Consider the following 1,153,433-nt stretch of genomic DNA (forward strand, 5'->3'; position numbering starts at 1 on the left):
GGTAATTGTAGATCCTTTCTGGCGTCAATAATCCCTTAGTTACTCCAGGAAATGGTTTCATGATGTTTGTATAGAGTGGAAAAGCGTCATTTGCCACAATCACATGTGGAGCAAATATTTCTCTTCCCGGCAATGCACTCGGTGCGAGCTAGTTAAGTTCTCCATCAGTCATTTTATTATACAGCTACGTGTGAAGGAACACTCTACCATCTGATATACTGTATGTCCCCGGCACCCAACGTCGATGTACATAAAATTGTTGTTGGTATCCGCAACAGCTATTTCAAAAATGCCGTGATATCCCTTATAAGTTAAAAATAAACTTCCGCTGTGTTTGGGGGCCATGATTGCAATGTGCTTACCATCAAAACTGCCAATACATTTTGGGAAATTCCATCTTCTTGAAAAATCGTCTGCTATGCTTTGCCAATCACTGCTGGTTGTAGGTAGCTGAAATAAAAATAATTTATGTTAATAAAATTAATTGCATTATAAATTTAGATAATTAATTTTTTTATTTACTTATTAATTCAATTTATTATAATAGAAATTTTTCATATTTGGTGTTCTAATTAAGTTTTAATTCTGTTTAGGATGTTCCCACAATCGCCCTTTCTCCGACCACCGGTGAGGGAGAAATGGAAAGTGTTGGCAGCCTACCAGAGAGTCCGATTTTTCTACCACTCAAGCACAAAAGAGTATGCAACACTTCTGATGATATCAGCGTTGCAGCTTTGCAATGCATGAAATCATTGCCTGATGCTGTTGTGAAAAGGGATAGTAATTTAATGTTTGCCGATTTCATAAGTGATTCTTCACGAACCACCAACATTCCACAATACGAAGTAAATCTGGCAAAACAGAATATAACTCAGATTATTTTTAATTTACAAAACGCTTTATACATTGATAGTACACATTCATTGCCCACAACCCCTTCTCACTCCACTGCATCCTACTCTGATGGCCCTAATATTAGTGCAGCTCCTTCACTGAGTGGGAATGATAGCACTCTCGACTAGGGTACGCATTCATTGTCCTCCTATGCGAAGAATTACATGCCAATGTAGACTTCATTTTTAATCTCCAATTTTTATATTTGAGCCTGTTGGTAGCAGGAAATACCAAGCAAAAATTCATCTCCTTCGAAATACGTGGTTCGACCATTTCCAGAAGACATTCAAAATCGACAGGACTCATACAAACAAAATTTCATAATTCCATTTCATCCTCCAATTTAAGAGTGTCAGGAAGATTGTGCCTATGCTTAATATGATTCTTGAATAAACTATGCATCCACCAACTTTGTTAGCCTTTTTCTTACTCTGTTGAGTCATGTACAGTGCTACTGCAATCCCTGAAAGCGGGACCTCGTTCAACATGGCTCATATTCAAACTAGATGCACTCACGATTACCATAGCAACAATGTTGTGTGGCAAATAGTTCGTGACATTAATCCCAGCTACTGCGACGCAAATTCCATACAAAGAATCCCAGTGCGTACAAGCCTTAGAGGAGAACTTTGTGGAAAAAGGACAATATTAAGTAAGCAACTCTAAAGACATGAGGAAATGAGAAGGAAAGCTTAATAATGAATGTTATTCCATGAGTGTATGTCAAAGAGGAGCTTTCCTTGATATTTTAGCCCATTTCATATTCCATCTCCTCTATATGTTATACTTTCTTACAAATTTTTTACGCCCTAATATTATCTAGGTCACCTTCTAACATCCAAATAATTTTTCGGTTTTCAGGCATAAATTAGTCAGATACTATTTGACCCTAAATTGAAGGGTATTAGTAATGTAGCCAATCCTTCTTTTGTTGCATTCCTCCTTTGAATACCAATTAACAAACTGATATGCTTATCTAGAAAGTTGCCTCATTCTACAATGATTCGCAGTACATTTTATCGCAAAAGTCATCAGCTGTTGAAAAACTAGAATCAACCGCGAGTTTCCAAAGTGAAGTGAAACGTGCCGTGTTCAAGTGTAAGTTTTTAAATGCTAGGGAAAAATTTAGTTTAATCCAAATGAACCCCTCCACCCCCAGGTTGTACGGACTCCCCAAATTACACAAAAAAGCCGTACCTATTCGGCCTGTCATCTCAGCTGTGTCCGCCCCTTCACACCTTCTGGCACGAAAATTAGACGTTTTGCTCCGAGATCTCACAGGTTTTAAACCTAAATATGGAGTTAAAAACTCTATAGAGCTAGCCCGAAAATTGAAAGATATTGATGTCCCGGAAAAAGCGAGGCTAGTCTCCTTCGACATTAGCAATTTATTTACTTGCGTACCAATATCGGAAACTTTGCTTAGAGTGGAAGAACTACTCAAGGATTCCACCATTGCCCAAAATATCTCAGACGAATTGGTCCCCCTCATCAAAATGACAGTTAACCAGAATTATTTTAGTTTCAACCTCACCCTTTACAGCCAAACGGATGGGTTAGCTATGGGTTCCCCACTGTCCCCCTTCCTAGCCGAAGTCTTCCTCAATTCTGTAGAAGAACATCTTTTTAATGCTGACAATCAGCATAACAAAAACGTGGGCTATTGGTTTCGTTACGTGAACGATATACTATGCCTATGGACCGGAACCAACCGACAGTTAGACTCCTTCCTTAATTTCCTAAACACTCTTCATCGGAATATCTCCTTCTCCATGGAAAAAGACGTCAACGGCACCATCAACTTCCTCGACTTGACAATCACAATTAGGGATAATAGACACGAATTTGCAATTTATAGGAAACCCACATATACAGACCATATAATTTCTAATGATTCCGCACACCACTTTTCTCACAAACACGCAGCCCTCCACTCCATGATCCACCGCCTCCTACACATCCCCCTTTCCCCCAAAAACTTCAAAATTGAACTCGTGAATATTACTAATATAGCTACCAACAATGGTTTCAACCCCAAACTAGTTGACACATTACTACAGAAAAAACAAAAAGCAATGGCCATAAAAAGCATTTTCGTATCTCAGCCCGCAGTATCTAAAGATTTTAAGTGGTGCTCGATCCCGTTTCTGGGAGATCTTTCATATAGGATTTCCAACTGCCTACCCACCTCACTCAAAGCAGCCTTCTACTCACCCATAACCCTCTCCAAACTTCTAGCCAATGGAAAAGACACCCAGGATAGCCTTCTCAAATCAGGCATTTATAAACTGAAATGTGAGGATTGCAACAGCGTTTATGTCGGTCAGACTGGCAGGAATATCAAGTTACGAGTCAAGGAACACGCTAGGTGTCACAAAAATCAGAATAACAACTCTCTCTTCGCCAAGCATTTACTAGAATTCAACCACAGCAGTGACTTTGTCCCAGAGATATTACACACACTCCCAAAAGGATTAAAAATGGACGCTCTCGAGCAATTAGAGATTAGAAGGCACTTGGTGAACCCCAACACGACACTTTGTAATGAGCAATTATTCCCATACCCCTCCCCACTCCTCTCCGAGAAATTAGCCTGGAAATGGTCAAAACAATCCATCAACGCACCTGCGAGCCCCCACCCCCCTCAAATCCTTCCAACCCTCCCCGCCCCCACTCTGTCCTGAGGGTATATATGCTTGCTCTGTCTGTTTTGCAAATTTGTACCTGATGATGCCGCAAGTCGGTGAAACGCGTCGTGCCGTATAATAAAATCTGTGGAAAAGTACGAGTCTTTCTTTCTATTTCAATAATGGAAATGCCATTGTATTAAAAAATTTATTACTGTGTGGAAAACTTGAAATGATGCCCAATATCACTGCATAAATTGGGATTCTTTTTTTTACACTCTGCCCCTATTTTATACTCGGACACATACATCTACATGACTGAACAAAAAATACTTCAAAGAAACTTAACTCTGCTTTCATTTTTATCCATTGCATAACTCACTTATACAAAACTTCACCTAACAATGCTAACATGATTTACATCTTTGTGATTGTTTTAAGTTTAAAATGCTACTCCTAATTACTGCAATACATTATTTTAAAAAAATGAGAAATTTAGAAAAGGAATCTGAGTGAAAGAACAACATTCATTACATCAATGGATAATGATATATAAATAAGGACTCATCAACGTAACTGATGGGAGGATTTTGCAGACCCACAAAATTTCTGGGTTCTTAAAAAGTACAGCTGGCAAGGGCTAACAGGACATCAATCCATCAATATTTTCCCCTTACACAAATAATTTTTTCCGGCTAATGGAAGAATTTGATTGATATACATGTAGATACCAACAGCCATGGAAGCAGGACAAAAACTATCAACTTCAGTTATTTTCACATCAATTCTTCATGCATCAGTAGTGATAACAGCTTCATTCCATCTAAGGTCAAATGTTTTACTGAATATATAGAATTGTTGCACATTGTGAAAAAATCAACAGCCATTCCCTCCACAAAATTTCAACTACTCTTATTAAAGCAAACTTCAGTTTGTTTTTGGAATTCATTAAAGTGAAATGGTGCACATAATTGTGAACTGTGATCTTATGCAACCATAAACCCAAGGGAATCTCCAATCTACTTTAATTACTGATAAGAACTTTGATGTGTTTGGCACATTCTGAAATCAATCTTCAAGACCCTTAATTGGAAGCCAATGGTCCAGTATGAAAAATACTTGAAAAGTTAAAATTTTCAACCTTCTCATTCATATCCTGACAAAACAAAGCATCATGACTGGAATCCAAGATAAAAACCTATCAATAGAATTTCAAATCTGGTTCCAAAAAAGTAGTATCTTACATAAGAAAAACTGACAGCACTGTAAAAGTTCAGATTCGCCCAAACAGTGTTTAAAGTTTGAAAAGCAATGAATATTACCAATGTGAATTTGTTTTTAAGTTCCCTCCCTCCAGATTTATCTGCCTTTTTTAAAACCTTACAAGTTTGCTTAAAAAACAATGAAAATGGTGCTCTAAGTAACTCTCAGATTGACTGAACGGATCATGGAGATGAAGATCTGCATTTGCTCCCATTCCTAAGCAGTTTGTAGGATGGATGTTTTTTTTGAGGAAAGCAGAGCATACATTCCAGACTTCTGTCATCTGAAGTTGTGTCACAGCAGCAAGCAAACTCTATTTGAAATATTGCTTAAATCAGAATTAAAAATACATATGCCTTCATAACATAATGCCAATAATGGCATCATAACATAATATCAATATGAAAGACAAATTTACATGAAGCTTACTGTGCAATGGCAATCCATTGCAGAATACTAAGAAATCAATGTATAACAATAAAACATAATGCAGTTTGTAATTTAATTGTAAACAATAGAATAAAAAAGGGTTTCAAACCACAATAGTTTTACATTCTATCTTACGGGAACATAGTCTGTAACAATGTAATCAAAGGAATACATGTCTACTACTAATAACACAAGAGCTTCGGGGTCCAATTCTTCAAACAAAAATGTTCCTATTCCTTCGTTCAGATATCAAAAATGTTCCTATTCCTTCCTTCAGATATCATAAATATCTCACGGAAATATGGACAAGGTTAAGATAATAGGAGTTTTTGAGCACAAACTTCCTCCTTGTGAACAGCAGCACCAAGTGTCACATCGCATATGCTCGGGTCGCTGAAGACTTGAAAAGAAAATCTGTCATTGGACATGTTCTTGTTCATGTATCATGTGTGGGTGTGCACACATTCACATACAAACTTTGCGAAAACACTTTTCTATACACAGAGAAAGGGCACTCATGCATATTTTTAACTCTTCAATGGCAAGCCCGCCATCTTCAGAGTGCCGTTGTCTTGGGAAAAACGGTGAGGTAGTTTGTGTGAGGGGCATTTCTTCTGTATCACGTGGGGCAGAAATCCTACTGCATATTACACGCATAAGCATGTACTGCTTTTCCATTTCAAATGAAATGTAGATTTTTTGCATTTTTCAAATGAATCCAGTTTTAATGCTACATTCTTGATAAAGCGTGTCAAAATTTTAGCTAAGGAATTTCACTGAAGGGAAGATTTACCAACCAAAATTGTGATGGCTCATCTTATTTAGTCAACCAGGTAAAGTTCAAAGTTAGCTAAATATAAATAAGCTCCACTAGTACATAGCTATACTCACAGACTCACTCTGGTCCTTCAGAAATTGTTTAATCGCATGCGTAGAGTGAGAAATATATTTCCAAACGCCATCAGATCTGACAGCATTTTCTTAAGCCATTGAAGGGGGTGACTAGACTTGATGATGATATGAAAAGGCATTTACCAAACCACATCTCCTTTCTATTCCTACAGGAGCCTACCATGCCTCTTTTACCATTCCTCTGAATGTGCAAACAATAAAATTCAAAGGTGACAATATATTCATTAATTATGCAATTTTATGCTGCCAAATGCCTTCTCAAAATTCATGAAGGTTACAAGTACATTCTAATTTTATTCTATTTTCTTTTTTGCTAGTAACTTCAAAACCAGTATGGCATCAACAATACTTACCTTCCCAAAAGTTTCCATTTGCCCCGATCCATTCTTTTGTAGGAGATTCTAAAATATTACCTTAGCTCTGTGTGATTTCAAACTTGTAGTCCTCATTCACTGCTGCCTTTCCTTTTTGCAGTATTGATTTAAGACTGCCCAAACAAAGACATTAGGTGAACATCCTCCCTTGTAGATGTTACCAACAAGCATTTCCTAAATTATTTATTAGCTCTGCACGGCTGCTTCTTTTCTCACAACATTGTTCATTTTCCTTAACTTCCTCACTATAAAGTACATAAAACTGGATTTGCTATTTCGGTAAACTTCATTCCTTTTCTGTGTCTATACATTGGACTAATATCTTTACCATTCAACTATTCTTTTTTTTCAAGACATCTGAGCCTCTCATATTAATTAATATTTTTCTGCTACTTCAAGAATGTTGTGTGAATTGATGACATTGCCTCACCAGAAGGTATTTGCATTCATAAAGTAAGCAACATGTTTGGCTCCGTCATACTTATTGGGGTAGTTTCCTTCTTCCATAGTAGTTTACGGACATCATCACTTTATAGACCACTCCAACGGGTAACAATAATGCTGATTCACTGAGGAAAAGACACTGCAGGATTACCTAATTAAGAGAGCTCCCTCCAGCACAGCTTTGGAGATTTAGAACATTCAAGCACTTCTACCATGAAAGGTTAAATTCATGGGACGAGGGAGAGAGGTGAAATTGAAACAATTTTGACTCCCAAGAGTTATTAATTCGATGACTGAAGCCACTAGACCATCATCAGATAGACTGAGACAGTACGTAAGCGCTTCTGAACTGCTGTTCTCGCTGCCGGTATAAAGACTGGCCAAATCTCCGCATACATGTACATGTTGATGGCTTAGCAGTCAAAACCAGTTGGAACATGAAATCTATACGTTTTGGAAGTCACCAGTTTTATCTTTGTTTTACTTTTGGAAAAATAACACAATGTAAGTTCATATTCGTTCATTAATATGGTAAGGCATTCATTATGAAAATGTAAAATTAATAATTTTTAAAATATCAATCCCAAAAGGGAATAGTATGGAGGGTTTATAATCATAATTGAAGAAGTGCTAATTTAATACGAGTCAAAGGATCTGTCAATACAAAAATGGGTTTCATCAAACATTAGGGGAATTTATGAACATTAGCATTGTTCCCTGGAAGTTGTTGGCATCACTTTGAAAAATATCATGCCACAACAGGAAATTGTTCATATCCATAACATACTTAGTACGCAATGAGTCTATCATCACACTGTCTTCAAATTGCAAAGGAAATCAGCCCCTCTGAATGGGAACAAGACATTTTAGGAGCAACATTAAAAAAAATCATCAAAATGAATTGCAACATTTTATTTTTTCTTCTCAGAGCAAGATGTTATAAGAGTGCTTGAAATATGCATGTTTTAAACATCACAAATAAACTAACAATAGAAAAATAATATGCAAAACCAAAACACAAACAAACTTTTTTAGAATTCCATTGACAAAAATAAACAACAGCTTAAACTTAAACAAGGCTTTGTCTACTATGATTTAAAGTACAATCAGATCTATTATTTGACTAAAACTTTGGGAGGTAGGTGTGAACTTATTTTCGTTACTGGGACCATAGCCATGCATTTGGTTTCAAAGAAATCAAAGGCTGCATTACACAAAAATATGCTGTGTTCACCTCTAAAGGGAGTGACTCCTGCGGTGGTTTTTGAAAATGAAGATACTGGTAATGACAACTGGAAGTGAGACAAAATAATTATAGAAAAATAGTCATAAATGTTTTTGACTAATATATATGATGGCTCAATTCCCGGGCAAGGCACTCTGGGCACCAGCAGCTCCACCCTAGCTATGTGATTTTTTGGGTATCAGATCTTCCTGGGAAACCATAACCGGCACAGGGAAAGGAACTGGCCCCCCTACCCTGATGTGTGAATTTCACATGCCGTCGGGCTTAGCACTGGGTGAACTCTCCCATCACCTACCAAACCGACCTTCAGGTTGATTACTGTGTTTATGGTTTATAAGATGGCGGTCCAGAAAGTAACTTACGTTTTGCCCTGGCATGACAGTTGGCAGGGCTAGGACCACTATATTGGTGTCCAAACGTCCCTACACTCAGTATCCATCTTGCTATGATGGTTCGCATACTATGGTTCTTCTACTTTGCTCACTGTGAACTGTTAAAATGCGCACTGCAATAGAAATTCCCGCAAGTTTTGAAGTCAGATCTGTGATTAGGTTTTTACTGGCAAAACACCACAAGCCGATTGGATTTCATAGGCAACTTTGTGAAATGTATGGAGACAGAATAATGACTGAAGGCAGAGTGAAGCAGTGGTGCATTCAGTTTAAATGGCAGCACAAATATTCATGATTTGGCTGGCCGGCCTAGCCTGTGGCAGATGAACTGATGGTGAAATTCAATTAAAAAATGCGTGAAATCACCAATTTACATTAAAGGATCCCTTTCTGGCAATGAAGACGACTTGAAACACAGCGCTTTGGCAGATTTGTTTGTTGGTGTAAACAAGTGGCTAAAATGTAAGCAGATTATTTCTTCAGAAATGGAATTGAAAAGCTTCTGTGTTGTTGTGATAAATTCCCCAATTTGAAGGGTGTCTACGTAGAAAAATAGTTTAAGAATGTGCCTATCAAGTGTATGTAGTAAAACTATGTCTTGTCACTAGGGTCCTATTTTATTTCAAAACATAAGTTACTTTAAGGAAAGCCCTTGCATGTCAATGGATCAGAAAAAAGGACCCAGAAAAACTCATGTAGGGTGACCTCTAATATGTACTGTAGATACTGAAATTTATATGAGGGACAAATAAAAAGTATACATTGAGGGAAAATATAAACAAAAATTATTGTAAATTTTTAGAACTATAAAAAACAGTCTTGTAAGGTAATACAAAATACTAAATTGCCTGATGTATGCTACATGGCAAACATAAAAAAATTATGAAATCTTGAAACAATTTATTGATGGAAAAATATCAGTCTTGTCCACAACAAAAATGTCTTATGTACATAGTGTTGACACTATTTTGGTTAGCTATATTTTTCAGACTTACTTTGTCAAATTCAACATAGATTACTTCATACTTGTATGTGATGTTTAACTTTGAATTGGTCTCTGTGGAGTCCTGCTGGTATTTTCGCAGAGGTATTTTCTTTTATGAGAATCAATACGATTAAGGGTATATTTAATGCTCTAGCTCTCAACATTTCCTCATCAGTTGTAATAATTAATGTATTTAAATAATTTTTTCAAAAAAGGGGTATGCACTGAATTTAACGTCAAATTTAGTAGTCTAACATTATTTGTTTCATGCTTGGAATTTTTTCCATTAAGCTTATTTAAATAATACATGAGCTCATATTGTTTCATGTTCTTCAGTATGAATGGCTCTAAATGAAGATTTCATTGCTTTATGCTTAAATTAAGAAAATTAAAAATTGGAAATTGTGGCTATAAAATTTTTAAACTCATAAAAGAGCTGTCCATAATTGAAACGCAGGTGAAATTAAGTAACCAATGGCCATCTAGTCAACATCTTGCACAAATCTAACAACACACAATAAAAACCAAATATTACAATAAGCACATATTACATGATGATAAAAATATATCTATAAAATTAAAAATAAATGCACATCAATTTGTTACAGTAGAGTATTGTATAAAATTTTAAGTTTGACACTTCTACAAGTGATCAAAAGTTAACAATAGAATGCATGTAAAAATATATTAAAACCATGAAAACAAAAATATATTGCACAGGGCATCTGGTGGTAACCATTACAAATGGAAGTAATTGCGTATTAATATAAATAACAAAACCTGCTATTCTAGAGGAGTTTGAATTTTAAGAAACAGTTATAAAATACATATATGTACGGGCGCCCCAAGTTAGTCAATGACTATCTTCCAGTCTCTCTTCACCAAGTTCAAATTTAATTTTACTGAAGGCCTCAAGTAATCATCTTCCAACTTTGATTGACCCAAATATGACTTAAATAGATGCTAAAGTGATGATTTTAAGGAAGCAAAACATTTGTATGATGTAAAGTTCACTTTTCACCCATTGGGTTTTTCAACAGAGTATGGCAAATTTGGTCCTATTCACAAAGAGAGCTGATGAAATTCAAATGAATTAGAAATTACCAACATCATGCCTAGCATGACCCTGAGGTGTGATCATAAGGTGTGACCCATTCTTGGCACCCATACACAGTCCAATTAAAACCACAAGTGAATTAGACTGATGGGGATCACTGGTCAAGTCGAGCATAAAGCTAATTATTTGAGATAACCAGTAAACTTAAATTAAACACACAGTATAATTCATACATGCTCCAACAAGGGTACACATTTTACAGTGATTTTATCAGCAGAAAGTCATAATTCCATCCTTTCATTCAAGTCAACACGTTGTTTTACATTTTCCACAGTTTCAAATGCCAAAAAAGTATAGTTTCATTTCATAGATATGACTTCCCTAAGGTGAACTGATTAGAAGCTACCTTCAAAGAGAGAATAAACAGAAAAAGAAAATATGGTTGGCGGGAATGAAGAAAGCTATCATTAGCATAGAGTTAGCAGGAGCATACTATAAGTTATACCCAGGATATTATACCAATATTTTACATTGTGCAAGCAAATGCTAGTTTTCTGATGGTCATACAATCGACTTTGATATGAAAACTTCGAGCTGAATGGGTACAATTTTAATTTTCTGTTATGTTAAATATTTGAAAATAATGGACTTGGGGTTCCTGCATTTGTAGGTATGTCTTCTACCAGGTCAAGTGATCAGTTGCCAATGCTTTGGTGGTCAATTCTGGCATTATTCCTAGGGAATTGAGGTTCATGGTCACTGAAATTTTTGCACCTCATATGATACAAAACTAAAAAAAACTTCATGAACAGCATATGCCAGGAAAGTACCAAATTTTATCTTTATATGTATTTAAACTGAAAGTTATCTACAGCAATGAAGCCATAGACGGCGAGATATGGATTTCATAAACAAATTGTTCTGGCAGTGAACTTGTATTTTGAATTCAAACGCGTTTCCACATCTCACAATAAATGCACAATTTCTTACAACCACATTCCTGAAAAAATTTTGATTCATAAAAACTCTGGATCAAGGGGCAATTCAGCAGGCAGGGTGTTCCCAGCACCAGGAGGAGGAACAATTTTATTGAACCTCATGTAGCTAAGAAACTGAGATGGTATTTCTGCAAGCACTTCTTTGGCCAATTTAGCCATAGCCGTATGATAATCCAAATCAGGTGTCATGAAATCGCGTAGTGTGACAAATTGAACAATATCTCGAGCAGCTCTGCTGCCGTCAGGAGCTTTCAGAAGAGTTTCATCAGAATCTAACTCTTTCATTGAACCAAAGTAAGCAGGTCCCACACCAACAATGATTATTGACATTGGTAAAACAGAAGCAGAAACAATGGCCTAAAGGATATCAAAAACAGAAATAAATAAAAACTAAAGCATAGGAATGATTTCATGATATACAAGAGTAAATTGGAATAAATAAATCTTAAAAACGTAAAAAAATTGTTGAATCTTGGTAAGAAAACAGATGGCAATTATTACCGGTAAATTGCAAAAAATATATTCAGTCTTATAAATTTATGAAAAATGATAAGATAATTGTAGAGAGGATAAAGGGGAAAAAGGCATCAAAAGGCAAGCATACCAGGTGTACTCGTACAAAATGCAGATTGCAGACAACAGATGGTGCACCAATGCAGTTTGTAGGATAAAGATTTGACACTCATACCATTTTGTTGTGCCATCAACAATGTCAGACCCACATGAGTGATAAATTGAAAAAGTGCCTTAGTGTTGTGTCGCTGGGTTCAACATGTTGAAATTTATATCAAACATATAGCATTCGCGGACAGCATTAATTTTTTATTTTCATTTGAAGAAAACTACTGCTGAATCGTAGTAATTACTTATAGAAGTTTATGGTGAACATTCTCCATTGCAAGATACCTGTGAGTGATGGTTTGCGCATTTCAAAATTTGTGAATTCAATGTTGTACACAATGATGTTGTTGGATGAAGATGATTTACAAACACAAAAGCTACTTGCCATTGGGCGTTAGTCAGAAAGTTATTTCCAATCACCTACAAGGAATGAGAAAGATTCAGAAGAATGGCAAATTGATACCACATGAGTTGAACGACAGGCAAATGGCGATGCAAAAACACACGTGAAATTTTGCTCGAACAATAGAAAAGGAAATTGCTGTTGTATCATATTGAAATATGGGATGAAAAGTTATGATGAAGAGTTATACCCCATGCGGCATAATCACCAGAATCGGCTCCTTCCAATTACCACTTGTTTGTATCAATGGGTCTTGCAATTTCTGAGAAGCCCTTTGGTTTGAACGAAGATGTGAAAAAATAGCTCCATGAATTTTTCACGGCAAAAGGGAAATATTTTTACTGACGTAGTATCCACAAATTGTCCGAAAGATGGGAAAAATGTCTAGCCAGCAATGGAGCATACTTTGAATAAAGCTTTTTTCCCATTTTTCCAAATTTTTATTTTTTTCAGAAATAAAACCACATTTCTTAATTGTGCACCTGGTATTTGAGAATGAGCGAAAGAGGCCATCAAATTAACTTAAGGACTGATGAATCGTGATAATATTAAAGTGTACATAATAAATTTACCTGCTTGGTTTTCCGCATATCTGAGATGTATCCATCAGTCATTAGCAAAAGTATGAAATAGTTAGTTCCATCCCTACATGCCATGGCAAAGTTTGCCACATGGTTTATGACAGGTGCAAAGTCAGAAGGGCCAGACAGTTTTACTTGCCTTAAACAATTACGGTAAGCAGTTAAAACACCTGTGAAGAAATGAAAATATAGCTCATTTAGAAAATTAACACTAAAATAACCAATTTTATGTTACACTTAGCTAATCCCCCTTTCCCAACCGAAGCTGTCAAATTTCAGTTACCTTATTTTCGTACAGGTATGTTACATATATATAAGGACTTCTCTAAATTAATACCAAGCACTTAAAAACTTCATGTGACATTTTGAGTTTTTTTCATAACACATTCTCAGAATGAATTAAATATATTTAACTATTAGGTCTTCTTAAAGATTGTTTACCTTAAAATATGCTTCAGATTATCATGAATGATTCTTAAAAGAACTGAATGTTAAGTTAAAAATTAATTAAGTTAGAAAGTACTAAAAATGACACGAATGTTATTACATAAACTAAGGTGACTTTATCTATACTGACAAATATCATGCAGCTCAAATCTATTTAAAATGGATACAATAAAAAACACACACCACTATCAAGAAAAGTTAATAAAGAGAGAATGAATTTAACCGAGCTCGTACCTTCTATTCCTTTACAGTAGGGGTCATCTTGGGTTAGGTTTACGAAAAATTCTTGTGAAACAACTTTTTGAGGAGGGATACTAGCTCCAAAGCCAAGGACAGGAAACAACTGGTCACTGTCATAATCCTTGATTATGTTTCCTACAGATTGGATGGCTATTTCATATGAATTTGGCATTGAGCTGAGGAAATGCAGTGAATGACTGGATGTTGGCTTACCATTTGAACCTGTATAAAGCAACAAGGACATTTTAAATAGCTGAATGAAATGTCACATTTACTTAATTTTCATACCAAACAAACTTTTAAAGAAGTTATACATGTAATATTGTGCTATTATTAATAGATGCATGATTACCTGTAAAGTCTATAGCAAATGAACAATTGATTTGAGTTCCCCCTTTGATGTAATCCAAGAATGAATATGGCTTCTGTATGTCAAGGTACGTTAAGGAAACAATTCCAGAGTTCCTGTACGAATCTTTCTTTTTCAGCTATAAGAATATAATAAATTAGCTAATAAGTAATTTTATGCAGAAACAATTCAATACAAAACATAGACACATTCAAGAATAGAGAAAACTTCATGCAAGCAGGTTGATTTCAAATTGTAAGAAGGAATCAGAAAATGAAAAAGATAAACAGTCTAGGGAATATAAACACTGAAAATAACTGGAAAAGTAAAAAAAATTCAAAGGAATTTTTTAATTATAATGTAGTTTTTAGGCAGTTACTTCAAGAGTGTTTAAGTGCATTTTACTGAAGTAAATAAATCTTTCAGTATATTAAAATCTATCTCTATGAAAGAAAGATTTGTACACACACCCAACCCACTAATGACAATCTTGAATGAAATGACTGATAAATACAATACAAGGGTCTTTTAAGCTTTGTCATCATGCTCTTGTCTGGCCAGGACTTCATTTGACATCAGCGAAAACTTCAAATCATGCAGATGCAGTGCAGTGCTTATCATTAAGCACCTTCATTTTGTTCTCTGTTTCATTTTGAAATCTGACGGATTCATTCAGTTCAAGTAACATTGATCATTGACCTTTTGATACTAATGCTGCAAACTTTTATAACCACTGGTTAATATGAAGAACTTCAAAATATTTTTTTTTGCCTCCTTATGGAGGACCTAGTCGTTTTCCACAGCGAAAAAATTTGACTCTGCTGCCTACCCTTATATTCTTTTTAAACTGGATCATGAAATTTGCAATGCAATCTTCCCGAACTAGCAACCTGTTTCTGAAATAATGTGTACATGCCAATAGATTATAAACAACAGATACTGCATAAAAATATCTTATGGTACACTTTTGCTTCTTTTTATTCAAGTTTTATTCATTAATTCCAAACTTAAAAATTTGAGCATAATGCTTCATTCCCTAATAATTTTACTTTCTACCTTTATGCGTGAGCCACAAAAAGTTGAATTACCATAATAGGTTATCTACCAGCTAAGGTTGATTTTGGATGGACATGACTACCAAATAAATATTTCGTCCATCCTAGCAAAACAAAACCAACATCCGACTCTACAACAAGCCCTTTTTCATCTTTGTATACTTCCTTCCTCCCATTCAATCCAACATCCTTATACTATTTCTGCCCCTTCCTCATTTACCTAGCAAGTTAAATTATGAGGTGGTAAAAATATCCAAGTATTCCTTGAATCCATCATCCTCACTTCATTGTTAACTGAAAAATCATAGGGAAAACTACTGAGATTCTTGAAATGCCTTGACTTCCTTAACTTTCTCATTATCATAGGCCTACATTAATTAATATCATTGGTATTGATGAATGGACAACCTGCTTTACAATGTTTTTAAATACTGTCAATATTGAAAAAATAAAATTTTTGCAAAAGGTAATTACATTCCAGCATTACCATCTCTAAAATTAATGGAGCCACATTATTAGTAGATTTTCCTGAAGACCAAACCATTGTAGAGTTTTATAACTTACAGGACCATCTTTCACCAGCTAAATGCATCTTTTTCTTACATAATAGGGAATTCTGTTGTCTTTGCCTTGAGACTAGTCCATTATGAAAAGGTTATAAGACCCTGCCTGATTGGACTATTTGATTAAGATCTGACTTAGATGCCTTTATTTTTTACACTTTCTGTTTTCTTTGAAGATCACAGATACAGGTATACATTAACCTCAGTGTGTTTCCTAAATGTAAAGAGTGGTGCACATCAAAACATGGATAGAAACAAATAGCATTAATGTGATAAGCAGCCTGCAAATAAGCAGCACGTTTGGCTGAGTTACTTTTATTAGAAAGTATCAGGAACAAAACTGTCTTAGGCAGAATAATGTCTTAATTAGTTGGTTTTTTACAGCCTTTACTGTACACAAAAATTGAAAATGAAATGTTAGATTGAGCTTTTACGATCCCTACCTCTGTCATTTCACAACCTGCCACAAAGTTTTATCCCATTCTCTCAATGTCACTGTTAGACCCTGGGTCCCGTGTCATTTTGGAACTTTGAATTAATAATGCTTCGATGTTGTTGAATATTTTTAGGCCAATTTTTTACTTCCCATATCTCCTTTCCCAATAGCTCAACAGTCCCATTTAAAAATAAGGTATTTTACAGAATACACCCATTAAAAGTACAGTGAAACCTTGCTTAGCAAAAGCCTCACAAAGTGAGTAATTCACAGTACAAGTAAAATTTTTGACCAAAAATGACTCATTTCATGAGCAAATTTCTGCATAACAAGTGATGAGGAGAGGGAACCCCTGGAATGATTACATGCCTGCTGCTTCAGTTTTTGGCCGGAAATCATTCTGCTAGTATGTTAGTGTCACTGGTGATCACACATTATTCCTAACTTTGGTTTTTTACCTTTGTGCTCTTTGTTTAGCCATATCATTTGTCATTTTTGTGTGCATAGTTTTAAAAATGTCCCCAAAGAAAAATCTCTGAGAAGATAGCCATAAGGGGATAAAAATAACAAGAGAAATGTTAAGTAAAATCATTGAAAAGTAAGAACTAAGTGTGAGCATGGCTGATATGGTATGCACATATAATTGCAAGGACAAAATTAAAATATATACGCCTCTAAGGGAGTGGCAAGAATATCTATGTAGGAGTTACCTATTGTCAAAGAAGTTGAAAGATAGCTTCTAATATGAACAAACAATAAGCAATTGCAATGTGACACTATTTACAAGAATATCATTTGTAAGGTGAGGACGCTGTTTGTGATTTATATAGTTTAAGAGAAGAACAAGGATGCAGGGAATTGTGAGGCATGATAAAGCAGCAAGCTTCAAATCAATGGCAGCAAATAACTTCATTGGTGACTTCAAGGAGCTCATTCTGAGGGTTGCCTACCACAACAGGTTTTTAATTGTGGCAAGACAGGTCTCTTTTGGAAGAAGATGCCAAAGTGAACCTATTATGTACACACAACAGCAGAGGAGAACACTGCCTCGGCACAAGTCAATCAAAGACTGTGTCATGAAGGTATTTTGTGCCAATTGAAGCAGCAATTTGAAAATTAAACCCTCGCTTGTTTACCATTCAGAAACCCTATTAACCTTGAAGAAGTGTAAAATCCACAAGAACAGCCTAAATATGATGTAAAGGTCACGGGAAAGTATTGAAAACTGTCGCCTCGTAACATGCATATCATGTGTCAGCCTAATACGGCATCTTTGTACGTGTGCAAGAAATTTATTTAATGATAATGCTGAGTTGCATTTTAAATAATTTTGAAGCATCGGCAAAACCAAATTTTTCAAATAGAATTCTAGTAAAACAGAATTTGGTATGTATCATAAAAAAGGACCTAATTATTTCGATTCTTTTTTTTGTTCTAACAAATTTCCCTTCCCAGGTTTTCACTGAGTCCCATTTCCCATCCCAGGTTGGTTTAAACCAAGACAGAAGAAAAGAGGAAGATGATCCATGATCCTAAACAATGTATACATAAAGTTCTTTGAATAAACCTTGTAGATGATTAATGTTAACAAATTTTTTATTATAATATATGGTAAAGATTGTTTCACTACTCAAGTGTTTCACTTTATGAGAAAGATCCCAGAACAAAATATGCTCATGGTACAAATCAACACTGCATAACATCAAACCTTTTGTGGCTTCTAACTCCTTCCAGCAGCATGAGAATGGCCAATTAAAAGCTCCATTAAGGCAGCATATATTTTGTATCTGTATTCTAATTTATACTAAGGGCCCACTGATGAATTTAGGCTACTAAAAGGCTTTGCATCCTGAATTTAAAAATAAATAACTACAAGAGTGAGCGGTAAGAAAAGCCATTGAAGAAACCTGCATAATAAGTAACAATATATGCTTAACATTTATTAGTGGCATAGTTTATATGAAGAGTTGATATATAATCAACATTTTTGTTTTAGTTTGTAAGCCATTATACAGTGCTTTCAATTTCAGTGGTATCCCAATCCCTACTTGAGGTCCTTTGTGGAGGGCACTTTGAGAGAGTACACCATCCACTGGATTGGATGTTGAGCTGCAGACCACTTGGCACCTTTCTTTAAGAGTAGGCTAATGCCCACGCCAGGTTTTTCTCCACCCTTCATCTCTCCATCCCTAATGGTGCAAATGACCTTAGCTGTTGGTTGCCTCCCCTAAATACTACTACTAAGGTGGACTTAACTTGATTCTAAATAAATAAATGAAAGGACTAACTTTGTAGTTCCACACGAACGATTTATTCACACGACCCGGGTTTTGAAGTAAAACTTCATCATCAAGTGAGCTCTCTACATTTGCAGCCCTTCTTATATATACAGCCAGGGCGGGGGTGGGGTGGAGATAATCAGGAAGGTTTGGGAGGGGTAAAGTCAGGATGGGTTTGCGTGCCGGAGGGGAGGGCAGTTTGAATAAATAGAATAAATCGTTCGTGTGGAACTACAAAGTTAGTCCATTCATTTATTTATAATGAATCGGTTCCATAAAGTTACGCCAGAAACTATCAGTTAACTTGATTCAATTACGTGGGGTATGGTCAAATTTGATTTCAAGACAATAGCTCATCATTTCTATGTATCTCTCAAATTTAAGTACTTCCTCACAAAATGTTTTCAGTGGACTCAGTTGCCTATTAATAATGTACCAATATGGAGAGACATTGACAAAAATAATAATGAAAAAGAAATTGCAAAATTCATAAAAAAAGAAAGGTATATGTAATTAAGGTTAGAAAATTAGAAAAAGATTCATTTAACATGCACACCTAAAAATCGCTACATGCTAAATTCTCATTGATATGGTTATTAATCTTCATAAAAATTGTTTTGTACTCCATTTGGGGATAAAATCTTCACTAAGAAAAACTCAATGTACTTTCTTGTACATACACATGTCCTAATAAACAGGACATCACCAAGGATTGTTTATATGTAGATATCTACTTGAGACCACTAGAAAACTAATGTATAAATGAAACTTAGGGCCAAATCAAGATTCTACTCCTGTTATTTCAAGACTTCATTTGAATGAACTTGTCTATAATAAAATATATTTCACCTATTTACCAGCAGCTCTTCAAGGTAACTCTACCCCTACTATAACATCTTGGTACCAACTCTGTGAGGCCAACCATGAACTTTGTAACCCATATAAATCTAATTTCGAAGAAAATTCATTGAAAGCAAATTGTAAATATTTTCTTTAAAAACTAAAGGTATTCATGCGTGAATTTCTTTAAAACCTAATGACCCCTTATTTATTTATAGACAGGAGTCACTAAGCATGTTTTAACTCTAGGAAGTAATTGCAGTAATTGTGGTTTTATTTGGTTCAAAGACAGCAGTTGTCATTTGGTACTGTGCACGACTATAAATTTATTCCCATGCCTGAAAAAATACATTTGAACGTACATAATTGATTAAAACAAAATTGCAATACACATTAACCTGCATAACTAAATGTACATAAATAAATCTATATATTTGTATACATACACCAACATATTTACTTAATCATCTTTTACACATGCATATCTAGAATGAGCAGGGTGAACATCTTATTAAACTTAACCATGCAAATATTTAATAACCTCTGTCATTCTTAAAAATATCATCAGCCACTAAATAACCCCAGGGTCATCGATTTATCAGCCTGGTCAGTGCCCAATCCTTTGTTCGACAATTGTGACTTCTTTGTGACAAGTTCTAATGGAGGTCATCCATGATAACACCTTGCATTTTATTTCTCCCAACTTATTCCCAACCATAATTGACAACACAATCCTCCACTGGGCAAGGGTAAAGTTTTTTGGACGAAATTCCACAAATTTAGTCACCCATTAGGGTGTAGCATGCATCATATACTGTTATATTGTCGCTGAGTCAATCAGGCCTCTTTGAATGCTGAGTTGGTATGCATGTAAGTTTGAGAGTGGGTACAAGTGAGAAGTGGTAGGACTCACATGAACAGTGATTCATCTAAGATGACCGGGGGGCCACTGATAAGAGGGTCTTTCACCTTCTCAGTTAAACAATAAAAGAAAATGACGAGGTAGACTGAGGGCTGATGCTGAGTGGCTACAAAAGGGACACAGCTGGGAGGCCATGAGAAGGGTTGCACTAAGGGTAGTTATTGGAAATAAATACATTTCAAGTCAGATATGTCTCGTCATTTGGCCGGCCAATCCCTCCCTCAAAGAAGATGTGAATTTCTTGGCTGTCAATGTTTGATTTGAAGTAGAGCAGGATACAGCAAGTATTTTCCTACAAGCTTCCAACAGAGGCTTACCAATCTCAGAGTACAGAATCCAAGTAGGCCCATGTCAGAATGCCCTAGTCGCCAATCGGAGAACTGAGTCATGAATGCTTGTCAAGTCTCAGACACAAATCTCCACCAAAAGAATATATCAGGAAACTGAAGTCTAGTCTAGCTTCTCTGTCATTACAAGATGGTGAGTTATACGAGGGTCATCCGGAAAGTAGTACCCGTTCGTGAAATAAAGACACAAAAGTAAATATTAACAAACATAAAAAATTTTATTTGAAAGAGGATACTTTAAACTACTTCTCAACATAATCTCCAAGCAAATTAAGGCATTTGTCATAACGTGTGACAAGTTTCTGTATTCCTGCTGCATAGTCCTTCGCCGCCAGCTCATTGAGATACGCGAGGGACCCATCTTGCACAAATTTTTGCATAATGCAGATGGTGTTTAACAATTTCATGAACAATTGTTCGAGAAACATTGGGAAAATGCTCACAGATGTCATCAATTGTGACGCGCCGATCGTTCCTCACGAATTCGTCAACTGAGCTCACCAGTTGGTCTGTAATGACAGACGGTCTCCCCGAACGCTCATCGTCGTGTGTGTTCCCCCTCCCCATGTTGAAGTTGCGACACCACCGCCGAACAGACGACTCGTCCATTACATTGTCTCCATACACCTCCTTTAATTGGCGATGAATATCACATGGGCGAACGTTTCTTGCATTGAGGAATTTAATCACTGCCCTCACTTCACAACTGGCGGCGTTCTCAATTTTTTTAAACATTGTAAACAATCACAGAAACAACACAGGCAATGCTAGCGTCACGCAACTTGGCTCAGAGAAGGCAGACAAGCCACTGAAGCTATCTGACCTCGTCCAGCGGCTACTCGCGTCGTCAGCACTTCATGCGGCACGAACGGGTACTACTTTCCGGATGACCCTCGTAGAATGGTCTCGTCTAAAGCTGCTTCGTATGTTAGAAAGTAGGTTACATTGCTACAGACACCATAAGAATCAATGATTTCCTATCTATTTCACAACCTTCTACATGATAGTCAACAAAATACCGTGAAAGATGAAATGAAACTATATTCAAGCATAAAATCTGGTGGATGATAATCTTAACTAAAGTCATTCCATGGATGCCACTGACTCAAAATGTGTAAAATTGAATGCTGTGGGTTCCATCACAAACCCTTTGAATTATAAAACAAATATTTTTTAAACATTTTTAACTCATATGCAAACTGATATCACATAGAACACAATTAAGAAAACTCAAAAGAAGAATGTCCACAAAGTTACACCAGATACTATTACGTTTATTTTATCTGCCATGTTTAATGGTTTATAATAAAAATTCAGATTAAATCATAATGATCTAACAAGTAGTTTCAAATTTATGAAAAAGAATATTACATGCATTGAAATACTCACCTGCTTTTTCTTGTTAATTAGTTGATAGACAGTGTCACTGCCAGGCCCTTGACTCAATTCTTTTAATGTTGTTTCAAATTCTCCAATAATAATATTATTTCCATTGCTATTCCAGTCATAACAAACCACCTGACAATGAAATGAAGCATTCCAATATACTGTCCAATGAAAGAAAAGAATTGAAAACCTCAACTGGAATAACTGAATCCTACATCAGAGACATAACTGAATCTTAAATCAGAGACAACTAGAACTGATTTTTAGGTAGTTATATTAGATAAATATGGAAATCATGCAACCAAAAATAATTATAACTCAATCATAAATTCATGAACAAACCATTTGAAAAGTTCTCTTGTAGCCAGCGTTTTTCGTGACTCTTATGACACGTGTGGTCTGAAGCCTTGGGTATATGGTAAAACCTTGTTATTTGAATCCACGATACCAAAAATTAACTAGAAAGAGTTCTGGTTCAAACCAAATGAATTTGAAAAAAAATGTATCACACCATATTTGGGCAGAAAATCATGGTGTAATAATGGACTATTATAATAGTCCATTATTACACTATGCAAATTAACATGGCAGGCTATTTGACAACGAGTTATTTAACAGGTTGACTGCTGAATAATGTTCAAACAAAACTTTTAAACTCCACATGAAAAATAAGCTTTATTGCGACCTAGGTTCCACTGTGGTGCAGTGTCTTCAGGCAAAGAAGTTATATGCACACATGTATGTATACATATATGGCTGTGGGGGTGGCTTAGAGATTGGGAGAGGGATGGGTTGGGTGTAAAGGGAGGGGTAGAACACGCCCATGACTGCCGATCGGGAAGTTAGGGACAAAGTAAGGGTGGGGGAAGTAGGGAAATGGCAGAGTGGCTCGACGTGGGAGGAGAAAGGGGCCTCTTCCGAACACTTATACGTTTTGCTACCCCGAGGAGAGGGAAGTGAGAGGAAAACATAATGTCATTCAATAATGGGTTTTCCCCACAGTTCTTAAGAATTTCCCAATGTTCAAGAATGTCTAGCCTGGCCCCTTTTCATTCAAAGTGGAGAAGCAGAGGGGTGAAATCACTAATATGTTAGTTGTCGAGTGGATGTTTGGCAAACAAAGAAGAAGATTCGACACTCCTGAAGCAATGTTTATGTTCTTTAATCCTTTCGTTGAACTTCCTACCGGTTAAATAAATAGATAAAGAACGTACTACGGCCGAGTGCATGGAAAGAAAGTAAAACCCAAAGCCGTACACTTAAGTGTACGGCTTTGGGTTAAGTGTACGGCTTTGGGTTTTACTTTCTTTCCTACCGGTTTGCCTGATATACATGGCTGCGCAATTCCCACGAAGTTACTCCTGAAACTATTCATTATAACAGGTTGTCTGCTATTAGTTTTCTCAAAAAATTCTCCATAGGCCAAAACAAGCTTTCAATGTGTATTACTTGGGAACTATTCCAGAGTCACGCTCTTTGGAAAATTTAATTATTGATAATAACAAACATATTACTTAGCCAAGACTAGTGTCTGCCATAGCACAAGAATTGGGCAGGGATGACACACTTTAATTCCACTCAATTTTTATGATAAAATAATTATATCCATGAAATTACCTTGACTCATTCAACACAATTGTCTCACAGTGACAGTGTTGGTAGCTATTACGAAAGAGTGAGCCAGTGTCCATCATGGCACCAGTTCTAAAATTGCTGCAACGATGCTTAGGAAGTGGAAGAGGAGAGATGCACTGGAATTTATTATTTTTCTGCTACTATGAAATAATTTCATTTATGAAAGAAATTAAATTTATTTATAATATTGCAAATTCAAGTGAGAAAACACCTGTATCTGTCGTAGCACCACTAGTAATTATTTCCTCGACAAAGCAAATACCAGTGTCCAACATGGTGTCATGTAAAGAGGGGTCAATAGTGAGAATTAATCACGATCTGTGCCAATTTAAAAGGCATGGAAACTATAATTGCACATCCCTTCCATAGGAACCTCTATTACTCCTTGCATATAATGTGTTTATAACACAAATTATACCTGCTTTGTATCCTGTTTAGCTCTACTTTTCAAGGGTACTTAAGTTATATTACAAGAGAAAAACCATCATTGAGCTTCAATTTTGCAAATTCTGCTGTAATTTTGGATGGGCCTCTCCCTTTCTTTCCAAATCCTTTTTAACATTAGAAAATGAATAATAATGCCCACTCTTCTGAAGGTTAACTGTAACAAATACTGTATTTCCCTACAGAAACACTTAGGTTAGTGAAAAGATCAGTGCGTCCATCCTAAGACAACAGTGAACAAATAAAAAAAGTCAAAATGCATCAGTCACACTTAAATACAAGTGATACCATTAGCACCTTGACCTGCCCCATGAATCTCAAACTACACTGAGTACCATATGTGTAAACAGCATATACACCCACAGGGAAGTAAGTATTATACAATTCACAACGTCTAGCATTATTTGGAAGAATTTTTTTCAATTTAAATCAAGTCAACTACATTGTATTTCACAAATTTATTTAATATGTATGGCCCAGATTTGGTTATGCCATGACATTGTCAACTGAAGATGTTAGGACGTGCCACACATTACAAATAACATTTGTGCACCATATACATCAAAATTAATTATAACTATCTGCAACTGATAAACACAAAGAGTGCCCACAAAACATCATGCTTTGAAATGAATCAAGTCCAAATAACCCCACTGACCTGTGAAAAATAGTCATGCTTTTTTATTAAAGGCACATCCAAGTGAAAGGGATTAGTATGGAAGCACACTCAAAGAATATATGAGAACAGTTAGAATTTTAGTATTCATGGTGTACAAATGACCGGATTGTGAATACAGGATATGATAATTGGGTAAAAATGAACCAAAGAAGACTAACATGATGTGAAATGCAACAAGTCAAAAAACCTCAAAACTCCTATATTATAATTGGAAACAGAAAAATTTACCAAACCTCTTCTTTGAAGGCCCATCATCAGTATTTATATCTTAAGATTGATCTGCTGTATCCCACTATTTTTATCTAATCAATGTTCATTCCTTCACCCCCTGATGACTTTTAAGTTTGGTGTCATTCATAGATTGCCTGCTGTACTTACCTCTTGGTCTTCCTTTTTGGATCTTCTCTACAATTTTCTCTTTTATTATGTTTCTATCTAAAACAATTTGCCTTAAGGCATGTACTAATTTGAACAATTAATTTAAAGGTTCTTTAAATACAAAGTTCGAGTTGTGTAAATCCATATTTATTTCGGGTGCATATTTCTACCAACATAAGTAATATTGTTCTCAATAAACTTGCCTTAATAGTTCGTTCAAAATCACCATTGCAGAGATTTCGGACAGGAATGCAGAACTTTTGCCAATAAGGGTCAACGGTTCCCTTTATAACTTCAGTTCTATGAACAACATTGAAATCACCAGACTCCATTGCCTGTAAAAGAACATATCATAGATTCTATAATACTAGGAATGAATGGCTTAATTGGAGAGAAATGACATTTAGCTAGTGATTACCACTATAATTCTTAAAGAGTATAAAAGTAAAGTGGAAGTCACAAGTGTTAAATATCATTTATCTCCAATATGGAAAGTTTCCATAAAGTTAAGCCAAAAGTATAAGGTTTGAAATGACATAATCCCCATCACGAGGTCTGTTTAAAAGGCTCCCAAAGTTTTTTATTACAAAAAAATACTTCACTTGCAAATTATTGGTCAAGGTCCCCTTCAAAGGAGTCTCCTCCTCAATGTACAAATTAACTTATCCCAATGGAGTTTCCACTTTTTGAAACAGTTCTGGAATTCTCATAAGCTTCTCCGTCGAATTTTTCTCTCTCTCTGAAATGGTGGCAAATTTTCACAGAACAATGCTACTCCTTCGAACCTAAGAGCGTGGATCCAATTGTTCACCACACTCCTTCACAGAAATGGCCGTGATCAATCAACAAAACAAGATATCAACAAAGTGGTTGAAGACATTTATTCGGGAAGTTTTGGTGGATACAATGCTTCAAAGTATCAAAAAATATTCAACTGGAGGTACGATATTCAAAAAGTTCGGGAACCTTTAGAACAGACCTAATTTATGCCAAATTTATGGCATTACGAAGTGATTGCATTCACGATAACACCCTTAAAGAATTATACGGAGCAAGAAAAATTTAGGGCATCAGCTAAGAAATACACCCACCCAAAAATTACAGGTTTTGATTCTACCTTAGGTATGGATGTTACAATTTTATAAAATTTCTCTGAGCACTCAATGGCACCCATAACTACAAATGAATATTTCTTTTGGGGACCAAAACCATGTTTTATAAAATCTAATGCTATTAGCAGTATATTAGAACCTCAATTAATTGGTCTATGTTAGCCAGGATGTCAGCCTCCCTTATCTGATAATGTAGCCCATAAGGAGGAGAGTTGATACAGCCCTTATTGGTTAACACAAGAAAATTTACTATTTAACTATGAAACAAATATATAACAATAATGAAGAATGAGAGAGGATTATGTACACGCAATGATAAAGAAAGTAGGCGCATGTGAACCACAATCAGTCACACAAATTCAACAAGATGCTTAATGCGTAATATACAGGGCCTCAATGCATTATGTAATCATTGCCAAGCAACTGGTTGAAGCAGGGACATGTCAAGTAAGGGACAAATAAGCAAGGTTCTACCATGATTTTAAAGACTAAATCCATAATACTCCTTCATATGTCACCCCAGACCTCTCAGACTTGTGTGAAAAATTAATTTTTACTTAAAATTGCAAATCAAAATTCAGAAATGCATGGTTTCTTACTCAGAAAATTGGATGTGGCAAAACCCACTTAAGGTGGAATAGTTTCAATATGAAGGCAAACATCCTCCTTGTCAGGACTTGGAACGGCTTGCATTGTCCTGCAAAGAAAGTGATGGTCATGTGCCATTCCCTTGATCATGGACATCAACTGATTCACAATTATTTTAAAACCCCCAATGACCAGAAGGACATGTGAATCTAATTCTAGTTAACTTCATTAAACGAGAACACATTTAGTTTATTTGGGAACATTGACATCATTTTAGAAGCCATGCAAATTGACTTTTTAAATAGAAAACACATCAGATATAATAACAAGAGATACTTGCAAATTTAATGAGACATGTATTAATTCAATTTGCTAACTGTACAGTCTTTCTGCAAACCTGAGCCATATTTCACCAATATTATTAGGTAATCTACCGGTTAAGGTAGGTTTTTGGATGGGCGTAATTAATAATTAAATAATTTGTGGCCCCTAGCAAACCACAACATCCTACTCTACATCAGGTCCCTCTTCAGCTCTGAGTACTTTCTTCCTTCCTTCATCGCGTCCAACATCCCTATCCTGTTCCTTCCCTTTTTTCGTTTGCCTAACATTCCCCCCTCAATTACAGTCTTCAGCAACCCGCTGCCGATCAATACCCCCTTCAGCCACTTTTCCTGCCTCCATAGGATTGCTCCCAACAAACCCCTCTCCTCACCCACCATACCAAGCACTTCCTTGTTTGTTTTCTTCTCTGTCCATTTCACCTTCTCCATTCTTCTCCATACCCACATTTCAAAAGCCTCCAGTCTACGTCTATCCTCCTGCTTCAATTACCACGTTTCCGCGCAGTACATAGCTACGCTCCATATCAAAGTTTTTACGAGTCTTTTCTTAACATCCTTACTCAGCGTCCCCGTCATTAACTCCCTCCTCCTTGTGAAAGCCTCTTTGCCTAGCGCAATTCTTCTCCTTACGTCTTTACTACCTTGACCGTGTTGGTCCAAAACACTACCGAGATACGTAAACTGTTCTACCTGCTCTAGTTTTTGCCCTCCTATTTTAATGTTAAGCTTAGCCTTTTTCTTTCTAGAAAATCGCATAATCTTTGTTTTATTTATATTGATTCTCATCCCATACCTGTCGCACTGAATTTCCAATTCACTAAGCAATGCTTGCGGCCCCTAGGCTGACTGGCAAACTAAAGCTTGGTCATCAGCAAACCTAACAGATTTCACGAATTCCTCGCCCACCTTCATTCCTACCTCCAGTTCTTCCCATGCCTCTTTAATCATTTCCTCTGCATACAGGTTGAACAGCAACGGTGATAATGGGCAACCCTGCCTTACACCTCTTCCTAACACTGCCCAACCGGACTCCCCGTTCCCCACTCGTACCTGAGCAGTCTGAGACATGTACAGGTTGCGGATTAACCTCCTTTCCCTCCAATCTATTCCTATTTTCTGCAGAATACTCATTAGTTTTTCCCAATTCACTCTATCAAATGCTTTTTCGAAATCTACGAAACAGGCAAATACCTCCTGGTTGTGTTCTATATTCCTCTCGATTAATAATCTCATTACTGCAATGGCATCACGCGTACCTCTCCCCTTCCTAAACCCAAACTGATCATCCCCTAAGTAATCATTTGCCCTACTCTCTATCCTTTTGTTTATCATCCTGAGAACATCTTTAGCTGCGTGGGATATCAAACTTATCGTCCTGTAGTCCTCACATGATGTGGCCTTTACCTTTTTCGGAATAGGAACTAAAACTGATCTCACAAAGTCTTCCGGCCAGATTCCTTCCTCATAAATACTACGGATCAGCCCATATAGCCTCTTCCTCCCACATTTTCCTAAGCCTTTTAAAAGTTCTGCGGGAATGTTATCCACCCCCACGGCCTTATTTAGTTTCATCTCCCTTAATGCCCTTTCTATCTCTATGTCCGGTATGCCTGGACCTAATCTGTCTTCCTCTACGTCATGTTCCTTTTCAATGTCTTTGTTGGTCCAAGCTCTTTACTATACAGTTCTTCTATATATTCCTTCCATCTCTCTTGGATCTTCCCTGCTTCAACTATTACCTTACCCGCCTTATCTCTAACTGCTATCGTTGATCTTCCTTTCTTACTTCCCGATAAGATTTAACTTTGCTGCACAGCACACCGATTTCACCCTTCCTCTGCAGACTTTCCATATCCTCGCACTGCGTCTTCCACCATGCTTCTTTTGCTTTGTTGCCCACCTCAATTTATTGTTTAATTCTTTGTACTTCATTTTTCCTTATTCTGTATTTACACTCTTCCATTTTCGCCGCTCATCCATCTTTGTAATCATCTTATCCGTGATCCATGGTTTCCTAGTCCTTTTAGTGTTAACGGTTCCAATAGTGTCTTTTGCGGCTTTAGACAACCCTTTCTTAATACTTTCCCATTTTTCTTCGATAGTACTTAGCTCTTTACCATCCTCCATGATTTCCTCTACTGCCTGTTTGTATTCCTTCCTTTTCAAACCATTTAATGCTTCTACATTCCATTTTCTGACTCGCCACCCCTGCCTTATCTTTTTGAAACGCACGCTACATTTCATAACCACTAAATTGTGGTCAGAGTCCGCATCCGCTCCCGGGAAGCTGTGCGACTTTATCACGCTGTTCCTAAACCTGTGTCTAACCAGGATATAATCTAGGTGATACCTTTGTGAGTCACCTGGCATTTTCCATGTATACCTGCGTCTTCTGTGGTGTCTTAACCAAGTGCTGGTGATGACTAACCCCTGTCTCCTGCAGAACTCCACTGCTTTCTCCCCGCGGTCATTCCTTGTGCCTAAACCGTAGTCCCCGACCTCGTTACCATCTCTTCCTTCGCCTACCGTCGCATTCCAATCCCCCATCACTATCAAATGTTTCCCAGCAGGAACACACGCGATTATGTCCTCTAACTGATCGTATATCCTATCGACCTCTTCTTCCTTATGGGTGCTCGGTGGCATGTATACCTGAATAATAACCAAGTTTGTCGGTTCTGCTTTTATCTCTACTAGTAGTATTCTATCCGTTACCTGCTCTATGTTGACTACGCTTCTCCCTATCTCTTCATTTAATACAATGGCAACCCCTCGTTGGCTCTCATCCCCACCGCTGTACATTATTCTATGCTTATCACTCCAGTAATCCCCGCTATCTTTCCATCTCACCTCGCATAGACCTAAAGTATCGATATTTCCCCTTTCCATCTCTCCCTTATCATTCTCCAATTTCCCTGTCCTCACCATTGTCCTAACATTCCACATTCCTATTCTAACTAATTTAGTCTTCTTCTCTTTCATCTTCTCTCCTGCTGCTGCTGTTATTCCCTATGGACTATACAGAAATTTTGAGTCCTGGCAACCACGGGGCTTGGCCGATTCGGCCATGTGTCGTGCCAGGCAGCGGGGGAGGCAAGGCTTCAGCGGTCGTCATCCCACGAAACCCTTGCAAGGGAATAATATATTTCACCAATAATCATGAATAAATAAATGGTTTTAACTACACACTGGGCAAATTTATAATTGAACATATCCATTGCACAGACTTAATTTGTCACTTGTTGAAACAGGATAAGAAGTCATGAGCAAGTTGTTGTTTTGCCTCCTTGCATGAACTTGCACTACCAATCAAGGTATGGAATACTAATATTGCTGACTTGAATCGTAAGTTATTTTTACAAATCGATGCATGACAAAGAAGACATTTTTGTTGAATAATTAGTAAATTTATTCATGTTTCATATGATCATGATTATTACATCCAAAAATAAATTTTGAAGTTAGTATAAAGTGAGCCTAATTTAAAGCAACGCTCACTTTCTTCTGTCATGAGTATCATATGTACTACAAACAGTATAGCTAACAACACCCCTGATGGTCCCCTTGGCACATTTCATTAGGAGTAGACTTGCGCTGATGGTGGGTTCCTCTCCACACTTCCCCCATTCCCTGAAAATCATATCTACCACTTATGGGCTTGCCTTGGATCACCTCCCCTAATTACTACTACAACTAGCAACACCCCAAATACATTATGCCACATTTATCCAACATAAACACAAAATACTTGCAGGTATAATTAATTCAATGCATGGATAGGCAAAATTTTCACTTGGCACAAAAGAAAATCCACTGTATGTTACCTAATTACCTTCATGAAAACAAGGCATGGATCTGATTTTCCGAGAAATTTTTTCTTGTCCAAATTACTCCCTTGAAACTGGAGCACAACTATATCGGTCACCTGGGAAAGTTCTTCTGTGCTAAGAACGATATATCCACATCCTTCAGCGTCACTCTCATGTTTTTTCAAGCCAAGCTGCAGTTTCCCACATGATATAATCTTAAACAAAATGCGATATTTGGCATAAAAATCCAAAACTCTCAAAGACTTTCATGTACCTTCATCAGCATACCAATATGTACTGGTGTAGCAAATCGGTTCACTTAACTTTTAAATAAAATCAACCAACAGATATCTTAAATTCAACTCTACGCTAGTTAAATTTATGACAGCTTTTGAGAAAATGAGTTCTCAAAATATGTTAGCTGCACAAGCTAGAGAAATCAGTTACAGTACTTGGGGCTACGTAATTTAGGCAACAACCTTCTCATTTTAAAGTGAGCATATCGCTCACAGCATTTTCAATTTAATCTCACTTTTAATGCCTAGGGAACATATATTTTTATCTTTCAATTAAAGCGCTCTGTAAACTGTGAAAACAGATTCATTAAAGTGGGACAGAACAAACTAAAAGTAAATCATACATATTATTCATTTATGAAGCATTATCAGTATTCTCTTGGAATTTTAATTTTACCTGGGCTAATGAACAACTGGCTTCACCTAAGAAGTCATGGTCTTCAAGGCTGCTACTGGATGAATCTACATCAAATACTTTAAACAAGAGAGGTTGTTGCACTTCAAACTGGTACGTCATGACAATTTTCTTCATGAAGTCGGGATCATGCGCGTTTTGAACAGCTTCGGTTCGGCCAAACTCAACCCATCTTTTTTCACCAAAAGGATTGCAATAAACAACAACAATTGGGTCCGATTTTGAAAGAACATCCTTCCCTCGTAAAGACCTGATACAACAAATAAATAAACATTTACTTCCTCTTTGCCACGAGATAAAATACCACTTTCCCTAAAAAAAATCAGCAGCTGAATCACCTGCACGAGATTGATAATTCCACCTCCAAAGTGGGCAATTCAGCGGTGCCCGGGACGAACGGCATTTTAGTCTTCAGCCACTAGGGTAAAGTACCAGTAACCAGTGGAGAAATTACCAATAAGGAATTACGCTATTAGGAATGGTAGTGACAACCTATACGAAAGCATGTATATGGTCAAGGAGTTCAAATTCAAAAACGTAAACAATAACAATAATTTAATCAACAGTCGCTAATGTCCCTATCGCGCGGCACATTATAAATTGACTTTCGAAACTCCGTTGAAAAAGAGCGCGGGGTTTAACTTCGTAAAACAACACAGTCCCATCCCACAGCGCAGATATGGTGATGACCAACTGTGTGGGTGGAAATTGAAAAAACTGGGGACTAGAATCTCCATAGAATAGCACGAATACCTTGTTTGCAGTATTTTTTAAAAATATTTTCATAATTGGTTTAGTTATAGTCTGATCCAGACATATTAAATATGAAAGAGAATGGTTTGGTGTGGTGGCAAAAGTACTGACTTCCCACCCTAAAGGCTCCAGAATCCCGATTCGACTCCCGGTGATGACAGATTTTTTTTAGAGATGTCCCGATCTCTAATTGAGGTGCTTTGTGGAGGGCACTTTAAATAAGGGCGCTGTCCATCGGATTGTACGCTTGGCTGCGGACCCCTTGGCGCCTTTCCTTAAGAGCAATCTAATTCCGACACCAGGTTGCTCTCCACCCTTCATCATTTCCTGTCCATCCCTAATGGCGCAAATGGCCTGAGCTGTCAGTCACCTCCCATAAAAGCCAGCTGAATCTCAGTGAGCTAAATTATTAGTGTGGTGCATTTATTAGGATGGGAAATATGCACTAACGTCATTTTTGAGCGGCAAGAGATAAAGAGAGAATGGGAGAGAAGAAGAGGAGAATGGCTGAGAAGACTGTTAGAGAAGAGGTACATTTTTTCCATTCTTCAGCCTTTTTTATTAGGGAGGAATTATAATTTCAGAAGAACACACAAATAGCATTAAGTGAATAACCAAAAGTATTTTCCTCTAAAAAATAAACCAATCAAAAATGTATACCAGGAAAATGACGAATATGGACAAAATATCGCTGATACAGATTCCACTAGATACAAGAAAATGATGCAGCATATATGATGCAGCATGATGTATATGACTTATTTGTTGCATATAAAAGCTATGTATTTGAAAATCATAAAGGAAAATATGGACTTATCAGGCCTGATGAAAGCAATCATGAGAAAGTATGGATAGTAAAAATATATTATAAAATATTATAGACCATTGACAACTTTTCATTTCGCAAAATTAAACAAAATCGAGGAGGTCCACATATTGCAAGCTTGTATTTTTAACAAAGTATTAAAATATTTCATTATTTTCAGGTTTGTAAATTTATGAAAATTTCGAGGTGCTAGGAAGAGGAGCGGAGATAATTGTGAGTTAACTGTACATCGATAAGAACTTCCAAAGTTAACGCATCGTATTTGGAAATATTTCATTTTTTGTTAAAAACCTTATTCATAGATTTTAACTAATGTGATAGCTGGTCATATAGCATAAAGGATAAACTTTGAAATAATTGTGAAGTCTTCCGTGCATACATACTGGTGTGGTGTAGCTCATTGCAGTTTAATTGTATAGTTTTCTTAATTCCTTAGTAATAATTCAGCGGCATGACTAATTTATTTCCCAGATGAGCAGAGTCGATCCAATTATAAAGGCTACACTCACTGGGATTTTTCATCAGGACTCTTTGCCACCCGAGCTGCATCTGGGATGCATTTCTAGCATCCGGGATGCCTGCAACAATGAATCTTGCATTTTGTGTGATATATTTCAGTATTTTTTGAATCCCATCCAAAGTGGGGTCCTTTACACAATGTTGTGCAACATTGAGTCAGTGTGTACATGAATCTCAAACAAAGTGAACCTCTCTACCATTTTTGCACTTTCCTGACTGTTTTTTTTAGCTTTTCTGTTGATAACAGTGATTGATGAACAGATTCCACTTAACAGTTAATTGAGGATTTGCAAATGCAGCGACGCTTGTCGGATGTTTCCGCTCGTGAATATAGACAGGGGGAAAAAGCATAAGCTCTGGCTGAATTTGCCCAGAAATATCCTGTGATATCATTGGAGATGGATAAATAACTTCACACCCTAAAAGGTACATATATTATTATTGTAGAAATACTTGAATTACATTTTCATTTTAAGGGAGGTATTGTATTAGCTCATTTCTTAATAATTTCAGGTAAGTTTTGGCAGGAGCAAAAATGGCTTACTGATGCCAAAAAAAGTGGTGATTCTCCAAAACAGTCGACTATGTTTGAATATGAATGCCTGTTGTTCCTGTTTCCAGTAACCGAGTCAAGGGGTAGCACAAGTACAGACATTGAAGCACGTCGATTTTGTAATTTAAAGTAATAATTGTTTAAATCATATTACCTTGCCAAGGGACTGAACCTTCCCTAGATATAAAATGGCCGCGAAATTCGTTTCGAATTTCTTTTGCATTGGCAGGCAATCTTCTCGGAATATGCTATAGGTCAGTCAAAGATTTACAAACTTCCGATCTCAATGTTCCAGGTACCACATTTCCATCATGATCTTCCGCGTCAAACGATCCGGGTGGAGTGTAATAATTTCGAGAATAGGCATTCCCCCGAAGAAAGTTGTGCAAGTAGACACAAGTTAGAGTAATCAACTCAATTTTGTTGGGATTTAGATCTATGGATTTTAGAAGTACCCTACATTTTGAACTCCAGATTCCAAAAACGTTTTCAATGATCCGTCTAGCCCGGCTAATTTGGTAATTGTAGATCCTTTCTGGCATCTATTATCCCTTAATTTGTCCAGGAAATGGTTTCATGATGTTTGGATAGAGTGGAAAAGCATCATCTGCCACAATCACACGTGGAACAAATATTTCTCTTCCCGGCAATGCACTCGGTGCTGGCAAATGAAGTTCTCCATCAGTCATTTTATTATACAGCTACGTGTGAAGGAACACTCTACCATCTGATATACTGTATGTCCCCGGCACCCAACGTCGATGTACATGAAATTGTTGTTGGCATCCGTAACAGCCATTTCAACAATGCGGTGAAATCCCTTATAAGTTAAAAACCAACTCCCATGAGTTTTGGGGCCGTTATTGCAATGTGCTTAGCATCAATGCTGCCAATAAATTTTGGGAAATTCCATCTTCTTGAAAAATCGTCATCTATGCTTCGCTAATAACTGCTGGTTGTAGGAAGCTGAAATTAAAATAATTCATTTTAATAAAATTTTGGGGTTTATAAATTTAATCAATTAATTTCTTTTTTCAATTTACTATCATAGAAATTTTTCATACTTGGTGATCTAATTAAGTTTTAATTTTGTGTGGATGTTCCCATAATCACCCTTCTCCAACCACAGGTGAGGGAGAAATGAGAAGTGTGGACAGCCTACCAGAGAGTCCAATTTTTCTACTACCGAAGCACAATAAAGTATGCAACACTCCTGATGATATCAGCGTTGAGGCTTTGCAATGCATGAAATTGTTGACTAACGCCGTAGTGAAAAGGGATAGTCATTCAATGTTTGCCGACTTCATAAGTGATTCTTTACGAACCACCAACAGACCAAAATTTGAAGTTAATCTGGCAAAACAGAATATAACTCAGATTATTTTTAATTTACAAAACGCTTTATACATTGATAATGCACATTCATTGCCCACAACCCCTTCTCACTCCACTGCATCCTACTCTGATGGCCCTAATATTGGTGGTTCCTTCACTGAGTGGGAATGATAGCACTCTCGATTAGGGTACGCATTCATTGCCCTCCTATGTGAAGAATTACATGCCAATGTAAACTTCGTTTTCAATCTCCTATTTTTATATTAAAGCCTGTTGGTAGCAGAAACTACCACACAAAAATTTGTCTCCTTCTTCGAAATACGTGGTGCGACCATTTCCAGAAGACATTCAAAATCGACAGGACTCATACAAACAAAATTTCATAATTCCATTTCATCCTCCAATTTAAGAGTGTCAGGAAGATTGTGCCTATGCTTAATATGATTCTTGAATAAACTATGCATCCACCAACTTTGTTAGCCTTTTTCTTACTCTGTTGAGTCATGTACAGTGCTACTGCAATCCCTGAAAGCGGGACCTCGTTCAACATGGCTCATATTCAAACTAGATGCACTCACGATTACCATAGCAACAATGTTGTGTGGCAAATAGTTCGTGACATTAATCCCAGCTACTGCGACGCAAATTCCATACAAAGAATCCCAGTGCGTACAAGCCTTAGAGGAGAACTTTGTGGAAAAAGGACAATATTAAGTAAGCAACTCTAAAGACATGAGGAAATGAGAAGGAAAGCTTAATAATGAATGTTATTCCATGAGTGTATGTCAAAGAGGAGCTTTCCTTGATATTTTAGCCCATTTCATATTCCATCTCCTCTATATGTTATACTTTCTTACAAATTTTTTACGCCCTAATATTATCTAGGTCACCTTCTAACATCCAAATAATTTTTCGGTTTTCAGGCATAAATTAGTCAGATACTATTTGACCCTAAATTGAAGGGTATTAGTAATGTAGCCAATCCTTCTTTTGTTGCATTCCTCCTTTGAATACCAATTAACAAACTGATATGCTTATCTAGAAAGTTGCCTCATTCTACAATGATTCGCAGTACATTTTATCGCAAAAGTCATCAGCTGTTGAAAAACTAGAATCAACCGCGAGTTTCCAAAGTGAAGTGAAACGTGCCGTGTTCAAGTGTAAGTTTTTAAATGCTAGGGAAAAATTTAGTTTAATCCAAATGAACCCCTCCACCCCCAGGTTGTACGGACTCCCCAAATTACACAAAAAAGCCGTACCTATTCGGCCTGTCATCTCAGCTGTGTCCGCCCCTTCACACCTTCTGGCACGAAAATTAGACGTTTTGCTCCGAGATCTCACAGGTTTTAAACCTAAATATGGAGTTAAAAACTCTATAGAGCTAGCCCGAAAATTGAAAGATATTGATGTCCCGGAAAAAGCGAGGCTAGTCTCCTTCGACATTAGCAATTTATTTACTTGCGTACCAATATCGGAAACTTTGCTTAGAGTGGAAGAACTACTCAAGGATTCCACCATTGCCCAAAATATCTCAGACGAATTGGTCCCCCTCATCAAAATGACAGTTAACCAGAATTATTTTAGTTTCAACCTCACCCTTTACAGCCAAACGGATGGGTTAGCTATGGGTTCCCCACTGTCCCCCTTCCTAGCCGAAGTCTTCCTCAATTCTGTAGAAGAACATCTTTTTAATGCTGACAATCAGCATAACAAAAACGTGGGCTATTGGTTTCGTTACGTGAACGATATACTATGCCTATGGACCGGAACCAACCGACAGTTAGACTCCTTCCTTAATTTCCTAAACACTCTTCATCGGAATATCTCCTTCTCCATGGAAAAAGACGTCAACGGCACCATCAACTTCCTCGACTTGACAATCACAATTAGGGATAATAGACACGAATTTGCAATTTAAAGGAAACCCACATATACAGACCATATAATTTCTAATGATTCCGCACACCACTTTTCTCACAAACACGCAGCCCTCCACTCCATGATCCACCGCCTCCTACACATCCCCCTTTCCCCCAAAAACTTCAAAATTGAACTCGTGAATATTACTAATATAGCTACCAACAATGGTTTCAACCCCAAACTAGTTGACACATTACTACAGAAAAAACAAAAAGCAATGGCCATAAAAAGCATTTTCGTATCTCAGCCCGCAGTATCTAAAGATTTTAAGTGGTGCTCGATCCCGTTTCTGGGAGATCTTTCATATAGGATTTCCAACTGCCTACCCACCTCACTCAAAGCAGCCTTCTACTCACCCATAACCCTCTCCAAACTTCTAGCCAATGGAAAAGACACCCAGGATAGCCTTCTCAAATCAGGCATTTATAAACTGAAATGTGAGGATTGCAACAGCGTTTATGTCGGTCAGACTGGCAGGAATATCAAGTTACGAGTCAAGGAACACGCTAGGTGTCACAAAAATCAGAATAACAACTCTCTCTTCGCCAAGCATTTACTAGAATTCAACCACAGCAGTGACTTTGTCCCAGAGATATTACACACACTCCCAAAAGGATTAAAAATGGACGCTCTCGAGCAATTAGAGATTAGAAGGCACTTGGTGAACCCCAACACGACACTTTGTAATGAGCAATTATTCCCATACCCCTCCCCACTCCTCTCCGAGAAATTAGCCTGGAAATGGTCAAAACAATCCATCAACGCACCTGCGAGCCCCCACCCCCCTCAAATCCTTCCAACCCTCCCCGCCCCCACTCTGTCCTGAGGGTATATATGCTTGCTCTGTCTGTTTTGCAAATTTGTACCTGATGATGCCGCAAGTCGGTGAAACGCGTCGTGCCGTATAATAAAATCTGTGGAAAAGTACGAGTCTTTCTTTCTATTTCAATAATGGAAATGCCATTGTATTAAAAAATTTATTACTGTGTGGAAAACTTGAAATGATGCCCAATATCACTGCATAAATTGGGATTCTTTTTTTTACACTCTGCCCCTATTTTATACTCGGACACATACATCTACATGACTGAACAAAAAATACTTCAAAGAAACTTAACTCTGCTTTCATTTTTATCCATTGCATAACTCACTTATACAAAACTTCACCTAACAATGCTAACATGATTTACATCTTTGTGATTGTTTTAAGTTTAAAATGCTACTCCTAATTACTGCAATACATTATTTTAAAAAAATGAGAAATTTAGAAAAGGAATCTGAGTGAAAGAACAACATTCATTACATCAATGGATAATGATATATAAATAAGGACTCATCAACGTAACTGATGGGAGGATTTTGCAGACCCACAAAATTTCTGGGTTCTTAAAAAGTACAGCTGGCAAGGGCTAACAGGACATCAATCCATCAATATTTGCCACTTACACAAATAATTTTTTCCGGCTAATGGAAGAATTTGATTGATATACATGTAGATACCAACAGCCATGGAAGCAGGACAAAAACTATCAACTTCAGTTATTTTGACATCAATTCTTCATCCATCAGTAGTGATAACAGCTTCATTCCATCTAAGGTCAAATGTTTTACTGAATATATAGAATTGTTGCACATTGTGAAAAAATCAACAGCCATTCCCTCCACAAAATTTCAACTACTCTTATTAAAGCAAATTTCAGTTTGTTTTTGGAATTCATTAAAGTGAAATGGTGCACATAATTGTGAACTTTGATCTTATGTAACCACCAACCCAATGGAATCTCCAATCTACTTTAATTACTGATAAGAACTTTGATTTGTCTGGCACATTCTGAAATCAATCTTCAAGGCCATTAAAGGGAGCCAATGGCCCAGTGTGAAAAATACTTGAAAAGTTAAAATTTTCAACCTTCTCATTCATATCCTGACAAAACAAAGCATCATGACTGGAATCCAAGATAAAAACCTATCAATAGAATTTCAAATCTGGTTCCAAAAAAGTAGTATCTTACATAAGAAAAATTGAAAGCACTGTAAAATTTCAGATTCAGATGTAGAACATTCACGCAATTCTACCATGCAAGATTAAATTCAAGGGGACGAGAGAGGTGAAATCGAAACAATTTTGACTCCCGAAAGTTATTAATTTGATGACTAAAGCCACTAGACCACCATCAGATAGACTGAGACAGTACATAAGCACTTCTGAACTGGTTTTCTTGCTGCCGGTTAAAAGACTGACCAAATCTCAGCATACATGTACATGATGATGGCTTAGCAGTCAAAACCAGTTGGAACATGAAATCAATAAGTTTTGGAAGTCACCAGTTTTATCTTTGTTTTACTTTTGGAAAAATACCACAATGTAAGTTCATATTTGTTCTTTAATAGGGTAAGGTATTTATTATGAAAATGTAAAATTAATAATTTGAAAATATCATCTGAAAAGGGAATAGTATGGAGGGTATATAATCATAATTGAAGAAGTGCTAATTTAATACTAGTCAAAGGATCTGGCAATACAAAAATGGGTTTCATCAAACATTAGGGGAATATATGAACTTTAACATTGTTCCCTGGAAGTTGCTGGTATCACTTTGAAAAATATCATGCCAGAACAGTAAATTGTTCATATCCATAACATACTTAGGACACAATGATTCTATCATCACACTGTCTTCAAATTGCTAAGGAAAACAGCCCCTCTGAATGGGAACAAGACATTTTAGGAGCAACATTAAAAAAAATCATCAAAATGAATTGCACCATTTTATTTTTTCTTCTCAGAGCAAGATGTTATAAGAGTGCTTGAAATATGCATGTTTTAAACATCACAAATAAACTAACAATAGAAAAATAATATGCAAAACCAAAACACAAACAAACTTTTTTAGAATACCATTGACAAAAATAAACAACAGCTTGAACTTAAACAATGGTTTGTATACTATGATTTAAAGTATAATCAGATATATTATTTGACTAAAACTTTGGGAGGTAGGTGTGAACTTATTTTCGTTACTGGGACCATAGCCATGCATTTGGTTTCAAAGAAATCAAAGGCTGCATTACACAAAAATCTGCTGTGTTCACCTCTAAAGGGAGTGATTTGAAATTAAGGATAATTTTATAACTGTGGTGGTTTTTGAAAATGAAGATACTGGCAATGACAACTGGAAGTGTGACAAAATAATTATAGAAAAATAGCCATGAATGTTTTTGACTAATATATATGATGGCTCAATTCCCGGGCAAGGCACTCTGGGCACCTGCAGCTCCACCCAAGCTATGTGATTTTTTGGGTACCAGATCTTCCTGGGAAACCATAACCGGCACAGGGAAAGGAACTGGCCCCCCTACCTTGATGTGTGAATTTCACACGACGTATAGGGCATAGTACTGGGTGAACTCTCCCATCACCTACCAAACCGACCTTCAGGTTGATTACTGTGTTTATAGTTTATATGATGGCGGTCCAGAAAGTAACTTATGTTTTGGCCCGGCATGAGAGTTGGCAGGGCTAGGACCACTATATTGGTGTCTAAAAGTCCCTACACTCAGTATCCATCCTGCTATGGTGGTTTGCATACTATGGTTCTTCTACTTTGCTCACTGTGAACTGTTAAAATGTGCACTGCAATAGAAACTCCCCTCAGTTGGGAAGTCAGATCTGTGATTAGGTTTTACTGGCAAATCACCACAAGCCGATTAGATTTCATAGGCAACTTTGTGAAATGTATGGAGACAGAATAATGACTGAAGGCAGAGTGAAGCAGTGGTGCATTCAGTTTAAAACTGGCCGCACAAATATTCAGGATTTGGCTGGCCGGCCTAGCCTGTGGCAGATGAACTGATGGTGAAATTCAATTAAAAAATGTGTGAAATCACCAATTTACATTTAAGGATCCCTTTCTGGCAATGAAGACGACTTGAAACACAGCGCTTTGGCAGATTTGTTCGTTAGTGTAAACAAGTGGCTAAAATGTAAGCAGATTTAAGATTTTAAAATGTAAGCAGATTTTCAATTCTATTTCTTCAGAAATGGAATTGAAAAGCTTCTGTGTTGTTGTGATAAATTCCCCAATTTGAAGGGTGTCTACGTAGAAAAATAGTTTAAGAACGTGCCTATCAAGTGTATGTAGTGAAACTATGTCTTGTCACTAGGGTCCTATTTTATTCCAAAACATAAGTTACTTTATGGAAAGCCCTTGCATGTCAATGGATCAGAGAAAGGACCCAGAAAAACTCATGTAGGGTGACCTCTAATATGTACTGTAAATACTGAAATTTATATGAGGTACAAATAAAAAGTATAGATTGAGGGAAAATATAAACAAAAATAATTGTAAATTTTTAGAACTATAAAAAATAGTCTTTTAAGGTAATACAAAAGACTAAATTGCCTGATGTATGCTACATGGCCAATATAAAAAAAATAAGAAATCTTGAAACAATTTATTGATGGAAAAATATCAGTCTTGTCCACAACAAAAATGTCTTATGTATATAGTGTTGACACTATTTTGGTTAGCTATATTTTTCAGACTTACTTTGTCAAATTCAACATAGATTACTTCATACTTGTATGTGATGTTTAACGTTGAATTGGTCTCTGTGGAGTCCTGCCGGTATTTTTGCAGAAGTATTTTCTTTTACGAGAATCAATACGATTAAGGGTATATTTGATGCTCTAGCTCTCAACATTTCCTCATCAGTCATAATAATTAATGTAATTAAATAATTTTTTTCAAAAAAGGGGTATGCACTGAATTTAAGGTCAAATTGTTAGTCAAACATTATTTGTTTCATGCTTGGAATTTTTTCCATTAAGCTTATTTAAATAATACATGAGCTCATATTGTTTCATGTTCTTCAGTATGAATGGCTCTAAATGAAGATTTCATTGCTTTATGTTTAAAATAAGAAAATTAAAAATTGGAAATTGTGGCTATAAAATTTTTAAACTCATAAAAGAGCTGTCCATAATTGAAACGCAGGTGAAATTAAGTAACCAATGGCCATCTAGTCAACATCTTGCACAAATCTAACAACACACAATAAAAACCAAATATTACAATAAGCACATATTACATGATGATAAAAATATATCTATAAAATTAAAAATAAATGCACATCAATTTGTTACAGTAGAGTATTGTATAAAATTTTAAGTTTACCACTTCTACAAGTGATCAAAAGTTAACAATAGAATGCATGTAAAAATATATTAAAACCATGAAAACAAAAATATATTGCACAGGGCATCTGGTGGTAACCATTACAAATGGAAGTAATTGCGTATTAATATAAATAACAAAACCTGCTATTCTAGAGGAGTTTGAATTTTAAGAAACAGTTATAAAATACATATATGTATGGGCGCCCCAATTTAGTCAATGACTATCTTCCAGTCTCTCTTCACCAAGTTCAAATTTAATTTTACTGAAGGCCTCAAGTAATCATCTTCCAACTTTGATTGACCCAAATATGACTTAAACAGATACTAAAGTGAAGGTTTTTACGGAAGCAAAACATTTGTATGATGTAAAGTTCACTTTTTACCTATTGGGTTTGTCAACAGAGAATGACATCTCAATATACAAGCGATCACAGAAATTTGGTCCTATTCAAGCAGAGAGCTCATGAAATTCAAATGAATTAGAAATTACCAACATCATGCCTAGCATGACCCTGAGGGGTGATCAAAAGGTGTGACCCATTCTTGGCACCCATACACAGTCCAAGTAAAACCACAAGTAAATCAGACTGATGGGGATCACTTGTCAAGTCAAGCATAAAGCTAATTATTTGAGATAACCAGTAAACTTAAGTTAAACACACAGTATAATTCATACATGTTCTAACAAGGGTACACATTTTACAGTGATTTTATCAGCAGAAAGTCATAAACCATCCTTCCATTCAAGTCAACGTGTCGTTTTACATTTTCCACAGTTTCAAATGCAAAAAATTATAGTTTCATTTCATAGATATGACTTCCCTAAGGTGAACTGATTAGAAGCTACCTTCAAAAAGGGAATAAAACAGAAAATATGGTTTGCGGGAATGAAGAAAGCTATCATTAGCATAGAGTAAAACTATAAGTTATACCCATGAAATTATAGTGATATTTAACATCGAGCAAGCAAATGCCAGTTTTCTGATGGTCATACAATCGACTTTGATATGATACCTTCGAGCTGAATGGGTAGAATTTTAATTTGCTGTTATGTCAAATATTTGGAAATAATGGACTTTGGGTTGCTGCATTTGTAGGTACGTCTTCTACCAGGTCAAGTGATCAGTTGTCAATACTTTGGTGGTCAATTCTGGCATTATTCCTAGGGAATTGAGGTTCATGGCCACTGAAATTTTTGCAATTGATCACCTCATATGATGCAAAACGAATAAAAACTTCATGAACAGCATATGCCAGGAAAGTACCAAATTCTATCTTTATACATATTTAAACTGAAAGTTATCTACAGCAATGAAGCCATATATGGGGAGATATGGATTTCATAAACAAATTGTTCTGGCAGTGAATTTATCTTTTGCATTAAAACACCAGCTTCCAAATCTCACAATAAATGCACAATTTCTTATAACCACATTCCTGAAAAAATTTTGATTCATAAAAACTCTGGATCAAGGGGCAATTCAGCAGGCAGGGTGTTCCCAGCACCAGGAGGAGGAACAATTTTATTGAACCTCATGTAGCTAAGAAACTGAGATGGTATTTCTGCAAGCACTTCTTTGGCCAATTTTGCCATAGCCATATGATAATCTTCACCAGGTGTCATGAAATCACGTAGTGTGACAAATTGAACAATATCTCGGGCAGCTCTGCTGCCGTCAGGAGCTTTCAGAAGAGTTTCATCAGAATCTAACTCTTTCATTGAACCAAAGTAAGCAGGTCCCACACCAACAATGATTATTGACATTGGTAAAACAGAAGCAGAAACAACGGCCTAAAGGATATCAAAAACAGAAATAAATAAAAACTAAAGCATAGGAATGATTTCATGATATATAAGAGTAAAGTGGAATAAATAAACACTAAAAACGCAAAAAAAATATCAATTTGTTGAACCTTGGTAAGAAAACAGATGGCAATTATTACCGGTAAATTGCAAAAAATATATTCAGTCTTATAAATTTATGAAAAATGATAAGATAATGGTAGAGAGGATAAAGGGGAAAAAGGCATCAAAAGGCAAGCATACCAGGTGTACTCGTACGAAATGCAGATTGCAGACAACAGATGGTGCACCAATGCAGTTTGTAGGATAAAGATTTGACACTCATACCATTTTGTTGTGCCATCAACAATGTCAGACCCACATGAGTGATAAATTGAAAAAGTGCCTTAGTGTTGTGTCGCTGGGTTCAACATGTTGAAATTTATATCAAACATATAGCATTCGCGGACAGCATTAATTTTTTATTTTCATTTGAAGAAAACTACTGCTGAATCGTAGTAATTACTTATAGAAGTTTATGGTGAACATTCTCCATTGCAAGATACCTGTGAGTGATGGTTTGTGCATTTCAAAATTTGTGAATTCAATGTTGTACACAATGATGTTGTTGGATGAAGATGATTTACAAACACAAAAGCTACTTGCTATTGGGCGTTAGTCAGAAAGCTATTTCCAATCACCTACAAGGAATGAGAAAGATTCAGAAGACTGGCAAATTGATACCACATGAGTTGAATGACAGGCAGATGGAGATGCAAAAACACACGTGAAATTTTGCTCGCACAATAGAAAAGGAAGTTGCTGTTTGTTGTGAAAAAAAACCACATTTCTTAATTGAACACCTGGTATTTGAGCGAAAAAGGCCATCAAATTAACTTAAGGACTGTTGAATCGTGATAATATTAAAGTGTACTTAATAAATTTACCTGCTTGGTTTTCCGCATATCTGAGATGTATCCATCAGTCATTAGCAAAAGTATGAAATAGTTAGTTCCATCCCTATATGCCATAGCAAATTTTGCCACATGGTTTATGACAGGTGCAAAGTGAGAAGGGCCAGACAGTTTTACTTGCCTTAAACAATTACGGTAAGCAGTTAACACACCTGTGAAGAAATGAAAATATAGCTCATTTAGAAAATTAACACTAAAATGACCAATTCTATGTCACACTTAGCTAATCCCCCTTTCCCTACCGAAGCTGTCAAATTTCAGTTACCTTATTTTCATACAAGTATGTTACATATATATAAGGACTTCTCTAAATTAATACCAAGCACTTAAAAACTTCATGTGACATTTTGATTTTTTTTCTAAAGAGATTCTCAGAATGAATTAAATATATCGAACTATAACGTCTTCTTAAAAGATTGTTTACTTTAAAATATGCTTCAGATTATCATGAAAGATTCTTAAAAGAACTAAATGTTAAGTTAAAAATTAATTAAGTTAGAAAGTACTACAAAATGACACCAATGTTATTACATAAACCAAGGTGACTTTATCTACACTGACAATATCATGCAGCTCAAATCTATTTAAAATGAATACAACAAAAAATCCACACACACTATCAAGAAAAGTTAATAAAGAGAGTAAGAATTTAACTGAGCTCGCACCTTCTATTCCTTTGCAGTAGGGGTCATCTTGGGCTAGGTTTACAAAAAATTCTTGCGAAACAGCTCCATGAGGAGGGATATAAGCTCCAAAACCGAGGACAGGAAACGACTGGTCACTGTCATAATCTTTGATTATGTTTCCTACAGATTGGATGGCTATTTCATATGAATTTGGCACTGAGCTGAGGAAATGCAGTGAATGACTGGATGTTGGGTTACCATTTGAAGCTGTATAAAGCAACAAGGACATTTTAAATAGCCGAATGAAATGTCACATTTACTCAATTTTCATATCAAACAAACTTTTAAAGAAGTTATACTTGTAATATTGGGCTATTATTAATAGATGCATGATTACCTGTAAAGTCTATAGCAAATGAACAATGGATTTGAGTTCCCCCTTTGATGTAATCCAAGAATGAATATGGCTTCTGTATGTCAAGGTACGTTAAGGAAACAATTCCAGAGTTCCTGTACGAATCTTTCTTTTTCAGCTATAAGAATGTATTAAATTAGCTAATGAGTAACTTTATACAGAAAAATTTTAAAACAAAACATAGATTCATTCACGAATACAGAAAACTTCATGCAAGCAGGTTAATTCTAAATTGAAAGAAGGAATCAGAAAATGAGGAAGATAAACAGTCTAGGGAATATAAACACTGTAAATAACTGGATACATAAAATCAATAATGCTCTTAAAGTAAAAATCAAAGGAATTTTTTCATTACAACGAAGTTATTAGGCAGTTAAGAGTGTTTAAGTGCATTTTATTGAAGTAAATAAATCTTTCAGTATATTAAAATCTATCTCTACGAAAGAAAGATCTGTACAAACACCCAACCCACTAATGACAATCTTGAATGAAATGACTGATAAATAAAATACAAGGGTCTTTTAAGCTTTGTGATCATGCTCTTGTCTGGCCAGGACTTCATTTGACATCAGCGAAAACTTCAAATCATGCAGATGCAGTGCAGTGCTTATCATTAAGCACCTTCACTTTGTTCTCTGTTTCATTTTGAATTCTGACGGATTCATTCAGTTCAAGTAACATTGATCATTGACCTTTTGATACTGTATATGACATTAAGTGCACGTGTGGGAAGTCCTATATCGGCCAGACAGGACAGTCCATCAGATGCAGAACCAAGGAGCACCAAAGGGCCACAGATAAAAAACAGTTCTCACTCTCAGCGATTGCTGAACATGCATGGTCGGAACCCGGCCACACGATGAAGTTCGATCAAACAGTTGTCGGATGGCTTTTGTGCTGCATCCTGAGGTGCAGATGTTTGTTGATTTATGGCATATGTGTTAGCATGAGTATTGGATTAAGGGTTTATTGCATGAGTGTGTACGCTGCTGTGGGTGTAATTTTCCATGTTGTTGTTTTGCATGTGGTACTGTTCCTTTTTATGGTTGGTGACCTAACACCCCCCGCCACATGCCCTTGCGGCAGCTTGCGGGGTATTATGTAGATGTAGAGAACAAAGAAGAGTACTGGCAAAAGAAGGGAATTATTTCCCGCGACTAATAAGAGAAGCAGTTGAAATAAGGAAGAATCCGAACAATTTCAACCGTGAGAGCAGCTACACCCTGGCTCCCACATGGAAAAGGTTGATTCCCATTGGCCGCCAAGAGAGAGCCAAACAGAGAGCTCCCAGCCAGCCAGCGTCTATATGTGAAATGGAAGTAATTGCAGTAATTGTGGTTTTATTTGGTTCATAGACAGCAGTTGTCATTTGGTACTGTGCACGACTATAAATTTATTCCCATGCCTGAAAAAATACATTTGAATGTACATAATTGATTAAAACAAAATTGCAATACACATTAACCTGCATAACTAAATTTACATAAATAAATCTATATATTTGTATACATACACCAACATATTTACTTAATCATCTTTTACACATGCATATCCAGCATGAGCAGGGTGAACATCTTATTAAACTTAACCATGCAAACATTTAATAACCTCTGTCATTCTTAAAAATATCATCAGCCACTAAATAACCCCAGGGTCATCGATTTATCAGCCTGGTCAGTGCCCAATCCTTTGTTCGATAATTGTGACTTCTTTGTGACAAGTTCTAATGGAGGTCATCCATGATAACACCTTGCATTTTATTTCTCCCAACTTATTCCCAACCATAATTGACCACATATTCCTCCACTGGGCAAGGGTAAAGTTTATTGGACAAAATGCCACATATTTAGTCACCCATTAAGGTGCAGCATGTATCATATACTGTTATATTGTCGCTGAGTCAATCAGGCCTCTTTGAATGCTGAGTTGGTATGCATGTAAGTTTGAGAGTGGGTACAAGTGATAAGTGGTAGGACTCACATGAACAGTGATTCACCTAAGATGACCGGGGGGCCACTGATAAGAGGGTCTTTCACCTTCTCAGTTAAACAATATAAGAAAATGACGAGGTAGACTGAGGGCTGATGCTGAGTGGCTACAAAAGGGACACAGCTGGGAGGCCATGAGAAGGGTTGCACTAAGGGTAGTTATTGGAAATAAATACATTTCAAGTCAGATATGTCTCGTCATTTGGCCGGCCAATCCCTCCCTCAAAGAAGATGTGAATTTCTTGGCTGTCAATGTTTGATTTGAAGTAGAGCAGGATACAGCAAGTATTTTCCTACAAGCTTCCAACAGAGGCTTACCAATCTCAGAGTACAGAATCCAAGTAGGCCCATGTCAGAATGCCCTAGTCGCCAATCGGAGAACTGAGTCATGAATGCTTGTCAAGTCTCAGACACAAATCTCCACCAAAAGAATATATCAGGAAACTGAAGTCTAGTCTAGCTATCTGTCTTTACAAGATGGTGAGTTATAGAATGGTGTTGTCTAAAGCTGGTTTGGATGTTAGAAAGTAGGTTACATTGCTACAGACACCATAAGAATCAATGATTTACTATCTTTTTCACAACCTTCTACATGAAAGTCAACAAAATACGACAGTAGTCATTAGCCAGGCTTCTAACCTTAGTGCTTTGTTATAGCTGTTATAACGTTTCCTGGCATGTTAATGGATATCTGACCTAAAACCAAAGTTGGTTTAGGGATTGCTGAATGCTGGATTCAGAAGACTATGGCAGGTAATAATTAATCAAGTGTTATTCAAAGCCTAGAAATAAACAGGAGACTAAGAACACATCTGCCGATGACTACTATAAGTTACAGCCTGCATTGACAGAATTTTCTTTCAAGAAAATTATTTTCCAGCAATAAATTCAAAAAGCATAAAAAAACTTGCTCATTGGAACAATGAAAAATTAATTTTGCCATTGATATATACACTATTTGTGATATTTCTTTCAAAAAATCTACCAAATAAAGGATGCCAAAATGAAGAACTTAAGAAAAATAACTAAAACTTACTTTCATAACACAGATAGAGGCCATCAATCATATTTCCTGACCTCCTACCAACTTTCTCTTGACCATGAATCGAAATAAGATAGATAAATGCCAATATAATAGTTGTAAGCCTATGTCATATGCTATAAAGTACCACTAATGTTAAGAAGTGTTTGTGGAGTAATTTCAGTAGAACTCAGTTTTCGCGAAAGATTTATTTGCGTTGATGCACTCCTTCTTTTCATCTACAGCTAATTCTGTCTATTGAAGATGATATTCAATTTCTCCCTATTACTGCCATTTTAGAAGTACATTAAGCTATGTTATTATTAGCTAGGCTATTATTTCACTTCAGTAAATACATCTCCAAACTAGGATGGCCAAACTGAAGCATTAAAACTGTGACGAAACATTGTATTAAAGATTATCCCTTCTCCTATCCTAATGCACTAATCAACATTATTATTGTTATTATTATTATAACATAATAGATTATGTACTTTGAATGTACCTCTTCTTTGAAATAATCTTGGGAAACTAACATTGTTGGGGATTGCACTTTCTGATTTAGTGAATCCCAAATTTGAAAATGATATTTTTTTCTTTTGACAATCTGCAATTCCAAAAGGCCTCCTAGAATGTTTTCATCGCTTGTCTTCATCTTGAGAGGCATCTCTTTCATTATAGAGAATGAACACAAAAGTTAAATATTTATATTCTTGGAATACTTGAAATTATTAAGTAACAAATTTTGAGGTGAGTAAAATGTAATCATTTCTTGAAAATTATCCTAAGACTAAGGAGATTTTTTATGCATGAAATCCCTGATTAGGTACACACCGAATAGATTATACCAAAAAGTGAATTTGCCGGGTAAAATCATCAAGATAGAGGGTATAAAAGCAGTTATTTTTAAAGTTTATGCCAATCCTTCAGAAGCTGCAAAATTTAATTTCCATTTAGTCCTATGAACCCAACCAACAAGTCAAGACTTCAAAATTATGCTGCATTTATATCACAAATACATATTTAAAATCTTATAGGTAGAAAATTTATATAAGTACACACTAATGACTTCTCAAATAAAATAGTACATCTTTAACTAAATATCTTTATTTTTGAGAAGATTTCTTCTCTTTCTAGAATTCAGTCATTTTCTAAAACATTAAGGGGTTCAGGCTTCATGCACGTTAAGTGATCAACCCACATCAGTCTTAGTACTACAGCTACCTTGAAAGATGAAATGAAACTATATTCAAGTATAAAATCTGGTAGATGATAATCTTAACTTATATCATTCCATGGATGCCACTGACTCAAAATGTGTAAAATTGAATGCTATGGGTTCCATCACAAACCCATTAATAATAATAATAATTTTTATTTGTCCAGAGACCATCATACAAAAAAAATTGTACATAGTATAGGACACGTCAATATATACAATAATACACAATGTTAATACATATGCCTATTCTAAGTTTCATGTTCCATGAAATTCCTAATAGAATAGAACAAATTCCTTTGAAGAAAAGCTCTCAATTTTCTTTTAAATAGATAAATGTTTGTGCTGGATTTCAGGTCCTCGTTTAGCTTATTAAACATAAGGAGACCCATAGATTTAGGGCCTAGTGCGGTGGTTCTAGTTCTTACGTAAGTTCGGTGCAGATCATTTTTAGACCTGGTCCCATAGTGGTGAATACCACAATTTGTGTCATACATTGAAAGGTTTACAAAGGTGTACACCAGTAATACATAGATATAAATACATGGCAAAGGTAGAATGTTCAATTTATGGAATAATGGACGACAAGGAGCATTATGCTCTGCTTTGACAATTAGCCGTACGGCTCGCTTTTGAATTTTAAATATTGTGTCTGCAAGCGGAGAAGAACCCCAGAAAAGGATACTATATACTATACAGGAGTAGATATTTGCATAATATATTGACATGAGGACATCCATTGTTACGGTAAACCTGATGCTTCTAATAAGGAAGCAAATGGTATTCATTTTTTTGGCCAGGTGACATATATGCTCCCACCAGGACGACCGCCCGTCTAGAACTATTCCTAGGAATTTTGCATGGGGCGCTTGGGGAATTAGTTTTCCACTTGATTCAATTGCAAAAGTGGCCATGTTTTTGTTTTTATTAGCAAAGTAAAGTAGTTGGGACTTTTCCACATTTAAATTCAGCTGATTCCTGCTACACCATGAGTTCAGATGTTGAACGGTTTGTTTAGCATTGTTTGTTAAACTTTGGACTGTAGAGGCAGTGAGTATGATACTGGTATCGTCTGCAAATAGGAGTGGATCATCCCTTTCGTTGGTTCTTATATTCTCAGGTAAGTCATTAATGTAGAGGAGAAACAGGATAGGACCCAGAACTGAACCCTGTGGGACACCTTGGCATACAACTTTACCAGGAGAGATGAATTTTTTTCCATCATTGAGCAATACCACGTGCTGCTGACGGCCCTGAAGATATGAGACTAACCAGTCATGTGCATTGCCCCTAATGCCATATTTATGCATTTTTTGCAATAGTAAATTGTGATTTACTGAGCCAAATGCGCCAGAAAAATCAAAGAACATTCCTACAGATTCTAACTTGCAATCAAGAGCTGTCAATATATTATCAATTGCCTGATAAGTAGCAGATTTGGTGGACCTATTCTGCCGAAAACCATGCTGAAATTTTGACAGAATCTTCTCAGATTCAACATATGGGATGAGGCGATTGAGAAACACTTTCTCAAATATTTTGCTAAACTGATTTAGGAGAGATATTGGGCGATAAGAATTCATTTCGTGGGGGCTACTTTTCTTTTTATAGTAGCCCCCACGAAATGAATTCTTATCATTGAATTATAAAACAAATATTTTTTAAACATTTTCAACTCATATGCAAACTCATATCAGGTAGAACACAATTAAGAAAACTCAAAGAAGAATGTCCACAAAGTTACACCAGATACTATTACATTTATTTTATTTGTCATGTTTAATGGTTTATAATAAAAATTCAGATTAAATCATAATGATCTAACAAGTAGTTTCAAATTTATGAAAAAGAATATTACATGCATTGAAATACTCACCTGCTTTTTCTTGTTAATAAGTTGAAAGACAGTGTCACTGCCAGGCCCTTGACTCAATTCTTTTAATGTTGTTTCAAATTCTCCAATAATAATATTATTTCCATTGCTATTCCAGTCATAACAAACCACCTGACAATGAAATGAAGCATTTCAATATACTGTCCAATGAAAGAAAAGAATTGAAAACCTCAACTGGAATAACTGAATCCTACATCAGAGACATAACTGAATCTTAAATCAGAGACAACTAGAACTGATTTTTAGGTAGTTATATTAGATAAATATGGAAATCATGCAACCAAAAATAATTATAACTCAATCATAAATTCATGAACAAACCATTTGAAAAGTTCTCTTGTAGCCAGCGTTTTTCGTGACTCTTATGACACGTGTGGTCTGAAGCCTTGGGTATATGGTAAAACCTTGTTATTTGAATCCACGATACCAAAAATTAACTAGAAAGAGTTCTGGTTCAAACCAAATGAATTTGAAAAAAAATGTATCACACCATATTTGGGCAGAAAATCATGGTGTAATAATGGACTATTATAATAGTCCATTATTACACTATGCAAATTAACATGGCAGGCTATTTGACAACGAGTTATTTAACAGGTTGACTGCTGAATAATGTTCAAACAAAACTTTTAAACTCCACATGAAAAATAAGCTTTATTGCGACCTAGGTTCCACTGTGGTGCAGTGTCTTCAGGCAAAGAAGTTATATGCACACATGTATGTATACATATATGGCTGTGGGGGTGGCTTAGAGATTGGGAGAGGGATGGGTTGGGTGTAAAGGGAGGGGTAGAACACGCCCATGACTGCCGATCGGGAAGTTAGGGACAAAGTAAGGGTGGGGGAAGTAGGGAAATGGCAGAGTGGCTCGACGTGGGAGGAGAAAGGGGCCTCTTCCGAACACTTATACGTTTTGCTACCCCGAGGAGAGGGAAGTGAGAGGAAAACATAATGTCATTCAATAATGGGTTTTCCCCACAGTTCTTAAGAATTTCCCAATGTTCAAGAATGTCTAGCCTGGCCCCTTTTCATTCAAAGTGGAGAAGCAGAGGGGTGAAATCACTAATATGTTAGTTGTCGAGTGGATGTTTGGCAAACAAAGAAGAAGATTCGACACTCCTGAAGCAATGTTTATGTTCTTTAATCCTTTCGTTGAACTTCCTACCGGTTTGCCTGATATACATGGCTGCGCAATTGTTACACTGTAAATTGTAGGCTCTACTTTTGTTGAGTTTTTTCCTATTTTGTCTTTGGTAAAGGATAAAAAGTTTTGCTATTTATTTTTATTGTGGGAAATGTCTTTGCAATTTTAGGGAAATGTAACCCAGGCATGGCAATTTTTTTCCTTTGCACTTTTTTGCCATTAAAACTGCTGTAGATTTGTCTGGTGGCTATTATGTCCAATTTTTTATGATACAGTTTACTTATTAGGCCAACCAGGTATCCATTACATCACCCAATTTGTTTGATAATTTAGAGCTCCCTTTCCAGATTCTCCACTGAAATAGGAATGGCTAACAGCCTATGAAGGAGGTAATGGAAGGTTGCGTACTTTTGTGACACATGATGCCTAGATGAATACCAGCTTTCTACAATAAAAACAAATTACAAAACTTTTAATCCCAGACCAAAGACAAAGTAGGGAAAAAAATTGACAAAAGTGGAGTCTACAAATTACAATGTTTATCACTAGTGCACATTACCTCGAGCCACTCTGCCATTTCTCCCTTCCTGCCCTTACTTAGTCCTTATTGCCCGATTGGTGGTCATGGACGGTGTTCTAGCCCTCCCTTTACACCCAACCAATCCCTCTTCCAATCTCTAACCCACCTCCACAGCCATATATGTATACATACATGTGTGCATATAACTTCTTTGTCTGAAGACGCTGCATCACAGTGAAACCTAGGTCGCAATAAAGTTTACTATTCATGTGGAGTTACAAAGCATTGTTGAACATTATTCATTAAGGAACATCTCCACAAAGTTACTCCTGAAACTATTCATTATAACAGGTTGTCTGCTATTAGTCTTCTCAAAAAAATTCTCCAAAGGCCAAAACAAGCTCTTAATGCATATTAGTTGGGAACTATTCCAGAGTCACGCTCTTTGGAAAATTTAATTATTGATAATAACAAACATATTACTTAGCCAAGACTAGTGTCTGCCATAGCACAAGAATTGGGCAGGGATGACACACTTTGATTCCATTCAATTTTTATGATAAAATAATTATATCCATGAAATTACCTTGACTCATTTAACACAATTATGACACAGCGACAGTGTTGGTAGCTATTACGAAAAAGTGAGCCAGTATCCATCATAGCACCAGTTCCAAAATTGCTGTAACGATGCTTAGGAAGTGGAAGAGGAAAGATGCACTAAAATTTATTATTTTTCTGCCGCTATGAAATAATTTCATTTATGAAAGCAATTAAATTTATTTATAATATTGCAAATTCAAGGGAGCAAACACCTGTATCTATCGTAGCACCACTAGTGATTATTACCTCGACAAAGCAAATACCAGTTTCCAATATGGTGTCATATCAAGAGGGGTCAGCACTGAGAATTAATCACGATCTGTGCCAATTTAAAAGGCAGGGTAACTATAATTAAGTATAAAATAAGTATATATAATTCACAACGTCTAGCATTATTTGGAAGAATTATTTTCAATTTAAATCAAGTCAACTACATTATATTTCACAAATTTATTTAATATGTATGGCCCAGATTTGGTTATGCCATGACATTGTCAACTGAAGATGTTAGGACGTGCCACACATTACAAATAACATTTGTCCACCATATACATCAAAATTAATTATAACTATCTGCAATTGATAAACAAAAAGACTGCCCACAAAACATCATGCTTTGAAATGAATCAAGTCCAAATAACCCCACTGACCTGTGAAAAATAGTCATGCTTTTTTATTAAAGGCACATCCAAGTGAAAGGGATTGGTATGGAAGCACACTTAAAGAATATATGAGAACAGTTAGAATTTTAGTATTCATGGTGTACAAATGACCGGATTGTGAATACAGGATATGATAATTGGGTAAAAATGAACCAAAGAAGACTAACATGATGTGAAATGCAACAAGTCAAAAAACCTCAAAACTCCTATATTATAATTGGAAACAGAAAAATTTACCAAACCTCTTCTTTGAAGGCCCATCATCAGTATTTATAACTTAAGATTGATCTGCTGTATCCCACTATTTTTATCTAATCAATGTTCATTCCTTCACCCCCTGATGACTTTTAAGTTTGGCGTCATTCATAGATTGCCTGCTGTACTTATCTCTTGGTCTTCCTTTTTGGATCTTCTCTACAATTTTCTCTTTTATTATGTTTCTATCTAAAACAATTTGCCTTAAGGCATGTACTAATTTGAACAATTAATTTAAAGGTTCTTTAAATACAAAGTTTGAGTTGTGTAAATCCATATTTATTTCGGGTGCATATTTCTACCAACATAAGTAATATTGCTCTCAATAAACTTGCCTTAATAGTTCGTTCAAAATCACCATTGCAGAGATTTCGGACAGGAATGCAGAACTTTTGCCAATAAGGGTCAACTGTTCCCTTTATAACTTCAGTTCTATGAACAACATTGAAATCACCAGACTCCATTGCCTGTAAAAGAACATATCATATATTCTATAATACTAGGAATGAATGACTTAATTGGAGAGAAATGATATTTAGCATGTGATTACCACTATACTTCTCTTAAAGAGTATAAAAGAGAAGTGGAAGTCACAAGTGTTAAATATCATTTTTCTCCAATATGGAAAGTTTCCATAAAGTTAAGCCTAAAAGTATTAGGCTTGAAATGACATAATCCCCATCACGAGGTCTGTTTAAAAGGTTCCCAAAGTTTTCATTACAAAAAAATACTTCACTTGCAAATTATTGGTCAAGGTCCCCTTCAAAGGAGTCTCCTCCCCAATGTACAAATAAACTTATCCCAATGGTGTCTCCACTTTTTGAAACACTTCTGGAATGCTCCTCCATTGGATTTTTCTCTATCTCTGAAATGGTGGCAAATTTGTTTTCCTTTGAGCAGGGTTTTTAGTTTGAGAAACAGGAAAAAGTCACAAGGGGCCAGGTTTGTAGGATAGGATGTGTGGGAAAGCACTGCAGTCTTGCTTTTGGCTAAAAACTCACAAGTTCAGAGAATCGAATGAGCCGCCGCATTTTCATGGTGAAAAAACCACTTGTCACTCCTCCAAAGTTTGGGCAGTTTTCTCCCGATTCTCTCTCTTATGAATTTCATAACCCCTGGGTAGCACTGCATGTTGACTGTCTGGCCTTTAGTAATGTATTCGTGATGCACAACCCCCTTTGCATAGGAAAAAAGTCAACATTGCCTTCACATCTGAACGAACTTGTCGAGCTTTTTTGGAGCAGGGGATGTTTCACCAACCATTGTGAAGATTTCACTTTTGCCTTGATAAATTATAAATAAACACATGACTCATCACCTGTTATGATCCTGGACAAAAAGGTTTCATCCTCTTCAGCTCGATCAAACAGTTCCTGATGGACTTGAACTTGATGCTGTTTCTGGTCTCCCGTCATCAGGCGAAGCATGAATTTGGCAGTGAATCAATTTTTCAGTCAGGATTTCATAGCATGAACCAATCCAGAAGCCACAGCAAGCAAGTTTCCTGACAGTCGAATGTCGATTTGTATGAAGAAAATCGTTCCCTTTCTCGATGTGGGGGTCAACAGTTGAACGTTGATGGTCTTCAAGAACACACATCATCTTCCACTGATTACCACCCCTTTTGGAACCAGATAAACCACTCATTGCACACAGTAAGTTTAATTGCATCTTCACCATAAGCCTTGGTAATCAACTCAAAATATTCCGTGAAGGACTTACAGAGTTTCACAGAACAATGCTACTCCTTCATACCTAAGAGCGCGGATCCAATTTTTCACCACATGCCTTCACATAAACAGCTGTAATTAATCAACAAACCAAGATATCAACAAAGTGGTTGAAGACATTTATTCGGGAAGTTTTGGTGGATACAATGCTTCAAAGTATCAAAAAATATTCAACTGGAGGCACGATATTCAAAAAGTTCAGGAACCTTTAGAACAGACCTAATTTATGCCAAATTTATGGCATTACGAAGTGATTGCATTCACGATAACACCCTTAAAGAATTATACGGAGCAAGAAAAATTTAGGGCATCAGCTAAGAAATACACCCACCCAAAAATTACAGGTTTTGATTCTACCTTAGGTATGGATGTTACAATTTCATAAAATTTCTCTGAGCACTCAATGGCACCCATAACTACAAATGAATATTTCTTTTGGGGACCAAAACCATGTTTTATAAAATCTAATGCTATTAGTAGTATAGTAGAACCTCAATTAATTTGTCTATGTGAGCCAGGATGTCAGCCTCCCTTATCTGATAATGTAGCCCATAAGGAGGAGAGTTGATACAGCCCTTATTAGTTAACACAAGAAAATTTACTACTTAACTCTGAAAAAAATATATTACAATAACGAAGAATGAGAGAGGATTATGTGCACACAATGATAAAGAAATTAGGTGCATGTGAACCACAATCAGTCACACAAATTCGACAAGATGCTTAATGTGTAATATACAGGGGCTCAATGCATTATGTAATCATTGCCAAGCAGCTGGTTGAAGCAGGGACATGTCAAGTAAGGGACAAATAAGCAAGGTTTTCCCATGATTTTAAAGACTAAATCCATAATACTCCTTCAGATGTCACCCCAGACCTCTCAGACTTGAGTGAAAAATTAATTTTTACTTAAAATTGCAAATCAAAATTCAGAAATGCATGGTTTAATAAATGAACTTCCACAAAGTTGAGGCTGAAACTATTGAGATAATGCATGGTTTCTTACTCAGACAATTGGATGTGGCAAAACCCACTTAAGGTGGAATAGTTTCAATATGAGGGCAAACATCTTCCTTGTCGGGACTTGGAACGGCTTGCATTGTCCTGCAAAGAAAGTGATGGTTATGTACCATTCCCTTGATCTTGGACATCAACTGATTCACAATTATTTTAAAAACCCCAATGGCCAGAAGGACATGTGAATCTAATTCTAGTTTACTTCATTAAAAGAGAACACATTTAGTTTATTTGGGAACATTGACATCATTTTAGAAGCCATGCAAATAGACTTTTTAAATATAAAACAAAAGTACATAAATAGCATCAGATATAATAATAAGAGATACTTGCAAATTTAATAAGACATGTATGAATTTAATTTGCTAACTCTAGTCTTTCGGTAAACCTGAGCCATATTACACCAATAATCATGAATAAATAAATGCTTTTAACTACAAACAGGTCAAATTTATAATTAAACATCTCCATTGCACAGACTTAATTTGTCACTTATTGAAACAGGATAAGAAGTCATGAGCAAGTTGTTGTTTTGCCTCCTTGCATGAACTTGCACTACCAATCAAGGTATGGAATACCAATATTGCTGACTTGAATTGTAAGTTATTTTTACAAATCGATGCATGACAAAGAAGACATTTTTGTTGAATAATTAGTAAATTTATTCATGTTCCATATGATCATGATTATTACATCCAAAAATAAATTTTGAAGTTAGTATAAAGTGAGCCTAATTTAAAGCAAAATTCACTTTCTTCTGTCATAAGCATCATATGTACTACAAACAGTATAGCTAACAACACCCCTGATGGTCCCCTTGGCACATTTCATTAGGAGTAGACTTGCGCTGATGGTGGGTTCCTCTCCACACTTCCCCCATTCCCTGAAAATCATATCTACCACTTATGAGCTTGCTTTGGCTCACCTCCCCTAATTACTACTACAACTAGCAACACCCCAAATACATTATGCCACATTTATCCAACATAAACACAAAATACTTGCAGGTATAATTAATTCAATGCATGGATAGGCAAAATTTTCACTTGGCACAAAAGAAAATCCACTGTATGTTACCTAATTACCTTCATGAAAACAAGGCATGGATCTGATTTTCCGAGAAATTTTTTCTTGTCCAAATTACTCCCTTGAAACTGGAGCACAACTATATCGGTCACCTGGGAAAGTTCTTCTGTGCTAAGAACGATATATCCACGTCCTTCAGCGTCACTCTCATGTTTTTTCAAGCCAAGCTGCAGTTTCCCACATGATACAATCTTAAAGAAAATGCGATATTTGGCGTTAAAATCTAAACCTCTCAAAAACTTTCATGTACCTGCATCAGTTTACATATTTGTGCTGGTGTAGCAAATCGGTTCACTTAACTTTTAAATAAAATCAAGCAACAGATATCTTAAATTCAACTCTACGCTAGTTAAATTTATGACAGCTTTTGAGAAAATGAGTTCTCAAAATATGTTAGCTGCACAAGCTAGAGAAATCAGTTACAGTACTTGGGGCTACGTAATTTAGGCAACAACCTTCTCATTTTAAAGTGAGCATATCGCTCACAGCATTTTCAATTTAATCTCACTTTTAATGCCTAGGGAACATATATTTTTATCTTTCAATTAAAGCGCTCTGTAAACTGTGAAAACAGATTCATTAAAGTGGGACAGAACAAACTATAAGTAAATCATACATATTATTCATTTATGAAGCATTATCAGTATTCTCTTGGCATTTTAATTTTACCTGGGCTAATGAACAACTGGCTTCACCTAAGAAGTCATGGTCTTCAAGGCTGCTACTGGATGAATCTACATCAAATACTTTAAACAAGAGAGGTTGTTGCACTTCAAACTGGTACGTCATGACAATTTTCTTTATGAAGTCGGGATCATGCGCGTTTTGAACAGCTTCGGTTCGGCCAAACTCAACCCATCTTTTTTCACCAAAAGGATTGCAATAAACAACAACAATTGGGTCCGATTTTGAAAGAACATCCTTCCCTCGTAAAGACCTGATACAACAAATAAATAAAGATTTACTTCATCATTGCCATGAGATAAAATACCACTTTTCCTAAAAAAATCAGCAGCTGAATCACCTGCACGAGATTGATAATTCCACCTCCGAAGTGGGCAATTCAGCGGTGCCCGGGACGAACGGCATTTTAGTCTTCAGCCACTATAAAGAGACTTCAGGCACTTGGGTAAATTACCAGTAACCAGAGGAGAAATTGCCAATAAGGAATTACACTATTAGGACTGGTAGTGAAAACCTATACGAAAGCATATATTTGGTCAAGGCGTTCAAATTCAAAAACGTAAACAATAACACTAATGCAATTAGCAGTGGCTAGCGTCCCAATCGCGCGGCGCATTGTAAATTGACTTTCGAAATTCCGTTGAAAAATAGCGCCGGGTTTAGCTTCGTAAAACAGCACGATCCCACCTCACACCCTTAGGTAATACTATATAAACTATATAACCTCCCCCATTCACTGCTGATTTAATAATATGAATATAACTTCACATATAAAATATCTTACGATACGTTCCAGACAGCAGCAAGGTAAGTTTATCGTGTATTGATCCCATTCTCTGGAGAAATTTCGACAAGAGTGCAAACTGATATCCAACAAATAATTTGTTCGTAGATAATAGTATGGGACATAGTTGACCAATTTGGCAAATGACCTTCCTGAAAAAATAGTTGAAGTTTGCAGTAAAGAAATGTTTCCTAAAATAAATTTGATAGCTGCATGACTAATGAAATAAAACCCTGATACTTCAGTCTCAATGAAATAAATGAATCCTGTTTATTCTACATTGACTGCCTTTCTACAGTTACATGTTATTGCAAATTGTTTAGCATGAATTATTGGATATATAGTCACAAAGAACTTATTTGAGATATAGAGAAGAAAGTAATGGTGCACTTTCCATATTCATTATATTTCAAGAAGGATTTGGTCATTGAAATAATCCATTGAATACAATGCAGTGCTGTTTACTTTGTCAAATTCCCACACTCTTCAAAGGTATATACCAATTCTTCAAAGTAGTTAGGCTCATTATGCTGGGTGCGTCAACAGTTTTCTTACTGTGGCAATTTAGGTATCCTCTTTAGCTGGTGTAGAGGGAAAGGCTATGAGTGCTGAATTAGGCCTTCCCTTACCCTTTGATTTCTACATTATTATGGTGGCTGCATGATATGATCAATGAATGAATTTCATCGCACTCACTGCAAGCCCAACGAAGAGACATGATAAACATTCTTTACACAGAAAGAGGAGCCATAAGTAACTATGCACTCATTAGCAGCAGTGGCGTAATGTGAGATGAATGAAATGAATGAATTGTAAATTGGAATGAAACAAAATGTACAGTTGTAACACCAGAGGTACTGACAACATATGTTACAAACTTGTAGGGACCAAATCTTAACCACATGGACCCAAGGAAATGGGCATCAAATTTCATGATAAATTACCTCAATCATTGAAAGAAATGGGAAGTGTTGGTAGCATAAAGGCACTACTTATGGAATACCTGTAAAAGGAATTATCTCATTCCGTGAAAGGATAATTAAATACTCTGTAGTATAATATTTTTGTAAACGGTTGCTTACTTCTGTGTTATATGATGTAATTTTTACACATTGCTTTATAGCGCATTTTTTCTGGATAGTTCAAAGTTCTTAGTGACATCATATTCATTGTGGCTTATATCATATGAAATTGACCTCTTGTTTATTGTATCCTGATCACCTGGTGAGAATAAATAATTATTATTACAGTGGTCCAAGCCAGGGAACATCTCTATTTTTTACAGCTCTTTAAATATATATGCAATAATAAAAGAAATATATATTTTATTATAAAATAGAATTATCTTCAACCAGGTCTTATTTTCAAAGCTGCCCTTTTACAATTTGTCCATGTTTTTAATTTGCTTTACTAAAAAGGTCCTTAAAGTCCCCCAAATCTAAGGAGGAAGTCAATGACAGCCTAGGTCTGTTGCTTGTCAGTAGTAATTTCAAGTGGATGGGCATAATATTATGAGGTCTCTTTTTTATATTATGGTGTTACAAAGTTGTCAATGATCAAAGGAAATATTTCCACAAACCACATCTAATATTTTTGATACTGAACATGTAATTTTTTACATACATTTTAAGATGCCATGTAAGCTACTGCATAAAAAAGATCCTTTGCCTTAATCATTATCTTCAATAGAAACATGATCCAAGAGCCTCATATAAGTTATGTTGGTGGACAGCAGGAAAGATGTAAAATAGAGCAAGTTGTCACTATAATACATTGCATTGAATACTCTTCCGCATGCAAAATATGAGCAGAAATACTAGCAGGTAGAAAGGAGGAAAGGTTCCCTCTGCTAAGATATTCACTTAAGGAAAATAGCCAAGGATGAGGGCAAAAGTAGGTTGAAAAAATTCACTGTGGTGATAGAAAAATTTTCAGATTTCCTTTAGAAAGAAAGATGGGTACGTATTAAAGAAGAAAAATAATGGTAGTTGAAGACTCTATGGATTTGGTGATAAGCCAAAGTTTCCTGAGCTGTTACCTCTGAAATAAAATGGAAAAAAACCATATTTTGAAAACAAAGAAAGTGGCTAATTATTCCTTAATTGGAGTGAGATTTCAAATGTGTGGGGCAAGTAATTTAAAATAAGTAGCTGGCTAATTTTCAGCTACCTATGTAATTGAGCTGACTTGAAATCGAGAAAACCAAATAAATTTCTTAAGTATCTACATGATGATAGACACCATCAGTGCTATTTCAGATTAGAAAGCATATGAATTCAACAAACCGCATTTCTGTAATTTTAAAACCATTGGTAATATTTGGCAGTAGCCTATTAATGATCCTTGTCTGATTGATAACTTTGGCATAAGTATTGAAATAAATTGTTTCAAAGAGGATAGGAGATTAATTTTTTAATCAAAGAATGTTAAAATATTTTTATTTATTTTCAGCAGAAACTAGCTCAAAATTAGAATCAGTTATTTTGCATCTCATACTGCTGAGCACCGATTGCTCCTCAGAAAATAGTACATTTTTAGAGCACTGGCTAAAAATGAAGTGTTAAATTTTGCATATAGGTGTGTACATATGTAGTTTTTACCTGTACACACTTTGAAATTAGACAACTTTTGTGTAACTGGAGATTTAAGTCGCCACTGTGATGATTTTATGAATGAACATTTCTTGTTTGTTGTTTAGGAAAAAACACTATTAATATGTAATTAAAAGTCATTAAAATAGAATTTAGGAGTGATGAGGATGCTTGTTGAGAAATGGGTAGGCATGGTAAAAAGTTTGTCAACTTATGCAGACATCTTTGGATGTTGTCAGAGACTTCTTTTCAAGGAGGGTGTCCTAAACAAAATATAGGTATATATGAAAATTTGTTTCAAAGCAAGGAAAAGGAGGAAAAAACACTTTATATGGAATAAGTTTACTTTTTCTCTAGATGATATGCACTAGTGATATTCACTACTATGGTGACTGAAGACTGAGAAAATTAGGAATCAAAATTTTTGCTCAAAACAGCTACAAACTACAAAAATTTTTGTATCAGCTATTTCAATATCTTACTTGTGAAAAATTTATTTTGATAGTTTCAACTAAGGAAAAAATAGTAATATCAACAATACTGCACTACTTGTCACTAGTTAGTACCCAACACTGCTTTTAGTCAATGAATATTTAGTGTCTAATTCAACTCTATTTTGAATTAGAATACTTCATTCCGCTCTTAGAATGACTATCATTTGAGTAAACACTTGCAACATTTTCTTGAATGATGCTTAAGTGCAGGAGAGTAGATACCATCTCTCCATCTAAAAATGAGAGTTTATTGAGGTTTAAAACAGATAAAGGGTGAAAAATCCTCACATGTTAGCACAGTTTAAAGAGAGTCAGATATATTTATTACCATGGCAATGTCTTTTGAAAGCATAAATGATGTATGTATACTAAAATTAAAATTTATTCATTCAAATACATCAGTAATCATCACATTAGTTTTGAATATGTACAACTCTACCTTTTATGGAGTGTGAAAAGCATTATCTGTTGCTAATAATATATCTTCTACTAATTTATTTACAACACATTAAAATACTTGGTAATTGGTCATTTTCCTAGTTAAAATATAGCTATGCTTTTATTTACTCCTCTTACAAATTCATCACCACAGTGATCTGGTGTTACAGATTTTTCCCAAGTTACACTACCCATACTTTAAAAAGTAAAACATCATAAAGAAATATTTATCATTCAAAACTTGATTAAAATAATATTGCTCATCTAAGTTATATCAATAGCTTAATACTATTGTAAGCTACCAGCTTAAGGAACTGTTGTCAAAGATTCAGCTTATAAATATATGAACATGGTGTAGCTACAATGGTGTTTTTCTAACAATATTTTACACTTTGAAAATGCTGAAATAGCACTTGTTAAACTTCATTAAGTAACAAGAGTTATAAATCAATATGTTTCATCAGTTTTCCAACCTTCTATTTCATTGAAACAATTTTTATTCTATCTCTTGAATTTTCTTGGAAAATCTGGTTTCAAACTGTATTTATTAAATAGAGAATTATGTACTATGAAAATTTCCATATATTATCACATTTGTGTAGGGTTTATTGTTATAAAGGGACATTTTACACAATTTGGACACCAAATGTAATTATCACTCATGATAAACCCTTAATAGGAGTAAAAAAATCTGACAAAATGCAAGGCAGGATTGATGCTAAAAAGTTAAATCAACTGATGGGATAGGTAGCTTTTAAAATTAGGCTATGTATGAAGAAAGCACCATGAGTATTACAATTTTATCATGTCTAAATTTCTCATTGGCCAAAGACCAAAAGAGCTTTATACTGTTCATCACATGCTTTATAAGAAATCTTTAATAGCTTATCACCAAAAGTGGTAACAATTTAAAATGTAGTAATTCAACATTATTTAAGACACTATGTAGACCTAATAAGCCACTGTCCTTTTAATAATATCATGTGCATTGGTTAATTTTTATTGTATCAGTGTTTTTATAAATGAAGTCATTTAAGAGTAGACCAATTCACTTCATTGAATAAAGTTCCTTGAGCCCATGAAGACTGATACAATATTTTCAGAACACAAGCTTCTTAGAAATAATAGATTAACAACATCTATCACCAAAAAAATAATTGGTTGTGTGCGTTTTCATCATTATTAGAACAAGGTTTCGAATAGCATCTTCTGAAGAAAATGTAGTAGTGTAGAGTTTGTATTTACCATCAAATTATGTCTTAATTCAGCAGTTTGCTGTAATATATTGATTTCTTTTTCCTGTGAATGCTATAAATTCAATATTCACTTGGATTCAATTAATTGAAATCATGAGAAATCATGTCCAGGGAAGTCATTCTGTAAAGCAATACATACATCCAATAAAAATTAAATTTTCAAATGATGATCAAAAGAGTTATTAATGACTTCAAGAATGCAATATTATATTTTTCCCTGTTGATCAATCTAATAATTTTTTATCATGAACCTTTAACAATGATATACCATCAATTTGAAGAGCACTTGTAACTCCATTACTGGCTGCTTTCTCTAAGCATATCTAATCAGCCTTGTGAACATGAAAAAACTCGGTGGGGGAGTTTCTCAGAAGATGAAATTTGTTAAAATCCTTCTAAGTGATAAAATGGACAAATCCAATTGCCATTTTAAAATTGAGTGATATTAGGTTTTTAACAGCTTTATAAGCACCGTAAACCTGATGCTATTCAATGAGCACTTGCTCTTTCATTAGAATTATCCTTCAAATATCTCCCTGGAAGATTTTCTATCATCAAGAAGTCCCAATGACCTGGCAGCTCATGTTGATAGCTCATGGAGGCTCAGTGGAATGACAAACATTTTCAGGTGCTGACATTCCTGTGGTTTCCAATGTGCGAACCCTATGTCGCAATTCCTCACATTCACGAAGCGCTGATGCAAGGCGAAACCTCAGGCGACGCTCAGATATCCTCCACCTTTCCAGTATTTGTGCAGAATTTTGAAATGTAGTCTTGGGTACTTCTTCATTCAAAACTTCTTCATCTTCCTTATTGCTTGATTCTACTGATGGAGAAAAATAAACAGTTCGTGGCCTTCGCCTTAATTCACATGTAGGAGCCTTGCTGTCAGTTGCTGAAACCTCAATGTCTGTCTCATCTTCCTCAATATTTGCACCCTCTTCTTCTTCAATTTCCTCTGGAATCCTACCACTCATTATTGTTACACGACCAATGGGGTCATTATCATGGTCTTCAATAACTGTCATCACCTCATCATCATCGTCTTCTGTTGAGGAGGATTCATTGAGACTTCTCTGTAAAGCCAAGTGGCTTCTAATACAGGCAGCCAACGGGGTTTGCTTGATTAATTCTGGAAGGAGGGCAGGGGGAGCACCAGTTTGTCGCAAAAGAGTAAGTGGCCGGGGGTACATGTTGGAAACATTGGGATTCATCCCTTCACTCTCTCCAACCACAGTTACTGTTGAAGCAGCTGCCAAGTCAACTTGTTTTTCTTCTTGTTGGACCCTTCAAAAGCACAAGAAAAGAGAACAATGTAATCTCAGTAGGGCTGGTATTCATTATAACAAGCATAGTTTAACTGTGTCACATACATAAGAGTACGAACTATTTGCACACTTTTCTTCTCCTCTACTAAGTGAGATTGACATCTAATAAATGAATTTAATTTGAATATTAGCTCCACCCAGAAAATTATTCACAGTCTTAATTTGCTTCAGTGTTGAACACATCTCAGCAGATGCAGCATGCCTGTAGCTTGCTATCAATTAATTATCAATGAACACCATTAGAAGTATATTCTATATACTTAATCACTCTCCTCATAAATGGGATTTTACCTGGCTGTCAACTTTATATTCAAAATAATTTGCAAGGTGGAGAATATAATTTTGGGTCTGCAATGAATTTGCTTGATAAATATTATCAGGTTTGCCTTCTGGTCAGAATACTTTAAAAATGTGTAACCCATTTTGTGGTTTGTTCAATAGAATATTGCAGCAAATAACACAGTTAAATATGTGCTTTATTCATTTGTTTGTATCTGTAACTTTTGAAAATAATATCTTATTAAAAGGAAACCTGTTAGCAATAAGTTTCATTTGGCAATCTGGCATTAAACCCACATTTTCTGATTTACTGGTATTTGAGATCAAAACTTATATGTATCCTCTATCTCTTGTTTCACCTATTTCATTGGTAAATTGCACTTACAATGATTATTTGTTCCCTGGTCAGTATGAATTTCAACGGCAGAAGCCATTCACACTTGATTGGGTTACTTAACTCAAACTAGTGACCTTTGAATCAGTTCCAATATGCATTATCATATTTTATAAAAGATTAGTGAAGCTCCTAAACATAGTTATTTATAGATGGAGTTGCATTACCAACATAGTATTTTAAAATTTTCACCCAGCATTACATGTTTTTAATGTACTAGCCTCGGTCATATTTCATCTCTTGACAAAAGGAACTAATGAATTTTAATATTTTAGTCTCACCTTCTTATTTCCTGGATCATCTCAAAAAACTGGGCCTTACTTTTTCTTCTGCGTCTTTGTTCATGTTCCTTCTAGGAGAAAGCAATTTTCCATTAAATAAATTATTTTTAGCAACTAAATAATTTGTCTGGCAGTTAATTCAAACTTGCGTATTATAAACTAGCAATATTAAATACCCTTATTCGGTTGAATTATCAGCTGATGTTAATATATTAGAATATTGGTCTTTTCCTCAGTGCACATGTTTAAATTTATTTATCTAATAAATAATAATAAACATACATTCACACTATATTTTAGTTCCAATTAATTTAAGTCCACTCAAGTACATCATTACTCATTGTATGATGCTTCATTCAAAACATTTAAAATTAGCTTTTACTTTTATTATTGAATATGGAACCTGTATAAAGAGTTTTCCAGCTAAGGAGAAAATCCTTTTAAATGTTTGTAGACATCTGTATATCATCAAATAGGATGACTCTGGACACTTGCATGCTTAAATTATGTTAGAATTCTGCCTAAATAGAAACTTAACAGCTGGTTGAATAATACAACATGTGTTATCATTCATTTTAATGCATTCATAACACTGCCAGGTAGTTTTGAACCTTTACCTATATTACAGCATAAAACTTCATCACAAAATCAAGAGGCCAAAAATGCATTTAAGTTTTTATACATGTTTATTATTGTTCATTTTTATTTCATATTTGTTCATGTATGCTATAATTAGTTACATTATTTGAGAAAAATGACATTTTGCTATTGAACTTTGTGAAATAAAGAAATAAATCCCCATAAACTCAAAATACATTACCCATTCGATCCCATAATTATTTTAAAGGTAATAGATTATTGCTGTGGCCACACTATAAATAATGTGATAAATTTAGCTCTTCTAAACATTATTAATGTTAAATTAATATGAATAGATTAGAATCCAATTTTCAGTTAATTGCAGCTCATAAAATATTTTAAGTTAAATTATTATTTTGGGAATTCACCTTTGGCTGACCAGAAAATTCATAAAAAATAAAAACAAACTCGCTGAACACATTACATTCTATATTTCGTATATTTTACAATTAAGCAACAGCATCAGAAAGTTAAATAAACTAAGTACTAAGTGTCTTAATAAAGATTATGAAGAGTTCATATTTACTTAATACAAGAGTGCTTGTGATGTTTTATTTCTAAACTCTTTAGTCTATACAGCAAAAATAAGAGAACAGAAATACGTTAACCACTGAGCATACCTCATGGCTAAACTGATGGCAATTATAGTAATGAATTCAGTTCTAAAATGCTGTGATAAAAGTGTGACTTTGTGGCATTAATTTAAGACTTATATTTAATGGCTAAACACAATCAAAAAATCAAAGCTGAATATTGAATAAGTAATCCCTATGAGCTCAATGTTTTTCAAGTACTCACCCTCTTGACACTCTTCTGGAAAAGAGATGTGATTTGCCCTTGTCGAAGGGTGTGAACTAGCTCACGGGCAGCATGATGAGGTGACACCAACTCCACACAGTTGATGAATCTGTATAGTTTCTGTTCATAAGAGGTTTAAAAGCAATAATGAATTATCTCAAGAGCTTATGTAAAATACAAAGTTAGTCATGGGAATTATATAGAGCTTAAACACAATTAGGTATGAAAACATAGCATCACAAAAATTAATTGTTGACCTATGAGCCATATCCTCCATACTCCAAGGCTTGATAACAGTATTATATCCTATGATTTTTGATCAATTTAATTATGTTTCCACTAAAAAAATAAAAATACTCAATCTTAAGAGACAACCCTTAATGATATTTGACTATATAGAATTAAGTGAGACAAACATTTCAGGCTTAAATTTTGCAGATAAATACTTAAATGATTTTGAAATGACAGTTTCATTGGTGTGAATTTGCACATTGCCTTATTTGTTGGTCAATATTGTTGCTCTTATTAGGAGAGGGGACCAACAGCAGAGGCCATTTGAGTCATTAGAGATAGGTGGTTAATTCGTAGAGACAGGATGTTCAGGGAATGAAGGAAGGACAGACATAAACTTTGTACCAGCATTAGCCTACTCTTAGCTAAAGTGTCAAGGGGTTCATAGTTAAAAGGCCTATGCCACAAATGGTTTACTCTTCTTTCAGTTCTCTCAATATAGCAACCCTGGAGTGCATCAGGATAACACTAAAAAATTCTGCAATTTCTGGGATTTGAACCTGGGTCCTTGCTGTGAGAAGCCACTAAATTGCTATTGCATCATCCAGATCCCCCTGGGGATCAAGAATAAGAAGGTAATTCAATTTTTTCTTCACAAACAATAAATTAAATAATCTAATAATTAAACTTGTGTAAGATTCCTACTAATCAGCCTCCATTCTGCCCCTAATTCCTCATAATGAAACATTGTAATAGCTCATCTCCCTCCCCTAAAAAGGTCTTATATAATTTAAAGACAGCTGTATCATTAAATGTAGCAAATTTAGTAATTGATTGAAGGGGAAAATAATCAAGGCTTCATATAAAATAATTTTAATTCAGAGTTAACACCTATGATATCTCTAATGTATCATGTGTCTTATGAGAGACTAGGTGTGCTCCTAGGTAACTGTGTGAATTGATTATGCGGTTCCTAAATCTTTACCTTACCTAATAAATTAATAAAATTAATAATTATAATTTCGTTGTAATTTGCCAACATGATACAAGTATTAACTGATGATTTCTCTACTTAGTGAACTTTCAGAGGCATACATTTTTATCAAAGCATTGCATACGTTTAGCAAAATTCCATAACCATTTACTCACAATTTTTTTATCTAATGTGTTGAGAATCTTCCTCCTCTGGTATCATCAAAATAATTATTTATACTGAAGTTTTCAACACATGATATGTGTAACTAAATATTTCATGATAGGTTTTCTGTTTATATCAGCACTGTTACAAATGTATCTATAGCCTATGCCTAATGCCACAAATGACCTCACCTGCTCTAATAACTACTATTTCTACAGAAATTTGTCTTCATTTGGTCAAAACACATTTCAGCTACCTAATTTCTGTGTTCTGAAGGGTATCTCACAGCTTCTAGTTTAAATGCAATACTGTGTCGCATTCTTCTCTCTTAAGATCCCTGTTCTTATTTTCTCTCTTAAGATTCTGTTATTATTTTGATATCATCAAAATATGCATTACAAAGAATCATTTTTTATACCTTTACAACACTCTCATTCTACTTAAGGTTGAATACCTGTACACTCTGAGTTTAACAGGAGGGATAAAATGTATCAGTGAATTAGTAGAGGGGTAATATCCTTGTTAGCCCAATGCATACTAAGTTTCATGGCAGTATCACATGTGAGTTGAAACTAAATATGCCACAGACATTTATGATTTAATTGGGAATTTTTTCGGAAGTGCTTTCAATGAAATTATAAAACTCTGTTGCTTACTGCTTACTGAAAACAGTGATATTATCGAAATTTATAATCAAGGCAGCCATTTTCTATGGCTGATATGAGACAAAAAACTTAATAGTAAGAATTTTTCCAGAGAATCAGCTTGCACTTATAGGTTGAGGATATACTTTACTCGTATACCTCTGGCCCATAAGATACAGGTTAATTTTGGAGCACATTTTGGAAAAAGTGTTTCTAATGGCCTGAGAAATATGGTAGCTGGTGTAAACTCAGAGCCCTTTGTAAAATCTTTACCTAATGCAATTCTTCTTTTTATGTCCTTACCACTTTTCTCACCTTCTTATAGAGCACTTCATCAATATGATGTTCTACCTGCTCTTGCAAAGGTCTCTCAGTTTGAATGTCTATTTTAGTTTCCCTACGTCTGGAGAATCTAGTTACTTTTATATTCTAATGAATCACTCTCACCCCATACCTAATAAACTAATATGGTAAGGCATTAAGCAATGATTACAACCTTTTGGCTGACTGTCTATCTAAAGCTTGATTATACACAAATATAACTGATTTGATGAGTTTCCTATCTACATTCATTCCTGCCTCCAGCACTTTCCATGCCTCACTTACTATTTCTCAGCATTTATTGAAAAGAACAGGTGATAATGGACATCCCTCCCCGTCTTAGTCCTCTGCCTATACTGCCCATTCTGACTCTGCAATCAGATGCTACATTCTGACTTTACAACACTTGTTCAGTCTCTGAAATGTGCAATCTGAGTCTGTCCGATTAATAATGGACTCACAAAAAATGTTTATTTGAAATATTTTAAATTGCTGGAGATATCATGAATGAATTATGTGAGTTCACTGTTTAATACTTCACAATATTTTTGAATTGATGGTATGTATTTGTTAAGACAAGAGGTGATATATATTGCTACAAAAACTCAAGTGACAAATAAATGTTTCACTGCAAAATAAATTGTTCAGTATTGCATATAAAGCTAAACATTCTAATGTATGGGTATACCTATGCTAATTTTCTGTCAGAACACATGCCATTTTCTTATTCATGATGAAAACTGATTTGGATTTGTTAAATTTTGGCACAACTTGCCAATTCTGAAAGATTTTAGACTTAAATAATTGAGAGAAAATAATATGTGGAGGGTGAGGAATGACAAAGGATGTTCAGAACAAGCTCATATTAAAATGACATGCAGTACATTATCATACCTGGCTAAAAAACATCAGGTTCCTTGATCTCCACACTGAGTCATGAGGCCTTTTACGTAATGCAGGCAATGAATGTCTGTAGAAAAGATGTTCTCCACAAAGAATTATTGAGGCAACTCCAACTCCAACACATAGCATGAGAAAAACACCAGCAACAGCAGCAATGCCTAAGGGACGGGGAGCAGCCATTTCATCTTCCCCACCTCCAACAGATCCTCGGAAACAAGGAAGGGGTCCAAACCATCTCCTCATCAGGATGTCTAAATGGCCATTACTACCATATTCTGATACAGTGGCAGTGATACTTCTCTGATGGATGAACCAGAAAGAAGAGCCATTAATCCACATTAGCTTGCCAAAGTTTGAATTTTCAGAAAAATTACAATTCTAAGATATCATATGATGATGCATATTTAATTGTTAACCGCTTCCCTTATGTCCTTAAGCTATCAGGATATGGATCATTAATGACCTCTATGAGGTGAATACTGTAATCTTATCTTACTCAGGAAACTTAATGTTAAAAAAAGCAATACTTGTATTTTCATCATGCTAATTGTAAAAATTGATTTGCTCTCAAATGTATTTTAATTAATATATGTACATTTATAAAAATATGAATGTTTTTCAAAGAGAAATCAACAGGCATGGTTTAATCAATCAAAATTATACAAGTTTGCAATTGGAATCATGAAAAAAATTGCTCAGGACCCTTGTGACTCATTTATCAAATAAATATGATAATATAATCCCTGGTTAAATACTATATGCTATAAAATAATTTCTAGTCAGGTTGGGCCAGTAGGAAATAATAATAACAGTAATAATGTGTCTGCCTGATAATCCAATTATTTTTCTCTTTGGACATTCAAACTATCAGGAATGTATTGGAAGAAATTAAAATACAGATACATTGCCATTGCTATACATTCATAATTATTACCAATGAAATTCTTCTTTAAATCCATATCACTTTTAATATAGAGTTGTGTTACCAAATCTGTAACTTGCAGTTCTGATGTGACCTAATGAGTGAATCTTTCAAATCAAACCCAGGCAAGACAGTCGAAGAAACATAAGTGTGGAACTTTATGGGAAGGTGCATGATACTTGAAATATTTAATTTAGAAGGTTGAATGATGTACTTATATCTATATAGTATGTGGAACTTGGCTGATTTGCATTGTATATATTAAAGTTCAGGAATGAACAGCCAGTAGTGCTGGAGCGAGCATAATGTAGCCAAAATTAATGAACTGGATACTTCATTAAAAAATTGATGAAGGGCTTTTTGAAAAACATTTTTTATCATAACTTTTCAGCTATTTCATTTTGTAAAAAAATGATCAACAACTAAAAATGTTGCAAGAATTTCTCTGTTTTAAATTTGAAAAATACCTCACTGATAATGAACTTATGCCAAAAGTTAAAATTTTTGGTTCTGCTGAAGAACCCTGAATTCTCTGAAAAAAATATTATGATTTAAGTTAAATCACCATCCTTTCTTTTAAATTATACATTACTCTGATGGGGATTCTATGATTTAATATCTTCATGTGGCCGTGAATTTGGGGATTGGAGAATTTTTCATGCAGTGAGGCCTCGTATCTTGTGTACAAATTCTGAATGGGTATTTTACATATATATCTATAGATTTTATTACAGTCAGATGATGACTGTCAAGAGTTTTGTGATTTTAACCAAGTAGGTCAAGAGCCAAGAGTCTTGTGAGTGATGAATCTGATGCTAAATGAACAAAATTTCCACACATGTCTAGTTTGACAACATTTGGTCAATATAGTGTAACTTTCTATAGACCTGTTAAATCATGCCTCATAAGATGGTAAAGAGTAGCAGTTTGGTTTTCAAATTTGTCACTGGCGGAGTGTATATTGGACATTTATTACATCTAATAAAATGGTCTCACCTTTAAAGGAAAATTTTTGGACATGGCTACTGCATAAGTATCTTCATTTGTGATTATCCCCCTTTTAACCAAAGTGCAGCCAGGGTCACTACCTCTGTAGTAGTCAAGAATAGCTGAATCACCCATCAGGACATCCAGAGATCCATCCCTAGAGTATCACAATGAATAGATATGCTACAGATTGTTTTGGAAAACCACTTCATTTAAATTTTTAGTCATAGATTGCATATTTTATGAAAAGGAATTCCTAATATGGTTCAAACAGAAAAAGATCTTTTGTTCAATAATCGACCCAGACTATCAAACAGTCATATACTAAGCATGATCATTAATAACCATGTTTAACAAAGCAAAAATTAAGTGACTTAATTATCTTACATTTTGAAATGTAGACCTTGGGGAATACCATTTTCAGTGATTTCCTATGAAACATCAATTATGAAAAGCTAAATTCAATTCATAATTACTGTAAATATACCTTAGTCTGCGGATTCCTTCTTCAATGTCAGATACTGGGGTATCTTGAATGTGCTGATACAGTTCATAGTTGGCCTTTTGTACATAATATTCCACAGCAGATGATCTTGGTGCACCTACCCTCAGTTGCAAGAGCTATAAAAATGGATAAATAGTTAATGGGCATAAGTTACTTAAATATTACTTTCACAAGTGTTTGCGAATTCATACATTAATATTATTTTTTATAATTACAAAACATAATTTATGATGCAGAAGTTCAACAAAATAAGTGTTTGTTCATGTAGCATTGACCTGTGAAAACAAAATTTGATGTTTCTGCTCAAATACAATCTGTCTTAGGCAAAACAGGGAAAGGAACTTATTCTCCCTACCCTAATGTATGAATTTAACACTCCATTGGGCTTAGTATGAGCTGAACTCCACCATAAACTATTAAACCAACCTTCAGGTTGATAACTCTGATATAATTTGACCACAATTATCAACCCAAAGGTTGATTTTTATAGGTGAGGATAGAGCTCACAGATTTGGTGAAGCTGAGGTTGCCCAGAGAAATCCCCTGGAATCGAACTTGGGCTCTCTATTGAGTAGCCCATAACTCCACCTACTGGACTACCACATCCCCATACATGTAGCCTCTTTCCCATATATATATATATATATATATATATATATATATATATATATATATATATATATATATATTGGGTATATAAGGATTGAGAAGGTGAAATGGACCAAAAGGAAAACAAATAAGGAAGTACTGGCTATGGGGGGCGAGTAGAAGGGTTTGTTGGGAGAAATCCTAAGGAGGCAGGAAAAATGGATGAAGGGCATATTTATTGGCAGTGGGATGTTGAAGACTGTAATAGAGGGGAAAATATTTGGCAAACGAGGAAAGGGTAGAAACAGGTTTGGGATGTTTGATGGGATGAAGGGAGGAATGAAGTACTCTGGTACTCTGAGATGAAGAGGGACTATATGCATAATGCATTAGTGCTCTGTGAATACATCTATGGTACCAACACCTCTCTATTATTGTTCCAACGTATTGATTAATGGAGGTGGAAAAAATTGAGATTTCAGCAGTGATTAAATACTACGTAAAGAAAGGTATGGAAGCAAAGGAAATGTATGCCAAATTTTAGAATACTTTGGGGGACTCTGATCCTTCATAATCAACAGTTGCCAAGAGGAGAAACGAGTTTAAGTTTGGTCGGAACAGCTTAGATGATGATCGGCATAGTGGTTGGCCAACATGTGTCACTACCACAGAAATTATTTCAAAAGGGCATAAAATGATCATGGAGGTTTGCCGACTGAAAGTGAAAGAAATTACCTAACCTGTAGAGATGTCATATTAATGGGCAAATCACATTTTAACAGTGGAATCAGATGTGAAAAAATATGTGCTAGGTTGGTGCCATGACTCTTGATGCAGGATCACAAAACCATCAGAATGGAAATTTCTGAACAATGTTTGACCCATTTTAAGAGCAACAAAGAAATTTTCTGTGCTAGTTTGTGACCCCAAATTAAACTTAGGTCCAATGCTATACTCCAGAGACAAAACAGCAGTGAAAGCAGTGGAAACATGCTGATTCATCACCACCAAAAAAAGCTAAGGTAATACAGTTAGCCGGAAAGGTGATTGCTTCAGTTTTCTAGAATGCAAAAGGGATTTTGCTGAAAGATTATCTTCCCACTGGTCAAACATTTACTGGACAATACTATACCAACCTCCTGGACCAACTACAACAAAAGATACACGAGAAGAGGCCAGGTTTGGCAAGGAAGAAAGTCATCTTTCATCAAAACAGTGCACATCCAAACACAAGTTTTGTTGCCATGGCAAAATATGAGAACTAAGGTACAAATTGTTGTCACCTTATTGGCCTGATTTGCAGGCCTGAAGGAATCTAATATTTGAGATGGCATCAAGACATTAGGATCTTGCTAGACCAAGTGCATTAGTGTACAGGGAAACTATATTGAAAAATAAAAAAGTTTCACAGAGGTAAGTTGTTTCTTTCTATTCTATTCTGAGAACTTTTCAAATACCCACCCATTAATACTTCCTCATGATATGCCATGTAATTATTCCTAATGAAAATAATAAAAAGGCATTGAAGGAAGGTAATAAGAAAAAAAGTTATGAATAGCTATATTTGTAATGCAGCAAATCATTTTCAATGGATAAAAAGCTGTTATTACAGATATGGAAGTTATTTTTTATGATTACTGGAATTAATGAATCCATGGTTAAACATCTTTATCATCAATGAGTGTTACAATTGTAGTTGTAGTAGTAGTAGTTTTGAGGGGGGGCGACCGACAGCTAAGGTCATTTGCGCCATAGGAGATGGACAGGAAAGGATGAAGGGTGGAGAGAAACCCGGCATCGGCATTAGCCTACTCTTTACGAAAGGCGCCAAGGGGTCCGCAGTTTAACGTCCCATCCGACGGACGGCGTACTCACTCAAAGTGCCCTCCACAAAGCACCTCAAGTAGGGATCGAGATACCTCTGAAAAATATTCAACACCGCCGGGATTTGAACCCCCACAATTGTAGTTATTGAATTATGTTTATAATTTAAGCTTATTAATAAAACTATTCTTTAGCATAACTGTTGCTGTAAGAAATTGAATGTGAAGAGGTTAAGAAGGAATGCAAAGTTACTTACCCGCTTGTCATTATAGTCGGTAACTGTTGGCCGGAAGAAAAGTCCAGCAATAAGTGCTGCAATGTGAGCCGTATAGGAGGCCACAAAGATAACTGAAAATCCTCCCCATACATTTATGAGAAATTTATTAGGCCAAGATTTGGGAGCCTGTTAGAGAAGAAATTTAACTTGATTTTGATAAGAACATACCACAAAAATAAATTAGACAACATTATAGTCATTATTTTCCACCCCAACATTTTAACAGACTTATTAGAATTAACAAGACATTAACAAAAAAGGGAAGTTAACTTAAACAGTAAACTTGGATAAAGTTAATGTGATGTATTTAAAAAACTGAGTTGTTAAAAATTAAACTGAAAAAATTTAATTTACTAAATAATTGAGTTAATCAAACAAATATCTAAAAAAATATTGCAAAAATTTGTCCGTTTATCAATGGGAAATGAACTATTATAAAAATTTAAAAAATAACGACATTCTCAAAATAAGGTAGTTTTGTCTTTTTGAAATCTTTATTTTCTCTTCCCTTTGCCTTGAATTAGTGCCAACCTAAAATTATTCTTGTTGGGGTTCCCTGGCAGATTATTTAAATTTTACATGCCTAGTTTTATACTAACAAGGTTATAAAAAATTATATCATTATGTTTAAAAGTGTAAAGAATTAGATGTTTAGGATTTAAGCTAAGGGTTAATATAAGTAGCTTTGTAACTTAAATTATTAATTCCAAAGAAACTGCAGGAGATGCCTCAATGGTGACTTTTAACAGAGTCATCAACTAATATGCATTTCAATGCAACAATTTCAGAGTTTAAGAGGATGCCTTGTTAGCTTTACCGGCTAAAGCACTTGACCAGACATAGAGGGATCCGGGTTTGAATCCCGGTCAAGGCAAATGATTTTTACACTCTGAAATTTTTGCATTAAATTATTAATATTTAACCCATTCATACTGTCCCAAATATAAGTCTGGATTTTGAATAAACCATCCTTAGAAGTGAGTAACGTTATTCTTAAAAAAATGATTAACATATACTGACAGTAATGGGATAATGAAATGTATTGCCATTATATTGGAATCCTTTGCCAACTTATGGATTACATTTATAAAAAATATGGCAGCTTAAGTTGGCAAAACTACATAGAAAATGGCCAAAATTTAATGGAAAATTAGGAGTTTGAGGGAATGTGATAAAGTCTGCAAAAAAAACTCATGAAATTAACTTATACTCAACTTTCCTAAGAACATTTTGGGACAAACAATGAACATGGAAATCAATCATACTATGATTGTTGAAATATTCTACACTTAACATACAAAATAGGTACATTTAAAAATATTTCTGTGAAGTTAGTGGGTGGTAAGGAATCATTGTATTTTTATCTTTAAACAGTCCTTTTTTTTTAAATATATGCTCAATTTGGATTTCACTGCATGCTTTATTATAGAGAGCCAGTTTCAACAGAACCAACTTCAATATGAGCAACTTCCATGCATGATTTTAATACATTTAAAATGGTACATGCACGTATAATTCTTAAATGGCATTCATTAACTTTAAGGAAAGCTTTTTAATTATATAATCTTCATCATGATTGGCAGTAGACATTCAATATTCCATTTTGAATAATACAGAATAATGAAAATTATTAATGATAGACCATTAAATTCTTGCAATAACTTAATAGTTTTGCTGTGTGTACTTTAAATCAATTGCTATAGACATGAGTTGCTTCATTGACAAGTTACTATTAGACGATGGAGCCAACGATTTTAGTCATTATGATTATATTCAAAATTAGGCTAATTGTGACAATGCTAGTTGAGCAGCACTACGATAATATAAGCATACCTGTATATTATCTTATTCATTCCTAATTATCCCTTTCTGATATTGGCATCAGCTAAAATACATGGCGTGTAGATAAATACATATATTTTATTCTATGTGACAAAGGCCAGGTTTTCTGAAGGTACCCGATGGAAAAAGTGCAACTTTTGAATATAACTGTGCATGATAATGCAAAAAATAAAATGGAGGCATCCAAGTGGTTACTATGAATAGTAGCTGAAAAATATGTACTACATACTATAATGACCCTCTTATTTCAGGGTTTCAATAACCTAGGTTGACTTTGAATACTAAAGTTTTGATATCCTGCTCTGGAGGTGGTATAACTGTTTCCTTCAAAGTCGACCTATGCCTTGAGAACCCTTCATACATCTTCTTTTTCATGATCAATTATCATTCCATGAAAACCTGTAAAATCTCTAAAACACATTCACATTTAGTTTTATTGAACTAATGCTGTTGTTGCTTGAGTGTTTACTTTTACACTACATCATATCAGCAGCTTAGACATTTATAAAGTTTTTGCTTTTTGCTTTTCTTCAAACATATTAGATCCATTTAAGTGCTTCCTAATATTAATTTAAGACAATCCAACTCAATATAAATTTGTTTTTCATTATGAAATATAAAAATTTAGATGAAAAGATATGTGCTGAAGGAACTGAGACAACTTACACATCAAGATGTACATCGGTTTGTATAGCTTAATAAATTCCTTTGCATAAAATACTGTCTGAAAACCCAGTTTATTCAGCTGCTGGAAAAATTTCAATGGAGCGTGTGATTGATGGTTACCTTGAAAGCAACAAGATGGCCACACAGCAGGGCCCAGAGTACCCATAGGGCAGAGGCAAGTCCGAAGTTTCGGGATCTCCTCCTCCCCCACGGGTTCAACCCAAAGGGAGAGAGCCACTCAAAAGTCGCGACCGCCAAAGCAGTGAAATGGAGGGAGGCTATGGCGACGGCCCATAGTCCTGGACTGAAAGGCAACAGGAAGCCAAGGAGGGGTGGGTTGCTCATGAGTGGGGGAGACGTTCCAGGGGGCGCAGAAGGTGGCGGGACAGTCGAAGCCAAGAAAGACACGCCGCCCCCATAGTAAAAGGGGACGGAGAAGTGCACAACCTTCTCTCGGGCCGCGGACACGGAGAGGGGGGCGAAGGCCATGTGGGCCGCGCCGGATATGAGGTCCCCCATGATGCCGTCCCACCTTTCCTCGTCGCCTTTCTCCTCCCCCATGAGAAACCTCCGGCCCTGAGTTCTCCTCCCACTGTTGTCGTCCTTCAGTTTGTCTTTGACCTCGGAGCCAAAGACGCCGTCCGGGACGAGGTAAAGGTGGAACTCGAACCTCAAGTGGGACGCCACGTCGGCGAGGAGGTCGATGGCGAAGCCGTAGCAGCAAGTGGTGTTCAGCAGTAGCTCTGAATGGGGTTGCGATGGGTTTGTAGGTGGAGCTCCACCGACGGGGGGACCCTTTCTCAGTCTGCCTCGGGAGTCTAGCTTCGCGAAAGCCGCGGCCAGGGCCTCTGGATCGATGCTTGAGCTGACCCGATGGCAGACCACCCCTCTTAGGCATTTCCTATCGCCGGAGGGAATATTGCGAAGAAAAGTTCAGAATGTGTTTTGCCATTTAAGAAGTTCTGGCATATTTATTAAATTTAGAAACAATATGGGAAATGGTATGAGATTGATAATACTCGTACACAGTTTTTACAACTTTAATAAGGTAATTTATGCCATTTAGTATTTATATAACAATTATTGTTCCATCGACTAATTATTCTAGCAATGGGAATAGGGCTAGAGAGCGCGATAATTTGAATATAGGATACCAAGATATTCGACATAATTCAGCATTATAAGGAAATGTGAAGGTTTTGGAATGAAGTGAAAATTCCAAAAAAGGGGTGCTACTCTAAGGCAAAAACACAGATTGTTATTTTTTTTAATCCTACCACGGTGATCACAAGCCAATTTATCCAGAGCGATGGTTATCTAACTCTTTAACGGTTTGAATACATGGGTCCCTTGAAATATAATTAGGGAATGACAAAAGACTCTGGATTAATAATCAGAAGGAGAGACATTGATACTGTAAGAGATATTTTAGCATTCGTCTGTCATTTAGATAGAAAATAAATATAATTACAAATAATTAAATTAAGAATCTTAGGATAATAATAATACGTAGGCAGACAACTTTGGAGTATCCTCTACGCTATCTCCTGCATTTGGCTAGCACAATTTCCTTGAGTTTTGTTCATGTAATTAAAACATTAGAATGTTAAACATGCATTTTTATTGATATTATTTGAAGAGGAGACAAACATTAAAGAATTACATAAAAATTGAAAATTCTCACTTTTCACGAAAATAATTAAAATGAGAAAAAAACGAGATCTCGTGTTTTTCTCATAACTTTACTGGAAGACAAGTATAAACTTTGAAGAGCATTGGTAAATTATTTAAATAGGATTTTGATTATCTTGAGCGAAAATTTAAGTAAGCGAGATGAAATTGAAAATATTCGATGATATTTTCTTTATCTTTCATGTATTATTACTATGGGTAATGTACCGGTTAAGTTCGGTATTAGATGGACACAGCAACTAAACAATTATCTTTCCTTACAAAATACAACCCAACATCCTATTCTACAACAAAGTCCCTATTCATCTCCGTATACTTTATCCATACTAAAAGACTTTGCACTTTTCCACAGATTTTTACTATACGGTACAACGTTTCACCTTAATAAAAATCTGTGGAAAAGTACAAACTCTTTCGAGCATGGGTAATTAATACTTCCACGAAGTGAAGCCTGAAACGGTAGAATATATCCGTATACTACCTTAATTCCATCCAACATCCCTATAATACTCCTGGCCCTTCTTCATCTGCCTAAAATACTCCCCTCTTTCACAATCGTCAACATCTCACTGCATCAATATACCTTTCCTCCATTTTTCCTGTTTCTTTAGGATTTCTCCCATCATTCTGCTCTCCTGTCCCACCACTTCCAAATACCCATAATATTTTTTCGTCCAATCAAAAACATTTTTGGCTACAATGTTAAACCTTGATGCGAAATGTAACTAACTAACATATTTCACTGCAGTGGCTACAGACTATCTTCAATTCCAGGTGATGTAGAGCTTGAAGTTGAACACTTTAGTGGAGCACGGGAATGACATTAACGTCTTTGTTTCTACTGGTTGTATGATTCAATTTGAATTATATTTTAAAGGTTCTTGTGTGGAATAAACCCAAAGGTTTCGCTCACCTGTAATGCCTTCTGGTGGACGATGGAGGTATTTTAGGCTCGCTTTTAGAGGCCATGACGAAGGGAGGAGCCAGAGCCGTCACGACCCTGTAGACCGTCCGAAGTCTTCGCCTCCTGCGTCTCGGATTCGGGAAGACACCGAAGGATGCCGACGCCTCGGTCGAAGAGAGGGGAACCCGGTTGAGGGTACCGGAGGATATGTTGGCGATGCTGCGCCACAGGGCCCTGGCCAGGGGCGGCGGGCGGCGTAGGGAAGGGTGAAAGCTGCGGTCTTCCCTCCTTAAACCTATCAGGCTCAGGAGGTCGAATGTCGTATTCATAGAGAGGGCAGCGTCGGTCACTTCTTGAAGGGCACTGTGGACAGACATGAAAAATGTCTCATGCATTTCACCACAAATTCTGAGATCTTTAACCAATTTTTCTAATTTCATTGAATTAACAACTCCTAAATGGATTTCGCTCAACTCCATGCGAGATAAAAAGCAATAATTCGATTTTCCGTTGGCTTTTATTTTTTTAGTACCATAACTCAGGTTCCAATGAAAATGATTAGGCATACAATGTGGGTTCACAATTAATCAGAAGGGATCGAGCTGGTGCGGTGGCTATTGCACTGGCTTCCCACCCAGAGGGCCCGGGTTCGAATCCCGGCGGTTTTGAATATTTTTCAGTGGTATCTCGAGCCATCCCTACTTGAGGTACTTTGTGGAGGGCACTTAGAGGGAGTACGCCATCCGTCGGATGGGACGTTAAGCTTCGGACCCCTTGGCGCCTTTCGTAAAAAGTAGGCTAATGCCAACGCCGGGTTTCTCTCTACCCTTCATCCTATCCTGTCCATCCCTAATGCCGCAAATGACCTCAGCTGTCGGTCGCCTCTCCTAAATACTGCTACTCCTACAACCAAATAATCAGAAAATTGCTTTGTAGCCAAGAAGGATTTGTTGGAAAGAGTGGCTGTTTTAAGATTATGGAGCAAGACTTGGAGTAGTGAAAAGGAGTGAGTTGCTAGTGACTTGTAGAAGGAAAATGCGTGATTAGCCCACATAAATTAAAGTGAGGAGGTGATATTTGAGAGGAACAGGGAATGAATTTTTCTGCAATTTTGGCTCACTTGCAGGTCAAGAAGGGAGGAAGTAAATTCGAGCTATGGAGGAAGGTGTCGAGCAAGGATGTGTGGGGTGATATGTAAGTCTGTGGTTCACGAGGCTTTTTCGTCACATTTTTTAATATTACCATTCTTTATGTAATTCCAGTCTGCATCCCTTATGCTATTAAAAAGATGTTTGGTAAGAAGAACAATAGAATAATAATAGTGGACACCTCTAAGCATTATCAACCTCACCTAAGTTGTGTAGTTTTTCAGGTACCATAATTTCCTGGGGAACCTCCATTGGTGGTATAGAGAAAGGATCTAGTATTCTTACCCTGTTGATAGAATTTTATATACCGTAGAGCTTAGTACTAGGCGAGCTTTATCCTTATCCAATTCATTGGGTTTGAAAATATAATTATTAAATTTGCTCTTGGCGATAAAAAAAGGCTTTCTCTATACTTTCATAAGCTATCTGTTCACTAGGTTGATATCTTTTCCAAATTTCTGGAATTGTAAAATGAATTAATTTAAAAAAATCCTATTTCCTATTCACAGTACCAAAATTTGTTTATAAGTTAATTAAAGAAATGCTTTTTCCATCATATCACAGAAAAGTTGTATTTTGATTTATGCGGACGGATGGAAAGACGCTTCATACAATGATAAAAGCTGCAGGAAAATTGGATAGGCTCGGATTATTTCTTTAAGGGTAAATTTTAAAAGAGCAATTTTTTCGAGAACAAACTTACATTATAACAGTTGCCATCCATATCTCACAAAACGCTCCATTCCTTAGTCTCCCTCTCCATAATAGGACAAAGAATTTGCAATGACTCCGAATCCCTTGATTAATTTTCTCTCAAATTTACACTATTCCCTCCTCAAACTAAGTTATCCTAAATTCCTCCTTAACAAAAGGATCCGAAGAGATGCTTACACTCCCAAATCTTCCTCCAACACGGAAACCCACCCTCTTTTAATTTACACCACATACTTCCCTGGCCTAGAATCTCTGCGAGTAATCCTAAAAGATCTTTACCCTATCCTCAAAAACTATAATTCCACAGCCAACCTTTTTCCCAAATGTCCCTCAGTTACTTTCAAATGCCCCGCTAACTTACCATATCTTCTCAAATAAACCAATCCACTCCTTAAATCCCGGCCCCGTCCAAACACCACTCCCATGCCCTGCAATAAACCTAGATGCAAAACATGTCCTACTTTCAAAACCGGAATCCCATCCCTCTCCCTCCCGCTTTTCAACTCTCTCCTACCTATTCCCTACTCCTCATTCACCTTCAGCAATGTAGTTTACCTTCTGAAGTGCCAACTTTGCACTGCCTTTTATATTGGACAGTGTACCACACCCCACAATATCAGAATCAATAGCAACTGGGCCTCATGCAAGAATTCTTCCCTGATTAGTATGCTTCCAATCCCCGACACGCCACCGAACATGACACTCCCTTTGATAAATGCTATACTATATCCATCTTAGCATTCCGCCCACCCTCTGATCCTCCACTGAAACTGAAAACAATAGAGCAAGCGTTTATCTGGCTCCATTTATGCCTGGGAAATTCCTGGAATTGCCCAGGCATAAATATTAGACATTAATTATCCCAATTTGCACATATTTTTATCCCCCCTCCGCCCCCCATTTACTTCCATATTATCCCCACTCTTCTAAAAATCCCCTTCCTAACTCTTCCCCTCCTAACTCTTCCCCTCCTAACTCTTCCCCTCACAAACCTTTTCCCACCTTCCCCTTCCATGCATCGTTCCCAGCCCGGTGTTGTCCTTAGTTCTGTCCTTCTCTTCCTTGAGAGAAGTGGCTTGGACCACCGAAAATTCGCAACCGAGGGAGTTTATTTTCTTTCTTTTTTGTGGGTTCCTGATTTTTTAATGTTACGCTGAGCCCACATCACAATACAACAGTCGAGTAATTATCGATAAATCAATGGAAAAAATAACCAATTCTTCAAAATATTTATTATCTCTTTGGAAGTGGAAATATTTAGGCATTAAAGGCTTCCCGTTTGTCCGGACGATTAATTTTAGCGATAGCTTTCGAAAATATCATTTGCAAAGTTTTATCTTGCAAAGAAAACATGATACAGATTACGAGAATCAGTACATCGGACATGGATAACGGCTAGTATGAAATATATTAATGGTGTGTAAAGAAATTAGCGGCCGTGAAAGACGTCATTGAAAAAAACAAGAAAGACATTTTTAGTTGATCTTATTTAGTATATAATTAAAACTGATCAAGCGTTATTTTTATTGAAGTTTAGCAAAGATCATTATAAGTTCTGTTTTATATATTCCGATTTTAGAAATAGGGTGAGCTTTTCTTACAAGGATACATAAATCGTTATACTTGGTCACATCAACCCAAGGAATTATTGCGATAGGTTCTGGCGAAGGAAAAGCAGGTACGTGTATCCTCAGGTATATGCATTTTGCATTGCAGAAAAGAATTGCTAATTGCATAATCACACGGATACTATTATCGACATGTTTGGTCGTAGTTGTTCTTATAATGTGGTTCAGTTTCATGATTTGCGTCTTCTCTCCTTTTTTATGTATATACTTTTTATTGAATGTAAACAGATAACCAACATAATAAGTATCGATACCAAAAGTGGAAATTTTATTAAACTGCTAATAAAAAGTAAGCTAGGTATAGCTGAATATAATATTCAAACAATCCCATGGAGGCTATAAAATCAAGCATAAAGGTAGACAGACTTTGAAGAACTCAAAGAGGTATTGCATGTGCCAAATAAAATAAATTATCTTCTGATGATGGGAAAATTTAATTTGTTGGTGACCATATACTACCAGGAATTTAAGATGGGTCCAAAGAAGAAGCAGTCAATGATAATAGTGAAACGATGGTGAGTTTTCTGCGACTGTATTACTTACAATAAATAGCATGTTTTTTGCTTAGAAACAACGACATAAAATTCGCACAAAAACAATAGAGAGAATTCTTATAAAAAACGCTTCAAAATACTGAGGTTTCCTAATACAAAGCTAATTTCTAAAGGATTCAAAGGTATAAGGTGTTCTGATAATTTGTCATTTATGTGTTTGATGCCCATATATTTAAATGTTAGAATTTATCTCCGTGACCATTGGCGTTATAACTTTTTGACCGTTGCCTAGCGCACGCGTAAGATTACTTCGTAGTATTTTACGTGAGGTGTTTTCCACGCATTGGTAGTTTGATATGCGGGATCACTCAGCCGGAAAGCGAAGGATTTGGGTTCAAATTCCTGTCAAATTGAATAAATTGTACTCTTTTAGAAGTTAAAAATTATTAAAAGTTATTAATCCCTTCCAAGCACTTTTTTCCCATTACCTTCCTCAATAATGTATTTTCAGTGACACCAATGCTCAAAGATTGTTTCTCTGCGATTACAAGGCTTTGCAAAAGCTTCACTGAGGAGCAGACGCTGCGCGCACTTCCTTTCATCTGGCTACCCCTCAACCTATTTGATTTGGCTGACCCTACGAGGAGCACATTTCATTGCTTCTACCAGCACAGCCAGGGGGCATCATAACTTCGAAGCTCTTCTACCACATAAAGAACGTCAACGGGGAGGGACCACAGAAAGAGGATATAACTGAAAAACTAGACGATGAACAACATCTTAAAGTACTAGGTCTTGTAATTACGCTATATTTATAGTTTTCCAAGCATTAGAATAATTTATAAAATATCAGAAAAGAACTTTCATATGCATGGACAGAGTTCTTTTAAACACCATAAAGTTTTTGGATAAAGAAAGTTTTGCAATGTAGTAGAAGTGATTAAGGATAAAATTAGATTAGAGCAATATTTAGGCATTCTTTAAATTATAACAAATCTTTTCATATTCATTTATAGTTGGAAAAGGAATTAGACAAGGAGAAACTGAGACCATTATAATTTTATTTAATTGCGAAGGAAATAATTAAAAATATTTAAAGTCTAAAGGTTGAAGAATGGGAGGAAATACTATGAATATATTATCTTATGCAGAAAACACGTTCTTAGTGAGAAAAAAAAGTGTGACATGCAATGAACATGTAAAAATAAATTGAGTTGGGAACATATTTTATTATAAAATCGTCATCAAGGAAAACGAAGTAGATGGTAACTTTGAACTAATTCCATGTAAAATAAAATTGCAAAAAACGATATTATAGAGCAGATAATGAAAATTGAAAACTTAGGTGCACTTAAAACTAATTATAAACACTTAAAAATAAATAAACAAATAATTAAAGAAAGGATTGAAGGGTTTATGAATAAAGTAGTAAGAAAAAATAAATACCTACAACCTGGAACAAAAACAACAAATATCTTAAGAAATGATCAGATCTATCCAAGATCTAGATCAATTCATGAAAACAATAAGTTAGTAAAAAGGAGATTAAAGGAATACAATCTATGCAGATTATCACATTTAAAACCGCAGGAAAGATAAGACGAAAGAGGGCTATGAATGATATTATTAGAGACATAAAATACCGCACATGAACGGAAAAGTAATAGAAAAGATGACTGCAGTGGAATTGGAACAAGAATAGAAGAAAAATGAATAGTAGGAGATCAGGAGATAAAAAACTGTAAAACATAGATGTACAATCGACCAAGAAAAATATGGTCGAATCATCTCGTCCGATAAAGAAAGTTATGTATTATTCCAAATATTAACGCAACTTGCACTTCGCAACTAAGGGCTGAAGATAAAGAATCGGAATGAGCAGGGTTAGACAGGTAGTAAAAATGGAATCTCTGTTAATTACGGCGCTTATTGAATTATGCATACGATGAGGAAAGACGAGAGGACGAGAAAATCTGGAAAAGGAATCATTTTGCAAGTGACGAAGCTCTAGTAAGCTAAGCGCGTTGGAACTCATCGCTGAAAAAGTGTGAGAGACTTGGGATGGTGATAGATCATAAGAATATGAGAATTATGAGATTTTTGCCAAAGTGGATGGCTAATGAGAGCGATAAATTAGGAGGTTATCAAAGTTAGCTGATAAAATGTAAATAATATTTAGGTAAGATATTTGGAAAAATGGTCATGTCCATGGGGATATTTGAAGGAGAACAGCGCAATTGAGATAGAATTATACAAAAAAGAGGGAATTAATAGTTGGGACTCTTGAGCCAAGATAAATAGGCAAGAGTAATAAAAACTGAAGCAATGTACGGTTGTTTAATTCCACTATATGGCGACTGAGGGAAAAAAGTGGGTGTAGATTAGAGAGTGTTAAGTTGGGAAATGAAGGAAACACTCGGAAGAGAATGGGAAAAATGCGTGGGTAAAAAAGTAGAAAAAGTCATCAGATAAGCAAGAAGTTGGCATGAATGGGAGATGTAGAAGACAATTTAATAAACAGAAGAGTCGATGGGGGAGATAGTGAGTTATCAGTGGGATGTAGTAAAAGGAAGGGGGCGTATTAAATATATAATATTTTCATGGTATGTATAACGTAAATTATGAGGTGGTGAAAAAGAGAACAATGCCAAGTTAAAGTTTTCATGTCAGACGGATTTGAACTAAAATTCAATGAAGACGAGTAATAATATCAAAGGTCAGTTTCAGAACTCTGATCAAATAAACCAAATAGAAGGCTACATACAATAAAAATTAGGATAATTTAAAAACAACTTTAGCATCATTCATCTGATCGCTTGCCAAAAGAGATGTAAAAGTATTAATCTGGCCCAACAATATTGATGAATATGAAGATATGGAACGATATGAATTTTAGAAAAAAATACGAATTAACACAAAAAGTTATTATTATGTAGGTAAAAAAAGGTGACAAAAACATATGATGTATGTACAATTACTTAAACCAATATACTTACTGTAAAATTAGCATATTTTTGAGCTTTATATATTCGATAGAAAAAATAAGCATAGCGTATGGCTTATAGCATAAGAAACCACCAATGAATTAGTTTATCTTGTGGTATTTTTCAAAGCTAATCAATAATTGTTAAAATGAGGGTCGAATGTTGACTTATATTTGGTTGGAATCGGACAAACGGAATATCACTTTATCAATACTTTGTCACCGGCCGCGAAAATGTTGTCAAAGTATGCAATGTCAGAAGGTTAGATTTTACTCGTGTAAAACAAGACTATACCCAAGTATAACAAATATTTTCCCTTAATTTAGGAGGTAAGTTTCAAATTGACTCGAAATTTATCGTTAGCAAAATGCACGCTTGATTTCAGTCCCGTCTAGTTGGAACGGCTCGAGGGACAGGAGGGAAAAAAACGCATTTTTCGCTTCCATGTTTTTTCCATGCCCCGAAAAATGCTCGACGCATCCCAGAGTGATCCATCACGGTGGGTTCTGAAGTGCACGGAGAGATGTATATCCCGTCGACCGCGGTCGGTCTTCCTCCCGTTATTTTCTCTCCCCTCTATCTTTTTTACCTCCTTCCTTTCACCACCCCATCCCCTTCAAATACCGCTGCGTAGCTCAGGGGAAAATATCGCGCTTTCCTTTCACTCTCCACTGAATAAAAACTTGACGACACATCTTCGCGAGCAAGTGAAACAAAAACGCGTTAACGATTAGGAGAAGTATAAAGATGGAAGTTTTTTTTATGCGAGAGTGTACACATTAGACTCCTCAGCCGGGCTCGCTTTGAAAACCCGTTCGGTGCGAATTTGGAATATCACTTTTCAATTCGTCCTCAGTTAACCATTTTTATTTATGGTCGCAGGAGAATGACAAGGGTTCTTTCATGCACGAATTTTATTTGGTTACGTTGGTTTTACTGGAAATATATATGGGAATCACTAGACTTTTCATGCCTTAACTTCAGCGGCTTACTCCTCAAACCTACGCATTTTCCTGAGAACACTTTTAATGTATGTAAATTTACGCAATTACGTACATTCATCTGCTTTCTCAAGTGCTGATATTCATATTTTTATTTCTGTGTAGTACTTTTATTTTCATCGTACTGCGCGGCATTTATACGACAAGGCAAAATGTGAGAAGTCTGAATTGTGCTCGAATGAAAACGTGTATCCGTTCATGTGGCACACCATTTTAGATTGATGACATTTCTTCGGAACTCTGAGGGAAAGAACTACCCTGCTCTTTCCCGAACCTCTTTATTCATACTTTAGCATAACTCCCCTTTATCCCAAGACCACAAAAAATAACTTTTTGAAGGCGGGATAACTTGGGAGAAGATCGAACATTCAAATTCCATGGTGACAATTCTATACCGCATGAGGAAAAAAATTCTCGAATACGCCAAACCGAAAGGGACATTCCTCTCGATCCCTTTTCTCTTAGATCCTGGGTAAGGTGAGGAGGTAGAAGACCGGGAGCCTCAGGAGTGCCGACTTTCTTAAGGGAGGGCAGTGAAATAGATACTTAAGGTGTAAAGGGTTAGTTGGCGGGGATGGGACCGACCATGGCGTATTACGAAGATTTTCTTGGGCCAGGGTCTTGGAGAGTAAATCGCTCCGCTTAAAAGCAATACGTGCCGGGAATCGATGTTAAGACGGAGGTCGCAGGGTGGGAGTGAGGCAGATATGGGATGGGAGGAGGAGGTAGAGATGGATCTCCAGTTGGGGGAAGAGCAGGAGAAGGAGATGGAGAAGAAAAGGAGATATGGGGAGGAAGAAGTAATAGTGGGACGGGAGCGGAGAGGGTGGGGCGGATAGGACTATTTCGGGAGCACTATGGGCCATTCAGAAACCTCTTCTTTAGAAAATCCATCCCCCCTCTCTCCCGCTTTCAGTGTTGTCGGAGCCGCATGTAAATTTTTTATATGTATTGCATTTTAACGTGGTCAAATTCTCCTTTATCATTTATAATAGTAGAAAAAAAATTGTCGGCGGAGTTCGTCTATTTTTTTGCTGGCCGAAGTGGCAGTTCAGCTCAGCGTTTGCATAGTGGCACTCAGTGTTTGCAAAGTGAAGACTTTTATGCCATTCAATACCCTTTGTACAAACGAAGATTAAATCTAATATTTCAGTTTTGGAGTTTATTTTGCATGGATTTGTGCGTAGCATTACTTTAGAATCAGAGTATTTTAAGATTAAATCAAATGAGGACGAGCGCCCTTTTTATTTCTTATCGTGAATTGTAAGATTTGCAAAAATGAATGAAGCGGATATTTTTTCAAACTCTTTATGCACATTCATATAACGATAAATTAAATTGGATCCAGTTGCCCATTAAGATATTATTTGAAAGTTGAAATCATCGTGCGATGGTCCGCTTCATTGATACAATTGTAATATTAATAGATATAGCTATAAGCTCCATCATTTATTTATGACTACAATTATATTTTAATGTCCTGTAATTATTTGAGGCCGATCACTAGCAATTAAGAGGGTCGTAAGTTCCCCTTTTATGATGAATCATCATGCCGCATTGTCCTATTCAATTTATCTTATCCATAAAAAATAATGCGATATCTGTTTTTGTGTCAGTAATGGATTTTCAATTTAGTATATTTATCTGAACGGTGATAATTAGTTAAGTATGTCACAGAAAGTTTTTTTTTTCATTCAAATTTGGGAGTTTGAACTTACGTGTGAAATTAAAGACTTACTAGGCGCAGTAATGACGGTATCTCTATACTTTCTATTCATTAATCGTGATTAATCGTGTAAAAATCAACCGTTCACAATGAATACTTACAAATTTGATTTACTTTGTATCAAATGAAACAATTGACGTGGATTTTCTACGATTTGTACATGCAACCTTGTTGGATTTTACTCAGAAAAGACTGGAATTTCTCAGTTCTCAACTAGTCTATCGTACTGTTAAGACACGCTGGGGGCTCTCTCTCTCTTTTAGGTTGTAATATTTTTAAAAACTTTTCACATCTAGATTTATGTTTACTATTAAAAACCATTATTAAATAATAGACAGTTTAAATCAAGATTCCGCTATTAAATTATAATCTGAAATACACTATAAGATCCAGTTTTTAATTTTAGAGAGCTCGTATCGCTAACCAGTAAAACAATTTTGAATTTTACAAGAAAGACTTCCACAAGTAAAATAATACTGTCTAAAACAAACTATCATGAATATAATAGGTGAGGTACGGGAAATCGTCATGTAAAAATTTACCACCCAGCCGTACGCACCCATGATTCAAAATTATTGGAAAGTACGTATCTTTCGCAGTTCTTATGATTCTACGTAGCTTTTATTTTTTCATGTATAATAAAATAATATTATTTGTCATAGACCATAAAATATTGATATCAGTTATTGACGCTTCTCAGGCGCATAGTGGTGACATGAAAATAGTTACACAAATTCTATCGGTATTGTCTACCTCTTTTTCCCGTATTCGTCTGACTCGACAGAAAGAAAATATAACATTCAAGGAAATCGGATTATATATGTGGAATATAAAAGCCCGGGATTTATTAAATTAGCTTTGAGACCATGAAGTAAGTAGGCAGATAAAGTTGATTGCAAAAACCTCTCCTTTAAGATTGAGCTTACTGTGCAGGCCTCGTACTTGGGAGAAGCACGTCAGGACAAGTGGGGAAGGTTATTCTTTGCCGGGGCAAAGGGCGAAAAGGATCGGAGCGATGCAATGGAGATTCCAGAAGGGAGAGAAACGCTTGTACGAGAGAATCGGGATTTATGGAGTGGATTAGATAAGCAAGTGATTAGGGGATCACGGGGAAGAAGGCTTGGAGACGGGAGAAGCGCACGAAACAAGGAATGAATGAAAAAACATTTGCGAGCCGAAATGGGAGTTCCCCAGCAATATTCGGTGTCAATTTGGATGGAGGTTTATCAGAGAAAGGGGAACATGTAGAATGATGAAGAGAGAGAGAGAGAGAAATTGAGGGAGAGGGTAAAAAAGCAGCAAAATCGAGGTAAGGAGCTTTAAAATTTTGATTAACATTAGCGACGAAACGCTTTACAAACAGAAATGTCGGGATAGAATTTGCGCCATTTTCTGATGGAAGCTTTGGTTTAAATCTTTAGAAAAAATCAAAACACTCAATAGAATAACGGTTTCATTGGAGATGCAAACTTTACCTGGTATTAAATCTCACGACGTGTTAAAATTATCCATTCAGGGAGTGAAGGGGAGCTTCTTTCCTTGTTTGGCCTTCGGTATTCCAAGGAAAAATATAATTTAAATGAAATTAGGGATATTGAACTGGATTTAAGAGAAATATATTCCATAGTCATCTTGAAATGTGAGAATTTTTAAGGAAAGCACGGAATAGAGAAATAAATGCGTTTTAGAACGTTGTCACGTGGGATGACTTAGCATCACTACTCGCTCCTTATTCCAAATTCTCAATCCGCAGTCGAGGATTTGAACCATTAAAATGTCCTGCATTTATCACTCCACAAATTCATATAGGTTCTGCAGAGTATTTTATCATGATTCATAACATTACATTGAAGGAGTTCCCATCCCAATGCCTCTGGTTTGAAATTTGGTAGAATTGGCGGTAACATTTTTCAGTAGTATCCCGATATCTACTTGAGGTGTTGCGTGGAGAGCACATCAAGAGGAATGCACCGTCCGTCAGATGGGACTAAACTATTGACTTCGTGATACTCTTTGTTAAGAGTAGGTTAGTGATGGCACGGGATTTGTCTCCAACCTTTCCTCATTCCCTAAAAATCCTTCCTCTGACAAATTATCCACAAAACCCAGACGGTGCAAATGACTTCAGCTTTTGGTCTCTTGCACTAATTAATACTATAATTAAACAAAAGACCATTCAATCACATGTAAAATACATTAGAAATGATTTCGACTGACTAAAATGTTTTCAAAAACTTTAAACTATGAAGGTCCCACTGGCTAGCCACGTTGAAAAAAGTTTATTATTTTACTATTTGCAGTAGTCTACCGGATGGGGGCAGGATTTTTATGAACCCTGGAACTACACTTCTGTAATTCTAAGCCAAAACTAACTTAATCTCATGCTGAATATTGCCAAATAAGACATTCTTCATCTCTGCATACTTTCTACTTCCCTTAATTCCATGCAAAAATGCTATCCTTTTCCTCCCTCTTCCTCGCTTTCCCAGCAATCTCCTCTCTATCACCACCTTAAATATTCCTCAATACATTCTCCTTCTGCTTGTCCTGAATTCTTCGAATTTCCTCCAACAACTGTCTCTCTTCTCCTGCCATGCTTCAACTACATCATTTGTTTTCCTCTCTACCAATTTGTTTTCCACATTCCTCTCCATGTTCGCAATGCAGAAGTCTCAAGTATCGGCTTATCCTCTTTTCTCAATTGCTATCTTTCCTAGCCATGCAGAACTACAACCCATATTAAAGTTGTATCTAATCTCTTATTTATAACTTTATATAATGGGGTATCTTCATAAACGCTTCTTTACCTAGTGGAAAACTTCTTTTAACGATCCTGAGACTTTGTCCACCCTCTTCCAAAGGATTTACGATATATGTGAACAGTTGTACCTGTTCAAATTTGTCCTTCAAATTTAATGTTTATCTTAGCTACCTTGGGAATCTCGTTGCCTTATTTTTTCTAATAAATTCTCATTACAAACCTAACACAGTGATTCCTCAGAATGTAAAAAAATTATTTATGATTTTTTAATCAGTTATAGAATCCTTCAAATTCATTTGAAATGTACATGCAATAACATTAATATCTTGAAAATTTATATTAATTTATTCGCAAGCTACGATTGTATTCAATTATTTTTGCGACTCTTATATTGTTGGGGATATTATAATGGGCTCATACCCGTAGGGGCACCAAATGTACTATAAAAAATTTCATTTTTTTTATCTGAAACATTTTCATAATCAGCACAATATTTTACTTATTAAATGTTTGTTTATTTTGTCATTTCTCTCCTGGAAGTACATTAAGCGTAATATATCATTATTGTATTTATAAGTACGTTCTAAAATGTTGGCTTCTCTCCAGGCACGACATAAAAAAAGAGCTATGCCGTCAAATGATGACCGTTAATGTAAAATAACATGCTATCTCTTTTAGAAAGCCAATGCGATGGAAAAAATAGGTATCACCGTTGGTACTAAAGTAGGTATGTCAGAACGCGAGTAAAGTTTATGGAGAATTTTTCTAAAGCCTTACGGGAAACCACCATAAAAACTTGCCTTCAATCGTAATATTTGCTATTTATAGCATATCTGTCCAACTTACTTGCTTTCTCTTTCAATGTAAGAGGATGGCCTTCCAAACAAGGGTTGGTGCTTAGAATTCATATTCAAGGCAAGAGAGCCTTTGGCAGTAATACGATGACATAAATGATTTGGATGTGCTTATAAAACATCGGTGGAGGGTATGAATTGGGAAAAAAGTGGACCCTTCTGAAGCTCCTTGTACTCCTTTCCTATACTATCGAGAGATGAATAAGTGAATCGCCAAGACCCGATGTTAGACCGGATGTGTCCCAAACAAGTCGACATTTTTATGACTTACCCATTATATGACTAGAAATAAGGTAGTCCTCATAAAGTGAGGACCTAAGGCACATATTTAACGAGAATGGAATGATAATAGTTAAAATAACTTAGGATAGCCCTCCTCGGCAAATGACTTGCCAAATAACATTGAATACTCGTGGTGCCCAAAGAGAATCACCATAGGGTTATAGCAATTTTCTGTGCGACGTTTGTTTAATACTGGAGGACGAATATGTTCAGCAATGACATGGGAAGTTTTATAGCCGCGAAATAAAAAAAAATAAAAATATGACCCCCAAAGTTAAAAAACACTCATACAGGAAATAATTTCAAAGCAGTTCAAGATACGGACGGTGAGGCCAACAAAAATAGTTGCAAAGGAGATGTGGCGCGAAAGATAAGTATAAAATAAAATGTACATGGGAATATGATGAGGGAATTGAGAAATAATTGGCTACTCTTTAAAATATAATTAATAATAATGAAAAAATAAGATCTTTAAAAGGAAAAAGTGTGATACTATTTTTTTTAAATTAGAGTTATTTAGTGCCTATCGGGTCTTACACCAAATTCAATTCAGAGGGGGCATTGATAATGTAAACTGATGGAAGGAAGAGTGAAGATTTAAAAAGTGAAAGTGGAAAACATAAATAGATAGGCAAATGGCTTCGAGGTGTTGAGATACAACATTTGTGATAACTCAGACATTGTGCGTACTATGAGTAAAAGAAATTGATCTACACAAGACATTTGGAATGATTCAGCAACCCCAAACCTGGGTTTACGGTTATGATGTTGAGAGAAAGGCCCAGTCTTCTCAGAGGAAAGGTCCTCATTCTCCACAACCAAAGAAAGCTCGCATGTCCCGGTCCAATGTGAAGATCATACTGTTGTGTTTCGTCGATAAGCAAGGGCTGATTCATTACGAATACGTCCCTCAAGGTCAAACCGTCAAGAAATATTTCTACTTAAAGGTTATGAAGAGGCTGAGGGTCGCAGTGAGCCGAAAGAGGCCGGGCATGTGGAGAATCAATGCATGGCGTTTCCACCACGATAACGCCCCGGCTAACACGGCGCTGATCGTAACAGTTTTTCGCCAGAACCGGAACTTCCGTGATCCCGCAGCCACCCTACTCTCCAGATGTTGCTCCATCAGACGTTTTTTGTTTCCAAAGTTAAAATCAACCTTGAAAGGGCACCGATTCGACTCCATTGCGGAAATTAAAACTAATTGTACGGCGGACCTGAAGAGGCGGCTTACCAGGCAGGGTTGGAGAGCTGGAAGAAACATTGGCAAAGGTGTATCGTCAGCCAAGGCGTGTACTTTAAGGGCGACAAGTTCGATTAAGCTGTATCCGTCGAAATAAACAATTTATAAAATCGGCCCTGTCTTTTTTTGATCACACCTTGTATCTTGACGAAAAATCCAGCGGATCTCGTTCTGATAAAATGATGTTAAAGATCGAACTCATAGAGAGCTTTGGAGACTTTTATTACCTTGGAAGTATGAAAAATTAAGGGAGAAGAATATCCTTGGTAGAAAAAGATCGACAGAAGTAACTTTAATAAAAAAGTAATGTTTTTTTCACTCTAGCAGCACGATTTATCAGTTGGTACTCGTAGGACGTTTGGTTGCTCTCTGGAGGATATGTTCAGGTAAGGGTGATTGCGTACGAATTTTAGCTACATCTTAGCTGCGCTATTTTCAGACTATTGAGAAGCAAAACAATAAAAGAAAAATTATAAACTATCCTAATAAACGATGCAGGGAATAATTATATCTGAATTCTAATCACACCAATGTAAGGTTCTTGATTGTAGTTTCTTCCTCTTAGCAACGCTGGCATTAGGCCTAAATTGATTTCAACCAAGCCTTATGGAGTATCCTGTTGCATAAAATTGATCATTCACTCAATCAATAATTAGGATTCTGCTAAAGAGGCCAATTGAAAATTTTAAATTAAAGTGCTAAAGAATAATTAAGTGGATTAGATTATACTCGACCAGGGCGAAGTTGCTTCATGTTAGCTATGAGTCTAAAACGGAATGAATATGGGAATATTCAGAAGACAGGAGATATATAGAATTGGCTCTTCTATCTTGCATCTTTGCACTTATACCGCCTAACAAAATTCAACAGAAGACCATAGAAGCTGCCATCATAATCTTCTAAATGTAGAGCCTTATCGTTGTAATCATATGGCTCTTCTCATTGCTGCCCTTTTAAATGCCTCATATTTTATAATGCACATTATGCTTTTAACGTCATTCTGGAATTTCTTTCTATGTCTTTTTCTTCGTTTTCAATCCAGAGTTTTTTTCCTTACATTATATTTTCTAGAAAATTGCTATGCATCAAAACATATCCAATATATTTGATTTTCCTTTTCATTAAATTCCACTCCTCTTCAACTTCCCTTAGGACTTCTATTATGCATTTCTTATCTGTCTAGCTGGATTTTGCTACCCTTCTTCGAATTCACCTTTCCATTGCTTCCAACCGAGCCTTTTTCATCTTTCCCTCTATATAAATATATTGTCTCAATAGAAGCGGCAATAGGCTGGAATAAATCGTTAGAATGAAAAATCAATATTTCATGGCCTAAAATTAATAAGACGAAGTTTCGGAATACGCTTATGTCTTAAATTATTCACGCCAACCGAGGAAAACTTAAAATCCCCGCACATGCTCCGTGCATCACTCGATTTTTCCATGAATGCCAAAACTCCTCATTACGAGCCGACGAAATTTCTTGAATCGAACAATCCCTGCTCATTGGCGAGCAACACTTCGTCTTTCCGCGATTGAGTAGGGAGCGGATAATGGCGTGCGGATATTGGGGTCGCAAAAGGAAGTGGTATGGGATGAGAAAAAAATAAGGGGACGACCTTGGGGGCCAAGAGGGGTTGGAAGGGGGGAGGGCGACGGGCTGGGGTGGTGGAATCTCGAGGAATTTTGATTTACAAACAAATCGTGTCGGCGAAATCCTTTCCGGGGGGAAGGGAAAGAAATGGAGAGGCATTAGGGTATGGTTTGGGTGTTGGAGGGAGGGGGGAGGAAGGGAAAGGTTTGCGGCGGTTAGGGGCGTGCCCGAGGGGGTGTGCGGTGCGAGACCTAGTCTCGGGGAATAACTCCTCCTGCTTGGGGTTCGTAATGGATGGCCTGTTCTTCTTCCTCCTCTCCCCATACTCCGCCCCACTCCCCCCGGAGAGCAGCGTGGGTGAATGGTCTGGGTGGGTAGAGTGAGGCCTACGGCAGGGCAGGAAGGGGGGGATGGGACGGGGTATGGCCGCTGTGGGTGAGGCTATAGGGAAGAGCGACCCAGAGGGACATGAGTAGTCGAGGAATGTAAGGGAGGGAGGGATCTGGGGTGACAGAGTTAACTGGGGCGCTGGGATTTGAGAGAGAAGGGTAGCTGGAGAGGGGCTCAGAGGGATAGAAGGAGAAGGAAACGATTTTTTTTTGCCGCGAGCAAACTGGAGACCAATCAATCAGCTCTCCCGCGAAATTCATTTTGAGAATTTTTATTCTTTCCTACGACATTTTTTTGATTGAATCAATCTGCTATCTGAATGCGTAAACATTATTGGATTTAGGCAAAAAATATGTTTCTTCAATCAATTTAAACATTTGAATCTCCTGAATTAAATGAGAATAAGTTTATAAAATTTTAGCCAATTGGATAAATTTATCATAGAAAGGAATCAACAATCAGATTACCACAGGGGAAAATTTATGCATGGTAAAGCTTAACCAAACAGAGTGAGAAAATAGATCATTGTTTTTCCTCCTTAAGGAAATTAAAATGCCATTTAATGGCGGTGTTTATTGTACACTATGATACACAACTGCTACTTCCTTTAAAATTCTAGCGAATAGTATCACTCAGGTTTAATCTTTTCTCTCCGATGAGTGTGATACATATGCATAAGTGCTACATCACTCACTTGGCGAAAAAAAATTATTCAAAAATTTAAATAGGTAATCTTTCTTCAGAGTTATCATATTTGAATTTGCTCATTGAGAACTTGTATTTTATTTGCACTGTAGATCAAATTTCACAATTATCGTTCTATTAAAACTCATTAAAAGTGGAAAAGAAAACAAGGTAAGTAATAGCCCTAATGTTGAGCTTTGATTAAGGGGTAGGAAACCTCAAAGCAAAAATTACCAATTAAATTAGAGAATAAATGTCCTCGGTAAGTAAAATATAATGATGTCTAACGGGGTGTACATCCAAATATTGTTATAATGCCGAGCGCAAACTACGCGATAAAAAACCGTATTCAGAAAATACACTGACTCAAACACTTTGGGATGATGAAATTCAATGATTTATGTTAATAAAAAAGTAATAAAAATGAATCGTAATATTCCCCTAAATGTTATTTCATAAACCGTTTCTTAAATTAAAACATCTTGAAAAAAAATAAAGTCCTTGCTGCCGTATTTATCATAAAATCCTAAATTTCACTTTTGGGACCTATATAAGTTATTCTGCATGTAAACATACCTAGCTGGATAACGGTAGTGACAATTTGCAGGTATGCTATTTGCAGTCACTTAGGGATATTATGTTAGGCAAACGTTTTGTTAGATTAACTAAAAAAATGAAGAGCCTGAACTTAAGGAAATATATCTGCTGCGGTGGCCATAAAATATGGCATGAAAAACGGGGGAAAGAATGACGAGTGAGAGATGTGATGGGTGATGAGGGTAAGGGGAATGGAATGAAGCAGGGAAAATTGGAAGCGATGGGAACGATTGGAAGAAGGATGGGGGAAGACTTTCGTGGGTGCGGGGAGGACACGCATTTCTTGGGGAAGGATCAGGAGTGAGGAGGAGGTGACGTTGCGAGGGAAGAGCAGGGCAGCGCGGAAAAAGATGAACGATGGGAACTTGGAGGGTGGGAGAGGTCAAGGAGGGGGTGATAGCCGGGGAGGGAAGGGCATTGGCAGCGGGAAAGTTTGATGATGGCCAACGCTTTTCCCTTTCCCTCATCTTCTCCCCGTTCGCTGTTCCCATTCCCCTTGGCACCTTTTACGGATTGTTGTCACTTATCTGGGGGACGCCTGCTTTCATTTACCGCGGCAAGAATGTCGAGCAAAGACGGGCGTGAGGAAAATATTTTGGCCTCCGGGTAAAAATAAAGGAAAACGGCACCTTTCATTTATGCAAAATTTTGCCAGTTCACTCTCCTGAAGGAAGTCGTGAAAGACGCTGAAATTTTCATAACCCGTGAGCGAAAAACGCGATGGTTCAATAAAAATGCGGAGCGGGTGAGGAAATGTGATTTTTTCTTCATGCTGTCGTCCAGCATAAAAAATATACCTTTTTATTATAAAGACGGAAAACAAAGGGAATTTTGTATTGTCATATGCTAGGCATATGATGAAATCCCGTCTAATTTCTAACGCCTGCCACATTTTCACTGATTTTTTATTCAAGTTTTCTAATTTGAGTAGTCTGTTCTCTGATCTGAGCCCTTATGTACTCATTATCCTTCAAAACTCTGTAGCTAAAAACGTTAGGGCTGACATATAATACAGTACTTTCCTCGATTCTCTCACAAACCGCATCATAGTTTCATCGGAAATCAACGTTGCCATAATATCAGGAAGCGTAAATGAAAGGTCTTCGGCATGAAATTTAAGAAACACAAATCATAGTCACATACTCAATGATTACCCACATAGGTGAGGGTGGGATTTACCTCTCATTACGAGCCTCACGGTGAACACAAACAGCGCGAAGGAAAATGGTTTAAGCAAATGAATTCTCCGAGATCCATGGCTTTCTGGGTAAATCTCGCACCAGGCAAATAAATCACTCACTCTGGGTTTGACGGGTTTTGAAGCTGATCGATCTTAGAAACGGATAGATTCATTAATTTTCCCTGCAAATAGCGATGTCTACTCATGAACACGGAACTCAATTGCTACAGGTAAAACGGTAATGTTAAGGAATGAAGGGACCACTTTAATGAGGAGCACTTTTTTACCCGTGCATTTGAAAGTGGAAAAGAAAAAAAATGTAATTGATGTCACTGGAAATTGGATTTTAGCTCGCACGTCTACAGTTTGCACGTAGCGAGTAAGCAGTGGAAATGCACAAATAACTTCAATAATTTAAACTTTTCTTAAGTAAATGACACAGATGTTGACGATTGAACTCATTGTTATATCTGATTGATAATATTTGCATACACCCCTTTTAATGAAACTTGTCGTTATCTTATTTTTCCTTGGGGTTTAGTCGAGTGAGTAACGCCTTCACCTGCTATCTCACAAGTTCGAGTCCTTCCTAAGGGATGTCCCCACTCTAGTGGTTCAACCCCTGGGCAACCCGCCTCCAAGCGAAGAGCTCAAAGGGAACCTAGAGGCGCACGGAGTACCACAGGGGTCCGGAGAGGAGGAAAATATTGTTTCTAAATTCCAATACTTTAGCCCTAAAAATATTACGGTTTAGATAGAAATGTGCATAATTTGGGTCCATTAGACAAAGTTCATTGAGTTTTGTGACACATGGATTGAAAAAGGATGGTACTCCGCTACTCTAAATATCTCTCAGCATCTCAGCGAGATACTTCTCCAAAATTTCAAAAAATATAAGAAAAGACAATCAACTATAAGTTGAAAGGATAATTTATGACGGTATTAGGAAAAGAGCCAAACGTGATACAATGCGTCAAGTCACCTTTTAGTGAAATCGAGGTAAATGAAAACTTTCCTCTCTGAAGTAAAAAAAACAATGTATCTTTCTACCAAATATTTCATTCGGTATGACTATTTTCAACGCATTGATGTCATCCTCAGGTAACCAAGGTACTTAATTGATAATGGATTTCCACAAAGTTAAGCCTGAAAACATCGAATGGAAAAATTTCCTTTTCTTTATGGAAATCTCTGATAAATTATGCCTCACAACTATTATCTCTTCCGTTGGCTGTAATTTTCCGCGACTGAGTAAGCAAATGCCAAAACAGAACAATAGAGATTTTACAATGTGCATTAAAATACTACAATATTTGAAAGATAAACCTTAGGCTCTTCACTTCAAAAAAACATGAACAAAAGAGACTAAATTCAACAAAGTATACCTTCACCTGTTGAAAAATTACAGATTTTTTTTCGTATGTAGCTGCAAAAGAAATATTAATAATTGAATTCAATCTCTTCGTATACTGTAAGCGCGAAATTTTTGGACTGAAACTCACCACCAGGGCCAGTGATGCTCTCCATTCTTGATACAAAGCCTAAAAATCCGGACTGAGCGGCTGGTATAACGCGAGAGAAACAAAGAAAGACTCTGAGCTGTTTTCAGGCGTCTTTTATGGGAGTTAGCTTCCATTTCATCCTCCGGGCAGTAAAGAGAGAAGTAGAAAAAAGATTTCCCACGCCCAGCTGAACCCACTCACGCTGAATAGGACGAAGGAGAGCAGGAGTCTCGGTTGATGGTGGACGATGCACCCCGTCCAAAAATGGACTCTCCGTGTCCTCTAAAAAAACGAACAAACGACAAACAAGGCGCGAACGAGGAAAGCGGCTTGCGGTGAGACAATGCGTTCGAATGACCGCCGATTAATTTCGTCCGCTCTCTCTGGAACGGATAGGTCTCGTGAGAGGTCGAAACCGCCCTGTTGAGAGTCCGTTCGGTAGCGGACGAGTTAAATAAAGGGGCGGCGGATTGGGGTATAGTGGAATCGTCCCCTAGTGAAGCATTCATGTCTGTGTAACGGCAAGGATAAAGGAGGCTTGGAGGGAGACACAGGAAGCGGCAGTAGGTCACCAAGTCTGAGGAGAAAGAAGTCAAGAAGAAGGGGTTGGGTCGGGCAGCAGGGAGGAGAGAAATGATAGGAAGGATGAATTTGAGGGTGGATGGATAATCAATAAATAGATGTTAAAATAATACAAGTTGTGCAGTGATACAGTTGAAAGGCGGACCGAAAAAGTAATATGAATGATTAAGATATAAAAATACTGACATTGCGTTCATACTTTAACATCCATCCGTGTGGATTGGACTTTGCTTTTACGAAACGTAATAGATCAAAAAACAAACTTAAGATTCAGATTTTAGAAGTAAAGGCGTCCATTACTACAACGCAGGGTTAAGGTACTTAAAAGTCTACAATTAAGTAACCCGTATATTAAACGAATTTTGAAGTTAGTTCCAGGATGAAATGATTGAGCTTTTCTTCGAAAAAACCTTTCAGACTACTTGGTAATAAATTTTAAATCAATTTAGCATGCAATAAATGCATTTCCTTTAAAATTTATCCCAACAAATATTTTTCGCTCATCGCAAATTTTTTTGTTAAATATGAAAGAATGTAGCTGTGCATCTGGAGAATAGTTGGCACGGCATATGGTACAAAGGCAAGGCACAGAGAAAACTGTGAGCACGTGAAAATGTCACGTTACTGTACTAAATGGTTCATTGAATATTGAACTATTTCAATGAGAGTTCGGATGTGATTAACGTAATACTTTCAAAGGGTAAATGCATTCCAAAATCGAACTACCTCGCTTCCAATGGGCCCTTAAGTAATTTTCCTAGATTTTTTGTTTTTCATTTGCCTTGATAATTTAATGAGGTATGTTGTTCAATATTATTGTTGGTGATTTTAACTTAAAATTTCAAGGAATAGACGCTGGGTGAAAATCACGATAAAAGTATACATAAATAAGATGAAAAATCATTATGACAAAATGGAATCAACGAAGGAAGATGCCTGACATTTAAAGTAGAGATGAGGAGCTTCCTGCGCCAACTATGGTTTAAACCCTTATTGTAGCATGGCAGGAGCAACGGATATAGAAGGAAGTTGAAAAATAATGAGTTCCACAGGTCCTAAATAATGAGTCCTGTATCGAGTTCAATCGCTTCAAAAGACACGGTATAAGGGTTCTCTGCATAGGTTTCGAGTTTGGTTCCGTTCGCTCGCTCGCTACGCGCATACTACTAAAGATGCCTACTACAGAGCAGCAGAAACGTCGATACACGAAATGATCGATTGGTTGCTAACTCGAAAGCAAACTTAGCATCATCGAATAGCAGCAAAAGCTAGCGATCAAAGGGGAAGCTATATCAGGCGTTGTTGAAATGTATTGCTTGGCTGGTCAGAGAGTAAGATCGGCCTTTACTAGAATTCTGGAGTGCAATTTGAATACTACCGCGGGAGTAAACTAAATTTCTTGAATACGTAAAATCGCGAATAGAAATAATAATATTTGTAGATATTATTGGGTTATAGTTAAATAAAGTGAAAAAGTGACTTCTATATACGGTTCCTACACCAAGAGTGCTTTATAGCGCTATTCGGAAGGACACAACCTTTTTGAGTTTTTGTTTACAATCACCCAGTGAAGGAAATATTTAGCAAAGGGTTTCACACATTGATTCCATATCCTTACAGAAACATTAAACCTGGTAAGTGCGTAGCGCAAGGATTACATATTATGAAGGAAGTATTTAAAGTTCCAATTAAAGGAAATTGTGCCGTAAAACTCTTGGTTTATAGATGATCCCCTACAAGAAGTAAGTTGAAGTAAAGCATATAATAAGGTGAGTCACTCACAGCAGAAGGGTGGACAGCCAAACACATGTTTCATGAAAATGAAAACACTATACCGACTGTTAGAGTTAATTAATTAACTGAGTTAATATCACGTCGGCATACATTATCAGTATTAGTTGTCCATCCGAATATTGGGGTTGTGTCAGATCTCCGAGTCAAACTGTTACTCGAAAATCTCATCACTTCTTTATAGATTCTTGCTTTGAAATCTGCCATATTTGCTTCACGTAATTCAACCATCGTCTTCCACAATTATTTATCCTCTCTTTATTTCCTTCAGTTATGGTATTCAGGATTATGCTTTAAGATATGCGCAGTTAGATTCCTTCGTAAACTTTCAATGTGTCCTTTATAAGCTTCTCTTACGATCCGCACTTGGTCATACTTTTTCATTTGTTGGTCTGTGAATCCATTTTATTTTCTCCTCATGCTTATACTTGTACTACTTACCGTCAGTAGCTTTTTCTTGTGATACAAATCTTTCTACGCCTTTCCTATTCTACTTACTATCTCCCTCTTACTTCCTCCATTGCTAATGACCTACGTGCCAAAATGTCAAATTTCTTCTTTTTATTCACGTGTGTCATTGCCAAATCTTACTTCAATGTTTATTTCCTAAAATACACTGCATTGATAACCTTAGTTTTATTGAAGTCTATTTAGTGATGGTATTATTTCGTTCTTTCCTCCATAGAGAGTAGTATCCTTTTCGGTTCATCTGTTTCTCTGCAAGTAAAGATATGCCATTAACACATAATAAGGGTTTGCATACTACTTACTCCCTTTCATTATATAACCCGCTGCATTTTATCTTTTCCTTCTAAACACTAGTTGACTCATTAACGTACCTGTATAATCAACGGCGATACTAATAAAACCTTGGTTCTTTTTTTTAATATGATAGATTATTGAGGTCGACTCTTCATTATTTTTTTTAGCTTATCCTATACTTTGCCCATAACGGATCGCAGTCGGATGATCTACATATAATGTTTGCATCTATTTCCTGACATTCTATTTCTTTTCAATTACTTTTAGAATCGTAGCATTATATTCCCGTCCACGTTGCCACAAGATGTCTCAGGATTTACCAATGTACTTAGTATCTCCTGGCCTTTCTGCATCCTCTTCCTCTCTACGATGAAGCAGGGTAAGAATAAAGTATATTGTTCGCCTATTTGTTTTGAATCCAAATTGTTCCTCATTTAAGCCAACTCTTCCATTTACGTAAAATTATTCTTGTCATCATCTGCAACTCATGGACCGTTGGGCTACTTGTTCGAAATGTTCACATTTTGCTGTTATTTTCTTTTTTGGTAGAGCTATGATTACATTCAGTGCAAACGGAATTGCCAACCGTGCAAAATACATTATCATTGGGGAAAGTAAATAGGTTTTGAGACCTGTAATAGATGAGTCCACGCAGTACTGAAAATTGCCAGCATTAAAATACTCTTGGAGCGTCCACAGCATTTACATGTTGTCCTATAGCATCCATTCACTAAATGGAATTAGAAACCATAACGGTCAGTCAGACGATAAATCTGGATGTCGATTGATGACAGGTACTGGCGTCGTAGGTCATTACTTTTATAATAAAAAAAGTTACTTTATTTTAATTATTTACTCCTTGAAAAAAATCTGCATGATTTACCTGAATGGTATGATAATCATAAATTACAATTAGTTCGAAAAAAATTTATCATACACCAGTTGATAAAATTCCCCTGGAGAAAACTCTGTTTAATTTAATTTGAATCTGCACTGTTTCATACATCGGTTATTTCGCACAATAATCACAGCAGCCAACAGCGAGATTTTGATTTTTCAATTGAAGAGCTCAAAGCTAGCATAGGCATTTGATGGTAATAACTTAACCATTGAAAGAAGAACGAAGACAAAGTGAGAAGTGGCTGGTTTGGAGGGAATTCATCCTCCGCGAAATTTACCCCGGCTGAGTTAAGGTAGCCAGGAACATATTTGCGTGCCATTACGGAAAGCTGAATCGCGAGCTATAGTGCGGGAAAACCCGAGGACGAAGGAATACGGGAATCGATGACACGTGGGTGAAGAGGAAAATGGTGAGGAGTTCTCATGGGAGAGAGGGAGTAGGATAGATGAAGGAGAAATGGGGGCGGAGTGCGTTTTCGAGTGGGGGGATTAGGAAAAGCGGAGAGTGGACGGCGGAAAGGACCGGAAAGCAAATGGATGCCATCAAAGAGCGGAGGATGCAACGCCATCAATTTGGCGTGTTTATCGGGAGAGAAGCGCGACCATAGAGACTCCCAGAAGAGGGAAAAGGGAGTTGGAATGGGAAGAATGGCGGGGTTGAGGGAGAGAGAGGGGGGGGGTTGGATGGGTGGGAGAGGGGCGATGGGCGTGCATATGAGTGTGCGATTGATGGAGATGAAGAATGGAGTGACTGTGTCTGGTGACGGGACAAGGCCTTTCGGAGATGTTCGGGATGGGGGTGAGGATGAGGGGAGGGAAGGGGTTCGAAAGGCTGAAGGGTTTCGCCTCGGTGGTTGGTGGTGATGAATGGTCGTAAAAAGGGATGGATGGATATGAAAGGGTTGGTGGGTGAGCACGGGAATGACGAAGATTTTGTTTTGTTTGGGTGAGGCTTGTCCGTCTTTATAGCTACATTTCCACTGATTCATCGTAGCTCTGATGATGTAATGACATTGAATTATTGTGTCTCAGCTAGCGAAAGTTATGGTTAAGAATGTGTACCTTATACTTTGAAGATATGGGGTTGGAATTTCACCACAGTGAACGAAGCATGCTCAAATTCAGCAGTCTGTAAACTTGATGCCTTCTATTTGAATGAGCCATTCGGTCTGAGGATATATTTAGAACGATCGTAACATATGTTTTACCAATCAGAAAGTTCACCTGAAAAGAAGAATTTTTATGTGAATAATTGATAATTTTTAATAATAATAATTTTAATGTAAAAATAGTTCTGACAGAAATAATAATTATGAAAATATCAATAAGATAATTTTACAAAGTCACTGGCACTGTTCGATGTTCGGTGTTCGATAATAGTCTAGAATGTGAACAATTTTCATGAAATGCACCATTGGGCGAGACACAAAATCGGATCTTTCAGTTGTGAATCGGAACGGTTTTTTACCGTCTATTTGTAGGCTCGACTTATATTTGAACTCAAACCAAATGAATAAAGAACCAAGCGAAAAACTCGTTTGACCTATTTCAAACGCGTTTTTCGCAGCGAAGCTCCACACATGGGTGTAGAAAGGACAGTTTGACTTTCATAAAGCATCGAAACAGACAGGCGAAGTGACTAATAAAAGAGTGACCCTGTACATTTTCCCCATTCACTTATGTCTCTCCCTTATGTGGCCAGAATACAACCCTTCCACCGATTTTCTATTACAAGACAGTACTAAAGCCTACCTGATTCTGGAGTGTGATAAACATAATAAACAAGCTCTATTGCTATAATTTTTGTTATTTTTATTCTCTTTGCTTGTACCAATATCGTACTTCATTCCACCTTTAGAGTGTGAAGTGCTATGCATATCTAATAGTTGTCATTTTATTGCCTATGCAAATATTTTCACATTCATGCTCACTTTTTTGCTTTTATGATATTATTATATTGATTTTAAAACTAATTACTCATGTATAATGATGCTTAAACTTATCCCCATGGATTGTGGACTTTTGACTGATGGCATTTTCTGGTTTCGTACCAGAAAACGCAGACCTGGATCTGTTCTAAGGTCGACAGAGGATTGAAAAAAGGCCAAGGGGGAAGTAAAAGAGAACTTAAATCGCGTTATGCGTGAAACCATGCAACGATAGAGCGGGGGTCAAGGGAGAAGATACGGATGGTTGAGGCACGCGGACCAAGGATATAATTGGAAATGTGGAAGAGATAAAGAAAGACGTGAGGGGAGGATTTTTTGGATGGAAAGTTAAAGATGGAAAAAATGGTAAGGTTTCTCCGACAAAAGAAACGGCTTGTGGGGAAAGAAGAAGGGAAAGAAGGTTGGAAAGTGCAGTAACGTGATTTCGAGATGAAACCGACGACGTTTTTGAGATTGGGATGGTAAGGGCAAGGGAAGTGGCTTGCGCAGTGTCACTCGCGAGTGGAATTGGATCATTGGTCCAATATAGACGATGTATTGAATATGCAACCCAGGGTAATACCTTTGGGAACTCGCAAAATTCAACACTATGTAGTTTTCTGGCAAACCGCAGGCGACACAGGAATAGGTACTGCCCCCCTACACTGATAAGAGAATTTCACGTGCCGTAAGGCTTAGTATGATGCATTACTAGACATACCAGGCGTATCGAGTTGATTACTGTTTTCTTAATTATAGCATATATTTTTGCGCTAAAAGTCTTTCATTTATACATGCCAACATTTACTTTTTATATATTCAAGAAATCGATTTTCTTAAAACTGTTTTCAAAGGCAGTATTTAAAAATATAGTATTCCGCAGAAGTAGGACTGTTCCTGAAGTTTACACGTGTTCATATATTAAATTCATAATAAAATTCCGTCTACCTTAGATGACAATCCAATTGCAATGGAACACTCTTCGGTAGATGAAGTAGATTAAGACACATAATTGTGTTTTTTGGGAAAAACATCCAGTGAAAATAAGAACAGGTTATAATTTAATGATCGTTAAATAGATAAATATGCCGTTTAAACATTCACATGTGTAAAAAGCCAATATTTAGAGGTGAATAGACATTTTTAAGAGAAGCACGCATTAGGATTTATATTTTATTTTAAGGTCTATCCGGAGGGAAGATATAGGAGGCATGAGATAGTCCCGGTGACTGCTTTCTTGGGCAGTGAGACCTAACGTCTCATAACCCCCGGAAGCCACAACCTCAGGATTCTAGGACTCATGGGTTTACCCATAATAGTAAGTGGTGGGCCGCTCTAAAACCCTGAAAACGTATTCTCAACCGAACGACGTAAATTATGGGTGGTCGTGTGAGCAAAATTGAAGGGTGTAGACGGGGTAAATAGTGGGATGGGGGAATTCAGGGTCAAATTGGAGATGAAACCGCAGTCACACGTTTTGGGCAAACAAACCTCAGCCTTCCGCATCATCGTGAGGGGTGGGAGGGAGGGGCATAATTCTATGCTTTGGTTGCAATTAGTTCTTTCCCCTCGGGGGAAGGGAACGAGGAAGCGAGGAGGGAATGGGCGAAAGAAGGAGAGGGACCCTGGGATAACGAGTGAGGGTTTGGTTGGAGAGAGTGGTGCGTGGGAAATGGCTGAAGGGGGCAGCAGCAGGAACGCCACACAGGAAAGAAGATGGACTCTGGGGGGTGTGGACAGTGGTAGGACGAAGAAGAGGAGTGGGATAGACAGGAGGGGATGATGTCCGGGATGGGGGAGGGGTAGGAGAACACCGCCTGGCCAGGCGGCTGGAAAGCACATCCGTCACAGTCAGAGATGTCTTTCAGATATATGAACGTCCAAATCGCTTCTCCCTTGCCTGTAAGAAACCTATACTCTCTCTCTCCGATTTCCTTCACCGTGCCTCTCTATCGCCTTTCTCCCTCATCTCACCTTCTTTGAAACCGTCCAGTCTCCCTCTATTGGACTTCCACGTTCCCTGAGCCATGGAACTTCACGTCTCCTCCCACTTGTTTTACAAGCCACCAGAGATCTAGAAAGCCACTAAAACCCCACAGCTCCTCACGCCCACCCGCCCCGTCTGCATTTTTTCGACACCCAGATACCACACATTTTTTTGCCATTTTATTTCCCCTGTCGTGTTTCCTATTCTTTCTCTTCCTATGCGTCCTTCCTTGGGAAACCATTTATTTGTTTTTCTCTCCTCTCCGTGCTGCTAGGCAAGAGTAATATATATGCTAATAACTCCTATGATATAAACGAAAAATGTTGAATACGATCAAAGTACTGGACTTATGAGAAATTGGAAGAAAATTGATATTTGATGGCTCCCACGAAGTGTTTAAATCGTTGGTACTGGTTGTCAGAAACTTTCAGCACTGTTATCCATATCAAGTAGGTAACAGCTACTTTGTATTCCTTTTCAATATATTATATCATGAATGAAACCAAATGTGTTGCTGGTAAACTACGAGCATTAAAAATAGAGATTATTTAATAATAAATGCACTTTATCTTCATTGGAGCCTAAAATACTAAACTATACGATATTCATGGGTTTAAAAATGTTACTTTTTAACCACAATTGATTCAATAAGCGAAACGATATTTTTCTCTCAAACAAAATAAAATCGCGCCACGATGGTTAAATAAGTCCTGATTTTTGAAACCAGCGATAAAATGTCATCGTTTTTACTTACTCTTGTATTTACTCCAAGCTCTCTATCCACGAAAATAAATAACTTTAAAAATCATGATTATTCTGATGGATTGACACTTTTCTTCGATTATATATATACATATATATATATATATATATATATATATATATATATATATATATATATATATATATATACATATACATATATATGTCATAGATGCAGATATTAGGAAAAAGGATAAGAACACACATTTAAGACGAACCAGGAATGGTGGGGAAGGTGGAATCGAGTGTATACATATATATATATATATATATATATATATATATATATATATATATGTATATATATATATATGTGTGTGTGTGTGTGTGTGTGTGTGTGTGGATGGGGGTGTTTTCAGTAAATAACAGGAATTTGAGTTACTTGGAAAGAATTTTACTCATTCCTCTACGTCAATGCTATCCCTTTCAAAGTAGTCTAAATAATATAGTACTGGATACTATACACTTTTGCTAGAGCTTTTTCTAGTCTATAAAAAAGTCACACGGAACCATGTCTGGCAAGTATGGAGGCTGGGGGGACATTATTAGCGGTCTGTTATTTCCCAAAAATTGGCAACAAGCAGTGAAGTGGAAGCAGGTGCATTATCATGGTGGTGCAAAAGCCATCAATTCTTTCGCCGCTAGGGTGGGATTTTTTTTCGTTTTGTTTTTCGGAAACGGCCTTGAAATTTTAAGTATAACACAGTAAAACACAATAAAATAAATCAGAAGAACCGAAGGACGAACTTAAGATACGATATAGGACAATTTTGATGTAATCTGATGTTAGTGTCTGTGTTGTAAAACATAGCGAGAAGGAAAAACGATACCAACAACATAACTAGACACCCGGGGAAGTTAAAAATGAATAAATTCATAAGGATACGGTACCCATTGAGGAAAATAAATTACATGTTTAATATAAAAAGTATCGGGAAAAAATTAGGAAAAAAGAGATTTATTTCACATTTTGCTATAACGCCTCAAAATTCTGCAAAGTACATCCTTCCTTGAGCGTTGATGCACTTTTGCCTGCAGATTTTCCACAACTCAAAGGCTCCTTTGTAGGTGAATTTCAGAAGGTCCTTAAGGGAACGCGTGCAAGCTTCTTTGACGGCACCTAGGCCCCCATGTTGGTGTCTTTTGAGGGAGGATTTCACTTTGGGGGAATGGGAAATAATCTGCTGGTGCCAAGTCGGGACAGTAAGGGGATTAGGGGATCGTCGTGACACCGGTGCAGAAGGTCTTTGCAAGCAGACACTGAACTCTGCTTTTGGTCATCCGTCAAGACCTTAGGGATGAGGTTAGCATAGAACTTTCGCAGCGCAAAAAGTTTCAGTGATAATGGTCTGCACTCTCATATTTTCAATGTCAATACGATCTGCGATCCTAAGCACACTTAACCGACGGTCTGAATTCAACACTGAACTCAAACATGACTTGATCGAGGTGATAATAAATAATAAAATCGAGGATACCAGCGATTGGAATTAAACGTTTGAGGGCTTTGAAATAATATATATTTAAACACTTACAGCAATGGATTTGATTAGGGAAGATAGAACAGATACTTTAGATTCCTTGGTAAATATTCGATGATTTCTAAAATGAAATCCAAGTGAATTTGCTTGTGTCATGGAAATCATGAGGTGGGAGTTTGATCACTTATTACTTTTGTCAATGAAAGAGAGTTAACCACTTGAATGTTCATAAGAAATATCAAACTAGCAGCAAGGTGCGTTGCATTTCTTGTGCCCTCCATATTTTGAAAGTTTAGCGTTATTAGAGTTATGAGAACAAGGGTACTTTGATAAACCTGTCTTTCTAGATAAAATAGTTATCTCGTAAATCCAAAGAACTACACATTTAAGCAAAAAATATGTACCTATCTGTGAGGTAAGCCAAGGAATTACCGAAATATTCCAAATTAAAATTGATAAATTATGGTGCACATGTCTCTGTAAATGAACTTTTTTATTAGTCCTTACTTTTTCTGAAGCGCGAGGGACGTAAGAAAGGGTCTAATTAATTAGGAACTTCTCCAATGACTGCAAAATGATTTTCAAGAAATATTTGTAACACTAGATACTGAGCCCACTTCGGTCAACAGAAATTAAGAATCAATAGTAAGTATAGTGAAAATAATTCATTTACCATATTTATTTACCATTGAAATTGCATGGAGTTTGTAGGAAAAGTTATTTTCCCTCGATTGAGAAAATTAAGGTAAGCTGAGAAATAATATGCATATGAAATGTTCATAAAATTTAATTGCCATAAAACTTTAAATGGCATGAGTATTTAAAAATTCAGTCGAAATAAGTAACTACATGTATTTATGTATATAGTATATATATATATATGTATATATATATATATATAGAATATATATATATATATATATATATATATATATAGAATATATATATATACACATATTATATAATTTATTATTTGGTAATCTACCGGTTAAGATAGGTTTTTGAATGGACACAGCTACTAAATAAATATTTTTTGACTCCTAACAAAACACAAAACCCAGCATCCTACTCTATATCAGGTCCCTCTTCATCTCGGAGTACTTTCTTCCGCCCTTCATCCCGTCCAACATTCCTATTCTGTTCCTTCCCTTTCCTCGTTTGCCTAACTTTATCCCTTCAATTACAGTCTTCAACATCCCACTACCGGTCAATACCCCCTTCATCCACTTTTCCTGCCTCCATAGGATTTCTCCCAACAAACGCCTCTCTTCACCCACCATACCAAGCACTTCCTTGTTTGTTTTCTTCTCTGTCCATTTCACCTTCTCCATTCTTCTCCATACCCACATTTCAAAAGCCTCCAGTCTACGTCTATCCTCCTGCTTCAATTACCACGTTTCCGCGCCGTACATAGCTACGCTCCATATTATAGTTTTTACAAGCCTTTTCATAATATCCTTACTCAACGTCCCTCTCATCAACTCCCTCCTCCTTGTGAAAGCCTCTTTGCCTAACGCAATTCTTCTCCTTACGTCCCTACTACTTTGACCGTGTTGGTCCAAAACACTACCGAGATACGTAAACTGTTCTACCTGCTCTAGTTTTTGCCCTCCTATTTTAATGTTAAGCTTAGCCTTTTTCTTTCTAGAAAATCGCATAACCTTTGTTTTATTAATATTGATTCTCATCCCATGCCTGTAGCACTGAATTTCCAATTCACTAAGCAATGCTTGCAACCCCTAGACTGACTGACAAACTAAAGCTTGGTCATCAGCAAACCTAACTGATTTTACGAATTCCCCGCCCACTTTCATTCCACCTCCAGTTCTTCCCATGCCTCTTTAATTATTTCCTCTTCATACAGGTTGAACAGCAACGGTGATAATGGGCAACCCTGCCTTACACCTCTTCCTAACACTGCCCAACCGGACTCCCCGTTCCTCACTCGTACCTGAGCAGTCTGAGACATGTACAGGTTGCGGATTAACCTCCTTTCCCTCCAATCTAATCCTATTTTCTGCAATATACTCATTAGTTTTTCCCAATTCACTCTATCAAACGCTTTTTCGAAATCTACGAAACATGCAAATACCTCCTGGTTGTGTTCTATATTCCTCTCGATTAATAATCTCATTACTGCAATGGCATCACGCGTACCTCTCCCCTTCCTAAACCCAAACTGATCATCCCCTAAGTAATCATTTGCCCTACTCTCTATCCTTTTGTTTATGATCCTGAGAACAACTTTAGCTGCGTGGGATATCAAACATATTGTCCTGTAGTCCTCACATGTTGCAGCCTTTACCTTTTTGGAATAGGAACTAAAACTGATCTCACAAAGTCATCCGGCCAGATTCCTTCCTCATAGATACTACGAACCAGCCCATATAGCCTCTTCCTCCCACATTTTCCTAAACCTTTTAGTAGTTCCGAAGGAATGTTATCCACCCCTACGGCCTTATATAGCTTCATCTCCCTTAATGCCCTTTCTATCTCATCGTCGAGTATGCCTGGACCTCAGCTATCTTCTTGTACGTCATGTTCCTTTTCTATGTCTAACTTTGTTGGTCTAATATATATATCTTGTCTCCTTATCGATTATGAGGACAAAAAAGAAACTTTAAACTTCCACAATAAAGATTTAATATTTCACGACCTTGAATTCGATGCTGCGTATCATCAAAACCAAGGTCGTGAAATATTATCATCTTTTTTGTGGAAGTGTAAAGTTTCTTTTTTACCCTCATATTGAAATAATTCCACATAGTTAAACCTGAAACTGTTATCCTTATCGATTATACACCGCGGAAGCAAATAGATGTCTATGGGTGAAATGCAAGTGTTAAACTTTAAGTATATTTTTACACTGGGGGATAATAACATTTGCACTAATAGTCGAATTCATAGAGGATATATGTTCTTGAAATACCTTAGCTGTTTGAGTACTCGCACTCAGTAATTGGACTTTTGAAACAGAATTCTTGGTTTTTAATAAAAATGTATCATTCAAAGTTCAAGGCAGTAATTGAAATTGATTTTAACAAGGCTAAATGGTTGGCCGTTTAGAAATTGAATGGAATTTGTTATTACTTGGGAAATTAATTTATTCCACAGATAACCACCAGTATGCACCGATTTGAATCATTTTTAGTACTTCAAATCATGTTTATGCTGCAACCAAAGTTCCTAGTTTCTGATTTCTCAAGTTGTCAAGAAAGGGCATTACAGGCACATAACCTCTTTAACGAATGGGAGTTAGGATCTTAATTGCATCCTTTACGTATTGCTATTTTTTCAATAGGGATTTCATTTTTCTTCTTTTCCCCAGAAAAATGGCTTTATTACTTCTTAACTAAATTTCGGAACTCCCCTTCCACCTCCTCAAAATTTTATTGAAAATTCCATTAGATGCATAAGCACCATAATGAGACCTGGATAAGGTTTTGCGTTGGTATTTTTATTCAATGTGGGGGGAAATAGGATATCCAAAATTGGCTTTACGCCTCCGGCGTTGAAATTAGTCAAATTTCTGTCCCACTAACGAGACCATTAAAGTGTTTCCCATCTTCTTTTCTCACAAATACGTTTTCTGCTCCAAAAATATTCCAATATTTTCCAATATTTTTATCATTTCTCCGGATAACATAATTGTGCAGATCCTCGATATTTATAGCCTGAGTTCTTAGAAAATTTTCTAGCTAGGGGATATATTGGTTCCCGTTGTATGCCCAAATTCAATCGCTTTTAAAGGGCGACACAAAATATATGATACTCTCGGTAGATGGGTAAATAAGCATTCAAGGTATCCTGTGAATGGATAATATAAGACATATTAATTTTTTCATTCAGGGCATCAAAGAAAGCGCTCAGTTTGATCATGGTATGTCTATTTCTTTTTTTTGGTGGGTTGAGCTATTACTGCTTTCAATATGGATTTGATGAAAGGATTTTTTAGAAAAGTGCGAAGTATTGGACGTAAGGTGGCAATGACCGATCTTATAGTGTTGAATTACGTGACCCAGTACTGGGAAGAGGATGATATAACTCCATAAACATGAATCAACATTCGAGTTCTGGAGACAAGTAACGGCCATTCATCTTCGACAAGTCATACTTACTATAATAAATCGGGCAATACTACAAAATTTAGCTCTAAGTTCCTTAAATTGGCTAAGTCAAACTGTCATTAATGCTCTTGGCTAAATAAAAACGAAAATTTATTAAATTTCCTTACATCAATGACAGTATTTCTCCCTTGCAGAGATTTCTTAATAGGATTATCATCAGCGCAATTTATTTATATCAGTCAAAGCTAAAGGTTAATTAGTATAGTTCTGCTCATATTATTTGTATTTTTTTTGGATTCAAAGCAAACAATTTTAATTCAAAAATCTGTATTTATTTATTCAATTAAAATGAAACTTTCCTAATTTTACCTAAGTTTCATGCTCTTAAGTACGACTTAATGGTATCGTTTTACTCAACTGAAGTCAGTAAGAGATGAAACCCCTTTTGATTTTGGGAAGGTTTTTGTAAACGCAGTCGTATTCGACCAAATTAGATCCGGGGGAAGGATCAAAAACTAGTCTCCAGAAAGAAGGCCGCTCCAGAGAGGGTTGCGCCGTCACTGGACGCTTAGCGAGTCCACATGCGAGTGAAATCCGATGATGACTTCCCTCAACATGGGAGCGTACTCGTCAGACATGGACCACACTTTAACACGGACCCACTATACTGTCATTGGCGAAAGGCTTGCGGTGTTTCCTCCACAAATTGGGAAATTGGAATGAGAGCGTTTAAGCATCGAATGGATGGCTGCTGCCCCAATGGCACTTGCAAGGGGAGGCGGCTGGCTTGGAGGTCATTTGAAGGTGTACCTACGGGGAGGGGAGTCTCTTCTACAGCACCTAGTTGTGAACCGAGGTAAAAGGAACTCCCGAAAAATCAGAATCCTCTCTCCCGGGTCATTTGAATAAAACATGATCGGGAGTGCGTGCTCGTGGGCGGTGGGTGAGGGTGGAGGGCAGGGGGGGGGGGTTAGGAGATTGGGATCCATGGGACACGGGGAGATGAGTGCAGCCCTTGGATGAAAATTGCATCGGTCTTGAATATTCATTATTATTTGGGGGACCTTCCTGTCTGTTGGGAGAATCTGTGGTGACTATCTAACCGTCCGAACCATCACCCGCCCGTTTGATGTTTCCACAGAGTTTTTCCGTAAAACCCATTTGAAAGAGCGAAGAAATATATTTTTGTCATTGTGATTAAAAATATACACGCTTAGGTGTTGAAAAAAACTACATAGAGAAAACACCTTCCGGGTTATTTATTTTCAGTTCCAAGAAAGGACAAAGGGAAAGAAGTGTGTGAAACTTTTGAACCCCGTGTTTCCATCACAAATTTATCAGTGTTAACAGAAAAGTTACCGGTCACGATAAAATTGATTTTGTGTTTCTAAAAACGATTGAGTGTTTGTAGAGGCCAGACCGACGTCATTTTTTAAAATCAAGAGGAATAATCCTCGCAAGCATTGACGTATGCCATTACCTGTTTTATCAAGAGAAGAATTTTTATTTCACTGCTCAACTTTAGGTAGTCAATTTCGTCTTAGGCGGGTTGTATATGCCCTTTTAAATGGCTGAATTTTAATGCAAATTAGTGGATGACTACGTTTAAATATCGGTCGCGGAATCTTAGGCAGTTTAATTATAAACAATAATCTAACGGTTAGGGATATGTTTTCGATAGACCCTGGCAGTACACAATATTGTAATCCTATACCCTTACTAGCATGACACAAAATATCCTTAAACTCCATAATGCAGTTGGTAGTACAATAGGTGGACCCAAGTTATATGAATGAAGTTACTGATCGTGAGAGAACAATTTCATAAGAAATTTTAATGCAGCAAATTAAAAGTTTCAAAGTGTAAGAACATTTTCGAAGCTTTGGTTTAGATGAAACTGCAGTTATCCCTGTGATCTTGCTGATCATTGACAATTCATTACACCATGGAACTTTCGAAAACTCAGTGAAACCAACCTTTTAAGTATTTCCATCGGGAACAATCTCTATTACCACTCTAAAATTGCGGTGCACTTTAAAGGCGAAATATCTACAATATTTAATACACGTTAACCGGAGAGTGAGAGGCTCGTTATTCTTAAAATTAAAGCAAGGTATCTTATTTTTAACATAATTGAGATGCTCGTTAATTCTAATTGTTTACATAAAGTGATTTTTTAAGGCAAAATTCTTCACGCAATCAGAGAAGTTAGGGACAGAAGTTCTAGGGACGAAATTGCAATATTCTTATAAAATTGATTGAAATGTGAGTACAATTAGCTTAAAGATAAATAATTCTTGGGATGGATTTGCCATTAAAATAATCTTTTAGTCGAATTTATTTGTATCTTATTTCTTCTCATGAAAATTTTTGTAAGAGTAGATGCAATGAGGAAATGACAATAAAATATTTTTCGCTAAGGTTTTGACGGTAAACCTCAAATTCAAGTAAAATTACTATTAACATTATCCAAAGAATAATTTCAAAATTTACATCCGAAACTTATATTTTATTTACGCAAGCTGGGAAGATGAGTGATGCTGGAATATGACCCCACGGTACACTGTTTGAACTTCTCTCATTCCTCAGAGAATATTGGAAAGAAAAGAACCGATTTTGACATATTTGCTCAATGATTGGTGATAAGGGTTTCGGAAATGGTTGTTCATCTGTGTGCTTTAAAGTATAACATGCTTTAATATTGCCTAGTCATTACTTCTTCGGCTGGCCACAAATTTTCATAAAGAATTTGGCGTTAAAAAAGAGGCAATTCAAATGTAGTAAATTATTTGGTATATTTGGGAGCATTTTTAAAAATGGCCAAATATTAATTAAATGTTAGATACTTATTTAGTTCATAATGAAAAGGGATGATTTGTTTTTATAATTCCGATATTAACATACTATAAGGATTCATCAGAGCAGTTATGATAACTATGCATACTGCACTAGTTGCCATTGCGGTGGCGCAGCTTCCTCTCAAGAGGTGAGAATAAAATTGCTCTCTAGAGAAATAAGTAATTTGGGTACGCGACCTACTTCTACCCACCCTGCTAACTGTGAAAAAGTTTCCGTGACGAATAGGTTTTAGAAAAAGGCTATTAATGAGCAATGAAATCAAGAGTAAAAGAGTTTTTGATAGAAATGGACTCATTTACTGCAGAATTTTCATTGATATATTAATCCACGCAATTATTTAACATTAACCCTGTTAAACCGGTTAAATAATGCTACCTTTCCATCATTTTTTCATAAAATTATACTTGAAAATATGTGTTGATAACCACTTCCAATTTAATAACTAATAAACAATATATAGAACTACCATGGACGAAACTATTATTGAATAGACGAGAGAAAATCACGCGAGAATATTCTTTGAAAAAGTTTTTTTTTTAAGTTTGAGGTTAGATATTTGAGATTAAAAATGGGCTAAGATAGTTTTCAACAGTCTGTGCTGACGGCAGCTCTCTAAACTAAGCATTCGACAGAATAAAACATGTATTGCAATACACTCAGGATTTATATGGATTAAACGAAATCAGAAGAAAAAATAAATAAAAGTGTTGATGAACACTTCCCTTCCACTTATTAATACCATTAAATCAATTTATTCACGTTGCCATGAAGTTACACATTAAAATACACTAGTCGGATACCAAAAACTTAAGTTTTATCCCGTAAGTAACATGCTCTTTCTCGTTAGTCCGACGGTCGTCGGCTCGGGTATGGGTTTTGTTTCACCCTTTAAAGTATTTATGACCCCAGCTATTGGAACGCGTAGTGTGATATTCCGAAGAATTAGATAAAAGTTAGAAAAAATATGCCAATACGCTCGGATGAGAATTGTTTGAGAGATGAGAATTAACTACTTTTGGAATTTGAAAATACATTCCCTCCTTGTAATTTAAAAATTCCTTTCAACAGAAAACTCAAAGAAAAAAATGCTGTATCAAGAAAAGACAATGGGAAACCTCATGAGGCTATTCTGAATATCAAAAGGTGTTTGATGGAATGAATCAGAAAAACGACAATTTTCAAAAATATCTCAAATGAGGCGACCGCACCAATGAGGTAAGCTCACGTAGCAATAAATGTATGTGGCCACAAAGGAACAAATTTGTTCCAAATTTGTATACCTCCTCTCTCTCTATCTATTTCATACCCCCAGAATGGTATTCGACCAAGAGTACTGAAAGAATACATAATGGGTCACATTGGTCGATGAACTTTCGAACTCCTCACCTCTAAATCAAATCTCGCCGCCAAAAGCGGAAATTGAAAAAAAAAGTAAAACGGCCATGTGACCGAGCCCTTATAAAGGAATCCGTTTATTTAATAAACGAACCGGGCTCCACAGCCAGCTCCAACTCCCTGCAGTGGTAATTGAGCGTCCTTTAATTTGTCACCGTGTGACCACATACACGCTCACAAAGGACACAAACGCACATCCGCGCCTCCCACAAGTCACTCCATCCCTCACGACGACGGCGAAAGAGAGACGGGAACATAGATACGTGCATAGTCAACTAGGGTGAGGTGAAATGATGGGATTCATTATTGGGACAAACCTCTGCCTCCCTACCCTTTTCACTCGCCTTTCCTTTAACCTTCCCCTCCTTCCCTCACCCTTTCGCCCTCGCTCTCTCACGTTCCGCCTTTTCTTTCACTTCTGTTCATCGCAACACGTTGCATTCATCATCCTTCATGCATATATATCACAACCATTATTGAGAGTAGTACGTCTACGGGATCACCATCGGTTATTACCAGTTAATTTCAGCATAAACACACTTTATCATGCGTTCGGCACTCCTCCGTTTATTACCAAAATATTATTATTATTGTTTACTCGGGCTATGAAATAATAAAAAAAGAGCAGCAGTAACAACCATAGCTCGGATCTAACGAATTATAATTACGTGCTTAGAGAATAACGAAGGGAATCCAATCATCTTTGGAGGTAAAGATACTAGTCTAGAAAGTGTGGGAGAATGGAAAAAATACAAATTTTCTTCACAAAGGTCAAATAAAAGTGTTTATAATTCCATCAAAGATAAAATAATGATAAATGAGTGAAAAAGTAGCCTGACCGGTAAATAAGAAGAATTTTTTTAAAGAGGCTCATACCTAATTCGCAGAGATATTCTTGCATATTCTCCAACTGAACCCGCGGAGAGTGACTTTATGGACACTTGTGGGAACAAGTATTATTACACGGCGCCACTTTCACTTAAAATATCCACACAAGCGCACACATACATAAATCAGGAAATTTAAAATTACTTAATTTATTATTTGTAGTATATATTAGCAGACCTTTAAATGTATTGCAGTACATGAAATATTTCCGAATTGCCACGGAACACCTATTCAAGTTCAGAGGAGCACCAATGTTCCGCATAAAATAGTTTGGAACACTGGTCTACTCTTAACGAAATACATGAAGAGGACTAAAATTGATTATCCCATCCGATGAGTAGCATCTATCACTTGAAGTGCTTTCCACAAAGCACCGCGAATAGGGTTCAGGATACCACGGAGAAATCCTACCCCCCTCGAGATTCGAACCCAGATCCTCGAGATGGGAATTCAGTACTCTAACCACCTCAACATTCGGCTCCCCCAACTTTCACATATAAACGCATTTACTGTCACACAATATATTTCCTATATTCAGTAATCACACTCCAGATGGTAGATGAAACCATAAGAACATGATTAGCATGACTTATTTTATGTGTTCGCCTATTGTGCTCATACCAAATTCTTGCCCTAAAATTCCAGGAATGTTTTATGTATGAAGTGATTCAAAATTTATAATGCAAAGTGATACGTAATTAACAGTGACATGATACGATAATGTTGTCGTACACAAGGCAGACGAAACAATTTACGTTCAACAGGCTTTTGGAAATCTCTTTAGCGGCCGTCCTCTACGATGTCAAGTTCAGGAAATTTCACCTCATTACACCAAATTCAAAATTCCATTTTAACAGATAGAAGTACATCCAGATAACTCAAAATCACCAAAGACTCAAATCATAGTCTGAATTCTTCATTTGTCGAAAATAACAGAAATTAGAAAAAATTTATAGCTTCTTTAGAGAAAATGATATTTTTCAAAGCCTTGATTTTTGTCAAATTTATATTCAAATTGCGACATTCATGAGGTCCTATAAAGGATCTTAAAATAATGGTACAGTCTATGTGCCACTGACGGAAATCTTAGTTTAATGCTAGAACTAGTAATTGCGAGCTTTATGATGCTCCTAATTCCAATTTATTATTTTCCAAACAAATTCATTAGAATTGATGGCTTGGGGTTTTACTCAGTGAAAATTCATGATCATGATTTATTCATGATAATGATTCATGATAGTTTCATTGTATAAATTCAGGAGAATGCAAGTGTTCTCACTTTTGAGAAACTGCGGAAATTTTGCTATAAATTTTGTTATTTCAAGTAAAAAAAAACCGGGAAATAAGACCACCCGCGTCATGAAAAATAGTGGAAAATATTCAAGGAGAAGTTATGATATTTGGAGTTGATTTAATGATAATATCAAATTATCCGAACCCTCAGCATACCTGTAAAAGAAATATTAAATGTTTTTAGTAAAATATAACACAGTCTCTGTCGTAACATAGTGGAAATCGTTCATGATGAAAGAAAACACTTTTCTTTTCCAAATATAGTAATTTTATTAAGACATAGGTTTTGTTCCAGCGTTACATCTTCAGATGTTACGCTTTAACGAAACCTTTCTTTGCAAGAAATATTGTTATTTTCGCAAAAGAACACTAAAATCGAGAAAATACGAGTGTTGTGTTAATCGATGAAACGGGATCCAAGATGTTATCCTTTTGTAGAAGTGATATTTGAGTAAACATTCGAAATCGTGACTGTCTGCGAGTGGCCAGTAGGATTAAATAGGAGAATATTTCTTTTGTTCAACAGCAATTAGAAACAGAAATCATCTGTATAAATTTTCATTAAAAGTAATAACAACTGGGAATTTCTTCAATGCATTTGTTTATGAAATTAGCCTTAATGATTACACTTTGGGATCCTCAATTTTTTGTCTGCCGTCTCATTGAAAATTTTGCGAGTAATTTTCGACTTCTTTCTTTAAATTTTAATTTTTACCGACAGATTTTAAATTGCCTCACACTGAAAAAGATAAGGCAATGGAGAATGTCGATATAGAACTGAGAGAATTATTGAGAGCAATGTTCCACCGCTATTATTCGATATTCTCGCTGATGTAACATAAAATTTTCCATGGATATACGTATGTTGGAAGATATTATATTTCTGCACAGATAAGACTGATATTTCTGGCTTCTCGTGCACGACTACAAATGCCTGTGACATTTTATGCATGGCATTTCGTCAAAACATCTTGTCATTTGAAGCCCCTAAAATCTCGTATTGCAATAGGATGCCTCGGTGACTTAACTGGACAAAGCACGCGGATTGAAACAACCGGGTTCGAATCCCAGTAAAAGGAAATGATTTTTACACTAAATTTTAAGGAAAATTTAGCGGATGACTCCATTAAAAGTTACTGTCCGGGCATCGCCCGGAGTTTCTTGGAATCCGATTTCTCTTTGCCTATTTTACTTATTAGACCATGTTTGAATTTTGTATTTTAATCAATCCCTATCTTTATGAAGTAGTATATAGATATGAAGGATCTCATAGACTACTGCATAGAATAATCCGTAATCAGATTATAATTCATATGTGTTAACCAACGCCCATGTATTTGTAACGTTAATGTACCTCTAACTATATATAAAATACATGAATGTCTTTTGCTCAAAAGTTTGGTTCCATTTTTCCAGACTAGATTATTTTCTTGGATTCTCAAGTTAGGATATCTTATTGAGGGTAATTTTTGTTATTTAGAGTATAACTCATATTTTATAGCACCAGTAGCTCTGAAGAATTGATATTAATATAGGAATGAAGGCCACTCTCGTATTCCAATCAGAGGAATCCCTGAATGGCGATGAAAGTAATTAGATGCGACATCAAATTAATTAATACAAACGTACAGTGGTAAAGTTACTCTTTTCTTTAATCATATCTCGGTACTCGGAAGAAATTCGCAGAATATAAAATATACTGATGATACCAAGGCGTCTCGGTCCCAATAATTCAGTACTTAAGACGAAACAATCTCTGTAATAAAAGGAATGAAAATTTTCTTTAATTACCTGAAAGAGCTCTAGTAGAACATTGATTAATATTTCAAAGTATTTTTGGGGTACGAATGAATGGAATAAAGCCTTCCCCATCTGTAATTAGTTTATTTAGGGGATAGGATATTTACAGTGGCTGGGTATGGGCTCCCACCCCGAGGACCTCGGTTCGAAGACAGGTGGGGGGCAGAATTTTTCACTAGTATCCTGTTCCTTACATGGGAACATGTGGAGAGCACTTAAAGAGGATTCTGCTGTTCGTCGGATGGGGTATTAAATTATGATCCACTTGTTTAGGAGAATTTTCATACTTTTTCTCATGTTGAAGTACTCCCTAATATTCATCTCCTTGTATTTGCTGATAGTGTGGATCACGATCGTCTTTGAAATCAATTTCACCAATAGTTATCCCAAAAGGTAATTATTTCGCCATCTCGATCCATTGTCCCGGCGCGCGGAACCTGTCCAAAGCACAATTGGAGTGCATATCATAGAACACTATTTACATTTTAAAAATACAAAACACTATATTCAGTAAAAATTAAGCTTTAGTGATTGTATGAGCTAAAATGTGTTGTCGTGCACCCGTTAAGCCATTTACATTACCTGTATTGCTGAATATTAAAAAATAATATCAACCTAAATAGAAAATTCGAGACCGTTTGCATCCATTAGCCCACGGTGGGGTTTTCTCCATTCTTCGTCCATTCCCAGAAAATTTTCGAAATTATCAACGAAACTCTTTTATTTGTGACAATAATCTCGCATCTTACATTAATCACTACAATCACCAGTTTGTTAATTACATACCTTAAGAGTTATTTCATGAAACAATTGAATAATTTAAATCATAGCTCAGGGGGTGTGTTATGGTATTCATGTATTAATACAATCAAATTTACAGAACATAATTATAGATTTTTATTCATCAATATTTTAAATCAATTCTAAGATAGGTGTGCCAATACCAGTACATCACCCATATGTCGATTATGTTGTATTTTTCAAGAACTACTATATCAGATAATTGGTGTGAAATGTAATGAAATGAGAGAAGATTCGGATACAAAAATACACGTATTAAGATAGAAAAGAAACAACTCGGCAGAAAATTTGAAGGTACGAATAATAATTATATAAATAATTATTGCCGTGTACTCACGTATTGAATACAACTGGAGAGAAAAACTTCAACGATAATCTACCCATAAATGGAAATATCGTAACATCATTACTCATCTGGTCGAATTAAATTTGACATAATATACGTGCTTATAATTTTTTCCTGTTTGAATACAGTGCATTTTATTTAAATATAACACGAATTCTCCGACTTTTATTTTCGATTCAATTTAGACAAAACAATTTACGAGGATCATCCGGAAAGTAGTACCCGTTCGTGCCGCATGAAGTGCTGACGACGCGAGTAGCCGCTGGACGAGGTCAGATAGCTTCAGTGGCTTGTCTGCCTTCTCTGAGCCAAGTTGCGTGACGCTAGCATTGCCTGTGTTGTTTCTGTGATTGTTTACAATGTTTAAAAAAATTGAGAACGCCGCCAGTTGTGAAGTGAGGGCAGTGATTAAATTCCTCAATGCAAGAAACGTTCGCCCATGTGATATTCATCGCCAATTAAAGGAGGTGTATGGAGACAATGTAATGGACGAGTCGTCTGTTCGGCGGTGGTGTCGCAACTTCAACATGGGGAGGGGGAACACACACGACGATGAGCGTTCGGAGAGACCGTCTGTCATTACAGACCAACTGGTGAGCTCAGTTGACGAATTCGTGAGGAACGATCGGCGCGTCACAATTGATGACATCTGTGAGCATTTTCCCAATGTTTCTCGAACAATTGTTCATGAAATTGTTAAACACCATCTGAATTATGCAAAAATTTGTGCAAGATGGGTCCCTCGCGTATCTCAATGAGCTGGCGGCGAAGGACTATGCAGCAGGAATACAGAAACTTGTCACACGTTATGACAAATGCCTTAATTTGCTTGGAGATTATGTTGAGAAGTAGTTTAAAGTATCCTCTTTCAAATAAAATTTTTTATGTTTGTTAATATTTACTTTTGTGTCTTTATTTCACGAACGGGTACTACTTTCCGGATGACCCTCGTATTCCAGTTTCCGAGTAGTTGCGATGGAGTCGTTGATCTCTTCAACACGCATGCGCGCCTGACCAAAATTATTAGGCTTGATTTATAAAGGGAACAAGCCGTGACTTTAGGATGTCCAATCCTGTTGAATATCGAAACGTGTGGACCTAATGCGGATCCTATAAATGTGTATACGTGATTTTCTCCACTCATCCTCGGGATTTTATCGTCGTTGGGTTAATAATTACTCCATTATAGAAAATGAGATTTATACCCAACAGTCGACCCGGGACGTGATCTCGCATGAAAAGAAAGCAAGGAACCAGGGGAATGTCCCGATGCGTCGCGGAAAGGCCAATGATTATCGGCGAGAACCGTAAGGTGCGGGTGAATGACTTATGGCTTCCCTTGATCGGTGGACAAATCAGTGCTGGGTGGTTTGGTACCGAATTTATGGACATTCGTTTACGGTGTGGCTAAACAACAGCGGAGAGAGATAGAGGCAAAGGGAATGGGGGAGGAGCTGGGGGCGGGGTGGAAGGTTTCCGGGCGACTGGTGAGGGAAGGGGGAGCCGAGGATCCACGGTTTGGAGATTTATCCTGCCGCTGCGCCGTTGAGGTTTTTTGCCTGGGGACAAGTGAGCCCAAATCATCACCGCTCCCACAACAAAGCGGCTGGTTGGACTTTGCGGATTTATCGATCAGAGATTCGCGGATCCCCCTATTAGCTAATGAGGCGTTATTAAGTGGAATATATACCGCCACTATTCCAGTTTACTCACGGTTATGGTGCCGCACATTGCACTATTGTGCGGTCTGAATTTGGAAATCTTCGACAGATGCAGCGGAGGTTCAAGACGGGGGGATAATTCATTGAGTCCACTCAACTGAAACCATGTTGCGTCCCTATAGAGAGAGACTTTTCGAGTAGAAGAACCGCGAGAGCGTAGCGTCGTCATCATTCACAATTAATTTTTAGAACATGAGGGAGACAAGTCAGGTGATAGTCGAGGATTTATTGAAAGATAAAATGAAAATAAAAAAAGTGATTTAATTTATATTAAATTCAGAAATGCTTAAACAGAAAAGGAAGTTCTAGCTCGCAATTGTGAAATCAGTAAAATGAAGTTTTACTGAAAGTAACCGTTATTCTTAAAGGGAAAATTAATTATTATTTGAGATTTACATTTTCATAGGACAATGGTTACCTTAGGTAACAAAAAATGTCTACCATTCTATAATGATTTAACGTTGAAATTAACAGCTGCGATTATTTTTCACACCTTTTTTATGCTGAAAAAATATACATACTATTTCTTACCCATTGTTGATTTCTGAGAGATCAAATAATTTTCATAATCATATCGTTAATTGAATTTAAATAAAATATGAAATCATAAAAAAATCGCAAATGTAAGGCGTAAATGAGGGATTACTTACTTTGTAGATTTTACGAGAATATTTATTTTGCACGATCATGGTTTCATGACAGGGCAACATCTTCAGGTGATGATGCCTGATGGCGATGTTGTTTTATTCTGATGATTTAGCCTTGCAACGAAGCCATCGTCGTGCAAAATAAAAACTCTAGTGGAATATGTGAAGTCATCCTTCTTCCACAAACGCCTAACATGAAAGATTTTCTCAAAGTAACGCCTGAAACAGTCTTATTTCTAATGCAACTCAAGAAAATTTTATGCGACGTAGTCTTTTATCAAACAAAGTTTAACGCACCCTTATCAAAACCCCTCTAGTGAGAAGTGGGTTGATGTTAAGATGACGTGAGGGTATTTTGTTGTCAAGTGCCAAAGTGTTTGTATTTTGAGAGGCAAATACATATTAGCATATAAAAAAGGCGTAACACAAGCATCTACGTTCGAGTTAGGACGGGGTTGGAGTGTTGAGGTGATCGGTTGTTTCGAGAGGTATGTCTGAATCGGAGGGGAGGGTGATAATGAGAGGGGTGAAGGATGTGGAGGAAAGGCGATGCAAATCTTACTCTTATATTCATGAACATGCTCAATGTTGAGGCCAAACTAAATAATTTGAACTTTATTGTCAAATTGCAAGCTCATAATTCTGTTTTGATGTACTTAGCTGTTTAAAGTAGAAATGTTTGTCAGGAATACACACGTTTTTGGAAATGGATGTTAATAGGCTAAAAGTATAGACTGTATCGTTAATGACGCATTTGAAAAGTAAATACACATATTTTGAGCCGTATATTGATATAAAAGGAGAGTTAAGAAAATAAAATGCCATGAATGACTTTCAATGGTTATAATAATATTTTTATTTACTCAAATAGAACCCATAAGTGACTACTGCAACGCAATTTCGTCGCGCGAATTCGCTTGAAAGCGTCTCTAAAAGTTAAGGGATATGATTATGTTAACTAAAGACCAAATGTTGTCCGCATGCTATTAACATAAGATTAAAGTTTGGTTTTGGGTTGAGTTAAGAGTATATGTTGTGATCACCATATCCTTATCAGACCCAAAAAGCATTTTTTAAAGGTGTTTTCGCAAAAAGAACTCTTCTTTTGTAAAAACCCTTCCCCTTAATGGTTTAGGGGTGATGTCATTTTTCCGGGAGGTTTAGTGCACACAGGATATAGAAGGGAACACACCAAATGGCAGGCAATAGCGGGATGGGGAAATATGATTTCTTTCATGATTCAGGAATATGGTTGGCACAGATGGTTAGGAGGGAGCACGCAAGCCAAATTAAATGGCCTTGTTTTGGAGTACGGGGAGAAGAATTGGACATAAGAAAGACGAAAAAGGGAGGATTGGTGGAAAGGGGGTGATGCAGAGACGGGGAAGTAATACGAAATAAAAAGAGGGAGCGAGTGGTGACGTATGAGTCGGGGAGATTTAGAGGGAGACAAAAAAAAGCCGAGACACAAATGAACGGAGATGGAAAAGTGGGAGGGATTTGGAAAGATAAGCCGAGGAAATAAGGAAGACGTGATTTCGGGAGGGGAGAAAAGGATTGAAACTAACGAATTGGGAAGATGGAACGTCGTGTTGCTGGTATGCTTTGAGGAATAAGGAGAAGACATGTCGTAGCACTGTGCATGTGTGGGATGCAGTTGCTTACCCACTTGGAGCGGTGTTATGATTCTAAGATACTATATATCACCTGCATATTATCTGTTTAAGGTAAAAGTATGAAATACCAAAAATTATCACAATAGGCAGGAGAGAAATGAACTCGAAAATCAGATAAAAATTTAATCATGCCTCAAGACATAAAAACTAAGGATGTTCATTTACGATCGTCCACCTATTCTCTTTGGTAAATTTGGCCGAACATGAAAGGAAGAAACAGGAGGAAATATCAATGGAGATGCAAATTAACACTTGGTCCAGTACGAGTAGTATGTAATACGTATGATGCAATGCAATCAGGTCAGGACTCAATGGGAAATTATTACGGCATGTGGTATAGTGTGAACATTTTAAGCTTGGAAAATGCATTTAAAATTAACCAATGCTAAAAGCTTTTATGAAAATAAAGTTCCGGTTGATGTAAACCGTATGTCTGTGTGTACAGAATCCTAAACAAAAAGAATTATTACGAAATATTATTATGTGAGATTTAGTCATGGGCTATATTAAACGTTTGGTGCTATTTTTAGAATTTGAATTTTAAAAATCCAAACCTTCAAATCTATGAAAGGACTAAAGATAAGCGTGGTGAAACGATTTAATGGACAAATTATATTTTTAACACCTTTTTCGAATCATTAACAAGAGCCTTTTTGTTAAATAAATTCAGAAAAGTACAATTTTAGGAGTGATAATAATTTTTAAGTATTTTTATTTACTCTAGCCAATTGAATTTTCTTTAATTACATTTCAAAATAATTTACTTGATCTCATCGTGAGAAACGGATGGCAGTTGTGCGGTTGAAAAAAGTCAGGCTGAAAGTTAATAAAATAAAAAATGAGAAGAAATTATTGATGTTTTTATTAATTTATACTCACGTTAAATTTCTTGGACTAATACAGAGGATTCACACTTTTAAACTCAAATGTAGCTTCGAATAAATGCGCAATAATCAATTTCTAGAGATTTGGAATAGATTAAATAATGTTTTTAAAACATTACTATTATTTTTCCACACCATTAGAGTGGTAGGTAAAAATATTTCACGGATATGAGTGACCGAGGAAAAGTCAACTACTGAAATATATTGTGTAAAATATGAGATAATGTCATCAATTTCATTGTAATATGAAATTAACTGACAATATTAAAATAGACTGATGGGCAAAAAATAGAAATAAATATTCTAAGAAATTTAAAGATGAAATTACTTTAATCTTTTGTGATAACATTCTGCTTTATACATGAAATTAAAAAAGCATTGAGGTGGATTATTATAGACTCAATATGCAACAAATTTACAATGCGATCCAAAATTAGCTAATTCAAAATTAAATACAGTTTCAAACTCCAACGGGAGTACTCTTATTGCCTACCTGTTTAACTGCTCCTGCTTTATTAGATTCTGCATATGATTGGTTGCAAAAGATCAACACGATTGTAGTGAGATGAAAGATGCAAAGTGTGCAATTCCTGACGAAAGTATTTATTTAGGCTCCATTCTTATGCTCATTCCATAGAAAAGAAATAGCTGAACATATGACAGTTAGGATTGAATAATTGAGAAATAAGTACAATCAGTACTTAATTAAAACAATATACATTCTTGAAAAGAAACCTGTTTCATATTAGCAAGTTCAACTTTTAATGATACTTGAGGAGAAAAACAAAGTAGTTATCACATGCCATCCGCCCGATATTTTTTACTTTGCTCGATAGCAATATTGCATGGAATTCGCTCATATATATATATATATATATATATATAAATATATATATAAATATATATATAAATATATATATAAATATATATATATATATATTTATATATATATATATATATATATATATATATATATATATAAATATATATATATAAATATATATATATATATCATGTATATATAAAAATATATATCATATATATATATATATCATTAATATATATATATATATATATAAATATATTATATATATATATAAATATAACCATAAACCATAAACACAGTCATCAACCCGAAGGTCGGTTTGCTAGGTGATGGTAGAGTTCACTCAGCACTAAGCCCGACGGCGTGTGAATTTCACACATCAGGATAGGGGAGCCAGTTCCTTTCCCTGTACCGGTTATGGTTTCCCAGGAAGACCTGGTACCCGAAAAATTACATAGCTTGGGTGGAGCTGCGGGTGCCCAGAGTGCTTTGCCTGGGAATCGAACCCGGGACCCTCCGTTCACCCCAACGCTCTACCCCCTGGACTACCGGGACCCATATACACACATATATATATATATATATATATATATATATATATATATATATATATATATATATATATATATATATATATATATATATATAGATACTGGGAAAAACCAATGAGCATATTGTAGAAAATAGGAATAGATTGGAGGGAAAGGAGGCTAATCCGCAACCTGTACATGTCCCAGACTGCTCAGGTGCGAGTTGGGAACGGGGAGTCCGGATGGGCAGTGTTAGGAAGAGGTGTAAGGCAGGGTTGCCCATTATCACCGTTGCTGTTCAACCTGTACGCAGAGGAAATGATTAAAGAGGCATTGGAAGAACTCGAGATAGGAATGAAAGTGGGCGGGAATTCGTAAAATCAGTTAGGTTTGCTGATGACCAAGCTTTAGTTTGTCAGTCAGCCAAGGGGTTGCAAGCATTGCTTAGTGAATTGGAAATTCAGTGCGACAGGTATGGGATGAGAATCAATATTAATAAAACAAAGGTTATGCGATTTTCTAGAAAGAAAAAGGCCAAGCTTAACATTAAAATAGGAGGGCAAAAACTAGAGCAGGTAGAACAGTTTACGTATCTCGGTAGTGTTTTGGACCAACACGGTCAAAGTAGTAGGGACGTAAGGAGAAGAATTGCGTTAGGCAAAGAGGCTTTCACAAGGAGGAGGGAGTTGATGAGAGGGACGTTGAGTAAGGATATTATGAAAAGGCTTGTAAAAACTATAATATGGAGCGTAGCTATGTACGGCGCGGAAACGTGGTCATTGAAGCAGGAGGATAGGCGTAGACTGGAGGCTTTTGAAATGTGGGTGTGGAGAAGAATGGAGAAGGTGAAATGGACAGAGAAAAAAACAAATGAGGAAGTACTTGGTATGGTGGGCGAAGAGGGGCGTTTGTTGGGAGAAATCCTATGGAGGTAGGAAAAATGGATGAAGAGCCTATTGATCGGTAGTGGGATGTTGAAGACTGTAATAGAGGGGAGAATGTTAGGCAAACGAGGAAAGGGCAGGAAACGGATAGGCATGTTCGACGGGATGAGGAGAGGAAGGAAGTACTCAGAGACGAAGAGGGATCTGATGTGGAGTAGGATGCGGGATTTTGTGTTTTGCTAGGAGTAATAAAATATTTATTTGTTAGTTTTGTCCATCCAAAAACCTGCCTTAACCCGTAGATTACCTTTATATATATATATATGTGTATATATATATATATATATATATATATATATATATATATATATATATATATATATTTATTTATTTATATAACTGGCGGCCGACTGCGTTGGAAGGGCATACCACTCACCACATTTCCCGAACGATTTTACTGCGCTGTCATAAATACTCGCGTTACAAGAAAAATCATGCGCATTACTTTCATAATTAACCATATATATCTTGGAAACAGAATGCTCTTCGGCGATATAGAAATATATGGAAACATTGCTTTGGATATTTAAACACAGAAACACAAAGAAAGGACACACATATGTAGTTTTGACGTTTCGGCGGCTCGCCCGTCATTATCTGACTCTGATGATGTCGGCCGTGCCGCCGAATCGTGCGAGAGAGTCCTTCCTTTGTATTTCAGTGGTTAAATGTCTTAATCAACGTTTATATGCGTATATATAATCACTGAAAATAAAATAAAGTAGGTGCTAAAACAATAAAGTTGATTTTAATTAATAAGTCTCACACCAGAATACCCTTTTTATAGAATAGTTGGATTAGGATAATCCTAGATAGCCACGATTAAGTAAATATTCAGCTAGGAGGAAGGAAGGGGTACAAATAAATAGTGTGAAAAATGAAATGGGGTCAAAAGAGAAGAGCTGGGGTCTGAACTAAATGGTCCCTCCCAGTCCTCCCTTAGGGGCTCAAGTAGAGGTGAAAACAAAAGAATGACTGTGCGATAAGAAAGAGGACATTGGACCGTGGTCGGGTGGAAAGGGAGGAGGCGTGGGTGGAGAGGTCTAAAGATGACTCCTTTTTAGTTCCTAAGAGGATAATTGCGAGAGGGGTGAGGGCGATATATCGACCAATCGATTGAAACAGATACGAAACAACAGAGGCCTAAAGAAGACGACACCGAACCACGGGAAAAATAACAACATACTCTGTGGGTCGATTTATAGTATGGATGCTGGTTACCAACCCAGTTAATGCTTGCTATTCAAGAGTATTCAATACTGATCAGCCGTCTGTGTACATCAAAAATGACTTTTTCAGGACAAAGCACACTTCCGAAGAGAAGGGACGTATACGGTTCACAAATGAATAATGAACGTAATAAATAATTAATTATTCGCAAAACTCATCATTTCAGCATTATTGTTTTTTAATATTCCCACTCTGGTCTTCCCTTCCCATCCTTTAAAACTATGACCATTTGCATCCAAAATAAAACTAATCTAGTTTCATTAGCTACTTAAACGTTGCTGAGGCAAAATATTAAATGGTTAATTTTATTTTAGAAGTTACACCACTGCATTCATGACGGAGTAGAAAGCATGATCCAGAAATTTTATTTGAAGTATTCAAGCCTTGGAAACCACAGATGTAATAAATTTTATCAAGCATAAGTTCATAATGAAGAAGTCAAATAAAGTCATAAATTATGATGATTAAACTGATTAGTTATTATGCTTAAAGTTATAGAATCATTTATTTTGAATATTTTAATATGATATCAGACTATCAGACAATAGATCAGGCATCATATTTTGATATGTTGCTTGCATTACTGAAGTGTTGGTCACTAGTAATTCCACGTGTTCAGGGAAATAATGAAAAATATATGTATGTTTCCATCTAAAAACTATCGAAATTCCTGCTGCTAGGATTATTTCATTTTGAAATAGACTGCTTAACATCCATGAAATAATACCGAGCGCACTAATTCGTGTTTGACCAAATTCACGAGTCCGACGGCTGGGATTTAAAAAATAATTAATATCACAGCATAGTAAATACATAAAGAAACAATTTCATGAATCTCAACTCCAAATACAGTGCTTGGAGTTTTATTTTTTTGGTTGCCCTCCTCTTATAACTGAAATCTAAATAAACTGGCCTCGCTCAAAGTGTTACACCCGGGTAACCGTGAAATTGCGTCAATTGCCTTTTACCTATCTCGGGCGCAGTAAAATATAAGTTTCCACATCGTCTACTACATTAATTAACGTTAGAAGCGAAGCTATTAGCTATGAGGACTGATTTAATTCACCAGTCGCTGATCAATTTAAGAGGAATGGGCAACATGCGGGACTATGAATGCCTGATGCACATCGGCATACACACACACCCAGACGGGGATCTACAAATACATACGCCGAACATTAATTCTTTGAGGATGGATGGGGGGTTCAAGGGGTAGAAGAAGGGTGGAAGGAGGGAGCAAAGGTAGCGGGAGGAATGCTTAGGGAGAGAGGAGGAACGTGGGGAGTCCGGGAGGTTATGACGATGACCTCTTCAACCAACCAACGAAGCTTCACCACACATAAACACAAACGTGCTCGGGCACACACATATACTCATACATTTAAACTGTTCACGAAAAGTGCCAAAGTGATGTTGAGTGAAGAAGGCGCAGGAGAGATGGATGGATGTTGGGAAGTGGCGACGGTGGAAAGAGAAAAAAAACCAGACCACCGCTTTGACGGTTGCTGATTAAAATTTGCATGCAATTAAAAGGGACGGCGACAGCAGCGAAAAGAGCCGCGCTGGATTCATTAATGGAAAATGGATGGAGGGATATAAAAGGGAGTAGAGGGAAAGTGGGGTATGTGGGAGGATTTTGGGAGGGGTCGGACGCCGCTCCGCTTGGATTGGGTGACCCCTACCTCCTCTTGCCCCCTGAAGATGATCGATTTTGGAGATTGGCGTCGGGAAAGGCTACTAGACGAAGAAAAAGAAGGGAACGGTCTTTGAAAAGACGTCATCCTGGAATAAGTTTTTAATGAATTACGAGAGGGGTTCATCGCATTGGCTACCGACGAAAACCGTGTCGAACGCCGACATCTGGGGTGAGATGGCAAACGATTCTGGAGTTGATCGGGAATGATGCACCACGGGGACCGACATAAGGTGTTCAACGGTTTTGTATCTGTCGAAACAGGAACTCTAGTGAAATATTGAATTTGAGTGCGAAACATTAACTCGTTGAACTCACTCTAAATGAATTACCAACGTGGATCAAACGGATTTTCGGTTTGGAAAACTGCTGAATATCCGATAAATTCATCAATACTGAGGTCAGCTTCCATATTTACTTCATCCATCGGCAAAATCATCTTTTTTCGATAGCACCTCTGCTTGAACTGATTACACATGGTAAATATTTCCGCAAATTTTAGAGGTGTATCTTTTAAGCATTGATTAATTTCTCTCACTGTTTTTTTCCAATTCAGGAAGACGGATGATGCCGTAAACAACTTCCAAATATTATTTTCTTCAGTCGCTAAAAATTTGCGGAGAGGAGAGTTATCGGAGGGGATTGGATAGCGTGGGAAAACGGTGACTTCACTTAACAAGGTAGAAATTACATGAGGTTATCTGAGAGTTTTAAAACCGTCAATTCACAGATTTTGAGTAGTTCTTAAACAATAGAGCTCTTTTATATTAAACGTATTACGTCGCCCAGTATGAATAAATCCAACGTCGTAAGGTGCCGAACGCCTTATTTAAATAATGCTTATTCTGATGTTGATAAAAATACAATAATTTCATATTGAATGCAATGGTTTTTCTGGATGCTTCTCTAAAGTATAGGTGATTGTGCTAACAAGTAAAGAGTCCGGATGTCTTGGTGTTTATTTTTGTTGCTAATTGATAATTTTTCTCCTGGATATATTTTTACCTGCTAATCTAGGAAAAAGGATTGAAAAAATAAATCAGAAAAACAGAAAAGAATCGTTATTGACAAAATCCACTTCTGCTTGCTCTAATTTGATCGCGAATAAAAAATGGTGTATTTTTAATATCTCTTTGGAAGTAATTTTTTATTCCAGCATCATTTTCTCAGTAAATATTTTTCACTTTCATCAAAAAGAAAGGAGGGAGAAAAATTTCAACTCACACGAATTTTATTCATTGCTCCTTATCAATGAGAAAACTTGATACATAAATTCTCGAATGGTTTCATTATCAGATCTGGGTTCAGTACCATACAGCCAAGTTGACAATCATGGGAGTACTTCAGAAAATTCATAGGTTACTTTTTTGTAATGAAATTAAGAAAATCTCTCTCACATGTTGTTTTTTTTGAAGCCGCAATTTGTCACTTAAACTCAGGATACCATTCATTTGATTTACAGAGATATTCTTTTAATGCGTTTTTAGAATTTTATGGAACAGGAAGACTGGTGAGATAAATTTGTGATTAAAACGGCATTATTCACATCCGCTTCTAAGAAGGAATCGGAAATATTTTATCCCAGAGCCTTTAGGCTTCTAAAATCGAATTTCTAAATGTTTGGCTTTAGACAAAATATACTAAGATCCAGGATAATTCTTTATTTTAACGCTCAACGGTTATATAATTGACCCTTAATATGATCACATTACGCCAGGTTATTTGGTTCGAGAGACTTTTTGCTTAACTTGCAAGGACCGAGAGGTGACCTTTGAAATGCTACTTAATTTGCACCTCTTCTATGCATCTAATACCCTTTTCAAGCCCTAGTTAAATATTTTTACTGAGGGAAAAATTCTTAAAATCAGAAAAACTGCACCGTGAATGTTGGCGTGTGCGAGAAATTGAAATCTGTAAAAAAATTAATTTTAGATACGCAAATGAGAATATGAAGGGGCTCATTAGGGAAGAGTAGCTAATCAGTCAGTGCGAGTGTATGAGGAGGTTCTCTGCCAACTTTCATGATGGGTGAGCTGCAAAATTCTTGATGACGGATAAATTTGGAGCTGAAATGCGATGATGAAGATTGAGGGCCAATGAAAAACTACATTCAGGGGGGTAATATTCAGTCATCACTTTCTAAAGTTGTGGAAGTTCGTCGCGTATCTCAATTAAACCCAGAAAAATCTCTTCGGTTTGGCTTTGGTGGAAGATATCAAAGAAACTTTTTTTGACATGAAAATTCTTTTGCTCCTTTCGAAAAATTATCAAATCATGCTTCCAAAGAAAAGAGTAGCGTTTAGATTTTCATCGAAATTTCGCCGGGGATCATGAATCAATGTATACTCGAATATTTTAAGCTCGTCTCTGATAAAAGGAATTTAATTGGAATTAAAATTTATTCATATCAGACTCTTTCCATGCATTAAGCGTATTATGTTAACATATGTGTGTGAGTATATATATATGTATATATACATATATATATATATATATATATATATATATATATATATATACTCACACACACTATATATATATATATATATATATATATATATATATATATATATATATATATATATATATATATATATATATACAGGGTTCGTCCGGAAAATAAGTGTACTGAGCTCAGGAAAAAAAATTTATTACACTTTTACATATCTTATGCTAATATTCCTCAAAATAGGACCCTTGTGAGTCGATACACTTGTTCCAGCGGCGTTCCCATTCCTGGAACGCTCCCGCGAAGGCATCATCGGGAACCTCTCGAAGACACGTCGTCACGGCCTCTTTGACGGCGTCCAAAGACCCGTATCGCGTTCCTTTCAAACTCCTCTTTATCTTCGGGAACAGAAAGAAGTCCGGTGGTGCCAAGTCCGGGCTGTAGGGCGGGTGCGGCAGCGTTGCCACGCCGTGCTTGGCCAAGAAGTCCGACACGAAAAGCGCGGTGTGAGACGGCGCATTGTCGTGATGCAGCCGCCAGATGTTTTTGATCGCTGGCCGGACGCGGGCGACTCGTTTTCGAAGCCTGCCGAGCACTTGGACGTAAAATGCAGCATTTACAGTTTGTCGTTCAGGTACAAATTCGTAGTGGACGACTCCCCTTTTGTCAAAAAGACAATGAGCAGCGCCTTGATCCGAGATTTGCTCATGCGAGCTTTCTTTTGACGGGGTGATGATGGGGTGTGCCGCTCCGCACTTTGTCTCTTCGACTCCGGGTCGTACTCAAAGATCCACATCTCGTCACCCGAAACAACGTTCTCTAAAAAATGTGGATCATTTTTGCAGTGATCCGCAAGTTGTGTCGCGATTTCCAAACGATTGAGTCTTTCATCATCACTGAGCACTTTCGGCACCAACTTTGCACAAATTTTTCGCATCTGTAATTGCTCCCTAATAATCTCGTGCACTATTGTTTTTGGCACATTACACTGCTCTGCTATCTTCCGAACACTAAGACGACGATCAGAGTTCAGTACATCGCGAACTTTTCGCACATTTTCGTCGGTGAGTGTCGTTGATGGGCGTCCAGGCCGTGGTTCGTCTTCGACCTCTTCTCTGCCCTCCACGAACATCTTGTGCCACCGAAAGATCATGTTTCTGGACATGGCTGACTCCCCGTAAGCCTGGTTAATCATACCGACAGTTTCGGTAGACGATTTCCCAAGCTTTACCGCAAATTTGATGGAATAACGCTGCTCCAAAAACTTCGGCATCGCGTTCCGTGACGTGGGTCGAGCGTGGAGGTTCGCGTTAACAGAGATCCTCACTACACCACAGCTCAGAGCCGACTGCCTTTTTCAGCGTCGCTTGCCAACATACCCCCCTCCAATCGCAGCCCGTCAGAGCGGTGCTGGGCGCGCCTGGAGCGGCGGGAAAAAATCAGTACACTTATTTTCCGGACGAACCCTGTATATATATATATATATATATATATATATATATATATATATATATATATATATATATATATATATACATATTTCTTTGCTCCTGGCATGATTTCACCTTGATAACATAATCAGATCTAGTATCATAAATAGTATCGGAAGATAAATGGACGATAATTGAGTCATACCAGCATTCAAAAATGTATAGTATGTGTAGGCATTGAGTCTTATTTCAAGCAGGTTTTTGGAATCTATTTCTATTTTTCAAATTGCCATTTTTCTCTTTTGCTCTATAAATACATTTCCCCTGGACTCAAATAATTAGCACACTTATTATTAAGTTACTGAAGTCACGGTTGTCCAGGGGTAGACCGTTGGACTACAGACCGGAGGGCCCGGGTTCGATTCCCGTGCAAGACACTCTACCTACCAACACCAGCTCCACCCAAGCTATGTGATTTTACGGGTACCAGGTCTTCCTGGGAAACCATAACCGGCACAGGGAAAGGAACTGGCCCCCCCTACCCTTATGTGTGAATTTCACACGCCGCATAAGGCTTAGTACTGGGTGAAATCTACCATCACATACCAAACCGACCTTCGGGTTGATTACTGTGTTTATATCATCAACTTAATGTTATTTTGACAGGTAAAGAAATATTTATCGATCATTCAAAACATTTTCTAATGAAAACATTCTAAGCAACTAAAAATTAAGAAAATATTTGTGCTAATGTTTCCTTACGAAAGAGGGATGTTCTTCGTGTAAATATAGCTAGAGTATTAAAATACAACGATTTCAGAGTGTAAAAGTCATTCGAATGAAAATTTTCAGTGTTTATGAGGACGCCTCGATAGCTTAACTGACTAAAGCACTCGACCGGACATCGAGGGATCCGGGTTCGAATCTCGGTCAAGGCAAATGATTTTTACACTCTGAAATTGTTGCATTGTAATGCATACTTTGCGAATGACTCCGTTAAAAGTTATTTGTGTGGAATCTCCCGTAGTTTCTTGGAATTTAGCTTAAGTTTGATTAATAACTTCACATAAATACCAGAAATAGTTAATTGAGCAAACTATGTAGGATATCCTAGAAATAAACGGTATTACATACTCAGTTTTAGGTAAACGTCTGGAATTGTACATTTTACTATCTTTCTAATAACCGGGTAGACAAGCATAATCGGAATCTTATAAAAACAAATATATTTTTTTCTGAAATATTTCTTATCATCAGGATCTCCATCTTTTTGGATGATTCATTGTATACTCTCATCTCTTTTGCTGATTTCAGAAGTTCATGTCTAAATAATATGTTCACTTAACTAATGGTGGATATATGAGAAGATTGAGCGGGTATTTACTTCCTATTATTTTACAGACATATTGCAAAATTTCTCTTGAAATATCATTTCTCACGTTGATATTATACCAAAATGCAAAGTTATAAATTACGCACATTTAAGCTGTGTTTGATTTCCAAAAATATACGAGAGCAGAAACGTGTTCAGAGATTCCGTATTAACTATCAAGTTTCTTGATTGATAGCACGGAAGTATCAGTCGTTTTATTGCTGAATAAGATGATATTGATATAATCTTTAATATTTTGATCTGGAGCTGATAATAAAACAATTATGGAGACTTAGGTTCATTGTGATTGAAATTTATGTACATTTAAATCCAAGTTATTTTACTGTAGTATGAACTTTTGGCTATGCATGGAAGAATCAATAAGGACATTCATATATGACTTAAATATAGTAGTTTAATATACTAACTGCCGTAACATTTATATATTTTGAACGGTTGCAGAGTGAGATAACTCTATACGAATAAAAAAAACAATGCCAGTTAAACATGCCTAGATCACACCAAGATACATAGGATTTTAAATACATGGTGTCTTTCCACACGCGTTTCATATGAAAAATTTATTCACACACAAAAGGTAGGTGGATTTATGTTTGACAAAGAAATTATAGGTGACATATATGTCCAAAAAGGTAAGTAAAACGATTTTTCCTGGCAAAGTGGACGACTGCAGTGGGACAATTTGTGGCGGAAAAAATAGTGAGAGGTCTTGGAAAACAACGCAACCCGCGTCAGCGGTCTACGGGCCGTTGCAGTTTGAGAATTGCCCCTAGATCGAGCCCCTGTTCTAGGGTCACATCACAATTTCACGATGTCGCTCTCCATGGAACAATAATATGCGATAAAATTTCATGTTAAACTCGGGGAATCGAGTTTGGAGGCCATAACTATGGCTATACTTATAGGGATGGAGAAATGCCCCAAAAGATGATTTTCTGTTCGCACAGGATGTTCTGGGCGGGTAACAGGAGGTTGACGATGAGGAATACCCTTTGCATCCATCAACAAAACAGTGTGATGAAAATGTGCAAAAAGGTGGACATGTGCTCCATTCTGATGGACCCCCAAGTGTTGGGATATTAGCAGAGTACAATATGCAGAAAACCACAAAGCAATGCATTCTTAAAGAAGATTTAGCCATGAGAAAGGTGTGCCAAGATGGTCCTCAAGGTGCTCTCGGAGGACTACTTGTCTGATATTCTTGCCTTCGACCTCATGGACCACTATTAAAGGACCCGAATTTTTAAAAATTGGTGGTTTCTGGTGATGAAACATGGGTCTTTGAGCACGAGCTATGTAAAACCCCTTTGAGTACGATTTTGGGCCACTAAATTATGTGAAAGAGGCCGTAACGAGATGTCTGAACGAGATTCCCATCGACGCCTTCCAGGAAGGATCCCAGGAGCGTAGCAGAGGCGCTGCTATCGGTGTGTTGATGCCCAATTGTGTCGTTTTGAAGAGTTTTAGTAATTTGCACCTCTGATCTGCAAGTAAATTTCCCCCAATTTATCTTTCTTATTTTTTAGGATAGACCATGTATGTCTATTAAGAATTAACTGATATTTTTAATAGGTCTTAAATTTGAATTATGCATATACTGTATAGAAAAAAATCGTAATACTATTTAATGATACTCCATAAATGTGATGATTATTGTCCTAAATATTTTTACGAGATGCTTCAAATAATGTCGAAATAAATGTTTCCCCCTAAGAGACATTTTAATTAACAATATTTTGCTTTAGAAGCGGAATATAAGCAAAACGTTTCCGAAAAGTTTTGCTAATGAGTTCATTTACTTTGCGTGATCATACTTTGCAAGAACTTCTAGGCTCCGAGAGCATGGGTTATTTTTAGACACGGAAGCAGTGCGAAAGTTTATTTTTGCACTTACACCCCTCTCTTTCCATTCACACTCACGTACCACCATTACCCTATTTAGATACATTTTCATTTCGCAAGAGAAAAATGAATGGAAGACTTCGGGATCCTATCGAGGGATTTGCGCTTTCCTCCTCGGGCAGTTCGATACGAGCGGCGCCACTCCGACGACCAGGAAATGGCCCCTGCCCTTTTTTCTTCCCTTGAACGGAGAAAGAGAACTTGGACCGTGCTCCTGTCTGCGTCAATCAAGAAATTTTAACACCCCTTGCTCCCACGCCAGCGCTGCGGAAACTAAATCTAATAAAAGAGAAAAGGAAGGGGTCAATGGAAAGGGTGATACCCGACGAGAGTGATGCAGCATGAATAAAATCACATTATTATTAATGGAATGCGTGACTCCCGAGTTTTTCTTCGGTGGATCTATTTCAATGAATTCATACAGTAGCACTTCTCCTAAGGGTGTACTCAACAGGAAAGTTGACCGAAAAAATGTGATGAAATAATTTATTTCATATCAATTCATCATTATACAAATTTCAAACAAAAAAATTGGCACGCAGAAAGAATTCTATCACTAGAAGGTTGGTTTATTACTTTTCCAAACGTATTCAGTACGGTCAATGTATCAAGTACAACTTACACAAAGCCGGGGAAAATGACTGAAATAATCCACGTCGCAATTTTAATAAATGGTTTAACATATAATAATTGATTACGCGAAACATTCAATCTAATTCTATAACCGTTGGCTGTGTCTTTCAAGAAGTATTTTAGGTGCAGTGTGTATACAGAATTAAGTGGATCTCAAAAATGTCTATCCTAGTGAAGATTATACCAAAAGAGTACGGCTGAGGATCGACGACAAATAATTAATGAAGTCTTTCTTTTTACAGATAACGAAGATAAATATAATATAAATTGAATTCAAATATTAATATAAAATAAATGAACTGTGATTTGATCTAAGGCATTGGCAAGAAAGCCTAAATATGAGAATGAGTAGAACTTAACGAATACGAACACTGAGCACACTTTCGCAAACAGCTATGCTTATGACACTATTATTTAAAATGATACTCAAATGAAACACTATGCGCTTTAACTGATGAAAAATAACGTTCCATAAACAACTTCAAAAAGCCTAAATTGTCAAAATTGCAATATTATCAAAATTAAAAGTACTAATTATTTTGATTGATTTTTATTTTTATTGGTAGTCCACGAGTAATGGCAGGTTTAGGATAGACACAATCTACCATACGGTAAAGCGACAATGCTCCTACCTCTCAACAATATTTGGATTAATCAATAAATATTTTTAAATTGAACTCGCTTAAATTCGCGCAAATTATAGTACATACTTTGCCATAATTTAGCATATAGTATTGGTACAAAACATTATATATTACTTCGACTGCCCCCAATCATACATTTATAGATCTCCGAATTTTAGAAAGTGTAACAAATTATGAAAATATAATATTCAATGGTTCCTAAAATATAATACAAGGGTGGCTATTTATATTTTGAGCCTTGACATCACTTAGTGCTTTAGGCGCCATCTGATGTTTCCATCCGAAAGTTTGACCCTTTTAACGCTAACTTTTTTTTAGATTATTTTGTCATTTAATCATAACTTGCGTTGTTTCGGTGACTAAAAAATAGAGCGAAAAAATGGAGTTAATTCGTAAGCACTTTTGTGCGATATTTATTCTGACTTTCGACGTGAATTATCATGACAGGAGTGCATCGATTAACTTACTTCCACTTTTGGCAATGAAGCCCCATTCTTTGCCACTGTAAAATGCCGGTATAACGTATTCCATCATGGCCGCCGTTCGCTCAGAGACAAAAGTCATGAAGGTCGTGCCAAATCAGTTGTTAGAAAACATTGATGCTGTACCAGAACTATTAAAGGAAGATCGTCATGTGACTTTATGAGGCATCCTTGTGGATTAGTATGACGAGCATCAATAAGATATTGCATGAATCATTAGCTGTGAAAAAAATTGTTCACGTTGGATCCCGCATAATTTGACAAAAGCTCAAAAAGATGCTCGTGCCAATTGATGCAAAGAAATGCTCAACAAATACAATCGCAGTGCATCAAAAGCTGTGCATAACATCTGCAGAGGTAAAGAATCTGGAATCTATGCGTATGAGCCGCGAAACAAAACAGCTATCACGGTTTGGGTCTTCCAAGACGAGCCAAATCCGACAAAAGTTATTCGTGCACAAAGCACACCGAAGCAAATGATCGCCTATTTCTTCGGAATAAGTGAACACGTGGGAACCGTACCATTAGAGCAACGTAGATGCGTGAATTCTGAATGGTTCACGAGCGTTTGTTGGCCAGAGGTACCTGGTTAAGTACGGAAAAATAAGTAAGTAAGAAAAATAAGAAAAATAGGCGGCAACGAAGAATCATTCTTCATCATGACAATGCAAGCTCTAACAGATCGGCTGAAACAACTACCTATTTGACTGGCCAAAACGTCGAATTGATGGGTCATCCTCCGTACAGCCCTGATTTAGCACCGAATGACTTCTTTTTATTCCCGTTTATTAAGAATAAATTACATGACCAACGTTTTTCGTTGCCTGAAGAAGCCGTTGATGCATTCAAAAACTATGTTTTGAATGTACCTCAATCGGAGAGGAAAAAGGGTTTTACGAAAATTGGTTCGAGCGCATGTAAAATAATGTTGATTATAATAGAGAATACTTCGAAAAACAATAAAGCCATTTTCAACAATACATAACTGTCTCTTCCTTATTAGGCTGACCGTATAAATAGCAATCTTCGAAGATGCAAAGTAACAAAGGAACCATCAGAGAAGATGAAAAGGTAAAATGACACATCATTGGGAAAAGAAGAACCAGATGGGTTGGGTACATCTTGAGACGATTTAAATTTGTTTACACCATTATAGAAGTGAACATTCTGTGTAGATAGATAACTGTTAAAATGTAAGTCAAGTGATAAGTGATGTTGGACGAAAGTTGTTTGCTATCAGGGAGTAAAGGAGTTAGAACAAACAGGAGATGAATGGAGGAATATCTATGACCATGAAAAAAATATCAAACAAGGCAATAATTAATTTTATTTTAAGATTAAAATTTTTTATAAATAGTGTACTGTCATTAGGACAATAGAACTTCAACAAATATTTTCGGGGAATGTGAAGAACCTAAAGTTAAGCCAATTATTTCTAAGGCTCTATTACATCCTGATAACCGTAAAATACACTTTATCATGGAGAATACTTCGAAAAACAATAAAGCCATTTACAACAATAAATTACTGTTTTTTCATTATTAGACTATTAATATAAATAGCAACCCTCGAATATCCCCCATTCAATTGGTTATTCCCAAAATTAAATGCAGACTTAATTAACTAGAATACGTAAAAAAAGACTAGGATAAGAAGCGCTGATACCTCGATCCCAGAATCTCTATACTCAATCGATTCGTAGGGAAAGATAGGATTTGTATCCTTTTAATTTTACTTCCAGCGTTTAGTTGCTGTCTACTCTTTTCGCTGATCATCAAATTTTTCTGTCATTCCACTAAATCTCTTCCACTATGATTCTCTCATTACTTTACAAAAGATGGAGACAATACTTCCGTGACATTTACCTAGTTCTACGTTATTACTTATTATTGGGCTATATTTTTGTGTCTTATCATCAATCATCATGTTAAGGTCACAAAGTTCTTATTTATTCTGTATATTTTATAGACATCGGATTGGAAAATACTAATTGGTATTCCATAAAATTACTATCCAATGCTATGAACCAGCGCGGCTGAAACCCGAAAATCATGCGCTTTAATATTAATTCCCCGCGGATATATTCATTCAAACTATTGCAGCTACAGGAAAGGTGCAATATTTCCCACAATCTCCTATTTGGATTCATGATTTTCTTTAACTCAAAATACGATGCTGGACTCACATCCGAATCTACTACCGATTTTTTTCCCTTATCAAATGTAACAACCGCTTTAGTTCTTGATGAGGAAAATTCACCGATGAGCCAAAGGTGGACAAGATTAGCTGATGTTGATTCCTGCAAAGCTATTTCCCGGGAAAATGAACCAATACGGAAGATATTCTGGAAATATTTCACACTATGGTCCTACTAGTGCAGCAATGTTGAAGAAAAACAGGGAGACCATCTACAAATATACACTCCCCTCCAGGCTTATTTAAAAGAGTAGGATGGTTGGAGGAGTCATTTTGAGGAAGCAATTGATACCGGAAAAGAAATTTACTTTGTTTTTCCACATATGTTTTTATTATGCTCGATCTAGGATCTAGGTTTCGACCTACCTTTCGATTCAGTTGGTGATGACTTTGTCAGTCGTAACCTAGGTTGTGCGTAATAAAAACGTATGCGGATAAACAAAGTATTTAATTTTAAACTGATTTTACGACCTCAATAAAAATTTCTGGATAATTGAGCGATTGGAGTGAAAATAAATGAATCCATTACCTGTAAACGACGGAAGAGAAGTTCTTAAGCTGCTTGCTTGGCTCGTTCCAGCAATCCACAGCAAGCAGGTCACTACCATTCTTAAGACCGGCGTGCGCCACCAGCGGCGTCTGTATCCTCGTCAGCGCCAATCTCACGGCATCCATGGCTACCTCCACGGAGGCCCTGAGCGCTTTTCTCCCGCTGCCGGCCCACAGGCGCGTCGAAGTCCTGGGAACCAACTGGAGCAGGCCAACGGGCGCCAGGTCCTCTCCCGTGTTCTCCTCCTCCTCGAACTCGTGCTCGCCCTCTTCCTCGCTCTTGTCAACATCCGTATCTTCTTCTGTCTCACCGTCGTTCTGCATCATCATCATTGTCTGGGGACTGGTCTCCACTGTCTCACTCACGTGCAGAAATCTTCCGGGTGGCGGTTCCGGCGGGGTGGTGTCACCCAAGCGTTGAAGTCTCCCGGGTGGCGTCGGCGGAGTCGCCTCGTTGGACAGGAGTGGGGCTGCGGTGGGAGCGCCGGCGGTGGCACCGGTCTCCGACGGAGTTCCCTTCTTGTTATCGTTAACATTGGTGCAGGTGGTGTTCCCAGCATGCCTCCTGACGGGTCTCACACCCATACCGGCGTTGGTGTCGACCCACAGCCACTCCCAGTCTCCACTGACCGCGAGGCCCACGCCTAAATCCTCCTCCGCGTCCAAAATACTGGCCTCTTTCAAGAGGCGGCGGACGGATGAGGCGGATCCGAAGAAAATAGCCACTCCTGGGGAGTCTTCGTATTCGCTGTATTCCTTTTGGGGTGAATAGAAGTGGAAATTATAATTTTTTCATAATATTTTTCCATCGCGTAAAAAATGCAAAGGGCATGTAGGGCATTTTGAATGCAAAATTACTTTGATGTTTATAGTTTCTTGAAAAATCTATACCATGTTATCATTCCTGCGTTTTATGATTGTCACCGGATCATTATTTTCAGTCGGTTTTTAAGCTCACGTCAAAATCAACTTCTTGAAGAAAATGAATGTAACGTTATTTCATATCAAGAGATTTGAATTAAAATACCGTTGGAATATCTTAAATTATATGCAATATGCTTGGTGGAATAATATTAATCATATATTGAGTACAGTGGATACCTACCTATTTTTGATTCGCTCATTATTCATGTTGCATATACGGAATCTAATAATTATTATTTCCCACTAAAGACTGGCTAATCAATCCTAATCATACTTAAAATAATTGTCCACCAATGTATCACTTTGTCACGTTGAACTACCATTTTATTTTTAATGATCCTTTCATGTTTTTGGTAGTCTACGGATTGAATGTACGAGGCGTAACTTTTGAACGGTATGTGTAAACTGAAAACCATATCTGAGGAATTCTGAAGTTTTTCTGCATAGCTCTGAAACTTAATGACCTGCTATATTTTATTTTACAATTCAGCATTCTGCTAAATTTCCTCAACTTCTTTACCAATTTCTTTCCTCATATTTACCCAAAGATGGGTCTTTCTTCCAATCCATGTCTAGTAATAACTATTTTATGTCCTCCACAGATGAAATTATTTTCTCCATCCTTTACTAAATCCCATCCCATCAACATCCCCCAAATCTTTTGCTCTATTTTCCTCAAAGCCCTTTCTAAATTAAAAATACTAGTCTCAACATAATTTTTTGGGTTAACGTTTGTACGTCCCTACTTTTAAGTCAACAGTCATTTACTTTGGGCAATTATTTATTTTGGCTATGCTATAATTCTGTAGCTTTTCTACCTACTTCTGTGACCTTTTATGGTAATACATGCAGTCCACGAACATGATATGCTCCACATGCTATAATGTATGCTGTCATAATTTCATATTTAAAAAAGTATTTATATTTATCAAGCTTTTGAGTAGTATAATTAAAAGATGTGGCATCTTGTTATCAGAATAAATATTCTTGGAAGAATGAGCACAGAGGGAAACTTACCCAGTTCTCTCCATCCTCCTTAAAGTCCCCATACTCGTGGATGATAGATGGCAAAGCTCTGGCTCTGGCCTCCTCAGACACTTGCAGGAGCCTCCTGAGAGCTCCCCTGAGGTCCTCCTTTGAGTCTGAAGGCAACACGATGACAGAAGGTGAGAGGTGAGTAGGGATTGGGGCTTGTTGGGCCGGGAGCGGGGATGGGGCGTGGCGGGAAGAGGACGTCCGGGCTTTTAGCTCGTGGACAAAAGCCATGCGGAGCTGAGTTGCCGCCGGTGAAGGATCGGAGACGATGGCAAGGCAGCGCCAGTACGAACTCAGAAGAAGGACTCGCAGGGCCTTTGCAACGGCGGATTCCGAGGGCCCGTAACGAACCTCTAGCGGGCTCAGTTCCTGCAGGAGAAGCGGTATTAAGGACAGATAATCAAAATATTTATTGTTATCGTTTATGATGGTAAATGAATGGCAAATACAGCACCAAGATGCTGATTTGGTTAAAATTTGATACAGTGAAGATCATTATATGTGCCCAAAATCGTATGGGAAACGTTAAAGGAAAGAATGACATGAACTGTATTGGAAATCTTGCAAAAATTAGAGTTAGAATGCTCAGGTAATGCAACGAACTTTTAATTACATGATTGGAAATACAAGGAAATCCGATCGTAGTACTAAAAGCCACAAAGAGTAATTCTTCCCTTTAAGAACTCGCGAAAGTAACAACCAGCACGATTTCGATTTAAAGTAACAAACATTTTCTTTGACAGCTCAATTCTTGGTTTTTGGCCGCTGAAATCTTGACCCGGTGGAAAACCCTCGAAGACTTCACCGCAGTAATGCGCCGAGAAAACACCAACTCTTACATCCGGCAAGGAGTATCTAATATTTTCTGACTCAAGGTACTTATAAATTTAAGATTAGGTAGAGAGTAAAGTTGGGTGTCCTTAGCGTGCAAAAAATACCAGAAAATTGCCATTTTTTATTGTTTAGGCTCTATTGTTTCCAGTTGGAAAGAACAGTAAAGAATTCATTTTCATGCGGATAAAGTGTTCTTAAATTTAAAACAGTTAACATCCATCGGCACAAAAAGTGAAGTAAAATGCCGAGAAAATATAAATATTTGACTGGATTAAAGAAGTAGTAAATGTACATTGAAATACAGTTTTGTTACATTACACGTCCAGGATTAGTGGCATATTTAAGATAAATCAAAACATCAAAATAATAAAACATTCTGGTGAATAAAAAAGCATAATCTTAGGGTATTTATTTCAAATTTTCTATGAAAACATTTTGCATTAAACGGAAAGCTATCTAAAGAATGACGAATAACTGTTTGTTATCATGATTTCTAAATTTAACAGGAAATGTAGTACCCTTATTGATTTAGAAAATCATAATCTTATCACCGTGCAGTATTATTTTCAGCGTAAAAAATGTACAAATATAGCTTTTATATTTTAAGATATAACTCCTCTATTTTTAGAAAGAGCCAATTAAAAGAGACACATAAAACCAACCAGCTCTGTTAACGCCATATTTATTATTTATATGAGTGATTGAGTGCTATTTTAATATTCATAACGTGAAACTGCATTTCAAATACAGGGTACTGGGACTGATTTTCAATTCAGTTATTGGAAATGTACGTCGCGTTAAGAATTAATTCATATATTTTAATTAAAATGCACCATAACCATTGAGTAATATACAATTTTCATCGAGTGATTTTAACAGAAAGTGAAGCAAGCTGTCACATTCATTCGAATAATGGGGATTTAACGTAACAAGTACATTAAACTTACGCCTATTGTGTTTTTCTATATTCGGAATGAATTGATGACAAATCACGAAATAGATTTTGATATCGATGTTTTGTCATAAGAAATCAAATGGCATTTAACTGAAAACTTCTATGGTAACCACGGAGACAAATCATTTTTACGTGATTATGCCTGTGAATGGATTTAAAAAAAGTTAATTTTTCACGGGATAATATTTCTAGATATCCAAAATTTTGAATCAAGATCTCAAGCCCATATTCTCAATATTATAATCAATTTGACTATAATTATAGCATTTTACATGGAGACGACTTCATTTCTTGCAAGAAAATAGGAGTTGCAATTAATATTCAAGTAATAAGGAAAAACCAATAAAATGGTTCAATAACTGAGCATTTTTCCTTAAGAAATTCCATGGGAGTAATCAATTACTATTGATTTACATTTATTCGTATATAAAGTAGTTTAAGGATTAGAAATTATAAAAATATTTTCTCAAATCGTCAAATGACTAATAAAAACAGCTCATTTCGTTTCCTGGAATTAATATTTAAAATTTATGAAATACTCAATTTCTATTACTCAATTGAATAAATATTTAAATTTATTGGAAAAGCATGAAAAAGTCAAATTGATTTTTTAAGCCCACTAATAAAAGTTGCTTGAAGTCGTGAAAGTAATTACTTTAATGCCATTCGCAGTAACTGAAACACAAAAAAAGCAGTTTTCCTCTAAAACTCTAAGCAGCTGCTCTGTCATTAATCAGAACGCTTTGGAAACCTACATAGAGATTCTTTGTTATGATTTTTACTTGAAGAGGTCCATTTTGAATGCAAAACTCAAGGAAAAGTTTAAGATCACGCTGGGGTACGCTGAGCAGTTTTTAGTTTTACCTCGTAGGAAAAGTTCATAATGAGAAAGAATCAACTTGCGTTTACACAATATTATTTATTCCAAGGTCAAGATTTTGACCTACCAAGTCACCAAAACCTAAGTCGTTAATTTTTATATTACCAATTTCATATTAATTAAGATCTGTTTCTTTTTATTTTTGTTGAAGTATTTTCTGCAATAAATGTGTGATTACTGAAAAAAAGGGAACACAACGGATAGTTTACTTTCTCTTAGCGACCACTTACCAAGGGTGAGTAGTATGCTCTTTGTCCTGGTTCATACCCAGGCCAATTCAGCACCGGAACACCTGCAGTGGAAGAGGCCAAAGCCGTCGAATAGCCTCTCCGCGCACCCACCCCCAGGACCACTGTGCTCACCACCCTCCTGCCCTTCACTGCTTCGCACCATCTATTAGCTCCGGAGAGCACTAAGTTGCTGGAGTTCCGCCCATCGGCCGGGAGAATAATGGGAAGCGGATGGAGGGACACCGCTCCAAAGGCCAGCGTGGACGAATTGAGAACGGATTTCTCGAAGGCTTTGAGCAGGGCGGGATCATCGCGGGAAACGAGCGCCAAGTGAAGTGGAAGCTGCTGTCCAGGGGATCGGTGAGGAGGGAGGAAGGCGTGCGGGGGGGAGCCGTGCGTGACCTGGAGGAAGGAGGTGAAGAGGAGGGCGGAGGCGAGGAGGAGGAAGGGAGCGGGGGATGAGGAGGGAGAGTGGGGCGGTGGGTCGCGGGAAGTCGCCATCAATCGCGACTCGACTCGACCCTACGAGGACGACGAGCCTACGGCGCGGGGAGGCAACCAGTAGTCGCACCCTCCGTCCTTCCTCTAGGCCCACTGTGGAGGCGAAGAAGTCCTCCGACGTGTCGCGGGAGCTGCGGTGACTTCCTCCGCCTCCGCAGCCTCTCCTTGCCGCGAGGTTCCCGCGCGGTGTAACCCACCACCACCGTCGCCGCCGCCGCCTCTGGAGACTCCCGGCCGGTGGGGCTGGGACGCCCGGGACTCTCCGCTCCCGGCGGCGGCATCCGCGCTGGGAAGGAAATGCGAGATCGATATTAGCTACGCGTTTGACCTGGCGTGGGCAAACGCGTTCCCCAGCGGAACACGTTAAGGAACCGCGAATTAGGTCTAGCGGGGCATCGATGACTGGGAAGGCCATTCGAGTCGAGCGATTTAAATCCGTAACCCTTATCCACCACAGCTGGACGAGGTGTGAGCCTTCTTTTATTGCTTTCGAAATATGCATTGCTTCAACCTCTGCACTCTGGAATTCATACGCTATTTGTTTTGGTGCATCGGAAAACGTGCACCTTATACAAGATTTTTTTAATGGGACCCTTTCCGGAGGCGGAAAATTTGGTAGCAATGGGGTTTAATTGCACCGAATCTTCGATACGGGGCTTGGACTGGACTAGGCCAAATTTGATTTTGAAGGTTTCAAATTCGTGATCCTCAGCTCAAAATAAGGACGATTGCCCGTTATTCCTAGTTCTTGTGGCTACCAACCTTTCTCTTGCTATCTCTCCTCTCTTCCTCACTTCATGTCCAATCGTGTAGGGGTCTACTGCAATCGTTTCAGTGCTGATGGTCCCTCACTATACCTTGTAAAACTTGAAAGCAATGGCAGGCGAAAAGGATTTTGGAAGTCTTTATGTAAATAACTACATAATAATTGATAAATTCATGCACCTCCAAGAGACTCCTAGTCTCCAAGAGAGTACAAGCTTCCAAGAGACTCTTGCATATTTTCATGGAGGTGGAAATATTTTTGCTTACGCAAAGGAAAGTTTTGAAACACATTACGGAGCATAATTCAGCGATAAAATATAAAACAGTTCAAAGTTTCCAATGTAACTTCGGTGACATTATAGACAACACGTATCGCTATATCAAAAATCCAAGTAGTCTCAATAGGTCAATGTAGAGATGATCGCCACTCCAAGGGTGTCAAGTTCAAATAGTCTGTGCGAAGTTGTGATCACTGAAACCTCGTATTATATGCTATATGCTTTAAGAGCACCCTTGGACAAACAATTTGTATCAGATCACAGAAATATTTAGCTATGAGCAATGGTAAACCAATCTTCTATATAACCGAGAGATTTGGAAAGACGCTGAATATTTTAAACGCAAAGACTGAATTAACTCTTCCACCACCATTGCCCTTCTGATGAAAAAGATGCATTATTTTGCAAGATTAAATTAACGATAAGTTACCAGAAAGAGACCCAAAAAACGGTACAGGAAAAATATCGCGTGGATTTTCTTAAGATATTGACTAACGTCGAAATATTTGTTCGGGAGGCAGGGTAAGAAAAGCTGCAGAAACTGCACAATCCAATAACACGCGAAAGCCATATTTGATTTCAGATCGCGAAAGTAAGTACCAAACGCAAGCAAATTTTTTCATTACATGCTGAAATAATTTTATGAATTCACAAAAAATAGACAAAAAGCAATACATTATGCTATACCGTATTTTACTCGGTGAAATAGCTCTATCACGTATTAAATTTTATGTATGTATATATGTGTGTGTATATATATATATATATATATATATATATATATATATATATATATATATATATATATATATATATATTCGAGGTCTGTCCAATAAATACGTGAACTGAGGCCATGAAAACTTTATTTTGCAAAATTAAGTCAAAATCGATTTTGTCCCCTTCAAAGTACTCTCCATTCATTGCCATGCACTTATTCCATCTTCTTTTTCACTGTTTAAAGCACCCTTGGAAGTCCTCGGCAGTTGGGCTTCCTAGTTGTCTCCTCCATTCTTGCTTTTTTGTGTCCACACCCTCCTAGTGATATCCCGTGATCACATTTTTGCATTTTGGGAATGGGGAAAAATAGCAGGGAGCGAGGTCTGGCGAATAAGGAGGATGATCAAGGATGGTGATTGATTTTTTTGCCGGAATCCATCGCCTTGAGTCGTTTGAAATAGTAGGGTACACTGTTCATTTTCCTAAATTCAGTTCATCAGCTATCGTTCGGACAGTTTTTCGACGATCGGTAAGGACAATGGACCGCAAACGATCAATGTTGTCGTCAACTCAGGTGGGTGAAGGTCGTCCCGGCCTTGCATCCTACGCGTGTCTTGTCGGCCATCTTTTAAACGCTAAATAAACTAGAAAACGGATGTTTTCTTCAGAGCATTATCGCCGTAAACATGTGTAAACATTTCAGTAATTTCTTGATAACTTTTACCGTACTTAACCAATAAACATGATGTTGATTTGTTGCCCCGTGATTTCGTCTTTCCATTTCCAACAAACAGTAAAAACTAACATAACGGGCACCATATGCACAGCTCGACGATCCGCCAAGCACAGACGGCTAATTGGGTCTCAGGCAACTAGCGCTGCTAATGGGCTATAGTCCACGTCATGGCCGCTATATTTCACCCGTTCGCGCATTTATGGCACGGACAACATACATATATATACACTCATTCACGTAGAAATAGATATAAGGAAAGGAGATAGGAAAACATGTAAAGGAATTGAGCAGATCGCGCGTTCCTTGACACGCAAAACCAGAAGAAAGAAACGAGCCACATAGGCCAAATACACTTTCAAACACGAAAATGAATGAAACGATGAACACAATGAACACAGGTGAGGTGGGGAAGGCTGAATTGAGCAGATCACAAGCGCAAAAATATTTCCATGAGCGGGACTTCAAACACCGGATCTTTCGCCTTATCGTCGAAACATACACACCGTCCACACAAGGGTTCTGCCGAAAGTAACTTACGTTTCGGCCTAGCATGGCGGTGGGTAGGGCCAGAGCCATCATATTGATGTCTAAATGTCTCTACACTCGGGACACATTCTGTGGTGGTAGTGTGGTGACTGTGATTCTCCTATGTTGCTCACTGCAAACTATTAAAATGTGCGCTGCAAAAGATAAACCCGCGAGTTCTGAAGTGCAATATGTGATTAGGGTTTTACTGGGAAATGACCACAAGCCAATTGAACTTCATAGGCAACTTTGTGAAGAGTACGGAGAGAGATTAATAAGTGAAATCTGAGTGAGACAGTGGTGCGTCCAGTATAAACATTTCCGCACTAATGTTCAATGTTAATGAGAACCGCAGTGACCGGCTTAGGCTAGTGACAGATAAACTGACAATTTAAATCAACTAAAAATAAATAAGTGAATATATATATATATATATATATATATATATATATATATATATATATATATATATATATATATATATATATGTATATATATATATATGTATAAATATGCAAGAATTCTTCCCTAATTGATGTGCTCCCTATCCCCAAACACGCCTCCGAACACAACACTCCCTTTGATAAATGCTATAGTGTATCCATCTTAGCATCCCTCCCACCCTCTGATCCTCCACTGAAACTCAAGACATTAGAGCAAACCTTCATCTGGCTCTTGGAGTCCTGGAATTGGCCAGGAATCAATATTAGGCATTAATTACCCTGCTCCAAACATATTTTCATCCCCCCTCCACCCCCATTACTTTCTACATTTTCCCCACCCTTCTAACGCTGCCCCTCCAAACCCTTCCCTTCGGAATTCTCTATCCACCTTCCCCTTCCATCCGTCGCTCCAGCCCTCGTATTCCCTTCAGATCTGTCCCTCTCTTCCTTGATAAAGGTGGCCACGACCACCGAAAATTCGAAACATAGTAAGTCTCTTTTGTGTTTCTGTGTGTTTTTGTCTGTGTCCACTAGTGCTACGTGTTATACATTTTATATATATATATATATATATATATATATATATATATATATATATATATGTATGTATTAGACTGAGGAAGAAAGATACGGGAAGAGTATTTAACTTTTAGAAAGTCGTAGACAGCAAGAATAGAAAATTTTGCTCGAATTTATTCGATGGACAAATAATTTGCTGAATTTAAACATTTTCAAGAGAAGTTCAGTTCTGTAGAAGTATATTTCGATGAAAATTTCTGTAATTGCTTGGTGAGTATTGATATTTACTTTTTTTCCCAGTTAGATTTAAAAATTCCAGAGTTAAACAAATATTCATCATAATATTAATTTGCAAAAGTCAATAAATATCTCCTGTACCCCGAGTCCGAAGGATAAAATTCGACCAAAACTATAAATATGGCGTTGAATGACCCTTTTTTACTTTATCGTTTCCCGAAAAAATTGATGAGTTGAAGAAATATAAAACTCAATTTTCAGCGTCAATCAGCAATACCTTGATTGAATTGTCTAAAACTCTGGAGAAAACCAAACCCAGTGGTCTCTCTAGCGCGTCGAAAAATGTTCTTTCTCTCACTCACCATAGAAATATGTTATCTCCTTCGTATTCCAATGTACTACCCGATAATTGATTAGATTCACACGGAAATTAAATCCCTTGATATTATCTGATTGAAGAAAACTACATGAAAGCTGCGACAGAGTGGGAGAAGAGTTTACGAAACGTGATTTTATCCTATCTTCTGAACTAAAGGAGAAAATTTCACAGATTGTTGGCTCCATTGTGGGATCGCACTTCAGAATGTAAGCCTTATCACACGGAGACATCTCTACCCCATTCATCTTCTCAGAAATCCTCACAAACTCTTTCTACCTCTCTTCCTTTCTCCACTTCCTTCGTCCGCGATAGAAAAAGTTCCCCTCACGTTGAAAGAGGGAAAAACAGAGGAAGGGACCGATTTTCGGAATGGAAGGGTCCTTTTCCAAGGGGCGAAATTCCCTCTTCCCTTATGCCTTCCTTCCCTCCGTTGCACGTAACCAAGTCCCAGCGGCGGCGACCAGAATCACTTCTCATAATTTATCGGTCTCTGGACAACTAGCGCCGCTGCTGCGGATACTTGGAGAAGCTCTCGCCGAGCGATGTGTGACGGAATTTTCCTTCTTCCTTTTTTGTTCATGGAGGGAACCGGAGCGAGGAAAACAATTGTTGGGGGAGGAGGGCGAAAAAATAATCTTTTTAAAGACCCTTTCGAAGCGCACGACTGGGGTAGGTACGTGGAAGAGCTGGCAATGAAAAGACAAAAAGAATCACTCTATTTGTTGGCTTGGGCATGAACGGAAGGTCAGTGGGGGTGGATTCTGGAGCCATAAAAACTCCCGGAGACATGCATGGGACGGAAGTCGATATTGGAGCGTGGAAAGTTAAAACTTTTATTTTTAGCATCATACTAGGTGACCGAAACAAAGTCCTCTGTGGAAGTGTAGTTAAATATTAACAATAGAGAGGAGGAAAAAGAATATCTGTGAAAGAGTTTCCATATTCCGCTGTTTTGAAATACACGTTATGATTAAGACGGGAACAATTCCTTTTCCCTTCACAAATGGCTGAATATTCGAGTATACGTGTATTCATAACTCAACTGGCAATGGAAACAACAAAATAAATATTTTTCATTTGATAAAATAGCCTTCTGTTGTACTAACTATTTCTCATATACACTTGCTGCCGACTGCGCAGCAGTGCTACTCTTTCCGGAATTACTAGACATCCTATAACACATATGGCACAGCTATTACTAAATAATTGTTTCTTGGTAAATTTAAAACTAGAATATCACCATTACGATCTAAATCAGAATCAAATAAAAGATAAACGAATACACAGGTGCTAATGCTTCATGTGGCAGCGGCAGTGACTTACAGAAGCGAAACATATATGAATCGAGAATAAGGCGACGAGAAAAGGAATGGGAATTGCTTTTTTATGTTTTTATTTACCCTCACAATTTGCGCGAATAGCAATTGGGGTCCATTTAAAAATGCTGATTTCAGTATTGAAGAAAAGTGAGCAAAGAAAATTTTCCTGGTTAATGAAAGAGCAATGTGTAACACATTTAATGAATAAGGATATGATTTCCAGGAGATTCACAAACAGCGCCTAGCTCAATTTCTTAGCTTATATTATCAAACATTCAATTTTGAGATTTAGTATTAAAATACTCATTAAATTACGTGATAATACTCATTATTAAACGAATTAAAATACTCATTTAATGACATTAGCTATACATTAAATGTAGCAGTGATAATACGATAAGAGAAACTCCAATTTCATTTTCTAGTTTAAGAAATCACGGAATGAAGATTAGCAATTGTTTAATTTTAAATCAAATGATCAATGCCTAATTTTTCAATATATCAGATTCTTTTAGACCTCATAAATCGCTTCACCGTTTCTTAAGTGGAAATAGCAAATTATTAAGGCGCTAAAATTACTTTTATCCAAATTTCAAAATATGTGGCCATCCTTTAATTTCGCCAAGGAAATATCCTCGTTATCGTAGAGGCAAAAATACTAATGTGTCCTTAAGTTCATCTATTAAATTAAGAAAAAATGTATCGTCATAAAAAGAAATGAATATCATAAATAAACATGCAATTTATGAGAAAATACGTACCAAGAACAACCATAATTCCTAGTTTCATCCGATTTTGAGTCGAAAGTGTAGGTTTCCTCAAACTCAATATCTTATTACATTTCCGCATTTTCCTCAAGCTTACACCTAGGGACCTTGATGCACACAGCTTTCTGACACCTAGCTCTTCGAGGAAAAGTGTTGTTATCTTTCATACACACATGCTTTTATGTCTCTTTCTCCCTATAATTACCTTGGTGCAGGTATGAATTCATGGCTACCCATCAAGCGACTACACATACCGTTTCCGCCGGAGTTAAGCTTCTTCAGTATGCAAATCATAATCATTGTCATTTGCGGCCATTAAGGAAGTTGGCAAGGGGAGTTTGGCTGTTTAAGACCTCATTGAGGTAAATGGTGGCTCGAGGCACTTGGCGTGAAAACGAGGTTAAAGGCAAAGACTGGCTATGGGGAACGGAACATTCCCGCTTCATTATTCTCGTCGGCATAATTTCGAGCTAAAATTTTACGACCATGTATGGTCCTTAAAGAACCATTTATTTAATCCATTGAACTGACTGACCTCTATTTTAAACCCTCAGTAAAGGATGACCGAGCAATAGTTGGTGGTACTACCACTTCAATTCCGGATTTATACATTTAAATGAAAAAAAAAGACATATCCTATGAGCCATTTTATCATCTTCTTAGTCAATTAAAAGCAAGCTTGCTATTTAGTTTTCTCATGATTTTAAGGAGAAATTAAGTATTCACTAGAAGAAACCGACTATTTACTATCTGGTTTAAATTTGCTGAAGTAAATGGGTACTCAATGCAAGCATGAAACATTTTAAAAGTAAAAATATTCCCGTATGATTTCAATCATATATTCACTTAAAAGGAGTGTGTGTGTGTGTCTCTGTGCGCATTATATAGTGTTCTGGCAATCCGATCTATTGCTGGAACTAGTTGGAATCTTTAATCGCTTAACGGTATTAAATATGCCATAGAAGCCTTTTCGTCAGTCGTCAAGACTATGTTCAATATTCATGATTATCCTCGCCTACATATTTTGAGGAATAGAAAGCGAACGGAATAGAACGGTTATAAGGCGGGAATACGGGAGTGACACATTTCCACACGGCCGATTAGCTCGACTGATTTTTTTTCCACCCCACTGAATTTAAGTGGAATAATATCTCTCTCCACGGAAGAAGGAGACAAGGGAAAAAAGAAAAATGGAAGAGAAAAAGAGAGAGATGGATAAAACGCGAGACAAAGTTCCGAAGGGTGACTAGGTAGGGTTGGGGAGGGAGGGAAAAGGTGGAGGAGAGATTTTTAGTCTCGTGGGACTCCCTTACGACGGAAGAAGACGAGGAGACGGGCAGCATTTCTTCAGCCCTTTTCATGGAGGGTGTTTATTCGATTTTATTCTTGGGGTAAGTATTCCAGCGCAAAAGCTCATAAAGAGAGTGCGAAACGCTTCGCGCAAATACCGCCACTCCAAATAAAACAGACGAAGGTGGTGGGCGTCAGTCACTAAAAAGACAAAGCAAAAGAACAAACCGCTATCCAGGATTGGAGCTCGCCGGAAAGGGGTGGGGAGGAGCGTAATGTCCCGCTACACTGAGATGTTTCGAAGATATTTTCCTCCCTTATTATTTTGTCGTGAGGTTGATCTTGGAAACTTTTACGGTATAAATTAAACAGTTCGTCCCAATTCGGACGCTTGAGCGATAAAGCTTAAGAGGTAAAGCGTGAAGACTCCACGTGGCAGATTTATAACACCGCTGTCATTATTAATGCTCTCAAGCGCCTATGGAGTCGCCTGTGAGGTATTTTACGCATTCAGAGGCTATGTTCAATGCAGAAGATGTTTATCATATAATTTAAAAACTTTCCCTCTGGATAACTGACGGAGGTGCTTTCAAATTTTAAGATGTCTACCAAGTCTCCAATGAATTCAAGATTAACAGATTATCTCTAAATTTTCAATTTCATTAAATATATATATATATAAATATATATGTATATGTATATAAATATTATATATATATATAAATATATATGTGTATATATAGTATATACATATATATATAAATATTATATAAATATAAATATATATGTGTATATATAGTATATACATATATATATAAATATTATATAAATATAAATATATATGTATATAAATATAAATATATATGTATATAAATATTATTTTATATATATATATATATATATATATATATATATATATATATATATATAAATTATAATAAATTTTTATACTGAAAACTAGTCGACATTATGTTACCAAATGACACAATTACTGCTTTATCGTTACTACTATTAGCTGCCTTGTCCTCATGAGATATGCTAATGAATGTTTAATGAATAAAAAGCATGAAATACAATGGAATGAGACAGTAAAATTTTCCACAAATGAAGAATTTTGTTTGGAGAAGTATGCAATTTAAAAGATTTGGGGACGCACAGAAAAGAAATGGGTGACTGAGCAGAATTAATAGAGAGCCCGAAGTTGCGTCGGGGAGAAGGAATTTAAACGGAACCACACTCAAATTTTCTGGATGGATGGACTCTCTACTTCTTTAGCACGCCGGAATCACACACGGCCGAACACGTGTTTTCCGCGGAAATGCATTTTAGGTCGGGAAATGGGTAAACCGTACAACCTTTGAGCAACTAGAGTGAGCAAATTAGGGATGAAGGGCTTGAATGTGAAATTAACCAGCAATGAAGGCGGTGAGCGGGATAGATTTCAAATCTCCGAAATTATGGAAGTACTTTTCTAAATTTTAAATTATGTAAACCTTCTTTTGGAAGCTTCATTAGAATTAGGTGATTGAATTTTTTCCCATTATCTGCCATTATTACAACACAAAAAACTATTCTGGGTCGATTCAACTTAGTTTTGCGAGTAAATACAGAATTATTATATTGAACAAACTGAGTAATATCAAAAACGAGAATAAAATTTCCTAATACTCATATCATTTATAATGTTTTCATGGGCGTAAAGTTATTTAACATATTCCTGTTGCATTCTCGATGTAAATTTCACATTAGTCTCGATCTACAATTGAATGCAGGGTATTAGATGGGCATTGATTAGGTAGCTGGCGATAATAATGTTCTTCTTCTTCCTCCTTATATGTGGTAGGTAGATGGTCTGTTATATCTTCATAACTCCGAATCTTACTTATTCGACGGAAAAGGTATCACTTAATCAATTTTTTGGTATTTCTATAATTCTTTTTCCCACAAGTAACTTATCTCACGCTACGTTTACTATCCATTCTTTACATCCATCCCATTTATGTGATCATTATATTTGCTCATTAATTTATTTTCAATTTAAACTTGTTAATGTTTTCTACTTTGAAAAATTTTCTTATATTTTCGTTTCGTTTCCTATTCTGTAATATTTTACAATTTATATTCCGTAGTAATTAGGTCTAACGTGCTCCCAATGGCCTTTTTGTTCTTGTTCTGTTTACGCCAGATAGGTTTTATTGGTTTTATAACATATTTATATAAGCTATCTTTTGTTTATAAGCTCAATTCCTGTATATTCTATTGTTTCAGGCTTCACTTCGTGGAAGTAATTAATATCCATTACTAAAAAAGAAAGAAAGACTCGTACTTTTCCACAGATTTTATTATACGGTACCTGTATTCATGTAGTAATTTTATTATGAAATGTGCGATGCAATAGGCACTTTATTTTTGAGAGGCACTTAAATGCTTTTCCAAATGTAAAACAGGAATAATGTGTGGAAAAAAGCATTTGTTATATAAGATTGCATGTCTAACTAATTTTCTTCTTATTCAAGTATAATCGCGCTATCGTCTATGTGAAATGGATTCAAAATTATTCCTTTGGTGCCGGAATGAAAATCATATATTTTCAGTACTTTTAATCGTTCATGCCAAACTCAACCTTCTGGCGATTCCTATTTAGGTATTCCAGTACATGACGTATTAAGTTTATCCACGAAAATTTTAATGACTAATGCAGTTTTCTTTTTCTAATGATTTTTTACTATATAAATAATTTTTTTAGCCGTATCACAACTGACTTAGCTATATTCTAGATGAGGAATCCCCAATACGAAATTACAACTTTCGCTAACTTAATTATTTGAATGGTTCTACAGTATTCGTTTGATGGACACTTCAAATTAGCTCCGTAGATGTGTCCTACTTGTTCTCTTCATTTGAGGTCCTATATTACTAGTGGGTCGACTTTCAAGCCATTACTACATCACTTAATGTAATTTTCTCCATTTTATTAAAATCAAGTGATTACGGCAAGAATCCAAAATCGACAAGTATTGAGTTGTTTTTCTCATGATTTTTCATCTATAAATTCTGCAATGAATAAAAACTTTTATTGTAATATTTACTTTGAAATCTAAACCATATGTTAAACTCAAGGAAAGGGATAGACTAAATCGCGAACTGATTAAATTTAGGATATTCATGCTAATATCTTCTGCGGTAACAACCGGATGCAAATATCTCTAAGGTCAAATTTTAAAATGAAAATAAGACAAAAACAGAGAAAAAAATGAGAAAAACACAGTAATAGAATAAGCGATCGGGGGAGTATTCGTACCCCATCGTTGATGAGTGAGAGAAAGAGAGGAAATTTTGAAGAGACCTGGAGAAAAGGCGGTTGTTATTGATTAGATTGGATTGGATAGCTTGCTAGGAGGTTATAAAGAAAAGCCATTGGAGTACCGACGTGAAAATTCCATAAAAATCATCGCTCGGCCATATAATAGGAGGATATTTTGACGCTGAGGAGATGATGGCAGACGGAATGAGGGGAAGACGAAAAGTGTGGGAGTGGATGGAGGGAGTCGCCCGTTAAGAGAACCCGGATATGGATCCAATGGAGCCTAGGTAATTGGCTCCTTACAGCTTCAGGGGAAATATAGACCGGGGGGGGGGAAGAGATTGAAGCAAGGTCGCGTTAGTCAAAGAGATAGGCAACGGGGAGTCGTGTGACGTTGTAATTTCGTCGTGACCTTTTTCAGCAAGCATGCGAAGCAGAGAGAGAATGGATGTGCAAACAAAATATCATGAGCCTATAAATCTATAAAGGAGAGGAACTACATAAATCCCTGCAAACCATTTTGGGGTACTGAATTCAAACGTGTTCTTATCAACTTCTAATGTCCCCCAGCTATGCTGAAGGATTTAGACAATTAACGCAACATGCTATTCCTTTTCAAAATTCAGGAATCGTATGAAAAAAATTTAATTAATATTTTAAAACTTCAGTAATTCTAGTCTCAGATATATATGAGTGACTAATTTCTCTGCGATTCGGTTCTTACTTCGGTCATGAATTCATAATTGGCTCTCAATGATTCGTAACATGGGACCTTTATTATGCAAGACAAAGCCAATAACTACCGGCGGCAGTTGATCAGAAAAACTGATTATTAATAAGACGTTTGGTTTGTAAAAACCCTTCAGGCTATGGTCTCCTGTCAATATCTTAGATTTTTCATTGCTCCTTGCATTGGCATTTTTCATTAACTGCCTCTTGTAGTTTATCCTGGGCCTTTATCCTTATCCCTTATCCTTCACCCTCTAATTCCTCCTCTCCATATTTACTTTGATTATAATATTCATTAACCTAACACGCCTGAAGATATTCCCAAACTGAGATGTCTCCATAGTAGTATATCACAAAAACATAATATTACACGAAATGCATGTAACGGCCTACCAAGGAAATTCCGAAGCCTCTTGGAAGTAACCTCAACGGTGCTTGAATGTACAATTTGCCTAGTTCAGCATGCCTTACGCCTAGATTATCACAAATCGAGGTCATAAACGCGAGTCCCGCATATAAATATTTAATTAAAAAAAACATGCTTGAATATTTGTACTAATTCCTTCTACATGATAACCTGAAAGACACCTCTTCATTATGTGGAAATGGGTGATTTCACTGAAGGATTATTTTTTACATGCTGCGGAAAGGTTCAGCGATTAGCAAATTGATTAGAACGATTGGCAAATAATAAATGAAAAGATGGAAATAATCAGTGTGACACCGCTTTAAATGCAGTGCATAAGATTTCACTAGCATTCTGCGAATGCGAGACAAGGGCTCAAATTCGATTAAAAAGCTTGACATACGTAGGTCAGGTAATGACCACTTTCAGTTTTTCGGTTTTTGCTGATTCTGGTTCCCAAATAGCAAAGCTCTTCCACATCTTTAAACATTTATTACCCCAAATTAATGTGTGTTTCCTTCTGATTGCCTGTCACACACAAAACATTTCATTTGCTTTTGCTTATCATCAAGCAGAAAGGACCTTATCGTCATCTTGTTCATAACAAGCGTCTTTCTCAGATCTTCTCCTCTAACTCTGCGAAAACCTTTTCATCGGCGAAACGAAAAATTGTGATTTTTTATTAAGTTTTGTGAGATGCTGAATACTGTGACATAAAGGTGAGCAGGTAAGGGTAGAGGATAAATATTTATGATAGCTTAAAAGACGGTAGTGAGTGTGAATAATTTTAGGAGGAAATGATATAGAACAAAAAATAAGGTAACTTCATCTAACAGGTTCTTCGTCATTGTAAAGCCTCCAAAGCCTATGTTTTGGTAGATTAACATGAATGAATGATCAATTGCCCTATTTGGAAAGAATAATTCTTGGCGTCCATCTTCAAAAACAGTTGTGAATATTCTAATTGTACAAGGTTTGTTTGTAGAAATAAGTGAAAAACAGTATATTCATAAAAAGCTAACTTCTCACAGAGCTCAGTTTAAGACCAAAATGCACGTCTCAGCTTTAAACCTAATTATTCCCTCTTACGAATGTGACGCGAATAGTTGACTCAGCGTTGTACCATAACAGGGGAAAAATCTTAGGTTACAACTTGAGATCAAGGTACTCCTGATTTAGATCTTATGAGCGAAACATGCTAGCATGTTGGATAAATCCACGTCACGTTCTCTTTTCTCCCTACTCTTTCTGGCTTCTTCTTAAGTACCCAAGGCCAATTCGTTCATCAGTCTTGCTCCTTGAATTTTAATTCGTGGGTACCCTACTATAATCCCTAAACTACGACAAGTGGGATTTTCGTACAAACCAACGTTTTGAGCACGCCAAGTTACGACGCCAGAATAATGATTTTGCTCAGTGTTTACCAATTAAATTATTTTTTACTTATTTTTTACTCTATATTATTTCCTATGGTTTACTGAATTTAAATTTTCTCTATCATTTAAGTTATTTCAGGATGAATTATTTTTGTTATTACCAAATTCTTGATCAGCAATCTTTTGAATGCCCATTAAATATATTATTAATTATACTTGTTATTTAGGGAGGTGACTGACAGCTGAGATCATTTGCACCTGTAGACATTGGTGGGTGATTTGGTACGGGTAGGATATTAAGGAATTGGAGGAAGGGTTGAGAGAGAAGCCCAGCGTCGGCATTAGCCTTCTCTTGACGAACGAAGGGGTCTGACGTTTGACTTTTCGTCCCACCTATTCACTGAAGTGCTCTCCATATAGCACCCCAATTACGGATCTGGTTGCCAGTGAAAAATCCTGTCACTACCGGGACTCGAACCTCGACTTGTTGATGCGACAATATTACCTTAGCCACTACACAATTCCGACCCTCCATAGGTTACCATATTCATTTTTTTACATAGAGTAAGAAGTGAAATTTTAATATGAAGCATTTTGTAGGAAGTTTGCATCATAGTGTATTAGAATGTATGATTCTGCCAATGCCACAGTGACAAGTGCCATATATTCCGCACAAAAAATGACATACCTGCAATATTTTTGTAGCTAAAATTGAAAAAGATCTGGATATAGTTGATATAATGCAAAAAAAAGAAATCCTAGACAAAGTTAGCCTGTTTTTAATAGGGAGCCAGAGGCTTACATTTGATGGGTCGATATCTGCAAGTGAAACCAAAAGCAGCAAACTGACAAGCAATACTGAAGTGTACCTACTAATACAGTCAGTTGCGCAATATGCTCAAGGAGCACTTCTCTTATTACGGAGAATTATATAGCTAAAAGGCTGCCTAAATGAGTAATTAATATGGCAACGGTATAAAAGGCTTCCCCTTTTCGGCTTCGGGAGTGCTGGACGCTTTTGCATGCCAGCTATCATAGAACCTTTAATGGCACCCACCCGCGCGCCTCCCCAGACATTCCTTTTGCTTCAATTTTGATACCCTTTCCCTTGCCCCATTTCTGCTTCCCTCTTTCTGAATGCCTCCGCACCATTCCCCTTCGTCCCCTCTCACCCCATTTCAAACTCGTCCCATTCACCACATTCAAAGCCCGAACTCAGCTTTTGGTCGCAGGCTCGCTCTTTTCCTGCTGAAAAGCAGCCGGTGTCATTAGAGGGTGGTAGTCTCGGAACTACATTTTGATGCAACTAATAGAGAGACATGGTGGACAGCAACTGTTGGTTGGTGGGTTTTGAGGTGTGCGGGTAAAGAGATTTTGCGTGGCAGTCAAAAGACGATATGACCGATGACCACGTGCCTATATAAGCTCTTATGAACTCTTAATATTTACGGGCAGGGGAAAACTTTTTCTTCTCCTTAATGATGGATAAAGAATCTCTGTTTCCTAATTATAACAACATATGTTGTCAAAATTAAATACAAAACTAGAAATAAAGTTAATATTTTCTTGATGAAATAAGTAGACGGATACTACTGGAGAGAAGACGTTGACAATTTACAAGTTCTTTATTAGATGCCGAGTTAGATCATATGCAGCAATGAGGACATTGATTCGTAAAAAGTTGTCATGATGTAGCGTACTTAAATTATTTATGAAACTAGGCGGGTAATCATGAAGGAAGTGGATATTAAATTACAGATTAAACCTCTTGCGAATATTGGAAGCAGATCTCTATAGTTTTCATGTAGAATGTGTTATTATACTAAACGTACTGCAGAAGGAGGGCCCAGTGAAATAGGATTAGAGAGATCACGTGTAGATATCAACAGATTTAAGAAGTAATTTTTTCCGCGAACGACAAGGAATCAAGACAACTCCCTCGTTATGAGGTGTAAAACATATTTGTTTATTCTTTGTAGCCAAGTGTGTTGTCATTAATTTGTCTAACCAATGCTTTGATTCTCCTTGTAATGAGCAGCTTGTCTCGTATGAATGGAGTCTTTTACACTTTGATACCGTATTGTATGTAGCTGTGGTGAAGATCACTTCAATTATCTGATGGAGTACACATATTTGTTGTAAAATAACAAAGCTTGACTTTGATTTTGCATGTCTGGTGAGGAGTCACCCCCCACCATATACCCTTGCGGTAATTTGCATGGTACTATGTAGAAGTAGAAGAGGTCACATATTAAACTAATATTCTAAATAAGGGTGACGCTGAACTGGTAACTGGAGATTTTATGATACATATATGCAAAACTTAAAAATGTGGGTCGTGATTAAAAAAATAGTATTTTACCTTTTTGATGAATCATATTTCAGCATTAGTATTTTAAAGGTTTCTCCGGTAATTTGGATTGACTTCTTTCAGAGAATTAAAATTTTATCGACACATTACCCAAAATGTTGTTACCCGGTATTGCACCGGAAAATTATTAATTGTATTCTTTTGTAATACATGAGAAGTGAAAGCATTGCGATTAGTAACTGAAATATTTCGACCCGGAGCATAAGCGTCAAGGATTTTTAAAAAGATTTTTAAATTATGAATGATGATGAGAAAAAAGTAAATATGAGGAGTGGTGTAGAGAGAATTCTTAGGAATTAACTGAAATATTAAACACCAGTGCATTGATAATCATACCAGTTCAAAAGAATGAATGTACGAATGAATTGAACAATTACAATATTTCCAGATTTCCATAACAGAAAGTACTAACATTCCACTTAATCCAAAAACTACCTACTGACGGTATTACTCGTATGCTTTTGATATACCACCCTGTTTAAAATTCATCTGAAATTAATCCGCCGTAAACTCACGAAAAAGCCAAGGACTGTGAGTAAATTTATATTAGTTGTTGTTTATGTAGTCAATATTTTAATGCATACATTACCTCAGTTAAACCGACCATAGGATCATTTTATGCATAAATTTTCATATTAACAAAAATTCCACCTTAAGCAAAGATAGAAAGAAAATGCTAGCAACAAAATCTAGTAACTAATAATTCTACCATAACGTTGTAGACTACTGCTAATAAATAATGACACACAAAATATGTTATGAAGTTAATTTCAAGGTTTTACCAAGAGGAGATTATAGTTCCGATCACAAAAATGTTTCTACGCTTTTATTGAACAACATTACCTCCATTATGAGGATTTAATAAACACAGTGACTAAAAGATAGTAACATAAGTTTAACGTTAGATGTTAATTTTACAATCACTTTCAGTACAGTAGTTTTCAAAACAAAATTAATTTGAATTTTTTTTGCTAGGTTGAATGTGCTCATTCTGCTAACTTGAATCAATTAGAGAGTTAATTCAAATCATCTTTTAATCCTGTCACACTATAATTATTGTTCATTAATGCCTCTGAGAGAGAAGTAAGAAAAATTGAAGTATTTCTTTGAGAGCGTATCAGGGTGCAGTATCGACATGCTCGTTCCTGCTTTAGATAATTTTTGTGTGATGACAATACCTCGATGTATTTATTGCGTAAAACAAATGCCAAATGTATTTCCGAGGAAGTACGAACCTTTTACCTTGCAGTTTAAGTGGGGTAACTCTCCTTTAATATCGTTATCTTTAAATGGCGCGTCTCAATGGAGCATATTTACCGCTTACAGAGGTGGTTGGGAAAGATGATGGGACTCCTCTATCGTGAACTGACGCAATCAACAAGAATTCATTTATTTTCTGAATGCTCTTGGTGCACGCCCCGCAGCGCAGGCCCAGAGAACATTTCCGCTCCCATTCTTCAATTCACGAGACGCGGGCACACCGCTGGGATCACAGCTCGCCAACCAGCCCCGAGACCCACTACAACCCCATCAACTCCCTCCCCCACACAGCGCTTCAATTTGTTGGCAAGCCTCGACGAGAGGCAGGACTGGAATGGGGGAGAGTACACTCTTTGTGGGGAAGGTTAATCGGAGGGGTGGGGGGACGCGATAAGGGAGCCCTGGATGAGGCGAGGGAGGCAGAGTAACAGGTTGAAGGCGAGGGATCCTTCGTCAAGAGCCATGACCACCTCGCTGCTCAAGGCTTGATCGCTTGGATGTGGCGTCACGGCATTTGGGCCTACGGCCAGGATATGCCGTATCTCTGAACGGCTTTTGCTCGAGCAAATGCTCTGCTTATTAATGTTATCTTTGAGAATTACCGAAGATAAATTTTGAGAGTATATCCGTAATTGAAACATCAAGAAATTTCGAAGTGATAATTATTACTCGATGTTTCATGAAATAATTGAAAGAACAAGTAAACACCTTAATCGGCAATAGTTTGTATGGAACCTTTGAGTAACGATGTATTTATTTTATTTCATTTGTAAGTAAAAATAGCCTACAGAGAATTAGTGCAGACGCATTGTATCTGTGGTACAAGTGAATTGTTTCTATACTCGCAGGGTTTTGGGTGATAATAGGAAACTCTTTTCGCGAAAATTCTGTAAATAAGGTGAGATCGACTGAGTACTGAGGTGGTTCTGTCGGAGCACGCCCGTTATCCACTCAACCACCAATTCCATCACATCACCTCCCGCGGCGAGTGGGGTAGGGAGAGGATACGAGGCTCACGCTGAGGGAAGAGATGGAAGGTTTGCAGACGATGGAATGGATGGGAATTCAAATGGGTCTTGCGAAGTTTTGGAGTACTTCTTGGAGTGTGCGGGATGGAGGGAGTGGACGAAAGGATCCCAGGGGGAAGAAGGATGGGAACCCACGGGTGGGCCACCACCTTTCGGAGTGCGCGCGTCGAAAGCACGAGGGGAAAATGTTCACTCGGTTCCTCTCAGACCTCGCGAACGATAGATTGGGATCGGATCTGGGGGAGAAAGGAGGAGGATGGAGGAGAGAGAGGGTGGTGCCACGGGGAGAGTCCCTCTCGTTCCCCGAAATGGCCGAGTGAGAGAGTGGGTGAGTGAGGGAGGTCAGTACAGGATCAGCAGGAGGAGGGGGTAGTTCGAATGCTGTTATTCGACGTGGAAGAGGAGTTGCGAAGAGTGACGCAGCAGGGAACGGGGGAGATGAGGACGTTGCATTGAGATGACGCATATACTTTGTCACTTCAATAAGATAAGAAGTGGATTGTATCAAATGCCAATGTTAAAAAAAGATCTTCCCTTATTTATTTTCATATTAATGGACATTGAATATATAAGATATTATGCATGCTCTCATAGCAGTGGAAGATTACCAACAGAAGAATTATGGATTAATAGTGTAGGTCATGCTGTTATTCTCGTGAAAAACTGACTTCATGTGCACAAATAGATAAGATTTTTTAAAAAGTGTCAATATAGATGCATCTACTCTTCTCTATTTTGATGATAATAATACTTGCAAATTTGTGGGAACAACAGGTATTAAAGGATAGTTTCATAAAGTTGTACCTGGTAAATAGTCCAAGTTAAGTGTTAGAGTACTTATAAAAAATAAATAAAGAAGCTCAGAGTGGTTTAACATTTTTTATTCCATTAATATCTACTTATGACAGCCACGATCCAACCTCGTTACATAGGAAGGGTCTTAAAAGGCACAAGAGTCCGAGGAAATGAGACTAATAATATTCTCGCATGTACGCGCACGTCTAGCGTCACAATCCACTAATATTTTAACTCAAATTCGAACAGAAAACTACAATATGTAGAATAAATTCGGCATTTTTTAAATGCGAAAAAAAGAGATGCTTTGCAAATCAAATAAAACGTAAGATTCTAAGCGAATTTATTCATAAAATATTGCAAATATGTTGGGTGAGATACTTGTGCAAGCGTATAAGACTCAAATTTCCATTTTTTCTTGCGTAACAGTAGTACGATCAACGAAAAACACCTGCGAAATACAATTTAATAGATAATAATCTTTAATATGTGGTTCATAACTGGGGCCACTTTTGAACCAGCAGGACCCGGACTGGGGGTGACACAGTGTTTGAAATATACTACGCTGAAAAAGAAAAAATGCAACAACAATGAAACTTTAAAAGTCATAATTAATTTCGGAAAGTTAAATAATATAATGCACGCATGAATTTCACGAAATGAGTCAAGGTTGATATAATATTATTAGCAATTATTGATACCTACTCCATCGAAATTTGACTGTTTAATTTGATTGTGACTGAAACGTGGGATTAGTAAAATGTGACAAGTCCTTCCATACTTTTACCTGAGCAGTTCATAGGCATCTATCGACGCACAATTTATTTTCTATCTTTTGGACATAGAGACCTATGAATACTTTTTAATTTCGACAGCAGACAACAAAATATACACTGCAGGCATCAACAGATTATTGAAAAATATCAATAAAATGGAATAAAATAAAGGAGGTTAAATCAATTTTGAAACAGGGAGAGAGAGAGAGAAAGCAAAATTATTTGCACAAAGATTAGAAAGGAAGATAAGAATTGGAAATGTAAATGTGTTATGCATTTAATAACTCTTCGCAGCCTTGAACGATCAAATGGGGGTCAGATAGTGAATAAAAAAAATACTGTAGACCGTCTAAACATTTTCGACAGCTATCAAGTTTTGCTTGCCGTTATGCCGTCCACGCATGCCACATGCCTCGTTTGCGTGACAGCGCTTGTGATGTGTGACATAATACCCCCTCTTTCCATTCAGTTCATTCATCGAGGGAAATGCATCAATTCCTGAAAAAAATGGTCGTAAAATACTCATTAAGATTCACCATTTTCAACTCGGCGTATAGGCCCTACTGCATCCATAAATAACTATTCACCGATTCTGCCGGCGTGAATTATCACCATCTGTTAACTGCTCTTCGGGGACAACGGGGGGGGGGGGAGGGGGGGAGGAGTGGAGAGAAGAGGGCACGAGATATCGAGGAATACATAAAATGATAACCTCAATGGAGAAAATCAATGAAAAAAGCTCAGAGAGAAAATCTCAGAATAATATTTTATATTACAGACGGCAGTTTTTAAAATTAAAATTTCTCCCTTGATTCGCAACCACTGAGAGGGATTTGATAAGGGATTTAAGAAAAGACAATAAGAATATTCATATTAATGATTACGTAGACATTTGAGACGTGTGCGTTTTAGGAAAATCAACGCGGTGTAAATCGGCAAATTCTGGAGTAATTGGTAATTAATTTTGTCAAACGCATACCATTATATCGGCTCAGAAACGAAAATGAATTTAAAATACGTCAGAATTTATATAAAAGGGTTTGGAGACCGCTTATTGAAAAACATCCCTTTCATCTGCTGGGATGTTTATTTTAAGAATACCTTGTTCTTCGGGAATGGCAAGCCAACAAATGATATACATTGACTAGATCAGTTGGCGTAAATGAACACGAGATTAAAGAAACAGTGTCAGCAGAGGCTTCTGCTGTGATTGTAACATGACGGAATTTATTAGAGCTGCCACCTTGTCTCCAGTTGTCAGATTAAAAAAGCTGCCCTTTATTTTAACTAAACATTTATATGACCGAGAAATCAAACTCTTGGGTACAAAAAAGATCTCCTCTGGCTATTATATATGGGATAATTTTCCTTTCAGCCTTAAAAATGAGCAAAAAATATTCGAGGCACTACGGCTTAATTTACATTCTAATACATGGAATTACTCGGAAAGCCAAATGTTCTCTGCTTTGCATAAGTTTTGCTTAACACACTATTTCCGATTTACCTATTTATGCAATGCCAAATGTATATGCTTTTCGGATGTGCTAAGTTTATATAAAAAGTAATTGTGCTGCAAATTAATTTTGCACTACACTAGAGAAGGAAAAAAATGATCACTGAAGTCCTCTCTAAATATAAGTTCAGGAGTCGTAGAATATTCACATTTCAATTGGAAGAACTGCACGAAATAATCGTCCGACCTTGACCTGCATAAATGCTCGGGGTATTTCATAATTTCTAGCCCCGGCTCTTGAAACATCCGTGACAGGAGGTAGCTTTATCTCATTGATCGAAGAGAAGTTGGAAAGAGAGATGAATCCTTTTGTAGGGGGAAAAAGTTTTCCATACCGGTCGCAGGGGAGAGAACTAGTGACGAATGCTCATTTTGCTGCACAGCGAGAGGCATTTTCCTCCGTAAGATCTTTTTACGTTTCGAAAAACACAGTTACAGCCCCGAAACTTGCATCCATTATTTTTCTTGCCTCAGAAAGTTTTACGAAACTATTTCACTACGAGGCTCTGAGGAGAAAGGACGAATTTGTTGGAAACTTTCGTGGAAAAATATATATTTGGCTGTTGGCTCTCAGCCATATAATAATTGGACTAAAACTGAAAATAAAATTAAGTTACGCTTGAAACGGTTTGAGAGGTTAGTCACAAACAAAATTAACACAATCGAAAATATAAGTTTCGGATGGAGATATTTGTCTTTAGTTTTCTTATAGTTAATGAATGATTCAAATTGAATATGATCTGAAATATAAAATCATTCAGAAAGTTTTTCACATACAAATGCTAACTGAAATACTAAGCGAAACTAATTTAATGATAAACCTTGAAACATTAAAAATTTTACGCGGAATTACTTTGGCTCCAATAAAAAGGCGTTCGAAGAGTTATAACTTTGACTTAATTTCATTTTAACGCCAAGTTTATCTTCGCAAAGGTGATTTCAAAGGTTCAAACTCTAGTCCAAGAACTCACTTCCAAAGTAAAATATTGAAACCTTTTGATAAGATATATTTATGGCAAATTCACATTTACGTACATTCTCACAACGAATAATATTTATTAGTGGTCCATTATCAGCGATGTTGCGAAAATGTTGGTTTATGGTATAAAGTGAAAGATGGGGATAAAATTATTTTGCAATTAGGTTAGGGCGTTATGGGTTTTTAGAAACTTTTTTTAGAGGAAAGAAACTATTTTTAAACAGAACTACATGCGGGAGGGGGATTGGGATGATGCGGTGGCTAATGTACGGTCTGCCCACCCTGAGGGTTCGGGTTTAAATCCAAGGGGTGACAGGATTTTTCATTGGTATCCCAAACCATACATGGGGAACTACCTGGAGAGCACTTAAGTGAGCACTCCGTCCATCGAATGGGACGTAAATCTGTGGACCCTCGCTGCCTGTCGTTAAGAGTAGGCTAATGCCGACGCCGGGTCTCTGTCCACCTCCCCTCCATTCCCTGAACTTTCTATTCATGCCGAATTACCCGCATATCCCTAATGGTGGAAATTACCTCAGAAGTCGGTCATCTCTCCTAATACTACATGAGTAAACCGACGGAATTCGATACACACGGGTCATAGGCGAGCAAAAAATAACCTCTCATATATAATCTTGTTTCTTATTACGCGATTAATGAGTGCAATAATTTAACCGCATCGTTTCCCACACATACACACATTCGTTCAGGTAGAAAATTATTTAGTCCGTAGCTATGGATATTGAAAATTTGAACTGCGGAAAACTATGAAGCACGTAGTTTTTTCAGCAGTGCAAGTCAATAATTAAGCTAAATTAATACATTCTCAAAGTAAACTCAAAATGTGATATTTTATTTTAATAAAACTTCAATTTTTGTCATTTCATGCCAAATTTAAATGGCTTTGAATGCTTTAATTTATATCATGCTTTCCCTTATTTATCAAAATTTTTACAAGTGCTCAATTTGAAGTAAAAACTTTGATGCGATTTTGACATAATAAATCATGTCATCATCATAAATCATAAATCAAGTAAGGAAGAATTTTTAAATTCCTCACATTTGGACACTCATTTAATATTCGTTCAAATTCTCTCCACCTCCAGAGACACATTGATTTTTTAATTAAAGGGTACATTCATGAATGCCCGTCTATTCGTCAAGATTTTTAGGGTTCTTCTCTTCAAGTTCTGTTTATGTACATGCTTGAAGTTATTTGTAAGATGAAGCTAAACGGAAAACTCCAATTTTGCAAAATATTTCTTGGTTATATAAGGCTTCATTGTTTTTGACTTAAAGGGAATTCCATTCACCTGTTCTCACTCAACGATCACCATATGTACGAAAACTGCTGCGAATGAATTAAATTTCAGAAGGGGACGTAAATGTTCCATCTCTCTAATGCTCTCCACACGGGGATGGGCTTTACAGTGGTAGGCGGTTGAAGTAACAATTATTAATGCCTCGAAGACAAAGGAAGATTTTGAAAAATGCCTCAAACAATATTTGTAATTTTCCAAGGAAGAATGATTCAGGTGCCATGATATTTATTATAGGGTAGGTTACCAGGGGAAAATAAATTGTTAAGAAATCATTTTATAATGAATGGCATATTTTTTTGCGAGGAAATATGGGTCATGGAATTTTGAGTAAAAATTATCAGGTCAATTATGCTGAAAATTGAACAAGTTTCCGGATATATTTCAGTAAAAACTAGCAGTTTGGCACTGGAGTGCAGCAGGATTTTTTCTTCCTCGGTAGAAAGGAAATCTTTCTAAATTGACGAAAGCAAACTCTCAAACTTGGAATTTGGGTTCTCCCGCGTTCCCTATTCATAACTGACTCTGCTAATGTCTAATATTCATTCTGCACTAGGCCATAAAAATCTCGGGCATCATTTAACAAGTACGCGCTAAAATATCACCATAATTATTTTATTTTGATCTTTAGTAACCCGAACATTTTAAACTCAAATGCTCTGACGTAGCCTGCAATAAAAGCATTCACCATTAAAGTTTTTGAAAAATTCTTATCAATCTCCTTGACTCTAGTAGCCCAACCTGCAATACCACATTAATTTGTCCTCCGAATTTTTAACTTTGCCAGAAGAATTTCTCCAGTTCTCTCTTTGTTCTCAAGATGTAAATGAATACACTTTAAATGCGTCATCCAGTATAGGTACGTAATGAGGTTGTGTAGAATTTCATACATTGTCATTTAAAATTACCTACAGCTTTCTTAATTTATTTATTAACCAACACATCGATATTTATGCTAAACTTAGGTATGGGCTTTATCGAGAAATTAATGGTCATTTACATATGTGTTAATAACAGAAATGCCGTCCTTGGATGACATAAGCTTGGATTTTGTGCTCGTCTGGAATAGTATAATAGTTGTTATTCTTGCCACTGATATAACTGGGAGTAACTGCGACCAAAAATATAATGGCATATTCGCTATAAATCACTGTAAAGCAAGAAAAGAAGAGGCAAGACATAGTATTTAGCAAATGCGATAATTTACTTTTAAGTAAGAAATGAACCAAGCCGACGAAGAAAAGACGATATTCAGAAGATGAAGTCTTACTTCAACTATTTATTGAATTTAAAATACTAACTATAAAATATTTAAGCAAAGCAGTTTATAAATGCAATCCATATTCATACATAATTTAATAGCTAATCAAATAATAAGGGGAAAATTAGCTACTGTGATAATTAAATTACTTAATGAGAGGTGTTTAAAAGCGTGAGGTACCCATAACATATTGTGCTAAGAATTTCTAAAATAAAAAGTAAGTCTTTTGCTCGGATTTCATGCATGGAGAGAAGATTCCTTTAAAAAGGTCATTTATGTGTGAAGGCATAAGTTAGGCGAGAGTATTTTAGGTTAATCGGCAAAGATTTTCCTACACTTCCCTGCTAGCCCACTTCCTAGGCTTCTGTGATAGATGTATGTAATTCAACGCCTGCACTTTGATCGTTGCTTGTTCTAGCTGAATACAGGCGTATGTGCCGTTTCCTCCGACAGCGGACGAATAGTACATGCTCATCTTCATCGAATTTCCGTCATTCGCTCCGAGCATTCTCAACTCGGTGCCTCATGATGTGGACTTAGGGACTCTAAACGGTGCGCATCCTATTAACCGCACACTGCCACATTATTTGACTCATTCAACACACTGAAAAGTTGGCCGTCTATGACTTCACTTTAATAGTAGCAAATCCTGTGTTGCCTCGACACGATATTTGTTTGAGGAATTTCTAATGTGAGATGCTTGGCGCAAACCAAGAGAAACGGACTTCCTGTAGGTGCCAATTCCACTCGCTTATGTTGCTCACCGCAACTCACTGCTTGCTGGCGCGGAACCTATCCCATAATACACCATTTCTTCACAATGTAAACTATGTAGGAAAATGTTTCAAAGCCTAGCTGGAAGAGTTCATCATTGCTCTTTCAATTCGAAGATCAATTGATAACATCCTTACGTATATCCTTACACTATTCATCGTGATGTTCAAATAACTCTGATTAATTTTACTGATTAGTTAAAATAATATTTTTTATGTCTACTGTTTTATATTGTTTTTCGTTTTTCGAAATGCCTCGCCACTGGCAAGTCATTACCATTGTCCATTTTATTTCACTGGCCTTGAAAATCCATAATTCTCTCTGTTCATTTCATAAACAGCAGGATTTAGGTTGGGACACCTTTGATTCACAAACAACTACCAAAGGAAAGATTGAGACATTTGGATTTGTGCATATTACTCAAGTTAGCTGCTGACACAGAGGGAGCTATTATGGCCGCAGTCGTGTATATTGTTTGATTCGAGCTCACGGATAATACAGGAATGCGGATAATACCTGTATAGGCGAAATATAAAACCGCCAATGGCAGAATCCTGTACCCACTCCTTATTCCCTCGGACGATAAACCGTCATGACGTAATCGAACCCAAGCGCACAAATATATTTATTAAAAAAAACAAAATTTTACGATTTATTTTAAACCAACCCTTATAGCACGATACATATAAGCACGTATTTTGTGCCCTTTTACGAGTTTTTGTGCTTGTAACTAAACATATATTAATATTCATGTTTAAAATCATATTCGCTCAGTTATCGGGGGTTCCATAGCACCCGCCGCCCCACCCCCTACCCTTTTCGGGCGTTTTCGTCGAATCGGTTGGATGTAGATCCGCAAATCACCAAAAATGTTCATTCCGATACTGAAAATATTTTCCAAGTACTGGAATTTGATGCCGGGGATCTTAATTTTGTATTAAAAATTCATTTCCTCAAACTAATTCTGACAATTTAGTTGGTTAAGAAACTAAAATTTGGATAATGAAATCAATTTACGAGTAATGTGAACCAGGGAATAATATTAAGCAAAGTAGATAACCACTACTCTACTAATATCGCGAAATCAGGCAGAATAAGAAAATTAAATCATTAGGATACTACCGACGTAAGCATTGGTTTATATTACACACTATAAATACCTCAAATTATGTTGTACATAGTAAAGGTGTATGAAAATTCGAGAGAGACTTCGTCCTTTTACACAATATAATGCAGTGGTACGAAGTGTATAAAATTAACGTACATTTACCGACAATTTTGTTTATAAATATTTTAATCGAGGTCTGGCACAAAAATAGCGAAACTAATTCCATAAATTTGTTTATTTCCAACTGATTGCAATTAATTAATGGTCCTTTTTTCTAAATAGAACCCATTTGAATCTACTCGTATACGCGCCCGCATACGTTCTTCTTAACACCGGTTATAACATTCCTGTAGGTCATTTTGTCACAAGGCTTCAAAGAAGTTCTGTCGTTCTTGCCTCCAAACTCTTCCACCGCTGTAATACGAGTCACTTTAAGAGGACATTTCATTTTCATTCGTTTTGAATGGTAAAGTTCACACGATACTAAATCAGGAGAATATGGAGGTTGTTCAAGGATAGTGATTTTTTCACTGGCCAAAACTTCTTGACTGATAAAGCATTGGCAGCCTTATACAGCTTTACCTTTCTGTGGATAATGAACCTATTGCGTAGGCATTATTACGTTATGCAATAAGAAATGGACTAACTACTTGAAATGCGTATTTCCTGTATTCCAAAATTTGCATAGTTTCTCATAAAAGCATCGAATTTAGGAGATGATTAAATTAAATTCAATGGATTGTGAAGCATTAGGGCGTGACGGAAATTCGATCGTAGATCCTCCCAACTCGTGAGTCTAGCCGCTTGTAAGGGCCTAACCTAGGCTGTACTAATTACGTATATTTGGAGAGCCCAGGCAAAGTATTATTTGGAAAATTATGGATTCATATCTATGCTTTTTATGTTCTGAGTGATCTAGAAAATCTAAATTTTTCAAAGGTATTGCTAGATATTTTACGATACATAACAGCATGACGTGAACCATAGGCATGTACACGTATGTTTCGGTACTTCATCAAGCAGCAGAATTGGAACCCCTTTTCTATGCGAGTTTTTTTTAATGAGAATTCAGGAAGAGTTGGAGTTCCGTAATAGAATACCAAAGAATATTTCAATTACAATCAGAAGATTTTGTAGACGCACAAGAAGGAGGCAAGATGGAAATTGACTGACATTTGATGAGTTACAAAATTTTCAACCTGAAATGTATTTTTAACTGAAATTTTCGGTTAATTCCCTCTCTCATTTGGAAAATTCAATGGGTGGTCGTCAAATCTAGGAGAATATAAATAATGACTCTTCTACATTAAATTGTACGACTCGAAAATACCGAAATATTTTTTGAAAATTTTTAGGGAGCCCGTAACTCTCTAGTCCATGACGTTACTAGTTCAAGATCAAATAGACCCTGGGCGAGGAAGACTGATACATGCGTATAAATCCATTTGATTAGAATTTCGGGTAATTCCTCTCAAGAACGCTTTGCCTTTGGCCAAAATCCCGAAAATACCCTCTTCGTCCATCCTCTCAAGAGGTGGATATTCCCTGAGAGACTCCCGTGAAGAGAAAATGAGAGGGAGGGGGAAAAGAAGGGAGAAGGAGAAGGGGAGAAGTGTTTTATATTCCACTTTGAGGGTGAATTGCAGAGAGGGATGAGAGAGCTACTTAATTAGATTTGTCAGGCGCAGGTTCCATGAAACAACGGTTCAAGTTCTTCCTATTAGCGAGTGAGCAATACTAGGTGCAAGCTTTTCCTTCTGCTACATGGTTACTGCGCTAACTGCAGCCTAGCTTAATGGCTTAAATTATTTATTGTAGGCGCATTGCCTGCAATTTTATCTAATATAATCGTCCTTATTTTAAAATAAAAATTGAATTATTGTTCGTGATTATATTTTTTAATGACGAAACGTGTAATTTGTAACTAAAAATCATGATTCTTTCTTTGATAGACTACCATTGAGCAAATAAACATTATTACTGTTTTATCACAGAAAGGGTTTAATCAATTTAAAATATATACTACAATGATCATTCTACATGAAATATCACAAAACTGCATAAGTTCATTGATTTTAATGCTGAATTTTCAAAATATACCAGAAATTATCAAATATACCCAATACTTTCAGGCTTCACTTCGTGAAATTGTTTAATGTCCATATTAAATGAGTTTTTAATTTTCAACAGACTTGCAAGTCTGTGGAAAATTACCAACACAGAAATTATCAAATTTAATTAACTTTGGATATGTTATGTACAGCTCGAGAATACCGAAACAAATTAATAAAGTAGTTAAAAATTCCGAAAACTTTAAGGTATAAAAATATCTTTTAAAATCGTTAAAAATTCCAATGATCACGATGTACTGTTATAAAATGAAAGTACAATGAGGTTAAAACCTTGGTGAATAATTTCGCCTATGTTTGACATTTTCATCTATTTTTATACTTTTGTAACAGTTCTCGATATGGCAAAAACGCGGAATAAACAAAAACTGACCATACTCTTAATATATCTGCTATAAACATTGTTTTGATAATATGAGACAGAATAACACCCTTTATTTTTATTTTATTTATATCCTCACAAGGCGCATAATTAGAAGTACTAGAACATCATCCCAGGATTTGTACACACGGAATTATTTCACACATAATATGAAAACTGATCTAAACTGAAAATTAATAAAGGTTTGCATGGAAATATGGTACAGAAACATATTTTTGTCCTAGGCTTTGCAAACTATTCAAAATGTACTTGTTAAAACTGACAGTTCGTTCTTTTAATAAAATGGAATACCGTCTCTTAAATTTTCGAATGCCAATGACTCTCCATATTTGCATTATATTATATAAATCCTCACTTCTCTATTAAAAATGAATAACACACTAAAATAGAAGCTCTTGAATCATACCACCCAAACTCTTGAGGAAACCTCTTGCTCCTATAAAAACTTGGAAACGATCCCTTCGATAATTCAAACCGCGACCATCGAGCTGAGGCGTCATTCCGTCACAAAGTCATAAAATAAGGCCTGAGGCCCATTGATCCTCCTTTTTTTTTGAAAAAAATAAGCAGAAAGGAATAAAATCGAGCGAGTTCGATAAGAATAGGGGGGTGGGGGCGATACGGGTTACATCGAAACATATCCCGGACCATTTGATTCTAGCTATAAAAAAGTACAAAGAAAAGAGAGGCATAGGGATATACGTACGGAATCATTGGAGTGGGATGACACCTGGTGGCTATGGACCACCAATGCTTTAAAGCTTTTCAAACACTCACATATAGTATTTCGGTTTTGTAGTAAATAACACTAAAAAAACAGCTTGGGAGCAATACACCACCATGGAGTTTTTGTGTGGCATTTTTGTTGAACGAGAGCCAGATCCAACTGTTGGTTGACGAGAATCCGTTTGGGAGGTCCGAATTTTGCGTTTTCACATGGATTTTGGTGATGATAATAACCCCATGGGCAAGCGATACTTACGCAGAATGAAGTGTTAAATAAAATGCAAAAAGTACAGACATATCGAAAATTTTATACCTTTAATTAAATGAAACAAGAAGACATCAAATAGATATTTGCATCAGATTTATATACCTTCATAACTTTGCAAATTTATGCATCAGTGCAATATTATGCCTTAACACAAATATAAACTATGGCCAACTTTTTTTTACTGCGACTCGGCATCGTAATAACATAATGGTTAGAGCGTGAAGCATATTGAATGTGGAATTCTGAGTTCATATCCTGGGTGATACCTTTTGGAGAACAAAATCTCATGTTCAAGTGGCTCTATTTTTTATAAGAACTTAGTTAGGAAATGGCGGGTGGTACACGGAAAGGCTATGGTACATCTTCCCTCAGTGTTTCAATTTTATACGCTTTAATTTTTGACACAAGCCGATTATTATCATTTTCTATCAAACTAACCTTCGAGTTGATCACTGCGGTGGTGGCTGTACAGATAAGTTACTGACATAATGTATATTGATATGAATCGATTGTTTTGAGCTTGGGTTTCTAAAGGAACCAAACACAAGTCAAGGCAATTTGCAGATCAAATACTGACTATATAGGTTTATTAAGATTAAGGCCAGTATTCTAAGAATGAATAATGACCCATATCAAAAATGCCACACGGCTGTTAATAAAATTGGTAATTTCAGGCTTGACATTGTAGAACTTATCCATTGCAGGAAAAAAAATTCGAATTTGTAACGTTTTGATCTTACGATTCGGGATTTAATACATAGCATCTTTAGGTACATTTTCAAGTTTTAACATCAAATATATACAATATGGTCATGGAGCAAAGGTATTGGGGAGAAAGGACGCATTTTGGGATTTGATAGGATTACGGTGGGGCAGAGGATACAGAGGAAAAGGTTTTCCACATGACATAAAATTGGAAAAACTCATTGAAATGTCCTCTTGGACATTTTGAAGTCTTTAATTACATTTTCCTCTTGAAAAATGTATCTATTATTAATCTATTCATCTAATATTAAGTTTGGAAGTGGAATTTACAAAAATTAGAAGTGGAATTAACGAAGTTGCAATTTTTTCTTTCCGTAACAACAGTTTATGTACATAATTCATTAATGAATGGATATCAGTTACTAAAATGATGGTCTAAATGCTCTGTACAAACCCTTGGGAGGAAGGGAGAGAAGAGAAGAAATGAAAAAAGTGAGTTCTCGACGTGATTAGCGAGAGCGGTGATTAATTATATGAGAAAGTAACTACTCCCGAAGATAATATAAATGAGTAAAATCGGGAAATTTGGATTTTTATTTATCGAAAAATGAAATACACATACGTATATACCTACTCCAAAAAACAGGGAATGTGTCAAACAATTGATACAAACCCCATTTTGGGAATTCAACTTTAAACTTAAATCATACTCACTAGGAACAATTTTCTGTGAATAATTTGTTATATTTTCTAATCTCGAACTTTCACCAGGATAAATAATTTTACCCTGACGGAAATTTAAGTCATGACGTTTATAAGAAATGGTATACTATTCATTTCATGTCTTGACTCTAATTCAAATTTATTTCAGCATTTTAGCTCTTTCCTGGACTAAAATCGCCAATGGCTCCCGCTTCATAAAATTTATAGTTGTAGGAAACTTTGGAATCACATAAATCAGTTATCTAATAAATCCTTATTAATAGGTACATGGAGGCAAGGAGTGCACAAGGAAGAAAGAAACCGTCGGTGGATGAAACGGGAAGTAAAGAAATGGCGGAATAATTTTAGGAATCCATTTATTTGGACACCTAAAATAGAAAATTCTACCATAGCAGAAGAAATCGGAATACACATTCGATTAAGTCGACCATATGAGTCTATGTTGTGTTTATGTTGGTGAAGAAATGACGGAACCAATTAGCTGAATAATCCATGGCGCGGGAGAGAATAATCTCGGTAGGAAACATCAATACGGAACCCCAACGATGCGATGCACGTGTGGTGCGACACGAGCGCTCGGCTGTGCACCGCCCGCTGGAATTCCTTTCCTTCGGGGCAAAATCGGTGCCGGGGGGAGTGTCGGATGGCTCTGTATCTCCCAGAAGAATCATCCTCCCAGCTCTCAACCAACTATGAGTGCTCGCCAGAACACAAGGTTACCCATGAAGATAGCAGCCGTGAAACAACTCTCGGACGCGTGATTTTCTGCCCCCGGGGATGTCTTTTGTAGCGCTCCGTCGTCCGCTACGGCGGCGGTGGCGAACATTAGAAGGGGTAGGTGAGAGGGAGAATTAGGGGGTAGGGTGAGGAGGAGGCGCCGATAGGTGGGAAGTGGGAGGGCCCCGGGGGAGGACGGAGGGGCCTTTCATTTCCGCCTTCCACTCAAGTCAGCGGGAAATGTTGCCCGAGTGACAAAGGACGAAGAAGAATGGGGGAGTTACAGGAAAGAGAGAGAGAGAGAGATACCGGCGCCGAGGAAGGAAGAAAGGAAGGGGTGAAGTTTAGGGTTGCGGGCTGATGGGGGAGGAATAGGCGGACTAACGGTGGGGGGAAAAAGAAAAAAAATACGAGTGAGAGGCATGGGAGAGTAAGGAAAAGATGCCTATGGAAGAAGAATTTTCCGAAGAGATTGTGATGTAGAGGCGGTGTGTGTGCGTGATTTAGGAAGGCGAATAAGTGGAAAAGAAAATGAGTTTTCGGAAGATATCACTACGGGTAACTTTTTTGTTGATTTAGGAATGGAGTCTTCGATGTCTCACCATTGCCCTTGAAGTAAAGATCATGGGTTGGCGTTGTGTAGGATATTTACTCTTTCATTTTCATCTCCTACAGTCATCTCGCCCACCATCCTGTTCAACGAAACGCTTGATTCATTTCGGTATGCACAATTCATTTCCTAAATCAAAAGATATTTCAATTTTTTTAAACATACATCTTGTGTTACTATTTAATTTCAATACTTTTTTGCCAGTGAGTATGGACTATCAACACTAAGCCCAATATTTATTATGATAATCCCTTTGCAACCTATTGTGTTGAAAAAATTTGTTCTTATTTATATACGAATCTTCTCTATGCCTGCTTAAAAATATTTCTTAATTATAAAGTCATCATTCCTCTCATTAACAGGTCGGAAAACTTATGATAGTTTAAAGTCTGACCAGAGCGAAAGAAGGACGAAGAAAGACCATATCAATTTAGATTTTTTCGACAAAATACATTTCCTAAAAAATGTTCCAAATATTCCAATTGGTTAAAATTAACATTTATCAAATCTGATCAAGAGATGAGATTTCGTTAAAAATCGTTAATTATTTCTCACAGAAAGAAAACAATGATACTGGATCATAAATTTAAAAAATATATATTTGATATTATTTGACTAGATACGCACTTGATTTAAAAAATCGGAGGAACTCTAAAACTCAGTTGTTATCATAAGGTATAAATTGATAACCTCCCTCATACTGCAATTTCCGACTTATCGGAGAATGTCCAAATTACTTGCTTTTTTATCAACCCGTCTTTGTCGCGAATCCGTAAAACTTCGTAGCAATTACCATATTTGCGGGATGGAAAAGTTATCTTGGTCGGTTGCTTTGTCTGGGCGCGTTCTACCAAGATCAAGAGATTCGGACTTAGAGCCACTGGTGCAGACACTTGGGCAAGGCTTTAAGAAGAGAAGTGGATTGATCTATCCCCGAAGCCGGGAGAGAGACTGAGAGGAAGTGTGCGCGGAGTACAAAGGCACAGAGTTCTGATTGCTAGGGCAAACGGCACTGCTCGCTCTCAGATCAAAGAAATTAAGGTCACTGGATAAAAAGCGGAACTTCAAACCTACAGTAGCGTTTTGATTTTTTTTAGCTGAAGAGGAAAATGAAATGTATCATTTTTATGCTCGCATGTTTACAAGAATTAACGGTCCAGCGCAAATAATTATAATTTTTGTTCTTACTGGAATCGGTGGAACATATTCCGGCTTCTAATTTTGCTTCTTTTCTATTATTTAACAGTAATGAGGTTGAATCAAACATCGTTTAAAATAATAAACAATGTTCATACACTATGCCTTGGTGGATGTAATATCTTCAGAGTGCATTTCAATTATCTCCAATTAAGACTGCTAAGTAACATTTTAAATTACATTCTTGGACATTTAACATTTTGGAGGTAAATTTAATTTTTATACTAATTTTTAAGTGAATATTTATTACGCAAAAACTGATTAAACCTGAAATGTGACAAGCATTTGATTTTAATGTGCTCGCTTGTACAGTGAGTTTTCCGCAAGATTGCCCATCTACTTATTTACTGGATATGTGTATTAAACATTATAAACATACTATTAAAATAATAAGGGAGAGCAATTTTACGAAGTTATAATCCAAACCATATAAAATATTATTTACAAAGAACTAATACGTAATATTTATATAAATATTTAGCCTCGGTGGCAGTGGGGTAAAGTTGTCTTAATCCCAAGTTAACGGGTTCGATTGATTAAAGGACTTGTATATTATAATTATTCATGGTATATCTTGTTTAAAAGCAAAATTTAAACGGTTAAAACTTGGCGGTTTTTAATTAGAATTAAAAAAATATTTACAAATAATTTTTAAAGTGTTCGCCCGTCCCCACTCATCTCTGAAAGATTTGCCCCATATACCCGTGATGAACCAAATTGTGTTTCTTGAAGGACCCTAAAAACAGGTTGTATTTTCGTAAAGACGAGGTTTTGAATCACAGAAAAAACTACACGTTTTCATGTTTACCACAAGTGTTGTTCGGTGAATGTTTAAAAATTGTGGAGTAGATTATATAAATAATATGCATATAACTCATTTTGAAATATATATAATTGCTCATGATCTTTCTGTGTGTTTCTGAGGCTATCTTTAACTTTAACTTTATTAACTCCGATCAAAGTAATCCCCATAAAACTATTACGAATATCAATCTATTACGTTAATCATATCCATTTTACTTAAATATCTAAATTATTGCTGAAGTGACGAACATTTTGCAAATAGTAACTTAATTTACGTTTAGTAATTGGTCCAATCGTTTTTGTAATAGGTATGGGGATTCTGGATATTTTGTTTTAGGATTTTTAGGGAATAAGAGTACAGTAGAATGTAGTTTATTATGCATATTTTTAAACTTGGTATAATAATTCTCATAATTAATTAAGTATGAATGGTAAGAATGTGTAACAAGTATTAAATGAACTATGTTTCATTTCAAATTAACCATGTAAGTTGCCTAATTTGATCTATATTTGCAGTCAGGAGGATTATGTAGTTAATGTATAATGCCTGTTTCCGATGAATATCTATTACATAACTTAATAAAAAAAAACGTTAAAATCTAGCTAACTTCAACACTTGCTAAGTTGTACGGTAATTAGTATCACACATCTCTCCTCTTACTGATAAGGAAGAATTCTTGTATATTTAACTACATGTAGACTCATTTCAAAATACTATTCAAATTATTATTACTGTTATAAATATGCATTTCAAGTGATTGGGATAGCAGCGTGGAAAACGTTCTTACACATTATATTATACAATATTTTTCATGACATTAATTTGTGTACATTGGTGATTAAATAACATTATTGTAGAATTTACGAATTCTTAACAAATACAATGCTTTTAGGTTAATGTAATTAATTTAAATCCAGAACTTGTGGTGAACAAAATATTTTAAGGTTTAAATTTAAAAACCAGAAACTCAGAACCATAATTTTTGTTTTAGATATATGCTATTTTTAAATTTATTTCGTTTTATGGAATGATAGGATCGAAAATTTTGGCTGGTTCATCTAGTTAAAAATGAATGAAATAAGAATTATATTCAGCATGAATGAAAACCAATGTTACCTAATTTGCTGCTAAAAATAATATTTTAATCTTCATAATAATTATTTTTATAAAATACCGTTATTATTAATAATAAATATCATTCAAATTAAAATATTGTACAATACATAAATACCAGGAAAAATATAGTATGCTGAATTTAAAATATAGCGTCCAAGAAATGATTATGAAAGATGGAAATTTTCAATGGAGCCCTTATCCATATTAAGAAGACCTTGTTATCTACTATTTTTACTGATTTTCTCATGAAGGAAATCACCATGGTTTTTGATAATAACGAAAGAATTTAGACTTGAAAAAAAATTTAATTCAAATGGATTTCATTTTGTAAGTTAATAAAATAACGTCGATTAAGGTAAAATAGCAAACAAGGAAAAGAGATAACATTAAAAAAATAAAATGAAGGTTTCATTTAGCACGCAGCGAGCTTCCATATGGTTCACCAAAATCTGATGATTCTTAAAAATTATAAGCCTCTTTCCGTTTTCCTTTGAAACCTCCAAGCAAAAAACTAACAGTTCATCACCCTCAACTTAAGGATTGAGCCTAGTTCTCGAAGAAAATTGGATTTTTGTCCGACTCAATAAGTTTTGGGACCACTCGAGGTATTTATTTTCTTGACTTTGTTCGGCTAAATTTAAATTCGGTCACCAAGACAATAATGTACTTATAAATAAACGAAATGACCTTCAAATACGCCTTTAAGTCAAACCAAAGAAAAAAGGAGTATTCAAAATGAGAGGTTTACGGGAGATTTTGGACCTGGGTTGGGTTAAAATATTTTTGCATTTTCGGTTCAAGCTTTAAATACCGCGCCCTCAGAATAATCTAGCAATCCAGCTCAAGTATACAAATGGTAAGTAGACACCTGTCACTATTGAAAAGGGTGCCTTGCTTGATCACCGATTGATGATATCAGAATTTAGATGGGAAGTGTGAGTGTATTACAAAGGCAACACCCAAAAGCTGATAAACAGGTTAACCTTAAATTATACCTTCCAAATTATTAAAAAATCACGTGCATATATAAATAAATGGAAACCCATATTTAGAGACTCATTGGATGCACTCAAAACTGCGTACCTTGTGTCATATTTTTCTCAAACATACGGTATTGACTTTAGAATATTGTCATTTTTTTACATTTTTAGGCGCAATGAAACATAACTTGTCCAAATTTTAGAAAAAAATTGTTAAATATTTTTTAGTGATAACCACCTTGCAATTAAAAAAATGAATTATTAGAAGAAATTTACACTTAACGTATTTCAAGTTACTCCCAAAGCTGAATTTCCATTGTGTGAACATTTTCACGACAAACTTGGTTTATATGTGATAACAGATGGGCAGTATAATCCCTGTTTTATTTCTTACCGCTATATTTTATAGCTAATTCTTTAGAATAGTGTATTATTAATATGTACGCCTTTTTTAATGCAATATTTCAATTTTCAATTTGAAACCAATCTACACTCTACTTGTAAGTTTACTGAATGCTGCAAAATTAATGAGGGACTAATAATTTACTTTAAAAATGAAATTTTGTATATTTCATAGGAGTCTATAAATCAGAATCTTTCCAAGGTATGCAAATTCGGCAGAGGGGCTTGTTTAAAAATAAAATTCAATCTTGAAAGTGAAAATTTAAATTTAAACAAATTTCAACCTATTTGCAAACGTGAAATAAATACGATTGATTTCAAATTATTGCTATAAGAAGTAGAGGCTGGGTAAATTTTTCATGGACCCTGGCGCTACAGACCACTTTGCACCTAACAAGACACATTACATCCTGAAACCACATATTATATAATTTTGGCACGGATACCTGAAGTTTCCTCACAGAAAGAAAATGTGGAAAAATCAAGTAATTATGGCTTAATTATTAATATACCCTTGATCAAAAAGTTCCCGGAATAACCACCGTGTGGCGCTCCCATCGTTCCGATTTGAGTTCTGTTTTTTTTGTTAAATTGGTACATCTGTTGTTGATATTCCCTTTAAATCTTAGTGTCATAACTTGACATTTGCAAAAGTTACGTAGCCAAGAGTACATCTATCTCTGTGTGTGTTGCGATTTTTTACAATTTCAGAAATGGATTTAAATTTGCAACAACGAACTTGTATTAAATTTTGCGTAAAAAACGGATTTAGTGGCGCACGGACGTTGGAAATGTTGGAAAAGTGTTTCGGCAACGATTCTCTAAAAAAAACGGTCGTTTACCAGTGGCACGAGCGGTTCAGAAGTGGTCGTGAGTCAATCGAAGATGATGAACGCAGTGGCAGACCATCGACATCGAAAGTCGGTGAAAAAATTGATAAAGTAAAAGAAATGTTGGTCAATAACCGCAAATTAACCATCAGAGAAATAGCGGAGGACTTGAACATTGCCTATGGATCCGCCCAAGACATTGTGGTTAATGATTTGGGTTTCCGTCGTGTAGCAGCAAAGTTGGTGCCAAAAGACCTCAATTTCATGCAAAAAAGAGACCGTGTTGACGTCGCAAAAGACATGATTTGCGAGGCTGAATCCGATCCCACATTCATCAAAAGGATCATTACTGGAGACGAGACGTGGGTTTATGAGTACGACACGCAATCCAGACATCAGGCAAGTGAATGGCGTTCACCAAATGAGCCGAGACCAAAAAAACCACGTCGTTTTCAGTCAAAAAAGAAGGCAATGCTGACGGTTTTCATGGATTACAACGGTGTAGTGCATCATGAATTTTTGCCAGAAGGCCAGACAGTAAACAAAGAGTATTATTTGGGCGTTATGAGACGTTTGCGTGAAGCAATTCGCCGAAAGAGACCAGAAATGTGGGCAGAAAACTCGTGGATTTTGCACCATGATAACGCACCGTCGCACAGTGCTATCATTATTCGTAATTTTTTGACGAAAAATGCAACAAATACCATCCAACAGCCACCGAATTCACCTGATTTGGCTCCCTGTGACTTCTTTCTGTTCAATCGAGTTAAAAAACCATTACGGGGAACGCGTTTTAGCAGCCGAGAGGAAGTAATGGAAAAATCGCAGGAAGCACTGATGGACATACCGAAAACCGAATATAAAAAATGTTTCGAGGATTGGATCAAGCGCTGGCATAAGTGTGTTGCAGTCGATGGGGATTACTTTGAAGGGGACAATATAGATTTAGATGAATAAACTTGTATTTTTAATTTTCTGAATAAATTCCGGGAAATTTTTGATCAAGGTAGTATTCCATATAGTTACCCTTGTAACTACAAGCCCCATACCACATACCATACGGTTAAATATTGCAGTGACTCCATTCTTTAGCTCTGCATTCTGTCTACCTCCATTCACTTAATCCAAAATGCCATTTCCTTTCCTCCCCCTAACTCACTTTCCTAGCATTCTCCCCTCCTCATCCTCTCCCGTCTTCAGTATTTCATTGCCTCTCACTATCTTGTATATCAATTTGTGTTGTCTTTTTCGAAAATCTCTCTCCAGTTCCTATTCCACTGCTTTTTATAGGAGTTGATCGCTCGTTTGATTCCTTGAAATCGTTTAAATTACAAAAACCTTAAAATTTTGATCAAAAGTAGAAAAATATATTCAATAACTTAATAAATTCTGCCGTCGTCTCAGGAATGCAGAACATCGTTCAAAGGAAAAATAATTCAGTTCCGAAGTGAAAATAAATAATTTAATTATTATTGCTGACGTTGTGCTTTAATGTAATGACGACCAAATATTAAATCCACCATCGAAATTTCCCGCGGCCACAAAAAAACATTCATTCTCACACTAAAACCCCCGCAGCAGTGCAATAATGATTGCCACCCAACTCGCTTCTACCTCTGACTGAATTTCAAACCATCCATATCGAGACCAGTGACCTCATCCGAACAGTTTCATCGGACACTGAAATTAACGGGATTGCAAAGAGTCAGGCTTAAGGAGGGCGGGTTAACCTCTCAGCTTTGACCAGAGGTGAGGTGTACCCACATTGACTCGGATGGAGGGAGATATGAATATTCCGCTTCTAGAGTACCTCTCCTCTCTCTCTTATTTCCGCCGCCGTCTCCGAAGGAAGGGAATAGGCGGCGGGGGTACACGATGTGGCAGTGAAAGGAGTGTGAGTGTATGTGTGTGAGGAACGGAGAGAGGAAAAGAGAGAGACAAAAGGGTGCGGGCGTCGAGTGGGTGTGTGTGTGTGGTGGGGGGTAGTCGAAGGAGGTAGTGGGGTGGGGTTGGCTGGGCGGCTCTGAGGGTGACCCCGCTTTGATTGCCTCCCATTCTGGGACACGCCATAAATCCTCCCTCGGCCCCAATACACTTTGCCGCCGGCCGAACCCTCATCTCTTCTCCCGCAACCACCCTCCCACCCACCCTCCTTCCCTCCCCCTCTCGTGACATCCTCCTCAGACCACCTCTCCGACTCTTTCGCTTATTTCTCCCTTCCACCACAACCCCACAATTTCACCCCCTTCCCCATCTTCAACCCCTCCTCCCTCGCGACCCTATAGGTTCGTCGTTGCCACCCACCTCCACGTCCTATTCCTCTTCTCTCTCGTCTCATTTTTCTTTCCCTCGCCTCTATCTTAGCTTCGTTCCATCCCCTTACCGTTCCAGCTCTCTTTTCAGATTCCGTTCCGCACATGCAGGCACACGAGGTTCAAGCCAAGTGCACACGAGCATGGGAAGCCATGGTCTCGGATCCAAGGAGGACGAGAACCCTTGGACAGTTTGAGAGTCATGAATACAGAACCGGCCGGCGGATCTTAATGTCGTAATAATTTCTGTTTGAATTCTATATTCTACTCCCATGCCTTGCTTTGAATATGGCCGTAAGGTCATATTAAACGCAAGAAACGGGAATAGAATACAGAACTAAGGAAGGACGTTGATGTAGGCGAACGCCTAACATTAAGGAAAACCTTTCTCGTTCCCAGTCTTTTGGAAAATTTCTCTATCCGTTCTAGGTAGTAACGAGTTCTTCTTCAATATTGTGGGTTGGTACTTATCTGCAACCCCGAAATTAAATTTCCAGCTTATTTTCAAGAAGCTGGATACAACTTAAAAGGCATATGAGCAGGCATATTATTTTCTATATTTGGCGACCACAGTTAAATTCCACAAGCCGCTTCGGTTACATTTAGTATAGCATATTATTTTTACCAAAACACATACCTAAATATAAAAATATAGATTTGGCTTATCATTGCATTACGGCGCATGTTTTGCATCTTTATGGCATCAATGCCATTCCGCCACTTGCACACGTGAGGACATTTTCTTGATTAAAGCAGTTGTGTCACACTCCTACACGAAAGTATAAATTAGGATCAACAATAAAGAGTGCACAATCATAAGAAAACGTGTATTTGAAAACACACGTTGCCTTCCAGTCTGTCCTCCAGGTTTGAATTAAATTTATCAATCATTGAACATCGCAGCAGCGAGTATCTAGAACAGACAGGGACAAATATTCAAACTTATTACCTCGTCTACTAAACTTTTTAATATAATCAAACGTAGATTAATTAGTATTCTGTCAGAGGACGTAATAAAAACTGAATATTTAAAAGATGAACTTTGAACCGATAAACTTAAATTTTACTTGTTTAAGCAAAACAATCACACTTTTTCCCGAATGATTTGGAATTTTAGCACTAAAATTTGTCTCTGCGTCACACTACTTCAATGATTTCCCCTTCATATTACACAACTTGGAATTGTACGGAATTAGAATTCATCGTAAGATCCTTGTCAAAGAAAAGAATTAAAGTGGAATATACAACAAAAAGGAAGGCAGTAAATTTTGGCGAACGGTATAAGGTTAAGGAGAAGCTCTTCCACCTCCGCCTTTTGGAAAACAAATTTACACCCATAAATACGATCATTTGGACACAATGAGTGTAAAATGAATGAAATATCTTTACAGCAAAATCCATTAATTGTAACCACAGTTAACTTAATATTCAGTATTCTCCAAATATCAGTAATTATTTATTCTCCTCAAAATTATGAAAAAACATTTTGCTCAAATATCGTCACAAACGTGAAAAAGTATTTCCATTATTTATATTTTTCCAAGAGAATACAGCGTTAGGATTTCATATCACTCCTAAATCATAATGAAGAGATAAAATATAAATTAAATTAAATTGACGCTGAAACGAGAAGAAAATGTCTTATGATTAAATCAAATATTTTAAAAACTTTTTGCTATTTTTCATATCGTTTCATTTCATCGGGGTTTCTTTGCAGAGCAACGTTGATTTTTGTTTCTCATTTTACTATCTACTTTTGATACATCTCAACTTCCCCGCTCCTCCGCTCAATATTTCTCTGCCATTGTTGCTCTCTCCGCACTCTGAACCTTGGCTGACCTCGCTTTTCAAGTCCCCTACTCATCTTTGCCACTCTCTAGCCTCTTGAGATTTCGACCGACGTTCCTTGGCTGCTCTCAATAAACTAAGCGCGTTTCTTTCCATGAGTGGCCTTTCTAAGGTATCCGCGCGTTAAAAACAATTTTTTTTCCAAGGACAATGATTACTCTACATGTGGCCTTGAGCTGACATATTTTCAGGTATCGCTGAATTAAAGAGTTCACCCGTGTGTATGAGACCCTTGTCACTTGAAAACTCGATGACCGTAAAATTGAGCCACATGGCCAAGAATTTAAGGGTTTTTTGAGCTTTTAAACTAAAATAATATTGGTTTTCTCGTAAAAAGATGAATGACCGTAGTATTTCGCAGTTTTGAACTGTGCAGCCCATGAGAGCTCCTTTGTGTAAAACAGGAGTTAAAACTCCGATTAAATCGATTGTTTACAGTACGAAATTTTAAATAAATATAAATTTTGTTCTTTTATATTCATCTAAAGTCAAAATATTTAAAGTATACATATCATCCGCCATGACCGGGATCCCGGTAGCTTATGACTCCGTTAAGAATTACCGTTGCAGGGGTACCGCAGTTTCTTTGAAATTATCGTATTCATCTTACTCAATTTTAATCGAGAAAATATGATACTTAATATGAATTTACTTCAGTTTGATATATTTCAGAAGTAACAGTGACTTCTATATTTCATACGGGCGGAAGCGAAATGGTACCGGTGTCCGCGATGAGAAAGTGATTGGCAGATTACAATCCGAACACTCAGAGCATCTCTCGACTGTTTCGTGTTTACACAAAGAAGTAAGTTTCTGCTATAGGATCTCCCTGACCATGAATATAAGTGACGCGGCGGGATAGGAAATATCGCGTCGTATTCTGTAAACTTCAAAAGCCTCATAGGCTTTATCGAAGGAATTCCTCACTCATCAAAACGAATTTACAGTGGATTGCTGTTATTACATGACACATTTGCAACATTAAAATCAGCATATATGCAACATAAGTGCATATATGCTGATTTTAATAGTAAAGAGAAACGTATACTGTACTCATAATGGCAAAATTCATGTTTTTAAGTCCTAGAATTATTCCATTGATTTTTCTTTAAAATGAACCCGTCACCAAAATTGATATCGAACGTTGCATGAAACATTTAAAAACTTAAAAATAAGAATGAATTTTTTCATTTTAATATGCATTCAAATATTCATTCTAAACTTCTGGAATAATTTTACATGGAAAATATTGCCAAAAAATATAGAAGGAACTCTATCCCTCGAAGCAAAAAAAGGTTATCTTTGAAATGGAGTTCATAAATGCACAAAGTTGGATATTTAGTGGGAAATGGAGGATTCACTGGATTTCGTTAGATGAAATATTTTTACTTTATAAACCAAAGTGTGGAGAGAATTTCTGAGTGCACGACATTTTTCTCACGCCCATGAAGTCCTCCATTAGTTAGCGCTTCAACGATATTTAGCTGATCATTAAGGGTATCATCCATCCCAAATAAATTGACTGCACTCTACAAAAAAGGGTACTACATTATAATGCGTCAAATGAAATCAATAATTCTTTTTTCAATGCATATATATATATATATATATATATATATATATATATATATATATGTATATATATACATATATATATGTATATATATATGTAAATATATGTGTATATATATGTATATATATATATATTTATATATATGATGATGACTGATATCAGATTTGGGCTACATAATTCAGCACAATGAAACTGACGTTGCTAAGTAATGTCTAGAAAGGAAGTTGGACCTGAATTTGCTACCTGCACCCTTGAAACGATCCCTTGCACGCAGGTGATATAACTTATCTAAAACCGATGTATTCCAAACACGTTTTACACTGAGATCGAGGTGCGTGCTAAATAACCTCACTGCGGCTAAAAGAGCTTATTTACTTTTTTGGACAGGATCCGCTAAAGATGCGGATGTCATTTTGAAAACCTGGAGGACAGTCAGATGGAGAAATCAAGTCAGTAATTTGAAAGAGAAGGTGCAGGAATGATGAAATTCATGGCCTCGGACATAAAGCATATATATGATACCAATATCTTACAAATATTATGTATGCATATTTATGATGATTTTGTGAGCTGTTGAGTCTTTCTATAACACAGAAGGTTATCCATTCATTGGGTTTATAGAGCTTAAAGTCAATGTTTACTTATTGTGCGATTATGAACTCTGAATGATTATTCTTGCTCAACGTTACTGACCTGATCATTTCATTATTGTTTTATTCATTCATAAATTGCAATTCCATTAAATTTACACTTAAATCATCCGCTCTTTAAAGGTGATATATGCTTTGTAAAATATAAATTTATCGAAAAACCACTTCCTTTTGGGTCTCCAATGATGATGTCATAGCGTTCGAATAAAAAAAAACTGTTTCAAGCTCCATGTTGCTCCTTTTTTATTGATTCACTTCGGACTGAAAATTAAGCTTCAGGAACATTCATCTAAAGAGGATTGTGGAGACATCCTTTTCCCTAGAGATACATAGACCATTTTCTTTATTCCTTCCCATGAATACCATTCTTCGAATCTTACCTGCCCATTTTGGATGTTATTCTGTCTCTACTATTCTTCTAGTGCCCATCTTTAAATTTACCATATTAACAATTAAAGTTCACCATGATTAATATCAATCATTTTAATATCGTCTTCGTAAGTTGCTCCTTGCGGTAGATAATATATTTTGGGTTTTTATGCATGTTTCTCATCTATGACCATCATAGGATATGATTAGATCTACAAGCCAAATTATCATCCAATATTAATATTTGAAATATTGTTAATTAAAATAAAAAAAACTTGAGCTTTACAATTTTTTATACTTAACATAAATATAATTATATTTAACATTATGGTGGCGAAATAAATACATGTAAATATTTTTTAAACTGTTATCGGGCTCAACCTTGTGAACATACATCTTGAGGAAAAACTTGGTAAAATTCAGCCAAAGTTTTTATCCATACGGTTCTACTGGTTTCATCACATATCATATAAGGAACCTTAAGTTGTCACCTATGCGATGAAACCAGTATTACAGCATGAATAAATATTTTGGTGAATTTTACAAAGATTGCCTTGTTTTTCATGTAAATATTTCTCCAGCCTGCGTCCAGACAGAATAACGAAGCATCATAAAAGCCATGATAGTTTTGTTTCAAATTAAGGATTAATTGTGACAGAAGTCCACCACCGAAATAAAAATGACTTTGTATATTGCGATAGTCGTTTTGAAGGGAATAAATTTTCATCTGTCAGCCATTTTTTTCGATTGTTGAGTAGAAATACGTTAAGCGTTAGAACGTTAGCATTAAAAAAAAGAACTTATATGAAATTCGATAAAAGGTTGAAGATTCTATGAGGTAATCAATTAAATTTGGAATGAAATTGCAGCAAAGGTAGTAAAAATTTGATGAGATGATTCAATTGAATGTGATTTAATACAGGGTTCGTCCGGAAAATAAGTGTACTGAGCTCAGGAAAAAAAATGTATTGCACTTTTACATATCTTAAGCTAATATTCCTCAAAATAGGACCCTTGTGAGTCGATACACTTGTTCCAGCGGCGTTCCCATTCCTGGAACGCTCCCGCGAAGGCATCATCGGGAACCTCTCGAAGACACGTCGTCACGGCCTCTTTGACGGCGTCCAAAGTCCCGTATCGCGTTCCTTTCAAACTCCTCCTTATCTTCGGGAACAGAAAGAAGTCCGGTGGTGCCAAGTCCGGGCTGTAGGGCGGGTGCGGCAGCGTTGCCACGCCGTGCTTGGCCAAGAAGTCCGACACGAAAAGCGCGGTGTGAGACGGCGCATTGTCGTGATGCAGCCGCCAGATGTTTTTGATCGCTGGCCGGACGCGGGGAACTCGTTTTCGAAGCCTGTCGAGCATTTGGACGTAAAATGCAGCATTTACAGTTTGTCGTTCAGGTACAAATTCGTAGTGGACGACTCCCCTTTTGTCAAAAAAGACAATGAGCATCGCCTTGATCCGAGATTTGCTCATGCGAGCTTTCTTTTGACGGGGTGATGATGGGGTGTGCCACTCCGCACTTTGTCTCTTCGACTCCGGGTCGTACTCAAAGATCCACGTCTCGTCACCCGAAACAACGTTCTCTAAAAAATGATGTGGATCATTTTTGCAGTGATCCGCAAGTTGTGTCGCGATTTCCAAACGATTGAGTCTTTGATCATCACTGAGCACTTTCGGCACCAACTTTGCACAAATTTTTCGCATCTGTAATTGCTCCCTAATAATCTCGTGCACTATTGTTTTTGGCACATTACACTGCTCTGCTATCATCCGAACACTAAGACGACGATCAGAGTTCAGTACATCGCGAACTTTTCGCACATTTTCGTCGGTGAGTGTCGTTGATGGGCGTCCAGGCCGTGGTTCGTCGTCGACTTCTTCTCTGCCCTCCACGAACATCTTGTGCCACCGAAAGATCATGTTTCTGGACATGGCTGACTCCCCGTAAGCCTGGTTAATCATACCGGCAGTTTCGGTAGACGATTTCCCAAGCTTTACCGCAAATTTGATGGAATAATGCTGCTCCAAAAACTTCGGCATCGCGTTCCGTGACGTGGGTCGAGCGTGGAGGTTCGCGTTAACAGAGCTCCTCACTACACCACAGCTCAGAGCCGACTGCCTTTTTCAGCGTCGCTTGCCAACATACCCCCCTCCAATCGCAGCCCGTCAGAGCGGTGCTGGGCGCGCCTGGAGCGGCGGGAAAAAATCAGTACACTTATTTTCCGGACGAACCCTGTATGCATGTACAGTGATCAACGAAGAACATTTAAGCCACAGTATCGCGTCAGTAAACTATGTATACATATAAACTACCTTAAATTATGATCCTCAATCATCCTTATACAATGCTTATCTACAATGAAGAAGATATGCCCAACTCACCTGAAATTGAGAAAAATGAAATTTAGCTATTTTTGATTTTTCATGGTACTTATACAAAGATTTGAATAATGAATGTAACAATGAGTTTTCTTCGTCAAGGGAAAATATGGACTTTTTTCATTGAATATTTGTAAAGGAAGAAGACTATCAAATAAAATGTATGGGAAAAACGGAATATGATAGGTAAAATTATTCCGTGTTACAATAAAAACATTCGCACAGACGAAATTTTTCTCTAAATTTACTAGCATTGTTTTAATTCACGATGAAGTTGTGAAATAAATACCTGTATGCTAATGACTAAACAGCTTTCTGAAAAGTAAAGGGCAAAAACGATACACAATATTATTTAGCAAAATCTAATTAATCAAGCTGCAAGGAAAAAACTGATATTTTTTCAGGTAGCGTTCTTTTGCTGCTAAGCTTTGGCACTTATCTTAATCATGTAACTATAGTATGATTTTACCTGAGATACTTTAATTTAATGCTCCTCATCATAGATAGATATCTTCAGATATCATAATTCAGTCAATTTTTAATCTTAATATTCCCTCATAACATTAAGTTTCTTTAATTTTTTCGTTGGAGAAACTTCCAGTGTTTTCGGCAAATTTTGTCAAAATATCCCCTAATTATGTATTCAATCTACACCATCGGATTCTTCAAAATTCATCATAAAAATTATATTTAATAGCCTCAATCTGGCTGCAGACTTTAAGCAATAGATAAAGGAAAGATCATTGGGGGAATAAACCAGCGAATGCATCAATGAAGCAACTGTATAAGAGGTTGTGCACAAAACAAAATTTTAGTGATTGATATTATTATTAAATTCATAGCAAGTATTTTCAATATACCTCTCGTTGGCAGCAGGCTGTAAAAATTAGGGAATAGAATATTACTAATAATGCTGAGCTGCGTTTAAAGAATAGACGTATGATAAAAGTTAAATACATTGAACCGTCGGGAATTATCATAATAATACACTTGAGGCACATACCACCAACTGATTTCAACTTATTATATCTGAAATTAATTTTTATCCTTCTTTTCGATGAATTCAATCTGTCTCGTCTGGTTCCACTGAATCCATTAATCCTGAGCTCCATAAGAACGCCAAGGCGTTTTTTAAATCCGTATAAATTAGTCCTCTTGGCTACTCTTAACGAAGCGGAATCGGAGGATTGCACGGGGGTTGCGGTAAGTGAGTAGAAAACACGAAGAGGCAGAAAAAAGAAAGGCCCTTATTAAAGTCCAACACTTCCAGTTAGAATTTAACGTTTTAACGGCCAGGCTTGCACTAATGGACATCGGGAAATTCATCAAAAACTCTTATTTTACCCTGATGTCAGCGCGTCTAGTGGAAAAATAAGTTAGCTCAAAGAGAATAATGTAAAAATAAACCATTAAAATGTGTATTTATGTTTTTGAGACCCTTAAAACTCTCATGAACGCATACCTAAACTTCATTTATTTGTTTGCTGCTTTTTAACGATTCAACACTGGCTACTTTCTATACCTAATTCACTTTGCTACTTCCCTGTCTAAGTGTTGTTTGAGTCCAAATGGACGGTACCATACTGCTTTTTTTTTTGCATAAATTCGGTATTACTAGCTTAAATCTTATATATCCATATCCATATATATCCATATATCCATATCAAAATCTATAAAACCGTAAAAATAAGCCGGAGTAGACAATACCTTAAAAACTAGCTTGATAACTACAACATGGTTATTGGCTTTCTAGTTTATTTCTATTCATGTAAACAAATACTGGTAGATTTTGTTTTCCGAAGGAAATACACAAATACGTAGTCTCTACTTATAATTACCCTTTTAGCGAAATAAAGATACTGTAGTAATAATGTCTAATTGTAACTGTTCTTCAATCAAAATGTCAGTGGCCTAACGACCTCTCAATGAGAGTATACGGTCTGGTAGATAATTATTCAAATTCGCAAATTCTTTAGGGCTTGCTGGAGGAAATTTCTGGTGGATCTCCTCGTTTTACATTGCAAATTTTTTAAACCACGCCCTTCCTAATTGGGCTACCCATTATCATCTCTTTCTGGCAAAGTTTTCGCTCTCTCCAGTCATCCGCCCTCCTTGATCTCGATGCTGCGTTTTTGTCATCCAACTCTCAGGCTCCTATTTGTTTCCTTCCTCATTAAGCATCTCCGCACATGCTATACAACAGATCTTTTTGTGTGTACCTCGCTCCTTTTTACGACCACTTTCCTGTATGTTTTTTTACGTTTGGGTAGAGAGCCAGCTGCAAATCAATGCAGTTCTAATTGCTGGCCTTGGTGAAAAAAGGAAACCCTTCGGATTGCTTTCCGGAATAAGTGAACGTTTTTATCTCGCCAGATAATAAAATTGGGCGCTTTTGAGCTGATCAGGTACCAGGTGGATTGGCTGGGTTTCTAATCTTAATCTTCGTATGGATCAGTAAATAATATCACGGTTGCCGCATCCTTTCCACCGATATCTGCCAACTCATTTCATTTCCCACTCCTCAACATATCGCCTCCTTCCCTTCAATGCACGCCTATCCATTACCATTCCATCGCTCTCTCTCTCTATCTCAAAAAGCCCTCGTCCTCCACATTTCATGCACAAAAAATCACTCATTGCGGGTTTCGTTTCAATCCCTCCCAGATTTCCACTTTTAATTACAACATTTAAATAGAAGCCCCATCACAGTTCCTCATGACCACCGGTATTGCATATAATATTGCTCATGATACCATCGCATGGTACACACTGTTACAGAGAATGGAATTTGATCATTCCGATGAATAATTAGCAGAAGTTATAAGGGAGGTGACAGAGGGATAGGCTATAATTTGCGCTATTATGATTATGGTAATTTGTTAGAGGCTGGTAAATTAGGGGCACCAAGGGGTCAACAATTTGACGTCTCGTTCAGCGGACGGCGCACTCCATTTGAGGTACTATCCATTTAGCAATCACGTATAAATCGCGACGAGCAAGCCTTGGGCTTGTTAAAATTAAATGAAACAACTCAGTGTTATTTGAATCATTCTTAATTACCCTTATACAATTTTAGAGAAAGGACAAGCTTTTAAAACGGGAGGTTGTGTGATATTTTCTTCTTTCATGGTCCAGAAGCATGCCATTTGATAGGAGGACCAGTTATTCTTAGTAGGTATTATTCATGTGGTTAGATCCCCTCATGGAAGTAGTTGTTACTTACTAGTTAGAGTAGGCGCTGTTTTTGGCTTACTTGTCAATATCTGTGACTTTAATCATTCCAAACGGTTTGAATACTGAAACTTGATTGGTATAAATTTGTAAAGCGTTTTGCCAGAAAATATTTCCATAACAGAGCAAAGATATACTGTTGCCCTTTTAAAAACAATAAATAACTTATTAAATTATTAAGTCTAATTTTTAAAAAAATATTGGTCCATTCAAGATAACGAAGAAGCTATTAAGGTATAATTACAGTATCTCTAACAAATATGATCATCTTAAATGTATAATTTTATGGTTGTCAAAGCACACTCTTATTACTCTGAAATTGCATAAGATAGAACCCATTATTGATAAGACAATTGATATTGAGATGGAAAGTAGTTTTCCTTGGGATGTTTAACTATTATATCAAATTCTTCTGGCTTACTGTGTCGGTATATATGTTCTTACCGACAACAAAACTCTACCAGAGCAAATTCGATTCAGTTCTTTGGCAAAGGTATCCGATCTAATATCCGATTAAAGTAAAACTTTCAAAACGGAAGATTGGTTGACAGTTTCTTCTTTCTTGGTCCAGAAGCGTGATATTTTAGCAGAGGAAATGACATTTTCTTCCCTTTCCTTCACCCATGGAGAAGAATCATGAGATCGACACAAGATTTTTTGAAACAAAGAATTAGATCACGGCATATTGGCATTACTATTTCTGAAAAGTAAAGGATCAGACGAATAATGAATTAGAAGATGCCGGTTGAACTTGTAAGGTCCTATAAAAGGAAGCACCAGTTCTTATTTCTATTTCAGGGATTAATTTGTTTGTCCCCTCTACCAAGCTTAAAAATCCAATTCATACCCCTCACTCCTTGCTGTCAACCCTTTTTTTCCTTCTTCGTCTCGGCGTCCAGTCTCGTGTTTCCTTCCCTTACTCATCACTGTTCCCTTCCCCATTCACAACCAAGCCTAACCTGGACCCGTTTTTCTCCCTTACCATTCAGGGTCTCTATTTCTCGTGCCTCATGGCGTCCGCACCCTAATTAAAACCTCCGTCGTCATAAAAGGGTCGTGGATTTTTGGTGAGAGAGTGTAGTACCCGAAAACCTTAACCCTTCTCTTCATTACCGCTATTCTTATCTTAATCACCAGTCCTAATTGACGCCATTCTCATTTATTATCTCTATCCTGCCTCTGTCTCTGGGAGTTAAATAATTAGCATCAAATCTTAAAGGGAAATACCTATACCCAGTTGATTCTGAATGTCTATAAGACGGACCATATTTCTTAAAATAACTTTGCATTTTATCACTAGATGCAAACAATTCGAAAATAATCCATCCTTACACCTCATATTATTCACGCCGACAGTATTGGTCCATTTAACCTAAAGCTATGGCGTATTGTTCTCGTTCTTATGAGGAACATCTTCAAAATCATATACTCGTATATGCAATATCGAGGAATCTGGTGTGATGTGGTGACAATGGGAGTATTCAAAAATTAATATATCTATTGATAATATTATGAATAACACAATTTAAAATAATAGTATTGTTTCTTTAAAATTATTTATTTCATCTTAGGATTCGTAGTCACAGCTTCATTAACAGGTGATTCATCTGATAATGAACCTATGACTTAATAACCTAGGTTGGGCTAAACTCTTTTCCGAGTATAATTTCGTGCAAATCTCTTAACCAAAGAATCGGCGCAAAGTCAATGAAATTCCACGAATTACAGTTTTAATCAACGACTACCTTAGTAGTTTCTTTTTTAAAGCAGCGGCTAATCGAAGGTCCATGTTTTAATTCTTGGTTAAGGAAACTATTTTCTGCTTGGAATCCTCACCCTTCCACCTGCCCCAGATTACACACACTATTATACACTCACAAGTGTCAAAAGAATATTTTTCAGAACACATTTAAAATTTTTACATTTGAAATATTTTAAGGTATCTATTATTTTTAAGATCTATAGTGCGAGCACAAACTTATGTAAAGAACAATTGGTTCAACTATTCATTTATGAGCGCTTACCTGCCCTTCAGTCATAGATATTGGTTGACCTATGAAAATTAATGTTAACTATGAGATATTTTGGTGTATATAGTAATAATAGTTTAGTATGCCGATTATAACTGATAAAATGTAATTAGTTAGTCATTAATGACTACGTAAATAATAAGGAATGTTACGCCCTTGCGATATTAGCAGGCATCTGTGTCCTGCGAATAATAATAGATCTTATAATTAGGATGATTATAATCATCAGTTAAGGCTTTATTTATTGCTATATATTCTCCATGATGACCACAGGCAGAGAATTTGGTGAAAATAAATATAGTAATGGTTTTTCCATAAAGCTGATATGTACGAGCACTGATAGATAGAGGTTGGAGTTATCTTTGGGAGAAAGGTTTGACTTAAGGTGGTCCAGAGCAACCGAGATTGCGTCCCGGAATTTTTCCAGTGTGCAGCCAAAAAATGCAATGCGATGAGAGATTAGTTGCGTGTAAAGGATCAAAAAGAAATATCAAAGCAGGGAGTAGGAGTTGAAATAAATGCTAAGAAGAATTTCCTTAAAAAGGCAATAATCTCATAAAAGAATGAATTAACAAGAGAATTTAAATTAAATCGAAGTAATCGAAGGGAATGATTTGCATTGACTTTATCAACAAATCACCTGGCAAACTCTTTACTTCCTTTTAGTCTCCACATAACTAATAAGAAGGTGGTGTAAGCCATAATGTTACAATTTTTCTTGACGTAAAAATAAAGACCAATGTTTCACTGGTAGTAATATTTGAAACATTCATATTCAAAAATGAAATTCGTTGTAAACAGTATTTTTCTTACGTTGAACGATTATCTATTTCAACAGCTAAAATATTGATTGCAAAACTTCACGCTTTTCTTATTTCTTATTGTATTATATTGAATATTTGAAGTTATTCGTCACAAAATACAAGGTTTGTGTAAAACGTATCGGGAAAAAATTGAAAAAATAGATTTATTTAAGATATTTCTACAATGCCTCAAAATTCTTCAAAGTACATCCCCTGAGCGTCGACACTTTTGCCAGCGGCTTCTCCGCGACTCGAATGCTCCCTGGTGGGCGGATTCTGGAAGGCCCTCAAGGGCATGCGTGTAAGCTTCTTCGACGTCAATTGAGATCCCATGGTGGTTTGTTTGAGGGGAGATTTCACTTTTGAGAATAGGGAATAGCCTATTGGTGCTAAGTCGGGAATATAAGGGGGTTGAGGAATCGTCGCAATTCCAGGTAGTCGGTTACCTTGGTGCCAAGGTGGGATTGCAAGAGGGTTGGGTAATCATTGTGATGCCGTTTTTTTGTAAGGTAGTCGGTTACCATGGAGTAGGTGTGGCTGGTCGTTCGTCAAGAACTTAGGAACGAGTTTAGCGCAGATTTTTCACATCGCTAAATTTTCAGTGGTAATGGTGTGCACTTCCATCTAACAATGCCAATGCAATTTGAAATAATGAGCACACTTAACTGATAGTCTGAATCTGGCACTTCACGCACACGTTGCATGTTTTCGTCGGTTCTTGACGTCGACGGCCGTCAAGCGTGGAACTTGCTCTCCGCACTCTCTTGGCCATCTTTGAAGAACTTTTTACCACTTGCAAACTCCAGCTTATGATATGCTTTCTTCCTTAAACCCTTGGCAAATCATGCTTAACACCTCCGTACTCGATTTTTCCAGTCCAACGTAAAATGTGACGGCGTTCCGCTGATGAATAGTCCACTGCATTTTGCGTTTTCACCGAGTCACTCGACAGGGGCGAACTAAAAACTCAATCTAGCCAAAATGAACCCTCGCAGGCGATTGGCGCTTGGAGCATGTTGAAGATCATACTCCCACCACCGAGTCTGCGCGTACAGTCACACCGGGAAATTTTGTTTCAGATACTTTTTATAAAAACCTTGCATCTCATTGTTGGTCAGAGTATTAATTTTAAGAAATTATTCGAAACTGTAAATACGTCAGCAGATTGTAAGATCCATGTCTGACCATTTGAAAGGAATGCGAACTACGTGTGTATAGATTTCTACAAAGGAAGTATGATCACGTATTGCAAGAAAAGTAGTACAGGAAAAGTTGAATCGAGGCAAGAGAATGAATAAAAATGGTGGCATTTTCAAACAACAAAAAATATGCCCAAAGAATCCCAAGTCAATTCAACTACTACTACTACTACTCTCAACTACTCAAACCTCCGGTCGATCATGTTTCCGATAAAAAAATATATTTATCCGACCCCATTCCCATTCAAAATGTGCGAACGGATGTGGAAAAATATCATTCGATGCACCCACCAAAATTCTCGAGCCTTTCCAGTGAAGGGTAAAAATAACTCGATAATCCAATTTCTCGCCTCGCCAAACTTGGAAGAAGAAGAAGTTGGATCAACCCCCAGATCTATGTATGGTCGAAGAGATCGAGCACATGTATATACATGTGGATATATATATATATATATATATATATATATATATATATATATATATATATATATATATATATATATATATATATATATATATGCGCTTGCTTATGTACGTGGACATATACACATATATGGGCCCAGGGAGGGAAAAAAACCCACTTAATGATGTAGATTGATGGGCAGTGCGGTATTGGGTGTCACCAGTGTGTGTTAAGGGATCCGTTTCAAGGGGTAAGATGGTGCTAGGTAGAGGACGGTCGACCCATACAACACTCCCCACGTTCCATTCCTCCTCCTCCGCTTAACCCAGCCGGGGAGGGAACGCGATTGGCCCTCGCGTGTAACCCGGGCTATTTCGCTCCTCCTTCCAACACCCCGAAAATACGGGATACGGTGCAGGGATGAAGGGACGGTGATGGAGGAGGGAATGGGAGCGTGAGGGACGATTGTTTATCGTGCAGGATGAGAAGGGAGGGAAGATGGAGGAGACTGGAAACGAGAAAGGAGGTGCGTGCGATAAGGGAAGCAGGGGCCGGATGCGAGGGAGAAAAATGAGGGAAGTACGCGCTGGGATGAAAGGGGGCGGCAAATATATACACCCACGTCCGGGCTCGACGGATGCATGTGATCTAATCATGCGCTCAGCAATATTATGAGGCGAGTACTCAAAAGCATGAAAACTACACTATGAATGATATGTGCGGGTGGCGAATTCAGCCGACCACGGTACACTGTCGTAATCTTAAGATGGCAATGCGTTGCTTACTTTTGAAACCTCTATCCGAGATGTAACACATAATCATAAATTCGACATCACATAAAAATACACTACTTTGAATTCATCAATATAGAGGTCAAAAATATACCAATAAAGCATCAATGACAATATTTACAACTTAAAAAAATTGATTTTATGCAATATACATGTGATTTTAAACTGAAATAGAAACAATATGACCTTAAAGACGGAACAAACGTGAGATTAATGGTTTCAAGCTCAACTTGATGAATATTTATGATCACTATATGAGTTAAAACTTGGCATATTCTCCCAATTAATTTACTAAGGTTCTACGACGCATAGAGCTATATTATCAGGTACTTCTGTGACACACGGGTTCTTAAGTGATGACGTTGCCCGTGCATGATAACTTTAATGTCAGCTTGTGTGTGTGTGTTTGTGTGAAAGCCATAACTACATTTTAAAAAATGACGTATATAGGTGCAGCTGAAAACCATACTAATTGTTCTTAGTTGTAACTCATCCTAATTGATAGAAATTTATAGTAACCTTTCCCTGAAAATTGGTATTTATTCTCCAGGTATTTGGTACTGAATCTTTTGTGTTATGTTTGCACAGGATGTAGAAAAAAGTCTTTGATGTTTTTTCAATAATGTTCCCGCGAGATGCGAACGTTTTCTAGCATTTAATATAACGGATCTAGCATTAAATTTTTGGCAATTAGCAGACTTTAAATATTTCACTGTAGAATTATTCAGAAAATATTGCGGTGAACTCAATTTTAGACTGATCAAGGCCGATAAAATGATAGTCGGCACGATGAATCCTGGTGGTAAAATAATAAGTAACATTCATTAACTGAGATCACCATATTAGTTTCAGGAGTAATTTAACGGTAGCGCATAATATCCTTTAGCGTATAAGGCGTTAATAGTTTTTTATTGCTCTAGAATCAACGTGACTTTAATCATAAGCATATCTGGCAAAATATTCCTTGTTGAGGAACTATGTATATACATACATATCCTATATTTAGGAAACAGTAGCAAGGTGTCATTTGTTGATTTTCTTAACAATTAAAAAAATCTAATTTCACCTAACACTGGGGAAAATTCACTTTACAGCTGAGGCTTTCATCTTAGCTCTTGTTTTTTTAGGTGTAATTACTTGTCGAACCTACACGATAGAGTGCGGGACTTTAATAAATGCCTCGTATTGCGGTTACTGCCCCCAGTACTTCTAAAAACCCATTCTCTGCTTGTCTTCAAAATATGAAACAATCCTTAAACTTTTAAAGTAACCATTATACTTATTTCGAACATGCATTAATCACTACGAATGTCAGTGGCGTGGAATTTTTGCAGACTCTCAGATTGGCACTTGCTCACCCCAGACACTCACTGCGGAGATGGTACACTGAACTCTTTTGTCGGAGGAGTCCGAAAAAAAACAAACGCCAGGGCGAAGGCGACAACAATAAGACAACGGCGTCGGAGCGAGGGAAGGGAGGAAGGAGACTTCAGGACGCTTGCGGACATTGGGGAGGGGGAGGTCAGGAGGAAGGATTTGTGTGAGGTCGTGGGAGGAGGGGTGGTGGGAGGAAAGTGGCCCCATTGCGTGGGAGAGGGGTGACGGGGGAGGAACGGTGGGGCGAAATGTTTAATGTGGCCGGCCGATCGCTTCGGATCCGGTGAATGTGTGGCGGCGGGAGTGTGGGGTTTGGTTGGTGCGGGAGAGTCAGAGGGTGGAGATGGAGTGGAAGGCTAAAGGCGGAGGAGGGAATGGAGAGATGGAATGGGAGGAGTCCTTGAGCGGTCAGGTCCTGATGGATGGGATTGAGTAAGACTAGTGGGGACTTAAAGGGAGGCGAAGGGGTCGATCGACGACCTTGAGGGCCCTGATCCCATTTCGATTCATCCTCTCCCTCCTTCTCTCCCGCAATCTCTTTACTTCTCCCTCCTTCCCCACTATTCCACTTCCTTCCTCTTTTCCATCCCTGATTAACTCCATTTTCCCTACCTCCCCCAAGCATGAAGGTTTTTAATGCGCTCCCTTGCTTGGCACAATACCCTTTGTGCCACATTGCCTCTTCTTACACGGGAAACCTGTAATGAAAGAACTTTAGGGCTCCTTTAAATTTATTTTAAAATATGCTGCAAGATTTTCTCCGACTGATATCGTTTATATAACATATATTGTTTATCATTCATTTATTCTGAGTGATAATGAAATTATAAACGCGATTTAAGAGTTATCAACATTATTTTGCATGATTCTATGCTTATGGTGAATGAATAAATTGAATTGAATTGAATTTGATCGGATTTTCGTTTCTTATAATGACGCAAATCTGAGGTCCCTCCAGAGACCTTAAAAAGTTTTCTTGTAGTTACACAAGTATTATTGCTATGCAATGTGACTTTCCCAGTTACCGAGACACGTAACCTATCTTTTCTTCTACACTATTTTCCTCTCCCGATTCGTCTAAGGCTCCATTTTCATTCTATTTTAGGAACTAAGAACTAATTTTGAAGTGCAGACGTATTGTTTTTGATTTTGTTCAGGAAAGGACATCAGTCTATCCAACCAAATACATCCTCTCTCTCGCACGACTCACTCTCAACTCGTCCCTCTTCCGTGGAACTCGTGGTGGAACGGAAAAAATACACACATTAATGTATGTATATGCACATATACATATATATATATATATATATATATATATATATATATATACATGGATATAGATATAATAGAGAGGGATAGGAAAAATATAAAAGACAAACTTAGAAGAAGTGGGGAAAGCGGAATCAAGCAGATCACAAGTGCAAAAATATTTCCTTGACCTGGACTTGAACAGCGGATCTTTTGACTTGCTGGGCCGGGTCTTTTATGTGTTCCTATCCCTTTTCCTTATATCTATATCCATGTGAATAAATATTTATTCGCCTTTTGGTGAGTTTTCCAGTTAGAAGGTATATATATATATATATATATATATATATATATATATACATACATACATACTATATATATGTGTGTGTATACATATGTGTATACATACTATATACATATATATACCCACACATATCACGGGAAAGAAATAGTGTGGGAGGAGTCGGTGACGGTGAAGAAGGTGGAGACAGGAAAGAGAGGAAGCAGGGAAGGGGAAACGACTGCTAGAGAAGGATCCTGGAGAAATTGATGGGACAAGGGAAACCTGGATGATGGCTTGGGGATGGGCTGGGAAGAATGGGGCGCGGGGGAGAGTGGTCGTTCCTCACTGAAGGAAAGAGAGAGAAAGAGGTATGAGGAGAGAGGGAGTGAGGCGGACAACGACAGCATGAGAATGTGAAGGAATGCGAGAGAGGAGGGGAAGAGAAAAGAGCGGTTTAAACGGTGAAGACTCCAAACACGAGGAAGCCATTTTGGAGGGCGGTGCGCATCTCGAGGAAGGTGGACGCAAAAGGAGAAGAAAACTAGATGAAGGATGCCTAAGTGGTGGGGATGAGACGAAAGGGGAAGGGGAGAGAGGGATGGGAGGACGACAAAGGAATGGAATGGGGAGGGATTAGTGAAGCCGGAGGTCACCATTGCCATCGCCATCATCATCAAGTAAACATATGAGGGCGAAAATTTGGGTGAAAGACACGTTGGAGGAATTCCATATGGGGACCCGTGATTATTCTTTCCATTCAACGACGTGAGTGAAATACATTACTTTTCTGCATTAATCACGGGAACTACGCACGGAGAAAAATTCTGTCATCTAAAATAACCTCATTTCAGATGGTTCTGATTAGAAATGTATGGAAAGAAGTAAGGACAAATATTCGAGGATGGGTAAAAACTACTCCATTACAAAAACTCAAATGATAATAATATTGAGGTACCAAATTTCAAACAAATTAAGAATTAATTAGTGTGTAGCGCAATTTGTTATGACTTTCTGAAAACACAAAACTATAAGAAAAAGGCTTAGTAATAATTTTGGTCAACATATTTTTTTTTACATTTAGGCACGCCTCATTCAATTTAGTTCGGAATACCTTACTTTTTTCCTGCGGTATATACAATGATTATTCACCTTTGTTCAATGGAAATACTATTATAATTTAAAATTTATTTTATTCAATAGTGTTATTAATGTTCAAGGAAAGTATACTCTGGAGACATACGAAAAACGATTCTCCCTAAAAGAATGCTTCCATCGAATCCTAGGGAACGCTCTCTCAGATGGGGTGAACTAACCACTTGAGTAATTATGTTAGATTTCGGTCGAAAGCACTCTAACGGCTGTGTCAATCTTCTTGAACTACTCAGCTAACCATAGGAAAGAGACAACATCCATGCTCGAGGCATAATTCAAACCGCTCCCACTGGGCTGCCAGGCCAGCGCCCCTACCGACCTGACCGCCGGAAACGGCTCTCTCCCACTCCATTCCTATTCAAGAGATTGGTAGGGTGAGAAATAGATGGGAGAATGTGTTTTGAAGGAGATCTTTATCTGGATTCGTCGAATAAGCTACGAGCTAGTAAAAGATTCTGGTCCAGAAAGGAAGAAATTGAAAGGAAGCATAATCAGGAAGGTGGAATGAGCCGAGAAAAGAGAGCAGACTTTGTAATAAAAACAAGATTGAAAATGTGAAGAATATAGGTAGGAAAGAACGGGGAAGAAGATTTAAGGCTAGTGTTATTGCACACTGAAATTGCTATCGTCGTGCAAAAAAATTAAACAAACGGGACTCAATGGACAAGCTGTGCTTAAGTGTGACTGCTTCAATCAGGGACAAGTTGTTATTCGAGCTTGACAAGAAACCCTATTAGGGACTTAGTACTTTGCTAAGTGCATTAAATAGACAGTAAACGATAGATTTCGTAATAGTAATTTGTTCAAATTGCAGGATAAAAAATGCATATTCCTCTTACATTGCAAAGTACAGTGGATCAAATGGAATAACACGCATCAACTTATATTAGATTACATTGCACATGACTCCCGGTTTGCGTTGATAAATGTTTAGTTTGGAAAAGCTGACTGAAACTCTTTGTCAGTTTACAAAATCTGCTGCTTAGCCGTCTACTACGAACACCAGCGATGCCATAAACCACTGTTTTCATCAAATCATTCCTAAAATAACTATATTTTGTACAAAGCAAAAAATATCTCTATTATTTCTGTTTCAAAGAAGCTGCTGAATTAATTATATTTTCCCCGTTTGATATTAACTTTGTGTCGTTAGAATTCCATTTATCACTAAAAATACGTCAATCTAAAGGAGTGAGAATCTTATCAGTAGAACGGGAAGTGAGGATGTCGATTTTGGATGAGGTGAGCAACCGCCGTTTTCTTCCGCGGCCTTGCAAAAGGAAAGAGAGGGTTGCAGCTGCCCTTTCCGATCCGTTGTCTCATCGCGTATGAAAGCAATAAATGCCATTTACCTGCCGACTCTCATAAAATATGTAAAATTCAACGTCTAGCACAGAAACACTCTCTCTTGTTCAAATTTACGAAATCAAGGAGTGTCGTGTCAAAATGTAATGTGAATCGATTACATTCGGAGAGAGTCCCACTTAGTATGAGTATATGGGGCGGCATTCGGAGATTCTGAGTTACCTACGTGAATACAGTGGTACATATTTTTCGGAAGTCGTCCAATGTAAATACATATCCCGCCCGTCATGGGAATCGGATTATTTCGAGCGTTGGCGGAGAGTGTGTTTGTGTGTGTGATAGAGAGGGGGGGGAGTGAGAGAGACAGACAGGGCTCCGTCTCGATCGTGTATTCCCACCCGCCGCACCACATTTCCGGAATTTGTGAGTGAATACTGGGCTTGGGGTCGACGTCCCTCCAAATGGCAAACATCCGGAATAGGAAACGATAAAATTTCCATTCGAGCGAATCATTTTTGACAACCATTCGGAAAATTGCGGTTGTGAACGGCGACGTGGTTTTCATTCACTTGGGAAATGAACTCACGAGGCGGAAGCAATCGATCTTTGAGTAGATCTCAATGATCACAGATGTTTAATGACACTTTTAATTCAATCGAAGAAAATAAAATTCCCATTACTGCATTGATTCCTTTGCCAGCTCTTACCCTACAGCGAAATGATATTTTCGCAAAATGTTGGTGAAGTCTCTACTTGGGTACATATTTCGTGTCCTAATACTGAAGGTCTAGACCTTCAGGTGCCTTTGCAAAGCCAATTCCAGGGTCTGAAATATATTGGCTGAATTTTTTTTTAATTTTAACAAATTGAGGCTAGTGCGTTTGCAAAGAATGCATACATTTAATTATCATATTTCTTATAATCAATATGATTTTCTTTCTCACAACCCGAAAGAATAGCTAATATGTATTAACTCCTGAAAACCTACGGGAATACGTGTGAATAAACGCAGGACAAAAACTGGTTCCTTTTTTAGACTTTATATGATTTCTAGTTTGATACACTTAGCTTCTTTTTATTCATGATTCTGCGCATAAAATAATTTAGAAAACCGTTGTAAAAACGTGCCTTTAAAAGTTAAGTTATCGTTTCAAAAATACTAATAAAACATTAATTGAAAAATGAATATTTATCATAAAAATCTCTTATTGCTAGAAGTTTATTCGCGAAATATTTATACCTTGTATTAAAAATAGGGAAATTAGACAAAATCTAGTGAAATTCTCAACGACATATAATCCACATTCTTTGGGAATCGATTTAGGGGGCGAGGAAGGAGTGATTCTTTTGAAATATGTGAGTACATTATTGATTCATTGAATATCTTTCATAAAATACTCATTCTCTAAAATTTTTAGCGTAAATTATTGCGAGAGAATCATTTTTTAACTTACCTATATGATGCTTCAACATCTAATAAGTAATACCTTATAAAACATAATGTACACCTCTTGAATTTTTACAATTCATATCAGCATTCAGTTCGATAGGCTATGTGGTTTTTCCCTATTTTCAATTGACCTAGGGATGTTCTGTTACTATGCAACTGGGAGCGGTGTGCGCAAGTAAAAATGAAAAGTGAAGATTTTAAAGGTATAAACTTCCATGGGTACGATGATACAGTGTCATACTCGGAACTACAAATTAAATGTACATTAATGAGTAGAAAAGACAGGTAATATTCAGCAGACATGATGTATGTCTAATAATAATAAGTTATACCAATCGAAATACAAAAATATAAAGGCTGTTTCCTCGTGAATTATGACTGTTTTAATTTAAAAATATCTCCCTTAATGCAAGTTATAGTTGTCGAATTCAATGGCGGTGGGGAAATGTCTCCGCCTGATAATCCCGATGTGCTGGGTTTCCCCCTAATGGTGGGTTTTCTCCTCACCTAGGGCTTGAGTGTTTGTGCCTGTGTTTGTCATTCATCATATTTTTAATTCAGTGAAACATATCTTACATTCATAATTTCTCCGTGAAAAATATAAACGTTATCACCACAATTACTTTTACCTCTGCCCCAAAAAGTCTTAGCCCTGCTCTCCTTTCAAGCAAAACGTCCATGCATAAGTAGCTCGCTTCTTCCCGACTACTTCCTTTTCATATCCTGTCCATTTATAATACTATTTCCTCGTTTTTAATCTCCGCGACATGCATCCGAGAGGACTGTACCCTCAGGGATCCTCCCGTTTCTCTCCCACGTATGAATCCATGCGCCCCTCCTCCACTGGGGGAACCCTCCCCGAGAGCTGGGTAGAACAGCTATCAGCCTCGCCGCAGGTCTATCTACTGGCAAATTATGCCATTGTGCATTGTGAAAATACTACTATATTCAATCAAATAATGAGTGAAAAAATAAACTGTAACTAAGACAGGATAGTTATGCAATTTTATGCGCGCTACCGATGGGAACGGGTTATGACGTGACATAATAATAATCGAGCTGATCAACGGAAGTTTTTAGCGTACGATTGAACAGAATTTAAAATTAACTTTAAGGAATTTAGAAGTTTATCATTCCGAAAATTGATACCACCGCGTATACATATTTGCTTAGCGGTCACGTTGCCATAAACGGGAGTTAAAACTGAAGTGAAAGAATAAAGGAACGAAATGGTCGTTGAACAGTGAGTAACGGATCGCGTCACCTCAACGCTATCCGTCTATTTCAATAAACGAAATGCAAAGGTTTCAGGTTAAATTATATTAAGACTTTCTACAAACGCCCTTAACGCAGGACGCTCAATCAAGGCTCCTATTCAAATCCTTCCAAAAGAAAGCAGCCACTTTGCAGTCTTACCTCTTCCCTATTCACACTTTAAAAACCATAGTTCAATCCTCGCGACGTTTCTCCACCTGATATACTGTCCCTCGTATTTTCCAGATACCGGCATGATATCTACGGCCTCCTCATAATACCCCACCCTCCCAGACCTTAACCGTTCCCCTGCCCGGTGAATTGGGCCTCCATTGCTCAAGGGATCTTCACATCCACGTCATAGGCTTACCTCTGCACGGCATTGATCACCGGGCTGGGATGTCAAACACCGTGAGAACCAAACCGACGTCATCATGGCAACCCACAGTGGCCCTTGATCGATACTTCATTTGTTTTTGATCGTAAAGGAAGGATTAATACGTCAATGTTTCTTCGGGGTTGCAAATTTGGAATAGAGCTCTTTTTGAGGTTAGAATTGAATATAGGAAAATATAGAGCGCTAAGCTTTTGGGATAAAAGAAAATAGCAACAAGACGTAAATTATAAACTAGGTTGAATTGAATTACTAAAAACTGTTGTGCAAAGGGCTGTGTTTCATTTACATAAAATCTTTCAAGGGGTTCCCACATCAAAAGAAGATGCGAACCACCCTTAAAGTAGCTAGTTCTATTTAAACGAAGTGTGCGATGTAATGAACGGTCCGAAAGAGATGTACATATTACCCCATTGTCGTGAGACCACATTGAAATACGCGGCAAACATTTGGGAAGCGAGAAATTGTATGCGAGAAAACAGTGGAATGGAATTCGAGAAAATCTAGTTTAATAGCTAAAAATAACGTGTAAAAATAAGAGGGTAGGTGTGAATGGTATGCTAGAGTATTTAGGATGAGAGCCTCTAGTTTTTCAAAGAGACCAGGAAAGACTTAAAGAAATGTACAGGAGATCCGAGTTTTCCAAGGGAATTATTATGGCTCTAAATGATATTGTTTAATTCAACCACTGGGAATAAATAAGATGGATAGATACTTAAAGGGATATTTTGAATTACTCATTGTTCACTCGAATGATCTACAATCATAACAACATTAAACCCAAAAATCGGTATATTTTTCCTTAAAGACAGAAATTCAATAATTTAGTCAAACGCATCGATTGTACCATGCATAATATACCATAACGCATCGACATAAGCGCGTTTTTGTGCATGTGTACGAGTGTGGTCGTGTTTATTTATTTTGCATTAGTTCGGAAACAGCACTTCGACTTTTACATCGACCTTTGAAAATTGATATAAAAATTAGACAATTACATACACCCAAGCCCTGGGTGGAAGAAAAATCACCTAAGCGGGAATTGAATCCTTGAATTATATGTTAGTAGACAAGAAGGTTACCCTGCCGCCACTGTTATACATACAAACATACGCGTATATTCATATGCCTGTATGAACACTAATGTTTTTGCAAGCATGGCTGGTTCTCCAACACCTACCTTGCCACATAATCCCGTGGAGTTATGTGTACATGTAGATATGTCACATGCAAAGCGATCGCTCGGGCGAGAATTTCAGAACAAACGAGGGCTCATCTTTGGTGAGCATTTGGCCAAAAATTGCTATAAATATAAGTAGATACTCAATTAAAGAAAGAATATTCGTGAGATAGGTTATCCGAACCTTAATTGTTGAAAGAGAAGCGACTGGAAATCCGTAACATCAGTATCTAATGTAACTTTAAATGACGTACCTACGGTTGTGGAGCAGTGGAAAACGAAATAGCCGAGACCGTAAAATTGCATATCTAAGGTCAACGATATCACAATAAAGTATCGAAACAAATAAATTCTCATAACGATTGAGGATATACAAAGTGCGTTCCAAAAGTAAAAGAATCAAATCCCGCGCCACTCCTATTAGTCGGATTGGAATCAAACTACTTGGGGAAGGTGGACGAAACTTAAAGCTTTGTCATAAAACCAGACCCAGTGCTCTTTAAGCTGAGGAAGTGGCAGGACGTCAGTTATTGTAAACCTCTGCGCGCCGACCGTGTCACGAAAGACCAACGGAGCGGAACATTCAGGTGAACCCATGCTACGTATTTAAAATATACCTGATTGTTCGGGCAACGTCATCACTGGTGATGAAACCTGGGTTTTTGAATACGACCCAGAAACAAAACGCCAAAGCTCTGAGTGGTACACCGACCAGTCCCAAAAAGGCAAGAATGAGCAAATCAAAAGTGAAAGCAATGATCATTGCCTTTTTTGACTATAAAGGAGTGGTCCATAAGGAGTTTGTTCCTTAAAAAGAGACAGCTAACGCTGCCTAATACGTGGATGTAATGGAAAGACTCCGAAAAAGGGTCATGAGGTCGTGAAAAGATATCTCCGCTGCCTGATAACTCCATCACGACAATGCGCTACGAGTCCACGAGTTCCTGGCCATACACCAGGTGCCAACGCTGGCCCACACCCCTATAGTTATGACGTCGCCCCGGATGACTTTGTGTTTGTGCAAATTTGTTCAATAAATAACTTAAAAAAAATAAAAGCATTACTTTTGGAACGAACCCTGTATTTACGTAGTCAAATTTAACAAAATGTTTTTCCTCATTTGTGATTGTAACCGGCGTCATATGCCACCTTGAAATTCACTCCACCTCCGAAGATATTTCAATGAAGGCAATAATTTTTTCGTGTCCTCTAAGACAAACTTCAAAATGCATTGTTGAAATTGAGCCACGCAAATCGAATTTAGGCATTATGATATAATCTCTTGTATTTGCTCTGTTCCAGTTACCTATACGCTTGATATCTATTTATCATGGTATCTTTTAGTATAATATTTCTCTTTTACTTTTCAAATTCTTTAGTTGAACCTTATACTTTTACCCGTGGTATCCAGTTGGAATATTCATGGGAGGTAGGGTGTGACATTTTACTATTGGCATTAAGAGCTTATCCGAACAAAAGAAGACGTGAAGAGTTTTACTGTCCTATCGTTCTCTACTACTCCATTTTGGCGCAAGTCGTAGACTTGATAGTCTTACTACGCATAGATACGCAGGAGTTGCAGCACCTAGTTTTACTTGCTACTCAAATTCAAAATACGCCCTATTCGTCCTCTCTCTAACTAACAAAAACTTTATGACTCTTCAGATCTTAGGGCTCATTGGACATTTCCTATAACTGCTAATAGTTCTACTTGAATGATTAACTCTCGTCTTGCAGGAGATAGTGTCAGATCCCGGAGAACAATCGATATTGTTAACTGAACTGTCTCCATCACGAAATGATACACCGTCCAGGACGACTGTTTGAACACGATTTTTTAAAAATTGTCTTATCCAGCATATAACACTCCCGTGTATTCCATAATTTTCCAACTAGCGAGTAACTTGCAATGAGGGACTTTATCAAAAGCTTTTTTAAAATCTAGAAATATTGCATCAACTGGAATATTACTTTCACCGGAATGCATTATATCATGAACAAAGAGTGCGAGTTGAGTTTCGCAGGATCTACCTTTACGGAACCCGTGTTGGTTATTAATCAATAAATCTTGGCTATCGAGGTACCTCATTATGGAACTAACAATGATGTGCTTAAAAATCTTACAGGAGATGGAGGTGAGCGATATTGGCCTATAATTACTGGGGTCCTCCCGGTCTCCATTTTTAAATATGGGTGTCACAGAAGCTATCTTCCAGCCGCTTGGCACGCTTTCTTCTGCTAATGATTTCTTAAATATTATATTAAGATAAGGAGCAATTTCAGACGATAGTTCTTTATACACGCGAGCCGGTATCTCATCAGGTCCCGGAGATTTGTTGGGATTGATATTTTTAAGGAGTAACTCTATTCCACGGGTGGAAAAGTCGATTGCATGCATTGACTGTAGAAATGTTTTCGGAAGGTTCTCTGGTATATTCTGGGAACATTTGTTGAAAACACTGTGGAAGAATGAGTTTAATATGTTGGCTTTATCTAAACTACTTGTTACTTTATCCCCTTTTTCGTTGTTCAATGAGTTTACGGTGGACTTTTTTCCCTGCACATCCCTGACGTAGGACCAAAACATCTATGGGTTATCGTTTAAATGTTCACCTATTTTTTTCCTTTTTATATGTGTGTATTTGTGAATATGTGGTGCATATATATATATATATATATATATATATATATATATATATATATATATATATATATATATATATATATATGTATGTACACACACGTAAAAGTAAAGCATGCATGTGGATAAGCATGGGTGTGCATTTTACTGATCGACACTCTTATTTTCAAGTTTCCGGGAAAGCTATCATTATTACTATTATTTTAATATTAAGAGGTATCATTTTTTCCCCGCATCGTCACAAAAGACAAGCTCGGCCATCAGCCTCCAGGCCCGGAGAGCCCCCTCTTCAAGCTCTATGCGCACTCAATTACTCTAGGCATACCCTCTCGTCCCATCTCCGCACAACGTCGTCCTCCTCACCCTGCACGAGTATGTCCCGCTCCGGCCCTCCAACTCCATGCCTTCTCTCCCGCGCGAGGGATCGTTCCACTGCTTCCTCTCTTAACTTACTCTCTCATGGGCGGGAATATAACAAAATCCGCTTCCTTTCCTCTCCACCCACTCACCCTCCCCATCCCTTGCGTGCCCATGGCACCCACTTCCCGTTCGCCGTCGACGAGGGGAATGTTGATCTGCTCCGCGGTGGGATCAAATATTACGTATTTCAGACTTGGCGCCGTGCGCGTGAATTGTGCCCCACTCGTTTGGATGGAATGAGAAAGGGATGAGGGTTGGGGGAGATGGTAGGGTCGGTAAAGGTAGAGGAATCGTAGGGTTGGGAGATATAAAATATCCATTTCGTGGTATCAGAATCGCTCTAAGAGTCCTGGAATATTATTTATCTACGTTTGCAAGACGGAGGTTCAGTAGATGACTCTGCGTCAGCGGTAAGGTTTTACCGTCTATTTCTACTTTTATTACATGCGTTTTAAACTGAGAGGCTTCAAGAGACACGGGAAACGGCACACAATTAAATCCCACTCCAAGAAATGCAACGTTTTTGCATTTATCTGCTAAACCTACTTCTAATTAATAGCAACCCAAAATGATAATCAGAAACTCCTAAAAGTAATATCCATCATACTGAAATCAGACCAATTTAACAAATATCTATCTGGAAAACTAATATTTTCTTTGTACAAACATCCATCGTATCTCGACATTATGTTTCTTTCTTTTGCAACGTTTCAACCTCGCAACTTCAAATGAACTTCCATGCTTGCTTACTAACTATTTTAATTATTTAACTAACTATTAATTAATTTTACTAACTATTTAATTATTTAACTAACTTATTACTAACTAATTATTTAACTATTTGACGTAGTTGTGTCTCTCGAGGTGAATCAGGATTGTCTTTAAATCTTACATCTAAGCCCAAAGCTCATATTTGAAGTAGAATATCATAAAGTTCTGTCACCAAAAAATAATTTTTACTGAAATGGAGATTGTATACAATCTACTCAGTTTGCCACAAAACCTATCATCAACCTAGGGTCAAAACCTATCAACGGGAGTAAAATATTTGCTAATTACTCCCATTTTCACATAATCCATCAATACATAGTCACCGACTTGCATAAAGAATATGGAGTATAGAATTTGGTCCGGATATACAACTGATACGATTACTGGAAGTCCGATACGGCCACTCTTTACTCATGGCCTTGAATCGGGGTTTAAAACTTCGGAATATTACTACACAGCCCATTGAAAGAGAGATAACTTTAGAAATATGCCTTTGGAATCAGATCCTCTTACAAGCTTGATCAAAAATGTAGAAAATCACTCCGATGAGTCAAAAACGTCATTATCCAGCTTAAAAACCTATTTATGATTGGTAAACAATCTTATACCTTGCAACTTTCCCCCATTTAAAAGTTGATACTGAAGTAAAAACGAAATTCCTCTTTGCTGTGCCAAACTTTTGTTAATGCTTATTAACGTTTGGGGACTAGTCCATGAAGGAATAAAGTGTATATTGATTTCCATTTCATTAACAAATACATTATATTAAATTGTTAAGAGAGAAGAAAAAAATTAATCCGACAGTGTGGAGGAAAGCTATAATAATAAACCCTGAAAAAGAAACAAACATGCTAATAATAATGATACCGGTTAATTTTTGAGGTTTTAATAATATGAAAAGTAATGAAATGTCACGGACAAGAAATTTAATCTAGGCTAATTTCATTCTCCCATAAAATTAATCAATAGATGTGCCTTTTTTGCCAATTATTTAATTAAAACCCTTTTTCTACAATGGAATTTATACTCCTTTGAACTGAAAAAGGGTTATATATTCTGCCTAATTCCCTCTATCAGGCTTGTTAATTTCTCTGCACGCCTTAGAAACTTACATAGATGAAATAATATCTTAAAAAGACGTAAGGTGGTGGTGTGGTAGAGGGTTTCCAAATTAATTTTACTCTTTTCTGATTCCAAACTGATGATATTTTCTTTAAGGGATAAGGAAAGCTCATGATTTTGTATCAATTTTATATTAAGACCATCCAATGGCAGAGTGCTATGAAGCGATCTTGAGAAAAGAAGATTAAAATATAATTACCGTAATATGCTCATATGCTCAGGTTTAAATGGAGCAAAAGTGTCTTTTAAATACCTTGCAAATTCAACTGATTGTCTGCATCAGATGGACTTTGCTGGCCCTCCGAGCTCGGAGGCTAACTCCTTTGTACGTTAACTTAAAGATTGCAAATTTGAATCCCACATCGTGAACGAAATCTATGCTAGTCCGTGAACACATACACTGCCACATGGATAAATTTAATGATTCGTTGTAAACTCAAAGACATAGGAGGTTCCCAAAAACGCCACTACTAGTAATAACATAGGGCTTCCGTCCCATAGCGCAATCTGATGGCCACACTCCATGATATTCTGAGCAGTTACAATGACTTGCTAAAGAAATAATGATTATAGCCTATGAGTTTAAATATGAGTTTTATTTCTCCGGTCGACTCTAGAGAGTTGAAGGAAAGATTGTAAATTGAACATATATTCCATAAAGAGGCAGAATGACGACTCAAGGACATTCTCTGCGATTGATTGTATATTTTCAAATAAACGCTATATCTAATATCTAAGTGCATTTATCCGCCTTCAGTTGCATGCCTCCTTCCGTTTCTTTCTTTTCCTCAGGACTACTCGGAGGGATCCAAACTAGCACCACTGCTTCCTTGTAGACTTTGAGAATTCGAGATTACTGCATGAATTTTACTAAGGCGAGTGGAAAAGGAGAGTGAGTGCACGGGGAGCAAGTGAGGAATCTAAGGCGGAACGTGCTCCTTCACTCGAATTTCGCAATCCCCCCTCTTCCATCTCCCCAACATTCTAGTTTTCCGAGTTCTCGGATTATCAAATAAACGCCGGCGCCTTCCTTATCCTCTCCCGATCCCCTCCACTTCGTGCGTGTATCTCGAAATCGCAGAAGTTTTGGCGCTCGTTCGTGATTACGAACAGGCTTAAATTGATAACGATGTTTTCGAGTCTCGTAAAGGCGTCGAGTGTATAAGCGGGAAAATGGCTTTATTTTACTGTAACATCTCTTGGGAGCACCTGGTGAAGTAATTAGTGCTCTAATACTTCGCCTCTGATTCATTTCCCTCTTAGTCTCTGCTACTTTTTTCAGCGTTGTCGAGGCAAAAGCGATCGATCCCCAATCAGAGGCACATGGTAATCACCAAGGCATAGAAAGTAGCAAGTTTGGCACAGCAAATCAATTTTCATGCAGACATGGGATAATGGACAATTAAACAAGGCACTGTTAATGTTTACGTCGGCCAATCCTATATGGTCGGCCGAAGCATTGGATAGCAGAATATATTGTTTTATCGCCACTCATTTATTCTGAAAACACCAATAATATTGGTTAGAAGTTTATATCAAGCAGAGATTACTTATTATTATTATAAGGTAATCTACTGGTTAAGGTAGGTTTTTGGATGGACATAATTACTAATTAAATAATTTGTGACCCCTAGTAAAACACAACATCCTACTCTAAATCAGGTCCCTCTTCAGCTTTGAGTACTTTCTTCCTCCCTTCATCCCGTCCAACATCCCTATCCTGTTCCTTCCCTTCCCTCGTTTGCCTAACATTCTCCCTTCAATTACAGTCTTCAACATCCCACCGCCGGTCAATACCCCCTTCATCCACTTTTCCTGCCTGCATAGGATTTCTCCCAACAAACCCCTCTCTTCGCCCACCATACCAAGTACTTCCTCATTTGTTTTCTTCTCTGTCCATTTCACCTTCTCCATTCTTCTCCACACCCACATTTTAAAAGCCTCCAGTCTATGTCTATCCTCCTGCTTCAATGACCACGTTTCCGCGCCGTACATAGCTACGCTCCATATCAAAGTTTTTACGAGTCTTTTCTTAACATTCTTACTCAGCGTCCCCGTCATCAACTCCCTCCTCCTTGTGGAAGCCTCTTTGCCTAGCGCAATTCTTCTCCTTACGTCCTTACTACTTTGACCGTGTTGGTCCAAAACACTACCGAGATACGTAAACTGTTCTACCTGCTCTTGTTTTTGCCCTCCTATTTTAATGTTTAGCTTAGCCTTTTTCTTTATAGAAAATCGCATAACCTTTGTTTTATTAATATTGATTCTCATCCCATACCTATCGCACTGAATTTACAATTCACTAAGCAATGCTTGCAGCCCCTTGGCTGACTGACAAACTAAAGCTTGGTTATCAGCAAACCTAACGGATTTTACGGATTCCCCGCCCACTTTCTTTCCTACCTCCAGTTCTTCCCATGCCTCTTTAATCATTTCCTCTTCATACAGGTTGAACAGCAACGGTAATAATGGGCAACACTGCCTTACACCTCTTCCTAACACTGCCCATTCTGACTCCCCGTTCCCCACTCGCACCTGAGCAGTCTGAGACATGTACAGGCTGCGGATTAGCCTCCTTTCCCTCCAATCTATTCCTATTTTCTGCAATATACTCATTAGTTTTTCCCAATTCACTCTATCAAATCGAATCAAATTCGAAATCTACGAAACAGGCAAATACCTCCTGGTTGTGTTCTATATTCCTCTCGATTAATAATCTTATTACTGCAATGGCATCACGCGTACCTCTCCCCTTCCTTAACCCAAACTGATCATCCCCTAAGTAATCATTTGCCCTACTCTCTATCCTTTTGTTTATGATCCTGAGAACAACTTTAGCTGCGTGGGATATCAAATTAATTGTCCTGTAGTCCTCACACGACGTGGCCCTTACCTTTTACCGACTATACAGAGATTACTTATATTCGTAAATTTGATGAAGTGTATTGAAACAATATATAAAACAGTCTATGTATCAACACATTATACTGGAGGTTTTGGCACTAAAATGTACATTCCGGAGGAGATAATGATGATACCGTACAGTATTTTCAATTTTAGCAATTTTTTTTTATAATATTTCATTGATATTGTTCACATTTCCTTCCACTTTTTACAAATAATGAAACAAACAAAAGGCGAGCAGTACATGCGTGTTTGGTAGATGTGAATAGTTATATAGTCTTCTTTTTGCTACATGCAAATTATTGCTCCTCCTATATTTATAAGTTCAATTTATTGGAGAATTAATCTTAGAACCGAATTGATAAATAGGAACTTTTTAATACTTTTAACACAAACTACAAAGTAATCAGTGATTTATTTATTACGAAGTGGAACAACTATGCAGCGCCGATATTCCCAATAGGAAATTCCTTTCTCTTGGAAAAACTAGTTCTCGTTTTTATTTTAAGACATATTAGCAATATGAGAAAATCTGTATTAAGGAAAGATGTCACGATAAATCCGTGTACAAGAACGAAAGTATCATAACGAAAGAAATGAAAAAATTGAGCATGGCACTTTTTACTTTTACTCTGATTTTTATGATTAAATTTATTTAAAATAAAAAATTTGTTATTTTAATTACGAAATATTCTAGAATATTTAAAATAATACTTTTAAATCTAGTTTGGATCGTGTTGTCTCATGTCCTTTGAAGTAATCAGAAAAAACAAACATAACTTTGATTGCCCAATTTTTATGAAGAGCAAATATTAGGGTTTTCAAATTTGGTAAATATATAAGTAATATAGTGGTTTAATAAATTCATTTTAAACGCCATACGGTTTTGAATTATCATTATTTACCACTAGATTATAAAAGCTTTTGCAAAAAATTACATGCGTAATATGCGTACATATATGAAATTAGTTTACATAAAAATGGAACACGAGTAGTTCGGGAGAAAAATAATCATGTACAATAAGGATTAGAAACAAATTCTTACATGAAGATGTACATAAGCAATCACTGTACATATTCTAGTTATGTAAGGTACAATGGCTACTCAAAAATCATTAGAGAGATACTATAGAAACGGAGAGAATAAGTTCACAAGAACTGTTTAGCAAACATGGTCTAAAATACAACTTAAGTTACACTATATTGATAAAGGACAAGCCACTTAAGGTGATATGTTCTTTGAATTGAAAAAATGCACATCTAATTCCATAAAATTAACGTTCGACCAAACATGCCATGAAATCATTGCATAAATATACATGCAGTTATATTTTTCAAATAAACTTCATCCGCCCATTGTTTTTGAAGAAACGGTAAAACGTTTTTCCAATCCAATATTCAAAAACACTATTCAAATACATCAAACGGAAAAGATGAAATCCGTGATGGTAGCTAAAGACGCGAGGTGCGAGAATACGGAAGGCAAAGGGGATGAGGTGAAATGGATGAGATAGGAGGATGAGAAGTTTTAGGCGTTAAAGGCATAAGAGAAGTGCCGCCTGCAAACTTCGCTGTGTAAACTCCAATTTGGGATCCGCGCGATATAGGCGTCTCCCCCATTTCTGTTACGGGAGGGATGAACGGCTCCTGAATCTCCCTCCTGAGGTCGCACGGTGATCGATAAATATCTTGCATTCCAATTTATCGAGCGAAAAGGATTCCACATATCTCCTCAGATTTACATGGTCTATCAATTTTCTTTCGCTTGTACAACGGTTCTTACGCAAAGTTCTCTGTACTCGGGGCAAAGTGAATTAAAGATTTCTTCGTATCAGGTTTGCACTCAGTAATGTTCGAGATTTCGATAGCAGACGATAAGAATGCAATCAATATCTGTTTAGCTATTCCTTCTCCAAGTCATAAATGCAACCAACTGGGTTTTAAAAATTATATTCGTGAATACGATAGTATATTTAGTGACATTTATATTCACAAAATTTAAAATATTCATTAATATTGCATTAAAAGTATCCGATTTCAACGGTGACTGAGAGTTAGAGCTTGAGAGTTCGAAATTGATACTAAAAAAAACTAAATTCGCATTCAGTTGTATAAGGGCAGATGCGTTATCAACTCAAATTAAAGTTTTAAGGAAAAAAATATTTTGAATTGTGGCAAGTGCTTGTCATCTAAATGAAGGTAAAGAAAAAATGATTTAGTTTACGGCCATTCTTCAACTTCCTTAGCTAAACGAAATCCTGAAAAAATTGACCTTATACCTTCTCTTAATTTATGCAAAATTAACTGCCGCAATATATCGTTCGAACAATCCTCAGAAAGCAATCTTTACCAGTTGGTCCCTTGTGATAAGTAACCCTTTGAAAACGAAAAAAATACTTCTATTTTCATGATAAAGTTAAGCTAAAGAAAGTCCGAAATGAAAAAAAATTGCTTTAACCTGCCGATGGAAAATCACTCAATATCCCACTATTAACACCATATTTAGAAATCAATTTCATAACTATATCATTTTCAAGGTAAGACAACAAGTTGTGCTGACATAGTTAAGACCAAACTGGATTAGTAATGGATTCATCTTTATATTGTTACGTAGGAATACCTTCCCAATAGTACGATTTATCCAGTTATACCTATCCTAGATATCTGTTATTATATTGCTTTGCTTTTACCTACGCTATCCTACTCATAGATTAATAAGTCTTCACTTAAATCCACTTCATGTGCGGACTTCTCAGAATGATGAAACATTTATTCAAGTTCCGCCCCAAATCCGGACGAAATGAAAAGGAAAACAAGGGACAAAATATTTCTTCGTTGGTAATCGCATTTTTGGGACACCATAATCAAATATCTCCTCGCTCCAACCACAATTTCTCTCTTCCGTCTTGAACGACACGCAGAGTGGACGTCATCTCATTTTTGCCAATGATCTGTGTACCAACTTCCACTCCGCCCATCTGACGTCGGTTTCTTTCACCGCCTCCACGATAACATTCCACACACTCTCATTTTGCCCAGCGAATCCATCTCTCGACTACCCTGATATGGGGCCCGAGGTCGACTAGTCCCCCATCCTCTTATTTTCCCTCTTCTTCACGGGAGCCCGCAAAATATCCCGTCTCCACACACTTCCCCGACCCACCCTGACCCCTTGCGGGTCCCCCTCTCACCCATACCGTGACCCTTGACCCTCCAAAGCTGCTCCCCCCTCCCCATCTGATGGCCAGTCAAGGCCCTTTGTCCCCCTACACGCCACGCCACACACTCACTCTCGTTTGTGTCCTCCGCCCACCCCCGACCGACCCAAATAATCCACCACTTCGCCTCTTGTTTCCGAAAGTCTTGCGGCCCCCAAACAAAACCGACCACCCCTACAAACCCCGCACTCCTAGACTTGCGAAATATCTCTGCGTCCCCCCTTTACAAACGTTGCCTTCAAGGGTCTACTCCTATCCGAACCCACCTGACAGAATCCATACCTCCCGACCGCTCCCTCCCAGGGACACTTCAGTGATGTCCTTCGAATTTCTGCGTTTCTTAAACCAATTCCTCCACATTCCATTTATTTGCGGCCATTGCCAGTCGGGATCTATATCCCCAGCGAAAAGATGTATATCCCACCCATTCTACCTTCCTCTTCTCTCTCCAACTTTCTAAGATCTTACAATAATCTTACGTGGGGGAGTGATGTTCATTCATCATGACATCTGCGTTATCGCGTTTACTCGAGAGAAAGGGTATTTGAAAGAACATTGAGGGTATTTTTTCCATAGAAAAATAGGATAAATACTTGCTAAAACTACAATTACTTTTTTATTTTTCTCTTCATTTGTTTCCATTTTCTGATTTATCCTTATCAGCCTCATATCGCATGTACTAATTAAGTTATCTTACCAGGGTCTGTTATATTTGATGCACCCATACGTTTTTCTTTCGCAGCAGATTTCATTTATCAGATTACAACTATTTTCGTTGAATTTGAATTTGGTTTTTCACCTCCGCCGAAAAAAGTCAATTAATGAGCTGCTATAGTGCGATATCACATAAAGCCTTCAATTTCATTTCAAGGTGAATTAATAACCTCGGTCTTTAATACCATCGAGAAACCCTTGATGCTCTGTTTCCTATCGTTAAACCCAAATGCTATATACCTCCGGAATAAATATATTTTTATATTTGGTAGCTAATGATGAATAGATTTACTTTAAAATGAGCTCATTATATCGAAGGATATTACCTATTACCTAGGTTACAGAGACTATTTAGAATTGTTGAAGGTTTTCAAATCACGAAAACTCAATAGAAACCGAAAAGTTTATATAAACATGAGAAGTAGGACCAGTGGTAACATACGGTATAAAAACACGGGAAATGACAAGGGCAGGACTTCTTCAAAGTTTGGAGGAAGAGGTACGGAGAAATATCTTTAGGTGCATTAAATGAGGATACGGAATAGAGAATAAGGAAAATATAGAATTGAAGGACCTTTATGGTTATCCTAATATTTTTTATGAAATTCAAATCAACAAATTGATATGGTTAGCTCACTTTGAGAGAATACATAAGATAAATCTGCCATGGACTACAGAGGAAATCCGGGGAGGTAGAAGGCTAGCGGAAGACCAAGGAAAAGATCGTTGAATAATGTGGAAGATGATTTAAGAAAGATGAGAGTGAAAATATGGAGGATCGTCAGAATCGAGCTATCGTCGTCAGAAAGGCCAGGATCCTATATACTTTTAAAGCTGAGGGCTGAGTTTGTAAGAATTTATTTTTATAAAACGGTTCTCGTGACGAATAATTAGCCATTGAAATTCGGCCTGAATGCTGAAATCAATGTTTCTACATCTCCGAATAGTTTTGTAATATTACCAACACGCAAGCATTTCTTGATCACTAAAAAGCATACGGTATCCTCTTGATGATGTATTCATTATCACCTTAATAATAAACTCACTTAATTCTATGGGTTTAGCACAGTTTTTTCAGTAAAAAGCAGAAATTTCCAAAGAAAATATTACTCATGAGACATTACTTGTGGGTTACTTAGGGATATTTTTCTACCCCGTTATTTTTCACATAAATACATCTTACTCTAATGATGATAACTAAATGGGCTTTAGAAAATTGAATGAATGAATAAATTATGTATCCTGAAATTTGTAATATTTTCTCAATTGCTTTCCTACATGAAGTCTTATCAGAGTATGAAAAATTGATATAAAATCTATATTTTAGTCGTAAATTATAATGAAAAATAACTAAAATTTCTAGAATATAAATATTTATATTAAAAATGAAAAATATAGCTGATTTTTTAAAGAATATAATATATAAAAGAAAGCTTACCAAGTGTGGTTTATTTTAAATGAAAAAAAAACGACTGAATTAATGACGCATACACCATTTTTAAGAATGAATTGCATTAATCTATAGCACTTCTGGCTTAAGGTATTACATGAGAAAAATACCATGAGCAAGAATTGATATTCTGCTGTAGAGCGTATTTATTGACGGAAAACGTGACTATATATCCGCTTAATAGCGTGGATGCAGCGGATATCCCTTGATGGTTCCTGTTTTATCTTTTTTCTTCACTTTCACATCATAGCCTACAAGGCGCAGAATGTGGCGAAGGAACTGTTCAAACACATCCCAAGGAAGATAAAAGTTATCAAAAAAGCTATAACCCAAGAATGTGCTCCCTTGAACAACACAGGTTAAAGAGCTTAGCCGTCTCGGAGGCACTGAAAGGTGAACTACCGCTCGGAGGTTAGCAAGAATGCAATGGCGTTCTATAATGGATAGAAGTATGTATATGATGTCTAAAAGTATTGAGTGTATTGAGTGTATTAAATGTGAAGTTGTGGATATATTTCCCTTGATAGAAGTAAGGGTAGAAAAAGATTAACAAAATATAACAGATTGTTTTTTATACAGCGGGCAGACGCTGGAATTTTGATAACTCTACTGGCTAAAAAGTAATTTCAAATAGAGTGAAAGTAACGTACTCTTAATTCTTGGGATTCTAAAAGCGGCGATTCAGTACACAGACTTTATACATCTTATTTTGAGTGCATTCAATGCAACATTTCCAAAAGGCGTTTTCCATTTGAATTAAATACCCCTTGTTTATCCTGATCTGTACGCCATATAGTGAAGGAATACTTTATTTGATTAACATTCAAATTGTTAAAAAGGTCTCATGAAAAAATACAATGAAAATCACTTGGTTTCCTGAATAATAAAACCGCGAAAATGTGCAGGTCTTAATAGCACTTTTACAAGGGTGCGTGGGTGTCAAAAAATTAGAATTGGATATTTTCATCACGTCACACAGAGTTCAATGAATCGCTAAAACGTATTAGGGCGAGTTATTATTTCAAAAAGTGGAGAAAAGCCAAGCGTAAAGGAGATATAAGCACTCATAAAAAACTTGGGCACTTCTTTTATTGGATTGCAGAGGACAGAATTTAATACGGCGAAAGGGGATGGAATTTTATCCCATTGGGAAATGAGCCTGCATGGCGATGGCTTCCATATGTGCAATCCTCGAAGTCGTTGGAAAAAAAAGAGACAAACTTTGGTCGAAAAAGTGAAGATATGGCGTATTTCCTGAGAGAATACTGGTATAAGGCTTCTGGAGAGCAAAGTGAGAGTGGAAGAAAATGATCATCTCCCACGCAACTCTTAAAAAGCCTTTTATTCTGCCACATGGATAAAAATTATAGCCGCCATCAGCACTCTTCATTTGGATTTTATTGATTGTAATAATGTTTCCTTTAGGTTTCATAACGCCTGCGGTCATTTATCACCGCTTGGTTTTTAGTGAACGATTAAGCGTGCGTGGATGGAGAATTAATACGCCGTATTTACCATGCATGATATCAGAAAGTAACACAATACTATTTCTACATATATTTTCGTGTTTTGGTGAAAAAAGTTCAATATGGTAAATCAAGTAAAATTACGTATTCCAAGGAATAATTAATTATTTTCATGATCAAAGATTTTGCCGGATCCAAAAACATTGGAATTTTTAATGTAGTTTGAGATGCTCAATACGCATGAAAATTATCAAAGCCTATTATATAAATAGCCATTAGTAGGAATACGGTCTCGAGCATATATGCTCGTATTTGAACTCGTAATTTCAAAGCAAAGAGACCTGTACGTTATTAATTTCAATATCGTAGCCTATTCATTACCATAACCCAAAATAAAAGATGTTATGAACACGGGCATTGCTCAAAAGTAATTAAATCAAACCAAACTTGCGCTATGTGAATAAATAAATACGGGCGTGTATACCCCTTCCAATTACAGTAATAAGGAGAATATTAACCTTTCTGACCAGTAAAGTGTGATTTTATGTCTCATTAGTCATGGTCAAGCAAGAGCCGCTAGCCAAAAACTGCCAAAATAACGAACAAAAGGAAAGAGAAATTGAAACCAAAGTGCCACAAAATATGAGGAGGATAGAAATTTGATCCCAATCATTTTGATTATAGGTCAATAATCTAGAAGCGCCAGCTCCCGAAAAACCTCAGGCAAAACATAAAGTGCTTCCAAATGAAACTCCGTCAAAGACAAATTGATATAATGATTTTCGAATGATGTTATCAACAAAAACTCCGCCCCGTGGGCAGATAAAACAAATAAATGAGAGTGGCGAGGTTAAGTGCGGAGAGGTTGAGAGCGAAAAACCGATGAAGGGGAAGGAAAGGGAGAGAGCGAAGGGCAAAGAGAGACGGAGAGAGAGAGAGAGAGGCGTGAGTGCGAGAGGAAATGGGAAGGCGAACCGCAGTATTATATGTATTGCGTACCATCCGGGGGTGGGGGAAGGAAGAGGAGGTGACTGTAGAGAAAGTGTATGGCTGCATAGAAATTTTTGGGGAAAAAAATATAAGAAAAAAAATGACGGGAGAGGAGGAAAAAAAAGAAATGAGCCTAAAGTGGAGAGCTGTGTCGAGGAAATGGAGATGGGATTTCATGGAAAGCAAGGGAGTGGGTGGAGGCTGAGTGAGGGATGGGGACGTGCCGGAAGTGGCGAATGTGAACGTGGAGGGAAAAAGGAGCGGGGATCGAAAAGGGTTTTGCGGGCAAGCGGGGGAGTGGAACGGAGTTTGGGAGGAGGCGTGCGGGACGGCAGAGGACGTGGTGAGGGAGAGGGATAAGATGCTCCCCAAGAATGCCAGCGAAATAAAAACGAAAGTCTCCCACATTTTTATCGTGTTTACCCGCGGAAAGAGAGCGGAGGGTGACGAGGCGAAAGAAGAAATTGGCGAGGACGAGGAAGAAGAGGGTGGGTCAGGGAAAGGCAGCAGAGGGAGGAATGCCGCAAGTTGAAGGGCTGCGACGCAAATTGTTACCATAGGAAGGCCTGAATTGCCTTGGTTATTTGTTACGTTCACCGTAAAGAAAAGGGTGAGATTATGTATGAGGGGGTTGCGGGGAGGAAGGATATTTGGAGAGGATGCACGAGAAAAACCCTGCCACGGCGCAAAACTGTTTTTGACGTCAAGGGCAGAAGGGTTTGCAGTTTGATGGACCATTCAACAGGCAAGGGATGACACTTGAAGTGTCCCCCTCCAACGTGAGAAATGAAAACCATTAAAATCTCCAGCTTGGGTCGACACTCTGTGGCTCCTGAGTGAAAAGTCAATTTATTACGCGATAAATAATTCCGATTCTTTATGAAGACTAACAATAGGGAATGATAAAGTCTCCTATTTACCCCTTATCCTCCTGGGTCAATGACCAAGTATCCGAGCCATACAAAACTGCATTTCAAATCTTTACCTGGTCTTTCCTATACGTTTGTTGTCTACGGTGTGACTTTATAGAATTCACATGACATATTGAAATGAAATTATTGACTTTGTAATTCCACACTTTTTATTTAAAAATACGACCCCGGTTTTGACGTTGAAAGTCATCATCGGGTGTAATGATGACGTTCAACGTCGACTGATGAAGATGTCGTACCTGGTGATGACGTTCAACGTCGAAACCTGGGTCGTATTTTTAAATAAAGTGTGGGTAATTAAAAAGTCAATAATTTCATTTCCTATATGTATTTACTTTGTTGTCTGCCATCAACTCCCGTCTCTTTTAAATGCTTTTTGACCCTACGCAATTCTTTAAATCCCCTTACTACTCTACTCGCCCTTCTCCTAAACACTTCCTAAATAGGAGAAATGTTCCACCTGTTAAAGTTTATGCTCACCAAGTACAATGTTTATGTTATCCTCCATATTTTTGGAGAATCAAATGAGAGTATATATCACTTGAATTTCTGTGGTATGTAACCACACAGAATATTTTTCTCAATATTTCCAATTTAAATCATACTTTGAGATACAATTGTAAGTAAAATGTGCTAATAGGCCATATATTTCGTAACTGAAAATGCAACGCATATATTCTATTGCCGTATCTTAGAGGTAACTTTAAGAGATATAAAATGCAATGCATTGAGTAACTGTACGAATTAATTTGATATGCTGCACTTATATATCGAAATGGTGCGGGGGCTAACGTACTGGCTTCCCACCCAGAGGGCCCGGGTTCAAATCCCGATGGTGTTGAATATTTTACAGAGGTATCTCGATCCCTACTTGAGGTGCTTTGTGGAGGGCACTTCGAGTGAGTACACCGTCCGTCGGATGGGACGTTAAGCTGCGGACCCCTTGGCGCCTTTCATAAAGAGTAGGCTAATACCGACGCCGGGTTTCTCTCCACCCTTCATCCTTTCCTGCCCATCCCTTATGGCGCAAATTACCTCAGCTGTCGGTCGCCTCCCCTAAATACTACTACTACTATATATTCATTCAAACGTGCTCCTTGCGCAAACAAATGTGTAAAGAAAAGTGAAGAAACCTAGAGCTTATTGAACAAATTCAGAATATTATAATTTATTAATTGTTATATTATATTAATTATTACAGTCGCAATAGGAGTCAAAATATTATCCTAGTAAGACATAACCAAATTGACAACATAATTAATAATGGCCCCAGAATAATTGGATTCTCCTCTTAAAACACATCAGGGGAAAACATTTAAAGAAAATTACACAAAAGAGTTATAAATCTAAAGTCAAGTATATTTTCAATATTTTTCAAACTAGTTCAATCCATTCTTCAGAATTTAGTGTAGCATGATGTGGGTACTAGAAGAGTTGAGATAATTTTTACTGCCTAAGCCTCCAGAATATTAAATCTTCGGGCTTAATAATTGAACTGGAATTTCCTAAATTTTAAACGGATAAATATGTGCGAAAGCTTTAATGGGGTATATATTGTTAATTGCACGGCCTCTGTTGCTATGAAGTCACTTTCAACTGGGCGAATGGGCAGTTTAGAAAAGGTAGGATGCCAGGGATTGCGAGAATTTAAAATGAAGGTAACAAGAGATTACTTGATCTACCCCCTCTCTCTCTACTCTGCGAACCCTCGGATCACCCATCCAGAGAGCGCCTTGGAGGCGTCTGAGTCTCTCAAGATGTTACCCGCCAGGCGCTCAACGCACCGAGCGAAATGGAAATTCCGAGACGCATATCCAGCCAGTCTCCAGGAACGGGCCGCCATTAATGTTCAACTCGCTGGAATGCCACACGTGGTGGCGCATGAAAGGAATGAAAGGTGAGGGTGGATGAGAAAGAGGGGAGTAGAAAAAGCGAGAGAGAGGGAAAGAGAGAGAGAGAGATGGGAGCTCAAGTATGGGGAAAAGAGACGCAATAACCTAGAATAAAGCAGAGGGCATGAGAAGGAACAAGTTAGGGAGAGAAGGCAGTTACCCTTTATTTACCCTTTCCCTTTCAGAGTGCCACATTTGTCAGGGGAAAGTTACTCGGCCGTGAGTACCAGAGAAACTTCTAATAGTTATGTTCAGTTAAATAGAAGTACGTGGTTACGGCGACGTCTATCCTATTTAGGAAGGTGATTCGCGTAAGCCCGCGAACATGGTACTTTCTTGGGTCTTCTGAGAACATTTCCGCAGGGTAACACGAGAGGCATTTGCTTAATCCTTTCTAAGTAACTTTAATTATTCAGCTAAAAATGTTAAAACTCTATTCCTTCCTATTAATTTACTTATGTTAGCAGTAAGTGGTGATTATCTGATGGAAGAATATGCTATATGTTTCGGTCAATCTTCTTAATGTCGTGATAGAGATTTTTCCCGCTTGCATCTCATATGGTGGACGCATATTTAAACTGTGAGGCAAAAATAAGAGAGCACTCGCATTCTCTGATCTTTAAAATGACTTCCCCAACTGAATGATTCATTGAATCAATTTTTCATTGAATCAATTTTTCACGCCGATACTTAGACCACCCTGGAAAATTTGTAATGTTGATATGTCACTCCCTAATAAACCAGGAGAGTTTTCTTGCAACATCGAGAGAGTGATTATGGCCCTAAATAATAATAGAAGATTCGACAAAGGGATGAAATAAGAGATATAAACACCGTCAAAGAAAGATACAACTGCTCGCTCTTCTCTTGCACGGTACGAAATTTTAACAGAATCGTACCTAAAGTACCTAAATATTTTTACTTAGGGATCAAAATTTCATTACTTAAAGTTTAAATGCAAAATTTAATGATACACACAAATTATTGCCCGATGTATACAGGAAAGTATGTGTGCATGTGCACGAGTGTTAGGGTATAAGGGAAAATATATATATTCAAATGAATGTCTGACCTGATATTTGGGTATGAATGCTTATTCCCCAACAACCATCGCCACACGCCCTTGCGGCGACTGGAAGGGTATTGTGAAGATACGATATGATGTACGTAATTTTGTTCTACTTAAATGCATGCTCCTCCACTAACCTTATGTGTTTTGTTATAATAACCCATTCTTTCCGCATGACATCATTCGTGTTCTGTTCATCTGTTTTTAAGTTTCCCTTTCAGTCCCTCTTCCCTCCCGGCGGGGGGAAATTCCTGCTACCTGCAACGTTGGGTCGAATTCCCTTCCTTTTACTGTCTCTTTGGGGGGTTGAGTGTTTTGTGGTGCATTTTCATGTGGTAGTGATGTCTCACATTCTTGCTTGTTGTGTCCTGGCTTGCGTGTTGTAGGATGGCTTTGGTGCTGTATCCTGGGGTGCAGTTTTTTGTTGTTTTGCGGTGTATGTGTTTGCATGAGTATTGGATGGAGGGAGTTTTGCATGAGTGTGTGCGCTGCTGGGGTGTAATTTTCCGTGTTGTTTTTTGCATGTGGTATTTTTCGTTTTTACGGTTGGTGACCTAACACCCCCCGCCACACGCCCTTGCGGCGGCTTGCGGGGTATTATGTAGATGTAGATGTAGATGTAATCTTTATCATTCTATCTTTTATTCTAGCGCAGGATTTAGATTGCATTACTAAATGGTGTTCTAACTGGGGATTGACTCTAAATTATAATAAATGTTCCGTGGTAAATTTCTTTAAAAGATCAACGGGATTTGCTTACAAATTAGCTGGAGGTGACCTAGCAGTAGTTGATACGGTAAAATACCTAGGTGTCACATTCACTAAAGACTTAACTTGGGGGACTCACATACGTAAAGTCTGCGGTCAAGCAAATAAAAAATTGGGATTCATTAGACGCATTGTCGGAAAAAGTGACTCAAAGGTCAAGGAACGTTGTTACCACGCTCTTGTAAGGCCTCATTTAGAATACGCATGCAGCGTGTGGGACCCGAGTGAAAAAGGTCTCATTCGGGAAATTGAGAAGGTTCAACGCCGGGCAGCCCGTTTTGTAAAAAATTCCTACGATAAAACGCAAAGCGTTACCGAAATGCTCATGGATTTGGGGTGGGAATCATTAGAAGAGAGACGATTCAATGCAAGACTGAAATTATTAAATAAATTCAGATCCGCATGTTTCAGCACCGAGGTCTCGCAGATTATTCGTACTCCTACATACATTGGTCGCTTGGATCATGCATATAAAATTCGGGAAATAGATGCCAGGACTAGCCGACTCAAGGACTCCTTCTTCCCACGGACAATACGGGATAGCAACTGTAGGATTATAGATAGTAAAAATTCCACTTGCCACCCTTCAGTGTCTAAAAAATAATTAGTTCTACTTAAATGCATGCTCCTCCACTAACCTTATGTGTTTTGTTATAATAACCCATTCTTTCCGAATGACCTCATTCGTGTTCTGTTCATCTGTTTTTAAGTTTCCCTTTCAATCCCTCGTCCCTCTCCGCGGGGGGAAATTCCTGCTACCTGCAACGTTGGGTCGAATTCCCTTCCTTTTACTGTCTCTTTGGGGGGTTGAGTGTTTTGTGGTGCATTTTCATGTGGTAGTGATGTTTCACATTCTTGCTTGTTGTGTCCTGGCTTGCGTGTTTTAGGATGGCTTTCGTGCTGTATCCTGGGGTGCAGTTTTTTGTTGTTTGGCGGTGTATGTGTTTGCATGAGTATTGGATGGAGGGAGTTTTGCATGAGTGTGTGCGCTGCTGGGGTGTAATTTTCCGTGTTGTTTTTTGCATGTGGTATTTTTCGTTTTTACGGTTGGTGACCTAACACCCCCCGCCACACGCCCTTGCGGCGGCTTGCGGGGTATTATGTAGATGTAGATGTAGATGTATCTTTAAAATAATTAAAATTTTTAAAATAAAGTAAAATTTGAAGGAAGATATTATAAAAAAATCGTTTGAAGAATCGGTTTCAAGTTTGCATACCTTTGTTTTTAAACAATTTACTGCGATTGAAAAAAATTAAACAGAAGTATGCCAAAATTTCTTTCACGTGGACTCTTTTTATATGTTTCCATTCCGTTATCTTTCGCTTGTAGGAGTTACCTCAATTTTTTGTCATCATTATGGATTCCATGCATCTAATAAAATTCTCCTAAAACGCTTAAAGAAAGTAAAAAAAATCATGTCATCATTTGTTTACAGATTTAAAGACGAAATTATAATTAAAACTATTCTGGCTAATTACTTACTACCGCTCATGAGAAATAAATGTACCATCGTTGACCGATAATATTAATGCATTGCAACGTAGATTCGAAGATAAGTGGATAACTTATAATAAAGAAAAAAGGAGAAAATTGCCGAAGAAGCAAATCTCGATGGCAGAGGACTGATCGATGTTTTTCATTGCACCCACCACGGGAATTGAAACACGTTAAATAAAAACTGGAATAAATACCTACCTTTGTCGCGGATTTCCCTTTCGTTGAACAACAAATTATTGGATCAACAGAAAAGACAATTCTTCCTAAAATTTAATTCAACCTCCATATAGATTATTTTTCTTATCTTCAGCACACCATTATTACTTTCCACAAATTAAATGGATGATTTGCTCGGGAGAACCTGTAATATTGAAGAGATGAACATTTTTACGACACCATGAGAAGAATATTGCTATCAAAATATATTGAGGCTTATTTTCAGCACGGTGAAATTTCATTTTCAGGACAGAATTGGCTACTTTTATTTACAAAATACAGATAGGATGCTAGTGGTTTTCCACACCCTTGATAACTGCACAGAAATTTATAGTTCGCTCATGAAAAAAAAATTATGGCCTTGATTTTTTAAATTGAGTTCTTGCAGTGTTTCTTCGTGTAGAAAAACGTGAATAATCAACGTCCGGCATGAATTGAAACAGGAGGCGCCTTATAAATCAGTTGTTATTACGCGTGAAAAAATGAAACATGATACTCTTTTGAATTATTTCAGCAACACAACAACCACCAGAACGAAATCTGGGCAATATCGGCACTGGGCAATTTAAGCAGAGAAATCATATTCAGCCCGGAAATGGCTAAGTATTGACGACCATATTCCGCTCTTCCAGGCAATAGTGGTTATTCTTCGGCGTAATTCTCAAGCCCTGAAATTGGTGGAATCACGCAATAATAACCGTACAACTGAAACAAAGGCTATAAATTTCACGACAATATCAATTTAACGAGTTTGGTTTATGAAAAACTACGAACACAACTGGTCTAGAATGGTCTGATCAATATCCATTCATGTTAGTACTCATTGCAGTCAAACATAATTCGTATAGACGCTAGCCACATTTTTCGAGAGATATAAACTTTGGTCCGGTTTACTATACTCTTATCATAGTGATTGAATAATAAATTTTTAATCTGCCAAACATACTTTGTGGACGCTAATCTGAAATTCGTGGATAATATATCAATTATTGGTACCCCAAAACTGATCTCACAAATCATTATTAATTCCATTTAAAATAAATTAACGGCTTATATTATAGGTTTAATCGAGTAAAAAACGCTCCAATGTTCACTCTCCATTCTTTGATTAGATCAAAGTCAAAAGAACACCATGCAAATATCTTATTATACCGTCTACGAATCTTAGGGGGCAAATAAAATCGGTGCACAGTACTCCTAAGATGAGAGAACTATCACCACATGCGAAAAAAAAACAAACTAAGTCAACCTCTTGGAGAATTTTGAAACTTACTTACTCTCTATACACCACGAGGAATGTGAAGATCTACCCACGGTGCATGAGGTATTGCAAACGTGACGGGTTTCATACTTTCTTCTCACGTCCTCTTTATCTTGAACCTCTGACTCTTCGGGATAGGAGAGCTGAGGCGCTCTCGTTGTAAGTGAATTGAGTAGGAGCATTTCTTTAGGAATGCATGCAGGAAAATTCACGTTTCCTCTTTCGCTGAGTGCGGAAAGGGGACAGGAAGGGAGATAGTGGTCGCAAGAAAGAGAGTAACTTTGACGGAGGAAGGATCAATGGAGAAGGGAATGGAGGAAGGATCAAGGAAGGAGGGAATGGAGGGAGGAAGGGAATGGCGGGACGCGGATAGGAGGGTTTTTCGCGGATTCCTGAAGGGGAGCGCTGAATGAAGAAATTTCTTTATATCCTTTTTGTTACGGTTTTCACACATAAAAGGGAGAAGAAATAAGGGGATAGGGAAAACAAAGTGTGCGAAAGATATTTGAATAATGCGGGTATAGGTCTAAGAGCCTTGTTCAGGTCGGGTAACTTCTGGATTTAGATCGTGCTTAGGAAGTAAAGATAGTTATCTAGTATGTGCTCCATGCGTCAATTGATGAGTTCCCTGGCATCGTAAATAGCCTAAGTTTGTTTTCCAAATTTCGGGTTTAAAATATTTTAATATGCTTCTTACTATATTGAATCTATTTATCAATTAAAACAGTAAAAATACACTAAAACAATTCCATAAGAGACAGTGTTTGGACGAAGGTTTCCGCGGCGTTGAATTACTTGTCTCTGCATTTCCGGGTTCTCCCCATCCGAGTTGCTGCCAACGCGGAAGGAGAACCCGCAAATGCAGAGACAGGCTAGATACAATGTTGCAATCATGCGAATGCTAAAACTTGCAAGAAAGAAAAATATTCAAAGACCTGGAATGGAGTTCAAAGTTATTAAATGCTGCGGCTACATTAACCCTTATGCAGATATCAAACCGTATGCTGTCAACCAAGTTTTCAATTAATCTTAAATATTTTAGTTTAAATTTTGGTTTCTCAGGTTTTATAATTGCATAATAAACCATGTGCAGGGTTCGTCCGGAAAATAAGTGTACTGACTCCTGGGCTGGGCGCGCCGCTCCAGGCGCGCCCAGCACCGCTCTGACGGGCTGCGATTGGAGGGGGGTATGTTGGCAAGCGACGCTGAAAAAGGCAGTCGGCTCTGAGCTGTGGTGTAGTGAGGAGCTCTGTTAACGCGAACCTCCACGCTCGACCCACGTCATGGAACGCGATGCCGAAGTTTTTGGAGCAGCATTATTCCATCAAATTTGCGGTAAAGCTTGGGAAATCGTCTACCGAAACTGCCGGTATGATTAACCAGGCTTACGGGGAGTCAGCCATGTCCAGAAACATGATCTTTCGGTGGCACAAGATGTTCGTGGAGGGCAGAGAAGAGGTCGACGACGAGTCTTCGAGAGGTTTCCGATGATGCCTTCGCGGGAGCGTTCCAGGAGTGGGAACGCCGCTGGAACAAGTGTATCGACTCACAAGGGTCCTATTTTGAGGAATATTAGCTTAAGATATGTAAAAGTGAAATAAATTTTTTTTCCTGAGCTCAGTACACTTATTTTCCGGACGAACCCTGTATGGCCATCTGAGTTTAATAATAGTTATTTATTCACCTAAATTTTGAGTGCATCAATTTTATTAACATTTTGTAATTCCATTTGTATTTTATTTATCTCACATACTCTGCGCTTCGAGACGCCGTTGTTTCCTTCAAATTCACTAAACTGTCGAACAGTATTATGTTAGCATTCATTATTTGTTTGAATGGTAAATGGCTGAACTTTCTCATATGGAGATTCAGCGAGTCGTAAACAACTTGTCTAGAATATAGACAGATGTCATTTAATCATTTTTCGAGGCAGTTTATGACAAATCTAAATATTGCGAATCAAATTTATGCGGTATTTTGAGGACTATTCTGACCCTTTCATATCTAATACAGCAACATATGCTTAGGTATGAACCGCTAGTTTTTGTGCATATTCCGTATCAAACACAGTTTTCCGCGTGATTACATTTTTAAATGAATGAGTTCAAATCATTTAAATGCAATTAACCTGGTTAATTACTAAAGTCTCCTACTAAAAACTTAACTCCCAATGAAATTTAGGGGTCGTTAAGAATTTCAAAGATATGGTTATTTATAAACACAGATATTCACCTCAGTCTAATTGATATCCCCTTAAGTTGCATCGAAAGATTGCTTGCGTGAAGGCACACTTCGCAGACCCAAAACTTTGAACATAAAACAACACGACACAAAGCTACGGTTAATGCTACCAAATGCGTCCAAGAAATACAATGGTAAAACAAACTCTACCCATTTAGAGGCAAAAGTAAGCGTTTGTACCCACATACGCAGGTATTAAGAAATCATAATATAGGTTAGTAATAGGAAAAATTAAGGAATGGAATACGCCAAGAAAATTGAAAAATGTAAGCATAACGAGGAGAAATTAAGAGACAAGGTGAAAAAGAACAACTGATAAACCTGGAATAAGCCAATTGACGGATTTATAACTTCTTTTGAAGCTTGATAATTGAGTACAAGTGCTAAGCACATATTTGAATGCTATAAAAATTTGTGGAAGATACAAGGGTAAATTGGACACTGAAAACAATTGTCGTTCTCAATGATTTTAAATAAAAGTGAAGAAATAAAAACAAAAGTAAGTGGCATATCCGGCTCCTAGATTTCCCTGGCTGGGTAGCCGGGTAACTTTCGCCTCGCCCGAGGGCAGGAAACATCCCCATGACCCCTGAAAAGCACCAGCCGTGAGGGGGGAGGAGAAAGGGTTGAGGAAAGCCTGGGAAAGGAGGGAGTGTGAGTAGGGTGAAAGGGGGAGACTTTTCATTTCCGCCTTTATGAAGGAAGTTAAGTTTTATCGGGAAAATGAGTGGAAGGAGGGGTCTGAGAGGAGTTGAGAGGGAGATGAGGAGTCGGGATAGTAGGAGAAGGAACGGGAGGAGAGAGTAGATTGAAAAATCGGAGGGATGTGAAGGGGAGTCAAGTAGGGAAGAGGAACGTCAAAGGAATGCAAATAAAAGGAAGTCGGAATATCGGCGGATATGGGATAGGGGGGAGGTTGATGGAGGGCCCTGGGGTTAAAGGGGGGACGCGAATGGGAGGGAGAAAGTGAGAGTTCGGGGCAAAAATTGTGAACTAGTTTAAAAAAAGGAGCGTCAGAGGTAGAATGGAACGGGCCAAGACAAAAGGGAGTCGGGGAAAGGTTCTAGATGGTTGGCGATTAGGGACATCGTTATGGGTTAATTTTCGCCGTCGAATCTCAGGACACACCTGATTTCGTACCCCTCCAACACCATCGCTCCAGGGTCTCTGAGTCAATAACGCACCCTTGACCGCAGGCGTGAGGGATTCGCTTTTTGTGAATTAATGAATATGCGTAGTAAAGAAGTTAATTAGCACCAAAAGGGATTTTAGCGTTTCAGTAGGGAGGAAATATAAAAAGGAATTCCAAAAGTTCCCTCTCCCCTCGGTCGAAAGCCCTTTCTAAAATCGTCAAAAGACTATTAGAATATTATTTGGTGAGGCAAAAAGTCTAAAGAAAATGGGGGAAAATCTCATTGGCCAAACGAAACCAAGCTCATACGAGTATGCGGTGATTTTAGTAAAAAGGAACAAACTTATTAACCATATTTCTGACTCATTCATTTAAATTTTCATAATTTTAATCTGTTGTGTAACCAAGATATGCTACTAATGTGACAGGTTAGGCATAATTTTTTTTCAAAGACAATAAGTGCAAGAAGAAAAGAAGTTGTGGCAGAAAGAGGAGACAATTGCATCTCACAACATTTCATGAAGAAAAATGAAGGGAATTTTGCCAAGTATCAGGGAAAAAAGACTGAGTCATAATTACAAAATAATGCTTACAATGCAATTGTACCTATTAGATGAAAGGAGTGATAAACCACTGAGTAGAGCATTCAGCTACGCACCGGAATGTAAAGGACTCAAATCCGGGTGACGGATGCAAGGAAAGTAGTTTCCTGGGAACCAGCTTTTCCTGAGTAACCGCAGGTGTCACAGCAAAAGGATATGGTCCATTTGATATGGGAATTTCAAACTCCACCGGACCCATTCCCAGAGTTTGACATGTACCCTGCCTACTATATATTAGCCAACATAAGGACTGATTACTGTAGTTGAGACCTCAAGGAGCTATATTTCCCTACTTTTTGCAGTTTAAAATTACAAGAAGAAAGTCATCGAATGAAAATTTTATTTAAGATGACTTGAATTAACATTTTTCCACTGAAAGAATATACAATCAATTCTTTTTGTTGTATAACGTATATACTATATGACAGGTTTTCCATAAAGAAAAATGGTACTGAAAAAAATGATAAGTGACACCCGATGCGGCAAATTTTAAACGTAGGAGATTTTTTATCTCTAGTGATTGCTAAGCAAGAAAATTAATAACTAAAAAGAGAAACTTGATGACTCCAGTAGTTGCAAGCCAGTACTTTCGTAACCATATATTACAGCTGGCAGGTTTAATAAATACCGTATATCGTGTCGTGTGTTATGTGGTGCGTATATTATTATGTTATTCATGTGACATATATACGTTAGATACAAACATTTTAAGTGGGTATAAAATAATTGAAATTATTAATAATGAATGCGCTTCAGTTTTCTTCATTTTCATGAGTAAACAATCATGCTAAATTAAGGATTTAAGTAACCAAATCACGTCATTGTGAATGAAATGGATGTTACGCCTTCAATAAGTATATTTTAAATTATAATGTTCCCTGAAATTTTAAGCGAAACTGTGTCAATATATTCACCTCCATTTGACAATAAATACTACTTAATTATCTCGCTAATGGTAAATTTATACATTTTAGCTCTGGTAACTTCAAGGATAGTACTGGAGCGCATTTTATTTACTGATGAGTTTTCTGAACTTAAAGAAATATGATATTAATGAAAACATGGATTGGTTGGAGGATTTTGGCACAGATGAATATGAATTGCCAATTAAACCCCTCTCTAAATGTCTCTCTAAAAAGAACATGGCATAGGTGCTCTACGTAAAGAAATGTCTGTTATTACGTCTAAATTCCTGTAAAGTAATGTTGGTTATGAAGTACCTAATTGAATACATAAAGTAATATTAAAGATAATACTTAAATTTACAGAAAGTCGCTATTTGATCGCCAAATTTGTCCAAATATATGAATGATACGTAGTTTGTTTCATATTAATCGCACTATTTTTTAAATGTAGTTGAATAATCAGCACAATAGAAAATATACCCGAAAGATCTCGGTACACATGCTTGCTATCATTATTCACAATCATCTAAAGAACTATATGTTACAAAATAAAAACTAAGAATCAAAATTTTGGGGTTACAAAATAGTCTTCAGCTTGATCTCCTAAAACTATCTCTCCCTTCGCTCAAATTGCTCGATTTCTGAAAACAGCATCACTCTGAATGCGTTCTAAGACGCAAGTGCAAGGCTCACTACCAAATGTAATTGTCTAGAAAGAGGTCATGGCGAAGTTAAGGGTGAAGTCACGAAACACAAATTATCATTCATGATGAAAGTCTGAAAAGATAAAAATTAGCTCCAGGCTTTTGCATGTTGCTCGTCATTTAGGTATTACCAGCGATCGTACGCACAGTCATTGGAGGACATAATTTCCGATTTTTCCTCAAAATATTTTTTTCGAAAATCCGCTTGACTGCAGCGATACGTTCGGAATAGCCCGTATTTATGATTTTTCCCTCCGGCGCTATTAATTCCTGCCGCTGCAAAGCAGCGTTATTTACGGTTTTCCATGTTTCGGATTTAATGCGAAATACGTGTGTCGTAGCGTTGAAACTCCAACAGAACATTCAGGTGGTGGCGAAAAATATTCCATTTCTATTTTCATCGCAGTGACCCTATTCAAAATTTATTTTTAGCTGAGAAAAAGTGTCTCTTTGACCTTATTGCAATTTTAGAACTAAGTTTAAATGCCCACCTTTGGTGAAAAACATTTTGTTAAATAAAAGCAAAGAAAATGAATAATATAGTTTTAAACATTAACCAACCATAGAGAGAGAAAGAGAGGGAGAATGAGAGAAAACTTTATCATCCATTCCACATCACAAGCCACGATATCATGAATATCATAATTTATTCCTTTAGCACCAAGTATTTCGGTGCCAAGAGTTTTAATGCTTTTTTGTATCATTTAATTCAAAACTAAATGGCTGAGGCACAATGATTAATTCATTTCATATATATATATATTTGCTCAGCATTACACAGTTACCAGAAGCTCAAATTACTGAGTGTTCTCAAACTTTTAATTAAGGAGTAAGTTAAACCATATAAATTAACTATGAGCAACATGTTTACTCGAGTTTTTCATTTAATTTTCATAATGTATATTAATTTCATTTGATATCGCACGCAGCTTAAGTGGTATTCAGAATTATTAATGATAGAATGGAGAGGATCGAACTTGATTACATAGAATATGTTCAGAAAGGGGAGGCACGCGTGATGCCATGGTAGTAATGAAATCACTTAAGAGGCAGTAGAGAGGATCTTACATGTAGATAACAATCAGGATGTATTTGGCTGATTTGTAAATTTAAAGAAAGCGTTTGATAGGGTGAATCGGTGGGATGAATATGGTGCAGAATATAGTGGAATAACAATAAATCGGAGGGAAAGGAGGCTCCGAAATCTGGGCATGTGTCAGACTACTCAAGTACGAGTGGCGGATAGGGAGTCCAGATAGGTCCAGTGTTAGAAAGAAAGGAAAAATAGGGGTTTCCATTATTACCTGTGCTATTCAGCGTAGATCAAGGAAAAGACTAAAGAAGCATGGGATGAACTGGAGAAAGGAATGGAAGTAGGCGAAGAATTCATAAAATCAGCCAGGTTGACGGACGGTCTGGTGTTAGTTTTTAAGACAGCCGACGCGTTGCAAGCATTGCTGAGCGCATTGAAAAGTTAATATGGGATAAACATAAATGCTTAATAAGAATGGATATGTGGTTTACGAGAAAGAGGAGAGGTGACGAAAATAATAAAATAGAAGTTCATAAACTGTTCAAAACGGACGCAAATTTTCTAAGCAATAGGGACATAAAAAGAAATGTTGCGTCAAGCAATGAGACTTTCACAAGGAAATTGATGATAGGGACGGTTAGTCTGTATATTATGAACAAGGCTTGTTGAAACTTTGATATGGAGCGTAGTTTTGTGTGGTGTGGAAACATGGCCATTGAAGCAAGATGATAGGCTTGGATTGGGGGCTTTTGAAATGTGGTTGTGGAGATGGATATAACAGGCGAAATGATCGGAAAGGAAAACATACGAGAAAGTGCTAGGAGTAGTGAGGTGGGAAAAAAGTGGAAGGCAGGAAGGTTGGATTCAGGGAATTTTGATCGCAGTGAATTGTTGAAGACTGAGATGGAGGAGAGAAAGTTAGGCAAGCGGGGATGGAGGGTAAAATTAGATATTGGCTTGTTAGATAGAATGAAGGGAGAAAAAAGTATGCATAAGGGCTCTTTGTCGTGTCGAATGTCAGGTTGTTTTATGAAGAGAGGCTGAAAAATCTATCGTTGTATTTTTGTATTTTCCGTATTCATTCAAAACCTGCCTTAACCAGTAGAGCACCAATAATAATAATAATTTCAAGTAAATAAATAATAATTAATGAATCCCCATTGCAGGTCTCGTATCCCTCAGAAAAATGGATTATACCTTTTATTGCCACTGAAGCGCATAAATGATAATGACTCGAAAATGCAATATGAGTAGATTCACCGGCAATACGATAATCTACATGGAGGTCGCAAGCCATATTTATCACGAAATACTCACAGCCGTTTGAGAAACAATCCTTTCAATCAAGAAAGATACACTAATATTGAACTAGAATTGTAAAAATCATGACTTTTTCTACTAATTAAAAAGGTGGAGTAAAAATCAGACCTAGCACCCTTTGTTTAGGATCAGATAACCTTTGTTGATCATGAAAAAGACTTCTCAGCACCATTAGTTTACATGGGATTGACGAATGTGGTGCTCTACTGATTTGAGAGGCTACCCTTTGTAAAGCTCATTGCGGTAAATACTATAAATCGAAGAACAATTGAAGCACTTAGCCCTACTAATATCCCTTTGGATATACCGCAAACGCATAGATTTAATCTCACAATATACGGATTAATTCCAGACTTTAGCAAAATGTGTGCGTACAATGACAAGCCACCGAACTGTTAGTGAAATACTAGGGGAGTGCACAGAATCGTCTAACAGTTGCTACGAATGTAATAATTTCAAAGAGTACGTGCTCGTACAAATCATTCGCCTTGAATGACATAATTCCGGTCCAGGCGAATGATCTTTACGCTTTGTAATTGTTATATTTTAAAGCATATTAACTGATGACTCTGTTTAAGTTTATGTCATGGCATCTACCGGAGTTGTTTGAAGTTGCTTCGCAATCTGTGACGGTTGCTTTTAAAAAAACAGAGATACCCAGTCCTGGATTAAACATACTGTGACGGAATAAGCTTGGTATTTGAGATAGGATGGAGATAATTTATGCTCATCAAGTTAAAAGTGACAAATTTATATGTGCTACTAAAGCTACAGACTCAAATTACTGTTTCGCTCGCGTATTTACTATCAGTGAGTGAAGGAAGGTAACATAAAACGATTGAAACGAATCTTTCATTCACACAATTTTTCCCTTCCTTAGCCAGGGTTGTCCTAGAACCGCAAGAACGCCTTGCATAGTTTTCAGGGGTAGTACATTCAGAAGACCCATGCATACAAATCTAATTTTCAGTCCGAATACGGAAAAATATATGAGCGGAACATATCGAGAACTATGCTTTGAATTACCAAGTAATAACAGTAATGATAAATGTATGAATATAATTAAATGCATGATTAATTCCACTCAAAATTGAGAGTAGCACACTAAAGGTGATGCTGCTGCACCTACTATTGAAAGGAAACTGATAATTCAGAACACGTACTTTTGAAGATGTTGATTTTTCAAGGACATCAATTAATCAGCCAACTTGTTAATGCTAGTAACTCGTTTGTAATTGAGATACATTTTTAAATATTTAGTAAGTTTTATCAATGAATATAACCTTATTTTTAAGCTTATAGCCTTAGGCTTGTGATGAAGAACATGTAAAGATGGCTTTTCGTTGTCTTCACTGTTCACTGTCACATTGAGTTTTTAAAGACACCTTAGTTTGATTATTTCATTTTAAAACATAGTTAGGGATTACAAAATTAAATCTAGATGCCAGCCCAAATATTTATTTAACTTTATGCAACGAGAATTAGAATGGAGCTTCAAAAAAATAATCAATTAACTCGGAAGTATGTATCCATTGTTTTATTTGCTTTGAAATCTTTTTTGGGAGTTAGTTACATGATTTTAAATAAATCTTTATGTTGACGTTGGAAACATATTTAGAATTTAAATTATTAAAATAAAGTCTTTAGCTATTCTCTCCTATGAATTACTCCCACTTTAGTTTTAAGCATTATATCTACCGTGTTGCCAACTTGAATAATTATTTAAAAACAGACTGTGACACATCCATACCGTCTTAAAACGCTAATTATTTTCGAACTATAAAGTTTGAAAACATTGACGATTTAGCACAAAATATCCAACTAACTGTATATCCAAGAAACTGTGAATTTATAGAAATGAAAAGAATGTAAAAGGGAAAAGTACATGTGAACGAAATTCTCTGGGATACAAGGAAAGTATGAAATATTGTATTTGAATGAGCCCGGGCCGTGTACGAGTGACGTTTCGAATGCACGTCATTTCGAATTTTTGAATCCATACATGTAACGTTCCGAATTCTCAGTGTGTATGTCAAAACTTCCCAATGACATGTTTCGACTTTCCGTGAAACGCTAAGAAACGGTAGGAAATTGTGGCAACCGCAAAAATATGTTGACATTTCTGTGAACAAGTCATTTAAAGAAAAAACTCAATGCCAAATTTTGCACATGCATTTCATTCACCCTTTTCCTCCCTGGTACCTTTTATTCATCCACTGCTTTCATGTATCAAAAGTTCCATTACCCACGCTTCCCAGTTTCAATGTCAAGCAGCTTAATAAAAAAGAAATAAACCCAGTATTTCATGCGAGAGCTTAAAGTAATGCATGTCCTTGCTTCAGGAGATAAATAATGAAAAGCGCTTGAAAGAATGTGCTATGATATCTGTGAAGTATTTTTTTGTACAATTTTTGATCTTACGTTTGTCTATGTCAAATGCCCCTAAGAATCATTCTTTTCTCTCCTCTTCATTAACGCTATGATGCATATTTTTCTAAGTGTTTGATACTAAATACATTCTTCACCGTCCCTTTATATCTAAATAGCCAGGAACAAATCAGACTGGTCTGCAAAATACCGTGTCCTTTCTCACCTTTTCTGGATTTTCCTCGGGCATGGAAACCCAGAGCAGGGTCTGAATGTCTTTTATGACCTCCTGAATGGTGCCATCCTGGATTTCGTCCTTTTGCGACTCGTATCAAAAAGGCCCTCATGATATGCCCATAAAACGACCATGTTCTGAAAAACAATCTCTTGGCTTGGGAATTATGGAAGCTTCATCCTAACCCTAACACCCATGTCTCGTTTGTGACTCTTCGGTGAAGAAATTCAGAATGCCTCAAAAATATTTTGTCACTAATCAATGCCAGTAGGAAATAACACCGGATTCCAATTTCTTTCTCTTTCAATGATGTAAATTTGTAAGGTGTTGACCGCCCTTGTGCTTTCAAAGATTATTTCTGTTCAAATTTCAAACCAACAACCTTTCTTTTCTCGCATTATCAGTCAATATGCTCACAAACTTCATATTTTCAATCTTTTACCTTAAATTACTCATAGCATTTTAATTATTATCCTGTGCAAAATCTCTGGCTATCCAGGCTTACACTCTATTCATTGCACAGCTACTTCTTTCTAAATATGTTGCACGGATTTCGAGCGAAGTAGCCCTAGTATCACTTCCAGTAGAATCTGACAGACCCTGTGACGGATCCCACTGCGCTTTAGTTTTCATGAGAAACTAAATTCCACAAACAAATTAACAAAAACATGCAAAATTATTAAGGTTATGGCTTCAGTTGGCTTCTTTACCATTACACTAATATTCAGGTCCTCTTGCTCTTAGAGTGGTGTTTTTTGATTGTTTCCCTCCAATTTTCGAACAGAATGCACCGATATGACCAACTGCCTGCCCCTTAACTTCAGAATAACTCAAATGTATTGCTAATTTCTTTAAAAAAAATTGCCCATCTTCCCACAGAAAATCAACCCATTCATTTTATTCACCCTCTGAATTTCCCACCTCTCACTCAGAGCGTACTATCTGATATAAAATTCTTACACATCATCATGAACGGATCTCTCCACTTCAGCGATCTCTTACCCTCCCTTCAATTCGTGTTCCTCCTAGGTTCACACGCTGCAATAGTCTTTTATGCTGGTCAAAATTTCGTCTTTCCATATCCCAGCGTAAATATTCCCTTGTTTTTCGTATTCTCGCCATATCTTAGGCCACACTTTATATATATATATATATATATATATATATATATATATATATATATATATATATATATATACATATATATATACATATATATATACATATATATATATATATATATATATATAATATTATATATGCAGACATTGTATTTCATTTATATTTCTATAATTAAATATATATTCAATAATTTTTAAACCTATTACACAAATAAAAAAAACTTCATTATGTGTACACACGTTTTGGCGGGTACTCTATCGTCGTTAGTTATGGAGAAGTCTTCTTAACACAACTTCAAAAATAAAGTATTTGCATTGGCCAATAAAGAAAGTACTAATGCATTTTATACACTTGAATAAGTATTCTGGAGAATAAACTGAACTTACGCACATGATTATACTGTAATTGAAATCCGACTAAGATCTGTTTTAAAAAAATCTCTTCGTAATATTTCGCTTTGTAAGCGGAAGGAGAAAAATGTTCCCGTTTTTCTCTTAATACTCTCAAGCAGCGTTTATGAAATGAGTTGCTGACGCTGAATTAAAGGAACCGAGTGCTCCGTTTGAGCCAGAGGCAGAGGAAGCACTTTTGAGTGCTCTGCAAATCCACCTCTGGATGTGTCTCGTAAGAGTGTGGTGATTGTAAATGAAACTAGTACAGCGTAAAAAGTCGTCTTCTATACTTGATATCGGAGGCTTACGATGTCCAATGGGTTGAGGCAGGGCGAGGAAGCTTCACATCCATTTAATCCACTCCAGGAATTTTAATGTGCCGGCGAATGGGGATACCCTTGAGGGTCTAGTTTCCTCGGGCTTAGTTACGTTGTTTTTCTTACTTCTCACAGTTAACTCACCCTCTGCCACATCTTTGGCAGCACCTTCAAACCGCAAACTATCTAAAATTTAAATGCAAATCGAGATGGAAATAGTGAAGGTATAATTGGCTCTTTCACTTCGGTGTTCTGCTGCAAAATATCCTGTTTTCTCTCGCAAGATCATCGTAAAAGTAGGAAACTGCTAGCGCTAAGGAGTAAGATGTGCTCCAACTATCTCTAAAAAAACCGGCATAACTATAAATGGATTTTTGTATTACACGACTTCCAGCTCTTGTGTTCTATTTTAAAATAAGGAAAATAAAATATTTATGAAATGAAAGAGAGAAATTTAGCACTGGCGCAAAAATACATTTTGTGCAGCAGTGCTAAATTGTGTTGCGATTATAACCTTTTTATCTATTTATATTTTTTTAAACGATCTTCAAAACTATAATTTCAACCAGAAAAAATCCGATTATTTATTCCTGCACGTAGAAAAGTAAAAAAAGGAAAACCATATCATAAAAAAGGAATATCTTAGAATTAGTTTTTATATGTTCGTTTATATTGATTTGAATGGGTTATATCAGAGATTTTGAGAACGGAAAATATTTCCCTTTCAAAGCAATAGAACGTTATGCAAAAAGCCTTCAGAATCGTAAAAATATAAGGGCATAATTATCTCCGCCAACAATACAATTTCCTTGCATTCAATATGCAGACAAAGAGAAACCTACCAAGGAAACATGGCATGCATGCTTAGGATGAGATATTTAATGAGTGTGCATATTTTATTCTGTTCTTGGTAGAGCTTCAACAATTATATACTAAGGGCATAAAAAACGTACAACGTGAAAATCTGTTTCATAGAAAGTACTTGTACCATGCATGAAAGTGGAATACTTAATTCTAACAACTGTTCTAGATGGACGGCAAAAGTCATTGAGAATTAAATTCTAAGATCTAAGGAGGTTGCAAATGAACGCGAATTTATATTTTTGCAATTTTCGACACATACAAATCAGATCGAATCAATTCTAAGATAAATAAATAATGAAATTATTATTTGTAATCGGAAGAGTAGGTATTATATGTTTCAATTTATATGTATGTACTTAGAATTTTTAAATATATCACAAAACCTTCCATGCCTTAATAATCACAATAATAGCGTAAGAGACAGATGTACATATTAAATTTTCTACGATTACACCTCAGGAACATTTTACTGGTATGTGTACTAAACATTAATCTTCTTGAGTACCAAAATTACAGAATTAAGTAGTAGATCAAAAGAAAAACAAGCCATTTTCGGGAACGATGCTCATATTAACACGCTAACTTAAACAATAGTGCCGATAAAATACTATGGTATTATTGCAGGTGGCTTTTCTTTGGGAATAAAAATGATTTAATTTTAAGAAATTTAAGCACCAACGCAAAGATTTTTAAATGAAAATATCACCAAAAACGATATATATTTAATTTTTATAACCATGGAGCGAGTTCAAATTTTTTTTCGGATTTGCTCATTCTTATGCAAATTAGTGATTCACCCCAGAGAATTCTGAAGAGATAAATGACAATGAAATGATTCGTTGGAGTACTCCGCGAAAAAAATAGTCGCCTATGACCTCCCAAATTACGCTAATTTTCTCATGAGGCATTCACATTACGCTCATTCAGCTCTCGTACTCACAAAAAATGTGCGATGAGGCCATGCGAGATATTCCTTTCCCGAGCGTACGCCGAAAAAAATCCACAAGCCGTCTCTCCTGGATATGGCTCAATCTCCTTAACCTCCCAATATTCTCCTTTTTCCATCTTAGTAGTAGTCTCTTCCCCGCTCTCCCCGAAAGTCTCTCTCCGTTGTCTTCTTTTGCATTTTCAGAAAAGACATATTTTATTAAGATTTTGCTATAATTTTCTTGAATACATTTAAAGTTATTTGATATTTTTCCTCAAAGTATGAACACAGATGTTACGATCAAAATGTATTCGCCACTTTAGATTTTTATCATTGTATGACAATGATAAAAATCTAAAGTGGCGAATAAAATGGCACCAAATATATAATATAGGAAATTCCGATGAGCGTATATTTAATTTTCATTTGTTCATATGCATATCAATTCACACGTAGTATGAAGTGCAGAGATATAACGTTCTTAAATAGTTAAATGGTTTAACGGCAGGAGCACCATGGATTGACAACAATTCATTTGTACAAATAACTGCTTGAATCCACGAGAAATCAGTTTGATCATATGATCAATCTAATTGCAGTCCATTTTGGCATATTTCTTGTTATATCACTTAGACAGAGGATCATGTCTTCACTAAAAATACTAATATTAATATAGATAGTAATCTAACGTAATTAAAATGTGAAAATACCTTCTATCAGATCTAATTTCAGGGAGTCATCAATGAGATTCACAATTATTCTTCTGTTTATTCTCTGAAATAGTTCAGTTGAAATGTTTTTCAAAAGTTTCTTGAGAAATTTTGCACACGTTTCACATCCAAGTTTTTACCCTAAATATAATTTCCTTACATAAATTAAATGCTTACTTATCTTTAATTTTCAACTGTTACTATGGCTTATGTTTGGAAAATTCATCACAAGGGAGTAGGGTAGTATTATTATTCTTTTATAATTTCAAGTTTAACTTAACTTTCTCTAATATTTATACATCTTATTTGTTCTACACTTTCATATGAGGGTAATTTGGAGTGCTTTCGGAAATACCACTAGATGTCAGGGCTAGTGCAACGAATTTCCAGCGTAGTAATAGGTAATCCTTGATGAGTAAACACGTAACGTGTGAGTGCTCTGGGAAGAGACGGACTTGCGGACGCTTCTCTGTTCTCTCCATGTAGGGATTTGTGAAGAAGGAAAAAATTGAGATTCGAACAGTGAGTAAATACTTCGATAAGAAAGTTATGAAAGCAAAGGAAATTCATCATAAATTTCAGAACACTGATTCTACATAATAAGTCATAGAAGATGGCCGACTAAAAGCGCGAGAAATCGCAGGAGCTGTAGGTATGTCAGTTTAATGGGGACATTACATATTAACTGTGGATTTGGATATGAGAAAATTAATTTTAAAATGGGTGCCGCGATTCTTGACGCAGGAATCCAAACGCATCAGAATCAAATTTCCGAGCAATGTTTGATCCGTTTTAAGATCAAAAAAGAAGATTTTCTGCGCCGGTTTGTGACCACAGATAAAACTTAGGTCTGATACTATACCCCAGAGACAAAACAGCAGTCAAAGTAGTGGAAACGTGTTGATTCACCTCCACCAAACAAAACAAAGGCAATGCGGTCGGCCGGAAAGACAATGGCTTCAGTATTTTAGGCTGCGAAAAGGACTTTTCTGAAAGATTATCATCCCACTGGTCAAACAATTGCTGGACAATACTACGCTAATCTTCTGGACCAACTGCAGTAAGATATATATGAAAAAATGCCAGGTTTGGCCAGGAAGAAAGTTATCTTTCATCAAGACTATGTACGCCCAACCACAAGTTCCGTTGTTACGGCAATGCGTAAACTAAGATACGAAATGTTGCCACACCCGCCTTATTCGCTTGATTTGACTCCATCATATTTCCAACTCTGCTCGAAACTTTCCTCAGTGGACAGTGATTATCTTCGAACCAACAACCAAAGTAGACGGGTATTTTGTAGGCCTGAAGGAATCTAATTTTTAAGATGAAATCAAGGAATTGGAACATCGCTGTACCAAGTTCATTAGTGTACGGGAAGACTAAACTGAAAAATAAAAAGTTTCACTGAGGTTAGTCGTTTTAATTTATTCAATTCCAAGAACTTTTCAAATTACCCTAATACTTTTCCTTAATCAACTGATATCTGGTAAAAATAAAAAAAACCCTATGCTACAATGGACGGCATGTGAAATGAAAAAAAAACACCTAAGCTGTCTCAATCTTCAATCGCAAAATTAAAAATAATCAATATAAAATAATGTACAGATGTCACTCGATTTCAGGTTCTTCTCAATATGTTTCAACTTAATTATGAATTAATTATCATTTAAAAATTTCTAAAAACGGAATGGAATGGGGAGACTTGAATATTTAAAAAAAATAAATTGCGAAGTTATGGACGAATTATACCAAATCGTCTCATAAAACAACCGTTTAAAAGCTTTGGGGGATAATTACAATACTTGATTAATTTTTTATTGATTATCAACTGGAGACACAGGAGGAGGGGCAATCATAATGTCTTAAAGACATTTTAAACCCGAATGCATACGAAGTGATCCTGAATGAAATTGAACTCTTTGAACTTAATCATCACATGGTAACCTACAAACATAATAAATTTTTATTTAACATTCCTTTAATTAATTAATTTTAGAATTGCACCTAATCTACTTATGTACCGTATCTTTTGAACCAGTATTTGTAACTTCTCTTCTAATGTATCTTACGTATTTTTTTATCTCCCAGCATTAGAGTTTCGTAGTATTACGTTGAAGAATTATTCATTCATGGAAAATATTTAATGATTCCTTAAATTTATTCAAATTTGAATAATAATATTCGGTTAAGTTGTATCATCATGGAATACCTAAAATACATTAACTCTACTCGTAACTATCCAAAGAGATGAATATTTTAATGAAGCCTCAGTGATCGAATCTTGAATACTCGTATTTGAATTGTTTCAGAATCAGTGTTCACAAATACGAGTGTTAAACAATAATCATTATTTTGGAAGATGAAATTGTATTATTTTTCAAATCCTCAGGTAAGGTCATTGATAATTTCTACTCGGGATTCGCTGCATAATCAATATTTTTTTAAATGAAAAATTAGTGCACTCTTGATCTAATATTTTGTTATTTTATTGAAATTAACATCAAAAAGAAATAATAACGAATTCAATGTGGAAAAAATAATTCTGAATGCATTCTGTGTGATAGCAATCACATTGCAGAATATTAAATTGGAAATAATTTATCAATTATCATTAGCGTTGCATAATGTGGGCAAGGAAGTAAACGAAAAAATCTCCTATAGGCAGATATACAAAGAATTATAAAATTTTATTTTTTGAAATGTTTCGGTAAAATTGGGGACTCTGTTTTAATCCTCTTAATTTAGTTGGACCCGTGCAGCCTAATGGCAAAAAAAGTTAAAGTACGAATGAGTGAAATATCCATATAAAATATTTTTTTTGGATATTTGAGCTTATCTTGTGTATTTGCAGTGAAACGTATAATTACTATTGCCTTTATAGCAGGGTTATCTCTAATTACGACTGATTTGCAGTTGCATCTATTTTTATTTTCCGAACATAAATGAAACTTAAAAAACCGTAATGATATATGAGAATAATAACATTAAGTGTGGAGAAAGGCCTCTAAAACATCTGACTACGCTAATATCCCATTTAAAAATCTCTGATAGCTGTAAAACTAATTGAGTAACTTCAGGCGTGATGTGGTGTAAGTCGAACATAATGAATAACTGATCGAAGCACTTTTCCACTTGATATCAAGTGGAAAAGTACTGCAATCAGTTATTCATAGCAGAAAAAGTGTTGCTATTTTATGGAAACGTACAATCGTCTATCAACTGCTATAAAATACCAAAAGATATCCATCCTACATTAGAAAAATTATTTATAGCTAATTATTGAAACTACGAGATGGACGGTGAACATATATAAATGGCACTAAGAAGAGTAAGTATGGATGTTGGAATGTAATTATGACGAAAACGTTCTACAGTATCTTAAATTGACAGTTTTTTCGGAGTCATTTTATGTAGAGAGCAACGGATGAAATGAACTAAAACAGTAAAAAAATAATCCCAGTCGACGTTACGTACAAGTCACACGAATAGTTTTAATTCACGCTACTGCGTTTTTTCATGCGAGAACTCTGTAGTGAATGGGATGGAAGTGACATGAAGCGTCGAGTGGGAAAGAATAGGAGAGTTTAAACTTTATTTCACTCTAGGACAAGAACGATAAAGCAAAAAGGACAGTGAGACTTGAGATTTGAATGGAAAACACAATCGTGAGTAATAAAGACAGAAAAAAAGAAGTTCAAACATATAGTATAAACCTAAAAGTCCTAAAAATAAGCACTATTTAGAAGGCAGGAGGCATGAAACGAAATTAAGAATAAATACATTAATTATACTAAAAATCATGCTTCACAAATAGAAATGGCAGTTAATAAAAGGCTAAAAAGGGTATTAAATCGGATGTCAGAACGGAACTATTCTTTTTACCGTTTTAAGGTACGTTTTGAAGGGAAACAAACTAAACATCGACATTTATAAGCCTCAACTGACAAGAAAACCTGACACACCACACTAAAATATCCTTCAAATCCGAATCTCGTATATTATACCTCCTTTCATTCTACCCGGCATGACTATATTTTTTCCTACCCCTGCCTTGCTCGCCGAACGTTCTCTTCACCACAGTCTATTGTATATCATTCCATCGCCAATCAAAACGCCTGCATCCACCCATTCTGCCTTGTTTCGATTACCTTGAAACAATCCTCTCTTCCTCCATTACAATGCATTGTACTTTTTCGTTGGTTTTCCTCTCAATCGATCGCTGAAATTCCGTTCCACACCCACATTTCAAAAGCCTACAATCTATAACTATAATCTCACTTTAATGAACAAGTTTCTGTACCGCTCATTACCACGCTCATATCAAATTTTCACTTAACTTTTCTTGGCATCTCTAACTCATATCGTATGTCATAAACTCTTTCCCCATTGTAAAAGCTTCTTTGCCGGACGCATTTATCCTTTAGTTCCTACTACTTTGACTTACTTGGCCCGAAACACTTCCAAAATAGTTAATCCTTAATCAAATTCCCATGCTCAACATAACCTACCTATTTCTCAAAACAATATAACCTTTGTTTAATTACATTTACTCCTGCTATATCTATTAAACCCATTTTACAATTTTTTCAGCAATGATTCTAAATTCTTGGCAGACTGAATACTAAGGATTGACCATTTGTAAATCTGGTTGTATGAGCCCTTTTACCCACTTCCCCCCCATAAATACAATGAAAAGCACGGGCAATAGTTGACACCCCTGTTTTATCCCCTAACATTGCCCTCCATCCCCAACATGTTACTGGGCAGTCAGAGATATATACAGGTATATACATATATACAGATATATATTTCCCCTTTCTTCTGCAACACAGGTATTACTTCTACCCCATTACTCTATCCAATTTGTTCTAAAATGCTTTAAAACATACAAAAATCCGAATTATCCTCGAGATTCCTTGACATTAGTCGCCTCAATCCAATGGAATTACGTGTAGCTCTCCCATTTTTGAACTCTAACTAATAAATACCCTCTTAATAACCGCTGGTGATCCTCTCAATTCTTTAATTAATGATCCCAAGTACTGCTTGATATGTATGTAAAATCAAACTTATTATGCTATTTTTCTCACATTTGCCTGCCTTTTCCTAATTTTTAATGGATATTAATAATGATCCGACTGTATCCACCTTCCGAACTCAACTCTAGTTAATGCTACGAATTAACCCATTTTCTTTTCTTTCTTTCTTTTCCCAATTAATGCAAGTATTTGTATGATCTATTTTCTCAAGGGCCTTCCTTGTTTCATTGTCTTGAATCTGACCTAACAATTCATTAGTATTAAATTATATCCTGGACCCTCATCCGCTCCCGAGAAGCTGCGAATTAATTGCTTTGATGCAAATGTGTGCTTAACAATGGTGTGGAAAAGCTGATATTTCCGGGTCCCCAGGCATTAACCATGTATGCCTAAGTCTATTTTCGTTTTTAAATCAAGAATTACTTGTGATTAAACACTGTTCCATGCAGAGCTCTATTGACTTCTTCCTACGGTATTCCTTGTTTTAAATCCGTGGACCCTTTTTTTAGTCCCATTTCACCCTACGTCCAACGCTGTATTCCAAACCCCCATTACGATCAAATATTTCCTTCCATGCAGACACGCAATTATTTCCTTTATTTGATCGTATACACTGCATATGTCCTCCTTCTTACTATTACTTGCAAAAATTCTTATCATATATACACTATTAACCATGGGTAATGGGTCAGATTATATGGATTATTATATGAAGTTAACATATATATACAAACATTCAAACACGAAAACACACCATATGGTGAACTAATATTAATACACATCGAGCAGATTGCAAGAGCATCGGCCCGGCAAGTCAAATAATCCGCGGCTCAAGTCCTGGTCAAGGAAATAATTTTTGTATTTGTGATTCGCTCGATTCCATCTTCCTCACCTCTCTTGTGTTTGTCTTTTATATGTGTACCTATCCCTTTTCCTTATACCTCTATCCATGTGTGTATATTTTTATGAATAACTGTTTAAAAAGTGAAAAGCATTAGAGAGATCGTTCACACCATTCTTTTTAAAGTTCTTTAAAAGTTTTTAAAAAGCTTTCTATGAAAAGCAATCAACAAAACCCATTCAAAATAACCTCAGAGCTGTAAATTAGCCAATTATCACATGAATATCCCTCATTTTTGTGAAAGAGCAAAATTTAAAAATGATGATCTGGAAAATCTAAATTATTAGGACGCCTTTTAGGTATCATGGTATAATATTTAGTCCTCTTTAAGAACATTTTCACACGACATATGGTTTGCTTATAACAAAAAATGCCAAGTACTTATTAGCATCCCATGCACGTTCTTGCATTGTCCTTTGCTTGAACTACTGTTCCTCAAGCTCATTATCGTTTCATTATTCTTAAAATATATTTTCTAAATTTACCATATACGCCTGCAGTTTTTCCATAATTCAATATTCTTAATACAAACTCATTTCCACTTATATCCACTCTTCTCTATTTATTCATTGACACCGCAAAATGCAGATGATATATTTATATAACAAATTATATTGTAAAAATCATCACAATACTTCTACCAACACTGCAATCATCTATAAGACTGAATTCATTTCAAACAGTACTATCAATCTTTATATCATTTAGAAACTGTCTTTTATTTCCTTTTAAATAATTCAGACTCCCCCCCTCTTACATCATTCATATTCCATTTTTTCTTTCACGAAATGCCTTAATTTATTTTATTTCTCTTTGCTAATACCAAAATTTATAAAAAATGCTTAAATTTATAAAATTTGCTTAAAATCAAATACATGCCCCAAAGGACAAACACCGCCAAGTTTTCGTTCCTAAATATGGGAATCAAAGAGTGGAACCAGCTGCCTGATGAACTCTTTAAGCCCTTACCCAAAAGCATTAAATCATTTAGGCGTGAATGCAAAAGGTATACATGATGGGATTGTTAAATGACACTATTTAATGGCGACTATTTAATGACACTGTGATATGTTTTAAGAATGACTACTGTTTGTTATATCATGTCATTGCCACCCGGCTTATCGCCTAACAGCAATGTATCCCAAATAAATAAAATAAATAAATAAATAAAAATACCATATGCCATCATCAGAGCTTTCTTTCTCTAAGCAATCACTCTCTTGTATGTCTCTTTTTAATCACATAATTTTTACCTTTTCAATATCACCAGAAATCACCTTCCACCTGACCACACATTTTACCCATAATACTTTACGAATTCAAAAACGATTAGTTTCAAAGTATTTCTTTTGGATAAAAGGAAATTACCCAACAATTTGTAAAAGAAATTATCTGACGAATGTGTTTTTGGATTATACTGTCACTCGATTATCAGTTCAGACACACACGGCCGGCAGTATTTGGGCAAGAGGCAGTCTGATGCATTTACTTTGGTCGACCTACCGCGACCTGACGAGAAGCCAAACAGTCTCCAAAATCCCTAGTCACGGATGTTCACGACGGGTCGAAAGTCTTTCCCACTCGCCAATTGCACGACGTCACTTAGTGAACGGTGGCGTGGAAGAAACGGGACCAAGGAGGAAGGCGGCCGGGAGTTTGAGTGCGGTTGGGAGTGTAGGGGGAGATGAGGATTGGGTTTTTGGACGAGAAGAGGGACGTGGGCGGAATTTCTAGACGAAGTGGAAGAGAGCGATGGGTTCTGAGGTCGAAAAGAAGCGGGAGATGGCACGCAGAGGTGCAGGAGCGTTGATTCGAAGGGGAGAAGGAAGGGAGTTTGCAAGCCGGGGTGAGGGAGGGGTATGAGCGCAGGGGCACGATGCCTGGAAACCCTATGAGAAGGGATGGTGTTCTCTAAACCATCAGGTATGCGCGACTTGCAGCCATGGGGGTGCGGGTGGGGGCTCGGCAGTGGGTGAGTGAGTATGCGGAGATGGGCGGCGAGAGCGTATTTGGGAGAGAGTGATGTGGCAGAAGGGGAAGGTGGGGAAGGGTGTGCCGGGGTGGGTTATGGGGGTTCTGGGAGTGTAGAGGGCTGGTTCAAGGGAGGCCGAGGGGCTCGGTGGTGGTTGCCGGTTCCTTTACCCGTGCCGGTGTCTCGCACGCCCTGGGCCAGAGCGGCAGTGTTGCGGCCGGCAGGAATGCTCGCGCGCTCCCATGAGACCGCGCGCAATTATTGGCTTTGTTTACTGGAGCGCACCGATATCGATGCATACCTTGCGACACGAGTTAATCACTTATGATGACAAAGGGGTGGAGCTTAAAATATCGAATTCAACGAAAGGGCCCGATTCCGATATTTTTTTGGAAAAGAGATTTTAGTAGAAGACGAAACAGGCTATTCGAGATATTAAAAGCAATGCCCGTAAGATTATTCATGAAATAATCTATTTGATGTAGTGGGGAAATGTCTTACACGAGATAAGATTATACCAACTCGTAAATATACTGACACCTTAAATGATGGACGCCGCGGCTATATTTTGCTACCGTTACTTTTCTCAGAGGTGACTGGGACATTAATGCATTATATTGGCAACACGGCGTTGCCAGTATCATGCGTATGTAATTATTAACCATATCTTTCTCTTAATTTTTTTTTTACTTGCGCAAAAGAATAATGGCGAGAAAATAAATATGAAGACCATTCCAAGAATGAATAATTAATTAGCCAGAATTAATATAAATCGTGGTAACATTTTTTTGTATTTTCAAGCAATAAAGGATAAGAGCATCCATATATCTAGATAAAACATACCACGAAATTCTTATCAGTTTTTCCAATTTTATACGAAATTGTCCTATAATCTATTTGCGAATAAATACACAGGACTCTTAGGAATAAAGGTGAAAGAAAGGCACATCCCAGTATATCAGTGTACTTCAACACAATTCCTAGCCGTTAAACATGGAAAACGGTATATTGGCTCCCAAGACATGCGGAAAAACTTACTCGTAACCATTAGATGGGAATTCCGGAAATAACACGGGAACTACAAAGCGATTATATCGAATTAAGTTAAAATGTCAGGGGAAAGCCTCAAAAAATTGATTGAATGGCGGCGTAGGTCCCATAAGATTGATCTTTTTTGAGATGGAAATATAATAGAACAATTAGTCTTACGAGTGCACCTGTAAAAGAATTCGGGCAACTTTTACTTTAAATATTACGCAAGCAAATATTGGTTTAAATCAGGGTTTTTGAGTTTGATTTTATTCTTTTTGGGAAATGCACACAATATGCTCTTTAGTAGTTATTTGAGAGTTTAAAAGTATGACCACTTAGGAGTTACTAGTTCAAAGTAAAGTATGGTACGATGCAATAATGGAGATGTGTAAGAAGCGATGGATGAGGAAAGTACAATGACTAGGGTTGTAAATGCACCAGTTCTTCCCTCACCAGCGAAGTTGTTTTACTACTCGGAGTCCATCATTTTAATTTACATCTTTGGGTAGTTTTATTAAGGTAACAGATGATAACATAATAAGGATAGAAGTCTATAACACGGAAGCGGTAATAAATTACACAGGGAATGAGAAGAGTGGTCAAATGTCGTTAATGATAGGCAAAATAATGCAACAATTGGAAGAATGGTAAAGCATGACAGAAGTTTTACGAATGACGGTAAAAAGGAAGAGATTTAAATTAGAATGATATGCGTAACTTCTACTATTACTCAAATAAGCTATCCGCGTTTCAGGTACGTCATTTTTTTTCAATAATACAAGGATTGCAATCTTCTTTATTCTATGATGCCGGTTGGTGTTTTTGTGAGATGCCAGAGCTACACACATTCTAACAATAATCCAAGATGTTTGAAATTCATAAAAAAAGAGAGAGTACACAGAATATAGAATATTAATTGAAATAGATGCAGATTAACAATAGTTTTATTCAATCTTATTGATGTTATTATTTATTCACCCTGAAAAAGTTTTGAGACCAATTTCAGATATGAGAGGTTACGTGGAAACACAAATAAGCGCACTATGTAGCTCAAAAGAGAGTGCATTGTCATCCATAGTGAACTCTTCAGATTATTCGGAAGAGACGAGAGCGTCACGCATCGCAATGTGCAGGAGAAGCGGAAGAGACGGCTTTCTTTTCAATGGCGAGCTTTCGTGTTCCTACGGCCGTCCCGGCGCCGGACGCCCGGAAAGCGTTATATCGACCCGCGGAATGGGTAGTGGGGGAGATTCGAGCCGGCACCTTTCGTCCCCACTTCCCCCTTCATCCTGCCCCTTCTCCCCTCCCCCTCAAAATCTCCCCCCTCCAGTCTCTTTCCTCCCCCCTTACAACGACCTTAAACCGACGATTAACGTCACCATGGGATGGGTGGAGTAGTGCTCGAGCAACTGGGAGTGAGGGATCATCATTTCTCCCCATATCCGCGTATGGAGAGGTATGCATGCATGAATCGGGAGAAAGGAAAGCGGAGATGCAGAGGTATTCTGGGAGATGGGATCTCAAGGAAGGACGAGGGGGTGAATGGAATGATAAAAACGCCTGGAAGGGAGTTAGAAGATTAGCTTGGGAATTCCCGATATCTTGGAAAGCTCGGCTGATTCAATTGTAGGCAAAGAGTTGAGGAAGTATATTTGATTTTCAATCTCAGGGTAGTCTTCTCTTCTTGGACTTCATACCACTCCACTTATTTCTTTGAACAAGGTGGGATTCGAATTCAATACTTTATATTTCTGCCCAGATGCAAGCAAACCATCCCATAACCCTAGAGAAGAGGCGGGCGTATGTATCACTTAAATGACGAGCAGGAGTGACTATTCAAATACGATAAAACTTCCCTTTCTCTCTTTTTTGTAGCTCGAATTCGAAATAAACTTTTGACCTAAAAACCCTGTCACATGAATGAGAGGTAAATAATAAAAAAGAAATTATTTTTATTTTTGGAAGCATACACATCTTAGTACCGAATCGGTGTGGTTTGAAATTGTACGAAATGGTGTTGGATGCTCCTTTTAAAATAGAAGTATAAGAATTCATGAAAAGAAGCTAGATAAGTGGGAAAATGTCTTTCCCTGAGTTAGTGACCGACATTTGAGAGATATTTAGTTTCCCCCTCGAAGAGAGTTTCCGGCCGGGCATCACGAAGATCTTGGAGGGATGCCTATCTCCGGGGGAGGTGGGGAGGGGAAGGGGTTTGGTGGCGTGGAAGTAAGTTTGCTCGCTCTCGAAAAAGTTGGCCGAAAATTATACTTTCATAATACAGACATTCACGCGGGCATAATCCGATTACATAAGCGTTTGGATGCCTCCCGAAAGAATTTATTCCTCCAACGACTTCCTCCGGTTTTGAAATACTTAGCGGGGATTCCGGACAACCATCTGTAATCCGAATGGAAGGGTGGAGGAGGTGCGACCACCCATCCCACCCCTTGCCAGGCGCACGCCAGGCCTATTCCATAATTCCAGTTCCAGCAAGAGGGTGAGAGAGATCATGGGTAGGATGAACGAAGAAGAAAAACAGCGAAGGAAGACGAGGGGAAGGGCTGAGAAGGAGAAAGAGGGCGAAGAAATGGAAAGGGGGAAGGAAGGTGAGTAGGAGTGGAAGAGAGATGGAGGAGAAGTATAAGAAACGGAGTGGCGGGAGGGCAGGTGGGTGAAAGAGGGAGAGGAGGTTTGTGGGGAGTCCGTGGGAAGGGGGGGAGGCACAAGGGGTGGGGCACGATGGGATGGGACGCTCTTTCCCCTCGCTCGCTGGCGTCACATCATCATCGACCTCCCGCACTCAGGTGATCACCCCGAGGGTGGCGCGAGGGGGGGGGTAGGGGTCACGCCGCGCGTGAACCTTAGACTCCCTGACCTCAAGAAATTAGTCTCTAAAGGTGGGACGAATCGATTTAATCCGGAATTCACCACGACCTACGACAAAGGGGTAATGAAGTACGATGAGCGGTGACCTGACCTGACCAAATCCCTGCATCACTCTTGTTGTCTTTCTTTCCACTCTCACTTTTGCGCTTGACTGTGGGAAGCGGAGCGAGAGGCATTCTGCATAATTTACCGGACGGCTTAACAAATTTAAACTCGCACATGAGGGCGAACCACTCTAAAAAGTTAAATGGTTTTTAAAAATATATTCAGTTTTGCCCAAGGGATTGGGTTATCAGAATAAGGGGTTAAGGAACTTGTTTAGAAATTAATGTACTTATTCCTCCAGGACTAGCGGCGTCCATAGAAGAAAGGGTGAGAAAACACTCCATGACCAAAGAATATCAGTCATTTGATCTTATGGAGGGAAATAAGGGGAAAAATTTTATTTAAAGTTATCGCAAGAAAGGACGACATTTCAATACTGCCAATGGACTCGCTCATTTTGTTGAAGGTTGTGTTGAGGTATAATTAAAAACAAAAAACAGACAACGAATTATTATAATTAATGATACTTTAAGTTAAGCATGAATGGATGTAGATATTAATTATGGCTTACCGTTTTTTATGACAGCTAGGTCATATCATCGCATGCGCACTGATCTCATGGTCAGATAGTCTCCAGAATTCCATCAATTTTCATTTTAAACAATTGGTAACACCCTGAACGATACGCTAGTACAAAGAAAATATATTTAAGTAAGTGTAACCGTCAATGATTACTAGCATGTCTCAGCGTAAAAAAAATGATAAGTCAATAATATTACTCATTAAGATTCGCCAAACGGAATTAATTTAAACCATTAAAATATATTTAGTCAGTGTCAAGCTATTAATTGACTAATTACGTCTCCTCTATCAAAGTCATTTGCGACTTTTTCAAGTGGTCTTGAATGAAAGAAATAAAGGCAAGAAAAAATTTAGCCTTTAAGCGCACTCAAGAAAAATCAATTAAAGTGACGATGAATTGAAGCGGCATCAAAAAAAGGAGCCAATTATAATCCCAGCGATTTATCATCGCCATGCTGTGGAGGCAGTCTCATGAATGAAAGCAAATTGAAAGTAACCCATATATGAGACATTTTAAATGAATTATACGGGATCTATAATTTTTTCTTCTTGGTCATGAATTGCATCGCATTCCAATAAGGGTAATGCTCCTAAGCTTTGTCCTGGGAGAAACGGCTTTTAACTGCATATTTGCGAACAGGAAGAGCGTGGTATGAGAGAAAGGGGTGAGGAGAAAGGGAAAGAATAACGATGAAATCGCTTGAGGGGAAAGGGAGATCGAGGAAAGAAGGAAAGAGTTGGTGGGCGGAAATCGAGAGTCATTATTCAATTGGGCGTTGGCTTCTCCCTTTCTCCCTTCGGTCGAGCGAGAGATGTTTCGGCTCCTGAAAATTCAACGCAAGTACAAGTTTTAAATGGAAATGTCTAAAACGAACCTTTTTCCCTGCTCCTAGGGAAATCGAAAATTCCGGAGGGGGAGGTTAGTCGAGAGTGGGGAAAGCGGAGGTGGGCGAAAAATGAATGCGTTTTCGTCGAATAGAGTCGGAGCTGGAAGTGGGGGGGGGGGCACGCAATCCTCGCACGGTCGCCGAATTGCGACTTTTTGGAACGGGTGTGTTACGTGAGGTGGGAGGAAGAGGAAAACAGAGGAAGGGGTAGGAGGAAGGAGAGCATAAAATTGTCGCATAGGATTCTCTGGTAGTCATGCTTTTTTGCGGAGCAATAAAAATGTTTTCACAATGGAAATAACGTGATTGCAGTTTTATAATCTCACTGTCCATATCCTAACTCTAGCAGCTTGCATAAAATGCAAAGGCTACTCTAAAGCGTATAGAAAGGCGTAGAAATTAATTTATATATTTTTTAACAATATAGCTTCGCAATAGGCTCAGTAGTAATTTTTCCTGAGGACAGTAAACGCTTACTTTGTAGTCGATCTCTGAGGAAAACCGCGTCACTGGCTAGCAGAATGTCATGTAGATCATTTTCGCTTACATTTTGCAAGTAGTTGTCAAATTAACTTTCTATAATCAAGCATTTTCCTACCACATATACAGGGTCGCACCCAAAAGTGGTAGGACTGATTTTCTCTGGCGTGAACGGAGCGGTGGATGGGGGTCTGCCTGGCAGGGTAAGGTGGAGGGGGCTCTTAGCAACAGACCGACACCAACCTAAGTCGCCTGCGGGCTGTCCTTCAGTGAGGACACCGTTTTTAGGGAAGCAAGTTTTTTGTCCGCGTCGAAAAACAAAATGGATCTGAATTTAGAGATACGTTATTCCGTGAAGTTTTGTGCGAAACTCGGGAAGACGGCTACTGAGACCCTCGATATGATCAAGCAGGCTTATGGAGACACTGCCTTAAGCCGTTCCACAGTATTTGAGTGGCACAAGTTGTTTAAAGAGGGTAGGGAGCTCGTTGAAGACGACCATCGCTCCGGACGGCCGTCGACGGCAAGAACCCACACGAATGTGGACAGAGTGAGGATACTGCTGAACACAGACCGACGCTTAACGAGTGAAGAAATTGCAGACCAGTTGGGTCTGTCTGCATCCAACGTCCAGCGCATTATTTCACAGGATTTGGCAATGCGCAAGGTGTGCGCCAAGATGGTGCCGAAAATTCTGCCATGGCGCGCTCGTCGTCAGACAGCTCCTGGCCAAATACGGCGTTGCCACGTTGCCGCACCCGCCCTATTCTCCCAATCTGGCACCACCGGACTTCTTTTTCTTCCCCCTGATGAAAAGCCAGCTCAAGGGACGACGTTTTGATTCGATAAAGGCCGTTCAAGAGGCTTTGACGAGGGTCATCAACGGCATCCCCAAAGAAAATTTCCAGCGGGCGTATGGGGAATGGGAGCAACGTTATACTAAGTGTGTAGCAGCTCAAGGAGCATACTTTGAAGATTATTAATTCGATGTAAGTATATCGTCAATAAAATTCTTGTAAAAAAATCAGTCCTACCACTTTTGGGTGCGACCCTGTATGCAGCAATAGAACGTTTTCAGAGAGATTTGAATGCTTTCTTTTACATTATTTCGAGCGATATAATTAAAATGATACTCATGCAATAATGGGAAATTTTTAACTGTAGACCACCTCAATAACAGAAATGTTTAACCTTAAATTTTCATATCTGTGATATTAGGTGCATTATTGAATAAAGTGATCATGCCACATGATAACATTTTATTGATATATTGCACCATTACTCTAAATTCTCACGAATGAATAAAAAATCATTTTAAAATGATTTCAGCATAGCCATTTAGTCTCAGAGACCATCACCATAGCAATAAATATGTTTAGAGCAACGTTGACTCTTTTTAGAAATTTTCTAAAATATAATGCAAGTAGTCCCATTCGAATTAGTACTAAACGAAGTAGTACCAGGAGTAATATTACATTAATTGATGTTTTCAACGTGTATTTATTGACTCATTTTTTGTCTTCAGTCTTTCGCATCTTCCTTACACCTTTCATGGTACCAATTTCATTATGCATGGTAATAGAAGTTGAATTTAAAATATTTCTCAACTAATAGTCGAATTATGGCCAAATCTGTTTTATTAAAATAAGAAGGCAATTTAAGTTTTGTTTTAAAAGAGGAAAGAAATTTAGGATTTAAATCCTAGTTTGATTAGATTTATCGTTACAGGAGTAAGAAACATTTTTTTAGACAGCAAACCAGCTTCAAGCTGTTGGATCTGAGCCGAAAGTTATTGTTTACCATGGAATTCTGTAATAATCTCCTATGATATCTTATAAAAAAGTAGGATAAAAATGAAACAATTGAGAATGAAAAACAAAGAAACTCACTTTCGATACCGTAAGTGAAGAGAAATCTTTGATTTGAAAGCGAAACGCTTAATTGAAGATGGAAGAAAATGACAAAGGAGCACGTTTCACCCTTTCATGGGTCACACTCTGGGATTTTTGAGCAAAAATGGAATGCGCATGCGAGGAGCGACACGCCAAAGAAGCACGCACAATAAAAACAAAGCGTCGATGACGGGATTGTCTCCCTTGCCCCTGCTCTTCATCCCTCTCCTCGACGACTTAAACTCCCTTTTGTGTCGACGCTCGAGTGAAAGGAACGCGAGATTATCCCTTTTCGGTCGAGAGGCGCCACAATCACCAAAAACTTTGGACCCAGATGGCGCCAAAACTCCGGCGGAAGGATTCACCCTCCCTCCCTTGAAAAATACTTCCGTTCTCACTCCCTTCCGACGCATTCTCCTCTTCCTAATTCTAATCCTCCTTCCTCCCTCTCACTGTCGGGTTCCGTTATCTCTTCCTTCACGCATGTCCCACTCTGTCCCTCTGAATTCGGATCCAACCCCACACTCCCCCATTCCCTTTCACCCCATCAATAATTTCGCTACAATGCCCGTCACGCTGTCCTCCGCACTTACTCCTCCCCCCGACCCCGCTTTCTTCCTCCCGTTTCTCCATCGCTCCCCAGTCATTTCTCCTATATTTTTTATCAGTTTATCACATTTTTATCTTTTCCCACGGGTGTTTTTCGCCTTGGATTTTCGCAAGAGATGGCCAAGTCGGCGGCTTTCCCGCGCTCTGTTTTTTCTGTCATTTGTTGACTTTGAAGCTTACTTCTTTCACTCTTGGTTATCTCCCTTTTTCCATCTCCCTTGCCAATTCTTCGATCAATGCAGCCTCCCGTCGATCGTTTTCACTTCGACGCGAATTTCAGTTTTGAGACTTTTTCTCACCCAACCCAAGCGACTTCCCGACGTAACATGGTTTATATCGGACTTCGAAAATTTGATTAAGGACGAAGGAATATTCAACGAGGGTGCTCGACCGCACCATGACTCGAGAGGAAATTTTTAATTCATATCGGTCGATATGGATACTTCCCCAGCGGAGCAATTGGTACTACCCCTCCAAAGAACACATTCAAAAGGCTGAAGACTCCCTTACGCGGCCAGCCATTTAAAGAGGAGCTAATAAAGAAATATATTTCAAGTTAAAAATTAACAATCCCTAATAACTCAACATTTTTTTTAATACAAGGGTAATAAAGTGCTATTAGTCGCATTGGACAAAACAATTCTACATAAAGTGCAGCCGTAATTTCATTTGGCGTTTTCGTTAAAAGACGATGTGTAATAAAATGTATCTACAAGTTATCATCCTCGTAATGAGCATGAATCGACTTGAGATGGATAATCAATCCAGAATATATTAAAAAACTACTCTTCAGAACGCTTATTTAACGATAACTTTTTATGTTGACTAAATGCTTATTTTAAGCAGAACATTATCCTTTCATTTTGAATCACATACATTTTAACAGATTAAATATATTAGATGCAACATTTTTAATATCTAAATATTACCAAACTCATTCAATACTTAATGTTTGCTGATTTATTCCTCAAATATCTGGTGACGGTGTATTACTTTCCATGAATTTCTCAGTCTATTGTGGTTAGTGTAACATATCTGACTAACTAGTATACTACCGGGGAATTACTAACTCATGTGTCCAAAGAAAAGGAAATAATAATACATATATATTTCAATATAAATATAATGGTACTTCAATAATAACCGTATACTAAACTTAAAATAAAAATACAGCATAAGCATAAAAACGTTATCAAAAAATGGTAGATTAAGATGTAATTGGAGCAATATCAAAAAAATGTTTACAGGTTATATGGAGATTTGCGAGAATATTCCATGAAAAATATGTCAATTTTATAAGACTAACAATTTTGAAATTCCATTTCTTTCTTTAAAAAAAGTACGAAGAAACATATCAGAGTTTATTCCGGGTATTGTCTAATAAATTCCTGCACTAAAACTGCTTCTTAAATCATGCCTATAACCCATTAATTAAAAAATGCGAGACTGATAAAATTTATCCTTTGTGCGTGGGCGCAATCGTATTGCTTCATCATACCGTTATCTTAAGTTTAATATGGCAATGTTCTTTTTTAAAGTTCTAACAACTATTTTAAAAGACAAACTCCCAATAATTATTTGCTCGAAACATTTAGCACTTACCAAAACATGTGAAAAGATTCCTTATCCAGCCTAAACTTGGATTCCACCCTTATCACCAGCACGCTTTATAAGAGAGCCTTTAACATATTACGTGTAGATTCCGATGTAATAATTTATTATTCATTTCTGACAGGCGTTTTTTTTAATTTTCACGAGACAGATGATTCATCTTATGGATTTCACCCCCAGAATCAATTATTTCTAATTTTGAATTTAGTACTCTCAGGCTCGGTGACAGTGCCAAGAGAATAAAAAAAACACACGGAGTCACAGGTGAACCATCTAATAAATAGAATTTCCCCCTAACCTGCCCCCAGCACCAATCTACTTGGAGGAAATACTCCCCCGCAATAATTTGGAAGCATCCAACAGGAGGCTTACGTGGAGCAAAAGAGTGACCCACAGTAAAATTTTCACGAAAAACAAATACATACACTTATATACATACTATAAAGGGAGGGTAAGTGGGGCCACGAATATTCAAGGACTTCCGATTCCGGATGCCCGGAAAACCGACAACGGCACCGTGCTCGGAGGGAGGGGAGACGAATCCCCACGAGGCGAGTGGTGGGATCTCACGGGCTGGGAGGAACGGGGTGAGAGAACGATTGGAAGGTATGCAAGATTGAGTGGTTTTATTTAAACGAGACTCACGGATGTGAGACGGCGAGAGGGGGAGTGGTGGAAGGGAGCGAGGCGAGTGTGAAAGGGATGATGGACGAGCTCCTGCGGGCGCCGAGCATTGACTCGGCGGGGGGTAGAGAGGGCTGCCGGGGGAGGAGAGATTAATTGGTGGGAACCAGATAGCCCGGAGAAGGGGCGTGCTCCCAGGTCCAGGCCACGAGAGGGGCGAGGGATGGGTGAGGGAGGGAGGTATCCGAGGGATGAGTGCTTGGAAGAAACAAGGAGGAGAGGACGGCGCGGGGGGCGGCGGGTAACGAAGGGAGAAACGGAGCGGTGAGATGGAGGAGGATCGGGAGCGTGAAATGGGTCGGAAAGGGAGAGCGGATGAGAAGGAAGGTTTAATGAAGGTCGGTTGGGTGGGTGAGGGAGGGTAGGGAGAGCGTTGCGACAAAGAGTATTTAAGGGCAGGGGATAAGCGTGGGGCGGAGTAAGAAGGGAGGAGGTTGGGATATTTTGAAGGAGGACGACGGAAAGAGTATATCAGGCTGAATTTGACGAGATGAGCATGCATTTCCTTCGCAAAACCCGTTGACGAGTTGACAAGTGATGAGAAAAACCGGTTATCTTGCTCATGAGTACTTAAAACCCTAATACCGTGAATATTCGCCATGGATCTTTCAAAAATAACTCCATAAAGTAAGAATTGAAAATATTTGCGTTCAAGCACTCGATTAATCTTAATGATAAAATAACTTTTTGCTGATGAATTGCTTAGTTTTTATGTGCCATAAAATTTAATAGCACTCTCATTGTTTCAATGTATCAATAAATTTACTTAACTGTCTGTAAATGTAAATTCAGTGCTTTAAGACTTACTAAAAAGGCAACTATTATACTCTCTCAGAATCGGACATTTCCAATATTTTTATGGTTACATTAAGCATGCTAGAGCACGATCGACAACAATGCCGACAAAATTAAATGCCCCTCAAATGTTATTTCAAGGGAATGGCATTTGAACATTCTGTCGGAAAACAATGGGCTGATTCGATGAAGAATCATGCACAAAGTATAGTTATTAACCACTAGCTTTCCGTATTCATGAAATCCATCGTTAAATTGAGCTTAATTGCGCTTGCCCTTTGCACTTAGTAGTTATAATCAAGAATATGCTATGAATGCGTTTGAAAAACCTCAGAACACAAATACTTCCGCCTTTCCTGGCTAAATGTCGCCGAAATATTATTGAATCTAAAGGAATAGGCAAAATTAAAAACACTAACCTAATCGATAATTGATATGCTTATAGTATGGCAATGAAAGCTTTTTAGGTATTTCGGCCAAAATTTAGAACGTTATTTTTTCAGTAATGCACAAGGAAAAGAGTCATTGATATTAAAATGAGGGAAAACGAGACAAGTTAGTAAGCAAGCCAAAGAAATGAAGTTCAGTCACATGTAAGCTAAGACTTCCGTCAAGAACGTAATGATGAAAAGTACGTGGCCGTTGCGGACGAATTGGTGCATAAGCTTCCGAAAATAGCATCCGATGGCTCAATGCCTGCCAGCACCGGCTTGGCTGGCCTCGATTTCGGTTAGCACGCATGCGTAAGATTAGTCCTGAGTGAAATACGCTTAGGGCAAATGGAGAATACGAGGTTTGAAACGGAGCCGAATCAACGTGGATGAGGTGGACAGGGAGGAGAATGAGTAATGGACTTTGGACTGTTATTATTATGAGGGCGACGGCAGTTATTCTACCCATGAGTTGGGCAAAGTGAAAACACATTTCCTTACCAATGCTTCGGTTTGACGGCGTTAGGAGAGGGCACTTGGGCGAAGAGTTGTGTTTAGACTGGAAATTATGCTTTAGATGTTGACGCGAGATATGCACCTCTATGATAATCATGATGGGAACCGTGCAATTAATTATGAACAATAGACTCGGCAATGCATATCTATATACCGGCCAAATTTAATACCTGTGCTCCACATCACCATTGCCTTCTATATCTGTTGACTCTCTATCACGAATAAGTCGCTCACTAGTCATCATTACGGTTGTGGAATAATAATATACCAACTAACAGAGTGGAAAAGCAGAATATGTTCTATGGATTCCTAATTTTTCACTCTGAGACCGAGTTTTAGTCTCTCAGTTTGCACTGAAACTATGCCCAAAATAAATTCTTAACATTCTTAAACATTTAATAATTTTTCACTCCAATACTTAGGATGATGGCTGGAAACGTATCATGTAGATATAGAACAGTATATGCAGACCTTTTAAGTTAACTAAAATATTTTTACATAGACATGCTCTTGTCGAAAAATGATCACTCTAGTGAAGGACTCATGACCAATGGCACCGAGAGAATAAGTTTAGAGGAAGATCACTTTTTGGGGAAAAGTCTAAAAGAAAGGCAATGACGACTAGAGTTCTGAGGAAAGAACTCAAAATGTGGCTCCCACTCTCTCTCTCTCTCTATCTATCTCTCTCTCCGGGTGTGAGCGAGCCAAATCCTCACGTGATGAAATGCACCGCTCGATCCGGAAAGTCCCTTAAGCGAAGGAAGGGATTCCGCGTGAATAATTGAGTCTCCCTCGCGTGCCTACTCCACAAATGTTCCCCAGTAACCTTCTCCTTCAAAACATCTACTTTAGCTTTCTTGAAGTCATCCTTAGGGAAAGTCATACGAAGCCACTGCTTCAAAGTACTTTTAAATACCTTATCTCATTTCCCTTGTGCAGTGAAGGAGATGAGGATTGCGAAGGGAGATACTCTTGGAAAAAAGCCTGAGGGAACAAAAACTCACCGTGAACATACTCTATTTGCCTCTCCTGGCCTTCGTGTAGATGTCGCTCCCTCAAATTTGTGTTTGGACCCAGATTGTCTCGAGGAACATGAATAATTAAATGCGCACTAATTAGAACTTAAGAATGACGTAAATGTAAAATACACAATAAGACTTTTTTGGGTCTCACATAGCTGAAGGCGAGTAAAACCGTAGAATATATTCAGAATAATTAAATATTGGGACAAAAGTTATCGCCAGAGGCTTGGGAGGTTTCCAGAATTCCATTATTGGGGAGTTAATATATAACTAAAAGGGAAGATTTTGTTGTAAACAAAATATCAGCTGGTGAACTTCCAGTTATAGCAAATAATGAAATATTACAGTATTAATTTAAATATCTGTTTCCACTGCAGTATTTTTTTCTCCTAAAGTAAGATTGCATAATTATATGTACAATCTAGAGAAAATTAGATTCAATTATTAAGGCTGAATCATACCCCTCCGTTCATCTAATTAAATTTAATTTATTAAAGATTTTTTTACTATCACTACATTTATTTATGATTATTACTTTTAATACGCTGCTTTTTTTTGATGGAGTGATTAAAAATTTGATCCTTTCCTTTGCTATTCTAAGAGAGTTTTTTACAACCTTTACTTAAGAAAGATATTTTTATAGATGTATTCAGTCCATGAATATGAAATAGGCATTGAATTAGTTGGTTGATAGCTTAATTACATGAATGCGCCACCACGAAGTTCTCTAGGCTTACTAAAAGTGTCGTAGCAATGCGACGCAATGCTGCGTGATCTTGAGGAATAAGACAAACTGTAAAATTTACTACTTTTTCGACAATTTTGGTGAATTTTGTAAAGTTTGTCTCATTACTCTTGATGATTTAGGTAAATCAAACATATTACTGCTAATTTCAGCTTTTATCAATTAAATATAGGTCACGAGAACAATGAATATATATTTCTATTAAACAGTTAATATATCAATACAATTTTCTCTCTTTTTCAAGTTATTTTAATACTTAATGATAAATAATATTTGTGCAAAGTAATTGACTTAAATTTTTTTCTACGGTTTTAAGCTTTAGTATTCACTAATTTCAACTGATATTTTTTCAGCAACGAAAGCAACGGGTGTTTAAACAAAACAGAGGGACAACGTGGGAATAAAAGTGATATGGACTGAGTGTTATTAATAATTGGGAAGAGATCACACTAATAAGCAACATTATCTTCATTTCGACAGCTGCCACCCACCTCATACAAAGCGCTCCATCCCATTCTCACTCTTAGTCCGTGGCTTTCGTCTCTGCAACAACACCCTCTCCCAACAGAAATACTTGGCCCAGCTACATGACTCTCTCAGAAAATGTGGGTATTTTGAAAAACTACTGAAAAGTATATTCCCGAAACCGTCAACTCAATACACTCCCCTCCCCAAACCAAACCGTCCCAAATGCCCTAATCTTATCACCACTTTCTCCACCACCGTTGAACTTGCGAGACATCTTCAAGTCAACAAAACCAACTGCGAGCACCCCGTCTCTCCCCCGCCCCTATCCGCCCCATGCAACCGCCCACGCTGCAAATGCTGCCATCTTCTAATACCCTCCCCCTCACTTAGCACGAACTGCCAACCGGTCACCACCTGTACCTCAAAAAATATTATATATCGCCTCTCCTGTAACTTCTGCCCTGCCTTCTACGTGGGCGAATGCACGACCACACTTTCCCTCCGCATGAATAACCACCGATATTCCACCAAATCTCCCACCTTCCTTAATTATCCCATCCCTATTTACACTGTATGCAGAGGAAATGATCAAAGAAGCATGGGAGAAACTGGAGGTAGGAATGAAAGTGGGCGGGGAATTCGTAAAATCAGTTAGGTTTACTAATGACCAAGCTTTAGTTTGTCAGTCATCCAATGGGTTGCAAGCATTGCTGAGTGAATTGGAAAGTCAGTGCGACAGGTATGAGATGAGAATCAATATTTATGAAACAAAGGTTATGCGATTTTCTAGAAAGAAAAAGGCTAAGCTAAACATTGAAATAGGAGGGCAAAAACTAGAGCAGGTAGAACAGTTTACGTATCTCGGTAGTGTTTTGGACCAACACGGTCAAAGTAGTAAGGACGTAAGGAGAAGAATTGCGCTAGGCAAAGAGGCTTCCACAAGGAGGAGGGAGTTGATGACGGGGACGCTGAGTAAGAATGTTAAGAAAAGACTCGTAAAAACTTTGATATGGAGCGTAGCTATGTACGGCGCGGAAACGTGGTCATTGAAGCAGGAGGATAGACATAGACTGGAGGCTTTTAAAATGTGGGTGTGGAGAAGAATGGAGAAGGTGAAATGGACAGAGAAGAAAACAAATGAGGAAGTACTTGGTATGGTGGGCGAAGAGAGGGGTTTGTTGGGAGAAATCCTATGCAGGCAGGAAAAGTGGATGAAGGGGGTATTGACCGGCGGTGGGATGTTGAAGACTGTAATTGAAGGGAGAATGTTAGGCAAACGAGGGAAGGGAAGGAACAGGATAGGGATGTTGGACGGGATGAAGGGAGGAAGAAAGTACTCAAAGCTGAAGAGGGACCTGATTTAGAGTAGGATGTTGTGTTTTACTAGGGGTCACAAATTATTTAATTAGTAATTATGTCCATCCAAAAACCTACCTTAACCAGTAGATTACCTTATAATAATAATAAGTAATCTCTGCTTGATATAAACTTCTAACCAATATTATTGGTGTTTTCAGAATAAATGAGTGGCGATAAAACAATATATTCTGCTATCCAATGCTTCGGCCGACCATATAGGATTGGCCGACGTAAACATTAACAGTGCCTTGTTTAATTGTCCATTATCCCATGTCTGCATGAAAATTGATTTGCTGTGAAGAGGGACCTGATATAGAGTAGGATGATGGATTTTGTTTTAGGACGTTGTGTTTTGCTGGGAGTCACAAAATATTTATTTAGGAACTGTGTCCATCCAAAAACCTACCTTAACCGGTAGATTACCTAATAATATTATATATATATATAGTTATGCTATCAATTATTTTTCTGTTCTGTAAACTCAATAATCTGTGGAATTAAAACAGAAATAAATGTAAAAACTAGTTTCTTTCTAATTTTCCGTGATTCTTCGTTTTCAGAATATAATATTACTCCTACCACATTATTATTACAACATATAATTTTAGTATCATGTCCAAACAGTTCCCTGCTGGCTAAGGGGTCTGTGATAGAAAAACTGTTTTTGGTGTCGAGACTTATGGTAATCTCAATAATTATGCCAAAAATAATCGTTAATGATCGTTAATGGTGTCATATTTAAAGGCGTTGAAAAGGACAAATTAAAAATCGACTTAGAATTTCTAAATTAAAAGTTAATAAACTGATTTTTGAGATTTCCTTCTTTTTCCCAAGATCGATGATGCGGGTTCTAAATTTTTGTTGATCTACGGTGGAATTCGTGGACCGATTAAATATCGTTATTTCATTTTCCATCAATGTGAATATTTGAAAAGGATTACTTTATCATCAATATTACTAATATAAAGTTTAAAAATTGATATTTTTTTAACACATAGGAAATGATTTATGCCATTCCCTACTTCTATTATTGAAATGTGAAGTACTTTAAATAGACGTTACAATGAATGCATTACATTCATAATAGGTAATTAATTTGATATTTTGTAAAACTAAAATTTGTTAGAAAACATTTTCACCAACGAAACGGAGTTATTTCAATTACAAAAATTGATGAATTCTTAAGAAACGTGGACCTAATCTACGGAAAATGCTAACACCTGTATTTACAGGGAAATACAGTAGAAATAATTCATTATATTTGCACTGAAATTAATTTGTGATAGTTTAAACAGCTTACACCAACCTTCCAGCATAATTTCTACGAATAAAGTTTATTTTCAGAATTAATTTTGTATGATACTTTATGTTTTTATTTTCACTATATTTTTCTAAAAACGTAACTTACTGAAGTAAATGAAAGCAATTGGCTTTTATATGAAGCTGCTTCTATCTATCCAGAAATATACCAAAACTCTGACGCAATTATTTTTCGTCAATTTCAATTTAATTTTGCGCCTACGATTTTGTTGGAGAGAATGACATCAGAATTAATAAATGTGCAATACCTAATTCTCGGCATATCTTCATGTTAGGGGCATTAACACAAAATATGACGTGGAACCTTGCTTGAATGTTATTATTTTGCTAACGAGGATATTTTAATAAAACGCAAAATTGCAGGCGTAATCAATACGGACGAGGAAAAATTTTTGAACATTTCATTGATGATGCAGTAATTATTCCATAAAATTAGACACAGCCTAAGAGGACCCCGGATTACGGGTAAAAGTTATTTGAATGGCTTTACGTTCAGCCATTATATTGTACCACCATTTGAAAATCTGAGCGGTTTCGCCATTTCTGTGCGTTGATCTCGGAGCGAAACTTGTACTGGAATTGTCACCAAAGCAGAATTAGTGGGAAGAATTTTTCTCCCAAAACGTGCTTTTGTTCTTTTGTCACTTTTGATCATATTCCCTGGATAGTGAGCGGAGTACAATGAATGCGGGGTAAGAGGAGAATTCGTGGTGGGTGGGAAAAAGGGAAAAAAAAAGGCCGAAGCCTAGTAAAGCATAAGCCCGCGAGTCGACTGGCTGACAGAACAAAACCAGGAAAGGCTCTTTCATCCGGCTATTGCAGCTTTAGGTGAGGATGTAATCATTGAAGCTCGTGCTATAATGTTTTTTTTTAAATACCTAATGCATAAATTTTATTCTGGTATGAATCAGTGTTTTAGTAATTATCTCCACGGTAAATAAAATAGTGACCACATACACCGACTCGTAAATCTCTGATGCATTTATTTTTTAACTGAATGCAATTATATATTTTTAGTAATATAGTGTTTTAGTGTAGGCGTAATCACAGCGCTTAAATTTGAACCAGCTTACAAGAGATAGTTAAAATGACATTTATAATGTACATGAAAGTTTTTGAAGTGAATAGCCAAAAGTGTACATAAAAATAGGAGAATGAAATAAGGGTTATATATGTTTGGGTCGAGAGCAAATCACATAAAATGCTATAAAGAGTGGATGGAGACGAGACCACGAGGTATCGGTAGGTATGCGACCTGAGCGAGCTAGTGCAGTTAAGAACAGTTCAAATTTGAGAGTGCATAACGTCTCATTTTGGTCGAAGCAGCAACTATATCGCCATGGTTGTGTTATTGCGACGCATCTCATACTCTGGAAACACAGGAGCATAGGGTGAGAAGGAGGAACGTGAGGAGCGGTAAGCGGAGATAGGAGCTTCATGCCGCCCAAGTTACTAAGTGAAAATAAAGTGACAACTATGAACATACTTCCAGGCTTCACTTCGTGGAATTGTTTGATATCAATAGTAAATGAAAAATATGACTCCAATAGGCAATTTGCTTCAATCAGCATTCATTCAATAGGTACAATGAATGCGCGATGACTGCCTAGTAACCTCCCCATCTAAGAGTAATAAAATGACGCACATGTTTGTTTAATACCGTCCTCATAGAAATGTAGAGGAAGGTCGCGTGCAAAATCAAAAGAATAAATATGTAGAAATATGACAGATGAGAGTATGGAAGATATATTTATATCGTACAAACATCCTTTAAGCCGAGGGGAAAATCATTAACTGCTGGAGAAAAATATAAGATAAACGTAAATCGAGTCTCAAAGTAAATCACAGTTTCTTTTTCTGATACACTCAGTTTTGCAGTGACAAGTGTGTGGTAATTGTCGTACGATGTGATGCGGTGAAAGCGGAGGTTTACTCAACAGCAAATAGCATGTAAATAAATGCAAGCTATGTCAATTCGGGACCTCTCTGCATTCAACAAACCTATTGTCTAGACATGTGAAATAATGTTCTACAGTTGGCCGCACTATCCTTAAATGGGATTTCACAGAAAATAATAGGTAAATAGAATTAGAGTAATTGAATATTGATTTTCATCAGCTTACTTGATTCTAATGGAATGTTGGACAATTCATATGACACTTCTAAATTCTCGTTCATCGACTTAAGAGAAAAAGAGAATACTTCTCGGAGGGTCAGGGTTAGAATCCTGGGTGATATCTTTGGAAAGTTCCTTTTAAAATAATACAGGTACCATTTTATTGGTATCAAAATATCTTTGTATACCTCATGGGACACGTTTAAGGGAACTACCGCCATCCTCACTTCCCTAGATGTGTAAATTTCACATACCATGAGATTTGGGGCGAAATTACCTCTAATATCAACTATTCAAATTCGAACTAATTGAAAAGGAATGGCAAATTTATTGAAAGAAATTTTTGACTAATTTAAATGACATACTTTCTGAGTTGATTTTACGAGTTCTATCCGTCTTTTCTCATCCAGATAGGCTCACTTTTCCTAGGCATGGAGAAATACAAGGATTCAAAAAGCCTGTTTCTGAAAAAGAAAATTTTGAATATAAGCCTATAAATATTTCCAGCCATTAGGAGGGTAAATAAGATCTTTTAATGGCGGAGTCTTCAGGATACGCGTTCCATACATTTCACAAACGGAGCACTGCGATTAGTTCTTAGCGCCGCGACGCGAGTGTTAGAATGTTGGTATGGCGGATTGCTTTCGTCGGAATCCATTTATTTCTTCCATGTTGACTGGAGAGCAGAAAAGCTCCCTCCCTAATTAGGGTCAGTGCTGTCACGTGTATGACTGGGGAGGGAAACGACACGGGTGGGGGAGAGAAAGGACGTCACTGCAATTCAAAATCGAAAAACAGCCATTAGAATAACGATCGTTCCGTTGGCGATGACGTCGTAATCGTTCGCGGAGGAACGGTCGAGAGGTCCCCATTGTGGACAGGGTTGCCTTCATTCCCGCGACCACTGTGTAACTGCTCCCGCACTTTTGTTTTTCGTTTCACCATTTCGTGATTTATACCCTGAGTCAATCCGGACATTAAAAATATTTCGAACTGCAAGGTCAAATACGTTTTATGAATGCGCCAACGATCACCGACAGTTTTTTCAACGACTGAGAGCGTTTTTCTTTGCAATCACGGCCAGATTATTACAATCGACGGATCCGCAAAATTGAATTTTAGTCAGTTGTGATTGAGGATACATCAGCCAATGAAAACTCTACCGAGACAATACCACCGATGTGGAAATTCCCTTGACATTTACAACGGCTCCGAACAATATTGCATATGCTTCAAATATTTATAACATTTCCTATGTTTATGCTTGTACATTTCCAGAGAAAAATAACACAGAATAACTAATTAATGCCACTAACGCTCTCCATAACTAATAGTCACACTTAAAAATGAACACATGAATAACGCCTGAAAAATTCAAAATAATTTTGGATGATACAAAATGTGGCATGGTAAGAAAATTTAATTTTAAGATATGTTTCAAAATGATCAACGATATCAAACAATACATAATGTTGCTCGCACAATGGGACAAATGTATACTTTTTTTAATATGGACGTAAAAAATGTGCCATTTTATCATTGACTAAATTGATGTACTTCATGTTTCAATAAAAATTGTGAATATTAAATAAGAAAATAAATTATTATTATAAGTATTTGCCATATTATTTTTTCATTAAAATTTATTTTCGATAATCATTAAACATCAAAATCAAATCGAGTTAATTTTTAGCATGAGCCATATTCTGAAACCTTTCCGCTTCAATGCTAACATTTCGTCAAAGTAGTGGATAATTTGGGAAAATATTTATAATAATGCTTAATTAAGGAAGACTGAACATATCTTTTATCTGTACCAAAATTATAGGTGCGGCAAAATAAAAAAGAGCCATTAAGAGTTCGAGTTGTCTTAGCTAGAAGCGACAGAAAATGAACATCAAATGTCTTTATGAATTTCAATTTTGTTCCCTTAATTACTCCTATAAATGCGAATCTCCGGGCAAAGAAAGGAAAGGAGGATGGAAAATGAAAGAGAAAACAAGGAGAAGAAAACACCCCGCTGCTCCCGACGGGGACTTTATTAATATGGGATGCCGACAACATCTGTCTCTAAATGTTTGGGGGCAGAAAAGTTGGGTGACTAGATTAAAAAAATTTAATTGAGGATTGAGGCGCCTCCATTACTCCTTCCTTCCTGCGTGCAGGAAGGAGTGTATCATGGAGGCGACTTGTGAGATTCTTATATAAAGTATTAATGATATTAAATTATTAAATTCAGAATGGAACAGGGGCTGGAACAGCAGTGTCGCTTTAGAGATACATACCTCGAGCGCTGTTTTAAAGAAGGCCCTTTCCATCAAAAAGGAAATGGTGAGAGGATTTATCAACTTACCTGAAAAAAGATGGAAATAAGAATTAGGAATACATATGGATAGGATTAAGACTTGTTAATATTTATATATGATTACATTAAATCTAATGAATGTGAAAACCCTTCCGCTAAATACAGACAATGAATACTTTAATGTGCAGTATATAGACTCGTGTGGGTTTACACGTAACTTATTCCTTCTACGACTCATTTTTTTCCACAAGTATATTCATAGCCATTTGAATGAGAATATTTTCTTTTACGCGGCCATTCATGATTCCATTAAAAGGAAAACAAGCATGAATGCAAGTCAGGCAAAGTAAATGCTCAAGGATAGAGTAAAATGGAGGAAAGTACTGTTTAGGAGTGAGTTTTCCGGAGAAATAAATAAGGTTTTTTGGCATTGCTTACGTCGAATAAGGACGATGTGTTGGGTACTTATAAAACCGTTTCGTGACAGAAATGGAAAATAAGTAGAAACAATAATAATAAGATTTATAAAATTCCATTAGCAGAAGAATGTTATGAAGCTTCAATTTAAAAGGAATTTCTGTTTATGACCAAGCGAGAAATGAGAGTTGATTAAACTGAATCATTCGCGTTATCAAAATATAAGGAGGTAACATATCTCCAAAATTTTTCCCCTAATATTGTTGTATTTTGACGTTCTTTAAGATATACTAGACACTGTAATTGAACTTTTCTGAAAGAATTGCCAAATATAAAATTATTTAGAAAACTCCCTAATGTGGTTTCTGGTTGCTTCAGAATTCTCTATATGCCATATTTGACCTAATTAACACTATTCAATGATTAACTTCAGTTCCCCTCTAAGAAAATCATTTAGTGATTTCAATATTCACTGCGATATGTTGGTTCTTTGGAAAGTGGTTCTGAATGCTTAAATACGTTGTTATTACTATTGGTTTTACGTCCGTATGGTTTTTGCTATTTATACCATCGAATTCATCTTATTAAAAATGAGCAACTCGATTAAAAAACGAAGGCCATTAAGAAACTATTTTATTTAGGGCATTAATTCTTAAAGACAGTTACTTTCATGTGTATTTTCTTTCCTATTTATGAAATTTGGCATATCGACGACATACAGGTAGGTGATTCAAATTTACATTTGATTTTTTTCATTGAATTTTTGAATATTTGCAGGAGAATACAAGCCACTAAAAATTTTATTCGTGTGTAATGAAAAAAATTGTGACAATATTAAACATCCAATGGAAATGATAATTTTCACCCGGCGTGTGTACAGCAAGTGGGAAGGGGATGGCAAAGATGGCCCATCAAAAACGGCCGACAGACCTACAAATGGAAATACACCCTTATTTGATGTCACTGCTTAAAGTTAAGAGTAGAGGAACCGATTTTCGGGATGTTGGTCCCTTTTATGAAGCCTAAAAAACAGAAGTAGTAAACATTTCCACTTTGATTTACATGCATATGGTTCCACCAATTCTACTTTCCCATTTCCATTGAGAATTAAATCTCCCATACTAGTGGCAGTGATTGCTTTCCACCTATACATTCACGTGATATGCTGGCTTACATTAGCGGAATCCGGTATTATATCATTTTCAACCCTCTTTAACCCATGCCTCACACTAAGTCACGTTGGAGTGTACCACCTCTCTAATAATACGTCATGTTCTTTCAATGGTCCTTCTCTTTAAATAAAGTTTTCTGAAAATCCTTGCCTCTGCTAAATAGTTGATATTCAATGGATTCTTCCCGCTAGAGTTTGGGTAACGGGCATGGCGGGCATGGGGAAAAACACTCTAATCAAACAAAAACATCTCATTCAAAATAGATGCAAAAAATGCGGAAATCTTAAAAGGTACTACTCATATTGGGTCAAAATACATAGTTGGACAAATATGATCATAAATATTTAGAACTACCCCGAAATAGTCATGATTGTTTGGCAGTCTACCGTTTAAGGTAGAACACATCAAAATACGGTTACATTTATTAGCCTTGCATTACAATAAACCAATTATTGAATTTCGCCTACTTTATACTTCTCATATTTACGCCCAATACTCCCTTTTCTCCTCCTACCCTACTTGCTCCAGTTTCTCCCCTATGTTACAGTCTTTATAATTTCATTGCCAATCGAAATGGCCTGCCTACATCTTTCCTAAACACCTTGGGATTTCTCCAAAAACCCCAATCCCCTCCACCACAATGCCAAGTACTTCTTCGTTTGGTTTCCTGTCCGTTAATTTTACCTTTTCCAGCCTTCTATCCATCCGCCTCTCTAAATCTATCAAGCATATGTGTATCATTTTGTTTTAACGATCAAGTTTCCTCACCGTAAAAAGCACACTCCATTTAAAAGATTTTACTAATCCTACCTAAAATTCGTTACTCAGCGTCGCTGTCTTCCATTCCTTCTTCTTGTGAAAGTTCATTCGCCGAGTGAAATTTTTCCTCTTACATCCCTACTACTTGTGGTCCATCTCCTTCATAGCACTCCCAAAATAGGTAAACTGATCCACCTGCTCCAGTTTTTGCCCTCTAATTCGAAAGTTAAACTTATCCTTTTTCTTTTTCCAAATCATCATCATATTTGTTCCGTTGCATTGATTCTCATCGCCTACCTATCAAAACAATTTTCTAATACGCTCTAAAAACAGTTAGAATTAAAGGTTTAACAAAGAGCAAGAAGAAATTCCAAATGAAATTACAAACAGAGCAAAATTAGTGGACGAAATAGAAAAAAGCATTTTAACTGAGCACGATGAGTTTCAGACTATTAAATAGGCGTGACAGTCTCTTGTCATAGAAATTTCGGTTTTTTTTGCATGATTTTTCTCTCAGAAGACCAAGACGAAATATACACGGCACGCAGTCTCAGGATACGAACTAGCAAACACAAAAAAACTCAAAGGTTAAAGAGCCAGAAAAGTAATGGAAAACGTTCTTGCCACCATTTCCGAGTCGATTATCATATCTGTCGGAAAATAGCATTTCCATTGCCGGTACCATTCAGTTAAATGGGATTGGAGAGTGACAGTGATTTATTTCGTATAACATTTCGTACCCTGAGGCAACAGACAACAAAACACCCCTTATCCTCTAGTACCAAGAAGACGAATGCCCGAATGTAGACTCTGTGCCCTCAGAGTGCGTGCCCTTATTTGCGGAAGGTATCGATGTAACACTAACTGTGGTGGCTTGAAAAATGTGCTTGTGGCGCTACTAATTTCGATGGTATTATTAAAAGTTAGGGAAACTCAGCGCTTGACGATGTTATTAGGTGTATAGTGCCATCAGAATAGAATGGGGTCCACCCGGAAAGATTTTTCTTTTAGATTAGATTGCCATGGGAAATGTTCGAAATAATTTTATTTTTTTGCGGTGAAAATGTGTATCGTCACCATTTTTTTTCGCTTCCGAGCGAGGGAGACAAAAGGTGGTCGCAATTCGCCGCCACGCTCTGCGAGTCCCTGATGAAAATACCACTGCAACAATATCCCCCTCGTTTCCCCATTCTCATCTTGCTCTGGCTTTCCCCTCACCCTCTCTCCCACCGTGCTCGACCCCTTTTGTTAATACGCCCTCACGCCTGGCCCAATGACTCCCTCCCGTCTCCGGTCTCCCTGCACCCCCCACTCAACTCTCGTCGCTGGCACTCCCGCCGCCACCCCCCGTATCGCTCCCCGCGTGACAGCCCATCCCACAACCCCCTCTACTTCCCCTACCCCTTACGCAAAAGCTCTCCTCCCTCTCTCTTTTTATCCCCGACACCGATGGCCACGCCATTGTCGATGGCGAGGAGCATTTTATGGTGGCGCGTCCTTGCGATTTTAACGCGGCCGGTTCATTGTAAAAAGCTATCCAAGGGCTTGTTTTTTCTCACTAAATCGTATGTCGTTCACGCAGGCATATTTCGAGGTTGCTGCGAGGATAAATTGGAAAATTCACGACTAAAAACGTTATTCTCTAGTGTTCATTTGTGTCGGTGAATATTTCTCTGCAAGATGCTGCAAATACCAGACCTACTCCCTGTGATTTGTGAATAATTAAACTGGAAATGCATAACTAGGTGTGTACATACACTAGTTTTTTTTTAAATTATAATATAGAGAGCATTATTTCAAGAAGTCTCTTGGTGACAGAAGGGAATAGAGCAAAGCATTTGTTAATAAAAGTCATTAAAAGTCTTCATCACATCTTCATTCTCATTGCCACTATTCTTAATATCCGAGGAAATACCACTTATAATAAATTATAACTTTCGGAAATACGTTTCAGGTGCTCGGATGCCCTGAAATTTGCCGAGGATTTCTCAATGTATGATTCAGGACTGTTGATTGAAATCTGCTTGATTATTTTGAACAATAACGTTTAGAAAGCTTTTAATTATGACTACTATAGTAACAGAAAAGACAGCTCTTTCTTAAACGAGAAACGAAACTAATCAGCAAAAGACATTGGAAGGGTGAAAAAATGAAAGTTCCTCTGGAAGATTGACTACCTTAGAGTAAATCCCATATTTATTTTAATTGCTAAAACTCGTCTTAAAAGAAAATAAAATAGAAAACCCAAGCACCACGATAGGATGCATGAAGTCCAAAGGTACTAGTTGATAGTCTATGCTATCAACTTGTAATAATTATCGCATTTGGCGCATTCATTGGCTCTACGAAAAAATTTTTAGTTAAAAAACGAGGTACCAATTCCAAATCTATGATATCACCATGGGAAATGCATTCAAAGGAAATTATTTTAAAATAGCGTCTCCATTTAACAGGTGAGACGACCTAGAGCTAAAGTCTTTGGTGATAATTGGCTAGCTAAAAACAGCTGGTATTTTTAGAAGTAAAAGATGGCGGAGCGTTACAACAGGGGGTCAAAATTTCCCTTTACCTTCTTTTGCGGAGAAAGGGCTAATACCGTCGCCAGGATTCTCTCCACTTTTTCCCCAAATCTCTTAAAACATACTTTTATCAAATTACCCGCTTTCATAATATATATTGGTGCGAATTACTGCGGATGTCAGTCGCATCCCCTGATAACTACTGCTCACCTGTCCTCAACCAGGGCACCAGAAGGTTCTTGTTTGTTAAGGCCCTTCCAAAAAAGGAGTACTCTGACCTACTTAACGTACTTTCCATGAATCATCCATGCAGGGAATCCTGAATACAAATGGAAAAATCTCTGACACCACCGGGACTCAACTCATCTCCTTCGGCGCGGAAGTCGCCACGGCCAATTATCCAATCTCCCTTACCGACGTTTAATTACGGTCATTACTCCACCGATTTTACGTTTACGCCATCTCACATTGTTCAAATGTGCAAGGGTTAACGACCTTCATAATTGACGCGTTGCCGACATCTCCCCTTTCGAGAAGACATTCGCGGCGTTCCGAATGGAGGCTAATACTAAAACCACGTCGTTAGAATGAATTAAGTAAGACAATGTCGGAGGAGGTGGGCGACGATCGAAGAGGCCGAAGCGTCCCCCACTTTGGAACAATACCTCGACATTTTACTGTGGCAACACCCCCTCCCCATATCACGGCCTACGAGGGCACAATCCAAGCGTTCTTAACGCCCTCCTAAACAACGCTCGTAAAGGTATATGGGACGGGTTGTGAGCGAAATATTTCCAGCCCGAAACCGGGAGAAATGAACGATTAACATGACTGTCGTGGGGGGTGAGGGCAAAGGAGGTGAGGATTCATTGCACGAGGGACCTTTCCCTCCCCCCGCCAGCCGCCCCTCTTATATCCTCGCTGCTTGTCATTCCGAATCATTTTTGGTTAATTTTGCTCCCAGATGGTGCCTCTTGGTGGGCGAAGAGCATTTCTCGGTCCGTGAGATGCTTTTTAAAACAATTTGGGAAACGCTCGTTCCCCGGCTGTGACCATATTTCAAGGCGGGTTGTGTGCCTTCTTTCGGGCATGGCGCGGTTGTGCGTGGCGTAGCGGAATGCTCTCGGGAGAGAAGAGAGAGAGAAAGAGCGTAGAAAGCGGAGGGGGATCGAAATTTTGCAAGAAGGACGTGGCGTCATAATTAAATGGGCCCGGGACGAATTCCCTTTCCACGAGACAGCAACTGCGAGAATATCTGCGGTAAATTCGGGAATAACTTAATGAAAGAAATTTTCCTCAGCAGAATATGGTGTCTTATGAATAAGTCATATTTGGCAAATTCTATTACTTCGTGCTAGTTGAAGACTTTACACTCAGATGAAGAAACTTTTAATGCTTAGTACACATTACTAAATACTACTGAGCAACCAAGAAAATACTTGGAATAATGGTTATGCTGTAATAATAATAAATAGGTATATCATACCCGGGAAAAATTGAAAGAGGCTATTTGATTAATGTATATTCCATTGATGTTTCCAGTCGCTCTTAACTAAAAACTTCTTTACGTACATTACCATTCGTTTTTCGAGTCTCTTGCATCCAGCAGCACTTCATGAAATTCTATGTTATCAGCTCTATCCTATGTCGACAGTTGACCTCATGAAAGTAGCTTCTGGCCTTTTTTTATGATGACACCTCTCTGAAGTAATCTGCGGAAAGTATTTAATACTCCTTAACTGAATTCTTCACGCAATTTTCTTTTCGAATAACGATATCTAACAACTGTTTATGAGATCCATAATATTGAATAAAACTCAATGGCATTTGGAGTTATTTGGTGGAATATTTACAGGCATGAATCCAAAGAAGAAATTATGCTTTGCATTATTTCATTACTAATTACGGAATGTTGTCGTCACGTGAGGACATCTTTAAGTCACCACAAACGGGGCACCACAAACAAATCTTTTTAGGGCTAATGATATCATTTCTGTGTAATTCTATTATTTTTCCTAAAAGAAGATTTTTCTTCAAAATGTTTGTACCCAATACAGATTCTACAAATATGTCTTAAGCAACCAATTTCTGATCTTTTTGGTAAATAGAAACCAACTGCCTGGTTAATTTCCTCGACTTACACTATGATTACCAAGCAACTTATTCCTCATTACAAAGTCCGTGGAACATTTGATTTGTACATTATGACTGCTCACAGACAGGCTGACTAGCTGACTAGTTTACGAAGGAACCATGAGCTCTCACCCACTCACAATCAAGATGATGTTTAATCTGAGCCAAGAAATTATAAAAAGACTCAGTCCCAACGCTCGTCCGACCCGTATTCCGCAGCACTGAATTCCTCTTCACCTTTGGACCTCCGCCCTGCACGGAGCCCTCTCATCCCTGGGATCTTAACCCTATGTATCCCCCCTCTTGATCTCCTCTCTCTTGATAATTCCGTACCTCTCTTTTCTCTTCTCCCTTCGACCCTTCCACTAATTACACTTTGCACCCGCTCTGTTCCACCCGGAATAAAGCGGCATCAGCTTTCCTTATCCCACCCTCTCTTCCTCTCAGGAGGACATGTAGGCATTGGCCAACTCCCTGTGCTGCGGTGGAGATTTGGCGAGGGTGCGTAGTTAATGGCGTCGATGTTTATGTAGTAGTACAAGGGAGGCGTGGTCAATTTGATCCCAACGGGAGAACGGTCGAGAAGGAAGGACAAGGTAGATAGTAGACATTGAAGTTCTCTTCCATTGTTTGAGCGAGGGAAGCGTGGGTCGTTGTGTGAACAAGCCCTTCTGCGACTGGAGGAAAAATAGTGGGCATTACAGCTGTGATAGCAATCATTTCAAAACAGCAGGGAGGAGTAAGCGATACGAGGGACAATTGCCATGGAGTTCGTCTGAGAAATTCAGCGAAATCACAAGTAATTGTGGATAATATCTGAGGAAACGAATATTTACACCCATTCATCTTCTTTTGAAACCGCCTAAAGTGCAACAGTGGGGTAAGGTGAAACATGAAACATTGGAGATGGATATTTTTGGCCATCACTGAAAACCTTGATCAGTTTTATTTGAAAGCAAGCAAGCGATTAATTATAAGACAGTAACGCTTAGCCAACTGCCTTTGACGTAGTGTAGGAAGAGTTTCACCTGTATATTCTCTCAGTTGTTGTCGTCAATTTTACTGAAAACCTGTTAAATAAATAACTACTTGAGCTGCAAAAACTTAAAAAAATCACAAAATTATCCAATTTATTTAAATCCTTGGTTTTAAAATAAACGTTTATACCAGGCAAACACAACCGATATATCTTTAATAAAATGTGTGAGTATTAAGGGATGGCAAGATTTACAGTTTTAGGCTTACAGTGGTTGAATAAAATTATAATTACAAAATAATTAAAGAACTTACCCCCAAAATGCACCTGCTTTAATAAACGATGGACGTTTGGACTGATAAGATTCATCTTCAGGATCAAAATTCCTTCTACCTATAGATGTCTCTTTAAGTTGAAAAGCGTGATGCTAACTAAAATATTTTTGTGGAAAAATACTAAAATTCTTTTTTCGGTGAGGATTGGTATTTTTTATTGTCGGTCAATAACAATTATTTCCATGGAACCCAGAAAAGCAGTGGAATCAAATGCCACTGCTGTAGTAAGAGATTCTAAGTCCAATCAGCACATGGATGCTGTAAATCATGGATTTCCTTAAATTACAGTAGTGCTGCGTTGTAAAAGAATCGGTACTGCGGCATCCTCGTTCAAAACTCAAGTTTAGGGCTAGGAAAAACATTTTTTCTAAAAGGTATCTAGAACCCTAGAAATCTTTCATATCAACAGAGTTATTTACTGTGATTCGCATAAATGATGAAAGAAAAAAAGATACTCTTACCACTAAATTAAATACGATACAATCGGAAGTTGATTCGTTGAAATCAATTTGTAAAGTGAGCCAAAAATGTAGAAGAGTCCTAGAGAAACCACGTTTCCAGGGATATTAAAAAATCCTTACTTTGTACCTTCATTCGTGCACTTCCATGAAAAACTTTAAACGTCACTCTACGAGAAGGTACTCAAATCTCAAAAGCGGCGAATAAAAAAAATTCGTTTGATCAAAATCTGCGGAGTTCTTTATTTGAACCGATGGAAGGAGAGTAGGAAACGGAGGATGAAACGGGAGGGCAAGACACTTTAGAAATTAGAAATGAATCTCATGGAAACGGGCACCGTAGTTTAGGATCAAGGGACGAGGAAGAGAGAGAGAGAGAGAGAATTGACGGAAGAGAGAGGAGTGGCACAAGCGGTAGGACGACGGGAACGGGGAGAGAGAGGGCCCAGGAGAGCGATCCGGTTCCCGAAGCGAGCATAAGAGACGTGGGATATGGAGGTGGAGGAAAAATGGGCGAAATTATTTAGACGACGCCGCGGGGAATGCTTTGGGGTAAGGAGGGAGGGACGTGAGTGGGGATTAAGTGGGAATGGGTTAAGCGGTGAATTTTAAGCGGCCAGAACCCTTCGTGTGTGCTTGTGTTTGTGTGTGCGCGCGATGTGCTTTGTGTGTGCGTGTTCGATGTGTGTGTGTGTGTGTGTGCTGTGTGTGTGTCTGTGTTCTGTGGATGTGTGTGGGTATGCCGATGCGAGAGTGGCAAAATTCAGGAGATGGGTGAGTTTAACAGAATCGCATGAGAGGAAGGGAGATAAAGAGATGGAAGTAGTTAAAATGATAAAGATAGAAGTAGGGAGAGAAAGGATGAGGGAGAGACAGGGAGGAGGTGGGGAATGTTCGTGATGTAAGGGGAAGGAGGGAAGAAGACGTTGCTGATGGATGTCTAATCCACGTTATTAACTCACAGTGGAACAGTCGCTGTGACGCACATTGAAACGGCGAGGCGTCGTATGCTCCAACCTCACTGTTTCATCTTTAGAGAATCTTGTCGCAAAACCGTTTGCACAAGCTATTTTCCACTTTCTTGTTTACGCTCTCGGCAGAGTTGTAGAGAGATGACGAAATTTTTGTAAGTAAATAGACATATGGGATTAATTTTTTGAGCTTGCATCATTAATTGCTTTTGCGTAATTAACGATTTCGTGCGAATGAAAAAGTTTCATCTTTTGATCGTTTCTTCAAATTATTAGCACACGTTGTTGCACATTAAAATCATATGCCTCATTTTCAGCAAACGGTATGGATTGTTATTATTATTATTATTATGCAAAAAGAAAAATAAGGGACTCTTTTGAGATAAAAATTTAGGCAATGTTTCTGAATTGAACGATGGTGTGAGATTCGTGTGATTGAGAAAGAGATTATTTATGTATTTTTTCCTTAATTACCATTATTGTTTAAAAGTTATAAATACCTAGAAGTTAAAATATGTTAAAGAAATTTAGTAGTCAATATGGTAAAGTATGGATATAGTAGACGCAATAACATGGGACGCAATGATATTAAGGCAATGAGAAGGATGCAAGACAGCTAAACCGGCAGTGTAAACATATTCTGGTGACTTCTTATCTACTTATATATTCGCCAAGAACCCCTATAGCAGATGTGCAAACTGCTAATTAACCATATTGGCTCTGAATCTCTCATAATTATTTCGGAAGGGGAAATCATCTCAAGGAAACAGTGTCTTAACGGCTTTAATCCGACTTTGAGACATCCCAAAATTCGAGAAGAAGGGATACCATTCTTTTGTCTTTTATTCTCAAAGACTTGACTTTATATTTGGAGAACTAGCGTCTTTTTTTAATTAATTACTTCCCATTATTAAACTTTAGCCCTTATAATTGAAAAAGTTTATTAAAAATTATCAAACGGACCGAACGTTAATCAACTGGATCCGCGGTTGTAATATGATATAATTAATTTACCATCTTTGATTTGTCACAAGCAGTAATGAAATTACCGGTTACATTTTTTATTCTGCGACTTGTAGAGGAGTTTGCTTGTAGAGGAGTGTGATTTTATGAATTTTCATGAAAAATTCGATAAAATGCAGAAAAATGGAAATTAGTTATGAGTTTCATATTCATTATAATTTAACAGCGGAACTGAAGTTTAAATTTGCCGTCAGAAACGTAAGGAATTTTAATTAATATTACGTTGCAACCCGACGCGACGAAATATCTTTTGAAATGAATTATCTATTGGGAATATGAGCACTTTTAATAAAGATCTCTTAAATGAGCAGTAAGTGACTGAAGGTCACAAAAACGTAGGTTTTGAAGAGAAATCATTTTGGAAATAAATGGTAAAAAATTTGCCCTTGTAACGTTTTTCGTGAAATTCAAAAATAATCAAATGCGGCATTTAAAATCACAATCATTGTTTTTATTAGGTAAATATCTATTTTTTACAATAGCTCTCTACTTGGACTACTAATAATAATCTCTGCGGGAAAGAATCAACCTTTTTTCCCTTTAAAAATAATTGCCCCCTATTTTAACGTGGAGATTAACAAAACGTTTATTCAATTAATTCAATCTTGCAATGCAGCGTTGAAAAAAATTGAAGGTGCGAATGTTTTGCGTTATTAAGCTGTTGGATTTCACGATAGTAATTCAGTTATCCAAAAGAATATTTTCGCTTAACTTCTAGTGGAATATTTATCCACTTGACAGAGTGTTCCAATATGATGTTATTTTATATTTCCTTTATTGTCTGGTCACATTTCTGGTCTATCTGGTTTTCATATGCCTCTTTTTAGTCGCCAATGTATTTATCTCAAAGATGCTGCCACAAATTTACCTTTACGAGATGAAAATAAACTGGCTTTGATGAAAAACATCGTCATGCAAAGTTAAACAATTTCATCAACCTTTAAGAATGTAGTACGAAATTTGAAGTTGTTAACTATGAAACAGCAACGAATATTTGAATACGTTCCAATAGTATTCTTATTTATCCCTTTCGTTTGTATACGCTCAGCTTGAATCTTAAAAATAACGCCCAAAAATTTTATTTTAAGATGAACATTTGTATTTCAAAAATTAAAATTCTAAAATAATATCATAAAGGGGAAAACAGCTATACAACAACTATACAGCCATTATGACCACCAAAGTATTATGTGACATTGATAATTCTTACACGAGTCGGTGTCCTCGTAAAAACAGTTAAGATATTAAATTGTATTGTGATAAAATCGCAAGGCCTTCTATTGGAATTTGTGAAACGGCATAGCAAATAAATACCTTTGGGAATCAGTATATCTGTAGTTTACTTAAGTTGATATAAGGTCTCTCCAACAAAGATCTTAACCGCGAATAGTGTGAAATTCTATTAATGTATAGGGCTGAACGGTCATTTAAATCGATGGTAGATTTTATGTGCCGAACCAAGTAAATTTCTATTTAGAAACATTAGTTTATCATATATTTTCCACAAGAAAAATGAAATCTATTGGATTTTCGACTAATGAATTCTATTTCTCATGCAGAGGAGGGTCAATGCCCGAAATATCATTTTCTCAAGCATCCAAACTGACTTAAGAGACTATTACAGCCATAAAAAATTACCTCAATACTCACTGATCATGTAGCCTGATTTGGGATCAATAGTTCTTCAATCACATCTATAATAATATTTGACCATTTTTTCAACAAAAAATGAGAAAGAGCATTTCCAATTATCTTTGTTTATCTTTGAAACAACATGTTTATGAATTATTTTCCGCTTCTGATTGAATACACAAAAGCTGAAAATGTGGATTTTTTAACGATGCATGAGAAGGTGCAGGTAATGGGTTTGATTTCTTTTAAGTCAATCCACCACAAGAGCCGCCTCTTTTGAGCGTGGACGAGGGAATTTAGTTTCAATTGATGAGTACTGCAACATATTAAACAACATCATTACATGGCATTTATATGGTATTACAAGAAAAAATAGTTTTTTAACAAAAAAACCTGCTCTTCGAGAAAAGTGATAGTCTTCTTTCAAGCGCAGAAATAAGCGTGAAAAATGTAGTCGTTCATCACGCTTCCCATGAAGGAAAACTACCTACTTTCAACGAGATCCTCTCACTTCCCCTGTCTTGGGACCAATTTTTTCTTCCAACCTTCTTTTTATTCATTCTTTCATTCCAAGGCCTTACACCCACAATATCATACTGGCAACATAATAACGGCACGGTTGATGGAAGAGCTCAGTTTTCTTCGACTACAAGGCAGAGCCATATTCCGTCATATGAGATTCTATACTTAACCGTTATTTTTCAGGAAATATGAATAAAACTCACATTTATATCTTTCATGAATTTGCATCAATTTTAAGTAAAAAAATTATTAATTATTGCCTCGAATATGTAATGTTTTTTAACGAAAAAAAATTAAGATAAGGAGAATCAATTTGATGGCGGTGGAATAGTGGTCAAAAAATATGATAATTACACAAGGGAAATCGCATAGTTCTTCCTAATTTTCATTATTTTAATTAATGGTCTAATTTTTATAGTGACAATGGATATGTGTGCATCATAGAGAGCCATCTTGAGCGACAATTAATTACTGCGTGCATGAGGATAGAGATTAAATTATTTCTCTCTAATACAATTTTTCTTGTAATCGAAATTAATTGAAACACAAATTAACTTTTGACCTCCTGAAATTATATAAATGCTAATAAATCGATCATTGATGACCATTGAACATCGGAGATAAACTAACGCGTAATGCAGAGATGCGCATGCATGACAGTGCTATCTCAACTCTGAATTTATTAACATAGTAATTTCAAAATAGCTCACATATACCAATCAAATTACGATGGTGCAATTATAAGTATTTTCTGAAAGTTATATCACTAGCCTGATGTTTATTGGAGAGATTCACGTTATTATAATGGCTTGAAAATTAATAGGTGCGAGCCACCTAAATCAAATTAACAAGGGAATTTAGCACAAATCCCACTCCGAGCTCCTTCTTCGCTCAACTTTCTTCAATTTCTCCATCAACTCTCCTCTAACTGCTCCCTAACTTTCGTGTTCCCCTTTTCTCAGCTCTTCTTCTTTCACAACTCTCTATTCGCCGCGGTCGCTGTCTTCCATTCCTCTCAGTACACGCCCCCATTTCTCAGAGCTCTCTCTTCCTCCGTTCCCCCATCTCACCGCCGCACACTCCACTCTTTACTTTCCTAAGCTCGCCATTCTTCAACTTCACTTTTATCCTTCCATCTTACAGCATAGTACCCCACTGTCTTCCCCCAACTCCTTTCTCCTGCCACCAAGCGCCCATTCTCACTTAATTCCCCAGCACTTGAGAGGCAATAGCCTTAAAGCTGCTTTTAGTTTCACTTTTATTTTATTTTGATTACTTCTTTTTCTCCTTAAAGGAGACTTCCCCTTCTTCGTTCCCGCCCCAACGTTCCAAGCGATAATTTGTTGGCTCTCTCTTCCTTTCCCGCTGCTATTTACCAAAAAATGTCGACCTATTTCGTCTAAAAATGGAAAATATGCAAATTGAGAGAATAAGTTGACAATGTGAATTGATAATTTTCGCAATGGCATTCGATCTTTATCAAATTGAATGAAATATACGGGAAACCACCAATATTTTCCTAATAAAAATATCACATTATTGGTATCTGACAATTTAATAAAATATTCTGTTGATTCGTCATCATTGCAGGTTTGATTTTAGAGTAGCTTTGATGACTGTTTTCCGCTTTCTCCAAATGCCGTCTGATATCACATTCCTCGTCTCAAGTCATACTTGCTAGTTAAGACAACCTAACTCGGTATATGACATTTTAACTTCCTTTTCTCTTCTTTATTGCCGCTTAAAGTGTTTACTTTTCCTTAATTTGTCCCCTGTTTTGTTGCCTCCACATCTAAATCATAAAAGCTTTCATCCTTTTTCATCAGTGTTCCGTAATGTCCACGTACTTGCAATATACGTATATTCGCTCCTTAAAATGAAAGTGCAGATCTTTATTATTTTAATTAGAACCAAGTCTAATGATCTTGGTGCCTTAATACACTTAATAATATATTAAACGTTTTCCTATTCCACGTACACATTTTAATTGCTCAGATTAGCTACAGGTATATTGCATGTTAAATCCGCGCGCATGGTAATTGAATTAAGGCTTCATTGTTTATTGATTAGGTTTTATTATTTATTACTAAGGATTTATTATCATTATCAATTCATCCGAAAATATAATTAAAATTATTCGACTGAAATAAATTCTAGACCTTTATTGACTGGAATTATCACAAAAAATAGTAAATACTTCACTTGTGAGGACGGATCGGTTCTAGGAGAAAATGTTTTGCACCGGTTAAAAAGTAATGCTCTGGTTGATCTCCCTGCGAGAAATCAAACATTTTTAATTTTATTTTAATTTAGAATCCATTTGACGTGAATGGACGGGAAATACGTGATGAAGCGCATGGTTCAGAGCGTGACGATACTTTGAAAAATAAATTATGGCGTAAGCTTCCGCGGTATTCCGTTGCTGGATGCTGCCCGAGATTCGGTGTCCCTAGGGTGCTACTATAGAGAGGAGTCAAAATTTTGAAAGCGAATGAGGACGAACTCCCTGCAGTATTCGAGCATCAAAGGTAAAAATGACTATATCGAAGAGAGAGTCAGTAATTATGAGACAGGTAATAATTGGAATCACATGATCAAAGATAAAAAATGTACATGTATACGTAATAAATGCAAGACTAAACCCATTGGAATAGATTATATCCCACAAATGTAACGCCGAATCGGAGGAAACAATTTTAACTACAGATTACATTGGTAAGTGAGGGTGGTAAAATTTAAGAGATATATTATTGAACTAACGTACAAAAGGGGTCGTTTCTCCTCGCCAAAATCTTGAACAAAGTTGAAGACAATATTAAACACATAAATTCAACCCTACAGTTATTCAAACTAATATCCATCTTTTAAGCCGTATGATTATTTCCCACTCCAGGAATGAGTCGAGTAATTTTGACAAACGCGAGGAAAATGTTTGGAATAACACGAATTGCAGAGGAAAGCTGCACGTTTCGCGAAAAATCGTTATACAAGGACCGAAAACGTGAAGTTATTATTTAATATCCTCGGTGAGAGTAAGTAGAAGCGCGAATATTGAATAAATATACGGCTTAAACTATTAAGCCGCATGAGTTTATCGCTGATATATTGGCAATAATTTTCGCCTCTAATTAGACAAGATCATAATTAGGAAACAACGGAAATCGACTGGCGTACGAACCGATATGAGGAATTTATACTTCTAAAAAAATTTGCAACTCGACCAATAGAAAACAAATCGTACAGTAATTTGCACAATTAAAAAAGGATATTAAATCTATTGCTAATATTCACCAATTACCAAAATGAATGGCAATATAATAACCTTTTACATGTGGCAGTTTGCAGGTTTAGGAGTAGATGAAGATTAAGTAGGTAGTTGCATTATAAATTGCCCTTAACGGCCGATGTTTTTACAAATGTTTTGTGGTAAATTGCAGGGAAAAATATACTCGAACTCAAACGTAAATTTTTGACGTTCTGGAACCAAATGACTCCAAATCATAACAATAAACGGCCTTTTGCATCAATGTAATTTGGATGTAACGAACATAATTACTTCGTCGGAACATTACTCACGGATTTTCTCTTCAATCTTATAGCGTTCATTTATCACGAACGGCTTCCAAAACTGGAGAGAATGATGAGAGCGAGGTATTCCCGGATTAAAAAACCGTGATGATGGTTAAATTGGAAATTATAGTTGACACTCCTACCTTTTAGAGAAAGACTTTTCAATATAAGAGCTACAAAGGAAACGACTCAGATCAAGCGTAATTCCTTTAAGTCAAGAGGTCTTCAAGCGGGGATTTTTAGTGGTTTGGCCATGCCTAGGGTAGGCGGGGGCGTTACGTCACACTGCTTCCCTCCTTACTTAATCCTACTCCTCCGTCTCCGACTCCTTCCTTTCCTTTAGGCTCCTCATTTAATCTTCTTAATTCATTTCTCATTTCTCTCGATTTCCCATTAGTGCTTTCAATCGAGCAACGTGACTAAAGTTGCATACCATAGATCAGTAAATCATTGGACTGGAATTTCATCGAAACCCCTCGGTTTAATCATCAACAAGCACATCCTGAGAAGTGTATAAACGAACTACAACACCACTTCAACAAAATCCACCACATTGCGTATTTCAATGATGTGTATTGCTAATATTTCCGAAAAATTGCTATTTAATGTAATATTTCCTTCCATGATGAGAAATTCAAGAGGCTACTCTTAATTTATAACCTTCAGCATAAACGCTTAAGTGGCTTATCAATTTTTTCCGTTAGCTCTAGAAGTTTGATCACTAGAGGTACTAATTAAAGGCGATGAAAACTGCCTTCCATAGAGATAAAATATCATTTAGTTTGTGAGGTAAACTCCGGAGAAAATTCAATCTCCATGTTAAATGCGTGCTCTAATGTCTTTGGTTTAAATTCATTATCATTAGATTAACTTTTCACGGCAATGATTGCACTCCAAATGTTTCATTTTTTGATCATTAGTGACAGACAGACATTTTATCAGCCCTAATTTCTCTCTTTCAAGACTGATATATGTAATCACAGATGAAGTTTAGTGTTAAAGTACAGCAATAATAGATCTAATTAACTTCTGAGTAACAAATAAAATATGGTAAAGACGAATCAATAGTTAGCGCTGAGTTACTCTAGTTTTGTTTGGCATAGGGATATGTTGAAATTTATGGTTCAGGAATGTTCCTCGTTTTTTATTTCTCCTACACATAGACTTCGAAAACGACTTTATCCTACAGGCTTAAGTTCTCCCAGCTCTTCCTCGTCTTCTCATCCATATCTTCACATCTTCTCCCCTTTCCCTATAAATTCCTACTTTGGTTAAAAGTCATGGAAAACTTTCCTCCCTACACTCTTCAACAAATCTTCCCCCAGTCCTCCACCACTCTCACTTCTACCGTTTAAATCTTCTTCTCCCGCTTTTCCAGTCCCTACATTTTTCGCACCACCCCCGTCTTCCTTTCAGCCACTTTACTGGCAAATTTCCCGAAATGAATAAACAGAGAGCGTGGGGAGAATGGCGCAAGACAAATGGTCCCGAGGTGGTGCACCTACCCGAGATGGAATTTTGATTTTTTTGCATGAAAAGCGCGTTATTTTGTTTCAAGGGAGAAAATGAGTGCCTGTGATTTACCACTTCGGTAAAAGTGGTTAAGGTAAGTGATATTTCAGTATATTTCATTCCAATGAATTGAAAATTTAATTTGTGTGCGGATTAAAAATGTATATGCAGATGTCTTAAAGAATGTAATTTTTTAATGAAGAAATTATGAATATGCACATATGGAGGCATGCAATACTATTTAATATACAGGAACTTGTAAATAACACAATGTAATGGAGTTATTAATGTGACAATGTATCTGAGGCCATAGGCCGAAAATGGAATAATAAACTCACGAATCATTAATCAAGATGCCAACTCAATCTTAACCAAATTTTTCTGTAAAATGGAATACCTTCTCCGTCATAAAAGAGTTGAGCAGGTAAACAATTATTTAAACGCGTTAGCATGATGTTTGAAACACACGATAAATGTGAATATGCCATGCCTTAAAATATGGGAGAAGGTGAGAATTCAAATGATTAAGGCTAAGTTGATAGAACTGGCAAAAGATACAAAGAAAAGAAACCAAGAATTATGTGCAAGTGCTATCGATAAGTTTATGGTAAAACACCGAAAAGAATATTTTTGGATAATAAATCATGAAATTTTTCAAAAGTTCTTGTTTTCTATAAAGAGCGATAAGTTTTGAAAGAAATACAAAAATTCATCACAAATCTACGTGCTTAAAAGTATTAAAAATAATTACATGCTAAACTATTCCACGGCGTTGTGGTAGCAGAGTGATTGCAACGATATAGGGATAGACTCTGAACATACCTGAAAGGTTTAAAGCGTTCCGATTATCTGAAAATAATCCTGATAGGAAAACTACAGTTAATTTAACTGACCCTGTTACGTAAATGTGAATGTCATATGCAACAAAACTAGCATTTCTATCTGTGGTAATCTTAGGGTGAATAAATACAACATGACTTATAGCTTTCCAGTTAAAACAGCCATTAATAAACAATTTATTTCCTGGAATCATTTGAAAGAGCAGCATTATTAATTCATCAATTATTAGCTTAAATGATATATGTCTTCTAACGGAGGACACCATTTGAAAGGCCCTTCGAATTCGAGAATTAAAAAGGTGTCAAATTTAGGATCACATATCAGCCCTCAGAGGACGGAAAGTAGGTTTTTACTTCTAGCGTATGCAACGAATTAAAGTTTCTAGCATTGGTTAGTAATTTTTTTAATGAATATAAAATTACTAAATATGATGACATTTATTGAGAGGATTTTTTAAAACATATAAAATTAGAACACCAGAATGGAAGGTAAAATATAATCATCGTAGGTGAACTTCACCATCTTTGTCGTGAAAAAAATAGTAAATGCCCCAGGCATTGATTTTCAATTGAAATGTAATGAAATAATTGACTTTGTAATTCCACACACTTTATTTAAAAACACACGACCCAGGTTTCAACGTTGAACGTCATCATCAGGTGGTCCTCGTCTTCTTTTTTGCCAAAACGTTCCCTCTTGACGCTTGGCTTGCAGCTGCCCGATGATTTAATCATTCAGCTGCTGTGTTTGCGGCTTCTTAGCCCGTCGATGAAGGAAGGTCCAATCAACTCCTTTTCCTTTTCAATGGTGGTTGGTCGTCGTCCCGTCCCGTTGCTGCTCTTGGGCGTTTGTGCCTTTCCCAGGAGACAGGTTTTAAGCCGCCGATCGACCGCAAGTGCTCTTCTTTTTTGCCTTCAAGCTCCTCGTAAAAGGCCGTCGCGCGAGTCTTGATGACATCTCCAATGGGCGCAGTTTCAGTTAAGGCGTGGAGAATTTCTGCGGCATAGTTCCAGCCAAGCCCAAGTACACTGTTGAGTGCCCCTCTTTCCGTTACCTCCAAGTGGTGGAAGGCCGTCTGAGTCATTCTGCCACTCCATGCCGGTGAAGCGTACATCAAGATTGGGCGAATTGCCGCCACGTACAGATACGTCTTTGTCTTGATAGAGAGGGACGGTGAACGCAGCAGCGGCGAGAGTTGTAGTCGTCTTCCTCTTGCCTTCCTGGTGGCAGCGAGGGCGTGACTTTTGAATGTCAGTCTTTTATCCAGTATCACGCCTAGATAGGTCACCTCTTCCTTCCATGGCGCCTCCTCGGTGCCCACGAGGATTTCTCCTGGTTCTCGCAGTCCTCCAGGTGAAAAAAGAATCGTCTGTGTCTTTGCGCTGTTGACGCTGATTCGCCACAGGGCGTACCACTCCAGCAGTTTGTCTACTGCTCGCTGTAGGTATGTTGCCGCCATGTGTGCTCTCCGCGAAGTGGTCACTATTGCTGCGTCATCCGCATACAGGGCAACCATGGTATGTCGTCCAAGGTCTACCGGGAGGTCCGCCGTATATAGATTAAAAAGTATCGGTCCGAGCACCGATCCTTGCGGCACGCCTGCGTGGACCTGTTTCGGCTGTGACAGCGCGCGTCCCCAGGCGACACGGAAAGTCCTTCCTGTCAGGTATGATGTTAGCAAGCGGCGCTGCCAATTTGGAAACCGCTGTATTGCAAGTTTTCGCCTGAGACCAGCGTGCCATACCCGGTCGAAGGCTTTCCTGATGTCAAAGAACGCCGCCGTTGAGCAGCATCGCCGATTGAATCCGGCCGTCACCTGTTCCACGAGACGGACGAGCTGGTGTGTGGTGGAGTGTTCCTCTCGAAAACCGTACTGTGATGCCGGCAAGATTGAGTAGGCCGCGATGTGCTTCAGGAGATGTGGCAGCAGTACCCTCTCAAGCAGCTTTCCCAGGGTCGCTAGCAGGGCGATCGGGCGGTAGTTCTCTACGTTCCTAGCGGACTTCGGCGGCTTCGGCAATAGGATGACTTTTGCCGATTTCCAGATGGCCGGAAAATGTCCCATGGAGAAGCAGGCCGTAAAGAGCGTAATCAGGTGAGTTGCGAGCGAGACAGGCATCTGTCGAAGGGCCTCGTTCGGGATGTTGTCCTCTCCTGGTGCTTTCTTGCAGCGTAGTCGTCCAAGGGCTGCTCTCAGGTCGTTTTCGGTAACCTTCGTTACCGTCATGGTGCCCTCCTCCGTTGTTTCATCCTCTTCAGGAAAGTCGCTAGGATCATCCGGTACCAGTGGATCCGGAGTCGACGTGAAAGTGGCCTCCAGCGTAGTTGCTGCAAATTCAGCCTTTTCGTCTTCCGTGATAAGAGGGCCACCAGGTGAGTCGATCGGTGGGTCGATCCGAATGCTGTGGCGAAGAGAAGCTGCCATTCTCCAGATGCTCCCATCTTCGGTTCGGAGGGAAGCAACCTTCCTTTCCCACGTCGTCTGCCTGTAGTCCTGGATGAGCTGCCTCACTTCGGCTCGTTTTCTTCTAAACCGTGCCCCATCCGCGGGACATTTGGTTCTTTGAAATCGTCGTCGAAGCCGATTTCTTTCGCGGATGCGGCGAAGGATGGAATGAGGCAGCGTCAGATGTCCAGAAGGGCGGATCAGTTTTATTGGCACGGTGTTCTGTAATGCTTGGTCCACGCCAGCTGTTATGACAGAAGCATATTCGTCCAGCATAGCTTGTGACGTCAGTGATGGCGGCTGTTCCGGTAAAATGTCGGACAGGATCTGCCTGTACCCTGTCCAGTCTGTTTTGTCCAGGCATCGCACCGGCCGTGGGGGAAGTAACGTTGGGCAGCATCCCAGATAGGCGCAGACTGGGTAGTGGTCGCTGTCCAACGTCGGTGTCGCCACGAGAGAAAGCGAACTCGTGAGCCTACGGTGCAGCGCAATATCTAAGACGTCTTCGCTCCTGCCGTGATGCTGATGCGTTGGCCCATGTGGACCCGCGACGCGTACTCCGTTGTTCTGAGCCCATGTGAGTAGCGCTTCACCCCGAGGGTTCGGTGTAATTGAATGCCATGCAGCATTCTTTGCATTTAGATCCCCGAGAAAAAGCGACGGCCGTGACCCGGAGAAGATGACTTCGAAATCCTGTGTGGCTAGAGGTCGTTTTGGGGGGAGATAGAGTGACCCCACTGTGAGAGAGCCGATCGAAGTATCTACTTCAATGGCTGTCGCCTCAAGATGCAGTCGAGCTGGTAGGTCAATTTTTCTCGCAGCCAGGTCAAGCGAAACGAGGACCGCCGTGCCCCCTCCTCTTGTTTGCCGGTCATCCCGGTAAACTGCATAGCCTGGAACGCCGTATGAAGTTCCAGGACGGAGATGAGTCTCTTGCAGACAGACGATTGAGATTCTTGCCTTCCGTAGAAAGGCAAGCAATTCAGGGGTCTTTCGCTTCAATGCGCCGCCGACATTCCATGTGGCTAGGATGATAGATTTATTTAATTCTCGCCTATGGTCCATTTTGGTTTGGGAAAATAGTGGTAAGGGCGACAGTTAAAGCTTGCAGCTGTTGTTGCAATAGCGCAGCAGAGGACGTCAATGCTTCCAGGATGGAAGAGAGGGATGTAGCCAAAGTTGGAGTCGGCATCTGCGAGTCTGCAGCCCGCCTCTTCTGGAGAAGAGGAATTTTTATTTCTTCTGCTGTCTCCCTGGCGACCGGAGCCGGCGTCGAGAGTGGAGGAAAGTCAAGATGCTTGCACATGGTCAGACGTTGGGTTGCGTTGGTTGGGTCTCCCGGCTTCGACGCGTTGAAGGTACCAAGCGTCTTCTGTTGAGGAGAAGGCAGCTCTGTTTCAGCGGCGGTGTTCTTCGCCCCCTGGGTTGGTGCGCCTTTCCTCCGGAGGCTAGCCATCTTCATCTCCTTCTGTTTGGCGTAGACAGGGCAGGTCCTGAAAAATGCAGGATGGTTTCCTCCGCAGTTACAGCAACAAGTCTTCTTCCTTTCCGTATCCGGACATTGGATGCCTTCATGTGCACCAGCACACTTGTAGCATCGCGGGGCTGCCGTGCAGTTGGAAGATGCGTGTCCGAATCGGGTGCACCGGTAACACATTTGTGGCTCCCTGTGCTGATATTTTGCCACCCTGACACGGGAATTGCCCATGTATCTTATGGCAAGCATTTCTTTTGTTTGCCATTCAGGGTTTTCCTTGACAACGACAAGGAAGAAGGTTCCCTGCCGCACCAGATGCACTCGTTCCACCGGAATCCCCATGGCGTCCATATCTTCTTTCAGTAGCTCAACTGGGTAGGTGCACGGAAGTCCACGAACCGCGTAGAAATTGGCTCGTAGGGATTTCGGGCCCCAGGTCGAGAATTGTGCATTTGACTGCACCAACAGCTGCTTTATGGCCGCATAATCAGCCGCAGTCTTTAGTTGAAGTCTCGTCGAGTCGGTTGTATGGATTGCAGTAAAGGACTTGTCCGTTGCCTTGGATCGGACAAGTTTCAGCAAGGCCGCGTGGTCTACTACATCGTATATGATGAGTGCCGGGGGGCGTGGTTCCTTTTTTCGGCTTGCCGGGGATCCAGATGGTGCAGATGAATTTTCAGCCTCCATCGCCACGGGAGCAGAAGAGTTGTCCGTGTCCGGATCCGTGACGAGCGGTGAGAATTTATTACTCGTACTTACCGGGCGCTTATTAGTTGCTTCTTCAATGGAAAGGAATGGTGCGCTACGCTTCCCGGCTCCTCTGGGATCCTTGACGTGTCGCCAGTTGTCGTTGAATTTCGCGGCAGGGGCAGACGGCCCGTTCTGATGCATGGCAACGTCCATATTTAGAGCGCCGGCAGTATGAACAGGGTTTGAAGAAGTATTTTCCAGCTGCTGGTCGAGAGGAGTCCTTATAGTGTCCGCTGGCAGCGGCACGATGTCCATATTGGGCGCCACCGGCGCCTTGCTTCGCTGTCCCTCGATTATTTAATGATGTCAGCAACCAGGGTTAGAAGTATCCAGTAGAATATTCCAAGGGAGGCGTACGTCGAAATTTCTGTAGGTATATCCAGGTCTGATGGTCTATCCTCCGTCTCCAACGTTCCGAATCCAGGTCAGGTCCCAACCAGGTCAGGTCAGGTCAGGTGGTCCTCATAGAAGCACGCTGGCTATATATACCTTCTGATCATAGGAGGGGGGGGGTTGGTCAGAGAGGGAGGTCGGAGGGGTAAAAAGGTTACAATGTAGCTGGGAAGAAAACATTATCATTTCTCCTCAGCCTACCCTCTCATTAATAATGTATTTTGTTGGTTAAGATATGTAGACGATGTCTTCTGTGTGTGGACAGGTTCTGATAGGCAACTAGATCAGTTTCTAGCACATCTAAATTCTATCAATGTGAAAAAGAGGAAAAAGGTTCCCTGAATTTCCTCGACCTATCCATTTCTAAAGACAAAGATGGGTTACAGTATTCCATTTTTAGGAAAGAAATGTATACAGACCAATTAATTAATTCCTCTTCAAGGCATTGCTTCACCCAAAAGCTTTCGGCATTTCATGCAATGATCCACCGTTTGACCGCTATCCCTATGTCAAAATTCAATGTAAATAAGGAACTTAATGTAATTAAAACGTTAGCAGTAAACAATGGGTATTCAGAAGATCTAATAAATAAACTTTACCGGAATAAACTTACAAAAATAGCCTTAAGCCACATTTACAACCCCGAACATGTAAAAGATCCCACTGCCAAATGGCGGAGAATACTATATCTTGGGACTATTTCTCAAAAAGTAATTAAAAGTTTACCTAAAGAAAAAATTAAATGTGCCTTTTACAGTCGTTCATGCCTTAAGAACCTGATCTCTCACACTAAAGACAAAGTCCCCGAAAACGAGAGGAGTGGAGTGTATGAGTTAAAGTGCTCGGATTGTAGCACAAAGTATATTGGACAAACAGGACGGAAATTTAAAGAAAGGATTAAAGAACACCAAACATGTGTAAAAAATAAGAACATAACATCCCTCTTTGCAAAACACCTCATCGAAAGTGATCACAAAAGTGACTTTGTGACAAAAATTATTCATTTTGAAGAAAAAGGTCAAAGGCTCGATGCTTTGGAGCAGTTAGAAATTTTGAAATGTGTCCGTTGGAAAGATGATCTGGCCAACGAAATTTTGTATCCCTCCCACTCCCCACTCCTAGACCTACCACTCTTCTAAATCAAAAATGTAATTCTCTTTTCTTCCCAGCTACATTGTAACCTTTTTACCCCTCCGACCTCCCTCTCTGACCAACCCCCCCCTCCTATGATCAGAAGGTATATATAGCCAGCGTGCTTCTATGAGGACCACCTGTTCGTTGAATGATATCCCATGTAAAATTGTACAACCACTACAGCTGAAGGGGTGGACGATGTCGCACCGAAGCAGCATTATAAGATAGGGCAAACGCCCAGACAATATGTGGTTCTGGTCTGGTATGAGGACCACCTGATGATGACGTTCAACGTCGAAACCTGGGTCGTGTGTTTTTAAATAAAGTGTGTGGAATTACAAAGTCAATTATTTCATTACATTTCAATATGTTATGCAAATTCCACAAAGTTACGCCTGAGACAACAAATTGATTTTCAAGCCTAGAGATCATCGTCCTCTTACATGCTCTCTTCATTCATTGATTATTAAAAGACGTCACAAAGCTAAAATAATATTCAGTCCAACAAGAAAAAAAAACAATCAATGAAAGCTTAAATACATTTTATTTCCATAAAAATGATTTGTTTTATCCGACGCCTGTACATGTCTTTATATATTCCCTGAAAACTATTTTAACGAAATTTCAAATGGAAAAAATTAATTTACCTGGAATGGAATATATATATCTGATTCGATCGGGTGCGAACTGTACATGGAAATATTAAAAAAATATTATTATTTCAATAATAATACGAATTGGGGCTTGAAAAGTTAAGACGTTCATCTAAGGACAGGAAAATAGGAAAAAATCAAGTGGGCGATAGAGATTGTAAATATAGGATGGAAATATAATCTGCGAGGTTAAATGACTCTTAATTTTAATTTCATGGTCGGTAGAAGCATGTTAAGAGTCATCGAGAAAAGGACGTGGGAGGAATGGAGTGAAAACGGGTATAAAAAAGTTAAATATAGGAATAATTAACTGTTGGATGAATGGAAAATTTATTTACGTACTGGAATGAGAAAGATAAAAGGCAATTATTTTATTTTGAAGTTAAAAAATTAGCAAACGTTATGTGAATGAAGCCATGATTATGGTACAGTTATAACAGATATTCTACAATAATCATTAGAATTTAAATCCTAGGATTGGTTAGCTGTTGCGACTACATTCTTCTCTATTTGAATGTCAGGTTGCATATTCTAGGGAGAATAATGTGGTAGTTTCCCGTAGCCATCGACATCGCAGTACTGCGGCCGATACCGTGAACTTCACCCTCACCCGCAGCTGTGGCAGCTGATGCCGGGCCGACCCTCTTGGTCTACACCACCAGTGCCTATTTTATTTAGTTTATATATACCCTGCAAGCCACCACCAGGGTGTGTTGCTGGGGGTGAATGCACACCGGAATGATTTTACCCAAAGATGACCCTACCACGGTCGAACAATGATCCACATGATCCCCATTCGTTTGTGGAAAAAATGACATCTCAAATCTATCAGTTCTGCGCTTAATCTCTCTAATTTTATTAGCATGATCTCACCTACGGTAGTAAGTTGGGGGTAATAATACATTTTCAATATCACTGCTAAAGAGACCTCCTTCCAGTTCATGCAAGAGCTGTATCTGTAATTGAACCTTCGCTCCGTCGGTGATTTACAGCCTAGCTGCTCTAATATTTTGGATATGCTACTAAGTTTATCATGCAAATCTAGCTCCTCTACGCTGCACGCGATCCAATTCGGCAATTAATCAAACTTCGTAAGGATCCCATATACTTGTGGCATATTCTAAATGAGACCTAACCAACGAAAGATAACATTTCTCTTTGATATTTTTATCACATTTACCAAGTACTCTTCTAATACATTCCATTTCGGTGTTCCCAATGCAGTGGGTGTTCTGGAAGGAATTTCTCTTTTTCCAAAAATGTATGACTTCACACTCTTTTAAGCTTAATTCTGATTGTCAAGTGTCGCACCAGCGTTGCATAGCATGAAGGTCATCTGACAGCGCTGCTGTGTCCTGAGGATCACGGGTATCATGGTAAATCAATGCATCGTCTCAAAATAAATGTCGTTAACGTAAAGTAGGAACAAAAGAAGCCCGACGACACTTCCCTGGGGAACCTGTAGTAACTTCTACTGCATTTGAGCCAACTCCATTTACCACTACTATTTGAACCCGACCATTCAAAATGAGTTTACTCCAACATCGGATATTTTTATCTATGCCATAAGCTTTGCGAGTAATTTGCTATGAGGTACTTTGTCGAAGGCTTTCTTAGAATCTAGAAAAATCGCGTCCACTGGAACATTGATCTCTTCCGAAATAAGAATACCATGCGGATAAAGTGCAAGTTGTGTCTCGCAGGATCTACCTTTTCGGATACAGCGTAGATTTTTCATTAATAATTCCTAATTATGGAGATGTCTTACGATAAAACTAGCAACTATATGCTCCACAACCTTGCACAAAATGAATGAGAGGGAAAAAGGTCTGTAATTACTCGGTCCCTCGTTATCTCCATTTTTAAATGTTGGTGTTACGTCAGCCGTTTTCCAATCTCTAGGTATCCTGAGATCTACCAGCGACTTTTTAGATGTCATTTCTTGATACGGCGAAATTTCCGAAGCTAGCTCCCTAAATATACGAGCGGGTATTTTATCGGGCCCGGAGGATTTATTAGGCTTGATAATTTTCAGCAAACGTTGTATTCCATTGCATGAGATTTCAATTTTGGGCATTGGTAGACCGGCACGATTGGGTTAGCTATCAGGGGTATTCTGTGAGATATTAGTGAAGACGCTTTGAAAGAAGGAATTTAATAAGTTAGCCTTTTCCAAACAGCTGCTTAATCTTTCACCTTTATCATTTTTGAGTGAATTTATAGTTAACATATTTTCCTGAACTTCTCTGACGAACGACAAAAATACTTTTCAATTTTCTTTCAAAATTTCCGCTAACCTTTCCCTTTTTAACCTTCTTAACGATTTCCAAAATTCATTCTTGGCATTTGCCAAGGATATCTTATAATCATAAGGGATCTTATTCTTTTTGTAGTTAGAGATATTATCCCCTATATTTTTCATCTTGGCGTGACATAGCCTTTGACGTCGTAATGCCTTTCTAACATGCGCGTTGTACCATCTAGGTTCCGTGTTATATTTTATAAATTTACCGGGAATGAATTCATTGACTGCTCAGCGCGTGATCTCAAGGAAGTGATTCCACGTGCCCTCAGTACTTCGTTAATTACTATATTTCTTAAAACTAGCAAATTGATTCTGTAGCACACATTTTTGGTCATTGTAGTCCCTTACTTTAAACAAGTAAATTTTCCTAATAGGCTGCTTATTTCGGACCACCACGAAGCGAAAACTTAGCATTTACTGCCCTGTGGTCACTAATTCCTTTTATACTATAGTTTCTAAAGTTAAGACTTTTTCGGGAATATTCGTTGCTAACACATCAATAATTATCGACCCTAGTTGGTGAAGTGACAAGTTGATTTAATGAGTGTAACGGCAAAGAGTTCAATAGCGATTCGCATATATCTTTGTTTTTATAGCCTGCTTTAAAACTATTTGTGCTTCAGGCAATATATGGTACATGGTTATCTCCACCGATTATAACGCCGCGATCATGGTGTTGGGATAAAAATCCTATGATTTGCTAATCAAATTCTAGAATTGAATTGTCCCTGTCGAGTGGTGGTCTGTAAAATGCACATGCATAAATTCTTTTGGATTGAGGACTTTTAATTGAGTACCAAACGCTTTCCAAACCATTATCCGGAATTAACTTAGCCCTGCTGGCGCAAGAATTTTTTTTACTGCAATAAAGACAAAACTTCCGATTCTATTTATTCTGTCATCTCTGTTAATGGAAAAGGATTTTGGGAACATTTCTTCGTCGACAATATTAGTCGATAATCAGCTTTTCGTTCCAATAATCACATCTGCGCCTGGGCGTTGGATGGGATGATGGTATTCTTTTATATTATATACAGACGGAAAGAGAATGTAAATCACCGCGTAATACTACAAAATGACATCGATCGCCTTGGTGACTGGGTTACAAATGATAATATGGGCATTAATATAAGTAAGCGTAAGCATATACATTTTTCAAATAAAAAAAATGCAGAAAAGGAAATTTAAACCCTCTTTGGAGAAAAAATCCCATGTAGCAGTCTTTGCAATTTGCAAATATTTAGGCATTTACTCAACTAGGGATCTAGTGTGGGGAGTCCTATTAGATAATTTGTCACGTAAGGCATTTAAAGTATTGCATTGGGTAATGAGAAATTTAAAAGGAAGTAGCGTAGCCTCAAAAGAAAAAGCGTATAAGGCACTGGTTATCCCTATCCTGAATACTCAATAATACAGCAATAGGAAACGGGAAATAAACTAATGCCTACGTGAAATATGACTCGATTCTATAGTCAAGCATAAGAGGATAATATCAGCAGGTGTTTGGATTTCATGCGTGGAAAACATTCTTTGATGGGAAGTTTTTAGATTCAATTCCGATATGTTGGCTCTGCGACATGGATCACTCCCAGCTAACTCACTTTTTATGAATGTGCGAAAAAAGACGAGAGTTCCACCCAAAAAGGACGGTCGGTTTTTAAGCACTCTATTCAACGCCAAATGCCTTTCACAAAATCCCGGAAAGAAAGCCGCCAAGAAGCTTTCCCCGACTTGCGCTCACGTCCTTGGCAACAGATGTGTGTCGCCTTAGCACACAAATACCCTCTCAAGTCACAAGCCACCGGACACCGATGCCATTGTATTTTCCCTGGGTTTCAGAAATTGTTTACACTCTTATGATACCTCCGTATTTCTATTTTTGGGTCATTTAGTGGAATGAGTGTGGTGAATTTCTACCCCTAAATATAAAAGCCGGTCAATATTATTTTCAAAGTTCTCCCTTTAATTGAAGTGCCTTCTTCAAAGTTAACTAATTCTAACTGGTGGGAGAATTTTGAGGTTTTAAAACTTTGAAAACTATCATTCTTTTTCCTCCATTATAGATAGTAATTACGACAGTCTGATATCGTAAAAACATTAAGCTTTCAATTGAATCTGTTTAAACATCATGGGTTCTTTTTTTATTAACTGTTACTCTCTGGTTAATTTTTAATCAACTACCTCCTTTTTTGTGTTTACATATATGTGAATGTACGTGAAAGTTCTGAGAAGTAAAATACCTTTTGATAAAAATTATTTCATTAATATAACGGTATGGAGGCCCTCTGAGTAGATCGTTTTTGCCACACACCCGAGAGTCCAAATCCTGGCGAGATCTCAGATAAACGCAAGTTAAGCGGCTTTCAGGGAAACCGCAGATTGCACAGGGAAGATAAAATATCCCATGTAGCTCGGAAGCGTGAATTTCACACGCATTATGATTTGATATAACAAGGTGAGCAAGAGGGTTCACCTTTACACGCAAACCTTCCTTGAATAAGCCGGGTAACAAGGCGAACTCTCACCTATTAAAGCTTTCCCTAAGCTTAAGAGGTAGCTTTGATAGGGGAGATTTATTTTATCGTTCCAACTGTTGGTATACGTCTCACTTGAATAAAAATGAAAGTGGAAAAGTACCAAACTATTATCGTTCCCATATATCATAGGTAAAACTTTAGAGGTCTCTCCAAGGAATAATTTGATAGACGAGAGTTCGGTGCACCACGCACTAAGCCCTACAGTGGGTGAAAATAATCCATTTAGGGTATAAGGGCTAAGTCCCTTTCCTTGGCCCCACTTGAGGTTTCCCATAACGTTTTTGCGCCCAGATACTCCACAGCTTGCGCATATATGAAGCATCCAATTGCAGAAAACAGGCTAACGCGCAAACTTTAGTGGTTTTATCACCAGTAATATAGCCAATAATGAAGTATGCCGCGAGACTCTTTCTATAGAGAATTTAGGAAAAAGGTAAAAAACATTTAAGGTCAACAAATGGGAAGAACCTGGAATAAATTTAAATATTTACGCGTTCCAAAACTATTGATCAATATTTAATATTCACTTCAAAATTAAAGGGTGAAAGGGTATACAGAATAAACTAAACTGTAATAAGAGGCAGTGGGAAAGAGGTTCATTCTTATATCTTGGAGATTTTTATGTGAATTGAATTTATTGTTCTGCGTTCAACGGCCTGACTAATGAAAATATATAATTTAATGGCCAATCTTTTATGATTTACTTGGTTATATTTTACGCTCCTTAGTTTGATTTAAAAATATCTTTAGAGGAGACACATTAATTGGCCGTCTCTCTCTCAAATTTACTGGATCGTTATTTCTGATAATCTCTTTTAGGTGTATTATCGAAATGGGTTTGAAAACTGGTTGCATCACTTTCGGCCATTTACCCATGTTAGCAGAAGTAAGACTTAAAAGATCATATTCCATGATATGCTGCTACCGATATCTCACAAAAGCAAACGACCGGCAGCAAATTTAGAGCTAATACCATCCATTGTCCTGCTAGCCAAATGGGGGGAACGGGATTCCAGAACACATTTCTCACCTTCCCAGACGGATGAATGACTCAAAAAATGAAAAAGATATTGCAAGATATAGTAGTCCCGGTTCCCAATATTTCTCGTTCTAATTGTTATATTATCACCTTAAATCATCAAGCAATAGTTAATTTATTGAAGCTAGTTTCCCAGGTTTTTCAACATTGATATTTTTTGCATTCTCGAGTATATTCCACCATTCGTTCCCTTTTGGTCATCAAAATGTCAGTAAGTAATTACCAAGAAATTGAATTGTACAGATTAGACCCAAATAGCACGAATTTAACTTCATATAAAACTTTCACAGCACCATTTTTAAAGACAGCATCAGTAATTATCTCCCTGAAGTTCTCCTCGCTCCAAGGGTCTAATCTATTTGAACACAAATTAGATCTAAACATTAAAAAAAAAACTTTTGTGATTTTTGACGCAGGAGACTCCTGGGACCTTGGCCGGGAGATTTTTGACACATGATACATGATTGATGTCTACTAATATCACCAGAAGATATACTATATTTCAAAATTGTTCAAAATGGTGATTTTACGATGTTTTTTTAATTGTGGAGAGTCAGTTTTGACAGTATTTATCATTACAAAAGTATAGGGAACCAATAATATTTTCTGATTTCTCTACCGAGTCGCATTTTAACGCAGAGGATGAAAACATCATTGACTCACCCTTACGAGCTGAAATTTGATCCCGCAAAAGCCATTACATTTCTTTTCCTCTTTTGAGCCCTTCCTATGCCTTCTCCCTCCCAAGCCACTTCAATCAGATGCCATTCACGGCGGCGCTCGGAACCCAATTCTTTCTTTTCTACGTACCGTATATACATTCCCACACGACCACTCTCCCCACTCCATAAACCTTCCCGCGGACAAAAACTTTTTCGATATCGATGCGATCTGTCAATCTCCCTCTTCCTTTGAAATTTGAGCCTTAAAGGTCCTCTCGGTTCTCAAGCAAAACAATTTTCGAGAAATACTTCACTTTATATCTTTCGCTCCCGTTTATTCTGCCGCCTCCTCATTTAAAGCGTCCAGTCTCACCCCACGCTCTCCCAGTACCAGGGTAGAGGCTCTTGGTGGTCTAGAGTTGTCCCAAAGTGAACACATGTCGAGAACGCTTTCTGCGTGGGAGGAGACAAATCTGTCGTGATATTTTCCCCTCCAAATCTTTCTCTCTGTTTGTGTCTCCGAGACGCTCCATTCCCCGCGGATTCTTTCTCTCATTCACCCCACATCACTTCTCACCTCGTTTATTTCATCTCCTGCATCCTTTTTACATTCTGGAAAACCACCCGTTATACACTATTTTTCGTGCTTTATTACATGGTTCCTCTATTTTTTATTTAGTTCTCTGAATATGCCGAATTTGCTGAGATTAAAATTTCATTTCAATCGCTGAGAAATGTCTTTACGGCGATAGTAGTGTTGGAAAAATATCGTGGGTGTAATCAATCACAAAAAATAATTAACAAAATAATTGACCGGTAATTTCGAGATATGAGGCTCGAAGTAAAGGCATCAGAAATATTTCGAGATGTCTTCCGACATATTTACGTTCATCAAGTCGTTATTGGCAAATCACAAAATAAGACCTACTTTATAAATAAGAAAACCTGTAATCTTTTCAAATGTGATGAAGAGAAATTTGGAATGAAAACTCTTGAGGCTTGTTTATTTTCCTGAACCGTTAAGATTTTAATCAGTCAAAATACGAACGCCGTAAAAAGTAACGGGACGACCATCTACTAAGTATAGAGGATTGAAATAACTTTGAATTTTCATCAGAAGACATGAATGATTATACATCCTGAGGGAATTGTATTAAATCTCATGTAAATCTGACGTTTATCATAAAAGTAAATTAAAAATTAATGGGGGCATGGATGAACTCATTAGACATGATAATGATTAATTAAAAATAGCAATTTTCCACAAAAATAAAATTTAATGCGACCGGTTTCAATGTTACTACATCATCATCAGGTGATAGTTAAACCTCAGAGTCCAGTATATATATGATTAAAGGCAAGTAAGGGGAGGGTGGAGGAGAAGAGGGGAAGAGGGGGGAAGGTGGAAGGCAGAATGGGTGACTATGTGAGTGGGGTGGGGGGAAGAGGGTTGGGGAAGACAAGGTGCAAAGACCCTAGGAGTCCGGAGAGCGCGTCGTGGCCGAATGGAGGGGGGTGTCTCGTTGAGGGTGTCCCACGGTGCGCCGCAAAGCTCTTCGGGCCGCGGGGGAAGAGGACGGGATCGGGGGTTTTTCCCTATGGTCGTGGTCTGGGAACAAGGTATCAATACACAAATAAGCACTGAGTTGAAGGGTAAAGATTGGGATCACTGTATAGTTTTAAGGGGGCGCCCTAGCGAGGTTTTAGGGAAAGGGTGTAGGAGGGAATGTTATCACTAGCACATGCCGAATAGGGGGGGGGGGTTGGATTGTCCCGCAGCGGTGAACCTTCCCTCCTCGTCCGTGAGGAAAGGGGTGGGGACTCGGGGTTTCCCACTTGTCCGGGAAAGCATGGTCTCCGTCTGCAGAGGGGGGGGGAAAGGAAGGAAATATCCAATGAGAAGGGGCAAGGGATCACTGGTCACATGTACGTCTTGGGAAGGTGATGGAGAGGAGGGGGGAGGGTGAAGATAAAAATTGGACTTCGTTGATCAGCTCCAAGTCCTTCCGATGTAAGATTTCCAGCTGTTCCATGGCATCCAGCTTCCTTCCTTTTTCCAAATTGTGAAGCACTTTGAATTCGAAATACCTTGTTCCCAGACCACGACCATAGGGAAAAACCCCCGATCCCGTCCTCTTCCCCCGCGGCCCGAAGAGCTTTGCGGCGCACCGTGGGACACCCTCAACGAGACACCCCCCTCCATTCGGCCACGACGCGCTCTCCGGACTCCTAGGGTCTTTGCACCTTGTCTTCCCCAACCCTCTTCCCCCCACCCCACTCACATAGTCACCCATTCTGCCTTCCACCTTCCCCCCTCTTCCCCTCTTCTCCTCCACCCTCCCCTTACTTGCCTTTAATCATATATATACTGGACTCTGAGGTTTAACTATCACCTGATGATGATGTAGTAACATTGAAACCGGTCGCATTAAATTTTATTTTTGTGGAAAATTGCTATTTTTAATTAATCATGATATTCCACCATATCACGCCTGAAACGTCTCTTTTTATATGATAATGATTGAAAGAGAAATTTTTCCATCTAAGAATGGAAATAAGCTCACTTTCTCATTCTAGGTTTTAACTGGAACACATAATGTCGCCTGGTAATTTATTCCCTCCTTTCTTTATACGCCCATCTTGTCGGATTGAAAAATAGGATCGGAGGCCGAAATAGCAATTGAAGAGTCTTTCGGTTTTTAAAGGAAGTGAAGAAATTATCTCTGCTGAGATCCGCTTAGCTAATGGTTTCCCTAAATACGAACCAATTAATCAGACAATACAGCAAGTCGTTGTGCAAAACCTTATTCAAGTAACTTGACTGCCATATACCCCTAATCCTCCCTCTTCATCTCCATCAAGCAAACCTAGTGCCAATTTATCTCCTACCACACACACTTGGAAACAAATCGCATCTTGCTCTTCCTCCGAAGTCATTCTTCTTTCGTCTTATTCATCGACTAGCGAAATAATTTGTGCATAAAGGTCCCGCCCTTTCAACTCTGTGCCTTCAAATCTTTTCTTGCCGTTTCCATAAATTTGCTGCTAGTACTTACAATAACTTAAGTGTACTGAAAGCGATTAACTAGCTCTCCATCATATTTCTGAATCAAATTGGATATGGTTCCGTTACAGCACTTTTAGAACGTTGTCTGTCTCAGTTCCTCGTGAGTACAGCGGCATATATACAACGTTATTAAAATTTTGAAAGGTACTAATAAAGAAATAATAATATGTTTGAATTAATAGATGTAGTAATAAATTTTATTTATTTTGCAGGAGTAATTCAAAGCCGTCTGGTTTTCAACACTCGTACCGAAGTGATAATACAAGTTCATACTGTTAATCCATTATTTCTCCCATCTTCTGTCAAGATTTTGATTAACATTTTCCACGGCTAGATCCAAACAAATAAAAATTATTCAAATCTGAATGAATTGAAGTATTTTCGTATGCGTGGCTTCCTTTTCGGACCATTTTTAATGAAATTTTACCCATTTAGGCTAATTATCAGAACTTAAAAATGCTCTACATAGAGTATAGTATTTTTATGTATTTTTGGCGGTTATATCGGCGGACATTTTTAAGATATGGTGACGCCATCCATAAAAGAAGCACTAGGCAAACGTTATATTTCCACTTGTTACATTCATAGTGGTTCATTAAACTATTGTCCCCATAGTGAGTAATACACCTTTTTTAAGATATAACAATTCATTGAATGGTTACCTAATAAGGTGAAAAATTAAAGAAAACTAAGGTGTCCTTAAACGTAACTGTTAAGTCCAAATCCTTTGAGTTTTTATTGGCCATGCTCTGCATTTCAAATATGTTTGCAATGTCTCGCGACCTACGAATATGATAAAAATTAAAGACAGTAACCGCTTTTGGTGTATTATTTCTTTCAAGTTCATTTTTAGATAAAGGTATGTAAGTAAGAGGTAAGATGCATTGATGAATTGATAATTAACCAAATATTTAACCGTTATTCACTCTTTTTCATGAGATTGAAATTTAGGTGATAGAGCTTATCTGTCATGATCTGTTTAATCGAAAACGATTAAATAATGGGTATGACGGGAACTGTGGTTGAGATGCTCTAATCCTGCACACAGCATCAGAAATAGCATATGATCAGGATACAGAATTACAGAGAATAATATTTATCTGTTAAATAACTAATGGAGCAATTCAATATCACCAAGATCCAAAAGCATTATGGCATCAACGTAAAATTTACAAAAAATCTACAGAGATTTCATCAGTTTTTGTGGAAAATATATTATGCGGAATCACTGCGAATAGTCGATAACGCTACACTATACTTTTCAATGACCGTGAAAAATGCATATTCGATCGGTAATAGTTAATAAAAACGACGTTGCAAAATTAAACCCGCTTGTAACGTTTGAGTAAAATTTCAAATCACTATTCCGAATATCTCAAATACTTGAAGAGCCTGGTTTCAGTGTTCAAGGGTACTTATTTGTTTGGGATACATGACGCACGGCGATAGGCTGTGTGATGAAGCAATCGCAACAAAACCGAAGTATGTCTACATGGGTGAAAAGTGTGAGCATGATAAAAATAAGCCTCGAAAGGCCAAGAGACTGAACCCGATTCCCCCATCTAATCACCTCCTCCCCGCTCGATCCCCTCCCGCCCTCTTCTCCTACCTCCTCGCGATCCTCCCCCCTCCCCCTTCCGGACGGACCTCTTTCGGAAGGGAAGGGACGCTTCCGTCTCAGAAACGGCACTATTGGCCGATTCCCTCAAACAGCTTTCACCCCGTTTACTGCGCCTCCTAGCGAGGGCTTTGCCCTACCACCACCTACCCTTATAAAATTGCCGGGCGTCCGATCGTCGGCCGTAGCTACTTAACTCCCGTACTCTCTTTAACTTCCATCCCCATGCCCTCCTCCCTCTTTGTTGATTCCCCACCCCTCTTCCTTCTTTTCTGTCTTCCCTTCCCCTTTCTCTTTGGATTCTTCCTCCTGGGAGGCACACATAGGAGAAAGATTTCCTCTTCTAAAAGGAAAATGCACTCGCGCGAAACTTACCTCTCTTCCTTACATCCATTAAACTTTACCTCTCCGTCCTTCCATTCTTCCTATACCTGCTATAGGATTTACCTCTGCCTTTTAATAATCCTCGCACGTACTAAACTAATTAATCATGTTAAGCTAACAATGAACAAACAAACAAACAAAAAAGCCACCCAACAAGCGAAGAGCACACACAGAATGTTTGTCTTGCTGGGAGGAGAATTCTCTCAAAATGGAGACGCATGAAGAGGTGTGTAGCCTAGTGGTTAGGGAGTTGTGCTACTGACCGCAGGTCCCGAATTCAAATCCAGGAACAATCCAACAAGAAATACAAGCAGTGTGGTTTCCTGGATAACAGAACTGTGCAGGAAATTGTAGTGGGATCGGGAAAGGCAATGACTCTAATACCCCAAGGCTGTAGCAGATCTAGAAAACATTTAAGAGAGATCGGATTTATTCATGATTGGACCAAAATAATTTTATAATCTTTTTCCTCAAATAATAAATATTTTTATAACTTTATTGAGGCTAAAAATCTTTCATTTCCCTTGGGGAACCATGAGACCTTTCCTTTGGTTTACGTACTTCTCTCCCTTTTTCGCGCATCTTATCTTTTCTACTTGTGAAATGTTTAAATGTTCAAATTTTATTCCTAAACAATTATTTGGTGTAGCAAACCACCTCTTTTCCGGATGGATAAGTGGCTTAGCCGTGTCAGGATACGCGACTGTCTGAAATTTGAAAATGCATTCAAAATACGTTTTGAAGTCGTAGACTGGATTAATGTAATTTTACGATTGTTACACGGCCATTTGGAGCGTAGAAGTCTAATGGGAAGAGCGATGGGCTTCCGATGGAAGAGTGCAGTACTGATTTCGGATAGTGCCTTCGTCGTTTTCCCTCAGCTTCACCCCAAGCTGTGATTTTGACGGTGTCAGATCTGCCCTGGACACCACAGGAAAACGAGCTCACCGCCGTACCCTAACGTGCGTATTTCACACGCAACATAGAGCTTAGTATTACATCTGAGCTCCACCCTTATATATTCGATCAAACACGGGGTTATTTAATTGTGAATTTTTGACTTCACATGATTATTGTTGTAAAATATAAACAATTTAATGGAGTTTTTTGTCTTTGAAAAATAGTGATCTATTGCATATCACATCCCTTTGAAACTTGCCGTAATTTGAAAGGCAAAAACTGCTCAAATATGATTACTATATTTTATTGTGAACTAAGAAATCGTGATCTTTAGAGCGAATTGAAACTTTTTTGCCTAGTCCATTACCTAGTTTGGCGTACGAAGAAGGTACTACCAGTTTCAAAATTTGCTATTGGTCCCTAGCTTGCCGATATCTCGGACAAGGTGGAAACGCTTGTTATGTCGGCACTTAATGTTTGGTAGCCTCTATGATCCCTAATAGTGACCTAAAATATCGCAGCATAGGTGCTTGCCAGCCATTGAATGAAAAAACGAACTTATTCGCCTTTCCTAAAATCTTGACGCCCTGTCGATTGCGTATAAAATTCTTGGGGAAGATAAGACAGTAAATGGAGGAAATACATAAAAAATAACTGTGGCAAACAGTCCATGAGAAATGGAGACCGGAAAAAGTATTGGTTACTTAAAACAAGACTAAATATGAGTCTTCTCCATGATCAACGCTAATCATGTCATTTACACATTTAATTTCTTAAAAACAATGCCCTACATGTATGATTTCAATCAATTACCTTCTGAGTAATAATTTCCCTTCTTTCTATTGAATTATTTTTTATTTCTGTGATAACTCCGTCTTAAATGTCTTTTTGTAATTTAAGAAGTGCATCGTCATAATCGATGACCTTTTCGTTCTTTGCTTAGGATTAATCCAATATTTTAAAGCAATTCAATTCTTTTTTATTCATTTCACTCTGATGAAGGAGAACTTAAAGTCGTAGATATAAGAATCGCTCTACAAGGTTTTACAGCCTCCACGCTTCTATTTCTGGTTTCCCCTCCCAGCGTCCTCACCGTGAAATACTATATTTCTACTCTGCACACAAGATTCTTTCTGGAGTCTCTCACTTCTCCTTTTATCAATCGTAAATTTCTCTTGTATCAATCAAACATGTTAAGTTTTTCAATAGTTTAATCTTCCTATCGCATCGTATCAGTAAGCGATATTGCTGATTAAAAGATTCATTAAAGACTTTGAATTCCTAATGCATAGCCCTCACAAGTTGATATTATGCGTGATTCCACGTAACATTTGATTTTTAAAATAAGAAGGCAATAAAGTATATTCTTGAAAATGAATTGTAAGTTAAATATCAGTTACAACATTTTCAGAGTGAAAAAACCATTAGCCTTGACCGATTTTAGCACTCTAAAGTTGTTGCACTGAAATGCATATTGGCTGATGACTTCGTTAAAATTTACTGTTTTCGGCATCTCCCGCAGTTTCTTGGAATTGGAATAACAGATGTTTTACGCCTAATTAAATTTAAAATTTCGAAAAATAGTTACTCAAAAAATACTCAATTTGAAATGACCAGGAGGGAGTACCGGCAGATTCTACGGCAATGCGATTACTTGAGATCTCTTTGCTGAAGAAATTACTTGATAAAATTGGGAATTGAATTTGATTGTAAGGTTGTCCAGCTACCAATATTGTGTTCATTGTTTCCATTTGCATATTGCACTTTGGATTGCTAGTTAATATTATTTCTGCTTGCATTTCAATTGCACGATTTCGATTTTTATACAATTGACTAGGTTCCTCCAATTCACACCAATCTTATTTGCTTCTATAGAACATCAGACAGTCATTTCCCACCAAACTGATTGTTTCCAGGTCTATATGCAGTCGAGATGAAAGTCATTTCGTGACTGTGGGACGAATGTTTTACGGAATTCCATCAGAATACGCTACACTAATATCATATCGAAACGGTACCCAGAAAATACCAACGGCTCAAATTCGAATATTTTTTCAAGGTAATTGACCGTATTTCACAACGGATTCTGTCTTTTATCCTGTTATTTACGCTGATCAAACCATGAATACTCATAAGGGCGAAATCCATTGAACGATCCTATCTCTTTCTATCCATTTCTCTCTTTCCCTTTAAAAGTGAGTATGGATCAGGAGAATATCTTGTTCTTCGCATGTTTTCCTTCAGTTTGCTCTCAGCGCGATTTGAGTGTCATGTAGGCCTTCTCTTTCCCGCCCCGCTCCTCTCTATTCTCATTACTCCATTTCCCACTCCCGCACTATCTTCGTTCGCCCATTCCTCTTGCCTCGAAATCTACCTTCGGCACACCCTTTCACTCTCCTCACTCTTTCGTCCCCTTTGCCACTCTCCTTCCCCGCCATGGCTCTTCTCTCCCTTCCTTCTTATCTAAGGACCCCCAGGCGCCTTGAAGGTCCCCAAAACCCCCAACTGACTCGTCGCTCCCTCGCTTCAGCTAGAAGCCTATTTCCTCTCCAATCTCTCGTTCAAAAGCAAGTCTCAACGCAAGCAATCACATCGTCAAATACCCTCTTAATATCTTTTTAGATGGCCCCCAACGGATTTTATTACGGCTTAATTGCAAATTATCCACATAATACGTATATTTTTTTGTCCTCTCATCATCCCCTCGTGGAATATTTATTGGCGCATTAGAGGTATTTGCAGAGTATGCTGATTCAAGCATGTGAAATTCGTTTTCGTTCCTAGATTTTGCTTTCGGTGATATCTCTTCATAAATGAATGAGCGATGCATCCACAAAGATAAGTTTATTTAATCTTTGATTGTATATTTCTCGCGGATAGACTGTATGGCTTCAATTTATTTGTGGTAAGAAAAGGGAAAAATTTATATTTTTCCAAAAATAATGTATATAATAGAACAAGAGATTATCTTCTGCTCATTAAGAGGTAATACAGAGGCAACCAATTATTCTGACGTAGCATAAGACATTTATATTCTTCAAACAGAATTTAGAAAGATATGTCTTACCAAATGCAATAAATATTGATTTGGTTTACATTAATTTCATTGAAAACTCATGAACCAAAGGCCTATGAACTAAACAATTTCAACTTTTTTCTTTTGGCAGAAAAAGGAATCAGATTAATGTCAGAGATTTGGAAAACATTATTTTCAAATATGGAAGGATACTAAAATATATCCTGTTTCTAAATTAAAATTAATAATCCATTATATATAAATAGATATCTATTGAGTATTAGAAACAATTTTATCGAATTGATTTGACAAATAGACTTTTGACGATCAACGCAAATACATCCTCATGCATACGAGATCGATTTCGTTGCTGCAGAAATATTTTTCAGAATATTGTAAACCAATTTGTCCTGGATTCAACAAAAATTAGGTTACATTTTAATATTCAAATTTCAATATTGTACCCAGTTTCAAGATTAACATAAATATGAATAACCTAGTGAATCCCTTTTTTTAATTGTTATGCATACGTTTAGTGCACATGACAATCTAAAATAGGGAAAAGGGCGTTCAATGACGATCTTTTATTGCAAAAGTTAGAAATACTTATATTCTGATGTACTCTCACCATTTACTTTGGGTATAAGTATTCGTTCGATCGAAAGAACTTATGATTAGTGTTTCTATACATATACAAGCAATAATGGAAACTACTTTCACGAATATTAAAATCTGAGACGTATTCAGCGTCTTGGACGAATTCAAGCCAAAAAATTAAAGGACCAAGGCATAGTTCTTAAATTTCGTCAGGGTAATTTCCTTTCTTAACCCATTGGGGCTTGACAACTCCTTTGAAAGATCAAACTCAATCAGTGCATTCTGAAGTCGCATACTTCGAACATTTTTCAAATAATATGACATTAAAACAACAAAAATTTCTGCGTTAGGCAACGTCAGGATGCAGATATATATGAATCAGAAATCTGACTTAAATTTATATCTCTGCGCATAAACTCCAACCCTAAAGCCGAAATCGATTTCTCCGAACCTTAAGAACTCCGTTAGGAAATCCTAGCCTTGGCGCGAACAGAGCTCGCGGACATAATTCGGAATCCAATGAAAGAAATGCGTCCCACGCGATAAACCTCCACTGTCTCAGCGGAAACCCATGTGATTTTCGATATCGGATATCTTATGAAGCGGGTCGAAAGCGGGAGCGCTGAGGGAGGGGGGGGAGTAGTTGAAAATGGGAAGGGAAGAAGAGTTTGGTAGGGATGGGAGGAGGGTTGCGGACATTTCTTGGAGAGAGTTGAATTGGAAGGACACTTTTTTTGTGGGAGAAAAGTGGGAGAGGGATCGCAGATTAACTCACCAATGGCGGGCCTTCTCTCGGGTCACGGCGTCCACCGCGAATATTTCACCCTTCCCTCCTCGGTAACGGCAGTCACTAACTCCCAAGGCCATTTGATTTCCGCCCTCTTAACTCGTTCACCGACTTGAAACTCTCAATAGACGACAGGCGAGTGGCGAAAGGAAGGTGGAGGGGAGTTCTTCCGGAGCTCCTTAAATACCGGTCGTTAAAACATTTCACCGAAACATCCCATCCACTAGTCTCCTTCCAGCTGACGTATTTCTCCGTTGCGTATCATTCCGCGTCCTCTCCATCCTTCTCTCTCGTTCCCTCACCATCTCTCCGCTTTATGCGGGCTTTCCTCATTTCACTACCCCCTCCACGCACACTCAAATGAAATAATGAGCCAAATGGTTTCCATTAGCCCCAGTTATTCTGCATGCCTATCCGCCCTCACCCAACGAAGACTCATCCCCACGCATTCATCTGTCTCTTGTCATCCCTCTACAGAGTTCCACTCTTCCCACTCCACGAAACCATCCCCCGCACACAAATTCGTGTCGCCTCCTATCCCCAATATATAGCATCTCTCGTCGTCGGGATTTCCATTAACCAAGCCCTCATTTCTACTTCTGGATCTGTAAATTCAGATTGCTGTAGGTTATGTATAAATATCTTCGATTGAGTTGGGGAACTGGGTTGGTGCGGTGGCCATTGTTTTACCATCCCATACTAAGTGCTCAGATTTGAATCCTCGTGGTAGCAGGATATTTTAGTGGTATCCCGATTACCGGGTTTCTCTCCATCCTCTGGCCATTCCCTGAACATTAAACTTATACTCGTACCAGTTTACTCATATATCCCTAATGACGCAAGTGACCTCATCTGTCGGTGGCCCCTTCCATTAATTAGTACAACCATGAGTATGGATTTGCTAAATGATAGCGGTGAAATTCTATCTGAATATGTCCTAATAACGGAGTCGAAATTTAGACATTGTGATGTCAAGATATAGTTATGCCGTCGTAAATAAAATTTTAGGCTGAAGTCGAATGAGGAAGATTAGAAAAAAAGGAAAGTTATGAAATATAATAATAATAATATTATGTTTCTTGTTAATTTAATCGATAATTGGTCTTTAAAATCCTTGAATGAAACTGCGGGAAAACTAAACCAATAATTTTAGCGGAGGTATCATCTGATGTGCACACCATTGAAGGAAATTTTGCAGTAGAAAAATCTTACGCCTAGAATGAAAACATACTCGCATCTGCAGTGATTCGTCATAATATCTTATTATTTGAAAGAACTTAGAATTTAATATTGAAGAAGGGTATCTCAGGAAATAAATAGCTAAATTATTCAACCAATCAAATCCAAGCATCTGGATCCAGATTTAGGCAATCTTGAATTTCCATTAAGGCAAATGATTTTTCCAAATGTTCCAGATTTTTCTCACTTGTACATTTCAATATATTGATTTCCGATCTTTTTATTCCTAGCATATCGGGTTGTATAATGGGTGCCAAATGTTTCACTTATATTTTGATGGTCAATATTTAATACATAAAATAAATAAACCATTATCCGGCGAAAGTAATTAAACACTGTTAAAAATAGCTTGCAAATACAGTCGGTAGCAGTAAATGTAAATTAAGAGCACCATTAGACCATGTCTGGATTTTCGAGACCTCACTTAACAACTGTTGTTATTCAAAATTTGGTTCTCAAATAAGGGAGAGCAAGAGAAGCGGAGGATTGCGACCACATTTCCCTCATTTCTCCTCAAACATCCTGTTCGGATAAAATTTTATGGACAGATTCATGTAAAGTACCCTCAATTTCACTATCGTCTCATCTTTTACAGGGCAGAAATGCTTGAACATAGAATACTGGAAGCTTGAATGGACTTTTATGCCACATTAAATGAAGGTCCTCCGGACGCAATCCGCTCACTCATCCTGATCCCCTTCATACTTACTATTCAAGCCGACGTAAACTGCTTCCTTGCTTAAAACCTCTCGTGACCTTAAACCCTTGGCTTTGCGCTGCATGATCTAAGCCCCTTTCATTATACACTGAAGGCAGCAGATGGGTAAAGTTTGTAAAACTAACCCAAGCATTTTACTACTAATACAGACAATTAATGTGGTGTATGTCCATTCATACTTATACAACGTCTTATCTTATTGGCTCATGATTTTCTAAAATTTCAGATTAGACTATAAATAAGAGAAGTATGTCGTTTTTGTTGATTCAATGCAAATAAACCAACCAATCAGAGAACTATTACCTTCTCCCCGCATATATAAGCATCAAGTTTCGATTATTTGGAAAGCCTTTTCTCTTTATCCCCGCTTGGGATCCTAATGAATGAGTGGTAATGTTTTGTTTGACCAGTAATTATTTTTTTAAATTGATACGAAACATTAAGAATACTTGTATATGTACCAATGTTCATATTTTGGTTTTTATTCCATTTAGCGTGTTTATTCATAAATGGCTGCTGCATTTACACCCACGCCACATGCCCTTGCAGTGACTTTCGGAATATAATCAAACGGAGATTTTGAAATCGTAAATTAGTCAATATACTATGGAGAAAAAATAAACGGCATGAAAACTGAAATAAAAATTAAAAATAATATAAAGAAGCTTCCATTATGATTTTTCAGACAAAGAAATAATGATAAACTTCGCAACCCTTAGCTTAATCCATGTATTCATACGGGCGTTTCTGCAATGGATACCCACATCTTGCTCAGTGAATCGGACGGATCAAACTTCTGTCTGGGGTCACTTATTTGATCTTATGCTCCCCATACGTGCGACTGACCCGTATCCAAACCCTTTGAGTCATCTGATGGGAAAGCTATCTGGAGATTTACACACGGCTAATTCAACCCACGGCCGCATGCTCCTCGATTCGGCATGCTACTCTAGCAAGGATCGCGTTCCAATTGATATGATATGTGGATGCAGGTCGGTGATTGGGGGTCTTTGAAAAGGACTGGGGTCTTGAAAAGTGATGAAAGGGAACATCAATCACGGTCGCCATCAAGCCAGTTGGACCGTCCATCTTCCTCTGGCCTCTTTTCGTCCCATCTCGACGGCCTTTCCGTTCTCCGGCCTCCTACCCTTAGGTCGTCATACAAGCATTCTTCTCACATCCTAGAGAGAACCTTCCCTTCGTCTTCCTTTTAATCCGTTCCACGTAGGCCCACGGCGAATTTTCTTCTCACCGCTGAGTTCGGTCCCTCTCGACCCTTCGAACGTCATTTTTGCCATCCTTTCCATTTCCCGCCGAGCTACTCGGTATTCCCCTTTCGTTTTTTCCCTCCGGCGTATTGAACAGAGACGTCTCATCAAGAACCGCACCATGAACTACAGTTTAACAGGTCCCATTCTCTTTAAACCCATCCTTATATGTCTGAGTTATCAGAAATTGGAGCGCAGCTGAACGGTACTATCGTGGTGGTACGTGGCCATTTCAAGTTAAATTTTGGTTCTACCTGTGCCATTTGGCATCATGCTTGCAATATTTTAGATAATATACGAGTTACAGTAATAGCTACACCATCTTCTACACATTTTCAAGTATTATCTTGTAGAGGATGGTGTTTTCAACTAATCTGGTTCCTTAACGGAAAAAAATAGCATTTCATTGAATCTATCAGATTTTCAGTTTATTCCTCTTGCCACATGTTCCCTAATATTGTTTCACAAAAGAGGTATGATTAAAATACGAATGTATAAAGTACGCAATTTGCATTGATTTCTCCCTGATGAGAAGTAGATTCTCGCAAATGAGCATTATTTAAGGAACGAACAATATCTCAAGGAGCTTTGCATCACCTTTTCTACGCTCGCATTCGAGTTGATTGGAAATCAATCGTCAATGTATCTTTAATATTTCATCTGATACGTGGGCTAGAGAAAAGTATTTTATTCATGGAAACGATCGACTTGTGGAACTGCGAAGGAAATAACTCTCTTGAGTTTCTCTGTAAACGTTTTGATCTCTTTAATGAGTATTTCAGTTTTTATGTACCCTTCTGTTTATCACAGAGCGATTAGAATTTTGTGGGATTTACGTAAGAAGATTTTTTACACTCACATCGTTTTTAATAAAAATAGAATTACATAAATGCTACCGATTTCAGTTTACTTAGGATTATTTTTAAATTATATCAATTTTATTAATGAAACTTTACATTTGTCATTAATTAAATTGAAAAATTGGTAGAAATAATGTTCTTATACCGCTCTATTCTTATATATTATCTCCTTAAGTATATATTTTGGGAAAAGCTGTGTTTCACTTGTGTATGTGAGATATTTACTTCAGTTTAAATGGTGCGATTGTTTCAAATAATAGCAGCTTATAAAATAAAATACTCCAAAATTGTTCACATGATACTTATTAAATTTCGTGTTACTTAAAGATTTGTCTTCTCATCGTGAGCCAAATCTGGTGACGAGATCTTTACTGCTAATTCACACAATTAACTTTTTTTAAACCAACGAAATTATCTCAATATTTTAGCATGTAACAACTTAAGCAGATTATTATACAGGGTGCGTACCAAAGGTAACGCAATTGACATCAGTTATTGTAAACCTCTGCGCGCCGACCGTGCCACGAAAGACCAAGCGGATATTTCAAGTGAACTTTTGCAACGCATTAAAAAGAAACCTGATTATTTGGTCAACGCTATCACTGGTGATGAAACTTGGGTTTTTGAATACGACTCGGAAAAAAACGCCAAAGCTCTGAGTGGCACACCAACCAGTCCCCCAAGCCCAAAAAGGCAAGAATGAGCAAATCAAAAGTGAAAACAATGCTCATTGTCTTTTTCGACTGTAAAAGAGCGGTCCACAAGGAGTTTGTTCCTCAAGGACAGACAGTTAACGCTGCCAACTACGTGGATGTGCTGGAAAGACTCCGAAAAAGAGTCATCAGGACGAGAAAAGACATCCGCTACCTTGCAACTCCATCACGACAACACGCCTAGCCACAAACCTGGTTCCTGACCAAACACCTGGTACTAACGCTGTCCCACCCCCCTATAGTCCTGACGTCACCCCAGCAGACTTGTTTTTGTTCCTTCGGATTAAGGCGGCACTGAAAGGAGCCTGATTTTTGCCAATAGAAAAGATCCAATCAGCCGTGACGAAGGCCTTTGGAGAGGTCCCCAAAGACACCTATCAGGTCGCGTACCGGTCATGGCAGAGTCGCTGGAAAAAATGTGTTGAGGCCCAAGGAGAGTACTTTGAAGAATTTTAAGTGTTTGTGCAAATCTGTTGTATAAATTAATTTAAAAAAATAATTGAATTACTTTCGGAACGCACCCTGTATTTGAAATTTTAAATAATATGGACATAAAGTAAAAAGTATGGAAAGTATGATACAGCAATAGGTAAAATGATCATTCAATTTTTCAAGGGTTAGTTTATGGTAGTGAAAGGGAATGTAGTATTTAATTATAGGAAGAAACACAAGTGCAGATGTTTCAGGTGAGATAAATCATTCAGACCCATAAAACGTTAATGCGTCCCATGATGAGATGTTATTATTAGTTCTTTTCTGGCATAACGTGCGGATGGTTAATCTATGAACACGAGAAACAACGAATATTCATTAAATGACCTTTTTACGCTGGCGCAAGGTTCATCTCTACTGATAATTTATTAATCTTTTTTATAAATGGTATTTTTAAAACAGGAATACAACAAATGTAAAGAAAGTAATGCTGTGGAGCATTAGATTTTTTTCAATGTATTTCTACATGTAGTAATGATAACTTTTAAGGATTAATTGCGGGTAATTACAGAAATATTTCCGTATCTAAAAAATGTTAGCTTAACACCGCTGACCATATTACAGGATATGTACGGTACTATAAAGAATTATGACATTAGAGCAATAAACTATAAATTCAATTTTATGATCATATCAAAACTCTTCCGAGTGTATTAGCACTGGACTAAAGGAAGCATTAATATTTAATATCAACCCAACTTTCCTGTAGCAAAAATTAACTGTGCTCATCACGTGCCATTATTCATCTGCTAAGAAAAATGCGCGTCCAGTTTATCCAATCAATAGAAAGTACTTTGATTTTAACAGCAAAATGCCCTTCCTCCCTGCCCAAGGAAGTCCTTTATCACGCTGAAAAATAATTAAATGCGGCAAAAACTGCATTAAAACATTATCATTGGTATTAAATTTAAATAATCAGAAAAAAACTTGAAATTAAGTTGCCAATATACTTAGGATAATACCATTAATATAGTAGAAAGTACTACGGATGCCTAACATATAGATACTTTAGGGATTACTTTGTTGGCGTTCACTATTTACCAGGAGAGTCAAATTTATAAATAATTTTCTCAGAATAATAAATACATACCCTATATTAAAATTATTTCCATTGTTTCTTTAGAGCTATCATAATTTCAATTTACATTATCATAACCATTCTATGCTACCATTTTTGTGTACGGAGACTGGTTATTTATGACGTGTTTGTCTTTATCGACTCACTATAAAGAGCCGAATGGCCCATTTTGTATCTTTTCAGTCCGTAGTCTGCTCCGTTAAATCTCGAATGCCTTTTCCTTCGCATTGTGCGGTTCTTTCTTACGCTCCAGTAGATACCACACTACACGACCCATGATGCCACTTCTCCAAACCGCTTTACGTAGGTTTCCGTGCATTTATCCTCTTCACTCGTAAAAAAAAGCCCACGCCGTTCGTCTCTCTTTCTTTTGTCTAAGATCCACTTGAGCCTTAGATGCCCACCCTACGGTCGTCGAGGCAGAAAAGCTGCGAGTTTCAGACTTATCTCCCGCATCGTAACACATTATACACGTATCTCGGTACAGGAATCCGGCTTGGGTGCTCTACACTTTCGATACTCCCCAATATGTCTAAGACCTCGACCTTTTCGGGGCAGGATTGTCGATAGTGATCTCAAGAAAGCACATTTGTTTTCACTTTCAAAGGAATAAATACCCTATAGAGAAAAAAATACCCAAAATAAAACTCCACAAACATAGAAAAAAGACTTAGCAGTAATTTAAGTAAAACTCTACCTATCGACCCGGCTGGTTTCAAAACAAAGCAGCGAGAAGCAATACTATAACGGGAGAATTTCTCAAAATCTTTTCCCAAAACGCTTTGATGCAGCACCGTTCTGATTTAAATTGAAGTCTGTCCATTTAGCATACTCGCATATAGAAGCGTGCGTCAATACTTCGGAGATCCAATCGACGACCTACTTCTGATAAAATTGAATTTGAAAAAGTATTCATCTCATTTCGTTATTCTCAATATTTTTTAATGGTAAACCTCGATTGAAATCAAGTTGGGAAAAATGAGGAATCCAATATCAACTCACGGAATGATTAAAGAAGATATTCAATTCGAAACCCGTAGTGTCTCCCCTCAGAGGTAGACAAATCCACGCCGAAATAATTGAGACTTTTTAATTGATATATAAATAAATAAGTTCATGACGAATAATTAGAATTAAAGTTTTTTGCCATTCGCTTTCATATGTTTAATCATTTACGATTAAAACCGTTCGCTGTACCCCCAGGCCATTATTGAATTTTATGCCGATAGGAGTATAATTACCAAAAGGAAACGATTAATGGCCGGACTGCGACCAAGCTGTGTTTTATTCATTTAAAACTAACCATAACTTTCAATAGATACAAACAATATTTAGAGTACTCATATCCAAGGAACCACTGGATTAGGTATTATTGACTACCTATGTAAGTTCCCAGCCATGCGTTTCAATTCCGATGTAATTTTTTATTCAACTTCCCAACCTATAAAATTCAAGTTCATTTTTGACGTCCGTTGAAAATTTCCATGATCCGTATAGAAGGAATAAAAAGCCATCTCAATCTCCTCTCATTTCCGCCATCCTTATTTCGCCCATCGATTGCGCGCTGCTCGTTATTATCATAAATATGCCGCCACATCCGCTTTTTTTGAAGCCCCCACGCCCTCTTCGCTCTACCCCGCTCTCTTCCCGCGTGTCGAAGTTTCCATCAGCCCCTCACCACACCCCTCGGGGGGAAGGCTCTGAAACCCATCTTCCGCCGGCGGCCGGAAATAGGCGCGATCGGCTCCCTCCCCACCCGGCACTCCCCGTCCCATCCGGGGTCGGTCGGAGGCGATGTTTATTTCATTTCATCCCCTCATCTCCCCCACAACCCCTCATGAGTCTTTCCCTACCTCCCTCCCCCTGAACCCTCTCATCCTTATCTTTCCCTCCGTCTCCACGACCGACCCCTTGCAGATCGTTTAGCCTCCGGTGGCGAAGGAAGGAAAAATGCAACCTTATTTCTGTGCGGGGTTATTTATTTATTTAGTAAAAATTGTACACATACAGCAGGATTGCCAATTTACAGTGACACATATAACAGGAACATATAAGGACACAAACATACAAACATCAACAAGACTATACTATTGAGGGAGGTGTGAGAGATGTGTCAGAGAAAGGTTTATAAATGTGTTGGCTGGGAGTGAGAGGGAGTCAATACTTTCGGGAAGGGAATTCAGTAAAGCGGGGAGACGGAAGAAAAGGGACCGTTTGGTGAGGGACAATCTGGGAACGGGTTGGTGGAATAAAGAGTGATCGCGGGTAACTCGGGGGGGAACTCTGAAATTGATAAGGGAAATTAGTTCAGGACAGTCGTTAATGGAGTTAAGGGTGTTATGCATGAGTTTTAAATCGGATTTTAGACGTAGAGAGGAGAGATTACAAATCGAGAGCGAGGAAAGAAGTGATTCAGTAGGCGAGTCCCGAAGATGGGGGACTCTGTACTTGACAATTTTACTGAAAAAATTAGTTATCGTGTTAAGGGTATTAAGGTTAGATAGGGCAGACATTGACCATATAGGGGAGCAGTAGGTAATTAATGGTAAGATAATGGTTGAGAAATATGCGGTTAGAGATTGTACATCTTTTATTTCTGTGTAGCGGTAAAGTAGACCTAGAAGAGACATGGCTTTGCATTTAACTGCTTTGATATGACCTGAGAAATTTAGTTTGCGATCAGTTAATACACCAAGATCCTTGACAGAAGCAACACGATTCAGAGGAACTGAATTAATTGTATAGTTAAAGGTAAGAGGAGATTTTTTTAGGGAGAGAACTAGAGTATTGCATTTATTTGAGTTTAAATTTAGCATCCATGTGCTGCACCAATCTGAAATTTTATTTAAAGCCTCCTGAAGGTGGTAGCAATCCGTGGGGGAATTAATTTCCTTAAAAATTTTGCAGTCGTCGGCATATAGTAACGTGTGGGCTAGGGAGGTCGGGACTAGGGAAGCTAAGTCATCAATGTACAGATTAAAAAGATATGGTCCGAGAATACTACCTTGAGGAACTCCAGATGTCACAGAGGACCAAGGAGAAGAGGCGCCAGATAGTATTACTCGCTGATTTCTATTCGAAAGAAAGCTGGTCAGTAATTTGAGAAAGTTTCCATGAACGCTAAACCGCTGACTGAGTTTATTAATGAGGAGGTTATGATTGAGGGAGTCGAAGGCTTTTGAGAAATCCAAGAAGATGGTATCTAATTGAGTCTTACTTGTTATCGCACTAACAGCGTGGTGTTGAAAAAGTGCTAAATTGGTCAAGCATGACCTGCCCGGAAGGAAACCATGTTGGTTGCTAGACAGAAAAGGGGAAGTAAAATAATAAAGTCTGTTGAGAATAATCCTCTCGCAAACAGAAGAAAGAATAGGTAGTAAAGAGATAGGGCGATAGTTAGATATTTCATTTTTAATTCCAGTTTTAAGAATAGGGATAACATTAGCGGATTTCCATTGGGGGGGGGGGGGGAAAGTACCGAGGGAAAAGCAGCGATTTAATAAGAGGCTTAAGGGAAGAGAGAGGGAGGAAGCGCAGTTGCGTACAAATATAGGACTTATGCCATCGGGGCCAGGGGAGCGACGGAGGGGGATCTTACAAAGGAATTTAAAAACCTCCCGGGAATCGGTTTGGATTCGGGATAAAGAGTAGCAACAACTTGGAGTGAGGGAAAGATCGCTAGAGACGGGAGGGTTAAAAGCAGGAGTCAGACATTCCGTGAAGAATTTCAGAAATAAGTTCGGTCTTTCAGGTCCCACAGCTTTAGCATTGCCATAAGAAACAGCAACGGGAATCTGCGGTCGATTACGACGACGATTGACAAACGACCAGAATTTTTTTTGATGGTAAGATGCGGTGAGGGGGACGGAGTGGGTTGTGCGAAGAGCATTTCGGGATGTAGGGGGACGAAGTAGGAGGGGAGACCCGAACAAGGACAGGCCGGGGGAGGATGAGTTTACCCGCCCTCAGTGCCAGTCGCTCCTTTTATGCGTTCCTTTCTCGGTTGATGAAGTGGTCGATTGAGAAATTCGAGCCACTCGCTGCGCCTGAGCTGTTTCCCATGGCTTTTGTCGTCACCTTTCGAGAATAAAAAATATTTCTTTCTCTTTCTCCCTCTTTAGCCTCCCTCTTCTCTGTTTTATCTGTCCCAGTAGCCATCATGCGCAGTGGTGTACAAGGTTTGTACAAAATATATCGGTGATAATTTTTTACAGACGTGTAAGTGAAGTGCTGAATTCAGATCGTCAGTTAAGAAGGTACATGATGACATATCTTATTGGCATTCATAAGATGACAGTTCACACCATTATCACTGAAAATTTTGCGATGTGGAAGATCTGCGCTAAACTCGTCCTGGTCTTGACGGACGACCAAAAGAAGAGTCGATTGCCTGCTTGCGAAGCCCTTCTGAAACAGCATCGCAACGATTCCCCAACCCCCTTACAGGCCCCACTTGGCAGCAACAGACAATTTCCTATTCCACAAAGTGAAATCCTTCCACAAAGGCCACCACCATTGGACCCAAAGTACCGTCAATACGCGTACCCTTAAGGACTTTCCAGAATCCGCCTGCCAGGGAGCCTTCGAATCTTGGTAAAGCCGCTGGCAAAAGAGTTTCAACCCTCAAGGGATATACTTTGGAGAATTTTGAGGCATTGTAGCAATATCTGAAATAAATATATTTTTCAGGAACATTTTCGATAATTTTTATATAAACCATGCGCGTAATCTCATATCCACATATACTGGCCTCAATCATAAACTTTCATTTTTCGCATAGTTCGGATGGGCAAATATGTTAGCTTAATATTGTAGACAGGTGAAATTACGGAGGTGTGTTAGTTCATTGGGTGTAGGGGTGAAATTTTATACCGTGAGCTCAATTCTCTGAGCAACCTCAGTTCCTCCTCAGCTATTCAATTTCTCCGGACCAATTTCTTCCTGGGAAATAACAGGCGGCCCATTGAAAGAAAATGGTCCCCTAATTGATGTGTAAATTTCACCTACCCCTGTTACTGGTTTGAAGTACTGAAATTTATCCTGTCCTATGAAGTGAAACTTCCGGTTGATCGCTATGTTATTTTCGGGAAATAAATATGCGTGCGTAGCAACAGAATATGCTGGCTAATATATCTATGCATTTCGATTTAAGGGCTGACAGCCTATGACTAAGCAAAAGTATCACTAATCAATTCGTCATACGTCATAAATTCATTTGGATCTCTCATATGTATCTGATATTCTATCTAATTTATTTTTTCCCGGTAAGCTAGGAATTAAATACATCAGAGATGAAGAGGGACTTGATGCAGAGTAGGTTGCTGGATTGTGTTTTTTTAGGATTCACAAAATATTTATTTGGTAATTGTGTCCATCCAAAACCTACCTTGACCGGTAGATTAATTAAAAAAAATATATCTTTAATTGTATTTCTGGATTTTGAAAATTCTCTTGAATAAATGTTTCTCTTTTTTAATCAATTTTTCGAGAAATATTTTTGAATTTAAGTAAACATCTGTCAGCACTACACGTGGAAAAAATTCGGGCTAAACGGCGTTAAGGAATATCTTTTTTAGGAAATTTGTATGAACATAAATTATAACTCTCAATAAACTAAGTATTGCTACAAGTTGGTGTCACTTGGAATTACTATCCCGTATCTTTAGTCTTAAATAGGAAAACCGTATAAAGAGCTCCCGAGCATCAGGTACGTTCAACATCTAAAACCTCCGCGATTAGGTGCAGGTAGAATCTGTGCCAGGGCTTAAAAAGAGTACTTTGCAAGTAGAAGACGGAGATGGCTGCACCATATAGTGTAGAGGGTATTTATAGGTTTCTCCAGAACGACGGGTGTTTTCAATACTTAAAATGGCGTCACGTAGAGCACGAGAATAGCGTGCAATCCTGAGTCCTCTCCACTAACTTGGTTTAACGTCCGTGGATAGTCAACATGAATGTTAACGCACTCCTAAACCTGTACAGCTAGGAATAGTTGGTATGGTCAACCCGTACACCTGAGCTTCCTTGCAACAACGAGGGATTTATTATTGCCAGATCGGTAGATTCGGCTACAGGGATTGAATTAGGGAGATACAGGGTCGCACCCAAAAGTGGTAGGACTGATTTTCTCTGGCGCGAACGGAGCGGTGGAGGGGGGTCTGCATGGCAGTGTAAGGTGGAGGGGGCTCTTAGCAACAAACCGACACCAACCTCAGTCGCCTGCGGGCTGTCGTTGAGTGAGGACACCGTTTTTAGTGAAGCAAGTTTTTTGTCCGCGTCGAAAAGCAAAATGAATCTGTATTTAGAGCAACGTTATTCAGTGAAGTTTTGTGCCAAACTCGGGAAGACGGCTACTGAGACCCTCGATATGATCAAGCAGGCTTACGGGGACACTGCCTTAAGCCGTTCCACATTATTTGAGTGGCACAAGTTGTTTAAAGAGGGTAGGGAGCTCGTTGAAGACGACCATCGCTCCAGACGGCCGTCGACGGCAAGAACCGACACGAATGTGGACAGAGTGAAGACACTGCTGAGCACAGACCGACGCTTAACCAGTGAAGAAATTGTAGGCCAGTTGGGTCTTTCTGCATCCAACGTCCAACGCATTATTTCACAGGATTTGGCCATGCAAACTGCTGGGTGCTTCATCATGACAACGCGCCGTGCCATGGCGCGTTCGTCATCAGACAGCTCCTGGCCAAATACGGCGTTGCCACGTTGCCGCACCCGCCCTATTTTCCCGATCTGGCACCATCGGACTTCTTTTTCTTCCCCCTGATGAAAAGAGAGCTCAAGGGACGACGTTTTGACTTGATAAAGGCCGTTCAAGAGGCTTCGACGAGGGTCATCAACGGCATCCCCAAAGAAAATCTCCAGCGGGCGTACGGGGAACGGGAGCAACGTTACACTCAGTGTGTAGCAGCTCAAGGAGCATACTTTGAAGATTATAAAGTCGATGTAAGTATATCGTCAATAAAATTCTTGTAAAAAAATCAGTCCTACCACTTTTGGGTGCGACCCTGTACATATATATATATATATATATATATATATATATATATATATATATATATATATATATATATATATATATATATATATATATATATAAAACTTTTTGAAAGTCTCACGGGGTGGTCGTTACCACCTTTATCAAGGAAGAGAGGGACAGAGTTCTGTCCCTCTCTTCCTTGATAAAGGTGGTAACGACCACCAAAATTTCGAAAAATAGTGAGTCTCTTTTTTGTGTGTTTCTGTGTTTTTGTCTGTGTCCACTACTGCTAAGTGTTATACATTATATATATATATATATACATATATATATATATATATATATATATATACATATATATATGTATGTATATATATATGTGTGTGTGTGTGTATAATGGGACGGCATAATAGAACACAAATACAATAGCAACATGCCTTAGGGTCTTACTTGAAGAAGGCCTCGGAGAATGCCGAAATCTCGAACAATTTACCGTGTGAGTGTCCTTTTAAATATTCCTATTCTATTTGTGTTTTAATGTGCCGTCCCATTATTGTGCTGCTCGTGTGAGTGTTTCCGTATAATCGATATATATATATATAGGTGTGGTGTGTGTTTACATATAATATCATGATTTGCATTAGTATGTGACGTTAGTTATAAGCGTGACGGCAGGTAAAACTTGGAAATACATGAAAATGCACTTACAATTTTGATTTTTAAATGCTTTGGCGCCAAAAGTATCTTTATCAATGGAAGGTAAGAAAACGATTTCACTTATGTTCAATTTTGTGAACATTTATGTGATTATGATTATTCCAATTTTTTTTAGTTTCCCTTCATTGATTCATTTTTTTCTTATCACATTTTAGTATTCTTTATCCCTTGCGATTATACTATATCAGATATGTACGATACTACGTTTCAATCGATTTTCAAAATAGTTGAGTTGTTATTCTCTTGTTCTACTTCTGATATACCTGTTTTTACCAAATCGGAAAATATATCAATGAAAATGGAATTAGTTTTTTCAGAAGAATTTGTAGTGCATTAAAAATTTGGTTTGTTATTGATCAGATCCTTCCGGAAAATTAAAAATAAAATTGTGTGATAGTGCCAGGACAAGATAATAAAGGTTAAAATAGAAATCGAGCTTTGTCGAAGAGCTTGTAAATTTCCAGTCGGAAAATGCAAAATCATTACCAATAATGGCTTTCTGATTCAGCTCCACGAAGCGGGTACCCTGATGGTTTCAGTTACGGCCGATTAAAGCCATTGGTGGCTGGCTCTTGTGAGCCCATCTAGTCCCTTCCAATTCCCAAAATACTCCTTAGTCCGGCATCTCATGCCGAGGCTTCACTCACTCTAAGCACTCCCTTTGTTCCGCCCCCAATCGCCCATTCCCCTTCACCCTTTCACACTACCTTATCCACTTTTCGCCTCGTCGCTATCCTTCCAAAGTTGCTTCCCTCCAACCTCATTCTCACTCCCTTTCGCCGGAGAAAGCCGCCCTTTCCTCACGACCTTCTTACACGGTCGATCCCGCTCAGCCCTACCTCCATCCTCTTCCCTTCCTCCCAACCTAACCCGATCCGCCGAAGACATCGCCCACCTCACCACTTTCCCTTGAGCCCTAACCCCTCCCCTGCGCCCCATTGGACCACCCTCTCACCTTCATCGGACTGGTCGAGGGAGGAGCGATCCGCGGGACGAAGGGGGTGAGAGGCTTCTCCGCACATCCTGAGGATCCATTTTCAGCCAGAAGGAGTCTACCTTCCTTTCCCCTTTTCTGATCCCCGGTCTAGGGAGTGAAGACGAAGGGGTGGAACCGGGGGGGCCGGCAACATACTCCCTTAGGTTTTAGATTTTCTGTTAGGGTTTAGGAGAGGGCCAAGGGAGTACCTGAGGTGGGGGTAAAACTTGGTGAGCGAAGAAAAGATTGAGCAGGGGAAAGAGGGAGTGGAAAGACAGGTATCGAGGAAGGAAACTGCCCTGAGAACGTGATGGAGTGAGGTTGTATGTTTCACCGCTGAAACAAAGAAACTTAAATACTCTTGACTCAGGAACAGTTGAGCATTCAAGGACATTTATACGAAGTCCCGAAATTCAAATATTGAAATTGGATTGAAAGCAGCTTGTGCGATGGCTTTCCTCCATGTGCTAAGCGTGCGATGGATGCCTTTATGTGTATCTCGCAGCTGATTGGGTCACGTAAAGAAATGTACTACCGTAATATTTATTTTGTGAAAGTTTTTGTCTCAAGTGAACAATGGAAAGTAAAATAATAATTGCATGTTTACCAAACTAGAAATATTTATAAATGAGTGCCATATTATTAATATTTTTTCATCCAATTTTGAGGATTATTCATATAGGATATCAGTATTTTTTATGTTCGGCTACCGTAATCAAAATTGTCAACTACGATCGCTCTCTACGCTACAACAAAAATAGTCGAAATGTTTTCTAAATTATACTAATTTTATGAATATTTTTGGCGCCACATTGCATTGGTATTATCTAATATTTTAAACAGATAGACATTTCCAAATAATAAGTAGTCCCACGACTGAGGATGGGAAACGACTGGCGAAAACATTAATGAAGTGAAGAAAATAGTATTGGCCTATCGTCGAATCAATGTTAGAGACGTTGCTGAGGACTTGAGCATATCGATTGGCTCTTGGAATTCGATTTTTACCATGATTTGGGTCGCCATGGAATTCGTACCAAAATTGCTTAATTTCGACCAAAAACAGCAACGCATTAACAATGCTAATGAGGTGTTGGACTCTGTCCGCGACGACCCAAATTTGCTCCAAATGTTCATAACTGGCGACGAATCATGTTATGGTTTATGGTTATGGTGTGGAAACTAAAGCTCAATCATCCCAATGGAAGCTGCCACACGAGCAAAGACCGAAAAAAGGGCGCCAAGTTCGGTCAAATGTGAAAGTTTTGCGTACAGTTTTCTTCAATTGCAGGGGCGTGGTGCATCATGAGTTCTTGCCACAAGGTAGAATGATAAATAAGGAATATTACCTGCAAGTTATGCGTGAATTATTCGAAGAAATCCGCTACAATCGCCCGGATTTGTGGAAGAACAAATATTGGCTTTTGCATCATGACAACGCCCCTACTTACACATCGTTACTTGTGCGCGAATATTTGGCCAAAAACAACACACCAATGATGCCGCAGCCACCGTATTCCCCAGCCTCGGGCCTCCAGTGACTTTATCTTTTCCCCAAACTGAAGAGGCCCATGAAAGGACGACGCTACGCTACGACTGACGAGATAAAGTCCACATCGAAGGAGGAGCTGAACAAGATCACAAAAAATAATTTTTTAAAGTGCTTCGAGGATTGGAAAAAAACGTTGGCACAAGTGTATAATATCTAATGGGGATCACTTTGAAGGGGAAAAAATAGATATTCATGAATAAATGAACAATTTTTGAAAAAACACAAAAGTCGTGATACTTTTTGAAAAGACCTCGTATGCCCTTTTCGGTGCAAGGTCTGATTCATCGACGCATGTCTGATATATGGACGGCACAGTAGAACACAAACAAAATAGGTAACACATAAAAGGACCCTGTAGATTGTTTAAGCTTTCGGTCTTCTCTGAGGTCTTCTTCAGGTCAGACTGGAAGTTCTCGGACGGCAAATATGGTGTCGAAGGGAGGAGGAGCAGGGTGTGTTGTGGAGGGCATTAAAGATTGCTGTTAAGGGTGGAAATTTTAAAAGATCGGAAAGAAAATGTATATATGTGGATTTGCGAGTTCCCGCCTCTACCTGTATAGGTGGCTGAATCGGGTAGGGATTCTAGGATGGTTAGGGAGAAACACCGGTTGAAGGAAAGGTTGTGGGAATTTGCGTGTGAAGAGATAGGAAGAGAAGAGGCTATTAGCGTGGAAACGAGGAGAGGGGGCCATGAGTGGATGTGGGGAGAGAGGAGCAGATCTGATAAGCAGACTTTTTTACACTGGGGGTGGTTGCAAGTCGGGGAAATATGAGGAAATTTGCCAGGGGAGGTGCCAAAGGATAGGTGGATCTGAGAGTGTTTTTGAAATTGGCGGGTCATCTGTATGCGAGAGATGTGCATTTTTGCAGTAAGAATGAGGTAGCTTCATTGTCGTATAAAATAGGAAACAGTTCTTTAAGAAAGGTTTTCAGCCTGTGGGATCCGGGGGAATATGTGGTGCAAATTATTATGGCATTATATATATATATATATATATATATATATATATATATATATATATATAAGTATTTTTACAGATATACACAAGATATTTGCGTTGCGAAAAATTATTTGTCTCACAGGGAATTAAATGGTGGAAAGGTTTCCAATATATAATGTTAAATATACCGGGATTACAAGGTTATGATAGTATTCCACTACGTAAACTGCAGTGTCTATAATAAAAATTATTTTAATCATTGAGTTTTGTATGAGCACGTACACTGCTCCCACTATTTTAGATTATATTTTATGCCTGCGTTCTTGTTGTTCATCACCGTTCTCAATTTCCACTTAGATGAAAAGGCAGTGAACGTCACTCATGGTGGCAGCTGAAGATAGTGTGATACCAAGGCAAGAAAGTACAGTTTTCCAATGTGCTACATTTCTTTATCTTTTTTCTTGATATTTCGATTTCCCATTTCCATATTCTTTTCCTTTTTCTTTTCTTTTTTTTGCGTATTTTCAATGTGATTTACGTTTGAAATCGGCAGTGGAGTAGCTTTTTTTCGATTTGCACTCACTCATATAAAAGAGGGAGACGCCAAGGTGCGCATATTGCCCGCCATGACTTGTGCAGACGTACGTATTGCCTTCGTGAATATAGGTCCCCTTGGCAGGTACTCTTTCCTGCAACCGATTGCAATATCGGAGAGGTGGCGTACACAGAGAGGGACTTCGTACTCGTAGAAACGCGTGTTGCTCGGTGGGTGAATAAAGGCTTCAGTGTGAATATGATTAAACGGAAAACATAGTGACGAGCAGTGAGGAGACATGAATGAGGAATTGCAAGTTCAATCCGAAGAGTTTTTTTTATGCTGGAAGAAAAGAGCGATCTTTGAAATTTTGAGGCAGGTGATTTCCGATGGAATGTGACGGGGAAAAATGGATAGAAGTGGTTCCCAGTAAACTCATTCAAGATAGACGGCAATTCTCCTTTTCGTTATTCTGAGAGAACGTTGTTGTCATTGCCCCATTGAATTATCTTAAGAAACAACAGTGTAAATTCAATATTTTATTAGCTATTTTCATGCACTATAGCTTTTAGTGCGTCATACCGTCTGATAAAGGTAAAACACATCTGCTCAATGTCTTAAAAATGGCCGCAAGGTCATGAGGTGGTGCGTGTTGGGGAACTAGTTAATAATTCCCAAATATTAGTAATGCATGCACCTCTGGATATATTTGCTCAAATGTACAAGACATTTGTAGGCATACACACGTGTATATCAAAACATATAATTCAATACTTGGCATGATTGACTTAATATTTAAATATTGGTTTTAAGTAAACATGTTTTGGTGCTTGCATTCAATTTTTATATGATATTATAATCGAGCACTGGAATCTATCCGTTAAGTTACAGGGTTGCACCCAAAAGTGGTAGGACTGATTTTCTCTGGCGCGAACGGAGCGGTGGAGGGGGATCTGCATGGCAGTGTAAGGTGGAGGGGGCTCTTAGCAACAAACCGACACCAACCTCAGTCGCCTGCGGGCTGTCGTTGAGTGAGGACACCGTTTTTAGTGAAGCAAGTTTTTTGTCCGCGTCGAAAAGCAAAATGAATCTGAATTTAGAGCAACGTTATTCCGTGAAGTTTTGTGCCAAACTCGGGAAGACGGCAACTGAGACCCTCGATATGATCAAGCAGGCTTATGGGGATACTGTCTTAAGCCGTTCCACAGTATTTGAGTGGCACAAGTTGTTTAAAGAGGGTAGGGAGCTCGTTGAAGACGACCATCGCTCCGGACGGCCGTCGACGGCAAGAACCGACACGAATGTGGACAGAGTGAGGACACTGCTGAACACAGACCGACGCTTAACGAGTGAAGAAATTGCAGACCAGTTGGGTCTGTCTGCATCCAACGTCCAGCGCATTATTTCACAGGATTTGGCAATGCGCAAGGTGTGCGCCAAGATGGTGCCGAAAATTCTGCCATGGCGCGCTCGTCGTCAGACAGCTCCTGGCCAAATACGGCGTTGCCACGTTGCCGCACCCGCCCTATTCTCCTGATCTGGCACCATCGGACTTCTTTTTCTTCCCCCTGATGAAAAGACAGCTCAAGGGACGACGTTTTGACTCGATAAAGGCCGTTCAAGAGGCTTCGACGAGAGTCATCAACGGCATCCCCAAAGAAAATCTCCAGCGGGCGTTCGGGGAATGGGAGCAACGTTATACTAAGTGTGTAGCAGCTCAAGGAGCATACTTTGAAGGTGATAAAGTCGATGTAAGTATATCGTCAATAAAATTCTTGTAAAAAAATCAGTCCTACCACTTTTTGGTGCGACCCTGTTTATAACCATAAACACAGTAATCACCCCGAAGGTCGGTTTAGTAGGGGATGGTAGAGATCACCCAGTACTAAGCCCTATACGGTGTGTGAAAATTCACACATCAGGGTAGGGGGGGCAGTTCCTTTCCCTGTGCCGGTTATGGTTTCCCAGGAAGACCTGGTACCCGAAAAATCACTTTCGCTTGGGTGAAGCTGCAGGTACCCAGAGTGCCTTGCCCGGGAATGGAACCAAGGACCCTCTGGTCAGTAGTCCAACGCTCTCTACCCACTGGACTACCGCGACCTACACACACACAAACACACCCACACACACACACACACATATATATATATATATTATATATATATATATATATATATATATATATATATATATATATATATATATATATATATACTACCTTGATCAAAAATTTCCCGGAATTTATTCAGAAAATTAAAAATACAAGTTTATTCATCTAAATCTATATTGTCCCCTTCAAAGTAATCCCCATCGACTGCAACACACTTATGCCAGCGCTTGATCCAATCCTCGAAACATTTTTTATATTCGGTTTTCGGTATGTCCATCAGTGCTTCCTGCGATTTTTCCATTACTTCCTCTCGGCTGCTAAAACGCGTTCCCCGTAATGGTTTTTTAACTCGATTGAACAGAAAGAAGTCACAGGGAGCCAAATCAGGTGAATTCGGTGGCTGTTGGATGGTATTTGTTGCATTTTTCGTCAAAAAATTACGAATAATGATAGCACTGTGCGACGGTGCGTTATCATGGTGCAAAATCCACGAGTTTTCTGCCCACATTTCTGGTCTCTTTCGGGGAATTGCTTCACGCAAACGTCTCATAACGCCCAAATAATACTCTTTGTTTACTGTCTGGCCTTCTGGCAAAAATTCATGATGCACTACACCGTTGTAATCCATGAAAACCGTCAGCATTGCCTTCTTTTTTGACTGAAAACGACGTGGTTTTTTTGGTCTCGGCTCATTTGGTGAACGCCATTCACTTGCCTGATGTCTGGATTGCGTGTCGTACTCATAAACCCACGTCTCGTCTCCAGTAATGATCCTTTTGATGAATGTGGGATCGGATTCAGCCTCGCAAATCATGTCTTTTGCGACGTCAACACGGTCTCTTTTTTGCATGAAATTGAGGTCTTTTGGCACCAACTTTGCTGCTACACGACGGAAACCCAAATCATTAACCACAATGTCTTGGGCGGATCCATAGGCAATGTTCAAGTCCTCCGCTATTTCTCTGATGGTTAATTTGCGGTTATTGACCAACATTTCTTTTACTTTATCAACTTTTTCACCGACTTTCGATGTCGATGGTCTGCCACTGCGTTCATCATCTTCGATTGACTCACGACCACTTCTGAACCGCTCGTGCCACTGGTAAACGACCGTTTTTTTAGAGAATCGTTGCCGAAACACTTTTCCAACATTTCCTACGTCCGTGCGCCACTAAATCCGTTTTTTACGCAAAATTTAATACAAGTTCGTTGTTGCAAATTTAAATCCATTTCTGAAATTGTAAAAAATCGCCAACACACACAGAGATAGATGTACTCTTGGCTACGTAACTTTTGCAAATGTCAAGTTATGACACTAAGATTTAAAGGGAATATCAACAACAGATGTACCAATTTAACAAAAAAAACAGAACTCAAATCGGAACGATGGGAGCGGCACACGGTGGTTATTCCGGGAACTTTTTGATCAAGGTAGTATATATATATATATATATTTATATATATATATATATATATATATATATATATATATATATATATATATTTATATATATATATATATATATATATATATTTATATTTATATATATATATATATATATATATATATATATATATATATATATATATATATATATATATATATATATATATATATATATAAAGGTAATCTACCAGTTAAGGTAGGTTTTTGGATGCACAGAGTTCCTAAATAAATATTTTTTGACTCCTAGCAAAACACAACATCAAGTATCCTACTCTACATGAGGTCCCTCTTCATCTCTGAGTACTTCCTTCCTCCCTTCATCCCGTCCAACATCCCTATCCTGTTCCTTCCCTTTCCTCATTTGCCCAACATTCTCCCATCTATTACAGTCTTCAACATCCCACTGCCAGTCAACACCCCCTTCATCCACTTTTCCTGCCTCCACAGGATTTCTTCCAACAAACCCCTTAATGTTTAGCTTAGCCTTTTTCTTTCTAGAAAATCGCATAACCTTTTTTTTATTAATATTGATTCTCATCCCATACCTGTCGCACTGAATTTCCAATACACTAAGCAATGCTTTCAGCCCCTTGGCTGACTGACACACTAAAGCTTGGTCATCAGCGAACCTAACTTATTTTACGAATTCTCCGCCCACTTTAATTCCTATTTCCAGTTCTTCCCATGCCTCTTTAATCATTTCCTCTACAGGTTAAACAGCAACGGTGATAATGGGCAACCCTGCCTTACGCCTCTTCCTAACACTGCCCACCTGAGCAGTCTGAGGCAAGTACAGGTTGCGGATTTGCCTCCTATCTCTCCATACTATTCCTATTTTCTGCAATATACTCTTTAGTTTTCCCCAATTGACTCTATCAAACGCTTTTCCGAAATCAACGCAACAGGCAAATACCTACTGGTTGTGTTCTATATTCCTCTCGATTAATAATCCCATTACTGCAATGGCATCACGCGTAACTCTTCCCTTCCTAAACCCCAACTGGTCATCCCCAAAGTAATCATTTGCCCTACTCTCTATCCTTTTGCTTATGATCCTGAGAACAACTTTAGTTGCGTGGGATATCAAACTGAATGTCCTGTAGTCCTCACATGATGTAGCCTTTACCTTTTTCGGAATAGGAACTAAAACTGATCTCACAAAGTCTCCTGTTCAGATTAATTTCTCAGAGACACTACGAATCAGCCCATATAGCCTCTTCCTCCCACATTTCCCTAAACATTTCATTAGTTCCACAGGAATGTTATCCACTCCCACGGCCTTGTTTAGCTTCATCTCCCTTAATGCCCTTTCTATCTCCTCGTCGAGTATGCCTGGACCTAAGTTATCATCTTTCTCTATGCCATGTTCCTTTTCTATGTCTAACTTTGTTGGTCTAAGTTCTTTACTGTACAGTTCTTCTATATATTCCTTCCATATCTCTTGAATCTTTTCTGTGTCAACTATTACCTTACCCGCCTTTTCTCCAACTGTTAGCATAGATCTTCCTTTCTTACTTCCCGATAACAATTTAACTTTGCTGTACAGCGCACAAATTTCACCCTTCCTCTACAAACTATCCCTATCCTCACACTGGGTCTTCCACCTTGCTTCTTTTGCCTTATTTGTTGCCCGCCTCAATTAATTGTTTAACTCTTTCTACTTCATTTTGCTTATCTTCTGTATTTACGCAAAGAAACACAAAAGACTATAATAGGAAATACAATGTTTGGGATATATGTATACTTATGAATTTTGACAGTTTCTGTGGGAGGTAGAAATTCGTAAGACGTGAGAAGCTGCAGCAATGGCGCAAACGGTGAACATGGAAAAAGTAAATACAAGAAGCGAAAGGGAAGAAACTCTGGGAAACAAACAGAGAGATGATATTGATAAAATTAGGCTCAGAAAAAGAGATTGGACGCTTCTGGAAATTATGTTGACTCAAACAATTTGAGTTTGGATGAACTATGGGGGAGCGAAAATCTGTTACTTGTGAATGGCTGGAATATTTGAAAACTAATCAATGTTTACATACATATGAGCTATCTGATTTTTGTCAAATTGTGTACGCTATTTCATTATTCAATTAACTGCGCATTTTCATTACTGTCCATCCTTTTTTCCTCAGTCTTAGTCGAAATTATTTTCTCGTTTTACTTGTTGCCTAAGTTTTACTGAGGCCAAACTATTTTTGATATGATTCTCTGGGAGAAAAATTTATATGAATTCACATCATGTACTTGCATGTAGCTTTGTGTTCAACAACAAATATTTACGCCAGATATTGCGATGAAAAAAGGAAATATTCTATGTTAAGAATTGATCTGAGTAGCTGAGATGAGTTACGATGAATCTGAAACTTGCACCCATGCATTTTTTTTTGAAAAGTTTTTTTTATAATTTTTTTTGTACATATTATTTCCAATATGACTTCTAATGCAGGATTTTACCACTCAAATTTTGCCACGTTCGAAACCCTTTAGGCATAATTTCAGTTATTTATATTATGTTTTGATCAAAATTTAGCAAATTTCTTGAAGTTTGGCAAAAAACAACATAATCACCACATGTATGACAGTAAGACCGTTATCTAATACTTGGGAATATTCACCGGAGTTTGTATGAGTGAAATATTATTTTTTAATCAAATATATCTTTTATTTTAAAACCCGCTAAATCAATCCAAATTTATTTTCAAAGGCGTTATGTTGAACAACATAACTACAAAAAATATATGTAAATAAGTCATTCTGTGAGTAAAAACAGAGGGCATTTTAAAAGTCAAATCCAGCGATCTACTTTTTTAAAGAAATAAACAAGTGAAATGAACCCTATTCATAAAAAAATAACTACCGCATTACTTCATACCTTCCGCATCGTGCGTAAATATTTTTGGGGAAAAGGAGGAAACATGTAGAAGAATAGGAAATATATACGATGACGGAAGAAACGCATAAGATATAGAAGCTAAAGGAGATGGGGTGGGAAGTGGGAGAGGCGGTCGGCCGGTCGCTCGGGGCCGGGATGGGAGTAGTTGGAAGAAGAGGGAGGAATGGGAGTGGAAAGGGGAGGAGACGCCCAGTGTGCCTTCGGGGAGTTGGAATCAATAGCAACAAAGCCTTGTTGGGGTTGTGTAGTGCGGTGTATAGGAGGAGATGAAAGATGGACAAGGGCTAAAGGGGGGGATTGGGAGCCTTATTAATTTATCCACCCGAAATCTTTTGTGGGCTGTCTCAAGCAAACTTTATCCCATAAAATAAATACATTCTATATAAGAAAAATTCGTTTCCCTTGAATTTCGTCAAAGTATTTGAGCTGCTGCCTCCATTTTTCCCCGATGAGATTTGTTCAAAACACAATGAAATTTATAAAACCTTCGATACACACTTCGTCCGACAGGAAGTCATATTAGCCTTACCTAAAATGGTAAAAAAACTATTATTATATGATTACAGCCCAAGGAGAAATTGAAACAATTGGACAGAATGTTTCGGTAAAAATGAAATTTCACTCCAATTAAAGCGATTGTACTCTTCGTATTATCCATGCTTAAAATTCGTCATGTACATGACGACAGATGCATACTTGTTTGCATAAAAATATAAACATATTCATACAAAGTTATTGCTTGTGCAATTGTGAAATCCATCACAGCTAAGCAGACATAGAGGATAAACTTTATTTTTCTTTCAACCAATGGTATCCCTTTGGCTAATGAGACGGGCATTAATAATTCATGTTAAAAAATAACTAAATAATACAGCATTGGTTTTTTCTACAAGTTCATATTGTTTTATTTTTGCCAAACAAGTCCAAACAAAGGAAGGCTTAAGTGTTGCGCAATGCATTTTCAACGACTCCTTTCAGCATATTTAAGAATGATTTGAGCAACGTCTGCCTAAAGAGCATTGGAGCACTGTGTAATGATTATTAATGATTAATTTATCTGTTATGTAGCGAGTGGAATGATTTAACTGGTTTGCATTTTTGGAAAATGTTTCAGAATGAATAATTCAAAATAATATTGGGGATTGAGGGAGAAATTTTCGTTCCCAAATCGGTCCAGAGTCCAAAATAACAAGCAATGGTCTCGTCTGGGTTGGTGATGAGGAAAGAAAGAACTCCCTTCCTTGATATATGTACTTCACGTCAACTAGCCAAAAAAATAATCTCGAATCCAATTAATAGTTAATTAGATTGCGCCAGAACAAAGAGTTGAGGATATCGTAAAACCCTCCCTTTTTAAGATATCGTAATGCAATTAGTGGAAATAGCTTAACCCGAGATATTTATTAATTCACCCACAACTGAAGGAGTAGGGTTATGGAATGAACTCGGACTAGATCATTCTTTGAAAGAAAATGGGAAAAGGAGAGATGGTCAAAGGAAAACGTTAACAAGAGCATGAGGCTGAAGGAAAGAGACACGTTATTTGGTCTCACAATCACTCTTGAGGTGATGTTTTGATGGGTAGTCTTACCTGGATTTCAATTGTGGCCCGCGTTAGCTCCGACTATATGGCTAAGCATTTCAATCCTTGTATATGAGGTCTAATCAGAACCACAAATAAAGGGAGGAAATATAGCCAGGGAAAGATAATGGGATAAAAAAAGTAGTGTGGTTGAACCCGAGAGCCGCATGACTGAGAACTAGGCGGATGAGGGTCTCAACGCTCCGTATGCAGAAGATGTAACCATCTCGCCTCCATCGTTACGGTCAACTGGCCGCAGCTACGAGAGGTTGATTGCACTTCATTATTTAAAATCCAAACAAATCGATGTTAAATGATTTGAGATCACGAATCTGGGAATCTCTTCCGTCAGATGGATGAAATTTGATATAAATACGATCGGTTTCTTGTCTCACGGGCTTTTTTTTATTATTATTATTATTAAGAATACACATGTGCTGATAGACATTGTCAGGTGGCACACAAGTCCCAAATAATGGCAAAAGATAATACATAAAACTAGACTTCAAAACACAAATCTCTTTAACAAAACAAGTGAATCCCCATCCCATTTACAACCATTTATCAGCAAGAAAAAAAAAGATAAATTAAAAAAAAATGAACCTATTACATATAATACCATACACCACACATCAATCAAATTATTACATATATGCCTTACATCTATTCTTAAAAGTATACACTCTGTTAGGAAAGGGCTCGAATATTTTTGCAGGTAAAGTGTTCCACTCAACAATTGTTCTATTTAGAAAAGAAAATTTTTTTTATTTGTTCTCTGTGCCCGGCATTTTATCTTAAATTTGTGATCATTTCTGCCTATAAAATTTGGGTTCCTCGCCTCTTTCCTGAGATCTGTCCAAGCTTTCTCCCCCTTCAAAATTCGGAACATTCCACAAAGTCTGCTTACTTTTCTTCTAGATTCTAGAGGTTCCCAGCCCAGCGTTTCTAGCATGTCAGACACACTCTTCATCCTCCCATGCTTCCCCAGTACATATCGGGCAGCCTTTCTTTGCACCTTTTCCAGTTTTTTAATATGACCTTCTTCATGAGGGTCCCATGCAAGAGAAGCGTACTCTAAAATTGGCCTTACTAGGGTCTGATAAGCCTTCTCCTTGGTTGCTCTAACGCTCCCTTTGAGGTTTCTCATTACCCAATGAAGAGTTTTGAAAGCTTTCTTATAGATGCACTCCACATTTAGCCCCCACCCTAAGTCCTTAGTTAAATATACACCTAAGTATTTGACAGTATCACTTCTAGGAATGACATTTTCTGAGAATTTATATTCCCTATTGTTTCCATTTACCTTATTGCTAAAAGTGATTGATTTGCATTTGTTAACATTAACATCCATCCCATTTTTTGTCATCCAATCTGCCATTTTATTAATGTCCCTTTGAAGTTTGTCACGGTCTCTGTCATTTTCGACTTTCCTGTAGATAATACAGTCGTCTGCAAAAAGTCTTATCTGAGAATTAATATTTATTGGGAGATCATTTATATATATTAAAAACAAGAGCGGGCCAAGTACACTTCCTTGTGGGACTCCCGATGTTACCCTTGCTTTTTCAGAATACACTTCTCCTAATTTGACCCTTTGTGTTCGCTCAATGCTTTTTATTGCTCAATGCTATACGCCCCCTTTACACGGAAGAACTTCATGTTAATGTGTTACCTCTCTGAATTGACCGGATGCATTAAGGGTCATCTCCAAAAATAGGGACGCTGTGATTGGTTTATTTTGAAGGTATCTCTCTCCGTTCTTTCAAGTGGTCCGGAATAATCTCTCCCAAGAGATTGTAATAAAATAGCTTTGCTACCTAAGTTTTACGTCCGGAAAAATATCAGTAAGGAGGAACAGTTACACCCTTTCCAGAGGTTATTGCCTCCTAACCTCATCACTAATGAGATTCCTACTCGATTGACCGCTGAGAGACATTCACAATCAGACAAACAGTATTTCAATTCCATTTTGACACCGTATAAGAACCTATTCCACGCAATCCAAGAGACAATACTTCCGTCAAAAAAAAACCTGAAGATACTTCCTGTAACATTGGAAAAATTGCCTAAGATATTTTAACATAATATTCATGCAGCATGTGTTTCTAATTCAGTACTTTAAAATATTTAAATACCTTCTCAAGTGGTGAGTGAGATGATACAGATTCTTTATTACAATGAAGAATTTAAAACTATTGAATGCTTGAAAAAAGAAAGGATCAACAAACCCATCCAGACTTGTTACGAATCAAAGATGCGAGTAAGAGCCACTTTATTGCCTAATATATGTAAATCATAGTAAATACGCAAAACGTATGAATTCTTATAGCATTGAAGACCACCTCAAACCCTACACAATTCAGTGAAAGAAGACTGAGATTATTTGCACCAAGCTTTGACGTGAAATAATAAATAGCGCAAATTTAATAATTTCATTTACGCGATAAAAAATACGCCGTTTCTGAAGATTTTGGGCGATGAGGAATCCTCAGAAATACTTTGAATAGGTGAGCATTAAATTATCAGTACTCCTTAATTTATATATATATATATATATATATATATATATATATGCTCACCTAAAGAAGGCCTCTGAGAGGGCCGAAAGCTCGAAGAATTTACCGTGTGAGTGTTCTTTTAAATGTTGCTATTCTTTTCTATTTGTGTTATATTGTGTCAGGCCAGTATATATATATAATTCAAAGAAGTGGTGAAGACTATCGTTATATTAGAATGATACTTCGTTTTACACTATTTTTTTCATGCTCCTCGTCTAATCTCTAAAATAGAACATTCAAATTGCTATAAGCACCGTATACATCTGGATGCATGATGAAATTTTGCTTGAAATGAAAAGGGATTTCTTTCCCGGAAAAAGCGCTGGGTGGCAATAGAAGCCGCTATCTTCATTGAAAATCTAATCTTTTGAATGGTCTGTTGTGCAAGGCTATTACAATTTGTTAAATGACTCTATAAGGAGACAATATAGCAAAAACATCCTAGATGATCAAATTCTGGTCAAAATCAAGGCTCGTGTTAAAGGATTTGGACACCCGTACGGCTGTAGTAGTCATCGCGCAGGTTTTACTCCCTCTTCAACCTCGTTACATCCACTCAAGTGCGATTTTGAAGGCTTCAATAAGGGGCACCATCAAGCATCGTGAGAGCTCATTTCTGTCGCGTTTATGACCCAAACTTCACTTTTACTTCACGAGGAACGAGCGCGATCGGGTGCCGTTAAAGGGAAGAGTGGACGAGCGGAAGTGGGGGGAAGGAAGGAAGAGGAATGTAAGAGGGATGGGGTGGGAAAGGGAATGGGGAGAGAGAAGGAAGACCGACTCCGATGAGGAGAGGGAGAGAGGACGAGACGTGTGGACGAGAGGGCGTGTCGCCTTGGCCTTCTTCTCTGAGTGTAACGACATTTTCGGAAACCTTCCTAAGAGGACCATGAGTTTGCGGTGAGAAGTGAGATGGTGGTGTAGTGAAAAGGGGGCGGAGAAGCGGTGGTTGGCATTGCGTGAGGGTGAGATGACGTAACCGGAGAGAGAGGATGAGGATGGTAGTTCGGGGAGAAAGATGAAGAAGGAGAAACTTCGGGGAAGGAACTGATACCAGGAGGAGAAGGGGTAGCAGGCGTGGTGGGTGATTCTTGGGGATTGAATGCGGGCGGAAAAGGGGAGACACGCCGAACCCACGGCCACGTGTGGCGGTTTCGGCAGGCACGGAATGAAATCTTCGTCCTGGAGAGGGGAGTTAGGGTCGAATTACCCAGGGACGGCCTCAGGGTTAGGAGTGAGTAGTTTAATTCATCGGGGTGCGAGTGAAGAGAGGAGGGAACGTGGTGGTTTGGATGGGGAGAGGGGAGGTGTGGGGTGAGTGCGTGTGGAAATGGGGAGAGCGGAGTAGAGTCCTAATGGTCGTATTATCGGGAAACCGCTCGGTACGATAGTCCAAATGGGATTGAAGTTGGAAAAGTGATAATGGAACGCAGTCTGGGTGGATTAGTGGAATGGGATGGTCGGTGAAAATCATCCAACATCAAACCGTCGGGATGAATATGCAGCGGGGGGTTTACTATAAAACCAGTGGGGAGTCGAGAATGAGGCAGGGTAAAGAAACGAATCGAAGGATGACAAGGAGTAGAGAGAACAAAGATAAGACACCAGAGGAATAAAGTCTTGGACTAGATCAATAAAAGCAGGGGTTAGAGATAGCAGAAATCGGAGAAATATATTCGGAAAGGGACGAATTAGGGAGATAAAAATCGGAAAGATAAGAATGTGGAACGTGGAAAGACGCGAAAATAGTTCAAGAAGTTGAACCGAAAAGTAAGGATATCAGTTAGATAAAGAAGGTTAAGGAGAAGAGAGAAACCAAATTTACGATTTTGCGAATGTCCTTTCTGAGGAAAATCAAATAAGCGGGTGCTTGCTCAAGGAAAGCAAATATTTGAGAAGCTGAAAAGAAGAGAGAAGCTGCAAGCAAAGGCAATAATAAAACGGCATAATGTACTTCAAAAATTTGCTAAGTTCTTTTGTTAAAATTGAGCAAATGCGAAATGAATTTCATAAGAAAAAAAGCAATGAATTATATTTTTGAAAGTCAAATTTTATATTTAACTAAATCCATTTCAACAAGATAATACCCACTTACTTCATTTAAGAGTAAATTACGAACAAGAGGTGGCCAAGCTTGTTATTCTGTGTGAAGAAATACATCTCGAAAGTTGGATAGTTCCTTGACTCAAACTCCAATTTTTCTTTAAGAAAAATATTTTTCTAAAGGAGGCCACAAAGTATCACCAAATTTCATGACCAATGTTTCAAGTTTTACCGGTTATTTTCAAGGCGATGGGAATAAATTTTGGCTTCTAAAATAATAAAGTGTGGGTGGACAGGCTAAGAAGTATTTGCGGCAGTTCTTAACGCAACTCAATAACACTTAAGCTTTAAGGAGATAGGGGAATACTCTACATCAGTTTTAATGGCACCTAGATTCGTAATGCATACTACCCTTGTAGAGAGAAAAGAATAAATCAATAAAACGGATTGAATGGGGATGGACCAGATCAACACAAACGAGAATTTCAGAAAAGAGGGAAAAAGAGGAAAGGAAAATGGAACTCCTTGCATTTAATTTGATGACTTCGTGTAACTCGTTTACAAATATTGATTATTCGCCGTCTTTAAAAATGTATTGTAAACAAGCCACCTTCAATGCAAAGAGTTAGATTTTTATATATTTTGGGAAGCAAACCAATTTTCGTGAATTATGCTCCAATTTTTCTCAAGTGAAACCCGGGGACATATAAGCATCAGGGGAGATATTTAGAGATAATGAAAATATATTTAAGGTTTTTAGAAAAAATAGGTTACATTAAAAAAATTTAACCATATTTACAGAAAGAACTTAAATATACTTTTGTAGCTCGTCCCAGCTGCGGAGGGAGTTGTTAATGTAAATTAATTCATCTGACTCTACACACACACACACACATATACATATATATATATATATATATATATATATATATATATATATATATATATATATATATCTGCACACTTAAAATGAATCAATAAGAAATGTTTTGATTAAATCCCAAAGCACTATTTGCATACGGAAATGTCTGCCTCTCAAATAATCTCATTTTTCCATAATTAGAGGAAGGAAAAGAGATAGTGAAATTTGAAAGGAGATGTCCAGTGTATTTTATAGAGCGTAAAATAATCATAAACGTTTTCTATTGCAACACTCTCCTTATTTATATGCGTACTTTTGAGAAATTTTATTGAAAAATATGATATTGATATTTTCAAGTAATAACTGGAAAACATCATATATACGTATATACATGTATCATATATATATATATATATATATATATATATATATATATATATATATACACATATATATATACAATTTTTCTGTTGGAATATTATCCAAAGATAAGTATAAATATAGTTTTATCCACAGAATTACAGCGCGTAGCTTGATTTGTCATATTCTTTAAGGAATTGTTCAACTTTCAAGAATGGTGATCGTTGCTTGGTTTTGTTTATCCGGGAAGAGAATAACTCATCGTTAACTAAAATTCGCGTTAACTTACGCAGTAAGCATATTCGTCTATGACATAGATACAAGCTTACATTTTAAGAGACACTGACAAAAATTTCCAATATCATGTTGATTTTGTCAACCCTAAAGCCTGGTGAGCAATTCCACATCCCCCCCTCCAGAAAGCTTGCAGGCAAATGTGCAGATGTACACCTCACGGATGATGAAACAAGGGATAGGTGGAATTTTAATGAGCAAGCAGACACAAAACATGAAGTGGAGATGTTAAGACGACTATTTGGACCTCATTCAAGATATGTTCCGAAGAACAATAGGTGGCGGATGAAGAGCAGCGAAGAAGAGAAGTGGGTGTACGGATCAGCGGAGTGGTGGCTGCGGTTAGGAGGGAGGAAGAGGGTGAAGGCTAATAAATGATTTACTTGGAAGCTCTATGGCATTGGTGGAGAAACGGTGAGGTCGGATGTGAGAAGAGACAGAGAGAGGGAGAGGGGGGACTCAGGGGATAGATGAGAACCCTGGAAAATGTGTCGAGACAGTTTACGAGAGGATAGGGATTGGGGCCAGGAGTGGGCGGACAAAAACGGGGTTGGTTTACGCAGGATACATCCGGTTTGTTGCCATATGTTTTTCTCTCTATTCCCGGAATGAGTTCGCTTAAATAGATTTTTCAGAAAGCGGGCTGGAGGGGATACTGGTGTTTTAGATGCTTAGAAAACTGTCTCAAAAAAGGGGAAAGGGGGTGGCTTATAAGTTCGACGGTCTGCTTTTGGCGGAACTGGGAAGGTGGGGTGAGAAGAGCAGACAAGGGTCCGCGAAGAGAATTGCAAAGCGATCGCAGGGGAGGGAGAGGGAAATGAAACAGGTCACGCTCCATGGCCAGATGAGCGGGCTGATGGTGGGTGTTCGGCGGAAGGGGTTGTTGGTATTCAAGGGTGGTGTGGCATTGCGTGAAGGAACGACCTCAGGATTCGGAGTGACGCTGGGGGAGGGTAAGGGGGCCAGGATATGTTCTACACAGGGGTGGGTCATAAGAGGAGGAAGAGGTAATTTTGGAAATGCCGCTTCGTGCCGATGATGATTTTAAGCCGCAATCATGGTAGGGTATCGATGGGAAGCGTGATCATCACGCTTGGCTGCACTGATATAATCTTTTTAATATCACCACGTGAAAATTTTATTTCCAAATCAATGCAATACTTATTTCTTAAAAGTATTTCATGCGTAAAAGATAAATTCAGTGTCACGGTTTATCAAACCGATGATTGATTTTTAGCAGTTCTCCAAACTATCCCGTTTCCTGTTAGTCTCATCATTTGCTCGTAGCTCCTTGAGCAGAGATTTTCTATTTCCAGCTCTTCATAATTCACCCCTGACTTTTCTTAATAGTTCTTCTCCACCTAGTTTTCGTGAATTATGTTCTTTATTTATCCATCGCATCTCAGGATAAGTCCAATAAGTTTTTCTCTTCTTCTTGAGTATTTTCAATAAGTTTTCCCTTCGCCTGTTTACGCCTAATCCGTATGCTATATCCATGCTAGTATCATTCATCAATAGAAATTTTTTATTTAATTTGAAAAATTTTTCCCCTTTCATTTCGATTTAAACATAATCACATCTTATTTTTTTTCCATCGCCCAAAGAAACAATTCAACCAATCCAATCACATCGGCAGAACTGAAAATGTCACAAAATAAGAGAAATAGCGTGCCAAATGGATAGATTCAAGCATTTGTTTTTCTCGAGCATTATTTGTGACAACTCACGGGGAAACATTTGGATATATATAGATTTTAAAATTAAATCACACTAACAACTACATTCAGATTTTATTTTCCGCAAAGACGATCTACATAAATATAATTAGGCATTGGCCTCACTCGTTAAAACAAAGAAAGACCTACATTAAAGAAAGAGTAAGCAGTATTGTTCAAAATTGCCCTTTAGTTTGAATTTACATATTAAAATTTTAATACGCTAGATCAAGGAAAATATAGTAGGAGGAGAGTGAATAAACGATTGATAAGTTGCGATTTGTGTTCGGTATCATTTTCCTGGAGAGAAGAAAAGAGATCTGGGAATATACTGGACTGCGCGGAGAAGATGATAAAAAAGTGAAAGGTAAAGAGAACGAGGATAAAACTAAGATAAAAATCTTCAGTTTCAGTCGGAAAGATAACAATTATTCAACAAATGAGAATGGAAAGTAACTGGAGTAGGGACGAGTTTCCGTTTTTGGAGGAAAATTTATCACTCATTAAGAAGCAAGTATGTGAAGGCGGCATCCTATATGCAGTAATCTCTTTTAATGGAAAATGGCATTGAATTATCGTTATAAGAGAGTATTTGATAAGAAATCGTCCAGTGAGTTTACTTGTCTACGTCTGTGCAACATGGTCCAGAGGAGGAACAGAGGAAATACTGAAAGAGGCAATTTAACCACGGTGCGTTAGAAGAATGGTGAAAATCAAATGGTTGGAGGGTGCTATCTGAAGGAGCACCCTTAAGAGTCATACACCCTGTAGAGAATAGTCTATGTAAAGTTCTCAACGGTAGAAAATGGAAACTAATTGGGCATATCCTCAAGCGCATATTAAAAAAATATGTAAAATTTGGCTATAAGATAAATTTTTCTACTACCACAATATAGTATATTAATCCAAAATATATCTCGTATAACATATATATTTGATTAAATGAATAATAGAGAACAAAAATCACTCAGTAAGGGTAAGGATGAGTTTCACATAAAAATAAACCGGACAGCGTATGGACATAAGAAGAAATGAAGAGAAAGAAATTCAGCAATAAAGCTAGAATACCTACTGCAAATAAACCCTCATACTGCCAATAATGGTGACAAGATTCCGCAAATATCAACCCTCTCTTTTGGCAAGGAGCGATATTCCCTTTGATGCTATAATTTTCATAGATAGAGTATATTACCTATCTGCTCTTTTTAAAATAGCTTCTATATTTTACTGAAGCAATGCATCTCTTTTTTTCCGATAAGTAAAAATAGGAGCTAGACCGTTACCGTAACTAAATACAGCTTAATTCAACGCTCAATTACAAAGTATTCTAATTATTGAGACAGTGAAGTTGCGTTTTCCCCATAATTAGCAAGTAAATAAAAAAATTACCGATCTATTGCAGATATTTTTGTGCATTAAAAAAGAAAACGTTTCAAGAATTTGGAACAAATATTATAAATTATATTTTTTGAAGTTGAAATTAAATTGAGGAAACAAAATTCAGCTAACAGATTCGTTTGTACCTGACTTTTTACTGCACGCCAACTTCTTATTATTGCAAAATCTCTATCACTCTCGTAGCCTTATTTATCCAGTAAAATTATTGAAAAACATAAGATCAATGCAACAAAGTCTCCAAAATATTATTCAAATGTGGGATCCAATGACGAAATCTACTTCCAAAAGAAGGTGAACGTACAATTCAACCTTTCTTCATTTAAGAGGAAGATAGTAAGACGACAGAACTACGTAAGAGGGATTAATTTTCTACTCCAGATTATGCCAGAGTTTTATCTATTTAAATTCCTTATTTGGGGCTTTTTCAGATGAAAATACCAATATTATATTTGATCATGGACAAAAATGCCAAAATTTGTCCCTCCATATATTTCATACTTTTTTACATGAAATCTAAAAATAAAAAAACTGCAGTATTTAAATGAATGATTCGTACAATAACACTAAATTTATTATCATAAAATGAACATCCAGCATATCAAACAAATTTTTGACAATATGAGACATAGTAAAATATTATTATTCTGCTTGGAACATCCATCTATTTATAAATTCAAACATGTATGACATCCCTGCCCAAACCAAATTTCTAATAATTTGTGGAAGATAAGGAGAGGAGATGAACTTAATCAATAGATTTGAATAAGGTGAAATGTGTTAATGCCATATGATTTGACTATCCTGCTAAGAAAAATGATACCTAATACTTTCCTGTCGATAGAGAAATAATAAAGTAGAGTCATTCTGCGATTTTCCTCTACGAAGAAAACTTATTTTTTCAAGCTTGGTTTAGTACGGCCAATGGACGATGTTGCTTAGCAAAGCGAAAAAATCACTTAATGCGATAATAATTTCGATTTACGATTATTGGTTTTTTAAAATACTTCTACTCATCTTAGAATGAATTTTTATTTTATCTTTGTAAAAATAATGACTGAAGGGCTAAATTTCTTGTCTAATTATTTAGTTTATTTTTAATGCAATTGACACTAACTTTTACTTTAGTTGATTGAGAAACGTACCATTAAAATCTTGAAATTTTGGGGCACAATGCAGAGCGAGTTTCTGCGACAGTTGATACATACCAAAGTACATTCTGTACTGACCCACTGCTCATAGATTATTAGTGTAATTTGATTCATCAATCATTGCTCTATGTGACGGGACTGAGGCAAATATTGTGCGAACTAAAACCAAGGAAATCAATTTATTCCGTTATTAATCCCACGCCAATCTAAAATGGGATGTAATTGGAGGGCTTTTAGGCATGCGTTCATTATAATCCCACCCTCTCTAAAGCCTGCTCATCCGAATGATGCTGGGAAATGAATTCCTTGTTTAAAAACTGAACCATTAGTGCTATTCAAACTTCTAATCCCCTGCCATTTTTCACAACGGGAATAAAATCAGCATTGGGGGCAGAGATGAGAACCTCCAGAAATTTTGATATATTATTTCTGAAGACGGCCCTACGTGAGAACAAATATTCAAGACAAAAAACACGAGAGTAATTAAGCAGAAACGATTTTCAAAGAGAATAAATTCTCCTTATCGAATATAAACCTGCGGCAAACTCAACTCGGCGAAGCTCCAATTTGATCTTAGAAACGTAAACCTCTCTCATTGATAGAATTTCCACATAACTGACCAGGTACAAATGTATATTTTGTCGAACTATTGTACCATGCACAATAATAAATGGGAGATTTAGTAAAATATCACTTAGCCGGTGATTCAGCTAGACTTGGAATTGTAGACTTATATTTTGGTGGCATTCTAATCCAGTTACCCCTGCATTATATTTAACAATAAAAAAGAGATAACCTCGATGTATTAAGCAACACAGACAATTATGAATGTTATCAAAAAAATTATTTGGACTAAAGTGTAGGGAAAATTATGAGTGCAACATGCTCAAAGAGTAGGGTATTTAAAGTTGGAGGAGGAAATGTGGAAGAGATAAGCGTTATGATTACATAAATAAAAATAACCAGTAAGATTGGAATGACAAGACATTGTGTATGCGGAGGGGGGAGATAAAAGACGAGTAGAAGGTAGTAAGAAAGGATGGCAAGAGTTTTCGTGGATGGTAAAAAGTTTCGAAAGGAACGCAGTGGTGTTGGAGCAGCATTGAGCATACGGTGGTTTATTCCCGCGGCTCTGAATAGAAATAGGGAGTACGAGAATGAGGGTGTGGAGGGGTAACTGAGATCATAGACAGCTTATAGATTATATCCTTTCACCCAATGCTACCCCTTACCATTCCTTCCAACTCATACTACACAATTATTTCGTCCTTAAAAAAATGAGCGCAAAATAAGGAGCGGAGGGAGGATATGAGAAACTTTTCTGCGTCGAAAGAAATAGGAGAGAATGAAAGCAGCACGGGAAGAGAATTGGGAAAGAGAGAGGAAGAGATACGGGGTAAAACAAAGGAGACTGATGGGAGAGAGGGAAATTCGAAGAGTTTTTTTTCACTCTCTAGCATTCAAGTTTAATTAGTTTGGGAAATAGAACCAAGGCCATGCTCATGGGACGAAAAATGAACGGGGAAATAATGCCAGCACCAAAGATTTCATAAACCGTTTTGGCTGGGAGGGATGGGTCTGTGTGGGATGAATATGCTCACTCAGCGTGCAAGAAGTATGAAATAGGACACTGCATTCGAAAAACAATTCTGGTTTGAGCAGGTACTTTTCTTTCGGAAACTGACGAGGTTAAAAAAAATTAATCTTGACGGTTAATTTTTCCGTTTTCTTCCGTCCTTTCGGGAAATGTAAATAAATTCACATTTTTCTTATTATTTTCATCCTTTGAGCATAATTTACGAAAATGTTTTGGGACACAATCGGGAATTTGAGTTAATGAAAATAAATATTAGCCATGATAAGGATAATTAAAAAGAAAATTTACAGCTTTAACCACTACTGGCTATTGATATAACCAAGAGAATGAAATAGATCATAGAAAAAAGGGAATAAAAGAATGAAGCACTGGGAAAAGTATGTGCATATTTTATGAGTGTTAGAGGAAAAAGAAAAGATAATAGATTAAAAAGAGCTTAACTGTTTCGTGAATGAACCATTAGGACGCTGGATAATTTTGTTCTCAATAGCTCAACACTGTGGTAGATTCATGGAAATAGGAATTTGTTTTGCAAAATATCTGTATGTGCCCTGAGGCACTAGTTGTAAATTGTAATACAAAATAGGAAAACACCCGTAAAATATACCATTTACATTTTTTCCTTATCCACCAGAATTTTGTAAGAAAATATAAATTTGAATAAAATACAAATTCTTACGAAATATTTGATAAAAATTATATGGTTTCATTAAAAAAAAGATTATTTCAGATATCAAATAGATTGACACAGTATTGATAAAGTTATGATGAGAAATCTTTAGAAAACTTTGTCTCAATTTCTTATCGTTACACAATTATAAACAACAAATAGGTCTACTACCATCAAATACTCTTAAGATTGAAACTTTTCTGGGAACTACGATTTTTTTGCACTTTTGGACGTTGACGTCAGGGAATACATAATGTAAAATATTATTTTCATTGCCACCGTTTTTACTCAAGGATGCCATAGAGAGATGAAAACGCCCACCGTCCATAATGCGGTCAAAAATAGAAAAAGGCTCGAGAGAGCTGGGAATAACTAAAGAGAGGTTAAGTAGTGAAGGAAAGTAAAAGACGAAGGTGATGGGTATTGAAGGTAAATACCGTCAACCATCTCTCCGGAGAAAATAGGGGCTCCGAAAAGAAAAGAAAATTTTGAAAAAAAAGCGAATAATTCTTTTGCGGAGAAAAGAGCGGGAGAGAAATATATTTAAGTTTGCATGGAGGCGGAGGGAAGAAAAGGGACGGTCTGTCTCTTCTGAAGATATTTCCCCCGCCGTTGGGGGGCGGAGAGAAGGGCAAGTAGGGAGAGGGTCAGCGCTTGGGGGAGGATGAGAAGGAATGAAGGAAGACGTTGGAAGTGTGGGGTGGGGGGAAGACGGAAGACGAATTTCGTCCTTGGGGAGATGGGCTGAAATAAAAGATTGTAACCCGCCTATAAGAAGTGGGAGGGTAGATTGAGGAAGAAAGATGGAGCTACGAAAGATGAGGGGGAGGGGAGGAAATAAATCCCCTCGCAAGTGAAAGACAAAATTTAAGGATTTAAGGCTTAAAAAAGAAAAGGGACAGAAATGCGAGAGGGACGGAAAATGGATTAAAGATCAGTAGAGGAAAACAAAACCAGGGAACATGCATACGTGTACATTCGCAACACGTTTCCGGTCTTTACGATGCGCGTAACGGTTGCGAACAAATGTACCCACTGCTTTCAACTTTGCCTTTGTTTTTTTCATAAATGTCTCCCGCTTGATTGATATGCTCCACAGGAATGGGAATAAATCATCTCTTAAGACCGCCGTAGCTGTTTCTTTCTTTTGTTTTCGGGGAGCGGCCAACTCGTTTGTTTTCCTCCAGGTCACCGTTTAGGCTTCCGACAGTCGCCGGTGGGGAGCAAGGAGAGCAGAGAAGGGAGAAGCAAGAGTTTTTTGAAGGACATTGCGGGAGAGGGAGAGGAAGAAAGTGGGGAGGAGGGCCTTATTCAGACCGAGGGTGGTAAGCGTGAGTCTTTGTGAAATCGCTTCGAGCTGCCTCTCTCCATCTTTCTCCCGTAGCCCGGTGGCTTTCACGATTTTTGAACTCTTAACTTCGTTCAAAAGTGGAAGGAGGAAGGGGAGAACGACTGAGAAGTTGGAAGACGAGAGCGTGCGCCATAATTTCCGGAGGGCTTTCCGAATAACTTGCCCAGAACACACACTCGGGAGTCGTTAAATTCGTAATTCTATTAGTCGCCGAGATCTACGTCGCTTTAATCCCAAGGATGCGCAGTGTGCTTTCAAAAAGTAAAATTTTTGCGAAAATCTGCATCAACCCTGCGTATGACGGGCGTGATGCATCACTGTTTTACGCGTAAACAATTAATCTTTCATTTTTCAGTGTAAACAGAGCTAGCAACTACGGTAGTTGAATCCTCGTCGGTGTAATTTATTTGAATGCTCTAAACGTATCTTAATAAGAATTTACCCTCTTCCTCTACATATACTCTCTTATTTACATCATGCAAATTTACGCTGGACCTGAGCTTTTTTGACAGTTTCGATGAAGAACGGGGCTCATCCGTGCTTAAGAAGGATAAAATGTTCCTTGCTCAGAGGACACATGATCACGTCCCGATTGCGTACGGCTGCTGGCGGAAACTTTCTCACGGGTTACTTCTGAATCCCGAAAAATCTTGGGGAGATAGGGAGGGAAATAAAATCCCCAAAACGAATCCGAGCGTGCGACGGGTTGAGAACGTGTGGAGATGGCGATTATGAAACTGTGGTCTACCCTACTCCCCGAACGGAAGAGACGTACGCGTGAGCATATCGTAAAGGACAAAGTGGCCGGGTTGGTTATCACAGCTTTGGTGATTCGGAAAATGCGAAAGGAATCCCGGCCTCCTGCTTATTTATTTTTACCTGGCTATTTTAAGTTTAAAAAAATTCGTCTGGGGAAGATGGCGCTGCCGCCCTAGGATGACATGTGATAGATCTGTTTCCAGAGGAGGCAGAAAGGTAAACAGATATAAAGCGAGAATGAAAATATATAGGCAGAGTAAATAGGAAGAGGAAAGGAAAGCTAGAGCTAGGGAACAGGCAGAGAGAAAGAATAGGAAGAGAGAGCGAATAGAGAGAGAGATGGAGTGTGAGAGTGAGAAGGGAGCAGTAACAGAAAACAGCAAGAGAGATAGATATAGGTCTTTATTTGGGCAAAATTGATACCTAATGGTCCCTTCTTCCATTTAACCATAACTCATAGAGAGAAGGTGTGAGAGAGACAGGGACAAGAGAGAGAGTGAGTTAGAGAATAGGAAGGGAAAAGTGAAGGAGAGACGAACAACAGGAAGAGAGAAGAAAGAGTAAGAGATCAGAAAGGGAGGAATAAGAGAAAATAGGAAGAAAAAGAGAGAGAGGAGACAATAGGGAGAGAAAATAAAGTGTGGAGTGAGAAGAAAAAGAGAGGAGTGAGATAAAGAGAAAGAATTGGAGGAGATAGAGTAAGAGAGAGAATAGAGAAAGAAGAGTGAGAGACACAATAGGAGGGGAAAGAAGTGAGAGAAAGATAAGCAGAAGGAGTAACAGAATGGAGTGTGAACGTAGGAATATTGATAAAGAGACAGTGAATGTGAGGGAAGAAAAACGTGAGGCGTCGGGCAGGGGAGGAGGGGGAGAAAGGCGAGCGAAATTCGTTGAAGGGTGAGGGATGAGATTCAGAGTGAGAGGAATAGAGATAACGAGAGGAGCGAAAAAAAGAATACCATGGGCCTAATTCAATGTAAAAGGAAAACGCAAATTGGGCAAACAGCAAAGGGAACTTTTCATTACTTTAATGAAAATATTTGCGGAACGGCAACGTGATTCAGTGTTTGAACAAACCTCTCTCATTTGTCTCCAGGACTGTGTTACTCCAGAAACCCCAACGAACAAGATAATTTAGCGGCAACAGCTAATGTACCAAGTCCCGAAAAAGGAGTTAATATTTGATTCCTACCAGCCACAATGGGTTTCAAGTTAAGTTATTTTCATGCTTCACGAAGATCACTCCAGTGTGGAAAAATTATTTAGATGGGGCTTTTTACTGTATACTTTCATCTTATTAGCTACTAGCATTATTTTATTTACACTTGTTCAACTATATTATACCCACAATACGAGAGGCGATCGATTATTATAGATGGCGATGCAACAGAGTGGCGTGTTTCCCTAAGTAAAACCAATTGAGGTCTACGAACATTCAAGAAAGTTTAACTGGTCATCAGACGTGCAATATTAGTATCACCGGCTATAATGAATATAATTCTATGATTTCATTGTATAATATAGATTTTTCAAGTGTAGTTATTCAGTTTTTCAACGAGGATTGGATTTTTAGTTAATTTAACCAGTCGAAAACCCAAAATATTTCGAATTAACGGACTTCGGTAACGAAAACTTATTAACTTCTTCCTTAACGGAGGAAATTAGACAATACCACTCGTCACAATTAGATGTTTCAAGTCTCTGAGTGGCAAAGAAGGGAAAGATAGAAGCGGGGAATTGTTTTAGAAGGGAACGGGCCTGAGAGGTTCAGATTGGGAACTTTACGCCATTACGAAGAAAGAAAACAAAATAAAATGGTATAACGAAGTCTTGGTAAGTTTTTAGACCTATTTAGCAGTCTGCCGACAGATAAATGATTAATGAAAATAAAATTAAAATTAAAATGAAATTAAAAAAAAATATTAGCTTAAATTCATTTTGAATGTCATTTTTTCAACAAATTTCCTAATGATTTCTGCTGTGATTTTTCGTTCGAAGAATTTTCAAAATGGGCAATCAAATTAAAAATAATTAGGTTAATTATCATAGTCATTTCTGATCGTGTCCTTTTTTAAAAGTATACAATGGAATACTTTGAAGAGCAAATTTAATTTTTATTTTTATGATTCCTTTAGGGAGTGATGTCTAGTTATGAATGTTATCAATGTCAAGGATGAAATTTGAACTTTTAAGAAAAACATAATGTTGATAAGATCTTAAAATTTTCTGAAGGTAAAATGTAGCTCACCTACAACGACTCAGAAGCCCTATATAGCATAATAATTATAAAGGAGGATATTGACGTCAATGATAGTTTATTTCTATGACTGTGAATACTAACATACGAGACATTTCGATTAAAATGACATTTAAATATTCTCACGAGTATTTCACGTAAATTAGCTGTAAATATTGCACAAGAATATGGAGCTTTATTCATTTATAGCTAAATGAAGTTCATCACTTATACCAATAACAAGTTAGGGAAATTTAAGTATAAATTGATATCATTTTATTTTCGTTCCTTTCTATTTCTCCAAGTTTTGATGATCAATTAGGATATATGACAGTCGTGACTACACGCCGAGCTTAACTGGAACATTAATCAGATCCCAGCACTATTTAACTCAGCCGAAAAGCTTGAATATTAAAAATCTATAAGCCTATGTTCATAAGCTTCTGAGGTTGTCATCATAAAAAATCTTTTAAAAACCGAGCAACATCAGTCGGAAATAATACTCAGAAGATAACCTCAACTGATAGATTTGGGACGTGGAATGGAAGGAAAATATAAAGGGTAGTAATGTTATAAAATATCGAAAGAGAGATGAAAAAAGAACATATACATGTATTATTTATGTGGTAGTGAAATGGAGAGACAGCGAGGATTACTTGAGCGAAGGTTACCGACTAATTCACAGCCGGTAGGGGGAATCGTGGGGGAAGCCGTGATTCTGAATGGGACACTGGGGCAAAGAAGAGTGAGTATAAAGGAAATAAGTGATTACATTGAGTAGGAGAAATAAAAGTATGAAGAAAAAATCAAATGGCTATCCCAGTGCATATGCTGACATGGTTTCACCAGGAAGAAAAAATAGACAATTTTTGAGTCAATTAGGAAAAAGAATTGGCAACGCCTGAGGAAGGAAAACTCATTATGGATATTAGAATACAGTGAAGACATGGGATTATGGTGGAAGAGTATGGTTTAGGGATGCAAATTAGGATTGATCGTGGAGGAGAAGCAATTGAGTTTTTCTGAGGACGTTTGATATTAATTAACTAGCCAAAAATCATTTCACCAGTGTAAATACGAGTTAATATTAAATGGCGAGAGAAAGAGTTATCAGTGACGACAAGTTACATCATGGTAAGGCATATGTATAAGAGCAGAGGTATTGACAGTCACATCAGCTAGTAGCCAGGAAAGAGTGAAGCTTCAGGCAATAGCTTCATTGCTTTTTAATGAGATAAAAATTTTAAAAGGATTAAGAAGAGTAGGAGAGTGCTAAATTAGACAATTGTATTTCCAATTGGAGTAGAAAGTAAGAGAGGAGTTCAAAAATACATTAAATAACTCTTTGTGGATATGAAGAATGAAAGCTTTTCGGAAAGTTATGTAAAACCGTAAAGGTAACGTTATGAACAGTAATGACTGAGAAAATCAAGAATCTATAGAGCCTTTCGAGATTTTTTTGTAGATGGAAGAGAGGAAACTGTGAAAATATAGATGAAAAAGAGAATGTGTGGAGAACAAAATGGTAAATCCAGTCCGAAAACCAGTAAAACCATTGAACGAAAGGAATGGAGCGGAGCAGTGCGAGGAGACAGAAGGTAAGAAATGTTTGATGCTATCACAAGGGAAATCTATACCAACCGTGCGAGATAAGTTAGAGAAACTATTAATGAATCTCATTAATTATTGAGTGCTTTACCGAACCAATGCAAGGGGTAGAAATTAATGTTTTTGTTTATAATAGGATCTGTAATGAAAAAATATAGGTTTATAAAAAATATTAATTTGACCTCCAAATGGCCTTGCACTTGTCCACAAAACAAAAAATAAATGTTGTTGCTTTTCATCTCAGGGGTACATATTTTTCCAATAGTGCAAGGTTCTCGAGATTTAAATTGTGTCAACTGAGCAATGACACCATTCACATGTAAACGTTCTAGGACTCAGGAAACGAGGTTAGGACACATTATTGACGAATACATTCATAAACATGAATTTCCTTTCGTTCGAAGGTTTCCGCGGCGTTGAACTATTTGTCTCTGCATTTCCCGGTTCTCCATCCGCGTTGGTTGTCTTGAGTGGACGACAGTTTCGCTGGCCATCCTACCTGCATCTTCTGGTCGAAGGTATTTTTTGAAGCTTTATTTTCGCCTTATATAGGGCTAGTAGTCAATACTATGATTGGATACTCCTTTTCCGCGCACTGTTTGATGGATATCCATCGTCCCTGTTGATATTTCGTGGTCTTTTTAGGATTTCAAGTGCCGCGCTGATTTGCCGGAGGAAATAGCGCTTAGGCAACAATAATAATAATTAATAGGCACTTGACTCGTATTCACTAATATTAACCACTCATTGTAGGGACCCATTTTCCTTTCACTTCTACCGGGACGTCTGAATCTCTCTCGGGGCTGGGTTTCCCGGGAGATGGAAGCTTGACATATTCTGCACGTGGTGTACATGCTGTAGAAAGAATTGGGTGCCTGCGCATATTTGGAAGGGGTTGGCGGGCGCGTGAATGTGGGATAAGTGCGAGGGAGGCGAGGTGGAATCCGAGGAAGGAGGGAAGAAATGAGGACAAGGACGATGAGTTCGGATGCGCGGGTGGGTTGGCCGGGGAGGAAAGGGCGGTGAAGGGAAGAGACGAGAGGCAACTATTGAAAGACTGTTCCCCCTGAGGCTAAAACGCAGGCCAAAGCACTTTGATCGTCATTTTATAAAGGGAAGTCTTGCGGGTCAGGTCATTAGGGGTTGTTGGCGGCTCCGTTAGTTGGTCGATGCGCCCTCTCAACCATCTCTTCCCATGAGCACCCATTTCGTCTCCCTCCTCTTTCATCATCCGTTCTCCCCTCCGTGCCCTACAAGGCCTCCTCCTTCCCCTCTGCAAGAGATCCAGCTCCCCCTTCTTCTCTTCCTCCAAACCTCCAACAATCCCACTCCCCCCACAAGGCGTGTCGGAAAAAAACTCCATTTTGCCCTCTCACCCTTAACTGCTCCGGAAGTAACGTTGTCAAGGTGGTTGACATGCTGGATTTCGATCCGCTAATCTCGCTAATACCCGCCGGAGTTCTGATGGAACCCGGCCATGAGTGTATTTGCTTAGCTATCACCCGTCCAGATCCACCCAGTATCCGCAAGGATTTTGGGTGATTGCTTGCAGCTAGGTGGCAGGGTTCTAAATGAATAGGGATGAACAGGAAGGAACAGTTGGAGAGTGGACGTGATGAATTCTGCTGCTTGGCACGGTAGCACCACAATTACTTTTAATTTGACTCCGTAAATTACTGTCATCCTTTCAATTGTTCTCAATGTCGCATATTAAAATAAATTATCATACGTGCGATTTTAAATTGAGTATTGACTTCAGCATAAAATCATTTGTCGTTTACTAATTTTAAAAAATCATTTGTTTGCCTTCATAGATAACATAAATTATCACCCTTATTCATTTTTAAAACTACAGCTAAAAAACTTACTCTTGGCATAACGCTTCATGTGTAATCTTAAGGCATTTAGTATGGCTACTTTCCTTGAGTACCTACATTGTATTCTTCTGTGATCAGTGGCATAGAATTGAATTGATTCAACATGATGACGGATTAAATTTTTGAACTGGGCAATGGGCAGCGATGAGATCGAAAATATAGAAATAGAAAATAGCCATTATCACGCAATTGTTTAGGGAATTAAGTTAGGGAGAAATGGAAGCATAGCGCATGAAGAAGTTAAACATTAAAAAGAAATCTTACTTTGAGATAGAGACGCAGAGTGAACAGTATCGACAGGAACAAACATACCTTCTTCCTACACACTCTTCTATAAAAGAAAATTAGATCTATTTCTATACTGTATATTAACCAACAAGCTACCACTAAGGCGTTTGCAGGGAGTGTTAGGTCGCAAGCTATTAGAATTGATTGTCATAAACTATATTTACTCTTGTTGTGTTCTCGATCTCTACGAGGGAAAAATGATTCCTTGTATGAATCGGTTCTGCAGTAAGTTACCATTAAATTCCCACTGTGGTCTCATTGCAAGTATAAACCTGGATTTGAATTATTTATTCCTCGCCCGTGCTTAAATATGATTGATTTTGTCTTTTTAAACGCTAGAGTCACAATATTGTAATATTTATGTGAATGGAGTCATCCAACCATGGTCTTCCTGTTACAATGTGGCGCTCTCAATTCGTTCAAACGTTTCTTCCCAAAATGGGCATGTGTGAGGGAGTCGTAACAATGGCCTACATGTTAATCTTCCTGCACTAGTGACTCATATAATCCACCCCAATGAACTTCAAATTTGGTCTCTTAGATGAGGATGGACTTCAGGTTATATGAAAATGAGCCTTGTACCTCCAAGATATAAAAATCACCAATTGTAGGTAGGAGCTATTATTTTGTGTGTTCATTTTCTCACTGTATTTCGGGTTGATCGTAAAGAGAAATATTCTGACCTTTAGGAAATTTCACTTCTTAGGCTTTACTGGATATGTTTGGAGGTATCAACGTAATTTGAACCCAGAGCTCGCCAGTCAGTAGTCGCTTAAGATCTAAAGAGTAGTTACTCTCCGCCACTCTATGTATAACCATAGAAATAAAAACTTGCTCCTATTTAATGTATTAATGTTCAAAAAGCTCTCAATTTCAAGATATTTCGGTAAGTGATGACTTCTATAGCTGACCCGAAGGATACTTCTTTTAAGTCAACTTACAACCTCTAAGGTGTAACCATTTAATGAGTGAAATACATGTAAGTCTTACTGGGTGAAACAAATCCTCAGAGGATGGAGGACATTCTGACAAATCTGGAGGTTAGAATAAAAATATTATCCACTGGTTATTATTATTAGATGGTACCCTACAAGCCACCGCTGGGGTGTATGGCAGGGGGTGATTACCCACCAGACTATTTGTGGCCCATCATACTTTTCCCAACTAATCCTGGTACGAGCGGATACACGTAAATGCCGGGTGAATGTTACTAGCTTCATTTCTCTACTTTTTAGTACCCTGCAAGTCACCACTAGGATGTGTAGCAGAAGGTGATTGCACACCATAAAACCCTTGACTCAAAACATTTCCTTCCTAGCGCCGTCGGACAAGTGTTATTTCATTCTGATCCCTTATCGTTCGTGAGAAAAATAACATCTTAAATACTTCTGTTCAGCACTTATTCTACCTTTTTTTCCTTTGTCCAACCCTTGATCCCCAGCCATTAATTCTCTTTCCATGAGCAGTTGATTTAAGACTTATAAGAGCTACCTCTGCACGACTGTGAGAGATATCAAGAATGACAGCCGAAGTAGAAGAGTTGGACACCAGTGATAACAATGGGAGGGAAATCATCTTCAAATTTTGCAGACCATAAAATAATTGATAATATACCACATATTAATCTCGTGTTGTATTGACCTGTAAGCATTAAATTCTGTAACCATACAGCAAAACATTGTAAAAGTTCGAGTGATATAAATTCGCTTTTTTACTCTCGAAGCAGCCATTAGAGCATTTGGACGAGGGTGATCTAAAACAAGCTTCTAATTATGAAATTGTAGAGTAGAGTATTATATCGTAGAAATATGGAATAGAACATAAGATCTACGATGGTGGCTCCCAAAGCTTGGGCCGAGACTCCACGCCTAACCTTAGCAATGCGTCTTCCTTCGGCCCTTACCTCAACTTTCTTCATTATTGAAAAGGTCCGCAAAAGAGCTTCCTCGAAGAAGAAACGGTGGGAAAGAGTTATATTCGTGTTGATGACATATATTCCCTTTCAAAAGCATAAGTCTCTATGTGACTTGATTGAAACTGATGAGCTTTTTTGGCTGAACACCGCCTTTCCGATCTCAAAATGACACCGATACTTCGTCATAAAACATTAGTACAACCCAATCCCATGGGTGGTAATTTTTCACTGAAACCCACAAGGTGTTCCTATGATTCAGCAAAGAAAGATAAATGTTCCTATTCAAGTGGTGATATAGGTACATGGTATGGAGATTATATACTTTCAAGTTACCCGAATAGAGCATAAATATTTCTTCTAAGATTCCCTATGAGTTAGGCATTTGATAAATTTAACACAATAAATAAATCATTAAAATAAAGAAAAATATATGGAACGTTACCTAATCAGATCCGATTTTAATAAATGTTCCCATCGAAAAAAGCCTTGCCCGAAACCATTTGACGAATCTCAAATGCGCTAATTTGACCAACGCATACCTACGTTTTTCCTTTCCCTTAAATCTCTTTTGGTTCCCCATCTTTTGCAATTCTGTAAACAAGAAATATGAATATTTCATAAAAGTTATATAAGCGGTTTAGGTTAAAAATTGGTTGGAAAGAAACGAAAAGATAATAGAAAAATAAGGAGAAAGAAACATTGAAATTAAATTCTCTTTTTTTCTCTTTGTACCTCTATTTTCTTCTTACGATTTAAAAAAAAATGTTTAATCATCCAGTACCTCTGGATTTTATTTGCAATTAAATTCGTATTTCGCTACGCAAGTGTGTAAATTTGTGTAGAGTGTTATACGTAAATGTCGTATTGAAACTGAGTTCGTATGGGACAAATGAAGAACGCCAAAGAGAAACGTATTGACAAAAATAAATACCTAGTGGGAATCAGAAGTGTCCATCAATATATTTTTTAATATTCATAAATTCGAAAAATACGAAAAACCAAACTTAGTCTTGCGTGATCTCAAGAGGACATAGCAGACACGGCAGAAATAGCAATTTGCAGCGCAAGCGTACAGTCGGCATTTGTGGAGGAGCGGTGTTCAGCGATGCTCGATAACAACCGCGGTGGGAGTCAAACATGCATTATCGGACACACATGTCAGCCTCAGAGGTCAATCTGTTAACCGCTGGTAGGATGCTAAGGAAAATGTTGAAATCTATCAATGAATGGATTTTTATCTACGGTACAGGTGTGTTGGAGTAATGATAGTATTTATCTTTTGTAAGAGTTCAGGTTAGGTGTTCTTCTTTCAGTAAAGTAATTTAACATTAAAACAAACGTTACTAAACGCTTAATATCAAGCTTAATTTAAAAGATAGACTTATTGGATGTAAGTAATGCCGCAAATGACTTTAGCTGCTGCCGTTCCCCTAATGACTACAACTACATAGATAGTTAATAAAGTGTTTAATAACGGGAAATTATACCGACAGAATTAAAAATAAATACATTTATAAAGGGCTCTTATGAAGGAATTTTTTCCATTCGGAAATTATTGACGGTGATCGCTAAAATGCTCTAATAGTAATGTTGCTTGTAAAGAAGTCTACGCAATAAAATTAATAATAATTGAATGATTCAAAATTCATTGCTTAAGAAAGGGAATGACTTTAATGAAGGATCTCAGGCTTTCCCGGCGAATAGTATTCAGGAATTTTTCTCGGGTTTCCAACCGGGTCAGGTTTCGGAGTACCGACGTTTCGATGGCTGACTCTGCCATCGTCTTCAGGGTTGAAGTGCAGAGCATGGAAATTGCCGGGTATTTATTCATGTTGCGTGGGTCAGGTGTGGCCTGATTGGTCGGATGAGTTTCCCTGCGAGTGCGGCAAAGTTTACATCGGGGAGACGGGCCGCACAATTGAAAAACGCCTAAAAGAACACCAGAGATGCATACGACTCCACTACCCGGAAAAGTCGGCAGTCGCCGAACACAGTATCACCCATGACCATAGAATCGACTTTGAAGCCACAAAGAGGCTATGTCATGCCAACGGTTATTGGGACCGCGTGGTAAAGAAGGAATAGAGATCCGACTGGAGAAAAACAACTTAAACCGAGACACCGGCTTCCAGATAAGTAATATTTGGAAGTCGATACTAAAAAAGATGAGAAACACACGGGAACAAGGCCGATTGACCGGAGCGGGCCGAAGAAACTCATCCGACCAATCAGGCCACACCTGACCCACGCAACATGAATAAATACCCGGCAATTTCCATGCTCTGCACTTCAACCCTGAAGACGATGGCAGAGTCAGCCATCGAAACGTCGGTACTCCGAAACCTGACCCGGTTGGAAACCCGAGAAAAATTCCGGAATGACTTTACCTGAACTAATTTGGATGCATAATTTCCTGCCAATTCCACAATAAGCGCATATTCCGATGCCTCTTTCCTCGCGCATTGAAATGTCTCTTAAGTCTAATGACTACCCCAGTTGCGTTCCCTCACTTCTTTCTCGGCAGAGCACAAATATATCGCGGTGATGTAAACTCCATTTCTCAAGTGACAAATGTCTCTCCCGGGAATGATGAATGGAAAAAAATCCCTCCAATGTCGCCCGTATTTCGTCTATTGTTTACATGTTTATCGCACCGCATCCTCGGAGATTCAGCAATGTAAGCGAGGGATTCTTCCTCAAGTGTGATCGCAGCATAAAACAGAAAAATAGGGCAGTTACCCAGTGAAAGGAATAAAGACTAATCACAGATAATATAATAAATCTATTGAAAAAAGCGGTAATGTTGAAAAATACCAGTGCAAAATAAAAATAAATTATTCATATCATTTCTTTAATATGGAGTATGATTCCAATTTATGCAACGAGTGTTTCTGGGAACACATGACAAAAAATTATATTTCTAAATAAATTGTATTATTTTAATAATTTTTTTATCATACATTTCTATTCCGATACATGTTACTGAGCAACATGACAAAAATGAATGGATAAAAATTATCTCTCCACAGACACATTTTTTTGAGTCCTAATAAGTTAAAATGAATTTGTCTAAGGATGGTCGGTATATTAATTCAATTGAAGGAATTGTTCATTTAGATAACAAATTCTCCGATAGAATTTTAGGGAACGACTATGTTTTATCCTTAGAAAACTTTGCCTACTCTCATGTAAATTAAATGTGATTTCCCGAGTTATTCCGAAGTGTTTATTAAGTGCTGAAAATCACCGAACGAACAAAGAACAAAAAGAAAACAGCGCCGAACGAACAAAGACAAAAAATTGCATTACTCCCACGGTTATGTGGACAAGTTTTTAAATAACTGTGCAGATATTTACGATCTATGTACTAAAAACGTATAACATTCTGCTTTTAAATCTGCGTCTCAATCGGCCGGATCGCTTTCACAATCAGTCTGAATGCAATTTATTTCGGCCAAAATTAAAATATGAAAGTACACCTTCAAACATCATTGACTTTTTGACTTTATAAATAGGTTCCTATTGGGGCTCTTTATTCTCAACAAAAATTGTTTAAAATGATTACTAATTTTGCACAATTTATTATTGTGACGCAATTTAAAGTTAAGGAATACTGCTAAACTTGACAATATACACATTATCCTTAATGTTTCACACTAAATCCATTAGATGAAAATTATTCATTTAAAAAATTAGTTCAGTTTAGATTTTAATCTCTTAAGGGTTATCGCCTGCAATTACCCTTTAGTGATTATATACCAATACGTAAAAAAATGATTTACCTATGTATTTCATATCTTATAATAAGCGTAGAAGACATCACACACTTTAAGCTAATGACATTCGCGAGATTCAAAGCTACGTGATGAATTAGGTCATGCCAATGTTTTGCTTAAACGTCACTTTTAATGTGACCGAGTAATGGTACCATCACACTGAGGAATAGCACGAAAAATTTAAGATCACCGCACGAGTGAAAAATGCCTTAAAGACGAAAGAAATGTAATTCTTTTATGAGTCACGAGTAAAGAGGTGGAGAACAAAAGGCTTCATGGCATTTTTTTCTGGGTCATTCCAAGACGACATTCTACAAGGAGGGCGATATCGTAAAAAACAGTTCACGAGAAAGAAAATACCATTCTTTTCACTATATCATCTTGTAACGATGTAAGTGGAGTTGCCAAGGGTCAAATGTGAGGAGAAATCAAGAGGCAGGTCACGAATTATGAGGGGTGAGAAGAGGTCAACGAGTTCAGCTGCTTTTGGAAAATATTTTGCCTTCTTTTATAGACTAATTACTTGATGAGTTGATTAATAGGAGAATTACATCTCTTCATTATAATACGTTTTCTTTTTTTTTTCAAAAAAATATTGAAGAATTAAAATATTTACTTTAAAACTCTCCTGATGAAATATAGAATCTGAAATTATTTAATTTCTCATGAAACTGATGATTAATATAGCAGAAACTTCAATTACCTGCGCTAATATTTTCGCGGCAGTTAAAAAAAATCATAATGACTTTGCTTAGTATACAATCACAAACGTTTATGTGATAATGAGTTTGATCCTATTAAATATGATTTAAAGTGTTCAAATGTGGTGAATTTATGTACGAAGGTGTTTTTAATTTTTCGCATGCTGTTTTTACTGAGCTGTTAATGTCTACGAGATGATTCTTTCAAGAGAGGGTGCCGGAAAAATATTATACTTTTTGAGTTGACGGTTTTCTTTAAGACCGAAAATTGCAAATAAGGCAAGGAAGGACATAAAAACGTATTTAAGACATGTCATAAACGACTTCAACCCAATAAATTTTGACCTTGGATCCTCGGAAGTCACGTTTACGTTTTTGGAAGTCACGGTCCGTAGTTTTTAAAACCCGATGGAAGGAACCATCATCCCATCAACTGCTTTATCGCCACTTCAGCAACACACCAGATTTAAAAAAAAATACCATTCTCCCAACGAAAATAATGAAATCGATCTTTTATTCCACAAAGCTCCCTCTTCAATATCGATCATCAATCGCAAAGCAGAGGAGAGAAAAAATTTTAATCCTTTTTTTTATCGCTTATAGGGCGCTAACGGGATTATCACCGGGATTTAAACTGCAATTTTCTCTTCTTCCGTCCTGGAAGAGAGCTTTTGGTCCCTGAAAGATTCACCATTCTTCATCCTTGCGCACCAAACATCTCTGATGCGACGTCGTCTTATTTCATCCCTTAAGGCCTCACCAACCAACGCTGCCTCCCCGTCTTCGTCACATAAAAATGCTTCCGCATTAAAAAAAACTCTGACAAAAAAGGGGATATTGAGGAGATGAATATAACGTCAGCCGCCTGTTTTAGCAGTTTTTTTCACGCTATCAACCAACGCTTTTGTGACGCATGGAGAGGATCTTTCTTGCCTTTCAACTGCTAACATCTCCTTCCCGAGTAATTCCATCTCATGCATTTCTTACTGGAGATAATTCATCTGCTTACGCGCAATAATTAAAAGTTTTCTGAAATTGTGTGAATATCAAGAGAATCGTGAAAAAGCGAAAATATAAAATTGTCAGCAAAAAGTATAAGCTAAAATTTGGCGAAGAAAACCATACGAAGGAGGAGGACGAAAATATTTCACGCATTTGAATGATAAATATCTTGTATGAATGCACTGATCTAAGACATGCAAATTAACGCCAATAACGCCACAAATGTCGTTTGATGGAAAATGTTAATTGACCTCTAATACCAGATATAATCTGGTATCAGATTCTTTTATAAACCACAGGTGCAAACAATGGCTAAATGGATAAAAGACATAGAATGATGTGAACACCTGTTTCCATAAATATTTTACAAAAGGTAAAGGCCGAATTTGTCTTAATTTAGTTTAAAAAATAATATAACGCATAAATCAATAGTATTATACTAAATAAAATTAAGAATACAAAGTAACTTTCCACTGTCCTTTATTAGCGTACAATCGGTTTCAACGCTCAAGCGTCATCATCAGGTACCTATCCATCAGGTACCTATCCATCAGGTACCCATCAGGTGCCAGGTCGCTTGAGCGTTGAAACCGGTTGTACGCTAATAAAGGACAGTGGAAAGTTACTTTGTATTCTTAATTTTATTAAAATGAATTTCCACAAGGTTGAGTCGGGAACAATTGAATAGTATTATACTTCATTACCAAATTGGTCTTTGTATAAGGTAGGTTCACAGATAAACACAGGTAATTTATGTCATGAAGTGAACTCTAAACGCTAACTAACCCTATCTATTAATGCGCAGTATATTTTAATTACGCCAATAGACAAGTTTTAAATTCATTATTTTAATTAGTAAGGATCGGGATGGTACATCATGTACTGGCTTCCAAACCTGACGGTCTGGGTTTGATTATGATGGTTACAGGATTATGCAAAGATATTTTGATTTCTATTTGTGTGCCTAATTCTCATACATAAGATAGACGCTAAAATACAAGTTTCATATGTAAGTATCACAATTTTATGCTCAATTATCTTGTATGGTCAACTTATATTGGCTGATTCCAAATGTATCATTTTTTATTTGTCAGTTTTTAAATTTCGAAAACACGACCATGAATACCAAAGTCCCTCTAGTCGAGATATATTTGGAGGTTAGATGGAAGAGGATATTGTGCCCTACATCGCTGGTCGTCTAAATGAATAATGTACAACACTCTATTAATCGTTATTCTCTTGAGTCTCTGTTACCACCCAAATTTGCAATCTATGAGGCCACATCCATTATCCTTACTACCTGGTTCTCATACATAACATACCCTCTTCCCATTTCCAACAAAGATGAGAGCAGTCACCGCAACTACAGCGTATACCTCCGATTCCCTCTCATGAGTGGATTTCGGGTCCCCACGCTCAAGCCACTTCCCTGCTTCGATGACAGTGTTTTGAAAGAGGAGAGAGGACGGAAATATTTCAGGTTCAAGGCACCAAGCAAAACTTTGTTTTCGCACGTATTCATCGCGTGTCACATTCCACCCCGTCAGCTTTTTTTATGCGAGTGGCAGGGAGAGCGGACGCAAGATTTTGAATCCGAAGTGAGAGGAGTAACATGCATGAGAGTTCATTCATGGGTATTCTACCTATCGTAGGTAGGTTCTGGTGGCGGTCCATAACGACTGTACCTCGTAACTCGCAAGCTACTGCTAGAATGTGTGGTAGGGTATGATTCAATATCTGGCATACAAATTCAAAAATTAAGCTTTTCTTAATTGTTCGTTGCGATACATTTTTTTTACTTATCTATAGAATAATTCAAATAATGTAGATCATGACAACTGCGCTATTTGCGCTACTGTATAGAATGAGATACTTCTGTAGACATGCGAGGTGAGCTGTTATCAACAAGAATAATAATAAAATAAAGGTAAAGTAGCTTATAGAAAATAAAAATGATTTTCTCTCTGAAACGTAGGCTTACTATTGTAATTCTGATGCCTTTACGTTTACAGAAAATATGACATCTTAAATATATCGATTCGACACTTGATCTATCTTAGTTAACTATCATAGTCTCTGCTACCGAGGTAATATAGGCTTAACAATACATTTTCAACATCATTGCTAAAGAGATGTACTTTCAAATTATGCACGAGGTATAAACAGTAATTTACCTTCGCTCCTTGAATTATTCCTAGCCAAGTTCTTTTAATAATCTTGATTGGCTAATCAGTTTACCACCAAAACATTTTACGAGTTCAGCTCGTCTACGCTGGACACGATCTAATTTAGCAATCGGTCCAATTTCAAGAGAACCCCAAATACTAGCAGAAAATTATAAATTAGGCGTATATAGCGAAAAATAACACTACTCTTTAACCTTATTGTCGCATTTTCCCAATGATTCTCTGATAAATCCAAAATTTTTGCTAGTATTTTCACACATTCCCCGTACCTGTTTCACTCGGGAGACGTGAATAAGGGTACTTAAATACTTAATCGATCCTAAACATTCTGTTTTGCCATTTTTGATAAAAGGCACCCGGAGGAAAACTACTCTTATTCAAAAAATTCACCAGGGCTCACTTTTTCAATTTAATTATCATTGAGGGTGTCAATATTATCTCGTAGGACCTCTTTTTACCCTATATTACCTTATTCACAATTCCTTCGCAGCCTCTTACTACCTTCATGCTATCTAAGTAGCCTATTCTCATACTTCCTCTTCCGCATTCACTCAAAGTTTTTCCTTTTTACACACCCTTCAACATTCTAACTTTCGAAATTTTCCTTCACTCACTCTTTCCGCATTTTTTTGGATTTTCACCTGTAACTTATTCTTTTTTTCTTCATTATTTCACACGCATCGTTTTACTTTCTTTCTGCCCAATTCATTTTTTCCACTATTCCCACACCAATATCTCAAAAGCCTCCAATCTACGCCCATCCATCAAAGACCAGGTTTCACATCCATAAACCACCACGCCTCATATTAAAGTCTTTACTAATCTTTTCTTCGCATCATTACCTAGTGTACCCGTTATCAATTCTATGATTCCTGTAATTTCTTACTTTTTCAATGAATGCACTCCATATTTCTCAACTAATACACTTAAAGTAAAGGAATACTTAACAGTATAGTCGCGCATACTGTAAGCTACTAAACCTATATTCAACGACTAACGTTTTACCTAATGTGCGTCCGCTTACTAAGTTTAACCCCTAGAATTGATTTTTTTTCAAGCATATCTCATAGGTATATATACTATCACGCATAGTAGGTGATGATACGTGACCTTTTACCCCATATGGATATATTCAACCAATAGAGTTTATCTCTATGCAACGTGAAATTCAGGAAAATTTAAAAAGGAAGGTGATTTATCTTTAAATCTTCCAAGTATTAACATTACACCATGTCCCCTTTTGTCGAACTACTCATCGTGTCAACCTCTATCTATATAAATGTAGTTATTATAATATAGGTAACAATGAAGCTTTATAATAATCAATGGTTACATTGATAATACATTTTATTAATTAGAATGAATTCAATAAAATTTAACATTAAAAAAATATGGATAATATTTTCGGAAAAATCAAATTCTTCCCATCGAATTTATTCCCCATAGGCTTCTTTATCTTATCATCTTATGATCTTGTCAGTTGACATGGTTGGTCTTTGTTAAACTTAGATTCCCGTGAGTCTAAAAATAAGTGGTAAGTCCCATTTTCCTTAAATATAAAGACATAGTTTGCGCAAAGGTCATATCCTCTCATTCAGAAACAATTTCATTCAATTTGGATTGAGATTTTCTTCAAGCAATTCCTCCTAATTGACAGCCATTGATCCCCCAAGAAAGCTAATATTAACGCTTGGATTTATGAAGCCGATGCAGGTCCTGGAGTTCTCACCTAACAAGGTGAGGAAAACATTAAAATTTTTCATATGAAAAAGACTATGAAATTTAATTTCGCAAAATTAAAGAAATTAAGTAGAAAAGATAAGAAGTTGAAAGTGTCCAGATATAATTTTTAGTTTTTCATGTTTTCTGCAAAAAACATCGGTGGAAAATGCGGATCTGATATTTAGCGTTATTTAATGTACTTACATTTGAAAAATAAAATTTGCTCTTTATTTTGAGATTTATCAATACTTTAAGATATCCTCGTATTATTTGCATAGCATTATCCCAAATTCTAAACATTATTAAAATCATTATTTACAATCAACTGATTAAGGCATTTTTTAAAGGATAAAGAAATATTCATAACATTTTTCGCCATCATGTTGCTATGATTTTCTGAGAGAGGCGACATGACCAAATTTAGATTATCAACGCCTGTTTGAAGCGTTTTTTTTCCTCAGAAAGAAATGCGTATGTCCCAAAAGGCCTGGAGGAGGTTGATTAAATATCAATATGGGCCCTGGAAAATTTGAGACGGACCGCCTTGCGATAATCCGTCATCCAAGGCTTCTTCGCAAGTTGACGGCAGCTGATATCCACCTCCCTCCAACGACGTCTGGCGCGCGGTCCAATAGCTTTAGTCGTGTCTCGAGGTCGCCTGCGACGCCTCGGAAAGATGGATCGGCGGATGGGCTCGCCGTCAAGCGCAGACGTAGAGCGCGGTCCCCCACACCGCGGTGGGTACGCTTCTCAGTCGTCTCCTACCTCCCACCCCTTCTGCGTGGTGTACCTTTTTCACCGCAGTAATTTGGTGCAGACACATAATCCTCTCTACTTTTTCCCAGTTATCCCCACAGCAGTCAACATGCCAAACCATCTGTGGTCCCCGACTGACGCTAAGTTGCTTTCGTGTCACTCTTTGCAATGTGGTCGCAGAGCACGGAGTAATTATTAAGACAAGGTTTTCGGTACAGCATGGTTAAACCATACAATATTAAATTAAAAACTGTGCAATAGTGACATTAGTCAACATGAAAGATCCCTCGACTATTCTAGTCTGAGTGGTTGTAGAACGATACATGAACAATTGTTTGACAACGATACAAATGCAAAAAGTTAATAAAAATAAGTATTGCATTCTCTTTCATTTAATACCTTTTTAAGCAAAAGAATGAAAAGCATCAGGTACAAAAAGTAAGGGTACCTAAAGAAAACATTCGAAGGTTCCACAAATAACAAAACTAGCAGTTATTAGCACATAAATGGCATCATAAATAGAAGGCAATATAAATTTAATGTCAAGCCCTTTACCAATCAATGGATAACAAATCGATCAAGAGATGTCAATATGGACGATAATGTGAATTACAGTCTTCAAATTCATATTGGAAAAACTTACGCACCAAAGAAGGTAGGAGAAAAAATCAAAAGGCATAAGTCAGGCACTTAAAGAGCACAATAAGCTTGGAGTTTTTTTTGCGCAATTATCTTCACACCATAGACGCTTTCTTCCCGGGCGAAGATGAGGAACTCAAAGAGCAGTATCGTCAAATTCATTACAAGAATGTCAATGAAGAGCAGGAAGTATTTTGGCAGGGGTTATTAAAGGTCAGCCGTCTCTGAAGTGACCTCCCAAGAAGAACCTCTCCTGATGTGGGACCGTTAGTTATCGCCGCTGAACTGAAGCCGATCGGCCGAGACTAATGGTAAATAATATATTTTGCGTAACACTTTGAGTAAAGCAACTTGAAATAGGGAAATCATGCTACAGTAATTGAAGTCAAACTCGGGGAAATCTTATATTTCAATAATTTTGGGTGTCAAATTTGAAACGAATTCCCCGCAATATTTATATCGTATCCAACGCGCTTAAATAAAGCATCGCGTTGACTTTGCACTACATTTTCAAATTTTATTACTTGGATTGAGTTCTTATTACTAATGGACACCAATACGAAAGCTTAGCTCATGGAAACATTCAACTGAATGCAGTGACGGTTGCTTAATTCACAATTATATTTGATTCAGAGTAATCCAGATAATATTTACTTTCCTAAACTCAATCAAATCTCCAGTTTTGATTTTTCCCATATATCTCATTTCATATTTTCCTGCATCCTCTCACCTCTCATCGGCATTGACTAATTTCCTTCTCTGTGGCCACATTTTGGCATTAATCCATGCTTTCCCTCGAGAAATCTCTGATGTTGATGGTGGAAGACTGGCGCCATTTTCTTATCTACTCCAGACAGCAATTTGAAAAAAGAAATCAACGGTTAAAAAACCTCAGCCCCTTTAGACAAACAATTTTCTCCCTGCATGATTGCTACTGTCATTTCACAACCATCTATATTCCATTTTTCAGAAATTCTTCCCTCACTGACTGTATTCTCTCGTGGGAGAATTGTATTTTCGTTTCCGCATTCCTGATTCCAATTTTTTGTTGCACATTTCATTCGCGACCGCCTCCACGATCATGGTTTTCTTTTCTCTGGTGAATACGCTTTTGGCCTGATATTCATATTTTTAACGAGGTATTGATTTACTATCTCTTTTGTTTCATTCTTACCGAACCTTATGAGGGCGGAGACCGGCACAATAAAGGCAGAAATATGAAAGCGTTGCATTAACATTATAGCACACATAAAATTAAGTTCACAATTGGCATTATTTGCTAAGATGTGTTTGCTGTTTTATGAAGAATGAGTATTAAGAGTGCCAGGAATAGAATGAGTTAATAAGAGCATTAAATAATGTAAATGTGATCACGAAGTTATAAAGAGCACCAGCTGAGAAGTATTATGAAATTTGGAAGTACACCAATATGTATAGCAAGAAATAATGAGCTCTACGGCCTCTCAATTAAATAAGAAAGGGGAAGAAAACTCCAATGGCCGTAAAAATTAGTTGCCAATCTCTCGTCAGACCAATTGTTGTGTTGGTGTGACGGGAATCACGTCAGGGACCAACCACAACCTCTCGACCAGAATACCCTCTGTGGTGGTTTACGGGAAATTAATCCGCGTCAGGTACCAATACACAGCCACACGCACACTATCCTGACTGAAATCCTTCACGAGGCTGTGAGACCCTGTTAAAGAATTTCAGATGGAGATGGGATGGATTTTAGAAGACTAACTATTTCGATTGGTCCCCCCAACTCCCACAGTCTCTATATAAATATGACGTTTGTCTCCGGTTGTTTACTTTCAACCTTGTGTTGGAGGTGTTTTCCCTTCGGTTCGCTGAAGAGGGCCACTTTGTGGCCGAAACACGCGTGTTCGACGCATGTACTAGTTGCTCTTTACCTGTGTCCAGATTCTCCCAGAAGTTGGGCCCTTTTGAGTGTGTGTTTCTTGAGTGCTTGTGTGTGTGATTGGTCTGTACCAGTCACAAAGCGTGTGCTTGAGAATATCCTGGAATCTTGAACGGGGTCTACTCTACAGCCTCGTGAAGGATTCCATCTCCATCTGAAATTCTTTAACACAGCCTCGTGAAGGATTTCAGTCAGGATAGTGTGCGTGTGGCTGTGTGTTGGTCCTTGACGCGGATTAATTTCCCGTAAACCACCACAGAGGGTATTCTGGTCGAGAGGTTGTGGTTGGTCCCTGACGTGATTCCCGTCACACCAACACAACAATTGGTCTGACGAGAGATTGGCAACTAATTTTTACGGCCATTGGAGTTTTCTTCCCCTTAACCAATATGTATGTCTATGTGGGTGCTATAAAAGACCGAGGGATAGATAAATAGATGAGATTTCCAAGATTGCAGCTGAAATTTCTTTATTGTGGAGTATGATGTGCAATCATCTGTTCGCTGTCAGAATGAAAAATAATACTCTGCATTGCAATAAATATCAATCGCTTTCTCACATACTAAAAAGGATTAGTAAGTATTTAATTTCAACTGAGTCGATACACTTTATTAATTAACCTAAGTAAATGATTTTTTAAACGTTCTCCGCAAGTTTTTTTAAGCTAAATATTGTGTGGTTTTTTATTTTTCTGTTGATATAGGCACAATGTAACAATAAAAATTGAAAGAATAGTTTTCTGCTAAATATGCATGGAATATTCATAACATTCCAAAATAAACCCGCAGCTGAGGAAAAATGTAAGAAATTATTGAACGGAGAAGACAATCAAGCAAAATTATTCGCGATTTAACTTTACGAATATGACAATACTTATAAACCATCTGAATTTGATGGTTTGAGGCTCAACTTGGTAAAAGTTCATGATAACCTGATTAATAAACTTGGAATTTTTTCACATTTTTGTGTGAAAAAATGTCAATTTAATTTACAATTTTTTTGCTGGACAACATTTAAGTAAATGCTGTGTAAAATTTCGCTTTATTCGTACTGAAGGATGATAAAATTGAGGACGTATTCTTCATTAGGTAAACTATCCCAATTATAAGAGTAACCGACTTGGCAGTCTGTTTAATCGTTTCTTGTATCGGAAATAAAAACTTACCGGCATCGTCATAAAATCACTCCATCATTTGATTTTTCAGATGTTCCATCTTCCAAGTTATAAATTATGCTACTTCTGGGCTCAAGGGTAATTGTTACCGACTAATTCCGTGCGCGGATCAAATTTTGACCGAAAGCTCACGCATTGTGGCCATACAAAATTCTCGATCCAATACTTCCACCACAATCACTGCAGGTGCAGGAAATTGGGAATGTCTCCATAAATTTGCCAGTTTCCCCACTAGAGAGGTTGGAATGGGACGGGATAAAGTGAAACCTCTCTAATACATGAAACCCGTTTCCGTCGACGGCTTGTTTAATTAGCACTTGCTTTGTTAAACCGATGATTTGGGCTGCTATAAATGCCACCTCTCTAGACTCGGAAAATTTGACCGTCCAACAAACAACCAGCAAGAACATTTTTTCAAACTGACAAAGGTTAATGTATGGGATATCTCTTACCTCTCTTTTGCGGTGCCCTATAATAATGTATTATCTGGCAGCTTTCCCATTTCTTTAAGATAAACAGGTGTTAATCCCCAGTCATATTTATAAAACGTTCATAAATTTCATCTTTAATTGAAATTAATGTAATCATAATCAATCATACGCCATAATGAACATAAATAACTATAGAACTGATAATATTATGTAACAATATCCTTGAGCAATATACATAAAATATAAAGAAGCAGAAGTAACTTTATTAGGATAGGGAAAAAAACAATTTACACGGAGTATTATCTATTCAAAATACCTTTAGCAATCCCATGTACAACAAAGCTGATGAAATATCTAATCCAAGATGTATTTTTTAGTTTCAGCTTTGCGAGTGGCTTGCTACGTGAAATAACGAGGACATCTTCCTATTAAAAAATAAATACGCCAACTGGAATATTTTTGTGACGCAAAACAAGAATAACATTTAAAAACTTAGTGCTTGTTTACCACAAGATCCAGGTTTCCTAAATTTATGCAAATTTTGAATATAAATAATATTGAATATAAATAATTTTGAATAAAAGGTAGATATGTTTAAAAGCCCAATATGAAATGAAACACAGTAATCAACCCGAAGTTTGGTTTGGTAGGTGATGATAGAGCTCACCCAGTACTAAGCCCTGTACGGCGTGTGAAATTAACACATCACCAGCGTATGGGGGCCAGATCCTTTCCCTGAGCCGGTTATGGTTTTCCAGGAAGACCTGGAACCCAAAAAATCACATAGCTTGGGTGGAGCTGCAGGTGCGCAGAGTGCCTTGCCCGGGAATTGAACCCGGGACCCTCCGGTCAGTTCTACCCCCTGGTCAGCTCTACCCCCTGGACTACCGCGACCCACTATATATATATATATATATATATATATATATATATATATATATATATATATATATATATATACACACACACACACACACAATATTCCACTAGATCATATTCGTAATTGCTTAATTTCCCTTCTCTTTGTAAAAGCCGAGCATTATTTCTGTTTTGAAACTATTCAAATAATATCACCTTAGTATTTTAGCTATCAATCTGGACTATTAATGAAGTAAGAAACTTGAGTTATTTCCTCAGTATCTCCATATATAATACTATTTAAATAATATCGTAACAGGTTGATCCAGGTTTAAGTTTCGACACTCCGAGAGCTTTTATTCCAGTTGACACGGTAGCCACGTTACACTACCCAACATTATGTGAAGTGACGTCGCTTATGACGTGATTATGTCGCTACTCCATGAATGTTCATTTGTTCTCACACAGCTTACATTTTTACTGTTATATTTTTCAGCAAAGCGGTAGAACTTGGCACACCATATTCGAAGTGATTTTTCTCAATTTCTTTGTCTCTCAATCTCGATTATTCAAAGTTCTGAATATAGCAAGGAAATATCTTTTTTGCCCACTGTAGACCTCTCCGTGGTGGCTTATTTTTTTAAGTTTATGTGACACAAATTTAGGATTAATGTTTAGATCATGGTGCAGTTGCAAAATCTTACTTACGAATTCTGTCTAAATCACTCGAAAGTATTTCGCTAACTGATTTCCCAAATACTTTTCCATAAATTGCGGTGACGTAAATGAAAAGTGTAGTTTACATTTGATTTCTTAATTGGTATGATTTATGCATGCAGTGAACAATGAAAATCTAATAATTTTGGAAGTCTGGAACGCAACCGCTGCAAAACTTCAGAGGAAATAATGAAGAAAAAGAAGATGGATTAAGGGAGTTGTAAAAATGAGCAAGAGCTTTTTGAGGATTCAAATTAAAGTTTACTAATGTCTATCTCAAAAACACTTACGAAGATGACACTCATGGATACCAATATAAATCTAAGAAGATATCATACGGTACACCTGCTATAAACAAGGATTTAGGAATTAAATAGAGGATTTTAAAATTTATTCAGGCCCGAGAATGGCCATAATACGGCAATGATGATGAGCCAACCTACGAGTAAATCCGGGAGTGCAGGGAAAACAATACAGGCCCAAAGGTGGCGAGAAAGATTGAAAGAAACATGACCAAGGATGGAATTCTCTAGGGTTTTTGAGAAAAAAAAGAAAATTGCGACCACGCAGGGTTGAACAAAAAATATGTCAAATTATAATGAGCCTCTTTAATGGGGCCACATTTCTGTTAAAATGCATTGAAAGAATTACAATAGCCTCTTCGTTGTAAGTGAAGAAATTCTTCCACAATTATTTTATCTATTTAAATAGAACTTAAATTTGGTGAGAAACGCATTAAAATACCTTTCGCATATCCATGGCACATGTATTTCACCATGATTCTTCGTATCAAATGACTTCCTTAACAGGTTATAAGATGTGTCAACCCAATTAAAGAAATATTTAATGAGTAAATGCCTTGCTGTAGATAATTATTGGACAATTTTAGCTGTAAACATTATTCTGACCAACTTCATTATTCAATCTAGCACCTATTATTTTATTTCGTTAAGCGTACATAATCACTCGTGTCACTCATCCAGACTCCACTTCTGAACCACGGGTCAACCGTTTAATATGTAGCTTTAACTAAGTTTAAAATTAGCAACCCCTACTTCCCTTAAATTAGAGAATATGTAAAACAGAACGACTTGGGATGATCGTGCGTTTATTGCACACCATTTTACAGGGCAAATATTACTAAATATTAGGGACAACAGCGGTCTACTTCACCGGATAACCCAAATGCGAGTTCTTGATTCCTGTTCCGTGCATTCCTTCCTTGATTTTGCTCCCCCTTGGCGCGACAAAGGAGCGGTGGGGAACCAGATTATGAGAGCTCGGCTATGTAAAATATTTACCTAAGCGAAAAACAAAACTGGAAGCCTTGTCTTCTTCCGAGACCATTATTTCGGGGCCGTTTACTTTAATCACGAGAATTTTTCCTCGCTCGCAGTGGGATCAAACGAACCCGGCCTACTCCACCAATCTCACCTTCTCCCCCTCTCACACGTAGGGATGGAAATACATAGGGAGTAAGATGGGAAAGGGAATGGGGGCATCAGGAAGGGGCCAAAGGGTTGCACGTGGATGGCACGGGAGGAAAAAGAAATGGATTTTCGGGCGGCGGACGGGCCCCTACGAGAATGCATTAATTGGGTGCGACGAGAAGGTGTACCCAGGGAAGGAAGGTGAGTGGTGGGTCATAGTGGGGGAAATGGGTTGATGGGGAGGTGAGAGGGGGAGGGGGGTGAGTGGTTGGAGAGATAGGGAGGGAGAGGAGGGAATTAATGCAATTATCTCGCGCCACTGTCTTTCTCTCAGGTTCGCAGCGCCGAGGTGGAAAAGATGGGAAGAGGGGACGCCACGCCTTTTTTCCCATTCGAGGCGAACTATTTTTTACTCTTTCTCGAGGGGAGAGGAGAGGGAAGAGAGAGGACTTCAGAGAGGGTGGGTGGGGGAGAGAGAGAGAGAGAGATTGTGAGGCCGGAATAAAAAGGAAAAAAAGGCGGCAGTTGCGAAGTCAGCCGGGGGTTTTTACACTGAGGAAGGAGGAACGGAGGGATGATGGTTTCGGGAAAGGAGTAAGGGAAAATGAAAGTACTGGGGGTGGATATCTCCCTCCAGAATAAGGGGATAAGACGACGAGGGCACGGGGGAGTTGGATAAAAAAATAATACGCTGGAGCGTCGAGGGGTGGAAAGGGGTAGGGGTAGGAAAAAGAAGGAACGCATTCGCCACGGATGGGGAGAGACCTCTCTCGCCCCATTGGATGGGGAAGGAGTTTTCGGGCGGGATCTCCCCGGGTGAAGCCGGCAGAGTATCTAAGCGGTGTGCGCAAGAAACGAGGAGGGCCGGGGAAGTTTGTTTGTGAAATGATTGTGGGAAAGTTAAAGAGAGGGTGAGGGAAAGGAGAGAAGCCGAGGACATGGCAGGGAAAATTGTGAGGGTAGAGAGTGGGAGGGGGGTCGGCGGTAGCCCGAAAATACTTGGCCTAATTCGACTCTTATTTTAGCAATGCTTTTAAGCGGACTGGGTGGGCCGGCTTCATTTCAACATCGTGGGCATTTCTTCTATTGCAATGCCGACAAATGAGATTTCTACGGATTTATAAATGGCGCTTTGAGCGTTCGGTATTACCGAGGCCATAACAAACCTCCCATAAACGAGGATGTCATCCTGCGGCGTAATTCTCTAATGATGAGAAAAAAGGATGATGTTTGCATATAGTGCAGTCATATTTAATCATAACTATTTTCCATAAAGATAATGAAATATAAAGGTAATTAGAACAACTTTTGAAATATCCTGGATGAGTTTCAGTTGTAAAATTAATATTAAACTATTTACATATATCTGTGCTTTTGTGGGCAGCAAAAAATACTTCATAGCTGCTTGGCATATTATAAAATATTACGAAACCCCGTGCATGAAAACGCTAGGCAACATTTGGTTCGTATAAATAAATGAGAATATTGATGAAACTTTTTTCGGAAAAAATAAGCGCCTTAATTTAACCTTTGTTGTGTTTTAATTGTGTATAAATATTTTATATGCCTTATGTAGGGTTATTTTTAAATCTTTATAGTAACAATTTTGATGGTTCTTCTCTAATAGAATTGTTTTACATGTCAATGACATCATGGAGTCAATTATTCATTATCAATCTATTGTAATCCACTGCATTCACACTCCTATGCATATTTATAATCAGGTACGTTTTATGTGTCCAAAATAGAATAATGTCTCTCAAATGAAGGCCACCGATTGATCCCAAAATGTAAATTGCAACAGTTTTGGGAATTAAAGAATCTTTTAGAACATTTTGCTATTCAATTAATTAGGCATTTTCACTCAATTAGTTCTACTAGGTATTCAAAAGAGCCCCGCAAATACCTATTCCACTAATTATTCACTTGAATTCACCCTTAATAATATCTGGAATTCATCTTTTCTAACGATGATTACGTTTTCTTTAAAACAATCAGTGCACCCACATCGATTGATGATTAAGATAAAACTCCCGTGGCGAAAGCTAGAGTAATTAATATATTTATCCAAAAAAGTCCTGACTGTTTAATGATCATGTATAGGAGTCATTGAAACCTTGTAAAGAAAAACATACACAAGTAGAAATTATTGGGAGAATCTCTGACTGAAACGAGACCGGATGAATGAAATACGAACACGATAGAGTGCTCAGTGAGAGGGAGAGAGAGAAAGAGAGAGATGAAGAGAGGAAAAGAGAATGATTTTGAGGGAGAGATAGGAAAGGAGAGATAGAGATGGAGATAGAGAGAAAAGGCAGAGAGATAGGAGGAATAAGGGCGGGAAGGAGAACTGAAGAGACAGCAAAGAAGAGCACGAGCGAATAAGAAAGAATGAGAACGGGGTTAGCGGGAAGGAAGGGCGACGAAGGGGGGCCAGGAGCGCGGGAAGTAGACTCCGGGTGTTAACTTGTGTCGGATAAGGACCCCGTGGAAATGGAAAGAAACAAAAGAAGGACTGCAAGAGGGAATGGAAGAGGGAGAGGGGTGAGGGGAAAGTATGTGGAAGGGAGTGATGTGGGGGTGGAGGAGTGGGACAAAAAAAGAACGACCACTGGGATGGAACAACTTACACTGGAGGGAGTCGGAGGACGTTGAGTGTGTGGGGGAAGACAGTGAATGTGGTGCGGTGAGTGTGGGGTGGGGGGAAGGGTGCTGTGTACGGGAATGGGAAAGAATTGGCTGGGAGGGAGAGGAATTTGAGTGCGCCGGAGTGGGAGGAGGTTTTTTTTTGCAGGGGCTGGGAGGAATTCCAGTGGATGAACAACGATGGGGCAAAAGGGGGTTGGGTGGCCCATCATGTGATGGTGCGTGCCTACCTACTCCCCATTTTCGCGAAGACACACGCGAGGAATCTTCAGAGACTCCCAGCACCCCAGCTAGGCACATATATGTACACCCTAATGCTGGCTGATGGTTTCAATTCGAGGCTTTAGGAAAGAAGGCATTTACACGAACCGAGAAATGAAAAATAAAATTGGCACTAAGATCATTAATTAGTATCGTGTTGACTTAGCGTGTAATCGAATTATTGCATGTGTCAAACTCAATTGGAAATATATACAAGAAGATTTACAAAATGAATAATCTGTTATCGTTCGAGTCAACTTCTTCCTACTCCAAGCCCTTGAACGGATAAAACCTCTACTTAACCCCACACACATAATGAGAAATTCAGCACATACTCTATGCCTTCACTCACTTTATCTTTCATCACCGCCTAGAGTAACACATGATATTTCCTGCCTCCCGAGATAAAAATGTCTACTCTCATTTTGCGTTTGCTCCGCTTATACAACTTTATTACTTTCTATAGGACACTTGCCTTAGCTTTTCAATATCTTTTCCATTCTGTTCTTCTTACGAGTGTTTTAGGCTTAATCTTCCAAAGATAGGAGGAATTATTTCTCGAATCAATCGTAAAAATCCATATCCATACCCTCGAGCTACGAGGGGAGACAGCTGACTTCCCTCTCGTGTGAAGCATTGACAATACTGTTGAATGAGATGTAATTGGGTGAAATGGCAGGAAATTTGAAGCGAAAGGAGAGCATGTAGGAGCAGGAAATAAATGGCTGACTGAAGGGGAAGTTGAGGCAACTAGAGAATTAAGCATGAAAATTTAAAAAACTGAAGCAAAACACTCAAAAACTTATGGTAATTACCTGTTTAAATTGAAATGACTAAAATGATATTAAAAAGCGAAATAAATAATCAGTAAAGAGTTAAATGTAGTTGATCAAATGAAAATTAAAGTTTTACACTTTAAAATATGTTACCGTCTGAGATATAACATGCCTACGCTTAAATAAAGGTAATGATATAAAAAAATAACCGAAAGCGAAATATTAAAGGGGTAAATAAAAGATATTTTTCAATATCATGTACCCATTAGGCCCTAGCATGTGGTGAACCGCGGTCAGGAAGTATTCAGTCATTCAAAATCTTTGAATGTGTTCTTCCACCGATATATACAATCAGAAATATAGTAACCCATATTGCATTTTTCCATAGTTTAAACATATTAATAAAAAGGACATCATTGATTTTAAATGTTGGATGTACTCTTAATAAACTTAGATCATCCATTAATATATATTACTCGATTCTTTGAATTATCTTTCTGGAGGTTCTGGTAACCTTGTAATGCGATTATCAGGTCTAGCGAAACATTTGCCAATAGACAAAATACAAATATCTAATTCCGAAGGGGTGTGTGTGTGCATTACATTTACATCTTATCTGAAAGCGGCCATGAGGACGTTTGATAAGTGTTGCTGGGCCACAAACAATAAGTCTACTAAGTGCATTTTTGGAAATACGAATCAAAATGCACAATGTATTCTATTTTAAAAGTCACGAACAGGACCAGAGGATAAAAATGCCTTATTTAGGTCCCTTCAGCAGAAATTCGCCATCTTACTGTGAGTTTGCCAAACAATGGAACACAGGACCGAAGTTACCCCTTGTCTAATAGCTAACCAAAATGATTGCAATCTAAGTGCGTTTCTTGTTCTCCATGATTTCAGAGGCTCCCAACTTAAATATATTAAATTACTTTGTGCCTCATTTTGTACCTCTATGCTGACATAATATAATATACAATTATTCATCGGTAAAATACTTAAAATAAAATTACTTGTCGTTTCTTTCACAAAAAGTGGTAAAGTCAGGAAGTTTCATTTCTAAAAGTTGAAAAAACTTAACTATTTAGATAATTAGAGCGAGCCTCATTACCTTGGAGGAGAAAGACGAGCTTGTTTTCTAAAACTTCGTTTTGGTGTTAAAAAAATTCAAGGCAGATAACCGTAGAGTGATATATTAATGATAAGTAGGCCATATTGAATTCTCTGCCTAAATACAGAGATAGATACTTACATGTATAACGCTCTATTCATAAAAAGTAATTCGTATCAAAATATACTCTTTATTTCGTCATAAGCTTTCTGCGGAAAAAATAATAGGACTTGAATGCGATGCAGGATTTTCACAGGCTTGAAATATTTTAAATAACGCATGCTTTAATGTTTGCTTCGAAGGTTTTCACCGTTTCTCTTCACACGCAATGGCTAATACGATAATGTATTTGATAGCACCGATAAGTTCTGAGATTCCAAGTGAAGCGCTGGTCCTTTATTCTTAAATCCCAATTTTAAAGGAGAGCGGGAAGAATGAGGAACGGAGATAAAGGTGCAGAGCGGTGGGGAGAGAAGAGCTTTGCCAAGTCGAACCCTTCCGGCTTACTAGGAACGACGTAGCAGCACGACAAAGGAAAACTCTTTCTCCCCTCCCTCCCCCCCGTCTCTCTCTTTATATATATATATACATATACCTTTCCTCTGAACAGGATGTCATTATTCTTTCATCGGCTTCCATGCCCTCACATGCCATTCCATGCCAAAACCATGTTTTCGTTTCTCTTCTCAAGGTGGTCACTTTATCAATTTTTCAGTCTCATAGAAATTTGTTCGTGCAAGGCCTGCCTTTAGTCGCTTCAAAGTTTAATCTGATTCAACGTTACGAGCAAACTTTTTTCAGGGAAGGTTAGATCAGATAACTAACGATTTTCTGCTTTGCTTCTTCCAGGTTTTACGCTGCACACGTAAGCTGAGGATACTTATACTTCTTCTTCTTTTAGCTTTAGCGAGTCGGTGAAAGCAATCCCCTCAGCTCTATGAAACACTTGAGTGGTTAATTGGGTGTAAAAGAGGAATTCCAAGCGTTTCCAGCGTACAGCATGAAAGTTCTTTTGAAAATAAAAGGAATCTAGTTTTATTGCTTATCTTTGGTAAACGTGAGTAGAATACTATAAACGTATTGGTCTAGACTGTGATAGATGGGGACCAATCATCAGTCAGGAAGGGGAGTATTTTACGTTAAGGTCTATCCGTAAATCTACGATTCCTTCTTTTATGGTACATACGTTTTATACAAGTAGTGCCTTTTTTATTATTTTATCCGTAAGTGCTACTTCAAGTTCCTCTAATTAAGTTTTCTATCTAAGGTAAATACATACTCGTACATCAAAGAAATCAAAGAAAAGTTCATCGCAATGAGGATTACGTATTTCTTAGAAATGCCTCTTTTCAGCTCACTATTTTTTGGCTCTATCAAAGATTATTTTGCATATAATTTTCTTTAACAATTCCTTTGTGAAGCGGTTCTTTATGTTTCTTTGTATTTTAAATAGCAACAGGAACTTAAATGTAGTGTGTTCCTAGGATTTACAACAAATAATTCATTTTCTTTTGGATTAATCATTACAATGTGGACCAAAAAGAGCTACGTGACTTCTGTGAAATTATCATTCAACCATACATAGTATATAAAGAAGAAGTTCATTTTTATTGAAATTATACATTTCAATAAGAACCAGAGAGTGCTAGGTGATCTCTATGAGGTAATAAGGACCATAGCAGTATATAAATAAGAAATGAAACAGGCCGCCGAAGAAGAAAATATAGATCGGCATTACTATTAATATTATTATTAAACCCTAATAAATTTCCAGCACTTTTAAAATCTCCTCTTTCGTAAATTATGAAAAAAATGAGATAATTCACGTATTTCCTTTCGGGTTGCGAAAGACAAAAACATTTCACAACATTAATTTTCAAAGGCGAATCGTATAGAATTCATGAGGTAAATAACGGCAATTCCGCATCATTGGCACTCCCTCTCCACCCCCCAGAACTTTTTCAACCGATGGACCACATTTCCGCCACCACAGGGTTTTCCTTCTTCTCGGACAAAGTGATCCTCACGTAATCCTTCTATCTTTCCCATCTATCCCCTTCCCTCTCGCCCTTCACCCCATCCAAATTCCCCTCCCGTCTCTGCCTTTCCTTCCTTTTAAAAACCTTTCCCTTTCCGAAACCCTAAACCTATCTGACGAAATAAAAGGGAAGCCGACCGTTGTCCGGCGGAGGAGAAGACCGGAGGAAAATAAAACTAGCAATCGAGTGGGAATTCTCCTCTCTCCCCTCCACGTCTTTTTTTTTCTCTCTCCCCAAGAGCGTCTCTCCCTCCTCCCTCGGACAGAGCGAAGTTCTCTCTCTCTCTCTCTCGTTCTCCATTTCTCTTGAATGGACGCCATTAATGGCCACGGTGTCCACTGCCCTCATCGGAATCGCTTAGTCTCTCAAGGCGTCGGAAGTCAATCTTCCCCTCAGTCTTCAATTTCAGGCCGACTCCTGCACCTCCTATTTTTTTCTTCGTCCTGACTGGGCATCCGCACGAGAATTTATCCAATGCGGAATCGGATCTGCTTGGGTTGAAATGTTTTTACTTAACCCTTCCGACCGTAGGGATAGAGCGGAGAGGGAAAGAGATGGAAGAAAACAGAACGAGAAGATCTTGACCTCACAATAGTGATCAGCAACGCATCGGAGCTCTCTCAACCCTTCCCAATCGATCTATATAGCGGCTGGCGAGGAGAAAAAAAAGGTGTCAGAAGAGGCTTGTTTTGACAATAGTCGTCGAGTCTTAGAGGTCCATGATCCAGCCAGGGATCTGGCACTTTGGGTGAGAGCATTACTTCGGATGAAAAGGAGCTGCGGCCAAATAAGTTATTTTTATTCCCGAGCCAATGAGAATTCTATTCGTCAGCCAGAAAAATAGCTGTCTACTCCGCAGCACTGGCATATTATTTTGCGACTGATTGGTCTTCAGTGAATTAAAAAAATTTGAATTCAGTGGCCTCTCAAATAAACGCGAATTTAAATTATGCGAATGAAGCCTTATAGAGTTTTGGTAAAAAATTCATAGTAACGAAGAGAGTTTTATGGTAATCTAATAAAATTTAATATTTAGGAATATTTTACTCATAATTCTGGTGGCTCCTGTGTGTCCCTGAATTCCCGTTGTCTTTATCCGTCCTCAAGTTAACCATTGACCAAGACATCAAAGTTTGCATAGTGCTCAAGACCAATTTGAGAATTGAGTACGCAGTCTTTCATTTAATATTCTGAGGTGTAATTATAAATCAAACCCAGGTGACGTCTTGAGGATTACCTTAAAATTATTCAAATATCTTCTCAAAAAAAATTTTGTCTTCCTTTTATTCAAAGCAAGAAGGTTAAAACGCCGCTATAAATAACGATTGATTTGAGAAAAACATGGGCACACTAAACCAGAAATGTATTAATCTCTCTCTCTCTATTACCTTTTATTAGTCAACATTCAAGTTTTTTCAACTTGAAATAATGGTTTTAGTTAATGAAGACTAAAAAATAAGAGTTTTAATTTGGAACAGGTGCTAATAGAACTATGAAACTAAGGTAGCCATTAATGATAAAAACAAAAGGTTAGAGTAAATGCTGAATGTAACTGCCAAGTGAGTTATGTGCTCTACTCGTACTAACTTACTAAAATATATATCTCTCCTAAGGTTTTATCTCAAGCATTTTATTATTACTTAACGACTACGATTTTAAATTAATGATGAAACAGAGTTATTCAGAGTAAGATACTCCAGCTGATGGTGTGGCACGGTTTGGATAATGCTTCGAGTCTCTTCAAGAAACAAGGATTTTAATAAAAATTTCAATATTTGGAAATTATAGATTTATAAAGTTAATAAAATTTTTAAAAAAATATGTAATTATAAGTCAATATTGAATTGATAATGCAAAGAAAATGAAATACACCTAAGCCAATCAGGACCCCACTCTTTCACAGACACTCCCAATAAAAATATGAAATAATGCGGCGATTTCTTTAAATAAGTGAGAATTCATTTGATGAACTTTATTAAAATGTAGAAAAAAATCGCAGAGGAGAAGTGTACATGTTAATCCCATCAATTACCCTGATTTAATTATATACACTAAGTATTTTTTTTCCCTTCGAGATAAGTGTCAGTTAGTTATTTCGATAGAGAGCAGAGGTAATCGGCGAGATTTATGTCCAAAAAAAGCTGTAAGTATGACAACGACGAGAATATTTAAGAATTAAACATATCATCTTCCCACCATCGCAAGGAAGCAAGCAAGATTAAGAATGCCAAAAATATACTACGGAATTGAGTTTATTTACCAAGGAATACTTGTGACTTCATCCTAAATCCATAGATTAGACTACCCAGATAAAAACTTCACACTGATATATAAAACTAATTGCTCCTCCTCTGTGTGAATCTTAATTAAAACAAAACCAACATTAAGTACTTCGGTATTAATAAAAAAAAATACATACCGTCAACTACTATTCCTTCATCTAATGCTTCGCATTTGTTTGTGAATATTTATTGAAAGGCTGGTATCCTTTGAGTCCCTGCCACGCGCACTCTCGCGGTTCTCCATAGTATGACAGGGATCTATATGTGTTGATTATCTCTACAATCTACCACGCAGGCGTTCAAAATACCGACTTAATGTTTTTATTGCAGCATTTTTTAGATCCAAAATTGGCAAAACATATTTTTTATTGAATTAAGATTATTTCATTCACGTTACTTACATAGGTAAAACAATTTGTTGAATTTAATCCGTACCTAGAGAAATTATTTGTTTGCAACAAGATGGAAGATGAGTGCATGATTTGACGGGTACATAATTTATCTTGCAAGCGAAGAGCCAAGCCAATTTATCTTGCTTTACCTTATCTTTTCCGAGAACATACATATAACATTTTATTAGACGTTTCCTTCGATCTTAAATTCCTTTAGACGAAAATTGAAAGAAGACTTACTAAAAATGTCACTTCTAAATATTCTCACTGGCAATGATCTCTCCCTCCTAAATTAATCGCGTCCCGGTACGGAATCAGCTTAACGTTAGTCCGTAAAAACATAATTGGATAAAACTCTCATCTCTTAAATCTCGCTTGTGCCTTGTTTTTGTATAACTTAATTGAAATAGCCTCGATAGGAAGAAAGAGTGAAGTCATGAACACTCCGGCATCGTCTTTCTCTTCTGAGAAGGAACTTCTCAGGAAGGAGAACTTTCCTCGGGCGCCGGGAGACCACAGCGCCCCACGGGGCTCGAGGCGCAGGTTCCCAACATGTTTAATCTTTCGGAAAGAGACTGCTGCTGATGACTATTCACTGATGAGGATACGTCGATTTTATATTTATTTTTGTTTTGCCCCAGGCATTGTATTTCACGAAAACCGTTCCTTCCTGTCGTCGTAAATTACACATTAAATCGTAAATTACAAATTATTCAGCGTGAAAGTTTATCGGGTTGAAGAACAAAGGTTATTCTTGTATTAATAGATAATTCGTTCCTTTCACTATGCTTATTCCATTGTTAAATGAATAGAGGAAGTGAATAATCGATAAGTTAAACTGTGAATACAATATCGCGTGGGACCGGGTTAACTTATGCGATAATTTTAGAAGAGATATCATGAAAAACATTTGTATTTCGGAAATTTTAGATGCCCCCGAGTATATAGTATATCACTGTTATTACCGACGGTCGTAAAAGGTAGGTTAAAATTCGTAACATAAATTGGATATTTTATTTGATTCACGATTTCTGATTTAATGCTCCGCTTGTAGAACTTCGAGCTCATTTTTGGCCCAACGTCCGTCGGTGAATGAAAAGCGCACGCAGTTTTTGACAATCTGTGCGGGGCATGGAGCAGGATGCCATAAATCCAAAGGAAGTTGTATCAGCAATAGCGGCATGTGCAAAATAAAACTGGATGTTCGAAAATGGTGATTTCCGGTATTATTTTAGGGTGCAAATCCCCCTTGCTACTCTTCTTTCAGTCGTCTCTGACGTTCTGTTTTTCCAGTCATTTAAAAGATTTTTCTGAAATTGATCCGAGTAAAATAAAATTAGGTTAGCCTGCTTAAAGGCCACTCTGAAAATATTTTCGCTAAAATTTGCTCAAAACTTAGAAACCAGATTCTTTTATGGGATTTGAACACATCGAGACATTTAGCGTAACATGGTATCAGAAGGAAAAACTCATTCTTTATATTTTATGCATGTCTTTATCTCAGTGGTTTGAAAACTTTGTTTTCATTTTTACGTGGCATAATTTAAAATACCTGCGTAGAGAACATACTTGAAATGTAATATCTTCTTTTGGGTAATTGTCCCAGAAATATAATTGTTTCCTTATAGGACATAAAAATTCTAAGAACAGATACTTTGAAAATTTATATTACATTATTTTTAAGAATAGCAAACAATGTATTTTATCATTTTACAGGAGTAATTTACGTATTAAAAACTTCACACTGTTTATAGGTCCACAAAAAAAAAATTAGCAGTGTTGTCCAGCATACCATTTATTTTTCCAAAAAAATGTTATTTTGTTATTTCCATTGCTACACATCGCATAATTTGGTGTTTTTAATCACAACAGCATAATTTGGTGTTTTTAATCCAAATCACCTTTAAATCAGCCAGTTATGCTGCCGCACCTTGTACAAAATCACATTTTTGGATCAGTTTGATGGCGTGGAGTTCGTGTTTCTACGTGTATTTTTAGCCTGAAGTGCGCAGGCGTTCACCGGAGGGTTAATACGCATGAATTATTTTCAGTATTTATGTAACAATAGCCACTAGTCCATATGACAAATGTAATTGATACAATGTGACAGCTAAATTTGTGATAGATAGCTCATACATCGCACCCCCAAATTTTCCCAATTAAAAGTTTTAAATTCAGGAGTTTTTTCCAGAATCAATGATATTCTTCAATGGATTATCTACGCCGTGATATCTGAAGCCATTCAGTCCATTTTGCTTAATTTTCAGTGATTTTTAGAATATTCTTACATAAAATTATTTCAAAGTTTACTTAAAATATCTGGCTCATGCAGAATTAAAGAGGGGCCTCTAGTAAGGTAGAATGTTGGATTGAGTTCTGTTAAAAGAGACAATAGAATTGTTGATGTTCCGTTTGGTAGCCTGTGTGCATCAAAAACCTATATCAACCGATAATTATAATAATAAAGTACTTGATATAATAGCCAGCTTTAGTCTTCGACTTATGAATAATATAATATCCAGCTTACCTCTAACAATTTAAGGATAAAATAGACTGCGGATTGACATCACGATCTCTGTCCATTTAGAGAATGCTTAGCTTGACACTCACCTGAAAGAGAGAGGGAGAGAACTTTATGAGAAACAATGCATATCTGAATTTGCTAACAATTTAAATTTAACCTTTTATTAACTTTTTAGTGAATATTTCAGAATCATTAAGCGATGCTGTAATTATACCTAATCAAATTAATATACATTTTGAACAAACTACACAGAGAAATAACTATTTGAATCTATTATTGTATTTCTAGAGCTATAATTAAAGTTTCATAAAATGAATTTGGAAAAAGGGCAATTCACTTTGTTCATTAACTCTAATGCTTTCAAGTAAACTCGTTCAATTTTGTTAAGATTAAATAATAATAACTTTGGGCAATACTGCGTTATAGAGAGTTCTCAGGCATGTTAATCTTGCACATCCTGGGTGATAATGATAATTTTATTACCAGTTGTATGGCGTGATAAATTTAAAATAGGCATAAGCTCTTTTCTGTTGACTCTACATGGAATTTTTTTTGTGGACTAATACTATCTATGTTAATTATTTACGGCATCTCTGGTAAATATGGAAACATTTCTCTATCCAGGAAACCAAATGCTTAGCCGCCGTGGGCGGCTTTTGGTATTCCAATAGCCTTTCTACCATTCTCATTTAATGAATAATGGAAGCAAAGTACACTTTGTTATTGTAATTTGAATTTATAAGTCCTTTACCAATAGAGTGGTCTTCCTGAATGGATAGTTTTCTTATCACTGTAATTCCTCGTGGACAATTAACTAACCTACTAACTCTTGATTGTTGACTCCAATTCAGTGAAATATTTTGAGGCACTAGGAATATTAACCACCTATCAAGAATTCACTCGCGTCGAAGTAAATTGAAATGAATATTGTTTTCGTACCAATAATAAAGGATAAATTTAATGACGCTTTACTTTTAACTTGTATGCCAAATAAAGGGACAAAAAATCTCTGAAAGGGCTCTTTCCGTAGATCGAAAAGCTCACGCAAAAACCTAATTGGAAAAACAATACCCCGTTAATTAGTACAGAGAGCGCGCATGAATTTTAAGCACAAACTAGACTAGTACCATCGAAGTGGACTTCAGTCAGCAGAATGCATGAGGAATTACCGTGTGACCCAACCGTAGGGAGAAGTGCTGTTACCCGTATGGCCGGCGCGGAGCCCGTTTCATAACTCACGGAAGCGTCCGGGGTACGGAATTCTAATGCACTGAATCAATGGAGGTGAGTTTGGGAGAACAGTCAGAAATATTTTTTACTTGGCTTCGATGTGTTCCATCTATGAATTTTAACTGAAAAGTGTAGCTTAATGTATTCTAGGTTAATCTTATTATTTTCTACAGCGTATAAATAAGGAAACTTTTGTATATGCATTCAGGTGCGTTCTTCTATTGAAAATAGCAGATATAAGAAGCAGTAAACTCGACTTTTGGCCATTAAATAACAGTGCAATGCATGATCAAAGCTTAGAAGTGGCCCAATAATAAAGAACAATAAAGGGTGATGTAATGAAACGGATATATAATGTATGACAAAATATTTACAGTTTTTCACTCTAAATAAGCCTAAGTTGTAATTAATTAATTTTGAAAACTTTCACTTATTTGACCATTCATGGCTTTAATTAACCATTAACACAGTAATTAACTCGATGGTCGGTTTGGTAGGTGATGGTAGAGTTCACCCAGTACTAGTCCGATGGCGTGTGAAATAAACACACCTAGTTGGTCGCGGTAGTCCACGGGTAAAGCGTTGGACTACTGACCGAAGGGCCCGGGTTCGATTCCTGGGTAAGCCTCTCCATAACCTGCAGCTCCCCCCAAGCTATGCAATTTTTCGGGTACCAGATCTTCCAGGGAAACCGTAACCGGCACGGGGAGAGGAACTGGCCCCCCTACTCCGATGCCTAAATTTCAGGCGCCGTCGGGCTTAGTACTGGGTGAACTCTATCATCACCTACCAAACCGACCTTCGGGTTGATTACTGTGTTTATAGCTAAAGGTATTATGCTCATTATGAGACTTACGATGCGACTAAATTAAAAGACATCGCATTCACTCCGTCAGCATGCTACTCGTATTATGTTAAAACGAGTGTTACTCACTTTCCGTTTATTTAGGCACAGTTAACACTATTCAATTTTGAATATTGCCACTAGGAATATTTCACTTTTATAGAAAAATAAATGGGTTTACTACACAAAGAGCCAAAAACTGGGATATGACTCGTGTACCTAGGCGCGTGAGAAAAACTCCATATTCCAATATGGCCATTTTAATTACAGCAATCACTTGCAAATGAACCCGAAAAATCTTCTCTTATTCTTTCACATGCAAAGCTAAATGAATATTTATCTCATTCGGTAACAATTTTCCTTCCACTTTTCTTACACAGGAGAAGACTTTGTGCTGACAGGGGTTGTATGATATTGGCAAGAAATGGGATGAATAATTTAAAAAAATTAAAAAAACCAATGGCACGGGTGGTACGAATGGAACTTGTTTATAAACATTGCGTATCCTGGATTACTAAAATATTTGTTAAGTAAAAATTTATTTTCTTGGAAAATGCATTCTCTTTCCTATTTCTTAAAACAAACATGTTTTGTGATAGTCTGCAAACATTAACAAACTCAGAATTAGATAAGAGTACCAAAGAAATGAGAGGGTGTCTTAATTAACAATGAGGTTAACTTTATATATTCCAAATCATTGAATAAATATAGTGTTAAATGAATTACAAATTTATGGCTACCTAAAAGGATAACATATAAAATTTATTTCGTGACTACATCTAATGAAGCACTTATTGCTTTATCGTGACTTGACAGGAAATTGTTTTCTTAATGTTACAACCCGTTACATCCTCTAGACTCAGTCCTATAAAATAAAATGTCAATTTTGGAACACTGGGAAAAGTAGGTATTTTTGGCGCTCACATAATGTTATAAAGAATGTTTATTATTAAAGAAACCCACAAACATATAATCGGCTTCTTTAACTGCTAGAAAAAATAATTACTGGCTTGATTACATTGCCCATGCGATATTATAAATGCTACTTAGGCTTTCGAGATAAGACTCGAGAGGACTGTTTTTCCCTGAGAGAGTAGTCGTAATTTGTGCATTTTTCTCTCTCAGAGGAGCCTAGTTTATTTTTAAAGGAACGTCATCCTTTGAATTTGATGCAATATTACATTTTCTGTCCAACCCTCCGGTAGCGTTGGACGAGTACATCGAAATTGCCTGAGTGTGCCAGTTTCCTTCTCGAGAGAGCGTCCTAATATTTTTGGGTAGATCGTGACTGGTGTCCTTGAATGTTCACACGGGGCTTTCTCCTCAGGAATCATAAGCTCCCAGGAACGGGTCCCTCACGTCGACACCTGCTTCTCTCTTGAGCCCTCGCTTAGCATCCTCCAATATCCTTCATCCCCGCGAGCGGCCCCGGACTCGTGTCGCCCAGTTCCTACCCCGAGCGAAATTGTAGTCCCTCCCGTCCCTATCCTCGCCTTCCCGGGCCTACTCCTCCAGTGCGACGTCTCCTCGCTCAGGCCTCCATCTCACATCCCTCTTCTTTGTCATTCCCACCCCACAACACCCCGGCAATTCCTCAGCCCTTCCCCCTCGTCCCTTCTCACGTTCCCCCCACGCCCAATTTCCCTCGCCCAGGAACACTTAAGAGTGGTGGCGGTAGAAAGGGTGCGCGGGCAATATCGGCGCCATCGGAGAATGGTAGAGATTCAACACACAGAGTAAGGCGACGCCTCCGAGAAAGATCTCGTGGACGAGGAATGCGAAGGATGAAAAGGCGGAACGCAGAGGGAGAGCGAAGGCGAGAGATGGAGAAGAGACGTGGTGACGTCATGATGATTTAAAATTCAATAAAATTATTATTTCCTGTGTGACGGCCGGGCTTATTTCCCCACAGAACAGGAGATCTAATAGAGCATGGTATCTTATATAGACTATAATACTTAAACGGATGCACGAATGACATGATAAAAGTGAACATGTTAAAAGAAAGAGAGTGAGTATTAAAACAGCTCAAGTGGTGGCAAACTGCGTGTATTTGCGAGTACTTAGCATCAAAAATATCATTTCTGCTCATATTTATGGGGTGTACTTATTTTTTATCGATTACAGGCATATGCAGCAACGATAAATGTGAATGCATGAAATCCCAGCAATAGGCCAATTTTCAGCCATACGGTTTAAGTTGAATTAATTCAGGGACTCTCGCAATTATAATTTGGAAGATGCTTATCATTTTGCAATTACGTGAATGTTCACTATCCAAATTTATTTACATTCATATGTATGTATACATATATATACACAAACATACTTGTTTATTTCAAAGCCATGCAAAGGGAAGATGTCGCACATGAGGACGGCTTCAGGGAAATCGTACATAACTGTATTTATCATGGATAGATATTTACGCCGTATTTATTAGGAAATTCTCCCTATTCTTATTTTTTTTACTGAGTTGTTCCTCCGTTGCTTCCTGTTGCGACATCGCTTCCCCCAAAACCGATATTCTCGTAATCCGGTTAAATATCGTCAGTAAACGCAATTAGCTTCAACATAGAATAGGCTTGTGGACAGATAAATAGGTATTATGCTAATTTATACGACCTAGGAGAGCAAGTACTCGGTAAAGTTAAGCCAAGAGTACCTTTCTTCATGATCTTGCTCTATTTGCATACTCGCTTCATTAATTGACCTCTCTCAGCAACACTCGAACACATACATAATTTGAATTTATCATAGCAATCAATTTAGCATAGCTTTTGAATTTTTGTGTAAAAAAGATAGGAAAAAGAGAGAAAAGAATAGTTTGTACAATACCGCTTAAAAAAATAGCCAAGATATGAATAGAAAAAAGGCTGTAGTAGCATACCATAAATACATATAAGGACAAATGACATATCATGCAAAAATTCAACCTTTTATGAGTCAGGAAAATGCCTATGGCATGACAGTAAACAAATATTGATTTTTATCCCCAGAGCGTTTTCTTCAAATTTTACAATAAAACTGTAATCATTAATTATCGAACATAATAATTTTTGAATTCGCAATTTTTTTAAGCGAAACAATAGTAAAAAGACTTGTATATTAGATCGTTGACTCAATGTTAAGGAAAAATAAACTATTAGGAAATATTACTTTATTCAAATCATCCCAAATCCATGAAAAAATATACACAAAACTGAACCATCGACTAACAAATTAAACGCAATTTTGAATCCTGAGTCGAGCGTTTATATTTTTTGCTGTATTGTGGATATGATGAGCGAAATCAACGATCCAATTTGACTTCAGCTGACTTGAAGACTAAAGAGAAGCTTCAATCTACCTTGAATACGCAGCCATGGGCTGGGTTACTGTGCATTACAGTGCTGAGGACAACGGGTTTTCAAGTGAATAAAGATATCAATTCTATTTAAGATATAACAGCGAGATGTGCAAACCAATATTATTAATGCATCAGACTCAATAATTACGAATGTTCGGAGTAGAATACTGGAAATACAAACTTAAAGGGTTACGAAAACATTAGCTGCCGGTACCCGGTAACCGCCCCCTCAAATTATCATCTGATCGGGAAGAGTCAAAGGTACATAATTTTGCAACTTTGATTTTTCTTTTATTCATAAATTACCCGGGAATATGCAGAGGCAATGGAGCTAGGTTTTGTGTCAGAGAAAAGAGAATTTTGACGTTGGGTGGAGATGGGAAAAGTAAACCACCAAAACCATTTGCAGTAGGAGTTGAGACTTGGGTTGGCGGGTAATCGAAAAAATTCCTTCCCCCAATTCTTTTAGCCATTTTACCTCTCTTTTTCTCAACCTCCTTTTTTATCTCTCCTTTTCCCTCGTTCTTTCTCTCAACTCAATTTTTTTCTCGCTGTTGCTTTTTATCTGCCTTTCTATTTTGGGACATTTATCATGGGCTCTCCACCTCCATTTTCCTCAGCTACAGGGAAGGGTTCTTCCTTTTTTTCCTTTCTAAAAGTCCGAGTGACGATTTATTAATGGCGAATGGGTGCAGCAACAGCTTCCGTCTTTAATGTCGAGGAGATGCCAAAGTACCTCTATTCAGTTTCCTGTCAGGAGAACCATGATTATTCCTCGGTTTTGGGGAATGTTTTCTGCAAAGACAACCAGCTCCATTATTTAAAAATGGAAATCAACGTGTCACAATGCTAAGACGTTTTAACAAATTCTGATAGGTTTCTCATCAAAAAGTAGCGAACACTACTAATCAAATTAGAACACGTGTTGCAACAAATAAGGTTAAAAACTATTTACAAGTGCACGCGAATCATTATTAACTGACATACACTGAAAGATACACTTCTGTAATTGCCGGATGGCAAATTTGAGGGTACCTTAATACAACGTTTTTAAAAAGTAAAGTGTGGGATCCAACTCTATAAATTGAACATTTTTGTCGAAGAAAAATTATGTTTTATTCTCTTTTATTTTATAAGACACGATTGCTGACTTAAAACCAGAAAATTGACAATGAACAGCATAGAGAAAAATATCAACAAAATATCAGTAATGCAACTGAATTACTCGCGCCGCTCCTATTGGTTGAAGAGGGATTAAACTTTAAAAATAGGTGGATAAAACGCTAAGCTTAGCCGCAAAACCAGTCTTAATGCTCTCCAAGCTGTGAAAACGGTAGGAATTTAATTATTGTAAGCCTCTGCGCCTAAACCGTCACGCGAAAAATGGAATCGACGATCGAGGAACGTTACGCGATCGAGTTTTGTGCTTAACGGAAAACAATCTCTTGAGGAGACTAACAAAATAATTCGTAAGGCTTACGGGGACTCTGCTCTGTCCTACTGACAAGTTTTGAGGTGGTTTAAGGCCTTAAAACTGGGCCGGGAAGAGGTTCACAACGAACAACGCTGTGGGCGACCGCCAACCAGCAAAACCGACAACAATGTGACTCGTGTTTGAAAATTGGTGGTATCTGACCGTCGATTGAGTATCAAGACGGTTGCCAATGAAATGAGCTTGTCATCTCCTGTTGCTTTTCGCATTTTTACTGAAGATTTAGCGATGAGGAAAGTGTACGCCAAGCTCGTGCCCCAGTAAACCAAAAGACCAACCGAGCGGCAATTTCAAGTTAACTTTTGCAAGGTATTGAAAATGAGCATGCTTATTTGGACAGCGTTATATCTGGTGTTGAAACCTGGGTTTTGGAATACGGCCCTGAAACAAAACACCAAAGCTCTGAGTGGCATACCGATCAGCTTCCCAAGCCCAAAATGGCAAGAATGTGCAGATAAAAAGTGGAAATAACGCTCATTTTTTTTTCGACCGTTAAGGAATGGTCCACAAGGATTTTTTTCCTCAAGGACATACAGTTAACGCTGCCTACTACGTGGATGTGGTGGAAACACTCCGAAAAGGGGTCATCAGGACGAGAAAATACATCTCTGCTACCTGGCAACTCCATCACGACAACACGCCTTGCCACAACGAGCTAGGACACCGCGAGTTCCTGGCCAAACACCAGGTGCCAACGCTGCCCTACCATAGAGATAGTCCTAATGTCACCCCAGCAGGCTTCTTTTAGTTCCCTCGGATTAAGGCAGCTCTGAAAGAAATCCGTTATTCATCCATTTAAGAGATTATATCAGCCGTGCCGAAGACTTTGTGAGAGATCCCCGAAGACGCCCTCCAGGGTATGTACATGGTAGAGTCGCTGAAAAATATGAGTAGGGGCCCAAGGACAGTACTTTGAAGAATCTAAAGTTTTGTGCAAATCTGTTGAATAAATTGCTTTAAAAAATATTGAATTCATTTCAGAACGCGCCCACTATTTCCCAATACATACGGCACCCCGGGATTCACCAAAAGGAGAGCACGTGAAGGGTAAAGGTAGGAGTGAGAAAGAATGAGGAATGGAGTATTATCATCCATTATTATATGTTTACATTCTGGCTAAAAGCACCGAATTCAAAGTAAATGTCATAGGAGGGAGAGCGCCATCTGAGGTAAACATCAATTTGTATTATTGATGATTATGAAAATTATGATTAGTTTGAGTGATACGATTTCTGCTAATTCTGAGCCCATCCCAAGGATCCCTCTACTTTTTCTAGAGCCATTTTCTTATCATACCACTTAAGACCTTACATTGTCTAAGATTTCTGGAATTAATAATATTAACCAGTATCAATGTCATAAATTAGCAGTCAATTTATTGAAAGATGAGTTGAAAGCTCTAATGTTTTCATCTATGCTTTTCAAAAAACTATAAAGTAAAAAAAATTGCGCATTTCAAAACGTCACAACTCGGCCAATTATATGGCATGGTATTATGCTTTTGAAAACCATTTACAGCCTCCTGCGAAAGTTAAATTACCAGAGATGCAGGCCGTGGAGATCTTTTACCCTTCGTTGCAGACAAGGGTACGTAAATATCCTTATGAAGTTAACACTACAAAGGATGCATTTCTGGATGGTAGCAAAGCGTCTTTTATCTCATCACCAAAATCCCTCTGGCCGCAGAACTTCCTTCTCCCGGTTATCTTCCCCCACTCTGCGCACGGATTCCAAGGAGGAGATACTAACGGCCCCTGACCACCTCCCCACTCTAAGCCCCACCCGTTTGCAAAGTGATGTAGGGGCGAGGGGGACGTCGAGGTCCGCATCCAAGGGAAACGGTGGAAGGAAAGAGAGTACATCTCAGAGTAACTTACTCTGAGGTCTGTAAGTTTATCATTACGATGTAACCAAAGTTTGTCCTCCTTTACTCTATTTTTAAACGTGGTTATCCCCAAACTCTTAGGCTCGTCCACCCACAGTTGATTCGACGTTTTCACCATCAACCTAATTGTGCCATAAGTATATTTAAAATTAATACTAACTATTGGTATAAAGCGATCAATTAATTGGAATATTTATTTAGGAGCGTACATTTATAACGATTATGAAGTACATAAAGGCTAGCATAATTAATGCAAACCGATGTTACTCTAATGTTCACAGAGACTTCATAATTGACACGGTGAATGATCAAGTATTCAAAAATATCTTTCCCCTTACAAATTGCCTTCTTCATTCCGTCCAAAAATTCAAATTTTTTAAACTGAATGCTTAAGGAAATAATGATGTATCTGTTCTGGCAGTTTGTCTCAACATAATATACATTGTTTTGATACACCTCGTCCTTGAAAATCCATTCTCGCCGAAGAAAACCAACCTACATTGTGAGTACGGATAAAGTATTCCTTAATTGAAATTGCCATTCCCTCCTTTCATTCTCTAACAAGCACACTTTAAAATATTTGGAATACAGGATATTCCGGCAAATTTCAAGAATGGAAGAAGCCAACAAATATTTTTCTATCCAGGATAAACTCGCATATGAAATTTTAAGCCAGCGTTTTATTTTAAATTTGTTGAATAATCTGACTCAATCCGCGCAGAAAATGTGCACGTTTATGCTCTGTTAATTAGCCATTAATTGACCGACTTCACGGGGGAGTTGCCATTTTATATTCCAGGTGCAGCTTTATTAATATTTCAAAATCAAAAATGTCATCCAAGAATGGCATTAGTCAATGCCTAGGATTAAATATCTATGATTATAACCTTAGATTTCAGTTTGCACGGAATCGAATTTATCTTTAACTCTAATCGTTAAAAACTCCCCTCACCCACATTCCTCTCCCTCCTTCTCCTTCCTCGCGCTTAATTCCCTTTTACACTTAAGGGATAAACCACTCTGGACACAAAAGCCCACCTTGGCATCTCCCTCTCTTACCCTCTCTGGTGGATATAACCAAATGGGAGTAGGACAGCCAAGTTAGAGGCGGATGAAGAGGTAATATAAATTTTCAGGGAGTGAATCTTGATAAAAACGTTATCACCTATTAAGCGGCAGGAGAGTTGAAAATAGTGGCGATACAGGAAAAGGGGAATGCAGAGGAGGAAAACTTTTCTCAGCTTCGCATGGGAAGAAATGTGTGTGGCTGAAATCCGAGCAGATCTCACCCTCAGACCATCATAAATAAGACAACCACAGAACGTTACCACGCTCTTGCATAATTAATTTCATGCTAATGAGGTCCCTCTTGGGAAGAATTGAATGCCATTTACATCACGCCCCACGACCGATTGCTAGAGTTTTCGACAGAGAGCGTTTGATCACCACATATCAATAAAATAATGAATTGGTGTGATAAAATAATCATTTGATGATGAAATATGATAATAGCGTTCATAAAATGTATGAATATATCTGATAATAATGATGAGCAAATATTGATGGGATCATCATAAAATGGGATCTCTCATTTGTGATTAGCCTACTCCCAAGGTTACAGAGCTCTTTCACACCGCCCATATCTATACCCCTTACTTTTATTGTGGTCTTGGAACTAACCTTTCTTTAATATGACATCCCTTTAATTTTCCTTTTGCTTAGTACCATACTGCATTTACTTAATTTATCTGCCATTGCTCTTAAAATTCTCCAACTTTTCTTTATTGCAGCAAATGACGGAATGTAATCAGCAAATCTTAGCATGTAAATCGTCATAACATGAACCTTCTTTTTGTCTTTTGAATCCCTCTTTAATCTCATCATCAACTCGCTGAACACAGATTTTGAATGTAATGGGTGTCAGAAAACATGCTTGCCTTTCCTTGCCTTCCCTTTCCTAATTCTCGTCTCTCTTCCTTCTCTGTTCACGCTTTTGCAACTGGAACCTGTTTCAAGTATAGCATTTTAATCACTCTCCTATCTCCAATTTTTATATCAAGAGTTTTAAGAACCTCAAGTATTGTATTTAAGTCAACCTTCTCGAGTTTTTTTTTCTGTGGTCCTATGCATGCAATTACAATATTACGACATCTTTGCTTAATCTCTCCTCGATGAAAATTGTCAGAACTAGGATGGTGTATCTAGATTCCGCCTTCTTCTTAAAATCAAACTCATCTTTCCAAAGCATTAGATCGAGAGAAAAATTCTACATTTTCTACAATACGTTTATCAACATGTTGGAATGAATGCAAGGAGGTGAAGAGTGTGTAGAGCTGAGGAAGAAGTTAATGGTGTTGTGTGGCCAGGTTGTGTCTTGGGCGTGGCTGAGCAACGTATGAGTGGACAGTTTATGCCCCTCAAAAACCAGAGGGATAGTCTGTCAAAATCAATTTTTTCTCCTTTTTAATGTAATGGTGGCAGGTAAACTGACGAGTTGATATAGCTATTTTACAAAGCTGTAATAATTTGTATGATCACTTCGTGGTTAGGTTTTGTGTGGCTATAATTTAACATCACTAGGATGTTCACCATAAACAAAATGTAGGCTCAATAGGAACATGGGAAGCATGTTTAACGCACGATAAAGAAAGAGGGAACAATGTTTCAATGGTAACCACCAATATATAATCTTCCTAAACATTACAATCCACCTCTTATGACTTTAATCTCATATCCAAATTGGAAGGACCTTTTCTTCTTCCATGCATCACAATTATCTGATATTAGCGCAAAATCCAGGGTGGGTGGGAATTACATCGATCTGTATCGAAAGCGTCAAACCTTAAATCACTCGAAATGGGGAATTTTTCCTTTTACTAACTCAAAGAAGTGATACCTATGTCAGATGTGAACTAAAATTAAAATCTTGTGTACACATTAGCTAAATGAAACGAATAAATATGTATTTTGCCTATGTTTTAGTGTTTATTTCGCTACTGACACCATTAAGATCCTACGGAACTGCTTAACGGCTTCAAAAATACATCATTTAGCCTGTTAATGTGGCCCAATCATCCAATTCAGAAACTAAAAGTGGTACGGGAGAGGATACAATATGCTATGCAATGAAATTTTTTTCAAAACTAAAAATATTGGCGAATGGTGGTAGCAAAGCTTACATCCGGACACTTCAGCCTCCGATTCTATTTGAGTTTATCTCTAGGATCATTAAAACTAAAATTAAAAATATACTTTAACCACATGAAACTTGGAATATTCGAGAAAACTATTGATTAAAAGGTTTAATAGGTTGCAAAGGTTATAAAAATAAACCTAACGTAAAATTTCTCAGGAACGCCACCTTTTTGATTAAATAAAATGGCACACATTTTCCAACGTAAAATTAGCATTTAAATAAATGACCGTGACAGAGAGGCCATTATTTCTCCAGCAAGTCCGCCAGCAATTAGTTACATCCTCTGGCGGACTATTTTAAGACTCATGAGAAAGGTCTTATTATTTAGCTCCTAATTCATTATTTTTAGGTTTGTGTATGCGCTGCAACTTGATAAGCTGCGAATATTCTGAAAAGGCCAAGAATAGCAGTATTATGTGAGTTCTTTTGAGTGTAGTGTTTCGCCTTTGTCCATTGCGTGACCGCGGCTTTTCGCCTTTCCAGCCACCACGGCCGCTGGGACGGGGAGAATTCTTCTGCGTTGTCAGGACGATTCTTCTACTTGTTTCATAGCTTAAGTACCACTTGAACGTACTAGTTTACAAAGAGCCCTACTTTAGTTGTTGAGCTCGTCATTTGAACACGACGCGGTTTTCTAAAAATAAAATGAATATCGTCCATTAGCAGTTAGCTACATACAATTATGTTGAACGTACAACCAAATGTTGATGCTCAATTGTATAAATTCATCTAAAGCATAAAAATTTGATTAAGCTTCAGTAGAGACGTCTTTGATAAATAATTTATGTCTGTTCCGTGATAAATGTTTACTATTGGATTTTTTTTGCCAGACAGTGCAGTTGCATGCCGTGAAATTTAGGCCAAATTATAGGAACAGCTAGAGATATTTTTTAAATTGTGGTAAATAAGTTAAATTAATTTTTCAAAATTTTCTTTGTTCTCTTTAAATGGAAAAAATGACCAGGGGAATGATCATTTTTCTTTTCATGCGTGTGACAGTTATCGCTGTCCATTCCAAGATTTTCCTCCACAGCCAAGCTGGCGATCAGGAACCTTGAAATCCAATCCCGGTAACTCGGTATAGCTCAGGGTTGGATTCCTTAGCGCAAGCTACGAGACAACCTGAGGCAATCATCGTCTACTTGGGCGCTATTAAGGATAACGACAACGTTGAAGATCCTGGTCTAATTACAAAATTCAGGCACGAAACTAATGGTGAGCACCATACAGAGAGACTCCTGTGGACACAAGACGATTGAAACAAGTGAAAAGGGATAAATGCGGCAAAGTTACGCCACCGTTTCCACGTAAAAAAATTGCTTTCTTGAAATGAATCGCTTATGGTGACTTTTTTATATCCGTACGCACACTCCGTCGCTCCGCAGCGGAAGAGATACGGTTACCCGGCGCACATAAAACGGACGTTAATTTCAGGGGAGCAGGGCGAAAAGAAAATAAAACCGGATCTCTTTATTAGAGCGGCGTGATTGCCTTTCTCTCTCCCCGTCTCCCATTTATCCCTTCCGACCCCACCCACAACTAATTCCCTCGAAACCCCACCCACCCCATGGAAACCACGAACAGAAAGGTCTGCCTAATGGTCGTTCCATACCAGGGGGAGTGAGGGGATGTGTTCTTCGGTATCGGCGTGGGTGGCGGCGGATCATTCCCGCGGAAGCCAGCCGGCGTGGTGGAAAGGAGGGGGACATAACCCCCTTATTCAACGTAATTCGAACGATCATAGATTTGAGCACCGGCGAAGGTCACATGAGGCGTTATTATCCCGGCCGTGCGCGACACATAAACCAACCCTGCCCTCGTCCCCCGGAATCTCTTCAAAATACCGCCAGCCCGCACCCCTGTCCCGCTGGGTTTACGCACGCGAGTCCCAGTGCGGCCCAAAGGACGGCTGACACAACGCGACGCTGTAGTGGAATAACACGTGGGAGTGTGGAACAAAGGTTCCTATGCATTAGGATAGCTGCTTTCTCTTTCTATCCTTCTCTCTCTTCCCGAGTCCCTTTGCAAGGCGGAACGATGCTGTGCTTCGCTCATGAGAGCCGTTGGAGGCTTATCCCTCCTTAAAAGGGATTCCCAAAGGTTCTCCTGTCACCCACTCCACCGGGGGAGCCACGCTGTTCCTGCCGTGCCTTCGCCCCCTCGCCCCATTCCTCTTAACCTCCCTCGGTTTTCGACCGAATTTTGTCCGCCCCTTATCCTGCTTCCTGCAACCAATTTCTTGGACCTCCTCCCTTTTCTAATGATGACGTCAGAGGTCGAAACAAATAATATAAAAGTATCCGGGAAGGGTTTTCTCTCCCCATTTCAATGCGATAGCCACACTGGAAGAGGCGCCTTGCACGAAACGAAATACGCCAGGAATGATTGAGAGAGAAAACGAAACCAAGTGAATCCAATGCAGTATCAAACAAAAGTATCTATAAAAGATTTTTCTCTTTGACGCAAAAAGAAAACTTATAAATACTGCAAATAATTTAGCATTGTAGGTAAGTAATATCTTTTAAGCCAGCGGCCATCCTTCTCAAAGACCCAAGCTCTAGGATTCCCGTTCTTGACCGACTTCGACCCGTTTTACTGACCACTCCCATACCCTCCTCTTTCCTCCCCCCCGAATGCCTTTTTAGAGACGCTCCCTATGACCAAGAGAGGAATCATCGACAAGGGATAAGGGAGAGAAAGGGAATTGGGAGACCAAATCCTCGATGGGCGGCCAGAGCTTGCGGACTCTGGGTGCGTGTCTCCCGCAGAAAAAAAAAGACGGACGGCGACGTTTAGTGGTGGAAGAGGAGAAGACAGAGACAAATGGCGCGGAAACTACTAAAATCCCTTCGCTATCTTACCCCGGCGCTCAGACTTCGGGACAGTAATGGGTGGGATGTTTACTCGCGTTTGCGAGTGTCTATGTATGTGTACCTATCTATGTAGTTCCATGGGGGAAACGGTGTCAGGGGTAAAGCGACGCGAAGAAGTGTGAGGTGGTCGGAGGATTCGGCGGTAAACAACGGGGTGGTCTAAAGATTGATCCTAAACCAAGATAGCCAGGAAGATCACGACCAGACTCGGCGAGATTCTTCCCCCTCCCTTCTCCCGCACCCAGAGCGTTTCCTCCTTGGCTTACCTTGACCTCTTCATTTTTCACGTCATTTCACGCATCCGCCAAGCGTGGTTTATATGAGAAAATATTTAGGTCGGAGTGGTTCGTAGAATGTGGAAGGCTTTGATTTCACCTCATTGACAAATCTGTGGCACATACTTTAAAACTACAAACAGGTGACAAAGATAAAGTTTTATTTTATGATTGACATTAATTGAAATTACACAAAATTGAAATTAAAAATTGGTGGCTATAATTTTTATATTTATATTTTAAGGTTGTAACTGGGATGTTGTATTGATTGACATATTTGCTTATTGGCTTCTTTGCATGTTTTGAAAATATTTTGAACAGTTTAATTCATCTAATGAGCATTTATGAAAGAATAGAAATCCCCTCCTCCCCCCCGTTGATTGTGTGTTGTCTAGTTACTTTTATTTTAAAAGTCTCGAATACTCCAAAAAATCGATTTCTCGGTTTATCCAATGTGCTTGAATTATTACGATTTAAATATATACAAATTCATCCTTATTTTTCGACTTTTTAGAAATACTACGTCAAAATAAATGATTTCTTCCCATGATCAGCGAGGTAATAGCCTACAGGATTGAGTGTTCACCTACTAACCGGAGGATAGTGGGTACAAGTTCAATTTCATGGTTATTAGAACTTCGCGAGAAATTGAGTGGGAGTATTGTTAACTGATTTGACCACCCTATCCTGATATGGTGGATTCCACACACCTTAATTCTCAGTATTATCTACACCGTCTCCTATCAAAACAGTCATCTGGTTGATTCCTGTAATTATAAAACGGCAACCTGACCGATCATATGTGATTACGCATTCCTGTAACATGAGAACAATACAAAACTAATTAAAAACACAAATTTTGGCTTAGTTACTTTATCTAAATCACAACTCGCGGTACCATGTCTACGTGTCGCCATCCACAACTTGTATGGCTGTGCGTGGGCGTTGACCGGAGTATTATGTTTTGAAGAAATGAAAGAGGATATTACACAGGGTCTCATGTTTTGTTCTTCTTTAATTTCATCCAACGATACTCCATTGAATGATTCACATATGATTGAATTTATACGAATATGATACATTTTATTTTTAGCTTCCCCAACATTTGATGCCCAAACGAGGATAAAACGGGACTGGGGTGCATTTCGAAATCGCATGACTGAAAGCTAATTTAGTGGCATTAAAATCACTGTCATTGACATGTTTTAACAAATTCAACACCTATTGTGCTTACAAAACTAAACCATGTAGAATATTTAATTCACCAATCTTGCGTTTCTGCATTAATGCCTTCGAATTCATTGAATTCCGGACAGTTATTGGTGAGTTAAAGGATTTTATCAATTTTTCTCGATATACATCTTTTTCATCTTATGCTGGGCAAAACTAAGGATAGAGGCAGGAAATCCAAATTTTATTGGAAGGATTGATCACAAATTCAAGGTAAGATGCCGAGCACAAAGAACAAATTTTCAAAAAAATTACATTTCTTAATAAAACAATTGTTGATGGGAACAGTTCATCTGCAGGACTATTTGAGCCCTTTCCAAATAGGTTCAATACCTTTAAGAAAATATGTAAACTTTTTATATAATAATTCCATTGATGGATTGTGTAAAATTGTATGTAACAACTTAGTTTTAATTTTTTTCTTGTTAATTGGAAATCTGATGTTGATGAGGTGGGAATTTTCTTTCTTGGTGTTAGAGATTGGTGTTTGGACGTTTCTTTTAAGTGTATTTGTTTTCTGACTGATTTTATTTATTATCTTTTATGATATTGATTGGATTTGAGATGCCATGTTATTTTTCCAAGGCAAGTTTGATTGCAATACTTGGAACTTGTGTGCCACCTGACATTGTCTCTCTGTACACGTGCGTTTAAATAAAAATAATAATATCTGACTATTACATTAGGACAACATTTTACTATGGAAAGAAAGTTTTGCTTAACAATTGGTCACCCATTTTAAGACGAAATTACTGTAGATGGTTATTTGTATTGCCCCTTGACACACACTATTGATTTTGGCAGATGTTTCACTAACATTTGTGAATAAATGCAATAATCACGTCTATTTCAGCAGTCAATTTCATAAGAATGCCCGACTTAATTTCTAATATTAAATTTTTTACTTCTGAAATTTCCATCACGTTTTCAGAGTGCCATTAAAAATTAAATCGGACAAAAGCGAATGGAACTTTGGCACACTGAACGCGGACCCTTTCTATTGAGGTTTGACATATCCATTAAAAACCAGCCCTCAATGTCAACGGTATTCAACGATTTTATTGTTACGGCCGCCCATCAGATGTTTTTTCAACAACTACCCAACCCCTTCCCAGTGTCACTCAATAAAGCGCTAGCATATTTAACTCATTGTTGAGCCTGCGAAATTTAATTAACCCGCGTTATAAATATTCATTTACATCACCAATGGATAATTGGAACTTCGAAATCATTTAGACTCTCTCAATAAATTTCCAAACCGGCGTTGAAAGGTAAGCGTTAGATGAAATTTGCAAGATTTCTTAAAATTATATTTAATAAATTTTTATTATGCTTTATGAATTGAAAAAAAACCCTCTTGGCGTAATGCCCCGGGTAAGAGTACCACTGTTAATTACAAATGCAAAGTAAAAATTACTTCAACTAAAGTCAATCAGATAAATAAAAAGGAGTGGTGAAAATCGTAAAAGTTTTTTTTTTAATATTATCAACCCAGAATTTCACACGAGAATTCGATTATTAATGGCATAAGAGAAAGGAATAAAGTCTCATTTAGTGCCAAATTAATTACTAAATTATCACATCATCATTTCTTTGTATTACGAATAACATTTTTAAAACTTTTTCTATAAAGAGACTGGTTTCAATTTTCATTGCGAGGATTAAAAAAACTGTAAAAACTATTACTATTTGTTTAGATCGAATTTTGTCGTAATCACATAACAAACAAATGTGTGCAATCCTTTTCATACATATTAGTCTAAAAAAATGCAGATTTGAACTTGAAATGTGAACTTGAAAGTAGGTTGATCACAAGCTCATAGCATTTGACACAAAGTTATGGCATTCTAAGGGTAAAACTGGAATAAATAACGATGAATCCTGTTCGAACTTAACGGTTAATTAATGGCACAAGGAAACATTCAGGTTTTCAGCTATTTATGCCATTCTTTTAGAATCTTCAATGAATATTCCCAGTAATTCAAGACGGGAAATTCACATCAATAATTTACTCAGCTTGGTATTAATTGGGAATACGGCAGGTGGTGATAAATAACCATTCATTAGACGACAGTGTAAAAGGAAAATACCGATGTTCCTCACTCTTTGGATTTTGGGGAATTTGAATTTTCGTGTGCAATATTTTCTGCAATTTTTGCCACGAATAGAGCCAGGACCAAAGGTTAATTTTATCTCCCTATACAAACGTCAATTTTCCTTAAGAACTCATTTTGGTCCCGCTTCCTTATTTAATACAGACCTATCTTGAAACAATTCCGTTAGTGCCAACTATAAACTCAAACTACGTATCGTATTTGAATTTATCTAAAAGTTAGTCGTGCTTGTAACCTTCGCGCTTTTCAATCATGGCGCCACAATTTCTTGTCGCTCATTAGTAATCTTTAGGATTCGGACGTCGAGACTGTGCATCTGGATTATTTCGAGAGAAGTTCCTTCTGCTAATGATCCCAAATAAATACACCTATACAAATACCCCACGATACACTAAAAAGGTGTGCGGCCGGGAGACGAGCACCAGGAGAAAAGGGTAGGAGATAGGCAGGAAAGCAGAGGAAGGGTGTTTAAAGGGTTAAGAAAAGGGAAAAAATCTGCTTAAAATCTTTGAAAAGATAAGCAGAGTGGTGAAAATATACATAAATGTTAGTAAAAAACTAAGATTGAAATAAATATTAATTTTATCCATTGCAGGAGTTCTCTGGCAAATCAAATAGAAAAGGAAAAATGTAGACCAAATTAGGAAAGTTAAACAAATTAGGGATATTGAAGTGGTCGAAAGGTACGAAGACCATTCGATTTCAAGCATTCCATTCTTTGAGCAGCCTCATTTATAACACTGGTTGTATGATTCCTTGAATACCAGAAATTTCTTCCTTTCCTTTTGAAGGTCAAATTTCAAAATCCAACATCTATTTATTCAGTCCTGATGCACAACTTTGGCTGGCTCCCAGGCCATATCGATTTCATGAATAGCATTGTAAAGTGAAATTAAGGTACCCGCTTGTTGGGGTAGGGGGTCAACATTTGGAAAGTATGTACATTGTGGGCTGTGTGAGCTAAAATAAATAAAAGCGTGGACAGGCATATTCTGACACGTTCTGTCCGAATAATTCTTGAGATTTTCGATTCATAAATACAGGATGAGACGGAAGAGAACAACCTAGATTCAAAAAATCACTGAAGAGCGCGCAGTTAAATTAGCGGAGTAGGAGTAGCGGCGTTAGCTGGAGAAAACCACTGGGTGCGGCGCTTAAAACAGGAAAAAATTTAATTTGAATTTACCGCCATATCGTAGTTTCACTGGAGGTCGCGATTGGCGTTCGTGAAAGCTATAGGCATCTAGTAAACAGTCATAACCTCGAAATGGCCGAGATGTTACGTACAGGTGCTGAGTACAAGAGCCGCTATTATCGAAAGTGTTAGCGCTGGGCGTTATTTTTCGAAATAGTTCGATTATTATGGTACCCAAGATCAACTGTTTACGATATTGTGGCTAAATAGAATGCTTCGGAGAAGTCTGGGGAAGGTTTTGCTAACCCAGCGAGGAAATCTCATTCGAGGAAACGCGTGCTTGCCCGAATTTAAGCGCCGCACCCTGTAGTTACCATGCAGTGTTCTGGTGAGCATCGAGGCTTTGTCGCAGAAACATTGGTTAAAAACAATGATAGTGTGGTGGCAACGCAGATGGCTCTTCGTAAGCGGTTTGGTTTGACTCGCCATTCCAGGGTTCCTGATGCTAAAACCATCAGTAGATGGATTACTAGGGGACGAGCGACAGGAACTGCACTTCCTAGAAAGCCAGCTGGGCGACCTAAAAGTGTGCGGACACCTGAAAACATCGTGGCGGTTGGAGCATCCATTGAACAGTCTCCATCGCATCGTGCTCTCCGCGGAAACATGCTGCTGCTCTTGGAATATCATCCAGAACGATTAGGCGAATTTTACACACTAACCACCACTCACATCCTTACAAAATGATGGTTGTTCAAGAATTTAGTTTGGGAGAATGCGTGAAACATGCAGATGCTTGCAAAGCAATATTAACCTCTGCGTAACCCGACACTATTCTGTTTTCTAGCGATGAAGTGAATTTTTACCTCTCCGGCAGTAAATAAGAAAAATTTTCGTCATTAGACGACTTCAACCGTCGTCGCGAACTTCACTCAAGACCTCTTCATAGACCCAAAGTGACTGTTTGGTGAGCTGTGTCCTACATAGGTATTATTGGGCCTTACTTGTCTAATCACGAGGTTCAACAGTTACAATATTAACCTCTGCGTAACCCGACACTATTCTGTTTTCTAGCGATGAAGTGAATTTTTACCTCTCCGGCAGTAAATAAGAAAAATTTTCGTCATTAGACGACTTCAACCGTCGTCGCGAACTTCACTCAAGACCTCTTCATAGACCCAAAGTGACTGTTTGGTGAGCTGTGTCCTACATAGGTATTATTGGGCCTTACTTGTCTAATCACGAGGTTCAACTTCTGTTCAAACTCTGTGTGCTATTGTGAGATGCAGGAGAAATTTTTACTCCCCTAACTAAAAGAGTATGGCGAGGAATACGACAATGACGCCTTTTGGTTTCAACAGGATGGTATCATGGCTCATACCGCCCGTCGTTCACATCAAATCCTGCAAGATCAAAATTCCGGCCGCCTGATCTCCTTACGAGGGGATCTTCCATAACCCCCTCGCTCCCCAGATTTGGCCCATGTGATTTTTTCTTTGAGGATAACTCAAAGCTGAGATTTAAAATGTTCGACCAAGGACCTTGGAAGCTCTTAAGCAGGCAATCACAGATGCCATCGCTGGATTAACGCAAGATACGATGAGAGGAGTGTCCGAAAACTTTTTTGATCGACTCAATATGTGCATCGCTCATTAAGGCCGTCACCGGGATGAAATAATTTTCAAAATTTAACAAAAATGAAATGGCAAAGTTTTCAGACATAAAAACCTTTTTTATTAATCTTTTTTTGTTTTTTTTAATAAGTCACCCGTCAAATCAGGGAGTACATTCTGCTCCACCCTGCACAAATAACAGGAAATTGATAGATATATTAATTTAATAATTCAAATCCTCCGTGCAGTAAGAAAACATACTTTACATAACATAGTAATTGAATCATTTTTGAAAGGATGAAAATATCTTTCGTATCTGAAATTACTGATGTGACCATAATTTCTTTTCTCAATCATTGAGCATTTCTTCAATCTTGAAATTAAGAGTTGAGTAGTTTGTCCTCAAGTAAGAGGGTTCCTTGGACACACGGACAGATGCGTTTGAGTTCGTTGTGTCCGTTGCGGAATTAATCCACCTCGGTGTTTCTTACAAGACGAACAACGTTGTCAAAGTCACACTTCCTGGTCTGTCTCGGGTAACAGATCAGTGTTTGCTTTGTACACGGCGAGAAAGAATGGTATTCAACTCGATATCTACCAACCAAAAATATCCGTCGCGCTCTTATGTCAATCGGTGGGTTTTTGAATTTATTTATGTATCACAGCCTCAAAGTCCACCTCAATTCCATATTTTGTCTGGGGATGAAGTTAAATATTTTGAAAAGACATATACGTTTGCCTTTGATGAACTTCCAGTTTTCTTACTTTGGCGACATATTTTTCACCCACTAGAGAAGATATCGTAAAAATAAAATTAGAGGGAATAGGTTCAGTACAGATTATCCGCCAGTGGAGGAAAGTATTTTTTATGTTTTCATTCTTAGTAGCCCTGTGTGTTGTCTTTATCTCAATAAGCTTTAATTATTGTACTTATTGGTACCTACAGCTCCTCTAGTATGCGTAGAGAAATATATATTTTACTTAAATATCGTAGTCAATGTGCCTGTAGTTATCTTGATTCTCCTAATTTGAATTATTTTACAGAAATATGTTGCAACCAAAAATTGAGAAAAACTACATTTTTGCTATTGGCATGTCTGGTGTGTACGAGTAATAACCCACCTTGCAACACACACCCTGGCGGTGACTATCAGAATAAAAATATCAACATTGGTTACAGCAATAAGGAAAAGATAAAATATGTTTCACCCTTGCAGTGATATCTCGGATTCCAATATGGATTTCGGAGGTAAGGAAGGTTTGCTACTAACTGAATGAGTGTCGAGGCAGCAGATGAGGGGTATAAGGCTGTATATTTTTCTCTTCAGTCGTCCGTGTGCTTCCCGAGTTCTCCAGACACATGCGCACCATTGCACAGGACGGTATATTTGGCCTCGCGAGATATATCCATTGTGGCTTATGAAATATGTTTTCATAAACCCATGTGTTTCCTCGTATACGTCTACACTGCATCCAGCAAAACATCACATGATGTTTGGAAAATGATGTCCGGGTGCCAATCATGATTGTTAAAGAAATTTGGAGAATTTGGAATGGAGATGCGTTTTGTGTTATTGTTGATTCATTCTGTTTGGGTTTTGATCTCGAAATGATTAATATTCGAAACGAGTTATCGAATCTCTCTGTCCAGTAGTTTCCAATGCTTATTCGCCATTCTGATGGAAAGCGCGGCTGCACTACACTCGAAAAACTTTATTAATGTCGATAAATTTTCAAACACAATCCGAATTACATTTTTACAGGAAAATTTTGACGCGGCAGTAAATACACCTTCGGAAAATTCTTTTTTAATTAGCCAATTAGGTTATGAAAGAAATATTTAGAATCAATACCATGAAATGCCGATTGAATCCATGAGCAGATCTGAAGAGTCATTTTTCAGAGGTATCTCGATCCCTACTTGAGGTGCTTTGTGGAGGGCACTTTGAGTGAGTACGCCGTCCTTCGGATGGGACGTTAAACTGTGGACCCCTTGGCGCCTTTCGTAAAGAGTAGGCTAATGCCGACGCCGGGTTTCTCTCCACCCTTCATCCTTTCCTATCCATCCCCTATGGCGCAAATGACCTTAGCTGTCGGTCGCCCCCCCTCAAAACTACTACTACTGAAGAGTCATCCGTGACTTGCTCGAATGAACCTATCGTCCCGCTCATGAATCGATCTCTCTTAGTACAGATAAGTTATTTTGATGGACAAAGACTCTTTAGAAGAATACTCATATATTTGAGAAGTTGAAATTGCATAACACGGTTTCCATAAATTTATTCTCTTTCCGTAATCTGATATGTATTACGTATCTTTCATTTAAAACATTGTACGACTGCGATTATTCAGATTTTACACACTAATGAAATTCATAACTGACATGAAACATTGTATGAATAATTCGTGGGTATGATTGCTGCATTAAATAAGCATCTCCAGCATAGTCCAGAGCCGTTTTCTCATTTCCCTTCCCTTACCGCTCAACTCTTTGTTTACTCAACCTCGGAGGAGCAAAGGTGGGCTAAGGGCGTGGGGCTCTCAGCTCAATCATTCAAATTGCCTTGGCCATGTTATATACAGAAAAACCTGGCAGACTGTAAATTGACCGAATGCTGACTCTAAACCAAATCTGTAGAAAATGTTACTCACTTTTGCTATTTAAGAAGATATGATAAGCAATTTTGGTAAGGGCATTATATTATTTATCATGTTGAGAATTTGAAAGAAATATTGTTTACTGCACAAACACCAAAAAATAAATGTCTAACCGTCCACACTGGTTTTTCCTCATTAGAGAATGTAAATATCGTTTTTTCAAAGCGAAATAAAGGGAAATATGATAAATAGGTAGGGTAATTTTGATAAATAGATATATTATGAATAAAATAAAATGATATTTTCCTTTTAAATCACTATTTGTTATGGACAATCTGAATTTTAAAAGAGGTGAAATTAAAATTGATTTCATTTTTGAATCGGTTGGTAAAATAAATTCTTAAAAATGCATTAAAAGTCATGTTTACACTAAGAGCCAAATAAAATTGACAATACCAGCAAAAAAGTAGGATTGGTGATTTATTTTTTCACGAAAATTATTTCAGTGCAAGTAAAACTTATTAAAAAACTGTAGAAACTTAAGGTCACTCTTGATTTATTCCTATCCCCGTATTGTGTCAACTGAGGACAGACGATTGAAACCCTTACAAGTTCCATCCATCGCTGAGTTTTTGTGATTTTTTTAGGCTGCCAGATTTTCTAATAATTTTGTCCCATGAAAGACTGCACGTCTTATTAGGGTAGTTTTCTATGAACCACCCGGTTTGGAGCGACGCCACCCCGGATTTTGTCCCGGGGTTGTCAAATTTTCTGGACCCTCCATTCCCGTTCTCCCGTGTTCTACTAAAGGTAATACTGGAGAAATTGGCGAGGGGTAAATTTGATATCGGAGCTGTTCTCAAGTTCACCCATATTGGAGGAAAGACGTGAAGTTGTCGTAAAAATCCGAGGAATCACTAAACTTACAGCACAAAAACTCATAGACATTGAGAACAAGGGCCCAATCGTGTATTAACGTCACACCAAAACGTAGGTACGCAGAAGAAATATGGGCAGGTGACGGCAGAGATGAGATGGAGAGGAAGGGAAGGGGCTAATTTGCTCAAAAAATCATTCTGCTTACGACAAACAACGAGGACTAATAAAATAATCAATGTCATTATCCAACTTACTGAGATAGTTATTTCGTACGGTGGAAAATATTATTTCAATTTTTGAAATACTATGGGAATAAAATTCAATGCAAAATGCTTTATTTATCAAGAGCGGATGAGATATATAAAAGGCAAGAAAAATATTTAACGTCAAATATGGCCTCTCTACAACAGCAAAATATATTGGTAAATTAATTAAAAATCAAATTAGAATTTTTTAAAACTGTAATCATTAAAGTATTTGTTTGATTCAGAAGACTGACCGATTGCCACCCCCCATTCTTCCTACTCCCTTGATAATTCTCATACGTCTTGATAGCTCCTCCGAATTGTATTTTTCTCTGCTCGGGCGTAGATGATCAGGAGCAATAAAATGATAAGCCACTTCCGTGACATATTTCATTGTCCCGAAATGATTTCACTGAGAGGTCTACATAGATACTGCGCAGCTGGCGTTGAGAACGTACTGAAAGCTCTGGATTTCATTTCAAGAAAAACATTCTATCGAGACCTACCTCAGAAATGAACGCAATCCGTGTGCATTATATCGTATGTTATATGTGCACTCCATCGTAAAAAGACCGTCTTTTTCTGCTTCACTCTGTCAGATTTAAGTGAGCGAAAAAAGATGATTCTCTGATTATACATCATCTCGTTGGTGGGCTCCATAAAAGATTCCTTGTTTGTTTTCTCGTTCCGGCGCCAAATATTCTCCCCCCCACCCATCTTTGCTCTGCATTTGGCATGCACTTCAATAAAAAAAATGAGTAACGGTAAAACGGCAAGTGATGTGCGCCTGCCCAGGAGTGGGCATCGTAACAAATAAAAAGTCGCTTCGAGCCATCTTCGCTGCTACCCTGAAGTGCACGTACATGACGGTCAAGGTGACGTCACTCACTCCCACCACGAACATATCAGCGGCAGCGGCGTGGACCGATAATCTCTTTTTTTTTCTCTTTCCATCCGCTCTACTTTCCTTCTGCGTCCCGCGGAAATGCAACTCCGAGCTCTCCATCCCTATCTCGTGTGGTATATGATTCTAAAATTCATTCTTCTTGGATGGCAGGCATATAATGATGAACCCTTCAAGCCTTCATCTTCAAAGAAATACAATTGTTGAGACCGATTTTTTTATAAAAATACTCAATTTTAAAGTATTTCTGAGCCAAAGCCCCAGGCACCATCACTAGAGAGACTCTTCTCACACAAATGACTGTTACAGGGGTGCTTTTATTTAAGAAGTCAGTCACTCGTTCATTTGTTTTCGTTCCTTTTCTGAGTGTTTCACATATGCGTTCTGCCGTGAAGTACAACATTGGTGAAGCTCCCTTGAACATCATGAAAATATCATGTATACATTTGAGTATCCTTTTTTTGTGTTTTCTGTATTTTGCTCAATCAGCAATGACAATATTTACATTCACCATCTGTTACTCATTCGGCATAACACACTGAAAAGCACAAAAAGGACACTCACGATTTTATTTTCCAAATGTTTCCGTGGAAAAAATATCTTTTTCTCTTCTAAATCGTCTTGAAAAACAATTAGAAGCCGAAAAATGTAAATGTGTCTCCGGTTGTTTTTCTGTATGTTCCTGCCACGTTCCCAGTCCTCTAGTGATTCGAACCCTTTAAAAATTTCCTTTTAAATCTACTCATTCATTCATGTTCCGTAATCTATTTTCTCTTATATGATAACGATATGTTTTCAAATCGCTGAGGATGTCTACCGATACTTCGTGCGCGAATGTGTCTGACAAGCAGGGTGAGAAATGCACATTCAACTCCATTAGATAGTTATTTAGGGTTATTTATATCTTCCCGAACCGTAATTTAGAGCGAAGATGTCATTTCATAATTCTTCATCGCATATTTGATCTACGGGCGTTTGCAAAATATTAACTCAGCTGAATAATTGTGAGGAAGTCGCGAGCAAAGAAAAAAATACGGGACGTGAACCTTAATTACAGTGACTTAATGACAACACGAGGAGTCTTGGGTAGGAAAAAGTGAAAACTATTTCCATTATGCTGATGATTTCATCAGAATTAGGAAATATCTTCTCTAATTGCACTATTTACGTAATACTATGTGCACACTTTGATGATTCGGTGCTTTGGGAAACCTAATGAAAGGCCATAACTAGATAATCGGAATCTCGAATCCATTAGAGACTTAGAGAGTAGCAAAATAATCACTAGGTAAAAATGTGAATCATCGCCGGAAAAATTTTGAAGATTCCGCAAGAACTTTTAGTCTGTTTTCTCTGATAACGCAGCTAAGGGCTTCGTATTAGAGACGGGTTAGTTTTAAATAACTGCCATACAAACTTTTACTCCCAAATAAATGCAGAACTGGATTTCAATTGAATTTCTGTAATCCCCATGCACTGAAGAGAAGATGAATTTAGAGAATATTTAAAAATGGGCGAACCCAAGAATCGTGCTAGTTCCATTTAAGATACTTGTCTTTCAATTAACTTTACTGCTTTTCTGAAAATTGGGTATTTCTTTTTCTCCAAGTTTTCTTCTTATTCATTCACGACTTTTTGAAATTATAATAATTTTTTTTATAAAAGCATATATTATATTTTAGTAAAATAACCACTTTAATTAAGAGATTAATTATGGGCACCTTTATTCAGCGATTCATTTATTTGAAAAAAACATTTCATTGTTACCCACGTTTTAATCCTCTGCGTAGATATGACATATACAGTTTTATGGCAATAAAGTGTCATCATTTGGCTTCAGATGAAAATATTAAAATCAATCGCGATGATGCTCGCATCATATAAAAGAAACATTGAATCGTTTTGTTTGCACGGGACACGAGAATCACAAGGGACCCGTCTTTCAGCGGCTTGACGGATGGATCAGAGACATGGGATTCGTGACATTGTTATCCGTAGATCCACCTTCGCTAATTGGCTTGTCCATTACCACGCATGTCCTCTTTATAACTGTGGTTTTGAAGTGAACTCCGAGCAGCCTCTCCTGTGCTCACTGACAACGTTAACGCCCAGCACGCCCTAAGAGGGCGTCAATTAATTAGGACATTTGGGCACACGAAAGGAATGGGACAAGGAACACGGGAAAACCCTGATCGCCGATGTTAGCCGATCTCCAAATGCGATGAACCATCCCACACAGCGTATTACACATGAGGGTGCAAAATCCTTCAAGATTACGATAGGTTGGAGGAAGTTAAAGTCAAATTCAAATTTGAGCATTCCTATGGGGTTTTTTTTACCGTTCAAGCGTTTCTATCAATATGGCTACGACAATAAATACGAGTAAATAGCTATTTTACTAACTAACCTTCCAATTAGAGCTGTACTACAGTACATATAGGATGTCTCCGGTAAGTACCCAGCCATGCGATATTTTGAGAAAACTAGCCTAACTAGAACAATGAGGCCCTAATACCCTTTCAAGTGCTACTCTTGGGATCTTACACACTTAAATGGGGTTTTATAATATTCCGTAGGCATTTATTGTAACATATATCATGCACAGTGAACTCGATTATGAAAATATCACGTTATACGTTTGTGCGTACATTATGATTTAAGCCTCCAGAGTAGCGACAAAAAAAGGTAGGAGGCAGCTGTAAATACTATGTTTTAGACCAAGGATTTATATCGCATATAATTTTCTCTATTTTTCTCTTAGTTACAGAGGGGTACAGAATTGGTGATGCACTGGCCTAAAAACAGCAGTATTTCGGAAATAATGAAAATAAATGTATTTAAGGTCACTGTCGCATAATGCATTTGGAATGCCTGTCTTCCCTATATTTCTTCAAACGGTTTATGGATACCACCCACAGGGTGGCAACACGGATGGAAAGGATTTGAGGGGTGAAAGAAAATGTTAAGAGTTTGGATTAGGAGTTTAGTCGTTTAAGTTTTTAATACTAAATTCCTTGCTCAGGAGAAAACGGAGCTGTCCTGTCACCTATTTCATTTATTTTATACTCGTGGTCAGAACGGTAAACGTGATTAGCGCTCATCGGGTACGTAACGTAACGGTGATCATCGACTACAATCGAGAGTAAGATAAGTAGTTCAATTTTTATTTCAAACATTTCCATCTAAATTTAAAACTTCATTCCCTTACCACATGAAACTCAAGTCTTTTACCTTCGCACCATGTCACAACGCCCACATCCAGGGCTAGAATCAAAGTCACGGTCTTCCGATTACCAAGCGAGTAAATAACTCAGTCGACTAACAAGGTCAACCAAACCGCTACCATCGAACGCATTTCGCTGAGCTCAATTTCCCAGCTGAATGCAGGCCTAAATCATAAGAGTTGAAGTTTAGGGCTCGCGAAATTCGCTGCCAATCTTAAAAACTTATGGGCGATAGGAGCCGAGGAGGCAAATGGATTGCAGGCAATGGAGATGTAGTGCAGCAGAAGAATGATAAAAATTAATTGGATAGAAAGAGTTACAAATATAGAAGTACTTTAATGAGAATATTATGAGTGAGGCACGATTGCAGACCCAAGACCATTTCTGAAGGAGATATAATTATAACGCAATCACTGAGGTAGTGCAAAGAGGAATTACGGGAAGCAGACAATGAAAGACGGACTGCGCAAGAAACTTAAAGGAATGATAGGATTGGCAACTGACATGATATCTTGAATACCTGGTACAAACCAATCCTTGGATATAAAACCCGTACCTGCGGTAATGATGGTGTAAAAAATAGACGCCTCCTAACTAAATAGTCGCCTCCTATTTTAAATTCATTTACATCCGCCAAGTGGCAAGTTTTCGTGCTTGAATGTGTGCGTGTGTGTGTGTGTGTTTGTGTGAATATATATATATATATAGTATATATATATATATATATATATATATATATATATATATATATACTTTTGTGTATATATATGCTTTTGTATATATATATATATCTATATATATATATACCTGTATATACTTTAGTATATATATATATATATATATATATTTATTCACATGGAAATAAATATAAGGAAAAGGGATAGGAGCACATACAAAGACGAACACATGAGAGGTGAGGAAGGCGGAATGGAGCAGATCACAAGTGGAAAAACGACTTGGACTTGAACCACGGATCCTTTCAACTTGCTGGGCGGATGTTTTAACCACTTTATATATGATTCAATCGTTAATTTATACTGAAATCTGCGGAGGGCTAATGCAATCAATTGCCGCGATTCTTTGGCCAGAAATGATGTAAAGGAGCTGTTTATATATATATATATATATATATATATATATATATATATATATATATATATATATATATATATATATATACACACACACACTCGAATGTTGCAATAGTTGCGGCGAGCAGATTGTTTTCTTTTCCGATTTTGTGTGAATTCCACCTCCTCCTTCTTCCTCCTTCCCTATCTCCGCTCCCCTCTAGCTTCTCCTCTCCCTTTCCTCTCCCCAACCATTCCTCTCACCCCTCCTCCGCCTCCCGTTCTCCCCTTTCCCTGGCCCCCATCCCTTTCTCTCGTAACCCTCACCTTTACTATTCCAGCAGTCATCACTTCGCTACCTTCCGATGAAGACGGAGTAGAATTCCGTCGAAATTATCAAGAAATAACGTGTGAGTGTTCCTTTTTTTGTGTTTCTATATTGTTTGTTACTGTGTAATGTACTATTCGGCACTTCCGTGTTACGTCTACGAAAGCATATATATATATATATATATATATATATATATATATATATATATATATATATATATATATATATATATATATATATAGGCCTCTAGTGGTGAGCGTTTATTAACTGCAGAATTATAGCTAAGCCATAAATCATATCTGAATGTTAGAATATGTAGAGGACACATTAGAATTACCCTGAAATAGGTAGATTAATTGATGGTATATTTTTCCCCTTTCAAGAGCCTACGACCACAGAGACAAGAAAGAAATGAGTCATTCTTCGCTCTCCTTTGCATACTTCTTCCCCATTTCCATGTCCCTAGTTTTAACTTCGCCACACGTAAATGTCGTTGCGTCTAAAGTGGATTTTTTTGGTGTTCAGTTAGTGAATTATTTCTTTCTGATAACATTGGTTCACGATCTCGCAAGGTCACCGTACTTAGACCCGCACCATCTAGGCCATCCAATGAGAAATTTAGAAAGAAACCCCTTGTACGGGACACACCGATTTATGCGACGCCACGCACATGAAATTATTATTCCTGCCGGGTAATCCGCACGAATCCCATCCACAAAAGGCTTTGAGTTACGGTGGATACTCGCGTGCGATCTGGATCTCCTCCGCATAAAACCCGTGTTTTGTCTTCCCGTGCAGCTCTGCGGTCGCCGCCTTTGCTACCCGCTAGAAGTGACAAGGGGAGAATCTTTTATCGCTCTTAAAACTCCTCCCTCCCCCTGTGTCTCTCCATTTCCCGTCCCCCTTCACCCCCAATGCACCACCCATCTCCAAGCCCCGTGAACCTCAACTCTCCTCTCTCTCCCCCCGTTCTTTCACATATCTTCCACATATCCTTCCCTGGGAGACATCCATTTCACGGTTAGCGCGAGGCTGCCGGGGATAGGAGCGAGGGGCTCAAGATCGGGGAGGGAAGGTTGGGGAGGAGGGGTTGAACGGGAGGGGGTGGGCGGTTGGGTGCCCACGAATAACTCCCCTCCCTCTTCGTCCCCCCGCCCGACCTCCTCGCCTTCCCTCCGGAGCGGCGGCAGCGGTCTCTCGGGACAAAAGATTACACTCAAATGCCCTTAAATGCGGGGCGCGGTAGTGGTGACTGTGTTAGCCCTTGCGGGAGGGTTGGGAGAAAAGTGGAGGGAGTGAGTTGGAGGGTTAGGATTTCTTCCCTCTAAAGCTGCGCTTTGGAGATAGCACGTCCTGCAGGAAAAAAATGGAGGGCGGGGTCGTGTGATGCGTTTGTGGCTGAATGAGACAAAGAGAAAGAGAGAGAGAAGATGCAATAAAGAGACGGTTGGGATGGCTCAAACGATTCGCCCAACTTGGGGGTGAGGGTGAGAGGTGTGGGGCTGCAACCGGGATATGCAGTCGCCGTCGGTCGCGAAATCCACATGCAAGCGCTCATGGAAACCCATGCATTTGGCTAAATATTTGATCTCAAAATTTATTTTTGTCTCTCTCCCTCCGATGGTCAGTGACTAAAGTGAGTGAATTGACGTGAATGAACTTTTGTGATCCACAATCACTGAGGTCGGATGATGTTTAAGGAAAAAAATATTAAATCCTTCGATATTACATAATGGAAATGAACTCACTGGAACTTTGTGAAGCTTTTTGGTTCGAAAGACCATCTAAAGAAATCATGAAAGTTTTGTCAGCACACCAGAGAGAAAATTCGAGAGAAAAATTTGGAAAAAAATGTAATGAAGCAATATTTGCAATTTTAAAGGAACCATATTGCTAAATGTTCGTGTTAAACATATTGCCCCATCCGTTCTATTAGTTAGATAATTCCTCTCAGCATATTTCTTTCTCTCATGAGTGGCTTTCAATTTGTTACTTTAACACTATTTTAAACAACATTTTTATCTATTGATCACTTTTATCTATTTCGTAAAGGTATAATTTTGTTAAGTTGCTACCCATGCAGTGAATCGGGTTCCACAGATTTTATTAAAAATAAATTTATCGGAATATTTTTGATATGAAAATAAATGTATTTCATACGTAAATATTTGCAACATTTCAAATGTTCAGTTTAGGCTAGATTAATAAAAATATTCGGAAATTATCAATAAAATTTTAATCATTAAGCCATCCAAAAGTTTTAATGTTTTCGTAATGCTATTTCACTTTATCAACACGATTGAGATTTGATTTGATGTTTTATCGTTATATTTTTCATCAGTGGCAATAATTAATTGTATTTTATTTTAAAATCATTTCTACAGCTAAATGATTTCTCAAAGTTACAATAACCAGATTCGTGAAATTGTATGCCTACATATCCTTTCATTGGAGACAATTGTAAGTAGATGGAGGTTGATAGTTAGAGTGTCTTAACATAATTTATTATTTAATACAAAATAATCGCAGAATGCCCTCATATATTAGGAAACGTGAGAGTAATTCAGTGAAAATGTTCACCAGGCGAATCGTAATTAGTTAATGTGGATGCAATATTCTTAATTATCAAAAGAAAATGATCTCTGTAAATAAATGACCAATTCTTCTTTGGTGTGACATACTGTACCAAACTGAGAGTTTAATATATTTCTAAGTAGAAAGATAAATTATTCCTGGACATGTCTGGATGTATTTAGAAGAAAGTTTTTTCATTCCCACTTGATGGCGGAGAACAGCGTTTCAATTTCTGATACCTAATTTTAAAATGTACTGACTGAATGAACTTTAATTGAACCGTACTGTAATAACTTTATTTCAGGAAAAAATGCTAATTACTCCGAATAAATTTCGATAAAAAGTGTTGGGCCGTTAACTGTACTGTAAAGTAGATATTACGGTAAATGTACGATTTGAGGGAGAGAACCATTACGCGGATTCAACGCAATTTGGGTATCATTTACATAATGACTTTGGGAATTATTCAGCCAAAGTAACACAGGTACAATACCAAGGGCGACGAATTATGTATTTCCCCGATTACTTCTCCCACCTTAGATACTGGTAATGAATCCTCTCTGATGCGAGGCCAGGTTTTGCATATATAATTTAAAGTCGCGCGTTTTTTCTTACATGCTACACTGAGATAAAAAGAGTTCTACCATATCTAAATAATAAAATAGTTCATGGATATTAAAATACTTTTGATAAAATAAATTCCAAATATTCTTTCTTCGCCGTTACGAAGGTAACACAACCTATATTTTTTGCTTTAACTTAATTAATTTCAAATGTAAATGACCTCAGTTGTCGAGGGTATAATAATTAAATAACTGCTACTACTAATTCCAAAGCTGGGTTCCTCCCGATCTCGCTCGTCCTCTCTTATTCCAACCACTTTCCAAATATCTCTTCAACTTAATTAACCTATTTAATTTTCACCTCTCAGTATTCACACGACTGATACATTTGATTTGAATGAGGGGTGTTTACTTGTGATTGGGTAATGGCATTTAATAAAAAAGCGATTTTATCAGCAAATTATAATTATTATTTTATTTACTGTTAACCTAATGACATCCTGTTATCAAATATTGCTCAGCAAACTGTCATGCAAAAATAGGGTATTACAATTGCTTGAAGTATTGTGAGACAGTAAAAGCTTCATACTTAACCTATAAAATGGCGACTGAGTTACAAAACCCGCTCAATCTAAATGGTACATTGCTTCGCACATTAACATCCTTTGTTTAGTGATGAATCAGAGAGGAATTCAATAACCCTTAAATAGTGAAAATTAAGGTTTTATTTCCATGGCTAAATTCATAGTTTTATCTATATATATAAAGGAGAGTGTTTGTTTGTATGTATGTAATTTGTTTACTTTTTTGCTGTCATAGAAACAGCATTTTTCCAACTATGCCAGCAGGATACTTTTGCAAGAACACTATTGCATTCAGAATTTCCGAGATATTATACGTGGAATACATCAAGGAAAGTCTTTTGTAGAAGAAAAATGGGCAACTTTGATCCTGAGAATAATATTTATTCATGTGACGCATTGGGCCGAGTCTACACAGTCCATCCTAACAACGCCGAATGTTTTTTTTTAAGAATGCTTCTACATACCATTAGAGGACCTCGCTCATTTGCAGAATTAAGAACGGTAAACGGAGAAATATGTGAGACATTCAGAGAAGCTTGCCAGAATTTAGGGTTGCTAGAAGGAGATCAACACTGGGATGACTCATTGCGAGAGGCCAGTTTGATTTCTCTTCCAGGACAAATCCGAATTTTGTTTGCCATCATAATAACCTCCTGTAATCCATCTAACCCAAAAACATTATGGGAAAAATATAAAGAATCAATGAGTGAGGATATACTGGCTAAAGTTCGAAGTGAAAATCCTACATTGGATATTACGTTGAACTCCGACATTTTTAATAAAACTTTATTATTTTGGAGGAAAAGTGTATCACCATGGCTAACAAGACTTTAGTGGAACTCGGTCTTTTTGCACCTGTACAAGATCAACAGGGTGTATTATATCCAGATTATATACGTGAAACTAGCTACAATGTCTTAGACTTAGAAGCATACATCGCGGATAAAAAATCACTTCTTAATGAAGATCAGAAATTCGCGTACGAAACAATAATGGATCAAGTAGATAAACAAGAAGGAGGTATCATTTTTCTTGATGCTGCTGGTGGCACGGGAAAAACATTTTTAATTAATTTAGTTCTCGCTGAAATCAGGGTTCATGGAGAAATTGCTCAAGCCGTTGCATCTTCAGGTATTGCAGCGACATTAATGGAAGGAGGAAGAACAGCCCACTCTGCCCTTAAGTTGCCACTTAATATTTCCCGACAAGAAAATCCCACATGTCATATAAATAAAACAAGCGGCCAGGCACAAGTTCTTATAGAATGTAAATTGATAGTATGGGATGAGTGTACGATGGCTCATAAATAATCTCTTGAGGCCCTCAACGCAACACTTCAAGATCTTAGAGGAAACTGCAGTTTAATGGGAGGAGCTCTGGTATTCCTGTGTGGAGACTTACGTCAAACTCTGCCTGTCATTCCAAAATCGACTCCAGCCGATGAAATTTATGCCTGTTTAAAACATTCTGTTCTATGGAATCATGTCCAAGAAATTAGCCTTAAACAAAACATGCGAATCCTCTTAAGAGATGGGAATGCTCAAAATTTTGCAAATAAACTTTTGGAGATTGGAGAAGATAGATTAGTTATTGAAGCATCTGGTAAGATAAAATTGTCATCAGATTTATGTGTATCGGTGAAAACTGTCCGCGATATGATACAAGCAGTCTATCCTAACGTTAATCAAAATTATAAAAATTTAGAATGGTTGCGAGAAAGAGCCATTCTTGCTCCTAAGAACGATGATGTTAATGAAATTAACAAGGAGATACTAGCCATGCTGCCAGGAGATGTGATTGAATATAAATCGGTTGATACCGTAGTGGATGCTGACGAAGCCGTCAATTATCCAACGGAATTCCTAAATTCACTTGATCCAGCTGGATTGCCACAACATCGCCTTATACTTAAAGTAGGATCTCCAATCATTTTATTGCGAAATTTAGATCCACCAAAACTCTGCAATGGGACACGATTGTGTGAGACAAAATTAATGAAAAATATAATCCAGGCAGTCATTTTAACTGGAAAAGGAAAAGGTGAAATAATTATTATTCCACGGATACCTCTAATCCCAACTGATCTTCCCTTCAACTTTAAAAGATTACAGTTTCCAGTCCGGCTAGCTTTTTCAATTACCATTAATAAATCACAGGGACAGTCTTTAAAGTTTTGTGGTGTTGATCTAAGATCGCCATGTTTTAGCCACGGGCAACTTTATGTTGCTTGCTCCAGAGTAGGTTCGCCTAAAAATGTATATATTCTTTCTCCTGGATATGAAACAAAAAATGTAGTTTATAAACAGGTGTTAAATAAAAAAGATTCTTAAATTTGTATGAAGTAGTGTATTATTGTACTTTATAATTTGTTGTTTTTATTTATGTAGTATATTTATATTATTGTTTCTCCCTAACCCGTGCAAAGCCGGGTATTCAGCTAGTTGTCAATAAATGAATGCCACAGTATTTACCATCTCCCTTGCATGGAAATATGAAGAAGAAAAAAACTACTTTCAAAGATTCTTGTCATTCAAATACAATTTCGTTTAAGATTTCATAAAGTACTTCCCAAAGATTGACCTAAATTGAAAAAAATGCGTATGTTTTGTTTGAGGACAAAATAATTCGTATAGTTCAATCAAAAGACATTGACCATTTCTCGTGCATGTGTGTGTGTGTGTGTGTGTGTATACATATATATATATATATATATATATATATATATATATATATATATATATATATATATATATATATATATGCATACATGATAAAAAAGAAACTCACTAGGTTTAGAATTTTCGGTGGTCCACACCACCTTTCTCAAGGAGGATAAGGAAAGAACTCCTTTTTGAGTTCTCTCCTTTTCTTCTTTGAGAAAGATGTCGTGGACCACCAAAAATTCGAAACCTAGGGAGCTTCTTTTGTTTTTTGTGTACTTTTGTGTTTTTGTCTTTGTCTACTAGTGCTAACTCCATATACATTATTATTCACTTCCGTGAGACTTTCACACAAGTGCTTTTCTAGATTTTATAGTTTCATAGTTTTTTAGTTTTCTATAGTTTTTATATTTTAACATTTGGACGGTAAAATAGAACAGAAAATACAGTAGATGACACGTAAAAGGACACTCCCATTTTAGATAGAAATTTTTTGAGAAGTGTGAGCTTAAGATAAAACTGAGGTGTTCTGGGGTTTGGGGGTGAGAGTAGGGATATGTCTTGAAAGGAGAGGCCTTAATCTGGTCCGAATTGGAAGGAGAAAGGCCGAATTTCTGTTTGGAAAGTTGATTCCGGGTGGTTAGTAGAGAGGTATACCGACAAATAACCTCATATTTATCCTACTTGCAACCGCTCCCAATGTAAAACATGTCTTTTTATCAGATCTGCTCCCCTCTCCTTACATCCCCTTATTGACCCATCACCTCGTTCCAAGGCTAATTACATCTCGAAAAGCATTATCTATGTTTTATCATGCAAATAATGCACTTTATTTTCTAAGACGAATGCATTACCCCCTTATCCATTCCAATAAACAATCACCGCTACTCCTTTAATTCTGCCTCACCCTAATCTCTTCCTGTAGACCTAACCAGTGTTTCTCCCTAACCATCCTAGAACCCCTACCTGTTTCAGTCACCAATATAGAGGTGAGAACTCGCGAATCCGCATATATACTTGCTTTCTGATCTTTTAAAATTCCCACCCTTAACCACCATCTTTAATTTCCTTCCCAGCACACCCAACACCCCCCCCCCCCCGACTCCATCTTCCCCGTCCAAGACTTTCTGGTAAGCTCAAACAATCTAAAATGTAAGTGTCCTCTTACGTGATATCTATTTTATTTTGTGTTCTATTGTGCCATGAAAATGTTATATAACTCTCTTCTACATAATATAGATGTGTATATATATATATATATATATATATATATATATATATATATATATATATATATATATATACACACACACATTCATGTTAGTTAATGCTTTGAGGAATGATTCTTTAATTCTTAAAATTGAACCTGGTCATAAAATCTTTCCCAAAGCTCACTTTAAGCAGGTTACTTTCCTTTGCTTACATCAGAGCAAGCTTTCCTGTATACTTCTAAGCGCCCAGGTTGATTAAATAGGAAACGTAAATCTTCAACTTCATTTACACTCACGTAAAAGGAAGTCATTTATCCACCTTTCCCTCCGCCATTCGCACACCAAGGGTGTGCAAAGCGGTGATGGCTGGAGAAGAAGAAATAAAAACACGCAGAAACCGTGGAGAGTGAGCCGCCAAGCCTTTTTGAGCGGACAGCCTTAAATCGGGTTTGCGCGTTTCATGACGGCATACCGATTTCTACGGCGAGGGTTTAGCCAACGAAAGGGTGATTGAGTGGGTAATGGTTCACGGCTTGCCTTCCCTCCCTTTCCCTCACCATACCCCTTCTCTCTCTTCCCACCCCACTTCACCCACAGCACTCCCATTTTTTCCCTTCCTCCCCCTTCCGGCCCACCCTCACCCTCCAACTCTCCTCTCGGCCAAGCGAGATGGCGGAGACGGAGTGGAAAATCCACCGCCCCTGATCTACGTCCCCAACACGCGTTTCTGTATCTTTCTTCCCCCTCGCCCAAGTTCTTTAAGGGACTGGTTTTCCACTCGCATTAACCTCTCCCGACCCCCCTCTCACTGTTCGTGAAGTGCTTCTGCGAACTTTGTTTCCATCTTTCCCGTGACTTTTTATTTCACCATCACGGAACCTTCTTTTAATTCGATTAAGGAATATAAATCTGAGAAACGACCCGCAAACGTTGTTCCACGAGTTTGCCTCTCTCCGGAGGATGAGGAAGTTTTGCACGAACTGCTGAGACGTGAAAGCCGCGCGATTAACTGCGAATTGCACTTATTTTGGGTTGATAGCGCGGAAATTTGCCCCTCTGCACCCATCTCCATCGCTCCCTACGTTAAGCCTTGCTTAAAATATAAGCAGTTCAAGCGTTGATATTAATGATATAAGTCCTCTGTCCGTATCACGACCATGGTTCTCTTCTCGAAGCAAAAAAATAAATTCTCATTTTGCCGGACGAATTTTTTTCGAAGTAAATAACTTAGACTATGACATTGAAAAATATGAAAATAAATTTGGTTATAATTACAGATTAAGGGGTACCTCCCCGGATTTTGTATCAACAGAAAAATACAAAGGTCTTTAGAAAATGATAGAGAAAACCTTTAGTTTGACATTTTTCATCGGCTCATTCATGATGTAGAGACTCAAATAGATTGGTAGACTTCGTATTGATTCCAGGTTGGGTAAAAACCAACCTTGCGAAATAAAACCTTTCATGAAGAACAATTCCTAAAGATGCATGCTCAATGACAATAGAGATAATACACACTGGTCGGGAAAAATGAATTTTAATCATTTTATTTAGTTGCAGGCATTAAAGCATTTGTTTTGCTATTTTTTCTTCCGTTAGTCTAATGCTTAAAATATACGCAAATCAGACTGGTAATTGTTGTTATAACAAAACAAGTCAACGTGTATACCCTTTAATTTCCAAAGCAATGAGCTGGATTTTATCGGGAAAGAGGTAAACATTTTGTTAAAAAGAGAAATATTCCTTCCTTATTATAAGTGCTCTTCTAATTTTTATCCCTCCCGATGGCCATCTTCAGTGGAAAGAAACAGAAAATTCAAACTTATTTAAACCACCTTACTATATGAGTATGCATGAGATAAAAAATAGAAAAGGTGAAGAGATAAAATCTCATGTACAACAGTACTGACCGGTGAGTGAAATTAAAAGAAAAAAGGAATAAAAATTATGCTTTTCTAAATCCCTTTCCTTCAAACAAAAAATGAATATAAAAAACGTCACTCCTAAAATATAAAAGGCGTCGCGAAAGTGTTTTTGAAGCTTCTGAGGATTTTGTTTGCATTTATTGATCGCTATACTGCTTAAACATGCACAACCTATGACCTGCGGGCTTTATCTAGCCCTAAAGGCCCCCAAAGTCACCCCAAGAAATGGTAACCCGGATAATTAAGGCATACTTTTAAATCTGTAACTTCGTATATGAATGAATTGGTGTGCACACACACCTATGAGGAGCTCCTTTAATGCTTCATTTTAAGAAAATTAATGTTGTACATGCAATGAAAGGGATCATTTCTGATAATAATTACTTCTAATCTTGTTCAACAAAGATCAATTACAATGAATTTTACTCAATAATCATAATCATAATTCACTAAGTTATTCTCAGGACAAATTTTCTTTGTTAAAATATTGTTACGTTATCTGCGGAGAGAATAAAATATACTAAAAATCAAATAATTCCAAGGTATTTTCCGCAGATTGATATTTAGCGTGAGAGGATTAACAAAATAATGCAGATTTGTGTGAAAAGGAATCTAGATACTGAAATATTAGAGGCTTTCTTTTTTCCCCGAAAGAGCTACTTCCACCCACTAAATCTTCACAAGTTCATCCTCTTTATCAGATTAATTCAACGTTGGTCAATAAATTACATCTTGTAAATCTGTTTTCAAAAGGCGTCACCAAGCGGGCCTTATCACTCGGGAAAGCAATTTAGATATTCGGTCTAGTAACTTTAAAGCTATGACCGATACCCGCACATTCCGGAGCACTATCTCAAATGAGAAATTTCCAAAGAGAGCTTTGCTACGGTTTGACTATCAATCTTTGTGTGGGACACTCCCACGGGAAATGTGCCGCGACTAATATGACGAATTTTTTCCTGGAGCACCCTAAATGCATGCTCGGAAATAGTGAAGACCGAGGGGACGACCATTCTGATACTTCCTGAGCAAAGCCGCGCGTTTAAGTACCTAAATCGACCATACTCCATCGCCGTCTTTCGGTTCATCTCTTTAGTTTATATTCTCTCCTAACATTGAGTTTTGATTCATCTTCCAATATTATTTTCAATGGCAATATATGTTCATATAGTTACAATATTTATTATCCATGTCAAATTTATAGCTACTGAAATAAAATACGAAAGCACTACCATAATTCTGGGCAATGATGCCAACCTAAAGCTCTTAATTGACGTGCTTAAAATGTAGATATGTTCAAATGTTATTTCAGGCATGTAAAGGCTCTCCCATACAATATTTTCAGAAACTATTGGCTCGATCTACACAGCATTTTTTATGGCTGGAATTTTTCGGGAGAGAATACATTATGTAAGCGACCGTGGAAAAAAAATTATCTTTCTTTCAATGGTTGAATATCTTGCACGTGTCTACCTTTATATTTCCAACGACCAATTTTCTTCCGACTCTTGAACTGACAAACTCGTGGCAAATAAACATATATATATACATATATATTTATTCTAATGTATTGGATGGTTGGTTATCCAATTATATTTATCCATTTAAATTAAAAACATTAGGTTTTAAAATGGACTTTGTGAATAATAATTACGACTTTACCATTTAATAGGATGTAATTTTCCACTTAAATAAATTCACATATGGTGTAATGCATATAATGGTTTATTTGAGTGTAATTACTGGTGCTCATACGGACGATATAAATGGTGAAAGCATCAGTGGATGAGAAACACGTGGGTGAATGTGACACTTTAACATATGCCGGCAGGATGTAGCTCTGCTCTTCCGCAAATCTTTTACCACCAAGCGCTATCATTTCTCCTCACAGAGCACCCTTTTCCCTTCACTGTCCGCAAAACCCCTCCACCCTCGCTCGAAATCATCTAAGCCATCTCCATCGGGGAACTTCAGGTCTTAAAGTCTGAGCGGGAAAGGGGGATATTCTGGAGGGGCTAATCCCGAACTTGATTCTTGCAATGGTACGCTCTTGAGAGAGAAAGAGAGAATGTGGTGGATGAGGAGAGGGTAAAGAGAGGGAGTGGAGACGAGGGATTTAGAAGAAGAGGGAGATAGATAGAGAGAGAGAGCGAGAAGACATGGTTTGGACTCTGCGAGAGTGGCGGAGGGACGACGGATCAACCGGCCTGAGTGGAAGCGACATCATGGCTCGGATCCAACGTTTGAAAGAGAAGAGAGGGAGCGAGGAGGTTTGGAGGGGGGGATGCGAGGGGAGAGTGAGAGGAAGGGTTGAGAAGAGAGATGCGAAGGGAGGGACAATGAAACTCTCTCTCTTTTGGGGGTGACGGGGGGGGGAGGAGGTGGTGGGACATGGAACCGAAGGGGGCGGGCGTGGTAAACTGGGCGGAGGAGATGGAGATAAGATGACAGTGAAGATTCTGACGGAGAATTAGGAGAATGGAAGAAGAGGCGAGGTGGAGATTTCTGAAGGGGGAAGGAATTAAAAGGAACGGAAACGCTTTACGGGATGGGCAAAAATGGGTCAATCGATTTCGCGGAGAAGGGGATGCAGGAAGGGCGTGCAGGGTGCGGAGGCGTCGGTGATCGTGGGTAGGAAGTGTTTGTTTGGGCGAGATACGCCGAATGGGGGAGGTGAGAGGGAACAAATACGAATGCGAGGGAGGGGGGGCGTCGTTTTTTCGGGAAAGGGTGGGTGGGTGGGCCCAAGGGGAGTGGAACGTTCAACGGAAGTCTGAATTCACGGCAGAGACGTAGGTGCCTTGGAAAAAAAGCGTCATTGAGTCGATTTAACATTTGTAGGTGCCCAGCTGAGTCTAGGGGAAAAAATATATTTCACACTTCACGGTTCTTTCATACGATCCATTAAACATGCTGACGACTCCATCATGCACTCCATTACACTTAAACATTTTTTTTGTAAACGAGAGAGATTCAACTTGTACGCAGCAAACTGGCGAATCCGCTCAATTTGAGAGGAAACATTTTGACGTACATTCGTTATCGTTATTTGTTCCGGTGTTCTCATATAGAAACCGCAACGGCGTTCTAGTATTTTGTAATCTAATATCTTTGGAACTCCACATAAATTAAGCTTCCGTTTAAAAGCGTAAAGGCAGCATTTTAACTTCAAGTTTTTTCCAAAAAAATTTACCCCACCAAATTTATTCAGAATAAATTAATACTCAGTTCATGAAATTTTTATAAAATAATCTATTGAAGCTTAAAATGCATTGCGAGTTATTCGTAGTGAAATATGTACTTATTCAGGGCACCCAGTCTATTGAAAAAAGGTTATTGGAATGATGGAAATATTATTTAGAACGAAATAATAAAAAATACAGGGAAAAGTGTAAAACGCATATAATTATGAATAGAACGTGATCTTATTGATAATATGTAATATTTGTTTAGCCATTCTAATCAATAACGAAGAAATGTTGTATAAATGTAACATACAGAACAAAGAGTATTACCACTAGATCTTCTTTAGTTATTGTATCCATTAAAGGTATACATTAAATGCAAATATTAATTTTTGTGTCTAAGGAGTTTTATCAAAATATTATTGCAAACGCTTGTTACTATCATCCTTGTTGAATTTTTTGGAAGGCCAAAAATATGGAAACATTATATATATGTTACATTTACCACTAAAACCCTTGGCATGCATAATTACCTTGCATTGTTATTTTATTAAGAGCTCGGGATAAATAATGAAAAGCCCTACATACAATTACATTCATGCATACCTTCCGGTGCCCATTACAGTCCGTGAGGATTTGTATCACGATTAATCTTCGCTTGACATCAGGAACAGATACACTAGTGTTTAGTAACCCTGCTACCCGTGGTCGAGGCAGACATTAAATCGACAGAATTTGGGTTATCAGACGGGCGCAATGGTCACTAGACTAACGCATTTTGTTACGATTTAAGCTCTTTAAAAGATTTTTTACACTTAATCACGGACTTTAAACCAACTTTGGCACCTTATTAGGAGGGGGAATAGTATCCTGCTTAGGCAGAACGCTTGGAAGAGTTTTCGCATTTTTTTCAAATTGAGAGGCCATAAGCGAATAAAAGAACAGTCCAAAGGAAGAGGGGTGTCCTATAACCTATTCACGTCTTAGAAGCGCTCTGTGAACAAGGTCGAAAGTTCATATCGTATGGCCTAAGAGTACCATCAGAATGCCAGTAGGCAACGGACTGCAGCAGTTTTATTGCAAGAAATAGAATCTATACCATATAAAACTAATCTAATTGCGCAATGAAATAGCTACCATCAGCGGAATTTTCCCAATTTAACCGTTCTCATCAGCCAAAATTTATTTATAATTTTTTCCGCGTTACTGTCATAATTCACTACGCAATCGTTCTTTATATGCCGTGTCGTATATAACCTCTTTGAATGTCCAAGTAGGGTATGCGTCGCTATCTAATATACCAATCAATTTAAAACGCTCTACTTGACGCTAGGAAAGATTGCCAGGACAAACCGACAATATTAAGGGTCGGTTCATATATGGTTTACTTTAATATCTCACCAAATCGATGTCTTTATTGCCAAGGAAATTATACTAAGAGAACCCACATCTGAAGGCGTATTTTTTGCACTCGAGTCCAACAGCACAATCAAGAAGGAACATAGGTCAGGAGAAGATCTTCATAAGGTAGTATCAGCCTTTGATTTAAATCCTAAAGAAATAGTGGGATATTTTCGCTTCTGCGAACTAGTCTGGTGAACACCGTTTCCAGGATACCAGCGGTCCGACGACGGAGCAAGTGAATTTCTAAGAGAACTCCCCTCATGTGGGGAAAGGGTCGAGGGAAAAGTGTTGGGAATTATTTCCCGTTTACGCCTCCACACCCGTCCCCTGCCCAAGACTTATGGCAAAAATCCACGAGAGAGAAAAATATGTTGGGCCAGGTGTCGAGGACTGGTCGGGTACGGAGAAAATTTGGAGGGAGGGAGGAGAGGAGAGTAGAATAACGTGCCATAGGAGGAGGAATGAAGAAGGCAGGGTTGTTTGTGAAGGCTTCTTTGGTTCCACAGGCTTGCTTCACACGACGCCCATATTGCATGTTCCCTTCGCGAGGAGGACTAGACTGCCAGACACACTGCGTGCTTCGGGCCCCGGCGAGTACGTGGGGGCCGTCACCCAACCCTTCCACCTCCTCGCGCCCCTCTGCTCGCTCGCCTACCAAGGCCTCTCTCCCCATTTTTACAACGTCTCCACTTCTCTTCCTCCCAATTCCTCCACTACCTCCTCTTTTTCCCCTCGCATAGCTCGCGGTCTTTCCTCCCTTCTTCCCTCTCTGCCTCTCCCCAATGAAGGCTAAAACTCCCCCTGCAGGAGCACGTTCGGAATTAATCCTCTATCCGCTCCAACTCCCCTTATCATCGGAATCTTGTACAGGACACATATCCCATAACTCTCTCCGTCTCTGTCGAAGTAAAGCTTCCTTCCTCGGCGCCCTATTCCCGCTACATTCCCCATCCATCCCGAAAATCCCATTCCGTGGTGTACTAGTATACGCACCGTGACTATTAATTTGGCTGCATTGTCGATTATCCACGTTTTTAAACTGAAGTTTCCCAGCATCTGGGAAATAGATATTTTCAATGATCGAATCAGAAGCTTTGCTGCAAGACATGTTGGCTTGCTAACGGTAGCGGTGAAAGAGAAATTTGGTGGTAAGAAGTACAAAAAATTTCAGTTGGGACCAAGCGAACACAAAGAAATGTGATGCAACCAAAGTTCAAGATGGTTATTTTAGATGAATGGTGATTTTCATTGAGTTGGTGTGTGGTAGGTAAGTAAGTGCTGCATTTTATATCAGGTTTCGTATGGATACCTTCCATAATAATGTAAATGATTACGATATGCAATGATTTTTGACTGCTCAAATGCTATTCAGAAAGTCATTTCATTATGGAAAAATAACGCTCCCGAGGGAACTAGTCATTGGAAAATGTTATATTTTATCTCTCTGCTCAGTCTATATTTCAAGGAAGGATTCAAATCAAGTAAATTGCCTTAACCAACTGAAGCGTATAATAATTAATTAAGTTAATCTGCCCAAAAGAATGTAGATGTTTAGATAAGGAGGCTAGAACCTGCTGCAATATATAATTCATGATAAGAAATTTGTTGCAATTCAAGAATTCATTAACTTCTCTGTGATACTCTACGAATAAATATTGAAAGTATACTGTCGCTGTCTACGGATATGAACTTGTATAAACTCAGGGTAGGGCCATTCTATTGGTATTTCATGGCTAGTGAATGTAAAATCTTTGCATGTTGTTAAAAGCGTAAATGATGTGGATAAACAACTTCACAAAGCATCCAGTCACGTGAGTCGTGAGTGGATAATGAATTTAATGCGGTTCACTTTTATTTTGTTCTTGAAATGACATGCATGGCTTCGTTTCGTATTTAAATGAAAACCGGTTTTAACCCCTGGTGACTAATAACATGGCCAACTCTTCTAAAAAAATCTCACTCCCCTTGTAATGTTTTGAAATGTTGTACGCGTGAAAATTAAAAATTTTAAATCCCAAGCACAGGATGCATCACAAATTTCATTTCCAGATGTTCTCGATGATGTATTTTCCTTTGATAAAGCAGTGATAAACATTTGACTTGATGAATGACACTTCTGAATTTCAAATGACATTCTGAATAAAAAAAGACGTTGAGATGAATTGAGAAAATTTAGGATAGATAATTAAGAACACCGAGATAACTGGGATTAAAATGAATACTGAAATTTGACTACCAGATTATCAGCGACGAAGAGCAAGTTTGTTCATCTTGAAATTTTTTAACTCATCCATTTCCAGATACTCAATTGACGCGGTTGATTAGTGATAAGGACCAATAAACAGAATTGCTAGTAAACACAAACGAATATTCTTTTAATGCTAGAGTAAATGAATCATTGAAAAATATAATATCTCTCTTCTAAGAGACCAATGATAAAAAGTACTGGCTGATGTTGTCATGGTGTTTCGAAATATCGCAGGTTTAAGCGTTAGCCATCACCGAAATAAAATGTAACAAATAAGAATAAATCTGAGTATGTAAATGACTGACGAATTGAATGATGTGTGATTACTGACTGACAGAGTATTGCATGGTCGGTGTTTCAGGAGAAACTGCGAGAAAATATTGGGCAGCTTTTATCACACTAGGCACTCTCACCAAATCTAGGCATAAATCGAGAGAGCTACGAATGATGAATATTTATTAGGTTTTGACGATGCTTTCGGCGGCACTAGCAATTAACCCCTACGAAGCTGGAATCACGATTCAACCTTCGTTTGCTATCAGTGTCTAAAAAACTATATTTTAAGCGCATGCATGATCAATGTGGAGCACGAACTGACGAAAACTGGGATAGTAGGCAAGGACAATGTTCTTATTTTTATCCTTGACACATTAAAAAACGTATAAACCATAATCATAATAGATTCAAGTTTAACTATTTCCAAATTTTAAAGCTTATATGCCAGATTAAAAGTTGTACTTGAGCTCACATTTTATTTAAATAGTCACTCAAGTGTGTTGGTTTTGGTGTGTTAGCACACCCCTGCCACACGCCCTTGGTGCTCCTTGCGGGGTATTGTGTACATAAGTTCACTTAGCAAAAGATCCATTTTACTTCATAAGTATTCAAAACAAAAGCACTTATTATGCTTATTCACCCCAATACTCAGTGTCACCACAGCCACCAAATAAAATAGTACTCATACTAAATAGAATACAAAGAGCAGCAATCTCATTTTACCATCAAATTTCTCTTATATGGAAACTGTCCCATATAGCTATAGAGGTGTATAAAATTTTAATAAAGTATGTGGTGCAGTCATATTTCAGAGGAGTGTCGTTTTCTCCTATCACAATGCTAACCCTGCCATGTCTTACTAAGCTTCTTGCTCGGTCAATTATATTTCTTGTTATATATTGTAATTGTATTGTATTTTTGTATTATATTTTTCTTTTAGAATAAACTCCACAAAATTCAACGTTTAATTCATGTCCCACTTTTTATTTCACCACTCTTGCAAAGATCAGCTGAACAATAGTCCCTGCATTCAGTTCCCGCTACTGAATGGATAGGTAGTCCTCATTCCATCTATTTCTGTGGCTTTGCTCAGTTGCCCAATCGCCCAAGCTTAACCCTTTCTCCTTCCATTCCCAACCAACTCTTCATTAAATACATATAAACTATGAATTACTTCTACATGCACGTAGGTAATCTGGAAGACAACCAGGAAGTTGGGGTGAAAATTCACCAGAATTCAGCAAATAAATTAATGCATTCGAGTTCAGTGGTTAGCTGCCAGGTTCATTTGGTCATAGTTATTTCGTTGTATAACTTAGTTTTTGTGGTGATCGCGAATCTCACGAAGAAATATAGTCTCTCTGAATCTATTAGTGCTGCAATCAATTTCCCCCATCTTATCGGAATGTTACAACTTGCCGAAATGATGGGACGGTGACTAAATGACTTGTTCGAAACCATAAGTAAAATTGAGTGTCCAGTATCTATTTCAGCCTTAGTATTGTCTTCTTCGTCCATGCTTCGATGGACTAAAGATGGATTCCTCAGAGGACACTCCGTATCTCCACCAGTAGCAAATAAAATTCGTATTTCGAGCTCCCCAAAAAAAAAGAATCATTCGATCTACTCCGTGAAGGATATTCTGGAGTCACCAAATACTGGCTGGCTAAAATAAGGTTCGTTCTACTTGAAGACTCGACGGGGTCACGGCTCCATTCTCTTGCCCTGCAACGAAGTAAATTGGCTCCCATCTTTTTTTCGTGATACTGCACGGGAATGCTTCAAGTAGTACGCCTGACGCAGCATAATCCAATCTCCTCTAAAATCGAGGCTCGGGGGCGACCATGAAGGTGGGCCGGGTCAGGACTCGCCATCTCCGTCGCCGCCACGCCTCCTCCCCACTCTATTTCCCCCTTCCCCCCTCCCACCCGCGCCGTGAGCGAGGGATCTGCGAAGTATTTCCTCGATAAACTGATACCTACTCTAAGATAGGCACGGGAGCTCGGAGGGGGTGGAGACTAGGCGAGATCAAGTTTCGCTCCGGGTGAGCTGGGGAAAGGAGGCGGATGGGAGCGGGGAGACGATGGATCGCTCGGCGGGGACCCTCTCCAAAAAGACGGATCGTCTCGGCCCGGAGAAGAAGCGATCCCGAGTCGATATTACCCGAAACACCAATTCTAATTCCTCGCCGTCTCATCCGCATCTGGTCTGCAGCTGGAGAGATAATCGGTTTCGGTGCTGCATTTAAGACGCCAATGATCCCCAGTCGCGGAAGTGAAACTGGAAAATTACTCAATCTCGGCACGCACAAGTATGTCTTGGCAAGGGCTTAGTGTTTATTTCACATGTCTGTCGGTAGTCCTGCGTTAGAAGTGAAACAAACACTTGAAAATTCAAAGATAAATTACTAATTGATAGTAGTTGCTCGAATGAAGAAAAATTTATTTGTTTTGTAGGCGTAATTTGTTAGAAGAAATTGCAGAAATTTAGACAAATTTTATGATTTGATAATCATTATTGGTTACCAATGTGTATATAAGTAAACATTCAAATACAGGCGTCAATAAAAGGGCTTGATTCCAAAAAAGCTATCTAGCTTGAGTGCATACACTTGGCATTTGGTGTTTTATAGTTGTGCGATAGGGAAAGGGATTTTAAAATCTATTGATGCACGTGTGTTTCTCTTTTCCCAGCTAGTTAATCTAATCTGCTGATATTTTTCAGAAAATAGGTAATAATATCATAAATGTTTAAGCTAATGTTTTTAATATGTTTTTCTTATATATTTAGTCATGCTTATTCTCTTCGTCACTGTATGATTACATATTTCATTTTTTCTGATGGCTACGATAGAATTTTCTTCTATTTATAAAAATACTTTTATCATTACAGAAGTTATTCTTTGAATCTTAACTCATTCCTCAAGGTATGATTTCTCTGAAGGAAACCATTTACTTTTCTCATGTTGTTCTAAAGGTTGCCTGTTGTGAATACACACTTCTCCTTTACTTTGTCACTGCATTCACCTTTAATTCTACGAATGAAATTTCTATGCACTTAACTCTTTTTCCATATTTTTCCCAATGAGTGATTAGAAGAAAAGGTGATACTCAGGTTCTAGGCTTGTTCTGACTTACTTATTTTTATCCGAATATGGTATCTTCTTTTCCATTTTTGTGACTCTATAATATGAATGCTATGAATTTGTGAAGTTTTATTTCAAATCGTCATTTATTAAACCATGATAAATATTGTCCAAATCATGAGAGAACATAATTTCATCATACGGCGATGTTATTTCAATGTATAAGACTGCACCGTACTGTACTTGTATATCACTGAGTTCTCGTCAAATAATGTTTTTGCCGTCTACTTTAGAAATCAGGATATGGCTCCATGCATTCCACGTTTCCTGGAGTCACACCATAATTTCAGTGACCGTTTTCGTGAGATTATTACTTAACTATACAAAATATTACCTCATGATTATTTTTGTAAAGTTTAAATTCATACATAATTTTTTTATGGGCGACATTGCCAAAGTTTATCATAAAATGTATAACTACTCTCTTAAAATGTCGGTCATATGGCCACTCATGGCACATATTTTAACTCAAAGGAAAGACCAAGTGTTTTAGAGTATCTCTCCACCGAGTTTACATTGACTGAGTAAACACATGTGATTCGTATGATTTACCTGTACATTTAAAAAATCTGTGATTTTTCCGCGCAATATTTTTTTTTGTTTCAACAGAGACAATCCAATCGCTGGCCGGTTTGACCTAGTGAATGATATGTTCGCCTGCCAACCCAAATATCCCATTTTTTTATTCCAAATGAATGTATTATCAACTCTATTGGATTGGTCCTTAGGAAACCTGATGATGAGGATCCCAGCAGCATGCGGATTAGCAGAAGCGTCCAGGGAGAAAATACAATCATCGACACGCCGCAGGGGGAGTAAGATTGGTCGAATGATTTCGAATTTTATCGTAGTTAATGACAGAAACCATTGACACCCTCAACTATTTTTTTTAATCAGAAAAATTTTCCTAAAAAAATATTGCATAGTGTTACATAAAATATAAAATAAACCATAGTTCATGAAGAACAGTTGTAATAAAATACAAACAAGTGGTGGTGTTAAGTGTTCTAATTAAGTTTCAGGGACATTAAACCGATGTTTAGTGGTAAACAAGTTTGAGAATAGAAAAAAACGGATAAATCAGGAAGTGAATGCTGAAGAGAAGATAAACGGAAGAAAATCCGGTTTTTACTGAGTGACAATCTAGGAACGGGCGTATATGTCGAGGTGTGACTACGGGTCGGTCGGGATGGTATTCTGAAATTGACCAGAGAAAGTATTTCAGGGCCGTTAGTATAGTAATTGAATTGAAATATATTTTAAGCCTGCAATTGTGATGATGTCTGATAGTGAGACAAGTTAGAATGGAAACAGTGGACGCATTGCGGAAATGGGAGACTGTGTTTAATTATTTTGCCAAAAAAGTTAGTTATACTGTTAAGAGCTTTGAGAATAAATGGAGTTGACATCGGCTATAAAGGAAATTTATAAATTATAACTATAAGAAAAATGGTTAATTAGTACAGTTGCGATGGTAAATCTTTTTTATAATGCATATGCGGGCGATGTGATCTAAATGGGTATGCAAATATCGGGAATACGCATCGACTTCCATGTACTTAAAAAATAAGTTTCTCAATATCCCGCGCTACCTTTTTAAAATTTCTATCACACAACAACCAGAAATTCTTCTATTACTTTAAGTGAAGTTATAATCTTATATAATGGCTCACCAGGTGGCAGCTTGGTGCGCTAAATATTTAGCACAAACACCTTGGTCAAATCTGCATACGATGCTGGTCTTGTCTAAGCTATATAGGCATATTTTCGTTTTCTTCATTTCAACATTATCCTATAAGGTATATTCCCACCATTATTTCAGCATGTGATAACATTTATTTTAGGCACCCTAATATTTATTCATTCAGGATTTAATTTTTCATCAAATATAGGATTTCCCTAAGTATCATCTTTTTAATCTTCGGCATATTTTGATGTTCCAATAAATCTTCATAACATACCATCAGTAACATTTTAAGTAAGATTGAAACTTAAAATAAAGCATTTTTTGAACCTTAGTCTTTTTAACTTCGCCAAACCATCTAGGCTCTGTAATTTAGTATTTAAGTTTGCATAAATGTGGTTCTAATTGGCAGGGTATGAGATTACACCTCAAATACCTCAAAGTATACTCGGCGTGAGAGCAGCATGCGGAGAAAAACTGGGGTATCAGTTTTGAATTTCTACCCCTTGTGAAATATATATAAATGCATTTACCTTCCGATCATCTTTAAGTGCAGTCATATTACTTCTTTGTTGATTCGAGAAGAAAACCTAGTATGCATGTCGTTATGAAATTTACTGGTACGCGCAGGACAGGATTGACGTTATCTAACTGTCTTGCCAATTTAAACGATATCCTTACTAATTGATATATATTGAAATCGTATCGTATAATTACATAGTTGTGGATTAACGGGTTGAGAATCGATATTTTGAGCTAAGCTTTTTGGCAGTGCGTCAAGCGTATTCCTTCATCATCGGATAGAGATTGGTAAAATCATCATTATTGCACGGTTCATCGTTGCAACTGTCGATATTTCACCGAAAACTTTTATTACCAATCAAAATATTAGAGGCTAAGTTCATAAAAAATGAGAGCGATTCCACCACGAAGTCCTTATAATACATCGGTATAAGCATCTCACAACATGTAGGAAAGAATCCACAATAACTTCTGTCATCCAATATCGGTTTACAAGATTTTTGTCTCAATTTCCGCATTGTAAAACGATTGTAAACCCGAAATTTTGGCTGTTTATTCTTTGGAAATCCGTATAATAAATTTATGCGATCTTATTTTTCATGGTGGTTACTCATGATGACAGAAAGAGCCCTTCGGTGAAAAGTTCTCATGAGCTGATTTTGGAGGAGAGATTATAATTACGCTAAATATTCTAAAAATAATTTTATTTACTTCCCAGAAGTGAGTCTGTCCTCAATCGGCAACCTATCAAAGGCTCTCCTAGAGCGTCCATGTATGCTGCAAGCCTCCCTGCCTCTTGCGATCGCTCGTGCGGGCAGCCGATCGGCCAAGAGCTACACCATGCGAATCTAGTATAGGCACTCCAGACCAAGATCGTCTTTCCCTTCGCCTCGCAAACTTCTCCAAGCCGATAGTGAATTTTTTCCAATAAATAGACTTTATTTAACTATACGGATTGTGGTAGTCCGATGGGTTGATCACTAAATGACTGAACGGAAGGCTTGAGTTCGATTACAGGTGATACCTCTGGGCACCCTCACACGAGTGGCGTGATTTATGGGTAACAGTGCTATTTCGGAAACCTTAGGCGGCAAAGAGAAAGGACCCACCTAGCCTGCTGCGTGAATTTCACGCTCTGCATAAGGTGTAGTGTAAAGTGATTTCTAACAACACATATGAAACCAAAATTCAGGTAGACTGAGGGAGCTCCAATTTCGGTTTGGGGAGTTTCAAGAAAATACTGTAAATAAGGAGAAAATCCTCACCTTCGAGTGGAAAATTTGCATGTCTCAATTTCTTTGCTGTCCTAATAATATAATACGCCATCAAAGTGGCATTAAAGTAGTTCTCAATATCCAACAAAATGATTCCATCCTTCAACTTAAACCTTTCAACGGAGAGAAAAATTGCAACTTTGTTAATTACACCTTAAGTACACTGAAAAAAAATTAAACACAAAGAAATAAAAGTGAAACAAACAAAGTTATAATTTTTATTTCCATAATGGATATATTCCACAAAGTCAAGCTTGAAATTAACGTTTATAAACCTTAGAACGTTAGTTCAGCTAGGCCATCCACATGAGCCTCCCCACAAATTAATTTTCATGATTCTTATTCATGCTGGCATTGAAATGCTATCACGCCCATCGCAAGGACAGACGTCCGTTCACCACATTGAAGAAACGGAAAGCAGCGGTCAAAACTTGAAGTTTTAAATAAAAAATAAAGGAAACGGAACATTTGTGTGTGTGCGCGTAAATTTTGTCCATGCTCGCGAGTGACCATTCGAATGTGCGAACTTTACTTTTGTGTACTATGAGACGATGTTTCGTCTGGGAATCCCAACTCACAGCGGAGGGAGTGAGAGATGAAATGAGGAAACAAAGCTCGGGCGGAGGACATTGAGTCGGGCACAAGCGCTCGGAGCAAGCACTTCGTTTCAGCGGAGAGTGAAGCGGGGACACGCCCAAAGTGGAGACTGAAGGGAAGTAGTGAGAGACAGAGTGTGATGCGGTGGTGATAGAGTGAAAAAGGTTATAGAGACGGGAGGTGGGAGGGACGATGGATAGGGGAAAGGCGGAGATGGGACCGCGAATGACAGGGACGCGCGGAGATGCGGGAGAGGGGGGAAGGGGGTCGGCGAGAGAGAGAGAGAGAGAAGCGACTTTGAACTCGGGCGACATTTGAGTGCCAGGGAGAAATTTATCGCCGGCACCCAAGCGGGCAGGAGAATGAAGCAGAATAACAGGGAATTTGTTCGGTGGAGAGAGGGAGACCGGGAGGTGGAAGGACGGCGGTGGCGAGAGACGCGGAGAGAGATTAATGCATTGGGAATCCATCGTTTGGTGGGAAAAGAAAAGACGTCACTCAGTGACGGGGGAGGGTGAGACAAAGACAGAGAGCGATGGGTATGCGGGAGGGCAGACAGGAGTTGAGTCGAGGAAGAAGATACTTGGATACAGTAAGGGATTTGAAAAAAAGGACCAGTGAAAGGAATCGGCGGATAAAGAGGAAGACGAGCGAGTTACTGAGGAAACTAGAAATTGATCCATTTGTTACCTTAAGATCTAAATTTATTCAAAGTTGTTCAGCCAAAGGTACATTATTTAGAGTCGGTTCATTTAATAGACAGAATAATAACATAATTGCAAACTGGCATTACTGATATTTTCATAAAACCAAAAATAAAAGACAAAAACACAAATACACTCCAGTAAATCTTTTTTCCAGCACACCAATTAGATTTAACCAGACGAGACCTCATAGAAAGTTCCCAAATCTAATCTTTTCTCGAAAGCATCCATTGCTTTAGTGAAATCACTGAAGTAGAAAGTACATATTTGTCTGTCTTCACCTCGAACGCGGAATGTCGGCAGTCCTTAACGTAATCATTTGGAGGCAGAATTAAAGTTTGAACTGAGTATTTCAAGTCTTGTTTCGGTAAAGAGGTTTACTCGTCTGAATACTTCTTAAAATGTCTTCTTGAGGGTATTTAAGGTGCAATATTCTATTTGACTACATTAAAAACGAAGATAAATTGAATAAGAAGCAAAATAGAACAAATCTCGTCCTTGAAAACTGATAAAGAGTTCCACTGCATTTATAAGTAATAATGCTAAATTATACTTTAAAATATTGACGACAATTTTTCGGAGAAAAAGTGTATCATTAAAAACATAAAATATCTCGTAAACATTTATTCGAGTTTTTAATCGACGGTTTGAAATTAATTATTAGCACAATATAGTAATTGACATTTTATGATTCCTAAACGAATACATTAATTGTTTATCTGATATTGGTATATATTAAGTTCCAAAAGGGTCTGTAGCGAAAAATTTGAAGATAACTTCACCTTTGGCAATGCTTTATTTTTTTTATTCCTTAGGTTTTAAAAAACTTTGACCGTTATTCAAACTCGTATTTTATCTTTAAGTCTTCATTATTTGGCAAATCTAAAGAAACTGCGAGAGATACCGCAAGAGTTTTTCAACATATTTATCCGTTTATGTGAATTATAGTTTAACAATTTCAAAGAGCTAAAATCATTCGCGGTCCAGATCAAGGAAAATTATTTTTACACCTTAAAATTTTAGCATTTCTCAATATTTGGTATCATTCAAGATTGAGAGTCTAACAATAAAAGAGCAATTTCTGACAAAATAAAACCTTGTAAGCAAAATAGAAAATGCATAGAAACAGAATGACGCCGTAACGAAAAATGTTGTAATCGATTGCACTACGATATTTCCAACCCCCTCTTGTCAATCCTCACCTATTGTGGAGCGGTGAGGTGATCCTTTTCAATAGTGGCAGTTACGTACAGCATGGAAGGAGAGGTACGGACAGGTTAGAGTGATAGTGGACAAAGGTGGAGGCGATTTTCCACAGGGGACGGTCAAGATTGGGACTCCCCACATCAATACAAAGCGTTGACATCGGTAACAAGTTTAAACACACGGAGGTTACTTTACTGCCTGCTTCATCCTACAAATATAAGATCCTGTAATCCTGTTCCTGTAATCCTGTTTTTGTACATGCAGTTCTATTGTTTTTCTTTAGTTTATTAGTTGTTTTAATCCAATTATCTCGCAATAGGAAGTTACGATGATGAATTAGAAGACGCTCCAAGTGCTCCAAATGTTTGCTATTACGCTGATAAAAAGCCTTCGCCCGTGCAAAGTTGAGGACATGAATGATTAAATCATTTATTCAAACTGAATTGCTCAGATTTTTTCATGCTGTAATATTTAGGTTTGAAACATTATTATTTTTCATCAGAAAATCATTCTAATTTAAATGGGAAAGTAGACTTTTTATATTTGTTAATAAATCATTAGTAAGTTGACATAGTGATATAGATTTATTTATATCGGAATAAAATCAAACAAATCTTGCAATTCTGTTTCTCTATTATTAAATTACGTCCATCTATACGTCGTTAAGTCTTCCAGCTATAAACGAGATTAATAAAGGAAACATTTTGGCAGCAGGGAATCATGTCTTGGGAAAGTATCGATCGCACCATGAGGAGCAGGCGAGAGCAGTAAATGCTCGTGTTAAGCAGTCTGCTTAACTTGCGCGTGACCTTGACGAAGAAATTTAATCGAAGATACGTTCCGGACCGACTTCGGCACAAGTGTCACATTTAAAACTTCGTTCAACTTCCCTTCAAAGTTTAGACGACGGAACGTGAACCACACGGGCGCATAGACGGATGAGCGGCCACGGCGTCCCTTTCCTGCCCCCATAATCGAAACTCTTAAAAAAATATATATGAGATGCCCACAAAACCTCAAGAGTGCTCCAAACTTTTCCGACACTGCTCTCGAAAAAAAGAGAACGCCCTCTGTACATTAATGTCAGAGGGAAAACTGGAGGGATTTCGGTAATAAATCCTAACGAAGGAAATTCGCACGTCAGCTCTAGATTTTGCCCACGATTTTTCTAATCGGAAGAGTCTTATCTCCCGTTCACGGTCGATCGAGTTCCGCTCTCATCGCTGAGGACGTTAGGGCTTCATGACGAAACCGCAATTCACCAAAATCTATGCTTCCCCCCTTACCTTCCCTTCCCTCCCCCTCTCTTCCTTTCTCCCAGATTCATTTATTAGAGGGGGAAATACTTGTTTCGTCTCGTCCTTTCCTCCCGTGACACGGCGACCATGTACGAGATATACACGCTTCTGTTGAGGGATATCAAAGTAAATGTAACAGAAAGAAAAACAATAATAATAATAATTCCCTGTGAAACTCACTTTCGCCTCCGGAAACGAATGCACAAAATGGGTTGAGGAAGATTTAATTGGAAAAGTTTCCTGTTATCAAATTAGCCGTTAGGGGTAGGATAGAGAGAGAGAGAGGAAGACATAGAGGGTGGGAAGGAGAGAGGTTATCGCCCTGGGAACGGATGCCAAACGGTTTCCATTACTGGAGGATGAAGGGACGCGGAAAAGTGGAAGAAGGTTAGGTGGGAGAGGGAAGGGTAACAGGGGACAGGGAAAGGGAAAGGGACAAGGAATAGCGTTCGCAGCGCAGAGAGGGGTCGAGGAGAAAAATATGGAAATTGGAAGAGGGATAAATTTGTGTACGCACGGATTAGGAAATCTGTGGAAAGGTAAATCACCAAGACAGAAATAGATATTACGAATGTGACAGAATGGGAGGGAGTGATCAAATCTGATGTACAAAGGTAAATAGAAAGATAGAGAGTAAGAGATTCCTACGGATAAGGAAAATAGTTATAAGCGATTAAACAGGGGGAAGAGTACAAAGGAAGGAAAAGGAGATTGAAATAATACAGAAAATTTGAAAGTCTATATTAAATATTAATAGGAATAACTATATAGCTTCTTAAGTCAGGTTACACTATATCGTGGTGCATTTAGATAGTTCTAATGAACAACGAGGGACAGGAGTAGAGACTACATTATCACAATAAAAATTTAATTATGACCCTGATTTTGTCACCGTGTAGCATAAACATGTAATAATGCTGCACTACGATAAAACTACTTCCGCGTATAAATTATTAATGTGGACTTGCACTTTTTTCACCTGCTATATAAATGGTGAAATAATGTTAGGAAGTGAAGGGAGAAAACGCTCCAAATAAAGCGATGAATAAAGAATTACCGACTTAGGAAAAAATTAGTTGATTTTATATTTTTATGGTGGATTTCCCCATATATATGAGCGAAATATTTACCATTACGGTGTCAGGAAATTTGTTGAGAAATTGAAAGTTATATTCCTTATAAATTGATGTGTGCAAAATCACAGCGCTCAAATAAGCCGGAGTTTCCACTCAATGACAGGGTAAAACATAGCGGGACTAAATGTGACTTACAAAAGACTTGTGAAAAATCTAACTCACGGAAGTGAGAACGTTCACTTTTTTTCCATTCAAGGTATATAATGTCACAAATACCTGCAAAATAATATGCCATAAGGTTTAGTAAATGGCCCAAGTCATCATAAAACGAACACTAAAATAGGAAAATCCAGATATCTTATATCTTGGGTAATTGAATTAAATAATGATCGGAAAACGGTAAATCCCTCGCAAAATTTAGAGAACTTTGTTCCCCATTAGAAGGAAGTGTGACCAAGAAATAGAGAGTAAGGGTGAGGCAGGAAGTGACATAGAGTCGGGAGCAGAGTTGAAACGGACGAAATAGATGGTGAGGTCAGGGGAAAGTAATAGGCGCGAAACTCGAAGGGATGAATAGCCGTCCTGGAGTTAGTGGAATAGAAATTCAAGGGACGAGGCAGGGTGGAGACTGAGGTACATGGAGCTGGCTGTTGGTCGAAGTTGAAGAAGATTAGCATTCGGAAATCCAGTGGGGAATTGAGTAGAGGTGGTGGAAATGGAGGAAATGAAATGGAGGTGGTGGAAGGGTTTGGGGAAGGGGTAACTGACAGATGAGAGGGATGCGGAAAGTTTATTTCTAGCTGAGAGGGATACTATTCGTTCCAGCATTAAACCCCTTGCGAGTTGTTTGGGAGAAAAACAAACATATAGAGCCAAAAGATTGATGAAAGAAAAATGGAAAATTCAACCAACGCTTTTAATCAGGGTCTCGTAAAATGACAGAGATGACAATTTTATCACTGTTCCAAATTGAATCGTTCGATGTTTATGCTAAACTTGTTTAGCAATGCTAAATCACTCGAACCTTTATTGAACATTCTTCATCTTCCTTGCTAGTCATGAGCATGCCGAGGCAAAAATAAATAAATTTTAAACGCGCAATTTTTTATGAATGAGAATAAAAATTTCGAATTTCATTTGGGTGAAGTTGAAACTACTGATAAGCTGTTGCAATTACTGGAAACTGAACATTAATTTAATGTAATTTCCTTATCGTCATTATTAATTTGGAAACAAATTCAATATCATAATAGCTGATATCCCACAGCATAAATTGAATTTCAAGTATAAATCCAAGACAATCCTAGGACTTTTTTTCATTTCCTTTCATGATGACGCGATAGTACAACTAAAACTCATTTAAACAAAAAGGAGACCTCGTATAAGTTCTTATGCGACATTAAATTAAAATATACTAATAAATTTTTTTTGCTGTGAGAACAATCATACATGTATTTGATGTAAACTCCGTTATCCACGGTAAATATTAAAAAAGTTGTCGGATCCACAATGATGTGGGCATCAATTGGTAAAAACCCACCAATTTAAATCGTGTTAATCAAAATTAAGTAATTTTACAAACCAAATGCTTTCATCAAAATTCTTTCGAAAATTAAATTCTTTACGCGAACAACCAAGGAAGCGAAATGAACAAGCGAGGAAATTCCAGCTAAAGTCCTTCAAGAATGAAACGCATGTATGGAAATGTAGCGCAGGTGGCGCGAGAAACCGTGGCAGAGACCATGGAAAGGCTTTCCCGATGTTGCCTCACTTTCCATTTGCGACAAAGGTCTAGAATACAACCACCGGAGACGAAGACTTGTGTATCGTTGCTCTCCTGGAACCAGTTCGGTCAACTTGCGGAGGGGCGTTCCAAGGAGAGAATACAGTCGATGGGAAGGGACGCAAAACTATGAGATGGGCTACCGTTTGTTATTCGTTACCGGGAGGCATTTGTGGTCGACAGAAACTCACCCTCCCGTCTCTCATCCCGTCCCTCTCATCGCTCCCTTTTGCTGGTGTCACCCATTTAAAATGGGATACATAGTGAAGCCCTGGAACCTCACATTATTGTAATTCCCACAACTACCTTCAGGCATCAGAGATTTCAAAACGGAAAAGACAAGAGAAATAGCGTCCCATATTGATTTCTCCGACCAGGATGAAAAATCATCGGATGAACTAGTCTTAATATTTTTTAATAAATGGAATAAATTTCGCTCATTTTTGTAAAACCAGTAATACCACTGTGTTCTTTGAAAATCCAAGATAACGTTTTCACTAATCAAAGTAAATATTGCATACCTTGAAGTGTTTCATAAAAAAATCATTTTGAAGGTTCACAAAAACGAATACGAGTGTTTGTTGAATATAATGGCGGTCTCATTTCTTTAAGATTTAAACAGCAAAATTTCACTGACATAGTTCTGTGGGAATATTTGTTTAAAGTGAAGAATATAAACGTTCAGCTCTCTTTTGTTTAAAAACGAGTTCTCCATAATTTGGGCTTTCATATTTGTGTATTTTTAATTGTCTCACGTAGAGCTACATACATGTATGTTTTTACCAAATATTTGCATAGCTCAATAAAAATGTTCACGTATGTAGAATATTCAGACTAAAGTAAGACTCACAAGAGTATCTTCCAAGGATTGCAAGTATAGCTGTAATTTGCGTGTAGAAAATTGTTTACTTTTTCTTCTGGTGATTAAATGGAAGTGCAATTGAAATAAACTTGCATCTACGCATAAAAAAAAGATACATTTATAATTTCAATCAAGGATGAATAATGGAATTAAATACCTGGATGAATACATTATTTGCGTTAACAAGGTCTTGATGGAAGACCTTTGCCAGGCACAGACAATGTTTCTCGTATTTTCGTCGTATACTTGCCAATGAAAATAAATAAACAGGTGTCTATATTTTACGTTATTTGAATTGTAATTTTCTGGCTTAAATAACTTGCCTCAATATCTTAAAGGCAACAAAAATAACGAAGACATGCGTATTTAGAACGATTGTAGAAAATTTTAAATTCTGCAAAGAACTCCATACCATTCTGAAGATATTAGACCCGAAGAGTAAACCAAGAAGCGCGATCCTGAGAGAAGTAGTGGTTCATTTTTTCAATACATATACTTTTGATACTTAGTCACGCCGAATGAGGTTGGAATATACCAGTGAAATAGAAGAAAAGGGAAATATAAAAAGATTAGGGCTAGATGTGTCATTGTAAATTATTTAAAGTTTTTCAAACACTCGAATACAAGGAATTTATAGACTCATGTCTTACATATATCTCAATGAGTTTTAGTTGTCTTTATCAATTACCATTATAAATGTCTTAGAAGGAAACGATTTTAGATAGAGAATTATCTAAATGCAACTATCTAAATTTGAATTGTCTCAAATATAATACTGACATTAATGGGAAAAAACGGAAAGTTAACTAATTCTCTGCATTATTTGATTATTAAATTTTAAACCATTTGAGGCTTTGAGTTGGAAGATGATAACGGTTAATTAGCTTATAGAGTACCTAAAATTTCTCCATTAGTGTTAGGACCTCACTCAAAGCAGTTTGTAAAATAAGGTTTTAAGGAAATAATGGTCAACAAAAGAGTAGGGATAAACTGTTTTCATATTTGATGGACAATAATAAAAACTTTGTTGCAATTTTCCATAATTCAATTAAACTTTAATTGTGGAGTATTGCAACAAAGGTTTTATTATGTCTCGATTCCACAACATCACACCTGACTCTTCACTTTTCGTTGATGGACAATATATGGCTCAAAGCGGTTCGAGAGAAATTCACATCTAAAAAGAAACAAAAATTACCACATCTCCGATACTTCATATACATTGTTGATTCACCGGTAAAAATACACAGAATTTCAACAAAATTGAATTTTAACAGAACTGCTAGCATGTAAATTTTTTATGTGAATTCAACAGTAGGAAAATTTCCCAAATATTTATTGTGATTAGCTATGAAAAAATGGGATGCTTTAAACGATTTCTTTTGTAAAATGAAAAATCCTTGCAAATTAACAGTGACAATATTTTTTAAGAAATTATATGAATGCTTGGAATGACCCATAAATTAATTGTTTTTTACGTCACGTAATAGATACGTAAAAATAAGCCATTTTTCGATACAGGTTTTTTCTTTAAACAACGTCTGTTACTTTCATTTAGGCTCTTATTTTTCTCAATTCCTGGTAAGTATTCTTAATTCATGACACTTATATAAAATTTCGATAAGGCAAAGAACAAGAATTAGATAGAATAATGCCAAACATACAATTCCAAATCTAAATCTGTTCTATACTCTCTTCTTAACTCTAAAAGGAAATGAAAAATAAATATTATTGTAATACCTGAGGATTTTATAATATTTTAATTCAAATAATAACTTAGCAGTGTTGAGAGTTATAAGTTACCGCCATTATCAATTATTCTTTAATTTTTAATACCAAATTCCTTATGACGGAAACCTTGAGGAATTCAAAAACTATAAAATTTTCCAGCATGAATATTAATTCTGTTTAGGTGAAGGGGCGTTGGAGATACTTGATTCGCCTGGGAGATGGAACGGCGGTTTTAATCATTCTCTTTTGCTATCCGATCTCATTCGCACTGCTTCAGGCTTCTCTCAAGCTCTGCGCCCCAGCATGCCCCAAGGACAAAAGGTCGCCAGGACGAATATTTTGTCCCAGAGGATGCGACCCCCAACGTTCACTTTGTTGTTACAAATATGAAACGGTAGCAGTGCTCAAGAAGCGGAAACTACGGAAAACCACCGCTTGAATCACTTCTTGAAGGTCTTAAGGGTATGCGCAAACCTTTCCGCCACTCTCGGTGTTAAATATATCGGCTATTGGCTCCTCCTTGTGCGATTTTAATATGGTGCAATTGAGTCCAGGTGCCTCTAGTCCCTGGAGCTGCAGAGCGCTTAAGTACACCCCATCCATCAAAGAAGGAAACAATTGCAAATCCTTCGCCGGAGAGATTTTGCAAAATGGCACTGCGGTCGAAGATGAAATCTCCTAGGCGGAGCGCGTGAAGACGCCGAATAGAGTGTCTAGGCATAGGGGCCGCTCGTAGCAGTAGCTTGGAATTAAGCAAAGCCCCTAGCGGATGTGGAAATTAATCGTCCCTGATTTCCTCACCGCCAGTCTCCATCCAAATTATTAAAATGCGAGCACGTCAAGTTGGCGCGGGAACATTTACGGTGGGACAAGTGAAATTAACAGGGTAATGAAACTGACGGGATGGCCTTGAGCATTTGAAATGGGTTTCGCTTAAAATACTCAATCATCATTTTATGTAAGCCGCCTTCACGAAATTTCACTTAAAGAGTTATTTGGAATCAAGTGGTAACTCATCGAACCAGCTCATTTCAAGATGGAAAGCAATTGTTTGAGGACATTTGCAGGGCCACGTGGATAACGCCGAAGTTCAAACTTAACTTCTTCGTGAAGCATAGCTTTTAGCCTAATTATGGCAAAATTTATCGAGACCCGGAGGGATAGGGGGTTGATATTCAGTGTGAAATTTATAGAGTTCTTATTTCTCCTTGACTTCTTTTAAAGATTTTATCAAGTGTTACCAAAATTTCAAATTTTTCTTGAAGGAAACATTTTAAAGAAAAAAACTTAAGAGAAAAACTACTGTAATTTAAATTAATTTCTGTTTTGTGAAATCATTACTTTATGTCTAAAACTTAATTGATTTTGGCATTATATTGTCCTTAGCTGCTCTTAGTTGAATATAAACTAAATAAATAAAATTCGTCGACTGGGTTTGGTGAATAACGCGCTGGTCTGTTAACCATTAATTTTCGGGTTCGAGCCCCGCCTCCCCTATTTCAAGTCTGGTGGCTCGGCCGCTGGGATAACTGTGGACAAACCACATACTTATTAGGATTTCAAGAGGCCACGAACCATCGGAGGCGTATGGTGAGTAAAACGCATATTTTTAATATGCAGTTAATTGCATTTTAATGAAATTCCACTTCCCTCAAACTAATTTGTGAATGGTACTGAATATTGAACTTAAAATTATATCACTTGGCTTTTCCGCATAGAAAAGTTTTTATTTACGACCTAGGTTTCGTTATGATATAACATCATCAGGTCTGGTGATGTTATACCATAACCTGATGATAACCTGATGATGATAACCTGATGATGATAACCTGATGATGTTACACCATAACGAAACCTAGGTCGTAACTAAAAATGTTTTCTATGTGGAAAAGCCAAGTGGTTTAATTTTAAGTTCAATGTGAAGAATATCCACCAAGTGACGCCAGAAACTGTTTTATTTTTTGGTATTGAATATTTTGTATGCCTTTATAATCTTACTAAAACGTTTTCTAGAGTACTACGAAAAAAAAGGTCATTAGAGCAGTTGTATAATTTTTCTAGAATCAACCCAATTACAACTGGAGAAATAAAAACTCAGAGGCTATATGCTGACAAGTATTTTATCTTATCTTCAACAAAAAAAAATAAAACAATATGTACCATCTTGGTACTATTTTATTTAACTATTCCAAATATAGCAGTCGCATTAGCTTCAACTAATATAATTATTTTTCCTGTGACACAGGTGTATGAAACATAAAAATAAAGATTCAAATTTTTATGTTTTTTATTTACGACCTTCCGACGCTCACGAGGATCACATACACGCTAATATTGAATTATTTAATGCAAATTTCATCAAGTTTCCGCTAAGAATTCAAAGGAAAAATGTCTGATGCAAGTTGTACATCATCGATCTCCTGGTGTCGCAGCGTTACTTATAGCTAAAAAAATATATGTGCCCTGGGAGAGATGTAACGACACAAAGCCGTGCTATTCGACGACCGAAATCCCTCTAGGATGGAGGTGAGGGGCGGAGAGGCTATGGGATACGGGTACATTTATGACCTTCCATCTGCCAGATCACACTGTTTGGCCGAGACGGAACAAAAACAAAAGAGAGCCTATACCCACCCACCAGCCCTTGCCCGTGTCACTTAGCTTTCTACGCTCCATTCACCTGCAAATGGACGCCTTCTTCCGTTGCCTCAGCTTATTTTACCCATGAAAAAGACGCTGATTCTTGATTCTCTGAACCATGAGCCTTCAAAATCATTCTATGCTCAGTCCTATACTTTTTTAACGGGCATAATGGACCACAAAGCATTCTTACTAATTTCAAGTAACGGCTGCAGGACTATTTACATACTATGACTATAGATAAGAGTGACACCATAGAAACTAGAATTGTGGAAAAACTACAATCTAATTAATTTGAGAATGCACCACATTTTTCTTTTAACTGAAAGATTTCCTGCGAATAAATTACTAGAGTATATCAATAATGACTTGAGCTATGAAATAATACTAAATTGACTAAAAATTCTACATACTCTGAAATAAAACCCTTACTTCTTAAAATATTACTTAAGATAAAACGCGATTCTGAGTTGATATGACGTCTATAAATGCATGATAATCACTCCAAACATCATTAACTGTATTTTTTTCAGAGTAACTGTTTTAGTTTTGTAGTTTACCAGTAAAAACCTTTCTTGCAACATAGAGTAAATGACTTACTGAATACCGTGGTGATATATTTATTCATGAAATTGAATTGTTTTGCAATAAATCATAAGGAAAAAAATATGGGCCCCAAAATTTGCAGAATTGGAGACAATTGAATGGCTGAAATACTGGTAAAACTTAGTATCTGGAATTATCTCGTCACTCCGTCAACACAATATATTTTTAAAATTTGTGCGTCATGAGTTTTATTAAGCTACATCTTACGTTTTTACCACCAGATCTGGAAATGTTAGCTGAAATGTAAGGTTCTATCTTTAACAAGTTAACTGTTGAACTTCATACTAAAATAAATTCTACGTCTCTCCAAATAAGATCATGAACAATGCTCGAGAAAATATAAAGTTGACTATAATCATCAAAATTTGAAGGAAGAGACACTATGATCCTAGAATAGATCCTAGGTTTGATGTAAATGAAAATATACCGCGGTTGTCCTAACCTAGGTACGTAATATTTTCTGCGCCACGATATCAATGAAATACTTATTTTAATACTTAACTGTAATTTGTAGTCGATATTACACAGATTCTATCGGTAATCACAACCAGGCCCTTATACTTCTTATCACAATGGCTTAAAAATGAATGAATCTTAAAACTTTGACGATTGGGATTTTAAGAAAATATTTTTCGATGAAATTAATTTGGTATTTCGTTCCACACTTGAATAAAGTTTTACGATAATCCACACAGCTGCAGTAGTTAGAATCTAGTTCATTTCAATATTTCTTAGTCCAAAAGTAATGATTTACATGAGTTTTCCTTACATCTATAGAAATTCAAGTCGAGCTATTTGAATTATAATGCAAGCTCACTTTGTAGGAATGCAAAGTATTCACTAAAATATGCCTACTGAATCCTGCTGTAAGACAATTAGAAAATATTTTTAAAAGTAGAGACTTTTTAATTTGATAAGCGTGGTAACAACTTACAGCATTTTGTTTGACTCATGAAATACTTGAAGTACTAAGTAAATGTTCTAACCTGCTGTGAAGACACTTTCTTGGGTAAGGGCATTACCATAACTTGCCTATTTCAGTCTTCTTTGCGAAGGAATGGTTAGGGAAACGTGTTACCATAGCATTGGTCCGGATGATTAAATTTCCAAAAGGTTTGAAATGAAGTTCGTTTTGGCTCCCTATGCAAATTTTGTAGAGGGAAAGAAATCCCCTTTTAGCGAATAGACCGATTTCCAGTTTTTGTGGCACAAAAATGAAAGCTTTTTTGAAGGGTTATAAATAATTCAAAAATCGTTCCGCCGTGTTTTATCGAAGCGGTACATGCTAAGTGCTCGCGGAGATCCAGAAAAAAGTAACTTTCAAAAACTAGGATACCATGGAAAAGCGAAGTGCTAATTTGCTTGGCTGTAGCTCGTCGCACAACAAAACCAAATAAACAGCTTACGTAAAGTACTAAAGAGGAAAACAGAAAGGTATCCACGTCACCACATCAGTAGCTCAGCCGTCACTATTGCAAGTTTTGTAATTCCTTTAGAGCTAGTTAGAGCGTTAAAGTAAGCCAAGCAGAAAAGTACTCAACAAAAAGCGCCTAACGCCCAGAACCTGCCACCATGTATGCCAAACTTCCTTTATTTTTCTAGTTCAAAAAACATGCTAGGTACGGCACATATAATCTGCAATACAGCGCCTTTATTTCCCAGCTTCTCCTTGAACATCAAGGCTACAATGTAACTCAAGTGAATAAAATAAAAGACAAAAATATTTAGTTAATTTTAATCTGAAGTTAACATGAACAGCAACATTTATTCTGAAATAGGCTGTTTTCCCACGATGGCTTATGAACGATGGGATAATTAAAAACAACAGAGTTGGAAACTGGTTAAATATATTCAAGCATACTCCAAATTTCTAAATTACCCTTAGTCAGTACATGGTCATCAATTTCCATTCATTGTGGAAAGCTGGGTTTTATAATTACGATGGACTCATTATTTTCTCTCGGTTCGCAAAATATTTTTATTAATACTCCTCACCGTTCCTATTACCTACTTTTTAACATTTCATGATACCACTAATGAAGCTTACATTGTACATTGACGGTGTTCATAATTTATGGGAAATGGATTAAATTTTTAGTTTTTAAATGGGATATGATCTAATAAATAATATACCTTACTTTAAATATACTTAAATATACAGGGTGCGTTCCGAAGGTAATTCAATTAAATTTCCCACGCCGATCCTATTAGTTGGAATGGGATCAAATTACTTGGAGTAAGTGAGGTGGACGCTAAGCTTTGCTTTGCTATAAAACCGGTCTCAGTGCTCTCCAAGCTGTGGAAGCGGCAGGACGTCAGTTAATGTAAACTTCTCCGCGCCGACCGTGTGACGAAGAAAATGGAATCGACGATCGAGCAACGTTACGCGATTAGGTTTTGTGTTAAACTGAATAATATCTCTTGAGGAGGCTTACGAGGACTCTGTTGTGTCTTGCTCAAAAAGGTTCACGACGAACAATTAACGCTCTGGGCGGCCGCCAAACATCAAGCAGCCGACAACAATGTGGCTCGTGTTTGACAAATGTTGAATTCTAGCCGTCGAAAGATTATCAAAATGGTTGCCAATGAATTGAGCGTGTCGTTTACTACTGTGTTTCGCATTTTTACTGAAGATTAGCGATGAGTAAAGCGTGTGCCAAGCTCGTGCCCTAGGTGTTTGCTACAACGCGCTACGAGTCCACGAGTTTCTGCCCGAACACTAGGTGGCAGCGCTGCTCCACCCCCGCTATAGCCTCGACGTCGCCTCAATAGACTACTTTTTGCTCCCTCGGGTTAAGGCAGCTCTGAAAGGAGCCCGTTCAAAGAAGAGATCCAATCCGTCGTCCTTTCATGGGCCTCTTCAGTTTGGGGACAAGATTAAGTCACTAGAGGCCAGAGGCTGGGGAATACGGTGGCTGCGGCATCAGTGGCGTGTTGCTTTTGGCCAAAAATTCGCGCACAAGTAACGATGTGTGAACAGGGGCGTTGTCATGGTACAAAAGACAATTTTTATTCTTCCGCAAATCCGGTCGTTTGTGGCGGATTGCTTCGCGCAAATTGCGTATAACTTGCAGGTAATATTCCTTATTTACCGTTCTACCCGGTAGCAAGAACTCATGATGAACCACGCCCCAGAAATTGAAGAAAACTGTAGGCAAAACTTAAGCATTCGACCGAACTTGGCGCGCTTTTTTCCGGTCTTGGCTCGTGCGGCGGCTTCTATTGGGATGATTGAGCTTTATTTTCCACGTCATAACCGTAAACCCATGATTCGTCACCAGTTATGACCCTCAGCAAATTTGGGTCATCGTGGACAGAGTCCAACACCTCATTAGCAATGCTAATGCGTTGGTCGAAATTGAGCAATTTTGGTACGAATTTCGCGGCGACCCGTGTCATTGCCAAATCATGGGTAAAAATTGAATGACACGAGCCAATCGATATGTTTAGGTCCTCAGCAACTTCTCTAACGGTGATTTGACGATTGGCCAATGCTATTTTCTTATTTTCATCAATAGTAGTAGTAGTTTTTAGGGGAGGCGACCGATTGCTGAGGTCATTTGTGCCATAGGGGATGGACAGGAAAGGATGAAGGGTGGAGAGAAACCCGGCGTCGGCATTAGCCTACTCTTTACGAGAGCCGCTAAGGGGTCCGCAGTTTAACGTCCCATCCGACGGACGGCGTACTCACTCAAAGTGCCCTCCACAAAGCACCTCAAGTAGGGATCGAGATACCTCTGAAAAATATTCATCACCGCCGGGATTTGAACCCGCGCCCTCTGGGTGGGAAGCTAGTACATTAGCCCCCGCACCATCTCGATCCCCTCATTTCATCTATGTTTTCGTCTGTTGTTGACGTGCTCGGGTGTCCGGCAAGCTCTTCGTCGTTCACATCTTCTCAGCCCTCTGAGAATATTTTGTACCAACGATAAACCTTGCTTCGGTCAAAGGTATGCCACAGTCCAAAATATGCCACAGTCAACATTCGGATTGCGTCCGCGCACTTAATTTCGTTTTTCGCCCAAAATTTGATAAAGATTCTTTGATTCATTTTTTCGTACAGGCAAAAATCGAAGACAAGCCAAAACACGTCCAAGCAAAACAGCTGTCAACAATTAACTGAACATTCAAAATGACTGAACTTTTCGGCATAAGTGAGAGATATAAGTACCAGCATACCGCCTGTGTAACAGATTGTGTGTGTGAGAGAGATATATGGGTGTTCTTTCTGTGCATTAATGTTTAGATCAAAGTTTTAATATATTTTTATACATACGATTGGAATTTATAGAACTTTTATTATTGTAGTCTACCATTTACGGCATATTTTGGATGGATACATGCTACACGACGGTACAATCATACATTTTTTTGCCACTCCTAAAAAAGAACAACCTGACATCCGACACTAAAATAAACCCTTCAACTGTGCATACTTCTTCCCTTTTTTCATTATGCCCAGTATGACTATCATATCCGATTCCTTTTCTTGTTTGCCTAGCATTCTCCCCTCTATCACAGTCTCAACATCCCTTTGTCAATCAAAATACTCTTCATCTATTCTTTATATTCCCTTTTGATTTATCCCAACAATCTCCTCTCCTACCTTACTATGCCTAGCACTTCCTGGTCTCTTTTCCTTTATACCCATTTAAATTTTTCCATCCTCCTCCATACCCGCATTTCAAAAGCCACTAGTCTAAGCTTTTCATTTTAGTTTTACGTCCAAATTTCCGAACCGAAAGAAACCAAGCTCATAAGCCTTTCATTGACATCCTTACTCATCATCCTCGTTAATTCTCTCCTCGTGAAAATGCCTTTGCCTATTGCAATTCTATTTGTAAAACCCATAATTTTGTGACTATTTTGGTCCAAAACATTTTTTGTAGAAAATAAAACTAATATTTATAAACATTTCTATCTACTTTAGTTTATAAACTTCCATTTTAATATTTTACATAGCTTAAATCCTTTCTCTTAAACTGCATAACCCTTATTTTGCTTACATTCGTTCTCATTGTCAGTGGCAGAATTTTTCAGAGATAGCCCGATCTCTACTCGAGCTGCCATATCGAGAGTACTTCTATTAGTATTCACTGTTCCCGGATGGAATTTTAAACCATTCATCAATTGTCGCCTTTTGTTAACAGCAGGCTAGCATGGCCTCCTTCATCTCTAAATATATTACCCTCACAGAAGTACTCACCTATCCTCATTAGCTCAAATTACCGCAGAAGTCGGTCACCTATCCTAATAGTACTACTGCTGTAACTCAATATGACCGATGAAACTGCTGCATATAAACCATACGGGATTTATATCAAATTTCGGCTACCTCATGACGGTATGTTTTGGATAACTCCTACGACGCCCTCTAAGGTTAATTTCACGCACTTGTGGACTTTTGTACTACTAATACCTCATATTAATCAAATCGGAAAGGTTTCGGCAGATGAGCCCGATAGCATATCTCCCTCCCTTACAGCGTACTGCAACGCATATTTAAAATAGGAGAGCCAAAACCTTTTCCAGAAGCTTTTCACGAAATTCTGATATACTGGGATTTTAGATTGGAATGTAAGAAGCATCACGAGGATTTTAATCCGGGACTCTTCTACTACGTCAGAAACAACATTGTGGCATTCTCTATTGCCTACTTCAGCTCTCGTAATGAGTCCCTTTTTCCTTGTCAGCCAAACTCGTACCCTATTCCATGGTTACCAATGGTCCTCTCTTCTTTTTGCATACTTCGCCTTTCACTGCTCTGCATTATTTTCTCCGTCGTTTTAGCTGTCGTCATCTAATAAATACCACTATAATAAATCTAGGGAGGATTTTTGTGAATCAAAAGTTTCGAAAATTTACACGACCAAAACAAAGAAAATAGCAGGAACGGAAATCACCATAAACACTAAAATTAGAAAACAGATTGGAAGGGTTTAAGGGAGAAAAACAGTAGATACGCTGCCGGCGGTGGAGCAGGTCATCACGTTGATGATTAATAAAGAAACAATTCCGCTTTATTAAAATTCGAGAGATCAAAGATTAGATATCTTCTATTAGGAAATGTCTCCAGGGTGGCCCGGAAGTAAAAAAATAACGACCTGATAGAAGAGGATAGGCCCTGGAGCTTTATTCAAAGTCCATATATTGGCTCCACATCTCGGTGGGAGAGGGAAACTGACGGAAGGATAAACCTGCTAAAGAGAAGATATATCGATTGGAACGAAGGATATTCTGAATAATGGTGTGGATTTCCAGAACTGTGTCTTGTTTTCATTAATGCTTTAAAATTCACTTGAAAGACACTCTAGCTCTACTGAAATAAAGGAAGCCACTTGGAATTATTAATGATATTCGAGGTAAGTACCAAACCATGGTGAGCGACCGGCTCCTCGCCGGTCTTTTCGCTGCCCAGCATCTTCTGCTCTTCAGCGAGGGGACATTCGGACAAATTCCCGGGGATTCCCTAGGGACCCCGTTCGTGTCGTACCATTTCGGAGCTAAATGGCCCCGAAATGGCCGTTACACTTTCGCCGCTTCGCTGGCGGCTGGTCTTTCTCAATCCCTGTCGCTGCACAAGGACGTGGGTGCTTGTCCCACGGGAAGACCACGACATCGGTGATGCCGCGGACTTCCCCGTGGGAGGAGGATGCCGCTTTCCGCCGGAAGGTCCTTGCCCGCTCCTGGAGTGCGCTCTGCAGAGGTTCGATCCCGGACAGCGCCGGAAGAGACTCGTTCCCCGTGATCCACCCGATCTGGAGTGCCGCTCGGAGGTTTCTCCTGTCCGCAGCGTGCAGCTTATTCCTTGCGCCGTCGCACATCACGCCGCACCATGCGGGTGCGGCGTACGCAAGGGTTGGGCGTAACACCGCCGCGAACAGGTGCAGTCTCCTTCGCAGCGGAAGGCATGGATTACACAGGATCGGGCCGAGGTCTTGCCGCCGGGATGCTGCGATGCCGGATGCCCTCATCACATGGTGCCGCATGGAGAGACGCTTGTCGAGGACGACGCCCAGGTACAGCACCGTCTCCGCCCAGTGGACCTCCGTCGCGCCGACGAGGATTTCGCCGGGCTCCTTCGGTCCCCTGGAGAAGACGATCGCCTGGGTTTTGTCCTCATTGACTCCGAATCTCCAGCGGGAATACCAAGTGATGAGTTCGTCGACCGCCCTCTGCAGGTATCGCGCCGCCATCTGTTGCCTCGTCGATCTCGCCAGGATCGCCATGTCGTCCGCATACGATGCTACGAGGACGTTGCTCCCAAAGTCTGCCGGGATATCCGCAGAGTAGATGTTGAAGAGAAGCGGCGAGAGCAAGCTTCCCTGGGGAACACCCGCTCTAATTCGCCGCTTCTCTGATACAGCATATCCCCAGCTGACGCGGAACGATCGTCCTCGCAACCAGGATGCCGCCAGCTCCGTCCACCATCGAGGAAATCCGAAGCAATTCAGCTTCCACAGCAATCCCTCGTGCCACACCCGATCGAACGCCTTGCTGACGTCAAAGAAGGCGCCGACGGTGGAATGCCGTCGGTTGAAACCTTCAGTGACGAAGTTCAGCAGGCGCGCGACCTGGTGCGTTGTTGAGTGCTCACTGCGGAAGCCAAACTGATGCACCGGAACGATGTTCAGCTCCTCGGTGATGGCGACGATGTGGCGCAGGAGGACCCGCTCGAACAGCTTTCCCAGGCCGTCGAGCAAGGAGATCGGACGGAAATTCGCCGGCGATGCCGATTTCCCCGCCTTTGGTATGCACACAACGCGCGCCTCCTTCCATCGGGATGGGAAATGCCCGATAGCGAGACACGCGTTGAAGATGCACAGCAATAAGGAGGCAAGGGATATCGGCATCTGAGCGATGACAGTGTTTACTATTCCGTCCGGTCCCGGCGCCTTTCGGGGTTTCAGAGCCTTTATGGCCCCTCGAAGGTCCTCCTCGCTGATGGTCGGCGGCATCTCTTCGCGGGCGCGGACGAGGCGTGGCGATCTCGGCGGCAGCACGATGGATTCCAGGGGATCCTCCTGGTCAGCGTCCCCGTCCAAGGGAGAAAACACTCTTTCGAGGTGCTCGGCCATCCCAGAAGCCTTCTCCTCCGGAGTCCGGAGTGTCCCCACCGCGGTGCGAAGGGGCGCCTCCTCTCGCCGCTCACCTCGCAGACTGCGTGCAAGGCGCCACAAGGACCCGTCTTCCGGGGATAGCGTTGAGACCTTCTTCTCCCAGCTGGATTCCCTGAAGGCCGCTATCTCGCATCTAAGTTCGCGTTGCGAGCTGTTTAGCAACGCCTTAGCGGCCGGGCATCGGGAGCGTTGGAATTGGCGACGAAGCCGATTTTTCTCCCGAATCTTCTCGCGGATCTCCCTTGGAAGGGCCAGGTGATTCCATTTCCGAGCGGGACGCTCGGGAATTGCTGCCTGTGTTGCCGCCTGTACAGTTTCCGTCAGAAGATCGACCTGACGGTCGATCTCTTCCGGGGAACTAAGAGGCGGAGGCATCGGAGAGGCGCTGATTCGGTCAGTTACCTGATTCCGAAACATCGCCCAGTCCGCGGCAGCATAATTCCGGATCATCCTCGTCGGCGTCTCCAAGGGTTTCCTCGCAAGATGGAGAAGGACAGGCAGGTGGTCGCTGTCCAAGGCGTAGAGCGCTCTCGCAGAGAGCGCCGACGGCAGCCGTGCGTGCACCGCGATGTCCAGCACGTCGCTCGTTCCACGAGTTGCGAAATGAGTCGGCGTGCGTGGACCGATGACGACGAGTCGCTCGGCGGAAGTCCACTGTTGTAGGCAACGCCCTCGAGGATTTTCCACTCGGGAGTGCCAATCGGGATGCTTCGCGTTGAAATCGCCCGCGGCTATCGTGGGAACAGATCCCACGAAGAATTCCGCGAGCTCTTCTGTGCGAAACATCACCGATGGTGAGCAGTATACTGAAATGAGGCGAAGAGGCCCCTCGCCGCATTCCAGCTCTATTGCAGTGGCTTCCGTCGAATCGAACGTCGGCAGCGTGAAGCGCTGTGCACGCAGGTGATCAGCGACCAGGACTGCAGTTCCCCCTCCTTGGCGCGCCCGGTCGTCACGGAAGACCTGGAATCCCGGGACGGTCCACCTACTCCTTGGCTTCAGGTGCGTCTCTTGCAACAGGGCGACCTCGCATTTCTGCCTGGATAGAAACGCGAGCAGCTCCGGCGTTTTCCTCGCCACGGCGCCTCCTACGTTCCAAGACGCGATGGCGATGTTACGGCGTCTAGGAGGCGTGTTATCCATGACGAGGAGCAAGAAGAGCCGGCAACTGTTGCAGTGTTGCCGAGAGCACCTGAAGCTGCGTCTGAAGAGCAGCAGAGATTGTGGCAAGCGTCCCCAGGACGCTTAGGAGCGGGTTTTCTTCGGGGCCGGCGTCCAGGTCCGCGGCCGGCGAAGCAGATGTGGCCCCCGAAAGGACCGGCGGCTGGGCAGGCGTCGCCTGCTGGTTGCGCCTACGCTCCCGCAAGGGAATGCGGAGAGAGGCGGCGGTTTCCATGACGTTTGCCGCGGGCGTCGGCAAATCCGGGAACTGGATGCCGAGGCGCGGTCTTGGGGTTGGGCGCTGAGGAGCTGGACCGCGGGACGCGTTTCCTCCTCGCCATACATTCCGCGTTCCCAGGGCTGGTGTGGGTGCCTTGGACGCAGGAGCAGGAGACGGTGGAGCATTCTTGGGTGCGGTGGCCGCCCCCGATCGGGGTCCGCGGCGCTTTTTGGACGGCTTAGCGGCTCGACGTTCCTTCTCTGCAAGCCACGTCTTGCACGTCGGGGAGAAGGCCGAATGCGCTCCCCCGCAGCTGGGACATTTCTCCTCTCCGGTCCTTGGGCAATCCTCAAGGGCGTGTCCGCCTGAGCAGTGCGGGCAGCGAGGAGAAGCGGTGCAGAAAAAGCTCCCGTGACCGAAGCGAGAGCATCTATGGCAGAGCTGGGGATCCCTGTAAACGTAAAGGCGCACCGAAATTACGCTGTTGCCAACGCTTCGGAGTGCCTTAACTGCAGAGATGGTCCACTTTTCCGACAAGGCGATGGCGACGACGAAAACGCCGATCGGTTTGCCCTCGGAAGACAGCTGGCGTCCCCGGCGTGCGTCGATCCCCATGTCGCGCAGGTCTTCGAGCAGATGCTCAATTTGGTGCTTTGCAGAGAGGCCACGGAAGGTGAATGCCGTGGTTTTCTCCTCCCCCACTCCCCAAGTGGACATCTGCGCGTCAGCCGCGGACAGAGCCGCGCGCAAGGACTGGAAGTCTTCCATAGAGCGGGTTTGCACCCGCGCAGACGACTCCCCATAAGCGACGGTGAAGGTTTGATCCTTCACCGCTGCGCGAATCATATCGCGGAATGATCTCACGTCCTCAACATCGTAAACGACGAGAGGAGGAGGGCGTTTCCCGCGACTAGGGCGTGGGGGAGGGGCAGCAGCGTCTTCAGCCTGGGCTGCGGTGTCGGCCGCGTCCATTGCTTCCGTGATCGGCTCAGAAGAGTCGGTCTCAGGAGCTATCGCGGCAAATGAGTTGGCCGTTGGGACCGGAATAAAGGCCTCAGCGGAGGTTCGGGCGCGTTTAAGCGCGGCGTCGCTTAGCGGCGTGAAAGGGCGACGAACGCCCGCTCTCTGCTGCTTCTCTGACTCGTCTCTGAAGACAGGCGCGATGACTTTGGCGTAACGCCGCGGCCGAACGAACCCGTCTTCATCGACGGGGGATCCAGGGCGGGAGACGCCAGGCGACGAGATGGCCGCCATGGCGAGGAGCCGGCGAGAGGTGGAGTTGACGGCGCTTTCCACTGCAGAGCAGTGCAAAGTCGTCTCGATGGAGAAGGTGGTACAGCGACTCTTCGAAGTATCTGGATGACTCGATGATCAGGATGCAGGAAGCTGGATGATCGCACAGCCGTGTTTTTTTTTTTTTTTTCCTTAGTCTAAGTACCAAACGCTCGCAACATTGTAGATTATTTTAATTCTACATGTCTATAATACGTGACGCCTATTCTCATCACTTAGCTAACCATACAGTGCTAAGTGAAGTTAAATTCTTTTGGATTTTTTTTGGAAAAAACATTGTTTTGCGCGCCCTAGTTATCCCAAATATTAATTGAAATAATAATTTCCGGGTAAAATTTACTCCATTGCTAAAAATCTATTGGGTTCAAATTTGAATAGCCCCATCTGTAAATATAATTGAGTACTGGGGTAAAATGCTTCTTCAAATGAGGAGTAAAACGTCTATATGTATCAATGATGCTATATACTATATATATATATATATATATATATATATAAATTTTATTTTTAAGCGAAGTCTAACGTTTAGTTATAGCATAAGAAATATTAGTACCTGTCAGGTTCTAAAATTATCATTAACGTAAATATTGTTGAAATTCTCTATTATTTTCCTACTGTATTTTACTGCCCTACCAATCTGCTCTGTATAGCGTTATCCGGCGCTAAATTAAACATTCCATAGCGCGGTAGACTTAAATCATGAAGAGGACAATCAAGTTTTAATTAAAAAGGCATGATTTATGACAATAAAAACAAACTTTTAGTAGACATGCCCTCAATACATCCGCAGTATCAGCCGTGGCTATCTTTGGCTTTCTCAATTGACTCTTTCAGTACAGTCAATCACCGATATGAGAGTAAGAAAAAAGTAGGGCTTGGAAGATCCAAGGGGCAAGTTAAGGTGATCAAGGAGTTACCGTAAAAGTTTTTGTTGGTTTTCGGTACATGTGTTTGCATGAGTGTTGGATGAAGGGATTTTTGCATGAGTGTGTGCGCTGCTGTGGGTGTAATTTTCCATGTTGTTTTTTTGCATGTGGTATTGTTCCTTTTTACGGTTGGTGACCTAACACCCCCCGCCACACACCCTTGAGGCGGCTTGCGGGGTATAATGTAGATGTAGAAAGGTAGGGTATGAGAGATGACGGTAAGGAGGAGTGAGACGGATTTTTCCAGATTATAGCCAAGTGAAATGTAACTTGCCTGAACAAAGATCTCTCTCAATTATGGTTAGAAGAACGGAGAGAGTATAAGCGTGAAACTAAGGAATTGTGGGGCAAAGGATACTTGTATAAGTTTGTGTCTGAAATTGAATATTACGTCAAGTACTAGGTGAGTTCTGCTCTAACTTTTGAAAACAACCTTCGGCTTGATAACTGTACATATCATGAAGAGCGCTTTATAACCGAAGAGCCTTCGTTTTCTTAGACATTTATGTGTGTGTTCATATATATGTATATATGTATATATATATATATATATATATATATAATTATATTTGTATATTTATTTATGCATTCAAATGGAAATAGGTATAAAGAAAAGGGATAAAAACACACGTAAAAACACACATAGAAATGGTGGGGAAGGTAGAATCGAGTAGATAACAAGCGCAAAAGAGTTTGTTCGACCGGAAAATCATAAACCGCCCGGAGATATAAGGGTAATTTACGCTTTCTCAATTGCTTCGTGGTTTAACTCTCGGTCAAGGAAACCTTTTGGTCTTAGGATATGCTCGTCTTTTATATGTGTTCCTATACCTTTCCTTATATCTATTCCCACCTGAATGAATCCACTATTTGTGTCCACTATTTGGCGGATTTTCTAGCTTTAATATGTATGCATGTACACACACCTACACACACGTACACACATATATATAATTATATATATATATATATATATATATAAAAGAACACTTACACGGTAAATTGTTCGAGCTTTCGGCCCTCTCAGGGGCCTTCTTCAAGAGAGACTGCTGCTTTGCAGTCTCTCTTGAAGAAGGCCCCTGAGAGGGCCGAAAGCTCGAACAATTTACTGTGTAAGTGTTCTTTTATATGTGTCTATTCTTTTCTATTTGTGTTATGTTGTGTCAGCCCATTATATATATATATATATATATATATATATATATATATATATATATATATATATATATATATATATATATAATTATATACAGGGCCCAGCACCGCTCTGACGGGCCGCGATTGGAGGGGGGTATGTTCGCAAGCGACGCTGAAAAAGGCAGTCGGCTCTGAGCTGTAGTGTTGTGAGGAGCTCTGTTAACGCGAACCTCCACGCTTCGACCCACGTCACGGAACGCGATGCCGAAGTTTTTGGAGCAGAGTTATTCCATCAAATTTGCGGTAAAGCTTGGGAAATCGTCTACCGAAACTGTCGGTATGATTAACCAGGCTTACGGGGAGTCAGCCATGTCCAGAAACATGATATTTCGGTGGCACAAGATGTTCGTGGAGGGCAGAGAAGAGGTCGACGACGAGTCTTCGAGAGTTTCCCGATTATGCCTTCGCGGGAGCGTTCCAGGAATGGGAACGCCGCTGGAACAAGTGTATCGAGTCACAAGGGTCCTATTTTGAGGAATATTAGCTTAAGAAATGTAAAAGTGTAATGAATTTTTTTTCCTGAGCTCAGTACACTTATTTTCCGGACGAACCCTGTATATATATATATATATATATATATATATATATATATATATATATATATATATATATATATATATATATATATATATATATATATGCATTCAAACACGAAATCCCGCCAAACGGCGAATAAATACTCATATATACAGAAACATATATAAGGAAAAGGTATAGGAACACGTATAAAGGACGAACACAATAGAGGTGGGGAAGGCGGAATCGAACGGATCACAAGAGTAAAAATATTTCCTCAACCGGGACTCGAACACCGGATCTTTCCACTTGCCGGGCGGATGCTCTTAACCACTTGAGCTATCGAGGATAGTCAATTTACCCTGAGATCCGTGGGTCTAATATGTCGCCAAGCGCCCCGATTCTTTCAGCCAAGAGATGGCGTCAGGGGGCTGTTTCACCCACCAAAGGAGAAATAGACAATACACAAGAGGAAAGGATATTGGTTAGAATTCATACAACATCATACATGAAAAGAACAGTGCGTTTCGTGGCACGCATAGCCAGAAGAAAGAGATGAGCCACATTGGCCAAATATACATTCAAACACGAAATCCCGCCAAACGGCGAATAAATACTCATATATACAGAAACATATATAAGGAAAAGGGATAGGAACACGTATAAAGGACGAACACAATAGAGGTGGGGAAGGCGGAATCGAACGGATCACAAGAGTAAAAATATTTCCTCAACCGGGACTCGAACACCGGATCTTTCCACTTGCCGGGCGGATGCTCTTATGTTTGTGTATATATATATATATATATATATATATATATATATACAAACGTATTTATTACAATGTATATCTCCTCGAGTTTTCGAATGAATGGTATACAACTTGAGCACTAATTAATTTTTACAGTGGCAATGGTGTATTCAAAGTCTACTGTCCACTGAAGCAAAATCAATTGTAAATATAAGAAAGATTTCCATCATTATGTATCAACATAGCCAAAGAGATTTCCGAGCATGTAACCTTGACGAGCCTTTATAATCTTCCGGTTTGATTCATGTATTGCCGTCTAGTTGTGCTTGTTATACTTTCAGCAATCTGTTTGGAGTTTATTTGCCAATGCAGACTCTACTGAGTATCCCTTTTCATTCCAGAAACCCAATCTCATACTAACAAATAGATCACGTTCTATACCCAATCTCAGTGGAAATAGCAGATGAATCCGAGTACGGAGAAAGCAGTGGAAAGTATTTCGGCTGATGGGAACGCTGATCGCTATGACCGAAGCAGGAGAACTAAATTGAAGAGGGGGAATGGGGTTTGGGGGGAGTTTGGGGTTTAGGGCTTTTTGAAAGAAAGAGAGGAGGTGGGCGTCCGAGTGGTTGATGGTCTCTTCCGGGGCTGGGTTTGAGAGGGACGGTGGGATTTTCCGCAGCGACGGCCAACCCTTAGGAGCACGCCCATCTCACCACGGCCGAACGGATTTGGGGGATCACGGGGGCGCAAATTGTTCTTAAGTTCCCCTCCTCCCATAGCCCAACATTCTCCCCGTATCCCTCCCCATATTCCTTCCCTTGCGACTCCCTCGTCACGTCTTCCACTTGGCCCTTCTGCACATCCCCTGCCTCGGACGACAGACGGAAAGTGCCATTTGTGGAAATTGAAGTATTCTGAGGGCAGATGCTTTGAGACTGAAGAGAGGTCATCGAGAAGCTAGCGATGAGAAAAAGCGATGGGAATGAATGCAGTAGGGGACAGGGAAAGGCCATTCACTTTGCAAATCTACTGACTGGATTCTTGCCGGTGATCGATCTTTGAGGGGGGCGGGAAGGGCGAAATGTGATGAGGGCCAGTGGAGGCGGCTTTTCCTCTATTAAGCCGTGACACCAAAGAGCTAGATGTATGAGCATTACCGAAGATGGGTTATAAATGTCAATCCACATTTTTATTTCTTTGTGCTCCAAAGAGCGAGCAAGAGTAAGTTTGATTGCTTACTAGGTCAAGGATCACCGATGATCACAAGAATTATGGAAAATCCTTTCCAATCATCAGTTTACTCAGTTTTTTGATAAAAAATTTGTTAAAAGTTGTAGAATTCTAGGATATATCAAAGTTTCATGATTCTAGGATTAGTTCTAGGATCTCCATCTTTATACCATTTCGTAATTAACTACGTAAATCTTGACTCCAGCATTTTCTTCCCTGGTTCTATCTTTACTCCATTCAGTATATTAGACCTCTCCTGGAAATGCCACAAAATATGTATTCCATAGTGAAATTAAATTTGAAACACTTCGCTTTTCCACAAATTTGTAACACTTCGCTTCGCTTTTCCATGTTTCAAATTTAATTTCAATATGAAGAATTTCCACCAAGTGGCACCAGAAACTGTTTTATGTATTCCATAGGTTAAAAATCTTTTCAATTTGTAACATGGGTATGTAACATGGGTAAAGACTTAGCTGAAATAATTTTAAGCTAATCATTAAATTGATTTCCCGTAAATTTCCATTTGATGTGCTTCCAAACTTATTCTATGAATAATTATACACGTTTCAGGGTTACAGAAAAATCTAATAAAAATAGATTCGTTGCATAGCGTATGCATGACAAGTCATGTAAAGATGAAATGATGACAACTAACTCAAACAGTAATTTCCATTATTCTCCATACTTCAGAGCTTTTGAAATTCCATTTCTTATTGAGCATGTTTCGCATCTGGCTAATTTTGATTTAAGAAGAACGTTACTTCTTTACATTCTTCGATTTTTGGATAGACAGTTTTATTTATCACTCACATGTAATAGCTTTTATTGCTTCTTACAAAAAGGTTAATATAGTTTGCATTATAAAAAAATGAGACTGATTTACAATCAGGAAGGGTAGTAAACCTGTGAACTGAACAGAATATAACTTTTAAATATTCGGTAACATATGATGAATAATTCTAAAATAATTAAAATTAGTCATTTTAGCGCAGCATTTGTTCTACATGTAATGACAACCTAATAATTAGTTAATAACTATTGGCTACAGTCTAAGCATCAAGTATTAACACAGCTTTATTTATCTATATGATATATATTTTAAATTAGTTGAATATCAATATTTTAACTATTTGTACATGAGAACGGAGAATGTGTATCAAAACTTTACAGTTTTATTTTCCTTGAAGTTGGTAATAGTATTAATAGAATACCTTAAGATCTGCCATAATAATGCTCTTGCTCTAACATCGTTCCGACAACAGATGTTCTCCTATGGACCATTAATCTGAGGGTAATAATATTTAAAACAAATATTGTTTAAGTTTTCTATTCAATAAAACAAGGAAAATATTAATTTTTCACTCGCGTGTACTAACTTTTCTTGTCTCTTTAAAAAACAAATATTTTTTCCTTTATAAAATCAAAAATGAGAACAATTCACAATTAGAAAGGAAAGTAACCGTATAAACTTAACGGAATTTGACTTTTAAATGTTAGGAAGCATAAAATATCTGTTTATGAAATAATTTAAAGCAGTAATTTCCTATAAAATCTTAGCTCAATCACTTTTGAAAGTTTTCAGTTAATTGAAAACAAGGAAGAAAATTTCAGGAAGACTTATATTGAATATGGATATGAAAAGTGTTCATCTACAATTCCTTAAAGTCAACTCTTTCACCTCTAAGTGGTAGAATATTATAAAACTTTTTACAGTACTTTTATTATTGATAAAAAGTTGAAAATGTATTCTACAAGTATTATTTCAAAGTATTTTCGTTAAATGAGAATCAATAAATACATGCTTCAACTCAAGGATGAATTAATTGATTAATTAATACTTTGAACTGAGCAACAGCTGATTTTCGTCTGACTTAAGCTATAGCTGTGGTGTGCAGTGATAAATTTTCCTGAACAAATAATAACTAACGACGATACTTTTAAAAGTTCTATTTTTAAAGCTTTGTAACCTATAGAGGTAAGAGCAATCATCAAAAGTTTGAGCGTGAAAAATAAACTTACTATTCCTTAGAGATATCAAAGAAAATATTATAAAAAATGTAGTACGGTGGCCTAAACGATTCCATAGTTGATTTATTTGAGAGAAAGATCTTTCAGGAATGGTGAAGCATAGTACACCAATTAAATGTACGCCTTACTGGTGAAAATTTAACTTTCATTGTTAAAATTTTCCTTGTTTTCAGAATCCGTGCTACATTCAGTTAACTGCCCTTATTGAAATAACGCTAAAAGAGTAAATTTGTACCACGGTGCGGTGAAGATTTGTCTTTCGTATATTATGAAAGAGTTACAGTTTGTTTTACCAAATAAATTATTCAATTGAGTTCACAAAGTAGTTGCTAAAATAGATATCAAATAAAAATTCATTTCATCCAAAGTGCAAAAAGCTCATTTATTTGGAGAACTTACACTGCCCCGCATTAGTTGAAGCGCATTAGCTTGTAAATATAAATTATAATTCACGCTAAATAATCAAATATTGTTTCAAGGTTGTACTGTGTAGATACAAGAAATGAATTGTACATCATTGAACTCGTATTTTTTCGTTCCTCGATGAATTCTATCGAAAAAAGCACTAGCAGGACAATACCAGGAAATGGGGAAAATGAAACAAAAAACTAGGTAGTCACTTAAAGGCAAAATCTGTTATTAACGCAAAGCAGGAAATTTTCTAATACATGTATATTCTGAAGTTCATGCGTGAAATGCTCAAATTTACATAATTGATTCCAGATAATATTTTCTTTTATTCAAGCTTTAATTTAGATGCAATTATAACTTTTATTCTTACTAAGCTTCATATTTGATGATACATATTCTCATGAAATGATGTCCCCTCACACACAGCCAGCCTGAACTGGTAAGGCTGTGAATGCCAGGAAATCCATTCATGCGTAAACTTTATCACTGAGCCAATTTAACATTACGTGAATTAAATATGAGATCATTATTTATTTAATGATGTAGGTATAACACAAATATCCTCATTTGAAATATCCATTCATTGAAAAAATTGAAAATGTCCTACATAAAACTCGGTGATCACACTCACTTCTTACTCATCTCAATATGTTTTACTGCCATCACACCTGATTATGATGAAAGTGCATATTTTATCATTGGTAAACACGGAAAAATACAGGCTTTGTTCCTTTCTCAAAAGGGTGATGGCTTAAGGCATTTTCCTTTAAATTGAACCATACGGATCCTACATAGAATGTGACACGATTAACTATGATCCGCGGAAGGAAAAACAGCACCATAGTCATAATATTTCCAGGAAAGTATTCAAAATTATCAACGAGGAATTCCTCCTATTCACAGACTTAAAGAGCGTTTTCGTCGTTACATAAAGAGGGGCTGAGTGGGCATCACTTTGCGCATTGTGCTCTGGGTCGATGAGGAAATAAAAAAAAATAACTTCAAAAAATTTGGAGCGATTATGCACGCCCCGCACGTCACCTTGAGGAACGCAGGTTGTGTCGACTCCTTCCCCATTGAAACACTTCTCCGTCCCATTCCAACCGCTCAAGCGCCTGAGACTGGGAGGAATAGCAAGGTAAGGAGGAGGGATTTCCCACCTCACCACAACCAACAATCCCTGGGCTGTATTGGACGGGGAAGGGTGAAATGAAAAAAAGAATGGAGTTAGAAGGAAACTATAAAAATTTTTTCCTTTCTACCTCCCTCACACAGAGAAAGGAGTAGTAATGTGATGATGCACATACGGTATGAAATTTAAATGCGAACCGAAACATTTTTGACTTAAAGTGCCGCATGGACGTGTGATATTATGACAGTTTTCTCCACCTGTTTCGTACCCGTTTGTTATCAGGCATTCTTCCTCCTCCAACCTTTGGAAAAAATCAAGATTTTGGATATGCATACAATCCAGAGTTCCTCCCTGGCGCTTTTTTTTCAATTTATGTGGGAAAGTCACCAAAGGTTCTCTCATAGGAATGAGGTTTTGCTTTTACTCGGGCGTAAAATCATGATGAGTTCGAGGGGGGTATTCTCGGTAGGAAAAATGTAGTGTATCCTTCGGCCCTTCGAAAGGCAATATATGTGGGAAAGGAAATATTGTTCAAAAGAAGAGCATTAAACATTCATGGCACATATTTGTATTATTTTTCATCTTAAAGTGCGGATGGGGTAGTTGCCTCACACACGTGCTCCGTTATAGACAGAGGGTTTTGGTATCCAAACAAGGCGAGGCCAGTGGACCCTTATCTTCGCCCACAGTGCACGATACTATTTTCTGTATGCCTTTCTGGATGCCAGATCTTACTTGGAAATTCATGCGGCATTTTTATAGGAGCTGCTCCTCATGCCAAAATGTTTGTCTCTAAATACATATTAATCCCAATAAAAGATGCAGGACCAACATAGTGGTTTCTTGAGACTTAAATTGAAGAACGGAATAAAGGTACAAATTTAAAATCATTAACAATAGCATAAAGCTCAGCGCAGTTTTTATGTGAACCCGAGAACTACGTTTCTGAGCCCCACCCAGAAAGATATTGGGCTCCCTAAAATCATGCATTTTTTAAAAATGTTTTTGACTCTTTTAACTGCCTACCTTAATAATTGGAAGGAGAAATAGATTAAAAACGTAAGAATTCATCTATTCGGTATTACAAATGAAGTATGGCGAAGTAAACGATTTCAGAGTGTTTAAAATAATTGAAAAACATAAAAAAGTTATTGTATCGTATTAAAAGCCTTTCTCAGGAGCATATGGATGAGAGAAAAAACGGAAGGGAGGATTGATCAACTTGCTTTAAGCCAGAATAAGTACTTTCTTCTATTTCATTATCCACCGTCAATCAACCGGGATATTCTCTCACGTTCACCCTCCCACACTCCCTTCTCTAATACCTTCGAAGCCTTTTTGAAAGAGTTCCCAGTAAGATAGAGAAAGAGATATATAGACTGAGTTAGAGGGCGGTAGAGGGTAAGAGACGCAGGCTGTCCTCGGGCGACTGGCGTTCTCTTCAGGGAACCACGGCCTGTGTCTTCCCTCTTCCACGAACCGTGAAATGTGGGGAAAGAGAGAGAGCAGCAGCCGCGGTGCGGGACGGGGATTGAGGAGGGGGTATGGGAGGACAAGTGGTAACGCAGGGAAACGGCGGGATCTCGCGGGAATAAACCTCTATATTGTGTGGTAACGCCGTATCGCGCGAGGGCACGTATTTATGTGGGCGTGTGGGAAAGAGAAAGCTTATTGGCTGACGGCAAGGTGGAGATAAAAGAGAGAGTGAGAAAGTGAGAACAGCAGTCGGGAGAAAAGAACAAATGCGAGCGTAGGAATATACAGAATGAAATACGGGGCAGGTGCGTGCAGCAGGAAAAAAAGAGGTTTTTGACGGAGGAGAAGGCGAAGCGGAATTGCCGAGGGATATACCGAACGCTTGGAGCACGGCTGGAAAAAGGGGTGAGTAGGATTAGGGTGCAAAGCAAAGTGGTCTGAGCAAAGCGGGGTACCCAGAATATCAGAATGTTTACTCGGGTATGAACATTGCTCATGATGGAGTAAACGTGACGCATCGTCGATTTAAATTCAGCGGTCTCTAACTCAGTAAAACATAAAATGATGAGAAATTGCACATACAGTACCTCTGATAGTTCACAGCGGGATAACGCACAAAAATGACTTTGCATTTTGACTTTGAATTTGCACTGTTTGCAAATTAAAATCACCAAGCCAAAAAAAAACTCAAAATTTTTATTAGTTTGCGAAGTAGTACGTAGCTTATATTCTTACAAGAGTTGAGTATAATTGCACCTCAGGTTTGGACAATCGTGAAACTTTCTAATGATTCTTTTTCGTTCTCATTCTATATTTTAAAGTTTATCACTGAATAGGCTGTAAATGAATGTGTTTAAAATAAATGTATAGCTGTGATTAATCATAAAATTTTCAAAAAACGCAATTGGTAATCTATGAATCACTGACAAATCTATTGATTATTCATCGTGACTCGTTGCGTTTCTACACTACAAAAATAATATTACATTGTAATATATTGATTTCGAAAACTACTTAGTTTGAGATGCTGCATTTTCTTTTGCTGTCCAAAGAGACAATTTTCAAGAATAGAAAACCAGAAAAGATAAGGAAAACGGAAGGTAATCAAAATGTGAGCAGAAATGAATTCCTTTAGCATTCAATTTCACATTAATAAGACTCCAGTAAATAAACATTGTGTTCAAAAATCCATCTTGAGCTGACCCTACTTCAATGCAACTAATTGAGTATATGTGCATTCATATTTGTTCCCATGCAGATAATCACGTCGTTTGAAGGGTTACTTTGTTAAAGTATCCTGACGAAATTTATAATGAAATGCTTTAAGAAAATCAACTTCTGGTCATAAAGTTGAAGAATGGAATACCGCACGACGAAACTGGAGCAAATTATGCATAAACTTTCCAAAAACGATGTATTTATTTAGCTAACCTTACTGACTAATTTTTAAATTATCAATTAATGATTTAGCTTCGAATAATAATTTGACGGAATCAAAAGTCCAGAAGCGAAGCGGAATATAATGCTGACTAAAACTATGAAAAACTATATTTCGAGGTTCATTTAATAAAAGGTAACAAAGTAAAAAGACAAATAGCTATAAATCAAAAACGGTTTATTGGATTCTTACAAAATTTCAAAAATATTTTGGCATGATTACCCCAATATGGATGCAGTTTTCTCTTTGAGTCTTTCTAGCTCTTTTGGCAAAGAATTCTTTCGGTTGGCCTCGAAGTCACTTTTGCACCGCTTCATAGACTTCCTCGTTCTTGGCAAATCTTTCTTTCACGTAAAACCTCTTTGAGTGGTCCATACAGGCTAAATTAAACGGGGCAAGGTCTGAACTGTACGCGGGATGAGGTAAGACCTCCCAAACTGATTCTTGAAGCTTATCACGGTTCATCTGGGCCGTAAGAGAGCAGGTATTTTCGTGCTGAAAAATTACTCATTTCGCCAATAGTCCACATCGTCCCTATAAATGATATCATCACTTTGCCCGCCGACGACTGAACCTTGATTTTTTTGCAAACGGGAGAGGTAATGTGTTTCCACTCCATACTCTGTCTTTTAGAATCAGAATTGTAATGATATATGCAGACCTTATTGCAAGTCCCTACTCTTTCAAAAAAAGGTTCTCCTTCAATCAAACTTTCTTGCTTTGTCTTGACTAATGGAAAGTCTTAATTCTTAATGAGCATCAGGAAGCTGTTTGGGAACCCATCTCGCACATTTTTTATGTACTTTAAATGGTCATGATAGATACTGTGAATAGATTTAATACTTGAAATTCTTTAGCTATCATTTTAACACTAATGTTTCTTTTATCGCGAATAAGTCCATCAACCCTCCATTCCAACGATGGACCAGAAATTTTGACTGGTCGTCCACTTCGGGGTTTATTACCCACACTTGTTCGGCCAGTTTTAAACCAATAAACTTACCTGTAAACATTTCCAAGGTTTATAAAACTTTTCTCATTTTGTATCATAATTTTAGAAAGTAATTTGCATGGTTTTATTCTTTCTGTGACTAAAAACCGAATCACAGGGCGCTACTTCTAAGGTGCAATATTTTAGTGGACTAGATATGGTGAACTGATAATTTTGAGTTTATGTTCACATAAAAATATCAAGCAGCTAATCAGAGCTCCTTTCAAGATTATAAAGTGACATCCCTGAAAAAACTGTAAAAGGTTCATTGAATGGTTTTAAAATGAGAGCGTATGTCTCTTTACTTATTGAATGACACTCGTATCTTTTACTCATGAATATGGTATGAATATTGGGAAATTTTGCCTAATTACGGCTAAAACTAACCAAAGGGTAATTATTAAAGAACAAAAGGCGTGCAAAATCGGAACACGTTCCCAGTACGAGAAAAAGTCCTCTTTTCGTTACAAAATGGGTACAAAATATACTTCGACACCAAGATTTAAGCACCTATTTAGCATGCACAAGCTTTCAGCAACGTTTTAAAACAGATATTCTATAGATTTTTAATTGCCCGCTATTCCAAAACTGTTGACGAGACAATTTGAATTCATCCAGGTCCATAAGTTTCCCCAAATTAAAATGCGATCGTTCCGTGCGCGCGAGATCGCCCGCATTGACTGCAAAATAATTTATCTGAGCGGAATGGCGGGGTTCCCAAATTCACAAGCCGAAAAGGGTTTTAACTTAAACGTGGGTTAAATTTGTTGGTCCTTGCGCATTTGCGGCTGGAACGTCATAAACAACGTAAATTATGAATAAACAGGTGCTCCGCGAGAACGAATGAAAGCGAGCGGAATACTATATGGAGAGGGTGTAAGGGAAGGAAGGTTATGGGGGAAGGAGACGTGAGAGGAGGAGATAGATTCAAGCGGCTATGGCGTTAAAGAGCGGCAAAAGGTGGGAAGATACGTGTGGAGAATGGATGCAGATGGGACGAGACATGGAGAAAGGTCGCAAGTATTCCTTTGGGCCCCTATCCTCTGAGGCGCGCTTTCACTTTTTTCTCCTTTCGCCCTCAACTTAACTTACTTCACATCAAATACACCCTTCCGCTCTTCCCTCACCATCTTGTTCCCTATCCTACGGCACTCCGCTCCACCCTTTCCTTTCTCTCCCTCACTCCTTCCGGGTAAAAGATGGCCTCGTCATAGCACGGATTTGATTGACCGGATAATATGATGAAATACTGAGGAAATGTATTCATCGATGCAAAAGGGAGTTCATATTCCTATTATCTATTCAAATAGATAGGATTCGGAATTGTAAACTCAATTATATTGGTGGTGGATTATTGCTAAACTCCCGGATGTTTGACTATGAATTAAAACGGAGCGTGGCGGATCGGAAAAAAGAAACACAGACTTGGGAAGTTGACTGCAAAATTTAAGTGAGTAAATTTAAGCTTTTTCATTTTTGGCGGAGATGAAAAGTTAAACGTTTAATCCTGATCATATTAATTTAAGTATTTTTAAGTCGAAATTTTCCATTAACCCTCAAGTTAATTTAAAAAATATCTTTACACCTTAGAAAGCACAGTTTAAAATGTCAATTTAATCAAGAGTATTAATCATTGTAGAAGACGGGATATATTTACTCTCCGATTAACAAAAAGGTTCCGTGCTGAAGTTTTATCTAGTCATTATCGCCCATTTGCCTCGTATTGGGAATAAACTAACACTTTTTTAACAAATGACCTCTTTTTTAATGAACTAGCTCTTAAGGTGTTATTTATCTTAATATTTTTCATTGATACAAACTCTGATTGGATTAAGTTAAGAGAGTTAGGAAATTAAGGTTTAATCTGTTCCCACCCATCTGGTACAGACAGGCAGGGTGCACATTCTCGCAAAACCTTATGAGAGAGTGCGAACAATTATTGAAATACCAATTAAGCTTCTATTTTTATGAAGTATTAGCACTCACTTAATTAATAGTTAATCAAATTCTCGCTACCTAATCACTGTAGTTTAGATAAATAAGATACATTTCCTTTTTTTAGTTTCATTAGAGGTAAACATTTTGGAAGTACACAGTCATTTAACGAACGTATTCGAAAGTTTAAGTTTGAACCATAATAATGCTAATATCTAAGAATCAAATAATTTTAATGCTAGGTCTAATGATGAGAGAGATAAAAGGTCTACTGATGAGACGCTAAAAGTACGTTTAATTTTAATCTTGTTTCTATTTATTATTTGAATCGAAATTTTACCTACGCTCACTAAAATAAATTACGATGAACTACATGCAAACGGCTAAATTTTTATCTGAATTTGAAGAAGCGCGATTAGATTAAATCTACTATGGATATCCTTTAGCATACACGATCATATGCAAGGTCACCTTCCGAGTAGTTTTACACAACATTAAGTGCTTTTTCTTCTTTCTAAATGAAAAGCTACCGACCCTTAACTACCCTAAATCTTTCACCCTGTGATTTCTTCCTCATTCGTTTCTTCTGAGCTTCTTTCTTCAAAACGTTTAGCTCACACCCTTTGCATTTTTTCCCTCAGTTTTTCAACTCACCCTCCTGTTCTGCCTCCCGAGTCTAATGCCTCATCTACCATACCCATCCTTCTCCAACCTATCCCGTTCCCAATTAGAACTCCCATCTTCGTTTACCCTATTCCTTCTTTGTTGTCACCAATTTCAACATAAACTATCTACTCCCCAAATCTTTCTCCCTTTCCCCAAAACCCTACTCTTCCGGTGTTTCCCTTCCAGCATCTACTCATATTCTGCCCCTCCTTTACCTACCTTATCCCCATCTCACTTAAAGCCGTTCTCCACTGTTGCACAGACGCACAATGGAAGCACCCATCTCCCTACTCACATCCCAAGAGACGTATCCTCTTTCTTTCCCTCTCTCACTCACTCTCTCTCTCATCTCTCTCCCTTTCTTACTTCCTTCCTCCTCCGCTTTAGGAGTACGTGACGAGAATCCTTAAGAACAAAGGCGAAATTGTACGCGGCGGTATGAGGTTCAGGGAAAGGAGGGTGAGACAGGAAGGTTGTGTTAGAGAGGTGTGGAAAGGCAGAGGGAGAGAGAGTGAGTAGGGTAAAATTGAGGTTTAACTCTCTCCCTCTCTCTATCCCTCCGTACCCACATTCCCATTTGTCCACGCCACGGAGAGGAGGGTGGGGGAGAAGTAGGAAAGGAAGGAAGGCTCACGGAGAAGGAGAATGAGGGGGAGAGATGGTTAGAGTAGTTGCATGATGCGACGAATGGGCCAAAAGGCGAGGAAGAAAAGAGCGGAGGGTTAGTGTGGAAGAGAGGTTATGTTTGGTTAGGGAGGGAATCTTTGCTGAGGGGAGGAGGATTGAAGAGACGTCGACGGGAGGAAGGAGGGTTTTGTGAAAACCGAGAGGGTGGGAAGAGCGTTCGAAGGAGTGTTGGGGATGGTTTTTAGGGAAGGATGTAAGGAAGGAACTGGCGGATGGAGAAAGTGGCAGGCGGATGAGAAGAGCGTATGGCTTGAACGGACGTGATCCTCTTTCTCTTAAGGCGATGGATTTGTCTAGCAAATGATTTCCCCCGGAGGGAGTTGAGGAAGATTTCGTGCAAGCATCCCTCTTAACATCTCTCCCGTCGCCGCCCTCCGCTTGGGTTTTGGACATGAAGACCAGTGTGATAAGATTTTTTCACGAGAGGATAAGGAAAGGAAGAGACAGATATCGTTAAGTACGAGGGTCATCCGGAAAGTAGTACCCGTTCGTGAAATAAAGACACAAAAGTAAATATTAACAAACATAAAAAATTTTATTTGAAAGAGGATACTTTAAACTACTTCTCAACATAATCTCCAAGCAAATTAAGGCATTTGTCATAACGTGTGACAAGTTTCTGTATTCCTGCTGCATAGTCCTTCGCCGCCAGCTCATTGAGATACGCGAGGGACCCATCTTGCACAAATTTTTGCATAATGCAGATGGTGTTTAACAATTTCATGAACAATTGTTCGAGAAACATTGGGAAAATGCTCACAGATGTCATCAATTGTGACGCGCCGATCGTTCCTCACGAATTCGTCAACTGAGCTCACCAGTTGGTCTGTAATGACAGACGGTCTCTCCGAACGCTCATCGTCGTGTGTGTTCCCCCTCCCCATGTTGAAGTTGCGACACCACCGCCGAACAGACGACTCGTCCATTACATTGTCTCCATACACCTCCTTTAATTGGCGATGAATATCACATGGGCGAACGTTTCTTGCATTGAGGAATTTAATCACTGCCCTCACTTCACAACTGGCGGCGTTCTCAATTTTTTTAAACATTGTAAACAATCACAGAAACAACACAGGCAATGCTAGCGTCACGCAACTTGGCTCAGAGAAGGCAGACAAGCCACTGAAGCTATCTGACCTCGTCCAGCGGCTACTCGCGTCGTCAGCACTTCATGCGGCACGAACGGGTACTACTTTCCGGATGACCCTCGTACTTAATAACCACTTTCAAGCAATCATTTTATGCTTTGACTAATATCCACAGGTCGCTGCAACATTTAGCTAAATTCTGAAATATGGATCGATATCGGCCGTGTAATTCTCAGTTAATCGACGTGCATTTGACGACAAAATATTCAAGATAAGTATTCTAAAAAGTTCTGAGAAAATATTCTTTCATGCTCCCATTGAATTACCTATTCATCATAGCTCTAGAGCTTTATGATTAAATGAAAAGCAACAATTTTGTATTACCTTTAGGGAGATCACTTTCTAAGGATCTATTGCCAAATTTTTGATTAATTTTTGCAATCGTTATGAGGCTCTGTCAATTCAAGAAATCTAACGAACAGAAAATAAACTTTTCAGTTAAAACAGGAAAAATGTATTTGATAATTAATGTTCCAAACTTATCCAGACCTTATCTTTAAAATATTTTATCTCAGTGAAAAAGACCATTAGGTTTATTGAACTTATCCTGATCTAGTGAAACCAATATCTACCTTCTTCTAGAACTATTCATAAATTCTATCACTTAACGAGTACCGCCTGCATTTCTTTCTTCCCTCATTAAGTAAATAAAATGACTCAAAATATAAATGTGCGTTCAGTATTAAAAATATTTACTGCTTAAAATAAGTATATGTTTCACCTTTACCTTATCTTCTAGCTTTAGTAAGCACAATCTACACATACCACTTTTCCTTAACGAATAACATTTAACAACTGCGTTAGAGAATGTATCAGTAATAGAAGTTGTGGCATATGGTCAGAAGCAAATGGTATAATTAGATAAATTAACTGTTTTTCAAAAAATTTTATAACACCTACATGTACAGAAGAGAAAAAGACATGCATTAAAGCTGGGATCATGGATGCCAAGGAAAATGCTCAATAATTATTGTCTCTATGAGCAAACATTTTTTGGCCAGAATATTTATGGCAACCATGTTCATTTTCTTACTTGTATTTTATATTAACCTGGTTTTTACATTTTTCATTGGAATTCACATTTCCATTTAATTTTTCGTTAGCCTTAGTTCAGTCAAAATACAAGCAATATAAAGCGTCATTATTAAACATATCATTAAAGTATATGACATATTCGGTTGAATTTTCGCTGTAAGTTTTTTTTGATCAAGTGTTCAATTTAAGCAGATACATTTTTAAGATATGCTTCATAAGATTAGTGTAAAATATATGAAAAATGAGGTGGACTTTAAAAATCCTAGCAATTATTTAGGAATTTAGAGTGAATACCGGAAAAACAGGTTTGATTATTTTCAACTTTAACCTTTTTATCTAATATTGTTTTTTCAACATTGAACCACGGGATACGCAATAACTCATAGTTATATTCAATATGTTACATCACACTATTCATCAAACGTTTTTACTTACGCTTGTTATCAGCAAACAATGGCAACATTCTTTGAAATGATCAGTTTCCCTAAATAATTTTGTATGTGTATGTACCTTTTTGTATATGTATAGTACCACAATGTTATGTTAGTTCTAATGCGATTTTAATTTAATCATATGTGAAAGCATTATTCCCTGACTAAAACTGAAATATACCACTGATATTTAATATATCATAATAAATTTTAATGTGTACATTGACCACATTATTACGATTAACATTTTTTAGCTATAACATTATTCTAAATTAAGTCGAATTTCAAACTTACGAGAACAAAGTTTTCTTCATAAAGATTTGGAATCACTCCTGTATCCACATAATTGATCATATTCATTGAATTGCGTCCGAAGAACGGACCTCTTAGATTTTACTTTCAAAGCAATGAACACTGCGTTGTACAAGGGCAATAAAAAATATGATATCCTTCATAGATTCTCTGTCAGAGACAAGGTCACTCTCAAAAGAAAATGAGCGCAAATTCATTGGAATTTGATTTTTTACTGAATTCTTTCAGTTAATTTCTCCATAAATGATTATCTCAATAGTTTCAGCCTCAACTTTGTGGAAGTCCATCTTCATAAATGAAAAAGAAAAACTTTGTTCCAATCCACCACTTTATTTCAGGTACGACTAGTTTCGACGCTACGGCGTCATCCTCAGGTACCTGAGTTTTTCTTTTTCATTTATTCCATAAATGATATTCATCCATTACTTCCTACACAGTTTAAAACCAGCAGATACTTGTGAAAATTATTAAACAAGATTAAAATAATTATTTCATTCATTTATTATAGTTCATGATGCAGAAGTTTCTAGAACATTATTAAAATTATTAAAAAATTATTTTACTTCTACATCAGGTAGTAAGAAGTTGGGTTTTGGGAAGTAACATAGAGTATGAAAAATGGTAAAAATTAATTAGTCTATCCTGAGTTGTAGTCTAGATCCTCCCTTACGAGTAGATACACAAGAGAGTTTAGATTAGTCGGATTTGTAGACACATTCAAAGATCTTGCGGGAAATGTGCAATTAGTATCTACGTTTTGTGTTTATTACTGATTTGTATACATATGATCTGCATTTTGAGTACAAGTTTTGTCCCTCAGGACCAAAATTTGAACGCGAAACTTTCGATTTCCGCTCGTGTTTAAATCAGTTAAGTCTACAAGTTATTTCCTTTCTTGTTGAATTTCCAAACCCTCATATTGATCGATTCACCTAAAAATAGTGTTTTGGAATGCCCTATCATTCTTTGAAGGAACCCATTAAACCTTCCATTCGTTTCTCTCCTAAATTATCTACGATACTATGTGAATTCTAGGCCAACCGTCCTGCTACACCGATTGGAATAACCAACTCGTTTCAATACATCAATCTATCACGCGTCATCTCGTAATCTATCGACGCTTCTAAATATTGTTAGGACACTGGTTACCCTGTTATTTCTCTCTCTCTCTCTATCATCAGTCGTTTCCTTTCCTGCTCTCCGATCACCTATCCTTCAATAGTGTTGTTCACTAAAATAGAAAAGAATACGAATAAGAATACGAAAAAGAAAAAATAAAGAATAGAAAAAAAATACATATATATATATATATATATATATATATATATATATATATAGAGAGGAAAAGGGATTATCTTCAGAAGGAATGAAAAAGAAGAATTTATGTTATGTATTTAATAATTTATCCGTTAAAACTTCGCTAAAACTCTTGACTAATTCCCTACCTAGTACATTCATTTAAGGTTAACACGATAATCGATTGGCTATAGCTTAATTACCTCTTTGTTTCAATAGTAGTGTGGCATTTTGTGAATCAAATAATTTTGTTTTAGCTTATATTCACACATATTTCAATTAATATGTTTAATAATCTCTTTGAACATTACTTATTTCTATCAAGAAAATTTAATTCAGACAGTCAACAATTCGATGGTTGATTAAAATAGCTCATGATATATAGTAGTTTTGTGCCACGAAAATCCTTCCAGGGCATATATGCATTCTGAGCACTGGTCTTTGATCCTATGCCGTCCGTTTTTTTACAGAAAATTATAACACACAGAATGACATGCACTAATAGGTTTCCTGATTTAATTTGAGCCCAAACTCGCCATATGTTGACATATTCTATAAGTTGTCATTGAAATTACCTTATTTACGCTTTTTCGAAGGTTTTTCTCCTAAAAAGCCTCTATAAGCTTTTATTCTACGCTTCATTTAAAAAATTAATTTAATTTAAAAATCAATTCGATTTTTTTTAAATGAGCACCTAACCTTACTATTTCTAATTATAAGGATTTTCTGACATAAAAACAGAGGATTCTACTTTAAATTAAACGGTGGGATACCACCTTATGCCTTGGTCAGCGTATCCGCATAATCAAATTCGATATGGAATCATCGTAAGCAAGCATCGTAACCGGTAACGTAGTCACGGAGATCACAAAACCCCTACACATTTAAATACCGCCATTCTCTTAACGTGTCTGACACACAAAATACTCTATACTCAAGGATAAAAATATTAGACTAAATAATTTATTAATTTCACGAATAGCATTGAGGCGAGATCGAGATTTAACAGTCCCTTTGTCCATTAAAACCAAATACATGCATACAGAAAATACCCATTATGGCATAATAAACACTCATTATAGCATACAGAAGACGATAAATAAATATTACAACACAAAATAAAGGAAGTTTAACATCACTTGTGTTTCACTGGAATATTATTGTACCATGTTTTTACTAAATTTATTCCAAGCCTCTAATTTCCTGTTTTTCTTACTCATTGAATTAGTGTCAATTCTTTAAACAATTTCGTAATGCTTGAACCACAATTTAATGCGGAATATAATACGTAAATATTTCCTGAAATAATCTGCATGTAATAGATTACTCATGTTTTGTCAACATCGATGCAATAGCCTATGACTTTGTACAAAATGTCATAGGCTAATACATCAGTAAAAACGCTTATTTTTTAAATGATTTTCCCGAGATATTGCCCACTACAAAATTTCGGATCTTTAAGCACTGTTCATCTATACACTGATCCTCTTTACCTGAAAACCTTCAATCCAATATCAACGCTGTAAAAGCTGTTAGTAATTTGAGAAATTGGCATCTCTTTTATGCCAAATAGTGATTAGAGAAATGTGTTCAAAAATTGGAATCCCCTTTTTCTGGGGGAACCTGTTTTATATCTTTAAAAAAATATTATATAGCTTTAGCACAAATCATATTGTTATCAAAAGAAAAAATAAATTATAACTGGTGCCTCATCTATTCAATTAAATTATAAAAATTCGAGAAGCGTTTTCGAAACTTAAAGATCACTTCATAAATACGGTTATTAGATAAGTGATTTTTAAAGTCATACTATGCCAATAAATATGACCTTGAAATTAATTTTACAGCTACGTAAGGCTTTATTGCTGTCTACACTGTAATATTTTTGCAAAAAACTCATAGATCCTTTTGCTAAGGAGGGTCTCAGGGTCAATTCAAAGTGACAAACCTCCGGGCCCTACGAAGCTCTAACGAGTCATATGACTTCTTGGATAACAGATCATCCTGAAAAGAATTAGAAAAAGAAACTTTCCTCCCAAAATAGACGCACGTCTTTTGCACTCCATTGGGTTTTATACGATATAAAGTAATTAAACCGAATTAGATTTACAATACGAGTAAATAATATTTTCAATAGATCCGATAGAATATTTTATTAATAATTTGATAGAAACTTTTTACCTTTAGAATTAGGAGAAGAATACCTTTGTTGCTTTAAATTATTTGAATGGAGCAATATTGTAATAAAATATTTCAAAGAGGGTGACTGATCCACCCCAATTTTTCAGTAAGTATTTTCCTTTGTTTTATATAAGGAAAAATCAAAGATTCGAATTTATTTAACTCCACTCCAAATGTTGAAATAAGGAAAATTATGTTTACCTGATGGATAAACCCACGTAGAGTTCATTTTTTTTCTATTTCCACATGAATACATTCGCGGTCATTAATAAACTTGATGCGACTCTTACGCATATGAAGCTTAAAAATATGATACCTGCTATGGTATCACCACATATACTGCAGTCATAAGGCTACAACTCACGAAAGATTAATTTATGACGTTAATTAATTAAGTTAAAAATAATTGCAGATTTAGAGCGGATTTCATATATAAATAATTTTATGCGAATCAAAATAAGACTCTCAACGAACTAGCATTAAAGAAAAACTTTCACCATCAAAAAATATTATTTTTTCAATTTTGTGACCTATTTGATGCTCATTTGAATGATTGCTTTAGTTAACAGGTTATTGCGCGAATCAATTTGTTAATAGGGACGAAGATCGCAAATAAAACCCGTTAAAATGCATAAGGTTTGTGAATAGTATCATCAAATATTCCAATCCAATGTTATCGTCAAAAGTCACTGCCAGAAATTGGATGACATCAAATTATAAGAGTGTGTAGGATAAATTCGCAATAAAGTTGAGCGGTTATTGTAGAAGATGAGCATTTGAAGAGCCCTGCAAAGATAATATTGTTGAAACTATAGGAGTGAGTAGGCATGACTGATGAACTCTAATACTTGATCTATATTCTATTAATAACTTGGACTACATCCGTAGAAATTTGACAAAATATTAAGTGGTTAACTCACTCCAATAATATGAGATTGAATGAGTGGGAGAAGAAGTTTTTGATAAATATATTTAATTTTATTTAGATTGTTATTCTTTTAAAAATTAATAATTTAATTTGTTAAAATGCTTGAATCTATACCACGTAGAATTTATTTTTTATAGGACGAGAGGGAAAAATTAAAAAAAAACTTGAAAATAAATAGTCAAACACGTAAAAATGAATTTAGAGGGAATTACCATATTTTATTTTTATTAAATTGAGCTCTTCTGATTCGGTGAAAGAACGAATTTTGGACGCAATGGGAAATGTTTCTTTTCAAATGAACTAATATTTTTGCCACATATTCCTTTTTACCATCATGTTGAAATCGCAGTAAAAGTACTAAACACTTGGGAATTTCGTAAACCTTTGCATATGATTTCAATTTCAAAAAATAAGTGTATATATATATATAAATAAATAAATAAATATATATGTATATATATATATATGTATATATATATACATATACATATATATATATATATATATATATATATATATATATATATATATATATATATATACACAGACAGAAACACACAGATTATGTGTGCATCACTGGAACGTTAAATTAGGTGAAAAACACCCCATATTGGGTTGAAATCTCGCGCCAAACGAAAACAGCTTACGCCTGTAACTCGGGACCTTTACCAAAATTCACGTCAATCAATGTGTCACGTGATTTTACATAAAAACATGAAAAATAAGCCCCCTAAGGACTCTCATAGTCATAATAGGGGTGAGATACGAATTTTTGAATTGACCCCACGTTACCGGAATAGGGTGAAAAAAAATAGTGTTACCGCTCTAGGATTATTACAGGTAATCTACCAGTTATTGTAGGTTTGGGATGGACACAACAACCAATTCATTCTCAATTCTCTCCCAATAAAAAAACCAAATATCCTATTTTCAAAAAAACTTCCTCTTCATCTCCAAATACTTCACTACATTATGATATACGTGTTCCAGCCACTTTCTGGAATTATATTCTTCGGGGGGTGTTTCTTAGGGCAAAAGTAGTATATTTTCTCAAACTACAATACAATACGAGAAACATTAACTTCTCTAAACAAGATTGATAACCACACACCAAAAAGCCTTCTTACATACTTCCTTCTTCCCTTCATTCCGTCTAACATCTCTATCCTATTCCTGCTCATTCCTCCTTTTCCTAACAGTCTCTCCTCTATCCCAGTTTTAACATCTCACTGCCAATCAGTATGCTTTCCATCCAATTTTCTGTTTTAATTCAATTTATTACATTGATTCCCTCTCCTTCTCATCATGCCTAGAACCTTCTCGTTTGTTTTACCTTCTGTACACTTTACCTTATCCAATCATCTCCACAACCACATTTCAAAAGCCTCCTATCTACTTCTATCATTCTGCTTCAGTGACCACGTTTCCACGACGTACATAACTACGCGCCTTATCAAAGTTTTAACAAGTCTTTTCTTAACATTCTTACTCAACGTCCCTGTCATCAACTCCCTCCTCCTTGTAAAAGCCTCTTTTCCTTGCGCATTTCTTCTCCTTGCGTCTCTACAACTTTGACCATTTTAGTCCAAAAGTCTTTCGAGAAGCCTAAACTGTTCTATCTGCTCTAGTTTTTGCCCTCCTATTTCAATGTTTAGCTTCACCTTTTTCTTTCTGGAAAATTGCAAAAACCGTTTCTATTGGTTCTCATCCCGCATATATCTTACTGAATTACCAATTAACTCAGTAACGCTTTCAACAACTTGGCCGACTGAAAAATGTTACCTTCATTAAAAGTAAAACTTATTGATTTGTTCAAGTTTCCAGCCGACGTTTATCCCTATCTTAAGTTCTTCTCATCCATCTTTTACATTTATTTCCCATTTACGTTGAACAGCACCGGTGATAATGGACAACCCTGCCTTCCTCCTCTTTTTAACACCGACCATCCGGACTCTCCGTTTCCCACTCGCACCTGAGTAGTGAAATATATGCACAGTTTTCGAATTAGCCTCCTGTCCCTTAAATCTATTCTTATTTTCTGGAATATAGTCATTAGTTTTTCTCAATTCACTCTATCAAAGGCCTTTTCGAAATCTACGAAACAGGCAAATACGTCCTGATTGTAGTTTGCTTCTTCTCATTAGTGACCTCATTACTACAATCATGCGTGCTTCTCTCCTTCCTGAATCCGAATTGATTATATTCTAAGTAATTATTTGCTCTACTGCCCATTTTCTTGCTGAATACCCTGAGAACCATTTTAGCTACGTGCGAAATCAAACTTTTTGTCCTGTAATTCTCATATGATGTAGGCTTTGGTTTTTCCGGAAAAGGAAGCAACACTGATCTCACGAAGTCTTCCGGTCAGATTTACTTCCTCATAGATTCTACGAATCAGTTCATATAGACTCTTTCTTCCAAATTTTTCTAAACCTTTTAGTAGTTCAGCAGGAATCTTGTGTTTCCTTTGCTCATTTTTCATTTATATCTATCCATTTGATTTCATCTGCCTTAATGCCCTTTCCATATCATCGTCGAGTAGACCTGAATCCAAACTATCTTTATCTACGCCATATTCTATTTCTATGTCCAACATTGTTGGCCTAAGTTCTTTTTTAAACAAAGCTTCTTTATATTCCTTCCAAATCTCTTGGATCTTTCCATTTTCGACTGGTATTTTTTTTACTTATCTCTGACTGTTTACAGAGATTTTATTTTCTCACTTTCCGATCCAACTCACACAATACCAAATCAAAACTTGGTCTACTTGCTTCGTTAACAATATATTGTGAAGTGTTTGGTCAAACGACCCTTTCTCGTTAATATAGATCTACGAGTATTATTCCCCCGCAAGTTAAAATCTCCAGCTATTAAGGATAGGCTTTACATTGACACAAACATTTGAATACTGTAATTTAACACTGTTATTCTGCTTCTCCTATCCTGCCATGTTTATTATTCAAAATAATTCTATCATTCTGAAATAATCGTAATAGCAATCAACTCCAAATTCCGCCGAATTACAACAAAAAATGATCCGCCTACTTTATTGTATGTTCCCCATACTTTCTGAAGTTTCATTGGGTGCGCCTTCCTATTTCAATAAATTACGTAATTAGCCTCGGATGGTATACCTGTTTTTTCATTTATATCTGTAAATGGTCGTAAATATAATCATCAATAGCAATAATACCGTAGTTGACAAGCATAAGCCCTATCATTTTTAAGATTTGAATTAATATTTCAGCAGCATTTTTAAAATTGTGTACCTCACTCCTTCCTCTGTATTTGCGTTCAATCTGGCACTAAACGTGGTGCTAAACTATATCCAGTTCCAGCACATGAAGTTTTACATGGTGATAATGATTAAGTAAATTCTGATTTTTATATGAATCCAGTGAATAAAGTTAAAATATAAAAGAATTGACTCCAATTTTATGACGGAAATAACCTATATGAGGACTCTTGAACACACTGATATATGCATTTAATTAATTTTTCCCGATTATTTTCCTTTCTATGTAGCTTTAGATTATTTTTAGATATTATAATTTTTATAATGATGTAAAAGATGTTTTGTTTCGCATGCTTTATAATGCTAAGCATTTTTATTCCGATCAGATTAACTGATTAGATAGGCTAAAATCACTTGGATAATGGCATTCACGAGTAGGCAATTATGATATCGAGGTTTTCCGTGAACTCATACTAAGAAGTAACTACATTTGCTTGTATAGTAAGTATGTAAAAAAGAATTTTCTAAATTAATATCATCAAAAAATTTCAATGAATATGTTTCTCTTAAATTCTACGTTTTAAGATTTTTTTAAATATGACTTTTTAAAATATCTTCATTAAACTTTATTTAATTAACATTAGTGGACAGAAAGGCTGAAGAAAAACCGTCTCTGAAGATAAAATTTTTTAATTTTCTTAAAAACTTCATTGCATAGAACTCTCATTACAACTTGACACACGAGAAATGTACGCCAACTTAAGATGGAAAGTTTAAGAAAACTCCGCAGGGATAATTTTCCTAAATTTTAAATTAAGATAGCATAGAACATATTAACACATCTACGAAAATTTTATAGACAAATTATTGAAGCAAAATTAAAATAACATAATTAAAACAGAACACATAAAAATCTTTATTATAAATTAATATTATACACGCCGGAAAAGTTATCATTTCATCAGGCATGCTTATGTGATATTTGAAGCAAAAAGAAATATGAATATGATTTATGTAAGAAACAAAATTACAAGTTAAAATTTTAACAAGTACGATTATTAAAGATAAACATCTTACGGTTAGAGTCACAATCAATAATAACCAAAAATGGAAGCATCATGTTAACTCGCCAACGTTTCTTCGTGCCTTAATCAATGTGTTAAAAATGGAGAAATGATTTCATTCGCCACACTTGTTTCGTCCAGATATAATAAAATAAAATACGTTTGTCGTTATGTTTTGTAGCTTATTCGGCGGTGATCAGATTTTTACATAATATAATTGATTGAAAATAAAACTGTGCAGATATGTAAATAGCTCATTTTACATCATCATACACAATTCAATATTAAGATTGTTTTACTCTAGTCCTCCATTTTTATTTATTCTATGTGAACGCCCTCGATATCTGATTCGTATAACACGAGCTTAAAAAATATTTTCTTATTAGATAGTTCAAGAAATCAAAGAAAGCAACTGGTTTTGGAAATAACATAGAAATTATACTCATCCAAGTTAGGCAAGTCTTCTCCGCTCTCGAAAGAGAACCTGTTTTACTTCCCGGCTGTCTTTCTCCTCGTTTCAATTCATTACCCCTTTCTTGCAAGTTCTGATACGCAGACCAGAGACTCCATTCCTTTTACCTCATTTATCCATGTTATGACTTGGAACATTCCCATTCCATGAGCCCCTCCCTCGTTACGAACTTATGGGACGACGATTAGGAAAGCAACTCATTCCCGCCCGTTCCCGAACCGCGTCCAAATATTTTACACCCTGGCCCCATTCCCATCACCCAGCTCCCACATCCACGCTGATGGAGCGTACCCTCCTCTCCTCCCCTTCACCCACGACCCGTGTCATAATCCCTCCTCTCTTTTATCCGATTCCACCTTTATCCACTGCTTTCCTTGGAATCGACAGAGGGGATGGATATCCATCCCAATCAAGAGCGTGTCGTGAAATTAATCCCAGGAGCCACCAAAAGGCATGTTCAATCAATATGCGCACCAGTGAAGGCCTTTTTTTGTCCTTGTCTTTTTCGGAGCGATTTGCGTTTAAGTCCTTAATCTTTTGAGAGTTTACTCCAAGTGATAATAATGGCAACATTATTTATTATCTGACTCTTTTTACATAGTTAATAGAGTAATGGTTAATAATTTTTTTCTCTCTTTATTTTCACTCATGATAAAAATTTCTTAAAAAACAAACATATACAATTGAATTACTCCTCCGAGCAATATTTTCAATGAGGATAAAATTCTGAACTTTGAAATATATGCTGTGTCAGGAAAAATGCTTGCAATAACATTTTACATTAAAAAATGCCATGTGTAGAGAGTAAATATCGATTAGTTTTAATTTCACTCGTCTTTTTGTTCCTGAAATCAATTATTTGCATGCATTTTCCACAGAATCAACCTTTTTGCGATCAAGATATTACTCTATGTCCTAGAAAATAGTAAAGACGAGTGTACAGTTTTTACAAGTGGCTCAGCTGCTACCAAAATATTTTTAAATGGATTTTTCTTTTTTTTTAGAACCGTAATACAATTCTTCATATGACACCTGCGCATTTTCCTTACGACGTCCCTCACACCTAACTGACTTTTTAATCTTCAGCTTTTATATTCCATTAAAAGCGACTAAAAGCTCCCTTCCCTGCCATTATGACTGACTTCATTTGTGGTAAAAAACTCCTGCAAACCCAATAGTAGATGAGGAAACGGTAAACAGTCTGTAGTTTCAAGAAAAAAATACCAAAACTGCCATTGATGTTTCACGTTTTCATAAAGCTTCAGTATATTTCTTTTAAACGTGTATATTGCTTATCCTAACACTCCCACCCTCACCCATTCCTCTTTTCTTCCGAGGTGACATTATCAATTAATGGAAATGTATTTCCTGAATTCTGATCTACACCCTTTTAATTTTTCCCAATTTCTAAGAGCAAGGTGTAAAGACGCAAAGGGATATCTCCGATTACGATTATCTATTCTTACAAGGGGGGATAAATGTTTTGTTATTTAATGTCAAAAACGGAGACGTTTATTGGCCAAGCCAAATTTTTGTTGAAGGAAGTGTGGCACTACTTTAATAAATATATTTTAATAAAATAAAAGAGAAAATAAATTAAAAACTCAAAATATTCCCCTAGGTATTCCAACAATTTAAAAGCTATTTTTTAAGGCTAATTATTGAAGTCTTTACTCAAATAACATAAAAATTCTAAGCAAATGTTAATATCACTAAAGACTTTAATTTTCCAAAAAATCACGTGCTTGCTTAGTAAAGAATACGATGGTAAGCCTACAAAGATCTGATTTCCTGGTTTAAGAAGGAAAGGCCAAGGAAACACAAGTTTCCCACACAAAAATTAGAAAATGTACTTAAGTTTCAATGAACGAATAGAGCAGGACTTGTTCATAGAGACAACAGTATGAGCACTCGAAGGGCAATAGAAATTATTCCGTCGGTGACCATTAATCAAGAAGGATTGCATAAGTCCCAGGAATAAAGGAAAAGGGTTGCTGGCGAGGGAAGAATTTTGAATTGATGGAAGCTTAGGACCTCACTTATCACCGCTAATTTGTCACTACTAAACCCCAGAACCATCCTAGTTATATTGATATCTGATACTCTTAAATGCTAAAGCACCTCAGTTTATTAAAGATATTGGATTTGTACGAGGTCAGTTAAAAAAGTATCGCGAATTTTGAATTTTCGCGGGTTGCGTATATTTGATTTCTGATTTTTTGTGGCGTTATGTAGGTACTTATGCCTCTCACTTATGCCGAAAAGTTTGGCCATTTTGAATTTTCAGTTTATTGTTGACCGCTGCTTTGCTTGGACGTGTTTTGGCTTGTCTCCGATTTTTGCCTGTTCCAAAAAATGGATCAAAGAACCTGTATCAAATTTTGGGCGAAAAACGAAATTAAGTGCGCGGACGCATTCCGAATGTTGACTGTGGCATAGGGAGAAGCTACCTTGGATCGGAGCAAGGTTTATCGGTGGTACAAAATGCGCTCAGAGGGTCGAGAAGATGTGAATGACGAAGAGCATGAAGGACGCCCGAGCACGTCAACAACAGACGAAAACATCGATGAAGTGAAGAAAATAGTATTTGCCAATCATTGAATCACCGTTAGAGAAGTGCTGAGGACCAAAACATATCGATTGGCTCGTGCCATTCGATTTTTACTAATGATTTGGGCATGACAAGGGTCGCCACGAAATTCGTGCCAAAATTTCTCAATTACGACCAAAAACAGGAACGCATTAACATTGCTTATGAGGTGTTAGACTCTGTCCGCGACGACCCAAATTTGCTCCAGAGGGTCATAACAGGTCACAACTCATGGGTTTACGGTTATGACGTGGAAATGAAAGCTCAATCATCCCAATTGAAGCTGCAGCACGAGCCAAGACCGAAAATAAGCGCGCCAAGGTCGGTCGAATGTGAAAGTTTTGCTTACAGTTGTCTTGGATTGCAGGGGCATGGTGCATCATGACATCTTGCCACAGAGTAGAACGGCAAATAAGGAATATTACTAGCAAATTATGCGCAATTTGCGTGAAGCAATCCGCCACAAACGCTCGGATCTGTGGAAGTACAAAATTGGCTTTTGCACGATGACGACGCCCCTACTTACACATCGTTACTCGTGCGCGAATTTTCCAAAACAACCCACCAATGATTCCGTAGCCATAGTATTCCCCAGATCTCACTCCCAGTGACATTTCCAATTTGCCGAAACTGGAGGCTCATAAAAGGACGACGCTACGCTATGATTGACGAGATAAAGATTGCATCGAAGGAGAAGCTGAACAAAATCACAAAAAATGATTATTTGAAGTGTTTCGAGGATTGGAAAAAACGTAGGCACAAGTGTATAATATCTAGTGGGGATTACTTTGAAGGGGAAAAAATAGATATTCATGAGTAAATAAATAATTTTTGAAAAAAACACAAGTCGTGATACTCTTGGAACAGACCTCGTTGTTTTCATTTTTATACGATGAAATCTCCACCTGCACTCCCTGGCCTGTTTGTAGCCTTTTCCTTCCGTACAATACTCAGACTTTTGTAGAAACCGCTCTTAATCCATTTCTATCAATTTGATCTTCCACGCAGCTACCATCGGTTTTGCGTCACCTTACGATGACATCTATCATAAACAGTGAAAGTTTTTCCTCCTTTATCTTTACTTCCTTCTCAATCCTTCATGCCGCGTCTTCCCTTCACAGGGTTTTACTCAGTCCCTCCGTATAAGTTTTGCTTATTGAAACTGCTCTTTCCTTAGGGAACCGTGTCTCTTCTTCGAGCAACCACAAGCTGGAATGACGTCGCCATATGACATATACTACGTGAGCCAAGTTTTATACCTCTTGGGACCAGCCATCCAATCTCTCTCCTGTTCTTGCTCGATTTTAGCTCTCTTCTTCCTCGCGCATCCATTACTAAGACTATCCTGTCAACCTCATTTCTAACTTGAACTTTTATCTTTATTTTCAAATAATTTCATCAAATTCAACTCCCAACATCTTACTTTGATTTGTCAACGCGGCTTCATAATCATGAAATTCATTATATTCGAGAACTTCATCTTACCACCAATAATATGTACTCTTGTACGGCTTCGACATAATTTCCACAGGGAGCTCAGTTACTAACTCCATTTATATCTGAGGTTATTTAATAACACTCATTCCTTGGAAAATTAATTATTTTTAAGGATCTAATGCTTTGCACGGTTAGGATAGTTTAAAAGCCAGTCGGCAAAAAACCACGATTATTTGTTAATGAGCATACTTTTGGAGTAATATTTTATTCCTAATTTTAGCTTTTAAATGTTTTTCTAAAAAAATAATTTATCAATCAGATTCCGACGCATTAATGCCTCTCTAAATGTAAAAAAAGGTTTGCCTGATAGTTATATTTGAAAAAAGGAAATTAATTAATGATTTTATTGAAACAAATTAATGGAAATATATGTTAAACTGTTATTTTCCTTCATCAACAAACAATACCCAACCCTGAATGCACAGAGCTATAATGACTCCGTCTTGAATTTGTTTTGATTACCACCAGAGGTTTAATAATATATTCACAACGATGCAATTACCATAATACAAGGATGAATAAAATCTGTTTGTCAATTTATTTCCAGGATTAATTTGGCCACAATTATTCCTTGGTTGACTAGGTTAAAAACTCTGATTTCCATATTACTCTAGAAGGCATTCAAGCTCAAATACTATAAAAATAGTAAATATCACAAAATGTATAGTGTTAGTATAGAATTAGTTAACTTTGACGATGGGACCTTAATTGATAACTCATGCACCTAACTTATAAATTATTGAAACAATCGTGCAAATTGGTCCGATTGCAATGAAAACCTCGGAAACATATTTTAGGACCAAAGGGTATGGTGCAGAATTAAAAAGAATATACTGTTAATTATAGGGTCTTATGTGGAACGAAAGAGGAATGGAAGGAAGAATAAGGAAACTTTTCTTTGATAACCAATGGAGCGTACCCAATAAACCTCTGTCTGTAGGTACATTATTTTTTAATTACATGCATTTTTTTTAAGTGTCAATATTGTTCATAAGACTTAGTACGACTGAATTAATTTACGTTGTCAACTGCTTTCAATCTATTATTATGATGATTTACGCCCATATATGATGTGTTATCAAGTCGAAGGACTCAATTAATACCAGGAACTACATGAAACTTCATTTTTCCACCAAATAAAAGTAAATGCGAATTTTGTTTTTGTCTTTAATACGTATTCAATACATATACCGACGCAAGTGAACAACCTGAATAGACCTTCCTTAAGCCACAAACACAAAGTGATTATTCTGTAGCCCTTGCGTAAAATTTAGTCGCTGAAACCCACATCGGAGTCAGTGTAGGGCGTTCAACCCACTTAGCGGTGTCTACATTGGAATGCTACTGCACATGTTTATCTGGTTCACTGAATTTCACACGTAAAAAGAAAGTTGGTGCCTTCAGCGCACGTGAGATTCACTTGTTGTATACATGTCTACTCAACGCGGAGTTGATCCTCGGGGAAGGATGCTCGAGAACAAGGGATCTGTCTCTCCCGTTCTCCACGGACGCTTCTGGAAAATCTCCCAGACAGCTAGACTCAGTTGGCATGGACATGGCATCCGAGGAACCGTGTATATCAAGTTTGCGGTGGCAAACGGCCAGGAAACCGGGGTTTTGGGGAATTAAGAATGGCAATAGCTCACATAGCATTTCATGGAGAAGCAAATTTGAGAGTCTGACTTGGAGGTGGAAACAATTACAGGGTTGCGGGGCAGAGAGCAAGCGTTCGGGACGTAAACTGTATTCGATGAATTGTTTCGTTTGATGGCGATCCATTCGCCATCTTTACCAGATTGAGTTTGGGAATCTTGCACTCCGCTGAGTGATTAACATTGCACCTTTAATTACGAGTAACGTTTTCAGTGGGTAGATCACGCGATTCTTTACGCATAACCGTGGATCTGAGGTGAGGCGTAAATAGAGGAATTAAATATATGGTTAAGTTTGAAAATATGCAAATTCATTCTATCATTATAAAATCATGCCTTACTAATACGATACTTCAAAATGTCACTTCCGCTGATGCAATTTATATGGACCGAAATGATATAGTGAACAATGGTCGAACATTATTATTACAATTCAACATAAAATGTGAACTAATATTGGCATTATAATTAATATCATGCAATCTTTTTTTCATTTAACTGCCAATTTTAAATGGGCTAACAAGTAAAATTTTTAAATATGATATTTTTTTATCTTACAGATCCACAATAAAAAATAAATCTTTAATCGAGAAATTGACAGTAACCGCATTATAGTTGTTCAGCAAGTAGTGCTAGAATCGTAAGTAATTTGAAAAATCCCCGAAAATTTCTACTTACATATAAAACGTTCTAAATGATAGCTATATTATTCGTATATAGCAGAAGGAAAAGCAACATTAAGACAGAGGATGGATGGGCACATCAGGATAAATTATTGTACTTAATACATGTGGGTTGGATGGGGTTTTACATTTTCCGGTAATTTTCAGGGTAAATAATCACGTGTATATTATTTATCTTTACTTCAATATTAATTGTGTTTAGCTCCTTCAAAAAATTCCAATTGTCTATAGTCATATAAAATTCCTCTACCTAGAAAGTTCTCAATTTTACTTTTTTATGCTTTTTCAAAAAAGTTCCATTCTATTTGGCATTTAAATTCCTTTCCCAGTGCCAGGCAAATAATGCTATGAGAATAATGTAAGATATCGTTATAAAATAGAAATATGTACGGTTTCATCGAAATTGTGATTATTTGGCATAATGCATTCTGGTGACAAAATAATGTACCTCAAAATTATGATAATGCAAGATTAAATTTGCTAATGCTGTAATTAAAATATCGATGATAGACGAAAGGTAACAGAAAAATCAATACTCCCGATATCTTAGGGTGCAGGTTACCAAGATATCCATCTTTATTTTATTTGAATGGTTTCCTAAAGTCAAGCGTAAGAATAGTTCTTCTGAAAAGAAATATGCATACTTGTTGGTCAATGTAGGTTTATTCGAGCGAATTAGTGGAGAACTAAAAAACTACCCAGTAATAAAGAACCTTGAGCGTAGAATCATTTACCTAGTTCCAACCTAACGCCTATTTGTTTATTTACAGTAAAATATGGCAAAATACTTTGGACAATCAGTCAGATAGCGCTGACATCGTACTTTTGTCGAAATGGATTTTCCGATAACATTCTTAAAACCTCCAATAACGCTTCTTTTTACCTATTTTTCCTTTCGGCTGAATAATCCTTTTGTTTATTTTCTTATTTCTCATGTATTGCTTTGTTCTTATTTTAATGTTTTGATTTAGTAAATTATTATAAAAGAATTATCTATTTGTAGGTTTTTCCCCTTCATGTGTAGGTGTTTTCCTGCGGTGGGTTTTTTCGCCAAGGATAAAAATTCCTTATATTTTTCCTCCAATTTACATATCTTTCTACATTATTTGTACTCATGTATATTCATTTTTATTTGATTGTATTTATCTAGGTATTTTTTATATTATTTACCATTTAAATGTAATTAATTTTTCATTGAATGTATTTGACGATGGGTTAGATGGAATAGGCGACTGCCACAGTCTCAGTATCGCCCGAATAAAGCCGAATTATCATTATTATTATTAAAAATATTTTTAATTTGCTTGAAGGTACATATAATTCCATAATTATAGAAATAAAATGGAAATCTAGAGTAAAAAAAATCTTAAATTTCTTGTATCAATAAAGTTTTATTCACTTAATCTTGAGTGATACTTCTCAAAATATTTTTACCTCTAAAATTTATCCAGTTTCCTGTTTCATTTGCGTTTATTTATTTCGAATTTTAAATGAAAAATTACAGTTGAGAATAATTAAATACTCAAGAAATTCAAAACCTGTCAAAGTAGTGAATATTTACGTAAAAATAAAAGGCAGTTCCTAAACGTTTCATACTCAACATTTATTTTCACAAATTTATTGTTGATTTTAGCATATTCAATCCGTACAGTCACATTAAAAACTCAAGAGGAAAAACTGCTCACTATTAAATACTTATGTGAGCAAATTCTACATACCTTGCGTAAAAATAATTCCAAAGTTTCAAACGTATTTGCATTTATCCCCCACGTTTGAACCACATGAATGGTTTATTATAAACGTCATAAACTCAACCGAGTCATATATTCCTTCACTGCGATAGTTCCTATGATACCATAGGCATGACAGAGGTACAGTAAATTGGTCTGGAGTCCAGAATTAATTTGTGGAAACGATAAATACCCATATACATTGAGTATAACAACTCATTTAATCCACTAGTTTAATGTTAGTTGTAAAATGTGATTCACAACTACATAATTATCCACTAAAAGGCAAGTGATGTAAAACGCAAAACCAAATGTACAGTAAATATTTCAGGAACGTGAAACGTAAGATACATAGGCTAGTTAAAACATTATTTAAAACGTTAAAAAAGTATATTAAAAAAATATTAATTTATTCTACTGTCGTTGGTGACAAATTATTGACTCCACCTAAATGTACCGACTATCCAAAATATAACGGCGGATTTTTGAGCGGCACGGGAAATAAAGTTTCAAATTTCTAATGACGCCATGTTTAAGCGCATCGGTCAGGTATTTTACGTCAATCTAGAACCTTACTGTCAAACCACCGCCATTTTTACGGTCATCTGAGCTTTCATCAGTCATGACTATTTAGCAAACAATAAAAGATCAATAATATTAACTCGTGCTTTTAATTTCCACTTATCCGCTCAATAATCACATCAGATAATTTATAGCTTTCTCAGTTTAAAGAACACTGAAAATTATTTTCAGGAACACAAAACATATTTTTAATAAGTGTCATTTCTTTGGCGTAACTCTTACTCATATATTTGTGCCATTTTTTAAGTTTACAATATAGAATAAAAATGACACCAAGTCAAACGCTAAATGATCTGAAGTAACGCGTGAAAAGGAAGAACCACCAGGAAAAATTAAATCTTGGTCACTGTACACCAGCAATGAGTATCAGAAGCACAAATCAGGCCATCAATTACTCCCTATCGGAGCTTCACAGCACACCTTGGACTCTGTCTGCAGTGCACATAATAACTGTAAAGATTATGAATATTCCAAATACTGTTACTCAAGAATTGCGATTATATAACTATATTCTTCTACAATTGTTTTAATATTAGCCAACGTCAACTTCAGTTGCTATGAACCATTACAAAGATTGATAGCAATAGGAATTATTGCAGTCACAAAAGAAGTTGATCTTCAGCTAAGGTCATTTAAGTTATTGGAAATAGTATAATTTTTTAGACTTAGGAGTTGATACAAATCTGGCTTTGTTATCCATCTAATTTTTCAAGATTTTTCAAGGGACCCACATTTTAAAATCACCACAGACGGATGGCATACTTTACTTTATTCACCCGCAAGATATCCAACACGATGAATAGAATTTTTCACGGAAGTACCGGGGATCGTGGTATTTCAACCCGTCCCCTAGTGATAGAAAATCACTTCTGCAACTAGCTTGCCAATCCAAACACCAAACGGCTGATTTTGGGCAATGCTCTCTTCTTGCTTTCTTAAATGCAGGTAACCACAAATCTTCATATTCACTCCTTCAAATGCACGTCACTCGAATTAATAGAAAACTACCCTAAATTAAAGGAAGAAGACGTTTATTTGAAGAGGTAATATGATTCTGAGTCAGTAGCAAAATTATTTCCCGTTTTCATGAAATGAGAAATGATAAATAATCAACTGTGAAAAAATTTCAAATAAGAGCGACCTTAATATGCCTAACTCTGATTTGATGCCTACTCCTCACATGGAAATCATATGAAAATTAACAAAGAGGAAGACTGAGTAGATTGTAAAGGAATTAAAAAAATAATTTTGGCCCACTGCAATTCAGTATCTCACCTAAGAATGACTGAAAAAATTTCAAACGTACACTTGCTCACTAGAAATTTCAAAATTCCCGTAACAGAAATTCTTCTAGTGGGAATAAAAGAGAAATATAGTGTACATAATAATGCTGCCAGACCTTTGCCCACGTACACATACACACACACACATACACATTCTCAGGAAATTGCAGCCTTGCCTACTCCATGGGAACCAGAAGAAAGAGAGGCCATCTTTCATGCTCAGTCTCTTGTTTTCTCTCCCCCCCCCTCCATCAGCCCGACAAAATCCCATTGCCGTCCAAATAAAATTGGCAAACAAAAACCGCGACAAGTTTTTCCATTCGCAAGCAGGAAAAATCATGCCCGGGTACCGGTGCATGGAGAAGGAAAACATTAATTATCTGATAGAAATGGGAAAGGAAAAACCGAGAGTCAGATTGTGCGTGCGTTTGTGTTTGTGTGCAAGAGTGAGAGAGTGGGAGGGGGAAGTGAATGAAGAGCGTGGGAGTAGGCGAGAAAGCGGGAAGAAAGTGGGTGGGGAAAGGAGCGGGAAGAAAGGAGGATGGCGGGAAATCCAGGTCGCCCCTAGTCTGCGGTGAATTTTCCGCCCGGAGCCTGGAGTCGTGGTAGCCGGAACAGGGAGTGAGTAGTGCAAATTCCTCTTTGATCGGTGCGCCACCACCACCTAAGTATAGAGGGGTGCGTGTGTAGAGGAGCATGATGGGCTGCGGCGTGTCGGCGTGTGGGGGGTAATGGGATGACACAAAACAACTTAACTGTCCGGTTTCGCCCAAAATTCGCCGCCCCGGCTCCTCTCGAGTCCCCATCTCGTTTGCAATATTTCAAAGTCACGGTGACAAAAGACCAAAGTCGGAACGAGCAAAATGCGCTCGCTAACGAAATTGCGCTGCATCAACAAATTACGTCTACCTAATAAAAATAGAATTGAGAACACGACGGTCGTAGTACAGTAATTCTTGGGGAAATGAACAACGAAAATGCTTAATGGCTTCTAGATGCGAAATCGTATGACGCAAGAATACTTACGTAGCCGAGGAGGAAAAACCAAATCCTAAAAATGAGATGAAATGTGATTGAAATTTTGACCCATTTTTCAAAGGAAAAATTGTATGAATGTGTATATTTAATAAATCCCGATACGATACTACATATATAGACTCACCGAGTAGAAACAAAACAATAATAATCCGTATCTTCAACGTCTGACGACTTTAAAAAAATATAACAGGCTTGTTAAATGATAATTGTCTTTCACCACTTATTATTACGAATTTTAAAATGATAGAGTACCTTGCGTTGTGGAAGTACTTGTGCGAGTGAAGTAATAAAAATAGTCGCGCAGCACACATAGGAAATGCGCATAGTTGCTGATTACTCTTACATAGCCCTTTTTTATTTTATACATTTGCCATTTGTTAATATTTTGGGTATCTATAGTGATGGAAGCAATGAAGAAGGCACTCAATAGTGCTTTTACAACTATTGAAACAGAAATTTGTGGTAGATCTTTAGATTTTAAATTATATGCCATGAGCTAAAAAAAGGGGGGAAATAAAATAAAAGCTAATATTCCAGTCATTACACAATAGGAATCTCACTCCTGTAGTTGATTTCCTCTTAATTGGCAGAGAAATGAAATAAACTAGTTTTCTTTATTATAGCCGTTCCTTTGGGATTCCAACTGATAATATTTTGGGTGCACGAATTTGGACCCGTGAAATTTTTTTGAGAACACTACACCCCAGTATCTACCAAATGGCAAACTCGCATACCACCTTTTAGTGACCGAGATATTTATATTTATCAGTGGGTTTGTGTTAGACCAAATGCAGGTCTACACGCTACCTCTCGGTGGAGGATATCAGCTAGTCGCTATGTGTTACACAATTATTAGTAAAAATACCTCCCAATTTTAAATATAATCTTACCGTATTAATGTACGAATACATGAATAAAATCTTAAAGTAAGTATTAAGGCAGGAAAAAAATAAAAAATGAGAGTTTTTAACTTGAAGGGCATTTTGTAAACACTACCAGAAAGTTACTGAGATGCGTAAAAACTATTTTCTATTAGAATTAAGAGTTTATGAGTTCATGAGAAAATTTAAACAAGATCTAAAATAGTTGATTCATGATCTAGAGTATTCCTTTCTATTTCCGATTGCAGTATTGGATCACTTAAATTTTAACTCACTTTTAAGAACTGTTCTCCTACTAATTATTCAGTATACCTTTTTGTAAAGTATTAAATTATTATTTTTACCTTGAAAATAATTTTACCTGTCAGTGTTAGTAAAATTCTAAGCCTAAAGGTACGTGATTTCATTCGAATTTAAAAAAATAGAGTCATGGCTGTCGCATATAATATCTATTTCGTAAGGATTCTAATTGGGAAAATCAGATGATAGAAAAGTCATGTTGCCATGGTGTAGCAACCCATAAAATTGCTCAAGCATGACCGAATAAAAGTTATCGAACCCGAACTCTATTTGCAAAGGTAAAGACAATATACATATGCGATAAACTCAGAAGACAATACAATAATAAAGGGCACGTGCACTTTAATCGAAATATGTTTGAAGCTCGATTATTTAATATTTGGATTAGAAAAGAAATCATTGCACCAAATAATTACTAAGAAATTACTAAAAAAATATTCACTGAGTATATGCATAAAATTAATTATATATGTATAAATAAATACTTATATTGATGATACTTGGGACAAATGCGATTTGATTGCGGATTGGATTTCTCCCGTCAGTCCCCTCTCCTTTGCCCCCCTATTCCTAGCACTCGCTCATTTGTTTGTTTTGCTATCAAATTCATCTTTTCTATTCTTCTTTACAACCACGTATCAAAAGCCTTCAATCTATGTCTATCATCCTGCTACAATGACTATGTTTCCGAGGCGTACAAAGCAAAAACAGGAATTTTACAGAAACATATTTAACCCAAGAATTTAGTAAGACTTAAATTTTGATTTCACATTTTTATCGTGTGATCACTCCTGCCACATACTCTGTCATTGGCGGGAAATCATCTCGTAGAAAGAGAGAAGTTGACGGTGCCGAGCGGGGTCACCGTATTCAGGGCTCCCCGGTCAGTAGCTCAGAAGTCTATCCTTGGGACAAATGCGCCCCGGATTTTAGAAATTATTTTGAAATCAGTTAATGCATTGTTGAACAAGATTGGAAAGTTTTTCCAGGATTTTTATCTCCAGTGCATGGAATCGTAGCCACCAGCATTAAAAATTTCAGCTCAATGGGTTAATTATATAAATAAAGTATGATAAATTAAAAACAAACTGGAATATAATTCCTGAGTCTCACTAGTCTATTAACCTCAAAAAATGGAAAACAATCGTCCTTGATGATCCCTACAGCTCTAAATTTAAGCTTCATCTAAACATACCTTAGTGTATATAACTCTAGGTAACATATTCACGACAATAATAGAATGTTATATTTCCAACCTAATATGTGAAGCAAAGAGTCACAAGGTTGGGAATAAAATAAATCTTTCTTCGTCAAATACTGGTCTAGTCCGATGAAGCCATCAAGGTTAAATAAATTATTGGAATTTTAAAATTTCTTTCCCAATAAATAAATAAACAAATAATCCCAATTTAGTTTGGCGAAAGAATCCCCCATCCCAAAATTCATAAGAACTTTTGTGCATTGCAAAAAACTAATGCATGACTTGAAACCAGTAATTTCAAAAAAGCCTCTAATTTTAATAATCGAGTTGTACGTATTTAGATTATGTGAAATTATTGAACGTGAAGAAGTTTCTTATATTTATAATATATCTTAATCAACTACAAGTGGTTCTCGAGTCATCTCCTGAGGTGCTTATCTAATATTTAGTTTATAATGGTTGCGTGGTCTATAGTGTAATAAACATTTAGCAAGAATAAATTTAATTCGACATTCACTAATACTTCAGTTTTTATCTACACTATGTTTAATACAATAAATCCATTATAAGACTTCTGCAAACGATGAAAAACTTCGCGGTGGATTGACATGCACAATAATGGATGGAGGCATCCATAACTATGAAAAAATTCAATTGCATATAGTAAATATTCGTAATTTGTTTTTTAAAACAACGTACATAATAAAAATTGGTAAAACCATCGATCAGGAGGAACATTGTTAACCTTAGCTCAGAAAAACATAGCTGCTATATTTCATGGCTGTAGGGATTATACATTTCAGAAGATTTATGCCGAATAAACTATCAAAGCACAAAAATAGTTAATTGACGCAATTAAGAATTTTATTTATTCGATAACGGAAGGAAAATAAATTTTCAAGCTTATCAGCTGTGATAATTTTAAAATACACGGTACATATATTACCCTTTTTATCACGTTTAATGCAAAAAAAATATCAATTGCTTTCAAAAACCACACATACATACGCTTCCAACGAGCTAAAATGCATAACAATATAAATATTAAAACTTCCCATTATATCAAATTGCGTGGTTTGCTTGGAGCTAAAATGCGAAGTAATAGTATATACGTCATATATTTCCTGAAAATACATTAGTCTTCATTTGGAAAGGAAAATGGAAAACACACGAAAAGAATTAGAATTTTAAATATTTTAACTTATCGTAGTTGATTGCAAGCATCATGCTTTGAGGTCAATTATTTCACGTTTGTGATTGGCTAAAGAAAATTATATTGCATAGGATTTTCCATCCAAATTAATTTTCCACGGAAAAGCGTAAGCATTCAGAAATTCTACCTGAGTCTTGATGCACTCGATTATTTAATATTCACGGGATATATAGGACAAATCCCGGCGGTGTTGAATATTTTTCAGAGGTATCTCGATCCCTACTTGAGGTGCTTTGTGGAGGGCACTTTGAGTGAGTACGCCGTCCGTCGGATGGGACGTTAAACTGCGGACCCCTTGGCGCCTTTCGTAAAGAGTAGGCTAATGCCGACGCCGGGTTTCTCTCCACCCTTCATCCTTTCCTGTCCATCCCCTATGGCGCAAATGACCTTAGCTGTCAGTCGCCTCCCCTTAAAACTACTACTACGATATATAGGAACGCCCCTTCGCAGTTTCGACTTCCTAACTAGTGCTCCTGTGGTTTCGTGTCGATGAGTCGGTCACATTAGGTAAAGCTACAAACTTACTGGCTGACGTATATATTACCTGATATATAACATGGATTTATATATTAATGCATGGGCAAGCATCTGAAAGAGGATACGCCTAGGCATCCTCAATTGATGATATTTCTCTCCAGTAAAGGGATCGAGGGGAACAAGAGCTGCATGGAAGCGGTGACAGAACGGTAAAAAAAATTAGTTTGTGGGCACTCGTGGAGGCTTGTCGTGATCTCATTAAATAGAGGATCTCCGCGTCCCTCACGACCGCGCGAAAATACAAGAACGGTGGAATGGAAGGCACGGAGCGGACAATTTTTTTACGAAAAAATTAGGAGATCGAGAGTGTCCCTTAGCCAAAAACATTGCCAAAATGGGTGTTCCCTTGCGAGAGATGATGGGATTAAATTGCTGGGCGTGGGGAAACCTTCATTAAAATTTTAATAAAGAAACGGAGTAAACAAAACGCGTTGCTCTCGGCGGCGGTTGCATGTGGCGGAAAAATTCCGGTCGAGGACGTAGGTGCTCAGAAAACAATGAAGCAGAGAGAAGTGAACGATGGGTGAGAGGTCAAGCATCGGGGGAGAGCGTCCTCGTAATGGAGGTCAAGTTGAAAAATAACAGTTGAATAAGTTGAATAATATTCCACTGAATATTACCACGACTATTATCTTGAATATTATCAGTGATGATGAATTATATGTGCAATGATTACGGAATGAATCTAAAATCGATATTAGAATTTTGAATGCTTAAGGAATCAAGTTATTCCTGAATCCTTAACTGGTTTACGTATAGTATTTATAGGAACGTCCACAAATTTTAACGTAATTCATTTAGATGATTACCGAGCTTTAGAATACACAAAATAAAAGATAAGCATACGTATACTCTAGCCAGGAAATTTATGAGAGTAAAATAAAAAGAAGCAAGAAATATCGATGTATTTGGTGTAAATTATTAAATCCTCACATGCTCAACACATCTTCCGTGCACGGACGCTTAGCCATTTGTTCAATGCCAAAATGGCAGACTCATTATTGGGAAAGGGATCAAAAACCACTTGGGCCAAAATACATTGACAAAAAACTTTCTTCCGCAGAAAAGAACTGATCTACGAAGTAACACGCCTTTGCAAAGAACCATTGAACAATCATCAGGTGCCAAACCCCGAGAAATATCCCGACAGCAAAAGGAAAATATGTGCTTTATTCCGAAACAACTCATTGAACTCGTTCCACTAAATCATGAAATTTCAATAAAAAACCCCGCCTGTTTCATTCACGCTCCTGGCATTTCTCTCGAAATAAAGATGCAATCCAAACAATAATTATTTCCATAGCGGGGCAAGTATGCATACCGAGGTTGGTTAAGCACAACCTTAGGCTGAGAAAGCATTATCACATACTATCCTCGACCAAATATAGGCAAATAACTCTGAGTACGACTGAGAATCGTAGGTACACATCCCAAATTAGAATGCAAGGAATATATTCATTGAAGTACTCACGTGTACACCTTCATCTTATCCTCGCATGACCTCGAAGATCCATTGGCCCCCTGGCGTGCGGTGGCGTTCCCTGGAGATTCAGCAGCAACAAATCCTCGGATATCTCGTCTCGCCCGCACACCTTGATTGCCCCCAGCCTCCCTCGAGTCTAACCAGCCGTTTTGGTGTCCCTTACGGCATATCTCCGCCTACAGCTCATATAAGTCTGTCCCTTTCCTCCCTCCACCAACTCCCTTCCCTAGCGGGACGAAAAAACTTCTGTATCGTTTTGAATGAGATAAAGAAATAAATAGGGAGAAGGGAAAAAGAGGTTGGAAGTGGAGGAGGGAGAGAGATAAAGATGAGGAGATAAAAGGAGAGAGAGAGGGCGGAAGAGAAAATCCCCAGGGGATCCCCTTTCAAAAGTTTTAGGAAAGATATTTTTTCACACGATCTCAAGGAAGGGATTTCGCCGGCTTGAGACACAGAGAAGCGGGCCGACGGAAAGTGGTAAGAGCTAGGGGAGAGCAAAAGTTTAAGCTGCGGGGAAGATGAACCGCGCAGTCTTTCCTCTCCGCCCCTCTCGGCTCCTGGCTGACCGCCCGGGACGGCGTCGGATTGGGCCACAAGGCTAGGCGGCCGACCCCAAGTCGAGGCCCAACGAGAGAGCACCTCTCGGGATAAAATGCCCCCTTTACCTCCCTCGGCCGCTCTCTCTCTCTTCCTACCTCCCCAACAACCCCTGGCCACTCTCACAAGACTCCCCGAAACAACGGCGACGTCGGCAATGGAAGCGGAGGCAACGAAGCGGCGTCTTCGGAGGTCGCCGTCTCTCTTTCACTCGCTCTCTCTCGGCGGGAAGGTCGTCCCAAGGGGGAACACGCTCGGTCAGGGGGCGGGCGGGAGAGAGAAGAGCAAAAGGCGAGAGAGGAGCGGATGGGCGATCCCTCCCACCCCTCACCCCCTCACCACCACCATCACCACCACACCCTCCCTCACTCACTCACTCCTCTCACCTCTTTTGCTTGACTCCTTCAACCGGACATGGACGGAACTGCCGGACTCCTCTAGCGATCGCGTGTCATGGATGGCACGCTCCGAGGAAGGACAAGCAAAGTGCGTGGAGGGGGGCGATGATGGATAGGGAGACACACTCTGGGGGTGGAGGGCAGGGGAGGGTAAGCTGGGACAGGACGGGGATGAGATGGAGAGAGAGAGGAATAAGGGGGGAAACGATGAGAGAAATGCTGGTGTGGAAGGGAGGAAGGAAGGGTGGAAGGGAGGAATGAAGGGTGGGTGGGAGGGAGGAGGATTGTTGGAAGAGAACACGCGCGCGTGCCTCGCGTGTCCGTGTGTGTGTTGTGCGTGCGTGTGTTTGGCCACTCCCTTTTCCCGGGGCCGGCCGAAAGAGGGGAACAATGGGAGGAGAATGGGAAAGGGAAGAGAAGAGGGAGGATAGGGGAAAGATGAAGAGTAGAGAGAAGTGAAGAAAAACGGAAGGAGGAGAGGAGAGGGTGGAAGGTGTGAGGGGGCCGGGGGGTATGTGGAGAGAATGGGTTCGAGGGAACGATAACCGAGGAAGAATTCAAGACGACGCCAGGAAGAGGAGCGAGAAAGTCAAAGTTGGGACGACACAGGGGAGTCAGGGGACGCAGGAGCCAGAAATTAAATAAATGTTGGAAGATAAAATCCGAGTGTCGGCGTAAATGTAGTAATTCAAAAATAGTGTGCGTTTAATGTTGTGTATCTGGAAGTGTGAGATATGGAGCAAAGCAATCGGAGAGAAAAAGTAGGCGCGTGAGAAGAGGGAGATGAAAAGATTGAGAAAGACTTACAGTCAAAACATGAGACTTACTGCAGAGGGGTACGGAAGGGTGTGAGTATAAGTCCGTAATAAAAGAAAGGAGGAGTTAGGGAGGAACGATTTAATAAAGGGCGTTGGAGAAGCAAATGAAAAATTCAGCGGAATGTGAAAGAATATATAAGGTTATTAAAAAAATATTCACGCAAACCACCAAAGTGGGGAAGTGCAATATTTGACGAGATGACTAAGAAATGAGTTATAAGTGAGCCTTGGGATAAAAAAATGCGTACAGTGTTGTCGTAGACCTAGAGGTTAGGGGTGAGGACAGGGGTTGAGACGAGTAGAGATCGTGTCCGATGTGTGGAAGAGACTGAAAGAAAGGCGAGCGAAGAGAACTAGGGTGCAGTCGGAAGGGCGCAGGGAGGAAGGGATGTAGGAGAGGAGAAGGAGGGAGGAAAGGGAGGAGGAGGAAGGGAGGGAGGGAAGAAGGTCAAATGGCTTCCCCACCGACGAGGGTCACGCCCCACGCGTGTACCGCGGATTCCCCACGCCACCCACACGAGCGAGGCACACCGGATTCGGGAACACACGCAAGTATTTCTTCCTCGAAAACTCGTGGAGGGATGAATGAAAGACAAACGGAAGAGTAGTGGAAGTCCACACGCGGGCGGAGGCGAGCGAGTGAGCGACGGCAGCGGGTCGTCGTTCGGAGGAGCTCGGAAGTCAAACCTCGCCTTCCTTCTTCGCTCACAATCCCCAGCAGTGACGGAAGTAAAAAGAAGGGTTTCTTCCTTCCGAATTCCGCCTCTCTTCCTCCCTCTCTACCGCCGAGCGGATTGAAGTATCCGGGGATCTAATTGCTGGAAGTGGACCCGGACGAAACGCCGGCAAGAAACAAGGTCCCTCTTTCCCTTTCTCTCGTGGTCCGTTTCACAGGAAAATGCGAGAGTTGGCGGTGTAAGGCGGACGCGCCGATCCGAACCAGTGTGTGGAGGAAAAAAAATTTAACGCGGGTCCTCCCGAGGACTTGAAGTCGGCAGGACTAACGAACGCACAAATTGAAGCGCTTCGGTGAAAGGGAAACGCTGGAATGCAAGACGAAACCGATCTTGGATTTTCTCGCCCCGATGGGAAACACAAATGAAAAAAACGAGCGCTTTGATCGAGGAACAAGAAGAGGATAAAAGAAAGGAGAAAATCCAGCCAGCGATAATATTTGCTCCCCCACCCAACCTTCCATTGGCCAAGATAATTGGCCAAGAAATAAAAACTATTGGTAGGATTCGAATAAATGAAAGAACGTCGAAAAGCTACCCCTTTCTTTTTTAAAGAATTTCAGAATAATGAAAAACCGGAGCAGAAGTTAATAGAGGCCTCAGAGAAGAAAAAGCGCACGAAGTTTGGAGAGTGGAATTGGGAGAGGGTACGTGGAAATCAGAAGACAAAAGAGCGAAGAAAGAAACCGAGGGAGAGAGGGAGAAAATTAAAAGGACATAATGGAGAGAGATGGCGGCGACAAAAAGTCCACTCTGGAAGTGACCGAGAAGGAAAAACAGAAAAACAAGGGGACGGAGAAATAAAAAAAAAGACGGAAGATGGTGGTGGAAAACAAATCCCCGACGAAGGCGCCGAGGAGAAAGAGGAGAGGAGGGAGTACGACTGGTGAATCGAATGGGGAAGGGAGAGGGGAGCCGAAGAGGGGGATGGAGGGTAGAGAGAGGGCACAAGAGTGAGAAAACAGAAAGGATGGACGAAGAAAGGAGAGAAGAGTAAAGACGGAGAGGGAACGGAAGTGTGCTGCGAGGGGAAAAGGAGAGGAGGATGAATCGACGGAGAAACGAAACACGCGTTCGGGTCGAAGGGGCCACGCGGGTCCTGTCTCTCTGATGAGTGCGGGTTTGAGGGAGGGGGGCGTGGAGGCCTTGGTGGTGTCGTGAAAGAGGGGTAGTGGCGGAGGAGGAGACGAGGGCCGAGGAGGGCAGTGGTGGCGGCCTGCCGAGGGACGAGCCGGCGCGCGCGGAAGACGGCGGCGGCGACGGTCGGACCGCACGGGAGATCGCCGTCGAGTGAAAAGGGACGGAGCGAGCGAGGAGCAGACCGAAAAGCGCGCAGCGTTCCGAGGGGGAGCGGCTGGGGAGGGAGGGGCCGGCGGCGAGGTGGCGAGAGGGGGATGGAGGGAGACAAGGGGGTAGAGGGGCGAGAGGAGAGGGGGGCAAGGGCGTCATGAGGGGTGTAGCGCCCTTCCCCTCTCTCTATTCCTCGTGGAGGGGGGCATCGTGGGTTGGGAAAGGGAGAGGAGGGTGGTGCAGCGGCAACGAAGGAGGAGGAAGAAACACACGTAATGTGAGGGCAGAACTTCTCCCAGCAGTGGAGGCGAGAGTCGGGAATCGTGAAAGAAGTTGGATGGAGGGGGTTGGGAGAAGGGACGCAGTATATTTTGGGGAGTGCGAGGGGCAGAGAGGGGAGCGCGTCAAGGAGGTTTTGTCAATGTGGCGTCAAGGGTGGCCCGCGGTCGCGATGTGATCGAAAAATCTAGGTCCCGGTATTGACAACGCAGATACCGCTGAAGAGATTCCATACAGACACGAACTGACGTTTGGCGAATAATACGTCGGGATATGGAATCCGCTCAGTCACAAGAAGCAACTACTGACGGCAAAAAGTACTTATACTTGAAGGCTCTTTTTTCATAGACGTGAGGAGCAGAAAGGGAAAGAAGATTATAGGCGATGAAAATGTTGTGATGCCGAAGAACGGTTGAAATAAAATGGAAAACAGAAAAATAGCAAATGAAGAAGTATTCGAAGAATTGGAAGAGAGAAGACAATGGAGGAAACTAGCAAGAAGTGGGAATTTGGTTCTTCACATTCTGATGCCAAGTTCGCTGGAGATAAATATATAAAAAGAAACGCGGAGGAAAAAGGAATTGCGGAGTAAGACTAAGGATCTCTCTACTCCCCCGCCACACGCCCTTGCGGCGGCTTGCGGGTTATTATGTAGAGATGTAGATGAAGGATTAACTTGGAAGTACGTAAGTAATGGAAAAATGTCATTATAAGGAGTAATTGGAAATATGAGAAGATCGGCATGAAAGAGAATAGTTTGGGAACCTGCTACATACCAATCTTTGCATTGATGGCTCAAGGTTTAGTGAAAACCGTAGCCCAATTAAATGACCAATGTTTTCAACTAAATTTAAAATGTATGAATATTATCCAAGTCATATTGGGATTTTTAGAAATTGTGGGTAATAAATATCACTCGATTCAATCAAATTCAACTGCAGCTGTAGTGGAATTCTTAGCCATTAAACGCTGCGGTTCATTCATGAGAACCGTTTCAAGAAATAACTTATCCTTTCGATGGAAGCAATAAACAACAAAAGGGGAAAAAGTTGGCAGTGTTCATTGCAAAGATTTCTCTACCTACTGCTATGTTCTTGTGTACCTCATATTTTAAGAATTTCATGAAAGAGAGAGTACATATCAAAATAAGTTGGGAGCTCTCTAAAGGCTTTCTTCATGAGTGAATGGGGTTCCTATGGATCACGAATATTTTCTTCAGTGAGACGACTACCTCGGGATTTGATTTCTTTGGTGAAAGAACGTGATTTATAAGAGTACTCGAAAGTTATAAAAAAATAATTATAAAGTGTATGAGCAGTTTTGAGTCATCACAGGAATTAATGATTATTAATTTCCTTTTTTCAATAGATGCATTTGATCTTTCTGGCATTTGGAATTGGTTTAAAAGTTAAGGGGAAATCAGGTGCATGTTAAAGGATACTTTTTGCCCTTTCAACTTAATTACCGTTCTTTTCTTAATGGCCCGTTCTCAATATTATGACGTTCTGTAAGAACATAATCAAATTGAAGATGGAATCAAAATAATATATATTGTTCATTCAGTCAGATTTGCACGTCACGTGTCTAACCCAACGCAAAAATAGCATGAATGTCGATTATATGGATGTAAATGACAGAATATTTGTGGGTAACATGTTTTTAGCTTTGAATTCAGGTACGCCAGGCAGCGTTAACGGAGAATCTAGGAAAAACGTAACACATGCAAAAACTAGGAAAATGCTTTGAAATGGCTTAACTGCAGCACAATATTTGATTAAACGTAAACTGACAAATAGAGTCTTGATTCTTGCCTGGACCGATTGGTCCAGGAATTAAGACAAAGAATCATAAGAAGATATAAGAATCAAGACAAAGGAACATTTTTTCTCGTGGAATGTAGGGAAGAACTGAATTAACTTTGTATATGACGACCACAGTTTACGCATGTGAATTTGAGGGAGACAGAATTCTTCGCATATTTTCATAAGAATATAGAATCCATGGGGCGGCGGCGTTTTTCATTTACGTGTAATATTTCTGAGGTTAAGCGGATCGGTATTTTTTGGATCTGTAGATGTTGACCTGACCACCGGCAAAAATTACATCCCACACGCTTTCTCGATACTATCAACATCGAAACCTAAGCGGTAACCTTTTACCTAACTTTTTATACTGAAACTATTTACTGCACCCATATATATGTAGCTATCGTTCACTGAGTCGAATCGTAATGCCTTGACAATTTTTTCGAGGTCTAATATACATATATTAAAATGTCTCTGCTAGTCCATCTATACAGTGGGCACTCTCACGTTCGCTTACCTACCTAAGCCTCAAGATTTTTTCCTCTATCTAACTGAAGAAGAATTCCTAGTTTCTAACCTAATATTTTGAACGCCTTTGCGCACATATGTTCGTCACGGAGAACCCATCCCTCGAACCTCTTCCTCTCTATAGACCCATTCACAAACCCATCCTCAACCTCGTCACAGAACCTCATCCCCTTGTCCAGACAACTTTCTCTCTCGGGGGCCCAAGGCCTCCCCAATAACTCGAAGAAAATAAATTCTTGGGCCTTCCTTCGCCATTAGATCTTCCACTTCCTAAAACTGCCTTTCCCATTTCCTGACCGCTCACGGACCATATGCTACGTCTGAGTCCCTGGAGCATCCGACAATATTTCTTCCAAATTCCCTCTAAGCGGAAAAACTTGGACTTTCGGTGGACTTTCGGTGGACTCTCCCTCGCCAAGGCGAAGGTTCGAGGTTTCGCGGGCCACGTATTGCGGCGTGAGGAGCAATTTCTTCGGTCGAAATTCCTGAAACTATTCGCGAAGAGCTGAATTCGAAGAAAGTTCCTTCCTCCGACTGTAGAGCGTGTGAGGAAGCAAGGATAACCTTGTAATGCACCTTCTCGCATATAATATTTATACAAAAGATTTTACAAACGCGGTTCCTTGTGACTCAACCCAAAATATTTGAATTCCCATTTCATTTAATAGATGATATTTCTTTAATATGCTTCAGCTAAGTAATCTTATCCATGTTATCGATTACTAAATAAATAACAACAAATATGATAGAAAATATTTTGGAATAATATATTATAAAATATTATACAAACATTTTTTAATATATTAGGGTATATAGTTTAAATGAAAATGTAAACGTCCTCTTCTTCAGCTTTTTTCTTAGGTTTTATATTATTAATCTTTGTATTCGTTCTTCACTTCTCACTCACTTTACATACACAATATGCGTCTTCTTCTTTCTTGAAAATATACGTATATAATATGATACATTACATTTGGCCCAAAGGCTTTACCTAAAACAATCCATAAGATTATTTTCCTTAGCATGGATGATTTTTCCGGTCTGGAATATTTTGAAAGGCCATTGGTCAAGGTCTGAATGTGGCTTTCTACTTTCCTTATCATAAATTGGCCAGACCATTAGTCAACGGGAGATATCGTCGATAGCGTTTCCGAATCTGAATCGCTCGGATAGGAGAGGGGTCCTCAAATCCACAGCGTTGTAGAAGGTACTATCACTTAAGCAAGGGCGGTGGGTTTCCTTCGTTGACCGCTTAGGGTGAGATAGGGGTTTTATGCTAACCGTTTCGGCTGTTCGTAGTTTATTTGCCATGAAATCCGTGGCAGTCAAAACACGTAAAAATCTGCAAGCTCAGAAACAGACCGTACTCCTTGATTGTTTGCATTGCCCCTATCCATCGCTTCATCTTCACGGAAGTAGTAATTTTATTCGGACGCGTTTCGCGCTTAGTGTTCTACATTAAACTTCTGAAGCTAACTTTGAAGTTCGTTATCATTGTAAATAACTCGCGAAGCGGGGGCGATTTAATTCAGTACTTCATTCAAAAACCCTTGGTTGCCTACGCGCGGGACTATGTGAGAGTACACCCGATGCGCCGCCCCCAGGCCAACACTTGTTTAAGCCACCAAAGTTCAGCTAATTTCAAACTTAGCTTCAATCTCTCATGACGGGAAAGACGTCCACGTGCATAGTTGGCTCATTCATTATGTGCTACCTTGAATAACTGATTATTTCATACGAACTCCGCTAAACGTATGGCTGAGGTAGTCGAACTGCTAGAACAATGTAAAAGGATGTTTACTTTCATCTTGCTAACTCTTTTGCACAATTATTCTCGCAGGAGAATGTATCCACGAGTCTTAGTGTGAAATATTTTAGTGAACACTATTCATGTCTGTAGGTAGAATTGCCACCCATATTTTTTGCACGCATGCCGGATTTTTAGTTGATTAAAACAGGAAAGAAGATTAGGACCTTCACATCATATACTTAAACAGACTGTGACACAGGAATACATTTCAAAATATCACCAATTATTTCATTTTATTTTGTTGTTGAATCCACGCCCTTGTGTTACACTGATTAGTGGCTTACAGACAAGCCCAGCTCACGCAAGTAGCATTTAATATTAGGAGATAATGATTCGCTAAGTGATATGAACACGCATTTGAACACAAACTCTTAAACTTGTAAACAAGATGACCACCATAGTTTAAGCTTTATTAAAAGCAAAAACTCGTTTGGGAATGCTTTTGGGTGCAACACCCTGACTTCGCCAGGTCATTCCAGAAATATTAAGGGAAAATTGTACTTGTAACCTCATGAGTTTCAATAGCGAAAGGTGAAATGCAAAAAACTAGTTTAACAACAGAATTCTTGACGGTCTAATAGCCATAATAGAAATGTCCTTCGATCATTAGGGCTTAGAGCTCATCCACCGTAATAAGGATAAATATTAAATTAACAGGATTGTCATAATTTTGCATTAACGTTCAAAAATATTTGAATTTGTGATTCTTTATTAATTCAGAGTGATGAAACATCGATAGTGATTTATTCGAGATATCATAAAAATTGGTACAAAATGAATAACAGTGAGGTTTGATTGATGAATGATTAATTTTAAGTGAAAAGACGGATATGAAAGATTCCAAATTGGTTTAATAGGCTTAAATACAATAATAATAACGGATTAGTATTCCATGCTGTTTGTAAATGTAATTAAATATCTGTATGAAACTCTCTTAAAGTAGAAAATTACCCGCCTTGATGCACATACTAATAATAATAAACAATTTTTATTGGCCTGGGAGCAAACTCCCTTGGAGCAGAATACATGTTACATGAGGGTTTGAAACCTATGGAGTGAAACAGGTTTACATAATGCATATAATAAGGTAATTAAACCACTCACAAAACACAATTTAACATCATTTGAATGAAAAATATAGTACAATACATACATACAAATACAAAGAACAATAGTTAAATATTTAGCCTGATAAAACAGTAAGAGGTCATTTTGGTAGTGTGTTAGACAGATATTCAAACATTTTTCTGTTAAATTGGGATGTGTTCCTGGCTAATTTTACTTTATTAGGCAAGCAGTTCCATAGTTTACAGGATGAAATACTGAATGACTTTTCATATATAACCGTGCGGTATTTGGGAAGATGGAATGTTTTTGTAATGCGGGTTGATCTCTTTGTCGTAAGTGAATTGAATATAAAATTTTCATATAAATATGAAGGGAATAGAATTCAGAACTTTAAATAATTGTGAGGCCTTTTGAAGCATTCTCCTCTGTTCGAATTTTAGCCAATTCAACATTTTATAGTAAGGAGTTACACGTTCATTAAAACGCATATTAAAGATGAATCGCAGGCAAGAATTTTGGAGCCTTTGTAATTTTGTACTTAGCTCCTTGTTCACGTCAGCGTAGACAACTGAGCAATAGTCGAGATGTGGTAATACTAACGTTTGAACAAGCTTCTGGCGTAATGTTATAGGGCAACATAGGCTCATTACTTCGAAATGCACACGCATACATGTATTAAATACTATAGCTCAATGATGTCACGCAAAATTTTGCTTGTAAAAGTTGTTTAGAAATACTTTCGCACTTCATTTTGTTTTTCCTCAATTTTTGATACCCTCTATGCATTCGTCCGGGAGATACAATAATGCCTTCAAAATGGCGCCGAATTGCATAATAAGAGAGGTTGTCCATCGAATGTTTCTATGAAACGCCTTCACACAAAAACTGCCTGCGGATCTTTATGCCACTCATTTCCTTCTTTATTTCCGGCAAAAGTATAAAATTGCTGTGAAATACCTACACGATATAAACCTCAGCTGCGACGCAATCCTCGATTAAAATATTTCGGCGATTGTCACGGAGGAAGTGTGACGGTATTGGTCGTAATTGATGAGGTGAAGGGGGGGGGAGGGGACGAGGGGCGTGCAAATACGGGCAGAAATCGTTACGACTTCACGAGATTCTGGCTTGTAGCTCAGGTGACCCGGGCGGCTTTGCGCTGTCTCCGATCTCAAAGGACTCCGATGAAATAAATAAATGAATTTACGACCATCTCCAGGGCCCATGTGACAATGCAATCTTCGTTGTGGTTACTCCAGTACAATTCTTCAGCCGGAGTGACCTAATCGCAGTCATTCGCGGCGATTCGTCTACTGTAAAGTATCTGCCGTATATGGCTGCATATGGGGTCCATAGCAGCCTGTTCACTCGAAAGTCACCTAAGGCAGAATTGACTGAACGGAAACCCGTGTAAAGATATGGAATGTTCTTGACTGTAAGAATTTTTCCACAGTAAATCTCATAAAAAAGATGCTATGTTGTTATCATGAATAAAATCACGCAAATTTGGCAAGATACCTGAGTAATCCCTTTGATATACAGTCATTGAATTACAAATTCCAGAACAGAATTCAAATTGCCGCATAAAACACACAACCTAAAATTTTCTTTTCTATCATTTAGGCCCGTACGTGCCTATGGTATGCACTAGCTTTGTACTGACTTGTGTGGTTAGATTGATATTTATAAAGTCACTTAAATATTGTCAAAGATGCCGTATTAGAAAAGTATTCCTTCTGAAAAGGTACGTGAGTTGTATTTTTATAACTTAATTACATTCCGTGGACTACCTACATGAAAGGCATCAGTTATTAGAGTATTTGAGTTAAATCATTTTCCCCTTACTAAATCAATTTAACCTGGTTCCAAATGCCTGTACTCAGTTAAATTGAATATTTCATATAAAAAAACAATGTGGACAAACCTTATGCTGCACTGAATCTCCATTATTTGAGCTCACAGTTATGACTCAGTATCCATCCGCTAAGTATTTGCTATTTCTATTGATTTACACTGCACCATATGCTCCACGCAAGAACCTTTGAACAAGTATGAATGAAGTAACTGTTCCTTTTTATAAGGAAGTATAAAATGGCGTAACCTTAGAGAAAACATATTTGCAATAAACTAATGCCAAATATAATTACATTATGTAGATTTTCATTATATCATTTAATTCTTATAAATCACTAAAACCCTGCTCTCACTATTTCTTGCAGAAAGAAATGAAAACGTAAATCATCATGCAACTTTAAAAAGTAATGAAAAACTGGATATATCATTAATTTTATACATGGTATATTATTCATATTTGAAATATTCCGCTTGATAGGCAACATTGCCCGTTGCCTATTAAGTGAAAAACAAATTGGAGAAGTTTGGTTGCATCAGTCTAGCCACAGAAATTCTCTAAATAATTCCAATGTTTGACATGAACATTGTGGAACGATATTTCGTATAAATTCATTTAGGAAAATTAAACATTAAATATTTGTTCATTTACAGATAAGAAATATTTCAAACTAGACTACGCTATGATCTTGTGAATACTATCCATAAAGCGAAATATTGCTCGCAAAAAGTATGCAGGTTATTCAGATAATACTCAAGTGCTATTAAAAAAACACTCCTTGTTTCACAAAGATCATTTTGCATGAATTTAGTTGTAAAATTAATGTCATATAGCGAAATAGTTCTCACCGTGCGAAAGAACGAGAAATTTCCAATGATGCATTTACCCTATTTACATGAGCGGGTATAAAATTAGCTCTGTAGTTACTTTTACCATCCTCCATTGCATATTAGATTAATATAAGGTCACGGTGTCATCAATACACTTAACAAATGCATGGTAGTTACATTTACAGTTAAACTGAATATTTATTTAATTAGAATTTTGGGCTACTTTCCTCCTTTTTTATACACTATATTTTTTCTCGCATTCATGAGGATAATTTATAAGTTCAGAAATAATTTTGCAGGTATCTGCTCTCAAGCTATATATATATATATATATATATATATATATATATATATATATATATATATATATATAAATATATATATATATATATATATATATATATATATATATATATATATATATATATATATATATATATATATTGCTATCCGCACTGTCTCTAGGAAAAACACTTCATTCCTTTTCCGGAAAAAGTCTTTCGTGTGTGACAGCACGAGATAAACCTGGCATAAAGAATTATTTTCCTGAAAATATGGACGCAAACAATTAACTAAACTATAAGAACGTACTTTATTAGTGCGATTGGATCGAAGAGTGCACGTCGTTCTCGTGCAAAAGGTAGCGTATTAGTGATCAAGCCGTTCGTATTATTTTCCGAGATTCGGGTATTGTCATATTGTTTATTCCTTTGAGTTGAATTTTATTCGCCGTGTTCGTATTTTCACTACGGCACTCCTTCCGACCGTTTCTTCCTCATCTTAAGGTCACCCTACGGGGAAATACCGAATCATTTGCTCCCAATCACCCCTCTAAAGGAATCAGTGCACTCCAGCCTCAGGACTTTTTAAGCATTTGAATCGACCCGACCGACCGTCGAACGGTGTCTGCCTCCCGGTGGCAATCGGCCGTTCCGCCCGCGTCACCGCTGGCTTCCCAGGTCGTGTCGCGCGGACTTCTCGCGCCCCTTTAAAGGCATAGCCAGTCGGTCGTCGCCTCCCTCCGCACCCCTGAAAATTCGTCCCTTTACTCCGGGAACCCTTCGCGGTTGTCCCTCCTCCAGCCGCTCCCACTGAAGGGAGAGGACCACGCCCCGGAGGTAGGAAACGGAATTGAAAGTCGCGAGGACACGGTGGTCGAGCACATCCTACGTCCGGGATTCGAATGGCCGGCCACCCAAGTGGTGACCCCGGCTGGGGCAAAGAGGGGAAGAAGACATCTCGTTTGGCATTAACGATCGGATCACGCTACGTGTAGCACATATATGCTACATCGTTTTTGTGCGTTTAGATTCAATGGCACCACTTATTAGTACTACAGAACTTCTAAAGAAGGGGTCATTTTTGCATATAAACAAAAATAATTACATTAGAATTTTTCTTAAAATAAAGCTTAGAATTAAGAAATTATTAAAACAAATCGGACTATTTTAGTCACCAACAATGTGCTCTGAAGTAGATAGTGTTGTAATCGGAATACAAAATACTTTTAAAAATTTTGCCGGACATATTAATTATTTATGTCAAAACTTTTTAATGCCAAACATATTCCGTAAAGAAGAGCTATGACCTTCCCATCACCATTTGATTTCGCTACTGAATGGCAATCGAAACGAGGCACGTAAAATGCCGCAAAATTTGACCACACCACCTGAAGATTGGGGTTTTCCGAATTTTTCATGGAAAATTTGTGGGCGATTATACATAGGCATAGGAAGGCAGTTCAAGGGAGGCAATGTTCTTCAAACTGGGGAGATGTAAATGAATGAATGGATTTACAAAACGGGTTATGTTATTGTCAGGGGATCTAAAATGCTCATACCATTACCTGTTGTAAGCATGGAAATCCTTAATAAGGTGCCACCGGAGGAAGAAAACTGCTGACATTTTGGAAAACTTTCTTCTGTCAACGATGATACGCCCCAGTGGCTGCGAATAGAAATTTTATAAAAAACAATATCGGAGAAAGTATCTTAAGGTTTGTGTTTTGAATTAAGTTAATAATATACAGCCGAAGTAAAAAATTGATCTATTCAACTAAATGGAAACACTTAGCACCAAAATAATAGTCGTAATTACTAGGGGTGGTAAATCAATAGCCTACTCTCAACGAAAGGGGTCAAGAGGTCCCTGTTTATACATTCCATCCAATTGATGGCGTATACTGCTGCCCACACAGCACCCCTAGGAGGGATCGAGATACCCCTGAGAAATCCTGTCATCACCAGGATTCGAAACCGGGCTCTCTGGGTGGAAAGCTTGTGCGCTAGCCACTGCATCAACACTTTCCCCACGAAAATAGTAACTAAGCGATATGGATTTAAAGAAAATGCTGTAAAATTGAATTAAATGACTGAGTTAGTCATTTTATATTAACCCTACCTGTTAAATCATATTCAATATCTTTATCTAAGTCTTACTATATTATTGAGACTACATTTCAAATTGAATAATAGACAACTTTTTGTATAGCCAATTCTTAAACAGCTGTGTATAAAATTTCTCGAGATTTAGTTACCGATTTCATGATTTTACCTTGTAAAGAAACTATTTGAAGCGGTATTTCAAATATGTAGGTGCATTTTTGGCGCAAATTTTTGCAAGTAAATCATGTACATACATTTATTTTTTTAATGAAATCATAGAAATAATAATTATGTTGCGGCGTAAATTGATACGAGATGGGGCATATGAAAATGAATACTTATTGACCCGCTTACTCACTACATTTCAATACAAAGATGCATTACTATAAAATATATATATATAACTGTGTGCGTAAATTTGCTCGGTACAAGATAACGGGTCAAAATCCCTGAACAAACAAAGCGGAGAAAATTTTAGGCACTCGAAATGGTCACAAATGTGCCAGAGAAATGACAAAATAGTATTATGTTAATGAAAACTCAAAGCCTGTTACATTTATACGATAAAACCTCACCGATAATCAAACCTTGATCAATTTCAAAGCATGTTTCAATCACCTTATGATTAACCTTTATCCAGAAGTAAAGTGCCGAAATTGAAGACAGAAACAGACATCATCATTTGTCAATCATGCGTAGGGTCTGGTATCTATTTCTTATTGAAATCTTTCATTCTCATTCTCTTTGAAAATGTATTTATTAGGAATTCTCAAAAAAAGGATTAGGGTTTTTTTTCAGGATCTTCTGAGAAACTTCTATTAAAAGAAATAAATCCGACGCGTCTCCTGCGTAATAATGATTAGAGTCCGTTGGTGATCGTGGAAAGACATCCTCTGAAGATAACTGTCAAAAATTGAATGAGGTATTCTGGTTTGATGTTCTTAACATTCAATTTTTCTTGTCTTCGATGTAGGGGAAATAGATTCCGAAACCGCATCAGGAGAGAAAGAGAGAGGGAACTTTCATTTTGCAGAGTTGATTTGGACTCAAGTTCATATTTGAGCTGTATAATCTACCTGCATCTTATATTCCTACACTTGATCTGGCTTTTTCATTTTATGATTCAACACAAAACGTGAAAAATGTAGAATTATCTGAAATTTAGATTGGTCTAATTCTAAATACATAAGAGTTATCCGTTGATGGTGGTTTCAATGTCCTCAGGTACGGTAACGTTTATTAAGATGAAAATATATAGAGAAATAAATACGCGTAATTTTGGTTTTAGTCGCTCTTTCGGGAAAAATCTGTTGATCCCATAACGTCTATAAAAACATTAATGTGATAAACGTCAAATCTACACTTTAGACAGACTTTATATTTAGGTGGATAGCGTAATGCAACAGAAAATATTTCAAATTATATTATTTCAATGAAAAAGTTTAAATTTAGTACAGTCATGAATTCCGAGTTAAATTAAAGGTCTTTGAAATCCAATGGCAAACCTACAATTATTTATTTGAAGACAATTGACTCATGTAGCTTTGTACAGCAAGTAAATTACTACATAATACCTACGCATACATTTATCAAATTAAGCATACGGTTACAGTAATTTAAATACAAAAATGCGGATATATTACAATAATTTCCTGGAGACCTCAGTTAAAGTGAATTTACATATTGAAGGAAAATGGGCAAAAATGTGAATGAAGGAAAAAGTTCGTAGGTAACAGGATTTAGAACTCTGCTGACAGAATAAAAGGTGTGATCAATAACGACAGGACTGATTTTATAACTTGTTTATTTCGTTACTCCGGATACAGCTTAATCGAACTTGCTACCCTCAAACTACATGCCTTGGCTGACGACACAACTTTGCCAATGTTTCTTCCAGCTCTCGAACCGTGTCTGGTAAGCCGCCTTAGGGATCCTCCTCAGGTCCTCCGTACAACTAGTTTTAATGTCCGCAATTAAGTCGAATCGGCGCCCTTTCCAGATTAATTTTAACATTCCAAACGAAAAAAAAGTCTGGTGGAGCCACGTTTAGCGAGTAGGGTGGCTGCGGGATTACGGAAGTTCCGATGCTGGCGAAAAACTATGTCACGATCAGCGCCGTGTGAGCCTGCGTATTATCGTGGTGGAAACGCCATGCATTGCTTCTCCACTTGTTCGGCCCCTTTCGGCTCACTGCGAACTCATAACCGTTAAGTAGAAATCTTTGTGGACGGTTTGACTGTGAGGGGCGTATTGGTAATGAATCAGCCCTTGCCAATTGAAGAAACACACCAGCATGACCTTCACGTTGGACAGGGACATGCGAGCTTTCTTTGGTCGCGGAGAATGAGGACCTTTCCACTGAGAAGACTGGGCCTTTATCTCAACATCATAACCGTAAACCCAGGTTTCGTCACCTGTTACGATGGTTTTAAGAAACTCTGGGACGGCATTGGCTCGATCCAGGAGTTCCTGACACATGTCCACACGTTCTTGTCTCTGTTCATTAGTCAGCACTCGTGGGACGACTTTTGATGCGATGCGTGTCATGCCCCAAATTGTCCGACAGGATCCAAAACTAATGTTCACTTCCTCGGCTATCACCCTAATAGTTAAACCGTGATTCTCCAGTACCAAATCATTCACCAATTTGACATCTGACGAAGTGGATTGCCGTTCGCGAATCTTCATCCGTCGAGGTCTTGCCCAATTTAAAACGACTGTGCCACTAAAAACATCGGCTTCAACGCATAGCTTCATTAACTAAGTCTCGCTGAATCATTCTAAATGTCTCCGTAGTACTTTTGCCAAGTTTGAAAAAAAATTTCACGCACACACGCTGTTCCTCCAGCTCCTTCATTGCTGCCGTTGCACGCGGCGACGACCAGCGTACCGCTGCTTCTGCGTAACGAGTCGACGTAAACAAACGCAACACTTGTCGATATAGTCGTCAGATGTGTCGCTAGATGGCGCACTGTCTGTCGTTTCGATCCGTTGAGCGGTGTGCGCAGAATAAAATCAGTCCGATCTTTTTTTAATCACACCTTGCATCAATGGATAAAAAAGTCTATTCCATAAATATTTCATTCGAATACCAGGGTGCGTTCCAAAAGTAATGCAATTGAGTTTCCCGCGCCGCTCCTATTTGTCGGAGTAGGATCATACCACTTGGAGTAGGTGGAGGGGATGACGCTAACCTTTGCCGCGAAACCGTTCTCAGTGCTCTCCAAGCTGTGGACGCGGCAGGACGCCAGTTATTGTAAATCTCTGCGCGCCGACCGCGTCACGGAAGAACAACTGAGCGCAAATATCAAGTGAACTTTAACAACGTTTTTAAAATGTGCCTGATTATTTGGACAACGTCATCACTGGTGATGAAACCTGGGCTTTTAATACGACCCAGAAACAAAACGCCAAAGCTCTGAGTGACACACCGACCAGTCCACATAGCCCAAAAAGGCAAGAATGAGCTAATCAAAAGTGAAAACAATGCTCATTTTCTTTTCGACAGTGAGATCGTGAGTGTTTCATCAGGGGTTTTTCCCTCAAGGACAGACAGTTAACGCTGCCTGCTGTGTGGATTTGCTAGAAAGACTCCGAAAAAGGGCCATCAGGACGAGAAAAGACATCTCCACTGTCTGGCAACTCCATGTCGACAACGCGCCTTACCACAATGCGTTACAAGTCCGCGAGTTCCTGGCCAATCACCAGGTACCAACGCGGCCCCATCCCCCCTATAGCCCTAACGTCCCCCCAGCAGACTTCTTTTTGCTCCCTCGGATTAAGGTAGCCCTGAAAGGAGCCCGTTTTTCGTCCATAGAAGGGATCCAATCAGCCGTGACGAAGACCTTGCGAGAGGTCCCCGAAGACGCCTTCCAGGGCGCGTACCGGTCATGGCAGAGTCGCTGGAAAAATATGTAGAGGCCAAAGGACAGTACTTTGAAGAATTTTAAGTGTTTGTGAAAATCTATTCAATAAATTACGTAAAAAAATGAAAGCATCACTTTTGGAATTCACCCTGTATTTGCCTAATGCTGTAATTTAAACGGCAGATTATGAGGATCTAAATAAACCCACAATATGCATGTTTGGATTGCATACGCACTTACACATGCGGAGAATGCACGAGCCTTTTTCAACACATTTTCATGGAGGGAAGGAAGATCGACTAAATCCAGAATGTCTGTCAAATATATTTTTGGTGGGAAATGTTTAAATTTAAGCTCAGCTAGGGATTTGAAGTGGATCGAGAGCGACAGGGACACGCCAATGACGGGAATGTGTAACATAACGACTTCCGTCGCTTTCGGGCGCCCAGCTCCCTAACCACTTTCCCTCATCCGACATGAAAATAAATGTCCTTGACCTTCGTGTCAATATTTGCAAGCAATACGACAGATATACGCTCATTTTATGAGTGGCCATGTTTTGGAACGAGAAGATGATTTATCAAATAAAAATCACCAAAACCCATATTTAAAGTGAAATTCCAAAACTACGCCTGCTTTGGGATGACAGAATACATCAACTCTTCAAGCTAATATTTTTACTTTTAGCCCATAAAAGTTGTCAAAACTCTTAATTAATATTTTTTGAACAACTCAACTTATAGCCTATTTCATTTTCAAAGTAAACGTGTTGATAATACATGAGTGAAACCCACTCGGAAATTTATGCAGTTAAAATCTATGTTGAATCCACTTCCACTTGCACAAATTGGAAATGATATTTTTCCCTATTTTGCACGAATCAGTATTAATATGCGTGACTCATATTCAAATAACTTTGCTTTGGTAACATTTGTATAGTCAATCCTGAAATTAATGAAATAATATTTAAACATAAACAAAGGGACTTCATAGAAACTAAATTTGTCCAGATTAGCTCCGATAATCACAGTTACAGGAAATGAGACAAGTGGGAGAAACTTCATCACTATATGAGCCTGAAAGCTTATTTAGATTCTAAGTAAAATTAAAACTAATGTAACAGGCTTATTTAATTAAAAAAGGAAATATATAATACAGGATAACAAAATTTGATTATTTTATCTTTCTGAACGAAGAAATATGTATTGATAGATATGTAAATGCATAAAATAATACACATGAGGGAAGGAATGTTTATAATTTTGCTCCTTTCACACCACTAAAAAAAGGAATGGAGAAACCAACCGTAAAAGGCTTCCTGATGGTCGCCGGTTACATACATACTATATTAAAATCACTTTTGAAAAATAAAAACAAGTAAAAATAGCCAATATATTTTTATATTTTGATGGTCATACCGTCTTCTTCAAACGAACGAGAGTCAATTGTTAATTAATGTGTCCATGTTTCCTTTATTATTTATATCAAGAACGATTTTAGTGGGCATTATAAATTTTTGTTCATGGATGCTGTATCAGTCACTTCCGAAATATTACTGTCATTAATAGTAAATTGCTTTAAAACCTAAGCTGGGCATAATATGTTTCTCTTCCAATTAAAATGTCTATTGCATTATAAATATGATAAATACATATTAAACGCTTGCAAAATTATTATAGCTTTTCAATCATTAATGCATCAAATGAGTTCAACTAACATAACAAAACTTTGCATGAATTAAATTTTTTTCTGGTAACTCAGCAATTCTTTTGCGATTATCAGAACTTGAATTATAATTACATCTATTCACATAAAAATTTCTTCTGTATAAAAATAAAGGAGAACATATGATTATTATTTAACACAAACCAACTTCCATGTGAATTTGGAATTGGGGAACTACACGGAAATAGGATAGGTACGGAGTTGGTAAACTGATTTCCCATGCCGAGTGCCTGTGTTCGAATGCCGACGATGAAGGGGTCCCAGTGGTATTTCAATCCTTATTTGAACGCTGTATGAGGCACACTTCAACTTTAACTGGCTTTTGTGTGGGACGTAAAACTTAGGCCCCATTGGTGTAACTTTTTACAGCTGCCTACCCCGTAATAGAATTCTCTCCAACTTTTCTTAAATCCTAAGGTATTTCATTTAGTTGCTTTATCGTAGAGTCCAAATATTTCAGGTCGTACTTTTTCCTCGCATAAATGCAAACTGTTCCTCCTTTATCTTCTTTTTTATCCAAGCCGTCATTTTATATTTTATTTCCTAATTGTCATCGTGTGCGGCATCGACTTACGAGACACTCGTAATCCCTATAAAATTTTTCCACGCCTAACCCATAGTTCTTTTGTATCCGGGAATCCATTCTACTTATTAATTGCTGATTAGTTATAAATCAATTTAATGGATTCCCTCTCCTATTTAGGTAGTCTTTATCCAGCCAAAAAATGATTAGAAGCATTAGGAGCATTTGAAGCATCACTATTTGAAGCATAGAATTATACTAGTCGAGGAGAAACAAAGCAAAATAGCATGCAAAACACACCGAAGGTTAGAGAGGCATTCATTTCATATAGGTAAACGATTTATTTTTAAATAGTTTCCACCTTACCCATCTCCATCTCCTGATGTCTTCCCCCAAGAATGAGATCAAACACACTAAATATACCATCACCTGAAACAAAAATACGAAGTTTAATGAAAATTCTTAGAAACATTTTTGCAAAAAATACGTATATGTACTTAAAACCATTATTTATACCTCCCAATTTTACTCACAAAATGAATTTATTCAAAGATAAAACCAATCTCAATGAGTTTCTCGCGCCTAAAATCTTAAAAATACGTAATTCCACTCGAAAACAACACGTAGAGCCGTTTTTTGAGAAAGAAATTACTTTAATTCTTGATACGCTTTAGCCAGACATATTCATACTTCGTTTCAAACTTGTTATAAGTAATTGCAGCAAAAGAAAAAATGTTTCTTCTATGGTAGATATTTTCATCAAACTTCTTGGACTTAAACATTACACACTCGCTAGGCTATCTGGCTTCACGCGGTTTTTTTCAAGGCTGGTGAAAATGCTCTCGCAGCAGGGCGACATTGACCCAGTCCCAGCAGATCTAAAGTAATAGGGACAAGTAAATGCGACCACGTGCTTTCTACTCCCAAGAAAGTCGTTTGGAGTGTCAAAAATAAAATGGCAAGAGGTTTTGCCGCTTTCTTGAGATTAGAGTAAACTCCAAACGTTCGATTGGACGTACGAGTAGTTTCCTTTGACTCCCACGTCCAACATAATTGGATTTCTCGCGAATCTGGTGATACTTAACACGAATCTCATGCTCGCTGCAAGAAATTAATTAATTTGACTAGAGTCAAGAGGGACATCGAAGTATTCCTTAATTAATTATTTTTGCCTAATTTCTTTTGCCCTGAGTGATCAATGATGAACAATCTGCAGATGAATATAAGCTTGCTTATCACTACATACCGGAGTGGATGGCAGGGTATTCTATGATATACAGTAATGGCGGCGTGTAATGTTTTATTTTAATAGCGAATTGATTACACTTTTATGTTCCACATGAATTTCTTAACAAAGCGTTTAGTTATGTAATTATCATGTACCATTGTCGTTGGAAAACTGTTCCAAAAGAAATATGAATGCTTTGTAGAAACTTTCCTTTTTCTTTCTCTATTTTGTAGTCTTTTCCCGCTTTATAATACTTCCTAACGCCTAATTTTTTATCACGCTTTTCTCAATGCCTTGAAAAATGTGCCCTGTTCTCTGTTGAGAATTGTTACTATATTTAAGTCTCTTTCATCAGTAAACATTTTTCATATTAGTTTTTACTAATTTTTAGCGTCTTTATTTAAGTGCGCACCTTAACCTCAAACCTACATTTATGGAGGTAATCATGCCATAAAATTTCATAAATCATATGACATTTTACACATTTTCACTACAAGCATCAGTACCTTTGAAATTAGCGAGATCGTGCTCAGCTGAATTAGTAATGTAGTAAGCCTTGGATAATTTGAGTAGTATAATTTGCTGACAAATGAAATGGTCATTTATTGTACTCTTTGCTTGAAACTTTTTCAGCAAACTTCTTCGAAATATATATCCTGAGATAAAATGTTCTTCTCAATAAATCTTCACATACTTGGAAACGGACTGTGCAGGGGAATCAAACCTATGCACGGAAACCTACAAAGTGTAACAGAGAGAGTCCAAAATTCATATTAATTTTTTACGACCATGGCGTCATCACTGTATTCCCACATCTGGTGATGGTCGTATAGAATAAACATTTATTGTGATAATACTGTTTACTATTTTCTGTAAGATGGAAATATTCTATTAAGTAGTGGCTGAAACAATTTCATATTATATTGTAGCAAAGACACAAAAAAGATAAGCCTTCTGGTCTATTTTTGGCATTCTGACTCGTTTTTTTTCGAGAGTAAAAAATGAACCCTAATGATTTGGCACATTTTCGTTTAATGTTCACTTTTATTGCCAATTATTTGTGATAAGACAGTGAAAAATCTTTATCATTTCTTTGTTACTCTCCACAGCGATAAAAAAACGCTGTGGAATTGGGCTGTAAAGAGAAGCCGTCTTCAGGTGTAACTCAAAACCATATCTCCTAAAATAGGGCGTCGGTGAGATTCACAAACGAATCAGAGTTCTACTTTATCTTCTAAAAGCTACCGGACCAATATCATTGGCAATGCAAGCAGTGAGAGGTTTGATTTAAATCCAAAAATGTGTATTATGTCTCTCTAAAATCTCATCAAATTTCACTAATTTATTGCTTGGGTCAAAATTGAGTCAACAATTTAATATTTCATGTTTTTGGTGCAGGAGATGATAGAAATTACTGGGTAGCATAGTTTCTCTCTTTGAAATTTTATTAATATTTTAAGAACAATTTTAGATAAATCTATAGTTTACACAAGAATACCGTTGAAGAGTAAACTTTCAGAAGCCATGCATGGCTTGTTGACTCAAGTGTGTTTTACCGTGACTAAAAATAATTCCGAAAAGGTTTGGAGAGATAATATAATAAACAATACTCGGCATTGTAACGAGAAAAAAACTATAACTAATGATAAGTTAAGACGTAATTGGATTTCAACTCTCTCAAAATTGACTATTTATTCATCATTTTGCATCGCACCAGTCTTGGAAAGTCTTATGAGAACACACCCCTGGCTCGGGAACAGAAGCCATTAATAATATTTCATGACGTTCGAAAAGGTAAGGAGTGTAAATCTCCCATGTTCCTCTGATATCTGCTGTTAAAAAAGAGGTGGCACAACTTAAAACTTGAAAATTTAAATTTAAAAATTACAAAAATCTAATTGGAAGATGGCGTCTCTAAACCGTTCACATCGTAGAACTTGCACAAACTTTCTGTCGCCCAGTATAACACTAAATCCACATCGAAATTTTGACCTCCACGCATGAGTTTGTGAGCAGGTCTACCGATGCCAAGCAACTATCTCATAGCTACATCATGATGATTGCGTTCTACAGAGCGGTCATATTTCTTGTCGGCACATTAAGGCAGAGAGTAGGAAGGATGGAATAATGAGATAAATAGGCCATAGAGGTCGTCCCTTATCCAAGGCTTTACTTGAATAGGTGTAAAAGTAGAGGGTTGCCTTCCATACTTAAAGTTTTTTTTTGCAGAGGGAGAAGAAAAATGTAAACTGCAAAGGAAGCATAAATATGTATAAGTGGGAAACTGGTATTTATCAGCCGTATTCTGAATTTTAGAAATTTTATGATTCGTTTCGGGATAGACACGGTAGAAAAATTATTCAAATACAATCGAACCCGAGTTTTTACGCTCTATAATCCATTTGAAAAAAAAACGGACAATAAATATTCACTTAAAATGTTGAAGGATTAAATTCCAGACAAATATTACATCTATTTTATTAACGACCATACTCCTAATAATAAAACTCATACACACACACACACAGTCAGACAGTCTTTGCTCGGGACGTGCAAGGAGAACGGTGACCCTTCCGCTAAGTCAAATTGAGAGAAGTTCCCTAGTTTATGGAGTCTGAACGCGTGTGGGGCTGAATTAATATCTTGATGTTTACTAGGCGACTATACTGCTACACTGATCCATCACTCAATATGTGTAAGCTTCGGTATTTTTAAGTCGGGACACACAATTGGCGCTTCATTAAAATACTTTTTATTTATCTGCATAAGATGGTAAAGTAATTTTAAGTAATTCATTTTAAACAAGATTTCTCATAAAATCCTTTTCTTATATTCCTGCAATGAAAATGAAATTACATTTTTTATACCAATTGATGGGTTACCACATCCAAGGTTCGTCAAAATGAATGGTGATGAGAGCTCTTTGAAATATGTAAAATAAGATATTTTAATTTTAAAACGGATCCAAAGATATTTAAATCAAACATACGATCCCCCTATTACGTTTCGATTTCCTTATTACTTTAATCAAATAAACATTTGGTAAAACATTCAGAACCAGCACAAAACGTGTATATGAGAAAGAAGCAAATCTGACATTTAAAATATATTATTTTTAATATTTAACTTTCAACTACATTCGAGAGTCCACTATTTATAATACTCGTATGAATATGTTTAATTCTACTCTGCGGCATCAAATTTAATATCGATTAAATATTTGAATATGAACTTCATGCGTGTTGGAAAAATGCATAAAAAATTGGAAGAATATATTGTTAATATACTTCGATTGTTGTTAATAATTTCGAGTAATTTTCAAATTTGTTACTCAGATGATATTAACTTAAAATGTTAAAATGAGGTATGATATATATAGACTCAGAGAAGATGATCAGTGGTAACAAAACTTGTTAAGGCTACCAGAATTTATAAAAAATATGTATAAAAATGTTTTAATGCGATTTCGACATCACTCAATAAAGGTTATTAAAATATCTATAAAAGTTATCAAAATATATTTTGTTTCAAAAAGCCTCTGAAAAATATTATTTGATGATAAACTATTTAAATTTAAAAGTTGAAAACAATAGAGGCATTATGTTGTTCCTTCACATGACTGAGACTGGACTGTGTTTTCACGGTATTATTAATTCCTTTGACTGAATGTAAACAATGTTAAAAGGTATCCCACCAACGGGTGCCCACCTCACTTAATATTAATACTAACAGCTTATGGATAAATAAACACAATAAATGTAACACAGGGCTCTAGTTTACTTGACCCATGCATTATCCTCCAATATTATTTCTCTCCACTCAATGCTATGTGGCGATTTCTTCGCTTGAATCAATACCAGTTCTTTAAATTCGTATACTTGTAATATTGATGGATAACGCACTCACTTCTTATCGCTCAAGCTTTTCCTTGAAAATATTCTATCTGCTAGAAAGTTGCCAAGTTAATGATAACGATTAATTTTGGATTTTTTTTATTTTTAATGGAAGGTAGGTGAATTCATTCCGAGTAAAACAATGCTGTCGCGTATACGACATATAATGCCGATGCTGACTGAGTCGGTCTTTATCTATTGAGCAGGTTAAAATAAAAAAATTGGTGAGTGGGTTGAAATAGGAAGCTGCATATAAATTGAAAACGTGGCCTGGCGTCATTTCTTGACGTCCATGGTCGTCCCTTTCTCGGTTCTTCGTCGGTCGAGGTTTGCCCTGACTGCAAGCGGTTGAACCAACAAAAACACTCTGCCCAACTCATAAATTCGATGTCAAATGCCTTTTCACAATTGCATAAGTTTTAGTTGCACTTTTCTCGAGGTTAAAATAAAATTAAATGCCCACGCGATGATTCTCTAACATCTTCATATTCACAGACACAAGAATTTGTTCAGCAAAGCGTGTGCATGCTCAGACAAGCACGGCTGTTATGCAAAGACAGGTCTGGATATGGCCACGAGCATGTCGGTATTTTACTTCTCACAGATGCCGCTAGAAGGCGACACCTCATTGGTTGTGATCCGTCAAACAGTTCGTAAGTAGAAGGGCTAGTCTTATCATTTATTGTACAGACCTTGTATTCACGCTTATACATAAACGAAACGAGTGGTGTGTTTGAGTCAATCCATGCATTTTTATTTTGCATTAAAAATGCTGTAGCGCTTTGGTTTGACTTTTTTTATGATTATTTATCGTATGAAGAAAGACCGGATACTTGAACATGTCCTTGATGGTATCTTATCTCTCCTATTTCTCCCTGGTGGTCCAATCTGTCAAGTAGTATAATTGGGGTTTACAGTCGGTCATTTTCTCGAAGTGAACTCGGGTTTTCTGTAACTCTCAGAGCTGATTTAAAAGTCTTAGTCCTGCATGCTCTTTCCTCTATTTATTAGACTCCTATTTTAATTCTTCCAGGATACCTCTAAACCATTACTTTTCTGTCGTGGCAAATTTGAAAATGTTAGCAAATTTTTCCCCGATACTTTTCAAATTCATTATTTTTATTTTTTCTCACATATTTTAAATACTTCATCCGTATTCTAAAAGGTGGCCTAACCAAAGAAAACTAACATCTCTCCTTTATATTAGCTATTAATTAACCCAGGATCTATCTGATGACACCAAATTTAATTAAGGCTGACGCGCATTTATTCCTGTGTGCGTTTGTGTACCTAAAAAGGTTTTACATGAAAGACATGAAAGTAGGACACCAATTTGCGATTTAAAGACTCTCTCATCTGTCTGTTACCTTTCACTAGCACGTCGTGAAACGACTGCCATCGAATGTATCATCAAAGGGTAGTTTCCGCCATCCCATTCCGCCGCACCCTTACTAGGAATAATGTAGGTTGGTACAGTTGAAGGTAGGCGTCCGAAGCAAAGCCAGAGAAACAGGCTGACGACCTTCGACGGAAACACCTGATACGCTGCGTGTCGCTCTGGCAGAATTGGATTCATGCCTCCCATGCTCCCTCGTTTAATATATTTAGCTCAGTTCAATATTCTCCCTTTAACTTGCTACCTATCCGGATAAGTGATACAATTCAGAGGGAAAGGTTCCGGGTAGGGCATGAGATTCAACGTTCGGAAACGTTTGGAACGGTTTGAAAAAGGAAGCAGCACACAGTGAAACTAATTTATTCCGAGCAAATAAACCAATGGGAAACATCTCGACCTTTATGGATAGAGAGGCGAAGGGAGAAATAAGGGATGAGAGAAAAAAGAAATCGTTGATAAATTCATCTAAAACAACCACCTCCCACGATTAACTTCAGGAATTCGAATTTAATATAGTTGGAAAAATAAGCATAGGTGCGGAAACAAATTGAATCATATCTTAGAAGACAGTGAGGATGAAGCTTTACTAGCTAACTAACTTTTTCAGGTAAAAGCTCTTTCGGGATTAAAATTTCCAAGAAACGTGTACATAATATTGTATTCATTGCCAAAAACATTAAGAGTATACATCATTTTGGGCAATTGAGATGGTATTTACTCGTCCATTAAAAGGATAGTCAATTGGAGCTTAGTTGATATTTTTACTAAATCAATCAATTACTATTATTTCTTCTGTTTGGATAGAGTAATCCGTCGAATTTAATTTACTTGTGCAAAACAACTAGTTGCACAACAATAGTTGTTTCCATTATCTTAAATTTTTTAATGATTAAACATGATTGAGGTCTTAATAAGAACTTTTTCCTGGATAGAACTATAATATTAATATGCATTAGCACTTTTGGTGCACGTACATGGACAATAATACAAACAACATTAAAATATCATTATTATAAAAATAAAGTATGGCATAGCAACAGTTTTGCATAACAACAGGTTCATCAGTTGGTAGTCTAATCATTTAGATTGACACAGATTAAACACGCACACACATATGTAAACATCTATATATTAGGCGAGGCTAAGAAGATATTTGTAAATGTATATATATATATATATATATATATATATATATATATATGTATATGTATATATATATATAACCATAAACCATAAACACCATAATCAACCCGAAGGTCGGTTTGGTTGGTGATGGTAGAGTTCACCCAGTACCATGCCCTATACGGCGTGAGAAATTCACACATCAGGGTAGGGGGGCCAGTTTCTTTCCCTATGCCGGTTATGGTTTCCCAGGAATATCTGGTACCCGAAAAATTACATAGCTTGGGTGGAGCTGCAGGTGCCCAGAGTGCCTTGCCAGGGAATCGAACCCGGGACCCTCTGTTCAGCAGCCCGAATGCTCTACCCACTGGACTACCGCGACCCACATATATATATATATATATATATATATATATAAATATAAACACACATATATATACATATACGTACATATATATATGTATATAAATATACATATATATATATACATATACATATATATATACACATATATATATATATATATATATATATATATATATATATATATATATATACATATATATATATATATATATATATACAAACACGAGGTCTGTTCAAAAAGTATCGCGAATTTTGAATTTTCGCGGGTTACGTTTCCTTGATTTTCGATTTTTTTGTGGCGTTATGTTGATAGTTATGTCTCTCACTTATGCCGAAGATTTCGGCCATTTTGAATGCTCAGTCAGTAGTTGACAGCTATTTTGCTTGGACGTGTTTTGGCTTGTATTCGATTTTTGCCTGTTCCGGAAAATGGATCAATAAATCTGAATCAAATTTTGAGTGAAAAACGTAATTAATTGCGCGGATGCATTCCGAATATTGACTGTGGAATTCGTAAATACAACGGAAGTAATATTTTGGAAGTAATATCTAACCTGAAGCTTTCTTAAGAGGCAGGAAATTTTGAAAACCGTGTTATAAATAGCTAATATATGTGCATTTATTCCACCTCATTTTGGAATCATCGTAAAAACCCAGCAATATTTCGAGCTCACCTTCTTCTCAATTATATTGATGAAAGGTATAAGGTCTTTGCTTCATAAAATTTAACAAAGGATAAGTCTAGTTTAATATCTAGTCCGAAAAATCAAAAACATGTCTTCTATTATAATATTTTGATTAAGATTGAGGCAATTTTTGTAGTGGTCCCAGCGATGGATTCGGTTTTCAAAATTTAAAAATGTATTTTTTGTACGTAATACCTAGTTCTTTTAACAATGGGAATGAAAATTTCTAGGAAAAAAATGTGGGTGTAAAGGAAAGGAATTTTTTAAGGGAATAATGTGGTGGGAATTTGAATAAGATTTTTGTTCGAATATTAAAAGCCCACAAAGAATTCGGCGGGAATTTCTGGAGTACTAAAGTCGAGGTCGAAGGAGCTTCCATTGCATTTTCCCTTTATCAAAGGAGATCCGTTCCATTTCGAAAGAGCTGTCGGAGGAATAGAACTTCATTGGAGATAACCAAAATAAATAGAAGCCCACTGTTATTCCAATGGAAAGGGTAAAATTTGAAATTGCCACCTTAGAAAAAGGAAATGCATAGAATTTAAGACTCAGAGGGTTAGGGCCAGTAAATATACACGAATGTCCGATGAAATGTTTACATGTGTGTGCACCAATGCATTTCCATGAGCAGATCAAAGAAATTTTAAGCTATACCTCAAAAAATTTGAATACTCCTCAATCGCATCTTGACCCTTATTAAAAATATACAAATAAATATTGCCACAGCCGCGAAAAAAATGCTGATGCATAGCAATGAGTTAAAAAAAGAGTAAGAAAACTAGCATATTCACATACAAAATACAAACCTATTTCTAGTAAGTGAAAAACTGTATTTTATTTAGAGCATCGATGGCATCATGGTAACACCACATTGTTTAAGTATCTAGTTAGAGCAAATGCGATAAAAAAAAGCAGTGGCTAATGAAAAAAGCCATTAAAGTTTTAACCAACGATTAAAGGAGTGAATCTAAAGGTGGCAACAGTATGTATGGGGAAATATTCTTCCGACGAATACGAAGAGGGGTGTACAACATCCGAGCGACTAAGTACTTTATAAATGACAAATATGAGGCAATTTTCTATTAGTTTGCAAAACTCTTATTATTTAAACTAGAACCAGCACGTACCAGCCGATAGATACAGGTTGAGATTACGGAGCTTTTATCAGAATTGTTATAAAAACGATGAGAAACGAAAAGCCATGTCAGCATGTCTATATTTCACGCCAAGGAACCCAATATATGGCGATTTGTTTCATTACCATATATCGTAGTATGCTTACAAGTTCCGTAAAAGCGAACTGAATCACAGGAAAAATTACGTTAAATGATGATGGAGCTAACAAGTAGTAATTGAGCTGTCGATCCGTTTTTTAACTGTAAATGTTCAATAAAATATTGATAATTTTTTAATATAATAATCGTAGTTTTTCAAACATGTCCTTCGCAATGGCTATTTTTTCAGAAGGACAAAGACCGATCAAGTTATTTCAGAATTTCGCGTCTCATAATTTTTCAGGACGTCTACTAGCTACCCAGGACTATCCAAAAGTTCTTACATAGCCTATTGATTACAATTACACAAATCTGGTAACTATAGATCCCTATACAGAATATCTTCAGCGGATAATTTCTGAGCATGAAGATTTTAGTGACTTAGTTCATTATTCCTGATTATTTAGCATATCTACTTCTTTTAATTAAGTAGAAGCAAGAAAATGTGTTTCACGCTTACCTTCACCTAACGCAATAGAAAAATATCAGATTCCTTCGTTACTCGAGGAAATAACCTGACACTCATTAGTCAGCAACCCACTTTACCCTATGAAATCAGCACGAAACTCATAACATGGGAATATATATATATACACATACATGTGTATATATATATATTTATGTATATATATATATGTATATATATATATTTATATATATACACACACACATATATATATATATATATATATATATATATATATATAATACTTATGTGAAAGACTAATGGATATGAATAATAATGTATATCAAGATAGCACTAGCGAATATAAACAAAAGCACAGAAACATAAAAAAAAGAAACTCACGTTTCCGAATTTTCGGTGGTCAAACCACCTTTCTCAAGGGAAAGAAGGAAAGAACTGAGGTGGTTTGACCTCCGAAAATATCGGGAAAGAGTGAGATTCTTTTCTTTTTTGTGTGTTTCTGTGTTTTCATTTTTGTCTGCTGGTGCTATCTTGATATATTTCTGCGAGAGCATTATAAAGACATGTAAAAACTTCACCAATTATTAATAAACTAAAAATAACCTTTAAATCAATGAGTATAAAACAGTAATGGACGCATTTTCAAGACCTTTGATTAGAGATATAAAGTAGAGGCTAGTGTAAACCTTTATATGAAAGTTCAGCCTTCAACCTTGGTCTTTGGGAAAAGAGGATAACTTTGTAAAAAGAGGGAGAACAAAATTTGGAATTTTTCAGATTTGGCTACGGATAAAGATGAAAGAATAATAAAGGTGGAGGGAAAAATTAAAAATGCTATATGTGTTTGGAGAAGAGAGTCAGCTGACATAATAGTTTTGGCAAATGTAGAAAAGTAGATATATCCAAAAGTAGTAGGCAAGAGGATGTTAGAATGTGCTAGATGAAAACTACGTAATTGGTTGTGGACGGAATGCAATAGCAAAGAATGTAGAATATCTGAAAAAGCGTATAACCTATGATTATCATTAGTTGAAAGAGAAAATTTCTCTGTGTAGAAATTTTCTTGCATAATTTAAAGAAAAGCGCTGCTATTTGTGTGGGATGGACCACCATTAACATCAATTGGAACAACAAACAGGACCTAAAAAACAAAATGAGAAAACTCCCAGAGGAAATATTCTTAAATTAGGTAAATAATCCCGGACGGACTGGATTCCGCAAGGAACAAGGCAAACTCTTAATGAACTAATTATGAGATTCCTTCAGTTTTTCCATGCTTGGCTTCGGCTTCCGATTTTAAAATCATGGACAAAGAAGGAAAAACATTTTTGGAGAATATTTTTACCTGAAAAAGTTTCATTTCTTCCCGCCTGTCCGTTGTTTGATGCCTTGTTTGAAGCCTTCAGCGGCATCCGAGGTGAGGTTCACCAACAAAGACAAGTTGGTGAATTCTTTCAGAAACGTTTGGGAAACTTTACACAAAGAAGACTGACTGAACTTGTCAGAATCAACCGAATACTTTGAAACTTGTTAATGCGCGTTATTTAAACAAAATATTTACTGGGAAAATAATCCGAAAAGAATGACAGGAGAAATGAGATATTGGTGAAAATTTGGCTTTGCGAGTGCCGCAACGGGGACATTATGTAAAATACATATTTATTCTATTACCTGTTTTCCTCTCTCTTTTCCCTGAACTACGCCACAACATGGATTTCACATGCGAAACACCTGTATTTGAAGAGACTGCATTAACTTTTTCCTGTAACTCTGCCAAAAATCTTTTGGCTGAGGATGACGAACTCCTAGTTAATTGAACTTTTGTGGGCATTAGCCATCTCTGCCATTATCGCTAGCATTTAATTCCAAAAATGTGTTAACCGCAGCCCTTTTTTCTTCCCTACCTAATGCTGCAGACCATCTGATGTTTTTTTCTCTCTTATATCTATCTTTTTCTGCCTCATGGGATTATAATTTTCATTTAATAGAGCCTCTAGCAAATTAATCATGTTTCAAGACCTCTCCAATCAATTTCATTTTTCTTTACCATATAGTACCGTATAATGCCTTTTCTTCCTTCTTTATATGCACCCTCGTTGATTACTCTATCTCTTCGTTTGACTCTCTGAACATATATCCAGTATCACATAGGTTTCTAGTCTTCACTCATTTATATTTACATTTTCCCAAGTCTTTAGTCCTAGTCTAGATTCACATGTATGTTTTCAGGCATGATATCCTTGTTGGCAAATTTAACTTTGAATATCGTCGTTTCCTCTTAGTTGTAAATACCTTATTCGAGAGATAAACGAGAGTTTTACCAGGCTATCTACACATAAAATGTATCCTTCCTATTCTATATGAGTTAAATGATTGAAATTTATTTTTCCAGAAGAAAATTGCTGAGATTTTTTTATTTCTAAGTGGGCATCCCTCGCGTAACACCAAGAAACATCGCTAAGACTGCCTGGAAAAGTCTCCAAGTCTATTTAAACAGTTAAACTTAACATTCTATAATTAATGTCGTAGAAATTCCCATTCATTAGGAAATTGAGGCAAAAGACACTTCTCTCAAGCCCTTTTTTCTCAGCTCAGGCAAAGTAAATCGAGGTAGACAGACAAAAAAGGCGAAGGACAATGGGTGTCTGGAGCCAGTGAGCAAATTCAAAATGCATATAAAGTCAAGCTTTAGACGTGGTGGATATAATGTAGCGTGGAATTTGAGGGTCAAGTGAGAGTCCAGAATTTTGACTAGTTAATGCGTGGGTTAATGTGGGCATGGGAAGATGAAAGGACAAGATATAACCATATTTAACTGAGCTCTCAAAAAAGGACGCGTAAGGTATTTCTTCCCCAGGAAGGGAGATAAAACGGAAAGCTTGATAAGGGTTCATAGTTCTAGAGTCAGGGAAAAAATTATAGATCTAAATGGAACCTGGCATTTTTGGTGGGTAAAAAAACATACTCTAAAGGATAGGTCACTCTGGCTTATTATCTGAAATCACATAAAGCTTCATTTTTCATACTAAAAATCTCATTAAATGGACCTAAACTTGAACACTTACCTGTACCTTAGCCAAGCTGCCTTCGTCCACTTTAATTTGCGGCGGGAGATACGGAAATAGTACTTAATGAGGATATTATTTCATTAATGAGTCTTTAATATGTAAAACAAAACAAATGATTTATAATTTCAGATAGCTTTCGTTCCTCTCATTTTAAAATATCGCATTTATATAATAAAAAATATGTATTTTGGGATTCATCTAACAACCGTCGCATGAAGCTTACTTAGCATGATTAGTACTCATAATTATCCAAGATTTAAATGAAAATTAACGTAATTAAGGGTTATCAGAATAAAACACATGCAAAAATTCATACCAAATTTATTTAGCTCAAGTAGGAAATACCGTATTAGCCTTACCTCGTATCGTTTTGTGCACATTAATTTTAAAGAATGCAGGGGTTTAAATCAAGATGTAATGAGTAAAAAAGTACATCATTTATTGGCTAACTCATATTAAAGCAGATATTGGGTAAAAGTCTTGAGCGAAAAAATGGACTATTTTATTTTTAAAATTTACCAATTAACAACGCATACAACCATTACTTTTTATGGATAACGTTTATTTGAGCTGTTTACACTTGGCATTATAAATGCACTGAGGCATTTGGTGCTAAAAAGTGTGCTGAAAAGAAGCACCCTCCAAAAGTGGTTTATTAGTATTTTAATATTTTCTGAATACGGAGGTAAAATGAAAAACTGTAATTATTTTTTTGGAAATTCGGTCTCAAAGTAATATCATCATTGCTGTTTTAATTTTTTTTTAAACTGAACCACTTAAAAATAGCTTTTGAAAACATTAATTGCTGTTTTTTGACATCAGTCAGGTTCGACTAAAATTTTCACATGCAAAAAACATGGATTTTATAAATTTTCAGGAAAAAATTTCGTAAATGAATGTCGAGTTTTGTAAAAATATATATCAGGGAAATGAGGAAAAGTTTTGGAAATAAATGTGTTCTATGTTTCATAAAACACATGAAATAATTTATGTAGCTCAAGAGCCCTCAATTTTAAAAATACTACCAAGTAAATATCAGCTTTTCACTTTTTAGAACTGTTTTTTAAATTTCTATTGTATGAAATCATGATCATATTTTTGAATTTGAATGACGTTGACCCACAATCAATTTAGAGAAATATTGCAAGCATCGAAATCAGCGTGTGCGATTTGCAAAGTTTACCCCCGAATCCAAAGCGGACTGGTAAAATACCTGGCTGTTCCGATTGTTAAGGATATGTCCTTTGGAAAACACGTTCGAGTCTTTTCCGAAATGGGAAAACAATTTAAGAGTCATAAAAAGGATACCTGGTAAATGTAATGGGGAGAGTCAAGGGGGTTTGTTAATTTGGCCTCACCTAGAGCATACTAAGGACGTATGGGATCCTCACGAGGTAGGCTTACATGTGATTTCGGAACTAGATCGAGTGGAACGTGGAGCAGCTAGGTTTTTGAAAAGTTGTAAAGAACAAGTTAGCAGTGTCACGACACTATTGGAAAAATTATGACGGGTGAAACTACTTGACCGTAGGCTTAAATACAGGTTAAATTTACTGCGTAAATTTGACACAGATTACTTATCTTAGGGTGTTAAATCCACGTTAGAGACTTCGGATATGGAAGATCAGATAACGTGCGCAAAATAAGGAGGATAGATATGAAGTTTCGCTTTTTCTATAATACTATTAGAAATCAAAATAGACATGACAGCAATCGCTTATGAGATAATTAGAGATGGTAACTTATCTATTTTGTCCATATCCTGCATGTTACATTTTAAGTTAAACATATTTCAAGTTTTGCACATTAAGTTAAATTTTCAGCAGAGCAGATGAATAGGGTGTGACCGTCCCACCGTCTGATGGGAGACCTCAGGTAACGAAGGTGATGTTACTGGCACGAAATGCTCTATGCTGCAGGTCACGCGAATAAATGAAACGACGAATCGTGAGCACGAGAAAATAGCGCTCTCTCTCTCAGCTTATTGCGATGTGAAATGGGGTAAGAGGAATTCATTGGATCGAAACAACGCTCGCGACGTGCAACCTTAAACCAAGAATCGGTCGAGGAAATCTTGATTTCGTATCGGATGGAAGGTATTGCTGAACAAACTGTATGAATTTTGGGAGGGCCCTAGTTGCTTTGTTGACTTTAAGCCTGCAATACCATCGAGTATGAACGCACTGAAACGCTACAGTGTTCATAACATGCCTGAGGCTATCAAAGTGGTAGTGGGAATTCAAGCACACTTAAACAAAGTAAAGTCATCATCAGACAGTTGTTTCATTTTGTGCATTTCGATGAGCTAATCAATGTATCATCATCTCAAGCGTCGGTATTGGAGTCTATTTCAAAACTTCCGTTGGAGTAATGGTGCAGTAAAAAAAATCTTTAAATTTATAACTGTATTGATCGGACGTTGCTGAGTTGATCAGGGAGAAATAGTGATGACCATACACCTCATTTAACGTACGTGTTGAATTTTTTTAGCTGTATGAAATACTCAATGACTAAATATTTAGTTTAACTAGATCAAAAGGTTAAATTTCATCGCCCCGTACAAATCAGTGATGATTTCTGATATCCCTATGAGAGCTGTTCCTTAAATAGCAGATTAAGGTGGTACAACATGAGAGTAAAAAAACATGAAAGACATCAGGGGACACCACACCACATAAAGAAGAAAAATGCAGGCATAAGCCACTTAGGTAGTGATTGGAGAAAGATTATTCAAAATCACAAAAGATTCAAGGGTTCTGACAAGATAACTTTTCAGAGGGATTTAGCTGATTTTCAAAGAAAAATGTTCATCATACAGACAAGAATTGTAAACTATTTGCGCATTGTGCATTTGTCTATATTGAGCATTAATTCCCATTCCTTGCACCAATCCGAGATTGTGTCTAAGTCTCTAGAGAGTATCCCGCGATCTAGTTGGTTATTTATTTCTCTGTAAACCACCGTGTCGTCAGTAAATAATATAAGTTTGATACTAACGTGTGCGCTAAAGTAATTAATGTATATTTAGAATAGAAGTGACCAATAAATAATAATCCGATATTGTGTCTAAGTTTCTTGAGATTACCTTTAAATTTAATGGGCCCCTTATTTCCCCGTGTACCACCGTGTCTTAGCAAATAATTCGAGGCATCTACTAAAAAGTGAGCGTAAGTCATTAATGTATATTAAGAAATGAAGCGATCCTAGAACTGTTTTTTTTCTATATGTGTCTTGCTTTTGTTCAATCACGTCATATTTTAATAAACAAGTATCTCCTCTAATGGTGTGGAAAGTTGGATTCACATTGAGCATATCTGAAATGTTTCCAACGTAAAAGTTAATTAAATTGAATTGATTAAGTGGATTAGCCTTAGATAAAACTGTGTAATCCTGCAACAATTCTCCCTTGTGCAACTTCCATACAAGTGTAATCCTTGTAAGTGCTGATGAATGCTGGTTGATAGTTCAACGCGAGAATGCCTCCAAAAATACCCTACTTCGCGTGCTTGACTATTTAAAGTGAATCTGTCAAAAGTTACTTTACATCTCTCGCAAAAGCTTGTGGCAATGCGCAGTTGACAATTTTGGGACTGGAAGGATCTATTTTCTAAAAACTGGTTACTACAGGGGGAAAGGTTCCACTGTTCAAAGTGAGCTCAAAAATGGGTTGGGCCGATTTCAAAATTCGCACTATTCTTCCTTCAAGTAGGTCGTGGTCAACCGTGCCGGTGAAAGTCAAACATCCCTTCCTCCCTCTACGAGCGCCACGAGGTTGCATTCCAGATATCTCTGCTCGATGACTCATCTGAGGTCTGATTGCCATGATCATTTTTTCATTTACCAGTTAAAACTAACAAATAATGTAATCATGCTTCTCTTAATTTGCTAGTTATTTGGCATCAAACAAGTAATTGCGTTAATTTTGAGTTGCGTAATCTAATACCGTTGAGTCCAACGAGAGGGAGATGTTGGATTGTTGTCGCCCTGGTGTATATCAGACGGCGGAAAACCCCAGGCGATGCAGGCGTTGGAGGTGGCCGTCAGCAATAGACGTTGTCTAAAGCTATGAGTACGTATTGTGGATCATGCGGAGACGAACGACGTCCCGGAACGTGGATCTGAAGAGATCCTGCACTCCTTTAAGGAGATGTTCTCGGAGGTGAAACGGGTCGGGGCGGAGTTGAAGTTCCCAATTAAATTAACTGTTTGCAGTATTATACTGCCGAGTGCTCGCGGAAGGCTCGTCTTGAGGGGCGCCAAATAGAGGGTGTAAATCAAAGACAATTGGAATTTTTTCGGAAAATTGGAGCGGAATTCGTTGCTCTGTGGCCTGCCCTCTCATCGTGTCAGGTTCCCCTTAACCGCTCCGGGGTTCATTTTACTGCACATGAATCGAGGTTTGTAGCGCGTAACCTAGGATACACGAACACGTTTCGAGAGTTGAGTATATGTTGTAGGCAAGAGCGCAGGTCATGTATTGGGAAAAAATAAAGTAGGATTCAAAGCTTTTTCTACATCTACATCTACATCTACTTAATACCCCGCAAGCCGCCGCAAGGGCGTGTGGCGGGGGGTGCTAGGACACCACCCGTAATTTAGAAAAGAAAAAGAAAAAAAACCGTATGCAATAACCACAAAATCATATATATAAAAAAAAACATGGCATACATTCATGCATGAACACTTACACCCCACACACATGCAAACACTAAAACTACCAACTAACATACACATGCACCTGAAAGTATACCTAACATCTCTATAGTGTTTAATTTTGTTCCGACTTCTAAATTCAACGTTTTTAATTTTTCTAAAGTGACTTCGGTTTCTTGCTATTATGATTTCTGATTGTTCTGGGAAAGAATGAGTATTTGTACCTATCTGTCTTGGAATCTATCTCCCTTTTTGCCACCATATGTCAGGCTACGACTCTCAGACTCTAAAAATAACAGAAAAAACTATATATAAAACACCTCATGGACAAGTTAAACCAAAACTAAACCAATTATGTGTCGATAAACGGATCAACATTATAATACTAAACCGGCGTAGCATTAAAATGAAAAGAGCTGAAGGCGACCATATATTCCAAAATCTAGACGCGGACATAGTTTTGGGACCGGAGAGTGAGCTTACGGAGGATATAAAGGACGGTGTAGTTTACCTTTTTGTTTACAGTACATGTATACAGACGAGACAGGAGTAGTAGAAATAGAGGAGGAGTATTTGTTCCCATTAAACAACACTTTAAATTTTAATTTAATTTTTTAATTTTATGTGCTAAAATTTGATGATCTGATTGAGACCGTTTTGTATACAATTGAGAGAAATAACTAGAAAAAAATACACGCATGCTCATTTCACAGGCCACCCAATTCTACTTTAGATGTGATAGAGGCTTTAAATAACCAAATAAATCATTTTATCCGCAAGAATACGGAAAGCGACATTCTGGTTGGGGTGACTTCATCCCTCCTTCAATAGAATGGGACATATACTGCACTAAAACCTCTGTAAGGAACTGATTTTTCTTTTTGAATACTGCATTAAAAACTTCGAAAGAAACTGAAGTTTTTTATTGTAAGAAACTAAGATTCATACCAGGCTACCCTTAATATTCTCACCGCCAATACAATGAGCTAAATAATAAGAAAACCAACCAGGAGACAACAACATTCTAGATCTTTGCTTAATAAACCATGCCAAAATTTCACACATTCATACGTAACGGAAGGAATAAGTGACCAAAAAGCAATTTTAATAGAATCATGCGTTTCGGTAAACAATATCCTTAAACCCAGAAAAACGATAAACCTATTTGAGGAGAGTAACTTCAAGGATTTTGCCGCGTGTCTCAGAAAAAGCCTACAATTACACATTATGAAAACGCTCATCTCTGGAACTGGGTCTATATGGAAGCATTTATTGGAGTCCATTAGAAGTATAGAGACATATAAATCCCTTCTAAATAGAAAAACGATCGTTACGAGCCACGATGGTACTGCAGCGAGGAGAGAAGGTTTTTAAGACAACAAAGTTAATTGCATTCGAAATAGAAAAACACTTTGAAAAACGGCCAAGGAATGACTTCTGAAAGTGCACAAAAAATACTTAACACATTGTAGGGAAATAAAGAAGGTAAAGCAAAGAGCCGTCATAAATTTCAAAAGAAAAATTCTGTGCGATTGCTTGGAGAATGACCCTAAGACATGCTGGTCGTACGTTAGGGAATGGCAGGGAAAACGTCCAGCCATAGTGTCCGTCAAAACAAAAATGGTATTGCGAGATATCTCGTACAGCTGGTATACATACAGACAGGACCCAAAAAGCGAATGGTTTAAATAATTTCTTCCAAAGCGAGTACACCAATGACAGAGAGACACCCAGTGAAGACCACATCACACCTATCGTAAGATGGATGGCATTACAATTATACATGAAGGAATCACAAAATAACTCCTACACATATAAAGTACTGAACCACCCGGACTAGAGGATATACCTACAAGAAAACTGGAAGACTCGCGGCCGGAATTATGCCTTTTTTTCAGTACATATTTTACAAATCAATTTCAGAAAGTGTTGTTCCCCTCAATTGGAAAATAGCCAACATCACACCTATTTATAAAAGGGGAAATAAACAAGAACAAGGTAATTACCGACTGATATCATAAACCTCCTGTTAATTCTTGTAAAACATTATTGTTAGTAACGCCATGACATTTGTCAACACTCACAACCAATCCAACAGACAACACTGATTCAGAAAGGAGAGATCATGTAAAACGCAGTTGGGACTTGATATACACGACGCTCTACAATCGGGGAAAAGAAACGAACAAGTAGATGTAACATTTTTATATTTCAAAAAGGCCTTTAATAAAGTCCCACATGCTAAGTTTATTCATAAGTTGTAATGGTACGGAATAAATAACCAAGGAATAAACTAGATTTGGAACTTCCTTACTGACCGAAAACAAGGGTAGTGATAGATGGCTCAAGCTCTATTTTTGTACAAGTAACATCGAGCGTCCCTCAGGGTAGCGTCATAGAACCTCTACTATTTCTTCCATGCATTAATGGCATCACCAGATAAATAAAAAGTTGCATAAGACTCTTTGCCGACGTCACTGTAATCTACAGGGAAGTAGCGAATGACGTAGATCGTTAATCACTATACACTCACTTAAACAACATAAAAAATGGCGTGAAGAATGGGGGCTGGAATTAAATACAAAAAAATGTACCGTCATTTCTTATACAATGGAAAATACAGCCAAACTTGGATCAAAAGGAACGGTAACTACCACCGTATGAATATTATGGGAAAGATCTCAAGGGAAGGATTTTAGAGTTGTGCTGGGGTTGATCCTTCCCATAATAACAACCAAACTCTACCAGCTTACATACTCTGAGGCGCTCGGATGAAGTAAAATACTTGTGGGTCACCATTGCATCGGATCTTTCTTGGGGAAAACATATAAGCACGATTTGTGGAGGGGTACTTGAGTGCTGGTATTCGTCAAGCGCGTAGTCGGATGGTTTAGTGACGAAAAATTCACGAAAACGTGCTATTTATCTTAAATAAGGTCTCACATTGAGAATGGGGCGAGTATTTGGGATCCTTTTCAAAAAAATTCATTACAGAATTAAACAGAGCACAGAGAAAATCCGCTAAGTTCGTGGAAAACTCGTACCAAAGGACACAAAGTGTCACACATTTAATAGAGAATCTATTGTGGGAACCTTTAGATATGCGAGGACTCAGGGTTTGATTAGATGTATTACAAAGATGTAAAGCGTGTGGTTTTACATTCAATATTAGAGATATAATTAGGGCTCCTTACATTGGAAAGGCCGACAATTGCTGTAAAATTAGAGAGTTAAATTGCCGGACTGATAGATTCAAGTATTCGTTTTTCCCGCGCACTATTCGCAGCAACAATAAATGAGGAACACCTAAGAAAACAGGTACACAATGTCGTAAATAGGGGTTCCCATAAATTCCCACAAAACGCCATATCTGTAAATACACTGTATAAATTCAAATCTGTGGTTCTAACGCCCCCCCGCCGGGTGTCCTTTAGCCAGGTAGGGTGTAGGTGAATGTATATAAAGCCTATTGTATTTGTGAATTGTCCGTCCGGAACGCATAGAATACTAACCAGTAATAAGAGTCTGAATTGCCTGTTTGCCTGCGCTCTTTAAGCATATTTTCTCGTCCTCTTTGTGTAGGTTTAGGGATAGCTGCTGACCATGTAACACTTGTAATATATCTAGGCATGTTGCATCATTGATGTTCAGTCGACCCCTTTCAACGTGGTTTCTGTTGGATCACGGGGTGCAAGGTGCATGAAGAAATAAGAGTGAATGTATGTAAACTGGCTGGTGACCTATCACCCCCTGCCACACGTCTTTGCGATGGCTTGCGGGGTATTGTGTAAATATAGATGTAGGTGACACCGCGACTTTCGTGGGGACCACATATTAAGAGAATATACGGGTCCCCGATGAAGATACTTGACTTCATTAAACGGGTGGTGGGGAAATGTAATGATAAAGTTTTCTACATCTACACTATACGCATAGTTATATAATTATTGTTACAATACAACCTGAAGAGAGAGAATGTATGATATCACTATGGCACAAGGGGAATCATTATGCCTTGAGAGCATTTGGGTAGTTTGGACTACAAAGATGAGATAGATATCTCGATAGATTACTCGTATAGATAAAACATTCGTTCTTTCCCTGGGCTTTTGGAAAATCCAACAGTAAAAAATTGAATCAAAATTGTTTCAAGCGTTTGCAATATTAAAAGCTTAAGCCGACCTTTAAAGTATTAATAGGTTCGTGTACTTATGTATATTAGTAGTTTTTATAGGCTTTTGCATGTGTGTTAGCTGCAATAAGTTTCACATATTCAGTGCGTCTGTGTGGGTGTAAAATAGCATGTTTTATGTTTGCATTTCATGTAGTTGCATTTTATTTTATTTGAAGTGTCGTAACACCCCCCGCCACGCGTCCTTTCGGCGTTCTTTGGGGCATTGTGTAAATGTGAATTTGCTTAATTAGTGAATGTTATTCTGATTGAAAGAGTGTATGTTAATGCACCTATTATAATTTATACTCCATTTACATTTCAATTGGGAACGATTTTCCTCGCATAATATTTTTAAAATAATGACGTGTTCTAGAATTTTGCTTTGTGGAGACAAGGGAAAAACTATAATGTAGAAATTTTATTAAAAGACATTTAGAAATTTCTACACTAGGACATAAATAACGATCAGATAAGTTACGATGTCAATTCTTTCATCCGCAAGTCTTTGAGAGATTGAATTGCCCAGCACTCATGGACTTAGGTTGAAAAGCCCATGGTATTTTCAACTCTTGTCTTAAAGATCAAATACTAATGTATTAAGCCCTTCCCAACGACATTCAATTTTTTTAAATTTAAAGCCGATAGTTTTGTAATGATATTTATGTACTATATTAACTCAAGCAACATTTGTTTAAGTGATAATCTGTGATTTTTACACTCTGAAATTGTTGCATTGTAATGCGTGAATTGCGAATGACTCCGTTAAAAGTTACTGTCGACGTATCTCACGCAGTTTCTTGGACTCTGTAACCATCTCTACATTTTCACTAAGCTTAACTTAAAAACCTTCATTGAGATTTTTTAAATCAACTTAAAGAGTCGTTAAGGCAAATCCCGAGAAACTACTGGAGATGCTGTGACTGCAACTTTCAACGGAGCCATCCGCTAAATGTGCGTTGCTATGTAACTCATTCTGAAATTGTTGCATAGTATTTAATGCATTAGCTCAATTCCCCTGGAACAATTGAGCAGAAGCTCTATTCCGAAATGTAAAAAACATAATTTAATCACAGTATCTAACTTATAAGCGAATTTTGGACATAATTCGACGGGCCAAGCCGCCGGATTTAATGAAGGATGCGAACCGGCTTGGATTATTTGAAGATGTTAATGAAGTTGACGAAAGGAAATACACCATAAATCTCCATTACATCGCCATGAGTATTAGAGCCCGGGATAGTTTCGCGACTCAAGGCTGAGAAAAGAAAAGCAGAGAAGGAACGAGTACATTTCCCAGAAAATTGCGCAAGACGCAAAAACTTTTCCTGACGAGATGAAATAAAGACTCCATCGAGATGTAAATACGCCGACGTGCAAGCGTCACCAGAAAGTACTCCCCGGGAACGAATATCAAAATCTGGATGAGAGAAAAAAATATAGCATTCGGGTCACTCACATGATAATAGAAGGGGAAAAAAAGGATTCGCAGACCACCCTGGGATGAAGCGCTCACAGGGAAGGAATGGTGGTGCATGAGCGGGAATACATTAAATGCGGAATATGCTGGAGGGAAGTAAGGGATGCAAGGGAGAGGGGAAAAAACCCTCCGTGGAGGAGGGCTGGAGTTGGAGGGGCGCAAGGCGAAGTTAAATTGAGAACGGTGGATGTACATGCACGTGGAGGGATGCATAGCCGGAGCCATATCCCAGCGTTATATTTAAGTTCCTCTCCTCAACCCACCAGCAAACTACCCGAAATCCACAATTACTGCTGCACCCCTATTTTTCTCCCTGACGCGTTACTAGAGATGGAGAGACTGTTTGAACCTTACTTGGCCATGCCTAACATTTTAATTGTTAATTTGTTGACCGTATAAACGTATTAGTCTTCCAAAATTGTTACTAATCAGCTTATTCATTATCCTCTAATAATTTTATGAAATGGTAGCATGTAGTGACAGTATTCTACTACGAGATTTTTAAAAAGAGCCTTGACTGCCGTTTGATTTTTAAATAGTAGAACCTTGATAATCTTTCGCACAATCTCAGAATGAGAGAAGAAATTTACCTGTTAAAATTATAGGGAAAAATGTATTCTTATGACTAAAACTTCTAAATAATTAGTCTTGACTTAGTGGCATTGCATTCTGTTAAGATAGAAGCATTTGAAATTTCCCTCACACTGGACTCGGTTGACAGTAATAACAGCATTTGCCGGTCATTATCAACGAAAAAAAAATCAGTGTCTTGATAATAAGATGTGAACATCATAACCGTGATTGACTGAACAAATTGGTAGGAAAATTTAATCCTGAAATAAATTTTTTAACTTAAATAACATTCATTAGATGAATATTCATTACAGTATCTCCTGCGCACATCCTCATTACATTTTCTCTGGCTTTTTCAATCTTTAATTATTTTTCCTTTGCTACTGTAAAAATTGACGAATATTTTAGCCATTAATTCCAAAGAACAACGAGAGAGAGAGAGATTGTGTGGAACTATTTTACATCGTTAATGCATCGCGTTTTTCTGATCCAACGCACTTCAATAAATAAAGCTCCAGGCCAAACGGAAGACAACCATAATATATCTGCATTTCCAGAGGCATAATTCAACTCCAATCTTTTCCCACCCATCATTTATCTATCGCCGTGTGTGCACGCAGAGTAAAAAGGTTCTCCTCGCGGTGTAACCACTCTGCGTCCCTGTCTAAAAGAAATGCATTCACCAAGACTTTTCTGGTCCTCGCTCTGCAAACGGGTAAACTCGAGCGATGAAAATAAAATCAAGATGAGAGTCGCATTAATTCTTGCGTCGGATCCCCACCCTCCCTTCAAGGATCTATGTTTTCTCTCGGGAAATGTCCGAACAAACCTCATCAAAGGAGTTAGAGGGAGAAGTCTGAGTGGAGCGTGGAATGAAAAGATAGAGCATCTACAGAGGAAGTAATTTTTACAACTGCCACGAAACATGTTTTAGGGACGCAGAGGGGAGAGACTGAGAACATTCTGGCACGCATCCCTCGGCCGAGGGGGTAGGATGGAGGAGAGAAACCCTCCACCCCTTTCACCAAAATTCGCCGTCGGAGATCGGGATCGAGCAATTCGGCGGGATCGCTGCGAAGTGACGGAAGAGAGCGGCGTGGAGGAATTTTCCCTCGTGGTGAAAAAGGGACGGGCAGAACTCAGCCTATCCGAAGGAGTCGTTTTTCAGAGCCGGCCGGATGATTCAAAACAAAATCTCTGGGGGGATGACAGGTATCGTGGCGCGGGATAGCCCGGGTCTATCCCTGCGAATGCGATAAACGGGAGAAGCAACAGCATGACGGCAACTGCGAGGGAAATGGAGGAGGTATTTTTAGGGCCCACTCCGAGGCCGTGGGAGAACATCCGTCCTAACACATGGACGTGAATCTGAGTGTTGGGGTGGAGGAGACTCTTTTCCCCGAAATAAAAATGGAAGTCTTTTTTGTTTCTGACCGAGGGGGAACCGGACAGCGACAATTTTCCTCCCTCCGTAAAAAGACATATTTCAAACCGCTGTCCACTTCTCGTCGGTATCGGAGGAAGAAAATGCTCCTTTACTCCCCCGATTTCCCCAACCTCGGAGGCAGTTCAAAGGACCTCATCGCCTCTCTCTCTCTTACCCTCCGGGTTTCTTTCCAGGGTGAAGACTCCAACGCCCCTCATACCTCCCATCTCCTCTACGGTCTCCTCCGTGGCATTTCCATTCAGAATCCTCCTCAAACGTGAGCGGAAGTTTTGCATCTAAATCGTCGTATCGGAGCATCATCATCTGCATCCCCAAAACAGGAGTAGAGGCTACGTCCTATCCCTCCTGGACGCGAACCGAGAGCGGAGTAGAAGGACGTTTATCACGAAAGTTTCACTGGGAAGACGACTTAGTCGAAATATAAAGGTTTCCGGAGAGAAAATGGCAATTTCAAATTTTTTCCGGAGCTTGGGGACAGATTTTTGCCAACTAAATTGAAGGATAACCTCCCTATACGATCTTGGATCCATCCTTTTCTCGTTTTGACAATGGACTAACCTGAGAAAAACATGGATGAATGTTTGATTCACTATAATTTTCTCCATTGGTGTGGTCGGAAAAAGTTTCTAATATTTCAAATGACACATTTCATATTTGCTCGTATATCGCGCAAGTTTTTTTATGGCATTCGAAAAATAAAAAAGCAGCCATTACAGCTATCAATTATCTCGTAGTTACGTAATTTGATGTGCATTTTCATTTTTGAGAATGATACTAGGGTCATGCGGGTTTGACAAGACATATAACACTCTAACAATTATAATTCGTTCGATTTGATAATATCTAAAACAATCTTGTATTCATTTATCGGACTGAATTCGGAATTTTACATTTGTTTCGAATATGTTGGTGGTCTGCACGTATGTCTTTGTTTTTACTTGCATTTTTTATGGAAAATGATGTAAGATTCCAACAAAGATTCCTGAATTGAGAAAATTTTAATGAAGCAGTATATTTATTGTCTTTCCCTATGCCCTCAGAGTTTACACATGAATAAGAATTATTAATTGTAGCAATAGATATTTAATACAAAATTTTATAGCCCAACAAATTTGTACTCAACTGTAGCTCTGAGCAGAAACAATAGTACATTCTTTCGGTAGTACATAGTAGTACATATGTTTCAATGTCCTCATCTGTCTAAATACCTTTTATTTACTACTGCGTTCTATTTTTCTATGCAAATAATGCTTCGTCTTTTTACACTGATTCTATTTACCCTAAGATATAATATCGCGAAGACGCATTGTTTTTGAAAATTACAATTTTTTCAATTTTTGTAAAACACTCCAAAGTTTATTTTTTTAGATGCCAACATATTTATCGATTTTCACTTAAATTCGAGAGGCCAAAAGTTATATTGAGTCCAAAGTGGCGTGAAATGACTCAACCTGGCTCATGATTTTACGCCTATATTTACTTGACTTAGCCCTTATTAAGCAATAAAAACCTATCAGTCCCTTCACTTCATACCATTATCAAAATAAGAACTAACGGAGTTACCCATTCCCTGGATATTTTCCTCCTTTAATTTTTCTATCAATAACTGCTAGCCACAAGAGTCCCATAACCTCTTGAATTCCCTTAAATTATTACCTCGGATAAAAACAGATTTCTGGTCTCTTATAATAACAAAGTATGGTAAGAATTCAATAAATGTAAATCATAAACACTAATATTAGTCAAATGCCAAAGATTAAAGATGAGACAATAAATATACTGCTTCATCAAAATTTCAGAGTTTAAGCGGACGCCTCGTTAGCTTAAGTGGCTAAAGCACTCGACCGGATATTGAGGGATCTGGGTTCGAATCCCAGTCAAGGCGAATGATATTTACAATCTGAAATTGTTGCATTGGTCTAATATTAGTGTATACTCTACGGTTTCAGGCTTCACTTCGTGGAAATCTTTTTTATCTACTCATATACGTATTAAAACTGTTTGTACTCTTTCACAGACTTAATAAGTCTGTGGATGATTATTGGTAGCTACTGCTTGCTTAACATTCTTAACATCCGTGCTTTCATCATCGATGTGGCTTACCTTATCAGGGTCAACTATATTCAGGTAAGTTTAAATTGAAACTACCACCATTGATCCTCATTATTTGACCTGCAACGGTTAAGAATGCATGAATGACGGCAATTTTGAATACGCATTGGCTGCCAAACACTAATTTGCATGACTAATAATGGTTACTTATATCCGATAGTACTAATTCTACTAATATTTTTTATAAGACAAAATAGTTTTTGTATGTTAAGAGGGCGCCACACTAAAAAATCCGATGATGTTGCTATACTTCCTATACATGATCTGACAAATGCAGCCAGGCAACTTGATCTCTTGGAAAAGATAGGTGGCAGGACAGGTGTAAGAATTTCAGCTGAAAGAACTCGATGTATCACTGAAACGAAAAATTCTGTAACATGTTTAAAAAGAGATATTGGCCAAATGGAGATGGTAAAAAAAAATAAAATATTTAGGGGAAATATTAAACAAAAATTGGTGATACAATTTAATATCGGAGGAAGTATTAATAAATGTAAAGGGAAAATGGTATAACAAGAGATATTTACAGCAAAAATTGTTATCTAGGATTTATGTCATTATAATACAGTATGTAAGTCAGAATGTGTACATGAAAGTAAATACGTAGAATTAAGCTAAAGATTTGACATGCTAGTGGCACTGGAAAAGCCGAAAATTGACGGAATACTTAGTCCAGTAAAAACTACAGAAGTGTAAACATTGAGAAATTATGATGGAAGGAGTCAAAATATAGAAAGTTTATCTAAAACTATAAAAAAGGCTCGCCTTTTCCGTCTGGAAATTTTACGGACTGGATGAAAATAGGTTAAAACACTATCTTGAAATATCTTTGGGAAAAGAAGACAACAAGTTGGATCCAATAAGTAAAGAAAGACCACGAAAAAGAAGAGGATAGAGCAAAGATTTTAAGAGATTAAGGGTTTAAATTGGAGGAATTCCAAGGTACAAGGGAAAATAAAGAGCAGTTGCTGAGTGACCCGAAGAAAAAAAGAGATATGGCCCAAAGATGAAACCAAATTGGAGAAAAAGAAAACACCATGGGATTAGGAATAGAAAATGGCACGTATTCTCTGGAAAGCACTATTGAAGAGAGGAATAAGGTGAGAACCTACATCCACAAAAAATTCAGCAAACCGCCGCAAGGGCGTGTGGTGGGGGGTGTTGGTGTATCATTTTAGGGTGATTAAAAGGAATAACAAACAAAGTGTGTCTTTCAGTAGCCTTTTTGTGAGAATAGTAGCTGACATCGAACCTCTATTTTCCCAATTCTTAACATTCAATTAAACACAATGCCAAATCCACTATAACTGTTTTTATATACGTAACACTGAATCTTTACGCTCAGTTTGAGTTGATCATTTGCTTGCTGTTCAAATCACCAGATAAACCAGGGAAATAAGGCTGTAAGAAAAGACATCTTCCTACAACAATACAGCAGCAAAGTAACACCATGATTCTTTAATACCTTTCTCGAGTCGCCCTTACGTCACAGCAAAAGTAGCAGATGTCAGGGTACTGATCCACATCTACATAATATCCCGTAAGCCACCGCAAGGGCGTGTAGCGGGGGATTTTAGGTCACCATTCGTAAAAGAGAACAAAGCTATATGCAGAATCAACATATGCAAACCTACACCCATAGTGGGAAATACATTCATGCGAAAACCTTTTTAATTTACATGCATGCAAATACACATTATATGAACTAACATGCACATGCTCCTTAGAATGCAATTCAATTGTATCCAACGATGTGCAAACTAGAATTGGTAAGTAAGAAGACGAAATATCACTACCACATGGACAGGCAACATATAATGGTCTACGCCCCCTAAGGACACAGGTATGGAATGTGACACAATGCTGCAGGCAGCGGAAGGGTCACAGAGAGAGACGAGGGATGGAAGGAGAATCTTGAAAACAAACAAAGCAGGGCAAGCATTTCTCTAATGAGCACAGCATTCTTAAATGACAGTCTCATGCGGTTATGCGGGGTGGGTTTTTAGAACAAAACACACATGGTTAGTAATTCTTAGTAGTAGTTAGTACTGATCGTTCAAACCAATTCATTACTCTAAGATTTTATTGCGGCTCTATTCTTAAATTGTGGACGATTACAATTAGTCATAAAGTTAATTTCAATCAAATTTATGACTAATAAACTTTTAAAATTGTGATCTGATCTTTAATCTACACACTATAGTGCATACATCTGCTCTTGATTATATTGGGAACAAACGTAAGATTTCGGGTAGCATTTCATAGAATAATGCAAAATCATATGGAAGTAATGAGAAACACGTGAAAAAAATCCCGCTAACACTTTCAAAATTACTTGTTGAATATTCCGGTACGAGTATTACGATATTGAATAGGCAAAGAAGATCAAAGAATGGAGAAACATGAGTCAGTATGGACGGTTTCCATTAGCAAGTGGTCATTCGAAAGTAATAAAATAAAAATAGTATCATATGAACCATATAGACATTTTAAAGTATAGTATATTCTTAGGCATATTTTAATAAATGCAAGAAAAAGTGTGAGGTACTAGGTTTAAACCACATTAGTCACTCATTAAAATTTAAGTTAAACGAACAATTAAAAGCAGGTGAATAATACTCAACTATATTTATTAAAATCAATCCAAGGTATGCTAGATATTTAATATCGTAGAATATTCGAAATAAATTGAGAAAAGGGTACCGCAATCAAATCATGGGGAACTAGGCATGGCGAGTAACATATCTTCATTTGTTTTAACGTAAACTCATCCGTCCCTATATGAGCTTTTGTGCTGTCGTTCTTATTATCTTTGCCATCGATTTGTCCTTCCACAGACTTTTTATTGAAGTACCCTTGCAGTTTTATAGATCTAAACTATTTTCAATAATATCTCTTACTCCCTTCTCCGACTATTCCTTGCACTTTATAACATCTATTAATGGGGAAGTTCCATCATTAGGTCATTTTTTTGCACATTCCTGTCCTTCATAACTACCTTTAGCCCCCAAAGTCTTGTCTTAAAGTGTTTAAGTTTAGAGAGGACGAGACCTTCGCGCCAAAGGAAGGCGAACCTTCCCCCGTTCATTTCACTTCTCGCTCTCCAACCTTCTTTTCCTTTGCTCCCTCGAATCACGCCTCAGGCGAGTGACAGTCGCCCTCAATGATAGAGGTATTTTTTTTTCTTTACAGCCTGCGCGCGATAAAAAAGCGACCCATATCCCGCCATGCAGTGCTCGGCACTTCTGAAACGCCAACCGAATAGGAGGCGCCGAGAGTTCTTCCGACATCCCGGCTTGCCCCCCAACCACCTCCCCCTCCCCGGGACTTCTCCCCCTGTCAACCCCACTTCCCTTCTCTTTACACAACGACCACTCCTTCTCACCTCCCTCCGCTCCCTCGCTTCCCGCATTCCTAGCGCCGCACTCCTTGGGCGCTACACTTCCGCAGCACTTCTTAATTTCCCTTCCTCGGTTATCGATCGATCTCTCCCGACCATTGGTTAAATTTAGGCCTTTGTCCCTTCGCACCCCAGCAGTTCTCGACGTGGTACCTCATCAATTTCTTTCAGTAAAATTTTCGGGATTCGCTATGATCTTTGAAACCTGGAAGGATGCTGATTTTCCTCCTCAATTTGAAAGTAAAACGTGAAATTGTATATGCTAATACCTATCTCGTCAATGATAGTTGTGAGAAGTGATTTTAATGGAAACATCTGCACGATTTCGTGCTTTAGCATGGAATGCTGGGAAATATCTCTCGTTTGTGTCCTAGGATAATTAAGATTATTTGCATGAATTAAATATTATGTAGATTAAAGATCAGATCATAATTATAAAAGTCCATTCGTGATAATTCTCAGGTGTCAAATTTTCAGCTAAAACAGCCAGGAATGCCGTACTCTATGCATATCAAGGGTCACTGACGGCCTTCAAGAGACCCTAAACTCTGATAAATGTACCAGTAAGAGGATTTCTAAATCAGATGGAGTTCGGTTTAACGTCCGTTCGAAAGTTGTCTTAGAGCCGGCGACCTTAAGTTTGCAGGAATTGTAATTGATTCCTCATGGTTAAGTTTAAAGTTTACTATTTCAACATGATTGGCGATTTTGCCATAGAATAATTTTGATACCAATTCATCTGATTCTTATGCATTTTTATTAGATATCATTTATCTTTTATAATATTCTAGACTCTATAAAATTGCAAAAAAACTATTCTGTAAAGTAGCTTTTGAGTTTTGATAAGTTTTATGTGTTAAAAATTAAGTACACTATTTGCATAATTAAAATACCTACAAAATACCCCCGAGGGCATTCACACATCTACGCAAGGAAATACTTATTATAAAATACATGAATACGCATTTACAATTTGTACTGTAGGAATGTGGAGAAATTTCAGAGACAGGGTAAATAAGAGGCCCTATATTAGACGGTAAAAGAATTGCCGGAATGAGACAAGGGAAAAACCATAACAATCATAAGAGATAAGAAAGGAAAGTTATTAATATGTTAAAACTAGAGAACATTTGGGAAAGGTGGAAAGAATATGTAAAAGAGCTTTGTGACACAGAAATTAGGCTGTTAAACTTAGAAATAGAAAGGAAGTGCTTTCCAGAAAATAATATCTTGGATCCAAGAATACCAGATAGCTAGATAGAAACAGCTCTATTCTAAAGAATTACCAAAAGGGTTAGGGAAAATGGAAGGAATTCTTTGAAGTTATGAGCAGTATTATGAAAAAGGGTTTTCCCTGAAAATATCCCAAGGTCAAATTTGATCCCGTTTCCGAAAAAGTGTAAAGCAGCGGTATGCGATGCCTACTAGGATAGAGCGATAAGTTTAATTTCAGATGCAGGAAAGATAGTCTAATTATAAGAACCATTTATAAAAGGTTAAAATAAAGTGCCTAGGCAAAGATCAGCTTGAGTTTAGAATGGAGTATCGAATATAATTAGAATGCCTTTGTGCGCTCCATAGGTTTTGAGTAGGCGTTCCACCATGGGTAAAGTTAATGGAAATTTTACAGAATGTAGGAGTAGGTTGAAGGGATAAGCTATTTATTCGAAACTTTTTTATGAGTCAGTGAACAAAGAAAGATACAAGAGAAATATAAAAAAATAGAGAGAGGATCTATGCGGTAAAGACGCTACTCCAGCAAGCTTATGCATATGAAAAGAAAATGGCCTACTCGTATATTAGGATGGATTAGGTTCAGGTTTTTGATGTCAAGTTAGAAATACCATTGAAGGAACTCAAATCAAATGAGGCCGTGGCAGTAGGTAATAAATGCATTCCAACGGCACTGCCTAAGGATTTAGGAAAAACTTAAAGTTTTTATGGGCTAATTTGAAGAATTTCCGAGGGAGGAATATTGCCGGATGATTCTGTCAGATCACTGTTAGTATCTATTCCAAAAAATGAAAGAGCAGCAAGGACCATAGTTATTCTTTTCAACTAATTTTCTATGAAAGGACCATAGAAAAATAAGTTTGATTTCATGTACAGCTAAATAGGCGTGCAGGATCATCAATGGTGGAGAAGAGAGGAGGGTAAAGGATTACTTAGGGGATGGTCAGTAAGGATTTAAAAAGTGGAAAGGTACGCATGGCACTATAGGATGGAATATAGATTGGAAGGATAGGGTAAGGCAGTGGTGTTCAATATCACCTGTGCTTTTCAAAATGCATATGGAGGAAATGGTTAAAGAGGCATGGGAAGAACAAGAGAGAGGGATGAAAGTCGATCGAGAGTTTATGAAATCAATTAGGTTTACGGATGATCAAGCTTTGATTTACCAGTCAGCCCAGGTGTGTCCAGGATTGCTGAGTGTATTGAAAAGTCAGATCGATAGGTATTGGATGAGAATAAATATAATAAAAACAAGGTTCTATAGTTTTGGAGAAAAATTAAAGATTACTTTAATATAAAGTGAGATGTCATAAACTAGAGCTGGTGGAAGAGTTCACCTATCTCGGGAAAGTTTTGGGTCATAAGGGTCAAAATAGTAGGGATGTAAGGAAAATAATTGCAATTGACAAAGTGACTGCAACAAGAAGGAGGACATTTTTGACAGGAACGTTGAGTCAAGAGAATACTTGTTAAAACGTTGATATGGAACATGATTTAGCACGGTTCGGAAACGTGATCGTTGAAGAAAGGTGATCGATGTTGATTTGATCAGTACTTGACTGGAACAATGTGATTTTCATGTGATAGAGATTTTATACAATTATACAAAATAGATAAATTTGTCAAAAAGCACGAAAGATAGTTAAACATGTAAGTACATGGAGGCATCATTACCTGTACATACGTGATTGTGCAGTATTTTAGAGAGCAATCGGCAAATAATAGGAGCAAAATCAGGAGAAGAATTACATTAGTACATACAGCATTCATTTGTATCTACATCAACACCCTGAAAGCCACCAAAAATTGTGTAGCAGGGGGTGCAGAACCAGGAGGAAAGGGATGAAGGGGTTGGGGTTCTTCAAATGGGTGGAGGAAGGTGGGGGAAACCTAAAAAAATTATATCTTGGGAGCACATGTTGAAAACACTCTGGAGGAATCAGTTTAATATGTCGGCTTTATCTAAACTACTCGTTACTTTATCCCACTTTACGTCATTCAATGAGTTTACTATGGACTTTATTCCCTGCACATTCCTGATGTAGAACCAAAACATCTTTGGGTTATCGCTTAAATGCTCGCCTAATATTTTCTTTCCGAATTCCGCTAACGCCTTCCAGAAGGCCTTCTTGGCAGTGGACCTAGATGCTTTGTAATTCTGTATGGTTTCGTTGATTTTATCAGGGGAGGAATCTTTAACCGCATTTTTCATTCTGGCATAACACAGCTTTTGCCACCTTAGAGGTTTCCGTACTTCAAAGTTGTACCAACGGGGTTCTTTATTCTCTTTTATATATTAAATAGGTATGAATCTCTGTATTGCATAAGGTGTTATCGCGAGAAAATTATTCCAAATATCCTCAAAACTCCCAGTTTTGCTTAACTCGTCAAATGTAAGAAAGGAACGTTTTAACTCACTTGTTAAGCCATCATAGTCAGCTTTATTGAATAAATAAATCTTTCCTTAGGTATGTTAATTTTTTCTACGCTTTGAGAAAATTCAGCGTTTACCGCCCTGTGATCACTGATTCCGACAATAACTTCTACATTCAAGGGATTTTTGGGTATTTTTGTAGCTTACAGACCAAAAATGATCTTTCCCCTTGTTAGTGAAGTGAATAATTGATGTAGGGAATTCGAGGTGAACGTAAATAAGAGGGACTCGCATAAATCCTTGTATTTACCTCCATTTATAAAACTGTGCGAATCCCAATCTATTGTGTGAACATTTCAATCGCCACCGATAATTAGACCATGCTTATTGTTGTGGGACGTGAAGCTTTATATCAGCCTTTCTAGATCTGGTATTGGTGCATTTAAAATATAGTATTTAAAAAGTGGAAGATAAATTATCATATGTCCACTAACCAAAGATGTGAATGCAAGATTAGTAAAGACTTTAATATGGAGCGTAACGCTTATGAATGTGCAACCTAGTTTTTAAGGCAACAGGATGGACGTAGATTGGAGGGTTTCAAGATTAAATAGAAGAATAGAAATGATAAGCTGAACATGGAGTTAACGAATGAGTTTTGAATAAAGAGGAATCTTCCTGGGAAAATCCGCAAACGTAGAAAGATATTGGAGGAAATATAGGACGGCGTGCTGAAGGTCGTGATGAGAGGGGAGAATGCTGGGAAATTGGCTTGGAGGGAGAAAGATAGTAATCTTTTTAGACTGCACTAAAAGTAAGCAGAAATTACGAAGACTGTAGACGGAAATATTATATGAGAAACAATAGAAAGTTCTTGCTATACTTTGATGGTAGCAGTTGTCCAAAACCACCGCAAAACTTCCATTCATAGATAGCCATAGACTTTTTTGTGCTTTTTTGAGTGAAGTTATTTCTAGAGCACCAAAATTAGAGCTTTAAGTGCACTAATAGAGGAGTTTTATAAATGACTATCCCATCTTAAGAAGAAGCATTTTATGAAACTCGATAAGCATAAAAATTCTTGCTAAAAAATAAAAGCTAATAAAAAAGCTCCTTTTTTCTACTATTGCTTCGTCAAGCCAAATTTTTTATTTGCTCGATACAAAATTATTTTCAAAGCCGGATTAAATTTTATGAAGGCCTTTGCGCTTAATTTCGTCGCGAAGTTTGTCTCGTCGAGAATGATATCATTTTTCGTTCCCCATAATATTCGCTGAAGTCACGAATAAATAGATAATGATGAGTAGTTAATACGGGCAAGAAAAATAAAACGTTGAACATTATTGTTTCCATCATCTATAAAATGAACAGTATTGTTCATTTTATAGATGATGATGAGCGTTTATAACAGGTTCCTCGGCCAATTTCGGGCATTCTATGGTGCTATTTTTCCGCTTGAATAGATTTATTCGTTGAGCCAACGTGTTCAAAGCCTATTTCCGAAGTTGTCAGATTCCATTGACCGAACAATGGGGACTTTCAGCTGTGAATAATCACTTAGGAGCGAGAATTAAATTGCTTTACTCAGCCCGACGTCCTTTGGCTAGACCTAATTTTGAGTTAATCCTGACTCTATATAACTAGTTTTTAGCGAGGAGTAGCGAAGCGAAGCTTTTGGAAGGTTGATTGAACTTAGTGTACATTTTATGCAAGTATTGTTTCATTCACCTATTTACTATCTCTAGAAGTTGTAACATGATTTTAGGGAGCTTACTACAGGAAAAGTACTTAAAATTCCCTGCTCGGTGCACATCTTTTCCTTCGAGCGCCCTTAAACTGAAAAAAAATCACAAATTCAAGACTGGTTTATCGGGTGACTCCAACAATCCATACATATATATATATATATATATATATATATATATATATATATATATATATATATATATATATATATATATATATATATATATATATATATATATTACATTCATCGATACGTTCGATGACCTTGAAATTTTGTTTCTATTTATATTAGAAATTGCTCTGCCATTGGTGTCCTTGAGGATAACGGAGAGGGGGAAAGTATTGCGCAAAATTTGCGCATATATTTGTTTACGGATTTCTTAGCTGCAGTATATGTGTGAGTGTATGCGTGACACCAGAATTAGAATTCAGTCCCAAGCGTTTCTGGAAAATAGTTTCATGAATATTTATCACGTCCCAAAGATTATGTGCAAGGATGAAGGCTGACGACAGTGATCTGCATCCTAGGGATTGAAAGGTAAAAACATCTTTGCTTATAGGTTATTTGAGGCGTGATTTTATGTAATCGGAACATTTAATAATAAAAACTATAGCTTTATAGTAACTCCACAGTATTTTATCCGCACACGACCCGGGATTTGACGTTCAACATCATCATCAGGTCGTCGCCTGATACGTCGTTGAACGCCGAAACCCGAGTCATGTCTAAGTAAAAAACAGTGAAATTACAAATTTTCAGTTTTTCATTGAAAATATCTTTTAATTTATTTTAAAAGTCAAGATATCAATACAACAAAATTGCGAATTTCCTGGGCTGAGTTTCATATTTTTCTGTTAAATGGTGTCTTGGAAAACGATTTTTCCCTTTACGGATGCATGAAAAAACATTCATTTAAATTATAATAATTCATTAGATATGGACGAGAATGTTTATTTGAGTTACTTTTTGTCTCTATTTTAATACTAATTTTTCTTTAATTATATTTGAGGCGGAGGAACAGCATTACATTAAACCCTCAAAATGCTAAGCATGTCTTTTTTACGTCTTGATGTTTCCCGAAACGCTCTTTAGTCAAGCCTTTGGCTACCTTTCTGTACGAGCTAAATAAATTCATCCACGCAAAAGTAATTTGACGGGTCATCATATATCTTGCAACCATGACTTTGATAATCCTCGGTAACTTTCTGCTTTAAATGGGTCATTATTTTGGTAAAGACGTCACGATTTTATCTCGAAAACGTGGCCACCTATGTCAAATAGACCTGGTTATGGCCTAAATGTCTTGCATATATCTTACCTCCAGGGCGAATACGTCCAGAAATCAAATGAAGTTGACAGAGTGGAAGTACCCAATAGTGAGGTAGAGATTTGGATTACACGATTAGCCTAGGACGGCAATTCATAACCTTCGTACAGCAACTAGCCGCGCAACAGATATATCCCCAGCTTGTGGGTCACAAATGAAAACTTGCATTAAATTTAGAAATACTAAAAATCCTAATTATACTTATTTAGTCGGTAGATACAGTAATTAGCCAAGAAACAGTAATTTAAAATAACATTTATTTTAAAAGTTAGCTTTTTATTATTTCAGCGCAAAATATTAATTATAATATAGAATTAAAATATCTTTTAGTTGAATAAATCAAGATCAGTGGTCGTGAGTGACGAAAAATATAATTTTACCTTGGGCTATGCACCACTTGACTAGAAGGTAGCCGAGTTGGGGACGAGGTTTTTTTTGACATTTAAAGCTGATTGCTGTGGGTCTTATGAAAATGGTATGCATTAAAGCTGAAAAGCCTATCTTGCGCAAGTAAATTTCAGATGGGGGTTGCCATTATGAACAAAATACTGCGTTATTCATTATGCTATATGGAAATAACCATTTCATGATATATATGTTTAATTCATGTATCACGTGTGGAAAGCTTCTTAGTGAAGTGATAAAAGAAAGGAAAATTCTATTTAAGAATTATAAAAATGCATTGCCGTTCGTGGAAGAATTTTTCAAATGCACTATGATATCTCTGAATAAGAAATAATTTCGGACGTGACTTCGTGGGACTTCTTCATGATTTAAAAGTATTCAAAATTTTCGTCAATTCCGCGACAAAATCTTAATACTACACAACCCAGGTTTTGTTACTGTGCAAAATCTTCAGGCGATGATGCTGCACAGCAACGAAAATGTTGAATTCTTTTGAATATCTGTGGATGTTCAAATAAAGCAATTTCTGAAAATTTTGTTCACTGGCTGCAAACACTTTGTATATTCTACCGAGACATTTCGTTTCGAAGTTGATGGGGTCCCCTTTAAATCCGGACTATCAAAACTATATTGTATTTTACGGTGATGATGACGATATTATTACACATTATGGTTCATTTCTTGTAGTTACAGACTACAATTTCCACTTAAGTCAAAGAGGTCAATCCCGTATTAATTGATTTGGAAAAATAAACTAGTTTTGTTGGTGCTATTGGCGGCGGGGAGGCACTTTCCGAGGGTTTTATTTAAAACGCCATTTTCTGCCTGACAGAGACTTCCCTCGAGTCCAGGACCTCTGGTGTATGTTGTCACGAGCATCCTATCTACATACGTCCGCGCTCATGTGACCTCCCTCTTCCTCTCCAAATGTGACATCGGTCCCATATCTTCTCGCCATGAAGCGCTGAACCTCTTACCTTACCGCGTGGGTCGGCTCCCATTCTGTTTGGCCGCTGTTAGTTGCACATCCTCTTTAATCCATCTCAGTCTTATGAGTGCACACACGGACATACACACACAGAGACAATCGAATAAACATTCTCCCTCCCCCTTCTTCAGCTGTAGAACCGCACTAGCAGCGTTTGTCGTGGCGATTGGATCTAAATGGTCGAAAAGAGGACTGGGTAGGGGAATGAAGAGAAGAGGGTGCGTGGAGAGATGGTATATAAAACTTTTGAATCAGGCTGCATTACCATATCTTTACCCGCCAGACAGTGCCCATTTTTCATTCTGCTCCTTCCCATCTTTGTATAACATTTTCTTCCTCCCACCCCTCCACCCTACGGTATATATTTTTCCCTTCCTCCAAGACTTTAAGTGACACTTGTTAAGCAAATTGCCATGTAATAGCCCCGGAATGAGCGTGCTGCGAAATACCTCTATGATATATTTTTCAGGAGTATTTATGCACTTTATGCAAAAGTTTCCAAAGAGGAAGCAAAAGTGCTACTTATTTTAAATCTCCATTTTTTTAAGCGTGCCGACCGCTTTTCCCACAAAAGTAAGAAGAAAATAAACACACGTGGTGTGACAATATATTGAAATGACTTTGTTCAAAAAATATATTGCAAATAAGTAACACACAATAAATCGATCAGCCAGAGAAATTTTTCCCGCTTGCCACTAGGAATGAAATAAAAAAAGGTTGGTATATTACTTTAATGGAGCATGCATTTTTCATGGTTAATTTTAAGGTTTTCAGAACAAACGAGATGTTAAACGAAAACTTCTGATTTCAGTCAAATTGAGAAGGATATGTATAAAAATAGGACTTCACTATATATCTCTAAAACAATGTCAGCGATTGCGATGAATTAATATCAAGATCATAACTCCTAGATGTAATATATCTACTTCAAACCGTTTTATTAGGGTTAAGGAGAGCAAACCTAAATTTCATTGGAAATTGATCTGCTGAGATCTCTCCGTAAAACTTAGCAGTTTAACGTAAAATTTTGGTCACAACTACAAGACACTGACTTCAACAGGATCACCAATCAAATTAACCGTTTACACCACATAAAAACTCAAGGAGTTCTTGGTATTCCAGAAACCACGAGAAGGCAGGAGTTATTTTTACGTTACACATCCGTAAGAAAAGCGAATCCGACGTAACCGAACTGGATCGTCAGTGTCCCAAAAAAGTGCGAATGCACCCATTGTATTCCCCTCTGCGCTAGCGGCCCGTCGTTCCAGAGTCCCGGCGTTTAAGATTTATTTGGTAGAACACACCCGCCTCGAACTTATCCGCGGAGCTTCCCGTACGAAAATTTTTTTGTTGGGACAGCAGCGGAGATATCACGGCGGGCAAAGGGAGAAGAATTCGTGGGAGCCTGAGATTCCAGGCGGTGGAGGAGACCTCGCGGGGAATACCCTTCTTAAAAACGACATGTGAGGATGGAGAGGAATTCCAAGCGAAACGTGACTGTGGAGCGTTTCCTTCGACCGATCTGAGCCCGTGCTAACGCTCCAGTTCCACTCAAAAAACGACAAAACGAATCTCTCTCCGAATAGCTATAGCGACCTCTCCTCCTACTCCTATCCTCCGAGACCCTTCCTCTCCCTCCCCCAGATGCCCAACGATCGGAGGGAATCCGAATGGACCCCCAGATCTCCGGTCCCGAACGCCGAACGCACCCCATTCTCCTGTCCTCCCTCCCCTCCCACGTACCCTACCGCTGCTACTGCTGCTGGGGTTTTCGGCGAGGGCGCGATGATTCTCCCCTTAACGACGCAGTTTTCCGCGCGGAAGGATGAACATTATTTTTTGTTCCCAAAAGGCAAAATGAACGAATCAGAGGTGGGACTGCACTTCCCGCCGTGGTGGTATGACAAAAGAATGGATGGATCGCTGTGCTCTGCGCGGACTGGAGCATGTTAGCGGAGAAGGATGAAGCAAAAAAAAAGGTCGGGTAGATTGCGCTTCGGTAAAACAAAGCCAAAACAAGGGATGCCGCGCGAACAAAGAGAAGGACTTGAAGTTTGAATACATATTTTAGCATTCATAGGTTCCGAGACCTTGAGAATGATGAAAAAATACTAGCTAACGGTTAACCTAAAACCTTAGATTTACGAAGCATGCCATATTAAAATGTGGGTATGCATTTCTGTTAATCGTAGAGCTCACGAGAATGACATCGTGTATTTTAGTAATAGAGTTTGATTGAATTTATTGGGTGACACATGTCTACTCAAATCAAATTGTAGTAATTACAAGTATAATTTTCAAGTCACTTAAAGCATTCTTATAAATAACTGATCTAATGGAATTAAAGATTGAACTTAAAATTTAGCATCGGTTTTGGATACTGAAATATATGCTTAAAAATTATTATCTCGTCTATTCAGGGGAAAATATTGTTTTTTTTACTTTGAATTTTGAAATAATTTCGCTGCAGAAGTACAGTTAATTTGACTTCTGAAGTTTTCACCTAAAAGCCATTTACTTCTGCTGATTTTTTTCAAGATGATAGTTATGTGCGCACACTGGAAGACTGCAGAAACCAATATTCATTCATGTGCCAGAGTAGTCTTTCAACATGTTGAGAAAAAATTGGATGAAAAAGTTATTTTCAATATTGGCTAGCCTCCACGCTCTCCAGAAATTCCATCCAACAGATGAATCTTTTGTTTCTTTCCAAGATAAGATCGGAAGATAATTTAATGAGGCATGCAAATATCCTTAAGATAACAATAGGTACATGCACAGTAATATATATTTAATTATAATGTTATAATTTTAAATTACCATTTAAAAATGGCAATGCAAAATGATTTCCGGTGAATTGTATCTAATTTTCACGCATTGGATTTTAAATGTCTAATTAAAATTCATCCCAAAATATTTACTGATGAACAAAAAAAAAATAATATTTATTATATTCACCTCTAGAGCAAATCGTAATAGATTTATAAAACCATAAATATCTAAAATCAAAACTATGCAGTTATGCTAAAACTATGTGGCCATCCATAATTTGAACACTTTTTGCGAGATATTATTGGTGTAGGTACGAAGACTGTTCAAAAAGGATCATGACTTTTATGTTTTTCCAAAAATTATTTATTTATCAATGAATATCTATTTTGTACCCTTCAAAGTAATCCCCATTAGATATTATACACTTGTGCCAACGTTTTTTTCCAATCCTCGAAGCACTTCAAAATATCATTTTTGTGATCTTGTTCAGCTCCTCCTTCGATGTAGTCTTTATCTCGTCAGACGTAGCGTAGCGTCGTCCTTTCATGGGCCTCTTCAGTTTCGGCAAAGGGAAAATATCACTGGGGGCCAAATTTGGAGAATACGATGGCTACGGCATTATTCATGTGTTGTTTTTTTGGCCAGACCTTCGCCCACAAATAACGATATATGAGCAGGGGCGTCGTAATGGTGCAAAAGCCAATTTTTGTTCATCCGAAATATTTGGCATTTGTGGCGGATTGCTTCGCGCAAATTGCGCATGACTCGCAGGTAATATTCCTCATTTACCGTTCTATCCTGTAGCAAGAACTCATGATGCACTACGTCCCTGCAATCCACGACAACTGTAGGCAAAACTTTCACATTCGACCGAACTTGGCGCGCTTTTTTCGATCTTAGCTCGTTCTGCAGCTTCCATTGGAATGATTGAGCTTTAGTTTCAACGTCATAGCCATCGACGTGGGTCGTCGTGGAAAGAGTCCAACACCGCATTAGTAAGGTAATGCGTTGCTGTTTTTGGTCGAAATTGAGCAATTTGGTACGAAATTAGCGGCGACCCGTGCCATGCCGAAATCATTGGTAAAAATCGAATGGCACGAGTCAATCGATATGTTTAGGTCCTCAGCAACTTCTCTAACGGTGATTTGACGATAGGCCAATGCTATTCTCTTCACTTCACCAATGTTTTAGTCTGTTTTTGACGTGCTCGGGCTTCGGGCACGCTCTTCGTCGTTCACATCTTCTCGGCCCTCTGAGAACATTTTGTGCCACCGATAAACATTGTTTCGGTCCAAAGTAGCTTCTCCATATGCCACAGTAAACATTCGGAATGCGTCTGCGCACTCAATTTCATTTTAAACACAAAATTGGATACAGAGTCTTTGATCAATTTCTTGGAACAGGCAAAAATCGAAGACAAGCCAAAACACGTCCAAGCAAAACAGCTGTCAATAATCAACTGAACATTCAAAATAGCCGAACATTTTGGCATAAGTGAGAGACGTAAGGACCAACATAACGCCACAAAAAAATTGATAATCATATATACGTAACCCTAGAAAATTCAAATTTCGCGAAACTTTTTGAACAGACCTCGTACGTCTGTTTCTTATTTTTTATTCATCTACATTTACAAAACTACTCCGCGATCCACCAAAAAGGTTGCAGGGGGTTCAAGCATCAGGCGGGAAGGGTAAAGGATAAAAAAGAGGAATGATGTTTCTAGGGTTAGGGTAAGTGAAAAGTCATCCAATAAAATTCTGCGAAAAAACGTGCATGCTGGTGCAAACCCATATGTCTACATCTACATCTACTTAATAGCCGTAAGCCGCAGAAAGGGCATGTGGCGGGGGATGTAAGGTCACCACCCACAAAACAGAATAAAACCACATGTAAAACCAAATCATGTTGCTTCTACAGAAATATTAGGTTGTTCATGCACTTGACTGCCTTAATCACATGAAAGAAAGCACTCATATGCAAAAATATTCAATAGCAGGATATGTACATTCAAATCATGCTGTAGAACCGTTAAAAATTGCCCTTTAAATAAAAAGAATAATATGCAGGATATCGACAAGTATATACACTACTAATTCCGATTATCTCCTACGCAATTGCTGTCATATCTATTTTGGACTCAAATGGTACGAGGAAAAAGCGACATTTTAAATCTATCCGTTCTATATGCATGTTAGCGAAAAACAGAGCCAAACTAGTGTTAATTTTAAACTCTATAGAATTTCTCGGATATACTGAAAATGAGGGGAAAAAATGAGCCACAAACTTATACGACAGATTACCACCATAACGCCATGCAGAACTGGAAAGCAAGACCGGGAAAATTCTACTAATCCATTTCCATGCAACTTATTTTCCCCACCCCTGACACCACTGGTAGAAAATGTGGCACCATGCTTTTCTCAAATAATGGCATGGCTTAGCTATTTATTTTTAATTTATTCTAACCTTGGATAAATTCCTATGGCTACAATAGCTTACACATACAGACTCCAGAAGTTGACGTAGCTGTACCCGTGATACCCTCAATCAATGTACATCTACATCTACATAATAACTTGTACACGTAATGTGAATATATCCCTTTTGAATTTGTTATCTTAATTATATTAATATCACATTTTGGATCAGATAGGCAATTAACCTTTTAATTGGCAATATTTTCTCTCTAAAATCCGCAGAACATCAGGGCAAAGAACAGATTTCATCCAATTCTACAATAATACCCCAAAAGCCGCCGCAAGGGCATGTGGCAGGGTGTTGGGTCTCTTGTCACGCATACTTAATCCAAATCATGACATATCTAAAATAACTTGACTTGATTTAAGGAAGACGAAAAGAATTTTGTGATCCCTTTCTATCCTTTTCCTCCGGCAAAGAGTCAGCGGAGTACAACAGTGTATTGAGTCAACGGTAGCAGCAACAAGGACGGAGAGCATTTCAAATTAACATACATTGTTACATTCTAAAATATTGCCCTCACCATGCCCTGAATGGCTCAGGAAAGTCAAGTTATTTTCCAAGCTCAACCTGAGTCACCTACTCTCATGCTCTGTGTGCGAAAGAACCTCCTAACGGGTCTCTCGCCTTTAACAAATTTTGTGATATGGGGTCAGCGGAGATTTCAGTCTATGGCTCTCCTTGCACACCTTGAGAAGCAACTCCCTCCCTCCTCCCTCCAAATCACTTTCTTCTCATTGGATGCAACTCTCTTCCCCCCCTCGCTCTGCGCCACACACACACACACGCGGCTCCCCTTAGCTCGCTCCTCACCTTTCGACAGCCCCTTACTCCAAAGCGTGACGTCACCGCCTTTCGTATCGGAGACCCTTCCGGAACCGGCGACCCACATCCGGGGCCGCCCGCCTCGCTCCCGACCGGTGAAGGAGCGCAGGGGTGCATTGCTGGGATCACACAATGCCGCCAAATGCGGGAGTCGGGAGGGGACAAACCGAAGCAAATGAATAAATGAGCAATCGATCGCCTTCCCAGGACGGAAATTTGCTGTGGGGAAACACGCGCGGAGTCAAGACTCGAGGGAGAAAAATCATTTGTTTAGTATTTTTGGAGAGCATATTTTTTTTGTGAAATCCATTGGTAGGATCGTGCTAACCCAGAGAGCCGAGATGACCGTAAGCCGTGGGTTAAGCACACACTCGAGCTCTCTGACTTTCCGAGTACCAGATATTACGAGTAAGCGGCTGGCAAGACAGGGAAAGGAAATTGACCCTGTTGTGTGGATTTCACGCTCGGTAGGTCTGTGTATAAGTTAAGCTTTACGTTTTTTCAGCTGACAAACAGAATCTCGGGTTGATTAATAGGATTCTTTGGAGTATATCGACAAATGTATCTAATAGTTGGTTCCTTAAGTTTTTTCATTAAAACCTTTTAAATTCTAGGTCTGCATAATTCCCTAAAAACCGACTAGCATAGTGTGGGTTAAAAGATGAATCTTTGGAGGAAAACAGCGCGCGAAGAATTGGGGCCATGCACCGAGCATGAAAGACCGGGAATTAGTAAAAACAGACTTAATACGCCATGAAGAATAATTACGAGTCAAATTCGTCCATCACCACTATTAGATGGGCCGTGCAAAAAAGAATAAAAACTTGCCATTATTAAAAGAATATCTCTAGTACTTCAAGCAATAGCAAAACGAATATCAAGTACGCAAGGAATAAAATACCGACACCTCCTAAAACGGGTGATACAAGGCCTGACCCAAAAGTGGTAGGACTGAATCGATTAAAAAAATGTTTTGCCATAATTTATATATTCACTCAAAATTCTTCGAAGTAGCACCATTGTGCGTCCACACACCGCTGCCAGCGGATTTTCCACGCTTCATACGCCTTCTGAAAGGCGGCGCCCGGAATGCTGCCTAGCTACCCTGCCACGGCCCGTTGTAACGATTCCACCGAGCCGTGATAACTTCCTTTCAGCATGGATTTGAGGTGGGAGAAGAGGAAGAAGTCTGGTGGGGTAACGTCAGGGCTGTAGGGTGGCTGAGGTAGGGTTGCTACGTTGTGCCGGGAAAGGTAGTCCGTTACTCAGAGAGCACTCGTAGACCAACTTCGCACACACCTTCCTCATACCCATGTTTTCGTTCATAAGTCTATAGTATATGCATCACTTTTAGGGATTCCGAGTTCATCAAATGCCATGCAAACACTTAATATGCAATTAATTTCCAAAAAAGTTTTCACTATCGCAAGATTTTCGTTTATTTTTGAGGCCGAAGGGCGTCCTGAACCTTGGGCGTCTTCAAAATCTTCTGGGCCCTCCCATAACAATCGAAATGTACGTCAATCAAAAACATCCGATCTACCCATGGCGTTTTAACCATAAGCAGCCTTGAACATGTTATGAGTTTCTTTTCCAGTTTTGCCAAGTTTCATGCCAAATGTGATGGCACAGTGCTGTTCCAATAACTGGTTCATGACGGGGTGTAACGAGGTCACGTTATAGAGGTTTCGTCTGAGAACGATCCGCAGTCCGCAAAGACGGAGCCAACTTCCACCGGCCTCTAACCTCTTCTGAGACTCGCTCCCTCGAACCCAGACGGAGAAACCGCCGCCTTTCTGTCCGTCTATCCGGGAAAAAATAAGCCACACTAATTTTGGGACAAATCTTGTAGTTACTACCTAATCGGCGATTCCCTTCGATAGGAGCGACGTATGAAAACAATACCTATTTTGTGTGTATCAAAGTTCCATGCGTAAAACGCCTACCATTTCTTTTGCGCTGGACTGTGTAATTGTTGAATTTAAACAACTTGGTTCTCTTTTACAGGAAATTGAAATAAATTACAAACACAACAGTAAAAGTAAATGACGCGAGGAAAAGTTAAAATTTGTACGAAAGATACTACCTTTGATTGCATTTCATTTTGAAACATTGAAATTATATTTAGTCTGGAATTTGATGACGACAAGTACACCTATTCTCACCCCGGGACCGCTTCGTTTCCATCTTGAGGATATCGTCACAGTACATCAGCGCTTCCTAAACCGTTAGGGCCCTACCTCATTTCCATCTATCTCTTAGCCCACTCCCGCAATATAATCTCCCATAATAGTCAAATATTTCCTTCCAGGGACACTCACAATTATTACCTCTAAATAATTGTTCCTATTAAATATCTGTATTATTAAAACAAATTTGGGTCCAAGGAATGATCAAATCCTTGGTCTGTCTCTTCTAATTATATTTCTTCAAAGTTCAACAGTTCCTTTCTATATATTCTATTAAGCTATTAATGTATGCCATGTTTTTTTTGTGGATGTATGATTCTGTGGTTTTAGCATGCGGTTTTTTTTCTTTTCTAAATTACGGGTGGTGTCCTAACACCCCCCGCCACACGCCCTTGCGGCGGCTTGCGGGGTATTAAGTAGATGTACAAGCTTCGATCTCTTAATCTCCCTAGATCAGTGATGTCTAACGTACGATGAAGTTACGGACTGTTATGTCTCGGTAGTGCTAGACTACCTCATTGACAGTTGTGCTACCGCTCTTTGAAGTCGGAACAGACGGATCATTTGGCTATCTTTTATTAAGCCCTTGGACTTGGACAAAATTTCTATTGGACAAAAATTTATATCTAAAAAACTATAGCATAAACATTAAGCATCTGCAAAATGGATTATGTCTTTCGTACCGTTTGAGGTACGTCAGGGCAGTGTGATACACCTCGCTCATGAACAGAGTGAATTTTCTTCTCCCCGGAATCGTCAGTGTGAAGTCCTTTCTCTCCATGAGCACGACTGGATCATGTTCCTGTTCAAGACATTCTTAGTTAGGCTGATTTCTGTTTGTGCGACAGATCTTTTACATTATCTATCTATATCTACTCAATACCCCGCAAGCTGCCGTAAGGGCGTGTGACGGGGTGTTTTAGGTCACTAGCCATGCATGCTCGTACAATTCCAATCATGTTACCTCTATACAAATATTAGTTTGATCATGAACTCGATAAGTTTTGATCACACAAAAGAAAGTACTTACATGCAACAATATTCAATAAAACGTTAAGTATATTCAAATCATGGAGTAAGGCTGCTTAAAAGATTTGTCTATTAAATTAAAATGACAACAGGCAGGAAAGAACTTGTAGGGTATCGACAAAACACGTATGCTACCAATTCTAAGTATCTCCTAATCGATTTCTGACACATCCATTTCAATCTCTTAATTGTAAGACGAAAAAACGATAGTTTAAATCTATCTGTTCTACCGTAAATCTACCTAATTTTACGTTGGTGGTATAGTCATTATCCCTGAGGTATATTCAAGTTCTCCTATTCCTCATGCCCAAAATAATTACGATGAAGTCTTATTCTAATCTACAGTACTTCTCTAATAATTGTATTATAAATGCACCGCGGATAGGTTAGTTCAAGAAATAGTACTCGTGTACTTAATCTTTATGGCCCTACAGACGTCCGTAATCTCGCTTTTCTTCTACGCGTAACGCACTCCTTCAATTGCCAGAATAAATTAAGGCGCATGGTTTAGCACCTGGTTATATCTGCACTTTTAAATATTGATCACATTTTAGAGCATACTTCTTTTCTATTTTCTGTATTTAACACCTCGCGAGTGGGCCCAATTGGCCATTTCCCATAATGTACAGGTATAGTTCGTAGAAGTGTATTTGTCTGCTCTTTTAATTGATCCACAATCTCAGTTGCCCTGTGCAAACATTTTTTTGCCTATAAAATATACAAGTATTTCGTATTGTCTATAATAATATCAAATCCATATTGGTGGCTACTGTTTGCAAATCTACCCGTTAGCTGTTTCAGATCCTGTAAATTATCAGTAAATATTAGTGTCATTAGAATGTCTCATATTATTTGGTTGGTGTTCATTTACTAGTAAATTTTCTCGCACATTGTTTTATGTAGATGTGAATTCATTTTCTGTAAAATTACTAAACAATATTGACAACAATCCACATCCCTGTCTCATCACATCAAGATCTGGGCTGTCACAGTTTGGCCTCCAACTCTCACGCTTGCTATTTGGTTCTAAGATAGGCTAACCAAGACATGTAATCTTCAGGTACCAATCCACCACACTTATACCTTTCAAACTGTCTATCAGCTTATTATGTTGGACCTAATCAAATAATTTTCCATTATCCGAATAAATCGGGGCGAACTTCTTAGTCCCTACTCTGCATCTTTGAAATAAGACGTGTGCATTGAAAAAGATCTCTCTTGTTCCAACTCTCTCTGAAACCAAATTTATTTGACGATCTGTTCATATGGATTCTAAACGCTTTTTGCATATTTCAAAAATTGTCTAATACAGGTGGAATGACACCAAATCTCCGTCATAATGTTTTCTGGCTATACATCTAATGAAGCCAACTCACTTACAGGAGATCCCAGATATGCCTCCAATTTGTTAGCCACTATGTTAGCCGCATGGAAGAAGTTCAATTAGGGGCATGGTTAAAGTGCTATAAGAGTGGCACCCAGCTACTTTGGTAGCTTTAATTTCTCGATTCCCCCCCGCAAGGTTTGTTCGCAATCCAATTCCACAGTTCTATTACTTAAAAGGTTCATTACTGCGCCTACTTTAACAATTTTACCGAGAGATAAAGAATTCTGCTTATCTTCTGAATCCTGATTTTTAGGGTAAATTACTGAATATCAACCTATTTTTCGAATTATTTGGTTTTCTCACCGGACCATTTTGCTGAATCCGTGTTGTTGGGAGTTATTATGCATGATTTTATTTCCACTGCGTTAGGCTCGTTTATGGTTAAGTAGATGTTTACCGAGGTAAGGAGAAAACGTTTTGCATGCAGAGGAAACGAGCACGTTGAATATTTCCTGCACTGCCTAAAAACTCGATTTATTAAGAGTTGGAACGAAGACATATTTTACCTCGTTACCTTTGGGGATAAAAAATAGTTTTTCAAACTCCACGCTGACTGCGTTGCTAGCTGAATGCCAAGAGGAAACCTCGCTTGAGTCTAAGAGGAGAAATGAAGCGTGGGTAGGAGAAGGATCTGTGAGGGAGAGAGGGGATGTCCTAAAATCTCAAAAAACAAGACCGGAATCTTGCCAAGATATTTTTTAATAGAAATTAGATTGTCCGTAAGGTCACCTGCGTTGATACCAAAAAGGAGATAAATACGCAAGGCTGAGGAATAAGTGGGGGCAGACTTGGGTAAAGACGGAAAATATTTCCTATAATATCTTCGTATCTACTGGGTACCCTGAAAGCCAGGGCTAGTGTGTGTGGAAAGGTAATAATCCAGCACCAGACATGTAGCACCAAAATTTAAGTTTTTCTTTGTTTTAATAACGAATAAATATGTAAAAATATGTGTCTCCTCTATTTCGGTTAGATAAAGCAATGGTATTATGAACGACTTTTTTTTTTAATATATTTTCCCATATCCCAGTATGTTGAAGTTATCGCGGTCACTTTTTTTTGGCTAGAAAAAATTACATCTTATGTCTGTACAATTATTTATCTAAAGATGGGAGGATAGGAGTATAATAAGGGGGAATAGAAATAAAGGTTGAAAGACTTGAGATTAAGTCTGTGAGGTAGTTTCCGGAAAGCGCCATAGGCAATTTCCGGCTGTGTAAGAAAATTAAATAAATAAATTAGTGCATATTAGTTAAGTGGATGCCTATTGTTGTATTATTGAATATAAAAATTGCTGACACACAACTTAATAATGATTCACACTTCCTAGATCTCTACATCTATACACAACCATACCAGCCATTTTCAGAAGTTGTGGAAGGGAGTGTTAAGTCACCAGCCATTCTCTGGCGTGTGTGTCGCATTCTCCTAGTGTATCTACTAAATACCTCCCAAGCAGCCGCATGGACGTGTGGTATGCGTAAAGATTGATAAATGGCGCCCCGCGATCCTTTGAAAGGGTATAGTCGAGGGGGGGTACCAAAACCAGTTATGCAACATCTGTTATGTACATTACGAACTTTAAACTGTTAGTATGTGCTCCATTGACCGAATAAAGAAGACAAATAAGGATATACAAGTATTAATAATGGCGGACTCACATGTGACCTAGTCATTAGTTACCAGTTAGCATTCTACACATACAGGACGGACAAGTCACTAATTCATGTACGCTACACCTTTACCTCGTATCTACAAAACTCTTGGAGGCTAGTATCCTGTCGAGTGGCATTAAAACTTCATCTATTCACTCGTAAAAACAATGCTCTTTTACTTTATTTGACACTTAACTTCTTGGGGGATCGCGGGGTATTGATTTAGATGAATTTGAATATTCAATTGCATGATGCATCTGATCGTTTTTGTTCATATGTGTACGTGCGTTTGCTAAAATGAACAATTTTATACTCGATATAATTAATGGTTTCCGGCGTAACTTTATGGAATCAATTCATGTTGGGAATGAAAAATGGTAACTTTGTGATTCCACTGAAAATTTATTATGAGACGACCCGGGTTTCGACGTTCAACGGACCTGAAGATGACGTTTAACGTCGAAACCCGGGTCGTCTCGTAATAAATTCTCAATTAGATCACAAATTTACTATTTTTGATTTCCGATTTTTTACTCGTATGCATACATTAACCCATATTTGTGCATGCATTTCAGGTGTTCTAATATCTTGCGCCACAGGCCCTCACGACTGATTACCTGATATAGTATCAATGTATACATTGACATAACTAATGTTGTGTCATCTACATCTACGTAATACCCCGCAAGCCGCCGAAAGGGCGTGTGGCGGGGGGTGTTAGGACACCACCAGTAATTTAGAAAAGAAAAAAAACCGCATGCAAAAACCACAAAATCATACATCGACAAAAAAACATGGCATAGATTCATGCATTAACACTTACACCCCACTCACATGCTAACACTCAAACTACATCTTACATACACATGCATCTGAAGGTATACCTAACAGCTTTGCAGTGTTTAACTTTGCTGCGACTATTAAATTCAATGTTTTTAATATTTCTAAAGTGACTTTGGTTTCTTACTCTTATGATTTCTGATTGTTCGAGGAAAGAATGAGTATTTGTACCTATCTGTCCTGGAATCTATCTCCCTTAGTTTAACTTTGTGGTCTGATCTACCGAAGTAGTGTGGGGGCATTATAATTCCTTCAGTGTCATAGTTAAACACGTTTGTTCTGTACCTTTCTAAAAGTCTAAGCCTCGCTTGTTCTCTCCGCATTTCAAGTGGTTCCCAGCCTATATCCCCTAAGAGATCTGATCTAAAAATAATGTGCACAGAAAATCAATTGATAAATCATCTGGGATCACCTAGTTTCGCGAAAATAGGCGCCCATCATAGGTCTAAGAGAGCCTTCATTAGAGTGCGCTCTTAAATCAAATTATAATTTAACACAAATAGACACAGACCATTGTCCGGAAGGTAAGGGGAGAGGAGAAGGACGGAAGGGCGTGGGGATAAAGGGGACGTGGCAAACATAAGAGGGCAAAGACAAGTGAAGGTTTCCCCGCCCGAAGTTTGCACGGGCGCCCAGCTTCACTTCCACGTTCACATTCGAAAGCGAGAATTTCCATGGCGGTTGAAGCGGTGGTGACCAGGGATCGCGGGCACGTGTGTGTATCCCTGTGTATATGTGTGTTTGTGGCGGCACGAGGAGAGGGTGGGCGAGGGAAGGAAGAAAAGGGATGTGACCCAAATGCGGTCTGCAATTAGTAGCCACATCGCCCATTCTCCTTCGCAGCACATGTGCTCCGAGGCCTCCCCTCTCGTCCCTTTGCCAACACCAGCGCCACCGACCAGCCTGCGCGAACGCCACTGACGAAATGCACCTATGTAACAAACCGTGCGACGGATATGTATGCCTCGGCCGCAGTTTTGCATTGGTTGCGAACAAGTTTCGAGGTTCAAGCGGCGCTATGCGGACTTTTAAAAAACGGAGTCTTTTTTACTTCAGATGGCTGTTTGTTTTTCTTTTTGGGAAGTGGCTCAGGGTCTAGTTTTTTTTAACCCAACTATTTTCTCGTTGACACTTTCCACGAGAGTTCATGCTGGCATTGAAAGTGGTATAAATTATAATTTACCTAGGCCTATTAGCGAAGCTTTTCTTATTTCATTAGAATTTGCTGTATTCCCAAATTTTCTAACTAAATTAATGTTAATAAAAATGCATTTTAATGTCAAGACACACTTTAAAATAGACTAACCTTTGATAAATATAGAATAAAATTTTTATCTTTCAGATGAATTCAAGTTATAATGACTAATGAAGAGAGGTTTTAGAAGATCCTTAACGACTATTAGTATTTTCCTAATGTCATGAGAGCATTTTGTTTTCCCTACATGCTTTTCTTTTTCTGCTATCCGTCATTTTTATGGCCATTGTATCTTCTAAAACACCATTCCATCCTTCCTCTGTCCCCTTTACCAACCTTTCTATGACGCCGCACAACATACACTACAATGTGTACAACACACTACCTATATAAATAAATAAATAAATAAATATATATATATATATATATATATATATATATATATATATATATATATATATATATATATATATATATATATATAAACGTCTATATACTTATACGTCTATATACTTCTACGGTATTGAGTAGATGTACTATAGATGTAGAATAGAATGACATGCAGGAAGAAACATACAGGGTATCGACAAATATATACACTACCAATTCTAGTTATCACCTACGCGATTGCTGGTATGAGTATTATTATCTCCAATGTTTCCAGGAAAAAACGAAATTTAAATCTATCCTTTCAACTATAAATCTTCCTTATTTTCTGTTGGTGATCTGATCTACCATAGTGATTGGGGGTGTCCTTAACATTCTCAGATAAGTAACCTACCTCAAATTTACCCAGTATTTTTAGCCTGTATTTAAGCCTACAGTAAACTAGTTGCTCCCATCCTAATTCTTCCAGTAGTGTCGTGACATTGCTACCTTGCTCATCACAACCTAACTTTTCACCAACCTAACTGATCTTTTTTGCACTCGATCTAGTTTCAAAATTAAGCCTACTTCATTAGGATTCCATACACTTGCAGTATACTCAAGGTGGGACCTAACTAACGTAAAATAACAAAGCCCTTTGACCTTATCATTACAACTCCCAAGTATTCTTTTCATGAATCCTAACTTTTTATCAGCTATTCCGCTAATTTCACGAATGTGTCTCCATTCACGACATATCTGCAGTTATCGTAGCAGCCAAGAATTTTACCGATTCCACGTGGGCAATGTTGATTCCCTGTATATTGTAAGTGTTTCTGGTGAAGCACTTTCCCTCAAAAAATGTATCGAAACACATTTATTCAAATTAAATTCAAGCTCCCATGTTTTGCACCACTTTAGAATTGCATTTAGGTCGTTAGCTAACGATACTCTATCTTCATGACTAGATAGTTCCCTGTTTTTCGCGACAACTTCGGAATATAGAAGAAGTTTGCTGGAAACCTGAGACCCGGTGTCATTTATGTATAAAAGGAACGATAGCTGACCAATAACACTTCTCTGTAGGACACCGGATGTTACTGAGTCCGAAGATACCCCGTCTATTATGACCTGGCCTGTTAAAAAGTTATTTATACAACCTATTACGCATTTATCAATCTCATAGGTTCCCAACTTTTGCATAAACTTTTTATGAGGGACTTTGTCGAATGCCTTTTTAAAATCCAGAAATATAGTATCTACCTGAACATTATTTTTCCGAGGCCAAAATATCATGTACAGAAAGTGCCAGTTGGGTCTCGCCAGTGGGATTTACTCTTTCCGAATCCGTGTCGTTTTTTTTTGTGAGTAAATTCTGAGAATAGAGATATTTCATGATTGAACCCACAATCATGCGATCTAAAATTTTGCATGAGGTGGATGTGAGAGGGATTGGTCGGTAATTATTCGGATCTTCTCTGTTTCCTTTTTTAAGTACGGGATTGACATTAGGTATTTTCCAGGCTTCAGGTACGGCGCAATCATTTAGTGATTTATTAAATATTTCTTTCAGGGAAGGACCTATTTCTGAGGCTATCGTTTTGTAAACGCAAGCAGGGAATTGATCAGAGCCTGGCAATTTGTTTAAACTGATGTCTTAAAGTTGGCGTTCCATTCCAAGAGAAGATATTGCAATTTCAGGCATAGGCTCAAAGGTGCGATCGGGTAGTTACTCGCATTGCTCCTGTGAATGATTTTTAAAAACGCTTTAAAATTAGTGGTTAAATGTTTTGACTTTTTCTAAAATGGTGTTAAGTTTTCGCCCATTGTTATTTTGAGATGACACCGTCAACTTGTTTCCCTGAACCTCCGGTACACATGACCAAAACGTTTTTGGATTATCGTCCAAATATTCACCCAATCCTTTATTTTTAAGTTCTATTAACACCTGGCGACCTGTTTTTCTTGCTAAAACTTAAGATATTGTACAGTTATGTATTATTTAATTTTGTTTATTGTTAGGATTGTCATTTTATGATCTCTTCATTTTTAATACCATACTCTTTGGTATTTTATGCTTTCTGTACTTTTACGTTGTACCATCTAGTTTTCCTGTCGTCTTTTTTAAATTTAAGAGGTATATGTTTTTCTATTGTAGCCCAAGTGACGTCGAGAATGGCCCTCCACAAACTCTCACTGTCTCTGTTGCCACTACTTTCCTTAAATATATCATAAGACTGCAGTTGGCCACGCCTTAATCCTTAGTAATCAAAACAGTCAAAGGTCAAACAAGTAAAGTTTTATTTTGGGTTTCTGATTTTCCATATTCATCTAGTTAATTTTAACTAACACTATTCTGTGGTCACTAAGTTCGTCTAGTGTGGTTGTATTTAGGTCGACTTCGGATCCATTTGTGCATACTAGATCAAGTAAATTGTTTCCTCTGGTGGTTGTCAGTGCTGATTGGTTTAACGAATGTGATGTGAAAACATAAAAGAATGAATCGAATGACTCCTTGCCCTTACCTCCAGCTATGAAACTATGGTTTTTCCAGTCTATGGATGGTAGATTGAAATCCCCTCCGATATTAATTTTTCTATGGTGTAAATAGACATTCAAACTAGCGACCTCTCTTTCTAGTCCTAAAATTGATGTTTTGTTTGAACATCGAGAAATTTTTGAAATTTGAACAAATGTAGACTCTTTTTAACCACATTTAACTTTTACTGTGCAGAAGTAGGTTTACTATGTTTATTCGCTTGTCGAGGCACGGAGTCTACTTAGACTCTCTACGAAATGGACGCGGTTCCCCCTTTTCTTTAAGTTTTATCTTTGACGGAGAGAGTCCTATTTCCTCATGCTGCCACAAAAAGGAATCGGAGGTACCCATTTCCCAAGAGAAACGGAAGATCCGGGAAAACCAGGAGAAGGGATTTCAAAGATAAACTAGGAATTCTTTCTGCGGCTAATTTGCCTGTCCTCCTCACAGTTTGTGTACAGAATAAGGGTGAAAGAAGCCGTTAAAGACCAAGTTTCGCGGAGTCGGAATGATAACAATGGCTATGCCATCGCGCATGAGGACTCTGGGTCTCAACTATTCTGTGGCCTTGAATGGCAAGGTTGAAATATCGAAGGGAAACCAAGGGAAGAGGATGGATATGTCATTATTCAAGGGATACATACAGAGGGCGAATTTGAATGTTTAAGTTTCGATTAACGAATACCGCGTTTTTGTGCGTAGGCATCTGATGCATGTGATTGTGTATATTAGTTACTAGTACACTGCACTATTTATTTCTCTCTATTTGCACGCGTGTAGGTTGAAATGGGGTTTATGTGCATATATTCGTCTTTGTGCGTGAATTGGCATTATTTTATTTGTTTTGCATGTGGTTGCCCTATGGTTTTGCCTTGTGGTTGTCCTGACACCCCCACCCTTTCGCAGTCTTGTGCGGATATATGTATACATATATATATATATATATATATATGGAGGATAAATGGCTGTGGTTCATGTTAATTCCCTCTTATTTTTCGCAGACAAGAACGATTTTATCGGGTGAAATTGACACTTTTTGGAGATAAATTTTCGGCACGTTTTTCGAGGTTTTGGGTGAAATATTTTCCCCTTCCTCCTTCTTGCCTATTTCACCTGGTGCTTGAAACCCCTGTCATACACCATTTCGGTGGATCATGGGGTATTTACATGGATTTAGATGAATTCTGATGCGAGAATTCTCATAAAATTATATAGATAAGCACTCGTTCACATACTAATACACAGCTGCATAACATCTAAAATCACATCATAATACCCAGTATAATCGTACCCATGACCCAGGAAAAATAAATTCACGCAACTTGAATATTAGAAATTGATAAATTGGTCAAGCGCAACTACATAAGTGTATGATGCGATGGGCATGTGGCTTCCAAGATTCCTACGCATATAAATAATTTAAAATTAATATTAATCGAATATTATATATTAAATTGACGAAATAATAATTTTTAATGAATGTATTTGTCATTTTTTGTTAGCAAAGTCGAGGAGTAAACAATTTTTCGCTTGACAACCTAGCGATATCATTTAAACAGGATCAACTTCCCGGGTAAAATAAGTTAAAAATATCACTGGAGAGAATTCCGTCTTAACCCTCAGTCTCTGCGAAATTGTGGGCCTTAACTCGCGTCCGCAGGTAGCATTCGGGCAAAAGGTAGGCAGGCATCTCGCTGCGTAGACTTCGCAGTTGCGAGACAAGGCATTGAGGGATAAAAGGGCATTAAAGGCAAGGTCCACTTGTTATCATTAAAGGAGCCACGCTAACGACTTGGAAAAACAGGTTCAGCTGGCGTGTCACTACGGGAGACATTTGGATGGGCACCCGGGAGAGCTTGGGGGTTCTAGGGGGAGGAAGAACAGAAGAGGGATGTGTGGAGGGAGCGAGAGCCTTTATGCTCGAGGGAATACCCTACCCATTGGCCTTGAGAGGTTGAGGAGGGGTGGGGGAAGGGAGTGCTGGAAGCACGTGGATTGGCGGGAGGAAGAAGGATTTAGTTGTGGGTACCTGAAGTAGGAGAGAGGGGAAGTGAGGGAGGGTGGATGGGATTACTACGGGGCGTAGAATGAACGGCGACTGGTCCACTCTGCATTAAAAATTTCCCTCGCTTAGTTCGCTAGTTGCTGTTCGGAAACCAAGTCCTCTTAAGTGAAGTGCTGCGGGACACCATGGCTGGGAAAGCAATCCTCCTGTCTTCTGCCTTGTTCCTGATCTCTTTCGGTCTCAGCTCTTCTAAACCACTCGGTAAAATATTTCTTTTTGTGTAGTAAGATTATTTCCTTTCTGTAATGCATGGTGACATTTTTTTGTCGAGGGGCACGTCCCGCAAACTAGAGAGGACCCGAGTCATTATTTTACGTCGTGTTTAGTAGATTTTCGGGATACCGAAGGGTGAAATATTTTCAGAAGTTCGTCTGTGTCTAATTTTAAATAAATTCAATTCCACTGGAGACCAATTTCAATTATTATTAATCGAGCATTTTGAATATTCTTAAAGTGACTTAAGACGTGAGATACAATATTTCATTGCCAAACATAAATGTTCCGCAAATTTACTTTCCTTTTTAAAAATGGAATCAAGTAATTGAGTTTAATATTCATGGTGAACTTTCATATGTGATATTGATGTTAGTCAATTTAGCTGCTACTATATTGCTAATTATTTGAAGTTTGCTATGTGTGTTAGGTAAACAAATATAATGATTCAAAGGAATTTATTTTTAAAATTATATTTTCTTTCTGGATGTACTTTGTGTTACACAATTTTGCGCGGTTACTTTAATGGCGAAATTGGAATCGTATTTAAAAGTCCATTTAAGGAAGTTTCGACCAATAATTGTGTGTATTCCAGTTATACACTCGTGGAAAGTTTTGAGGTAAGATGTAATTTTGTAAAGAATCAGAGTTTCTGAAGCGAAAAATAATGCTGTTCCGTGGCATCTCTTAGCATCTATTGCCTTTTTTTTTATTAAAGTTAGCGTATTATTTTCTTTCGTAGTTTGCGTTCGTTTTTCGTAAAATGTGTATTTGCATATCTCAGCCAAAAATTATGATGATAATTTTAAGGATTTAATTTTGCTTTCATCAATGAGTAAAATAAATATCGTGACATTAGCTTACTTTCTTGATTATAATTAACCAATCTTCATATCTGACGCCGGCGGGGGCAGAGTACTGTCTCAACCTGCTAAGAAAAGAGAGTTCATGGATTCGATCACCGCCTTGGTGGCTTTTTTCCACCTAGGGGTCGGGTATTTTTAATTGCCTGGTGTTATTTTCAAGTTTAAAAATCTAACTTCAAGGCCAAAAATAGCTGTTTTTGGATAAATAATACTGACTTGTTAGGGACTGAGTAGTTATATAATTTGATTCATGGAGATTCATTTATGATGAGCTTTTGAAAATGAAATAATCTGAGTTTAACAAATCAATTCATGGAAGAAAGCTGCTGATTATTTTTATAATACAATTAGGAAAGTTAGAAGGGATTAGAAAATATCCCATTAGTGTATAAAATTGTTCTTAGAACTTCTCCGGACATTATTCTGATCCATTATTGTTCGTGGAAGAAATGCCATTTCAAACCTGTTGGTCCAGCTATTAAATTATCTGAACCTCATTTTAATATCTCTTCCACCATATTACAATGGGCTTATCAGTGCATCAGTAATAATCATCACAATGGATACATTGGCTTCTATTCTTCGTAAATGATTCATACAAAACTTTTCTTGCAAAATCCCTGACTCATGGAATTTATCACTTTCATTTTTTTTAGATGAGGAGGTCCTTATAGAGAGGTACTTTAGGAGCCTCCGACAAGCCAGTACGGACCCAGGACCCTTGGAGAATGTAGAGGATAAAGAGGATGAGGAGGAGGACCCCAGTGTAAATGAATCTTTCTGGATGGATTCGGACTACATGGACGAGGACAATGAGACGCCCGCAATAAGCCTGTCCTTCTTGGACCTAGGTGGTCTCAAGCCCTCCGTCAATGCAGTCAAACGCCTTGGGAAGACGGCTGAGCAGGCAATGCAAAAGACAGCGAGGGAGGGCAAAGTCTTCGCTGAGGATCAGAGTTCCCTTGGAGGTGCCGACAGCGAATTCGAGAACAAAATTCCATTACAGTGGGCGGGCATGACAGGTCTCTTTAAGCAATTAAAATCATCTTAGACAAAGGGAAAAATGACACATTTTTGTCTGAAACTCAATGCAGTTCGCCCATTCTTATATTCCCAAGCCCAGAAATATAGCTGGAGAATGATTGATATCAATCCCAGCGGTGATGACTGTTACAGCTCTCTGTAATTTCAATGTGTTTGTAATCTGGGTGTAATTTAAGTTATGTTTTCCATGAAAGCATATGGCTTAAAGTTATCCTTTAATTGTTTTCATAAAACTTTTCAGTGCCATCAAGTGTGTCATTTAACTGCCGAGGCTGTCTGTGAAAGGTTTACTTCCTTTGCTTTGCCTTTGTGATTGGCTAGTATTATTCTATTATCATGTAATATATTTGATTTTATTCATTAAAACCAAATTTATGTGCCATTTTTGGCCACAAGATGCCAAATTGTGTTGATTTTAATCCAATCATAAAACTATTTCATTTCAGTCTACCTAGACTTAGGCATAAAGATATGCATCCACTGATTTTACACGAAATGTGACACAATGTGTCCTTCATTGTCGAAGTTCTTTGTTCATAAGAAAGTATAATTATATGCTCGTTGAATTTTGGATTACATTAGATATTAATTATTATGTGGTTGAGTATTCGTCTGCTGGTCGATGGCTTTAGGATTCAAATTTGGATGACGCCTCAAAGCCTAAGGTTTGTAGTTTTGAGTGAAACCAAAAGCTAAACACTGCCATCCTTTGGGATGATTGATGGCATAACGCATCACTCTATTCTCAAGAAGTTCCAATTGTCATGCGTAATTCTTTCCATGATAATGGTTCCCATTTTGCTATCGAAAAAGAAAACTTTTTCTGAATTAGGAATTTCATTGTCATCCTTTCCTTGTAATTTCGTTTACCAGTGTAATGCAAAACTAAATCGATTCTTCCTATGTCAGAATTAACTTCGGATGCCTTTTTCTAATTCAATCTTCGTGCTTCCAGAGGATAATAACCAAGGTAATTGAATACATAAGTATCGTTGCGCTTTATGGTCAATCCTGGCGGTTTTTCACGAAAGGACAAGAAGTTGGGAAAAATGTCCATAGTTGTAGACGCACTGTAAACACTAAACTACTGCTATGTAAGGGGTACCATAACCCAGTTGCAGTTCTTGATTCTAATATACTCCAATAATTTAGCACATTCAGCTCAATTAATGACTTTTATTGAAAATTAGTCAATACAAGCTGTTATTCCATTTTGCCCCTCTATTCTGCTCCTGGTATGTACAAAAATGTATGGATGAGTCTCTCTTTTCTGAGGACGTCATTTAAAACATTTTTAATTTGCATTCAAACAGAGAAATTTTAATCCTGAGGGTCTCTTATACCACTATTCAAGATAGATAATGACATTTCAGTGTGAGAGAATGCTAAATTAGTAGAGTGGAAAGCTTTTCCCGAATTTACGGTGGGACGGGTAGACCTCTCGCTTGCAGATCTTAATATCATCTTTGTAAGGGCGCATAGTCCATTTAGGTCATTGGTGTTTGCACTTCACTTGTAGGGTCAGCGTTCACTCATTGTTTAATTTTCAAGTGAATGAACTAAGGTCGGCAGGCGGACTAGAATAATAGGTGTAATCTAAAGGTTTTTCTCGGTTATCTATCGAATGGATTACAGCAATTTTCACTTTTCCACGAGATCAGCATTAAAATATTTCTCATCGTACGTGAGTGACTTTAATCACCCCCTCCCGTTGGTAATTTTCTAGACCAACGCCTGCTGATTTGCGAGAATAGTGCCGCTATTAATAGATCTTTTATAACATCCGGCTTGGGTGACCTAATTTTACACGCTTGTATTTGGAAGTATTTCAAATGGTGGTGAAGAAAAGGGTTGAATCCAATCACTAAACAAAACATGTTACGTCCACTTATTTCTTTACAAATGTATATCGTGAGAAATTGCGTTAGCCGTTACTTGATGGAATTTTGTCCATCGTACAATAAAAAATTAAAAAAATTGCGCTATAAATATTGACTCCCTACGACTATGGTATCACCGCAGGGTGGCATCACCACCATTTCACTTCAAAGTAGTGAAATCACCCTGTGGTGTAACCCAAATCATAGAGGGTAAATATCAATGTGGACTTGTTTTGTTTAGTAATGTCTATAAGATGTATACCAAAAAATGAATAGCTTTTCATGCAACGAGATACCAAGTAGTTCATCCTTGATGTGAATCTTATCGACAGCCATAGTAAAATAATCGATAAAAAAACATCCACTATAATTTGAGTGAGTTCATTAAAAGAGTTAAATTATGTTTAAAAGGCAGTGGATTTATGTTAAGCTAATTTCTCGAGCAATAAAAAAGAAGCCTGGAGAAGAACTTAAAAAAAAGCGGATTTTAATCGATCGACAAATTAAAAATAAATTAGCAGAATTTAAAATTGACCCCCCCCCCGCTAGTGAAAGGATGGGAGTATTTCCATATTAACTTAAAGTACATGACGGGGTAAAAAAATCTTACTAATGCGATAGTATGCAGTCGTAATGATACAAGAGAGGTTTGATAGCATCAGGTAGAAACTAACTTTACTCATTAATTGTCCAGAAAAAATGTGTGTAAAGTAAAATACTGCCAAAGATAACATTGAGATATATCTAAAATGATATTGCACAAATACCTGATGCAGGAAATTGTTAAGCGGGCACGAAACTAAAATCATCCTGGTCATGCGTTACAGAAATATTAGGAACGAGGCCACGCATAGATTCGTTACAGGGAACAAAAATAAATCTTTAAAGACAGCATAAGAGTATTATACCTTTGTTTTTCCATCTACTTTAATAAACAGTTGGGCAACAAGCGGATTACTTCCATTCAAAAATGGCTCCGAAGAAAAAGGCCAAGAGTTCAGAAAGAATACGTGTTATCATACTATAGGAAATAACTGAAATCTCCTTTCCAGGCAGTAGGGAAACACTAAGCTTAAATAAGCACTGCTTAAAAAAAGGCTGATCTTGTACAACAAAATAGAGCCTGTTCACTTACTTTTTCCATTAAGTAGGAGAACAGAAAACTTGAATGGAGGCAGTATTTTTACATTTCAGGAGAAATTTTGGTAAGACCCCTCACCAGAATCTAGGACATAGGTATTTATGATGAAGTGATTAAATGGACTAGGTAAACGTGTTAACTTATAAGATGAGAGTTTCAGAGGAAATAGAAAATATATACTTTTCATGGGCGACTATTTATTCAGGACATTATCTCTACTGACACAACTGACATGGAAAACAGATCACAATCAAACGAGCACAAAACGTAAAACACCGTTCAACGTGAACATTTTGAACGCATTAAATAACGAGAAACATCAAGTTTACGGGGGCTTTCGTATTCAAAACACACATGCTGACAAAATATCTCTCGAGCAACGTCCACACTCGTAAACGAACATTAGATAGGACTGAGGAGGGACGAGGTCTGCCTGATAACTTATCACTCACTAGAAACGAACGGATAATTCTATCCCATCACTACAAAACTTGTCAAAATCCACAGCAAAATTCCTATCCGAAGTGGATGTCATTTAAATGACTGGGTGCGGCTCCCAAATATTTTAGATCCGGCTAACTTCTGTCGACGAACTGAATTTAAATCAGCGAGGTGGTGACGGCCCTAGGACAGCTCTCCAGCGGCCACTAAAGGGATGCAGCATCGATCGAATGTCTCCGTCAACGGCTCGCCGCGGAGATCTCCTGACCGGGAAACTGCTCGTCCTTAGGCTTGCTGCAAAAAAGAATAAATATTCAGAATCCAATTAAACTTTCTGTGATGAAAACTAATACGTTTTCAATTTTTTTCAATATTTTTAAACTCAAAATATTTCAAAGGGATATAAAAAAATGTTAATCAAGGGCCAGTAAGATTAACTTTATAGAATATTGGCAAATGTGTTATACTATTAAGGTAAATGATAAAAGTAAAACATGAATATTTTACCGGGGAAACTTGCCTCTTCAAATCAGTTTAAAATATATGGGAGAATTGCTTTTATAGTTGTACCTATATACTTCTCTTCATACTGGAATGAAAAATAGCAGATTATTCCCCTGGATGATATAAGAGAAATACTGCATCATGCTAGACTTGTACAAGTACTTCGCTGTCCCATTGTAGGAACAACAAAACTTAAAAATAACCAGGATAACTTTAAACTAAAACAAACGCTGTTTTTCACCTACAAATTTAAGTTTACGACACGTTTACCTACAATGACTTACTTTAAGACTTGTACTCTAATCCCCCATTTTCACGCTCTTGTGGAGTGATCTCAATCAAGACTGAAATAAATGTATGAATAGGACATCTACATCTAAACCATATCCTTCGACCATGGGTTGGATTGTGATTTTAGTGAATATTTGGACACCAACCCTGAAAATGTAGAGAAAGAAGATCTAAAAGAACACTTTTGTACATTAATTTGCTATATATTCATTTTTCTTATGACATGGTCGCCGATTGTTTGAGGAAAAACGAATGCTTTAATCTATCTTTACAATTTGATAAATACCACTTTTGGTCCCCATTGTCCGATTTGGTACAAAATTATCGGTCTTCTATATTTGTATTAGTACCTCGCGATCCATCAAAATGTGTGTAGCAGAGGGTGTAAACACTGGGTGGGATGGGTAAGGGACAAGGGGTAGGAATTTGTGTCTAAGTTCCATTTCTCCGTACCCTTGTTACAATAGTGAAATTGATACTTTTATAATAAGTGATTTTATAACGTTTAGAATACTTTTAAGGTAGTTTTTTCAGGCACTGGGGGAGTTAGGAAATACAAATGGAGTAAAAAAAGTTTAATTTAAAAAATTGGTGCCATTTTTTCCAACTTTAACGTAAGATTACAAATTTATGTCACAAGCAATATGATACGCATTAAATCCTGTGAACTTCGCTATTTTAGTCTAATCTGATGTTAGTAACCCATATGGTACCTTCGGGGAAAAGCCTCTGTTGACTTTCCGAATTAAAAATTATAAAACCGTTAGCAAATAGTAAATCAGATCATTGGAGCAAATGTATTAAAATACTTCTACAGTATTCTCGGCTTCACACTTGATTAAAAATTAGTTACTTTAAACCTACGGCTTACGATTGCATAATTATCATATTTCATAAAAAACAATTTAACACAGCATGTTTTAGCGTCTCAAGCACTTCCCTGTGAACACTATGATTTTGGTCATATCTCGGACTGCATACTTAACAAGCGGGTCATAAGGAATGTGTCTCTTATAGAAAAGGAATATGAGGATTTATGAAGCTATATTTAGGAAGAAACCTTAATGTGATTTTTTTCGTTGATGCATAATAAGAAGCATGCGTCAAAAAGATACGATACTACGTAAACATAATGGTAAATTAAACATGCTATACACTTATATCATGCTTTGCATATGCCAAGTTAACTACTATAAGTGGATAATGACCAGAATTCTAAGATTATACGTCTATAACGTGTTTCTTTTTTGATGTTATTAATGCATTCGATCCTTCTCTATAGACAAGGATTTTTTTTAAATGAGGTCATTTTTTCAAGTAGGTCTGAGGACTAGGGCAGGAGACGATTATTCAATTCCAGTGAGAATAATTATTCCGTTCGGTGTTTAATATTTGATGAATTAAATAGCACCTACCTGGTTCTATTTCCAACTTTTGTTTATCATTCGATATTCTACCGTTTAAGGTAGGTTTGCGATGGACACGCATGCATGAAAACCAATGCATGTTTTAGTCTATTCTAATATGGAATATGGTACAGCTTGACACCTCACACTGCAATGAATGTTTCCTTCAATCCCACACACATATATATATACCTCCATTCTGTATAACATGCCTAACCTTCCTATGCCTCCCAAGCCTATGCCTCCTTTTCCTAACCGAACCTCGCTTGCCTACGTTCTCCCTTCTAGCATAGTCTTTAATATTCCATCGCAAATCAAAATGCTCTGCATACACCTTTCCTATCTCTTCTGGATATCTCGCCACAATACCTCTCCCCCACCATACCAAGTACCTCATTTAAATACCTTCCAGTCTATTTTCCCTTTTCCATACTTCTTCACACCCACAACTTAAGAGCCTCCAAACGACCCATATCATGGCGAATAACATCGAGATAAATTGCAGCCTAGCATCATGAAGCCTCATCATCCTGCGCTGCAGGGAAACCTAGGTCCCATCAAAGTATATTTTCTATGCGGAATCAGAAAGTTTTATTTTTATGTTATTCAACATAGAAAAATGTCACCAAGTTACGCCTGAAACAATTCATTATACGCATATTATCTTGCTTCAACAACGGCATATTTTTTTTGAATTTTTCAAATAATTAATTTCATATCTTTCTGAGCACATGATATATTATTCAGATTCACATTGGTTGCATATTCAGGCACATAAGATAACATCGTCATGGTCATGACGGTCTTAAACTTCAGTGAAATTAAACATGTTTCATGCAGATGGAAATGAGAACAAAACATTCTTGGTGAATATACATGTATAAGAAATTAAAACTATAAATGTAGTAAACTCGGTTACGGAGGATTGTAAGCACCAAACATTTTCACGTTCACCTCGTGTGGAAATAGAATTACTTCAATGTATGCCGATTATAATCATGACTCTTTATGATTCAAAACTACATAGGATTATGATGAGTTAATTTAAGAAAATGCAGCCCTTAAAGATTATTAGTATCAATATTTTACGAGAATAAGATAACCTTTTGAATTTCGTCCGCACTGTTTGCATGCTAAAAATATCCCCCACTCAAACTTCCCATGAAATAATTAAATAGTTCGTCAATGGAATACCGCGACACGCCCATGCCAAAAAGAACATCCTCTGGCTATTGTAGTCATGGAATGGTGGATTAGAATTTCTAAAGCGTTGACAGCGGATTAAGAAAATTCATTTCTGAAATCCATAAAACCCTTGGTGAGTTTCGACACACTTGCTTGGCAAGAAACGGTCGCAAGATATGCCTGAATTAACGGTATTCCTATCACGCTCGTTCCTTCGGATTTGAAAAGGGACACCAGAGTCAATGACGAGCACTTGAAACTTACATTCAGTAGCCGCGTTACCGGAAGCGAGTAAGAAGAGCAGGGACGCCGCTAAGCAGAAAACCACCCAACGTCCTTCCATATCCAAAATGAGACGGGAATCAGTTGAGTGAGGGAGAGAGAGAGAGAGAGATGAGTTGAGAATTAGTAGGATTTCAAGGCGGCCGACACGGGAGGCTGTGGGAACGACGAGAGTGCGCGAAGTGGTTATCCTGCAGTCTAAACACACCCTCGGACATTTCTCCCTTTTTAAACCCTTCATCGCTCTCACTCCACGCGACCCACTCTCAAAGTTGGGCCGTGACGTCAGTTGGAGCAGCCATATTTTTTCTCTCTCCCCTCCCCCTCCCTGTCATGTCTTATCGAAGGAGCTGGACGCCTAGCGGGTCATGACGCTGGCAAGGAAGTCGTTTACCACCCTCCTCCCATTCAACCCCTCTCGTGCACATATGCTTTATGGTCATTTAAATTACCGTTTCGTCCCCACTCCTCTCTTTCGTGGAAAATCACCAGGGTCCAAAAAGAAGCAGGGTCTCCTCCTAAATACTTCTACTCCTAGATGGTTCCCCGCGAGGGCACGACGCCCACGATTCCTTTCTCCTCAGGGTGTTTTTAACGAGTCGCCAGGTTAAGTTTGCTTAGAAATCTCCCGTGCAAACAATTCACTAAAAAGAGGGGAAAGGGCTCGGGAAAAAAGGTGAGGGTTGGCGCGGGTGCCGGTTCCCAGAAAGGAAAATCCCTTGGCGAGTCGAGGGTAACGGTATCATTTTCGGACAACAATCCGCTTGACTCCACCCATCTCCTTTGTTGTAGAAATGGCAGGCAATGGTTTCCATGCGGCACCCTGTTGGCTTCACTCTGACTTCCGTGGCTCAGAAACTAAGTGAGGAGAGCAGTATTTTAAGTTGTTACAATCCGATCATGAAAGCTAAATGATCATTGTTCATTTTAATTCTCAGCTATATAATAAACCCAAGAACTTCCTATCTACATAATACCCTGCAAGCCACCGGGAAGGTGTGTGGCAGTGGGTGTATCCATACCAGGCATACACGGCAAACGAAAAAAGTCACGCACCATGTATGAGGTACACTACAGAAAAAATTGACATGGAATGAACTAGTTAACACCTATCAGACTCAAGAAAAATCTTCATTGTACCACCACCATTTCTAGTAAAACCATGCAAAAAGAATGATATTTTTGTGATTAAACACAACCTTGTCTACTTTTATTACTCATGTAATTATGTATCAGGTAAACTTCATACTTGTTTAAAACTAAGTGTTCCCATGAATATGTATATATATATAAATATATATATACATATACATATATATATGTATGTATTTATATATATATATATATATATATATATGTATATATATATATATATATATATATATATATATATATATATATATATATGTATGTATTTATATATATATATATATATAAATACATACATAGCAACATTTAAATTAAAACATTAAAAACTCGGTAAATTGTTCGAGAAGGGTAGACGGGCCAGTTCTTTTCCCTGTGCCGGTTATGGTTTCCCAAGAAGACCTGGTATCCGAAAAATCACTTTACCTTGGGTGGAGCTGCAGGTGCCCAGAGTGCCTTGCCCGGGAATCGAACCCGGGACCCTCCGGTCAGCAGTCCAACGCTCTACCCACTGGACTACCACGACCCACATAAATGTATATATATAAATATATATGTATATATATATATATATTTGATTCTGAAGACGACAGCCGTGCTGTCGAAACGTCAAATAACAAATTGTGAGTGTCCTTTCTTTGTGTCTCTATATTCTAACAATCTACACCTCTGTTTATATATATATAAATATATATATATATATATATATATATATATATATATATATATATAGATGTATATACACATGTGTGGGTGGGTGTGTGTGTGCGTGTGCCTCCCTCCCTCCTCTCAACCTCCCTCATCCCTTTTTATCTGGTGCATACTCCCTCTGTCTCACACGTTTTTAGCGAATCGCGGGTTATTTGTGTGGAGATGCAGATTTAGAAAGCTAAAAATTTATTTGATGTTTTCTGGTTTAACTTTGTGGAAATCCATTATCTCTGGAGTGAAAATACCAATGTATCTTTCCACTCAATTTTATTCGGTACCACTAGTTTCAACGCATCGTCGTCATCCTCAGGTACCTGAGAATGACGACGATGTGCCGAAACTAGTTGTGCTGAATAAAATTGAGTGCAAAGATACAATGGTATTTTTACTTCAGTGCTAAAAATCTACTATATCCTTGTCACTGTTAGGAATTAACTACGCGCTTACCACGTTTTCCCAGGATCCAACGAGGGAATTCGATATTGGAGCTAAATACCTCATCATCAAGTTAAAACACATGGAGAGAAGAGATTGAGAAAAGTAGTTTCCCATGGCGACAAATTCAATTACAATCTTTTCTCACCAACTTTTCATTCATAACAGAACCAAGACTAAGCATTTTTGTGACCGAAAAATATATTTAAAATCTATGACTCTTGTTAACAAACATACTACACATAACCGTGGTTATATTATAGGCATACTTCATCACAAGTAAACTACCCTAACACCTCCATCCACTTCATCGTCCCCATGGAGACTCGCATACTATGACGATAATATAAAAGGAGAATCTCTCCGGGATTCCGGATGAATTTTTCCAGACTAATAACCTCTTTGATGGCTAGGTGAATGCCCCTCGTTTACTTTCTTTTATTTTTTAAACTGCTTCCCCAAAAGCCAAATTATTCCTTTTATTCCGAAAAATTTGTACGCGACGAAACGGTTCATTTGTCATCCAGTTTCCCCTCTCCAATACATGTTATCCTTAATTCTTACGTCTCACTCAGTTTTTGATATCTGCTTATCGAATTTTGCTCAGATCTCACTGCTACCTTACGCGTTTTCCCCCCACGAGCACCATAGAATTTATAAAATGTAAAAATTAGAAAGGTATGTTTTATTCATAGCATGCTATTTTGCCATTGATGGGAATGAAACTTCATGGTAGTCTACCGCGAGAGTCAATGAAGCTATTTATTTCTCCGGTGATGAAAGGGAACATTCTGCATAAAAAATTGTTTTGGCGACAAGTGTGGCATTAATCATTCTCTTTTTCCTTTATTAACCGAAGTGGTTGGTATCTATGACTCCATTGATCGTAGGACTAAATCTACATTTCCATGGATACCGGGCAAGAAAAGTTAGCAGAGATCTTTAGGGCACTAACCATACTGAGTTTGGTTTAATAATGTTGCCATCTTTCTGCAATAGCCATTAATAAAAAAACGAATAGTATTTTACAGAGACCTACAAGGTATTGCTCATATCTCTCAATTTTGGAACTATTGTTGAGCCTGCCAATGTAGTGCAGTATTTGAATAATTTCCTTGGCACCTGTGTAGTAATTTATAGGATAAAATATTTAAAAACTTTGAGATAAAAAAAATTATAAGCCTTTTTTACTGACTCCAATCTACTGTTTAGCTAGCAAATGCCACTCTCTTAAACTTGGTTACTTCCTCACTTCACGTAAACAACGCACAAGCAAAACAGATTCATGCACCCAACACGACCCTATCAACTGTCAGGTGACTGGTAGTAGTGAATCTCACTTACAGTGAATCTCCGGTACAGTTCATCGGCAGCGCTTTCGTCGCGCAGAGTTACGAATCCCTGTGCAGAAAGTTTAATCTAGTGTTGAACACCAGTGCTCCACTATAGATTAGGTGTAATTAGTAATTATTGTATGATGGCCAATAGCTCTCGGAGCACTTGTCACGATACGGGTGGTTCTACTCTAATATTGTCCAATTAATGTATCGGTTCCTTCTAATATGGATCCCTATACCCGGGTCATTTTGGTAAATATGAAGTTCTACTAGATAGAAATTGCAATATTTCTAGTTTTCCATTTACCAATATATTTCACCACATTTTCCAATTAAATACTTCATAAATATTTGCTCCACACAGCAGATAGATAAAAATCTACGACTGAGTTTTTTCCATATTTGTGTAACATAAACGGAGAATTCGGTGACCAGTGACCAAATAAACATGATTGTAATACTTTATCTCTACCTTCCCCATACATGGCTGTGGTGTCCGAGTGGTTAAGGAGTTGGACTTGAAATCCAATGGGCAATGCCCGCGCAGGTTCGAATCCTGTCCGCAGCGAAATTTTTGTTTTTTTATGTAATCAAGTAATCGTTCATACAATAAAATATGTAAAGCAGCTTTTACGAGATATGACACAAATAATTAGAAGAAATTACCCCGATGATAAATTGAAATCTCTGCTTAATCGGCGAAGAATGAAGAATTTCAATTGAAAATCCTAAATTGTTTTATTGAAAATTAAAAATATAGGGAGTTGACTGAAGTAGTATATTAAGGACGATCATGACAGAATTAGACGGTAGAACCTCTAAATAACATGCGTTTCAGGTAAATTGAAAAAAAAATCATGTTAAGGGTTAAACTTGCCACTGATTGAAGCAATTACGAACAAACAAGGTAGTCACGATAAGGCAATCAACGAAAGACCATCTGAACTACAAGTTCAACTCACTTATTTTAAAAATTTGACCAACAAAACTTTTACCAATATTATTACAATTGTCAGAGTAGATAGACTTGATCAGATTAAGGTGATGACGGAAAATGTAATGTTTTATATACATACATATATAAAAAATTCAATATTGAGATAAGATTCTGAAATAAATTGCATGGGGCATTATTCTCAGACTGATAGTTTAAATATCAGTTAAATCCCTTGGTTAATTTGAAGAAGACTATAATTGACAAAATATGTAAAATAATTATCAAACCCCCTTATACTATCGTAAGTTTGGTAATGATCAAATAAAAGATACCAGCGGCAGAACGGGAGTTCTTGTTCATCCTCAAGACAACATAAAATGTCATTGAAGTCTACTTCGAAATAATGAAATTTATATACCATAACTTTTAGCCATTTCTTTTGAATTAGTAGAAATGACTTTAATTACTTTATTAGAATTACTTACTGCCAACTTTGCTAAGAGTACGAGAGAGAGTAAGAGCTATTTCAGATGCATGCCGAACTGTTTCAATCATTTTGCTGCGTATTTATTCACTTTCACGTTTTTCATACTACCTACGCGGTTCTTTCACGGACGTTAGCTCAAGTTTTTCCCTTTCAATTTCCCACCCCCAGTATTTTCTGTCGGCTCGAGGCATTTTCAAAATCAAATTTCCCCCTTTATGTGACGCGCGTGTAGAAGATTTGGGAGGGGTACTCTGCCTGGTGCCTTCGACCGACCGTCGGCTTGTGGGATTGCGAAACACACGGGTGGACTCACGAGTCAGTCAAGGTAAAAGGGGCTGCACTGTCCCAAAACTGTATATAAAGGCCCCAGAGTGAGTAGTAAGATTTCATTAGCCAGCTACTGGTAGGACTAGGAAGTCACGTACGCTTGAGGATTGTGTTGTTTTAGCTGGAGGTTCAGCATGTTGAAATTAGCACTCCTGTTCTTTTCTGCGTTGTCTATTTCGGCGGCCGCCTCAATATCTACCGAAGGTAATCATTATTTCCACACGAATTTCCTGCCAAGTAGTTTTTATCAGTTCTTTATTTTTTTTAATTGCCGCATAATATACATTCATTTAGTGAACACTTAACTTACACCCCTGTTGCAAGCTGCCATGAAGAAATATCTCAAAGGGTATTAGGTGATTAGTGATTATGACAATCGGTTATTTTGGTCTTATTCCGTATCCGTTATTCAGTGGAATTTTAAATTGTCTGAGTTTCAAGTTCTTGTAACCGCTAATGGTGGGTGAAAAACCAATCCTATTGATCGAATTGCAAATACCCTTTTGCTGTGGTCTTGCCTACCTGTGTCATGCGGGGCGAGAATTATTCTCTCGGAGTCTGCGTTAAACTTGAGTGGACTTAATAAAGAGCTTAACTCGTGTATCTAATTATCAGTGCCCTTCTATCCAGGCTATCCAGCAATAATGTTACATTCTGTTCATTCATAACGAAACTTTAGAGAGTCGGCCTGCCATTCTTAATGTTGTTATTTGGTGGTCTACCGTTTAAGGCAGGTTTTGGATGGGCACAAACACCCCCTATATTGCTTAGCCTCCCCCCAAGACAGCCTCACACTGCATTGAAATAAACTCTTATATTCCACATATTTATCACCTCCCTTACTCCCGTCAGGCATACCTATCCCATTCCTCTCCATCCCTCTTTTGGCTAACGTTTTCTCCTCTGGAAAACAGTCCTCAACGTTCCATCGCCAGTCAAAATACTCCTTTCCAACTTCTCATAACAATAATTTTTGATTGCGTCAATGTAAGTAATAAGTGTATTCACGGTGGGGTTGCAAAATAACAGTAAACCCTGTCGTTAAAATACTTCCCATATATATATTAAATGTAGCTCATCAGATGTTTCTAATTTGTTTCTCCGATTTTATGTTCGATGAAAGTGTGAAGATCGAGTATTTTACTTAGTTTGTTAAACTCAAATTCGTCCTGAGTCTATAGGCGTAAGGGTTTAATTATTTCTTTTCGTAGAATGCAATGACTCCATATATTAGAGACCCCTTGCTGAATCATACCTCAAATACATGCAAGTTATCGTCGCGTACGCAGATAAGCCTTCTTTCAACTTCATATTACCACTTTGGTTATTATTACGATTAAGTGTAATAATCAGGAAGCTAATTTATGCAATTTTAAATTTAACATTAATAGTCATGCCTTGAATTCTGACCTTGACTGCGAATTTAAGATTTCTGTTTTGGAAGTTGAGTCATGAATTTCAATTTGTGCTAAATCTATGGAGGGCGGAAAAGGAATTGATACTTGGAAAGTCTGAACGTCTAAAGCCTAAAGATATTCTGCCCTGATAGAGCAAACCTTTTACGATAAGAATTTATATCTACATCTTACCCGGCAAGTCATTGTGAGGGCGTGTAGCAGGAGGTTTAATAGATAATAACTCACCGGCCAAACACACTTGGAACACGGAACCAGAGTCTTCTATGAAATTGGTTTTTATTTAGCGTAGTGTGTGCTTTGTCTGTTGAGCGAGATAAGATATTACATTTTCTAAAAATGGGCGAGTTTCGGTAGTCCAGTAGATTTCATTTTAATGCTTAACGACATGGTTCTTTGCAACATCTTTTGGACCATTACATTCAGGCAAAAGCAAGAATTTTCTGAGCAACTCTATAGAAAAAGTAAATTCATTTGACTAGAAGAATATACCTTAAAAAGTAGGAATCCTTTGCGTTGCGTCGAAAAAAACTATACAAAAATGCGTACTAAAAATGATAGGTATCCCTTTAGAATCTTTTAATGATCTTGTTTGAACGTTGCTCTTGGTGAGTTTGTAAGACCAAACGAAAGATAAAATGTCGAATGCGTGACTGTAACTACAAAGTAGGACAAAACATAGAAAATGACTTCCAGTATATTTGCTTTAACTAACTTATCAGAACTCTTTTCAACAGTTACCGCTTTCTAATACTGACTTAATTAACTCTGACAGAACTAGGTCAATAGTCTTATTGTTCACTTGGGACGGTATTTGTAGTGAAATCAATTTTCCTGATGTAAAAATTATGTATATTGATGTCTAATCAATATCAATCCAACTTCATGAGGCCCCCATATACCAGAAGCACATTCTAAACGAGGCCTAACCAGCGGCATAAAAGATTACTGGTTGACCTTTTCATCACATTTACCAGGTCTCTTCGGATTAATCCTAATGTTTTGTTAGCTTTTCCACATATTCCTCATACGTTTCGCACACGATGTCGTGAGTGAGGGTAACGCCTCGGAATTTGTCTACAGATTCCATCACGGTGTTCCAATGCAGAGGGCGTTTGGGAGGGAATTGCTATTTTTCCCAAAATTTATTAATACTGAGGCGGAGCTTAAAATTTCCCCATTTTTGCAAGTAAACTCTACACAGAGATCTATGAAGGCATGTTTGTGCACGAGTTTATGTATTTGAACAAATATAATCCCGTATGTAAAATGTGTTGTTTCACACCGTCGTCACACGCCCTCGCGGAAACTTTCCTGCTATTGTGAAACTATACTTTGTAAACTTGAGCCCACAAACTTTCTAATAGGCTTAAACCTGTGAATTTGTGGATTTGCTTTTACTTTGCATTTAATTTATTCCTAATTTCTATCCCCTTAAAATATTTACCGCATTTATATTTTAGTAAGCCACGAAGACGACCAGAATCCCGTGCCGGAGGCTCAGGGAATTGGGTTGGAGCCTCGTCACCTCCACTTTCTGCATCACCTCGCCTATCAACACTGGCTCCACAAGCACCCGCACCACCACATCATCCCTCCGAAGGACTCGTCTAAAAGCGGAGCATCTGTCTCGGCAGGACACGCTGAATCGTCCAGCTTCGCTACCTTCGCACATGACGAGGCGGGCGATGACCATGACTCCGAAGTTTCCCATTCGCACTTTGACACCCCCTTCCCCCCGTTCACGAGCGGAGACGGAGGCCATGACAAAACCCACGGCGACTCACAGTCATTCGCCCCTGACGTCCTGCCCCAGTTCAGTGAAGAGCCGCACCTCCACTGGGTAAGCAGCAGCCCCGACGGCGGCGTTGTGTTAGCCGGGGCGACTTCTTCTGCGGTCAACTCGGCCGTCGGCGAGACTTCGTCCGTCGCCGCTTCTGAAGCCACGGCCGCTTCGAAAGGCTTCATCGAAGGCCACCTGGGTTCCAGCTCTTCAATAAGTTTCTCGCAAGCCCATTCCCTAGGTGGGAAGGGCTCCAGTGCTTCCTTCTCTCTTTCAAAGACTTTTAATATTGGTTGACCCCCTATATTTTCACATTTAACGAATTGAAATACATCAGATGCTTTTGATTGGCTCTCAATCTCTCCGAATTCTCAGTAATGAGTCGCCTTGAACAAGTTTTCAGGAAAACATTTGGTACGTCTGCTTATTGCTACCAGCAGTTTATCTGGCAGGGTGTACCATTTTTAACTTGTAGGTGAAGTTTTAAATATTTTATTCAATTGATAAATGCCAAATAAGGAAAATAGCTAAAAGAATATAAATATTAGTAGAACGCACGGATAATTTTTATGAAAATATTGATAAATGTTTCCAATAAATATTTATAAATCATTTGTGTCCTTGATTTTTCTGCTCCCAAATAAATACTTGTAATAAGGCTAATTGTTATGGAGCGCACTGTTCTCCGGGATTAAAAAAAGTAATTAAACATCTCGCCTTCTTAAAATATTCTGTGGTGGAGAAGACGAAGCGAGGAAACTCTAAGGTGTTACCTTTAAAATTAGTTAGGCACATAAAAATCACATTCTACCACGACTTGGCAATAATCTTAATTTCAATGGACCTGCATAAACTTGTATCAAAATTTTAGCTACATTTTAAGTCACAGGTATCGGTTTCAAATTCTCATTCCATTTTTTCGAATGGTACGTCTAATAATTAAAGCTCTTAAATGTCATGTTCAGAAACGCTCGACCCATATCGCGTTGTTACTACGGAGAGGTTTTAATGAATTCATTTGAGGGGGATGAAAATTTCACACACTAAGTTGACGTTCTGTCCAGAGAAATGCTCACGTCTCTTCTCTCGAAATGGGTTCTGTCAAATCGTATCCACCAAGCTGGCGGCTCATGCTTTTTCCGGAAAAAAAACGAATTTACGAAGAATTTCGTTGTGATCTGGATGAATGTTGATGAAATAGGCTCAACAGTCTCGGAAAAACTCTTCGAACCAAGTTGTCAGCTCACTGTTAAATTTGATCCATCCTTTAAATGTCTTTAAATAATTGAGAAGGGATATAGACTTGGAGAGTTGTTTAGGAATAAAATTGAACTCCTGGGGCTTCAACTAGACGGTCGCAAATGGAGTGAGAATGTAACGTCCAGTGGAGAGTACTCATTGTGACTTGATTACCATACCAGACTTACGGTAAGAATAGTGCATTAACTTATTATTTTTTGTTAAAACAAGGTGTGCGACCAAGTTGTCGCAGTGATGTTAAATAATGACGTCGCATTGAGAAAGGATATCTTAAGTTAATGTTAATTAATTTAACTAAATTTATTATTAAATTAATAACACTATATTATTTACTATACACTAATTATTTGCTACATTTACTATATTTACTACACACTACTTTGAAAAATAAGTTAATGTAAAGATAGTTTTCCTGGTCTAACAACAATAGAGTTATAATATTTTATTTAAAATTTATAGCGTGTAGTATTGTGAATTGTATCGTGCCTTAGAAAGTCGTAAAAACATGTAGGTATAGTTCTGCAAGTTGCCTAAAGGTGTGCGAAATCAGGTGTTCATACAACACCATGTGCCAATTTTTCAATTCAATGACCTTAAGAAATTGATGAATATTAGTTTTGACCACGATAATAAATTTAATTTGCATTTCTTTTGTAACCGTGAATGGTAGAATGATTGGCCAGTCGAGTCTCTACTTATTCTCTCGAGTGTTTTATTGTTGGAGAGTACACTTTTTCCTACTCGTGAGAGACCCCTGGTATATTCAATTAACATCTATAGTTTAAAAATTTTGGACATAAACTTGAAGGGAAGCACCACTTCGAAACCCATATTTATATCCAATTAAGCATTGTATTGCAAACACTAGGTGAGCTCGTTAGATGAAAATTTGTTGACGGGAAAATATTCTGTTGGCCATTTTATATCAAGTTATAATAATTAAAGCATTTTTTTAAATAGCTAATTATCAAAGGTCACGTTGCGAGCAAAGAATATATCCCTTTACTATATATCTTGTTTTAATAATTTTTACCTCGACGTAACGAAGTTTACATCAAATTTCTCGAGCTGTTCTTGATAAGGTAGAGAGAAACATGCAGCCACATGTGGAAGTGGAAGGAGGGTTTACGACCTTGAATCCCAGGTAGCTTTGTACCCACATTTCCCCACACCTTCCCCTGCACGCCTAGAGGCTTTCAAGTCGTTATCTCGTCGCACTATTCTCTTGTGGAGTTGTGGCATGGTGGTGAGAGCGGTGGCTTCTCAACCCAAGGGTCGGGCGTTCGATTCCGCACCCTGGCTCCCGCCCCACGTGTTGTGGAGGACGCGTGTGGGAATCATAGTCCGTCGGAAGGGACTTAAAAGCGTGTGACCCCCTAGTGTATTGTCGAAAAGAGTAGGCTAATGCCGGCACTGGGTTTCCTCTCCACTCTTCTCTGACGATAGCGTAGCTCACGCTGATTATAGCTAAAAAACATACCTGTAGGTATAAAAGAAGTAAATACCTTTTTTGGAGATAATTTTTGTAAAATTTTTTTTCAAATTAACACTTATATTAAATATCAAAGGCTTACTGTTAGTAAGATAAAAGATATTTGTTAATATAATTTTGGTGAGTTCAAACACTATATAGCAATTCTAACAATTTTGGAGTACGATCTTACTGTCAGTGTTCAATGGCAACTATCTATTAATACGAGCATAGCTGCTCGTACATTTGAGCGGCGCACTCTTGAATATTAACGCTACGAATTACCGCGCACCAATTTTTTGTCTTCGCACAACGTTTTGGTCTATAAGTCCTCCAATTTATTAGCATTAGGTTAAATTTTGAGTGAGAGTAGCGAATATTATTTACTCAGTAGATGGCGAAAATTTGTATTTTTAATGCGAGGGCAAGGAGCATTTCTGCGACGGGAAGTTAAGGAGAATTCAAAATTTCCACACCGAGCGTATAATAGGTTGTATTTGCGCATGCTAACTCTTTTGACATCTATAAACTGGAATGAACATCAAAAAGAGATGGGATGAATTGAAGAGGACAAGCAGAGGAGCGCTGACAAGTGAGCTGAGAGCGGTGAGAAAGACACGGAGAAACCATGGATCACGACGGAGATAAGGGAACTAATAAAAGAAAGAAGAAAATACAAGAACACCAGAAATGATGAGGCAAGGTTCTGCAAGAAGCTTAAGAACCAAGCAAACGGAGAATACTAAAAGGCTAGAAAGAATTGGATTGAAGACTGCTGCGAGGAAATCAACGAAAATATGCAGGGGAATACCGACACATCACACAAACTGGTTAGGAAACATTTCGGAGAAAGGAAAATGAAAAGCAACTACATCAGGCATGTAAACGGGGATATACTGATAGAAGGTGAAGATATTGGTAATAGATGGAAGCAATACATTGAAGAACCCTGCCAAGGTCCGAGGCAGCTGGAAGGAAGCCTCACAAAGGACGAGAGTGAAATGAATGACGAAACCCAGGGCCCATACAGCGAATTCAATAAAGCAGTAAAAGACCTTAAAAAACAAAGCTCCTGGAGAAGACAAAATCAACCGAGACATCAAGGCAGTCTTAAACAAAACCAAGGGCAATCTGTGTGGAATAATCAAAGATAGCTACAAAAACGGAAGACTTCCTAAAGACTTTCCAAGGGGTGTCATGGTCCCGATAACAAAGAAGATGAGGACAGAAATATGAGAAACACCGAGCCTTGACTCTTGTGCCACGTCCATCAAAAATATTAAATACACGAATAATTATTCGAAGGATGGAAAGAAAAACTGACGATTACATATCGGAAAACTAATTTGGCTCTAGGAAGGAGATGATTAATGGAGGAGAGATAAACATGCTACGCTTCGCCGACGATATTGCAATGATAGCCGAAAACCAAAAGGGTCTTACAAAGTCACTAAAGGTTTTGAATCAAGTTCTACAAGGATACAGCATGAACATTAACAAGACGAATACTAATATATTTTGCGTGGAAGAGAGAAGAGGAATATAGTAGTCACACAAAGGACAGAAATCAGAGCTAGTGGATTCCTTCACCTATCTCGGAAGTACCATCACATGGGACGGGAGGAGCATCAATACAGACATTAAACGAAGAATAGCTCAAGCTAAGAGAGCATCCCCAACGAAAAGACAAATGTTGTGTTCAAAGAAGATAAAACTACAGACGAGAAAACAATGCGTGAAAACATTTGCATAGAGAATTTGTTGTCTCAGGCGTACCTTTATGGAATTTGCATAACATATACAAACACAAAAGTGCGTGGAATTACAAAGTAAATTATTTCATTTCAATATTCGCATAGAGCGTGGCACTGTGAATCAGAAGCATGGACTATCGGAAAATTAGACCAGAAAAGACTAGAAGCCTTAGAAACCTGGTGTTGGAGGATGCTTAAGATCGAATGGGCGGATAAAATGGGAAATGAGGTATACATATGAATGGACGAAAAATGGACCTCATAGAACACCATGAAGAAAATAACCCGATGGATGGGCCACACCCTGAGACAATCGATTCGTAAGGAATATAATAGAAGGAAAAATGGCGGGAAAAGTCCCAAGAGGAAGGCAAAGGACAAATAAAGAAGAAAGTACATTGCAAAAAAATATCAGGAAGTAAGCCAGTTAACATCGGATAGAGTAGGATGGAGGGCTGCAGTCAACCAATCTTAGAATTAAACAACCAATAATGAATGATGAAGCTGGAATAAGATACCTGCCAGGCACTAGTTTCTCTAACTAGGTAATCATTAACTAGGATTGTCAACAAACCACCTTGATATGTCAAAAATGTATATTTAAAAAATTGTTCATTACTTTTGAAAGTATTTCGTCCTAGACCCTAAAAACTTTTGGTGATTATGAATTCTTTCGTCACTTCGTAATTAAAATGATAACTCTCACACGAAACCTAGCGCACTCAATTACTGGAACGGAAACTTACCGATTGAAAATGCAATGCTATGAATGTCTCTATTATATGTAACCCATATAAGTATGAAAATATACAAATATTGTTGCCAAGTACATACGAGTATGGAATATGAATGCGCAACTCTGTTCTCCTAAATAACATTTACAATTAGGTGAATTAATTATTAAGTAAAATTCAACAAGCATTATTTTTTGAATGAATTTAAAGCTCTGACAGAGCGAAGGAACCTTGACTTAAAAGAAATATTTTGAGAAAGATTCGCCCCGTACCCAAAATTGGGTTGATTCCGTCGTCTGGAATCTCAAATAAGCTGAAGATGACCGAGTTAAATTTTAAAAATTCCAAATTTATTTATTTTGCTCGCCTAATAAAATATTTATTGTCACTAAAACATTAAACGCTAAAACGGAACATTAAAATATTACATGCATACAATCTCCGTAAAATAATCACACATCCGACCTCACAGTCGTCATTGCTGCTTCGTCACAATGTCTTCCTAAAAATAGTCTTAAGATTGCCGCGAAGCAGTCGACAAATTGTCCGAGTCTCCAGCAGCGGAATCGTGTTCCGATTCGTTCGATTCCTCCATTTCCCCGTTCCCGTTTCCAAGGTCAGTGGACGCTGTGGACTCCGTGATCCCGTCATCATCCACACTTCCCTCGGCCGTGCAGATTCCGCTGTCACCCCTGTTCGCCGTCGAACCCCTCGAGTAGGCCCTCGGACGGGCGGTGATTCCTAGGCTGCTGCAGAGGAACCTCAGCAGGTTTAATATTACTGCGCCGATTGCGGCATAGGAGAATGGTCGCGTAGTGAACCCGGCCGCCCTGTCCGCTTCATAGACTGTCTTGAAATGTCCCCTGGCTCCATGGTCCCCTCCATGAAGGATTTCTTCCTCTGCGGTAATCCTTACCAGTCTTGACTGCCGTGGCATCACTGCAAGAAAACAAATAATCTGTTGGAGAATCAACTTTATAGGTAACTCCCGTAAGCACCCTCAAGGATATAAGGTAGAGGGTGTTACAACACGAGCCTCTATGTATAGATATTCGCTTCTGTTAACACGTAAGCAGACTTCACACACATCTACAACATACAATAATGAGTACGAACTTGGTATTTTAAATTTAGAAGCGGCGACACCTGATTTTATCATTTATCCTGCGAGATTAGAAACTGTATGTCAGAGTTGACACGTTTTTCTGATGGTCGAATTCAGGAAAGTCTGCCATCATTGTATGGAGAGACGAACTTTAAAATGTTCGTTTCCCTGTAGGGCATTCATGGACGATTAAACTGCTTTCTTATGATCTCCTGTCCCTTCATCTACATTATATTAGACGCCAATTTCAAGACTACGAAAAAAAGGTAAGCGCTTTACCTTCAATATGATACGCATATAGCACCAAATCATCACCGTTACTTTATTCCATTTTTCTATTTCTATTCTATTTGCAACCCTTTACATAACCTACAATAACAAAATCAAGACGTCCTAAAATCCTCTGCCTATTGCAAAGATGATTTAACAATTATGTATAATATTTATGTAATAGCTTTCCATTCCCGCGTCAAGCCAGGCTAGGAAGTGTTACAAGTTATCCCATACATATCTTCGACGCCAATCGATATATTTCAAGGAAAAAATATATATTTTATATCCATTAGCTCAGACTAAATTTCCTGTATTCTTCACGATCCCGCATTTAGATAATATGAAGCATTTGGGACAATTAGAATTCGGTTAAGAACAATTTGTCCAAAAGCTCGTTGCTACCATTTTTTCAAATAATTCCAATATCCTTCGTATTTTCAGATTACACAGATTGCTCGCTAATGGTGGGTCACAAGCCAGCGGCGTAGGAGCAACGAGTAGGATCACAGGGAGAGCGGAGAGAGTGAGGCGGATCTTGGTCGCCTCAAATCGCTCGTTCAATGAACCATTTGGTGGTGGAAGTTCTTCCTTAAGGTGTCCTCAATATTGAGCCAAAGTGGATAACGGAATAATGTGTAAAAACTCCACTATAACCTTTATTACCAAAGCTCAAGGCCGTAAGCGCCGCAAATGAGTAACATCCATCCCCATTAGTTATTGCAACAAAAACTCCACCTAACCCCGTGGCATTTGGCCCTACAATCATCTCAAAACCTGTGCCATTCGTTGATAACAATCCCACCCATTTAACGCTCTTTTATCTTTGAGCAATTACTAGTTTACCCGTCCGCAGCGGCGCACCTGAAACCTCCAGGCATCAAAATAGACCTAGTTGGCTTATTCGCCGGCCACGAAACGAGTACACCGGCACAAACTACTGATTTATACGTCGTGGGAATTTTAACATTTACGCTTCTATAAGCGAAGGCATGATAACACTCGTTTTACGACGCCGCTGTTGACATAAAGATATCCTAACCAGCATTCGAGACCATTTAAAATTCTACTCTTATGTTTTGCATCCGACATCTAGGTAGGCAAGTATTTAATTGCTCGGATTACCACCATCTCCAAGTAAGAAAGGTTTAGATTTCAAAATATCAAATTACCACACGCAAAATACATCTAAAGGAAATGCCGCCCTCTATCCGCCCTTCAAACAGATTCATATCCCTACCGGCAAAGGAAAAAAAAATATGGAAGGTTATCAGAATTTCTGAATTAACATTCTAAATACAATATCCTTGTGACTGAAGGCAAAGTTATTCGAATTTTATGATCATTATAACCGATGAAGACACCACTAGAAGTGACAAACTGGACAAATTGTACGAGTTTAACGATGGCACACGCGGAGTAATTCTTGTCCCGTGTTAAATTGGAGGGTTAGATCATAACGCTAAGTTCATTGTTTGCCGAAGAGACAAGAGTAAAGGAATTCTTACCCTCTCGCACGCACTATTGTAACGCTATCAGAAAACATCCCAAATGAAAGCTCTAACGACCAGAAAGCAAAATAATACAGAATGTAAACAATAGTGAAACCTAGATATGTCTGGTGATCTGTCACGATCAACAACGCAATCCCTTTATGGTTCACAAATTACAATGTGGACGCGAAATAATTCAGAGGCTCAGGTGACTACTTACCGATGTATATAGCGAGGCTGGCCATAGCCGCCGTAACCAGTAACCTGATAATCATTGCACTTCTGTTCTCGAAAGACTTGACGAGCTCTCCTCAATGGCTTGTGCTCCGACTTTCACTAGTCGGAGGAGAGAGAGCAAGAAAAATAGAAATCATTTCTAGCCGTGTTTTTGCTATTTATAGCTGTCCATTCCCCTCCCCCTTGCTGTCTTCTTACTCCCCTCCCGTTCATCCTTCCCCCAAATCTATACACGTGCACACATTCCGTTGCCTTATTGGCTAATGACGACCTTCGTGGATTTTTTTGCAGTTCCACTTTGACTCCCGGCTTGGCCCAACCGAACCCATGTCCCCGGTCAGAATGCGGATTCAATTGGTGGGTCGGTCCGGAGAGGTCCTGCTTCACGCTTGCTGTCTACGTCACCCATCAATAACCTCCTGATTTAAACCCCCATGCAATTTTTCATTTCTTATATTCTTTACACAAGGAGCAGTCTTACTGTTTCAGAATTATCCCCACCGAATATGCTGTCAATTTTTAGCCACATACTTTTGGGAACAAGGAATTCAATGGCTCACTTACGTCCCACTTAACTTCCATGCCCTTAATGAAAAATGAGGTATCTTCCACGACGTAAACCATCTATCGGCCTCACCAGTGTGCGACGGAGAGCCGGACGGTTCATGGGATTCCTGCGCAATCGGATTCCCCGGGCACTGGTCAGCAAAGAACGCATGTTCTCACAGTATCGACGTGGTCTCTGGTGCATATCCCTCTACCCCGCTTCAATCCATGGGTTCAAGAAATTTTAGCAGAGCAGGGCTACAAATTGTGAGTACCTTTTTTTACCCTTCCACTTACTTTACTTCGGAGTACAATGCCAGCTATGTGTTAAAATCATCTCTTGAGCATTCCATCAAACAAATGCCTCTTTAAAAGTTGTGCCTAACGAACCATGAAAGCACTCAATTCTTTTCTTCATTGACTCGACTTGAGGTATGAGATTTTCCGCGGTCAAAGCCTTCAAGGTAGTCCTAATGACAGCGGGGCTATTTTTCTTCACAATGACTTAATTTAAAGGGTAAAATTTGTACCTGATGATGAGTGCTCAATATCATTAATGGTCAGGAACACGACAGGAGTAGCGCATAGGTATTTTACGCTTCGAATTAATACCCACCATATTTCAATTAAGTCACACGCAATGATGGTCTAATGAACGTTTTCTGGATTTCGCTGCTGAAAATTGAAATCATTTTGTAAAAATTTTTAAATGTATTATCTTGGGCGTGAATATATATGGTTTTTCATTTTTTGTTGTGGTATTTTTGCAAACTTTCCTAATTTAATTTGTGTTTTCACGAATTTCTCCTCCATCGTTCTTTGGCAAAGTCGTGATAGATACATATAAATATCTCTCGAGTTTAAAAAGCGACGATATAGTTTATATAAATACATCCAGAGAGCAACTAAAAGAATGCCGTAGTAGGACGAAAAGTATTATGCGTAGAGCACTACACTCTTTTAAATCTAAAATGCTAAGCGAATATCTTGAGGATTCTCCGAAGTCATTCTGGTCCTATGTTAGGGAAATACAGGGTAAACGTCTTACTGTTCACTCTTTGAAGACTGAAAATGGAGAGATCATTACAGATAGCGTGAAAAAGGCAAATATTTTAAACCATTTTTTCCAGAGCGTCTACAATAAAAACACAAACGCACCAGATGATCCTCCACATCCACCCGGGAAACACATGAGCGATCTTACACTGACCAAGCAGGGAATAGTACAACTGCTCCGTAGTATCAAAGCACACAAGGCACCTGGTCCGGAAGAAATACCTGCTAGAATATAAAAGGAATTAGCTGAAGACATTGCCCCGTTTTTACATATTTTTTTTCTAAAATCGATAGAAGAAGGCTCAGTACCTCGCGACTGGAAGCTAGCCCATATAACTCCCATCTATAAAGGCGGCGATAGGGATAAACCAACCAATTACCGACCCATTTCTTTAACATCGATCTCGTGTAAGATATTGGAACACATTATTGTCACTAACATCATGAGATTTCTTGATAGTAGGAAAATATTAATCCACAACCAGCACGGGTTTAGGAAAAGTAGATCTTGTGAAACACAACTTGGTCTCTTCATTCACGATATACTTAGATCGGGAGAAAACAACACACAAGTCGATGGATTTCAATTCCTGGATTTCAAAAAAGCCTTCGACAAAGTCCCACACAATAAGCTGTTACAAAAACTTAAATACTATGGGATCAATGAGAAAATAATTAATTGGATTACAGACTTCTTGTCAAATCGCAAACAAATAGTAGTCATAGATGGGTTGTGCTCAACGGATAGAGATGTAACTTCGGGCGTCCCCAGGGAAGTGTAATAGGGCCTCTTCTGTTCTTAATAGACATTAATGCCTGGAGCACTTAATGACTTATCAATCTGAGGTTATTTGCTGACGACACGGTGGTATACAGGGAAATAAGGAGCCATTTACACCATAGAAAAATTAATTTCGGAGGGGATTTCAATCTACCATCCATAGACTGGAAAAACCATAGTTTCATAGCTGGAGGTAAGGGCAAGGAGTAATTTGATTCATTCTTTTATGTTTTCAAATCACATTCGTTAAACCAATCAGCACTGACAACCACCAGAGGAAACAATATACTTGATCTAGTAGCCACAAATTGATCCGAAGTCGTCCTAAATACAACCACACTAGACGAACTTATTGACCACAGAATAGTGTTAGTTAAAATTAACTAGATGAATATGGAAAATCAGAAACCCAAAATAAAACTTTACTTGTTTGACCTTTGACTGTTTTGATTACTAAGGATTAAGGCGTGGCCAACTGCAGTCTTATGATATATTTAAGGAAAGTAGTGGCAACAGAGACAGTGAGAGTTTGTGGAGGGCTATTCTCGACGTCACTTGGGCTACAATAGAAAAACATATACCTCTTAAATTTAAAAGTGACGACAGGAAACCTAGATGGTGATGATGATATACATTAATGACTTAAGCACACACGTTGGTAGCAATCTGAGGTTATTTGCTGACGACACGGTGGTATACAGGGAAATAAGGAGCCAACTAGATCGCGAGCTACTGTCTAGAGACTTAGACAATATCTCAGAATGGTGCAATAAATGGGGATTAACACTTAATATAGATTAATGCGCAGTTTTGAAATTTTGGAACAAAGGAAGCGAGGAACAGGATATAAACTACGAAATAGACGGTTCAGTACTGACTACGGCCGATCAAGTTAAATATTTGGGGGTTGTTCTAACACCACGCCTTTCATGGGGAGCACATATCACGACAATATGCGGATCATCTTTAAAGAAACTTGGCTTCATAAAACGGGTGGTGGGGAATGCAATGAAAAAGTTAAAGAGAGGTGTTATTTTGCTCTAGTTAGAACTCATTTGGCATATGCCGCAAGTATTTGGGATCCTTGGGAGAAAATTTCGCAAAAAGAATTAGATAAAGTCCAGAGAAAATCCACTCTATTTCTCTTTTAAATATTTATTAATAACAGCTAATATTTTCTTTCTGGATCAACTTTGGCTATCACCTATTGCGGTCACTGCTACCTGTCTGTGTCACAATGCCGTGTAAAATGCTACCAGTTTGACTTAATTAACCGTAAAATTGTGGCTACGAAGGAGCATTTAAGTAAATTATGGCACCAATCTCTGGATGTGGACAAATATAGACACGTTTTTCAAGCAATAAAATATTTATTTATAAACAAATCTTCATATGAATTTCACCTCACAAGCCACCACGAGAGTGTTTGGCGGATGATGTCAGGTTAGCACCCAATTTACCAGCAGCAATTCATTATTTTTAGTATTCCGTATCATTTTACCTTCTGATTGTTTTAAAGTCATGTTTACCCTGACCATACGCTGTACGAGGGAAAATTTCAGATGAAAAAAGTAGCTTTTCTCAGGAATTTGATTGAACAATATAAAAAGCCCACTGCCATTTGACCACGAGTTTGGATTGACACATGCTGCGTCGTAAAAGAATGTAGAAATAAAAATGACCATCGTTCAAGTGAACCAGTTACTACGAAACTGGCTAAAAAATATCCTTTCAGGCTTCGAGTTGAAAGACACTGACATCGTTTTAGTGTACACAGAGTAAATTCTAGTTAAATATTCTAATTCTGAAATTTCTATATCAAATCATAGATAACATAAAACAGGTTTGGTTGACCTTACGCCGAAAATTTCTCTCGTTCACTAGTAAAATATAAGCTAAATATTAACGTTTGTAGCTTATATTTTTATTTAATTTTAATTTAGCTTATATTATATTTTAGTAGACTCACTGTGACATTCTTCAAATGATAATAATTTTTATGATGGTAATTACAATCACGAATACGAAATAATGTTAAATAGAAAATAAGGGTGGAAATGGAACAACTTGGCACTAATTTATTCATGTGCTTATCGATGACAATCCTCGTCTAACTTTGTCTTTCTTATTATATCACATAAATGGCGTATCCACAATGGGCACTACTTTGATTTCTTCTTCCTCGGATTTATGTGACAATTCAATTTAAATTTTCATGTTTTGATTGAAAACCGAAAATCACATGGTTGACAAAAGTATCGTAAGCCACAGCAATTGGTTGTTTTAACCAATTTTATTATTTATTTCGTATATAATAATGGATCCATTCGTTTTAAAGTAATAATTATCCACCATTTAGAGTAAATTTTGGTACTAATAATCTCAAAGGATACATTTTAATTCAGCCGGCATATTATATTGGTTTAATACTTCACGTGCGGAGGTAGATTTTAAATAAAAATCTCCAAAGTTAGTAAGTAAAATCAAGTACAATTTTTATTAAACAGCCAAATAATATGATTTACATAGAGTTAATTGAAGGTCTTTGAAGAGGTCGCAACAGTTGTGATAGACCTTAGCCATGAATCCATGCTGGTTTCCGGGAATTACCGTCGCGTAGGTTAGTCGGATGACAACTGTTTCGGTCAAACATATATCGGTCAAACAGGGAGGTCCATCAGATGCAGGACCAAGGAGCACCAAAGAGCCACTGATAAGAAACAATTCCGACTTTCGGCAATCGCCGAACATGCGTGGTCGGAACCGGGACACTCTATAAAGTTCGACCAGACTAGAGTGCTGGCAAGAGAAAGGCGATATTTTCCGCGACTCATCAGAGAAGCGGTGGAAATAATAAAAAATCCATATAATTTCAACCGTGAGGACGGCTACACCCTGACCTCCACTTGGAAAAGGGTGATTCCCACTCGCCGTCAAGAAAGAGCCAATCAGAGAGCTCCTGGCCAGCCAGCGTCTCCTATATATAGCGGCCAAAACGCAACGCACATCACTTCGACCTGAAGACGCCTCCAGGACTGGGGGCGAAACAGTTGTCATCCGACTAACCTACGCGACGGTAATTCCCGGAAACCAGCATGGATTCATCAGATAGACGGCGCGGAAGCCTAAGGATTAAGACCTTAGCCATCTCCAAATCCAAAGAGGGTTATTGGAAAAATGAAGTTGGTTGGTCGATACATCTCGCATAAACACTTATGTAGCTTGGCCGGTAGCTTCAGAGGCAATAGAAAGGCTTAATAACATGCCTTTTCCAATGTAAAGATTGCGAGGTATTTTCTCCATTTAGTCGTATTCAATCATCAAGTTTCGGAATAGCCATCGGCAAAGATCTTTGAGTTGCCCTCAAATTTCTTCCTTCTGCTTTTTCTTCAATCCCGTGCATTTAATGTTGTCCTATGATCTGATTTTCGAGAAACCCTCGAAAAAATCCAAAAGATCTTTTTGGTAATAATTTGGATGTAGTCCATCTTCACTTGGAGAAATATTTTCATCTGTAAAATAAAAAAATAAATGTAGATGATAGTAGAAAAATTGCATCTACCTAAATTTCATGGAATACTTATCCTTCCTGTTTTTGCATTTGATTTTTTATGCAGAGATAAGTCTATTTTCATCTACAATCTGATTTGAAAGTTACCGCTAGATGTATGTGGCAAGGAAGTGACTCCACATCAGGTATGCAACATCCAAATTAAACGTTAATTGAGGGCTACTTGCCAATAGAAATGTCGTTATTCATTACTTTTTTGATGCAATGGTATCAGGTGAAATGTGATGGCATTTCTTCATGATTTTTTCAAAAAAATACATGAAATTGAAATATTCCACAAAAATTTGTATTCTCCTCAGCCGGTTTCAATAGAAGGTATATTGATGAAGATACTTTGCATCAAACCTGGTTGAAGAAAATAAAAATAAGTGTGGAATCTTTCAATTGCATTTCCTCTTTTTAAAAATAATCATTACTTTTTCTCTCTAATAAGTAATAACATGTATTAGGTAATTCTCAAGGGACTCAAAATCCATTTTAGGAAATGTAAACTGGGGCTGAGAATCACTATCCAATTTTAACTGCTATTAAACACATGCATTACCAACCATCACATTTTTCATATCATAGTAACTGAAAATTAATGAAAATTTAAATATTATTCAAAATATCACGAAATCGATAAATTCTTCTCATTAGATTTTCACTTAATATAGATTAATAAATTACTTCCTTTTGACCTACTTCAATATTAAAGTAGATTTTTCATATCCCATTTTATGCTTAATCAGACATGTTTTGGAGGAATTCAGCCTTGTTAAAAATGGTTTCCTGTTGAATTTAAAACGAAACTCTCTAGGCATTTGAGAATCGTATTTAATTTAAAACTAAACATGCTCATTCGTAAATATTTACCATGTGATACTGCCTGCTGTACGCGGCGTTCTTCAGTAACTTTATGGTAATAACTAGGCCATCAAAGAATATTTGAACGGATGACATACTTGCGCCAAATAGAGTGACACAGAAGAAATATTTAAAATGTATACTTTTCTTTAATATAGACTTAAAAACATGTATTTCTTTTTGTTAATATACGATTTGACGAGGATCATTTAGATGATAATTAAACTATGTTGGGACTTGTCATCTACCCAATTGCTAGATACTTGTATATCCTAAATTTATGCAATATTTTTCAAATAACTTTATATTGTTATTTAACAAATACATGTGCTTATGAAAGAATCCCAGTTTAATTAGAGTAATTAAATATAACACAAATATTAACAATTGAATGACACTTTGGTTCACCGTATTAAAAATATAAATGGGCCAAAGTCACTCATTCTCTTTAAAAGGAATAAGATAATATCGTAATAATATCTCTTGTGCCAACTTAAAACCACACCAAAAAATTATTTATCAATGCATATTTAACCATAATTTAAATTGCTTCTTGACATTTTTTCCCTAAGCAAAACACTGGTAATATTTTGCCACTCTTTCAAAGTAAGTATTTAATCGAATTCTCTCATTAATCCAGGTACGTCCTAGTTATTACAAAAGTCAGAGACAGTTCTTTTCTTTGGAAAATTTCCTATTTCGATGCCTCTTCTTGATTTTTAACATGAAATTATCATTCAATAAAAATAAATGTCGTTTATTTGTGCAGATATGAAATATCCCATGTTTCGAACGAAAGAGGCAGAGTCAAATCACATTACGGAAAATAAGCGTAGTATTGCATTCGTTAAATCAATTATCACACAACTTTAAAATTTAAATCACACGTTCCCAACTTTATTGCTGAATGCCATTCATTACTAATACGGAATTTTTTAAAACTGGAGCGGTGGAGCCATCAAAATTTCTTGTTTCCCGATTCCGTGCGAAAATCTGATCACTGCGCCGAGCTTCAACTGCGGGTTCCGCTCCAAAGCCCTGATTCGAAGTACTGACATGAGATTGAAGCTCGGACCAGAAGGATATCCCTCGCTGAATACCGATGTGAAGCCGAGAGGAGGTGCTCCATCGCGGATCAATCAATGGCCATTTTGCCGATTCCCCGCGGAAGTGGAGTTCGTTCAACGCACACTCTCTGCGAGATTGAAGGCTAAGCGTCAATTCATGAAATTAAGTGAATTGACCTAACTGTAAGATTTTTATCATTGAATTTTAAATTTACGGTACTTTAAAACAAAAATTTGTTCCTTTAAGCATCCCAATGTTGTTCACTTCAAAGGAAAAATGGAATGATTTATTCAAATGCACCCCTTATTGCATGCTGCAGACAGGCATGGGTGTGTTTATATGTACATGTCTTTGGGAATCTGAACATATGTATTCGTATTCAGGTATAAGCTCATATTTATGCATGCAATATTTATGCATTTATGACTGGTTCCCCACGCTAATAGACCTCGCGACGACTTTTGAGCATTTGTGCAGATGAAAAGGGATTATTCATACTTTTTTTGCCATTCTCTTATCAACCTAAACTTCATCCTACACAGTAGAGATTATTTCGTTCTTAGAAAGGCATTTCGCGGAACCTCAACGTTTCATCAGTCGATTAATGAGTACTTAATTTTTTTGTAAAGTGTCTCTACCATTAACGCTGTATTGTATATCCCATTGCATTTCTTTACATCAAACACGGTGCGCTAAACATACAGAATGGCACCTGCGCCAATTCAAAGCAAGAACATGTTCAATTAGCGTCTCTTTTAGTCATTAATTACCTCGCACGGTTTGAGCTGTGACCGTCGAAGCGGAGCCTGTGTTTGATTCCGCGTCCCACATCACAGACGTGTCGTGTGTGCAGTCCCCGTTGCAATTTGGGGTCGGATTTCCGTCAGGTTCCCCGATCTTCTCCGATGCTCGGGCGTAATTTTGAACTGGTCTCCGATCGGGTTCCACGGTGTCGGTCGTAGGGAAACCCTTGAAGATAGGGTGGGCCAAGTCCGCGCTCCCACGTTGGAGTGGAACGATCTTTGGAAGAGCCCTGCGAATTGACCTCATCAGGGGTGCGGTGAGGTGAGGATGGAGCGACCTCGCGCCACTTGAACGGTCCTTGTCCCCCTGTTTCCCGGTTTCAGAGGAAGCGTGGACGGCGTGGCCAAAACCGTTCTCATATCCCCGAATGGATTTGGGTCCACGACCGCGTATTTCTCTCACGGGCCCCGGGTCATCGCCATGTTGAGTAGCCGCTTCGACCTGCCCTGCTCTCGACCAATTAGGTACAGACCTTTCTTCTCTTGGTCCGTCAATCTTGAATCCAAACTCTTTCAAGTGCCCAGAAAGGTTAGGGCCGAAACCTTGGAGTTTGGCGTCGTAATTAGGAGGGTTCTTGTAAGGCCGATCTTCTGCGCCCTGGGGGATGAACCCTGCGGCTGTTTCTGGTCGCTCGTGGCTTTCGTCAGGTGCTGTGCGCGGGTCGGTGGTTCCAGGGAGGCTTGGGTTAGGCTCATTGCGAGTTGCGACATGCATACCCGGTTTGTACGCACCGTTTGGCTCAGAACCTCTGGTTAGATCGTGAAGTTTAGATTTCCCCCATCTGGTGGTGAACATTTGACCTTGGAGGCCACCTGGAACAGAGACAATAGGCGAGTTGAACAAACCCTAATCATATTTTAAGCAAAGTAAATAATGATATACTGCCTATATATAAAATATGAAGTATTGAATTATATTAAGAAAGATCGTTTTTTATTAGGTTGGAATAAATACCCTTGGTGTTAATGATGCTAATTATTATTAGATTGGGGAAGAAATCATTGTTTATATTTACAACTATCAACCTTAATTACCTAACCCATGATTATTTACAGCAATAAAGTAAAACACATTCAAATAGAAAATGTGAATAATTGATTTCTAATTAAAATGTAACGTCAACGCAGTATGACAATAGCGCAAAAAGTATTTATTTGTAATAAATGATGAAGTAGAAAAGCTAGCAAAGAATGTGCAAAATGAAGGTTTTCGTCTTTATGATAAACTCTTGTATGAATAAGGTATCAGCTCTATTTAAGTTCATATTAAAACCAAGTATTCGTTTATAAGAATGCTGCTGGGATAAATATTAGTCCTTGATAAATAAAGTATAAATCTGTTCCGACCATATCTGTATAGAAAGAGATTGAGTGTACCATTTTATTTGCTAAAAATATTAATCTCTCCATAGATGAGTCAAAAATCCGAAATTGAGCGCAATGGTATAAGGTTATATTAAACCTCATTCAAAATTTGCGAACCGCAACAGGGGGTATCTTTTAACTCATTGGATGGAAAACATCCATTAGAACTAATGTTAAATGCTACCGAGGCACCCAAGAATAGCATACAGCTGTTCAATAGTGTATGTACTACTATACAAATATATTTTTGGTCACAAAAATTGCTTTGTTTTACGAATTGAACATTGAAAATTTCAATCATGTCAAATTTTATTGCATTTTGTGGTCAAGAGAATTTTATGTCAAATTTATCTTTGTTTCTAAGCGGTGGTTTTACGATATTATCCTATTTTTGTCTGCTTTAAAGCTACGTTCTTTGATGTAAGGGAAAAGACTGAATGAAATTTAGAAAACAAATTTTCAGAGATAAATTCGTATGAAATACGTAAAATTATCATATTTTTCTCCACTTCATCTCTATGTATTACTATGAACGCAAGACAAAAGATTACATAGCGTAAAGGAAGAAATTACATTTTTCCAGGGACCCAGCAATTTCTCCAGTGTAATAACCGTAAGAGTTGCATAGATTCATCACTTTGCCTAAACAGATAGATAGAGGTATTTATATGTACGAAATTGAGACCAAATGGTCCCTTCTCCCATTTAACCCATGTAGAGAGGGTAATCATAAAAATGATACGTTGAAATAGTCTATGCGAAGAGCAGTTGCCCAGCTTCGACTATTAAGTTATAGTTAAGTCAAGGATACAGGTTCAGGTTTTACTGTGTGAAATTCCATCTTAAAATTGACAATAGAAAAAAAACCACACTGAATGGTTTTGATTGACTTTTTCATGGTTTGGACGCTGAGCGTTATCAGGTGATGACTTTTACTTCTACAACTTTTTTCTAGTGTCGGTTAAAATTATCACTAGCCTAAATATAATTAGTATAACTCATATCTAATGAGGATCGATCTATTACCTCCTCCAATATGCAGAGGTCTTTTAGTTTTGACAGATTCTATTATGTTACACATGCCATAATCTTTAATTAAATGTTAGTAATGATTATTATAATTTAAGTTAACCAAGAAAACTTGGATCAGTTCATAATTCTGATAAAAACTTTTCCTCATTCTCTCTAATGCAGCACTTAAAATTGTGATGCCATTGCTAAAATATTAGATATATATTTGTTATTATGGCATTTACTAAAATCAAATATAGGAAAAAGCTACTAAACTTGGAATGAAAACCCTATAACAAGTACAGTTTAGAAAATATCTCCTGTTTGTAGTGCAGTTAAATGAAAAGCAGAAGTTTGTTCTACTTAGCTCTATGGATTAAGACATAGTTGTAACGGAAGCATTACTTTCGTAGAAGATGGATAGCTCTATTATTCTTACGTATGATTTGTTGTCTCAGGCGTAACTTTGTGGAATTTGCATAACATATTGAAATGTAATGAAATAATTGACTTTGTAATTCCACACACTTTTTTTCTCGTTTAACATACCATTCGTGTAACTCCCTTTTTTTTAAGTGAGTGGAATTACAAAGTCAATTATTTCATTACATTTCAAAATCTTACGCATCTTTAAAAAAATTGTTTTTCAAACATTTCATGCAAACAATCCAAATTTTTCAAGAGCGACAGGTACTAGAACAGCATAATAACAATTAGCAATAATAAATCTTATCACTTAAAATTCCAAAGCATTAAAAAATATGACTAACCGTTCACTGATGAGAATGTGATGAGTGCAAGCAAAGCTAACGTGCTGGACTGAGAAATGTAGTTCTTCATGTTGCTTTTTGCCAAAACTCTATAGGTTCAAACAAAAGCTACGCCAGTGAAATGCGACGCCTTGAATCTCTTCTTGAATAGTTGTTCAGAATACGTATTTCGCCGATTTATATAGCTCATCATGAAGGCCCTTTCCTTTCTCTACCCCTCTTTAATCTTAAAATATTCTGTTACGTCAGTCCCTCTATCTCCTGACTGAACAACTTCACTCACCCCTGTAGCATCAACTCAGCTTTCCAGCTGGTGTTAATCCCTAAGCAGAAAGTCATCTGCCATTCTCCTATTCATTTTGACCTTCAGAGGTCGTTGAATGTCCTTGACATTGTTTTGCAAGAGTTCCAGAGAGCAGTGATGTTTCGTGTTAACTTTGGGCTGTTTACGATATGCTACAAGGTTTTCTTATCAAAAGCACAATGTGTGGCCCAATAAAAACATGTTTATTTTCAGTGTCAATATTTATTTTCCGCAGCCGTTATACCCTTTGTATTCCTTTGTAAAGAACATGGGTTCATTGAACAGTATTATTCCATCCTACATTTCAACACTGCTATCGAATAATGTTTCCCTATTGATGTATATTGGCATACTTTATCTGAGAAATAACACATTTTCGATATAATCCCCCGATAATCGGCAAAAGGAATATTCCCTGCCAAAACTTCCTCGGAAACTGTCCGATTCTCGACAAAGAGCGCACTCATGTTATTGAATAAGCATCCATTCCGGATTTTTAATCTGGTTCGAATGTGACTTGATAAACAATCTAGAAAAATGGTTCGCGCCCCACGTATGATATCTATCCACACACCCAGGATGTTAAAAACAAATATCCTGCCGTGGTGGCACGGCGCGCCTATTTTTCATCCATCTGTCAATGGGCCGGAGTTAAAGCAAGGGACTGCTCCGCGTATAAAATCTTCCCTGCTATTCTCCTGCCCCATACTTCACCTCCATTGATTATTTCCCAGCGATACCCTCCTCTCCCCCTCCCCAATTCCCCGCCTTCCCTCGCTCCCGTCCCCTCCCCACCGCCTCTCTCTCCTCCACTCTTCCTCACAGCCCCGTGGAACTGGCCCATCAAATTGCGTCACTCCCAAGCGCCCTCCCACTCCTATCCCTTCACCCCACAAGCCTCCCTACCGCCAGCCTCCAAGCGCTCTCCCTCAACGCCCGCTGACTCCTCCACCCCTCCTCCTCCGCCGCCGGCCCCTCCCCGCCTCGTACACATTCGTCTCCCACTCAACCCCACACCTTTACGCGTCAAAGCACACCTTTACAGCCGATACCCACTCAGGCCTATTCCAATGTTCGACTCTCCGATCTTTCGGCTTTCCCTCCTCCCATCGTAGTATATTTCATTTTTTCCCCTGCCAATTTCATTAGTCATTATTTTATCATCTATATCACGCATTTATTTAATTTAAAGGCTGGAAGAATCGTTGAAGACAGGTGACACATACGAGGTAACTCGTACGTTGACAAATACTGTTGAACTGTACAATAATTGATAAATGTCCATTTTTTGTTCTTATGTATATGTATTCGTGGTATTTTAGATATTGCAATAAAATTTCATTCGTTACAATCATTTATCGCACGGTATATATGTACATATTCTTTTTTATGATAAATCTCTGGTATTTGTTCAATAATCTAATATTTAAAAAATTTAATTTTTGACTTTCGGTATTCATTCGTTAATAATATTACATCTTCAGAAGAGGCTAATGAAATCTAAATAACACTGTTTATTTGTACTCTTAAGGTCTATTTCAAATAGGAAAGCCTCAGGTTTCGTCTTTTCTTTAATCACCCATCGCTCGATCCCTCCGTTCCCCGTCATTCCTTCTTCCCTCCGCCACTTTCACTTTCCTTCTCCTCACCCTCCAACTCTCTCTCTCTTCCTCTCCTTTCTACCCCTTTTCCATCCGACCTCTCCACACTTGTCCCGATACTTTATTGCCCCAAATTAATTACTTACAGCAGAAACTCCCTAAATCCCGAGCCGCGTCTTTGAACCCTTCTGGGATTTGTAAATGCAGCCCTGAAACCCCCACCACGATGGTTTTGCCACTTTTCTGGATGCCAATGGAAAAGTGAGAAAAGTTTCTTATCCCCTCTCTGTGGTTTTATTCCTTTTATGCAAGGTCCTCTTGGGGGAGCGTAAAAAGTAAATGTTCGAAAAAATGTTTTAGGTCGATTAGTCGTCGAGGTTTTGCATCAATTTCCGCCTGGGTCCAATCGTAGAGAAGCTAGACTGAGATCCATTTTTTGCTGTCTTCCCCCGGGTCATTTATTATAATGTAATTAATTTATATAATTTATTATTATATACTTATAAACTTATATAAGAGTTATAAATATTTTTGATTTGTTTCTTTAAGTACTAGTCAATAGAAAATGACTTTGATTACTAGGTTTTCCATTATTGCAAAGGCAACACAGACGTTTGCATATTGGTGTCAATTATATCCAAAGAAAAAAAATTATGGATTGCTGCATACTGTAAGCTTTATTTGAAACGCTGTACCCAAAGAATTTTTATACTTTATTTCGTTTGCAGTACCTGAATATACATGTAAGAACCCATTATTTGCGCTTAAACCCACAATTTTTTTTTTCAAAGTATATTTTACATGATCATTTTAATATGATTTTGGGACATATCACCTCCTTATACTCTTCTAAAAGACACAAAATTATCAATCAAAACGTTTGGCGACGAGCACCTGTGAAATTGAATTGTCTGGTTCATTGACCGATCGTTTTCCTATGGATAGGAATTTTTAGAGTCGAGGCACAGAGCGGCGAAGGAAACTCTCAGTGAGACATCTGGGTGGGAAAGACATGCTTCGTGAATTTCGAGAGTTTTAAAGTTAATTTCGTTGACATATGGTAAAGAAAATTAAAAGTTCAGAATCGTTTAATCTCAGTGAAATAAGACAGGTGCAAACCTGTACTTGGGAAGTCTCCGTCTAACATGGCTCAAGAATGAATTAGCAATTTTATGAATATAACACTTAACAATCTCGTCTGTTCGCTATATGACCTCTTGTTAATTGAATTTTTGATCCGAAAATTTTATTACACACTTTGCGCATGTTGACGTGCTTAATCACCAGTCCTTACTTAATTCAAGAATATTCTCTAAAATGAAAAGAGAGTAGCTAACAGCTGAACGCCTTTTATATGTGTTTTAGAGTGTAATCGGTAAGTAAAATCAGTATTTATTTTTACTTCACATACAATGTAGTTACAGCTACCAGTAGCTCATTTCACACAGCTAGAACGTTATTTAATACTAAACACCTCCGCATACAGCTCTTTTTAAACCTCTTAACTTTCAATTGATTTAGAATTGATTACAACCAGACATGTTTCCAGGATTGCCGCAGGGTAATGCCACAAGACCTCTACTCTTTATACATGTATTATCTATAAACGAACTAAGCTCCCACTTTTTCGGCAAGGCTAGGTAATTTTGGAAACGTCATTGTGTATAGTAATTTACAGAAAAAGAAGGATATAAGCGGATACATGGCGTGATACTCGCCAACAATTTAGACCAAATATCAGAGTGTTGTAAAAACGGGAGTTAAACCTAAATTAGAATATTTAATTTACTGAAGTTTTGTGTAAAAGGAAAATATAAACAAGTTATAAATTGTAGAATACCTGTAGATAGCATCGAGTGAATCATTTCAGAACAGATAAAAGGCTGCCATAAAACCTTGCATGAGATGCACTCAATAAAAGAATATGTGAATTAGCCTTAACGAAGCTAAGTTTAATTACACGAGTTGTAGGAAACTGTAATGAAAAAGCATAAGTGTTAATTTACTTCAGTGATACCACATTAAGAATACGTCTAGAATCTATGAGGGGCAAAGTTAATTAAATATTTAGATAATGATTAGAAAAAAACTGCTATTAACGTTTAAAATTACTACAGGAAGCGAGGAAGCGTCACGGGTATAGTGAAGGATTGAAGCTGGTAACCTCTTGATTCTCAAAGACAAAAGGCAAGACAGACTTTTAGAAAGGCATAGTGCCCCAGTTCTCTTGCGACATCGATAGAATTAATATGATACCAAATTATGCTGGCAGGTTTTAAAACTTGGATAATTAGGAGACATACTTGGTAAATATGATGAAAGGGTCAATGAGAATTGTTTTATGTCGCTGGTTAGGCCTCATTTAGAATATGCTGCAAGTATATGGGGTCCTCACGGAGTTGGATTAATTACCAAATTGGATCGCATGTAGCTTAGAGGAGCTAGATTTGTAAAAAGTTTTTATGATAAGCATAGTAGTGTATCCAAAATGTTAGGGCAGCTAAGCTGGGAATCACTCACGGAGCGAAGGATAAATTTCAGATTGAAGTTGTTTCATAAATTGGAAGGGCGTCTCTTTAGCACTGATGTTGAACATGTATTATTATTCCGACGTGCTACAGTAATCATGTTAGTAAAATTAGAGAGATTAAGTGCAGAACAAATGGATTTAAGATATCCTTTTTTCCACGAACGATAGGGGATGGTAATAACATTGTCCGACCGCGGTAGGCTCATGTTCATGCAAATTTATTCAGATGAGTATTCACCACCTGCCACACACCCTATCAGTGGCTTGCAGGGTACATAAATAAAATAAAGTCTTCTCAAGGACGTGCAGTAGGGGGTGTCAAGCCACCAGATTTTTTACTTTTTATTACTACAAAAAACAATGGGTATCACCTTATTGCTAGAGTTGAGCTCTTACAGCTAGTAGTATTAAATAAATGAAAAACTCCAATAGCCGTAAACAGTTTGAGTTTTTAAATTTAAGGCATCACCTTGTCAGCTAATTTCTCCATCATCGCCTACTTCGGTGCCGGATCGTCTCTAGGATCCCACTGTTTCAACTGTTCGTTTGCCTCTGTAGTGTAGCACGCAATGTATTCACGCTTCGTCCACAGTTATGTATCGACGCAGAAACTTGTCAGAATTGCAACGCTAAAGTGCCAAACCAGCTTCCAGATGGATAACACGATTGTTTTTATTCTCCACTGAGAGCAAATGCGGCACCCGAGTTTTTTCGCCGAGATTTTATTCACATCTAATTTGTCCTGCTAACTTTAAAACGCTACATTTCGTATGCCTGCGGGGTCAACTATTTTGTGCACTTTAATGGGTCTAACACCCAAAACCATATCTTGGATTTGGTCAATCATTTCGGAGGAAGTAACTTGCACTGGACGTCCCGAGCTTTGATGATCATTTTTGGATGTACCTACGTCCATATTTAAGCTCATTTATCCAATTTTAAACAGCCACGAACACAGGAGGAGATATTTCATGAACTTTGTCCAACGCGGCTTTGATCTCTTTTGGTGTTAAAGCTTTTAAAAATATGAGCGTTTAATCATAGTATTTAATCCATATTTTCTATTTTTCTAAATAAACAAATTATATTGCTTCAATTGACTATAAAGTTGATCCCACATGATGGATATGTGTGACACTTAAACAGCAGTCTTGTAAATCTACTTCTACATAATACCCCGCAAGCCGCTGCAAGGGCGTGTGGCGGGGTAAATGATGATACTTACTGAATACAAACGTTACTTCGCGCCATCTCTTGCATTTTCTATGGAATTATTGAACGACTCACTGTTGTCACTATGCCGTGAATAATAACGTGTAAGAAACATTCGCATATAGTTTCCGTTGTTTTATTGTGGTTCCTTAGCCCTTCGGTTGCATCTAAATATGTGATAATCTCGGACTGATTCATCAAAAAGAGATCTAGAATGCCGTGTCTCCTGGTTTTTTTTCTTTGTTTGTTACATTAACTGGGTGGGGAGCATATTTAGTGTAACTTAGCATGAATGCCAGTTCTCTCTGCAGCATTGATGAGATAGTTATCGCAGTCTTTCGGATGTAGATTGAAGTTCTATAATATGTAACACTTTTCGTGTTCTCGCGACTGAAATCCGATACTTGGTTATCTAAGACGTGTATTGCGTCTGAAAAGGAATCGGAGCTTAGGTCTTTAATGTTAATGAAGAAGAATAGGGGCCTTATAAAACTTCCCTGGGGCACCGCTGATTATGTCTGCCTCTAATGAACTCAACCCTTCGACGACTACTTTTTTACGGGTAGATAAGAAGTTCCTAATCCAGTTAGCCACTTTCTCGTTAGCACACTAATATCTTGGTGTGTTTCTCTCGATGGATAAAGTCGTTGGATTTCATGAAATCCAAAAATACTGCATCCACTTGGGTATTTCCTTCCCCCGATTTAAGGATTTAATAAATAAAATATCCAGTTATGTTTTGCTTGATCTGCTTTCCATAATACCCGTGCTGGTGAAGCCAGAGTACCTTTATACTGTCGAGAGAGGCCCTTGTATTTATAAAAATGATAAATTTTAAAGTTTTTCAGGATATTAAAGCTAAGAAAATTGATCTTTGATTACTAGAATCTTCTCTATCGTCGCCTTTGTGGAGAGGGATATGTGACCTGGCTTCCAGTCGCTAGGTATTCAACATTCTATCGACTTGTAAAAAACGGTTTAAAATAAGTTTTGACATCTTTTGCGAGTTTCTTCAGTATTTGAAGGGAGATTTCTTGGGGACCTGTGGGTTTAATAAGTTTCATATTGCAGAGCTGTTATTTCATTCCTTCGTGGCACAACAATACGAGGGCAAGGGGTAAAGTTCTCGGCTTGACACAGGGGTTGCGTTCCAATACACGAAAATGTATGGTTACTGGCTGGGTGAATGTGTCAGTAGTTCATTAGGCAAGTTTAAATTTGTTCTTTCAATTAGTTTCCTTACATTTATTGTTGCAGTAGACGTCTTTCGTGCTTCCGCTAAAATGGAAAAACTTGAATTTTGTGCGGTCATAAAATTCTTCGTATGGATGGATTTAACCCCCAAGGAAATTCGTCCGACGTTGACAAAAGTTACGGGGACTCAGTTACTTCATGTCAACCGTTGAAAAGTGGGCAGCTGAATTTATACGTGATCACACTTCCCTCGAAGATGACCCACCTGAAGGACGGCCAAAAACCAAAACCACACCGGATTCCATTGAAAAGGTTCACGATATCGTGTTTCACGATAGGCGAGTGAAGGTGAGTGAGATAGATGATACCGCATTTGCTGAATGCCGATCAAAGGCAAACGTGCCAACAATTTTCTAGACCGATTCAAGAAGGAACCGACCGATTTTTTGCAGCGATTCGTCACCATGGATGAGATATGGGTCCACCACTACACGCCAGACACGAAACGGCAGTCGAAGCAGTGTGTGGAAGCTGGTGGTTCAACGCCAAAGAAAGCGAAGTCTATCGCATTTGCCGGAAAGGTCATGGCAATTGTGTTTTGGGATGCGAAAGGGATCCTATTAATCGATTGCTTTGAAAAAGGTAGGGCCATTACAGGTGAATATTACTCCAACCTTCTTCACCAGCTGGATGCCAAAATTCCCGACAAGAGACCTAGCTTGAAGAAGAAAGAATCATCTTTCGCCAGGACAACCTGCTTTTAACTGCTGACAAAGATACGTTGGTGATGGGAAAACTACGGGATATGGGGTACAACTTGCTCGGCAATCCTCCTTATTCTCCTGATTTAGCACCATCAGACTTCAATCTGTTCCCAGACTTGAGGAAATTTGTTTCTTGAAAGCGCTTCGCCTTCAATGAAGAAGTTGAGAGGGCCGTAGATGGATGTTTTCACAGCCTTTTAGATTCTTTCACTACCGGAAAGGAATAGTTATGTCGGAGAAACGCTGCACCAAGTGTATTGAAGTCAAGTATATTATGTAGAAAAATAAAACCATTTTTTAAAATGAAAATTGCAGTTTTTCATTTTTAGGCCGAGAACTTTTCATCTTGACCTCGTATGTCATTCCTGAACCCGTCATTGAGTCAGGGAATTCGTTTTGTGCGCCAATATTTTTGGTGTAGACGCAAAGGGGAATTTATTTAGGTTTTTGATTAAGTAAGGCTTAATTTACGCCGTCTGTAACAATTTCGACATTTTTTCTTTTAAAAAATGTAGAGTTGAACGCTTCCCTTATATTTTCTTGAATTTTAACTAAAATGATTTAGGGTCATTCTATGATTATCCGCATAGCATTTTACTCAAGTACTTGAGGAACCTAAGGCTTGTGGATCAACATTTTTAAGTTTGCTACGGCACTCAACGAGTGTTACTTTTTACGTATTTTAACAACATCGTTTGCTCATCCAGCTAAACCTATTATAAGGTCTGAAAATATTACACCAATTTCAAATTTTACAACCCAATGAGGTGAGTCAAGATAGTGAAGAGAAATAGGCTGTCAAACGGCAGTATTTGTTTCTTCAAAGCACTATTTTCAAGAAAAGCATAAGTTTCTAAACTATAAAACAAAAATCGGTAAGCTCAAGTGAAAATAGTTAGGAAGATACTTGTTACATTATGTACCAACTCACTAAATGGCTGATGTCTGAACTCCCCCCGCCAGATACCCTTGGGTCGGGTGTCGCGTAAATATAATTGTAAATTTAATGCGTTTCTGAATTTTCAGTCCTGAGTGAGTAGAGTGCTAGAGTAATTGGTGACTGCATTGCACGTGAGCCCTCTCTTTAAAACTGGTTTCCTCACTACCCTTCTTAGTGCTGTTAGTAGAGAAATGACAAAATATGTAACATTCGTAGCGTGCAAAACGGATGTTGCATAAATGGTCCAAGATGCTCCCTTTCGGTGGATCTTCGGTAGTAGTTGTAGTATTTAGGCGAGACGGCCGACTACTGAAGTCATTTTCGCCATTAGGGATGGACAGGAAAGGATGAAGGATGGAGAGAAACCCGGCGTCGGTATTAGCCTACTCTTTGCGAAAGGCGCCAAGGGATCCGAAGCTTTACGTACCATCCGACGGACGGCGTACTCACTGAAAGTGCCATCCACAAAGCACCTCAAGTAGGGATCGAGATACCACTGAAAAATATTCAACACCACCGGGATTTGAATCCCTCTGAGTGGGAAGCCCGACGATCTTCGGCTGCCATGTGAATGTTGTATTATAAAAGTAAAAAACCTGGCGGCTTGACACCCCCTACTGCACGTCCTTGAGAAGACTCTTTTATATATATATACCCTGCAAGCCACTGTCAGGGTGTGTGGCAGGGGGTGAATACACCAGAATAATTTTGCTCGAACATGAGCCTACCGCGGTCGGACAATTTTATTATGATCCCATATCGTTGGTGGAAAAAATGATATCTTAAATCCAATTGTTCTGCACTTAATCTCTCTAATTTTATTGCCATGATGTACCGTAGAACGTTGGAATAATAATACATTTTCAATATCACTACAAAAGAGACGCCCTTCCAATTAATGCAAGAGCTTGAATCTGTAATTTAACCTTCGCTCAGTGAGTGATTCCCAGCCTAGCTGCTCTAATATATTGGATATGCTACAAAGTTTATCATAACAACGTTTTACAAATCTAGCTCCTCTAAGCTACACGCGGTCCAATTCGGTAATTGATCCAACTCCGTGAGGACCCTATGTGCTTGTAGCATATTCTAAATGAAGCCTAACCAGCGACATAAAACAATTCTCATTGACCCTTTCATCACATTTACCAAGTACTCTTCTAATGAATCCTATTTTTTTGTTAGCTTCTCCCCATATTCCCCGTATGTTTCACCCAGGAGAGATCGTGATTGAGGGTAATGCGTAGGTATTTAATTGAGTCTACACATTCCATTTCGGTGTCCCCAATGCAGTATGTGGTTGGGTGGGGATTGCTCTTTTCCCTAAAATGTATGACTAAATTCTAATTGCCAAGTGTCGCACCAGCGTTGTATAGCCTTAAGGTCATCTGAAAAAAAGTGCTGTGTCCTCAGGATCACGGATATCATGGGAAACCACATCATTGGAGGCTAATAAACATACCTCACTAGTGACTACGGAGTCAATATCGTTAATGTAAACTTTCTGAGTTGTGTATAGATTAACTGTACCATTCAGCCCTAATTTTCATGACTAAAAATCCTTAAACCTCTTTATATATATATATATATATATATATATATATATATATATATATATTACATCATTATTTTCTGTAGCTCTGCCTACTTTCTACCTCATTCATTTTTGTAATTTTTAATTCGGTGGATTAGAAAGTTCCAACATAATAAGAGGGAAAAACGACTCCGCTCTTCCTTTAAACGATTGGACAGTATAACAGTACCTAAGTTAAGCACCATGAACTGTCAATTGGCGAGAGGTAAGAGAACTGGTAATATTTATCAGCATTTATGCGATACTCTGCAAACCACATCAATGGGGATGTGTGGGAAGGGGGGTGTGGGTGGGGCATCATTAATGCATGAAAAAAGTTTAGTTCAAACTTGCTTTTGAATATATATTAGATCATAAAACACTCGTAGAAAACACCCATTACAGCAATTGACTGAATTAGAGGAGAAGGAGGATGTGGTGATCAGCTACCCCTTTCTCGAATGCCAACAATTACACACATGTCCACAATCAGTCTTGTACGCAAGCAACCACATGATGATCCTCGGGGTATTTAACTGATTAGTATGATAATGAGAGGAGGGAGAGAGAAACAGATAAATACACGAAAAGAGAGGGTTTGTGGAGAGGAGAGAGAAAGAGTGAGGGGAAGATTTCAGGAGTGTTAGATTAAATGAGAGACCCGAATGAGGGAGGGATAAAATATAGAGCGGAGGGAGGGAAATGCTTACCTCTGGGGTGTTCGGAGGGGAGCGTTTCAGAAGGGCAATGTAGGGGGAGAGTTTCCAGCCGAAACACCCTCGAGACTACTGAGACTAGGTCACGGGCCACGTCTCGCGCCCACAAACGCGTGCGTGCCCCCGATGCGTGTGCCTCCTCGTGTGTCCGAGGGGATGGCGATAATAGGCGCGCCGTGAAACGCGTGTGGTTAGCGGGGAAGTAGCAAAGGAATAGAGCGGAATTAGAGGATGGAGGGAGCGGGTGGGTATACGCGTTCGTGTGTTTATAAGAGAGAGGTCGTGGATTGAGGGGAGGGACGGGAGTGAAGAGAGAGAGAGGAAAATGCGAAGAAGAGGGGGCAAAGGAGATTGGATCGGCAAGGGGTTTAGTACGTGAGGGAACTCCGGGGTCCCTCCCGATTCCTCCTCGACTCCCCTTCTCCCTCCTACATCTCCCCGTACCACCCACCCGCCATCCCAACGCGGATGCCGTAAAACTGGTGGAACTTCCGTCGGCCTCCTCCCGCTCTCTCTTTAATCCCACAGGGGCCTCAAACCTAACCCTTCTCGCACCCACGACACCGCGTTCCCCCTGCTCATACTTCTTATCTGCATTGCTGTTCCATTCTCTCCGGTGTATGGTTCTCGGGACCAGTTCTTCGAGGGAGGACAGAGATGCCATCGCGAGCCTAGGGACGAGAGAAAATATAAAATGGCATGTGTATAGTTTCCCGAAGTTCACCTTACTCGATTTACACGCGCATTTGAGATTTCATCTAAAAATAAATTCCCAGGAAATAATACGATTAAATAAATTAATGCCTCAAACCTTTGATGAGAGGATGGATAAAATATATGGTCCACGGGTTTTTGCTAGTAGATCTCTCATCCCATCTTAAGAATAGAACTCATTTATGGTGGTATATATAAATGATCGCCAAATTACGTAACTATTGTGGGAAAATAGTTTTAATCCGATAGGCGAGATCTTATGCTTAATGGAACGGAATTACATAGAGTCGGGCTCCACCAAGGCTCTCTATTAAGTCAATATCACCTAAACTTGATGATAGCTGATATGACACAAGATATACAAGATGAGACTCGATGGTTTACTGTGTCACACAATTTGGTGTCAATATTGAAGAGGCAAAAGGAAAACTCTCGCTGTGGGACTAAATCGAGAAAAATATGAGATGAAGAGAATGAGACCGAATGTCTGCATTGCAAGTTCAGTAGACAGAATGGCAATAAAGTCAATAAAAAAATAAAGATCACAGTATTGTAACAACCAATAAGTTTGGATATTTGGGTTAATTTATCCCAGGGAATTTATCTAGAAGGAAACTGGCAAAACTTAGAAGTAGTGATTTAACGAAACATGGAGGAAAATGTGATAGTCACAGTTGTACCTTGCAATAAAAAAATGAAAATTATACTTAAAAAATCAAATTTGTTCGAGCGATATGACATCTGTCCTATTGTTTGTTTATATGAAAAAGCTGGAGTATGTTAACGTGTATTTGGGTAGGACAGCTCGAAATTAGTATTTATTGGAAGAGTATGGGGGAAATGTAACGAAAGGTATAAAGAGCAATGCTATCAAATCTAGCAAGCTACCCTTTATTTAGAATATTCTGCTTATATTTGCTATAATAAAGTTGCGATAGAGAGGTACCCAGTAATTAAAGACCCTTTCCTTTAGCATCTATATGCTGTAAAATCTTAGAAAATATCGTTGTTTCCATTTAAATGAACTTTCTCGACAGTAGGAAATATAGGTCAGTGTATAGGAAACTAACATTTTCATTGCCAAATATATAGCTTTAAATAAAGTTACATACAACAGGTCAAAACATCAATAATTTTTTATCGGTCACTAATGTGTATGAGGAAATCGAAAAAATAGAAAACAATTTCCATTTAATTTTCCACGAATCCTAGTGTTAAGAACCACAATGTATGTGTTTATATATATATATATATATATATATATATATATATATATATATATATATAACACTTTTTGAAAGTCTCACGGACGTGAATAATAATGTATAACACTTAGCACTAGTGGACACAGACAAAAACACAGAAACACACAAAAAAGAGACTCACTATTTTTCGAATTTTCGGTGGTCGTTGCCACCTTTATCAAGGAAGAGAGGGACAGAACTGAAGGGAATACGAGGGCTGGAGCGATGGATGGAAGGGGAAGGTGGGGAGAGAATCCCGAAGGGACGGGTTTAGAGGGGCAGCGTTAGAAGGGTGGGGAAAATGTAGAAGGTGATGGGGGTGGAAGGGGGATGAAAATATAATTAGAGCAGGGTAATTAGTGCCTAATATTGATTCCTGGCCAGTTCCAGGACTCCAAGAGCCAGATGAAGGATTACTCTAATGTCAGAGAAGAAATTCCTTCAAAACAACCACTGAAACCTCTTATCTATTATATATATATATATATATAGTTAGGTACAAAATAATTCATATTTTTGAACTTTTGTATACATCTCCAGCACTGAAGTGACCCCTTATACCCTGATGAAGGTGGCTGGAACCAACGCAATATCAAAATGAGTGGTTGAGTGGTGCTTGTGTTTTGGTAAACCTTTTTATTATATACCTGTACATATATCTGTTATATATGTGTAATCTCTGCGTGTGTGTTTATATATATAGATATATGCACACACACCCCTCCCATGGACTACAACCTTGACGTGGTGGAAGGGCTTGTGCGTTCCGTTGACCCCTAGAGATGTGGTGGTTAAGGTAAAAATAATTGTTCCTGGTAATTTCATCCAAGCCATACAGGTAGGTTGAAGGTTAGATATCAGAAAAAGATAGTCCGTTCAGCGTCTGTTCCTCAGTGAGGCGGCTGCAAAGACGTCTGACCCCAGACGTGTGGCCGTTGAGTGACGGTATCACGTTCAAAATACTATTGAGGAAGGCAACGGGAAGCCACCTCATCCCTTATTTCCAAAATTGCTATGATAGTCAGTATAGAGAAAATTGATCCTGGCAACTACGGGGCTCGGCCCAATCGGCCGTGTGTCATGCCCGGCAGCGGGGGAGGCAAGGCTTCCGCGGTCGTCATCCCACGAAACCCTTGCAAGGGAAAACCAGCAGCAGCAGGACAGAAGACGCAGGAGAAGAAGACCAAATTAGTTAGAATAGGAACGTGGAATGTTAGGACAATGATGAGGACAGGGAAATTGGAGAATGTTAAGCGAGAGATGGAAAGAGGAAATATAGATATTTTAGATCTATGCGAGGTGAGATGGAAGGATAGCGGGGATTACTGGAGTGATCAGTATAGAATAATATACAGCAGCGGGGACGAGAGCAAACAAGGGGTTGCCATAATATTAAATCAAGAGTTAGGAAGAAGCGTGGTCAACATAGAGCAAGCAATGGATGGAATATTACTGGTAGAAATAAAAGCAAAACTGGTGAACTTGGTCATTGTTCAGGTATGCATGTCACCAAGCAATCATGAGGAGAAATAAATCAATGGGATATACGATCAGTTAGAGGGCATAATTGCGTGTGTTCCTGCAGGGAAATGTTTGATAGTGAAGAGGGATTGGAATGCCACAGTAGGTGAAGGAAGAGATGGTATGAGGTGGGGGACTACAGTTTAGGCACGAGGAATGACCGCGGGGAAAAAGTCATTGAATTCTGCAGGAGGCAGGGGGGCCACGATTCCCCAACCCCTGTACAGTGCCGGCATGACATCAGCAGACTATTTTCTATTGCTAAAAGTGAAATTCTCCCTCAAATGAAACCACAATAGGACCCTAAGTGCCGTCAAAGAAGATTGCACACGTAACCTTATGGACCTTCTGGAATCAGCCTACCAGGGAGCATTCAAGTCATGGAAAAACCGCAGACAAAATTGTATTGACACTCAAAGGATAACTTTGAAGAATTTTGATGAATTGTACCTGTAGCTAATTTGTAATGACGACTCTAATTCAACAAAAAATGCATAATCAGAATCTCTAGAGTTTAAAATAAGTATTTTATTGGTCCTTGCTCCTGGACTTAATACACGTATTTCATGACAATTTAAATAATACGGTACTGACAAGCACGTTTAGAATGTTGAGGACAATCTGACTGTAAGATTTGAATATTTAAAGTTTAAGAGTGAAGCCACAGTGCGAGCTAGTGTAAAAATAATATTTCACTTGTTTTTTCTGCTCATACGTAAAGAATATGTGTTGGGAGGGGAGGTAACGAAGGTATCTTCCGAATATACCGCAAAGTCCATACTCGATATGCAGGAAAAAAGATTCGTTTGAGAGATATTATAGGTTGAGAATTGTCGAACTCCATACATGATAATAGGAAAGTAACAAATTATCATAAATCAATTGCCTATACAACTTCAACTATTTTTATAATATTTCTACCTTTAGAAGCTACAGAATTTTTTAACTAGCTGATGCATAAATATAATTTGGAAGCCTGTGTATTGTCACATTGCGTAGTTTCAGGCGTGTTGTTGTGGAATTCGAACAAAATAATGAACAGGTAGTAAAACTTTTTCGCTAGCCAACGGCCGGTTTCCATCAGCTAAATCATCTTCAGGAGAAATTTGCAGTCATCTACTTATATACATATTTTAACCTGGAAAATGGGAAGGAAAAATGTGGCAGGAATAGGGAGGGGAACGTGGAATGTAGCTTTAATGGAAGATAGAAAGATGGGAGACGAGTTAGCAAAGGATGGTGAAATGCAATATCAAATAAAACGAAAGGCGTTATTTTTGATATTGCATTCCCACTATCCTCTAGTAAACTTCCTCTATCTTTCATTCACCATTCCCCTCCCTCTTCCTGCCCCATTTTATCTTCCCCTTTCTCCGGTTGAAATAGGTATATGAATCGGCACTTGCCTGTAATTTTCACTTGAATATGATGTAGTACATCGTGGTTTAAATAAATATATGGTGAAAAAATACGACTATTTGTTCATTATTCTGTATAATGTGATAATTTCATATCACCATATATGGAATTCCACAGCCTCAAGCACCTCTCATATAAACCTTTATTATCTTCATATTATATATAAGTCTTTCTCTTCCGTCTATTCAATCGATACCTCTATTCCCCGTCCAAATCTAAGTGCCAAAAAGCACAAAAACTTTAGCCAAATACGTCCTACCAAAAGTAAAATTAAGTCAGTTATGGCGGTTATTTTAAAATGCGTCGAATGAACAGAGCGAAATTTTTAACATCTCCGTGATTTTTATCGGAATTATTGTGTCTGTTGAAAACCTAAAAGCTCTATTTTTTCGTTCAAAATATAATTCCTGTGCATTGAAGTAAAAATAGATCAAAAACTGATTTTATGAGTTATTTAACCGATCATTTCGGATCGACTTAATTTTACGAATATTTATTCTCACGTTTGACTCAATTCGTATGGCACAATGGCACATAAATGATTTCACTATTATTTTTTCGATGAGCGCAGAAACTTAAAATGCGTATCTTTTTTCATTCTACTGGTGCCGTTTTTCATCTCAGTCCCCGATTTCATCTAAAAGTACATTTACGTACATACAGGGGTAGTCAGAAAATTTTTTGACCAAAGAAAAAAAACAAGAAATTTTGTCTTCAAATTTACTTTTCTTTTTCAGCATAGTCTTGTTTTCGTTGATAAACTTTTTTTCAGCCATGTTCAAACTTTTTTAACCCTTCCTAATAGTATTTGACGTCTTTCTCCGCAATTTTAAGGTTTGCGTATGGGATAACTTCCTCGTCCAATTGAATGCGCAACAAAGAGATTTAAGATTAGGAAACAGGAAAAAGTCACTGGGGCCTGATCCTGCGGAATAAGATGAGCGGTCAACCAATCCGAATTGCAATACGTGAACTTACCCATGGTGACCGCCGAAGTGTGATCAGTTGCGTTGTCCTGATGGAAAAGCACTTTCTTCTTCTTCAAATGCGGTATTTTTTGCAATTTTTCCTTTCAGCTTATCAAATAATGGTGTGTAATACTCTTCCGTTATTTGTTACCTTTTTGAAGATATTTGATGAACAAGATTTCATAACTATCCCATAAAGCAGTCGCCATCACCTTTCCGGCCAATGGAACCGTCCTCGCCTTATCTGGAGTAGGTTAACCCTATGCAGTACACTGTTTTGACTCTACTATTATCTCAGAAGTGTAGAGGTGGAACGAAGTTTCATCGAAATTTATGGAGCAATGCAAATAATCTGACTCACTTCGCTCGAACCCCTCCAACAGGGCCTTGGAAATATTCATTCAAATGCGTGTTTTGGTTCGAAGTGAGCAAACGCTGCACCCAACGCCTGGTTGACTTACCCATGTCCAAGCCTTCTGTCAATATATGACGAACGCGTACTTTTGAGCCTCTGCTATCTCTTTAACCTTAATTTGATGGTCATTCATTATCATTTGGTGAACCTTTTCCATGTTATCAGTGGTTGTTGTTTTTGGCCGCCCCGAAGACTCATCATCAGCCAAGCTCGGAAGGCCACGTTTAAATTGAGCTGCCCAAGTTATCATGGTAGTACATAATGTTGCATAGCACCCGTATTCATCGGCAAACTCGGCCTTGATTTACGTATCCGTATTGCTTTTCTGAAACAATTATTTAATGACAGCTCGATACTAAATATTTTGAATGTTCACAAAAACCCCAGACGGTTCACTCAAACGATTGTCAAACAGCAACTTAATGTCCAAAATAGCTGAATATTTGATAAGTACCTTTTAACGTATGCAAAAACACATTTCTCGACTTTTGTTGTAGCTTTTTTTGAAAAACTTTAGCAATTTATACCTAGCTCTACAATACGTTTTCCCCCAGATTTATTCTGAATATTTTGGGGGTAGACCCCGCAAACAAGTGCTCGAGAGTTTTTGCAAACCTCCCACCAGAGGCGTCTGTAACAATCTCCAATATACAATGTAGTTGCAGATTAAAATATCATCTAACTTTTACTTTCATGGACAGTTCCCTATAGCGGACTTAAAAATATAGGTGGCCAAAGTGCATCCAGCTTTACAGGCGGTGTACCATTTTATCATCAATTTAAACGATGTTTTATTTTTAACAAACAATTTAAATTAGCTCTTCACTACTATTTATTATGTGGCCAATCATTTAATAGCTTGAAAATTATAATATGGTCAATATTATTTACTCCATTATTGACGTCATTTATGTCATTTGATTAGATATGTTTCACATTACCTGGAGAACTCTGCATTTATGATCAAAATCATTCTTTTGTTCGCTCAGCGCTATTATCGTTCACCATGATTATTTCAGAACATAAGTTGGCTGCTGTTCATTGCCCAAACAGTTAATTTTGTGAAAATGAATTTTAATATATGTTGTCTCATAATGCCAAAGGTAGTAGCGAATTACGTCGTTAGGCATAATAGGCTATATGCCCTAGGTATTGCTTTAGAACGTAGTGGTGGTAACTCTTCCTATGTGTAAAAAACAAAATGTGTTCATTCATATAAATACAATATTTTATTTTGAATTTTATTTGCGGATTTTTTATCGATTTTAATTTTTAAGTAGCTTGTGGTGGGAACGGAGACTGGAGGAAGTTCTACTGGGAAAAAGAGGATCGTGTCTTTCTGATTGGTAAACTTTTGACATGCAAAAGGACTTTTTATAAAATAATAAACCATAAAAATGCCACATTTGTCTCATTCTCCGTCATATTCTTTTTTTCTAGTTGTGTGACATGCTCGCTATACGGAATATATCAATCTACTTGGTAAATAGCTCATTCCGTCCAGCAGAATGGAATGAAATAATAATGGAATAATTATTTGGTCACAATCCGTGCAATAATTTTAATTATGGCACATTTATTCCGACGAAGTGTCATACTCGGTACTCTAAAGTGAATTTATCTGTCAGTATCAAGTTCATTTTATCTGACATAAAAAAGACAAAATCGAATAGGAATTACGACAAAAATGAGGCGTTTAATTTTTTCTTATTCGGGTGAGTGCATTACGCAGGATCTAGTCGATTTAAAATTTTGATACGTTCGTAGAGGTGGAAAAAAATAACGTTTTTCACTTTTACTCTGATTGACATTTGTAAAAAAAACTCGTCAATGACCGATGGCTGAAAGTCAATTCAAATTCCAAAAGTCTTATACCCAAATATGCATGTGCACTTCTATAGCACTATTCAATCATTTGGAATTGTGGCATGGGTGGCTTCAAAAAGTATTCCACATATTCTACAAGAGCAATTAGTGGCGGGTTAGTTGCAATAATTTGTCAGAAAATTACTAGAGACAGACTAGGCATGCATTTTCCAAAATATATGCTGAAGAGAGGGAGAATACATGGTATGATTATAAATTTGGAACCTACTGGTATTAAAAACAGCCCTAATAGTTAATATCCATTATTGAAATAGAAAGAAAGACTCGTACTTTTCCACAGATTTTATTATACGGCACGACGCGTTTCACCGACTTGCGGCATCATCAGGTACAAATTTGCAAAACAGACAGAGCAAGCATATATACCCTCAGGACAGAGTGGGGGCGGGGAGGGTTGGAAGGATTTGAGGGGGGTGGGGGCTCGCAGGTGCGTTGATGGATTGTTTTGACCATTTCCAGGCTAATTTCTCGGAGAGGAGTGGGGAGGGGTATGGGAATAATTGCTCATTACAAAGTGTCGTGTTGGGGTTCACCAAGTGCCTTCTAATCTCTAATTGCTCGAGAGCGTCCATTTTTAATCCTTTTGGGAGTGTGTGTAATATCTCTGGGACAAAGTCACTGCTGTGGTTGAATTCTAGTAAATGCTTGGCGAAGAGAGAGTTGTTATTCTGATTTTTGTGACACCTAGCGTGTTCCTTGACTCGTAACTTGATATTCCTGCCGGTCTGACCGACATAAACGCTGTTGCAATCCTCGCATTTCAGTTTATAAATGCCTGATTTGAGAAGGCTATCCTGGGTGTCTTTTCCATTGGCTAGAAGTTTGGAGAGGGTTATGGGTGAGTAGAAGGCTGCTTTGAGTGAGGTGGGTAGGCAGTTGGAAATCCTATATGAAAGATCTCCCAGAAACGGGATCGAGCACCACTTAAAATCTTTAGATACTGCGGGCTGAGATACGAAAATGCTTTTTATGGCCATTGCTTTTTGTTTTTTCCGTAGTAATGTGTCAACTAGTTTGGGGTTGAAACCATTGTTGGTAGCTATATTAGTGATATTCACGAGGTCAATTTTGAAGTTTTTTAATGCTGACAATCAGCATAACAAAAACGTGGGCTATTGGTTTCGTTACGTGGACGATATACTATGCCTATGGACCGGAACCAACCGACAGTTAGACTCCTTCCTTAATTTCCTAAACACTCTTCATCGGAATATCTCCTTCTCCATGGAAAAAGACGTCAACGGCACCATCAACTTCCTCGACTTGACAATCACAATTAGAGATAATAGACACGAATTTGCAATTTATAGGAAACCCACATATACAGACCATATAATTTCTAATGATTCCGCACACCACTTTTCTCACAAACACGCAGCCCTCCACTCCATGATCCACCGCCTCCTACAAATCCCCCTTTCCCCCAAAAACTTCAAAATTGACCTCGTGAATATCACTAATATAGCTACCAACAATGGTTTCAACCCCAAACTAGTTGACACATTACTACGGAAAAAACAAAAAGCAATGGCCATAAAAAGCATTTTCGTATCTCAGCCCGCAGTATCTAAAGATTTTAAGTGGTGCTCGATCCCGTTTCTGGGAGATCTTTCGTATAGGATTTCCAACTGCCTACCCACCTCACTCAAAGCAGCCTTCTACTCACCCATAACCCTCTCCAAACTTCTAGCCAATGGAAAAGACACCCAGGATAGCCTTCTCAAATCAGGCATTTATAAACTGAAATGCGAGGATTGCAACAGCGTTTATGTCGGTCAGACCGGCAGGAATATCAAGTTACGAGTCAAGGAACACGCTAGGTGTCACAAAAATCAGAATAACAACTCTCTCTTCGCCAAGCATTTACTAGAATTCAACCACAGCAGTGACTTTGTCCCAGAGATATTACACACACTCCCAAAAGGATTAAAAATGGACGCTCTCGAGCAATTAGAGATTAGAAGGCACTTGGTGAACCCCAACACGACACTTTGTAATGAGCAATTATTCCCATACCCCTCCCCACTCCTCTCCGAGAAATTAGCCTGGAAATGGTCAAAACAATCCATCAACGCACCTGCGAGCCCCCACCCCCCTCAAATCCTTCCAACCCTCCCCGCCCCCACTCTGTCCTGAGGGTATATATGCTTGCTCTGTCTGTTTTGCAAACTTGTACCTGATGATGCCGCAAGTCGGTGAAACGCGTCGTGCCGTATAATAAAATCTGTGGAAAAGTACGAGTCTTTCTTTCTATTTCAATAATGGATATCAATTACTTCCACGAAGTGAAGCCTGAAACAATAGAACTAATAGTTAATGTTTGTATTATACTCCTTTTTTTTGAAATAGGGTATTAATGATAAAATAATTGTTAAAACAGTAAGAAATAATTTTAAAAAATAAAAACAGAAGAGATATATGCTCTTACCTAGCGTAACTAATTCACTGTAACCTGACATTCAAATTACAACTCACCATTCTTCTTACGTCTAATTCATCGTAACAAGCGTAATTTAAATATAATGGTATTTTAAGTTATGTAAGTTTTTAATGAAATTTACAAAATAAGTATTGGTATCCTTATGATTTCTACCACAGCTATCTATGGAGGTTTACATATTATAGGTAACAAGTACATAAAATCTCGGCTGAAATACCTAAGTAGCATTTGCATGCTGAAAAGGCAGCAAAACCTGCCCATTCTACTCTCCATCTGTAATCTATAAAATATAGTCCGATTACGTCTTCATAAAACGCTGTAAAATCATTCCAAAATCTCTGCCGTCAAAGTCAACCCTTCACTCGGACTACAATTGTATTTTTTTTGACAAGGTTACGCCTTTTAAAATCGGATAATTTGCCCTCAAGTTTGAACTCCTCTAGAAAGAAAACGTCAAGATAAATTTAATGTAATATACAACATCATTTACCTTAATTTTTATTCCCATTTGGAAATTTAAAATTAACGTAAATTTTGGTTATCGTTCTTTTCACCTGTCCCTGCCGTAGTGCAATTTTAAGTCTCTGTAAGATATCAATCACTCTTACAAACTAGACATAATTTGCAGGTAACTTGTAGGAAATTATAAGAAAACGGTTCAAAAATATTAATGCAAAAGAAGATCTCCGAAAAGAGGAATTACGTGGTTCATTATAATGGTAGATTCGACCACAGGGATAAAATCAGAGATCCCTCGCACAATACGAAAGCATTACAATATTGAACCCAAGAGCCCGTAAAATCAAATGACCTAGAATATTAGAATTCGATTAATTAGTCAAGCCCAATAATTATTGTATGTTGCATATAGGCACATACTATATGTTGCATATGCATGAGTGTGTTTGTATATGAACTAGCATGTGAATGCCTCTATCAGTATTTCTACATGTAGGGGCATTGTGTAGATGTAGATATAATCCTGAGTATGATCAATGTCGTTTTGTCATTAAAAAATTAGCGAGGAGCGTTCAAACAAAGGGACAATAAGTTCCTCTTATAAAGTCATATAGGCCTTATTGGTGGTTTCCAGTTTTTCCTACTCCCGGAGAGAACCGGTCGTAGCTCTCGGACAGCTCCACTCCCATCGCAAGAGCTGACTATCTCGCTGCAAAACCACCGAGAGAATAGGAAATCGGTTAATCCGACGGAAGCCTTGACGCAAATTGAGGTCTGCGTGTCTCGCATCCCCGCCCTTCACCACCTATTCTCTCCCTCCAACCCCCTCGATTTCCCCCGACCACGTGAAAAGGGTGGAATTCTGCTCAAACCCTCCTTCCCCCACACGCCCCGCTCCAGAACACCCTCTCTCTCTCTCTCTCCTCCCCCATCCCCACCCAGAAACGTCCCAGAGCACCCCCTTCCTATTTCCTCTCCGTCCCTTTGGGCCACCCTCCTCCCCCGAACAGTCCCTGATATCCCCCCGCGCGCGCACACACACACACACACACACACAACCACTCCCACCCTCCACACACAGCTGACTCGCGGGCGCCCTTGCTGCTCGCTCTCTCTCAAATGAACGGCGAGGCCTCGCTCACCAACACTCGCACACGTTCAGAGAGCTCCACTCAACACGTAGCACGCGCGCGCTAGACGAACCACTCACTCGCTCCCTTTCAAAACGCAAATTCAGAGATAGGGGTGGGAGGCAGGAGAGCCCGCGCTCCCCCCGGGAGAAGAGGGGTGAGTGGTAATGGGGTATGGGTACGGGGGCGGGTGGGTCGGGGGAAGAGAGGCTTCTCGAATATTCCTCCACCTCCCGCCATAATATATGCCTGAAACTGCTTTGAATGGTGGCGGGAAGCAAGGGTCGGGGTAGGTATATATCATAATTTCAGGAAATCAAGAAATTTTTTTGCTCTCCATAGTTGCGTATACCAATTGTGCATTTTTGCGGAAACGAAGGATATCTATTCCCACATCTATGTAAAATCCTTAAATCCAGTACTTAGGGGTATGACAGGGGATGATTTCATATTAGGTACGCATCATCAAAATTAAATTTTATATTAGTGTTAGTTGCGAGTAGAAGTGTTAAATAATTTCAATTATGTAAATAATTTTACGACAGCTAGCATGTTCTGCCTACTTATTTTGAAGTATGTACTCTCCTTCCTTTGTGCTTGTCATACAGTTTATGTTGTAGGTCTTCTATTTACATTTCTAATGTAATCGCAAAAAGATCAACTTCCAATTTATATAATGTGCCCTTCAGCCCGTAACTGTTTCCCGACCTAGTTACCCAATAATCTGCGTACGGTAACAGATTATCATAACAGTGTTTTACAGATCTAGCTCCCATTCGCTGCACGTGATCTAACTCGGCAATCAAACCGACTTCGTGAGGACGAGATGCATTATTAGGAGTGGCTGGCGGGTCGAGGGGTTTCCGAGAGTGGGTGTTTGTCATTGGGTGGGGGCATGAAATGGGACAGAGCAATCACTGGCGGGAGAATGAGAGAAAGCTTCCGCAACGAGAGAAGGGGTGACGGACCGAAACGGTTGCCGCTAAATGGGATCGGGTGGGTCCAACGCGGCGCCGTCTAATGCGATGATGCCTCTGCTGCGCGAGGAGATACGGGGGAATGATCGTCGGCCCACGGCGCGGAAAAATGATCACCGTCACGGACCGCCTGGGTTTCACTCGTCTACAAATACGGAATACAGACGCGGGCTTCGAGGATAATGGCGTAAGCGGGGAAATGATGCCCCGGTGAAAACGGTGAGTGCATCATACTATTTGTCGCCTTTTCCATCCGTTACGTTTCGAGCAATGATTTCATCTACATAATACCCCGCAAGCCGCCGCAAGGGTTTGTAGCGGCGGGTGTTAATACCCCACTCGTAAGACTGAATAAAACCACATCCAAAGCTAAAAAAAATAATGCCAATTCGCGCCCACAGAGATGTATACGTATTAAAAGTTGTGTTTTCTACGGCGTAAATTTATGGAACTTACATAACATATTGCAATTAAACCATTGGATTTGTACTTACAAATTTTATCATTTAAAAAAATGTGTGGGATTACAAAGCCAATAAATTAATTTCAGTATATTGAGGCAAAACCCATTTTAATATAAGCTTATGCAAATTCATGTACTGTACTACCAACCAACATACACATGAACGTCCAAAGACGAATGTATAAGATGTCGATGCAGCGTTTAATTTTGTTCTAGCTTGTCATCTGATTGTCTTTACTATTTCTACTCAAATTTAACCCGCGTAATATATTCCGTATTAAGAACGAATATTTGTATCTATCTCTACTGGAGTTAATCTCCCTTATCTTATCTTTGCCGTCTAATCTATCCGAAAAGGTGGGGCCATTATAATTCCCTTTGTTTCATAGATCTTTGGGATCTTTTCTGGGTGTTATCACTTCCCAGTATAAATAATAATGGCCTAACAACCATGGAACGCCACAGCGGGAGGTTGGTGTTTAATTGGTTGTTCTTCTTGACTCTCATTCTGGAAGGTTGTCGTTTATGACCGTTTAAATTTTACGTCTTGCCTCAATACCTGCGTCGAGAGCACGACGTGGTGGGTGTTACGGCACCTGTTTTTGGTTATTTAATTATTGTGGGTAAATGTAAAGAGTAAAAGGAAAGGTATGTGATGATAAGGTGTCATCGTCAGTATAATCAATATTGCAATCCTAGGATTGGTGTACTGCAGCCAATTTCAACTACCTCAATCCCTGATACCTTCTCTGTTTTACGTCCTTCTTAATTTGTCCTATGTACAAGTCTCTTGGCCTTTTCATGGAATCTTCCCTTCTATTTTTCCTTCCATTATATTCCTAATCAATCCATTGCGCCTCAATTTGTGTCCACTCCATCTAATTATTCTTTGCCGCAGAGCTCTCCATATAGTTCTTTCCTCTTCTGCTCTTCTATATACTTTCTCGTTCCTACCTTGTCCGTCCATTTAATCTTCAACATTTTCCTCCAGCATCATGTTTCAAAGGCTTCTATTTTTCGCTGGTCCACTTTTCCAATGTTCCAAGTCTCGAAACCATAGAGCGCCTATGTTCCACACGATGTCTTGATGAATTGCTTCCTTGTTTCCAGCAATAGATATTCTTTGAACATAGTAATTGCTTCCTCTTCAGGAATGCGTTCTTAGCTTGGGCTATTCTTCGCTTGATGTCACTCGAGCTTCTTCCATCCCATGTTATGCCCAGGTGGATGAAGGATTCCACTTGCTCTAGTTTCACCCATCTAATTGTGATATCTGCATTCAACTCCTCTCTTCCATACACAAGGATTTTACTTTTTTCCTTGTTTATGTTCATATTATATTCCCCCAGTACTTTGTCCATTGCACTTAGAGTTGTTTGCAGGTCCTCTCGCGTTTCCGCTACTACTGCGATGTCATCTGCAAACCGGAGAATGTTGATTTCTTCTCCATTTACCTTGACCCCTTTGATACCCAATTCTTGTGTTTATTTCATTGCCTCTTCCAGGTCTACGTTGAATATTGCTGACGACAGGTTACATCCTTGTCCTACTCCTTTGTTTATTTTCGCTTCTATTTTTCTTCCATTTTCGTTGGCATTGTTGTAGCCTGATTTTTGTAGAAGTTATGGATAATTCATGATAAGGAGTCTCCGTCCTAATTTTTGTCATGGAAAATTCTAGTTGACGAAAACGTGAGAGCTAACAAGTCATGTGAGAGAGAAACGAGTAGAAATTATGGATGGCCCTACCGTCTTGGTGTATTTTTCTTTAAATTAATTTAATCGAGTCGAATGATCTGTCGATGAAGTGTGAGATCCAACTAAATTCCTAGGTAGATCAGCTCTATCAAAAGTAAATCTTAGTGTAGTACCTCAGGAAAAGTCTTAATCTAGCTTACTCCCTTTGTGACAGGAGAGGTCTCTGATTAAATTGTTTTAAGACTAAAAAGGAAAAAAAAGACTAAAAAGGTTTATGTTTCTGGAAACTAAATTATACATAAATTACTTCAAGTTTCACTCCATAAGTCTTAATTATTTTCCTTTCACGATCAGTTCACCAAGATTTCACTGACTTTATAGATCTTTTATTACATAGTGTCATAATATACGTTATGCTTCATCAAACTCTTTCATTAGAAGTTTCGCCAATGAGCACCAAATTCTTACTGTGCATTCTGTATGCACCCTAACAATTACGTTGAAGCAATTCATAACAATCCTAACCTACCCTCAACATATGTAATTTCTAGTTATCTAATCAATTATTCGATATTACAAGGTGGATATAGCTGAAGCATAAACAGCAGTTTAGTAAGGTATAAGGCTTAGTGAAATAAAACGTCTTCTGATACTACGAGTATCATCTGTTGATTTTTAAAAGGAGTTAATAAACACCAACGTAGCATTTTCGTAACACTTACGATATATTTTTCATGCCTACTATTAATCACACCCAGCCATGCATCCTAATGGTGACTTTAAGGTTGCATCTACAGCAACATGATTCATGATAACTATACGTGTAATGCATATACTACGTGCATATACGTATGGTACATAAACTACGATATCTAAGTTACACTTCTCTAAGTATGCGATAGGTAATGTTAGTTACCAAAGGACAATAACCAAAACTAGATGAGATAATGGCAATAATTTATTCTGCGGTTTTATTACTGCGTATTGGTTAAGATTCGATTTTAATCCGCATTCTTTAATGTCCCAACGTGTATAAGTTACCCGCTGCCTCCTTCTACTACCTAATCCTTAATTTTCTGTGAATTACCATGCCATCGGTAATCAATCTCTTTTTATTTCTGCGGCATAACCCAAGCAACCTTGGTGCCGTGTTTTCGCAGAAAAAACGTGTAAGTTAACTTTTTGAAATCGTGGGATCAATGCTAAGTCACGGGCACAAAAATAATCCGATAGCTGAAATGGGTAGAAATCGACCGCACCCGGACAGAAAGGAAGTGAAATGGCACTGTGGGGAGAGTGTAATAAACCCGAGTTCACGGATAACCTCCTAGGGAGAGCAACAACGTCAGAGTGAGTTTTGCGAAACGAGGGTGGGTCAAGTTTAGAGGTTCCCCTATTTTATGGCTCTCATGAGACGGGAAATGGTAAGGACGCGTCTTGGATATAGTCATGCAATGCATATTATTTTATTCTGCCATAGAAAGTGGTGATTTTGACGGCCATGAGGGGAGGAGAAGCAGGGAACCGACAACGCTGTCTTCTTCAACTCCTGTCCTTGTTGTTGTGCATCGCTGGATAGAGTATGTGATGTGATGCGATGGCTATCAACTGACGTGGACGGAGGGAAGCCCCGCACCGTGGGCGTTCGATGAAAGGACTGGACACGTCCTGCGTCGACTAGACGCCTCGTATCTCCATCTGCGGACGACTCGGACCTCCGCTGCCCACAGGTGCATAGCAATCAGATTGGAATGGCGTCGACACCGGTCTCTTCAAATTCTCCTTTGTCATTCTCATTATTCCAAAAGCTTCCATTTTCCACCCTTTCCCCGGTATTTCACTCCTAAATGCAGGGAAAATTGTCTGCACTTTTACTTTGCTTCTCTTCAAGTTGCTCCCTGTCGTAGTCCATGATTTTTTGTTACCGACGTCAGTGCCTCGTTTGCTCAATTAATTCGCATTTCTGTCTGCATTTTACTTTGAAGAATATTTTGATTTCTAATTCAAATCATATTTTTTCGTGGTTCTTATTAAATGCATATTCCATAATTTTACCTTTTATTACGAAATCTGCAATGAAGTTCGGTTTTAAGGACTTCCGTGAGGGAATCGTTAAACCCGCTCCGGGTTAGTGTCTTTCAAATTTCTGCATCAAATACTATATCAGTAAGGTAATTTTCTTGTCATAATATTTTTAATACTGTTTTGATTTAAAATTTTTTGCCTATTGATGATTAAGGAAAATTAATTCCCTTAAAAAGTTCAATATATTGTTTACATTAGGTGATCAACACTTCAAAGACTCAGTGCAAAGTACGGGCTCAGTACAATATTCATGTTAACATAATGTAATATTAAATAATTATTAATCAAACATTGTTCAAGAAACTTAATGATATATACTAATCATAAATGAGCAAAAACAAGCATGTATAATGTGTAATAGCCTGCGGGGAAGAGGAATATTTCAATTCTATGATAAAATACAAAGTTGTGCCCGCCTGAATATCTTCAGCGCACCCACGGTTTTAAAGGTAGATAATACACGTAGGTCACAAACCGTCAGGAGGAGGGTGACATTCGATTATGAGACTAAGAAGACAAGAAATAGTTCAGGAAACGAGTAAACTGAAAGTTTTGTCCAATTTTTTTCCGTTACGACAGGGAATTTTGCTAAAAAAGCATGATTTTCCGCATCTTCATCTCTTGCATACAGACATTGCAAGACATCAGGGCTGCAATACATTTTTTCTTGGACGCTACGACATTCATACGAGTCAAAATGTGCATTTTTTTTGTGCTCGTACATCCGGAAGCGGCAGTAAAAGTGAACTAAAAATCTAGTCGACGCGATAGCCTTTTAAATTCCACGTGAAGAAAGGTCCACGGAGATGGCAGCGCGAGATTAAAAAAAAAGGAAGGAAAAATCGCGACGGAAAAAAATTAGAGATATGTAGGAATAGGGTGGCGGGATGAGTGAGCAAATGGTTTGGTGAGGGGTGGAAGGAGGAGGACTGGGGGGGGGGAAGAAGTACGGACGAAATGTAATTGGCGCCCTTTCTGGTAAAATGGTCTCTGTCGGACGGGTAGTCTGTGAAATGAGCGAGGGCCACATAAATGGGAGTGCCCAACCATTGGGGAGGGAGGGGGAGCTGAAGGGGGGAGGGAGAGTGGGGGGGGGAAGGCGGGTGGAAGAGATGGGGTGGAGAGCGGGTGAGAAGGAGAAGCCAAAGTCATTACAGGACCAAAGTTTCGCTTCGCTCTCTCTCCTTTTCCCTCCATCCACTTTGGCCATATCTCCCATTCCGATCCCCACCTTCCACCCGAACCCAAGCACCCCATCTCACTCCTCTTTCGGACCCCAATAGTTTCTCACCACCCCACGACCCACCTCCTGACCGCCCCTCCTAGCTACCCCTCCCAGCCACCCCTCCCTCCATCCTCTCCTCTCCCCCTCCCTCCTCCGTTCCCCACACGTCTTCCTACCAAAGGCCTAGTCCCCCCCCCCCCAACCTCTCTTCCCCCGTGTCACTGAGGGCCATTACTGCGCCGAGGCCTCTCCCTTCTGTTTTACCCGCGCTGGGTCGTCCAAGTCCACGTGTGCGTCCACAGCATGACTGAGCCAAGTTCGATTGTGAACATCACCGCGTGCAATGCATGTAGAGCGTGGCAAGGCGACATCTTGGCTCCGAAATTTGGCAGGACGATGCTGACTGCACGGCATCGCAATCACACCGTATCGGATCATATAAGGTTCCGGGATTGGACGACATTTTACGGCCCCCTACACGCGCCCTACCACACACCCTTGGGGCGATTTGCGGTGTATTGTATTCATCGATATCTGCACAAATGCCACCCGAGATCCATCAAAAAGGTGTGTGGCATGGGGTGTAAGCACCACGAGGATGAGGTATGGGATGAAGAAGAGGAAGATTGTTTAAGGGGTGAAGGAAAGGGAAATAAAACACCCGATTATAATACCCAAAAAGACGTGCATGGTGGTGCACATATATGCCCATGTTAGCATAAAACTTTTTAAAGAGTGTTTATTATGCTACGGAAGTTCTTAGGCATTTGAAATAGGAGGGAGTAAAAATGAGCATCTAACCCTGATACGATTGCCCGCCACCATGCCAAGAATGCTCATGGGGAACTAAGAAATAAGAAGAGGAAAATTTTATTGTATACAGTTTATTGTAGATGCATATATACGGTAAATTTATTTCGTTTTCTTCTGACTCAATATTTTGATGGATTTTTTTATACTGGTTTTTAGGATAGTTATGAGATGTACGTACGACTGCTGCGTAGTTGATCAATAATTGATTAGAAAAATAAATAGTCATCATTTTAAAAAAAACTTGACTTCTATAAAAACGTTCTACACATCTGCATCTACGCAATAACTCACTAAAGCATGTGGCGGAGGGTGTCAGGACATCACTTGTCAGACAATAAAAGCACATGCAAAACAAACGGAAGCATGCCAATTAACAACCAATTCAAGCAAGGGTAATAGCAACTACTTGTCAGTAAGAAGAGAAATTAATATGTGTTGGTTTAATATGCCTCATTTTGAGTGAGAATAGTTAGCGTATACCATACACATATATGTAGCATATATATTATACAGGTATACGTATCAACAAAAACCCAGAATATTGCCGCAATGGTTTTAGACAGCCGTTCATAAGTAACCAGTCTTGAATGCTCAACTATTAGCTCATGAATTAATTTGAATAAATTTTTGCTCATAAAGAAAAACACTCATACATGCTTATACGCATCATGCAAGAATTGACTAACTCAATAAATGTTTTTTCTTCGAGTAAAGATGTAGATTCAGTTGCTTTGTTCTAATTTTCCCATGATTGCATTTTGTGTAATGAAGGATGAGTACTTGAATCTCTTGGTAACAGTGTCTATCTCTTATATTTTATCTCGGTGGTCGAATCTACCGGTATATTTTTGTGCCGTAATAATTCCTCTGGTGTCGCAAGGGAACTCAGGTGCACTCAGCCTTTCTAAAAGTGTGTTTTGCCAGCTCTCTTTGAGAGTCAAGAGGCTCCCAACCTGCAGGTAATTACCCCCTACCACACACCTTTTTGATGGATCGCCGGGTATTTATGTCGATATCAAATACCTTCCAGCATACTCGTCACCCTTACTCTCTTCTCGGAGTTATTCTGGACAAATGTGACGGATTTTCCTTTGAAACTTATCTGATCCCTTAATTAACGTTTTCTTCCATGGATCACATATAGTTACCGCGTATTCCAAATGTGGCCTAAATAAAAGTGAAGTAACGCCTCTCCACATTTAACAGATTCAGGCGAGATGCAGTTGAAGTTTTTCATTACGAGAAAACAAATTTGCACTTTTTCACAAGTTTATCAGTGACGTACTACGCGTTTCGGTAACCATAACACCTCTCTCATATCCTTTCATTCTCACTATCATAACACCCCTCTCTTACCCTAACATTACATTTTCCTGCAATATTTATAATGAAACCTAGTGTCTTTATGGCTAGCTTATATATTCTTCTGACGTGTGTACTCCATCCAATGATTCATTTCAGCATAACATGCATGTATTGAACGTGTTTTGAGATGTTTAATTCGGTCTCATCTAGTTACAATTTACGTATCGTATTCGTTTGAATTTATGATTAATCGGGGAAAGATAGCAGTCCCTAAAATCGCTGTAGTTTTTACATTTGCAATGGACTTGTGCTTTTATTTCAGACAGCGAGAAAAATTGGGAACCCACACTCTATCAACAACCATCAACAACATCAACGCCTTACCTTACAAATCCACCCACTAGGGTGTTTGTCATGGGGTGTCAGAAGATCAGCCGTAAATATTGTTTGATTTATAATATCCGCGCACATTACGGTAAATATTCTGGACCATTGATAATATAATGCTTATGACTCCATCGTACAGTTTGCCATCACAGAGGTCAGCAATGACAAAAATAGTATCAGCAAACTTTGGAATATCAGCCATATCACCTGCATTTCCATATCGCCTGCACCTGCATCAAAGGCGCTTCATATCACCTGCATTTTGTCTCTCAAATCTTTTCGAAATTCACTCCAGGCAGTTTACAGGGCACGATATGAATTATTTTCTCATCGCCACCACGTGCCAATAATACTTCAACGGCCACAACTAGGAACGGACCTTTTTTACAGCCCATACTGACACATATTGTGAATCGCAATACGTTGCGTTGCATTCTTAAGAAGCAGCTGTTCACGGTCGTTTTAAAGGGCAAACGAAGTGTTCCTTCCTCGCCAACTCCACCCCGCAAGAAACGCTTCCCAATTGCACCCATTGAGCACATTTCTCTCGCATTCGCTCCCTCCGAGCCCTCAACGCATCGTGACGTTTACACTGTGATCGTTATCGTGACGACATCGTTCGATGTTGCGTGCACCATTTACCTGTCCGGAATGTTTGGTGCTGACTAACTGAATTTATTTCGGTCCTATGCCGCGAGATGATCGCTCATCTTCTCGCTAAAATGCACAGTGGCTGAATACGTCGTCACTCGTTCGACAAGCCCAGGTAACGTACGCTGTGATCGTGACATAGTGCTTCAAGGTTTGGTTTACTTTAGTCACTCTAATGGACGCCCGCAATATATCTTATTTATCCGATAGATCATGAGGTGAAAACAATATTTATCACTTCTTGACCAGACCCAGACACTTATCTTTCTACTATTTCATTATCTTTATTTTTGGTAAATAAGGATCATGCATCTCAACCTTACCCGGTATGCCACAACGAGGACCTCTACCCATTTTAGCAGGGCGCCATAGTGGCACCAGCTATAGGATTACGGCTGGTTCCCTCCGCATGCCCTAATGACAGCTTGCGGGATCTCCTGTAACTGTTAATGAAGGCGTATGGCAGGGTGTGTTAGATTCCTATTCATTCAAGAGAATGGCTGCTACAAGATAGTGGCCGATAGAAAATTGTTACGATAAGAAGACGAGTGTGACAGGCCTTCTGGAAGAATTAGGCTCAGAGCAACTTGAGATGAGAAGGGAACGAAGGAAACTTAAAATTTTAGCAAGATTCAGAACGCTCGAGTTTAAATATGTCACGTAATTATTATGACCCCACACTATTTGAGCTGATTACATCTATAAAATTATTCTATTTTCCATACCTTGCACCATACCTGAATAACCTCATGGCCATAGGCCAACGCATTTCTGTCAGACTGGTTACAAATATCTCGACGCACTACTGTGTCGTCAACAAACCGGCAAATCTTACTCTTAACCATGGTACCTGAGTCATAGATATGTAATATGAATGGAAACAGGCCTATGACTGTGCCTTGGGGAATATCAGAAGGTATTTCAAATGTATTACTAACCGTTCCATCAATGCGACCCTTTGATCGGTCAGTCACATGTCCAAAGCTGGAATTGTTTTGCATATTTTTTTTAATAGCAATTGGGGCTGACTTGATTTTTGAAATTGTATGCCTAGTTTTGAGTCACCTCATGTCTAGCGGTGTGCGGGCTGCTATATAAATGTGGAATCTTCCTGCTTCCAGTGTCTCTACACCCAGTCCAATAAAATAATAATGATAAAGATCATGAAAATGTGTAATGATAATTATATCGTGGCTGGTTACTTATCTAAGGATCTTAAAGACATATAAGAGGCTCCAACTATGGTAGATCAGATTACGTACGTAAAAATAGGGAGATATACAAAAGAGCGGATGGATTTAAAATGTCATTTTTCCCACATACCATGAGAATTCAAAACAGATATGATAGCAATTGCGTAGAATATAATATTGGCATTGGCAGAGTGTCTAATTTTTCGATATCCTGGAAGTTTATTATTATTTTGCATACTCAACTGCTATTGAATATTGTTGCATGCAAGTACCTTTTTTCGTGTGACTAATTTTGTTCCAATGAATGATCAAACTAATATTTGTGTAGAAGTGTGATTACTGGGTTTGTGCATGCATGGCTGGTGACCTAACACCCTCCACCCCCCGCTTAAATCATCCCCTATTACTGAGATCATTTTCATCTACATAAGGCATCGCAAGTCGCATCAAGGCGTGTGGCAGGGGATATTAGACCATCGGCCAATTAATCGCGAGATCGCTAGAATGAGACTCGCAGAGCCCGACTTATTGATAAAACGCCGGTGTTAACCGAATTATCGACATGTAATCTGACTTTGCCAGTTATCTTATATGGGATTTAATTGATGTAAATAATAAAAAGAAGAGAACAGACTACCCTTCCCTGCGAAACGTCGGGGATTACATTCACAAAATAAGTATTAGTTCCACCCAATATTACACTTTTCTATCAATGAGAGTGAAATTCGCTAACATAATTAACTCTCTGCCATCAATTTCACATTATCGTCGGTTATAAATAACCTTATGTGGGACTTGAGTAAATTCATTAATTAAGTCTAAATAGCAATGCGGTGACAGGCAGAAAATGACCTTCTCCCGACGCCAGTCCTTTTCATCTTCGCAATACGTCCGCTTGGGGCAATTTAAACTTTAAAATGAGTCATTTTTTTATTACTCATTTCAAATAGTTCTCTTTTTTCAATTCAAAACATAATTTTAGATTTGGGAAACCAAATTCTCGTTCCGTGTGACCCACTATTAATACACATTTGGACTTTGATAAAAACTATGGATCGACGTAAAACCTTTTAGTCATCTTCCATCTCGAACTTGAACTCATCCCTAGCTTCACTTTTCTGCTCTGAGAAAGGATTATCCCGACCAAACCGCAATTCAATATCCTTAATGTCTTTCTGGGTCAGGAAAAAATGCATTCAAACCACCATGGAGTCTATCAGGCTCATGTATGAATGGGACGGTCGCAATCATACGGATGAGGGTCTGCATGAACAAAAAATAGTGATCAAAGTAGAAAATCTGCCAGGTCGATGTTTCGTTTGGTGCTTGAAGTACTCAGCTGCCATTGCAGCGTATACCTATCGGCAGCCCAGCGGAAGCTATTGAGAAAATGTGAGTTCCTTCGCGGAGGCGAGAATGATGGAATTTTTCCCTTTTTAGTTATTTTAAATGCTAAAATTTGTTCACTTTTTCTGTTTCTGGATAAATTCTTCTTCACTAAGCATTTTTGAGACCTGAGTGTATTACTGGTCTTACAAAATTAATCCTTCATCTACATGCCATGCCATACACCGTTTTGGTTGATCGCAGGGTATTTTCGTCGATGTCGATCTACATGCACAAAAAACGATATTTCACCAAACTTGTGCTCCACAGTATATTTTTTTGATGGGAACAGTTCGATTAAGTGCTACATCACAATCAACCGCCGAAATGCTCCATATCTCGAGGAGAAACATAAGATGTGGAACGTGCATTGATCCTTGACTCAGAATATTCATCTCCTCGGCATTAAGCTGATGATGATATTAATTAAGAACACGTTAGCGAAAATTGTGCGTCCGCAAAAGATAGGGGATCGGGAAAATTTCAATTAACGGTGCTAGGGGGAGTATCATTTTTAAATTGCAAATTGACTTAGAATGTTGTATTGGTTATATTTAACCTTTATTTTAGGGTTGATTTTGTTACCAGCATTTGGTATTTTATGCTGGAGAATTATTTTGTCTGCGGATACCTTCGTGCATGTGTGTACATCTATCTGTATCTACGTAATACACCGCAAGCCACCGCTAAGACGTGTGGCTGGGATGGTGAGGTCACCACCAGGCAAGTATACAGTCATTACAACTCTAACAGATATCAGTTCGATCATACACTTGTACAAAGTTATTCATACAATGAGGCTACTTACTACATGCAAGAATGTTCAATTGCAGGATTATTCAATCAGAAGATAGTGCATATATTCCAATCAAATGGGAATGAGATAATAAAAATGAGTCCATTTAAAATATATGCAATATATCGACAAAATCTGAACACTAGAAATACTAATTATTCCTTTCATGCCTGCAGTCATATCTCTTTTGATATCTTATGGTACGATTGAAAAACGACAGTTTAAATCATCCGTTCTACTACCTATATACCTGATTTTAGGTGCGGTATCTAATGTATCATAGTAAGTCGGGGCCTGTAATATATCTTCAACATCCTGAGATAAGTGACCTGCCTAAAATTTACGCAGTAAATTTAACCTGTATTTCAACTTACGCTCGTGAGGTTTTCATACACTTGCAGCGTACTCTAGGCTAACTCGGACCTAACTAACGTAAAATATCAGAGCTCATATATACTTTTATTACATTTCCCAAGTAATTTTTTTATGAATCCTAACTTTTTATTGACTATTCCGCGTATTTCACGCATGTGTTTTCCCCAGAGCATGTCCTTAATTATCGTAACACATAAAAATACCGACCCCGGTGGCGGCGGGGTAACGTCCTCGTCTGCCATTGCAAGGGTCGCGGGTTTGATTCCCGCCTGGGTGAGTTTTCCTCCACCTAGGGCTTGGGTGTTTGTGTATGTGACCATTGTTATCGTTGTTAATAGTTCGATGTAAAGGCCAAAATGTGCTGTTTTCGGACTAATACTGAATAAATAAAAATAAATAAATAAAATAAATAAACATTTGACCGATTCTACTTTTGTTATATTGTTTTCCAGCAAGGTTTAAAATGTTTTCGGGTGAAATAATCTTCCTTCAAAAGTTCACCGAAGCAGATTTCTTAAAACAAAATTCAATATCCATTGTATATTCCATGATTTACACAGGTACGTGTAATGAATACGTGTACTTCTTCGTGTGTTTATGACCATGCGCAAATACATATTCATATTTTTGAGAGGTATTGGGTATCTAGATGGAAAGTCGGATATCAAAAAAGGACAATTAATGCAGTTTTTAGGTTTTATAAGCGTAGAATGGAGAAAATGATTGGATGAAAGGAAAAGATAAAGTTTCGTATTTGGTCGGGAATGAAAGGAGCCCAGAGGGATGACGGGTTAGTGAGATCATTTGAGCCAGCCGATAAGCTTGCTGGAGAAAGCGGTGGAAGATAAGATTAAAGGGAAGTAAATAAGCCAGAGGAAGATAATAGATATTGCAGGCTATTCGAAGTAGGAAAAGGAAGAATCCAAAATTACTCCGCCAGTAATGGAGGAGATCAGTCGACGTAATTTAAGCATATTTTCTTTTTATTGATCTCAAAACGTTGAAAGGACCTCTACTTCTGATTAAAACGGCTACTTGTCGATGGAACACTGGCACATGGTCCATGCACCTATCTCATGAGTCAAGTGGCTGTCCTCATTCCCCAGTAATGATCATTATTATAAAAGTAAACTAATGATGGTGGCTGTTACATTATGATTTCTCAGCCGTGTTTCATGATGATAAAAAACGTGGATGATTTCCCGGGGTTAAAAATGGCTTTATTTAATCATCCTGCAATTAACTACCTTAATTTAACATATCTATTCAATTGATTTTAATGTTTCTGGTTCAAATTGATGTTAAATCAGGCAAATAAAATTAAGAGTGCATTTTTTTATCCTATAATTTTATTTCATTGATTTACTTTATGTTGCTTAACTCTAATCGATTAAATTTAATGGTAAATTATACATTTGATTGGACGAATCAAGCAACTTTTTGCTGTTTTGCACTCCGCGCCCTCAAAAGCAAACAAGGCAGTGTCGGTCAATAAATTAAACCATGGAAAAATAAAAACCTCATAATCGGTTTAAGTAGGGAATTTTCCCACTTTGCTAAAACTTTGGTAATTCATTACATTCTCTGTCTTGATTCCAATTGATGTTATGCCATTATAAATGTGATAGATACAATTTTCCAAAGTATGGTAAAACTGTAAGCATGGAATAATCAATTTTTTCTCTCCGAGTATCAATTAATCCAGAACATCATTAATATATAAATGTGAGACATGTAGACAGGTAGTTATGTGTTTCAAACATAATCTTTTGTTTAAAATATGTAAATACTCAGATATGCTAATGGCACATGACACATGGCGCTGTCTGGGTGGCTTGAAAGGTAGCATGAAGATGAGTATGCTACTTTTCTGAACCAGGCACCATTGAAAAAAAATAATTGCTTGAAGGAATAACACCGCGAACTTCGAATCTCTGTATTTAAATGCGAATTTTAATGGAGATTCTGGAATTACATCCAACGCATGAGAAACTACCCGAGTGTTGCCCTTAAATGAAATATTAGCACACAGTTGTGCTTAGTCACTCCAAAGAATGACTACGCCATTTTAAGGGCAAATTCCACGGAATATGGGATTCCCAGTGGACGAGTTTGTTGATATTTTTACAGCTAAGAAAGAGTAGTCCTCCAAAGAGAAGTGAAAATTTTAAACGATGTGAACGCAACATTACGACTGAAAACAGCAAATGAAGAGTAATACGCTCAGCAGATGACATTAGCCGGACCGAATAGAGGAGAGTTCGGAGTGACGACGGTATAGGATTACGAGCCAAACTCACTTATATACTTTCGCGTCCGCGCGAATACCCATTAACCTACGTGAAGTCGTGTGTCGTGTGATGCACAAGAAGAAATCTGCGAAGAGGAAAAATGCATTATCGTGTTTGGGTTCACCTTTATTTGGTTTACATTCTTGAATTGTTAAATGGGGAAGAACGAATCCTCAGATCAATAATTTAAACTCTGAATCAATTCTCTGATCTGAAAATAAAATTCGGACATTGAATATTCTTGCATCATACCCTTCAAGCCGATATCAAGTGAATAGTATGAAGATGACAAACTTTGATGGTAAACTAATCAGGACCATTAGGAAAACGAGAATCACTCACGGAGCGAAGGTTAAAGTACAGATAAAATCTTTTTACATAAATCTCTAGCTGGCTTGGTTGCTGGATTAAGCTGTTACTCTCAAGAAATGCCATCACGTTCATTAAAATGGCTTGCTCAAAGATTTTAGAGTGGAGGCAGATTAGTGAGATGAGTCGGTTAATTCCTAAGGTCTTGTTTATTTATTTTCTTTCTTGGGAATGGGAGTGCTGCCAACAATCTTCTGGAGAGTTAGGCGTACAGAATCGATTGGATATAAGTACATGTGAATACATTTGAGGAAGGTGCAACGCCCGGGTTGAGCTCTTTGAGAACTCTTGTAGGGATCTCCTACGATCCAATGTGTTTGCTTAAAAGCGAAGGAGTTTGTAGATGAATCCCTCTACACGTTAATTATAATGAAGAGCATCCACTCTGTTCAAAGAAATTGCCAGAAACCCTTTCATTCGGTACTGTCTTTGACAATGCGGGATTGTGGAGAAATTCAATAGTTAAACGTTTTGCTCTCAAAACACCTGAGGAAGGCGTATTTGAAATATTCACGCTATACTTACCTTCATAAGCTGTGTAAATGTGCGACGGATCTTATGATTTTTTTCTATGCGTACAGGATTATAAGTTACTACATATTGGGATAGACAGTGAACGCATATGGACAGATAGGTAGTATTTTCTTGAAACCGAATGAAATTTTCATTTTTCTTAATGGTTTTCTTTTCACCCAGTTAAGGTCATGGTCCATTGTTCATGTGTTTTCTTTTACTACAAAAACGGCTTCCGATATGTTATTCCCAGGAATGACTTTCACGCGTGCTCGCTTTTTTCATTGTGGGTTTCAAGATGAAAATCTGCTGATTAAATTATAATTACGTATGCTGATGTTTTCTCGCTGGAGGCCTTCTCCCATGGTATGGCGAGGAAAACGTCAGCTGGTTTTACACTATTTTTTATCATTCATAATAAAATTAATACTAATATTTCAATGTTTGCAATATTCTTAATTAAAGCGAATTTAAATAAAGTGTGATGTAGTTATGACTGGCTTAAATTGTCCAACTTCTATGCGGCATACATGCTGTTTAACTTTAGAAAACGATAAACACTAAATGTATTCCAATATTTTATTATTTATTATTATCAGTAATCTACCGGCTAAGGTAGACTTTTGATAGACAAACTATCATACGGTTGAGTGACAATTCCCCTTGTTTCTCTTAACAAAATACAGCCCGGCATCCAATCTTACACTTGCGCCCTCTTCATCTCGGTATACTTCCTTCCTCATTTCATTCCGTCCAACATACTTATCCTATGCCTGCCCCTTCCGCGCTTACCTAAAATTCTCCCCTCTATCACAGTCTTTAACATCCCATTGCCAATCAAAACTCTCTATATCTTTCTTTCTTACCTCTTTTTGATTTCTTTCAATATTCCAACATTTCTCTCAACATTTTCATTAGAATTTACTTCTTAATAATTCGTTCCTTCAAAAGTGTTACCATTTTTTGACATAGGGGTTCAAATCAGCGCATGGTTATTATGCGAGAAATATCTTACGTGCCGAAAAAATGCATCATACAAAAACTGTTTCCATTTTAATGGTCCCTGAGCGGTGGCTGGGTGCGAAAATGTCCCTCTTGGCCCCCGCTCTAGTATCTGTCATGCTTTATTCTTTTTCAAGCTAATAGCCCCTAATGTGTAGAATACTAGTAAAAATTTTAACGATATAGGGGATACAAAGCTGTTAGTAATCCATAATTGTGTTTAAAAATTTTAACATTATTGTTTTTAAAGTTATTCTGAATTTTTTTATTAAGTTTCGTGCCCAAATAAGAATACAGGCCTTTATGTACGCTACAATTTCGTATTTTGGCGTATTAATGAGCCATCTTCAAATTTATTAATGGTTTATGCAGTGAAAATGTTGCCAAGTGGCACATTTAACGAAAAAATAAGATTTATATAGATTAAATACCTTATCTCGGCTTTATAGTTAACCAAGTTAAATATTGAACAATCCGTCACATTATTTCTATATAATTATTGGTAGAGTTTCCTTTTGCATTTTTTCCAACTACAGGCATTCATTTCGTTCCATTCAACTTGGTTGGAAAGGCAATTTAAACTTGTATTGAATATGCCATGATTTTTTCGTGGAGTTATCACCTTCTTGGCCCATCTATCATCTTCAAGCCGCTCAAAATGAAACATATTTTTGAATGAAATCCATGTATCCGTAAATCTTATTCTTTTTCGACAGCCTTCTTCTCCTCCCTCTGGATGGCAAAAAATTCAACTCGTAATAATTCGGATGCTTTTTTTTGTAGAATAAAATGTCCATTTTATTATTGTTTATTATTGTTGATTCGATGGGAAAGGAGTGATACAGATTTTCTCATTACATTTTCATTATTTTGGACGAGAAAATTTTCAAAATCTGAGACCATTATTGCAGAATGGTTCTCTTGCATTTTTAGAAAACTGGGAAAGTTTATCATTAATCTCCTTGAAGCCTACTTAAAATCAAAATGAGGAGAGTGATGATTCAATGACGTAGGCAGCAAACAAATGTTCCCCACTCATGTAAAGTCAATCCAAGGTGTTTCGATATTGGTGGGATACAAAGAGTGCGACCGGCAAAGGCATCCTGCAAACTTTAGGCAGTGGGTTTAAAATAATTGCTATTTTGCTGTAGGCAGGGTTAAAAATAAGCGAATGGATGTATTTTTATGTAACTAATCTGATGTAATGACCTACTCAGCCTCTGTTTTCCCATCAGAACCCTCTCAATATTTCCATACCAAACCAAAACTTATTATTGGCCTGCCTATGTGGCTAGTCGGCCCATAGAGGTTTGAAGGATGGATGGTGTGTGTGTGTGTGAATAAAAGGATGTATGCCCGCGAATGTGCTAGTATGAGGTGTGATCGATAAATAACAGGAATTTGAGTTATTTGGAATAATTTCATTTATTCGTCTATATCAATGTTATCCCCTTCAAAGAAGTCCCCGTTAGATATTGTACTGTTTGCCGGCGCTTTTTCCAATGCTCGGAACACTTATGGTACTCCATCTTAGGTAGAGCTTTTAGCTCCCTCAGCGATGTATTTCCAATATCATCTATGTTTGTGAAACGATGGCCCTTTAAGATTGTCTTTATTTTTGGGAACAGACAAAAATCACGTGAGGAATCTGGCAAATATGGATGTTAGGAATCATTATAGTTCTGTTTTTGCCAAAATTTACGATTTTGGGTTTTTTCGTATACAGCGTTATTTGGCCGAAAAAATGTCAACAATCAAACCTTTATTAGTGTATTATTCAGTTCAATGCGCTTATCTTCAAAATATATACATCTTCAGCATTTAAGGACCTAGCTCCCGGCAATATTCTGTGAACGGGATATATATGGGCAAAGTCGAAAAATTTCCCCGCCGTTTGGACACAACTATAGGTTTCCGAGGTTCCGATGATCATTCAGAAAGATATTTCGGAAGCCAGTTTATATTATCTCAGAAATCAAAAATTCCATTTCGATGAAAATGGATGAATTGACTGACTTTGATTCGCAAAAAACAAACATTGATCGTGCTAAGGTACATGCATTTGCCGTTCCGTGTCCGATTAAGATCACCTAATTCATTTTATTGACGAATTTCAAACTGCTGGAAAGCTCGTCTCCAAAACTTATTATTCGCCTGCTCATGCGGCTAGTCGGCCCGTAGAGGTTCGAAGGATGGTTATTATAAATAAAATGTTGCGATTTTTTGGCTTTGCTATTCTTTCACAAGTGTCAATAACAAAAAATAGCAAAGTTTTTTTTATGCTTTAGAAACTATTTGACCAAATAGAAGAGATAAAAATAATTTTTACAAACAATATTGAACCTTAAAGCATTTTTTTATCGTTTTGCGAAATATTTTTCCTACGTGATGAATTTATTTAAGGTCTTTAATCAACTCCAAATCGTACTTACACCGTTAGTAAAGTTGAAGTGGCTTCCTCTCTTCATTAAGACCGTGGGTTTTTCTAAAAAAAATGAAAGGGGAATTGTTGGAATATGAAATAAAAAAGTTATGGGAATTTGTGCATTTAAGCTGAAGTTTTTGTGATGAATTTAAAAGAATCTGGTCTAGGTAAATATTTTTACGGCCACACTGTTTTAGTGCAAATTTTCATTCCAGATTTTGCAGAGAAATCAGTTATTTTTGCGATTTCCTACGATTCAAACAACCGCAGTGAAACTTGTTAGTTCATGCAACGCAGCTTGAGAATTCATATCTAGAAGTGAAAAAGCTTCCTGAATTTCTTCCGACTATTCGAGCGTTGTGTTCGTCAGATTGAAAGAAGCTCGTTCAAACCAAAAAAGGATAAAAAAATATTATCAAACCTCAATGGAGAGAGCGTATTTCTTTGCTGCTGTTTTTGAATTTCCACTTGTGTACCGCACTTTCCTAGATGACACGATGCTCTTTGGCTAGGAACTACGTCTTCTTCTGATTGAATTTACCTTGGTTTCCCAGAAATAAATCAAGGAAAGTGTTTTTATAAGGTGTGGCTGCTACACAAGGATGAAACTTATTATGTAACATTACCAGAAAAATCTATGTTAATAATAATCTCGCTTTCTATTAAGATATGGTCCAAAATCAGCGAGTAATTTTTTAAGGTTAAAAAAATAATTTCCACAAATGTACTTTGAGTGTTTAGGGCATTTTATGATACTTGAATTAAATAAATAAAAAGAATGCAGGAATTACAGTAGAATCAGAATTAATCTTTTTATTGATACAAATTTTTGCTGAAGTAAAATGATGTTGAATAATGATGCATTTGTATTTGGATTACAAAAATAAGTTAAAGTGGTAATGAATTAGGTTTGAAGTAAACTTTTGGGGATGCTTGTGGGTTTTATTCGAGGGAGTGGAGGTTTTGATAACTCATTTGAAAATATTACATTGCGTGTCAGCTTGGCAGTGATGCATGAAAAACATTTCGGAGTAATGAAAGATATAATGTGCATACGATATGCCAAGATATTGACGCTTTTATGAATAAAGTTAGGTAGAGTAGTATCACAGTAGAGAGAGCGTTCATCCATTGAGCGAAGTATCCTGTCTTCGAGTCCTGGGTAATAGATTGAGCTTTCTGGTTATCAAAACTTCCAACGAAACCGCAAGTGGCACCGGGAAAGGAATTGAACCCCTTACCTTGACTGCGAATTTCGTGCGATTTATCACTTCCTTTCAAGTGAGGTCCGTTTTCACCTGTCAAACCCAATATCCAGGTTGATTATACAACCTTATCAGTAAAGTTATCTTCGTATACACTTCCTGGGCTATGGAGGAAGAGCTATCAAATATGCGTCGACCAACTTTTTGGATACCAAACCCCACGGTTTTGTACTCTTGGCAAATAAAATATTTTTATTAAACTCAATTTTAAATGTTTCACTTGGGAATATTAAAATCTATATCCAAAGAAACCCAATTCCAATATGTTGTACACTTTTTTTAAAGTACCGCGCTGAAGAAAATTTCCGTGCGTAAGGTATTGATTTAATTGGATCATTAACCGCTCTCGTCGTTATTTTTTTCGAAATGAAATTAAACATTGGGATTTTTTCCTATTCTGTTGTGCAAAATATTTCCGGAAATAGATGTTCCTGTGCATAGTAACGCTGCGTGAAATGATCCATAAAATATAAAAATTGATAACGTTATAATTTTAGGAAAAAGCTAATAGGTTGCATTTCTAATCGTAGGAAATATTGATTAGCAGTGAAACTTGGCTGCTAAATATGGATGTAAAATGAACGTCACCTAAATATTATTATATAATACAATTGAACAAATTCATTATCAACTTGCTTATGAAGAATATATTTTTTTCGTTAAACTCATTTTAAAAAAAGATCCCTTAAACTGTATGGGCTTTGAAGCTTTAATTACGTTGTGGAAAGATTTCTTATTATTATTCTAGAATATTAAGTTGGCCTTGTGAATCAAAAGTATATCTGGAAGTGTGTCACATGATGATTTTGTGAGGATCCAGATAAACATGAAAGAAACTAATGGCTGGTAGAAAATTAATGCTGAGAGTAAAATGACAAAATGAGGCTGAAGCTTAAGGACGAAAGGGGAAAAAAGAAAATTGTAACAGAAAGAGGCACATTGAGAAAGGTCGCTTAACCCTTATTCAGTGGTGATTTACGACTAGGGATGAGTTACGTGGATGTTCATTGCCTGTGTTACTCTAAGCTAAGTGGTTTCAGCAGAGTAGGACAAGGCTGGTTCAGGGATAAGGCTAACTGATATCACCATCACTCTCCCTTCAGTCCTTTCTAATCGTGTCTCTCCCTATCTCTTCAGCCACATGACTTGAAAGGCGTAGTATGTGCTAGAATATAGTTAAGAAAAAGCTTAAAATTCAGTTTATCTCTAATTTGGTCCAGAAACGTTCATTTTCAATTATTTATATTTTCTATAGGTATAAAAAATACGCTATTTGGATGAATTGACATTTTTTAAGTTTTTTTTATTTTAAAAGTTCGAATCCTCCTGAAATTAAATCTTTATATTTTCAATCAAATTTTCCTTGACGACCACATATCAGGATTTCAATTAAACTCAGTTATTTACAACCTAAATATACCAGGCAACGGATGGATTAGCACACAAAATATACGGACAAAATACTGAAAATAAAACCCATGGAAATTTTATGTCGTTACCTAAGATAGAAACGGAAGGAATGAATGCCTCATTAAAAATAATGAAGGTCTTCATAACCAAACCTGAAGTAATTGCGTTCTGGATTGATTCTATCTTACACTGCGCTCTAGGGATGTATCTAATCATCTTGAGGAACAAATATTTTTTGCGACCAAATCAAATCTCTCCTTAGAATTTGTGTTTAGTATCCCTTCACGAAATAATTAAAATGCTGGAATACATCCTAATCAATTAGGAACTTTAATAAAACCATTTTTGCTATTAACTTTCATAGGAACTAGTAATTTTTCATTGAGGTCGTCGAAAACTATGGCGATCAGAGTAAAATTACTGCGCAATTACTATTATTATAATTTTTTATGCAGATATCCTCTAAAACTTTCGCTCCAAAACCCTAAGACGAGTGATTGTTAATTATTACCACTTGAGTTCTCTAAGGTTGAGACTCATTAGTTTTTCTAAGGTGCCTAATTGTGGAAATCGCTCGGTAGAAAGTGAAAAAAAATTGGAGACCATTTCCGCTTTACCCGCGCCGAAGTGTCGACCTTCTCCTCCATTGGTGAAGCCAAGCCCAACCGCGATAGGGAATGAGAACCACCTCTTCCCTTCCCGGCCCTAAGTGCAAAACTAAAGATAAACCGAAAACGAGAAAACATGTGAGCATAAGGTAGCCGCCACACGAAAAAACTCACCTCCGAAAAATAGCCGTGCTCGATCGATATATATTTCGCTAATTGCTTCGGGGCTGACTCGAGATGTGGGGTGGAAGAGAAGCATTTGGAAAGGTGGGGAGAGGGGAGGCGGAGAGGGAGCCAGTAATAATATTCTCTGGGCGGCCGGAGGCGAAGGGAGTGTAAAGGGTACGAAACGAAATAGGAAGCCATTCCGGAGAGAACTCTTCCCGTCTCCGCGGGCCGAGTATCATGATCCCGGGCGGAGTTCATGCGTGGAGTCGGTTTGAGGGCTGGGCTCCCGCTGGGAAATGGGTTTGTGCGCGTTGGGCTGAGGGCGGGAGAACCCTGCTTGGAAACTCCCATCTCTTCATTATTTCCCTTTATAATTCTGAAATATCTCTGCACCATATCTCAACCAAAGCAAAAAATATGAATATTCTCACGATAGCAGATAAAAAGTCCATTTGTTGCGTAGCTCATACTGTATTGTCTCTTGCTTAAAAAAAAAAATTCACATATCTGGATCCGACTTTTGGAACTCTCTCGGATGAATTAAACGTGTTTCAAAGAGGAAAGGAAATCAAAAACCTGCCAAAGTTTGGTAATCTTCCATTGTGTTGCTTAGTGACTGTAATTTAGAATATATGTGTTTTATTCGAGAGCTGAAAAATATGCTATAGGATGGTGCTTATCGTTGATATTTGTATTGATATTTACGTACCTATAATAAAATTAAACTATTCGTATTCAGTGTTAAGTTTGACCAAATATGCGACCAATGCCCTCTTCAGTGTCGCAGAATAAATCTCCATTATAATGAAAAAAGAGTAATATGCTTTGTGCTTAGAGGGAAATTGTTTTAGAGGAACAAAATCTCCACCTATAAATCAAAAATCCAATAAAATTGGTTACGCTTTAGTGAGCTCACTTGCTCGTTTAAAATATAAATCGAGTTGATTCCCAATTATTCATATTTCAAGATTCATATTCCTACTAGTTCAAAATTATTAAATTAGAGGAATCATGAGTAAAATGCATGCAGGAACTCCTTTTCCCGTTAACAATCAGGATGGCAATGACTTAAGAGTTTCAAAATCTTAATTCCATCCGTTGAATCTCCCTCTTTTTCCTCGTCCTCTTTCATGGGTTCTGTCCCTCATTACCACACTTATTGGATGGCCAATAAGATATAGATAAATTTAAAGTGGATTTAAATGAAAAGGGAATTGTAAATTCGTAGACCACGAAATGTTTAAGTAAATCAGACGTGAACGAAAAGAGAGTGGGTGGAGAGTACCTACGAAAACGTCAGTACTAGATAATAGACTAAAGCTCTTCCGAAAATTAGGAGTAGAAAATTAGTCTCTTCCGTGATCATATTGAAATTACATTAGAATCATCATTGCAGTAAAGTAGGAGAAATCATGATTATGAAATTGTAGGGAATAATTCAATAACTAATAGGTTCACACGTCGTTCTTGAAGCCGGACGGTAATAGACAAGAATAATTGTTACCAAAGTGATCACTAAGGAGATGATTCTTTTTTAAGTAACCTAGTGACCTAATAAAAAAAAACTATCTCAATCTAGGCTGCTTTTAGTAATAGCTGAAAACTGAGTTATAAATTGAGAGCCATTAATCTAACTATGACTGCATTAAAACCACTGCAAACACCTTCTCCGCATTCATAGAATAGTAATTGAAATATATAATTTGACTCTAGAGCACGGAAAACAGTTCGTAGAGGCTGTTCCCGTAATGAATGAATAACTGATTTCAGAACTTTTCCACTTAATAATTATCAAGTGGAAAAGTGCTACGATCAGTTATTCATTATGTCCGACTTCCACCACATCACGCCTGAAGCTACTCAATCTGTTCCCGATATTTGATTTATGTTCTTTCTTGATGATTTCCAAATCATCCTGTAGCATGTAATTTTGGTATTTCATACCTGTAGTACACTCATTTTCATGAGTCTGGAATCAGTCAGCAATGCCACGAGAATTGAAAAAGGTGACAGTACTTGTGTACTTAGCCTGGCAAACAAAGAACTGCGCTATTTTTTACTTTACCCCGAGAGATTCAGGTACCTGCCAGCCAGCCAACGAATATTTCGAGAAACTCGGTAAATTATTCTCATCTTCACAGTATTACACATTTCGGACTCTCTTCATGACAGTAGCAGTTAGAGTAAGCAAATAAGGCCAAGATCCTTATGAATTTATTGAAGGGCGTCTGAACAAAATATATCAGTGAAATATGCAAAGTCCCTACACACTTCAAGAGCTCATGAGTGGCATATTACTATCTCAAGAAAAACTCAGAACAGACCACAGAATTATAAAAATAATTATAAAAGAGCAGGTAGAACACTTTACGTGCATCGGGAGTGTTTGGACCAAAATGGTCAAAGTGGTAGGAACGTAAGGAGAAGAATTGCACTGGGCAAGAAGGTTTTCACAAGGAGAAGGGAATCGATGACAGTGATGCTCAGTAAGGATGTTAAGAATAGGCTCGTTGAAACTTTAATATGGAGCCTAGTCATGTGCTGCGCAGAAACATGGTCACTGAAGCAGGAGGATAGACATAGATTGGAGGCTTTTGAAATGTGGGTGTGAAGAAGAATGGAGGAGGTGAAATAGACCGAAAGGAAAGCAAATGAGGATGTGCTATGTTTAGTGGAAGTAGAGAGGGGATTGGTGGGAGAAATTCTAAGGAGGCAGGAAAAATGGATGAAGGGCGTATTGATCGGCAGTGGGATGTTGAAGACTATGATAGAGGGGAAAAAATTTGGCAAACGAGGAAGGGGCAGGAATAGGATAGGGATGTTGGACGGAATGTAGTCAGGAAAGAAGTGTACAGAGATGAAGAGGGATTATGTTTAGAGTAAGATATTGGGTTGAGTATTTTTAGAAGAGACAAGCTATTTATACAAACTTACGCTAAGCGTTAGATTAATAATAATAATTCCGAAGTTGTGGAAGGGGAAAAAACAATAAATGCTGTGTTTTAAGATTTCAAGGAAGCCTTCCACAAATGTCCCCTACGAAAAATTTGTGTATAAACTAAGATAGTATGTCACTAATGGGAACTTTATCAACTGATTTAGGACGTCTTATCTAACCGTTAAAAAAATATAGCCGTCGAGTTGTGTTGAATTCATTAGAGGCAGACGTAACCTGAGGAATGCCACAGGTAAGTGTTACAAGGCTTCCACTTTTCTTGATATTCGTTACCTAAACTGGTCGTGTCGTAAATTCTCACCAAGCCATTATTAGTTCCATTTATTAAATAAATATACTTGACGCTTTTCCTTTATCACTTTCGCGGACTCTGCTTTCATTTCTACTGATAGAGATTTGTGGTAACTAATGCCCTCAGTTATCACCAACCCTGCGAGAATCTCTGTCGTGTTAGTCGGAGATATGTCTAGTATGTTGTTTTCTCGTATTGGCAATTTAGCTAGCTACTAATGTAAATGGTGAATTTTAGCCTGTTTTCCTGCGCATGAGGTGTCCCACTTGATTGACGTCAGATAAAATTGATCGAAAACCACAAATGTACTTATTGAAATGTAATGAAATAATTGACTTTGTAATTCCACACACTTTATTTAAAAACACGACCCAGGTTTCGACGTTGAACGTCATCATCAGGTATCATCAGGTATCATTTCGACGTTGAACAGGTCATCATCTTACAAAGTCAATTATTTCATTACATTTCAATATGTTATGCAAATTCCACAAAGTTACGCCTGAGACAACAAATTTCACAAATGTACTGTTGCTCTTATCGGTGAAGAGCGTGGAGAGCTTGAAGAAAACATTTTTATTGAAGTCAGAAATTCTGTAAACTAAACATATAAATAAGCATCGGTAATTATATTCCTTCGTGTTACACCATACACTCTAATTTGCTGTCTCATTCATAACGGATCATGTCTTTGCAGTTGCTCTAACGGTTGGAAGATAGACATTTTTCAAGTCAAGCGCTTTGAAATGTCTATATCGCTGTTGTCATTCAAGGTAAAAAATAAAGGTGGGGGAGAGTCTGAGGGTGGCGGAGATTTTCCATGATATATTTTTTAACTTTGCGTCTCTCTGGAAGCAAGAGGGAAAGCGTCGAAGTGTATCTTTATTGGCCGAATCTATATGTTCATCCGTTTTTGAAAAACATTAAAAGAAATAATTGTCCCTCGGCAGATCGATTTACATCAATTCTCAAAGTAATTTAAATTTAGCAGAGAGAACAACCATCAATATTCATTGACTCCTCAGCATCAATTTTGTTTCCATTTGCACCCGACCGCGGAATCATATAATAACACGAAAACAATATTGGTTGAGTTATTCATCTAAGTTTTCATGCATATGTCTTCTTGATAATCATTATCCATTCCAATTGATAATAATTTTATGACCGAGTTGACTAAATTTACCCATTTGCCATTCCATTTCAATTATCCAAAAAAGGTCCATTTGCATTCCATGGATGTACTTAATTCTCCTGAGAAATGGACTGTGAGGATGAACAAACCGGATAAAACTCTCCATTGGGGAGCGCAATTAGGCCTCCCTCAGTGTAAAAATAAAACCAACATTCAAATATTTTTTGCTATAAGTTTGGCCGAATATTTCAATTAAATACAGTTTTTATCGCATACATTGGTTGATGGAGGACAATAGGGTTTACTGCCCATTAGCTCCCAAAAAAAATCCATATAAACTATTCCGCAGAATTTAAGGAATCCTAAAGAATTCTGCGGAATTTTCAAAGCTTTCCATCAACAAAGTTTCTTTGCTACGGAATTATAAGTAAAATACGCATGGCTATTCTCCGAAATCCTGCAGAGCTAAGGGAAGGTCCAAGTGTTCTACGAAAATCCACCCCGTAACTCTTACTCTTTAAAGAAATTTCCCTAATTTCCCTCCCGACAATTAAATGGAAGTGAATTTAGTAACGACTACTGTTATTTTTTTAAGCTAATCACGACACCAAAATAATTTTTATTTACTCATAGGGTAATGGATATTTTTTGTTTCTTTGTGACCTATTAACTGGTGTTAAATAGCAAGGACGTATAAATTAGTACCTCCAATTTTTAAAACCATCATTATGAATTTGTGTTTCAAGAAAAAATATTTCTGGGAGCGATTTAGCAGAGGCCACAACGCTACTGTTAGATAACTAGTTTGTTAAAAATAGCCTTTGGTTGCATTTTGGACGGTTTCATATCTCAACAGCTCCATTTTATCACATGAAGTAAATTTTAAACTTTGGAGCGGATATCTACTAGCCAATCAAGTTGAGCTTCACTGAGCAACAATACATCTACATCTACATCTACATAATACCCCGCAAGCCGCCGCAAGGGCGTGTGGCGGGGGGTGTTAGGTCACCAACCGTAAAAAAGAAAAATACCACATGCAAAAAAACAACACGGAAAATTACACCCACAGCAGCGCACACACTCATGCAAAAATCCCTTCATCCAATACTCATGCAAAAACATATACCGCAAAACAACTAAAAAACTGCACCCCATGATGCAGCACGAAAGACATCCTACAACACGGAAGCCAGGACACAACAAGCAAGAAATTGAAACACCACATGAAAATGCACCACGAAACACTCTACCCCCAAAGAGTCTGTACAAGGCAGGGAATGCGACCCAACGTTGCAGGTAGCAGGAATTTGCCCCCGCGGAGAGGGACGAGGGATTGAAAGGGAAACTTAAAAACAGATGAACAGAACATGAATGAAGTCATTCGGAAAGAATAGGTTATTATAGCAAACACATAAGGTTAGTGGAAGAGCATGCATTTAAATACAACTAATTATTTTTTAGACGCTGAGGGTGGCAAGTGGAATTTTTGCTATCTATAACCCTGCAGTTGCTATCCCGTATTGTCCGTGGGAAGAAGGAGTCCTTGAGTCGGCTAGTTCTGGCATCTATTTCCCGAATTTTATATGCATGATCCAAGCGACTAATGTATGTAGGAGTACGAATAATTTGCGAGACCTCGGTGCTGAAACATGCGGATCTAAATTTATTTAATAATTTCAATCTTGAATTGAATCGTCTCTCAGCCAATGATTCCCCTCCCCAAATCCATAAGCATTTCGGTGACGCTTTGCGTTTTATCGTAGGATTTTTTTACAAAACGGGCTGCCCGGCGTTGAACCTTCTCAATTTCCCGAATGAGACCTTTTTCACTCGGATCCCACACGCTGCATGCGTATTCTAAATGAGGCCTTACAAGAGCGTGGTAACAACGTTCCTTGACCTTCGAGTCACTTTTGCCGACAATGCGTCTAATGAATCCCAATTTTTTATATGCTTGACCGCAGACTTTACGTATGTGAGTCCCCCAAGTTAAGTCTTTGGTGAATGTGACACCTAGGTATTTTACCGTATCAACTACTGCTAGGTCACCTCCAGCTAATTTGTAAGCAAATCCCGTTGATCTTTTAAAGAAATTTACCACTGAACATTTATTATAATTTAGAGTCAATCCCCAGTTAGAACACCATTTAGTAATGCAATCTAAATCCTGCGCTAGAATAAAACGATCCTCATCCCCAGATATCTCCCGATAGATCACCGTGTCATCCGCGAACATCCTAATTTTACTTTTCACTTCGCGGTTCAAATCGTTAACAAAAATCAAGAAAAGCAACGGCCCGATCACACTTCCCTGAGGTACCCCCGATACCTTACATCATTGTAAATACTAAAGTTACAGCTTTCACTTGAGAAGCAGCGATAAAATACACAAAAGTAGACGAAAAAACGCTTTGATGGCAGCAAACTGTTTAACAAAAAATTCTCAAAATTTGTATATGCAAGGACGATTCGAAAAGTAAGGTCTCTTATTTTTTTCATGAAAAATCAAATTTATTCTCACCTTTGCGTGCATTTTTGGAAAGGCTGATCATTTAGCTATTTTTCTACATAGTCACCTTGACGATCAATCACTTTTTGCATCCTGTGACCATCTTTTTAATAATGGTGTCGTACCTTTCTCCCACCGCGTTACGAAGCCAACTGACGACTGCTTCTCCAATATAAATTCATATGTATGTATGTGTATATATAAAAAAAATATATATATATATAAACAAACACGAGGAATTGTGATATATATATATATATATATATATATATTTATATGCACACATTACTATTTAGCACTAGTGGACACAGACAAAAACACAGAAACACACACAAAGGAGACACACTAAGTTTCGAATTTTCGGTGGTCACATCCACCTTCATCAAGTTAGTTTCAGTGTTTTTGTCTGTGTCCGCCTGCGCTAAATTATATATATATATATATATATATATATATATATATATATATATATATATATATATATTATATCACTATAAGAAACCTCTATATTTTATATTTTGCCCCGAGGAATCTCTAGGGAATTCTCTGCGTATAATTTTTAAGGAATTGATGTAGAATGATTTAGGACGGAGATCATAAAGCTAGGAAATTAAAGGTGCGAGTATCATCTCTTTTATCCACGCCTCTAGCTGTTTATTAGAAATTTTTAATAAATCTTATGATTAGGTTTATCCGGTAATACCCCTGGTCATCACCCGCGGCTAGCCGAGCACTGAAATTCACTGGGCAACCCGTCGCCTATGCATAGAGCAAAATTTCTCATGAACGGTGATAAGTATTACTCTTGATTATATTGTTATTTCTATTAAATAGTATTTAAGTAGTCGCAATCAAACCCTAAAATTATTCCGTAAATGATTAATAAACACAAACTTGAGTGTTGGAAAAGGTCCTCAAGAGTGCGCTACTCTGCCGTTTCCCAAACTTAGTACACCTACGGATCGTTATTTTAGTGATAATTGTTTAAGGACCACAGCAATTCATTTAAAATATTCCAATAAATATTCGACCTATTTCACAGTACCCATTTGTTATGCATTGGCCGGTCACGGAGAATTCCAATTAATATATAACCACTGCATAGTTAGAGATAATAGGATTGTGTTATTTTAGAAATTTTTGGAGGAAGTACACCCTAGCGACCAATACCGAACTGCAGAGCACACCTTCGGGAAACATTAGTCCAAACAAGGATTATTACAGTAGAGTGCACATCAACAAGTCACAAACATAGAAACATCTTTTTCTATTGCAATATTCATATTCCAGCAGCAAAATGGGTATCATTGGCGAGTAAATTTAATGTTTTCTCAAATCAAACTTTACTTTCTCCCATCACTAAAGTTGAAAGATGTGATAAGCAAATTTATTTTTTAATCAGAGAAATTGCAAAAAATATACAGTTCCATAAAACAATCTAGGCATAACTCATTAAACATGCCAACATGGCGTGTGACCTCAGTGGCATGGCGATTTTAATGATAATGTGCATTTAATCGATGGACATAAAATGATTCAACCCTTTTAACATGATATAATTTGCGTATGGAACTATTTTCTTGGTTAATAACAATTATTTTTAATTTAATTTTGCGTTGAAGTAACCCCATAATTACGGACTATAGTAAATAGTAATGGGAGAGAAAAAGTCTAAGAAACGAAAAATTACTGCCCCTTAGGCTATTTATTATAATCTTTCCAGAAACTTGTATAAATATGTAAAAAAATTGAATTAACAATTAATTCTTGAAAAAATACAGCAATGAATAATCAAATTGGTAACAGGACATAATACGAGATATCGTATTCGATGAAAACGAACTAAATAACTCGAGTTTGGTTAATCACTATCAGTTAACTCTCTCTTGGGATACATGTATATTTCAGTGAAATATGAGGGTCGATCTCCAAGGAATTTAATCACATGGCTAGGATTAAAGGAAACTTAAATGAGCATAGAAAAGAGAGGAGTTGTATTTTATTTGTTAACCTTTATTTGGATTGAAACTCAGGAAAAGTAGGTATTTTAAATCCTTTGAAAATATTGATAATGATGGATTTGTATACAGTTCAAATAAAATCGGCTCCAATTGAGTTGAGACGGTTACGATACAAAATTAAAGATGATGGCGTTATTAATGAAACTAATAGAAGAATGGATGTCATAGAAAAACGAAGAATGAAAATCAAAACTAATTAATTTCGAGAACAAGTAAATCTCCACGAGAGATAACATTTAGAGTTTTTAACTGAAATCGAGATCATAATTAATATCTCACATAATACTGATTTTTCAAATGACCCGTATAAAATACGTAGACTACAATACATTTCAATACTTCTGTTTTAATATCAAACGCATTAATAACATAAAATCAATCCATCAAAATTTAATCTGAGGCTTTTTTGTTTTTCATTGCTTTTGCGAACACCTTCCGTTCACTCAAAGCCAAATAACTGAAGGCACAATTCCAGCAACCCCTTTCATGCGAGGGCAGAATAATTAATGATATAGCGTGAATTCTTCATAGTCGATTAACAGCTATCCTTGTATTAGTTCGATACAATTCTCCACACAACTGTTCTATCAGAAAATATTCATGTCTATTACACATCTCTTCTGTTTGACATCTGTCATTATTTGTTAAATTATCCCATAAGGGGACTACCGTTAATAAGTACTTCAGCCTTTTCCCCAAATGAATGTTTCAATGAGGCTAATGTGTCTTTAAATATGTCAGATAAAGTAATCTCTTTTTTTTCAGGGGGTTTTTGTTTCTCATTCTCTTGGATCCTTTATTTTGATTTCGCCATTTTCCTGCTGCACCGCATTTCCAAAGTTTCCATTCTTGTGTTCTAATTCTATCAAAATCCATCCCTCATTAATAGAGAGAAGTGTGCTCCTGATATTATCATCTATATATATTAATGAGCGGAAATTCGAAGCTGGGCGGAAATGCTAGAAGCTTTGTAATTAATCAAGCACTTTTTAATATCACTGTTTTGACGGGCTTAAAGGTTTCAACATAAATTTAAACCCTAAACTTTTACTCTTTTTTTACATAATTTACCTATTTTCATTAATTAGTGGTTTTTATTAGAATTTTCATTAGTTACCGGTATTTAACTTTCCCCTGCAGTAGCACTACGTGGACCAACATTTGCGAACGCCTTGGCGCAAATTTTCCCTATCCGAGTAATGCACATCATATTTTCCATTCCTTTACATAACTTAAGCATTGAATATGGTAACAAAATAGAGGTATTTTCCTTTTCGTACCGGCATGGACCTAGTTGGATTCGAATTTATAACGAAACCTGCGGTTGAGGCAGGAATTAGTATGACCGCATCCGCACAAGAGAGGTCGGCGTTGACGGCGACCGAGGGGGTCCTGGCGGTGCATGGGGAAGCACATACACACACGGCTGCCACGGGGAAAACAAATGTGGGTCAACGCGAGGAAGAGTCTGCCTTCCCTCCCGCCGCTCCTGTGTCTAGCCGCGAACAACAGAGAAGGCCTGCACGTCGCTTTGACGAGGGCTGACTTCCGGACCTCTCTCCTCGACTCATGCGCCCCCCACACTCAGTCCCCATTGGATTGACGATTGCGATATGATGCCTTCCTCTGTCACCACCGCACTCGGTCGGCAGGGTCGGAATATCGGAGGAATATGGCGCACCAGGCGACTGTTCGTGACGACGCCTCGCTCCGTAGCCCCGCCTGGATTATCGACGTGCGCGTGATTTACCTCATCACTGCTAACGTCTATTGTCTGCATTTCCATTGTCCCCATTCCTTTCCGAACGTCCACATTACCCGGATTTCCGATTGGAGAGATTCGGTTAAGTGCGACGCGAAGAGGAGGAAGAGTTGACACGAGGGTAGGCAGGGGTGTGACGTTAAGCTGAGGATGACTTTGATGTGCAGAAATTCCCTGTGAAAACAATTGAAAGGCTTGGTGCAACAACGGTATGACCACTTTCTTTCGTTAAATCACAGTTTTTATAAGACTTGAGCACCAATTTCAAGCCATTCTCCGGTCATGCGGAAAAATTACAGTAAGTCAAAATATATCTAGATTTACATATTACACCGCCAGCCACCGGTGCGAGGGGTGTTAGGGCAATTGTAAGGTAATCTACCGATTAAGATAGATTTTGGATGGACACAAGTACCAAATTAATATTTTGCTTCTCTGACAAAACACAACCCAACATCCCTATCCTATTTCTTCCTCATTGCTCGTTTGCCTATGATTTTCCCCTATATCACAGTCTTCAAAATCCTACTGCCGATCAATACGCCCTTCATCCATTTGTCCTGCCTCCTTATGATTTCTCCCAGCAATCCCTTCTTCTCACCCACCATATCTAGTGCTCCCTCATTTGTTTTCCTTTCGGTCCACTTCACCTTCTCCATCCTACTCCACACCCACATTTTAAAAGCCTCCAATCTACGTCTATCCTCCTGCTTCACTGACCATGTTTCTGCACCGTAAATAACTACGCTCCATATTAAAGTGTTGACGAGCCTTTTTTTAACATATACTATATTCTCAACATCCCTGTCATCAACTCGATCCTCCATGTGAAAGCCTCTTTGTCTAGTGCAATTCTTCTCCTTACATCACTACTACTTTGACCATTTTGGTCCAAAACATTTCCAGTATACATAAACTGTTCAACCTGCTCTAATGTTTGCCCTCCTATTTTAGTTTTAAGATTAGCCTTTCTCTTTTTGGAAAATTGCATAACCTTTGTTTTATTTATGTTGATTCTATCCCATATTTTACTGACTTTCCATTTTACTCAGCAATGCTTGCAGCCCCTTGGCTGACTGACAAAGTAAAGCTTGTTCATTAGTGAATCTAACTGATTTTACGGATTCCTCACCCACTTTCATCAATTTCCAGTTCATCTCATGCCTCTTCCATCATGTTCTCCACATATACGTTGAACAGCTCCGGTTGTATATTAATGGACAATCCTGCCTTACACCTCTACCTAACACTGCACATTCGGAATATCCGTCTCCCACTCGTAACTGAGCAATCTGACATATGTTCAGGTTACGGTTTAGCCTCCTATTGCTCCAATCTATTCTTATTTTCTGCAATATATTCATTAGTTTATCGTTAGGGCAATACCCATTTTAAACAAATATAAATTTATTTTTATTATTTGGTAGTGTATCGATTTAAGAAGGTTTTTGGATGGAGACAGACTGATCAACGAAACATGTCTTTGCCTCTCCTTATGAAACACAACCAGACCCCCGGCACTGTGTCATAGTCTCTTCAATTCACATCATTGCGTTCGTCCTTCATTCAGTCTTACATGACTCTTCTTTTCCTATCTCTTTCTCCTTTGTATAACGCTCCTTCCTTTATCATAGTCTTTAACATCCAATGGCCAATCCAAATACTGTGCATCCACCTTTCCTGCCTCAATTGGACCGCTTCCAATGATACCCTCTTCTCTCCTACATTGCCTAGTATTTCTTTGTTTTCTTTTTTATCCATTCCACCTTTTCCATCCTTCAATAGCGAGATAACGCATGCATGTTAAATATAAATTCCCTCACATGCATAAACACTCGTCGATACATATAATATGCCTACAATATTAGTTCTGTTTGAATATATCATTGAAATTCGGTTTTTAAGTAAATATATTTGAGTGTTTGCTTTCAATTTTATTTATGATTGCATATATTTGAGGTAAAATGAATGTTTGAATATGTTAGTGACGGTATATGTCTCTTATTTAATCCTAGTGGTTCATTCTAAGAACATAATTTGAGAATATAACAATTAACTCGGTGTTACAAGAAAACTCGGATGCCTGGTACTTTTCTAATAGTGCGTATTAATTGCTCTCTTCTTGAATTAAGGGGCTCCCAACCTATTCCATCTAACAAACATATGCATCTACACAATACCTTGCAAGCCGCCGCAAGGGCGTGTGGGGGGGAGTGTGTTTATCTCTCGTCTCTCTCTGTTGGGAAGAGGAGACGCCCCATGCCGTCCTCTGTATAGAGCGGTGTGTCATAATCTTTACCTGTGACTTTAGGGTCGGAGACTATGAGTTACATGTTCAATTGATAGTAGAATTTCCTCTTTTTGCTTTTCAATTCTTGATAATCTATCTTGTTATGGTGGAGGCCTGTCTCATAAATGGCTATGGTTTGTTTTTATTTCCTTTTTTTTCGTTTAACAAATGATTAATTTAATGGGTGAAGTAGCCCTTTTTTGAATTAGGTCTTCTTCCAGTATGTTTACGAATTTTAAAGTTATTTAATAGACTTTTACTTAATATTTTACCCTCTTCCTTTCCTCTCCTTACCCTTCCCACCTGATGCTCGTGCCTCACTCATTTTTAGTGGATCGCGGGTATATATATATATATATATATATATATATATATATATATATATATATATATATATATATATATATATATATATATATGTGTGTGTGTGTGTGTGTGTCGATGTGTGAGAAAATTATTCTTAAAACAGGATGAAATCACATACAAAACCAAAGGCATGCCAATTCACAACCACACAGACGACGAATGGAAAATGGAAAACCCATTCTAACTTAAACACATCCATGTACATTTACTAGCGACTGACACTCACAAACATATACACCTAAGAATGTACCAGATGTGAACGAAGCGTTTAAATCTTGTCTTCGCTTCTAATTCCTTGACTTTGATTTCAAACTACTTTGAAAAATGCTTGGCAGAGAAAACTTCACTTTTAGCAAAAGGTATTACATACAGTGAAGGTTACCAGGATTTCTGTTAGTCGTTGACGACATGACTATCTCCATACATGCATAGGGTATTCTCAGTAGATGGCCACTCAAAAGTCGCACGGTGTAAAATGTCTTTCTGCGAATAGACTGCTTAAGAGTGAAAGGCACTGAGAAGGCATGGCCCGGAGAAGCGCAGGTGGAAGAGATCTCCCAAAGCTCTCCATTTCGGAGAACATTAACAATAGATGGGTCGGGACAACTCTTCCCTCAGTCCTCGGCCAGGGACGACCACTGGGCACCTAATCCGATCTAATGAGGGAGTGGCGAAGCGGAGAAAGAGGAGGAAAGTGGATGAGTATTCGAGAAGAACGAATATTGTCGCTTTCACATGCGCAACATCCACATCTATTAAATGCCCGAAAATTGCCGCAAGGGCATGTTGCGGGTGGTGTTAGGACACCACCCATAAAATAGAATGCAACTATATCCAGGAATAGTGCAAGGCATTTAGCCCTAAATCTTAAAAGATATTTTGTTATGAACTACTGGAGACAAAATTTCTCTCCCTAAACTTCTTACAGCATTAAAAATCGCAAGTGAATGTGAGAAACGAATGTGGAATCTATTAAGTATCCAGGAACCACGCGGGGAATACATGAGCGGCATAACACTGACCAAGAAACGAAGAGAACCTCTGCTCCGTGGTATCAAGGCAAACAAAGAAACCTGGTCCGGAAGAAATACCTGCTGGAAATTTAAAGGAATTAGCTGAAGATATTGCCCCGGGTTTAGAAAATATTTTTCATGCAAAGTCGATATAAGAAGGCTCAGTAACTCACTACTGGAAGCTAGCCCACCTAACTTCAACCTATTTAAAGGCGACGATAGAGAGAAACCCACCAATTTCCGGCCAATATCTTAAACATCGAATGCATTTAAATATCGGGACACATTACAACCAGTAACGAAATTAGATTTATATAATATGAGATGCATAAATTTCGTTATGAGGCGTATACTTGTTTGCACGTTGTTTCATAATTTTTAACGAATACGAGTATATATATATATATATACATATATATAACTATATATATACATATATATATAGCTATATATATACATATATATAACTATATATATATATAGTTAGTTATATATATATCAGATATATATCTACATCTACATCTACATCTACATAATACCCCGCAAGCCGCCGCAAGGGCGTGTGGCGGGGGGTGTTAGGTCACCAACCGTAAAAACGAAAAATACCACATGCAAAAAACAACACGGAAAATTACACCCCAGCAGCGCACACACTCATGCAAAACTCCCTCCATCCAATACTCATGCAAACACATACACCGCAAAACAACAAAAAACTGCACCCCAGGATACAGCACGAAAGCCATCCTAAAACACGCAAGCCAGGACACAACAAGCAAGAATGTGAAACATCACTACCACATGAAAATGCACCACAAAACACTCAACCCCCCAAAGAGACAGTAAAAGGAAGGGAATTCGACCCAACGTTGCAGGTAGCAGGAATTTCCCCCCGCCGGGAGGGAAGAGGGACTGAAAGGGAAACTTAAAAACAGATGAACAGAACACGAATGATATCATGCGGAAAGAATGGGTTATTATAACAAAACACATAAGGTTAGTGGAGGAGCATGCATTTAAGTAGAACTAATTATTTTTTAGACACTGAGGGTGGCAAGTGGAATTTTTACTATCTATAATCCTACAGTTGCTATCCCGTATTGTCCGTGGGAAGAAGGAGTCCTTGAGTCGGCTAGTCCTGGCATCTATTTCCCGAATTTTATATGCATGATCCAAGCGACCAATGTATGTAGGAGTACGAATAATCTGCGAGACCTCGGTGCTGAAACATGCGGATCTGAATTTATTTAATAATTTCAGTCTTGCATTGAATCGTCTCTCTTCTAATGATTCCCACCCCAAATCCATGAGCATTTCGGTAACGCTTTGCGTTTTATCGTAGGAATTTTTTACAAAACGGGCTGCCCGGCGTTGAACCTTCTCAATTTCCCGAATGAGACCTTTTTCACTCGGGTCCCACACGCTGCATGCGTATTCTAAATGAGGCCTTACAAGAGCGTGGTAACAACGTTCCTTGACCTTTGAGTCACTTATATATATATATATATATATATATATATCAGATTAATGTTTGATGTTTCTGGAAAAGCTGAAGGTATTACATTCCAAATTCAATGGGTCAAAGACAGAGGACACAGAAGGTGAAAGAGCGAATTTCTACTCGGAAAGGATATTACAATAATCTATTAAAATAACAGATGTGTTGTTACAGGTACCTGTATGTGTTCAGTCATGTGAATATATACAGCCTTTCAACCGTGGATAGCCTGAAATTTTGTAATATTTTTTGAAAACGGAAACATTCCTCATATTTTAAGAATTAAAAAGAAACGAGGTAAGGCCACCGCTATCGTCCAAAAAATAAGTATGCTAGTTATTCGATTTAATAATTTCCCACTGATGAAATTTCATAAAAATATTCATGAAAGAAAATATAATATTTGAATAGGTAATTATTTGTGTGCATCTTTCTAATGATACAAACGGTACGACAAACGCTTCGGACCTCGGAAGAGTTTTACATGAAAATGCAAAGGGAATTTTGTTTATCTTAGTGAATCTCTAACACACCCTCATTGACATGGTGGATGACAGCAAATAACTTTCGGTGTGCAGCCTTTACCCGTCCCTATTTCCAATAATCTTAGTTCCCCTTATGGAACACCCAGACCGTAATGCAATTAGCACATGCTCAATGAGTTGATCGGATTGAAAATATCGAAATTTAAATCTGTTACTCCCTCTCTTTAAAATTAACAGCCTCAATTTGTAAAGAAATGGTTCCTCTCTCGCTGGTATAATATTTATTTTAATTGCTTCATTTATTTTTGAATTATATTCTCTTCTAATACTTTGTATTTGAGTAGCCTGATTTGAGAATTTTGAATAACATCAAGTTGCTCTTAAGCAAATTTTACCTACTTAAATGTATAATTAATCCTTTTAACATCAATATGATTTGCGTATAAAATTTGCTAAGCTATGTCTTCAAATAAGATGCGATGTATCCAGCAAGTTTGTTCAGTATTCTGGCGGGGATTTCTTTCGGGCTTGGGGCATTGTTTGTGTTTGTATTTCTGAGCTGCTTTTCTATTCCTTCCCTAAGACAGTAGCATATGAGTCATTCATGAGCTCTTCAGATGCGTGGGAGACTGTAGTATTTGCATAGATTTTATTTCTGCAGATGTTCTGAAAGATACTGTTCAGAATAATTACGTTTTTATGCTGTCTAAAGCAACAGTTTTTGTATTTTTTATCCTTTTGTATTTACCTGACGTTTGACAAAATTGATATTGGGTTATCCGCTAAATATTTGCAAAACATTTAACTCTTTTGATGTTTATGTATATCATCAATTGTCGTTATAGGATCCTGAAATACGAAAGAATGATGACAATTTTCCTTCTGTTGCCATCCCATCGTATTCGAAACTCAAAACTTGTCACGACTGAAAATTATCCGTCATACCTTAGGAGTGGATAACTTACTTTCAGTAAAACCTTGTCGTGCTAATTTGTTAATACATATTATAATGTATACATTAATGCAGCATATTTTTAGCTACCATCACTTTTGGCTACATTCAATTCATTATCGAGCAATTTTTGGATTCCCTGTGAGCTTCGTTTTATTTCTTGAGGTTTCGTATCCAATGCTGGCCGCTTCATTCCTTTCTGGCGATGCCGCGCGCAGCCTATGATGCGAAAAGTCTGAAAATAAAATCACGCAGGGAAAACAATAAAGTCACTAAAAAATCTATCTTCATTTACATGATACTCCGCGAGCCGCCACATGGGCGTGTGGCGGGGGGTGTTAGATCACCTGCCATGAATACACAATCCCAGTCATGTCACCTCTGCACAAATATTAGTTTGATCGCATACTCGGCAAAGCTAATCACACGAAAGAAACCTGTTGAAATATGAAAAACAAGTTACAAGTAATTCAATATCATGATTAACTTTTTTAGAGAATTTATAACATCTGTAATTATTTCATTGAATGCCTATGTAAGTGTTGAAGCGGAACCTTCAGAAGTCAAAAAAAGCAATAGGAGTGAGATCACTATGAATTTACGAAAAAAAAACTATTGAGATTCTGATGAGGTAGAAAAAATGAGTTCAAAATTAAAACATAAGAAAACATACTAGAGAAAGTGCAGCAGTTCACGTATATGGAAATTGTTGCAAAGAAACTGAATATAGCAATGAGGAGATTAAGGGCATTATTGGATCAGTGACAGAATAATTAACCCAAGGGAGAGAACTGATGACCGATACACCAAGTAAAACGTAAAAGAAAATATTAATAAAGGCTTCAAAATACAGTGTAGCACTTTATGAATGTAAAATCTGGTATTTGACGCAAGAGGATGAGCGAAGATTGGAGGCTTTCGAGATGTGGGTGTGGCAAAGGAAATAAGTTAGACAGAGAGGAATACAAACAATGAAGTTTTAAATAGGGTGGTGAAGCGAGGAAGTTGCTGGGGTATATCCAAAAAAGGTAGAGGAAGTTAGTTGAGGGAATATTGAAATTTGTTGGGGAGCTGAAGGCCGTGATAAAAGGGAGGGTGTTTCGTCAGTGGAACAGAGGCGGGGAGAGTGAGCTTTTTAGTCGGCATAGAGGCAGACAGAAGTTACGGAGAAAAGATGAAAAAATAATATAGAATAAACTAGAGGAAATTCTCGTGATATATCTACATAATACCCTAAAAGCTTACGCAAAGGTGTGTAGCAGGGGATGTATCCACACCAGGCACAGCACACGAACAGACAAAGTCACGCACCATGTATGAAATAAACTAAAGCAAAAAATCGACATGAAATTAACTAATAAACCCTTATCGCACTCAAGAGGAATGTACCATCAATTCAAGTAAATCATTACCATTAGAGGAACCAACCATCAATTCTAGTAATATCATGTAACAAAAGTGACAGGTTTGTTTTTAAATATGGCCTTTACTGCTTTAAATACATGCATGCATACAAGCGTACATGTAGAGATGCACACAGATACAAGCATGCGAATTCATACAAAATACGTATTCACATACTTACCTACATCTACTTCTACATAGTACCCCGCAAGCTGCTGCGATGGTGTGTGGTGGGGCGTGTTTGGTAACCACACGTAAAGCAAAAGAAAACAGCATGAAAAATTGACAGATGCATGTCAATGAACACCCAAAGAGACGTACATACTCTACAAATACATCCATACAATACCCCAAAAGCTGTCGCAAGGACATATAGCAGGGGGTGGTAGACCACCTGCCTGTATATTCCCACCTACATGTATATTCATGCAAAATTCATTTTAACTTAAACACATGCAGATACATATACTATCAACTAATATACACATGCACTTACGAATACATCTGATCCCTCCACAGTGTTTTATCTTGCCCTCGCATACAAATCGAATGTTTTTATTATTTTAATGATGAATTTGATTTCTTAAAATTATGATTCATGATTTTAAGCGGAAAGAACGAATGTTTGTATATATATATATTTACCATAGTCTATCTCCCTTTTCATATCTTTGTGGTCTAACCTACCCAATTATTGTGAGGCCATAACGATTCCTTTTCTGTTTAATGTAAGTCTCGCTTGTTCTCTTCTCATTTCAAGTGACTCCAAACGTAATTCCTGTGAAATCGTCTTCTTATCGTAACAACTTTTGACAAATCCGGTGGATTTTCTCGGAACTTGATCTAATTCTTTTAGCCACACTCTCTCCCAAGGATCTCAAATACTTTCGGCGTGTTCCAAACCTGGCTGAACTAGAGGGAAATAACATCGCTCTTTAACTTTCTCATTGCATTTCTCCTTCACCATTTTAATGGAGCCGATTTTCTTTAAAGCGGATCCGCATAAATATAAGGAGAAGAATTGCGCTGGGCAAAGAGGCTTTCACAAGGAGGAGGGAGTTGATGAGAGGGACGTTGAGTAAGGATATTGAGAAAAGGCTCGTAAAAACTTTGATATTGAGCGTGGCTATGTACGGCGCGGAAACGTGGTCATTGAAGCAGGAGGATAGACATAGACTGGAGGCTTTTAAAATGTGGGTGTGGAGAAGAATGGAGAAGGTGAAATGGACAGAGAAGAAAACAAATGAGGAAGTACTTGGTATGGTGGGCGAAGAGAGGGGTTTGTTGGGAGAAATCCTATGCAGGCAGGAAAAGTGGATGAAGGGGGTATTGACCGGCAGTGGGATGTTGAAGACTGTAAAAGAGGGGAGAAAGTCAGGCAAACGAGGACAGGGAAGGAATAGGATAGGGATGATGTTGGACGGGATGAAGGGAGGAAGAAAAAACTCAGAGATGAAGAGGGACCTGATATAAAGTAGGTTGCTGAATTTTGTAATTTTTTAGGAGTCACAAAATGTATTATTTGGTAGCTGTCACCTTATCACTCACCTATTCCACTTTCATAACCCTTTTCCCAGTATCCTATTCATTAAAACGTCTATTCACGTTGATTTTCCACCCCTCTGCCATATATTACTCTCTAACTATCCCTCCAATAATGCCCACTATCCTTCCACATCACCTGGAATAGGCCCAACATGTCTCTATACCATCTTCCCTCCTCTTGCTTGATGTCTTGCAAATTTCTTTCCCTCACCATCCTAAATCTTTATTTTTACTGTAGCGTCCCTCTTCTGTCTCTTATTTTATGCTGCCCACGCTCAACTTTACAAGGATTTTGTACGATAACCATTGTGGAAGCCTCACCTCCTCTGATGCCTGAGACGATACAAAGCCCAGTGGGCAGAGTCTCGTGGTTACCAGGACTAATTTTCATGTTTGGTTCCATCATAGTTCCTCGGTATAAATAATTGACGTAGTTACCGATTGCCTTCTTAAATCGCATTTATAGTGAGTGTTACCATCTCTTTACTGGCCACTGCACCGGGACGTGACGCCTTTTCAATCGCCTCACTGATGATCAGCCGCTGCAAGGACAACCTTTTGTCTGATATCTAGCCTTCGGTTTACATGTATCTAGCGTGCATTTAGCGTGGAGGAGCAGTTATTGCCCTCGTCGGCGCTGCTCAATAGATCGTAAAAACAGGCAAGTCCTTCCGCCATTGCAAATCCATTAAAAGGCGATGACTATACAGGGTTCGTCCGGAAAATAAGTGTACCGACTACTGATTTTTTTCCCGCCGCTCCAGGCGCGCCCAGCACCGCTCTGACGGGCTGCGATTGGAGGGGGGTATGTTGGCAAGCGACGCTGAAAAAGGCAGTCGGCTCTGAGCTGTGGTGTAGTGAGGAGCTCTGTTAACGCGAACCTCCACGCTCGACCCACGTCACGGAACGCGATGCCGAAGTTTTTGGAGCAGCGTTATTCCATCAAATTTGCGGTAAAGCTTGGGAAATCGTCTACCGAAACTGTCGGTATGATTAACCAGGCTTACGGGGAGTCGGCCATGTCCAGAAACATGATCTTTCGGTGGCACAAGATGTTCTTGGAGGGCAGAGAAGAGGTCGACGACGAGTCTTCGTGAGGTTCCCGATGATGCCTTCGCGGGAGCGTTCCAGGAATGGGAACGCCGCTGGAACAAGTGTATCGACTCACAAGGGTCCTATTTTGAGGAATATTAGCTTAAGATATGTAAAAGTGCAATAATTTTTTTTTCCTGAGCTCAGTACACTTATTTTCCGGACGAACCCTGTATACCTACTGTTTATTTCTCTTCATTGTAGAATGCCCTTTTTGAAACTTTTTATGCTTCTCAAAATTATTATTCAATAGTTTTGGCTAAGGAGGGATTATTGCTGCTTCTAAAATATTAAACAATTCCACCTTATTCATCAGCAACACCCATTTTTCGTAGCATTTAGTGCCTATGTTGTAATATTTTATTAAAAATAATATCACCTTCGGTTTAGTTTTGAATTGCAGAATTGGGAACTTTCCAAAACAAATTATTCACACAATTCCGAATGCAGAGGCAGAACAACTCGCCAAGCGTCTTTATCTATCCTGCCGACGCTAGCTAGCCGACCATGACCTTAGATGGAACTTTACGATCCTTACGAACCTCGTAATTATGTAGATACCCGGAAGAAAACTCCCCTCGCAATGCATCTCTTCCTTTTCGGGCGTACTGTTCATTGTTTCCCAATCTATAGAGAACTTTATAAAAGTATGTTTCATAAGGAAAAAGGGCGTGAGTAAATTCAAAATTGAGATCTTCCAGGAGTGAGAGGAGATCTTGAAGCTTAGGAAAAGATCCTTTCCAATACCATCCACGGAATGCAAAGAAAGAAGAGAGAATTCGACCAAGCAAAGGTGATCGTGCTCTAAGCACTTGGGAAGAAATCCCAGGGAAGTGAGAAAGAGGTGCATCGGGAGATGAAAACGACTTTGACAAATTGCTCCAGCGTGACAGTTCTTTTCTTTCATTTCAATGTCTTTGAATATCCCCTGTACGAAATGAATAGGATCACTAAAGAATGTTATGCTGGTAGTTCAATCCAAGATCCTTTAAGCATTGCGTTTGCATCATTTAGCAATTTTAGGTCATTAGATATTTTTAGATACATTAAACGAGTACCTGCGGTCTTTACTTCTTTTGTCCGGAAGTTTGGCTAAAACGGTTCGTAAAATATTTCTTCCGTAAAAACATATTTACATTCTGATTTCCTATTGATATTTAATTATGTAATTTGTAATGAATTCCACATGTAGGACAATTTACAATAATTAAAATTAATGTTTTTGAGAGGCACAAGCGAAATGTTTTCTCGGATGAAAAAAGTTGTTAAGAAGTATTTTTTATCATCTACGAAGAATTACAGTCTTTAAAGTATCCCACATGTAAGTTTAATTAATTACTTCGTTGAAATTGACTAGGACGTAAAAGCCATTATATTTGGATCAAATATGATGCTTAGGTCAGTCATGGTTTTGGATGTAGAGTCTGTCTGCTAGTCATTTTGGCCAAAACTAAGGTCCTCCACTAGCATATGTAAGCACAGCAAGAAAAAATTACTCACCTATATTCATGATAAAGGTTCCACTTCATCTAAATGACTAATAGATTATATTGATTTTTACTTCATATTACAAAATCATAATTTTTGCAGTTGCATTGACTAGGTATATTTTACTAATTGTAAATAACTTGTACTCATGTGTATGGGGCTCATATATTTCATGATAACAACAGCAAAGTTTTTTTCCAAGAGTAGTCTAAATATCTGGTACAAATAATAATTATCTCTTATTTAAAGGATCTTGTCTCAAATAATACAGCATACTGTTACTTTAGGTATACATGTAAATTCTCAGCATTCCAGGAAAGAGTCGCCGGGCATAAGGCCTTCAAAATCCAAAATTTCCTATAAAATTAAAAACAGAGCTTGAGATTGAAATTCCAAGTCCAGCGGGCATAAGTGTGAATTACCAGCTTAAAGAAAATTCTGTCTTCTCTGACATGTAAACCTTTGACCCAGGCACCCATCGCGCAAGCCTTCATATTCGTTTTAAATCGTTTTATCATCAGAGTAATGAAGATTATGCCCTCCCTCACGTATTTACATGTCTTATTGTCAAGCCAAATAGCAACGAAAGTCAGAGCCAGTCATGATGGGAATGATGAATGTTTACCGGTGCACAAGTTAGCTGATTTTGATTGTTCCTACATTTTGGCAGATTGATTCACCAAGATAAAATAAGATGACACCATCACTGGCATTTAAATACTCGATCTTTCATTTCGCAATGCACAAACACAATCAATTAAAATCTTACAATTCTTAGAGATTTTGTACGAAAGTTAATATTTAAGGATAAACTCAAAAACACCTGTAACTTCATGAGGTACATAGGCATTTATAAGTGCAAAAGGACATATCTTAATGTATATGCAAATATTTGCGTGTGTACGAGCGAGGAAAATTAATGCATAAAAGGCTAGTACCCTAACAACCCCGCCAAAAGTCCTTGGGCTGCCTTTTGTGGGGTATTTTGCATTTGTAGATAAAAGCGTTCCTAAAACGTGAGACGAGAACTGGGTGGAAGAGGGGGTCTAATGAAGAATGGAAAAATCTAAGGGCGAACGCGCGGCTCAAAAGCGAGACACTTAGGAACGAGAGAAATATTATTCAGGGAGGAAGAAGACGCGCAGGAATAAGGGAGATGGGTATCTTAAGGAGAAAGTTGAAAGGGCGCATCAAGCGAAAGAGAAATAAAATAGAAAGGCCGGCGATGGGAGGCGAGAGCTCCCATGGCCCCTCCCTTCGTTGCCTCAATGCCTACACTCCGCTCGAAAATCCAAAACTCACTCACAGAAACCCACTCGCATTGCATACCCATTCCTTTTACTATATCTCTCTCGCACACACACGTACGATTTATCTCTCTCTCTCTCTCCATCATATTGTGAGTCGACACTTAGGTTCACATGAAAAAGCCATCTTCCTTCCTCCTCTGTGGACTCGCCAGCCAGAGAAGTAAAGCTGGGGAAGTTTTAGGGAGCTCGGTTCGGGTTGAGGATTTGCGATGCGGTAGGTGGAATGGGGCGGAAGGAGAGACGGAATAGAAGTTCATAGAGGGAGCAAAATGGTGGAAATAGAGGAAGTGCCATGGATGCGGGTTCTGATTAATCGTTCCTCCACATGTGATAGGAAGTTCTTTACTGTAGGCGAAGACGGTAAGGAATCAAGTAAAAGGGAGTTGTGGACTTACTCCGTGGTCAAAACTCAAAGTGCTATTTCTATTCCTCAGATGGAACAAAACGTTATTGATGTTAACAAAAGTAAAAAGAAAAGTAAATGCAACATCCTTAGATTATGACCCCCTTAATGAGATTTATACTGACAGGCAATGCATTAAAGCTGAGAACTAATGAAAGAAACTGCATATAATCGCTCTATTGATATTCAATATCCCCGGGCTAAAAACCAATTACAGTATTATATCTATAATATTGTGTTGAATGTGTAATACGTTGTAAATAAAATCACAAAAATATCGCGCACAGATTTTCGAAGAGTAAGCAAACAACAAGAGTCAAAAATGAAAATACTCATCTAAAAATCTTTTTAAGGGAAGCACTTTCTCAGACTCAAATCTTGTCATTGAAAAGAAAGGAAAAGAATTGGTATGGAAGGGGAGGGTTATAGAGGTCAACTTGCGCTTCGTGGAATGGATAGGAAAAGACTTCTCTATTGAAGCTTTAAAAATCTATCGGCGTAATACCACTCGGTGCCATTTCTTTCAAGACAAATGACTGAGCAGCTATGATGGAACACCACACAATATGTATAGCTGAAACGAAAGGACTCAACTGTCTGCTAGGCCACCACTCCAAAAAAATAAGCTCCTTGAGATTAAATTAAGGTAGGGTAGATGTGAGCGTGCCATAAATGGATGGGCTTTTGATGTCACGAGCAGAGTTGTTGCTTCCATCCATAGCCTATAAAAGGGGAGGATTCAATTTGGAAATTAATATCCTTTCCTTGGTGATTCTTTAATCAAGCAAGTGGAAACGGAGTGCATGCCTTCATTCCATATTATCTAAGAATCATAGAGTATAATTTTATCTTAAGCTATATATTTTATATATAAGCTCATAAAGTATAATTTTCAAGGACAATGACTTGACGTAAGACAATCAACACGATGAAAAAAAGTTAAAAAACCAATATTAGGGTAATCCCTAGCCCTGTAGATTAATCGCTCCCTCCATCCCGCCCATACGGAGTTTCAAGCTCCCCAGTCTTAAATCTGAAGAACGTACATTAAGAAGACACCCTCGATTCAAAGGGTGAACTCAGGTCTGTTCAAAAAGAGAATGGGGTTCCTTCGATTTGCAAAAATACTGAAAATTACTTCTAAATAAGAAATATCCGAACGTGGAGGAAAGAAAGAGAGAGAGTTAGGGACGTAGAAGAGAGGCGAAAGGGAGGGAGAGAGAGAGAAAGTGAGGGTTTCGTTGTGTATAGAGGAGGGAAAAGAATTGGGGATGGTGCGGGAGAAGGAGGAAGGTCCCAGGAGGGGTGGGGAAGGGATTCTCATCGTGGAGAAAAGCAAGCCGAAGCAATGGAATGGAAAATGCGACCTTTTTCCAGGGTGCTTGGGTGGGACCCCAGAACGTCCGCCTCCCGCGCATCATTCCCCACTCTGTGCCCGGTAACTCGCGGCTCCCATCTCTCCTCATCTCTCTGCTCTTCCCAGCAAAAAAAATCTATCCTGATGCCCACTCCCCCAGCTGCCCTCCCGCTCATCATCCTCCAAAAGTCGTCCGACGGGGAGAGGAGGAAAGAGGCTCTTATAATCCGTATCGGAGCGCCGATGAGCTCGGATCGAAGAGGATATTATTTCTGTGCGGTGTTTCCTTGTCAATGGTTCACGGGTCCATCCAAAGGCCCACAAAAAAATTCCAAGGGGTTCATGAAATAACACCCGATAAAAGAGAAAGGTTCCGATTGGGTATTTTTCGTATAATGACAAGTAGATGAACACTGTTTTTGAAGAGTTTGAAGTTATGGGTCAGTTACTTGAAGTGAAAAAAGCAGGATTAAAGTCAAAGTAAATGATGTTGAGTAAATTTGTACCAGTCCGTACCAGATTTTAAGCATAAACAATTGGATTTATGTAAGTACTCAATAGCTTAGTACATCCGTTAAGATTTCTAAAAAGTCATTTAGAAATCGATTTTTTCCATATTGATTAAAAATTCTTTCTAATTTTAGAACCTACCTAATTCTAATTCACTTTTAAAATAAATTTTAAAACCGGGAATACTTTGGACGCCATTTCATGCACATTTCTTTAGTATAGTTTGAAATCTGTGATATTTTTCAAAAATGTGTAATATTATTCGGAGAATAGATTTTAAATCTTCTTCAGACTATAAAATGCTAATTGAAACTCAGTGATCAAGTGTAAAGATAGAAAAATGGATTATTGACGGGCTACTAGAGTGAAGTAAAGGACTTGAATTTTATTTTAGGAGTTTTTTTAAATATTAAATGAAGGCATTTTCCAGCTATGAAATCGTTCCATAGGTACCTGAAAAGCAGGCTTTACAATCTCCATTGCATTAATTGTCCATTAACTTTTTTTCGAGAGTTGAGTCTTTGCTCGACTCGACTCTCGAAAGAGGTGCATTAAAATCTATCCTCAGTAGACCATTTACGAGACGCTTTTGATTAACTTACTTGCATTTAGTTCTTCACTCTCATGAAATCCATTGATTCCATTTTTGGATGAAGTGTTGTCATGGGTAATTAGGATATTTCAAAATACCTTTTCATGTGTTTCACACTTAGGAGAGACAATAATAGATGAACGACGATAGTTAAAAGGCTCTCGCACCAGATGTCAGCGCTGGCACAACTAGTTTCCCGCGCAGTAATAGGTAATTCTTTATGAGTAAACACGTAACGCGTTAGTGCTCCGGGAAGAGACCTGTGGTGCAGACGCCTCTCTGCTGTTGATCCCGTGTAGTGATTTGTGAAGTAGGAAAAATTGAGATTCGAGCAGTAATTAAATACTTCGTAGAGAAAGTTAGAAAGCAAAGGAAATTTATATCAACGCTCAGAACACCCTAGGGGACTCTGCTTCTTCATATTCAACTTTTTCCAAGTGAACAAACGATTGTAAGTTTGGTCGGGACAGCTTAGATGATGATCCGCGAAGTAGGCGGCCAAAATACTGTATGCCACTACCCCAAAAATTATTGTAAAAGTGTATAAAATGGTCATGATAATCGCCGACTTAAAGTGCAAGAATGATCTGAAGCTCTAGGGATGCCATACGGACGGGCTTATCACATTTTAACTTTCGAATTGTATATGAGAAAATTAACTGATACATGGGTGACGCGACTATTGATGCAGGATCACAAACGCACCAGAATGGAAATTTCCAAACTATGTTCGACCCATTTTGATGGCAACTAACAAGATTTTCTGCACCAGTTTGTGACCACAGATGAAACTTGGGTCCACTATTATACTTCAGTGACAAAACAACAGTGAAATCAGTGGAAACATATTGATTCACCTCAGCCAAATAAATCAAAGGTAATACGATCAACCAGAAAGGTGATGGCTTCAGTTTTCTGGGATGCGAAAGGGATTCTGCTGATAAATTATATTCCTGATGATCGAACAATTACTGGTTAATGCTACGCTAACATTTTGGGCTAAATACAGCAAAAGTTATACGAAAAAAGGCCAGGTTTGGTAAGGAAAAAAGTCATATAGTATTTCATCAAGACAATTCACATCCACACACAAGTGTTGTTGCCATGACAAAAAATGTGGACTAAGATACGAATTGTTGCCACACCCGTCTTATTCCCACAATTTGGCTCCATCAAATTTTCTTCTCTTCCCCAAGCTCAAAATATTCCCTGGTAGATAGAGATCTTGCTCATCAAGCAAAGAATTAACGGCTGAAGTAGTCGAGTATTTTGTAGGACTGAAGGAAACTAATTTTCGAGATGGGATCAAGACAATGAAACATCGCTAGACTAATGTATAAGTGTAGAGGGACACTACATTGCAAAATTAAAAAGTTTCACTGAAGTTAGTCGTTTATTTCTCTTCCATTCTGAGAAATTTTCTAATCACCCTCGTATATCATAATTAGTTTTATTAGTTAAGTTAAGTAAGTTAATTAGTTACTCCGCCGGCCTCGGTGGCGGCGGGGTAACGTCCTCGTCTACCTATCCATGGGTGGGTCGCGGGGTCGATTCCCTCCCGGGTGGTTTCTCCTGCACCTAGGGCTTCGGTGTTTGTAATCGTCTCCATTGTTATTACTGTTAACATTCCGATGTAAAGGCCAAAGAGCGCTGTTTTCGGACTAAGGCTAAATAAATAAATAATAGAGTCATAATTTTGTGTAAGAAAAACTTTCCATTTATGTAAGTATTCGACTATAATCATCCATAGGTATCTATCGGGAACTGAAGATTTACGTTAATATTACGATAGTTCAGAAAGAAAGATGCTTAATAGTTTTAATGAAAAAAATCATTATCGTTTACAAAGGAAATATAACCAGAAGTAACGCGAGGATTTAAGATGAGATAGATCAAAATGTGCTCTCAGAATACCTACATGGCTATGTAAATGTGTCTTGATAAAAAAATTAGCATTATAAACGGATCATTAACTATTATGTTCATCTTAAAGTCCTCTCTGGAAAAAACGATGTCATAACAGCCTTGGACTAGAACAGCTCGACAGTAAACGAAAATTAAACCAAAGTTGAATTGTCTTCTCAAGTTTCTGAAAGAAAGCCAAAATAATATATCATACCGGCTGTTTCCTGTTCTCTTAATTTCTCGAAAAACTTTTATTCCACGACGAGAATAGGACTATACTTAACGATTAAAACATGCATTAAATATTTTATACCTCTCTTTCTTCTGAAACAAAATTTTCAATCTCAGAAGCTACTCGGAGAATAAACGCAAAATGAGGCATCGAGTTGAAGAATGGTAATTCGTTCAGAACGAGAGCTTGAATGGGAAAGTTTTTATGAATATCGCAAGGAAAGAATAATTTCCTCCTCAGTTTATGAAGAAAGTTCCTGGTGGGATTTGGTAAACTTGCGATGCATCTGCAGACAGACTGAAAGTGAGAGATTTGGATGAATGCCTGCAGAGCGTGAAACAAAATGGCACTCAGATTCCCAAATCTGAATTTAAGGCTCGGAAAATATATTCTTCAAATTCTCATTAATTTAATACATTAAAATTCTTATTTTGAAACTAGGATATCAAATATTTTAATATAAGATAAGGTTCATTATTCATTGACCATTCCGGGTTGTTAACAGGCAAGAGTTTCTTGATGCATATTTTTGAAGCCATTAAATAGCTATTTTCTAGGTTTTAGTCCAAGAGAAATTATTTTCAAAGCACTGTAATAATTTCAGTTATCATTGGTAATGTATTTATTACAAGTTGGTTTTTGGTGTTCTCTGAAACTATTATATTCTATGCAACGCGTGGAATTCCCCTTGTACGTCCGACATTATTTCCCTCTTCACTTCATCCGCCTACCTGCCTTCATGCAGTTCAAAACCTAATTCTATTCCTTCTTCTTCCCAGTATGCACAATATTATACCCACCATCAAGGCCTTTATCATTTCACTGCAACTCGATTCCTCCTTCGACCACTTTTTCCTGGCAACCTCCTCTCTTTCTCCCCACGTTTAAAACTTCGGCAATGATCTCTCTCACTGTTCAGCTCTTTTTTATGTTCTTCTACGTACACACAACTTCTTTCGAAAATTAGAAATTGAGAAATTTTAAGGTTAGTTTGCGAATACTAATTATAGCTATATTTCGAAAGCATTGACGGAATGTGGAAAAGACCATTTTTTAAATCTCTTGTGCATTCTGAATTAATCGCAAAAAATAGTGCACTGGATAAAATTATGCACCTCATTAGGTGCCTAAGACGACCGCAATGCGATCATATAGCTGCATTTTCCGACAAAAAGTAAACAGTTCGAAAATATAGCTTCAATAAATTGAAAAATAGTATTATCCTCTGGATAGAAAATGTAAGAAAAGGCGAAGATGCATTCTTTGAATAAAGCCAAGGGAGTCTCCAATTCCAGCATCGGATTCCATATCGACAGTTTCAATGAGTCAAAATGGCGTTTGAAATAAAAACTCGGCCGCTTCCTCTGTGGGCCCAGACGACGCTTATAAGAGTCCAACGTGGCACATTGGTGGACTTTCCAGTTTTTTCATTCGTCCGCGAAGAGCAATAATCTTTCGTTTCTTATAGCTTCTCAATATATTTGGCTTCGGCCGCTTTAGTGAGGCGTTGAGAAATCATCGAAAGAGAGCAAATAAAGAACCGTTTGCCCTTTTCTCATTTCCGCAAACGCCATGGCAAACTTAAGAAAATAAGACTCTTGGTGCTGTTTGACCTTGTCGGAGGTGTGACATTATCTTTTGTTGTGTCAAAGTAAGAAAGATATTGAAATGGTCAGTTGCGTTATATTTCAAGTTTTTCCCTTATCATTTTGACCAGGAAGAATTTTAGATTTTCTCAAGAAAAACATGACGAATGGTAGGTCATTTTTGTAAGGTTAATTGCTGATATTTTGGTGAATTCTAGGAATGAATCGGGCTTATATGATTTCTTGTGCTTGTCATTTCTTTTCTTACTTTTGGACTCTTGTTGATTTATTTAGATAATGAATTTGTTCTTGCGTTAATTTCAGAAAGTAGAAAATATGCAAATCATCCGCACAAATATAATTTTTAAAATTTAAATCACTCAAGTGGAAAAACTAAAAACTAAAATTTAAAATTTACTGAAAAATCTACACTTAAATGTAAATTTTTCAAAGCAAAATCTCATGAGAGTAACCATTGCGTATAGAAGTATTTTTTTCCCCTTCGACACTGACACAAAGATCAAAATAAATATTTTGGTATATTATTCAAACATTCAAAAATATAGCAACCTATTAACGTTATTAAAGGATACGTTAATGATTAGATTATTGCATAATATATCATTTATCTCTCGTCACTCTTCTTTAACGCTCCACTTAAATTGCGTCATTGAAATGGCAGCTCTCTGTGAGGTTCATAATTTGATGGTTTATTCCAGTCTCTTAACACAGATTAATGAGAAGACATATCTTTAAAGCAATAATTATTAAAAACATATATTGAACACAAGAGTATCAGATCAGTGTGGTATCATTAATTCTGAAAAATGTCTAATTCGAAGAGATTATTTCGTTTTTAAATTAATCGTTTTCCATGTGAGGCATCAGGGATTTAATTTTGCTGACATTTCTACTTGGTACCCTGCTAGCCACCGACACGGTATGTGGCAGGGGGTGATTAAACACCAGTCATGCAGCATCAAAAATTGTTTATGGGTGTGTGTGTGCGGGCGTGTAAAATTATTTAAATTATGTAGGTCATAACTTCACTACGTTAACTAAGTGAGATACATCTATGCTTCTCTACGCATGCAAGATCAGCTGTTAGCAGCGAGAAGGGCCCTTAGTAAGATTATACAAAGTAATGGTAACATACTAGGCTACATAGAATGAAAAAAGAAAAATAATTTTTCTCTCCCAGCGCGGTCAGAAACATTCCTTTCGGTTTCTGCTTGATCTTGGAAAAATCATTGATAAATCACTGGCCGAAACTTTGATCTACTTAACGGTAATAAAAGGGCATCATTTTAGAAAATCATTCTTAAATAAATCAGCATCCCTTCCACTAAGTATTAATTCTGATTAATGGTCAAACTGAGCTTGGTTTTCATAACATCGGTGGGGATGCGTTTAAGGAAATGGGGAAATCCAAATATCTAGATCCCTCTACCAACAAATTAAATCAACGCGGAATTAGAGCGAACATGCAAAGTGAAACGCAAGAAGAACAGCTCCCTCCTTACCTTTTATCCCAACGCTACAACAAAACCCAAACGGCACTTAAAGCAAGAGTCTCCGAGCGCCCCAACTACCACTACTCTCCTCCTTCCTCCGACCTGACCGAGCCAAATTGAATTCTACCGACGTCTCCTGCGGAATACCAAAACATATTCCCACTCCGAAAACCACTCTCAACGGGGTTAAGTGCCCGCTAAAGGACTTTAAAGCAAGCCAACAGCTCAGTCCCTCTCGCGAGGCGTCAACGAGAAGAGAGAGGGCCCTGCCCGAGGGCCAGAGGAGGTCGTGGCCGTGGCCGCCCCTGGAGTGGGTGAGGGGCGAGACGGACAGGAATGTGAGCGGAGAGGAAGGTGGGGGACGAAGAGATGGGACAGGAAGAGAAGAGAGAGCCCCGTAACGGTGGTGAGTGCGGAGGAGAAGGGGGGTTGACGTGGGACGTGGAGGAGTTGACGGGGAAGTCAGCGAAATAGCTTCCGGGGATGGGAAGAGGAAAATTTGGTTGTGGGGGTGGAGAGGGATAACTTCATCAGGGAAGGACGAAGATCTCTCTCACCCCAGCTTCCCTCCCTCCCGTCCCTCTTACTCCCATTCCCCATGGCCCTCACAGACACGCACACACGTGCAATCTTTGTTGATGAATGCAGTGGGTTCTCGTAAAATATTTTTTAGGGCAGTGTTGACTCTTAAGTAGGGGTCGCCCGGGATTTTTATTACGTCTTCGAGGAAAACTTTTCGAAGAATGAAATAAGAAGAAACTTTCTCTCATGTTCGGCTCCGGATTACCGTCTTCCCGAACCTTTTGGTCTCTTGGGGGATCTCTCTGATTCATGCATGGGATTCCACCGTCTCTCGGATTCTGAAACCACGTTTTCTATGCCTGGGAAATGTTTCATCCGAGTGTGAATGCACTATCATTTTTTTATGATTTCAACGCAGTAGAATTGCTTGATTAGAAAGGTACGTTGCCAATATGTTTAGGTCGTTTAATGCCCATCTGTCTGAATGTTACAAGTGTAAAAAGTAAAATTCCCATAGAGTAGTTCGTACTTATCGGATAATGAACCGAGTGTTGTAACCACTCTTCTTATGATTGAAAGAAATCATACACCATTCTCATATACTTATCTTTGAATCCATTTCATAGAAACTTCGATAGTTTTTCACTATCATGACTTAATATGCCAATCCTTCAATAATAGGTACGCCATCCAACGTCGCCAATTTTCGAATGAACTATGTCGCTCTGCAGAAGATCTTCTTGAGCTCAAGAAAGAGACGAAAGGGAATTGCAGAAAAAGAAAGAGCTTCGAATCTTGTTCTTCAAGGTGAAAAATATTCTCTTGAAGCTTGTTAGAAATCAACGCGGAACTCGTATGTGCATAGCGCAGAACAAGTGTACTTGTAGCCCGGGGAGGACATGCGGACCCCTTTGAAATGGTCAGTCCTTGGCCGCTCTGGCCTAATAACTTGGTTGGCTGCCTTCTGAATTGAGCATCTTTTCCGAGGCATGCTTGGCAAGGCGGTGACGGTCCCTCTTCACTTTTTCAGCCCTCTCGAGCCCCAACGGGCTCTCTCTCTCCCCGCCTTCTCCTCCACTCCCGCTCGCCGCCCAGGGCACCGCCGCGCCCCGTGCAGCGAAGGAGGCCCAGCTCACAGCATGTGCGGCCAAGTGCTGGACCACAGGCCATTGATAAGAGGAGTGGGAATCGAGGGAGGGGGACCAAATGGGGAGTGTGAAATGATTGCTCGGAGGATGGAAAGACCACGCTCAGACTGCAGAGGATACGAAGGAAATCGCCTATCTCTCCGAGATGGTAAGTAGATTTTGCTCAAAAAAATAGATTCTTGTGTTGATATCGTCTTCGTAAAGTTGAAATTAATGATACAAATCCCTCCTCTAACATTAAAAACTGACAATAATTTTATGTAAATAGCATGAAGTGAAAAAAAGTAAAAAAAATGGTTGGAAAATATTTCTTTAAAGCTGTTAAAAAAGTTTCCCATCTCATTATTGATAAGTCATCAGGACAAATATTGGTTTTCAGCAGTCTGTCTCACTTTTGAATCTCTTCCTTTTATGATCTCATTATTTATAGTCTTCGGTAAAACTATCGTGCCTCAGGATATGCCCAATTAGTTTCTCTTGTCTTCTTCTCCTGTTTTCCCTGTACGACCAAAATTCGAAGGACTTTGTTTTTAATGCTCATCGATCCGATGTACCATCGAATTCCCATTTCTTACAACCTTTCTTGCTCCAATGCTACCAATCGTTTTACAATCGCTGAAAAGTATAATTCACATTATTTTTCTAATAATATTCAATTAGTCGCTTCCTTATATCTAGATTAGTACACACTATTTGCCGTTAGCAACAGCAGCAATTTATTTTCGTATAAAGTCTTCTTTACTTGCTCCCTTCAGCTTAATACCTCCGACATGCTTCTTCCATCGCCGGTAATTTCGCTGGCTGGAGAGCAAAAACCCTTTGCAATTGCTTTGAAAGGGTTCAGTCTTCATTAACGGTCTTAGGAATATAAAGGAATACGGACGGCATACCGGGGAGCGGTCCAGACCCATCGATTTCCTCCCCACTCCCCGTTACACAGCCTCCTTCCCCCCTTAGATGGTACTCTGGTCTCTCAAGGTCGAGCAGAGCAGCCACTAGAAGCCGCAACAATTATCATTCGTTTTCCTTCGCTTGACAAAGAGACTTTACTAATGTACGTTGGATTTAGCCCTCTCTTTGATCATATGCAAATGCAAGAACGAGCAAGTTCACAATCGGAGAATTACGCAGTGTCGGCACGAATCGCATCAGAAGTTTTTACTTGTAAGATATGCTGATTCACGGGATTACTTACTTTCGCAAAATTATGGCGCACCAGATTCCATGGAGAATGTGCGGGAAGCCTCTATCTAACCCTATGAGAATTTGTGCTGGGCTCCGGAGCTCTTGCACTAAGCCTTCAGTCCGTCTACCACACCCATTTGGATACTTGAATTTTCAGGTATTTTCAAAAGACTGCGCAAGGAACACCATAATAATTTGGTCCAAATGGGCTTGATGATTTCATCGGCTCCATGGGGAATTAGTGTAAACAAATTCTTTGGTGACGCGCCGAACGTATTTAATATTTGACGAATTAGTGTCTCCGAAGAATTCACCGCGAAATATATTAAACTGGAATGGTCACTGTTTTAATCAATAGAAAAAATGTCATTGTTCCCGCAACCGACTTGAATCTGTATTGGTAAAGATTCTCAGAAATGAAATTTAAAGAATAAGACTTTAAATAACAAAACATGGAACTTAATAATGCGCAAATAAAACTTTGCAGTGGTCGAGAGAGTACCTAAATAACAAGTGACTGTTTATTTCCTATTACTATTCCTAAAACATATATCGAGTATGTTCTTCATTCACGAGTATATTATAAAGGATTCTGAGGTTAACATGTGTTCACCGGAGTAGCGTGAATATTAATACGCGACACTTAAGAATTTACTTTGATATGATAATAGTATACGTATTTGAATGCATGAAAGTTAAAAAGGTTTTTGCATTAATTTTTTTGGTTTTGCATGTGGTTTTATTTTCTTTTGCGGGCGGTGACCTTACATCCCTCGCCACACGCCCTTGCGGCGGCTTGACGGATATTATGTAGATGAAGATGAATAATTTATCATCAAGCAACTTTCAACACATAGGCATTGCTTTTTGCTAATTTCTACCTAGTATTACTCCTTTAATAGCTTGTCATTATTTTGTATTTCTTTCTTAGTTATAAATCAAGGCACACCACTTCTACGATTATTTATGCATTTCTAACCGTATCTCTGTAGTAAATATTAATATAATATTTTAAGTTAATTTTCTGATGAAATTTCTCTAGAAACTGGGCAAAATATAACGCAACATTCTTGGCATGAGGGGCAAAATGCTTCTTAAAGAAAATGAAATAAGTACGGAGAATTCCCGAAGAGAGAGCAAAGGAAACGTAGATACCTTTATTTTACATTTTCTATGCTTCATCGTCTAACACACGCAATTCTGGACGCAAAAGTTCAAAAAGTATTTGCTTTTTTTCAAGCTCATTTTTTTACAATTAAAACTTTTGTGCTAGGAACAAGAACGGCGACGACAGGTGTAATTATCATCTGATCAAAGGTACCCGTAATGGGACGGAAATAGAAACAAGTACAGGTATTAAAGGCCAATTATAAAAATATTTTAAATCTAGGTCACCTATTTTTTTCAATAGTATGTTGGAGTCGTACGAACCATTTCTATTCTACCTCTCAGGGAGATAGTGGCCGGTTTAGGGTGTCTTACTAATGGCCTATCACGAGCATTTTTCCCTTCAAATCACACATTTTTCCCTTTATATCATTCTCGTCACTATAAATTAATGAATAGAATTATTTATATATCCACTGGGCTACCGATTGGATAACCTATGCGCTTGCTAACTTCAAGGTCGCCGGTTCTAGTCCCACCTTGGGCAGCTCCCGTCGGTTCAGTCCCATGAGCCAAGTATGTAATAGGCATCACGGGGTTCATATATGAATGAATATAAATACATTTACACATTCTAATGTGAACATATAACTCTACATTTATGTATAAATTAACGCAAACGCATATATAAGATATGGTTAAAACATATCTAAAAGTTCACAGTGATTCATGAAGATAACTTGTAGCGCAGAAGAGGATTTTTTTCACTTAGGAAAACACATCACCAGTAGTAATGATGGAGTAATTGACTTTAGGATCATTAAACCAATAGATTATAAGGTAATGGCAAATTTCCATTAATGACTAATTAAAGAAAATGAATTATTTTCAGTAAAATCATAGGGGGTGTTCAACGATGAGTTTAGTACAACTATTCCTTCTGTTTCTTTAATTAGCATGATTATTCCACGATATCCAATGAAAGTCTGCATTTAGGCACGCAAGGAGAGGGGGTCGATATGAAATCCATCTGGAAGCTGGAAAGGGATCCATTGCCAGCGAGAAAATGAGCTACGAAATATTCGACACCGCATTTCGCCTGCTAATTGGGTCAAACACTTCCCTCTGCCACTCCCCGTTCCACTGCACTTTATCTCCAGCGAACAGTTGTTAGGAATGTAAATTCCTTCTTCATTTTTTTGTATTTCTTCGCCACTGCTTTGCCTTCCTCTCCGCACCCCCGTGGGTCTCAGGAGTGAGGAGCGTAGGCGGCGACGAGAAGATTTCCACACACTGTGCCCCTTTTGTCTCCGACCCATCCGACGTACGGAGTACTTTTAAGGGTCCGCGTAGAAATGTGGTTCCTTTCATTTGCCACGACAGATGCATGTTGAAATGGTTTTCGGAGTGCATCGCGGTTGCATAGCATTGCTGCGGAGTTGTCAAGAATACGTTTGTCGAATTCGTGTTCGGGGGGGGGGGGGACGAAAGGAAGGCGGCTTTCAAGGTAATGGAAATTCATGATCGGGAAGAATTTTCAAGGACGCCGAAGGGAGTTCGGTAAGAGTTGAAGACGACTTTTGTGTCCCGCTTTAATTAAGAGAGTTTGGTCCTCGCTAACTTTTTCCCCACTCCCTAAGTTTCATGGTGGAAAGACTGCAGTATTTACAGTATTAACGACGGCTGGTCTTGTTTGTTTTTAATTAATCTCGCAAAAAGAGAGATGGAAATCTTTGATAACGCCAACTGTTTATTTACTCCCACACAATGGTGCATCATTATCTAAATTGAACTTCGCTGCGTTGCTGGTCAACGTAGCTGAAAACACCTTGACTCAACAAATAGTATCGGATTTGCGAATTCTTTCGCTTTTGTCGAAATTCAAGTAAAAATTGTTGTGCTGGAGGATGTGAATAAGAGAAGATATATTTTTGCTTTCCAAAATACTTCACGCTACTACGACGCTCACATCAATGAGTCTTAAGTACTAGAATATCTAATATTTACGAGTTTCCGACCTCAGAAATTTTCATAAATAATTTCTTGTATCTTTGTAGGGTCGGAAATTTTTCAGACCACCCTCGTAATTCTGCATTATCTAACATAGTTAGAGCTACACATTTATTAATCTAAAGGTTGATATCTTGGAGTTATACATGAATAATCACTTTCTATGCAAGGAGAAAACGAACCACAAACCAACCGACTTCAAACCACTTCTTGAATTTTCTCTACTCCATTTCTCTACTGTATTATGTGATATTAAATAACACCAGTGTTGCCAAGGATATACGATCATTTCCTATCCTCTAGTACTTTAATCATACAGTAAATTATTGATGGATAAATTAAATGTTCGCCAAAGACACCTTGTTTTAACTAGAGAAACTTTTAATGCTGATCTTTGGATTTTAATGCTTTTTAGCATTTTTCATGAGTGTGATGCAAAATTAGAATAATGATGTCGTTAATATCAAATAGGGGTGAAATTATGTTGATGATGATCTAAAATTAGAAGTGATTATTAGCCTGAAATCTTCTTCTAAAAATAAAAACGTTAGTGCAGTTTTATTTTCATCTTATGGGTAATAGATATTTCGACACTTAAAGCGTAAAAACTCAGTTAATTGAATTGAGTTTCAAGGGTTTATATGCGTTAGCGAGGGAAAACATCGCTTTGTTTTACGAGCCAGAGGATGCAACATACATTCCTCTCGTCAATCCATTGCCCATCCAATTCGCTCACGTTTTTATTGCAGCCGTTGCACTTCTTTCTCTCTCGTCGTCACCCTTCAATCCCAAAGCCATCAAGAGAAATTAAGAGAGGCAAGAAAATGTATAGGCTTTAGAATTTCCTTTTTTTAATCACGTGAATACTTTTGAGATAAAGTTGGAGAGCTCTAAAAGAGGTAGTATCACTTAAAAATGAAATCCCAAACAAAAAAAAATCAATTCCCTGATTTGATTCTCAAGTGGATCATTAATAAAACATTAGTATGGAAGTTAAGCTGTAGACAACGTTGGCGCAAAGTAATCAAGTGATTTTTACTCTATGTCGTACGTTTGAAACATGTTTATTCATCAATTATCTCTCAATTCGCCCAAATAGCACTTCTTTGCTCAATTCTTAATTCCTACGTAAATAAGTTAACCGGAGTGCATTCGCGAAAAAATTTTAACATGCTTATAAAATATACGACAGTCGTAGACGTGTTCAGGGAGTGTAATTTGATGAATTCAAGTTAAAAAATGGTGTTTTTTTGGATTTCACCTGTACATAAGATAAATCATTCTAGATACACTAAAATAAGATAAATATAATTATTTCAAAGGGTAAAATATGGATAGCTATGCCATCACTACGAATGCATTTAACCAATATATATTTTGTTGAACGACTTCGTCATTGCTATAAATAACTTCAATGTGTAATTTTGCCGGAAACGGGTTCTTCAATTACCACTGGGCCCATTTTAAAGCATTAATTTGATTAACTTGGCGGTTTACCTCACCCATAATTTAACCTTTTTAATTGTTTCTCGCAAGAATTTCTAATTATAGTCGGAGCCATTTATTTAATCACTTAAGTTATTTGAAGCAGTAGGTATATTTTACATGGGTCTAATTTTCTTAAAACGAGTTGAATGAGGAGTAACAATATGCAACAATAATAATTATAAAATTTCTGTTTAATTAAAGTGGTTAATTTTATGCAAGCAGTGGTCTCATTTTATAGTTCCTAAGTTTCTTTTTTGCAAGTAAGATTCTTATCTAGAATGTAAATTCAGTAAATGTAGGTGATTAAAAGTACCTCACAATTAAAGACCTGGCTTTGAATGAAAAGACTTCTGTAGCTGATGAAACTAATGCGCAATTTGGTGATGGCTTTTCATATTATGAAGTAATTTTCGGAATCTATCATGTATTCCTTCAAAAATTGTTGATATTCTTACTTAGATGAGGATTGCATTATTATATTAATAATAACATGTAATGGTAAAATAACTTCTCTAAAATTTCATATTCTGTTTGCAGGGTGAGAAATAATTAATATTTTATCGGATCGCTAATCTTCGATCACCTTGTTTTTTTATTTAAATCTTATGAATTTCCTTTAGTTTCGCTCGTAGCTCTTTCTTCTGGACCTTTTTCACTCCCTCTGTAATATTTTACTGGTGATTTAACTCATCTATTACTAGGATTTTTGGAGTTTTTTGCATTAATAATGGCTGCTATCACGTAGGGAAGCATGTAATTGTCACATAAAATTAGCGTATTTGAGCTATTCGTAGCTACTCCGCACGTAAAGGCCATGTGATAAGCAGCATGTGGTCTGGCCATTTTTCCAATCAGCTTGTGGTTCGATGGTTTTGAAAATCAAAGGAGTATTCAGCAAATGAACAATTATTATTAGAAAATTGAAATTTTATGTCCTCGGATATCCATGAAACACTACTTTTTGGATACCAAACAACCTGCAGTGGATGGATTCCTTATTAAATATGGTGATATACATGTATTTGATTGCTCAACTGCAACTTTGTCTAGAAAAATTACTGGAACATGTATTAGCCACTTCATTCTCACAAGCAAAGCATAATATCTTTTTTTCAACGGCGCTCTGGAATACCGTACACACTTAGCGATTCACATGTTGACAATACGCTTCAAGCCGTGACCATTGAAGGGTTTTAAGCTTACTTGATAAAAGATGGTAAAGCATTGTTTTAGGGTTTGCAAGCTCATGGCTGATTTGAATAACCACACCACTAATTTTTACTTGTTTCACTCTTATCACAAAATCATCGTGAGAATATTCTAAATACTTTGAAAATTCCAGGAAAAACTTTCCTCTCTTCATTTTAATAGGCGTCCATCGACATTAAATCTCAATGGCAGAGATTGATAGACTTTTTAATATCAAAATTAATGGTAACGGCAAAAATCGAAGCAATTGGAAAGAAGATATTACAAATTTAATAACTGTACTGCATGTATCTCTACAACACTGCAATTAAACACGCCTTATTTGAAGTGGTACAGTGATCTATCATTGACTGTAACATAGGAAAGAGGTATTTTATCCTCATGAGCAAAAAACTTGAGTTTCTATGGTCTTATGTAATTTAAGCAGTCTGTTTACTAGGTTAGAAGTACTTTATTCGTCAAACCGATGGCATAAATAATTAAAAATTGTAAATGGACGCCTTTTCTTGTAATTGTTACTGTTTTGTATTAATAAATCCGTTGCAGTACCTGATGGACTTAACTTAGTGTAGCTTTTATTTGTTTCTAAATTGTTAATATAAAACAGTCCAGTCGTCTTAACTTAATATCCAGTCCTACTTGATTTTCCGTTGTACTTCAGTATGGTACCAACAGGAGTTTTTTCAATAGACAACATAATATTCCGTTTTTATGATGATACAACAAAATCTCGAATCGTAACAAATTCAAGTTCGGAGGAAAATCAAGTGAGTGAAGTTTTTCTACATGAAGCTATTAAACATTCATCCGAGATCTATTAATTTTGCTATTTATAAATTTAAATAAGCATTGATAATACCCTTTAGGTACATAGTCTTTGTATTATTTACGGAAAGAGAAAAAGCGCATTGGAGTATGCGCTCTGATGTTGGTGTGGAGAATTTAAGTGATGCAATCCGTGTAGACCATCAAAATATAGCCATCAAATCTCAGATAATGCTTTGATTGATAAAACAATGAAATTTGTTGGCTTGCTTCTAACATTTTCATTACACTAATTGCTGTTGCCTTGTATTAACTTGAGAACCTGAATTGGATAGTTACCGTTTCCATCGACTATGTCTTTCACATACCACTACGCTTGTTTTATACCTACAACCTGTTATTTAGCAGTTAAATATCATCCTGAGGAATATCGTAACGCCTGCGGAGAGAATGTGACGAGAGGGGCCTTATAGTTGGACAACCAAATCGAATTATTCGGTTCGCCGGCGCCCCATTGGGTTGCTAAAAGAATCGATTTAGACCAGGGTACACATGTGCGTACACAATTCCCGGCAAACCATCCATAAGGGTAGTTCACGTTACGGCACCCAGCCATGTATACGGAATTATTAATTGTGTACATATCAGTTCACGTTCAAAAACTCTCATGCACAAACATGCCTATATACTAGGGCAGGTCAATAAATAACTTGCAAAACTGAATGGAGAAAATATTAACTAAAATAACTATCTGAAATTTATTTAACTTTTCTTAATAATTATTCTATTAATTCAGGCACTTGTTCCATCGTTTTACAAGTCTTTGATAACCGGCAGCAAAGAAGTATTTTGTTTGTTTCGCAGCCAACGATTAAACTCTTGGACTGCGTCATCATCATTTTTAAAACACCGGCCACCCAAACGGTTTTTAGGGGCCCGAGCAGTTGGAAAGCCCTGGGGGCTAAGTTGGGATTGTACGGTGAATGTTTCAAGCTTTCGATGCTCGTAATAGCTCTTGCCTTGCTGACGTTTGCGACTTATTTATTGACTTCTCCGCGTACATCGTGCAAAAATGTTGTTGCGCTTGATCACGTCGTTATCAAATCCTAGTATTCACGTTAATTTAGTGTTTTCAGTACCTTGGGTTCATTTTTTTATTGGTTGCATATTGTGTGAGGGAAGAACGAGTACTTGAGTCTTTTTGTGACGGTATCTGTCCCTCTTATTTTAACCCGGGGGTCAAATCTACCCGTATAATTTGATTTCCTTATAATTCCCTCTGTGTCGCCAAAAAAAACTCAGGATGGATGATCGTGAATGGAGTTAAATAGGTAGGAGGCAGTGATCTATGCAAACAGCTAGGCACGTATCCTATGCGTTCACAATTCAATACCTCCATCATCTCGATCTTGCACTAGCACTCGTATAGAGACCCAAACGCAACGTGAGGCGTGAATACTTTGCAAGAGGCAAAGGAGTCAGCATAAAACATTCGAGAATGCAGTTGCTGGATCGTGACAATATTCAATGCATGCCTATCATTTAAGCATTTCAAATTTACGACTTTTATCAATGCATATTTATGGCCTTCATCAAAAGCAATTTGAATTCGAGACTGGGAGAACATTGTGAATGGCACGCCGTATATTGGAGAAAAAAGAAGTCGTTCTCTTGATTCATTGAATGTTAATGCAACCGAAGTGGCAATCCTCATCACTTTCAATAATGACAGCACCTCATTTCTTTAGCACCACTTTATGCGATGAAAATGCAGCCTTTTTTCTTGTGTTTTATAAAATATAAAATGAAATGTCAAGAAAAACTAAAAACTTCTGTGGAATTCAAAGTAACAGCAAATTTTAGAAGCGGAGTATAATAATTGTCTTACTCCTGAAAGTGTAGTGAGCATATTCAATGTGATCTGTCTGTACTTTGTATCCTAAAGTTATCGGTTAGTAGATAGACTCCGCCTATTTTTCTGCTGTATGCATAGTCTATAATGTATATATCATGTATAGTAAAGTATAAAGTATAGTTTCTCATGTATATATTATATAAGATACAAATTCATCATTAGTTATAACTCCATCGAATTGGTTGAATACCTACGAAAATTAAAGAGAAACATATCAAAAAGGTTCCTAGGCTAATGATCAAATATCTTCTATTAACCTAGGTAACATCATGTATTCTGTAAATCACGCTGTAAATATAAATATGATTCATTTGAATATAGTACACCACGTAAATCTTTGAAGAAATTAAACAAGGATGCTGTTGCTCCATGAACCTTCGAATCCATGGGGACCAGCTACAAGCTTGCAATTCCAGAGTCAACTATTGGTAATTATGTGCATAATTAGCTCGTTAATCGCATGCTCTTCATTCCAAGATATATGATGAAACGTAATAACCACCAACCAAAGTGATCGACCTGAAGGTGGATTTTATAGGTGATGTGAGCTCATTTAATACCAAGTCCTATACGCGTTTGAAATCCACACATCAGGGTAGGGGGCCCTATTCCTTTTCCTTTGTAGCCGGAGGTTTAAAAGGAAGAACTGATACCCAAAAATCACACCGCTCGAGTAAAGCCAAGGATCCCCAGAGGCGTCGTTCGGAGCTGGTTCAACGTAATATTGACCTCAAAGTACAAATTGTCCCTTCTAATAGGCCAAGCATAATTGCATATCTCTAAAATAATGAAATACCGAATATTTCTCAACAAAACCAAGTATTTTTGTTTCAAGATTAAAGCATGGAAAGACCAAAAGGTTCGTTTATCAGAAGCAATGAAAATAGGAATGGAGGATTAAAGGATTATCCAAAGAATATAACTCAATCAAGAGTTTAAAATGAAGAATATAGATGGGGCGACGATTACAGAAAAAAACAGCAAACCAGGAGCCTAAGATATTGAAGATTAGATAATGATACACCGTGGTGCACTTTCAGAACCAACAATTGGATTGAGCTAAAACATATACGTTGTATTAAAATTTGTCACAAAAATAATAAGCTATTCCTATATATTTAAATGAATCGTAATCACAATACTGAAAGTAGGCATAGGGCAATTAAATAGAACTGAAGTTTTTGTAACGCAAAGAGTGAAATTAAAACAATTATTTCCGATGGAATAATAAAGACATTTTTTAACTAAATAATGAAATGAGCCCGGTTTAGTTTGATAGATATTTGAATGCAAAAGTGAACATCCATCCATCCTAATTTGAATGCAAAAGTGAGCAGATGTCCTGGGAACCATCGGTAAAACAACTGTCAATTAAATTTTGTGGATGGGCACTTTTAGGAAGAGGTGTTAGGAAGGATTGTCCATCAACACTAGAAGAAAAGATAAAAGAGGCATGGGGAGAACTAAAGATAGGAATGAAATTCGGTGGGGAATCCGTAAAATCAGTAAGGTTTGCTGATGAGCAAGCTCTAGTTTGTCAGTCAGCCAAGGGGCTGCAAGCATTTCTGTGTGAATTGGAAAGTCAGTAAGATATAGGGTGCGTTCCGAAAGAAATGTAACTATATTTTTAAAGTAATTTATTGAACAGAATTGCACAAAAACTTATAATTCTTCAAATTACTATCCTTGGGCCTGTACTCATTTTTTCCAGCGACTCTGCAATGGCCGGTACGCGCCCTTGAAGGCATCTTAGGGGACCTCTCGCAAGGTCTTCGTGACGGCTGATTGGATTTCTTCCATGGACAAAAAACGTGTTCCTTTTAGGGCTCCCTTAATCCGATGGAACTAAGAGTAGTCTTCTGGGGAGACGTTAGGGCTATAGAGGGGGTGGGGCACCGTTGGCACCTGGTATTTATCCAGGAACTCGCGGACTCGTCGCGTGTTGTGGCAAGGCGCGTTGCTGTGATGGAGTTGCCAGATAGCGGAAATGTCTTTTCTCGTTCTGATGACCCTTTTTCGGAGTATTTCCAACACATCCACTAAGTAGGCAAGCTGCATTAACTATCTGTCCTTGTGGAACAAACTCCTTATGGACCACTACTTCACTGTCGAAAAAGACAATGAGCATTGTTTTCACTTTTTATTTGCTAATTCTTGCCTTTTTGGGCTTTGGGGATTGATCGGTGTGCCACTCAGAGCCAATCCACTCAGTGTCAATCCACTCAGAGGGCATTTTTTTTCTGATTCGTATTCAAAAACCGAGGTTTCATCACCAGTGATGACGTTGTCCAAATAATCATGTTCATTTTCAATACCTTGCAAAGGTTCACTTGAAATTTCCGCTCAGTTGGTCCTTTGGTCATCTGACAAAACCTTGGGCACGAGCTTGGCGCACTCATTCCTCATCGCTAAACCTTCAGTAACAATGCGAAACACAACAGTAGACGATAAGTTCAGTGTAGGGCAGAGCAGAGTCATCGTAAGCCTCACAAATCAGTTTGTTTGTCTCCTTAAGAGATGTTTTCAGTGCAGCACAAAACTTAGTAATCGCGTAACGTTGCTCAATCGTCTATTCCATTTTTTTCGTGACACGGTTGGCTCGCAGAGATTTGCAATAACTGACATCCTGCCACTTCCACTGCTTGAAGAGCACTGAGACCGATTTCACGGCAAAGTTCAGTGTTTTACCCACCTACTTCAAGTGGTTTGATCCCACTTTGACCAATAGGAGCGGCGCGGGAAATGTAATTGCATTAGTTTCGCAATGCACCCAGTAGATATGAGATGAGAATCAATATAAATAAAATTAAAGGGTATACGGTTTTCCAGAAAGAAAAATACTGATGTTAACATTAAAATAAGAGGGTAAAAACTAGAGCAGGTAGAACAGTTAACGTATCTCGGAAATGTTTTGGACCAAAATGGTCAAAGTAGTAGTGATGTAAGGAGAAGAATTGCACTAGACAAAGAGGCTTTCACACGGAGGATGGAGTTGATGATAGGGACGTTGAGAATATATGTTAAGAAAAGGCTCGTCAACACTTTAATATGGAGCGTAGTTATTTACGGTGCAGAAACATGGTCAGTGAAGCAGGAGGATAGACGTAGATTGGAGGCTTTTGAAATGTGGGTGTGGAGGAGGATGGAGAAGGTGAAGTGGACCGAAAGGAAAACAAATGAGGGAGCACTAGATATGGTGGGTGAGGAGAAGGGATTGCTGGGAGAAATCATAAGGAGGCAGGAAAAATGGATGAAGGGCGTATTGATTGGCAGTAGGATGTTGAAGACTGTAATAGAGGAGAGAATGTTAGGCAAACGAGGAAAAGGCAGGAACAGGATAGGGATGCTGGACGGGAGGAAGGAAAGAAGGAAGTACATTTGGTAGTTGTGTCCATCCATATTTATTTGGTAACCTACCTAAACCGGTAGATTACCTAAAGAAAATTAAAGTGAACAGTAACTTCAAAATGTTTCGTCCGTTACAAATTAAATATAACCAACCCCGTTGCAATAAATACGAAGGCTTTGAAATAGTACAATATTGCTTTGAAGATATGTTTGGTATCATCAATAGCAAAACAAAGAATAATCTGAAGAGTAAAACTAGCTATACTCAATCTGAAGTATGGTCGCGAAACATGAGTCACATCCCGAAAAGAAATGAGCTGATTGCAACCCACCGAGATGATATCTTGGAGAAATGTCAAAGGATATTTCCAAGTTGATAAAATATGAAATGAAGACAAAAGAACAGAACTAAAAATATGTATACTGGTAGTAAACCAAGAAAAAATGGAAATAACTCAATTTGTAAGGCCGTAACAGAAAGCTTCTTATTTCATGAATAAGAATGATTTCTATTATTTTCCGTGGCGTTTCTGCTGGGAATATAATTTTAGATATTGGTATTCTGTACATATTTCAATTATTTTTTTTCTCTTGCTCCCACCATATTGCATATAATCCGCTCCTTTTTTGCGCGCTTTCACTATCTGTCAGTGTGGCGATATTAGTCTTTAATATTGCGTTATGCCATGGGTAGCGGCATAACGCAATATTAACACACACAACCAGCTTCGTTCATTTTCACCTTGGGTTTTGATTTAATTGACAGAATCAATATTTGAGTCAAAACATGTTGTCGATTTCAATGCATCACACTTTTCAAATATGTTCTGATCTTGACCCGTTCCGAGTTTTAGAACCTCATTCTCAAAATAGACAGAAGAAAGAAAAAACTCAGCTCTATCAATGTTTCATTAGTGAAAACATGTTCAATGGGCTATTGCAAAGTTTGGACCTGACGTTTTGATAGTTGTCTTTTAAAACATTTTGGACCGACTAAGCTGGATGGGATCACGTCAAGTGCTAATTCAAAGGACTAAGGATGGAGTCCTTCCCTTGGTGATGGTTGCTGGTTAAAATTAGGGGGAAATATGATGGCAAGCAAACCGGTATACATGTCTCAAAGTTGCATAGATAAAGGGAGGTTAAAAAGACACAGTTTAATTCAAAATTCATGTTTTAGTGACTGAGGAAGAAGACATTCTTTTGGGACGTCTATTCCTAAATTTCATTGGCAAAAATACAAACAAATATTTACTACGCACATTTACTACTATTATTTACAAATAATTAAAATACAAACCTGTATCACGTTTTTAGTACCGCTAGTGTTCGTATTCTTAGGAGAAACGCCAAGTAAAGCTGTGAAATGAAACCTAGGAAATAAAAAAAAATAAAAATGATATATTTTTAAAACTATGCGCCTTCATGTACCAACTTGGAAGGCGTTTATAATTTCAATTTTTATTAAACTTGAAACTGTTGTCAAAGTGTGCTTCATTTTTGCGTGGACAATGTTCACATTTTACTCCCTCCTGGGTTCCCCCAGAAGGGCAATGACTGAGGCCCCTAATGGGTAGGTCCAGCGGCAAATAAATTCGCCCCACAGCCTATCCATAAGATAAAAGGTGGCCATGCCATTCCACTGGTGTATGTGCATACGTTGTGGTTACTCAGGTGTCGTGTACAGGGAGAAGGGAAAGAGAATTAGTTGCCTTGAACGAATATATAGTATGTTCAAGGATTAAATCCTTCCTTGAAATTGGAGGGGTTTGAAGGATAATTACGTGGAACATGAGGAATCTGGTGAGGTTAGAGTAATATATAGTCACTAACGTATTTCAACTTTCTTCGAGCAATCAAAATTTCCGTCATTTCATGAGCATTAGGCTTTTGTCATCATTTTCAAAGTGCAATAAATCAAGCTCAAAATTGTCATTTAGAGAGCATCCTAAGAGCTATTTAATAAAGTAAGAGGCACTTCAATGCTCTTTACCAAGCAGCATATGTATTGAATCTCCAGGCCTCGCTACAATACTCCCCCTCATTTTTCCAATGCGGTATTGTACGTGTTTATTATTTGGCAACTGAGTGGGTACCCACCCATCTAATATTTTTTGCTTCTCCACTTTTTCTTCTGAGTTACACAAATGTCCCTAGTGGAGATTGCAAAGCGGTATTTAAGTTTTTTCTTACATATAATTACTTGCTTTCTTGTGCTGCAATTCTCATATGCAACTGCTGCATTTGAGTCTAAGCAGTTCTAAGAGATATGAGGTGGTTCAATGCATTTTACGCTGATATTCTTTCACATAGATTTCCATTATTGTTACATATGTATTTACTTTTTTCTATACATTATATTTATTTATACTGTATGACTATATGCTTTATCTGTGGCTCTAGAACCTCGGAACAGGTTTTGAAAATTATATCGCGTTTGCCATTTTATGCAAATACAGTGCGAACTACATTTTATTTTGAAGAAATTTTTATGTTTCTTATTTTTTTAGTGAAGTAGTTACAAGCTATGAAACCCTTATGCCCTAATCATTCACTAGCGATAAGTCTTACTACTTTTACTCATTATATGCTAATATAATCAATATAATTTAAAATATTTGTATGCAAACTTTAGGGGTTCAGAGGATAACTAATAATATTATCTAAATTCTAGCTAGTAGCTAATACACAATTACCAATAGAAAACAGTACAATACAGTTTCTGGACACAAAAATTGAAGGTTTTAGTTAAAATAAAGGCATATAAGAAGGGTAAAAAATTCTTGTAGAAAAACGAGGGAAATGTGCTACCAGTCAAAATCACTGGTTTAAGAATGGGCTAAGATCCCAGGGTTCTACCGGCAAAATTGAGCCACTGTCGAGGGGTAGACATTGTTTGGCGCTTATGATCAGACTGTGGTTGATTGTAGGTGAAAACCTTCTTTAATTGGCCAAAGGTCAACTTTCCTAAATATGAGGAAATGAAAAATAGGGTTTAAACTTAATTGGGAGATTAGGTGTGAGGTGAATTATAGGTATTGCCAATTTAAGCGGATTTTCTTCATCCCTACTGGGAAGTGATTTCTCCGTTATTTTAATTGCATGTTCAGGTAAGATATATGCATTGGTTTATTTTACCCTTGGCAATTGTTTTGGATATTTCGATATTATCTCATTTAGCAGCAAAATGACCAACTGCCGGATCATTTTCACAAGACAATATTAGATCAACCCATCCAACGATATTAGTGGGCATAGTAGGTCAATACCTCGTATGTTTCTGCTTAAAAAAATCATTTTCTAAATTATCTATAAAAAACCTACTAAAAAGAAGAAAGTGGAGATCACATTGTTACTAGTAGGCCATTATTTTTACAGTATTTTTCTTTAGCTACAAATTAGTTCTGCTCCAAACAAGCTCCAATAGGAGATACTTTTTCCAGAATATGATCTTAAGTAACACCCATATTTTCTTGATTTTTCCCGTGCAGGGCATAAATTTCCCTGTAAATGTCTGCAGATTTGAATTTTTTTATCGGTATTTTTTTATCCCTGAGCGAACTTCACATTTGTTGGGAGTTTCAATTTTATTGTTCATTTTGACTCGATTTTTAACAGATGGCAAGTGTTATTTCTTCTTAGTTCTTTAACTTCGTAGTTCTTCGTAGTTCTTTAACAGATGGCAAGTATTATACCTTCTAATCACTGCAGCTTGAGGCGTACTGACCTACTGTGCGCGTCAATACATCCACCATTCGACTTCCTCCTCTACTTCTCACTCCTTACCAAAAGGGAGGTTTCTTTCTAGACAGCCCTCATATATGCACATTACGAGGTCTGTTCAAAAGGTTCGGGATCTTTTTATGATAAAAAAATACTTCACTAACAAATTATTGGTAGGGATCCCCTTCAAAGTAGTCTCCACCTCAACATAGATATTTATCCCGATGGTGCTTCAACCTTTTGAAGCAGTCCTGGAACGCTTCTTCCGGAATGCTCATAAGCTCTACAGTCGAATATTTCCCTGGACCTGGAATTGTGGCGGAGTTTTCTTTTGAGCGGCAATTTTAGTTTGGGGAGCAGGAAAAAGTAACTAGGAGCCAGGTTTGGTGAGCAGTTAGATGGGGAGGCACAGCAGTCTTGTTTTGTGCCAAAAACTCACGAGTTCTGAGAGACGAATGAGCGGGCACGTTGCCGTGGTGAAAAAACCACTCACCACGCCTCCATGGTTCGGGCCGTTTTCGCCCGATTTAAGAGTTACTCTTAAGGATTACATAACCCCCAGGTAGTCTAATGAGGTGCTTACTGTCGGGTCTTAGGTAAGTATTCGGGATGCATAACCACCTTTGCAATGAAAAAAACAGTCGACATCACCTTGACATTCGAGCGAAATTATCATGCTTTTTTAGCGCGGGAGATATTTCACCAATATATTGTGAAGATTGCACTTTTGTTTCGATATCATACTCATAAACCCGTGGCTTATTGTCTGTTAAAATCCTGGAGAAGAAGGTTTCATCCTCTTCAGCTCGATCAAACAGTTCCTGACAGACTTGAACCGATGTTGTTTCCAGTCTGCTGTCATCAGGTGATTCGTTACATACTCAATTTTTCAGACAGGATTTCATAGCATGAACAAATCGAGTACCGCACTCTTCTGCAAATTTTCTGACAGTCAAGCGTCAATTTGCGAACGATATCGTTCACTTTCTCGATGTGGCGGTCAACAGTCAACGTTGATGGTCTTCCGGAACGCTCGTCATCTTTCACTGATTGCTACTCCTTTTTGAACCGAGAAAATCACTCATAACACGCGGTTCGTTTCATAGCATCCTCACCGTATGTCTTGTTGATCAGCCCAAAAGTTTTTGTGAAGGATTTGCAAGGTTTCAACCAGAATTTCACAGACAACGCTGCTCCTTCAAAGAGCTCATTTCGGCGGATCGGAATTTTCGCGGCTCTCCATGAGCATCCCTTCACATAAACGGCCGTAACTAATCAACAAAATAAGATATCAACAAAGTGGTTATAGTCGTTTATTTGGAGAGTTTCCGCCGACACAATGCTTGCAAGCGGAATAAAAAATAACCAACTGGAGGCGCACTGCTCTAAACCTTCGGGAACCTTTTGACCAGGGGGTTATTTGGCGCGCTAATACTTGCATTTTTTTATAAATCAGATCCAAAGATGTAGAATATCTCATGCAAAATAATATTGGCATTTTAATAAACACCGAAAATTTAATTTCCCATCTTTATTGAAATTGAAGATGTTTTCTACATTGGATTTAATGAATAAATGAGAAGTTTTAATGAGTAATATGTGTATTTATAATTCAACATCCAGTTCAACCAAAACTATATAAGACTAATTTTATTTTAAACTCATTTTTGTTTACTCCAGACATTCACGGAATTCATCGCTGTAAGGAATTAGCTAAGCACGTTTTTTGTCCTTTAGAAAGAATACGAATCTTCAAGATAAGACAAGAAATTTGCACGACTACGCTATGCATATAATCAAATAAAGATCTCATTAAGGCTTGCGGGGTCCCCTATCAAGGCAAAAGTCCATTTAGCAAAAGAAAAACGTAGACCCACAACACACGCATCATAAGCTGTGCGCTCTAAAAAAATAGAACTTTGGTGTAATTCCATGTGCGCTCCGTTTTAGCGCATCTTCATAGCGCCAGCTATAAATCCTTCTTATATCCCTGGAGGGATTTTTAAAGCACCATGCTTTTTTATGATTTATGCGAATACTTAAAAGAGCACGGAAATAGCTAAGCATTGCGGCTATGGAGTAATGCTATTTCCGCAGTACACGGAGTAACACTTGGTGTAATAAAGAAGAGAAAAATTCAGAATCAAGAAGCATAGGGGAAAAGATTTGAATTGCAAACTTGGATATTTAAAGCAAAAATGTTGAGTGTTTAGTGGTGGACAGAATGCCCTAGGAACAGCGTAAATTCAAACCAGTCGGGGAATAAAAGATAGTTTGAAGTTAATTGAATGATGATTGAGAGAGTGAGAGAAAGAGATGAATATGTATTCATATGCACGAGAAAAATCCTGCATATTCATCTGCATGCAGAAAAATTGAAGTTAGTGGCTCAAAACTCAAAAATTGAAATAAAAACACACGCGTGCAAATCTAAAAAATATTAAAAATATATTTCTACAGATATTCAGGTTTTTGGCACTTTGGGCCCTTTTATTATAAACATGTATCTCAATGTTTAATTTGATCAGGCTACTTGAGGACCTTAGAGTAGGTGAAAATTGTTATTGTAGCAGATACTTTATTAGAGATTCACGTGAGGAGCTAAATCTTCTAAAGTAACCAGACCACAATGTTTGCCTTGAACCATGAACATGAGTGCAGTCCTCTCCCCAATATTATGAACCATATAGACATTGATTATGCAAGTGATACTTCCACAAAGGAAGGGTGTATGACTTATTTGCTGTTGTGTTTAAGAGAGATTTGAGAATTATTCTATCCATACAGGGAACCTTAATATCTTTTTTAGCTTTCCTATTTATTTCTTTGGGTTTATTTTTTAATTTCTGTTTTCCATGCTTATGGTTGCGATTTGAAGGTAGCCTTGACTCAATAATAGCCTAAAGCTTTTATATTTGTATTTTTTTCCTTTTTTGTTGGAGGAAATGAATTTTCCACTATGAAAAACTATTTGAATAAATATTTCCAATGAATAAATGAAAGTGTAAATAGTGAATTCGGTAGAAATGAAAGTTATGAGCACTGATCAGAATATTGTAACCTTCTAGAATAATGTACTCAAGGAATTTTTTCATGCTATTCATATCCTGTCGGAAACGGCGTCGAACAGAGGAGGCATATCTAAATTCGCCTGTTGTAGACTAATAGAAGCTGGATGTTCCGACGCTCGTTCTCCCCTCTCAAATTTCCACCTCCGACATCACTCATTTTTCAAACGACGTGAGTGGATTTAGGAGAGAAAATCTACCCTTCCACAAGAAAATTCATTAAAGTACCTAACATCATAAGTCTTTATTTTTAGCACGAGAAGCCACCGCCATCTTAGGGGTTCCGGCATGCTGGAAGTGAGAGACGATTTTTGACGGGAATGGGAGGACGTGAAAACGACAGAAAAAGAGGTGAACACGGAGGTGCGAAAGTAAAGTGGAACGTAGCGTGGGCACATGAATCCATCGATGGGACAAAAGGAGTGGGGTCGGATGAAAATTTTTTTCTCGAGGACCACTTGAGATTTCGGCAAATGGGAGGAAGAGGAGAGAGCTAGGAGGTGGAAAGATTGAGAGGACGAGTCAGTCATAAGATGTGCGATCGAGACGTTCCCTCCCCTTTTGCTCGCGGGTTTAGGAAATGGGTCGGTCAGAAAATCGATAATTTTCTCCGAAGGTTGATCTTCCAATTGCTCAAGCCAATGTAGGAGGGATGGCTTCCTTGGACTTTTTGTGACGGGCGGTAAAGGGAAGGAAAAAATACATCATGGAAGAGATGAGTAAGAGAGTCGTAAGTCGCAGGCTACGAACTTATACGTTAGAATGCACTAGACATGCCAGAGTATCACTCATCTGTAACCACGGGTAGATTTTTTTTACTTTTCGTCCTTAAATAATTTCACATAAAAATTTATTGTAAAATCTGAACCTGAAGCCGACCTTTTCCCCGTTTATCAAAATACAACTCGGATGAGCTTTGATTCAAGCTTTTTTGCGACTTTGACAAAAATCTATTGTGATAAAAAAACCCATGCATACTCTGAGAAGGTATGAGAATATTTTTAGAAATTTTTCTTAAACCGTTACAGTGAGATGGCTACCTAGAATGAGAAAAGATTCCAATTTGTGCATTTTTATGATGAATGTCGTCAAGGAAAATAAAAATGCAAATTTTTCCTTTTTAATCCTTGTTCCTCATCTTCTATTTTTTCTTAGTTCGTAGGAAGGTATTCGTAAATTTGACCAGACAAAGATATCATGTGATTTGGTAAATAAATTGGAGGCAGATGAGTTATTAAAATAAAATAAATTCAAAAAACAATTGTATTTCTCTGATATCACGAATATTTAAGGGGACTTGATCCTCCTCCATACACTGCTCAAATGGATATCGCCTCGATCATGGGGCATCCCTGCGTCACCTGTCATTCTCTTATCGGAGCACTCAACCGCGTTCATTCCGCGAAACGAACTAAATGCTTTAATCCTCCGTCGTTTATGAGCAAACGTCACCCCATTTAAGGATTTCGGCAGCTGGCTACGTAAAGCGTTGACAAGGACTTACGAGGGTACCGTGTTTTTTGCAGGGTTTTCGCAGGGTGCTTCGGATACACTCAGAGAGAGAAGAGTTTCCCACGAAACGCACCAAGCTTCGTGATGAGCGATGCCCTCTTCCCAACTCCCCACACTCCCAAGCCCCTCCCCTCTCCCAGCAACCCCGTGCGGAAAGTCCCGAACCTCGTTTTCTCGGTCCGCTCCCTGATGTCTCCTGGCTAAGATCATTTCAAGGGTTCCCCTTTTGCCCCAACTACCTTCAATGTATTTCCCGAAAATGACCGACATTCATGCATTGCTTCCCCCGTTTGGTAATAGATCCTCTCTCCTCCGAACACCGTAGGGTGGGTTGTGATTTTGGCCGATGTCCAGTCAATTTTTTGCCTTTCAAGTTTCCGTTCGTTCACAAGGGAGTTTTGGCAGAACCCTGACTGCTGCAAATTTCAAGGTAAATAGATTTCACACGAAGGTCGTTCATTAACCTCTGTCTGCTTCGCTGTAATTTATCACCATATGCTTAGTCACTTAATATTAGAAACTTTAAGATTTAAAGATTTAATTCATTTAAATATTTAAAGATTTAATTCATACATTATAAATTTTTCGATTAGGAATTGGCGTGGAGGATAATTATAGAGGAGGTTGAAATTTCTTGTTAGAATGTTCCATTGCAATATAAGGTATTTTTATGATTGGTATGAATCGCATTTTTTCAGCGTATAAATAGTATTCTGTTTCGAAATTTAATGAAAATTATATCATTCTCACAAGTCAAGAGTTGAAGGTACTCTAATATCTGCATGATGTATCCAAATTTCAAGGATGCGAACTTCTTCTTGGATCGTTATTCCTGTACTCATTTGGGTCAATAGAATGCCAGAAAGATTTTTAGACATTTTTTCGAGAAAGCTCTTGGCTTTCCACGTTTTAATCGAAAACGGAGTAACAGTTTGACTGTGGCATTAGCTCGTGGGCTTATAAATATTTAAAAGGGTTTCAAGCAGACCTATAATTCTAATGTCTTATTTAGTTGGTATTGAGATGCCAGTCAAGAAATCCATCATAATAATCCATTCAAGTTACAACATGTAACTTTCTCTCATTAAGTGTGATTATTATTATATGCTAGTGTGAACCCTTTAGTCTTTTGATTACAAGGGTAATTTAAAGTCATTCCTCTTCCTAATGTGTTTTCTCAAAGGATGATCATCGATATCCGCGATTATAGTTAGAATATAGAGGTATATATCAATCTCTATTATTTTCAAAGAATTTAAACTTCAAGTAACATTCAATAAAATCTGTAGAGTTATTTTTATTTCCGGCGTTAATTCCCTGTTCCACATGCAATAACATTATTCGATACCCCGTAGGATAGCAGGAGTGAGAGAAGTAAATTAGGCAAAAGGACGACTTGGTGGAATAAAGGATTCGTTAGGGTGGCGCAAATACTTGGCGAGTGAGATGAATGATTCGATTTCTAGTCGGCGCGGTTACCCTAATGAGCGTTGAAAGTAACTTCAGTTTAATTATGGCGCAAAAATAATGTCTCACGAAGCCGAATTTTTTCGCCAACTCCCGCGCCCGTCAAGACAAACTTCTTTCCTCCCTGTTTTGATCACTTGAGATATTGCTCAATATTACGAGGGACGAATTCACCCTTCTTCCCGCACTTCTGTAGCAAAAAAATAGTCCCCCCCCGATATTTTCCCCCTGGGATAAAGCGCAGGAAATACTCTAAAAATTAATTAAAGCCTTCCCATGGCAGGCAAGCGGAGGAGACGCCCCCTTTTGCATTTCCCAGCAACGACGGAAAGGCGTAGGTCCACTCCCGCTGCGGGAACGATTAATAACGTCTTTCGCCGCCGCAGCCGAAGCATTAAGGGCGCGGAGGGACGTTAGAAAAATGAAAAGAATTGCATATTTACATGTATGTATATATAATTATGTATATATATATATATATATATATATATATATATATATATATGCATGTATGTGCGTATGTGTAAGTATGTATGTACTGAACGAAGTAGGGGCTGCTTTTTTTTTAGGGGGAATCATACAAGGGACGTCCTCGTAGGAAGGGGATTCTCTCTTCCCGCCGAGAGATGATCGTTAATCACTGTCACGCATAACATCTTTAACGAAGGATTTTTGTATTTCCGTGAAAAAACTCCCCACTCCCACACAGCCACCCTTCTCCCTTCGGGATAAAAATCGCGGTGTTTTTTTATTCAATCCATCTCTCTTGCCCACCCTTTCACTCGCCTCCCTCCATTTATCTCCCTCCCTCATCTTCCTTCTTTCTTTGAATTCGTTATCTCTCCCGCCCTATCTCTTACTTTTCATGAACCTCCGATCGCTCGAGGGGGCGTGTCGAGGAAATGGATGCGTTTGCTCGGTGCGCTTTTATTTCCGCCGGTCCGTTCGTAGCGGTCGGTCTTTCGACAGTGGAGAAGGCTGGGGAATGGTTGGTGAACGTTCCCTCGGCCTGCGGTACCGAAAAAAAAACTCCTCCCCCCTTCATCCCCAATTCTTCAGTTGGAGGGTCGACGAGAGAGGCGGTTGGGGTTTGGGACGGGAGGGAAAGGGGGATTGCGGTAGAGGCCGTCAGTCGGCTGGTGGCGAAGGGGGCCAATGCATCCGACGCTAATGAGCTAAGCGCTCGATTTTCCCGCGGACGGTGTAGCGTAACAACTTGAGGAAATACCACAGGATTCCCCATTCGTCGGGAGCCACGGGTAGGAAAGATGCGCCTTCCACTCCCAGTGGGGATTTTTACGACAGGCTAAGACGAATTAGATTATTTTTTCGCGGCGGACTAAGACGAATTAGATTTTCGCGATGTATTCCCCCGCACCATCCCCTACCCCCAGCCTTCACCTCCTTGCCGTCGCTCTCGCCTCTTCTCGGGCGTAATTATTCTTGCATCCCTGCCGCGGATGATCTCTGGGTGCTCTTACGGGTCATTGACGGTCGGGACAGGGATAAGATTTATACGAGGGTCATTCGGAAAGTAGTACCCGTTCGTGCCGCATGAAGTGCTGACGACGCGAGTAGCCGCTGGACGAGGTCAGATAGCTTCAGTGGCTTGTCTGCCTTCTCTGAGCCAAGTTGCGTGACGCTAGCATTGCCTGTGTTGTTTCTGTGATTGTTTACAATGTTTAAAAAAATTGAGAACGCCGCCAGTTGTGAAGTGAGGGCAGTGATTAAATTCCTCAATGCAAGAAACGTTCGCCCATGTGATATTCATCGCCAATTAAAGGAGGTGTATGGAGACAATGTAATGGACGAGTCGTCTGTTCGGCGGTGGTGTCGCAACTTCAACATGGGGAGGGGGAACACACACGACGATGAGCGTTCGGAGAGACCGTCTGTCATTACAGACCAACTGGTGAGCTCAGTTGACGAATTCGTGAGGAACGATCGGCGCGTCACAATTGATGACATCTGTGAGCATTTTCCCAATGTTTCTCGAACAATTGTTCATGAAATTGTTAAACACCATCTGCATTATGCAAAAATTTGTGCAAGATGGGTCCCTCGCGTATCTCAATGAGCTGGCGGCGAAGGACTATGCAGCAGGAATACAGAAACTTGTCACACGTTATGACAAATGCCTTAATTTGCTTGGAGATTATGTTGAGAAGTAGTTTAAAGTATCCTCTTTCAAATAAAATTTTTTATGTTTGTTAATATTTACTTTTGTGTCTTTATTTCACGAACGGGTACTACTTTCCGGATGACCCTCGTAATTCTCCTCGAGAGAAGAGCGCATCCTCTAGGAGGATAATTTGCGAGGAGAAATGAACCAGCCATCCATGGAGTTTTTTGGCCAAGCAGAAACCTTGGTATTGTTGGGATAGTGCAAAGCGTTGCGGAAATAACGATCTACGTCGTCATAACCAGGGAATAGATTAATCAAAAGAAAAAATTTGTTTGCAAAATTTATCTAACCCATTTGTTTAACCATGTGGAACTCCCTGTGTGCTGGCTAAGATCATGATTTGGGTTTATTTTTGCAATAATTTCCCACAGCTAGTCACGGCGAACAGGAGATCCTTTTTGCCTTTCCCAAAATTTTTTCATGATTTTTCACACGTGCCATATTTTTGGTTGTCGCACCTACGTGGCCTGAATAGCAAATGCGTTTTCTCCGTTTTGCAAATTGTGATCCTCACGAGCTCAGGGCGAGGACTGGTTTGATTGACGTTACAAATTTGATACTCGTACTTTGTATCGGAATGTGTGCCGTGGTTTGGTTTTTAGGCGCAAATAGGCACTCTTTCCAAGCCTGAAAGGTTTTATGTTTCAATTTACAGCTCTTCGGTGCCATTTTTAGGAGATTATAACTCATTAAAAAAATTCTTAGGTTTGGTATTGTCCAATTAGAAAAAATTAAACTTTAAAACTTTCTTCGCCGCTCAACAAAGAGGTAAACTATAGTGCTAAAGATAAATTACTCTTGGCTGATATGTTTATCCAATATCTGGAAGATTAATTTCCTCAGCAATGTACAAATATTTTCATCATACAGGATGATACATCATACACACCTGTACATGCCTACATGATACATACCTTTACATGATAAAATAGAGACGCTTTAAGTTGTTATTCTAGAATACGAGTATTATCATTTTTCTGAATTTCTATGGCTATTCACCATCCAGAGAAGAAAGTATAGCAAAGAAATTTTCATCCACCATGGGTCAGTTTTTTATGTATGCGAAGCTTGTTTTATAAGTTCATACCTGGTTAAGCTCCTCGAATAATTTAAATCGGCTTATTTAGAAAGAAAGACCCGAGATAGATGAAATTAAGAACATGGGATGGGAAAGAAGTACAGATTTTATAAGATGACCTCCGAAATAATTAATAGGACTCTGTATAAGTATCTTTAATTGGGAGAAATCTTGTACAAAACATTTCTTATCGTCTAATTTCGAGCAAAACTTAGGTTCCTTTGAGGTAATACATCTCTCCAACCACGTGTCATGGAGGAAAAAATGGAGTACGTAGTTTTCTAACAAAATCAGACAGCAAAAAAGTGAACTCCCCCTAACACTATCTCTGCTAAGCATTAGTTCCTCTTGGATCAAATGTCAATCATCTTTTGTGGGAAAGATGCATGGCCCTTCGAACGCTGATCCGAGGTCCTAGTGGTCACGATCATCAATCCTAAGCTAAACAGTGCCGAATTGGCAATTCATGTCAAGCCATCTTTAAATAGACTATTTTTTTATCTGAGCATAAAGATTTTCTTGAGTGTGTGCATTATAATATAATTAAATACTAATTTAATTACTTGTGTGACGCTATTTATTATAGTAGAAAAAATATAGGTATTTTTTCGTTAATTATTGATGGTTCTATGTACCCACGAGATGAACATATTCGGTAACATTAGTGAAGTAACTTACGTTTAACTGTACATTTCTGGTAGATACTATAATTTCTCATGATTTCTATCGTCTATATGTAGTTACTATTGAGTAGCGCAAGTATAATCAAATCAAATAATTCCCAAAGCACGGCATAGTTTACAAAGAATTTGGTATTTAAAAATTTTATTCTTCATTGGTGATATTCAAAATCAATTTCATGAGAATGAAGATGCCTTTATTTCAAATTCTTGAATGTAAATTTTCTCTTACTTGTAAATGGAAAGCACACATTCCAGGCCACGCTATTCGTTCATTAAAACGGTTTTTCAATTTCCCATTAACCTGAGGTTTGGAGTTTTTAGGGTGATATTTTCAATCAGAATCAGTGCATTTCCGAATATAATTATCCGTTTTAAAAAACATAAATCTTAGTATTTATTGTGTGAATGAGTGATTCCAAGTGTCAATTGCATGGTTGCGGTAGATTGCTTTGCCATCACGCCAAGCATAGAAGGATTGTTCTTATTGGTTCATTGGCACATAGTAAAAATTTTATTTCGTAAACATAAGTCTTTTTGGATTGTTAGCTATGCTTAGAAAAATATTTCTCATTACGTCATGTGCTCCTTGTGAGACACCCTTATCTCTTTCTTTCTCGTTCTCTGCATTCTCCCACCAAAGTCTTTTTCTATATTTATGATGAATCTATTCGTACTCACTTATAAAAATAGCCATGGCACGAAAGAGAGTTTTCTGTATTCATTACTACCATGTCTTAAAGATAATGATGCACTAACCTAACGGTTCACATTCGAATTCAAAATAATTACGACGGTAATACTCTACGTAATCTTTTATTTGGCAGAAAAATGTAGCGTCAATGCATGAAAATAAACCTTAAGCGTCATTTCCTACAGAAATGAAAGACAATTTCCGAAGAAACTTACTTTCATAAGAGAAATACGCGCGCATTTGTTAACTCCGGTGACTTCCATGATATTACTTGTACTATGCATGCATATAAAGATTGTAATTTCATTTCGAAGACCGTATTTTTAAATCCTCATGATCTGTTAGAAGAATGATAATCAACAAGTACCTCAGAAGATGTCGAAGTGAAGACGAGGACACGAAAATTTATCTCTTCGATAATTTCTCATTAAATTGGGTAAAATGCACAATTTTTTTACACCGATGTAGGCACGCGGACGCAAGACCCCTTTAAAAGTTTAACAAGATCACAGATATTTGAAATTGGAGGAGGACTTATACATATTTAACAGTACAAGAAAATGAGATACACCTGGATTGTGACGCGAAGGAACAGAGGACTGAGGGAACTCCTTACCTGAAGGAGATCTGGCAGCATTTGCGCTTCAGAAATTGGAAAAGTTAGTCACCGTAACTTTTAAGGGAACACAAGAAACTTAAGAGCTGGGGAGAAGCCAAATCGCATTCAGAATTATCTCTGTAAATGTCACCTACCTTGGTAGAGGGTAACTATATCACCCACTAAGTGTAGAATATTCAATTTCCTAAAAAGATTAATAAAGGATAAGAACTTTGTGGCCGTCCAACCGAAACGAAAACTATGTCATATATTATGTAATTAATAAGTTAACCAAAGTTGATACCCCCGTGATAATTCTCCTTTCCTACACATTAAATATTTTCATGGTGTTATGTTTTCAAATGTGCACCAGTAATTAAGCTCTTCTTGTCGGGAAAAATAAAATCATTTCCTGTGTAATCTAAGCAACCATATTATATTTTGCAAATTTTGCAAGCAAAATATTTTCAAATGAGACTTTTATATATTTATTACGCTCATGATCTTATTAAATAACCCTCAGGATTTTGCAAAAGTGAGTTGATGAAATAAATGGCAGGATATAATTGTCACGTAATAAAATATTATTGACGGCAATTTTCATCATGCATAATGTAATAAGGGTGGAGGTTACAGTGTTCCCTACAAGAAATGAAGAATATTCCTCGGTGAAATCGTGTTTTTAGCATCAGCGTTTTATTAACACTGGAAAATTCTATAAATCCTACGCGCTATCAAAACGATTTCAGTGCACTACATGCGTGGTGGTTTTGTGTTAGATATTTCCTTGATAGGTTATGAATTATTCTATGAATTGGTTTAGTGAAATGCACTTGACCTAAATCGCGACACTCGGCAGTAATAGCAAAAGGAAATCATAAAAATAGTGATTCCTGCCATGCTGTAATGTCACTGGGAAAACTACCGATAACATTGAATTTTGAAAAGCGACGTGACTCGGACTTCTTGTGCTATGAGGTGGGAAAATCCATTCAACCCCTGATGTATTTTCCTTTCCTTGAGACACAAAAAAATGGCACCATCGATTTACCAGTATCGTCTTTGAACGGTGGAGGAGGGGAAGGAAAAGAATGCGTGATCTAAGGAGAGAAGGAGTAGGGAGGTCGGAGAAAGGTGAGAGGGGAGGGGATGGGCAGGAGGAGAGTGCGTCAGGGGCCGTAAGAGGAACGGGGTGAAAGGAGGAGGCGCCATTTTGATGTTCGGTCGGGCAGAAATAACGCAAGAAAAAAAGGAGAATAAAGGGAGATAATGTGAACGGGCGGGATAAAGAGAGATCCGAGCGGCGCAGGATGACGCTTCGAGATGGATGGCGAATGGAAGGAGAGGAAATTTCAGACGGAGTCGGGCAACGGAGAGAGGGGAGAGGGAAGCTTATAGGCAGGCGTTGGTGGAAGGTGACTCCGCTTTCGCTTTGGGGCGAGGGGGAGGCCGTGCAGGAGTGAAGCGTGGGAGGGAATGGTGAGACCTTCAAGCCCTTTCGGAAGGGCGTTTGCTGAAGAAGGAGAGTCAACTTACTTTTAGGAAGAATTTATTCACCAACGAATCCCCCAGAGAACCGGCAAGAGAGCCTGTTTCCTTCTTATCGACTGCTTCGCCTGGGTAGAACCTATGAGACACAACTTACGCATTTTCTTCACGACATTTATTGTCCGGGAGAGAGTAATGCTCCAGTTGACGCGGTTTTCTATATTTTAAAAGTCTTTCCCCAAAGTAAGTCTTAGTTAACTAATAAGAAGGCTAGAAGCCTATGACATAGACAAAAATATCATGGGACGGACTAAAGACTTCCATGATGATCGAGTACAAGCGGTAGTCATAGATAACATTATTCCTAATGCAGTAGAGGTCACTTCTGGTGTTCCCAGTAAATTATTGTCAACCTCTTTTATTTCCTCTTTACATTAACAACATATACTTCGTGGTTAATAGTAAGGTATGTTTATTTGCCCATGACGGAGTAGTTTACAGAGACATCCATGGTCCTTAGAATTAAGCAGCTATATTCATGATCTTAATGCTCTATAACGTTAGGCAACTCTTGGCAATTAGAATTCAGCTTAAAAAAGTGCGTCGTGATGAATTTTTGGAAAAAGAGCGATTCCCTCCCGAACGCTTGCTTCATCAGGGATGCCGAAATAGAAAATATAGACCCGATTAAATACCTAGGCGATACCCTTACTCACGACCTCTCCTGGGTGAAACACATACGGAGAATATGTGGAAAAGCTAACAAAAAATTAGGATTTAATAGAATAGTTTTGGGGAAATGTGATGAACAGATTAAAGAAATACGTAGATTTGTAAAATTTCGTTATGATAAACTGATTAGCGTGCCAAATTATTAGAGGAGCTAGGTTGGGAATCACTCGCAGAGCGAAGTTACGAGTATATTATGGATTAAATCTCTTGAATACATTGTAAGGATGTGTCTTTAGTGATAGTGTTGAAAATGTATTGTTACTCCCACCCTACTACGGTGGGAGAGAGCATGTAAATAAGATTAGAGAGTTAAATAATTGAATACATAAATTTAAGATGTCATTTCTCCCATGAACGATAAGGGATCAGGAAAGCATTATCCGACCACGCTAGGCGAAGGAAGTATTTTGTGTCAAAAGTTGCCTGGTGTGTAATCACCCCATCAGTCACTCTAGCAGTGACATAGGGTATTATGTAGATTAATAGATTCCGTAGAGATTATGTCCCTGTTGCTGGTTCCCGCTAAACTATCAGTGTCGGCAAAATAATTTAGCTTCTTATGATATTGTAAAATGACATTTGGTATAGATTAATAGTATATGCATACTAGTAATTACCATAATGAGCCAAAGATAAATACCTAAAAATGTTTTTCCAATTTAAATATGTCTCATGTCAACATGCTCAACGGAAAATCAATTGTTTTAATTATATCTGAGACGGTATAAAACTTCGCTACAGTTTGTAGTATACTTTCACTCTCCTGGAGTCAAAACCAATCCTCATGATACTCATTTATCATCAATGTACCTGTTTAATTTTTAAAAGCCAAATGAGGAAATAATGACTTATTCAAAGAGTATGCGATGTGGAAATTCAAGCGGTTTTATCATATGTTCTTCTGTGGATTTTGAAACCAGGGACATTGGATCCTCACTTGCTTTAAAACCTCGCATTATGATGAAAACAAAGATCCTTCTCGCGATCAGATTTGAAAAAATGGAAAGGTAGCTGAGTAAAACGTGACTACAACAAATGGAAGGAATAAAAAATAACCGGGCGTCTGAAGTCAAGCTAAGATGCTAGTAAGTATCAAAGTATCAAAGGCAATAAATGTTGGGGGCCATATCAAATGTACGTATCTCGAGCACAAGCAATAAGATACGCGGGAAGGGCATCCGAGGGACTCACTGACGGGCGCAAAATTATGACGAGGGAAATGAACGCGAGAAAATGAGATTCATAGAAAGCATAAAGAAGGAAAAGGATTGGAGAGGGGGCGAGCGAATAATAAATGAATATGGACGAAGAATAAATTGAGAAAAATATAAAGGAGGAAAATAAAAGTTCATGGCGAAGGTACGAGGATTGGGAAACCAAGAGAGGAGGACGATTTAGAAACAGAGGACGTGAAAGAGGTTTAACGGGGAATAAGGAGAAATGGCGATGGGGGATGAAATCAAAAAAGGGAGCACCAGGAAACAAGGCATGGAGCAATAAAAGAGTCGAGGGTAATACAAGAGAGACGGAAGTTTGATTCCAGCCTACAAAACGGAAAATTGAGGCGAGGGATATGCTTTTAAGACCTTAGACTCACTCGTGGAAAAGGTATACATAGGTTTCGTCCCAATACATAGGAATGGAGCTCAAGCAACCAGATCACCAAGTTGTATTGCATTTGGGTGTACGAGAACAGCGTGAGAGGATATTTATCATAAAGGAATAACACAACGAGCATTATTTAAATTAGATTAAGTACATATTTATTCTTCCGTAGCCTCTCTATTAGTTTAGCTTTCTTGATGAACTCCTAAAAAAATGGTAAAATAACGAAGTATGTTGAACAGAAGAAAACGTTCGTTTCGTCGAGGGGTAGGCGTGGTTAACAAAATAGCACCATCAAGCCTAAAGGATATTGGCTTAAATCTCATTCCTTTGTTAGTGAAAAATGTGTTTTTTGTGGGCAATTTTGTTTAATCATATGTTTTAGATGCTGATTGGTCAAGTCGGCTGAAAAGCTTAATAGTCCATTCTACTGATTGCATCAAAGCTGTAATATCTTAGTAGATACTAAAATATTAATATTTCCTAACACTAGTGGTATTAATATTTTCCCAATTGTAGGGTATGTACAATATTTAATAGGATAAAAATTCCGTCAAAAATCGCAAATGAACCTCAATCAATCCAAAAAAAATTTGTTTCTTGTCTTTTTTCCAAACATTAAGTGATCAGAATAATATTATCCAACCGCGGAAAGGGGGGGGGGAATTTCGTTTATTTTCTTATTCTTATTAGCCTATTGTAATGCCTTTATCTCATCTAGCATTAGTTATTGTCCTTCTTTTTACGTACAGCTCCTCTCGCCCGCGTGTAGAAATATATTAAATATTAAACAGACGACTGTATTATCTACAGGAAAGTCGAAAATGACAGAGACCGTGACAAACTTCAAAGGGACATTAATAAAATGGCAGATTGGGTGACAAAAAATGGGATGGATATTAATGTTAACAAATGCAAATCAATCACTTTTAGCAATAAGGTAATTGGAAACAATAGGGAATATAAATTCTCAGAAAATGTCATTCCTAGAAGTGATACTGTCAAATACTTAGGTGTATATTTAACTAAGGACTTAGGGTGGGGGCTAAATGTGGAGTGCATCTATAAGAAAGCTTTCAAAACTCTTCATTGGGTAATGAGAAACCTCAAAGGGAGCGTTAGAGCAACCAAGGAGAAGGCTTATCAGACCCTAGTAAGGCCAATTTTAGAGTACGCTTCTCTTGTATGGGACCCTCATGAAGAAGGTCATATTAAAAAACTGGAAAAGGTGCAAAGAAAGGCTGCCCGATATGTACTGGGGAAGCATGGGAGGATGGAGAGTGTGTCTGACATGCTAGAAACGCTGGGCTGGGAACCTCTAGAATCTAGAAGAAAAGTAAGCAGACTTTGTGGAATGTTCCGAATTTTGAAGGGGGAGAAAGCTTGGGCAGATCTTAGAACCCAAATTTTATAGGCAGAAATGATCACAAATTTAAGATAAAATGCCGGGCACAGAGAACAAATAAAAAAAAATTTTCTTTTCTAAATAGAACAATTGTTGAGTGGAACACTTTACCTGCAAAAATATTCGAGCCCTTTCCTAACAGAGTGTATACTTTTAAGAATAGATGTAAGGCATATATGTAATAATTTGATTGATGTGTGGTGTATGGTATTATATGTAATAGCTTAATTTTTTTTTTAATTTATCTTTTTTTTTCTTGCTGATAAATGGTTGTAAATGGGATGGGGATTCACTTGTTTTGTTAAAGAGATTTGTGTTTTGAAGTCTAGTTTTATGTATTATCTTTTGCAATTATTTGGGACTTGTGTGCCACCTGACAATGTCTATCAGCACATGTGTATTTTTAATAATAATAATAATATCTCACTTAGGTACCGCAACGCATTTACCTGCAGTTATTGTGATCTTCCTAATAAGTATTATTTTACAGAAATATATTGAGGCAAAAAGTTATAAAAGCGTAATTTCTCATGTTGCATGCTAGGTGTGAAATCAGTGGCTTGCCGGGTACGATATAAGAGGAATCATAAGGAGTAATTTCTGCTTAGAAACTGTGAGCGTTTGAACTGAAAATAGCTAGTGATTGCAATTTATTGCTTGATGGCAAAAATCTACAAATCACAGTTACAAAGCCACACGACCCGGGTTTCAATGCATTAATATCGTCCTCAGCAGGTGACGCAAAGGAAACAGTGACTTTCCTTTTTCCTCAACGAAGAGAGGAGGAAAAAAGGGCGAGTAAGTGATGAGGGAGGGAATTAGAGAGGATGTAACTGCCACGAGGACTGGGGAAATGCGGGATCCAAGTGTCCATTAACAACGGTCAATTCAAGGTCACCAATTGTTTTTTTATTTTCCCCCATCCCTTCAGTACTTGCATAGTAAAACCCTTCCTCTCTTCCTTCCTATATTTTCTCCGATGTCTCTTTTTAGAGAACAACAGAGAATAGCTGATTTCCTTGTCTTACCTGCCGGTGATGATAATGACAATGCCAATGAGTTACCGAAAAGTTTAGAAAGAGCGAGTTTCATTTACGATTAGGAATCAATTAAAAAACTGACAGTTCTGTGTTCTAAACAACCGGAAAAGATACTAGAAGACTCAAAATTCAAACGATTGATTGAAGAGTGTGATAACTAGAGTGCAGCAGGAGAAGCAAAGAGTAAAATGCGATGTGTTGAAATAAATAAATAAGATATATTTATATGAATACATGTATTTATATGCACGTGAATATATGTATTTATATGTACATGAATATATGTATGTATATGTGCATGAATATATGTATTTTTACATATATATATGTAAACATGCATATACATATATCTTATTTCTTTATTTTATTACATCGCATTTTACTCTTTGCTTCTCCTGCTGCACTGTAGTCATCCTACTTTTCAAGCAATCGTCTGGATTTTGGGTCTTCTAAAATCTTTTCCGGTTGTATAGAACCCAGAGCTGTCATATAAATATATACGAGGGTCATCCGGAAAGTAGTACCCGTTCGTGAAATAAAGACACAAAAGTAAATATTAACAAACATAAAAAATTTTATTTGAAAGAGGATACTTTAAACTACTTCTCAACATAATCTCCAAGCAAATTAAGGCATTTGTCATAACGTGTGACAAGTTTCTGTATTCCTGCTGCATAGTCCTTCGCCGCCAGCTCATTGAGATACGCGAGGGACCCATCTTGCACAAATTTTTGCATAATGCAGATGGTGTTTAACAATTTCATGAACAATTGTTCGAGAAACATTGGGAAAATGCTCACAGATGTCATCAATTGTGACGCGCCGATCGTTCCTCACGAATTCGTCAACTGAGCTCACCAGTTGGTCTGTAATGACAGACGGTCTCTCCGAACGCTCATCGTCGTGTGTGTTCCCCCTCCCCATGTTGAAGTTGCGACACCACCGCCGAACAGACGACTCGTCCATTACATTGTCTCCATACACCTCCTTTAATTGGCGATGAATATCACATGGGCGAACGTTTCTTGCATTGAGGAATTTAATCACTGCCCTCACTTCACAACTGGCGGCGTTCTCAATTTTTTTAAACATTGTAAACAATCACAGAAACAACACAGGCAATGCTAGCGTCGCGCAACTTGGCTCAGAGAAGGCAGACAAGCCACTGAAGCTATCTGACCTCGTCCAGCGGCTACTCGCGTCGTCAGCACTTCATGCGGCACGAACGGGTACTACTTTCCGGATGACCCTCGTGTGTGTGTGTGTGTGTGTGTGTATATATATATATATATTATATGCAATCTCTTTCTAAAAAAACTGACAGCTCTGGGTCCAATACACGGGTGTGTGTGTAATAAAATATATATATTGTATGTATGTATGTGTATGTATATGTGAATATATATTTTTTTAAAGGTAATCTACCGGTTAAGGTAGGTTTTTGGATGGACACAACTACCAAACAAATATTTTAGTACTCCTAACAAAACACAAAATCCATCATCCTACTCTATATCAGGTCCCTCTTCATCTCAGAGTACTTTCTTCCTCCCTTCATCCCGTCCAACATCCCTATCCTGTTCCTTCCCTTTCCTCTTTTGCCCAACATTCTACCCTCTAAAACAGTCTTCAACATCCCACTGCCGGTCAACACCCCCTTCATCCACTTTTCCTGCCTCCATAGGATTGCTCCCAACAAACCCCTCTCTTCGCCCACCATACCAAGTACTTCCTCATTTGTTTTCTTCTCTGTCCATTTCACCTTTTCCATTCTTCTCCACACCCACATTTCAAAAGCCTCCAGTCTACGTCTATCCTCCTGCTTCAATGACCACGTTTCCGCGCCGTACATAGCTACGCTCCATATCAAAGTTTTTACGAGTATTTTCTTAACATCCTTACTCAAAGTCCCCGTCATCAACTCCCTCCTCCTCGTGAAAGCCTCTTTGCCTAGCGCAATTCTTCTCCTTACGTCCCTACTACTTTGACCGTGTTGGTCCAAAACACTACCGAGATACGTAAACTGTTCTACCTGCTCTAGTTTTTGCCCTCTTACTTTAATGTTAAGATTAGCCTTTTTCTTTCTAGAAAATCGCATAACCTTTGTTTTATTAATGTTGATTCTCATCCCATACCTGTCGCACTGAATTTCCAATTCACTAAGCAATGCTTGCAGCCCCTTGGCTGACTGACAAACTAAAGCTTGGTCATCAGCAAACCTAACTGATTTTACGAATCTCCCGCCCACTTTCATTCCTACCTCGAGTTCTTCCCATGCCTCTTTGATCATTTCCTCTGCATACAGGTTGAACAGCAACGGTGATAATGGGCAACCCTGCCTTACACCCCTTCCTAACACTGCCCATCCTGACTCCCCGTTTCCCACCCGCACCTGAGCAGTCTGAGACATGTACAGGTTGCGGATTAGCCTCCTTTCCCTCCAATCTATACCTATTTTCTGCAATATACTCATTATTTTTTCCCAATTCACTCTATCAAACGCTTTTTCGAAATCTACGAAACAGGCAAATACCTCCTGGTTGTGTTCTATATTCCTCTCGATTAATAATCTCATTACTGCAATGGCATCACGCGTACCTCTCCCCTTCCTAAACCCAAACTGATCATCCCCTAAGTAATCATTTGCCCTACTCTCTATCCGTTTGTTTATGATCCTGAGAACAACTTTAGCTGCGTGGGATATCAAACTAATTGTCCTATAGTCCTCACATGACGTGGCCTTTACCTTTTTCGGAATCGGAACTAAAACTGCTCTCACAAAGTCTTCCGGCCAGATTCCCTCCTCATAAATGCTACGGATCAGCCCATATAGCCTCTTCCTCCCACATTTTCCTAAGCATTTTAAAAGTTCCACGGGAATGTTATCTACCCCCACGGCCTTATTTAGTTTCATCTCCCTTAATGCCCTTTCTATCTCATTGTCTAGTATGCCTGGACCTAAGCTGTCTTTCTCTACGTCATTTTCTTTTTCAATGTCTAACTGTGTTGGTCTGAGTTCTTTACTATACAGTTCTTCTATATACTCCTTCCATCTCTCTTGGATCTTTCCTGCGTCAACTATTACCTTACCCGCCTTATCTCTAACTATTAGCATAGCTCTTCCTTTCTTACTTCCCGATAACGATTTAACTTTGCTGTACAGCGCACCGATTTCGCCCTTCCTCTGGAGACTTTCCATATCCTCGCACTGCGTCTTCCACCATGCGTCTTTTGCCTTATTTGTTGCCCGCCTCAATTTATTGTTCAATTCTTTGTACTTCATTTTGCCTAATTCTGTATTTATATTCTTCCATTTTCGCCGCTCATCCATCTTTGTAATCATCTCATCCGTGATCCATGGTTTCCTAGTTCTTTTAGTGTTAACGCTTCCAATAGTGTCTTTTGCGGCTTTAGACAACCCTTTTTTGATCATTTCCCATTTTTCTTCGATAGTAATAAGCCCTTTACCATCCTCCATGATTTTCTCTACCGCCTGTTTGTATTCCTTCCTTTTCAACCCATTTAATGCTTCTACATTCCATTTTCTAACTCGCCGCCCCTGCCTTATCTTTTTGAAACGTACGCTACATTTCATAACAACTAAATTGTGGTCTGAGTCCGCATCCGCTCCCGGAAAGCTGTGGGAATTTATCACACTATTCCTAAACCTGTGTCTAACCAGGATATAATCTAGCTGATATCTTCCTGAGTCACCTGGCATTTTCCATGTATACCTGCGTCTTTTGTGGTGTCTAAACCAAGTGTTGGTGATGACTAATCCCTGTCTCCTGCAGAACTCAACTGCTTTCTCCCCGCGGTCATTCCTCGTGCCTAAACCGTAGTCGCCCACCTCATCACCATCTCTTCCTTCGCCTACCGTCGCATTCATATCCCCCATCACTATCAAATGTTTCCCTGCTGGAACACACGCGATCATGTCCTCTAACTGATCGTATATCTTATCGACCTCTTCTTCCTTATGGTTGCTCGGTGGCATGTATACCTGAATAATAACTAAGTTCGTCGGTTCTGCTTTTATCTCCACTAGTAGTATTCTATCCGTTACCTGCTCTATGTTGACTACGCTTCTTCCTACCTCTTCATTTAATAGTATGGCAACCCCTCGTTGGCTCTCGTCCCCACCGCTGTATATTATTCTATACTTATCACTCCAGTAATCCCCGCTATCTTTCCATCTCACCTCGCATAGACCTAAAATATCTATATTTCCCCTTTCCATCTCTCGCTTAACATTCTCCAATTTCCCTGTCCTCATCATTGTCCTAACATTCCACGTTCCTATTCTAACTAATTTTGTCTTCTTCTCCTGCGTCTTCTGTCCTGCTGCTGCTGGTTTTCCCTTGCAAGGGTTTCGTGGGATGACGACCGCGGAAGCCTTGCCTCCCCCGCTGCCGGGCACGACACACGGCCGATTGGGCCGAGCCCCGTGGTTGCCAGGACTCAAAATATCTCTATTGTCCATCATATTTTTCTAGGGAATGATAATTGAGGTGGTTTCCCGTTGCCTTCCTCGTGAATATATATATATATATATATATATATATATATATATATATATATATATATATATATATATATATATATAATATATATTTATGCAATCTCTCTTATTAATGATATTTTTATTTGAAACCATTACCGTGAATCACAAAAATAGTATTAAAACGTTTTTACAAAGACTTCGTTAACGAGTTGAAAAAATAACAGATGGTACAAATACCTCCTATGGAATTAGCAAGTTTTTCACTTGACAGATTGAAATCATAGGGCAAAAGCCATTGGCCTGACCCGAATCCCAGAACGCTAACCTTCATCTTAGATACGATTTACGAGCACAAGTAAGCATACGACCAGTAATAGGAAGGTCTGAGCTCGTGTGTAAAACCTATAATTTCTACTGCAGCTTTCATGGTGGGCTGAAGGGTTCCTTTCGAGTTAAAAGAGAGAATGGCACTTATAAACTATTGCCCAAGAGAAGTTTTTGTCCAGATGCATACGTGCCAGGCTTGAAAAAACTCTAAGATTCAACGTTAGCGATAACAGTGTCATAATTTACTTTACTATCTCAACTTTCAACTTACCTTCCGTAATTGAACTATAAAATCACTGTCATAAACCCTAAGGGACCGATTCCTTAACCTGTGCCGCAGGAACAGTCCGATGAAGCTCCCTTATTTCCCCAGAAAGCTCACAGCTTCGATTTATCTGAGATTTGAGGCATCATCATCTGGATTTAAATCCAGAACCCTTTTGCCGTTAGCCAAACTCTCAGCCCACTTTCTAACTGGGAACTCATATCATAACATGCAAACTTAATTAACGCGTTTTAATTTATATTGCTGTGCTTTCATTAAGTTTTCATCGGTCAATTTCATTTCACAGGGGAAGAACCCTCCCCCCTTTTCCCCAAAGTGGTGAAGTCTTCTACCCCCCACCCAGTTTGCCCCGTACGTACGTATATATTTATTCGTATGTCATCTAACGTCCGGATGGGGCGGAAATAAAAGGCGAAATTAGCCCTCGCGGCTTTGTGGCCCCGGGGAAAGTTGCCAAACATTGGGGGAGAGGTGGGCGGGGGTTGGGAGGCGAAGGCAAACTTGGGGCCTGACGGGAAGGGAGACTGGAAATTTGGATGGGCGGACGGCGGATGGGATGAGGGCACGCTAGGATGCCGGGGTGCAGAGCTGGTTGGTGGACTGAGGAGAGGGCAAAAGGGGGTGCGGGGGCTCCGGGGCAGCCGAGGAGAAATTCGTGGGACGTGGGATGACGGAATTGGTTGGGGTGGGGGGAGACAACGAGATAGTGAGAGGAGAATGGTAGAGATTGGAAAGAGAGAGCGGAACCGGGAAAAATGGAAAAAATATTGCCCGTCTGGGAGGAGGGAACTCTCGGGGAAGGATAAAGAGAATCGAAAACTGTTTACTCGGCAAACACCAGCCAGCCCTTTCCCCCCCCCCCACCTTGCCTTCACCCCTCTCCCAAAAATATACAACTCTTTTCTAATTCTTTCTCAGCAGAATGAACCTTGAATTGCTACAACCGACCAAGCTTTGGGCCGGCGAAAAAGGGGCGGTTTTCATTATTATCGGTTTTTTTCCCCGTATATGTGACCAATTTTTGATTTTACTACTTTGGGTTCTTTCGAGATTAACACGTGTCAAATGCGATCGGTTTTTCTGAATAAATCTATCTCGGAGGTTCAAGTATTACCGTTAAATATTAAGTATTAGTACAGTTAAAAACCTTAATTACCGTGGTCGATCCAAAGTGGTTAAAAATATGTGCCGGGACTGGGATTTTATTTGCGAATTGCTGGGAGGGTTGTCAGAATGGCAAGCGCAAAACCATGTTTGCTGACAAGGCACCCTCTCGGGTTTGAAAGATCAACTGAGTGGTCTATTAGTATTGTTTTTTTCATTTGGGCCAGTGTTGAGAATGCTTCTTCATTTTTCATTCTCATAACTGATAACATTACCGTTAATATTTCTATATATGAAACATTTTAAAAATACCCCTGTTATATTGATCCATTCTATCTCCATAAAAATTATTTCTTTTTTGTGATAGCTATCTGTATTTTTGAATGCATGCATTGTTATTTGAAGCTGCTGCTCGCTCGGAAAAAAAAGAATTAACCTGTTGGCATTGTTGATGGAAAATACAAAGGAGATGATCGAATTACTTTTAACGGTTGCATACTTGTCTATACCAATATGATGTGGTAAGACACACGCGAACTTAGAAAAACAACGTTTCGCAAAACTAATTCCACGCCCGATCTGACGTCGAAAATTCATAACTCCCTCGATCTCCACTTGTATGCTGAGCTCCTTCAAAGTATCCCCGAATTCAAGTCCAGGAGCGCCGTTTTTCTCATGTTTGGCGTGCACTCAAAGGTTGCTGAAGTGAGAGGATGGCTAGAGACGGCTTCCGATATCCGCAGAGTACTTTGAACCGAAACAATTCCCCTACGAAGAGGCGGGGCACCCAACGACGGATGCATTGGCCAACCCAGGCGGACTCGCTTGCGATGGAGTGCCTTGCCCGACTTCGCTCAAGGAGTTGGTCCTTGCGTCGGACACTGAAGAATATTCTAAATTTCAAACGACGTGGACACTACAGCAAACCATTTGTATATGAGCCGGATATGATCCACGAACGGAATCTCTAAGGTGATGGCCCATCGTTCTTATTCGTGACATCGCGAATATCCTGCGTAGAGGTCCCGAAAATCGTCCTCGTTGGGTTCAAATCTCATTTCAGTTTTTTTCTCGTAAATTTAAATAGTAAAGAAGTATGACTAAAGTAAATTCTTAAGGGGTTTGTATCCACGGAGACATGATCCGCTGAATTCTTCCGATAAATACTATCCCTGTGTCCTGGGTCCTAAGGTCGTCCCTTTAATGACAACACTATGTCTCAGGATATCCTTAACTTCGGTTGAGTTATGGGATTTTCTGTAGACCATATCTTTCCTCGCAGGCAGCATTGAAAAAGGAAATGGTACTCAAACCCTAATGAGTGAATTTCACTAGCCTTATCGTTTATTACGAAGTGATCTGTTGTTGGAATAAGAGCAGTTCCCTCCTGATCGCCTACTATATCAGAAATGCCGTAACAGAAAGTGTAACTCGATTAAATACTTAGGTATTATCCACACTCACAAACTCTTCTGGGTGATCCATACGAGGAATATGTGGACAAGCTAATGAAAAATTAGGATTTATTAGAAAAGTTCAGACTTTTGGGTGCGACGAATCTCCGCCGGCGTGCCTCAAGGATCCGTATTAGGGCCATTGCTTCTTAATATCTATTCACATGACGTCCAATATCTAGCCACACGACGTCCCTACACGCAGACGACGTGGCGCTCCTGTACAGATCTTGGAGAAAGGAGACCGCGATGTGGAGACTTCAGTGTGCTATCGACGGATTTTTGCTGAGGTATCATCGGTGGCGCTTTGCAGTCAACACACAGAAGACGAAGGCGATTGTTTTCCACTCGGTACGTGAAAGGTCGCCAGGAGTACACCTATTTGTGAATGGAGTTGTTCTTCCGTGGAAATTCGAGGCTCTCTACCTCTGTGTAGTGCTGATGGACCACAAACTCCTTTGGAATTCCCAGGCACCTCGCGTTCGTACGAAGGCGTTCGCGGCGCTCAGTCGGCTCCAGCCGATTTTATTTGCCCCCTCTGCTGAGCATGGATATGACGCGTCGACTGCACCGGACGTGCGTGTTATCCGTAATCATGTGCGCAGCCCCGGTATAGTCAAAATCGTCGCGTTGAGTCTCGCTCAAATTCAAGTTGTTTAGAACTCTGCCCTTCCTGCATCTTGAGACGAGGTATTTACGTCCGCGTCCCCAAAATGCACGAAGACAGGAAACTGGTACCTCTGGACATACTTTTGCCGAAGATCTCGGTTAAATTCTTCAAGAAAGCGGCGGAATTGGAGGTGCCTCTCATGCAAAAGACCGCCGACATCTAAGTCTGGCCTTGGGGCCGTTAGAAGCGCTCCATAGCCAGCTTGGACATGACAGAAGCCCTGTCAGCGAAGAAGAGGCTTCTCGGAGCGAGGAGGAATTAGATCGTACCCAGAAGAATTCTCCCCGCCTTAATAGACGTGGCGGCTGGGAAGGCGAAAGTCTTGTAAAACGTTAACGTTGTTATGATAAACAAGGTAGCAAGTAGCATCAAAGTTATTAGAGGAACTGGGTTGGGAATCACTCACGGAGCGAAGGTTAAATTACAGATTAAATCTCTTGCTTAATTTGGAAGGATGTCTCTTCAGCAAATATGTTTAAAATGCATTATTAGTCCCATCATACTGCGGTAGGAGAGAGCGGGTAAATGAAATTATTGAGATTAAGAGCAGAACAGATGTCATTTTTCCCATGAACGAAAAGGGATCAGAAATGCAAAATCCGACCCAATACGTGGGAAAATTATTTTGGCTCAAAAGTAGTTTGGTTTAATCACCCCTGTCCCGCACCCTATCGGTAGCTGAAAGGGTACTATGTTGGTATGTAGGATCCTACCTATCATACCAGCCTTCGAGTTGATATTTGAGATCGTTGAAACTTTTTTAACTTTAGGAAAAGAAGTTTTAAATTAGGAACAATAGAAATTATCCTGATTATTACCCATTTACGGTGACCAATAAATTTAATATTCGTAGAAATGTAATACTCTTTGGACCTTTATAAAGCCTTCGACAATTTGCGATAGAAAGAATTCTAATATACACAGGACAACTTGAAAGAAATTTCTTCCTAAAAGCTAGAATGAAAATGTATTATTTTAGAAGGATGATTTTACCTGGAGTCATCAAGTTTACATTCATGAAAATCCAAATGAAATATTTCTTAGTCTAGTATTACACGAATTGCATAAGATTAAATTATAATATAGCTTTCAACATTGCTTTTGACAAAACAAGAAAAGGGAATATCATATCGAATATCAAAATAGACAAGGTAGAAGCAAAAATTAAGCGCTGTAGTCTGGCCCCTATTTGCTACCATTTCGATTTGTTTTCGTCGATAGAATCAAAAATCCCTTTCACATAGTACCTAAGTTTCTATCTGTTTCCAGTAGGCGAGGGGTGGTTCAGGATCAATGGATCTGAACGAGATAAAAGTGAAAAAAAAAATGTTTTTTAACCATGAGATGTGGCTAACGAGGCGTCACGTGGAGCGGCCCCTCCCACCGGGGAGTATTATGGCGATGGCGTGTGTCGTGTGCAGAGGCGGCACGAAATGCAAAATGTAGGGAGAAAAATGGATCGAAGAGGGAAGGAAATAGACTTGTGAGAAGGATTCGAGGGCTCATGATTGAAGGTAAACCTCGAGAGGATGTTGGATGTGTGGACTTAAGCAGGGTGACTTAGGGATGCAATCAAGCTCTCCTCTATACCCTCCCACTCCGAAAGTCCCTGGCGTCTCTCTCTCACGGGAGCAGGAGAAGGGAGAGCTGCTACCTGGCATGACAGCCGGCATGAAAGGATGTGAGCTGATCTTGAATGGCATCGTGGGATATGTGCGGTTACGTAAGGGTCAGAAGATGTACCAGCAAAAGGAGTACCACACGTCTACCTTTTGGTTTCACTTTATAACTCGGCGTACTATTGGAATATCTCAACGGGTGTCGAGTACTTCACCTGGCAGAGGGGAAGTTACGAGTGCACGAATGTCTAGGGGACGAGGAAAAGGAGTGCTCGGGAGGGAAGGAGGAACCGATTACCTATTTCGGAGTGAGTATGAGATGCACAGCAAGCGCCAGGTTGCAACGGGCCAGATTTTAATTTGGAATATTCGTTCAACTGCACACTCGAATGAATGAACAAATGAGAGAAAAAATCTCAACTAAGAACATACAATTACTGACCGGTTTGGCGTGTTGGGGATCGTTGTGAAATTCATACATCAGGATAGGGGGGCTGGTTATGGTTTCCCAGGAAGATCTGGTACCCGAAAAATCACATAGCTTGGGTGGAGCTGCAGGTGCCCAGAGAATTGCCCGGGAATCGAACCTGGGTCCCTCCGGTCAGTATTCCACCCCCTACCTCCTACCTCCTGGAATTCAACCCCCTACCTCCTCCCTATGCTCTACCCCCTGGAATACCGCGACCCACTCTCAGTTTGGATAGATAAGCTCTAGATAAGCAACAGGAACGAGGGAAGTAGAAGACTAGGCCAGAGGGACACATATATTATTAGCAAGGATCGAGAAAAGGGATTCGTGATTACAAACTAACATTGTACTTACCTAAGGACTTCTTTAACGTCTGTTTCTCTTCGTCATCAGCGTATAATTATTTTCAGTAACTTAGCTAAGTATCATGACGTATCTTTTCTCGCTTAAGATATGAAATTACATATTTATGTATATTTTTTAGGGAAGGGGTGTATGAAAATTCAGATAAAAGAAATAAAAATCCTTTTTTTTATTAATTAACTTAATTTAACTTATAAATTATAATATTTTAAGTACTTGCACTCCAATAGGCGTAACGGTGTATCTCTAACTCAGTTATCCATTGTACTGGTAAGTTGCGTAAGAATATCATTAACAATGGACTATTAATAACAAGCTTTTATCAGACGATTAAAATTCTACTAAAAAGGGTAAAGATTAATAATACTGACTATTCGAGAAAAATTCTTAAATTTAAATCCTTGTTTAAGGAACTAAAATCATCAAAATTTACCCGCGAATTGGGAACAATTTTTTTACGAGTACATTTCACCATATCCTTTTGAAATAAAATATCAACTCGCATGAATATTCAAACCGTGTGGTTTAATGTCGTTTCAAATATTTCCTTCCAGAAAATAGGTTACTCTTTCATTGCACATTAAGGTAGTACATGTGCCCCATGCTTAAGTCAATTTGCAGGAAGAGAATATATTATTTTTCATATAAAGCGCAAAATTCATCAAGTATCTTCCAACATACGTGTATAGGGAACTACCAATATGAGACGAATGAAAAAAGATTGACGTAAAACACCCCCAAACTTTATGGTAGGAAAATAGTTTAATTCATTCGTATGACTGACAGTTCGGTGTCAAAAGAGCTTTCAGTCAGAAAGAAAATGGCCAATAACGTAATGATCAATCAGAAGGCGATCTTTATACCCGTAAGTGAGAATAGAACTTACCTATATCTAAACTTCAACCCGTGTTGAAATTTACAAAAATTTAAACATCAGAATAATGAAGCAATTCCGATACCTACATCACCGTTTGCTTGTGCTCGGATCCTTAGTTATCGATAAATCTCTTAGCTTACTCTTCAAATTTGTTTGTTTAAATCCATCACCCGGAATATGCTCCCAGAATCCTAGGGTCAATAGCCGACGCCCTACTCCCAGATCCAGCATATCACCCGAGAAAACAGGTGACAGAATTTTCCTGAAAATCATGCATTGTTTTCTAACACATAACGATCTTTGAGAATATCGATTTGCGATAAGTTTTGCGAATTCCCTTATTTTATCAATTTGGCGATGATTTCAACGAATCAGATGGTTATTTGGTTCGTTTAAAATTTAAATCTTTCGGAGCTTATGTTGTCAAATGCCCTGACGGTGACGTGTGAGATGGATAATTCTGGAATATTCCGTTTCCCGAGTGTGTTTTCTGTGGCAATTATTGTAAGTCCACCAAAAATTCCCGTAAGATGGAACTTCAAACCGTAGAAAACCGGTTGCCTCTCCTCATGAATTAGCGAATCGGGTTTATCTCCGCTTCCTAATCTCTCCCTCACACACCTATCCACCCCGTAAATGCATGCGTATAGCGTTGGCGCAATTTGCCTATGAAGGCAAATGCCTGCCAAATGAGTTCTGCCTACAGAAGGGCTTTTGACTGCCGTAGAAAGCGTTCAGGCATTCGGGAACGATAACTAGAAAAGTCCCGAAGGACGCCATTAGTCTCATGGGAACTCTGTGACAAAGGATCAAATTTCGAATGAGCATGATCCGGATATCTAAAATAATTCCGCGACGATTACGTTCGGGAAGAAGAAATATCCCGGAAAACATTTTGCCACGGAACACACGAAATTAAATGCAAAATATTTTTTATGAGGTGCTTCCAGCGCAGTGAATAAAACATGCCTTTTTCTTTTCCTCTTTTTAATCTTTAATGAAAGGGACACTTAATTAAACTGCTGGAATCCATTAGGACAATGAGTTAGCGTTGTTTTACTCGAATAAGTCGCGGCGCTCTATTGAAATGAAGTTATTCCCCAGGGGGGAAAATAAAATTTCGCCAGACTGTGGTGTTCCCTCTTCAGGAGGGCACCTGGCTTTATTAAACAGTTGTTACCAATCACTCAGTAAAAGGAAGAACGCTCTCCAGAGGTAATTGCGTGTATATATCTCCTTTTTTGTTGATAATTTTCATCTGAAGGGAATGGAGGGGTTTTAACACCATGATTAAGTATCCGACGTAAATGAGAATGAGTTGGCCAAACATTTCATTAAAACCCCCAATTAAAATAACCACGAGAAAGTACTATATTGTGGGGTGTTCAATGACATTAATTATTTATAAGGAAAATAATTTAAGGATAATAAGATATGTGGAATCAACCACCAGTTCTGGTAAACCAAATGGTAGTCGCTGAACATGTAGCTACGACCAATGCATATGGCCACCAGCGAGTATGGGTGCATGCCAGTTGGTATGAGTCCAATAAAAGAGTATCTATTAAAGTAATGCTATCTCCAAAGATGAGTTACGACGATATTGGAGATACGATAATAAGGAAACTAATTCACAGCCAAACCTTCCAAGCCGGCTGTGAATGGATGTGGCTGAAATTTTGAAAATGTATAGACCCTAGAAAGAACAATATGAGAAACTTTTTTTAAAAAATGTGACCTGATTCCCAATTCTCAAAAAATTATATTTAACTAATGTTAATTATGGGAGGAGAATTCTAAACAATCTGTAAAGTAAAATAACTTAGGCATCGAGCTGAAGATTCCAGAGAATTACAGGCTTCACTTTTTCTATTTACTTCATGGGACACGAAATTATTCCAATGAAATTATTTTCTAAGTTAATTTCAATTGATTTACATGTGAAACTATTGTAAAACTGCTCTCCGTCATTCGGAGGAACATTTTCTTTTACGCAGTAAAATTCCGAAGAATCCATTTAGAGACTTCAATCTTCTCAAATGAACTGTTACGGGACTATTTTTCAATCAATATACTATATTGTTATATATTTTTCCACACATTCCTCAAGTATTCACTGAGACTTCGCTCAGATTTCGGAGCGATTATTTTGCTTCCAAAGGTCGGTTACCATGGAGTTCAATGTATTTCCTGGCAAATTTGAACGCACCAAAATGGTTAATGCTACATTATAATGATACTAATTCCGTAATACTAGTACAGTCACATCAACATAAATACTCCGCGATCCACCGGAGAGGTGCGAGGAAGGGAGTGCAAGCACCAAGTGGGATGGGCGATAAATAAGAGAGGATAAGGGAGAGGAAGGGAAAATGGAGAAAAATATCACTAAAGTACTTTGAAAAAATGAAAAAATTTATATACTTGCTGGCAGAAAATTTAGACCAAAACGATAGCTGATTACACACAATAAAATAGTTCTTTGTTATACGAAAAAGAAAAGAGTAAAAATGAACCAATATCATTAATGCGATACACCTCCACTATACCAAGACATGCCATGCAGAACTGGAAAGTAAGCAGAGGAAAGTTACTTTTAACTATACTTCAAGTTAAACAAACCTTTAGATAATAAGCAGTCAACCATCATTGACAAGGTATGAAAACACCACTTGTGGAAGCGTGAGAGGGAAAGGGACTGACGTGATAGGAATAAAAAGCCAATTACCCCCGAGTTGTTTTTATACAAACATTACCAACTTTCTCTAACATTTACTCCTGCACTTATATTTTATTCACTAAACACTACGTTATATGAAATCGCCATGAATTTAAATTACCATAGTGGTATTCTAATAAATTCGTCTTTTGCATACTATAAGGAACGGCATAAGTATATGCCGTAGTTAATTGCATTGATGCCAAAAACTCCGATTTCTGTTATGCAACAAAATTAGCATATTTAATGATGAAAATCATTTCAACCATATTGATGATTATCGAACATAGAAGGAAGAGATATGGTTAAGATGATCTAGAATCTAAATTAATGCATTTCTCATTACCCGGAAAATTATTTCATCATTAAAATTCTTATTTTAACTAATAGATAGATTTCCCATATTCCGAAAACACATTATTTCGCATTTATAGTTTCCTCGCTACAAAACCTCGGAATATCCACAGAATGAACTGAATCAGGATCACCTTACAGCGTATGGCAAGAGGTTACCGTACTTTTTTGGGAGAACGAAAATGATAGGCGATCTGTAACTAAATGTGTTACACTCCGACGAACTTGTTAAGATAGATGCGTATCTCCTCCTGCATTTCCATTTCGTTGCATTAAATCCTGTGTGCAAACTAAAAACACACATTTTCTCCGTTCTTACAAAACTACTCATTTTCTTTCCCGCTATCTCAGTGCCTAGATATCATATAGAAGAGATAGTATCTTGGTGTGGTTTTTTTAAGGATTTTTGTAGCACCATTTTGGGTGATCGATTCTTATAAGGGATTGTTTTCATTTTAATCACGAAAGTTAGTTTAATAGTCTATTTTTCAATTCGTTAGAAATTATTTCTGTCTTATTTGCCCAAAATGATTCTAATCTACAAATAAAAACTTACTTCTCTCTCTCTCTCTCTCTCTCTCTCTCTCTCTCTCTCTCTCTCTCTCTCTCTCTCTCTCTCTCTCTCTCTCTCTCTCGCTGTACCTCCATGTCAACTGAATTTGTGGACAACTGAAAATTAAGATAAAGACGGTTGTGATTCGGCTCATATCTACTATTTTTGTCCATGTAACTAAAATTGATTTCCTTAGAATGGAAAACGTGGGGTTTGAGGCTGAAAATGTTGTTAAATTGAATGAATGATACGGTCGCAAATAAATGTTTGAACTAATAAGGATTAAACGAAAAGGAAAATCTATTTCAAAATTAACTTTGTAGTCTTCAGACTCCACGAATATTTGGAGCAGAGTGTACCAGAGAAAAAAATGACAAATTTATATATATATATATATACATATATATATATATACATATATATATATATACATATACATATATATACATATATATATACATATACATATATATACATATATATACATATACATGTACATATATATACATATATATATACATATATATATATATATATACATATATATATATACATATATATACATATATATATACATATACATATATATACATATATATATACATATATATATATATATATATATATATATATATATATATATATATATATATATACATGCGTTGCGTCCAATTGCTCTTATAGCGAATGTCAATTGTCAATAAAAGTCACAGCTACAGTCGTCGAGGCTCTTGAATTTAATTTCATTTTAATCGCGAATTTTGTGAGGGAGAAACGAGTATTCAAATTTATCGAAGTTTGAGTCCGTTTCTCTTATTTTATCTCGTCGGTTCAATCATCGGATATAGTGTGGGAACCAATAATTCTCTTGCCGTCAGATTTGAAATTGATGTCCCTGTACCTTTCTAAAAACTTTTTCTCCGTCTGACATCCTTCGTGCCTGGAAATAATCCCACCCTTGTCTCTCACAAAAATCGACAACGCAGAACTTAGTCCAGCTAGCGAACACATTTAGCTATATGAGAATATTTTACTTTTAAACAGAATTTGCTTCACCGTGATTCGATGTCTGAATCTCTAAATTTCCTGTCACGTGCGTTAAATTTTACACACACTTCAGTTTCCTTGACTTTGAGGTCTGACGTCCCATTCTCGGTGAAGTCATTAATTTTCACGGTCAAAATCCACATGCATACGAAATTAACTCATATCCGTACATATTATTGCATCAAATCTCTTCTTGTGATAATTTTGTTAGTATTTTTGAGAATTGTAAAGTGAAACACGTTCGCCATTAATTTAGTGCACATAGGAACTAGTTGTTCCCGAGATCGCAAATGATGAGTAGGAATAACATTTCACAATAGTCATGTTTCGTATTTGAATAGTCTGTTTGGTATTAAAGATAGTTAAAATAGTTAGCAACTCAAACTCATATCCATATTCATTGAGCATAGCCATTTGATATGGCCATGGTCAACTAAACCAGAGTACAGTATAGAATTTTACAAACGCCTCATTCCCCCTAAAGTCTGTTAGCACATAAAAAAATAAATAATGGGCTAAAACGCCAAACTACCCAGATATTTCATATGTTCGTGAAATTGAGCATTATGAATGCAGTGAAACATACCCTTTGACTATAAGACAAAATATTTCTTTGGCCAGTATGTAAAATCAAGTGAGTGATTGTAGAGTAGAGTAATGATTGTTCAAAGTCGTGTTAACAAGTTCATGTCATCGATCGCCACGGCGAAATAGAAAATGAATCCATCAAAAGGTAACACTTTTTCCCCAACGAAATACGTATTCAGTCGGATACGTATGGAGGTGCAGATAGCGTTTTCCTCCGCCTGTTCCCAAAATATTTTTTAATTCCAATTGAATGGGTCCCAACAGCACCCATTTCCATGAAAGTTATTAATATATCGAACATATATTAACTGTACGTACAACTTATATGAGTCTAAATTATTATAGCAAAAGGAAGTTACATGATAGCTGTTACGTTTGACAGGATATTAATGCTTGGGCGTTATATAAGCTGGAAAAAATACGGCGAAGATATTTTATCCTGCCGAAAAAAGAAAGTCTTCGTGTTGACGTGTCTAAATGTGTTCTATCTTTTCAAGCCACAGAGGAGGACACGATTATGTTTTTAACTGGCATTAATGAAAATGAGAAAGGGGGACAAGATAATATAATGAATATTTTTCTGTATGGCCGTCCGATTTCATGGTTGGGCGTGTTAGCAGTTTTGGAGGCTGACCTTCAGCTCAGGGAGAACACAGTCCTCACCGATTATAAATGAGAGGATGATGGCGTGAAGTAAAAAATGGCCATCAGCCGATAAGTGAAAAACTATGAAAAAATGTCCCAGGATGACCATAGCCACTTACACAGGCCTTTTGTCTCCTGTCTCTGTCACCAATCTGGTCACCTCCTACAGGTGATTGGACTATTGGAGGAAGTATCTTTAGAATGAATCAAAGGAGAGTTCATTGGCCACTCATTGTAAGAAATGAAAACAAATAAGAGAAAGAATGCTGGACGCATTTAATTTTAACTGCATACTTTCAGGGTTTTTATGAATTTTTTATGGTAAGCGTATGCGCTTTAATATTTAAAAAAGGTTAAATTTAATAGTTCATAATAATACGATTGATATTCATTTTTGAAGGGTACTGAATACAATGATGGTTTCACTGTCATTAAAATATAGAATTTAAGAATATAAGGGGTAAAAATTAATGTATAGTGGTAGATAAGATTTTTTTGAAAAAAGAGGAAAAAATTACTCCACCAAAATTAGAAAGCAATTATTAATTAGGTAATTTATATTATTCAATTAAAATGCAGTATCTTCATAAATCTACTTGAAAGAAGTATTTACTACGAAATATCCCATGAATAATGGTAGATTATGTAACTGCGCCCACCAAATGTTGAATTTGTCTGCGATTTTGAATCACTGTTCAATTACGCAGTAACATTTTAACATTCTACCTTCGAACACAATGAACTGTAATTTAATGGATCAAAATCATTTTGAATAAAATAATGAAATTTGATTGTTAAGTTTTATGTCTATTTACCCGTGAATCGCCTTCATTGGTTAAATAATTCATTAGATATTTGTATGATATATCCTGATATGCTTTTTTCCTAGTTGTTTAAGATAAAATTTAAATGATATCTATATCATTGAAAAAATAATAGAAAGAAGTTAAGGGGTAGATATCCTAAGGTGATCATTTTTAATTTCTTTAATTTCTGAATTTTGGTTCCGATTTCCTACAAAAAACCATTTCCACACAATATCTTGTAAATGGTCCGTGACGCCCCAAGACAAAAGAAGCCGCTATCATTGAATGTTATAACCCTCGAGAGATAATTCTAGTTATTTATAAAATATTCTTCAGATTTCTTTAAAAAAATTCTTATAAAGAAGAATCCCTTTTTTCAATTACTATTGATTTTTTTTAATTTCTAAGCATCTCTAGAAGTATATATATGAAAAATTAACGAAAAATTTTAGAGTAAAATAATTGTTTATTTTCTCAGTTTTTCGGTCCAGTACCCACATCGTCTAATCTCTGAAAATACTTCGCGACACTCGGAGAAATCCAACCCGAGGTGTCCCCTATTTCATTGCCTTTATTCTTGTACCAATTCTCTATAAAATTTCTGTCCACCTTATGAAGTAATCAATAGGCCATTGACTATACAATAGAGGAAGAAGCTCTCATTGGTGCATTGACATGTACTTCCGAGTCCCCCCCTCTAGTCTGAAGACCATAAGGTACATGATTTTACATCGGCATTTTGATCCCTAATTAGGCGTCGAGCGAGGGGGAGCACTCCAAGCTCAAAACAATGTCCTCGGAGATAATATGAAGTCCTTGCTCTCCGCCTTCTTACCTCCTCTCGCCCGAAGTACGAAGACTCGCCAACCTTCTCCCCATCTGCCCTCATTCTACCCAACAACAACTACGCTCTCTACCTTCTGTACGTGGTACAAAATATGGATGACCCACATAATATTCCTATGCATCCGCCAAAAACCCGCGAGGTCTTGAGCGTCCAACAATCCTATGGCAACAGTATTTTATAACTGAACTACAACAGAGTCAGTTACATTACTCGGGTGGCTAATTTCATTCAACCTTATGTGATACATACGAGGGTCATCCGGAAAGTAGTACCCGTTCGTGCCGCATGAAGTGCTGACGACGCGAGTAGCCGCTGGACGAGGTCAGATAGCTTCAGTGGCTTGTCTGCCTTCTCTGAGCCAAGTTGCGTGACGCTAGCATTGCCTGTGTTGTTTCTGTGATTGTTTACAATGTTTAAAAAAATTGAGAACGCCGCCAGTTGTGAAGTGAGGGCAGTGATTAAATTCCTCAATGCAAGAAACGTTCGCCCATGTGATATTCATCGCCAATTAAAGGAGGTGTATGGAGACAATGTAATGGACGAGTCGTCTGTTCGGCGGTGGTGTCGCAACTTCAACATGGGGAGGGGGAACACACACGACGATGAGCGTTCGGGGAGACCGTCTGTCATTACAGACCAACTGGTGAGCTCAGTTGACGAATTCGTGAGGAACGATCGGCGCGTCACAATTGATGACATCTGTGAGCATTTTCCCAATGTTTCTCGAAGAGACACTATTAATGCCAATGCGTATTGTGAAACATTAAAGAAATTACGGCGGGCAATACAAAATCGGCGGCGAGGTCTATTGTCTACTGGTGTCATTCTCGTTCATGACAATGCCAGGCCTCATGCAGCTGGGATAACACAAAAACTTTTGCAGCAATTCAAATGGGAAACTTTCGACCATCCACCGTATAGCCCGGACTTGGCCCCTTCAGATTTTCATCTCTTTACAAAGCTTAAAGACTTTTTGGCAGGAAAAAGATTTGACAGCGATGAAGAACTTAAAGAAGGAGTGACCCTGTATCTCAATGAGCTGGCGGCGAAGGACTATGCAGCAGGAATACAGAAACTTGTCACACGTTATGACAAATGCCTTAATTTGCTTGGAGATTATGTTGAGAAGTAGTTTAAAGTATCCTCTTTCAAATAAAATTTTTTATGTTTGTTAATATTTACTTTTGTCTTTATTTCACGAACGGGTACTACTTTCCGGATGACCCTCGTACTATAGAGTTTTAAGAAGTTAGATCCTTGGCTTAAATTTTTCTTAAAATAAATTTTGTAATTAAGGGCGTGTATGAATTCCCCTTCCGCGCTGGTGTACATATATTATCCGCAATGGTTTTTTCATTTAAACGGATATTCTCATCCGTATTGTCATCCTCCATAGACTTCTCTTTGTGGTTTCGTAAGCCTGGGTAATTTGCACACTGAGAGAGAGAGAGAGTGAGAGAGAGAGCATTCATTCGGCAAATTACGACTAGTTTCTTTAAATTCCACGGAATACAATTTGCACAGTTAGATTATGTTCACACCTGTTTACCAAAGACATGGAAATTGAGTTAGAGCTCAGCTCAACTGCAACCTGCAAATGGCCTTAGTAGTCCCACAAAAGCCCTTAGTGGTGACTACTACGAGCATAAATATGTGTTAAGTTTTGCATTCAGAAGAAGTTTCCTCATAACTATGGAATATGATGATAGTTGAAGTTTCTCTCCCTCGAGCGATCACCAATGCTACCCCTCCCACGGACATGTTATAATCGAAGTACGATAATTCTGTCATTCCCATAATGGAAGAACCTAGCTGCTGGGCCTGAATATCTGAGTAGAGAAATTAGGTAAATTCCATGTTATTTACAGAAACATTTACCCAATAAATGTATTTTAACTAAAGGAATCCGTATAAATTCTATTGTTTAATTTAGTTTTCAAGTTAAGTAGTACTCTAATTCCAAGATTTTTTAAATTTAAATCTTATTAAATCACATCAAAGAAAGTATTTACGTGCCACGTAAAGAGGAAATTTTTAATCGTACTTTCGTTATCTTTTGTATTTTTTTCAAATTTGGTCTCCTGGAAATATGTTCTTCTTTTCAAACAGCAAACAGATACATGAGATTATATTGGAAGGTACAGAAGTGTCAGCGTGATTCCCAACTCTGCGATTAACTGTCACTACTCGTACTTCTGAGGCAGTAATTCCCCACAGGCTACAGAGTTAATTGATCCCTTTAATCACTTGAAGCCCGCCTTTTGATTTTCTCTCTTCATGAATGAGTCGCGAAAATGGGGTGCGTGTTGTAAGCCATTGCGTCTTATGCCTCGCTCTAATTTCATCAGAGAATCTCAGATAAATGGAAAAGTTTGTGTTTTCTTAAAAATTATCAGGAGAAATTCCATATAAATTTTGATACACTGATGCTTTAATAAAATAAAAAGTCTTCATGGAGGCTAAATTGCTTCAAACCAGCCTCTAAATTCAAAATGTTCCGAAATACTTGTCTCTAGGATATATTTTAAGATCTCTTTGGTTTTCCAAACGCAAGAGCATCGTGAAAAGACTCGCAAGAAAATAAATAACCAGATGACTTTCTTTACTTCCTCCTTTTACTCGGTTCTACGGGACGTAGAACCGAGTGAAATGGAGGAAGCAAAGACGGTCCTGCTCTAATTAATTACCTCCCCTTCGATAAAATTGCTCGGAAATATACGTTGATCAAACTATACTTGAATGGTACTCACAAACATACGAATATAAATAGCCATAAAGTTTATGAACATCATGGAATATTGAGTGTGTATGATCAAATCATTTAATTTTGCTTTTTCAATGAAAAATGTTTGGTTATCTGGGTTCGATTTTGTTAAGATTTCGTACTGTGGGATGGAAGAACTTGTTCTTGGACCTGTGTGTGATTGACTCTCTATTATTTTATTCGACTGTACAAATATCCCAATATAATTTGCGGCCATATTAATCCCTTCTGTGTCATAAACGAATCCTTGTGTTCTGTACCTGTAAACAATCTGTGTGTGTCTAGTGAACTGAAAGATGTATGTAACCTTTAAAAGACCTTAGATATGAAAATGCCTTCGGTTGATGTGGAGTAACGGGTGTTTGTGTGCGTGATTTGTGTGAGGATAATTAAGTACAAATGCCGAGATGTCCGAGGCCATTCGGGTTCGCCAAGAGGGTTCGAACTGTGATGAGGCTAGAAAACTGACGCCCTTCACTTGAGTCAACACACCCAGCAGCTGACGCTCCATACAAACAAGGCCCCTCGTAACATCCACCTCCTCCTCCTCATCGCTCTCCTGAACTCAATCACGCCTCTCACACTTGCTCAGCACCTTCCACTCTCTTTATCCCTTGTTCCTTCCTACGGTCATCCGCTTTCCCTTCCCACCTTTAATTTTCTCGTTCCCTCGAAGTACTTACTCGGCTGTAAAACTCCAAGACCTCTGGTGTTTACCAACTGACACCCATTTTATTAACCAAGCGAATTTTTTAGCTCCTCTCCTTTTGTTCGTTTTGCTGGGAATTCAAGTATTTAGAGCTGACGGTGGAAAATGAGCTAAGCTCAAATATTAAGACTAGTGGATTAAATAGAAACGCCAGCACTAGCTTTGAAAATAGTTTTACTTCCTTCGATGGAATAGTAACTTAATATTTTCAATGCTACAATTAAAAAATTGAATGTTACACCTAATCAATTTACTCGTTTTTAGTTAATAACATAGAAATATTTGAATAACGAGACTTTCGTAAAACCCATGCGTGTTTCGGGAGAGGATTTCTTGAATTTTCGGAAAATATGTTCTTGAGCTCTAAGCAGAAAATTACTAATGCTGGGTCACAGCTTTTGGAAACAAGAAGTTAGATTACATATTGTTTTATTTATTTTTTTTACTTTCCCGCATTAATAAAAATATTCTTGGATTTTCTGCATCAGATTTGAAATTCCACAAACCTTTACTCCTCTATGATTGAGTCTTCTTCATGATGTGGCATTCATACTATGAATAAGTCTCCATCAGAGGTCAAGTGACGCTGGTGACATACCAGTCTAGAAGCGGAAAACCCGAGAAACATTTTATCCTTGATGAGCGGCAAAAGCTTTAATCAATTGCAGCGGCTAGGTCATTTATCTACGTTAATATTGGTCATATACATGGACAGAGAATAAAGAGGGAAAACTAAGCCTTGAAGTACAATTTTTTTAAACAATACTTTCCATTTTCCTGATGTTCATAAAAAAAGCAATTAGCATTTTTATAAAGTATGTACCTATGTAACAATCGCACAACTTTTGCATGCGTTTATCATCTTGTTCTTCATTATTAGGGGAACTTTTATCAGTTTTCCGTAAATTAGACAGTAACTGAAAATTCATAGAGCGTACAAGTATGACACAAAATATACGAGTATAATGCTAATATATGTTACATAGCAGCGTTGGAATAATTCCCAGCATAAGTTGTGGGAGAGCACGAAAAAGTGCGCAACTATTTCCCTGCAACAAATTTGTATAGGCAGAGATTATACAACTAAACCGTTGCGAGGATAGCTGAAGTTTAGCAGTAATTACCTATATAAGGAAAAATGCTCATCATTCCTAACTACCGACTGACTCCCGGGGACTCCTTTAGGTCTCTACAGAACTTCAAACTCTTCTGTGCATTGCATAGCATGTTCCCTCATAACTCAAGAATGAGACAATGACAGTTCTAAAAATATAAATAACTGAATAACCTAAAATATTAATAATAACTGAATAACCCCAAATAAATAAATGAATAACCTCAAATATTAATCTACCAAAAAAAGTGTTTAATTTTTATAAAAATCGAAAAACAGGAGGTTGTTTTTTAATATGACAGGGAATCTGTTTTTTTACAGAATAATTGATTGTTATTCCCGTTTACGTAGTCACCTGGTATGTAAGGTTTTCTTCTCTAAATTCTCCGTTTTCATACTCTATAGAAGTTGAGTTGAGTGGTTCGGTGATCATTGCTCTGGTTTTGCAAATCGAGGGTCCCCGGCCGATTACCGGTTGTTACTGGCGTTTGGTCAGCATTTCGCTATACGTATCCTTCGACACCGTGGAGTTAACATCTCACCACCAGTTGGATCTTAAACTGTCGCCATCTTTCAACAGTATAATGCAGTTTCCATGGTTCTCGATATCCAGACTGTTTTCTCCCATTCTTACATTTTCTTATGATGACCAAGCATTAATGGCATGAAGGAATCATATTTGGGTGCATATCCTGCAGCGGTAACAAGAGGAATTTTTTTGCTGAAAACTCTCCTGATGTCAAAATCAGAACCGTAAAAACCCAACTTGCGTGATGTCTATGGATATGCTGCTTCTCGGAATGTTGTATGCTTCTTGTGCTGTACCTTGTGAGGGATTTCAACCTATTTTAGGTCTAATGTCGTTTCCATCATTATTTAAAAATAATAATGCTGATTCGTTCTGAAGTTTACTACTTATAATTTTAAAGAAATTAGATGCGTAAATATGATAACAATATGCACTTAATGTATAATACGATACAAAAATCTGATTAACTAGGAATGCAAATTCTCACCTCAAATTCTTTTTTTTTTTAATAGGAGGATATCATGTAGGTTAACTGCAAGTTGTTAGTTCTGTTTCCATGCATAATGAAAGTCAGGAGGGTGACAACAATGCTATCTGAATATCTGTCAAGTATAAACAAACATTGTGACAACGTAAATGAGATTTCATTTAGCTGTGTACATAACATTCGTTTAAGGCTGTTAAAAAGTCCATTTCCCCTAAACTTAAAACTCCGCTGACGAGAGAAAACCTGATGAAAACAATAATACTAACTTCACTAATTTCCAAAGAAAGCTTTTAAATAAACTTTTTTCTCATTAAAAATGGGACCGACAAAACGGGAGTTTAAATCAAAGAAGAAGGCAGTCAAAGAAGAAGTCGTTGAAAAGAAAAAAAGAAGAAAATGGAAACTACCAAAGATGCCTGCTAACGCTCCCAATTTTCTATACGACACGGGGATAATGCTGAAGACCAGAGGAAATTTTGAATTGGCCATTCAAGCATTTGACGATGCCCTCAAGTTGAATCCAACAGATAGAATTCTAGGAAAGATCTTGATAGCGAGAGGCGAATGTAAGGTGAGCATTATGAAGCTGATGGCATACACGTTTGTTAAGATAGACTATTCAACGCCTTTTCGATAAAAATCTGTAGTTTTTCATTGAGAATTATATAATCCAATGAAAATTTCCTTGATCATTTTTATCCGTGAAGACAATCTATCTCTCAAACTAGAAAAAGGATATTTGAAAACAATAACTAATTACCTCATTTTTTCCTTAGTGTTTACGATACGTACGTTATCTCAAACTAAACACAGTTTTATTAAAATTAATTCAATGTTTAGGCTAAGATTGGTCAGTATTTTATGGCCTTATTTGGGGTCAAAAAGGCTCAAAGAAACGATGCTTTGGCTGATGACTGCCTTTATAACGAAGCCAGGATCATGTATGAGCTCTGCGAGTATGAAGACGCCATGACCAAATTCTACCAGGGTTGTCTTGCTTATCCAAGCGATAAGAGGTTTAAGGTAAATACATTTTTATCCTATTTAACACAATCAATAATTCGCGATTCAAAAAAATTAAAATTTTAACTTGCAATAGCTAATAAAGTATCAATCATGATGTGTGTGTGTGTATAAAGTTATCTACCGGTTAAGGTAGGTTTTCGATGGGCACAAACACCGAATAAATATTTTGTGACTCCTAATAAAAGACAATCCAGGAACCTACTCTGCATCAAGTCCCTCTCTAGCTCTGTGCACTTCCTTCATCCCGTCCAACATCCCTATCCTATTCCTTCCCTTTCCTCGTTTGCCCAACATTCTCCGCTCTATTTCTGTATTCGACATCCCAATCTCGATCAATGCGCTCTTCATTCATTTTTCCTGCCTCATGATTTCTCCCAAAAACCTCCTCTCCTCGCCCATCATACCTAGTACTTCCTCATTTGTTTTCCTTTCGGTCCATTTCACCTTCTCCATTATTTTCCACGTCCACATTTCAAAGCCTTTAATCCACGTCTATCCTCCTGCTTTAATGACCACGTTTCCGCGCCGTACATAGCTACGCTCCATATCAAAGTTTTTATGAGTTTTCTTAACATCCTTGCTGAACGTCCCTCTCATCAAATCCCTCCTCCTTGTGAAAGCTTCTTTGCCTAGCGCAATTCTTCTCCTTACGTCCCTACTGCTTTGACCGTTTGGTCCAAAACACTTCCAAGATACGTAAATTGTTTTTCCTGCTGTATTTTTTACCCTCCTATTTTAATGTTTAGCTTAGCCTTTTTCTTTCTGGAAAATCGCATAACCTTTGTTTTATTAATAATGATTCTCATCCCATACCTTTCACACTGAGTTTCCCATTCACTAAGTAATGCTTTCAACCCCTTGGCTGACTGACAAACTAGAGCTTGGTCATAAGCAAACCTAACTGATTTGATGAATTCTCCGCCAACTTTCATTCCTACCTCCAGTTCTTCCCATGCCTCTTTAATAATTTCCTCCACATGCACGTTGAACAGCCCCGGTGATAATGAATAACCCTGCCTTACACCTATTCCTAACACTACCTATCCGGACTCTCCATTCCCCACCCGCACCTGAGCATTCTGAGACATGTACAGTTTACGGATTAGCCTCCTGTCCCTTCAATCCATTCCTATTTTCTGCAACATACTCATTAGTTTTCCCAATTCATTCTATCAAACGCCTTTTCGAAATTTATTAAAAAAGGCAAATACGTCCTGATTGTATTCTATATATATATATATATATATATATATATATATATATATATATATATAAAAATACGCAGACACACAATGCCCTAAAAAAACAGGATTCTTAATTCACCCAATAGTTCATTCAGCTCCCTGTAGTTAACGTCTTCTGATGAGAGAAAACAGTGATAGCCTGAGTTGATTGAACCTGTCACCCACCTAGAAGTAACCAATCTAGCTGGAGAAATTAGGAATACTACATAATTTTACTCATTAAGTAAATACAGACAATCAAAAGTTTCTCATTTCTTTCATTTTTTCCATTCAGTTCTGATGTTCATTTTTTTATGCTTGATTTTCACTGCAAGATATTAAAACACCATTTGTGCCCTATTTTACTGCATCATCGCGTTCTGATAACAACTTTCTTTGGGTTTTCCTTTCCTAACGGCTCAACGGAGGGATAGGTTTCAACTTCTATGCTATGGAAGTTATGTCACGGAGAAAATGAAAAATCTTGCAAATCCCCTGAATAATTTTCATTAGCATGAGCTAAGTTTAAGGAGATGCTGGGGAAGGACACAAAAGTGTGTATGTATATACACACACACTTTTATACCAAAATTGTATACCTCACCAGAAGATGGCAAATTTTTGAAACCTAATATATAAGTTAAATTCGTGAAGTATTTCTCGAAATGAGATATTCACCCTAACACCTGTCTGGCGTCAACATTTTGAAGACTTTCAAGGAAATGGCAACACGTATATGTGAAGGGATTCTTCCTTTCATAGGCCGGGGTACTCCAGTGCCGGCAGACAATCCAGGAGTGTATCGGGGACCAAGCCGGTCCTGTACTGGTTGATATGCTCCGGTGGATCCGCATCGTCGAGGACCAGCGACAGCGCATTATCAGCGGCGATTCCTACGGCTCCTCCCCGGGGCAGAAGGGTGCCAAGCGCCCCATATCCCGAACCATTATCGCCGCCTTCGTCGCCTCCGGGGACATATCCCCCGCCCGCGTGGAGAGAGAGGAGGGCGTGGTGCTCGAGGACAACAGCGGTGGCAGTGGCACTGTGCTGTTGGACCAGGAGCAGATGAAGGTCATCCGGAAGAGCATCCACAACAGGATGACCAGGCATTACCTCGGGAGATTCACCGAAGACTATAAGTTCCTGGAGAAGCTGGTCTCGGCCACGTCCAGGGTGGACGACACGGCACCAGAGCAGGATTACGGGTTCTGGTGCGCTCAGGACCCAGCGGCGGCACTCCTTAGTCCAGCCAATAGGAAAGGATCCTTCTCGATGCTCTCCAGGGTTCGGGACATGCTGGCGTTGATCAAGGGCGTGAGGGAGAGCTTACGGTGCAGGGAACCATACCTCAACTCAATGGGCCGTGCCAAATCGTATGCCGAAAGGGATAAGCGCCGTGAAATGCAGCGGTGGCAGAAGATGGGGGAACTCAAGGTAGACAGGAAACAGGTATGTGATCAGGGGAATAGCACTGCGGCCCCTATCCCCCTAGTGAGGGCCAGTTGGTTTCTATCCAGCCCCAATTTATGTAGATATGTATAGTAAATATATATCCTCCACACACTCCTTCTCTCTCTAACTAGTCTCCACCAATAAAAGCATGGCTATCAAAAAGGTACTCCCATCGTCCCATATCATATTAAACCATTGAAAATAGTACTAAATCAAAAATAATACTAATAGTACTGAAAATCTTGATGAACAAGCATTTTATTAGATGAATAGATTAGATAGTGTTTTTTGTCAGAAATTTGAGTAGGACTAGAATATACGAGCATGCCACACCTATACTATTGGTTGCTTTCCTCATGAATCATTAAACATAAAATTATATTATGGCATAAATTTGTGTTATGAATACTAATAAGTCCTTGATTTCAAAATGATACAATCTCAAAGATTTTGGGAAGGTTTTTCTGGTGGTAACCTTGGTCAATATTTTTTTGCCATTTACTCATATCAATAAAACCTATGGATAATGAGAAGAGTTAATACAAGCTTCCACACTCCCAAGCTGCCTTACCTTTCTTTGTGGGTACATTTGATTGGAGGAATTTTAGCTTTCGCTTCAGCCTTTTAAGAGCATCAAAGATTTTTTTAGATTCTTTTCTTTGAATTTCTCCCAAAACTTTCTTTCTTTCCCTGCCTTGCCAAGAACTTCTTTGACTGTTCTTTTCGCGCATTGAACTTTTTTCATCCTCTACCATGCCCCCATCTCAAAATCCTCATTTACACTTATCAAATAAATAATTTATTAATATATTTTGAGATGGCATATATTTTCAGAATTAATCACTACCTGATTTAGTCAAAGTTGAACAATATTTCAATTTTGATGAAAATCTAAAACTCACTTTTCATCTTAAATAAAGTTCTAGCATATAAAAGATAGTGTTGGAAATACTAATAATAGCTTTTAATGCTATAAGTAATGAAAATAACTAATTATGCTTTTTTTAGTAATGCAAAACACTCTTTGCACAGTAAAATGGTCCAAAGTTGTGAACTATCAAACCAATCAGTACCAAAGCTTGATTTCATATGGTGAGGTAAGGCTTACCTTATACTTCTAAACCAATACTGTATGAAATTCAAATGCAGAGCAGCTGGTTCCTTTCCACATGTCATCTCTTGTGTCCCAGGAAGGTCTAGTATCAAAAACATCACATAGTTTGTGTAAGGCTGAGGGTAACCCCAGACATCACCAAGAATCAAACCTGGGCCCTCCAGTCAGTAGCCTAGAGCTCTATCCTCTGGATTACCATGTTGATATTCTTTTAAAAAGTATTTGCATAATTTTGAATTTCCAGGAGGCATCTGTAGTCATTGAGATTTTGTTTAAAAAATATTTAGTTTTAGGGTTGGAATGTATCCAATAAGTATTTATAAAGTGAGGATTTTTTTATTTTTTCTATATGATACTTATAATCTGCAATCTCCTGGGGTCCTGATGAGCCACTTTAGGCTTATCATCATGTTTTCTGCAAACATAGCCTCCAGATTTCATTTAACTCCACTTCCACTATTGTATGCCAGCATGCCAAGTTGTAGATTATCAAATGTATACATTATCCCCTGGACTTAGTTGGTCAGCATGCACAGGATAAATGTAGGTGTTAATGTGGTATCTAGCACTGCAAAAGGAGAATGCCATGTCAAAATATGAATTTTTGGTACTTTCTGAATGATTGTCAAGAAAGTTTTCTTCTCCTTATAAAACATCATGGTAGACTGGCTTAATTTATTGCACATTCTTTTCGAATACTTATTGGTATGGTTTTGAATTTGGTTTGAAATTATCTCAGGCAAGTTCACAATGGTAAAATTGTCCTTGCACAGTTAAACCAAATTCCATGGGAAAAACTGGAACAAGCACGACAAAAAGCTTGGCACTATCTTGAAGAGATGAGAATGGCACTAATGAATGAAGATGTGGCCAAATGCTTGGCATGTGGAGAAAGAGCAAGGGATCTGGTGGAAACTCTCCCACCACAGGCTTTTGCTCTAGGTCGTAAAGATAACATGCGATCTGGCAAAGGTGGCTATGTGAGAGCTATTGCTCGAGAAATTGGTAAAGCCTACTTATCAAAGAAAGTTATAAATCATTCATTAACTGAGGTAAGGAATATTTTAATAATTTTAATTTAAGATCCCTCATCATCATAAAATTGCCTTTTTTAATTAAATTCCCACTCATAACATGGCAAAGATAATTTTAATAAACAGTTGTGCAGCATATACTTAAATGCACTTGGTCAGCAAGACAGAAGACTATTTCCCTGCTCAGTTTTCTAATTTATTAAATCTCTTCCTACCTATAGAATATGGTTGTGCGATATTTTTTGAAGAAATTTTGATGTCGTCCTTTCAGTAACACTATGGGTACATTTTCTATGCAAAGACTAGGGACTTACATTTTTCACAGAACTTCAATTAAAAGGTTCTTGTAATCAGGTCATCACCACAGGTTTTATGCAAATCATGTTTTTTGGGTAATTTCCCATTTAAGCTTAATCAGTACTCCTCCAGAGTAATGTTTGTCTTTATACTTCAATTACTGCATCATAATTTAAAAATGTACCTTGTTGTAAGTACAGCATCAATAAAGAATTTCTTATGCATTTGATCTCTTCATCAAAACTCTTAACAGAGTGAATGGTGGGGCTATCAATGAAGAGTTGGTACATGAAAAGAACTAGTTCATATTATTTGATTCTTTTGCTGGCCACAAAAATAATTTTCCTAATTGTATATAAATTGGTCTATTTTATATAGTTTTTGAAAATGTGAATAATAGAGAGTAAACTATCTTTTTAAAAGTGTTTCCCTATAAACTAGGTTTTTTTAAAAAATTTACGTAGTTTATCTAAATAAATAAGCAGTATCTCATTAATACACCAGGCAAATTACACTGACAGTATTCATTAATATATTATTCAATACATAACCATAAAGTAGTATAATTAGAAGCCTTTGTGGCAATGTAATTAAGGGAAATCTCAGCCAATCTTCCCAGGATGGTACTGTACTGTTCAGATGGCAGAGTTTTAAGCCACTGTTTCCTCCCAATCAACTTAAATATAACATTAGTTACTTTCCATTTCAAACTGGTTGATTGTTTGGAAAATATGCGATCACATATTTATTTATCAAGAGCAAAAGGCTTTCTGAAAACTTCCAATTCAAGCTAACATAGACATACTGTAAATCAAGCTATGAATATATATTTATATCCTCATGGGTAGAAAATCAAGAATTATGATGGGTTAAGTAACTATTGATGCAATAAGTACATATCTGAAAAATATTATAAACTACTAGAATTATTTGTTAAATTAAATATAAATACTTTCATTCAAACTAGTCATCAGGTCACCTGATGATGACATTCAACGTTGAAACCTGGGTGGTGTTTTTAAAAAGTGCGTAGAATTACAAAATTAATTATGTTATTTCATCCCAATATGTATGTTTTATCTGATGAACTCTTTCCAAAAGTAGATTGCCTTCTCTTCTTCCTTTCTCTCTCACATTCAAAATGCCCCTAAAGAACTCAAATTGCTCATGATCCTTCATATCATATAGTGCACATTATAATAGGCAGAAAGGGAGTGACATTGCGGTAGGAATAGCATCATTTGTGGTTAGATAAGAGATTAAAATACTTTTGAAAATCACTTCTTTTGACTCTCCTCTAACTTGATACACAGAGATTATCAATAAACCAGATTTTCTAGTTTTAATGATGCCATGATAATTTCAGTTCCATAAAAGGTAGGCAGGAAATGTCCATAGACATTTCCTTTTCCCTTCATAGGCCTTTAATAGCATCAGGGTTTAATAGCAAAGGGCTTTGGGCATATTTAATATCCATTTACATAAGCTATGTTTGAATCTTTGATTGTATCTTCAAAGTTTTCATGGCATTATTTTAATTTTCTGACACTTACATGAAGTCCATTATGACATGGATGTAGGAATACTACTGAGTACCACACGATGATTTTGATTTTACAGTGGTCTCTAGGGATGTTTCAACAGCTTTAGGTATTTGGGAGTAAATATGACAAAGTGCTTGCTATTTGCCCAGGGCCCCACTGCAGGTTTTCCCTTTGCCCACCCATTTAATATATGTGTTTGTTTTTCTCACTGAATGACTGATGATTTTTTTCCAGTCCCTGATGTATCACATCACAAAAGCCTTCAATCTATGCCCATCCTCTTGCCTCAAAGACAAGGCTTCACAGCAATGAAGCACTGTGCTCCAATGTAAGGCTTTATTAACCTTTTATTCATATTTTTACTCAATGTATCCATCATCAATTCTCTTCTTCTTGCAAATAACTTTCTCTGATACAATTCTTCTCCTAATATCCCTGCTTCTATGCCCCTTTCCCTTATCATACTCCCCAAGTACATGAACTGCTGTCCCTGTTGTGGATCATATCATCCTACTTTGAAGACCTACTTAGCTTTCCTGCCTCTCAAGGATATTATTACTTTGGTTTTATTGTTGTTAATCCTCATCCCATGTGGTTCATATTGTCCCTACAGAGAATCTAGAGTACATAAAAAATATTGTTGATATCAAAAGACATATTTAATCATGGCTTCTTACATTAACATTACAACAGTATAGCAAGCAAAGAACTTATATATGAATTACTCTTTAAAAGCAAAATATAAATATCAGTACTTCATATGTAATATAAAAAATAAACAGATTTCACTTTCAGCCACCTGGTACATTGTGATATATCCAATGGAAGTGTCATTTGAAGTTTTGCTCTGAGAAACTAAAATAAGTAAAAATGCATTTAAAATATGACTGAAAAGGGTAATGAATATAGTTCTATATAAAATGCATTTCAAATTGTCACCGGAATATCCATCCTCCTTTTGCATTGGCATTTGAAATGAATTCATCTAAAATAAACCACATATTCAATGGGTCATATGAGTGAACCAATTCCAAATAATTTTGCACAAAAGATCTTAAGAAGTACTTGCAGTATTTTTTCCAACTGTAGTTTTCTCAGATACAAATAATTTATTTTACTATAATCTAAGGTGTAGCAGGAAGCAAATGATGGAATTTGGAATGAACATATTACAAAAAAACTGTGACTCAGGAGGAGTCAAATAAAAGGCTTCCAAAAACCCTCCCAAAAGCTCCAAATTTCTAAGCTTCCAAGTAAATTCCCAATATTTTAAGTAATAAATATTCTAAAAATTGAACATTTGAATTTCTTATATTTAATACTTATATTTATAGGTAATTACTTAAAAAGAACCAAATCAAACTTAACTGAACTGTATGGATAAATAGGCAGGCTCAGATGCATTTATATGTTAGGTACTGAGCAAGATTTACATTATTTTTGGGTTAGATTTGGATATCAATAATGCACATTTGTTTCAACTAGACATAAAATTACTCTTGGAACCTACTTAATGATCAGTTTCCTTTCATGAATTAAGCACAAGTTTGCTATCATAAAAATTGTTGAAATGTTTTTGATATGTTCAAAATGAAACTTAGGACTTAACTTTATTATAATCAATTTTTTAATTCAGCTATATTTGTTATCATTGAAAAAATATTAAACAGTTTGTAAAAGATACAGGTATGCACATTAAAATGAAACTTAGCTGTATTTCATCATTTTAGGATGAAAATCGTCAGAAACTTTTAGGATATTTGGGACAAATACAAAAATCTTCTTCAGTCATCTTGAATGAAATGATTTCTAACTCTAATTTTCCATTCCGAGATCCCTATCACTTAATAAATAGAATTGAAAAGTGGTTGAAAATAACAAGTAATGAGCCAAAAGGAATCATAAATAAGCCGTAAGTAGATAGGATTCATTTCACAAAATAAAATTTCAATATTTTATTTATAGAACAAAAGGACATCATTCATCAGTAGTAAAAGTTGGTAAAGTAGGTATAAGGTAATGACTGTTGATAAATAAAAGCAAATATACTTTATAGTCTCAATTCTATGAGATATCAACTTTAAAATTTAGACTGAAATGTTACACTTATAGATTCTCTCTTAAGCATCCCTGTTCCTGCTGACCACCAATTTGTTGAAGTGACATACCATCAACTGACTTCTTTATCAACATTGTTTTGTCTTCACAACTTGTTTGTACATGATATGATTTTTCTATGTTCCTTATTAAGGTGTCATTTAGAAAATGGATAATTTAACAACTAAATCAAGTATTATCTTCCAATCCCTGCCATAATTCTTCCTTCATTCACTAATTTTTATGTGTCCTCTCCTTAGTGATTCCTTATGTTATATTTACAAGAACTTGTCCTATTTCACCTTTAATATCATTCTTAAATATATTTTATGTGAGCTCCTGTCTTTATGACTAATATTGCAGGTATAATTTCACTAATAAATATATCTATTATACAAAAAAACTAGAATTTTAGGGCTAAGAGAGCTGTAGAATTAATAGATCAGTTGTCATTCATGAGGGTATTTCAGTTTAAACCATGCCTGTTAAAGGGGATGGAAGGACATGGATAAACTCTCCTCAAAGTTATTGGGAAAATCAGGATAGGAGAGTAAAGATGGGGCTGGAAGGTGAATAAGTGAAACTTTGCATTTAAAAATGTTACCCCCAAAAGCGCAGTTGTGAATTGGACAATTTTTGCCTTAATTATGGTTTTATATTTCACAACTTCCATATCCCACTGAACTACAACCGCCTTAATTTTTAGTTGGACTGCTAGATAGGTATTAACCTACTGTATCTCAATCAATTTGAACAGAAGCTGATGTAACTCTGCTAAAAATAATTTTGCCAAATTTACATTATGGTTAGAGGATTTCATTACACAATTTATGCTTTAATGGAATTGAATATATTATCTTGAAAATACTCAGAAATCATAAAGTTTTGAAATCAGTGGTAGAAGGAAGTTCTTTGGCCATAATTAGTTCTTTGAATATCACTTTCAATGTGTTAATTCAAGTTTAATTTGGTTTTCTGCTAAGTACCTGTATGATACACTTATTTATCTATGAATGCATAAAAATGGAGCATATCATGGCTGATAAAGGAAAATAATGTTTATGTTTTCATGCATGATACAGTACCCATGTGACTATGTATCACATCCAAAGGGATAGGGGGGTCCAACAAAGTGTTACTGAGGGACAGCCAGAGATTATGTGGTATAGCATAAAGTGGAAGAAAGTAACCAATTTTTATTTCAAACGTTCGGCAGATGTAAATGTTGATTTTCTTTAATGTGTAAGGAAAATCATGATAATTATGATATGCACATGTCCAACAGTTGATAGTTAATATAACCTATGGTAATGTCAATCCCTTAACTGTTTTTTTGCAAAGCCACCAGGAAAATTATTATGAGGTAGCCTTGATAGTAAATGTTAACATTATATTTAATGGTGGTTGAAAATGCAAGACCAGATGTTACATGGAGAAAATAAGTATGATAAAATGTCAGTAAATGCTTAATTCAATAATCATTCCTTGAATTTTGACAATACATAATTAAATATCTTCTTGAATTGCCTTCTAAGTAAATTCTTCAACTAGGTCTGAGTTACACTTGAGAAACAAAGCAGAAACTTTATCTTCCCTAGACCTTTTGGAGACCAAAAATCCCACCCCAATAGATTATACATAAAATATTTTTTTTCTCACAAACACAAGTGGAAACATGCTTGTCTTCCCAAACCAAGCTAAGAGAAAAAATTTTTTATATTTTCTTCGAAATTATTGTATTATCTAGAATTGGAAATAATGACAAATCTGTTGATCGTTGATAAAGTTCATGGGATTTTTGTTTCCACCACTAGTATAAGTTTTACACTTGTATGTGAGGCTGCTGAAAGTTGTTTCATTAATCTCAAGTTATAGTACCTGATGTATTCTTTTGTTATTGACCAGGGAAAGCAATCCTCATTATTTTCAACCTATGGGACAATTGCGATAAATACATATTATTGCTGGTGCATAAAATGTAACAACTAATTTAAGGTAGAAAAAGATTATTCAAAGAATGTACTGAAAAGAAAAAAATCATTTTTTAAATCAACTTATTTTTTAATGGTGTCAGAATAGTAATTATAATTGGAAAATTTTGGAAATAAATGTGGTAATTCCCTGGAGGATTGTTCTCCCCATTTCAAATAGGGCGCTATCGAAAATATTAGACAGATCAACAGAGAGCAGCACCATACCACAAACTGTGATTCCATCTGTGGTCATATGACTGTGTATCTATCTTTTGTTAAAAAAGTATGTGTTGGCGGTGAATTCAATTTGTAGATTTTTAAGGTTTATTAAAAGCTAGTTGTGAAGTCATCACACTCCTAAACATTGCCATGTTTTTAAATTCTAAGACTTTATCAGTTCTTGTAAAAGCTTTGTCTCACTATCATCTTTTTAAAAGTCCATCTTTTAGTGTAGCAGAGATGAACTAAGGATTAAAATCTGTGACATCAATGATTAAGCTTCTTGCTTATATGCTCTTGTTATACATTAAAGTATGTTAGCGATGAATTTTTTGTCTTAACTTTTGATGAATTGAACGAATGGGTAGGTCTGTAATCTTGATGGTATGCATTACTTTGGTTTCCTGTTGGGTAAGTTTTTATTCTAAGGAAACTGAAAGTATTTAGTTCTTTGAAAACTTCTTGGCTTTACATCCAAGCATCTTATATTTCTAATTTCACACGAGCATGGGATGGGTAACATGAGTTATCCACCCATATGTCAGTTTGATAGGTGAGGATATAGTTCACCTAGTACTAAGCCCAACAGTTAATTCCTGCTACCTGCAATGTTGAGTCGCATTCCCTACCTTTTACAGTCTCCTCGGGGGGTAGAGTGTTTTGTGGTGCATGTTCATGTGGTAGTGGTGTTTCACATTCTTGCTTGTTGTGTCCTGGCTTGCGTGTTGTTGGATGGCTTTCGTGCTACATCCTGGGGTGCAGTTTTTTGTCCGTTTGCGGTATATGTGTTTTCATGAGAGTTGGATGAAGGGATTTTTGCATGAGTGTGTGCGCTGCTGTGGGTGTAATTTTCCATGTTGTTGTTTTGCATGTATTGTTCCTTTGTACGGTTGGTGACCTAACACCCCCCGCCACACGCTCTTGCGGCGGCTTGCGGGATATTATGTAGATGTAGAACAGTTAGTAAAAGTCACAGGGTATAATTCCTTTCCCCGTACCACATAGAGTTTCCCTGGAAGTTCTGGTACCCAAAAACTCTCACAGTTTAGGTGAAACTGAGGATTCCCAGAGGCATTCCCAGGATTCAAACCCGGAAGATACACCACTATATTCCATTTTTATATCTAATAAAAATGTAAAAAATACAGGTAAGTAGAAGAATTTGTGTGTGAAACAATGGCAATAAAGCAAGCTTTTGCAGCATATCACAAAGCAAAATAAGCTAGTATTAAAAACTTTATAAAATAATTTACAAACTTTTTTGCCTTCTGCGCCTCCCTCTGACCAGTCACATGGCTGGTCTACCAGGTTCCAACCCACAACTGCATGAGAATACTTCACAATGTAGCTTAATAATGTGTGTTTTGGCACTCGCCTGAATGATAATCTAAATATGCCATTGAATCCTTAAAATTTCTCCTGGCACTGATGTGACATATTCAGATCTATATTGTAGTTAAAGGACTTTATTTTTGTGAAAAACTTCAGTATAAATGATGAATTGATGTAGATGAATGAACATCAGAAGAGGTGCATACATCTTTTCAAGAAAATATAATGTCAATCAGCATTTAATTCATCTTTTATTTACTGGTTGTTTCTGCTAAAAATTCATGTCCAAATATTTAAAAAATTATTTGGATTACCTCATAGGCATTTACTGCCACACCAATACTTACACCATAGATACATACTGCTCCTTATAATAGATCATTTCAATTAATTATGAATGACAACATTTATAATGAACAATAATTAAAACAGTTGCATATTTATCCGTGTGGTCACACACATCCTAAGGTGTGTTCATTATCTAATTATAACTTAGCATTTTACAAAAGGAGAATGGATTATTAAAGATTCATTTCCATTTAAACCAGGGCCCCTCTGGATGAAAGTGCTTCTAATCCATGTGATATATATGAGCACTCTGGTCCTCAAGTCCTATTCCAAAGTCCAAGCTGTGGAGGTGAGCTAGAGAATGCATGGCTATTCTATGAAATGGGCCGTTGCAGGCTAGAAACTGGGCACATTGAGTTGGCAAGGAGGTGGTCAAGGCGTGCAGTGGCTGCAGCCAGAAGAGCACTTGCCCAAGATTCTGCAGCTATTGAAGATGAAGAAGATGAGTGGGGAGGCTCACGTAAGGGTAAGTAAAAGGGCCCTTAGTAGCATAGCTAGTAGTAGCATAGCAGTAGCATAGTTAAGAGAATTGTAGAGGTTTATCCCTGGTGGCATTTTCTTTTCATTGCAATGGATACAGCTTTTTTTATATGTTGTTGTTATAAAAGTGAATTTTAACACTCCCAAGAGCAAGTAGTCACCCAATCACTGGTATCTGATAGCTCTCTCTCTACATGGTTTTAATTACAACACGTAAAATACCCCTCCCAAGTTAAGAAATACTGCAGGAACAGAAGAAAATGGAATTTCATGAAGTGAATATAATGATACATACTTGATTTTCAATTGACAGTGTTAAATATTTTGGATATTAATTGAAAGATCATGCAGCTTAGTGCAAAAGCATGCAGGTTTGTGTTGAGAAAAGATAGGAAAAAATACGAAATTTTTTTAAACTCACATTATAATGATTTTTTTAATCTACTGGTTCAGGTTTTAGATGAACAAAACCACCAAATAAATATCTCCTAACAAAATGCAACTCCTCATCCTACTCTAAAACAAGTCCCTCTTCATCTCTGTGTACCTCCTTCCTCCCTTGATCCCATCCAACATACCTATCCTATTCCAGCCCTTTCCTCATTTGCCTCATATTCTCCTCTCTATTACAGCCTCCAACATCCCACTGCCGATCAATACACCTTTCATCCATTTTTTCCTCCTCCATATGATTCCTCCCAATACAACCCTCTTCTCACTCTCCATACCTAGTACTTCCTAATTTGTTTCCCTTTCAGTCCATTTCACCTTATCCATTCTTCTCCACACCCACATTTCAAAAGCCTCCAATCTACTTCTATCATCCTGCTTCAGCGACCACGTTTCCCAACTATGCATAACTATGCCCCATGTCAAAGTTTTGAGAAGTTTTTTCTTAACATCCTGACTCAACCACCTAGTCATCAACTTCCGCCTCCTTGTGAAAGCCTCTTTGCCTAGTGCAATTCCTCCCTACATCCCCACTACTTTGACTATTTTGATCCAAAACACCTCTGATATATGTAAACTGCTGCAGCTGCTCTAGTTTTTGCCCTCCTATTTCAATGTTAACCTTAACCTTTCTCTTTCTGGAAAATCACATATCTGGTGAAATGATGTAGGTTTTATTTCAATAATTACACATATGAAATGAAAAGAGATAAGATTATTTATAAAATAAATTAATTCATTAGTTAATATATTTATTATCTGCTAAATAAGCTACTTCTAAGAATGTATACAAATTGAGTGTATGAAACAAACAAGTTACATGAACTTTGAAGTGTCACACCCAGAATTGTGAAGTGGATGATATATGAGCAAGCAATAGAAATTATTAATGCCACTGCATTATCATTGTTTTAACATTATTGAAAGAGCTTCCTTATTGGAGTCAGAAGGAGCAATTATTGACAGTCTGTCAAGGTGGCACCCAATATTCCCTCCCTCCAACTAGAGAAATATTGTGGTTGTAAATAAGTGTTTAATGAATGAATGAACAATTGGCCAGAAAATCTCTTTTGCGGTAGCTGTGGCACTGAACTCAATGAGAATAAATGTACTTAACAGATATAAATGTAATTTGTCTTCATCCATCAAATCATAATATGTCCACTTGGTCAAGTTCTCCAATAAATATATAATCAGTCAAAACACCATTTTGAAACCTAAGGCTAATTCCCAATTTTACGCTCATTCTCCTCCCTCCTTCCACCATCAGATCCATTGCTGCTCAGTGTTACAGCCTTTTCAGAAATCAGATTGATATTTTTCATCTGTTAAAACTTTCCCTGATAAAATAACGAAAGGCAATATTCGGGAATCCTTTAATCTTGGAAAAATCTTGAGTTTAGTTGAGAGACCAAGAAGTGTTATATGCACTCTTTTCCACTTCTCAGACAAACCATAATTATCAAGAAAGTTCCTGTATAGTTTATTTTTTCATTCGAAATATTTACTTTTTTATCATTAACAAGGCTCTAATTATTTCCAAAAGTAACTTGTATTGGAAAAAATGACAGAAATATGAAAAAAATACAGATGAGCTATAAACAACTATGAAAATATTCTCCTTTCATAATTTTAATTTACTTGTAATCAAAATGAAAAATAATGCGATATGTATATTTTAAACATGTAGTGAATAACAAGCATAACATGGAAGAGGATGACTTTGGTTCAAAAATGCATGTATATTACTTATATTAAATTTCACCTTGAGCATGCTGAAATGAACATCTCAATTCAATTTTAATAGATGATTTCTGATATTATAAATTTGAGCTATAAATAATTTATTTCAGCAGTCTATATTTCACTCATTCCAATTTTAAAAGAAGTTTTGACAGCTTACATCCCTGATGATATTTAGCAATATTTTATTTCCTCAGGCAATCAAGAAGGAGCTTCTGTATGGTTAGTCAATGCTTTTCTCTTGACTGCAAGAGTAGAGGCAATGGCGGGGTCACTTGAAAATGCTGAGAGTGCAATGGTGAATGCTTCTGATGAGCTGACAAGAAAATTGCCACATGAGAAAAATGCTCAAGAGTGGATTAGGTTTGTGATGAAATCAATTAAATGGCTGTCAAGAGAGCTGGCCTTGACAAAGAATCGTTTGCAACGTGGCTCCTTTGTACACAGAAGCTCCTTGTTGCAGGTAAGATATTGAAAAAGTAAAAAATATAGCTAAAATAATAATTAATAGTAGTCATCAGTTAACCATATGATAATTACTGTCATAAATACTCATTTCAGAAATCTTTTAAACCAATAATTCAACTGAAGTCATTATTACCTCTAAATAAGCAAATGGGGAATTTGACTATTTTTATCAAGCCAATATTTGAATGTAAGCAATTACAATTATTCAAATTTAAAAGATTCATTATGTAATCAAATACTAATTGTAGAAGTTTCATGCAGTCTTATTCAACAAACACTCTTACATCAATTAAATTCTTAAAAAGAAAACAGCATAGGCTCAACTTTGCTATGAGATGGGGTTAGGGTATTCTAGGGAAGATTTTACATTTTTGCTACGCTTCATATCAATTATTAATATTTCCATCTACCTTTTAATTACTGTATTCATCATCAACTCCTCCTCTTTGCTACAATTTCTCTTTTCTATGCAATTCTTCTCCTAGCACCACCATTTTTACTGTTTCTATTTTCCTCCATAATTCTGCCCCAGCATGTGAGTTGTTCCACTTTCTATTGTGTATCCTCTCCTACTTCAGCGTTTAATTCACCCTTTTTTCTTTTTGAGAATTTCATTACCTTAATTTGCTCGTGATTGATCATCATCCCATACTTTTGTGCATAAATATTTCAATGCACTCAGCAATAATTAGCTGTCTAGCTAACTATTGCTTGGTCATCTGGAAGTCTACATGATTCAATTTGACCATGAAAATATAATTAACATGATGAAATGACAATGATAAATTATGTTCACTTAAAATACAATTAAAATGACCAGCTCCATGTTCTGGAGGTCCATCACAGGTTGATGCTTTATTTTAAATCAGTATAGTCCATATGAATTTTAAGATGTACAATGGGATTTTTTGAACATATATTATTTGAATCAGACAGTATCTATGTTGGATACTTCCTATTTGTACAAGTATATCCTTCCTAGAAGGGAATGAATAACAGAAATCCTAATTAGAATTTTATATTTATGAAAGCTCTTGCCCACAAAGCTAGTACTATCTGATCACTTTGGCATTTAAAATAGTATCCATAGCTGTGTTAACATTTAGTGCCTGAAGGATTCTCACTTCCTTGGGTTGCTCATGAAGATATAGAAACCTGTAAATAGGAGAAATAATTTTTCCAACATAGGTAACCAAATTGGCAAAATAAGAGAGGTATTGCTATTCAGAATCACATGAAAGGATTATTATTTTGAAACAACAAAATAATAAATAAATAAAATAAAAAAAACAAATTTTCATGATGGGCAGATTCTTTATTAATTTCATCACGATCCTTCTGGATTATTACTTTCTAGTTAGTTTCTTGTGCCCAAAGCAATTCATAGCATAGGCACTATTAGGTGAAATGAAATGCATTTTATTTATTATCAGGTAATCTACCAGTTCAGATAAATTTTGATTGAACGCAACTGCCAAATAATACTTCTATTTTCTCCTTATGAACACAACCCAACATTCATCTCTACAACAAGTCCCTTATCATCTACTTATACTTCCTTCCTCCCTTCATCCCATCCAACATACCTATCCTATTTCTTCCCCTTCCTGGTTAGCCTAACATTCTCCCTTTTATTAGTCTTCAACATTCAACTGCTAATCAATATGCTCTGCATCCATTTTCTCTGTCTCCATAGGATTTCTCCCAACAAACCCCTTTCCTTGCTCAGCTTCTTCCTCATTTGTTTTCCTTTTGGTCCATTTCACCTTCTCCATCCTTGTCCACATCCACATTTTAAAAGCCTCCAATCTATGTCTATCCTCCTGCTTCAGTGACCATGTTTCCACGCCATACATTACTATGGTCCATATCCAAGTTTTGCCGAGCCTTTACTTGATATTCTTATTCAACATCCTTGTCATCGATTCCCGTCTCCTTATGAAAACCTCCTTGCCCAGTGCAATTCATCTCCTTACCCTACTACTTTGACCGTTCTTGTCCAAAGCACTTCCAAGATATGTAAACTGATTCAGGTGCACTAGTTTTTGCCCTCCTATTTTATTGATAACCTTAGCCTTCCTCTTTTTGGCAAATCACATGATCTTTGTCTTTTAATACTGATTTTCATCCCTTATCTATCACACTGAATTTCCATTTCACTCAGCAATGCTTGCAACCTCTTGGCTGACTGACAAACTAGAGCTTGGTCAAATGCAAACCTAACTGATTTTATGCATTCCCTGCTGCTTTCATTCCTATCTCCAATTTTTTCCATGCCTCTTTAATCATTATCTCCACATAGACATTGAACAGCACTGGTGTTACTGGATAACCCTGCCTTACACCTATTCCTTACACTGCCCATCTGGAATCTCCATCCCTCACTTGCACCTTAGCTGTCTGAGTATAGGTCGCGGATTAGCCTCCTGTTCTTCCAATCTATTCACATTTTCTGCTATATACTCATAGGTTTTCCCAATTCAATCAATCAAATGACTTTTCAAAATCTATAATCTAATACACTGTCGGTTGGATGGGATGTTAAGCTGCAGACCCCATGATGCCTTTTGTCAAGAGAAGGCCAATGCCAGATTTCTCTCCATCTTTCATCATATTCTGACTATCCCTAATGGCACTAATGACCTCAGCCATCATTCGTCTCCCCTGAAAACTATTACCATCACTCAATGGCCACCCCACTGGGTCCAGATGCCTTTGCAGTTGCCTCATTGAAGAATAGATGCTGCATGGACTGTCTTTTGTCTGGTTCCCAACTTTCAACCTATCTGGCATGGGTGAACCTACCAGGAGTAAATATCATTGCTCCTGCCAGCGCTGTTCTAGGGATCATCAGAAAGCACAAGCCCTTCCACCATGTCAAGGTTGTAGTCCAGGGGGGGGAATGTGTATATTGCAGTTGTATTATGTCATTTTTTTGTAAAATGCTTGTGATCAAAGAAAAGTTTAATGTTCTTACACATAGCCCAAGAGTTTTGAATTTTGCTTGCTTTGAAGTTTTATTACGAAAAACTATAAATATTTGATTCCACAGTATTTTACTTAAACACAACCTTGGTTTTGAGGTTTAACATCATTGTCAGGTACTGACTCTTTAAGGTAACCATCTTTATAAATGTTACTCTCTGATAGGAAGGAAAGAGTGGTTAGGACGGAGTTGAGGGTGCAGGAATTGTTTGGATGTGTTCAGTGAGGGGTTGCATTTTGGAGGTAAGGTAGAAAGCCGGAGCACCAGGGAAGCAGTAGGGAAAACTCTAATTAAATGGTGAAGGAATGTTGGTGATTAGCTGTTCTGTCTGTGATATTAATTGAATCACTTCTTATATATGTTGGCAGTTCTCATTGATACAATTTTTACTGTTGCTTGCACAGGTATCCTGCCAGATACCTCAACCAGGCACATTAATGATAGTTTTTTTACAGATTTAAAGTTTCAAGATAATTTAATTTCATGCGTGACATAACATTTTCCCCCAGCTAATCCCCCCCCCCCCAGTTAATTCAAATATTTCAATTTCTTAATTTTAATTTTAGTTTTGGTTAATTAAAAATATAACACATGCATTTTACTAGGTTGATTTGTATTTCTTCCCTTCCTCATTCATCCCCCTCGACCAGCATCAAAGAAGCTAATGTAACATTTGTTAAGTATAATAGCTTATTTATATTTCTTTTGTAAAATATTTTTTTAATCACAATTTACTGACTGTGAGAGCAGGAGAGTATTATCATTAAAAGCAAACTGATTATGCTAATTCTGTAGTTAGCCAATTTGGATTGTGCACTCTTGATTTAGATCAGGCAGGTAGATTTTACTAAGTACCTGGTATATCTTGATGCATTGCACTAGGCTTTTTATAAGGAATCACTAGATGCTGATTTTATCCTATTACATGAACCAATATGATTTCTGGGCGAATCAGAAAGAATGCATACATACACACATTAATGCACTGTAGATATTAATAAACATGATAATTTAACATTCCCATGTTATTTTATCTAGTTTCTCTTTGATAACCCCATAAAACAATGTATTTTTTAATGTGTACTGAATTCTTTATTTATTTATAGAACATTAACATACAAGTTTGTTAAAACTACATATTATATGCTAACTTTAACACTGTGCACAGTATTACTCAAGCAAAATTACATTAGTTAGGGATTTACAGAAAGGAAATAATGAAGGTTTAAGTTTCCATTGGCATTCATTGTTTGGAAAGAATAGTTGATACCAAATTTTGCATTAATCCATTTGTGTAGATTGCCACGTCCACAGGAATATCAACCAGCGCACTTCAGCATTTCCTCGAGCCCGCATGGTCTAAACAGAAAAATCAAGAAAAGGAATAAATTTTCAAATGAAGTGACATGATTCAACAACTTTTTTGTGCAATATCAGAAAATGCCAGTTTAAATTAACTCAAACATTCAAATAAGTATCACATGGTTATGTACACAGATTTCTATGATATGTCCCTAAATAAATGCATCACATATTATGACATTATGACATTAAGTGTACATGGAAGCATGCCACAGTTGAAAACTTGAATGAAATGCAGGTAAAATTACTCATAAATAAATGAGTAGTGATGTGTAAACTTTTAAAATCATTAATATCACTTTTGTATTTTTTTAATCCTCTTTACATGATGGCCAATGTTTAAGTTAGATGAAATTTGCTTGTTTTGGTTAAGTATCAGACTAACAGTTTTAATGGGTAACTGATTTCTGTTTTATAATGAGATAAAAGATATAAACCACTATCTTATTATGTAGTTTCTATCAATTACACCATCATAAATGCATTTCAAGCATGGATATTCAACTATTCATATTTTCTTCTGCCTGACTTTAAGATCCCCACAGTCTTGGCCATTTGCAGCATTGCAACATAATAGATAATTCATTTCTCTTTTACTTTCACTGAACTGAAGTAAAGTATTAGAGATTGAGGAATGAGATAAAAAATAACTTACTTTTAATTTTTATTTAACTTCCATATTTTCACATTCTTCACCCTCTGAAGGGGAAATATCACTGCAACAAAAGGTTGAAGGACTTCGACAATGAGTGTGTGTGTGTGTGTGTATTATTCCCCCAAAGTGGGTCCTTGGCATTCGGATTAATTTCTTCGCAAACCTATTTGATCTCTTTGTAGTTAACATGTAAGTGGTTAAGGTAGCCCAGAGCCATTCCCTGGTGAGGGAAAAACTTCCTCGTAAACCGCTTTAGGCTAACCAGTGTGACTGTGGGTGTATTTGTAAGTTCCCCTGGCATTAGAATTAATTTTCTAGAAAACCTACTCAGGAAATAACCTGCTCCTGCATAAATGAGAACATCTTACTCTTTTGAATGTTTGTCTGATCACTGGTGAGATTAACTTTCCCGTAAACCACCACACCAATCTCAATTTTACCCTCCTTTTTAACTTTTACCGTGGTATAAAAAATTGAAAACACCATTTACAGCTTTAGGAAATATTATTAAATTTAGTCACTATAAGGACACTTTACTATTTCAAATGTGAAAATTTACTTTTTTAGCCTTTTATCATAATGGCAATCAAATAAATTATGGACCATATAAGAAATCATTGTCAAGAAATTAAAATAGAAGTGGGGAATTTAAGATAAGGGCTTTGAAGTAAGATACTTCTATAGCAGCAATCTTGAACATTTCAATGATGATACTATAATAGTTCACAAGTTATTTTCAGCTATATGAAGCAATGTCTATGATGTTATGAGTTTTCTGAGTGATGGGTACAACACTGAGCGAAAGGGTATTAAATTTCGCTCTTGGGGAAGAATTTTCAATGGCCAGTTTTTGCAGTTTGGAAGTAGAGGGGTAATGCATTCCTGAGTGATTGACAGCAAATAAGATACGTAATCTCTTTCGGCATTCAGTTCCGATGTTATGAGTTGAATAAGGCCCATAAGACAGCAAGTGTTAACTCTATTGTTACTTTTTTAAATGATTGACTCAAGCTAATTCCCCGAACTTTAGGCAATCCCCATTGCGTATTTTTCTAAACGGGTCCCTTCTGCCTGCCTAAACTTATAACCTGTGTTTCGCTCCTGAGATGTGGAAACATCGTTCAATGATGTATTGCTTCACAGTAATGAACCTGAAAATAGCTAATGATACTGGGTGGGTCATTGAGTTGTCTTTATACTTAATTACTTTGGTGGACCCCAAAATACTTGACTCTAACTTGACAATTATGCCTAAAGAAATATAGATTTGTAATCGACCGGATGAAATATTAAGCCTTGCTCTAGGCTCATCGCTCGAGGAGCCTTGCTCTGTTAACTGGCTGTTCATCTGTGAACGATATATCACCAATACTTTTACAGCCACGCGGGTAGTTAAGTTACATGGTAAAATTGTTCGCACGTTCAACTGGATGGAATATTATTGGTCACCGATCGAAAAATCATCAAAGGGAATCACTCAAAAATAAAAATATATACCCTTTATGTGGTATTAACACGAATAATAAATGCAGTAAAATGTATTGATCTGTACGTGATCTCTCCTACCGTAGTACGATGGCGCTAATAATACATTTTCAATATCATTGCTAAAGAGACATCCTTCCCATAATGTAAGGTATTGCATCAGTAATTTAACCTTCGCTCCGTGAGTGATTCCCAACCTAGCTCCTCTAATAATTTTGCTACATTACGGTTTGTCATATCAACGTTTTAAAAATATAGTTCCTCTACGCTGCACCCAATCCAACGTCTAATTTGGCAATAAATCCAGCTTAACACAAGTTAGGAAGGTTTCTCTCTCCATTCTAACTTCTTCACTAACGTTCGTGAATGTAAAAGAAAAGTTTTGAGTTCTTAATACAGGTAGCTTAAGAGAGTTTTCAAGGAGATACCGGAATTATTTTAGATTATTATTTAATAATTTTTAAATAATTATTAGATAATCATTTAAACTGTACTGTGGTTGGCGCAACAGTGGAGGGGATTGAATGAAGAATACAATGTATCTTTCCACTGTCCTTTATTCACGTACTATAAAAGATACATTGTATTCTTCATTTAATTAACGTGAATTTCCACAAAGTTGAGCCGGGAACAATTAAGTGGAGGGGATATTAAATTAAAGTGACTTTCAAAGCCACTACATACGTCATAATATGCCTATTAATGTGCTCATCACGCTGAGTTTGAATTTATTAGAGAAGTACTCGATAGATATATAATCAAGAGTTACTATTGTGCACAATGGTATAGATGCTCTTGATGAGCGGTTATTGACTTTTTTAAATATGGGAATCCGTAATTTTATTATGGCCACCTAAGCCCATTTCAATGGACTGCTACAGCTTGGAAAAATTCAGATAATTTTCGGGTTCCTCATATCAATTGTTTAGACGGATCTCAACGTGGAAGAAAGCTAACCGTGATTGGACAAATGATCGTCTTATGAATTCGTTTCATTTCTACCTGCAATTCGTGATATTGACTTATACGTCGTAAAATACTTATTTCAGTAAAAATACTTTGCGTTAATTCCACGAGCAATATTTTTCTCAATTAGCTTAAAAACTAACACCTCACATTATTCTTCGAAAGCGACTTCCAAAACCACGTCCCTAAAAAGAGATTAATGGGTTATCCGAATAAAAGATCGACATGTTCATTTCGCGTTTGGAATTGCCTCGAGTCAACATTGTGTAGGTGTGCCTTAAATATTCTGGTTTATGGTACAAATAAGCGAAATGGGAAGAAAAACAGACAATTATGCTGGAATACTCAAAACCGAAAGAGAAAATCTCTGACAATTCGGATCAGGCCCCCGAACAAACACGATAAATTCAAATATCTAGCACTTGGAAAAAATGACAAGAGATAATCCACTACAGCGGCAGACTACTTACCTATGTTATAGCTGAGGCGAGGCAGTCGGTTCCGTCTCTGCGTCGCCACATTGCCACCACCAGTGGTCGAATGTCGGGGAGGCGAATTAATGTCTTGTAAATATTTAAAAACTTCACAGACCTTGACAACAGAAACATAATTCCTCGCACATTTTTGCCAACAACTCTACTGAATGACTCACTTATCACATTAATAGAGTAAAGCTATTAAATTTAAAAGAATTTTATTTTCCTTGAAGAACTGTAGGTGGGAATGAAAGTGGGCGGGGAATCCGTAAAATCAGTTAGGTTTGCTGATGACCAAGCTTTAGTTTGGCAGACAGCCAAGGGGTTGCAAGCATTGCTGAGTGAATTGGAAATTCAGTGCGACAGGTATGGGATGAAAATCAATATTAATAAAACAAAGGTTATGCGATTCTCTAGAAAGAAAAAGGCTAAGCTAAACATTAAAATAAGAGGGCAAAAACTAGGGCAGGTAGAACAGTTTACGTATCTGGGAAGTGTTTTGGACCAACACGGTCAATGTAGTAGCGACTTAAGGAGAAGAATTGAGCTAGGCAAAGAGGCTTTCACAAGGAGGAGGGAGTTGATGACAGGGACGTTGAGTAAGGATATTAAGAAAAGACTCGTAAAAACTTTGATATGGAGCGTAGCTATGTACGGTGCGGAAACGTGGTCATTGAAGCAGGAGGATAGACGTAGATTGGAGGCTTTTGAAATGTGGGTGTGGAGAAGAATGGAGAAGGTGAAATGGACAGAGAAGATAACAAATGAGGAAGTACTTGGTATGGTGAGCGAAGAGAGGGGTTTGTTGGGAGAAATCCTATGGAGGCGGAAAAAGTGGATGAAGGGGGTGTTGACCGGCAGTGGGATGTTGAAGACTGTGATAGAGGGTAGAATGTTGGGCAAAAGAGGAAAGGGAAGGAACAGGATAGGGATGTTGGACGGGATGAAGGGAGGAAGAAAGTACTCAGAGATGAAGAGGGACCTGATATAGAGTAGAATGATGAATTTTGTTTTTTGTTAGGAGTAATTAAATGTTTGTTTGGTAGTTTTGCCCATCCAAAAACCTACCTTTACCGGTAGATAACCTTTAAAAAAAACCATGAGTTTGTTGAAACGTTTACTGGTTGAACCTTAAAATTTGACAAGAAATTTCGAAAATTTCAACGGGTGCGACTTTTGGGAAATTCTAAATAGGCACAAGCATATTGTTGGCACCAATATCATCGATGGCAACCAGATATAATAGTAAGAAAGTTCAAAATAAGAATACGAGTGGACTTTATTTGTTATCTCTACTGAAAAAATTACTTTCTGGATTGAGTTTGACTGACATTATTAACTGCCAAACAAGTGCCTACTATTATTTTCAATGAAAATAACTAATGACAGATGACTTTTCTTGCAACTTAAACCAATTCTAGTATAAAACTACGCCATCACCTGAGAGCCGCCGCTAGGACGAGTAGTAAAGATAATAGCGCATCAGCTTTTATCATTTAATTGCTGGTAATAGCGATTGTTCAGGATAAAAAAGGCAGGCCACAGTGGCTGGGGTACATAACAACGTTATGTGGCGAATGCAGTGTAAGAGGGAAGACATTGTATTTAATAGTATGAGTTGCTGGTGGAGTCTAATGGTATTATTTTATTTATCTGATCTAATTTCTAATGCATAACGTTTATTTAGTAATTATTCCTATAATTTTCGACGTGTCAGAAACAAAATCTAGCGCATTGTGGCTTCCCAAATCTTACGTGTTTTCTTCGTAAATGAGGGGAATCTATAGTTTTTCATGTAACTATGATAAATCACACATCTATTGTAACTTCATACATTTTCAATGAAAGCCCTGCTACATAAGTATATAAGATAAATGCGGCTCTTAAAGGCCGTAATAATGTAAAAATAATATAAATTAGTCTGGTGTGTATTCACCACTTACCACAAACCCTAGCGGTGGCTTGTAGGGTACAAAAACATACAAATGTAAACCACTGAGCGAAATGAAATTATAACTATAACTAGGACCTAACAACGCGATTTATGTTGAGTTCCGTCGCACACCAGGGACCCCTCCGTAAAAAATAAATGCATAGAAAACTGATTCACGCACAACTTCTCATGCACAAACTGTGAGGTGATTCACGGGGAATTAACCGTTGCTAGAGATCAGCACGCGTGTCAAACGCATTCTCAAGCGACCTATACCTAATTGTTTACAGGAGGATAAACTCCTTCCCAGGGACAATTAAGGCCTCCCGACCTTCAATTGAAAGTTATTCCCTCTCGGGGCTAGCGGAGACACGCTCGAGGTAGAAAATTCAGGCCACATTCGCACTGCTGTTGAGAGAGGAATTAATTCTGTGCCAGGGATCAACACACCTCTCACTCGTTAACTCAAGAGATGTATTCGTAACCTCGACGTGGTTTTAGGGGAATATTTATTCCTGACGCCAGGGACTTCTAGGAGTACATATACGCACAATAACTGACGCAGGCAAAACGCACAGACACGCACCCTTGGTTCTAATTTTGGGAAGGAGGTTAACGTTGCAGAATCTTAGTGCGTATTTACGAAGGTGTTTAAAACAAATACGCGTATTTCAACTGTTCCGCAGCCTTCCATGTCACTATGCGTTTTGAAAAAAATCTTTCCTGAAGTTCGAGTTTAATTCTTTCACTGTGGGAGTAGATTACTGGAATAAAAATGATACGTAAATGGCGGACACAATCATCGTGCCACATCGAAGCAGAATGTGCACATGGAAAATGCCGGGAGACAGAGCCAAATCACCTGAGTACGAGCCAAATAAGCTCATATCTTTGGGAGACAATCGCACAAAAAACGAGCAGTGCAAGAGGGCTACCCTTGGGTAGATATAAGCGGTAACAGCAGGTCATAAGCAGTTATGCTTATATTAGGTCTGTTAAGTATAAAGTACGCCAGTCTAAGCGTTCTCAGTAATTCACATGAAATGAATGAATGATACTTGCTATCTGGAAACATTTTCTTCGATGACTAGATCATGATATCGTCCTCGCTGGCCGCATGAGCATGTCTTTTCCCGGCAAGAGCTCACAGAATTGTGAGTTCGCGAATCAAATGAAAGTCGTTTCGAGAAAACAGGTCTAGAGGTTCACTGTTGGTGTTATCAGAAAGTTAGAGAGAGAGGTACCGCAAGAACATGAAGAGACGGGGGTGGAAAGAGGCTTACGAGTCGACGAAATCGAATGGGTTAACATTACGCTCGTGTATACTCTCTCCATTCCACGATGAAAAATAAACTGGTCTAGGAAGTTTGCGCTTTCCAGAGTAGCCTGACACCCGTACCGAGAGTCATTCCTACGAAGCGAGCCTTTATTTTGGAACAGGTGAGAACCAAGTAAGGATTTCAGTTCGAGAGTCGTTCTGAAGGGACACGAAGAAAGTAAAGGTAAACAAAAGTTGGCCCAGAATTTCCTTAGTTTTTTCAGCTCAAACAAAGGAAATATTCGAATGAGAAGGGGTTTCTTCCCACTTTTGGTGCGAAATGAATGAAGATCTGTGTGCCTTAGCACGAAGATAACTGGAAAAGAGTGCGAAGGCAACCTTAGATAGGCGACTCTTGGTACGGGCTTGAGAGTCTCTTTGAAGTTTTTCTTTATGGAGAGGGCAAAGCCACGGACGTGAACAATGAAAGTTAAAAAGGTTCTTGCATGAATATATACGCCTCTGTGAGTGTATATTTGCATGAATTTGTTGGTTTTGCATGTAGTTTTATCCTCTTTTACGGGCGGTGACGTAACACTCCCCGCCGCACACCCTTGCGGCGGCCTGCGGAGTATTATGTAAATGTAGATGGTCACACACAGTCAAAGAGTCAAAGGCTAACAAATAGAATATAGTTTTTACCATCAAATCTTTAAACTATGTCATATAACTGTGATGTGCAAATAATGTCGTGTAAAAATTATGGAATTGCAACCAAAAGAGGTATTTATTTCTAAGGGTGGTGTATGCCGAATATAGATTTCACTTTCTCTTATTTGCGCCCAATATGGGGTGTCACGTATGTATATTTTCAAATGATGTTTAGAAATGTAGCAGTGATTAGTCTATGTCTTTATCCAAAATCTTCTATATATTTTAAACGGTAGATCTTTAATGTATACTGTAGTGTAAGTTATATTTTGGATGGACACAGACTAAACACCGCTTTTAAGCAGAGGGCTAGCAATAATATTTGTATGAAAGATAACTGTCATTCACTCGCAGGTTATTAAAAAAAAGAGCTTTTCGAATGTGAAATTCACTCATTGATGTCATATTCTTCCATTATTGAAATTTTTATTTTTCGTTGATTTAAGAAATCGTAAATACACTTACGCCTTACTTCAATGGTTACGAAAATTATGCTTTCGTCTGAAAATATGAGCCGGCCAATTCGGAAACTCCGAATGCTATGCATTACTCGTGAAGTAAGTGTTCCTTGAAAAGAAAATTTGGGCCTCAACATTTCAGCTGGGTATCCTTTTCAAAGAGTCCGTAAAAATACGTACTATCATCATTTAACCTGTTCCCGTGTTACCATCACTCTTTCACTCGAATGGTGTTAACCCCCCATTCTCCTCCCTTAATCCCTCTCACCGCTCAGGTTTGATCGCGCGGTAACCTATAAGTTCAACCAAACCCACAAAGTTTGGCTCAAGAGTTCATGGTTCTTTTCCTCATACAATTTCCAACCACATAAGAAAACATCCATCGTGGTTTCATTGAACCGTAGTTCCCATAACCTCGCGATCCAACTCCCTTCACATCCTTCGCAATTTGAACTCCCCATAGACCGAAAGAACCCTTTTAACTGCTTTCTTCGCCCGTTTTTCTCACTCTCCATCTCCTTTCTCACATTCAAAGTTTAAATATGCGCATTTGCTTGAGGCAGACTGTTTACTCAAAAAGGAGAAGGAAATTCCCGGATTCATTTCGATTTACCAAACATTTAAGGAATGGCATTCAATGCAAAAAGGCGCGATTCAAAACTTTCTGAATACACGGAATTTAGATTGGAAAATACGTGTGAGCACTTCATTTGCTATACATTCGTTTGCTTAGTGGTGGAGATCCTAAATTCTGAACGTGACAAACATCATTCTCCCGTCTCCATGAATAATTTATGTAGTCTTGCATCTGTGAGGAATTTGTGGTATACCTGTACGTCTCTCAAAAAAGAAGTTCAATATTAAAGCAGACCTATTTTTACTTTGCTCTTTAAAAATGATTAGCATAGATGACGCCGATGAAAAATAGTCTGCCGATTTAGTTTTAATTGGCGTCATCTCTCTCTAACGCCTGAATTATTATCAACAATTTTGTTAAATCCAAAGCATAATCTCCAGCATAATAGTTGCCTCATTTGTTGGACAGTCCCAAAAAATCAAAGGTGCGCTGAAATGTGTAACATACGTGTGCGTGAAAAACTGCATACGGGACGCCGAGAAAAGAGATAAACACTAGCAAATCTTTAAATCTCTTCTGAAGCCTCTCCAGTATTTTCTCAGCCATAGGCTTTATTTCAGACAACTCCTCATTCAAAAATGTTGATGTGTACTTTATCATAAACCTCAAAATAAAAGGAATTTTGGAAACATGGGAGGAATTTTCCCGATTGATATCTAATGTGGCAGCTTAAATTTTTTTTTAAATTTCTATTGCCTTTTCCGATACAGCCCACCCCTTTTCATCTAGTATCTGAAGGTAATGATTATGTACTGTTGAAGTAGAAAGGATTGGCTTCTTCAGCTGAGTGAATCGTTCAAACATTATATTGGTGGAATTGTACCCTGCTGTTATGTCCTGTTTTACTTTTAGTTGCGGGAGATTCATCTGTGTTGCTTGCAAGTTTACTGCTACAAAGTGTAGCTGCTGTTGTTTGCTGCTTTGGGACTTCCTTTGAAATGTTCAACAATACTTTTGATTGTTGTTCGCAGGGACTTTATTTTTTATGCACCTGGCTACACCACAAAAATTCAGAAAGTGAGCGAAACAAGGATTGCATTACCACCCGCATATCCTTATTACTGCTATAACATTGGCAGAATTCTCACTCAAAGCAGTAAAAACTTTTTTTGACAGAGCCCAATATATTAAAACCCGTTTAATCTCTACAGATAAGTGTTCTGAAGCATATCTATGACTGTAGTGGAACCAGTCACATAAGTATGAGTGGAAAAAACTATCTTCATTAACCCCTCAGCGCGGTTCTCAGTACGTGATACGTCGCAGTCGGCAGGCCTTATCCGCGGATCGACGTACTCCGCACGCCCCGCTCCGCTCCCTCGGTTTTCGCGGCGCCATCGAATTTTTTAAATAAATATGGTTTCCCAAGGCCTCTTAGATAATTAGTCTTCCAAATCGTTCTATTTCGGCTACATGAAAAGGTACTTTATGAGGAAGCTAAATATATTAAGTTCATCGTTATGAGATAAGCGAGTTCTTTGCATTTACGCTTAGTCTTCAGGTTGTGTCCGCCTTTATTGCTTGATATTATCTCCCTATCTAATTTCTCTGGAACCATTCATGGATAATTCTTTCTTTTTGTTTCATTATAACAGTTACAAGGGCAAAAGGCCTCACCATCGTCTATTGCCTCAGTTGTTATATTTCTTTCCTGAGAAAGAGAAGTAAAAAAGCCTTGTATATAATCCCCGTAATAGATTCCAAGAGGGATATGCTTTTTTTGAGTGAAGATAATTTAGAGAATTTAGTTGAACACCTGGAGGGAGAGAGAGAAGTGAGTATTGGATGTACTAGTGCAAGTTCAAGTGAGAAAGATTGGTCGAGAAAAATCAATTTTTTATCAACTTAGCATTTAGCTATTTTTCTACATAGTCGCCTTTACCATTTATCACTTTTTGCATCCTTGTAAGCAGCTTCTCCCACCGCGTCGCGAAGCCAACTGACGACTGCTTCTCCGATATAGATTCATCGCACTTTAGTGGAAGTGTACGGTGAGAAGTGTATTGACATCAAAAAGGTGCGGAAGTGTTGCAAGGAGTTTTTTGACGGCCGGGATAACGTCCACGATGATCAGCGGTCGGGGCGGCCGAGTTTTCCGGAATCAACGGTGGCTCCAATTGACGAGATGGTGCATAATAACCGGAGAATTACCCTTCATGAAATAAAGGAAGGCTTTAATGAAGAGAGTGGCTACTTCTCCGTGCAGAATATTGTGTAGGAGGTCCTCGTTACAACAAGGTTTCTCATCAAAGGAGTGTGTTTGCATCATGACAATGCACGTCCACATGTGTCACATCAAACGACTACCCTACTCAATGAATTCGGCTGGGATATCATCAACCACCCTCCTTACAGCCTGGAAGTTGCCCCCAGCGACTACGACTTTTTTCCCGCTCTCAAAAACACCTTGGAGGACATAAATTTAAGTCAGACGAGGAAGTACAAGAAGCAGTCGTCAGTTGGCTTCGTGAAGCGGCGGGAGAAAGGTACGACGCCGGTATTAAAAAGCTGCTTACAAGGATGAAAAAAGTGATTTCGTCAAGGTGACTATGTAGAAAAATAGCTAAATGCTCAAACTTTCCTACGATGTACACAAAAATGATAATAAATTTGATTTTTCATGAAAAAAATAAGAGACCTTACTTTTCGAATCGCCCTCGTATAATTGGTATTAAGCATCTGTGTAATTTTTAAAACTGTTTGCTTTCAAGTACACCCAATGGTTGATAGTCTTTCACAACGAAACGAACAATTTGCTCATCAATCTCTCTCCTCTTAGAGGACCCCATTGATTTGGTTGCAAACAGACCTAATGTAAGTTGTAACTGTCTTTCATATTGAGCCCTCATTAATAGTCATACAAGGTCTGTTCAAAAAAGGACGAGAATTTTAGATTAATTACATGATTTTGTTAGTTACCTTTTAATCATGCTAATCACCTTCAAAATACAACCCTTGGCTACCAATAAAATGCTCCCAACATTTTCCCAACTTTCGAAAGACACCTGGAATGCTTCTTTTAGGATAGCCTTTAATTCTGCGGTACAATTTTTGGATATCTTTAATAGTTTTCAAATAGTCCTTTCTCGGTGGATTTACACTTAGGAAATAAGAAAAAGTCCGCTGGAGCAAGAACTGGAGAGCAGGGTGGCTGGAGGATTATGTGCTGTGTTTAGCCAAAAATTCTGTAACAATCAATGAAGCATGCACCAGTGCATTGTCGTGGTGAAAGCACTTGTTTCTCCACGTTTATAGTCTTTTCTGCAACATGGCGCATCTAAGCCTTCTCATAACCCCTATATAGTGCTGACCATTCACTCCTTGTCCTATTTTACCCATATTCATAATGAATAAGCCCTTCCCAATCAAAGAAAACGATCAAATTACCTTCACGCTCGTTGGCGAAATCCGAGCTTTTTGGGGTCGTGGGGAAGATGGCCCCTTCCGCCAACACAGAACTCGACTCATACATTCATAGCCAAATGCTTCTTGAATCATTGCAAGGTTCAGTTGCACTTTACTATGGTCAAAGCAAAATTCAATGCACACAAGCAGCACCCTCATTCTTACTGACACAAGAATTTGTACAGCTAGCGTGTGCAAGCTGAGACAAAAATCGCTGTTATGCGGAGACAAGTCAAGATAGGGACACGGGCAAGGTGGTGTTTTACATTCCACAGATGCTGCTATATGGTGACCTCATTGGTTGTGATCCATCAAGTATTTCGCGCATAGAAAGACCAGTTTCATTGTATATTGTACAGACCTTGTAAATGCAAAATCCTTGACGTAGCATGTAGAAATTAGGATTCATTTGTGCACTCCAATTGAAAGATCGCTTTTCTAAGTATTTCAAATTTTTAGTGACACTCGTTTTGAGTGCTATTATGTTAATAATTCATTCCGGTATTCAACTAAAGCTCAGCCAGATTATGTATCAGTCAGGTTTGCAAAACAACTCGCATAATTTTATATACTATGTTTATATGTTTATATATATATATATATATATATATATATATATATATATATATATATATATATATATATATATATATATATATATATATATATATATATACATATATATATATATATATATATATATATATATATATACATATATATATATACGATGTTTATATACTGTTTGCTAAAAATCTAATATTATATCATCATATAATCATGCATTGCTCCACCTTAAGCTAATAGATTTTCATGAGTTTCATTTACAAAAATGCGTATGAATTATAATTTGAGAACTAACAATTCATGATCTTACTTAGCTGTACTGAAGTTATTTTTAAGTAAATAGCATTTCAGTATTCATGCAATCCAGTGAGATCTTTCATCTTACTCGACAGTAAACATGTCCGTATAATGGAATAGAGGGGCTTGGAAGTGATTTTGGCGTTGAGCTATTTATTGCTTTATTCACCACAAGCTGGTTCGGCTAGGTTTTGCCTTAGAACAAAAAAATTGATTGCAAAGGGATATTTTACAAATATCATATAAGACTTTACAAAATGCACAAAATTCATCGGTATAAAAAACAAATATGCTTTAAGATTACGCTTGAAGTTATTTGAACGAGATGCTTTCAAATCTGGACGAAGCATGTCAAAAAATTGGCTCCTTGATGGTGTGGTCACCACTCAAGTTTGACGGTCTTGCCTCAATGTCTATGTATAGTTTAGTACGAGTATGATGATGATGGATGTTTAGGTTTTGTTGGTATATAAGTATGTTATTCCTAACAAATAAGAGTAGATTGTAAACATAAAGAGCAGCCAATGGCATAATTTGCAGCTTATGAAAATGAGGCCTGCAGGAGTGTCTGAAAGGTAAACTTAAGATAGCTCTTATGGTCTGTTTCTGCACTTTAAAAGTCTTTTGGCTATGGCTTGAACCACCCCAGAATATAATACCATATGGTTATTAAGATTGAAAATTTGAATGTCAAATACATTTTAGGATATTTAAGCTATTACTAAAAAGCAAATATCTCAACCGAAAAAGAGTTTTATTAAGTTTAAATGTTAAGTTGCCAATATAAAACAATCATTGTGGGAATAATTAAATCTGAACATCCACGAAATTTATGCTGTCAGCAAAATTTAGGTCCATATTATAGAGTTTTATCGAGAGTGGAGGATTTTTGCCTAAATATAAGCATGTTGTTTTTTATGAATTTATTGACAATAAGTTGTTTTGAAACCAATTTTGTGGGCAAATTACTGTGGAATATACTTTTTTTGTAGCTCAGGATCGCTTTTGGCAGTTAATAAATGTATTATCAGCAGTAACTCCTCCCAAGACTACCACCTTGATGTGGTTGAAGGACTTGTGCGTTCCGATGACCCTTAGAGCTGTGCTGGCGAGAGCAATTATTGCTCCTGGTAGGGTCACCCATGCCAGATAGGTGGAATATTAGAAGCCAGACGAAAGGTAGTCCACTCAGTGTCTGTTGCTTAGTCAGGTGACTGCGTCTTACCCCAGGGAATGGCCGTTGAGTGATGGTGTCACGTTTAAAACACTATTGAGGAAGGCAACGGGAAACCACCTCAATTATCATTACCAAGACTAATATGGTGGATATTACCGAGAATATGAGTCCTGGCAACTACGCGACTCAGCCTAATCGGCCGTGTGTCGTGCCCGGCAGTGGGAGAGGCAGGGATTCCGCGGTCATCATCCCACGAAACCCTTGCAATGGAAAACCGGCAGCAGCAGGACAGAAGACGCAGAAGAAGAAGACTCAGTTAGTTAGAATAGGAACTTGAAATGTCAACATAATGTTGAGGACAGGAAAATTAGAGAATATTGAGTGAGTGATTGAAACAGAAAATATATATATTTATGTTTATGCAAGGTGAGATGGAAGGAGAGCGGGGATTACTGGAGTGATGGTCATAGGGTAATACAGGACGGAGGGGACGAGAGCTAATATTAGGTTGCCATAATATTGAAAAAAGATTGGAATAAGCGTAGTCAATATAGAACAAGTAACGGATAAAATATAACTAGTAGAAATAAAAGCAGAACCGACGAACTTGGTCATTGTTCAGGTATATATGTCACCAAGTAATCATAAGTTTGAGTGTTTGCATGTGTGTGGGGTGTAAGTGTTCTTGCATGAATGTATGTCATGTTTTTTTGTGGATGTATGAATTTTTGGCTTTTGCATGCGGTTTTTTTCTTTTATTTCTACATTACGGGTGGTGTCCTAACACCCCCCGCCACACGCCCTTGCGGCGGGGTATTAAGTCTTGCCGGCTTGCGGGGTATTAAGTAGATGTAGATGTGAACGAAAACAAACGAAAATGGGAGTGTCCTTTTACGTGTTATCTATGTTATTTTGTTCCATTGGGCCGTCCAAATGTTGTATTGCTCTGGTGAATGCCGCTATATCATCTACTTCCACATTCTACGTTTCATTTGTTAACTGGAAAATTTATTTAAAAGTGAAAGTTGAATTTGTCAAGAAATGCATCCATTATGTCATCTAAAGTATTTTTAGTATAAACCTCAGCTCAAGATTCACTTTTTAAAGCAAAAGTTGAGCACGACTCCAGAAGCTGCAGTTGGTCCTCAAGAAAAGTTCTCTCATAAACATTATGTGAGTTAAAGTTTTTACTCGTATATTGGCCGACTCCAACATCAAGCAAAATCCCTGCGTGTTCTAAGAAGCCAGAGTCCATGGTATTAATAAAATAATTATCTAAGTTTATCACGGCCTTATCTATTACTCTACTTCTATTAGTTATAAACCTAGTTTCTTCAGCGACTATTTGATAAACGTTGATGGAGTTCATAGCTGCCTGAATTTGTTTGACCTTTTCAGAGCATATATTTAAGAATTTTATCTGAAAGCCACCACGCAACAAAATGCAACTACTAACGTGATAGCTCCATTAAAATCGTTAAATTTTCTATGAGAGTATCAAAATTTCTATCAGGGGATCTGCACAGACAGACAAGAGTCAATTTTTGCTTAGGTATGTCAGTGATTGAAATTCAATTTGTTTTTCAAAGACAGCGGTGTTTGAAAATTTTACAGATTTAAAATAAATACCGTGTTTAGCATAGATGCCAGTGATTCCATTTTTAAATTCACTCTGATATGAGTAGCTTCCCAGAAAAAAGCCCATGACGTTAATGCTTTTTAATTCTAATAGGCTTACCCGATGTTCTGAAAAACAGAAAGTCAACCTTTCCAAGATAACAGTTTAGAAGAATGTCAATATCGCTGAGTTTGTTTTAAACTTTGAACGTTTTGATAATATATATTAACCGTGGTTTCTTCGTTTTAGTGGACAGAAGAGTTTCATTGCAATGTAGTCATAATTTGTTTTTAGTTACAATATCAATCTGACTTATTGTTTTTATGGAGAATTCACTCGCGGCACTCTTCCCTTTTAGAACTTTCCCCAAAATATCCAGTGACGCTGCATCGTTTCGTATCGACAGAAACGTCGTCACCTTGGATGTTGCTGATTGCGGAAACTTCCCCGAGGGAGGAGTGGTTCTGAGAGAAAAAGAATTGTCTGACCAGGCCAGAAGAATTAACTTAATAATTCGCCTAGATAAGAATCTGGCGCGGAAACACGGAATGAAACATATTTACCCTTTGCTTCGCAAATAAATTTTTCTCATCAGAACGGACTTTATTAAATTTCCGAACTTCGGAGGTGGAATTTTTTATGGTTTTAGAATATTGACTTGATTGGTTTATTTAAATTTTGGGCTTCACAATTTTGGCGATCATCTGCCATGGCCAAAATAAAAATTATAAATATATCTACAAATTAATTTTAGGATGCTCTGCTCAATTTGAGCACTTCTGCGTTTTTAAAGTAAAAGAAAGCCTACAGAATTACCATGAAATCCAGCTAAAAGTATTCTCTATTCAGCGTTGAGAAGCAATTGAATTTTGGTAAGGTCTCAGGAAAAATTATTCGACGAAAAAGGAAAGAAATCTCGTTTCATTTTCAATGTTGAGGAAAAAATGAAATGAAAATATTGTTAAAATAACCTAAAAAGTTACTTGTAACATTTTATTTCCTCAAATTGTTCGTTAAATTAACATAAATATTCAAAATAAAGTTTGACATCACGTAGTTTTACATAATAATCTCAAATTCTGCGATAAACACGAAGTAAAAACGCGAATGTCTGGGGGGGACATGGCACAAAAACGCTGCGAATCAAGATTTTCTGAGATTTGTATCCGGCGCACATAATACACGAGGAGGTATCCTCGTAGAATGTTCCACTTGACCTGCTCCTGGTACCGCGGTAATTGCGGAAATTCAATTAGAGGCACCCTTTAATTTACAAAAGCTGATGATTTCTTATTTTTAAAACAGGCCTGCGTGTAGCATCATTCTGCCTTAGGTGTCGTCGCAATGAAGAACTCATATGCAGATGGCTCCGGTAGACAGTGGAGTGGTCATGCTGTACTCACCATGTTGGACTACACCAAATGCTGTCGATGCTCACCAAAATGGATTGAAACGAAGCATCATCTATCGTGGAAGAATTTGAACGGCCGCACTGGAGTGAGATTTCACATATTTAAGACATCCGATTTCCCTGTATGCTCTGTACTATCTACTGCCACACCAATAAAGTGACACACCAGTAAAGTTTCGCGTGATCGCTTGAATAAATTTTTTGAAATTCTTGGCATTTACTCCGTTATAATTTTATGAAGTTTATGTGCATGGACTAAGCAAATAAATTGTTCTAATCAGAACTGGCTTTATTAATTTTCCGAAATTTGGAGGTGGAATTTGTTATAGTTTTAGATTATTGACTTGATTGGCTTAATTATATGATGGGATTCATAATTATGGCGATCATCTGCCTTGGCGAAAATAAAAATGAATCCACATAATTGTGAAAGAAATTATAAATATATCTACATATTACATTTAGGAAGCTGTGCTCAATTGGAGAATTTTTAAAGTAAAAGAAAGCCTAAAGAACAACCATTAAATCCAGCTGAAAGTAGTCTCTATTCCGAGTCTAGAAGTACGAGCAAATGAATTTTGATAGGGTCTCAGAAAAAATTATTCAACGAAAAAAGGATGGGAAAAAGCTCACATTTCCAATGGTGAGGAAAAAATGAAATGAAAATATTGATGAAATAACCTAAAATGTTACTTGCAGCATCGTAAAATTTACAAATATTCAAAATAAAGTAAATTATTACGTAATTTTAAATAATAATCTAATATTCTGCGATGTACACGAAGTAAAACGCGAAATGACGAAGTTTGAGTCTGGAACACGGGAGCAAAACACTGAAAACTAGAATTTTCTGAGATGTGTATCCGGCGCACATAATACGCTAGGAGGTATCCTCGTAGAAGGTGCCACTTGACTCCTCCTGGTAACGCGGAAATTGCCTCAAACCACTCCACCAGTCGCAGGTGGGCTATTGGCCCATAATTCAAGTAGGTGGATCTCCGACCGTCACCAGTGAAAATCGGCCAATCATAATTTTTTCTGCTCCCCAGAATGGGGAGTGGGAGATGTCACTGGATTGGCTGATGCCCGTTTATATTTCCTGTGAACTCCGCCTCCCAGTTTTACTGCCAATGAAGTACTACAGGGTGTGAGCGAGGAGGGAATCCTTCGGTGGAAGGAAAAATGGAACCACCTACGAGGATACATCCTGGCATGTTATGTTCGCCGGATACCAAGTTTCTGAAGCGCCGGATTTTCAGCGTTCGCCGACTCTGGTTGTCGGCAAACTTTGTAATTTTCGTATTTTAGTTCACATTTTCCGCCCGGTATGCAATTATTCCTTTACGCTACGTGTTACATACATTCTTCAAAATATTTGTCATTGTCTCACGTAATGATTCGCGAAATAAAAATATATATATAACAATGTATTTATTACACAGCGATAGTTAACGTCGTCTGTCTTCTCTTAGACGGGCTCATATTTGCATCGGTTTTGCATTAACAATATTTTTACATAATGGTGCGTTACATTCATTCATTTGCTTTCCACTTTTCAACAATCGCAATTTCACATCAGTTTGAATAAAGCAAAAAGTAAAGTATCGTGTAATTTTAAATAATAATGTCCAATGCTGCAATATACACGAAGTAAAACGCGAAATGACGAAGTTACACGGGAACAAAACACTAAAAAGTAGAATTTTCTGAGATTTGTATCCGGCGCACATAATACGCTAGGAGGTATCCTTGTAGAAGGTGCCACTTGACTCCTCCTGGTAACGCGGAAATTGCCTCAAACCACTCCACCAGTCGCAGGTGGGCTATTGGCCCATAATTCAAGTAGGTGGATCTCCGACCGTCACCAGTGAAAATCGGCCAATCATAATTTTTTCTGCTCCCCAGAATGGGGAGTGGGAGATGTCACTGGATTGGCTGATGCCCGTTTATATTTCCTGTGAACTCCGCCTCCCAGTTTTACTGCCAATGAAGTACTACAGGGTGTGAGCGAGGAGGGAATCCTTCGGTGGAAGGAAAAATGGAACCTCCTACGAGGATACCTCCTGGCATGTTATGTTCGCCGGATACCAAGTTTCTGAAGCGCCGGATTTTCAGCGGTTGTCGACAAACATCGCAATTTTCGCTTCCCATTTAATTTACAGATATCGAGTTGCAACAACAGAGAGTTAATATGTTAACGTTTACACTTATACCCAGTTAATATTTCATATGTCGATCGTCATGACTTTTCATCAGCTTATGTAAACGTTATTTGGCAGCTACCAGAGTTAGTGGAACTTTTGAAACGCAATATTTAGCTCCCGATGAAAAGGTACAACACCATGCGAGCCAGGTTAACTATTTAAATATAGGAATTTAGTTTTATTAAACACGCTCTTATGTTGTCTTTTGTTCGTTGTCTACTCTCTGTTACGTGTGGAAATGGTATTCAGGGAATATCGCTGACAAAAACGTGCGCAGCATTTTGTAACTGCTGCTGCGTGGACTGCATTTATGATTGTATGCTTATAACCGTTGTTTCAATTGGTGTATAAGTATACACTTTCATGAGTCTTAAAATTTTTTAAATCCTTATTTTCGGGAAATCATTGAGTTTGAAGTAACCATTATTTTTACGTAATCATCAAAGGATTTCTGATATCGACGCAGCTAGTAAAGGTTTGCCATAGTTTTGTTTTCTTACGTGCATTTGTCTTTGGATTCGGATCCTCGGCTATTTTTGACGGTTCGTATTTAATTTTTGCAGATGGCACGCAAAGATGCTGCTGCGCAAATGTTTACTCCTAACAAAAATACCAGGATACCTTGGCACTGGCATTTATAACTCACCAATCTACAAGCCTCTTAATTTTACCGTTCAGTTGGTGGTTTTCCCGAGCTCAGTTTTGTCTTATTTAAAATGCCAAAAATAAAGAAAATTATATTGCTACAGATAAAATTCATGCGGAAGTACTGCCCTTATCACAGATTGCAATTGTATATTCATACAATGATTTCATTAAAACCGGAATTATTACACATTCTCAATGATTTTCTTGCCCAATTGCCTGCGCCTCCTTGAAGGTCGGCATCTAATTCTGCAAAATTTTGTAGCAGTTGCCTGCAAAATAGGGCAAAACCTACATTTTCACTATCATTCTTCAATCACATTCAAGAGCAGTTTCTTGCACAATCACATGCCCATATACTTCATGAGAATACTGTTCATTGCCCACCAATTTTAACTTTAAAATATACAGGTAGTTTTCCGACAGATATATATCCAAAACACTCTCCTGCCACATTGGTGAATAATACATGGATAAGGAAAAGAAAATAAGCAATTTCAGTATTGGAGAAATTTGCTTTTTGAAATGTCCTCAACAATCCCTGGAATGCTGCGTTGACAGGAGTTTTACAAAAAAATGTTAGGTGGAATAAACTCCCAATTATGAAATTATTCCCCAAAACCGTACCAAAGTTATTACTTCATTTAACTCTTGTTGACATGCAGCAAAGAAGAAAGAGATAATTAAAACTTAAAAAAAGCTTTATTCAGCATAAATGTATGCTAAGTTGGTGAACTTCACGAGGATGAAATTATGATGCAGCCCTGGATTCCCTGCCTCTCATGGAACAGATTTTCCCTATCCTGAAAATGTGATGGCTGTAAACAACAATATCATTATCAGTGAATCACGACCACATAGCAGCTGGCAAATACAACCCACATGTGATTGTGGATGAAGACAAATATCTCTAGTCCTCCATGTTAAACTATGAATTGCTGTAATGCCTCTCAATTACCAACATGGAAAAGGAACAACTGTTACGGGTCTCTTTAGTTGTTTATCCCCGACCATTTTATGGCTTGTCCGAGGACTTATTCATGCAAGAGATCAGGCCATCCATGCAAAGAAAAGCATATTTCTCCAGTTAATTGTTTGTGAATATCTCAGTTAGCCCTCAAGTGAATGCCATATTTAATGGCATATGAGAAGTATCCTCATTTCAGTAGGGTATACACAAGAGAAACATTTATAGTTTGAACTTACGTGCAACACTCGACCAATGCAAGCTATAGTTCCTTTTAGAACTTACGTTCCAAAAGATCCAAATACATGGCACCATCATTGAGGTAATTACAAAAATAATTTCGGTCTCCATTCTCCTTAGTAGTCTGGTACACTTAGCTTAAATTGAATTATGCAGCTTAATCTCTTACTGGCTGTTGTCACATATATTTGTCTAATTTTTGAAAAACAATTAATTCCAACCAATGAGATCTTCGCAAACTTTTGTTGCGATGAGTCGCTACAAAATATGATGTAGTTTGTTTTATATCTCACTGGCACCTCTTTTGACATAACAGAAGCAAGCAACAATATTCAAGTCACATAATAGTGATGAGCTTAACAATCCCAATATTATTCTTTAATTTAATAATATTTATTACATAAATGCAATTATAATGGGTTCAAACTAAGTATCAATGACCATCTGGAGTACAAATTACATTCAGTACTGAATATAATTTGAACTTTCACATATAGGACACTGGTGATTTTTTTAACATTAATTCTGGTGCATCTTACATGTCATCAAATTCAGGAAGTACAAGACCTCTTCTTTGGGCTACTATTGGATCACTTAATGCAGCTACTTGTTTATTTTTTATCATTTTAATCCAGAATCACCTACCTGAATAACAGATGTTACATAGCACTGCTCACAGTAGTATACACACTTGAGAGGAGACTATATACCTTAATTACCTGTAAAAGAACTTGGGAACATGACCATGCCAATCAGGAAATGAGAAATATATGTGCAATACTGAATATTCACTAGCTTGTCAGTAAAGTATATTTTAAAATATATATATATATATATTTCTAATCAGGCTCGCTATATTTATTTCACATTAATCCAAAAACAGCACTTCATCCTTTAGATTGGACTTTTAACAATGATATAACAATCACGAACACCCAAACCCTAAATGGAGGAAAACCCACCTAGGCAGGAATTGAACCCATGGCCTCGGGCAGGCAAAGACATAACCCTGCTGCCACTGGGGCAGGCAAAGCTGTCAAGATTGAATAAGTAATATATTTCAATCAGTAAAATGAATTTCATGCCAAAATGGACATGTTCACAAAGATGATAAAATCTACTACCACATCTATTCAAATCATCCTAGAAAATATTATTTCCAAATGTCATTCAAGTCTATGCTACTAAAGATAACCATGAGCAATGTTTTAATATTCTTCGTATTTATTTTTTATTGTGCATTCTCATTTGTTTTTCATTCAGTTAGTCAAATTCAAAAGCAAAGGTCCCATTACAATAGATCATTAATAGTAAATATCACAGGACCAATATTTTCAAAAAATATCAAAACTTGTAAAATTTCACATAATAAAATTAACAAAGAGTGAGTGAGTAACATAGTTGAAATTATAGTGAAACACTTACAATGATCAGGGAGATCGGTTAATTTGGTGTTCTGATGGCTCCAGTCACATCAGACTTACCTTGCAGAAGATATGCAGTAAATGCGGTGCCGCTATTAAAAGCTGGTTAAACAGGAAAAGCTGGTTATATGTACTTTTGAGGAACTTAATTGGAAAATAGTATGGAGATGAAATAGTGCAACAAATAAGCTATTTTTAATTGAATCCATCTCACAAGGAATTTTACTTATGACTCTCATCCCTAAGAGATATGATATAATATTTGATAAAAATACAGAGAAAAGTTGTCCAGTTCATGAAAATTGCCAAGAAAATACACAATAGCACACACTTCACAGCTGCTACATAATATGGCATGAAAGACTAAAACACTCATCAGTGAGGAAAACATGTATGATGTAAATACTATTCATTCGGAGGTATTGTAATGTAATGCATTCAGCCGATGAATAAAATATTGAATTATTACAGAGGTTGGTATTTAACAATTAACCTTAAAGGAAAAGTCCCAGACCATTTCAGACATAGCAGCTCATAATATAATAATGTTCACGATAAAGTAAAAATTCAATATATATTATATTTTATTTAGTTTCTGATGTCCAACATAAACCCTTGTAGTTCACTGGTTATTACATTGGTATGGTTAATTTTCTCCACATTACTGTAGGTTTTACGGTAAGCAAGCAGTACTGAACAGATATTACAATACCAGTGGATGTAAAAATTACATTAAAAACATTATTATAGAACTCTAAGCTTTATGGATTTTCATTAAGTACAAAGTAAAGTGTTAGGCATGCATGCACTTATTCATGTAATTACCTATTTTTCACCTTTTTAAATCTGAACAACTTTTGCAATACATGTACTAAAAATCAACCCTCAATGAAAATAACATATAACCTTGCATCTTAACATTTTAGGAAGGCAAAAATAAAGGCTAAAAATCAAAAATAAATCAGATTTTTACATGAATTCAAAAAACAAGCACAATTGAAACATATGTGATAAAATTAGCTCTGATATGCTCATGGACATATATTTTTACACGACAGAGAAACTTTATAGTCAACGTAAACACTGGGGTATTCCAGTCTCATAAGCAATGATACATAAATACGAGAAAATAATTTAAATCATATATTCATAGGAATTTGAAAGGATGAGACATAGAACAATTTATTCTTACAGTAATATATCATTAGTTTGACCTCTAATTACAACAACAGTTTTTTCTATTCTAACATTGAAATATACAAAAAAATTTCAATGTGAGGCAAGTATTTATCCAAGACCATTTCCGAACCGAACGAAAGAATCAAATGAACATTAAATTAAGTCTCCATTACAGCTGAAGTCTCCATTTACTACTGAAATCAACTACAGTGTAAAAATTAAGAAAATGTAGTCCTAGGAAGATTTTCGAGAACATTTAGATGCACAATCATTTAAATACTCTCTCAAATCCTCTTCATATATTCCTCCTTTCAAATCCTCTTCATAAATGTCATCTATAAAATCCTCTTCATATATGCCTTCTTTCAAATCCTCTTCATATATGCCTTCTTTCAAATCCTCTTCATATATGCCTTCTTTCAAATCCTCTTCATATATGCCTTCTTTCAAATCCTCTTCATATATGCCTTCTTTCGAATCCTCTTCATATATGCCTTCTTTCGAATCCTCTTCATATATGCCTTCTTTCAAATCCTCTTCATATATGCCTTCTTTCAAATCCTCTTCATATATTCCTCCTTTCAAATCCTCTTCATATATGCCTCCTTTCGAATCCTCTTCATATATGCCTTCTTTCAAATCCTCTTCATATATGCCTTCTTTCAAATCCTCTTCTTATATGCCTTCTTTCAAATCCTCTTCTTATATGCCTTCTTTCAAATCCTCTTCTTATATGCCTTCTTTCAAATCCTCTTCATATATGCCTTCTTTCAAATCCTCTTCATATATGCCTCCTTTCAAATCCTCTTCATAAATGTCTTCTATAAAATCCTCTTCATATATGCCTTCTTTCAAATCCTCTTCATAAATGTCTTCTATAAAATCCTCTTCATATATTCCTCCTTTCAAATCCTCTTCATATATGCCTTCTTTCGAATCCTCTTCATATATGCCTTCTTTCGAATCCTCTTCATATATGCCTTCTTTCAAATCCTCTTCTTATATACCTTCTTTCAAATCCTCTTCATATATGTCTTCTTTCAAATCCTCTTCATATATGCCTTCTTTCAAATCCTCTTCATAAATGTCTTCTATAAAATCCTCTTCATATATGCCTTCTTTCAAATCCTCTTCATAAATGTCTTCTATAAAATCCTCTTCATATATGCCTTCTTTCAAATCCTCTTCATAAATGTCTTCTATAAAATCCTCTTCATATATTCCTCCTTTCAAATCCTCTTCATATATGCCTTCTTTCGAATCCTCTTCATATATGCCTTCTTTCAAATCCTCTTCATATATGCCTTCTTTCAAATCCTCTTCATAAATGTCTTCTATAAAATCCTCTTCATATATGCCTTCTTTCGAATCCTCTTCATATATGCCTTCTTTCGAATCCTCTTCATATATGCCTTCTTTCAAATCCTCTTCTTATATACCTTCTTTCAAATCCTCTTCATATATGTCTTCTTTCAAATCCTCTTCATATATGCCTTCTTTCAAATCCTCTTCTTATATGCCTTCTTTCAAATCCTCTTCATATATGCCTCCTTTCAAATCCTCTTCATAAATGTCTTCTATAAAATCCTCTTCATATATGCCTCCTTTCAAATCCTCTTCATAAATGTCTTCTATAAAATCCTCTTCATATATGCCTTCTTTCAAATCCTCTTCATAAATGTCTTCTATAAAATCCTCTTCATATATGCCTTCTTTTAAATCCTCTTCATAAATGTCTTCTATAAAATACTCTTTATATATGCCTTCTTTCAAATCCTCTCCATGCATTACCAAAAAACTACGCAAATGCCTTTTTTTAAAATAAGATCTTCAATTTCCCTCTGTGAATTTCTCCCAGATAACAGTCATAATGATTTTGAATACCTAATTAAATAGCAGATGATTAACTGAAAACTGTCATTTTTAATTATGAATAATTACTCTTTCATAAGATGGAATTATTTAAATCCACCTACAAAGAATTTAAAGAGCTGCAGATATGCTATGAATTTCTTAAATAGTTTTATTTTCTGTGAACTGAAATGGAGAAATTTCACGATGCAGAAATTGTCTTGACCAGGATTCATACCATGATCTATCAAAATCTGGCAATGCTCTAGTTAGTTTAGATACCAAAGAAAACTCTCACAAAGTAAATATTTAGGGTTCTAAAGGAATGAAATCTTCCTGCATGTACGTATAATAATTTTACTTTTTGAAGTGACCAAGGTAGGTAGCCACTTTGGGGACGGCATACCATCCAGCCTTATAGAGATATGTTTTTTTTCTTAATTTAATGTTCCCTTCACCATTTGGTAACAGCCTCCCTACTTGGAAATGCTTCCACTCAGCATCAAAGGGCAAAGACTAACTCCGAAATCTGAGGAAGATTTTTATTGTGCTGGCTCATTTCACATGCAGTAAATTAATCAGCTAGCCACCATCAGCCATGAATTTATTTCTTCTTTCATTTCACAGGTAAACTGGAAAAGGCAAAAGCACATGGTAGTCTTAATAAAATTAGGTTCCTTGAATATGTTATATTTTTAAAGGAAAAGTATGCATAAGGGAAAATTCTTCTTAAAATACTTCAAGCATGATTAGATTATGTGTGCCTAGCCTATACTTGCTTTTTTTATGCTTGCCTTGATTGAAAAAACAATAAATTTGCATTGAGAATATTTATCATGGACTTTTAGAATGCTTCAAGTTGAAATTTGCACTGCAACTACTTTTTCGAGAAGAATGACAGCTAAAATGCAAGTTTCGACCTAATTTGCATAAAACCAATCCAAAAATTTACAGAATGGGATGGTCACCCTTAGAGAATGCTCAGATCATTGGGCTAGAAATTAATTACAAAAGTATACTTTTCAGTTTTACTGATAATATTATATCATGAAGATGCTAGAAATGAAAATATGTTATTATGTGCATGTTAAAAGTCAAATTCATTCTAGGAAGCATTTAGAATTAGCATTACATTTGTGAAAATCATCACTTCATATAGGAATTTACCTTTAAGGTAATGTCATTGTAAATGGTCAACTATCAATAAGCCTATGGCCTGTAAGCCATTCTCTTAGCAATAAGATTTGTCCAGGGAGAGATGATTCACAAAGTAATTCAGTTTTCTATCGCTCAAATTGCTAAACCCCTTGATTATCTCTGCTACCTCTCGCTGTCACAAGGTATTTTTACACCATGCCTGACTTTGAGTAAAGAAATACAATTTCACAAAAAGGGAAATGAGAATAACGTTGGAATTTACAGACCAATAAGTTTGATCTCTAGTTTTTTTTTTAATTTTTGTAAAGGCTTGTGAATACGTATTGTAAAATTCTTAGAAAAGTACTCCATTTTTTCAAAACAACATGATTTTAGAATAGGTAAAGCAACATTTACAGCACTCAATGGATTCGTTACAAATGTACTACATGCTATTGACAGTAAGTATCTATCCCTGAAGGATAACACTGCCATAAGCTACAATTTCAGAGCGTAAAAATCATTCGCCTTGACTGGGACTCGAACCCAGATCCCTCAATATCCGGTCGAGTGCTTTAGCCACTTAAGCTACCGAGGCGTCCTCTTAAACTCTGAAATTTTGGGGCTTTTAAAGGAACTAGATGTTATGACGAAATACCGTACATACAATGTCACATGTATTCGTAGTCGTGCGCGAGGCGCCACTGTCCACGAGGTTAAAGCCAACTTTTAAACACGTATGGTGTTTTCCCTTTGACAAATTCCAAAGAAACTGCGGGAGATGCCGCAACAGTAACTTTTAACGGAGTCATCCGCTAATGTGCATTTCAATGCAACAATTCCAACTCGGTAGCTTAAGTGGCTAAAGCACTCGACCGGATATTGAGGGATCTGGGTTCGAGTCCCAGTCAAGGCGAATGATTTTTACGCTCTGAAATTGTTGCATTGAAATGCACATTAGCGGATGACTCCGTTAAAAGTTACTGTTGCGGCATCTCCCGCAGTTTCTTTGGAATCTGCCATAAGCTATTCATCTTTAGCTAATAAATTTAACAAACACTACGTATCAGCCCTTGCCCAACTATTTCTCCAGCTAATGTACTTTTTGCAAATGCATCATCGTCAATGTTTACCAAGCCCAGTTCTGAAACCAATCTAAACACAATTGTTTCTTCACTCGGAAACAAATCCAGTACTGGCCCACATGAATTCCAGGTAAAGTTGTTCAACATTATTTTGAAGCAATAAAAGCACCCCTTTTATTTTTAATTGACGAATCTTTGATACCAGGGATGTTCCCATCCCAAATAAAAGAATCAAAAGTAGTGCCCATATATAAAAACCATGGCTGTGTTAGTGATTTGAACAACCACAGACATAGCCATCCAAAATATATTTGCTAAAATATTCAAAAAAAGCCTTGTATATGCAAACAGCATCTTATCTTGAAAAAAACTTCCTAATTTCAAATTCTCAGCATGGATTTAAATCTAAAAGGTCTAACACAACAGCCATATGTCAGGAAATCAATAGCATACTTAATTCATTAGATGCTAAATGCAAAACTCTTGGAATATTTTTTGACTTGTCAAAGGCTTTTGAAAATGTAAACACATTCAACTACCAATTAACCTCAATAGAATAGGAATTAGAGAGATTCCTATAAATTGGATGAAGTCCTATATTCACAATTGCACTCAGAAAGTAGTGTTATCAGTTGATAAGTCAAAATATTCATCTGAAGCATACCAGGTTAACAAAGGCATCCCTCAAGGCAACTCCTTTTTCAGATATACATCAATGACCTACCTAACTACTTACATAATTATGAAGGAATAATACCAGTGTTGTATGCTGACGACAATAATGTAATAATATCAACACAAAAATATCCCAGCCTAGTGAAAAAATCAAAGTCTGTCCCACTTGCAATAAACAAGTGGTGTACAGACAACCTTCTAGACTTAAATGTAAATAAAAGTAAAATAGTATACTTTACATGCAATAGGAACGTGACAGATGACATGCAGGTAAAAATTAATGACCAATCAATTGCGCATGTGATGGAATGTAAATTTCTAGGTATTTCTCTATACGCAAATATTTCTTGGGATACACATGTAAAAGCCCTTCAACATAAGCTCAGTTCAACTTGCTACTTATTAAGACACCTGTATGAAACTACAAGTAAAACTGTACAACTCAATTTTTACTATGGGAAAATTTATTCAAATATAACCTATCGTATAATATAATGGGGATCAGTTGCAATTTCTAAAACCATCTTTAAAATGCAAAAGAAAACTTTTCACCAGGAAACCTCACAATTCTCCATCAAGGCCTATTTTCTATTAATTAAATTTGCTACCACTCCCGTGCATCTACAATATGTTTTTAATTCTGTATATAAAAAACATTGGCAGCTATTCTCTTAACTCTACCAATCATCATCATTACACCAGAGGAAGGCACGACATCCATTATGGGGATTTAAGAACTAAAGCATTGCAATTAGCCCCCGATGAAATGGGCATTGGGTGCTAATTGGTGGAAATAGTATGAACAAAGCTTATTGCTAAGAGAATGGCTTACAGGCCATAGGCCTATTAATAGTGGACCATTTACAATGATATTACCTTAAAATTAATTTCCTACATGAAGTGATGATTTTCACAAATGCAATGCTTATTCTAAATGCTTCCTAGAATGAATTTGACCTTTAACATGCACATAATAACATATTTTTATATCTAGCATCATCTTTCATTTACATGGACATGTTTACTATCTATTAAGATGAAATATCTCACTGGATTGCATGAATACTGAAATGTTATTTACTTACAACTAACTTCAGTACAGCAAGCAAGCAAGCTTCCTCCAGATTTGAAAGTATCTCCGTAAAATAATTTCCACCTTAATCTTAAAGTATATTTGCTCTTGAAACCTTTGTACTCGAGGACGAATTTTGCACATTTTGGAGAGGAAATTCTGAAATGTTCATTTGTTCAATATCCCCAAGCAATGTAAATAACCTTTTTACATGTGACGTATACAAAGAAAATGTACGTACTTTTTTGTTTTACGGCGAAACCATGCTGAACTGGCCAATAAGATTAAAGCATCATTTTAAATAATACCGTATAGTGTATTAGCTTCACAATCAATGCTACTGTGCGGCAAATACATTTTAATGTTTCTCTTGCATTCACTATATATTGCTTCCATATGAAATGTCTACATGGCTCAGGATCTATTCTTTATTTAAAGATCCAATGTTGATCAATAGAGATGGATATTATTTAACTTGAAGGAAGCTTAACTAGTTAAAACTTAGGTGATGAAAAATTATTCATCTTTGAGATGATGACAGTACTTCTGCATTAATTTTATCTGGAGCAAAGTAATTTCCTATATTTTCGGACATAGAAGCAAAATAATGATGAACCCGTAGAAACCAGGAACTAGAAGGTAATATTAGGAGGAATAGAGTAAGGTAATGCCTTAACACCCCCATCGCCAAAGTGGCCGGATTGTTTTGTTAACAGTAGTCTTCTTTAACATTTGTACATCACTAACACCGTGTACTATCTACAAATATTAAATAAGATATGTCAACCATAGCAGAAGATCCATTTCAAGAGATGAGCCACATAAGAAAATGAAACGTCGTCGAACCTTTTACGCTGCGTCGATGCTAGCAATCCTTTGATTATAACGTAAAAGAAATAATTACTTCAAACGTAACCATGTCCCAAAAACGGATTAAATAAGTTCAAAGATTCATGGCCGCATTTACTTCTTCACGAATCGAATCTATAATTAAAATCATGAAACTATTATCACCAATGCAGTCCAAGCAGTGGAATTTCCACATTCCGTGCACTTTTCCTCTCGAGGCATTAGAGACTAGAGTTGGGACGATCAGTGACGAATCATTCAATTGAACGAGTCACTCAAGTAAGTGTGATGACTCACATTGAGTGACTAGCAAGGAGTTCAAAGAGCCTTTAGAGACCTTTTGGCGGTTGGGCATGCTTGGGACGGCTGCTGTTTTACTGACTGAAGGTGGACTGAATGATTAAATTTACCGACTCGAGTCAATTGGATCGCCTCAACTCAATGACTTTTTCCCTTGAGTGATTCCTGAGTCATGTTTTAGTACCGCGGGTTGCATACTAAACGAAAAGTACCTATTAATTTTAAATAGGCCAGAGAGCGAATAGATAAAGTAGGATTGACTAAAGCCGCAATAATCGGACCTTAAAATTATCTTTTTTCCGGAGACATAATATTAAGACGATTCCTATGACCACGATTCATTTGAGGTATAATTTTAATCATTCTTCAGGAAGATTCGTAAGTCAGCCATTATGTACAATGCAGTAAAAGAATAAAACAGACTTTTAAGGTGCCCAAATCACAATGTATAACTACTACTTGAAAATTTCTTTTACACTAATTTCTTTATTGATTGATTACATTTCACTCCCTAATCCTCCTAAATGAAGAAGAGCTAATACTACTAGAGCTAAATATAAACCCCATACATCCTCTTTTATAAGACCTACGAATTACCGACACAATTTCAACACTTTCCACCTGTTGCTATGCCCTAATCATTAGCTCCAAACAATAATTAATTAGCTTTGCAAACATGGAGTCCATGAAATAGTTGGTATCCGTTAAATTTTTCTAATTCACATAATTACTGGAGTACTGAAATTGGCGAATATCGTGTGGCGACCGTTTGAAATTCGCAGGAATTAGGAAAGGTGGTCTCGATATAATTACACCCGATTATAATTTCCGATACCTTTATAAAGCCCAGATGGCCGCAACGACTCTCTGCCAAATAATTTACACTCTGAATATTGGACCTTTCCACTCACTTCGGAGGTTTTTTGTACATTCGTTTTCAGTGTTCTCCTTCCTAAACCGGAACGGATCATCCCCAAAGTATCTAATCCTTTTCCCAGCGCTTCATCCTCTCGTTGATGATCGTGAGACCCACTTTAGCTGCGTGCGAAATCAAACTTATGGTTCTGTAGTTCTCACATGAAGTAGCCTCTACCTTTTTTGGAATTAAAACTGATCTGACAGTCTTCTGGTCAGGCTCCTTTCTCCTAAATGCTATGACTTGGTCCATAGAAACTCTTCCTACCAAATTTTCCTAAACCTTTAAGGAGTTCTGCTGGAATTTTGTCTACCCCCATGAACTTATTTGATTTCATTTCCCTCAGTGCCCTTCCTATTTCACCATCCAGTGAGCCTGAACTTAATTCATATTCATCTACATCATATTCTCCATCTATGAGTATGCCTAACCTTGCTGGCTTAAGTTCTCTATCATATAGTTCTTCAATATATTCCTTCAATCTCTCTTGGAACTTTGCTGGTTCAACTATTATTTTTTCCAAACTATCTCCAACTGTTAACACAGATTTTCCCTTCTTACCTCCTGAGTTTTTTAACCTTCTTGTATTGTCCACAGATTTCACTTGGCCTCAACAAAGTTTCCATATTCTTCAACTGTGTCTTCCACCATGCTTCTTTTGCTCTATATGTCACCTGTCTCAATTTATTATTGGATATCCTTCTACCTCTGTATTTACATTCTTCCATTTCCTTCTCTCATTCATTTTTCTAATCATCTCATTTGTAATCCATGGTCTCCTTGAAGTTTGCTCCATGATAAGGTTTTTACTGATAAAATACTTCAAAACTGCTGAAATTCATCGGAAAATTATTGCTCTGTATGGGCCATATGTGAATAGCGACAAGAGTTGTGTGTCAGTGTTGTCGTTCGTTTGAGATTGAATCCAAATCTCCATGATGGCCTGTGGTGAACAATGAACTGCACCTGAAAATTGAAGAAAAAGTTCGTGAAAATCGTTTTGTGATAACTGAAATCTTTAGAAAGTTTTCCACGGATTACTAGGACTCTTGTTGCATGGAAACACGACTGAAAAGTTAGGCTACTATGTATCATGAGACCAACGGGTGGGAATTTCAATTGTTTTGTTCATTTGGACTTGCTATAGTAAACAAACCACTGCAGTTAGAGGCGTACTGACCTACTGTGTGCATAATACAGCGATCATTTGGCTCTCTCCACTAGTTATCACACTACACGAAAACGGAGGTTACTCTCTGGATTATCCTCATGTATGAAATGGAAGATAAGAAAGGAATGCGCCCTATGATAGGCATTTGCTGGTGTACTCTAGTCTTGGGAGGCTAGAGGGGAAGAGGTGACCAAATTCCATCTCTGATGTACCTACTACCTTAATACTTGATTATTCCCCATCACTAAGTGACCCTATCAACATAATAACATATAAAAAGTTAAATTCTCCCACCAGCCTGAAAATGGTATCACTCACTTTTTGGGAAACTTCACCATTTCATAGCACATATTTTCAAATAGAAGCAAGGAATGAGAAGCATTTAGGACGGACAGAATTAGAATTTTAATGATACCTATTACTAACTGGGAAAAGTTGACAACATATTATTCCTTGTGGGCATGCAAGAATTAACTAAGGTACTAACTTTCCTATGCTTGCAATAAATAGGCCCTTGAAAACTATTAGCATATAAGAGATAAAGTCATCAAATATAGATAAAAAATTGAAATGAATTTCGCCATAAGTAAATACTAAATTAATAAGCCAAATTGCAACTTTAAATACCCACTAAAGGGTTGCGTAACTTCTTTGACAACCAAACATTTTTTGAAGTTGTAAATTTCTACATGTCAAGAAATAGGTACCTGGTATACAAGTGGAAGTTCTTGATAGATGGCTCTCTTAACTCCAGATGAGGTGAAAAATCATCTATGCACTCACAGAATCTAATTTGAATAACAAAAAACTTCATCTCACTTAAAATGTCATTTAAAACTATTTACAATCACTTTTTAAATCAACTTTTGAACATTTTCAATTGTCAGTTTTTTCAGTGGATATTACACACCAAAGTTAGCCAATTATTATTTCCTTCAAATCCATTTTTGCATTTATTGCTGAATTTATTGCTTTCATTTACATAGAAATGACCACGATTAATGTTACTACAATAAATAATCGGTATTGCAGTGTGATAATTATCTCATTGGCATTATTATGAAAGTCATTTGATTAGGTTGTAGCAAAAACTGATTTAGTTATGGTACTAGATCAACATTATGCTAACAAGTATCTGCAGAAGGTAAAGAAATAGTTACCATCAGACAAACTTAAGTCCTCACAGCCTGATGTTCTTGTATATCAATGTCAGGTCAGTGATTAGAGATACTAACCAACCCAGAGCTTTGTTTCCATATCTATACCATCATAAATTTCCCCTGGAAGATGTAATGCACATTATTTGTCTTCTTGAGAGATAATTTCATTTGATTACAGAGGGTAATATATTATAATAAATAAGCTTTGTGGTATAAATAACGGTCTTGCAAGTCAGGGAATACTTTTTTGATTTCATTAAATACCTTGCAATGGAATAATTTTCATTGTAAAAGTTAGATAAATTGTAACTAACCCCTTTCTTCCATGATAGTGACATCAACCTAAAAGCCTGTGATGAATTTTCCGAGGCCAATCTAAAAAAGTGTTCCATACAGTGATTCTGCATCAATCCATTTGTGATGAAGAACAATGCCTTTTGGGACTACACAATCAGTAGAATATCTATAGGTATGACCAATAATGACTCATCACCAGTGGATAACTGTAACAACTATTCCAGGCACCTTACTACATGTGGTTTGCATAAATACTATTTTTGGTTGTTATCAGGGTGGAATTAAGTTTGAATGCACATTGGCCCAAAATAAGTACATTGAGGCACTTCTCACTAATGTTTCCTATGCACTTATTTCACATAAATGGGAATCTCACAGTGCAATCTAGGATTGATTTTTCTAGAGGCTCAAAATTGGATGCAACTTTTGACCCCCCTCAAAGTGGACAAAATTGGTCTTACACAGCCAATGCGGTAACAACCTGAATTGCATTTCCTTCTTTTCTCTACCTTTTTCCCTTTATTGGCCTGAAGTTCACTTTTACCACCACCTACAAATTGATATTTTTCAGGAAGAATAAGGTGATTCTTTTAAACTTGCAGTCTTCAAAATTTTATGCTCAAAGATTCAGAGGATGTATCAATTTCATCATCACAATTTTCACAAGCTTATTGATAGAAGGACTGATTAACTGGACATTTATGTTACCATATATTTTTTTACAACCAGGAACCTGATTCAGATGAACTAAAACTACTATGCCTGCAGGTTCCTGATATATTATGCATAGAGATGACAACATATTCAATGCTCATAGATACTTTGTTTAAACTAAGTCAATCGAATGATGTTAGCAAAAATGAGTGTGATACATTTCCTGTAGATTAAAGTTTACACACATATTAATAATAACTACACTGGTATGTGGAGGAAAATTTATTGAGAATAAATAAGGATGAAATAAGAGGAGAAAAAATAATTTACAAAGAGAATAAGTACAGATTTGATCATAATTTCTGACCCCTCACACATTATTTTCTTCCTTTTGAGCGCAGAGATTGACCTTCTCCTGAAAAGGCCTGAAAATCATCCTGAGGCCCTTGTTTCTGCAAAGCAAAAAACCTTTATGTAAATAATGCCAGAGAAAAAGAACAAAAGAAATGGTCAGTCACTTAATTAAGATTTCATTCCGATGGAAAAGGTTAAAGACAAAAGAAGCCAAGAGAAATCACATATTACCTAGACTTAAGGCATCAATTATTTAATCAAGAGACATCACCCTCAACCACGAGAATGCCTAAATAACCTAAGCTATTGAAAACAGCATACTCTTACCAGTGATCTTGGCCTTCATCACAAATTAATTTTTCCAAAATTTTGTTTTAAATGAACCAGAGGCTAAGGTACTTTTGTAGTTCAGGTGTACTAAATGCTTCACAGGTGTATTAATTATCACTCAGGCTAAAGCAACAAATGGAAAGCATAAACCAAGAAATATCTAGACTCATTAATTTAAATTGTTAAGTTACTGAAACTCCTATATGACTGCTCCAACCTGTTACCAAGTACCAAATTTTCACTAAGGACAATCTCCTTTTTAATTTATTATAAGAATAAGGATATTTTTTTATTTTATTCGTTGATTGCATTTTAATACAAGTTTATGATTGACAAAAAGTCAACCTTTAAAAGGAAATCCCGAACATGATCATTTTCAAACTTGAAAAATTTCAAGCTCAATACTGGATTCAAATAACACCTATTTTGATTCACTTTCCAATTCTGTTGAGGAATTTGACTGAGTAAATAATAACTATAAATGATGCCAATATTGATATTTTTAAGTTACTGAAACCTTTAAAACAAGATAATTTAACAGAAGTTGTAACCTGAAGCCCAGAGCTAATAAATATGATACAAAAATGAAAACATATACATATATATTTAACATACACTCCATGGCCAAGTATAATGATATGGCAGCATTACCTTACTTTTGGCAATTGCTCTGGCTGACATTTGCTGGATATGGACCCCAAACAGAATTTATTTTGTTTTTTGGGAGATATCCAAATATTATTAATTCTTTATTAATGATTAAAAAACAAATATGCAGCTTATGCAGTATAGTTAAAAAAACTCCATTTGTATGAATACATGAGAGGTATTTTTACAGAAAAATGACAATTTTGGTTTAGAAAAGAAATGTAACCAACAGGTGGTTACTATGCCGGCAAAAACTTGTAGTAGGTAGATTGAAAATGCAAATCAGAGTCAAATATTCAAAAAATTTGTAAGTCCCACAGCAGGAGGGGACCAAAAGGTAATAAACTGCCAATAGGAATATGTAACTTTAGAATAAACTGTGTGTATGACATCAACACGATACACTGGGTGACTCCATATCACAGTGAAACGTCTTGTACCAAATAGTAAATTTCTGAAGAAAATAATGTTGTTCCCTTTGCTTTGTGGATATATTCAAATTTCAGTGAGCAATGAACCAAAATATATTTATACATATACAATAAAATAAAAACATTAAATTAGGTTTATATTATAGCAATACAATTTTAACTCACCTCTTTACTAGGTGGTGGTCTCGAGTTTCTCAAGAAATGAAGAGTGCCGACTTTGTAGTTATAGTCTGGGATTCCTCTTTGGTATGGAACTTTCGGTGTCATAGGATCCAATGATCCGTTGTCTTTTTTTTTCTTGCCATCAAGCCTAAAAATAAGCAAACACTCATTATCATTTAACTAGTGAGGCAGGTGATAGCAATCATTTCATGAGATCAAGTTACCAATCAGTTAATATGTTTGGTAATGTGCCTATCTATTAACCAACATATCAAAGATTTGAATTCCACACTAAGTATAGCACTGGTGCTGGGTAAACTGCAATGGAAGAACCTGATTTTCCATTTCTCCTAGGTTCATTGAATGGATAAATAGAAGGGAGACATGATAGTCTAGAGGGTAGTCTATTGGACTACTGATTGGAGGGTCTAGGTTCAATTCCTCAGAACATTCAGCTTCACCCAAACCGGGTGATTTGTCAAGTACCAGATTTTCCAGGAGAACCATAACCGGCACATGAGAAGGACCTGGCGCCCTACCCTGATGCCTACATTTTGCATAGTGCTAGGCAAGCTCCACCCTTACTTATCAAACTGACCTTCAGATTGATGTTGAACTGTTTTGGTTTTTTGGACAAACAAGGCTTTATTTACTCATCAGTGGCTGTCCAAATATACAATAATATGTAATGCATTGCCCTTTCATATTGTTCAGTTTTTGGGGGAAATAACATTATTGGTCCAGTTAGCTTGTTTTCATTCATAGCTAATCATCATGGAAATTAAAGATATTATTATCTCCTGGAAGGATATTTTTTTCTCAAACATTATCAAATTTTAAATCACTAAAATATTTTCAAAGTACGTTTCACAAAACCAGTTTACCAGTAGCTTACTCAAAACCAGTATATGACCACCAAATATTTTTCTTTCCCATCATATATTGCAAATGATAATAACAACAGAAAAGTTTTGTCTTGAAAGTGCATGAATCCTTTAACAGTGGCTTTTATGAGTGTAGCAGTCAGTTTATCACACTTGGCTAAGAGGCTGTAAGTTGAGTGCTTCCTTCAGTTTTTCCATGCGCAAATGTTATAATGAAAGGCAAAATCTGCAACTTTAATATCTTATTGGAATTTATAAAAGTAACTTAAGTAATCTTAGTTGCAAGCATTGAAATACCAAAAGTAAATGCAGGATGAAAAATTGCATGAAAACTATTTTAATAGCAAGGTCAGGTATAATATGTGAATTATGTTTTCAAGAGCAAGATTATTTTGTAAATTTTCATAAATTGTTAAACATTTTATCATTTATTTTATAAAAAGAAGAAAAATCTCGGCCAGTGGACCAACTGCATCTGATTATAATACAAAAAAATACCTCCAAGAATTCTTTTAAAGTATTTTCGGCTTGGCAATTAGGTTCCTGACCGATTAAATGATGAACTGGATGGACAAGATTAAGAAAATTAATGACCAAAAGCATAGATATTTAAAGGAAGCAATCTAAAATCTAAATCAATATCAATTGAAATAAAAATAACCTATAATTTTCTACAGTAATTTCTTATGAAAAAATATTATATTACAATGCATATTTCATGCTAAAAATATTGTGATAGTAGATAGCCATAAAAATAAGAGCATGTATGCATGTATCATAATAATGGTCTTCCTAAATGTTATTCTTTTGTGATAACTTATGGAAACTAGTTACCTAGTTTCCTCTTTTCATCTCTCTTAGCATTTATTTTATGTACGATATCTGGGGTATAACACATAAATTTCCATATGTTGAACACTACATGATACATTAAACTAATTATTATAAATGTTATTCCTTGGATTGATTACTTATAAAGACATCATGATTTTATATTTATTTTGTTCTGCCTATTGTGGTTAATTTCATACAAACTTTCAATATTAACATAACAAGTGAAGACTCCAAAGGATAAAACTCACTGGAGTGAGATGCAAACGTATTTTTCTTTCTGGCAATGTCATATCCACAAATAACCTGAGACTGCAATGCACTGCATCCTCTCTATTAGGTTGTATCTTAGTCTATTACGAAATGATATAAGTATACATCTGGTAATCTTTTTCCTCATCCTCATCCTAGTACAGACTATTGCAGGGAAACTCACTTAAGTGACTGTGGTTGTTTCACTTAAATAGTGCGATTGATTATGACTAACAAGTTTATCCAAATGCATTAAAAGATAATAATGCCATGAACTCAGTATGACTTTACCAGAAGTCAGGCAGATGAGATGTGTGGAAAAATGAGAGCACTGTCTTAGGGATGGGATTACTAGAATTACCAGAAATGCATAAGAAACAATAAGTATAGCAAATATGAAAGCAATAAGGGGGCCTTGGGTTATAGAAATAGTGCTCAGGAACATGGAAGAGACCCACAAATACAAGAATGTAAACAAAGAGATTTGAAGTTAAACATGCATATGCATAGAATGAAATAAATACCATAGATAAACTAAAAGGGAGAAAAATGAAGTGAAAAGATGGGTGATGATGAAAAATAATATCAGTGGTAGCTAAAAGGGGATGTATTATAAAGAAGAAACATTTTTGCTGGATTTTCAGATATGGATGCTGAGAAATAAGCTCAATAGGTAAAAAGACAAACGAAGAAATGTCGAAATGCAAGAGTAAGAAGGAAAGGATCATTGAAAGAACATGACTGAAAGATTATGATTCATTGATTTAGCAAGCTTTTGAATTGTAGCAACACTTCAGCTTAATCACTACAGAGAGCAGACATTTTGAAAAGGCCTAAAAAGTAGTTAACTATGTACAGCCTTGTAAGTATTTTGGATATTTCTATATGCTTACGACACACCAATATGACTTAAGAGGGCATAAATAGTTACATAGTCTTTGCATTACAAAATTTTGATACCATGCCAGATGAGGTCATAACAGTCCACCTTTAAACATTTACGCCAAGTAAAATTGATTTTAATAGGTACCTATTTCCTTCACCATGAAATGCTCTAAAGCCAGTCGGCTCCGGCATGAGTTCGGATGGATCAACAGACATATCCTCCAATTTTCTAGGTGTTCGTTCTGGTTCCTGATACCCCACTGGAGGGGCAAAGTCCACCTGTGAACAAAATTATCATATTTTTATTTCAGTAAATTAATGCAATGAGCATACTAATTTTAAAGGCATCAAGCTCGGAGTCGGTAATGAAAGGCATGAAATTTGAAAAATAAGGATGGGGAGTTTTTTAAGACAGAAAAACAACTTTAAATGAACAATTTCAGATTTTAAGAGCCTATGGGGAATGAGTTCATTAAAGTAGTATTAACACTGGGCTGCAGCAGGTATCTTTTGTATGAAAGCTTTCTTTTGCATCTTTACATGTTATTCCATGACAAATTGCTGGAACAGCTAAAAGGACAAAGGTTTGACCTTGCACAGAAATTTAACTGCATCTGACAACAGCTGAACTGTATTTTTTTATTCAACATAAATGTAATTAATTGAATCACATTAAATTTCTAGTTCATTTATTTTGTGAATAACGCCAGTTTACTTAGTACAATCAATATTATCTAAAAGGAAAAGTCATTACAAATTTTTCAGTGCTAGTTTCAATCAGTCTGAAATAAGGGAATTCTGTTGCTCCCCCAAACTAACCATCGAGTACGTTTGTTAAACACGAAATTGTTTGGTTTCAAAGACCTACTTCTAAAAATAAAAAACTTACAACTTGACTCACATTCATGTCACATTCAATAATGCTTACAGCATTTCCTGGTTTAGTTTCCAGCACACACAATTCATATACACGGGAGTTATACTTAATGGCAATCACATCTCCAGCAGTAAGGCAAGCAAAGCTTCGTAAGGCATTCTCCAGAACAGCCTTTGGATTCGTAATATCTAAAAAATCTGGTGACTGCGGCTGAAACCGGGAAAATGTAGCTACTGGCAGTGATACACTTTCCACCTGCAGATTATCTCCTTCTTCTAGAAGTAAATACTGCATCATCTGTGAAAGAATAATTTCGCAAGAACCTAAATCAAATGTGTACAATCCAGAAAACATACCATACTAAATAAGTGAGGTATGGACAATTTTTCTCCATGGACAGCCTACCACGATCATTAAGAACATGCAATAAACTATACCCAAGATCTTCATTAACTCTTACCCAGTATGGTATATATACGAGTCCTTCTTCAGCAACGAATTCCAAGACTCCACAATGAGTAATTCTATTTGTTTTCTTATTGGTTAACTTAAAAAGCATTGGATATACAATATTTAAACGAGTAAGTTGATCTAAGGCAGATGGAGGCATAATTACTGAAAGAAAATGAAAGCCATGGCATTATCAACTGTAAATGATCAATGAGGGCTACGTCCCAGAAATTACATCCAACGTAATTACTTTTTCCACCACTTTCCACATCTTCACGGACATTTCCTGGTATCATTGACACAGAATAACATTTGAACTGAATATTAAAAGGTCTAGGGATAACCGGGAATAAATGAAAGCCAAACTGCAAGGTAAAAATATTTTTTAGGCACGATTTAAAACTATGAATCAACAGAATGAAGGATCCCTTACCCTACGAAATTAAACTAACCATTTTGTAGAATTACTCTTTACGGTGCGAACTTAATCTTCATTCATATTCATCTAGCACAACCAAAGTTCACAATCTTCTCTTCTTCTTAACTACTTACCCAGCGGCAAAATGTCACACAATATTTCAAAACTTATAGTTAAAAAAATCACAGCTAGCAAAACTACGACAGGGAAGTTACAAAACGACGACAATCGGAACTCTTTTGTTCATACCCCGCGAATTAGCAACTTTTCAAGAATATTCTGAGTGGTAACTTTGAAAGATGTGAAATACTTCAGAAAATTTAGACATTAGATTGATAAAAGATAGAATATTAAATCATATTAAAAGTTTTCAAACAAGATATCACATAAATAAAAAGTTTCCTATGGTAAAAAAATTATTTCTAAAATAATTTTCATTTGTTTTTAAGAAAGTCGAGGTAAATACTACTGATACATTTTCACAAAGTTAATTGATTCATACTTGAACATTTTCCCCGTACATATCATGAGTGCTAAGTAATTTCACCATTTACCAGGATGATTTGGATTCGGCAATTTAAATTTTTCATGCTGTAAAACCTGACTTCTTGTGGTATTTATCAATTTTTAAGTAATCAATTAATTTGTTATCCACAATATTTGGAGGGGTTTTGAAATAAATTATCTAGTATTGAGTTTCACACTTAACAAAATTGGAATTGTATATTTGCTGTCGCTGGTGACTTAAATCAGCCAGCAATTACGTATGCGAAGTAAAAAGAGTATTGCTCAGGAAAACCGACAAAATTCGCAATTCATATTTAGAAATCCTCAGTATATTCACAAATAACTCAATAGAATTAGTTTTTAAATCGCCTATGTGAGATAACAGCATATTCAACATATCTGCGACGAATGCATCAAAGATTCTCTCAGATGTAGCGATAACTGAAGGCATTAGCAACCACAAAGCTATGTAGACCACCCCACAGTTATCACATAGGCTGGTTTCATGAGTAAGGGTCATGGCTGGCTTCATAGGTGAGTGCTCACCTGTACTGAGCCCAATGTGTGAAATTTATACATCTGAGTAGAGATGTTTCAGTTTCTTTCTTTGCATTGCCTGTGGTTCCCCAGGATGATCTGGTACCCAAACAATCGCACAGTTATGGTGAAGCTGATAGTGCACAGAGACATTACCTGGAATGTGGGCCATCCAGTCAATAGCACTGTACTCTACCTATGGGATAACCGTTTGATGTACCCAACCATATCATAAGTTATCTCATATTTATTTCATTTAAGATAAAACACAAATTTTTAACAAGGTCTAAACCTCACACATTCAGTAGCATTAACTTCCCAAACACTAAACTGCACACCCAACACCCTTTTTAAATTTTGATACTTCTAATTACAGGAGGGTTGGGCAGAGGGTGCATCTCCTCCATGGAATTCCTTCTGTATTAGTCTGATCTTGGGTGGGGTGATAGTAATTCTTATAGCAATTTTCAACCAAGAAAGCAGGTACTTGTGCTCCCAAAAGCACTAACTTGACATAGTTGATATTATGAATTTTTACTTTCAGTCTGTATCTTATGATATAGAAAAACTCTGACCTTTTCAATATTTATCAAGTAAATGAAATCAAGCAACAACTACATGCATGTTTTTAAAATAGGTCAAATTTGCAGATAATAAATTTATTCCTGCTCTAGAGCATTAGAGTAAAAAGAATAGAGAATTTCAATCAGGTCTGAAGAATATTTGAAGATACTCTGAATCACTTGTGATAGTGTATCAAGTTATGGACGGGTTAATGTAGAGTATAAACATAAGGCCCATGAATCACTGAGACCAACAATGGGAATGAAAATTTTACCAACTAGTGTCCTAGGGTGTTGGCTATTTCACTGAGAAAATTATGGGGTCACATTATTAGTGCAAATAAGGAAGACAATATGGAATCATCACAAAAACTTCACTTTCTAAATTTTTGATTGCTAGCATATATAAATTGAGTACTATGTTCTTCCAAGGAAGAAGATGAACAACAATTGGAGTATTTCAAGATGAGGACCTGTGGAACAAAGGTGAAATATGTGACTGTTCAAAAATAAGCACAATTGTATTAACTCATTTTTTAACTCTAAAGAGGGTTATTTACCTTTTTGAGAAAAATTTAAATTCCAGTAGATTAACTTGGTAGGTTTTTCAAGTCTTTTTGGGAGGTGCAAGTTTGTCACATTCAGCCCAAAACATAGTGTGGAAATTTTCTGAAGAAACAAGTGAGAAGACTAACTGTAATAATTATAAAAATCCTATCAGCAATGGTTCAGGCAAAGAGCTCAGTATAGCTCTTTGCCTGAACCTGATCCCAGTATACCTCTTGGCAGGTATTGCCACCAGCACCCAAAAGTGGTACCAAAAAGAATCAGGCGAACAAAACTATTGGTATTCAATGATTTCTAGACCAACTTTGTGGAAGTTTATGTTCTTAGAATGAGGAACACAATTTATAACTCCTCATAACCACTCCTCTTTACCCCCCTCTCCTTCATCCTCCATCTCCCCCCTTACTCACCCACCCCTTCCCTCACAGCAATGGTATATAAATGGACCGCAAATTGAGTAATTTGTACTTGATGATGACGCCTAAGCATTGAAACTAGTTGTACCAAAATAAAGAACAGTGGAAAAACACATTGTGTACTTCATTCCATGAAAAAACTCTCTCAGTATTTGGGTGCAGTATGCTAGAATAAAGATGAGATGAGGGCAGGGATTATAAAATATCAATTAAGAAATATAGAAAGGATTCATTAGATTATGTGAAGTGAGATTTAAAGAGAGGAGAAGAGATAGTTAAAAAGTAGGTACTTACCTGATTGATTGCTGAGGAAAGGAGAGGTAGAGTATCCATAGTACCTACAGACATATTTTAAGTAGTTATATAAAAGTGCAGACATACTTTAAGTGGTTCACCCATAGTAAACAAGGCATTAGTTATATTGGCATTATCTCTGCTGCAGAATTTAATTATTCTCCCCTCACAGTTGTTCCTTGTTCCTAAAGTGTACTTAACTGCCTTATTCTTACCTCTCCATTAGCCCATCTACATATTTCAACTACATTTTACTACATTTCACATATCAACAAAGTGATTTAGACAAAGATGAGTAAAATAGCAGGGACACTAAATAAGAATCCCTTTAGTTTAATAAGCTTTTATAAAAAGGAGAAAGTTTAGGACCTTAAATAAAGATACAAAGAAAATGCTAGGAAAAACCTTCATATGGAGCTTGGTTCTATATGTTTTGGAAATATAAGCCACCAGGGCAAGAGGATAGGTGTAGATTGGAGGAATTTAGAAAAGATCAGGATTAGTTATTTTCTACAGCTAGATAATACCTGAATAATGACAATGCCAAAATTAGTAATTGAATCTTTATTTTGTATTGGAAACTATACATCTAGGAAATCACAGCTTAAAAAAAACACAAACAGCTAAATATACACTTAAGTGATAATTGCCACCATTAATCCACAGGATGATGATGCCAAAGATCTTTCATTGTTTCATGCAAACAAAATTCACACAACTTTTAAAAGGAACCAAGAATATTTGTGACATATTATAGCAAATGAGCATTCTTCATGGTAACATGTTATTCTCAATGAATACAAAACTGAATATTGATAAAGAAATGGAATTCTTCAGTCACTGGAAATGGGATTTATATGTAACCAAGGTGGTGCAAAATATCAAGGCCAAGTGAAACACACACACATACATCACCATTTTCAGTTCACCAGTTCTGTTTTCATGAAAGTAGTCTAGGAATGTCATCTGGGTATAGAATTAGTACACGAAATTTATATTTTCTCTATTGTTATATGTTAGCCCTATTACTTAAACCTAGTAAAACTTTGCTCATTTAAAATTTTTAATCTCATTTCTCTGCACTACAAGTTATACAAGTACTCACAATCACTTACTAGGAAGTTAAAACTTCCAATATAATAGTACGATTTCTGCTTTCTTTTCACCAATGGAGTATTTGCAGTAGCTCTTATAAATATTTCTGTACCAATTGTTTTGCATGAGCACCCTAGTGAGATCCATCTATAATATGAGTATTTTGTAAAAATGTAAAAAATTTTTCAGTTCCTTTAAAGGGCAGTTGGAATTATGTGATATTCCTTGTATAAGTTAAATAATGGAATAGGGTGATATAAGGAATAGCCAGTTTCAAAAGTTTTCAAATAATTTCTCAATCCCCAAGATCTTCATTTCCATAATGGACAGTGGGCAGCATGAGTTAGCAGCCATTTAGAGGTGATGATGCACTGAAAAACTTAGCACTCACCAGTATATAATGACTGGTATATAAGGTGGCAGTGACAATAACTTGTAATTAAAGAAAAGCAATGCATCCGTGTAAATGTATCAAATTCATCGTTGGTGAAAAACACAAATACAAAATAATATTTCAAAATATCATCAGAAATCGCAAAGCAATTCTATGTCATACATTTCATTCTTTATCAAATTATGATGATTTCATAGAGTATTTTATGACGGGATAAGGATCAAACATGGATTATATGTGACTTACAAAATCATTTAGTAATAAAATTATTTTGATCAAAGTGTTTTCTATGATGGCTTTGCTCTAACATTATATCATCTCCTCATCTCCTATATTTTCCATTCCCAATTCCTTTTTGTCATGCAGGTTACTTCCATGGCAGCCAATTTTCAATGCCATACATTTTGCACTGTCTAAAAATTAATGGGATGTCCAAACAAGAACTTCGAATGGATGAGCAATAACTGTAGTTTCAATCATGTTTCCTTCACTGCATAGCACACACTTCATGTTCATAATGACTACAAAATAAAATTTTACATCAGTGAAACTGCTGAATGCTAAATGTTTAACGGTTTTTGATTGCCCGTATGTGCATTTTTTCAATGTACAATAGAAAATTTCTCATGGTAATTCATTGAGCATAAGAGCTAACTACATGGAAACTAATGTAAAAATGTTTTCAGGTTCTAATTCATTGTGTTAATTAAAACTTCTTCATCATAAATGAAATTCATAGCTTTGGAGTGATGATCACTGATTTTAACCCAGTTTCTAGGCTTTGTATGCCTCTGATTCACTAATGCCAATGCAGTTGTAGCATGCAAGACCACTATTTGTTCAAAATGAAACCTGGCCAAACTAAATTACAAGTGGGAACAAAGTCTTCATTCATAAGTAATGCTTCAAACAAAAGTTAATGAAAGATAAGATGGCAACATTAATGGGAGGTAGGCAAAGAGGCCTTATTTTTCTCAGAAGTCACAGAAACTTTAGGGCCATTGATTGGTAACATTGTAACAAATACAACTAATATAAGTTATAAGAGAACACACACACACATTCGAAATTAGATACATTATGTGCAGTGAACTGAATGTTTTTGCAATGTTTGCTGATAGCCATAGATTAAGTTACACTAAAGATTGCTTAAATAAATTTCAAATGCACAGCAATGGACTGTTACATCTAAATTCAGCTATAACTACTTAATTACTAAGTATGCCTACATCAGAACACTCAATTTTTAAAAATATGATACCACAGTTTGACATGATGAAAATATTGAGAGGCAGTAATGTCATTGAAGGGCTCAACAAAAATAAATTCCAAACACTATGTATACGTCTGCACAATTATATACATAGCACAGCTCAACAACTAAATAACTTTGAAAAGTTTGCAAAATATCCAACAAAACTTTTGTAAACACAAATGGAACTTCTTTTTTTGTTCATTTACAGCAGAGAGCAAACCTGTTTTGCTCTACATGAGGCAGTTTGGGCCAGAGTCTAGCAAAAGTGTTCAAATCGCTGCCCATCCAAAGTAGGATGGGGAATGCCCTTCAAAATTGAATACATTCACAAGACAGCCCTTCCACAACTGTCAATAATACCTGTTTCAGGAAGGTATTTGGGGAGGGAATAGGACAGGATGACAATCAGCAACTGATTGAAACTGTGAAATACAAAATGGACTTGGGAGTAGTAATAAGGGGAGGTTTTTCGGGGCAACTGCAGTAGTTTGAGTGAACATCAGTTACATATTTCTCGTAACTTTGCCACTGGAAAACATTGAAAACGTCTCTCATCAGATCTCACAAAAACACACTACACTCATTCACTCATTCTCGGACACTTTCATATCCCAATTAATTATTTTCCTTTAAAACATTTACTAAATGAGCTGCACACAAGCTGGCCCATGACTTTTTTCTTAATAATCAGGTTAAATAGTTGCTACACGTCAACTACCTATGTACACAAGTGTTCATTCATTCTCTGTAAACACAAAAAAAAGGAGTCATGAACAAACATACTGGACATACACACTTTCGCTCACATACAAGAAATGACACTGACTCAGTGCTCAGACTCCCCTGTTTCTCAATTTTTTCTTTGTATTTTATTTGTTTTTTCCTCACTCCAGTGAGATTCCAGTCTTATGTAAGCCCCTTCCTTAATTCAAAAAGCAGGAAATGAAGAAACCCTTATCTCTGCCTTGGAACTCATTGAGTAAATCCTTTTCTATCTCTTAGTTATGCCATGTATTTTACTTGAGGAAGGCATTCTATGAACATCTGACTTAGTCTGAGAAGATGTTGACCACCTTACCATTATTGGCACTGTAAAATGTTCAGTGAGCTTAGGTAAAGATTTGGGAGAAGATACAGATTTCTTTTGCAAGGGGTAGAATGGAAGCGTTTTAATGAATCATGAAAAGATTAAGATTTCATTCAAAGGTCTTTAACTTTGATCTATGTTGATGAAATACTTGTCTCCAAACACTAATTGAGTGATTTCTTAATCAAATGCAATACTGGTCTTCATGTACATTCACATTTTTCTGTAGCCCACACATTTCTTCCTTGTAAATGGAATGTTTATCTTATCTTCGGTGGGAATAATTGCAGGAAGGTTGGCTGTGTCTCATTCCATTTATAACATGTTCCTTATTTCAAGGTCCGAGGTAAAAAAGTCTTTATAAGTGCTTTTTGATGGCACATGAATACTGAGGTGAATGACACTAAATATGTTTTCTCCCCGAATTACAATCATACACACTTAAATAAAAATATCGCATGCAAACACAAGTACAACAAAATGATGGATGAAAGTAAAATGAATCTTGTTCAACCAAATCCAAGGAGAAAACCTTAGCTAGCAAAATGAATTCGATTTGTTTCACTTTTCTTGTCATGGATATCACTAGAATATAAATAAGGATGGGTAGGTTTCACATGACTGGAGAAACCCCAACCAAGCAAACATATTGTTTGAGGACAGCACCACGCTCTGATCAGTTTAGTCCTCAAAATCCTCAAAAAAACAACTCATTGCACAAAAGCCAGCATACAATTAGAGAACTTATTTCCTTCTCAAAGGAAACTATGTCAGAACTCAGGTGAATACATTAACCTTGAAGAGTATTTAAATCAATAAGATTTCAGCTAGCCTTTCATCAGTGTCCGTTGTATGAGGATGAAAACTTTTATGTTTTTGAGATACCACATTTCAATTTAATTCACTCCCAAATTATGTCCATTCTACACCTCATATGCTTTAATTTCAATCCTCTTTATTGCAGAGCACTTTTTATGATTTGTTCATACTAGTTTGACTATTTCAGATTTTTTTTCAGAGACCAAACTTGCTTATCCATCTCTGCAACTCTCCCATAGATTCTCTTTATTGTTCTTCCTCTTCCTCCTCCTCTTCCTCACTTTCCCCTTGTCCGTACATGTCAGCCAATTTTGAGAATCGTGGTCCCCATCCATTCAGGTAGTCAAAATCTTGTTCATTGTCATCTGAAATTACAGAATGCATTTAGGTCCCATTAATTAAGTTTGGGAAAAGTCACAATCTTCAAGGTATTTTAATGTGGAAAGGTCATAGTTTGAAGAATTCTATGTCAATTTTAAACAACATCTTGCATGTAGTTCATTAAATATGTTCATTTTAGGTTCACAAAAGCCATTCAAAAATTCTTAAGTAAATACAACATACATTGTTTACTCTATTGGTAGTGACCTGTACATAGGGAAAGGTTATTCTTAAAGCTACATTTTTTGTCATAAATTTTACTTCCTTGCCATTTTATGGCACTTAAATAGCATACATATTTGAAATTATGAAATATGTACAGATTTTTAACTGAAATGATGGCAAGGTTTGTCAGAGTTATCAAACATGGATAACAGTTAGTCTTGCAGAGATGTGGAGAAAATTACACTGTACTTATGTGAAATTCAAGGAACACTTATGGCAGTGGCACTTATGTGACAAACAGGAAGTAAAGAGAGCAAGGAGCAAGTAAGACGACAAACAGGATTTCTTTTGTTTGTGAAAAATCCCATATTCGGATCAAGGTCCAGGGAAAATTTGAAACTTTGAGTGGTACTTCACCATGTGCATTTTCATAAGTGATTCATATGCAGAAAAGAGTAAAAAGTGTCATGAAGGTGTTACAAAGTGTGACCACTGAAGACCTAGACATATCTTAAATTTGGGATGAAAGAAATATGGCAAATACATATTATTCCCTTGTCTACATCCTTGATTATATGGGTTCACCTCGCCCAAATAAATCTGTTGGATCCATCTGGATTGCATAGATTTTTGATTGCTTATTTCTTATTTATTTGATTTATGATTTATTTGCTTCATAATCAAAGGGATTCACTCTTTTAAAATGACAGAAGTACCTGAAGCAAGGGAGGACAGAGAGCCAGCTGTGCTGCCACCACCTTCATAAGCGTAGTTCCTAAGGTCGTCAAATGGTGGTGCATTAGGATCACTGTCAGCTCTTTTCTTATGCTCCTCGATGAAAACTCCAACATTTGGCTCAGGTCCTCCACCATCTGAAATGATTCATTACAGAGTCAAGAGCAACTCTTAGTGCACCTTATAACCATTTAAAATTAATTTTATGCGGGCATCATTTTTGCATCACATAAATTTGACAAGACAAAATATTTTGTACAGGGAGTTACTAAGTCTCATAGGTGTACAGCTTGGAATATCTTTCTTCCAGTTTTATGCCACTTTGCAGTAATCATGGCAGAAAGCAAGAAGGCTAAAAAATTATCCCAGATCTGGCACTAAATCCTTGAAGATTTATTAAAAATATGAATGTGCTTACATGGAGGCTTTCCCCCTGGAACGACCATTGGACTAGGGGCCATACCACCACCGAGGTCAGGTGGATGACCAAGAAGGACTCCTCCAGGTGGGCCACCTGGTCCTCCTGGATGAAGAGGCCCACCGACTCCACCCACAGGGATTTGAAGAGGTGTTATGTCGAAGGCAGTCATGTCATCCTCGCCACCACCTTCATCATCATAGTTGATAATGTTCTCCCTGACGTCATCATCTGGTCCCGGATACTTAATGTGAGCCTCTCGACGCCGATTGTACACCACAAATACCAGCACAAGAACTTGAAAAAAAGGTGAAAATTATTAGCAGCTTGCAATGATCACACATTTTTAAGGTATATAATGAATGGTTTTATTTGATTGATCATTATTCAATGAATAAAACATACAAAAGAAACCTAAAATTTTATTATTCCATTGTGAAATGAATTTCACGGAAAAAAAAGAACTAGTACATAATTTGTGCACAGAGCACAACTTTCTGTATGTCAGTGAAAAATTCTTTTTGAATATTAATAGCACTTTGTTAGCAAAAAATTAACTTTATTCTTAAACATGCGCTAGCATTTTCATTGGGTGATGCACATTTCGAGTGCCATTACTACTACTAGCATTTCATTCAAACTTCCCTCGAGAATGTATATTAGTGGTTGACTCCGTTAAAAGTTACTTTTGCGGCATCTCGTGCAGTTTCTTGAAACTTCCCTCAACAGTATAAAGGCAGTACACTTTACAGACAGTTGGGTCAAAAATAGTCAGTTTCTTGAAACTCAACAGTACACTTTACAGACAGTTGGGTCAAAATTAGCAAAATAGTTTTGATCTGATGAATATTGCACTTATTAGCTGACCCAATCCACAGATAATAAATATAGACGTTATTAGCTCTAAAAATTAAGATTTTGCAAATGACCTCAATTGTTCAGGCAATAAAAACTAAATTAAAATATTAAGATTATCCATCATTTTAACAGGCAGGAATCTGGAATGTTCAACCAATAACTGCAAACATGTGTGTGGCATGCTTAAAATAAGGCCAAGATATATTAGGCATTTAAGTTCACAAGGGAAAAAGTTAGTCAAAAAAGATGAGTAACACCTCTGCAGTACCCTCTTCCACTCATGGTAAGCTTCAAAGTCTTTGCATTAGAATATTAACATTAAAATTCCGATTTGTAGAAACATATCTCATGATGGTTCATCATTCCTTTATTCTAAACATAAATCTGGAAAGTTTAAGAAAAAAGATTTTGCATATGCATTTACTTTCCAAATTTAAGTAAAATTACATTTTATGGAAGCAAATTTTCATTTGTTAATAATAATTTATGACTTAAGGGTTGCAGTTTACCTTTGCATGCCCAATGATCATTATCATTCTTATTCATAGACAATGATCAAAACTTTCATTGAGAATATGTGGAAAATTTGCAAACCCATCAATTGATGCATTTATTTTAAATTATGCTATTTTCTTATGAAAATAATAGAAAGCCAATATCTTGACACACAGATCAAGAAGAAAGTATTTTTTTGATGTTACTTACCATCTGCATCCTGAGACTAGAATTATTGACATAAGAGTAGTTCAAAAATGATTTTTTGAAAAGGAAATAATGCACATCATGCATAATGAAAAAATATGTATAAAATTGAAATTGTTCTGAAAAATAAAAAAGCTTCTAAAATCAAATATATGCAGCATTTACTTTTGAATTCTTAGTAAGAATGAGTAATGTAAGGTATACTTATCTGGGAACTTTCTATATCAAGATCTTCCACATCTTTCTTGCACCATGCACATTGTGGTAGTGCTGGAAATTATTTTAGCGCAGGCGGTGCTAGGAAATACTAATAAAATACATATAAAGCGTTTGAATAAACAGCAGATTTATTCTGAGTGCTGCGGATAACAGACCAAGGTCAACGCGGTAAGATATATGCCATGGGCGCAAGAGGGATGAATGCTCGGCTGGGGTTGAGAAGTTACTGGTTCCGCGTGGGTCAAAATGCCTCCTCGTGGGTCGTGCCTAGGGTGACACCACGCGGCACACCCCTGAATCGCACAAACAAATGAACCGCCAGATCAACAAATGAACTGCCACACACATTATTTAAAAAAATGGAAATCATCATCTTTAAATCCCTTCAAGTTTTAAACACATAAACATTACCCTGTTTCAGATGGGATTACTGGTTAGAATACTCGTTATTCATTATTCAAACAATACTGCTAGCTCAAAAAAAAAAACCATAATGCTGATTTACATAACTTAAGAGTTTGTGGAAATATTTGCCTGAAATACGTGCTAAATAGTAACTGGATCTTATTTTAGTAGCACAAAAATATATATGTGATTCAGAGGATGTCCAGAGAAATATTACATATATGATGATAAACTGACTGATGAAATGGATCACTTTAAATGTTTTTTCCCACAGACCACAAACACCCTTTTATTTTGTGGAGTTCACTTAAAATAATGCAATAGGTACCTGAGCAAAATTTTGATTAGTTTGCCTTCTCAGGGAAGAACTATTAAACTAAAAAATAAAATAAAAACTGATATTTACTTAGAAGAGCAATGATACAGGCGACGATAGCAATGATGAATTCATTGGACGGTGTCAAGGCACCTGATGAAAGCAGCTCTAATTCACAGTGACGGCCAGTGTATCCACCAGTACAACGGCAAGCAAATCGTCTGGAGTCAGCATAGTCTATACACACTCCTCCATTGAGGCATGGCCTCCACCATCGACATTCTTCCTCATTCACACACGCCATTCCTTGAGGTCGCAGGCCCACTGGGCATCTGTTCATTGGTTGTTTTGGATCCGACCATGCGATGCAACATGATTCATTAATATATAATATTGCAGTGGGCTATGGAGAAACTTACCTTCAGGAAAATGTACCGATATCCTTATACAAAACCAGCAACTTGAACAAACCCTTGAGTTCTAATTGAATTTTTAAGATCACAGATAAGGATAATATGCAAATACAACATTGCATGTTGTATTTGCATATACACGTAGCCTTAATAGCTGAGAATACTATGCCACTTTGATTAAGATGAATACCTATATATTGTTGAGGTCAAAGTTATTTTCCAACTTACCCTGAGAATCATAGGAGTGAAATGAAATTGAAAGCATTCTCAAAGAATTCAAGGGCATATCAAATTGCCAAATATATTAAGGAAATTGAAGAAGTTCACAGCCATAACTAATCATTCATTAATTTGAATGCTCATAGAGAAAATTTAATCACTTCCTCTAGCATCTTTTTAGTTAAAAAACATAAAATTGAATGTTTGCCTTCATGTTTTGAAATAATTTAATGATAGGAATATCTTTCACAAGTGACATTTACCTGTGATGATATTTCTGTCTGTGAATTTCTGCAAATATAAATGGACAACTAAAATGTACAAAGGTATACGAGAGAAATATAGCTGTATTGGAGAATATTTTACAATCATTTAGGGATCTAATTAAAGTTCCTTAAAAATAGGCATATCATATTTAATAAGAATATTAAATCCAAGAACAAAATTACTTATTTTGTAATAAATAAATTTAACAGCCAACATAAGGGTTTAAAAATGAAATTTAATCAAAAAATAATATTCTCCAATTGATGGGGGGAAGAGGAAGCAAGTGCATCAAGTACAACAGAAATTTATTTCAATTTAGGTGTTTTGGACAAAATAAAATGATTAAACAGCCATTAGGTATCTATGGGTACTATATGTAAAATATGCAAAATTTACAAGAAAGCATCAATAAAAGCATGAAAGAATAATGCCTCAATTAGAAAAGCAGTTGTATTAAAGTGCTTGGCTAATTTGTTCTTCTGACAAAAAAAACTACCAAAAACAATACTAGCTCATATGTACTTATGTAAATTTTTGAAAATCTAACCATCTATTTTAAATTTGACTCTTCAAACATTCATGCAATCAATGTGACAAGTAAAACAATCATGCTTTCAACTATTATACCTCAGAAAAATAACTACTTCTATCAATTACACCAGAAAGCATGCCATGATTACTTGATTAATAAATTCACATTACTGTGTAAAGTTGATAAATTAATACTACAAGACTCACCATTGTCAGAAAAGAAGAAATGGGCTATCGTTTTTAGGGTACAGAGAAAATTTCTGTGACACATAGTATGCTATATTCCATACCGAGACGGGCTTTCATAACATGTCAAATTTTCAGGAGCTGAATATTCAGTTCCAATCTCACAAAACCATATGTGTAATTTTATCCACCAATTAAAAGGCATTAAAAAGTTGCCATGTGTGTCTTTTGGGAAATTATATATATGTATAAACATGTGTAATTTATACGCCTGATCACTCACTGAGTATGATGAGAAGGCAGACAAGGATTGCAGCCAGAGCCCCCATGCTCAGCTTAAGGGTCTGCCCCTCCTGAACAAGCTCGCAGTTCTCACCCCAGAAGCCTTCTGGGCAGATGCAGCGGTAGCGGAGGCTTGGCTCCTGGTTTATGCAAACTCCACCATTGAGGCAAGGTGCATCAATGCACTCATCCCGGTCCACACAACCCTTCCCATCTCCCGATACTACTCTACCCTCTCCACAACTATGAAATCATATGTAGTAGTCAAACAAAATGGGTGTAAAAAGAAGGTATGATTTTAGAAAGGATGTGATAAGGTTCATGTAAAATTTGAATGGTGAAGTAAAAAATTGAAAAATGGGTTATTTGACGAAGGTTTGTCAATGTAACGAATGTTGTTCAGTGGAAACGAAGAGAAAACAAAACAATGAATGTTTTGGAGTCAAATGGTAAGAGAAATAATAACCATCCCAAATTTAATAGGTGTTAAAAGCAGACAGAAAAAGAGAGAAAAGTAATACTTGTAACTACACACTTCAGTGCACACATTAAATAGTTACACGAGATTTCTAAAAGTATGAATATATGTTAATTTCATGGATGTTTTTTGACAAATTCAATGGAGTTAGTCAATTTCAGGTTGTTAGAGTTACATGCTCAAACCTTTTAAAATACTCCTAAAGATTTTAGGTTTCTACCTTAAAATTAACACTATTATTTCAAATTAGTTCTATTAGAGGATTGGCACACTAACCAGTGCATATTTTTTACATTACATCAATTAATTAATTAGTTACAAAATTCAGTCAGAAGAATGTATCTTTAGTAATTTAACAGGAAGGAAAAGGGCAATACCATGAATGAATATTCAATTATGAATCTTACAAAAGATAACTACCCATTCCTTCATCATAGATACTTGATTTTGATATTTTATAGTTCAGAGGCATGGATAAGGTAATAATTACATATATATAATATATATATAAATGAGAGAATTGAGTCAAAAATATACTCACGTGCACTCATATTCATTCCAGAGATCCACACATTCAAATGGTTCTGGGCAAATGACATTGGCACATGGTTTATTTGATGGGCAATTTCTATCCAGGTTTCTTGCCATTGTGGCTTGACCCCATTGCGTTCCATTCATGGCAGGAGGTAAAGGTAGTTGTTTACCTTCAAGCCTTATATCATCCAGACAACCTGATCAAGGAGAAAACATATTATTAGGCATCTAATTGATTCAAACATGTGTTGCATTTTTAAAATTAATTTCATAAACAATTAATTTCACTTTCAAGATAAATGCATGAATATGCACCTGAAACAATTGCATAACTTCGCATACACTAACCATATATGTATGGTTCAAAATGTAATGACAACCCTCTTTATATTGTTTCATCCATTGTTATGAATGTAACTTGAAAAATATTTTATTTGAATTATTACATTCAAGGTTTTTAAGCAATAAGCTAGATGCATGAAATGTACTATAATTATTGTTCTGAGAGAGTGAGAGATATTGAGAACTCTGTTGTTTTAGATTTACCCAATCTACTGGTGCTTTACCTATTTCCAATACTTTTGCGCCTTACATTTCTGCAAGTAAAATTACATGCACTACAGTATTGAATTTCCTGTGTAGGGGTTCAGGCAGAAAATATAAAGTTACTTAGTTTCTTAGTATTGCATCATGTGTAAGAAAAACAAAAATATGATGGAACTTTCAGTTGGTACTAATTGCATTGTGGTTGATTCCCTTTCAATCTGTTGCCCGCTTTGATTTTATGATTCAATATTTTGTCCTTAAAAATGGGCAGCAAGCATGATTTAGCTTATAATTAGTAGTAGGCTGCAAGTAAGTGCCTTGTTGGTTTAGTAAGTCATGATTTTGGTTATGAACCTCAGTGAACCTGATATTTAAATCTGGTTGAGGTCTTTTTATGCTGGCATTTAAACCCATTACAAGTTAATTTCTGGGTTTCAGTCACATAACTACACCATTTTGTCATGGTATTTGACACAATGTCATAATTTGCATTTTAAGGTCTAAGGTATATGGAGAACCAACACTCAAGCACTAGTTTCTTACATTCAGTGTTTCAGAAATGATAAGGCAGCCATCAAGACTGTGGGGTCAACAGCCTCAAAACCTCAAAAATACTTATTACTCATAATTTTTTCCAGGAATTTATTCAAAATTAGTTTGGCATTAAAATGAAATTTAAAGGGACATGATAATGCATACCTTTCTGATAATCAGCATACACTTCAAAAGTGCGCACCCCAGTGTACTCAGCCTTTCCACCTGCATACACTCCTTCTTGTTTGTCAACGAGAAGCCATTGATGGCCATCAAATCTGAAAGTTTCATTGTACCGGCGGCCCTCTCCTCCATCAAGCTCCAAGATTGCAGCTGAGCCATACCTTGAAACCTATGAGTTCATAAGGTGTGATTTATTTTCATGCAAATGATAGTATTTTAAAGACAAGAAACAAGTTCTTGGTCATTTTTCTAAGCATCACAGAATGGAATGATATTAAATAGATTACCTTAGCTGTGTGCCATTGTCCATCATCCACATTGATTGCACTTAACCATAAATCTTTTTCTTCAGTTCTAAGGCTGTTAAGGTTATAGCGGAAATGCAAGCGACTGTCTCTGATCTGTAAAATAAAGGTAAAAGGAGCTTCCATTAGTAATACCTGGTGAAATTTCTCATATTAATTGAAATATATCGCAGTTTTCAATTTAAAGATAGTTTGGATAAAACAAAAATGAAATTCTGCCAACTTCAAGCATATAATAAAACAGTCAAATGTGCTAGAGGCATTAAAGTATAAAAAAACCATTTCTCACCTCAAGTATTCCGTACTCTCGGTTATGCTGATCACTGACTCGGAAAAGTTCTCCATGCTCCTCTCTTGTGCGGAAACGCAGCTGAATGGATGTTGCAAACCTATCTGGCTCAAAGGAGAGTGCATACTTGACATATGACTGTGGCCTAAATGTGGTTGGTATGGTTGCCATGGAGCAGTGAGGTCCAGTCCAGCCAGGTTGACACTCACACCTACGGCAGAATACATCATTAACATCCATATCAACTCAATTTAATGAAAAAAATTCAATTGCTTGAAATTAGAAATAGTATATGTCCATTTTACGCTCCAATTAATGGGAGTTCACGGTTTTCTAGTACATAAACCGTAGCAAAGAAACACTAACTCACTGATGGCTACTGGATGGTAAATTATTTGACTCATGGTATTCAATGGGTTATGTACGCAAGCAAGATACTTTTGACAGTGCACTCAATCTCATAAGAACCACCCACACATTTTTCCCTCTTAAAATTGAGACCTATAGTACATATTTTATCCATGCAAATAGACCACAAAATGAATACAATGTCTTGTCAAAATCTGTGGGGAATAAGTTAAGGAATGAAACAAATTCAGAAGCTGGTATCACTAACCTCCCTTCTCCTAATGATCCAACACATGTGCCGTGCTCCCAACATCTGAGTCCAGCTCCTCCACTGCCTACACTGTGACCGCTTATTCCACTTCCTACCCCTCCACTACCATCTCCTCCACCAATACTTCCATGGCACATTTCTTCTACTGGAGGACATCCAGCAACACTATGTCGTGAAAGCCCAGGGTGGGCCAGGTCATAGAGCTGAAATTGTTGCATTGAAAGCATTACATATTATGTTAAACTAATATAAACATTAGTAAATATGTAAAATCCTTATTTCACTTTCACTGTATTTTTAATATTATTTTACTATCTATTGTTCTACTATCTAAATGAATTTAGTTTCAATTGCATGATAATATTTTTATTATCAATGACTGAATGGGATTGATGAGAAGGACTTAGAATTCCTGCATGAACAAACATTTGCTTAACGGAAAGTGTAAATGTCAAAATCTGCATTTTTACTCACATTTATGAATACTGAACATACATTTGAAATTATATGTACTTGGCTATCTATATACACAATGTGTGCATAAATATAAAATGAAACTTAGGAATGGATACATTTAACTGCATTAGTGTAAGGAAAAGACACCAACCTTGCTGTTGTGGACAACATTTCGTATACATCCATCAAAAGGTTTCCCAAACGGCATATTCTGCCATCTGAACTGTGCAGGATCAAGGCCTGATTCAACATATAATCCTCCTAATTGCAATGGAGTATTGACATTAAGGTATTCAGCAAAAGGTGGCACAGTTCCTTCTGCTTGACATGTACTTCCATCAAACTCAGGAGGACTTCCATCTTCAAGCTCAGATACATCAGCAGACTTGCAAAAATCTACAACAACTCTAACATTCTGTAAAAGAAGATGTTTATTTTTAGCTCATAAAGGAAGAGATCCCAAGGTATTTGATGAAAAGTTTGTCAATTGTAAGTTATTCATACTTTATACTGCACCATAGAACAAGCATACTTAAGTCAACAAAAATTATTATCTTACCTCCGTATCCCAAAATATATCTAAACGATGCCATTCTCCATCATCAAGCCCTTTCTTGGTTCGCACTCGAAGCTCCAGTGTTCCTGAACCAAAGTCAACAAGTACTCGAGGCTGACCCCTCTCCAATTCAACAGATATAAAATCTGAAAGAAAGTTTAAAAATTAGATTGGATTATTAGTTTGAGAGAATTTATATAATATAGGATCCTATGAAGCAGCTAATTTATCAGTCATCAATATGATTCCATCAGGGGTCAGATAATGAGATGATGAATATACAATTTTTTTCCTGGGTTAATGAGTCAAACACTTGACACATAACTGTGGGATTGTAGCATTCACATATTTTAATACATTATAAACTGGAAATAGCATTTACCAGACACCATAATTTCCTCCTTTTCTGGTGGCACAATTGGTCCATTATACAAAATAGTTCCATCTGCTTTTCTAGTTATGAATTCGAGGCTCAAATGGGAATTTTCGCACATCTCAAGGGGGGGATACCAAGACCAGCCTGATCCTCTGAAGTGCCTTGTGGTCTGTTGGCATCTTGGTCCTCCATAGCCATTGGGGCACACACAACTGTAACAGAGCATGGGAATAAGCAAATATTTGAAGGAATATGCTAAGAAATAATGATCAAAAAAATAAAATATTAAATAATGCAAAGGAAATTTCCAAATATTATACATTTTGGGAAATTTTTATCAATCTTATCAATGCAAATCTTGACAGTGCTTCATTTATGAACTCAGCTAAACAGGGACGCCTTGACTGTTTCAACATAAATTCTATAAGTGGTAGGATTTTTGTCTTAAATAAACTTCACTTGGCTTGAGCGCTCTGCATTAATTGTGACATATGAGATCCATATCTAACAAAAAAAACACTCACGTTAGACCATAACGTCCTTCCATGCACCTGCCACCATTGTGACAAGGTGTAGATCTACAAGATTCTCCTCTTGAAAAGTTTCTAGCGCCGCAAGTACATTCGGGAAGGACATCCACCCTGACACCTACCAAAGACGTGCGATTTGCATTAACAGTATAAGGTAATGCAGACACCTCAAGCGAATTGGTACAAGACCCTTCGCAGGCGCCATTTTCTTGAAGGCACTCATCAATTCCAACCATTGTGATATTGATTCCGACATCTTTCTCAAGCTGAGGACAGAATAGAAGAAGAGATTACTTCAAGGGTCCATTTCACTTAAAAAAATATTATTTTATGACTTATGATTCTGCAATACAATTATCACAATTTATTTAACCATTTAATCATGATTCTCTCACCTCTTCACGATGCATCAAAACCAGCCCATTGAGTCGAACTGGCTTGTAATAGGGTGATCCATGGGCTGAGAATCTTACATCTGTGAGAGGTGGGTGTCTCCTTCTGAGCTGAACACTAAAAACGTCAACTTTGTCACCATCAGCTCCAAGCAAGTCAGCCACCTTCTCTCTAAACCTCTCTGCTTTACTTCTTACTAGGCTTTGAGTCTGAAAAAAGAGAAAAGTTATTTGATCACAATAATTCACGCTCAGAGTAGAATCTCGGTAAATAAAATAAATATGATACATAAAATTGATAAAATAAATCTAAACAAAGAAAATGATACAATGTTGTTATTTAAGTCACGATTGAGCAACATAACACACTTCATTGGAGGGCAAAAATTGAAAATTGATTATGATTTTACAAAATAAGAAATTTATCAAAGATAAAATATTAATGTAATACATATTTTCTTGCTTTAAAATAGGGTGAAGGAGCAAAAGAAAAATAAAATTGATGGATATTAGCATAGACTCCATAAGATTTACCATAGTTGCAAAGTTTTGTACAAAAAGACTCACCCTGTAGTTCCAAACTCGTATGAAGTCTTCATCTGTTATTCCCGCAAGTCGAACAGAGCCTGAATTAAGGACTGCATCATGAGGGATCTCTCGCACCGTGACCGAAACATTTGCTGGAACGTCTGTTTGTGTATGCTTTCTGTCATAGACTTTAAATCGCAAATGATACCTGAAAAAAGAATCAAAATTGAAAAAAGTGTCAATTATTCTTCACCCTTATGTCTTGGGAAGATTATTTATGATTTAGAATAGGTTTGTTAACAGAAGAGCACATTTGTTTGGAACCACAAATTAGAGCTTGTCTCACCTCCCATCCCTTGTGCCATGCCTCATTGTTATCATCCCTGTGTCTTCATTCAACTTGAACTTTGGATGCTCTGGTCCATCCCAATAAAATTTCTTATCAGGTAAGTCCCAGTCATCAAGATCATAAACATATACTCTGCCAATTTCTGTGTCTGGTGCCTGTCCCTATAGGTTATAAAAATGAGTGAATATTTCTTTGGCTTAATCCATGAAACAATGAAATATAACTTATTTTCTATTTATGATAATATCTGTAAAACTATCAATAGCCACAATGCCATAAGTGAAAAAATAATGCAAAAAGCTGTTAGCACATTATTATCAATGGTTAAATATTTGGAAATTATAGGGGCAAGATCATACCATGTAATTGTATACAAAAATATCCTTGGAACCAGGTTGCATTTTGTTGTCATTTACATCACCAATTACTACTGTCAGAGTTGAGGTGCCAGACATGGCAGGATTACCGGAATCTTTGATCACAATGGGAATAAGATATTCCTTCTGTTGCTCACGATCAAAGGATCGCAAAGACGATACAACCGCCATACCGTCACCGTTTGCACCCTCTGAGGAAAATAAAGTTTTCAAATGGTTAAAGTCATGAAATTGAACAACACTTCAAATGTTACTAAATAGCCAAAACTCATGAAAGGAATGTATATTAGGAGTAAGAATAAAATGGGATGACTCACTCTGATCATGTTCAACTTTGAAAGATGCCCGTATCACATCATGAGCATTGGGATCCATGCGGAAAGTAAAGGGAGGGCCATTGCTTTTAGATCTGTCATCATCATCTGTTGCAAGCACCTCTACAACCTGTGGAATTGGAAGAAATTCAATGTGAGTGGCAAAATATCCTGTTTTGTGGCTATGCAAATTAAATTTAATCAAAAATATTACTCTTCAAGGGTTTTCATTGGTGGTGAATGAAAAACCTGATTTTTTAAAAGGCTGGGAAAACAATATCTTCATAAAAATCATACCATTACATCTGCAATAAGAATTTCAATCAAATACAAGAACAGTGCCAAAAATGCACCAGAATTTGTATAAAAGTGGAGGATGGAGCAAAAAAAAAGAATGTCAAAACTTACTCTCTCAAGGAATGAATTTTATAAACCAAGATTTTTTCTTTTCTACAAGATATTCCTATTCTACAAATAGCATAAAACTTGGAATTATCCATTCTATGTAACATTAAGGGTGGATTGCTACATCTGTATCATGCCTTAGGGCAAAGTGTCCTTGGGAATGAACTCAAATATGTCAGGGAGAACTTGTCAGTGTAGTTAAAATTCAGTCTAGCCCAAAGCAGAATTAAGAAAAAGTGGAAACATTTTTGAATGGAAAATGAAGGAGTATGTGATGAAATCGATTTGCTTACCTTTCGCGGTGGGACATGCTCAGGCAGAACGGGCCTGTAGTCCCGTAGGAAGGTGGGTGCATTGTCATTAATATCTTGGACCACAACGGTGAGAGTGGCTGTGGCTGTCTTTGGTGGAACACCATCATCAATGGCCAGGATCTTCACTTGGTGCCTTGGGGTGTCCTCCCGATCCAGGCTCCTCTGAATTGAGACGGTACCCTCTTTACTAATAGCAAACTGCCTCCTCCTGTCTGATGATCTGTCTATTGCATAAGAGACTCGACTCCTCCCTCCTTGGTCAGGATCGGTCGCTTTAAATGTCTCCAGAGACTTCCCAACCTATATGAATGAAACACATAACCATGAGACGAATAATAAATAAGAAAAATCACCATAACTTGATTAATGGAGAAGCAATAATATAAGAGAGATGCATAAAAACCTTTTTCAGGTGATTGAACATGTTTCCAGATATGGAGATTTGACATAGTTTCTCAGTTTGCTCACTCAATTCACAACTTACCTCAGCATTCTCATACACGGACACTTCTATGTTTGGCCTCTCAAACTGAGGCTTGTTATCATTTATGTCTCTTAGTTTGACAACCACCCAGGAATAGGCCACATGGTATTTGTCATTGTCATTATCTTCACCCTAATGATAGACGAAATGCATTAGTTTCCTCATGTTAGCGGGATTTCAATGAAAAATTTTAAAATATCATAGCAAAAAGGTTGCACCATCTTCATACCTTGTCATTAACTTGTATTCGGAACCTGAAGCCATTGCTTTGCAACTGATCTTCATAATCAAGAGGTTGCACAATTTTAAGGGACCCAGTTCCATCATTATTGCGCACCATGGTGAATTTATCAGCTCCGTAACCACTGTTTTCAATGACCTATAGAGGAAGATTTGGTTATATTACAATAAAAATTAGGTGAATGAATATGCCACTTGAATTTGATTTACAACATAAGGCTTCATATGAGAAAAAATAAATAATTACTTATAAATTATTTGTGATATTGAGTTTCTGTTGAAATCTAAAAAGATCATCTACAAAATGTAAAATTTCCCTCTTTAATGAAATTTAAGTCCCAAAAAAGTTTTTGCCTCCATTTTTATTGGGAAGATATGCCTGTGAGGCACATTATAAATTATTGACCTTGGCCAGCCAATGATTGAAAATGGTTGCAAAAACTATTTTTTTTTATTTTAGTGGCTTTTCTAAGTGACCTAAGCATGTGACTAATGGCCATTTTTAGCACCGTTTAAAATTTTATAATTTTGTATTTCCACTTTAATTTATTGCACTGCATATTATAAAATAATTGATTCTACAAAGTCATTCCTCAAACAATCAATTGCATGGTTTTAAATATTGAACATACCTTGTACTGGAACTTATTTGTTTCATCTTCATCATGAACAGTGACTGTTAAAATTGGCATTTCGGGGAGGTTTGAACCATCCGTTTCATCCACCTCCGTGAACCATTCATCTTTGGTAAACTGCGGAGGCATGTCATTTATATCTTTGACCCTTATCGATGCCGTCCCCGTGCCTGCAAGAGAATATTAGGGTGTACTGTGATAAGTGAAATATCTAAAAGCAATCCACAGGAAAAAATCAGATTCAAAATTCGAAGTAAAATGCATAAAATTAAAAAAATCATAAATATGAAAGTAGATGACAACGCTATTACATGTATGGCTTAACTAATTAATTATATGTCATAGATTGAATCAAATTGAAATAAGCCATTAAATGTTGCAGAAAACAGGAAGTTTTCAGCAGAATATCTTTTACTCAATGGGGATTTTCAAGTGCAAATTTCACTGTTGGAATCGGAATGAAAAAATGTATGATTTTAATGACAACTTCATTGATTGCATGGGTGACTTTACCTTTTAACCCCCCTCCATCCATCGCAACCACTTGTATTGAATAATCTGGAGTGCGTTCTCGGTCCAAGCAGCACACAGCCGTCTTGATTACACCAGTCTCTGGTTCGATCTCAAAGATAGGCGATCCAGTCTCTTCCTCTATTACATTCTTTTCTATAGAATACGTGAGCCTGGCATTCGTGCCTTCACTCGGGTCATCGTAGTCCACAGCGGTCATTGTCATTACAAGCATTCCTGAAAAGAAGTTAACAAAAATTAAAACAAATGCTTTGAAAAATACGCAAATAAATCATAATTAACACAAGGGATCATAAACTTCATTTGCTAAACCATTGAGTTACGAATAGGCTATGATTTTGCAATGGGACATAGGCGTAAGATGCAGCAAGAGGGGTTTTCCTTTAGTTTTAAGTAATATTTCATAGCTAATTTGCGTGGTTCATGACCTTAAAATTTAATTCAACGACATTTTTGCCTAATTACAAGCTACATTTTTGTAAACCTTGATTATCTCTGGTGACGAGAATGCTAGATTCTCACTTTATCGTTCAGTCATTTTGATGACTAAGAAACGTGACGAAAATCACCAATTAATAAAAATGTGTAGCCACAACTTTTGAAAATCTCTCGAGCATCATCCTTAAGGGAGAGGTGGGTGGGGTTTTGAAACACGTAAAAACTCCATTAGGTGAGGATCTACTTATGTGAATTTTATCTTCTCGTTTTTCGTAATTGTCGCCCGTTATGCGGTCGTGAACTATTTCAGTTATGGCTGAGATATATAAGTTGTAACATCAAGAAAATGTACGAAAAAAAAACAACACGGAAAACATTTATGAGAACAAGACACGTTTTCTTAAGTTCACATCCGTGAGATACTTACCGGCAGTTCCGTTTTCTGTCACGTTTCCGAAGTAGACGCCGTGTGGGAAGATGGGTGCATTGTCGTTTATGTCTTTCAGGTTGACTTGCACGTCCGCGTAGCCCACCAAGCCCTCTCCCCCTTCGTCTTGTGCGAAAACGGTGAACCTCCATTGGGGTCGTCCACTCGGTTGATCCCGGTCCAGAGGCTAGGGGTGAAACGAAGAAAGGCCATTAGAAATTACCAGACTTTCGACCTTCATCGATGATATTGGCTTACGTATATGAAAATAAAATGCGGCAGTGCGTAAATTTAACTCGAGTTTTTTAGCCATGGGGCTCATTATGTTTAGGGCCATTTAGAAACATTGACCAAACCGCAGTAATGAACCCACAGGTTAGTTTGACGAGTGTGGTTGAGAGTTCACAAACTTTATGGAGTGTGAAATTACACATCGGAATAGGGAAAGTAGTTTCTTTCACTGTTCCACTTGCGTTTTCCTGAGAAGTTGAGAATTCAAATTAAAGTATAAAATATTCCCTAATTAAAGTATATTAAAGAGTATCATTATATTTCCTTTGAGAACTTAAACTGATGCTTCCTTCTCTTAATGTGGGAACCTATCTTTTGAGTAATAGAGGAAAAATTAAATTTGACAAGACACCAAGCGTGAGAATGCAACCAAGAAAAAATACTTAATTTACAAAAACTCAAAGTCTATTTAAATTAGACTGTCCATAATTTCAGGGATTTACTCTTTCCTCATATATATGCTAGTTCGTTTATAACGTAATCCATACTTGCGGCGTATCTTTATGCAATAAATTATCTTTATATACTCTGGGAGTTTCTTGAATAGATAAATTTTCAAGTTTCGAGGGAACCCTGGGATTGTCCAGCAGATGAGAGTAAAAAAAATCACGAAAGTCTAACCCAAATTACGAGCCGCAGTTGAAATAATCCGGGAATTTTTCTTTCCTAACCTTCATTTCCAATTATACGATTCATCCTATTACCAGGAATTTAAAAATAATTTGCATTTAAAGTGAGACTAATTGAAAAAAGCGAAAGCAAACCAAAGTGGGTGGAAAGGTGGGCCAAACAAACTGCTACCTTCAAAACGAGCCAAAAAAAGTAGCGAGAGGAAGAGGATGCAAATGTATTCGAGCTCAACCCCTCCTCCTTCCTGTACCCCGTCCCTTCCCCTCGCCGGAACTCCCTCCGACCTCATCGCTGAATCCTACGCATTTTTTTATCCACTCCCCTCCCGCTAAGAGCTTTTACGGAAAAGCGAGCGAAAAAAAAGAGGTGGCGACCAATTTTTTGTCACAGGGATGAGGAAGGAAGAAGAAATACGGAAAGTTAGAGTCGCAGAAGAGCGGAAAATAGCACGGAACGAAATTAGAAAGCCCCACCGATTAAAATACATTTGCGACTCGACGGCCAATTTCGCGAACCAGGCAGGGCTCAAGGGCTTGCGAAAATGGCGACAGATGAAGAGCACTCGGTGAAGTTGAGTTCGTGAGCGAGCGGCTTCCTAGTTTCACGTGGAAACGTTCCCTTGCCAGTTGGAAGGAGGGTTAGCGGTCAATGGCGTCGCGTCGTGAGGAGATAAAGACTCCCTCCCACCTCAGGGCGGGCCCCGACCTCGTTGGACCCGAAGAGGAAATTTGCTCGCACTGACCATCTTCTCTGGAAATTTGGAACGTGGGAACGAGAAGACTTCCGGATGATAAAAAAATAAAATATTTCACCTCGCAAGTCAAGTTTTTGGAATAGCCCATGAAAATTAATAACAGAGAAAAGACGAAGTTTTGCTGCAATTAGTGACGCTATGCTTCGGGCAAAGACGTGCAGTATATATTGATGACGACTTAAATTTTGAAGCGTAAGAGGAAAAGGGATGAGCGAACATTGGGGTTTCTTTGTACGTGAGTATGGAGGAGAAGTGAAAAAGTAGATGGGAAAAGAGGAGATGATAAGTGAAGGGACGTTGAGAAATACCAGAGAATGGAATTCTGGGGGAAGGGGAATAGAAATTTGGGCAGCCAAGGAGGCAATCATGTCGGGTGGAATAACCAGAAATCTACGAGGACGTAAAATAGATTTTGGGGATCATCCAACACACGGCAGCCTATCTATAATAACTACGATCAAAACCAATTTCAAAGCTTAAGGCCAAGAGCCACAAGAGCCGGGCACAGTGAAGACAGGAGAGCAAAGAGAGCGCTAAGGTTCCCAGTGCATAGGAATATGAGATCAGAGATACGCAGAGATACGACTTACGGATCTCAATGTGTATGGGAACAGTTTGAAGTATGAGCGCTGTCCAGAAAGTAACCTCCGTCAGGTTATAAAAACTACACTGGAATGGATACAGAAAATTCATTTCTCAAACCTCAAAATTACATACCTCTACTATTTTTATACATATTGGCTGAACAGATTTAAGCATTTTTCATATCTCTGAACTAGTTTTCAAATTCCTTCAGTATACAATTCTGCCGCCTGAGATCGCAGCCAACCAGTGACGGCATCTTCAAGTTCCTCGTCGAGACGAGCACAAAACAAGTAGTAGCCTAACTTAACAGTCGTGTTTCCATGCAGCAGAGTCGTAGAAATTTGTGGAAAACTTTCTCAAGATTTCAGATATCTTTGCGATACGCCAGTTTCCATGGACGTTTTCATCAATTTTCATGTTCAGTAAATTGCTCTCCACTGACGGGCGGCCACATATGGCATCATCATGGATATTTATGTTCACTCTTAAACGAACGACAACACTGACGCACAACTTTTGTCACTCATCGCATTTGGTCCGCAAATAGCACAAATTTCCCGAAGCATATCAGCAGCTTTGAAGTTTTTTTATCAGTAAAAACCTTATCCCGTAACGAACTTCAAATTTGGCGGGAATTTCAATTGTATTATTCTTTTTGACTCGCAATTGTTAACAAACGACAAGCGGCACGCCCTAGCAAACACTACCACTGTGATGGTAAATACAGCGACCATTTGGCTCGCTCCACAACCTCTGACGCTACGAGAAAAAACAGGATTATTTTCTGTACAGTACTCGCACTTCTCACCACGCGAACGCACTTATGCTCGCGCTGCTAAACAATATGTGCATCCCACATTGATATCTCAAGCTACTCTTAAGTTACGCCGACAGCCCTACTGGAGATTCTTATCGATTTCAAGTGACAGCTGACGATGACTAAATTTTTCGTTCCCTACTCGCCCCGCGTAGTTGAAAAATATAGTTTGACGCCCACTCTCAAGCAAGAGTTGGCAACGAGGGTGGTTCATTTTCTTTTCACGAGCCAAGCCGGAAGTCAAATTAGTCAGTCAGGATATCCATTCCATTATGAGAGAGAGAGAGAAAAAAAACGCGTCGGTATGAGCTTAATTTTTAATTCTTTCGAACGGACCCAAAAGGTTCCCTACAGAATTGAGCCTTACCGACGGGAGGCCTGAGCCAGAGCAAAGAAAACTCGGTCTCGAGAGACCAAGCTACGAAGTTGTGCAATTTTTGGCACTCTTAATTGCTCTTCTTTAATTTTAACCACGCATTTCTTCTCTCAGACGTAACTTTGAAAGATTCTCACGATTTATCTACCTTATCTCGTCCAGAACAAAACTAAAAAACAGAAAAAAATTAAAGACCCATTTGCCATTTGTGGAAAAATTCGGGTGAATCATTCATAAAACTAGTGTTCCAGGCCTTTTAATTATTGCAGAAAATGAGATGAAACTAAAAATACCATAGGCACGCCAGAGTAAGAATTTGTTTTGTCATGTATGCAATTTTCCTCATGATAACTCTCTACCAATTCTGTTCTCTATCATCCCTTTCATCCATTCACATTTTTATTTGCACTTTGATGTTATCTATCGCCTGAAAAGCCCTCAATTCTCTCCCTCTTTTTCTTTAATTGTTCAAAGACATTCACCATTGAAACACTTTTTCCATGTCTTTCCATATGCTTATTTCTTTAGAAACTCTCTTCAGTAGCTCCTCACCTAAAACGCCCAGTTTTCTATTCTACTTCAAGCTGATAATTCGAGAATTTGAAATCTTTTTCCTCCTTTTTTAGTACCCATGTATCCATCGTATATACAGAATTCCATTAACTCTACACTCAAAACCAAATTTTCATCGAGTGGCATGTAAATTGCGTTTAGATTTAATGTAAAATTTAACCTCGTTTATAAATATCTTATTTACTGTGATGGTGTGCCCTCTCACTATGCGACGACTGCGATCTATGGAAGTTTCCGCGAGTATTATATGCAAGTTTAATTTCAATATTAAAAAAAATTTATTTCACATCTGTATTTTGATCGAGGAATGCGCAATCTCCCGTAGTTTCGATTCGTTTTCCTATGGAATAGAGATCATGAAATCATTTGATAGCCGAGATTTTCCTTTATCTACTTCCCTATTTTTATATTAATCTAGCGGAGCACAGGATCCCTAGCAAATATTGATTAATCTTGCCGATATACATTTTGAAGGGAAGTCGCAGCGTTGAACCAAGGCATATATTAGTTAGTACGAAAGGTATAAACTCATTTATCGATATTTACGATATCAGAAATAATTAACTGAAAGAATTCATAACATGTACCGTGATGTTTATGCTGAAAAGATTTTGACTCCTACTTTATGCATTGCACAGACAATATTTTGCTAACAGGTCTCGGCAAGGTACCTAGAGAGATTCTTTATTGATTATAAAAATTCAAATGACGACACAACAAATATCAGTATGCCTTATTCCATTCTTTACCCCTGTTACTTTCCAAGTTATCACCAAAAATATTCCAGACACTATGAACATAACATTTAATTGGCCCTTCATTTCTTTATTTGTTTACAAACATTTTAAGAGATTCGGAAAGTTGTAACTAAGTACCCGTACGACCAGATTCATATTGACCGTTGCCACCAGGCCAATTGCCTAATTTCAACGATAAATTCTCAAATAAATATTGGCTTAATTTAGCCTATAAATGAAAATAAGTACTCCAAAATTAGAGAGACAATAATTTCTGAATTTATTTTTACTCGCAAACCCCAAAGCGCTTAAAATGTACATTTATCTTAACTTTAAACTTCTTGCAGTCAAAAAAAAAGTTTTAGATCTCCCAGCACGAGTCATCTCCCATCAAGAGCCAAGTGACTTGGGCTGCAGCCTCCTTTTTATTTTATAGCTGATCTACAGATTCTATTCTTCTATGAAAGTCTTTGCATATGATATAATACGTAAATTCTGATGAAGAATAAAGATATAGAATTGAATATGCTCTAAATTCCTAGTTTATCAACTTGGATAAAGGATTGATACATTTGCCAATTGGTGTATCTCCAAATCGTATAACATCGATAAATAATTGCAATTTAATGATAAGCGCATTTGCAGAAAATTCTGTCTCCACCAGAACCCATCGTAAAAAAGCTTTTGATACCGGTGAAAGCGTTACTCGGTCTCAATGGATCAGCCTCGGCAGGTGCGTTCTTCGATAATATAAAAACTAAAAAAAATAAAAGTAGACTAGGCTTCCAATTACAGATCGGCGTAACTTATCAGCAACTTTTACGGGGGCAATATTACAGTAATAGCTATCAAACTATAACTTTTTCTTAGTTGAAAAAAGAGGTGCTGATTAATCCAAAATAAAACTTCTAAAAGCAATTTCCAATAAATTTGGAAGATTCATTTTAAAATAACTCTAAATAATCCTGGTGATCGAGTTTACAGCAGCAACGCAATAGAGGGAAGATTAATATAATTTAGCACGGCACACTTTACTGAAAATTTTTCGCAACTTTTCAGAAATGAAATTAAATCACGAAAAAGCTACTACCTTTTCCGGCGATAAGAATAATTTGCGCACTTCTCTCTTTCCTATCAGCGAAGGAACAGAAGTTCAGGATAAAACGTGCACTCATGTGTATTCATGTATGACTGACAATTGAAAATATCGAAAAAATTGTTTACCTTGATAAATTAATTACAGTCGCCGAGGAGATGATTCATGGAAAAATTAAATAGGCAAGATAAAAATAATTTAGAGAGGCATTTCCGGAGGAAAGAATCGCAATTGATTTAAGCGTCCATCATCTGATCGGGGAAAATTCTACAGGGTTCAGGAGATGAATGAATATCGTGTTACTTTTGGACCTATGCGCCAATAGAAAACTTACAATTGGATTTGACAAAAGAAATCGCGGAGAAATAATCCGGTGCACAAATGATTCACGCACCAGATGAGCTCCTCGTTTCACTTTTTGATTTTATTACATAACCCATCATTCCAAAATAAATAAGAATAATTTTATTAAGGTTCAGTAAATTTTATATACTAGCTGTAAAATAACTGTAAAATCATCGATTTTTTTCACTTAAATCTGGAAGAGGATTTAAAGACTTGATTTGATACATATGGCATGAGTATATGTATATAAATATATATAAATATATATATATATATATACATATATATATATATACATATATATACACACACACACACACACACACACACACATATATATATATATATATATATATATATATATATATATACATGCATACACACACACATATGTGTGTGTGTTCTTATTTTATGATAGATATTACCTTATAGAATTAGATGTGGTAGGTTTAGGACAGGGCACATTTTTGGTAAGGCTTCCTCAGAATGGTGGTGAACAATGCATTTTTATTCGGGATGCCACAGGCGTATATGTCTTTAATAAAACAGTTCACCAAATAATAAGCCGACAGAGACTCCAGTAAAACTGTGGGTTTAAAAAATTACACGTATAGAATTCACGAAAATCCTGTTCTGATTTCAACACAGGAGTGATAGCGAGAAAAAAATTCGAAAAAAAACAGATTTTTTTCCGGGCATTTTCTTTCTAATGGTGGAAAATCATTATGCGGATTGGTAACGTAGATATTCTACCACCGAGAAGCGACATTTTCCGAGACCGTTCCGGGAAGAATTACGCACATTACTGCACGATAGCCAGGGACCACACCGAAGATCTCAAAGAACTAACTGGCTCAGGGCAGAGAGCACTTCTATTCTTCGTCTGAAGCAATTAGAACTCGGACCCCCTTACATATTCCGCATCGGCTCTCTAAACGCTGGGCGAAGGGAGAACATCAAGGGGCAGACAGACGGTCTCCCTAAAATTCACGATTCTCCTTTTTCCCCCTCCGGTAAGGACGAGTTCCGAGCAGTGCTGGCAGGAGGCTATTTCAAAGCCTGTCGGCTGTGTGCGGCTTGTATCAGCAGATAGTCGACGGGATCCTTTTGCGGTTGATAGCTCACCGACCCTCTTCCTCCCCGCTTCTCCGTCTCCCTTCGGTATTTTGAATAAGAACACATAAACGCGGGAGTGATTATTCCCTCTGTTTAGAGAAGAGAGGTGTTTATTGCCTCGTGTTATATTCATCGCTGGTCCCATAAGCAGGCGATCCCACTAGAAAGTATACTCGTAGCAATGCAATACGCCGAACATGGAGGGGCGATAATTCAACTCATTGCGGTTGCATTGGATGGGCAACACGAAATTTGCTTTTACAATAAGAAAAATATTAGGATGCAATAAAGTCATCATAAACAGAAGTTACTTTACTGATAGCAGTTAAAAAATGCGTATACATTACATTTTAAGACAAAAACCTAAAGTTTGAGGCTAATTTTGAGGAAAATTTAATCTTAGATTTTTGATCATTTTCCGACTATAAGAAAGTATGCAAAATGGAGCATTATTTTGACAATGATTATTTATTAATTGGTAAATGCCACAGAATCAACAAAGTTTTATAGCATAGTAGAGGTAGTTTACAAATATTTATTGATAGCATATTTTTAACCTTCAAATAATACATAAATATTTACTGAGACTATCCGAGGTGTGATAGAGTGTTTTAATGCTTCAAATTAAGCTGCTATCTCGTACGGGAACCTGCGTGCTCACTAATAATACATTCACATAAAAACGTTTAAAGCCACCATAGACAACTTAGATAAATATTAATCTTTAATCATGTCGAATAAGTCCACATTTTATCTCGTTCATGTGTGGACGAAGGATAGGAAAAAACCACTCCATGCGAGTTCCATTCCATGAACTCAAATGTCATTGCTCAAAATTCATTACCTCATCAAGTGTCATAAGCATTGCATACACAAAGCATAAAACTGAAAACATATCATCATTACGCTCATTCCTGCATCGTTAAAGCCATCGGTCTTTTTATGTGGCAAAAGCAACATCTATGAACATTTTTATTGTTTTTTGACACCAGATCGGGATTAGAATTAAACAGTATCACTACACTGCGCGACGTGCTTGAAAAGTCAGTTATTATTATAGCGAGGTTGTCATTCTCTCGTGGAACACAGTGAAAATCCAGTCATCTTTACGACGTCGTCAACTCCAGAGCGTGAATAAGCTTATTCCGATTGTGATAAATGGTTTCTTTCACGTTTCAACTGCCCACAGTGAAAAACTCAACGAAATAGTTTAGCAGACTTACTAAACCTCCAAACAATGACATGGCGAATACGAATCTTTATGATTAGAGTGGTCGGTTGGAATTGGAGTTTGAACGACATTTTTTCAAAGCGATTCCTCTGTTTAAAAAAAAGAAATATGAAGGCAAATATAGGAGAGATAAAAAGAAAACAGTGGACATATTTTAAAAATTCCAAAGAAACTGCGGGAGATGCCGCAACAGTAACTTTTAACGGAGTCATCCGCTAATGTGCATTTCAATGCAACAATTTCAGAGCGTAAAAATCATTCGCCTTGACTGGGACTCGAACCCAGATCCCTCAATATCCGGTCGAGTGCTTTAGCCACTTAAGCTACCGAGGCGTCCTCTTAAACTCTGAAATTTTGGGGCTAATTTAATAAAATTTCAGAGTTTAAGAGGACGCCTCGGTAGCTTAAGTGGCTAAAGCACTCGACCGGATATTGAGGGATCTGGGTTCGAGTCCCAGTCAAGGCGAATGATTTTTACGCTCTGAAATTGTTGCATTGACATATTTTAATGTAAGGAGGTCGGAAGTTTAAAAAGCAGCAAGTTCCCTGAAAGAGTATTTCCATTTCCAGTAAATGAACAACACTCAATTGTAGCAACCTCTTTGATTCTCTTCGAGCCCATTTCCAGGAGGAAACAATACCCAAATAAATTGAGTTAAAGTCGGTAGTTGTGGGACGATCAAATAAGTAGCGACACAATTAATCTTTCTTAAGTACAATAAGATTTCATGAGAGGGTGACATTAATATTACCAGAATTATTTACTTAAAATACACATAACGAACGCATTAATTTGTGCTTAAATGGTGACCATTATCTTCTCCATGTTGGGCCTGAGATTTATAAAATTAAGTCATTTTCATAAATCCCATTTTGACAAACATAAATGAAATTTAACATACTCAACTAGAAAATTTATGATTGGTGCCTGAAAGTCAAAGAAAAAGTGTTTGGCATATGTTTTTTGTGTTTGATTGTGCAACCTTGGAATGCATTTTTAAGATAAAAGAAACCTTTTTAGCATTACCATGAATTATTATTGGCACATGGGAAAAGGATATGCATCGAGGTCGTTCGGTTGCATAAATTATTTATTTTGCGAAATTGATTCTAAAAAAAAACCACAAAACAAATTTAATTACCATTAAATATTGGAACTTATTTTGATTATCATATTTCATTATTAAATTTTAGAACTCGCCTATGTGCACTTGCAAAAAAGCCCTCAGGGAAATTTCAATAGCAAAATGAGAGAAAACAAATTGGAAATACGACCTGTGGGTTGAAAAAAGTGATTCTCTGTATATTTTATGCCTTGCATTTCCGGGCGAGCATTTGAACGAGCCAATCATTGGAACCGAAACGGAGAGAATGATGTTGCCCTTTCTCGCAATGCTTCCGTTCGAGGAAGGAAAAAAAGCATGCATTTCAAATGAACGAGTAAAATGATACAAAAAGGAAGAGAAAACTTAAGTTTCTGCCAAAATAATTATATTATTTAAGATTCCGAAGCTTAAGTTAAACAGTAAAATTTCATTTGAACTCATATTTTACTATTTAGCGAATTAAATGGATATAACTTCAGACACTCTCGAAAACAATCTTACATCAATGATTATAAAGTTTCTCTCGCCGCAATTATGACAGCGAAATTTGTTTCTAAGGATAAACCTGTTATTCCTAAGTCGTTCTTGATGCGTAAATTTACGAATTATTCCAAAAAAGGTTTTTCTCCTCATTTTACTCCTATTACCTACTGTAAAATGGCAAAGGTATTTCTCTATTATAATCCAAGGAATCTGTGAGATATTCAAAATCAATCAAAACCAACGGTTATTAATCGTTCGGTCTCTCTTATGAGCAATATGCAATTGAAATGCCTATCGCAATTATTTTGAAACATGAAATGTTAGTTTACACAACATACAATGCTCTATCCACCATATTTTTGAGTGAATACTTTAAATCATCGAGTGTGATAAAGACTGTCAATTAATTACGTTGATGGTCATGAAAAACATCTTTCTCACCCAAAAGAGAAGAAAAAGCTTGCCTCATTCGGAATTCCACGAAAAAACTAAGGAGAAACGGTACCTGAAAGTTAAAGCCCGGCAAAATCCACCCAAAGGTCAAACTAAAGAGTTTGTCATAAGAATAAAACTTCAATGCATCAATCGTTAAGTTACATCCTCTTTCTTTAGGAATGTTTGTTGGCGAGGAAGTTGAATTATTGCGTCATCACTCTTTGATAAAAATGCAGTATAACTGCTGTTTTAGTCCTGAGAACAGTTATCATCGAATGAAGAAAAGATAGTCGTCTTATATACATTTTTACATCCGGGGAAGGAGGGGGTGGGTTTCAATCCCTTCATCAAAAGTACATCGAAACCGGATTGTCCTAATAAACTTATTCAGTGGATCATTGTTACTATCATTTCTTTATTATGTTCAGATTACACAACATCACGCTTGAAACTACTCAATTTGAGTTATAATCGAAATTCTTTTTCCCTGTAAATCCTTGGTACCATCTAGGGCTCGAAACCATTTGGGGCAGAATGAGACGTAAGCTCATTTTACTCCTCTATTTCCTTCCCTCTTCCCTTTTGACTCCGCCTCCCACTCTGCCCTCAATATTTTGACGTCTCTCGCAGCACTAAGGGACTCGGCGTTCTAAGAGTATGTCATGCTTCGCCCATCGTGGAATAATTCAGGCGCGGCACCAGGTAAAGGCGAGGCGAATATACTTCCGGGGTATGGATGCTCTCCGAGCAAAATAAAAGAATGAACTATAACAAGGCCATAGGTTCAAAATAAGAATTTCTGATGGATTTTACCTAACGCTCTAATTATTTCATCAGAATTGTAATACGCGTACGTGATTACGCTTTTTATTAAACAAATATTTTTGTACCGAACAATCGGAATGTTTATACGATTCTACTGACATCCCCAAATATCTCCAGGCAAAGCCACAGTGGATGAGGCAACAAGCAATTTTAGCTCTTTGGGAATGTGTACGCCTCAATTAATAATGAGCAGGGTCGGGAGAGGTTTAAGGGCAGCTGCGCGAACTCACTGAATTTTTTCTACATTATATCCTGGCATTAATTCATTACTATTTCATCAATTGGGAATTAAATTGGCGTTGAATGTCATATATCATTAATTATTAAGTTGCAAAATCCCTCTCAATTAAAATTGGAATATAATTTTTATGCAAAAAAACCCGTCGTGACGCATGACGGAATAAATGTCCACTTTTCCACAAATATGTAAAATATCAACAAATCTCACATTTCCGCACGTTTGGTAAGTACTTTTCAAAACTTTAGCATACTCGTATATGATCTTATGGAATAATTTACACCTAAATACACGCCGTATTTAAAAGATAGTAAAACTATCATTAAGGATGGGTGCTGTATTCGACCATGAGCTATTCTTCATGGCCAAGGTCTTTAAACGATTCTGAAAAAGGATAGTATTCCCGACGAAGAAAAACCAGAACGCAGGCTATAAAATAATCATCGGATAACATTAAGTTTTTACAGAAAAAAACACCTGTTATTATATTATGTTATAATTAAAAATGAAATTAAATAAAAATATATTTCATTGAGATATACTAAAAGAAATGACGCAAAAACTTTAAGCGTTAGATTAATATGTCTGGTATGGATTTCGATCATTAGATATCATGCAGATAACTTAGATGTTACCATGACCTCGGACATAACATTGAAAGTATAGTATATCCTGTTATGCTTAGAGAGAACAAATATTTGCCAAGCGTCTAATTGGAATACATGTAAAGAGAATAGAACGTAAAGAAAACAAGCTACTTCTCCTCAGTGAGGGCGTATTTCGAAAATGCCGCAAGCTTTAGTGGTCTATTACAGCAAAAATATCATCCAAGAACTGAACAGATAACTGAGGAAAGTTAACGGAAAAATTACTTTAAAAGAAAATGATACGACACGGAACTCGTAAAATAAGAAATTCGAGTCTCTATTGGTTAAAGAACTCAATGGTAGATTATGCTTAACGAAAAGGTATCAATTTTGCCATTTTACTTGTGTCATCCAAGCCCCGCCCTACACTTTCAGCACAAACCATAACGACAAAGTAGGACAGACTGCCGAGAAAAAAAAGTCCTACCTGCCGTTTTTTTCTATGCACAATATTGCAAACTCTGGGCACGTGGAAGGTAACTCTAATGCTTGAAAATTCATATTATAAAGCACATCACCACTTTATAGACAGCTCTGTTCATGGTTGCTATCCTAAACACCCTGCCACCTGTAACATCACATTGGATTGCGGCGCAATTAGAGTAAATAAAAAAGATATGTTGCGAAATAGCAACATTTCCACGCTAAAAAAGATCGGAAAATAAAAATTATTAAAATAAAAGTCACTTTGAGAAGGAATTCAATTGGAATAAAGTCCACAAAGAGCTTAGAAAAAAGTGTATCGCTCTTGTTTGAATTACAAGGAACACTTCAATACAAAAACCTTCGATTTAATGGCAGAGATCATAACAATTGTAAAAATGAGAACAACGGACATTAAATATGGAAGGGCATGCTATTAGTACTAATGAAATAACGATTACTTCGCGACGGACGGGAATCATATTTAAAACAGTCTAGGTATCTTTCCCGAAGCAACACAAATTTTGAAAAGCTTTTGGAGTCTGTTTCTTCTTCAGAGAGAGCAATTTCTCACTCTAACAATATTATAATTTTAATTTCACTATGTTTAGTTATGTAACCCCGTATTGCAGAAGAAGAAATCTGAAGAAAGTTAACATTATTCCCGAAAACAAAGGATTTGTAGGAACAAAATAAGTTGCATAATCGCCCGTCATTTATTTTGTTCCCTTGACTCAAGAAAATGAATTAAAAATAAACTGTTGCACTAAAATATTAGGCCAAAGCCGACACTGTAACTTTTTGCTCTTCTGATAAACCGAAGCTATAGGAGGAAATCTTGAGGTTGAGGGATATCGGAAAAAAATCGAGAACCATATTTCATCTCGTCCTTTTGTTTGCTAATCACATAAGTGAGGAATAATTTTTCCCTTCAACATAATACTCCAGGTAACTAAATTAAAAGCGGCCAAATGCTGAATCTAAAATTTCGTGGAACGTGATTGATTTAGTCGGGTACATATACATACATTCTATATTGGGGCGTGATTTCACATTTACAACCGAAGAGTGCTTGAAAAAATCTATTGAAATGAACGTGTTCAGATAAAATCGTAGGATTTCTATTGAAATTTCTCAAGAAAGAAATTGCGACAGATTTAAGAAAAACTGACTAATTTTAAATTGTGACAAATATTAATAAATTACGGAAGAAATTGCCTTGGAGATATTACTACTACCACGAAACACTTTCATCCTTCTTCGGCTTTTGAATTCAGAGATATAATTTCAAATATTCAACGCATGTAATTACTGCAATAACCTATTTTATACGGTTTGAAATAATTGAACTAAATACTACTCCGACGTTTTGCTAAATTTTCTTGGCCTTGCACACAGGGTGGGATTATCAGTATTCTAGGGAAATATTAACACAATTAGGAAAATTTAGTTGTCCATGATTTTGAACAGATTCATTTTAAAATGAAAAAATAATAAACTGTGCGTTGCATATTTCCTCGTTCACCCAGATTTACTGCTCGTTTTGGTTGATTAAAAGTCAATGGCATTATACGCGGCAGTCATTAAATCCCATTTACTACATTCTTGAATTCTTGACACTAGCAAAAGCAGTTGCAATCCTCTTCTAATAGCATAAACTATACATACGCTCAGTATAATGTGAGTAATAATTATATGATTAAACGTAAGTATCAACCGCTATCGTGGTGATTTATAATTTAACTGACGGAAGAATACAATTTTCTGGACAAGTCGAGCCTTCATTACGGAAAACAATAGGAATAAAATATGGTGGATCATATTTTGGCTAAAAATGCAACTAAATTCAACTTCAGCTTCCTTGCAAGGTAAACTTTTCTACCGGATTGTAGTTGAAGCTTATCTTAAAGAGTTTTATCCGGTAATTACCGTTTGTAAAATAGCATAGTCATATCATATATGGTAAGTTCGACGTTTTTCCATAAAAAAAGCTTAGTTGCAGGAAGAAATTTACTGGAGAACTATCTATGAAACCTCATGCTAAAAGAATAATGGCCATCTTTCTTTCCTATGGATGCAGTAAGGTTCACCCAGAATTTTGATGCATGATGCACGAAGCGTCAGTCTAAGTAAAATGTGCGACAAAAAATAGCATGAAAAACAACACTCGATGACATACTTTTCAAAACCAAGCAAAGTAAAGAAGCGTTTGACTGGTTTCCCATAACTCCGACAAAATCTTTTCAATTGAACTATAGTGAATGTTTAACAATTAAGAACTGATGACTGCGGCGTCATGAGAAATGAAAGATTTAGGAACGTTCTTTTATCCGGGCTGCAGGTTATGAAATCAGGAAAGCAATTGCCCACCTACCGGAAAACAATGTTTAGAGTTTCGCACCGCCTTCCTGGACGATTATTTTGAGAGATGAGTTTTTTATGCTCGCGTGGTTTCATTTTGCGAGTAGCGAACTTACCAGCGGCGTCAGTGCCGCTGGTAAGTTCGCCACTCGCGGTTTTTGGCCTTTTTTGGACTGACCCTTTTAATTCTGTTAAAAAACTATTCCATTGGGAATGGCAGAGGGGAGGAGGGCGGGGGGTGATTGTCACACTGATTACGAACGATACGACTCCCACCGTTTACGCCGATAGGATCGGCAACTGATAGGCCTCACACCCAAAGCCACACAACCGTGACACGCTAATGGATGTCACCTGCCACCAACCTTCCGACGGGGGACTTGTCGCTAGGAACGGTGTGAAGCGAACCGCTTCACTCCGTGCTTTTTTTTATTAAAAAATCATTTTTTCCCGACGATGTCTTTTTCTTTCTCTCCTCTCTGTTTTGCTGCAGTAACGATCCTCGCGGTTCCTTTTGTATTTGTACACAAGGCTACCATTAGCCGGTCTAAACGGAAAAATACAAAACGATCAATCCACTTGATTTATCAATATAATATGTAGGATTTCCGGAGTCGGAATTCAGATTTAATTATTCATTAATAAAGATTCAAAAATGAATCGAAAATAATTCACACGTTCACACGATGTTTGACTTACCTAGAGAAAATAGGATTGCTAGAATAGGGGAATACAGTTCTGATTCAACGAAATTATCTTTGTAGCTCTCAACTTTTTGATTATTTGCAATCAATGGTACTAATCTCAAAGATTTCATACCCCAGGAGAAAAAAGGGTACGGCAGTGAATGGGTAACGATTAAGAAACAATAAGGCCAATTAGGTTCCCTTAATAATTACATCGGAATAATTTTAAAGCTTTTAATTAAAAAATTCAAAGGATACCTGTAACTCTATGGGCTCACCTGACATTTCGATTTTTCAGCGCCAATTAAATATATAAATTAATCAGCATGATTCATTTCCTTGAATTATATAGAGCTACAAAAACCCTATCGTATCAGTTTTCTGAGCCAATCGAAAAGCCCAGGCAAGGACGTTCCACTACACTAAATTTGACAATTCGAAAAATTAACAGTTTCCCCGGGAAATGAATCAAGCATGGGAAACTCGCGAGAGATCAGGCTAAATGACCACTCACTACACAAGGAATACAGATCATGAAAGCAAGGGCCCCCAAGAGTTCCACACCAAGCCCCAAAACCGAATTTTGGTCTATTTCAATTACGGCAGAACAGCTTGAGAAAACCATGGGAGGGGGGATACGAATTTATATTCATTAAAGAGAACTCTTTTGGCCTTGTGTTCTTATTTCTAGCGCCTGAGAGTAATTGCAAGAGAGAGGCTGTGAGTGACGGGAGGAAATGGGCTGAGGGTGGGGAAAAGGAGGGGAGAATGATGAAAGAAAGAAGGAGAGTGTGTGAGGGCAATGGTCCGCGACTGAAGTACTAATTTTCGGGGTTCCTGGAGTAAATCCCGATTTTTACGCGGACTAAAAGTCGAGTGAGAGTTGGAAAAAAGGGGGAGGGGGTGCTCAGTCATGGGCCTTCGAGATGAGATGAACAAAGAAAGGAAAAGTTAGCAAAAAGAAAGTGCATCAATTTTCAAAGGAAAGGTTGAAATGAGGGCGTGATGAAGAGGTACACCGTGCGTAAGGTGATCAGGAATAATAAAGAGAGATTGGATTTTTTCGAAAGTTAAGGATACGTAAAAGAATAAAATGGTGGAAAAATTAGGAGACAAATGAGCGGAAGGTGTTCCGGAAAGGGAAGGAAAATTAAATGAAAGAATATGCTCAAAGGACGGAAGCAAATTCGAAGTTTCCGTTCCACGATATTAAGCAGACTGAACAAAGAAATGAATCTGTATAAAGGTGGCAACCGAAGGGGAGGAAAATCTCCTCTATGCAATCGGCATAGTGCGTGTGTGTGTGTCTGTAATTAATGAGTTTTCCACATAAAGAGCAATAAAAAGTCTATGGATCCACTCCATATTAAAATAATACACGCATCTCCAAAAAGGTCAATTAGGAAAATACTCACAGACTAATGGAAGTAAGGGAGACCATTCTCAGGTTTGATCCACAACAAAGACGCATCAAACCAAACGGGCCTCCGATAGTTTTCTACGTAAAAGATTGAATACTATATCCAGGTATGGCATCATTATTTGGGCTCAACTGAGAAAAATTTAAATGAACAATTATTCTCCAATTCCTTATTGCCTATGTAGTTATATTAATTTATAAAGTAGGACTAAGGCATACGAGACAATGCACACATTTGAGTATACACGGTGATTCTGAGACGAGCGATATCACATTACCTCTGCCAAATTTTACCTTATTCCCACGCTCCTCTCTCTCCTCAAGGAGGCAGCGAATATTGAAGGAAAATCTAATATGCAACCCATCACATTCCTCTTGGGGATCCGTGTGCGAGCGGTGTGGTACACAGGTTGCGAACGGAATACACTTACGGAATTCGAAATGAATGCAAATGCTTCTACCGGTTCCGACTATGATTAAAAACAGAAGACTATCATTTAAAAGCTATTAAACATTTTTACCATAAGAGCAAAACGGTATATAATTAATAACTCTTTATGTACTAGTAATTCCATAAAAATGCCCCTCAGCTGTCGCTGATTTCAATTAAAACGGTTTTTCATCGCGTGGTGCCAACTCGTGCTCAAGGAAAATGAGCCGTATCCAATTTCACCGATTCGACCTAAAACACTTCTCAATTTTGCGGTGAATTAGATCTAAGTAATCCGATTCACTCGAACTTCATGAATGAAATCCAGGTGTAACTCGTAGATGCCCTTAAAACCTAAGGCCCTTTGGGCCGAGAGGAAAACTGAAGGAGAGTGCTGCGGATGATTTTGTACGGGTTAACGCGGATCACCACTTCTGATAGAATTACGTATCCTGTAAACACTAAAACGTGACTTTTCAGAAGTGACTATGTCTCATGAATCCAAACCAGCAATCGTGGAAGTTTATTAAATTACATCTGCAGCTATTTAAGTAGAATTTCCCATCCACTCAACAATATTCTAAAATCTTACATGTATGCTTTAGCTTAATAAATATAATTGGCGTTAACATTAGAGTGCAGCAAAAAACATCCCCGCAACTCAAAGTCATGCTTTCCTTCCCCTCTCTAAAATTTCAGTCCGGGGAAAATAAGTTTTGCAGCAAAAGATACAGAAAGCAATGGGAAATTGGATGGGCCAATGACTGGCATGCGGGAAAAGGTGAACGAAAATTGCGGCCGTGAGTAAAGAGGACCTAAAGATAAGGGCATTAATCAAAGAAGGGGGAGTTGAACGGACGAAAATGGTGAATCCATCCAAAGAAGAGTTTTGCAAATGGCTCTCTTACTCCTCGGCGCGCGCCTATCGTCTATTGCGGGAATTCGGGACGGTGATTATGCAAAAAAGAGTGAGTTTTAGAGCGAGTGAGCACGCGCGCGCGCTCTTGTGTATGTGCATGTGTTTGTGCGTCGGTGGGGGAATGGATGGGGAAACGAATCAGAAGGCACGGTTGTGGGAGGGGGGAGGCCCAAGGGAGATGGAAAAGAGATAAACTGGGATGGGCGGGTGAGCCGAAGAGGAGAAAAGAGGTTAGTGAGAGAGGGATGGAGGGTGGTGTATCCTCGATCTCTGCAAATGAGGTCGAAGCTGCTGAAAAGAGCTACCGCTCTGAGCACCTCCTGGCGGTGAGCCACGGAAAATCAAAGCGCTAGCGGCTAGGATCGGCATAATGGGAAGGGAAGCTTCCGAAAAACCACTGCCGCCGGTAGCATTATATTTTTTACCCACTCGCCTCCCTCCTCCCCCCCTACCCGATCCATTGCTTCGCCTCCTCTTTGTCTCGTTTCTCATCGCTTCTTTCCCCCACTTTCTTCTTCTTCCACTCTATCCAATTCTTTTGAGAGAGAAAAAAAACTTTCTCCCTCACAAAACGCTGGCGCATGCCTGTCTTATTTTGCCTCGAAGCATTTATAGATACGAGTGCACATATGTGTGTCGCTTACTTTCTTTCTCGCTTGCTCTCTCTATCTTTCTCCATCCCCGTCTCTCATTCCCTTCTTACCCTTCTGTCATCCGCGAAAATGGCGAAAAACTCAAGAGCATGGGAATTGAGCCTCCCAGCCACGAGAGTCCGTCGCCGTCAAATGTTTCGCTTATCCTCCCACCGATAGCCCATTTTTATCATTCTTTCAAGGGTGGGATAATATTATGCAAATGCTAAAAAGAAAATAAAGGAAGAGAAATTGTCATCTTTTCTTCTTTTTATTTTGGCGGAAAATTACATGCACGAGGGGTTGGCGGACGGGGGTGGGGAGGGTGGGAAAGAGTATGGACAGGAGGCTCGGCTCGAGCTATTTTTTAATTAGGCCAGACGAGGGAAAGGAAAACGCGATGAGGAGGGTGGAGGAGACGTGGAAGCCAGCGGGGTCGGAGAGGCATTACCATCGGAGCAAGCCGTGGAGAGGAGGATATGGGCCCACCGGTATGTATTTTTGCTCATTGATGATCAAAAGAGATAATCGCCGCGTTTTCTCCGATCGGCGCCAGATATCTGCGAGAGGAGCAAAACGCATTCACAAAGCCACGTCACCAGTCATGTTTGCTCCGAAACGGTTGAGTAAACGTTAATCGGCAAACATATATACTTATACTCGAAACCAGTCCTTTACTTTCAAAAGGAAGGATATTTTTTGGCAATTCCGCGCAAGCTGATGAGCTATATAAATATCGTCGGAAATGTTTACGGGAAATACGTTCCTTTAGGGTGTATTAAATTGCTTAAACGTTTCAATTTGATAGGCGGAATAAAACGGCTACAGATAAAATTTTCAAATGAGCAGAAAATCAACGTGTTACAGTTCATTGACAATGGTTGAGTTAAATGAATTTATTGTGCCATTTACTGAATCAGCAATACCTCAATGCGCGAAAATAGTAGTAAATAGCCATATTGCCTTCCATAAGGCACTTTAATATTGGAAAAGGAAAAAAAAACAGAAAGAGTCCGACATAAGATAGTTTTAAAACTCGACGGGCGTACATATTTCACAGCAGTGGCAAAATTAATGATGATATAAATTAATTACAGGATAAAATATACATCTAAATTTTATTTAATGAATGGTTTTGCTTGACTTTTTGTTTGCAATATGGTACTTTTTGCATTAATTTTCGCGTGTTACTGTATTTTTTACCGTTTATACTTGTTACCAAATATAGTTCTCGATTTCCCGTTTAATATTGTCTACACAATTTTAAATTGATACAAAATAATCTTAGTACACCTATGAACGGAAAGCTATTCTGCTTCTGACTCCTGGTTTTTTAAATTCCAAAAGTATACTTCATGCCGTGCTCGACTTTTTTAAGGAGACAAGAATTAATTGTGCTGATATTTATCATGTTATACACAAGTGGTTTAAATAACATTTGTGACTCGGTGTACAAATTCGGGATGTTCCGAATTCATTTGTGCGCTCACGACGATTTAGCAGGAATGCCCTCAGGCAACACTCTCGAGAGACAGCTCGCAAATGCGATCTAACGCTTTCCAAAAATAGCGAGAAAAGAAATATTAGCTCGTCACTCAAAGAATTTCGTCTTCGCTTTCGGCGGGCAATGTCGGAAAAAGCAGTTCAATTGTTGGCGTAACTTTTTCTGCCCGGTCATACTGTCCTTTTATTTCCTTATATCCTCCCACACCAACGTACTCCTCCGTCAAGCAGCATCCTCTACGCTGACTTTTGAAAGGAAATAAAGCCTTTAAACTCTTGAATTATGGCCAGTTGGGTTAGCGGTCTCGAGGGTGGGGGAGGGAAAAGAGGGCAGGGGGTGGATCAGAGTCAAAAGGTTCTGTGTGGGTTAAGGATTTCTCTGAGGTGGCCTTAAACTTTCTATCAAGTTTACCGTAGGGAAAATTAATCAAAAACGATTTATGTTCCGGATGGAAAGCCAGAAGCGATGGTTTTTAACCATGAGTGGGGTTCTGGAAAAGATGCAGACTCTAACTTTTTCATTTAGGGTCAATGCAAGATGGCCCGCGGCACCTTGATACTTCCCTGTTCAAGATGTTTCGCACCTCACCTGACTGAAAAAAACATTTCAAAATATTTCAACTGGAAAATGAAGCAATCGAGATACCAAGGTGAAAGGTTAGATAAAGATTGCAAACTTCATGGGGTGGCCAAATTAATTTCTCAAGCAGAGATTTGGTCAACACTGTTAAATATACGTGTATTAAAATTAAAATTTTTACTAAAATTCGCCCTCAATATTGGATTACATTTGGAAAAGTGGCAATGTTACATTTTTCGCCTGTGAGCCGCGAATTCATTGTGCAAGAAAAGTGACCTGGGAAACAGAAAATTATCCACCTATGTCGATAACAATGTACGCGCAATTACAGCAAAAAATGAAAAACTACTTTCGTACTTTTAAGGATATATAGGTGAGTGTACGCGTAAATATATAATTATATAGCTAAACGTACGCGTTGCTTGATTTATTCCCTCTAGTTTATTTAAAAACAAAGTTTTTGACTTTTTATTCAATCTTTTTGGCCAGGCATTGCGTTTTTTCATCTTATTCATCATGTACGTAGGAAATATTGATTCTTAAATCATATAATCCCGCATCGGCTTGGCCAGTACGATGGAATTTATTATTAAACACACGCATCCTTGACTGAAAAGTCGGCAACCCCGGCGTCCTAAGTCAGGCCTGAGATGAACCTCGCAGATGCCGTAAAGGGGGTCAAATTTGCTGCTGGAAAACTCCAAAACACTCCGCCACTCAGGCTCTGCCCTCCTCGGAAATTAGGAGGAAGGAGGGAGACTCCAAAGGATGGAACAGTAAGAAAACATCTCTGCTCCACCCCTTTAACCCCAACCGGAAGTCCGCAGTTCTACGCGAGTGTGTCATAGTATGGCTTCCCGACTCCCTTCGTCCCCTACACCCGCATCTTCCTCTTCCCCTCAACCCTCTCTGCGCCCTCAATGCTCTGAAAGACTCCTTTCGCCCCCACCAAACCCAACTTCCATTCCATACGAGTCCTTGGAATAAACCCCCCCAGCAGTCGCCGCGCCGTTTCGCAAAGGCGTTCGGGCGGATTGGTGGAGGAGTAGGGGAGGCGGGTCCTCATCTCTACAGCGCCAACTATTCGCTGGAGTGGAAGACTTTTTCCACATACCTGCGGACGAGCATGGCGCCGCTCAGAATTCCAAGTGAGCCGGGTGACCATTAGCACTTCTGGAATGCACCGGCGGCTGCGAGATGCCTGGGGCGGCCATCTCCTCTCCTCCTTCCCTCTCACCTTTCTCTCTCTCCCTTCCCCAACTCCGCCATAACGTTACGAACCCCCTCCTGCCTCATCCCCCATCTCCGCGTTTCTCCCTCAACTCCTAACCCCTTTCCCCCCTCTATCCTCCACCCCGATTTGGTTTAGTGCTTAAGTCTGGCTGACCTGCGAGGGCGTTATGTCGCGGGGTTTCCCCGGAATTCCACGTTAATTCAGAGTAATTGCGAAGCTAAGGTGAGCAGAGCGTGGCGGCATAATGGTAGAGCTTTGGTGGTTGTTGATGCACGCGGAGGGATTAACACCGCGATTAAAATGACCGAGATCGTCTGTACAAAATTAAAAATTCATGGAAAATCTTCTATCGCGAACCTTTGCCATGAATGAATGGCGTCCATGCAGCGTAAAGAAATAGCTTGATATTAAGCTTCGCCACTCGTCATGGAAAATATTTGCTCAGAAGGCCAAAATAAACCTGGATAATCGTTCTTTCGAACCATCACCGAATGGCTATTGATTGATTAAATTAACGCCAACAAGAAATGCAATCCACTTAGACACGCAACTTAATTTCAACCGGATGGAAAATATGTACCTTCGAATGCATTCTATTCCGATTTCAGAAAGGGTGATGTTATTCTATTATTTTTACCGTTATTTAATGAGTGTAATGCTAAAATAATGCAATATTCCTGTATAAACGAACGACCTTGAAATTGCCATCGAATGAAACGTAGCAAGAAAATAAATAGGTAGGGCTAGGGTAGGTGGGTTGGTGATTTTGAATTAGAGTGACAGTGATTTAAAAAATGTTGGTAATTGGACTAAATACAATAATTAACAGTTGATAATCTAAAGAATAATAAATGTTAGCTCATAACCTTCCAGAATGCGTCTTAATGTAACAGTAGCAATAAGGACCAAGAATGGGCTAAGAAACACGGTGACATTTTCGGGAATCCAGAGATCATTTGCGGCAACACTAGGAAATTCACTACAAAAACCCATATCGATGTGATTTCATTCCACATGAGGCCATTTCTTTTTCAACCAGTTTTTTTTTCAAATATGGCCATTCTAAGTTTCTTCAATCATTGACGAGCAAGAATAAATTCTAATCCGTAGTGTCCATGGCGGCTAGGATAAGCTGTTGGGTAGTATACTCTGCGATTAATCCTAATATATCGGGTGAGAATTCCGCGCAACGTATGGATGCTATACGTCCATGTGCTGGGATTTATCCTAATAAATGGAGCCAAGTGACCTCAGCCACAGCAATCCCTTAAACAACGACAAATGCAATTCTCACCTGCAATTCAGATAAATGATTTGATAGAGCGCTTTATTCACGTCAGCAGGATCACCGTTTTTCTTGAACTTTGAATCTAGCTAATACTCTAAAAATTGTTTTTGATGTTACAGGGAAACCATTGAATACACTGAGAAAAACAACATAAAACTTCTGAGCTGACCATCGATTTATTTTATTATCAGTGGTATGATTACTGAGGGCTCATGAACATAAAAAAAACTTAAGGGTAGAATACATGCCGATTACAAAAGAGGTAACTTTTCACTAATCGAAAAAAAATATTCTGGAGTCCGTAAATAAATTAAAAATTCACATTTTTTTGTTTCTAAGTCTTTTTTATTAGGGACATGCTTCTTCGGACCATGTTGTGAGTGCCAGAACAAATTGACCGCAATAGCAAGGTGCAATCCACAAAGCAAAATGCTAAGGATTTTGCGCATAGGGATATTTTTACTGTTTGAAAAAATTTTGCTTGAGGGATAAGTTAAATAGAGAAGGATCTACTAACCACTTTTATGTCAAGCTTGCAATAATTGAAATTAAGCGAACGTCAACATGATATGACAACATATTTTGATCAAGTTTTCCCCAATATTTCTGAAAAATTCTTGTACACCATTCAACCGTCATCTTCACTCCTTTTTTGGTCTCTAAGGAAATTTAACCTTCACCGTTTACGTCAGATAAACCTGCAAAAAATACGTGAAAAGCGCCACCTAGAATACCTTACCGGATAATAGCTGCCATCACTTTCTTCAAGAAACATTTGGATGCCCAATAGCTGAGACTCTCAAAGCCCAACTTAAGTCAATAAGCCATTTAACATTGGGATAAAAGCATAAGAAAAGATCCGGAAAAGATTGAATAGATACTCCCGTACCGTGACATGGGTAAAGGCGTACGACGCATTAAGACTAACGACAACGGATGTAAGCAATTTCCGAAGTCCTCGAAGGGATCCACTCCAGGTCGAGTTTTTTTCCCGAGTGAATTATTAAGGGGCGGAGGAAGATGAAAGGCAGAGAAGGAATGAAATGGGTGGCCCTAAATGCGTGGTGGCGTGCAAGGGGGAGGGATCAGGGTGTTAAAAAGACGAGAAGGAAGAACGATTGACGGCAAATCTCGGCTTCCTTTTATTGTTTGGAGTTGTTGTGATGTGAACGTTAAGTCGTTTCCTACAGACAAAAGTCGTGCAGCGCGGATATAAAAAGTGGAAATCCTTGATCCGATAGTGTGTTTTCTCATCCCACTCCCTCGAAAACCCTCGATCTCCCGATAGCACTCCGCGTCGTAGCCTTTAACCCATAGGAAAGGGAGGGAGGGACGCCTTTCCCGGACCGAGACCAAACGGCAAAGGGGAAAAGAGAAGGAGACCTTTTATGTTTTTATTTCGCGATATCGCCCGGCATATACACGCCCTCACTGTCGCCACGTCCGCCGGAGTAATATTCGCCACTTTTGAGCGGGAGAAACAACAGAGAAACACACACACACACACTCACACATGTATATATATATATATATATATATATATATATTCAAACACGAAATCCCGCCAAACGGCGAATAAATACTCATATATACAGAAACAGATATAAGGAAAAGTGATAGGAACACATATAAAGGACGAACACAATAGAGGTGGGGAAGGCGGAATCGAACGGATCACAAGAGTAAAAATATTTCCTCAACCGGGACTCGAACACCGGATCTTTCCACTTGCCGGGCGGATGCTCTTATATATATATACTATATATATATATATATATATATATATATATATATATATATATATATATATATATATATATATGTATATGCATACATGCGCATCAAAAAGCTGGGGCTAACAATTGGCGAGAAAAAAATACACTATCCATTTTCGTTACCGCGACGTCACGCGTACATATTTTTCGTTCTCATCTATCTTCAAACAGCCTTTATGGGAACACGGATAAACCTCGCATGCAGAGGGGAATAACAAAACCCTCGGGTGAATCGCCCCACTTAAAGGGAGCAGCGTTGCCTGAACAACGAAGCAAAAATGTAGAATACTCCGTGGTGTCATCTCCCTTGTCCCCGCGACTGCCCCCGCGCTCATACGGATTCTTTACTCTCTGCCTCCTCTCCTATTTCTCTATCTCTTTTACGCCTCTCTGCCAATGTTACCGCGGCCGAATGCACGAAGCGGCAAAACCCCCCGACCATCATTCAAACAAGTTCCAAAATCTAACCTCTCAACCTTTCTCTTCCCTTCCTTCCTCCTTCGTCACCTCTTCCCTCCATTCCCCGGCCCATAACCACCCCAAAAATCCCTCTGCCCATCCACCTACGCCCCACTTTGCCATTTCTCAAACAGATTCTGGGCCAAAGGGAGTTTTATCTCTCACTCCCACGACCAGAATCCATTCCGTTTCCATCTGTTTTATTTCTCGGCCTCTTCCCCATTTCCCTGTGCTTTGGTCTACTTCTCTCCCCACCGGTACTCCCCCCCATATCCCGCCCCGTTCTGCCCGGAAGCACGACGCCTGAGCCATTCCCGCAGTGGCAGGAATGCTCACCTCTCCCCGCAACGCCCATCCTCCCGCGCGCCCCGTCGCCGTACCTATTTCCAAAAAGGCTTCGTTCTTCCTTTCCTCCATCTCCGAGGATCCCCAAGGGGGATTACTCCACCTCCTCTACCCAGATCAGTTGTGGCGAGCATAGCTCACGAGTTTCCGGGATCGTTCATCTTTTGTCCAAGCCATCCTTTTTCGCGATCCCTTCCTCCAGGTGTATTTTTAGATATATTTCCTTAATCACCGGACAGAGAAAAACTTTGTTCCCCAACAGCCTCGATACTGGATCTCCCAAGGAAATGTCTTAATAACATAAACTGAGTTGATGAATAATAATTTTGGTCTCAAATGGAAAAAGAAAATATAGGCGTTAGCATGGAAATTCAAGACGGACTGGGACATCAGTGAAACAGTTTCTTCACTATTTTCAAATTGGAAGGAAGCATCCAATGATTGCACGAAATATCTCGCTTCTTTAACGTATAACCATCATCCCCATCTTATTTATAAATCCTACTACAACTATATTCACCTATCTCATTACTGGGCATAAATATTGCGCACACATCAATTGATATTTAGAGGAATATCCATTGGAGGGTATTCGTTCCATCGGAAAAGTTCTTTGGCACTGGTTTTTCATGATCTGCAGTGTTGCACCCACTTCGAGGATGTACGAAACTTCAGAATCAAGTATAAATACAAAGGCATGCGCGAGAATAAAAATACGCGCAGTTTATGGATAGATAAAGGACCGACAGTCGGCTACCGTAGAAGTTACGGTGGATCTTATACCCCGCTTTTGCGTCGCAGGTTCAAAACTTTATCCCATACGTCTCTGAGGACAAAAAAATTGTGCACTAGGCTCCATAAACCATTTCGGTCACTGATTTATTTTTTCTCTCGCTCGCTTTTGCCCACTCCCTATGCCCCAAGTGGAAGTAGGCGACTCTGTAGACCAAAATGACCACGAGGCAGAGATATGTGTACCTATAACGTTGGTAAATACTCACGGACAGTGGTTCTCGAGAATGGCTCATTGTTGGTTTTTAGATAACCGGATCGGGAAGCAAATTGCATTATTTCGAGACAATTTAAAGCAGGAAAAATGGTGCATGGCTAAATGTACAAATAAATACGTTCACATGCTGATAAAATACGTAATCGCTGAAATATTTGTATAAGTATATCAGCTTAAAATCCAGAGATTTGGGGAAAAAAGTAAATTTGGTGGAATAAACGTCGATTTTGGCCCCGCTCCGAAGTAAATTTAATAAAAGAAGCTTGAGAGTAAAAAAAATATGAGAAGTTAAACATCCAATTACAAATTAGAAAAATAATATTTTTGAACGCGAGGCCTGAAGGGAGTAATGATATAAAAAATATGATTTAATCATTTGCTGTGCCACTTCAAAGTCGCCGTCAAACAAAGCATAAACAATAACTTTGTCTCAGAACGGAGGAGGGCCTCCAAAGAAAAGAGACAACAAGTCTTTCACTACTCGTAGTAATATTTTATAAAATTTCATTTTTTTACCCTTAAAAATCCAATAAAAATTCATGAGGTGAAATAAGTACAGATCTGGAACTATGGAATGTTTTCCCTGGAGCTGCTTGACAATAATGACCTCTTTTGCGAGTTCGAATTAAGATTTTTACTCCAATGTATGAGCAGGCACTCGCTCTAACCGAAACTATACAAATGACGCCCGAGCGCTATCCTCCCTGTGCTTTTGTTTCGTAGCCGCAAGAGATAAAACCGTAACGAGGAAATGCAAAGCGTAACAGATGAGACAGAGCTCTACGAATGTTTGTGAAATATTATCGTTATTCTGTGACGGGAAGTTCCCTCCCCGCATTTATGCGGTTTACCTCGAAAACGCAACGCAAAAAGGATATTACCTATCTATGTAATTTTAAAGGAAAATGCGATATTAAACAGTACATGTTATTTTTATGAGAAACCACTCAGCTACAGAGTATCTTTTATTTTTGGCCAAGGTCGCTGTCTAATCCCACGCAAGGAAAATAATAAAAGCACACCGTACCATGCGACTACACCAAGGATATACATGTATGCAACAATATAAATTAACCTTATAAAAACTATAAATAAGTTTAGGTACTTTTATTTGCGACACGGATTTTTCCTGTGATATTTTCAGTAGTATGACAACAGGGTGATAAATAGAAGACAGAGAATAATGAAATCATTTTGCTGAGACTTTCCTTCAGGGTGATTTTTATTAGGACGGATAAGTCGGCATCGATCTTATGCCAAAGTCTAATATTATGTACCATTTTAATAATTTGCCATCATTAAAATCTCAGAACGACAACTCTTAGAACGTTGGTATGCCAAATTTAGCCCGCAGACACCATAAACTCCAGAATCAATTTAATTTGGAGGTATTTTTCATTCAATTATAGTTGTTTTTGAAAGGACGGTGGTTTGGCCACTGATGAATGAGCTAAGGACGTAGTTTTTAACGCGGTGGTGGAAATAAAGGAAGCTACTAAGTTAAACCTGAAGGTATAAAAAGTGGGTGGAGGAAATATTGAGACATCATTTGTTGTCTAAAGCTTTAATAGACGGAAGCATGTAAGAGGTGAGAGGAAGGAAGAGAACAGTTTTATTTGGAAGTATTGAAGGCAGATGGAATGCTTTGAGAAATGAAAAATGAAATAAGGGAAGGAAGTACAAGGATACAAATAAATAAAGAAAAACAAGGGAAGCCCATGGATGCGTAGTTAAATCATTTTTTTTGGGGGAGACTAAAACCCACCTTTAGTAGGAAAATCACCTTGGAACTCAGCTAATGGATATGTGCCTTTTAGGTACCCTATTGATACAGAAGAAAGAAATGAACTGGAATAAAAATTCTCAAACCAATAGTATTAGCAACTTGAAGAGGATACAATCAAGCTTAATACTAGCTAACACTATGCTAGCAAAAAACTGACGCCCACCGTTGAGAAGATTGATGATAAAATGGCAATTTCGAGGACTCAATCCTAGAATTAACAGGGAGGAGAGAAGGGCCGCTTACAATAATAGGTGGACCTGAGGGTCCGAGCAGGTTCGGCAAGACGGATGAATAGGGAGTTCAACTCGTGGGCGGGTGGGGAAGGTAGAGAAGGCGAGGTGGGGTGCGGGAAGGTAGCGAAAGGGGTTGGAGAGGAGGAGGGAGAGGCTGGGAGATGATGATGGGGAAAGGAGAGGGCGAGGAATTCTCGAAGGTCGATCGATGATGCCGGACGAAAAACAGGAGGCAGGCCCCGCCAATTTGGTGGATGCGGTGGGTTTACAGACAGAAACAGCACCCACCCGCTCGTCCGGGATAAACCAGTGGTCTCCGAAGCAAACAGATGAAACCAATCTCCCTCCTGCTAAGAAAAGTTATTCCCCGAGTTCTCTCCCTCCGTTTAACATCGACCCAATGGGAACGGTGAAGGAGAGCGGAAAACGAGAAATACCTACGGACGAAGGAAACGTTGCAGAAGTGGAGATAAGGAGGTGAAAACAACGAAACCATTGCAAAGTTTGGGAGAGAGAGAAAATTCGAAAGAAGATGGATCGAGGAAATAAAAGACCAGTCGGCTGGTGGAAGAGGGTGGCCCATCGGGGACAGCGGGCGGGTATGTGTGTACTTCAGGGCTAGTTCCATAGGACGATAATTCAGGTGAAATCAGTGGGTGCGCACTCCGGGGCGGGAGGGAAGAGGAAAGAAGAGAAATTACCAAAGTCCATCAAAACGCCGGAGATAACAAATTAGCAACAAAAAAAACTCGGGGAAAGGACTAATCTTTGGCCAAATGAGAGGAGTCGCAGCCGGAACTGAAAGTTTGGTCATAATGAAAGGGAAATTAGCTGCGCATCCCGCCGCAGATACCAATAGAAACAATCATTTAGGTGCTCTTATGAACATAAAAGCCCTCATCTGACTTGGTAATTGCTTATCGAATCGGAAGAGCGTTTATTATGCATTCAGTGCAGAGTCGGGGCTTTCGCAAACAGCGCCAATTTTAGCCCCATCCAAACGCGAGAGCGGAAACCACACAAGAATTCTGTTTCAACATCGACGAAGCCAAATTCGACACCTATCAAATAACATGATGCCCTTTCGAACGGCATGGTTTCCGAGGGCACGCGTACGAGGAAAATTTTCCCCTCTTCTGCCCTCCTCCCCGGGCCCCAATCTGATTTAATTAAATGGAGACTCGGAACTGAAAAAATGCTCCTGTCGAGATGAGGACATTTTTCTTAAAATCCGGCATCCCTCCTCACCGAGTGGAAAAAAAGATTTTAAACAAGTCATGAGGGAAAGTACACAAAAAAAAGCACGATTGTTGAATGAAACGTAGGGAAGAGGTCGGAGAGAGTATCCCAGTTGAACCGAGTCATGGTCAGTCCCTGTGAACAATGTCCTCTGTGAAAATTTAGGCGGAGGAGGAAGAAAGAGAGAGGAAGGATGACAGAGAAAGGGGGGAGTGATCCTTTCGGAATTCAGACTGCGAGAGGTCATTCGGCAGTTCGAAGTGCAGGAGGTGGCGGAGGCAGAATGAGGGGCATGAAAGCGGTAGATGGAAGGCGCTAATTAGGACGAAAAGGGCTGTGTGAATGGGCGGAGCGAAAGGAGGAAGCGGGGGTGGGGGTGCCAGAGAAGCATCCGCGTTTTCCCTTTATTTTGAGTGCCATCCATGGGAGGTTATAAACATTAATGAAGGAAAAGAGAAGGAGAGAGAAGATGGGTATTTTGGTTGGGCAAGAGAGATGAAGAAGACAGTGAAGTAAATATTGAATTTCGACCATGCTGAGAGGGACGTAAGGGATGAGAGAATGTCAGGGTCACAGGGTTAATGCTTCCACCCGTAGTCTATTCTACTGCTGAAGTCACCAGTGAAGGTAAGGGAACGGGCTTCGTAAAAGGGTTCACCCGCACAGATGGGCAGCTCCTTCCTTACTCATTCTGTTCCATAGTGAGGTCGCGGGAGCCCACCATGCACTTGGGTAAGGAAGAACAATAGCGGAAAATTTAGTGGATCGTTACAGACTCGTTCTAGGGAGAGGAAATCGGCCTGAAATTAGTAGCAGCTTAATTTGGATCTAAGACGCAAAGGTGACAATGCGGCAACGGCTTGAGTTATCACTCCTCGAGTGCCATGAGTCCAGTAGATAATTTCAGTTCACCTTGCCACACCGCTGAAGCACCTTCCCACTAGTACAAAGTTTACTTTCCACCTTTGTGGCATGAAAGACTGCCAAGGGCAAAATAAAAATGCAATCCGTTAAGGCCAGTAGATGAGTAGATTTTCCTGGGACTAATACTTTATGTCAAACATTTCAACCTTTTTCCAACTCATAAAGAAAAATCATTTATTTTTCATTATTCGTGAGCTCCGGTCCTTTATGAAACAGTGATAAATAATTACATGCAAGAATTCTAAGGTTTTCGGCTTAACTTGATGGAACTTCATGATGAAAATGGAATAACAACCTTTTAAGTTCCAATGATTTTTATTTAAAGAATCAGTGGAACCTAAAACGTTACAATTATTCACTTATCAATTATATGTAGGTTTATCGCAGATATGAAAACGATTTGAAGTATTTTCGTGCATGAATATACATTTAATTTTTCACCTATGATGCGAAAAGTAACTCATTTCTTTGAGACGTGCGGACATTGGCATTTTATTTTGACATTTATTAACCAACACTAAGTGCGTAATTCAAACTTTATTGATTGGAAGAAGGTTAACATACTTTCAGGATTAGAGGATGCCTGATTGTAACCAGAATCTTTACGTTAAAGGATGATTAAATAGTTTCAGGTTCTCTTTTTGACGGGAATTAATGTGTTCATTTGTTTCATTCGCTGAGATTATTACTAATGTATACATTTACCTAGTTTACTGCCGTGGAATTTTCGTCATTATACGCGAGAATTAGTGACAGCATTTCTTTAGAGGTGCGTATATGGGTTTTAACGAAGGCTTAATATTAAAACTGAATACAATAATAGCTGCTTTAACAAAAACGCAGCAATGTTCTAATGTTGTCTCAGAAACGGAAACTATTTTAAGTTACCCAGCACTTTCCACGTTTTTTTCTATCTTGCATGAAGGGACATGCTTAATCTTATTTGATAAATACAGTTCGCGTGTTAGCTGTTGGACATATTCGCCACCGTTTAATACTGGAGGAAAATTAAATAGAATCAATGTCTGAATGGTAATTGCGAGGAGAATGATAGAATAGTTGACATAATAAAAACCAACACTCGAGAAGGGATGTAATAAGAATATGACAGATACAGGGAGAATTTTGGAAAATCTTAAGCGAAGTCAAGTAATGTGTACATATATGGTAATATTAATAGTCAAGTAATGTGTACATATAATGTGTCAAGTAATGTGTACATACATTAAAGATTAGCTAATGAAATTAAGAATACAAAGTAACTTTCCACTGTCCACAGGACAGTGGAAAGTTACTTTGTATTCTTAATTTCATTAAAATGAATTTCCACAAGGTTGAGCCAGAAACAATTGAAAGATTAGCTATTTGGTATTTTATATCATCGCGACATGAAACACGGGATTTATTTAGAATGAAATTAAAACGTTCAAAAAACAGAAGGATTAGAAATATGGTCAAGATATTTTCGCAATTTAAATAAGAAATACGTAGACTATACCGCTAATCTATTAGCCCAAAGAAAATGGCGATCAAAATGCTGTTAAAAGTAAGAAAAAACTGCATTAAAAATATGTCATCATTTTCAGACCTCGTGGGGACGGCATACGAGTAAATATTACCTATATTGGGTCGGTTCATGACCAATTAACCTAGGCCATTGATCAACGCAATGTAATTGACGCTGAAAACTTTAAAGGTTTACGACCCATAAGTAAGATAGATTCTTTGGGAATGACACGGACAGAATGTAGTAAGCAACATTTGGACGAAAAAACAAAAAAAATTAATGAATTGGCAACTTGGTATTTACGGTAGGATAGATATTTTAGGCCCCAGGAAAGAGAATGAGATGGTAGTTTCTGCGCGAATAACGGCCGAAAACAGGCAGCTTAAATTGAAAATAGGGTGAACAGGAGGACATCGGGAAGAGAGAGCGCAAGAGAAAGAGACGCAGCTCGAGGAACTGGCAGAGTCCTTGGTTTGCAGGGAATGAGTTCACCTGGTGGGCTCAGTCCTTGAGACCAAAAAAAACATTGAGAGCGAGAGGGAGAGAGAGAGCGGAGGAAATGTTGCCGAGGAAAGCTGAAGAGAATTCTACGAGTGCTGTTCGTTCCGTGGGGGAGATAGTTAAGTAAGAGTGGACAGGAGTGAAAAATAAGGCACGAGAAACGGATGGTCAAACCCGATGGGAGGATAATGCGGAAGGATGAGGGGCATTGGAGGGAAAGCTCCTCGGGAAGGAGAAAAAAGGCAAAACTGGCAAAGTAAAGGAACACAAAGAAGCAGTTAAAACGCGCAGGAGATTGCTAAGGCGTTGGGAGGAGGGATAAGAGAGATAGGGAAGGTAGAGTGATAGAGGGGGAGAAGGAGAGGATGACACAGCCACTTGAGAAGACGCCGGAGAAAAAATACAAGAAAAAAACAGGGCAGAGGGAGGGGTGATGACGGGATAGAGGGGATCCGAGGGGGAATTGGGAGCGAGGGGATAGGGAGCGGAATTAGTAGACGGAACCGAAAGGAAACGGAAAGCGTGTGTGCTTTGCCCGTGTGGGCAAAGCATACACGCTTGTGCTCACGTGGGTAGATTGGGAGGGGTTGAAGGGAGGAGACGGGCGAGAAAAAAAAGGCGATTAGACTGGGAGTGGGGTAAAGATAGAGATGAAGAGCGACAGGTTCCTCCGAGAATGGAAAATAAATGGAAACGAGGGAACAAAAAATTTGGGGAATTCCTTATAAGAGATAAAATTGAACGGAATGATATGGATTATGGCATATATATATATATATATATATATATATATATATATATATATATATATATATATATATATATATATATATATATATATATATACATATATATATATAGAGAGAGAGAGAGAGAGAAAGAGAGAGAGAAATTGTGAAGGACAAAGGAGACCGCTTCAATGGTTGTCCGTAAGGGACGACGGGCCGCGAGAGGACGAGGACGAAGGGCGCCGTGGAGAGACAAAAGGCATGAGATAGAGAAAGGAGAGAGAGAGGGAGAGAAAAGCGGGGCTATGCGAGAGGGAGAAAGGGACACTAGAAACGAAGTGGAAGGAGGTTGGGAATGGCCCGTGGGCCCATCCTCCTCCTTCGGAAACAGGATACGTTGGGTGGTCATGTTGATAGCGATGAAGGGTGCGGGGACGGGAAGGAAAGTGGGAGGAAAAAGTGAATGGGTGGGGGAGATGGAGGGAGGAGAGACGGAGGATAGAGGAAATGGAGAGAGTGGGAGGCCACAATAGTGATAGGGGAGCAACAAGGCACAAGGCACCATGTAAGATGTCAGGGCGAAGGGAGGGAGAGGAAATAGAGAGTGAGAGGAAGGGAAAATGGAGGAAGGCTTGGGGGGGTGAGGGGGGGGTAAAGAAGGTTGCCGCGGGTGGTCGGGGTTGATGGGTTCCATTAAAGGATGGGAGGCTGAGAGGGAAGTAGTGGGAGGAGAAGGGGGCCGCAATCAAGGAAAGGCGGCTGGCCAAGATCGAGAGGAGGGATGAGGTGAGACGGTAGCTTAAGGGGGGAAATAGATGCCTTCTTAGTCACAACTTGGGCCAATACTCTCACTTATCCATATCGCCGTGTTTTACAGTTTCGTGCCTTTTAACGTTTAGCATACTAGACGCAAGGAAAAGGTACGAACGCATTACCAACCGCTTCCGTTCCATTTAGTCAATTATCAAATTTGCATCCATTTGATTGAGTTATTTCAGAAAATTTCGAAACAAATTAAATTTATAGATTATTAAATATTCTACGGGAAGTTAAAAAAGTAGCGCGTATCACATTAAATAAAAATTAAATCAATTGATGTTGAATTTATATAAAGTTTTTATTTTGGAAAGGGTATGAAGGAAAGGTTGTTGGTGGACCGGAGTAGGTGGAATTTGGTAAAGTAGGAAGGGAAGAGGCCTGAAGAGATGGGGGAAGAGGAATTGTAGAACAAAAGAATGGGTGGAAGGGAGGTGATTGGGAGCCCGAGAACAATGGAGAGATAGAGAGAGAGAGAGAGCGTAAGGGAGCAGAAGTTGAGAATACTCTCCCGGCTGAGGCGGAGAGAATGGAAAGAGGTGAGGAATAAATAGAGTAAGGAGGCGTAGAGTAAAAGTGAACGTAAAGCATGTGACCCTACGCGGAGGAAATGGAAACCATCGTGAACGCAATACGTCTTCAGTGCCATGTCATTCGGCAACGGAACAAACCCATATACTTCAAGTGCTGGATCCCAACGCGACCCAAGCGGTTTTGAGTCCCAATTGAGCCATAGAAGTACTCATTTCGATTTTCAGACGTGAGCCGCCGCAAAGGAGAGGTAGAATTGTACCACGCACAAGTTCGACGAACAATACTTGGCGGATTGGCGGGAACAAAACGGCTTGAACGGAGCGAATGAAATTTGGCCAAGGGCGAGTTCGAGCCCTAAACAAACCCTACCTTTCAAACAAAGCCGTCAAACACAACGATAGGTGAGGGAAACGTAGAAGAACAAAAGAAGAGACATTTCAAAAGAGAAGGCGATTTTATGATGCGGGATACAATGACTTGCCGGCAAGACGATATTTTTCATGCGACGCGGCGACGACGGGTGGTGAGACGCTCTCCTGCTCAAAACTGAGCGGCTCGTAAGCGACTAACTCAGTACGAGGAGGCGATTGGATAGGGAGTTGACGGGGAGGAGTAGGAGGGAAGTTAAAGCAAAAGACTTGGGAAGAGAGGCGGAGGGAGGAATGAGGGACTTGCTTCGTCCTTAGGCGCAGATGATGAGGAGGATGGGATGACTAGACAGGATGGGTGCATGCGCTACTCCTTTTGTTAGGCTCCCTCTCTCCACTCTTCCCCACACATCTCCATTTCAATGGGGAGAGAGCGGAGGAAAGGGAGAGGAGGAGGGAGCGGGGATTGGGACTTCCCGCTCTCCTTCTACAACCGTCGCACACTTCGACCCCGCCCCGGCATCCTTCCCGCAGAAGCAGAACACTCTCCATGCCTAGCGATGGCATTGTGGCATTGGGTGAGACGGCGGTGAGGGGGGCATGCGGGGCTGAAGGGAGGGGGAAGGACGAGGTGGAGATGGTCGTGGGGACGATGAGGGGGGAGGAGGAAGGGGAGTAGGGCGAATTGGAGCGAGGACGGGGGCGGGAGGGCGCAGCGGGGGAAGAAGGGTTGTGCCGTGGGGTGAAAGGGGAGGGCCGAAGTGGAGGATGAGGGAGGGAGGGAAGTACGAAGACAAGGTGGGGTGGCGAGGTCGGGGACAAAAGGGAAGACGAAAGGACACGGGGAGGAAGACGAAAGGGCGAAGGGAAATTGTAAAAGAGAAGGAGGTTTAGGTCTTTATTGCTCGGATGGGTCTGAAGATATTTAACCGTGTGGGTAAAGGGGGGTCCTAAATTCCGGATCCATATCCCCCGGTAGAAAGGATGCCTCTGTAGGACGAGAGGATCAGAAATTTCTAGGATGCGGTATGGATCCTTCCGCTTTGATTATATTTCGTAACTCGCGAAAATATTCAACGAGTGGTAGCAACTCGAGAATCGGAATTTTTGCCAGTTAATACAAGCTTAGTTAACAAAACGATTCAAAAACTTGCTAGATTTCTTCTATTTTATTGAAATCAGAATGGAATTTAAATTTTTCTAAATGAAAAATACTTACCAAGTAAATATCTTACTGATGAATATTTTCTTGGAGGAAAAAAAATTGACTTATTCGTGGGATTTGAGAATTGATAGTTAACAAATTTGTAACGTCAAGCGGGAGTGACATTTCACGCAATGTGGATGAGCTCTTTATTACTGCTATAATATTGACATAAAACGGGTATACATACAATGGGTCAAAAAATCATTGTCAAGCGGGATGCAGAACGCTAAGACTGATCACCCGGATTAATCTTCCCAAACAATTTTCTCACTGCCGCTCCGGAAGCTTCAATATTTACTCTTCGCTTTGAAGAATATAACACTTCTGGTACAAAATGGAGTGTTTCTCGATGTTGACGCTGGTTTAATATTGCGAAATAAACCGAATGACTACTCATGTTAAATGCTTACATCGTATTATACGAGGGTCCAAATTGGCAAATGGTCGCGAAGCATCAGCGAGGGCATCGCGGGACAGGAGAAGCGGAGCAAATGCGTTGGTTTTGGAGCAGGAATCAAAATACTCGTCACAACATGGATGAGGATAGGCACGAAGACTTTAATTCACGCGCGGCATCCGGAACAATGGAAAAATAGGAGAGCCGTAAGGAAAGAGATAAAAGGGAAGCGAGGTAAGGGAAGGGCGCCGAGAGAAGGGGTGAGAAATAAGTGGAAATTAATACGTCGGGGAATGGTATAATGGGGAAAAGAGGCATTAAAATAGTAAACTATGGGAGAAGGAGAGGCAAGGGGAGGGAGGAAGAAAGGATGGACACCTATTTTTAATGAAAATTTCCCAAAAAAGTGAAATATTAAGTCAGGAACAAGAGGGAGGGTGGTAAGAGAGTTCTGGGAACTGGAAAGTAGGGAAAAGTTTGTCATGGACTAATCGTGGGGAATGGGAGGAGATTGTCTGTTGGGAGGGAGGTTGATGGAAAGTACCGATGACGGAGAAGATGGAGACTGGGAAGAGTAGATTGAGATAGGAGTGTAGTTTGAGGGGGAAGTCTGTGGAGAGCGGTTTGGGGTGGAGAGACATGAGAGGGGAGGGTGTAAATTTTCCTGCAGAAGCGGGAGAGGTAAAGAGAGATAGAGAAGAGAGAGGGAGAGAGAGAGAAAGAGAGAGAGAGAGAGGGAGATGGGTAGATAGAGGGAGACGAAGTGTGGAAGTTAGTGGGGAAGAAAAGGAGGGGAGGGGTAGGAGAAGTACATAGTGTGATGAGATACTAAACGGCTTAGGCGGGGCGAGACATTGATGAGGATTGAAATTGATTGCGGGGGATAAAGAGCGGAGGAAGAGCGGTCGGTGGGAGTGGTGAGGGGAGAAGGAAGAGTGGGGGGAGACGGACTTTGGAAACCAAGAGAGCGGGGCGACTACGGACAGCGTGGAACGTATGGGGAAGGGGGGAAAAGAATGGGTCGGCGGGAAGTGGGAGAGCGATGGGGAACGAGTTACGTGGGGCGGAGATGTGTTAACGGGGGATTGTGCGGGCGTGGAGGACGGGGAAAGGCCCGGGGGGGGGGGCGAAAGGCAGTTGGGGGGGAGGAAAGGGAGAACCGTGCATTGTACGTATTGCGGAGTGGACCCCCGTCCTCCCTGGCTGCTTCCCCTGTTCCTCCCGGGCTATCCTTTGTCCACCCCGCCCACTTGCAAGGGTGAGCGAGCGCCTGTGTCTGTGAGTGGTAATGGGGCGAGTGAGGAAGATTATTATTTTTTTTCAAAAGTTGTTACACATAAAGTCAGTCGGGTCTCAGATTTTTGGGGAGCTAGCCTATATGCAGGGAGTGGAAGGCTATTGAAATGGAGGGAAAAAAGACAGAGAGAGAATATAGAGAAATGGAAAGAGGGAATCGCTGTAAAACAGGTTCGGTTTATGAGTGGTGCGCGTCCAGCGGTGAAATTACGGCAGGACCCATTTGAATGAATTTGTGAAGGAGAAACGCCCTTTTACCCCGTTGGTCTTAATTATACCGTTAGTTTGTCCATGAACATGATTCCATGAAATTCAATTAGGGTTTGGCAGCGGGCATATTGTAGGATTATTTTATTATGCTTCACGTATTACGACACAAAAAGCCAATTTTGCTATTATTACTAGCATTAAATTGGGAACCATTTTTAACATGCTATAGTTAACCAAACCAAAAATAAATTTAGCAGAGCAATCTACTGGTGCACTAGAACATAGCTTCATGTTAACAGAAAAGAAAAACGAAAATCGGTGGGTAAACCTATTTAATCCAAGAGGAATGACGGGACAACTTAGAACTAAATATTGGTTCAAGAAAATATTTAAGTGAGGCAAAAGACCAATTAATGAAAAATAACTTGGTTTTTCGACTGATCATTTGTCAAAGTGAATTGAACATAAAGTACAATTCATTTCTGCACGAAAATGACAATGGAATCTCCGCTGCCAAATGCGAAGTATAAAATAGCGCATTTCCACAAAAATAATAGAAACGTGTGTACTCGAAATGAGTTTGATAGCTCTTTCAATTATTAGTAATCCTATGGCGCGTATGAATTGTATAATTATGGGTTATTCGTGGGAAAGGAGGATTTTAAACAATGACTATCCCCACGCTTCCTGCGATATCCTAAGAATTAATGGTGTCCAGGAAGTTACATTGCTTGCATTTCCCCGGCGATATCCCAAGGAATCCAATATGCTCCGCTCAGGAACGAAACGGTTTACCCACTATGAGACCACGCCACACGGGTCTACGTACGAAGAATTAGGGGAATGGTAAGGAGAAGAAAGAACTCCAAAACCTCTGAATAGCACCTCTGAAACGCGTTTGACAAAATACACCAAAAAAAGCAATAATCCGGGAAGAAAGAAGGCTCAAAAGGAGTGTTTCAGTTCATCCAAAAATCGCACGTGCGAAAGAAGGGTATATTCACTGAAAGAATCTAAATAAAAACGGCTGAGATTGCTTTTCACTGGAAGGAGGAGGACTTAGAGCGTAGGACACGCACCCTAACAGACGTGAATCTTTGAGAAAGGAGAGGCAAAGAAGAGGAAACGGAAGACGGAGAGGAAGGCGTGAGGAGTTTGGGGGAGAGGAAGAAGAGGAGGAGGAGGAAGGGTGGATGTGCTTATGCCACCTCGTACCACGCAAATACGACGAGGCAGCAGGAATTAAATGAAAGCGAAATAGGGGAAGAAGTAGTTGATGAAGGCACATTTCTCCCAAGGTTTGAAAGTAAGCAAGTTCCTTCTTCTCAGAGCGGGAAATAATAAATGAGTGAAGACATGTCTACGTTTCACTTTTCGCGCTGTTTCTTTCTTCCTCCGCAACTGCCTTCTAGTTTTTTCCACAAAGAAGTTTTGAGGCTAGTACATGAAGCGTCACTCAACTACAGTAATGTATTTGATTACACAAGGTGAATACGTGCAATTAAAGCCTAAACAGCCAAACATTTCAAATTGTTTTAATCTCCACCCATCTCCATTATAAAAACGAGATTTTCAATGAGTGTAAGAATCAATTTTGCATGTCGGAGTAATAAATAGATTATGATACGTATTTTAACTTCATGAGAGTCGTGTAGAAAGACTGAAGACGATCAAAAAAGTGAAAAATTACTGAAATCCACCAAGAATTTCGCTATCGTTTTAGAAATATAGTATATTAGCATGCACGTAGCTCTAACAAAACTAATTGTTTTAGGCGGATTATTGGGTAATCCTAACATAATAAGAACAATAGTTAAAAAGGCTTGAACATAAAAGGCGCAGAGCATATTATTTTTCTGTTCATTATCTATAATTGAGTATCAGTAAATGATGCCCATGTATTCGCTGTGCACAGGAGACGCTATGACTCAATAACACTAATGGAAATATTAGCCAAGTACGGAGATACTTAGACATAATGTGCAGCCCTACTTTGTTTAATTCATTTCTATAATTCACGGATCCCTTCATTTTGTGCAAAATTTCCATATGATATAAGCAACTAATTAATTCTTAGCAACATTGTGCCATGATTACCTTAATGGAGTACCCTGATGATGATAGATGATCGTCAAACCGGTAGCGCCGTAATAAAAAACAGTTGAAATTCATCAAGGATTAATTATTCTTTTCTATAATGCATGTTTGGGTAGTGCCATATTTAATTTGAAAAAATAACATGTTTTTGTAAAATTTTTCTACCTCCTTCGAGTAACACAATACGCATTTCAACATTTAAACGGCATCAATATGAGACGACAATGAGACACGTAGCGTGCTACTTGATAACCTCGGTGAAAGTTCACTAAGTTGTTCTGTATCACCGCACTGGAGTAGAATTTTCATATTACTTCCCTTTGGAAAGAAAATCCTCTAAGAAAGCTCAACTCAGGAAGCATTTCGAAACAACAGGGCCGCGCTGCTTTATATTCTACCGTGGAGTGAAATCCCGCTCCCAACAAGCCAAGTACGGAGAGCCAAATAAAGGCGGGGCGAGAGGGCACGAGGAGCTGCATTGGAGAGAGTGGGTGGCTGTACGTAGGGATCCCGGAATGTAAGCGGGTGGGGGAGGACGGGGGTGGCGCCGGAGACATCTCCGTCATCTGAGATAAGGAGTTGCTATCGGGTCTCGGGCCCCATGCATATGAAGTGCCCCTAAGCACATTGGCTTTTACTCTCAGGAGAGAGTGGAGGATGCGGTCTGGCCCGTCGGCCGTGTGCTGTAGTGCACGCCGCTGACGCTCTTGTTCCACGGCGGGGAGGGAACTCCGTGAGTGCGGGATGGCTTAATAATTGAATAATATGCCCTCATCCCAGGTATAGACGCGGGGGAATCGCGAAGGTTTTGCGGGGAGGGAGATATGGATCGAGTGCGGGCAATATTGAGACAGCACGGATCCGAGCTGAGTTAAGGTGGGAAAAGTATTTAAATTTTTGATGTTTCGACGGATACGGTCATGTTACACCACCGCAAGCACTCACGTGAGAAAAGAGAGGGTATGGATACAATTCTATGAAGATTAGCTAGATTTGACAACGATCGTTTGCAAGATGAAAGTTAAGTGCTACAGGGCTACTACAGGAGCTAAGATGAAAGCTCCTCCATTGGCTTAAGGGAGGAATAAATAAATATACTGACAAAGACATTACACTCGAGTTTTCTTGGCATCGAAAGAATTATTTAAACTCTGCACTATATCCTGACAACACAATCCGAATTGAATCACATATATATATATATTAATTCCCAACTTATGACGCAGATAAGAAATTTACCATTGAAAAATAAAATCAATACCCCTTGCGACCCATCCAAGTGCCAACAATAAGTTTGTTGGCTCGTGCGTAACTCTATGCTGATCAGTTCGATTTAAATGATACCGTTCCTCACAAATTACTTAGTTTTTTTGTAAATAAATTAAAAATTAGATCCATATATTAACTTTTACGGACATATTGACAATACCTCATTCCATGAATGAGTTATTTCTTTCCAATTTATATTTTCTGATTTTAATAATGCTAAATCTTTGAAGAGTCGAAAACTAAGAAGCAATAGCACGGGACGGATGGCGTGAGTTATCCTACCATGAAATACAACAATTGATGACTTCTATTGTGCTCCAAAATTTCCAGTCATCCGTGAGTAAGATACATTGGCGCATTTCTGCCTTTACATCAACTGGAGCTCCATTGAGTTCCACATAAGATTTAAACCCTGGCACCGCGCCTCAAGGCAGTGATTTTACTTACTCTTTTCTGCGGTACTTTCCGTAGGATTCAAGTTACTTTAAGAATCAACGTAGTGCTACAAAGAACAATCAACGGGATGATGCAGTTTACAATTTTATCCGTATTCAGGAAATAAGTTTGAAAAAAGAGAGGGGAAATTAGCTTGATTGGTCTCATTGAAATGAAATTTTTGTTTCACCCCAATTCGCTCGGAAACGACTATCATCCGGTACCCAAAAATTGGAATTGTTTATTATTGCCCATGTGTCAAATTTGCTCAAGTAGAACTAATCGTGCAGGCCAACGGAGACATTTTTTCATGGACGCGATGCAATGAAACGGAACATTTTCAATCTCAAAAACAGTGTTACGCACTTCAATCGATAAATAAATTTCGACCAAATGCTTTTATCGTCGCGTATGCATGCAGAATTAATATAAAAATAATTTTTCACCATTAATATCGAATCGATGTTTGTAAACCTTAAATTTATTGAACATCTATGATGAATACTACCTTGATCAAAAATTTCCCGGAATTTATTCAGAAAATTAAAAATACAAGTTTATTCATCTAAATCTATATTGTCCCCTTCAAAGTAATCCCCATCGACTGCAACACACTTATGCCAGCGCTTGATCCAATCCTCGAAACATTTTTTATATTCGGTTTTCGGTATGTCCATCAGTGCTTCCTGCGATTTTTCGATTACTTCCTCTCGGCTGCTAAAACGCGTTCCCCGTAATGGTTTTTTAACTCGATTGAACAGAAAGAAGTCACAGGGAGCCAAATCAGGTGAATTCGGTGGCTGTTGGATGGTATTTGTTGCATTTTTCGTCAAAAAATTACGAATAATGATAGCACTGTGCGACGGTGCGTTATCATGGTGCAAAATCCACGAGTTTTCTGCCCACATTTCTGGTCTCTTTCGGCGAATTGCTTCACGCAAACGTCTCATAACGCCCAAATAATACTCTTTGTTTACTGTCTGGCCTTCTGGCAAAAATTCATGATGCACTACACCGTTGTAATCCATGAAAACCGTCAGCATTGCCTTCTTTTTTGACTGAAAACGACGTGGTTTTTTTGGTCTCGGCTCATTTGGTGAACGCCATTCACTTGTCTGATGTCTGGATTGCGTGTCGTACTCATAAACCCACGTCTCGTCTCCAGTAATTATCCTTTTGATGAATGTGGGATCGGATTCAGCCTCGCAAATCATGTCTTTTGCGACGTCAACACGGTCTCTTTTTTGCATGAAATTGAGGTCTTTTGGCACCAACTTTGCTGCTACACGACGGAAACCCAAATCATTAACCACAATGTCTTGGGCGGATCCATAGGCAATGTTCAAGTCCTCCGCTATTTCTCTGATGGTTAATTTGCGGTTATTGACCAACATTTCTTTTACTTTATCAATTTTTTCACCGACTTTCGATGTCGATGGTCTGCCACTGCGTTCATCATCTTCGATTGACTCACGACCACTTCTGAACCGCTCGTGCCACTGGTAAACGACCGTTTTTTTTAGAGAATCGTTGCCGAAACACTTTTCCAACATTTCCAACGTCCGTGCGCCACTAAATCCGTTTTTTACGCAAAATTTAATACAAGTTCGTTGTTGCAAATTTAAATCCATTTCTGAAATTGTAAAAAATCGCCAACACACACAGAGATAGATGTACTCTTGGCTACGTAACTTTTGCAAATGTCAAGTTATGACACTAAGATTTAAAGGGAATATCAACAACTGATGTACCAATTTAACAAAAAAAACAGAACTCAAATCGGAACAATGGGAGCGGCACACGGTGGTTATTCCGGGAACTTTTTGATCAAGGTAGTATTGTCATAGAGGCTCGGCTTACAGCTAAACAAAATCAGGAAAAATTTCCCCGCATTATACCATGCATGTACGCGAAACAGGTATACGAGACCTGTGTAATGGGCAATAAATTACAGCCAACACGAGAAACAAACGCCTCATGCATGATTTACATATCCCTTGCATGAAATATTCGGAATAAAGGAATATGTATTGCTGCCCTAACGTGACCAATTCTATCATAAAATAATCGGATTTTTCAAAGCTATAAAACTCCGAGACATTATTGATGATTAAATGTAGGTCTATCTGTGTTAGTTTTCCATCGAATGCTATCATTTCGCAATAAAAGAAATTATCTGAAGCGACTTAAAGTTAAGGCTCCATTCTCTTTGAAATCGTTTGAAAGGCCATTTTATTTTTTTCCATGCAACTCTGTGAAATTATAAAAATATATTTCTAAATATATTTACCCATAATATTATTTGAAAGCATGGCTGTAACTTCCCTGGTAGTCACAGGGGACAACATGAAACCGAAGACGTTATCATTAAAACTATTAATTAAGCACGTTAGTGCTAGGAAATTTCACGGAAATCGAATTTTTAATTCATGAGTCGTACAATGAAATCGCTTCGCCAGCAGAATATATTTTCCACTCGAAGAGCGAAACTTCTTCGACGAGTTAAGCTTTTATTACTGAAAGAAGAGTGATTTCCGTTTCTCTGAGCAAAACACGATGTTTTTAAAACCCCCTGAGGTATTAGCAGCGGGAAAAAGAAACGGAGCCAGTTCTGAATAAGCAAACGAATTACGAATTTACGAAACGCAAATATGAAAAAGAGGATCAGGAGAATCAAAAAATAAACTATGCGAAAGTATTTCTTCGCAATCGATTATGAAAACATTTTTAAATATTAAATGATCTCAAACTTTGAAAATAAAACAAAAATATGCATATAAAATAATATATATCAGCCGAGATTAGAAAGGCAAGATGTAATAGGCAGACACCTAAATTTTTCCTTATTACGTCCGAGACTCGAAACCTCTTCTGGTTTAAAGTCATCTTTGCAAAAAATACGTACAGCAGAATTTTAAAAAGGATTGTTAATAAGAAACAAATAATACTCTAAAAATAAGTAAGTGTATTTTTAACGCTCAAAGGGTACATTGAAACCTTGAACCATTGAACTCCTGGATTAAACATACTTTGAAATTTTTTATTTATGGCTAGTTTTTTGCTAACTAACATTTTGGATCAGCTTTGTTTATTTTACCATCATTCTTTTGACAGCCTAACTGAAAGTGTTACAAACCTTGCACCATTTATTTTCGCAAAATATATAATGAGAGCCAACGAATGTTATGACTACGTGGGAGCTACGGGGACCAGCCTTCATAAATGAAATGTGAGAAATTAAAGAAAGAGGTAGAGACAAAGAGTTTGCTAAAGAGTAGCTGTCATATGACACGCTGAAGTAAGACTAAATCAGTTGGACAAAAATGGTACGTATATAGAAAATATACACTAATTAATTAAAATACACAGGTCAACACGAAGGTCATCAATTTCTGTTTTACCCTTAGAAGCTGCACTCGATTTGAAGAGGAAGAAAAGTAATTAACCTGAGTATTGGTTTGATAGAGTTCACCTAGTGCTGATCGTAAAGGCGTATGATATTAACACATCGGGGTTTGGCAACCAGTTCCTCTCTATGAACCGTCTGTGTATTTCTCAGGAAGACCTAGTACCAGAAAAATCACAAAGCTTGGATGAAGCTGAGTGAATTGGGTGACAAACACTTAATCTTTCCGTCGAGTCCGTCAAAACGGAGTAATATAAACCATGACAGAGAGAGAGAGAGAGAGAGAGAGAGCTACTTCTGACACTCTATACCATTTTATTGAATTTCTCTCCTTTCCTGACCTCTCATAATTATTGGTTAGCTCATAACGGCAATTATACCTTCTAATTCCATCTAATTTCCTCAGTTACTAATACTTTTCATATTTCTGATTTCGATTTAGAAAAGGGACGATTCCGTGAGATATAGGTTGTCGGCCTTCGAAAAATTTCAATTGGATGTATCGGAATGAAAAATTTATAAAAATTAAAAGAAACGATAAAAATTAATGAAAAAAATAACGCCAATAAAGCAAATGTTATGAAATCACGCACAAAAATAAATTGAGACAGTTTCCGTAGGATACGCATGCATTATCCGACGCACTACACTGCTTTCAGATAGGGATTCTGCTCACATTGCTCAAAAGGACGACATAATTAATAAATAATCATAAAGGGATTCCGTTTACGCCGAAGACTCGGAGGGATGGCGTCGGAGAGAGGCGAGAGAAAAAACCAAGAACGAAGAATGGGAGCGGACCCAAAACATTTGCCTTGGAGTTATTTGCTGAAAATGAGAAAAGAAGACCAAAATAGGTTTCCCTCGGCTTCCTCTCAATTTAAGGGGTTTCTCTCTCCATTTCCTTATCCACTCCCTCCGCATTCTCCACCCGCCGGGGCCACCTCCAGAGCTGGTCCAGAGTCGGAGAGTGAGACCCTGACGCAATTAGGGACACCGGGGACGGAACTTGAAGGGGGGGTGGTGACGATGGCATCGAGCACTTCCGGGAGTGGAAGACAGAGAGGAGGGCGAGACGGGATTGGGACGAGAGTTTGAAATTCCAGATGAGGGATCCGACAAATACCCGTTAGAACGTGTGGTCCGTTTCCAGCGGGATTCACTTGCACGACTGCTCCGGACGAATTTCGAATTGGACGGGTCAGGTGAATTAAACCCCCTAACCCAATTCCGATTGTTTTCCAGTTCTTTCCACACTGGTTTGAATGCTACTTTGCATGATGAATCAGTACGTCGTCTGTCTTTGGAGGAATGATGTGCGGGGGGAAAATTACACTGATGAAGTTCAGTGCTGTCAGTTGTTGGCGCTCCATAAACTCTGAAATCCACCCCCATACGTGTCACATAACAGGGATAACACGATATTCATACAATAAATAATACATGTCATACGCCAAACCACAAGTAATGATTTCATGGAGACTACGAAACTACAAAATAATTTAAAATGGAGCGGATTAAATCGCTGTATTAATTTAACAACCTTGATTCTAATAGTCAACGAAAAGGAAAATTGAGAAAAACTATAGGTGGAAGCCCAAGTAATAAGGTAATTAACACAATTCAAAATAGGGAAATTATAAAATACGCATTCTTTTAATATTTTCAACTCAACATTACCCATTACGACCTACTGCAATGCGTCAGTAAATTTATTTAATCCTCAAGGTTATATAAACTGTAAATACAGTAAGCGTAACTTGAATTGATTGACGTAGGTCGCTTTAATTCAACAACACTTGATTGCAATCTATGCAAACTAGCCGTTTTATTTCAATGACGGAAATTTAATCGCAATCGCAAATCGCGGTCATTGTTCAATTTCACGACAAGGATGAAGACAGCCCGGCCATATTTGGCACCAAAAGAGTAAATAAAGCCATTTATTTTTATTCATCTCCCCGCTTATGGACCCGGAGTGCAAAGTTTGCAAAGGCATCATTAACTGGCAATTTCGTGCCCCTGCACTAAACCCAGAACTAGGTGAGAGGAAGGGAATGTGAATTTGGACGAAAAATCCTAATTCGATGAAACTGCAAAATAAAATAAAAAACTCGCGTGAAAGCACCCTAACCTGTGAGAGCCTCATCTATGTAATCGTTGCAACTCATGGCCTCTCACAAACTACATTCCTACTCCCGGCGAAATAGACGCTGACGTGCGGACGATAGAGCTTAATTGAGCAATTCCATTGGACACTCGACCACAGCGGACTACGTTACGTCACCCAGCCCACGCTCCAAACTCCATCATCGTCTCCACCTCTCCACATCTCCTTCCCCTGCCCAGTACCACCCCCAAGCCCAACCTTTGTCATTTACGATTTTTTCCCGGCCGTCCGAGATGGAGGTAGTGGGTTGGATGCGGCGGCGTCCACCTCTCCACTCCGCTACGCTCTAATGACACTTTGATGGCATTGGTGTGGACAATTAGCTGGAGGAACACGTGCGAGTGGACTCGCTCCGTTGGAAGGCTCGCGGGAGTGGTGTGGAAGCTGCCGGAAGGGGAAGGGGGGCTTCAAGGTGCGGGGGGGCGGGCGAAGGATTAAATCCGTGTGGGGGTAGAGTTTTGACGCGGGGCTCATTCATCCATCCGCGAACACAGAGGCAGAGGGGTTGAGAGAGAGAGAGAGGCGGGGGTGGGATAGTGAGGGAGGTAGACACCCTAACATCCGCACGTGAGCGGGTTTGAACGTGGAATTTCATCGCTCTCTGTTGCACACCGCGCAGTGCACTGAAGAATAAGGTTTTATTCGTCCCATCGACAAGGCCCGATTTAGCGCTGGACTGAGAAATCTTCACGTGAATTCTGATGCTTGGTGCTTTAAACGGGCGAAGGGACACGGTCGTCATATCCAAGCTCCGCGAATTTTCGACACCCGAGTGGAGACGTAATGAAACATTCCTCCGCTGATACGCGATACATATGCGTTTCTTCCGTGAATTAGGTCAAACAACGCATATTTTTCTAAATAACGTACGCAAGTGGGGAATCTATGCACTTGTATAAAATACCTAGTATCTTAGTATTGACTATTCAAATAAATATTTGATAAAACGCCTCGATTTAAAAAATTATCCCGCAACATGACACAGCGCGATGTTTGAAGATTTAATGAATCAATTTAACAAGCGGTGAAATTCCTTTTTTTGTCTTATCAATCAAATACTGAATGATTTGGGGATTCATAACAGTAATTTAAGGGAAAGGGAATGCTTACCATATATTGAAAGGAAATATAGTGATTGATACAAAATGAAAATCTGAATCAAACCGGCCGCTGGACCTGCTGTTAGACAAATGGTATTCGATGATTGTTTCGACATTAATTTATTTATCAAAAATATTTTTTCAAAATAAATTTTACACTATGCCAACAATTAAGATGAGTCAAATCATGACGATAAATTAAATATATCATCAATAAATTTGATTAAGATTAAAATTAGCTAAAATTATGAATTTTAAGACAATACGTCATTAGTCTCTATAAATAAAAACTGCCTCTAATATTGGACAGTGATCATGTATGCCTGCTTAAAATTATTTGCCGTTGAACTCAAGACTATTTACAAGCATGCTTGTAGTTGTATTTTCTACGAGTTAATACTCTTTGCCGCAAAGTCAGATCTGAATAAATATTGTAAAGTAATATCTGCAGTAAACATTACACAATACGAAAAAGTTTCTAGGTTTATTGTTTTCAATATTTCACAAAGCCTGTTTTTAATTATATAAGTAATACGAGCAATGAAACTCGTGCTCGTATGTGGCAATGAAACTGGTGCTTGATATCTCTTTTTATTTTTCATTATTTAAGTATAAATTATACTCTACATCAACTCAGAGTAACTAGTTGTATAGAACTCATTAACCCATAAATTCCTGTTACAGCTTTTATCGAATTCGTGTAAAATAAACTGAACCGTAAACGGATACCTTAAAAAGAGGCTTTTAGATTCAGAATTTCAGCGGATGAGTTGAAATGGGCGTTAGACACTTAATTGCTTAGTTTATCATAGTAATAAATTATATACGGATAAAAATTTCTAATTAATGACGATGATGGTACGAGTGCATTCATTAATTAAAACGCACTGAATGAAACCCACATCTACTAACGTTTCTTATAGAAACTCTTTTATTCAGCAACCATCACGCTCAGAGTCAATAGACCAAAATGAACTATCGACAGCGAAATTAAAACAAAAAATAAATAAATGTTGGAATTAGCAGCAAAAATTACTGTTATAATATCCACATCTTAAAATCATCAATATTTTAAAAGAAGATGTGCCTATTTAATTTATGGCAGGATTCAATACCGAATCACTGACTAACACTAACTCACGCTGGAACTTTGAGCCCTGCTCGGGTATTGAAACCGTTCTTGAAAACTCTGGTAAATGAACTCCAAAGTAAATGGGTCAGGCATGTAAAAGTGAGCTAATCCAAAGTATTGTGCGCACTTTCATAAACCACTGCTTTGTTATACCCTGATGAAGCCGAGTTCCCGCTCTGTTATTCACATACCATTGAGCTGAATCGAAATCAATCAACCCTGATTGATATCATCCATATGGAATAGATGAAATGCGATATCGGAATTTTAAAGGGGCACAACATGGACTTCGGCAGGAAAAAAATTAAAAATCGAGAAACTGATAAAATACAGAAGCATTACGCCCCATTTTATACTGTGAAGAGAAATCGTTCGGGGAAATTTTCTTATGCGTAAACTCAGATGGTAACGATCATGCGCGGAAATCAGCAGCAGATTTGTACCTACTGGGTGATATTGTCATTTTCCCTTCAATCCTTCAAAGAAAGCAAGCAAACGCCTCTTGCTTGCTTTCTAGGAATCACGGGATACATCTCATGCGTTGAGGCCTCAAGCAAGAGGACAGATTTAGGCGGAGCGGAGAGCATCCTTTCACAATTTGATTATGCAATTTGCCGTTCTTTGACGCAGCACATGTTGCATAACCATAAGGATACCACCAAAGGGCACCCAAATTGGATTAAAGGGCGTCGTAGGTTTGGTGGATGACGAAATGTTTATGCGACCCTTTTCGGTATTGAATTTTCTATGCCGCACCATATTTGCGTGCCAATGGATGTAACAAACGTTAGAACGTAAGGATAGAGGTCCATTTGCCCTTAGCCTCCTATTACGTCACGGTTATTTACGGATAATGGGTTTTGAGGATTGCCCGAATAAATACGAACCAGTGCACTGTTTCGTACACACCAGTTCAGTGTTCTGCGAGAGACGCAGTCATAAAGCATATCTTCTAAAATTGTTCTTAATCAGTGGAAACCATTTATTTCGAAGGTGCAACTGTCGAGAATTTTAGAAACACATTTTTTGACATCTCTGTTGGTATTTAAAAGAATAAAAGCCGATGGTCAGCATCACTTTATGAAAAATCATTATAAAGACCTTGAGTATGTCAGGTGATAAAATGAACACTGACCTATTAAATTAAATTTTTGAAATAATTGATGAAAGAGAACACTAAATGAAATCGTTTAATTTATTCATATTCTTGTGCCTAAAAATCAATTTCTACCAGTAATGAAACCTGGTAGAGAATTGTACATTTGTATTTTGTTTTTTAACAGAATGTTTGGCATGCATTAAAAATTATGTATTCCGTCTTATGCATTGTGACAAAAATACAAATTATGAAATATTATTATTGCTCTATTTCCATTTATAAAAATAATGAAAAATATCCTAGTCCAATCACCAATAACACAGCACACCATAGAAAGTCTATAATGGTAGGGGGTGAAATGCTGCAGGGGTACTGAATGTGGATTATTTTCAAAAAGACTGTACCACTGATCTCTTTTAAAGTTTTGAATAGAGGAATTAGAAATGTTTTTACCTCTGTTAAAAACTGTTTGATAAGTCATTAATAACAATTTCCCGGATATTAATAATGGGAAGAACAAAAACACATTATGCATACAGATCTAGTACGAATCATACGTAAGCCAAGCCACCATATATCCATACATTCATCCGAAGGCCATAAATTTTAAAGGAGAAAGTGAAGGTCATCATCGGATTTATTTTTAACAATTTTTTATTACCAGTCGATTTCCCCTTCACTGGAAAATTCAAAAATATCATTTTCGGAAATTTTGGCTCGCCTCCGACAATGGCGGTATTTTTGTCACCGAAAGAAAAAAGAGCAGTTTTTTGAAAGACTGAATCATCTCATAACTCATTAAGCCATCAGAAATGAAAGCAAAATATTGACATTCAGTTCTTCTCTTAAGACTTCCCATTTAGGACAACCCTATTGAGCCATTGTAAAAAATGACTGCTTTGACGCAGTGACTAAATTTAACGCGAAAAAAAAGTTTCAAATGAGGGACAAACTTCATAGCCAAAATCTCCAGCTATTAAAATGAAAAAAGTGCAGAATAAAAGTAACACTAGTTCGAAAAAGACCGCAAGGAAAAAAAGCTCTTTCCTTAATCATGAGGCATTTGCGAAAAAGAATTCCGGAAACAAAAATGAAAAACTGCAGAGCGTATCCCCAGCGTCAGAAAGATGAGTATGATATCTCATAATTGGATTCCCACGATACCCGTCCAAGGTTTTTGATGCATGCATTTACCCACCCACCTAACTCACCTCATAAAACTCCTCCCCCTCACTCCCCTCCCACGCCTCTAAGTTTACTTTTTCCATCAGCCGTTGCGAAGGGAGGGGAGTAGATGGAGATGGCAGAAAGCCCTTAAACAATTTTTGCGAAGGAGAGAAAAATTTACATAGACTTAACTCCGTGAACGAGATGTGGAGACTGGAGAGGATGGATGGTTAGACGGGGGGATGTGAGAGGAGGTGGGGGCGAAGGGGTAGCGGGATCCAACCCCGTGGACACACGGGGGGATCCGAAGCGTTAGGGTGAGGAGGAGGAGGCGGCGGCGTGCGCTGGGAAAGGGTGAGTGGTGGAAAGAAAGGAAAAAGGGGGGGGAGCGAGAGGCGGAGAGATATGGGAAGGTCGGGGGAAGGGACCAACAGCAGCCATCACCGCGAACTCCGCCACCAAACCCCCATCCACACACCACCGCTGAACCACCCAACCCACCACCCGTTAAAAATAGGCTTCATTCGCTACCCTAAGGGATGAAGATGGATGGAAAAAGGGCGGGAGATATGCGGACGAGGAGTTTCTTCTTTTTTTTAGTTTTAAAGTGAGGGGAAAAGGGGAGGGTAAATGGGAAACGTGCTCAACAATGGCCAATGCTCAAAGAAGAAAAAGGACGAGAGGAAGTGAGACTGGAGCTTTTTCCTTTCCAAAAAAGCCTATTTAAACATTATTTTGCGTAGGGAAATCTAAAGAAACTTAAGGGTATTCGATGTAATGGAGGTGGGTTTCGTCAAGAGAGGGTCGCCGATGAGAATCCCACGAACTGATTTGTTCAGTCGGTTTTCAGGATCTTGAGGATTCTTTAATTTGGAACCCGAGGTATTAAGGTTCCTAAAATTATAAGAGGAATCAGTTTTTATTCTATTGTTTCAGGCTTCACTTCGTGGAAGTATTTAATATCCATTACTAAAAAGAAAGAAATACTCGTACTTTTCCACAGATTCATTGCCCAAAATATCTCAGACGAATTGGTCCCCCTCATCAAAATGACAGTTAACCAGAATTATTTTAGTTTCAACCACACCCTTTACAGCCAAACGGATGGGTTAGCTATGGGTTCCCCACTGTCCCCCTTCCTAGCCGAAGTCTTCCTCAATTCTGTAGAAGAACATCTTTTTAATGCTGACAATCAGCATAACAAAAACGTGGGCTATTGGTTTCGTTACGTGGACGATATACTATGCCTATGGACCGGAACCAACCGACAGTTAGACTCCTTCCTTAATTTCCTAAACACTCTTCATCGGAATATCTCCTTCTCCATGGAAAAAGACGTCAACGGCACCATCAACTTGACAATCCTCGACTTGACAATCACAATTAGGGATAATAGACACGAATTTGCAATTTATAGGAAACCCACATATACAGACCATATAATTTCTAATGATTCCGCACACCACTTTTCTCACAAACACGCAGCCCTCCACTCCATGATCCACCGCCTCCTACACATCCCCCTTTCCCCCAAAAACTTCAAAATTGAACTCGTGAATATCACTAATATAGCTACCAACAATGGTTTCAACCCCAAACTAGTTGACACATTACTACGGAAAAAACAAAAAGCAATGGCCATAAAAAGCATTTTCGTATCCCAGCCCGCAGTATCTAAAGATTTTAAGTGGTGCTCGATCCCGTTTCTGGGAGATCTTTCATATAGGATTTCCAACTGCCTACCCACCTCACTCAAAGCAGCCTTCTACCCACCCATAACCCGCTCCAAACTTCTAGCCAATGGAAAAGACACCCAGGATAGCCTTCTCAAATCAGGCATTTATAAACTGAAATGCGAGGATTGCAACAGCGTTTATGTCGGTCAGACCGGCAGGAATATCAAGTTACGAGTCAAGGAACACGCTAGGTGTCACAAAAATCAGAATAACAACTCTCTCTTCGCCAAGCATTTACTAGAATTCAACCACAGCAGTGACTTTGTCCCAGAGATATTACACACACTCCCAAAAGGATTAAAAATGGACGCTCTCGAGCAATTAGTGATTAGAAGGCACTTGGTAAACCCCAACACGACACTTTGTAATGAGCAATTGTTCCCATACCCCTCCCCACTCCTCTCAGAAAAACTAGCCTGGAAATGGTCAAAACAATCCATCAACGCACCTGCGAGCCCCCACCCCTCTCAAATCCTTCCAACCCTCCCCGCCCCCACTCTGTCCTGAGGGTATATATGCTTGCTCTGTCTGTTTTGCAAATTTGTACCTGATGATGCCGCAAGTCGGTGAAACGCGTTGTACCGTATAATAAAATCTGTGGAAAAGTGCGAGTCTTTCTTTCTTTTTAGTAATGGAATCAGTTTTATTCAATGTATTTTCTGAAATCCGTAATAAATTTCAATTTATGAGCTTAAATTAATCGTTTTGGTATGTACCCTAAAGTGTGCAACTAAAATGAACGGATGCATAGATATAAAGCAACATTGACAAAAGAATCAAACAAAAAGGGAGGATGCCATAGATAAAATGAAAGACACTCAGACTAAATTCCATGTTATTCTAAAAGAAAATGCCTATTGCCATATCTTTCTTGTCTATAAAGCACATTAAAAATGTTTTAATATCTTCGTAAAAAATAAATAAATTTCAAAATTATTAGAATATACTCTCTAGACGAATGAGATGTATAAAATAAAGTTTTCATTTTAATTTTCAAACTAATATAAACTGTTGCCAAATTCTAAATGCTATTCTTTTAATTAAGTAAAATGAATTTTTGATGCATATGAAAATATTTAAGAATAAACAAGAATCTAAATTAATCCATAACGCAAGAAAATATTTTTAAGGCAGACAGCAGACCAAGCTTTGAGTGAAAATATTAAAAGTTTGAAAATAATTATTCTCACACATGAGAAAAAATAATTTTTGCTTTATTACACAATATTAGGATTGGCATGCCTCATAATATTAGGGTCTATCAAAGGAACACAAGACAAAAATGTTCTTCAAAATATTATTATTTCTTTAAGTCACGAAAGCTGAAATGTAGTTTGAACTTGCCTAGATCAGAAATATAATTAATAAGAGAGAAATACCCTTTAGCAAAGATAAACATGACTCTAGAGAGTATCAAAAATGTACTAAAAGAAGATAAGTGTGTCGGCTTATCGCTTTCTTCTGCCTATAGCTTACAGAAGAAGTAAAATAATGTTTTTAGTGAGTCATTATAGAATAAAATATACTGAATATCATAAAATAAGGACATTAGTTCTAGGGTGAGATAATTATGATTACTTTCAGAAAACCTGCATGAATGTTAAATAATGTAAACATAAACGCGACTGAAATGAAAATTTGGAATGGAAATAGCGGATTATAGTGCCTGCGTGTATTTTGCACCAACTTAAGAAAGTCACGAATGGGCATAGTAATATCGAGTCAGGCTGGTGGGTCGTATAAGAACTTTTTGAAAAACCCCGAAAGAATTTTCCAAAGTTTTTCCAGAAAAACTCAAATGACTTCGAGTAATCCTTAAGGTGACGCCAACTAACAAATTTTACTATTGGCACTCTTATATTATTCATATATGACAATAATGCATTAGAGTTCCGTCGGACCCATTGAAAAATATTGCAACATGAGATAATGCACGGTGAAACACGTCGTCTTACGTTAAATTACAGCACTCTTCAACCGTTCACCATTTGTGAAACCTAAACGACCTAATGTCGTTTTTTTTTAGAAGTTTTACTTATAAATTTCCAAAATCTACGGTTATTTCCATTAGTATCTACGAGTTTTCAGTGTCCTCAGGGTAATGTATGATTTTATCACCTTTTTCTGTATATACTCAGTTTCCGCCGAGAACATGCATCCGTCCGCGATGGAAGGAACGGGAAATACATAGGTTTGAAAAATGGCGTTGAGAATTAGATCGATGCAGCTGTAGTCTGAAACGTTCGTCTCCTCCTCCGCACTGCACCCCTCGGGTTGGAAGGCCACGAAGCGAGGTACAGGGGAGAGGGTGCCTACTTGGCTGAACGGGGTTGGTGTTTCGTAGACTTGTTTGGCCGCGGTTAAAGGTTCCACTCTAACAGCCCACTGGTAAGATCCCTCCTTTCAATCTTTATACTGCGTCACCCATTCCATTACCCACTTTCCATTTTTGAGGGCTTGAATTAATTTTGTTGGAGAATCCTTGGTCTGAGGGGTCGAAAATTAATTACATCCTCCGCACATCACCGACCCGTACAAACACGAACGCCCTTCCCTACTTTCCCCTCACCTTCCCCGTACCCCCATTTCCCCCATCCAGCTGTCCTCCCTCCTCCCCCGTGACCCATATCATCTCACGACTTTCCTCCCTTCCACCCCTGCTGTTCACACCATTCAACCAACCCCCCTGACGCTTTCCGCTGTCACCCTCATCACCGTGGTCCCACCAATCAGCCAACCAATAAACCATCACCTGATAGCTTCCTCGATCTCATCTCCAGCCTGAATTAGGAATCGCTAATTCGTGTTACGAAGAAAATGGGACGAAAATTAAACGTCTCTGAACTTAGAATTAACCTGAATTTTTATCAGTAAAATATTGATTCATTAATGGGCAGTGAACGCAGCAAAATATTTACTTGGTCATCACTTCGGGGTAGTAATTTTTGATCCTAAACAGGCGATCTGCCCCCCAATACAGGACCTACCATCATTCGCTCCCTATATAGCTCACTAGGCGCGGGCTCAGATTTAAACCCAGGCTTTGAAATTGTTGTAGTATATTACTTGTTTATTTGCTGATATAAACATGTGAAAAAACATACAACACAGGAGAAATTTAGAAAGACTATTACATCCACAGATAATAGTTATGCAATCCTCAATATTCAAGGGTAATTGACTGACTAACTGGAGGGGTTTCATCACTTTTACACTACTAAACATTATGGAATGGATTTTTTTACAAGCCTGTTAGAGTTTTTTGAGTTTTCAACTCAGACAAGACGAACATCTTTTTTCCTCGTTATTCGAGTTTAAAAACCGAATACTTGATACTCACTTTTCCATGCAATTAACTGCTGACAAACACAATCGGACAGCTAAGTGGCATAGCTGAATTTTAAATTCACAGAAGTATTATATTACTAATTTTAACATAGATTTGCGCCAAAATTTCACCTCTTAAGATCAAGAACGTCGAGTATACGCTAATTTTACGACATTCTGACCGTATGTTTTCTTATGAGCCACCACAGTATGTATGCCCATTTAGAGGAAAGCGCGGACAATGTTACAGTTCATGGTGAAACGATCGGCGTTTAGAAGAATGAGTAGCAGTGAGTAGCACTCCACGCAGATTCATGGAACCCTATCGCTCTCTTGGCGTGCAGTCCACTCCTGTACTTGTACCACGAGCGATTGGAAACGATGTTTACGTAGCGGAGAACCGCGATAAAAAATGACGCTGTTTCGAGCGGGAAGAGCAGGTTACTGGTATCGGAGATTCAGCTGCGGCATGGTCATAAATTAGGGACAAAAGGTAGCCCCTCACTCCCATTGATGAGTGACCAGTTAATTGCTTGATACATTTATTTATAGGGTGACATACAAGCGCGATATCTCAACGGCACTGCAGTATGCATAATTTTAGATAAAAACCTGAGTGCGTGTCGAGATTAAACAATTTAAATGGCTTTCGCGGTGGCGAGATTTTTAAATGACCAAGAGGAGAGCTAGGTCGGGGTGGATAAGAGTGGGGACAACATGGAGTCAATATTTACTAAAATGACATCAGGGGTGAGCCAGAAAAACGTAAAATTATTTCAAACCTGAGAGATCCCTGAAGCATTTCAACTCTCACTCGCTCACCAATATCGCTAAGGTAACCAAGCGTTTGCATTCATAAGTGTAAAAAAATATATTGTATTACAAAGCGCACAGTTTAAAAACTAGGGATCCCTGGCCAAACCAACTATTTCGTGGGCCACTCGTACGTTGAATTCCTCGGAGGCTCTACATTAAAATCCGAGGGATTGAATTTAATCTCTAATATGGACCCTGCAATAGATAATTATTTTCCATGAATTTATTCTAACGGTCCTAAGTGTACAAAAGCCTAGAGAATTTAATTACTGCTCCAAGCGCACGTGTATAATTTAATTATTAATGAAGATATCAACGGAACACGAAACTAATTTAATTACAAGCTTCACAACGCATGAGAGCGCTAATTGGTTTAAATTTTTTTAATCTACGTAGCATCTGTATTAGATCTTAGAGTCCGTAATTTCTGTAGATTAACTGTGCGAGGAAAAAATAAATGTGTGGCTTAAAAATTATAAATAACATATTTGACACAACAAGTGAAAATGCCTTGGAAAACAGGTAACTTTTTACTTGATCGCTCCTTTGCCCAGTTGTATCCGATCGGTCCTTTTTTTCCTTTAGTTCTTACATGGGCCGCTGGATAGTTACACCATTCATTTGCTCATCAATCAGAGCCACAGCTGCCACCTCGTTGTTCGACTTGCTTCCGCCGAGCAGAAGTGGAAAGAGGAGAGAAGGGTGGGTAAATCCTGAGTTTAGAAATATCAAGCTCCAATTCGAATCCTGTGTGGGCAAACAATCTATCAATTTCGCACAACTGGTGCTCCCTTCAAAAGGTTCAACGCCACGTCTAAACGGGTGATGTAATTGAGAGACAGTTCGTTGGTCGTAGCAACAAGAGCGCCAGAAACAACTTTTGGAAGCTTAACGTCAATTAAAGAAATGAAAAGCTCACTTTCAGCCGTAACCAACTCATTCAGACGCATTACCCTCTCCCGCCGTCAGAGCCCACTCTTTCCGTCGCTGCGTGAGACGAGTTCCCATGACAATCCTTTTATCACTCCATCATTTATTTATTTATCCGTTCGAGAGTGAGAGGCTAGGGTGCCTTTTAAAAATACAGATGAAAAAAGCATCTCGGCTTGACGTGGATTTATCGATTTGGAAAAGCTTATTTAAATTTGGCAGGGCATTGTGCGACTTCGATAGCTGGAAAAAGTGATGGAGAGATATTTTTTTCTTTTTCGAGTCCAGCGTTCTGACACAAAGGCTTGCAATAAGTATGGCGGCTTGAAATGAAATACGATGGAGGACTTTGACCCAAAAACTAAAAATTCATATGGTATAGGTTTAGCTCTCTTGTAATGTCATTGCTGCAGAAACTTGCTCATATTTTTCCATTGAAAAAAAAGGTTTAAAGTTACCTTACCAACTGTGGCGGTTAAGTCCTAAATTTTAAAAATATCAAGCTCCAATTTGAATCCCGCGTGAGCAAACATTTTACCAATTTTGCACCGCTGGTGCTCTCTTTAATTAGCTTCTATTACCCAAACCTTAAGATATCTTTCCGAAGACAGCATACACATCATGAGTATAGACTTAATAAACAAGAGTTGCTACAGTTATTGTTTTAATTATGAATAGATATTAGAGATGGGCATTAATTATTATTGTATTTTGGTCAGATCATAAATTATGATTAAACATCCAAAGTAGTATGAGTAATTTCCACCGCGCAACAACTCAATATATCAATTATTACATACTCGTAATCAGCGGTTTTATTGTATGTAATGCTTATTAGCAGCTCCAATGGGAGGCGCAAACGAAGAATTAATTCATAGTTTTTTAAAAGAAGCTTATCAAAAAGTAGAAAAAGTACAAAAACCATTAATCGAAAAATTAAAATGATTCTCAAACCCCCAAGAAAATTTGGAATGTAAAAACATACGCTTAGAGCATATTAGTGATACATGATCCTCCATTTCCGTCTCACTACGTAAAAGGTTGGACTGTATCAGAATTTTTTCGACTCCATGAGATCATCGCGTCAGGTCTTTCTTACTTATAATTATTCCTTTCAGCGTCTCATCTCTTCCTACTTTCGCTTCATCTCTTCCGGAGCAGTACATTTATTATTCGCTTATTCACGCACCCATTCCATCCGCACAACCCCCCCCCCTTGGAAACATTCACCGCATTCCCACCCCACTTCTCTTTCCCACATCCAAGCCACTCCCCCGTCACTACCCGTTTAATTACGCGGTGGGAGAGAAGAGCGGGCGGTATATGAACTTGACGGTAAACAGAGCCCCCAACTTCATCATTGACGGAGGCCAAGAAACTCAGGAGGATGGGAGAAAGAAATGGCTTGGGTGGAGCACAGGCAGGTGAGATGGGATAGTGCAGCAAGGGAGATAAGACTCGGTGGGAAGGGAGAGGGGAATGTGTTTACGACAATGAGCTTTAAATCGCGAGAAATGAGTTTTAAAAGCGCATGTCGGAAAGCTCGAGCAAAAATTCAAGTTTTGACGAAAGGGAACTGGTAAAACTTGGAAAACACTTGTCCACGGCTGCAATATTTCCCTCTACCTTGAGCCCGCACTCACCGTTCTTGCTTTCATAAAAAACAGAGTGAGAGAACCTCAAAGTTGGCTGTAAATGCCAAGTTCAAACGTGTTTAATTTTCGCCATAAAGATAATCCAAAAACAATTAAACAATCTGTCCTTTAGACAGGAAATGGACCAATAATTTCATTTCAGAAGTAATAGTAAAAATTAATAATCGTGATAGTATTTACACTGTTATTCTTTGGCGATGATAGTTGTAAACACGGTGTTGGATCCTCTAATAACAGCTTGATTCTATGACAGTGGTTTTCATTTCCACTCCATCCATGGTGCTAAATGTCTCAGAGTTCCAAGCATGTTTCACAATTCAGTGCTTAAAGTGTGTTCTAATAATTGTGATGTGAGTGAGGTTAATTCTAATGACAAAACTACAGAAAAACGCCTTAAGTAAACACAATTAGTTAAAAATCGATAGTGATGAGGATTATTGAGAATCAAGCACTTTAAAAAATGTATTTGCTATTCATTTATAGTTCAAAATCTGAGCACTAAATTCTGAAAATTTGCTTTTTCCTGCAAATAATCTTTATGATAACGCAATAGCATCATTTAAAAGATACATGTAGTGAATCCCTTTACCTATATCTATAAAAACTACAAACTGATTATTACACTAGGCCGTAATGAAAATTTAAAGATAAAGCTTAATTGCTTTTGATAAACAAGAGAACGTATTGGAATTCTAGAACTGGAGAACGTTCTGGAATATAATGTTTCGTAATAGATTTCCGATCGATACTTTGATGGCCGAGATCCTGTCTCCCGAAGATTCATATAATCGATTCACAAAGAATAAATATATGATCAAGGAAAAAGCCATCCGACAAAGGTAGTACATAGGTAGGTGATGGAAAGGCTATGCTTTCCTTAAGAATAATTGTTTTTTTTGCTCTCACCTCTCATCTTGCAAGGTGAGTATAACGCATTATGAGATTCCTATGGCCAAAGTGATCGCGATAAAACCGGCTTTTCGAGATCATCACTTCACTTCTGGTGCATCAATTCACTTGGAATATTTCAACAAAAATACTATAATTAGTCAAAACTGTTTAAAAAAATTAAATAGGCCATTCGTTTTGGATGAAATTATGGGCGTAATAATACTAGCCTTGCTCTCATCGTGGAATAAGACTGCGCAGAAATGAAGGGCGAAGATAGTTTTCCAAGTATTGAAATCCAGCGCTCAATATAATACAAAAACCTTCTGAGAATTCAAAGCAGAAGAAAAATAAAAAAAAGAAAAAGTCCATAAAAAAATACGTCAACAAGCTTATGCACATATATTTAGATGAGTGCGAACTCCACTATCCATTCAAGTGTGTAAGCTTTAAATTTTGTAAAAAGAAATCCTGCGGTTATAAATGTGGCCGATGTTTTCAGGGTAACCATAGTCTGCTAATAATCTGATAAATGATAAACAAGCAAGCCAATATATTATAACGACGAGATTTGAATAATACAACCACCAAACGAGTTACGATAAGAGGTCTCACTTTGAAAGCTTTTTCATTTTTCAACGCATAGTTGATGCATCAGAAAAAGCATATTTTTAAACTTATTCTTTTAAATCCAACGCTGTATTTCATATCATAAAATGCGCCATAAATATAACGACCGGCGTCCAGAATAGAAGCTTCGTGAAAGCCAACTGTCATGGATTATCAGTGGCCTTATCGCCGGGTTTATTTCACTTTTCAGGCGGATCTTCACCGCGCCCGGCTGAAAATTCAAAAGCGACCCTTTCCCTTTTTCCCCCGGAGTCCGTGGAAGCTTTCAGGGAAAGCGAGAGACAGCCGGGAGAATATAGTTTTCCGAGAGTGAAATGGGCACGCGAGAGACGCACGCATGTCCGCATACATATACACCCAATGTGTACACACATAGCAAGCAAGAGGGAAAAGTGAGTAAGGAGCCGAGGTGAGGTGATGGCAGTGGAAGGAAGCCGCTGATAAAAATGGGAGGCCAGAGGAGGAGGCCAACTTTTGGTCTAGTTTGACGGAGGACGCCTGCGCGGCCGGGAAGTCGGCGTGATTTAGGTCCGGGGACGCAGCCCGGGGGCGAAACAAAACACTATATTTCGAGCATAAATCCACCGAAGGAAAAAGAGGTTGGGGAATGGAGTGGTGACAGTGCAGAGGAGGGGTAGGATGTTGAGTAGGGAGGGGGGGCGAACTGCGCGAAGTTGCCTTGAAATGGCGGAACAAAACTACTTATTTCCCGCATGGCACGAATTCAGGGGAACAGTGCCGTCGGCAGGGGGCTATTTATTCCACGATGCGGGTAGAAATAACGATGACGGGCCTAGAAAAAAACAGTTTGTCTAAATTTCTATCCAAACAAACCGAGAAATTGGAATATTGGTTCTCCACACGAATAACATACCATTACACATGCTGTTCCAGATGGAACATTCGTTTCCTCGTTGTTTATGACACTTGGAGAGAGATAAATTTGCAGGAGAAAGTTGGGATCACTTTTTAATAAGAAATCTCCGGGAAATGAAATCTTGAAATATGATCATAATATACTTTCAGATGCTAAAATGTAGGGACCACCTGCCGGCTGCTGCGCGTGACAACACAAATGGCTAAAATATAATACATAATGATGAATAGTGCCACATGCGGCAAGCCTAACGGGAACATCAATGATACTTCAACGTCTCCCATTATTCACCGACTTAATATATCGCCGTTGAACGTCACCCGAAGCCTTCGGACTGAAACACATTACCCATAAGTGCTCCAGCTGACTGATTGGAATCATTGGTCAGTGCTCCGTTCAAAAAATGTCTAATAAATACTAATCTATGCTCAAAACACATCCGTTAACAAGAGTAAAGGAAACATTCTAGTAGAAATTTATCAGCGATATTCTATTTAACAAAAATACTCATATTATTTAAAAATTTAAGCTGTGTTTCAGATCTGAGGAAAAAATTAATACTTTGCCGATGAATAAATTGATTATTGTGAAATTTCTAGTAAAATGAGTAAATTGCACCACTCAAGAGAACTTTCCGAATGAAAAAAATATTCTCATTGTGTTTATAGGAAATTAGACGAGACGAAATGCAGAATGGAATATGCTGGAGTAAATAGAATAAATAAATCCTTACCTTTAGTACAAATATCTCTCCTGTCGTTCGGTTGATGTCGAATTTGCTGTTTGCCGGGTTGTCTGGATCGATTCCTTGACCCGTTAAGAAGTACACAATATTCTGAGGTCTGTCCTTGTCGCCGTCAGTTGCTGTGACCTGTTGTTCGTCAAGCGCAAATAAGAAAGAGGATTGTATACCATGGCAAGATGGTAACGGGGCAGGAATGGTTATGGGAAAGAAAAAAAGAAAATTAGTAAACATATAGTACGAGAACATAATATCAAATAATATCTGTAATAATAATTTATAAAAGCCAATGCAATGAAAATGATAGCATTAAAATTTGTTTTGTTTTACTCATAATATTAATATGCCAGCTTTACTTTCATTGTTGATTGTAAATGTAATGATATTTGCTTTTCTTGCTTTTACTTTGATTAGAAATTAATAGCTTTCAAATACATCAAAAACAAGCATGGCAGAGTGACAAGGATATAAAAAAAATGTCACTCGCAACAAGAGATAGTTTAAATATTTAATATTTTGGAAGTTATTAACTGCAAAATATTGCCTTAAAATCTAAACAATAATACAGTACCTGGGGGATCGACGATATGATAACCAAGTTAGAAATCTATTTTGAAAGACCATGTTTACAAATGAATGCTAAATATTCAACTGTTAGGCTCAGTTCAATTCACCGATGGAAGCTTAAGGCTATTATGATAAAACATTTTAGGAAAAACCTCTTTTGAAGGAAAGAAATTGCTGACTCTCTGAGGAGCTTCATTTTATTTTTCATTCAACTGCTATTATAATGTAGAAATTGCATCCCTCCAAAAATAGTGATTTGGCGGGATAGTACCGGATGGAAAGGCATTCAGTGACTGTAGATCATCATCATCATCATTTTTCACAGAGCTTACAACTATTAGTTCTTGAACGAATTGGAAAAAGATATTCACTTCGCGTAGGACAAGCATAGCTTGGGCACTTGATTTCCTCTCGTCATCGAATTGAAGTACTTTGCCTACCTGGGAATTATTCAACTTCAGCAACGACACATCCACAGCTTATCACAAAGGAACGCGATTGAACAAGTGATTCGTGAGAGTAATGGCAAAATATTAACTCGCAAGAGCTGGATAAAACGAAGACATTTCCATGCAAACCTATTATTTTTCGTCCGCTTAGGAAAAAAAAGCACGAAAAGATGAAAAAATCCACATTCTCAGGATGTCAGAGCTGAGCTGCGTACATCTTGGCATACCTTTTTTTTATATTTTCGTGTACTTCGCTCCCGAATGGATTTTCGGAAGCGAAGAGCTCTGCAACTCCCTTTTATTTCTTCTCGAGAGTCGTCTTCCTCATAAGCAAAGGGATCCATCATTACGATGAGAAATGATTTCGTCACGAGTGGATTGGGAAAAGAGTCTAAACTGAAAAAATAAGTGACACTCGTGTTTCTCCTTAAGTATCGACTGCTCAGATTCACGGTGTGTCCTTATGAATCGAGAATAATGGCGATATTGAATCTCATCTTACCCACTTAAAGTCAACAGTAAATGACGAAAAAATTTTCGAGAGTAGATATGAAAAGCTTTCATTGACGCATTCGAATTTCATAAAAAAATCTTTCCAGCACTTGATTATCGTCACAGAACCGGAAGAAGAGAAACGTTGCAGCAATTCTACGGAATAAAAGGGAAGAATTACGATCGCTGAAGAATTTTTCGACTCTTTGAATAGATTTCTTGATTCTATCTCCATCGATTCTAGTCGAAATGGCAACAGGATATTTTTTCAAATTCCTATTTTGCTTCCCGTTACTAATTACTCTTACAGACGGTATGCTTTTCCTTCCGAACTTTTTTTAGAGACTTATAATCCAGAAGATCTTTTCTGTGCATTTAAACAAAACCTTTCTTCAGACAGAAAACTCGTGTTCAACCCATACAAAGTCCAATTAGCTCAGAACAATGCCTACTCAAGAAGCTGCATATCACCCCAGTTTTTTAAAAATACAACCGTGAATAACTTGTTGCAATAAGGTCATTGTACTTTCCTTCCATCAGCTGAACACGCAGAAAATAGACATAAATTCCTCCATGTGATTCCTTTCATGAAATTTACACTAAAGATCCAGTCAATTTCATACTCTAAGCCTGTATATTGCTTCATCTACCATAAATACTTTAAAAAACATTTATTAAACTTTTTAATCTCGAAGAATGACGTTTGAATAATATTTCAGCTTAATGGGTAATTACATCAGTTTTTCCAGTACACTTAACGGTTATGTTATATTGCCACTATGACACACAGAAATTCGTGAAAAATGTGAATTCCAAATGGGATGACATAAATAAAATATGGCGTACACGAGAGGGAACAGAATCTTGGGATATTGAAACCCTACCTTTTAGCTAAACGCTACGGATAGAATATAAGAAATAAAAGGGCCCCTAGGCGTGATATAATGCTATACATCCCTTTCAAAAAAACCGAAGTTCAATATTGACGATGGCACAATGTTTGGCCCGCGCATAATTTGAGCGGTAGGCGGGGGAACTTGAAGAAAGTAAAAGTAAGGGAAAGCGTCAGATATAAAAAAGTGACTACATGTTCCTTGAGAAAATTCCCCATGGCCAGAGAAACGAAGGCCAAAAACTTTCTGCGGCATATAGGGGAGCCGGCCTACTGCAAACGTCTCTCAAGGAGAGGAAATAAATTTTTTTTCGGAGACCTGCGGGAGAAAACACTGAGAAGGGGAGATGTGTGGAGTGTGTTGATATGAGTCCGTAAAGGGGTAAAAAAAATATACATAAAGACTTTCCCCGTTCATCGCTAGCGCAAACGTTCCAGATATCGAGTCGCTGAGGGGGAGGAGCATGGCGAGTCTGGCGGGCGAAGTGGAAGGCGAGACGAGGGCGAATATTGTTTGTGAAGGGTGGGCAGTGGAGGAGATTCCGAACGTTCATTTCTATCTCGATCTTGTGGGATACTGAATGGAGTGACGAGTGGCAGTTGGATGCATTGAAGTGGGGGGGGGGGTGCGAGTGAGGGAAATAAAGAAGAAGGGACATAAACGAGGAAGAATGAAAAACATTACGAGTGGAACGAGATATTCGGAGAGTGTTCGGGAGGGAACGATTATGGGCTGAAAATTACGACAAAGGGATCTGACAAGCGAGGGGTGGATAGAACGCGGAGAGATGAGCAAACGAAGCCGGAAGGAAAAAGAAGCAGCACAGCATATTCGGAGGGAGCTGTTCAGCCTTTTATAAAAGACATCTCCCTGAGAGCATAAATTGAAATTAAAAGCACGATTAATCATTTCGCCAGTGAGCAAGAAAACAAATATGTGTGGGAGGTACAGGAAAAACAAATTCTTCGTGCCAAATACAATGAATACCCAAATGAGTAGCAAGTCATAAACATAAATATGCAGGGAAACAAGGATTTAATAATTCAGGTACCACATTCTAGAAAATAAACTCACTTTTTGAGGCACGGGACTATATTGAGATCATCACTCAGGATTTGCAAGTTCCATCTGATTAAAAATGCTATCATAGATTCTAGCGAAAAAAAGTACCCGAAGTGAAGTAAAAGAAACTTTTACATTAGGGAACATATCGGGAAAATTCACGCCGAGAAACTCAGTAGAAGGCCCTAAAGGAAATGTAGCTTTCGACTGAGAGGTTTGCCACTCTTGATGTTTACAATTGCCTCATGAAATGTAACTATCGCTTATGAAAATAAAATAAGTTCCCATGGATAGTATAGCGTCGAATATCAAGGCCGAGAGAGCCAAAGGTATTGAAGTCAAAATAACCACGATGACGGAAAAGAGCTTAGAGTGGGAGATGATACCGCGTAGCAAAAAGAGCACGAGGGAAGAGTGCAGGGAAAGAATGGAGGTCATAAAAAATGGCGCAGGGAATCCTCGACTCTTGGAGTGGGACGGACGGACGGACTGGAAGAGAGGATTTTCGGAAAGTTCTGCGGGGCGGAGCAAACACGAGGGCGAATCGGAAGAGGGGGGCGGTTGCAGAGGGATGGAGGGATGATTGGGGAACGGAAAGGGACTGGCCGGGGTTGAGAAGAGGGGACGTTGAAGAGGCGGAGGGAAGCGGGGGGAAAGAGTGGTGGGGACGCAGTTTAAAATAAAAGAGTTGGGTATATAAAGAGACCCAAGGAAAACAACATTCCCTCTCCACTCAGAGCGGGAAGGCGGGCGGTATAAAAGAACTGGAGCGAGGGTGGGAGCGATGGGTTTCAGGTTTAGGGGGTTTGTTTGTCCAGTGTCGGCGAGGTGGGGCAGAATCAACCCGCCCATCTCTCTACCTTGCTACCTCACCTCCTTCCGCCTTTCCGCTCCTTGTCCACCAGAGCGCTCCCCTCTTCCCTCCCATGCTTCGCCCCGCCGATGCCATCCCGCAATCTAACCCCAATATTTCCCGAGATTTACTGGATAAGAACAAACCCGGACTTCCGCTTCCTTATCTTCTCGAACTACAGTTCCTCTTCCCGACATATAAGTTTTCTATTTAACGAGGAAGTGCGGGCAAAACTATTCTTTTTTCTCTCCGCTCCTTAATTTTCCCTATACCACTTTCTACTAAGTCACCAAGTTGCTAAGGGAGACAGGAAACAGGGCTACATTTCAGTGAGAGCTTGGAAATGACATGGAACAGAAATTTTTCAACATTGGAAATTTGATGAATTATTTTATAAGAATGCTTCATATTGATCCAAGATTAGCAGAAATGAAAATGGACCTGGGGCTCCGAGCATTCGAAAACCCATTAGACTTTGTGTCGTGTCGTATGAAAACATGCATAGGGACGGGTGTTAACGAAACATGGTTGAAAAAAGCAGAATGCTCAGGCGGTTAACAACCTTTTTAAGTTTTTAGTGAATGGGAAACATGGGCATTGGTACAAATGCCTTGAATGAAAAATGGTAATTTAAATTCATTCAATCTTTACCATGAATAATTATACCGCAGCCTAAATCTAGCTCAGCTCTCTCCCTTAACCTGTCACTTTTTTCTCTAATATTTCTGTGTCATTTGATGGCTTCTCAATATCTCAACACCCTCAATCCTCCCCATATATCCTGCACCCTTACAGCTATCATTTGATCCCTTCCACTTCATCTCCCTACAAATCAAGTTAATCCACATAATGTTTGCCTGTTCACAGCTCCATCGTAAAACCACTAGGTCCTTTATTCCTAATGTCCCATTGGATTTAGATGCCTATTGGTCAAACTTGCAGGATACTTTCCTTTGCAGCATATGCTTCCATCTCTCCTATTTGTCAGACCAACAGAAAATCAATTCGATCGTTGCCCAGCCTCTGAAGATACGACGAGCAGTGAGGCTACTTTTAAACCTACCATCATTGATGAAAATCTTCGCATTCTTGGCCAGAGTTTTGGAATTTTCATTCACCAGCCCTTGCATCAATATGACTTCGTGATCAATTGGGATACATTCACGTATCCTATCAGTCTGAATGCGACCAAATAATTATAATTTAAGATTTAAAAATTTTAAATTGCCAAAAGAACTGGTTCACAGCCATGGGCGGGATTTTCTATGACTCGCTAAATTCGTAGTGCAATGGATTTGGTAATCATAGGGCACGGAGACTTATTGAACTGCCTCAAATCCACAGAACTCTATTGCTCGTTCTCTTTCGGAAAGTTTTTGGGCTATTCAAATTGGTATTCTCAAATCTTTTATTTTATAGACCTTCGTCACTTGATTCATGGTTTTTGATACCTGATAGACGAGGCAGCATGGGAATACGAAGATTATTTCTCCTCTTAATGCGAGAAATATTTATATTCCAGCACGTAAAAAACTCAGAGATTTTTTCCTCCTACGTCTCTTTCTTCTACACTTGTTACTTCTACTTGTTCAACTTCGCTTGTTTGATTCGAAGGAAACGTGACCACCTCCTGAGAAAGGGATTCACCGATAAGGGGATATTAAAGAAAATCGTAAAACAAACGAAGGCTGCCGAGTTATGGGATTAAGAGAGGTTCAAGGTAGGAGTTTTCCACGGCATAAAAGGTTTTCACGTCGTTAAAAATTTCTGCGAGTCTTTTACTTTTCCATTACTTGAGAAACCTCACTCCATCATTGGGCGATGGGTCAAGCACCTCAGAGAGACTTAAGTGAGGAACTGAAGCGTTTTGAAAAAACTTAAATGTGGAGAGGAAACTAGTTCCGAGGATTTTGGAGCCGAGCGAACACTCTTATGTTTCAAATAATCAAATCAAGTACGACATAACAAAACCTCATTATTTTTTAATTTAACTGTAGTTTTACATATAGCCCTGCTTATAAGTGGCTGCGCTGGTAAAATTTGATTCATAAAAACTTCATCATTACACATATTTAATAGGATATATTAAAGTATATAAGCAAGTTAATTCACAGCAGATTCAAGTTTGACAAAAGACTAAATGTTTTAGAATGAGGGAGAAAAATCGTGTATTATTCAAACTGATCACAAAAATGGCATGCTTGAAAATAAACATAGTTAAATATAGTATTACTTTTTTCACGAATTTAAGCATGGTTTCACCCGTCTGTAACTTCTTCATAATTAGCCAAACTTTTACAGACACAACCGATAATAGACCAAGCAGTAGTGTACATACAAATATATAATATAGAAGAAATACAATTTGAATTGCGCGTTCTAATAGTTGTCATAAAAGAGAATTCAAAATCACCGGATTAGGAAACTATAGAAGATTGAAACATTTAATCTCAGTGTAATCCGACAGTTTGGGCGGATTGTGGCATGATCTTCTTTTTTGATGTTTTTTGAGTCCTTCTTTGTCGTGAGTTCTTCTGAGTATTTCACGCGGGATGAACCCAGGAATAAATGTTTCACTCACCTCTTTAGCAGTTTGAAAAATTAATACCGACCAAGAAAGACGGTAATATAATAATCCCTTGGCCCTCCGTAATCAGATAGCTTTGCATTTTCACAACTTTAATTTAATTGCAATTGAAACTTCTTTAAATGTGGTCAGGATAATTTGCGATGAATACAGCTTGTACTGACATATGCTCATTTTTCTTCTTATATCTTGAATTGATAGCGGTTCAATGCTATACAATTTCCAATTTCCTTCGTACTCTCAATTAAATGTTCAAACACATAAAAACAAATATACCGCAAGATGCGAGTAATTTACCACAATATTGTATCAACGTTAGAATAACATAAACTTTTGATATATCAAATACACCATCAATTTCTCCCTTCGGTTAATTATTGGGAAAATTCAATAGGATTCTATAAAAGCAATATATTCTCCCAGTGAAAATATTGGGTCAATATCCCTTAATGCCTTTCTAATGCTGTCATTAGGGCAATCAACTCGCTAGCACCTGTTCATATTAAATGTAAATCTCACAGCATAAACATAAATTAGACACAAGAGACGAACGAGTTACTTTCTAGTCGATGACCATAACATTAGGGTACGTTCTCCTTAAAACCACTATCGGGGAGATTCATAAAAGTGCTGGAGGAACGAAAGTTGGAGGAATAAGTTGGCTAAAGCAAGCAGGAAGCCAATTACTATATATACATATGGATAATTTGTACGGCATACCATTAAGAGGTCTAAGGAATTCTCATTGATTCCCTTGAAATTACTCAAACCTGTTTCGGTTGTTTCACTGTTTCGCAGGTTTCCTAAGCGCTGCGTCGCTTCTTTCGGGTTTTCACCGCGTGAGTTGGGTTCAGTAGATGAGAGTTTCGCTGATTGGAATATTAGCAAAATTGTTGTCTACTAATGCCAATGAACGCAATGGAAATTCAAAAGAATGGAGATATCTGCTTCTAAAGTTATCATGACGGAAATATCGTTCGCCAACGAAACACCTGAAAATTCCATCATTTGATTTTCACTCGCTGTCCGAAGGTTTATTCACGCCTGTACACTGAGTTACAAAATTACGAGGTCAACAGCAACTGAAATGATTAGCCTCCAAGCAGGCACCGAAGTGATGTAAATATCGGATGATCGGATCTCCGATTCTCCTTTCATGACGGCAGCTAAAACATTTGTATTTAGCTCTCTCTCTTTCGAACTAGTTTATGGTTGAATCATTAAACACAGATTTAACTGCATAGGAGACCTATAAGCAGTAATGAAGCTCTTCAAAGAGTTATATTCAAATACACACTGTATAATCACGCTAAAAGAAAAATCCCAGGTGGGGCGCTAGACCACAGAACGGTAACCTATGCTTAAGGTCTAAAGATCTCATCTCCCCATTTACGCTGTCATTTAATGGAACGAGCAGCCAAACTAGTTTTCATAATGCTGCTGAAGTTGTCTGTTTTGATTGCACGATTGAACTGAGTAGAGCCTGCGAAGTTAACTCCTATTCTTCGGTTCCTAAGAGACGGAAGGAAATCTATAAGCACACCACCGCTTTTGTAACAAGGTGAGCACTCCAGATGAATATAGGTCACATATTTTGTGCCTAAATGAAAGTACCTCCTTCATATGAGAAGCTTGCTCGGATATGCATTGAAAACCATTGGTGTAGATCAGTTTGAAATTTTCGCACACTCAATTCATTTTTCAATGCTTGCGCGCATGGACTCATCGCTTTACAAAGCACATAAATTGGCCCGTTTCATTTACCTAAAAGTCCCTATTTGCATTTAACAGTATGGTATATATTTGCTACCCTAAATGATGAATTTGACTGGGCATAAAAGATTAGGCACTCTACATTTGCAATGGATGTGGATTGGGTATAATGGGCGAGTACAATTCTGCAGGGACTACGCGAAACACGCTCCCGAGCCAAAATCCCAGAGAGTGAATGATTTAAATGCTCGCATCAAATGAGAGATTAACACCCGGAGGATATAGAAGTTTTTGCGGGAGCAGACGGGAAATTTCCGAAGAGGGAGAGAGCAAAGACAAAGGGAAGGGGGGAAGGGTGAGAAGAGGAGAGGCGGAATGCTCGTGGACGGTCGTGGAACCCAGGACATGGGTGGGAGAGAGAATGAAAGGAGAGAGAGAGAGAAGTTTGGAATAGGAGACGGAGGTACAAGGTTTAAGAGGATCTGTCTCTTCCTGCTAGACGCTATTCGCGTGAGGGTAGAATACGCTAAGAAAGTTCTTCGGGGCAAGCCCGTCTTTGCTTAAACGCAACGAGAGGAAATTGAAATTTTTTTCTTCCACTTCCCCAGTACCGTCGCTGCTATATTGCTTCCGTTTCCCCTTGCGTTCGCGTCTCCCGACAGTTTCCCCCAAGTCTAAGAGGCCGAATTTTGGGTCAACGGAAACTTGAGTCCATAAAGATCACTTAAGGTAAACTTTTATTTTAGCTCCTCCGTCGGTTGCTGAATTTCTACTCGTGCCATGGTTAAAATTTCGTTTCCAAGTATTTTGTGGCGAAATATAAACGGATTTTATTTTGCTAGTCCAATCACACAAGATCCACAAGAATTTTACATCATGTTACCTTTGGTTCTTATTTTTCAACCATGAAGAAACTTATGCTTCTCCCTAGGATGACGAGCCAAAAAATAAAATCAAACCAAGTTTTCGAAAAGCCAATGAATAACTTAATAGAATTGAATAAAAAAAGGTACTGAGTCGGTAATTCCTTTTCGATGAAAAAGGGGTCAAAACTAGACGCCGATTGAATACCTTCACGGAAAACTTCTGTCAAGCGAAGAAAAACCCTTTATCCATGAAAATCAACTAACCTCCCCTGACGAAATTTCTTTATTTCAAGGAGAATAATTCCTATTCTTAACGGATCAAATCTTTTTCTAAACATTTGATTAATTCGTTATATGCTTAGTTTTTGCTGAAATTCTTCGGAGTGCTGCTGCAAATTTATCAGCCGTTTATCACCGCTCCTGACCTAGTATTTCTTGAAATTTAGTTTATCTCTCGCACGAATTGACATATTGAGGAAAATTTGTAATCACACTGTTTTCTCTCAAGCAATTCATAACGTGAGGTACTCGCTGGTGATAATGCTGAACTTAATTACTGTTTAAGTCTAAGTCGAACCGCAATGAGAAGCTAATTGAGGACCTAGTTAATTACATCCACGCAGCAGTAAAGATTTCAAATCGTTATGTGAAAGCAATGATCGGTCAGAATAGATATCTACAGAAAGTAAAATTCACCGAAGTGTTTGCAGCAGCAGTGAAGTGTTTCGAAAGATTTGGCAAAAATGGAATTTAATATAAATACATAACATACATTCATCTAAGTAGAACAGAAAGCATTGTCATTAATGAGAAATCATTGCACGTGGAGAACTAAACGATCCTCTTACCTTAGGTAGAAATTGTCAGTGCATACGCACTTCATATATGCTTAAAAAATAAAGAGCTGCTTTCAAAAAATGTATTCTGGGGAAAACCCCGTATATATGTATAATATCAGTGTAATCTAATTACAGGATAAACCAAAACCCATCATCCACAAAATACGACCTCAAAGTTCGCTGTCCCTGTCTCTTCGTTTACTTCTCTGCAAGATTCCACTCTCCCACACATGCCTTCATCTACAAATAACCTGGTAAAATTTTCCCTCAATTTCTTTCCTCCTTGTAGGCATCATAACCTTCCCACGGTAATTTCCCCCAGTCTCCACCTCTTCTTGCACCATAGTTTCCACGCACCTATACATCCTCCACCCAAGAGGCGGCTTTTAATATCTCGCTCTACCAAGCTTTCTAGTCAGAAATTTCCCCATCGCTTTCAATTTTTCTCTTGCCTTTCGCCGCTATCTCCTTAAAACTCCTCCACCCCTTTCTTTCCCTCTCAGCGGTTAATTTAAATGATGCACAGACATTCAACGCCCCTGTCTCTCGCGCGCTTCCAAGAGAGGAAGAATTCTTATTTCACTCCACTCCTCCCTTACGTCTCCCTCTTCCTCTCCTCCGCCTCTTCCACGCAAACCCAATAGGGCGTTTATTTTCCACAAAACCACTACGCAGCAATTCGATTTTGCCGCGAAATTGATGCGATATCTTTTGTGCTCCACGGCACAAGAGGGTTGAAAGATGAAGGAGATTGTTTTCCTTTCAATCCCTTGCTATAATAAAACCATACCATTCTTCCTCATCCTGTTAGGGTGACTTATTTATCTAATAAACCTATTGATTCATTGCAAAAAGCAGAATCCGAGTGTCTTGTTCGCTTAAGGATGCGTCTAAAATCAACTGACTATGATACGCGGTGCAATTTGAAGGTAGTTACGCTGACAACTTGCGGGATTATCTATTGTAACGGTTCGCAGTGAGCTAAGTGGAAGAATTAAAGCTTGCACATTACCACAGCAGAATGCGTACTGAGTGTAGGAACGTTTAGACACCAAGATGGTGACTCTAACCATACCCACACTTGGCCGAAACGTAAGTTACTTTCTTGACAGCCCTCGTATATAGCATGCATGCCGTAACGAATTTTGAGAAAAATTACCTTATACTCTCGTAGAGCTTTAGATAAAACGGAAATCAGAAGGATTTTTTGGAAAACAATACAACATCCAGCTAGACTTTTGCAAATAAGTTATACACAACCGGATGCATTGCGTGTCCAAACATTCTACTATCAGTCACAAAAAATTAGAATGTCAAGTGAAATATGGTACAAGAGCTGGACGAATTGGTTCACTGACTAACGTGAAATTTTAAAACAAAATTACAAACGATTGCATATGTTAATTGAAGTGAGTTTTGATATTCCCCGAAGAGATTTTGAACGAGAGCAATATTTTTGAGGACATAATTGCATTATGATTGATAGACATAACATTTCATAGTTATCCAAGTTAACTTTTACGGGATTCAACAAACACATATTTCGCCCCAAGTTACAAAAGATTCAATCTTAATGAAAATTAATTACTTCACCTATAAAATATAAATTTTGATACTGAAATGTTTCATTAAAGAATAGGGCATGTCATTATAAAATATGCCATGTCAGTTTTGACACTATTTCTAATTTGCATAATAGAGATTTTATTTGCCATTAAAAATTGTTACATTCTTTGATACTTTAAAAATTAGTAAGGCTATATTTATATATCAACAAGTTTTTTATGATCCATTTTATTTTGCTTCCATAATCCGTTTACGTAATTATTTCCGTTTTACATGAGTTCTCCAAGAAACTGAAATTGCTTTAAATTTCATGGATTTCCTCGAAAAACGTTAAGATAATTAAGCAGCAGCGAAAATAATTTTTCACTCGGAAAGGTCTTTTAGTACTTGCTAAATATTCGCGAAGCAAGAGACTTCTCGGTCGACGATGAAGTCCAAACACATTTTCCCTCACTCGAGAAACTAATCAGTTGGCGAAATTAATCGGAATGCCGCGATGTGGATGTGATGTCCCATACCCACTTCTACGTGTGCTGAGGAGAAAGCTCGTTTTCTGCCTCCGCTAATCACTTGGCCGAAGAAACTTAGCGGAGACGGATAGGGAACGGGAAAAGGAAAGAGAGAGGTAACGAGTGGTTCGAATTTTACTTTCAGTTTAGCAGCGCGAGCGAAGCAAATGAAACGCCGCTCTAAAAGATTTTACCGAGGGGTTTTGGAATAAAGGGAGGTTTTCAGCCATTTTAATCGCAGTGAATTAATTACCGAGAGGGACTCGGAGCGGATGGCTTAAGGCTTAATTAATTACTGCCCAAGGGTATGCGAAGATACCATAGGAAGGGAAGTCGACATTAAGTTCGCGTAAACCAGACTCAAACATATTCACTTACCAGTTGATAGAGGAACCAGGTCACCGGTTTGATTGGATGGCGAAGAAATGTTAGAGTATTGATAAAAAAAAGTAATCACTCACCTTTGAAGAAAAACATTTCTAAGACTGAGACGAACTAATTGCAACTAAATGTTCTCTGGGGAAAGAGGGTGCCTTAGTTCTGTAAAAATCACTGCCATAATTAATTTCGATAAACCTTTAATCCCATACAAGAGTACTAGCCATAAAATATGCGAACATATCGAAACAGATGAGGAACCTGGAGCTCATTTGCGGGAACCAATTAAGATGCCGACATAATCCTTTAAATTCATTATCTGACTGCTGATGAAAATTTGGAAGAGAGCTAAAAAGCAGGTAAGTTTCTAATACTACTACGGATTAGAAAACGATTTCGCGGACACAAATTGCTTGGAAACGCCGGATAGTGGAAATTAAAGGATGATTTAGGGGGACAAGGGATGGCTCCAGGGACTAGGCAAAAGGTCCTTCAAGCTATGCCATAACTTAGCGACGAGGATAATAATTATAAGAACGAAAAGAATCATGAAAGCAGCAGCGCCAACCTGGCGAAGAGGGAATGAGTGGGTTCAGGGAGGGGGTGGGAAAGAAAGAGAAGGAGAGAGAGAGATTAATTTTCAAATTGGGGTGACCCAGCGCGGTTGGGAAATTAATCCAGCCTCGATGGAAGGAAAGAACTGGTTAAAAGAGACAGAGCGAGAGAGAGGGAAAGGGGAAGAAATGTGAGGGTAGGAGGAAAGAGGCGAAGAGGGGTGAGCGCAGAGAGAGAGAGAGGCACAGAGGCCAAACGAATGAAGAACGACACTCGAGAGACCCTCGCACGGGATTCAATAAGTAAAAAAGCAATATTTTTGCTGCAATAAAAAAAAGCAATTTTCTACTTCGGCATACACAGAAAACCTTCGCCTCTGCCTCCCACTCCCGTGCATATATCGGATTTTGCCGGAGCTTGCGTGTGTTTACGGGAGTGTGAGTAAGTGTGGGAAAATATTATTTTATCGTCGTTCGAATCAATACGCACGTCCATTCCCCGCACACGGAGGGTAGTCACATGAGAGTTTTATCCCAGCTGAAATTGTCGAGGGAGGGTTAGAAAGTGGGTAGGGTAGGGAGAGAAGGGTTTAGGGTATGAGAGGGGATGGGACTGAGGGAGAGGCATTAAACAAAAGCAATTACATGAGTCCGAATGTTTCGCTTATATCTTCGAAATGTTTGTATTTTACTCCTGCCGCGCACAAAACAGTTGATAAGCAGGCTGGGGTTGTTCATTCAACCGGTCCGCTCTATTGAATGCCCCACCGTGAGTTCCTCCAGATGGCGAAGCTCACGCAAAGGGAGCTCTAGCTTCACGAATCATGTACTGTTTCAATGTCCTTACTCCGAAAATTACTAAAACAATGTCCTCCCAAACACGCGCCTGATATGACGGCACGGAATTTGAAACGAATGAATTAATCCTTGATGCACGAGAACTCCCGCTTCAAAGTGATCACAATGCTTGGGAAGAGAAAATGTAAACCCTTCTGTAGGACATGGGTATGCTATTGGACCAAGCTGCATACTCCATCCAAGAGGAGGCGAATAAATAGCTTCGTAAGAATGGCAACGGTTCGCGGAGGAGAAAATTTAGGGTTCGGACTGCGGCGAACATTGGCAATATTGGCTGAAGAGGGATTCGGAAAGATCTAAACTTCAAATGGCGCAAAACGGTTGACATCCCACTTCTGAACCGATCCAAGGGATGAGGGGGGGGGCGGCACTTGGGAGGGAAAATATAATGGATGGGGTTAGAGGAAAAACAAGGAATTAAAAGGAAGAAACGAAGGGGGTGAGGAGGTGGATGGGGAAGGGATGGGAGGGAAAGTTAATAAGGGTGCGATTGATGTGGAAAGACCGGGCACTTCTAAGGTATCTCCGATTTACCACGCTCAAGAGGTGGGGACGAAGGGGAGGATGAAGGGTTTAACAGAGAAGAGAGAGAGGGAAAAGAGAAGAGATATAGAGAGATATGAGACCCCTACCCAAGGGGGTGAAGGGATCCTCGGGAACAAGAGGACGATTCGTTCGATTCCTTCCGATTCAGCTAATGCCTCCTCAGACTCCCACTTCAAATGTCGCGGGTGGTACGTCGGCACACGCCGCTGGCAGGCTGTGAAAGAGGAGGGAGGCCAACGAAGGAAGGTGGGACGATCGGGGTGAGGAATGAAGGTAGAGGAAAGAGACCTGATGAAAGTGGGAGAATGTTTAAGGATTAACGATCCAGGATAATCTCAAAGACCCAACGCAATGTTCCCCATCCGCGTCACGGTAAGTTTGAGGTAGGTTTGAAAGAGAAGAGTTTAGTGAGAGAGAGCGGGGTGGAGGGTGGAGGGATGGTGTGAGGTGGAAGATGAGAGGCAAGCCGAAGTGAAGCGGGAAAGAGAAAGAAAGAAAGGCAAAGGGGGGGTTGGAAGTGGTAGTAGTAGAGAAGACGCGTGGGGGGACCGCGGTGAAGACTAAACAGAAGGAGAGTTAGGTGAGGGGAATAATAACAAAGGCTGATAAGCCGTGGGTTAAATAGTTAATGAGACGACCGATGAGATTTCAATAATGTACCGAGGCTGGGGAGATAGATGAAGCCCACAAAGACGGGAGATTAATATACAACAAGATGCAGCGCGCCGCTACCGATGAGAACTCTCAAGGGGACCGAATCTGGAGGGGCAACCTTGCATTTTCGATGCACGACTAAGGACTTGCAATGAAAATTCTTTGCTACTCCGTGCTGATTTTACATTTATCGGGAATCGACAGGAGGCAATCAACTGTCTGCACTATGAAGCTGTAACAATAGGTTTCCGGCCATCAAAAGGCTTTTTTTGAAAAAGACATGGTAAAGTCTACAGGAAATGGTGAATTTACATGATATATTTATCATAATGAAGTAAAGTAGTATTTATTTCCTCGAAAGAAAAACGTTCTTTGAGTTTACAAAAAAAATGACTTTTTGAGTGACTGAAATTACACATAGAAGAAGGGTTTATCGGCATATTGCGCTACGGTTCTAAGGTTGATAAACTATTTGAAAAAGAAAAGCTTAGGCCATATTGGGAAAAATAATTGGAACGCAAAAAAAATTTAATTAAATTGGAGCATGAATCAGGGTATTAACGAAGTTACACAGCTGCTATTCATTTTAATCGGTAGCTCACATTCCGTTTCCGAGGTATCTATTAAATAATTACACCTTTATTTTAATCTATAACAAATCTCACGCCTCTCTAAAAATACAAATTGATTGCATAACAATTTATCGTAAAATTTTTATAGAAAATAATAAACAGTTCAGTAACAGACCGATAGGGTAACAGTACAGGAAAAATTGGGAAATCTATAAAAAAAGCTTTGGAAGTTAAACGGACACAATGAAATTACGAAGAATTTTTTGAATTTATTACAAAGAATGAAAAACGCTACATTCGAGGTGAAAACTCATTTTTAAACGCCATAGAAATTTCAAGGTTTTCCCCAAGGGTGAGATAAAAAATAAATACATGCAGTTTAAAACTCAAAACATTCCCAAAAAAATTCTCAACTCACTCAAATCCATTTCAATAACCTGCCCCATGCTCCACCAAAAATTTCTACTCTCCAACAATACAAATATTCCCTCCCACCCGCCAGAAGAATTCCAGAGCAGAATACTGATTATCGAAAGGATGTTCCGGGATCAACAATATCTCCCGGTTTAGAAGCGCTTCGCATCAGATCTGCTTTATATTCTTCAAACTTAAATTTACGACTGGCATCCGACTTAATTGCTTGGCATCGCGGTATTTCATTATTTTTTTCACTGACGTGCTTCGGAGAAAAACAGTCAGACAAGATTTAGAGTGATTATTCAATTAGATAAAGACGAACTTAAAGAAATATATGGTGAAGAGATTCCGTTTAAATCATATTTTTTTGAAGCCGAATTCGTTTTTATATGGCGGTATAAGACATCATCTTGAACGTCGCATAAAAGAGTTAAAAAAAGACAAAACAGAATCTGTTCGGAGTAAAAAAATGGATACTCCTGCGGTGCTGCTTGATGGCGATGCTAAAAATTCTGAGACCGAAGAATACGACGGAATCGATCATAAATTGCAATGCAGAACATTCAGAGATTCATTTGCAAGGCCAATGCTTATCTTTTCCGATTCTCTTAAAAATTAAATCACAAAATCCTTCGAAGATTTTTCATTCGAGAACAATGATGGAGGGTTTTGGAATGGAAAGAATGTGTCGCTCATTGGTTTCGGGAAAGAGGAGGGGTTGCAAATGTGATAAGATATGCCTTGCAAAACGGGATCAAAGAAGTACTCTTGTTACTGATTTAATTATTGTGAAGTTAATTTAGCAAAAAGAAAAATAAGACCAAACGAAAAATCTTATTGACGATTTTCCGGGGTTTGAAAAAAATAAGCTTTTACCTTTCACAGTAATTTGTTCCAAATATCTAGAGTACTTTGAAAATGAGATTTTACATTACGGCTTGATGCTAATACCAACAATAAAATGTTGATTAACCGAAACTAGGATTCGGAAGTAGTAAATTTTCCCTTAAAAATTGATTGTCATAGCTTTTGTTTAAAAACAATGCGATACAAAGTGCAAGCATATACTTTTTATAAAAATATATCCCAAAATAATGGATCAATACGTTGCATTCATGCCATTAAGGCTAGGGAATCATCTCTTCTCATGATATCAGAGATGCTTAACGATAAATTTACAACTTACCTGATTTACAGCTTTCCGCGTCCTTCTAAAAGTAAACATGCAACACTGCGCAAGCAAAAATACATCTACTGTAGTAACATAGATAGAGCAAAAAGTTCAGCCGTTAAGTTAATACAGTTACTAACACATGCTGTAGAAATGATCTGGCACTGGCTCACAAACAAGTGGTAAGGGCGGACACAAGCGGAAATTATGCTAATACAGTTACAAAAACAACACTTACAATCTAATCAAACAATGGTTACGAGGATGATGTCAATGGCTGTTGACGTAGCTGACGGAGGTAGGTGTAAAATGAAGTGACTAACGACTCCATTACCAGTAGACAGATACAACGCCCTGGCACTAGGAGATAACTACTTGTTCCATTCCAAGTTAAGAAAGAAGCTTTCTCACAGCATTAGAAGGGATTCGCCAACAAAAGTAAAATAGTGACCGAATGTAATCATAAGAGATTCCTCATTGAGACTAATCATGACAGACTCAAGAGAGAAATAATGTTGGAGACCGTATGGGAAAACATCGTGAACTTCTTGGTAAATTTGAAGCATTTACATGTAGCTTATTCTGGCAGTCAGAGTCGTTTAAGCGGAAAGGATAAAAAAATTCTTTACCTAATGCATTTAGGAAACAATAATACAACTGAGACGAAGGAAAAAATGAGAAACAAACCATCCGTCAAATATTTCGATGCTTTCCTTCTCGGCGGTTTTCACGTCGCTGACAGCAGAGCCTTCCGCAGGCCTACGTGCTGGAGCGCAATGCTGCTATGAATTTTCCTCCGAGGTCGACCACCGAATGCCTAGACGTGCAGTGCATTCCACGTCGCCCCGGTTTCTTGCTTCGTTTTAACCTCTCTCTCCCCCCTTTCTCTTTTTCTCTCACCAACCGGGACGAATGAATGGATCCCAAATTGACTGGCTTGTTACATACACTGCGAACGGGGTTTGGGGGTCGTCGAGGGAAGGGAGGCGAGCGTTCGTCATCCAAATGAACGGTTGTCAGTGTGAGTACTATCTCTCCTCTCCCCCTCTTCCCCGTGAGAGATTGCGTTGGCGAAACACAGATAGGACACACAATGGATCGACCTTACGGTGACCTCATTAACCGTAGCGAACGCATTCGGCGGCCGAAGCAGAGTACGGCGCTGGGGATCGAATCCCAGACTGTGGGGTGTCTCGATGGGTTTGATCACTTTGCTCACCGAATCGATTCCCCTCGTTCGACACTGACTGCACAAGCGCGTGTACACAGACTGGATTGCCTTAATTATGTTATGACGGCCAAAAGAAAAAAAACTGTTATTGTAAAAGTAATTTCACGTAATCGATTAAAATCCACTTGACTTTCGGGTTCTCTTTACTAATTGAAATAATCAAATAATTGGTTCGAAAATGCGACAGGGACTTTGATAAGTTCGTCATAAATATTTGAACGCACCGAAGGTAGTTAAGGATTGATCACCAAAACGTTAAGTGACTGGGGCTTGAATTGAATTTGATTAGTTGAACATTATAAATGTTCTGGAAAAAATCATGCTGATGTATAAGGGTGAGAAAAAGGAGACTGAGTAATGTGCATGCCATTTTAAAACGACCGAGAGTTTTTCATTTGGCACGATTGAAATAGTTATTTATTTTGAACATCGTTATCGTAAATACCTTCGTATGATATATAATTACTGGAAATATTTAGCATTCTTTGAGAATCTATGTCAAACTCGGGAATAGAAAACAAACCGGATTAGAGGTGGAGTTTCGAAAATGAAATGCGGTGAAAAGGGGAAAACCTATTTGAAATTTGTTGATTACGAATACAAGCACACGCATCGATTGACAATTCAGGATATATAAAATACAAACCACAGAAAAGACGGCTTGAACATGAAATAAAAATTAAACCCTATCAGAGAGCAAGAAAAATTAAAAAAGGAGAATAAAAAAGAGCTGAAACGCGTCCTGCCGTTTCCAAACGCGACGATTCAAAAACCCAGCCCATAGTTCGCAGAGTAACTTTATAATAATCCGGGAAAGAGATAAAATAAATTATCTGGGGCTGATGCGTCGGAAAAAAGTCAAAACTTGCCATCATCAAGTGTGCTTGAAATGGGTTACGCAAATAATTTACTAGGATCAAACATCACCTGTATTGAATGCTCGCCAAAATAGGAGCATTTGCACTGATCGAAAGCGTGGCATCAGTTTTCAATGTATAGGCGAAAGAAAATGCTAACAATATTATTCGTTTGCGTCAAATTCACTCCAGGGAACTCCTGCGTGTATATTCCAAATAAATCACGGGATAAAATAAGTTCTTCTTGCAGAATGAATGGAATCGAAAGATAATAGACCTTACGTAGTCATGCAAACAACGGTGACAGAGATCATTTTCACAAGAAACGCAAATTTAGATTTATAAATTTTAAAAATTTCACTGTATGTACAAAGAATTTCATCCAAACGGGATGATTAAGGAAAAAATCCTCGATGAAGTTACATTCAAATACACGGAGTTGATCTTTTTAAAAGCTAATATACACCTATTCATTAAATCGTTGCAGAAAACGATATTCTTTGTACTAATTATTGCCATATCACCACGATTGTTTGTCTCCCATAAAACACCTTTTACTATAATTGGGTTTAAAGAATCGGCTAAAATCTTCTCTTGCGTGATATACGCGATGAAGCATGGAGTAAAATTCAAATTGTATAATTCTTCACGTACGCTCGTTTCCTTTCATTATTGTGCATGCAAAGTAATACTACCATTGCATGTTGAAAAATAGCAAACCTTTACTCCTTGAAAAAAAGTATAAGTGGATAAACATATGTTGGAAAACAAAAAATATTTATTGCGAAAATATACCTATTTTAATTACACGCGACCACGACTCATACTTGAAAAATAGTATGATTCTATTCCTCATTTGAATTTTAAGGATACAGCTACTAATGAATTGATGACGATGAGTTCTCGCTCTATGAATGTGGGTACACAAATGATTTCTTTCGGATGGAGAGATGTCACGAATTTGATAACTCTATCTATATTTTTGTACCTGTAGTAGTCTGTAAGGATATGGGACTTCGAACTCCTCCTGAAGAAGTGCCGGATATAGCTGCGAACTAAACACGGGTGGTAGGTCGTTGACGTCATTCACGTGGATCACCACAGTGGTTTGATTCTCGTTCAAACTGTCTGAAGCCACTAGAGTCAGCTCGTACTTTTGGGTTTGCAGGTGTAGGGAAGGTTTTGAACGGTTTGGTTCATTGCAAACACAAGAGCATTTAATTAGTGGATGAAAAAGGATAGGGTTCAGGGGGTATGCATGCATCGTGTTGTCCCGCGACGTCATTTCGTTGGACAAACGACAGTGTTTTGTTTCGCCGCACAACAAAAGACGCGCGTTGCAACAGTGGTGGAGGGTTTTGATAGGAGAGAGAAAGAAAAAAAAGAGAAAAGAAAAATAAAATAATTGACGAAAAACATTCAAAAATACTAATTACAATTGAAAACATCTAACACAAAAATAACGTGTTCATCAAGGCGAGAAGAAAAGAGTTAGGGATATTAAACGAAAGACATTCGAAAGCATTGTATACATTTGACGACACGAGAATACGAAGTGAGAATGCATTTTTTACGGGTAAAAGACAATTATTCAAATAAGCCATTCACAGAATATCACTTGAGACATATGCCATGCACTTCAGTAATTTACAAAACATAGTTAACATAGTTATTGTTCTCTTTTTAATCAAAGCAATCAAAATCTGTGCTTAGATCTGGAAAAAACGGAAAAGTCAATCATGCAATAAATGATACAAATCATGTAAAATATGAATGGATTCCCTTAATCAACTTCTTTATTACTATCAAGTAAATTTTAAAAATTTATATACACACATATATATTTATATATATACTATATACATATATATATATATATATATATATATATATATATATATATGTATACATATATATATGTATGTGTATATATACATATATATATATATATATATATATATATATATATATATGTATGTATACATATATATATGTATGTGTATATATATATTTTTATATATATATATATATATATATATATATATATATATATATATATATATATATATATATATATATATATATATATGCATACATATATACATATATGAGTAAATTAAGGAAAGAAATCCAAGACAATTTCAACAATCATAAATGTTACTCTAGCATGCTACATAACGGAACCACAGGCAAATAAGTAAATAGCACGCAGTAACACCGACATCAACACTACATAACCAAGGAAATATCAAAATTACTGCAGACACACACACTGTACATAATAATATCAAATTACACGTTTTACGTTAAATGTGCATAAATTAACAGTAACGTCATACACCACTAAGATTACTTCTTACAAAAAGTATGACCTGGAAGAGAATTGCTGAAAGTTGTGAAAAATGGACGATTACCAGCATTATGTTTCATTGACATGGTGGTTTTAAAAAAAGCTGCTGGGAGAAATGAGGATAAAAATAGTAAAAATGAGACAAAAGGAAAACACACAAATTGTTAGTGAAAAAAATACAAACACTTTGCGGCCAGGGGATTGAAATAATTCAGAACTCCGACCGTGGTAATAGCGTGCATTCGTCATGCTGTTTCACCTGTGAACAAGACCGTGCAGGGGAAAAATACAACAACGAGAACTAATGATAAAAAAAACCTTTAATTTCTCCAAGGAGTCTCCTTGCTCTGCCATCGTGAAAACTCCGTCCGACTTCTTTCTTTTCAAATCGTGCTCAAATTTTAATATTTGGATCGAAGCGGTTAAACAGAGTGATTCGTGGCCTTTAAATTATTGTAATATAAATCGAGGCCCGAGAAACATAAATTGACCCCTTCACCGCGATGGGGGAACCGAGGCGCTGCAAAGTTTCATTCTAATCTCGCGGTCGTAATTGCAAGAGAGACGTAAGTGAAGCGGAAAACTCGGGGGCCGCCAAAGGATTTCGGATCACTAATTATTCTTATCCCGGAGGAGCACAATAGACGCAGAGAAATGTGCCACCGCTCCACAGGTCTGCGCATCTCTTTTTTGCTCGCACTTTTTTTCACGTAGTTCTAAGGGAGGAAGGGAAAGAGGGCGATGTAGACGCTTTCGGCTGGAAATTTTGTTAGCAGACAGCTCGTCGATTCGCAAGGGACATTCCACGCGGGATAAATCTGAGCAATCGGAGAAACTCGATAAGAAAGCCAAATGAAAACTCGCAGATCCCACTCCGTGCGATGAAGAGGGAGGGAGAATGGTTGGTGGACGAATCTCGTAACGGTCAGTGCAGTCACACATGCAATACGGTGGGACGTATTGGGTAACCTTCGAAGCGGGACTTGTGGGAATTGGGTATCATCCACCAGAAGAAATCCTCAGACATCTAGCGGCGTGGGATTGGCCCGACTATAGTCCATAGCGTTTTTTAAAGGCAGAAACTCTTCGGAAAACAGTGGAACGACTAGATGATCGGAGGAGGGGGTTTATCTTTGAATTGATCAGGTGAATTCATAACAAGGTAAATTATTCTACAAAATATCAATCCGTTACTCGATGAAATGTTCAATTCGGAAATAACTAAGGAATCAGTTTTGAAAATCGCAATGAGCAATAAAACGAGTAATTGTTTTTTACACGTTTTTTTACATGCGAAATCACATGAAATACGTAGTGTGAATAAAGAATGTGCTCAAAGACGTTTATTTAATATACGTAGTAAACGGTCGGAATAGCATTTCCACCTCCAGAGAAAATCTTTGGACCAGTTACTTGCAAAATAAACTGACTTGGAAAGCCTTTCCACTCAGCCAATCCTTCCAAACAGCTTTTATTGGCAACTATCAAGTTAATTTAAGTATTAATTTCGATTGCCGCAGTAAAAGTGCATTTATTTTCTGGATATCCCACATGATGTATTTGAATAACTACAGATAAATTTTTTAAAATACTATAAATGCCAGAATTTAAAGAAGACGAACTCTAGCATACGATCTGGACCTCATTTAATGAAGAAAAACTTACATATCTTGATATATATACATATATATATATATATATATATATATATATATATATATATATATATATATATATATATATATCATAGCGTACAACTACTCGAATAAAATCCTTCAAGGTGATGAATCTGAGCCTGGTTTAAGTATTGAAGAGTTATTTGTCATGTGCTAACTGACTCTCATGGGAGAGAACGACAAATGAGCAGTCGAATACGGAAGGACTGTTGGGAAACAAAGTAAATAGTGAAGGAGTGAGTGATGAAGCCACGTGACCTGTAGGACCCTCTTTGGTAGATTCCGGTCGTCCTCTTCCGTGATCTGTGTCCGATACGTCGGCCTCTCGAACACGGGTGGGTTGTCATTCACGTCCTTCACATGGATCACGACTGTAGTGTAGTTCTCCTTCAAGTTGTCCGAGGCAGCAAGGCGTAGCTCATACTGTTGTCACAATCATGGATCAAAGTAGGCGGGAGGATTTTAGGAAGGGGGTGGGAGGAAAAACACAAGATGGTTCAGAGAAGAAATCCCTTTCATTCCTCACAAATCTCCACCGCAAGAAAACAACAAATATGCTTCCTTAACACAAATAATCTTGAGTTAGAATATAGATAGATACGGAAATTTCAAAGAAAAACCTTTTTATTGACAATGAAAGACAATTGGAAACCTATTTTTTCAAAGAGAAAAGCTTTAAAACACTCCTGTGAAGATAAAATTAAGAATTAGTTGGCAAGAAGGTAAGACAGAGGCATTAAAATGATATTCAAGGAAATACTTACATTCAAGGAATTACTGGGATATGAAATATATATGTCAGCAGAAAGAGAAAAAATCACAAAGTTTCACGTGGAAATTTCAATTAAAAACCTATCTTACAAGAGAAAATTACAATATCAACAGTAGCTGATGTGATAGTTTCATGCTGATCTAGAAATCAAATATTAACAGTGACTCAGGCAAAAATGCATACAAATACATGGGAAATCATTATAATTACGTTTCTTTATACCTCAAATAACCAATGGAACGTTTCTCACAATAAATAGAATTATCAGCTCGAAGTAAAATTATCATGGGAAAAAAAAGCACCTTTCAGCCCATTGAATTATTTGAATTTAATGATGTTCATTATTATAGGATCCAATATTCTAAATTATAGCTGAAATTTTATGCAATTTTTCATTACAGAGGGGCGTATGTTTTTCTTATTTTTAGAGAACATAATTCAATGAATGCTGTATAAAAATCGCTAGTACGCTTCAATCACATTTGCAGGGCCAGTACACCATCCGCTGATATTCAATGGCAATATAAAGTACCCATTAGCAATGGAAACATATCATACAAAATGGATAAGATAATTAGACCCATTAAATAAAATATGGACTGGAATGGATTGTAAATAACAAAAGTAGTTTGAATAATGAATTAATTCAACAAATGGCGTGGTAAATTCGTATTATTGGGCTTATATTTATAATTTTATCCATGAGCTCTCACAGAGTCATTTACTAAGCGATATGAATTAGGCAAAAATAGCATTGATTAGTTTTATCATTTCAGCGCAACCATTCCGTCTGCCAATCTTGAAAAATGGCGGATGAACCAAATGCAAAATGCGGATAGATATTGCCACTTTGCTAGACTCCTGATATTACAGCAAAAAAGATATACCGCAGCAATTGTGCAGAAAAAACCATAACCGACAAAAAAAAACTCAATTAGGTTGTCGTCGGGAAAAATCACAGGGCCATTAGCTGTATCTTATTGAATGAATATAACACTGTAAAGTAAAATAGTTTTTAACAATATCGAGGCAAAGCATTTCCTATGTGCGATTCCTATAGCGCAATTACTAGGTATTACCTCTTTGAGTTATCGTAGATTTAGAATTTGACGCAAAAGAGTGTGCACGAAGAAGAGATCAACGTCAGAGGAGAAAAAATTGGACGAAATAACGAAACAAGAAAGGAGCAAAAATAGGAATTCCAAGAAAAAATAAAACGAACTTTAAAAGAATTTGAAAGACAGCGCGCCCCTCGATTTGTTGTCGAACTCATTCCGCCGGAGCTGAATCCTTGTCGAGGGGCTTCGAGAGGAAGGATAAGCGGGATTTGAATTCCCCTGGGGACGTTGTGGAGGATCAAAGGAAAGATGCGACGTGAGCCGAAGAAATTCCTTCGAGGATGAAGGCCTCGAAAAGCGGCAGGCCGAGAATTCTGCGGGTGCGAAAGCTTGGGGAAGAAAGGAAAGATTAAGACCATACATTTTGGAGACGGAATATAAATAGAAAATGAGACTCATGCGGGGCTAAGGCTAAAATGAAAATAACGCACGACAAAGGAAACGAGGTGCAGGAGAAACGATATTGACAATAATGTTTAATTTCTTTTCTTCATATTCCCACCTCTTTTGTCCCATTTTTTCTGTACATCTCAAATATAACTGAAATGATGTCTTATTTTAAGCCAAGAGAGACCTTGTTTTTTTCGGGCGACATTTTTACCAGCAAAAGGGATTATTTTTACGAGCGAAGTAAAAAGGGTCCAGGGCAAATTAATTGTCTCCAAGAGGTCCAGGAATGAAGGATTAAAGAGTTACCAGAAAGGGAAGGAAGGAATAGGATAAAATCATGAAAACAGCTTTCAGTTTTGAATCACGGAGGGGGAAATATTTTCGATGACTAATGATCTCGGCTCCTTTCTATAATTTTGATGCCTCTTTGGAGGAATCGTCGTCCCTTTTGCGGAGGAGTAGGGGTTAATGAATTTCTCACACGATCAGGCAAATATCTCAACAACAATTGATGAGAGGACAGATTAAATAATAAAGAACCAACGCTTCGTCATGACCAAGGTTTCATTGACTCGCGTAAAAATTGAGATTTGCCTCTGGCATGTCTTAAAATAATTCAAAATGAAATTGCCCTTGATTTCCGTCGGTGAAACGCGTTGCACCATATAATAAAATCTGTGGAAAAGCACAAGTCTCTCTTTTTAGTATGGATATTAATTACTTCCACAAAGAGAAGCCTGAAACAATAGAATATATGCCCTTGATTTGTTTTTTTCCCAAAACGCGAAAATTATTTAGTTAAATTTTTTAATGAGTCTAAAATCACTTTCAATTTCCGGTTTTATAATAAAATTACCTTTTAGTAGAATGGAATGTAAAATTATTAATGTACGATTACCCAGAACAAGAAGCTGAAAAGATGCGAATAAGGAAAGACGTATTCACGAACAACAGACTTAATCGAAGTCCAGTGACATGAGTACTCCTAAATGAACAGTTTGAGTATGCAAATCATGTTTTCCAAATGAAAAGTTAAATGATTTTTTATAGAATCCATAGAAAAAATCTTTGTAACAAGAATCATGACCGATTTTATCTAAAGACAATGACTTTCACCATTGATACAACAATGACAGTCCAAAAAATTACGACAAACTGGCATCTACTAAGTTAACATATATTCTAAAGCATATTAAAATTTTGAGATATCGTCATTACCCCGAAGTATCATTTGAAAAGAAGAAGTTGTATTAAAAACCCCAGAAGCTCGAGCGAAGAACCTAAATGAATAATAATAGTTCATTTACAATCTATGGTAATTTATCTTAAGACAATACACTTGCCTTCGATATGCGAATTGTAATGCATATCCTTGGGGAAGTGAGATTCCCTTCGTTAAATGATAATTTCAACTGCCTCAACTCAGTCACCCTACTGCTGGCATCCAATTTCTCGATGCTAATCTAATTATGCATATGAATGGAACCGGGAATCATTATGAAATTACTATAAGAGGGCACGGAATTACTGCTAGTTAATTCACTGCTGAGTTAAATTTGTGGTAAAAGCAAAAGCGATGATTTCAAATAAGGGGAAAGGAAATATTTCTCCATAGGGGAATGAAGTCTACTTGCGAAAGACGCTTGTAGAAGATAACTTTTCATTCGATAAAAATTAATATTTCACATTACGCTGAAGAATAAAGAAGATGTTCGTAATGAAACGACTCGTTTTTTATGTGCTACAATGTATGTAATACACGTAGCATGTTGTATGCCAATAAAATTACACAAAAAATTTACAAGTCAAAACCATTGATAATATATAGCATTAAAACACCACGAACATAAGAAATATCGCCGACTGGCATTAGTTGTCCTCTCTTAGCTTACATTTATGAAAACTATTGTAACCAAGGACGGAGAAAGATGAGGTTGTTCGTTACAATGGCAAATGCGGTCGGTTAAATGTCCGACGGCTCTAAATTATGCTAGATAGCGAGCCTAAGGGTAACAAAGCGGTACCGACGGAAATGGCGAACGGCATTGGAAGGTTGGTTCAGGCTAAACAACTCGACGAACCAGACCGGAAACTGGGTCAATAATAAGATTAATGCACACAAGATGGATAGCGGCAAGTCGACCAGTAAAAGTGATTCATCATACGGAGCAGGGTGAAACCAGGAAAACGCCTCACAAAAGCTGACTGAAAACTTGGGAAGCCGGAGACTTGGGGCCAACGGATGGGAAGAAGAGGGAGACTCGATAGAGTTCCTTCGGGAGCGGAACTATTAAGTTCAGACAAGAGGTCCCAGCTCTTTGGGTGCAAGCAAATTTATTAGGCCACTCAGCGGCGGCAGATACAGCATTTTAATCCATTACACCAATCCCATCTGTTGGTGGGAGAGATGTAGGAAGGTGGGATGGGAAGTAACCACTGCCCGACGAGAAAACAATTGAATGCATTCCGAATCGTATTAAGGGGAACAAGAGGATAGAAATCCAGAGCGTAAATAATAGACATACCCCAACGCTTCCCACCTATCCTCTATGAATACGAATACCGTTTCAGGCAGACACCTTTAGGCTGGATGCAAATTCGTTGGACTGTATCGAGATTCAATGAATTATAAATACTCTATTAGCCACTTCTCTCATATATGCTTTCAAACGAACGATATATATGTTTTCAATGGAATTGAAATGGCTAATCGGAGTGGTAGCGATTTTATGTGGTTAATTTTGATATAATTTCATGGAACTAGAATCAACAACCTGTGCTTGTTGTTTTAGGAAAATTCTGAAAATCGCATTATCCTAAAATATTCTCCATTTTCCATTTACAAGTATTAACAGGTGGCAATACTATTGATATTTTTGTGGCATATTGTACCCAAGTTTTACAGCTGACAATACTTTGCATCCGATTTTTTTTAGATGATTTAGACCAATTTAGATAATTGAGCACCAATAAGTATGACTGCGTAGAGACAAGTAATTAGGAACCCGGAAATGTTTAAACCAGAAAAAAATGTCATTACACATCTTGGCTATCTTTTAGTGATGTCCTTCTCCTGCTCAACTAAGAAATCACAAGCCTTGGGATAAGCGTCGGGTTTGCCAAAGGGGAGCGAGATCCTTTTGTTTTCAAGTACTCAGTTATGTTAACTATGGTATTTAATAAGCATGTGGAATTAAGTTACCCTATTCATCGCAACTCGAAGTCACACAGTATGATAGAAAGATAAGATGTGTCAATGTTAGGTATTTATTCAAAGCGTTAAGTCAAGGCTATCATAAAATGATTCCAGCCTTCTGGACCAGAAAATTAATCTAAATTATGAATAAACGGAATAGTCTTCACTAACTAGGCTAAGATTTTTCGCACAAACTGTGCAAGAGCGGCAGAGATTGGGAGAGTTGAAGGACCTCTCGCAAATCTCTTCTCCACTTCATGTTTCCATTTTAGGCTCAACTAAGATCTCCCCCGTCTCCATCAGTCCATCTCTTACTCACTTGACTGTTGGTTCATTACTTGAGTACATACCTTTTCCCTGCGTATACCTACGGCCCAACACCCCATTCGCTACAGTTTGCTGACTAATACAGGTTAGCTCACTCCATCCTCCTCCCCCAAATATTCCTCTCCTCGAGGAATGGTTTCCCACTTCCGGCCGCTAGTAGGGCCGGTAGGGTATTCCCTTGGTAGCTCTATTGTTTTTTGCCACCAGGTCCTTAGTTTTCAGGACTCTTGAAATCTCTCATAGGGAAATGTTCCAATGGTGACAGACGGAGGCGATTGAAGCCCGAAGGGTTTATGAATAGAAATGATGCTGCGCAGACGAGAATAAAGATGCACAGTTGTGATGAAAGGATCCAATGCACAAACGCATTGAAAATGAATTTTTTTTACTCCTACACTTATCTGGTTCATGCAGTCAAAATGGAAGATCACTGAAAATCTCCCAATCTAATAACTGAGAAAGAGTAACCAATTGAGAAATGACGATTACCTAATCCTCACAGTTAGATAACAGTGAAAAAGCATGCGTTATATTTCGCAGTTATCGCAATTTCGGATATAAATTTTGCACTTTAAAGTGGACTGAGACAAACTTTTAAGTCATAATATTTTCTTTTCATATGAACAATGTCTAATCCGATTCTAATCAATAATCAGCAATAATTAGGATATATTTGGAGGCTGAAAATTACATAATTAATATGTATGGGAAATAAGCAAACTACTCAAAATTTGCGGAAATACTGCGGAGCCCTAAAGCGTTAGCAACGCCTATGATGATTGATATTGTATTCAGGAAACTCAGAAATAATAAACTAAGTATATCCACCGAATTATTATTATTGGCAGTAGTTTACCGGATTAGGGTAGGTTTTTGATGGACTCAGGCTCTACATATTACTTTTTCAGCCCTAATCACATGACCCAAAAAATCCTCAAGCTCCATTGCACACATCATAATTACTCAATTAGCCCTGTATATTTTTTACCGCCCTCATTTCCATTCAAAATGCCAATTATTTGCCTTCTTCTACCTTGCTATTTAGCAAATAAGCCATTTAAAATGTTCACCTCTTTCACAGTTTATGCGACTTTAAACACAAATAACAGCTTGCAGGATGATTTCAAAAACCTTCCTAACACATGTATTTGAAAAATCAACTAATATAATTAAAAATTAAAGAGTAATTTTTTAACAAAAATCCTGATTCAAAAAACTGCAGAAACATAAGCAGCAAAGAGGGACGTAAAAACTTGACGTCAAATTCAGAACTTGGAGACACGAAGTTAGAAATGCACACCGGATTACAGCATGTAGATTATAGCCGCGTGAAATTACATATTATTTGAAACGGCTGGGAATAGGTCGCATGTTAATGCAAGTCTCTCAACACAGCAAAGAACACGTATGCCCTAAAACATAGAAAAAATGCCCCACCAGCAGGCAATAACATTTTCTTTTTTTAACATACCTTTCCTTCAATTGGTGCACAAGGATTGTGAAATGTGTTCCACCTTTACACGCGCGAGAGAAAATTAGAACGGACGAAAACTCGATTCCCCCAAAACTTAATAAAAGGGAAAACTGTAACTACCGCCAAAGATAATTATTTCATCCTTTCGAGCACCGAGCATGAATTCGTGCAGCGACATCCCATTCCCGCCCGGCCTAACGTCCCACCCGAGTCGCCACTTTAAAGGGAATGAGGATCACGTGACTGCGTGGAGGTGCTCTAGGTACCTTTGGCGAGAGGCGCGGAATAAACATTAGACGCGTGGAATTCCTGCCAAACCGCACAAAAGCGAGTTTTCCCCCGAGAATGCAGGCGGGATGCGGAAAGATTGGAATTGAAAAAGGGAAGGGATGCGTAGGAGAAAGATATATCCGGTGAGGGTCGGGGCATAAATAGGGGGAGGATTGCACAAGGCCTCAGGGAGGGGAAAATTGTGTATCTGGCAGCGAAAGAGAGAAATTGTGGCATGCCAAACGGTAAGGGGGCGGAGAGGGCGAGAAAATGGAGCAAGATGAGGAGCAATAAGGGCCGAATAAATGAAAAAGGTGGAATTAAGTGCAAATAGTCGTAGAAAGAGAGAAGGAGAGAGAGATGGCGCGGGTGGACTGAAACGAAGGAGGGAATAAAAGAAAGGAAAACAAAGAGGATTTTAGGGCGGGATAGAAATTGTGGACAAGAATGGATGGTAAAGGCTGAAAAAACAAACTAGTGAAAAGTGTTGGTGGCAAGGAGAATGGGTGGGGATACTAAGTTGGCCACGTAGGCATAACGAGAAACAGCATGGGAAAACAACACCGAGAGATGGATGGGATAAAATTAAGACGCATGATAACAGCTCGGTATTGTGATGGGGGAGAGGGTGACAAGAAGAATGTATAAAGATCCGGGCAAAATTGAGATATAGGATTAGTGACGTGAATAAGCAATAAACCACTCTTTGAGGGACAGATGGAATTAGAAGTTTATAAAAAATGAAGAAAAAGAAAGGGGAGAGAAATACAGGTGAACGAAAGAGTTTGAGAAAGTTGCAAATTCACAAGGGAGACAGAGAAAATGGGTCGAGGAAAAGAATTAAGAGGCATAGAGGGGAAGAACATAAAGCGGAAGGAAAAGAAATAAAATCCGAGGGAGGGGAGAGTGGCCAGGGCACTGGAGGAAGGAGAAATGACGGGGTGGGGTGAAATGGGAGGAGAATTTGGGACGAAATATGGGGGTGGGACCAGCGGGAAAATTGGAACAAAATGAAAAAAAAAGCGGGCGAAGGATAAAAATATAGGATGGTTTAAGCGGAGAGGGGGGGGAGATAGAAATATGGCGCTGATGAGGGTTACGAAGGAAAGTCACCGTGAGGCTGAGAGAGGAAAGCAAGGCAGGGAGGAGAGTAGGCGAAAGGAAATGATAAGGGAAGGGGGTGCAAATAAGGGACGCGCGGGGGAGAGGAGGGGGGAGGGAAGGCATATAAAGATCTCGAAGACGTAAAAAATAAGAGGCGGGTGGCGAGGACGGGCGAGCGGGATTTACTTTTTTATGCCCTTAAGAGCAAGACGAGGGAGTGCAGGAGAATTGGAAGATATTAGAAACCGCACATTCCTCGAAAAACCCTCGGAAATCTTGAAAATTTTCCATTGAATTCCTGAAATAACCGAACAAGACGTAATGAGAAAGAGAGCGAGTGTGTGTCCTGAGTTGCGATTATCCAGGGCAATGTAAACTTTAATTCTCGGATTTGTTTACCGGCTTGTTCTGGAAGGGATGTTCTCTCGGAGGATGCATTAAGGGCAATGGGATTCATAAATAATAAGTGAAATCGGGGGCGTATGCGCTCGGGGCGGAAAACAAAACTGACAAAAGACAATCACGTTGGGCGTACCGACGGCGGATGGGGGAAAAAAATCTTCATTCCGTGCATTCGAGCGAATGATACAGGATGAAAAGGCAAATGCGAATTTCGTTATCGGGCGCTTATTATGGATCCGAATACATCCAGTTGACGTGAAAAACATTACAGTGATGGCTCGGCAATCATCAATTTTTCGCAGGATTACGTCACTCTGCACCAATACAGTGTCATGCATGTCTAATTGCTAGCACTGCCATAAGAAAACTTCATATTCTAGACAAATCATAGCAAAATTCATCACCTTGTCCAGCTTTCCACTGGCAATAAAATAACTTCCCTCAATGGCTTCTCACGAGTCATAATAATATCCAAAAAAGAATATTTATAAAAAAACTATGGACAAAATATTCAATACATTCATTTAAATATTTTGAATGCAAATTTTGCCTCAAGTGACCGCACATGCTAACCACTAATAAAATATTATTTACATAACATTCCCAATAATTCAGTAAAAAGTGTTGAATGCCGGAAAAAACCTTGTTTTTGGTGCACAATAGTTTCTTCGTGCATCTTGCAAAAACGTTTAAATATTCTACTCGTATATCAACGAATTATGTCTAAATGCTTCAAAAATTCACTCTTAGTTTAAATTTTTGCTAACTCTTTCCATTAAGGCATTGAGAAATTGGAAAAAAATATTTTAACAGTTCGATAATTTAAATTGACTTCGTTTCCCATTTCATCAATCCGAAGAGATTACCATCGATGTTGTGATTCCTATCGTGGATCTTGGAATGGAACTGAATCGAATACAAACAGATTCCGACCAAACCCAAAACTAGGTTGAAGGTGCCCATCAAATATTATATTTTTTGGAAAACTGCCATAGCCAATTCACCACTACGTCTTTGTTAGAACTTGCAAAAAGACCTTTGTAGACTTAGGGCATTATTAATTAGCTGGAGACGTTTTGCGAATCCCCTTTGCTGTATTAGGCGGTCTTAATGAATTCGGCACTTTCCTAAAGACGGGGAAAAAAATTCTCTTTCATTTCTTCATCCATTTCCCTCCCAAACCTTGAAATTCATCTTTTATTCACTTCTGCGCAGATACCTTCACGAAATTAAGGCACTTTTACAAGATGGGGAGGAACAAGTTCCGGGAGACTTAAAAAAATGTAAACAAGACATCTAAGTGCAGGACCGGGTGGAATATACCGTAATTATTATCCAAGGAAACTGTGTTCAGGAAAGAACACTCTCGAGGGGTGGGAAGGGAATTGGAATAACTCCCTTCCATATAAAAAAACAAGCAATAGGGCTGCAATTAAAAACCACGGGAATAGGTCTGGGTTCTACGCCCCCCACTCACTCCCTGTACCCCGCTCTTCATTTCACCCTGGCATTAATTAAGTTTCCACCCAGCGGGCGGAAATTAGCCCAACTATCTCGCGATTCGAGGGCATTGAGAAGGAGTAAAGAGGAAGGGGGGACAAACGAGGGTAAGTGGGGGTAGAGGAGGATGAAAAGGAGGCTTTGATCCGTCCGCCTGCCCCTCTGATCCCCCCCCCACATATTCCTCCGTCCCAGGAAGAAGGAAGCGCCTCACCCGTATCGGGCAGGGACGAGGAAAGAGGGTCGCCGGCTTCCAACTGGGAAGATTTCTACGTGAACGTGTTCGGAGAGGTTCAGGGAGGGGGTGGCGAGAGGAGAAGAAAAAAAAGAACGATGGGAACCGCACTGCATTCCATCGGGTGTTCCATTAAGACAGGGACCCACCGCCGCCGGGGGAATAAGTGGGACGACGAGGAAACCCATCCATCGATATGAAGTATGCATGTAAGTACGGGGGAATCGGATCCGGATTTAGAAAGGTGGATGGAGACGGAGAGTAGGAAGGAGCAACTGCAGGACCAGGTGAATCCCAAAGCTCGCGAAGGCTAATCATTCACAAGGTAGAACTCACGCCTGGGTTTCGCGGTGGAGGACGGATAGAGGGGGTGAAATGCCCCAACCCTTCCAAGGAAGACTTTTACAGATAGAGACGAACCCTGAGCCATTTCCACAAGTTTCTCTGGTAAAATTTTCTCAAAACTAAATTACCATATCGAATCTGACTAGAGCAAACTAGCCATAATCCGAGGTCAATTATGAACTTTATCGTGAGAAACAAAGACAAAGAGGTAAATAAGGTAGTAACAATATTTTGATGCACAGCAGCTACAACTTACATAGTTTTGCGTACTTATTAAAGGTAGATCAAGACAAAGAGATTCATATGAAAATGAGCTGAAAAGTGTACTTTATAATTTCGTATAAATTGATTTCATTGTTGCTTCTATGTCCGCCGGCAGTTGATGTTCAAGCATAATAACTACCATCTTATTATCTCTCACCAATATGAAGTTTATCAAGTTTAGTTTAAGCAGTTGTTGAGCGGATACTTTGCCCCCAAAATGTAACTAAATCCTTTTTAATTCACTTAAAAATGATACTTTTATTTTGAGAGTACAAGATAAAATTTACTTCAAGGTAAAACTCATCGGGAATTATTGAATCGTGACTTTTTCCTCCAAGGTCTAAAAACATGTAAAAATTACATTTTCCCTGCTAGAAGGCACGCAGGAAGTATATAAATGATCCACAAAGTGAACAATGTGCCCATTGCCGTTTCGATAAGCCGATATCTTCCAGGTCAGTGAATTTTCAGGAAGCGAGTCATTTCGTTTCCCGATTCCTATTCAACAGGGAAGACTAATCCCCGTAACCATCAGGTCAGAGTACGAGCGCTTTAGCCCCTGGAATAGTCCAGATGGCCGACTATTATAAGGCAATATCGACATTACTGTATTTATTCTTATGGACCGTCTTATTATTAGTGGAACGCAGTGGTAAAGCAGTCGATAAAAATAAAATAGCAAAATAGGAAACAAGATCCCCAATAAAAACTCGAATCATCATGAGAATGACACCGATGTCTCGTCCAATGGATATTAACAACGAAGGCAGGAAATTCAATTTCTCCAGTCGATTTCTGGGGAAGCTTTCTGGGGATTTCTGGAGACTTTCGGGAGAAGCCCTTTTTTCGACCATAAAACCATTAAAAAATTAAAATTATAATCCCCCTCCAACCCAAATAAATCACGACGAGGCCCACGTCAAATCGGAATGATAAACAACGAAGCATTTTCTGTGTTTAAATTGAGCCCTAAGAACCAAGGTAAAGACTCGACTTTGTAACTTTACTTTTTAGTTTAGGGCGGAGGGATTCGTCCATTACTTTGATAGTTATATCTCTGGGACACCCGAGACATAAGCAAACTAACAGTCTCTCTCCAACTAATTTTCGTCCCTTTCCCAACCCCTTAACAAAGCATTTATTGTCCACGTCAAGCGCTTGGTGCATGACAGCGATGAAACTTGCCCGACTTAGGTCTCAATGACTAAAAGACAATGTCTCTGCATGTGTATGGGAGATGAGGTTAGTCGAAGGCGAGGCGAGGCGAGAGGTGAGCAAAGGACTGGGGTTAGGATGGGTGGATGTACGGGGGGGCGGGAGATGGTGGAGAGGGTTAAGAGATAGATAGCAGAGAGGTAGAGAGACGGGGAGTATCTAGAACTCTAAATAGGATGATGCCCACAAGATGGATGTGCGTTTTTGGGAAGTGGGATGGGGGTGGGGAAGTGTTTGACGGTGTGGCGAGGAGAGTAAGGCAGTTCGGGTGGTAAAAGCGGGGGAGAGGAGGAAATTGGCGGGGTAGGGACTCAGGGGCGGGGGAGACGTGCGCGCTGCGGGAGTATGAGGATGTGTCTCCGCTGGCAGGGATGAAGAGTGATTGAGGTGAGCGTTTGGCAGAAGTGAGGCGGGATTGGTTGGGAGAGAGCTCCGTGGATCGGGGAGATGGAGAGGCAGCGGTGGACTGATACGAAACTTGTCCACTTAGATTTGGACTGGGAAGTGGGGGGCGGGAATGGAAGCTTAGTGAAAGAATGGGTTAGCAGGAAGGGCGAGGAGATGGAAGACTTATCAGGAGAAGGGTAGAAAGAGGAAAGTGTCAAAGGAGAGAGGGGGTATCGACAGAGTAATTAGGACCCGGGATAGAATGTAACATTGGTGGATTATGCTAAGAAGACATCATCGGTGAATGCCAATGTCACCATGCGTAAGCCTTCACTTTGCACGCCTAGGGCAAGAATGGAATAAGGCTGCGGTAGGAGTTTCTTTCTATACATTTAGCCGGAAGAGGTGGAAAACACGAACATTAAGATAAATGCGTTAAGCGATAGCTTCAATAAATAAAGTTAGAACATTCTACGTGTATGTATATATATGTGTAAATATATATATATATATATATATATATATATATATATATATATATATATATATATATATGTATATATATGTATATATATATATGTATATGTATATATATATATATATATATATATATATATATATATATATATATATATATATATATATATATATATATATATATATATATATATATATATATATATATGGTGGAGATATATAACTTTACAAACAATGCTGCACAGACTTTTGATTCCTTGGTGATTTAAGAAAAATATAGTATTATAGGGAAATCAATACGAAAAATTTCACAAAAATACCTCTGTTGAAAACTGTTGAAGTTTGCTTTTTCTGAATAGACACAGCAAACTTCAAAAGATTCTGGCAGAGACAACATTTCTGCAGAAGAGAGGTAAGAAAATGGTGGACATGAAATATTGGATTTTTAGAAAGAGAACGGATTAAACGGATGACGCGTGAAGATGACATTAATTTCAGAAATATAGATCGTTCCATCAAAACTTATATAGATTAGAAGTTGCAGTGTTTAACTGTTTAACTTCCTATGCTCTTATTCTGTGAAGAAATTCAACAAAAAATGTCTGATATCGTTTGATTTATTAGGCAGACTTAAGAAAGTAGTAAAGAAGCTGATAGCAAAAAAAGCTAACAAACTTGAGCAATTAATGGTAATGAGGTTAAATAAATAGATAAAATTTAGATTAAAGGCGAGGAATAAAAATAAGGTTAGAGCTAGGTACAGTACAGAAAACGGGAGAGAAAACAAAGAAGTGATTTTTAATAGGACATGATAGATGATAAGCAAGAAGGAAGAAAGTTCCAACACTAAAACCAAATAATGCAGAGAAGGGGAACTAAAAAAATAAACTGATAATTGGGGAATAAAACTAAAATAATGCTGAGAGTAAATCAGATTAATGTATATTAGATGTATCAGATTAATGTAAATTTGTATAAAGAACTAGGAGAGAAATATCGTTTACAACTGACCTTTGACTTAATCAACTAAATTTTGAAAAAGAGTGATTTTTAGTAAACTTTGATACCTCTCTGCATTGTATTTAATAAAGGAAAATATGGCAATACAGGTAAGGATAGGATTAAACAGAAAATAAAGGAAAATTTAACAGGTATGAACGCTAAATGAAAGATGAGAAGGTATTCTGAGAATACCACCGGACGGAGGATTAGAGAGAAAAGATCGTATCATGAGAAATAGGAAGGTAGGCTCCAATGGAAAAACCTCACCGAAGCCAAAGAGATGACTGCTTCTCTTACCACCTTGCGCTAGCCGTCGAAAGCAACGACTTCGTAGATAAAAGAGTGGCACAGTTTCAGGCGTGAATTAGTGGAATCGGCGCATTTAGTAAGTAAACCTTTCTACTAGTTAATAAGTTTATTTCCGACCAGGTAACGATTCACTAAATCATCTTAATGTGAACGATAAAATATATGTAATTCCTTCCTTCTCTCCGTCTAGCCCTTTTTCATCTAGATATGGTTTTATGACGTCTCTGTACATTAAGTTCGCTGTGCATGAGAAAATGAATATATGAGGAACAATTCAAAATAAATCCACTAGTATAAACAAATAACCAGGCCATCGACAGTGTTTAGCCAGATTTAGTAATTGAAATGAATAAAGAAGGGGATAATAATCTAAAGAAAATAGTTTCTTCCAGTAATTTGTGGGAGAATATCTTAATGTTTAATGAAAATGGGATCAAATACAAATTAAAAGCAACTAAAAAAGGCACAAGAAGAGAATAAATGTCTAAAGGAACCCGAGGGAGGGGGAAGGGAGATGACGCGAATGACGCTAGAACGAGAGAACTGGGACGGTGTGGACTTGGAAGATAAGTATAGCTCCAACGAGAAATTCGAACCTCGTCCCCTGCCCGACCTCCCTCTCTCCGGAAAACGCTCCTAAAACCGCCTCCCAAAGCCTTCGAACTCGCTCTCTCCCCACGACCAAGCACACAAACCCACGCACCCTTCATTCCCACCTTCCGCCATCCCCAAGGCATCCCCTACCCCTCGGGTTTGCAGGGGGGAACTTCCACTCAACAGTCTCCCCCCGGCACAATTAGAAGTGAGTTCCCCTTGTTTCTTCTCTCTCCGCCTCCTCCTTACCACCCCTATCCCTCGCACTCCGCACCAACACAACACCAACGCCTCCCTCTACGGTGCGGCTCAGCTTGCTTCCATTCGCTGCTTAATGCCGCACCCGAACTCCCTCACAAATCGATTCCCCGCCTTCTCCTTGAGTTCTAATTCCTCTTGGTCCCTTACACCTTCCTCGCTAGGCCAACACCCCCTCCCCTCAACCCTATGTCTCTCTCTCTCTCGACCTCGCACTCCAAAACCCTAAGCGTTTTTACCTTCCCGCCCCACTCTTATGTGGCTCAGATGCTCCCCGTTCCCATGCAAGTGCTGTTAAAGCCTTCACTCTCAGCTAAGGTGTTCCGCGGTGCGGAGTCTTAGAAGGGAGACCTTTTGTGAGGGTTTTCGAGGCGGAGGGCACGGGAAGAGAGAGAGGAGGTCGAAAGAGGATGAAGAGAGGAGTGAGGCTGGGAACAATATTTTTCGAGTAGATCCGACGGCCATCACTACTGAGGGGAGGCGGAGAATACTGATACGAATATTGGCTTGGAGTGGAGCAGTGTCGCGAAACTTGAGTTTATCCCCATTAGAGCAGGGGGTTCAGGGGGAGCAGGGGGATTCTGCCATCAGATAGACCCTCTGTGGCTTAGCTACTAAATGGAGGGACGTAAATCGGACCGCATTCTTTTATTGCAAATGTCTTCCAACCTCCGTGGGTAGCAGATTGTCCGTTGTTGGAGCCCAAAGGTCGCTTCTGTACGTTTTGGGTCGTTAAATCCTAGCGTATTTTGAAATGCGTTAAAAAATTGCGCCTCCTCACCATGGAGTCCAGGTTATCACTTAAGTTTCATGCGACAATTAATAAATAAAAAAATGAAAATATTAATTAAAAACGTTACCCCCTTTATGATGCCACTAGTAAAGAAAAATTAAAACTCATGAGCTACAAAAAAAATCCCCCTGCGAATTTACTGAGTAAGTGCTTATATCACTCCTGATTATCGTCATCATTTCATTTTGTAATTTAGTAAAATTTTCGAACGCGCCATAAGGCTACGCACGTATCCTGCCACTTAGACTCAATTTTTGAGCCGACTTTAACCTACATGGAGAAAAAGTACTTCATGCATACGATAAGATGAGTACAGTCGAAAGACTCAATCAAATTAGGTATTAACGTCAAATATTATTTTCATTAAACCTACAGTTAAGTTGATTAAATTAGCTAATTTTTAAAGTTTACATTTAAAAACTATTCTTTTACATTTTGTGCATAAATTGTCATGGAAAATATTAAATGCAAAGAGTAATACTATCTCTTATCCCATCAAAAATATATATTTTTTAACCAAGGATAAATTCAATAGTAACGATTACTGCTTTAACGACCAGATTGAATTACTTTTCCTAAAGGCACATAAAGACTGCGAAAAAAGTGAGGGAAACAAAACTAATTAAATTCGTATTACGTACTAAGGTCCTTTCCGTGCAAAACGTTACCGAAAGGGGCACTTCTGCAGATTCCATCGTAGCCTATAAATATCTCGCACAGTCTCAGAATTTTTATTAGCATTCCGAGAAGAAAAACGAAGGCTGACTCTAACTTTGTCATTTTTTCCCCTGGAAGACTCAAAGATATGAGAGAGAAGAAAGACCGCTTGAATATTAATACTCATTCGGAAATACCGTCACCACCATTCGCCTCGATGGTCTTGATCCGTCGTCCTAACGACAGCCACGTAGCCAATGAAGGGGAAGGACAATGGGATGGCATAATGGAGAGGAGGGTGGAGCGAGGGTTTAGAGAATGAAAGGATAAAGAGCGTTGGAAAACGAGAATGGTGGGAGAGAGAGAGAGAGAGAGAGAGAGAGAAAGTGAGAGAAGGGGAAATGAGGGGAGGGAATACAATCCAGGAGGGGAAGAAGAGAAGGGTTTGGACATGAGAGCTCTCTCGCGCATGCAAAAGTCGGGTCCTCCGAGGACCCATCAATCATATGGCTAGCAATGGAATGAGAGATGAGGGAGAAAGTGGCGAGGTCCTCCGCATGTTTTCCAAGTAGGAAGTTGCTGAAAAATGAGGATGTGTTAACATCTCAAGGGCGGTTTCTTTCATTTTTTTCTGCAATATTCAAACATATTAGCCCATCGATTCGATTTAAAAGGACAATGTTTTCTCAGGCATTGTGGACATTAATATAACCTTGAATTTTACCACGCCCGGTATAAAGTACGGTGCGAACTGTTTCTCAGATTTAGAGTGATAATGGGATTTATTTAAAAAGTTGAAAAATAATACGTTGACGAGTTAAAGACGCAATCATAATCGAATCCTTTTGGCTACGCGCAAATGTTTACTTCACTCATAACGCCATGTGAGAGGAAATACCTTTGCAGGAGAAGAAAAATTATATCTGGCCACGCTATTTTTCCCGGTTTTGGAAAAGATAGAGTAATAATAAAACTCATAAAAAAGACGCTGCCTGGACCGATTGAACGAGATTCAAATGCTTCCCGGAGGCAAAAGGAAAATTAAGAGCCTAAGTAAGCATAATTCGGGCAAACATAAAACCAACTAGTGGGAAGAAGCCAGTTAAAAATTTCAGGGATGTTCTGCATTGAATTAGCAACCGATTAAAAAAAAATTGCTTCTCAAAGCAGATTTCTAATTTCAAGCGTTTTTCCATTTACTACACCGCTCATTACTAAGGAATTATTTTCTGCGGAAAACTCTAACTAGCCTTAAGAAAAACAATACAAATCCACAGCATCGCTACAAAATAAAATAAAACTATAGCCTTCCACCTTACGTCGTGTTTCTCACTGCCCCCTCAGCTATCATTTCCACCGCTCACGTCTCTCTTCCTTGTTATTTTTGTGTGTGCGTCCATTCCATTACCCCCCCACCCTCCAACCCCTATTTTCCTCCCTTCATCTCCAACCCTTAAAATCAAATTTTTAATAGAGGAGGACAAAGAAATGCAATTCGCCCCTTTTCCCTTAACAAAGGGAAACCAACACGTCCTTTCCCTCTGCCCCCTCTCCTAAAAAAAAACCCTCATCCCCACGCCTTGCCCACTCCTCCCATTTCTCTTCCCAAGAGAAAATAAAACGAGACGGTAAAAAAAATCCATCTCTTTTTGCCTCGCCACTCCCATTCCACTCCTCTTGAAGAGGGTCATTTCTAACGCAGAAATATCTTCACCGTCTCCAAAAGTCTAGAGGGACTTGGAGGAATCGGTTATGGAGAAGAGGGGGATTGTTCCCTCGTCCCACCCTTTCTTTTACTCGCGAAGCCGTCCTCATCAACACCCCGAGCACTTCCTGCCAGCCGTTTGCGCTCAAATCAACACGCGCACCCTTTTAATCTTTCCCCATGGAAATGTATCCGTTTTCACTTCCTTCTCCTTGAATCTTGTCCTGCGGAAATAATCCGGGAGGACTAAAGAAAGTGGAATATTATAATTACTTCTTCTCTCGCACACATTAACATTTAAAATGGCATTATTTCAGCAAACTGTACTAGAACTCCCCTTGTTTTAGCAATCGACACCAGTCCGGATTCCCTCATTTTCATAATCCTGTACTTTGTAAATTTTCCTTTTTTCATGTCTGAGATATTTTTTAAATAAGAGGAGCATTCAAATTAATGCAGATAAATTTCATACAGGATGGGGAAGTTTGTTCATTCGTGTCGGTAGACGAGCAATGTGAAAAGGAAATTTGCAAATGTGAGGGGGTAATATGTTGAAAATATACATAATAATGAACATAATTAAATTTTTCCAACAAGAAACTATTAATGAGTGACTACATGCGATGAAAATGGCTTTCTTTATTTTCTAGAAACAACACTCCCCGAGTTCCCGAGGAATGAAAAGACTCACCCAGAAGGAAAATCAACAAATTCACCACTTCTAATACTGGTGACCGATGCTTCAGATGGAATATTTCCGCGAAGCAACAAAATACAAAATCATGAAGATGATGAATCCTAATTACGTACGCAACTAAGTGTCTGTCTAATTTACGTGATTAATATCCAAACAGAATTACCCCCTTTTCAGTCATTCATTTATTCTTCGCTTGTGTATGTTTGATATAAAATAAAAAATAAGAATGGGGGAATCATTGGGATGGTGTTATTTTCATAAGCGAAAAGAAGATAATAAATATACTTCAAAGAGACTGATTCAACTCTGAAATCGCAAACCAGAAAGATATTGATACTACAGTAAAATATTTCATTTCTTGAATCATATTACTTCGACTTTCCTATTTCTCATCTACAGTCATCATCTGTTAACCTTACCTACTGTAACGAATTGTTAAGGCAATAAACTAACCATTTCCTCACAACAGTACACTATAACTAAATCCTATGCTATCCATATAAAATTAGCACAAGCCGCAAAGAAAATTCTGCAAAACACAGACGCAAACCGAGAATAAGGATAGGAAAACTGCCAAAGGCGATCAGAAGACTTTCAAGAACGAAAATCTTTTTCAGTTGCGTCAACTTTTTCCCCACCTAATTACACATTCCTTGCGACATTTGCGATCTTTCCTTGTGTATCGGATTCGGAAAAAATTGAAAGGGTCCTGGAATGTGGAATGTATTCATTCGATCCAATATTCTCGCATATATTGGGACTGTTCTCTTCATATCCTGCCGCTCTCCAAACATCCGCTTTGCCCGGAACTTTCCCTTTCTTCGAGGGTCTACTATTCGATTCATCACCTAGTAGCTCGCCTTCCTCTACACCCAGGACGGAGGGCACTCTAGCAAACTTTCAACCAATGCCTTCTCTCTCTCGCCGGTTCCCTATAACTCCCACTCTACTCTAGCAATCCTACCTTTTATATACATTCCGGCCTTCCCTTACCTTGCCGAACTAAAGAAACGGCCTTCCTATCCACCACGTCCCCAATAATGCCCTTCAATTCGTCACAGGAGCTATTGTACGCGAGGATTTCAATTTCACCCCATTATTATCTCAGAAGGTCTTGAAGGAGAATAAAGTTTTTTTCCGAAGAAATCTGGGAGGAATTGAGAGGAAGAGAAATGAAATGAAAAAGGAAAGAGCGGATGCGATTAGAGAAGGCCAAAGGAACACCGACGTGTTTCCGGTATTACAATTTTCTTTCCAATTCTTACAGGACTTCCTTTAACTCATGTTTCCATTCATAGATATCCCAGCAACATTCAGCCATGAACCAATATTTTAGGCTAAAATTAATGTTCTTGGTTTCGTAATTTTGATAAAAAATTTTTTTTTGGCCATTCCCTCATCCGCTTTGTCCTCGGAATCGTGTTTCCGTCTCTGGGACGAATGTTTTATGCTAGTAAAAATCAAATCACCTTAAAATCTTGATTTCCATACGAGTTGAGATTGAGAATCAAATGAGGCGGCGAAACTTTAACATTAAAACCATTTCTTGAGATTATTTATTTGAATTTGAAATGCTTCCCAACTCGGAGTATCATGTGAATAAATCATGTAATCGGTTTCAAAAATAAAACAGTATTTACTCTCCCCAAGTAGGCAAATGTTTTGAGCAACTCTCTGCAGACTGCAAACATTTATTTCTCCTCTGGGATTTCGACGATGATATTTAACGTTGCTTGTACACAGCATGTTCACTAAGTAATTGGCTAAATCTAAAAATATCCCAAATTTAGTCATTGAGGTCGAGGTAAGGCATCTGAAAATGCCCCCAACAGTAAATGTAAGCAAAAGTTTTGATTATTTTTAATTAATATAATTTTTACCCAAACATAAAGAAACAACGACGCAATATAACAAGATATCACGGAATTGGGCTTCCATTACAGAAAAAATTAAATTATAAGAAAAAAATAAGATTGAGTCATAAAAAAGATTATTTTCATCTCTTACTATTCTCTATTGATGTGACTTAACTTGTAACAAGTATGGTGGCTTCTATGGGAGTTTAAAGGAATTTTAAAATGTCTACCATTCATACCAAATAATTTCTCAATTATGGATTAATAAATATATTGGATGAAGAAAAATAATGTAAAATTAAATGATTATTTAGCGTATTATTTTCTATATGTTACCAAGAAAAAAGAGAACTTCATAATGCGAAAAAAAGTACTTTATCCTTAGAAAAATTCGTTGGGTAGAATGGAACGCATAAAAAATGTCTCCACAGGGAAACTATTATGTAGACCGTCAATTACACTAGTGGATGCAGTGTCCGTTAAAACAAAAATATTCCATCCCATTTATGAGCCAATAGATTTTGACTACGTTAATATTAACCAGATTTAAACAGCAAAGACATTTCTTTTACTTAAATGAGAAAGATTACATCCGTAATTTTCACGCACGAAATTACATAAAACTAGAATATAATTGTCTTATGGTGTCGTTTTAAATTCATCCCCCTAATATAATTTTAAACTGAAAACAATTACAATTTTACAGAAGTAGGAAGACAGCGGGCAAACGGATGAGTCATTTATCAAAGATTAAACAAATAGTAATGAAGTTCGGAAACAGAAAATATATCATGAGTTCTGGGCGCTAACCAAGGAACGAGCAACGTGTACAAAAAATGGGTCTACCTGCACGATACGTAAGCATATATCCGAGGTCTCGAAAAGGGTAACGCTGAAACAGCTACTCATCTCTTAGGAGAATTGGAGAGCACATTCTTTTAAGGTGATGTTCCACCCACTTTCCCATCCACTCATTCGTCCAACTCCCTGTGAGCATATCCGCCGCCTGGATTTCCAGCGAGCCTTCCTCCCAGTCCCAATCTTAATCCCATCCCCGTGCGCTTGTCCTTCCGTAAAACTCCTCTCTTTCCTCTTCTTTTAGAGGCCTACCGCCACTCCCTAAACGCCACTATTCCTCTAGGGGAGCAGAAGCTCGAAGATGCAGAGAGAGAATGTTCGCGGGATGGGAGGCCGCGACTTATTCCAGCACTCCTTTGGGATGAAGTCTCAGAGAAAGGTGTAGTCGGGCCGACTGCGCGTGGAATCTCTTTCTATATCCATTCCTCGACCTTCACTGAACCCGTCTCTTCACGACTCTCAGACAACCCTTCCCAGGCGGCGAGCTCCCTTCTCTCCCCAGCCCGCTTGGGGGGGGGGGGGAGACGTGGATGGCGTGACGGGCAAAGGGAGGCTGAAACGCTCTCTTCGCATGGGGGAGAGAATGTAAGCCGATGTTTCATTTTCACGCATGTAATTTTTTTCCTCTCGCCCATGCCTCCCCAACTGCTCCTCGTGAGCTCCCTCACGCGATGAAATTCTCCTCCCGAGGTTTCAGGGAACCGTAAACACGTGCATGCCTGCATTTACAGCAGGCAGTGAAAGTCGGGGGGAACGCCGTGGGTTGAGCCCTCGCGCCGGTTCCGCTGCTCATTATACGGGGAGATAATCTGAAGAGAGTTGTTTCATTAAGTTCAAGGCGAGACAATGCGCTTATTAAAACCTAACTAATTCCAGCCGTTCCTGTCGAACATTCAAAACCGAAGGAGATCTAGGAAAATAACAGTTTCTAGTTTCTACGCAAAACGGTAGCCATAGCCAACTTTTTACGTAACATCGTCCATTTCTACCCTATTAATTCGCAAGGGTAAGCTGGTTTGAGATTTCAGATAGTTAAACTGATAAAGTAAATAGCTAAATTCAAATTTTGATTTTTCTCAACATCCAAATGAAGTTTAGACAAGGGTATCTAAAATATAAAATATTTATAGTTAAGACTAGGGATAAAAGCAATCTAATCAAATACTAAAATAGGTCAATGTCCCATTTTTCACATAATATCGCTGATCTCTTAAAATTCATGGAATTTGTAATTAAATTGTCCTAAGGATTAAACTTTTGCAGCATTTTTGTATAAAAGGCATACATTTTAAATAGGTGTCATAAGAATTCACGTCAAAACAGTGTGTTCGTTATGGGCGTACGAGGTTTTCGACACGACGGAGAAGAGTAAAATAAACACACCAGAATGGAAGAAATGATGAGGCCCAGGTTCAGGACTGGTCATAAAAAAATTACGACGAAACAAATTAATCACATTTATCGTGAGTCACAACGAGTCCCTCGGAAAATGTCTGAAAACGTTGCGGTGTTCTTTTACTGTAAAACGCAGCGGAGGTTTCGAATATTTCCCAAATATTCTTTGACCTCAATTACTAAAAAAAATAAAAAACTCGGAAGCAACACGAAAACTGACCATTTTTTCCCATTCACCCTCGTAACACTCCGGAAAGCTACATGCAAACTTTTAACCCAAGCACCGAAGTCATTCATCACAAACGATTTCCTTCCCTCGCTCCTCTCCATCCCTCTTTTAACTTCACGAGAATTTACACGGAGGCCTAGAGCTACAAGAGTACTGCTAATTGCTCAAAACTCTTGGTTAGAGCATGGAGAATAGTTCCATTCATTACCATTCACACGTGGCAAGTTGAATCGAATCGACGTCTTTCGGAAAGAAATTCCGAATGGTAAAAGCAAGAAAAAAATAGAAGTGGGAGATTTATGGGACTTCTAGAGAAGCACGGTGAGCATGTAACACAACAACGGTGAAAATTCGGAGCCGAAAAAAACCGCCGCCACGCCAAGAAACACGCAAAAAAGTGGGAACACAAGCAACACCCGTCTAAAATCACGCGACGGCTCCAAAGTCACTCAATCATCCTCAGGACCCCTATACAAGGCCAGCACAATTAAACAGCGGCGAACTGAAGGACCCGAAATACGACTCTTGTCAAGAAAAATACTGAAATAATTTTGCGAAACCGAACAAAAAGCTATGAAATCGAAAAAGATGGGGGAACATGAGGATCGATCGACACGGGGAAGTCACAAAAGGGAAAGATTTGAGAGGGATAGAATTTTCTCGAGGAATTGGAAAATAATTTCGAAACCTATCATTCTCGACAAAAAGGAGAACTTCTGTGAAGAAGAAGTGTTAAGCTCACTTTTATTCTGCGATATGAGAAATGCCATCAATATTGTTAAGATATGATGAAATGTCAAAGAAGTTGAATGTCGTCGATCTTGGTTCGAAGAAATGTCGACTAAACGTTAACTCGATCGTTAACCCGTTTATATGATACCGATATGAGCGCTTACCGTAACTTATTATGATGCCTTGGTAGAGGACCAACCATATAAAAATATGACGTGTAATCACTGAACACATGCAGAACAATAGAATCGAAATTAGATTTTTTACGAAAATTAAAGGCGACATTTTTACGGCGAAGAGTACATAGGCCATTGGAAGTAATCATATAGAAGAGTCAATGCGCTTGAGCTACAGAACCTGCAGCATACTCAAGGATATTCTTTAGTAAAAGAAGTAGCGTAAAGATGTCAAGGTTAGGGATGATGTAATACCAAAGCATAATTAAAACGTCCTTTATTTGTCAGGTAAAAAACATAGTTCCACAAAACCAGATGAGGTACACAGTCAAAATTAAAATATAACATTACATTTGCGGCTGTAAAATAATAAAAATCAACCTAAAGAAGACAATAGGAAGAAATATTTTCATTGTCCTCGTGAAACAACTTAGAAGAACGTAAAATTAAAATCAGGCCGTATAATTTAAAGACGGGCATAAAATCTTACGGCAAATTTGGTGCGCCAGGTGGCAAGAGATATGGAGTTTTAAAGATTAAGTTTGAAAAAAAATGAATAGGTGTAACTTAGCAATGGATGCCCATATAGACAAAACGGGAAAAGAAATGGCGGGGGCCCATGCGATAGGCGCTGAAGATAAAGTGACCAGAAGAACACAAAGGAGCGAGAAGATTTATTGAAGAGATGGGGAAACAAGAAGGGGTTACAGTGGTTACGGGAGGGCAAAGAGAGCGAGTGAAAGGATGGTGAGGAGAAGAGGAGAGAGTGAGAGTAGAGAATTCCAAGAGGAGAAAATTAACGAGTATTGGGCGTGGGGGCAAAAAAAAAAGGCCAACGGGTTGAAAGACACACGGGGAAGGAGACCGATTTTTTTCTCCCTAACCCTGAAAGGGTTAGAATTTTGACCCAACCCTCGCCCCTTCCTCATCAAAGTCTAACCTATATAATATACGATAGCTTCAAGTTGCTCAATGGGAATCATCAAGGTTTTAACTTTAAGTGATCACATATTTACTCAACGTTTCCTACAAAAAATAAGAGTTGCGGTTCAGGGTAAGACAGCCAAAACTTTGGCGTAAGTTGCAACAAAACCTGACGAAACTTTATGAGGACGGCAGTTTTTGCAGAAAAGGGGCGATTACTGAGGTCATTTTTGCTTTTAGCAAGAGTGCGTGATTTAGACTCGGGATAACCAAGCTTGGAGTGGAACTTAAGAGAAATCCTCAGGATTGGCATGCTCTTAACGAAAAGCACTTGGCAGGCCACGGTTAGCAGTTCTACCCCATGAGCCCAGTTTTCGAACAAGAAATGGTTCGAATTAGGATTTGTAATTAATTTCTGTAAATCTCTCAACCAAAGGAATCTTAACCTAAGTCTTGGGCGCGATATGCAAGTGTGCTTGCCAACGGGTCTTGGGACATTGTTCTGAAATCTGGAAAATAAGCCCCTAGGGCATATATTTCTACGATACCATTATTCACAGCTATTACGCAATTGAGCGTCGATTTAGTTCACTTTGCCATGAAATCAAAATTGTATGCCTAATGGGCACTTGAATTTGATCGGGATCGTAGTATAGTTGATCATTAATTCAGAGAAAAAAATATTTGTGTCTAATTTATATTAGCGATATAGGGAAATTTATAAGGTCCACATTTATTTAATTTAAATGTTAACGATTTAAATAAATATTTAGAAGACAGAATTTGACTGCAATTAATAACATTTGAAATAGGATATATTGCATAACTGGAACAAACATAGATATAGTGCAATTACATCGTGCACCGTATATTCAAGATTTACTGTTTTAAGCGGCTTACTACTAATACCTAATGGAGGTATACACTTAATATGCCTGTATAGCATATGATTTGAAATAATTTTCTGTTTTGAAATAGATATTTCATCCACAACGTTGTGCAGAAATACTTAAGTAATTAAAATTATAAGTTACGAATAATAAAATGGCCGCATTATAGAAAACTTGTATCGTCATTATAAATCTTTTTGTGATCTAAATCACATTAACCTTAGGAGTGGGATCTTCAGCTAAATCTGAAAAAAAACGTCCAGCTATGGATTTCTGGTTAAAGAAATCCTTACACCCTTAAGCATAGAGAAAAGGAAGGGTAGAAACAAATTTGGCGGACTGAGTAAAATACGTGAGCCATCCAAAAATGGAACATACCATGGGAGCAACACTTAACGTCTGCGGAGCTGCTTTCAAGGAACAACATGGGTTATTCAAAGAGATAGCTGGGAAAAGCTCGAATGAAAAAGTTAAGAAGAGTGATTTTTTACGTTGGATAAACTTCACCTTGAATTTGCGTCAATCATTTGAGACCCTGTATAAGAGCAAATAATTTGGGAAGAAAATAGGATCAAGAGAAAAGTTTCTGCTTCGTGAAAAATCGTTACGAAGGCATCACATAATTATTGGGTAGTCTGGTTTTGAATCCACAGAAAGCAAGAAGATTACATGCATAGCTTACCTGCCTTGTATATGTGAACACAAATAACTCAAATACAATCAAAGTTCAACGCTTACACGGAGGAAATAATTTTAAGCCTTGTTACGTAGGGGTTCAAGGCCGAAATGAGAAGTGAACTTTATTGAAAAACAAACCGTTACTCGTACAAACAATCCTTATTCCCCCGCACAAACCGTGAACTCAAGAGCGGAAACACAGTGCAAAACAGCTCTCACTTCCTGAAAATTAAATTAGGCCTTGTAATTGATAATTACTAGCATACCGAGTGTTAATGATCGCTACCTATTATAGCCGATTTTAGTTCACCATCCGATGAAATCACATGGTGAATTAAAACCCCCCGCCACTTCACCTAGAGGCGGCTTGCAAGGCAAGATAAAGGTGTAAGACAAAGAAAATATGCATAAAACATAACATCTAGAACAAAAGTAATCCATCGTCGCTCTCACTTTCTCGTCCCAACTACATGATTGAACTCTTACTGCAGAAGAGCAAGTGGCTGGAGTTGGCCTATAAGCTCGTCGAGGAGGATAAAGAGAGGTTTCGCCTTCCACCTTATATAAAGCACTTGCGCACTAAAGTTGTCCACAGAGTGAAGGACGACAGAGCCAATTGTGCCGAAGAATAGGGAAAATGATGGGGAAATAACTGTCGGGAGAAATAGTCCGGGGTGGCAAAGGACAATAGAGAGCTGCTAGTGGAGGGGTGTGCGGTGAAGGTGGAATCGGTCGCCAAAAGAGGAGAGGAGTTCCACCAGCTCCCCTCCATGCTCAACACATTACAGTGGATTCCGTCGAAAGGAGTGTAGTGAGTGAGAGGAGTAACTTAGACAAGTCCATGGCACTCCAATGCGGTTGAATGGCGAAACGTGGTTGAATACTATATAAAAGAATACGTTCGTGATAATGAATAATGAGTTAGAATTCACAGAAACGGCATGCGAACGCCTTTTTGCGACTCAAAGTTTTCATTTCTTAAAATCGTCTTCGGCGAGCTAAGTAACAAATGAAAACATAACACGAAGACGTGAACTCACAATAAACAATCATAGTATGATAATCATGATTTATCAAAATATCATATTCCTTTAATTCAGTATAGTCCTTCTAATTGTTGGCTCGCACGCCCAGACCTTTAAGATAGCCCAAGATAGCAGTTAAACTTACATTATAATACTTTTACCAGCAAAATCATAGGATTAAAAAATGGATTGTTGCAACATATAAGTATTACTAAGAATTTTTGTTAATACTAAAAGTCTTTTCCAATGCGAACTATATTTAACATTGGGACATATTTGGGAACTTGAAACATACTATTTTTTATTTATGAATTAAAATTTTTACATATCTTGGTTTCAGCATCAAGATCAATTTTCAGAAAAATTGGGACGATTGTGGAAATAAAAATGGAAGTAGCGTCGAAAAAATTACTTAACTTACTTTAATTAGGCAACCTTGGGAAACTTAATACGTGTTTAATTTCCTCAGTACGAACATATCACGCTTTTACCGTGTCACGCCCGAAAGTCTAACCTGGAATTCATGAATTTATTGGTGTAAAAATGACCGGATTTCCCAGGTTTAAAGCTGTTTAGCCCGATAATCCCACCATGACTCCCCTGAATTCTTATGGAAAGAGGAATTTTTGATCAAGGAAAAAAATAAAAAAAGCTAAATAAACGACAGAGGAGAACAATTATGTTTCGACATCCTTTGGAAAGCCCATCATCCATCATATTCATCTTTCACCAGAATCCAAATTAAATTGGTCTCCTATAGACATACTCACAATTTCCGCGATATAATGTAGACTCGATCAAAGCCTACTGTACGTTTCGCTCAAATCACTCTAGGTAACGCACTGAGACTCCCAAAGCACTATTTGGAATATAAACGCTTTCAGGGGGTTTTAGAGGAATTCAGGTAGAAACGATTTTCGAATGGGTACCAACGCCTCTCCGGAGAAGAAAGCCCGGGTATTTCCGCGCGTGAGAAATGTAATGACTGAGCGATTAGTTGAGAAATAGGCCACGAGAATGAAGGAAGGGAGCGAGCGAGTGAATAAGGGAGCGGGCGAAGTCATTCAAGTGGTGGCGGCTGGAGTGCCGTGCGAAGCAAGGGAAAGGGAAGCAAGGCATTGGGCGGGTAAATGAATTTCTCTCACATCCTGGCAACATAAATATTCCAAAATAAACTACCTTCTCGGTTCAAATGATTAATGACAAACTCCAGGCAAGGAGAATATTAGATCGCGGAGCCTTATTTAAGATTATGAATGTCGAAAGAAGTCTCAATTTAAGAGAAAATCATCACATGCGGCTCGAGAACGTGAATTTTAAACAAACTTAATAAAATTATTTCATAATATGATAAAATTTTATGCTTAAGTAAACACTTTTCATTAAAAAAGAAAAGTTCAATGAACAAATTCTCTTCACTGGGTATGTTAACTTCATCTACAACATGTCCATATCAATTTTCCATTAGAAATAATTTAAGGCACAAGATTTGATCAAAAAAAGACCGGACTGATTTTATTCTGTGCAAACCCTTCAACGGATCGAAACAAGACACACTGCGCCATCTAGCGACACATCTGACGACTAAAACGAGAGGTGTTGCGTTTTTTAACGTCGGGTCGTTATACAGCAGCAGCGGTACGTGTCTTAACCTGTTCGTCGCCGCGTGCAACGGCAGCAATGAAGAAGCCAGAGGAACAGCGTGTGTGCGTGAAATTTTGTTTCAAACTTGGCAAAAGTGCTACAGAGACATTTGGAATGATTCAGCAAGCCTTTGTTAATGAAGCAATGAGTCATAGCTATTGTTTTGAGTGGTGTAGTCGTTTTAAATCGGGCAGAACCTCGAGGGATGAAGATTCGCGAACTGTGGGGGGGGGGGGGCGCGGGAAAGGGCGGGCTCTCGTGGTCTTAGCGGTGTGTTTCTTCGATTGGATAGGGCTGATTCAGGACGAATACGTCCCTCAAGGTCAAAACGTCAACAAAAATTTCTACTTATAGGTTATGAAGAGGCTGAGGGTCACAATTAGCCGAAAGAGGCCGGACATGTGGAGAAACGATAACGCGCAGGTTCACACGGCACTGATCGTGACAGGGTTTTTCGCCATAACCGGAACTTCCGAGATCCCGCAGCCACTCTACTCTCCAGACGTGGCTCCATCAGACTATTTTTGTTTCCAAAGTTAAAATCAACCTTGAAAAGGCGCCAATTCGTCTGATTGCGGACATTAAAACTAATTGTACGGCGGATCTGAAGAGGATCCCTAAGGCGGCTTACCGGGCAGGGTTCGAGAGCTGGAAGAAACATTGGCAAAGGTGCGTCGTCAGCCAAGGCATGTACTTTGAGGGCGACAAGTTCGATTAAGCTATATCCGTCGAAATAAACAAGTTATAAAATCAGTCCTGTATTGTTTTGATCACACCTTGTATATTATTAGAGTTCATTTCGAAATAGCAGGTGAATAGCCTTTAGCTCATGTCATGCATTAAGTCATTTTGAAAACTCACGGAAGACTTCTTGGTCGTAATGTTTGATAGACTGATCTGTCCAAAAACGTCATTAATGCACCGAAGAAAATGCTGAAGCGTGCAGCGGTCTATTAAGTCTACAATTAGAGAGCAGTGAGCACATAGACTACGAAACTACGACGCACGGCATTTCTCCTCAATTATCCCAGAGTTATAAACCATGTCTCCCTCCACATGTAGTAAACTTTCTTTATAAACATGAAACTTTCGCCATAAAATTCAGCAAAGATTGACTGAAAATACTCATATGTATTCAGAGTTTGTATGATAGAGCATCTCAATGTCATTCCACCCAAAAAAATGCAAGCATACAAAACTATCTCGATACGTACACGGAATAAATTAAGACACTTAAGTTAAAATCTTAGATTATGTTTATCCTCTAGGGTATGCAAATTTGGAGTTTTTACGATGAAATGACTTCGTGGTCAACTTAGGATAACCGATGAAAAACACTGATAACAGAAAGAACTAGAAAATGGCTTAGAGCGATTACCTTAATAATGAATTGCTTTACTGCTTTAGGCCACATAGATACAACCATTTACTCAAAAGGGCATGACAAGTTGATGAGAATTTGAGCTGGATCATGACGAGGTCAGCGATGCGAGCTAAGAAAATGTTCCGGGAAGTCAAGCGCGAGAGATGAACGACTGAGGGTGAAGGAAATAAGAAAGTGGAGAGTGAGAATGCAGGAACTCATAGCGAGAGAAAGAAATCTTCGTAGTTTTCAGTATTGAATCAACCTGAAAGGACATCGGCGTGTTCCATTCGACTGAGCCCACGTAGTCCGTCGTCGCCGTGCCGATTCGGGGGGATGATCTAATGACACGGACATTTGTTCGCGTTTTTCACTTTCGCTAGGGAATCATCCCTTTCCGATATGCACGCTCCGAATGACTTGAAAGTTTCCCATAACTCCCGGAGAAGATCCATTCGGAGCCCCAATATTTTTTTTCTATTCAATCATATACGTTGTGTTCCCCCGCAATAAGGACGACTGTACTCCATTAATGTGTTTTCCTGCTGATACAGGCAATTCTGGCGAAAATGTGAAGGCGTATATTTTAATAAATGCCTCTGATTTTAAACATTTCATATGACTGTTGCAAGATTAAGATAATAATTAGTTATTAAGATATGAGAGCATTAATTATGTATCCCAGGGTTATTTGTCAAAAATAATTTTATAGTTACCTCGTTGATATTTGTTGGTTAAGTTTAAGGTATCTCCGTGTTCAATATCCTAATTTTAGGCATAAAAAAAAGTAAGTAAAGGAGATATTTAAAATCAACAAATGATAGATACCTTTTTTACACTGCAAAGTTAAACAGCTTAAGAATTTACATAAAAATGACCGTTCAGTTATTAAGATATATATTCCTGTTTAATTTTGATGAGATCAATTAGTCTCTTCGAATCATTTTGTTTCAGTTAGACAAGTTTTTTAGCATCAGTATTTTTCCAGCTATGAAGAGCATGCAGTTTTAACGAAAACTGATGATAACTGGGAGTTAATGCACATGTAAATCGCCAATTTACCATAATTTAATCAAATTTTCAAGTTTTATCACTGGATATTCTATCTAATACAGCTGAAAATCGATCACAAAGTTTAATTAGTTTTCTTTCACATATCAGAAATATATTCGCGATAGAGTGGTGGCAGCTGCTCACTCTCTAAAATGTATACAGCTGCGTGATAAAAAGCGTAATGCCCTGTGCTTAAAGTACTTCAAATTCTCTTCAAAATGAAGGTATATACGCATCAAGGCTACATTCAGAATCATGAAATATACTGAGCCTTTAAGATATTTTGTACGCACGTCATCACAGAAAGAATTGGTGATGACCTAACCTCTCTCTAAGATTTTACCCCACCCAGACCTCGAAATATAAGGTGGCTAAGAGGGAAGAAAGGGGAAAGACTAGGGAGGCTCACTCTTGACATTAGATCTCGAGAGCTGGATTCCGTAAAGCCCAAAGAAATAGTTTCATGCTGTACGAGGTATGTCGTAAGACATGCACTTTGCAGTCCTCCTCCCCATGAGGAATACATGGAGAGCGTATACGTGAGGCGGAAGAAAACGTCCCTTCTCTAGGAATAAAAGGAAGATGACGACTGGCCCGGGATCACGAGATACCCTCACGCGTACACTCGAAGTGATACACTCGCACAGCTATGAAGGCATGTGCCTGCGTTCGTCTCTCCCCGTCTGCATGAGTGTTATGTGGATGCGCGAAGACGCAGGGGCTCAATGAGTTATCCCCGGGAGGCAGGATTATATCCGAGGCGAGAAAGAAGACGAGAGGGACTCCGGCGAGGGAAGATCTCGGAAGAAATGGGGAGGGAAGGGAATGGGGGAGGAGAAAGGGAAGAGTTCGAGGAAGAGGGGGGAGGGAGGATGGGGAAGAAGGTAGCGCGGCGCCAGAGATGGATGGTTGGGCGGCAGCGGGGAGGGCGCCACAGCCACTCCTCGAAGCAGTTAGGCGCCGGGCGGATCCGACTCCGGTGAAAAGGGAGGACGATGGGGCGGGAGAGGGGAGGAGGATACTGCTGAAAGGGGCGAGGGATAAAAGTGGAGCGGGAATTGAAGGGCTCGGGAGAGGAGAGGAAGAATGGGAGGGCGGGTGAGGAAGCAGAGGGGAGATAACGGGGGACGTTGTCGGTGGAGGATTGGAATCGCAAATGGGGAGGAGAGGGTGGGGGCGCTCGGCTCAGGGAGGGATGACACGATAACATGCGACTAGGGAGAGAGACAGGCAGGGCAAGAGAACTGCGAGTGAGAGAGTGAGGGGAGACGGAGAGGGAGAGAAAGAGAGAGAGACTGAGGTGGATTGGAGGAAGTGGGGAGCGCAGTGGAGTGGTGACTTCTCTCACGAGAAGAGGCAGAGGGCCGGGTTCGAGGGTTAAGGGGGGTAGGGCGTGGGAGTGTGATGTTAATGCCCGGGTGGGGAGATGCGGATGAGTGACGCATGTAAAGGTTTGGTTGGGTGCGGTTTTGCCGGCTGATGGGGGAAATAGACGCGCTCACACGCACGCTCCCGCGGGCGGGCGAGGGGAAATGGAGGAGAACGGAAAACCGAATGGGAAGTGAAAAGAGAGTGAGAGATATGGAAGGCGCGTAAACGAGCTGGATGGCATGGAGGGAACTGAAGATGATATAGCGCTTGGGTGTAAATATATAATAATTTGCGGCAAAAATATGAAATGACTACCAAAAGGGAACGATTTATTTAGATCCCGAAGCTAATATTTACTTTGAACCGATAAATTTTAGGCTCAAGAAAGAAGAGGCTCGTGGCGAGGGGAATCCCGCCCTGACTTATTGTCAGTGTGAAAACGGCAATTATAGGGAAAACAACCTCCATGAGGGGACCTATGTCAGCTATAAAGAATAACCGAAGACGAATAATGTTACAATATCACGCCCTACTTCGATGAAAATCAGCTCCTTTTCTCTATGAAAATAATGAATGATAAAATTAATTACGCCAATGCGACATAAACGGATAGTGAAAAAAATTTCGGCAAGGTAATGCAAGGCTTTTATTGGTAAAAATTAATATGCTTCAAAATATGGAGGATGAATAATCCCGACGGGTAATGTGTGGGCTAGCAAATCGTTAAAGGAGATGTAAGGAGTAGCAAGACTTGTTGTTTTGCATGGTAGGGCATGAGTTTACGTGATAAAAAGAATGAAAAATATAAAGGGAAGATACCGATGAGAGAATTATGGGGTGTGGGATGATTCGGTATCATATGAAGGAAGACTGCGAGAGTGCGACTGAAAAGGTGACGAGTGGGCGTAGGTGGTGAGAACGTTTTGAAAGCCGGGGGAATATTTCCACTTGTTTTTGGAGGAAAACGAGGAGGTCGATGACGACAAGACGGGGAAAAATGATGATAGTTAGGGAGTTGAGGAGGATAACGAGATTCGGGGAGTGAAATAGGAGCCAGAAGAGGGTGTATTCTTGCGAGGGGGAAGGATAAAGGGGGAGGATGAGCGGAGGGTGGAGAAATAACGAAAAGTTTCGGGCAAAGCATTTGGAGATGTGAAGATAGTCGGAAAAAATAAGGGAAAACGAGAAGAATTTGAGATGTGCAGGCCTGAATAAACAGGGTGACTCTGAAGGGAAGAAAAACAAAAGCGCATTGATTCTAAACGTCATTCATACACTGCTCCATCGAAAAAGGCCTCCCCACCCCCAAAAGGCGAAACACGTCTCGTCGAATGTCTAGAAGGAAAACAATAATACGACTAAATGAAAAATTTCCATACGATACATACAGGAATATCAACAAGTTAAGTTAGCTTAAAATTTCTAAACCCAAGAATTAAAAAAATTGGTATATTTGCGGCAAAGATCCTTCCTCTCGAAGCGTCGCAACTTCTTTCATCAGAGAGAACTACGATTAAAAATGAAGAATTATATCAAATAAGACTTATCTCTCCAACGAACGGAGTTGAATTAGGTTATGCCAAATAATTCATCGCGATTCCAATTATCTTTTTCGGGTCAATTAATTGTCAGAGACTTGAGGAAATAAGTGTAACTTCTTCATTACTCGGTCTAGTAAATGCCAACAGTACCTGAGGAGAGCATTTTGGAATAACGCGGAACAGATAAATTTGCAGGCTCAGCATATAAACCGGGAAAACAGGAATTAAAGTTGAATGCTCGTTCAGAAAAAACCTCTTACAAGTACTGAAGGGGGGGAGGGGACGCAACTGAGGACAAAAGACGAAGGAATGTACAAGTGGAGGACGAGGAAAATCTGCGACGCAGGGGTTGAGGGAGGAGAGAAAGAGAAGAGAAGGTCAGAGGAATATATGGTCCGGAAGAGCGGAGTAGTATTTAAATGGAGCGATTTGGTTTGTGGGGAAAAGAGCTGCCACGTTTGGAAGAGGGGATGACGCTGAAGGGAAAAAGTTTTTTGGACGGAAAAGCATCTTATCTAAAACCCTCTACGGTATGAATCATGGCTATCAAAACCATCAAGTACCCCTTAGTCAAATTACGAAAATTAACGGTAAAGTACACACACAATTGAATTGTGTAATTTCCGAATTTTTCGGAGAGACACAATTCAATTGTGCTAAAAATGTGACTGGAAAAGCTTGAGGTTGGAAATTCTGAAATCAACAATAAAAGATAATCACAGATGATTTTTCTTGCATCATGTCGGCATTTGGTTGTCCCATTGTAAACGGTATGGATCGAGAAAAATTCCAACTGTGCAGGCAAAATATTTTTCAGCAACTGTTATGTACAGTAATATTTAAAGCAATAAAGAAAGTAACAAAAAAGAGACAAAAGAAGTAGACTAAAAAACTACTGAGACTTCAGTAACTCTTGTTGCTCAGGAAGACACTATGAAATGAAAATACAAGTAAAATGTTATCTAAAACGGAATCGTTTTGACTTTAGAATTCACGTTGCGTCAGAGATTTAATGGCATTTCAAGGATAACTTCCGTTGAACTCAAAGGTTTTAGAATGTTAATAATTTGTGTAAACTTCCACAGTGCATTGTGATAGATGATTCATTCACGAAAAAAAAATCAGCAGTCCACAGAATATCTTATATTTTCCCAAAAGGACCACGAACCACCACATTTCTGCACGTCCGTTCGATCGAGTAACGGAATTGGACTAAGTTTCTGAAAACGTCCTAATGTGATTTGAAAAACTTTCATCGTGAACCGGAATGATGGTATTAAAGTACCAGTCGAATGGGATTATATTTCGCCCTTCAAAGGGAAAGAAACTATTGAGCGAAACTAAATCTCTATCTGCCGGGCATTTTCCCACAAAAAATACGAATATAATATATATGAATAGCATCCAAGTCTCATTCCACACCCTATTTTTACCACATGGATAAGATTTCACAGACGGCGGAGGACGCACAGATTTTAAATCGATTTCCCTTACAAATTAAAGAAAGATGTGGGGACGACAGGAGAGACGGGGACGATGGAAGGTATAGCGAGAGGAAAACGCTGCGAGCACTGACATCTTCGTATTATTTTGAAAGGAATTCTTCCGAGAATATTTTTACGCCTTCGCAGTGGGTACGGGTTACGGAATGGAAAGCGAGAGCAGAAAAACATGAGAACGAAGAGGGGCGGAGGAACAACTTAGTCCCACTCGTCAAATGAAAACTTAAAACAGGAGTGAAATGAAAGTGAAAGAAAACGACACGGGTGAGGGGCATGGGGAGGGAACAGGAAGGGAATTAGAGGCACACGAGGACGGGGAGGGAGCGATGGGGCGGAGAGGAGTGGGTCGCAGAGAGAGGAGGGCGACCCGCTCCACGAGATCACTCCGATTGCGAACGAAGGAGAATGAGTAGCAGCGCACAGCACACTGTTTTCCGAAAGTTCTTACGCACGCCTGCCTCCCTCCTCGTACTGGAGGGGGGGAAGGGGACTGCTGGCGTGGGATCCGCGGATTATGAAGCCGACGGCGTCGCCCGAGCAAAGGAAAGCAGGGAGGCAGACGAAAGAGCACGCGGGGAGTAGGCGAACGGGGGATTGTAAAACTTGAGCGATGGGTTATATTTGAGGAGGGTGGGGCGTTGGAGGGAGGGGGAGGAGAAAGGGGTTTGTGGGACGAAGGACAAGGCGAGCTGAGGAAGAAGTCCCTCTCTCCCTCACCCTCTCTCACTCCCATCTTGAAGGAGTGTAGGAAGGAGGACGGTGGGGAGGAGAAAGCTTTGTGCCGAGGGAAGAAAGACGGATGAAAAATAACATCGAAGGCGATATAAAAAAGTTTGACTGACGATGGCGCAAAAAACAGCGATTTTTTTCATAGGACGGCTCAATCAATAAGGCGGGATAATGGACGGAGAGTGTGCTGGGAGAAAGAGGGAGTGTGCGATGGGGATGGAGGGGTGAGGGGAGTGCTAGAGGGTTGGGAGTGAGCGACATGGCGCGGGGCGGGCAGGGAGGGAAAACGTCGGGCTTGGAAGAGGGACAGAATGCTATTATATGCTTAGAATGGGCGACGAGAGGAAATGGAAAATAAAATAAGTTGAAAACGAACTGAAAGGAAGTGTACAAGGTTCACGGAAGGGCATGGTGACTTGATATGGTCGAAATTTAGACATCACAGTGCCTAAAAATTGTGCTTATAATGCTGGTTGCATTGCGAGGAAACTTGAACTAAAGAGATTAAAGAACAAACTAAACAGAACGATTTTGTGACATACTACATTCAGTTTACATACGCACACGCTTATCATATACAGTGCTGAACATTTGCATTGACAGTAAATATATCAAAATACCAACTAAAAACTGTATTTAGTCACAGTTTAACTACCCAATCATTACCTTATTTGTTTAAAATCAATAATTATGGCATATCAAAGTTTAATCATTTCAGCATTAGGTATTCCTCAAAAAAATATGAAAAATACACAATAAACTTACAGAAAAGAAAGTCTCGTTGTCTTGGAGGGTGATGTATGCAATGATTAGCCCAAGGAATTGTGTCGCTGAATAAATCTTAAAAACATGGATGCTCTTTATTGGTACCACAGTCTGTCCCTCTCTGCGGAATAACATGACGGATCATTTTCCTTTTGGAGCATCCAAAAACCAAGGTCTGATATACCACAAAGAGCAATTTGAAAAGAAACAACTGCGGTGAGCTGGAAAAACTCGCACACCGTCGTTCGGGTGAACTTGAGAACCAGCATTCTTGCGATAAGGCTCAATGTAAAAACTTTAAGAGAAATAAAAATCAGCTATCTTAGAAACGATTGATGGAGAGGGCACCGCTAGATTCGGTCGGTAGGGTTGAATGGTAGTATGGAATGCCCGCAACAAAGTAAAGATGCCATGGGAGAGATGGGATGTGGGAAGAAAAAAAAACAATAATAAATTGATATGAAGGGAGAAGACACGTGGAAGAATGATAGATGTCGGCATTAAAAGAGGAATGTTACTTTCTTCTTTGAACGTGTATTTAGTGTATTCAACGGAAGCCAATTTGACAGCAGAACGAAGTGGAAGGGTAGCGTAAAATGGATTTTCCTCCTCCATTTTTTCCTCCAGAAGCTGAGGGATGGGAATAAAATGTGTGCATTCTTCTTTTTGCGAAAAAGCTTGGACAGATGCCTTTCATCATCTTCTCTAAGCGAAAAAGATTGAAACATAGGATGGAATGAGAGCATTACGTTACCGATCACTTCAAGCAAGACAAAACCCTCTTGGAAAAAGAAAAATTTATCACGATCAACTAAACAAGTCAGCTTAACTGCTCAAAAGTTACACAAAATGTTATTATATGAATAAACGGAATTCATAAAGGAAAAAACATTCCATATTGATAAGAACAGAATGTCTTCTTCAGAATAGATTGACGGGAAGATGATTCAGATGGGTAACCCACTCGCAGGCTGGTCTAAATGTTACGGGTTCAAGTCCCACCTCGGGCATGAGTGCTGCGTGAACTCTGGCGGTTGGGCCCCAGGGAAACATGAAATGCCAAAGGCATCATGAAAAACGAGAACAAGCAAAGGTGACCGAAGAGCAAGAAAAGAAACCTCCTCTTTCCAGCAGTCAAGTCATGTCTCCATTTTTAAACAACTAGTGCAATTATTTATCTCCAACTCCTCAAACTGACATAAATCCACAAAGAATTCACCGAAACATTACTAGGATACTATGAAAAAATATAAGGTAAACGTTTCAAGGATATTATAGAAAAATATATGGTAAACTTTTCTAGGGTATTATGGAAATATATATGGTAAACGGCATGCCAAAGACAAGCTATGATGTTAAGAAAAATTAAATGAATATTTGTATTCCTTTTTAGGTTAAAACGGCTGATATGCAAAAACAACCAAGAAACGCTCACTAACCAGAGGGAGCAGAAGAAAGCTTAGCGTATATAGAACAAAATGTTCGACCCTCACATTTTCAGTTCCTGGACAATACCATATTTTCCGACCCTCGTCTCATGGTGATTTAGGAAGAGTGGACTGTTATCTGCTTCAACAAAAACCTTTTTTCTCCCTCTCCCAACACGACCGCGAGTGTAAAGGCGTAGGGAACAACCTTTTTCTTTAATTGCCGTCACGTATTGTACAAAAAACCCCTAATCTCATATAAACTCTCCAGATAACTTCGGTGGTGCCATGTCTTAGTTAAGCTGCACATCCACATGGTTTAGTTGAGCTGCACATCCACACCTGTATATCTCACGCCATCTTCAGAAAGAATATTACATATAGTTATCACAAATTCAAATGCAAGTTACTCCGGAATTGTAAGAAACCTTTATTTCTGAAATCATTTTGAATGAAGATACCAGAAAATGTACACACTACTCAATTATTTGTATTTCCTAAGGAAAAGTGAATTTGAAAATTTAAAATTCCAATGCATTGAAAATCTGCTTCAGGGAATTTTTGAAGGTTTAAAAATCCGCTAACTATTTAATGAAGTTCAGTGCCTAAAAATCTTGGGACCAATTAAAATTCAACGTATTTGGATGAGCCTACAAATAGACCACTTGAACTTCATACTTGAAAGAAATTCTTTCAAATATTGATTCTTACATTAATAAAACTTTAACAATTTTATGTTGAAAAGGAGCTTCAACATTAATACTATTATCAAGGAAATGATAAATCATCTATTCTTAGCTGTAAGCTATACGGCCTATATATTGATCATTGGGAAAGAAGAGCAATACGAAACGGGAAGAAAAATCGAGATATGTGCGGGGGGGGATAAAATGAAGAAGCTGTAGAAAGAACGATTGCGATAGAGTGAATAGAGACGAAAAACGAGAAATGAAGCGGGAATGATGAAGATGGAAGGAAAGAGGGGGGAGAGGATAGAAAGGTCCCGGGAAATCAACCTCACCCTTCCCTCTTTCTCCTCCATCTAAAACCCTTATTGATTGGTTATCTCGCACGGTTTCACGGAGAGAGGTCCTCCATACCCCTATTCACCCCCCACGGCCCACCCCCCCTCCCGCATGCGACTCCTCTCTCTCAATTCCTTCCTTCCCTCTCCCTACGGCCATCCTCGCTCCCCCTTTTATACCCACACACACCCTCCACCACCACCTCCTCCACCCTCCTCTTTTTCTCCTAACCCATTTCCAGATCCTTTTTCCCTCCCTCTCCCTCCATCACCTCCTCCTCCTCTTCCTCCCGGTCCACACTCCTTACCCTCTCTTTCTCTCTTCCTTTAGCACAATTTTTCCTCTGTTCACTCGCCCGTGCCGCCCTTCCACCCTTACGCCCAAACGCCTCTCACTCTCTTACTCCTTTCTCTCTCCTTTAACGGCCTCTCTCTCTCTCCCTCCCTCCCCCCTTTTCTCCCTTTATTCCCTTAAATCTCCTAACCATCCCATCCGAAAACGAACAAAGGCGTTCAAATGAGACTCTGGCCTGCGGCGCCGGAGGCTCATGACCGGTCGCCATCCCCCGACTCAGCTTCACATTCCCTCCTCTCGCTTTGTCTGTGCGCATATCCATCTATCCGTCGTCCTTTTCCATTTTGCTTCACGTCTCCCCCTCTTTCTTCGCAAAACACGCAACGGCTCCGACCAGTCGAGAGTGCAAACTCTGCGATGAGGACGTACGTGAAAAGGGTTGACAAAGCATGGGCGAAAGGGAATGGATATAGATACAGTTGAGGTCATTTAATGCTTTCCCAGTTCGGGTCCAAAAAGACTAAAGAAAATGGATCATCCTGAAATTTGAGAGAATGGTTAAATTAACGCTTCATCTAACTGAGTAATTCAGGGATGGAGCAATGAAGAACCAATGAAATACAAGGACGCAATATTTTTAAAATGAAAGATACTATTTTCATGTCTCGCATAATATCAGCAAAGAAGTGTGTTCAACCTCAAGTAATTTGCATCTCCTCCAGAAGAAGCACCGAGGACATGATGGGTTAACTGGATTTCTGCTCCATAGCTATTTGCTAAATACAACAAGTTTGGACGAAGACTCGCTAAAAAAAATAACACGAGCCAGAGGTGTTTACTTAGAGAGTATCGTCATAACAGCGCAAAGCCCATAGAAAGCCTCAACATAAAATAAGTATCAAGGATGTAATATTTAAAAGTTAATCGCCGTCCTAAGGAAACAATAGTCGCTATCAACGACGGAGTATCGTTAATCCGCAAATGAAAAACCCGAAAATCCCAAGACCTTCGCTAAGGGGCGTTTTCAATTAAGGCCCTCGATCCCGCCCACCCCCGTCCCGGACGTTGCCCTCTTTTGAAATTCGGAAGAGCAACTGTGTACAGAGAGGATAACCAAGTAAGGAGGAGGAGATGAGGGGGGGAGGGTCCGGGGGATAGAGAGAAGGGAGGGAAGGGCGGGGCGGGGTCGGGGTGAGAGGAGGGATGAGGGCACGACGACGAAAGTTCAGGAGCGAGGGGGAGTTGGTGGGACCAGGGTGGGAGGAAGGTCAGGGGGTGGAGGAGATCCAGCTCCGACGCCACTGGCGGTGTGGTGAATTCATTTGTGTGAGCGGAGACCAGCGTGTGTGTTTGTGCGCCCCCATGTGTGTGTGTGCCCGTGTGTGTACATATGCGATCTACGGGGGTAAACAGCGAGCAGCTAATAGCGGCGCAGACAGCAGGGGGAACAAAGAGGTTGGGTAGTAGGGGTGAGAAGTGGGAGGGAGGAAGCGAGGGAAGTCAGGTATCAGGAGCAGGGGGGGAGAGGGTGAGGGTTACAAGGAAGAGCCCGGAGCGGCGGCGACGGAGGGAAGAGGGGTCGGGAGGGATGGAGCAGCTATACCGGTGGGCATGGGAGGAGATACGAGGAATTTCGCATTCTAAAGGGGGCCGTCGGCGGCAGCGGCGGAGTGGCCTTCTCCAGGTGTGGGAGATTTCAGACTTCCCAGTGCAGGATGATGAGTCTAATCGGAGAGGGAACAATTTTTCGTGAGTTTGAAGGACATGTCCTGGGGATGCATTAATTATTTACTTCGAAAAACAAAACTTTGAGGGCTTGAATGGAACAGCAAAGAGACAAGTACAAGAATGCGGTGGTGATCCGATGATTTCCAGCAAGAAATCACGAGCGGAGATTAAATGAAAAAGGATACTAGCCATTGGATGGAAAAGGGTGACTCGGGATAAACATGAGTGCAGAAAACTAAGGTATGCCCTCTATCATTTACTAGCACTTTGAAGTAAGCACTCATTTTTCTATATTAATTTATTTATTTCCGATTTAAGAATTCTACCTTCTGAGGTAAAAACCTTATAAATATAATGTATCATTGAATATCTTACGTAATTGAGGAATATTGCAAAGTTTCTCTTAGTAATCATGGATATCACAATATTCTACTTAATTTTACTGAACGGCATCCATTATTCACTGGCTTTTGAATTACAATCAAAAGGATGTTAGACGATACCCTCAGGGATGGATTGAATAACTCCAATCATTGGAGTGGACGGAGCGCGGTGAAGCAGGACAAATTATACAGTGGGGTGGTCACTGGGGAAAAGGGGATGAAAAATAGCCACCGTGAATTATAAAGTTCTGAGAAGGCGATCCACATCGTCACATGAACAGATTCGAAAAACCGCAGAGCTATGCAAAAAATAAATAAATAACGGGTAATGCGCCCTTCCTATGTCCCTAGCGCTATTTTGGAGATGATTTATATGCATCAAAGGGAAAAGCATATAAAGGATTTAAAAAATCCCTTGTTTGGCTAATGTGGTAATGACAGTTGGAACCTAAAATATGTCCCTATTGTTTTCATAACGTTGAAGTAATGGATATTTCATTTACATAGCAATTTTGGTTTCAAGCATAAATCTGGAGAATGGTTAGCAAGAGAAAGACGGAATGCGCAAGGTCATCTCAATGTGATGGTAAGTGCCCATAAATTAAATGAGGAAAGGGGAGTTTTTGACTCCATCCAACCACACGGAGTGTTAGATTGCCAGAACACTCCGCAATGCCTGCTCAAACCATTTATTTGGAGCCCAGTTTCCTAAAGACACCAACACGTGCACTTTAAATTCAGGAGTCTCTCACTAAATACGTTTTAAGCTTCACGAGAAATATTTTCACTCCGTAAATGAATAACTTTTTTGAGGATTCCCGTGAGGATAAAGAGAAGATCAAGGCACCGGAATGAACGTCTCAGAAATCTTGTCCATCGGTCCCCCGTGGAAACACCACGCAGAGAGGAATTTGAAGCAACAGCGGTCGGGACAGTGTGCGACGAGGAGCCCGTGGAACGCGTGGGAACCCTTTGGGGCGCGCGGTGGGCGAGTCACACCGCCCACTGCAGCAGGCTTAAAGGGTTTGGAAGCGTGGGGCTCCGATGGATCAGGAGGGAGAAAGGGAGGAGGTGGCATATATGGGGCACTGGAGGGTCACAGAAGGGGGTATCAGGGCCGGAGGCTTGAGGGGCGAGGTTTGGCTTATCAGCGGCGAGGGGAGGGCAGTAGGATTCGAGAGCGCGAGGGATGGGCCCGACCGCCGCTGGAGAAAGATTGCCTGGGGGGAATGGAAGACTGCGGGGGGGGGGGAGGGGAAGAAAGAGAAATGGGGATAGTGGGAGAGTGGGAGAAAAAGAGAGCGCAGGTGCACTTAACGCGAGCTCGCTCCTAAATGAAAGCGTTTCGAAGAGCAAATGATTGCACGACGGGGGAGCCCGCATTTATTCTTGCCTCCCTCTCCTCCCATGCCAGCGAAGGAGAGAGAGGAACTTTCGAAGACACGTTGACGTAACACTACGGGTGGTGGCGAGGGCCGAGCGGAAGCCTCTCTGCGGAAGCCGAGAGGCTTCCGCAGGTTGTTAAAGGGACTTTATTGCTCGTCGCCACGCATTTGCGCATGCATATTTATTAAGAGCCTCGTTCCCAATGAGGATTTTTCCGCGCTGTTGCACCTTCAGGCACTGGGCAGATCAAGGCGAAGGGAAAATATTTCTTCATTTTGGAATTAAGAGGTGGGGTATCCCGAGGAAATATGAAGTAAAATTCTCAGATGAAGTCATTCCTATCAAGATATAGCCATGCCTTATCTGTATTCACAAAACGTTAAAGAAAACAGCCCTGATAAACCTAGCAATCAAACTGCATACATGTAGCATAACTTAGTATCTAGTGAATGAAGCACGACATATAGCAACACGAAGGAAAAATTCTAACAAATAGCCATTGTATTCAACTAAAGCGCTCTTTTATAATAACAACTCCAGAAAGTTTTTATTAATTGTGTGATATTTTGAAAGTAATAGAAGGGATCGTCTGTTTAAATTTATCGCGAACAGTACGACAATCAGTCAATTCTTTGAAATGTCGTCACCAAGACAAGGCATACCAAAAGCCTCGAAGTAGGCTCGTTTGCAACGCAATTTAAAGCCAAGAATCTCTCTATTGATTGATAGTTGGGAAAGCGGCCGTGTATGGGGAAGACAATTAGCTGGTATTGTTTAAGTTTGATTAATCAAAAATACAGCGATGGTGCGCACGCTTCATGCACGTGTAAACAAATTACGTTCCTTTCATCGCTACTGCATAAATTTAGCCGCACATTCATGAAATGCCATTTTCAATCAATTGACTAATCCCTGATTCATCCAACAGATAGAAAAGCGTGACTTTAAATAATTTAAGTAGAATTCTAGCTTTATTGTTGGTGACTGAATCATTTTAATTGGCTAACAATACTTCGCTGAATTACGGAGAAGATATGGAATTTTAAATATACTCTTCTACATAAAACTTGCTAATCAAACTTTTACCTATCTGTCATCATTTTAGCAAGGATATTAAACGTGTTTGCTTATAAATAGAAATTTCATAGAGTATTAAATCAACTCCTTATCTGGTACTAGCGCTGTAAATTGATTATAATTTACATATTTGCACTATTAGAGAACTGAATTAAAAACCCCTTACTGAAAGCACTCCTTAAACATTTATTGAAGCAATAAAAATATTCTATATAAAACCTTATAGAAAAATACTTGAAACATGATTACAGCTAATGAAAGAATTTATATACGTGACGTAGGATCATTATTTTATACCAAATCCTAAACAAGCGGAGGTGATCAGTACAGTAGCTATCATTCAACAATATTTTCAGTCTCGACGATCCTCAGTTGCTTCTAAGGCACGGTTTATTATACATTACAATACGTTTTACTCTGATCATTAATCAATTGAATATGGTGAATCATGATGTATTTCTGAAAAATATTTGAGCTCAAAGTTCGTTCCAACTCCGACAAATTTTAAATTTCTAAACCTTAGCATTAAGATAATTGATAGTAAATTGTATTTTCCTGTATTTTAATTTTATTCAAAATATTCCGTCACGCCTTGCCTCCCTATCTTAAGGCAGTTACTTCGAATTCCCCCCCGGTTGATTTAATCCTTCCTTCATCTAAGGAGTGGTATTTCTCCGCCATAGAGCCCGTTCTTGTTGATTATTAATGCCCTTAAATGCGAATTTAAAGACATTATTTGTGCTTTTTATGTTCATTGAAAGACAAATAAATAAGAACCAAAATTAAATCAGGAGTAAATAATATCTTTTCATAGAAAATCAATGCATTACAGTCTACCCGTAATTTAGAAATCAATAATGTCAAAGGATCAAGTCTGGAATTGATGGAAAAACCTCGAGCAACTATAAACTCCGACCCCAATACATACACCAAGGTATTTCTCCTTTTCAGCGCGCGACCCCAATCCTCCAGAATACCTCTTTTCAGAATGTCCAGCTGCCTCCGCGAAGAAAAAAATGACCAGATGTAAAAGGGGACAAAGGATGGAAGGAAGAGCATCAAGACATCAAAAGGAGGGGAAATATGACGAGAGAGGTAGGAAAGATGAAAGGCGAAGCTCATAAGGTTAGGACCGAAATGGCGGTGAAGCGACTAATTGCATTAGTACTTAAAGTCTTCTGAGGGAGGGAGGGAGGGTCCACGGGCCGTGGCCGTCCTTCGGGAATCAACCCCCGTACGCCGACGACGAGTCACCCGGCCACCCCTTGAATCCTCGCCCACCCTCGAATGGAGCAGATTGACGAGGGTGAAAACCCTCCTTTTTCATTTTAAGAGGGACGTCTTCGGTGGACGAAAATTAGTTTTCCTCCCTCTCTACAGCCTCCCCTCTCTTCCCGTACCCATTCTTCACTCTCTTTTTTTATCTCGCATCACTGAAGAGAGAGCGAGAGAGGGTGGAGAAGGGAGGGTTGGTTGAGCTGTCGTTTGAAGCGCTGAGAGCGAGAAGATTGAAGTGGCCAAAGGAAAACGATTGCGCAGAGGAATGGAAATATCGAGGTTAAGATTGGAATCGAAGATTAGGGAGAACTCGGCTCGGAGATTCGTGAGACGGGAAGAGCAGGGGGTGGAGAAGAGGAGAGGTAGGAGAAAGAGAAAGGGAAGAGGGGTTGGGAAAATAAGAGAAGAATGAAATCAGGAAGTAAAAGGAAATATATAAAGGGAAGGCGGAAGGATTGAGGGCGAGGTAATTATGAGGGGACACACGCTTGAAAACCTCCATATTTGTAATACATCGAGCGTTCTCGCAGTCTTCAGACGGGAAATAGTGGCCAAAAACATTATTCCATATGGCACACGAGACCGCAAGCGATGTACACGCCCGCGATTAGAATTCAGGGGCATTTAGAGTATTCAATAGGATTAAATATTTTTTTCTGAATAGAGCGACGCATCCAGGCAGAGCGTACTTTCGACACTATTTGAAAACAAGCATACACCCGACGCTAACCATTCTTATTTCCCTGGGGGACATTTCTTTTCATATGCAAGCAAATGTTCGAGACCACTTGAACGGAGGAACCGGATGGCGGATTCATTGTGAAAAATGGGAAGAGATTCCACGAGCACACTATGCAGTAATCCCTGAGGCGATTTTAACCTATTACAGGAGCGATTTGTCTGGATTAGTGCGGCGAATGATTTTGAAGCGTGAAGGATAACGAGAACCATACGCTCAGGTTATTTTCCATTTGTAATGAAACCACGAGCACATTATCAAAACATGATAACGAATGATTTAATTAATAGTTCCTCAATGGCGTTATGATAGTGTATTTAAGGGAAAATTTTCGGATTTAATGTGAGCAACGCTGACTGGAATTTCCTGCTCTAGCTATTAGATTTCGAGACCCATTGACCTCGCGCAAAATTAATTGTACATATACTTATTTCGCTACTACCCTTTTAAAGCCTTCACTTCATCAACAAACAAAGCTGTTATTTTGGCACTAAGGGCCAATTTTCATCAACATTAAACATTGCTTGATCGCCGATTAAATTTCCGCCTCGATTTAGTATTTTCTTTCGTTTTTATCAAAGATAAACAGTAACCTTTGGTGAAAATAATTAGGTACCTAAAGATTACCAAATAATCACTCAGTCTACAAATAACTGTTTATGAGAGGCAATTTTTAGTAGTTGAAAAAATACTTTAATTAATGATGGATTGAGACTGTTGATTGACAGCAAGAGGAAAGAGAAACTGGGTGTAAGTATATTTGCACGAATCACGGGGACGAGAGGAAGATCAGGGGATAAGCATATATTTTAAAATATGTTAAATATTTCGAGCCTAACAGTATGCCGGACTCCTGAAGAAATTTCAAGGAATACACACTGAGTTTATTTTGTAAATAACCCTTGGAGAAGTATATATACGGAGCTAATTACGAGAACTCTATCCCTTTTATCCTGAGTGACTTCTACAATTTGTGAGAGATCATTTCCTAAACCAAAGTATCAAAACATTTGGGAATACTTTGCGTCGAATGAAACAATTGGACCTTGAAACATGAGACGTCTCATCTCCAACCTTCTGCTTCTTAGACTTTCTCTTCACTAATGCCCTCCAAACTTTGGGTAAGACCATTGAGACCGGGCTGCCTTCGACGAAGGCAACAGAAGACAAGCGGGCAGCTCATACTCAACGTAGAAAAGTATTGGACTAAGATCACAAATTCTTGCCCTTCTTGTGCAAAGAGCCGGAGATGAAAGAAAGAATGCCAGCGTAGGAGAGCAGCTGGCGAGCGTAAAAAGTAGGAAAGAAAACTGAATGGTGTCGACCAGGAAATTGGAGAAAATTTTCCGATCCTTCTTTCTTGGGAAGAAATAAAAAAGATGACCTGCGGAAGAGAAGGGAAGAAAACTTGGAGATGAAATTTTTTTCACTAGCTTGAATTTGGAGGAGCACGGAAATATCAATCCTTGCGGATTAATAAAAAATGCTGGGTCAAGTGCGGGGGCGTGAAAATGTCGACAATAAAGAGAATTTCAAACAAAAGAGGTCGAAAAATTATTTTTTAGTCCTTGAAATAACACAATCAAACAATATTCAAGTTAAATATTCGGAAAGTATGGTTAAGGAGATAATATTGATAAGATGAAGATAATATTTTCACAACTGGAAAATTCTGCAAATAATATGAGTGAGTTCCTCGGGAGGAGACTAATAAAGCCACTGGCGTCACAACAGAGACAACCAGCTATTTCAATTAAAATGCCAGCAATGTCCGCTAACATAAAAAGATTTTTTAAAAGAAATATACGATACTTCAAAACAAATCTATTGTATTTATATTCAAATTTTAAACATTAAATAAACTGTTAGCTGGATTATTTTCTCAAGTTTTAGCCTCATAAGTTCTGCATGGGAATATCAGGGACAAATTGACAGCAACAGCTTTAAAAGACTCATCTTTTAATTTGGAAAAGACCTTGGCCATCTGAGGATCAAAATAGAAAATATGCAAGAAGATTCCGATATTCCTTGTCTCGCTCTCTCATTTGAATCTACCCAAAGATCTGAAATATCTACCCAACCAAATTTGGACTATTAGCAAACAAGCAGAAAATACTGCTTTGATTAGAAGTATACATTCCATCGAACATATATTTAAAAATGTTCATTAATAATAGTTCAATTACGCTCCAGTTAAAGTGAGTTTTCATTGAGATGAGGAATAATTATGAGTATTTTCACTCGATAGAATTTACAAAGAGATTAATTTAACTAATTATACAATTAATTGTGGAAGCGATGATCTCTCTTTCGCATTTTCCTCGGCATTATCAATCTCAGTATCGTATTGAACTACCGTAGTCCTGCACAGGCAGCTCTTTGTATAAACGTAAATATTGACACTTCATCAGTTTATCGCCTCGCCGACAAACAATGGAAGAGGAGCACAAAACGTGTGGCGTTCATTTAGGAAGGTCTTTGCTAGTCGATAAGTTTCAAGAACAAAGCAAATGCCTCGAGATAGCGGCAGAGAGCAGCGAGAACTCATTAACGTGCCGAAAACTGCCGTCGGGAGCGGCGTAACTGCCAAAAACAATGAAAAGAGAAAACTAACTCTAACTCCTCCCCCTGCCTCGCCTCAAAAACTCCTAAATTCCCCTCCCCCAATCCGGTCTGGAAGGCGAAATACGATTAGAAAAGGTCAATTGCGAAGAAAGCTCGCTAGGAGATGTCATCAATCACGCGACAACGAGGGCGAGGATTTTTGAAAAGGAGTTGGCGCCACTTTCCGCGGAGAAGGCCGCTGCGAACAATGCATTGAGGTGGGGTGGAGTCTTTGATCCTTAAGCCTTTTGGAAGGTTTGAGTGAGTGGGCGGATGGGAGTGGGTTTTGTGGTGGGGTTTCCTCCTCGGGGTTGGCGGTCGGCGAATTCCATCGCGTCGTAATGGGATTAATCGGGAAGGGGGTGATGGCATGGGGGAGAAAGGAAGAAAGAATACGGGGGGGCGGAAAGGCGCGCGTGGAACAAGAGAATTCTCAAAAAGCAGTTGGGGAGGTGGTTTGAGAGGGGGTGAGGTGGACAGGGGTGTGGGGCTTAGGGGGTGTCGGGGCGAAGCATCGCGGCGAAGCCGAAATGTAAAAAAAGTGAATCTTCCCCTCCCTGCTTTTTGAAGTGGAGAGGGAAAGATTAAACGGATAAGAGGGGTGGAATGACGAGGGGGGGGCGAAAAAAGCGTTGGGAGCTTATAAAGGATTATTAGGATGCGGGGACGTGAATTGCGCAACGGCGAATTCTGGATGCGTGGGATCGGAATAATCGGTAGGTGAAACAATGATGATGCTCCCTCCTGTGAGGGGAAAGTGTGGCGTTATGAACTCAAAAGACAATGCCTACCTTAGGTGGGGAACCCTTTCATGATCTTAACTGAGTTTCCCGCACGAGCACGTCAGCACTCACAATGAACTGCACTGCCTCGCGTGTCATCCTTCGGGATAGGAATGCGAAACAGCTCGATTGAGCACGTAACCTTCTTTTTATTTAAAATTAACTTCTGGGTTTGGGACACGCACATTCTGGCGACGTAATTAAAATAATTACCTAAGGATAAAAAAATTAAGACTTGTCACTCAGAGGGGAGAATCCATTAATTGTTCAACTTTTTAATTAACAGGATATAATAAATTTATGAAAACGAAACCTATAAATTTTAAATGACACGTCGTTTGTCATAATTAATCTTCCTCCAAGGATGAATTCTCCCGGGAATTAAATGCTTAAAAAACGAAAGTTCTTTCTTCTATTTTTTTAAATTTTATTTAACGCGGACTATTGGAAATCCTCTGCGTTTCTTCCCATAGTTGACAGATACATTTCTCCACCGGAATCAGTAAAAAGACGGAGGAATAACAGGTCTGCGTAAACTTCTAGAGGAAAACGTGCGCACCGGTATAGTCAGAGTTAAAATGAAGCTAATAATTTATATAATTCTTAGAAAAGCAAATTTGAATTAGTCTAAGTGGAATTAAAGTAAGATTTTATTTTCATCCCGATTTTGTCTTCAGAAACGTATTGAGGTTGATATTTTTGGTAAGATAAAATTTTAAAGATTAATGATACCACGTCAAGCCGACATTAATTGATATGATGCGAGGCCACGATTAACGTTCTTAGCGCCATAATGAATGGCAGTAAATATTTTTTAGATAGATCGAACAGAGACGCTATGGGATAATTCCAATGCAACGCCGATTAAATCTCCTAGCAAGTTGTATGAACAAAAATGAAAAAGAAAATCATTATTTATATTTAAGAGCCCGTAAAACAGTAATAACAAAAGTATAAACATATATGTAAGGCTTAATCCAAAGATACATAAAAGTTGCTTTTTATTATAATTACTACCCAAGAAAAAGAATCATTAGAAATATTCAAAACTTGAGTAAGTAGAATATCTATTTCATCCTTTAATTAATCATGTAGATGACATATTTTGCACAATGATCTCAGGAGTCCTCAACCATAAAACTGGATAAAATATGTAACATAAATGTTTGATATATAGCTGTCTCTAATTTTAGTAAAAAGCTAAACTTTGGCAAAAAACGGTGGCGAAAATAAAAAATTAGGTGAATTCATTTGACGTTAAGTCCAACTTTCTAAATTATTAAGGAATAAGGTACACTTAATGTGAAACACTACTCAGAGAGTACACAATGACCTTGGGATATCGCTCTTAATAGTATGTGCAAACACTCACTATTCTGCGCATTCTAGCTGTTTAGTAATCTAGGGCCCGGGCGCCTGAATGCCAGTGGAAGCTCTCAAACGGGAGTTCAGAGAATTATTTGATTCTGTAGAAGGCTGACTAGGACCGTCCGAGGGCGCACGACTAAGAAAGATAGACGGGGGAGGGTTCGGGGAACGGGTGTGGGAAACAGGGTTACAGGGGTCATTCCTTACCTTCACAAAGGGTAGAAGAAGCAGGGGAAAGGGGGGAGGATGTACGGCGTTGGATGGACGGTCCTCAGATGGCGATACTGGAGGACGGGAGGTGGTGTACACCGGGATCTGAGACTGGGGACCGAGCTCATCCGAGAAGGGTTTTCCTTTGATAACAGCGTCACCCTTGGAAACGAGGAGTGAGAGTGGGACAGGGTTCGAGGTCAAATGATGCATGATAGGGGTGAGAATCCCCTCTTCCCTCGTAAGGATATAGCTGGGGTGAAGGAGGGTGAAGTTGGGATGCGTAGCTGACACGATAGGGAGAGTGGGAGAGAGAGAAGGGATCAACGTATAGGGATTAGGGATATTGGGAAGATGACGATGATGAATAGAGCGAACTGAGGGACAGACTTCAAAGGAATCTTAAGCCAAATTTTCTTAAATATACCCCGCGCTCTTACGTACACCGCAACTTAAATTCTTTAACCAATAATCGGGAAAACCAATGCCTCTTCCAAAGCCGATTATGGAATTTTTAAGCACAGCAGTCCATGCTCACGACAGTGTCGGAAATGCAGGACGCAATTTTCCCTCAGTCATCCTGCAGGCGAGGAACACACATCTCCGCAGTTCTACATCTTAAAACTATCACGGTTATTATTTTTCTGAATAAAGACGAAAATATCTTATTCACAATAGATTCTTATTCTACTAATGTGACGAAACATGGTGGGAAAACTTTTTAGATTTATTCCGCACTTTTTTCACCAGAGAAGTTATTACTAAGCTATTTCATAAAATTTCCAAGGAATGAGACAGTAGCATAGTGAGCACAGAACTTACAATGACCAAAAGTGTTGTTCGTTGCGTTCAAATTTGGTTGAACACACAAACGACCACCGTGTGTTCAACTAAATTTTGCTAAGTTATAAAATTTGACTCAAATGAGGATATCGAAGATTGCGCCCTGGAAAAAACATGAATGCCCCTAAGGCACTAGGAAAACCTTGAATTGGGTCGAAGTGTCAAGAATTCATCGCCTTTTTGGAAAACAATAAGATTAGACAAATGCTTGCCGAACGTTAACTAAGGATCGTTTGGGGTCATCAAATTTTCCTTCGGGGTTCGATAGGGGTTCAAATGTATTCTTTCTTATTATATGGGCAATGAATTTCATTTTTGTAATATTTCGGATTCTATCAATGAAATCTTACTCCATCAAATAAATTGAATGCTGAATTAACTCATTTAAGGATTTTAAAGGAAAGATTAAGGTAGTCACAATGGCTTCAAAGAATCGCTATCAATTAAAAAAACCAACGTTTCGCGAAATAAATATCATAGCAATTATCTTACACGCTGCCACAACAATTTCCTTCTACAATTATTTTTTGCGTGTTCGTTTGCACTTCGGAAACGCGTGAATAATGTAAAACAGAAAATATATATGTTTTCCCAATGAGACAACGCAAAAGTAAAACACAACAGGGGACCTTAAAATACCGATGAATATTCATTACACGGTTTCTCAATGCATAGTTAAATTCATACACAATATTCTATTTAAAAAGCACAAGGAAAGCTGGTTGTTTCTATTCCCGGCAGTTTATTATTTTGACAGTCATGTTTCCGCCTCCGTTATCGTGATGAAGCTATAACCAGGACCCCGATAAGAAATGACCTCACACTCAGATGACATTAAGGATGTCGTATGTATCGTCCCATTTTGACTCCATTATGGAGCAGGGCCCAGATAGCGCGGGTGAACGCGGACAATGGCTGTTAGCACCCAGAGAAAAGTGTCCTTATCGCTGGTCAAAGCAGAACGAAAGATAACTGATCGCACATACATTGCAAATGAATTATTACTCGGTAATATCTATACCACTTGATATGATTCCCTAATTATACACTTACAGGATGTCATACAGACACAGGAGCGGTTAAATTGCTGGCAATGTGCTAGGCTTCCTTTTTAGACGAGTAACCCCATGGGATCCAGTGGAAGAGTGCTTAGTCCCTACGCGTCAAAAAGAGACGGAGATAGGGGAAGAGGTACATCCTCACGGGGAGGGGGGAGGAAGGCAAAAGGGACGTCCCTTAATCCCCACGGGATTACCTGGCTGCAGTCTGAAAGCCAGGACGTAGGTAGGTACTTAAATGTGTGCCCTTCCGTGCCAGCACTCCACTACCACTCTTTATCTCTCGGTCGGGGAGATGGGATTTACTTAGCGGAGGAGCCAGTCCAGTCATGAGCCTGCAGCCATGAATTCGAGCGGAGCGGGAACGAACGCAAAGACGGAGGTTAAGGGAGGCGACGCCGCCGCTTGCTGGAAAGAGCGTTGAGAGTGAGATGAGGGTGGTGAGCCTGGCTACAAAGCTTGCGCCGGTTGTCCGTGCCGTACTGTCACGGGGGGTGGACGACATGACGTTGAAAATTCTGGTTAGCTACCTTCCCTACTCGACACATAAGCGCCTTTCTCTCGCTCTCTCCCTGCAACTTCAACCTCCACACGGTCGGAGTACACAAGCCGGATGATGAGAAAATTGCTGAGGAAGCAAAGTTTTTTTATGTTTTCCTCATTGCAGGTGCGCGTTGCGCGGCTAAATTTTCCGTGGATAAAAACGAGGAAAAAAATTAAAGAGTTCGGAGGGAGGGAGTTTTCCTTTTTTCCATTTTCCTGGGAAACAAAAGGATATTTTCCCCCACCTCTTTTGGAAGACACGTAAGCGAATGGGAGAGAGGTGGTGGGACAATGTGGGCAGGGAAATAATAAGAAGGGGGCAAACCGGAGTCACTGGGTGACTGAAATAAAGCGAAAGCGGTGCCGTACTCGGAATTTTAATGGCTCAATTCCAACTTCTTTGCTAGCGATTGCCCCTCCCCCCTCGGTGTGTGGCTTGGGGTGAGTGACTTTTATTTGTCAGAGAGACGGAGTGGATTTTGGTCGGTGTTAAAGATTATCGGGTAAGGAATTTGGCTAACGCACAGGCTAAAGCTTATTGCTACATATAATACACCTAGCTGTTTTCTAAACGCTCAGAGCTTTCTTCCAACTTTTGAGGGTGATTGTGATCCATCCCTATGTTTTTTGATCATTATTTAAGATTGCCTGATAATTCATTACTTACCAATGCAAAATACGGCGTGGAAACTGTTATTACTGTTCAGGGAAATGATTTTACTTCTTGAAATGGATTATGAAAATATTTTTTCGCCCCTGTATACACCTGCAGCAGACGTCCTTGTTTGCGCTTGAACATAGATTTAGTCTATATATGACAAAAACAAACAGTACCCAAAAATTAATTTCAAATATGGAGACGGAATCAAGATTTTTCTTACTATCAATATACACAACACAATAACATTACTGAAAAAACATATGCAAGAAAAATAATGATTTCCCGTATCTTTTAAATTGGTTAATACTGTAATTAGCAGTGATTTACGAAATATATATATATATATATATATATATATATATATATATATATATATATATATATATATATATATATATATACGAAATGGAACGCTCTTCGGCAACGCACAAATATATAAAAACACATGTAGATTTTTACACCATAGAGACACAAAGAAAGGACACTCACAATATGTTGTTTTGACGCTTCGACGGCTCGCCCGTCGTCTTCTGATTCTGAATCTTCGGATTCTGATGTGTTTTTATACGTATATATATATATATATATATATATATATATATATATATATATATAATGGCCATCTAATGAGAGAAAATTAATATGCTCACAAGCACAACAAAACGTAATTTTAAACATCGGAAAAGCTCGAAAATGATGTAGGTAATTTGAAAATTTGGATGAGATGGTATGGATTTTTAATTGGGGAATTGTAGAAATAATTCAGTTAATAATCCCCACTTTCCAAGGCTCAGCAATTAAAGCAGAACACTGGCTCCCGCAACAACAGAAATTGATCAACTGCTTCTTCATCGCCAGAGGCGCCTTTCCTGCAAATGGCTCGAGAAGTAGTTAATGAAGCGCTGAAAATGATAGGGCGAAGGGAAATGGGAAGAGGGAATGATAAGGGGCAGATATAAAGGGGGGGGGAATGTCTTCCGAGCACCACCGGCTTCCTCCGACGTCGTCCCCCGAAGCTCCAATAAGACCTCGTCCCAATCTCTTCCTTTTACCCAACCCTTCGAGGTGGTTTAATGGAGCATCCGGATGGGATCTGCCGCCTTCTAAAGGGGCAGGGCCTCCAAAGGGCTGACGGGCCGTAAATCTCGTCACACCTGGAAACCAAAATTAGCACGTCTGGCCGTGGGAGGTTAAGGAACCTTCCCGGATTCCACTGCGTCTGTGGCTCATATGCGAGGAATATTCCTGGTAAGGAGTATGGGAGTGACGCGTGGAAGAGGGATTGTTGTAGCCTGCCGCGTAAAAATGACAATCCACAGCGGATTACAGCTAACTCCTTGCGGTTGAAACAAGAAACATTCCCTGGAAAACAATTGAGTCAGTGGTATGGGAGGAAGGAAATATCCCTCAAAGGCTGTTGTTACAGGATACATCTTCGCTATCTGGAAGTGGCATCTTTCTCTTGTTGCATGGATAGTGTCGGATCACAAATCCTTCCGGGCTTGAGCGAATGGGAATAACGAAGTGAGTGCGCGAGTCAAGATGCATTCCGAGAAAATGTCCCGTGGATATGTTTATTACTCAATCTTACGACGTTGAGATGAAAATTATCAATTCCCTCCTCTAAAACTGGGTACATATTGGAAATATTTATTACGAGATTATGGATTTAATTAATGATATCTTTCCATTATCTGCATCTCATAATTTGTTAAACATTGGACAAAAAATGTCTCGCGTAATTACAATTACCAGTAAACGGAAATTCAGGATCATAAAAATTTTGAATCAAGCAATTTACATTTTGATCCATTACAAATGTTGAATTACAACGCTCAGAATGTAAAAAGCCAAACTTACGCGTATATCACATTCAGGAATTGCATCTTCCTTGGCGCATTCCTTCCCTAAGCATGGACTTAACTACATCATGGCTGGGCATATTTTAGAATCAGAAGAATATTTATTTCAAGAAAATGGAATTACTGTTGATTTTAAAAATTACAATGCAGTAAATAGGAAAGATTTTTAACACTTACCCTCTTCCGCGTTTCGTAGTCCAAAGCTCCGGCGACGTAAATGGCCCCTGTCATATTCTTTACGGCGAATGCTCCGCCTATGTTCCCGCTCGTAATCTCATATCGAATACGCGAGGCTAAAGAGAAAGAAAACAAAAAAGATATTAGAAAATTTATCAGATATCATGGACAAAAAATAATTTTTCTATCTTAAATTGAATTTAATAGTAATTTATTTCAGTGAATACTCTGCACAATCAAGGCCACGGTTGAATCATCTATATCTCATCTATACCCCCGCAAGATGCCGAAAGGCATTGTGGCGTGGGGAGGGTATGTGCTAAGACACCAGACATACATGCACAAACAATAGTACCCATACACACCAATTGCCAAAATACATCAGGCAAAATTGGTGTGCTGTACTAAATCATCACATGCTTGCCTTAAAGTGAAAAAGATTCGGGTGCTTGTATTCAATTTTGTCATGATTGCGTATTGCATGAGGAAAGAACTAGAACTTGAATCTGTCGATTACAGATTCAAGTTCTCGTTCTTGAATCGGTCTGTTATCACTAGGATACTCTTCATCGTTGTTTTTGTAAAGGAAAGCAATATGAGCTAGCTTCCATTCGCGAGGTACTGAAACTTCTTCTATGGATTATAAAACTTAAATTAACTCAATCTATGCTCATTATGTTTAATGCCAATATCGGATTACTTATGGGACAGACGTTAAATCAATTTTAATCCCAATTTCGAAGCTAAATAAGGGCATTTGGAGGGAAGTATCATAGGCTGTGACAAAAGGGAGAATGTTAGACAACTTTTATCTTCATTAAAACCTATTTCTATTGGTTGAATATCTATATACACAAATAAATTAAGACTAGATTCAAATACAATAAATAATATGATAAAATAAGCTAATGAATGTGTTATTTCATATAATATCAATTTTTACAATACAGAAGGCAACATTCACTCCCTTCATATTCTGCTCCAAGAACTTGCGAGGGCTTTAATGTAGCGAAATGCCACAACGTTAGAAAAATCTAAATGTTTTGTCTTCAGGGGGAAATTATTGCAATAAACATCTTTCTTATTGATGGGAAAATGTGAAATCCATAAAAGAGTATTTCCAGCAGATATTGACCTAAATTAATGTTTTGTAATGTGGCAATCCCCAAAAGATCTCTAGTACCAAAATATTCAATGCATCCGAAGGCCAATAAAAAATTTCTGCGAACTTGGGACTATTGCTACTCCCCATGGGGAACAACGCTCAAAGCCATTAAGAGAAAGGGAAGAAGATAAATAAGAACCCAGTTAATAAGGAGAAACCACTGGGAACAAAAGCGGGAGGCCGGGGGTTGAAAAATAAAAAAGGGGAAAAAGGCGCTAAGGGAGCCGAGAAGTTAAATAGTTTCGAGAGTGAGTTCTCGCCCGAGTGGTTGGCTAGATAAAGGAGAGAGTGAGCGGGGAGGGGTGGAGAGTGGAGGAGTTAGGGGAGGAGTGCGTAAGGGAAGGAAGGGTGGCAAATGGACTTGCAACGGGAAACAAGACCAAGGGAAGAGAGAAAAAGGAGAGAAAACCACTTCGGTCGGAGGAGGACGTGGGGGATGGGAGTGGCGTTGGGGGGGAGGGAAGGACAGGGATCCGGCCGGGAAGCAAAGAGGCGGAGAGCAGACCCAGAGGAAGGAGACCGTGTCCGAGAGGGTGGGAAAGGAGGATGGGGAGGCGGTATTGAGAGGAAATGGGAGAAAGAATAGGAGAAGCATTCGAGGGTGAGAGAAAAGAGGAGGACGCGCAGTGCACGAGCCTGCGTTCGTGGATGGGAGAGAGGATGGAGAGGGAAGAGTTGTATAGGGGTAGGTAGCAGCATGCCCCTTGCGGATGGCTGGAGCTGGCGAAATAAATTGGAAGGAAAAAATGATATTGGAGGAGGAAGAGAGGTAGGCCGCAAAGAAGAAGTACGTGGAAAAAAAAATACCGTGGCCAAGTATGCCTGGGGCGAAGAACTAAACAACGGCAGAGTGGACGCAAGAAAGTAAAAATTAAGTACGCGATAATATGACGGAGGATCTATAGCTACAATGATGAGCCTACGTAAAAAATACACTGTACTGCATGGACTAGCGCGGGTAACTCTGTGTCATTAAATCGTCTTCTTTGGGGGAATTTTTTTCAGGCATACTCACCCTGCACAGAATATGAAAATATCTCTTCTGAGGAAAGGGATCTTTCGTTCCATTAATAAGAATTCCACCTCCAACGGCACGTTTCTCAAAACAGGAGCGTGCAAAAGCTTCCGTGAATGTAGCAGAGGGAATGAATTATTTGACGCGTGAAAAATATTTTCCCCACACGAAAAGAATACGGCTCTGTGAATAAATTCAGAGAACCGGAACTTGGCGCTCAGAAAAGTGAACTAAAGCTGAAACCAAAACACTTTTGTATTTTCCACTGTACAGCAGATGGAAAAAAACGTGCTGCGGGTAAACTGACTACTTTCTATTGCGGAAATATTTACAAAATACAAAAATATAACTTTCACAGAGTCAAATACCAACTCTCGTAATCTCTGCTAAAATCGGGAGGGAGACTGGCGGGATACGATACAGTAAGCAACGGAAGGGAAAGAAGTTGGGCGTGGAATATAGAAAACAGAAAGGGAGTTTGCAGGGAAAAATGTGGGCAGATAGAAGTAGGGACGAGAGGCCGGAAATGGAGGTCGTCCCCCTCAAGGTTTTAAGGTGAGCGAGGTAGAAAGAGTCCCGAGAAGGCAAAGAATGATTGGGGCATCTGAACGACCCCGGGACACTTTTCAAGGGAGTCAGAGAGAAATAGAGAGCGAGAGAGAGAGCATGCAACCAACTGGAAAATGGGCACCAAGAGACATAGTAATGGGATTGGGGAGATATAATGTGACAGAATAAAATTGATCGATAGTAGGTTTTAAAAAGACGTGCCGGTAAGAAACAAGTGGTAACGAACAAATCAATTTTTAACTTTAATTAAGCGAAGGAGTTGAGAAGTGATCAATCAATGTGGACGAATAATACGCGTACGATGTACGCAAAGATGAGAATGGTAACGCAGAAGTGCTATTTAGAGTACTAAAATAGGAAGAATGTTTATTACGAAATGATATTCGTAATTTTGCAGGAAAACTTTCGCACGGATACGGAAATCAGCTGTTGTAAAATTAGGTAAAATGCGCATTGTGAATAGTTAGAATGCTACCATTATCTACGCGAATACTCTGAACAATGGTCTGAATAAAGAACGTGCATCAAAAGTAAAAATTAACTCCGGTTTAAGGTACTGTAAGTTATTTTTTGATTCTATGACCGCAATTAATCACATAGAGACCAGATGAAATCGCGTGCCACAACTTACAAACTCTATCAGTATTCAATATGAATATATGCTCTTCAGAGCCTCAAGGCTTGTACAGACAATTTGAAACCAAAACGGTTTACAAGTTTAGTTGCAAACAAGTGGCTACGGATGAATCCCGAAAAATATCGAAGGAAAAATCTTCCTTTCAACTTTAGCTGGTATAATGAGAAGCCAGAATATGCTGCACTTGGCAAAGCATTTTCAAATACCTTGGAGTTTACTCGTCGTCTCTTTGCCCGGCGTGATCTATGATTTGGGGAATGCAAATGAATACTCCACCTCGAAGCTTCCGTTTACTTTTACCATTCTGATTTAAGGTAACCAAATCTTTGTTTGAGGCTAACTGAACCAGTTCTTAGTCAATAGAAGTTTTCGTTGAACCGCGTATTCTCGCGATGAAATTGGAAGTAACGGCTCATTCACATTATGAAAAGCACCCTTCCGTAGACGTAGATCAGACGTATGGAAGATTCCAGAAATATCATTACCGATGACTGTAAGAGGTTAAGACAATAAATTTTACCGTCGCTTTTGTAGACATGAAGATTTCCGATTGAAATAACATAAAATTTCCAACTATGTGCATTTGCCATGAAAATATCTGGTAAATTTCACCTTTACTATCTGCAAGGCGTTTAACTGTCTCAGGACGTCCTCATCGATTTCCGCATTCACGCACGTTGACTATCATCCCCCAGTTTGTTTGAATATAAGACGACCGATTGATTAAACAGTAGGTAAAAAGAAACACTAAGAGGAATTTCGTCTATGAGTATAACGACAACCGTCTTATGAGAATGTACTATAGCACTATGATGAAAACTGAGGAAATACATCTCCAAAAAAGCCAGCCGGAATACATTGCCAATTATCATTTTACTAACATAATATTGCATTCAAAAATATAACAAGTAATATTAGTTTAATATGGTTGACGAACTAGAAAATAGTTAGCTACGAGCGCAAACTTATCCTGGAAAATGCAAACGCACAAACGCAAACTTTTAAAACTGCAAATACGAAAGCCAAAATATGGCCGAGAAAAAAGGTATGTAGCTAATTTTATCATCTGAAAAAATATCTGCCGCATGCGGGCACGGACGGTAAGGCATAAAATTACAGAATCAGGAGATATGGAAATAAAGCGAGGGAAAATGAGACGAGGTGAGACATGTGGTGGGCCAGCAAAAATATGACGAAAGGTCGCGGGGGACAAAAGCCAGCGAGAGACCCCGGGACCACACCCTCATCCGACTAATTCGCTCTAGCTACCAGTTTTCCCCGAAATTACGGAAACCGCGTAACATACGGAAAGAATGAGGAGAGCAAAATGAGAATGAAAGTGAGGGGGTAAAGGTGGGGAAGTGGGCAGCTGGGGAGGGGGGGAGAGAAAGAGAAAGAAGAAAATGGAGGAGAGACAATAGTATTCGGAAAAAGGATTCTAACCTCTAGAACTGCTCCCATCTCCTGATCACAATTTCTCTTTTATTGCTTCAAGAGACTTAAGTGCGTTGGTGAACCGTCCCTAGAACTTCATATTTCGAGTATCAAATTCCAATGCAGAGCCTTAAAAGTGCCCCCGGCTCTTCCTACGATACTGTGCAATACCTCTCCTACGTTTTTCCGATCCTTTACCCCCGACGACACGAGAAAAGAGCGGCGGCTAACGCCTTTCCCTAAAGCTGAAATTCTGGGACATCTCCAACTCCCAATGCAAATTTTCACGAAATAGAACGTGGATGAGTTTTTAGTAGGAAAGGATAAAAGTTACATAGGCTCGTGTTTTCGATTACCATCATACAAAGAATACGTGACTATTTCCTTGCCTTTAACTCTGGCGTCCAAATTTTCAGATGTGTTGATAATTTTTACAGGCTTCCTTAGCAGAAAGTGCAATTTGCAGAAACCACTTCCCGAAAGCATTACTCTAATAGTATTATGCGTATCAATCAGTAAATTAGATATTTCGATTCGATATCGGTCATTTGCGAAATGAAAAACAATTACTCGCAAGTTTTAATAAATAATACGGGACACAGCCTAATTATTTTGACTCAAAATAAGAAGTAAAAAACTTTCGGCATATTTTTGTATTAGGCAAAAAAACACTTGTTTATATGGTAAATGTTTTGCTTTTCTAAATTTCAAATTTAATTCTAAATGAAACTTGATGAGAAGCCATCACGAAGTTCATATAGCGCAGGAAAAATAAAAAAAATCATATCGATACCTACATAGGGGTGCTTCCCCGAAATCAAACAAAAGATTATATGAATTGCATAAAAATATTTCTTCATTCAATTTCCAATCCAAAAATTGGCAGTCGGGAAAAGGAACCATCCTACCAGTCTGTAATCTATTCCCTTGTTTCAGGTCTAAAATCTGTCTTATAGCAAGCACAAGCCCCTCTCTATCGTCCAATTTCCTCCATAATCCAGCATCTGCGACGGCCTTCCAATCACTTTCTCCCCAGAAACCCACCCGTTTCCCGGGAAGTTTTCTCGTGGCAGGAAACGAGTCTCGTCGGCCGTCCCCCGTCGGTGCCCGAAATTTTTCGATATCTGTTGGGAAGGGAGGACACCTCGGTGCACTTCTTTTGCTGATCTTTGTAAAGATCCGGGAGGAAAAGGAAGGGGTCAAAGGTTTGGGAACGGTTTGATCAATCCAAAACCACAGCCCGAAAATGGATTTGGTAAAAGAAATGGACGCAAGTGGGAAAAAGAGGAAGGTTGCGGGGAAGAGAATTTACCCGCGACGCAAAAACTCGAAAGGCTCAAAGAGCATCCACACGAGAAAGACGTGAAAGGCCGACGTCCTCATGAAAGTCTCTCGACACGAAAATGCGTATGAAATGCAGTTACACTTATGATTCGCGATGGCAAAATTGTGCTGATGAGAGATGCTTCCCAGCATTGCAGGATTAAACGTTTTGCTAAGGCCTTGAAATTAATTCAACTCTCCATCCTTCCTATCCCTCAATTTTGAGTTGCTGCAATTTCCATTTTCATAATTTCTTTCCCAAAATATCGAAATTCTGGCTAGAGTGATTTGCATAATATATTTCAGTGAAACCACCCCTCCTTCAAATTTCCCGGCAGGCTATTATGCGGGCAATATATGTGCAAATATGAGGCATTAAAGTTGTGGACACTGCCGTTCGTTTGCACAACGGGTTATATCCTTGACTAATAAGCTGCGAATATTCGAAATACTCGCGAAGAGAGGGAAAGTTACCACGAAATGGTCGCCCCTTGTTCTCTTCCTCACACTCACCGCGCTCCGCTACAGGAGGGTAGAAATTCGCCGGTACGAATTAACCCTCCACCCCCCTTCCGTCCTTCCATCTCCTAACCTCACCACTCTCCTCTCTCCCCGCTGACACTCCTCGGACGACCCTTCCCCAGCATCGCTCCTGGTTCCATTCATCTTCACTCCACTCCACCCTCCAACGTCTCCCCACAACCGTCCATCCTCACACACATACCCGTGACGTTGCTTCTCACCTTGGAGAATAAAATATTTCCATCAAACCCCAGCGCTATCCTCTCCTCTCTCCATCCGTCTCGCCTTCATCGCCTCCACGCCTCCCTGCTGTTTTCAGGCTCTCACTCGCCCACACGTCCCTCTTCCACTCACCCCCTTTCTCAAACCCTCGCACTCGGCCCGAATCCCACTCTCCCCACCATTTTTTCCCTCGCCTCCCATAATTTTCGACGCCGCAGTCTTGTCATATATATGTATCTCTCTCCAGTGTTTTCTCCTCCCCTCAGAAACCTCTCTCCCTCCGGGCCACCCGCGCCGAGGATAAGAGGGGACGTACTCACCCCCCCTCTCGCGTTAGGGGCGGCGGGTTGGAGCGGAGAACACCAGGAGGAGAGTGAAAAAACCCTCGATTTTTCCCTGTCTCGTCCCCTCTTGCTTACCCATTCCCCCCGTCGCCCTTCGGGCGACACGGACACTCCCCACCACCACGCATTCACTCACATGTTCCACGCCCAAATCTCCATCACGCGCGCGCACAAAAACTCCGACACCTATGTGGAGTGGAGGGATGGAGGGGAGATCCCCCCCCCAAAAAAGAAGTAAAAAAATTAGAAGGGAGAAACCTTCGCGACGCGAAATAAGTGTCCCACCTCGTCATTTTTCCTGCAAGACAAAAGGGGCGCGAGAGGGCTCCTCAACCAAAAAGTAGGCGGGAAGGGGTGTGGGACGAAATGGCAGGTGGAGCCAAGTGGTGTGTGTTGGAAAGGGATGTCTGCCTCCGCCTCGCTCTCGCTGAAGCGTTGCCCCACCCCTCGCGTCATCACCCTTAGTGCACTAAGGGTGCGGAGGGGTTGTGCGACGGAGGAATTTTGACGATGATATGGTGGCCCGCGCTCATTATGAAAGGAGGAACGGAGCGTGTGCTGATGTTTGTGGGAGTTTCTCGAACCTACGTTGCTCACGCCGGAAGCGAGTTGCGTCGACTGCGTCACGGAGGACCCGAGGAAAGGGCTGCTTTTCCGCCACCGTGACGAGAGGTGAATGGTTAAACTTCGTTCCCACTAACTCGGGCCATGAATTTGGCACATGTCACGGAAAAAGGCTTATTTACCCGCCAACATTCTTCCGGTGCACTATCGAGCTGACGTTTTGCGTGCTTCTCGTCAAATAATGCGCTATCTTTTTTGAACGGAAGTAAGCTATGTGCTGGAGGCGTGCTATTTATCTTAACTCTAATTTACATACATAGAAGCTGTTTAAGATTACTCTCGACTTGAAATATTTTTATAAAATTCCAGTAGTCTCCGAGCTATTCCGTCCGCTGATAATAGGTGAATTTGCCATTAAATACTGCCATCAACTTGTCCGTCGGCACGACGACAACAAAACGTGAATGGATCCATTAGAATATGGTTATCTTGATTTTAAGTCAACATTTATGCGCATAGATAGATAAAATTAACATTCACATGACATTTATTAGCATTAATAGGACATTAAAATTCCCTAAAACTACATACATTATTTGTCATCCGCTCAATCACAATGCCATACTAAAATCATGCTTCCAAGATAATCTTTAGGGACTATTTAATGGAAAATAGATATTACAACCGTTGATATAGAATTCAATTACCAATGCCGCTTGGATTGATTATATTTACATTTCTCCATTAATTAATTAGCCCATAATAGTTAAAAACTCATATTTTACGCTCGACCGAAATTCTAACAAAGGAACTATTAAAAGCTTAAGCCTGCTAGGTATTATTTCATTACACGCTAATTATTGATTACGATCTGAAAATGGGTGATGGGGAAAAAATGTTAACTTTCATGTTATAAAATCTTTGAGATCTCAACATGAACCTGATAAGACTTCAAACGGAATTCATGGGGTATATGTTCTGAAATTCTTAGGATAGATCAAATTATTTCATTGAATTCTGCATTTTTTCTTCAATAATTAAGAGGATGGAATACATTTTTTCCTGATAAGTATCCATTATAACATAAATTTATTTGATACAAGGATTCAAATGTGCTCGGAATATATACACATTCCTTTCATGAGGTGGCACGACAAGCTTTACCCCATGCTCTTTTTCAAGGAATGAACTTCAGTGTGTGGATTTTTTTCTTTTATTTTGATTTCCCAATCTTAGCGAAGCAAAATGGTCAATCAATCAAATTTCTTCGAGGGAAATGAGGAAAGGGGGAATAAAAATTCCTCGTTTATGTCAGCATTTTTCCCTCTTGTAGCCTCGTAAAAAATTATTGGTCTCTCCATCGAATTTTTTCCCCTGTTTCCATTCATGCGACGCCACTTTTTCTTTACGAACTCATTCCTGCCGCTCAAACTTTCAATCAATCTTTCGACCCTTTTCCTTCTATCTGAAGACTAAACCCAGAGCTATTTCGGTGCGTAAAAAATCCTTTATCCCCTCTCATTCCCAAACATTCATTCATATCGTCTCTCTCTTTTTCCCTCTCCACACACACGGAGGAATAAATAAGGCACTCTGTCCCTTCGAAATTTTGTTTACTGACATATTTAAAAAAAAAGTTGGAATTTCCTTCGCAGCACGAAGAATGCCAATAGGGAATTATGGTTTCCGTACACCTCTTTCTTCGTTTTTTTTGACATTCGTATTTTCTTCTGTATCATAAATTTCTTAGTTTTAAAGATCAAGGCTTCATTTGTTTTTCAAATATGTGATGACTGCACAATGATCGATCAAGGTACAAGGTAGATGAAAATATTCACCCTGCCGGGGAAAAAATTAGACTGTAAAAAAATTAAATTTCCTCAGAGGAATATTTCCCTGATGAAAGAGCATTTAATGTTATATATTTTTGTAATTTATACGAGAAGTATAATTAAAAATGCTGTCAGCCGCATACTTGTTTAGTCAGATTCAGTTTTCAAACACATTCTAAGCAAATTTATATGGAGTTTTTCATTTGAGATATGCCTTAAAATCAGCTTCATTTTTGAGATGGGTGTTGCGTCAGAGAAACGAGGCGTAACACATTTCAAATGACGAAGGTTCAAAATAAGGTTACAACTCTTTGACCAGGGAGTATTCTCTTAAATAATTACCAATTTTGCTACTTTTCGTTTAGATTTTGCCCATATGTTACTAGGAATCGATTATCTTCAACTTAACTATCACAATATTTGCCAGCTGAATCTTCAACAATTAATGACGTTTAATTTTACGACACGATATAAGTCAAAGATCGGCAGTTGTCTGAAATTCTGATCCCGAGATTAAAGAAAGACTGAGTTACGGACGCGTATTTTTGCAATTAACCCTTCCCCTTCTTTGCATGGGGGTGTAGAAAACAGGAGTACTGCACAGCATAAATCGAAGGGATTGCGGGCATCTGGAAACCTTCCGTGAATTCACAACTTTCGAGTTTATTTTTCACTCTCCAACGTAAGCCTACTCGAACAATTCCCTTTCGGGAAATGGCCCATCACTAGACAATACACGAACATTTTATCAAACGACAACACTACAGCTTACAGGGTTCGTCCAGAAAATAAGTGTACTGAGCTCAGGAAAAAATATTTATTACACTTTTACATATCTTAAGCTAATATTCCTCAAAATAGGACCCTTGTGAGTCGATACACTTGTTCCAGCGGCGTTCCCATTCCTGGAACGCTCCCGCGAAGGCATCATCGGGAACCTCTCGAAGACACTTCGTCACGGCCTCTTTGACGGCGTCCAAAGTCCCGTATCGCGTTCCTTACAAACTCCTCTTTATCTTCGGGAACAGAAAGAAGTCCGGTGGTGCCAAGTCCGGGCTGTAGGGCGGGTGAGGCAGCGTTGCCACGCCGTGCTTGGCCAAGAAGTCCGACACGACAAGCGCGGTGTGAGAGGGCGCATTGTCGTGATGCAGCCGCCAGATGTTTTTGATCGCTGGCCGGACGCGGGCGTCTCGTTTTCGAAGCCTGTCGAGCACTTGGACGTAAAATGCAGCATTTACAGTTTGTCGTTCAGGTACAAATTCGTAGTGGACGACTCCCCTTTTGTCAAAAAAGACAATGAGCATCGCCTTGATCCGAGATTTGCTCATGCGAGCTTTCTTTTGACGGGGTGATGATGGGGTGTGCCACTCCGCACTTTGTCTCTTCGACTCCGGGCCGTACTCAAAGATCCACGTCTCGTCACCCGAAACAACGTTCTCTAAAAAATGTGGATCAATTTTGCAGTGATCCGCAAGTTGTGTCGCGATTTCCAAACGATTGAGTCTTTGATCATCACTGAGCACTTTCGGCACCAACTTTGCACAAATTTTTCGCATCTGTAATTGGTGCCTAATAATCTCGTGCACTATTGTTTTTGGCACATTGCACTGCTCTGCTATCATCCGAACACTAAGACGACGATCAGAGTTCAGTACATCGCGAACTTTTCGCACATTTTCGTCGGTGAGTGTCGTTGATGGGCGTCCAGGCCGTGGTTCGTCGTCGACCTCTTCTCTGCCCTCCACGAACATCTTGTGCCACCGAAAGATCATGTTTCTGGACATGGCTGACTCCCCGTAAGCCTGGTTAATCATACCGACAGTTTCGGTAGACGATTTCCCAAGCTTTACCGCAAATTTGATGGAATAACGCTGCTCCAAAAACTTCGGCATCGCGTTCCGTGACGTGGGTCGAGCGTGGAGGTTCGCGTTAACAGAGCTCCTCACTACACCACAGCTCAGAGCCGACTGCCTTTTTCAGCGTCGCTTGCCAACATACCCCCCTCCAATCGCAGCCCGTCAGAGCGGTGCTGGGCGCGCCTGGAGCGGCGGGAAAAAATCAGTACACTTATTTTCCGGACGAACCCTGTATATCATCTAGCTTAAACTGAAAATTCGAGTAATCACTGTAGGTTTCACTAATAGGTAATATTTTGGGTTTGCTTCCCTTTTGGTTAACACATTCCTTTGCCAAATGAGATATAGAATGCCCTTGTGATGTTTTGAGTAGATTAAGACACCAGGTTACTAAAAACCATTTTGTTAAGTCAGATAGGGTTTACGATATATTCGGAATAAAAACTCATATCTCAGTTTCAAAACTAAAAACAACCAACGTGAAATGATGGCAGTAATTTTTCTTTTTTCTATAAAACATTCATTATTTTCCTAAGGCATATAGAGTCAAAACGAATACCTAAATTTAATTTGCGTTAGGTTTATCCACAAGATCACTTTGGGACGAATTTGAACAGTTCACTGCCTCATCATTCAACTGTGAAAAGCATGGCCAATCCAAACTAATGCCTGGAACCATTTGTACTCCAATATCCAGGGAATTCAGTTTCCTCCCATTCTAATCACCGACACTCAAGAAACTCCTGCAGTGAAGGACGAGGCGGGAAATTGGAGGAACAAGTGAGGCACACCAGTCGATAGGAAAAAACGTTCGTACCGTCACTCAACTGTCTACTTCCATCCCATAGGGAGAAGGAAAATGTAAGGTGATGGAAAAAATCTCCATCAGAAAAATCGGAGGCCATTCCTTGGCGAATAGCAAAACAGAATAAGAAATAAAATTAGCAAAAGGTACGGAGACAGTATTTTATAATCCATGGGCTGATGAGTTGAACAGCATCTATTTATTTCAATGAAATGAGTAAAAACACATAGCCAAATGTTGGTATCATAATTCAGTAAAAATGGGTAGATTCCCAAAAGCTACGCCTAAAACTGTGACATTTAAAAAAATATGGAATGATTAAAAATAAATTCCTCCCATCTCATCCAGGCGACTACGTACATTTGATCCAAGTCCAAGTACCTTGACATTGTTTTTTTCGCAGTCTTCAATTATGCTTTCAATCAAGGAATATATAAAAATATATTTGATACAGGAACAAGTCAAATTTTCCTATTTAGTTTTTACATTCGTATTCTAACAAAAAGCAAAAAATCATGATAATAGACGGTTCAAATGGATGTTTTCAGTTCGCTTTTTCTAATTTTTGCCCCAGTTTTAAGTAATGAAAAACTATTTGGATTTATTTATCACATTAAGCCTTGTTTATGTATCTGATGCAGTCCAGGGGGTAGAGCGTTGGACTACTGACCAGAGGAACCGGGTTCGCCACTGGGCATCTTTGGCTTCACGCAAGCAATGTGGTTTTCCGAGAACCAGATCTCACTGGGAAACCATAGGTGGTACAGGGAAAGGATCTGGTCACCCCAACCATAAAGCGTCAATTTCACACGACATTGGGCTGAGTACTAGATGAGCTCTACTCTCACCTATCAAACCAACCTTCCGGAAGATGTGTAGTTAATTAAATGAACTATGCCATGAAACTCATACCAAGAAACCCTTCATGCAACCATGGTGAAATTTTCATTTGAAAAATTTATTTGGGGGCTTCTGATGGAAGGTCGCAACTACAACTTAGTCGTTGCCCTTACGTAAAAACCGAGTCCACTCCACTCGAATTACAATTTAATGGCTTTGAGGAAGAAGAGGGACACAGAAGATACGATCATTACACGTATAACGGAGCAGGTTGCTTCTGGGAAATGAGTATTTCGACAGTGACAGATCTCAACATTTTTTTATTGAGGTCACGGGTGTTTTACCTTCCTGGTCTATAAAAAGATACGAGAGCTAGAAAAATAGGGCCTTGAATCTATGTTTGCGACGTGGAAAGGAGAGCGAACGAGAAAAGACTATAGGAACAAAAATAGAGAGAGGATTGCCCGTGACACGAACTGAACAGCGGACAATTGCCTCACAGACATTTTTTTCATCCCAGAATGAGGAGAGAAACGAGGGATGCTGCGAGCAGTTATTTTAATTAAACTCTTAAAAAAGTATTTTAAGGTATCATTCACCTACTTATCATCACCCTTGTGCCTAGTACTCATTCCGACTACTTTCTTTCGCGCTCCTTTAAACATCACCGGGCTTAATTTATAAATAGTTCGTGCGATTCTATTGCCCCAACTTGTGAAAACCATGAATTATTGGTACGACTAGATATTGTAAAAGGAGACGAGGATTTTGCAAATAAAATGTCATTTCCATGGACGATTTTACATTAATGAAATAATCACATACATGAAGGTGATTATAAAATGTAATATTCATTTCTGCATGATGAATAAATTAGCTAAAATTGTTAGTTTCATTATTATCATTGAAAATTTTCATTAGTCCATTAGCAATTTTCACCCGAGTTAAATCTGAGAACACGAGCTAATTATTACATCATGCTCTGCAATATTCCGTTCGCAGTCTCTTGAATGATATTGAGAAAAATCGTATCGGAACTTGGATTTGTTTTCAAGAATTTGGGGGACTAGATATGGAGCAACAATGACGGAACAATGTCTTGCGAATGATTTAAATTTCAGTATGAATAAAAACGGTGGGAATGGTATTGGTCCTGCAACTCCACGGAAGGCCGCAGATGCTAAGGTACCGGCAGTTCTACTAACAATTACTTTTACAGGCTTTATTTACTCCCAATACAACATATTCTAGCTTTTAGTTATGTCAACGGGCTGGCCGCACACATACAATGTGCTCAACCCACATACATGCGATACAGAACTGCATGAATTTCACGGTGAATGAATGGCTTATAAAAAAGTCCGACGTTTTTTCTTCCGATAATTTTAAATTCAAAACGCTATTTACACACAAAACACACACGGGAATAGTGTAAAAGAGATGAAAATCCAGCGGTTGGGAAAAAAATAAAATAAATATCTCATCAACGTAACGAACGAAATCAAATAGAAACGATATTTACGCCGTCTCATACTCATGGTAACTAACATTAGGCATAAACTAACAAACTGTGCCCCCCATTTGATTCGTTAACAGAACACGGGAGACAACGTGGATTAAAAAGCAGGAAAGTAATCGGAGACCACAAGAAATTATACGAGAAATGAACGTGGAAGCATTTATGAGTGCAGGAAAATGAGCAAAAAAGCAACGACAACATGATGGAATTGAGCACGGACACAGTGATACAAACAGTAGGCAGGCTACGCCATAAAAAGTAAAGAGAAATAATAATTTGCTGGAGAAGAATGATTGCGAGCTGCAGACGTTTACACTGGGAGCGCCAACACATGCGGCCGCCGTTTTTTTTAACCGAAAGCTTGTTCTCTCTTGTACACTTTCGAAAAACAGATTTTTCCTCGGGGTATTTTCAACGTCCCCTCAGATTGATATTCGGCAGTGAAACTTCGAAAATAGTTCTGAAAACGAAACGCATCGAGTAGCTTTCGAATTCTTTAGAAACTAATGTTTCTACTGCGTGCCTGAAAGATAATTTTATACTTCACGTCTCACAAAAGTTGAAGTTTCGCATAGAAACTTCCATAATCTTTAAAACATGGTTCATAATTTTGCATTTTTTTGTTTACCTCTTAAATAACCCATACAATTTAAATGTGTCTCACCACCGTCCTGATTTGACAGAATCATTAGCTTAAACCATGTATTTATTATAATAAAATATCTGGAAATTTTTTAAATTCTTGAAATACCTCAGTGAAGGAGATTTCAAAAGATCTCTTCATTCTCATCCACGCATTTCTTTGAAAATGTGTATCATTTTCTATGACAGTAAAATTCTTGAGCCTTACAATAAATATAAAAGTAATAACAGTTACACCTATTGCGCGAAAAAAATTATAACTATCCACTTCAAAAGGATTAAATGGCAATAATAAATAAGTTCAAGAGGAAGTAAGCCCTGGGAGTAGATAGAGAATGCGGGTCTATGCATTGACTATCTACGCCAGGGCAGTTTGATTTAAGTTTAGGATCCAAAATGCACCATTCGTGGGTTAGAGAAAATTATGTCTCGCAGTTGAACTCTTGCATCATGTTTATCGGGCAGTAACCAATAAAAAAAGCAGGAATCATTCGTTGGTCGAATAAACATCTATGTGGCTTCTTTAACAATTGGGGAAAATAATTATTCAATTATCTCTTTCTGCGACCAAATTTTGCGGATTTAAAAAACAAATTTTGCTAGCGCATTTTACATATTCCTAAGTGAAATTTTGGAGCAGTGTGCAGATACAATATCACCTCCATGTGCCTAGATATGGTTATGAATATGTCGATTCGTCGTCAGTCATAAACTGGTCACTTGGAAAATTACACCCCAGATAGCACGAGCGTTTTACAGCCGATCAAGAGCAGGATAATCCCATTATTTCATTCGGTGACCGACTAGATTAAGATAAGTCATCCAAATCCGTGATCTGATAATACATTACTGAATCAATGTATTCCATGCAAAAAGAGCACTTTCGAAACTTCAAAATTTTCACACAGGCAATTTTTGACTGATAAAGCGACGTTCATTAGATAAAGTATGGGAAAAAGGAAAGGTATGGATTAATTAAAGAACCCCCAACTTAATTACCTTGATCTCACTAGAATGAGAAGCTTGAAACATGTAGATACGCCCACGGAAATTTATTGCATGCCGAGATACGCTAGAATGAAAAATGTCCCTAAAGCACGAGTTATAACAAGTTTTCCCTAATTCTGAGTAATACAGCCATGGGATTCGGTTAATGTTGCCTCACAAGAGATTGAGTTTAAAAACGTTCTTACGATAACCGGGGATAGCGGCCATACGATAGCAAGGGGGGTTGAGTGACGGAAGCGGGTAACTTTACGGACTTCGTGCTCCCGACTTGAACTTGCTGGTTAGACATGAATTAAAAGTAGAGGCACGCTCGGATTTGCATTTAACATTTTTGGCGAAAAATTGTGGCAGCAAAAAAGATAGAATCACGTGTTACGGCACCAAAATAGCTCAGATAAGATTTTAATATTAAGAGCATTACACACTATCAACTTTGCGAAATAAATTAATAAATAAAATGTGTACTTCCCTGCAGCCGTCATTCTACGCATAGGACACCTACTTATCTAGTAATAAAACGGTTAAACGAGAGAAAGAGGCCACCTTGTGCTAACCATGAATTATAAATGATATCTAATCACAACATATCTGCGCATTAAAATGGATGATTCCACTTTTACACATATCATACAGTTTTAAAAAGTATTTTTGAGCTACGGTCACGAAAAATGGCTAATATGTTATTTTTAACTATCCACAGTTGGGTTTTAAAATACGAAAATGATACATAAGCTCTCAGAAAATGTTTCTTTGGAGAACCTAAAGATCAAGAGAAGTGATTAACTCGACATGAGCAATGAGTATACGAAATATAATTCTGCACACATAAAAATGCAGGAAATTTCTTCAAACAAAATTCATCTTATGCCTGCCTTGACGCACACTCCCGTAACCATTTTACGTGCATTTATCTCACTCTGTTGCACTTCGCTACAATTCTTCGATGGCACACTGCCCTGGTCTTCGGTGACATCCCGGAGGAGAGCATGAGGACTCGTACGTATGCTCATGAAAATGCGCAATGAACGTCGACGAAATGCCTTAATTCTGATGCCACTCACAGAACTGTGCTTTGGACTCAAAGGGATCTCGGACATCGTAGCAGTCCACATGGGAAAACCATCACACACGTGAATTGCATTAACGCTACGTGAGCGAAACATCACTGAGGGGCAATCAAATACCCGACCTGTACCATTTAAAGGAACCGTGGTCGTCTGGCGTGGGTCTAATATTAATCCTTTTCGAAATGGGGACGCTAACTGAATCCTGAAGACATGTTAGCGCATGACAGGCGAAGAAGGTGAGGCGAAATCACGAGCTCAATGCTGATGTCTTTCTCCTACAAGTCCTCTCCTCTACCTTGACTCTGAACGAAATATCTGAGCAGGACAATACCAACTGTTACAACTGGGCATAATAAAAAGGCAATGTCTGCGATTCTGGTCTTTTAATTCAGTTTTCACACTGCCTGAGCAAACACGACGGATCGCTTGCAAGGAACCGTTGATCTGATCACGCATCGGCGGGTGTTGAACGCACCAGATTGCTCTCTTAACTCAGCTTATCAATCCTTAAATGGCCATCAGTTTCTACGCCGACCTCCATTACTTTCTTCCCCCAATGGAGCACATTCTCTGCAATTTCGCATTTATTCCCCCCGGGGACTTCCAATTGGAATCCAAATACTGGCGAAGGATTCGTGTAACGCTACCCGGGACTCGGCATTTCCCACTCCCTCGAGACGAACGAGCGCACGGTTCACGTTCCCAACGTCTTTTAATATTTTCCGAGTCCGCGAAGTGGAAATGGGAGTGGCTGCCGCGAAATAATACTCTTTCTGCCACAAAATAATACCCTTTCTGCCGGAGGCGTCGGTTGTATCACAGCAAATACGAGGGAGCGTAAAGAATAACGCTCGAGGAGAATAGGAAGATTACTACGAATAGTTACGACCGTTCAACTACACGCCGCGCCATTGTGTGTAGTACATTTCGCGGCGAGTTTGTGCCCGATCTCGCAATTCGATCGATCCATTCTCGCAATCGACTGAGATACACAACTGAGGAAGTTTCTTATTATTTCATCTCTCGTTTCTCCGCAGGATACTGGGCCCTGAGCACTCGTAAACCTATTGAAGAAAAAAAAATTTGCTGCTCCACCAATAAAATTCAGAAGAGGAAATTGCACGAGTATCTGAATATACACGTTGAGAAACTATCAATTTTGCAGCTATCCAGTGTATAGAAAATACAAGAGAAAGAAGGAAATATGTAAATAGTCAAATATAAATTATTCTAGACATAAAATATTTCGGCTTCAATATACGTACATGTTTTGTGGGTCAAAGCAATTCAACGGTTTTCGGCATAGAGCTAGATTTGAAACAATGGTGCGTTTTATGGATCACTAGCAGGTGGAGACATTCCGATTGGGAACATTACTTGAACTTGCCGTCCTATTGTTTGAACGACTGGCTGTTGCTCGACTGAGCTGGGTGTCACTTCTAACATTTAGAGCTTTCCTCGCGCAACAGTAAGTGATAACATTGAAGAGATTTATTTGTCCATGTTTTTATTCATTGAAGCCTTTAATATAAAGTGAGTGGAACCCACCTTTTAAAACTCGAAAGTGCAAAATTACATCAAGATTGGCAGTTGATACAAAATAAATTATAAAATGAGAGCGAGTCCTTTCTTCTCCGCGAAATTTTTGTCAAATCAGCAGAACAAGTTTTATCTAACTCTTCAAACTTCGGTTATTGAACTTCACTGGAAGCTCAAAAAACTTAAAACGAGCTTTGAAGTCATTAGATCCTAGGTAAGGGCTTAACATGCCATTCATTGTTCAGGTGATAATATTTTACCTCCTGAGGTAGCTCTCTAACATTCCCACGAAAAGTCTCCCTCTCAGGAAGAGAGATTATATTAGCACACATCTGGCTAGAAACCCCACGTGAAGACCTCAGCCCTCTCCTTTCATCCTCGGGGAACAACTTCGAAATTTCCCCTCCTCGCAGACGATCGACCTTCGAGGTAACCTAAAGCAGATAGGGTTTGAGCACTTAAATCACGTCTATTCATACTGCAACCACAGCCTCCATCGTAGGTCACGGCAATAAAACTCTTTAAGGGTAGAGCTGACGACTTACTATTTTCACTTAATGCCCTGTACGATTTATCGTGTTTACTCCCTTTTATAAATCTTTCTCCTCTCCTGGAGACTTTCCAAATATTCTTTTTTTTTGTTCTACTGATCGCTTATTGTGTTTTATGATAAAAATAACGATATGCGAAAAAAGTGCCTTATATTTCACCGATAAGGCTTATTTTTTCTAATTGCAATATTAATATTTTAAGGCTCGATAAGTAGGTGTCAAAAGAAAATTTACTAAGTAACCCCTTTCAGTGGAGGGAAAGAAATTCATGCTTTCCACAGAATACATTATTAGAAAAGCATTATAATTACTGACCACCGTGATAAAACATGCTTGATCCATGAGGAACTGCTTTAAGACTACACTAGCGTTACAACGCATGTTTTGTAAACAAAAATAATTAATGGAACTATATTAACAGACGGCTTCTTTATCACTCAACCAATGACCGCTATAGGATAATTTAACGAACACTTGTGCTGGGTTAAAAGCTATCCCCTGCAGGTGAATTGCTTTCGGGTCTTCGGCCAGGTTGGCGACAGCAAATTCATTGAAAATTCGCTCCAATAATTTTTTGCGTGTTTGATCTCCGCCTTTTACTAATGAGGTGCAAAGGAATTTTCACGGAAGTAATCAATACTAGACGGAATTACTGATTGAAGCTTAAATGAATTTTTGAGATTAACGAGGTACCTGTGCTCAAAAACGAGTTCTCTTACCTCTCACATACATGATGTAACTTAACTACGGGGATAAATGGAAATTCAAAACATGAGGGTAAAAAATATTCACAACGCCGAGTGCATTCACAAACCTTCCCCTTCCATTTGTACTAAGAAAATAAAAATTTTTTAAATGGACCAGTTATTGAAGAAAAATTTCCCAGCCGTATTTCTGTGCTTAATGAAGAGAATTCCGTATTTTTAGGGCTGCCAATGCAAAATAACTTTTACATGAAAGTCTTGGGAATATTAAAATTTTACAAATATTCAAATTTTTCATCGCTTAAAAGGGCAGTAAAAGATTTCAAAATCACATTGGTATCAGACAATGTATGTAAATATTAACGCTATCAAAACACATATAGATTGATGGTCGTCTTTATTATGGGGCAAGCTTGAGTCTATGGAGCCTCTTCAACCACCTAAACTCTATTGATGTAAAATTAGAAATTTTGACCTAATAATTAAGGTTTTTATATTGCTAATCCCTTCAACACGCAAAAAAGGTATCATTACGGTAACTTCATGTCCGATGAATTCTCTAGAAAAATACATCAAAAGATGCAAATTTTATGGTTTAAAAACCGCGTCCAATGTTACCAGGCAAGATTTAAACCAGAAAAATAAATCTATGAGGGGTAAAAAATTAATCAAAATTGCTAATGATATATTGTATATCCACAAGAGTATAGCAGTGCAATTGAATAGTTTAAATTTAGGACTCATCATGAATCATTGATTGCGAGCCGTTAGGACGGAAACAAAAATGGAGTTGCTACGTTAGGAGAAAAAAACGGGAATAACTATGAATTTCGTCCCATTTCAAACATGCCGTTATGAAAAGTGGTATTACGATGAAATACTCTCAGTATAAGGAAAAAAATCATCTCCGAGTACCTCTAGTTTTATTTCAAGTATGAACCTGGATGAGAATGCTCGTTGCCTCTGCGTTGGGACAACAACCCATATTTCCCTCATAACTATCCATATTCCCGGCCCTACACACCACTCTTTGCTCTTCATCTCCTTTGAACTTGACAAACGCTTTTTCTCTCTCGCTGGATCGATGAACGCACGCCAAGAGGACATGTCGCGCGAGATTGAACATAAGAGGAAGTGAAATTATGAAATGAAATAAGCGCAAAGAAAGGACTGACAGGACTTAAATTACGAACGACTATATGGATATCATAGCGAACAGGAGAAAAAAAGTATATGAAGTAATCTTATAGCGGAAGATGGAGAGAAAAATCGGATTTCAATACTCGCTGTGAAATCATACCACATCTAAAAATAAACGAATCATTTTTGCGTTGGAAAATGCAATAATAGGGAGTATTAAAGAGCATGAATACATAAAATATGAAAACTTGAATATTCCTGAATGTTGCGTAAAATTTCCAAGCAGACAAATCAAAGGTTGCTGGGTAGAAGCTCTACGTGGACACCCTCTTGAAGCTAAGCCAGCTTTATGAGGGTGTCCAAGTTTCGTGGATACCATTTCTTTTCTGAAGGATCATCTTTACTTTTTACTTTCATCCTCTGTATAGCGTTTCTGACCTGTTCCGTATGATTCAATTAACGGTCCTCATGCAGGACTCATTTTCTATGGTATTACAATCGTAACACACTTATTGAAGATATCAGGCATCCTGTTAATTCACTAGACTTCTAGTATAACTAACAAAGTCTACATTGTTTCACATAAAAAATTAGATTTTGGAAGGAAAATAGTTACGCAAGTGGCTCTCCTAAATGAAGTGATGTAAAATAAACAATTGATTGACTGTTGTAATTTTGCCGAAGATATTGCATTTATTACTGGAATATTTTTATTTAGTAATAACTACGTCTTTTTATGCCTTGTATAATCTGTTTTTCGCTACTGATGTCACACCTTTCTAACTATTTCTTCATATCTATGGCATATTCAGTTGGGCGTTGAGTTTGTCCACCTTATTCTCATCTTAATGCCTTTCATATGCTTCTACTTTTATCCATGCTTGGAAGGCTTCTCATCAGTCGCTCAGTTAACGTTCTCTTCTGTTCATCAATCATATGAAGGATGAGATTTCAATCACATTTAATCACCTTTCTTCTACTACTATAGTCACTCACTCTTTGGAGCTATAAAAAATATACCTACTCAGCACACAAGGTTTTAATATCAATTTCCCAATGTTTAAATCGTTCTTCCCTTCGTTATCCGTTTTTTCTCTGCCTGTAGCTTACTATCTCCCGTTTCTTCTACCGTTAATGATCCTGCTCCTATCGCAGAGAAATTCCTTCACTTGCTCGGTAATAATGCCATGTGAATTCTTGACTTGCTTCATTTCATATTAAAAATTACTAAAAACTGTAATAATACAATGATTGTTATCGTAATTTCCTAATTTCAGCAGAGTTACAATCGTATTCGACCAGCTGTTTACCAAAATTAAATTTTTACCTTGGCCTATCGCTGATATCTCTCGAAAAGGCTCTTAAAAATATGGTAATTAAAGTTATGGAAAACATGATAATTTTTTCAAGAGGTACCAATTAAAAAACTAAAATTATTAAAATCACACTTTAGATTCCAATGAATTCTATTCAAGCAAATTCTTCGAAATGAAACACAGAATATACCAAAAGTATGATTCCTCCCCGTTTAATTATGATTCAGACTAAATCCACGCTTTCACGATAAGTGGGAGAGCGATAGGATGCAAATCCTTGTCTTTCCGAGTAGGAAGAGCCAATTGGCAAGTGGGAAAGAAAGGGCCCTGGAGGTAGAGGAGGAGAAAGGAGAAAAATATGACCTGACACTTAGCTAACACAGGGGGAGCTACGTACGAGGGGAAGAGATGAACGATGACGAGGGAAGGAAAAGAAAGAAGAATGCCTTGAGTTCGGAGGGAAGGGCGGGCGGTGAGGGAGCGGAATGGTAAATAAGGGTGAAAGGGGGGTCGATGTAGGCGGAAATAGGCACGCGCTCCGAAGGATTGAACCGGGATATTTTTCCACTCAGCCTGCGAACGCGAAAGGGCCTCGGATCGTGCGTGGAAGTATTTATGAGAAACTTGAGGGGAAGGGGCGGGCGTCGTGAGGGGAAAGCCTGCAGGGGAGTACAGATGGCTGGGAGAGTTGGGATCGGACGCGGGAAAGGTGAAAGGGGATATGGCAGAGGAGGGATTGGGGGTAGGAGGAGTGAGCAATAATAGAGGAATGAAGGTACCGTGCAATGGGGGGGGGTGAGGTATGGCGAGATGAAGAAAGTGGCGAAGGGAAGGGCGGTTTTGGATCGAGGGGAACCGGAAATGCATGAATCGCAAACTTTTTGGACGAATTTCAAACATCTGCGAGGCGTGGAGAGGCATTCATGGGATCGACGAAACGTCTGAGCGTACATATTTTTCGGCTTTCCTTACGCTCGCATAAAATATTTTAAAAAGAAACGGTACCTGCTGCCGTATTTCCCGCTTAGCGAACAACGTTATGGAAGCACCCACAATAGTGGGAGGAATAGAATGTCACAAAATTTCGCGTCTATTTGCCATGCCTTGCGATTCTGGGAAAATACGGTAAGAAATCTACCAATGCACTGTGACGCTTCCACGGATTTTTATTCTTCCGGAGAAATAGGCACAAATAGAGGGATGCAACAACAATAAAAGAGAAATTTGTCGGGTCTTGTTACTTCATTTCTTCAATATTATCCCGATGGAGCTCATATGTTTTGATACGGAAAATAAATACTATATTATTGTTTATTCTTATCACAACAAATCAAAATTGTACAAAATAAATCTATTCGGTACTGGCATTTGCTTCTACTTTATATCCATCGGAATTCTACACGGTATACAGTGGCGAATGTCCTAATTCCTGTATGGTAACAGTATTCCAGATCATTAACTTTAGGCGATCTCACTGACATGTGTTACACGGGTTTAACGCCAGATCACCTACAGGACCAATGGAAAGGGTTTGCAACCAACCCTACGATTCGAACATTTAGTATTCAAGTATGGCTGAGTATGTCCAAACACGAATATTCCGTCCACGATGTTAGTGCTTCACCATGCAGTAACACATAATCTTACCTATGTTTTATCAAAGTAAACCCTTCGACTATATATCAGGCATTTTGAGAGCTAGTACAAGGAAACGAAGAATATACTATATTTACGAGAGCCAGTTCAATTTGGCGGGATATGCAACGAACCGATGACGTTAGAGGTAACATACTTTATCCAGCACACTGCACAGTAGCTTCACGCCAAATGCGCTCAGCACTAAAACTTAGATCCCTAATTGCATCCACTACGAAGACAACGATCCAGATGCAAATGCACCGGGCAATATGGATGCCACCCTTGTGTGCAGTGTGCAGAATACATCTTTGCTGCAGCAAATTCCAAGCTGTGACACACTACGCAAATTGAACACATGCCGACGTACTCTTCCCAACTGTACCCTATGTCTGCAAAATCTCAATCTAGATCTAAATCTAAATCTTAAAACGTTCATGAAAGAAACATGTTCTATCCAACTCCATATGGAGCTGTTACACCGCTCGTCTTGCAATAAATTTCTATTAAAATATATACAATTATGGAACAAACCATGAAATGATCACTTTATAAGTTTTTTCTCTGAATAAAGTGGTATAACCACGAGGGTCAAATTTTGACTTTAAACATGGGCAATTGAGTTTACCAAATAAAATAACTGTGACCCGTAACAAAGGAAAATTAATTCACTATAGAGCAATGCCATTTTAAAAAAATGTTCATACATGGGAGCAGTTACACAGTAAGCCTGCCAATGAAGACTGGAAAATGTTGAAATTTTTACATGAAACACGATTCTCTCTACTAGAAAAAATAAGTCATGTGTATTTAAAAAATTGTAAAAAGGATGTTAATGAAAATATGGTCACCTAGGGGATTTGGCTGGTATTAAATTGCATATAAGTGATCTTCTGAGGATAGTCCCAAAAATCATTACTGTAATAACTATGGTAAACAACCAGATGGTTGTCATTGAGTTAATAAAAATATTATTGATCCTTTCAAAGGAATCAAAAGTTTAAATCTTGGAAAGGAATTTAAAAACACGGCAACACAAAATTCAATTTTTATGAATTCAATTCTAAGTGTCAACATTTTTATTTCACAATAATCATGCGTCTCTGGAAACTGAAAATAAATACACATTAGAGTGAACGGAGCCAATAACAAAATCTTATTTAGCATTAGTCAGTCATTGGCTAAAATAATAACTACGCATATTTCAATATTTGCCATCATTCTCTGAATAAATTGAATGTGGTACGAGTATGAGGAAAAAAGGACTCTTTAAATAGTAAATGCAGCATATTTAAGTAAGATATCGACATCATGTGCTTAAAATCCCACAAAATAACAAAGGATACAACTTTTAAAAAAGAAGACACCAGGAGAGGGAAGGAAAAAGTTAGGAAGGATGTGGTTCTGGAACTTTAATAATGTGTTTGTAACGGAATCTTGATTTTCTCAGAGGAATCGGATGGAAAGCATAGAGGGTACGGAATACAAGGAGGGTATATAAGTATTTCGATGCAAGGGGAGTGATATGAAAAATGAGACGATTGGGGTGAGCTACGGAGGGAAACCTGCGAAGAAAAAAAAAGCCGAAAAGTACTCCTAATTGAATGTGAACGAAAGAGTGACACAGATTTTCATTGAATGATTCTATAGCATATAATGCTGTTTGAATAAGTCGAATCAATGTATACTGCTCAACATTTAATGCACCCATTTAATTCATGCAAGAAATATATTTACTTACCAATGAAAAGCTTAAATATCAAACTGAATTGATGTTGATTAATACTTTTAAAACTTAGATGAAAAAATAACTGTGCTAAATTGAATGTATGGATAAAAAATGAGATAAAAAACTGGGAATTTCAAAGAGTTTTGCGTTATAATACGTAAAGCATAAAGTTAATTCACTTTCAAATCACTCCAAATTATTTGGTTGATAGATATCACATACAGCCTCATAATTATCACTATAAAACTCATTTAAACCAAAAAATAATTTCACCAAGTTGGTTGTTTCATCGCCAATTTTTCCGATAAAAGCATTGCATCGAATCTCAGCCGCTTCAAACACAAGAGCCATTACGGGCACACCCTTTCTCTCTTTATGCTCCCAAGTCACACACGAGATTGGAACGGAAAAGAAACGATACACGCCAACCGACAGACCACGGAACATCAGCTCGCTGGCGTAGGGGAGAGGGAGAGGGGGACCGTTCGATCGATTCCCTCCATTCGGTGCCTTTTTATTCCCAGGGAAGTAAAGTGCCCAACACATAAACTGCAAAACTTTCCCCCAGCCCTCCTCCACCTTACTTCCATCTTCTCTCTTTTTTTCTTGTTATTTCTTTACAAACGTGGGAGTCAAAAGGTGGAGTCTGCCCCTGTGACGCCAAAACACTCGGAAAAGAGGGACAGATAGGAGATGGGAGTGGTGCTCGGGTTCGTGGGCGGTGGGCGCCCGGGACGGGAGAGGTGGCCGAATGGAGACAAAAGAGGGGGAGGGAGAGCGGACGGAAGGGCACCCGCTGGTGGGACGACGGAAGACACACCGTGCGGGGAATGAAAGGTAATGGAGAGATAGGAAGCGTGAATTGCTTCGTAAAAGCGAGGGCACTCCAAAAAGGGGTGCGGTTGGTGTAGGTGGAGAGGGGTTTTTAATGGCGTTAGTAATATTGGAAGAGAGATAGGGGCAGGGTGGGGGTGGCGGAGGGTGTGACGGAGCTGGGTTGCCCTCGTCATGTTGGGTGCGCAGGAATCGGGAAGCGATAGAATAATCCACAGTCTTACGCCGAATGGGGGGGGGCTTAGAGGGGGAGAGGAAGAATAATGGGGAATGATGAGGAAAGAGGGAGCGGGGTGGAGGGAAATGGGGCAAATGGATTGCTATGAAATTTAGAGCAGTAGTGTGAGTGTGTGTGAGAGAGAGAGGGAGGAGGCAGAGTGGTAGAGATTAGACTTCGACGACTTGGCATAAATAAGCCAATAGCAGTTTCCATAAGAATAAATATAAGAAGGATGTGGGGGTAGAACTATGCCTGTGAAAAAATTGTGCGGCATCAAAGAGACGTCGTACCGAGGATTATTCTTATTACTGCATTCATGATCGTTCATTAGCAATCGAAAATTGAGCAATAACTTGGAGCCGTAAAAATCAATGGGAACCCCCCAAAAAAAAGCTGACAAGTAAAAGAAACGCCTTTCAATCTATTAGAATACAACCAACTTGAGTTAATAAGAGAAGTCGGGATCCGAGGGAAAGAATAGCAGGGTAGATGAAACGAAACTGAAGCTTTGATGAACGAAATGCTAATCTGCCTAGCTGTTTACAGATTAAAATTTAAATGTAAACTACATTTTTATGAGTCTTTTTGAATGAACTTTTATATAATTTTTATATAATAAAATTATCATTTAATTTTAATAAAAACCTTTTCGACGAAGATTAGAAAGCATTTCGACTGGTTTGAAACGACTAGAGAAGATTCAAATAAGTGGCGTACGTTGACTGCTCTAGGAGCAAATATTTGGTCAAAACCTTTTGGTTTTCGATTGATAGTGAAAAACAATCAGCAAGAGGCTTCTTCTGGTTGATAGGCTTCGCTAATTTATGCTGATGTGAATTTCATTAATTTAAAACGATTCCCGCAAATCCCGAAGATGACTTTAATTGCAAAATAGAGCTCATTGAAAGAAGTCGTTCGATGCACTATGTGTGTCGCTATCTCACGGAAAAAACCTCGAAAATGAGTTTGATTCAGCTTTCAACCATCCGAATTCCACGCTCATATATCTTTGTTTATTTGCTTTAAATATCGGATAGACAAATAACTATAAAAGGATCACAAGGAACCGTGGTTAAAAAACAATTCAGAAAACACTGATTAGAATGCTCGAAATGGCAAAACTGAAATTCAACGAAAGTTTGGAGACATTTTTGGAACGGGATGAATTATCAAGGCATTTTAAAAGGTACCAGAATATTTTTTAACGGACGGAAATTGGAACACCTTTCCATCAAAAACATAATCCTCTGGTTCCAACGCAAAGCTCTTTTTAATCCACTGAACACATTTATCCTGGCAGTTTCTCCTAAAAAAATCCTATTATTACAGAGACAGAGGGAGAGAGTGAAAGAGAGTAAATGTGGCACTGAAAGGTAAAAATAAAACAATCTCGGTTAACGTTAGGATAGGGGATCAGTAGTGTCGAAAGCACTCTCTTCAAGCCAGAGGGCGATCAAAGCAATAAATGCGTACTGGGGGTGAGGAAGAGGGGAAGCAACGAACGAAAATACGAAACAGGGAGGAAATTGGAACAATCCATAACGAATTTTGACGGAATACAGAGAGTAAAGGGAAATAAAGGGATTGACGCAAGAATGGAAATGAACGGGACAAAGTTCGCAGCAGCATGCAGTAATGATTTCGTCTTCAAAACCGAAATTCAGTGAGGAATATTCACGAAAGACAGGGAAGGAGGAAGGTTAAACGGATGAGAGGAAGGGAAGGAGGGAAAATCATGATGAAAGTTATGATTAAATGAGGGAAAGCAAATGTAGTAAATTGCCAAAGAGGTGCATGTATCGGACAGGAAGGGAGATGGTATCAGGGAGCAAGAAATATTAGGGGATAATTTGAATAATGACAAAAGCAGGCGGCTGCTTCATAAAGTGAATGTGAACTTTCACCCCGGAGGTAATTAGGCTCATTCATATTTAGGAGATCTCGAGAGTGTTATAAAAGGAAAATAATCAGACGATAATCGAATTGCCATTCGTTTTGCTCGAATCGTCAAATTCAAAGACGGAATGCAACATAGGGAGATATTACCTTATCGAGTTTGTAGAGGATTCAGTTATTACTTGTCTACAACTGTGAACATTGACATTAAAAATAACTACGCTTTGGAGCAAAAACTATGCAAAAACAGCGCATGCGGATCATGTAGGAGAGGATGTGGAGCTCGAGTGAAAAAATAAAACCTTAAAAAAATTGTAATCACAGTAAATAGAATCTTTTTGGGAAAAGCAACTCGGAAAAATTTTGACGATTAGTGCTCAGTCACGCGTCAGAAGATTGGCACCACGCCTACACGACCGTGCCCTGAAGCTCGAAATTCACCATTCATCGGCAAAGTGCAACTCCCACAGAGAACAATTTACGCAGTAAGCCTAACAACGCTGCGTGTTAATTGCCTGAAACGCGAGCGTAAAAGGACTAATAAATAATCCCCACGAAAATCCCCAGCCATCCTCCAGGTGCCCGGGAAAGCCGCTTCATCCGCACCACTGTCACCGGCAAAGGCAGGAAGCCCGAAGAACTCTGTGCGAATTAGGAAGAGCCGAACGGGGGAGGGAACGTGTATGTGTGTGTGGGGGGAAGGGGTGGGGAGTAGGGTATGGGAGGCTGAAAGGCGGTGGCGATGAAGGGGAGGAAACGCTTCGAGGGAGAGACGTGACGCCCAAAAGGTAGGAAATGAAGTGGAGAGAGATGCCGTGTCGGGGAAGGGGAATAGGGAATGGCGAAGTCGGCGCATCCGGAGAAAAGGAGAGAAAGGAAGGTGGAGGGAGGTGTCCGTGGAACGGTTTGTCCTTTTCTCGGTGGAAGGACGGGTTGGTCGCGGGGGAGGGAGGGAGGCGGGCGGCAACGGGGGAGGATGGGGATGAGATAGAGAGGCAGCTCGGCAGAGATGGGCTTCCGGAGATGCGGAGGATATGAGAATTGGGTGAAGTCGGGGAATGGTCATTGGTATATCTGTGTGCGACCGACCTCCCCTCCGAAACATCCCACTCCCCCCGTCTACTTCGCCCGGATTGCCATCCCGGCGGTGAAGGGAGGGAAGGAAAGATATGGCGGAGGGGAAAGGGGGTCTCTCGGACCCCCTCAAACCGCACACACACACATACACACCAGTGATTTTTCCAAGACCGCCTCGCCCTGCTCGCTCCAATGTCCCTTCAAACCCCTCACGCCCAAGTCCGAAGTCCCTCCCCCCAAAGTCGCCCTACCCTGGGTCCCGAAAACCCCAATATGAGGAACGTAAAACCGCCACCTTTTCCTCTATTACCTTGATCCGGCCCCATCGATACCCATATTCTAAAGCCACCCCATTGCCACCCTCATACTTCACCTGGGAGATCGGGAAATAACTCCCCGCGGCTGCGCCAGGAGCCCCTAACAGCTGAAAATATTCATTAAAGGAACTTTCCAAGAGTGGCCATTTTGATTTTGTAATGAGGGACTAGGAGTGACGCAAAAGGAGTAAATAATGTTCGGGAGGAAAGACGCCCTCGTCCCATTAATGCCCGGGTTCAGGCCTTAATAAGCCTCGCCTGGATTTAGAGTAAAAGTTTTGGGGAGGGCATTACTTTATGGCTTGATGGGAAAATTAATTGACACGCCGCTGCAATTCGCTATTAGAATTCATACTCCAAGCACATGGGGCAAATGCGGGGATAGGCCAGCAGTAGTACTACTAAATAAGTCCACACTCTAAGGAGTACATTTTATTTTAGCCCTGTAATATGACTACGTGAGGCCGTTGCTCAAGTAATACGGCTGAAGTTGAACACAGAAATTAACCCAGAAAAGATTAATAACAAGGCAAAGGAAAATAAATTGGAAAATAAGTGAGATGAAAAACTATCAACAACACTTAATTCAATAATCCAGGATTGGGATTTAATTTATAAATTACAGATAAAATACCACCTAAGAAATTGCGAAGTTAGCTGCCTTTCACTAACTGACAAGCCGTTGAAGAGATATAAATTAATGCCAGCGACTATTACGGAAGATTTACAGATTTTTTGTAATTAAATAAGCAAAGAGATGTACTCAAGCGATAATTTACATATCAGAACCTCTAGGAGATTTAATCTGGTTTCAATCTGATTTAGCATTTGACAAAGGGTCAAAATGATAAGTTCTGAAATATATTACTTCTCATATGAACGTAGCAATTAGTGTTAATTTATATAAATCAACGTTCACAGAAAATGTACTAGCTGGAAGAAAAGCCTAAGTCCAAAGTGGAAATACAAAATCATACATATATTGAGTTATTGATAATTAAGGATTCAAGAATTAATTTTTTTGCTTAGTTGAATATAATTTGTTCATTCCTCCTAAGCTAGCAAACTCATACACAGGTGTCTAAATACTTTATACAAATCATATTAACCAAGAGTTAAAGCTAAAAGGTTAGGAATAGGATTTTTAAACTTTTTATTCACCGATTCAAGAATTGAAATTATCATGATCAACCTTCCAAGAACTTCAAATCATTGTTGACGACGGAAACCATCACAATTTTCGCCTTCCACAAGTACTGCCTAATATAAATAAGAGCACCTACGTCACATACGTTAATATCCGAGATAAGTGTAATAATAAATGGCATACAAATATACGGACCTTTTAAAAGTTACCCTAAACTATAAAATATTGCTAAATACATTGCGATTACTTTCCGCTTAGTTTTGATTCTTCTCTGCCCCTCCTGCAAGTGAATAACACATATCAAAGTATAGGGAGAATATAATAATAAAAAGAAACACATAGGCAAAAAATATTTTGACCAACAATAAATTTATGGAAATTGGGTGTAGTCATCGCCAGCTGCCTTCAACCTGATTTGGATTCCGTGACTATGACGTTGTCAATAAGGGAAACAAAATAACGTAAAATGCCAGATGACAAACCACGCAGCCACTTATGAACGCCCGTGCCATTTTATCAAACCTTACCAATAAAAGGGAAGATGAAACCACAAATCAGATTGAGCGAAACGGAACTCGAACATTTGGCAAAGCCAAAGTGGGAAGAAAGAAAGCCAAGGACGGCTAACACGACCAGGTGTTTTTTGCCCCGCCTGGAGAGCCTATGTCCCAAAGTTGGGATGTGAAGACCATAAGCCATGTACAAGATAGTTGAAGAGCTACTGGAAAAGTTTTTTTGTATATTTCCGAGTTTAAATGTGAATGTTTACGCCAGTGGGACTTAAGAGGAAACGGTAGCGATCAGAAAACCTAGGTCAAAATAAGTAAAGATGAACACTGGCCCCTTTTAGAACAACGTGAAATTTAAGTTGAACGAGAATAACTCCACAGCATCGATCAGTTTAATATTTTGATCGATGAATAACTTTTAGCGAACATAGCTCACCGATTTAATGCATTCATTATTTATTTATCCTTGGATAATAATTTCAAGCAAGCTACATTTATATATTAATGTCGCATTGATTTTTTAATTGGAGATGGATTAATTCGCTGTTTTTGGATAAATAAAATAATTCCATTGAGCTGGATATCAAAACATTCATGAGAAATTAATGGTATAGAGTACTAACCATTACCATTAAGTGTCAACCGCAAAGTAATATTCATAATAACCAACAATTCCTTTGCCTTCAAAGTAAACATTAATGAGACTGCAATCGTTTAATGTTAGGTAAATTCCAGCTATACCATTTCAAAACACCATCGTCAATCATCCACTTGAAGGGGTTCGCACTCCCTAGACAGCAAACTTTTGACGTGTGGAGGTGTACGGTGATGCTCTTATCAGTTTACGGGACACCTTCCCGCATGTAACGGGGTTTGATGACAAAGGCGAGAAAAGAGCGACAGAAAAGTACTCTGCAAATGACTTCTAAAACTTGCCCCCAAATCAACTACGCCTTCACCTAAATTATATCCCCCCCGTGATGCCACCATTCCCTCCAATCTTTCACCATAATGCCATAATGAGAGGGGACGAGACGATTCGTCAAGGAGTTCGTTCCTCACTTCATCCCTTCCCACACGCTGTAGGAGTTCGTTTCTCTTCCTACTCTTTTCGAGGCGGAGTTTCGAGACATTAGAGTCTGACACTCTCTCTTCCAAACTCACCACTCTCCCCCTCCACCCGGCGGTTACCACCCCGGAGCATAACCCCTCTCCTAACCGCCACCCCAAACCTCCTTCACCTCTCTGACGTTGACTGGCTTCCCTTTTCAAAGACAGCGGTGGCTACGGGTAAGACGGCCCTAACAACTCCTTTAACTTGGCTATCATTTTCCGCGCGAAACTTCATCGGATGACGCCAACAAACGCCTAAGAATTAGGAAACGAATCGACCGAGCACGGGTTCCCTTCATCCGCCTCGCCGTTTAACGAGACCCCTTAACCTTGGCTTCATCTAAGGGACACGGTGTAATCAGGACGATAAAAGCAATTACTAATTGCAAAATGAGTTGGAAGGCCTCTGGTAATTCACGTACCGTGATGTTGCCACCCAAAGTCGTATAAATTAAAAATCCCCATTTGCACTTTTGTTTCAACTTTTGTGAAATACTTTAATTGCCCACTTATAGGTAGATAGGTACTTTAAATCATCTCTTCCAGGTATTTAACCAGTGTTTCACTCGTGACTATGCTTCATTTCCATTTGAAATGAAAGAGGACAGATTTTAAATGCTATCAGAATTCTTCTAAGGCTGTATTTTTTCAGGATTCAATTTAAATTGTTAAGTCTACGATAAAAATTGAAAAAAGTATGTCTTTCGTCAAAATAACTCTAATATGCAGTACTTTCTGGACAAAATTCGTTGTCTCAGGCGTAAATTAATGGAATTTACTCAACATTTTGAAGTGAAAGAATTAACTTTTTAATTCCCCACAAACTGGAAGTTTTTGTGGAATAACAAACTTTATTCGTTTTCATACTTTCTTGACGTTTTCCAGGGATAAAACAACTATTGATGCTATTAGAATTAAATTATTATTGTGGTTATTTAACTGCATAAAAATCTTAATATCATATAAGAATAATGTTATTAACATCAAATCACTTTTATTAGTATCACTCTTAGGATAGTTAAACTTTTAATAAATTCCAAAAAACGAAGTAGTCTTGGCAAGTAAAAAGATAAATGAAAAATTTACCTAAAAGATTAAATCTTTTCTTATTTTCACATCGCATCGTTTAAATATTTAAATATATTCTGAAGAACGAGAGAAAAGTATTGAGCTAAGTTTAGCCAGTTTCGACGGAGGTTAGAACAATCCCTCTAAGTGAACCATCAAAGTAGCGTGATTTAAGTTGCCAGCCAAAGCCTTAAACAGGACTACAGAGCTTTGCTAAAACGGGATGAGCACATTTAGGTACTTCTGGCAGACTTTGCTACAGAAAACAGACGAGTGTGGCAGCCTTCAGAGCCCCGAAGAAAAGAAACCGTTAAAAAACTAGTAATTCGGCGTCAAGTTTCATATTATCCGTGAGTGTGCCGACACATATCACTTACAGGGGGGGATGGCAACTTTGTTTATAATCATGTAAAGGCGAAAGTCACAAAGATACGCTTGCTTGGTGTTAGACCCCAGGTGTTCTATTCAACCTGTGTTAAAACGGAGAACTTCTGAAATTATTACCCTCAGCATGATAAGTTCATACTTCTCATACAAATTGAATTTACCCTTTTATTTACACGGCTACGAAAGACAAAAAAATATAGCTCATATCCACGATTTTGACTCGAAAGAGAGACAGAGAGAAAAAAATGTATTGTAAACCCATTCATTGAACGATCAAACATTTCACCCAGATAAAAATTTGCAGATGTCATAATGAAATTAAATACATGAATAATGGAATAAATTAAACAAATAAACAAATTTATTGGCAGGGAATGAGCACGAATCGCAAGGAATCCCATATTCATCAGTTTGGAATGATAATATTTTCGATATTCAAATCGTGTCCGTGTGAAAAAAGAAGCGCAAACAATACTTTCGAAATTAAAAACTAAATTTGCTCATGGGTATATTTATACAGTTGTTTCGTATTATACGACCTCATCATGAACGGGAAATAACAATTCTTGAGAATACAAACTGCCCTGATGGGTGAAAAAATACTCGTCCTCGAAGATAAAATCTCGACGAAGAGCAAGGGTAAATAATGCAACCATATATGTTTAAAAGATACTGATATGTGAACATGAGGATTTTTTAACTGTAACAGACCAAGAGCCGGCCGGCCAGACCGCGAAGAGATCTGGCGTAATTTCTAAGCATAATTTTACCTGATGAGTTCTCACATTAGATTCCCAGCTGACTCACCTACCTCGTAAACTACAGGTTTCTACAGCATTAGACTTAACGAATCGCACTCAGCTACTGCTATCTCCAAGCCACTATCCAACGGGAGCGCCGCCCATAAAGCCCCCTTCCTCTTGGAAATGCCTTTGCGAGGTGAACTATTGAGGCTCGTCTGACGAACCGGGCGGGGTCTCAGTTTTGATTAGGGAGTGATAATAAATGTAAATTTTGTTACTCGAGCGATTACCACAAAGGAACATTTCCCTCCTTCCGGGGAAGGATGACTCCCAGAGCCATTAGAAATGGAGTTAAAAACAATTGCATAACTTGGAGCGACTTTGTCCGAATGAGTGGGATACGGAACAACTACTACAAAGAATGGCGCTCCACCGCCATCCGCCCCTGACTACTCTTGCTTTGTCACGAGTCAAGAAGGCGAAGCAGATATGAGACGCGAGAATTTTTACTGTTCCCTTGTGAATTAAGTTCACATGCGTACGGCACTTGAAAGTTTGGAGGCTAACTAGGCAAACGCTCCCCATGAAGAACTTCAGCAGCATTAGGGCGTTTATAACCTACAGAAATGAAAGGAGAGAATTCCTTTGATGTGAATTATTTGAGCCAGATCCATGTTTCCTCGTAGATAAACTACCGCCACTTAGCTAACCCGCAGGAGAAATGGATGCATCGAAATGAGGCAGCAGATGGTAATTTAATCTAATAAGCTATTTTGTTCTACACGAAGTGGAGAAAGTTATTTTTATCCAGAAAATATTCACGTGTTTCGGGAGGGAAGAAAAAGTCAAGAAATAGTAAGCTATGGTCTAAATGTAAAAAATAGTGAAATATGCAGAAATAGGCAACTACCACCCAAATGGTTTTATATATCATTATTTATTAATTGAAATAATATTTCTCGATACAGCTTCGGAGTCCTCATTTACTATAAGACAATTTACTTTACATATTCAAAATAAGTAAGCTATAAATTAAGGCATTTCCTTTACATTTGTTGTATCCTCATCTCCAAAACATTTTTATAAGCGATGTAATACAAATACAGTATAGTACGTGTATATGTGTATGTGGACATGTATGTATAGTTCCCATAGGAGTATGTAATCGCTCAAAACTTGTAACTCATAAGAATCAGGATGAAGATGAAGTAAGAAAATTGAGAAATATCTACAGAAACCCGGCTAATAAGAAAAGAAATCGACAAACAACAACAGATAAACTCAAATATTTGTCGAAGCCACCTCTGGAAGAAATTGCCACTGAACGGAAGAATTAAGCGTATCTGCCATACAGTAAAGGAACGGCGGAAAAAATAGCAGGAATAAAAAAGGACGACATCACAGCAATATTCAAGTCACAAAGTCATATTACGAAACGCAATATAAAAAGAGAAACTGAGAACCGAGGGATTTCCGAGATAAAATGTCAAACGTGCAATACATTGTACACCGTGGAGACGGGTCGAACGACCAAGACAAGTAGAATGGAACACGATAATTCCATTCGATTGGGGTACTTAGAGAGAGGTCAGCATCGGAGCATGCCGCAGGTGGCTATAAGAGAGCCGGTATGAGAGTAATCACAGGAGAGAAACATTTCAAAGGGGACGGATATTAAAAACAAGCAAACCACGGGACAAAGGGCAGAAGTTCAGCGGCCTATCAGCTATAACTGAGAAGACTCCAGCACTCACACCGCACTTTGTAAAAACCCATACCTGACGCAGAAAATCCTACAGTTTTTTGCTAAGCAAATTTCCTTCAAGTATGTATTTGTCGCGAAATGCACTCTGTAGCTCCCAAAGTTTGTATACCAATATTTACTGCGTAAGATACCCAAGGGTGTAAGACAACTCATTCATCGGGAAGGAACGGGGGCATAAATGGCTTGCAAGGGTTGGATTTGGAGCACGAGCTTTTTAGTTGTTATCTTGTAAAGGTAGTGGTAAAAAGAAGTCCTATTTGTATTAGCACAGGAATTTATCTTACTTCCTTATCGAGAACTGATAGACGAACATAAATCAGTCTACCAATACTTGATTGAACTTTAAGATTGAACCATTACTAGCTAAAAATATTTGCATTAACTTTGATTTAGCCTTTAAACTTCTTTTCTGCGATAATTACCAACAGAAGTCCACGAGTAACGTCCTGGTACATCCTTATTTCAACCTGAAACCTTTTAACGAATATACATCACCCCATTGAATTTTCTTCATTTTTATACAAAAACTTTTTCCAGCCGGGATGGCATCAAGGGCGCGTACTTTGAATTGATCCGAAAAGAGAAAAAAGAACAAGTCCTTCCACGTTGACATAAACTCTACTAGCAACAATTGACGAATTCAATTTCATTATATGATTTTTCCTTCAATTTTAAGTTGATCCAATGACGAGTTTTTTTATAATATCCCACTAGTCAATCCAAAAACCGACTAGTACTTACAAATTCCACATGTTTCATAACCAAACTTCCTAAATGGATTCTTTCTATTAAAAATATCATCACTTAGCACTTGTTATAATTTCACTCCGATTTCCGGTCAACTGTATAACTAAAGAAGCGTTTACATATCATGAAAAGCATGCACTCGATTTCCTTTCATTATGGGACACTTTCATTAACACTATTGATATAAGCGCCACCGAAGCATTCTTTCAATTAAATTTTTGAGATTAAACATTTTACGCAAATTATTACAATAATTTTTGTAGCCAGAGAGATGTAGTAAATACTTCAATTGAAATAAAAATTATTGAAGCATTTTTTAATCTAAAATTGTAACCACTTGCTCAATAATATTGCTTACTTTTAGTAAATAATATTTCCCAGGTTAGCCTGACCGCTTGAGCCGGTTCTGTGCTAAATACAATAAGTCCGCTCTCTTTATCCTACAAATATATTTGATGAAGCTTATGCTGCGGCAGACAGAAAACATACGTAATGATTAGCATTCTAACACTTTTAATGATAGTAAGGCCAAAGGAATATGTCCGTATTAATTAGTTTCCCTTAACGATACTATTAAAACTGAGCGTGAAAATTTTTCTTCATAATGATCACTGCCTTCAATTAATGCCAAAATAATAGTTAAGCGTGCTTAGATCGTTATTATACCGTAGGTGGATAATTGAGTATATATGCTTTGATTATTTGAAGCTCAATGGGGTAGGGTGATCAATGAAATAAAATTCACGATTTATGCTCTGACTAGCAGCAGAAAATGCTCCTTGAAGCTTTATATGAGCAAACGAGCGTCACATTTTCCAGCTAAATGATTGTGAGCGCCAGTCTATTTATCAGCTGCTGGCGTCTCCTCAGGCACCAACGGGTAACTCCAAAACGCAATCCCGGTGATTAATGGGAAATAAGGCCAGTAATCCGCCAACTTCACCCCTTCTCCGGTAACCCACACGACCTGGTGCACCTGGATGAATTGACTTTAATGCACCTCACCCCCTGTCTCCCCTCACTCCGGTTTCCGTATGCACAGAGAGAAAGAGGGGATGCACTAATCACCATATCAAACAAGCGAACAACCCATTCGGACTATTCACGTGTGTCAAAGGTTTCCTGCTCGGGAGGGCCATCATTAAATGCCACCGAGGCCGCCCACATTCTCTCCTTCACACGCAGGTGGACGCTGCTTCATCTGAATGCGAAGAGAGAGCGCCCTATCGCTCATGGACACTCTTCTATGTGACTTCGCCACGGGGGGAGGAGGGGGGCGGGGAGCCATGGAAGCGTTCGAAACGTCCTCTCTAATGGCCATTCAGAACGCACGAAGCCCCACCACCACCACCACTGTCGCTCTTTTGTTTACCGACGAAAAACAAAGCGGCCGCCGCCGGGAGATGAGAAGAGGGAGAGGGAGAGAGAAAGAGACAGGTCGAATGTTAGGGGTTTCTCCAGGAGAGGGAGGTGGTTCTCCGGAATAGAGGAAGGTTTACAGGGATGGGCGAGGCCAGAAAGAACGTGGCCGAGTGAGCGAATGGGTATGTCAGAAAGGAACACGAAAACCTTTAAAACGTCCCCTCACATCCCTTTCATTTGCTTCCCTTTTCCATCCCATAGAGGATGATCCCTGTGCCCGAACCTCTAACCCATGAATTACAATGAGCTCGTGGACACGAAGCTCCTTGCTTCTTTAGGGGTAACCGCTGACCGCCTCCAAAACTGGGATTTTAGGACTTAGAACGATCTATAAGTGGCAAACTTTACCATGCAATACTTGGTCGGTATATTTTCGATTGAAATCTAATTTGCGCTACAAATGTTTCACATTCCATTAATTAATCGCATCGGTTATTTCACTTCGTGAGTGAAATTAACATGAGTAAATCAGGCTTATATCGCAGCAGAGCATCTTCGTAGAGCAGCGCAGTACATTCCTTCACGTCTGAATGTTTAATATACGGGAGCAAATATTACTATGGGAAAAATGACAGACCAGCGAAGTAATTTTCATAATTGAATAATTCGGAGGGAGGAAGGATTTTACGGCGAGGAGAAATGATGGAGAGACTCACGGTGTAGGCGTTAGACTATTTTTAATGAAAGGATTATAAATCCAAGTAATAAAAACATCCGCTTGCTGGGATTATGTTAAACCACTGATTTAGGACAAATGAGATAATTTTATCATGCATATTTTAGGATAAGGATGAGACCTACGGGTTAAGTCGAAATTTACTTCCTCCAGTGATGAGATCAAAACATAAACTCAAAACAGAAACATAAATCATTAGTAATGTGAATTATGTAATTAACCATTTGTGGAAAATCAATTACCAAGATATTTTACTGCATTTCGCATTACCGACTTGGACGAGTTGTTTTTATTGCATGATGCACTTAGGAATTATGTTTTCTAGCGAACAAGTGTTTGAGTGTATGGGCAAATAAATAAATAAATAAATATATATATATATATATATATATATATATATATATATATATATATATTCCCACAAATATACGACCTAGCATGAACTCATACTTGAACTTGCATGCATGACCCAGTGCCCTACCACCCGCCTTTGCGACGCGGCGGCGTGAGGTGTTTTGTGTACATGTAGATGTTATTACCCTTTACATTCCTATGCATAACTGAGGAACACTAAAGTTCATCCGCTCTCAAGACCAACGTTCCGCTTAAAGAGTTTCAAGGAGTCTACTTCCAAAAGTCATGAAAAATAAGGTGATCTCTTCCATGCAACCGTTTTCTTTTCACTTTGTACCATTAATATTTCGGCCTCTCAAGGAAACCTAGTCATTTAATGACTCTAACGTCTCTTTCGGAGGCCTTATACTACATGAGAATGTTTTTCCCTTATTATTTCCCCATCCGCCCACTCTCCTTACCAGGGTGTTGAACATATTAAGTATGCAATATTTGATGCATATCTTCTAAAAACGTACTACATTTTTATTTATTTACCGCAAGCTGGAAGTTGCGAAAGAGAATAATTCATCATATTATGTGCCAGTTTTTTAAGCATAAATAATGCAATGGAACTAATCTTTTTTTACGTAAAAGGGTCTGTTCCATCAAGAAAGTACAAAACGGAAATATTAATAGGCGTGAGAAACGAATTAATAATTCATATTTACATGCTAGAAATCCTTGACTCGTCAGATCCGGCAGTAAATTTAAATTAGAAGAGCAGTATATCTCTGCATTCCTGCCTCCTTTCACCATTCCATCTATCTCTTTGACCTCATACCGCCATAACTCTACCGTAGTGAGGTGGTAGGTCCTCAAATTTTTCGAATACTACGGTACCCTTTAATGGAGATCGCCATAAATTCACCCTCAGATACGATATCTTTATTACGAAACACTCACAGCAGAAACATAAAACCAACTCTTAAAAGGCTATTTTCACCGGAATGGGTTTCAACAGATTTGTATCGCCCTAAATACAGTCACAATCGGACATGCAAGACTTCCCACTTCGATCCGATTCTCAGCCGGATGAAGAGAATTTTGAAGCAACAATAAAAAAACAGAGTTTTAAATTTGCAATTTTGTTGGGAAGAGCGCCGTTTCTTCACATTTACTTAAACTAAAAAACAACAATTTTTTTCAACTAAGCGAGGATTTGAAACGACTAAATTATTGCATATTTTTGTCTGCTATTTGGATTCCCTGTGCGATTATTGAATTAATAATTGAAATAAACTTATCATACATTTATCCATCCTTTAAGCTATCCACCGAGTGCACACAAGTCGGACATACAACAGCTGAACTGATGAATGTAACACTCAAATAACTGAGCCGTGAAAGTCGCATGCATCTGGGTGTTGGGAAAAGAAACGTGCAGGGGAAGTTAGCAATTCCATTTTTATGCCATGGTATTTAGACCGTAACTCAAACTTTACACACGTAGTTAAAGCAATCGAGCAACAGCGGAATGGTATAATCTCCTCATCCAACGCAGGCCATAAAGCGCACGAACGGGCTGGCAATACATAGCCAAGGAGAACTAAAAGGGTTCGCAGCGAAAAGATTTCTATGCCTTCCTCCATGCTCAAAATGTGAGCAGCATGAATACTTGAACTTGCGATCGGGAGATTCCCTTGCCTGTGCGTTGCGCTTTTAGATTCCGACCCTATCGTCACCACTCTTAAATTCCTGCCAAACGGAGGACCATGGGATTTCGGACCTGCGTAATTGGTATTTCGATACGAGACCCAGCTGATATCTGAACCCTTTTGAGTGAGAAATGAACGGATCACGGAAAGTTATTGCCTGAACTGAACAGATAAAGGAAGCAGGCCGGTACCTCCGTCCGATAGGGCCTATTCTCATGATCTGGCAGCAAAACTTGCAAAAACAATTTTCTTCGCTAACGACCAATCGATTTCACCTTCATTGAAAGGTTTTTACCATCACCTGAATCACTAAAAATACAGAGGCCTCCTAAATAATAGCATTACCTTTAATTGATTCGCCCATAATTTCACATGCATTTCCATTACCCGTCTACGTCCGGGTATGAGATTATATATATATATATATGCGTTTGCGCATTGAATGGGTAACATTATAGTAGTTACCCACCTAAATGTCTATGAATGAGACCGACAAGGGGCGAACAGGCTTTCCTGTTTACTCCAAAATTTGAAATTGAAATGATGCGACGGGATTACAACGAACACAAAACACTTAATCGTGGGCTTGGTAGTATTATTGCACGTTCCTTTCCCCCGCGTCACCTAATTTTTGATGCATGTCGCCTTTTTTATTACCGTCCACTTCCTTTCTTTCACATATTCCTTTGCAAAAATATCTTCCAGAGCAATTAATTCAGGGCGAGAGAGAGAGAGGGCAAACTGGGATGTGGCCGGAGCGAGTTTAGGAGGAAGACGGAAGCAGAATAATAACGTTGGCCCCGTGCAAGGGAAAACGTAAAGCCTGAAAAAATAAAATATAAAATGAAAAACGGCTTGCTGCTGCCTCTAACCCTCATTTTCCTTCCTCCAAACCAACTACTCGCCACTACTCTCACACGAAATAGTTCGGACGGCAAGAAATAAAAATAAACGTCTAGAAACGGGGGAGAGGACCGGGAAGATATAAGAGAAAGGTTAAGTGGTTGGAACGGTTAGCTTTTATATTTTTGGATAATTTATTTATTTCTTTAGTTTTTTTAAAAGGCCGCAGGAGGGGACGTGGGCGGGTGGGAAGGAGGAAAATGGGAGGTGGGTGGAAGACGCAGGGGAACTGAGAGGCCGGCACATTTAAGCAGGAAAGGAGCTAGGAAAAAGGGGACGGAAGGATGTCTTTTTTCGCGGTGAGGGCCTCAGGAGTAAACAGGGCGGATGCGCTGCGGCAGAGCATTTGCCACCTGTACCGCGACAAGGTTAATTTGCTCGAGGGGAAAAAATAAGGAAGTAATATTAAGTCCTTTGTTACCGACATTTTTATGACTTGTTCAGACTTTAGTTTAATTAGAAGTTTAATGCCTTAAAAAAAAAGAGTTTGACCAGGATTTTATGGGAACTGTCAATTTTAAAGAATGTCAATGAAGTTAATCATCAGTTGAATGCCTTTCTCGAGGTATAAGCAGAAAACGAAAATCGAAGGTACATGCGCCAAGAATCGTTATTACAGTGGAAAAATCATTTTCGAATGAAACCTGCTGGTTTAACAGCTAACCTTAAAATAATCGAAATCAAAATGGGAGCCTCACCTACATTTCTTCACACTATGATTCTTACCAAGTAAAAAGGAACAAGGTTCGTTTAAAAAAGTCTGGGTTGTCATCGAAGGCTAAATTTATATTTTTACTAAAATAACCTAAGCAATGTATTTATGAATATGTCATTTTTTAAGCTTTAATGAAATCTAATGAAAGGGTGGAGGTGGGACTGAGAGAAAAAGATGCTTGGATGGAAAGAGAAGACTTTATAAGGCACCGCGGGCGTGTGATTACTCCTCTTCATTGCTCCTAAATGGAAGTTGGCGGGAGGAAGCCATTAGCAGGGCTCAACACTCTACACGGAGCGCAAGAGGACGCTGGATGGGGAAGCGAATGCATGGGAAGAGACGTCGGGCGAGGGACGGAATGCATTGCTACGGGAGGGTCGACGGCCTTTCTTCTGTGGGAGAAATAAAATGAGGAAAGGGTACAAGATGGTGTAAGTGGATAAGGTGTGGAAGGGACGTTTCTAGAAAAAGCGGTACACCACTACGAATACATCCCGACGCGAGGCCATTCTCCCGTACCAGCAATGGGTAAGGCCATAACTTAGCGCCGACGTAAATACGCACACCTTGTTTCAAATTTGCTTACAGCCGAAACATGTTTAATCCAATTCCATTTCTCGTACCTAAATCATTTGCATGTGGATTTTTCAGTCACTTAGTAGTGCTTCTACTCCAGCTTAAGGAAACCTGAGATTCAGACGCACTGATGAATATATCAAACTTTTTATGCATCCACATGGGTCGGAACAAAATTTGAAAAAATCAAAATAACGATAAGATATAAAAAGTGGCTCAACTTCATTGTGAGTTAGCATTTGAAATTTCACCAGAAATGAACCCTAGCAGCTCGAGGAATTGTGATAAAAGAGACGTGCAGAATATTTCAGCGTGCTCTGCCAGATAGAGGAGAGAAAAAATAAAAAAAATGTTATTTTATAACTGGAATTTCTCTTTAAGTTTCTTAAATTAATTTTCCTACATATTTGGTTTTTGAATTTTTAATATATTGAAAAAGCCCAAAATAATATACTTAATTTTACAGGTGAAAATTCATACAAATTTAGGAGACCTTTGAACTTGGCAAAGCCTCTGAGAGGCAGTACCATATTTATGCACTTATTCATGGGTAGTAAATTGCCCACATAAGAAAATATTTTCAATATCCGTTACCAATCAAACCATAAAAAAACCATTAACACATTAATCAACTCGATGGTCGGTTTGGTACGTGATGGCAGAGTTCACCCAGTACTATGCCCGACGGCGAGTTAAATTCACACATCTGGGTGGGGGGCCAGTTCCTTTTCCTGTACCGGTTATGGTTTCTCAGGAAGATCTGGTACCCGAAAAATCACATAGATTTACTAACCAAACAATGATCCTGATTGCAGAATGTCATAAATAAAGAGGTGAAATAGTGCTTGAAATGATTTTATTTTTTCTAGATCCGTGTCGACTCGTTTTGGCATCACATTATCAGAATAAATTTTCCAAGATTTCATGGCTTTAAATATTGGTACACGTATATGAACGGACATAACCATACCAGAAAAAGTGATTTCTTCTATCTGATTTTGAGATAGAGGAATACATCTTTTGCGTATTTGTGTTAAACCACGTCATGAATTTCACGAGGAGAGTTGGCAGAAAATATATCCCCCTAATCGTAAAAAAAGCACCAAACTCCAATAAATTTTACTGCATACTACGCTCAAGAAAACAATGCCAAAAATCCTATGCAAAAATATCTATGCCACGCTCATGTAGTCTATAAAAGAAAACTTAAAAACACTGAGTGAGAATAACTGAATTAAACAATTCAACCCAGTCGTAACGCGGAGAGATAAGAGAAGATTTAGAGTGTCGGGTGGATACCTAAAATAGTTTTTTAGGGGTTACAAAGGTTTTGGTGGCGATGTGCGTCAGATGAGACGAACAAATAGTCGAAGTTAGTACATTTACATCGACTCGGTACCCGACAAGCCACCACAAAGAGTTTGCTAGGGGGTGATTCAAAACGAGGCAATTAGTAAAAGATTTACTGTCCCTCTTTCGTTTTTTGCAAAGATTACGTTCATTTCAGACATAATTATTTTCGAAGCATTTTAGTCATAGCGAAACACTTGAAAAGAAACCACTAACGGTAGGAAGGGCAAGCGACGCATTTTATGCCACATAGCCGCAATTTGCTTACGTATGAATTCGGTGATTAAACTCGCGCGTCCATAAAAAAATAATCATTTCAAATAAAAATTCTGATACCAAAGTATTAGGGTGGAAAAAAATCAATCGATACTCAGACGTACTTCAGCCGTATTAAGCAGAATCCCCCAACGTAGCGTCCTCTCTTTCTCCGGCGGGAGGCTAATATGAATTGCTTACGTACGCAAAGGGTTCGTCAAATACTCTTCATCCGTCATTTGTCCGTCGAAAATCCCACCGCTGATTATATATTTTCCCCTTTTATCTTTCTCATTAAATGACCCACTTTTGTAAAGAAGGAAACGTCATATCATCACTTTAGAACGTCAATCGGGCGGTTAAAATATTTCCGCCGGTTACGCACTTGTTGCCGTTAGTCTACCATTCCCCACTAATAGTTTGCTATTTGAATGAGCTCATAGCCTCGGGATTGATTTCCACCGGATCGCAAAAAGCTGATGCCTTTTAATGGTCATTTCAATTTCGCCATCTTATATTCAAATATGGATTCTCTAATCGGGAAGCCTTCTCGTTAAGCTCGGATCGCCAATGGCCTACTTCTATAAGCAAGCAATTTGCGTCCAGGGTAAACGTGGAAACATTTGAGACCAAGATATTCTAAAATAATATTTCCTTATGAGAAATCATTCTGAAAAATACTCTTCGGAAAAGTATAAATTTTGGGAATGAAATTTTTCCACCGTGAGACTTCGGAGCTTTGGTCTGTCCCAGCTCTGATTTTGAGACCTCTGTTTTCCTCTTTTCTCATGCACAATATTACCATAACTTCATTGAAATATAGCCCTATTATATTACAAACAAAATGAAAACTTAGCAATGAGTTAGCAGGAATGAATTTGTTTTAATGAGTAATGGCTGCATAACAACTGACGTGAAACTGAGAGTGAAGGGATTTAAATGCAACTGATAGGATTTTATTTTTATATTGATAAATTTCATGGGCTGGTAGAAATTTCTTAAATATTAAGACGATTAATTGCTAAGGGTGGTAAATAAAGTTACCAATAAAGGCTAGTAATCTTCGTTTTAAATATCACTTAAAAATAATTAACATGACACATGAGAACGTTGCCCTTTGAGTACACTACGAAAAACCGCATTCGATACATGGATGAGCACAGGAAGTATTTCGCCAATTCTGCTTGGCCAAATGGTGTAATTCCTTCGACTCGCTTATCCAGCATGTGAAACGGGAGGAAGGAATACGGGACCGATGTCCACACCTCTTGCTGGCGAGAAACCGCACTCATCTGCCCATAAAAGCCGACCCAGAAATTAGTGCTGAAATGGAGTCTCAAGCCATAAACTTAGCTGCGTTCAAGTACAAGGCCTGCGGCTGGAAAACAACGGATGCTCCTCCTCTGTTTTCATCTCATCTGCTTGCGGTTGAGTTGGAGCATGGGAAGGCTAACTTACTGCACATTTCAAGCAAGAGGAGGCTAGGAGCCAAAGTTACAGCAAAACCATGTTTGTGTAAAATGTAAATCAGGCTATCGATAGCAGCCGTAACAAGCAATACAATATGTATACGGTGATGCATGGAGTTTTCACTCATATCTTTTCAGTTACGATTGGTTCATTTTAATATCTTAAGTATACACGTCTGATTCAAAAAAACATCACCACTGATCCAAGGATCATAATAAAGTATGTTAATTGTTTTTCAAGAAAAATTTATGCAACTATCCTAACATAGAAGCACTTTGTCTGATCGGTGAATTTATCAGTGTTTCAAAAATTCTCCAGACAAAACTTGAATAGCACCCATTCCTCCAAAACTATGTTGTTGGTTTTTCGCAATAGTCTCGTATCCCGAAATTAATTCCACGATATAACCAGCCATATCAACAGTTCTTGCCCGCAGCACAGCCTTAATAGCTCCACTAGAGTCCACCCATTCATCTCCACTCTCTTGGAGGGCAGTTCTGGATTTGGTTAGGCACACCTTCATCCGTTTCTCCAATATCATGCGTCTTCATTCTTTCACCTCTCCCTCATCATTAGCCACGACCTACTTTTTTCCTCCCTAAACTTTATTTCCGAAAATATTTCCACACTCAATTTACCTCCTGCCCTCCATCTCCTTATCTACTCCGCTTCCTTCTTTATCCTTGACTTTCTTCGTTTTTCCGTTCCTCGCCAGAATGTTTCCTGCCCCTACTAGCGGAACATGTGGCTGGAACAAATGAAATGCGCCAAGGCGAAAACTTCCCTCGGTGGGATCTCATTCCGCCACGCGACGAGATACAAGGTCCTTTTCTACTTACATTCCTCAGCCTCCTCTTACACACAATCAAGATAACGTTTTTTTCACTCTCCTTTCTACCCAGGCGCAAACAGCTACCCCTCTCATTACCATATTCTGGGCTTCCACGCCCTCTTCATCTCATTACCACATTTGCGTATTGTATTTCGCCTTGTAAATTAAAATGAAACATTTCAATTCAGCTCGGGGCGAAAAAAAACTTCTTATGTCCCTTACCTCTACTTCAGGCGCAACTGCTCCAGTTTCAATGTCCTCTCTGAGGAAGACAGAAGGTAAACAGAGAAATGACAGGAATGAAATTGCTAAATCACAGAACCCAGCTTGAGCTTCGTATAAAGTCGTGATTTTTTCGGCTGTTTAACAATTTTTCTCCTTCTTTCAAAATGTGCTTCTGATGCCTTTTCATCTCCACGAGAGAAAGGGAGGTTATCATTTTTGAATTTTTGTAAAAATGAGGTAAATACGCGTATAATACCAATACCGCAAGGATCCCCAGCGGTCTTCTCCAGTTATAACATAAATCCTATCTTCAAAATAACTTCTTATCATAATTTTATCCATATGAGTTCTCCAATTGAGAAAGTTACAGATGAACGACCAACAAGAACAATTATGTGAATCAATATTATATATATATATGTATATGTGTGTGTGTGTGTGTGTGTGTGTGTGTGTGTGTGTGTGTGTGTGTGTGTGTGTGTGTGTGTGTGTGTGTGTGTGGGTGAGGGGTTTGTGTGTGTGTGTGTGTGTGTATATATATATATTTGTGTGTGTGTGTATCCACGCATTATATTAAGTTTTGTCCAAATTTCAAAAAACCTTGTTGTACGGAAACCAAAATAAGTTTACGTATATCACTCCAGCCATGTTACTGAGGAAAAAGAAATATCAAATTATTGGGAAAATATATTAGAATTAAAATGGCAATTTGAATTAATCACCTGAATGTAAACGTCGGAACTTGATTTGACCCACAGTTATGATTGCTCAAGTTTTCGTTTGAAAAAAAACTATAAAGCCGCATCGTCTTAAACTCATCGGAATTTATCCACCATGAGAACGGAGGGAAAGAGGGAAGAGAGAAGTGTTAACAAAGAGGAGAGAAAGCGGAAATAAATATTCGTGCATTCGGGCTAGCGAGTAGGTAGGAGATAGGTAGGAGGCTAGCGAGAGAGTTAGGGTGAGGGAGAAAGCAGGGAAAAAAACGAAAACTCCGACGACCACCAACTCGAATAAACTTACCCGAACTCCGCATTCTTTTCTCACCGAAAACCCTTCCCTCCCTCAGCATTTTAGGGAACGCCCGCCGTCGAGTCAACCGCTTGGGGAGGTGGGCGGAGACCGACATAGAGGGTGGGAATCCCTCTTGCACCCCCACCCCCAAACCACCCAATGCGCCTTCCCCCCATCACTCACACACACGTTCCAGAATGTATCCATCACTCCTTTGGATAACCTCCTACCATCCCCCAATGCACTCCCACCCACACTCTTACTTCCATAAAGCCACGGAGAAGACTGGCTGAATTCACGGAGATACTTTCCAAGGCCTTGAGCACATGTGCACACAAAGCTACTTCCCAGTCATGTCGGCTCAATCTCCTTTTCTTTATCTTTCCGCACGTCGTTTTCACCCTCCTCCCATCGGTACGCGCCCGCACTTCTTCCTCCTAATCCCCATGTCTCCTCGTCCTCCCATTATCGCCTTTCCTCTCACTTTCTCCTCCTAATCGCAGTGTTAACATAACCTCCAGATACACTCCGCTCCGACGGGATCTATTCGAGGTGACGGAGGGAGAATGATTAGTGAATTTCCTCTCCTGGCACACGATTAAGCCAAAGCCACTGCAGTGGTGTCGCTTTCAGTTTTACAGCCTCTCCCTACTAAAACGCAAGGCAGCATTAAAAAAAACAATGAAAATGATCTTCAAGAGGTTAGATGAGGAAAAGGGACAGGTTTTAAATCGTTGAAATTCCCTGTGCTGTGACCAATTGTGTGCTTCCACGACATTACCATCAAAGGAAAAGCAAATCAAAAGAGGTGGAAAGTAGTTTGAGAGAAAATGGTATCCATATGGGGAAAATAAAAATGATGACGTGAATTAGAATAGAAAATTTTTTTTACCAGTATTGCGAAGACATCAAATTGGATAATTGATTTTTTATTCCATCACGATTCATTAATAATAATTACTCGAGCGTTGATAAAATGATATAACAAATGATTGGGTGAACAGAGGCAGTCGCATGGAAGACACTGACAAAAAGTGAAAGGTAAAAGAACACATCATGAGGAACACTATTGCCCTAAATACCGTAAGGATGTAGTCGGAGAAGGAAAGAGTAAAAAATGAAGACCATGGTTGAATTACGAGAAACAAGTGATAGATTACGAGAGTCTAAGGAAGTATTAAGTGAACGATCGATTAACATTTGATAACTTGCCTGCCGGCATCGCCCCGAGAGTTACCATAGATCATTCCATGGAATTGATAAAAAAGTGATAATTGGTGATGCAATTAAAAGAGCGGATATCATTTAGAAATACCAAAGTTTTAATATCCAGCGACTGTATAATAGTGACTTTTACCTTATCAAACATCTTTGGATATGCAATTGCTCTCTCAGACAACCTGTTATTTCCCCTTGTCTCCCAATTCGTCCACAATTTGTTCATCTTATCATCTCCTTTACGAGCCTAATCCGCAACCATGCTCCAGGGCTTTCACAAAACGGAGGATTTGAAGTTCCATTTGCCACCGTATTCGAGGGAAAGAATTCCCCAAAATTTCCTTCCCCAGCCATTTTCTCTTTTCTCTTCCTCCTTGTCCGTCTTGGCCCGCCCCCTTCTCAGCAACCCTCCCTCCGCCTGGCGACCTCCAACAGCCCACCCTCCTAACCCACGACCTCTCTCCCGGGCCACAGACTTCTCAGCCGGAGTCACTCCTTCCCCCAACTCCTCCCTCCCCCTCCTTCCGAAGCAGAGAGCACTTCGGCTCTCGGCCCGCACCGCCTCTTCCTACCGTCTCGTCCCCCACTCCCCCTAGAAGGATAGCGCGTCTCGGGAGAGAAGATTAGGCTGGGAGGAAGGGATAGCAGGGAAGCCAATATGTGCGGAATTGGACCTCCACCGCGAAGGAAGGATCGACCCCCTTTGCCCCCTCTCTCTTTCCTTACTTCCTCCCTCTTTTCTTTCTCTCTCCGGAGCACATGGCAGCAGCAAATTATGGCGTCTAGAGCGAGAGAGAGGGCAAGCGGGGGGTGGAGGCCGTTGGAGTGGTGACCAGCGCGACGGCTGTCCGCATGGATTTAGGGTATTCCGGCGGTCGGGACGGAGCCCTGTTGCTTTATTTTGCTGCACAATGATGCGCGGCGGGAGATAGCCCCAATGAGGAGGCCCCATAAAAGTGGAGGAAAGAAATTTGAATGGTGGGGGAAATAGGGCGGGGGGGTTCTCATCTTTGACCGTGTGTGCGCCATCGAGAGAATTTACGATCCTGTTATGTGAACTTGACATTTTGACAGCGCTTTGCTTTAGGCAGATATATTATGTGAACATGGCGTCGGACCCATACCCACACGCGTACATATCTAAACAACAGCCAACGAGAAAGTTAATTAAAAAATTGCTCGGACACGACGAAGTCAGGAATTGAAAACAGTATGTACGTTAAATAAAATTAAAACAAAATAAAAAGGCTTCATGTTAGGAAAAATGAGGTCGAATTATCGGGCGTCATCTACAAGCAACCAAACATTTAGTTGAAGTCAGATAAAATTTAAAACAACGAACTCCCGTAATTTTGATGTAGAGTTCAGAAGGATTAAAATTTAACAAAATCTACTCACTCAAAACACTTAGCTCCTTCAATGTCAGTCATTTTTTACCCATTTATTTTCTTCTTCCGCCACCAAATTCAGCGCATTGTTTTTCATTTTCTTATATTACTCATATACTTTCTTCTCAATTCCTTAACTACAGTTTTTTCTTCACAAATTCCTTTATACAGACGAAAATCATTCAAAAATCTTAGTTTTACCCTCTCCTGCAATAATTCACATAATCTGCCCGCTGAATGTGCTTCTTTCATCGATTCAGTATTTCATTTGTTGATTTTTGCAATTATTTTTAATAACATAAAGTAATAACATTTACTGCACATTCTTTCTTCCCTATATTTCAACAGTATTCAATCCTAATGCACTTGTAATTCACCAACTAAGTCTTAGTTACCGGGGAAATTAAATCCATCCTCCCAATTAGTTTTAACTACATCAGCACTTTCAATTATGGTGTTAACTATAACCAAATCCAAAGTGAGTGGGGTATTATACTTTTGATTTATTATCTCTCCATAAAAAGGAGGAATTTTAATTTCAAAATTAGATACTAAAATACCTATTCCTTTATGACACACAATGATGAAAAACAACTCTTCTCTTGAGAAAATCCATAATCATTAACTCCAATGTAGTGAATGAAAAGATGGCTAAGCTCCCAGTCTCAAGAATGTCAACCAAATATTCTGAAGGATATTGTAGCTGCTGCGTTAATTTGATGAACTAAATATCCCAAATTTGTAGCGCTCATCACTGCAAACAATGGATAAAATTTCAAATTAGAAACACCATGCCATTAAATCTTCCTTGGAAGTTGAACACAGAGCCCTCTTTCTGTTACAACTCCATTGGAATGATGCACCATGCGAAAGGAAAACTTTTCAACAATTCCTTTGCCATTACTTAAATACGACATTAACTTAACGTGTTATCAAATAATTCAAAAATAGTTGTACAGTTCCATAACTTTTTAATTCATATCCATATCCATTTGTAGGCAGACATTTCGTAATTATTTGGATTTTCACAATTGCAAATAGTAATTCTCAATTAAATCTCTATAAAATGATATAATAAATAGGTGTAAAAATAAGTAAAGCCTCTGAAGCTCATTAAGAGGAGGAGATAGAAGGAGCGATTCCATTCACTCACTTAGTGATTTTTGTGGTTTCTTATTGAAGATAAAATCGCATTTATTAATGGGAATAATCTCTGGTAGTATGGATTAAATATTTATTTTATTAGGATTAAAATAATCCCAGGAATGCCTTCATCAATCTTTAACCTCGCTTGTCTTTTTTGTTCCTCATCACTCTTACAATAACAAATGGTGACTATTTGATACACAAGATTACAAAGGTCATTTAACAGTATCCCTGCGTAGCTATATATTATCATATGTTTACAAAAAGAAACAACTGTGCCTCTACAGATGTTAGAGCGGAATTTTGCGGTACCATTAAAGAAAACTTTCATTTTAACAGGAAGGAAGAAAATAATCTGATGAAGAATAAATCCTCATACTTGCGAAATTGAACTTTTTTTATTTAAATTTTGTGCCCCTTAACGGTCTATCACAACAGTAACAGCTGACACGTTAAAAGACGTGACGGGCATCAAAGCATTAAGAAGTTTGATTATTAAAATAGTTCGAAGTCCGTGTTTGGCGTTTAATTTTTCATTCCCCTCCTTTGAGTTTCACTTTCCTTTGATCTGCTTCAAAGTTTTCAAAAAACATTCCGCCTCAAGTTCTTGCATTTTCTTTCAACAGATTATTTTCATTCTTCCCTTTCATTTTAATCCTCCGTCTCCATGTCCATCGTCAGCTACGTGTATAGTATGCAGCGTTATTTTTTGCCCACTGTGTGGCAACTTCTTCCGAATTTCCTCCAAAGGGATGCGAATCAGAAATGGCATTACTATGCTTTGATCTCAAGTCCAATCTCTATAAGGCCCTTATTCAAAAACACATCACTGTAGCCGGCTTCTCCTCGTCTTCTCCTTGGGGTATTTCTGCCATAAAGTAGGTATGCCAAAGGAAACCCAAAGGCACAACGGATGCCCTCAATTCCCCGAAGGTACACCATAGGTCCTAAAATCTTGGCCTGCTTCTTATAGGCGGTCAGGATCTCGATAGCGTGTAGAATCTCTAATCAGGAGTCAGCTATTAAATTTTATTTCAGTCAATCATCCTCATCAAACAAAATTAAAGGAGAAGGAAAAGTTGAAACTCTTTCCAAAACTTAAATGTATACAAATGGACATCAACTGCTAACATCAATCGATACCGTTATTGATTAATCTCCGTTTAATCAGTCTACTAAAATCATATTCAGGTTCAGTGGTTATAAAGTTAACAGTTTCAGGCTTAACTTTGTGGAATTCCTTCATGATGAGGTTAAAAAATAAGAGAAACTTTGGACGTGTAAACACTTTTAATGTTCTACGACCATGGTTTTGATGATGCGCAGCATCGAAACCATGGTCGTAGAACATTAAAAGTGTGTGGAAGTGTAAAGTTTCTCTAATTTTTTACCCTCATCAGTGATTATAAACAAAAATTATTTCCGGCCTTTATCCTTAATAATTTCAAATTAAAAAAGAGAAAGGGAGCCACAAAGATATATGTGGCAAACGCAACGCAAAAGAAATTGTCAGAGAAGGAACCTGCGTTAGATGACGCTTATAACATTTCCGAGGGTCTCGATTGTGTTCAAAGAGATTTTTGCATTATTCATGCAAATCTTTCCAGATTAATGCTAGTTTTTTTGGTTATCCTAATTGTTACTTACCAGAACAACGAAAGTATGCCTTTTTAATCACATATAATGCACAATCATGTTCGTAATTTTTTGGTAGATTTTAAAAATCGGAAAAAATTGACATTTTGTATAGGAGACGGAGACTATGTCATTATCTCGGAACGACTGATAGCTTCCCCGGAGGCGACGCCATGATTTCTCATTGCCATGTGGCAACAAGCTACCTGATCCTTCTACTTCCTAACGCGACCTTCGCTTTCAGGCCCTTTCTCTCTACTACCCCCGCCCCTTATAGACACTCCTACCCCCCGGCTTCACCCACCCCTCTCCTCCCCCTTCCGCACTCCATCGTTCCCCCTTCATCAAACCCTCCCTATCAATGCCGAGCCCCACACACACAGCCCCGCTGATATTCTCTCCGTCCACGATCACGATCTCCGTTTCCCACTCCTTCCACGATCACCCACCACCGCCGACACCACCGTTCCCCACCCCCACAAGGGGGAAGGGGTCGGGGGGAAGTGATAAACCACCGCCACCACCCACTTGGACCGCCGCCAAAATCTGCCATTCCTCTCGCCACTACCGAGGAGAAAGACACGTCCCACTCTCGTTTCCCTTTAAAAACCCCTTCCAACCCTTTGGACTCCCCTGGGCCTCTCTTTCTTTTGGGCTCCCTTCCCAAAAACGCGCACTCACATACGTACGTACGTCCACACACACACACACACACACACACAGACGCGGACTGCCGTGGAAAGGAGGACACGGAGCTTACCCGGAAAAGGAAGGGTTCCGCTCTAGGAGCCGTGTGGAATCGGGTAGGTGGGGGGAGGGGGCTGGGGAATGCGCATACCACACGCACGCAGCCCTCCACCCTCCACAACCGCAGTGTGGAGGGGAGCGGAGGGAGGGGGGTTCCTGAGGATGTTACAAGGTGAGAGGGCGGAGGGAGTCGGGGAGTCGGGAGAGGTCGGGACACGGGAGACCACTCTGGGGAGTGAGAGAGAGGGTAGGGAGGATTGTGGGGAGGGAAACGGGAGAGGAAGGGGGAGGCTCGGGAGATGAAGGCGTGGTGGTGTGGAGAGGGGGAAGAGCAATGGATCGTGTCTCCCACCCCCGTCCCTGTGATCCGTCCCCTATCCTGCCGATGTCCAGGGCGCAGACAGGGATGGACCCGGCGGAAGGAAGGAGCTGGCTTGTTCGGTGTGGATTGCCAGGGAGGGGAGGGAGCTTAGACAAACAGATAAGGTTCGAGGACACGGGCAGGGGTGTGGAGGTGGGTGCGTGGAGGGGGGACGGAGGCGGAGATTGGGAGAAATGTGAGTTAAGTATGGAAATGCCGAGCTTAACTTTTTCACCTATTTCACAATTCGCTTCATAGCTTGGAGTATTACAAAATGCTGTTATGTACAAAGGGAAGTGGAAAGAAAACATTTGTTTAATGATTCTACAATTGCCCAGAGTGGTGCTGAATTTCTTCCTTTAATTCCAAAGTTCTGGATAACTCACGCGAAGTGGTTAGTTCTGCTTCAGAGAGAGCGCTTTACCCATAATTAAAAAACTACTCATTTTGTAAAGAAGGGCTTGAAAATTAATAGTTTGATGCATTTTGACCGTAATTTCAATGTATTGTGGAAACTTTATTCACCAAACCTAACTAATACACAATGTATACAGCAGTTAAGCACTTAGCTTCATTAAACTTTGGAAACATAGAGTAATTGATACGTCCGGCTGTTAGTGTTCCTCGTCAGGCATAATAAAATGCCACCTCTCAGGAATGGTAGCAATTTTTATCGGGGATACAACGCATTAAGTTCGTCTATAAATAATATTAGAAATCAAATATATACATAGAAAGTTAATATATTCAATTACTTAAAGCACAAATATATCGAATAATTATTATTATCAGATATGCATGGTAATGTTTAGCATCTGCAGCAAAAGAGAAGAATCGGTTCCTTCGGTACACTGAATTGATTCGAATGAAGATGGCAATAGGAAAATTAGACATAATAAAAATGAGTTGAAACTAGTTCTCTCAAGAAGTGAAACGTAAATCTGAGAAAAGAAGAGCTTAAATTTGTTGCATGCGGCGTATTCCTGACAAAAGATCAATGGGAAGGATAATGGTACACAGCAGTGGTCGCAAAAGAAAGCTTTCATTTCATTAGTGCTATAATTAAGGGAGGGGAAGGAGCAAAGCGACTGGGTCTTGACAGACGGAACCAAAGAGAAAAAGAAAATGCACAGAACAAACAAATTCCTCCCGGGATGGATGTAAATCAGAGGGTGATGATGAATAGGATAGCATTAAGGGATACAAACTAAATTATAGCTTACAAATGGGCCCGTGTTTCGAAACGGCCCGACTATATGTCTCTTCCATCCTCTCAACAGATGCACCCTTATCTTCAGGACAGCGAGAATGACTTAATGTGCGAATCACGGAATTCCCCCTTTTCACTTCTTTCCCATCCCTGCCCTCGCAAGTCTACATTCCACCCCAAGTCTCGCACATCGCGTCCCTACTCTCACATCGCCACTCTGCATATCTTCGAGAGGGACTCAGAATGAGCGGAAGAGACAAGGAGACGTGCGTGAGATGGAAGGGAAGATTGATAAGGATGATAATGCGCGCCTTGGGGAGAATAATTACCAGACGAGAGAGGTTGCTGAATACCCTGAGCATGAAGAGGAGGTGGATGTTAATTAAAATTAGAGCGTATTTCTGTGCCGGGAGGAGAGCTGAAACGACCGGACATTCGGGAAAGTTAAAACCCGAGCCAAGAGTAATAAGAAATATGAGTCACGGGTCGAGGAAAGCGAGTCTGCCGTTGATGGTACAAAATATAAATTCATGATTGGCCTTTCTAGAAAGGGACGGGTAGTATAACTACTGGCGGTTACCTTTCCAATTAAAATTTCTATGAAATACCGGAGCAATGAAACAAGAACGACTACATATAATAAAATTAAGACTACGGAGCACAGAGCAAATTTTATAGCTTCAGAGCATGTTGACGAAGCTTTATAACAATTACTATGTTCCGATACCGGAGGAAAATGGAGATTTAATGTTTTTATTGATAAATAGTTAATAGTTCACATTTGTATTTCGATTAATCAAAATTAGGAATTCTACCAGATCTTCCTAGGGAACCACAGATGTCACAGGGAAAGGAACCCCTGCCCCCCCTCCAGTCTGGTGTGTGACTTTCACATGCCGTTGGGCTTAGTGTTGGTTGAGCTCTACCCTCACCTATCAAATCGACCTTAGGGTTGATAGGTGGTGGTTCACAATCTTAGGAGTGATGTGTCCCCTGGGGAGTAATTAAGCCTATGACACTAAATGCAACAAAAAAACCCTGTCAAAGTACTATGCATTTGAAATATATTTTCTCCCTAATCAAAGAATGAATCTATTACGGATAAGTCTGCTGTTGGCTCTTTTACATTCAATTTGTATATCAGCATCTACTGACAGTACGAAGGCATTGCATTTTTTACTAATTACTTTTTCTGGAAATAGAAAATTGATATTTGAAGAAGTAAAAAGAAATATATCCTTAAAGCAATTCCTAGAAAACGATTCGCATTACACGTTTTGCTTTCTTTTCCAATGAAAAGGGCAGATATAATATTCAGCATTATTCAAAGAGAAAATTATTCCAAAATAAAATTTCATCATTATATCTACTCAAAACTCTGCAAGCCGCCCCAAACACAACCCAAACATGCATACTAGTTAGTTCATTACGTGCATTTGAATAGAAATGTTCTTTTACCCACAGACACGCATCACAACACTCATATGAATTCTTTCATACATACAGTAATAATTACTGTGCTAAACTAAATCATTGAATTTTGTTTTTTTTTCGTCAATACATTATGGTGCTTGGCTTCGATTATGTTTTGATTGCGTATCGTGTGAGGGAAGGACGAGTACCAGTACTTGAAACTGGGGGTGATGAGGTGTATCTCTCTCCTTTTATCTCGGCGCTCCAATATGTTAATTTAATTTTTTGTCATAATAATTCCCTCCGTATAGCAAGAAAACTTGAGTGTTCTCTACATTTATAAAAGTCTCTGCTTTCTAATTGAATCTAGGGGCTCCCCACCTACGTAATTCCTCTTACAAACCCGTCACGATTACGCTCTCCTCGTAGCAATTCGTAACAAATCAACCTCAACTAACTTTCTCCCAATGTTTATGAATACTTGCCGAATAATTCTTGATCAAACTGTTTTAGAAGAACCAAGAGGAAGGGACAGATATTAAATTACTGATATAAGCATGAATATCCTAAACTTAGGAAAAATTAGGGTTAATTTGGTACAAACAGTATTGCACCTTTCCAAGAGTAATTTTAAACAAGTCGTGCGGATTTCCTCTTCACCTTTTCCTATTTTTTATTTTTTTGATTAATTAACGTTTTCTCCCCAGGAGACCAGAAACATAAATATAATAAGAATAATTAGACGTAAGTAGATGAAGCTTTAACGAATTAAACAAAAAAAGTATAATTAAACTCGAAAGTTACAGCTTCAACATGGAATCTAATTTAATAATTCTCTATAATAACATGCTCAAACTTTGAAGATGTGGGGTATTGAAAAACGGAAAAGCGGAAAGACGAATGAAATATGAAGAACATTACAACCCGCGACGGCTTGAAAAGTGGCTCTCCTAAAACCTATGCCACGTTAAACCTAGGTATGAAGTGCACTTAGGGGGTTCTATTTTCATGATGATTCCGGGGGGATACAAGAATGTCGAAGAGGGTAGGGTGACAAAGGAGGTTGATGGAAGTTCATGGAATACCACGAGAGTGTAGTGGGATGAAACCTGGAGAATGGGAAATACAGTGGAGTTAATTAGCCGGCAGAGTCACATGAGTGGGTTAGGTCAGAGAGGATCATAGAAATGTAAGAGATGGACGGCGTCCAATGATAATAAACACACGAATGAGCAGGAATTAGTTTATATTTTATTTAAGCCATTTCAAAAGTTCAGCAAAAGGATAAATTTAGCCCGCTAATGATTACACATCTGTCTCCATGATTATGGATCTATCTATTTCCATGTACGTCTATCTTCATGAAGGATCAAAATAAAACGATTGGAAGCAAAAAAATACACCCAAATACCTTCCTCTTGCATGCGCTCTCCTGCACTAGAGGTTCACTGATATGGAACCAAACTATTTATATGATCCCTTTCATTAGGTACTTGTTATTAATGGGTTAATTATTCTGCCACCACTCTGAGATACCCAAGACTCATGGCAAAAATTTAAAATAATCAGCTGTATGTATTACCAAATGTTTGCGCACGTACCCGAGCGTGTATCCATTTGCGCAAAGTTAAAATTCATCCCCTCATTCATTCTGAAAATTCTTTTTATTCTCGCTTTATTTCTTAGCGTTTATCACATTTTAAAAATGAACTGTTTCAAATTTGATTTGTCCAATTTGCATGTTTATGCATTACATAATACACGATAATATTAATAATGAAACACACGACGCCCACAGCTGAATCATTTCTACATATATCATATGTTCCTCTTTGTTTATTCAATTTATAGTACAGGAAAATAGTTTTACTTGCTATTGCATACACATATTGATACTACTTTAATGTTATTATTTTACAGAATAAACGTGCACTATAAAGTAAAATAATGAGTACAAATTGCACGTATTAGGGGTACCATTATCTAGAGAACGTTACGATCAAACGAAAATCCAGGAAAACTGATCGGAGTACATAGTTGTCTCCAATAAAACACGGCTATCTACTCTGCTTTTCGAAATCCATAGAATATCTGGTTTTCCTTCAGTTTTTCCTTGCCCAAGGACTATTTGTCCTTAAAATATATTTCAATTGAATTATCAAGAGGACAAAGATTTCTGATCACCCTGCAACGTAAACTCAAAGCCGGGTAGTAGTCAGTGCATGCGAGACAGTAAATGGCCCCTGCAAAACCTTAATCCGCTAGTACTGCATGGAAATCAAAGAGGCATAAATCAATTAATTTATGAACGCCAGGACGCATCTTTCCTCATGAAACATTTAGCCAGACTGATTTGGGGTGGGGAAGAAAACGTTATATTCTATTTAACCTGAAGCAAGGAATAACAAAATCCGATGAGTCTCTCCAGAGATTATGCCTGGACATGTTTAACGCCGACGTTTCTCCCTTACCATCTTGACAGCAATAATTCGTTTTCGTATGCAGTACTCCTAGTGCCTCATCTAAGAGTCAACATCATTATTCGTTAATCCCTCTCAACTCCTTTGATTTCGGGTCTAATTTTTCGTTTCGTATTCTTACCCTTACCCCTCGTTATCCTTTCTTCCCTTTCCCACGCATTAATTTGCATTTTGTTCTTTCGTTTTTCTCATTTTTTCTCTTCGTAAAACATACACACCCTTCACTTCCCCACGCCTATCCCCTTTGGTACCTCCTCCTTTGTCGTCAAAATGTGGCACTCGACGAGAGGTCCGGGGGCTCTTGAATATTTCAACACTGAGAATTTCGCTGAAAAGAGGGTTGAATGATCGTCTAATGGATACTTCACTATATTTACTTTTATATTTTATAGTATTTTTGGACGTTCGCATTTTCCGTCAAGAACTAATTTTACTACAGGACAAATGCCGTAGACATTAAGCAGCCTCCGACGACGGTTGAGTGGAATTAAGAAAGGAAGTGCGAGCGGCAGATTTTATTCCGACAAATAAAAGCTGTTAGCAGAACTGACGGATAAGGCGAAAATATTCTCCACTCCACGTCTTCTTGTCCTTTGCCCCAAAAATAATAAATGACCAAAAGAGGAAAGGGAGTTAGGAACGGGAGCTACCCAAAAGCAATATATATTATTCACGTCTGAAAGATACGTACATTTATATCAGTAAATTCGACAGGTGATATTTCGAAGAATCATTGTGAGAATACAGGGCGTTGGTTACTGTACAAAGTGCACATAATTACGTACCTTAGCATGGTTTGTAAATTATTTTAGCATTATTTAGCAGATGAAATACGGTTTCTACATCATCATATAGATGTTCGAATATTTACATAATACCTCCGAAGCTATTTCTATGACAAAAATATCTAAATGACAAAACCATGCCAGTAAAAAATATCACTAATACGTACAGAGTTATAGCGATTTAATATCCATATCGGAGCGTTAGAACAGTTCTTAAGCAGTCAAAAAAGTCAATGCCATCTTATTTAAGAGGAGAAAGGTATTACACTTCCCTTTTTATATGTATTTAGCTCAAGGATTACTATACCAAAACAGCACGCAGAGTTAATTTAAAGTAATAGATAAACAAAGAGGTGTAACTAAGAAAATGATACTAGCAACTGATAACATAATGGGAAAGTAGAAAATAATAAATTATTGGTGATACCGGTTATTACAATGGCAGAAGCTTTTTACCCTAAAAATCTCCAGAAAGACGTCCCAGATTTTAGGTCACATCAGTGACTATATGACCACTTGAAGATCATAGAACCCTTCAGTTAGTTGGACGAGATTCGAATGCAGCCTTCTACGATGAATTACTGAGAAAGTGAGATACCTACTCTCAGGTTTAATCGAGTACCATTAGGGTTCTCCAAAATCTTCTTGTAAAATATTGTCTGAATTTTTAGGAGCACAAAGTAAGCCTCCATCCTTATGTTATTAAAAATATGAATAAAATGTACTGTCGTAAGTTACATGCCTAAAGGCAGATATTTATGTTTATTTTTATGCACACGTAAAGAATATTATTATAACATTATTTTCCAACAGTTAGCTAGCTGGCTGAAATCCTGATTGCAGCCAGCTAGCTAACTGTTGGAAAAACTGTTGCTTGGCTGTACATTGAATTTAAATGAAAATACCATTTCATATCTATTTAATGCCAATAACTTTAAGTTCACGTCGCTATCAAACATTTACCGCGTAAATTACCGTAAGAGCACGTGGCAGGGGTTACAGGGCCCCAGCCATTAACTGTACATTTAAGTAGGGATTAAAATTGAGCTAGTATCTCAATCTAACCATCTTGGCTTTTCATCAATGTATATCACAACTATACTTGGTTGAACGCTCTGTCTGGTTCGATAATGATTTTTTAATTTCTTAAGTATTCTAAATTAAATATGATTTAATTATCTGAGGAAGTACTTAAAAAACCATTTAGAAAAGATGAAATTGGTTTCGCTACGCATCCTGATGTGCTATAGTCCCAAACATTAAGCTACTCACTTTCAGACACTTGCATTAATATAAAAGTTACAAGTACCGACCTATTATTTTATGTAAGTTGTAATATGTTAAATATTATTTCAAATCTCAGCCCATATTGTTTACGATTTACTAAGGGCATTTAATTACACTTTTATTTTTAAAGCATCAAAAAAATTCAATATGTTACCAATTGTATTCAATGAAACAATTGCAAATAGTTCTTCAGTAATTTGAACCTGACTATTTGTATGTGCAAGAAGATATGAGCTTTTATGTGATTTCTTTTGTTCTATTTTGTAAGGTAACCGTAAATTTTTTTGATATTTTATTAATTCGGAGGGGGATTCCGTATGCACGTGAATGGATCTCAAATAGAAGTATTTTAATGAAGGTTGCATATCTCAAAAAGACCTTGACTAGCATTTCGCCTGACTATCATCGCATTTATTAAAGAGAATGTTTTTTTCAAGCGGCAGCTCTATCTGAATTAAGAAATAAATAGAATGAAATTATCATTATAATATTTTCAGCAGGCTATGAAATAAAAAATACCCTCACCGACATACTAATATAAAGTTTTTTAGGAGTCAAGAGACCTTAAATTCCTTGTCATGAAAAATGACTGAACCTCCCGAAATATTGAATAAAAACATGGATTTCAACTTCTCCTTTATCGATAGCAATATATCAAAGTAATTTGTTAATGAGTCCCAATGGGACTCTCACGAAAATGATACTGAAATTTGGTAAGTCGCTACAAACTACGGCGAGTCTTTAAAATTAAGTGCCATTGGGCAGGGAAAGATAACACGGAATCATAATAGCCCATCACGAAACACGCAAGAAATCATTATATTCCGAAAGCGGACGAAAAAAACAGACTCCAATACGACTGGACGAGCCCTTTATTTTCGACAATTCGTGTGATTGCTCTGGAGATCGTAAACTCCCTTAAATCTCGTGACCAGATCACTTGCAGACCCAGTTCACACTTACAAAACTGGGCGAGTCCAGAGAGGCGGCATGTTTTATGGGGCGAATGCAACGGAAGAAGGGAGAGATTTGGGCGATATATGCACGGGTAAGGAAAGACAGAGATTGAGAGAGGGAGGGATCGCTTGAGTGGGTGGGTGGGGGTTGGGAACTGTTGCCATAGCGATGGAAGCGGGCGTGGAAATGAGGATAAGTTTCAAGTCACTGTCTCCTTCCCGGAGGGTGGAAAACTTCAGAAGAAGTAGTTAGCGTAATTTAATTAGGTTTAGAGGGAGGGGAGGCGGACGAAGAGAAGGGAGAAAAAAGAGAGGAAACGATAGGGGAGGCAGGGACTGAGGACTGGGGGTGGGGCGAGCGGGGAAGATGGGGAGGGAGGTAGGGAGAGAGGCAACTTCATTTCCAGATGCCTACGCTGGATTTAAAAGAACGATTTTCGAAAAAATATACGGCCGCTGAATGTACTTGCTAGCTCAAGGTCAGAAAAGGACACTGAGGAAAGCATGGAGAAGACTCAAATGAAAAAAAATAACCGACACAAATCGAGGTTAAGATGAAACTACACATAGACACACTGTGACTTTAACGTGCGGGGTACAATAAATGAAAACCAGTGGTTCACAAGATTTGGTAAAGAGCTGTGACTCGTTTTAACAATCAGCTAAATGGAAGAGGGAAATCTGGCGTAAAATGATACGAGCATCAAAACAATTTCAAGGGTGGGACATCGTAGCTTGACATTTGACTAATTTGCCTGTTATCGCTCTCAGAGGCGCACATGCAGTTCGTCCGTATCTAGAGCGTTAGCAAGATAAAAGTGAAATAAATCTATTCCACATATTTTTAGCTATTGGGTAAAACAAATATCTAATTCATACATTCTACGTCTTCCTCAATAAGGCCGCACATTAGAAACATATCGTTTTACTAATATCATCTGTCATTAATAATGTTTAAGCGCATTTATAAGGGTACTCATATCGAAACGCTAGAATATTTTCGATTAAAATGTATGTAACACATAGCTATGTATTATTCTAGTTTAAACCACTAACTTACCAAGAACATGATCGGATCCTATTCACGATTTATAAAGAATGTTAAAGATTATAAACGAAAAAAATAATTAACTTATCAAATATATAGGGTCTAATACACCTAATATGTACACCTATTGCTAATTAACTTCTATGAGCTGGAAGGTATTAATTATATTGTAAGATTTTAATCTTACAACATTTCTACGAAAGAATGAACTACTCCAAAAACCATGCCACCATCATAATACATTTTTAGAAGCTTTAACTAAATAATCCTCCTCTGATAAAAGTCGGTACAATTGAAATTGTAAAATTGAACGAATACAAAAATATAGTCCAAATATTTTGGCGAGGTTTATAATCAGATCATATACCTAAATAAAATACCCGCAAAAACCGGCAAATACTCAAATATGAAAAGCATACGCACATGCACACCCTCCCTTATACTAATATAAATGTTCTTCTGAGGTACTTTGTTCAGTCGAATCGGGGCATGGTGGATACCAGGAATGACCATTTTCTTGACATGCTCGGAGATCACGCATCTTCGTTCGCCATCGGGCCGACCGTCTATTCCGGGCAGGTCTGCCATTCGGTGGGCTACACTTCTTTCAGCCATATCGTCGGCAACTTCCTACATATACAAAGTTATTTACCGAGGGTAGGAGAACGAGAGGTTAGGTGGCTGAAGGGATTACTCTGTACGAAGACCGTGCTTTCGGTCTCTTTAATCATAAGTCCTAGCACATTTTGCGGTAAGATCTTCATTCCGAAACTTCCGTAATTTATTGGAGAACAATAATTTGATCGAAAATAATAAGCAATAGAAAATTAATTGAGTAATCAGCTAAAAAGTAAAGGAATTCTCTGGGATAATTGAATTTTTTGCCGGTATCGAAATATTGATAACGTATTTCAGATGCCACAATAACCGTTAGGTACTCTCCTAAGCTGTGAAGTCACGATTAATTTAGCATATGCATTATATATATATATATATATATATATATATATATATATATATATATTTATTCCAAAAAACATTTTAACATATCTTTGATATGCATTCACCCTTCCTATTTTTACCATTCTCATGGACTCCCTCTTGTTCAGCTGTTTTGAAAATGTAACTTTGACAAGGAACATCAAGAAACTACAGCGGTTGAGTTGAAAGACACTTGGCATCAGTCGGTACAGTCAAGATTGGAGAGGTATTACGATTTTTCCATGAAATAACAAAAGTAGCCATTCCCTTTACCAATGCTCTAGAGAAGTCTCTTGGCAATCGTTCAGTAGGAAGCGTAGGTTAAAATGACATGAACCATGATCAAATATTACATGGAAGTTAAAAAATGAAAGATATTGTTTTTCGCAATATAACGAGATGTGCTTTCTATGGCAAAAGCGACGCGAGTAATCGTGTTTGCTAGCGCACGTTCGTAACTTGCCCGAGGGAATACACTCCAAGAAATAACACGTCCAACTTACTGCAGGTAAGAGAGGATCGTCAAGCAATTCACTTCTTCTTCTCTCGCGTGGTGTAACATGATGTTGGGGCACAAATCGGGATGGCGGTTGCAAGTCGCTGAAGATGAAGGATAAGGGCTAAGTTGGCGGTCTGCGTTCATCCCATGGGTACTACCTGCGACGGGGGAAGTTAGATGCGAGTGAATCTACGTGGTCAAACACAATATGAGGACGGTTTATCTGTTTGGAACTATTTAACGCGGTTACACCTGACTCAGCTCCGATTAAGTTTACACGAAGCAAACACCATTGGGAAATTTTGGACCAGATGCTAGAAAGCTCAGAAGGGAATACACATGTTCATTTGTACCACCTTGCCTCCGCTAATACGATGTATATGCGGCTTTACCGGTTGATCACTTAGAAGATTATTATTACAAATCTGGAGCATTCTGATGAAAAATTTCACTTGATTCATAATTTTTATCAATGTTGGTGGTCTCTGTAATTCTAGCACTGTTACTCTTTTATAAATCAAAATGTTGCCCTGTCCATTGCAATATTGTATAATGTAAATAGAGATTAGGTATAGTGAAGCGATAGGTGAAATGTCGCAAAATGATTGATTGATTTTTCCAGTTGGCAAAATTAATGACTAAAACCCAATCTGAACCGTAGTGGGAAACGAAATAGTCGAGACCCTAAACTTGAAGGGCACTGGCAAAAGGGAGTAGGTTCAAACATTATAGTAACTGAATTATAGTTGAGCATTAATCATTTTTACTTATATTTTAATGTGGCAATAAGTTATAGATCGTACTTATAAGGTGACAGAGGTCGCTGAGCTTAAAATTATCGTAAAATTACTTCTAAAAATAACATTGCCAATGCCGAGGTGGGGTTCGAACTTATTATATAACGGTTTTTAGTCATACAGCAACCTGTTTCTATGAATATTGTGAGCGTGTGTATCTATCGAATTTACGCTATGATGCAATGCGAAATTCAAAATTTCGTCATTTTTGGCGGGTTTTTCTTCCTTCTCAGCACAAAAGTTAAAATGAATCCAATTTAAATACATTTGAGCTTATGCCACGCCATATTACATTTAAAGTAGAGCAAGGCATGGTCTTGATTCCGCAGGTAATCTAATACTAAAACACTACAGTTAAACCGTGGATAATAAATGCTGACGCTCTTATGTTGATAATCACGGCAGGTCTTATGATCTCAACCTCATCAGAACACGCAATAAATGGCAAAATCAAATGAAACATTTAATGAGTGAGCTCTTTGTAATGCAGGTCCAACCAAGCCTCGGATTAACGCGAACAGACCTTTTTCCAAAAGGTTGCATTAGTGAAAACCAGCTGCGTGATTATTCTGCTTTTGTTGCTAACGGGACTGAAGAAATTGCAAAGTATGGTATAAATTTCATTCCTGGTCATAATTAACTCAACATGGAAATGAGGTTACCTTGAAAAATATTGACCGGATAATACAATACCACCCCTGATACTTTTTTCGATACTTTTCTACCGCAATGTACAATCATTACCGTGAAATCGATACTTGCTAGCTAGATTTATAATAAATAATAAATGTCATTCGGAAAGGGAACTGCACAACGTAAATAGTGATATACCCAACTCGATATTTTATGAAATAAATTTTAATTTAACTTGCTTGAAAAGGAAATATGAACCCGCTATCGAGATATACAAGAAATAATTTAAATCTCTCGTTATTACGAAGTACAAGCAGATTAAATAAACCAAGACTGTTTTCAAAGCAGATGTCAAGTGTAAATATTTATGAGGGCTGGGAGGACACAATATCCATTTGAATAGAAATGGCCACGTTTCAAATTATTTCCTCTTATTGAAATTTCATATCGGAAATTTGTGTGACTATTGGTGGAATTATTTAATAGAGCACAATATTTAAAATTCAGGTTTAATTATGGGGTCATTTATACATTATATACGCCAATGAACCTTAGAATTTCCGATACTCATTTTACGAAGAGGGATATATATGGGCTATATATCTTTTGCGGAAAACAATAGGTATTTTCCCTAATCAGCAAAGAAAACCTTTTTCAGATATGATAATACTTGGGTATATCAGCCCAACGATGACTTCCAGTGTTAATAATGTTTTTTAACCATGAAAAAACCTTTTTTTTTCTCACTGCGTAGCTGGGAGGGCATACGGAATGCTTCCGAGCAAAAATTGATATCGGTCTGTAAAAACAAAAACTGGCATTTAGAATTTAGGCGAAATCCACGAACCCAGCATATTTGCACTAACACGCAATTGTGTAACGACTTTCGAAAAAAAATGAATAACTAACCGAATAAAATCCATTTAAGTCGCATGTTCAAGCCGCGACCGAATAAGCGATTATTCTGAAAATAAGCGAAACGAACAAACGTTTATTCAATACAACTAGTAATAATCTTTGTCGCACAAAAGCAAAAGAGTGAAAGAGAAACTCTGGTTTGACCCTTTTAATTAGGTAAATAAAAGATACGGTTCGAAATTCCTGTTTTGAAAATCCATAAACAATACATACGGAGTCCAAATGTAATTCAAAAATCCCGAAAAGCAAATTGAATTCTGTTATAGCTATGTTTCAGTCATTACCCTTGGTTCCATTCCATACGTTCCTTTGAGAGATTATTAAGCACATTTAAAAGAATAAGGATTATTAGGCAACGTGGCTTAAAAAATTTAATAATTTAAATTGTAAATGAAATAAAACTGAATTGTAGGAGATCAGCATTGATTTATATTTTTAGGTAGGTCAGAATTAATTTATTTTTTAACGAATAAAAGTACACCCCTACTGTGAAGCCGTACGGGATTTATGATACTGATTTTTCAATTTATAATATTGATTGACTTTTTCTGCCCCATTGATTCTCTTTCTGTCTCATTGAATCTTAGCAGTAGATAAAAATCAATGAATGAAAACAAGGTCAGTTAGTCACGCGATTCTTTGATTATAACCGACCATTTGGCTCCTTATCACTCTGGTATCCGCCGTTCCTGACAAAACTCTTTACATGTGAAGTCATATATAAACATTTTTATTCCTCTTTTATCAATTTAAAACAGTCCTACCAATGCAACATTATTATTGTGGATTAGAGAAATTCGATTTACAAAAATATCACAGAAGTTCACTACTGGTAGGTAGGCCTCGTGTTAAGAATACCATCATCTCGCCGCAATACAAAGGTTTCGACAAATGACATCATAAGGAACCAGTGTTTTTTTCTAAATGAAGCATATGACCCTTCCTTGTGGTTAGCAAGGGAGCAGCGTAGGCGTCATATCCGCGAGCTTTGATCCCAATGCGTCATACGATGATCATTACTACACCGCAACTCGTGCGACTCAATATGCCTTCGTTAAAAAAAGAAAGGTTTCCAGGTCAGTAGAAGAATCAAGTTCAACTCCAGCAAAACTACACAAGAGAAGCAATATGCTACTCTCCACGCATCGCACTGTTCCATTAACTATCTCAAGGAATGGCCAGACTAGGATGAAAATGTTGTATCTATCAGTAAATCTGAATTATTTTTAAGCTACAAATCATCTAGTGACTACAGGAAAAATGGGTTACATTCACAAACAATTAAGTCAATTATCAAGGAATTGATGGAATATTTATAACTCCCGTGTTGGACAAATTGATGGGATTTTTACCTGTTTCTTTACTCGGATCTCGAGGCTAGGATGAGTGCGTGCTCTCAGAGTGCTTTTGAGATTATTTAACCACGTTGAGGGCTTAACCGCTCCCTTTTGAACTCACACCGCTTCGATCAACGCTCGAGGCAAAAAATGACATGCGAGAATAGTCGATCAAAAAACTCTCCATTCGGATCCATAAATAAAATCCGCTTTCCAGCCACGGAATCGAATTGCATCAAACAAAATAAAAATGATGTATCCGATGGTATACAGAGCCCCGGGGAAAGAAATATAAACTAGACAGAAAAATAACTATTCATTTTTGGTTTTTTTACTATGGACACCAATATCTCACTTAGCCTAAATGAAACAGGATGGGATTTTTCGAAGAGGATTTTCGAAGTATTCATTGAAGGCACACTGATTATAACCACGCTAGGCAACATGAAATAATTGTTTTCCTCTAAGGTCTCTTTATTTCTTAGATCATATTGGAAGAATATTTCTGCGATTCAGAGACACTTATGTGTAAATATAAACAGGCAAATAAGCCCCTTCATAACTATGACGAATTCAAAGCTCCAATTGTGTGAAAGCTCCTCTCTAAAAGAGGGGATTCCTAATATTAAGACTATATGATTTGAGGCAACTTATTTCGATTCATAGTTGACTGCCTTGAAATAAAAATTCGGGAGGAAAGACTCACCCTCAAAGGGACACTAAACCACTCCAACTGCTCCAAAAATAAAAGTTCCCCAAGTTGAACGACATAATGAAATCCTACTTTTACTAGATATGATCCCATGTACTTCTATAAAAATTAATTATAATCGAGAGTATCTCACAGAATAATGGAAAACCAAGTGCAGCACTTTCCCGAGCAGAGAATTTCACAAAATACCTTGTTTTAATTTTAAGCCATTTTCGGTTGCATTTTTAAAAGGTGCTCTCAAAAATACCTGCACAGTAAGAAGAGTAAGTAGTTTGAAAATAAAAAATTTGAACACACAGAATAAATCAAATATGTGGATATATTTCAGTTTTTAGTGCTAAGAATTCAGAATAAAAGACAAGTACTATGAAATGTTCGCCACTTGGCGCCGCTGTTGCAATGAGACCTATCTGTTAATATATATAAATTAATGAGGAAGCCACATACGAGTATGTTAGTGATTAAACCAGGATTTCGTATGAGTTCTGTCACTTGTTGTTGTAGACACTATCATCAGCTGTGTAATCCTAGTGATATATAGGCCGTGAAAATGTAAATCATCAAAGGAAGGAAATTGGATAAAGAACTTGAAAACTAGAAATTACAAATTTAGGAAACATATTCAAATGAAAATGACATAAAACGAGGTTGGACAAAATCATAACTATTGAAAGAATATACTGATTAATCCGAACAGCAAGCTTTACGCATATATGCATATATATATACATACATACGAGGGTCATCCGGAAAGTAGTACCCGTTCGTGAAATAAAGACACAAAAGTAAATATTAACAAACATAAAAAATTTTATTTGAAAGAGGATACTTTAAACTACTTCTCAACATAATCTCCAAGCAAATTAAGGCATTTGTCATAACGTGTGACAAGTTTCTGTATTCCTGCTGCATAGTCCTTCGCCGCCAGCTCATTGAGATACGCGAGGGACCCATCTTGCACAAATTTTTGCATAATGCAGATGGTGTTTAACAATTTCATGAACAATTGTTCGAGAAACATTGGGAAAATGCTCACAGATGTCATCAATTGTGACGCGCCGATCGTTCCTCACGAATTCGTCAACTGAGCTCACCAGTTGGTCTGTAATGACAGACGGTCTCTCCGAACGCTCATCGTCGTGTGTGTTCCCCCTCCCCATGTTGAAGTTGCGACACCACCGCCGAACAGACGACTCGTCCATTACATTGTCTCCATACACCTCCTTTAATTGGCGATGAATATCACATGGGCGAACGTTTCTTGCATTGAGGAATTTAATCACTGCCCTCACTTCACAACTGGCGGCGTTCTCAATTTTTTTAAACATTGTAAACAATCACAGAAACAACACAGGCAATGCTAGCGTCACGCAACTTGGCTCAGAGAAGGCAGACAAGCCACTGAAGCTATCTGACCTCGTCCAGCGGCTACTCGCGTCGTCAGCACTTCATGCGGCACGAACGGGTACTACTTTCCGGATGACCCTCGTGTGTGTATATATATATATATAGTATATATATATGGGTCTCATCGTTTGGGGTTGAGATTCCAGCTCCAACGCTAATGAACATGGGTGCAGAGGAGATAGAAGAGCCGACGAAATGTCAAGATCTGTACGAGACTTACGCAGATGTACGCATTCTACTCCGTAAAGCTGAATGCTCTCATCGTAGCTGTGTTCGGCGGAGTTGAGGGCTGACTGATAGAAAGTGCATTACAGTCTGCAGGGCGAAAGCGAATGCACTTGCTACGTGTATGCAGAAGGCCGTGCGCCTAAGTCATCTTCTCCTACCCTCTGAGCACAACACGGGCATAGTAACCACTTATTCGACGGTATCGGACGTGTTTGCCGAACTCTCATTCTCTCTCGTGTCTTCAACCATTGTGACCCAGTTGAAACATGACGCATTCCGGAAAATCATCAACGGATTTACATGACGCGAAATAATATATTTTAAAGCGTGTAAATTCATAAAAAATAATATGGCTAATTAAGACTCGATGACCACTTTAACGGCACCCAGATAACAAGAGCACGCCGAAATTGAGTTACCAATCATTGGTCAGATACAAAGGCCAACAGGCATGGCTATCGATCAAAGGAAATTGAATTCACCATTCCGAAGACTGAATTTGCATGCCTTAAAACGAAAAAAGGGCATTTAAGGACCAATACGATGGTTTTGGCTGAAGTGACTCCACAAAGACACAGGGTAATGGGCCATGAAGACATACGAGAAAAGGGATGGAGGGTGGAGCGAGAGAGAGAGCCGCGATGAATGCGATTGCTATCTGACAGAGCGGCATTAAAGCAAGAAGACAAAGGGCGGCGTGGGAGGAGAAGGGCGATTGGGTGCTCGCGGGGCGGAACGTAAGATAAAGGCGGAAGGAGACCAGCATGAGATAAATACATCCACCATCACCGAACAATATTATCCATTTGTACCATGGAGTTTCGAATCAAAGAGAGAGGTGAAAAAAGAGAGTCTAAATGGCTAAGCATCAAAGGGAACGCAATAAGAATTCTTTAACGAGGCAGATGCAATGAGAAAGAAAGAGGTGGTTGCGTTATGGTCATTCAGAAAATATGCCGTATAGGGAAAGTTACCGTATAAAGACTGAGAGAAATAGTTTGAGGCGAAAGGAGAGACGGAGGAGTGTGAAGAACATATAATGCCGAAGGGCTAATTAATCCGCTTTAAAATGTGGGCCAAAATCGCAAAGAAAGGTAAATTTTTGCATGACTCGAAAGGAGAAATAAAGATCTAAACGGCAGCCACGTGAAATCTTCGTTTTAGAACACACGCTTCATCACTGATTGCTACACACAACAAGCTCCAATCGTTTGTGAGAGCGTAAACATTTTGCAATGAATGGTAACGAGCGCGGATCTCGCTTATTTCTACGCGTTATGTGAAAGATACTCAAGTGGCTTACTTAAGCAAATTAAAATAATCACCTTTGGCTTACCAGTCTCCTTAATATTCAACAATTGAGTGGGTGGATGTCAGACTCTAGGTCCAGAGGAACGGAGATTAAGTATCAGAAATAGAAGAAAGTGAAGAAACTATATTTGAGCCAACTAACAAAAAGCATTCGTATATCTAATAGGTATAACTTGTACATAGTTTCAATTTTAACTAGAAATAGACCCACAGTTTTTATGCGGTATGCATATATGTTTCCAAACGAATATGTAAAATTTCCTCGAAGTCAGCATGCTTTTCGGAAGATTGAAATGATGGATGGTAGCGTGTAGATGCCTTATAAGTTCCCCGTGTACTCATTAAACAGAGGTCGAAGACAATGCTTGCCGAAAAACTTCATAAAAAGGAGTTTAAGCAGTACTATATTGATGAAAATTCCTTCTCTTTTGAAAAAAGTTGAACCAAGATTTTAAGTAGTAACAGAGAAAGTAGCTCGTTGATCTGAATGCAGGAGTAAGCAGTTCACTCTCCGTGAATCAACACGCTGCCAAAAATTCTAAGGGATGGATATCCATTCTCTCTTTCCTGGCAGCGTCAGAATGAAGCTTCTTATGGATCATAAGCTACAGAGCGAATCAGTCACTTCCAGGAAGATGATTCTTGCCATAGACCTGCCATCATGGGCGTATACATGAATAAATAAAACGGAGATGCACACAGTTGGATGAGGAAGCAAACCCAAAATTCAGAACCAAGAAAAATGGGCCGATTCGAGAATGGATATAATCCTTCGGTGCATGATATAAAATGTTAAGGGTACACTCTCGGCAACATATTACGAGTTGATGCAAACGGTACGACCTGAATCCGAGTTCGTCACTCACGTGAGCCACAATGGAGTTGGCAACAAAACGAGGGTCTAAGACCAGAGTACGGCACGGAAGGGGAGCGGACTCACGCACGCACACACAAATGTCTCGAATAGGAGCAAAAGGGCCACTGTTTTCCGCATTTTTCAATTTTCTGCTCGGGGTAAAAGAATCGACGGCAGACAGTGATGATATTCAATTAAAGTGTGAATTTTAAACTTATTATTGCGTTTCGTAAATATTTCTGCCGCGAGTCGACTCGGGCAGGTGTTAGGTTTCGTTGCAGTCATAATGGACAGTGTTACTCGAGGGTAGAGAGAGAGAGAGAGAAAGCGAAGGGGGGGCTGTAGGGGTTAGACTTATTATTATTAATGAGGAAATGGAAGGCGAGATTTGAGGGAAGGTAGGGTGACGTGTCGGGGATGAAAGCGTGCATGGAGGAAATGAGATGCGCCATGAATACACTCGAGCGAACTGATGAATCCCGAGATCCTAACGAGTTCTAACGAGAGGAGAAAAAGAAGAAGGGAGGAGGAAGGGTGGGAAGGAGAAGAAAATGAGTGCGGGTGGAGGGGGCGAAAGGGAACGGAGCAGGAAGAAGAGAAAGGGGCGGGACGGCGGATGTGCCTTTGGGAGGCGTTCTGATTGGAGAGAGGATTTTTATACCGTCGATATTGTTTGGGAAAGAGAGGAGGAGAGGGGAAATGGATTGACGTCGCCTCACTCCGGTGGTGCAGTGAGGGGGGCGCCTGCTCTCACAGCTGGATCGAAAATCGCTATCAACGCGGGGAGTCGAGAAATGACACCGAGAAAATGGAAATTACGCCCGTGTCTATCTTAAAAGAAACACAAACTTCAGAGGTGTTCATGAATTTTATATATGAAAATCAAGCTGCCAATTGAAAGCGGGACAAAATACAAGCCATGTGATGCTAACTAAGATGAGAAAAATAACAAAAAAGTAGGAAAACTAATAACAACCATCATATCATAACAACAAAGATGAAAGAAATCCATGTTGAGCAGGGGCTCAATCAACATTAAAGAAGAAAGTATACCAGAATTAACACTATTTAATCTAATTTAAGTGAGGGGGGGAATGAAACGACAGAAGTAAACCTAAAATTCTAAATTAGTGAATGCAAGCTAACTATAAAGCCAAGGTTCTCTCGTGTCACATTGGAGAAATAAATCATTTTCGAAATGCATTTCATTAGGTCAATTAAAAATATCATAAACTGACCTAAGTTCGACAGTTGCTGAAATTAACAGCCGAGCCAATCAGGTGTATTTTTTAAATTTTTTATGGATACGATAATTTTTTACTTTTAAATCAAAAGTAATGATTTTGCTATTATACAAGGGATAACATAATTAACATAATGTGAGAAAGATGAGAGAACGTGAGAGATATCTGAAAAATATGTCAAATATCTCAACGTGCCAAGTTATCATCATTAATAGAGGGACGAACTTCAGAAAAAAAGTTAAAGAATTTCATAAAACCAATACTTTCAATGGGAGTCTTTCACAGCACTAGAATTGGTAGCAGGCTTCAACAAAAACCTATGGTTTAGCTATATGCTGCTTAAAATTGCATTAAGCATACCTCTACCCTACGTTACCTCTACCTCTAAATTAAGTTCAAACCGCTAATTTGCGTTGCCCATCATTGAAAATATTTTTCTAAAGTAAGAATTGAAATACGCTTTCGCGAATATTAAGGGATTCTTGTGATAGTGTAGCTAAATGTAGCTAAGTAGCTAAGTAAAAGTATTGTGAAATTAAAGAATAGCTCCGTCACTGACATCATTTCTATTTTGAGGTAGTTTCGTCACGCTCTCATTATTCAGACGGTAGCAAGAAGCTGGAAAATGATGAGTAGGACGCTGCAGCGAAATAATCTCCTGAACTTTCCTTGGGTGATGCTGAGAAAAGGTACTCTCTACACCGAAAAACCTTTCACGCGATCAAGAGTAGGTTTCTTGCTGTCTTCTCATGACCTCGACACTTTATCGCTGTTTTTGCTTCGGATTCGTGCCCTGCCACGGCTTGGGGAAGAGAGATCCTTTAACGCGAATGGGATCGAGAACGACGAAGGATATCTCATTTTTGAATACTTACGAACGAAGCGAGTCCCAGATTTCTAGTCGTATGCAACACTATAGTGCTGACAGGACTTGTTCAGAATGTTACGAGGAAAAAGTTATGACACGAGAGAAGGCAAACGGAGATTATGCCCGGGATGCTAGATGGATACCTACAGTGGCTCTGACGATGCATGTGGGGGTGGGAAAATTCTAGACTTCGCTTGAGTTAAGGTAATATGGTATCATAAAGAATTTCGTAAATGCTCTCCAGGCAAAAATATAAGCCAGAGAACAGTCAGAAAAAATATTTTCGTTCTAATCTCCTCCAGCCTTTCCTTCCATCCTACGGGGGGAGGGGGGAAAAGAAGAAACTGGTGGTTGAGGGTTGAGTGGACGTTTTCTGTGGCAATCACATGAGAAATAATTTAAAATATCTCCAACGCTAGATTAAGAAATGAATTATTTTTTCTTAAGTGCTGTTTTTATGAGTTTCTCGGTGTATTTAGACGTTATTACACATAAGGATTACTGTTAGCAAAATTTGAGCCGAGAAGACGAATTAACCAACTTTGAGAAACTCATCATAAAATAAAGAGGATGACTTTTCTACAACGAGGAAGACAATAAGTCTAGCATATTTTCATGCACTCGGAATGATAAGTTACTAATGGATTAATCATGGCATTACTTTATTTAATGGTGCCTCAAATTAATGAAAAAATAGGTAAAGCATTAGCTAGTATTAAAACTTTTAAGTAAAATCGCCAAATATTTTCAATGTTCCCAGGACAGAAGTACTAATGTGAGTATTACTAATCGAGGGGATTTACATGTATGTTCCCGAGAAGAATTATAAGTACGTGGTGCTTGTTGCTTGCTAGAGAGGTGATCGTTGGCATGATAGAAATTTCATCCAATTCCCACGTAAGACCAAGTCAATATTTTGTTCATTTTGTCAACTATAAATTTAATATACCTTTTATGAAATTTGCCACGCATCTGTTCCCCATTTTCACTTTGTATTACACAGAACTTACAATCAAGGAGTGGAATGCAATTGTATGAAGAACTACATACTTATATATAACTTGAAATAAATCTTATACAATGAAGTATATTCACTTTCAAAGAACAGCCAGATAGGTTTCAGTTATTGCAATAGGAATCCAAAGGGATAGCCGAGCTCCAAAGTTCATCCATGGTAAACACGGGATAAGGCCAAAACAAACATCATTGCGTACGGCTTTATTGCAAAAGGTAACGACTTGTTCACGGATTATGGGGATTAGGTCAGTTAAAGGGTTTACGATTTCCAGTGGCGTTAATTGCCATACACGAACGGAGCACAGCAACGAGAACAAAAAGTATTGGTCGAAAGATATATCGCCTGGCTCGTTTCCCGGAAGCACTTGACTTGCATTTGTACCTTAGCGCACCCAAAAGGTCTGATTCTCGGTTCATTATTTCAATAATTTCACATAAATTGTTGCAAAGGAAGTTATTTTAAAGTTTAGCAGAACTGCAGAATACGGAAGAATACATTAGAGGAAGAGTAACTGAAATTTTCTGCACATATTAATACATACAGTATGTTCCATCCTTAATTGGGCCTACCAGTGCTGAAATTGAAAGGATCTAGTAAAAGGAAACCAAATCACGAAATTAGAGACATAATGAAAACATTTTCTCCTGATTTGAAGTAAACATGAAATACGTAACTATGACAGCGTAGCAACAGATAAATTTAATTATATATTCACAATTCATTCGCACTCTCATCAAGTACAGAGTTAACTGGGCGCTAGGAGATTACACGCCGCTTAGCAGATAGCGATTTGTTTAGCATTTAAGTAGGCGAAGAATTGAGAATAACTTCCCTCATGTTCAAAGTATATCCAACATTGGGTCATACTCGTATATGGAAGTATTCACTTTTACAACGCACAATATGAAAACAAAGTTAGTTTATGAGGTTTTAAAGTTTCCTTTGAAAAAAAAATTGGAAAGGTGTAATTATTGATAATGAGTTCATGTGCATAACCAACTCAAAGAGATAATACAGGATTTTAACATTTTGCACCTGACTGAATGTGATCTAACAACGTCAGAAATTATCAATCTAATTAGGCATTCAACGCCATTGAAAAGTCACGTAAAACTTTAAACTTTGATCGATGAAACAAGATTAGATACGAAAAGTTTTTAACTTTGTAATTTGATATAGTGTATCATATAATTATCCTAGAATAACATTCCATTGCCATTTATGCCATAAAAATAGAAACTAAACATCAAATTTTGCAAAATTTCACCCTCTCACAAGCAGTTGCAGACTAGTAGCCCTGGACAAAATATTTAGTCTAAACAGAAAACCTTATTTTAAATGAATGACTGTTTACTTTGCATGTATTCAAATTCGCTAGCATGTATCGTTCGACTGCAGAGGTTATTTACGTTCATAAAATAGGTTCAATAATTGGCGATAGCAAATAAAAAGGATACCTGGGTTGGATTGGTGGGAAATACCCCAGAACGCCATGGTAAAATGTTTATTCCAACGATATTTTTCGATGAGAGGAAGTAGATATCAAACGAAAGGTAAACAATCTTAGAGTTCACCGATCAGGCCACTCGCCAGGACAACTGATTGGAACAAAAGAATACGGATAAAAATTTGAACAACTGTCATACATGTTCACTACTGAAAATTTTGTTATTTAAAAAAAATCACAATTTTACCAATCAGTAGGGTAGCAGAAGGCAGGGTATACACTCAATTTATGGTAATTCAGGAATGTCAAGAAGCCTTTCTATTTTTTTCGCTAATTCAATGAGTAACAAGAACCCTTTGCTTATACCTCCGGTTCCTAGGTTGAATATGCGCTAAGATGAGTAACTTATATTTCGGCTGGTGTTATATAAACTCTCAAAAAAAGAAATTATTAAATCATATGCCTTCACGACAACTGGATAAAGTCCTGAAAAATGTTTTTTCGTAAAACGAGATATTAGTATACAAACTGGAGAATGAGAGAGTAAATTACGTTAGGAATAAACATAAATGAGTCTTAATGCCAGGTTGCTTTGGATTTTCTGAGAAAAGATTTTAGACCACCCTGAGAGTAAAGAAAAAGCAGAGGAAAGTGTAAACAAATGAGAATTAATGGATACTGAAAGGTCCACGTGAAAGGAGAAAGAACGAGATAGGGTCGCCTCGTAGGGATGGAGAAAAGCATGTTGAGCGGATTAAGAATTAAAGAAGCCCAAGAGAGGAGTGCAAAGGTGGAAAAAGGTGGACTTCTTAACGAAGAGAATTTTCCTTTATGAAACAAAAATATAGAAATATTATAATTCGAAAAGAAAATACAGCAAAATCTACGCGATCAAAAGAAAAATGACAAAAATTTGACAAATTGGTTTTGAGAGAAAACTAGGGAAACGAAAATGATACAATTTTATTTTTATATCGATTGCATTGAACACATTTTCTTAGGTTTACAACCATGAATGCTGCTGGACATTACACATCTTTAAAAAATGATTACATCCCGTTATAGAGAAGTTATGACAGGAGAAACCTGAAACGGAGCCAAATTTATGAAATTAAAACGTTTGGTATTTTTAAAGATGGTCAACACAATTATCAAAATTAAAAAGTATGGGATGAAAACATGTATTTATACGGTTCTCACTTTTATTTTATACTTAGATTCCATTAAGTTAGAGTAATATTGTTTTAGGTGATTTAAAAAATGAGAATTTCTCTTTTTTATTCCAGAGGAACATTTTATAGAATAACCAAACGGATTTTTGCCGACCTTCAAACAAAGCCTACAGTATACGAGTAATATCATAAGTCGTAACCCGGAATAAAGACATTTCCATTCCTTCGCTTCTTAATAGAGGAAAAAAAGTACATGTCAATTTAAGTTTCCAATGAAACTCCTGTCTTTCACGATACCTGAATCTTAGAAACTTCGAAACCTTTGCAAAACAATTGGGACGGGAGGGAAAATGAATAAACACATAATACTTCGGTTCGGATGCCGCAAATTTAATCTTGAAACTTGGAAGTTGAACTAAAAAATGAAAACAATGTAACATTAAAAAGAAGGATAGGATTAGGGGAGCGGGATCAACGGTGCAAGAGAGAGACGGGCAGTTGCCAGTTGAACGCCAGAAAGAGGGGGGCGCCGCGGGAGTTTCAGGTTGCGCCGCTGGGTGCGGGTGCGTGGTGAATCGATCGGGTGGGCGATGGTGCCAGGAGAGAGGACGAGAAACGGTCACCGACAAAAGGAATGCAGCGTTACGAAGTTGGGTACATCAACGGCAGCCTTGGAGGAGAAAACAACTTTTTTTTTCTTCGGAGGAAGGAGCTTCGAGAACTCGCCCCGCCCCACCATGCTGGTACCTTATTACTTCTTGCTTTCAAGCGTTTCTCCTGAGTAAACAGATTCTCCCTCATTACAGATGGACTTCTTCGGCGCCTACGTGTATATTTCGAGGCCGCTGAGAGTACTAGCAACGGCCAAAGAGAAGGATAACAATTTTTTCTTTTCAACAAGAATAGTAACAACGCCTGCTCACTCGAGTAAGCCTTTTTTATGCATTATTTTTGCAAAATGCACATTTGAAATGAATAAAAGGGAAAACCTGTTAACATCCCTGCTGTCAGCTTGAATGAAAATAATTAGAGTGAATTCGTCACCTACATCATCTTGATGAGAATGTTATTTCTTTGAACGTAAAACCAATGTATTATAGAATTTCAAAATTACAACTTTCTTTAATAAAAATAATAGATGTTTATGCGACTTTAACATTTAGTACGACTTTATGAAGATTATATATATATATATATATATATATATATATATATATATTTATTTATTTATTTATTTACGTATATTTTTTACGTGGAAACAAATTTCGGCTTCCCAAATTTTCTCCAAGGAAAGCTTCTACAAAAATCTCATACAATTGCATTAAAGTAAATTTTAATGCTAAAACTCATGTATTATCACGATGTATTTCTACAATAATAAATATAGAATTTCATGGCTAAGTATAAATTAAGTTTAAAAAAAATTATTCCCTCATATGAAAACTAAACAGTTAGTAACTGATTCGCTCAGAAGTTTGAATATTCATGGAGTAGCAGTAAAGCTTAGACTTAAAGGAGCTGCATATCTGTCGTCACCTTTAGCATTAAAGAAGACATAAGTTAAAATGGTGGTGACGTGAAGAAATTAGAATTAAAACAATTCCCTCCCGCAGTTTTGCATGCATTGTCAAAGCGTACGGCCCCATATAATTTATGCTGTCTCCTTCATTATGTAAAATGGCAAGAACTCAGGAATCAATGAGAGAAAAAAATGACAAGGACAGAAAAATTGGAAAAGAGGCCAATTTTACCGAAAAAAAGGGTTTCTGAACAATTTTTCCGCTTCCGCATAAATTAAATTGATTAAATTAGAGATTTCTATTACAGGCAGAAATGAATATTCCCCGCAAGTTTTTAGATTAATACCTTGAATGCAGGCAGACGACGGTGGGATTAAATTCGATCGAATTATTTTTCCGGAGCAAAGCACAGAAGGTGGAACTAAAGCGAGGTGGTTCGAAATAAATTACTAAACGCAGGCTGAAATGGCATACATTTCTATGGAAATTGACATTTCAATGGGAATTCATTTTATATTTAAAAATTTTCAGCATTAACTCAAGACAATTCCTGATTCCAGATTGCTAAATATAATTTTCACAAATCCTTCAAATTTTTAGTTCAATCTATTCAATAGCAAATGAGGTTTTTCTGTACTTACAATATTACGTTTCATAGTATATCTTACTGCAGGAGGAGCAGGAAAAGAAAGACACTTACCTGAAAATAAAAAAGAGATTGAAATTATAAGCTTGACAGATTGAAGTTACTTTCAAAGCTTAAGCAGTACACTTTTCAATTTGTAGGTATTATTATTTTAGAAGCTTTTATTAATAAATCTTATTAAGGGCAAACTTTTACCCTTTTCCTTAGTTTTAGACCAATGATAATTTTCATCACATCTTGAGTTTTCAATCCTAGAATTGGTTTATAGCACTTCTCCAGCCTTTCTCTCCACGTCTGCATAGTTCATGCTTATGGTATTACATTAGATTTATTTATTTAGCATTAATTATAAATTAATGATTAAAAGATCAACTATAATATATGAATAATATTTGACACTAATTCAAAGTTTTTCACATGGTAATTTATAATAATTCTATATATATTATAATATATATATAAAATATATATATATATTATATATATATATATATATATATATATATATATATACAATAAAAATATTGAACAAGACACTTAGAATGCGCTTGCGAGTAAGTAAGCCATAATATCTTCCTTTTGATATCTGTTTGTTTTTGTGATTGCAACTGTTAACTTTCGATAACGGGATATACAGGTATTTATCGTCGATTAAGGTACATATAATCACCCAATTTCAAGTGACAATAATTCTTAGCAGTTACCTAAGTTATTTTCAATATGATATTTCAAAAATTACTACTTGTTACTGAAAACCATCCTTCACTATCTTTGAACGCTCAGGTCTTCAAGATCATTTTTCCACCTCTACCATCGAGTCGCCAGGTGATAAGACCATCGTGCAAAAGAAATTTAGCCTCCGAAAATTTTGCATATCTGTCCAAAATCGAAACAAGAACCAGGTCAGGTTCCGTGGAAGCCCCTTTGCATCACTAAACGCAAAACCCCTCAAAGGATATACATAGATTCGTCGTTCCACAATTGAAAACTACACGAATATTGTCGTATCTAAGAAGGATACGGCAGGTAAGGAGAGAGACCATTTTTTGAGAGTTTCCATTCCACTCGGGGGAAATCACGGGTAAAAAATAAATAGAACACCTTATATCTTTTTCGTGGTCCGAATTCCCTGGCCACAACAACAGGGTCCGTCGAGCGACAACGTGAGTTTCTTACGTGCACGTATCGACTGCTTGCTCACGAAAGCTAAAGAAATTCCAGACGATACTCTAAGAAGGCCAGATTGGGAGGCCACTTTTTAATGGTTAGAATAAAATCCATTTGTAATGCGGGAAGAGATTGAGCAGGAGACATTCAGAATTTGATCGTCAAAGGTTTGCAATGGGATGAAAGTAAATTAAAAAGCTTTCGTAAATTAAAGACTAAGCATTACATGGTTTCATAAGATTATATGATTTCATAGTTTCAACGCCCATATTACTTCTCTAAAAGGTATTATATTTTGCATTTATATTTTTGTAACCATTTATTATAGAAAGTGATACTCTATTAATAGGGAAAAACGGAGAAAAAACCAATTTAATTTAAAAATTCGCTCTTAATTTTACCAATGATCGATAGAAAAAACATATACTAAATTGATAACTTTTGAAATGGGCAAACATAAAAAGGAAATTTGTGCAATAAGAAATTAATGTGATAAAAAGTAATTAAAAGATTAATAAACATTATATGATACTAATTGGTGAATTCATATTGACAAATTTAAGATCAAGTGATTAGTATCGAAATCCGGAAATAAAATTTTCTTCCAAATTGCATTCATATATTAGCTCCGGCCTTGCTACTAAGTATTTTCCAGTAAATGATAGGCTTGTAAATTTTTTGCAATAGCACATTCTTTCAATCATTCAATTATTATTCAATATCAATTATTGCAAGATTTCAATTTTTATGACAAGACTGAAAAAGGGAACCTATTAATTACATAATCATTCATCTAGTAACCACCTTACAATGCTATATATCAAAACCCGTACCGGATGTTACAATATATATGGACTGTGTTTTAGCATCTAAATTCATGAGAAAATGTTAGCACACTTTCAAATGAAGTGAGTAATAGTTTTGAAATATTCATTTAATCACTTCAAAATCTCTATTATAAAAACAATTCACTCACAAAGAAAATAACAGCACGGATTTCACTAGGACCGATTTCCGGTTAGTACGATTTACTCATATATATACGTGTATTAGATGCATACCCTAAGGTCTCCTTGAAAAACCTCCCACCAAAGCTTTAACGTATTATATTTGCGGGTGACATATTATCCAGTCGGATTAACATATTTCTAATTCCTTAGCTATTTAATTTGGATACTTTCCAGTTTCCCACGAAGTGGTTAAAACCGATGAGTTAACCATACCCAAGGCACGGTTAGAACCCATGAATTGGCAGCTGTGTAATAAACGCGTTAAATACAGGGGTTCTCTTGTTAGCTGTTGACTTGCTACGACATAATGGAAATGCAATTAATATATTAGATAACTTGAGAACACACCGGCAATAAAAAGAAAATGATACAGGCTAAACATTTCATTTATATTTCCAACAATGTCATTCATTTCAAAAAGATTTTGTACATTGAATACGTATTATTTCAACATGTAAAAGGCATTACAGCATACGAGTGGATAGATACGGATGGATAGATCATTGCATAGAAATCATAGATCAATCCGGAGGAGCGCTTGAAAAAGTTTCTGAAGTTTTTCTTTTCAATGAGAAGGAATGAGGCAGTGGTTTTTAAAACTTTCAGATATATGACGCAGGTAAAAGCCATAGCATAAAAATATTTTCCTCCATCTCAGAAAAGTGAGAGGAAATGGAAAATATAAAAACGCGATTGGATCGCAAAATACCATAAATAGAAGCTTACAGTAAAACGTAGAGAAATGAGGATAAAGACTGAGTTCAAGATTAGAGAGTGAATATAAGAGAACGTCATAGCCAGCGGTACATCAGCAGAGGAGGATGCTGAAGGTGAATGGAATACCATTTGGTGAATAGAGCGCCGCATTCCAATGATTCTCTCCACTCTCCCCCACTTCCGATATTTCTTCTCAACTCTCCACCCACCTAGTTACATTAGTGGGAATACTACCGCCTTTGATCCGGTCGATAAATCCCTCGCTGCAAACGCACTTACCCTTCCTCCCCCTTCCAGCCTCCTACTCCTCGGATGCCGTCACTGGCCTCTATTCCATCCGTCCCTTCCTACGTGAGCATCATAAAGTTTACGTCTTTCCATGCTGATGCCCCAATTAGTTCTTTGCGTCGGCTGCATCACCTCGCCACCCCAACCGCCTTTCCTCGTCATTGTCTATCCCTCTCCATCGAAAGTACTGTTTCAGGAAACCACAATTACGCCTGTGCGATCCTTATTTCGCCTGTATTTCCCAGTACACGCCCTTTTTCCTCTTCGTTCGTCGTCGTGCCCCCCAGCTATCGCTCTTTTGCCTCGCGATCTCTACTTATCGCCATTGCTTTTTCCTATTCTTCTATGCAATCCAACCTATCTTTTCCCACTTTATTCGCAATTCCTATTCTGCCAACTTTTTCTAACTCGGTGCTCCTCACCCCGCCGCTTACCTATCCAGCGTCACGAAAGACCCGAATAAGAAACCTTTTGTCCGACCTCCTTTCATTCTCCCCAAGGCGTTTTTCCCGCCTTTGTAAGGTCTTCGAGGAAGGAAAAAATACTCTCAAAAAAGAAAAAAAATGGAAGTGAGAAAAGAAGTGATATTTTCTCTTCAGACTGCTCCCGCTTCCAACTCACCCCCTCCCCCCCCCGATCTTGATTATAGACCTTGGCGATAAACGTTTTTCATATTTTCATACAGATTTAAGGATAAAACACATGCGAGAAAGTAACTAAGGTGTCCATCCTTCTTTGTGAATGCGATCGAACTTAGGAAATGGAAAAAAGAGGGTTTTACTCACCTAAATCAACAAAAACTCATTAGTTATGAAAGCCACTTAAACAACGCAAGTAGAACGAAAGAAAAAGGTGAGACCAAAACTTCACTCGCCTAAAATCCATAGGGTGAACTGAGTGATTTTAATTCTGTCTGCCCTTATCCAATTTATTAAGCCTACTTCATTTTCGATAAAGAATTCCAACTTTGTTCTAATCCTTTTGAAACCAATAGCTAAGTTTTTAGTGCACTAATAAATTACCAAACTATGCATGAAAGAGTACAAACCATAAATGCAAAAAAATCATTAAAGCGTTTTAAAACCTGAGAAGACTAGAAGAGAGAAAATGCATTGACGTAAAACATTTTTCGGCTTGAATGTCTGCATTATATGCACTTGGATATATTCCAAGAAGTACTCGAAGTAAAAGTGGAAGTCGCTTATTTCAAATGTGAGTTATCATGTCGCCGATTCTGACGCACTGAAATTTTTCAGAACATATAACACAATGGTCAAAGAAGTAGGGACGTAAGGAGAAGAATTGCACTAGGGATAGAGGCTTTCACAAGGAGAAGGGAATTGATGACAAGGACGTTGAGAAAGGAAGTTAAGAAAAGGCTCGTCAAAACTTTGACATGGAGTTGAGTTAAGTACGGCGCGGAAACATGGTCATTGAAGCAGGTTGATATACGCAGATTGGAGGATTTTGGAATCTGGATGTGTAGAAGGATGGAGAAGGTGTAATGGACCAAAAGGAAAACAAACGAGGAAGTGCCCTCATCCATGGGTATGATGGGCGAGCAGAGGGGATTGCCGGGAATAATCATAGGGAGGCAGGAAAAAGATATGAAAAGAGTATTGATCGGCAGTGGGATGTTGAAGACTGTGACAGAGTGGAGAATGTTAGGCAAACGAGGTGGGGGAGGGAATAGAATAGGGATGTTGGACGGGATGAAGGGAGGAAGGAGGTACACGGAGATGAAGAGAGGCTTGTTGAGTAAGATACTGCGTTACTTTTTGTAATTTATTTGGTCGCTGTGTCCATCCGAAAACCTACCTTAGCCGGTAGATTACCTAATAATAAGAATACTGAGCATTATATTCTCTACTTATGATGTGATTCATAAAAAAAACAAAAAGGTTTTATCAATGAAAAATACCTTTTAAAGCTCATTACGATCTAAACGTGTAATTGTTCCCCAAGGCTCAAAAAAGACAAATAATAAATGATGCACTGATTTTCTGTACTATAACTCTCGGCAAAAAACACGCATGGTTTTGCGCATGCGTTATGCATTAATGAAAATTCAAGGTATCGGTTTATTCATGTGCATACGTAAATATTAACAGGTTAATATTAGATGATGAAACGTGAACAGCCCTGCAATTACTTCTAGGCTGTCCTAAGAAAATATCTCCTACTCAAATTAGATATACAAAAAATAGTACGTTACTCAAAATACTTCTCAAACTTTGTGCATTACTTCTCTACTCGAAACCATCGTCAACCATCTGCATGTCTTACAGTCAGCCTGCTGACCTATTCCTTCGTTTTCACCTCCGTCAACTGTCGCCTTTTTTTTCTCTCTCGTCTCAGCTCAACCATGTTGACGCACTTTATAATCGCTTCTCACCCCGAGAGACCCACCGTTTTCCCTCACGTATCTCCCTCAACCTTCACGCGGACCTCTTTAGACGCCCTCTCTCATCTTCTAAAAACGCCCGAAGTAGAGGAACGGGATGAGCGGAAACGGGAGAGAACGAAAAAGGAGGAATATGGGGGGATAGGCGGGGGAAGTTGCCGCGTTGAGAGGTTGAGGCGGGGAGATGAAATGGGAAGGGAGAGAAGAGAAAAAGGAGGCTAGGGGAGCGGGAACGAAAGGGGAGCCACTGCTGATTTAAGGTCGGATGAAAGGGAAAAAAAGGTCAAGACTGGGAATGGCAGTTGATGGAAGAATGCGTGTGTAAGTTTGTGGGCCTCGAGGCTGCCGTTGGGTCAGGGAGAAACTCGATAAAAATGGTGAGGGAGTGAGGATTCAGGAGCAGTGAGGGCAAGGGGATTTGGAATGGAAGGCTCGAGGATTGAATAAAGGTTGAGGCAAGGTGTGAACGGTCATGGGCATGGCTTATGAATGCAATATGAAAATCAAAACATGCCGTCAATATAAAGGATTTAGAGGGATACTTTCTTGTTTGGCAAGGAGGGAATCACGTTAATGGGGTACTTGGGCCTAATTTACTCAAGGAAATACTTCAAAGGCTGCTGACGCATTATTAAAAATAACAAGAATGAAACAAAACGAACAGGATTAAGCTCAATGAATAACTGATCGAAACACTTTTCATTTTCATTATGTTCGACTTCCACCACATCACGCTTGAAGCTACAGGATGAAGCTCGCAACTTCTCAGGAAATTCTTTATTTTTAAATTGTATATAGACGTGATTTTCCATCAACGCATAGAAAACTGAACTTTTACACAAAATAAAATTAATATTAAAATAAAATATGACTATATCCAAATTTTATCGATTGAGATTTCTGTTGCATCGCCTACGAGTTATCCAAAAGTGAACGAAATATTGACATTCTAATACTTACCAGAGAGGGATGGATGCCGGAGATATCTGGATGTTAAATGCAAAAAGAACGAGAAATGGCGGAGTATCACATTCAACTGTTTTTTCATGTCGTAATGGTCTCCAAGGCTGAGAGCTATCACCTATTTTCATTCCCAACTCGTATTTGTTTTGAGTCACAACTGCCATCATTGACATGCTTCCCTCTCATGAAATAAACATAAGGTGAGAAATCTCACGCTCTATAGAAGTTATCATTCGTCACTCGACAAGCAGAGCACGCGGACACCACGACTCTTTTCTCTCGGTATGATTTTTCCTCAGACGCCCTTAAAATACTATCAAGAGACAAAACAGTACATGGCGTCAGCTGATTAAAGAAAAATATTCCTAAGCAATAAATCCAATAAATTATCTACACATGACGATATAGGGATCTTATATAACGGGCGTAGCGACAAGAAATAAATTATAGGAGGAATGCAGAATAATAGTTTGGTGTCAACTCATTACGGCTCCGAATGGCGGGGTGGAAGCACGCTAATCGCGGACGATATTACCGATGCTGAATAAAAAGATAAGTTGTCATAGAGCTATTCGGTGGTCATGCACACAAGTAACGGCAAAAAAGAAAACCGTCGTCGTATTCCCGCGCATTCAAACTTTAGTGGATTTGACTTTTCCTGAGCTATTCACGCCTGGAGTTGAAATAGAGAAATAATAGCCACAGAAAGACGAAAGAGAATGGAATATGGAAGTACATCTTAGGGTGAATACGTATCGTGAGGGTTTAATGGTTTCTGCAACGAAACTAGGTCGACCTAAACACACACACACACATACACACACACACTCGTGCTGAGGATGCATGCATGCGATTAAGGGAGAGGGCATAATGCGCAAGGTTAAGGCAATACTTTGCACAAGTAGGTCGCGAGCCGTTCATCGGGATGGATTGGGAATGGATCAACCAGTGGCGAAGCTGAAATTGTTTCCAGGAAGGAGGGGGAAGGTGGGAGAATGGCATTAAATTTAATACCGGGGGCTTTGGGACGTCCAGTGTGTGGGATAAATGGTTATCTCACGTGGTCAGAATGGCTGAACTAAGTATGGAGGGCATTTAGTACAAATACGAAAGAGAAGGAGTGGGTAAATACGGTTTTAACGAAGCTGATGGTTGCATTGAATTAAAATGGAAGGAAATGTCTCGAATTCCATTAATTCGTAAAATTTTGGAAATGGCGTTTTGAGAAGCATTAGAATTTTTCATCGGTTGAAAGGTAACCCATATCCGTTCTGTTTCGTCCAAAGAACTCCCCTGAAATAGGACAAAACGTATAGGCACGAGTCGCAATAAAAATACTCACTAGTTCAAACGGTAATCAACAATCCTAGCAAAACCTTCGCGTGAAATATGGAGTAATCCTTTTCTACCAAAAAAAACACGGGTGCTGCGCCCAACATTCACATCGAAATTCCTCCTCTTCCCCCAAGGAAGCTTATGCCAGGTTACGAGGGTCCGCGGCTCGTGATAAGGGAAGGAGAGAACGTGGGGGAGGGCACACCGCGCTGCATATTTAACGAGCCCTAATTCCGTCGACAACAGGAGGGAAATATGAGTCAGGGTTGAGACAGAAAGTTAGGAAAGGGCGACGGTTGATAACCCAACGAAACGAACATGAGGGCGAAAGAGTTTAATGAAAACAGTAGGAAAAAAGGCAAAATTTCGGCTGAATTAAGACTAAATCACTTCTTTAAAAAAAGAACATTTGAAAAATGCTAATTTTATGACAATTAATATTCCAAGGTGAAATGTTAAAAGCATTTTAGTGTCAAATGCTCTTATGCTGGGCTTACCTTTACGGAGTATAGACGAAAAATGGATGGTTAGTTACGATAAATAACTTCAGGTAAACAGGTAGTAATTATTAGTATGCCAATTGGATGAGCACATTTGCGTATTTTCCTTGTCACACGTACCTCCATTCAGCGTGCGAACAAAATATATACTGGGTTCAGTTCAAGAATACAAGAGTAAGTCGACTACTTTTTTATGCCTCCTCTAACCTTTTTTCAATAATGAGACTTGAAATGTTTACCGAGCTGATTACGTCAAGGCCTGTTAGAAATATATAGACTAGAACAATGGATACTAATATTCAATTACTAATCTCAAGGAGTTCGCCAGGTTTTATGGCAATGAATCCATGATGTAATATTTAAAAATCCCCGTATCACAAAAATTTTGATACGTTACTCAAGTGAGCGAGAAAGATAAGTGATATGTGGCCTTTGCTTTATAACACAAATATTTTTAAAAAAATAACCATTTTAAACATATTAAAACGTGGCGTTTTGAGATATTTGCGTCTGCAAACAATTTTCATGACCGTTTGAACACCGAAACGAGTTTTCAAACCGTTTTTAAACAACTCTTCAAGCTTTTCTGTTCACAGTCAACCTATTCATCTCCTCATAGCACCCTGGAACGACATTTTACATTAATAAATTCATCCTCAGCCATCCTCTGTAATTATTTCCCTCCATGTAACATTCAGTTATGATCTGCATTATATTATCGCGACTTAGGATTGGTTCAATTAGTTTTCATCATTTTATTGTGTCGTCCATAAGTTTCTCTCTTCACCCTTGAAGTACTTCTTCGTTTGCTCCTCTATATTTTGCAAAATAAATATTAAATAATAGGAGGAAATGATGACAGGGAGTTTAAGTACAGACGTCAAGAAAATATAAGTGACCATTTTCATATGGAACGTCAGCCTCTTATAATATCGAGACCTGACCTAAGAGGAAAATCCATGAACGTAAAATGGAATTATAACAGGTGAGGGAGTGGAGATTGATGGAAAACTATCCTGAAAAGAGTGGAAGATGGAAAAAATGTCAGCTTTGATGCTTGAGGAGAGCAAGTTATACCGGTTAATACAAAGAATGCAGAAAAATTATCAGCGGTAGGAAAATTTTGAAAGCCGTGATAGATGGAAGAATTTTGAGTCGGTTCGCAAGAGGGCAGCATAGAACAGGTATTTGAAGCTAAATTTAGGGGAAAAGAATTGTGCGGAATAAAGAAATCGTTTGAATTAACCTGTGATTTTACAATGAGGAAGTGTTTTAATACACAACAGTACAGTGGAAGAGTATTCAGAGAGCTTCCAAAACTTATTTTTAGTCGATAGACAGCCTAAACTAATACTGATCACTGCAAAGAATTAGTCTAAATAGGAAAGTGCTAAAATGATGATTTTGCTTAATATACCCTCAGTTGCGATTTTATAGTAGCATTCATCAAAACGTCATTCATCGCAAATATGTCATTTTAAGGCTACAACAGATATAGGTTTATCTATGGATGTCAAGGGCTGACAAAAAGTTTTTACCAATTTATTTGACTCCACGACAATATAAAAAAATGTTGAATGAAGATATATGACCTTCGATAAACATAAATCAGCACAATAATAATACAATCCTATAGATAAACGATACTTCTATGGCAGGGAAAATTAAAAGTGTAAGGTGTAATTTAATTGTGCAGCAGTATTTTATAAATAAGAATATATTTAGTCACATTAATGAAACCATAACGACAACATTTACGTTTCTTTGGTGATGCATCAGCCTCAGTAGCTATATTTCCTAAAAATTAATCGAATTCATGTAGATAATAGTGCATTAGTTGCAACACCGACGGATTTATTTCCCTAAAGGAGTACTTCAAGATTTTCGGCCTGGTCCTTTTTTCCTCCTTGTCGTGTGGGTGGACGCACAACCTAGTAACGGCCCCATAGCTGCTAATACCATCTAACTACCGAATTGGGAAAATGCAGTCGAAATTAACCCGCTACATCCCATGACCCCATGTAGTCACGTCCTTCGCAAAACTACGAAAACTAAATCCCTTTCCCCCACATTCTCTCCATTCCCGTCGTATCTCAGACAAATGCGGAATTCCTTCGCCCGATTAAAACTCAACGTGACGTATGGCCGGTAATTTACGATGATATCCCTCTAACACGGGGGGAAAGGAGCGGGGGCGCTGGGAATCATATTAGGAATCGTCCGATAAAATTCATTGAGTCACGCCGCGCCGTCCCACAGCCTTGTTGTGGTGAGACTCCCGTCGAAGACGGCCCAAACTCACCCTCCGTTTTTGGCTGCAACGAGGAGAAATGACGACGCTGAGCTAAGATAAGACCCATGCTCTCGTATATTCGAGAGAACAGATCGCTCGGATAAAGCACGAAAATGGCATTTTCCGTGGTCCATGCTCCAGTTCTCACCGAAATGGACGATAGACCTTAAAGGGAAACGGGAGAGAGAGAGATCGGGGGGAGTAGAGGGAAGGGTGGTTGACAGGGTGCGGGGAGAGGGTACAATACGGTCGTGGGAAGAAATGGGTTGCCGAGCCTTCGTGGGCCGCGCGGAAGGGTCGTGCGATAAGACCGCATTCCGCTCTGGATACTGCGTTCCGGTCTCGGAACTCGCGAGAGGCGTCGCCCATGTCGCTGCTTCGGATGGAAGGAAACAAATAACGGAAGCACATCGTACGGCATCCCGCGGCGTAAATTTCCGCCACAAATCCGCTAATTGGATGCCACTCGGGATCTCGAAATTTTTTATTTGAATTCCATGAAGATAAGAAGGCCATGAGAAAACAGGAAAGATGATTAAGGCTCTTCGTGAGCGACATTTGTATTTCCTTCCATAAGAGTGTCTTTACCGAACACCTCATTGGATTATCTCAACTGAATGGATGAAGATAAGTCCAAGAGTATTCCAATTACGGGATGAGAAAATGATTCCTGGCGAACTAGATTTTAAGTCTTAATATTACTGGGCTGTAGTAACACCAGGGGGTAATCGGAAGTGAGATGAATCATTGTCAAGTAGGCACCTTCATTATTAAGACAAAGAAAAAAATATTTTAAATTGTGTTCAAAGGGAGAATAAGAAAATTAACTCCCAAAAGTTAAAAGCGAGCATGAAAAGAAATTAAATAATGACGTCTGAACTGACTAATACGGTGATTATTAATTTTTTTACATATTTACAAGTACCATTTCATATGCTCACTGTAACATACGAGTATTTTGTGTATACAGACACCATGTTGCCTGCGTTTGAATTTTTCACCGAATGAATAGAATTTTTTCAGTTTATCACCGCATTTTTGGAGGGTGTTAATTTTTCCACAATGCCATCTACCGTAGGTAGCCAAATAATTTTTTCTTAGCTAAATTTTCTAATTTATCGTCAATATCAGTACTACTAGTATTATCCTTTCAGTAAATATTATACTTTAACCTTCATATTCTTCATTACTATGATTCAAATTAATTTGATAATTAAATACACATATCATTAGACACATTTATATTAAATTAATGTTCATTGTCAATGGCAATGCGGTAATATTAAACCTCAGGTTACTAGAGCCTGCGTTTAACTATTAAATTAAATATAAAGAAAAGCATAATATGAATTAATAAATTTAATAAACACGCTTGAAAATCTAATGAGAAAGAGGGAAATGGGGCTAATACTGTGACAATAAACCGCTTCAGCATTTACAAATTGATAGAAAGCACCATGAGGGGATATCCTTCCCGACCTTCTACTGGTGAAGTAGAATCAGGCACAGCATGAGATCGGAGCTAGTGGGAATCTGTTTAAGTAAAAACATCCTGATTGGCGAGCTTCCGGCAGGAAAAAAAGCGCGAGCCGCGTGGTTTTCCTGGGATCATTGTTTTTAATTCAAATGGGCGCGACGGAGTAGGGCGTCGGCGGAGAGGGGTGTGGAGGATGTTGAAATCCCACGAAAAATCCTATTCATAAAATATGAATCCGATCGAACGGAACCAGCTGTGCGAAACGACTAAGGTGAGCGAAATGCATGAAATCCCAGCCGGAGGTCGGGGGGTGAGGGGAAGAGGTAGGAGTAGATGGCAGCGACCCACGCAAGCACCGGGGGACTTGAGGAGAGGAGGGGAGCAGGTGCTGGGCAAGAGGGCGTGCAGAAGGTGGAGGGCGGTGTAAAAGGGGGCGGAGGGGTGGGCCCGGCTGAGAGAGAACGAACGGACGAACAAAGTCGGACTCCGTGGGGACTCGGGAACATATGTCGGGGAATAAAAGGAAGCGGCTTGGGAGAATAAAAGGAGGTTAGAAGGCATAAGGAGGTCGCATGAGAGGGAGGGGATGTTGGGACAGGGATAAGGGTCGGAAGTGACGATCAAGGGGTTAAACAAATACGGGGGGAGGAAGTGGGGTCCCCGGAGTGGCAGAAAGGGGCGGGCCCTGGAAGCGAATAAACAAGGGAAAGAATGAGGATGGTCGTGGATGGAAAGGGGTGAAGATAGACGACGAAAAAGTCTTTTGGCGAAGGATGGAAAGAGAGACTAGAATGAGAAGATGAGAGCGTCAAAGGAATAAATCACTGATGATATTGGAGGTGACAAATAAAGTACAAACATCGGGAAAACAAAATGGGATAAATACGAGCAAGAATAGCGATGTGTACTGCAGCTCATTACGGCAGAGAAATTCAGTTATCATGCATGATTAATATTATGATTAATCTTCTTAATGGGCTCGCTGCAGTATCGACAAACAGCATAATTATGCGCATCACAGTTAGCTTATGGAACCAGTACAAAATAGCAATGAGTAATGATAATTAGCAGACTATGCATTTCCCGTTAATCCCGAAGTAGGTAAAATATCTGGAATAGAAGTGGAAAGAAGAATTTTTTGGATACAGATACTTAAATTTTACAGGTGTGAAACTATTCACAAAACGCAGTACACTACGGGATTGGTTACAAATTAGATTAGCAATAATAATTTAAACAAGATGATTTTTAACTGGATTTAAATTGATAGTAGAAATAACTCTTAAAGCTGTGAAAAGATGGAACTGTAGTTTGGAAAATGAAAAGGAAAAAGAAGAAAGATTAATTCAGCGAACGAAACAAATCTGGGGGAAAAGATAGAAACAACGGCATCCTCAAAACGGATGAAGTGAGGCGGTGAAATTATCCGAGTACTTTTAAATCACTGAAGTACGAGAATGGCACCCATTTTAACGAAGCAAAGCTCACTGCACCTAACGCCAAGCAGATAACGCACCAAACCCGGCATAAAAAAGGCAGTGAAAGGGAGGATAACTAATTTAATAGGTATCCGAAAACGGTTTCGCGCAACGGAGGTGAACACAAAATGGAGAAAAGAGTAAATATTTTTACGACCGGACCTGGGCTGAACTGATCGGGAAGAATCGGGAGTGAACGGAAGTAGAATGGGGACGCAGGGCGGTGAAAAAGAGGAGGCGAAGGCGGGGTGGAAAATAAAGCGCTTGGCGCTCTCCACAGGACAGCGCGGTCACGCGTGGGCGAGGAGTGGTTACAGGGCGAGGTTGCATGAATGGATGGCGTCGAGTGGATCCGGGGAGCCTATAAGGAATCAAGGTTGGGAGGTAGGACGGACGGAGACGGGAAGTTGCTTATGGGTTGCTGAGTGGTGGACGATAGCGGGGGTAGAGTGTGGGAGGAGGAGGGAAGGATGGAGGAGACGGAGGTTTGGAGCTCGCGGTTAGAGGAGTGCGGGGACGGCAGCTATAACCTGGCCCCGCCCGTAGGCGGCAGGATGGGTGGCAGGAGGGGGCCTTAGGAGTTTAAGAGGGCGGAAAATGAAGGAGGGAACGGGGGCAGAGAGCGAGGGAGAAGAGAGGATGGATGGCAGGAATAAAAAGATTAATGGTTGAACTCTTGAGAAGGCTGTGCGGTGGATCGGACGGAGGCGGCAAGGTGGGGTGAGGGCTGTGGAGGAAGACGGAAAGAGATGAAGGCAGATACGAAAGAAAAGGCTGGAGGGAAATAAAACAGGTGAGAAAGAATGAGAAAGTAGCATGAAGTGAGAAAATACCGTATAAGAATGAGCAATAAAAAGTAAGAAGTTAGATTAAAGACCGAGAAAACAATTCCTATATCTTTAACGTCAGCTTCATCGGTGTTTTTTTTCAAAAGATCACAGCTAGTAATTTTCGTTCCCAAATGTGACGGCTACCTTTATTCTGAAATAAAATATATTTATGGCTTAAAGGAATTGCGATAAAGGAAAATCACAGATTAAGATAAATAAGGGACTGGAAATTAAAAAATGATATGGCTTTGAACGAACAGGAATATACTCGTAAAATATTTCAAATGGAGTACAATTAATAATTGAATGAAGACGGGACAATATACTAGGAGAATAGGAGTTCATTTCAAGGCGAATAGGAAATTTCAAACGAGCCGAGACTAAGACGTGTGTGTACTTGAGTTAGGAAAAGAGATTTGAAAACGTAGGGAGGGAGTAGGACGTGACCGGGGAGCAAGGAAGGAATAATAGGAGACGGGAAAATGCAGAGGAGGAGGTTTTGGAGAAGGTCTTCTCGTTGAGAGAAGTTACAAGTGGAAGGAGGTGGGGATTGGAATGGGTACATCTGAGGAGCAGAGATAGCCCATTAGCTCCACCTGTGGAGGATGGAGATGGAGAGGATGTATTTTTTTCTCTTTTACCCCCTCGAAGCTGCGAAGGTCGCGAGACTCTGGAAGTGGTGATGCTAGCAGTAATAAGAGTGGCGATAAAACATTTTTGAAGACAGCAGTAATGAAGAGGTCAAGATGAAAGGGATAAACAGGATCTCAAATATACTTAAATGAAGTGTTAAATATAACTTGCAAACGATGCATTCAGTCGAGGATATTTGACACGTAATTAATAACGACGAGGCAGCTTGGGAGAAAAATTGCATACGATTTATCAAGTAAATTGATGGAAGCTAAACCCTCACGCTTCGAGAACTTAATTTTTAAGGAAAGCCGCTTCGCTTACTCCAAGCAATAAGAAAACAGCAAAATGTAGGAGGAAATTATTTACACTTGGGTCACTGTGCGCTCGAGATCATAGTTGCCGAGTAAAAATGCTCCTCATAGGACCTGCGGCGAGAAGTCTTGACGGATAACTAAATTGTGGGCTTCTTCACACATTAAAAATCACATTTTCTAAAAAAATAATTATTAAACTCCATAACCGTGAAGGAATTTTACTATGGAATAGCATCTCCGAGAGCTTTTAGGGGATATTAGGCTCACCAACCATGACATTTCAGTCCCCCGAGTAAGTTATAATTAGCTTAGAGATGGGTTAGAAAATGAGAAAAAGAGGAGCACAAGATATTCCGTCCGGACGCGACTCGCGAGGCGTATCGCAGAGAAGTTCCAAGAGTTTCACTGATTTTCATCACCACGTACCTACCTCACGGCACGAAGATATTCTTCCTGGGCACTATTAAAATGGAATTACTCGGGGAAAAATAAAAAAAGAGAGAGATAAGATAAAAACTGGGTCAAAGGTGTGAGGCAGCAGACGGGGATATACGGAAGACCGAATCCGTCACAGCGAGCAAAAAAAAAGAAAAATCTCCAGTACGTGTTCACCACTGGCAGTCACTAGTGCAGGAAGCTGCAGCATGGAAAGGGTTGGGTGAGGGAAGCAGGAGCTGGATGCAGGGAGGCGAGAGGGGTCCCAAGGTTTCCCTTTTTTTTCTCTGCAAGGCAGGGTATATCTAAGGGGGGAGGGGACACCATGGATTAAGGGAAAGAATGGATGGCTGAGAGACGGGCCGAAAGGTAGATGGATTAGCAAGGTTTAAAAAGGAAAGAGAGGGGAAAAAATACGTTATGGAAAGGATGTGGGAGCAAAGCTCGATCGAATGAAATGCTGGAGTTGAGAAAAAAAATTACAATATTTTTGGGAGGAAGATTGGTGGGCGGAGGAAACGGAAGTAAAATCAGGGAGCAATGGAAATTGCGAGGGGAGATCTGCCCACTCAAAACATGCACCAATGGAGAACGAGAAAGAAATGCAAGAGGAAGGCGTTCCACAAACTCGTGGTTCTGAAAGCCAGTGAATCGATAAGAGCAAGAAATGTATGACAGGAATTCATCAGTGTCATGGGGATAATGTAGCTGGCTCGGTAGAAAATATGTCCCAAGAACCTTGTGATTGATTTGATCTCGGTTTAAAAATATTCATCACAACGCATATGATTTTATGACACAGTATCAAGTCGACATGGCCGATTCATGGTCTATCATTTCTCAGACTTGCATATCAAATGCTTTTAAAAACGAACTTAATCATCGAGATACCACTTGTATAACTACGCGGACACAGATCCTAGCTTTATCAAGTTACCACGGAATTCTGGATTGCTCACATATTGAGATCATTGGTGGGTTGATCATCATTGGTGCTTATAACTGTCCTTAGGGGATTCTTCTATTGAAATAACTAAAGAATATTGAATTTATAGAGCTCTCAAATAAAAGTAAGATGATAACATTGAGTTACTGAAGAAGAAGGTAGTGAAACTATTATATTCAAAGATGGATTTCGAAAAATTTTCTTCCTGAAAGAATAATCCGGCCGTATAGTGAAATTTGGCCACGCATTTACAGCTTATAACTTCTCCATACACAGGACACCCAATGAATGGGCATTTAAAAAGGTAGAGCACAAATATTTTAGGGAAAGATAAAAATGACTCTATCATGGAAAAATCCGGCCGCCTCCCATCCAGTATTCCCCAGGTACCACCATGAGGAGTTCATCAAGTTTTTCGAACACTGATGCGTGACTGCGGGAAGGGATTGGGTCACTAGTTATCTGGAATGACCCCCGGGAGGATTGGACGGAAGTCGTACAGCATAATCGACGAGAGACGTGTCGAGGTGAGGGGGAAGCGAGGCGACAACAAGCGCACAGGGGGCATCGTTGCGAGAGGAACCCAATGATATCCTCTGGAGAATCTCCAGCACGAAAACCAGGAGTTGAGTAGTACCTATTTGCAATTAGATCTCGGTGTTCCATTTCGCAGATTTTCCCAAAAGACTGCAAGCATGAAATGCATTAAATCTAAATTCAATGAGAAACCAACACCAGGGATTCATACTTTACCTTAGAGAATTAAATTCCCTCACCCAGATTAATTTATCGTCCGTCCTTCAGAAGTCTGCTGATATCTGCGATTTTAAATTCGTCTTTTTGTGGAATTTAAATGTTTCAACCTCTCGTCTTCTCGACACACAAACAAACGACGGGGCGAGATATTGCCAAAATATTCCTTTATTGTTACCGAAAAGGGATTCCAATTAAGGCATGACAGTGGTTTTCCATTTTATCACGAAGAATGATATGTGCAACATATTTGTCATAGACGTATTAGTGGTAAGGATAAACCATCGCGTCGAATAAACAACCGTCCTGATCACGGAGTAAATGGCGGTAACCAAACAGCTAAATTAATTAGGAACCATAAAGCATAATAAATAATTTAAGAAGACAACATTTTTTTCGAAAGAAAATCGCACTGAAAATTTGTCACAACTTCCTGACAGAATACATCATAAAATGTGTATCAAAAAGTTTATCTATTATAATACTTATTCGGAAAAACGAACTACGATCAAATTAAGATTAAAAATTGATTCAATTGGAAAATAATATAAATTTCATCATCAATGACTCTCTCGGGAAGACGAAATTTGATTTTCGACCCTCGGACTTCTTGGACGATTCTGCGTTATTTTCCTTCGGTTAATTTTTGAACTTCTTTTACCAATCTCTCTCTTTTATCCAATTCTAAATTTTCTATTTCAATGAAAAAGAAAATAACAGAATGAGGCCATTGAGAAAATGTTTTCATTGTCGCCATCGACAGTAGTTTTTTACGCATCAAAATCCGATCCATTGGCATGAAGAGGGGCTTCACTCGTTAATGTGATTTATTTCGATGAAAGTAACTCATCAAAAGGCACTACAGTTGAATTCAGTATTTTTTTTCAAAAACATGTCGTTTCCGGGCGGCAGCGGTCGGAAATTTTAGAGGCAGTCGAGAAATCGCGCATCCACGGCGCTCGAGTGGTAAACCACACGAGCTGAAAAACGGCGTACAAAGAAATTGAAGAGTTTCTAGACGATAAAGAAGACTGAATGTAAATGAAAAATGGAATAATACTCATTTTTCATTAAATTTAATTCTCTCATGAATTTAGAAGAAAACTAATTCGTGACTAATCACCAAAAAAATAAATAACTTAGCCTGGATATTCGATCAATTACGGATCCCCAATTATCGGCGTAGCACACTACTAAGCACACAGCAAAAAGAAAAGCCTCCGGAGTTTATACGATTTAAGTCCACGCTTCCATGTTTCGCGCTTTAAGAGACAAATAATGGTTTCATCAACCGTGATTGTGAAACATATAGCATCAATTACAATTTGTTTCCAGTCGTACGAAGATGTATGATAGTGAAAACCAAGACCGCTACCTAGGGCCATATTTTGCTGAGACTGTAAATGACCAGATAACCTATTGCTATTGAAAATCCATTTTGTAAAGAAATAATAACTGAACATTTAACCTAAGGATTGCAGGAATAAATGAAAATAACGTGCCAAAATACAAATTCGATTTCAGGAAGAACATAAAACAGACAAATGCCTTGCTTTCAAAGGATATCTATAGGTGAAAGACAGAAGAGTCAATGAAAAGAGACATTAATGGCCTAAAATAAGCCTGTAATATCGTCGACTGAAATAAGATTATAAAGCAAATAAAAAACTTTGAATGGGCGAAGTTTTAGAAGCATAAAATGGGATGGATGGAATTCAAAGAACGTCAAGTCCAGAATAACTCATTCTAAGAAGCCGTTCATGATGAAGAAGTATAAATTCCAGGAAAATATTATTCAGAATAGAAACTGTTTAAAAGGAAATGAAGCTATCGGAAAATCAAATCGGGCAGTGAATCCAGTCTTCGAATTTGATTCTTCAAGTGAAATCATGGAAATTCTTAATTAAAATCCCATTGTTCAGACATGTGCAATAAGAACGTGGACGAGTTTAATAATTAAAAATAAATAATGGCCTAAGAAAATCCATTTCCTAAATAAATACTGTGCACGCATTTGAAGATACTGAGATAGAGAGTTTTATGGGTAAAATAAAGAGTGAAACATGGGGGTAAAAAAGGTCTCAAGGGGGTAAAAAATGTAAAATTCGCGGGTCAAATTGGCTGGGGTCCCTAAGCCCTTTCACACACCCTTGCGGCGGGTGGCGAGATTTGCACCTATTCAGATGAAATAAACACGGAAGGAAAATTTAGGAGCTATTAGGATGTAAAGCAGTGAACCGTGCTGGGAAGAATAGAGGCGTAGTCATTTACTCTTGGGACCAAGAAAAATGACAATGATCGCTATAATGACTAATAATGCGCGGACTGCGATTTGTTCAATCAACGAAAACTTCTCAATAATATTTATTCTAGATTCAAAATTCTGAATTTAAAAAGGAAGCGAAATATATTCACAAAACAAACGTGAATTATTGCTAAAGAGTAAGCAACATCAAATGAATGGGCTGAATTCATTGGATTTTCCACCCATTTCAAAATGCATCGCGGGAAAAGCTGAATGCAAACGCAGGGAGAAAAATTAAAAGCGGAGCTGTACTCCTCTGTTTATTGGAGCGAATCAGAATTAATTGCCTCGACACTGCTAGCGGGATAAAAAGGATTGTTGCACAAAATTACGAAACACGGTATCAGGGGAGTTCCGAGAACGCAATATAGGAACGCTGCTGTGGATTTCGTAGCAGAAATCGTTTACCTGCGCAAATAATTTGTGAGGTTAATGGACTGGGGCGATATAATCAGGTATGAGGAGGAAGAAATCACTGAACAAAAAGAATTTTACTTCGGTTAATCCAATGTGAACGCACAAATAAATCGATCAAAAATGTAAGTGCTTTGCTCAAAGGCCGATAGTACGATTGGGGAGTAAATAAAATAAATAAAATAATAAAATTAACAGATTCCAGCTTTAAAAGTTTTCAAGTCGCAATTCCTCAATCAGAAATATGACATACTATACCAAAAATTGTAGAGTTAAAATATTTTCCATAGTCGGACGTGCGGTGGCGACTGATTAGGTTATGATATACTGAGTTGAACTGTTGAGAACTGGGCTGATCTTTGCAGATTAGCACTCAAGAGCTCGAGGCAAATATTGCAAGACTGAAATCGCTGCTTTGATGTCGGACAGACTGAATAGGAAAAACTACGCCGAAAGATTAAAAAACATTCAATTCGAAATATTAAAACATCTATGGACAACCATTAAATTTGAATGGAGTCACTTTAAAACTGGTCGCCATTTCACTGAATTTTGTTAAATTGCATGTTTTTAAAAAACCTTTGGTGTTGAATATTTACTCCAATTGTAAAAATAATCCTAATTATTTCAGCCAAAGATCACCGGGAAGATGAAAGTGATAATTCTTATGGTGTATTTGGATTTTAATTTATTTTCATCATCCAATATTGGTTAGGCTATGCAGTCTTCTGCAGTATGCGTAAAATTATTCAAGTTAATTTACGAAAAAAAAATTTCTTTCAAGAATGAATTACTCTTATTTCTATTTCAAGTTTTCCAGACACGAAAATAAATCAAATCGCAATTAATGATGTAGTGTACATTATTTTCAGTCCAAAATTGCAGATTATTTTGAAAATTACAATAAACTGAAAATATGAACAATGTGTGCCGAAATTGAAAATTTCAAATACTAAAGTTTCTTTATGTCTACAATTCTAGCACCCACTGCTTCAACTCGCCGACCAACCTATATACTTGTATTGAGGTTTTTAGCTATGAGTATCGTCTATTAGAGTTCAATTCATTAAGGTCGAATATATGATAACTGATTTTACATTAAATAATAATTCATAAACAGTTCACTCTCAATTGCATCTTTATAACTATTCATAAATAAACAAAATAACTTTTTATAAGTGTAGAAACCTAAAGTGTAATCTTTACCACCGAGTATCCACCTGATGACAAAAACATCAGGAATTGAAATTTTATTGGCAAGTTCCTGTTAGAGGGTGATGATTTCCTTATCCTCCTCCGAAGTTATATAATAAATGCTTAATTCTTTTTTAAAATGAGATATTTTACAGAAATGAATTAAATATATTAAGCCATTGAATAGCTTCTTAAATAAAAAATTCATTAAAAATTTCAATTTCATCAAACTCTCTTCAGACCGAGGATACCGCATCGGTTCTAGTTAACTCAAAATCGACTGCTTGAATGTTTTTCAATACTCTCTACCTCTGTAGCGAGTCAAAGGATAATAACGTTGACAACACCCAGAATAACTAAAAAAGGATGATTTCATGCGAGAGAGATGAAAAAATTGAGCGAAGGAGTAAACAGAGGCCAAAATGATTTATTTCTTTTCCTCCTCTTCACCTCACTAGGACATATAGAATGAAGGGAAGTCATAGGGAGAGCTTGGGAGTGGAAAATTGCCGCAGGCTAAGTTTAGAATAATGCGGCCATAGCCATCGCCTACCGCGGTCACTTCAGCCCTTAGAAACATCCCTGGGGGGTAGTGCGGATCAAGAGGCCCCACTATCCCGAAGGGCAAAACTCATGGAGAGATGAAAAGAGCAGAAATCAGAGGGAAGAGAGGAGATACAAAAGGTGAGCAAGTTACCTTAACTCGTGTGTGTTTCTAAGCCGCCTACGCCTAAGTGTAAAGTAAAAGTACAAAGAAATTTCAAGTTAAAATGACGTGAGGAAGTTTACAGTTATACTAAACAATCTGCTACATTTTATCCCCGAAGAATACTTTGAACACATTTAAATATCCAGAGCTATGAACAGATTTAAATAAACCACCATCACAACTTAGAGAGTAGAAATAATTATACCATTTACAAATTAGTCTACAATTTGGGTTAGCAAAATTGGCGGTTCTCTTACTAAAGAATGGCGAAGTTCAGTCTAAAAGAAATAATTAATCCCCTTCAGTGTTCACATCGGACAAAATGCTTTAAATATACAAAATTCTTCTTCCACAAACAGTGAGCCTAAGGTCGTCTCAACTTCTAGGTGCTTAATTTGGTAGAATGGAATTTAAGAATTTCAAAGACATTCAAAAATTCTCACAGCAAGATCCGAGGATCGGAAGCGGGCACAGACTTTGTGAAACGATTTTCGGAGTCAGCCAATAGCAGTGCTAAAAGGGTGGCGGCAAAAAAAGCCTTACAAAGACTAAAGGAAAAGGCAAAACGCCTAGTTACAGAGAAGCCCGAAGCGGTTATACTCAAGTCTCTGGAAAAGGCTTCGTTAAGTATAATAATAGGAATTCCTAACAAAACCTCAAGGTAATACTTACATACCTACCAACCATTTACTTTTGCTCGACTTCACTTGAAAAATGCAATCAAATTACAAAGGGAGATTGGAGAAAAGCTAAAAACGGGGATATACACGTAGCAAGAAAAAGCGTATCAATAATTTGAATCTCTACTATCACCGATAATTTTCAGTTTTATCCTGATAAAACGTATGGTTCTCTCCTCAATCCGTGTAAATAATCATTAACTGAATCCCAGGGTCAATAATTTGGAAATTTTCGAAATACCGACAGAAAGTAGCAAATGGTGAATGTAGAACGCGCAAAAACCAACTCCCTTCACTCGTAACGTTTCGTTTTGGCAAACGCGCCCCGCAATGGTGGCGCTGCGGACTCAAAATGGAAACTTAGGACTGCGAAAAGATAACGCAGCTGGGTAGGCGGTGCGAAAAACTTTGCAAACGCACTCCCGACGACGAGCAGCCCGAAATAGCTCTGCGGCGGAAGAGATGAGGAAGAGTTTTGAGTGAAGAGATGAGAAAGGTGTCGAGCGATGGTGGGAGAAGCGCAGAGGAAGCGGAAAGGGAAAAGAGCGGGGGGATGCAAGAGACAGGAGGGGTCGGCAAGGATTAACCCCTTTTTGCCTTCCGCCTTCATCACAAAGGGAGAGGAAGAGAGGCGATTTGGGAAAGGGGGAGAGAGACGGAGGAATAGGGGGAGATAGAGAGAGCAGGGCGAGAAAGAGAGGCGGATAGAGTAGGTAGGCCGGATGGACATAATGTAGTTGGAAGGGATACCCAAGGGAGAGACTTCGACCGAGGAGTTGTAAGCATAAGCCTAGGGATGCCTTTTCTCCAACAAACCTCCCCACACCCACTCGCCCCCACCCCCTGGTCCCTTCTCGCTGCCCGTCACCTAAAGTAGAAATTCTTCCGAGGAAGAGTAGAGAGCAGGACTGAGGGTAGGTGGCAAGCAGAAGTAACGGGGAAAACGAAGGGGAATGAGAGAGAGAGGGAGTAGAAAGGGAAGATTGGAATATTCGGACGCCGCAGGAATAATAAAGGCGGGTGGGGATTCATTGGGAAATCTGGGCAATGGTTGGGTGTTATCTCGGAAATGATGGCTGCTCACGGAAGTGGAGAATGGCGGTGGAGGAACGGAGTGGTTGCTCTCTTGAGAGGGCCTCGGGGGTAAGACACCGGATGGAAAAGATTCAGGGGAGACGCTGAAGAAGGGTGTGGGCGGAGGAGTGAGTCTGAGTGAGCATTGAAAAAATTGACCCCAGCCGATCCTTTGAACACTCTCGGTAAAAAATGTTGAGCAAAACCATTAACGTCCTATGGAGAAATTCACTAAGTCCAACCAAAGAGCTAAGTTTTGCTATGAGGAAAATATAAAACTTTCCACGAACGAAAACAAACTGAATTCTCAAATATGACCCACTATATAAATAATAGCCCGTAAAATCTTCAACAACACACACACTCCTAAACACACCGAGGAGGAATCGCTCATAAAAGTAAATCAATTTGTAAGTTTCACGGGCAAAGGACCGCCCAATAAAAATAAAATAAACGTGGGTGGAGCGCAAAAAAGGGGATTACCATAAAATCTTTTAATGAGTATTTTAATTAAATGAAGGCGATTAATTATCTGAGGCTCAACGCAAGAGCGTGGAAAGGATGCTGGTATTTTTCCCCAGCGGTCTCTCCGTCTCATTACGCATTCAGAGACCGTCTGACGAGTCTAATCCGTCGCCGTAGGAGAATGCCGCCCATTTTGAACGAAAAGATGCAATGAGAAACACGTTGGCTGCCATGGCGTTAGCAAAAAAACCCTGATCCTTGTGTTGAGAGCAAGAATTATGAAAAAATACTAGGCAGGAGAAGCCAATCGAAGTAAATGTCCAAAACAGCATAACTCAAAAATCTATGTAAAGAAATTGTCAAGGGGGCAGACTTTAAATGAAAATAATGCAAACATCTTCTAATCTTTTATCATGATGAGTACTACAAAGCTCCATGTTTTTTATAATTAATCCTACTGAAAATTTGAGCACCAAACAACACTAATTGGATATCAAGAAACAATGCAAAATTTTCTGTTCAAATAATAATCCATTTTTAACTAATTTTTATGAAACTAATTTTTAACAATATAATACATGATAATACGAGTGTATGCTACCTAAAAAAATCTTTTAATTCAGTTGGTATTTTATCTTTTAATGTAGGTTTAGGAGGGCCACAGTTTGAAGCGAGATAAATTTCTTTGCTTCTTCTAACAAAATATTTGACATTCTGGCATCCGGCACCAACTTAAATTGTTCGTCAATTTCACATAAATTCCATCTCCCTTCATTCCGTCCACCTTTTTCTACCCCTTGCTCGCTTGTCTAACGTTCTCCCCGCTTATCGCAGTCTCCAACATCCCAACACAAATGAAAATTGTCTACATCAACCTTTACTGCCTCCAAGTGGAAAAGTGCTACGATCAGTTATTCATTTACTGCCTCCTTTGAATTTCTGCCAACAGTCCCCTCCGGACTATGCCACAAACTTTCCCATTTGTTCCTTTCTGTCCATTTCACCGTTTCCATCCTTCTCCACGCCCACATTTCAGAATCCCCCAGTCTATGCCTATCACCATGTCTCAATAACCATGTTTCCACGCTGAGTAAATCCATTCTTCACATCAAAATGGTCACTAATATTTTCTTATCAACCTTATTCAAAGTCCCTATCATCTATTCCCTCCTTGTAAAAGTTTCTTCGCCTAAGGTAATTCTTCTGATGCCCCTACTACTTTAAACATTTTGGTTCTAAACAGTTCCGAGATAAGTATACTGTTCCACCTGCTCTAGTTTATGAAATCCTATTTTAATATTTAACTTTGCTTTCCTCTTTCTCTCAAACCGAATAACTTTTATTTTGTTTAATTTTCCATACCAATCGCACTGTCTCATCAATGCGCTTGGCAATGCCTGCAACCGATTGGCTGACTGGCAAACTAAAGCATGATCTACAGTAAACCTAACTGATTTTATTAATTGTTCACCCACTTTCATTTTTATCTCCAGTTCTTCCCATTACTGCTAAAAATTCCAACAACTCTTCCTGCCTCGTTTTTCTAAACCCTTCAGTAGTTTCGCGTGAATTTCATATATTTCCATGCCCTTGATTTCGATCCACTAAGTACCCTATCTATCCAGCAAACAAGCAAGTATGCCTAAACATTGAGTACTCCTGTCTACGTCTCATATTATATTTCTATGTCTCCAGATCCGTCCTCTCGTTTTCCATCTCTTGAATCTTTTCTGGTTCAATTTATAGTTTTTCTGGCGTATCTTTGATAATGCGCACGATTTTTTCTCCAACTTCCTGATAGTCTCGCCTATCTTAATCACGTTTGTAACTCATGGGATTCAAAAAGAGATTTTACTATGGCTTAGTTTTTAATGATTTAATGACACTTGGACAAAACTGTATTATACAACCAAGAGATGAATAGAAAGAATATCGAATTCAGTAAATAATTTTATTTGGCGAACTTTCGATCAAAGGAGAATGGTTAACTAGGCCTTCTATGAACGGCATGAATACAAAAGGAAAATGATCCCAGTCTCCCTCCCCATAACAGAATGTTGCGCCAGTTACCATGCATGCTCTACAGTTGTCCATTAAACGATTAAACACTCAAAATAGCTGTCGCTTCAGCACGAGAGATATGCAATAGGAATATCTCCCAGTCAAGTTCCGCAAACTCGCATAGATTCACGAGAATGGGTTGAGGGAAAGCGAGGGAGAGGATGAGATGCGGACGTAGTATTTGAAAAAAAAGCGGATGCAAACGCACTACAGATCACATGCCAAGCGTAGTTTAATAGGGATGGGTAGATGGTGAAGTCGCTAACGGGAATAATTCCCAGGATCCTCTTTGAAACCTGAACCCTGGAGCTTCAGAAATCAAAGGGCTCGATGGTGACGGCGACCTTAATTAGCCAACGTATCAAAGGGCCCTCGCTTCGAGTCGTAATCACGACTGCACACATCCTCGGAACGTGGATCCCCAACACGCTGGCAACCCATGCGGCGAGAATCCGCGCTTCCTCGACAATAATGCCGAAACGAAAGCATAAATCGCTATGATGCCGCATCCATGGAGCCGTCCTTTCAAACGACGTCAGGATCAGACGAAAAATGACGGAAATGAAGCGGGTGTTCCTTATGCTAGGGCGTCGTGCTTCTTGATTTCATCTCAAGGGATCAGGTATTCAAGGTCTGAATGGCTTATCGACAGAATAAGAGATCCCACGAGAGAGATTCAATAATTAGGCGGATTAGGGGCGGCAGGAAATGAGATTTAAGCGGTTTAGTGTTTAGTTTGCTTAAGGAAGAAGGAATGAATCAGAAAATTTAACACTAACACAAGGTAATAATGATTTAAAATTTATTTTCGCAACTGTCATTACTTTAGTAAGAGTAGGCCGAACACTGGAGAATATTAATAAATACGTTTTTGATCGACAAAAAAAATTTTTGGACAAAAAAATCTTTGAATTAAATTTTTCAAATTGGTGACAAGACGTCTGAGACAGCTTTGACACATTTTAATTGCGCAGTAACATAATGATACATTTATAATGCAGGTAGGGTGCTGAGAGTAAATGCAGAAAATTAAGGGAAGTCCAGGGTGGAATATTTTGGGCTTGGTTTGGCTGATTCCAGGTGACAACCAAAGTTATTTTTTAATGTTTGTTTGTGTATGGTGGCTCGACACTACAGCTACTCTTCACTTTCGCTAATCCACTAGCCGAAGTGCAAATTTTATATTGGTAGAACAATAAAATAAAGCCGTCACTTCATGATCCACACTGAAACGCACATGATGCAAATAAGCCTTATCTTCCTGAGCAGCCAAATACTTATTGCTACCACTTTGACTCTAGAAAGCAGATACTCGATACAGCTGGGTCCTAATCACGAATATGATGCCGAATATTTAATAAAAATACTAACAAAATTCTCTAATATAATTCATATTCAAGGCGTACTAATCGAATTACAAACTCTCCATAATGTCAGCCAGTTGTGACAAATTTGTTTCAGTTACCATCGCGGCATCTCCCGCAGTTTCTTGGAATCTTCACCAACTTACGATGCATGCAGGCAAGCATAAAATTTCATCCAGAAAGCAAAATATTCATACGTAAAGTCATGTAAACTAGAGATTGGATAAGGACAAACACAATGTATTGATTTATAATAGCAACTTTTATGGCCAGTTTCCAGGAAAACGTTTATAAACGGAATAAAAATATAAAATTAAAAAAAAGCCAAAGTCGCGTATGATGATGAGCCTTGATACCATACCGCGAACGCGTACATTATACTCTATACTCCGAGGATAGAAAAGGAATCTCGCAAAACATCATATATAATTTCTTATCGCTAAAAAAATGGTAATAATACTCGGAATTTCTAATCTTACCACCCAAAAATGAATTTTCAAGAAGGCCAGCAAGCAATACCAGAGATCGCGAGGGAGAGGAGTTTTGCATAGAAATTCCCAGTGGCAAAGGCTCCACGGAGCAAAAGAACATAAGACCCGACTTTAATGGTTATCTGCCACGGAAGATGGCAGCGCATACAAAATTCATGTCTACATATTAGGCGGGTAAGAGGACTAGCAGGATTCCTTTCTGCCCACAGTGAGTTAAACAAATGTATCCTTGCACGATATATGTCCTCTTAGAACGAAAATTGAGATGTAATTAATAAATACGGATAGTTTAATGACAATTCATAGACCCATGGGATTCACATAAAAAATATACATTGAAGAGAAATGTAAAGAATAAAAACTAAATTATGAAATGAAATTCGAATTTTTCAGCACTAACCCAGTGTTAAAAATATCACCGAATGGTTTCTGACACGTGCGTTTATAATAAACAATTTAGTAAAACACTTCAATTAAAACATATCCATGTTTGTTTAAAACCCATTTGAAAGGGAAATCCCTAGACTGGATCAGGTAACTTATAAGGATTCTGGAAAGACAAGATCAAAGTAATGACATTCCTGTTTTCGTAGGAATTTTTAATTGTTCGCTTTGTGTAAAGATATGATACAAGAAACACAAATTTCCTACGGAAAGAAAATCAATGGCGGATATCAAGAGTTTCCCTGTTTTAACAGATAATAAATCCTTGTCATCTTTCAGTAGATATACAATGCATTAAATTCATCAGAGGTGTCGTTTAAATTTTTTTCCCAGATGGTTTCCAAGGAAAACGTAAGGTTTTTGACTGTGAATGAAAAGATAACGTCTTTGGTATTAAGAAGGTGGGCGTCAGGAGTAATGGCTTCTCTCTGAGGCTCATAAAATAGTAAGTATACTCGAATAGGGTATTAACATAAGACATTGGTTATTTTAATATTTTGCAAATAGAGTTGCCGAGTTTATCAGGATATTAGTGGTGATTTTATGCCAATTTTCGGCGGGAAGATGGTATTTATATCAATTAAATATTTTGACGGAAATAAGGTGACTTAGATAACGCGAAAAAGTTGTTAAGTCTGAGTCTTGTGATATACCGCATATCACCGCATTCGTGTGAATACTTTTATAAGCATTTGACAGCTTTAAATCGTCCGAAAATCTGTTCTATAAAAAATTTCGGATACGATCAGAAAAACTTTGCTTTTTTTGTCTCCATCAGCTTCAAGTTATGGTAAAAGTCAAATTAACTGTATGGATTATTATTTCCGTACTCATCGGTAGCATTTACAATGAAGGAATTAGTATTACAACACTTTATGCAATTACTAGATTGTTTATATAATATATATATTTTTATATAAATAAATTTATATGTATACCGATGTAAATACATATATATTAATATACATACCTACATGTACACACACACACACACACACACACACACATATATATATATGGGTCTGAGGCTGCATATCCTAGGGAGAATAATGTGGTGGTTTCCCGTTCTTTAAGCAATAGGACGGGGATAAGCTAACCTCATAGTAGCAGCAAGAAAATTCAGCGTTCACGGATAAGTTACACCAACCGGGACTAAATTGCATGACTTCTGGATCAAGGGTGAAAATAGAGGTGAGAATTTGATTTTTTAACTCACTTAACCAGTTGACATTAAGTACATTGTCAACACGAAATGAGACGGGTGGATAATAAAACGCAAAGAAGAAGGTGAGATGTGGATTAGGTTGAATAATTTTATAATAAAAGCAAAGATTAAATCATCATGCCGTAACGCCCTCTATATCTGATTTAGAAAAAAAAGGCAATACTTCTGGCGTAAGTTGTTGAAATTGAAATTGTATTCCCTAAAAAAAATGCGGGAATAAACACGAGAAACAACTTAAAACGACGATGAGAGGCATTAGGCAAACGTTGATGAGTGGGATGAACATAAGGCTTAGTTGAATTTGTCAAGTGAGATGTTTAATGGCGTTAAGTGCAGCTCCTTTGACATTTGCAAGACGCGGTGCAGTTGTTCCATTCTTGATTTTGATCAGTCAAGTGAGACGAATGGGACGAGCTTACCTTACGATTGAATGTCTAAAGTTCTTAAATATTTACTTCACATAGCTCGAATTTTCTCTCTCAAATCTCTCTTTAATTCCAAACACAAGAGCCAGGGAGAGAACTTATCTGAGCGGGAGGGAGTTAACGATTTAATATATCGATTATATGAACGATGCTTGACGACAGGGATGGGGGAATCAATAGGAAAACATTCAGATGTAACGAAGTGGGTGAGGGCAATGTAGGAGTGTTCTGCTGCCGTCGAAGGAACGAACGGAATGGGTATTTTCGAGTCAGTTTATTCGCATATCTCTCCAAGCCAACTCCGCTCGACGTAACTCGCCATTTTCCGAGCGATGACGTCACCCCGCAGCAAATAGTTTTCTTAATTTGTGTGTCTCTCATTCCATCTCTCTTATCTGCCTCAGCCTTTTTCCATCCTCCATCCGATGCCTTCATCTTCCAGTACCGGTTTCTGGGTTCCGAAAAGGATATCGTGTCGTTTAGGCCTCATTAATAACTACCTGGGTAATTTTTTTCGCGAGAGTAATCTTTGTATACAGTTAGATTTTTACCTACGTTCATTTGTTACCTCCAAGGCTTTTCCTCGCGACTCGAGGCGGATTTTTTTAACGGGAAAAATTGGTTTACCCCGCTGAATTTCCATTTTAATCACCAACGTCGCACCGGGCGAGAGTAGACTTTTTGAATTAATTTGGAGGTATTTGAAAATCCTTTTGAAATTATTCCCCTTCATTTTTAAGCACACGATTTCAAGAAGAAAACATTATGATAGTCTCCTAGCGCGATATTGAAAATTAAAATTAAATATTCATGCATCCGATGACTTTGCGTAGTATTTAATTTGCAAAAAGGGATGGACATTGGTTATAATTAAAAGCTGTGCTAAGCGATATGAATACTTTCATATTAATATTAGGCCATTAAATCCGTAAAATACATCTTAAATTTTAGAATGCTAACATCGGTGGAGGCTAGGGAACTAATTAAACAGAGAAACAGAGCCAGAAGCGAAAGTCATCCAGAAACTTGTAGTGCTTTGGTAGTGCATGCAGAAAATTTGACTGTGATTACAAACCTTATGCCCTTGTAATTCCATGAGTAAATGCTTTCAAATTCAGCTTTTAATAAATTGTTGGATAGCTACGCGCGCCATTTTGAGGAAAAGCAATAATTTCCTCCAGTTGATGAACTTTATAAACGTTTGAGAATATTGCCAACTTTAATGAGCAAAAAATCAAGGCATGAATACTTAATCGGGCCTTTTCTTATAAGAGGCATTCTTTCGAACATAAAGTTCCAGTGAATGGCATAATTTTCTCGAGGAAAGGAAATTAAATGGAGAAATATTAAATGCCGATGGTAAACGGCGAAGGATAAAGTTGGAGAGGAGTGATAAAGAAAGAGAAAGTCTGAGGCCCAATTTGCTGAAGCTAAAGCATGAAAACAATTCCTAATGCTCCATCGCGTATGATGACTGCAGAGCCATATTATATAACTCAGCTCTCCGGTTACCATCCTATACCTCCACCTGAATTGCGCCTAAATTATGCACCGGAGATATTAATATTAACATAAACTATGCATATTTCCTGGAGTGACAGTTGGTTATAGTACATTTACAATCACATTAAGCAAATTGATCCCAGTCATTAAATATAAATATGTTGATTCATCCACGGATCGACAACCACCGCTGAAAGAAAGACTAATTCACTTTATACTATATTTTTGAAAACGTATGAACTCATCAAAATGATCATCAACCGGAGAAAACTTAAAAAAAGAGACATGCTACATTTAGGAAGTCAAACTGTTCCCACGCACATTTTGTGAGGTTAAAAGCAGGGATGACGATTGCGAGTTCATTTTAGCAACGCATCCCGTGAGGGGGTTGAGTAAGGGGGAGGGAATAAAAGGAAAAATGAGAGGTAGGATGCGGGGTGAGCACGTCCCTTTCTTTATCATTCATCCTCCGCGGCGCGATCGCAGGGGAGAGAGAGAGAGGGAAAGAGAGAGAGGAGAATTGTGGGACCGGAGAAGGTGGAGAAATGGGGTTTGGTGGGTGAGGCAGAAAGACAGGGATGGAATCCCTCGGAATACTAGCGGCACTAGCAGCAGCCACCGCCCACTTCCGTAGCGTGGAAACTCCCATTACTTAATGGAGCGGCACTCTTGGGATTGCCGGGAGAGGGGAAGAGGCAGGACCAGGCAGGAGTGGCGGCGGGAGAGATGAAGTGGAGGAGACCCTCGAAAGATGGAGGGGGCAGAGTTCCAAAAGGTGGGGGGAAAGACAGAGAGAGAGATGATGGCAAAATAGTTCCAGAGGCAAATGAATGGATAGAATTAACGGTTTCAATTTTATGAGCCTGAGTCTCACCTAATGCGTAGCGAAATGAAAAAATGAGCAAGAACACAGGCCTCATGCAGTACGAAACACTATAGGAACAACGCTCATCATCAAAATGAGAAACGAAGACTTTCAGAGGTTTGGGTGATATTTCTAAACGCGGTAAACGCAACTGTGTGATTTTTAACCTATGGTCTCATTAAGGGAATATTTAACACGTAGAGCAGAATATACTTAAGGAAGGAAAGGCGCCGAGAGAAATTGGATGCTCAACGACGAGTTTGTTACACATGCCACAAAAAAACTTTTAGCTTTGGCTTTCCAAGTTGCTCGGGAAAATGGTTGGACACTTTACGTAGTACTCTCTCTGACAACTACTTTTTCCTCGACGCTCGGTTAGGGCTCACCTGAATGCATAAAAAGACTGTTTGGAAGGTGCCTTATTGTGCCAACCCTTCGTGCCAAGAAGTCGTGCTCCATTTTGGGAATGAATGTTTTGTCGAAGGAACTCTATCCCCTCAATTTCTCCTATAGAAGAGAAAACACGAGGCAGCAAAAAGGCCCGTGGAAACATGACAGCAGCGGCATTAAGCTTCTCTCCCCATGACCCTTCCCGCTCACCACTTTACCCCTCTAACATACACCTCACCGAATGATTTTTCCATATTTCTCTTAAATAAATACAGTGCCAGCAAAGTAATATTTAAATAACCTCAGCTTTGAAAAATTAAGGGACAATTCAGTAGGGTGAAAACGTTAGCATTGGTCTGAAACGTCTCGATATTCACGGTTGATGCCGTTTCTTTTGTTGGTGAAATGAATTCCACGAGAGTATGGATACTGAAAAACGTTTATGGATATTTTCTTTCAGGGGAATGGAAAATGAAATAAATTTTCAAAAGGCTTTCTAATGTTATGAAAAGCAATTCTGAACCCCATAACGTTCGTCCGCTCATGGCTTTAAATTTCGCCAGAAGCACGGATGGGGGGATTCGTAAACGCAGAGGAAGGCAATGAGGGTACGATAACGGATGGGGAAAAGGAATGGAAGTGGAAGTCGAGCCCAAGAGAAGCTGAAGGCCCTCCCGGCTCGGAAGTCAGGGCGGGGATTAAGGTCAAACGTCGCCAAGAAGCGGTCGCAAGAAAGATGACTTCGCGAGGCAGACAGATAAATGGGTTGAGACGAGGGATCCTTGCAGGGAATTTAGCGTGGAGAAGAAAAGCCGAGAACTCGACTCTTGCATTAGGTGGTGAGGCTGGTAAGTAGCATGTACGCACCCCGGACAATAGGAGTTTTAGTGCCGACTTTAACGCCCACGCCGCTTCTCAGCGATTTTCACGACTCGGCACGCTCAGCATACACTTTAAAAGCTTACGGATTATCCCTTTCAAATACTCCGCAAGCGAGACAGAAATTTCTTACAATATTTAACACAAGTACGAAAAGCTAATGACATGGCAGTTTAAATGTTTCACGAGTGTATAGGCATAATGGCATGATTACCAGATTCACGATTAAAGAATACCCAAGACTGCAAAATGCCCTATTTATGACAAAGTAAAGCAATTTTTTCAGGACCACTGAAATGTCAAGTAATTCGGTTTCCTAATTCCGTAGGGACACATATGGCTCATCGTCATATACGAAAATGCTGTTAACATTCAAGAAGGTATGACATATTTCCTTGGAAACATAATTTGGAGTTATAAGAAAAACAAAATTTGCACTTTCCCAACATATTTATTCGTAACATATATTGTAATATGTATTTGTATTTTGTTTTTCCCATAATAACGAAATTCTACTATATTTCACCTGAACCTGCCGAATATATAATTTAGAGTAATAAGAACGAGCATTTGATTTTACAAATTTTTCTAAGAGCTAAATGCACAGGAAAAGGAGTACATCTTAGACACATTATCTGTAATCAATAGTTCAATGTTCTCTAGAATTATCGTTTATGAAAAGTTAATATTTTTTATGGGAGGCAACCGACAGCTAAGGTCATTTGTACCATTAGGGATGAATGGGAAAGGAAGGGTGGAGAGAAACCCGGCGCCGGCACTAGCCTGCTCTTGTCGAAAGGCCCAAGGGTAGTATAACGTCCCATCCGACGGATGTCGTACTCCCTCAAAGTGCTCTCCACAAAGCACCTCTAGTAGGGATCGGGATACGACTGAACTACGGCTACGACTATTTTGTCTCCACGATTCGAACCCGGGCCCTCTCGGTGGGAAGCCACCGCACCATTCCGATCCCCGTGTATGTAAAAATAATATTAAATGGTACCCTTTCATTAAACACTACTTATACTCCTAGGTTAAATAGTAGCTCGTACTACTAGATTTTCACAAGAGGAAGTCGATCTATTTTGACGAAAATCCTTTGGATACATGTCGCAAGCCGACAAAAGTTTCGAAGTTTAAAAGGAATGTGATTTCAAAAGAATCTGTAAGAGCTTAACAATTTCCCATGCTCAATACATTAAACAGAGCACGTATGAGCAGAGAAATAAAGCTAAAAGGACATAATACTCTGCAAAAAGGACTTAATTTTATTAGAAATGGGTCAGTATATTATTTTACATTTTTAAATGCCACCATGCCCCATAAATGTTTAACATACTCCATCCATCGGACAAATGTTATGCAAACATATTTTTACGTGAATCAGAAGGAAAGAACGCTGATACTGTTTATTCACTGCTTTGGCTAAAAATCGATATAGTATATGCTAGTAGTTCGCTATGCAAAAAACTCTCTTTGCCTGATTTGTTCATTTGTAAAGATGAAGAGCGTTCGTTTTTATGTCAGAAGTTAGGTTAGGTGGTGCAAATTCCTGAATGATTTGTCTTGGATTACGGAAGGATACTGGAGGAACTGTAGTAGGTTTGAAAGGTTTTTAACTATTAAACTTAATTGCTTTTTTACGGTGGATAAGAAATTAAGGATAATCCATGAGTAATACTCTAGGCGCGGATAAAAGGAATAATCATGAAAATGATATGTGGAGATGCAGTCAATAAACAATCGCAAGAGATATAATGACATTGAATGATTTAAAGAGTAGAAAATTGATAAATTTTTTGTTACAGTCATAATTTGTTGAGTGACAAACATGACTTCAAACCGATGACCCCAGGGGATGGCACTTTAATAAGAGCTAACATTTTAAAAACAATTCCAAAATTTTGAGTCATAGTCCATCGAAAAGTCAAATTTTTGCTATGTGCTATGATTCTAACGATTGCAGCATTTGGCAGGTTGGCGGCTATCGCCCAATTCAGCACTAACGAGAATGGCTTATAAACTACAAAGACAGCGTCTACTATACATGTAATATCAACTAACCTTAATTACGCCCAAGAAATTTCACAGCCAGCAGGTAATAAAGGGTGTAAGGAAGATGTGTAATCCACATTTAAAGAAAGGAGAGAAAACTACAGAGCGAATGAGAAATAAATACATTTAATTCTTGCAAAATTAGACGAAAAAACGCTTAGTTATGCCATGAAAATTTAAAAAGTACACTTTTAATGTTATGATTTCACCTTTACTTAGGCTATCAACAACAGTCTGTCTAAGTGTGATCATAAGCTGCATCGGGGCCATCGCGTAAATTTTACATTTCAACATGTACATTATCTGAAGTAGGCTAGTGTCTTTTTTGAATATTATAATTATTTAGAATGGCAATTAGAGGCATTAGGAGTTATTCAAATAAAATTTTAACTTTCACTAATTGACATTTGTCATCATTTTTTCATAAATATCAACCCAAAATCAAACATTACGAAAACTTATCGCCATGTGTTCAATGTTAATTAATTTTCACATTGCAAGAATCCAAAGTTCCCAAAAGGAAATGGATTCCACGATCATCTCATTAATACATGTCCCAAGTTTTCAAGTAGTTTCTTTGCTAGATTCCGCCACTCTGATGTGTATTATGGCACATATTTTTCTCCATGGAACCTTCGCCGAGAATAAATCCCTAGAATCATCCAAAAGTTTTTCAGTAAAGTGTCAATTCCAAAGAACAATGCAATAGAAAAATGGATGGTGATGAGAGTCCAAACTTTAGGGCAAATGAATATTTGACGGATATTTCATAAAAGGAGGGGTTGCTCGTTAAGAAGGTGTGATTAATATGATGAAGGTTATCACCGCGCGCATGTGCCTAGGCGGAATTTGACATCAAAACAAAAAGCGAATCAAAATACCTCCACGATCTCACAATTAAAAATATCACGGGGAACAGAACACAAACAATGCTCCGAGATATTGACGTTCATCGTTGCGAAATTAATGAATGATAGTTGCAAAACGATTTGAAAGGGGTCATTCTATGTCAAATTATAAATGAAAATCATTTGGCTATTTTACTCTGTGCTCAGCAAACATTCTCTCGCTCAAAGGAAACATTAATCAGAGATTTTTCATGACGAACGATTAGCAACGCTTCACCGAGAGAAACTGCAATAAACTTAGTTTTTATGTGGTGACCCGTTTTTGATTTGATACAAATCAATATTCTTGAAAATGAGAAATAAAAAGTAAACCAAGTTGAATCCTAAAAATAAAGACTAATTCGTTCGGGGGAATAAAAGCAGATTTTAAAAGATTGCACTACAGAACACTACAACTCCAGACATGGAATCGGATGGAGATGTAATATCTAGTAACGTAATTACGTGCACATAATAAGCATGAGAAATTTCAAATATGAAAGAAAAAACAGCGAGTTACAGCGGTAACGACTGCCACAGTATTTTAAATCAAAGTCTCTTGTAGTAATATTAAACTGCATTTGGTGCTCATTAGCTAGAAAATAATAAGAAGATGAACCGTGCCATTATATCAACAATACATACAAAGAGTAAACAGAATAGTAAAATTAAGAAAATCCAGATTATTTAAAAAATTTCACCGTCTCCCCAAATTTTCACTGCAATTACCGGAAAATAATTCTCGCAACTTACAAACGGCCAGAGTATTTATCCTATCTCTCTACAAAATGGGAGCTCAAGACTTCCTGGCTGTAGTCTGCAGCTGTAAATTCGAAAAGAGCGGCAAAAAAAAACAATGGAAGAAAAAATTGAAATTTAAGCAAACCCAAGTGGCAGTCTCTATGCCTCTAAATGATAAAGATTGGGATGAGTGCACCTTTTCTACGAGTGTCGGAGACGAGACTTGGATGTGAGAGATGAGAGGAAACGAAGGCTGGGATGCTTTCGAGACACATTCCCCTTGTGTTGAAGAAAGATGAAGGAGAGACAGAGAAAGTCGAGGAAAGAGGGCTTGGCGATTAGGAATGCGGATGGCCATAGGACGACACAGAGAAGAAGAAGGGGGTTAGAAGGAAATGAGAGAGTACTTCAACTTCAGGTCAGTTGAACTAAAATAAGGAGTGGTGTGGGAAGGAGTGGAAAGGGAACCTGTTTTAAGGATGGGATGTTGTTTATGAGGGGCGTGGAGGAGTCGCGAGGAAAAAAGAGTCGACTCGCGGAAATGAATACGAGAACCTTCTGAGATTGGCTGGGAGACGGGGGTTGGCGGATGGAAAAGAAGTCAGGCACTGGCCTGAGGGAGCCTGATCCGGAGTGGGGGGCAGAGGGTGGTGTGTGAAGAGGGAGAAGGGTAGATGACTACCCAAACTAACTTCGGTCCACATTTGAAATCGGATAATTACGCGACGTGACTCCTTGTCTGCCCCCCCTCCCCCCGGAGCAGAGCAGGAAAGAGGAGGAGGAGGACGACAAAAGTCGTGGGGCAAAGACGATGCGAGGAATTCCCTCGTTTCGAAGTCACGGCAGGAAAGACTTGGAGTAGCGACAGATCCGGCGCGAGAAGATGGGAAAGTATTTTCAAAGTCCGGAAAAATATTCAAACGTCCAGTTGGTATACACAGCCCATATTAAAAATTTCGCTGGATCACATATTCCATTGTATATGGCATAAGTATGCATAAGTTTTCTGAAAAATAAAATAATCGTTCTGAAAGAAAAAACATATATTTTATATTTTTGGGATAAAGTTGCATCGCATTCAATCAATTCTCTGCAACCTTCAAATGCCTTAATTGCATTTAATTAGTAAAATCCATTTAATAATGACTGTTATCGATTAATATAGCTATGTACCTTCTCGGTGTAAAAAGAAATATTCTCATAACTCATTTAATGGCATGAGTGCTTAGAAATGGAATTTATATATTAGGAAAATTCCTAAATTTAGTAATAATTTAATTCCAAAGAGTTCATTAAATGTCTGTGCATATAGTAGTACGAGTGAAATCGGCCTTAAAAGTTTAAGTAGATAGCAAAACAAAAATTATACGCTCTTCTTTGCACTCATAAAAGGATGAAGTTTAAAATACATTACTTTTAGCTAAAGGTATTGCGTTAAAAAGTAAAAAATACTATACTTATAGCTAAAAGTAATCACAGCAGATTTTTTCATCAAATTCACGTATAATCCACAAAATAAAACAACCAAAACAAATATCTACATCCGTTTATAGAAAAAAAATTTCTCAACACAAATATGTCCTCAAAATGTACCTTATCAATAATTTTTAACTAGCTTAGTTTAAATAACCTTCGAATTAAGAGTAAACGGATTCGTAAAAGCAACTGAAAGAAAATTTTAGCCGGTGATTGAATTGATTATTTCCCCGGAAAAAACAGTACATTTACCGTCAAAGTCATTCATTAAAGTCAATCTTTAATCAGATGTATCATCAAAAGTATCCTCACTATTGCTTGAACTCGAATATATGGTTAGAAAATTTTGACAAATCATAATCGTGGGTTACATAGATGAGACATCAAACAGAGTCATCTCGCCTTTTCATTCCTTTGCCATAATAGGATTTCGCGTATAAATTGCTATCTTTTTTAAAGGGCTACAGTTATTCTTATTGTTAGTGATAGCTTTCACTAAATCAGAGGGAGTAAATGACGTACACGGGTGCGGAGAAGGATTACAATAGAAGATGGAAGCAAGAAAGCTGGATTGGGGATTATAATGGAATATAGCTACCGGAAATAATAACTTCAAGACGCGATTCATTTATCTATAATTGCATTTAACAAAAGAAATGCGAGTTTCTTGGCGTTTTATATACTCTCAAACTCATTTATTGAGTATTGTAAACGTACATATTTATAACAGCTGGGCAACTAGTGTATTTTTCATTTCTAAAATAAAGATAATAATAAAATTATCAATTTAATGTAAATACAACTGAAGGAAAAGAAACAATTGATATAATTTTAAGTTAAAATTGCGATTTCAAATTGGGTATTTGATGAAGGAAGAAAAAAATTGAATATAACATTAGTTGGGGAGCAAGGACAGCAGGACTTAATGGACACAAGCAAGGCAAGGGTTGAAGTGGAGAGGAAGGGACAAAAAGGTTCAGGGAACCGGAAACGTGTCTCACGACTGGTTCCAAGTATGGGCCAGGTTGGTTAAGCAAACAAGAAAGGCTTTGGCGGGAAGAGAGAGGGAGAGAGGTGGGAAGGCCCGCAACGCCAGGATGAAGGAAGAACGACAAAACGAGGATGATAGAGGCAGATTGAGGAATACCAAGATTTCAAAGCTAGTCTTAACATCTCGAATATGCCCTTTGTAATGTCAATCAGTCGCGGATATGCTCTCAAAAGAACTTATGCGTCATTAAGAATGCCTAAAACCAAGGTAGGCATGTAATTTGAGCAAAGCCGCAATTTCCACATTGGCTCTCCCATTTCCCCATGTTGCCGGTAACCATAAAATTATATCTTATCTTCCCTTCAACTTCATTCTGGAGATGGATTATATAGTCCCAAATGCGTAACAAATTCTGACCATTAAGCGTGACTCATCATTGTAGGCTTCCACTTTGTGGGAGCGAGGTCGGAATTGTTACGATCAAAACAAATAGAATTCGTGTTGATTCAAAATAAATGGCGATAAAAGATGACCCAAAATTTATTGGAAGGGTGAAGATGAAAAATTGAACCTCAAGCCTGATAAAATACATATATATATATATATATATATATATATATATATATATATATATATATATATATATATAAGCATTTAAATTTGATAGTGATGAGAAGATAATGCAATGTCAGGAAAATAATGCAATCTAAAAATTTCCGACCGGCCGATTACGTATATTCAAAGAAAAACTGCATTTTTTCCATTCAATCGTGACTATAAATACTTGTTAAAGAGATAAAAAGTAATATTGGAATTTTTAAGCTGCATGACGAAAATTATATAGCCTTACGCCAAGCTTATGAATTAGAAGGCTATTGGAAGGAAGTTTTCGTTGTTTCCGTCAAATTTTTAACAAAGCTTAGGGACCCAGTTCCTAGATATAAGAGATGATGTATCATCAAGCGTGAAAAGCGCACACAGCAAGCAAATCATCATCTAGCATTTTTCCCATCACTTTCCTATCCCATGAATCATGGGTTAATGCCATTGTATCAAAACCTATTACTCATTATTACGTTAATCCCAAGTAAAATATCAATGCCACGTTGAAAGCCAACGCATGTTTTCACAGAAAACATTTTAGCTTTGGATATTCTGAAGGTAGCAAACGTATTGCACAGAAACTTCAAAGTCAATAAATGAGATGGAATTTAATATTTTCGATTATTTTAATTTTAAGATATTCTTAAAAGAACGTATTTGAGAGGATGCATATGATTACATTAAAATAATTCATTGAGGTGTTTTTAATATAGTTTTGTTACCCTGAATGTACAACCCCTGACCCAAAGATACCACCATGAATAATTTTAAATAACTGCAAACTATAAGCCCAATCAGGTTTCTTGTTTTGTCAAAGTGCAAACAATTCCCGAAATTGTAATCGAGATAGACCTATTCCTAATGAAAGAAAGAGAACGAAGCGTAAATAATTAGGGATGTAGCTTAGGAAAAAGCATCCCTTTATTAAGGAGATTCATTCATGGGTTAGTACTAGCACAAAGAGGATTGAAACACGATACGAAAGGCGAGCATGTAAACGGGAGATAACCGTAAACATCCCAAGTTTATGAGCAGAGGGTCGTGGCGAAATACAGTTCCTTTATCAACCGTAGAGACTGGCTGCGAGGAGATTAAAAACGGTTCCATTTTGTAGTTTGCTTAAAAGTGTCTGAAAGAGCACTAAGCATAGAGACATCAAAAGAGTACCTACCATCACTTCCAGGAAAATTTGGAGAGACAGAGTGAGAAAGCAACCATGAATAAATGAAGGATCGGACGGTAATCCGATGGAAGAAAAAACTCAAGGTGACTATGGAATGGGAAAAAAGTGGTAATGCGTTCGGAAGTGAGAGGGAGGAGAATCAAAAACTTTATTTTTTTAAATAAATAAGATAGTTGGATAATAATATTTTCCAAGTATTAAAGATGCAAAGAAGAGGAGGCGATTGAATTGTTAACAGCGAAAATTGTGAGGAGCAGACCCCTTTGAATGTAAAGGCAAGGAGTGAACGGATTCAAAAACTGAATGAACATGACGTAACACGTAATATCATTAATAACGACATATTATAAAATGTGAGAAACGAGAATGAATAAGATGAAAACTAAGAAAAATATTAGCAAAAAGTATGAGAAAAGTATAGGGTAATTTTAATAAGAGAATACGAGACTGAAATGTTTTTGGTAGACCTTGGTGAAAAGGTTCGGAGAAACGACGACAACGTTTCAGAAAGGAAAGGAAAGTGAGAGGATGAGAGAGAAGAGGATCTGTAATTACGAGACTTAAATTCCATTAATAAACAGAAAAGAAGGGAGCAAAATGAAATGAAAAATAAATAAAGGAGCAAAGAACTGAGAGATGGATATAAGATTCTGAGCTTTAAGAAAATAAATTCAATTAAGACAGAATGAATTAATTCGAAAAGAGGTGCAAGAGTGATGTGATAAAGGCAGCAAACCAAGTAGCTGGTTTTCACATGCTTGGAATGGAGAAATATCACAATTATGAATACGTTCATAATCGGACAATTCAATCAGTAGAAAAATAAGATCGTTCTCATCTTACAGGTATGTACGCGTAATGTATTCCAAATTGTGAATTAAAGCTCATTTGTCGGAACAACTGGAGGTATTTGTTATGTAACTCTCCCATATATTTAGAACTTTCCCTTCATTTAAAAAAAATAACTTGAATACATTTTCCAATTGTTTCAAAATGCGAATAATTAATTCATTACCTCGCTCTATGAAGGAGACATTCCTTTCAGTGAACTGAGCCTCAAGAATCAGAGGAATGTTAGGCTTCACAACGATAATAATAATATTCGTACCCACCCGTTTTCATTGAGGAACATTAACCTAAGTCAACGTTCATTATTCATCGTTTATGAAACAAAGTACACATGATTTACATGGGACCCCAACCTTAAATCTTTGGATTAACAGATGAGTGCATTTTCGTCAGGTTTATCCAAACGGCATGCTATCGTTCGTTCTCCATTACTAGTACTAATTATTATTTCGTAAAGAGAAGCAAGCGTGCCACTGAACAATAAATTAAATTTTGCAACGCTTAGCTCTTAGGTAATAAAAAAATTATTTTTCCACCCGAAAATAAAAAAAATAGATCTCATCCTTACGAACATATTACAAGTACCAGAGCGCGTTGTTTTGAAGGTACTGTGACGAATTTTCGAAGAAATAAATTTTCCAGTGAAAATAAAAGACTGAGAAAAGAAAACGGCTCCAAACAATGAGTCGAGTGAAATCGCTAATGAGCGAAGATCCAGGGGAAGTATACTCACCTAAGAAGAGGGTGCGAAGGATTGCACAAGGGGAGGGAGGTGTGGGAAAAAGTTCGGGAGAGCGCGGTGTCGCCCGGGGTTGGGTCAGGGAGGGCGACGGGGCGGGCCCGAGGAGTGTGTAACTGGAGGCATGGGAGAGCTGTAGGCAAACACTTCAATTGGAGAGGATACGCTAGATTACGGAATGAGCACCTAACGCCATCCATTCGAGTCAGCGCTCTCGCGGAGGAGTCGAGGCGGGGCAGAGCACCTTGCGGGAGCAAGAGGGGGGGGGGGCGAGACCTTAGGCAGTCAGCATTGGTAACGCAAGGAAAACAGGAAGGGTGGAAGTGTTTGGAATTAAGGGGTATAGGGTGGGGGGAACAGGAGCATGGTACATGCCCGATGGGATTGTAAGGGAACTGGGGAATTGGATGATGCCGAGTTCCTCTCCGCGACCTTGGCGGATTTGCGACACGCCCCGTAGCATTCAGCATCCTCGCGATAAAATTGGCTGAGATGGCAAATAAGGTAATTTCCTCAGAGGATTCAAACGCGGGCCTTTGAAAACTCTAAGTATTGCTCTTTTATGAAACGGAAGTTAACTCTAGTGCTAGATCGAGAGAGCAACGCAATGGTTTTTAAATACCTATAAGAGTCCATTCTGTTCACTTCAACCACGAAAAATGGTACTCTTCTTTACCCCACGGTAAATTTCACGGGAGAATGTAAAGAAACGAGACATGGGGAAATAACACAGTCAATGTAGTATTTGTGGAATTTCCTTTGAAACAAGTGAAAGGGATAAATAGGGAAGGGATCACTAATACAAAGCGGGGCTCATTTTCTCCTCGCCGCTAATTATCTTTATTTTCACATTTGTAGCACAAACAAAATATTTGTTAATTTAAGGCTTAAAACAATAATTACAGGTAATGAATGGGTAACTAAGAACACCAATGTAATTATAATGAATGATCAAGGCTCATAATTTATGCAGGAAGAGTTTAAAACCTATAGATACCGCTTACGTCATATAAGAAAATTATCTCATTCCATCAACTAAATTGCAAAATATCTCAACTACCATAAAACCTTTGATTTTGAGAGTGATAAAGGCGAAATTCACCTTTTTCATCAAAGAATTATTGAGTACCTGAACATACGAGTATTACGTTAAGAATTGAATACTCTGTTGTGCCTACAAAACACCAAAAGCATCGTGTAAAAACAAATATTAAGGGATCCCACCGTAGGTAAAATAGGGCAGATTTCCTGTTACTGTGTACTTTTCAACCGTTACAATCTTTTAATCCTCTCCAATTACTGTGCACTTAAGTAGGTCATACAGTTGTTTCAATACAATCCAATGCATACTTTTATTGGAAATGTCTGAAAAGTATTGAATATTTTTTAGGATATTTCCACGCGTTTGCTATCGTTGTTTGCAAGCTGACAAAAGAAAACCAAGATTCAGGAGACTAGAAGCGTCTCCAACAATTATTATTCACGGTCAGCAGATTTTCGTGGAAAAAAGATCTCCAAAAACAAAGTAAATTATTTCCTAGCCTATGAAAACTTAGCAGCAATTAAATTCGGATATAGGGTGACTTTCAATAAAAGATAGATCTATATTTAATCTAAATGACTCTTATTTTCAAGTATAATTAACGATGTGAATTATTTCCATTCATCAAATATAGACGTCAAACTAGCTTACATATGAACTGAAACTTTAATTAGAATTTTTTCATGAAGAATTTGTCCTATTCTGTGATTAGCTATTAGATTAACATGCTTGGAACACTGAAATATCAATGCTCTTAACCTTTCCTTCTGACTATACATTTTGTTTTCACAATGTTGCCATCTAACCGTCGAAATTACATCCATCATGGTGCGTTTTTTGTTGTTCAAACCAGAATAATTAAAGAGTAGATTTAAACTAATCTTCAAAGTAACTCTCTCAACTAACAACAACCTCGTAAATAAAATAGCTGAAAGCAAAAGGACAGGAAAGCAGGTTTAAGTGCGGAAAGCATTAAATGGACTAGAGCTAGAAAAAGTTCGGTCGGCGGAAAGCAAAGGAAACGTCTTCCTAGGAAAGGGCAGGAAGACTGAACGCAAGGGTATTTGTCAAGGAGAGATGGTTGAAGGATAAGGGCGAAGAGGATCCCAACCTCCCTTAAGAAAGGGCGTTTTCCGCAATGCCAGCGAGTGATACGGGAAGAAGCAAGAGAAAGAGATGAAGCGCCCGTTCCTTGGGATAGGATGAATGTTAAAGGATGGAAACTCAAGGATCTCTTTGCTTCATATTGAGCCGAGAATAGCTAGAGGGATAAAGGGTAAAAGGAGAGTGAGATGGCTGGGGAAGAGGGAAAGACAGAGAGATATGGAGATATTTGGGACACCGAGAAATGTGAGCACGGACACAGGAGGGATGATAGTGGGAAAGGGAGAAGGGAATTTCAGTGTCCGCGGGAGTGGACGGATGGGTGCGGTGCGTGCTCTAGATGATGGTGACGGCTGCGGGGTTGATGGATGGGCGCAGCGAAACAAAAGTGATCCGATTCGGAGCGGCGCACTAAAAACTTTTGACGGGGAACAAGCCCGCTGCAGTTTCGATGCGGAATTTAATGGGTAGGTACGCAAATGCAGGAATCCCGGAGAGATAACGCAAAGCAGCACTGCCGATCCATCTGCCGAGGAGTGATTGGCTATTTTACTCTAACCAATTAATTCATGAATTTGGGAGAGTGCTACTCATGCTGATGAATTTATTTACAATGATCATCTAAGAAATGATCCTTTTATTCGTATCTGCGGACTTTAAAGAGGATTTAGGCACTCACTGTATGTTCTGCCGGAGCCTCTTTCCATTTACTTTCGTGGAAATACTGAAACTGCGCGTCTCCTATTTACACGGGAAAAATATGCAAAATTTAGCTGGTATATGAATTAATCATGTGCTCAACAGGCGGATAATTCAAAGTTCGCTAATATACATTAAATAAAATTCAGAGGCACCAATGCAGGGAAATAATTCGCTAAGCGTTCTCTCTTTTTCATATATTTTCCCTTAAAGTATCAGGACTGCCCACTCATTACGTAAAATAAGATGTGAATAGCCCTATATGAGCACTTAAAAAACTGTTATAGACACGAGTTGGATACAACGTACAATTTAAATCCGGAACGGATAAATTTGAATATTGGAGCGACATTTCTGAAATTAAAATCAATCGCACGTTACCTCCTTCTATTACAAAAGCAGGAATAAAATTGGTTTGATCACAAAGCAATTACGACTGAAAAAGATACACCATAACTCTCATTTCGCCACAAGTAAACAGTTAACAAAATCAATATGTGTTCGGAGGTATACATATTCCCGCATCTCTCAAAGTGGTAGATTTCCGAAATAACTGGAATGACTTTGGGTTTCTGCGGTGCTCGGATATAGATAAGGCGAAAGCAAAGTCAGGACTGCCAACTATTGAGACGAATTTATAATATACCTGGAAGCAGCACTGCCGATCCATCTGCCGAGGAGTGATTGGCTATTTTACTCTAACCAATTAATTCATGAATTTGGGAGAGTGCTACTCATGCTGATGAATTTATTTACAATGATCATCTAAGAAATGATCCTTTTATTTATGCCAGAAGAAGCAAAAGAATATTGAATTAAAATTTAGAGTACTAATACTTACCAAATCTCACTAGTATGCTATTTCACTTCATGAAAGTTTAGCATGAAGCCCTAAAAGCATGTAATGATTTACAAATGCTGAGAAGGACCCCGAAACACAAGTATGAGAAGAAATTTTAATATAAAAAAACGATGAATATGACTAATTCAAAAATTTCCTCATTCCTTCGGAGAACTACGTCACTGTAAAACATTTTGGATATTAAATTCAATAACCTCATCGCTGTAATAATAAGAGAGAATGGAAAAACGGCACAAATAATATATTTGCTAAATCAATAAAAACTTGAATTTTTTGTAATTTTAGTAGCTCTCGGAATCCGTTTATAAAATGGATCATAAACACATTACAAGGATGTTGGACGAGATGAAGGAAGAAGGGAAATACACAGAGATGAAGAGGGACTTGGTGTAGAGTAGGTTGCTGGATTGTGTTTTGTTAGGAGTCACAAAATATTTATTTAGCAATTGTTTACATCCAAAACCTACCTTAACCGGTAGATTACTTTATAATAATATAATAAAACACATTACTTTCGCGGTGTGACCACATTCTATTTTAAAATTTTTTTACTTTCTTTGGAATTCACTTTTTTGTTTGAAGGGATGCTATAAGGTTCGAAATAAAAAAATTGACCTCATTCAATCCACAAAATAGAGTCAAAAATTGGAATTTAATTTATTGAAAGATGGAATTTTTCAGGAAAACCAAGCGAGGTCAAGAAACATTTTATGAAACCGGGTAAAGGTGAGAGTGATAGTATAGGTCGTAAGAAAAAGCGATAAAAATAAAATAATTTTGAGCTCAGAATGCACAAAAGGAAGTGGGGGACTACGTATAATGTATCGATTTCACTCCGTCAGAACTCAACGACGCCATCGTCGTTGACGGAAAATCTTTTCGGGAATTACTATTAATTATCTACTACATCTCCTCCAATCGAAAACTTGAGCACACGAACCCTTTGAAGCGAGGAAATTCCACCGCTCAGGTTCACGACCAAAAGTTTGCTCTGCGCGAGTAGAGTATCTTCATTTTCTTCACCTCATTCCGGCGCCCTCTCTCACTCGCTAAATTGCCCACCAAAAGCGCTGATTCGCGCAGGGTGGGGTGGGGGGGGAGGACTGTGGGGGTTGGCGGTTGGGGGAATGCGGGGGAGACATAGGGTAGAGCTTGGTGGACCACTGGAGTAGGCAGAGAGAAGTTGATGAGCCCTTCAACTATGCATGCATGTGTGTGCCTACCGCATGTTTGAGGACTCGCGAGAACTGCCGCGAAACTTACAAGCCAGTAGGATAATTGCAGAAAGTTGGGGGAGGTTTACCGCTCCATTTAATTAAATACCGATGGTTCACTTTACGAGATGATATGCGGCCTATGAAAAAACATCACCAGGATATTGTTATCGGTGTTTTACGCTCTTTCCCCTCACTAAGAACCTCCGGCCGAAGGTCGTAGTGCATTTCGGGCAACATCCTGTCAGGGAAGGATTTTCGAGGGATCAATAACGAATATAACCAATGAACTTTAATTACAGGCGAAAAAAGAGGCATTTACGAGAAAGCAAAACTAAAATTTCTCAATTGAAGATTAAAGAGATTTTTTCGAATTCACTCATTCATTTAAAAAGTGAGATGTTTTTTCGATTTGATCAAATAATATCAACCGCCACATTTCACCTCAAAACGCCAATTTTAAGTATTAAGGGGGAAAATTTTTAGGAGTAGCAAAATTGTATCAAGATGTGCTTCAATATAAAAGAATACTCATCAAGAGTGAAAATATTTAATTCAAAATATAGCACTAAATACCTAAATCAAATACCTTCATAAACAATAAAGCTACGAGTGTATGAAGTAATAATCCTGAATGACCACCTTGTACTATTACTGACTGCATGCAAACCCGAGTTGCCATCATATCACTGAATCAAATACACGCATACTAAGAAAGGAATTAAAGTAGGTGATTAACAACTTTACATAGTGTAACACTGAATATTAAAAAAAGAGAAATACGAGGGGAAGTTTAACGTAAATGCTGTTCAGATAGGTTTTTCAATGAACGTTGGAAAAAAGCCTACCCCATCGTCAATGCGGAAAGGTGCTCTTGTGCTCTTACGGTGCCTAAGCCGGGAGTAATGAACGCGCCTCCGCCGAACCCAGCATCGTCTCCTTCGGTTCATGACCGCAGGAGCATTCCAACACTCGTTACGCCAATGCCACTCTCTCTCACTGTTCAGGTAATCCATTCCGCCATGGCAACAGCGACACGGCCACCTGCATCGCTCCAATTTCGATTGCAAATGCAATCCCACAGTCCAAAGGGAGAGAGGGAGGAAAATGGGGAGGCGACGTGGCCAGGCGGTCGGGGAATAACCGGATGTGGAATATGGGGAGTCATTTAACGATTAGTTAATAGCATGTGGCATTAATATTAGGAAACTTCACGGTCTAAGGTATTGTTATATAGGAATTAAATAGAACAACCCGCGACAGCAATTCATACTCGATACCAATGGGTAGATCATTCGCATAACACTATTGATGCACACAATATATCAATAAATTAATTGAAGAAACGCATTAACCTGAAAGTAGCATAAAAGTAATTCAGGAAAAAGTTAACCTCCATAAATTTACATAATTAAAACTAATTAATATTTTATAAACCGATGAGAGGGAAAATATAACCCAAACAAGCGGCAAAATTTCACCACATTTCGTAAAAAAGAAATAGCAAGTTTTTAGTGATAGGAAAGGGAGATAGTTTAAAGTTAAAACAAGGAAAGGCAACATGCATCTCACAGATTAAGTTTAAGTGAAGGGTACAATCATAGTCCATTCCCATTTAATCGAAGAAAATTATTCCCATAGAGATTAAAGTATAATCCAACATACTTACTAAAATATCTAACACAACGCCAAGTATTGCCCAGAAAATCGAGTTATATCTACATATTTCTTTTATTACATACCAGGGGAAATCCTGTCCAAAGAACAATAACATACGTTTAAAAGATAAAATATATAACCTTTACTTAGGGTGTGAATAAATAAACACACAATGTGTTCCAGTAATAGGCATAAAAATACCCACCTAGCAATTGGAATTTAAAACATTTACGAGCATTGCGTATTCGCATAACATAAATTTGAGCCGACAGATGCCAAGAAAAAACAATTAGTGGCTTCTATGACTCGTACTCTCTTTCAACTTTGCAGTACAGAGGATAGAATATTGCCGTCTGCAGAGAAAATTTCACTATTTATATCGAAATTTCTCCCGTGAATTCTCAAAAAACCAAATAACTTTATCCTATAAGGGATATAGTTCCCATGAATCATTGTTGCTAGGATTATTTACGGTGGCTTATAATACAGTATACAAATTTCAAGGGATGTCAGGGGTCGCAATCTTGCCATGCAAGTGGTCTAAGCGGTTCTCAGCGGCATTTCCCATGGGCGCCAAAGGCCGTCGAAGCTCAGTCATAAGGCGTCCGCGTCTAAACAGCTTTACCGTAGACCGTAAGTCTATGGCTCGCGCTCGACCAAGTGATCAAACGCTACACACAGCTCACTTTG

The 1,153,433-nt window shown here is 38.1% G+C and overlaps 8 protein-coding genes, 1 long non-coding RNA gene and 1 other non-coding gene across 12 annotated transcripts in view; 3 read left to right on the forward strand and 7 right to left on the reverse strand.

Annotated features, from left to right (window-relative positions):
- Window positions 1–7,993: 7,993 nt before the first annotated feature.
- LOC139693570 (copine-8-like) lies at window positions 7,994–32,193 on the reverse strand. The gene is made up of 9 exons (XM_071591778.1): window positions 32,129–32,193; window positions 31,773–32,040; window positions 31,103–31,294; window positions 25,348–25,561; window positions 22,094–22,251; window positions 14,266–14,401; window positions 13,908–14,135; window positions 13,218–13,396; window positions 7,994–8,235 (listed from the first exon to the last, which is right to left on the reverse strand). Exons 1-9 carry the CDS (start codon window positions 32,191–32,193, stop codon window positions 8,059–8,061), a joined length of 1,617 nt encoding a protein of 538 aa, XP_071447879.1. The 3' UTR covers window positions 7,994–8,058.
- Window positions 32,194–44,176: 11,983 nt separating this feature from the next.
- LOC139693571 (copine-8-like) lies at window positions 44,177–49,051 on the reverse strand. Its single transcript, XM_071591779.1, has 5 exons — window positions 48,980–49,051; window positions 46,656–46,791; window positions 46,298–46,525; window positions 45,606–45,784; window positions 44,177–44,667 (listed from the first exon to the last, which is right to left on the reverse strand). Exons 1-5 carry the CDS (start codon window positions 49,049–49,051, stop codon window positions 44,329–44,331), a joined length of 954 nt encoding a protein of 317 aa, XP_071447880.1. The 3' UTR covers window positions 44,177–44,328.
- A 1,771-nt stretch (window positions 49,052–50,822) lies between these two features.
- LOC139693572 (copine-8-like) lies at window positions 50,823–61,039 on the reverse strand. The gene is made up of 6 exons (XM_071591780.1): window positions 60,837–61,039; window positions 60,482–60,749; window positions 59,812–60,003; window positions 56,315–56,446; window positions 52,778–52,906; window positions 50,823–50,906 (listed from the first exon to the last, which is right to left on the reverse strand). The coding sequence occupies exons 1-6, from the start codon at window positions 60,899–60,901 to the stop codon at window positions 50,823–50,825; spliced, it is 870 nt and encodes a 289-aa protein (XP_071447881.1). The 5' UTR covers window positions 60,902–61,039.
- Window positions 61,040–64,731: 3,692 nt separating this feature from the next.
- LOC139693886 (uncharacterized) lies at window positions 64,732–531,338 on the reverse strand. 2 transcript variants are annotated; one of them, XM_071592204.1, is made up of 13 exons: window positions 530,462–531,338; window positions 154,334–155,120; window positions 151,417–151,803; window positions 149,456–150,231; window positions 83,232–83,585; window positions 80,747–81,527; window positions 78,098–78,244; window positions 75,412–75,545; window positions 74,934–75,081; window positions 73,007–73,315; window positions 69,779–69,898; window positions 68,342–68,409; window positions 64,732–67,346 (listed from the first exon to the last, which is right to left on the reverse strand). In XM_071592204.1, the coding sequence occupies exons 2-13, from the start codon at window positions 154,832–154,834 to the stop codon at window positions 66,653–66,655; spliced, it is 4,419 nt and encodes a 1,472-aa protein (XP_071448305.1). In that variant the 5' UTR covers window positions 154,835–155,120; window positions 530,462–531,338; the 3' UTR covers window positions 64,732–66,652. The 2 variants fall into 2 exon arrangements, with proteins under 2 accessions (XP_071448305.1, XP_071448304.1); XM_071592203.1 differs by having other exon boundaries at window positions 68,342–68,412.
- A 91,723-nt stretch (window positions 531,339–623,061) lies between these two features.
- Window positions 623,062–623,143, forward strand: TRNAS-UGA (transfer RNA serine (anticodon UGA)). Its single transcript has one exon. It is a non-coding gene; the product is annotated as a tRNA-Ser (tRNA).
- Window positions 623,144–624,426: 1,283 nt separating this feature from the next.
- LOC139694342 (uncharacterized) lies at window positions 624,427–628,030 on the forward strand. The gene is made up of 2 exons (XM_071592847.1): window positions 624,427–624,530; window positions 627,205–628,030. Exons 1-2 carry the CDS (start codon window positions 624,461–624,463, stop codon window positions 627,819–627,821), a joined length of 687 nt encoding a protein of 228 aa, XP_071448948.1. The 5' UTR covers window positions 624,427–624,460; the 3' UTR covers window positions 627,822–628,030.
- Window positions 628,031–787,581: 159,551 nt separating this feature from the next.
- Window positions 787,582–807,351, forward strand: LOC139693575 (outer dynein arm-docking complex subunit 4-like). The gene is made up of 8 exons (XM_071591783.1): window positions 787,582–787,698; window positions 787,968–788,150; window positions 790,139–790,825; window positions 792,716–792,947; window positions 795,052–795,145; window positions 800,987–801,252; window positions 803,657–803,822; window positions 807,318–807,351. The coding sequence occupies exons 1-8, from the start codon at window positions 787,582–787,584 to the stop codon at window positions 807,349–807,351; spliced, it is 1,779 nt and encodes a 592-aa protein (XP_071447884.1).
- Window positions 807,352–834,367: 27,016 nt separating this feature from the next.
- Window positions 834,368–838,853, reverse strand: LOC139693771 (uncharacterized). Of its 2 annotated transcripts, XR_011702070.1 has the most exons (4): window positions 838,655–838,853; window positions 838,050–838,440; window positions 837,822–837,967; window positions 834,368–834,471 (listed from the first exon to the last, which is right to left on the reverse strand). It is a non-coding gene; the product is annotated as an uncharacterized lncRNA (long non-coding RNA). The 2 variants fall into 2 exon arrangements; XR_011702069.1 differs by lacking the exon at window positions 838,655–838,853 and having other exon boundaries at window positions 838,050–838,621.
- Window positions 838,854–843,422: 4,569 nt separating this feature from the next.
- On the reverse strand, window positions 843,423–849,899 carry LOC139693753 (ubiquitin recognition factor in ER-associated degradation protein 1-like). The gene is made up of 7 exons (XM_071592024.1): window positions 849,712–849,899; window positions 849,510–849,624; window positions 849,270–849,424; window positions 848,834–849,106; window positions 848,078–848,211; window positions 845,084–845,228; window positions 843,423–843,607 (listed from the first exon to the last, which is right to left on the reverse strand). The coding sequence occupies exons 1-7, from the start codon at window positions 849,712–849,714 to the stop codon at window positions 843,533–843,535; spliced, it is 900 nt and encodes a 299-aa protein (XP_071448125.1). The 5' UTR covers window positions 849,715–849,899; the 3' UTR covers window positions 843,423–843,532.
- Window positions 849,900–853,107: 3,208 nt separating this feature from the next.
- The window catches only part of CadN (neural cadherin), a 1,574,690-nt gene continuing 1,274,364 nt past the window's right edge, over window positions 853,108–1,153,433 (reverse strand). Inside the window, exons 17-43 of the mRNA XM_071591874.1 lie at window positions 1,020,047–1,020,162; window positions 962,638–962,802; window positions 938,711–938,848; window positions 874,149–874,335; window positions 873,266–873,499; window positions 872,750–872,922; window positions 872,107–872,256; window positions 871,878–872,009; window positions 871,373–871,693; window positions 870,678–870,804; window positions 870,343–870,551; window positions 869,981–870,144; window positions 869,674–869,842; window positions 869,110–869,316; window positions 868,709–868,980; window positions 868,191–868,396; window positions 867,812–867,954; window positions 867,404–867,667; window positions 866,794–866,999; window positions 866,178–866,388; window positions 865,871–865,984; window positions 865,566–865,752; window positions 864,328–864,517; window positions 863,310–863,551; window positions 858,911–859,207; window positions 858,474–858,629; window positions 853,108–857,576 (exon numbers count right to left, since the gene is read on the reverse strand). Of these exons, the coding sequence (XP_071447975.1) occupies window positions 857,458–857,576; window positions 858,474–858,629; window positions 858,911–859,207; window positions 863,310–863,551; window positions 864,328–864,517; window positions 865,566–865,752; window positions 865,871–865,984; window positions 866,178–866,388; window positions 866,794–866,999; window positions 867,404–867,667; window positions 867,812–867,954; window positions 868,191–868,396; window positions 868,709–868,980; window positions 869,110–869,316; window positions 869,674–869,842; window positions 869,981–870,144; window positions 870,343–870,551; window positions 870,678–870,804; window positions 871,373–871,693; window positions 871,878–872,009; window positions 872,107–872,256; window positions 872,750–872,922; window positions 873,266–873,499; window positions 874,149–874,335; window positions 938,711–938,848; window positions 962,638–962,802; window positions 1,020,047–1,020,162 (5,099 nt within the window). The 3' untranslated portion in view covers window positions 853,108–857,457. The remainder of the gene's footprint in view (window positions 857,577–858,473; window positions 858,630–858,910; window positions 859,208–863,309; window positions 863,552–864,327; window positions 864,518–865,565; window positions 865,753–865,870; window positions 865,985–866,177; window positions 866,389–866,793; window positions 867,000–867,403; window positions 867,668–867,811; window positions 867,955–868,190; window positions 868,397–868,708; window positions 868,981–869,109; window positions 869,317–869,673; window positions 869,843–869,980; window positions 870,145–870,342; window positions 870,552–870,677; window positions 870,805–871,372; window positions 871,694–871,877; window positions 872,010–872,106; window positions 872,257–872,749; window positions 872,923–873,265; window positions 873,500–874,148; window positions 874,336–938,710; window positions 938,849–962,637; window positions 962,803–1,020,046; window positions 1,020,163–1,153,433) is intronic.

The sequence above is a fragment of the Hetaerina americana genome, unplaced genomic scaffold, assembly GCF_022747635.1.
Source record: "Hetaerina americana unplaced genomic scaffold, ioHetAmer1.1.p SCAF_5, whole genome shotgun sequence".
In the NCBI taxonomy this organism is placed as follows: domain Eukaryota; kingdom Metazoa; phylum Arthropoda; class Insecta; order Odonata; family Calopterygidae; genus Hetaerina; species Hetaerina americana.

Bases quoted from the DNA above. Each gene is read 5' to 3' on its own strand.
- LOC139693570 (XM_071591778.1), bottom strand. From the start codon at position 32,193: ATGCCGTTCGTCCCGGGCACCGCTGAATTGCCCACTTTGGAGGTGGAA. The intron at 14,402-22,093 runs GTGAGTATTTCA...ATATTCTTATAG, and splicing joins TAATTAACAAGAAAAAGCAG to CTGAAAAAGAAAGATTCGTA. The intron at 14,136-14,265 runs GTAATCATGCAT...TGCTTTATACAG, and splicing joins ATTTGCTATAGACTTTACAG to GTTCAAATGGTAAGCCAACA.
- LOC139693571 (XM_071591779.1), bottom strand. From the start codon at position 49,051: ATGACTCAGTTCTCCGATTGGCGACTAGGGCATTCTGACATGGGCCTA. The intron at 46,792-48,979 runs GTAAGCCTCTGT...ACATTCTTATAG, and splicing joins GATTCTGTACTCTGAGATTG to CTGAAAAAGAAAGATTCGTA. The intron at 46,526-46,655 runs GTAATCATGCAT...TGCTTTATACAG, and splicing joins ATTTGCTATAGACTTTACAG to CTTCAAATGGTAACCCAACA.
- LOC139693572 (XM_071591780.1), bottom strand. From the start codon at position 60,901: ATGCCGTTCGTCCCGGGCACCGCTGAATTGCCCACTTCGGAGGTGGAA. The intron at 60,004-60,481 runs GTAAAATTAAAA...ATTTTCTTTAAG, and splicing joins CCAGTTGTTCATTAGCCCAG to ATTGTATCATGTGGGAAACT. The intron at 52,907-56,314 runs GCAAGTTTATTG...TTTCATTGTCAG, and splicing joins ATTTTGAACGAACTATTAAG to GTGGTTTGTTATGACTGGAA.
- LOC139693886 (XM_071592203.1), bottom strand. From the start codon at position 154,834: ATGGCGACTTCCCGCGACCCACCGCCCCACTCTCCCTCCTCATCCCCC. The intron at 150,232-151,416 runs GTAAGTTTCCCT...TCACCCCAAAAG, and splicing joins AGGAGGATGGAGAGAACTGG to GAATACAGCGAATACGAAGA. The intron at 75,082-75,411 runs GTATATTTACAG...GTGATACTCTAG, and splicing joins GAAGGAATCCGCAGACTAAG to GGATGGATCTCTGGATGTCC.
- LOC139694342 (XM_071592847.1), top strand. From the start codon at position 624,461: ATGTTGAAATTAGCACTCCTGTTCTTTTCTGCGTTGTCTATTTCGGCG. The intron at 624,531-627,204 runs GTAATCATTATT...TTTATATTTTAG, and splicing joins CGCCTCAATATCTACCGAAG to TAAGCCACGAAGACGACCAG.
- LOC139693575 (XM_071591783.1), top strand. From the start codon at position 787,582: ATGCTGAAGACCAGAGGAAATTTTGAATTGGCCATTCAAGCATTTGAC. The intron at 787,699-787,967 runs GTGAGCATTATG...TTCAATGTTTAG, and splicing joins TAGCGAGAGGCGAATGTAAG to GCTAAGATTGGTCAGTATTT. The intron at 795,146-800,986 runs GTAAGGCTTTAT...CATTTAAACCAG, and splicing joins ATGAAGCACTGTGCTCCAAT to GGCCCCTCTGGATGAAAGTG.
- LOC139693753 (XM_071592024.1), bottom strand. The intron at 849,107-849,269 runs GTAAGAGTTAAT...ATTCTTTCACAG, and splicing joins TCGTATATATACCATACTGG to ATGATGCAGTATTTACTTCT. The intron at 843,608-845,083 runs GTGAGTTAAAAT...TTTGCTTTGCAG, and splicing joins GACCACCACCTAGTAAAGAG to AAACAAGGGCCTCAGGATGA.